Source organism: Lynx canadensis, chromosome A1 (assembly GCF_007474595.2).
Source record: "Lynx canadensis isolate LIC74 chromosome A1, mLynCan4.pri.v2, whole genome shotgun sequence".
Classification (NCBI taxonomy): domain Eukaryota; kingdom Metazoa; phylum Chordata; class Mammalia; order Carnivora; family Felidae; genus Lynx; species Lynx canadensis.
The window spans coordinates 77322586-78476018 of NC_044303.2; the positions used below are offsets into that span (position 1 = coordinate 77322586).

Here is a 1153433-nt window from a genome sequence, read left to right on the forward strand (position 1 = left end):
CTTGCTTTCAAGCTCATTTTATTAAAAAATAGAAGTAACAATGGAAAATACGTTGTCAAATAGGGCTTACAATGCTTCATTGTAATTTTTATATTACCTCTTTAACTTAAGCTATACTGTTTAAAACCGTGTGTAAATTTAATAATCTTTTGTAAGAAGATTGTTTTATATAAAACATACCTCTGTAAAATGTTTCCATGTTAACATTTCAAATTAGGAAAGCAAACGGAAAATTGCCATTAAGAGAAAAACCTTTCTCTTAGAACAGTGAGAGGTTCCTTGGAAACACTGGGTTGGATTTAGGACAAACCTGATTTGACCACCCCTAGCCCGTATGCACCCACCCGTTCTCCAAAAGTCTGTGACGTTATTTTTATATTTGATTCTCGTTACTTTGTTTTCAGATTTTCCCATTCATTCAAATAGGGAGCGTGGTGTCATTGTGGATGGTTTATGTGAAGCAGTTTCAGCTCTAATCCCTGGGGATTTTCATGTAAGTGTTTAATGATATGCTGAAGATATGCTATTGAATTCAAAGAACATGGTTAGTTCTCGGAAATATTAATTTGATTTGAATAACCCCCCAACCCCAGGTTATGGTTGGTTTCTTACCTTGGGAAAATCCTAAATGAATTTAATTCACTCAGATTTTGAAAGTTCAGCTTTGCCAGGCAGAATTTTTGCAAATATATGCAAACCAGAGCCATACTCTTAAATTTAACCCTTTCGGACATAATCTTATTTAATGACTTCATATGGCAAATATAATAATGTAGACTATGCAATTTCGACAAACTCAAAGCACTTTAAGAGGTCGCTAATCAATTGATCATTTTATCTTGTAAACTTTGGAACCTTAAGTAAAATGCCATTTCTTCTTCATCTTACAAAATACTAGTATCGCAGCACGTGGCTCTCACAGACTTTTGGGTCTTGGGTCAGATTCCTCCTCTTCTTAAGTATCGGCATCGTTATGCTCCTTTTGTCTTGTCGTTGGAGAAGAAAATGAAGATCTCTGACATCATTTATTCTGGAAACAAGTACCCAAGTGTGTTTCACAAGACAAATCAAGGATGTTAACTTCTGCCCCGCTGGTTTGAAAATCCAAAATCTTCTTTGCAAATAGAGTCATTCTTTGCGCACAACCGGATCAAAAAGTAGCAAGTTTTGTCCAAGTCTTTAGCCTCACACCTCCCCTGGCGTCTCCCAGATTAGCTCTGTTGTGCCGGGATTAAACCCTTAGAACCTGGGTATTGTTTCTCTTCATTACATTCATCCCCATGTCTCCTGTTGTTCTGGCTTTTCATTAGGGGGGATGAACAGTAGAGGGTTTAGCCCCGATAAGCTTCTCCAGCTTGGAGTGTCTATTTGAGCTGCAGATTTGACACTTGTTCCCCCTTTCAGTGTAAACATTTCACTTTGAATCCAATAACCTTGTCAATAGAAACCGTTAATGTGGAGTGCTGAGCAGACCGCGTGAGCAAATACCAGTGAAGTCCCCGCATTAGTTGTACAAAACCTAAAGCCAGAGATGACAGTTTCGCAACTGAATCAATGGTCCGTTGACCCATTCTGTTGTAAACAAATTGGAAAGGGTATTAGCATATGAGAACCATATCCGTTTTAATATGATGACTTTAAGACGAGGGAAGTATGTCCCTGGAGCCTGTCGACAGACAGTTATTCATATGACACTCTATTCTTTCATTTTCTACCAAATCTTTTAAACAGGTTGGAATATTACATGCATTTAATATAAAATTGCTGGCAGCACACAGGATTAAAAGAGACAAAGTAAACCTAACTTGATGCTCTCCGTGGATAGAAATAATTTCATCCTGATCTCCACGTATTGTTCCAGTTAAGACAGCTGTTCCTGACCCTGCCCCAAAGGAACTTTGACATTGATTAGAAAGGCCAGGAGCAGAGGCCTCTCAACTAAGTCCTGGGGAAGGACGAGAGTGAGGTTTTCTTAGAAATGACGTGACAAAGAATCGATACCGGGAACATTCTATGATGTCATGATTTGATTTACTAGCTGACCTGCCCGCCAACCAATGACTGATAAAGATCCAAGGGAGCCTCGCTGGGCTCATCAGACAAGTCTTGCTCTTCTATTTACATGTGAATTTATTTAATCCTGACATAAGTTTGGAACCCTCCAAAGATCAGACCCCCGTCATGATTAAGTGACAATACTTACAAAGCTGGAATCTTGAGGTCATGGATTATCTATGGTTTTCCATTGCTTAGTAACCTTGTCCATTCCATTCTTCCACTAACAGGCAGAGAGCCCAGGTGTTTTACTTCACCTCTGAAAATAATTCTCAAATGCAAATCTATAGTTAGGTGCAAAAAGTAAGGGCTCGGAAGGCTTCCTGGGAAGGAGACAGTTCTTCTTCTTATGTGTATGAACGGGCAATCCAAGAGGAAAGAGATACTCCTATGTTCTTTTTCCCAATGTACAAAATGAATGTGTCTGTATGTGAATTTTGACTTTGCCACATATTAAATCAGAAAGGACATTCAGTGTTTGAGGTTGGGATGTTAGAACCGGCTACGCAATTTGTGGGGCCGAGTGCCTCTTGTTCAAAAATCCCTAAAGAATTCAAGATGGCGACAGCAGAGCCTTAAACCAAGCTCAGGGCCATTCTAAGAGTGGCGCCTTCGTGACAACCAGATCAAGGGCCCGTGACGCCAGGCCTGGCTGGGACAAAACCGTAAAGTTATTCAGTGGTGTTTGCTTAGGGAACTGAGGAATGCCTGATTCCTACTTCAAGTCCTCATGACACCTACTTAGGAGACGCCCAGGGAGTTACAGGCATAAGTAACAATGGGGGAAAAATAAGACCGGACACACCACCTTGCACTGGAGGGGCTTGTGCACGAAACCTGCATGGCGCTTTGGCAAACAGGATGGGAGTGGGCGGCCTAACTTAAAGCCACAGTCTCCTCTTCCCAAGTTTGGACTCTCCCCTTTCTCCCCAAGGCTGACTTAATCTAGAGGAAGAGCTGCTGGTGGATGGCAAACCCAAACAACTAAACATGAGGATAGAGAGAGGAAGCAAGCTGGCCTTTGGCTGGCGGGGGGAGCCTGAGTTCAGCGAGCCATTTGGACCCAAACCAAGCAAGATGTAGCCAAAAAAGATACCGCATTTATGAGTGTGATGTTCGGAGGGACAGCAGCCTCGCTCATGATGCAGTTGGTTATGGAGTGTGACCAAGGGGATTCGCTAACAGCTCTGGAAGGGGTGTGGTGGGGGAGGGGGAAGGTGAGGGTGGAAGGAAACCATCTGGACTCTCCTGAACACAGTAAGGGAAAAAAATGGAAGGAAAATGTCATTTCTATTAAGCATTTTTCCAATCAAAGGCTACTAAACTCTCTTAATGCTATGGAAATAACAGATTGTTTTCTGAAGAAAAGATAAAAATAAAGCCAGAAGGTAATGATAATAAAAAAAAAAAAAAGGGAAACCAAATTCAATCTCCCCTTGCCTCACACGTCAAATGTAAGTGATGCTAACATTTCAGGACAGAGCTACTCTTACTTGTGCACCATGCGTTTATCATACTGTATCTAAGTTAATAAAAATTGGCACTGTGCTCCCATTGTTAGCAGTATATAGCATGAGTGCCTTTGATGCCACCAAATATTTCTTTATACATTTTTTTCAAATAGCTGCCCAGGGTTTTCTCATGGGTACTTCTTTAAATCCTTTGTCTAAATATTTATGCTGTATATTAACTTGATCTCCTATAAATGACGGGGCAGGAAGGTCCTTGTACCTATGCCTTCCCAACGTTTCTGGTTACTTGCATAGATTCCTAAAAGACAATTGCTGCATCAGAGTGTAGGTGTTTTTTATTTTATTTCTTTATTTTTTAAGTTTATTTTGAGAGAGAGAGTGCACCGGGGAGGAGCAGAGAGAGAGAGAGAGAGAGAGAGAGAGGAGAGAGAATAAGCAGGCTCCTTACTGTCAGCGTAGAGCCGGGCATGGGGTTTGATCTCGTGAACTGTGAGATCATGACCTGAGCTGAAATCAAGAGTTGGGTGCTTAACCAGCTGAGCCACCCAGGTGCCCCAGAGGTACACATATCGTACCTTTTCCTACATGAGTGAGCAGCATGGTAATTTGGAATTCTACCAGCAGGGTTAGAGATTGCTGCCCTGGCCAGTGCAAGGCACGGTCCTTCTTTTTCAATTTTTGCCAGTCTGTCAGGTGAAACTTACTTTTTTATTTTAATTGCATTAAAAAAAAAATCTTGGTGAAGTTGTTTCCTTCTGCAATTCTTAGACAATTAGCACAAAATATACATTCTTTTTCAATTTTTAAAATTAACTTTATTATACGGGTCCCTGGGTGGCTCAGTTGGTTAAGTGACTTTGGCTCAGGTCATGATCTCGCAGTTTGTGGGTTCGAGCCCCATGTCGGGCTTGGTGCTGACAGCTCGGAGCCTGGAGCCTACTTCAGATTCTGGGTCTCCCTCTCTCTCAGCCCCTCCCCCATTCACGTGCATGTGCACATGCACACACTCTCTCTCTCTCAAAAATAAATAAACATTAAAAAATAAAATTAACTTTATTATAAGGGTGCATATATTTCAAAGAAAAAATGTAACCCACTGAGTTTCTGAAACAACTTAACGAAATGTTTTCATTTCAAGAAGTTCAGTCACATATATCAAATTACAGGTTTTTTAAAGACTACATTGGGGCTTTGATTGCAGAACATATTTCAGAAATCATAAGCTATAGAATAAAAGTATGGTAGTAGGCTGAATTGAAATTGGAGTTCATTGTCATGAAAAGCTGGAAGTTAAGCCCAGCATGATCGACGTCAAAAGTATACACTGAATACATATTCAAGTAAATTAGGTTAGGAGATAATGTAAAAAAGTTGATCACATTAGTAATCTTGAATATTTACAAACATTCAATTAACCCTAAATTAAAGATAATGAACTAGTACGAATATGTATCCTACAAATACATGTTTCATGCAAATGCACTCTCACCTCATTATTTAAATTGAAGAAAAGAGAGTTAATGGACACCCAGTGGAAATCCTCCCTGACTCCTGGCATTAATTTTATCCTAATCATGACCTTGAAAAATGAATTAGTTTTCTTTTTCCTCTTGAAATGGTCTAAATATGATTTTTTTCAATCAGTCTTTCCATTTTTAGCATCTTTTAAAAAATTTTTTTTAAAGTTTATTTATTTTTGAGAGAGAGAGAGAGAGAGAAACCGAGCATGAGCAGGGGAGGGGCACAGAGAGAGGGAGATACAGTATCTGAAGCAACTCCAGGCTCTGAGCTGTCGGCCCAGAGCCCAACACGGGGCTCAAATCCACGAACCGCGAGATCATGACCTGAGCCACAGTGGGACGCTTAGCTTACTGAGACAGCTAGGTGCCCCAATTTTTAACCTTTTTTGGAAACACTGATGCCTTGGAAAATCGATGCATATTCCAACTTAAGCACCTTCCTTTTTAGCACATGGATGCCGTGTGGAGGTGAAATCAGATGGCAGGGGTGTTGACGACCTCCTCTCTGTGTCTCACTCTGAGTGTTGCCAAGATCCCACGTGCAGCACGTGCAACCTTTTGAACAATGTCCATTAATACTTCCTCTTTTCTCTGAGTGCAAGCTTCTAGAGTCTGGGAGATGTGAGGGCTTCACGATTTTCTGCTCTCATTGTTATGATCTAACATTTCTATCCCCAAAGGCACTGACTAGGGACCCATGAATCTGAAACAGACAAGGTAAGGGAGGATGTTCCTAAGTAAGCCATGAGGACAAATATTCATGCATTGTAAGGGTCAACCCCTGGAACACAGGTCAGCTACCATCACTGTTTATATTTATTGTTGAACTTGTGAACTATTCAACAGCATAGGTCTTATAAAGGGAACTGGCATCCAAACAGGAGGGAATTTTTTTTTTTGATACTCAAATAGGATAAGCAAAATATTTTAAGCAAGATGTCTTGGCAATGCACTTTGTAACAGGCTTCTGTGTGTGTGAGTGCGGCCATAAGAATATTTCATGTATTGTGTTGCACTGGTAGAAATAAGATAAGTTGAATGGCTGCAATTAGGACGGAGTGCTTCTCTCCACAGGACACTTGGAGGGGCAGGAAGGATGCAGGTGTAAAGGCTCTGCGCAGTTTTGGCTTCCTTGTGATTGCAGAACAATCTGGAATGGAATTGGGGAGGTTTGTGCATAGTACAAAGACAGAAGCCATGCCGCTAAGAATTTAGGCTGTGAAGAGGAAACACGTTGAAACGCTGTTCCTAAAAACACCTTGGCCAGAAACTAGCCTGTCATTCTTTCCTCGGTATGATATTCAGACTGGGGGTGCCTGGCTGGTTCAGTCCATTGAGTGTCTGACTCTTGATTTTGGCTCATGTCATGATCTCATGGGACAGATGCCCACATCAGGCTCTGCACTGACAGTGTGGAGCCTGCTTGGGCTTCTCTCTCTTTCTCTCTCTCTCTCTCTGCCCCTACCCAGGTCATGCTCTCTCTCTGTTTCTAAAATAAATAAACATTAAAAAAAAGTATGATATTCAGACTAACTCGGAAATGTGTGTGACTATATATTGCTTTCCTTTTCTCCAGCTGACCATTGTCTAATGGAAGAAAATCTTAAAGGAATCATGGGGAAGACAACATGGTCAATGTCTAATTTTAGGTTGATGACCCCTCATCCTTCTTCAAGCCCTGCACCATTTTCCATTTCTATTTGGAAATGTTAATGTCTCTGCCTAGCATGTCAAAAAGTTGTGGAAAGAACAGTTCGACCTAATCAGTCTTATTTTGCACAACAAAGAAATCTCAAAGGAGAATGTTTAATTTATTACCTTTGTGAAAAACGAAGCTCTGAATTATAGATTATAATTATTTTTCTGAGTTCTTTCTGAAGATTTTAAAGATCTTTTTGCTTTATGCCTCTTTATCCACAAAAATATTTAAAGATAAAATTAAGGTATTTTTATTAAATTACTAAACATAGAACTTCATGGCTTGGTTGTAAAGAGAATGTTATAGAGTTTTTAAAATGATATGCTATGATTTTTGTGTATAGATACACGCATTGCTTTTGAGTTGGAATTAATTATGAGGGATTACAGCCCAGCTTTCCTAATGCAAGGACGCTACTTTCATAATGAATGACCCTTGCGTGGTGTGTCTAAAGGTCATTAAGAGTTGAAGTCTGCCTTATGTCACTCAGTTGGAGAAGCCTCCTCTTGCAATAAACAGAACAAGGTGTCCTCGCAGAGGAGACCCCACAGCTTGGTGACCATCAGAGATATACATGTATTCAGTCTCCCAAGTTTGAAACTACCTAAGCCAAACAATGAATACATTTCTGCACTACTAAAGGCTAAGGTAAAAGTCAGTTAATTTGAAAAAAAAAAAAAGGTTCATTATAGGAAGTGAGCATTAAACTTCTATGACCCACCTTCAAAAATATCCATACCTCTGTTATCTGCATATTATCTATCTATCATCTCTATCATATATCTATCTATATCTATCATCTATTACCTATCATCTGTCTACCTATCTATTATCTATCTATGTATCTATCTATCTACCTATCATCTATCTATCATTTGTCATCTATCTGTCATCTACTTATCAATCTATCTACACACACACATGTGTACTGATAGGTACGTAGACATATATATCTATATGTCATTTCTGTATGTGTAGTATACGTAATATGTCTAAATAAATAGGCATATATCCATATATTACGTACATCAGTGTATAGGAAGAGATCTCTAGGAGGTTGTAATTGTTGCTCTCAAGGATAAAACGACCACTGCATATATCATTCCGTCTCAAAAATCTGTCTCATTTGAATGTCTGCCACTCAGGCCAACTTCTCCACAATGCATCCTCCACACAGGAAAAGAGAAAAGATACGAATGGGCACATACAGATACGTAGATATGTGGATACAGATATAGATACAGACACAAATGTATAGACATATACTTGTTTTTTTTTTTATGTTTATTTCTTTTGAAGGAAAGAGTGAGAGCTTGAGCAGGGGAGGGGCAGAGAGAGAGGGAGAGAGAATCCCAGGCAGGCTCTCCACTGTCAGCATGGAGCCCGATGCAGGGCTCAAACTCACGAACTGTGAGATCATGACCTGAGCCGAAATCAAGAGTCAGATGCTTAACTGACTGAGCCACCCCGGCGCCCTACTTAGTTTACATTTTAAAAAAATTCTCTAAAATACTTTTGTTCTCCTCGGTTTTTCTTATGCATCAGGAGGGCTAAAATTCTTTGATTCTAGTCTAACGGACTTATTATTAGAGACATTTTAGAGCACATAACAATATCTGGAAAAACATTACGTAAATTCTTAACCCAATCCCGACCTTAAGTCCTGCTTCCTCACCAGGTGTGACAGAGTGTAACAGAAAGGCTGGCTCCAGGGGGGACTCAGCCCCGGGACCACTGAATGACACATCCACCAATTCCAATCTCTCTCTCTTATTAGCCACATGGATTTGGGCACATAACCTAATCCCAACACCACAACGTTCCTAGCAGTGCAATGTGGGGAAAACATCAGCTACCTCATAAAATTATTGTAAGAATTTTTCTAACACTAGTGGAAAAGTAACAGAGTGCCTTAAAAAAAGTGTTCCATAAATGTTAGTCGTTATCGAGCGGAAGATGAGAAAATATTTATTCATTCTCCTTTCTCTAAATTCAATATAAAGCTATTATACTGAAATTATTGATCTTCAAAGTATTCATTAACGACCTAAAATTATATTGTAATTTACTACTGACATCCTAAGGGATAGGTACTTTAGACTATCTTTGGCTGTGTATTTTCTTACGACACCATAGTCTATTTATTTTTTCACTATAACTTTGCATTGTCCCTCAGCAAGGCAGAAAGTTCTTAAGCGTAGGGCCTTCCTCTTAATCTGTTCAGTTGCATCTTTAACTGTCACTGGTAGATGACAAGGTTAAGGGCTCTGTATCTATGCCTCTATAACTTCCCAGAGAGCCTATCGGGTGCCCTATGGGATGTAGACGATATTTACTGACTGAGCTAGATAACAAGGCTATATATTTGAATGGCCCACACCAAGTGGTTTACTATCCCAGCTGTGCAGAGGTAATGTTAAATTCAAGAGAAACATATATTTTCGGTGTTTAGAGAACTAGAGTCACGGCAATGTAAAATGACCCTCACCAGGAAATCTTTGATTACTTGGACAACTCTTGGGAGATATATAACATTTTACAGATTGATTATTCCTATCTTCTATATTTCTGTTGCTTTTACATACAGATCATTAGGCAGAAATAGCTCTTGTTTCAGACCTATGTAAATCTTTCAATGAACGCAGAACTAAGGCAGCCTGGTTTAAAATGTTACACTACTATATTTAATGGGATTACCTTCTAGTGTATGAAGGGAGAAGTAAATTATTTGGGGAAATCTAATCAATGATGCTATAAGAATTAATTGCAAAAGACAGGACTCATTTAACTCTTATTCTATAAAAATCGTCAATAAAAAATATGGTTAGTGCTAGCGTAGGGTAAATCTGTCAATAATTGTCAGGCAATATGTAATACTGACTTTCAGTGAACTGAAGGGAACTTGCTTGGGTTTACTTTTGCAGAAAACATACAAGTGCGAAATCATTTTACCTAAAGATAATCTAAATTAATATTTTTGCCAGATGGCTTCTGTGGTTTTTTTCCTCAACATTTATTGTAAAAGTGTTCAGATACAGCAAAGTTGAAGTCGCTTGTAGGTGAACATCCAATTACTCACTGCCTGGATTCTAGCATTAGCATTTAACTAAAGTTTCTTTATCATCTGCCCATCTATTTTTCCATTCCTGTATCCAGCAATTAATCATCCTATGTTCTTTTTTTTAAGTTTATCAATTTACTTTGAGAAAGACAGGGAGTGGGACAGGGGCAGAGAGAGAGGGAGACAGAGAATCCCAAGCAGGCTCCAGTGTCCTGATGTGGGACTCGTACCCGTGAAGCGTGAGATCACGACCTGAGCCGAAACCAAGAGTCAGATGCTTAACCGACTGGGCCACCCAGGCACCCCATCATCATATGTTCTTGATGCATTTCCAAGTACATCCAAGTACATCCAAGTACCTGCAGATGGTTCCATTGGTCCGAAATACCTAAGCAGCACGTCATGATTTTGAATTTAATACTTGTTTCTATTCTTTGGGTGTCAGGTTTACACAAAATGAAATGCACAATGTTCAAGTGTATGCTCTCTGAATTTTGGCAAATGCTTACAACCCAAAGCCCTGTCAAGATATAGAGCATCACCATCACCCAGAAGATTCCTTCATACTTCTTTCTGGTCAATCCCTACCCATTTTCCCAGAAGCCAGCACCCGTCTTTCCCTCGGCCACAGATGATTCTTTTCTTCCTCTTGAATTTTACATCCGCGCACACGTTTTCTTCTGTGTAGCACATCTTTGACTCAGCGTCGTGCCTTTGGAACTCATCCACACCCGTACCAACAGTCTACACTCTGTTGTTGCTGTGTGTGTGGGCACATGGCAGCGTGTTTGGGGGCCCTACTATGGATGGAGAGCCAGGCTCTTTCCAGTTAGTGGCCTGTCACACATCAAGCTCTTATGGACATGTGGTACCAATCTTTTTGTGAACTTGATGGTTTCATTTCTGTTTGGTAAATCCCTAGGGATGGGCTTGCGGGCTCACACTGTAGGTTAGCATCTAGTTATCGCTTTTCTCTTTTCCCCCTAATTTTCTCAAAACACAACCTATGGGGCGGGTACTATTGCTACCATCATTTTGCAAAGGAAACAATCACGAAAATGTTGTGGACGCACAGAGAGGGAGAAAGCCAAAGTGGGACCCCAGGAATTTGGTTCCAAAATTCGTGCTTCTAGCACACGGTAGAGTATTGCAAAACAAGTCGGGAGCGATGGCCAGGAGGCAGGTCATGAGTGCCTGGTAAACCATTTGAAGGATTTAGGGTCTATCTCGCGTGATGAGCCGCCTGAGTTATTCATTTCTCTGTTTGCTATTGAAGGTCTGAAAACCAGAAATGACATGTTTGTATCTGTGCCCTGGAAAGATGAACACATTTCCAGGTGTGCGGAGAGGGGTAGGCAACTCGGAGCTTAGTGGCGCTGTCATTATGATTTCTCCATTCAATTATTCGGCCAATGAGTACCTACTGTGTGCGAGAAGGTATTCCAGGATCTGGGAATCCAGCTCTGGACAAAAAGACATCTTTCGGGGAGCTTACGTTTCAGTGGATAGAGAAACATAATAAATAAATGAACAAAAATGTAGTCTGCCAGGTAGAAACAAACATCTGGAGAGTCATAAAGCAGGGTAAGAGAGAAATGGAGATTTTCGCAGTATGAGGAGCCGCTAAGCTTCTACCGAGCGATCCAGGAAAGCCTCGAATCTGAGAGTTGTAAGAGGGGCCTGGGGGAGGCTGAGGGAGTGAGTTACACAGACGTCTGGAGCAAGAGTCTTCCATTTAGAGGTATAGCAGGTGCAAAGGTCCTGAGCGGGGAGTGTGCGTGTCACATCGAAGGCACAGACAAGGAAAAGGGGGTAGGAGAGGTTGCTCGTGGCCGTGAAAAGACCATGGCAGTTCTAGACGTGTGTTTTCATGAAAGAACTTCCTGGGAGAAATGACAGCGCCCGGATTTAATAGCTGAATCATGGCTGCTCTCAGGTGAACGTGACCCCGGTATCCAGAGGCTGTAAAAGGGAAGCAGTTCGGAGAGAAAAGCATGTTGTTTGTTCTCCTTTCGGACTGAAGGTGTTGCAGGGCATCTTCTAAATACTGTCTCTTCTGCTGAGCTGATCTGCAGAAAGTTTCCAGTGGGAACCTGTTTCCCTTCGTGTTTCATCCGGAGCACAGGCGGCCCGTGTCCCACGCTGCCACCCCCTACCCCCCAGGCTTTCTTCCTCCTTTGCTGGCACGTCTCCCTTTCCACTGGAAGCACCGGCTTGAAACCCCGCCATCTGTTTTGTCAGCGCGACAACTCACGGGTCGGGTGCCGAGGCAAGGCGGCCACGCTCGGATGTGCACGGGCTCCCAGGGCCCCGCACGCTGCCCAGACCTGTTCCCAAATGGGGACAACGGGTGCGACACACCGAGCTGGCGCTCCGGCCAGCTTGTGGGCCCGGCAGGGACAGAGCTCAGTGGCTGTTAAGTGCTTTCCCTCTGGAAAGTTGGGGATTAACCCCAGAGAACCCCTGGCCTCCCGGGGGTGATACAGACTGTTGTGCTTCTGAGGGCTGGACGCCGTGAGCACAGCACCTCGGTGTCCCCGTGCTCCTCCGGAGCCTCACTGAGAACTGTCTGGAGGGTGACCAGGTCCCCACACTGACAGCTCTGTCAGGGACAAGGAGAGAGAGGCCCAGGAGGGATGCGGAGCACTGCCGGGAGCACTCATCAATCAGGGTCTTTGTCTCCCCATGAAATCCTTCAGGAGACGGAGAGAGGGGCCTGTGTGTGTGTGCGTGTGTGTGTGTTTTAATTTATTTATTTCTTTATTTTGAGAGGGAGAGAGAGCAGAAAATGGGGGGAGAGGCAGAAAAGAGGGAGAGAGAGAGAATCCCAAGCAGGCTCTGCACTGTCAGCACAGAGCCCGACGTGGGGCTTGAACTCAGAACCTCAAGATCAGGACCTGAGCCGAAGCCAAGAGTTTGAGGTTTAACCCAATGAGCCACCCAGACTTCTCAGGATCCTGTATTTTTAAGGGTTCCTCTGTGGGGCGCCTGGGTGGCTCAGTGGGCTTAAGTATCCGACTTCGGCTCAGGTCACCATCTCGCGGTTTGTGAGTTCAAGCCCCATGTCCGGCTCTGTGCTGACAGCTCAGACCCTGGAGCCTGATTCAGATTCTTGTGTCCCTCTCTCTCTGCCCCCGCCCTGTTTGTACTCTCTCAAAAATAAATAAACGTTAAAAAAAAATTTTTAAATAAAGGTTCCTGTGTTCCAGCCATCAACAGAGGCCCCGGGGCAAACGTGTGCTTTCATACTTCGTACTTCTCTTGGCCTATTTTCTCCTCATTTTTCAGCTCATCTCTCCACAGACATCCCTCACCTGGCATCAGGAGAACAAGGTGAACTCTGCATAGCCTCTCACGCGTGGCTCTTTCCCACAGCACCTTGCCCCTCACTTAGGCGTAGGAGCGCAAAAAGGCAGATGAACCAAGCTGCAGAGGAACCAATTTGAAAACCTAGATTTCCGTCATTCTAGACATTTGAAGGTTTAAATTGAATCCACTCTTTAATTGATTCCAATTGCACATTTATTCTAGAAAATCTCATTTTGTGATACTAACACAATTGACTAAAACTTGGTGTCAGGAATGCAGAGAGGACAGTTTTTTCCTTCCCACTTGAAACACCACATGAATGATTTGGATATAACTTCAATTAAAAAACAGATGGCAATGTTTGGAAATAAGGATAATGGATTATTATGCTTTTCCTTCTTTTATTTCTGGATTCGACGCTTTAAAAATTTTTTTAATGTTTGTGGTTGAGAGAGAGAGAGAGAGAGAGACAGACAGACTGTGAGTGGGGGAGGGGCAGAGGGAGAAGGAGACAGAATCTGAAACAGGCTCCAGGCTCTGAGCTGTCAGCACAGAGCCTGACACGGGCTCAAACCCATGGACCACGAGATCATGACCTGAGCTGAAGTCAGACGCTTAACTGACCGAGTCACCCGGTTGCCCCTGGATTCTGTATTTTACTTCCCAATCTATCTTTTTTTTTTTTTTTTAACGTTTATTTATTTTTGAGACAGAGAGAGACAGAGCATGAACAGGCGAGGGTCAGAGAGAGAGGGAGACACAGAATCCAAAGCAGGCTCCAGGCTCTGAGCTGTCAGCACAGAGCCCGAGGCGGGGCTCGAACTCACGGACCGCGAGATCATGACCTGAGCCGAAGTTGGACGCTCAACCGACTGAGCCACACAGGTGCCCCCCAATCTATTTTTTTTAAAGATGTTTATTTATTTATTGAGAAAGAGAGAGAGAGAGAGAATGAGTAGGGGAGCGGCAGAGAGAGAGAGAGAGAGAATCCCAAGTAGACTCCGCTCTGCCAGTGCAGAGCCCTACTCAGGGTTCAGACTCTAAACCGTGAGATCGTGACCTGAGCCAAAATTCAGAGTTGGACGCATAACCGACTGAGCCACCCAGGCGCCCCTCCCAATCTGTGTTTTGACCAGAGTGTGTTCAAACGGTAATTAAAAAAAATAAATCGTAACTTTCCCATTTCACATCTTGCTCGTACTCCGTATAAGCTATGTCATATCCTGTGTTTGACAGCGTTCCTTACGCTGTGTTTCTCTCTTTGATTTTTTTTTTTCTTTTTCTAGAATGTCGCCCGCTTTCCAGACCAATCTGGTCCTTCCCTCTTCCTCCATCTGCTTATTTTAGCCACATTGCCGTCCACCTCGGTGCACTTCTGCACAGCCTCCCCACACCCCGGCCATTAATCACGCAACAACAAATACCTTGGGAGCACCGCTTGAAAAATGAGTCAGCTTCTGGAGCTCTCCGCTTCATGTTTTAATGGAGCTTCAGTAAAACTATTTAGAGACCACTTTTGGATAATTCTGCTTTTTTGAAAAAAAAAAAAAAATGGAAGCCCCCTCACAAAAATAAAGGAAAAAGAGTAGCATTCAAAGAAAGAAATTTGCCTGCCATCCTTTTACGAACCTCAGAAAGTACCACCTGCCATCAGGTGGGCCCGTGTGCTCACTCCGTCCCACACTGGGTGTGAGCTTGTGTTGGAAGCTTCAAGAAAGGGCTCCGTGTGGGTCCTGGTCCAGGAGAGAAACCAAGATCAAGGGAGAAAATGAGGGAAGTGTATTTTCGTTTTTCTGACCTGTTTTTGTTTAAGAAGGTATGTTAACACTTCTGAAGGAGAGCAGCCAACTGAAGACAGAGTCTGGAAAATTCCTCCCCCCAAATCTGGTCTGCTGTTGTCTTGGAATGTAAAGACAAGGTTATGTTCTCCTGTACATACTCTGAGTGGATTACAGAAGGAGCCTTTGTTGTTGTTGTTATTGTTATTATAACTAAGTGGAAGGATTTCAGGAATCCTTACTCTTTGAAAGCATTTCCAAATACTTCTCTTCCTTATGTTTGGGCCGAAGCTGTTGTAGCCCTTTGCTTCTTCATTAATTCTCACATAGTAAGATACTAAATTCTCACAGCAAGTCCAGGAAATGTTCGTTTGCTGCTGAGATCGATAAAGTACACACAGAGTGTGAACGTGGACAAACAGAGATGAATCGTGGTTTATGAATCGAAGACATGATTGTCTCGTACGCCTTCTCGGAACCCTTCCCTCGGTCCCCTTTGCCCTCAACGGAGCCCAGGTTGGTGCCTCTGGGGGTCAGAACTCCACCTACGATCCCCACCCCAATGAGATCCAACCTGACTCAGAGCTCATCCTGCCTCGTTGTTCACGTCTTGTCCCCTGGATCCTCAGACTTTCTAAAACACACCCTGAACTCACGGCTACCTCCACATCTTCCCTGCAACTCGGTTCCTTCACAGAGATTGTCTTTCTCTCTCTTGGCCTCTTGCGAGAAAATTTGATTCCTCATCCCAGATTCAGGTTTCTGAGGACTATCCCGATATCGTCGAAATGAGCGTCTCCCCACGTCAGGCTTTCGGAGCCACTTATTGGCTCCTCTGCTATGAATGTGAGGACGATTCGCTGTGGATTACAGACACTGCTTGCACTGCCGCCTTCTTCAGAGATTCCGGATTCCTTGAAGACCGCCCTCGGTGTATGAAATTGAAATAGCAATGGTTTATCAAATACGTATGCATATTGCTCTATTCGTAGATGTTTCCCAATGTTCATATTTATTGTGACTATGTCATAAAATAGTAATGAGTTCTAACTTCTTTTCTTTGGACCCACACAAGTAAACACCTACCCAAATATTGAGTTAGCCAGCAATCCACCATGATGGCATCCAAAGAAATATTGCATCTTAACCTAAAAGTACGCGTTAAACTGCTTTGGAAATTATAAGGCACAATAGTTAAACTAACTGGGATTACACAGAGAATTTTAAGTATCGAACCCCCCCCCCAAACCACATCTATTTCTCTCTCTTTTCCAACTATAGAAATTATCTTACCTTACAAATTTTACAAATCGTTTTCTTTTCACTCATGGGTTAGCCTTCTTTCTGAGGGCCTGAGAGACCACGGCACTGGCCGTCCAGACAAGCGGTGTTGGCTCTTCCTGAACGAGACACCTGCTGTGGTCAGTCTGCTGTGAGCCTGCCGGAAAAACCAGCTCGGGTGTCCCAGTCTGCAGGCTGGTTCAACAAGGGCCTGGCTCCCCTGACTTGCCCTTGAGATTAACTTGGGACTGAAGTACGCCTAATGCCTACTGGATGCTGGTCTTGTTCATCTTGAGGATGTGGAAGATTTCTGGAGAGTTCTGGAGTTATCCCAGAACCCTGATTTGCTTGCAGTTTCAAAGGAATACAGTGTGTGGTATGTGAAAAAAAAAATATGTTATCTTACTTATTTTGAGAGACAGACAGACAGACAGAGAGACAGCATGAGTAGGGGTGGAGCAGAGAGAGAGAATCCCAAGCAGGCTCCGCGCTGACAGCACAGAGCCCCAGGCAGGGCTCGAACTCAAAAACCGTGGGATCGAGACCTGAGCCAAAAGCAGAGTCGGATGCTTAACTGACTGAGCCACCCAGCCACCCCCACGTGTGGTACTTTAAAATATGTCCACAAAATCGGCCCTTTTCCTGCCAAAGGAGGAGACCAATTCTTCTCCCCTTGACTACAGGCTTGACTTAGTATCTTGATTCTAACAAACAGAATGTGGCAAAAGTGGTAGTGAGTAACTTCTGAAACGAGGTCATAAAAGACAGCAACACTTCTGTCTTATCTCTGTCTCGGATCAATAGCCAGGTCTCAAGGGTAACCTCTCAGCTCTTGGAGAGGTTATGACAGCACGGAACTGAGATTTCTTGCCGACAACCGGTACCAACGGACCAGCCACGTGAGAATGCCATCTTGGGAGTGGATCCTTTAGCCCCAGTCAAGCTGGCTGACAAGTTGCTATGACCATGGGAGAGACTCTGGCTGAGCTGAGCCAGAACCTACCCACCTGTGGGGCTCTCAGGCTCCAGAGCTACAGAAAAGATAAAACAGTGGAGGATCCTTTTTGTCCCAAGTCCACTAAGTTTTTGGGTAGTTTGTCATCCGTCTGGCCTTAACTGATACAGGATGTGGTATCTGGAAGCGGGGTACCGCCATAACAAGAAACCTTCAACGTGGGCTTGGATTTGGAATTGCCCAGGCAGTGGGTGCTTGGAGGACCTCAAGAGGAGTTGAGTGAAAGCTTAACTGTTTTGAAGAGGTTGTTAATAGAAGCCTCACGGCTTTTGACAAGATGGCAAGTGATGGCTAAAAGGAGAGTGAGAAAAATGTTCTTGGAAACTGGAAGGAACAAACTCTTATATTGTAGTGGTGTCAGTTTCGGCAGCCACGGTGAAGGTAGAGTGGAAGGCAAAAAAGGGAGCTAGTGAATTGGGGGATATAGCTGATAGGATTTCTAGGCAGACCGTTAGAGGGATTGCCTGGCTTCTGCTTGGCTGCTTGCAAGAGAAGATACTAGAGAGAAGGTTCTAGAAGGTTCTCTAGTACCCGAGAAGGTACCAGAGGAGGTTCTGGAATCCTAAAGGAGAAAAAATTGCTGTTTTGAAAAATCCAGACTCTCCATCAAATGATGCCAAAGTTAAAAATGGCTCTGGGGCAAAGATCAAGTCCAGAGCAGGATCAGGCGAGCTCGATGTGAAGAGGTAGCCAGCCAGGGGTATGGCTGTAAATTCCTTTGTTAAGATTGCAGAAATACCTAATATGTACCTCGGAGACCATTCGGAAAATAAGGTTCCTGAAAATCTTCAGAGTGTTGTCTCTTCCTGGGGTCAGAGGAAGTCCAGGGTAGAGAAAGGTTTATCTCAAAGATATTTGGAGTTGTGATGTGTGTCTAAAGGAGTGAATGCTTGCAGGGATCATAGGAGAAACACAACAGTTCTTTAAGCATTTGATTGGCAAAAACATTGCTTGCTTGAACTACAAAGGATAGAAACAGCAGAATTGAAAAGAGACTTTTAGAACCCCGAAATTTCTACAAGCAAGAAGCAGGCTGAGAAAACTATTCAGCTGAAAACACAAGCTGCCTTTCATGGAAAAGAAAGAATAATTACAGGAAAACCGAACGCTTGGAAGGGGAGTCACAAGCTATGGATGGAGATGATTCCCCGCCATGACTATGCATCAAGGAACCGTCACACGTGCCTTACTAGACTTCAAAATTGCCACGGACCGGTGCCTCCTGTGTGTCTTGTGTTGTACCATTTTTAAAAGGGGGTGTTGGCACCGGGTACCTGAGTTTGTCTCACCATTATATATGGGTGTGGGGCACAGTTGACTTGTCTCTTTAGCTGCAGGTCCTCAGACGGGGAAGACCAGGACTCAAGTGAGCACATCCTAAGAGCTTCATCCGCAACTCAGCTTGACTTAGAAGCCGAGATCCTCTAACACGAGTCCCGGTTGGTGCTGTGATAAATAAGATTGGGGGTAAGTGTGGGAGGGAGTGTGTGTGTTTTGCATGTGGGAAGAAGGTTAATAATTCATTGTGAGAGAGCAGACTCTGGTGGCTTTATAATACAGCAAAACTTTGGTCTGGAAGCATAATTCCTTCTGGAAACACGCTTGTAATCCAAAGCATTTGTATATCAAAGGTGATTTCAAGAACCATTGGCTCACTTGTGATCATGTGATGTGCGGTGTCACGTGCTACTCGTATTGCAAGACGTCGCTCATTTATCAAGTTAAAATTTATTAGAAATGTTTGCTGGTCTTGTAGAACCCTCGCAAAACTTGCGGTCCAAGGTTTTACCATACATGCCCAGAGATGGGAATCCCTGTGGACCATCTTGGAAGCTGGCTAGTACAGTGTGATCACAAGTGATTCTTCTTTATTCTACTATGTTTGGGGACAGCTTATTATGCAACAGCAGGTAACTACTAGACAAACAGACCATAATGGAATATTTTGTTTATTTCTGATGATTCTAAATGAGAGGCGCCATTGTCTCCTGCCTCCTTCTTTCCGTGGAGGACCAGGAGCTGGCAGGGACCAGAAGGTTCCACACGGGCTCCCATCTTAGTCAAGCTCTCTAGTTGGAGAGGTGTACCAGGCACTCCAGAATCTCTGGAATGGGCTTGACGTCCTAGTCACCGGTGCTGGGGCATAAATCTTGACGATTGGTTTTGTTCAGTTTTATGAATATCCAGTTTTATTCATCTGTTTTCTAATTTTGTACACTTCAGATTTTTCAGTTTTATCCTAAGTTCCACTCTTGGGTTCTAAAGCTTTTGTATTCCCTTTGGTAAACAAATGTCATTTGCCTTTAGAATAAGCTTTTTACACCACGTCTTTTTAAATATAAAAGGTATGGAGTTTGCTTCCTACCCAGGCCTTTTCCAGAACCCAGAATGTAAATCAGCCTCCCCAGATAGAAGCACAGAAAAAGAGGAGATCAGAGAAGTCCAGCATGTTGTTGCCAACAAGGTGGAAAATTCATCCGAAATGACAGAAATCCTGTGTAATGATGAATCTCTGAGGATTCCTGTGTCACAGCAAACTAGCTGATCGGCGTGTGCAATTGAGCTATCGCTTAATATCAATACTTACACTCCCCTTTGAATTGAAAATGAGGCAATTAAAAGTTCCTAAATTCCTTGTTTTCAATTGCTTCTGGTCCCCTTGGGTTTGCCATAGCCCAGTTTTGTGCCTCTTATTTTGAGAAGCCCTGTCTTGCAAATTTGAAAGTTCATAGACTCTATTTTGAAATAGACTGCCTTCCAGAAATAGATGTTACTTTATTATTTTCCACTCCCTCTGGGATGTCTTGACAAAAATGGCAAAACCCAAAGACTTCCTGAAGGCTAATCTTTTTTCTGGGTCATGTGATTCTTTTCAGTTTTCATCTGGAGAGGTTTTTCTGATAACAACAGGTTTGGCTGTCGGTGAACTGGAGAAAATCCTGTTGCTTTCGTATTAACAATGAGTAGAATGCCGGCGCAGTACGGCTATTTGCTTAACACAATAGAAGTTGGTACAGAGTAGACTTACAGGAGTCAAATAGACCGTGTGGGAAAATCTGTATTCGTGCAACTGAGTCAAAAAACACTTCTGAATGCAGAACCGCTGACCAGACTGTAGCAAACAATTTGGTCAACTTTAATTCATATCCAAAGATTAAATTGGATTAAGAAGATGCCTATGAAGAAGTGGTTAAATACTGCAATCAGCAGGGATCTGCAACCCAAAAGGGGGGAAGAAAAGAGAAGAGTCAGTGAAATGAAACATTAGAAACACAAAACAATACGCAATTAATAACGGCTGTCTCAGAGGCAGGTGTGTTACAGGTAGAAACCACAGAAGCACGAGCGATCAAAGATGCTGAAGTCCTCAAACTCATTACTCACATGCATCATGAAGTGGAAAGCAAACAGTGATTAGATTACAGAGATGCTCTCTCTACTGATATTTTTAAGCTTCTGCCTCTGTTGGCTAAACAGTTTCCAAGTGGATATGAATGTAGTTCAACTTGGTGTGTCTGAGTTTATTGGCTAGACATAGCCTTCCAGATATGGCTTGAATAAATCACTGTTTTACCTCAGGCACGTTGCCAGCCCAGGAAGGCCTATGAGGTTGTGGGGTCAAGAGCGAGACCCGGGCCAGGAGTCAGGAGGTTCACCAGCTGGGCATGAATGGATTTAATAACGCCGTGGCTCCCAATTTCCTATTGACAAAATGCAAGTCTGAGCTCCTCTTCACAAGGTGGTTGAGAAAGAGTCAAATATAATTGCACACATACGTGCACACACTCACGTGCATGCACACACTCTCGCACTCACATGCAAATACACACACACACAAATACACACACACACACGCAAAAGCACTGTAGAATTCATTTTTTTTTTAACAAGTCAAGTCAATGAAAGGGAACTTTATGAGGGTCCCACAGCCACAGGGCTCAGGCAGAAAGCCACTCTGCAGGAGGAGTGCTGGGTTTAGAGGATGTCACATTGTAGTCGTCCCATATAAAAACTAGCATAATAAATTCTAATTCTTAAGGTAAATAGATTATTGCTTTTATTATTCAAATGACACCATGATGTCATTTCGTCCAATGGGGTCCTTGCCTCCAGGCAAGCAGGTAAGGAGGGTGATCCTGAAACTAATGTAGGTTTTAAGACTCCAAAACCACAGGCTGGGGGAGGAGGAAGGGAGTGGAGGTAGGTTCCGTGATGCGAGGTGCACTGACCTCCACAGCCTCTGTGTGGAATATAATTCCTGGGGGACGCTCGGTAATGAATAACCCAAAGACTGGCCTAGCACACACACGTGTTCCAGTCCTTTAGAGTCATGGTCAGTACACATCCCGTGTGCGTGAGGTCTTGCTGGGAGTTAAAACCAGCTGAAGTCATGGAGGAAATAAAGGTTGAGTTTTAGGTGCAGCCATTTGGGGACAATTCATACTTTGTTTTATAGACAGAGATCTCAGCGACAGATGTCCCTGGTCATGACCGAAGCAAAGAGGAGGCTGGGGCAGCACAAATCAGCCAGTGTGGTATTAAAACAGGGTTTATCAACCTCTGATTTACTGACACTGGGCCAGAAAGTTCCTTGGGGGTGGGGGGGCACCACTGTAAGGTGGTTCGCAGCTTCCCTGGCCTCCACCTGCTGGAAGCCTGTAGCAAACAGCCTTCTCTCCCAAGTTGTGACAACCAAGAGATGTCCACGGACATAGCTGAATGTCCCCTGGGGTACCAGATTATTCTTATTTGAGAACCATTGCTCTAAAAACATCTCACAAAGCTGACCCATGGATTACTAGTCGTATTTGTATAGCAGTTGGAAGAGCCCAAGTCTTAAATGCAGATTCTACATTAGTAAAAGGTCAATAGCATACTTAAACTATTTTTACAGCAATTTTAAATGTGCATATGCTTCAGATACTAATGTGTTTTTGAAACTGAAAAGACTATGGCCTTCTTATTGATAGACCTTTTTATATTTTAATCAATAAGCAGGGCCGTCCACTTACTGGATTACTCTCTTTTTAATTCTGTTTGCCTTATTCCAAAATAAGATTCGGGAAATAGTGCATCAAGAAATAAAGTAATACTATATAAAATCAAACACGTTAAAATGTAATAGCTGAAGTTTTCCTTCAAAACTTCATGTATCTGAGAGTTTTGTTTTTCTTTTATCACCATGCTAGCAAGATGTCTTTAAAAAGAAACGAATTTAGGGGCGTCTGGGTGGCTCAGTCGGTTAAGCTTCCGGCTCTTGACTTCGGCTCAGGTCATGATCTCACAGTTCGTGGGTTCAAGCCCCACATCAGGCTCTGAACTGACAGCGCGGAGCCTGCTTGGGATTCTCTCTCTCTCCCTCTCTGCCCCTCCCCCACTTGTCTGCTCTGTCTCTCTCTCTCTCTCTAAATAAAAATAAACTTAAAAAAATAATAAAAGAAAAGAGAAACAAATTTAAAACATAGATTTCCAGTCTCCATACACTTTGAACAACAGGAACATAGCTAATACATGCAGACGTGATGGTTGGTTTTATGTGTCAACATGGCTAGGCCAGGGGAGGCCCAGAAAGCTGCTTGGCTATTATTTCTGGGTGTGTCTGTGAGGGTGTTTCCAGAAGAGATTAGCATTTGGGTTGGTGGGCTGAGGAAAGCTGTCCTTACCAAGTGGGTGGGCATCATCCAATCCACTGAGAGACCAAACAGAACAAAAAGATGGAGGGAGGTGGGACTCACTCTGACTGCTTCACTGAGATGTCATCTTCCCCTGCCCTCAGCATGCCTGGTTCTCAGACTAGAATGTATGCCAGCTCAAGGCTCCTGGGCCCCGGAACTAAACACTGGCTTTCTCATGTCACCAGCTTGTAGATACCAGAAGGTGGGACTTCTCAGCCTCCATAATATAATAAACTCCTTTATATACAAATATAAATATGCGCATATCCATATATATATATATGGATATGAATATGTGCAAGCTCCTTATCTATCTGTGTTTATGTCTCTATATCTCACTGGCTCTGTTTCTGGGAGAGCCCTCCCTTTTAACTTCAGAATGTTGCATTACTTGAGAAGACGGTCTTTGCAGATGTAATTGAGTTAAGGATTGAAAGTTGAGATCATCCTGGATTTAAGTGGGTCCTAAATCCAATGACTCCTTGGAAGAAGCAGAGAGGACACAGGTCAGGGAGAAGCGATGTGAGGATAGAGGCAAAGACTGGAAGGATGCATCTATAGGCCGGGGACTGCCAAGGATTGTCTGCCATCACTAGAAGCTGGAGAGAAACATGGAATAAATCCTCCTTCAGAGCCTCCGGAAAGAAGCATCCCTTTGGCACCCCCAAATTTCAGACTTCTGGCTTCATGAACTGTGAGGGAAGAAGTTTCTGTCCTTTTAAGCTATCCAGCGTGTGGCGATATGTTACAGCGTCTCTAGGAGACTAATACCGTGCGTGTGTTGGCATGGGTCACAGTCTTAGTCAGGGCTGTTGTCACTGAACACCATAGCCGGGGGGACTTAGAAACAGCACACATTTGTTTCTCGCAGTTGTGGAGGCTGGGTGGTCATAGACCCAGGTGTCAGCAGACAGGGTGTCTGGTGAGACTCCTTTGTTTGCAGATGGCTTTCTTCTCATTAAGTCGTCATGTGGTAGCGAGAGAGAAAAATCATCCCTCCGTGTCTTTTCTTACAGAGGCACTACTCCCATTTATGAGGGTCCCACTGTCAAGATTTAATCAATCCCCAAAGGCCTCACCTCCTAATACCATCACATTGGGGACTTTGGGTTCAACATACCAATTTTAAGGGGACATAAACATTCGGTCTATTGCGGTCTTCTTGCCATGAATTCCCGAGAATTTCATTGCTTACCTACGTCCTTGCTCAGGTCTGTGTGGATTTTTATTGCGGCTAATCCATCGGTTACCAGGGTGTAATGAAATATTCTGCACAAGGAAGGGATAGAGTATTTCTTTAAGCATTAGGAGACATGGACATGTCTTCTAACCACATAGGATGTCTGGTTATTTTTGAAGATGCTATGGGAAAACCATGTTGGGAAAGTCACTCTCTCTCACTTTAAGGGGTTCAGCACATTCAGTTAACACGGATGACAAGTAAGTCTTGTGTGATGTATTCTGCTCCAGAAATACAATAATCGTTGAGGGAAATTCAGTTCACTGGGTTACAATACCTCCTGAAGTTTTGTCCCAAAGGGAAGACGGATATGCATTTGAAATCCTGTAATTATGGGATAGATGGTGAAATCCTGTAATTGTGGGATAGATGGAAGACTGACCAACAAAAGTAGCTCTGGGATGCTGATGTGAAATCATTAAACGACGGGCTTCACATCCATAGGGAAGCAAGGTCTGTGGGCTTCCCTTTAGGCTTGGCACACAACGGGCACTCACATTGGAAGAGCCAAGGAAGTTTGGGATAGTTCCTGCCGAATGACCCCCTCCACCTCTTTTGCAACTGAAGAAAACAAATCAGGAAGAACAATTGTCATGAAATTCGGTGACAATCTGCTCACCCGCCATCTTTAAATTTATTGCTTAAAAGGTGCAGATGTGTGAAGTGTGATTAGCTTTCCTCCAGTAACGCCAAGCTGCCTTTGCATCAGAGAGAACATTTATGAAAATCCCAGCTAGCTGTCTACCTTTTGAGGGGCTCATTTTCGGTTAAGACAATTTGGAGGAAATGTCACAAATTTTCAATTTGTAAAGTAACACTCTCCCTTTTGAAGTATTTGTGATCTTCGGAAAATGGAATTTAACGTTTATGTGTTTATGTTTTGACCACTAGCTATTTCATCACTAGTGAAATACTGAAATCTGAAATTATAACTTATTGCCATATTATACACACACATATATGTTCAGGAATTGAAAGAACTTTCAACAATAGCCAAATTATGGAAGGAGCCTAAATGTCCATCAACTGATGAACGGATAAAGAAATTGTGGTTTATATACACAATGGAACACTACTTGGCAATGAGAAAGAATGAAATCTGGCCTTTTGTAGCAACGTGGATGGAACTGGAGAGTGTTATGCTAAGTGAAATAAGTCATACAGAGAAAGACAGATACCATATGTTTTCACTCTTATGTGGATCCTGAGAAACTTAACAGAAGACCATGGGGAAGGGGAAGGAAAAAAAAAAAAAGTTGGAGAGGGAAGGAGCCAAACCATAAGAGACTCTTAAAAACTGAGAATAAACTGAGGGTTGATGGGGGGTGGGAGGGAGGGGGGGTGGGTGATGGGTATTGAGGAGGGCACCTGTTGGGATGAGCACTGGCTGTTGTATGGAAACCAATTTGACAACAAATTTCATATTAAAAAAAAAAATTCTAAAACGGTAAATAAAATGTAAAATAAATAAAAAGTAAATTAAATAAAAGGTCGTTTACTGTCCTGTTCCCTATTGCTATTGAAGAGAACCCAGCTTTAAAGCAGAATCACCTACACTTTTTTGAGCTAAGTATATTTATTTTTAAAGCTTAGACTTCAGTGGATCTACAGGTAATCTGACCCACATTGTAAAATGTGACAGTCATAGCACAACCATCAAAACACATTTGGGTCAAATTAGATTAAATTGCATTATCTGACTCTGTTGTCAATAAAAATACACTCCAAAATCTGTGCTCTCTGGTACAATACAAGATCAAGCAATTTCAATGTTAGAGAGATGGAAAAGTTTTCAAATAAGAGGCTCTGGGTATCCTTGAAAAGATTTTTTAAAAAACCAAATTGCTTATTTTTAGTGCAAAGTTTATTTTTGATGAGTAAACTCGCCTCGAATGCTAAAGGAAGGGGCCATCAAGGAAGCCGACAGGCTCCTGAAATTCACAAGGGGAAAACCTGAGCTCATTTCTCTTCTCTTTCCTCCTATTAACAAAAGTAGCATTTTCTTAACTACCTTATTTTTGGCACACAAAGAATACTCAGTTTCTTTTCTTTTCATTCCGTTAGTTGACAGGACCGCCAGGTAAAAGAAATGTTTTTAATAAAATATATTCCCTCACTCAGTGTGGACTGGAGGTAGCTGAGCAGGGATAAAGATGTTAGTGCTGGCTCCTCTGAGACATAGAAGATGTTCTCTTTAATCTATTTGATTGTCCCTGAATTGCTGATTGCTGCTCTTTTCTCTCCAAGGCACAAAAGGGGAGCTTAATATATTTATATATGTACACACGCAGAATATACAGCCTGTATTAGGCATGCTCATTTTCTTTCTTTTTCACCTCTCTCGGTTTCTGCCTTTCTTCTCACTGTGAGCTGAAAAATGGAAGCAATTTGCTGGAGCCATTCCTAAAGTTCTTCTAGCCAGCATCCTGAGCTGTATAATTGCCGTGATATTTCACCCACACCAGCTGAGATGAGTGAAAACTGTGAGTGGCCTGTGTGGGGGTGCCGATGTGCTGATGTGTCATGGGCAGCAACCCATAAACATTTGTGTCCCATTTCTCCTTGTTACACAGAGGAGCCGCCCCTGCGGCCGTGCAGGGGTCCGTGGGTTTGGGCACGCGATCCCCCGTTTGCTCGGAGACCTGAGACGTTAGTGGTCATCGCTGGAATCGCTCTTCAGACAAAGCGAGCACCTTGGGTAGTGATCTACACATCCGTGTAGAAACCCGCACTCTGTGCAAAGATACCTGGTTCCTGTTATAAAAATTAGGCGTCCAAACAAACCATCAGCTTTAGGATAACAAGTTTATCGGTGGGTTTGTTGTTTTGGTTTTTTTTTTTTAATGTTATAGTTAAAGCCCTGTCTTTGAGCAGTTTCTGATCTGATGGTTACATGGAAATTCGAGGCTTTCTCACGCTTGCCCAGACCCGGGGCCACTCAGTATCTCTCATTACATGCCCTTCCCCGAGACAGACTTCTTTCCTTCCACCTTCCAGGCAGACAGTTCCCTTTGCTGGTTAATTACTATGCTGACGACATCCCCCCAAATGTATTGCGCTTCATGGATCAACACTGTCCCATTGTCCCTCTATTGTACGTAAATGTTTTCATCAAAAGAGATCGGATCAACTCTCCATCATTTATAGTGTTCATTTTACGCGAGAGCTAGACTCAAAGGCAGCAGCATTTCTCAGTAGCCCCCCACTTCAATCATTCCCAAAAACTCCCTTTCTGGCTCCCGGCATCTTGTCATACGTCGCGTTTCTCGGGCTCAAGACAGCTCTGGATGCATTCGCCCATGACTGTATGTTGCATATGCTTTGGCCGCACAGCGATGGCCTGACGGTTATCGTAAAAACGCGAAGCCCCAGGCTCACCTGCGCTTTCAAGCCATTTTCACTAGTTCAATGTCACATAGTTTCACTCATTCATCTGCTCCATGACAGGCACCTTGGGGGGGATAAAGAGAACACGACAGAGACGAGTGCGATATGGCTCCTGCTTCAAGGAGCTCCGAGTCTGAAAGTGGACAAAGAAATACAACCGTCCCCTGGCGGCTTGTCGGATAGGAAGCTTCTCGACCTGCGAGGAGCTCATCCGGCAGCCCTAGGCTTGAGGGAGTACTCCAGTGCTCCCAGCCTGCACGTGCCCTCACAACATGTGTCCTTCCTGTGCTCGTCTGCAGACCCGACACTCAGGGCTCAGGTGTTAGTGGAAACCCTGATGTAACAGACTCAGCACAACCAGGACATTTCTTTCTGCTTCCAAATGTGGGGGCCTCCCCCCCCCCACCCCGGGGGGACTCAGGCGTGATCGTCTGCAACAAGCCGAAGATGAAAAGGACAGCTCACCTGCAGGAGACATCTATGTGTTCGTGCGCTTCCAGCCACGCTCCGATGGGGAATACAGCGATCAAAATACCCGTAAGAGATGGAAGAGAGTATAGAAGCATATATAAACGCACATTTTTATGATGTGCGTGGGATAAAAAAGATGTGATGTGACAGGAATTATTTTACGTGTCTCTTTTATAATGCAGATAACACTACAGAGGGCGCAAGCTCCCATGCATAAAGGTATTTATCCTGTGAATAGCACCTATCATTTAATTTACTAAGGTTAGCTCTTTGTTTCAAGGCGGGTTTCATTCACATCAGGTTTCGACAATTGTATTTTCTATTTGTCTTTCATTTCATTTTATCAGGGAAGTTTAGCTCTAGGGTGAACTTGTAAACCGACCACTGCATTTCTCAATCTCTAGTCAAAAAAGCAGAGACTGTTGCCAAAACAAAGCCAAAAGGTTCCCTGCCTCCTGCGAAGTAGTGGGGGGAGCGTGTGGATGTAGATTAGATACAATAGAACGCAACAGAATGTGCACGGGCTTGAGGAAAAACGAATTATGACCCCAAGCTTGCTTCGTCCATTTCCTGGCTGTGTGGTCTAAGGTGGTTCACTAACCACTCTGGTTTTCAGTTTCTTCATCCCTACAGGAGTATAGTCATGCCTACTCCATGGATTCACTGTGAGGATGAAATTAGATATTACATACAAAACGCACGCAGCAGATCGTTATACTATACACACTTATCTGACTCATTCTTAAAAATACAACTGATGGGGCGCCTGGGCGGCTCAGTCGGTTGAGCCTCCGACTTCGGCTCAGGTCATGATCTCGAGGTCTGTGAGTTCAAGCCCCGCGTCGGGCTCTGTGCTGACAACTCAGAGCCTGGAGCCTGCTTCAGATTCTGTGTCTCCCTCTCTCTCTGGCCCTCCCCCGTTCATGCTCTCTCTCTCTCTGTCAAAAATAAATAAACATTAAAAAAATTTTTTTTAAATGCAATCGATAACTAGAAATGTTACAACATTTTCAAGGCTTGGAGTGCTTCCTAAAGCAGATTTTTCTCCTGAAAGGTTGTATTCCCAAAGAGCAATGTGCCCGGTTTTTCCACCTGCCCAGCAACACTGGGTACTGTCACATTCGCTAAGCAAGTAGGTTGAAAACATATACATTTTCAAGTGCTGTATTTTGAGTTCTATTGATTATCAGTAGGTTGAACATTTTAATAAAACAAAACAGATTTATGGTTGTTTGAATTCTTTCACAACTTACCATTTTGGTTTCTCCCCATTACTCTATTATGGTATTCATCATTTTTGTTAAATATGAATTAAAAAAAAAAAAAGGGAGAGCAGGGGAGAAGGGCAGAAGGAGAGACAGAACGGATCCCAAGCCGACTCCACACTCAGCACGGAGCTCAGCACAAGGCTTGATCCCACAACCCCGGGATCGGTAGCTGAATCAAGTCAAGAATCAGACACTCAAGAGACTGAGCCATCCAGGTGCCCTGAAAGATAAATTTTTATTATTAAAAAAATTTTTTTTAAGTTCACTTATTAATTTTGAAAGAAAGAAAGAGAGTGTGCAGGGGAGGGGCAGAAAGAGAGAGAGGGAGAGAGAGAATCCCAAGCAAGTTCCACACTGTCAGCACAGAGCCCGACAAGGGGTTCGAACTCACCAACCGTGAGATTGTGACCTGAGCTGAAATCAAGAATCAGAGCTTAACTGACTGAGCCACCCAGCTGTCCCTTAAAGATGAATTTTTTTAAATATTTTTTATGCATTAGAAGCATTAAGCCTTTGACTGTCTTCTATATTGTGAAAACATTTCCAATGTTGTTATTGTTGTTTGTATTCATAGTTTTTAATAACTCTGTTTTTCCCTCACCAGAAGTTTTTAGGTTTTATGAAGACAAGTATGTTTGGCCTTTCTTCATGGCTCCCTTTCCCTAAAATTATAAGAGCTCTCTCACCACAAGATTTTATAAGAGATTTTCCGGTGTTTTGTTGGCAAAACATCTGGTTACTTTCAGGCTCTGCTTTCCCTGCCTTGTTTTGACTTCTGGAATGTTCCACACTGACCAAGCCTTCTTCTTTTTAATCTCAGATGCCAAGTATCTCTTAGACATTCTTCAAACTCTCCGCCCCATCGGTGGACCTCTTCTCTGAGAGGGCTGCAGATTTGTTTTCTTTCTTATTTTTCTACGTCTTCTATCATTACCATGGGATTTAAAGAAAGATTTGGGCCTAACCAAAGGCTCAGCCTGCCATCTGATAAACAGAGGCCAGCGCTCCTTAAATAATAGGTATTTAAAAATGCTTGTTGAGTACGAATATGGACACATGTGGGAGTTGTGGATTTTCTGTGCGCTCCAAAGGAATTAAATAAATTCATTTCTTTCCGTCTGGAGCTTTGGAATGGCTTAATGGAGCCTTACAAATCTGGACTCTTCTTTAAAAATAAAATGTAATAAACACTGGGAAGATGAGGACAATATTACCAGTTTTCAGCTGGAAAATATAAACTTCCATTTAGTACTTAAAATAGTGGTTGTATCTTGTTTTGTTTTGTTTTGTTTTGTTTTATTTTGTTTACGAAGTGCGCCAGTTCCGTCCTAGGGTCCGTACTAAAAGCAGTTACCGCCTACCCGCCTGCTACTGTCACAGGCTTTCACTATTAGCTGGCGTAGCCACTCTGCAGCTCAAAGTCAGAGCCTATAGACCAAGCTGAGTAACTTCTGCTTTTCCTCTCGTCGCCGATGAGGGCAGGCACCCTGGTCCACCCTTCAAGGGTCTCCTTCTGCTCTTAGCCTGATGTAGAATCCCTAGACTTGGCTTGAGGGAGCCCCTGGGAGGCGGTTCCCGCCTGCTGCTTCTGGTTTTCAAAGCTCCCCACGCACTGACCTTCTTTCAGTTCTTCTGATTCCTCCTGCCTCCAAACCTTCAAGCCCGGGGTTCCCTGCACCTGCGGCATTTTCTCCCCCGTGTTGAGCTTCACGTAGACAACACCACCCACGTCTCAGGGAGCTCCCCGGGTAGCCCGGCCACATGCTCCCTGGCCCTGCCAGACAACTTCTCCCTCCCTGTCCTGCAGTTTCCTTCCTGCCCCCGTAGCAGTTCTCAAGAACGCGCCCCCTGGTGGCAGAAACCATCCAATGCCATCTTTTTGGTCCCTCCAAACACCGCGCCTACCGGGTCAAGGAAAGACACGAAACGTTGTTTGAATGAGTGTGAGTAACTTAGCGGTCAGGAGGCTGTCTGTGAGTCCTCGTGTGTGCATTGCACTTGAGAGTGTGGAACGCAAGCACGGTAGTGACCAGATGCCTGCTTACCCACCAACCCACCCTGACCAGCCAGGCCTCGTGTGTGGCTCAGTAGCCGTCAGGAAATGCTGTGGTCCCCGTGCGCGTTTCTGTCCAGGAGGACTGGCGTTGTAATGGTCCTTACGTCCCACCTCATGAAAATGAAAGCAATGTGAAGTTGACATTTACCCCTTGAATCTGTGCCCTTGTTTTCCCCATCTTTACATCTTCCCTATCTTTACATCTTCCCTTTAGGGTGAGTAATGTATTTAAAACCCTTAAAGGGGGCCTGGGGGGCTCAGCCGGTTCAGCGTCTGACTCTTGGTTTCAGCTCATGTCAGGGATCCCAGGGTTTGTGAGTTCAAGCCCTGCGTCGGGCTCCATGCTGACAGTGGGGAACCAGCTGGGGACTCTCTCTCTCCCTCTCTCTCTCTGCCCCTCCCTTGCTTGTGTTGTTTCTCTCTCTCTCAAAATAAATAAATAAACTTAAAAAAAAAAACAACCTGAAAACACTCGTTCCTTTAGTGACTAACTTCTGTATAAAGCCTTCAAACCTACAGATGGCAGGTCTGGCGACGCTCCTGTCTGTGCCCAGTGACACCGGGACGCGACCTCACTTCCTTCTATGTAAATGCGAACATTTCTCGAGGTAAGTGCGAGGAAAATGGATTTCCAAACTGTTACGAGGGACTTGGTCTTCTGTAGAGAGCTGACTCTCTAATGTGGGCCAACCCCCCAGAGAGGGGCTGTCGTCACGCGCTTTCTTCCTCACGTCTGCACAAGTATTGGAGGCGTCGAAGTTTCCCACCTCGTTCTCATTCTCTCTCTTTTTAAAATAGGGTGTTTCAGTTCAGCAAACCTGCTTGTCAAGTAAGCCCTTTGACTCCCTGGGCACAATGCACAGAAGTCAAGTCGCCAGCGAAACCATGCTCAACTAACCTCGCGCCCCCCTTTGGACAGCCAGTTGCTGGGCCTTTACCAGCATACCATGAAGGATGCGTGAAAGGCCTGCCCTCTGCCGAGGGATATACGCCCTTCTATGCCGTGTTTCCAGAAAGCCACACCAGCATGTGCGTACTTCCTTTGCCCAAACGTACGCTGTTCCAGGTAAATATTTGCGTCTCAATGGTGTCTTTCCCTGGTGACCTGGGAACCTAACTTATTTCTTTAACATGTATCTCTGATACCCTGAAGAATCATAATTAACCTATTCTTATTAAAAATGAGTAAAGAGGGGTTCCTGGATGTCTCAGTCAGGTAAGCATCTGACTTCGGCTCAGGTCACGATCTCGTGGTTTGTGGGTTCGAGCCCCATGTCAGGCTCTGTGCTGACAGCTCGGAGCCTGGAGCCCGCTTCGGATTCTGTGTCTCCCTCTCTCTCTGCCCCTCCCCTGCTCACACTCTGTCTCTCTGAAAAATAAATAAACATTAAAGAATTGTTTTTTAAAAAACGAGTAAAGAAACCTGGGGGAAGCTTCGGAAGGTCCTTGGAGCTGCCTGGCTTCAGTCCTGATTCTGGTTCTGGCATCTCCCAGGTGTGTGTATGGCCTGGACCAAGTGACCTAACCTCCTTGTGCCATACTTACCTCATCTGCAAAATGAGCATAGCATTGCTTATCTTTCTGGACTTTGCAAAGATAAAATGAACTTATATACGCACATGTATACGTATACCTTATATATCCGTGGATACGATTGCACGTATTCAATTAGAACAGCGTGTTCCACATAGTGATCAATAAAAAATTAATTAGTATTATTCCTTCTCTCTTGAGATAACCCCAGACTCACGGAAAAGTCACAAAGACAGTGTAGAGAATGCCTATGTTGTGTTTCCGTCAGCCCTTCTCAAGTGAACACGCCTAGGAACTATGGCAACCTTACTGGAACTGGGAAACAAACGTTGCTATGAACTGACCTGTGGACCTTCTGGCCTTTTCCCTACTCAGGTCCTTCTGTGCTTCAGAATCGCGCCCGTTGCACTTCTGTTTCGTGTGCTCTGGTGTGTTACACACCAGGGCTCGGAGGGGCAGGGAGTAACTGACTGGCTTCGCTAAGACGCAACGTGAGGCTTGGGTTAAAACACAAGCGAGAGAGGGCAGAGGACACCTCCCGTGTGCGTGGAAAATGGGTTTCCTGGGGCCTGCAAACGTGTATCCACAAAGGTGTAGATAGTAGCATAGCGAGCACCGATCAGAGATGGGGCGGAAGGTGTGGGTGCCTGGACAGCTTGGTGAGCGGCACCGTCCTTCCCAAATAGCCATGGCAGAGTGCCTTGCGGGCTGGGGTTGTCAGCATCTAGGAGCCAAGGGGAAGGCTTGTATCCTTTCTTCCTCTGGGAGGCAATTGGGTATATTCTCCAGCCTTCCGTGACTGAGCAAACCTGCTTGTCAAGTAAGCCCTTTGACTCCCTGGGCACAATGCACGGAAGTCAAGTCGCCAGCGGAACCTTTAGTGAGTGTTTTCTAAAATCCGCGTGTGACTACATAGGACAGTGGTGTGCCCATTGGGGGCAATAGAATGTGTAACATGTATTATTAAGGAGGAAAAAAAATACTTACCTTTGTATCGATTTTTTGCTTATAATTTCTTTTCAACGTAACCGAAATCCATCTGGCTCTGCTCCGACTTTCTAGTTCCTTGGAAATAAACCAAGATGGCAGGGGCTCAGTCAGTGGCCCTGTAATTCACTATTCCAATGGTTTGGCGATTTCCGTGGTCTCTCCCCTCCTGCAATTAGGTAAGTAAAAAACACTCCCATTTAAATGCTGGTGGACAGAGTCATACATACTAGCTTCTGGACACCACAATAATTAAGATACTATCTGATTTGCACACAGAAAAGCCTGGAATTATCTACTCTTCTATTTAACAGAAAGAACGGGTTGGACAAATTGCTGCTAAAAGTAAACACCAATGTTTCAAATGAACAAAATATTTTGGTAAAATAGGAGCCATCCTATGTCCGGTTCAACATGAACTCATACCCTCTGCACGCTTTCGAGGTGGAGGGCAGGGGTCTATTTCGGTTAGGTTGTCTGCAGAACATTCCAAGAAACACGGGAACTTGAGATCTTTGATTTCTTTTCTACCTCCAAATTCCCCCATCCTTTCCAGGACCCCCTCCATCACTAATCAGAACAAGGATCCTGTTTTTGTCCCGCCTGCAACCTTCCCCTTACAAGCTCACCAATTAAAAGTGAAAAATCGTGCCTCGGCTGTGAGAAGGTTCCAGCTTCTAAAGAAGATAAACTGGACCAAGGGGCCCCCTTTGTTTCGTTTTCTTTTCTCTGGCAAAGCTACCTTTAAGGTTGCAAGAACATAGCGTGCAATTATTCTAAAACGATATGCTTTGGGATGTTTAATTCATTTTAATCTTCCGTGCATTATGAGAGCTATACTTCTTTTTAAGGCTTTCAGACTACCGGCTTAATTTTCATATTGATTCATTCGGGGACAAAACAAAACTTTGTATAAACCGAATGGAAAATGACTCTTTTGTGGTGAAAAAAATCTGTGCTTGCATTTAATTATAATGCATGGAAGTGTTCCTTCCTAATTAAACATTTAAATGAAGAGGGAGTATAAATAGAAATTTTAAAAAGCGAGTGAGCACGACATAGTTCATCCATCCCAAGTTGAAGGTCCTCATCATATCTTGTTATTTATTTATTTATTTATTTAACCATACTCAGAGCTGATGTGATTGTCCGGGGTTTTAAAAGCGTGTCTGCCCATTTTCCGGGGGTGGGATTTTTCAGCGCATATGATAATTACGACATTAACAATATTCCTCACTGACACAGGCTTATCAGGGTGGAGCCTCAAAGTGCTTTATTATCTAATTAAACCTCACAACATGCTGCAATTTCATTAATACATGAAGTGAAACACAGTCGAGTGCCTGCCTTTATTGTGTGAGGTGGAAAAAGGGATGAGAATATAAATTTGAGTTTGGAAATAAGAACACAGTTCAGCCACCAGAGCAACCTCTCATCTTAGGAAACGTGTAGTTCCATTTATTAGAAAACGGGGGCAAAACGTAAAAGTCTGTTCGCGTAGAAACGCTCATTTTTCACATTTGTGAAATGAAAGGTAACAGCCTTATCTTATTGAGTCGTCTTGTAGTTCCTGTGCTATGAGATCTTATTTTTCTCTGTCATTTTATTCTACTTCTATTCCCAAGCACACCTTCTTGAGCCAGAGAGTGATTCTCTGCCTCTGGGTATCAGAGCGATATTTGCTCTGCTGCAGGAGAGGACATCCACATCGTTTCATTTCTAGCAAAGTCCTTGAATATGGGAAACTCGGAGGGTTTGAGTGATCTCAGCATGCTGTTTCATTTTCATCCCTCGATCTGCTTGGTACTGAGCATGTGGCGGGTATTGAACAGATATTTACTTAAGGAAGCAAAAAGCCCTCCCCGGAAGCATTTGGGGGATGTAGGAGAATGTGTGACATACCAAACAGAGGCTCCTTGTCCGTTACGCCTCTCACCGTCCATGGCTAAGAATTTGATAGAAAATCTGCAGTAGAACAGTAATACGGAAATATAAGCTGCAGAAACATGTCCAGAGCTGACGGAGCCCAGTAAGGTCCAGAAAACTTGCATGTACGTATGAGAAGTGAGTGGACGCATCAGTCAGCCTCCGTTGTTTAGTAACATCTCAGAGGCTTAGGATCATAAGCATTTTTTATTGCTCGTGAATCTGCGAGCCGACCTTGTCGAAGGTTGGCTGCCCATAAGCCCTTACAAAACAGCCCAGGCTGAGGAACGTGGGCTCTTCTCCACATGGTCTCTCAGGTCCTGACAGGCTAACCCAGGTGTGTTGAAAGAAAGAGAGCAGAAGCTGGCACACCATCACTTCGGCTTCCTTCCTCTGGCCAGAGCCACAAGGCCAGCCCAGAAGAACAGTGGAGAAAGTGCAGTTGCTGATGGGGGATACAGGATATGGATGCAGGGAAACCATTAATTAGGGGCTTCACGGTGATCAGCCCACCCCTGCCAATGGCCGTCCCGTTGACATTTCAAGTTAGTGCACAGAGAAGTGTGTGTCCAGTGGGAGAAACAAGGAAACATCTCGACCTAAAGAAATAAAACTCTCTAGGTAACAGAAAGGAGAGATCTTCTCTTTATAAACTTGAGATGGTGAAGGCCCTTCTAAGAAAGACACAAATCTTAGGATTTACGCTGGAGAAGACAACCGGAGCCATTATAGAGTAAGATAAAGCTTCTAGAAAAAATAGATGATGGCATAAAATTAATACCTTTAATATTTAAAAATAGGTAACAACATAAAAAAGAGCTAAAAGACAAACTTCAAAACTGGCAAACATTTGTGGAAATTGGGTCATAAATTAATACCTTTCAATCCTACAAATCAATAAGGGATCTGAAGAGAAAATATGTTGAAAAAGGAGCATCAGTTGGCCATTAACACATGAAAACAGAAGTCGGACTAATAACAAATTTTAACCATTGCATTGCTAAGGAAGTCAATATTGTCAAAGGACACAGGTTAAATCCTCACTATCAGGCCCTCTCAGTGGAAGTGTAAATTTAAACAGGCTTTTCCTGCATAAATCATACAGAAACAGGAATATTACTTTATTAATTACTGGAACCTTATCATGAATTACATTTTATTTTTGCGTTAAACTGCCGTTTGCCTGACCAATACATACATCATCCCTTTGTGCCACTTCACAAGTGGCAAAGCAAAAGCAAATCCAGCTTTTCTGAAATGGTGCTTGTAAGTTCTATCTGTAAGTTATGTGCCTGCTCTTAGACATTTTCAGTGCCTTGTAAAACGCACTTCAATTTTTTAGCCTCACTGCTTCATCTGTAAAATTAAAAAAAAAAAAAATCTTGCCATCTTTCTCCTCTTTAAGTGGAAGGTGAGTTAATTTGCCCAAATTAGTGAAATCTGATCATCTTCTGGTGGCTTCTAGGTGGCTGTTTATGAGTAGCGGTTGGCCATGTATTGATCCAAACACAGATGGAGAAAAATTCATACATCTTTGTAATAATGGCTCCCTCCCCCCTTTTTGTTTTTGAGAGCTATGTTTCAGACACAGTATGTTGTACTTAGCAATTACTCAATAACTTTTGATAGACTGGTTGTTTTACTGATTGATCTCCTCATTTAATTTGGACTTGTTAAGTTTTATAAGCCCGCCTTTTATAGGCAGAACGGATGTGAAATTCACAAGCCAAACACCTGCTGGAGGTCTCGCGCGAGAACAGGAGAAAACGCAGAGGCCACTCGTCCCTGGTTTCTGTTGGCAGCCACGCGCAAACCGAATTCTGACGCCCCGGGTTGGGCCTGGCTTCCCACGTGCTTGGACTTACCTTTTCAAACCAACTTATAACACATTCTTAATACAATTAAATGTAATAAAATGTTTGCACTCCCTTGTAAAAATTCAGTGATGGACTTGGGAGTTTTTACAAAGCCATCATGAATTTTGATACCTAGAAGTCACGCTCAAATTGTTACATGAATGCAATTTTCCTACGAGAGTCAAGCGCACCTTTCCCTAGGCTTACCTGGAACAGCCTAGGAAAATGAACAGGCAGAAATAGAATGATCTTCCCAGCATTCAGGTATATTTACATGGTTATCTGAACCTGACCCTCACGGGATTGTACATCTGCTTCTGACACTATCAAGCTGGAAAGCGTAGGTAGGTTGTTGACTGCTTGAGAGGAAGCTGGATGTCATTGTAATGTTGATGGCTTCTGTGCTGATTTTCTACCTCATCTGAGGATGGTTCTCGTCAGTCTGCTCCCCCCTTGGGTGGTTCCATCGCTGGCCCCACCAAACTCCGTGTCAGGAACGCTTGACAGTGCGAGGGCTCTCAAGGTGCGGCAACCTTTTCTCCAGTACAAATCATTCCAGGGCTTTCTCTGTGAACGTTCCAAGTAAACGAATGACGGACAACAGTATGAGCCCCTTCCTTTCCTTTTCTTCGCATTGAGATGTCCCTGTTTACTCTGGAGAGATATTTGGAAGAAACACTGGGGGACGTTTCGCTGTTAAATCCACCGAGTTCGGTTCATACAATTTTTAAAATACCGATTTCACTTCGCTTCTTTGTTTAAGTGGAAATGTGATTACTCGAAGGCTAGGTGCGGCTGCAGTCACAAATAATATAGTTATTTATTTTCCAGAGCGCAGCGTACTAGGATATTGAAGTAGTTTATAATCATCCAAACAAATATCCTTTTGGGGACTTCCCGGCTAGGAGGGCTGAAACGTTTTCATTAGGAGGAAGGGATTTATTCATCCGTAAATCTGTTTCTAGGTAGTGAAACATCTGAGCATTTGCATAAATAACCACTACAGAAATGTAAATGACAAAGGAGGATTTCATTATCATAAACCTCTCGGGCTACCTGAAGGGCTTGGAATGCGGGCGGATCTGGTTTCAAGCACCCTCTCACCTTTACAAGACAATTATCTCGGGCATTTCTGGGGAGAGAAAGAGCCCTACCGTGCTTCTTGGCTACAGTCCTCACATACTAACTAGCTGGATCTTCGAAATGCAGTTGAACGGCTCCTCTTGGCTATTTGTGTATTAAATATCTATGTGCAAAATCCTCCTGTGTTTCATCGTGCGTGCGGGCATTCGGTTGCTCTGAGACCATTTCCTGAATTACCCCTGGAAACCCAATGATTATAACAGGACCAGACTAATCAGAAAGCTCTCTCTGCAGCCTGGTCCATTTTGCAAATCACTAGCACACAGATTTCAATTTGCTCACATCATGAAAGAGGAAACTCGTGTGGATTTAAAAGGGAGAACGTCGGACCCATGATGGCAGCGCTGACTGACGCAGAACATCAGCCCCAGAAGGCCGAAAACGAGAAGGCATTCCCTTTGGGTGCTGTGTATACAGGCACGAGGTGTGTAGCAAACAGAATTTTCGAAGGGTAGGATCCTGCGGCTGATCAGCGTGCTAGGGTTTCACCCTTGGGCTCTGCCACTAGGTCTGCTCGGGTTTCAAGGGTTGGGGGTCTGTGCTTCAGCCGACCTGCTCCAGGAGATTAGTTCGTTTTAGGAAGGACCCTGGAACTTCTCAGCCCATCTGGATCTGCGTGTGTGTGTGTGTGTGTGTGTGTGTGTGTGATGCGTGAGAACTGTACATACACTAAGCCTTCCAAGCCAAGCCTCTCTCTCCTATCAAATTTCCAAGAATCCCCCTTCCCACCCCCCTCAATGCCCTATCCACCCCCCTCCCCAACTTGCTTCCACTGCTTTGCTCCAAGCCTGCAATGCTTTCTAGAAGCCAGGTCACTGGTTTGATGGCCTTCTTATGCCATCTACTTCCCTTCTCCCTTCACTTCAGGCTAAGCAACGGCACTGTGCCGTCGAAGAAAAAATTAAAAAAGAAAGCATTTTTCATTCTGGCTAAAGCAGAGAAAGCATCCATCCATCCACATTGTCCCCCACTAGAGAGAAGTTAAAAAATAAATGGAAATGCTCAAAAAGTCGGGTGTTTGTGAGCCAGAAAATTAGCTCCGGTTTTCGGTGAAATTCTCATTTAATCACATGGCTTCTGGTAGTTCATAAGTATTAGTCTTGGTTTGTTTCACTGTGTGTGGTTGGTGAAGTTTTGGGGTGATGGTGGGGTGGTCCAGAGCCGGCGGCCAAGAAAGAATTCTTAAAGACGTCTTTGGTGCAAAAAGGCGATTCTATTAAAGCACGGGGACAGGACCCATGGGCAGGACGAGCTGCACTGGGGTCCTGATGGGTAACTCATTATTATATACGCTCAGGTTGGGAGGGGGTCAGGGATAGAGTTAAGTCTCTAAGGTATTTTGGAAACAAGGTTTCCAGGACCTTGAGGGGCTAGCTGTTGCCAGGGAAATGCCACTTATATTACCGTTTAATAAAGCCTCAGTCATGAGACCCTTCAGATGCATATCGGGGACCATAAGCTTGGAATAGGATTGCCTGCATATATCTTGGGGCAGTTGAGATAAAGGAAGTAGACTGACAGGATCCTCGAGGTTGGGATAAGGTGAAGCCAAGATTCTCTTTTGCCCCCAGCAAAGTGTCATCATGGAGGCAGCTGAGCTCCTGGAGGGAGGTCACTCTGCCGGTTTCAAGGACTTGTCAATGGGCTGTAGGCGGTAAGGGAATTGAATTTTTCATTTGCCCTAGTTTCCCACATCACTGCGGCAAACACTTTAACCCTTTTCCTTTGTTCGTGGGTAGGTGGGAGCGTCTGAGGAATATCACACAGATCCCACGTGTTGGGGGAGGGGAGGGTGTGCCAGCCTGTGTTTTGCCCTCAACTCGCCCCAAGCTCCCTCATCATAGTGACCGGTGTGGGACAGTTTCATAGGGGACATCTGTCTGGTACATTCATATGAAAAATATATTATGGTAGATGGTCACAATCCTTTATTTCACTTTCTATTATTCCCTACCTCTCCTGAAAGTAAGAGGTGATATTTAACACAAATATTGGGAATGAGGGCGTGTTAACAATACTCATTATTTATTTGACTCAGAGTAATAGCACGAATAGTTACGCTTCTTGGGTCTAACTGTGAGTCACTGTACTAGGTTTTTTACATATATTATGTCCTTAAATTCTACCATCAACTCTACAATGTAGGTTTGGTTATTGTCCATCTTTTACCAAAAAACATGAAGCCTAAAGGGTTGTGTTTTTTTTTTTTTTTAAGTCTTACCTGTTGGGTTTTAGAGCAGAAATTGGGTTTTAGATCAGAAATTGCAAACAGTTTTCCCTTTACTAGGGCTATAGCAGTTCACACTCTTACAAGTCATGTCAAAAGATGTCCATTTCCCACACTCTGTGGGTTTTGTTTTGTTTTGTTTTGTTTTGTTTTTGAGAGAGAGAGAGAGAGAGAGAGCAGGGAAGGGGCAGAGAGAGAGAGGGAGACAGAGAGGCTCCCGCCCTCAGTGCAGAGCCTGACCTGGGGCCCGAACCCACAAACCGTGAGATCATGACCTGAACCAAAATCAAGAGCTGGATGCTTAACCGACTGAGCCACCCGGGCCCCCCACCTTCCCCCACTCTGTGCCTTTTATTTTATATTTTATTGTTTTTTAATTTTAATTCCAGTTAGCTAACACACAGTGTTATGTTAGTGCGGGTGTACAATTTAGTGATTCGACACTTACATACAACTCCCAGTGCTCCTCACAAGTGCCCTCCTTAACACCTGTCACCTGTTTCTCCCATCTCCCCCCCTCCACCCCCGCCCCATCTTGCCTCTGGTAACCATCAGTGTGTTCTCTATAGTTAAGAGTCTGTTTCTTTGTTTCTCTCTCTCTCTCTTTTTTTTCCATTGCTCATTCCACATATGAGTGAAATCATATGCCATTTGGCTTTCTCTGACTGATTTATTTCACTTAGCCTTTGCTCTATCCATGTCACGGCCAATGGCAAGATTTCATTCCTTTTTATGGCTGAGTAATATTCCATTGTATGTATAGATCACATCTTCTTTATCTTTTCATCTATGGATGGACACTTGGGCTGCTTCCAAATCTTGGCTGTTGTAAACAATGCTGCTATAAACACAGAGGTGCGTGTATCCCTTTGAAATAGCGTTTTTGTATTTTAGGGGTAAATACCCAGTAGCGCAATTGTTAGGTCATTCCATTTTTAACTTCCGGAGGACCCTCCATACTGTCTTCCGCACTGGCTGCACAGTCTGCATTCCCACCAACAGTGCACGAGGGTTCCTTTTCCTCCACATCCTCGCCAACCGTGGCTGTTGCCTGCATTTTTGATTTTGGCTATTCTGACGGGTGTGAGGCGATACCTCATTGTAGAGGCCTAAGAGTCTGAACAACTTCCCTGGTCTCACAGCCAGCAGCGGTGGAGCTGGGCAGCCGCTGGGGGGCATCAGTCCATCCCGCGATGGTACGATGCTGCCCAGTGGTCACAAAAGTCAACAGTAGGAGAAGCAAGGACGTGTGCCTCACAAGTGGTCCAGCCACCTAAAAACTGGTGTGGGGTGCCTTGTGACGCGGTGGCTTGATGCTATGGAGCAAGGGTATGGAGATGGCTAGAAATCGTGTCGATAGCAAACCTCACTGAAGAGTTACGCACCAGGCAGGATGACGCCAGTCAGCCTCTTTCTTCTCTGATTCTCCCCTGGAGCGATCTCAGGTCTAACTGGGGAGAGGGACACCTGATGGTGACTATTCCGTGGTGTTAGTTGGTGCTATGTGAGAATACAGTGTGGCCTGGCACTGATTCAGCGACATCCTTGGACACAAGGGAAGGCTGGAAGAAACGCTTCTCATTGTTTTCTTCAGTGGGCAGGCTGCCATGTTTTTCTCTATCGAGATGAAGTGGCCTAAGTCAACGTGGGTGTCTCTTTTCAGCCGTTGTTTCTCCATCTACCACCCTTACGTCTCTTTCAAGATGCACAGACTGGGCATGTGGTCTCGTGAAACAAGCAAGACTAAAGAGTTACACATACGTGAGAGCAAATTCTGGCTCAACCCTTTAACAGTCCTATGCTCTCGAGCAAATTATTCTGATCTGCTTGGGTCTCTAGGTCATCAACTAGTAAGTGAGGTTGAGTTATGATGAGGCCTCACCAGATAATGTATGTAAATTTTGAGGACTCGAATTATTTAAACTCTGTAAGGTTCTGTTTCTTCAAATAATAAGTGGGGGTAAACTATCATAAGAATTGGATTGGGTCATATATATAAATTGTGAAAACATGCTTAGATAATATATGTAAATGGTTTTATACAATTCCTGACATATAGTTGGTACTCAATAAATACGAGCGATTTCTCCCTCACATTACCCTGCACCAAATCACTATTGCTGTTGTTTATTTTGTCAGGAAAAAAAATTTTTTTTCAAAGATTTGGAAATGAGCGAAATGGGTTACTGGGTAGCCTTTCAGTTTTGCAGTGGTTATGGGGTAATGCAGTGCTGCTCAGTAGAACTTTCTCTGGGAACGTGCTGCACCTGCCCTGTCCACATGTGGCTAGGGGCCATGGTATTGAGTAGTGTGGGTCTAGCCAGTTTTCTGGGGACCAATTTTTTTTAAAGTTTATTTATTTTGAGAGAGAGAGTTCGAGCAGGAGCAGGGCAGAGAGAATCCCAAGCAAGCTCCACGTTGTCAGGGTGGAGCCTGATGGGGGGCCGGAACTCATGAACCACGAGCTCCCGACCTGAGCTGAAATCAAGAGTCAGAGGCCTAATGGACTGAGCCACCCAACCACCCCCTGGGGACTGATTTTATAGGAGTTTAGAACTTTAATTACCTATCTGTTGACGAGGCTGTTTTATAATTCTTTAGGGTGGAAGTTAAATTGTAGAAATCTGATAATGCAAATGATTCTTGCCCATGTCAAAGCAAATGAATTTTATCCAGTACATATAACTGATTTCTACCTTACAGAAAAGATGACCCAGAACACTGCATTTTATTTCCCTATCGGATACTAGTTAGTGTTTACGTCTATTTGTAAATTCATTTCAGCATTCCTGAGTGGCTACGTCAATGTTTAGTTCTTTAAATTTGCTTTTGAACTGGTTTTAACATCTAGTTAGTTCCCTCTGTTATAAATGAATTACATAAAATCGTTACATGTATTCATTTTATTTTTACATGACAATGATGATTTTTACCGTGAAAAATCAGGTGTCCTCACCCACTTATAACGTTATAATGTTTCTATTCCAGCTCAGTTAACTGGGAAAATGGAACATCTTTTTCAATGTAAACTGTGTTTGTGCTTGCTTCTATTACCATATCTATCTGTCACTTGGGGGAAGGCGTGGCAGGAAATTACTTGACGTGGTCATCGCAGGGTTGAAGAACAGTACCAGGAAACCACACGAAACAAAGAAATAAATTCTAAGCTTGGTCCATGAGTTAGCCATTTCTCCTCGCTCTAGAAAGCTGCCTTCACGGATTAGAGACCACAGGGGCTTTAACTACCATGTCGCTGCTCATTTTGTTGCTTTATGTTTCATTGCCGTAAGAATGGAACCACGTGTGTTCTGAGATTGTTCATGATATCCAGCTGGAACCTGGCCTCACTACTGGATGATGCTGTGTGGTACATGGGGGCACAGGGGATGTCGGGTCCACGGTGAGAAGAGAAAATGCTGATCACAGAGCTCCTGTTTCTAGGCAAGTTGGACAAATAAAGACAAATACAGTTAGTGGTGCCTTAAGAAAATTGCTTGAGAATTAGAAACAGAAGCATTGTGCAGATCAAGAAAAAATTAGAGTTGAATTGTGCCTTACGAGTTCCAAACGTGGACTAAAAGTGTGAGAAACGGCAAAGGCTTTAAAATAAGTGACACGACACGTGTACAACCCACATTCCATACAGCTGACCCGTATCAGCCTCTGCCTGGAATGGTTTGGGGACCGGAAATAGTAACCTGCTGTGAGTTTCCAAGGGTGTTTAAGGTGGAGATGGTGCCACATACGCCTTAAAATGCCCCCAAAGCCTGAGAATAGAAACAGGTAAATTCCAGGCTAGTTGAAATCAGCTCCGTGAAAGTCACACTAGAATTTTCCACCACCTGTTGCTCTGACCAACATAAGGCCCGTCTGATGCAGAGATCATTAAAAGAGAGATTCCTGAGTGTGTGAAAAGGAAGGAGGCGAGAAAAAGAAGAGGCATCTTGACAAAGTCGATTATCACCTAATTATTAAAGCAGTCACTATAATGACATCATGGGGAAGGGAAAAGTGTTCACCAAAGAAGGTTGAGTGAGAAAATAGAACATAATTTTACAGAAACCGTGACCACTGAAGACATAAAAGTAATATATTTCTATGGATTAAAAGTCAGAAGGAGTCGTGCAAGGCTTATTTCTTTCAGCTTAAAATTGTTTTCTCTTCCCATCCTTTACACATGATTGAACAATACATTATTTATCTTTGAAAACAAAGTGGAAAAAGAAAGAAAGCAGGAGAGAAAGGATGAAAAGGAGACACTAAAAGAATCCAGGGAGACAAAGGGAAAAGCAGAAAGCTTAAACTGGAAAGGAAAGTCAGAGTCGGGAGAGTTGCAGTTCCTTTGATGGCCGAGCAGGGAAGGCACAGGGCATGGGGGACTGTGACCTGGGACGGCCCGTCCCATGTCCTTCCCCACTGGCTTAAAACACCTGCCTGCCCAACCGTGACGCATCATGCTCCGGGGTTTCCTTTCCCCTGCTACCAGAGGTGACACAACCACCCTGTGCAGGGAAAGGGGGGTTTGTGCGGGGACAGGGGGTTCCTGCTCCTTAGGTAACCTCTGTCTTAGGAAGTGAAATTGTCAGAGCAGATGCTTGAAGAGAGATGCTCTGCTGTCCTGGCTTTCAACAGGCCAAGTCCTCCTGGGCGCTGGAGAACAGGGAGGGGCTGAAGGGCTGGAGCCAAAAGTCCTTTATATTGAAGAAGTTTCAGTCAACTTCACTCTCCCGGAAGTTGGATGGCAGAGGTCTCCCTTGTGACACTTCTAAACACAATCAGAAAAAAAAAAAAATGTTAGACAGACACAAGCCAACAAGGAGACCCTTATTGCATTTTTGAGGCAGGAGATCGCAGCCAGAGATGAACACACCCCAAAGAGTCTAGATAATGGTGGATGCTGGTAACTCCAAGCAGACAGATACATACACATGCAGCTCCCGCCAGATCACTTGGAAAGAACTACAGGTTATTTATGTGACGGTTTATAATGCAATATGTATGGTTCTCCGATTTGGATTCTAGCTTGGCGGAGCTAGTTATTTTTTACGCTTCCATAGGGCAGTGGCCAAACTCGAATCTACCTAACCTTCGCAGTTTGTATGACCGTGTTTTCCAAGCTGTAGGCGTTCCATTGGGGAACCACGTGGGCGGAAGACGGCTTTGTGGTCAGAAAAAGTCCAGGTCTAAGCTTAGCCTCCCGTCCATCGGTTTATGACCTTGAGTGAGCTCCTTGCTCTCTCGAACACTCACCTGTACGCAGGAGATTCAGTGTGGATCCAGCGAGACGATGTTGATGCAGCAGGTAGGGTGTATAACACACAGCAGGACCACGGCAGGACTCACCCTGTAAGGGCATTCTGACGGTGGTGTGTCTGAGTGAGATTCCTGCTTGACATTTTGTAGTCCAACTTGAAGGGTCATGTATCAGACATGTATCTATCACCTGGGATCGATGAATACAGTGGAGCAGAATGTGACTAGACACTATTCGAACAAACATGAACTCCTTTTTTTACCTATGTAGAAAAACAGAAAATAATATTCAGCAAGGATATCGGAGTTCACACTTAGGGAATCGAGGCTAAGAAAATAACATGAATTAGCTCGTGTAATCCCCACGCCAACTTTGGGAGAAAAAGGTCTGCTGTCATCTCATTTCGCCAATGAGGAAACTGAGTTAGTGAGATAAATTGCCCAAAGAGCCACACCAGTGAGAAAAAAGAAGGATTTTGGAATTAGGACTTCAACTTTCTGAGTATAGATGGCAAGATTTAACAAAAAACACTCTGGAATTGTACAGGGAAGGGTTATTACATGGGAACGTCAGTCGCGCACAACCTTAAACGTGAAAATGGAGAAGTGATGTTGTTCTAGAAGAATGCCTTTATGTGGCACACTGCTAGTGGGCTAGAGCACATACAGAGAGCGCTCTTCAGTATGCAGAAGGGGGTTTGTGAGAGGCAGGGAAAGAGGATGGGTCAGCATTGGAAACAAAAGGGAGTGGCCAGGAGGCCAACTTGGCAGTGAGTTTCCAGCAATGCAATAGGGAATCTGGTTCCACAGTTTAATCAAGGCGCTGTGTGCAGAGCGCCACCAAGAGTCTCGGGAACCACAAAGGAAGTGAGGACCCCCGAGGAGGGCAGTGCTACCGCCCTGAGGCACGCAAAGCCTCCAGATTCCAGAGACAGAGAGTGCCCTGTGGACGAGCACCATGACAAGAGCACTGGTCTTCTACTGAGGAAGGGGAGGTGAGAATGTAGGGAGGGAGCCAGAGTGATGCCACCCACTTCCTTTCCTCCAGCCTGCCTGTACTCCCAGAGTACAGGGCCCAACTGGAAACGAGGAGTCCACTGAAATAATGCACACAGACCAAAGGAAGATACCCACAGACAGACCATGGAAAGTTTCATTAGGATGTCAAAGAGTTGGGTTCTTATCCGACAGGTGGTTGAAAGACATTAAAAGTTCTAGGAGACATGGCTCATCAGCCCCGTATCCCAATGGGCACATCCAGCTAGCATGCTTTGTGGCCGCCCAACTTGCTTCCCTCGCTCAGATTCAATGGACTGTGATTTTGAGAACGATGGAATTAAGATCACAAAACTGGGGGCGGTGTGCAGGAAGGATGCCGATGCAGTGATGAACAAGATGAGAGCCCGAGCAGGAGTAGTGTCGACGGGGACGTGAGGGAGAGACTGAGCCTGACAAGTATTTTGGAGATAGGATATGGATGTCGAGGGGGCGAGGAGTCAAGCATGAGTCTAGATCTACTGCTTGAAAGTATGAGTAGATAGCGGTACCACCCAATGAGGTAGAGAACACAGGCTTAGGAGGCAGTTTAGTGATGAATATAGCCAATCTAATAAGTTTAAATTTGTAAAGTAGGATTGTAAGAGTCATATAAATTTAAAGCCATCTTGATCTTAATCGGCCTCAAGACTCATGATTCCGCTTCAAGGCCATTCACGATCTGGCCTTTATCTTTGCCATTCCTCTGGTGTCCAAAATCATAGACTTTGAAGACTGTAGGTATCATAAATTTTTTTTGTCTCAATTCCCCCCCCCCCCGCGTTCGACCTGCATTTTATGTTTTTGTGATTGAAGAGTAGTTCAAATTTGATTGCAAAGGCTTGGCTACAGATAATCTTAACCAAATCGCAAAATAGTATATACTTAAATTTATTTTACCCAAATAAACTTAAACCCTTAATAGTCTGACACTGCTGAATTTCTCTCCTTCTTGGAAGTGTTATTATGAGTGGCCTCGGGCCAGCTACTTCTTACCCAGTTTCAATAATACATAGCCACTTGAAGTGTTATAAACGAGTTTTCACAAAACCCACCCCTATAGGCAAAATAGAAATAATAATACTTTGCAAAATTGAGGTCATAGGTATTAATTATTTCAGGTTCTAAGCAGGGATGCAGCAGACATTTTGTTTCTAGGACAGGATGTTTCTGCAATGCTTTGTTCTTCCATGTAATTATAGATCACTTAAAAAGTATACTTAAAATACGACTTGATGTTTAACTCTTCTAAATAACATGTTCAAAGGATAACAATTTAATTATGGAAACATGATTTTTCTTTATTATCACATTCTCTCATATAAATACTGGATTATGAGTACCTTCAATTCATACACGGGTATAACTCTTCAACATTCATTTTTGCTTTGCTCTGCTGATTACTTGTGATTCTGCCAGTTAATATAATAAGATTTTATTTGCAAGGCAAACCTTGTAGAAATGGTTTCTTTCTTTCTTGGCACTATGTTGGTCATTTCAGCGGCTTCCACAGGAGTTGTGTCTGTTAGATAACCCAGTACTTACAGTTAAGATGATTTTCCAGTCATGGGTAGTTTAGGGCATTTATTAGCGGATGCATCTAATGTTACTTAAAAAAATATATTTAAAATGCTTGCTAATTAGTACCATTTGTGCAGAATCAATTTCTTAGCAGAATGGTTTTCTTCTTTCTTTCTTTCTTTCTTTCTTTCTTTCTTTCTTTCTTTCTTTCTTTTTTTCTATACAAAAGTAAATGCTTAAGCAAACACACCAAACCCAGATAAATGTAAGGACCTTCTTGCTTTAAATCCAGCCATTATTGCCAAGACTTTGGGACCTGGTGTTTGTTTAGCGTAGGTGGGCTCACAGTCCCTTTCTCCTGGGATTGCCTTTAAAAAAAATTTTTTTTAACGTTTATTTATTTTTGAGACAGAGAGAGACAGAGCATGAACAGGGGAGGGGCAGAGAGAGAGGGAGACACAGAATCTGAAACAGGCTCCAGGCTCTGAGCTGTCAGCACAGAGCCCGACACGGGGCTCGAACTCACGGACCGTGAGATCATGACCTGAGCCGAAGTCGGACACTTAACCGACCGAGCCACCCAGGCGCCCCTGGGATTGCCTTTTTGCTACCAGTCCTGCTTTGCTGGTGCGCTGGGGCTTAGAAAAAAATAAAAGCTCTGAAATGTGTTGACTCCCTAAGTTCTGGTGAGAAATCCTTTAATTGGATGTTTACCCCAATTACCCCAAATAGAACTTAACATATTCTAGCTAGTTTTAGGGGTTTTAAGCCCTTCTTAGGGCCTGGCAAAATCCTTCCAAAAGCTCTTGCTTCCTGTCCTGACTTATCTTGTCACTCAGTAACACAGCATGGGGAAACAACACGGATCACAGCATACCGTGGTCCTCCGAAATGGACTTTTCCCCTAATCAGTGAGCTTTGACATGGCCCCTTAGCTCATATCCCACCTTCTGGTTCTTTCTGCAGGTAGTTGAGGAGTAGGACTTGTGCCCGATTGCTTTAGAGTATGGCCATAAGAAAAGAAAAGAAAAGAAAAGAAAAGAAAAGAAAAGAAGGCTATAGCACCTTAAATTATTCACATGCAATCCAGATATTTTCCTGGAAAATACTGTAGTACATATGTAAATATAGAAGACACCAATTTCCTTATCGCCATGATTCAGAGACTACAGCCGAGTCATTGAAGGCATATTCCTGGCCAGTTTGTTTGTCTAGAAAAATATAGCTATTTTCCTCTCTGCGGTTTGTGATTACAAATGAGGTAGAACATAAGCAGTTCCAGCTTCTAGACAATCCTATCTCTTGTACAGGGGAATGATCTACAAAGGTACAATCAAGCCTGCTTTTAAAGAACTCTATTAGAAAACAAAACAAAACGAAATGAAATGAAACACACCTCCTTTCGAAAAAGTCATAAGCTTTAAGTATATTGTCTTTAGGGTTTAGCAGGAGACGGGGTTGGGCGACTCATTTACAAAAATAGCCCTCACAGCAAGAGGACTGTCATCTGCAAACCAAGAAGCTGGCCCTCACAGAGAACCAAATCTGCTGGCCCCTTGATCTTGGACTTCCCAGCCTCCAGAATTGTGAGAAATAACTACCTGTTCTTTAAGCCCCCCAGTCTAGGGTATTTTGTTAGAGCAGCCTGAGCTGACTAAAACAATCTACTCGAAAAGTTTTAGCTACTTGAAAAGAGACTTAAGAAATCCAAAATTTCATGGTTTTTAAACTAGACCTGCGGGATTAAGGTAGGTGGGACTGTCCTGCATTTACTTCTGTTGCGATATAGTTTATTCTTACCCTGGATTAGCATCAAGAATGACCTAAGTGAAAATCAAGCGGGCATCTTTTTATGAGAAGTTTAGACGGTTTAAGGAGTGAGATATTGTTGCTACCGCAGCTCAGCAGATGGGCTTTGGCAATGACCTCGCTATCATCTGGGCTTGGAGGAAGTGAAGTAGGTGACATCTGAGGGCCAGGTGAAATCTGATACCCACATCTTCGGAACTACTCACACAGGTCGATTGATTTTTGCAGAAATACTCTGTATTTTTTTTGCAATTTGATATTTTTATTTTTTATTTTTTTGGGTCAACCATTTATGAAGGGAATGGAAAATGGAAGGTCAAAAGAAGCAAAGTGAGGAGTCTTTGAGTTAAGGGAACCATGATGGACCATCTAGATTCTCTCCTTGTCCAAAGGAAAGAATCCTCGGATCACCACCTCTGGAATTTCTTCCTGCCCAGACCTCAAACTGTGAGTGAGTCCCAGAAAGACAGAGCTAATTGGCTGAAGTTTCTACAGCCACTCAACACTCAGTTCTACCTCCTTCTGTCCTCCCTGTCCTTACTTCCCCACCACCTACTCCCCACCAGCTCCAGATAAGAATAAGCCAGTCCGTAGACTTTCATTCAAGAGATGCCAAAATTCCTGATCCAGCTTAGTCTGCATGGTTTTTTTTTTGTGTTTTTTTTTTAAAGCACTGCAATTTTAAGCCTGACTTCAGGTTCATGGCATTCTTGGGACCAAGTTGCTGCTCGTGGTGGGGGAATGGGGAAGGAAGGGCTATAGCTTTGCTCTATTTACAGATTCAGCTCTTTACTGACTTCAAAAGCCAATTAAAAAAAAAAAAGAAAAAGGAAAAAAAAACAAAACAAAACAAAAACAGAGCAGACTTCCAGTCATGGTGCTTTAATTTTAGGCTGTTTTTAATCCTGGGGGAATGAAAATTCTCTATTTGGTGATTTCCTTTCTTGCTCAGGGTTTGTACTTTTACAAGGTTTTCCCTTCTTATCAGCCTGGCCACTGTCACAGCTATTGTAACTCAAATGTTAACAAAGGGTAAAAAATAAAAATTAAAAAAAAATCCAAAAGACAAACCCCAAAACCTCTCCAAAACAAAACCAAGAAAACAAAAACCAAAAAATAAGAAACAAACAAACAAAAACGATTTCTCTTTGGCATGTTGCTTTGGAAAGGGTGCAGTTCTGGGGACAAACATTGAAACAAGTCCACGGGGGACTGGAATCGAAGGAGCCCACTGTCGTTTTTCTGGAAAACAAATACTGTGCAGATAATCCAAAATGTTTTCAAAGGAGCGACTGTACCAGTGAGTCTTTATATTCTGGAGGACTGAGTTATTCACTCACAATCGTTTAAAGCTTTTACTTCAAACATTTTTAAGGTGTTCCTCAGCCATCAGCCAATATGTCACAAAGTGACATTGGCAAGCACGGGCTCACATCACCCACAGCATCTAGGACCATCTCTTAATTGTTTCTGTTCCAGCTCAGGGTGTATCTTATAGAACCAGAAATAGATTCAAGAAAATCCTTCGTCAGATGCCCAGCTCACTTTTCCTGTGACACGTGATTTATTCTGGGGACTCATGACCTTTGTTTGCTGTTAAAGGAGTATTTTAGCGTGTGGGGGGATCAGTGTTGGGCTCTGACGATGCGAACCAAGAGGACGCCGCCTGCTTTCAGAGTCTATAGAGGAGAGCCAGGTAATGGGGTGCCCAGGGGGACCCACACGGAAGAAAGGCGGGGGCACAGCGTGAGCGCAGGGAGCGGGGCCGTCCTGTCTGTCACGTTGCTCAGAGAAGACGATGTGATGGGGGCAGGTTTTCTCCTGAAATAACCTTAATGGCAGCGAGGAGGCAGCAAAATGCCAAAGCTTTCCAATCACCGCACACGGCAACCATTCACACACCCCAAAGAATATGGGAATTCTCGTATTTTCACTTGAAAGTAAAGGGAAGTTGGCATCCGCTCCCACGTGTTAGACGGGACCCCGCGGGTGTGGTGGGTCAGGCACACGGAAGGAGTGGTGATTTCACAGAGCGCAGACATCTGGCTCGAATGCTTTGCATGCTTTGCCCTCTGTGTCTTGTCCTGCTTCACCCGTGCCTGTGGCACTGCCATGCCGGGGAACGCGTGTGGGTGGTGGCACCCAGGGGCCCGCAGGCCGCATGGGGTGCTGCCACTGGGTTTCCATGCAGGGAGCTGAGCTGGGCCGCAGCGGGGACAGAGTGGGGGTGTGACATCTTTCCCAGCCGGCCCCTCTAATGGTGATGGAGATGAGAGCAAGCATAGGGGGTGGGCAGGGGTGGGGGGCAGAGAGCAGGGGTATGACCTCAGGATGCCTGGGAATCTGGTTCCAGTGGGGCTGCAGATGAAACTCAGAGCCAGAGGTGGGGTATGAGCCTCAGTCAGGAGCTCAATGATGAAAGAGGCAGTGTAAGGAAGAGGAGAGATATTTGAGACGTTTTTAAAGGTTGGAAGCACCAAAACTTACTAAATAATTAGAAAGGGGAGCTAAGGGGGGCTCCTAGGTGGCTCGGTCGAGAATTGATTCAGTTGAGCATTTGACTCTTGATTTCAGCTCAGGCCTTGATCCCAGGATCATGGGATTGAGCCTTGAGGAGGGCTCTGTGCTCAGCATGGAGCCTACTTGAGATTCTCCCTCTCTCTCTCTCTCTCTCTCTCTCTCTCTGACCCTCTCCCCCACTGGAGTCTTCTCTCTCTTAAAAAAAAAAAAAAAGAAGGAACAAAGGAGAGGATGAGTCCAAGATAAGAGCAGCAATCGCTTATCTTTACTTTGCACTATGCGAATGCCACGTCTTGCCCTAAGCATTCCCTTCGGGTTGTGTCACTGCGTGCATATTAGAAATCTCTGTGAAGCCCATTTCCCCCAATGGATCCATGCTTAAAACTGCTGGGCAGCTCCTGGAGCCATTCATTGAAACAGAGAAGAAGAAGAATCACAAGAGAACTTGACAGTTATTGAGTGCTTACTATGGGTCGGGCAGAATTCTCAGCCCTTTTCAGAAATTGAGGGACTTAATTCCAAATGACTATGACAGTGTCTTATTATTTCCCCCATTTTACAGATGAAGAAACTAAGGCATGGAGAGGCTAGGTGATTTGGCCAAAGTCACACAGCCTGTAAAGCAAAAGAGTCAGGATTTGAACCCAGGCCAATCTGTCTCTCGAGCCCATTTTTTTTTTAAAGACTTCATTACACTAGAAGTTTACAAACGTGGGAGGGACCTTCTCTACCCCTCTATCTCTTTGGATAGAGAGATACCTGCTCTATCCAAAGAGCACGGTCCTCCAGAGAGTTGGGTTTATTGGTTGGAACTCGGAATAGTGTTCCGAGCATGTACCCTGGGGATGTACAGTTGGGAGTTGCTACCTTACAGCTGAATTCAAAACCTGGGAAGTTATGTGGGGTCGCCCAGAGACCACCCTAAGCTGCACGTATGACAGTGACCAAATGATCATACCCATGACTACCGTGCTCCTTAAAGCCCCTCCAGCTGGCAGAGCACCATCTAAATACCTGATCCGCCGACCCCTGCCCTCTCGCGGAGAAGTTCGCTGTCACCACTCATGTATTAACCTCATAAACATGAACATGTGTTTTCATGCAAAAACACAGGACACTGGATTCTTGGAACTGTATGTATTTTGTCACGGATTTTTATTTTGTCTACCTCCCAGTTTTTTTCTCAAAGATGGAAAATCATACTATCTCGTTCTCGGGGGCTGTGGTGGTTCATGGGATTTCCATCGGAGTGAAATGAAGCACTCAGGCAATTACTTACATAATTAAGGGGAAAATACCATTTGAGATAGCGCAATAGTGGTGGGAAGAGTAATTATTTTTGATATTAAATTATCTCTCAAGTTGTCTCAATTCTCCAGTCTGTGACAATGCCTGCAGCAGCGATATTATCTCTGTGAACAAAATGGAACCTCTTTACAGTGGGCTTGTGGGGTTGCAGTGGGATCGGCAGAAATTCTTGCCGAAAGCCGGCCTTTTTCTCAGAAGGGGGGATGCGAGAACAATGATACTGAACAAAATGAACAAAAATGAACAAAATGAACAAAAATACTATCAGAGGATGCTCCTGACGTTTCAAGGTCAACCTTTGCCTTGACTCTTGATTTCAAGAGTCAAATCTTGACTTGGGTCGTCCGTGAATGGGTCCACACGACGCCGGAATAATCGCTTAGGAGTCTGTACATCCAATGAAATAGTTGTGTGGTTTGTGGCAGGTTGAATCCGGTAAATCAGCTGAATCCCATTTTGTTTTCTTTCTCTCGTGGAGTCATTTACATGGTTTTTAGTGTGCAGAAACATTCTAAATGGAAGTGAGAATCTCAAAATTAGATGTACATTCTTGGAATATTTAAGAGCAGCGCCCACAAGCCTTTATTTTACTTGTTGTTGCTCACTTAATGTTCAGGGTGGATGTTATTCTGCTCACTAGGAAGAAGAGATACTGATTTTGTGAAGGTCGAGGGGACTTCCTCAAGGTCATTCAGCCTTCAGGGATGCAGACAAGATTTTAAGTAAAGTCTTCGATGAGCAATCCAACTTCCTTTTCTGTATCAGAGTATCCGATGCTGCTAGGTAAAGACTTTGTAAATCACAACCCACAGCTTGATAACATGTTTTCTACTTTTAGTTCTTGGTGATTTAGCAGCGCAAGAGGGAAATTGGTGACATAATGGCGATTTGTTTACTGCTAAGACGAGTGCCTTGTGTTTACCTGAGGAGCATACAGTATTTCTAAAAATAAGCACCGCCTTACCTCCGAGGATTCACCCGGTGCTCAGGCCATGACGGGAGCCAATAAACAGTAGCGATAACAGAAGAGGAAAGACCACATTTATTTCAGCCTGTCATGTCAATCAGAGAACTCACTAACCTTTTCTGAAGGAGGCTACTGCTATCAAGGAAAATAGGTTTCGGGGCTGGTAACACACCTCAAGTGACACAGCACATCTGTGACCCGGCGACTTCTGGACTTCCGACAAGCTCTTTGGCAGATAAGCCCTTACACCAGGAGGACCTCATCGTTGGAGTTCGTTTAGCTGTCATCTGTAATAGGTGTCCAATCTTGGCTCTTCTTTTCTTCTTCCCTGTGAAAGAGTAGTAGAAGCAAAACAAAACAAAAGATGCATCCCCACTAAGGAGACTCAGCCTTAAGCCGATCGATATCCGTTGACGTTTAGCATCCGTATCGCAAGGCACTCCAGCAAGAATGGCGCTTCGGACAACATGCACAGAAAATTTTCCATCAGTATGTACAAATCAACTCACGACGTAGTAGGGTGGTCACCGCGTCACTTCCACTGCACGATGACGCCGAGAAGTCATGGAGGGAAAAATACAAGTGCCCCTGGCAACGATGTCCATGTTCTAGTTGAAGACGTTGTTCTGACTGAGAAAAACAGGTTGTCTTCCAAGTTTAATGAGTTCGTTGAAAGTTCTTGTATTTTTTCCCCTGCTTTGCAGAGTCCTCGTTGCCTGAGCTGTGACCCTTTTCTGTTCTTATTTTTAAATTCCTTTCACCATGGATTCTTTCTCGCAGAGGGCTCAGCCGGCTCTTCTGTGACGGATTTGTGCATGCAGTCACAGTTGTGACAGACATTTGCTAATGTCTCTTCTTTGGTGGGAAAATGTAGAATGGATCAACATTCAGGGAATTTTTTTCAGAAAGCCCTATTTCCCTGATGCTGTGATAATGATGTTCCTGAATAGCTGATTTTATTGCAGACGGGGTGAGGGAAATTGAGGAACAGAAGCTGAGTCTCTCCCAAGACTCTCATGCACTGACTTGCATGAAGTGATGGTAACAGACCCAAAGGTTCATTTCCGGTTCTCTAAAAATTTGGGGTAGGCATTTTTTTCATCGTTTATTTATTTATTTATTTATTTATTTATTTATGAGAGAGGGAGGGCAGGGGAGGGGCAGGGCGAGGGAGAGAGACAGAAACCCACGCAGGACTTGAACCCACAAACTGTGAGATCACGACTTGAGCCGAAGTCAAGAGTCGAAATCAAGAGTCGGACGCTTCACCGACTGAGCCACCCAGACACCCCTGGGTAGGTATTCTGTGCACACACATACACACACGTAACTGAATCCACATCTCAAATGTGAGCAGACAGGTCATTTCATACATTCACTGTTGGTTTTCCTATTTAAATTGTATTATAACATCTGCCAGAAACAATGATTGTTATGTTGGTGCTCGAATCAAAACTGTTTTGGCTTTGCCCTATCTGAAGACCGTTAAGAGTATTTTAAGATCATGTAAACAATCCCAAGGTCTCTAGGAACGAGCCCTGGGAAATACTCCGCAAATTCAGCTATTTTAGTTCTTGTCTATCTACACTTTGTCTATTTCTATTTCCAAACCACGCTCTTTGTTTCTGTCTTATTAAAGATGGCTAGGATTGCCTTTTAGGAGGTTCACATAGAGAAAACGCTGTGCCTTTTATTTGCAAAATTTATCACTTTGTAAATGAAGGAAACAGTGTGATTGTTGCTGGCCCGTACTAATTTGGGCTGTATTGGAGTGTAAGCTAAAACCTTGGCTCAAACCCTCAAGCCCATTAGCAAACACAAACAAGCAGTGGCTTATGTGTATTTGTATTCAATCCAGTGTTAGTTGTCTGTTTACAAAATATACTTGGTTCCTTGAAACGACTTCCTGGAGCCTTCACACTGGTGTTGGGTTTCTTAGCCAAGCGTACACAATACCCTGGAATTTCAAAAGTCCTGGATTACCCAGCCAGCCAAGAAAGGGTGTGAGTGAAAACAAAGTAGAAAGAAAAAGGACTTCAACAAGAATCCTTTTGACTTGTCGGTGCCTAGAACTTCCCTGAAGGACTCTTAGATGGACTTCATTATTCAGAGAGGCCAAAGGTCACATTCTTAGTTTTTTAAGGCAATACAAATAACCGTTGGTTACTGAAGTCCTGGGCCTTCCCTCTAGTTTCAAAACTGACTTTTATTTCCACCGGTTTGCAGTAGATGTGGGCTAAGTCCCTGGGACAGGGCTCGGCAGGGATCTGACTGGGAGTTTTCAGAGGCTTCCCTTTGTTGTCCTTGATGTCTGCAGGTGGAAATCAACTCATAATGCTTAGATCTGATTATTCAAGGCAGCGATATGGCCACATTGCTTAGCGATACAAAGATAACTAGCGGAAAAATTAAAGACAAAGGTGCAAAAGTGGTCGTCTCTGGGAAACAGAGTTACTGGAGGAGGCGGATCAGGGAAATATTGTTTTTCTTTCTAAGCCCTGAAGTACCTGCTTGCTGTTTGTCTTTATTATTAAAGACATTATATGTGTTATTTCTATTAAAAATTTAAAAAGAAAAATTCTTTTCTTTTATGGGACATCTGGGTGGCTCGGTCGGTTAAGCATCCAACTCTTGATTTGGGCTCAGGTCATGATCTAGAAGTTTGTGAGTTCGAGCCCCGTGTTGGGCTCTGTGCAGATGGCTTGGACCGTGCTTGGGATTCTCTCTCTCCCTCTCTCTGCCCCTCCACTGCTCACGCTCTCCCTCTTTCTTTCCTCTCTCTCTCTAAATAAATAAATATTTTTTAAAAACTTATTAAAAATTTCTTTCTTTTAAAAATTTTTTGCCACATGTCTCATTCCATTTATTAAATATAATTTTTAGGGTGTCTTGATGGCTCAGTCAGTTAAGGATCTGACTTCAGCTCAGGTCATGATCTCACGGTCTGTGAGTTCAAGCCCCGCATCGGGCTCTGTGCTGACAGTTCACAGCCTGGAGCCTGCTTTGGATTCTGTGTCTCCCTCTCTCTCTGCCCCTCCCCCACTCGCTCACTCACTCTTTCTCTCTCAAAAGTAAATCAACATTAAAAAATGTCTAAAAAAAATTAAATATAATTTATACCTGTAATTTAAATGCCCAGATTAAGTTATTTATAAATTAAATGATAAATTAATTAATATGTATTAATAATTTATTAAATATTTGTATCTGGGCCCCAGGGGATAGAAAAAGGTCAAGCGCACTGTTATAATACATTGTGTAGCAACGCAGTAGTCGAATGAAGGAGAAAAGGGAATCTGTGATAAGAAATAATGGAAAATGCTGAGCTTTTTTACGCCTTTTTTTTTTTTTACTACTATGGGAAGAATTCAGAATACAGCTTAATAGAATTATTGGAATATATTTTTCTCCCACTTTTATTGTCTCTTTAAAGCACTGTATCATTCTTTGGCTGTATCTATGACATATCATAAACCTAGTTAAGAGTATGTGCTTTGAAAGCAAATAAACTTGAACTTATACAGACCTTCCCCTTGGCCCTATAAGTTCACTCCTCCACCTTGCACAAAGGGCATCTCACACTAGCACCTGCCTTAACAGGGCTGTCGTAAGTATTAAATGGATGATTTATTTCAAGGGCTTCGCACAGAATTAACAGGCGATACATTTTTAATTATTGATAAGAAAAGCAAGTAGTTCAGTAATGATGTTGTGCAGGTGACCAAAACATCTACAAAACACATGTGGAAAGGCTGTAATGTGGATCAGATAGATTTCCCTAGATTTCCCGAAGTCACGGAGGCTGGGACAGCACTCCCATCCCTGGGTGAGACGTAACCAAACATGCAGGGTCACTGTGGATCCAAGTGCCTTTGTAAAACACTTGTCGCCAGCGTTCTAGTCCTACAGCCACATTTGCATTTTCTTGCGAAACTGGGCATTTGTAGCACTTGCCCGAATCAGTGCCCACTAAGTCATTTAAACATTTTGTCCCTAAGGACAAGACTTTCCAGGAATTAAGACCCAACAGAAGATCAGTTTCTTTTCTCCTTCTGGCTTTGCAGGAACAGCTGCATGTTCCCTGTGGCCAAGAAGACGGCAGGGAAGGAAAACCACTTGCCTCGGACCCACTGAGGCTTGTGTCTGCACCAGTTCACAACTCGGCTGTCCTCTTTCCCACCTCGGGCGAAACCACACGATGCTCTCCCACATTTCCACGTGCTCTCCCACAACTTCAGAGGATTGGGCTCTGGGTGAGATGTGCAGCGGTGACTGTCTCTGTGTCATTTGCACACACACACACACACACACACACACACATGCACGCACAGGCACGTGCCCGCACAAAAACACGTGGGCTCATTGCAATAAAGCACACACGTGTCAGGACTCAACCTTGAAATTCAAAGTCAAATTTTGGCATTTTCTGACTTTGCCTTAAGACTCTCCAGCGTAGAAACCCTGTACATTTTTTATTTTTTGGAGGGAACGAAATGCATGTGGAAAAGTCAAAGGACAGGACCATGGGCTTTTGTTCAAGGAAGTGTTGGTCACACGCGCATTTCTTGGCGCTTCTTGAAGTACAGAAACATTTGTTCCCAAGACGTGTGTGGTGAAAAATTGCATCTTTACAAACCTCTCGATGGTGCTTTAAGAATCGGAGTACCTAATCAATGACTAGCTCTCACTTCGGCAAGCAGAAAGTATTCCTGGTACTTCACAAGAACTGATTTGCCTTCAGGCTATGTCCAAGAGGGTGGCCTGCTACTTGTCACCCCTGCCCTCTGTCCCAGCCTCTGCTGTCATTGTCCCTTTCCCTGGTCTCCTCCCCAGATTTTCAGGCTCTCCTAAGCTGTCCCCACCTCAGTCCCCAAGCCTGGAGCACTCATTACCCACCTCGTATTATTCTGGAAGGAGAGAGTAAAGACAATAAGCTTTAAGATCACTCTGAACAGGGCAGGCGCCCAAAGCAAAGTGGAAGTCTGGGGTCCCAGGGTAGGTGAAGAAATTAGATATAATTTATACCTGTAATTAGTCACTGTCCCCTTCCCTCAGGACCTCCCAGGGTCCCCGCTAGAAGGACTTAGCAATACCCATACGTGTCCAGCGTCCCTGAGCCGGGAGCACAGACCCCACTGCTCTTCCCTCCAAAGCCAACAGAGGCCACCAGGTGTCACAGACTCAAGCGAATCGTTGAGACAGTAGCAGAGAATTAAAATATAAAACGACTACCTCTTCCTAAGCCCAGTATCACTGTGCTTGACATCTGAGGGTCATATGCACACACAGGGACTCACATACGGGTCCAAGATCTTCCTGGCCTTCTCAGTCTCTTTCTGGAGATACATTTTCTTCTGAGGACAGAGCCTTATTGCCAGATTTCTTTAGATCCTATTTAACTGACCAGGCTTTTGACTTGAACACTTGAGTCATACGGTGCCCCGTGGTGTCTAGAAGATTCCTCTTCAATCCAGGACAGACAATCTCGTATGACAGTAGGCTACTGGTAGGAGGAGATCGCATGTGTTGTTCAGGGCCTGCCATGACAAAGTGGCACAGACCGCGTGGCTTAAAACAACACATGCAGGGGCGCCTGGGTGGCTCAGTCGGTTAAGCGTCCGACTTCAGCTCAGGTCATGATCTCGCGGTCCGTGAGTTCGAGCCCCGTGTCAGGCTCGGAGCCTGGAGCCTGTTTCAGATTCTGTGTCTCCCTCTCTCTGCCCCTCCCCCATTCATGCTCTGTCTCTCTCTGTCTCAAAAATAAATAAAAACGTTAAAAAAAAAAAAAAAACAACACATGCCATCTCACAGCCTAGAATTTGGAAATAGAAGTATGTGTAGGAACATGCTGTCTTGGGAACCTGCGGGGCCTAATTTTTCCTGGTCTCTTCTGGCTTCTAGTGTTTGCTGACAATGCTCGGAGTTCCTCGGCTGGTAAAATGTGTGTCCCACAGTGTTGTCTCCAGGGCTCTGTCTTTTCGTAAGGACACCAGTCACATGTGAGTAAGGCCCACCCTCCTCCAGTATGACTTCATCTTAGCTTCATGAATTCTGTCTGCGACAACCTTATTTACAAACAAGGTCCCATTCTAACGTGCTGGGGGTTAGGACTTAAACATATTGTCTTTGGGAAGGATACAATTCCCAGAAATTGAGATTTGCTGTCAGTTTTGGTTTCTGCGTGGCAGAGACGGGGTAAAGGAAGTCCTGAGATTCCTTCACGTCAGACTCAGAAGATAGCTGAACCCTGCCCAAAGCCATCTGTGTTAAGAGATGAAGTCACCCTTCAGAAAGACTCCCGGAGGGTTTCTTGACGAGATACGGTCTATGCAAGACATCTGCGACACCAGTGAGGACCACGGTGAGATTCAGTTATGTAGAGAAGGTACCGGCTCTGGCACCGAGAGAGACCAGACTTCATGCTAAAGTACTGTAGTCTTGAATGCCAGATAGATGGGGACATCCCTCTGGAGGCCAGAGGAGGCAAAGAACACCAATCGCAAGGATCCTGACTCTTAAGTGGTCCTAAGTGCCCCAGCCTTATCTTTCCTGTCTACCCAAATGCTCTTGAGAAAACAAAAGGGCTTAGAAGTATGTAAGGGACTGCTGCAGTTACTGGATTAGATTGGATTCAAGGCTACTTCATAGCCTTCTGGTGTACAAGTGCAAAAATGTCTCCCTAGGTACCAGGCATATGGTCAACCTACACAAACCTATATGAGATGGTGAAAGGCACTTGCATGCAGATTGGGGCATGTCTTACCCTCCTGGGGATACGTATTCACTCTTCTCTTGCTTTTATAGGTGCATGGGTTGAGCGACTAAGAAGCACAGTTTCAGTGCCTCCTCGGGGGTCCTTACCTTGGAACCAGGACCGATGGGCAGGCATCTGGAGCCTTGGTACGGCCAAGACTAATGTCCTCATAAGAAGTTTCTTCTCAGTATAGACTTGGGGCGGAGGGCAGAGATAGAATACAGCCAAGAGGGAAAGGAAAGAATGGGGGTCAGACAAGTTTGACCTGGTGGAGTTGAAGTAAGGCTGAACTGAAATGCTGATCAGTAAAGTTGAGAGAGGGCTCAGCAAATGTGTTGTAATGGGGTTAGACGCTCCTACTATCTAGACCCTCTGCCTAGGGAAGGTCGGTTCCTAACAGCAACTGAACTGGACCACGTTCCATAATGATCCACACTCTCCGCACCAAGAATCAAGAAATCAAAGTATCTCAGGGGAGTTAGGATAGAAACACTAATAAGTTTGACTGGCCGTCAATGGGAAAACTGAACCCAATTGATGGAGTCACAATTTAGTGATATTCTTTAAATCCATCATATTTTATTTCATTAGAATTTTTAAAATATCATAAATGTGCCAAGACTTAATTACAGGCTAAATTTAAAAGTTTTAAATCTGACCTGTCAACTCCTTTTTCTTTTTAGTTTGCCAATATACACCCTATGTACAGCATCCACTATCTGTTAAGAGGTGGATAAAGAACCATTTCCCAGTGATGTATTTCTCCAACATTCTTAGGCATAATCTCGGGAATTTTGTACTTGAAGAAAAATTGCGAAAACCTACAAGTGTCTTAAAATTGCAACTTGAAACAGAAAGCGTTTTGTATCCTTAAATACAGCATTTTCTGCCATGCATGCCTCCTGGGTAGGGTTAGTCTCTGCACACATTGTTATGGAAATATTTCCTTCCCTTCACATCTTATTCTTAGTTATGTTCTTTTTGTTCAAACGTTTAAATTTGAGCTAGATTGGGGAAGAAGAGAATTATTATTTCTGACAAATGTTATTTGGAATGAATGATTTCTTTTTTCCCAAGTGTATGTAGGAAGCAAATTTATTTTTTTAAAGGGCACAAAGGCACCCCGAGGCTTAGCAAATAATATTTAAATATTTGAAACATCTATTTATAGTTTATTATTTAAGTGTACCTATTCCCCTTAGTATCCTAGAGAGAGAAGGAATGTTTATTTGCCCAAGAAGAAATATCCACAGGTGATGTATCTATATATCTATATCATCTATATCTATATCTATATCTATATCTATATCTTCACATCTGGATTTAAACATGCTTCTTTCAGAGTGATCTTTTGCTACAGTATCACCTGGGATGCCTATTAAACATGCAGATTCCTGGTCTTCTATACAGAGCTACACAATCAGAACCTTGGGGATAGGACCAGGAAACATGCCCAAACCTCCCTTCTCCCTGCCTCCATGCTCCAATAAATTCTAATGCAAGAGTTAGCAATCATTTTCTGGGAAGGACTAGAGAGTGCATATTTTAGGGTTTGTGGACTACACTTTCTTTGCTGCAAGTCCTAAGTCCATCATTGTAGCACACAAAAAGTTATAGACACTCTATAAATCACTGGGCATGGCTGCATTCCTATAAAACTTTATTCATGTACATCGACAATTGAATTCACAAATGTCCAATGCCATGAAATCTTATTCTGCTTCTGACTTAAAAAGAAAATTTGGAAATGTAACAATCATTCTTAGCTCTGGCTTGGGCCAAATGCCCCTCCGCTCCAAGTTGACCTTGACAGTTTGAGGGACGTTTAGGCAGAATGATGGTGCATGATGTAACTGATAGGCATTTATAAATATTTGTCCAGAGGGCAAGATAGTTATGGTATCTTATTACTTCAAAGAGAAGAGTACACCGGTTCTTTCTTACTTAGCCATGCTACATTTTTAGCAAAAGGTTAATAACTTCGACTAGTAATTTGTGTATGTTCAATTCTTACAGCTCTTATGAATGAATAGCAACATTTTCTCAACCAATACATCAAACAGATTAAAATAAGTGGCTACGGTCTCACATCTTATGCCTTTTCTGGCCACGGGTGAAGGACAGTGGTGCAGCTTGTGATAACACCATGATCGCGAGGTGATATTCTGGACCAATCCATTCCCGCGGAGTCACGAGAGCAGTAACGTGGGGCACCATTTCACGATAACAACACTTTTTCCCTCGTGTTTCCAAATCTTCTCTGCTACTGTCACTTCAAAAGACCGTCCTTGTCTTGTGGATTCATGGGTAACAGGATGACTCAATGAGATATGAATTTGCCGTGTTTCCCTGTGTTTTTCCCATCTCCACTGAGAAAGCCACACTGAGGTTTCTATTATGAAGCCTGAAGCAGAAGTTACCCGCAGACACCCAATCCTGGTCTTATATTCTAAAACCTTTGCTTGTTGAGAGGATGTTGTTGGTTTGTTCTAGACGTGAGGGGAAAGGAGATCATGTCTTGCCTGGAGAAGAAACTAAAGCAAAGGGGGCCGAAGAATTTGCAGAACTAGAGGGGTGAGACCATGTCTTATCTCTTATAGGATGCAGGGAAAAGGGAAGACTTGGAAGAGAATGGATATATTGGGCATCTTATGAGAATGATGTCACCACCAATCCTTGACCCAAATCCCAGAACCCAAGCTTGACCCCAAAGAGATAGCCCACAAATCCTGCTGTTTTGGGCCATGAGCCTATCAGTCGTGACCAGAATGGACAGATGACCAGAGGAACTCTTGGGTTATTCAAACCTCCATATTCACACAAATCTGGAAGCAGAGAGCTAACGATAGGGCATCTTGGCGAATGGGATTAGGAGTTAGATTCAATAAGATTGGAAGAAAATTCATCCCTACTCAAGTTATTTGTTTAGCAGTTGAGTATAATTTAGATTTTGTTTATCTGCTTTCTGGTAACAATTATTTTGACCTACGTTTTATCCACATCATTAATTCCATGTCAGCAATCTCAGAAATTTTGGGCATAACAATCAATTTGAGTAGAGTGACTTATTTCAATTGCTGAAGAAAAATATGATATTTATGCAACAAAGCTTAATAATATGAACAACTCAGAATAGGAAACTCTGATCTGATTCTTATATTTCTATGATATTGAGTGCTACTATGAGGTACGACTGAAGAAAGGAAGAGTGGGTAGTTTAGTAGGGATGATGAGGTCTTGGCAATGAAGATAGTAGACAAGATTCTTGCACAGGTGAAGTTGAATGAATGGTTATTTATTTATTTATTTATTTATTATTTTACTGCTTATTTATTTTTGAGAGACAGAGAGAAATAGAGTGTGAGCAGGGGAGGAACAGAGAGAGAGAGAGGGAAGGAGACACAGAATCTGAAGCAGGCTCCAGGATCTGAGCTGTCATCCCAGAGCCAGACACCGGGCTCAAACTCCTGGTCTGTGAGATCATGACCTGAGCCAAAGTCTGTCACTTAACCGACTCAGTGACCCCGGTGCCCCGAATGAATGGTAAATTATTTAAAAGATTATTGAGCCACGAGACTTTTTTTTTTCCATTCTGCTTTATCAAATTAGCAATAGCCCTACAACATTTGCTAATGTTTGACTTGGAGGAAGTTAAATTTACTCACAGAGATGGGTTAAGGCAAGGTTGAGTTTGTTGGTATAAAAGGTAAGTGGTGTTGTTGAATTATTCCCCACTCTTCTCTATGGAGCACACCTTTGAAACCTCCTTTGCCACTTTGTAAATCATAATGTCACAAAGAATTCATCAAGGCGTCTTGCACAAATTCATGTCGTTTCAATTGTAACAACGTGTGAACACGTTTACAGACACATGGGAAAGGCAGGAATTGTTCAATCAGCTGACAATGCGGGAGAGGTGTGCGTGTCAGTGGCCTGTGGTTCAGACCCTTTATGGCTCAGTCAAACTCCCAAGTTCTAGACTTCTCTACCCTCTTACTGTCTGTGTGATCATCACCCCATAAACAAACCACTGGATTTCTCGGGTCTTCAGATTTTTTATTTGTAAATGCAAGATTAACTACATCACTGGTTTCCAAATCTGGCTTATCATGACCACCCATGTTTCAAAACACATGGTTTCTCTGTCTGACTTCCCACAATTCGTATTTGGTATGCAGTGAAGAATTAATCTTACCTAAAGAATGGTCTGGCTTTTACTCTCTGCTTCTGAGAAGTGACCTCTAGTACCTGGAGTGTCCTGTCAGATAGGCATGTCTGTCTGCCCAGGACTTTGGCCACTGGACAGTCTAACAATGTGCTCATGATGGGGACTTTGAAGGATATGCCATACTAATTTTAACCTTTGGAAGAGCTGGAAGAAAAAAGGTATTAGCCCAAACCTCCAGGAGGAGCGAGAGGATAAAGTTCAGCCAGCTGCCTGCAAGACTGAACGTTTTTCTCCAGCCTTGGACACCAAGTCTAGGTGAACTTCCCCAGCTGACTCATAATGAAAGGACAGTAATGCACCCCGATTCCATCATATGAGTCTCTTCCTCTGGCTGGTTTTAATTTGCATCCTTTGCCTGTGATAAACACGACCATAAGTAAGAGCCTTCACGCGAGTTCTGTGAGTCTTCTAATGAATTACTGAACCTGAGGGCGGATGTGGAGACCTTCCAGTCTGTAGTCAGCTGGTGGCAATGAAGGAGGTTCCTGAACTTGCCGCTGATGTCTGAAATGAAAGCAGTCTTCTGGGGATTGTTCCCTCAGACTTTTCAGTTCACCCAGCTCATTGCAGTTAGTACATTCGAAAGGAACTAGGAATAGTTAAAAAGAATTTGAAGGTGAACTATCGTATATCAAAAGTCCTTTGCAAGGTCTAGACTTTACTTCTTTATGTATTTTGTCTATTTGGCTTATGCACTGGGTTAGCCTTTGGATCTCAAGGGCAGAAAGTTGAGTGATTTGTGTCCCTCACTTCATGGTGCACTATTATTCTTGGGTTTGTTGTAATTCTCTAGTTCACTGACTTACCCTCATCTGTATATTGTTTCCATCACATTCCTTTGAGCTGTTCTTTTTTCAACTTCTTAAGTTGCTTAGCTCATTTATTTTCAACTTTCTTATTCAGCAAATAATTCATCATAAGCTACATGCTGTTTGGGATGTGTTGCACACATTTTGACATGGAGAATTCTACCGTTCAGCTTCAATATTCCATAATTTCCCATGTAATTTACTCCTTAACCCAAAACTCATCTAGTAGTACTCTCTTGAGTTTCAGGACATCTGGAATTTTGTTTCGTCTTTTTTTGTTACCGATTTCTAATTTTGCTAAACTCAAAGTCAGAGATCTTGGGTCATGGTTGCCTAAATTTATTATTTCATTAGAAATAGCAAAATGGTGATTTTGTAATTCCCCTTCTTTCTGCATTTATTAGCTGGAATTCTTCCATTCAGAAGACATATCCCTCAGCAACCATTTTCTTACCCTGAAATAGAGTTGGCGAAAGTAATTCAGGATGCATGTTTGATTTTCTTGCCTTTATCAATTTTCAGAATCATGGGCTGGTGTCCTAGCAACCTCCAATGGTGACCAATGTGTGTATTTTAATACCAAGAATTCGTGCACATAAATGTGCTCGAAACAGCTCCATTTATTGTCATGATTCTTTTTCATGCTCAGATTTCTCGCTCTTAAGCCAACAGAAGCACGTTTAGGTGAGTTCCTGTGTCCTTTTAATAGATTTCTGTTAGTCTTTGATAACTTCCTTACTTTCTGGCATAACAAAAAGTTTATGCCAGAAAGATATCAACGTATGAACTTTCCACCCCAGACCTGGCATCAGCTGTATGACTATGTGGCCGGGCTCCTGTCATGGGAATTATTTTGGGAGAGCACAGTTTAGGTGCTAGCAAAGTTCCTAAGCTCATTACTCCTAGTCTGGAACATACATGCGGTTTTTAAAGCAAAGCACATCATAAAACTGTGCTGCTATTTCCAATTTAAATTCAATATTACCAGATTTTTATCATATCTAGGTTATGTTATTTGCTCAGGAAATTTACTCCACTCCTTCTCCCAGAGATAACCAACCCATTTATTATTTATCCTTACACTGTTTCTTCTGAAAAAAAAATTGCCTTCCCCCTTACTTACTGGAGAGTTTGAATGAAGTAACCAGTGTCTCCACTTTGCGTCTTTTATTAACAATATAGCCTGGAGATCTTATATCACTCTACAGAGTTCCATGGTTTTCATCTTGGGGATGTACTAAGGTTTTTCAACTGTTCTCCTGTTCCTGGTTATCTGAGTTGTCTCTACTGTTTCGGCATTAGAATCAAATGCTGAAGAGGTACTCTGTGTCAATTTCATTTTTTGTCAGTGTGTCTTTGAGATGTATCTTAAGGAGTAGGACTACTGGGTAAGAGTTCATTCATACAGAACTTTTCTATATATAGACAAACTCTTTTCCATGTGTTGGATGATTTTGCTATTCCCACCAGCAGCGTATGAGCACACATGTTTCCCCGTGGTCTCACTAACAAAATATGTTGTCAAATATTTGGATCTTTTACTGGGCTTATAAATAATGCCCAGTATCTCAGTGAAGTTTAATATACTTTCTTTTCCCTACGAGCACAACTAATTAATTTCTTTTGACTTATCTCTTTCTTCTTATAATTTTGTTAGTTGTTTCTTTATCTTTTGTGAGGCAATATTGTCAGGTCAATAAATGTTTATAATAATAATATCCTAAGATCTATTGTTATTTTATTATTCGATGTCAGCTATGAAATTTTTACCTTGAGTTTTTACTTTCTGTGATATGAAAATCACTATCTTGGCTTTCTTTTGGCTTACATTTGCTGGTTATATCTTTCTCCATTTCTTGATTTACAAACCTGGATCCTTTGGTTTTAACTGGGTCTCTTGTAGATGGTATCTTGTTTTTTTCTTTTATTGGAGGATTCCAAGTCTGAGAATGTCTTGATCACTGAGTGTAACCATTCACATATGTCCATTAGTCTTAGAGTCAGATTTACAGTGGCATTATTTTTTGTGTCTTTTGAACCATATATTTAAAATTTTCTCCTTTTCTCTCTTTTTTTTTTTGTAATAGATCAGTATTTTCTTCTTTTGGTTTAAAAAATTATGTTAAATTTTTATGTCAAGTTGCTTTAGTGTTTTAGAGGCCCATATTTTTTTTTACATTTTCTTCTTTAATTTTTAGGCTTACCAATATCTGTATCTTCATCCCTAAACAAAACAGAACCAGACACAACTAAAACCTAACTCTTGCCTGGTCTTTTACCCCCAAACAAACTCATCCTTTCCCCTGATCAGCTTTTTTGCCTTTTCACCAAACAGCACACGATACTAAATTATTTATTCATCTGTAATCATGTGAAATATATTTCATAGAACCTAAATTTATTTTCCTTATTTCCGAGCTGTTTCTTTCATGAGAGTTTTGTCTACTGAAACTTCAGTGGATGCATATGATAGATAATCTAATTAAGTGGGAAGATTCTGGTTTCAACGTTATCGAAACTGAAATTACGTTCTCCATTGTCTTCTAGCATCTTGTGTCACTGATGAGAAGTCTGATGCCTGCCTGCTTCTCATTTCATGGTAGGTGATCTGCTTGCTCCTTCTGGAAGCTTTTGACTTGATGGGAGGCAATGACCTATACTGGGTTCTGACTGAGAAGGAAAATGTCACCAGGAAAATGTTCTCCCTCAAGGTTTGGGAGACATGCATGCTCCTGGCCCACTTCAGTTCTGGGTCAGGATTTCTTGTATGCCCCGGGAGACAACCACCTTCTCTCCTCCCAGGGCTGGCAAATGGCTTTAATGTCAGTGTTTCACACCCCGGATTTCACCTCATGGCTATGGATCTCCAGAGCCGAGCACGGGGGAGAGGTCTGGTGGCTCCCCGTTGGTTTGACATCATGACAGGGACTGGAGCAGCCCCAATTTCTGAGTGAAATTTCTCATCAGGAACCTTAAGCAAAGTCATCTGCCGTGTGCATGGGGTTCTAAACCCACGTTACATAATTTCCAAGCTATTTGCCATTGTTGTTTTTAACACCGTTATTGGATTCTTTCAATATTCCAAACAACCTGCATCTATTTCCTTGCTACATCAGGACCACACATTTATAACACAGATAATCAAGCTTTTCTTATTATTAAAACTATTTTTCAACAGTTGGTGTTTTCTTTATCGTTGTGCCAGATAACAAGCTACATTTAATACATTGAATCTGACTTTGGAAAACATTACAACTTTGGCCATCAGACCCGGGTATATATTCTTGATTTGTTATCAACAAGCCATGGAAAACCTCTCAGCGGTTTTGGTGAAAAGAGAATTTATTTCCTCTCCATCCAGAGCACACGGATTCTCCACAGACCTGTGTATACACCACCAAATATTTCCTCCAGGCAAGCCTATGGGCTGGAACATTATGCTCTAAGACTTTTTTTTTTTGTTTTTTAAGTGATGACAGAGTTAGATGTTTCACAAACTAAAAGCCAAAAGAGTATGCTGTGACATCCAGCATGGAGTAAAAAATGTATGAAGTCACTAGCCTTCTAGACTCCTTTCCAGATGCAGGGAACACAGATGTGAGAGAAAAGCTGGGAGATTATTACCCATAAATTATCAGGAGGAGTTGCTAGTGTTTGAAAGTTTGATTTCAATATCCTGTGTCTTGAACTCCTTTTCTTATACTTTCTGTCCATCTGGCTGCCTCAAATTTGAAAGATAACTTTGACAAAAGAGAACTTTAGATAAGAGAGAGAAGTTCCCTAACAGAGGCAGCCATGATACCCGAGGGAGAAGAGTAGTAAATGCAGTAAGAAGACAGAAAGCAAAGCATCTGTCTGAGAATACACAGAAAATCCAGCCATAAGAACAGGGGTATATGGGAAGCAGCCAGGCTAGAGCGATGAATTTCAACTAGGTCTCTGCAAAAATGAAATACAATTCATTGATGTACTGAAACGTCATAACTTTTTATTCGTGTGCACGTGCATGCATGCCTGCGTTACCAAGACCGTAATATACTCTCGACTTCTACCAAGTCAGGTCGCGTTGATCACCCAAAGTCTAAAAGCACAGGAAGCCAGTCCAGAAGCATCTGGCGTGGCCAGAACACGGTCTCGCGTCAACCACCGGCCAGGACTGACCCACAGCAGGAACCATTTGTTCATGGAGCACAAGGAGCTTGTTGCCGAATGCGTGCAGTTCCTACCTTAAATGCAATGGATGCCCCCCCGAGGAAGGCTTCACTACGTTGATATCAAAATACGGCCGTTATTGGGCAATACATAATTAAAACGATTGGTTTCATTTTTTGTATATGTGCTGCCGAAGCAAGCACTTGATTTCCTTCTTGTGGGAATGGTTTTAGGTGTACACATAATATATAATAGCCATAGAAATTTAGAAAGAAAACCCCCCATAACTCCACGACCCAGAGATAAATATTGTTTGAAGATTTGTGGACATTTTCCCCAATGTTTTTTATATGTGTTATAAATCAGATTATAAGTAAAGAATTCTCCGTCTTGCTTTTTGTTGATTATACATCACCTTTCCCTACTATATTAATTACTTCATAATGTGATTTTCAACGGCTGTATAATATTTCATTTATGAACGTTTTATAATTTACTTTCCCTGATGGCTTTTCATTGTCAGGCATTATTGTTTGAGTAGTTTTAACTAAAAATGGAGTTAGAAGGAATAGTTAATTTAACTGCTTTCTGATATATGATGTCAATTATTGTGGCTTGCGTGACATCTACTAAGATACCAAAAGCTGCTCAGGAGAAATGGAGAAGCAGATAATTACTACAACCAGAGGAAATCATTTCAATCATTTTATTCAACTTTTAACTAAACTATAGTTTAGTTTATTTTAAAAATTGTCAGTATTCCTAAGGCTTATCAAGAGATGACCCCACTCTGGGGTGCCTGGGTGGATCAGTCGGTTATACGTCTGACCCTTGATTTTGGCTCAGGTCAGGATCTCAAGGTTTGTGAGTTCGAGCCCCATGTGGGGCTCCGCACTGACAGTGCAGAGTCTGTCTGGAATTCTCTCTCTTTCCCTCTCTCTCTGTCCCTCCCCTACTCATGCTCTCTCTCTCTCTCTCTCTGAATGAATAAATAAAATTAAAAAAAAATAAATGGCCCCACTCTTACATTTTGCTTTGCTCTGCTAGAGTATATGTTTATGTGCATATGCTCATGTATGATCTCCATGTTTCAAAACTTTCCCTTAAGCTGAAGTATCGAAGCTTTTATTTTAAGGACTCAATGACTTATCATGCTTAGAATCTCATTTGAAATCCAATTTAAAAATATTTGAAAAGCTCGTCCATCTTGAGTTGTGGTATCCTTCAAAATCAGTGGCAGATTATATCACCTACAGTGGTAGCAAAATTAAACAACTGTTTTCCCTAATGTGTTACAGATACAAAAGAAGACTGTATTTTTTTTTAGAACACATTCTTTTACCCATGAAAATCCAATAATCCACATACATGTTTCCTGAAAAATATAGTGTGTCAGTCAGGGTCCAACCAGAGAAGCAGAACCAATAGGGAAGAGGAGTAGGAGGTGATAAAAAGTAAATAGATACAGATATAGATGGATGGATAGATAGATAGAAAATCGGTATTTTCATTTATTGCAAAGAATTGGCTTACACCACTGTGGGAACTAAGTCTGAAGGCCCAGGGAAGTCCTAAACCTTCTTTTTTTTTAGGGGCTCACCTGGTAAGGTCAGACCCATTTAGGGTAGTCTCTCTTTGGATTCACATAAAGTCAAATAATTGGGGATTCTAATCACATCCACAGAATCCCTCGATTCATGTTTGATTGAACAACTGAAGACTATTTTAGTCTAGCCAACTTGCCATCTCAGAAAGTCATAACACGTGAGGATAAAATAAAATAAAGTCCCATTTTCAATGCTTATTGAAAAAAGTTTGACAGTCTTGGTTTTTGTCATTTTTTTTTTTGAGCTGAAAGAGTTAACAAAGATGGACACCATGACGTCTAAATTCATTATTTGTCTCCAGGGTGCCGGGCTTGCATGATATGCGTAGTTAGACCTACACGAATTTTGTATACTTTTGTGCCATATGTTATTGACTACTGCAGTTTCTCTTTAAGCTTTTAGCCACCATTTGCATTAATATTAATATTTAATACAATTATGGCTAATATTACCCTCTGAATGCTTTTATATAATAATAGCTTTGCATTTACACAATACCGCTCTGGCAAAGAGCTGTGAGTGCTTCGTCGACAGTGAGCCAGATTTCTTCCCCTGAGCAAGCTATTCTCCATGTACCCCTGGAGAAATGTTAACACTTTAGAACAGGACCTTGATTTGTGCTTACAGCAGAAATAAAGTAATCAGTGTTCTTATAGCAGAAGATACTTCTCCAATAGGTCCTGGGAGGATTATTCAGTGTTTTAAGCACTTCACAAAATCTCATATGGAATAGTTATTCGTTACACTCGTGTAATTGAACACAGAACATGGGACATTGTAAAAGTCAGTATTTTTGAGTGATGGATAAGCCGTGGCCTATTGCTCAGGTCAGTGGGATTTTCCAGGGGTTTTAGGAAAGAGGCGGGTGTAGTTTGCTTAGGGTAGCAGCCTTCCTATTATGCATGCAAAAGAGAATTTTTATAACCAGGAGGAGGAAAGTTCTTGGTTGTAAAGATTGGGGTAACCTAAGTGCTTTCTTTTTGGCTGGAAAGATAAGTACCCTCTATTGTGTTCAGACGAAGATATTATCAATGATATGTCCCAGGGGACAATATCATTCTATTAAACAATAAGCCAACCTGCTGATACTTTAGAGTAAGTACTCAACGAGGGGCTCATGAAATCTCCTGCTGGTATTGTCCTAAATTGCTCTGTAGTTTGAGCAATTCGCTTAACTTTCCTGTCTCTGTTTTTTCATTTATATGGTTAGGGATTGATCTAGTGACATTTCTCAACCCATTTGTGTCTAAAACTCTAGAAAAGAAGAGGTCAGATGTGTGGAATGCTGCAAAAATTACCTAGAAAAAGGGTATGGGCATTCTCATTTGATATTAGAAATACTTCAATTTTTTTTTTTTTTTTGTCCTTAAATGCTGAAAAATTTCTATACCTTACCGGGGCAAAGACATAGCCTGCAATACAACACAAATGGACAGATTTAATATTTATTCTAGATACCTTGGTGACTTAGCTGATTTTATATATTCTGGCATAATTTGAAGACTCGGCCAAATCATCGTTTAACCTTCAACTTAAAATTCTTAGTCTAAATCAATTATTTCCTAACTTTTAAAAAATTGCAATTTCAAAGCTAATCTTTTGGATTCCCTTGGATGTGAATTCTCTCAAGCATTGGAAGTGTTCTAAACATCAAAGGCACAAGTTGTTGTTCCCAAACTTAACACAAAAGTCTTCATACTATGAATTTAGTTTATGTCATCAGTGTGCTTAATTCCAAACCTTCCTGGTTTATTTATAATAGTGTCTATTTACCTTTTATGGAAACGATTTCCTGTCCCAAGTACATTGGGCAGCATCATCAGTGGGCTGAGTCTGCGTATTCAGAGATTCCGGCTAGAGTAAGAGATCTGGAGTGGTAGACACCCAGAGCAATTTTTCTCACAACTGCGAGAGACGGTGCTTTCTTGTCACGGTTTCTGGGTGGAACCACCCGGCCGGGGGCCTGGACCACATTTTGATTTGGATCTGTGACATCTCTAATTCCCAGCTGATGTGAGTCTGCAAAGTGTCTAGGCTCCTTCATCCCTCGTGTGGAAGCAACTAACAATACGAAATAGCATTTACTCTTTGGTGTTCATCTGAATCTGCCTCATACTCATTGCTATTCAGAAGTTACCGAACTTGATTCTGCCCGACTCATGTCTTTATCTGGCTATGGCACAGATGCGGCTCCTTATTCATTTTGATGACAGTTGAGATTTTCCTTTCAGATATACAATGTCATTTGAGCCTTACCCTTTTGGGGAGGGAGAACAAATGTATTAATATTATCACTATTTCTTTTTCTCCTTCTTCTCTTTCTTTTCTCTTTCTGCTTCTCCTTTTTTCTTCTCCTTCTTCTTTTCTCTCCCTCCTTTTCCTCCCCCTCCTCCTCCCCTTCTCTTCCTCCCCTCCACCTCCTCCCCTCCTCCTCCTCCCCCTCCTCTCCTCTTCCTTCTCCCCTCCTCCACTGCTCCTCCTCCTCCCTCTCCTCCTCCCCTCTTTCTCCTCCCCCTTCCCCTTCCCCTCCTCCTTCTTTTTCTTCTTCTTTTTCTTCTTCTTCCCCTCTTCTCCTCCTCCTCCTACCCCTTCTTCCTCTTTTACTATTTCTATCATCATTATCCCGAACCTAATTTGTTGAGTTCAAAGGAAATTTCTAGAAACTAATACAGCTGTGAGCTCCATGGCAGGTCTCGTTAAACTTTTGTTAAAGGAAAAACTATTTCTTCTAACTTTTCTTATACAGTATCAGAGCTGTACAATAATACATAGTTAAATTTCTTTATTTCTATGACTTAAAAAGTCTGCTCCAGGATCCCTCCGAGCTGACAGAGATGGGCATCTAGTGACAATGAAGTGGGGCGTGAGCTGTGAAGTGGTCAGTTGTGTGAAGTGATCAGTTGTGTGAAGTGCGAAGTGGTCAGTTGTGTGCAGTGATCAGTTGTGTGAAGTGCGAAGTGGTCAGTTGTGTGAAGTGATCAGTTGTGTGAAGTGTGAAGTGGTCAGTTGTGTGAAGTGATCAGTTGTGTGAAGTGTGAAGTGGTCAGTTGTGTGAAGTGGTCAGTTGTGTGAAGTGTGAAGTGGTCAGTTGTGTGAAGTGTGAAGTGGTCAGTTGTGTGAAGTATGAAGTGGTCATTTGTGTGAAGTGGTCAGTTGTGTGAAGTGTGAAGTGTGAACTGGTCAGTTGTGTGAAGTGATCAGTTGCGTGAAGTGGTCAGTTGTGTGAAGTGTGAAGTGGTCAGCTGTGCTGCTCCAGCGACCGGCTGGGCAAGTACTCAAGGCTACAGCCTTTGGGGCTCAGCCTTTGCTCAGCCTCCATCCTACAGGTCAGGCCTCTTGCGCACAAGAATCAGGCTTGGGGCCTTGAATGCTGCCCTTGGACAATCAGGGCCTGACTCAGAGGAACTGCTTCACTATATTACTCTTCCTCCAAACTCCCTCCCTTCCGACTCCCTTCTTCCTGCGTGTGGACACCTCAAGATCTCCCTCCTCCCGGGTTGAGGAGGATTTGTGGGAGCGTCCTAGCTCCTGACCTCCAGCTCTCCCAGGGGTCTAGGCTTTTCCAAATAGGCTGGGTTGGAGAGGCTTCTGAGTTCTCACCAGCTTCTGTTTTGTCCTAAAAAATCACACCCACATGCATGTAGAACCACGAGGCAAGGAGACACAAAGTCCTTACTAACTTTTTGGGACGGGGAGAAAAATAACAATAGGATAAAGAATTAACAGGAGTTAATAGGTCAGCAAATTTTCTTGCAACGTGTATTTTGAGTTATTATTATCCGAGACGTAATTTACATTCACATAGTGATGGCTATTTTGTGTACTCTCCTCTACCCACGATCTTTAATCTTTGTAATACTTTGTCAAGTCACGTGCAAAGTTACAACCCCATTCTGCACATGAGGAACCAGACACGCAAGGAGATTAAGTGCTTGTCTGAGTCTCACGACTCGAAGCGTGTGTGCGCGTGTGCATGCGTGCGTGTCCTCAATGGTGGTTACACATTAGAATAACTGGGGAAGCCAACACATGACGCCCATTCAGTTCAACAAATTGAATCTGAGTCTCTGGACGTGGCCTGGCATTGTTATTTCCCTTTGGGTTTCCAGATGATTCTGATATGCGAGCAGAGATGAATACCAGAACTGAGCTTAAAATATAGGTTTTTCTCATTTCAAATGCCTTGTTTTTAACGTGATAGCAACAGCAATCATTTGAATCTGAGGATGCTTATTCTTTCTGGCTCCATGAGGTAGAGGGGGACGTTTTCTCATGAGGCGCTTCTCAGAGCACTCAGCCATCCAGGGGAGGACCCGCAAAGAACAGCCTGGTAGTGAGAAGTAGGCAGGGGCAGGACAGATGCCAGATGCTCCTGGAGGTCCTGCAGATCCACTGTCTTCTGGCTGGTTGTACAAAGGAAGTGTCCCTAAATAGCGTGGTGTCATGAAGTTTAGGGCATTTCGAGTCTACAGGCACCAACCCTGAATTCCGGTGTCGCACTGCATCCTGGGTAAGAGGGAGAAGACCTAAGAGGAGGACAACAGGAATCCACGGATGCTCCGTGGATGGAATGGATTATCTAAGGGGATGGTGAACATCTATTCACAGGGGGTTATGTAGAAGCTGGATGGCAACAGGGGTATGAGTTGACCGATGAATTAATTAAACAAGTATTTACTAAGTGCCTCCCACATGCCAGCCACTGTATTCCACACCGGGGATTCAGCCGTACACCAAACAAAATTCGAGTTGAAAAAACACAAATTCTAGCTGGGAGAGACTAATAAATAAACGATAATAATATATGTCATCATATCTCCCCTAATATAATTTTAGCACCCACTTCTGCAGAGGGAATTGGCCAAAGCGCTCAACTAGGGTGATGAATAATGTTCGTCTCACGACGGCGAGGTTTTTGGGTTCCTCTCTGCTGTTAGATTTCTTGGTCATCATCATCACTATTTACGTCACCTTTGTTCCCCCAGTGTCTGTTTAGTAGATGCAGAGGGATCAAGAAGGGGAGAAAAGAAGGGCTACGATTTCTTGCTCTGCTCTTGCTGCATTATTTACGATGCAGGTTCTTAGGGAGGACAGAGATCCATCGTTAACTGCGATAAGCAAGCAGCATTCTGTGCTCTGTACGACAGCCTCCCTGATTCGGGGCTCTGGGCTTCCCTTTGGGTGGCACTGATTTCCCTCATCCGCCGGCTGGGAAAATATATTTAGCAATGCAGTTGAACTCCTTCAAAATGTACCTGCTTTATTGAGTGAAAGATGAGAATCTTATTTACTCAAGAGAAAGGTCAGATGATTAGGGGGAAAACTATGTAAAATATGAGCTTGAAGTCCACTTTAGGTTAGGTTTTTAAAACTCGTGATCTGTGCAAAATGGTAGTCTCTTTCACAGGTATGTAGAAACTTGAAGGTTGTAAGGGAGTTAGTGACAAAAGTCTTTGTTTATAAAATAAAGATCTGATCAGGAAAAAAGGTAAAACTTGAAGGGAATTGTCTCAAAAAGAAAAAGAAAGAAAAAAAAAAGGCAGCAAGTAAAGAAAATCCCTTGAGGCAGTCAGGTGTGAAGGGGTCTTCTAGACTGAGAGATAAAAAGCAGCCTGGTTTCTTATTACCTTAATTGCTTCCTGCCTGCTTGGGTCCCTAGTAGAGGGTAGAGCCAGGGGATGGGAAGGAAGAGAAAGCACTTTCTGGAATGATAAGAACAGGCACACTGAGACACCTACCATTTAATTAGCATGAGTGGCCTCAATTGCTGAGTGGATCTAGGGCGGGCAATGGGGAGAAGGCCCTTGGCGTATGTGGAAAGCCGGAGCGCCTGAGAAGACAGGATGGTCCAGTGTCCCACGGCTGAGGTTTCTGAGATGGATGTCAGCCCCAGAAGCGCTATGACCCTAAAATCCAACTTCACACCTGGTTAGGAAGACGCCGTCTAAAGAGAGCCAGAGAGAACGGCTACATTAAGCTGTATGTGAGAGTAAGCAAAGACTGAAAAATGGGCATTTGACTTGAGCACTTCAAAAGACCTTCTCTTTAAATGCACGCAATATGGTATTCTTTGATTTCCAGCCTATTTAACGATTGCACCATGCATAAGAGTTCAATGAATAAAGATCTGTATTCGTTTGTGTCTTTATCACTCACTGGTTAAAAGCTTGGTCACCAGGCCAGTCGGAGGAAGGAAGCAGGATCCACTGTAATCGTCTGGGGGGAAGCCTGTCCTTTGATGAGGGACATTAACTCTTCAGAGTTAAAACCACTACCTTAGCCGTAATGTGGCCATTACCAGTGTTGTCTTCCAGGGCTAAAAAGCAATTCGGAGGAAGTTCTTTTATTCGTCCAGCCAATAATGGAGTCTACTGTGTGCCAAGCACTTACAGGGAACTGAGAGGTGCTGGAACGCTCTGTCCTTCGGAAGCTCCAGGCTGGAGAAGCCTTTGCAGCAGGCTCAACTCAAGAGGACTATTTCAGAAAGAAATGGTTCGGGGTCCAGCCCGAGGCGCGAGGTGGAAGTCCTCGGAAGAGGCGTGGGCTGCTTTTCTCACCAAAGTACATGGAGTTACAGATTTTCAGATTGACTTAGTTTCCCAGATTTTTAGGAAAACACATTTTCTCAGGCACATGTGGCATAAAGAGGGTGAGTTTTACAGGCGCTCCGGGACTAAGTTGTGCATTTGACAGGCCGTTTACCTCTTCTGAGCTTGAGGGAGGACTCCACAGCTGTCACCCAGAGATAGCTAGCTGTTCCAAGGAGTGACTGAGATAACGCAGCTAATGGGGTGCACAGGAAGTGGTTCGTAGTCAGAAGCTATTATCATAATGCCGGGGGAGGGGCTCCGGAATCACTTCTCATTCAGGACTTGACCGTGCATATCTGGCGATGTGGCTCACTACCTTCAAACCTTGCCACCACAACGGTCCACAGAAAGCCCAGAGCTCCCCATGATGCTTCCCGATTTAGACCCTTTGCTGACTCCATCGCCTAAAGATAAAGTCTCTCTTTCTTGCTGGATACACAAGGTGGCCGGTGATTCACCGAGCCCTGCTTTCCCCATCTCATCTCCTACTTCCCTTCTGCCTCTTTGAACCTTCTCCCCCACCAAGACCAGATGAAGCGCAAGCCCCGATCACAGGATACTAGCCCACCACCCCCTTCCTCGGACCTGCCTTTTCTTCTGTTCCGATGCCCCTTCACCAAGTCTTGCTGTAAACGGGGTGGTTTGTTTTTTCATGCTTGGCGCATTACGGACAACCTCCCCGGGCCATGGTAACATGACTATACTCTGTCTCTAACGCACCCGGTTGTTCTCCTATTCTGGAACACTGAGATGTGTCCATGGTCCCGCTCCCTGTCTACACTGCAGACTCCTCAGGGTCTCGTGTTTGCCTTTGTGCCTCCTGTTCCCAGCCCATTGCCTGACATGCAGTTCGCATTGAGTAATGTCTCCTGAAGGGGACCTCACTGCAGGTACCTCTTCCCACCAGCCTCCCCGCACACATACAACTTGCAGGGGTGGGGGGGGTGTTGATTTGGTGTAATGTGTTTTACAAATTCTTGTTTCCCCTTAAGATAAAGTCCTGACCATCGCTATGGTGCGTTGTTAGCATGGTCGATAATTATAAATCTTGTTCCAGGCAGTTTATCTCCATTATTGTGTAACCCAGAATCGATCTGCTATGCGTCATCTCGGGCATCTCGCTGTCCTCCGTGTCCTTCTACAGTGACCCGTGTGCATATCTAAAGCCTCATGGCCATCACCACCTCCCTGGTCCTGTTGAACTCCTCTGTGCCCTCAGACACCTCTGACCATTTGCTTTAATTACACCCCGTCTTTCTTATGATTTGCTCTGTATTGCTTTGAGGTCCCCTGTCTCCAATGTCATTGGTGTCCCTTGATGATATATTCTGGAACCAGTTCAGCGTGTCTGGAATATGCGTCTATTCGTCAGAATAACCTGCGCTCATCACCTACACTGTCACACTAATGGCACTTGGGGATATTTATGGGTCTTTGCAAAGACCACAATGGCTTCTGCTGTATCTGCTGATTGCTCTTCTGATACTAATGTTTGGCTGTTGGCTAATTTTCTTAAGCATAATTCTGATAACACAGAGCTCTTACAGAAAAGTCCTCTCCACAGAGATAACTATTAGCTTCTCCATTCTGCATGATTTCTTGAGTCTTTTTTCAGACTTTCTCATCTTTGAATCACCTTTGACTTTGAGTCTCCTTGTGGGACGTATTTGAAGCAAACTGTTGTTTGCGTGATTATCTTCGTGTCGCTGTCCTAAATGTAAATCCCTGACGTGTGTGACAAGGATTGAAATGGAACACAACAGCACGGGCCTGCGTCACCTCCCCTCACGTCTGCATCCGAACGTGAACTGATGTATCGATCGTCACCCCCAGCCCTCCTGGGTGTCTTTTGTCACCATTCGGCACGATGACCCACTTTCTGCTCCCAGTTTAACACACCGTTCCTTCTTCTCTTGAATACTAGCATTTTCATGTCATTCCTCTCCCTGGGCTAGGAAATCTACATCACTGATTTCTTCGAGTGACTTTCTGTTTTTCCCTTTGAGCCTTTTCCTTTCTTTTTCGTTTTGTTTTTTAGTTTTGTTTGTTTTGAGAAACAGAGAGAGAGAGAGCGCATGAGCAGCGGAGGGGCAGAGGGAGAGAGAGAATCTTCTGTTGTTGTTGTTGTTATTAAAGTTTTATTTATTTATTTTTGGGAGACAGTGCGTGTGAGTTGGGGAGAGACAGAGAGAGGCGGGGGGTGGGGGTGGAGAGAGAATTCCAAGCAGGCCCCATGCTATCAGCACAGAGCCAGACACAGGGCTCAAACCCTCGACCGTGAGAGATCATGACCTGAGCCGAAATCAAGAGTCAGACGCTCAACAACCGAGCCACCCAGGTGCCCCCTCCATCTGAGGCTTTTCTTATGTCCCTTTTCCCCACAATTATTTTACTTTATCTTGGATTATTATTATGGCATCTTCTAAATGAACACGCCACAAATTCAGAAATTGTGCTACTTCAGGGCACTGAGGGTGGAAATGTGCCTTTTTTTCTGTGACTTAAAGACAAGCCAAACCCAGAATCCATCCAAATCAGTCTGTTGAGACCCAAACCCAGTGCACCTCCCTTTGCCGTCTCCATCAGTCAGCGCTCAGGGGAAGCCTGGCCATCTTCCGATGCTGCGTGGTGATCACCGCTCCCTGTGTCCCGCTTATGCCCTCCATCCACCTCCTGAAGCCCTCTGCGAGGCAGACACCCTGTGTCCTCTAATCCTTCTTCTGGCATTCCCCCCGGCCTCTTGCATTCTTACCCGGCTCCGGTCTGGGGCCGGAATCCACCCTGCAGCTCCCCATGGCTGCTGTGCGTTCTCTCGTACTTGACGTCCTTCAGGACAGGACACGCATCGGCCCTCCCCGCTCCCCATTGCTGCCTTCAGATCAACAGCTCCTCCGCTTCTCCTGCAAACAGAATATGAAGCTACAGCAACAACGAATCCAAGTTTTCTGAGGCCTAAGGTGTTTCACACAAGTCTCCATGTCTCTTGCTATTCTAACCTCAAAAGTGTCATGGCTTCTGCACATCACTTGGAGTTCTCTTCTTTCTCAAGGTCTGTCAGCAGCGTGGGTGACTCCTGTACCTGTGGGCGCCTGTCCATCCCCGGACCAATGACCTCATCATTGGTTTGCTTCCTAATTGGACCACAATCCCCTTCCAGTTTTTGGCCTGTCCTGAAGTTTATAGCTATGCGCCTTCTCCTTAGTGGTCCAAGCTGGGCCGTTTGCTTCTAGACTCGCTCTCATCCTGGGATTGACCTTGCCTCCTCTTGGTTTGGATGCACCGTTGCCTGACTCCCAGGGTTGGATCCATTGCTGCCCAAATCCCACGGCTCATCCTTTTGTATTTTTTCCCACCTGCTTTTGGTGGCTTATATTTGCACGAATTTTCAGAGAAGGGTCTACGAGAGGCAAAATTTAGGGATCCTGAATGTTAGGCAAGGTGCCTAGCATCTCAATTTGATTTATCATGTGAGTCCCAAATCATATTCCGACAGGTTTTAAAGGAATTTCTCCTCCCACCATCGTTGCTGACAAGGGATCTGACAGCCATGCCTCTGTGTTCTTTGATGGGACACCCCTCCCGTCCCTTACAGAAGTATGTGAGACTTTTATCGCTGCTGTTGTGGGAATGCCTCACTCTGTACCTCAGCATGGGCCTTTTGCATCCATTTTTCTTTATACTCATTGGATTCTTTTGATCTGAAGATAGGTGACTTTTTCAGGTTTGGGGAATTCTTTCTCTGTTATGTCTTGATAATCTCCTTTTTTTTTTTTCTTTTCTCAGTTTGTGACATGCATTATTTGCATATTAGGCCTCCTGGATTTGTCCTCTATGCTTTCTATGTTCTTCTGGATTTTCTACTTTTATAAAGTTGTTACACATTCTGGCAGATTGCCTGGATTTTATTTTCTGTCTCTTTCACTGATATACGTGTTTTTAATTTCATCAACCACATACAGTTTCTTGCCGGTCTTCATTGTGCTTTTTTCTTAGAATTCTGTTTGAAACAGATTTTTCCCCAAACCTTTCTAATTTTATAAAGAAGAGGTCTCCTTCTTCTTCCTCTCCTTCTTTCTCTCTTTCTTTTCTTCCTCTCCTTCTTTCTCTCTTTCTTTTCTTTCTTTCTTTCTTTCTTTCTTTCTTTCTTTCTTTCTTTCTCTTCTTTCTTTCTTTCTTTCTTTCTTTCTTTCTTTCTTTCCTCCTAAAATTCTCTTTTGTCTCTGAATCGGGTTTCCTGTTCATTTTCTCCATCTTGCCTTTTCATACTGATGAGGTTCCTCCTTGACACTGGCTCCTTTTTAAGACTGAAAGATAGGGAAGCTGGTTGGGGTTTTCTCTACTGCAACACAGGAAAGCCCACCTCTACATACACACTTTCAGGCTTCTCCCTTCTGTGGGCAGACTGGCTGGGAGCCCCTGAAATGTGGGGACAGCCTGTCTCCTAGCCAGCTTCCCTCCAGCCAATGGGCAGAGCCTTCTGTTGGCTGCAGGGACCTCCTCTTACCAAAAGAAAATGTCAGAACTGGGGACTGTCACAGCCACATTGTTTCTCCTGTTGTCGTTGTTGTTGTTTTAGTGATAATAAATCCCTGGTTACCTATGCATGGAAGACCTTCCGTGAAAATAAATAAATATTCACATGGTTGCCCTGTTTTTAGCCATATTACTTGATCCCATCCTGTCCCATACCTGCCAGTTTTCTATTATATCACCACCTGTGGGTTCAGAGACACAGAATGGCTTCACCTTCCCTGGGGCCCCTTCACAGAGGAGTTCCATTCTGGGTTCCATTACCTTCGTTCAGCTCCATATGCCTTTAGCCTTGGCTTGGCTTTCTGTCTTCCTGTAACTCATTGATAACATACATCTGATAATGACTTCCTCTCCTTTTCTCTTCTTTTTCTTTATAGCTGTGGATTTATTTCTTTTTATACTTCTGATGGACTCTAAGAGAAATGGGAAGTGTTCCATGCACTTTACTTCTGCCGACTTGAACCTGAAGCTCTCATACCAAGTTAAAAAATTCATGAATGAAGAATTATTTCTGAGGAATTATTAATTATTAAGCACAAAGCTTGAGACTCTCCTCTGCATCGGCTCGCTAACTTCCTATAATGACCCTAAGCGTTCCCATTTTACAAGTGAGGAAATTAAGGTCCAGAGAAGTCTACTAATTGCCTGGGGTGGCATAGCTTTTAAATGGTATTTCAACTCAGGCCTTCTGATTCTAACCTGTGTGTGCTATTTATTTATGCCATAGCTGAAAAGAAGCTAGCCGTCGTAGACTTTGGGGAAGGTTGGCAATAATAAATAAAAATGAGAATTTTGTACAAAATCACTTCCGTGAGATACAGGGTCTGGATCTCTTTTGACCACTGGTGAGCAAACATTATTCTCAGCCTGTCTCTGGAAGTTTATAGAAGTAGGGAATCATAACTTGCCGTTGAGAAACAGGATCAGTATTTTTGAGAATGAAAAACATTTGAGGACAGAATTAAGATCTAGAATGGCCACAACAGGCATGACTAGAAAAATCATATTTAAGCAGAATATGTGACATATGGATAGGATTATCTGATTTAGCAAATAAAAATATAGGACCTCCAGTTACATTTGAATTTCAGGTAGACAGTAAATAATTTTTCCAGTATAAATATGTCCCACTAAGAAATGAGTTATTGTTTATCTGAAATTCAAATTTTCCTGGACTTCCTGTGTTTTATCTGGCAACAGTACATAGAAATAAATGCATTTTCATGAATTTCAGCCTTAAAGCGTAGTTATACAATTGTAGGATGAGGAACTCTGATAGAGGTTCCTGTAAGAAGACTTATTGTTTAGGTACATTGTGATATCACTATGAGTCTATAGTGCGCTTAAAAAAAATAATGAGATCTGAGGCTAGATTTAAAAAAACAGACGACCTAAAGAAATGCTTCTGAAATATGGGGTAAGGGATACCTGTCCATGAAACCCAGACTATTTTGTTTAAAAGGCAGCTTTCTGGGCCCCTAGTAACCTGAATGTCTAGGAACAAAGCTTAGAAATAATCCATTTTTAACAAGTTCCCGGATAATTCTTGGACACGCAAAAGTTTGAGAACTGCTTCATAAAGAAAACTGAGATGTCTCACCAGGAGCTGGCCAGGCCACCCTCAGCAAACTGTGTTCAGTCCCTGGTGCCTCATGTTGGGAACACACACCCTGAGACAGGAGGCTGGGTCTGTCCTGATTCTCCACACACGACAGAAGAGCCAGCGCTGTTCAGCCCAGAGAATTCTGGAGAAGATGCGAGAGCTTTATTCAGTTCAATTGTAGAAGAAGGCTTGGATTTTTGTCCAATGTGTGCCCAGGAGTTAGAATTAGGATCCAGTAATAGAAATCTTGAGCAAAGCTGGGTTTACTTTAAGGATGAATTATCTCACCATTATACTATCTAAACATGGAGGGAACCTCCTTTTGAGAACTTGCCAACATCACTGGATGTTCTGAAAATGAAGGATGAAGTCTTGCCAGAGAGTCTCTCGATGGGTTGCCCTCAGAGGCTGGCCTGAGGGTGAATTCTCCAAGTGAGCGCTCAAAACACCCCTGCCCGTAAATCTCAGACTCCATATTGAGAACCAGCATGCTGTTCACTGAGATGGATTAAAATAATTAAAACGTGAAAATTTTGTACAAAATTAGAATAACCAGGCTTCTGAGTTTTGTTTTTGTTTTTTGTTTTTTTTTCAACGTTTTTATTTTTATTTTTGGGACAGACAGAGACAGAGCATGAACGGGGGAGGGGCAGAGAGAGAGGGAGACACAGAATCGGAAACAGGCTCCAGGCTCTGAGCAGTCAGCACAGAGCCCGACGCGGGGCTCGAACTAACAGACCGCGAGATCGTGACCTGGCTGAAGTCGGACGCTTAACCGACTGCGCCACCCAGGCGCCCCAGGCTTCTGAGTTTTGAACAGAGTAGAAAATATTGGCGGTGCTATAATGATTTTCAAAATCATGCTGGACAAGGGACCTCAGGCTCTTCAAGAAATGTCGATGTTGACAGAAGGGTTTCTTTCAAGGGTAGGGTTTGTTAGGGGCAAACGGTGGAATCCTTTTTTGCAGAGTGAAATCTTTCCGACAAGATTGAGTCAAAGTCAGCTAAAGTGTGAAGTGGGCAGTGAGATGCAAGGGAATGTTAAAATTTTGTGTCACCCTTGGAAATCACCTGATCCTTAGGTAGCTTTTAAAAACACCCTTTCCTGGGCTCCTGGGTGGCTCAGTTGGTTGAGCATCCGACTCTTGATTTTGGCTCAGGTCATGATCCCAGGGTGGTGGGATCGAGCCCGGCGAAGGTCTCTGTGCTGAGTGTAGAGCCTGCTTGAGATTCTCTCTCTCTCTGCCCCTCCCCTGCTCCTGCTCTCTCTCTTTCTTTCTCCAAATATAAAATAAATCTTAAAAAAAATAAAAATAAATACCTTTTCCTTTAAAACGAAACACGCATAATCTGGATGGCCACATATATTTCTTTTAAAAGTATGAATAAGAATTCATTCATTCTTTTTGAACTTGAATGTTTGAAAGTGCTGGGTATATTTCACCTTTCTGTACAAACCAGCTGCCACCCAGCACACTTGGGTCCATATCTGAAGTGAAATGTGCTAAACTGTCGGTAGGGGGGAAGGAAAGGCGTTTTCACCTGCAGTGCATGTCGATTTCACTGGCTGATGCAGCTGCTTAGGAACTAAGTTGTGTGTGTGTGTGTGTGTGTGTGTGTGTTTCCTTTTCGTAACACAATGAATTTTAAAACGCGAGCCCACTCATTACTCAAATTACCAAGGTCTTACTCACCAAGGGATGTGATTTCACTGGAGTCCTGGGAGTTATGCAATGCCCTTAGACCCTGGGGAGTGTGTCCCTTCTTCTTATTGTGATTATTTTAATCGTCCGCTTTGGCCTTTGGCCTTTACTTTGCTTTCCTGAGGAAAAGATTGAAACAACAACAACAACAAAACACACACACACAAAACCAAAGCTGAGCAAGAAGTAATGAGGGCTAGGAGCCTGGTGAGTAAGCAGCTGGGGGCAGCGTGGGGGATGGGCCACAGAGGAACGGTTGGGGGTGGGGGGTCAGGGTCCACCAGGGATCCAGTCCCACGGTGGAAGCCAGCAAAGGGGAAGAGGGAGTGAGTACCTCTGGTGGTGGGGTTCCTGCTGTGGGTGGAGAGAAGCTGAAGGAAGGGTGGGCTGCCTTGGGGAGGGAACCCATGAAAACCTGGCCTTGGACTGGTCCAGGGAGGAGACAGCAGGGCCAACGCCTAAGCTCTAAATGAAAGCATTCTATTTTTAATTTCAATGACTCTATGAAAAGACATACAAGACCCAGAGGGCCGACCCGGAGGTACAGGCTCTTTGGACGATTGGGGCTTTTTGGGCCATCTTTTGTGCCTTTTTTTTTTTTTTTTTTTGCTGTCGCTCTGAACGTTCTGGTGACTCCCGGCACAGCAAAGAAGGTGAGAAGCCTGTGCCGTGGGGCAGGGGCGAGGTGGAGGAGGACAGGGGCAAGAGCCGGGCCCAAGGGGTGACGCAGGTGCACAGCCGGCCTGAGCCTGGCGGGCGCGGGCCTGGCCACGTGTGCTGCTCAGTGGCGTCGAATCTCGACGAAAAAACAAAAAGCTGGGACGAAGAAGTCAATTGCTAGTTTTTGCGTGCTGAGAGACAAAATGGAGTCAGGAGTGTGCAGGTGGCTTCCTGGGGGCACGTCACCAAACGCAGCGGCTTTTCCAGGAAGCCCCGAAGCCCCCCTACTGCATTTTAATTCATATTTTGATGCCCGCATTTTTGTTTCTTTGGTCAGAAATTGCTTCACATAAAACTATATATATTTATATCCTTTTTCTTTTCTTTTCTTTTCTTTTTTTCTGGTCTGGTAGAACTAATAGGATTTACCTTTCAGATAAACAGACGGTTTCTGCTGTTATATCCTGCCCTCTGCTGGCCGCTTCCGTTGTGTTTTTACCGGCTGCTGGACCAAGGGTTTAAGAATGAGGTTGGACTAATTGAAATAAATAAATCTGACTTTATTTTTAACTCCTTATGAAGCAAACCCCAAAAATACCTAAGCTCTTGCCACATTTAAAATAACACATAGATCGGAAGAATGTTCATTCTTAACTTCTCTGTACCTTCCTAAAAGTATAGTGGACCTTTTATTTTAAAATAAAACCAGAATTTGGCTCCCTGGTATTACCTGTCTGCTTTCATGTCCGGAAGACTATTCTTATGAGGTTAGAAATTCTTGGGCTAATTTTTGGGCCTGAAGATGAAGTCCTATAACTTTCCAAAATATCAGACCCCATCAATAATCCACGATGTGTAAAGAGATCATCCTAGTCCAAAATAAAAGAGTAAAGTGACCAAAGCAGGGAAAGATCCCTGAAGTCCACGCAAAACTTTGCCAGAGACAAACTTGAGAGACAGTTCCTAAATACTAGGGTATATAGATCTGTTCACTAGCAACAGTCACCAGACCCTTTCGTGCTTTGGAATAACTTAAAACAAATGTTCATAAACCACGCAGTAGATTCATGCTTACTTGTCAAAGCAAGTTGGTGAGTTAGTAGCAAAATGTGGATTAGAATTAATTGTCTCAAAATCCTTAGCCCATTGCTTTGTCTGCTGAACAACGTTCTGCCTTTAATAGAAATTAGGAGAAAGAATTTGGTGGGTCACACACACTTTATTGCAAAACCAAGGTTCAGTGGTGAATTCTAATTAAAGTCATTTTGTTATTTAAAAAAAAACAACTTTAAAACCTCTTGAAAAAGGCAAACCACGATGGCGGGGAAATGGATTGATCATTGTTTATTTAGCTGAAGTCTGCTTTAGAATTACTTATGTTCTGTTGTTCATAATTATTTGGGGTTTTGGAGGGGTCTCATGTGGCTTTTCCTCGGGTTCTTTAAAAAGAGCCGAGTCGCACACATCTCCATTTGGTTCTGGTTGAGTAAACTTCTTCAGCGTATTGGGATGTCACATCACTTCCTGGATGAACAGTTGGCTGCTGAGAGCAGGTTTATTTAAAGCAAGAAACTCGTTTAAATAAGTCTTTGGTCACGCTGTCAAGGGGGTTGTTAATGCGCCATGAGCAACGACTATACATGCATGGGGACGTTTATGAAAGAATCTCTGGTTTTCGGACGATGTAGGTCTTCACGAAGTCTTTTTTGTACATCTAAGACTTTATGTTCATTTTATTATACACAGTCTTAATTTGAGTCTGAAAAGGGGAGCTCCAGGGCAGACATAAAATTAACTTCTCTTTCAGTGTCCTAACCTTTTGGTTTTAATTTATTCACTTGTCAATCTCATGAATGCCTCATGAACTCCAGCCATTGATTTCCGTGGCCAATGCTATTTTTCCTGTTTATGATAATATATTGTCCCATTGTTGCTGGCCGTTTGCACTCAGTTAAATTTCCCACACAGCGGACAGGAAACTGTTCCATGGCATCAGACTTCCTTGGATTGATTTTCACAGAGGCAGGGAGGGACCTGGCCACTTCTGGGCTCTTTGTGTGGAGCCTGCCCCAGGCCCCAGTAAACTGCCTGTGTGGACACTTCCTTCCAGGCACCCAGAGCAGACGGTCCCACGCAGCTCCTGGGAAAAGCCTCTTATCAGTGCCGAATATTATGTCATTTCTTTTTACATATGATGTTTATTGTCTTTAGAGCCCGCTCTGTGGGAATGTTCTTTTCAAGGGCGACAATGGGGAACCACAGAACAAACCTGGTGAAATCACTCAGGCCTGGCACTGCGGGCCTAGCAGCCGCTTTATAATTAGAAAACAAGCCGCTCAGCCACAAAACAAACGATGTTTTTACACTCTCTGGCTACTGAATTATTTATTAATAAAAAGCTTTATCACCAAGTGCATCATCCGCCACCCTAAATGTAGTTATAAAAAACACTGAGAACCCATTTGGGCCGTGCCAGAAGACCTAAGGAGCTCTGTTTTTTTTTGTTTTGTTTTGTTTTGTTTTTCTTTAAGTCAATGTTTGTGTTGCTATTTTGAGTTTCACTAAACACTCTAAAGCTTTTCTAGGCAAATGTCCGCCTGTATCCCAGTGAGTTGGGATTTAAGAGACACCTGCCTAACGAACACTCAGCTCTCAGTCTGAAATACTTTTACACTCAACAGTTTGTCTTAGGTAGCACATGTGGGTGTTTTGCGTCTTAAAAAAGCAGATCGCCACAATGGCTGACCCGTTTATGTGTGTACCAGCGAAGTCAAAACTTTAAAAAATCTTTTTGTAACTTTGCCTTTTTAGCAACGCATCTGCCTTTTCGGGACTTGTTGATTGCAAAAGCTAACACACAGTGCAGTAGACGACTTGCTAAAAATCAGGTGCCATCCTTTGAAAATGATGATTAATTCACACTCTGAAATCATCCCCCACCAGGAGCTCATTCCCAGTTAGACCCCGCCCCCCCCATAGTAAACAGTTCCCCAGTGAAGCCAGTTCTACAGCCACAGCTGGACCCCCATGGGAGGCACCTATATTAAAACACTTTGCGTTTGTTTGGTTCCTCCTCCCCCCCACCCCCCCACCCCCGCTCCCCGTGTAGAAGATTTCAGAGGGAAAGGGATAAAATGACTCAGACTTTACCAAGGAGACTCAGAGTTGTCAACACAGATGAATCTATTGTGGGGAGGGTGGGGGCCGGGCCCGGGCTGCTCAATTTCCACTTCAGAGTTGTAATTGTTTGGGACAAATCATTTCCCTCTGTGAAAATCAATGGCCAGTTTATAGGTCTGTTGGGTGAATTAATGGTTTCGATCAATTGAAAATGGAATCTTATTCATTCGCATCAGCAATGGGCAATACTTACAGGGTTTGAACGAGCTTCATTAAATCATTTCCCAAGTTTAGACGTAGTTGAATGGGCCAGATGGCAACTAGGTTCTCAGACGAAACAAGTTGTGGACATACACATTTCTATCTTGCTGATTTGGAAACTGAAAGTTGCAGGCATCCCATATGCAGTTGAATCCCATTTATATCTCTGGAACAAGTCACTTGGATGGGAAATGAGCCCTTCTTTTTACCATTCTGTTTGTTCAGTTGGACTGTTTTCCTTTCGGGGGGAAGGAGTTCTTTTGCAGTGGATACATGCGGGGAATCAAAATGAGATGACCAGATCGTTTAATTTGACTCGAATAGATAGATACAGGGAAATGGCCCGCGTAGATAGGTTCTGTGTTAGGGTGACATATTGGTAAGTGGAATGCATGTTGGGAGAATTTTTTCTCCCCTCTTGTGAAGTGATTGATATTGTAGTTTCTGGATTTGATCAAATTCACAGTACAGACAAGCAAGCCACGCAGAAGGTGGGCTACCAGTTTAATTATGGATTTATGTTCCTTCTCTAATGGATATGCCTGGTGTCGTATTTCTTGTGTGCTCTCTTCTTAAGCCGTAGTTTCAGTATCTTGGTCAAGAGAAACAGATTATGTGTATTGGATCCAAATATTTTTGCTCACAAATTTCCCTATGTGGGGACTGAAAAAATAATCCCAGATAAAAGGGTACAAAAATATGTCAAACTCCCTTTAAGAAAAATGCTCCCTATTTACCCGGGGCATGCAGAAGATAGCGATTCTCCCTGAATTCTGACTTTAGAGTCAGGGGTTATTCCAGGAAGAGCAGGAAACAAATTTGTGGGGAAGGAGATCTACTGGAGAGCCGGGGGAAGGGATAGGAGCATGCTTAACAAAGAGTTTGTTTTGGGGGAGTAACCTAAGGATACTCTAAAATTTCTGGCTTGAGGTTTTGGCTTGCCGATAGCACTAATATTTATGATTGGGAAAATATTAAGAGGCACCCCTTTTGGTTGGGAAGCTGAGGAGATCACAGGCCCGCTTTAGGGTGTGTGGGATGACACAGGTGGCCAGCCTGTGGCACATCCAGACTTCTGCATCCAGAAGGTGATGGCTCTGAGCACAGGTAGAAAGAAGGGGACGGGCAGGGTTGTGAATGTCCGGTCTATACACATTGTCAAAACCTTGAGAATACCAAGATCGCCCAGGGTGATGAGAGAGGGGAGACCAGTGGACCAAAGAAAAAACCCAGGGAACACCAGTTTTAATGGCATGGAGAGGAGGACCTCAAGTTGAGTTCTAAAAACACTATGTAGAAGAAGAATCCTAAAGGACTAGTGTCATAGTCATGAGTGTATCAGCTGATCCTTCTACAATCTTTACAGGGAGCATTTGTCATGGAACAATGCGTGTTTATCTGGAAACTGCATCAGGAGTTGATAAACTCTGGCAAGAAGAGCGTAGGGTTGTAAGGCTTGATCCATATATACTCTACAAGTAATTTATGTAAATTGTACGGTGAGGAGGGGCTATCAACATAGGAATGTTTTCACTCTGTATCTCTTAGTCTGGCCTTGGAAAAAAAAATTTTTAATCTAATTGGTTTTGTTAAATGATTCATGAATAGAGCAGCACCCCACAGAGCAAGTAGAGGGGAACTCCCTTTAGGAATGGTTTTTATGCTTTTTATTTTATGCTATTTTTGTTAAAGTCCACAGGAAACACCCCTCTCAGGGTCCCAGAGGACACAAAAAAGATTGCAACAGCATCACATCATTGTGAATCCTCTCAAAAATGAAAGAGGGAGGCAGTTCATCCCCACAAGGGAAGAGTATTCATTAGGTTATGTCCATGGAGACCATGGATGAATTTCTTTTCTCGGGTAGCTTTTTCTCTACCTAAATTGTGAAATAGCTTAAGGAAATGGACGTTCCCAGCAAAGGGCAGAGAAAACTGTATTTCTAGCAAATAGAATCTGTTAAAAGTCAAACAAACAAATCTTCCGATTGGTATCTCTCTCTGAAGCTTTAAAGATCCACCTATTAAATTAAACACTGAGTTAAAAAAAAAATACCACTTGACAGGTTTGTACATTGGAAAGGAGATTGAAATTTGGCCGAGGGAAGTTCTAAAATACTGAGTGATTACGGAGACCCCAGCAGATCAGGGCTGGAGAGTGTCTAGGAGTTCTGACGAGAAGGACCTCTTTGCCACCCTTTGTCAGAGTCACTTCTGTGGAGTCCTGGAGGCAGAGCACAGATGGGGGTTGGTGGAAACATCCACGGAAGGTGACAAAGGGAGGGAAGGGGAGGAAGATGTCACTTCTATCGCTTTCGAGCAGCTTGGCTGAGAAGCCAACGAAAGCTAAAGGCAGGAGCAAGGAAGCTACAAGGAGTCGGAGGGACGTTGTTGATTTCATTTCCTTTTGTGAAATAAGCGGCGTTGCTTAGAAGTTAGGGAGACAAGTGAGGGAGGGAGGACCAGGAAGAAATAACAGGAGGGCATAAGGATGTGGGAGCCGGGGAAGGGGACAGGAGGAGCCTTTTCTCTTCTGACTTGTGAGAAGAGACCGTAATAAGACGTAATAAGACGTGATCGTAATAAGCAGGAGCCCCACCATCTGCCGCTGTCTTACACGCGCACCTGTCTCTCGAGCACAGCTGTCTTCCGAGGTCCACATGACACCCCCGCCAGGATGTCTTCTCCTGAAGCTACGACTCCTTGGTTCTCACTAACTCGACAGAGGAGATACCTGGGTGGATTTTAGGGGACTTTCTTGGTCCTGTGTCCCCTGACTGTTCCCTTGCAATTTGCCCTGTAATTCATTTCTCCCCCTTCCTTTGGTCCAATCCATGCGGGCGGCCAAAATAACTTTCCTAGAACACATTTAATTCTCTTGGTTTGCGGGGCGCCTGGGTGGCGCAGTCGGTTAAGCGTCCGACTTCAGCCAGGTCACGATCTCGCGGTCTGTGAGTTCGAGCCCCGCGTCGGGCTCTGGGCTGATGGCTCAGAGCCTGGAGCCTGTTTCCGATTCTGTGTCTCCCTCTCTCTCTGCCCCTCCCCCGTTCATGCTCTGTCTCTCTCTGTCCCCAAAATAAATAAACGTTGAAAAAAAAATTAAAAAAAAATTCTCTTGGTTTGAAATTCTGTAATGATTGTCCCTCAACTCCTTTTGGATAGGCTCCAACCTCTTTAGCTTGGAAGATGAGACGATGCACCCCACGCGGGTGTCCTTGCGCATCTGGTCACCCCCTTTCCTCATATGTACCTAATGTCCAGTCAAGCCAACCCGTAGCTCATCAAACACATTGTGCGCGCCCTGGAGAGTGTCAGCCTGGGTCCACCTTCTCATTCACCGTTTAGGGATTTTGTAAACCAGGGCACATTACTTTCCATGTCTCCGGGCTTTCTGATCTGTCAGGTGGGGGCCAGTAGCCTTCTTACCTTCTTGGGTGGTTGGCAGGATTAAATAAGGCAGTAGTTTAAGCTCTCGGACCAGGTTCTGGCTCAGAAAACATGTTCCAGGGTTAGCTGTCATTATGGTTCCACGTCTTCGCTCCTTTCTTTTTTAGTAGCTGGTTTCTGTCTGCCTGCTGTGCCCTCCCACGGTCCTTCCAACGCAAAATTCCCATCTTTTCAAGATTCAGTCTAAATGCTAACTCTTCTGTCAAGCGTCCCCAAACATCCTCAAGCATCAGCCTGATCCACCCTTGCTTTCCAGGTTCTACTTTTCTACCCTGCGTTCTACTGTTTTTCTGTGAGCCTATAGGGAGCCCCATGATAGCCCTCTGCCCAGTGGAATTAATCACATGTCTGTGTCTGCCGGGGAATTATAAAGCTTTTGCAAGAGCAAAGGTCAGGTGTATCCACTGTTGTACTTCCAGCACTTTATAAAAATGTTATCTTCTCATTAATCTTAATTAAATACCAATATTATCCTTCGAGGGTTAATGTATCTGTGTTCCGGAAAAGTACTATACAGACAAATTGGAGATCAGGCTAAACTAGAGAGTCTTAATTTTGTGGGGCCTCTGTCACAATGTTGAAAGCAGAATTTTATTTATTTATTTATTTATGTAAAGTTTAAACACATTTTTTAAATGTTTATTTATTTTTGAGAGACAGAGAATGACCAGGAGAGGGGCAGAGAGAGAGAGGGAGACACAGAATCTGAAGCAGGCTCCAGGCTCCGAGCTGTCAACACAGAGCCCAACGCGGGGCTTTGAACTCACAAACTAAGAGATCATGACCTGAGCCAAAGTCAACTGCTTAACCCACTGAGCCACCCAGGCGCCCTGAAAGCAGAATTTTAGACCCTTTGATGGAACCGAAGCAGGACAAACACCACAGTGAATCCTAGAGACCCATGGCATCGTTGTTAAGAGAAAACATTTTGGGATCAGAGAGGTCCACATTTGAGCCTTAATTTGGCTTTGATAAGGTGGGCTTCGATAACCTGCACTGTGTCTGGTATGTGTAGGAAATTTAAAAATCGAGCTTATAACTAGGAGTTCCTGAATCTAAATGTTTACCTTCGAGAGGTTGAGGTAGCCCCTTGCACTGGCTTGCAATAACTCCTACTATAGTTATTTCATAAACCTGTCACCTTTGTAACAAGCTGATCCGACTCCGTCATTCCCATCCAAATATTCGGACACCGTGGCCTCGTTTGCCTCTTCCCCAAATGTTAAGATCTCACATTCACTAGTCAGGGTTCGAAAGAGATATTATGAGCATGATTGGTAACGCACAGCCAACCAGGTGAGCCTTTAGGGGAGTGTGTTAGGCACCCTCGGGATATTTGCAGCTTTAGGGGTGTTTTTCATCCTCGACTTTGTAAGGGGGCAAATAATTAGCACAGTGCCTCACACCAATACGTACAAATCCGCTCCCACCTGGGAACCCTTAGATGCTACAAGTAGAGCAAATTAAAACTTCAGGACATTAAAACTCTCCATAAATTTAACCCAAACTTGCAATGCTTCTAATCTGTTCCGTGTTAGGGGGTGACGGCAGAATCATCTCGGGCTTTGCTGAGACCTCCTTGCAGGAGTGACGTGAACTTCTTCCAATGGGTTGCCAGGTTTCCCTTCAATTCTTCAGGATCAGGGTCCCCCTGTCGCTTTTCGTACCAGGAGACGTGGCTAGCCTCTCCTGTGCTCACCAGGGCCAACTGTCACCTCCTGGCTAGACATCTCGTGGGGATCGGCCCCATACAGATTTCTAGACAGTATTCTGTCTGTGTCCAACTCTGGTCCCATGAAAATTGGGCGACCTTTTACATCGGTCCTTTTACATCCTTACAAGCCTTCCTTGGTTATTATCATTAGTGGTGCTATTGGTGAGCGTGACTGGTATTTCTACCATTATAGTTTATCTAAGGAATATGTTTTGAAAGAAGACAGGGGGCTCTAATGGGGAACCCAAATCCTGAGCCTACCAACCTAGTTGTTCTTGTGGTTAACGGGACTACCGTTCACACTGTTGCCATCAGCCCATTAGTACTGTTTCCTTACTTGACTCTGGTATTTCTTCTCTCAAAAAGAATTCTTTTCAGTAGAAGTAGCAGGTAAAAACTTGGATTCTGTCACAAACGCTACACTGGCTTGGGAAATGCTTCGGCAGCATGTGACTCTGGGGCCAGGTTCCACCTACGGGCTTAGGGGGAATAGTCAGAGTGTCATTAAGTAGTTGCAGCATGAAAATGAGGAGGTTGGGCTTCTGCATTGACTTCGTCATACACGGGATGCCCCACATGGGCATATCACCCGATCTGTGTGATCCCTGGAAACTCTACTGGAAGCAATATTCTTCATCTGTGTAGGTAACTGCAAAGAGAATAACACGTTTGATCCCCTTCCTCCCTTTCTCTGCCTTTCCCGTTATCAAATCCGGTTTGTCTCTGTTCCAGACTCTTCCTCCACTGTGTCTTCTGATTGTTGTACGTGACGGCAACAAGTTTCCTTTTTGAGACGCTATGTAAATCCATTCTTAGTCTCCAGTTACCATCAACTAGTTTCTTCATTCACAACGTGCATCTCATAAATTTCAATTAGAAATAGGCCTAGTCATAAATGTAACTGCTTCTTTATGACTGTTTACGTACAGGCAAATAAATGCAAATACATTTGTTTCTGTAAGTGTGTATTTTACCTAGTGGATTGCATTTCCGGGGAGAATGATGTCACCAAGGTGGCGACATGGGTGGTTCCTGACTTTGCCTTCCTTCACAAGAACAGCAAACATTTATTCAAGAAGAAGACACCGAAAGAACCCTAGAGCACAGGGGTTAGGCTGAAGCACCCTGCATCTCAGGGACCAAGACAGATTGCCCTGGAAGAGTAAGAGAAGAGGCTGCTTGTGGACCACATCTCCCCTCCCCCAGGGCAGCCCCGTACCACACGGAGATGTCACTGCTGACCTCCGGTGGTTCCTCCAGTGGGAAAAGAGAATGGGAAGGTGGGCGAGGGGGAAGACGAGCAACTCCTCCCCAGCATTGGGGGGTCCCTTCCTGGATGCCCGTACTCTGATCTGGCATCATGGAGACTACAGGGGGATCTCAGGGCCCAGCCACCCGGAATCTGATGGTGATGGGAAAGGGGGGAGGGGCTTGCAGCAATCTGCACACGAATCTGGGGAGACTGAGTCCACAGCTGCAGGGCCCAAGCAGTAATCCCAACCAGTGATTTTGCTCGTCTGCAGAACCACGTCAGGGACATATTCAGACCAGAGAACGTGGCCGGGTGCAGAGCTGCCTTATTTGGGTCACGAAACAAAGAATCTTGCCGCCCTCAGACCCTTGTTTGTCTACCTCCACACAAGGTGCTGAGTCGCAGCCCCACCTGCTATGGAGAGTGTCTTCCAACCCCATCTGACCAGAAAGGCTAGTGACAACTCCTGGGTGCTGTGTGGCCCAGAGGTGCTCAAGCTGAGAGGTGGGCAGGCAGAGCCAATGGTTTGCAGGACATGGCCAGTGGCCCTGTTTGGTCAGAAAGCTCGGGCTGCAGGTCAGCTTGAGTTAAGACCATAAACCGAGAGCCTTACCTTTCTTTTTTTTTAACGTTTATTTATTTTTTAGACAGAGAGAGACAGAGCATGAACAGGGGAGGGGCAGAGAGAGAGAGGGAGACACAGAATCGGAAGCAGGCTCCAGGCTCTGAGCCATCAGCCCAGAGCCCGATGCGGGGCTCGAACCCACGGACCTTGAGATCGTGACCTGAGCTGAAGTCGTACGCTTAACCGACTGAGCCACCCAGGCGCCCCGAGCCTTACCTGTTTTAAAGCTGTTTCTCCCTCGGCACCCAGGCAGGGAATCTAATACGCAGCCCCACTCATCTCTGAATATGGCCGGGGGAGCTCACCAGAGCCTGTAGGATGCTGCATATCTCAATCGACAGTTCTCTGCACATGGCGTTTGAACAGAGAGCTTGTGGCTTCCCCTCTCTGCAGAGCAAAACCAGTGCCCTCACCCATCCTGGGAATTCTGTACATACTCAAGCCTGATTCAGGTCCCCAGAGCATGAGCTGTACAGGCCCCGAGTCCTGGCCTCCCTCCCTGTCTGGGCAAGGGAGCTAATTCAGAGGTCCACCTACTACTGAAGATAGTGCCCAGACCTGACCATCTTGAACGCCTGATCAGAGAATTCATACAACCATGGAGCCCATCTGACGGCCTCACTTGGGTAGAGAACCAAGCCAGTGGTCCTACCCAACTGCCCTTAGCAGTACACCCCTTATCCCCATCCTGAGAGTTCAAACAGTTGCCTTGGCTCAAATAGACCATAGGAGCAGGCCTGGCCTGCCCAAAGACATTACCAGCAGAAACACCCAGAAACCCAAAGTGAGCTGAATAGTGAAGAATTGCCTCTGTCAAAGCAAACCTTTAAAGTGTGAAAGAGGGGGGTCATTACTCAAGTGCACAGATACCAATGTAGGAATCAAAGATCACAAAAAAATCAGGTAAATATAACACCGGCAAAGGAAACCAATAGAGTTCTAATAACTGCCCCTCCCCCCAAAAAAAATCTATGAACTTCCAGACAAAGAATTGAGAATAATCCTTTTAAGAAACTTAGTGGACTACAAGAAAACACAGACAGGCAACTAAATGAAATAGGAAAACAGTACATGAACAAAACAAGAAGTTCGACAGGGAAAGACCAGCCATTAAACACCACTGTCGTGAACAACCAAAAAGCAGGAAACACTCCAAAGCTAGTTTTACGAGGCCAGCACTAGCTTGATAGCAAAACCGGAAAAGGGCACTACTCCTACAGGCCAATATCTTTGATGAATATAGATGAAAAAGTCCTCATTAAAATACTTGTATACCAGCGGTGCCTGGGTGGCTCAGTTGGTTGAGCATCTGACTCTTGGTTTTGGTTCAGGTCATGGTCTCACGGTTCGTGAGATGAAGCCCCGTGTTGGGCTCTGTGCCGACAGCAGGGAGCCTGCTTGGGATCCTTTCTCTCCCTCTCGCTCTGCCCTTCTTCTGCCCTCTCTCTCAAAAGAAATAAACAGACTTAAAAAAAATAACATAAAATTCCAGCATACCAAATTTTCAGCACATTTAAAGAATCATTCACCATGATCAAGTGGGATTTATCCCTGGGGCAAAAGGATACTTCAACACAAATCAATCTGCATATCAATCGGTGTGATACATCCCATTAATAGAACGAAAGAAAAGAATCTTATCATCATCTCAATAGGTGCAGAAAAAACATTTCACAAAATTCATCAATGATTTATGATAAAAACTCTTAGCAATTTAGGTGTAGAAGGAACATTTCTCAACATGATAAAGGCCATATAGGACAAGCCTATAGCTAATATCATACTCAATAGTGAAAGACTGAAAGCTTCTCCTCTAAGATCAGGACCAAAACAAGGGTGCCTGCACTCACCACAACCATTCAATGTAGAACAGGAAGTCCCAGCCAGAGCAATGAGGCAAGAAAAAGAAATAAAAGGAGTCAGAATTAGAAAGGATGAATTAAAATTGTCTTTATTTGCAGATGACATGATTTCCATAGAGAAAATCCTAAAGACAATTAGACCAAGCCAAAAAAACTATTAGATCTAACCCATGAACTCTGTAAAGTTGCAAAACAAATAAACAAAAATTAGTAATGTTTCTATGTACTAGCAATAAAATTTCTGACAAAGAAATAAAAAAATTGATTCTTTTTACCGTAGCACCAAAAACAAAAAAATACTTAGAATTAAATTTAACTAAAGAGGTGAAAGATCTTTACGCTCAAAACCACAAGACACTGGTGAAAGAAATGGAAGAAGATACAAATAAATGGAAAGGCCTTCTGTGTTCATGGACTTGAAGAATTAATGTTGTTGAAATATCAATACTACCAAAGCCATCTATAGGTTCAATGCACTCCTTATCAACATTCTAGTGGCATATTTTACAAAGTAGAAAAACACTCCTAAATTCTCCATGGAACCACAAACGGCCCCAAATATCCAAAGAAACTGTGAAAAAGAAGAATAATGCAGGAAGTAAAACTCTTCCTAATTTCAAGCTATACTATAAAGCTGTAGTTATCAAAACAGTGTGGGGCTGGCATGAAAACAGACCAACAGACCAATGGAACAGAATCAAGAGCCCAGGAATGCACCCAAGCATACATGGTCTGCTGATATTTGACGAGGGAGCCGAAAATATTGAATGGAGAAAAGGTAGTCTCTTCAATAAATGGTGCTGGGGTTTTTGGATGTTCACATGTAAAAGAGTGAAACTGGCTCCATAATTAAAAGCAAAAATGAACTATTGGGACCTCATCAAGGTAAAAAGCTTCTGCACTGCAAAGGAAACAATCAGTAAAACTAAAAGGCAACCGACGGAATGGGAGAAGATATTTGGAAATGACATATAGCATAAAGGGTTAGTATCCAAAATCTATAAAGAACTCACCAAACTCCACACCTGAAAAACAAATAATCCAGTGAAGGAATGGGCAGAAGACATGAATAGACACTTTCCCAAAGAAGGCATCCAGATGGCCAATAGACACATGAAAAGATGCTCAGTGCCGCTCCTCATCAGGGAAATTCAATTCAAAACCACACTGAGATACCACTTCACACCAGTCAGAGTGGCTAAAATGAACAACTCAGGAAACAATAGATTCTGGCAAGGATGTGGAGAAATGAGAATCCTCTTGCCCTGATGGTGGGAATGCAAACTTGTGCACCCGCTCTGGAAAACAGTGTGGAGGTTCCTCAAAAAATTAAAAATAAACTACTCTCTGACCCAGCAATAGCACTACTAGGGATTTATCCAAAGGATACAGGAGTGCTGATGCATAGGGGCACATGTACCCCAATGTTTATAGCAGTGCTTTCAACAATAGCCAAATTATGGAAAAAGGCTAAATGTCCATCAACTGATGAATGGATATAGAAGATGTGGTTTATATATACGATGGAATACAACTTGGCAATGAGAAAGAATGAAATCCTGCCATTTGCAGCAACATGGATGGAACTGGAGGGTATTATGCTGAGTGAAATAAGTCAGTCAGAGAAGGACAGATATCATATGTTTTCACTCATATGTGGATCTTGAGAAACTTAACAGAAGACCATGAAGGAAAGGAAAGGGGAAAAAATAGTTACAGAGAGGGAGGGAGGCAAACCACAAAAAACTCTTAAATACAGAGAACAAACTGAGGCTTAATGGCGTGGTGGGGGAGAGGGGTAAGTGGGTGATGGGCATTGAAGAGGGCACTTGTTGGGATGAGCACTGGGTGTTGTATATAAGCAATGAACCACAGGAATCTACCCCAAAAACCAAGAGCACACATTACACACTGTGGGTTAGCCAATGTGACAATAAATTATATTAAAAATAAAAAATAATAATAATAAAAAATTTTTTTAATAAAAAAAAGATTTAAATGTAAGATATGAGACCATGAAATTCCTAGAAGAAAACATAGGAACAGAGCTCCTTGTTATGGGTCTTACTAATGAGTTTTTGGACATAATACTTAAAGCATAAGCAACAAAATGAAAAACAAGTAGGGCTAAATTAAACTAAAAAGCTACATGGAAAAAAAAAAAACATCAACAAAGTGAAAAGACAAACTATGGAATGGAAAAAAATATTTTCAAACCATATATCTGATAAAGGGTTAACAATGAAAACATATAAAGAACTTATACAACTCAATAGCAATCACCATCATCATCTAATTAACAATGGGTGAAAGGCCTGAATAGACATTTCTCCAAAGAAAATATATGACAGGCCAACAGGTACCTCAAAAGATGCTCAACATCACTAGTAATTAGGGAAATTCAAATTAAAACTTTAATGAGATATCACCTCTTTCCTGTCAGGATGGCAATTATCAAAGAGACAAGAGAGAAATTTTGGCACAGGATATGGAAAAAAGAGAACCCTTGTGCCCTATTGGTGGGAATGTAAATTGGTGGAATGTAAATTGGTGGAAAACAGTATGGAGCTTCCTTAAAAAATTAAAAATAGAACTATTGTATGATCCAGTAATTTCATTTCTGCACATATATCCAAAGGAAAAGAGAACACCAATTCAAAAAGATATATGGACCGCCATGTTTATAGCAGCATTATTTACAATAGCCAGGACATGGAAACAACCTAGGTGCCCAACAACGGACGAGTGTGTAAGGAAGTCGTGGTATATATATATAATGGGATATTATTCAGCCATGAAAAATGAGGCTATCCTACTATTTACAACAACATGGATGAACTTTGAAGGCATTATGCTAGGTGAAATAAATCAGACCAAGAAATACAAATACTGTATCATCTCACTTACATGTAGAATCTAAAAAAAAAAAAAAGGTCAGACATTTGGTTATCAGAAGGGGCAGGGGACGTGTATCCATGTGGGGAGAGGGAGACATTGGAGGAAGGTGGTCCAAAGGTATGAACTTTCAATTATAAGGGATGTAACATACAGCATGACGACTATAGCTTCATGGTGTCTGCTTTTCTACGGGAAGCCAAGTGGGTCAGCATGCAGATAGGTCTCTGGCACCTTTTTCATGGGAGATTCATACCAGGGGCTTTTGCACCCCAACTCCTTTGCCCACAAGTAACTGTATGTCTATATGTCATTGTAGGATATACTTATATAATTACGTCTTCCCAGATCCCGTTCAGGATTGTAGTTCTTTGAAATATAGATAGGATCAGTTTCTCCCTTTATAGTTACTTTGAAACTTTCTGGGTCATTTGAAAATCTGAGGCAACGTTTTTGTAGAAAGTATTCATGATTAGCAGATATTTTACCTTCCACTTCAGGGATTTTGGGGATCCTGAAGTCATCCGTGGGTCCAGGTATCTTCTGCTCTAGACATGGTAGTCACATAACACTTTGTCTCCCATTAATGGAAAATGGAATTTTTTTTCTTCTGTCCCCTAGATTCACTCAGAATTCTTCACAATGGACTTTATCTTTGTGTCCAAGGAAAATAGTTAAGTTCTTATAGCTAATTCCATCTGTGATAAGAAGTATGTTAACGTGTGATGAACAAATGGAGGTTTCTTTCTTTTCTGCCCTTTTTAGGAACGTTGGGACGATACAATAATGGAAATAAGTGACTGCATCCACACACACACACACACACACACACACACAAAACAACACGGACAGAAAGCATTAGTAAGACAAAATTGTAATGAGGTAGAGAGTTCCAAATTACACACAATAGTTGGATGCTACCTCATATGAAGGGATACGGTAATGGCATTATACAAAAGTGCGACTTCCTCTTTGAGGGGGGTGTCAAGTTTGAGAAAATGGAGAGTCTGGGGTCAAGTGTCTTTTGTCACAGCATTTCAGTGTTGGTGGCTTCTCCAGATGTCTCACGGATGTTCCAGTAGCTGTCTGTTCGAATTGGCCACTGTGTTGGGGAAGGAAGGCGGGAGGGACGTCATATTAGAACACTAAGAGGCATAAGCTGTGAGAAAGCATGGTCTGTATGGCTACAACTATATTTACAACCACGAGAACATCCAGGGAAAAACATGGAATGAAAAAGACCGTGAACAGTAGCAGCCAATTTCTAGCAAAATAAGTTTAGTCCATTTTGCTCTTAGGATGAGCCTAATTCATCTCATAAGATCATACTTTGTTCAGCTTAAATTCAAAAGAACACTGCCTAGCTTCAGTCCAGAAGCTTCATTCCCCCCCCCCCCCAAAAGATTGGGTTTCCCATTCGGAAAAATAAATTTCTTAGGCACAGTCTTTGAAAGCGTCCGACTGAAAAGCCTCTCCCATTTGCCGCGAGGCCACAGAATCCTAGCGAGCACCCCAAGCTGACCCTGGTTCAGACCGCACGCTCGGGAAAGCTTCTTGGAAAGGGAGGTTCCATCAAGATGCTACATTTCGATCTCACCCCGAGATCGTTTATTTCCCCTCGCACACAGCGAGGCACAGCCCTGCGCTTAACTATTTAACCAGCCAAGGCTAAAGCAATTAGGCTCATCTTTTTTCTGATGTCCTAGAAGAGATGTTGGATGGATCTCAGCTGCCCTGTGGTGAAGGAAATGTAGTTGCAGCTGAATACAGATGTTTTTACAGTTGTCCCTTCTGAGTGAAACTCTCCAAACAAACAAAGCTTGGCTTGGCAGCCTTTTTTTTTTTTTTTTCACGTTTATCCTCAGACTAGAAATCATGTCCGTTGATTCTGTTTAATGCACCCTACTGATGAACCCATTTCTTTTAGTCAACGGAGATGCTTTAAAATATTACGGATGCGATCCCTATTTCTAAAGATTTCTTCTTTTTTTTGTTGTTATTACTTTCTAACTCTTCAGATTTGCTTTTAAATCTCTTCACTATCTACCTGATGACTTTCCTTAAAGAATAGTCTCCTTTTTACAATAATTTCCTTTTCCTTCTGGAAGTGACGGAGGGAGTGAAAAGTCCTTGAAATGAGGTTAGGATATTAGCTAAAAGTTTCATAAAATTAGAAAACAGGAGCTGAGCTATGCCTTTAGAAAAGAATTTGCAATATGAGGATTTATGTCAACAGGAGACCATCACATGTCACAGTTGACTCCATCAACAGGAGTTGACATCTCCTGATGGTCAACAGGAGACCATCACAACCCCCCCATGGGTTGGGGGGAGGAGAATAGATTGCTTTGATCTAATCATTAGCAGGGAAGGAAGAAAAAAATGATGTCTTCGTCACTTTACGTCACTTTTTGCCTGTGGGACTGGGTGCTACTTCTGATGCGGTGGAGAGAAGCTGTTTTTCCTTCAGTGAAATGGTTCAGAAATGAGGGAAGATACAGATGATATAGCTCTTAATCTCAGTCTCTCCATGAAGAAAACTACAGAATGAACGTACAGGGAGCTATGATTCATCTTGGCTGGACAAAAAGGTGATGGAGGAACACCCCTGGCCTCTTCCAGACGTGGCCCTGTGTCTACACTGCTCGACTTTGCAGCACTGGGACCAAATGTAGCAGAAGGCACGTTATCATTCATTTTTAAATGTTTCTTTTTGAGAGAGAGAGAGAAAGAGTAGGGGTGGGGCAGAGAGAGAGAGAGGGAGACAGAGGATCCCAAGCAGGCTTTGTGCTAACAGCAAAGAGCCCCATGCGGGGCTCGAACCCACAAACTGGGGGTTCATGACCTGAGCTGAAGTCGGATGCTTAACCGGCTGAGCCACCCAGGCGCCCCTCATTTTTATTTTTTTCAAAAAAATTTTTAATGTTTTTTTATTTTTGAGAGAGAGACAGAGAGACAGGGCACGAGCTGGGGAGGGGCAGAGAGAGAGGGAGACACGGAATCCTAAGCGGGCTCCAGGCTCCGAGCCATCAGCACAGAGCCCGACGCAGGGCTCGAACTCACGAACAGTGACCTGAGCTGAAATCGGGTGCTTAACCGACTGAGCCACCCAGGCGCCCCAGTTTTAGTTGATTTTTAAATTAATCACATAGTGACATTTAAAATGTCTGTTTCTTTTTTTTTTTTTAATTTTTAAATGTTTTATTTATTTTTGATGGAGAGAGAGAGATAGAGCTTGAGCGGGGAGGGGCAGAGAGAGAGGGAGACACAGAATCTGAAGCGGGGTCCAGGCTCCGAGCTGTCAGCACAGAGCCCGACGTGGGGCCGGAACCCACGAACTGTGAGATCATGACCTGAGCCGAAGTTGGACGCTTAACTGACTGAACCACCCAGACACCCCTCATTTTTAAAATGTCCTTACCTGAGGACCATTTGATACTGGTTCCACAATTATCATGGGGTCAGATGTCATGAGTTTTGATGATTTTGTTTGATTTTTGTGAATTTAGCAAAAAGGTTCTGGGTCTCAGTAGTTTTTATATAATTCCATTTAAAGGGGCCAAGTGAAAATACGAGAAGATATCAAAGGTAGAAACACCAGACAAGTTATAGTTCCTTAATTCTTTTTAAAATTAAAACTCCAGGAATTTGATGGCAATTTCTTGGCACTTTTTCCCGGCAGATAGATACATTTATTCACATTCTGTGTTGGCACTGCTTTCCAGAAAAATGAAGGAGGAGGGGCGAAGAACAATTCAGCCATCAATTCCCCTTTTATATATTTTTTAAAGGTCTCTATTTTTAAAAATCTTTTAGAAACATTTCCTCACAGTCAAGGAATCTCGAAAATGGTTATATTGAATAAGAAAAATCATTTTTCCCTAAAGCCTCGAGTAGAAGCTGGCAGAATGCCTTTTCTCATCAGTCAGGAAAGATGTTACTTCAGTAACGGGATTCGTCTTATCCTCCGCCGTGTGAGGGTCATCTATATCCTCACAGGTCTTTTTTTCTCAGGCCATTGTGCAAAGTCCCTTTATACCGCTATAATTTTACTTTTCATCTTTCCTGCTAATTGACTATCACATAGTCTCGAGTCTAGAAAAGATGACATCTGCCCCCTGAGTTTAAAAACGTAAAGCAAGGTGAGAACTCTGTACCGTTGATCCTTTTGAAGGTTGGATATATGTTGTCTTCATCAAGATGATAAGCACGTCACTTCACATCTTATCTTAAATAACTTCCTACTTCCAGAACACTCTTCTACCACCTGTGCCGCTCTGAGACATCCCCTCCTCCGACGTGTCCGTCTGGGTGGAGGAAACTTTCTCCCAGGTTCCTCTTGACAACCGTCCAAATGGCTTCGTTGGCTCTGTGACGAGGTGGGCATTCGGTGCTCTTGGTCATGTCCTTGCTTCCAGGGAGTCCCCAGAGTGTGGAAACCATGGCACCAAGGTCTGAACTTCTCTCCTCCTTGTGAGAGCTTGAGTTCGGATGGGTCGGACAGCCTGATGTGAAGGAAGGAGGGTGGTCTTCGATGGGAGAAAGCTCCCTGCCCCAGAGAGCCAGGGAGGAGAGCTTCAGACACAACATACTCTGACAGGAGGTATTACTTGAAGTGGAAAGTAAGTGACACGGGAAGAAGTGGGAAATTGAGCATGAAAATAAAGGAACGTATGATCAGATTTTTATATCCTGAGACGCTCTAAATATAGCTTGAAAAGCATTTCAAAGCCACATGGGCCACGCCAGTCCATGACAGGGTCCCGGAGTGGGGCCTGGTGGGATGTCATCACTGAATCCTTTCCCTGGCAATTTTTGGGATCTGTGAAGGTAGCAAAAATAGTTTGCTTTGTGTGGACATAAGGAGCAGAGCGTTGGTCTTCTGAACAGCTACCCCAAAAGTATTTCTCTAGGTGCTGAGGCACGTTAGTGCAGCAAGAGTACATTTCTACAGAACCTACAGAGAATCAGGTGGACAAAGTTTGCTTGTATCTCAGTCTTGAACTTAAAACCTAAAACAATATCGCGTTTTTTGATGCGTTTGCTTATTTTAGGGGATCGGTCATGCTTCATGTATGTCCCCAGCACGCCAGGCCCGGCCCACACTCGGCAACGGGACGCGGTTTCTACTGCACAGAGATGCATTCCGCATTCCGTCTGTCCTTCATTTTACCGTCCCTTCTTGGGATGGCTGATTCCATGTGTCATCTGGGCTGGCCACAGTGCCCAGCTATTTGGCCAAGCGTTCTTTTGGACGTTTCTGTGAGGGTGTTTTGGGGGTAAGATTATCATTCAAACCAATGAACTTTGAGTAAAACAGATTGCCCTTCTTAATGGGGATGGGACTTTATAATGTTGGTGGGCCTCGTCCAATCAGTTGAAGGCCCGAATACAGCAAAAGAATGACCTCCCTCCAGCAAGAGGAAAGTCTCCATTCTGATGGCCTTTGGATTTGAACTGCAACAGCAGCTCTTCCTTAGGGCTCCAGCTTGCTGCAGGCTTTGGACGTGCCAGGCTCCATAATTGTGTGAGCTACATCCTTAAAATGAATCTCTCTCTGTATGTGTGTGTATATATATACACATATACACCTCCCATTAGTTCTGTTTCTCTGAAGAAACCTGACTCATAGACTTCTCTTTCTCCTTCCCTCTTTTCCCCGAGTCTCATACCCGTAAACTGCTTTCCATTGACCACACGTTACAGTGAAATGAGATTCTGTCAGACCAACACCGTCTAACCCTACAAGAAAGAATAAAAACCGGGGCGCCTGGGTGGCACAGTCGGTTGAGCGTCCGACTTCAGCCAGGTCACGATCTCGCGGTCCGTGAGTTCGAGCCCCGCGTCGGGCTCTGGGCTGATGGCTCAGAGCCTGGAGCCTGTTTCCGATTCTGTGTCTCCCTCTCTCTCTGCCCCTCCCCCGTTCATGCTCTGTCTCTCTCTGTCCCAAAAATAAATAAACGTTGAAAAAAAAAAATTTTAAAAGAATAAAAACCTACACCAAACACAAGACGCATCCTTGATTGACACGAAAATCAGTTAAATCTCGTCAAGACATGTATACGACACTTACGTGTCAATTATTGTCAATTAATTTCCAAAGGATATTTAAATAGAATAGAAGGTGTGCTCCATTTTATTTTGTCTGGTTTTAATAAAAGGAAGGTCTCTGAAAAGTATATCACTGAAAGGGCAATCAAATAAAAAAAAAAAAAGAACCAAGGTCAACCTTGAGAATTATACGGCCTGGGGAAAGGGTGGCAAAGCCTTGTGGACCTGTGGTATGTTAGACACAGCGTCGCCCCGCGCTGACGTCAGCCCATCCAGAGTGTCCCTCATCACACTTCCTGATTTAAATATTCTTGGGGCGCCTGGGTGGCTCAGTCGGTTGAGCGTCCGACTTCAGCTCAGGTCATGATCTCTCAGTTTGTGAGTTCGAGCCCCGCATTGGGCTCTGTGCTAACAAACAGCTCAGAGCCTGGAGCCTACTTCGGATTCTGTGTCTCCCTCTCTCTCTCTACCCCTCCCCTGCTCATGCTCGGTCTCTCAAAAATAAATAAATAAATGTTAAAAAATTTTTTAAATATTCTTAAGCTTCCTTTGACAGGTAGATAAACTCTGGGGTGCTTGGCTGGGCCCACACATCTTTTCACCCTCCGAATGCGAGACTGGTTTCTGTCTGTCACTTCCTTCCCGACCTCACCCTATTCCAGTTACCTCCAGGTCACTGAACTTGGCCGAAGGGACACGAGGGAAACCCCTCTGCCTTTGCATCTTGCTCTCCCATCTGCCTGATTGCCTATCCTCCCCCCTCCCCCCGGGGACTCTTACCTACCCGAGCAATCTTGGCACAGACATTTCATCTGACTGTCGACTTTCCCTGAAAGCTGTTTTGACATTTCTCTAATCCATATTACATATTTTATACAAGTATTGTTCACAAGGATGCATTTATTTACATACATGTGTATCTCCCCTCAAGAACCCCCTCAGGAAAGTGACCATTCCTTATAAATCCTTGCACACAACAATACCTGAGAATTAGTAAGTGCTCTCTTAAATGGTGAACAAAGAACACGTTGTACGTGACAGTGTTAGCTTCATGACGGTATTAAGAAGGAGTCCCTTTAGTCCCTTTGAATATCTCCCACTCACATGAAGATAATGGAAATTCTTTCGGCAGGAAAAAAAAAAGTTATACACAAATAACAGAGTTCTTTATTGTGTAGAAAATTTGAAAGCCTTTTTTCCCCCTCATTATCCTTTTAGAAGGAATTAGAAGTAGCATTAGAAGAGAGATTTACAGGGACGCCTGGGTGGCTCAGTCGGTTAAGTGGCCGACTTCAGCTCAGGTCATGATCTCGTGGTCCGTGAGTTCGAGCCCCGAGTCAGGCTCTGTGCTGACAGCTCAGAGCCTGGAGCCTGTTTCAGATTCTGTGTCTCCCTTTCTCTGACCCTCCCCCGTTCATGCTCTGTCTCTCCCTGTCTCAAAAATAAATAAACGTTAAGAAAAAAAATTAAAAAAAAAAAAAAGAAGAGAGATTTACGAAAACCAAACTGAAAATATCACTATGAAAGGAAAAACATGGAGACCTGATCGTATATCTTATCTTAAGAAGGAAAGAAGGCCCCAGAGCAGGAAGGACCCAGCTTGTCATGACCAACAGCAAGAAGAGAATTTCAGGGAAGCAGGTAGTCTGAAGTCCAAAGCTCTCGTAAAATCTCTTATAGACAAGGTTCAGAATAATAGGCATCAAGGCCATTTCACTGCAGGACTTCCAGGGTAGTTCTCTTGTATCCAAAAATGCTTGTTCTCAATTACTATTAATTTTAAGTGACTTTAGGTTGTGTTTTGAAAAATGTTTTGTGGTTCATATAAAGGGTCCTTGATGTAGCATAAGACTTAAATTTGGTTCAGGTAGAAAATTCTTAAGCTAGAGTAACAGTAAACACTTTCTCCATTCTGAGGTGTGAGCTACAGTTTGTTTTGGGGTGCTCGTCATTGTTCTGGGCGGAGGCACCTTTGAGCTTCAGAATCCCACAGATGTGAAACGTGGACCTACCCAGACTCGCTGGGGAAGCTTGCTCTAGACCGATACTCTCGGGGTGGGCGGGGGGGGGGGCTCTTTGGAAAAATCTAAGTTGACGGGTAGAGCAGTTGTCATTTGTTTTAGTTAGGGCAATGTGGTTTTTCTTACAAACGGAGCTGGACTCTGCTGTCTTTCAAAAATTATTCTTAGTCCGAGGGAAGGGTGTGTGCGTGTGTGTGCGCATGCAAAAACTTAAATTTTTCTCTTTCACTTACTGTCTGCATTCATTTGATTTATCCTCAAAATATGCTGGTCTATGGCTAATATCAAAGTCTAATTTACCATCATCTTTTCCATGCACTGTTTCAACACCTCCCCCTGCTTCTGTGCTTGACCCCACAGTATGTTCATAACACAGTGGCCCAAGCATATCATTCTGGTCAAATCCTCCAGTGTCCTCATGTTTCACTCTGAATAAAAGGCAAAGTCTTTACTGTGGTCTTAATGACTCTGTAGGTCTACACCCACCCGCTAACAGCGTCTTGATCAAGATTCTCCCTCTAGTTCACTCTATTTCCAGTTATTTCAGTTTCATTGTTTGACACGGCAAGAAGTCCTACCTCAGGGCTTTTGCATGTGCTGTGTTTTTTGGCTTAGAGACTCATCTCCTAATTAGCTGCACATAAAATCCCTTCTTAGACATCTTTGCTCAATTATATGTTCTAATTACATGTTATATGAGTCCTTCCCTGGCAAATTCCATTTAAAACTATAAATCTTCCTGGGGTGCCTGCGTGGGTCAGCCAGTTAAGTGACTGACACGGACTCATAGTCCATGAGTTTGAGCCCCTCATCGGGCTCTGTGCTGACAGCTCAAAGCCTGGAGCCTGCTTCAGATTCTGTGTCTCCCTCTCTCTTTGCCCCTCCCCTGCTCATATCTGTCTCTTTCTTTCTCAAAAACAAATACACATTAAAAATTTTTAAAAATAAATAAAACTATAAACCCTTCTGAATACCTATTCTCTTTTTTTGCTTTAGTTTACTGATTTACTTGATATTTTCCTTACATATTTTTAATGCACTATACTCCAAAAAAATATAAACTCTATAAGGACACAAATTTTTATCTTTTAAAATGTATTACTATATCTTAGTGTCCAGATTTTTGCCTGGAACTTATTGAGTAAATAATTTGGGGCCAAACTAATGTTTCCATATTTTTTTTCTTTATGAGTCATACATTAAAGTGGGGGGGAATTTAAGCTACAACGATAGGAGAAATGATAAATATCTTTTTGTGTTAGTGTGCGTGACATGAAAGCAATTGACGTTCTGGACACTTCTGGCAAAGAACAAGCATGTCACGAGACAATTGAAATTCTTCAGATTGGAATGCTCTATCCTAGACTCATTCCAGAAAATTGGTGAATGTGGGTGTTTGGGGAGGCCAAAGCAGGTAGGGCTGTGTGGACCAGTGGTTCGACACTTGGCATCCTTAGACTCGGGGGAGGCATACCTTGTTGGTAGTGATGATCTGGAAACATTTTGGGAAGTTTCTGTTCACTTTCTTTTTTTTAAATGGTTATTTCTTTTTGAGAGCGTGCAAGCAAGGAAAGGGCAGAGAGAGAGAGGGACAGAGGATCCAAAGCGGACTCTGCGCTGACAGCAATGAGCCCGAGGCAGGGCTTGGACTCACGAACTGTGAGACCATGACCTGAGCTGAAGCTGGGCGCCCAACTGACTGATCCGTCTAGGCACCCCTCTGTTCATTCTTATAGGGCAATAACCTCCAGAAAAAAGCTCTCTCTATATAAAAATATGTATGATATATTTTGTAATACAGGAGAGAAAGGGACCTGGAGAAAGAGGAAAGCAAATATATGGAAAGGGGTGGAGACCAAGTGAAAGAGCTTTGAGGGGAACCTCCCACCTTTCACTGTGGACCTCCCCTGTGTTTGTGAACTGGCATCTCCCGGCTTCCTATGGGAGATCGCATATTCACGACCCTAAGTTCCAGGTCATTCTGGTGACGTGTGGTCGCATTAGAAAACCATCTTGTGCTTTCAAGTAGGTCTCAAGAAATCCAACATGTCCAAAACAGGACCCCCTGTCTTCTCCATTTCCCGACCTTAATGTATCAGCCTCCTTTGAGACATAAAATCTCAGGGTGCTATCTTACGCTTCACTTTACATTGATTTCATTGCCAGCTCTTGTTGAATTTGCCAGGAAAATAGATTTTTAAAAATTTCTAACTTTACTTTCCCCCTGCTAGAACTTCATAACTTTGCTGGATCTATGGTAGCTGACCTCTGCTTCTGGCCTCTTTCTTTCCGTCCAGGATCCCTCTATCCGCTTACCTTCCTATGCCAAAAAGCTCTCAATCTTCTAGAAGCTCTGACTGTCGCATAAGCAGCACACTCATATGGATACAGATGGCTCTTCCTTCTCCCTCCCCACACACTGTATGCAAAAATAAAGCAAATACGGCCACGTTTTTTTTTTTTTTGGTGTGACCATCATTAAAATATTTTAAAAGCATGCAAGTAACGAAGTCAGCCATGTGAAGATATAAAAAAATGTCATTTCACTGGAAAAATAAATAAATTGACAATTTTGATTTCAAGCATTTTTGTTTTTGTATGGAATAATTCAAACATGCCAAAAAGCAATGAAAATAATAGAACAGTTAACCACGTGTCGACCACCCAGAGTTAACAGATGTTAACATTTTGCTCCATTGGCTTCAGAGTTCTCTTCTTTGTTTTGAAGCAAAAAAAAAAAAAAAAAAAAAAAAAAAAAAAGTTAGAGATACAGTTAAACTGGCCTCCTGTCCATTTTCCTTCTCTTCCTCCCTAGAGGCTGAGGTTTTGTATATCATTGCTGCACAGATGTTTGTTTTACTGGGCGTGTTTATACTGGTAAGCAACTTATATTGTTGTTCTGCTTATATTTTTACTTAAATCGTATCACACTATATTTGCCCTTTCGAACCCTACTTTTTGTCATCAACATATGGGGATATGTGTTGATATAGTTTATTCAATCAATTGTCTGAATCAACTCGTTTGTTTATAAATTCCCTTACTGAGGGATGGCAATTTTGCTCTCGCTCTCTCTCCTTCTTTCACGGTTAGAAATTCTGTTGCAAAAATCCTCCTGACTATCCTTGAGCACATATGGCAGATATTCTAGTCCTAGAGTAGAAAGTTTGCTCTCTAGAAGCAGATCCCCCAAATTTAAAGAGTGCCCATCTTCAGCGTTACTAAGTATTACTGGCTTGCTCACTCAGGAGTCTCGTCTGAAGGTTCTGTCCTTCCTCAGTGTCACCCACAGAGCCATTAATGGTTTTTCCAGTCTGATGAATTCAAATGGAATTTCATCATGGGTTTAATTTGCACTTCCCAGATTCCTCTTTTTTTATGTTTACTTATTTATTTTGAGAAAGAGAGAAAGTAAGGGAGGGGCAGAGAGAGAGCGAGAAGGAGAGAGAGAATCTCAAGTAGGCTCCGTGCTTTCCGTGCAGAGCCTGATGGGGACTCAATCCCATGAACTGTGACATCATGACCTGAGCCGAGATCAAGAGTCAGATGCTCAAGTGACTGAGCCGCCCAGAAGCCCCTGCATTTCCCTGATTCTTAATGATGTTGCAGGAATATGTTCATATGTTTATTGGCTAATCTCATTTTCTTTTCTGTGAATGCCAGAATATTCACAATATTTGCCCACTCTTTTATTGGGTCGTTTGTCTTTTTTTTTTTTAATTAACTTGTAACCTATTCTATAATCTAGTTTAATTAAGCCAACTTTAATCATCTTTACTATTTCATTTTTTTTAGTGTTGTGAGCTTAACGTAAGAAAAACTGCTTGACAACAACATAATCTTATATTTTCTTCTAAATTTTTTTACTTTATTTTATCTAAAAAATGTTAATCCAAATGTGTGTGTATGCATGGTTAAGTACCTAATTTCATTAGTTCATATATAGTCTATGATCTTAGTATCTCTTTATGAGTAGCCCATCATATTTCCACTGATCTGTAATGTGCTGACAGCACAGAGCCTGCTTGGGATTCTGTCTTTCCCTCTCTCTGCCCCTCCTCTGCTTCTCTCAAAAAAAATAATAATAATAAACTTCAGTAAAAAAACAAACAAAAATATAATTTTGAGCTTTTTCCAGATCTCAATCATAGGCATTATATATAAATTTTTTAAAAATAAGCAAATACCAGGGCACCTGCATGGCTCAGTCGGTTAAGCGTCTGACTCTTGGTTTTGGCTCAGATCATGATCTCACGGTTCGTGGGTTCGAGCTCGGCGTTAGGCTCTGTGCTGACAGCTCAGAGCCTGGAGCCTGCTTCGGATTCTGTGTCTCCCTTTCTTTCTGCCTTTCCCCTGCTCATGCTCTGTCCCTGTCTCTCAAAAATAAATAAACATTAAAAAGAATTTTTTTAAGTAAGCATATACTATTAAACAGTAAATTCTCATTTTATTTAAAAACATAAGTAATAAAATTTACATAATTTTAACATGGTATTCGTAATATAAATATAATATTGCCAATGTCACACAGATAGTGACTTTGTCTATCTCTGATTCTGTTAGAGTAAATGATATATTTATAGAGTTAATCTAACCCAGGTACAATGCAGAAGTGAACGTCCTTTGAATGGACATTTAAAACCCCTTTTTGTCTTCCTAAAGTATCTATAGTTTACTGGGCGATAACCTAACTACGGTGAGTTTTTATCAGTGTTACGGCTCAGAGCACATTAGTGCACGCGTTTTACTACAGGCCAAGTCGTACACGAGCTGACTGAGCAGGACCAGTTCTGTGCTGTCTCTGTACTTTCTACTCCTCCTTTACATCAAATACTTTGGAGGAAGTGACCGAGAGAGACATTATTATAGGTGAATGCTTTGCCAGAGATACTGACTGCTCCCCAAATATCCACGAGCTCTCCCAAATTTCCCGCCCTCTTATAGTGATGCGGGCAGGTGACCAGTTCTAGGAGCTCAGTGACCAGCAGAAGTGCAATGTATTCACTTTTTTTTTTAATGCTTTATTTATTGTAGAGAGAGAGAGAGTGGGGAGGAGCAGAGAGAGAGGGAGACAGAGAATCCCAAGCAGGTTCCGCGCTGTCAGGGCAGAGTCCGATGTGGGGCTTGAACTCACAAACCATGAGACCGTGACCTGAGCTGAAATCAAGAGCTGGATGCTCAACTGACTGAGCCACCCGGGTGCCCTGCAATGTGTTGTTCACTTCCGAGCCAGCGCTGGTGCCCGGTTCTCTGTGGCCCTCTCTGTGGCCGCACAGGTCAGGCTACACGTGGCAGGTGAGATTTTACACATGTGGATCCCTGAGCTTGGGGAACACTGGGCCAGTATTAAGGTATGAGCAACACCACCCTCTTTCCAGAAACTCCAGGGGAGAATCTGTTCCCTGTCTCTTCTAGATTTGACGGTGACCGGTGTTCCTCGGCTTGTGGTTGTGTCTTCAAACCTTCCTGTGTTCTGCCTTCACGTCACCTTCTCCTCTGTGTGGGTGAAATCGCCCCGTGCCTCCTTCCTAATGGGGATACTCATGATTGCATTTAGGGCCCACCAGGATAACCCAGGAGAACATCCCTATTTCCAATTCTCAATTTAATCACATCTCCAAGCTACCTTCCCCTTTTCTTTGTTATAGAAGGTAGTATTTCCAGAAAATAGGATTGGATTATTGACAGAGGGGGTGTATTTTCAGCCTGTCATAATAACTGTAGTGAGAATGATTGGTCACCATTAAAAGTTTGTTTGCTCTTTGTGTGTGTGTGTGTGTGTGTGTGCGCGCGCGTGCGCGTGCGCATATATGACTCAAGTTTGAGGAACTCTATTATTATGGAAATAATATTGATTGCATTTTAATCTATATAGCAAATAAGTCATCTACAAAGTTTGGCACTTGTGACTCTTTGACGTAAGCAGAGCGGCTCACAACGTATCCCAGATTAAAACAATTACAAAAAGAAAAGAAAATGGCAGCCTACATATCAGCAGAATCCAGGATGTGAGCAATTGTTCTAGAAGAAAGATCTGACCTTATGGTTCCTTCGCCAGCATCCAATGCCTTTCCTGATTTGTCTCAACTACTTTTTCTACTTTCACTTTCTCATTGCACTTCTCGGTTTTCTTCTCCTTCCCCCTTACCTCCCCACCATGTGCAAAGAGCAGGGAGCACCTTGCAGGTGAAAATAGCAGTGTAATTGTCTGAGCCCTAGATTAAACCAAGGCTCACCACATGCATGCACAGAGGCCCCAGAGGAGGGCTGGGGCAGAGGAGGTGACCACACCTGGGGTGGTCTGGGACAAGGGCATGCTGTTCATCAACACAGGCATGCCTGGAACGCTCATCCAACCCAGGCAGAGTTGAAAGTCCAACAGTTATTAAGAAGGACTGATGTTCAACTGATACCCCACCCCTTAATGGTTCCAGAGGAAGAGTACGCTTCTGGTACAAACACCCAAAGAGAGCTCAGGGATGAATCCACGGCTGGGGCAGGACCCAACTTTTATTTATCTCTGGATTTACTGATATGTTTATCTCTTCCATTTGTGTAATTGATGAATTATTAATGGGGAAACTTTAATCAAAGAAGGCATCATATTCATTTTTTGCTTTTGTATCTTGAACCACGAAGACTAAACTATTTGGTGTATAGAAGGAGCACGTTAAATACATCGTGAATACCTTTGTTTGGGTCAAAGGCCATTTCATATCAAATACTTTTCATCAGGAGGTGGTGAGTTTTCTAGAAAGAGAAGCTTCAAACAAAATAGAAAAAAATTAAATCTGAAAACTGGCTAATTATAGGTTCCAGAGGCCAAGCTGAGATTTTTTTTTTTTTTTTTTGGACAGGAAATTATGAGGGATTTTTCTGGCTAAGTTCAAAGACAGCTATTGTAACAATTATAGGATGTTTCTAGGTCAGCCGTGTGGGTGTCTCTATTGCACGTGAGGTTCTCCTCGCCATCTCCTCTCCCACCTGAAGTGTGTGATTTTATTCTCAGTGACAAATTGGCATAGAATATAGCCCAATCCTAGAAATTTATGATAGTGGGAAAATAATGCTGCCCAAGAATTATGTGGGCAACATTTTCAAATTAAAATTAACCTAGCACACTTTGTCCATGAGGATTAACCTCAGATCCCTGTTATGTGTGTAATTTTGAAGGCTCTTTCCAGATTGATGGTTTCTCGATGTGAAATATTCATGGTTCAATTCCATGTCTTTACTGACAGTTGAGGGAAATATAATCAATAGTGTAGTATGGATTCAGTTGGATCTCAAATAAAGCAATGTGATGACTCTCATTCCATTTGCAGGAGTATTATTATATTCCAGTTGTTACATTATCACACATCACATGGTTCCAAGCCAGACACACAATGATTAGATCCTTGAGTTGAACTCTTCCTGCATTTGGATCTGGGGGCCACTGAGTACAAAATATCACTCACTGCATCTTCTTCATAGGGTCTGACAACTGTTCAACATATGGGCAGGACGGGCAGCCACGTGGGAAACAGTAAAGATGGAAAGATCTGCCTTACTGAGAGGGTAGGCTTGTGTATTCTCTCTCTAGGGTTGTGGTGACAGGGTACCACAGGCTGGTGGGTTAAAACAACAGGGATTGGTTTTCTTACAGTTCTGGAGGCTGGAGGTCTGAATCGGGTGTTGGTGGAGTGGGTTCCTTCTTCTTTTTTTTTTTAAATTTCTTTTTAATGTTTATTTATTTTTGAGAGAGAGAGAGAGCAGGCGAGGGGCAGAGAGAGGGAGACAGAGAATCCCAAGCAAGCTCTGCAATGGCAGCACGGAGCCCGATGTAGGGCTTGAACCCACAAACTGTGAGATCATGACCTGAGCTGAAATCGAGAATCAGAAGCTTAACCTACTGAACCACCCAGGTGCCCCTTTGTTGAGGCTTCCTTAATAAGATTTCATTTGAAAATAAGTTTTATTGCAAAAAGAAGAGGTAGAGAAAGCTAGAGAGAATCAGTTAAGCAGGATTAATCCATTTTCAACCCTTGTTTTACTGCTGAGACACTAGGCGCCCAGCAAAGGCACTGGTGGGCTAATGGGAAGCTGTCACGTGCTCTGCTGTGTCCACATTCTGTCCAGCAGGCAGCTCGCACACCTTGGTGGACATCAGGTCCCATTCCTGGGACCCTCTTACTTCTCCCTTTTGTTTCTCAAAACATGGGTCCCTTGGCTGTAGGTTCTTTGCTTCGAGATTCCAGAGATGAGCGAGGGCTGGGATTTTGTTGGAGTTGTGCACGGACAGACGTGAGCGTGAAAGAATTAAGGGTTCTGGTGAGAACATAGTTCAGAGGGTCACACAGACAGACCCAAACCGTGAGGAGAAAATGGAGGAATGAGGAGACCGAGTGGGCACGAGGGAGGGAAGACTGAAAGACCAGGTGGGTGGTTGGTCAGATGGCAGGTATGATGGAGAAGGGCAGTTCTGGCTGAGGAGACACTGCAGACTCTGGTTGTGGGTGGTGGTGAGTGAACCAGGAAGAAATGGAGGAAGAGGAAGCGGGCAATATTACGGGAAAGATGTACGTCCTTTCCTGATTCCTTGGCGCTGAGGCTGTGGCACACGCTTTGAAGAGGGCCAGGAGGAACGTAGTTTCCAGGTAGGGCCAGCGCGAGGAAGAAGACGCAGGGAAAGAAAGTTCCAGGGCAGCCTCTGGGACAGGACGCCACCCAAGCCAAAGCGCAGAGAATTGCAGAGTGACAGCGTCAGTGACGGTCCTCAGCAGAGAACTAATGAGCAGTGACACCCACATTCTGGGGAGTAGGAAGGGATGATAAGGACACGGGACGTGGAATGCTTATTTGGTTCCCACCTGACCGTTGCATTTGATGCATGCAGGCCCGGGATGTAAGGAGGCCATGCTCAGGAAGGATGAAGGCACGTGCCCTCATCGGTGTGCGGCAGGCACCGTGAAGACCAAGACAAGGGACTATGATCTAGGCTGTGGAGGAGTTGCCTGTGTGGGTCCATGGGGGGAAAGAACCGTGTAAGCAGGATGTTATAGGGGCACATAGAGGGGGGGTTGGCTTTATAGAAGACACAAGGCTGGTGATTCTGGACAGGTGGGTAAGATGCAGTTGGCAGAAGGTGTAAGAGCAGGGGGCACTCCAGATGGTTTCAAGGCATAGCACCTGACTGGAGGCAGGTGGGTGGACCGGAGGGGGAGGTCTGAATGCCACAGCTCTCCTGTAGCGACATCCTTGAATACTGGACCGTAGGGTTTGGGTAAATCTTCTGGTCTTGAGCCTTTGAGGAGGAACTGAATGGGTTCCTCTGAAGTAGATGAGCAGGAGACAAATACTAATGAAGCCCTGCCTTCTTGGTGAGGTCGGTGTTCTGTTCTTCAGATGGTCTCCATGATTCCTCCTTGGGCGGTCTCGAGGAAACTCAAGACTGGTCCTAACAGAGGAGAAGGCACCCACATTGACAGAGTCGCTACAGGGGAGTTACAAATGGGGTCTTACTGGCGAATGCCTGGCCATCCACATGGTTCATTTAGGTTGGTATGTGTATATTTCAGTTAGTGACAGCAGTCTAATTTTTATGGGAACTCACTATTGTCATTCCCTGGGAACCTCGAGGGATGGAGTGTGATGAAAATGGTAGACGGAAAAGATGAGGTAAAGTTTTGCCCATCAGGCTATTAAGTTGTGGGTTTGTTTTTTTCATACAGTTCTCGTTATCTTTATGTTTGAAAGACCTTCTGTTATATATCACTGTAAAGTGACATTACAAGATGTGAGTTTTGATGGAAAGTGCCTCCTCGATAGATAAAAGAAGATGCCAATTGGGTCTGAACCTAGAGAAATCAGGTGTGAAGGATGGCTCCACTGTGCTCCTTGGGGAGTGATAGAAATAGAGATAAGGGGAAACAGATAGACAATCGGTGTGGACTTCAGGCTTTTGATCATGGATAGCACCTAGCAACTGATTCTGCACTGACTCGAGACATAAACAGTGACAGGGCCAGAACCACTTGATAGTGTCATAAATAATCTCTTCCCATGAGGAATTTGGAAAACATTATTAGCATGGCCATTGACACTACGCTGAACATGCTTGCTTTAAGTGTTCTGGAAGAGAGAAAGACACTTAAAAATGACCCTGAAATGCTAGAAAGATGATGTCACAAAACAGAGATATCTACAGAGATCATTTTATGCCCATAGATTGAGAATACATGGATCTTATTTCTTACTTTGGAACCATGTTTGTAACTCTGAAACTTTTTGATATTGTTTCCCACATATTGCAGTCTGTTTTCTGGAAATGGTCTTGAATCAACCAAACTAATGTTCATATAATGAGAGAATGTGATTTTTTTTTATTTTTCCAAGTGTTCTCCATCAATTTTTCTCAAACTATCTATGGTAGAAGACAGGTTTTAAAACTCCCAACTCTTTTAAAACCATACCTTTGTAAACTACAAAAAAAGTGAAATACTAGGAAAAACAAAAAGAAAAGGAATGCACAATGTAAGCCGCAATTTTTGTATTCCGGGATTCAACAGGGGTAACTGTCAAAATGTTCTAGATGTTTCTAAATGGTTGCTCTCAATTCCAACATCTGTCTAGTTAAGGACAGGTAGTAGTTTTGGACTAGGATTGAAGCACTGAGGCTTATATTTGTAGGCTGTAAGTAGGGGGGTCTGAGGCTGACCCTGAACACTCTTCAGGGGCCTGCTGAGGAGATCAGCCCATGGTCGGTGGCGAAGTTTTCCAGATGAGTCAGAGACAAATCCCACCCGTAAAGGGCTCACAGTTTGATGCTACCTTTCAGGAAGATCAGATGCTAGTCAACTCAACTCAACCCTGCATGGTTTTGTTGGAAGCCCCGTTTTAAAAAAAAAAAATTTTTTTAATGTTTATTTATTTTTGAGAGAGACAGAGACAGAGTGGGAGTGGGAGAGGAGCAGAGAGAAAGGGAGACAGAATCCAAAGCAGGCTCCAGGCTCAGCACAGAGCCTGACGCAGGGCTCAAACTCATAAACTGCGAGATCGAGATCTGAGCTGAAGTCAGACGCTTAACCCACTGAGCCACCCCGGTGCTCCAGGATCCCCTTTTTAAAACAGTTATATTCAAGGGCCAGCTGGGTGGCTCAGTGGGTTAAGCATCCAACTCCTGACTTCAGCTCAGGTCATGATCCCACAGTTCGTGAGTTCAAGTCCTGAGTCGGACTCTGCACGACAACGCAGAGACTCTCTCTCTCTCCCTCTCTCTCTGCCCTCCCCCACTGATGCTTTCTCTCTCTCTCTCAAAATAAATACATAAACTTTGAAAAGGAAATTTAAAAGCCAGTTACATTTAAATGTAAAATCATGAATTTGATCACTGAAAAAATGCTTTTTTATTTCCAAATTTCTGTTTCTGTGATGATTTTTTTGTTGAGCTTAAACAATTAGTCAGTTGAAACCCTAAGTCTTTCTGGTTTCAGCTCACACTTGAACAATTCCTTGATGATCCTTTCTTCATAGATTTCTTGTTGTTCAACAAGAAAAATATCCCGTATCTTTCCCTTTGCTGCTAAATCACACTCTATTTATTATTTCAGTGTTATTTTGAATTCTAACTCTGTGGCTAAAGGTGATAATTGTACCTCTTAGGCTATCGCTGGTTCGCTTAACAAGTGTGCAGTCTATTTTATATGTGGTAAAATGGAAAATATTAAATAGGACTGGATCGCAGCTAGACCTCTTACAAAATCCCACTTTATTAAGCTGTAACATTGAAATGGAATTCTTCATTGATTAATATCTCAGTGAAACACCACAATTATGTCTGTGCCCATGTAACTTTATTATGACCTCCAGCCCTAGTTCATATGTACTCAGATTATATGGGAACGTTATAAGAGACAATAAACTTTATTAGGGAAGAAATATGATGCCATTTCTGCCCTCTAATTTACCAGGCTATCACTACTGTAGGAAGAAATTATAAAACTTTGACAACCTTTTGCCTCACGATGGCCTGTGAATTATTATCTGGCACTAGGTGCTGTTCTCGGTGCTGGCAAATTGATTTTTGGATGATTTGTTCTGGTTTTCCCAGGTAAGGAAAATAAGCTGACGCCTGTAGTTCTAGGGTCATTGTTCATCCCATTTTTAAATATAGACACTACATCTGCCCTTTCCGGGTCCTCTAGTGTCCTCCACGAGTTCTGACAATAATAGCTGGTCATCAGATGGACATGTCAGCTGAGTCCTTGGACATACTAAGCGGTTAGCCCCGGGCATTTGAAAAAAATCTAAGCTTTACATTTTTTTTTTTTTTTTTTTTTTAAGTAGAAGGAAGCCAAAGATGGTACAACTAACAAGACAAAGGCAGACAACCATTTATGGACGGGAGCCTGTTCGTTCTGGTGGGAGGACACCATCAAGCTTTGATGGGAAAGGACCATTCAGGGCGATTTCTGGTCTTCCTTATACAAACCCAACATTGGGTCCAAAGAGTGTCCTGCTAATTTTATGCCCCTCCTGCCACAGGTGCAAAAAAGAATAGCAGGTGTTATTCTTTTTTTTTTATCTTTAAAAATTTTTTAATTTTAATTTAATTCATTAATTAATTTATTTATTTTCAAGTTAATTAACATACAGTGTAGTCTTGGCTTCAGGAGTGGAGCCCAGTGATTCATCACTTCCATACGACACCCAGGGCTCATCCCAAGCGCCCTCCTCAATGCCCATCACCTCTTTAGCCCACCCCCACCCCCATCAACCCTCAGTTTGCTCTCTGTATTGAAGAATCTCTTCCGGTTTGCCTCCCTCTCTGTTTTTATCTTATCTTTCCATCCCTTCCCCTCAGCCTATCTGTTAAGTTTCTCAGATTCCACATTAACACTTGTCTCTCTTATCAATGTCTTCATCAGAATCGCAAAGCCAAGTGGCCCATAGCGAAGTCCAGGCCCTTGGCGAGAACTGGATGAGCCCATCAGACCTGGCACTGGTATTTAGGTGGCAGGGAAGGGCCCATAACTCTGTGTGGGCAGAGACCATGCTTCTGCAAGAGGCCCCGGGGCATTTAGGGAATGCTGGGTGAATGGCTGGGTGCACTGTACCGGATAGGAGCTCTGCTGGGGTTGGGCCCCTGGCCCCTGGGGTCTGATCTTACCCCCTGCAAGGTGCAGGCTCTTCCTAACTTGTACTAGGGTGCTCTCAGATGCTCGTCCCCAAGAACAACTCTGTGTCCCCATTCACTGTACAGAGTTCCTCTTGGATTTCCATGAACGTCTCCGCATCAACCTGATGAAGGACTTGGACCCTGAGGGAGGGAAGCCTGTTGTATTTACCCGTCATTTCAAGGCAGTTTACCACCTCGGCACTGACAGGAACCCGAAGTACGGGGGCCTCAGATTTAGATTCGGGCATCTCTGTCTTCTGGTACCTATTCCGGACAAATAGATGTCAAATTAGTCATCTGGCAAAGCTCGGTTTGCGGGTTAATTTGCTTATAAAATATTTAAGAAAAGAATATCTGTTTCCCGAAGCATACAGACATTTACATACATAAATCTGGCTACTTGGAGCAGATGATTTTTGCAAGATTCCGCCTAACTCTGCACTTCTGGGAGGAATAGAATGCATGTTTTCTAGGCTTTGCAAACCATCTGGAGTTGTGGGGGCTGGGAAGCAGCATATATTGAATGAAGCTCTAAATCTCTCTGCCCACGCCAGCCTTCTCTCCCCCTTCTCAAAGCAAAAAAAAGTGATAGGTGGAGTAGAGGTGCAACACACATCTTTAATTTAAATAAATACCAAACGCCACGCGCACAAGGTTTCTGCTGCTCACGCCAGCACATCATTGATAATCTATTTCTATTCAAATCTCAAAGGGGGACACTTAACACATGGGGATGCATCACTTATACCCAAGTTCCTAACGAGCAACGGACAGGCAATCATATACCTAGCATACTTAGACCACAGTCCTATCTATCTATCATCTATCTTAGTAGTGTGAGAAAGTTAAGATTCGCTGTGGTTAACATGTTTTTTATCTTCCTGTTTTCAGAGGCATAAACTTTCATCCATCAGAGGTAAGTAGGAAGCACATTTGGTCACCCTGAGTATTTTAAGTTTCATTTGTGCCCCCCGCCCCCCCACCCCAAAGCACCTGTATTCATTTTGTCACGATCGGTGGCCATGCCTGTGCTTAACATTTGGTATTGCTGGTTAAAATACTATCTACACAGTTTTGGTAGAACCTGTATGTATGGAAAGCGCGCGCCTGCCGGTGGGTAGCATGTTTATAAAGAGTTTCGTTGCAGCTGCTGCGGAATCTACAGATACTTGGTTTGTGCCAGCAAGGAAATTTAATCTTCAACTAAAGAAAAAAGAAGTGGAAAGGTAGAGATAAAGGTAAAACCAGAGAGAAGGGAAAGGGAGAGAGAGAGAGAGAGGGAGGGAGGGGGGAGGCAAGAGACTTTTTTCATCTTTTACCTAATTGCAAGAAAAGAAAGGAACATTTGGCATGCCTTGAACTGAAGGTGACCTGGCAGGACAATTGTTATATAATTTAGTGACCCTCGCATACTTCTATCAAGGTGTCTGAGGTAGTTTTCCTCTTCCATACAAATCTCATGGTAACCTTTGCTCCCCAGTGGTTTAAATCACATTCTTAAGGGATTAAACTGTTATGACAAAAGAGGAATGTTTGGAAACTGTGCTTTTGCAGCTCAAAATTTGTCAGATTAGAAACTGTGTATTTTATAATCTTTAGATCAAAGAAGCTCTCCATCAAAGCTTTATGTCGACTACAATATTTTCCCAACCTTTGTTGAACCTGAATTGTTTTGGATTATCTCACATCGGGTTCACTGAGTATGCCTAGACTAATGTGGGGGGAAAAGCTTTCTCGCAGATATTTTAAACATTTCACATGCACAGGGCTCAGGAGCTGGGCTCCTGTACCCGCTTACGGAGTGGGGCAGCTCGCCTTGAAGGTCTTTTCAACTCCAGTTTTATGTGAGATGCTTTTTGAGATTAGTCTGACAGATAAAACCCTACGGGGCAACCGTTTATTTTCCATTAAGAACACTGCTCACTTTCTTTAACCAGCTGACCGAGTGCTCCGTAAAGAGGCCTTTTTATAGAGTTTTTACATCTCGATGGATTAGGTATCATTACCCCGTTGGAAAAAGAACAGTTCAATTTTCTCAGAAGAATGGTTTGTCAGAGCAGAGCGGTTTGTCTTTATCCGTCTCTAAATCCAGCAATCGTGTTTCCCAAACAGGCACAAAGCAATGATCATTCAAAGTTCAAATTGCCAATTAATTTGGAATCGGCTCCTTGAATTCCTGTATTATTGTACCGTGGTGAATCCAGTAAGGCAAGCATGAGGTCAATTGGATAGTATCTGTTATAAAATTTCTTTGTATGTTAAAGGAGAAAAAAATCAATGCAATCGTTTGCAACGGGAGATGTTTTCAAAATCGAATCTATTGATGGATAAAATGTTTTTAAGGAAAACCTAAATTAAGATGGAGTGCTTTCAAAATTACTTTTTTGATGTATGAATGAGAGACATTTTGCTTGCAGAAAATACATGCAATTGAATTACCTGTTCCACATGCTTTGCATCCTGTTTTTCATTGTATCAGAAAAGGGGAAGGCAAGAATGTAGCATGTGGAAAATACAATTCAGTTGCATTTATTTCTGCAAGGAAGACGTCTCTCATTCATATATCGTAGAGTGTGATGTACATTGTCAAAGAGGTGCGTGATCGACCATTGTATTCCAGGAAAGTGGGAGACGATAAACGTGGATGTTGTTTTTCTTTAGACCGTCACCTTTATGGTGACATGGTAAGCGCGTTGCTCAAATGAGTTAATGAAGACCAGTCTCAGAAGGATGTCAAGGATGTTGTCCCTAAAATCATTGTTACTGATAGAATTATGTTCATCGCATGGAACCCACCGGAGAAATTTCTTCTGCTTTTAATAATAGGAAGTGTTGTGGTCCTTTTGAGCACCTGCTTTGTTTGTAACTTCAGAGCATGTAAATTCCTGCATCTGTTTGGTTACTCCCATCCACGTGACTACAAGAATACCTGAGTCCTTGTTCGTGGGGCGGCCCTAGACAGGTGCAGGAGGTTCGGGGAGGGGGGGCATTCTGCAATCTGACTTCACTCCAGATTGCATTTTACTTTTCAACCTTTTCAACTTTTCTTAGATTTTCATTACCTACATTAGTTAATTTTATTTTGTTCTGTGGCTCGCATCTTTGTTACTTAACTTGCTCTTGGAAATAAGAAAAGGGTAAATTATTAAAAATAGAGGTGTGTGTGTGTGTGTGTGTGTGTGAATAATGCTGCGAGGTAAAAAAGCAAAAGTTGAAAATTCCAGATACAGCGATATAAGCAAAGCACGGAGCTGTGTTGGTCTAGGGTGGAATGCAGGCGTCTCTCATTTCAGCAGAAGCTGTGCATCAATTCACACTTGGCCAGAGTCCTCTACCGGCTTTGGGGACCTTGCCTTGTCCTCCAAACCAGCTGGTCAGCCAGCAATAAGCCTTTCCGCACAAAGGTCTGTACCGTGACTACCAGAAGTTTCATGGTGTCAGAAAATGACCTCTCTGTTCTTGCGGATCCAGTGTTTCACGGAGAGAGGCAGACTAAGTATGCAAGGATAGATTTCCTATCAACACGATTAACATTTATGTCAATAGATACATAACTAATTGCAGTTTTATGGAGGTATCTCTGCCTGTACAAGAAGGAGGTGCTGGGATGGCTGAGGATAAAGACACTGGCAACTGTTAGGCGAAGCTACTAGAATCTTAATTTAGGGGTCAAGGAGAATACGAGCAACACTGCACAGGACACTTGTCAGGCCTGGTGACAAAGCTAGATATAGTGTATCTAATTTTCCTCCAAGTTAGGATCATTAGAAGGTTAAGTTGATTCCATCTGGGAACATGTTTGTCTCTAATAAAAAATGAAAGAGATGTTTAACATTGCAAAATATAGGAAGTAACAAATTACTAAATTGAAAAGTAATGTCCATAACAGCTAGTGTTTATTGGAGAGTATTTTGTCCTTGCTTTCCATTTTACAGAGACTATTACTTTTTTTTCAATATATGAAGTTTATTGTCAAATTGGTTTCCATACAACACCCAGTGCTCATCCCGACAGGTGCCCTCCTCAATGCCCATCACCCACCCTCCCCTCCCTCCCACCCCCCATCAACCCTCAGTTTGTTCTCAGTTTTTAAGAGTACAGAGACTATTACTGAGAAGGAAGTGGGGCCCCAGGGTGAGTGGTATCCCACAGGAAGAGGGCGGCCCCAGGTTAGATTTCATGGCGCAGGAAGAGGGCATTGGGGGCCATCAGGCAGATGGAAGGCAGGCCCCAGTTTGGGTGCCCTGGCGCAGAAAGAGCATGCAGACTCAGAGACACAAGGAGGACAGAAAGCTAAGGAAACCCAACATTTAATGGGCAAACACAGGGAGCAGGGCTCATGGAGGAAACTGGCAGACACAGGCCAAGCTGAGAGGCAGTTTCAGGGGACTCTTGTGCCGGTGGTCAGTGCCCAATTCCCAGAAGGAAGAACAAAGCAGCAGGGTTGAACATGGCTGGTGGAATCCAATGAAGGAAGTGGTCCTGAGTGATTTTAATGGAGTTTTAAGCATAGGGGAGGGTCAGGTTACCAGAGAACTGAGAAGCTAAGTGTGCGAATGGCACAGGACAGCGTCCCCAGGGATTCGCCGTGTAGAAGGGATGACAGAGAGGGGGAGAGGAGGAAGAGAAACTCTGTGAGGGTAAAACTGAGCCGTGGTGGCAGCTGAGATGCACTCTTCCCCCCTCCAATCTGGTCCCTCAGCCCCAGCCTCCCTGGCTCCTGAGTGGCGCTCAGCCTGGGGACTGTCCTGCCAGCTCCTGTCCCTGCAACGTCAGGTCCGAAATCGGAGCCCTCTTCTCTCAAATGGTGGTTACATGGCATGGTACTCAGAGAGTTCTAACCCCGTGGAATTCTAGGGTTCCAGCATGAGTAAAAATATTCTATGGAAAAATGTGCTTTGGTTTCCAAATAACTTTTTTGGAACAGAATTATTTATGTCCTGCGTAATATCTGCTCCCTTGTGTAATCCCTATTGAAGATTTTCATTCATCTGTTCTATTTTTTTTAATTTATTTATTGACACCCAATGTAGGGCTTGAACTCATGACCCCGAGATCAAGAGTCACATAATCTTCCAACTGAGCCATCCAGGTGCCCCTTCATTCATCCGTTCTTGATAAATTACTACCTCGGTTAATTCTTAACCTTTTTCTTGGGGGCGAGGGATATGTCTTAACTTTAATAGTTTTTTTAAGTTTATTCATTTATTTTGAGAGAGAGAGAGAGAGAGAGAAAGAAAGAATCCCAAAAAGGCTCCACATTTTCAGCCCAGAGCCCAACATGGGACTCGATCCCATAAACTGTGAGATCATGACCTGAGTAGAAATCAGGAGTTGGTCGCTTAACTGACTGAGCCAGGCACCCCTAACGTCTGATGACACTATGCTTACACAGACAAGAAGTGGGGCATCTGAAGCTCAGAACCGAGAAATATTACAGCATATAACACATGGGCTAATATGTCTATAAAACATTCAAAATCCTTACAAAAGGGGCTGTATTGGTCCTTCTGACTGTTCTTTATTCACCTTAGCCTGTGTGACCATTCACTGGATAGTGGAGGTGGGCCATTCCTGCTTTCTGGTTCCCTTTCTTTTTCCCAGTTTCCAAGCATCAGGAGGGAGATGGGAGAGCTGGTCTGCTTTCTCTTTATAAAAAGAGCTGACTGTGTGTCACAGGGCCCGAGGGGCATGTTCTCCAGCAGAAATGAGAAAATGATGCTCTCCCAGAAGTCACCTGTAGATTTGGGGAAGAGGCAAAGCGGAAACCCATGGGATCTCGGTTGTGAGTTCTTCCCATCTTCCCTAGCATGTTGTCACAGCCACATTTTTAACGTCTTAGTGATTTTCAAGGTCCCCTGTCTGCATAAAAAAAAAGTTACATGATATTTAAACTGGGTGTTTTGCTATTCTTTGGGACTCTAGGAATGTCGGAAGCCATGGAACTATGTCCCCAGACAAGCACGTGGCATCAACAGCCTCTTCAAGCATAAGCCAGGCAGGTACCAGTATCTACCTGCCTTGGACACATTTGGCACAGATCCAAGCAGTTCCAGACAAAAGTTTTCTCTTTCGTGTATTGACACAAACGCACAAATGATACCCCACTATCATCTAAATTTTGACCAAGAGTTTTTTTGTTTTGCTTTAATAAAATGCATTTCAACTTTGGAACATGCCCACATAGACAGAAAGTTGGCCCAACAGTATTTGGGGCAGACACCCAAGAACCAAAGGGCTTAGAAAATCAGGAGAAACTGAAAGGGTCCTTCAGCCAATTTATGAACCTGGTAAGGGGGGGACCGCTAGGCTGACATGTTTACAACGGAGAGATAGATCCATCTCACTGGTACCGGTGCCTTCCGTCTTTGCCGAGCCGGCTTCTTGCCCCCTTTTTATATTTTCCATCGAGTCTTTAGTGGAATTAGAATTGGCCCAATCAGGGAAGGAAGAGTTCAAAATGTTCATTTGTGGAGTTTTAAGTAACCAAAGTGAGGATCAATGCTCTGGAATCCCATTTACTATGATCCGAGAAGAAAGGAAGCAGACGAAGGTTGGACTAGTTGAGAACCCTTATCACCACCCCTGGCTGGATGGGCCCTCCAGTACCAGAGACGTGTTCTAACCTGGCAAAGCCACTGAATGGTTGACCCTCCATTTTTCCCACCCCCAAGCTCCCCGAATTTCATGGACTAAGTGGAAGTGGCTAAAGATAGGGATTTATTACGCTTACTTTGGCAAAAGGGGCTTGAAATGGTGGCCCTTCTTCATGCTTCCTTATTCCTTAGGTAGACTTGACTTTTAAGCAAAAAATGCCATGTATGTTGAATTTTCCTGTTGGTCAGTCAGACTGTTAACTACGTATTTCTTGATTCATCTTACAGGAGATAAATCTGGTATACAATCATAAAGAAAACTCCCAATTCTCTTCTTCAATACTTTGTGTTCTGGACATGACTCTTAGAAAACTCTGTATGGAAATAACCGACGTAAATGCTCCGAGGGGGAAAAATTCTTTGTTTTTTAATGTTTTTTAATTTATTTTTGAGACAGAGAGAGACAGGGCATGAGCAGAGGAGGGGCAGAGAGAGAGGGAGACACAGAATCGGAAGCAGGCTCCAGGCCCTGAGCTGTCAGCACAGAGCCTGACGCAGGGCTCGAACTCTCGGACTGTGAGATCATGACCTGAGCCGAAGTCGGACGCTCAACCGACTGAGCCACCCAGGCGCCACTAGGGGGAAAAATTCTTAAACAGCGATTTCTATGATTGCACTCTACTTTTCCCCACCGAGACACGTGCCTATGGAAAAATCTATACACTTTGGCGGATCGACGTAAGCAAACGGCTTTGAATTCACATCTGTTTTTGTTGTTGTTGGAGTTCTGATTTTAAGGTAACATGGCAATTGGCAATGCAATTCTTACTTTCTGTTGAATCCAAGAGAATCTAAAATGTTTCAATATAGGTAGTCATCACTAGAGGTCATCCTGAATAAACATTTTTAAGCAAAGTAGATATATACACATGATGTCAGTTTTACACACACACATACACACACACACACACACACACACACGTTAGAGGATACTGGTTGAATATGTTGGTAATTTGGAGAGTGGCAAGTGAGATAATGTTCTAAAAGAACGTTGCACACTATAACACGCTAAATCAATGTGAGCCAGTTTTCTTATCCCTACTATTTTTAATGAAAGCCCTACTTTTATGCATAGTGGATCTGCTTCTGTCCAACTTGCAACCACTTCCCCTGTGATACATGATGCAAAAATAAAGTGTTCTGATGCTTCATTCAGCACTCAAGGTGTGGTCTGTAGACCATCAGCATTGTCAATACCTGGGAACTTGTTGAGATCCAGAATCTCAGTCCAGGCCCCCGGCTGAGCACATTTTAACAAGACCTCCAGGTGATTCTTACACTTGAGAAGCCTGGGTTTGATCATACGGGCCGCTAATAATACCTCAAGTGGCAGCACAGGGGTGTGGGAAATGTATTAAGACTGGAATCAGATTTAATCACCCGATCTTCAGCTTTCCCATGGGAAAAATGGGTTCCAGTTAAAATTCTATGTATAACTAGTAAAGACATCTCCCTGTGTACATAAATGGCAGTTGGCTATTTACCAGGTACCCACATTGTCATTGTGTAAGCTCCTTACGGCAAGGAGAGAAAATGGGAGAAGTTTGGAGCGTGTTACTTACAGGTCAATCAGACATCGCCGATCTTTCCCCTAAAGCACTCCACTGTCTCCCACATCCTTGTTCATCCTCCAGCTTCTCCCCCTGGCTGAAAAACTCTCTCCCCTACACCGAAATAACTTCTGGTCCCCCTCAGTGACCATCAAATGAAGTCCATTCAAATTCCTTACAATGGCTTTTACCATCACCTATACCAAGACCCCAAGTGACTTTCTCTGGTTTCTCTCCCCCCTTTTGCTACACACACACGATCCTTAAGAGGCTGCGAAATCCAAGAGCGTTTACCTCTTCTTCTCGGTCCTTATCATGCCTGGGACTTTTTCCTGCTTGGAGTGAAAGCACGTTCCGTGCACTGAATGGAACCCGAGCTCTCAGGAATGTGAATTTGGTTTGGTCCAGAGAGCTGGGAGTCTGGGAGTCCACCATCTTCCACGCCCAGATTTCCTCCTCATCCCAAACATCACTGTCTCTCCTGGACACACATCTCTAGCGAGTGATCCCCTGGCACATAAACATTAAGAAGAGAGGAGCTCGGTCTAGTGGAACATTTTTCCTTCTTATTTCTCTGAAAGCCTGTTTTGGCAAGATTTTACATCTTAATTTCATAGCATTTCATGCCACATTTTACAACTCAAGATTACATTTTCGGCTCAGCCTCCATATTCAAACTATTTTCTCTTGAACAAAAATAAAATGACTCATGGGGCGCCTGGGTGGCTCAGTCAGTTAAGCATCCGACTTCAGCTCAGGTCATGACCTCGCCGTCTGTGAGTTCGAGCCCCGTGTCGGGCTCTGTGCGGACAGCTCGGAGCCTGGAACCTGCTTCGGATCCTGTGTCTCCCTCTCTCTCTCTGCCCCTCCTCTGCTCACACTCTGTCTCTCTCTCTTCCTCAAAAATGAATAAACATTAAAAAAATTAAAAAAACAAAACAAAACAAAATGACTCACTATCCAGAATGTACTCAGCCACGTAAAATAGAAGAATTTAGTCATGTGAGCATTTTTAGACAAACTATCTCAGTAGTCTGTGAACACTAGTTATAAACACTGGGCTATGAGAAAATCTACAGAAACTCTGTATCATGAAACAAGTGCATCGTATGCTTTTCAGTTCCCTTTAGCAAGGAAGCGATTTACATCATCAGAACATTTCAGCTGAAATAGTTTTTAAACACAAATCAAACATAAGGACTCTTACTGGAATCGTTCCTTTCTTATGATTTTTTTGTCTCTAGTTTTACTGTAATTGCACTCGTTCAATGGAAGCCTTTTTAGGTCTAAAGATTTTTCACAAACATCGGAGCATTTGATAAAATAAAGCAAGTTCCTTTGCTTTGATGTTACCTACAAAAGCATGTCTCGACTTGTTGGGCCATAAAAAAATACTAACGAATTTGGGATTTGTCAAACAGATGAAATCTTTTTCATCTCAAAGAAATGAGTCGTAGGAAACAAATGTGACTTGAACCTTCTACAATACTTCCTCCTCTGCTTCACAGGAGAGGGTAACATCCTCATCATCGAGGGAATTGAGAGGACTGTCCTTGAAGACAGTTGGAATGAGGTTTCAAAATGGCGTCAGGCTCTTCATGCTTGAGTGGCACCAAGATAATTATTTGTCACAGCTGTTTCTGCCTCGGGGAATGATAGAATTAGGGAACTGCATTTTCAAACAGATGCAATTTATTCCAGTTCACATTACTTTAAGCTAAAGTCAGTGTATGACAACAGAGGGATATTTTGTTTTCTTTTTCTTTTCTTTTCTCTTCTTTTTTCTTTCTTCTTTCCTTCCTTCCTTCCTTCCTCCCTCCCTTTCTCTCTCTTTTCTTTCTTTCTTTCTTTCTTTCTTTCTTCCTCTTTCTTTCTTTTTTTCTTCTTTTTCTTTCTTCCTCTTTCTTTCTTTCTTCTTTCTTTCCCTTTCTTTCTTTCCTCTTCTTTCTTTCGAGTGAAGTTAACAGGTTTATGCACAGTAGCAACTGTTCTATTGTCTAAAGATTTGTCAAGCTTCACAATAAGATTGACCCGAACACCTCTTCCTACAGATGCATGGGCACCTGGTTAGCTTATTCGAGGCCTCCATGAGCGATTGTCATTTTCTTGGTCATCTGTGCTACTAACCAAGTTTCATTGTGTGTGACACTCTTAAGGACACCAGGCCAGATAGGATTTGCAGCATTTGGGTTAGGACTGCATTTGTCCTGGAGAGATTAACAGATTCTGGGAGAACTGAGTATTTTCTAATACATGCACTTACCTACTTGTCAAGGATCAACATCACACCCTTTGAGTTTTAGTTCAAGAGTTTGTGTAGGAAATTGGTTATTATGTCTAATTGTGACGGGTAATGTTTTGTCATCCTTTGTTTTAGGAAAAGTCTTTGTGTGTGTGAATTGCTCATCCTTCAGTTATAATTTCTGTCAATAGGATCAGGTAAGGCAGCTTCTCTGACATCATAGTTCTTTAAAACAATTCTTTTTTCATCTTTATTCATTTTTGAGTGAGAGACAGAGTGCGACTGGGGGAGGGCAGCGAGAGAGGGAGACACAGGATCCGAAGCGGGCTCCAGGCTCTGAGCTGTCAGCAAAGAGCCTGATGCAGGGCTTGAACCCATGAACTGTGAGATCATGACCTGAGCTGAAGTAGGACGCTTAACCAACTGAGCCACCCAGCTTCTCCCTGACATCATAGTTTGTACCCCATTTTCTTGAGACTCTCTGAGTTGGCAGCCAGTATATTTACTGAGCAGTTCTATATGGCCATGGTATATACTGAGCATAGAAAAACCACGACATCGTCGACATGATTGTAATCTTGTGTAAACGTTGACAGACGTAATATCTATACAATATATATATTTACATATCTGTGTTATAAATACAGTTATACACATCTGTACTTATTTATGTTTATATGTATTAGGACTTTAACAGTATAAATATTTAATGAAACATTTCATCAGACTTCTTTGAATGAGGATATGTTATATTGGAAAGGGTGAAAATTACATCAGACATAAACAGTAGTTATTTCCTACATTCAGAAGCAAGGACAGAAAACTCAAAAGGGAATAGTGGCAAAGATGTTAATAACTTCAACGCCAATTTATGTTTATTCCTTTATCTAAAAAAACAAACAAAACATAGACTTATTTGATCAAAAACTTTGGACCATGACAAAATTTCAAGTAAACGAACAAACAAAAAAAGATCTAAAAGATGACGGATGCCAGCTAGGTGACAGCTGTTTTTCATCATGTGATATAATTCTAATTTCATATCATTAAGATACATGAAATATGTATATTGAGCCCATGGATATTTAATTCCTTGTTTACACAATTAAGATAAGAGATTATCCAACTAAACTCTCCCAAAGTGAAAACGTTCTTAAGCGCAGGACTGTAGTTCCCAGAACATCCAACCCTTTAGAAGTTCTTTGTTACAACACCTCTTTATTTACATCTTGGATCCAGACATCTATGCGAAAAGGAAAAGCATCGTAGCTAGCATTTTACCCAGCAGCTTCAAAATGTTCATTACCTGCTATTACTTAAGAGCCATTGTAAAGCTTTGTTTAGATAAGGTGGCCTTGCTATCTGCAAAACTGACCTTACAATGGAGCTGATTTGATTAAATGGCTGTAAGTTGTAGTCAATAAATAATCTCGCTGCTTAGGAAACCATCTCAGGCCAGCCTTCGGATGAAGGGCTGCACAAAATAAGATGTCAAAACTTATTCTCTGCCCCTTCCCTCTCTCCAGACCCATCTGTTCATTGTTTAATCGAGAGAGGATTCAATTTCTCTGCATCTATAAGAAGACACAAAAACCAGAAAACAAAAACACGACCAACAGCAATGAAGACTTAGGTTCTTAAGTGTTTAAGTGTTTTCCAGTTGGTTTGAGCTGTCAGTGCAAGCAAACAGTTTGCCAGTCAGCGGGTCTCCAACTGGAGCATGTCAGAATCTCTGATTCGGTAGGTGTGTGTGTGGGGGGGACCTGAGAGTTTTCATGGCTAGCAGTTTGCAGGCGACAGTAATGTGTGGACCCTAGGACCACATTTGGGAATCGCTCTTCTTAACTGTTAGTTCTGCGTTCAGCTTAGAAACAGTTTTGTATCATGCTTTAAAAACAGTAGTGCTATCGGGGCGCCTGGGTGGCTCAGTCGGCTGGGCGTCCGACTTGGGCTCAGGTCATGATCTCGCGGTCTGTGAGTTCGAGCTCCGCGTCGGGCTCTGTGCTGACAGCTCAGAGCCTGGAGCCTGCTTTGGATCCTGTGTGTGTGTGTGTGTGTGTCTCTCTCTCTGTGCCTCCCCTGCTCATGCTCTGTCTCTGTCTCAAAAATAAAAGCATTAAAAAAAAATAAAAACAGTAGTGTTCTGTTAAAGGAAGATTTTTCCTTTTGTCATTCGAGAAAGGAATCACATAAATGCTGTCCACGTATTTTGTTTTTTTTGTGATGCTGTTCTAGGTTGACAGATAAAATACAGAACACCTAGTTAAATTTGACTGTAAGATAAACAGCTAACGGCTTTTCGGTGTAAGTATATCCCATGGATAAATTTGTTAAATTTAGAAACCCTACATTGAGTCATGAAAAGGAAGTTCATAGCCTATTTGTTTTGTCCTTCCTTAATGAAACAAATTACTATTTTAATGGGAACATATATATAGTCTGTGACTATATCAAAATTTCCATAATTTCTGAAAGTGTAAATAAAATTTCAGGTCATGTTGTATTTTAAATAATAATGCTGCAAATTTGGGGTGATCACTTTTAGTTAATAACGGGGTCTAATTATATTCCTTAAGTACCTTTAAAATTGGTTACCCCCCTGGGGTGGCTGGGTGGCTCAGTCCGTTAGGCGTCTGACCTCGGCTCAGGTCATGATCTCACAGTTTGTGGGTTTGAGCCCTGCGTTGGGCTCTATGCTGACAGCTCAGAGCCAGGAGCCTGCTTCGGATTCTGTGTCTCCCTCTCTTTCTGCCCTTCCCCCACTCACACTCTGTCTCTCTCTGTCTCTCAAAAAATGAATAAACATTAAAAAAATTTTTTTAAAAATTGTTTACCCGCCAGTAAATATTAAAAAGTTTTTAAAAAATGGTTATCCCTAAATTAAGGCACGTGCCACTGTGTTAGACAAGCAAACTGATTTAACTTTGCCCAAAGAAGTCTCAAACAGGATCCAGCTTTGTGGATCAACTTAGTTGAAATCACAAGTCACTGCGGGACTTTGAGGAAGCCAGTGGTCTCCATTTTCTAACTTGTAAAGGGGATTGCGTGGGATCGAGACTGCACATTTGGTAAATATTAGACTTCAGAAACTCCATGCTGAATCGGGGCTCCTTGATCACAGGCGAGCCGACGGATGACAATCCAAGTTACAAAGGTGTTGCCCATGTGGATTTCAAATGGTGATTGAATAGAGGACCCCGTTTCACCTTAATGCAGAACTTCTAATAATGTTGGCTGGCATTTTGGGAGTTAACCAGCATCAGATCTCTGATTTCTTAAATGTATCGAAATTCTACTGCAAAGCTCAGGTTTTTATCTTTCCTCCCATGCAAAAGAACCTTGCCAGTAGTCAGAAATTGATTTCAGGGCACGCTGGCATGCACCCATGTGCTTCTTATTCATTGTAAAGGGAGTGAGTTATTATTAGAAAGCCAAGTGGTAGCTATCATTAGTGAGATTTCGGTAATACTTTCTACTGCAACATAATTCCTTTAATTATCTAACGTGGCCAAGATGAGAGTCGCCTTGTACCTGTACCTTTCCAGGTAGAAACACACACACACACACACACACACACACACACACACACACACACAGTTATGCTTTCATTGGCACAGAAGCTAATAATTGAGCCCCTCTATCTACTACTTTAAGATTTGTCTTCTGGCGTTTTCCTCTCTAGTACTTGAGGTTGATGTAGCTTTTATTTTTCCAGAGTGCAAATTTGAGTAGCTCCCAGGTTGAGAAATATTTTCCACGAAGGGCTATGGAAACTAAAAGAAAAATGATGTTGACTCTGGTATTTTGGTCCTTGCACATGAGAAAAAGCTTTTAAGAGATTATTCCTAAAAAAAGAAAATGCCAGCTTTCCAGGGTTTTTTAGTAATCATACTCTAGCCTACAATTTTCAAGGAAAAAAAATGCCTCAAGCTTTTTGGATTGAAAGCTAACTTGAGTGTTGTTTTGGAACATCCTTATTGAAGGAGTTTTGCCACTGGTATTGGAAACCAGACTGGGTTTGCTAAGCTGCTCAAGTAACACCTTCGCTAAACAAGTGTCCCTGTGTCTTTCAAATATTTTTTTTTTTCCAAGAAAACAACCCATCTATTTCTTTGGCTGAAAAAAAAAGCTCTTATTGCCAATCCGCGCAATAAAGAAAGGTTTGGGGGGAAAGCGCCTGATGCTTAAGAAGCCAATTTCTCTCTTCCTTTTCCGCCTGAGTCTATCACAGTTTAGCTTCTTAATGCCACCATCCACCTCAGTCATCCAGTGTTGGCTTCCATGTTGCAAATCCAGGGGCCATTTCTGAGTCCCTCGGGAGCATATGATAGAGATGATGCTCTGCCTCCAGGTGTTTTCTTTTCTTGGCTTTCCGGAAATCACACGGTCTGGGTTTCCTCCTGGCTTTCAATTTCTCCATCTCCCTGACTTCTTTAGGGCTGAGACCTTCTGCTCTTACACCTGTTTTTGCCCTGGGGCCTCTTGTCCAGACACGTGATGTTAACCCGCATCTGGAGGTTGTTTCCCAAATTGATATCTTGAATCCAGACCTCTTTGCCCTGTACCTCCAAGTGTCCAACATTCCCATTTGACTCTCATACTGAAAATGGTTAATGGGTATGAAATCTGTTATTTCCTGACATTTGAACCCACTCTGAACCCAACTCCTTCCAGGTACTGGACTTTATTCTTACAGGTGCTCAGACTCAATGCTATGGGGTCATCCTTGACATCTCTGTCTTTCTCTCTTTGCTCATTCCTTGGGCCATCCTATCTAAAATGTCATCTCAACCTTCCTCCTCATATTTTTATCTATTCATTTTTACTCCTTAGCACTTAAGAGTATCTAACATATTGTGTGTTACACATACACACACAATATAAGCTATAGGATGAAAAGTATATATATATACAGCCTTTCCCCTCAAGTCAAATAAAATTTTATCAGAGCAAGATGGTTGTCCATTTTGTTTACCACTATATCCCTAGGCTAGGGGCTGTGCCTGATACACAGTAGTTGTCAGATGAGTTTATTTAAAAAGTGAATGAATGGGGTGCCTGGCTGGTTCAGTGGGCTGAGCATCCTACTCTTGGTTTCGGCTCCAGTCATGATCTCGAGGTTCGTGGAGTTCGAGCCCTGCGTGGGGCTCTGTGCGGAAACTATGAAACCTACTTGGGATTCTCTCTCTCTCCACCCCTCCCCTGATCACACACACACTCTCTCTCTCTCTCAAAATAAATACGTAAACTTTAAAAACATTTTAAAAAGTGAATGAATGGACAATAGTTATATACAAGATAGCCTTTACTAAATTTAAGTGAGATGAACACAAATAGATCCCAACGAAGTAGCAGAGTTATCTCTTTTAGTCCCAGATCTCGCAGTGGGAAAAGGGGATTACTAAAGCTGGCAGAGATGCAGAAAACAGTAGTAACAACCAGAGAATGAAAGAGTTTACTTTGGGTGTTCTAATTCCTACTCCACTCAGGAATTACTCTGTCTCTGCCCAAACCAGAGAATTCTATAACATTTCCCTCACCTATTTTGTCACATCTTTTTCAACAGGTGTGGGGTTCCGCCCCCCCCCCCCCAGAGGACATTAATATTAGGAGGGATTCGTTTTTCTGGCACTTCAAGGATACGTGGAACAGCAATTAGAAGGAGAGTGCTGAGATGACAAAAATTCAGTGGGTGAAATTAATATAATTTGAAGACAGTTTTGAGAAGGAAGGCAGACCGAGTACCATCTGCAATGAACACATCCCCCCTTATTAAGGAATTTGGCCAAGTCACAAGACTACTGAGAATTAATAGTCGAACCAAAGCAAGAGGAAGACGTTCTAAAGACTGAGGAGTTCATTAGTGGCTGATCATTTTTTTCTGGCTCTTTTCACATGTATTTATTCTTTACGATACTGCTAACAATGCTTCGCCGTAGTGTTCTAGTATTTTAACTTTCTTGTCATATATGATACTCAGCTCAGGATGGTATTTGACGTATAGACAGAGGCTCCTAAACTCGGTATGTAATAAAAAAGGCTAACGATTCGTTGGAAGAATAGCCCCCTTTTCCTATGAATAGATCACAACAGCTTCAAATGTTCAGAAAAGATACATAGAAAAGTTGGGTTTGGACCACAAAAAGATTGGACCACAAAAGATTTATTGTTAAATGATAATCTTCATTGACAGCTAGTTAAGTACCAGGACTTGGGGCAAGAACCATACTTGTATAATCTCATTTAATGTTCCCCACGACATCATAAGCAATTGGCATGAGTGAGAATATGAACGTAGAGACGTTCACAATGAGTTTGGCGAATACTTATTAGCTTTAGCTAGCACTAAGACTTTGTTTTTCAAAGTAAGGAAGATTGACTTCAGAAAGGAAGGTGGATTTACCATAGTAATAAGCGTTGTCTGAAGCTCATATTTCCCTGCTGCTCCAAACATTATTTGGGTCTCTCTTCTACTTACATTCCCAGTGTCTCCTACATTATAAGGTTTATTTCCAGGGCCACTGTTCTTGGGTAAGAGTGTGGCAAATAGTCCCTGGGTTTCAGCAGTAGAGAAAGAGAAACTACCCAACAAACCTCAAGGGAGGGAGCCTTATACTGGTGAAGGCAGGAAATTAACAGCTGACCTATGGTTCTTCATCATAAACCTCAAGTCCACCAATGTGATCAAAATAATATAATCTGGTCCAATGACCTGTGTATATGTATGAGAAGCAATATCTTAAGACCAAGTCACTCAATTTTGGAAGGGTTCTTTGGAAGATCCATGACTTTTTTCTCTTCACTAAAATAATAACTCCTATTTCTTCCAATATTTTCAGAAATTTATTAATTATGAGGCATAACAGACATGGCTTGCTGCTACCCATCTTTACACCTTCTTGACTCCTCTTCGTCTAAGCCTATCTGCTCTGAAAAATTTTACGGAGGTTGTTCCCCTCTCTTGTTGCCCCCAGAAACTCTACTTCAATCAATAGTTTCTTCAGCATTGAAAGGATTTGGCTCACTAGGATCATAAGTAGTAGAAAGTCTCCTTAAAGCAGACTTTTCCTTTCCTGTCTTCTTCCTTCCCTTCCCACCCCCTACCCCGCCATATTGTCTTATACAGCATTCTACACACAGAAGGTGATTAACATATTCATCTTGTTGAGTATTAGTAGTATTGGAGAGCTATGTTGATATGATTGCTGCCCGTAGAGGGGGACAAAAATGAGAAGGTGTTTTACAGTAATGTGGTGGCATCACAGAGTTCACAGATAAATTTTCCTGTTGAAATATTTTTAAATTAATGTGTGACCCTTCACTGGGGATCATTTTGAACACAGCTATAACTTTTGAAGAAAATAAATCACTGAATCAGACAGTGTTTATTAGTCAATGTTCTGTTATTTCCTAAAGCATTGCTTCTACTTGTGATAAAATTGGCGGCCAGGGAGATAAAAAGAGTATTTGAAAGTGTTTTATCCACAGGTCCTAGATGAATCGCAGAAATACAGTGTATATTACAAGAGAAATTCTGTTCTTTAATTTCAACCCCGATGTCTAAAAATACTAGATTTTATTTTGAGAGAGAGAGGCAGGAGGAGAGGAAATCTTAAGCAAGCTCTGTGCTGAGCATCGAGCTCGATCCCATGACCCTGGGATCATGACCTGAGCTGAAATCAAGTTGGACACTCAACCAACTGAGCCACCCAGGTTCCTCTTAAATAGTATTTTTTATTTAAGCCACCGGGAGGCTCAGTCAGTTAAGTGTCTGATTTTGGCTCAGGTCATGATCTCACCATTCGTGAGTTCGAGCCCCGCGTCGGCCTCTGCCCTGACAGCACGGAGCCTGTTTGGAATTTTCTCTTTCCCTCTCTTTCTGCTCTTCCCCAACTCATGTTCTCTCTCTCTCTCTCTCTCTCTCTCTCAAAGTAAATAAATAAACTTCAAAAATATTATTAAATTTTTTTTTTCAACGTTTATTTATTTTTTGGGGGACAGAGAGAGACAGAGCATGAACGGGGAAGGGGCAGAGAGAGAGGGAGACACAGAATCGGAAACAGGCTCCAGGCTCTGAGCCATCAGCCCAGAGCCTGACGCGAGGCTCGAACTCACGGACCGCTAGATCATGACCTGGCTGAAGTCGGACGCTTAACCGACTGCGCCACCCAGGCGCCCCTAAAATATTATTTTAAAATATTTCTTATCTTTTCCCCAACTCTGTTTAATTAAAATATTTCATCATTATGTATTGAGGGAAAATCAGCATTCATTCATTTATTCTCTGACCTTTCAACAACCGGCCTCTGATGTTTGTAAATTATAAATTTGGGTTTTTTAAATCTGTTTTGTGTTCCATGTTCTACAATAGCTACATCACTACAACAAATTTCTCGTCTTCTCCCCCGTCATGGGCAGCACAACTAAGTTCTCTGATAGCTTTTCGTTGCACTTGGGGAAAGATAAAAGGGCCCATCAAATCTCAAGAGATGGGACAGCCAATGAATCACAATACAGTTATGAGGCAGGTCGGAAGGATGGTGTCTTGTTAGAACCCTCCCGGGGTTCTCTGGGATGGTAGGCCCTGGCACATTGCCGTCCACTGGGTCAGATGAACTGCTTGTGACCAGTGATTGTAGGTTTCCGCCATGCATGTTGGGCTTGGGAGGTTCCCAGTGCAATTATAGGAAAAGCAATTATTCAAGCAAGCCATTACAGGAGGCAAACATGAGCGTTGCTTGGTGGTCTGTGCCTTCCTGGCAAAGGCAGGGCCTCTGTGTATTGTCCCCATTCTCGCCTTCATGTCTGCCCAGGGGTCAAGATGTCAGCTCATCTGTAGGCCTTGGCAGTATCTCTGATGGTGCGAATCCCTTCAGAGAATCTTGCAACCCTCTCGTTTTCCGTGAATCAGTCTTTGCTCTTTCCTCCCCACCTCACAGAGCTTCCAGGATCAAGGAGGCACAAAGATCAAGGGGCCTGTGAGGACATACATGGGGCTGTGGTGGGAGACGGTATTGGGCGGGCTTTGGAGAGACCAGTGGGGGGACTGGAGTTTCCTCTTCTAGAGCCCCAGAGTAGATAACAAATCACCCTTAAAAAGTGTCCATTCAAAACATGGTAAAACATGATGGACAAAATGCACTCCTGGTCTTCAGGAAAATATAAATGCTAAGGCTTCTTTCTACCCCACATTACTAAAAGGCATGCGGCCCGGCACCCCCGTCTAAGAGAAATGGTCTGGTGACTTCCCCGGACCCCTGGTCACATGACCTTTCCCCTGCACCCCAGCCTTCCAGACATGGATTTGCTCTTCAGGCTTTGAAAGGTGCAGCCTCCTTCCGAATTTTCATTTCAAATTCAGAGCTCTCGTTTGATGCATCGTCTGCCAGAAACAAGCCACTGAGCCAGGTGACGTCCTCGCGTTGGGTCCTCTGGCTGCGCAGACCAGACGCGTCTCCTGGCCGCCTGTGTAGGCGGGCAGCCCTGGGGGACCCCCGACACACCCCCTGCGCCGGACTGAGATCCCTCCTTTCCTGCTCTGTTCACGGCGCAGGTTTCCAAACCTTCCCAACGGCACCTGCGTTCACGGCCACGCGGCAAGTGGACGGAGTGCACGCGCTTAGCCGGGAGTAGCCGTCGGGGTACTTGGTTGGGCTGGAGCTTCGGCTAAAGTGGCTTAGGGGGGAGAAGCTGGTAAGCAGCAACAGTTCTCTACTTTCTTGTGCAAACAGCTGGCAGGAATCGGCTCCTTCTCCGAGCTCAGGCTGCTGCCGGCCAGCTGGACTGGAGCACGGAGCAAGCGAGCCAGCTACTTAACAGCTGTATTACTGCGTATCTGTCTGTAGCACATACCATATGCCAAAGCCGGAGAGGTGGGGAGGGGATCCCTTGAAAAGGAGATTTTCAAAGCCACAGAGAAAAAGCATTTCCTCCTATCGGGTCCATGCTTTGATCTCATAGCCCCATGCTCCTTTTTTTTTTTTCCCCCTTCCTCACCCAGTTTGGACACCCCAATCCTTTAGAACTGATGCAAAATCGTCATGGAGCATTACTTGGGTCAGCTTCAGGAAATCACTTTTCAGGTAACTGTAAAGAAACTGAACACCTGTATCCATTTTTTTAAAGAGATTCATGTATCATTTAATTTGGGAAATAAAAGCTCTTAGGATGTTTAAAATCATTTATTTATGTCTTCCATTTCATCGTAATGCCACATTTTGAACTGACTTGACAAAAGCACGGAATAAGGACCTTCAGGAAATATTCCAAGATTTTCTTCATCTTCGTAATTTAGAAGTTCATAATTGACAGTTAAGGAACACCATATCCCAACAAGCTCCTCCAAGGCTGTTCTTTCCTTTCCAAGGTCACGGGGAGACCGTGAGAATCGGACTGTGGGCCAGTCTGAACAGATACTCCATTTTATAAAAGGAGATGCTCGGCTGAGGAAATGTGGATGCTAGAACGAAGACCATTTAGAGTAGTCAATCACTCCCAGAAATCATTTCCTGCTGGAAATGAGAGGAAAGTATTTTCCCACTCTTTGGTGAGCATCCCGAAATACAGATGGCCAGGGGCAATGGACGAGGGAATGCAGAAGGGCTGCCGGTGTCACTCAGAGAGGGTACAGCCACCCTCTGACCCGGAGCCCAGCTGCACTGGGCAGGCGGTGGGCCCTCGGCACACGTTTGTCCTGCTGTATCTCCTCGGTGCAGACTTTGCTGCAGTCCTGGCAGAGGTGATGGCACGAGCCAGATCTTCATGGTGCTTTCCCCCCATATCCACGTTTTACTTTGATAGTTCTGTTTTCCTTCCATTCCCTCTACTGTTTCATATGTATATGCCACTTTACTGTTTTAAAAAAATGCCTATTCGTGGGGGGCCTGGGTGACTTGGTTAAGCGTCCAACTTCAGCTCAGGTCACCATCTCACGGTTCGTGGGTTCGAGCCCCGCGTCAGGCTCTGTGCTGACAGCTCAGAGCCAGGAGCCTGCTTCGGATTCTGTGTCTCCCTCTCTCTCTGCCCTTCCCCTGCTTGTGTTCTATCTCTCTCTCTCAAAAATAAATCAAATAAATAAACATTAAAAAATTTGAAAAAGCAAAAAGTGGCTATTTCATAAAATATTTCATTCAAAGACACGTTCAGTGTAGAAAATGATGGTGTCCTTTGGAAAGAGACACAAGCTGGAGCAGAACTGACCTTGTTAGCACTGTTCAGTGACGGGTTTTATATTATCCTAAATCCAAGCAGGGAGCCACGTGACATGGTCTTTGCATGGAGTGGTGTTGGAAAAGGAGTCCCACTATTGAGCAGTAAATAAAAAGGAATTCTAATTTTTACTTTCATTTCTCAAAGAACATTAAAAGGAATTCATTTGCAATTTTCAGCAAACACTTCTCACAAACTCCTTTTCTCCATCTTCCAATTGTTTACTCATTCTCCAGACTGTGAATCACAAAGAATCTAGGTTGGCAGAATCTTTTGCTGACGTCATAGGTGCAACGTGTGTGTGTGTGTGTGGGGGGGCAAGTATGTGTGTATACGTACATATAAATTCCATTTCAACTTACTCTCCAAAAAGTCTATAACGAATACATTAAAAACATGCTCCAAATAACATTATTGCTTATGGAGAGGCAAAGTCTTTGTCTAGATATGAGTCTCCAGAATTTAGGGAATCCAAAGGAATATATGAATATGGTCCAATCGATGTCAGTAGAGCCCCAAATGTGGGAAGTGTCCCCTAACACATCTCTAGAGGACATTATGGGATATACAGAGGCAACAGGGACAGTCTCTGTAACAGAGAGTTTTTGTCTGCTGGGGCTCCATAATTAACCATTTAAGCCACTGGGTGGCTTAAACAACTGTGATTGAACATTGTGGCTTTAGTCAAGCAACTGTGATTTTCCCGCCAGTTCTGGAGACTGGAAGCGGAGATCAAGGTGGGAACAGGGTCAGGTTCTGGTGTGAGATCCTCCTCCTGGCTTACAGACAGCCGCTTTCTTGCTGTGTTGTTCACAATGGCAGAGACTGAGATCCCAAGAGAGTTCTCTAGTGTCTCTTCTTGGAAAGGCACTAATCTTGTCATGAGCACTCCACCCTCTGACCTCTGACCTCATGTAACCTTAATTGCTTCCCTAAGACCCCATCTCCAAATACCATCACGTTGGGGGTTAAGGCTTGATCATGAGAGTTTTGGGAGGACACAACCTTTCAGTCCGTAACAGAGGCCATCCATCATTCTTTCTCAGTAAGGATTCCTGGCTTATGAAATATTGGTGGGGAGTTTCCAGGGACACACAGCTTTGTTTCAGTCCCCCGAACACCGAGGTGGCTACGTTGCACTGGCCACGTGATCCACGTACAGGTAGCACAAGTGCCCTTTTGGCGTCCCCTGAGGTAAAAGGTCATATTATTCTAGAAACGGCAAGAAACCCTTCAACCCCATATGTTATTTTCAGTTCGGGGCAGATGATAGGAAAAAGAGAGGCCTACACAGAAATTAAAGAAAAACCAAATTCAAACAGATGTCAGGAAATACTTTGCTCCCCGGAGGAGGAAAAAAATAGATGAGAGGAATATTTAAAACAAGGCAGTTTTACTGAGCTGAGAAACTGGGCTCATCATTTAAAAACCAGGACGGGGTGCAGGGCTGGCGGGTGGGGGGGCACCCTGACTTTAGAACGAGAAGCATGGACCTTCCAATGGCTGAAGACAAACCCAGGGTGCATCAGTCCCATTGCTCACCATACCTGCCCCCGGGTTTCCATCTTCCTTGGGTGTGTGAAAACGTGTGCTAAGTTGTGTTTAGGAGACAGGAACTCAGGTGTTAGCAGCAAACAAATCTGTCCTACAGACCTCGGTGGCGGGGCATTTCATAGGTTGGGAGTCCCCCTTCACCTGCATTTTCCACTTTTGATCCCACCACACGAGGAGCTTTCCAGATGAAGGTCTCAAGAGCTGGTTTCCTGAATGACTCCGGGTTTTACGGATCAGAATTTCCTGAGTGAATATCGCCGGGGGAGGTCCTCACTCGGCTGCGGGTTTCACAAGCTGCAGGCTTCCAGGCTGAGAGTAGCGTGGGTTGAGAAGCTAAGGGAAGCGTTGAACCAAGAAAATGGTTTCATTTTAGAAATTCGAGTGCAAGAAAGCCAAACATTTTTAAGCTCCTCAGACACATCCTCGTGGGTGCCTTCACCTCTGCATCAAACCACTCTTCAAAATGGCTCAAGACGTTAGGCTGCCTAAAAATGATGGATAAGTGGCATTAGACTTTAGAGAGGGGAGGGTTTGATAAATTCTGCACGAAATTAAAAAAGAACAAACAAACAAGACAACATAGTCCCTGATGGGACGATGTTCACAGTGTAGCGGAAAGTCAGTGGAGTTCTCGGGGGCCCAGAACAGTGGGTCCTGACAGAATTTCACACAAAATGCTATCTTCTTCAGTGACATGGTCCCAGGGCTTAGTGGGAAACTTGGCGCGTCGTAAGTGCTCTGTAACTAACATGGAAGGAATAAATATTCCACGATTTTAGTCTTTGTTCAGATTACTTCTGCTTTTCTTTTTCTTTTTTTTTCCATGCAGCACACTATTATTTGATACATCTAGCATCAGTTATAACACCTTATCTGGAAGCCTTCCCGAACAGATTCCCTGCTTCTACTGCCACCACCACGCAAGGATTTGTTGTTGTCTCTTTTGAGCTGCCATAAACCTTTGGCCATGCTGTACTTACAGCAATTATAGTATTGCGTTGTGATGATGTGTCTATTGGTGTCACTCCGTCAAAGAAAACACCTGCTGTCGGGGATCAGAATGTGCTATTGCATTGCTCATCTTCAAACCTGAGCACATTTCCTAGAATAGGGTTAATAGCCAAATAAAGTTTATTGAACTTAAGTGGTCTGGGAAATGTCTTAGTTTGGGTTCACTCAAAAAGGGAGCCGGAGATAAGATCTTGGGTGTTGGGGAGTCTATTTGGAAGATGATTCCAAGAGTGAAGGCATGGGGAAGGAAAAAGCCAGTAAAGTGTGTGTCATTGAAAAGGCCGAGAAAAAGTGGTTATCACTATGAGCAATGGGGCTCAGATCCTCTGGAGACCCACCAAGAAACAGCATCTCGTGGAGCCCAGAACTCTCCTCTGAAGGAAGGCAGGTTGGGGCATTTGTCTACCCATCCCTCCAACCACCAGTAATGGTTGTCCCAGGGAACCATATCCCCAATTTCTTGGATGCCCAGACTGGGTGTGCTCTCAAGGCTTTGGGGGAAGCGTAGAGACAAAAACAAAACAAAACAAAACAAAACAAAAAAAACAAAAAACAAAACAAAACAAAACAAAAAAAAAAAACTGAGAGCCACCCAGAGCTGAATGTGGAAGGAAGCTGTCAGAAAGCGGAGAGCTGTCCATCCATCTGCAGCTGAAGCCAGAGGTGGGCAGAGGAGGCATGGTGTGGAGCATGCTAGCATCTGCTCAACTCCCAGCAAGAGCTTGTTGAATGGACAAACCAAGGAGTGAGTGAGAGAAAAGCCTGGAGAGTGTTGTGAGTGGATGGGCAGGTTGTGTCCAGATACTATCCTGTGATGAACACAGAGGGATACATTTCCTGGATGTGTCCAGTGGTCTCTCTTCTCTCCTCCGGGCTGACATGACAGCAACCTGTAGAGGGTCACAGGGGAAGAAAACACAGAGCCCCGAGCAGATTGACAACTGCATATGCGTGTTTTACAGAAGCAGGAGGAAACAATAGAACATCTTTCCTCAAAGACCTTACAAGGGCATGCTCCCATGTGTTACATTTTCCCGGGCTTTCTAAGTTCCCATGTGCATAACTATCAGAACCCTAGGATCGCCTATGAAGTCATAGAACTAGTCTAAAATTCTGTGGCATAATCCATCTAGGATCTTTGCAAACCTTTAGGTGTTTATTTACTAATCCTAATCACACTGATCGGCCTGGACCAGAGTTCACCTTACAGGTAGGAAATATCGAATGCAGAAATGAAAAGATTCAGGATTCATGATTACGAGAAAAGCAAATTTCCTGATGCTTAATTTTACCACCGTCAACTAAATTCAACAACAATCCTGAGTCAAGCGAGCACATTGGTGCATGTAAGTCCACGTGAAGGACCTTGCTGAAAAGGGCCAATGAAAATTGGCCAGTCTGGTTTCAGATTGAAACCATCTGAAAGATGGATGGCCCCTTTGTGGCAGGCTTTCGTCGGATGATTTTATTTGTAGAATACTTTTGCCCTTATATTATGTTTGACTTTGCGGTGAGAGGCAACTTGATATTTTACTTGGTAGAGGATTAACTGATTTAGAATTTAAAGATTGGGATTACACAAAAGGGTGTGAGTGATATTTAAACAAGAGAGGATCTCAATGATTTGGAATGTTTTCTAGCTGGAGATATAATGCTGCATTTTAAAAATAAAATATTATGTTTTCTACAAGAAAAAATAAGATTCGTGCACACTGGCCATCTCCAGGTTGAATGGGAAACAAATGAAATTTTATATTCTTAAGCAAGATCACATCATATTCTGCAAGTATACACTGTACAACAGGGACCCACTCATGTGATGGCATTGGGTCACTTTGGGCTCACTAGTGACTCAAACTTAATACTTGGGACATTAGTGAACGAGAAGACCCTGTATATTTCCCAGGAAATAGGGAACACAATGTATGGGGAATAGCAAGTGATTCTGGAAGTTTGTCTTTGAGGACGTCTTCACAAGCCCGCTGTATCAGAACAGCTTTATTGGTGGGAAACTTCAGTTGAATCTGATCGTACCCTCAGTGGTGACCTTCTCGTGGCTAAACCCAAGCTGTATAAATAATGATGCACTAGGTAATAAAGACTAACGCTGTTTAGAAAAGATAAATTCTGTTGTGTTAGAACAGAAGAGTCAATAATTTATTTGGTCTGGAATACATTCTACGTATCTGCAGAGGCCAAGTAGGGTTGACCAGGGACTTGATATTTATCCTGCTCTTAAGAGAACAAGACCATGAGAAGACACTGGTGAAGGAGTATTGAGTTATTTAAATTCATGTGAAATCGAGACACAAAGTGCTGGAGGGTTCATTCTCCCCTGAAGGCTTGGGAAGACCCATCCCAGGCACCCTTCTGGTCCTGGTCTTAAATGGGCCAGAGAGAAAAAAAAAACAAATGATGATTTTAAGGAACCTAGGCTGTCAGGATTAGAAGGGGCCTCAGTATTCAAGTTTAATTGCTCATGTGGAATTTAAGCCCTTCCTACAATATCCTTTTCAATGGTCTTTGGGGGTGTGCTTGAGTTTAAGCAGTATTGAAGCATCTCATACCTCCTAAGACTGTTTCTTCTGTATTGAGAGGAATGATTTCTCTGACAGTTTGCAATTCCTTGAGTATTTCCCCCTATATGCCTAGATATTCTTCAAATGTAGTCTGAGGGCATTCCAGAAATTATCTTAAATTATACATTCCCAAAATGTATCTTAAAAGTACAGAGTATTAAATTCTCCATTAAATAAATTATGCAACTCTTAATGCAGCTGAAGACCAAATCGATCAAATTGGAGTGGGTTTGGCAGTCAGTCACATTGCACTGTTGATTTATAAAAAGCTTAATCTACCTATGCCCCCCCCCCCAATGGCTTTTTTATGCCTATTACCACTGGGACATCAATTCTCAATTGCCTCCTCATAGAAAAAGTTTTAAAAACAGAATGCTGTCTACTAGTTTGGATTCCAGTGGGCAATTTTATCACATTCTAGGGAGACCCTATGGCTTGCATATACCTCTTTCTGCCCTCCCTGGCCCGGCACACCGAGATGATATGGCTGGAATGTGGCAGGGGCCCGCGTCCTTCCTCTGCCCTGTGCTGTGTTACCTTGGTGAGCAGTCATCGTCCCCGCACGTCTTCAGAGCTGTAGTCCTCAACATCTGGCAAATGTCCGAAGACATTTTTCGGTGCCACAACAGGGGTGGGCATGGAACTGGCATCCAGAGGGTGGAGGCCAAGGATGCTGCTAATATCTTTCAGTGCACAGGCCGGGCCCCAGCACGGTGCATTCTACAGCCCACAGCCTCAGCAGAGCGGAGTTCACAACCCCTGATGCTGATCATTTTTACCATCAACAATATCAATGACGTGCCCTCCTGTGTGCCTCGCGATACGTAAGAGTTGGATTTAGTCCTTGACCTCGGGGCATTTACGCTCTAAACAGCTAATCCCTATCAGGGAGGTGTAGAATGTGTTGGGGGAGAGCACAAGAATGAACACGAATGTGTTTGCCCCTGTGTTTCACGCCGACACATTCAAAAGGAAGAGCTGTGACAATCTCCGCGGAGAGACGGGGTGTCAGAAAGTTCTTTTAGTTTGATTCACAGTGAAACCCAGACAAGTAACAATTGTGAATCCAAATGCAAGTCTCAGGTGCTGGTCTCTATAATGTGGATTCTATTATAATTTACAGGACTCAAGTGCCTACAGTTCAGCGCCCCCCCCCCTTTTTTTAATTCACGTAACATTAATTGCAACTTCAGAGAGAGAAAGCTTCCTGTAAGGCTCCCCCCATATTTATTTTATTCCTTAATATGAATTTACCAATGCGGTTTCAAATTTCAGGTGGTTTGACTTCTCTCTCGCAGACCCAGCGTGATTTACATCTCAGGTAGCTCCTATAAAAATGAGTGCTTTCCGTGGAAGCGTTGATTATTCACTGTGGTAGATGATCCTGATGGGTTTGTGAAGGAACTTGATGTTCTCTACCTTTCCCAGCGCTACCTGTTTTTATTGCCGGGTTTTCCCTTCAAATTTAAAATTTTGAGGGAAGTGCTCAGATGCATTCATTGATATCTGGCCTGCCTCTTCCGAAAACTTTCCGTCCTGCCAGTCTCCGTTCCAGCCCCTCTCACCATTTTCATGCTTAGACCGAAGAAGTAGTGAATGTGGAGTTTATTTCAGGAAGTGTTAGGATTGAAGAGGTCAGGAGAACCAGGAAGAGGTAAATGTTTTGCTTTGTTTTTTCATTTTTTGTTAAGTTTATTTTTTTTACGAGAGAAAAAGAGAGTGTGTGAGTGGGGCAGGGACAGAGAGAGAGGGGGACACAGAATCCGAAACAGGCTCTAGGCTCTGAGCCGTCAGCACAGAGCCAACATGGGGCTCGAACTCATGAACTGTGAGATCATGACCTGAGCCAAAGGCAGACGTTTAACCCACTGAGCTACCCAGGCGCCCCAGGGGTGAATGATTTTAATGGTGGGAACGATAATTATGGTGAATCATTGTCAGGAAGTGTTGGTAGAATTGGAGATGTTGAACAAGCAGTAAGAAGAAAGAATGGGGTGGAATCCTTCCCAGGTGAAGGGGTGGGTGGGGGGAGTCTGAGTTTTCAAGAGGGCTTCCCTTCTATCATAACAGGAATGAAAAATAAACACGGATTCAGATGCCTATAGATCAATATACTTGGTCTTTGGATGTTGAAGGAGTTCAGCTCTTTTTTAATATTTTTGTTTTCTGTCTAGGAGATGATGAAGTTGTCTGCTGAGAGCCCAGAGCTAATTAGGGGGGAAGCATATCAAGTAACAGGGAAGAATATAAGAGACAGCCTTTGGCCTTGAAAAGCTTTCATGTCTATTGAAATTTAGCAAACAATGAAGGGACACTTGATAAAGTCAAACAAGGCTGCATTTTAAAGACTCCATCAACGTGACAATCACAGCTCAGACTACTGGGTATGCTGACGACACACCAGAGATTTCGGTGAACCCAAGAGTCACGTAGGGAGGTGAGACCACAGAGCACTTCATCACTGATTGGAAACGTGTGTGTGTGTGTGTGTGGGGGGGGGTGCTGTGAAGTTAGGGAATTTTGAAGTTCCTCTGGATCTGATCTGAGTGACTGCTCCGGCTTGGGTAAGCTGTGTGACTTATAAGTGAGGACTTCCCATTTCATAGTTGGGTCTGCAGGTCAGGGAGTTTGCATGAGAAGTCGTGGTATTAAACCAAAGCATCCCTTTAAAAGACACCAATTGGGGAAATGAGGCCAGCACAGGAGACAGAGGTAGGTGGAAATTCGGGAGGGTGTAGAGATATGGAAACAAAGAGAACCAGCTGCCTCACAGTGAGCCATCGGCTGTGCTTAGCAATGTATTACTTGTTTGTTTTCTTTCTGTTAAAGAAAACACAAAAATTTGTTAAGCTGAAGGCTCCACAGAACTGAGATCAGCCCCTGATCTTTATCATTACTCATGAAAAGAGATTGATGGACATAACATTTGTATTTAAGAAAATCATTAAGCGGGGCGCCTGGGTGGCTCAGTCAGTTAAGTGTCTGACTTCAGCTCAGGTCATGATCTCTCGGTTCCTGAGTTCGTGACCCGCGTGGGGCTCTGTGCTGACAGCCTGGAGCCTGTAGCCTGCCTCGGATTCTGTGTCTCCCTCTCTCTGCCCTTTCCTCTCTCTCTCTCTCTCTCTCTCTCTCTCAAAAATAAATAAACATTAAAAAAAATTGTTTAAAGAAAATCATGAAGCATGACTTTGCTATGTGTAAATTTAGTTCTATTCAATGACTTGTTTTTTCTCATCTTTAGAAAGCATTCAGTTAAAGAAAGAAGCATATGTCTTAAATATTAAGAAGTACCTTATACATCCCGTGGTCGCCTACTGTCCCTCTCATGGTGTCAAGATTGCACAGCGAGGTAGTAACGCTCGCTCACATTTATCATGAGAGGAATGTGTCCCTCAGACAGCTGACACAAGCAATACGTTTGGGTTGTGACTAGTTTAAAATGCAAACCTCTAAAAGCAAAGCTGCGCAGGTGGACAGCAAAATATTGGAGGGGAAAGACATGAGCTACTTTTCTTAAGAATGCACTTGGGGGGCATCTGGGTGGCTCAGTCGGTTAAGCGTCCAACTTCGGCTCAGGTCACGATTTCACGGTTTGTGGGTTCAAGCCCCGCGTTGGGCACTGTGCTGACAGCTCAGAGCCTGGAGCCTGCTTCAAATTCTGTGTCTCCCTCTCTCTGCCCCTCCCCTGCTCACACTCTTCTCTCTGTCTCAAAAATAAATAAAAAACATTAAAAAAAAAAAAAAAAGAATGCACTTGGAAGTCAATCCTTAGAGTCACAGGTTAGACCGCATCGAGACTGAATGGTACGTTTCGTTTGTTAGACACAAATGAATGCGTATTCCAAGCAGCAATGCGCAATGTGAAGGAAGTTCCTTTTATGGTTCATTTCAGGAGACCACTCTAAAGACTGGGAAACTAAATAGCCCATTGTTTGACGTTTGCAAGGAAGGACTTAGGATGAAGTAGCTCTTTTGACACTTTTGACCTCGTACATACCTGTCGTACATACTCAGACATACCTGTCTGCATGCGAGCAAATGCACCAGCAAAAAAGTCAGTAAACTCACTCCCCACAGTGTCTGAGTCTGGGTCCTCTGAGGTCAGGGCGCAGCCCTATAGCCCCCCCCCCCCACCCGCATAGCACAGTGAGCAGGAGGACGGCGCACTGGGGCTTCAGGTGACCCTGGAGGAACAGCCAAGAGACTGCAGCCTGGATCGAGACGGGCGGGGGAGGGGTGGGGGGTGGCGGGCAAGGGAAAGTGCAGTCGGCTTGGGCTGCCATCCCAGAGTATCATAGGACAGATATTTCTTTCTCATGGTTCTCGAAGCTGGGAGCCTGAGATCAGGATGTCACCATCTGGGGGGTTCTGGTAGGTCCTCTTCCAGGCTGGTAGATGGCAGTCTTCTCACCTTGGGCTCTGGTGGAGGGAGAGCTCTGGTCTCTCTTCCTCTTCTGAGAAGGGCACGTCTTCCGTCACCTCCCAAAGGCCCCACCTCCTAGTATCATCCCAAGTGGGGGAGGCTTTCACATGTGGATCTGGGGGAGACACGAACACATGGTCCATCACAAGAAGCCAGACCAGAAGCGAGAAACAGAGCACTACTGAAGTTGGCACAGTCTATTCATATACAGTATTTTCCATTCTATTTGTTTATGTATGTATGTACGTTGTATGTATGTATGTATGTATGTATCTACTTGTTATTTTTGTAAATTTATTTTGGAAAGAAAGTGGCGGAAGGGCAGAGACAGATGGGAATAGAATTTTGTTCTGACAGCAGCAAGCCCAAGGAGGGGCTCCGACTCACCAACTGTGAGATCGTGATCTGAGCTGAAGTTGGATGCTTAACCGACTGAGCCACCCAGGTGCCCCAGCATTATTTCATTTTCATTTAAAAATTCTATTGTTTTGCTTTCCAGTTTTTCCTCTCTAGTTTTCTTTTCCTCCCTCCCTCCCTCTCTCTTTCTCTCTCTTCCTTCCTTCCTTCTTTCCTTCCTTCCTTCCTTCCTTCCTTCCTTCCTTCCTTCCTTCCTTCCTCTTGCATGAAACAACATTATACTGTTCAGTTTAGCTGCTGCTGGCATTAACAATGTGCAACGAATGGACTAAAATTTGCTTTGCTTTTGTTTTTCCTGAGGTTAAACTCATTAATGGCAAACGGGCTTCAGGCAGCCCTTTAGCCAACCGAAAATAGAAAATAGCCAATAGAAAATAGATAATAGAAATAGACAATAGAAAATAGAAAATAGCCAATAGAAAATAAGTTTCTATTTTTAATTTAGGGGGAAAAACCCTATATACATAAAATTAATATGAATTAGACAATTATTTCCTATTAAAAAGATGAAAGTTTAAGGAATAAAAGAATACCAGCGTGTCAAATTAGAAATGAGGGTATATAATGCTTTTTAAAAAGTGTTGTTTCAGAGGTTCCATAGAACAAACCTGAGGATGTATGAGACACGGGTAATAATAGTTACTACAGTGCTCATAATTAAATTCTCCAAAATGAAAGCTTTAGTTGCATCCTTAAAAGATGTGACCATCCAATATTGTAAATAGTTCTCGAAAACACACACATGCATGTTTCTCTATGGAAGGCCAGGGTTGGCCAAATCATAGGCCAAAAAATAGATGCTTGCCCATTTATAAAACTGAAAAACAGGCATTTAAAATCATTTAGTGTACATTTGCACAGGAAGCATAATAAGACGCCTTGCTCTTTAGATTCCTATATGTTTGGCAGATTTCTTCGTGTGTCCTCTGTGATTGATATTGATAGGACAACTCTTCATTGTAATATGGCAGGTTATTAAACCTTGGGGCCACCAGGCATAATTTATGTTTCCATAGTTTTCAATACTGGAATCGGAGTCGGTACTTAAGATATTCTTGGATGTGGGGAGGAGAGGAATGGGTAGCCCCCGTTCTCGTGGAAAGGCTCTATCATTTTCTTCAGTCTGGGTTAGCTTTGGATATATGGAGCTTGATGGTACCTTTTGTCTATTTCAGTATCTGACTAGATAGACCCCTTGGAAACTTCTCTCATTCCCTTGGCTTTATGGAATTTCTGGAGACTGCTTCACAGAAATAGTTCATCTTTATGCTTTCCCCCCTCTCTTCTCCTCACCTATTTTATTCACTTCTGTGTCATGCTGAAAAGAAACAACCTAAATAAAAATGATATTTGACCTTGGCAATATTGGATTCTTTAAAGAGGTAAAGCTCTTAACTATCAGTTGATGAAGAAGCCTTATTCTGTAGGTTTGTGTGAGGCTATCTCAGCATAACAAGCATAATTAATAAGCATAATTAACAAACAATGGGTAAATAATGAATGACTAAACTGAACCCCCTGGGTACCAAAAGAGCCACATTCCTAACCGCTCCCCACCCCGGAGTCACTCTTCCCAAAGTCTTCCCATTCCAGTTAATGACAACTCCTTCTTTTCAATGGCTTAGGACTAAAACTCTGGAGTTATCTTTGATCTGCCATTTCCTGCCCACCTCCACAGCAAATCCTGTCAACTTCACCCTCACAGTATCCAGGCCCTGCTCTCTTCTCACCACTCCGTTCATACCGCACTGGTCCTGGCCGCCATTACCCCCTGTGGACATTCTACAGCCTTGCAGCTCTTGCCTTGGCTTCCACCCCTGCCCTCTAGAATACATGCTCAGTAGATGGTCCTTTAGTTACCTAAGGAGATGGACTCACTCTCTGAGACTTCTCATACCATTTCACGTAAGAGCCAGAGCCTTTGAAGTAGCCCACCTCTTTGAGGTCTGCTTCTAGCGCCTCCATATTGCTGCCCTCACCCCCTTCTCCCCTAGGTCTTGATCACTCCTCTCCAATGTCATGGGTCCCTCCCTGTTCTTCTGACACAGAGGGCATGGTCTCAGCTCAGACCCTTGGCACTGGCTATTTTTTTTTTTTTTAACCTGGAATGTTCTTCCCTTCTGTATCATTAGGGCTTACCACATCACCCCTTCCTGCTTGGTTGCCACTCAAATGTCACTTCAGTGACACCATCCCTGACACCCTACTTCAAACGTTCAGCCCTCATATAATATGCTATATGAAACAGGGTGCTGTCGAAAAAACCACCAGAGGCCGAATAGAAGCGAGGCAAGATTGTATTCACGGCCAGGCCAAACCTGATCTCCTGATCTTAAGGAGAAAAGTGCAGAGAATGTCCCCGAACAAAGGTAGCAGTGAGCTTACATGGATTTTAGCAAGTCAGAATACGTCATTATTTAGTTAACCAATTACAACTTACAGCATTTCATGGTAGCCAATTATATTGTGACATACAGACGTTAGTTTTGGCAGGAACCTATCAATTTAAAGTTCTTTGTTCTAAGAGGGTTTAAAATGATCAATCATAGTTAGACACCTAAGATACCATGGGGCAGCGAGTTCCTGACTTTTTACATGTTGGTCTTTGCCTAGGCCAGATCTTGGTAGAAGGGATGGGGGAGCGTTTTGCAACCTAAATTATCCATTTAGCAAGCAGGCGAAGTTACAGAAGCGAGCTAGGGCGGTTAGTAATTTCCGATAACCCTAATAGGGAACTACATAAGCTTTTATCTCAATTATTCATGAAAGGTGAGTTTAAGCCGAACTTATACACAAGAAGCTTTCTGATATAAGTCGACCTATTACATATATACATATATGACATATACTGCATGTTTCTCCTGTTGTCTCTCTCCTCCACCCCCCATGCCGAATCACCGTAGAATGTAGATTCTATGAAGGCAGGGATCGGCACATGTTTCATTCACTGTGCCAATTAAGACCAAAAGGGCCTGACTCGTGTATTCCCCAAATGCTGATGGAATGAATGACCGATAGCAAATATTTCTAAAATCTGCTCTCAAAAACCTTTGTAATCCTATTTTTGAGTCCCTACCGTACTGCTCCCTTTTATATTACTTCTATTCTCCTGCGCCCAGAAAGCCCTGCCACCCATTTCTGTCCTATCTGCTCGGTCCAGCCACTCCCTCTCCATCAAGCTTTCTAGATCACGGCTGCTAGAAGTGTCTTACTCTCTTTCTGATGCTTCTTGACTCCAGGTCATATCTTGGTTTTGGATATTTTTGTGTCTTGACTCACATGTATGTTACATTCCTCCAAAGCAAGGACGTAGCTTCTCCAACCCCTGGAGCATATTGGTACTCCTAGTTGCGAAATCAACCTTTATCGGCTGGCTAGAGGAAGACATGAATAAAGGATAAAAATGAATGAAAAAACTTTGCTCTTGAGCGAATGGGAAGAGCATACAAAATCTGGAAAGGATTTCTTTATGGGTTTATTAGCAATATCCCGAATACACTTGATGGATTAGGCTGCTGATACTTTTTAATCATACACATCTTGGGTGCTTTTTCATTTGATTGAACTTCTTTTGGAAGACATTTTATTGAAAACTTATATTATCAAAGCTAAGAGCCACGTTTTAAAGATGAAACTCCCCCTTTGTTCTTGCCCTGATAATGATTCTTTTTTTTTTTTTCCTATTGGAAGTTGAATTTTCCATGACTTTTTGTTTTGTTATCTTTAATTATCTTCAGAGTAAGTAAGTCAGACTTAAAGAAGTGTTCTAAACAAAGCTAAAACCAGCGTCACATCATCCTGAAAGGAGACACATTCTTTTTCATACTAGTTCAGGTGCTTATTACAAATTTTATTTTTGATAATCATTTAATGACAGGAATTTATATATCCCATAATTAGGCTATTCCAAAAAATGGACTAATATTTTCGCTACTGCCACAGCAAAGTTATTGATATTCAGTAAACATTACTATGCAAATTCCAGCTGGACAAATTCTCACAGATTGGACAAAGTGAGGTGTATGTGAGTCTGTGGAAGTTTATAATGTGTTGAGCATGTGTATGTGTGTGTATCTTTATGGTGGGTTTACATATAAAATATCTATTAAAACGATATAGGTATCTGGAATCCATCCATGTTAAAGAAATATAAGAGGCTTTATGTACTGAAATGAGCTCTCACCTAAAACTCAGAAGACATTAGTTCTTAAATAATATTTATGTATGCAACTATTTATTAAATGTGTATGTAGTACTAAGTGCTTTCCATGCGTACTTCCTTAATCCTGTCAACACATGTGGAAAACAAGCACTCTTATCCCATTTGGCAGCTTGGGAAACAGGCACAAAGAATAAATGACATTGATGATGATACGTGTCGGAAGCGAGGCCACCGAGCTGGGAAATGCCCACGGGACTCTAATGGCCACATTCTCAGTATCTTCGCCTGTGAACCAGGGACCGGAATAGCTGTTCTGTTATCTCACAGTTGATTTGTGGCAGAATTTTCACGCGGTTCAATAAAGGACACCACTTTGAACGCTATGGTTGCATTTTAAAGACACGAGTAGGATTACTCGCGTACATTGATGCTTCCCTTCCTGGACTGTTTGCTTCTTCTTCCAGGGAAAGAACTACATATTTTTCACCATTCTGAGTCTTCCCGGGATGCTCAGCTCCCACATGCATCTGTGGTAACTGCTTGCATCTATTTGACCTCAAATTTTCCTTGGTTTATGCCTTCAGAATTGACTTAATTCCTTTAATGTCCCAGTTGACCAACCATAGAGAAACATCACCCAGTGGCCTGGTTTCCACTCTGCCCTATAGCTGTGGTACTTCCGGTTCTTTCAGATTGCGTGGCCGAGTGCATTCAGGTTAATAAATGAATGTTTTCCTCCTGTGTTCTCAGTGTTGCTGCTTTTATAAAACGTGATTAAAATGGTTGTTGAAACTACAGGATTCGACTCTTTGCATTTCAAGTGACGAGGACTGTGAGCAAGATTTCACTTTGATGAGCCAATAATTTTTAACTATTTTAAGTACATTCCCCAAATATGGCTTTTCTTTCTTTCTCTTCTTCTTCTTTTTTTTTTTTTTTTACTATTTGAAAGTAACGGCACATACCACCGCTTTGAAGAATTCCTATTGACAAACGGATCCTTTAGATCTGTATAGAAGCTCGCCGTGTGACAGGGGGTGACTTGTTAAGGTCTATACGAAACCAAGAATGAAAAGCAGAAACTGTGTCTAACATCTGTTTGTCTATTTCTCCATTTTCCACTTAGAATTGATATCAGACTCTTTGACCTTTCAGCTCATGAGTTGTTGATGGCATGTAGCCATTTTCTACGGTTCGATTTGTTTCATTTAGAAACCATGACATCTTCGTTTTGGGTGCATCCCACCTACCACGTGCCTGACATTAAAGTGACAATTCGGGATCTTGTGCAGGATAAGGGGCTCTAACACCTGGTTTCCAGCCTCTGAGGTCTGTGTTAGCTTAATTGGTAGCTAAGTGGTTAAGACATTCTCAGGAAGAATTAACCCATGTGCAGCATTAATAGTCTTTTATCATATTCTCACAAACTATAAAGCAATAAAGCACACTAAAGTCAATCTAATCTTTTAAAAGCAATTTTAGAAACAATAGAACTCACTGACCAGCTAGGTCTGAAAATTTTAAAAGAACAAAGTGTGATACCCTTCTCTTGACCTCTTTGATCCATTTTCTCGAGGCTTCTATCTTTTATAAACGTGTATTGAAATGTAACTTGCTGAAGGAGTTCCAACGTCGTTAGAACACGGACTTCAGTGAGTGTCCATATAACTAAGCTGCAGTGAAGACATACTTTGCATTCTGAATCATGGAATGTTACATACAGAAATAACTCTATTTGGAACACTAATTCCTGTGGCCCATATAAATGTATGTCTTTTCTACAAAGGACCAAAAAGTGAATATTAACATATCAGACAAACATAGCCAGCAAAGTTAGCTCATTTAAATACAAAATTTAGGGGTGCCTGGGTGACTCAGTCGATTAAACGTCCGACTTCGGCTCAGGTCACGATCTCACAGTTCGTGGGTTCAAGCCTTGCGTTGGGCTCTGTGTTGACAGCTCGGAGCCTGGAGCCTGCTTTGGGTTCTATGTCTCCCTCTCTCTCTGCCCCCTCCCCGGCTCGCACTCTGTCTCTGTCTCCCTCTCTCTCTCTCAAAAATAAATTAAAACATCAAAACAATTAAATACAAAAGTTAAAGTCTGTTCCATGTGCTTGATGCATTTGCTTTGGAAAAATGTGTACTTTACTGTATCCAAGAGCTAGGGAAACATTTCTCAATACAAATACTAAGCAGAATTCTGTAATAAGCAATGCATGAAATCAAATATAGTTTGATCAGACATAAAAATTAAAAAGAAGAGTTTTTGCTTTAGATTGGAGAGGAGACACCAACCTGAATTATACCTAATTTCGAATACACATGCTTTAGCAAACATGGAACACACACGCACAACCGACGTGTATATTCACACATGCACACACATACACGTGCATGCGGGCACACACACACACAAATACACATATGCACACGGTGTACATTGACACATTAACGTGTTAGTACTAAGTTAACTCTTGATCAGTAATAAATTGCAAACTGATTTTTCTTTCCCCTGAATTGCTGGTCTTTTCTTCTTCTTCTTCTTTTTTAATGTTTATTTATTTTTGAGAGAGAGAAAGAAAGAGCACGAGCAGGGGAGGGGCAGAGAGAGAGAAAAAGAGACAGAGAGCAAGGCACAGAATCTGAAGCAGGCTCCAGGCTCTGAGCTGTCAGCACAGAGCCCCATGTGGGGCTCGAACTCATGAACCTTGAGATCGTGACCTGAGCTGAAGCCAGATGCTTCCCCTACTGAGCTACCCAGGTGCCCCGCTGGTATCTTCCCTGACATAAGGCCAAGCATATGTTCAGCACATATTAGGGACGCTCAATAAATATTTGTTAACTTTGAATTACCTGAATTGAATGAGTTCAAGATTATGTATAGACTCCCCGATTTATGGAAAGACGCTTAAATTTGCAGTAGGGGACAGGACTGAGTAAACAGTGTTTTTATTGTCAAATTCTCTTGCCATCTCCCATAGCATCCTCAACACCGACATAGACGCAGGAACAGAGGACAGAATATTGTCAGGGTGTGAAAGCGTGCCGGTTGGTGGCTGCTAAAGGTATACCTTTAAAAAACCGAAAGCAGGTGACTATTCTGAATTCCTTTTTCTGTTCCTATTCGCAGCTTGTCTGGCACAGTATCAGTTTTTCTAGGAAGTCTCCAATGCAGAAAGGAAACAATGCCTACCCTTCTGAGGCCGGAGAAACTGTTACCTTAAAGGAGAACGCATCATTTGGCCCAGTTGGGGAAAAATTACCATGAAAAGAGGACAAACGGAAACAATTCTCAGGATTTTGTTGAGCAAATTCCCAAATTTGGCCTACATTCCCACGTAAGGACCTTTGTAGAGCCACGTTTCTCTTTCAAAGCTTTCTTTTGTATTTTTTTTTCCCATTGAGGAATAAACTACAAAGTAGACTTCTGTGTTTCACTTTTGGGTTAAACTAGCACAAGCAAAAAGCGACCAGTTTTCCTGAGGTATAACACCGTCTGCAGGGAAACAAGTCACGTGCAGCCTGTGGTATTTAAAGTGATCTTTTCCGGGCAGGATGTGGACGCATGAGGCGTGTCCTTAAGCAAGGCCTTCCAAAGCGCCAAATCTAAAGTAAATAACGTTTCGATATCTTCAGGGAGAGCACCCAGATTTCTGAGAGCTTTCTTGGGCAAGGAACAGGTCAGCAGAAATCACCAAAATCAAATGGCAAACCAGATAAGATTATCACTTAACAGAACTGCTCAGTGGTGACGGCCAATCTCTGTGGGAATGTTTGGTCAACAAGCAAGCCATAAAAGGTTCGGGGGCGCACGTAGTTTATTGGTCTCATGGGAACACAATATTGATCAGACAGGTAATTTCACCTAATAATCTTCAAACACTAGTCAAATAGCTGGTGACTGATTTGAGGATAATTTTTAATAATTGCTTTGGTGTGAAAAGAATTCTTCATTTCATTCAGTATATAGTCCCTTGAAGAATGTGAGGAATTACGAGGTTTAATGCTCTCTTAAAATAGAAAAGGGAGATGTTCAGGTAGGTCTTTCTTTGCCTTATGAAACTAACAACAGATGGAAAAGAAAGACAGATGCATAGCACGTTACCCCCACACACATGCCCACGTACAGATATATGAATGCAGAGTCATAGAGCCTTCCCACAACTTTGCATTTACCTTAAAAGGATGGGGAATCTTAAGCTTTTATCAGAATGTAGATTTGGCTCTACCTGCATTCCAGGTAGGACCATGCATTTTCTTGCAGATGTAGCGCTTTCCGAAAGGGGAGTCTTTTCGGAGGAAGTCTGGGACACAGGAAGTGACCAGGGCTGGTACCTTTCTCTGGGGACTGCTCTCCCCATCTGGCTCATTGGTTAGTATGGACCGGGAAAAGCATTTTCACAAAAGCTGGGATCACTGTGATGTTCAGCTTGCTCTTTAGAATAAAGCAAATCAACGGTGTTATTTTTCGATATACGGCGACGCTCACTTTTCCTACCATTATATTGTTTGCCTGACTTTGGAATCTATCCTGCATTTCCCAGACACCAAAATACCTTCAGCAAGCCTCCTCTACACTCCGTGTCTCTAACCTACTTGCAGTTTATTTTGTGTTCAGGCATTCGGGCAGAGCTTCCGGTTCCGTGATAAAAAAAGAAAAAGTGGAAAGAGTTTGTTTTTGCTCCTTTGGTTTAAATTAACATCGGCCATCTTCCTGACCTGAATTCTGACAACACAATTGCTATGAAATATTGGTTTGAACTTAAAACCAGAAATCCTGAACGTAGCTTTCTGCCAAGTAGGTGCTAGTTAGAACCAGCTGTCCAAAGCGGAACTGCTGAGTGCTTCAAGGTCCCTGTGATCTGAGCGGGTCTCAGGCAGCGCCTTTTTCAAAGGAGAAACTGCCAGTTCAGATACTTCTCCGGGACGGATTAAGATTTATCTGTAGCCCAATCAACGTGCCATTTCTCCTCTCCTTTAATTTATCATTGTGTGGATCCCAAACTGAAGCAGAAATAATAAACTGGAGCTATGTTGAGGGACTTCAAGCCATTGTTTTAGGAGGTAAGTGGCGGTGGAAGGCCACTTGGGAAGGGTCTCAAGGGGAAAGGGTGGAAAACCAATAAATCTGCGGAGGATCGTCACGGAACACACGTCTCAGAAAGAGGCCTTTAATTGTGGGTGTGTAGTGGAAAGTAGGAGTCAAAACAGGCTCAGTTTCACACCTGCACTTATCCTTTTGTGCAACAGGTGACCCTAGATCACCCAAAGCAGTCAGAAGTTTAACCAATAGAAAAAAAAATTCTCTGTGGGTAGAATTGGCCATGGTCATCTCATTAAGCACACAGTTCTGTTTTCAACGTAATTAGTCATCTAATTACTCCTCCAAAATTAGTGCATTCAGATGCCTAATTAATTATAATTTCATTCAAAGTACTCTGTTGGTAATGCTTTTGTTCTCTGTTCCGACAAATCAAATTACTGAGGGACAGATTTGATTTGGAAATTGGTTTGGGTTGAGCCTCATCATAAACATATTAAAATATTAATGAATAAAACAGTGAGAGTATTAATTTCCATAATAAAGAGAACCCCCCCGAATGTTAACTATTTCCAAGGAACACTGCAAACATTAGAGTCACAAATCTCCTAGAGTCTCAGATTGGGTGCTGAGGCGGAAAGAACAAGATCTGAGTTCAAACACCCCCCTGCCTGGTGATGAAGTTCTGTGCATGTCGGACTGGACGTGAGTGTGGAACACGGCAAAACTGGCTGTCTGGTTTCTTATGATCAATACGTACTGTTCACTATTGTTTGTCCATGGTCCACAGCTAACCAGGTACAATTATTCTAAAAGGTAATCTAATCTAGAAGCCATGTGATAGCTCATCTATAACGTTAGTATTTTTCGAGGGAAAAATTGTGAACAGCTGTTATTTGGGTCTGACCAGGGATCAGTCCTTACTCTGAGGGATTTGAACTTTAGCTCATTCGATCCTTCCAACCGGCCTTTGAGGTATGTTCTATTAGCCTCACTTTCCAGAAGAGGAAAGGAAGGCACAGAGAGGTGGGATCACCGGCCTGAAGCCACCAGAGGGAAGGAATAAAGAGCTGCTTTCTTAGAAGATCAACCTTAACGCAGTGTATCCTGAGTTTTGTTTGAGGAATGTCTGCAAACGAAACATCTCTGAAAATGAAGATTGATGATGAAGAGTATTCAGGAGGATTTCCTCTTTTTTCCTTTGGGGGCCAGGCTGTGGTGGGTATCCATGTTCGGTAATGTCAGTGTGAGAGGAGCTGGCAGGTGCCCACTGCCTACCTCAAAGTCACGTGTAGTGGGACGCCTGGGGGGCTCAGTCGGTTAAGCGTCCGACTTCAGCTCAGGTCATGATCTCACCATCCGTGAGTTCAAGCCCCGCATCAGACTCTCTGCTGACAGCTCAGAGCCTGGAGCCTGCCTTGGATTCTGTGTCTCCCTCTGTCTCTGACCCTCCCCTGTTCATGCTCTGTCTCTCTCTGTCTCAAAAATAAATAAACATTAAAAATATTAAAAAACAAAACAAAACAAAACCAAAAAACAAAGTCACGTGTATTAACAGGACCATGGATGGCAATGTGGTCTTGTTTTTTCCGAACATCGAAAGCCTAGTGATGGAGGCTTTGAAGGAAAGCTGACTTGAAACGGAATGGGAGACGCAATGAAGGCAGGTCCAGCTGTATTCAGCAATCTCTCAAGAAGGGCAGGAGGGAGGGGGCCGACTCCAAGGTTTCCTACCTGGTATCTGTTACTCATTGCTGTCCTGGCAAAGGTTTCAATTCCTGGAATATTTGGGGTGCTTTAGCACAGCCTAGGGCTGGCCTTGAATTACCTTCTCTGTCTTATAATCTGACGTTTCTGGAGCTGGCCAACGCATCCAAACCAGTTTGTACGCGAGAGTTCTCTGCTTCGAGCTCTAGTTGAAAGGGATGCAAACACGTGTAAAATATGCAGTGGATCCTTGTGAGGCTAAATAAAAGGTAGCCCGATCTAGTGGCCAGGGCACTCCAGGAGGCCGGAGTTGTAGTTCCAAACCTGTCCCTGTTAGCAGCGTAACTTGGGGGAGGCCCGGAATTTCTCTGCAATCTCTATGCCTCTTTGCAAGATGAAGGGATGGGCCTTTTCCGTCTAAAGATGCATCATGTGAATGACTCTGCCGAACTTCTTTAACCTCAACTGCCTTATTTACATAATAGAAGCAAAATTGGAAATCATAACGAACATACCATAAAAATAACAGTGAATAGCAGTGATGAGCACCAGGGGCCCAGGCAGGGGCAGTGAGTGCCGCGATGGCTTTGGTGATATAAAATGACTTGACGAACATTGGTTTGGTGTGTCATCTAATGTCACAACATCTAGTTACCTTTTTCTCCTCGTTCAGAGCCATCTTGATGGACGCTTTGCGCACAAGAAGGGACCCTCGGTGAATTGGGGCCATTTCTTTTCTAACTATACTGTAAACTATGGTAAAAAAAAATCTACTTTTTAAAAAACTGGGCCACTGACTCATCTTTCTATTATGGTTCTAAAGGAAAAATTTAAACTCCTCAAGGGAAAGAGACAAAGCAAGAGAACCCAATTACCCAGCTGAAACTGTACAAATATCAGCTCGCACACCCAGCCGCAGAACAATAGGTATCGTAATGAATCACCTTCTCATGAAAAGCCCTCGGTTTCTATCCCCCGGTTTGCTTTTCTCCGAAGGTTGCCATCCCGTCTGAGCTATAAAGAGGTGATGGATTGCTTCCCTTTCCTCATTGCCACCTCTTGAATTCAGTACAAAAATTAAACCGTTCATTTTCATCTTTCTCAAGAGTTTTCTCGCCTTCATGAATGTTTTTATGAGATGAAAGGAAAGAAAGGAGTGACGATGTAATATAGGAAGAGACTAGAGAAATTCTTAAAGGGACCAAGTGTCAGAGGAAGGAGGTGAGGGGAGAGTCCAAGGACGGGGAGCTGGGAGCTGAGAGCTACGGTGGTTTGCGCTCAATTTTCTTCATTTGTGACTTTTCCAAATCCCTCGCTCCTCCCTTTCCTTTCTGGGTCCTCCTCTGTTTCTGGTTGTGCCCTTCAGAACTACCCCAACTGGAAAGGCTTCACGTGTCCCTTCCCGGATCCTCTTTGAATGATGAAATAATATAAGGTCTATGCATAATTGCTCTGTGCTGTTCACAAAGCATTTTCTTGAAGGGAACTTTACACTTTGTCCGTTTCAGCTACTAATGTGTGGATAACATGCCTTCATTCCTAATTATTTTGTCAGCATTTTGTTAAGTGTCCAGAATCTACATTTGAACTAAGACACTTTAATTATCAAATTAACACAATTTCATGGTTGGTATGTTCAATCTCTCACCACTGGACTTTTAAATTTTTTGTTAACTGGCTCCTTCCTGGGCCTTTTCCCCAAATGTACAAAGACACAAATAATGCCCCTGTTTCACATTCATGAACGCTTTCCATAAATATCCAGAAATTAAGGGTTGCCTAAGAGCACCCAATCTTGCAACAAAGGCTTCCTTGTAGTTTTCTTTTATTGATTCTAGCCCATCAATGACATTTATTTATTCACAGGTTAGGAACTTTGGTTCACTTGGAAATATACAATTTTCATAGCTTTTTCTACAACTAATTACTTGAACTCAGTCGTCTCATGTACAAAGAAAAAGAACTTAGCATTAGTGAAAAGAAAAGGGGCATCTAAAACTCTAGCTGACATTAAGCTATGAAAAGAAGAAAGATAAGGGGTTTTTTTTAAAGTTGTCAAACAGAAATGATAGAAGTGAAGGAGTAATGGCTGAATAAGAAAGAAAGTAATTACGAGATGCGGAATAATTAATTTCTGAAGTTCTCTGTAGAGCTGAGTCATTGTACTTTGTAGTTTCTAGCATGTATTAAGCAGCCTGAACACATTTGTTCCTACACACTAGGATTGCAATTTGCCCCTTTGTGAGATTCAGAGCAGAATCAGAGGCAAAGTAATGATAATAATTCTGAAGTCTAGAAATTCATCTCGATGAGGTCAAGCTGGCTGAGTTATCTGCTGGCACCCCCATCTTGTCAAGCATCGTTTTTAAATTACTAAGATGTAACGTATTGAGGTATAATTCCTATACTACAAAATTTACCCTTTTAAGTGTATAATTCAATGAACGTTAGTAAATTTGCATAATTATGAAACATTACCATAATCCAGATTGGGAACATTTCCATCACCCAAAGAGATCCTCTGTACTAATTTTCAGTCAGTTTCTATTTCTACCCCCTGACCTTGGGCATCACTGGTCTTTATACATATTTATTTTATTTTATTTTATTATTTAAAAACTTTTTTTAACTTGGGGCGCCTGGGTGGCTCAGTCGGTTGAGAGTCTGACTTCGGCTCAGGTCATGATCTCACAGCTCTTGAGTTCTAGACCCACGTCAGGCTCTGTGCTGATGGGTTGGAGCCTGGAGCCTGCTTGGGATTCTGTGCCTCCCTCTCTCTCTGCCCCTAACCCATTCACATTCTGTCTCTGTCTCTCTCAAAAATAAATAAACATTAAAAAAATGTTTTTAATGTTTATTTATTTATTTTGAGAGAGAGAGAGAAAAAAAAACAGAGCATGTAACTGGGGGAGGGGCAGAGAGAGAGAGAGAGAAAGAGAGAGAAAATCCTAAGCAGGCTCTGTGCTGTCAGTGCAGAGTCCGATGTGGGGCTCAAACTATGAGATCATGACCTGAGCCAAAGTCAAGAGCTGGATGCTTAACCAAATGAGCCACCCAGGCACCCCTATTTATACATATTTTATACGTTTGCCTTTGTGAATATTTTGTGTAAATGGAGTCATACAATACATGGTCTTTTGTGTCTGACTTCCTCTACTTAGCATAGTGCTTCTGACGTTTATCCATGTTCTGGAAGCATCCTGTCATTAACTTCAATCTACTGTTGGAACAATTTCTTCTGACAGGTTTTGGTCCAAATTATGGTTCTTCCTACAATTACTTTTGCTGGAGTTGGCTATATTGTGTGTTACCTTTCACTGGTTATAAAGATGAACAAATACCAAGTTATGTTGATGCGGAAAGATCATTTTTTACATGATCCCAAGAACATTACTCAGAGTGAGATGTGAGAACAAGTTCAACCACAAGAATATAAACATCTAATATCGAGTGACGAAATGTTTGTTAAAGAAGGCGACTCTGAATGGAGGCATAAAGCAATGTGAGAAAATACTTTGCATGAATATTTGCATCCTTCAGTGTGGAAAAAAAATTAGAAATGGGAATATCTTCATTTGGAGAGTGAAGAGTTAAGATGCATCACACAAGGGCCACCTGGGTGGCTCAGTCAGTGAGCGTCTGACTTTGGTTCAGGTCATGATCTCACGGTCCATGAGTTCAGGCCCCACATTGGGCTCTCTGCTGTCATGGCTAAGCCTGCTTGGGATCCTGTCTGTCTCTCTCTCTGCCCCTCCCCCGCTTATGCCCTCTCTCAAAAACAAATAAGCATTTAAAAAACAATGCATCAGACAAGACAGATTAATAGAAACAAAATGAATGAACACTATTTATTGAGTATGCATCGTATTAGATGCTAATATGCTACACATATTAGAAAGTGTACAAAGGGATTTTTTTCCTAAAGTATTCACAAAATATAAAGATTTCTATACGATGAATATATAGAAAGCAAGTGCCCTCTCACTGATTAGGAGATTTTAAAATCAAGAGTACATTCAGTGGAAGTAATTAGTAGGAGAGGAAAAACTACAGATATTTACCATTGATATAGGGCACTGATATTTTCTGAAGACATGTTTTCAACAGTGTATTATTATTTTTAATTTTTAAAATAAAATTACCAGCAAGTTTTTTCAAAGCAACATTTCATGATTCCTGAATTTGAAATTGGCTCTTTTAGCCAATTGGATGATTTTTTTTTTTAACTATCCATTTGCTGAGGGTTTTGACTGCCCCAAATCATAGCTTGCTATAGTATTTTTAGATTCAGGATTTTTTCTTGAAATAAAGCTTGACTCAAATTCAGTGGAAATACAATGGCAATCTCTTTTTTTTTTAAATTTATTTATTTATTTTAAGAGAGAGAGCACAAGTAGGGGAGGGACAGAGAGAAAGAGAGAATCCCAAGCAGGCTCCATACGATTAGCACAGAACCTCATATGGGGCGTGAACTCACAAACCGTGAGTGAGCTATGACCTGAGCTGAGATCAAAAGCTGGACGCTTAACCGACTGAGCCACCCAGGCACCCCACACATCAACAATCTTAAAATGAATATTCCAGATATTGGGACCTTCCCAATATTGAATGAGTTGGGGATATGGCCATTGTTGAGTGAGCTGTATTGGAGCTCAAGGTGAGAGGGAAAATGCGTCCTTGTATGCATCCTTTTATTATTTTTTTAAATAGATCTCATTTTTGCCATTTGTAGAATTACAGACTGATTAAAATGTCCAGCGAGTCCTGATATACCTCCTTACCCAGTTTCCTGTTACATCACATTAGTATGATACATTTGTTATTAGTAGTGAACCCATATTGGCGCATCATTATTAACAAAAGTCCGTGGCTTATTCAGATAGTTTTGCTTTAACTTGATGTTCTTCGGTTCCAGGATTCTATTCAGGATGCCACATAACACCCCACCATCATGTCTCCTGAAGCTCCTCTTGGCCGTGACAGTTTCTTAAACTTGTTTTTGATGCCCTTGACAGTTTTGAAGAGGACTGGTCAGATATTTTGTAGGATGTTCTTCCTATTGGAATTTGTCTAGCTTTATTATTTTTGTTTTTCGAGATCGGATTGGGGTAGTGTGTTTCGGGGAGGAAAGCCACAGAAAGAAAGTCCCATTCTTGTGTCATATCAAGGTTACCTGCTCGGATCTCGTGACCGAGGTGGTGTTTGTCAGGTTCTTCACCGGAAAGTGACTGCCCCCAGCTTTCCACACTGTCCCTTTTGGGAAGAAAGTCCATTCACAGTCCATACTTAAGCAGAAGGAAGGGCTGCTCTACCTCCTTGAGGGCAGAATGTCTCCATAAATTACTTGAAATTACTCTGCCTGGGAGATTTGTGTGTTGTCTCCTATTTATTTATTTATTCAGTCATTTATTTGGAATAGCATAATCTCATGGATGTTGAGACGCTTATTTCATAATCTGGGTTAGATTCCCATACTGCTTCATATTGTTGCTTGACTTGTTCCAGTTTTGGCCATGAGGGCTCCTTTAGTTGGCTCCTGGGTCCCCTTGCCCCCTCCCCCCCCCCCCCCCGCATCAATGTAGATCTTTATTTTTGTTACACTCCCTGGTTGACCATCACTACCAGAGGCTGCAGTCTCATCAAATATATCTGCTGCACAGCCCTCAATTCAGCCAACGGTCCCCAGAGCCCCACTTTCTTTTCTCAGAGCATGGTATTAGATACCAAGATCTGGCCATGAGGTGTCATTGCCACTGACGTGTCATTGTTTCCAGGCACTGAGCTGACGCAGCAAGGAAATACATCTATGACCCCAATAGTTTTAAATGAGAAAATACGCTTGTTATAGGAGCTGAGATTGATTCTAATCGAAAACAAACTATTCCGCATGGATACTATTCTCATTTTTTATTTGCTTTCATATTAAAATATATCAATATTTCAGGGGTGCCTGGGTGCTCAGTCGGTTAGACGTCTGACTCTTGATTTCAGCTCAGGTCATGATCTCACCGTTCATGAGATTGAGCCCTGGGTTTGGCTCTGCGCTAACAGTGTGGAGCCTGCTTGGGATTCTCTCTATACTTTTATTCAGCAGATTATTTCACAAGACTTTCTTTTTCTTGAATGCTTTTTAGGAGAACTAAATTTAGATGTTGCACATTTATAGCCCTTCTCAGTTCACTTCGATTTGCTACAAATTACTGTTTTACCCAATTAAAACTAGGAGCCCTGTCAAGTGATATTTACGCTGAATCAATTTATTTCAAAATGCAATTATAAAATATCACATTTAAATTTCGAATACTTTCTGAATTCTCACCACTGAATTTGTTTGGTGTACCCCTTGCTCTTTAGGAGAAATTTATAATATCTTCCAATTCAGATGCTTTGTTTTGAATTATTGCAATTTGCTAAAAGCTTCCTAAAGGTGACTTTCTTTGGATACTCAATATATGAAAGAATGTGAGTAAAAATTTTCAGGTGATTTTGAACAAAACTGCGACTAACGTTCAGTATTATTTTAAGTATGAAACTGTAATTCTTCAGGGGCTCAAAATGTTCCCAAACCTGACTGATGTCTGGGTAGCAGAGTGAATGGCCCTGCTGAAGGATTTTTTTGTATTCTTTATCAGCGTCCTTCAAAAATTTGCAGCTGAGTTTTTTTTAAGTATACACATATCACAATATTCATAATCATTCTATATTTGACAGAGTATTGAAACTTACTTGGATACAAGTATGAATTCTCTGTATACCACAAGCAAGCCCCTAGGTTTCTTAATTTAGTGAAAGGATTGTTTTATCACAGTGCTGTTCTTGACCAAAATGTATATCATTCAAATCGAATAAATGAAACAGTTAGAGCATGTTGTCTTATCTTCCATGTTGAACGTTTCTCTTGATTTTATAAAAGCATTGGCAATCACATTTCACCTTTGACGGAGACTTCCAAGAGATTTACTTTGATTCTGTGAACTGGATGAAAACTTAGAAGCCTTATTAGGACTAACTTCTTTCCCCTTTACGGCACCTGATGGCACTCGTATACAACTGGCATTATTTATTTAACTCTTTGACACATTCTTCCTCCCGTGAAGCCAACACATGAGAAGGTTTCACTTTTTTGTAGGTGCGTACAAAAAGCTGGAATCAAAAAGAAATGAGTGTGGGTCTCCTGGCTGGCTCAGTCAGTAGAGCATGAGACTCTTGATCTCGGGGTTGCGAGTTCGAGACCCATGCTGGGCGTAGAGATTACTGAAAAAAGAAAAAAGAAATGAGTGAAATTAATTAAGAGAGTCATTGATCGAAATGAAACATCGTGCCTTACAGACTGATATGGAAATGACCTTTTCTAAAGGTATTAAATAATATTTGGGTCAAATCTCAAAAATAAAAAATAACTTTGAAGGTGTATGCCATGGAGCTTTCAGAAGTGTTGATGCATCATTAGGGCCCTATTCCTCTCCCCCTGTGAAGGTAAACTTTGAAAACCAACCCAATCCATGCAACGGCATCATCAACTTTCTTAGAAAATGGAAACTCAGTGACGTATTTTCAGTGAAAATAATTTTTCCCAGCATTTAGTTATCCAAAGTATTTACTGGAAAATAAGGAAAAGCATCATAAAACCATAATAAAGAGATGCATTTGTTTTTCACTGTACATTACAGGGGACAGACTCGTCTCCATCTGCCCTGTTTCGTGACAACTCAACCCCTATTTCCTACTCGTATCTTCATGTCTATATAGCCTAGAGTTTCTCCCATGTCCTGTGGAGACAACTGATTTGCAACTCAGTGGCTTCGTGACCCTCATAGCACAAGGCAGAGGCCGCCCACACCTGGCTGTGGTTTGGAGTTGGCGAGCGGAAACAGTGGTGTAAGGCACACCTCTGCTACGCTGGAGACAGGAGGAATTAGCTGACCCAGTCACTTGAGTTTGAATCCACTTTGCTTGTCCTGGGTATCTTGCATGCTCTCCTTGAAAGGAAAACCAAGGGGTATGGTCAGCCTGGTTGTGACCAAATGTCTCCTGCCTTGTGTACAGTCTTCAGCCATGAAGAATAAGAACTGGGAAGAGTTCCCACTCTTGGGGTCATGGACCACTTGAGTGGGAAGCTATCCATGGAAGCTATGGATGGGCTTCGGGGAGATCCCGAACCTCCTCAATTAGTGTGCATGTTGCTGTGGAGTGAGTGACCCATAGCTTCCGTCAATTCTCAAAGAGGCTAACTGCTTTCAAGAACAATCATTTGAAACTTGGAATTAAGGCAAAAAAGTGAATTGTGGGCCCTTTCCATATCATATTGGGTTATTGTTCATCACACTCACCCTAGTGTTGTTCAACATGTTTGACTTGGTTGTTTGCTCTTTGACTACAGCATAGGTGCCATGAAGTTACATGTTAATTGTAGATTTCTGTTCAGCAGGAAAAAAATAATCCCACTAGACTTTGCTCTTTTTTGTCCTATAGGATATTAACGAGTTTTATATTTGACTGACCCATATCTCATTACAGTATTTCGCTTTTTTAATGCATTTCTGGAAGGTGTATCCAGACCCCTCTTCCTCAGATGTTCTTGGATCCAGATTTATCACCTTCCTGGTTCCCTCACTAATTAAGGAGTTGAATGAAACCTTTGAACACCTTCATTCTACGTGGGTACACAGAATATATTTTTAACTTTTTGGAAATGACACATTGACAGTCCAAAATATTAAGAACCTCTGTGCAGAGGGCTATTGGAAAGACACAAGGGCATAAGCTTCTCCTCCAGCTCCCTACTCCCACCGTGGAGACTATCAAGCAAGGACAAAGATGTGTCTTAAATGTAACTTGTTGAAGAAGAAAGCAAAGGAAACTGGCTTTTATTCAAGAATCAACAAAAACAAGGGCCTTCCTATGTGGTTGGGAAGGCTCTATAGAATATAACTCCTGAAATCCTCTGACCTCTTAGTCTATATGCTCCTCTGTTGTTATACCAAATTCACAGCTGCACAAGTCTGCACTCAAGAAGGAAGTTTTTCAGAATGGGGATCAGCAAACAACCCTTCTTTCCATATTCAAAGCATGTCTAGACACGGAAGAACCACCTCAGGGGAAGGAATATCACTCATGGTGAAGAGAACGGTGTAGTATAATCCATGGTGGGCTCAGAGAGACATTCATTGATAACTTTATCCATCCCCACATGCATTAATTTATTATTTCATTCAAAAAGTTCTTTTGAGGGGCACCTGGGTGTCAGTTGGTTGAGCGTCCAACTTCAGCTCAGGTCATGATCTCGTGTCTGTGGGTTTGAGCCCTGCATTGGGCTCAGTGCTGTCAGCTCGGAGCCTGGAGCCTGCTTTGGATTCTCTCTCTCTCTCTCTCTCTCTCTCTCTCTCTCTGCCTCTCCTTCTCCTACTCGTGCTGTCTCTCAAAAAATAAAAAAAGTTAAAAAAATTTTTTAAGTTATTTTGAGTGCTTGCTTGATGTCAGGTGCCAGTCTAGGTGCTGAGGTTTCAAGGCAGATGTGGGTGGGGATTAATCCATCAAATAGTTCAAATACAATAGGGTTTCAGGGAATACAATGGGGGCTGGGTGGGGACGATCCTTGCTCACATTATGGATGAGGTGACAACCTGGCGTCTGCTAAGGCTGAGTAACAAAACATGGAAATAGGCGGAGAGAGCACAGAGAGCACAGAACATGGAGCCTCATGCCCCTGGAGGAATTTGGGTGTGGATGAACTACAATATTTCAGACACATGGCGGTGAGAAAGGAAGTGTAGGAAAAGCTAGCAGAGGCCAGCTCATAAAGGGTCTTGAAGACCATCTTAAAAAGCTGGGTTTTGATATTTTCTAAAACAGCACATCTGACTACACTTCAAGTATTGTCACACGGTCAGGCTGTAGGCAAGAACTTTGGGATGGTTTGATCCAAAAGAGAAACCTTCCTTGACCTTTATATCCCGTTTTTTTCTTTCATGAACTTTGAACTTTGATTGGAAACACAGGCTAGATTCAACTTGAAGAGTTGATCCACACACCTAAAATCACTACGCACTGATAGAAACAGATGTTAACCAAATCCCAAGCTCTTCTGTGTGGGAAATAAGCCACAGCTTATTTAGATCATAATTTATTTATCAAGATCATAATTTATTTATTAAGATCATAATGGATTGGGATAGGGAGGGATTTGGGCTGGACAGAGGAACGGTCTGTCCATGCAGTGGTTGAAGGGAAGAGGAAGTTACATTCAGGGAAGGATTTTTGGAACTCATATTTCAAAAGCTTAAAAAGCAATTTTAAACATTTTGAAAAGTAAAAAGCTGTTTTCATTTGTTTCTAAGCAGCAAGAAACAAGTGACTACAGACCTATATCCTACGTATATTAATTAAAGTGCACTACACAAATGGCAAAAAATCACTTTACTTTAGAATATCTCTCTCCCCCAAAACAACCTTGTAGTAGGTGCCTTTAAAAAAATATATTTAATGGTAGTAGTGCATTTAAAGATATAATTCAATGTATAAATATTTGCAGTGCAAACTTTTTTGGTAATAAATCCACTTCAAAGAAATGCATGAAACGACCGGAGGGTAATTTATCTCATGTGAAATTATAAATTTGTAACTCCAAATGTGTTCACTTTATGAAATCACTTTTTCAGACTATAATTAGTTTGGTTCCCTGTTTTTTTTTAATTTTAGGTTTTTTTTTTAATTTAGTACATATTGGTTCACCTATTAGAAACATAAACTGTGATTGATTTCTTTGAATAGTCTTTAGTTGTTAGGTCGCAACTGAGCTTTCTCTTTCAAAAAAATTTTTTTTTAAGTTTATTTAATTAAAATTTTTTTTTATTAAAAATTTTTTTAATGTTCATCTATTTTTGAGGGGGGAGGAGGGGCAGAGAGACAGGAAGACACAGAATCCCAAGGAGGCTCTGGGCTCTGAGCTGTCAGCACAGAGCCCAACACGGGGCTTGAACTCAGAGCTTTCGAGCCGTGAGATCATGACCTGAGCCAAAGTCGGCCACCCAACTTACTGAGCCACCTGGGCGCTCCAATTTATTTAACTTTTGAGAGATAAGGAGAGCAAGGAAGGGGCAGAGAAAGAGATAGAGAGAGAAAGAGAGAGAGAATCCCAAGCAGGCTCTGCACTGTTAGCACAGAGCCCTACGCGGGACTCAAACTCATGAACCGTGAGATCATGACCTGAGCCAAAATCAAGAGTTGGATGCTTAAACGACTGAGCCACCCAGGTGCCCCAGCCTTTTCTCAATATAAACCCCTTTGGTGTGTTAATCAGAACATTGCTATTTTCTGCACCCCCTAAGGAACAATAACCTGCTTACCAGCGCTGAGTGCACCTGCCCGACAGGCACTGGGAATGGAGACACACGAAGGAGAAACATTTAGGTTTCCCTCAATCAATTCTCTGATCTGCTGGCATTTGTTTCAGAACAATCAATCACAACTGAGTTACAGAAAAGAAACTAAAGTGAACTTCAAAACTGAGGTCCCTACTGCAAGGACTTAAGGCCATTTTTATCCAAGATTTCGTTACAGTCCTACCTGTTGGATGCACAGCTCAGCCATTTTGGTGGTATATTGTTGAAGGCCATGGAGGCAAATCACTTCCACTTAGATTTCACAAGAAATCCTTTACATGCAGACATGATACATGATTCGAAATTTCCAAATTATATTGTGCTTTTCATATAAGTAGAACGATGCTCTGGATTCTCTCTCTTAATAAAAATAAGTATAGATATACAAATATATTTTATATATAAATGAAGGCACATATATATATCTTTATACATATATATATATATATGTAGAGAGAGAGAGAGACAGAGGGAGATGAACAGTAGGGACAGTGCACAGTCTCTTCAAAAATTTGCAGAGAGACTAAGGAAAATAAATGTATAGTAAAACCTTGGTTGTGAGCATAATTCCCTCCAGAAACATGCTGGTCATCCAAAGTACTTGTACATCAAAGTGGATTCCAAGAACCATTGGCTCAGTTGTGATCATGTGACACTTGGTGTCACGTGCACTCACATTGCAAGATACCAAGTTAAAACGGATTAGAAATGTTTGCTCGCCTTGTGGAACGCTCACAGAATAAGCTGCTCGCAACCCGAGATTCTCCTGGACTTTCAACGTTAATTAAGTGAGAAGTTCTGAGCTATTCTTCCCATAAAATAAAGCATCGGCCAGAATGAATGGCTGTATCAGAACCTGGCTAAGCATCTTCTATCGCGTCTTTAGGGAAAAAAGATAATAGAGCTTATCTTGAAGACGAGCAAAGTTTTCAGGAGTGGAGGAAAAAATGTCCCCCCATGTTTTAGGAGTCCAGAGAAGAGATTTTAAGTCAGAACAGAGGAGTACAAATGCTCTCATTGTGTCCTAGGACAGGAGAGTAACAAGGAGCTGTGCTGGGGAATATGGGAAGGGTCCTTTTGTCTCATTCCAGCGCACTAAGGAGTGTGTGCACCGGCTAGAGGTGAGAGGAACTGAGGAAGCCCTGTATGCGGGTGTGGTGCCCACGCAGCAGCCTGGCAGGAGTTTGGGGACCTTGCAAAAGGGTGGGAAGGCAGCTTTAACTGCTGCGCTTAAGGGCTTGAGCTAAGGTGATGGCAGGGGAAGGTCACAGAAAAATTGAGCCGACCGGGCCATGGTGGAGGAAAATAACAAAGAAGACGGGGTCCGAACCAGTCTGAAAGTCTGGGGTGCTCTCACTGTGTGTCTTCTCAGTGCCAAGGCAGTGCCTGACAGAGTGTAGATGGCAAGTAGGTGTGGAATTGATGAACGGAAGAACGGAGTTGAAGATAACACCAATATTTTGACCGATCATACTATCAGTTAGAGGAAACGAAGCTGGGGCACGAAGCTGGTTGGAAAGTAAATGCAATAATTTAAACACACAGACTTGGAAGGGAGGGTGACCTACCCAGGAGAAAATACTCAGCATGTCATGCGACTCATGGGGATTTAGGGCTGCAGGGAAAGGATTTGGTAACCTGTTGTGTAAAGACGATAGGGGGAGTCTCGGGACTGGATGGTATATCCAAGGACAAGAGACTAGAGAGAACAAATTCGGATTCAGATTGAACACAACCGCCATTCTGGTTCACACTGCACCCCAGGACTTCCATGACCTCGTGTGATCGTCGCCACAATGGGGTGAGGTAGAAGCGAACACCTCACACGTGGTAGAAGAGGAGCCTGGGCATGAGAAACGGAGCACGGCTTGTCGAGAGGCCTGGGGTTTGGGGACAGCATGACTGAGGGCAGCTGTCTGTGCCCCAGGGCCACAGAAGCTTCAGAGCGGGGCCTAAGGGGTAGATATTGGACACAGAGCACAGAGCTGACCGTTGCTACTGAGAAGCTCACATGTGCCTGGGGTTCGCTGGCTCTGACTTTCAAAGCAAATACAAACCAGACCATGCTTTATAACCTACTCTCGCTGCTTCCTCCTCTCCCTACGACATTTTCCTCTTCTGGGGTGGAACTTTCTGTGTATTTTTAGTCCCTAGTTTAGATATCACATTTCGGTTCAAACATAAGCCATTAAAATGACTTATAAGGTAAAATGTAAATCTTTTCCCAGCAAGCGGTCTATTTATACATTTTTTTCCTTGAAAATAATTAAGGGCTTATTCATGCTTTTGGATTTCTTTCTTCTGACATGCATTTTTATATCACTATTAGCAAATGTATCAGACGCAAGATAATCTCCTCCAGCTAGCCGCAGGAGGAAAGCAAATATGTACTGAATGCCACTTAAAAGTTCTCTACACCTTGGCTTTCTTAAGTCTTTTACACATTAGGCTTATTTAACCATATGACGCGGCTACCGGCCCCAGAGCAGAGCAGTCGAGGCACAAAGATCAGCAGAATGGATTTATTAAGGTATCGAGTCCCCCCACCCCCCCCACCCCCTATGCACTGAGTATCACTGAGAAGAATCTCAAATCTCCAAAAAGATGAGGGTCTGAAGCAAGACGGAAAAAGTGGTGCAAGTACCAGACCCAGAAATGAATTTTTCTATCGACTGGAATCTAAGCATCACTGCAACGTGTCCTTACCACGCTTTCTTGAACTGAGGATGTTTCACCCAGATGGCGAAACTGACACTTAAACAACAGGTTGACTTTTCAAAATAAGGGCGCCCTAATTTCCCCCTCTCTTCCTCCCCAGATTATGAGCCTATTGATGGCAGAAAGCTGGGTGTCATCTTTGAATCGTTCTGGCCTGGCCACAGAACTTGACAGATACTGAGAGCCACAAAATCTCCGTTGAATGGCTATGCGAATGAGTCGGAAATCAAGGTGAAAGTCCACACACGTGAAGGAGGACCACGCTAACGTCCCAGTTATCTTTCATGACTCCCAGAGTTTACTTTTTACCCCAAGACAAAGCTCATGTGGTCCTTCATTCCTCTCTTCTCTCTGTCTCTCCACTCACTCCCACCACAAACAAAACAAAACGACAAGACAAAAGGGGTGGGGGTGGGGGGGAAGAGTTAGCTGACAGATAAAATTAATCCCGGAAGACACGAGCCTGAAATGTGACCGAATCGATTGATCGGCTGGGTTGGACGAAGTTAGGGAAAAGAGTTAAAGCAGAGTATAAAGGTGGGATAGCAGAATGTGTGAAGACCACGATTTCCCCACTTGCCTCGGATGGCAGCACGGGGTCGTTATCAAAGCAGTGCCTGTCACACTGTGACCAGACCCGTGAGGGCTGGGAATCAGTGTGTGGGTTCCAGGGGGATCTCCAAAGACTAGCCGAGGAGCAGTGGAGTGAGGCAAGAGAGAAAAGAGGAAAATTCATGAATCTTCTGATGTGTGTATGCCTGTAGAGATGACTAGGTCATAATCACATGGGAACACGTTAAAAAGGTTTGAAATCAGTGTAGAGAGGGATGCTACAATAAATTATGCTCTCAGAGTTAGGAGATTTAATTTCTTCTAGGCCTCCATAAAAGGCACGAGAGCTTTCCCCCCTAAATCACTCTGGCAGATCATATCCAAGTGTGACAAGTCACTAGCACGCCAATTCCGTAAAGTCACTGACTCGGCGTGACCATAGGCGAAGCCTCGCCATAGAAAAGGCACTGCCTTCCGCGTGACATTTCTCAAATACTGTAGAGACATCACTCGTCGCAGGGAAGGTCAGACTGATTCGGCCCTGTAACAGAAAAGCCTGTTCAAGAACTCTTGGAAAAGAAAGCCACTTTGGAATTTTCTCACCTCCTTGGCTCTCAGCTGATGGGGCGAAGGCTTAGCGCTTCTGTTAAGTGCTTTGCAGAATAACTTGGAAGCAATCGCGAGGGGCACGCTTGTTGTATGAATGCAAATCTTGGCTACAGTGGCTTACCAAGAATGTATTGACCTTTGCTGCAAAAAAGGGTTCATTAATTATCCTTCATTTCTCGAGCACCCATTTTCACATAGCTTGCTACAAATGTGCCCTGTCCATGTTTCGTTTCTGATTTTGTTATTTATATCGATAGTACCTAGTTAGCTTCTGTATATACGTATTTGTACGTTCATTTATTCACCTTCCTTCCCCTTCCCTGAATTTTAACAACATTCCAGGTTATGTGCTCGATGCCGGGGAATAAGGACACATAGGTTGGTTCTGCCTTTAGGAAGTTTGCAGCTTAGTGTGGGGTAGGGGGAGACAGGCAGATGAGCCAGTGTGATGAGTTTCTTGACAGGGTGCTCCGGAAATATTGAGGAGGGATGTTAAGATCGGACCCGATGGCAAGGAGAGCAACCCTGGAAAAGTGATACTTGAAGTTCTTTACCACGTATCCTGCTCTCTACGAGCAATTTGAGATTCTAAAGTGTTTGTGTCCATCTTATCGTTTCCCTCAGTGGGAAGATAAATGTTATTCTCACAGCTAAGATCTTCCCGACTGGCCCCAGGTCTCCTAGCCTTGCCTTTAAGTCTCAGGTATGAATTCTACACATCCCTGAAGCTGGTCCAATGACTGTTCCTACCTCTGTCCTTCCCTTATTTCTAGTTAATTATCTCAAAACCCACATCGGCAAGAGTAGAGATCACTAATATGTCAATTATTTACCCCCTTCCCAGCTAAAATCTTTGGCTATGTCTGTACCCAGTCTGAGCTGCGTCCCTTTTGTTTCAGGGAAAATACACACCCTCTCCTCTCTCTTCCTGACCTTCACTACATGTGTTCCCTGTGAATTTGTCCTTACCCCTCTCACCTCCTTTTCCCTCCACCCTCTGTATTTTACTGGGTTGTTTCCTCCAAGTGTGTGGCTTCAATTACTGCACAACGACCGGTGACTCTGGAAAAGCAAGGTCTAGCTAAGACTTTTCACCCAAGATCCCAGCCTGCATTTCCAGCAGGGTGTATGCAGTGATATATCCCTTTCTTATTATGAGAAACATGGTTGAGGACTGGAACCAGCCCTGCTTTTCAGCCTGAAGGAAATAGTTTTAATTAGATGGAAATAGATTAATCAACTCTTATTCACATAATAGTAAATGGTCACCAATGCCAGCTGAGCCCTGAGATCCAGGATATATGCTAACTGCCCTTTCCTGCCTCATCGAATCCTCACGACAACTCCATGTGGTAGCTATGAAAATTATGCTAATTTCATAGAACAATAGTTTTAGAGTGACTAAATTACAATTTCCTCCAGGCCACGTACTTCATATTTAGTAGAATCCAGCCAAAAACACAGGTCTAATCTAACCATTGACTGGAATCCTTGTTTTTAAACACCTCAGTATATTGGTCTTGAATGTAAAGACTTTTCAACTTTTTATTTTTTTACGCATTCCGCAGGGACCTGTGTTCATCTCATTAAACTCCTACAGGTAAATATGTGGTTTATCCTCATACTTTGCCAACTAGAAATGAGAATACAAGGAGAGAACATGAGGAGGGGCTTTCAAAATAAGCATGTTCCCACCGTGAATGGCAGGGCAGGAATTAAATGCAAATTTAGCAATGGATATTATAGAGCATAACGAAACAGCACAGGCTGCAGAAGCGAACTTTAAACATGTGACTTTAACTTCTTACACATTTTGATTTTAAAAAATTATGAAGACTTGCTAAGTATTGATATAAAAATATTTATTTGATAGACTATACCTTCCTAAACTCATAGAAGCAAGAGCTGGTAATTCTCAAAATCGCTAAAGAGAATGTCTTTCTCTTTTTAGTGTCATTTTGAAACGAGCTTCCTTAAGAACTATTCTTTTTCAGGACATCATGAGCTACGACTCTTTTGCGATTTGTTATCTGTGATGACAAAATGAAATATTACTGCACAAATTCTTTTTTGCCCTAAGACGAGAGCTAACTGCTGAGACAGCTCCCACGAATAGATAGATAAGACTGGCTTCAAATGACAGACAAAGCAAAACCAACATATCAAATGCCTTACAAAGTCAAGCAAAGAGCGATAATTTTGTTCCTGAATAATCATAAGGTCAGGGAAAGAAACAATATGAAATTGATTGCTTAAGGACAGTCTAGAGGACTGAGTTTTTATTCCTGTGGATGTATATCTAAATCCTGATCCTGTGAACTCTCTCACAGGGTCATAAAGAGTCTTATCCCATATTGTTGACAAATCAAAAAAAAAAAATCCTTTAAGAAGTAACACTAAATGATAAAATAAACAGGAAGCAGATAAACGACAAATGTTAAAGTTGAATAAACTCTTGGGTGATGGATGTTAAGGTCATTTATGAAAAAGTTTCTGGTTATTTTCAAAGACCCGATTCAAAGTAACATAATTTCTCCCAATTCTCCCCCAGAAGGGATGGGCTTAAACATAGGTAGTAGCTAAATATAAATGTTATCAGTATTCATATTATTTTTATTACCAAAGAAAACACTATTAAACGTCCTTGATTTATACCTTCTCCCACCCATTGTTTCCAGAACACTCCAGACAAGTCCTGGTTGATCCTCCTAGCTTACCCTTTGGATTCTGTCTCTGGTTGCTGCAATCACCATTCTAGGCTTGGGCTGAGAGTTCCTGAGTGACTCCTATTCCTGTGTGATTATTCAGATGGCGGCAAGCTATGGGCAAGACTGCCTCTGCTTAAGGAAGGGCCCCTGGCATAGAGCTAGACATCCTAATAAGTTCTTACTAGCGGTTTTTCAATACAGCTTAGTAGGTAACTCTCTGGCAATGTCTACAGTGCACAACCAAATTATCCTTAGGGAAGAGCTTTTGTGTTTCCAGATTCTCTCTCTCTCCCACTTTAAAGTCATGTCTGCCTTCTTATTCTTAAACACACGGTCTCACTTGTGCTGTATGTAATCCCGGGTTATCAGTTTGAAATGTATTTTAAGAAGAGGTGACAAAATCTTCCTTGAAAGTTGTTCTGATATTTTTCTGGAGATAAGGAATTTAGACACGACTAATAACAAAGATTATGTCCCAAAGTCCTGTCTGAAGTAGTTTGGGACTTAGAACAGAAACGTTATAAAAAGTTGTTACAGCGTGCATGTAGCGAGATAACATCAAATTGAAATATATCTTTCTAAAACCATCGTAACATCAAATTAAATATGAGATATAAGGATTCAATTTCACATAAGCTTATGTTTTCCCTTTAAAAAATTATCTTTAGGGGCTCATTCTGTTAAGCGTCTGACTTTGGCTCAGGTCATGATCTCACGGTTTGTGGGTTCGAGCCCCACGTCGGGCTCTGTGCTGACAGCTCAAAGCCTGGAGCCTGCTTCCGATTCTGTGTCTCCTTCTCTCTCTGCCCCTCCACCACTATGCTCTCTCTCTCTCAAAAATAAATGAACATTAAAAAATTTTTAAATTATCTGTAATAATTTATTATGACCTCATATCCAAAATGTCAGTTGTGATGCTGAAATGCCCTTAGAATCCCTAATACTTACATTTGGAAAATAACCGCCTACTCAGTAGTTACGGTCTTTAGAAAAAATGTGAGTCCTCGTGTATAAAAAATTATCCCATGCCTCCCGTGCACATTAGGCTATTGATTATCACTTTTTAAAAAATCTGATTCACTTGGGAATTTGATTAATGGCAATGAAACCATCCTTAGAAAAATTCTCATTTGAATTCCTATACTATGTGTTTTTAAGGCAAGTTCCATGGGCCAATCAACTCTTCAAACCATTGTCTCTCAATTCCTTGGTTATCAGTTGTGGTTCCCCCAGTGAACCGTTGCTCTTATCAGCCAAGGAGAGCCATTTTGACCAGTTTCTCTTCCCTGCCTCATAGAAACTAAGTGCCTCTATTCTAGAAGTATCTCTCTGTAGCCTGTACAGCAACATTGCAACTAAAGACAATCCTAAAATATGCAGTACCCAGATCATTTCTAGTCAAGAAAGATGAATTCATTTGAGAAGCTCAAAGTAGCTATGCTATTAGCTGCTGGTACTATAGATTTTTTAATGCTTACGTATTTATTTTGTGTGTGTGTGTGTGTGTGTGTGTGAGAGAGAGAGAGAGAGAGAGAGAGATCTCAAGCAGGTTCCTGCATTGTCAGTGCAGAGCCCCATGCAGGGCTAGATCTCACAAACTGTGAGATAATGACCTGAGCCCAAATCGGGATTTGTTTGCTTAACCAACTAAGCTACCCTGGTGCCCCTCTGCTGGTATGGTTAATAGCAGGATTTATTCACATTCAGTTCATCAAACCAAAATGGTGACTACCGGTAATGAAGAAATATTTATGTTATGGACGCTTCATACATATCATCTGGAATGTCCTAAGACATTCTATCAGGGTAGTTGTATTATACCTGTTTCATAGATGGGGAGATAGGTTCAGAAAGGTCTAAGTAATTTGTTCAAAATCGTAGTTAGTACCTCGCTGAGGTGGGGTTCAGATTCTATTGTTACAGGGTCAATCTCGGCAAAAACACTCCTGGTCACTTGACAATATTTAGAAGGGGCTAGATGCTTATATTAGGCACGGTTTTCCATAGAAATAGAGCCTATGTGAGATTATGGGGGCTGGCGTGTCCCAAATCTACAGAGTAGGCTAGTAGGCTGGAGCCCCGGGGAAGAGTTGATGTTGTAATGCTACAGTCTTGGATCCAAAGGCCATCTGGAGGCTGAATTCCTCCTTCCTGGGGAAATTTTAAGGCCTTCAACTGATGGGATGAACCCCTCCCAACATTATGGAGAGTAATCCACTTTACTCAGCATATACTGATTTAAATGCTAATCTCCTCTAAAAAATATCTTCACAGGAACATGTAGATTAGCTTTTGACCAAAAACGGGCGCCATAGTCTAGCCAAGTTAACAGGGAATATCAACCAACTCAATGCACACTAGGCAGAAATGTAGTAAAATGTCAGGAACCTGGCTGGTGATTCACAGTTTGGGAACCTTTCTGAGATTCTGTGATTTCATCATTCTACATGTGAAGCAAACTGCAGATGGTCTGGGTGCTTAGAACTGAGCCAGGAGATGTGTCTTCAAAGAGTTCACCATCCAATAAGAGAATCGGCATGAACACAAAGAAGGCCCAATAAAGATGAAGTTTACCAAGTGACTTTCTTGACTGTTTATAAAGAGATGGTGGACATTTGCCAGTGCTCTTTGGTCTTGACCTCGTTCCTGAACCATCCGTGGCTGGCCAGATTTCAGAATGAGGAAGCAGAGATCAGAAAGGTCGATGTCGTAAGTCAGCAGGGCTGAGGCTGACCTGAGATGTATCATGTAGCCGTCAGTCCCTTTCCTGCTGTCTTGTTTTCTGCCTCTGCCTCACCAGTCCAGGGCAGTTGGGGTAGCAGAATGCTCCCGGGCGGGAAGTCAAAATTTGCACAGAAGTCTGCCTGGACTTCCAGTGGAGTTGCAGAACTACTTCAATATTCTTGACCAAATAGTACCCCTCTCGTTGAGTGCCTTGACTCAGATTCCGTTTCAGGCAGAGACAGTGGGCAGCAGCTAGTGAGGAAGGAAGGCCTTGCTAAGTGGAGGTCAATTGTACAGCCTCGGGTGTGATGGGTACTGCAGCCTGATGACCTTGACGTCCACGATCTAACCTTGACCTGTGAGGCTTTCTCATTGCCTGAGGCCCCCTGATGAAACCTACACATGAGGGTAGCACTCAACGGAGTTCAAGTGCAAAGTCAACTCACAGCAAATATGATAAACACGCTTCCCTACCCCTGCCTACTCCAAAATTACTCTTCCAGGAAATCTCAGTAATGGCCAGAAAATAAACGATCCTCTTTTATTCCTACCCAAATTTATTGTGCCACCTGGTTTACAGTCTCTTCGTCTTGCTAAGGTCCCAAATCATGATGTGAAGAACAACAACAAAATTTTATTAGGAAGGCCTTTTATAAACATTCTGAATTTAACTGTAAAAATGAATAAGCCATTAAAAATCAAGGCTGCCTTCTGAAAACTAAATCAGCCTCCAGCACCTTAGAGTTTCTAATGTAAGGATAAGATTTTAAAAACCAAGTTACTTAAGAATTTGAACAGAAACTTCACACCTGCAAATCATCTTAGAAATGTGCAAAATGCAGACACATTTTTAACAAATATAGAAATAACATCCACACATTGGAAATAGAAACTGAGAAACATGAAATCTTACAAACTTGCAATAAACTTTTGAGATGAAAAAATTAAATGGCCCCCAAAAGAACAGATCGGTGACTTTTAATCATTCTAATGCTAAGCCGGGGAGACATTTACTATCTTTTCTAACACATTAATTTTTATATGAAGACATTTTCAGAAATCACTGGACCGAAAATATAAATTTAAAACAAAGATTTTTTGTAAGAGGGAGGCTTTGGCTGTGCAAAACTTGAATAATGTAATTAATTACATTAATTTCATGACTTTACCCCACCAATCCTTATGCCACCTTTAACCTACAAAGAGGAGTTTGCTCTCATGGTGGTTTATAAGAGGAGTATTGGAAATGCTATAGTAGCAAGCAAGAAATAATTAGAAATCGGGGCGCCTGGGTGGCGCAGTCGGTTAAGCGTCCGACTTCAGCCAGGTCATGATCTCGCGGTCCGTGAGTTCGAGCCCCGCGTCAGGCTCTGGGCTGATGGCTCAGAGCCTGGAGCCTGTTTCCAATTCTGTGTCTCCCTCTCTCTCTGCCCCTTCCCCATTCATGCTCTGTCTCTCTCTGTCCCAAAAATAAATAAACATTGAAAAAAAAAATTAAAAAAAAAAAAAGAAATAATTAGAAACCAATATATGACCAAGCATTAAGTAATGTGTTAAGGCATTTGAATGCAGCAGACATCTAGACAAAGAGGAGACAGTGGGTGCAGCCAGGAGGATATCATGGTAAATCCAAAACCTTCCTGAAGGAAACTACCTGTGCATTGAATTCAACACATATAGATACAGCGACAGATTTTCATGTTTGTTAGGCTTTCAGGGAATAACAGGTGAAAAAAATGCTTTTTAAAAAATTTTTCAGACTCGTTACCTGTATTCTATGATTTGATAACTTGGGTTTTTTTTTACATTTATGTATGTTTTGAGAGACAGACAGAGCACAAGTTGGGGAGGGGCAGAGAGAGAAGGAGACACAGAATCCGAAGCAGGCTCCAGGCTCCGAGCTGTCAGCACAGAGCCCGACGCGGGGCTCGAACTCACAAACCGTGAGATCGTGACCTGAGCCGAAGTCCGACGCCTAACTGACTGAACCACCCAGGCGCCCCTGATTTGATCATTTTTTAAGTTTATTTATTTATTTAGAGACAGACAGAGACAGGATAGGTGGGGGAAGGGCAGAGAGAGAGAGAGAGAGAGAGAAAGAAGAGAGAGAATCTCAAGCAGACTCTGGCCTGACGAGGGCTTCCAACTCAAGAAACCATGAGATCATGACCTGAGCTGAAACCCAGAGTCAGCTGCTTAACTGACTGAGCCACCCAGGCGCCCCCTACGATTTGAGAATGCTAACCTAAGAATGGACACTATGGTCACTCAAAATTTAAAGAAGGCTAGATGTAGTTTTCAGTACCCCTGTCATCAGCCATAGACTAAATTTATATTTAAAAACGCAACCAGTCATCAAGTCCACCGTTTTCATTCCCCAAGTATTTTTTATTTTGCTCCCACATTTCATTCCTATTGTCCTTGCCACCGGCCACCCAAAAGCTGGCCCACCACACAGCTCCAGGGCAGGGGGCACGCCTGCTCGGTGAGCGTTCCCTTGGTGTCCCTCCGGTCCCTTGGGCTTGAGGCCACCGCAAGGCTCTGATTCTCGTCCTGGAGCTCCCGCTACTTTATCCTGCTCACAGATTTTTTATCCGTTCTGGTTGTTTTTGTTTTTTTGTTTTTCCCCATTCAAATCTACTTTCTAAACTGGCACAATAATTACCTTCCGAAAATGCAAATCCGACTCTGTTCTAATTCCTTATGTCACCATTTCCTTCCTCCATTTATTTATTCATGAGTCAAAACACTACCCATAAACTCATAGTTTTTATAAGAACTACTGTGCTCCTCAAAAGCAAATTTAAGCTGCATGGCGTCACTTTTTTTGCTTCATTTCCACAAATATTGTCATCGTAAGTCGGAACTTGGGTGGACCCTGCAACGGCCAGAGCCCCCTTGACAGACCGGCCCATCTCTCCAGACTCCTGGCTGCTGTTCATCTCATTGAGGACCCCGCAGCTGCTTTCTGGAAAACACCGGGCTGTTCTCTGGCTCTTTGCTTTCATGTGTGCTGGGGTTTTTTTCTCTGAAGTTTCTTTTCTCTGCCTTTTCGTCCTTCAAGATCCACTAGAATGCCTACAACGTCAGCAGGAGGCTGCAGGAGGGAAGGGGGTTTGTTTTCTTTTCCCTGAGGTATTCCAGGCACCCAGAATGGTGCCTGGCTCATTTGGTGGACAATAAACATCAGCTGAATGAATGAATGAATGAATGTATCAATGAATCAGTGAATGAAGGCTCAGCTCCTATTGTTTCTTCTGGGAAGCATGGGAGTTGGGGGGTTACTTTTTTTTAATATTTTATTTAAAAAAAACTTTTTTAAGTTATTCATTTTTGAGAGACATAGAGAGATGGAGCATGAGCAGGGAAAGGGCAGAGAGAGGGAGACACAGACTCCGAAGCGGACTCCAGGTTCCGAGCCGTCAGCCCAGAGCCCGACGCGGGGCTCGAACCCACGAACTGAGTGGTTATGACCTGAGCTGCAGTCGGACCCTTACCCGACCTTGCCCCCCAGGCGCCCCACATGGGGAGTTTCTTACACAAGCAGCTGGAAGGAGTGAAGATGGGGAGGTGGCTCAGGGACCCTAGGGGCTTCCCGTCCCAGAGTGAGTGAAGTCACTGCCAGGAACTTTCCCAGGGAGACTCTCCCGAGGGATGGCCTCTGAAGGAGGAGGCGGCGGTAAGCGTTAGGCGGTAAGCGTTCTGGAAAGTGTGTGTGCTGGTCTTCAGATGTGCCAGCCAGATACGAATCCTCGCGTTGCGCGTGTTCTCTTGATGGTCTTCATCTCTGACTAACCTTCCGGTGAATCACACAAAAACGGGTTTCTCCTCTGTAAGTGGGACGTACCCAGGCAAAATTAAATGGAAATACGAGGAAAGCATAAAACAAACACGTAAGAACAATGTCAGGAAAGGCTCAAGCCCGTGAAAAATAACAGTCATGAGAAACCCTGGGGGAAAAATACAGATTTTTTGTTTGAAGCAACAAGAATGAAGAAGGCATAGGCCTTGGGGACAAAGGACGCAATGTTGGCCACAGGTAGAAGTGCAATTTCCATTTGGTTTTAGTGCCTTCGACTCTGAAATCAGTCCCAGACTGTCAAGGTCCCAAACAGGGCGAATCTGATGGGCTGCGAAGAACGGATATGATTAAACTTATCAATTTAAATAATTTCAAATTTCTACGTACATGAGAAGTACATCTGAATGTGTTAAATACATTTGTATAATCTCAGAAACACTTCATAATTAAAAAATGCATGGATTGTACAAAGAGTTGTTTTTTTTTTTTACTGGAGAATGGCAAATATTACAGATCTTCTGGAATTTCCAGAAACCTAGAGACTCTTGTGAATTTTGTCTGAAATATGCAATTAACTCTTTGTAGTGAATACTCTGGTAGAAAATAATGTTTGGTGAGGCGCCTGGGTGGCTCAGTGGTTAAGTGTCAGACTCTTCTTTTTAATGTTTAGTTATTTTTTCAGAGAGAGAGACAGAGCACAAGCAGGGGAAAGGCAGAGAGAGAGGGAAACACGGAACCGAAGCAGCCTCCAGGCTCTGAGCTGTCTGCACAGAGCCTGACACGGGGCTCGAACCCACGAACTGTGAGATCATGACCTGAGCCGAAGTCGGACGCTTAACTGACTGAGCCACCCAGGTGCCCCATTTTTAAATTTATTTATTTATTTACTTACTTACTTGTACATGTCTGACTCTTTTTTTTTTTAGTTTTTTTTTTTTTTTTTTAACGTTTATTTATTTTTGAGACAGAGAGAGACAGAGCATGAACGGGGGAGGGGCAGAGAGAGAGAGGGAGACACAGAATCTGAAACAGGCTCCAGGCTCTGAGCTGTCAGCACAGAGCCCGACGCGGGGCTCGAACTCACGGACCGCGAGATCATGACCTGAGCCGAAGTCGGCCGCTTAACCCACTGAGCCACCCAGGCGCCCCTGTACGTGTCTGACTCTTGATTTCAGCTCAGTGTCGTGAGTCTGAGTTCTGCGTGGGGCATGGCCTGCTGACCGCTGACTGCACAGAGCTTGCTTGGGATTCTCTCTCTGCCCCTTCCCCGCTCATGTTCTCCCTCTGTCTCTAAATAAATAAATAAATAAATAAATAAGAACATTTAGAAAAGAATCTCGTGAGTTTACTAAAAACACCTCATGTCAGACCAGAGCAACTTACAAATTTTTGTTAGAATTACTAGGCGCATGTTTCCTACATGCCCTGTGCAGTTGACAGTTACTCTCACGTATATTGAAATGTCAAAGGAACAGAATGTACTGGGACCAGCACAGAGTGATAACGTCAGGATTCCATCTGCTGTTTTATTATTTGAGGCCACTACGGATTGCAGGAGTTCGACACGCTCCTGTCCTTAGATCCACCTGTCTCAAGGTGTTTATTAATATCTAAAATCAAGGCATAAAGAGAGGCAACTCTATTTTATGTTGACAAATATATTTGAGGGATATTTACCATACTGTGCTGCATGTATTATGATGCTTGTAATGTATTTTGGAATACCTGGGGCACACAGAATAAAAGCATGTCTTAGGGATTACATACAATTAGCCATGCTGTGTGACATATGATACTTAAAATTTCTGACAATTTGAAATACTTCCATTATTATACAGCTAGGTAGATATGGGTAAGATTTTTCCTTCTCTTATAACATTTCACGAACTAGATTAAGATCTACAGGTGAGAGACTATCTTTATGGCCATTACGACCAGAAGTGGCATCGTCGAACCTTTGAATACCCCTTTCTTTTCTAGGTGGAGATTTGTTCGATCCTATGCAAAGTAGGTTTTCCCAGTCCTGTTCTCTGGGTCCGCATCACGTGCCGCTGTAAAGCTTTGGTGGGTATGTCAGAGAGAGGGAGCTGAGGACTGTAGCAACAACATGCAGACGGAAGAATTGGCACTGGAACCGAGACCCAATTCTGGAATCGCCTCCTGGGCGAGCGTTCACAACTCAACCTGCAACCCCAGCCCCAGCCTTCTCATCAGGTACACGGAGGGCATTGTGTGATATGGTACAAACACTCACATGATTGGTGTTGTCTTTATGTAGGTTTAGAACGGGCCTCCACATGCGTTGCTGATCTGATACAACGACCACATGAGGGGTTATCATAAATCCCTTTCACAGGCGAGGCGATGGGTACTCTGGGAATTTGAGGGCCTTGCTCTGAACCCTAACCGAGCTGCTCCCGTGGGGTGGCACCAGGGGTGAGGCAGCCCAGGCCACACTCTCCAATCCCTGCTCCACCATCAGCAAATTGGGTCCCCGATGCAGCACGTGCCCTCGCAAACAGGTTCGAGGTGCCTAATGCTCCTAGTGCCAAGTGGTGCGATAATTTTGTATCAAAAACTATGTGGGGCGCCTGGGTGGCGCCAACGGTTGAGCGTCCGACTTGGGCTCAGGTCATGATCTCGTGGTCTGCGAGTTCGAGCCCCGCGTCCGGCTCTGTGCTGACAGCTCAGAGCCCGGAGCCTGCTTCAGATTCTGTGTCCTCCCTCGGTCTCTGCCCCTCCCCCACCCATGCTCTGTCTCTCTCTCTCTCCCCCCGTCAAAAATAAATAAACATTAAAAAAAAAAAAAACTATCTTTAGGGGCAGCTGAGTGGCTCAGTCAGTCAAGCATCCAATTTCGGCTCAGGTCATGATCTCGTGGTTTGTGAGTTCGAGCCCCGCATCGGACTCTGTGCTAATAGCTTGGAGCCTGGAGCCTGCTTCGGACTCTGTGTCTCCCTCTCTCTCTTTCCCTCCCCTGCTCACGCTCTGCCTCTCTTTCTCTCTCTCTCTTTCCATCAAAAATAAATAAACATTAAAAAAATGTTTAAAACTCTGTTTACTTAAATAGTGCCTTTATTAATCCCGGTACTAAATGTTAGTAACTCTGAAATATAATAGTATCATAGAAAATATGAAATGTTAGTACGGACTCATGTGTCTTCATTTTTCCTACCTGATCGCAATTTAAGGGCAGTTTCCTGAGAATGTTTTGAAAAAGAATCCCTGACAGCTGGTTGACTTTACTGCCCATTTTTATATGACCTCACTCTTCGAAGTTCTGACCCACATCTTAATTTCCAACTTAAAAAATGTGATGACTTCAATAGATGATGGATCCTTCATATCCTTTCTTCTTTTCAAAAATCGAGTATAATTCTACAATAAAAAAAAAAAAAAAAAAGAACCAACCAACGAAACAAACAAAGAAACAGTTCAGGCTTTTCAGTATGACCTAAAGCAGCAAAACCATCCCTAGGAAGTTCAAATAAAGGCTAGCATCTGTAGATACAACTTTAAAATAAACTTGGAAACAGAACTATTTAGACTTTTCATTCTTGGTGTGTAATACTTTCATTGTAGCAAAGAGAAGGACTATGAAAACTTTCAAAGAGGTCAGAAGTTATGTTCTATCCTTCAGCTTGCCTTGACCGAACAGGAGGGCATTCACAATGCATTGGGAGCAGTTCTCAGCAAACACATCCTTAAGATCTTTTCAACTCTCTGCTTTCAGTGTATGGTGAGTGGAACATAGGTTTGGTTTGTTTTTTTTTCTGAAAAGTTTTTAATCTTTACTTTTGAGAGAGAGAGACAGAGCATGAGCGGGGGAGGGGAAGAGAGAGAGGGAGAGAATCCAAAGCATGCTCCAGGCTCCGAGATGGCAGCACAGAGCCTGAAGCGGGCTCGAACTCACGGACCGCGAGATCATGACCCGAGCCGAAGTCAGACGCTTAACCGACCGGGCCAGGTGCCCCTGAATGGACACATATGTTTATGAAGCATGTTTACCACCAAAGCTGATGCTAAAATAAAACTGCTGGCTGGCCTTCTGTATTCATTCTACCGATGGTGCTGGCACAGCCAGTTGACTTTCCTTTCAGTTCTCACATTTCTTTTCCCTGCACCTTGTCTCCTTCTACCCCAAGGAGACAATTCACACAGACCTTGCACTGCTTGCTCGGCCCTCTTGCTTTTTTTTATTTATTTATTTATTTATTTTTTTAAATTTTTTTTTTCAAACATTTATTTATTTTTGGGACAAGCGAGAGACAGAGCATGAATGGGGGAGGGGCAGAGAGAGAGGGAGACACAGAATCGGAAACAGGCTCCGGGCTCTGAGCCATCAGCCCAGAGCCCGACGCGGGGCTCGAACTCACGGACCGCGAGATCGTGACCTGGCTGAAGTCGGACGCTTAACCGACTGCGCCACCCAGGCGCCCTGCTCGGCCCTCTTCTACAACCTGAGTGCACCCCGGGCTCCAATTGCATGAAACGCTGTAGAGAAGCTTCCTTTCTCTGACCCGTTCCTTCAGTTGGTGATCTCCAAATTTCACATTTAGTTAGCTGATATTCCAAGACCAGCTGCATATAAAAATTCATCTGGGGCTCTGAAAGAAGCAGCTGGAACACTCACAGGGTTTCACTGAGGGAGTTTAATAAAGGGACTCTTTGCAGAAGGGGAGAGAAGAATTAAGGGAGGGTTGAGAGGAGGAGAGTCCAGGAGCTGGCTATCATGGAAGTTGTCACCACCGTGGCCCTGAAGAAGTAAGGGTACGGAACCATAGTTTGGAACCCTGGAGAAAGGGTTTCTCAGTAGAAGCACTAACAATGAGCCTCTGTGAATACTAAAATCATGAAGAAGCCGAGCTTCTAGTTGAACCCATAAGAAGCCAGAGGATCAGGGCACCCCCGGGGTGATGGTGATTTAGAGGTCAGTCTTCTGAGATGTGGAGCAGGACAGAAGGGGTGAAGAATAATCTTGTATCGTGGGACAATGGAGAATAACAGCCCATAGCAAAAGAAGGAACACGGAGACTGAGTGCTTCGACCCAAAGAAAGTTTTGCCCCTGAAAAAGGAGTTTCAGGCATGAAAGGGACTGCTCACTTTATGACAACACTCACAGAAGCAGGTTGAGCTGACCCCAATGTGTGCACAAAACACTGCGAGATGTGTTCAAATCTACATATAGTGGGCAATTTCCTCAATTGTTCAATTCATATAGCAACCTGAATTCCCACTGGAAATACTGGAAGGATAAAGCAATTCACAGATACTGATACTGAGATTTGACCATCAGAAATCGTGAGAAATAACAACTTGTCCCCGACAATAGGTGAGGACGATTTTCCAAACTTTCTTTTCAGGAGCAATAGCACCTTACCCGAAGAGCCACGCAAAGTCAAGCTCTGAAGTGGTTGGGTGTCCTCTCCCTCAAACCAAATTCCCTTGATTGTCAGGCTTCAGGCTGAGATGGAAGAGACAACCCCCTATGAGGCAGTTTCACTTCTATGACTTGTTCTGTAATTTTTATTTTTTAATTTCGATACACTCTTTTCATACAAAAAAGTTGCCAGTACAGCGTATAGAAACATTTCTCCCCTGAGCTGTTGGAGAATAGGTTGCCAATGAGATGCCCCATTACTCCTCCACCTTCGGCTTGTATTTCCTGTAAACAAAGACTCTCTTCCATGAAACCACAATGCAGACCTCAGGTGAGGAAAACGCCATTCATGCTGTGCCACCATCCAGTCTTCAGACCCTATTCAAGTTCTGTCCAGTTGTCCCCAAAATGTCTTTGTACGGCAAGATGTTTTGTCTCAGGATGGCACGCACATTTCATTGTTATGACCCTGCAGCTCGTTGAACCTGGAAGAGTTTCGCATCATCCTTGACTTTCACGATCTTGAATGTTTTGAGGAATCCAGACGATTTGTTTTGTAGCATGTCCCTCGGCAGGAGGTTGCCTGAGGTTTTCTCATGATTCAATTCAGGTTCCATGTATTTATCTCGGAATATCTCGGAAGCCATGCTGTGGCCTTCACATCACATCCTCCCTGGTGGAACCGATTTCAACTTGGTGCATTGTTGATTAAGTTAATTTTGATCATTGGATTAAGATGGTATCTCCCGAGCTTCCCCACTCTAAAATGTCATTTTTTCCTTTGGTAATTGATAGTTATTTGGTTTACTTGGAGAGGGGAGCATGGAGTTCTTGAGAGTAGATGAAAAGCTCATTTCTCATCAAACTGTCAGTTTATTCATGTATGCATAATCTCAGTAGGCACTCATAGATACGTTGGGTTACAATCTGTCATTCATCGGGTTACAATCTATTATTGTCATGGTTTATTTAAATGTCCAAACTCTCTCAGATTTGACCAGTGGGATCCTCTTTAAGAAGACTTCTGTGTAAAAAAAAAAAAAATTAAATTGAATTAAAAAAAATTTTTTAATTAAAAAAAAGGTCAGGTGCCTGGGTGGTTCAGACAGTTAAGCCTCCAACTTTGGTTCAGGTCATGATCTCATAGTCGTGGGTTTGAGCCCCATGTCAGGCTCTGCGCTGACAACTCAGAGCCTGGAGCCTGCTTCAGATTCTGTGTCTCCCTCTCTCGCTGCCCCTCCTTGCTCATGCTCTGTTTGTCTCTCTCTCTCTCTCTCAAAAATGAATAAACATTAAAAAAATTAAATTAAAGAAAAGATGTCTGTGTGCTTCTAACATGTTCCCACATGTTGTTTTGTTTTGTTTAGAGCATTTCTTTATCTGGTATAAGCAATTCGAGGGTCGTTGTGTACTCTCCTTGCCCTGGTGTTGGAATCAACTGTTTCTTCCAGGAGCCCTGGTTCCTTGCAGAGGAAAATGCATTAGAAGCTAAAATATGGATATAAGCTTTGTTCTGTGTTGTCATTAATCCTGGGACCACTTACTTGACAGAGGTAAGGACTATAGCAGATACAGACATAAGGTATATATGAGGTGATTTTCTTACTGTTGGGAGAAAGGGAATTATAAACATACATACATTTACATCTCGGTTATTTCTCTATCTATTTATTTACTCTGAAAGTGATGAGTTCACTCTGATAACTCATTTCTAATGCAAACACAGGATTCTTACCAGTTTCCCTTCTTTTCATACTTGTGATTTTTCTTTTCCATCAGTGAGAAACCTGCCTTGTATAACCTTTAAATTATTAACTTAAGAGATCAATTCCCCTTTTAGTAGCCAATCTTGTCTCACCACTACTGCTCCTTCCTTTTTTTTTTTAAGTATATATGTATTTCAATTTTTTTAATGTTTAATTTTGAGAGAGAGACAGAGTGTGACCAAGGGACGGGCAGAGAGAGAGGGAGACACAGAATCCGAAGCAGGCTCCAGGCTCTGAGCTGTCAGCACAGAGCCTGACATGGGGCTCGACCCCACAAACTGTGTGATCATGAGCTGAAGTTGGATGCTCAACCGACTGAGCCACCCAGACACCCCTAATATATATATTTTTTAATGTTTATTTATTTATTAATGTTTATTTATTTATTTTGAGAGACAGTATGAGTGGGAGAGGGGCAGAGAGAGAGGGAGAGAGAGACTCCCAAGCAGTCTCCGTACTGTCAGCACAGAGCCTGACCACAGGGCTCGAACTCACGAACCTTGAGATCATGACCTGAGCCGAAATCAAGGGTCAGACACTGAGTCACCCAGGTGCCCCTGCTGCTTCCTCACTCAGGCTGTGGCACCTGCTTGGCCAGTCACACCAGGGCCACCCCCTCACATTGCTTGAGCTGCAACACTTTCCCTGGGCTGGACCATTTCCTCATACAAATGCCGTCCCAACTCTGCATGGGCTCAGACTCCTTGCACGGGGGCTGCCTTCTTTAACCAGCTACCCTCCTTGTCTCTTTTTGGGTCCCAACTTCCTGTGCTGGGCTGGGCAAGATATCTCATAAACAGCGAAGGTTACAACCTTGGTATATTGCAACCAAATTTCAGGCAGGTAAAAAAGTAAAGGAATCTGGGATGCAAATTGTTCTATTTTTTTTTTTTTTTAATTTCCTTAGGAAATCTCTACTCCCAGCATGAGGCTCGAACTCCACACCCCTAAGATAAGAGTTTGCATCCCCATGGACTGAGCCAGGCACTCCTGGAATCTTGCTTCATGCCAGATGATAATCCAATTAAAAATAATTCATGTCACTGTGAACCAAGAGCTTCATCACAAAAATCTTCAGTGTAGTGACGGTGGGAGAAACTGTGTCTTCTACATCTTTAAGCATTTTGTTGAAAAGTGCATTCTCAACTTCCAGTGTTTAGATTTGCCTTATAGGAACACTGTCACAAAGCAGTAGAGATGCCTGAGACCGGCACAGGGCCATTTCTACTCTCTTATCAACAAAACTCAACCTTTGTGAAATGCAAATACCTAAAAAATTTACATTCAAAGGAGACTCTTTGAAGCACAGTTTTATTTCAACAAAATTATTTTTCTCCTTTTGAAGAATTTCTACCCATAATTAAATGGTGTGGATTCATTTTTCACCCACTTTGTAGCTGGAGTTAAATGCTACATCTATAATTCCTCCTCAAACCCCTGGACTTTAGAAGCACCTCCACCCAGGAGTCTCCCCCTGCCACCGCATTCTCTGCCTCTGGTCCCAGTCTGATGGCACTTAATAATATTGCCAGCAAAGAAAAAAAAAAAGTGTCTTGTATTTTCTTTCTCTACTCATTTTCTAAAATGTCCTGCTTCTAAGGGTAAAACCTTCAGGGAAAACCCTTTTGCCCCAATCAAAGGACACATTTTTTTCTAGTTTTATCTATTTTGGAGGAAGAGGAGAGACACTCACCCCACCCACCATTTTGATCTCCAGCCATAATTCTGAGCTCCGTTCAGCAGGAGGACTTGAGCAGCATCTCATGGCAGTGCTCCATTGTGAACATAATCCTCGGGGAAAAGTGGACTGGTGTGTTTTGTTTTGTTTTAACAGAAAATTAAACTAGATTGATTGCAAGTGTGGTGATACTGTTCTTAAAATGTGGAACAGATTTCGTTGCCCTTCTTACATTTTGTGGCCAACACACCTGACCAAATATCCACCCGCAGCCAGTATATTTCTACTGGGTGGTGGTAGAGGAGGAGCCATAGCAGGAGACCTCGTGAAAGCCGCGTGTTCTCCTTCAGTGTGTTAGAAGCACACCTGAACTTTCAGCTTCATTGTTCAGGCAGGAAATCACCCAATTTCCCTGCATTTTATATTTTCTTTCTTTCAGCGTGTATATTTAAAGTTATTATTTTACAAACGGCTATCACACAATCTCCCATTCACAGATGACAAAGGCCTTGGGGGAAGTTAATGTTTTCCTATTATTAACTTATCAAGCAACCACAGTCCCAAGGCATTCTTTCAGGCAATAAACCATATTCCTTTCCTCGTTGGCTCACCCTTATTTTTATGGCTCATTAACCAGTGCTGAATTAAAATCAAATTTGTATAAATGATATAATGCTGATATAAATAGTTTTGCAACCTAGTTAGTCATCTGAATATCCAGCACATTGCAATGCCAGAACGAGGTTATGAATCATATACAAGCATAGATTGTAAGGGATTGATGGTCGAAAATATTCCTTTTTTTTTTTTTTTTTTTGCTTTTAAACCGATGACCCAAAATGGGAGAGACAATGTGAAAAAGTGCCAAACCAGACAAATTCGGCATAAACTTTAGAACACGTTTCACTTACACAGCAGAGCAGGAACTCAGGCTGGACGAAACCCATGCTCCGTGTTGGCAAAAGTACAGATTCTTCGTGACACTTCATGTTGGCATTTGGAGGAACCGAAGGTTTCTGCGTGAATTTTTCCACTTCTCAATATGAATGCCATCAAAATATACCGAAGCTTTTCTTCTTAAATTCATTCACCATCCTGCAAGGAAAAGAAGACTAATCAGAACTTTTAAATAGGAAAATTCTGTGATTCTAATGAGAGGCTTGGAGCTCACTGAACCACGAATTATAATGATTCGATTCTAATTCTCTTCCTCAAATAATAAGCAGTTCTTATTTTTGAGAGAATTTAACTAATTGATTTCCTCCTAAATAAGGAGGGTGAGTGTCTCAGTTTCTTTTTAAATTTTTGTTTAATGTTTATTTATTATTGAGAGACAGAGCGTGAGCAGGGGACGGGCAGAGAGACGGGGAGTCACAGAATCCGAAGCGGGCTCCAGGCTCCGAGCTGTCGGCACAGAGCCCGACGCAGGGCACGAACTCACGAACTGCAAGATCGTAACCTGAGCCAAAGTCAGACGCTTAACCGACTGAGCCTCCCAGGCACTCCATGAATGTCTCAGCTTCTATGTGACTGTTCACAGAGGTCCCCTCTGGTCTGGCCCAACTGTGGCCACTTGACCCTTGGGAGAGGTGGAGAGTGTCACTTGAGACTCATGTAGTTGGGCACCAATGTCATCACCAAGCAGAGGACTTTCTCAGGGGCGATTGCTGTAGAAATGTGATGATTTGTGCCCCCAGATAGTTCTCTCAGAGTGCATAAAAGATACAATTTCACTGTGTGCTTCTGTGAGAAATTTCAGCAAGCAGCCATCCAGTTGGACTGAGATGCTACACCTTGCATAGCGGGGAAGTTGTGTGACAGAAAGACAGGGTCTTTGAGTCTGTGGAACATGGCCCCAATCCTGACATCACCCTTTAATGTACCAGCCCACTGAACTTTTCTGTAAAATGCAGGGGATGCTAGGTACCACTGGATTAAATGAAATAATATAGGAAAGGCTGTCTGATGCCTGGATATTACAGAAGGTCAAGACAGAGGTTACTATTAATCAAATAAAACAGATATGAACAGCCTCACGTATTGGAATCAGTTGATAGAAAAACCAAATAGTTTATCCAGATTATGTGTTCTGTTTGCACAAAATCTAAAACATTGGTTGTTTATTAATAACGTACCTCTTAAGCCGTCTTCACTCACCAGAAGTACAGTTACTAGAAGGTCTTCCCTGACCAACCTATGCTCTCTTACCCACACTTTATCATTTTATGGCCGTTTGTCTGCATTCCTGTGTGTCTTAACAGGGACTCTGGAGGACGTACATCAGGTTACCAGACAGGCCATGCATTTTGTCCTGTTCACAGGCCATATAAATGCAGGTGTTCATCCCTGGAGCATCTAGAATAGTTCCAGACATAGATTAAGCACCTATAAATAGTTGTTCAATAAACAAATGACAGGAGTCAATTTTCTAAATGAATATTTTTTGCTCAGCCTTCCAGGCCTATCCGTTTGTATTTTTTTCATGTGACAGCATTGATGAAATTCAAATCACACACCACACAATTCATCCTTTTAATGGGTACAATCCAGGGATTTGTGGCATAGTCAGAGTTATACAACCATTACAATAATCATTTGAGAACATTTTCATCACCCCAGAAGAAACTCTGTACCCATTAGTGGTCCTTTCCTGTTTCCCCACAGACCCTCCTCAGTCTACACAGCCATTGACATACATTCTGTGTTCTATAAACGTGCCTCTTCTAGAAAGTTCATAAAAATAGAATCATGTGGGATTTTGTGTCTGGTTTCTTTCACTTAGTATGATATTTTCAAGGTTTACCTGTGTTGTAGTATATCAGTACTTACTCCTGGTGACTGAATAATATTCCATTGTGTTGAATATTCTACATTTTCTATACTCATTGACCATTTCATGAAAACTTTGGTTGTCTTTACTTTCTGAATATTTTGAACGCTGCTATGAGCATTCATATACATATTTTTATAAGGGCATATTTTTTTAATGCCCTCGATATATACACAGAAGGAGGATTCTTGGGTTATATAATAACCCTCTGTTTAATTGCCAAAATGTTTCCAAGTGGATGTACCATTTCAATCTTATCCAGGCAATGTGTGTGGGATTCAATTTCTCCAATCTTCACTCGTAATTGGTATTGTCCACCTTTAGATTATAACCATCCTCGTGGGTTGATGTGATATCTCATCGTGGTTTGGGTTTGCATTTCCCTAAAGACTAATAATTTTGAGTCTTTTTGTGTGCTTATTGGCCATCTGTATCCCTTTTTGAAGAAATATTTATTCGAATACTTTCATCTTTTGTAATTGTATTGTCTTTATATTGTTGAGTTGTAAGAATTATGTTGTTTTGGATGTTGGACCCTTATCAGATACATGCAAGTACTTCTCCTCTTCTGTAGGTTTCTGCAGCACCATTTGTGGAAAAGACTTTTCTTTCCCCATTAAATTTTCTGAACACATTTGTCAAAAATCAATTAATCATAATGTTTAGCTGATTTTTGGCCTCTCAATTATATTTCATTTATCTGCAAGCCTATCTGTATGTCAACACCATGCTGTCTTGTTTGCTGTAGCTTGGTTGAAAGTTTTGAAATTGGGAAAATCTCTCTGAAAATAGAGATGGTTTTATTGTCTCCTTTGGCAATCTAGACATCTTTTATCTCTTTTTCTTGCCTAATTTCCCTGGCTAGAACCTCCAGTTGATGTTGAACAGAAGTAGTGAGTGGTTATCTTTGTATTGTTCCTTATTTCATATGGAATATGAAATATTTAAGGCTTGCACTGGTAACTATGATACGAGCTGTTGGGGTTTCTTAGATATGATTTATCAGGTTACAGAAGTTTTCTATTCCTACTTGGGAATGTTTCTATCATTAAAGAATGTTGGATTTTGTCAAATACTTTTTTCTTCATCTACTGAGATGATCATGTGATTATTGTTCTTTATTCTGTTAATGTGATGTATTATAGTGAATGGTTTTTGCAATGTTTTTAAATGCTTATTTATTTATTTTGAGAGAGAGCAAGGGAGCACAAGCCGGGGAGGGACAGAGGGAGAGGGAGAGAGAGGATCTCAAGCAGGCTCGACGTTGTCAGTGCAGATCCCAACTTGGGGCTCAATCCCATGACCCTGGGATCATGACCCTAGCCCAAATCAAGAGTCGGACACTTAATCCACTGAGCCACCCAGGCATCCCTAATGACTTTTGTATATTAAACTAACCTTGCATTCCTGGAACAGATTCCACTTATTCCTGGTGTGTGCTGGTTTTCACATGTTACTAGATTCCATTTTCTAGTAGTTTGTTAAGGATTTTACTCTCTAGATCAATAAAGGATATTAATCTGCAGTTTTCATTTTTAGGATGTCTTTGGTTTTTTTTATAAGAGTAATACTGGCTTCATAGAATAGTTAAGAATTGTTCAGGTCCTCTCCTATCTTTTGGAAAAGTTTGCTGAGACCTGGGTTTAAATTGTCTTTAAATATTTGGTACAGTGCAACAGTGAAGCCATCTGAACCTGAGGTTTTCTTTGTGGGATGTTTTTTTGATTACTCATTAATCTTTTGTTATTGTTCTATTCAGATTTTTATTTATTTTTTGAGTTAATTTTGTTAGTTCATGTCTCTCTAGGAATTTATCTCATTCATCTATGTTGTCAAATTTTTGATCTATAATTGTTTATACTGTCCCCTTATGATTCTCATTATTTCTTTATGGTCAGTCTCAATTCCCTCTCATTACTGATTTTAGTCATTTGAGTCTTTCTCTCTTTTCTTGGGCAGTTAGGCTAATGATTGTACATTTTACAGACCTGTAAAAGGAAAACAACTTTTATGGGGTGCCTAGATAGCTCAGTTCGTTGGGCATCCAGCTCTTGGTTTCAACTCAGGTCATGATCTCATGGTCATGAGATCAAACCCTGCTTCAGGTTCTGTGCTCGGCTTGGAGCTTGCTTAAGGTTCTCTCCCTCTCCCCTCTGCTCCCCACCCCTTGCTCACATTCTCCCCTCTCTTCTCTCTCTCTCTCGTCATCTCAAAAACCCAAAAAACAAAAACCCAACTTTTGGTTTTGTTGATTTTCCTTATTGATTTTTTTTTATTTTGTGTTTCATTTATATCCACCCTAATATTTTGTAATTCTTTCCCTATGCTCACTGTGTGTATATTTTGCTTCCCTTTTCTAGTTTCTTACAGTGAATTGATTTTTGATCTTTCTTACTTTTTTATAGAAACACATCTATAATTTCCCTCTAAGCTCTCCTTATAGCTACATTCCATAAGTTTTGGTATGTTATATTTTGTTTTAATTTGCCTCAAAACAATTTCTAATTTCTTTCACCCTGCTGGTTATTTAAGAGGATGTCATTTATTTTTACATATGTGCAAGTTTTTCTGATTTCCTCCTATTGCTAATTTCTAATTTCATTCCATTGCATTTGGAGAACATAAGTTGTATGACTTCAATCTTTTTAATTCATTGGGGCTTGTTTGATGGCTTAACATATGGTCTATTCTGCCACATGCACTCACACTATTAATACTAGCCTAGGATTTATAAATCCCCACTAAAAATTCAGTTTTAATCAACAACTGTACGATATGTGTCTTTGTTCCAAGCAAGGAAGGTGATCACTAAGGAGAACACAGTGAAGGATGGAACTTATCTTCAGCGAGTCCAGAATTATGAGATTTTTATTATTAATTATATCCAGGTCCAGAATGATGAGATAAACACAGCCTATGTAGTATCATAAATAACTGAAGTTTCAGCATATTAAACCAAGGGACCAAGGACACCTAAGAGTTTGTCTTAAACACATAAGGACCATCATTTGTGGTGGGGGATTGTTCCTACCATGGGTACCATTAGAGCCATGAGAGTAATTCAAGTAACTGAGGAAGACATTACCGCTTGTTCAATATTTACAAATGTGGAAGGGGGTGGTAAGTTTCTTGTCACTTGGCGTGTTCAGTAAGCCCTGGGTATACCCTTGACTGGGGTTTGTGGAGGAGGCTCATGCATCGCACCAGATTGGTACTTGAACAACTTCGTCTTCAGTATTCCTCCAACACCTGGGAACTTTTGCTTCTGTGCGACAGAGTATCGAGAATGATTAAGCTATACAACTAATCCTGGTACGTGGCTCAAAGAAGTAAGTTTCTGGGAACGTGAGAGGATCTAAGGCGACTCGGGGCTAAGTAAGTAGGGAAATATATGTGAGGGACATGGGAGGATAGTCAGGGTTGGGGGAAGGTTCTGAGGAAATCTGCAGAGGAGGAAAGAACTATCAAACACACTCAGAGATCAATTTAACTAAGACTAAGTGGCCTATGGAGCATGGTGTAGAGTCAATGGAGTCAATGGAGTCAATGAAGTACAGGGTGATACAACCTATGGGAAGAGAGAAGATTTTATCAACTCAGAAATGCACTGCAAGTGTTAGTTTATTCTGTTTTCACCAAGAGACTTCGACAGGTAGAACATCAGAAGCTGGGCGGCAGGTAATGCTTAGGGTCTAAGGGTGACCAAAAGCGTGTGTCCCAGCAGAAGCTCAGAGCTACAAACCCTATTTGCTTCCAGGAAATGGGTAATGCAAGCAGTTGGCATCGGGGAAAGGACTCTGGCTTTCTAGAGCGACTGTTAAGAATTAGGAGGCACCAAAGTCTTGAAGTAGTGATGTATCCTCAGCAAGTCACTAAGATACAAACTCAGATCTGAGACTGCAGACAACAGACCTCAAGGAATAAGTCGAAGCTCAGTGGAATAGAACTAAGGTATACATCATATCCTATGCACCAATAGAGGCTAACTTGTTTCTGAGCCTCTGCATTTCTGACTTAAGGTTCATTAAACTTTGTTCCTTCCTGGAAAGGCGGGCTTCAGAGCCTGGGTTAGACCTGAGCTCGAGACCGGAAGGTCAGGGGTCTTAGCCACAAGGACGGAAATAAGGGGAAGACGGAGACACCAAGAGCAGCAGATCTACATGAGCTGGCGTCTCTGACCATTTGCTAGCCGCTGCTCGGAACACAATGCTGGGAAGGCTTGAGAACCTGTGTTTCTACTCAGTGTGGAGAAACACCAGACTCCAGTGACGACGACTTCTGTGGACGCGGGACAGAGGCCAGCACACACGCGTCCCATGTTCTTCATTCCTGCGCCGGACCGTTCCAGAGTAGGCTCAGGAACGAATTTGAGACGGTGTGGCAGATCTTGATTACCAGATGAGAGGATCATCATTTCTGTGAACGCTAAGGGCCATTACTGGAAGATCATGGCCAGCAGGGAGGTGCTCTTCCGGTGTCGAATTGGGTCGACCGCAAAGCTTTGCAGAGAAGACAGGTTGGTGGACGTGGTGTGGTTCCTCCACATCTGTGTGTGTGGCTCTCCGTTTTCACTCTAGTGTGAGAAATGGGATTCTGTGCCCTCATGTTAAATTTCCGTGCAGTGAATTGTAAAGCAATTGCCAATAAGAATTATTTCATGTACGCATAATCCCCTGTGCAGCATGTTGCAAATTTATTCATGATCTCTCCAGCTAATATGAGGAAACTCAGCTGCAATGCCAAAGTGACAGGATGATTTATATATAAAACTGAAATCCACATTAAAATTCTTCTACTTGATCTCCTGCTCTGGAATTGAAGAGAAGTACAAGGGACGCTTAAAAAATAACCTTCGTAAGGTAAGGTGTGCAGGTAGGAGGTTAGCACCCTTACCCATAGAAGTAGAATGTATGTGTTTCTCATGATATATGGGATAGAGGTACTGAAGAAATAATGCTATAATACTGCGCAAACTTAGTAAAAATTATATAATTTTAATCTGAAGATTAAAGATACATATAAATATATATATATATATCCTCTGCAATACATTTTCGAGATGAAGAAAATGAAGCCCAGAGAGCTATAGAGACTCATCAAAGGCTCCATAACAGCAGAAACAGGACTTGACTTAGATCTACCACGGACAGAGCCTTTGTGTTTCTTCCTCATCATGATGTATTTTTGGTGTTCTATTTTTTAGAATACCATAATTATCCCCAGTTACTAAGACTAAAAATCTTCCATTTCTGATGACCGCACTCGTCTGTGTTCCTTCCCCCAAACCCTCCTATCTTCTCTTGAGTGTCGATGTCTGCCTATCTTCTGCTGACCTAACTTTTTCATTTGCTTCTTCTTCTTCTTTTTCATTTGCTCTTGAGTTGTTCAAAATGGACTTCTGTAAGAGCATTCTCATCAGCTTGGGGGATTTTTATATTTTTTCTTCCTTGTTACATCTCATAAACCATCATCAGATTAAGGTTTCTAAGACACATTTTGTGTCATCTTCCCAGGATCAAAAGGTTTCAAGAGCATCCAGTTTCCTGTTGATTCAGATCCAATGGCTTTGTCCTCACAATGAGAATATTACTCCGCCACCTAGCCCCAGCTCATGACCCGCTTCCAGAAAGAAATCACTCTTTTTGTCCCATGCCATATTTTACATATAGTGTTAATTTTATATACAGTGAATACATTGTACTTATCTATCTATCTATCCATCTACGCAAATGTGTGTCACCTTGTAAATGTGGACATATTCATTACATTCATTTGCTCCATGAATTCTCCAGAGGCTTTGTGCTAAGACAGCACGTCTAACCTGATGTCCTCTCTGTGGGGATTGTTGATAGCTTCATCATAGGCATTCAGGCATTTCATAAGTAAGGGAAAAATTTCCTCCAGCTTGTATGTCCCACGAATTTCTTACAACAAGTGTTTCCATTCTACTCCAAGAATATGTTCTGCACTGTTTCCTATTCTATCACTCAGTGGGTTAAGTGTCCGCCTCTTGGTTTCAGCTCAGTTCATGGTCTCACAGTTTGTGGGCTCGAGTCCCACATCGGGCTCTGTGTTGACAGTTCAGGCCTGCTTGGGATTCTCTCTCACCCTCTCTCTTTCTGCACCCACGCTGCTCACTCTCTCTGTCTCTTTCTCAAAAATAAATAGATAAACTTAAAAAATAATTAAAAAAAAAAGAATTGCAATACAAGACACTTGATGATAAGTGCCCCCGACACACTTTGTATTGGAATTATTTTTTTGCAATGTTTTATTTCCTGGTGGATGACAAGAGTTGTCCTGTCCATATTTGTGTTTCTTAGATCAGTTAGTGCCAAAATGAAAGCACAAATACGAATGTTAATTCAAGATGGGACACTGACCACACTATTTTAATAATAACAAAAATGGAACTGACAGAGAAAAGGAAGGGATTATTAGCAAACCAAAACTCTGAGGAATTTCTTAAAGTGGGAAAACAGCTCACATATAGACATAGCTCAGTAGGCATTTCAGAAGTCCACAGATAGAGAAAAATTCTAAACCTTATGTTTAAAAATAGCAGCATCAAACACTGAATTTCTCAATAGCAAAATCTATGTTTGACAATAGAACAACAACACAATGAAGGAAACCACGTTAGCATTTAAGCTTGAGGGCAAATTAGGTGCTTTCCAACATAAAGAGACTCAGAAAGTTTATTTGGTCATGCACATTTTTTTTTTTAATTTTTTTTTTCAACGTTTATTTATTTTTGGGACAGAGAGAGACAGAGCATGAACGGGCGAGGGGCAGAGAGAGAGGGAGACACAGAATGGGAAACAGGCTCCAGGCTCTGAGCCATCAGCCCAGAGCCTGACGCGGGGCTCGAACTCACGGACCACGAGATCGTGACCTGGCTGAAGTCGGATGCTTAACCGACTGTGCCACCCAGGCGCCCCACATTTTTTTTTTACTATAAAACAATATAAAATAAAACCAAGAAACAAATTCAAAAGAAACATGAAAAAAAGAGGATATGAGTTTCAAGAAGGTGGAACTAACTTATGACTGGGAATAACAGATAAATCTGAGAATGACTTCTTTACTGCTGGTAAAGAAATATCATTCCAAATTAGAACATGAAGTCTGAGGATTGCATGAAAATGGCTTCAAGAAGAAAATAGATAGTGTCATCCAAAATGAATGATTATGTTTTCTGTCAAGAAAAAAAAGGTAGTTACAAAGTGAGGTTTAAAAAAAAAACTAAATGAAAATAAATCACGGTTCCCCCAAATGAAACTCTGATCTAATTTTTTAACAGTTGATGGAGTTTAAAGAGCAGTGCCTTCTGAAACAACAAAGTCAAACATATTCAGGTAATTCCTAGGAAGAAGAGAACACTGACTGATATTATCAATTCAGGTATAATCACTGTAGATTTATGATAGCCACAAGCCATAATTACTGTACCGTCATTTTCTTTTCTAGGGAGTCATTGTCACTTTTTGGATAATGGCCAACTTTGTAAAGTTTTTGAAAAATGGCATACTTTATTGGAACCTTTACAAATTTAGACATATTTACATTTTTAGTTATTTATTTTGAGAGAGTACATGTGGGGTGTGTGTGTGTGTGTGTGTGTGTGTGTGTGTGCGCGTGCACACGTGCGTAAGTGGGAGAGTGGTGGGGAGAGAGGGAGAGAGAGACTCCCAAGCAGGCTCTGCACTGAGAGTGCATATGGGGCTCAAACTCAAGAACCGAGAGATCATGACCTGAGCTTAACTCAGGTTAGATGCTTAACTGACTGAGCCACCGGGGCACCTCACGAATTTATACATATTGTTGAGAGGAATTTTTTATTTATGTCTAGCAACTTCTTCAGTTTTATTTCTTTTTTCCAATAAATCTGAGTAAAATGAAGTACAACATTTTGATTAAAATATTAACACTTGTTTTCCCATGATAACTCGTTTCTCTACTTTTCCAAATTTATAGCACAAGTACATATTATTTTTAAAACAAAAACATACTATATCATTTTAACCAGAGCACCTGGGTGGCTCAGGTGGTTAAGTGTCCAACTCTTGATTTCAGCTCTAGTCATGATCTCAGGGTTGTGAGATCGAGCCCTGTGTTGGCTCCATACTGAGTATGGAACCTGCTTAAGGTTCTCTCTAGGGGTACCTGGGTGGCTCAGTCGGTCGAGCAACCGACTTCAGCTCAGGTCATGATCTCACAGTTTGTGAGTTTGAGCCCGGGACTCTGTGCTGACAGCTCAGAGCCTGGATCCTGCTTCGGATTCTGTGTCTCCCTCTCTCTCTGCCCCTCCCCCACTCATGCTCTGTGTCTGTCTCAGAAATAATAAATATTAAAAAAATTTTTTTAAGATTCTCTCTCTCTCTGTCTCTCTTTCTTTCTCTTCCTCTGTCCCTTCCCCACTCACTTTCTCTCTCAAGAAAATAAAAAACAAAAAAAATAAAGTACAAAACAAGTATCTTTAACAGCTTTATTTATAACATTGCAAGCCAATTCCAGAAAAAAGCTTAGAACTAATAAGAGATGAAGTAGATTTTCATTCTGTTATGCTGTTATTTCTTTTACTTTTTTTTTAATTTTTTTAAATGTTTATTTATTTTTGAGACAGAGAGAGACAGAGCATGAACAGGGGTGGGTCAGAGAGAGAGGGAGACACAGAATCTGAAACAGGCTCCGGGATCCGAGCTGTCAGCACAGAGCCCGATGCGGGCTCGAACCCACGGACCGCGCGATCATGACCTGGGCCGAAGTCGGACGCTCAACCGACTGAGACCCCCAGGCGCCCCAATCTTTTACTTTTTTAAAAATTCAGTAAAACAAATCTTACTTTGAATGAAGAGTTTCATTACTTCTGAGTAAATTTAATTAATTAATATTACTATTAATGTTTAAGCCAAAATTATTTTCCTTTCATCTTAAGAAACACAAATCTCCAAAGTTTAATTGAAATCCATCAAGATGACATACAAAAAAAAAAAAATCTTGCTCCACAGGTAAAGGAAAAGACAGTCCATTTATTAGGCTCTTTTTATTTTACTGATCAAACATAAAGCATTTAAGCATAGAAGGACCTACACAGACAGAGTGTGACAGTCATGAAAAGGAAAATCCAAGATGTGGAAGTTGGTCAGTGGTAAATGGAAAAGAGAAGATGGTGTAGATGTGGCTCTTCTGTAATTCAGTTGGGGATCAGACCCGACCTAGAAACGTCATCCTCCGGTGGGAAGGAGGAAGTTAATGGAACTGGCTGGAGCTGAATGGGCCCGCACTCCAGAACTGGCTCCTCCCTAGACACCTTAGATCCGGATTTGAGGGAGGGGGGCTGTCAATCGATGTTCGTGCCTAAAACAGGCACCTGTCAGCTTTGGAGTCAATCAGGCCTGGGACAAGATCTAGCACCGTAATTACACAACCAAATTATTTGACCTCTTCAAGGTGGATTTTTTCCTGTCTTCAAAATAGTGATAATAATACCTCATATTTGCTCTGAGGCTGGTCCAGTCCGGACAGGTGACATTTTTGTGATCCTAGACAATCCACTTTGTACAGCAGAGGAATTGAAAGACAGGTGGGGATTCAGAGACCAGCTGTGGCACACACAGAACTGGAGTGCGGGCAGGATATTCACACAGAACACAATTTACATGAAATGGACACACACAGGAATGCTGGAAAATGACTGGACCTTGTTAAACCCTGAGGTCCCTGGTTCACTGCAGCCACGCTGGCTACTGGATAAAGCCAATTTGTTTCAGCTTTCATTTTGCTTGAGGTGAGTCGGGGTCTCGTCCGCCCTCCGGGCTTCATCAGGTTTAGTTCAAAATCCAGTTGAACCGAATTTACAAATAATGCCTCTTAACTGTACATTGGAATGACAAATAAACATTTTAAAATTACGTTCCTATGTGGGTCCCACTCCTTACGATTTTTATTCAGTTGGTCTAATTGAATTCCTGGTGTAGCCGGGAATGAGAACCTCTGAGCCAAATTCATTAGTGTCCACAGCTAAATGGAGTTGAAAAATTTGGGATTGCAAATTGCTTCCTCAGTTATAAAAAGATGTTGCCACCCCCTTACTCTTGACTCTAGCTCTAGAAATGACTATTGTCTTGAGTTAGATATCAAATTTTAATTTAATGTAGGTAATATGAATGCATTCCACAGTTTAAAGGCTATAAGATAACTCTTTAAGTGAAGTAACTCACCATAATATATCCTCATGAATAGATGTTAGAACAACAGAGAATACCTGTGTTGTACAAGGCTGCTGGGAAAGCCTAATGTGTGAACATGACATTATGATCGCAGCCTTATTTGCCAAGTATTCAAGTGCACTTTATATATATTTAGACCGAAACGTCCTCCCTCAGTGATTTGCTTGTCTACATGAGGCTCCCGAAAGCAGAGTGAGACAGTATTAAAGCCTTGGTTCCTGGCTGTTTTGGCCTTCGTTTTCCAACTAATCAATAAAGGTAGACTTTTTTTCCTACTGACAGCACTCCTGAGGCTACTACTGTCTGTGACATTAGCAGATTGCTGTATATAGATTTATTTTAGTTCCACCCTACCAAATATATATTGATTGATTAGTTGATCGATCGATTGATTTACGGGCTTATTTACGCATTCATTCTATTCCATTTTCCAGTAAAAAGTGAAAACACGATGGCCTCTAACATACAGCATGACCCCTCTTCCTTCACCTTCCCTCGCAGGGGTCCAACGTAGGTGGAAGTGGCCAGGGGTGGCATGGTGGTTTGCCTGTTTAAACACTCGGAGTCTGTGTGATGACGAACAATCGGTTCGTTACTCATCCTTCCATGGGCCCATTGACAGCTGGTAGCACTTGCTCATCATATAGTTGGGGGTTGACAGATGACAGATGTCAGTTGGAGATGGCTCTCTCACACATGGCGGACCAATCACCAGGCACTCCCCAAAGGTGGGGACAAGATCCCAGCCACAGATGGCTTGGCCTGTCTTGATTAGGCGGTAATTAAACATTTGGCTAGAAACCTCCTTTTTTAGGTTTTCCTTAAGAAGTTGTCACTCAATCCCATATGCGCTGATTTTTCCCATCCCTAAACATTCTTTCACACGGTCTTCAGGACACTTGACAGAAGTTCACACAAGTACAATTTTCGGTGATTCTGATCAAACAAACTCCAGAAAATCTAAAGACAAAACCGCTAATGTTTAAGACAATCACAAAGAACAATTGAATTCTAAATAGCAACTTTATGCACATCAGAGGTGGTTTTAGGTCCAAGACTCGTTGCTTCCTTTTAGAAAATGATGTTCTAAAAGGCATTTATTTTCCTTACAGCTTTCTTCGTGTTCTCGCTAATGTTTACGTTTTAAGAAGATTGTTCTTTTTCCCAACTGGGTTTCTCCATCTGATTATTTGTGTAAAAAAGTCCCACGTATTTGGGCCAAGGCATGCTATCTCAGATTGGGTCCTACAAGCCCCCTGCAGAACTCCCACCCGTGAGCGGAAGGAACAACTTCATTCATGATGAAAGGAAGCAGCTTTATCTGAGATAGTCTCACCTGAACCCTTCATCCAGACCCACTTCTGGAGATTCTCTGCTTTGTAGTGCTTTTTCCGTTTTATAAAATTTCTTCTTGTGTGTGACTGAGTCCTCTGTTGCACAAATATAGAAAGTGTTTTTAAAATACCACATATGTAGCTAATGGAGGGAATACAACACCTAATTTTAAAAAGGCTGTACAATATTTTGACATCAAAATGCGAAAAGGGCTATAAAATGTAAAGTTCTGTTTATTTTGTTTTTCTCTGCTAGGAAGAGAACTGACTTTCCCCGGGACAAATGGTGATTTTTTCAAAAATCATGTTGAGTATAACTTTTCCTAAGGGAAAGAAAATATCTCTTCAAAAAATCGGAATATCTTTGACTCAGTGAGCATGCTACAGAAAAAATACATATTTAAAATAAATTCATACCCATGATTATTGAAGGAAAATCCTGCAACATATTAAATTATGATGACCAACATGCTTGCTTTCATCAAACCTTGTGCCTTACAGAACTCTAATTCAACTTAATTTTGTTGTTGTTGTTGTTATTGTTGTTGTTTCCTTAAAGAAACAATAAGCACACAGGATCATGAAATGCGCCTCCGGAATTGTGTTTGTGTATGTGCTGCCTCTTCACATGTTCACCCCCAGCGGCCACACCCCTCACACTGTGGTCACCCACAGTTCGTTCATCCTGGACACCATGGGAGTGCACGGCGTCCACAGTCATCACCGTGTGCAGCGAGGTATGCGGTATGGGGGTCTCCATCCGTGGATCAGGGACAGGACAAGGAGAGATAGACCTTCCAAAATCTGCATCGGACTGGAGCCTATTAATTGTGCGTTCCTGGTACCATTTCTTCTTCCTTTTTTTAAATTATTTATGTTTAGAATTTTATTGAAATCCAAGTTTGTTAACATACAGTGTAATAATTGTTTCAGGGGGTAGAATGTAGTGATTCATCGCTTACATAGAACACCCAATGCACATCTCAACAAGAGCCCTCCTTAATGCCCATCCCCCATCTAGCCCATCCCCCACCACATCCCCTCCAGCAATCCTCAGTTTGTTCTCTATATTGAAGAGTCTCTTATGGTTTGCCTCCCTGTTTTTTATCTTATTTTTCTTTCCCTTCCCTTATGTTCATCTGCTCTATGAGTGAAAATCATATGATGTTTATCTCTCTCTGACTAACTTATTTCACTTAACATAATGCATTCTAGTTCCATCCACGTGGTTGCAATGGCAAGATTTCATTCTTTCTGATCTCAGAGTAATATTCCATTGTGTAATATTCCAATATTTTCCATTCACCAGTCGACGGGCATTGGACTCTTTCCATAATTTGTCTATTGCTGATAGTGCTGCTATAAACATTGGGGCACGTGTGCCTCTTGAATCAGCATTTTTGTATCCTTTGGATAAATACCTAGTAGTGCAATTGTTGGGTCATAGAGTACTTCTATTTTAATTTTTTTGAGGAACCTCCATACTGTTCTCCAGAGTGGCTGGACCAGTTTGCATTCCCACCAGCAGCGCAAAAGGGTTCCCCTTCTTCCGCATCCTCACCAGCATCTGTTGTTTTCTGAGATGTTAATTTTAGCCATTCTGGCAGGTATGAGGTGGTATCTCATTGTGGTTTTGGTTTGTGCTTCCCTGATGATGAGTGACGTTGAGCATCTTTTCGTGTCTGTTAGCCATCTGGATGTCTTCTTTGGAAGTGTCCATTCTTGCCTTTTACCCATTTCTTCACTGGATTATTTGTTTTTGGGGGGTTGAGTTTGATAAGTTCTTTACAGGTTTGGATACTAACCCTTGTACAATTTCTTTTCATATTTCTTTTAGATTTGCCCTCATTCATAATACAGAGGTTACTCAAGAGTTCTCGCCTCTAGGCTTGTATCAGAAGCCTTTGGGAGTCCACACAATGTGTTTTAGTATGATCTGTGTAATCTACATATTTATAATCCCCACCTTTGAAAATCAAGACATTGGAAGTTATATATATTTTTTAAAAATGTTGACTTTTGACTTTTTTTTTATTTTAGAGAAAGAGACAGTGTGAGCCGGGGAAAGGAGCAGAGGGAGAGAAAGACAGAATCCCAAGCAGACTGCGTGTTCAGCCTGGAGTCTGATGTGGGACTGGGTCCCGCAACTGTGAGATTATGCCCTGAGCTGAAATCAAGAGTCAGATGCTATCTGACTTAGCCACCCAGGCACCCTTCCGGATGCTGATTCTTGATGATTCTGTAACTGCTGGCTTTCGTGCTGTAATGAAATCAGTAAAAGCAGATCAAATACAGGCTTGTTATCCTTTTAGTCTTACTGTTGGTATGAGCATCTAAGCTCCGGTTCTTCTAGAAACAGTGCCTGAGCAAAGGATCTGAGTGCCAGCAATTTATTAGGAAGTGCTCCAGGGAAAGCAGAACAGAGGAGGGGACGTAGCTAGGCAAGGATGGGATTTCTGCTGAAATCCAAAGGTGGCCAATGTGAACCATTAGCAGCCAGTTCACAGAAGCTGGGAGAAGGACGCTCGGAGCTGGTGAAAGACAGACTTTACTAGCTGGGGAGGGAGGACACGAACACAAACTCTTCCTGCTACACCGACCTTGGGAAAATGACACTTTCAGAGGACGGGGTTCCTTCCCTGTATGAGAAGGGGTGTGTGGCTGTGGAGGTGGGAGAGGGGTTGCCTGCAAAGACAGCACGGTGGAGGATAAAGGGACACACGACCGTGTGAAAGTGCCCGACACAGCACCTTGCGTGCCTCAGTTGCCCGCGGGAACTTTCTCTCCAAGCTTCGCAAACTAAGCGGCTCCTTCGTGTCGTTCCCTGTTGAGGAACATCCAGTGTTCCTCGTTTCCCACAGAAGGCAACTCGTGCGGCATTTTTACCAACCAGCCCACAGATCGAAACTGCTGGATCCTGAAGTCCTGGAGACCCAGGACATCCACGAACCCTCTGAAATTGTGGGAAATGCAGAATGCAGCTCCCTCCCCACCCCTCCCTCCCTTAGAAAAAGGGACTGTCTTAGAGAGGCAGAGCGGTGCTGAGCTCAAATTCCAGGTCACCCACTTCCTGCTGAGGGACCTTTACACCATTTTGTCTCGTTGCCTGGTATGAAGGGAAATGATGGAGTCGTGAGGATTAAATTAGTCAAAAGTGCCTGTCTGTGACACAGCGCGCAGCACATTGACATTGTGGGGTGTGCGTGTGACTATTTATGTCGCTAGAGGTATCGTTACTGCTACTATTATCCTCGTCACATCAGTAGGTGCTTGAAGGGGTCCTGTGGCCAAAAAATGTCCGGGAACTATGGCCCCACGCCAGCTGTTGAGGGCGGAGCCTTGGTTTACTGTGCTGTTCTGCATCTGGGCCTCTGCCTTCTTCCCTGAAGTTTGCTCTCCGAGTGACACTCTTGCACCCATCCGCGGCCAGCTCCCCCCTCAGCCCCTCTTGCTCCCCTGCTGGAAGTCCTCATCTCCCCCCAAAGTTCACTTAGCCGGTCCAGGGTGATGCAACGCTTCCGAGACCACCATCCATCCTACAAGACTAAGTTGCAAGAGCGGCCTTGCTCCTGTGACCCAATGTTCTACTCATCAGGGTCTCATCCAACCAGTCAATCCTAGGATGCAGAGTAGACCCTCATATACAGTGTGTTCAATGCATCATTTTTTTAAAGTTTATTTTTAGAGAGACACAGAGAGAGAGGGAAAGAGAGAATCCCTAAAAGCCTCCATGCTGTCAGCATAGAGCCCGACACGGGGCTTGGGCTCACAAACCATGAGATCATGACCTGAGCCGACATCAAGAGTCAGATGCTCAACAGGCAGAGCCACCCAGGCGCCCATCAATGCATCATTTCAAAGTAGCTCATCCCCGTTGCCAAAATAAATATCAAACAAGGAGTGAGTTAGTTCTTCACTACCAGTGTTCAGGGACGTCGACGTTATGGGCGCCTCACTAAATGCCTGGCACACAATAGGTGCTCAATACATACTATTGAGTGGAAAACAATAATCAGTAGAAAGGTTTTCCTTAAATTACTGTGTTTGGCGTGGGTACCAACATCGATGAATTTACGGTATGTTTACATTTACAATTTATTAAGAGAGGGAAACTGTTATTTCCATCACAGCCGTGGAGATGTTCAAGTATCAAAACAGAGCTGGAAGGGAGAGAATGGACTTTTCCAGACACTACCGTTGTTGAAGTGTCACCAGCTACAGTAAGCTATTGCACGAGTCTAAAATAACTATTTCTTTGGGGCTGGTTAATGATACCTCATTACTGATAGAAGATAATGGGATGATAAGGGCAAGATTCATTGACCTTTCAAAGGCTTTGATTAGTAAATGACACTGTTGGATAAGCTAATTAATTTTGGCTTTCCTCCTGTAGTGATGGAGGAGTTCTGATCTCATTTGATTAGTAGGAAAAATCAGGGGCTGTTCTAAGGCTATCAGCCTGATTTATTACTCTTCCTATCTGATGGTGCCTGAGGGCTCAATAAGTGATTGAATTTATTTTATTTATTTTAAAATTATCTTTCTGATGCTAGAGATAAGCCAAGGATTCACTTACAGAGCAATGATAATACCACTTCAAATAATGTTTCCCTTAGTGTCCCCGTACTTCATATGTTTTTGCTTCTGAGTCCCTACATTTGCCAACAAGGAAGATTCTGGAAGATAATGGGGAAAACATTGCTTGGTGACAACCCCCTCCCCCCCCCATGCAGGTGAGGGCAAACAGATCTGAATCTAAGAAAGGCAGGAAGGCAAGTGTAGTTGGTCAAAAGGTTTACCTAATTCTCAGTTTCTAGGTAACTTTAAGCATGGTTCTGCAGCTCCAAAAGCTTGGCATTTTTTTCCAATAAATACATCTCTGGCCTCCAACCCGGGTCCTCCTTTGCCCTACAGAGTACTTGGCAATGGGAAAAAAATGACTACATATATTTATTAGACTGAAGCATATATTTAAAATGTTTGACACCTACAAAAAGCTTGTAATTCTATTCTTCATTGAGTTTGATTCTATTCTTTGCTGACTGAAGTTAAATGGAAGGAACATTAAAGCAATCCTCTTTGAACTGAAATGGGTTTATTTTTCAGAACTTGCGAGTGTAGATTTATTTCCCTTAGACTTTCAAAGACATACCTATAAATAGTCATTCAAAAAGTTAAGCTGAACTCTAATGAAGAAATAAATCATAGTTCACAGCTAGAATTTATAGAAGATGATACACCGGGCTTCTGACCTCTCGGTTACATATAATAGAGCACAGCACCGAGTTAAAAAGCCTATTAGCCACATACACTGACCACATGACCCCAAGCCATTCTCCTAGGCATTTATTCAAGAGAGCTGAAAGAAAATTTCTGTACACAAATGTTGGCAGAAAATTATGGTAAGAGCCCCAAACTGGAAACTACTGCCATGGCCAGTAACAGATGAATGGATAAAAAAAAATAATAATAATGATTGTGGCTCCAGGGCACCTGAGTGGCTCAGTTGGTGAAGCGTCTGACTTCAGCTCAGGTCGTGGTCTTGCGGTTTGTGAGTTCAAGCCCCACGCGGGCTCCTTGCTGTCAGCCTGTCGGCGCGGAGCCCGCTTCACATCCTCTATCCCTGTCTCTATGTGCCCCCCCCAACTTGTACTCTCCCCATAATAGATATATATTTTAAAAAGTTGTGGCCTGTACATACTATGCTATACGACTCAGCAATAAAAATACAAATTATCAGTATATACGGCATTGATGGAATGAATGAACCAGACAATCAAAGAGCACACACTGTATTATTTCATTTGTATCAAGTTCTTAAAAATCCAAATTAATCTCTAGTGACAGAGAACAGATCAGTGTTGCCTGGGGCCTGGGGCCTGGGGAGGGGAGTAGGCCGGGGCTAGTGGGGGGATCTATTAGTCATGGTTCTCCAGAGAATCAGGACCAACAGGATGTAGAGAGAGGGAGATTTATTTTCAGGAACAGACTCACAGGATTGTGTAGGTACAAGTCCAAAATCTGGAGGGAAGAGTTGTTGCTATAGCTCAAGCCCAAAGGCCATCTGGAGGCAGGATGTCTCCTCACTTGGGGACCCCATCTTTTCTCGTAAGGCCTTCAACTGATTGGGTGAGGCCCACCCACATAATAGGGGACAATCTGTTTTAGTTGGCATCTACCAACTTAAATATTACTCATAAAAACACGGTCACAGAAATATCCAGAATAATGTTTCACCAAATATCTGGGCACTGTGGCCCAGACAAGTTAACCATAAAATGAACCATTACAGGGAGGGACAAGAGTGAGGATTATAAAGGCCATGAGGAAATTTGGGGGTTTTTGCACATGCTGATTATCTTAATTGTGGTGACAGTTTTTATGTGTACGTAAGTTAAGGTTTATAAACCTGTACATTTGACATATGTACAGTTTGTTATTTGTCAATCATATTTCAGTAAAGTTCTTTTTTTTTTTTTAATTTTTTTTCAACGTTTATTTATTTTTGGGACAGAGAGAGACAGAGCATGAACGGGCGAGGGGCAGAGAGAGAGGGAGACACAGAATCGGAAACAGGCTCCAGGCTCTGAGCCATCAACCCAGAGCCCGATGCGGGGCTCGAACTCACGGACCGAGAGATCGTGACCTGGCTGAAGTCGGACGCTGAACCGACTGCGCCACCCAGGCGCCCCAGTAAAGTTCTTAAAAACAGAGTCAGTCTTACTCAAAAGGCAGTCACTGGGGCGCCTGGGTGTCTCGGTCAGTTGAGGATCCAACTTCGGCTCAGCTCACGATCTCATGGTTTGTGAGTTCGAGCCCCGCATCAGGCTCTGTGCTGACAGCTCGGAGCCTGGAGCCCCCCTCGGATTCTGTGTCTCCTCTCTTCTGCCCCTCCCCCCCGCTTCGCATTCTGTCTCTCTCTCTCTCTCTTCCCTCAAAATAAATAAACATTAAAAAAATATATTTTTCAAAAGGCAGTCACCGAGCAGGGCTGGCTGGAACTATAAAAAGGGAACCTCCGAGGCCCCATCTCTGTGCCTTCTGACTTCTGTAAGCAAATGCTCATCGACAGATCAATGAAACGTTTACATGTGAAACAATCCATGCACAAAATGTCCCATAAGTTCTACTATTAAAAAATGACGTGCTAAAAAAAATTCAGCAGGTATGGGATACTGCACTTTTGACAGTGCTCTGGGAATAACGGCAGACTTCACACTTCCGGTATTAACTACTCTCTTTAAATACAGTAGTTTTAAAAAAGAGCCCATTCTTTGGTATGTGGTTATCTGGTTCTGTGAAACAGATAAGGGCATGTCACACCCCGGCATACAAATCCATGTTGACAGGGAGGACGACTTTCTGGCAGGATATTAACTCCTAAATGGAATGAACCACTTGTCTTTTCCTCTCTCTACCCCCCCTCCCAGTCCCACCCCCCCCCCACACTAGTAATTGGTAGATAATTATTTTAGAAGCAAACAACCTTCAAGGTTATATACTCTCTCTTGTGGGAAAAAGAAATGAATGAAATTCATTTCATGGTTGTAAATGCTAACGAGAATCTGAGAGACGTGTTAAATGGAAGTCCAAGGGCTAAGTTAATACCATTTAGGCCCAGTAGGTTCAAGGCCTTCAAAAAGAATGATGAGTTATTCTTGAAAGTCAAGAGACGTTTGAACATGAGAATGAAGTTGACATTTTTAAAAGCTTTTCTAGCCTTTCTTCCGCGTTTTGAGTTGGTGTGACCCCTATGTTGGGGATCACTCATTGATCTTCCTCTCCTATAATCAATTCAGTGAGTTGACTCAGGCCAACACCCCCCCCACACACACACACAAACTTGCCTCCCATCGCAGAATAAAGATAGGGGAGTCTTTGAGAGGCCATACAGGCTCAGAATCTTCCTCAACACAATGCTCCGGGAGGCGCTGACTATTGCATGGGTACGAGGTGATGGAAACAAATTTATTCTCACTGGTGCACATGGCACGGAAGGTGTCGAAAGATCAACTCTGAGGACAGACAGCGGAACCACAGGTCGAAAATATAAGCATACCAAATGCCTCTTCCCCCTTCCAGCGACACCCCTTTCTTAGCCAAAAGGCCATACTCTCTCACCTCTAGAAAGCTGAGGTTGGAGAAAGAAGGACTGATTAAGGCAGAATATTCTCCTTTCCTGCGGGGAAAACGAGATTCTTTAGCCCCTGCTTCCGTTCAAGACGTCTGCCCAATTCCGGGAGATGCGGCGCTAGACTGTGATCCCTCATTAGTATTCTCCAGGGGGTAGTGGAGTCACTGTCATTAATAACCCAAAGGGAATAGTCCCTCGTGAATCTTACAAACCTCTGTAGTTGTTGAATAATTGATATTTTTTCATAACACTGCTGTAAAGGAGTAAGGGGTGGTCAACCTGCTTGCTTCCACCTTACGTGTCAGGGAGCAGAGCCACAGGAGGGCGCAGGGCTGGGTGTTTGGGGACAGGTCCCGACACAGGGAGAGCAAGGCATTGCCTTTTCTTGTGGCAAGTGGGTTTCTTTCTCCTGGGGAGACTAATTCCCTTACACTCCCCCACCCACCCCCTCCTAGTTTATTACATAGAGGAGCCAGTGTTTCTCCCAGAAACATCTGTCTTCCCTCCCATAACACTGACTGGGAGTTACCGAAATGGAAATCAGGCGCTCTCTTTGTTTTCGTGGGACAACCCACTATCGACCGCTGTGTCTCCGGCGGCACTAATAACCTCAGTAGGGTTGGCCTCTCTGGTTTATATAAGAAGCATAAGTTTTCTGTGGATTCTGGGGGAAGCGACAGACAACAGGGGGCCCGGCCGGCCCTGGCTTCAAGTTCGTTTACTTTGCATCTCTACAGGGCAAAGGGATACTTTCTAAAATGCTCGTCTGATTTCCCCAAATTAAAACCCGTGTTTCTGAGCAAGCTTTTCCACTTTCACCCTGGATGCGTCTCCTGTGATCACTTCACATCCAGACAGGAGAAAACAACTTCGGTAATTGCCGACTTAATTGGCAAGCATGGGTCTCCAGGCAGCACTTACGTGTCTTGTCATGCCCGGATGCTGCGCGCTTCTTGGCTGTTCCAGAATCATGTTATTCCCAAGATGGGCACCGTGCATGCCTTTCATTTTCCAGCCACCGTGCTAAATCCCACCCTTGGCTCCTGCTGGTTTCAACGACCTAGACTGTGAGGAGGAGGGAGGGGACACACCTACAGCTGCTGCCATGTCACAAGGAGGCTTCTTTGTGTGCGTGGGGGTTTGTTTGCAAACCCTGTTCCTGAAACTCGCCCACTGGTGGCCTTCAGCCAGCGGGGATCGAAGGGTCCCTCGGGGGTCCTCACAGTACAGGCCCCGTGGGGCTGTGGCAGGGGGACGTGGGCGAAGAATTTCTCAGCAGGCTGACGATGAAATTGCTTATTGAAACTAGAAATAAAAATAATGAAACCACAAGATCACAGAAATCCAAGGATTGTAGACTTGAAAGGGACTGTGGAGAACATCTAGCTTAATTCCCTCTTCTAGGATAAAACGTGGTCTGAGACCCAGTGAGGTTAAAAGATTTTGAAAAGGATGATTTCGTGTTTCTCTTTGCTTTCTTCCTCGAGGGCTTTCAATACTTTTTGTTTGTTTTTGTCTATATGATGTCTTCTTTGAGAATCAACTCTTAATTACACCGGACGTGGGGTGGGAAAGGCAGATAAAAGGGGGGGGGGTCACTCACATCTTTCTTTTTGGACTTCACGCGTGAGTGCACGATAGCCAAGAAATTCAGTGTTAAAGAATGAAACTGTATTCCTCAGACCATCCTCATGTCAGAACGTAAACTTATTGGAAGGGGTCCAAATTTCTCATTTTGACTGCTGTCTATGTTTAAATCCAATCTCCTTTCTTCCTATTCCTCTGAACCCTAATTTAGAGGATGTCAAATCAAGCCATGAGGGATGAGAGCCAATGGTCTCCCTAAACCCTCTGAAATAACTATATATTTCTGCTCATGTGAAAAATTAGGTATTTATACATTTATCACCAATGCAGGCCACAGTAATGAATACAGGGCGTGAAAAGATCAGTAAAAATTCCAAAAAATCTCAGAGTTCTTCTTGCTTCTGCTTCAGATTCAGCACTTATTTCTAGCATATTCACTATTCTTTTGGAGTCATAGACCTTTTGGGGGAATCTGACAAGATATGGTTCCTCACCAGGAAAAAAATATATCCACACACACCAAATTCTGTTATAATTTTTAGGAAATAGAAAGATAGTGGGTCAAGAACCCCTATTATAAATTATCTGTAAGAAACTTAGTCCATTTTTCTTGTGATTTAATAGGTGAACTTGTGTTTAGGGTCAGGCTGAACTGGAGGTAGGTCAGCCAATGTTAAGAATTGGGATTTTTAGCTAGAACTGATGACTGAGTCTAGTGAAAAAGCCACGAGCCAGACCAAAGATATTGGAAATAATCAAGACTTCTTGCGAATTGGCATAATGGAGCTTCATCAACGAAGAATTTTGGAAAACTCAATGATAATTACCTTACTGGTGAATGCGCATAAAAATACAAATGGGATGAAAAGATGTTAATGAAATGTTTTTGTAAATTTTATTATTTCTATCGAACCAAAAGCATGGGGTGCCGATGTGGTTAAAGTAAAAGGTTTTTTTTAAACCACCCTCCCACCAAAGGTGAGCCAAAGGTCAAAATAATATAATCCATGTAGCGTGTATATATTCCAAGAAAAGCAGATTACGTGATGTAGTTGCAATGCACACAGAGTGAAAGAAAATAGATGTTGTGCACTGGACCTTGAGAACTCCTAAGTTTGTTCTTTGATGAAATTCCAGAAACAGTTAAGAGGGGGATCTGGAAGAGGAGAATCCACCCGTTGGATGGATTTTAGGAATTGTAGAAATACCATTTAGGAATGGTAAAAAACAGAGGGAAGACACATTTCTTTGAAAGCACACACACTTTGGTAATTATACAATACAAGGACACACTGCAAGTTATGAATTTAAAAAGCCATAATTTAATGCAATTATTTATGGAAATATATATATTATATGTATATAATATATATAATATATACCTTGTGGGGGGCATGGGACCAGACAAGATAAATAAGGAGGGCAGTAAACCCAGTTAAATATAGATAATTTCTACCATCAACTAGATATACAGAAAACCGTTAAATAATAACACAAGGCGGCATTTGAGTATTGGCACACGGAGTGATTTTAAAAATAGAACAAGAAATGTGAGGGAAGAAAGGGATCAGCGGAGACATATGTGAGGGAAATTGCTTGGTAGGAGCTGGGAGTTATGATGGATAGATCTGAGGTATGGAGAGGGTCTGGAAGAGAGTCGGGAAGCAAGGCCTGCTGTCTTCAGCTTTAGCAGAAGGCTGCACTTTCAGGGGTAGGCTGAAGGAGGTACTGTAGTCTGTTGCCAGTCACTGAGGGGCACTAAGGAGCTGAGGACTTCACAGCTCAACTCCCAAAGCAGTAACTTCAAAGGCAGACCAGCATGTCCGCTCTTCCCCCCCTCCCCGCCCCTGCCCCAGGGCTGCATGGGGGGCAGGTACATTGCAAAATCAGGGCACGCCTGATGCTTGTCCAATTAATTTGGCGGAAATATTGGCCACCAGGATTGTTTGGTGCCATGTAGACAAAAAGAGAGAATGCAGTGGCCAAATCTGTCACGATTATCAAGCTATTCTTTTAAGATGTGCAATTACAGATCTCACCTCTTACTGTAGGGCTTTGAGGATGTTTACCTTAATGAGAGTGTGGGAGTAAGGTGTTCTGGGGGTGGGAGGGGAAGGTTATATTTTTCCTCAAGGGAAAAGGATGGTCTTCTCCAATGGAGATTCTTACCTGGCGATTTCCAAGGAAGAATGAGGAAAGGAAAGACTATTATTTATTTCTGGGAGGTGGGGCTTGCAAGGGAGTGGTTTATAGGAGGTTTCCCAGAGTACACCGTGGGACTTGCCCCAACAGTGTCAAACAAATAAATGTCATTGGCTACTGAGATGATTTATCTGAAATGAATTCTTTCAGGTGTCAAAATGCTTTCTAGTTTTTTTGAAAAACACAATTTGGACTTGAATACCTGCGGAACATGGTTTGGATTCTTCAGTGGCAGAAGGTCCCTGCCACCACGGACTCCAGGGAAGAGTCTCAGGTTTGCTTGCTTTCATTTGTACTTTTGAACTACCTATTCTACCTTCTGATAAACAAACAAACAAACAAAAAATCCTTCTTTAATGTCACTAGACATGTACACAGTTATAAATGCAGCCAAAGACACCAATTAATGGTATTGAGTAGGCCTTTCCAACTACTCAATCCCTGGAGATTTGGAAGTGCCCTATTGGCCAACTGGACTCTTGATGGCCTTATTTGCCACTCCCTGAAGATAGCTGAAAAGATTTCAATGGCTACAACTTTGTGAATTTATTTTTAGTTCTATTTTTCATGCTCCTTCTTTTAACAGCACGTTTTCAGATAGGCGTTCATAAGTTCAAACATGCCACTTTGAAACAGGGATTAAACAAATAAGAAGAAAATGACACAAATAGCACTTAGATATGCAAAAAAGAATAAATAGGTCCAATCATTTCCATTTTCGCTTTTCCTCCTCAAGAATTGGTTACAGGGGTTTTTGCATGGGAGGCTAAGCTCTGTCTGTAATGTGGATTCAGAAACATCCGTTTCAGTATGAAGGGCTAGAATCTGTCCATACATTTGTGTTGTGTGAAGCCACTCACCAAAGTTGAGTGATGGGCCCGCTAGACCCAAGGGCTGTGTGTTAGGGTTAGAAAGAAGGGTAGAAAGAGAGGTGGTTGTGAGGAACCATATCAGCTGATCGACTTGCAACTGGGGACCTGTGAACCCACGCCAACGTCCTGGAGTGAGAACGCTTTTCAGAGAATGAGTCAAGAGAATAGATGTGGGCATGTAAGATCTCTGAAAGGTCCTGCAGCAGAGAAGCGTGGCCTTGTGTCCCGTGGAAAGAATGAAGCAGAGAAAGAAGGCAGCACCTGCACTCCCATGACCCTCACCACTCGTGAGGGGTCAGCTGCACACATGAATGTGGAACAGAGCATGGGGCTCAGTTCAGAAGATGGAGCCCCCTGCCTCTTTCGGCAGTGAAGGAACAGGAAAGGAGGCAGACATCAGAGATCTTGGTGCTTTTCATGTTGAGGAAAACCCCACGAAAGTGGCCAGGAGGCACCTCATGTGACACTACAGTCAATCTCAAATCTCTGCCCCCTTTGGAAAGTTCTTGAGGGATTAGAGACAGTCTCTCAATCCTCCAACTGGGGATGGAGCCAGAAATACTGTTATTCTTACCCCAGGAGAACACGGGCCACTCGTATTCTCAGTTCAGGCCAAGAGTCTTAAGGAGAAAAATGTTTCTCATATCTCTGATTTCCACTGAATAATAAACCATTTCAGTGTCATTGAGTTCTGCCAGGACTAGACTCCCAGGGTTTGAATTCTCCAGCCATCTGGCTTGGGTCAGGTGATTTCGGCTTTCTGCACCTCAGTTTTGGTTTTCTTTTATCTGTAGAGCAGGGATAAAGTCGCTACCTTATCGGATTGTGGATCAAATGATATGAATGTAAAACGCTCCCATGATGCAGTTGGTGGTGCTGGCGACCCCTTTTGCTCACCTTGCGCTGCTGGCTGTTACACTGGACCCTTCCACCTGACCAGCACCTCTGTGCTGATGGCTCACTTGCTTACACCTCCTGGCCCAACCTCAAGCCTGAATCCGAGGTTTGTTTATCCACGGTCTACATGGCTGTCCGAGGGATGCTTAAGAGGAGGGTGAGCATTGCCTAGATGCTTCCTTCTCCAATGCTACGTGCTACTGCAAAGTTACCCTCTGTGCCTCAACTGCCTCGTTTGTTAATTGGGTACTAGTAATACCTATTTCTGGTGTGTTACAAAGACTAAATGAGTCAAATACTGATAAAATGCTTAAACCATGCTCGGTCCATAGTAAGTGCTCAGTGCATTCTGGATCATATTATCTCTAGTGAATTTCTTATAGGTATCTTGTTTCCTGCCATGTCCAACCCCATTCACTCATACAGTGATTCAGCCAGCAGTTACAGAGCACCTGTTCAAATGCCACTGGAGACATGGTGGTTAATAAGACAGGCTTTCTTTCCTCACAGAGCTGACCCTCCAGGGCAGAGGAGCAAAATAAATAAGTGAATACACACTGAAATCCGTTTCCTTCTCTCTGCCAGCAGTCAGGCTCTGTCACATGGCTCTATCTCTTGCCTCATCTCGCTCATGGCCTCTTCCCCTCACACTGCTGCAGCCACACCATTTGTCTCTGTTTCTCCAGTGTCCCAGGCTTATTCCAGACCCTGAACACACTGCTTTCTCTGCTGGGGGCATCCTTTCCCCTAATTTTCCCATGGTTGGTTCCACTGGGAGCTCACTCCCGATACACTTCCGGGAGGAGGCGTCCATGGCCTGACGTTGCCTAGTGCTCACCCTCAGCAACGTGCTGGGTCTTCATCCTACTGACTCTCTTTCTGGCACTTGCCTGCTCTGAAGTCATTAATGTTTTGCCTCTTTATTGTCTACTTGCCACCAGAAAAAAATGGCATGAGGACAAGGATCTTCATCTGGTGTGCTGCTTCGTCACTTGCCTTCTCAGCACTTGGCCTTGGGAAACGCTTACCAATATTTACGCATATGCGAATAAATGGATCCTCATGTGCCACCGTTCCCCACTGGTGAGGTCTAATCAACACGTCTACTTGGTCCGGGTCCCATCTGAAAAGAGGGTCTCACATGGTCATGACTCAGGAGTGGCAGCAAAGCTGGCACCTGTCCAAGCTCCTGGGAGACCTTACCAGCGGCGCTAACCAGGAAACAGACCTGCTGAGGGACAAGAAGCGACTTGTCTAAAGCCACTGGGCAAGTCAGAAGCAGAACCAGGACGGGCCCAGCATGTCTGTCAACCCCCAGTCCAGGGTATACCGCCATATTGCACATGGCCTTGTCACACCCAGTCCTGAGCAGAGACTTTCACTCTGTGCCACACACAGTCCGCTCGGCCCCACCCACGGGGACACTGCAGGCACCAGCTAATGGTGGGGCCCTGTGTGGCTCGTGCTTGCTGGGCAGTGATCATGGTGGGTGGGAGCTAACCTCAGCTTCCAGGGCACTGTCACTGTGGACACCGAAATGGCATAACTGAGTTAAGATGAGTAAGTGACAAATAAAGCCAACTTTTTACAAACAAACAAACAAAGGAAGGCCTCACATTCAGACTCTAAATGAGATAATGTGTTCATTAATGGTGTGTGTGAAAATATTATTAATGAGTATAAAAGGAAGCTTCGAAATGTTACAACTTGTATGATCTTGCTTGAGCATTTCCTCATTAAAAAAATTTTTTTTTAATGTTTTATTTAGCTTTGAGGGAGAGTGGGAGCAGGGAAGGGAAGAGACAGAGGGGGACAGATGATCCAAAGGGGGCTCTGAGCTGTCAGCACAGAGTCTGATGCAGGGCTCAAACTCACAAGCTGTGAGATCATGACCTGAGCTGAAGTTGGATGCTCAACCGACTGAGCCACACAGGCACCCCTGGCATCTCCTCATTTTTAAATGTAAGTGGCCCTTGCTTTGCTGACTGTCTAAGAGGCTGGCATCAGCCATTTCTCAAGTGCTTTTGAACTCTCTTCTTTCTCCAACTGCTGCAAACCCTCACTACACTGTCTATTTTTAAGGAGACAGAGATACACCCCTTGTCAGTGGTTCCTCTGGAACCATATGTCCATAGAACAGTACAATCAGATATCACACATTCAAGTACAAGTAGTGAGGTTTGGTTCAACACGCACACTTTAATATTTTTAAATAATTACATATGAATATATTATATGTAACAGATTTATATGTGTTGTGTACAATGTCTATAATCATTGTTATTATCTTACCTATCTAGTCATTTATCAAATACTACTGAGCTTTTGCTCTGTGATAAGTATCATGTTAATTTTTAGAGATGGAAAAGAAAATGACAAATGAAATTCAGGAGTGTGAAATTCAATGAAAAAGGTACGTATGAGAAACATATGATCGTATAGTATGGGCATCACAAGTAGATGAATATACACAATGATATACAGATACAGAGGGGAGCCAAGTTTCTGCCTCCAGTCAGGGAGGCTCCACGGGGAGAGTGATTTGAACTGAGCCCACAGCAGGAGTTTTCCCAGCAAAGAATGTTGTGAATGGCAATCGTGAGGCACTCATGGCTTGTATGGTGGCCGAAGAAATCAACAAGTTTGAGGAATGTGGTGGAGACACAGTACGTGGTGACAAGCAGGAGCAAATGTCAGAAAAAGGGTAGACTGTTGCTGAGTTGAAGGTCCTTGTTGCACTGAGTTTACATTTTATATTCTGGAAAGCCGACAGAATATTATAAGCTTTGGAGTTGCTTGATCACCCCTTTTGGGAAAGATCATGTTGACAGTGATATGATAAAGGGATTGAACTATGCATGTTTGGAAGTCGGGACTAAACTATGGTCAGTAAATCCTGATGGAAACTGTTTTAATACTTTGAAGAAAACATACCAGCATCACATAGTGTTAACGTAAAGGGAGAACCGTGCCAAAGCCTTACAATGGATACCATTTGGTTATTATTGAGAAGTCAGAGGTTGCAAGTTTCCGAATTTAGAAAGCTAGATGACAACGAGGTTATTAATTGAGGCCCAGAATATAGAAGGAAGAGCATGATTTAGGAGGAAGAGAATACCTTCCATTCTGTACCAGTGGTTCCACATATTGTAGTTAGATACTGAGATCTAAATGGCAGAAGGGAGTAGGGCAAGTAATTTGGTATTCAGATAGATGGTACTTCCCAACACAAACAGAGTGAGGCTATGCTGGGCAGTGGAAGAGGATCCAGGTTCAAAATGTGTCATGTTAGGGGCGCCTGGGTGGCGCAGTCGGTTAAGCGTCCGACTTCAGCCAGGTCACGATCTTGCGGTCCGGGAGTTCGAGCCCCGCGTCAGGCTCTGGGCTGATGGCTCAGAGCCTGGAGCCTGTTTCCGATTCTGTGTCTCCCTCTCTCTCTGCCCCTCCCCCGTTCATGCTCTGTCTCTCTCTGTCCCAAAAATAAATAAAACGTTGGAAAAAAAAAAATTAAAAAAAAAAAAAAAAAGAAACAAAATGTGTCATGATAGACCCATGTTTTGAAGAAGGAAACACTACAAGGGCCTGGGAGATGGAGAAATATACAGATGCAATGAAAGCACTAAGCAGCCAGCAGCAGAGAAAGTATTAAGTGGGAACTTCTGGAAAGGAGAATGCAGAAAATAATAGAATCATAATCACAGTGGAGAGGTATGATGAAAATTAAGGAGCATGTACAAACCTGTGAGTTTAATTTTTAGGGTCACTGAGAATATGGTCTCTTTATGGTCCTTGTCTTATTTGTTCTCTGATAATTTGGCTTTCTCCAGGCTCCCTTTCCTGTGTGTCTTCATATTACTCCCACCCCCTTCCTAGTACTTAAGAAACTTGAATGAGTCATTGTTCTTTTCAATTAAAAGAGGCTAGCCTTTATACTGCATGTGGGAGAATAAGCTGATTTAAGAAAAAAAAAAAAAAGCTTTGCATGAATATGTAACTATGTAAGTTATTGTAACTGTATGTACATATGGATCCAGGAATTCCAGAGGAAATAATCAGAGATGTGCAAAAGATTTGCCTATAAGGATGGATATTGATGAGAGCGTTGCTTTCATTAACACAAATCTGGGAAATATCTAACTATATACAATAAGGCTAAATACTTTAACATGCATGTACCATGTGGGAAGGAAGGTTACATTATGACATAATATGGTATTAGGCAAAATTAAAAAGGTTTCAAAACTGTGTGTATTGTAAGATTCAATTAAAAATACTTATCTATTCCTAGAGGCAGGCTGAGCCACACCAAATGTAAAACACATGGGTTATCCTATGAGGTTGGGACCTTTTCTTACTTATATACTCTAAAATAATGATTGTGCATCAAGGTTTTAGTGAGAGAATCATGAAGCAAAATCTAAAATGAAATGCAGAAAGGCAAAGACGGAGCTCATTGATGCCATAGCTGAGAGGGCTCAGGAGGGGAGGGGATCTATGTTGCCTGATTAAAAATCATAGCTTAGGGGTAGGGACAGAATGGTTCCATCGTATCCTGCCTTTAAACCCATCACTCTGCACTATATATTTCTTTCTGTTTATTTGTCTTTTCCAAGCAGCTTTCAAGTCTGTGGGAGCAGAGGTATTTTTCATGGAGAGTTCCTGGAACAGTGTCTGACGTAAACCGGCAAATCACCAGATACTTGATGGAAAGATGAATAAAGAGGGTTACTCTAGGAGAAGAGCAGTGATACTTCTCCTTGACCAGAGAGAAAGAGATAGGAATCGGTCTAAAATTGATTTATTCAAGTAGAAGGGGGTGGAAACTGAGGGCATTTCTCCAGGGGGAACCTTACATTCTTGTGGGTAGACATAAAGGTCATGTGCTGGGATGAGGGTGCTGGGGGATGGAGACAAAAGTGAAGGATAATCACCTTGAGTCAGGGTCCAGGATGCCAGTGGCTTTAAGGGACAGCGAGATGTCCTCCTGACCTGTGTGACTACTTGGGAAGGTGGGTCTGTGGGAGGGGTCAGGGGGTGATTTTGGCTTTGCTCTGATGAGAATACATCTACAGAGTTTGCGTATCCTGCGGAAGTTTGTGCTATGACCACCCTGTGTGTCCTGAGATGGAAAAATCCTTGAGCAGAGGGTGTTTCCTGGGAAGTGTCTAAGAGGGATATAGTCTGTCACTCATTTACATGTCTCCTTACTCACTTGGCAAGCGGCCCCTCTTGCATGTTACTTACATTCTTCCCTCTCCTGACATTGGCATTCACCTTTGTGTGTGTGCTCAGTTACTTGGAATTTGGAGCCCCTGGGTGTGTACACCTTTCTTTTTCAAAATAGGATCACATTAATTGTGACAGCTGGTTTGTTTGTGAATGTGGCTGTATTTGTTTTCCTGGGGCTACTATGATAAAACGCTACAAACTGAGTGGCTTAAAATGTCAGAAATGTTTGCCTCACAGTTCTGGAGAGTAAAAAATATGAAATCAAGCTGTCAGCAGGGCCATGGTCCCTTGAGACTCTGGGCAGAATTCTTCCTGCCTCTTCCTAGCTGCTGGAAGTTTGCCAGCAATCTTTGGCATTCCTTGGCTTGTAGAAGCCTCACCCTGATCCCTGTCTTCATCTTTACATGGCGTTCTCCTTGTGTGCTTGTCTGTCTCTATTTCTGAACTGTTTTGATAAGGTCAATGGTCATTTGGGGTTAAGGGGCACCCTAATAACCTCACTTTACACTTCCGTAAAAAACCCTCTCTCCAAATAAGGTCATATTCTGAAGTATTAGGGGTTAGGACTCCAACATACATTTTTGGGGGGTACACAATTCAAGGGCATTCAAGGCCCTTGGGTTGGTTCAAGTATTTTTGAGTTTCTCCCAGTCTTGCATGAAAGGATTCTAAGAATCTAGTAGAACCTTCACTTTCTAACCGTGGGAATGCATCCTAGGCAGTAAACCCTGCGTGGCTTTCTGTTCTGTCACTGGTCAGAAGGTTCATGGTCACCTGATTCTAGGTGATCTTGTGAGGCCTCCTCCAACCTGACTCTGGTTGGTCATGTGAAACCTGCCACGGTAACACTGCCATGTTTGCCCCAGATGTATCCTTAATGGAACATTTTTCAGATCACCAAAAGGAAAGAGCCAGAACCCCACAGCTCCCATTACAGGTGGTTGTCCATTTTGTTTGCCATCAACTGTCTACAAGTATGGCTGCATTTTGCTGAAATCAATGATCCTCATAACGAAGGTGACCATAAGACCCAATTCGCCAGCACAGTCTCGGTTTATGCCTGTTGTCCACGTATAATTACTAAAGCTTTCCACTTCTGGTCCCAGGGGGGATCTGATTTGGTAGCAAGGTTGGGGAGACATCTCTAACACCCACCTACCTTTACGGCCTTGGCAGAACATGATGCTTGTGAATTAATTCTCCAGCTGTCTTAAGTGAAGGTATAACAGGGTACCCCGTATGATTCTGGTGGAGGGAACCCCAAACGAGCATATTGGAGCAGCAGCGGAACAACCCTGCATCCTCGTTAGCTATGGAGAGAGAGAAATAGCCCGCTTTGAAGGGAAACTGGTGCTTGAATGAGTAGCTGTATGTACAATGCTGTCTTGATGCCTAAAGGACCTTTCTCCACATTACAGGGCTTAATAGCTACTCTAATCTCTACCAGCGGGCTCCTTGTAATGACAGATACCTGACAGATATCATGTCTCAAGGCTTCAAGCCAAGTTCAGTGTAATATGGTAAATTTTTGATGACTCTGATTCCCATATTTGTTGGTGTCATTTGTGTCCGTTACGGCAGTCTTAAGAGAAAGTAATTTGAATTATCCTAAATAAATGATGTACAATGATATTGAATCAAAATGGAAAGACCTCATTATCTTTGGCCAACTTTCAGATTGATCAACCCAGACATCAGCTTAACCCGCTGTAGGTTCACTCGCTGATGATGAGATGCCTTCAACTCACCCTGCCCCTCAAGGGAGGTGTTCACAGCATTTGTGCCAATTTAGTTATAATTAATATTTACGTGGCCTTTAATACTTCATAGGGTAAAGAACTACCCCATTTCTTTTATCGCTATTGAAAGCTTAACGTCCTTTAGTTTCTTGATTGACATGTGCTAGGCATCCAATGTTTGCCAGACTGACTTTAGGCCTGAGCTTCCGTTCATCCACATTTAGGATAAATGCTGGTATTCCATTAGCCTCCTAAGTAGTCAACACCTCGTGCGAATTGAACGTCGGGCTCTTAGAGGCTACCCACTCTTAGGCGGGTCACACATTAGATTACCTCATGTGTTTCCTGTGAACTGTCAACTGTGTCTGAATTCTGTGTGCGTAACCTCGGAGCTGGCCAGTGGCCTAGGATAAAAGCTACCACCAACTTAGCACTTAAAACGTTGCTATCTTCTCCCAGTTTTCATGGGTGTGAAGTACAAACAAGATGCTGTGGGTCCTCATCCTGGGTTCTCATCAAGGTGCGGATCCAGGTGCCGGCTGGGTCTGTGGTCTCATCCGAGGCTGGTATCTCTGCCCCAGCTCGCAGGTGTTGTTGGCAGAATTCTGTTCTCTGTGGTCATGGGCCTGCGGGCCTCAGCTCCTGGAGGCTGGCTGCCGCTCTCTGCCACATGGCCCGCTCCACATCATGGCTGTTTCTTTCTTCAAGGCCAGAAGGTGGGCGTTTGCTGCTGATGCTCTGATGTTTGTGGTCCATGGATTTGGGCCCTGTGTCAGGCTCTGTGTTAACAGTGTGGAGCCTGCCTGGGATTCTCTCTCTCCCTTTGTCACTGCCCCTCCCTTGCTCGCTCTCTCTCTCTCTCTCAATCTCTCTCATAAACATTAAAAAATTTGGAGGGGCACCTGGGTGGCTCAGCTGGTTGAGCTCTGTCTCTCTCTGTCTCTCAAAAATAAATAAATGTTGAAAAAAAATTTTTTTTTAAATTTTTTTCAAGTGCTTCCCTGATTGGTCAGATGCATTCAGATTAATCTCTCCTTTGATTAACTTGAAGTCAACTGATTGGAGACCTTAATGACACCTGCAAATCTCTTTCCCTTTGGCACATGTTCAGAGGTCTTACCCATGCCCAAAGGGATCTGTTGTAGAGAATGTGTACACGACGGGGCAGGGATCGCAGGGGCCATCATAAAACATGACATCCCCTGTGCCACCGAAGAGAGACAAAACTTTTGTACGCGTCTGCACATTGTGCACTGTGTTACCTCCACCCGTGCCCGGATCATGAGGATTAAGTGACACAGAACATTCATTCATCAAAGCACCTAGCAACATGGTCCGGCTCCGAGTGACTTGTTGAAAAGAGCCACACCGAACCTACCAGAGGCTTAGTATTGCTTCACATTCCTGCTGCAGCAGAATGTAACATATTTTAAGTGCCTTCCACTCTTCCTCCCAGGGTGCCCAGGGAGACGGATGCCTATACCGGGGAGGAAAAAGTGCCTGCATTCCTGTAGACTCCAACAGCATTCCAGTCTCTATTGGTGTGGGTAAAATATAACAACGTAATATTCGGGGGTTGAGGGGGACATTCAGACATCGTATCCCAAACATATAACAACTAGTAAGGTACCAGAAACTTCCAGTAAGGACAGCCCAGATTGCTATGTGGAGCTGGACCTAAAGACTCTTTGTGGGGCCAGACATTAACTCTTCCGTTACTGGATAATGATGATGTTCCATCATCTAAGGTGGGGCCCAGGGCTTATGAGTAGTTTATTTACCTAAAGTTGTAGAGATGTTTGGCTATTTTATCGGTCGGTATGCAAGACATGCATACGGGCTAGAGATTGGCCCCGTTTGTAGTTTAAGAATATTTACCTCCAGGCACCTGGGTAGCTCAGTCGGTTAAGCATCTGACTCTTGACTTCAGCTCAGGTCCTGATCACGTAGTTCGTGGGTTCGAGCCACGCGTCGGGCTCTGTGTTGACAGCCCAGAGCCTGCTTCAGATTCTGTCTGTCTCTCTCTCTCTGTCCCTCCCCTGCTTGTGTTCTGTCTCTCTCTCTCAAACATAACAAAAATAAACATTAAAAAATAAGCAAAAAAAAAAAAAAAGAATATTTACCTCCCAAGAGAATTCTCAGGAGAGGCAACCTGTTAAAACCATTTTCAGGGCTAGTGATTAAACCATGAGGTTCTGGGGGAAAGGTTGTCTTATGCAAATGCCTTGATGTGGTCCAGGTCTTTACGGTGGGGAAGAGAGAAAGACTTTCAGAGAATAAAAGGGGGCCGTTCCGGAGTCCAGCCAGCTCGTCTCCCGTGGGCCTTGTTCTGCCTCCAGGAAAACCTCTAACATCTGTTACACGCATCACTTACATTGCCACAGAGCCCCAGTACCGCTCTCGCATACACGCGACCACGGGAAACTGGCTTTATTAATTAGAGTGCTTGCCCATTGGAACTATTTGCTCCCATTCATAATTCATCGACATCCTTGCTAAATAAATATTGGGGCATTCACTCATCCCAAGCAATTATCTAAAAGAAGCTACATCCATCACAAGGGTTCATAAACTGGGAGACTAGAGTATGAAACATTCTGATTAAAGGAAGCCTACTTTGAATGGCAGGTGTGCCCATTCTCATCCATATGCGTTAAGTACTTACCAATACTGGAAATGAGGTGCCAGCTGGGACAACACATTGGGACACAGCAGCAGGCCCTCCCTGGCGGAACGCAGCTGGCACGGTGGTACATTCAGACGCTCCTGTCACCTGTGATCAGTGAACAGCAAAGGTTCTGGGTGTCCGCACTGAGGCGCTTTCATTCTTCCCCTTGCGCCTTGGGGGAGAACAAGCCTGGGGTGCTGGCAGCGTGCCTGGGCGACTCAGCCCTCTTGTCTTTGTCATAGATGGATACCAGGGTTCCACGAACCGCTCCCACGACTTGGGCACCCAGCAGCCACGCTGGCCGGCTCTCAACACTCACTGAAAGTCAGGCAAGGTTGAAAATCAGGCTCAGCACGTATTCCAGAATATCAGAGATCAGAGGGTCTGCACGGGAGATTTCTGCCTCCTTCCAGGTCTCAGAGCCTTGAAGGAAACCTTTGCACCAGCCTGGCCCTCTTCCTTCTTTCTGCTCTGAATGGCATGTCGTTAGGGCTTCTTCTAGGGCTTGAGTTGGCCCCTGAGCTACATCAATTATGCATGGAAACAGGCAGTTTCTTGCCCTTCTTTTGCTCTTGCAGGGTTACAGCAGCCTTCCACGTGAGGTCCGTGCCTTCTTGGGTATTGTAACAAGATCCTCCTGTTGACTTGATGTAGAGGCTCGGGCAGCTGTCCAAATGGCTTCTCTGTACAATCTCCTTCCTGCTTTTATCCCTATGAAAATGGCCTCCTTATCATTATCCTCGAAAATATTATTGATTCTGGTACAGGTCTATGCACAAATATCCATGCCACAGTCGGTCCTGGAAACTGTTTTAGAAACCTCAGCTTCCCGCCGAACTGTTGCCTTCTCTGGTTCCACCATTTACTAACGGATTGATACAACCTCCATAATTAAGTCCTGATGTTCCGGAACACGTTGCTCCTCCCCACTGCCTGATATTGTACCGTACATTGAGGGGGCTGGGGGAAGATGAGGAATGAAACATTCCATATACTTAAACATCAAATAAAAAACTCAAGTTTGTTTCTAACATTTCACAGGACCCTCTCACTAAAAGCAAGTTACTTTCCGTTTCCTGGTTTGAGCAAAGTGGTTTTGAGCCTCTGGGGCCAGCTCTTGGGGAGGCGTGGGACGATCGCTGCTTGAGAAGTTCGTGACAATGAATGTTGATAATGAGGGTTTGAAAAGTCAGCACCATTCTAATGAACTTGTGTGAAGGGTTTTTCAGAATAGAGGCTGACACACAGGCACCAGGTGCCGGCCATTACTAGTCTGTTACTGGCTCCATATTGGAAGGCCCGCGTCGTTTGGCTTCCCACCTTGAACAGCAAAATAATACGGTCTGCCTGCCGCCTGCTTGTCACGATGGATGGTGGAACACTTGCTTGGCCCTTGGAAATTTTGTGTAAGATTCATTCTGAGGATTGAGCGGCTTTATGTGTTTTATTTGTTTAAAAGGACACAGAATTGGAACATCGCTTCTGGGAGCGTGCTTACCAGTCGAGCACAGCAGCAAATTGTCAGTCACAATTAACATCAGTGAAGGAACGATTACTGAATCTTTTCTGATGCGCTGTGTCGCAGCCTCGCACAGCTAAATGACAAAACAGCAGGTCGCTGTCGTAAAGTGAAGGGTGCGCTGTTACTCTCCATTCTGAGAGTCGCTATCGCCTCCTCAGGAGGCTTTTTTCTGGAGAAAATAACAAGTCAAGCCCGTGTGAGGGTCTCTGTCCGTCTTCAGAATTTCCAACAGCCGCTTCCAAAGAAAGAAATATAACATTCATATTAGCAATGGTTTCTTTTTTTGCGAAATGTGTATTTTGAGAAAGGGTGTCTTTCAGATTCCAGAAGATGGCCTACTGCTTTGTGATGAGTCATCGCGAGGTGTCAATTGCCTGCATAGCACGATTCAAAGTAATGTCAGCAAAATAAAATTATTATAATGATAACACCTTGAACTCATATAACATTTATTATGAAGAGTATAGAGACGGTCATATAATCACATTTACTTGTAAAGCCTCTGAAAGTCAGCGGGATGCTATATTCCAAAAGACGGTAATACAAAGAAACGCTCTGTAATTCTAAAGTTGGCAATAAGTTGAGGGTAGACTCATACTTCCTATCTCCTACGAAATGACTCTCCGTCAATAATTGTTTACAAAATACTGGTGTGGAAAAAAATTATGAGTTTTTCTCATTGTTCCTTCCTCCTCTTTCTTTCCTTCATTCTTTCTCTGCCTTCCGTGAACATCTGCTGCAGTTATTTATTCATTCAACAAGTATTTATTGAACACCTACTGCATGCCCTACATTGTACCAGGTCCTGGGGAAAATTTCCTCTTTCTCTTCTGGTCCCAGACACGTTGGGAGCCACCAGCTTCGGTGCCAACACAATCAAGTCCAAGAACCACACCGCGTGCAACTACTCATGAAAATGGCACAAAAATGGCACCAAGAAACCTCATCACAAAGATAATAAATCTCCAGAGAGGGTGAACTCCACGTTCCTGAGGAACATGTGCTTTACCAAGAATGCAAGAAGGGCCCAAACAAGATGTAGGCAGGCACAGCCCAGGCCATCAGGACCATCTTCAAGCCCAATGAGATCAAGCCCAAGATCCCAAAGGGTGGCAGCCGAGAGCTTAATCGACTTGCCTACATGACTCATCCCAAGCTCAGGAAACGTGCCCATGCCCGTCTTGCCAAGGGTCTCGGGCTCTGTTGGCCAGAGGCCAAGGCCAAGTCTCAAACCAAGTCCCGGGCTGTAGCTCCAGCTCCAGCTCAGGCTGCCAGAGATGCCCAGGGCCCTACGAAGGCTCCGGTGTCGAAACTTAAGTCGGCTGATATGAGGACAGAAGTACTGGTGTGACCCTGAGATCTGTCAAAGAAGAAAAAATAGAGGAAAAAATTTCTACATCAATGAGGTGGTATCACAGGGGAGATCTATCTATCTATCTATCTATCCATCTATCTCTACGTAGAGAGAATATTAGATGTTAACAATTGCCATTGAAAAAAGAAGAAGCAGGAAAAGGGGTAAGGAGGCCAAGGTGGGAATAATTAATAATGTGATAACTTTAAAATAGGCTATTGGCAGAGGGACCCCTCAGACCATGAAGCCAGGCACGGGGATGGCCACAGGATGAAGAAGGCATGTTGGGCAGGTCTTTGCTGTGGAGCAGGCATGGTCCAGGGTGGGAGAGGCATAAGGGAGAATGGCTGGCATGTTAATGGATGAGCATGGCAGACACACACCATGGATTTGCTCTCTGAAAGCCTATACAACCCCTTCCCCTTCAGCCTTCTTCTGCCGTAATGGCTGGGGAAGTCAAATCCTTACTATTTCTGCCTTCTTGCAATTGGGATAGTCACATGGCCCAGTTCTGGCCAGCAGGGGGCAAGCAGCAGTCCCTGAAGAAGGCTTCCCTTTCCAAAGAAGAAGACAAATGTAGTTGGAGAACGTCCACCACCCTTCCCCACCTGCCCCCCAGAACATCGGTGTGGTGCCTGGAGGCTCCACAGGGAACTTGCCATCTTGAAGATGAGAAACAGAGGTCCTAGGAGAAGGGAGGGGAGAGATGTCACGTCCCGATGACACTGCGTGCAGCTTCCCACCCTGGACCACAGATTCCATATTTCTATGGGAGAAAAATAACTCCCTATTAGGAAAAAAATAAGGTGTTAATTTCACGGCTATTCATTAGCAATGGCCTGAACAAACCAGGATCTTTTCTACTGCAGTGAAAGCCTTAGCCAGGATCTGAGCAAGAGGGGGTCAGGAGAAGCTAGTCTTCCCAGAGAGGATGACGTGGGAGCTGGGTCCCTGAAATAGAAAAGACTCTTCTACGTGCAGAACCAGGGACCCTGGTGGGTCATGTCTCCATCTGGTGACCAACACCATCCTTGTATCACTCTGACAGGGGAGCACTTCTCAAAGGAAGGTGAGATTTACTAGGGATCCCCAAGAACTTTTGTTTGTGTGGGTTATAACTATGGACATTTGTGATATTAGACTTTAAACTCATTAACATATTTAGTTATTAATTTTTTAAAGGGGCACCTTAGGTGCTCAGTCAGTTGAGCTGAGCATCTGACTCTTGATTTCGACTCAGGTCATGATCTCATGGTTCATCGGTTCAAGCCCCACATCTGGCTCTGTGCTGGCTCTCCTTTCTCTCTCTCTCCCTCCCCTGCTCACTTGCTCTCTCAAAATAAATAAACTTTAAAATTTGTTTACAGATAATAATAACAAAACCATTATATGCTCAGGAAAACAACATCTCTGTATGAAAATAACCATATTTTCCAACAAGTGAAAAAGTGAGAAGCATGACATTGGTTTGCGTTTTGCAAATCTCTCTAATGTCTGCCTTAACAGAAGATATCTGCTTTTGCATTCAATCTGTTGTAAGCTATTGTTTTGGCTTAGGTATAGGAGAAAAAAATCTGGCCTCGCACAAATATGAGGTTTGAGAAGAAAGGAGTATGATCTCAACGTTTTCAGGTAACTCTGATGTTCTGCTTTGTTACTTCAGCAAAATTCACTAAGTGGTTGTTTCAGGAAGGTCAGGTGAAACACGGGACCTAAAATCACATCACGAACTTCCCATGCGCTTTTGCTTTAGAAGCACTTCAGTCTAGCTTGTGCTTTGGTTGGCTATTTTACCGGTGCACAATTTGATAAAGTATGCAGCTAACATATTCCTACATGATATTTTACAAATCACATTCGTTATTATCATAACTAATCTAATTAGAAAGCCTCTCAAACATTGGAAAACTGTTAAGCTTCACAATGACAAACACCAGTTGTCCAAAAATTCTAATTTTTGCTCCAAACTCAACGTTTGGCAACAAATACCGTCGATTGTTTTTCTTGTGGTGATGAATTCACTTTATTCATTTTGGAGAAAATGCCTGCCAGACACTCATATCTGAATAACCAGTTTCTCTGTCAGTTTTTCTTTCAAGTAAAAATATTGTTCCATGAATCAAAGCTGCCAGCTGCTAGTTCAGCTCGCAACTCAAGGAATATCATTACTTTTCCTGCAGACAACCATCCTTCTCTGCTTTTGAAGCAAAGGGCTTTGCGCATACTTCCCATTTCATCACAGAGAATAACAAAAAGTAGTCACCCGAAGGTCAAGTATTAGTAAAAGTAATTTTTTTTACTGTGTAATTAAGAATGTATTTAAGTGAGGGGCGCCTGGGTGGCGCAGTCGGTTAAGCGTCCGACTTCAGCCAGGTCACGATCTCGCGGTCCGGGAGTTCGAGCCCCGCGTCGGGCTCTGGGCTGATGGCTCGGAGCCTGGAGCCTGTTTCCGATTCTGTGTCTCCCTCTCTCTCTGCCCCTCCCCCGTTCATGCTCTGTGTCTCTCTGTCCCAAAAATAAATAAACGTTGAAAAAAAAATTTCAAAAAGAATGTATTTAAGTGAAATTAGCATTTCTTTTTAAAAATTGCATGCTCATGCTGGTAAAAAAATATATTGACTATTAATAGAGTTTGGTGTCACCACTGCCTTGACTGGTATTGAAGAATCGGCAGTGTCATTCATCCTTGCTTTTACAGGAGGAGGGCAAATGCTAGCACAGTATAAAAGGCAAACAGCATCTTAGTGTAATGACAAAGGTACATTTCCTTGCAGCTCAAAAAGGTCTCTGGGATCTGCAGAGACCTGCAGCCATGCTCTGAGAACCACGGCTACAGAGAACTGTGGTTCTCAGATCCGTGTGCATCAGATTGGCCTGCAGTGCTCAGTGAAATGCAGATTTCTGGGCCCTACCACCAGAGATCCTGACCAGGTAGGTCTGCGTGAGCTCAAGAGTCTGTATTTCTGACAACTTGCCAGGTGGCGCTGCTGATTCTGGAGAACTCAGTTTGAGAACCAGTGCTGCAGATGAAGGGAAATCCAGTCCTTTAACGTACAACTTCTACAATATCCATCTCTTACTTGGATGTTAAGATCCCTATCCATGCAGTTATAAGCACGTCCTATATCCCTGCACCATCTAGCATTGCATTTTGTACCAAATTAACATGTCCATAATTTGGGAAGCAAAATCACTTGAGTGATGTTATTGTTATCTCCTTTTCAGACTGCCAACTTGGAAGAGAATAGGATATTAGAAATATGCCATGGACATGTTATCATAAGCCAAGATCATGTTCAAGAACAACATAGCTTTTGCTCCCTGGGTGCTGCAATGTTTTCTGGAGCCAGAGAGAGGTGACAGCTTGGTTATGTCTATCTGACTCATAAAAACATTGTCTTTGAGGATCGGCTCTTTGAGTGTAGATCCCAGATTGCACTCGTGGCCTCAGTTTCCAGTGAAACTGAATGCGCTCTTGGTCTTATACAAGGAAATCTTACTGAAATAAGGAAGGGCTGCTTACCAAAGTTTCAGAACCGGTCTTCAAGGTTACCATGTCTAAATAACTCTAAGGTCACTTGAAGCTAAAAAAAAAAAAAAAAAGGTTGATGGATGAGGAATGGTAAGGTAGACAAGTTCTCATTTCAAATATCAAAATAACTCAAAATGTCCACGCTTTAATTACTTTTGTCAAACCACATATTTTAGATTCATTGAGTTCAGGAAAGGATGGTTAAACGTCATGAAAAATTGAAAATGTAGTTTTATTTCTGCAATGATGAAGTGACATTGCATTTCTCAGTACTCCGCTGTTAGCTGGTTCTTCAAAATTTATTGGCATGATATCCCAGTCAGCCTCAACGTCAATCAAACTTATTAAATATTTGTTTTCTGCGAAGGAAAAACAACACGGACGTGAGACATCCTCATAATCAAGTGCATGAATGAATATTGAAAGAAGCAATTTTTAGGTGGCTGGTACCAAATGTGTCACTTTTCATTGCACTTATAAACAATATTCCTTGATCTTTAACACATTTTCTTTTCTCATAGATACCATTTTATATTAGGATAGTGCAAATACATTTTTATGTATTGTGGTTAGGTTTTAAGACATTCATTACACACTTCTGAATTACAGAAGGATTTAAGTATAAAACTTAATAGCATACCATCAAAGAAGGAGAATGAAATGCTGGAAAGAGAAGATGCTAAATCACACATTTTGGCTGTAGTGGCTGAATAATTCTCGCGAAAGAATAATGTCCAAGTTCTTAGGACCAATGAAGGTTTTATTTATCTAAAGTTATCACCACCAACATTGACTTTCAGAAAGTCACAGAACTAGAATAGGTCATTCTGGCTACTCTTGCCTATTTCAAACCAACGAGCTAAAGTACTTTAAATAATCGTGACCCATTACATGGTCACGTCCGATGTCAAGCTCGCCAGTTGGTGGCTAACACAACTCATCCACCTTCAATAGATTTTGGTGTGCTTTGCCTTTCAAGTAAAGTTTTGTGCTAAGACATCAAGGCTCCCTCAGTAGCATAACTGAGGTTTTGCAAGCTGGTAAAATCCTGGTTTTCCCTGAAAGGGGTCTTTTAACATGGAGAAGTAATCAGAATATTGGATCCCTCGGTACCATTCTGATGCAGCATCACCACGTGGGGCTAGCCTGCTACCTCTGGGATGCCCACGCAGTCTCCGTTCATCTGAAAGGTGGCTCATTTAAGGACACGTGGGAGGCTTCTGCTGCCGTTGAAAACCCATATTGAAATAGCCCCAAATAAGTGCTTAATGGCAGCAGCCGTGAACCAGAACGAATGGACCTATCACACCCCGTTATCAACCGCCCCTTCTTCACCAGCTGCCGTTCCATCTGAGGCTTCAGGACTTTGGGCAGGAGGCAGCCTGAGGAGGGCACAGAATAATTGCTTGGTGCTATTGGCTTCTCTGGATTAGCTTTGTATTTTTCTATCTTTGGAAGATTGCTTGTAAAGCATATGGCAAAGGGGAGGGAAAAAATAACGAATGCCTTCAAGAGGCAAATGTTCCAGAACTGTTGAGTGCGGTGAGTGCTGTGTGAACGGATGCTCCAGGAATGTCCGTGGCCGAACCCCAACTTCCCAGATGTTTATGCTCCATGCTTCTGGTTGCATTTCGGGGGAAAGATTGCTCAATAATTTTAAAAAATCAACTTCATAAAACAACTTTTACATATTTATCTTATGCATAAGCAACAGTAAACATTTTTTGAGAAATATTGTATGTGTATGTGATTCAGAAAATGTAGTCGGGAGCACCTGGGTGTCTCAGTCGGTTAAGTATCTGACTTCGGCTCAGGTCATGATCTTGTGGTTGTGAGTTCGAGCCCTACATGGGGCTCTCTGCTGTCAGCAAGGAGCCTGCTTTGGATTTTCTTTCTACCTCTCTCTTCCCGTCCCCTGCTCTCACTTCCTCTCTGTTTCTCCCAAAAATAAATGAACGTTAAAAAAAAAAAAAGGAGGGGCGCCTGGGTGGCGCAGTCGGTTAAGCGTCCGACTTCAGCCAGGTCACGATCTCGCGGTCCGAGAGTTCGAGCCCCGCGTCGGGCTCTGGGCTGATGGCTCAGAGCCTGGAGCCTGTTTCTGATTCTGTGTCTCCCTCTCTCTCTGCCCCTCCCCCGTTCATGCTCTGTCTCTCTCTGTCCCAAAAATAAAATAAACGTTGAAAAAAAAATTAAAAAAAAAAAAAGGAAAAGAAAATGTTGTCAAAGTAGTTAATTCCATGAGGAAAAAGGTAGTCAGAGTTGACGCTTAGTATTGGGTAAACCAAAAATAGGTTATTGTCTGTGGTTTTCACTCTTTATTTGAATGTGTTATGATCTCACGGGTTGTGAGTTCGAGCCCCACGTGGGACTCTGTGCTGACAGCTCAGAGCCTGGAACCTGCTTTGGATTCTGTGTCTCCCTCTCTCTCTGCCCCACCCCCCACTTGTGCTCTCTCTCTCTCTCTCTTTCTCTCAAAAATAAATACAAACATTTAAAAAATTTAAAAAAAAGAAAATCAGAGGATGACAGTCTAAGGTTGGAATGATTAATTGTGAATTTTCTGTGATAGAATTAGCCTATTGACTATATGAAAAAAGGTCAATATCAACCAAAGAGGGAAAAAACTGTACAGAGCTCAGAAAAATGGAAGTCAGAAAGTACAAAATTATAGTATTCATTCAACTTTCTCTCATATTTGAATTACTGAATCACTAGAGTAGCGTGCTCAATTTCAAGACCTGCAGAGTCCACTAGGTTTATATATTATCTGGGACAATTATTTACTAACACTGTTGAACATTTGCTCTGATGCCCCCCTGTGCTGAAAACTGCAGAGTGAACCTGTAAATTCTGCATAGTAAGTTCAAGTATTTTGATCTCTGTAAAACACACGTTCTTCTTCAATATTATAACTTGGGTTACTGGCCTATACATTGATCTCTTGTAAGTTGGTCCTCCAAATCTCCCCCCTTCTAATATACTGGTAAATATCAAGCTTCTGCACATGGAGTCTGAGAGCCCAAACCTTTCACATGGGGACCCCATTGAATCCTTTACGACCAGGGAAGTCCTAACTGAACAGACAGCCAGTCATTATCCTCTTTGTTCTAACCACATCAATAAATTAAATGTTGCTCTGAAGTCACTATTGCCAACCCCTAATTATGCACCTGCATCCTATAATTTCTGGAACCTTGGACCGAGCATAAAGGTGAGCGCACATGTGTAACTGCGATGTCCTTTGTGTGTCCACACTTCTTGGGATAGGATTTGGGGTTTTGCCACACTTCCTAGAAACCTGTGTCATTGCAAGCCTCCTCTGTATTCTTGCTTCAAGGAGAGTTGAGGAAGGTACGCACTGAAGATGATGCCCTGAGTCAGGCTCTGGACAAGGCTCATGCCGGAGCTTTTTGGCCACACAGCCACCATGTGGCAATCTGTTGTCATCTGTCCTCGCAGGTTGTGGTGAGAAGCAACCCCTGGCAGCTTGGGTCCTACAGATCTACAAAAGTCACAGTTGAATATGTTGCTTCCAGTACAATGGCGGGAGTAACGGTTTTGTTCCGTTGTTGGAAGTGAGTATTTACAACCCACCAATTGTGTGCTCCTGATGCTCTTTAGAGTTACCACTGTGTGAGGGAGGTGGTGTGCCAGGTGAAGGTGAAGTCCCCGCTCAGAGAGCAAGGAGGTGTGGTTTTGAAGAAGGAACATGGCCTTAGAGAGTATCTTAGGGACTGGAAAATGGGTCTCAGCTCCCAAGTCATTTCCAGATGATTGGTTGTAGCCTCCAACCCAGTGGCTCAAGTTCTGTGTTAGGGCAAGACTGAAGTTCTATCCAGACTCAATGCTAAAAGGGCCCTGCTGATTGGTCATGTTGGCCATGTATGTCAAAGCACCTCTTGAAATATCTTCCAAGTGTAAGCCATTCCTAGGCTTGTTCGAGCCTCTCACTTTTCAGCTGGGGAAAGAGATTTATAAAGTGCCTGCATTCTCCTTTACCAACCCAAAATAGATCAGAGGAAGAGGAAAGAATCATTGACTTCCTAACCTTGGAGATAGCTGCTCTTTCATTAGCCTCTTTGCTATGAACAATAAAAATAATCACTCCTCACAGGGAATTCTGTTGGATCTGGAAGTTCAGCATCTCTGGTTTAGATATGCCATTGTGATAAAGACGTTGAGCTACAGTCTGCCCCCAAGTCTTAGTGAATATTTAGGAGTCGAGAGTTTTATGTCTAATAAACTGCTGTAATGTTTAATTGAGGTCCTACAGATTATTAAAAATTACATTGGCGAGACATACTATATGAGGAGGAAATCAGGGACTTTTTTGAAGAGCCGGTGGTGGGCAGATAAGTATTTGATGAAGGGGTTGAATGCCATGCAGGATGCTGGAATCACTCAGGGTTTCTCATGCCTCAGATCAGGGTTTCTCTATCTCGACACTGTTGAAATTCGGGGCTGGGTCCTTCTTTGTAGTGGGGTTCATCTTGGGTGCTGTAGGATAGTAAGCAGCATCCCTGGCCCCTACTCATTAGATGTAAGGAGTACCCCTCTATCCAAGTTGTCAAGACTGAAAATGTTTCCACATATTGCCACACGTCACTTGGGGGGCAAAATCATCCCAGTGAAGAGCCGTGCTGATCTAACTACATCAGTAGCTAGAAGCCTCTGGGAATTAGTAAGGAAGGAAGTACATGATGAAGACTTTAAGGGAGATTAATTTGTCATCTCTAGCAGATGGATTCTTTGTTTAAACTTTATAAACTATCTATTTGTACGGTATTTGAGAGTGTTTTCAATGGATGCTTGTAAAGGAATCTAGTAGAAGAAGAAATGACTTTTAAGAAGCCATTTCATTCATTATTTTGGTTGTTCATTCAAAAATATTTATTGGGTACCCAACATGTATCATACACGGGGAATAACAGGGTGGTCCCTCCATACATGGGGCTGATGGTCTACACGGCACGCAAGTGACCAACGGCGACACAACAGTGGTTCTTGTGAGTTAGCAGAATCAGAATCACCCGGAAGGCTTGTTCAACCATAGATTGCTGGGTTCCCCTCCCAGTACTACCGATTCAGTAGGTCTGAGATGGGGCCAGAGAATCTGCATTCTAATCTGATGCTGCTGCCCAAGGAGGTAAACTCTAAGGACCATGACGGTAGAGTGTGCAGGTCGACTGACGAGGGCATGGTCAGTTGCAGTGGAAGCTGGCCTAAAGTATGGGGTGCGATTTAGCGAGGTGAATGGAGGAGGGTTCCAGGCATAAGTCTAGAACAGAGGCCCAACATGGCACATAAAAAATACATTTTCTGCATTTTTTTTTAATGTTTATTTTTGAGAGAGAGAGAGAGAGAGAGACAGAGCATGAATGGGGAGGGGCAGAGAGAGAGGGTGACACAGAATCCGAAGCAGGCTCCAGGCTCCGAGCTGTGAGCACAGAGCCCGACGCGGGGCTCGAACTCACAAACCACAAGATCATGACCTGAGCTAAAGTCACACGCATAACCGACGGAGCCACCCAGGCGCCCCATGTTTTTCACATTTCTTAACAGAAAGCTTTTACCAAAATTTGTGACATTATGTCAGTGTTATTCATAGATAGACTTTCAGCGCAGCAAATATAAAGCTGTGTTGTGATTCATAGATAGACTTTCAGCGCAGCAAATATAAAGCTGTGTCTTGTAGACGTGAAAATACACACAGAAATATTAGGAAAAAGCATTTGTCATAATATTGATCACACTGTAATTTAATTGTCTATTTATTTGCAACGGCTTTCCACCTGGACTGGGAGTGGAGGTTTGGATGGGTTTATTGTAACCCGGCCCCAAGCCCAGTGCTCAGCACAGGGAGGTGTCCTCTCATCTGGATAGCACTAAACACATATTAATCACTTGTTTTCCTTACATTTTTGTTTCCTAGACACCATACCCGGTGTTTTTATTTTCAGGCTGCAACTTGAAAATGCTAACACCACCATGATTTCCCCCAAATGTATCAATATGCACCTCTCTTCATTTCCCCTTCCCATTGTCATGGGTATCTTGTCCCCAGACAATGTTTTAAACTGAAGAACTTAAGCCAGAAGAGCTCAGATGTATTGAGCTAGATGTTAGGTATATTGACTTTTAAACATGGAGTGTCAGAGGTCACTTCAGCAATTGTCTTGTCCAGAACCTTCCCTGTGACAGCTGATGAGCAGGCTCATTAGATTCGGCCATTTGACTCAGAGCACTTAACTAGGTACAGGAATCCCTGGGACACAAATCCAAGTCTCCAGAAGCCCATTCAAATGTTCTTATTTCTCCGTCAACGTGGTCATCTCCGATGGTACCATTAACTGTGTATGATTTGATAAGATAGGTTAAGTACTACCGACAAGGGACTCCCCAAAAAGCTCTGCAATGTCTAAGGAGGGTTGGATCTGCTCTAAAAGGAGTCATCCTCATTCCCTTCTCTGTGAAGGCCCCTTGCATGTTCACTGAGGCACGTGCATACAGGTGAGACGAGAAGAGACCCATTTATCCCCGGAGAAGACGAATCACAGTCTCCATTGTCTGACATGTCTGCTTCTTGCGGAGTGCGTTCAGGATGGTGGGATCCAGGATTCTGTTCCTGCTCTGGACACAATCTTCAACAACCCCAGTCTTAGGAGAGCGTGGAGTTTCTGATGGCTCCCTTAAATCGTTCTCTATTCCAAATGCTTTATAACTGCCTGGCAATTCCCCAAAAGGTTAATTTGGTAATGTTTTGGTGGCAAGAGCAACCGGTCTTTTAAATGATTGCAGCTGAGGACGTCTCAAACTGTCATAACGCTTTGTGCTTACCAAGAGTTTTTCCTCGCCGGGGGTCACGGCGCTCCGCAGGACCCTCAGAACCACCCACTGCACTAGAATTTCAGCTTCTGTGTCTGAAAGTCTTTACTCAGAACCTGACCACAGTTTGCTTCCTAACTTTCTTCATTTGAAAGTGAAGCAGTTCTGTTCAATTCGTCATGGCCTTTTCTACATGCGAATACTAAAATCTGGTACTTTTGAAAATTGGGATGGTTGTTGGTAACATCCCATCGTACGCTCTGCTCTTAAAATGCAATACACATCACATTTCCCTCTTCCACCTTGGATTATCTTGTTCCTCCACGCATTATGTGAATTTCTTAAAATGCACTCAGTTCGGACAAATCTTATAAACATGTGCTATCAGTGCATTGTAAAACAATATGGCCCAAACGGTGAAAGGGGCCTTGAGAGAACAAAGTCCTTTTCTAGCTCTTCGCTTCATTAAACAGTCTGAAGGGCCCATCTAAAGGGCAGAGCCTTGAATGGTCAGGTTATCACAACGAAAACCACAGCCCCGCGGAACCTACTTCAGCCAAGAGACCCCTCGGTGCCTGCACGTAGATGATAAAAAAGAACAAAGCCCCAGCCCATTCAAAAGGGAAGAATTCACTCAGCCGGGCTTCACTGTGAACGCAGAGTTTAGAACGTTCTTAAAGCGCAACAGAATGGAGGAAATGATTTACTCCCGTGTTATTTTAAACTTCGAAAAAAATCGCGTCCAACTGGGGGACTCTGGTTTTGAGGGTAACTGCATCAAGGTAATTGATAGGCACATAGGTCACAATCATGAAGGTGACCTATCCGATCTTGATTATAGGCACAGATACGGATAACAGGATGGGCTTTCAAATAGCAGCCGGCTTTTTACTCTTGCCTGTGCCCCTGTTATGAATAAAATAAATTGTAAGGTGACCAATGGACGGCATCATATACATTACTGATAAATCCTGCTCAGAAAAGACGTTTTGATAAGTAGTATGAGCTTATGGAATTCTACTGACCCAAGCATGCAGTAAAAGAGATAAGGAGCCTTTATTGCTTACTTTTGCAGGTGGACATTTGACTAGTTCTTTACCAAGTTAACATATATGATAAAACCTTTTGATCTTCTCTTGGTGAGATAGGAAGAAAATAAATTACAAATATTTATGTAGTGTCTAATGTCCCGGGCAGGGTGGTTGTAAAATATGGAGACCTACTTAATAAGTAGCAAAATAGTAGGAATTTTTTGAATAGAAGGGTTGCTGTCTGTCTCAGCATTGTTCAGTTCCTGCAGCAAACAAAACGGATGCTAGACCAGTAATTTAAATATATAAATAATGAATTTCTTACTAATGGGGAAGTTACCCTATTCGTGATATTTATTGTCAACTTAATAGTTACAAAGCTTTAACGATGCTTAAGAACTTCTGCTTTTGTTTATATAATAATCAGGGTAAGACTGTATGAGTTTCGTTAACGGATCCTGATGATTATTCTGTGTTATGTATTATATGCCTTGGAAGTATGGACAGGAGTCAGTCCGTCGCTAGGCACAAAGGCTTTCCTCAGCGATACTTGCTGTTAGGATACAGGATATGGCCTTTGAGAGGAAAAAAGAGAGTTGTTTCTGAGTCTCGCTCCCACATACAAATCTTCAAAAAATAAAACTTTATTTTTTGTGGTGGGAAAAAGTGTTACAAAAGGAGGTGATACATAAATTGAAAGACAAGAAAATAAGCAAGTGTTATTTGTTTGTTTGCTTGGTGTTAAACACACACACACACACACACACACACGCATGCAATTACCCTGCAAAAGCATTCTGCTTAATGCTAAAACGTCAATGCACCTGGCCCGCATACTCCATTCTCCTCTTCTATTCTTAAAGCTCCCCTAATCCCTTTGTATTGTTCCCACTTCAGATGCTCTATATAGCTGAGAGTGATTTGAACTGAAATGGAATTCTTAGTAGGCATAATTTTCTCCACCTTTATAAAGAAGAATTCTGGGCCAGAATCTGATGAGCGGATCCTTTGCTTCTGCAACAGTTAGATAAGCTTAGGGCTGATTCACTCCTTGCTAGAAGAGACCGAGCCTGAGAAAAGCAAGCCTTAGCCTACATCAAATGCCCTTAGTCCCTGTTTGCATATATTTCTGTTTTCTTTAAGTCGAAACCCAATTTATAGAAATGATTGTTTTCTGGGTCATGTATCGCAGTAATCATTAGGAAACTCGATCTGTGATGTTTGTTTAAAGTCCTCTCATGGGCCCAAATGTCTGTCTCGGGTTTTGTGCTCACATTTCCTGCACCTTTACATGATCTTTATTGAGTCAGAGGATCTGTGTGTTGCCCGTGGGAGCAGGGACATGGCCTCTGGAGTCATCTCATCTGGTGGTTTAGCCCTGACATCCTGACATTCTGCTGTAAATATATCTAATCTTGTGGAAGCTCAGAAATCTGGCTGGGCTGGGGCGCCTCCAGCTTATGTCTGTGTCTTTCAGCATCTTCCACATGGGTCACTTTCCTAATATCATCCATTCTGTGTAGAATGGGTTGGGGAAATATAGAAATGATGTTGAAAACCTGAGCACAGACATAAGGAGGATATGATGAAGCAATTTGCGAGCACGGGGCCTGGCACAGAGCTGGAGACAAATTAATGTCGAATGGAAATGACCGGCCATTTGTGAGTTTCATTTTTTCTTGCAACTTCATGGGTTTTCTAGAGCAGGGCTCTATTATTTGACCCCTTTTTTTCTTCATCAGAGTGCTATCATGAAATTAATTAAACAAAGTGTTAGCTTTGGTTTACCATACCCAGTAATGTAAAAAAGTCAATCAATCAATCAATCAATCAATCAATCAATCCTGTCTCATAGAGAATGATCTATAACTTATCTCAACATAGGTTCCCAAGAAAACTAAATTTTCGTGATGGAGAACACCCATCAGATTACTTTCATAGACTTTTGCTCTTTTTTTTCCCGTCAGGGCTCAGTACCCGATTATCATGAATTCCACTCTATTTTCCTTAAAGCCAAAGGCATGTAGAATACGACTTACTTCCAAGTTTCACTGCAATACATTTAATTTTTGTATTTCATTAACAAAATGGCAATACAATTGACACTAAATTTATGTAGCCAGGCAGAGACTGTGTCTGAGATGTTTGATAGTGTTATGTCAGCAGGATGAAATATATTGTTTGACAAAATCCTCCTTATGATATATGACACTTAGATTTGCTGCCGTACATTTTATCATTGCTAAAACATGATTTATATAGTGTTCTCCATCACTGAAATAAAACCCTGAGCAAATCCCCCTCACTGTATATCTAGGTCTTTCACCTTATTAATGATCCTTTGTGGCTGAGAAGAGTGAGTGCTAATAAGAGCTCTATGCAGATTATAATATAGTCATAAATAATTGCCTTCTAAGGTTGTGTACATGGTGCTTTCCTCCCCACTTGAAATTATAGGAGGCTAAACATAAGAGAACACAAAGACGGCGTTCTCAGTGCTTCATGTAGACAATTGGATGAATCGAATCAAATGAAAATCAGCAAAACCTTTTCCTCCCCGCTCCAGATGATCTTTGAGCGTCATAGAACACATCTTCATTTCCCTTCTCCGGGGAGCCATCTTGGTGCTGTTTCCAAAATTCCTTTGCTCAGCCACCTGACTCGCCATTTCCAAAATACTTTCGCCTTTATCCTAGCTGCCCCTGTGCCTGGGAGGGTTTTCGTGAGTTCTTCATCACATAATGAAATTCTGCTCAACTCCAGTGAAACATCCATCTTCTTGGAAGCCCTCCTTACGTCCTGCACACAGAACTGAGCACTCCATCTTGTGAATTCCTATAGCGATATCTGTATCATATCTTATCTATCTATCTATCTATCAGCACATTCAGTAATGCTGTTTACATGCATTATTCTTCAAAGCACATGCTTATCAAGCTTGTAGTCCTATCGGATCACAAAATGTCTGGCATTAGGCACTTAACAGGTAGTCTGATGAAGGAAGGAAGGAACGAAATGGAATAATTGTAAAAATATTTTAAGGAAAGAACTAGTAGTATTAGCATTTATTTCTAAGACTATTTCTGGATTTTAACACCCTTATATATGCTAGCTGTTTGCTCCTGGCCGCCTACTATGGCTATAGCTGTCAACCAGGGACTGTGCTCTTTTTGATTTCTTGCTTACTTTCTGTGTTCCTCATAAGAGCGGGAGTTCACTGGGGTTAGAGCCTTTGACTTAGGCTACCCTGTATCCACAGCCTACGCTGTATGCGGCATGGAACAGGTATTCTATAAAAATTTGTTGAATGAATGAACACTCAGTCTTGATTCCATGGCGGTTCTATGGGTCCTTCTAGAGGGACAGCCCTCTCTGTCCATCTAAGTATTCCAAACATTTCAGTTATGGTAGCAGAATAGATATGTTCTTGCCCTCAGAGACCCTCCAGATCAGCTTTTCAGGATATCACCCATAGTCATCCTGGTGGTCCTTTGCCAGCAGGGCACAAAACTCACTTCCTCAACTTACGATGGGGTTACATCCCGAAAAACCTATTGTAGGTTGCAAATGTCGTAACAGCAAAAATGCATCTAAAACACCTAGCCTACCCAACACCACATCTGACCCCTGCCTGCCTTGAATGTGCTCAGAACATTTATAGTAGCCTGCAGTTGGGCAGGCGTCTCACACAAAGCCTATTTGATAATAAGATGTGGGATATCTCATGTCATGTATTGAATACCGTACTGAAAGTAACAACCAGGGGATGCCTGGGTGACTCAGCTGGACAAGCTGGCCCGGGACAAGATTTGGACAAGATCCAAATTCCAAATTTGAGGTTCAGTTTCTCCTGAATGTGTGTTACTTTTGCATCACTGTAAAGTCTTGTCAAACCATCCTAAGTGGGGGACCATCTGTATACCCAACATTACCTGTTGATATTGAGTCAGCTCACATTTACATGAAATACGAATCAAATAATTTTTTAGCAATTGCTAACATTCCCAGTAGACTTTCGGGTACTTGGGGTGCAAGAGAACTAAAGCCATAATCTTTGCCAGCAAACCCTGTAGGAAATGCTTTATGTAAAAATGTGGATTGCTTTAGTAGTTTATAGTATTTTAAAAAATCACGAAAATTTGAAAAATCTGGAAGTACTTGGAAATTGGCATTATTCTGATGCTCAACCCAAACATTTCAATTGATGAACTATTTAACCACATATCAGGAAATAGTTTGAAAGAGTTTGCGTTAAATCTCCAGGATACTTGATCTACTTGACTGTATATTTGCATGTCGTATAGACAAGGCTAAATTCTAATTTCAGGTTCACCAACTTCAGACAGATTTCAATCCTTCTTTCACATCTGAGGGGATAATACCATGGATGTTTGTTGAGTGACATGAATACACCAAAAATAACAAAAAAACATTGTCTTACTTTTTTAGAAGGTACAATCAAATTGGATTTCTTTTATAACATTCATGGTAATCTAAATTTTGGACTGAGGGAAAATGTGAGAGTTTCAGAAATAAAAGTTAACTTTAAAAACACACACCAGGGACACCTGGGTGGCTCAGTCGGTTGAGCGTCTGACTTCGGCTCAGGTCATGATCTCGCAGTCGGTGAGTTCAAGCCCCGCGTCGGGCTCTGTGCTCACAGCTCGGAGCCTGGAGCCTGCTTCGGATTCTGTGTCTCCCTCTCTCTCTGCCCCTCCCCTGCTCATGCTCTGTGTCTCTCTGTCTCAAAAATAAATAAAAACTTAAAAAAAAATTAAAACACACACACACCAAAATTGACCATTTAAGAGATGCCATGTAATGATTGTCCTTTAAAAGCTAAGTCTTGTTTTATCTTGGCTTAAGCCCCCCCCCCCAACTACATATGTTCTTTAGTCGGTGGGTCCTTTCCTGCACATTGAGTGGGGTGTACAGTCAGTCTCAGCTCATGGCTGTCCTTCCTAGAGCCCGTGCAGAGTGCCTGCGCACTCCCCGTGCATCACGTTATAATCTTGCCCTACAACTCCCCTGTGTTTGTTTAGTCTGGGGCTGAGTGTCTGTCTTGGTTTCCTGTCTAGTACCATTAGTTCCTTCTAAGAATGGAATTCTGCCCTGGATTCCAGCTGACTTGGTTTGGCTGGCCAAGCCCTTCTCCTCAGGGGCTGGATTGGTGCCCACCTCCCCAGTCACTCACTGCTTCAAAACCCAAGGCTGTGTCAGGTGGAAAGATCCTGCAGAGGACTCATTGTGTTTGTTCATCATTGTCTTCCCCATGCCTCGCATTCATCTACTACGGAGGAGATGACAATTATCTGGCCAATGGATGAAAGAATGCATTAAGTCCGTTTTCCCTTTGAAATAATGACCCCAAGTCCATTGTCTATCCCTTGCCTTTACAGTCAAATTTTGCAAAGACTCATCCTTACTAACTCTCTCCTCTTCCCTTTACAAAATATAAGTCTCCTAGAAGTATTAGGCTTAAGATTTCTCTTAGGTGTCCATCTGGCAGATAAGGCTTCTGGTACTAGGGAGAACTGCAGATTGAAATCTGTTTTGTGCCGTAACTTATGGAGTTTTGATTTGGACGGCTGGTCACCCACCTTGGGTCTCAGTTCTATAGCCATGCTCCCTAACACTACTTGGCTTCCTCATATTTTCCAATCACCTCAGCCTCTCACTCTTAGAATGGCAGACAATTATCCCAGGCTCTGGATCTGCCTCAAATGAGGATGAAGATACAAACCCAGTTTTCTCAGTGGTTTTCAGGCTTTAGAGGGATCTCTGGAGAAGTGGGTACTTCTCCTGTGCAAGGAGAAACATCAGAGATGAGACAGGTAGAAAAAAGTTGAGACCTTTGATAATAATTCATTAACCTTTGTAGGATCAATTTCCTCATCTTAAATACAGGTATTATAAAGTTCATCTTAAGCATTTGGGAACTGATATTTAATAAAGTACTAAGCAAAAATCACTGTAAAGTATTATTTAAATTATGCAAATAATATCAAAAGTATGCCAGGGCTTCATATGAAGCTTACAAAATTCATTAATTTTATTACAGATTATAGTTGACCCTTAAATAATGTAGGCGTTAGGGGTGTTCAATCCCCAGGCAGTCAAAAATACATGTAGAATTTTGACCCTCCCAACACTTCCCTACTAGTAGCCTACTGTTAACCGGAAGCCTTTCCGATAATATAAACAGTTGATTAACGTGTGTTATGTTTTACATTATATTTATTTTGTACTATCTTACAATAAAGTAATCTAGAGAAAAGAAAATGTTCTCAAGAAAATCATTAAAAAGAGAAAATACATTCATAGTGTGAACTGTAAAAAGTCCACGTGTAAGTGGACCCATGCAGTTCAAACCTGTATTGTTCAAGTCAACTGTATATTAAATATGGGCTACAAAATATTCTTATTAAAAACTCTCTCAAAGTTTGTTCTGTAGGATGAAATGATCTTAGAGCAATTGAAGTAGTGTTAACTATTAATTCCCTGAGACCTTGAAACTTTAATTTATGTACTTAACAATTAGGGGAAAAGAGTTCACAATTGTCTTATGTTCATATTGACTTAATCATAGGGTAGAATCCTTTTTCCTTATCTATTATTAATTTTGAAGTGAAAGTCCTTTTTCTTCAAACGATAGTAAAGAGAGTTATTTACCATTAAGAAAAAAAAAAAAAAATCTTGCTGTCTTCTCCTTTGGCATAAAAGCACCTAGAGTGAAAAAAACCAACATTGCATTGGATGACAACTGGTTGAGCAGACATACAAGCAAGGTCTGGTTCTTGATGGTACATTCCCTCACACGAAGCAACGGGCTATCTCATGGCTTCAACTTGACCCTATAGTTTGTCACATGGACAAGAACTTGCGGTCGATTTAGGCCAGGATAGAGCTGAGTGTTGACCACCATAGCTTTCAAAACACAGATCTACATTCCAAGAGGATTGGGAGGTAAGGCGACAGGGCAGCAAATGTTGAGAGGCTGAGACGTGCCGGGCACCCACACCACCGTGTGCACGCCTCTGTTTCATTTCCGCTGTATCTCAATCCTGAAGGGGGATGTTAATTTCGTCATTTTAAAAACAACAGAACTGACTCTCAAAGAGAGTAAATTAACTATAACAGGATTACCTAAGTAGCTAAGAAGGATTGAATAGAGGGTTGAACCCAGGCTTGTCTGTCCCTACATCGAATGTTCGGTCTACAGATGTGTTCCTGTCCATGTCTTATCCTTACAATGTAACCTAAAATCCTAAAATTTCTGCTCACACTTCATCACCGAGACAGCCTCTCCAAGGACACCAATGCCCTGCACACTCCAAACCAAGTGGCCTCCTGTCAGCTTGCGCTCTCTGTGATTGCCGAGCATCATGGCATCCTGTTGACCTGACTTCTCCTTCCTCTTCAGACTCCTCTGTCTTCAGCTCCTCAGGAAAATATTTTCCCCTCGAGTATCCTCTTGTGTCTTGCTTGGGTCACACCTTTGGTGACTTCCACATGCTTCTGTTTTCGAAAGTGGGCATGTTCCGGAACTTGACACTGAAATTCATAATTTTTTTTTCTTCTAATTTCTTCCTAGACAAGTCAACCTCATAGAATTAGTCATCCAATTGGTATAGATAACTCCATAATATCAACCTGTGATATATCTACTTCACGTTGTCTCTGCCTGGATGCCCTCTTCACTTCTCTGCCACTTGTTTTGATTGGCTGACACAACATTTACTTTCAGGGTTTTGAATTTAAATTTCATCACGTGTAACATATGCTTTTCATTTTGCTGCAGACCCACCATTCTTTAGTACTTATTTTGAACTGATTCACACAGTTGGGGGAGCTGGTAGGTACTATAGGCATTTAAGTTTGTGATTTCTCAAAACTCAACCTTTCCAATGTCAACTCATCTAGCTTAGGGGTCAGCAAATTACCATCCATCCAAGGCCCAAATCTGGCCTACTGCCTGTTTTTATAAATAAAGTTTTATTAGAACTCATCCATGGCCATTTGCTTACATGTTGTCTACCATTGTGCTTTAACAGCAGAATTAAGCAGTGCTGACAGAGACAATAGGGCCACAAAAATTTTTTACCATCTGGCTTTTTATAGAAAACATTTGCCAACCCCGCATCTCGTTTCTATTTCAAATTTCTTAATTTTGAGTGATGGCAATATCATTCTTGCTATAACTCAGTTAAAAACTATGTCATTATGACTTTTTTCACCTCTTCCATTTCTAATTACAAAGACATTCTGTAAATTTCCTTCTTTTTAAAGACTCTCATATTCTATTCTGTTTTCTTAGACTCACTACACTAGTCCACACCATAATTATAGAGGACCTTTGGCTAATTCCCTACTGTTACATTTCTGTCCCATTGATCATCATGTGATGGACTCCTTATTAATTTTCCTAACTTCACAACATCGTCTTTCCTTCAGAACTCTTATGGAGTCCCTCATTAGAATATCTCACAGAGTCACCTTATTATATAGTGCTTTATCACAAAAAGCAATATGGGTCACATGTACACACACCTTAACACCTAAAACCTGAATTAAATGAGGTCACTGGGGGATAAATAACTTGTCTAAAATTATACATCCTGGCCAAGGCAGAGCTGGGATTATAATCTAACTCTCTTGGCTGTCAATGGAAACTTCTTTTTACTACTTAGCTTGGTAGACACCCGTGTCCGATCTCAGTGACGTCTCTGAAGATTTGTTATGATCATCCTGAATGAAACCTACAGTTCTGCAAGATGTTCCCATTTCCCACCTTTGCATTTTAATCTTAGCCCTTGTTCCTACATTCTACGCCCCCCTCTCTACTTTGTATTTGTTGTTAGCCCCCCCTCAGAACACTTACCTCTACGAGTCTACCACGAATTTCCTCCCTTCCCAAGCGCCCTGCTTCCCTTGTTGTGAGATTCCTTGTTTGTGGCAATACTATAACCATTACTGACTCATATTACGTTCCGCCAAATGTAAGTCTTTCTAACCGTATCGTGAGCCTGCTCCTTCACGGAGTTATGAGTGGGGTGGTAGGGCTTGTGGGACACGCTGAAGCCTGGAATCCAAAGCCGGGGATTCCAGTGGGGGGAAGAAGCTGGGTCTGGAAGGGCTGCGTGCTGCGAAGAGCAAAGCTGAGCACCCTTGGGGAGGGTGACCGGAAGTCCACTCTGGTTTCCTTCTGGTGAATGTGTCTGTGTACACGGCTTCCATCTTGGTTGAGAAGCACACTGACAGACCCCATGTGTGCAGAATGCCAGGGTCAGGTGGTACACAAGAGGGCCCCTGGCCCCTGGCTTCAGGATGCAGTTGGAGGTCTATGGAGCATAGAAGGTGGAGCTGATGAGACTTGGCTTTGATGGTGGGACAGGTTTGATGGTGGGACACTAGCTCCCAGGGCTTGGAGGCATGTTAAGACCTTAATCCCAACAAGGAAAAAGAAAGCTGAGAGGAAAACCGTGGATTCTGAACTGAAGACAGTTGCGAAGGCTGGTCCAGTGTGCCGGGGACGGTGAGAGGCCACGACTGTATGAGCACAGGGGGTTCTCAACCTCAACGGGCAGTGAGACCCGTGGGCACGTGGTCCAAGAAGACTGACCCACCAGCTCCTTAGTCAGTTTGGGCTGGTGGATCAGTGGGGCTAAACCTTTGTTGAAGCTGAGAGTGTTCTCTGATGAAAGGTTCTGGGGACACAGGAACCCGTGTCTTTCTACGATGCCTCTTTCGATCCCGAGCACTTAGTTCTGTGCTTTGACTCCCATCGGCCTCTCAACACATTTGCTGCTGCTCCTGATGAGAATGGCCAAGTCATCTTGGGTTTACTTAACACCTTACAGGAGGAGAGGGATGCGTGGAGGACGGGGGGACAGAGATGAAACAACAGAGGGGAAAGTGAGGGGACAGAGACAGAGAGACAGAGAGGGGACAGATGGAGACACAGGGTAACAGAAGGGGGACGGGATGGGGACAGAGATGGAGAAACAGACCGGGGGACAGGAAGACAGAGACGCAGTGACAACTAATAGCCTGGAGACAAAATGTCCGTGCTCTGAAACTCCCCGTGTTGGGATGAGCAGTGAGTGGCAGAAATCAGCTCTTTATTTTTTGCACTAAAATGCAAACACTGTTAACACTGAAAATGAGGGCCACCTGGGTGGCTCAGTCAGTGGAGCGTCCGACTTCAGCTCAGGTCATGATCTTGCTGTTCGTGGGTTCGAGCCCCGTGTTGGGCTCTGTGCTGACAGCTCAGAGCCTGGAGCCCGCTTCAGATTCTGTGTCTCCCTCTCTCTGTGCCTCCTACCCTGCTCATGCTCTGTCTCTGTCTCAAAAATAAGTAAACATTAAAAAATATTTTAAAAAGACTACTGAAAATGAAAGACCGAGAAGAAAGGACACAGAAGAAGACGGTGAAGGACCCCTGAGGCCAGAGCGATCACTTAGCCCTGTCCAGCACAGGCCTGGCCCGTGCGTGCCGGATGCCTGGGAATATGATCGTTAACCGATGGAAAGAGAAAAGCAACATTTTTGAGATGGAAAAAGGATATGCAGAAGCAAGTGGCGGTGTGGAAGTTGACCGCTGGAGGAAACATGTTGAAGAAATGTCTGCCCCGAGTGTCCAACCCATCCACTCCCCAGCCACTTAAAGACAGAGCAAGGATGCTGTGGGCAGAAAGTGTGACAACCTCATCCGTCTGATGACATCTATTCAAACAGGCCAAAGGCATCACCGAGAGGCTACGTGTCCTGATTACAGCCACCCACCAAGCCCTAGGTGGATCCAAGACCACATTTCATCTGATCTTGGCTCCTACTCACCTGTTAGCACTCCTCCCTGTGACAGGAGCGTAAGGACTGTAGGGTCAGACAGGAAAGCGACAGCCCTTACCTAAAGAAATGGCGCTTAACCAAATAATGGATTGACATTTAAGGTGCGGGCAGAAAAGTCCTGCTTGGTTGAAAAATCCTACTCTTAAGGCAATTTTAAGGTCTGTTAATATTTAAATTCCTCTGACATTTTCTGAGCAAAACGGAGCCCAAATTCAGCCCCCATGGAGTCCCCTGCCAGGCCTCCCACCCCGAAACCCTACCCCACAGAAAGCTCACAAGAGTGTTTATTTAAACTATATTCTTTTATAACAAACTGGAATTTATTCCTAGACCAGCTGATTGAATGCTTTAATTTACAAACGGGTTTCACCAAGCTCGGCAAAGCCACCAGATGCAAAGAGAGTGGCCGCACGGCCGTGCTCAGCCTGTTTAATGCAGGCAATATTGTAAACAGTTCTCCGGGGGCAGGTTTTAGAAGTGCATTTAATTGCATTTTCCACTTCTCGTAACAGCAAGGGATTAAGCCGAGATGGGGCGTAATGGAACCTGCTCCATCCTGTCACCTTCGAGAGGGAAAAGGAGAGGAATACACAATGGTGAGCTTGTCGGGAAAGAAATGCCATCATCTGTACTCGAATAAGTTCATGAACCAGCAAGAGCAAACGCATCAGTTTAGATTTTACGGTTTCTGGTGGTCCGTTTGCAGGGACAAAGGCCCCAAGGGAACTCAGCTTTATTAGAAACGCCGTCGGACTCTCACAACGGAACCGTGATTTCAGGAACAAATTCTCATATGCATTTCATATGCAGCATCATTTGAGTTATTGACGTCATACTGATCCATACAATATATAACAGGAATACGTGGCCTGGAGAAGCCGCTGGGTCCTATTGGCTAAGCCCTCCATATACCCGGGCCGTTGGAACGCTGGGAGGCAGAAGTCCCTCCAGGTGGATCAAGGTGAGTCAGGCATTTGTTCCCACCGGCACCACACCCCCCTTAGTGCAACACTCGTGTCACGTGCAGAGATCCGGCCTGTGCCGCCCTTGATATTGACTGGTGCTATTTTTATTCTCCTGGTTAGTCTCAGAAAGCCTGGACCTCGACGACCGGGGATTAGACCTGAGGCAGCTTTTTCCAACATGGAGTTCACCCTTAACCATCCACGTCAGAATCACTCGGATGATTATTAGAAGGAAAAACCATCAGGCCTCAAACCTTGTGAGTTAGAATCTGAATTTTTCCCCAGGTGCTGTTTGTACACAGTCAATTTGAGAGCTGGTGTTCTACAAGAATGCTAAAGGTCCTCTTTGGTCGATTTATAGGTTTTTGTGGGGCCAGTTAGAAATCGTTTTGACAAGAATTGGCAAGCCGTCCCAAAGTGGAGTGTTTTTCCCCCATAGTTTGTCACAAGCATCAGTTCTTGCCAAGCAGCAGACGCTTCAGATTCATCTTCAAAACACATACTGTCTCCGTGTCTAAAACCAAACTCACATCCAAGTTACTCAGGGCAAGCTCGTGGCTGTAACGAGCTGTGACCCCCCAGCCGCTGAGCGCCCCGGAGGATGATTTGTCTCTCCCGCCATTGTTCAGAGACCTTCTTCCATATGGCGGCTCTACTGTGCCCTGTGGCGCAGGGTCGGCATGGGGTGCTCTGTTTCCAGCTGGCAGAGGAGGGAAGGGAGAAGGGGCAGGTGGCACTTGCAGAGGCCAAGCCCGGAAGCGGGCAGTCTCACTCAAGCTCACATTCCACTGGCCAGAAATCCGTCCCAGGAGCCCACTCGGTTCAAGGAAGGCTGGGAAATGGGTCTGGCTGTGTGCCCACCTGGAATGAGTCCTGGTGCTTGATGAACCCATAGCGGGCTTCACCACGTTGAAGACACGCTTAGTGTCCATTCCACGAAGACAGAAGCCTCTCCAGTCTGCTCCCTGGCCATCCCCAGCCACCACTCCTGACACTCATTGGTCCTCTGCATTTCGTAGCTTCTTTAGAAATTTAACTCGATCATGAAATGACATAACATATTCAAGGCGCCCGGAGTGGTGGAATGCACGTCGTAGGGACTTAATGTAAGAGAATCCCCCTCCCGTGACGTTTAGTAACAGTATTTTGAAACTAATCATAGTATAATTCTTTTGTTTACATATCATCTTCTAACTTTTTTCCACATGGCACGAGCTGGCTTTGATTTTTACATTGCTAGGGTCCGAGCGAAACGCTCAGCGAAAGTTCAGACGTGAAGGCTCTGGGCTAAAATCTAACACCTGCCATTTACCAGCTGTTCCATATCTCTTGGTCTCAATCTTCCGACTTTTAGCCTGGACATAACAGTAGTCCTCCCATCATGGGGTTGTATAAAGAGCACAAACACACGACTGCTTAGCACAGCGTCTGGCATAAATAATCGACAATAAATTTTAGTGAGCATAAATCTTAACTCCACGGCATGTGACTCAAAGTTTGTGAGGGAACGTGTGAGAGTGAAAAGGCTGGTGAAAACTTGCACAACTCAGCACAGCCATTCCGTTCCGAGAAAGCCCCGTGAAATAACCTGTAGGTGATAGCACGTGAAACAATTTACCGCAAAATTTAGAAGGGCGCAGAGGCATGCACACACACGAGTTTTTTATTTTGCTGGCAAGACTGGAAGTGCTCCCAGTAAGACCATACGTGCTCCCAATTTAATAGAGAGATTCCTTTTCCTACAGAACAAAATTTACCTTCCAGTTAGGAATGAATGAATCTGAACGCTTCCATGTTGAAGTGGGAGTTGGTGGGGAAGCTTCTAAAGTATACATGAGTCAGTCAGCCATGGACAGAAAGAATCCAGTTCTCTGGGAAACCATAGTTCCGATTCATCATCCGGATCTAAAGTCTAAACAGCGGTTAACACTGAATTTAAAAGATCAGAAAACATAAAGTAGTGTAACTATCAACAAATGAATGCACTTTAGTATCAGTAATTATTAATACTTCAAAGTATATTTGAATTTGCTTCTGCCTGGTTAATAAGAAAGCCGTCTTTCTTTTTGCTCTTTACAAAATTAAGCATTAACCAGGCGTTTCTCGTAACAAAATGCTGGGTGAGCCATACTGTGGACTTTCATCCCAACACAGACAATTTTCTCAGTCCTGTGCATGTATGACCCCAGCCACGAGACAATAATGAATTAAGTACATGATTCAGTGAGATGTGTGGAGGGTTAGCTCAGGTAACATCCACCTGCTTTCTCTGCCACCTTCCCCAGTCCACCCCTGGGATGATTTGTAATCCCGAGGGGGAAAAGAATTCATGTTAATAGTTTAGATAGATGGTCTTTTAAAATGTCATATGGACCAGGGCACCTGCGTGGCTCAGTCAGTTAAGCGTCCAGCTTTGGCTCAGGTCATGATCTGGTGGTCTGTGAGTTTGAGCCCTGCATCGGGCTCTGGGCTGACAGCTCGGAGCCTGGAGCCTGCTTCGGATTCTGTGTCTCCCTCTCTCTCTGCCCCTCCCCTGCTCATGCTCTGTCTCTGTCTCTCTTTCTCAAAAATAAGTAAACATTAAAAAAAAGTTTTATGGACCATCCTTCATTTAGAAGAATCAACACTTGGGGCCCAGGATTCTCTCAGACCCTTGCTCTGAAAGAGACAGAAGTCCCCAAGGGTTAACAATTGCTGCAAAAGATAAAAGATGTGCCTAAGAAGAGAAAAAGAGGTCAGATCTTAAATTGCCAGTCAGGTTGGAGGACCGGGCTTCTGGTCTACCGGCTACCTGAATTGCACGGTGTGGATTGGCAAGTAACGCTAACGGGGCTTCCTCTGGGCCCCGGGGGAATATGACAGGGTAAGTCCTGTAATAAGACAAGTTTGGGTCTAAAGCACAGGACTAGATGAACAGTCACGGACTTAGAAGAACAAACCTCCCACGTCGTCTGAGCCTGGCTGGAACAACCTCTCTTGAAGCTCTAGAATCTCCATACTGCTTCAGCTGGGGTCCCACATCTCCCTCAAAGCTCCTCCTCTCTTGCTGACTCATTCTGAACTTCAACTTGCCCTTTCTTAACTACTCTTCATGTTCAATCCTTTTCTTAACTATGTTTTTTCTTTTTATTTGAGAGAGAGAGAGAGAGAGAGCACACAAGTGGGGAAGACGGGAAGAGGGAGAGGGAAAGAGAATCTCAAGAGCAGGCTCCATGCCAACCACAGAGCCCAATGTGGGGCTCGATCCCACAACTCTGGGATCACGACCTGAGCTGAAATCAAGAGTCAGACACTTACCTGACGGAGCCACCCGGGTGCCCCTCTCACATTCAACCCTTACACCATGGGGCCCTAGCTTGGTTTTGTCTGCTTCCTACGTTGCCTACCCACATGCATTTCCAACTACATCTTGCTCACTGCTCAGATACATTGCTGGTCCAAGAGCACCTCAGACGAGCAGCCCGGGTTCTGGGTCAGAATGTTGCTGAGGTGCTAGAAGGCTGCTTTCATGCCAAAAGAATTATTCACGTAAATATGCACACATCACTGGGGCAACTGGGTGGCTCAGTCGGTTAAACGTCTGACTTCGGCTCAGGTCATTATCTCGCCGTTCGTGGGTTTGAGCCCCACGTCGGGCTCTGTGCTGATGGCTCGGAGCCTGGAGCCTGCTTCGGGTTCTGTCTCCCTCTCTTTGCCCCTGCCCTGCTCGTGCTCTCTCTCTCCCTCTCCCTCTCTCTCAAAAATAAATAAATGTTACAAAAGTTTGTTTTTTTTTTTTAATTAAGACCTGAAGTAAAAAAAGATAGAATATGTACCTCACGTGGTACAACCGGGTGGAAATACTGCTCTCTGAACATTTTGGTGTCATGGCCCCGGACTCTGTCATTATGCCAGACACCAACGAACAGTCATGTCTTGGGCGTGTATAATTTCCAGGCACTGTTGCAGGCTCCAAAGACACAGGAAGGAACAAAAAGGGACACAGGAGCTTGTCTCTAGGAAGGACATTCTGATGATATTGCAAATCATGAAAATAGCTGACACGTCCCGAGCATTTCCCGTGGGCTGGTTCTATGGTCATCTCATGAATTCTAGAAGCTGTTCTTCTGGCATAGGTAACATTTTCATTCCACTTTATAAATAAGGAATGTTATTTCTCAGTTGCAAGTGTTTGGTATAAACAAATGGAACAGTGGTAGTAAGAGTAGGGAAAAAAAGGCATCACGTCTCTGCTTTTTTAAAGACTGAATCGGAGCACTAGAATCAAGTGAGACGTTGGCTTGGATCACTTTGGGTTTTGATGGCTCTATGTCTCCTCCCACAGTTTTAGTAAATTAAGCATATTTAACCTGGGCTACTCACTACTGGGTGTTCATTCTGGATGTGAAACACAATGTGTTTTCCATTTGTGGTTCAACCAAATTGGTGCAGGATGTGGCAGGGTTATTTCCCAGGTCACTTTTTGTTGGTTGGGCTTCCTGATCTCCATCGCTAATTAATTCCCTTAATTAACTTCGTAGTATTGTTTTGAATATGAAACGAAGCAGTTCACATAAAGCCGGGCTCACCTAGCTGCCTGGTAGGTATCACGTGGCCCCTATGTAGTGGTTACTAAATGTCCCCTCGGAGATGGCCTAAAAGGCCATTTGGAGGGTGCTTTAGGGGGCCTGGTTTGTATCCTCAAGGGATGGGCACAGGGATCAAAAGAGAATTACTGAAGACCTTCCAAGGCCGTGGGATTTCATGATCCCCCTGGGCACTGATGGACAAAGAGAAGTAGCTTGGATAAGAGACCCTGTGCAGGGGATCAAGGGCAGAAGAGATGAGGTGAACAGAAGCTCGGCCCCTGTGTCTAAACAAGAGGCAGGTGCAATAGACCAAGCCTGGCTTTTCTTGCTCACAGTGAAGAGCTCGTATATCCTGAGAACATCGATGTGCACGTTTTGGGAAAAGGACATTTGGGAAGGGGAGGGGCATTTTGACGGGTGCGGTACAGGGAGGCTTTAATAGCAGCTCAGCATCTGAACGCAACTGCTGCTGCCCCTGACTCACCGGCAGTCACCTAGCAAAGTGGAACAAGGATCAATCTATTCTACACTTTGCTTTCCTGTAGACTATACCGGTTTGTGAGACTCAGAAACCAGCAGAGTATTCAGATCCATGGACCAATTGCAACTTGAAAGGAAAGGGAACGTTGGCTCTAGAATGGCACCCAAGTAGGATTTGGGGCACGATAAAGACACCAGGGTCATGGAGCCCGCAATTTGCACATAGTAGATGTCCGACAAATATGTATCGACTCTGCAGCATTCTAGATTTGCAAACTGACTTAAAGACATGCCGCTTCCACTTCATTGGCTCCTTCAGTCTTTAATCGCTAAGTCATTTCTCACGGAAACCATTATCTCATTCACTGGCCCTGATTGTTATAAAGTTCAGTGCAAGTTGACCCAAAATCTGCTTCATGGTAGTTTCCATCCAGTGCTCTTGGCTCGGCTAAATTTGGCTTGAACTAGGGGGTACTGGTGCCCAAATGGATGAGAGTGCCCCACTCAAGTGAGATAGTTGCTTACTTGAGAATTTTGCCTGGAGCTCCACTGTTCTTCACGGTCGCTAAGAATGTTACTCCTTCCGCATCAAAGTGCTATTCCGCTGATACATCTTATGTTCCGATTCACTGCACTCCGTCTCCAAGACTCTGAGAAAGTCATGATTCACATGTACACATGGTCACATTCACCCGACCAGCGAGGTCAGGACCTATGCCAAATCCACGATGTTTAGTTTTCCTGAATACGTGAAACCATAAGGAAGGTATCTGGTTGACAAAAACAAAATTCACTGCTTCGTTCTGTTTCATTTCTCTAAGTAAATGTAAGTGTCCTTGCTGAGAAATGCAGAAGGTACGAAAACATAGTAATCTCATTGAAAGTGATCTAAGTTTTAGGAATAATAAATCAAATATTTGAATTAAACTATAATGCATGGAATTTAATCCATGAAGGATAGTGGTAGCTACTCTTTGTCCCTCCAATGATATTCCATTTAAAGATGAAGAGTGAAACCAAGAAGAAGCAAGCAGTTCCAGAGCATACAATGCTAATTTTACATGTAATTAGAACTAACAATTTCTTTTCATTTATAGAACATACTCTGATGCCCTTTGAGGCTGGTGGCAGAATAGGACATTAGCTTATAATTATGCTTTGATTTGCAATGAAAAATTGAAATGACTATTCCTGTCCAAGCTAAGAAAGAGCAGGCTGTGAAAGTATGAAGCATGACTGCCCTCTCCTGGTAATATTTGGTCTAACATTTCTAAAAAGGATTTCAAAAAGAAACCAAATTTTAGAAATCATTTTGCACACTAGAAACAGTCTCCTGTGTGAATTTACATACAATCTCTTTCAAAATTGTTATTTCATTTGGCTTTTTAGAATTAAAAGTGGTGCATAAATCTTTTGAAATCTGGATATAAATTAATGAGCCAGAAAACGTAGGAAAAATAATGATGGTTGTTAATATCATGCGCTGATACGACATTTTCAAAGAGCCCTTAATACATGTTTTCTCATTTAGTCTCACATTATCCCCAGGAGGAAACAAATTATTATATTTTATTTGTTCAACTTCTTAGGTCTGTCGTGGCAGCTCGTGATTGATTTTTCAAATGCAAGTTGTAGACATTTAATTGCTTTTGTGATTCAGTTATGCCTTTTTTTTTCTTACCATAGCAGCAAAAGACTGTGCAAATACATGGACAAAAATGATGACGTCTCTTGGAATAACTCTGATCCTTATGCAGAACCAAAGGGACAAATCCACATTTCCAAGGAAACATAACTTGTTTAGGGATTTCTGCCATTTCATTTTGTCTTTAAAAAGAAGAACTAAGATCAAGAGATGAGATAAGGCACCATTTAGGTATAATTATGATTTATGGTCCACTTAAGCATTGACACCCACTCCAAATCAGAGTTTACTTCATATTTTTGTCCCCAGAAGAGAAAATTGCATTTATCCTTCGCTTAAGGACTTGAGAGATTATGGAATGATTGCCGTACTCTGGTTTATATCCACGGTTGCACAAAGGGAAACCCAGATGGGGAATATTTGCTTTGGATTTGTGCAAGAAATTTCCAGGGTTTTGTTTATGTTTGTCTTCTCTTCTGTCTTCTGGAAATGTCGCGTTTTGGGGGTCTGCAACCATGCTTACAGGATATTCCTGGCTGTACATTTGGGTCATCTCATTAATAAGGTTCACCTGGGTAATGCGGCAACCAAATCTGAAAGCTTTATCCTAATTGTTCTGCTAAATAAAAACCAATGGCCTTTTCCATGTCTTATTTTATAAAGCCCTGGAGTGTTCTCATGTTAAAGTGTTTTACAGCAAGTTTGTTTTAGTACTTAAGAACCGAAAGACTAATGGCGAAAAGCAAAGTTGGCCGTCTTTTACTTCCTCGTAGCCTATAGCAACCAACGTTCTGTTACTACCATGCAGTGAGCTCCCCAAAGGAGGTTTTCATCCACTGATTCAGCAAACCCACAAATATGTAGTGAAAGCCCATCAGGAACCAGTCATTCTGTTGGCAGAATGTATCCTGGGTGAACCAAACCGATGGGGTTTTGTCTTCAAAGACCCCAGTTGAGGAAATAGTTACACAGCAGATAAAGAGACAGACAAATTTAGGATCGGGATAAGCACCTGGAAAAGAAAAGAATTCTGGTTGGGGAGAAGAGCATGCGTTCCTGGGTGACCAATGAAGGTGTCTGTGTGTCTGTGGCACAGCATTTCATCACAACTCAGATGCACCGATTATAAGACACTTTGATATTCTATGTTCCACTGAGGAAAAAAAAATGTGGCCAATTAAACTGTAACCCTAAGCTGTCCTTTAATTAGAATCTCTATTTGTACTTATCAGCAGATATTGTTCTAAACATATTCAGACATAGACTTTTTTCAAATCACATGTCACCTTCGAGTGAACAGAAAAAAAGAAATGTGACCAAAATAAATGGAAGCAATTTAAAAACTTACACCTGCTCAGAGTTCAGTTGGAAGAAGGGGAAATAAAGAGGAAGACCTGGGATGGGAAGTGTTGAGAAATCTAGCTGTCAGCAGAGCAGAGAAGTGGAGCCATAGCTGTAGACGGACAGGAAGACAAGAATGTGCCTGGGAGGGGAGGGGCGGAATATCCAGAATGCTCACAAGAGTGATCAGCGGAGGGCGAGGTGGACAGAGGCAGGACGGACAGAGAGCTAACGGAGCCACATCCCTGGGAAGGGGCAAGGTGTGGGAGCCTGGACTGGTTGTGTATTGTTCTTGGATGAGATAAGTGTCGCCCCACTCTTCGGAAGGGCAGGCAGAAGTAGGCGCTGACTCAGGTAGGGTTTTAGATTTGAGAGGAGACGGTCACAGGGTTTCAGTCTGACGTTTTCTGGTCTCTCAACTGAACATGAGGCAAAGTCATCAGCTGAAGATGAGGATTTGTGGGGAGGAGGTGATAGGAGGCTTGAGAATTGGAAAAGGTATCCACAAATCTTTTCGTTATGACAAGGAAACCCGGTGTTTTGTTGGACAGTGTTGCAAGGAGCCTAGGGTTTATGTAATCGGGCTACCTGTGTGCTGGAGGGATCTGGCCACTACTTTCTGTAGGGGACAGGCCAGAGGTGTATACGTTTGTATTTTTCCTGTGTTAGAGTTTGCCCAGCAAAGAGCTTAGGAGACTAGCCTCAAGGGAGTCTGAGTAGTTGCAAGGAAATGACTGTAATAAAATAGTGGGCCACACCTTCAGGGCACTGACTATGTGCCGAGCTCTTTTTAAACTACTTTGCAGGAATCACCGATGCAACCCTAAAAATAGTACCTTGAGGTAGTTATGGTAGAATTATTACTAGCATCCCCATTATAGGTGAGGAAACTGAGACACAGGTAGGTTTAAAAAAAAAAAAAAACTTGCCCAAGGTCACATCTAGTAATTAGAAAAGCCCAGAACGAAAACATGGCTGTGTTTGGAAACCCCTACGTGATGGTTTTTCCAATTGTAATGCTTGCTTAATCCCGTGATTTCAATGCAAAGCAGTCATAAACAAGAAAAAGAAGACATTGGTGGGTGAAAAGAAAATTATAGGGTTGACGAATTAGAGGATTTGATAAAATCCTTAGTAGCCATGGTAAGGGTGATTTTTGCCAGTGTGTGACCAAAAAACTTAATGAGAATGTTATACAAAAGGAAAAGATAATCAGATTTGTGTTTTTTTAAAAAAAGTCATGCTGCCACTGTGGATAAGGACTGAAGATAATCAAGACTGGAATACAAAGTCCCTTAGAAAGCTCTTCCCACAATTCACTAGAAAAGGTAGTATCATCCTAGGGGATTGACTGTTGGAATGAAAAACAATGAACACATAAGAGAGACATTTAAGAGATAGAATCAATAAGACTGTAGGTTTGTTTGAAGGAGGAAGGGTAATGAAGAGTCTCAACTTTCTGGGTAATTTAACCAGATGTTGGAACCACCTATCAAGGTAGAAACAGAAGTTTGAGAACCGTACGGATGAAGGTTCTCAATTTTGGATATTTTGAGTTTGAGATGCCTTTTGTTGGATGGAGAGTTTTGTTGGGATTTTGTTGGGACTATGGAACACAACAGAAACCCAGCCTGGATTTCTGTTGTGCTGAAAGTTGGCAGCTTGTTGGTTGTAACTGAAGTCACGGAGAGGACGAGCTCACCAAGGGGCATTGTGACAAGGAGGCAGAATTAAGAGAAGCTGAAAATGGGTCAGGAGGATGGAGGGAGTAGGAGGGAAGGCAAAGAGGACTGGCTAAAAGAGGCAGGAGAGCAATCAGAAGAGTTTGTGGTCATGGAGCCATGAGAGGAAACATTTCAAGAAGCAGGGAGTGACCGAGAACTGCAGGAAGGTCAAGAATGATAAAGCTAGAAGTGTCCACTGGATTTATTGACAAGGAAGTCATGGTGATCTCAACGAGAGGCATTGCATTGAAGCAAAAGGGTGGATGGTGGATTTCGGGGGTGAGAGGAGGGCAGGAAGGGGAAGAACTAGAGATAGCAAGTATAAACAAGTTTTTGAAAAAGTTAGTTGAAGTGGAGGAAAGAGCTACAGCTGTAGCTAGTGGGGTCAAGTGTTTGTTTTAGGATGAATGATGAGGAATGTTTAAGTAGTGCTTGGAAGAATCCAATAGAGAGAAAAAAAGCTAAAGATGTAAGGGAAAAATCATCAAGAGAAAGAAGTCCTTGAAGATGTCAGGAGGGAACAGTGTCCTAAGGCAGATGGAGGGATTATTCTAGGCGGGGACAAACATATCTCCTGTTGCAAGCAGAGGAAGAGTCAATGTGCATGGCACGTGTGTGTGCATGTGTGTGTGTGTGTGTGTGTGTGTGTGTGTGTGTGTTTAGATAGTCATCACTAGAGACAGAAAATGAAAACATCTCCTGTGATGGCTTGTCTTTTCTTTGAGAAGGGGAAGGTGAGGTTATCTGCTTAAATTAAGTGGGTAATAAGAAAGTCAGTGATCTGAAACAGGACAAGATGGTTGGAAATAACCAGTGCAGAGCACAGGATAGAGAGAGCAAATTTAGCACGGGACCAGTGTTTGTTGTCATTGTTAGACATCCTGTATTTGTAATGGCGGCATCTGACGGTATCACTGTACCTTTTTTTCTTCTGGAGTTCTTAACATCCTGGGTGAAAACGTGGAGAAACATTGATCAAGGGTGGGATTTTGACAGGGAAGAGTAATAGACAATACCTGAGTTAAAGGTGTGGGATTACCCCAAACCAGTGAGAGACAGAGATCGTACATGGCTGCTTTAAGAGTATTTCTGGAGTACCTGGGTGGCTCAGTCGGTTAAGCATCTCACTCCTGATTTCAGCTCAGGTCACGATCTCACAGTTTGTGAGTTCGAACCCCACATTGGGCTCTGCACTGACAGCACAGAGCCTGCTTGGGATTCTCTCTCTCCCCGTCTCCTTCTGCCCCTCCCCTGTTCATGTTCTCTCTTTCTCTCTCTCAAAATAAATATAAATAAAACCTGAAAAAAAGTTTCAGAAGAGTATTTCTACCACACTTCCTTTTCTGAATGGTCTTTGGTTTCTATCTGGTTGCAGCCTATTAATTAACTTATTTATGGGGATTTGGTTCGGCTTATTTGTATTTCATAAGCCAGATTGTTGAGTTTCCATTTTCTGTTAACTGGTCCCTTCAGAGAAGAATACAGTTAGGTGTTACTCCATCATAGCCAACTCAACAGACTAGGTTTTCTTATCTTTCCTTTTTTGCCGTGTCTCATTACTTTCTCTCCACTGTCAAGAAATTTCTGCATCAGCTCTAGACACATAAAGGTCCTAGGAAGGCGCAAGAATCAGGTTGAGTCAAGAATTAGGACATGGAGTTGTAATGGGGAGATTTAGGTCACATGAAATTTTGTAGCACTTGGCAAAAGGAATTCTCCAAAGGAATCTGGAATACTCCTTCGTCACCAAGCTGGTGCCCTCTCCATGTGGCAAATATTGACAGCTGTCATTGTTCTGCTGTTTAAACGACACTTCCAGGAATTATCCGCACTGATACAAGAGCACGTGTTGAGATTCAAGGACAGCTTTTTTCAAGCTGTTTCTGAATGACTTCTCCCTACCATCATCTGTTAGTGCCTAGGAAATATCATTTTTTAAATTAATTGAATGTAATTGTTAAGGTGAGCAGGATGCCAAGAACACATAGAGTGCATACCAAAGCCAGACAAAAATGACTTGGGGGTATTCATGCTTTTGCAACGTCTCTACTTATCTTCCCCATTAGCAAGGAAAACTAATCGTTGATTGAAATTTCAAAGCATCATTTGTATAAAAAACTGCCCAACTCCTACTATTCAATAGTGATTGCTGCGTTCCCCACTTTGAAAATATCCTCTTAACTAATTTGCTTTGTAATCTCTCCAAGATGTGTCCCTTCTGATTTGAGTAACCTGGAATAAAGTGGCCCATTTGGCTCAATCTAATATTTCTTTTGGCTCATAATCTCGTAACATAGCACTACAATTGACTTTACTTTCAGAGCAGAAAAATTGTTCTGCCAACATTTGCTAATAACACTATCTCTCTTTACCGTTGGGCAGCTAATTGTGCTCTAGGTACAACCAGGAACATAAAGAAAGGTTCCTCATTTTTTATAAACTTGTTTATGAACTAAGAGCTTGTATAGAAAACAGAACAATTTTTTAAATAAAGGAATTCTTGAGCTTTCCGAAAAAGAACTGGTTATGATCCAACAGTTGATATTAAAGTTGTTTGGCTGGGATATTGAAATGCATTTTCCTGTAGATGCAGTGATATGGGCTGTGGTTAGATTTCTAGCTCAGTAATAATAACAATCATTTATCAACAGCCTACTCTTTGTTAAATACCGCCTATGATTTGTGTCCTGCTTACCTCATCAGTGCCTCATTTTTCCACTCTTCCCTGAATTTGTGTTTTATCTCTTTCAGAGGTTGGCAAACATTTTCTGCAATGATGCGGATGGTACAGACTTCAGGCTTTGTAGGTCCCTGATCTCTGGTGCTAGCACTCAAACCCGCCACCCATAATGTAGACGCAGTCACAGCCGATAAGTAAATGGATGAGATTGCGTTCTAATAAAACCTTATGGAACCTGCAATTTGAATCTCACATCTTTCTCATGTGTCTGTGTCACAAAATATTCTCTTTTTTTTTTTTTTTAATTTTTTTTTTTTTCCAACGTTTATTTATTTTTGGGACAGAGAGAGACAGAGCATGAATGGGGGAGGGGCAGAGAGAGAGGGAGACACAGAATCGGAAACAGGCTCCAGGCTCTGAGCCATCAGCCCAGAGCCTGACGCGGGGCTCAAACTCACCGACCGCGAGATCGTGACCTGGCTGAAGTCGGATGCTTAACCGACTGCGCCACCCAGGCGCCCCCAAAATATTCTCTTTTTTAACTATTTCATTTTATGTTATTTTCTTGTGGTAAGAGGACAACATGAGATCTAACATTTTTTAACCATTTAACAACGCACGAATTGGTCTTAGCTCACTGGCTGTATAGAAACAGGGGGGCAGCGGGATTAGGTTCACGGCCATCATTTGCTGACCTCCATGAGTTTTCTCCCAGTTTTTGGAAACTACCAAACTCCTCCACACCACCTCCCCATGTCCATGCCTTTCCCTCTACCTGGTAGGCTCCATAGTTTTCCACTTTTCCCTTTGTTTGTTTTCTCCTCATTGTATCAACACACCCCTCAGAGCCCACCTTGATTGCTGTGTAGGAAGTCTACATGAACCCCAACACCAGTTCTGAGTTCATCCCCACCCACGATCTGCTGTCACAGCACATCCCGCCCTTCTCCCTGGAAGAGTTACCGCAGCTATAAGAAATGGCAAATGATAAGGTTAGCCATGTAATATCTGTCTATACTGCCATAGTCTATGTCCTAAGCTTCTTGAAAGGTGATTATATTTGTGTCGATCACAGCTGTATGCCCTGGGCGTAGCACGATGATGCCCACAGAGTAGGGGCTCAATACACGTCTGTGAAATTAACCAATCATTGCACTTAACACAACTCTGCAACATAAATATCCCCACTTTACATGCGAATACACTGGGGCTTCCATAAGATAGATTCTTTTCTGGAGGTCATAGGTTAAAAAGGTCATGTCTGCCTAACTCCAAAGGTCTTGCGATTTCCACCATGCTGCTACTGTAATAAAATATTACATTAATTTGTATTGAAACACTGCATTTTCTCTAAATGATGAAATCCACTGATTGTATTTAAAATAGTAGCAAGCATTGTGCAAAGCCTAAAAATAACAGTATAAGAGCTTGTTTTCCTATGTCTGTATAGGTTCGTAAGGAGTTTTGTTTTATCCTTGAAATATGGAGATTTTGACCAAGTCTACACTTAGATATTTGTCTTTTCAATCCCGTCTGGAACTCAATTCCAGACATACTTCAATAATTTCGATTTCCAGACATAATTCCTCCTCGGAGGGAAATTTTCTTTTATTATCTGTTTAATTGGCTATCTTCTACTCATTACATTTTTCCGGTAAGTCTTATGAATCGCTCCCGAAAGTTCCCTAGCTTTGCCTTCACAATTTCTATCTTCGCCTATAGTTTTCGACGACTTGAAATAATTTTCCTGTTTGACCTTCTAGACCTCCACAACATTCAATTTAGCACCTGACTCTTTACTTCAAAAATCAGATTAAAAAACAACAACAACAACAACAACAACAACATCCCTCCAAACATGTGTTTTCCAACGTGCCTTAACATCCTGGAGTGCTCTCATTTAATTTTTTTTTTTTTTTAATTTTTTTTCAACGTTTATTTATTTTTGGGACAGAGAGAGACAGAGCATGAACGGGGGAGGGGCAGAGAGAGAGAGAGACACAGAATCGGAAACAGGCTCCAGGCTCCGAGCCATCAGCCCAGAGCCTGACGCGGGGCTCGAACTCAGGGACCGCGAGATCGTGACCTGAGCTGAAGTCGGACGCCTAACCGACTGCGCCACCCAGGCGCCCCTCATTTAATTTTTAAAGAGTTGTCACTGAACTCTTCCATCTGCTTGAATTCACCAGGGAGCTGTTCTGTTTCCTCACTCCTCCCTGGATGCTGAGGCCTCTCAGACCGACAGTTCTTGGGTACGTTAAGTGCCAGATGTGAGGTGCCTCAGCCTCTTATGGGCTGGCATTTCAGGGTGATGGAAAGGACAGCATTTTCTGCTCTTGGGGCCTGTAGTGTGTCACAATAGAACTGGGCAGAAGTTTCTCATTGAGACTCCAGAAAAATACTATTTCTGTTCCCATATTTCCTTGTCTTTCTCCACCCAGATGTTGAGCTCCCTATTTCCACGGTGGGGGGTGGGTGGCGAGTGACAGGCACACTCACACAGCCTGTGGACCCTTTTTCCTGGAGGGAATAAAGGGTCACTGAAGTCCAGGGTCCTGCCTGCATCTCTGCCCTTCCTCACCCAGCACTGGGTGCAGGTGCCCGTAAAAACACCTCCGCCCTTCAAGGGGGAAAACACCTTCCTCGTATGAATGTCTTCCTGAAATTTAGAGGAAGCTCCTTGAGTCAGGTACTTCCTCTTAGGTAGCCCAGTGTTGGAATCTAGGTCACTGATGGTCTTTTATATTATTTTGGATGGCATAGTTCTGTATCCGATGCTGTGAATTTCTCTTCTCAGTGAACTGAGTAGTAGATGAAAAATTCAAAACTATATTTTGATGAACTCTGAAAGCACCAGTCTCCTTCTTCCTAGATTGTATCAAGCAATAATGTGACCCCAGGCCCGCTTCACAGCCCTGGTTGTGAGAGGGTCCCCAGCATTGGAGTGGTGGGATAGAAACTAAGGAGTTGCCCCTGTTAAGATGATTCCAGGCACACTTTCTACCATAGAGCACAAGAAAGTCATCCTATGTCTCTTCTAGGGGGAGTCATTCAATTATAAGCACTTATTCAAAAGATCCCCACAATCTTATTATTTAAAATTAATCTGCAGAAAAATGTTAATTTTCACTAAGAACCAAAAACTTAGTTTCCAGCATTGGGAATCTTTTAGATTAGGTGAGATGTTTTGTTTTGTTTTGTTTTGTTTATATCACGGAGATGAGGCACACAATGGTTGGAGTACGTTATTTGCTTTTCACCTTATCATTTTGTTGATGTTTTGGCTTCGGATTCACAAATAAGTCTTTATGATTTCATAATAGCCTTACGGTTTTTTCTTTTTATACTCCACTTCCTTGAAATTGTTTTTTTATTGAAGTACAAGTGACATACAACATTATAGTAGTTTCAGGTGAACAACATAGTGATTATTTATTTTATTATTTTTTAACATTTATTCATTTTTGAGAGAGAGAGAGAGAGAATGTAAGCAGGGGAAGGGCAGAGAGAGAGAGGGAGACACAGAATCCGAAGCAGGCTCCAGGCTCCGAGCTGTCAGCACAGAGCCTGAGGCGGGGCTTGAACCCACAAACCATGAGATCATGATCTGAGCTGAAGTCGGACGCTTAACCGACTGAGCCACCCAGGCACCCCAATGATTTGATATTTATATACATAATGAAATGATCTCTATGATAAGTCTATGTACAATATTATCTACTATATTCCCTATGCTGTACATTATCCCTGGGTATTATTTATTTTCTAACTGGAAGATTGTACCTCTTAACCCCCTTCACTTATTCACCCCTGAAATTCTTTTCTTTTTTTTTTTTTTATTGTGAATTGTTCTGGTAGTGTTTTGGTTTTCGTACTGTTTTCAGCTTGTTGTGTGAGACTGTTACAATACCTACCTGTCTTTCTTAGGGTTACAACTTCCTTCTTTAAAATAATGCTTTATTACCTACCTTAATTATTTGTGTTTACTCAGAATTCAGCTGTAGTTAAATATTTATGATCACAAGTATTTGCGAACATAAATACGAATTTCAGGGGATAGGCCTTGTAAATGGCCCATAATATTAGGTAAGATTCTCTTAGGTTTGGGTGGCTAAGATTGATTCTTTATATAGGAAACAGTGGCCCCATGACTCAGAATGGTATTGATTTCTTTTGTTAATGAATATGGACATCATTTCCACTGCACCACATAGTAATCTGAATAGTTCAGAGTTTGTAACGGATTTTTCATCAATGTATGGAGAAGTAAAATTGTATACCTGTTGTATAAAAACAAAACAATAAATAATGAGCTGTCACAACGAGGTCAGTTATTTTATTCCTTCCAAATGGGTTTCCTTACCGGGAAGAAAATAAAAGAAAGCAGAAACAATGTTTAAAACATTTGGAAGCCTCTGCCCCTTCTAAAGTTCATTTCCTTCAGCCCTCTGCTTGTTCATTTCACCTGTAGCTGTTGAGCAAATGATTTTAATCAGGGCACAACTATGGCCACTTAAATTGAATTCCAAACTGATGTGAGAGAATAAAGAGTTCAGATTTTAACCACAAAACACCTCCAAACAAAACTCCTTCAAAGTGACTCCACATAAAATGTCTATCAATAAATAATGCCAACACTCACTGCATGTATTTTTAAAGATTCGTTCTTAGAAAAAGAAAGACCTTAAGAGCTATAAGATTGTGTCCAACATTTTAGCATTTCTGTATAAGTGAGAGCCCATTCAGTTTCCTTCAAGGAGGTCATAATCCAATATAGGGCGGGAGTTGATTTTGCCCCTCTTAGGTTATTTGGCAATGTCTGAGATGTATTGCTTGTCATAACACAACAGGAGTGGGGACGCTTCTGGCATCTAGGGGTAGAGACCAGGGATGCAGAGGAATATTCTGCAATGCACAGGACAGCCCCGCTCCGTGACAAAGAGTTATTGACCCCAGAGTGTCAACAGTGCAAAGGTTGGAAATACCTAGAGACATTACCCCTGAAGAGCGGCCACAGGATGTTTTCCTTCAATACACAGAGTTCTGTTAAGCCCAGTGATATAAAATGCCTCAGGATCGGTCTGCAATATAAACCTATAAAAAAAAAAATCAGGAATCTGGATATCCAGGAAGAAAAATCTTACTTTAAGAGTCAACTTGAGCATGGAGGAAAGAATGAGGACCCAAATAATGTTTCTCAGAAAGTCGATTCATATTTAAATGAGGGTCAGAACTAGGGGAGCTGAGATTCCAGAATGCTCCCTCCTCATGTGTAACACAGTCAGGCAGTTCGTGCAGTCAGTCCAGTTTGATGAAACAAGTATGTCTGAGGGAATTATGGTTCCTCCTTGGACACAAATCTCATTGATATTAAATATTTGAATAATTAACAGGCCAAGTCAGTATTAAATGGCATTGCCAATGAGAGCTACTTTGTAGATATTGTTCCTATTGATGAACAAGTGCTCTTTGTTGAATTCAACAAAATTATACTTAAATCTATTGATTAGGTCTTAGATACCAAGCAGCCAATGCACAAATATGCACAGGAGAAAGAGAGGGAAAATGCTACCAATTCAAATTATTTTGAATTATAGAAAATTAATGCAACGTGTTTGATCCACTTATTAATAATGATCAGCACTGATCCTGCAGGCAAATATTATTTGTTATGGGTTGAATCATGTCCCCCCGCCCCAACCCATAAAAGATATGTTAAAATCCTAACCCCCAGTACTTGTGAATATGACCTTATTTAGCAATTGGATCTTGCAGATGTAATCAAGGTAAGATGAAGTGATTAGGATGGACCCTAACCCAATATAACTGGTGTCCTTCCAAGCAGAGGAGAAAGAGAAGGGAACACCTTGTGTTCAAAGACACAAGCAAAGAAGATGGCCATGTAAAGACAGAGGCAGAGGCTGAAAAGATGCTGTCACAAACCAAGGAACACCTGGGGCTACCAGAGCTGAAAGAGGCAAGAAGGATTCTCCCCTAGAGGTTTCAGTGGCAGCATGGCCCTGCCAACATCTTGATACATATATTGTGTCCGTAAGTAGTACACTATTTGCCAAAGAATCAAAATAGATCAACGTTTACAGCCAGAAAGTCGTTTTATAATCTTATGAAAGTGTACAGGAGATGAAAAACAACATGTGTAAATATTTAAATGCTTTTTATAATGTTAGATTTAATCAGGATGCTTTACTCATTAAATATAAAAAGTACACATATATCCACATCTATATACACACATATATTAAAAACTATTCCACATAATTCTTTTTGGTTTATTTGGTATTTTGGGGGGATGTCAAATATATATATTTGGGGATGATTGCCCTTTATTTCTGATGTATTTGTAACTTTTTTTTTAAACATTTTGCTCTTTTTTTTAAATTTTTTTTTTAACGTGTATTTATTTTTGAGACAGAGACAGAACGTGAACGGGGGAGGGTCAGAGAGAGAGAGGGAGACACAGAATCTGAAACAGGCTCCAGGCTCTGAGCTGTCAGCACAAGCCCGACGCGGGGCTTGAACTCACGAACCGCAAGATCATGACCTGAGCCGAAGTCGGACGCTTAATGGATTGAGCCACCCAGGCGCCCCTATTTGTAACTTTTTAAGTCATTAGGATACTTATTAACATGGTGAAAAACCATTAAAATTTTTATTTCATTTTCTGCTATCTCAACACCCACAAAATCCTATAGGCACATAACTAAATTTATAAATTGTGCACCTGAATCGATCTTGTCAATAAAACTTCAATTTTTGATGGAAAATCAATCCAAACAAGTAGAAAAAGATTAAACTCTCTTTAATTTGTTGGCATCTACATGTTAGACGTTACAAAGGAAAGGAGCTGGAAATTGTCTATGAGACTACCACAAAGTGTTCAACCATTCTGACTGATAAGACCCCTAGATTTTTCAGCCATATTCATGAAAGATATAATGTTCATAACTTCATTTTTTCTTATAAAATCAGAAGGTTTTGATAGGGTAATGCTGTTCCCATAAAATAAGTTAGTTAATGGTCCCTCTTATTATATTTTATGAAAGACTTTGTATGGAATTAGTATTATTATTTTCTTAAATGTTTGAAACATTGACTAATGAAGCTACTTTGTACTGGAGTTTCTTTTTGAAAGGTTTGGACTGTGAATTCAATTTTCTTTACTAGATACAGGGCTATTTAAGTTATCGATTTCTTCTTGGGTGAGATTTTGTTGTTTGTGAGATCTTTCAGGGATTTTTAAATTTTTTTTTTTTTCAACGTTTATTTATTTTGGGGACAGAGAGAGACAGAGCATGAACGGGGGAGGGGCAGAGAGAGAGGGAGACACAGAATCGGAAACAGGCTCCAGGCTCCGAGCCATCAGCCCAGAGCCTGACGCGGGGCTCGAACTCACGGACCGCGAGATCGTGACCTGGCTGAAGTCGACGCTTAACCGACTGCGCCACCCAGGCGCCCCTTTCAGGGATTTTTAAAATTTCATCTAACTTTCTGAAATTATTGGCAAAAGGTTGTTTGTAATATCATCATAGGATCTTTTTCATTCTGTAGGATCTGTAGTAATAACCCTTTAGTTATTTGTTATATTGGTGATTTGTGTTCTTTCCTTTTTAGAGGAGTCTAATTAGAGTGTTGTCTATGTCAATCACTTCTAAAAGCAAATTTTTGGATTGGCTACTTTTCTCTGTGTTGTTTCACAATCTTACTGATTCCTGTCTTAATCAGTTTGGGTTGCTATAACAAATTATCATACAATGAGTGACTTAAATAAGAGACATTTATTATTCAAAGTTATGGAGGCTGGGAAGTCCATGATTAAGGTGTCAGCAGATTCAATGTCTAGTGAGTCTTCTATCTAGTTTGTACTGGCAATTTTCTTGCTGTGTTCTCACATGGCAAGAAGTCATCATTTCCCTCATGTGTCTTTTATAAGGACAATACTTCCATCAGGAAAGCTCTACTTTTATGACCTAATTAGCTTTTAAAGTTTCCATCTCCAAATACCATAACATTGGGGATTAGGGTTTTAACATATGAATTTTGAGAGGACACAAACATTAAGTCCATAGCAACAATTCCTCTCGTTTTTAATTTCTTCTTTCTACATGCTTTGAGCATATTTTGCCCTTCTTTTTCTACTATCTTGCAGTAGAATCTTAGAATATTGATGTTAAACCTTCCTTATTACCTGAAATAAGCATCTGAATGTATATATATTTGTCTGAATACTACTTTAGCTGTACCTTACAAATTTTTATACATTGTATTTTTGGTATCATGAATTCAAACATTTTCTAATTTCTTTTGTGATTTCTTTGAATGTATTTAATTTTAAAATATTAAAAAAATAATTTCCAAATATGAGTTTTCCCAGATATATTATTATCTTTGGCTGTTTATTTAATACACTTGTGATCATGTAACACATTCTGTATTACTTTGATCCTTGAAAAATTTTAAAGACATGTTTTATGGCTGTGTATAAATCCTATTTTTTATACTATTGTTTTTTGTTTACATTATACTATCAGCACTTGGAAAGAACTTGCACTCTACCGTTAAATTCTACCATTGTTCTATAAGTATCAAATATGATTAAGTCATTGTTAGTGCTCTGATCTTTTATATCTTTGCTGATTTTTTTGTTCTGTCAATTGCTGAAAGAGAAGTATTAAAGCCTCCTACTATCACCTGGAATTTCTCACTTTAAGTCTGTCAATTTTTGCTTTATCAATTTTGAATGCGAATATGGTACATTCACATTTATGATTGCTATAAATTATCATTATGCCTATCATTATGTTATAGCCATTTCATTATGAAAACTTCCTTTTTAACTGATAATACTAGATTCTTAAAGTCTGTTTTAATGGATATTGAAATTTCAGGTTTCTTATGCTGACTGTTTGCATAGTATATATTTTTTACATCTATTTGCTTTCAATCTGGTTGTACTTTTTATTTAAAGTGCCCTTTCTTGTAGACAGCAGATAGTTGGGTCTTGTGATTGTACCACTCAGTCTGACCATCTCTGTGTTTTAATTGGAATATTAATTGCATTAACATTTAACGTAATTATTGATATAGTTGGATTTAGATCTAATATTTTAATATTTATTTTCTGTTTGTCTCTCTGTGTTTTGTTCCTTTGTTCTCCCCTCTCTGTCCTCTTTTGGATTCTTTGAATACTTTCAGAATTTCACTTTATATTGTCTCCTTATCTGTTTTTCTCTGTACTTGGTGTGTAATTTTTTGTAATTATTCTTGGGATTATAATATGCATCTTTATATTTTCATAATACTTAGAGTTAATATTGTACCAATTTATGTAAAATGTAGAAATCTTGAACCTGTGTGGATCCATTTCCCCACCACCATTATGGTTGTCTTGTTATTGTTGTTTGGCGCATTACACCCAAGAGCATTATAAATCACGTGATGCAATATTATACTTTCTGTTTTCAACAGTAATTTTTAAAAGAAATTAAGAAAAATTATTTTTTATATTTACACATATGTATTTACCTTTCCCAATGCTCCTCATTCATTCCTGACAATCCCAGTTTCCCCCTACCATTTTGCTACTAAAAAGGCTGCCCTTTTTCTCAGTCTCAAAAACTTCTCTTAACATTTTTTACAGTACATGTCTGGTTTGTAGAAGTTCTCTCAGTTTGATTTGAGCTGAAAATTCTTTTGCTTCACCTTGACTCTTGAAGGATATCTTCACTAGTTATGGAGTTTTTGAGAGACAGCCAATTAGTTTCTCTCAGCATTTAAAAAATGTTGTTCTGGTCCCCTCATTTCTGATGAAGTGTTGACAGCACTTTGCTTGATTGTTCCCTGTATATAAAGTGTTGTTTGGGGGCACCTGGGTGGCTCAGTCAGTTGAGCATCCGACTTTAGCTCAGGTCATGATCGCGTGGTTCATGAGTTTGAGCCCCGCATTGACAGCTCAGAGCCTGGAGCCTGCTTCAGATATTGTGCCTCCCTCTCTCTCTCTCTCTCTGCCCCTTCCCCGCTTGTGTTCTGTCTCTCTCTCTCTCTCAAAAATAAATAAACATTAAAAAAAAAGTAAAGCGTTGTTTTGTTCTGGCTACTTTTACAACTTTCCCCTTTATTTGAATTTATTTTGGTTTTTCTCTTTATCTTGGTTTTTTGCTATGATGTCTTCAGGCATGGGAGTGGTGACGTTTTCATCATGGAGTCAAAGTGAAGATCATCATTAATGGGACAGGTTGAAATCATGTTTTGCGTGATAGGATAAACCTTTCTGATATTCCCTCAATATAATACTGTGAAAAGATCAGAAAAACCCAAATGGAGGGACTTGTAAAAAAATAACTGGCTTATGGGCCACCTGGGTGGCTCAGCTGGTTAAGCATTTGACTTCATCTCAGCTCATGATCTCCTGTTTCATGAGTTCGAGCCCGGCATCAGGCTCTATGCTGACAGCTCAGAGCCTGGAGCCTGCTTTGGATTCGGTGTCTCCTTCTCCCTCTGCCTCTCCCCTGATTGTGTTCTCTCTCTCTCTCTCTCTCTCTCAAAAATAAATAATAAACACTAAAAATTTTTTTTAAAACACTGGCTTATGACTTTCAAAACATCAAGGTCATAAAAGTAAGGGACATACTAAAGAACTCTCTCAGGTCACGTTTGGGACAGTGGGTGAAATTTTAAATAGGATCCAAGGATGGGATGGTATTAAATTTCAATATTAGCTTTCTGATTTTGAAGATTGAATTTAGTTATAAAGGAGATTTTTATTCATAGGAAATACCTCCTTAAAATATTCAGAGAAGATGAGGTTCAGGTTGGCAATTTATTCTCAAATGGTTTGGAAAAGAGGGGAAAAGTTGATTGGACTATTCTTGCACCTGTTCTGTAGGTGTGTGATTGTTTCCATGTAACAAAAAAGACTACAAACTTTTCCGTAATCAGAAATACGTTTTTAAAATAACAGAAACTCTAAATTAAAAGGACAAAGTTGGCTAAGAACACCACCAAATCACTATGTTTAGAAGTCTCACACCACAAATTTTGGTAAAACTGGAATATTTAGATTAGTGAAGAAGTGACCCGGCTTTCTCTTTTGTATTTGATGATGAAATAAGAATTTTAGTTCATATATTCAGTACGTAACGCAAATTTACAGTTTTGACTTTATAACCTAAGATATCAGGCAGCGTTTCATTTTCATTGCAATCCTGATATGTCTATATTGTTTTATCATACTTTTATTACATAGTTAAATTTGACAGTGGCCCAGTGAGATTTTGGGATCTTTTTTGGGTATGTGAGTGATAAGTATGTACATGTGCATTAATGGTATTAAGTAACTGATATGTTAGATATCTGTTAGTTACTAATGTGACAGGTACGTAAGGTTACTCTAATGATTAATTTTATAATGCTAAGTAATATTGAAATATATTGCCGTTAATTGTTTTTAAAATTTCACTATATATAATTAAATCACTGGTCCTTAAATGTACACTCAAAGAGAGAGATTCCATTAAGAAGAAATGCATTAATATTTATCTGGGAATTGAGTTCTGACCTTCATGCAGGTAACCCCAGATAATCTAAATACAGGTTTATTAATTTAACCCTTCCAAATGTATTTTCCCTCAACCAGATTTATGTTGAACAACTTCTTATAAGAACAACTATATATAGATTCTTTAATTTCTAGTGAGTTCTTGTTCAGTGTGTTAGCTCACAAATAAGCTTGGGATTTACATAATAGTCCCATTACCATATTGAATAATGCAAGTAACTTGTAATTTCTGCACATGAAACCTAGCAGATGTTATGAAGATACTTAATTTTGGCTTATTATCAGAAAGTAGGCTAAACACCAGCATAGTCTATTATATCCAGAATCTCCTATTTGTTCACATATGCAATTGCACTCATTAATATCATCTAACTGAAAGTGAGTACAATGCATACTTCTTCTCTTACCAATTAGTAAAATCAACTACCCAGTGCTTTCCAAACCTACTTATTAGATGCTATTTTTATGTATGTATATATTTATTATTTTTAAAAATTTATTATTTATTTTTTGAGAGGCAGAGAGAGACAGAGCACCAGCAGGAGAAGGGCAGAGAGAGAGAGGGAGACTCCGAATCTGAAGCAGGCTCCAGGCTCTGAGCTGTCAGCACAGAGCCTGACGCGGGGCTTGAACTTACGAACCAGGAGATCATGCCCTGAGCCAAAGTCCGACGCTTAACTGACTGAGCCACCCTGGTGCCCCTGTTTTTTTGTTTTTTATTTTAGAGAGAGAAAGAAAGAGAGAGAGCAGGGGAGAGGCAGAAAGGGAGAGAGAGACAATCTTAAACAGGTTCTACACTCAGCATGGAGCCTGATGTGAGGCTTGATCCCACGACCCTGGGATCATGACCTGAGCTGAAATCATTAGTCAGATGTTAAGCTCCAGTATATGGGTTTTTTTGGGTTTTTTTGAATATAGAGGTTTTAAAGATTTCACAAGTTAGAAGGACCAAGTTTAAAACAATAACATCCAGAACATATATATATTTTTTAATGTTTATTTATTTTTGAAGGACAGAGAGCATGAGTAGGATAGGGACAGAGAGAGAGGGAAAAAGAGGGAGAGAGAGGATCCAAAGTGGGCTCTATGCTGATGGGGCTCACACTCCCAAACCGTGAGATCATGACCTGAGCCAAAGTCAGAAGCTTAACCAGCTGAGCCACCCAGGGCCCCAAGAATATACCTTTTTAAAAAATTTATATATCATGCTATTTTTGATTCTGAAAGTCAAATAAACACCAGATTAAAGAGTCACTTAAAAATTAAATATTTTCTTGAAAAATAGGTTTTTATGAAATTATAGGAGTTTTCCTGGGCACCCTAACATGTGTAGACTTCGTGAAGAATGTCCAACCTTGCCCACAATGGTCATTGTTGTCACTGATTTGGATGCAGTGTTGGGTTTCTAATGAGCCACTCTTTAATTTTATATGTCCTTGGTAATACCACTTATTTTCTCCCTTTTGATATATTTCCTTCTGAAAAACAGTAATTTTCACTACCAATTTTGAAAGAGCGAATCCCAGCCACTAAATCATTGGGTACAAAGATAATTTGCTCACTTGCCAACAACAGACCTAGAATGTAAATGTAGCTGCCCGTTCTCTTTAAGGCGTGTGCCTGGAGCCTTCACTAAGTCATAAAGTTGTCAACATTGAAGATAGTGTCTATTATTCATCTTGACCGTCGACCTGAACGCTATGGTACTCTATTTCAATTAGTGTCAACTAATTTTCTTTGGAGTTCCACAGGCATGTGATACGATCATACTTTTAGTCAATACTGAAGCCAAACCCTCATTCTAAGACCAGAGATTTGACAAGGAGAAATCTGTGCATCGAACATTCTGCAAATTCACTAACCTTGAGGACCAAAAGGCAACAGTGGAAAAATGGGGTCGCTTTCCCCAGACAAGGTCACTGAATTTTTCCCATGTATTTTACAATTAAAAATGCAATTTGTGGGCTGCCTGGGTGGCTCAGTTGGTGTCTGACTTCGACTCAGGTCATGATCTTGCAGTTCACGGGTTCGAGCTCCCCATCAGGCTCTGTGCCGACAGCTCGGAGCCTGCAGCCTGCTTCGGATTCTGTGTCTCCCTCTCTCTCTGCCCCTCCCCCATTCTCTCTCTCTCAAAAATAAACATTTTTCCACAAATTTTAAAAATGCTATTTGTTTTTATTATTTAAGGCTAAAATTGAATTTTAACTAGTTTTATTTATTCTAGTCACTTCCCAGATGAAAGAGAGCAGGGTTATATGCAGAGTTCTGTGACAGAAGCAGAAGGGCCTGGCATTAGAAAAATCATACTTGAGTGCAAACACAGGTGTTCACTACTTGTGTGACCTTGACCTGCTTCCATGCTCTCTCTGAGACTTGTACCTCCTCCAAATATTTAGGATGAAAAACACCATTTGTGCAGGTTTGTTGTGAACGCCAGAAATGAAGTGCGAAGAGTGCCTGACCTTGACAGACGCCTTTCAGCCTTCCGTGTGCTTTTAGCCAATACACCTGGCGTCACTCATTTCCCCCCAGAGCTCTGATCTCCGAAGCTTTAGTCGCTGTCATGTTTAGAAAGTGGATGCACCTTTCCCACACTGTCCCTTCACCTGGATTGATAGAGGGTCAGACAAGGCTTCGGACACAACGCAAGAAGTCTGGGCCTTGGAAGTCGCCACAGCAGAGGTGGCCACGGGGGGTTAAAGGAAGCAGAAAGTAAAGTCCGCTGTGCTGAGCTATTTGCAGTTTTGTTCTCTTCTTTGGAGAGGAGGTAGCTTTATCCTAACAGTCTATGCTATGCTGCCATGACACAGTCCCCCCGGACGACCACAACGTCTCTAAATGTGCACGGGTTGTCCACGGCCACGAATCCATTCTTCTTCCTGGATTTATTTAATGAATGGCCACACTGGAAAACTGAGATTCCTTTTCATGTCTTTGTTTTCAGTTTTTGTTTTTTGTTTTTTGTTTTTTGTCTTGCATTTGTCTTTAACACTCATATTCAGATTATCAGGCCCCACTAATTCTACGCCATAGTATTGTCCGGATTCAGCCCTCTTCTCTGTCTCATTCACTGCCGCACTTCCTCCAACTCTCTTTATTTTTCACTAATGTGACAGTCCCCTTCCTTCGTTCGTTCGTTTCTTCCTTCCTTCCTTTCCTCAATCGATGCCCTACACTCCTGCCCAGGAAAAAATTTTAAATGCATGAAGTTCCTTATGTGGCATAATTTTTAAAATATTCTCTGATGGCTTTGTCTTATGTTGAGGGTCAAATCCAAACTTCTTTTTTTTGTTTGTTTGTTTAAATGTTTATTTATTTTTGAGAGAGAGAGGGAGAGAGAGAGAGAGAGAGAGAGAGAGAGAGAGAAAATCCCAAACAGGCTCCCTGCTTTCAATGCAGAGCCCAAAGCAGGGCTTGAACCCGTGAACTGAGATCATGACCTGAGCCACCCAGGCGCCCCTCCAATCCCAACTTCTAAGCTGGGTTATCAGAGCAGCCTCTTGTCTCTCCAACCATGAGGCTCTCTTGGCACATTTCTGTGCCCTGTACACAGAGGTCCCTTTGGCTTTGGTCTTCTGCACATGACCACATACTCCATCTGTCCTTTGCTTGTTAACCTCCTACTTGATGATGAGGATGTCACTTTACCTGTGAACCTTTAACCCCTGCCAATCAGAGTTAAGTGCTCCCAGAGTCCTCTAAGTTTGCCGCGCTCCTGACTTTCTCTTTCCATCATTGTTATATGCCCTTTTCCCACACTGGTCCAGAAACTTCGGAGAGATCAAAATTACTTCTTTTGTATCTGTTTCTCCAAAGCCTAGCTTAGTCCCAGTAATGTAGAAGCCTTCTCAATAATTTTTTTTCAATAAAGGATTGAAAGTCATGAATGTGGGCAGTTTATGTGTATGTTTAAAAGAAACTAATATATGGAGATGTAAGATATCCATACTTTTCTCAAAATGAGAGGCATTAAGTATTGATTTTAAACCCCAATCCCCCCCAACCCTTTCTGGAAACATTAATAAAATAAAAACAGAGGAAAAGAAATTTATATAATGCTTTCTTTGAATCCTGTAAGACACGTCTTTATTGCCCAGAGATTTTATTGGTGTTCATGATAGGATTTTTAAAAAATTTTTTTAATGTTTATTTATTTTTGAGAGAGAGCGAGATAGGACGCAAGTGTGGGAAAGGCAGAGAGGGGAAGACAGACTCTGAAACAGGTTCCCAGCTCTAAGCTGTCAGCACAGAGCCTGAAGGGTGGGCTTGAACCCATGAACCAGGAGATCATGACCTGATGATCAGACGCCCAACTGAATGAGCCACCCAGGCGCCCCCATCATATGATTTAAAAAAGAAATGTAGGGGCGCCTGGGTGGCGCAGTCGGTTAAGCGTCCGACCTCAGCCAGGTCACGATCTCGCGGTCCGTGAGTTCGAGCCCCGCGTCAGGCTCTGGGCTGATGGCTCAGAGCCTGGAGCCTGTTTCCGATTCTGTGTCTCCCTCTCTCTCTGCCCCTCCCCCGTTCATGCTCTGTCTCTCTCTGTCTCAAAAATAAATAAACGTTGAAAAAAAAATTAAAAAAAAAAAAAAAAAGAAATGTACCCCCTTCCTCCACATCTTGTTCTGATTCGAACTTGCTTGCCACTTCAGGACGGGTTCCCAGTCCTCTCCGGAGAGTTTAGTCAACAGGGGTGTGTGCTTCCTGGACGATACAGTGCTGTCTCCTCAGATGATGAGCACTGAGCATACTGGGGACTTTGTGACAGGAGTACAAAGAATATTGTGCCTGAACTTCATCCTGCTCCCTCTAATGGCACAAGAAATAAATTTTCACTCTACACTCACCTTTGAGAAAAGCTTGAGGGAGAAATAGATTGATTGGCCAAGTTCACAAGGAAAAGAAGGAAGAATCTGGTGTTGATCTGTTTCTGTGAATGAGATCGCATGTGGATTTGATACATTAAATAAAAATTCTGCAGGATTTGCCTGTGGTTTGTCATTGCACGGGCTTATAAAGTTCAAGATGGATTACTCTTAAAATAAAGAATTGCTGAAGGTATTTTCTCTAGTCTTCGATCTTTCAAAATATATCTGCCCTTTTGAAGGAGTAATGTTAGTATAGTTATAGTTCTAGTTAGTGTATAGTTCACAAATTATTCAGAAACATACAAAATCAGTGGTGTCGTGAGGTGTTGTGGGCATTGTCAGAGGGCGAGGCTCTTGTTCAGATGCTACTTCTCCTTAAAAGTATAAAAATGAAAATTTCTCAATAGCTTAAAAAATGTATGCAATAAAATTGGATGGCTAGGGAGGCTAAATTTCCATTTCAGTTGAAGCGTATTTTTTCCAAAATCAAATGTTGAAAGTAAATTTTCTGTATTTTATTATAACATATGTAAATCCAAATGTCTAACCTTGAAAAAGTCAAAGTCGTCGTTTGCAAATGCCTTCTTATAAGGGTATTATATTAGTGCTTTTCACATGCTTTGACAGTTCACCTAACTCATTTTGAAAACAATACTTCTTTGTGAGGCATTGTAATAAATTACAGCACCAAAGTTCTCACTAGAAAATTAAAGGGTCTTGGTTGCACAACCAAAGTTATTCTAATTATAAAGTATTTAATGTATTTCACATCTTTTAATTTCATGTTTTTCTGATAAGATCATTTAATTCTCTTTTCAATTCTAAGAATCATAGGACAGTCCATGTGGTTCAACAATGCCATTGACAGAGATTGAGATAGCTCATTTCAAAATCCTGAAGTTGAGCAACAGAGACAGAGAGGCAAAGAGACAAAGACAGAGAGGAGAGAGAGCAGTAGAAATTAGGAAGGAGCAAGAAAAGGGGAAAGAGGTCAGAATCAAAGCAAGTAATTAAATCTACTTGTAACAAACTTGTAACAATATAAAGACTTTGATATATATTGGGCCTAACAGATGCGTAAAGAGTTTAATTTCAAATGTCTTACTGAACACAAGTATGAAATTTGAAGAGATTCAGAAAGCTATGGAAAGACGTTTTCTGAAAAACCACATAAATTTAAAAAAAAACTTACATTGTTTTAAGGGGAAAGAAAAACTACACTAAAAAGAAAACTACAAAATTTTAGACTCTATGGTAAAAATACCTGAGAACACTTAAAATATATTTTATTATTTATTCATCATACTGTATGTTTTGTGAATCCAAATCTTTATTTCATTGTATTGCGTTTTAGAAGGAGAATCTCGTTAAATCAAAATGCTTTGGCTCAACCAATGCAGCAAATGTTTTCCAAGATTTTCATCAAAATTGAATCATTACTTAAAGGCTTAGAAGCAAATTTTGTTGCTGTTATATTTCATTTACTGATAACTTTTGTGTGCCCTTTGAATTGAGGGGAAGGAAAAAATACATAGACATGTTATTTCTGGTGTTATAATGACATTCTAGGCAATTGTCTCAGCAGGAGCCAAGGTTATATGGCCACATCATCACACGGTGTATCTGGAGACATTATGACAGAGGATGTTGACCTTGGAAGCAAGATTGCAGCTAGACAGACCAAGTCATTTAGGTCACCTTCAATCCATGGCGGTGGTTCCCTGGTCTTTTCCACAGTTCGAGATTGCAGCTGAACGGACCAAGTCATTTAGGTCACTTTCAATCCACGGCTGTGGTCCCCCGGTCTTATCCAAAGATCAACAAAGTCAGCAGAAATTACTATCTTAACTGTGCCGCTCTATTTTTTCATACCATATAAAGAGATAGCCAAGAATAAAAAGATAAAATGAAGACACAAAAGAAAGAAGCTAAATAAAACGCTGAAACCTTTATATTTAACTAGATAATTTTTTTAAGTCTCCATTGCCAAACGGTCAAGCTTAATAACCTATTTGCATAGAGAAATTTGGCCAATTCTATTCTGAGAGGAGTCACTTGGGGTCAGCAACATAATGATAGTGAGAGAAAAAAGCAAATTGACCTGAAATGAGCAAGCTAGCTGACCAAAGAAACAAGGTATAAACAAACCTTACCAGTGGCTTTAAAAAAAAAAAAAAATCTTCAGTATGTTTAATTTTTAATATTTTAATGATTTAAGAATTTGCAATTTAAGAAAGAAAGCATCCTGGGGCACCTGGGTGGTTCAATCAGTTAAGTGTCTGACTTCCGTGCAGGTCACAATCTAACGGTTTGTGAGTTTCGGCCCCCGGGGCAAGCTCTGTGCTGACAGCTCAGAGCCTGGAGCCTGCTTTGGATTCTGTGTCTCCCTCTCTCTGTCCCTTCCCCGCTCACACTCTGTTTCTGTCTCTCTCTCTCTCTCTCTCTCAAAAATGAATAAACATTTAAATTTTTTTTAAAAAAGAAAGAAAGCATCCATTTAGATGCCAGCATACTACATATAGTTTAGTGAGATTGGCTTGTTTTTACTTCATTCTTAGTCTTTCAGAATTGATTGGCCTGAGTACTTCTTTCTATGTTTCTACTTACTTAAGAGTACGTTAGTGAATTTAGAAAAAAATTAAATAATCTAGGCATTTGTAGAGTTGTTCCTATTTTTTGATCTATCATACATCAATAAATCTATGAAAAAATGGAAATATGGCCCATTAAGTTGCAGTGCAAACATTCAGATGCTTATCATGATATGAAAATAAAAGTCACAGGGAGGAAAAGGAAGAAAAGTACAAAGAACAAGTAACAGAGATAATAGTCTTCCTTTCAGCCTTTTCCCAATGGCCACAGAGAACTTTAACTTTTGCTTGAACGTTCACTTTCCTTCCGGCACAGTCCATGAGAAATGGACACACATTGAAACTTGCTTTTCGAAACAAATGCCCTTGTAGGTATCCAGCATTCAGACAGTTGGTAGCTCTGGGCAGTCGGTGTTACAGGAGCTGAAAGTTTTTGGAGAAATAGTTACTGTTTCTGTAGCAGCCTCTATCTATAGATCAATATCCACAGTCTGGCTTTCAATTACAGTTGTCAATATGAAAGCATTTGAAGATGTCAGTTATAGTCAGAAGTAGGGAGTGGGTCAAGCATGCAAATACATTAAAATATCTGGGGGTGGGGGGGGGGGAAGAGGCGATAGGCTCCCCCGAGACTAGAATTAGTGAAATAAGAAATGTTACTCAAGAGTCCTGCTTAATCCATTTACTTAGACTTTATCAAAAACTTTGCAGGCTTCCTAGTTTTTTTCACTGCAATTTCATTCCATGGAAATTATAGTATTATTTTAAGACAAACGGATATCAATTCAGTTTAGATACATGTTCATGCTGGGTAAGTTTAAATTTACTGTAGTGTTTTTGCTTATGGAATCCAGAGGTGTCAAAGATTTGTACTTAAAACAAAAAAATCCACGAGCACTTTCAAAACCACTTGGAGGCTGCATCAGTATTTCTATGACCACCTTAAATCAATTCATACTTGTACTTGGAGCCCCCTCTCAATTCTTATGGGTTTCTTCTACTTTTTGTTGTTTTGTTGGTGGGGGTGGGGGTTGGGTGGTGGGGAGGGGAAGACATATAAAGAAACGATAGCTGATTACATTAAAAGTCATTAGAGCTCACTTTTTTTTTTAACGTTTTTATTTATTTATTTTGGGGGGGGGAGAGAGAGAGAGAGAGAGAGAGAGAGAGAGAATCCCAAGCAAGCTCCATGCTGTCAGTGAAAAATGTAATATGGGGCTTGATCTCACAAACGGTGAGATCATGACCTGAGCCAAAATCAAGAGTCAAACATTCAACACACTGAGCCATCTAGGCACCCCTAGAGCTCACTTTAATTCTATAATATATATAAATTTTTTTTAAATGTTGAAAACTCATCTGTGGTCAGTTTGCTAGACTAAAGGTGTGAAATGTTTCTAAAAACATGTTAAGACAAACACCAATGCAATCTGGCAACTCTGAATGACTTCCAGGAGCAATCCCCATAAGTAAGCAGTGAGTTTCCCTTCACCAACGAGTAATCATAACTGTTACTGAGGACGCCATTTTGTCCAGGCACATTTATTCCCTTTATCTCACTTACGCCTCAGGTAGTCCCATGTGTGTGATCTCGTGTTCAAAATCATTGGCTTCCTTGTGCCACATGTTAAGAGGTGCCAAGTAGGTACCCAAACGATGGCTTTGCCCTGAGATCCTGGGCTTCTTTACAGTAAAAGATGAATTCGAAAAGCACATAATACTACTACTTCTTGGCTAGGTGTTTCATCAGGACGTTCCCCTTGACCATCTTTTCCTTTACTTCAAATCAGTGAGCAGAGTAGCAGCCCAGGGGGCAAAAAAATGAAATGTGAGCAGATGTGGCTTACGACATCAGATAGCTCTTTTTTTTTTTTTTTTTTTACAGTTTTTAACTTTTTAAGTTTAAAACTTAGGAATTTTATAAGTATCTTAGAATTTGGAGAAAATAACTTATACTCCCAAAGCATGTGTGAGACCTAAGAATCTCACTAGGCTCCAGGGACAGTGTTTGGAATTTGCTCTCAGAGGTGGTTCGAGCTCTAGGCTGGTGCTATTCCATTCACTTTTTTTTCCTTCCTCCCATTTAAAGACTTATTATTCACTGTTGCTCAATACTTGCATGTCATATTCCATTTTTTTTCTAAACATCATTCATGCTTAAAAGATAGAGAAGATTCTGGTTACCTAAAAATTGGTATTCTTTCATTAATGGAGACATTCTGAGAGTCTGTTTTCTACCCCAAAGTAGGTATAGTTTTTAAATGAGCACACTGTTCAACCTTTAGCAAATAGATAGGAATCACTTATCACAATGTGATGTGTGTGTTGTCATGGACTGAATAATTTTGTGGTTCAAGTTTTACTTGAAAGCTCTGTCTATACATATATTATACACTTATAAAGGTATGCTATAGCTGTATAGCCTGTCTCCTTATGTATACGTTTGCATGTGTGTATAATTAAATATCCGTCTGCAGTTCTGGTAAAAATGAGATGCACCTTTTGTAACTGACTGAATGCTTCCACTAACAAGTTTAGCTGTTACCTGGAAAGAACACAAGCCTCAGATCTACCAGGGTTTTAATCTTGTCCAGGTATCAGATGCCACCTCCTTGGCACACAGAGCTGATTCCCAACTACACCATTCACTTAGTTTTTTCCTGGCAAAAATAATGTTATTATTCATTCATATAAATATCCATTTTTATTTTCTTTCCTTCCTTCCTTGTTTTCTTTCTTTCTTCTTTCTTTCTTTCTTTCTCTTTCTCTTTCTTTCTCTCTTCTTCTTTCTTTCTTGTCTTCCTTTTTTCCCTTGCTGCCTGCCTCCTTTTATTTTAATGACTACGGGTTCTAGTACTTAAATGGCACCAATTCATTGGTGAGGAGATACATTCCTTTGTTTCTAATGATGCCATTTAAATGAACAATTTTCACTTACCATATGGTGGGAGAGGAGAACGATACAGCTACTATCTTTTTAATGAAAGAACAGTCAATGTAAAGCTTCGCCGAATGCAAACGTAATAAGGAGTAACACTGTGTTACTTGACGTTTGGCTTTGCAGAATCAAAATCTTCCACAAGCTGGCTTTCCCTATTGCAGAAATAAAGACAGTAATAAACCTGGGGAAATCTGTTCTACCCATTTGCGGATCAAGTAGTATTTTCTTGATTTGCAATTTGCTTTCAGAAATAATTGTTTTAATACGTAATTCATTATCCACTATGCAGTGGATATCTACTACAAGAAAAATAGAATGGGATGATGATTGCCAAGGTGCCAGGTCTGAACTTTTTGTGTCAGAATTAACACGCGCAAGTTGATCAAGTAGAAAAACCACTTCGAATGGCCCATGAGTGTGATGAGACTTGCATCTTCAATGGCTGTTTCTTGACTTTGTGAAGGAGCCATTGCCCGTTTGGACCCTTTGGCTGACCCCTGAAAAGCCACTTTAGTTCCCTGTGTCCATGGAAACACAGGGATGTGCGTTTACGGTAATAAGTAGGAGGCACTGAGATGATTCTCACAGGATAAGGATAAACGTATATGGCAAGAAAAGAATTCTACCGGAATGAGAGACAATTCCCACACTGGTTGACGGGTGGTAAATAACTGGTTCTCCTTCTTTCCCCGCCACCCTGTCCTCACTATAGTTTCATAGTACGATTAGATACTGTGCTGTTTCTCCCAACTCTTGAGATTGTCTTCTGGAGGGCTTACCTGTCGGGTAAGGTACTGCTGGGTTTTGGTCTCCCTCTCTCCGCTGCCATTCTCCCCAAACTAAAGCTCAAACATGGCGCAGTGGAATCTTCCAATCCCTCTATATTTGAAAAGAATTTTAACCAGTTGCAAAAGATACAAAGAGACAATGAAACCCTGTTTGTTATGGGCTATTTTTTTTTTTTTAAATCATTTTGCCCAGCGTCTTGAAATAGTAACTTTTTATCAGGAGAGTGGGTGGAGCTTGCATCTGTGTTGATCTGTCATTTCCCCACAGAATGGAAATTCCCAGGGCACAAACAAGAGCATGAGGAACAAGGAAGAAATGGACCGTGGCGTGGCCTTTGCACAGAAGAGGTAGATGAAGGTGAGAACACAGTTTTTCCTGGCCATATATCTTAAAAAAAAAAAAAAAAAAAAAAAAAAACTTTTTTAATGTTTATTTATTCTTGAGAGAGAGACAGAGCGTGAGCAGGGGAGGGGCAGAGAGAGAGGGAGACACATAATCTGAAGCAGGCTCCAGGCTCCGAGCTGTCAGCATGGAGCCAGACACAGGGCTTGAACCCACAAACCGTGAGATCATGACCTGAGCGGAAGTCGGACACTCAACTGACTGAGTCACCCAAGTGCCCCTTCTGGCCATATATCTTAAAGCCTTTAAGGAGTCAGTTGAAAAAGAACTCACCTCCTAAATCCTTTCTCATGAGTCAGCCCCCCTGTATTCTTCCCCCACTGCTCCCCTACTTTAGTCATCCCTCAACTCCCCTGAAATCTGTGGTCCACCACTAGATGGTCTTTAAACATGCACAGTTCTCCCAGTGTTTAACACTTGCAGCAACTCAGTGTCCCCCAAGCACCTCTTCCCACCCTCTTGTGGCCCCAGAAATAGCATGGTATTTCTATAATTATAATACTGTACCGTGTGTGTGTGTGTGTGTGTGTGTGTGCACGCATGCGTGAATGTGTGTTGGCATTTGCATAAAAAACAATTTTTAAAAAAGGAACAAAAACTGGAGAGTTTTACATTTTGGCGGGTTTTTTTTTTTTTTGTATTTGCGCAGACCATTTTAGGATTTTCAGTCTCAACAAAACACTATTAAAACGAAGAATCTAGTAAAATATTTGTGCATGTACTGCTAAACAATTCTAGCAATTTTATTAAGCAATACCTTTATTATTTTTTGAATATTCTTAACAGACTGGAACAAAACATTTTTTTTATTCAAAACAAAATATGCATACTGTACGCATGTCGCAGGGTTAAGTATGATGCAGAGATTAAAGTTTGTTTGAACAAAAACAAATGCCTGGGGGAATTTCATAGCTATAAAGTTAATAACTAAATTTTGTTCGCTACGAGGACCTTTTCTATGGTTTTCCTTCATCTCCCAGCTACACAGCAAACATATCTGAAGTGCACTTCCCAAGTGTAGTTAGAGTATAGGAAGGAATGTAAAGTGTTTTTTTTAATTATTTGTTTTGTTTGTTTGTTTTTTTAAAAACAGCCCTTATGAACTCTTCCTTCCACTGATTCTACTGTAAACTCATAAAAGCCTTTTTTAGAAAGCAAATTCATGTACACTCAGCAGGTGAAATGTTCCCACGAAAAGAAAAAATACAAACAGAGCGATCTGATTTCTTCTCTTTTTGTCAACTACCTAGAGCGTGTTCCAGTGACAGAGTTTTTGCACTTGAATGAAAATGGCTAACCTATTTGTTTTTTAAACAAGTTCTTCTTTTGTGATAATGCAGAATTGCATACACTTTATACCTGGAACAATTTAAAAATCATAGGTGGGGGAATACGGGGGTAAAATTGTATATATTCTGTATTCTGCCGGTGTTGGAGCATCTCTGCGGTCTCCTCCACGACCACAAAGGAGGAGAAAGAAACCCAGATTTGTGTCCTCAGTCCCTTTGCTGCCCTTGCAAGGGCCCGAGCGAGCCGAGACCCGCACGAGAGCCCGCCCGCAGTCCCGCAGGAGGGGCATCCAGCCGCGCCCGTCCTGACTCTGGGCGGGCTCGCGGCCACCTGACCACCCGCGACGGCGACGAGGGACGGGGCCTCGGGGGATGGGAGCTGGAGCAACGTAGTTCATGGTGGTTTTCTTTGCTTTTGTTTTGTTTTCAACATAAAAATGTGTTAACTGTCTGATTCCGCCTACCATGGAGAGCACTTGTTTATTCAGCTAAAAAGGAACCCCTTGCTCTGCTCCCGGCGGGGTCGGCGACAGCGGCCCGAGGACCGCGGAGCGTGCGCGCCCGCACTGCGGCTGCACAGACAGAAGCAAGCGATGTTGTCTGCTGGGGGCGGGGCTGGGGCTGAGAGGGGGCGGGGAGAGGGCGGGGCTGGCGGGGGCCGGGCGGGGCGGGGCCTGGGAAGAGGTTGGCGGGGGCGGGGCCTGGGAAGGGGCTGGAGGGGGGTGGGGCGGGGATGGGAAGGTTGGGGGAAGGGGATTGGGGAGTGGGGGGTGGGAATGGGATGATTGGGGGCAGGCATGGGATAGGGAGGGTTTTGGGGAGGGGACTTGGAGGGGCTGGGGATGGGAGGGGGCGGGGAAGGCAGTCGCTTTCGGAAGCGGGAGGGAAGAGTTAGGGGGTTTTTTATTTTTATTTTTTGTTGTTTTCTTTTTTTTGTCTTTTTTTATTTTTTTATGATTTTTTTTTGTTGTTGTTGTATTTTGCTATATACCGCGAGGTCATAGCAATCATTCCGCTAATAGAAACTGACAGGACATAGAGACAGAACTATCTGATGAACACACACAATGACTAGAAATATATATATATAGAGAGAGAGAGAGAAAGAGAGAAAGAGACAGTGAAGACTTAGTTTACCTCTGAGAAACCATCCCCAAAAAATAAATCCTGTATTAACAAGTGCAAAAAAATAAAAGAACAAATAAACCCAAAATCAAAGGAAAGCAAATAAAACCTCCAAACATTAAAACACAGTGTATAAAATGGTGTGAGAAATTTAAGTCACTTTACAGCCTTTTAGTCAATAAAAAGCTGTGTTTGTGTCCTCGTTTGGATCCAGGCCCATCTTCTGAGATTTTACCCTAAAGGCCCTGCGAGAAGCGGTTGGAGGGTAAAAGCACCCAGTGTGTCCGAGCGGCAGCGGGCGGGTGCTGGGTGCGCCCTGGCGGGGCCCTGGTGGCCCTGGTGGCCCTGGGGTGGCCCTCCCGGCTACTCCTCGCGCGCCGAGCTGTCTTCCAGCGCGTTGATGCCCCCTACGCTCAGCGCCGTGCTGTTCTGCGCCGCGGAGGCCGTGAGCACTGTGTGCAGGAGAATCAGTACGAGCACACACAGTTTGAGTCTGCTGTTGCACAGTCTGGTTGCTGATGACACTGTGAGTGACGTCCTGTGACAGGGGCCGCTGGTCCCCACCGTCCCTCTGGAGGGCTTGCTGGGGCGCTCTTCTCTCCTGACATCACAGCATTCGGGTTCATCATTGGTTAGGAAGGTTTCGTAGAGCCCTGGAGGGTGAAGACAGGACAGGGCCCGGTTAAAAGGCGCCAAGAGCCACGGGCAGGAGCTCACACAGTACAGTGAAGCTGTTACTCTAATGTTCTGATCCACAAAATCTTACAGGCAGTTAAGCATTTTGTAAAGGAAAGGCAAGTCAATGCAATGTGGACACATAGTCAACCGGTACTTCTAAGTTCCTCACTGCGCTCTTTTTACATTCCCGGAGGCCACACCAGGGAAGCTCTGGGTTGTGATGAATACAGAGTGAAAGGTTCCATTAGGTCCAAAATCAGAACCTGAGGTTCTGGATCAGCTTGGTGACCAAGGCTGTACAACCATCCTTTTTCTTTAGAAGGAATGCGATTAACTGATGTAACAGGTAAAGTAACAGTGACTACTTGTGCTAAGAGAAACAACCGAACAATTGTAACATCATAGCTCTAGGAACCAGCTTTAGTAATCGTTCCTCTCGACCTCACCCTGTCCTTAGCTCGCCTTCTTGGTGAATGGGCAGAGCGTTCTAAGCATCCAATGGGGACATTTCCGTTGGATTTATTTTGTAAATATTGTTCTTTTTCTTCCATTCGCTGTTCTACTGCAGAAGACCTATCTTATGCCTGGACCATTGCAGGAAGAGGCTCTCTGTTGTTCTATTTCCAACCTCCCCTGCCTTTCCAGGAATGCCTGCCCCCTCTCTTTTATCTTCCCTCCTCCCGGAATCTCTTCTCTTCCTCCCTTCTCCTTTCCCTGCTTCCTCTATAATAATGCATTGTTCTTATTTTTAAATTGATACATGGATATTTTAGAAACTTACAAATTGGTGAAAAGAATAAAATACTTGGCTACCTCTAATCTTTCCAATCTTGTTTCTTGCTCTGTTATATATAATTTTGTTAAGTAGCTACAGAACCCATTTTGTATCTTTTTTTTTTTTTACCTGACAGCAACATTTTCGCAAGAGTGTTAGCAAAAACTTTCTACACAGATTTTATTATACTATCCTCAAGCTTGAAACTTTAAAGGCGAGGACAGAGTAGTTACAAGGATTAAATCAAGATTTTGTATGTAAAGAGCTTGGCTTAGTGCCTAGTATACAGAAGCATGAAAAATTTGGCTCCTCTTAATAATAATAGCTAGTAGTAGTGTCTCATTGTCTCCACCTAACTAATACAATCTAAAATACCTTTTCCCATCTCTGCAGACTCATTGGCCAATGTTCCAGACAGCCTGAACTGCTGGTTCTTCCAGAGCACACGATACCTTCACCACTTCTCAAGCTGCTTTTTCTTCCTGGACTTTTTTCCATCAACTCATAGACCTTACTCTCATTTATCTTCAAGTTCAGCTTTCCTGACATTGCCTGTGTGAAGTCTATACTCTCTCCTGGGCTGCTAGTGTATTCTGTGGAACTCTTCAATTGTTATCTGTCCTTTTCTCCGCAATTGCTAGTTTTATGTCAATTTCCTTATTCATCTGTCACCTTAAAAGCAGGAACTATGTATTTCAGCTTTGTGTTCCCACTATGTAAGAATGCCTGAACAAAACAGATACTTAACAAGCACTTATTACATGAATAAACTCAATACATATTTGTTTAATTAAAAATCTATTAAATAAGATATTATACACTGCAACCTTCAGTTTCTTTTAAAGAAATGACCAAGATATCCTTATAATGATGCTTACAATATTCATTTCTTCTTAGGCATTCAAAGGTAAACTTCACCTTCTCCTAGATAGAATACGGAAAAAAAACTGAATTAATGAGGTCTGCATCTCCGACATTTTTATTGTATGATATTTTCTTTTTTCAAATAAGATACCTCACTAGTAGACTAATCATTTATTGAAGTATACATTTTCCAAATTATATTCTACAAAAAAAGAGAGTTTATAGTTAAGATTGTAAGAATAGAAATCTAAAGTTCATTTAGATCAACATTTTAGAAAGTTAATAGTGAGAATATATATATTTGACAATTTCATCCAAATAAGAAGCTCTTCCAAATGTGTTCAGAAGCTAGTTTACTGATGTATAACTAAAGTCAATTCAGAAAGAATAAGGCAGTTCATTTAGGCCAATAAATGTACTATTCTGCTTGACTGATAAAATTCACACTTTCTTTGTCCATCCTTTTATAGGATTTTTTCAGAGTTATACATGCATATATATATATTAATAATCAAATAATTCCACAAGATGTTTAAACAAAAAAATTCTTCCACCTCCCCCAGCCCCAATTTTTCCTTCTCAGAGACAAATACTTGAGCCTCTTTCTGCTGTTTCTGTATTTAGCTACATTTCTGGAAATAACCTGTTTTATGCTTTTCTTGATTTTTATCTTTTTATCTTTATAGACCTCCCCCTAGGGCACTTGAGGATAAAATACTCATTTTTCAGTCCATAGGCACCTCCCACTCTAAGTTCAGCATGCTTCCCTGTATTACGACGTTGTCAAAACAAGTCTTAACTCAGACATGCAGTCACCTGGAGATCTCCGTCCCTCGCCATTCTGGTTTTCCAAGAGCTAATCATTATCTAACAGTTTCCTACGTACTCACGACTTCAACCCCAAATCCCTCCCAGTTGTTTCGGCAGAATGGGGATGTTCTATCAGCTTTATCTCCCGGAGTCTTTCACGATCTGGACCTGTTGCTTTTATGCCTGGCGCACAGCCACCAGCCTGACAGCCTCAATGAACGACCCCCTGGGGACACCTGCAGCTTCTGTCCTGTGGCTCTCCTTTTGAGGAATAGCTCCTATGTCCTTTCTGGGTTTGGTGGACCAAGGTAGTATCTTCGTAAGGAAAAGCTCCTGGGAGCAAATTTCTGAGTTGCCGCATGCCTAAAAATGTGTTTATTCTACCTCATATTTAATTTCTTGTTTGGCTGAGCACGTAATTCTAGTTCAGAAATTCTTATCCTCCAGATTTCTTTCTGTGCATGACACCCATCTTCAGTTGTTGGGCTTCTGGACCCCGCCTTTTAGTTTTATTTTATTTTTTAATGTTTATTTATTTTTGAGAGAGAGAGAGAGGGAGGGGCAGAGAGAGAGAGAGAGAGAGAGGGACAGAGGATCCCAAGCAGGCTGTTCACACTCAGTGCGGAGCCTGCTGTGGGGCTCGAACTCACGAACTGTGAGATCATGACCTGAGCCAAAGTCAGATGCTTAAGTCAGACCGCTTAACCGACTGAGCTACCCAGGCGCCCCTGGGCCCTGCCTTTGAATTCTCTTATCTCATTTCTCTTTATGCCACTGCATCTCTTTGCTCTACTTTCTGGAGGATTTGGGGACTTTTCTTGTGTAATGATATTATTGAGTTTTTTTTTTTTTCTATCACATTTTAATTTCCAAGAGTTCTTTCACGTACTCCGAATGTTGTTGTTGTTTTGTTTTGAACTGACTGGTCTCATTTCACAGTTGCAATATATTCTTTCATCGTGGAGAGATTTGCAGAGCTTTTATTTGCCACGTTTTATTTCCTCCCTGCAGGGGCCCTGTTTTCTTCAAGTCATTTTTTTCTTCTTGGTTTGTTCATCTCTTATTTTTTACGCGAGAAGCCTGTGCGTTCTGGATCCAATGTCTGCAGGAGAAAGTATTGCAATGGAGCACCTAAGCAAGGTTGTGAGTGGCCTGGGAAGGGGACCTGCCTGAACTGTTTACATGGAGAAGTTTGTACATTTCTTTGGATCAGATTTCCCAGAAAACATGCGGCCTATTTGTCCAGGAGAGCAAAAGCTCTTTGAACCTTATCCATCCTTCCATCCTTTCGGATTTATGCCTAAAAACAATTTCTTTTCTGTTGGGTCTGCCTAGAGAACATCACTGTACTTTTCTGTATCTCGTTCTGCTCTGTTCCATCTCTGATTCATTCCCCCAGCTAGAATAATACCGGCAGGTGGATCCAGAAACCGTCTCTCGGCCCCTGGGCAGCTGCCTTCGATCATCAGGGCATCTGTGAAGGGCCATTCCAGCTCCAGATACTGTCCCTCTGAGAATCCTGCTTCCCTGACCCCCTGGCAGGTGCACTTCCGGGATCAACCACCTGCTTCCTGGGAAACCTACCCCCCAGCGGCTGAGTCTAACACATCATTCAAGGGACTACCAGAACTTATTTCCAGATGAAAAGAATTCATTTCTCACACAATAATTTCATTGCACAAATGAAATTCATTGCACGTTATATATATTAGATGAATGAACTGAATTTCATTGCACACTATATACATTAGAAAGGGAAAAGGTTACGAAAGGGAAAAGGGAAAGGGTTACGAAAGGGAAAAGGGAAATTTTCAGTGAATGAAATGTTCTGATACATTTTGCTTACAAAATACTCTATTTGAAATCTCTAACGAATCCTTAGCTGCCATTTGGCATTAAGTAATAATAATAATAATAGGAATTACTATTCTATCTTATAGTTCCAGCCTCATGGAGTTTTTTTGGAGAATTAAATAATATACACAAATTGCTTAGAATGGTGCCTGCAGATAGTAAAATCTCACATAATAATTATTGCTATTGTAAGTTGGGACAAAGAATAGAATCAGATTTATTATGGTCGAGGGGAGACGCCTGGGTAGCTCAGTCGGTTAAGCGTCTGACTTTGGCTCAGGTCATGATCTCATAGTTCATGGGCTTAAGTCCCACATTAGGTTCTGTGCTGACAGCTCAGAGTCTGGAGCCTGCCTCCCATTCTGTGTCTCCCTCTCTCTCTGCCCCTCCCCCGCTCTCGTTCTGTCTCCCTCTCTCTCTCTCTCTCTCTGTCTCTCAAAAATAAACATTAACAAATTTTAAAAAGGTTAAGGGCACCTGGGTGGCTCAGTCGGTTGAGCGTCTGACTTTGGCTCAGGTCATGAGCTCACAGCTCCTGAGTTTGAGCCCCGCGTCGGGCTCCGTGCTGACAGCTCAGAGCCTGGAGCCTGCTTTGGATTCTGTGTTCCCCTCTCTCTCTGCCCCTAACCCACTCGCATTCTGTCTCTGTCTCTCTCAAAAATAAATAAACATTAAAACAAAATTTTTAAAAAAGATTAAAAAAAGAATTTATTATGAGAAAAGACTTTAAAAAACATCCAATTCAAATTCTTTTTCTGTTTTCAGTTGGTCTGAACCACTCATGGAAGACCCTTATTTTTAATAGCTCAAAACAATTATTCTAGTGTAGTCATTACAAATATTATCTAAGTACAGGAATGTCAGATGTTCTAAGGAAATGGTGAAAATAAACACATGATAATATTTAAATGTAATCCTTCATTGTCTCAGTAATTTACCTTTCACCACCTTTAAGTCCAGAAATATATGTCTATTAAAATATCTGAACAAGTAATATGCTTAATATTTTTCTGAATGCAAAAGTTTAAGAAAGAGTAAAGTAAAAAGAAGGGGAGGAAATCACCCCAAATCCGACTTCATTAGGATGAATGAAGAAACAAGAAGAAACTGCTGCATTTGTTTTCCCAAATGTTTATTCATACAGACACATATATTCACACATAAGTGTGCATGTAATTTATAGATCTCACATGTGAGTAAGATTCTACTCAGCATGTGTGACTGCACATTGTTAATCTTTATTTGGTTTGGTAGGAGTGATTTTAAACGTTGTGTATATTACTAAGTGAGATCATATATGTAATATACACACAATATATATGTGTATTCTATATACATAATTACGGAGTTTTAGAAACTCTAGTTTGGAATCTAAAAAACTTTCTGGATACCAGCTTTTCTTCAAGGTAATTTGCATAATTTTACAGTTTCTTTTATGGCTATCAATCTGTGAAGGTTTTTTGTCAAGTCTGATCATTCATATTTCTCTAAAAATAGCTTGTCTTATTGATAGTTTTACATGTATTAATGCAGAGTTATGCATATTTTAAGACTAGGCTTCTATATCTTCTTTATTGTTAATACTCTATTTCATCTTTTTTTTTTGTCCCTGATAAGACTTGAAAGATTTTTTTTTGTCCACTTTCCTTTGCATGATCAGAGATACAGGTCTTGAAATAATGGATATGTTCTGATATTTATTCTGTTTGCTAATGCATCAGTTTCTTATGTTATTTCCTTCTTCATCCTTTGTTCAATCTTCTTTTATTATCCCCCTTCTAACCATATTGAATTGAATGCTACTTTACTCGTTCGAAATCATGTTTTTCCTTAATAAGTTAGTTATTGCTTTAAATTTTCCTCTGAGAATAGCTTTAGCCAATTCTTTCATGTTTTAATTTGCCGCGATTTTACATTTTCTGTAACCGTAATGTACATTTCCTTTTATTTTTTAAAAAAAAATTTTTTTTTAACGTTTATTTATTTTTGAGACAGAGAGAGACAGAGCATGAACGGGGGAGGGGCAGAGAGAGAGGGAGACACAGAATCGGAAGCAGGCTCCAGGCTCTGAGCCATCAGCCCAGAGCCCGACGCGGGGCTCGAACTCACGGACCCCGAGATCGTGACCTGAGCCGAAGTCAGACGCTTAACAGGCTGAGTCCCCCAGGCGCCCCAACATTTCCTTTTATATCTAAGTGACTTAAAAGAGTGTTTGATGGCTTTTTAAAAATGTCAGCTGATACCTTTTCAAAACTAATTTTGTCACTAACGTCAAGTTTTATTTACCTTAGTTTCAAGAACGTGGCCTTTAAAAAAGTTCTTTTTCTCAGAGAGCTGGGTGGCTCAGACGGTTAAGCATAAGACTCTTGATTTCCACTCAGGTTATGACCCATGAGTGCCCGACATCCAGCCCAGCCTCAGGCCATGTGCTGACAGTGCAGAGCCTGCTTGGGATTCTCTCTCTCCCTCTGTGTCTGTCCCTCCCCCTCACTTTTGTGCACCCTTTCTGCCTCTCACAAAATAAATACATATACTTAAGAAATTTTATTTTCTCTAATTATTTTCTTTGTGGTTTTTCTTTGCATTATGTAAAACTATTATCTTGCTATTTTTTGCAAATATTAACATTGCTAACAATGCTTAGTCTCTCTGTTTATATATTTTTTGCCTATTAGAACGTCACCCACCGAGAAATGTGTCTTCTACAACTGTTTCTAATGATTTTGCTTTTTATACATTTGGCTATTATGTCAGCCACAGACATATGTATGTCAGGTACAGAAAATTCATAAATCTTCACATTTTTCACTAGACATTTACTATAAATCAAGAAAACATGACACTTTGTTAGTTTATTTTTGGTGAAGTTTTATTGTTGTTTATATTCCTCTTGTCGTATAGAGCATATTTTGTCTGGTATTAATGTAAACTCCATGCGTATTAGCATCCATGCAGATACATCATCTGATATACCTTTGTCCATTATTTTAATTTTTCTTGGTCTCTTTATATTTTCTCTCTACTGTGTTCTACATGTAAGTTTCACAATGATTGAAAAGGGGAGTTTAACCCATTTACATTTATTGTCGGATCTACACTGCTTGGTCTTGCTTTTATCATCATATAATAATATTTCCAAACATTTAAAATTGTTTTTTACCACTCCCTTTGCTTTCTATCATTTTCTGTGTGAGCATATTTAAATGCTATTTTTTTCATAATTTGTTAAATGCTGGCTGTTATTAATTCTACTTGAACTTTAGCTTTTAAAAAACCATACACACTTGAACTTAGATTTGTCTAATTACCAGTATCACTGATAAGGAGGTTAACAAAATTCTGTTTCTTCCATCTCCTCATTCTGTATCATTTTTTGGCTACCATCAGATGTCTTAAACTCAGTTATTATCAAATTACTCATATTTTATATTTTCTCACCTAGTAACTATTATTTAAAAAGTTTTTTTAATGTTTATTTATTTTTGAGAGAGAGAGAGAGAGAGAGAGAGACAGAGTGTGAGTGGGGGAAAGGCAGAGAGAGAGGGAGACACAGAATCCGAAGCCGGCCCCAGGCTCTGAGCTGTCAGCACAGAGCCCGACGTGGGGCTCAAACTTACGAGCCATGACCTGAACTGAAGTCGGTCGCTCAACCCACTGGGCCACCCAGGTGTCCCTCACGTAGTAATTATTAATAATGTTTGCATATTGCTTTATATCTATCTTATTCAGGGATTATGTGGTTGCAATTAGGATAATCCCAGAGGAGCTAATTTGGGTGAAAAAACGAAAAGAACAAGAACAGGTGGCGGGAGTAATACTGGAAAAATTCAAGCCTATTTCATGAACTGCAAGGCTGAACCAGGCAGCGTGAACGACAAATCACGGGATTACTGTGGCCATCAGAGAGAGACGTGCCCTCCCCCTGGTGGAGGTGAGCACTGTAACCCATATGCCTGGATTTCCCCCTGCACACCTCCCCCGGCAGGCGGGCTGGGCTGCCTTTTCATGCATGTGGTCACACAGGACCCCAGCATTTTGTTCTCTCAGTGCAGTGCCATTGGGGAGTGACAGGGATTGTGGGCTTTTCGTGACACACTCCTGGGGAGGCAAATCCACGGGACTTGTTTCTCTCATCCGCGCGGGACCAACCAGCCACACGCTAGAGAGAGATTCCCGCAGAACAGATGCAGCCTTGGATGGTGGTCCAGTCTTTTTGAAAGAGAAATGTGACGTCCAGTGGTCAAAGACATATTTTCCCCTGGAGCCTTCCCCTGGAGCCCCTTCATTCTCAGAACTCGGGACTGTTTGGAATTTAATCTAATTTCTAAAATTTTGCCAGAATGGAGAGAATCGCTTTCACCTGCCCATAGGATTGTCCTCAAGCTCAGGCAAGATATTTCCTGTCATTTTGTTTCTTTTCTCAGTTTTATGTTTTGTATGTTTTCAACTTATCACATCCCCTGTCTCCATTTCTATACCGCAGGTTTCCACCTTGGACCTGGCCCCTACATTCTTCATGCTTGTCCCTCCCTTTTGTTTATTCCGATTTCTAGATGGTTGATGCAATACATCTAGCATGTGTTTGCAAGTTTTCTTTGTTGCCCTACAATATTTCCTTTTTAAAATCTAAGCCCAGTGTTATGGTTGCCTGCTTCCCAGCCCAATTCCCTTTCCACTCTTCTCCTCTTGTCTTAAAGTTTCTGTATGTTCTTGAAGGTTATTGAGTAGATGCTGTGTAAAATTACCCTGGGGTAACTTCTCTCCAATACGTGCTGTAGCATTCTGCTTCTCAACTTCCTGCTTTCATGTAAAGCATATTTTATGAGATTCCATATTTTGTTTTCTGTGTGACAAAGGTTGAACCCAGTCCCCCGCAGAGATATTAAAGACCTAGAACCTAGTACCACAGAATGTGACCTGATTCGGAGAGAGGATCTTCAGAGACTTAATCAAGAGGAGGTCACTATGGGATACCTAATCCAATATGATCTGTGTCCATATATTAAAAATTAAAAGAAAAAGGAAATTGGACACAGAGACAGACATAGACAGAGTGAACATTGTGAACAGACACAGGGAGTAGGTTGGGTGGACAAGTGATGTATCTATGAGCCAAGGAATACCAAAGTCGCCGGCAAACCCCCAGAAGCTAGGTAACAAGTGTGGAACAGACTGTCCCTCACATCCCTCAGAAGGAACCAACCCTCCCAACACCTTGATCTCAGATGTCCAGCCTCCAAAATTGTGACACATTTTTCTTACAACAGCCCTGGGAAATAATATTCTGTATATTTCTCTTTTAACAGTGATGTGTCAAAACAGCTCGAGTGACTTTATTACTCACTTGGTTTGACATCTCAACCCCCACCTCCACCCCCACCAAGGATGGTTAGAAGTGCAGTTAGGGATCCAGTGCTCTGGGTAGCCCTTCCCAAGTTAGTTTCATTCACCTGAATCTTCTCTGTGCTGTATTACGATACTCATGTGACCCACACCTCTTCTACCGACGCTCTCGTGCTGCACTGGAGAGGAAGCCCATGCTTTGCCTTGGGGACCTTGCACGGCTGTCGAGAATGTCTCTGGTCAGCCGGCCCTGACCGCAGGAAGTCTGGGAGAATGCTTGCCAGCTCTCTCTCAACTCGCCCTTATCCGTAAACCATTTTCCTCCAAGCGAGTACTTGTGGGATCACAGGTCTCAATTCTTGCAGGGGAGCCCCCGGCATGCTCTAATGTGATCTGATTTCCATTCTTCTTGAAGAAATGGCTCAGTCTCTTGCACGTGGATGGGCCCTTTCTGATGACCTGGAGTTTTCACGTTCCCTTGGTTATTTTACTGGAGTCAGAAGTGGGACAGTCGGATGCTTCTGTTTACTTGGCCATTTACTGTCTGCCCCCCCAATAGGAATTGTTAAAGGTAGTAAGAGAGTTTATCTGGAATGCATTTTCATAATAAAAAAATAAATATTTTGGAAATAAACTGGCAATAATGGCAATGAGAAAATTATTACATGTGCATGGAAATAAAAATGCTCGAATAACATCAGAAAGCAAACATTACCTTTTTTTAACATTTTTTAAAATGTTTTTATTTATTTTTGAGACAGAGAGAGACAGAGCATGAGCAGGGGAGGGGCAGAGAAAGAGGGAGACACAGAATCCAAAGCAGGTTCCAGGCTCTGAGCTGTCAGCACAGAGCTCGATGTGGGCCTCGAACTCATGGACTGAGATCATGACCTGAGCCGAAGTTGGACGCTTAACCGACTGAGCCACCCGGGGTCCCCAAAACATCATTACCGTTCTTTCTCTTTGATCCTAATACTCTTCTCCAGGGAAAACACTTTGGATGGATTCTGTTTCCACATTTTTGTTTGCTTTTATGTTGGGAGTGATTATCTTCAGAAGTCTACACAACAAATCCCTTCACCTATATCTTAATCCAGTGATTTAGACCCACTAAGAAAGCTGTATCACTATAGTTCTCTCCTCCCCCAGTGATCCCTACATGTGGCCAATCACTGCTTTTCTCTAAAAATACAATGACATTTCCCTATGTGTTTGTGCTCTGTATGCTAAGAGCACACAGCGCTCTTCAATATTCAATATTTTGAATATTGAAAGTAAAATAAAGTACATCCTTAGCGTTCCTTTAATCCCACTTCATTACAATATTACTGAAGATAGTTTAAACATCAGGCAAAACAGATTCTCACTTTTATGCTTCATCAATTCATAAAAATCATGAAAATTTTAGATAGCTTTGTATGTGACTCGTGATTCTCTTGCACATTTTCCCCGAGTTCCAATTGTCTTTCATGTTTCATATAATCAGGAAAATATTCTACATTCTTCCCTGTATCGCTAACTCATCCAGCCTCATAATCATACCCGTCTCGATGTTCTAATACAAACTTTTTTTAAAAATTTTTTTGTGGCACAGATATCATCTTACCATTTATTTTTCACTATACCACCCGCATTAAGATCCTACATTATCTTCTTTGCTGTGCCCTTGTTTCACTAGAGTAAAACTTCAATTTATGTTTCGGCTAGCACATGCGGAAGGTGAACTTTCATGAGTACCCATATTTTTAAAAAATGTTTTTAAGTTTATTTATTTTGAGAGAGAGACCGAGCGACCCTCCGAGGGGGAGGGACGGAGAGAGAGAGGGAAAGAGAGAGAGAGAGAATTCTCAAGCAGGCTCCACACTGTCAGCACAGAACCCAACAAGGGACTCAAACCCATGAACTGTGAGATCATGACCTGAGCTGAAACCAAGAGCCAGACGCTTAACTGACGGAGGCACCCAGGTGCCCCCATGCGTACACATATTTAATTTAAACAAATAAACTTCATTGTCGCATTTTGAAAGGTAGTTTCTCGGGTACAGATCCTAGATTCATAATCTTTGTCTTCTAATAACAGGAGGCATTACTTCACTGTATCTTAGCGCCCAGCGCTGTGGTGGAAATTCTAACTGTGTGTGTTTCCTACTGACGTTGTTAACAGATCGCTACTTACCAGCTAAACCAGCACACATTTCTTTATGCACAGTTCTGTGGGTCAGAGGTCTAGCGGGGCTGACTGGTTTCTCTACCCCTGTTCACAAACCAAAATCAAGACACTGGCAGGGCTGAGTTCCTCTGCAGAGACTCTTGGGAAGAATTCACTTCTATGGCTATTCAGTCTGGTGGTTCCCTTTGCTTGTAGGGACCGGGGTCCTGATGTCCCTGTATACTGTTGACAGGGTAATTCTCAGTGTCCAGAGGGCGTGTGTCCCCGCTTCTTGGCTCATGGCCCTTTTCTCCATCTTCAAAGCCAGTGATGACCCACAAAGTTCTGCTCATTCTTCCAATCTCTCTGGCTTCTCCTTTTTCGTCATCTCTTCTGCCTTTCGCACTGTCTCTGTCTGCCTTCTTCTGTGGTTTTCTGGGCTCAGGTGATCAGAATGGGTCCACCTAGATAATCCGGAATAATCCTCTATCTCCAGGTCCCTAATCTTATTCCTACCTGCAAAGTCTCTTCTGCCATGCAGTGTGTTCACGGGTTCTGAAGATTAGGTTAGGGGCATTTTTTGGGGGGGGTGATGGTGGAGTGGGCCATTATTCAGTCTACCGCCCTGCCCTCTGGTTTCCAAAGATTCACATCCATGCCGCATGCAAACCACACCCTGAGGTTCCAAATGCCTCCCTCCAATACAACATCAACTCAAAGTGCAGAAATCTCTAAATCTTAGTTCAAAATCCCCGAATCCCATAGTCCAACCACCTAAATTAGGTATTGATGTGACTCTGGGTGTAATCCATCCTGGGACAAAATTCCTCTCTATCTGTGAAGCTAGAAAGCAAGTTATCTGCTCCCAACATACACTGGTGAGATAGGCAGAGGCCGGGAGTTATAGACACTCTGCCTCAGATAGGAAGAAAACAGAAGGAAAAGGGGGTCATCAGTCCAAAGCAGGTTCGAAGTCTAGCTGCACAAACGCCATTTGGTTTCCAGGCCTGGGAATAGTCGTGTGTGGTTCTCAGCTCCCCTCTGGGCTCAGAACTCTGCCCTCTGACTCATCCTTCCTCTTTTATGATGAACACCACGTGTTTGCTGCTGAGAAGTTTCATTAGCACGTTTGGGGGGGGGGGTCTGACACCCTTTCTTCCTTCCATCCTGTCTCTGTCCTTTCCAGTCAAAGCTGGCAGTGTTCTTGTTGATCTAAATTCTCAACGATGTGTGAGCTCCTGGTCTGTGCCGCAAGGATCCGCCCCATCACACGAGAAGCTCATCCACAGATCTTTCCCAGGTAATCCCTCCTCTGCTTTTGGCTACTGCCCAGGTGGCCGAGGGGATCCATGAGTCACACCTTTCACTTCTTCGAAGAGCCTTTAACTTCCTCCTCTGACCATTCAAGCTTTCTGAGGTATTAGCCCAGAACCCTCTGTTCTCTTCTGTTTTTTTCCTAGAGTGTGTTTTCCTGAAAGGAAAGTCTTTTAATCTCTTGCCTTCTTGGAAGACAGAGATTCCCCACATCATCAAATCCTGGATTTGTGTTGTCGAACAGTTCTCTCACTTCTCGCTCCCCTTTTGCGTTTTATCGTAAGCAGCAAAAATTGCCAGGCTACACCTTGAATGCTTTGCTGGGACATCTTTTCGGCTGGAGAGCCAATGCGCATCACACGCAATCTCTGCCTTCCATGCTCCTTCAGGGCACGATTCTGCTGAGCGTGCCGAAACCACGTAACACGTTTCCGTTAACACCTTCCTTATTCCTCTATGAGCCCTGGCCGGTGGTCTTTAACGCCACACTTCGACATCTTGTTCAAGGCAATCTGGGAATCTCATTAGCCTGGTCCTTTATCTTCTCCCAACTCCCCCCGCTGCCTTGTTCCAAAGCCCCTTCCATATTTCCTGGTATTTGTTACACGGCCCCACACGTCCGGTACCGAAACACCCATTTGCTTTTCAGCGCTGCTGTAAAAGCTGTCACAGGCACAGTGGCTTAAATGGCATTCATTTAATACTTCCCTGTTCTGCAGGTCAGATGCCTCGGCTAGACTGGCTTCCTCACTCAGGGTTTCGTGAGGCTGAAATCGAGGTGTTGGCCTTGACTACCCAGGCCGATTCCGGAGGTTAGCAGAATTCACTCTCACGTGGTTGTAGAACTGAGATCCTGTTTTCTTGCTGGCTGTTGACTGGAGACTCTGTTTCTGGAGGCCACCTGCATCCCCGGTGGTGGCCCCTGTCCCCGTGGTAAAACTGTGTGGCAACAGAGGGGTTGAGTCCTTCCCGCCTTCAGTTTCTCTGATTTTCCTGCCTCATCTTTCTGGCCCATGCTTCTCTGTTCTGTGATGACATTGGCCCACCTGGACAATCCAAGACAGGCTTTCTATTTTAAATGTGAGCTTGGTGATCTTGGTGATCCTGGTGAGACCGGTGATCTTAATTCTATGTGCAAAGTGCTTTCTGCCATGTCATGGGTCTGTAATGTCATGTGATCACAAGCATATGACGGGGGGAGAAGACCAAGGAAGCCAAAACCCACCTTGATGTCAGCATCCCTCTCTTTCCCTGGAGGGCTTGCTATCCTCTGTGAAAGCTCTTTGGATGGTCCACGTGTCTGTTGCATTCTAAAATCTCAAGAAGACATGTTTACGTGTGGTTTCTTTATAGCTTCTTCTGAAGTCATCTTTTGAAAATTGGATAGTTTTCTAGGGTTATTTTATTTTATTTTTATTTTTTTGAAGTTTATTTATTTTGAGAGATGGGTGGGGGGAGGGAGAAAGAGAGAGGGAGAGAGAGAATCCCAAGCAGGCTCCATACTGTCAGCGCAGAGCCCTACAAGGAGCTCGGACTCACGAATCCTGAGATCATGACCCGAGCTGAAACCAAGAGTTGGACGCTTAACTGGCTGAGCCACCCAAGAGCCCCTGGGTTATTTTTTAATTGTGCTGATAAAACAATATAAAATGAAAGGTCAACCTAAGAAATGAATTTTTTTTCCCCAAACCATAATGATCATCTGCAGAAAGAATTAGAATCGGACTTCTGAGTATCTATATATTTATAAATTTTATAGTTATCTTTTCTAAGCAAGGGCAAATTTTTCCATTTGAGTAATTTTTCGAGGGGAGTAGTGGCCAGGTGTATCAGACTAGTAAGATGAACAAATGTTAGCATCGGTCTTGAATCTAACCATTTATAGCATTATATTCCTTTTCTTCTAGCTGATATCGTTGAGAATAATGATCACTTCTTCACCCCATCCTGGTACTCTAAATACCTGGCAGGCTGTTTATTCCCCAAAGAACAATACATATTTATTTGATGAGGGGAAGGAAGCAAGGAATAATGCCCCTCAGCTGTAAGAGAATGTTTCAGTAAGTTGAGTCGTTTGGATGACAAAGCAAAAATACCTCGATATAGAAAGGCCACTCAGATCTGAAAGCTAACTGTGCATTAACTCGAAAATAAATCGCTCTAAAAACTGAAAATGATGCTAAGTGAAAGGAAAATCAAAAGTCCACATTAAAATGGCAGAGATGTTCTGCAGAGAATTCACTCATTCATTAAAGCCACAAGCGGAGTCGAGAAATAAATTGGGCATTTGAAATGTCTTGAAGCTAAGCAGAGAATTTTCTCCATAACGGGTCCTAAAGTTTTCCAAGACTGTACTAGAAAAACAGACTGTCTGCAGCCTGAGAGAGTATAATCTAAACCGAAATCTAGCACATGCTGTTAAATATCACATTTCACATTGTTATTTTCCTGAAAAGGGTTATAGTGATTTTTTAATTTTAAAAATGTAGTCTAAGAAAACAGAAAAGAAGAAGAAAAAAGGAATGGACAAAGAAGATACAGTCTCACTAGATATATCATTCTAATTTTCCACCCCTCCCCTAATGAATCCTTTGATGGTGGCCTTGATGAAGACTTTATTGGCTGGTGTGGAGGAAAGCCATATGGGTTTCTGGAGAAGTCAGTGTGCCATAGTTCAGCTGTTTGGGTTTGCACAAAGCATCAGAAGAGTGCAGGGTCCCAGGCCATGGGGACTGTTGGGACAGAAAGGCTCACGTTCCTCTTCCTTATTCGGATCAGTTACCAAGTACAGCGACTCGAGCGGAGCTTACAAGAGTCACCAGGGAAAGGAATAAAAATCTCAACTCCTCCTCTTTCTTCACCAGGAACCATCGTGGCTGTGAGACGCTCTCCCTTCTCCGACCAGACTGCTCTCGCAGATGGGAAGTGTGTCGAAGGAACTTCATGAAGTGCGTTTCAGAAATTGAGAGAAATATCTGTAAGTGTGTCCTAGGAATCCACATCACAGGAGGGTGTGAAAATGCTGGAACTCTCTGGGACATGTTTCTGGGACTTCGTGCTTAGCACCCAGCTAGTTTCAGCAGCGAAGAAGCCATATGAGAAAAAGTGTAGTGTATGGTCCTTGTTAAGCACATTACCTGTGATGTTCTGCTTCTATTTACTTGTGTTATTTTTCTCCGTGAAACGGCACAGTGGGCTCACCGATTATAAATCAGTATCATTGTTTAGTATGTATCCCACAGTCTTTTTTTTTTTAATTTGGAAATCCTTGGTAACTATGAGTCTGCAGAGGAAATCTCCTTGAAAACAGGAAACTAAATAATTCTGTGGCTGCGGTATCTCAAACCATGAGTTGTAATTGAAGAGACAGTTTTGCTAATGCTTTGATCCATCGATGTTTTTAGAGTACGAACAACATTTCCTGCTTTTCTTTCTAAAAAGAAAACCAGACTTTCTGTGTAATCCCAGAACACGTACACAAGTATCTCAACGTCGATGTGCACTCAACAGAGGCAAACACAAGGTAATGGCTTCAAGGCGTGGAAATAGCTCATAAAGAGACCCTGACTTCAAAAATAAGCTTTCTTTTCAATGAGTTAGGGGAAAATCATTTTCCTAATTTGATGTACCAGGTTTTGAAACATTAAATATGAACAAAACCAGTTGTGATTTTAGTCAAAATGTTTGTACTTAAAATAAATGCCCAAACTTAAATTGGTAATACTCTGGCTCTAAAGAACAGCAAATGTACATGAGCAGTTTACAGACCAGATAAGAAAATTGGTCTCAGTATCTTAGAGTTAATGTTAAATTAAAAAATGTATGTATTAACTGGAATTCTTGGCCACTTTTGTTTTTCAGATTTAAACGGAACTGAATTCTAGTAGTCACAACATTTAAAGTAGGGCATTCAAATGAAAATAAAATAAAATAATCATTTTCCGAAAGGAATTACAAAAACATTGGAAGCAGTGACAGGGGGCAGGCAGGTGCGGTTTGGTGGATGGAGTAGCTATCTTGAAGAGGGTATCACTCATCGTTAGAGAGTACACTTCCATTAAAAACAATGCCATATCTTATATTTAACACATATTTTCCACTGAGTGAGATCCTGGCATGTCAGTTGCCAAAGGGAATGTCTCTAGCAGCAGCGTTTTAATTGCTTATTTCCTTAGTTACAATGCCAGGTATAGCAGCATAATTATGATTCATTTCATCCAATGATGTCTTGAATGATTTGTTCTGCTTTCTGATTGTTGCCCTCTGGGGTCATTGGTTTAACCTGCCATTGAAGAAACAAGACTCAAGTTTTAACAAAATACAAAGGAGCCTGACAATGGTTGCTAATTAGCCGAAGGATGAGTTTACAGTGATAGAGATAAAACACCAAGAAATGATTCTCTCTCTCTCTCTCTCTTTTTGGGGTGGGGAGGGGGATAACAGGATTTAACACTCACTTATAACTCTTATTTGAGAGCTCGAGAGTTATCTGTTTGGTAGAAGATCCATTAAACTGGGAAGATATAAAGAATGGTAAGAATGAGTTTTTAAGTGTGGCTCAGAGGTGATACAATGTAAACTAACACATCGAGAAGTTAGCTCAGTGCGTCCCCTCCACTTGACCCCTGCTGTGTTTGATTAGTCTGCCACTCTGTTCCATGTGAGGGAAGCGGCATTCTTAAAAATTCTGTATTTCCCACAAGAAACAGATTCAGGAAAAGGAGAGCGTGCCTGGGTCATGACAGAAAGAAAGGAAGGAAAAAAGAAAAGATCACGTATGAAATTAAAATGAGATGTTATGAGGCACTACAAAAGAGAAATAAAAAGAACCAGTATAAAAGAAAAAAAAGTCCAAACACTAGTATTTAAAAAACTGAAAAGTAATGACGCATCATGCTTTGCTTAAAACATACAGAAATATTCACAATATTCTATGTCCATAAAGGAGTGAGAAGCCAGAAGTATAACACATCGCTGGGGAGAATCTATGCGTGGTCATAAATGATCTGAGTTTTTGGCAACAAGTATCAAAAGCTGAACTTTTGGGGCGCCTGGGTGGCTCAGTCGGTTAAGCGTCCGACTTCAGCCCGGGTCACGATCTCGCAGTCCGTGAGTTCGAGCCCCGCATCGGGGACAGAGCCTGGAGCCTGTTTCCAATTCTGTGTCTCCCTCTCTCTCTGCCCCTCCCCCGTTCATGCTCTGTCTCTCTCCGTTCCAAAAATAAATAAACGTTAAAAAAAAAAAAAAAAAGCTGAACTTTTGTGTGTCCTTTTACCCACCAACTCTACCTAGATGAATTTATGGAAAGAAACCCGAAGTGAATGGAAGTAAGTGTGCATATATGTACATAGAAGCGTTTTTTAATATAGTCCTATAATTAGTAAAACGCTTAAGTAATTTACGTTATACTCATATCCTGTATTATTATTCAAATGATATTTTATGCTGCAGAAGCATATTTTAGAATGCAAAGCCCTATTCATTGTATAGAATGTTATTTTCCCCTTGGTGGTAGATGATGGTTTTTCTTCCTTTTGCTTATGTGCATTCACTGAACGTTTTAAAATGATTAAGCATACATTTTCTAGCTTAAATATAGCAATGAATATCCCTTGACAGAAAAGAGGCTGTGGGTGTTCAAAGCTCTTTGACCAACAAGGTTAGATTTTTTTCAAAGAGATGCATCTTTTCTTTAGTGCAGGGACACTGAGCATTGTGCACCGGATGGGGCTGCTTTGGGCTCTGACTCGGTGCTTGCCAGCACATCTCCCCTGGGAAAGTCGCGCTCGCTTCCTTGTTCTCCTTGAGGCGTGTGGTGGGCAGCTGCCGTTTAGCGCAAGGAACATCACCCTAAATGATGAACGGCCCGCAGATTTTACTTTGGGGATCGGCCATCCTCCGCTGGACGGATGCGGTGCACGTGAGGCTGATCCGGCCCCTGCCCCCTGGCCCAGGCCACAGTGATGGCTCAAGTGTGGACACGGGACCGAGGTTAGGACAATCGGACTCCAAAGCGGGACTGCTGCAAACACACCAGGAACGGGGTGATCTCTTCCTGCCGAAGTTCCTAAACTGAGTGGTTATAGATCTGTAGCTGTTGGTCAAATCAATTAACGAAGAGAAAAGCAGAGCCTAGAGCTGGGGAGAAAGAGTCAAGTGGGCGATGGGGACAGAACTAGCGGTTGGTCCACATCGATGTCTCATTTCTCCACGTGTAGATCAATAGACATCTACATGATCTACATGATCAATATAGATCAATATACCTACATTCTCATCATATCTGCGTTCCTCCGTCTATCATCTATCCATCTATCATCTATGTATATATCTATCCATCCATCATCTATCTATCTATCTATCCATCATCTATCAATCATCTATCTATCTATCTATCTAATGAATAACATATAAGACTCTGATACTTATCCCTGGACTTTAAGATTATATAAACCAATGAATCCTCATTTTGCTTACATCCGTTTTAGTTAGGTTTCTGCCATTTGCAAGGGTCACCAACGTGCACACTCTCCTCGGAGACATTGTGGGGATTTAACAAGATGAACCTTAAGTACTTGGCTGAATGTATTACACATCCTCTGCACTCACAATTAGTGGCCAGTAACAATCCTAACAGTGGTGGTAATGGTAACGGTAGTGAGACAGGACGGTTGCAAGGAAGCAATGGATTCAATCTTCTTCATGGATTTTCTCTTTGCTTGGGAAATAACCTGTGGAAACCTGAGGAAAACTGTGGGGCACCTGGGTGGCTCAGTGGGTCAAGCGTCCCACTCTTGATCTTGGCTCAGGTCATGATCTCACAGTTCGTGGGTTTGTGTCCCGAATCGGGCTCTGCACTGACAGTGTGGAGCCTGCTTGGGATTCTCTCTCTTTCTCTCTCTCACTCTCTGCCCCTCCTATTCTCTCTCTCTCTCTCAAAATAAATAAATAAACTTAAAAAAAAACCCGAGGAAAACTAGTTTCTCTGTATCCCCTTTTCATGTCTGTGCATTTGTGATAATAATACTCTCCATACTTACTTCCAAGAAAAGTAATGGAGATATAGTGAATTGTTCCCTTCCTGCTCTGTACTCTGTTAAGACTTTACATGTAATAACACCAGTCTAGTTTTTATTTAATTTGTTAATTCTACAAATGAACATGTGTGTCTTAGGTTATGAACCACATCTATTAATCAATCTATCTCCAGCATCTGGCACAAGGCCTGATAATAGATGTATGCAAAATGCTGGCTTCCCCCAGAGATGTCTAAATCCAAATCCCCAGTACCTGTGAATATCTGGTTATGTGGCAAAAAGGAATTAAGGATACAGATGGAATTACGGTTGCTCGTTAGCTGACCTCAAAATAGGAAAATTAATCCAAGTGAGACGAATCTAATAACATGAGCTCTTAAAATGGAAAGAAGGAGGCCAAATCATGGGTCAGAGAGATATGATGGGTGAAGAATCTTCTCCACCACTGTTGACTTGACTTTGAACATGGAGATGGGGAAGAGCAAGCCAAGGAATGTGGGTGGCTTCTGGAAGCTGGGAGTTGTCCGAGCAGACAGGCAGCAAGAAAAGAGGGACTGTGGTCCAACAACGACAAGGAAATGAATTCTGCCAACAATCAGAATGATCACGAATGGGTTCTTCTCTTCAAGCCTTTAGAAGGAACACAGCCTTCTGACATCTTGATGTTACTCTGGTGAGATCTGTGTCCACATTGTGACCTATAAAACTGTGAGGTGATACATTTATATTGGTTTAAGCCACTAACCACTGCATTCGTGACAATTTGTTACAGCAGTGGTAAGAAATTAATGAGTGGGTCCTCAGGAAATTCTTAATGAATGTGTGACAATGCAAAAGAAAACACCTAGGAGGAAAGGACATAGAGTATAATATGGCGGAGAAAGAGTATAATTTTACATTCTTTCACCACACTTCCCTTGGACATTTTTCTCCGGCATAGCAGGTGTTTTGTAACAGAAGCTGGAAGAGGTCATGACCCTCTGGAGTCATCCTTTTGGTAAGAAAGTCACAATGGAGAGAAGGCCAGCTACTGCAGGTACAAAGTAAAGTTCTGGTGAAAAGGCCCAGTGAGCGAGAGCAGGTGCTGTGCTAGGCAGGAAGTCAGATGCTCCGGCTTCTCCCGCCGGCCTCCCTGAGGACTTGGGAAGGTTCCCTAACTTCTCTACTCTTCAATGTTCTTATCTGCTAGGTTTAATCGTTGAGCTACTGTGTTGGACAGATACAAACAACTGTTTCTCCACCCTGCAGACATTTCTAAGTGATCACCACACCTGTTCTAGTGACACCTCAATTCCCCCTCAGTCCAGGCAACAGTCCTCGCAGCCAGCGTGGGACCCGCCATGGCACTAAATGACCGCCAAGGTCCTTTCAGCCCCGAGACTCCACAAGCTCACACAAGGAGTCCCCTGGCTATATGCTCGCGTTTGCTTCTGTTTGTGCTAATGGACGGAGCTTGTGATCTTTCCATAAATTTGATGCTTTTCCTTGAGGGTGGTTTCTCCATGCTTTCAAAAGTTCTCTCTTTGTGGAAAGAATAAAAGCAGTGAACATACATGTAACCCTTCTTTTTTTGTAAGGATTAAGGTTTGGAATTCAAAAGCTGTCCACAAATTTCATGAAACTATTGTATGTTATATTTCATTCCAGAACAAGAGTAGGTTAGAAGTGATTAGAACAATCCCATTTCCAAAAGGAAGACAATTTATCTAGAGATGAAAAGTTTATTTAGCTAGAGATTTTCCCTCTCCCACCCACCACCCCCCCCCCCATCCTACACTTAACAATAGAATTTATTTTTTGGAGCAGTTTTAGTTTCACAGCAATTCTGAACAGAAAACGCAGAGAGTGGCTAGATTTTCCAAAATAAAAACTTCCCTCACAACTGTTTCCTGAGATGAAGGGTTTTCAGATTCAGGCTTAAACATCTCCTAACTGTTGGACCATGAAAACTTGGACACAGCAAACACAACAGCGTTGCAAATTGATTGTGGTTCTAAAGTTCTTCGAAAGGAGGTTCGTGAGATTTACGAAAATAATTTGATTTTACAATTAAAAATGATCTGTGATGGTGAATACTCTCTTTTCATTATGACTCTCTCTACATAACTATTATCTTCTAAATCCTCTTGGCTGAGCCAGCTCATTGCCTTTATAATTCCTTTTTATTGCTTCCTCCCTTCTAATCCTCTAGAACTTTTGAAGTACCCCAAATTCGTCTTCATATAAGACTTTGACGTTATTCTATTCTTGAACAAACAATATTGAATGTTATCTGTTTTATTCCAAAATTGCTAGGCATTGCTCCGACCTGCCGTAACCCAGCACCACAGACGGGGGCTTGGACAACAAGAATGTCTGGTCTCATGGTTCTGGGGGCTGGAAATCCGAGGTCAGAGCCTTGGCCAGTTGCTTTGCAGACGAGCATCCTCTCCCTGTGCCTCTTCATAGCATCTTCTCTCTGTGCGTCCAACTGTCCCTATTTTCTGAGCCTGCTCTTGTGGGACCAGCTGATTCCCCTAAAATTGATATGTTGAAGCCCTAATTTCTAGTACCTCAAAATGCGGCCATATTTAGGGACAGGCCCTTTAAAGAGGCGATTAATTTAAAAATGAGGTCTTTAAGGAGGGTCCTCATGTGATCTGACTGATGTCCTTATAGAAAGGGGAAATTTGGACACACGGGAAGGCACCAGGGGCCACATATAAAGGGAAGACAGTGTGCCGGCATGGCAAGAAGGCCTTTGGAGAAACCAAAGCTGACAGCATCTGATGTTGGACTTCTGGCCTCTAGAACCGTGAGAAAATTAATTTCTGTTGTTTAAACCACCCAGTCAGTGGTATTTTGTTATGGCGACCCTGGCAAATTTATACATACAGTAATAACTGGATGAGGGCCCACCCTAATGACCTTATTTTAATGTGATTGCCTCCATAAAGACCCTACTTTCAAATAAGGTCACGTTCTGAGACACCGGGGGTTGGGACCACAGCCTGTGGATTTGGGGGGCTGGGGACAGAATTGTCACGCTCAGTTTGGGGTGAGGGGCATTTAAAATGTAAACCCCATAAGGTGAGATGGCACATCGTTGGTTAGACTTTTGTTAAAGTCCCAGTATCCAGACCGTGCTGAAGAAGAGAGGTGCAGGATGATGGAGCCAGGCAATGAGCTAGCTCAGGTGGAAGGAACTCTCTTCCACACGCATCTGTATAATGCATATGGCGGGGGGTGGAATTTGAGGGAACAAACAGCTTTAGAGTGAACCGCTGACTCTTTTGTCTCCAAAGGACTAACATTTTGTTAAAGCGCATCTAACCGTCAGCCCCCTTTTGTGTGAGTCCTCAAGAGGTCGCCAGCAGAGGGAGACAGACAGAAAGCCCCTGCCCTCTCTCAGGGCCTGGACTACCATGCCTTCCCCAGGCGCTTCCCCCACCTCACCTACAAGGGGGATACCCGCAGATCCCTGGGGGCTGTTACCCATTAATTCACCCATTAGTCAACTGCCTACTGAGCCCTTTTGTGGGCCCTGGGGACACCGTCAGAAGCAGTGTAAATTGTGGCCCCAGTTGGGTTCACCATGAGGTGGGGAGGACGGGCCAGGCCCACGTGATGTCTTGCCCTGCAACACAGCAGGGTGACAAGACGTAATCACAGGGTGCTGTGGGCACAAGTATAACCCACCCAAACTTGGGGTGTCAGGGACCTCTTAAGGGGGTGACAGGTGCCAAAGGGTTAGCCAGATGAGGGCACGGAGAGGGCTGTGCCGGGCAGGGGACGCTCTCATTGCATGGCATCCAGAGAGCTGTGCTCCAAAGAAGAGGTGGCAAAGAGCTGGGGACGATGGGTCACAGGGGTCAAGTCCAGCCCTCTACTGGAGCTTAAGGACCACCCCAGGGCAGTAGGACTTTGAGAGAGGGATTGCTCTGATTGGGCACATGGCAAGTTTCTTCCAAACCCTAACTGCACAGACCCTGTGACCCAGCAAACCCACCTCTGTCTCCTGGTACAGCATTTATCCTTCAGATGACATCACAAGTGGAGGAAAGGAGACGCTTCTTGCCAACGTGGACTTAATAACGATTAGAAATCACCTAAACTCCATCACTTCAGAACTGACTGGATAACGACACTTCTTTAGGAGACTGCTCTCTTGCCAGTTGGAGGTGGGGGGGGGCAGGGAGGGATTGGCTTAATTTTCACCCTTCAGTAACTTTCAAATAGTGTGCCATATGCATGTATTATCAATTCAAAAATAAGTAAATACAATTTATTTATTTCAAGCGTATGTAATAGCGGCTTTAGTCGCAGTGACATCAGTGTGGCCATATAGACTTTGCTCCAATTCCAATGGAGGCAGTCAGCGGAAACTCCACGTTCAAACTAAGAGAAGAAAGAGCAGTGAGGCGAGCGGGGGTGGGATGCAGTGAAAATGTCACCCGACCATCCGGGCAGATAGAGACACTGGAAGAGAAAAGACGGCTAAAGACGACTGTCGTGGCTTTGTCTCCAGCTCCTGAAAACTGGCCTTTAAAACACACTATGTTTGGCAAAGATGTCGCTTTTATCTACTTACGTGCACACAATAATAGACCTTGGAAGAGATCAGACTCCACTGTCTTTGGTTCTGTTCAGTTCAAAATAGGACTCCACAATTTAAATGATCTCTGTAAGAATTCGTAATGCAGTAAGAAATAGATCCTATCTCGGGACAATTATTTCTCTTGTGGTTGGAATCATTTTAATTTCTCTCACAATGTTTGTTCCCAAAGCTAGAGGAGGAAGCTGGACTTTCTGGGCTTTCCGAGCCCACAGACACCGAGAAAGGCTGAATCATGGCAAATGTCCCAAGTCAACCCAGCTAAGCTTTTCTTCCCCCTCTGGTGATGAAATGTACAGTAAGGAGAGAATTCTAATAAAGGTTACCATGAACCTTACACATACTAGAGGGAATGAGTCTCATGGTGAAGCCAGTGTTTTGGGCCTCTCTGCCTGACTTAGGATGCTTCAAATTCAAATTAATAAAGAGACAAGATGTCACGTTTGGGACTGGAAGACAGTGCAAGCAATAAGGTAACAAAGGCAATACAACTGTTGTCTTAAATGGCATCCTCGAAGATTTATTCTCAACGGGGCGTTGGATTCTCAACCCTTCCTTTGGGGAGGTTGAACATTAATTCCATCCATGCTGTCTTTCCTCAATTGGACTCACTCCTGTTTTTGGTACTGACTTTAAAGCTAATTTTAAAGCCATGATTAAAAACTGAGTTTCAATTTTTTTTTTTAATTTTTTTTTTCAACGTTTATTTATTTTTGGGACAGAGAGACAGAGCATGAACGGGGGAGGGGCAGAGAGAGAGGGAGACACAGAATCGGAAACAGGCTCCAGGCTCTGAGCCATCAGCCCAGAGCCCGACGCAGGGCTCGAACTCACGGACCGCGAGATCGTGACCTGGCTGAAGTCGGACGCTTAACCGACTGCGCCACCCAGGCGCCCCCTGAGTTTCAATTTTTAAACGCATTTCCTCTTGTAATTATCTCCATTACTCGTGAAATTTGGCTTTTTAAATTATATGCATATTTAAATTACACATGTGACTTGTATATATAAATTAATGACATATGATATATTATGTATAGGGCTATATGTTACACATTTGGATAAATTTCCTAAAGCATGCTGTAGACCATGAAAATTATTTTCAAAGAAAATTTTAAAAATTATTTCGAACCATGACTGCATCATCGGTATAAAACCGAGCTTCTAAATTATACTAATTTGAAGAAACTGCACATTGAAGATGTGTGCTGCTATTCCTTTTTTTTTTTTTAAGATTAGTTATGATTACCTGATAAATTAGAAATTATGATGAACAATACCCATCTCATCTGGTAATTTCAAGCCAAATCATAAAAAAAAAAGCCCACAAGAATCAAGATTGAGAAAATTGGTTCACTTTCCTTTCTAAAATTATCTAATGCATTATTTCTTCAGGGGACACAAACATGCACTTATGGCCAAACCCCCAGAAGAAGGTCGTTTAGATTGCAATTTTATTTATGCAAACATTTCAGACGGTGGGTCTTTGTCATGACCCTTCGCCCTAATACGTGTGCATGTTTGTATGTACACAATCTAAAAATCTTGCTTAATCTGAAAAAGCTAGCCATCAGGGCACCTGGGTGGCTCAGTTAAGCATCCGACTTCGGCTCAGGTCATGATCTTGCGGTTCGTGGGTTGGAGCCCCGCATCAGGTTCTGTGCTGACAGCTCGGAGCCTGGAGCCTGCTTCGGATTCTGTGTCTCCTCTCTCTCTCAGCCCCTCCCCTGCTCACACTCTGTCCTTTTCTCTCTCCCAAACATTTTAAACATTAAAAAATTTAAAAGAAAAAAAAAAAGCTAGCCATCTAAACACATTTTCCAGAGAACAGAGCATGACAGTTCTCTTTTCCTCAACCAGAAAAAAATGGTCTGGGTAGAGAATCCTCGTAATGCTCATTTTTAATGCGGTATGTGATGTAGTGAAGCCAGGACGAGAAGACAGTGTTGCACAGACTGGGAGTTGTAATCCGTCTTCTCTGTCCCCATGGACTGGCTTTTTCCAGCTGTTTTGCGGTAAGGAAACAAGAGCTTACCGGCTGATCCCAGGATAGACTGACTGGCCATTTCCTGTTGTACCAGTAACACAAACACTGGACTAATAGCCAGGGAATATGGATCTCTTCTTGTTCTGGAATAACAGCGTTCTTTTCGGGGGAAGCCTCTGTATAACCCTATGCACAAGCCACACGAGACTGTGTGACGTCTGTCATTCAGGCTGGTTCTGCAATTGACTGGCTCCATAACCCTGTGAGGTCATCGCAATGCCTAAAGCAGCTCAATATCCAGAATAGCTACAAGGAGGGTATAAATAATTCAGAGACGTTTAACTGAAGACGAAGCAGACCCGCACCTTCATTAAACAGGAATTCACCTGTTCTGGGAAGTCCCAACGCTTCTGAAACTGAAGTTCCAGAATCAGAATTCTTCCCTTGCTCTCACACCATCTGGAAGCACTTCTGAGTGTTGTCAGTCACAAAGAGGGCCGGGGAATCTGGATAAGGATGTATATGTCATCCCCCTTCTGACTCGAGAGAAAAATCTCTGACGTTTTGATTCAACTTCTGCCTAAGCCCAGAGTAACCAGCTCGCCGTCCGGGGGCCCGGCGCTGCCCCTCCATTAAGGGGGCGCTGAACAGTTCTGGCTTGAGCAAAGGGAGGCCGTCCAGCCTGGGGGTTCGGAGAGGACAGACACAGCTGTCCGCTACAGGAAGCGTCACTTGCGCTGCAGGTGAACAGGCAACTGTGGGCCGATGTTGCTAGCATCCTCCCTGCCATCAAAGAGGCCAGCTTTCTGCTCGGCCCATCTGCAATGCTCGCTTACCTGATGACCCGCCAGGAAATGCCCGCAGGCTTGGCCCTTGATGGTTCTCTGAGGCAGTAAGGTCCAAGCTCACTGCGATCCAGGCTGTGCACTTCTTAGGGCTGGTTCCTCAACTTTTTCCGACCTAATCCTTTTTAGTCCTCTGAGATCAGGCCAGGCAACACAGATGGAGGAACCCGAAAGGACACCTTGAACCCTGTTAGAATTCCCCCAAAGTTTGTCTCGGTACACAGGTTTGCCAAGGGTATGATCACCCTTAACAGCAGAGCTGGAGCTAGATGGGTTCACCCACCAGTTCCTCCTGGGATCACCCAGGAGCCCGGTGTCTTTCTGCCCCAACACGACCGAGCGTGGACTCTTCATTCTGCTCTGGACTCTTGGCACTGGGCTCTCCCGCATGTGCCGTAATGGACCAGAGTTGGTCCCCATTACACTCCGGATTCTGTTAGCCACTTGCAGAGACCAGGAATTGGAAGCCTTCGGGAGGGCATGGCTTTCCAAAATCACAGTTATGGTCAGAATCCAGGCATCTTAACTGTTACTCAGCACTTGTTCCCTGCACTATCCCCTTGGTCAAGGCAAACCTGAGCTGTTGGGAATCCGTTGGAGTGGGATCGGGAAAAACAGCCTTGAGGAAGAAGACCTGAACTTGGATCTGGATACATGAGTTGAATAAGCCTCAAAAAGTGCAGTATTTTAATGGAAGAAGACGTCCCAAACACACAAAGTCACTACATTCTACTTAGGTAATTTTTTGAATAACCCAATTTCATATTTCCTTATTTTATTCTAGTCATGACATGTCCCTTCACATTCCTCTTTTGGCCCGAGTCTTTATACATTTATTAGGAGTTGTCGTGTGACATTAAATGGCACTATAACCTAAGTGCCAATAAGTCATTCTTTTCTCAGAATTTGTCCTCCACCACGTTCCAAAAAATAGTGAAACACACCCACACGCTGAGGAAAATACAGAAATTTAAAATAGCATAGGTGTGCAAATGAAAACCTATAGGTAGCAGATTTTTCTATGAAAATGCTCCTCCTTTAATGAGAAGATCTTGTATGTTGCTGAAAAACATTTTTTTATCAGCTCCTAGTCATGTCAGAACTGGATTTTGGAAATAATCTTTCCCAGTTGTGAATGCTCTCATGTGGGTTATAAGACAGGAGACATTAAAAAATTCCTCTCTAATTTGAATAATATGCATATCAAAGTATTTCCTTCCACTGCCCCTTCCCCTGCACCCCCCCAGCAGTCTCTCCTGGCCACCACCTCCTTCTGCAGTAGCGCAGTCTCGCCACCAGGGGGCGCCCGTCCTCCATCACTTCTAATCAGCCCTGTCACCAGCACCAACAACAGCAGCCCACCGCCTTCCCCCCAGAGACAGAAACATAACCTTACTCTTGTCACAGCCAAGAGAATGAAATGCAGAATTTACACAGATTTCTCAAAATATGTTTTATCTCCATTGTCAGTAACCCCCAGCAGACCAACTTTACTTTTTCTTCCCCGTTCACTAATTTATGAAAAATACCGCAGCAAATCTTGTCGACTCTATTTTATCTATCAATCAAGTGGTAATTTTCATGTTTGTTACCATAGCACCCACAGCCTGTGAGCTTCTGCTACTTCTGTTTTCCTAATGTTGGTTCACTGTTACAGGTAAGCAATCAAGGATCTCTCTTGGGGATTCTAGAACAAGGCGAGGGAGGGTGCAGAGGGGAAACCCGCATAATTATCACAGTGATGGGTTGACATCCAGAATCTGCGAATGACTCCACCCTTGCACTCTGAAGAGGAAGAAGCCGGGTTTCTAAAATAGCAGCGCATTATGCGAGCTGAGCTTGGGAACTGGGCCCACCTTGAGAAGTTTTAGCTCAATAAATGCCTCCCAGTAAAAGACAGGTTTCACCCTTGACAGCACCTCAGAATTTCTCCCCAATTAATTTTTCAAATACCCCTTCAGTGATGTGCCACTTTTATTCTTTAACAGAAAAAAAAAAACAAACAAACCCAAGAGCAATCTCAGGCAAAGTGTCCTGCCTTCATTTCCTAAAACAGAATCAGAATGAAACATACAAGGAGGAACCCTTCTTGTCGTCTACGTTTGTGGTTTGACCTTTGGTCATGACCTTCTGTAGCATCCTCAATCAAAGACACTGAACAGTAGCAGGCACGCATTGTCTGAGAGTCTGCTTTCTTTCATAAGTGATGGGCTTACTAAGGATCACAGACACACGGAGTAGCAGGTGATCGAGACATAAACATTGAATACATTCAAATTTACGAGATGGGTAAGTCACAAAAGCCACATAAAGCAGGAGGTGCTAAATCCTGAACCTAATAACTGTTACCAAAACTTGCACCCAAACTGAACCGAAGGGCTGAGAGGCCCTTTTGGGGCAGATGACAGGAATCTTGGGTGTCCAGCAGATAGGTAATAATAGCACATAGGAGAGGAGGAACTGGGTGTCCTGTAAGCCACATCCCTAAATGGCTGGGTGCGGGGGACTCTCAGGAAAAGACATCACAACACCACTGCTTTGTTACCATGGAGAGGAACCTTGAACAAAATTGATTCACTCGGACAGCATCTGGCAACAAGCCATACAGGGGGATGTGCTTCCTGAACACTTTTTTGAGGTCGACTCTAGAGGGGATCGCTATTCTTCTGGAATTTGTGAATTGGATTTATTTCCAATAGGAGGGAAACCTCTATAATTAAATATATTGAATTTGAAGGAACTCCATCTATTCATTCAACTATTGATGATAAATGATTATATTTTTCACTATATAGAATGGAAAAAAAAAACCCTTAAGTTAAAGCAACAATGAGGAATGACTGAAGGCAAGATTAAGACCAACCTATTGGCTAATTCCTTCTAACAGAACTGTGTTCAGTGATTGTCATTCTACCTATTTCAATAAGGAAGGGGCCTCAGCAAGCCTACTGCTACTTGTGAGCATGTAAAGCGTCTGTGAGCCCGCCATCCCAGTTGGCCTCAGGTTATCTGCAGCCAACCGGGAAGCTGGAAAAAAAAATATTCCTATTTGTCTACTCTATTTAGTCTAATTCTGCCTGAGTACAGAAGACATTGCATTCAAAATGCATAAAGACACTTGAGATGACTCTCATTCATGCCATCTAAAAGGTGAGTTATTTGGATCTCCATGCCCCATCTGCAAGAGATGAGCCACCAAAAATTGTATGACAATGTTCGAGAATAAATGCTATACATATAAAGGTCTTACTAGTTTCTCTAGAAGTGTGTCAAGCACTTGGCTCCATAGGTTTGACCAGTGGCCCCTGGGAGCTGTTCTCTGAGTTAACTTCTTCGCAGAACATGCTATTTTTGGGGGATCGTGTTTGGAACGATTCTCAGTAGTGACAAGTCAGCAAGTGACAGCATCAGTATCTCTCTTGTTCAGGTCCAGTAGCAAATTTCCACGGACATCTGAGGGGGAATGGTGACTGCTAGTTACCAGAGAGAGAAGAATTCTTCAAGAAGGCCTGGGTCACACCGTAGAAAAGCAGCTCAATCTGAGGATTAGTATCTTTTTTTTGTCGAAACAGTTTGTAGAACTTCAAGGTAAAATGCCTTCAGAATTTATCCTGCACATTTTTGAGAAGTTGAATGATGAAAGGAACAAACAAAGCCCAACTGAGTGGTGAATGAAGAGTTAGGTTCTGGGTATTCAGTGATGGCACTCTGCCAGAAATCTATGGTCCGTGGCATTTTCTTGGACCCCAATGACATACTTCCCTTTTCCTGTCTCTTTCCTGCAGTGGTGATGTAGCTATGACTATGAAAAAGCTGAATTTACAAAACTCAAAGGCAATTAAGAATACAAGGTAGAAGACAAATACCATAGGATTTCACTTAGATGTGGAATCTAAAACCCCAACCAACCAAACAAACGAACAAAAGCAGAAACAGACCCATAAATACAAGGAATAAACCAATGGTTGCCAGAGGGCAAGGGTGTGTGTTGGGGGGGAGGGCACGAACAAAATGGGGGAGGGAGAGTGGGAGGTACGGACTCGAGTTACGTGAATGAATAAGTCGCAGAGATTAAAAGGCACAGCGTAGGAATATGGTCAAGGACACTGTAATAGTGTTGCCTGGTGACGGATGGTTAGCTGCTCTTGTGGTGAGCAGAGCATAATCTATCAACTTATTGAATCACTATGCTGTATACCTGAAACTAACATAATATTGTGTATCAACTATACTTCAATTAAAAAATGTATATATAGGGGACTTCCTGCTTGTGTTCTGCAGAAGAGATTATATATCCCATCTTTAGCTTTCGGATGGCCTTGAAAGTGTAAAAGGAAAGGGATGAATACTCAAACCGGTATCAGATCCACACACACGGATTAAAGGCTAAGAACAGAAGAGAAAGACAACTACCTGGTCCTTCATTTGAGATTGTTGTCTATTTTGAGAATCTGGTGAAACTACCGACCTTCTCTGGGAAGGTCCCTTTTCACATGTCTGGACACATACCGTAGAGTTTTATTCTCAAAACTTGAAAACTAAACCCTGCCTCCATGGAAGCCATCTAGTGACAAGGACATGTGTAGCACTTTTTGTGCCAAGATAACGCTCTATCACATCACCGTGGCAAGTGTCTGGTTCTCACGTGTCTACTCGCCATTTATTTAAAATAAAAGCAAAAAACAATTTACTCTTATCCTTAACCGTCTTATTCTGTTCTAAATTATGTAATGCTTATAAATACCAGAAATTGAATGCTGATATTGTTGTTTGGCCCAGCCTGAATGATTTGCTGAAAGAAGTAAACACTATTAATGGGGAAGAGGAGTTAAAATTGTATCTAGCCTCTATTGTGCGTCTCTCTCTCTCTCTCTCATCACACACACACACACACACACACACGAATAACTTAGGTAGCCATTTTTTTATGGTCTTGACACTCATTGAAGATAAAGTAACATAAACCTTCTCAGAAAATACACGTGGAGACGTGAACACGTTACCGATCTGAAGAAGGCAGCGAAATTTTACTGGCCTGGTCACATCATCTGTTCTCAGGTAACACAAAGCTCCAGGCAGAATCCAACCACTCTAAGTCAAGTTGAAGCCTGTCTCATGATTGCTAACATGTTCCCCTCAGGAGTATCCTTTTGCAAGGTAAATGACCGTGGGTCACAGGTCCCCTATCGATAACGTGATCTTTCCCAACCAGTTCGTTCAGGGCTTCGATGAAGGAAAGCGTGGAAAACTACCAGCATGTCTTCAAGGTGACATCAGTAGGAGGCAAAAGCAAAGCAGACAAACATCACCTATGAGAGCAGAGACCAGGAGTGGCTGAGTGACAACCCCGCCCTGCACTGTACCTGTACAGATGAAACTGGACAGTCCCCCATAGATGACTTCATCGTTGTCGGGCAATATGAACGGACACCTCGTCTGAACCTCCAACAGTATTGCTTGCAAGGAATTGTCTTTCTGCAGTTAAACTGTGCGACTTCAAAGTACTGGGACACAGCCAGGCTTTGTAGACAATCTGAAAAAAGAGAAGAATCAAAAATCGGGAGGGATGACAAGAGTTCTGTCTCTCGTACAGGACATGCTGTACCGTGAGAAGCATGCCGTGGTGCCAAGCGGATCCTAAGGAAAACTCTCATTTCCAGAACGCTCTTTTACACAACGCTAGCTGCAAGTGATGGCAAGGTAGCCACAGAAGTCTGCAACAGAGCCAAACGTGATTGGATCGAGCCTTTCCGAGGGTATGCACAAAGGTCACACGGCGTTTGGTTTTGACGAAGCTCGTCTGAAAATAGTGGCGTTCATCAGAACCTGAAGTTTTCAAAGTCCAGGGATACAGAAAGTAAACAAACAACAAACAAACAAAAAAAACAAACACCAAAACCCCGTAATAGACTGCAACGTTCGACTGAGCAGGAGGCCCCTCCAGCTATGCTCCCAATGGGCACTAGATGGCGCTGTGTCCTCTGCAACCAGGGCCACCAGCGAGCGCTCCACTCCAGACGCACAAAGTAGCCGTGGGCAATTACACTCATGACTCACATCAAGTGCATTAAAAAACCTCATCGTCCCAAAGCCCGGAAAACACCCCACCTAGGTCAGCCCTGGCATGTGTTGGCGTTGCAGTGCATGCGAACCACAGCTTGGACCATCCATGCGGATATATGTTAGGTGTTCAGTTCACGTAATGAGATGTGAAATGATTATGACTTCATTTACCTCTTTGTTTTCGATAGCTAGTCAGGAAAATAAATATTGAAAAAAATGCCCCTTCCTTGCTTAAGGAAACGGGCGCAACCTCAATCCAAATAAACGATGACGAAAGCACCCATCTGCAGTAGAGGTTGCTGGGAAGCAGGTGTTTCCCAGATCCTTGGCATGGGGGGCTGCTGTCTGTCTGTCTCTAGGGTTAAGAATAGTCGGGTAAGATTTTGTCAACTATGCCTTCCCTAGAAACGTGAATGGTTGACAGACGCACACTAAGAGATAAGAGATCATAAACATTTGACAATAGTAGCAAGAACTGTACGTAGTATTTATCAACTTTGGTTGATATACTCTGTTCTAGCGTGTCACATACTTTTTCTCCATGTATGCTCAGCGCACGCTTCGAAGGTAACGACCAGTCATGCTTTGCGTACAAATCGTAATTAGTAATGGAAGTAAATTTAAAAGTCCAGAATTCAACCACCACTCTTGTAGGGCTCCAAATCCTGCACTCTTCAAAATGATGCTCTGCTTAATCTGAAAATGTTTGTTTCAAGAAGAACTTGTAAAACCAACAAGCGAGTTTGTGAATCCACCTGACATCAGCACCAAATTGCGGTGCCTGCCCAGTGTCTGTTTGGTATTGGAATGTTATTCATCACTTTATGTTGCTTTGATCAAAATGAAACTTCAGTCTTTGATCGAAGGGGCCTCAGTGGGGGTAAAATGGAATGAATGTGAAATTCAGATTTAAGGTTAGACTGCTAAGAGTAATTTATTCGCCGTCATCAGTGATTCATTTATAAGGGTTTATAAAACTTGATAGGAAAATACATAAATAATTGGCACTCTCATAGGTCTTTGAACAGGTCTAACATAAAAGTGTACATTAGAAAACAGTACTACAAATAGCTAAGGGAACCCCTACGATTTCTTAAATCTCAATGCAGAAACAACGGGAAGGGGGGTGGGAATGAGAGGCAAGGGGGCAGAGGGTGACAGTGCCCTCATGCTGTCAGAAAGAGGTCAAAAATACGAGGTTTCAGTAAGAAAGAAAAGTAAAGTGGCTTCCCCAACCATGCTTCAGGGGCAATGCAGACTGTTTTTCAAATACATTGGTATTTGTGCAATATAACATAATATGTAATATGATATAAGACATTTAGACATAAACCAAGCTGTACTCTAGGAATGGCAGTGTCTGTCTTATGATTCCTGGTTTTAATTTCCTTTTCTCAGTACCAGGGTAAGTTGAGTACATCTACAGTTCCAACAACAATACAATTCCATGATAAGCAATGTTCACATTCTGCATATTTCTGGGGTGTAAAAAAGCAGAGTGACCTCTTCGCTCTTAGGAATACCGCTACACCAATTTCAGAAAGTTGCACACATTCTTATGGGCCAGAGTCTCCTCTCCATTCCACCTCCTACTTTGCTATTGCAACAGCTCCCTCAATTAAAGTGGTTTCTGATAGCAAGTCATATCCTGTACCTGGTCAACCCCATCTTAGGCAAGACCCTGTCCCCTCTCACAGACAATGGGGTATCACAGATCGAAGCCTCTCGGGAAATATACACATCTCCTTGCAATCAAACTCCTTAGCATCACCCAACTGGAATGGATCCATTTTTCTTCTGGTTCCTTCTAGCTATTTCAGCTTATTTCCTTGGCAGATTTTTTTTTTTTTACTTAAAGACCTAGTAAGTAATCAAAGCACTTTTTATAAATACCATGTTGTAAGCTATGGACAAAAGTGCAGAGGGCTCTGGACCTTCTATGGAGCAAGAACAACCTCTCCAGCCGGGTTCCATGCATCATTAGTTCTTATTAACTAACTCTGAGACTTTCCAATTGCAATGGAAGATTCGTCAACTGAGCCTTCCACATCTTCCAAAATTTTTGGTTCAGGGGATACGATATGTCAGAAAGCAATCAGGGAACAGAAGCATCGTGGGCAGAAAAAGAAAGGGGAGGCCTTTGCTGTTGACTTTGAGGGCACTGCTACTGTGTGCTCATGGCCAATGGGTTTCTAAGTGTGAAATCAGAAGACACAGACCAAGGGAAGGCAGACAAGTACCTGCTGGCGTGGCTGAAGACTTTCTTGCCAGAAGAGAAGAAATACAACGGGCTGTCTTGTGAGGTATGAGTTGTCTGTAACCAGGAACATGTGAGCCGGAGTTGAGTTAGCTCCCGCCAGTGTGCTGTGATTCTCGGGGGACAGTGAGAGAAGTAAGAGGACTCTGAGATACCTGTCAGTGCCTTTTTAGAAGTCTTTGAGGAAGAGAGGCTGAGAAAGTGAGATGGTTTTCAGTGGCACAAAGCTAAAGAAACAAGATGGTTAATTTGTTAAAATACGGAAGGATTCTCACACAGAAGCACATGATAAAGAGTAAATGAAGTTGTCTCTTTTTATACAAACTCTGCAGTATAAAGAAGGCCAGCAATCTTTTCTTATGATGGCCTCGCCTTCTCCTCTGGAGAGAAGCATTAGGTAATCGCTTTTCTAGATGTCACTAAATAGAAGAAATGATTATAATGCTGAACAATAATTTGGGAAAGAAACAAAACCAGTGGTTGAGTACATCCACCCACACCCCTCCTTGAGGGCATGGCTCTTTTGTTTCTGGAGAGCACTGTTTGCCAGGTACCTATGCTCACGAAGGACACCGCAAATGACCTCCTCACCCACACGCTCATTTCCGCCCTGTGCCCCGTGGAAATGACCACTGACTGTACAGAAACCTTGCTTGGCAGCTGCCCACTGTTCAGTAAATAGGCGACATGCTCAAGTTGCAGTCTGCAAAAGCAACAGACTACGTGATTACAATGGCCTAAAGGACAATGTCATTTTTACTTACTATCTCGGTTACGATATTCTCCTTCTCTCCCAAACCATTTTCGCACTTGTTATGTGTTGCCCATGAAGACTCTGGGACGTGTTCGGGAAATATTTTACAGATAAAGAAACAAGGACAGAGAGATTATAGCACCAAATGAATGGAGTTCAGGTCTCGACAGCTAGACCGGCACTGGGAATGTTGGAAACTGGAGACCCCCCACCCCTCGAGGGGATGCGGGGAGTGACCGCTACATGAACAGGTCCACACCTCTGGAGTCACCGAAGGGGGCGTTCCAGAGTAGAGAGATTCTAGTGGTGGTCTTTCTGAGCCTCTTCATTTAAAGTGGAAAGGGGCCTAGAAAGATCACAGGTGATGATGACCTCAAACCCCTGACTTCCAGACCATTGTTTTAATAATGCACCGCCATATTGGAAGCCATCAACTGGGCATTGTTCATTCCTAACATCCTCTTTTCCCCCCCCTGCAGGTCACTTCATTTCAGGACCGCACTCTGGAAGCTTTGCCTTGTAATTCCACACAGCGGGCTGTCACGAGCCACCCCACCTGCCCCCCAGGCTGTCTTCTGCATTCACATCCCTTAGTGACACGGACCTATTTGAAGATGTGAGCCAGGACAGCAAAGAGAGAGGAGAGGGGCAATCCAAGGGAGCCTGGTCTACAGAAGTCATCTCTAGACTCACAAGGAAGAACGATGTGTTTTCCAGATAATTTTCCGTGCCCAGCAAAGTTTTGGTTGTAATGGCACTAGTGTGGTTGAGCTGAAAAATCTCAAGAGGAAGACTGGGCTGTGGGGGGTTCTTTGTCTGCTTCCCAATTATGGGGAGCGATGTTAAGCTATGGGGTCCTGGAAGGGAATGCTTTCTGTGGATATAAGGATGAGCCTAAAATAGTCACCATTTTGTTACCAAATAATCATGGTTAACAGGGTCGCCATTATAAATGACCAGTGGAATATATGATGTCAGATTCCCATGACTTCTCTTGGTTCTGGACATTCCATTTGGCTGTGGCCAATCCTGTGGAGACCCTTTCAAACATACATAAGATTCAAATGTTTCCAATAGAAGCTGGGATTCTCATTTCCTTTAAATATGTTTGCCTCCCTCCCCCAAATCTATGCCTGTGTTTTAGAGCTAGATAGCAGATTGATATTGCAAATATACACTGGCCTGCTGAAACAAATATCATGTTGGTTACAATTTTTTATTGTGAAGAAAAATGTCAGGTATTGAAAATGGTTGTCATCTTTGTGTTGGAAGGTTGCTTTCCTATTTCCCCAAGCATTAGCAAGGACAGATTCTTTCTACGGTTACGACATGTGTTGATACCTTTTATTAGATCTTTTTCTGTCAGCTCTAATGCATTAGTGGCCTCAGTTTTGAGTGTGTGAGGGTGGAATAATTGGTTATGTAAGCAAAAGTCTGCTGTAGCAAATGCCTCAGGCTACTGCACTTTGATGCGTGTAACGCACGCCGTTGCAATGTAAGTAGAGGTAGAGGTCAAAATACATGTTCACCGTCCTGTGCCTGAATGTCTGCTTTCTTCTTTATTTGTGTCCGTGTCTTGTTAAAGCGCGTGGCACCCAGAAATTGGAAATACTGATGTATTCTAAGAGAAAAACAAGGAAACAAACCCCTGCCTAACGATGAGCTAAGGCAAGCGAAGAATGCGTTAGGAGATGGACGGCACACTGAGCACCGGGCTCCTTGAGCCTCCGATGTCCGTACGCCTTGTCCTCCAGGGCTACGTCTTGGCCCCATTTCCTAAATAAGATGCAAATACCTTCCAGTCTCTGCTGGTGACCCACTTTGGGATCCTGTCATAACACTTGGTCTATTCCCCTCCAGAACTTCAGAACTCCCCTTGCTCCCTGGGGCTGCCCTACATTTTGAAGTCCGCCAAAACTGCGCTCACCACCACCCCGGGGCCCCAGGCTCGTTCCGCATAGGAGAGGGAGCTGGTCAGAAAAGGGGGTGCGACCTCGCCAGTCTGCCAGCCAGGGAGCTATTTGTGGGAGTCTGTGGACACTTATGAGATGCTACAGATGACAAAAAAAAGCAAAGCAAATCGACGGCGCTTTCTTATAAAGAGAGAATGTTCCATCCAAAGATGAATGGAACTCAGAATGGGGCTCAGAAAACCCCAGCAAGCACTTGTGTCTCCAGCGCTATCCAAGGGATACAAAGCCAACTCCATTTCTCCCTTTCTCCTCCTCGTTCACACCTGCCTGGCTTTGCCCCTGCAGGCTTGTCTCATCTTTTCCCTCCTCTCTCCCTTTCATTTGGCGTCAGCCCCAACCGCTCCACAGAAGCTGTTCTTTCTAAGCAACTTGGCTGCTCCGATGATAAACCCAGCTGCTGAAATGGGTTATTTTCTTATTTGACCTCTTGGCAGCTTTGAACGCTACTGATGAAGCTCCTTCTTTCAATGCCCGCACTGGCTCCATGCTCCTGATGATGGGACTTTGGCTGGCCCCTCCCCCAGCCACGCCTCCTCCATCTGTACCTGTCCTTCCTCGTCACCGTCACCGTTGTTTGCTTCCTCTGCCACTCCCCAAAATGTTGGTACCCCTGCGGCTTGTGTTCTAAACTTTCCTCCACAGGTTCTTCCAGGGCAATCATCCACTCTTAGGAGGATTCAATCGTCATCTTTAAAACAGAGAAGCTAAAATCTTTGTTTCCAAAGCACCTCTCTCTCTCTCTCTCTCTCTCTCTCTCATTCTCTGGCATCTGGTCTACCTTGAAATGGTGAAATGGTCTCCTACCAGTCTCTGTCTCAGTACTCTATCCTCTCAGTCGCTGCGGGTCCACAGTGGAATTTGGCAACTTCCTCTCGGGGAGAGGCAAGAGTGAGAAATCTGGGAGTCACGCTGGACACCCCCTTCTGCTCTGTCCCACGACTGTTTAATCTCCAAGTCCTGTGAGCCCACCTCCTAAATAGCTCTAACACCTGCTCATACCTCTTGAGTTTTTAAAATGCTTATTATTTTATTTTGAGAGAGAGAGAGAGAGAGAGAGAGAGAGAGAGCAGGGAGGGGCAGAAAGAAAGGGTGAGAGAATCCCAAGCAGGCTCTGCACTGTGAGCACAGTACCCTCTGTGGGGCTTGAACTCACGAACTTTGAGATCATGACCTGAACCTAAATCCAAAGTTAGATGCTTAACTGAGCCCCCAACAGTCCCATACCTCTTGATTTCTATTGCCACCATTATCATGCCAGCTGCCACCATCACTCGCTCTCCTACACTGCCACATGGATACATCCATGGACCTCATTTGGTGATTTCAGGCGTGGACTCCATGCTGTTCTCCACCCTAAACTTAGAATAATTTATCCACCGTTAGTTTGATTACTTCATTGCACCACTTGAAATCATTCCAGACCTCTGCACAGCGCTCAGGAAGAAGCTGGAACTCTGTGATGGACCCAGAGATTTGTGACTCTGCTCATCTGGCACGGTAGCTCATTTCTGTCTGTGCCTCTCTTCACTCTGTGCTCTCTGGCTGTGGAGGGTGACCTGTGGGGCCACTAAACGTGCCATGCCCTCCACGGCCCTGCACCCATGCTCTTCCTGCCACCTGCCTCGCAGATCTCTTAGCCCGGTTGGTTCCTACCACCCTTTGTGGCCGTGTCTGTAAGTCTACATGCACCTCTCACGATCTGAGATGGATGTTTCTATGGCTTGTGCTAAAGGCAAAGCTCCTTCCTTGTCCATCTTCCCTGCTGGGAGCACTTGTGCGCTTTTGCATCTCAATGGCCTGGGTGTACCTTCCTTGGAATTCTCATTAAAGATTTGTCCCAAGGCCCTCAGGTCTGCAGAGCTCTGTCCAGTGATTTGGTTAGCGTGAGCCAGTCCTCCTGGCTCTGAGATCTCGTGCAGAACAGCCCAAACCAGAACCTCGATGGGGTTCCAAGACAGTGAAGTGTATGGATCCCTTTGAAGTGATCAACTAACTCTTTTATTAGAGGCCCAATAAATCCTTAAGAAATAAGGTTTTGACAGCCTACTTCGTGGATTGAACCTCTGTTTCCAAATGCCGTGGTTTAGGTCCTGAGGCACAATGTGGGGTTGGGACACAAGAAGACACGGGTTCCCACCCAAAGAGGAGGCAGGGTGTGGTTTAACGCACAGGGCTGCGGAGAGCGGAGTTTATTCTGCACTTACTTTTAAAAATGGATGTGATGTTGGGGCGCCTGGGTGGCTCAGTTGGTTGTGCCCAACTTTGGCTCAGGTCATGATCTCATGGTTTGTGAGTTCAAGCCCCGCATCGGGCTCTGTGCTGAGAGCTTGGAGCCTGGAGCCTGCTTTAGATTCTGTGTCCCCCTCTCTCTGTGCCCCTCCCCTGCTCAAGCTCTATCTCTCTCTCTCTCTGTCAAAAATAAATAAAACATTAAAAAAATTAAAAAAAAAGAAACAGACATTTTAAATGTCATTATGTGATTAATTTAAAAATCAGCTAAAACTGGGGCACCTGGGTGGCTCAGTCAGTTAAGTGTCAGCTCAGGTCATGATTTCAGCTCAGGTCATGGTTCGTGAGTTTGAGCCCTGCCTCGGGCTCTGTGGTGATGGCTCAGAGCCTGGAGCCTGCTTCAGATTCTGTGTCTCTCTCTCTCTGCCCCTTCCCCACTCATGCTCTGTCTCTCTCTATCTCTGAAAAATGGACAAACATTAAAAAAATTAAAAAAAAATGGATGTAATGCTTTGGCTGAGACTTTGGCTAAAAAGTTTTGGCAGACAGATTACAGTAATTCATACCTTTCCCAAACTACACCTATTGTACACTCAGAAATGAATATGAAGATGATAATTAGTAGTTGAATTAAGTGCTCAGTAAGCAGCCATTTCTTAGGGTGTCAAGAAAGACCTCTTTTAATGAGCCACAGTCACCAGATTATCACGTTAGTGACAAAGATGTCGGAAGCTCGAACTACAGACATTGGAAAGGAAGGGATTTCTTTCACGGAGACTACTTCCAAGTCTGAGCCACGGGTTGATACACTGCCGTCCTCAATAGGAACAGGAGTCAACGATAGATCCTTTTGTAGACCAATCACCAGCCAAGACCTGGGAACACAGTAGTACTGCATGCCACTTGGCCCCCTAAATCCACCTCTAAACCCACCGTATGAACCATCGTAAAAGTATCCTTTGAGCAAAGCGATCCTACTAGAATTCACAGCTTTAAAAAGACAGTGAGCAAACACCTCAATATAAATTCAGTTTTGGGGAGTGCCTGGGTGGCTCCTTTGGTTGGGTGTCCACCTCTTGATTTCAGCTCAGGTCCTTTTTGATTTCAGGGTCATAATTTTGGGCCCCACGCTGGGCTCCCCATTGGGTGTGGAGCCCACATAAATGAATGAATGAATGAATGAATGAATGAATTCAATTTTGGACTCCCATGCCTTAAGCGAGCTTGGAATGTTGAAAAGGCTTCAAACAGCGGGAAATCAGCCTTTTGAAGAAAGAAGTACAGTGAGTCTGTAGATAAGACGTCTTGAAACCAGTCTTAGGCATATTAAGGGATAATACACTCACCAAGGAAAGAAGGAGAGTAAATGTGTCAAACTTTCCTTATTTTGTAGGACTCATAGAATACATAGAGCACGTGATGATTAGTAAATGAATCAGTGCTCTATCCTGGAATGGAGAATAAATCTAGAAAATACCCATACACTCAGTTAAGCTGTCATAAGTAATCAGTACATTCGCTAAAAAATTCCGATGTATCGCTTCTTCATAAGACTAAATAGAAGGGGACGTCCTACAACTGCTTCACTTAAGAGAAACACACACAAAAAGGTCTGAAGAAAGTTAATGCATAGCGTTGTCACAGAACCCAAAGTAAAATATGGAAAATTTGAAATAGCAAAGTAAATTCGTCATGTAATTTCTAGTTATTTCTGATAATACTCCTAATCTATCTATCCCAAAATGTTCACATACGTGTATACCTCCCAGAGCTACAATATCAAGTGCTTTGTGTATCTATTTGAGTTTCCTACATCTTTGCTATATCGTCAGGGCGTTTCTGTATCCACAGTGCCCGACTGCAGTCCTACTTCACCAATCACAGATTCTCACGGGTTCTCAGTTAAAACTATAATGATCTACCTTTGCCCAAAGAAGGTGCCTTGTCCCTTGGTCGCGTGGGACCTTCGCAGTGTCTATGTTTCCCATGGAAGTGAGCACTTCTGATTTCGTCATCAGAGTCGATGTGCAACAGCTATGCCAAGACCGTGCCACTGATATGGTTTCCGGCCTTATCCTGATGTGTCCTGGCAGCAATGAGGAGCAGGGCGGCTATTAATAGACGGCAGCCCCTGTGTGGATGTGAGCGAACCAGCGCCTTGGGAATACAGCAGTCTTACACGTCACCCGACCCTTGAAACATGCTATTGATTGAAACCTGGTCTGTATTGACCGCTAGAAACGTGCCAGTGATCCTGGTAGAATTTATGGCTTTAAGAAGTCACAGAGTGAACGCTCCGAAATTCCAATCGGGATTGAGTTGTACGCTGTGATCACCAAACGGGAGAAGCTGACCGAGGCTTCAAAGGTGCCATTCAATTGATCTGTTAGCCCAAAATTACATATTGAGAGCTGGCTATGGACCTGACATTAGGTAAGTAGCCTTGGGAGCAGGGCTGGGGGCAGGTTAAAAATTCCACTACAAGACCCTTTTCCTGGCATCACGAATAATATCATCGGTTTAAAGGCGACGAGACAAGATGGACTAAGTGGTGTGATGTGACCAGGGCTCTTGTGTTTGGAGAAAGCAGACATCACTGATGAACGAAGGGAGGTGGTTTACTAGACAAGAGGAGGGGACAGTCCGTGAGAGGGAGTGACAGGGGTCGTCAAAGAGAGGAAAGGGGATAGTTGCTGATGTGCCTGGGATACAAAGGAAAGGAGGAGAGCAAAGGGTGGGAGGAAGACGGCTGGACGGAAGCAGATAATTAAATATTTCCTAGGATCAGTTATCTTGCCAGTGTCCTCCGAGCATCAGCGATGTGACAGGAGGTGATGATTCCAAATTCACAAGTGTGAAAACTCAGGCTCAGAGAATCTCAGCAACTTGGCCAAAATCCCACAGCAGAACAGAGCAGAGCCAGGCTGAGAATTTGGGTCATTTTACCTACTCCCACCCATCCCAAATGTGTGTGTGTGTGTGTGTGTGTGTGTATTAAGATTATTTTGTTATTTTGAGAGAGACAGAGAGACTGCGAGCAGGGGAGGGGCAGAGAGAGACAGGGAGAATCTGAAACAGGCTCTGAGCTGTCAGCGCACAGCACTATGCGGGGCTTGAACTCCCGAAACCCTGAGATCATGACCTGAGCAGAAATCAAGAGTCGGAGGCTTAACCAACTGAGCCACCTGGGTGCCCCCAAATGTGTTTCACTGTGCATCACCGACCTCAGGTATAAACAGATACCCACAACCCCCTTACTGGGAGTAAGCTTTGGAGATTCAAACCTTCTCCACACTTCATAATCCAATGCATATTTAAATAAGATATTTCAGCCAATGCTATGCGGTTTACTCGATAGTGAAAGATTTTAAATACTGCAAAGGATCACAAGGTTTGTGATCTTTTTTATTTTTAAAAAATTTTTTTTCAACGTTTTTTTATTTTTGGGACAGAGAGAGACAGAGCATGAACGGGGGAGGGGCAGAGAGAGAGGGAGACACAGAATCGGAAACAGGCTCCAGGCTCTGAGCCATCAGCCCAGAGCCTGACGCGGGGCTCGAACTCACGGACCGCGAGATCGTGACCTGGCTGAAGTCGGACGCTTAACCTGCGCCACCCAGGCGCCCCACAAGGTTTGTGATCTTAACACATGGTTGAAACTCTAGCGTTAGTGACACAAGTCATACTATTGTTAATGAGAAAGGAGCCAGAATTTTGTCTGAAAAAAAAAAAAAATGCCTCTCATTAGAACTAACAGCTCCCACTAATTAGGAAGCCTACCTTTCTCGTCTTGGTCCTAAATCTGCACCCCCCCTTCCTCTGCCCTGGTTATTTCTCACGTCACATGGATTCAACTATTACCTTATACGGAAGTGATACTAAATTATACACACCTTAAACAATACTGGCTGAAAATGTTTATTACTTACTCATTTAAAAATTTTTAGTATATTTCCCTTACATATGTTTATTACTCACTCGTTTATAAATTTTTAGTATATTTCCCTTACATAAACATTGATTTATAAAGTATACACACGCACCATTGCATAATATGTGCACTATAAAACAGACGCAAAACATAAGCGATGCAAAACATGGGATAGATACCAACTCTGAACAGAATTTTACGATTTTCCTGTCACCTTCCAATGGACCATCTTGTGAATGCCCCGTGTGTATACACCCCACTCAGGAGAAGCCTGAATAGTTAAAAAGCAATTGCAAACTCCTGAAGTCCTGGAGAAAATCATGACAGTTGTGAAATGCGTTGGCCAGACATCTAAACTGAGCACCTGCTTGAACTGTGCAAACAAATCTTAATGAATTTTATCTAACCACTAGACAAACAGTAAAATCCTACTGAGGGTAGAACCTCATCTGTCCTTACTTATCAATGAATGATCCACCAGCGGGGGGCCTGGCCTGGGGCAGGACTTGGTTAACGTTTCCTCAATGATGAATGATTTGGCGTATACACAAGTCGAAGGAGAGTCCCAAATGGGCAGTGACCAATGAGCGGTTCCCTCCTATTCCTATTTAGTAGAATTCATTTCCTGATCAGTCCTTAATGATTATTATTATTATTATTATTAATCTAGAAACTGCATGACACCCATTTCTTTTGAGGCTAAGCAGTAGAAGCTGGGAGAATAAATACAATTTTGGGATAAGCCAAAAAGGCTCTGATTTGACTTAGCAACGATAGCAGTAAAAACTCCTATTTCTTTGTTTTGATTGGTAGGAGCAAGATGTACTGTTTCAAAACGTTTTAGATCGTGTCATTGCCAAAGAATCAGAAACACATGTCTTTGAATGGCAAAGTTAAGATGTTTTAGGGAACGTAGAAATAAATTCACTCATGTGCAATGGCTTCCTAATTCAAATTAGGCAAAACCATGAAGGTTTGAAAAGGCAGGGCTTTTGAATTCCTCCCTCACACGTTTCCTAAGACAAATTTTAATTGGATGTTCTCGTGTTCCATACTTTTCGCCGTCTTAACCTGTAGGTTAGTAAAATACAGTGTGTTTCCTGTTTTCCAAGTATGCTGTGTATGTCTTGGAAAAAAAAGCTATACTACTCATAGAGTTAAGAATAATATAAGCTAATGGACTCTTTCCACTTACCCTGCAAATATTGTGCGTAAAAGAATAAAACTCAAGGTCAACAAGAAGACATTTTGTTCCCTCTTCTGCAGAGACAGACACAACACAGTGGCTTGTAGGTAGGCAAGCCACTCTCAGTTGCACATGTCTTCTTTTACCCAGGGCTTAGCATGACATCAGAAATGTGTTTTTTAACATAAAATCATGCCTTGTTTAAAACAATACAATATCCACTAATACTGAAAATTATAACCAGCAGAATTCCTAGTAATAATTTAATTGCTAGTAACTGTGGAAGGTATAGTCTCGGAGCAGAGAGCTGATGATTATAAATTGTGCAGAATGAATAGGGCGGAACCTGGTCTCATACTCAGAGTAAAACCTGACAGAAAAGTCCATAACTGTGCTGGAATACGTCTAAATTAAATTAAGAGAGTACTTTTTAAACCATTATGTAGACTGCTATGAGAACATCCGGGTATTTAATGTGAGGAATTTTCTGGGCTGAGAATGCATGTTTCTATGCATCAGTAAAAAATAAATCATTGGATATACAAATGTCATTTCCATTTTTGTTTGGAGAGAGAGAGAGAGAGACAGAGAGAGAGACAGAGAGAGAGAGAGAGAGAGAGCACATGCAAGTAGGGAAGAAACTTTCCACCTCCAGGAACATTCCTTACATTTTTCCCCTGGGTGGAGCTATGACTCCAATATTCTTGATGGAATTAGGATTCTTCATAAAGGCTGTTTCCCTGAGGGTCTGTGAGCTGGAAGAAACAAGATTTACCACAGGGAATGCCTGGGGTTAAACCCACCCCCTTCCTGAAGTCACAGAGCATCCAGAGAACAGACTGGAGGGAAGACTCTGGGTAAGATGTGTCTTCTCAAGTGAAGCGATCAGAAAATTCTGGCAAAAACAGTTTGCTTTCAGCCACAGGCATAAAGGTCCAGCACAATGGCATTGTAATAGCGTTGTGGGTGACAGATTTAGCTGCGCTGTGACCACGGCATAAGGTACAGACTTGTTGAATCACTATGTCGTACCCCTGAAACTAATGTAAACTGTCAACTACACCTCAGAAATAAATAAATAAATAAATAAATAAATAATAGAGTTCAGTATGAGGGAAGCATTGTGCCAGGCAGGTAAACATATTTTCTCATTTAAAAAAATATATATGTATCTATATATTATATATATTATATCCATATATGTATTATATGCGTATATTATATATAGGCAAATATTTGTTAAGAGTTTACGGTACTTTTCACTATTTCAAACCCAGATCCATCTAGAAAATGTCTTTTACATTTTCCTTCATAAGAGCAAAATCATGTTAATTGCATATTTATTGGAATGTATAAACATTTAGACGGAAATTGCTTCTTTTATGGTGAAGATTGCCCATAGCCGTTTTCTTTCACATAGTGCTCCTGTAAAAGCCATCCAAAAAGGTCTCTCCTTCACTGTGGAATAACTGAGTAACAAAACATGAGATCCTGATGCTCGTATTTCATAGACCTACAGTCTAAAAATGGTTAAGGTCGGTTTCGTGACTTCTTATAATCACTGTCGATCTGAAACAACAGAACGACATGCATACGTTGAGGAAGCAAAGATGATAAGCGTAACACACAACACTCACTACGTGCCAGAAATTGTTGATCAAAGTATTTCGTATAGCAGCTCCTTTGATTCTCCCAGCAAACCTCTGAGGCAAATATAGCAATATTCCTCCTTTTCCTTGTGGACGTGAAAAATGAGGACCTGAAAGTTTAAATCCCTGACTGCAGTGACCAAGTTTAAGCCAGAATTTAAAACCCAGACTAGATTCAGACCCCACACATCCAGCCACTGGACCGCATGGCATCTCTTGTCCACTGGATACTTATATTCACAAAGTATGGGGTTCATTTGTCCCTATGTATATTGTATGCAGACGTTCTCGGGTTCTATCATCTCAGGAGACTGACTTCTTTCTGGTGAAATAAATGATAAGTATAGATTAAGCACCTCAACACATCGCCAGAGCAGGAGGGAAAATTCCTTGGGGCCGGACACAATCCACCTGCAACAGTGTTCGTCCTGGTTAGTCAAAGCCCCAATCCTCTTCTACGTGTCTTCCGTCTTGCAAAACAGGTGTTGTGTACTTCTACATAGACCTTCCTTGTGTGATCATGGACACTTCTAAATCCTGTAGTTCTGACTGGTTGTGAATCATGTGGATACTTCTTTGTGCTTGCCTTAGTATCCCCCTCTGCCCGTGACAGTGTCCTAGACTTGTCATTAGGACAAACATGTTTTTCTGACACATGTGAAGAGCCCTCCGTGTCTAGCACTGTGCCTTGATCGCCTAGGAAGAGTTAGTGAACGGGTTTGATTTATGCAAGCTATTAAAGATGTTCAAGTCAGAAGGTGTGTAAAACGTCTAAGGCAAGAGGTAAACACCATGTCTGTAGATGGCTCTGAAGCATCAAGCAGTGATCATGAATGAACTGAGACCTTCTGATCAACTATTCTTGGTAATTACTCGAGTTACGATTCTAGCAAACCTACGTTCCGAAACATCTTCTCCGTTACCTAAGTCAAGACTGCATCGTCCTGGTGATTTCACATCTTGATAAACAAGGAAGTAACAATGTTTAAAACAACCACACATTCCCCCACAAGACAAGATGACGATGTAATGGAAAGGAATACGTAACAGACAACTAGCTTCCTTCATGTGAGGAAAGAGCCATGGGAAGCTGCGAGCAGTGGCATTTATTACTGGTGATACATTGGAGATGTGCATTTATTTGCACTAGCTATTCAGTTGAGCTTCCGCGAGTAATACCAACCTCATAGGATTTAGGAAGGATAAAATAATCACATATATATGTAAGGAAAATCGAATTTAATAAGACCTTGCCAACGGTATATACTGGCAAAGACCCATATTTCAAAATGTGGAGCTCTGGAATGTGTAACACATGCTGGTAAAACCGACGAGTTGCCTTTTCTGTTGACTTCTCACCCCACCAACATTACTAAGTATCTACTATGTGAAAGCATATGCTGAGACATTGGTAAAGGGAATGGTAGCCATTATTTGATTATTTGATCCATGTGTATTTTTGGTTACTTTAGATCAACAGTGAGATATCCATGGAGGTGAAGCTCAAAAGAAGGTCCGTGGCATGTTCCAACCGATATAGGCTGTTTGAAAAATGCATATACAGGTAAGGAGGCAGCGTGCAATTATGATCATAGCTCCCTACGTTCTACTGAAATGGCCAGATTGAGAGGTCTAATTCAATGAAATCAGATTATCAACATCTCTCGTAGGGTCTTCGAAGATCCTGCATCTCCAAGGGGTAGACTGAGGAAAGAACTCAGTGTCAGGAGAGTAGGGGAGACACAGGAAAGCAGACAGAAGACCACTGTATCACTACAGGGGAAAGAGGGCTAGAAGTTAAATGTATGCCTCTGCTGGAGAGGCAAAGCAATGGCGTGAGCCATTCGATGTGCTCTGTTGTCGAGTTTATCTCAAACATATGCCAAAAAGAGTTTTGTCCTTTTGAGTCATTTGCATTGTTACCCGGAACACCATAAACACAGAGGGTAATATAGGGTAATACACAAGTTGAAGGGTTTTTGGAGACTCTTGGTTGATGATGCTTCTGCTTGTCTCCCTGGAAAACCCTCTATTTTATTATTTTTTAAGTTTATTTATTTTGAAAGAGAGAGAAAGAGAGAGCGAGGAGAGCAAGAGGGGGAGGGGCAGAGACAGAATCCCAAGAAGTCTCTGCGCTGTCAGTGCAGAGCCCAAGGTGGGGGCTTGAACCCGCCAAACTGCGAGATCACGACTTGAGGCGAGATCAAGAGTCAGACACCTAACCGACTGAGCCACCCAGGTGCCCCCAAACCCTCCATTTTAATTATTAAGATACTCTTCTGAAAACGGATTCTCTTCTATGGTTCAAGCCAACCAGTTTCCTAGAAGCGACGTCTTGGGAATGTTTATAGTATTTTCTAATATTGTTTTGCCTTTAGCTTCCAGCATAAAACTTTTTGAGCCGGAGACGTGTCAGATAAAATATAGGCCATGTCTTGGACACAGGTACTCAAATTTTTGAAGCAATAGTAAGCCTAGGTGAGCATATTCATTTTAGATTTCATTAAAAAATATTTTAATGAGGAAATACATCATGGGAAATACCTGCTAATCTAACATCAATACCAATTATGATGATGGGGATGACGGGCTGCTGGAGAAAGGCATTCTGTCTCCGAGGGAGAGGGAATTTTCATTATGTCAGCCCTGTGATAAAGAGAGTGTGGAGATCATTTCGCATGCTTAGGTACTCAAAATCTGTTTGTATTTTAAAAGTGCTTTATATAACTGTTATTATGCATCAAAGGATGCCTTTGGCTCAGCTGCTAACCTTTGCATGGCATAACTCAAGAGAGCGGGGTGAGGGGTCGACAGGAGATTCAGGGTGCGTGAGAAACCCGGAGGCGAGCTTGTTTGCCAAGAGAAAGAAAGCAAAGCTTCCGCAGAAAAAAGCCACAACACCGGACCCATGAACATTTATATTTTTATTCCTGGTGTTAAATCAATTCCCCTCTCTACACCCTGACTCAGGGAGCAGAGATCATTAAGAACACATTTAAGTGCTTAATTGGGTTTTGAAGGAGGTTTCTCCATTAACATTAATTAAAGTCTCCCTGGGCTCAAGAAAGCTCATTTTCCAGGTAGGGGTTTTCCAGGTTCACTTATGTTCTCGTTGCTGTCTCAGCAAACCATTATTCTTGCCTCGGATCCCAAACTGAACTTCAGCGTATGCAAGAAAAAAGGAAAAGCAAAGGAGCCCTGTTCCATTGTGTGACAGAAGATTTGGCACATCATAGAGAAGTCCTGTCTCCTACGATTTTGCCCTTGAGAAGCAAGCTAATGAGAATTACAGCGAAATAATGCGTGAATTGCTGCATTGCCGACTTCCGTCTTCACGGACAGCAACGCTTCTGAATTAAAATTATTGTATCATGTGTGGGCTAATCTTACCAGGTTGAGCCATAAGAAATTCCTGATATTCAACCACTATAATCTATAAAAACAGCAAGTTCACGTGGTTCAATCTAATAAACTAGAAACTCTAGGTTTATATATGAAGAAAAACTATACTCCCCCACGTTTCTCGCCTTCATCTCTATATGTCCTTTAATTTCAAAAGCATTTCCATATCTACACATGTAAACTAGAAGCCCAGGGTAAGGTCCACAACTTTATCTCTGGTTCCCTGTTGGGGTGGAAACATCTTTAAGACTTTCTGTGCAAATATATGGACAGTATTGTATTTACCGTGTTATCTTCTCTTTGGGTGTTTATCCCCCCTTCAGTATGCATGGAACAGTAGAACTAAGTAGGAAAATTACAAACATCAAGATAATAAATATTTATTGCCTGCCTAGTAGATATTGCGAGGAATACAAAGCAGATACAAAGGAAAAATGAAAGGAAACCCAAGAAAGAAACAGCCAGATGAGAGGAGGTGAAAGAGAATGCCAGCCAGCTGGGCTAGGCAGAGGAGAGCAAGAATCATCGATGGTGCCTTAGACGTTGGAAACCAGTGATGGCCATGGGCTGTTCTAAATTCAAGGCTTTTGCAATTTACCGAATGAAAGCTCAGTAGCCTGTATTTTAAAATGGAAAATTGGCAAATACAGTGTTTATAAAAATGTTTGCACGGGACAGGGTGAAGAAGGGATAAGAATGAAAAATGAGATCCAAGGCTGTCCACTTACGAATGACATACAAATCTTACACAAAAAGCCTCACACGTCCTCAGTTATTGTCGATTTTTGCCTGTGTTATCTCAAAAGTCTTCTACTATACTGATGATATTTATTTATTTATTTTTATTTATTTTAATGTTTAGTTATTTTTGAAGAGAGAGCGAGAGAGTGCAAGCAGAGGAGGGGCAGAGGAGGGAGGGAGACACAGAATCCGAAGCAGGCTCCAGGCTCCCAGCTGTCAGCACAGAGCCCGACGAGGGGCTCGAACCCACAAACTGTGAGATCATGATGTGAGCCGAAGTCGGACACTTAATCTACTGAGCCATCCAGGCGCCCCTTAACTTTTTAGTGTTTATTATTTGTAAGAGAGAGAGAGAGAGAGAAGAGAGCATAAGCAGAGGAGGGGGGAGGGGAGGGGGAGGGAGGAGACACAGGATCTGAAGCAGGCTCCAGGCTCTGAGCGGTCAGCACAGAGCCCAATGCGGGATCGAACTCATGGACGGCAAGATCATGACCTGAGCCAAAGTCAGAAGTGTAACTGACTGAGCCACCCAGGCACCCCTATATTAATGATTTTTAAATGTTACATAGGTATAACATGTAGACTGCAGCTCTCTTAACGGCTCATATAATCCGAGTTTGCCCCCTTATTTGTGAAGACTGGTGCATATTTGAACTTGCCTTACTTTCAGACTCGAATTCCTTTACATGGAAAAGCTCCACATTAAAAAAAAATCCATGCCCCCATATTTTTCACCTTTCTGCTTCTCGGCATTGCTATCAACCAACTACATTTTGGTCTTACTGGTAGCTCTTCTTTAAGCCTTTGGACTATAATATCCAAAAAAAGAAGGATTTTTGAGCTGTGCAAAAATTTCTTTGCCCTCAAGAGAGAGCTGTTAATTTCTGTGTGACTTTGAATGCCAATCCGATTTGTGCACTTAAAGAGCAACCCCAAACCATGTTATATGGCGTCAAGGTCAAAGGGAAGGAGGACTGAAAATATTAGCTGCCCTTCAAAACCCTTCCCAATCTTCTGCTTCACTGGTGACTGCAGACAGCATCCCTTGCAGCAGAGAAGTTTTGATGTTTCAGCTCAGGTGAAAGTGGTCTAACATTTTTAAGCATTTTTAATCTATTTCGTTTTATTTTCCAATAATAGAGTTCAAAACGGCTGGGGGGAAACAAGTGTGTCAGGACAACCACAAAAAGTCAGGGTGCTTGTAATAAGCAGGCTTGATCAAGCACTTTGATCTAAATTTAAACATTTACAAATAAGGTCTGGGAAGAATGGAGACGCGAGTACATCAGTCCTACAAATCACGGCCATTTCCTCCTTCCCAGTCACCATTTATGTAAGTCCTTGGAGATAATGCCAAGGTAATTAGGTGGGGAAGGGCATGCCTTATTATTCCTACCATGGTGCCTGACATCCACATCAGAGGAACAAATGGACAGTTCCAAATAAGGGGAACGATGGAGGTGATCAGGGAGGCTATCTGATCACGGAGAGACGATGCCAGAATGTAGTCATCTTGGGATCTATATCATCTTTGACATTATACAGAGTACAAGAGATCTCAACTATGGGGAACAGGGAAACAAAGATGACATTTCATAGACTCCCTCCATCTCTCTCTCTCTCTTAAAGATTATTTTGAGAGAGAGAGCAAGCAGGGGAGGGGCAGAGAGAGAGGAGAGAGAATCCCAAGCAGGCTCTGCACTGTCAGTGCAGAGCCCAATGCGGGACTCGAACTCAAGAACCCGAGAGCATGACCTGAGCTAAAACCGAGAGTGGGACACTTAACTGACTGAGCCACCCAGGCACCTCGGCGCCTTCCATCTCTAAGATTCTATGCTCTTTCACGTAGCACAAACAACAGACCTAGGAATCAACTGAATGTGTCATCCTAATCGCAATCCTTGGAAAAGAGACACAGAGGGTCTGCTCTCCACAGTACCTACCAATTTGATAAGCTCACGTTGCTAGATGTGTGCGTAAAATTTATGAAATTTCATGATCTTAATAATGTTTCTCACCTCGTTAGTGATCTAGGCCGAAGTGAGGAGGGCACTTGCTTGGGCTCGAGGCAGAACACTCAGAGGGGCAGAGGGCTAAAGCCCCGTGCAAAAAGATTTTCTACAGGGGCGCCTGGGTGGCGCAGTCGGTTAAACATCCGACTTCAGCCAGGTCACGATCTCGCGGTCCGTGAGTTCGAGCCCCGCGTCGGGCTCTGGGCCGATGGCTCAGAGCCTGGAGCCTGTTTCCGATTCTGTGTCTCCCTCTCTCTCTGCCCCTCCCCCATTCATGCTCTGGCTCTCTCTGTCCCAAAAATAAATAAACGTTGAAAAAAAAAAAAAAAGATTTTGTACATAGCTCCTGGGAAACTAACACCACAGACAATAAACAAGGCCTACATTTTCTGGGCACTTACTCCTTTTGAGTTATTGTTCTAGATACTTTATATGATGCCCCTCACGTTGTCCTGCAAATGATCCCACACCAGAGGTACAATCATATCCCCATCTTGATATTTTGGACAGTGTTTTAAGTTCCAAGGGAAGCTTTTGGGTTCTATGCCCTTGAGAGTCGACATAAAACGACTGAAAATAGTTAAGGGGAAAAGGGGTGCTCTAATTCTGAAATTTGGACACTGCCGGGTCTAAAGACAGAGAGTCCGCTCCACGTCGTATTTTGCAACCTCGTATCAGGAAGGTGGCCTGAAGCAGGAAGAGACATGGGGGAAGGTTGAGACACTGACAAAGGCAAGACGCAAGCAAAAGGCCACAGCAAGAGGGATTCACCGTCATCTCCAAGTAGCGGCATCATCTTTTTCTAATGAGCAAGGATCATGGTTAAGAGAAGTGTCTGTCGCTCACCCTGTCTGAAAAGGAGTGAGCAAGTAGGAGAACGCATACAGGTGTGGCATTCACAGCCTAGGGTGCGGGCCTGCTAATTCTCATCTCCTATGCATCTTTGGAAGATCTCGAGGTAAAGGACCTTTTTGGGTATTGAAGTAGGTATCTGAGTGGAAAACATCCCCAACAGACCATCGCAGCCAAAATCTGGGAGCATCAGAAAAGGACAAAAATACCCACAAGTGGTTTGCTTTCAGAGTTACGGAGGCGTATTTCTGTCTGGCTCTGCTGCATGTTACGTAAGCAGATCTTAGGCAGGAAGAGAGGAACAACAATCAATACCAGCTAAATTGAATTCAGTGCCTGAACAACTACATTTACCACATAAGGCCAGAGAGAGAGAGAGAGAGGGAGAGAGAGATCGAGAGGGAGGGAGAAAGATTTTAAATAACACACAAAAGTGCTATTTCTTCCCGATATAAATGGTCGGATAATGAAGTGAACAATAACTTTAGCCCCTTAAATTTAAAAATATTTTATTATTGAAATGTAACTATAGAAGCATAGCCTTCATTTTAGAACCAATTTTGCATCCCACCATGTTCCCGAGGAAAGAGTATTTTCGTCTGCATCTTATTGTTTTTTTTTTAATGTTTATTTATTTTTGAGAGAGAGAGAGAGAGAGAGAGAGAGAGACAGAGCACGAGTGGGGAGGAGCAGAGAGAGAGAGGGGGACACAGAATCTGAAACAGGCTCCAGGCTCTGAGCTGTCAGCACAGAGCCTGACGCGAGGCTCGAACCCACTAACCGTGAAATCGACCTGAGCCGAAGCCGGACGCTCAACCGACTGAGCCACCCAGCTGCCCTCTTTTTGCTTTTTTAATCTAAAAACGATTTGTCATTTAAAAATGCTAGCTTAGTTTTAAAGTCAAGGGGAAATTGACCGTAAAGGTATTTCGAATGCAAAAAAAAAAAAAAAATGAGTCAAATAATCATAACTGGAAAGAGTACAATTCATAAGATATGCCTAAGACAGGTAGCAGGTCACTTAAAAATTGTTATTCATTCCCAAACTAAGTGAAAAAGATACCCTAGGTAAGCACATGGACCGTCTACTTGTAAAATGATAAGGAATAAAAGTTATAGGCGGTCAATATGATTATTGTATCACAGGAGTGTATTCTATTACGGCCTTCCTTTCATTTGCTGTTTGAATCACTACGTGACTCTCAAAACTATCTGAGGAACAGAACTGCCATAGAAATAAAGATGTAGACTGCCGGAAAATCTCTACCTTTCCAGGAGTAACGGACCAACTATGGCTTCTCGTATTCAGAGTCTCAAGTGAGAAGTTAGGTATTCAGGCCAATGTTACATTTTAAATGGAGCCAGCACAACTCGGTGGAGATTTTTGTATGCTCCATTTTGTAAAGAGCGATAAATCAACATCCTCTTCCAAACACTATCTTTCCTCCTTAGATCTTTAAATACAGAAAACGTGGGTCTGGTGGAAATCAAACGGCAGAGAGGACTTTCCCTGGAGCTCTGGTGGGGTCCTTCTTGCTAGTCACCTGGTGACGGTGGCCTGCGTCTTCAGACACAGGACCTCAGCACCTGGGCCAGGCAGTCTGCGCCAACCGTGACCTGCTTATCCTTTCACAAGGGGTAAGGTGTCCTTGAGATGGCAGGATCTTGTGTTCTCTGCTTTAATGAGGATGCCATTTTTATAAACATCAAAGACAGGCTGGACAGCCAGCCCGGCAGGGCTGAGAGGTTCTGTCAGCTCAGCCGACCCTGCGCCCAGCAGCATATTGGGTCATGTGGAAAGGGAGCAGAACAGATCATCTGTTCTCCTTCGCCGAGGGCTGGCTGGCCTTGCCAAGAGCAATCTCAAGTGACTTCCCCTGAGTCCCTACTCTGGGTCCAGGTATAAGCTCAGCACAAAAACCAAAACAAACAAACAAACAAACAAAACCCACAGAAGCTATTAAAGCCCTGCTGCTCCTTTATTTCACAATTTTTAAATGCCTTCCAACAGGGTTATTCCTAAGAACTGGCTTATGACATCTCTATTTTGGGGAATGACTGATTGACACCTTCCTTAGACATCAGACAGACTTGATGACATGATGGCCCCAGTGCTCTGCTTTCTGGAATGCTAACAAGCCATAGTGCGGCTCTCACACCTCCTTCCTCTCTAACTGCCTTCATCCTGATGATCCCCGTATCACATTAATCCCCGTGCAGCCTTCCTCTGAGATGGCAGCATGCACCTCTCCACTAACACCCACCCTTTCTTTTTCACGTTCTTTTTCTGTAGAACTCTGTCTTTAACTCGTGGACTAATGTACCACGATACCATTGATAATTTTACAACTTATTAGAAATCTTGCTAGAAATCAATAAAACAAGTAAGATTTACTAATGGAGCATGCCCCCTTCCTATTATTCAAAGGATCCCTGAGAGTAGTGTGTTAATTGTTATATATTTACTAGTTAATTCCATCTCTTAAACATGTTTGCTGTCTAGACAGTGACGTAAAAATAGTCCGAGTTTGTGAACGCACACCTTTTAAGAAAGCCATTGCATCGAGTGCAAAGGGATTTGTTTTTATGATCTGAAGAAACATCATTTTCAAGAAAGCTGTTTTAAAAGTTTATTTATTTTTGAAAGAGAGAGAGAGAGCAGGGAAGGGACACAGAGAGAGGGAGAGACAGAATCCCCAGCAGGCTCTGCACTGTCAGTACAGAGCCTGATATGAGACTCAAACTCGCGAACCGTTGAGATTATGACTTGAGCCGACACCGAGAGTTGGACACTTAACCAACTGAGCCCCCAGGCGCCCCTCAAGAACACTTTTAAGCAAATGTTTTTCAAAGACTTATGACAGAATTATCTGAAAGCATGAATTACAGAGACTGAAGTTATGCTGTTCAGTTCAATTAGTACTTGATGGGGGTCTGCTACTGAAAGGCATTGGCTTTTTTTTTTTTTTTAATTTTTTTTTTCAACGTTTATTTATTTTTGGGACAGAGAGAGCCAGAGCATGAACGGGGGAGGGGCAGAGAGAGAGGGAGACACAGAATCGGAAACAGGCTCCAGGCTCCGAGCCATCAGCCCAGAGCCCGACGCGGGGCTCGAACTCACGGACCGCGAGATCGTGACCTGGCTGAAGTCGGACGCTTAACCGACTGCGTCACCCAGGCGCCCCAAAAGGCATTGGCTTTTATCACCATCCTCCACGTTTTGAAGACCTGGGAAGGAGTTTTCTGCGCTTGTAAATATTATCATAGGGAATGATGTCATTTTACAAAGAGAAAATATTCCGAAGGGAAAGCACATGACTCACATATGAATTCCATCACTCACTATCTTCTCACAGTGGTCTGGAGCAGACTGCTGCAGGATCTCCCGCGCTGAGCTCCGCCCCCATCCCATCTGCCTGAGATCCTGGGGAAGGGCTGGCGGTGACAAGGACATAGAAAAGGGGGACAGGATGGGGATAAAGGTCCAATGAAGTATCAGAATCTCTCAGGCTTGCAAAGCAGAAAGCGTCCACTTTTTCTGCAGAGGGGTGAATTTCAGAGGTTCCCTGGGGATCTGCGTTTGACCCGAGGTCAGTGTCTTCCAATAATGTGCCAGGCTCTTGTCGGGATAAAGAAGACGAGAAGGTCAGCTCCTCTCCCTGGCAAAGCCCAGAGAGAGATGGACTGTAAACTCCCAGGCTAGGACAATACTACGTTCATTTTGAAGCCCGGACCACAGACAGGAAGGGGTGTGTTTCTCAATGTTACACATCAAATTAGTGGAACATAAACTGTAAATCTCCTCTACAATGGTTTAATTATATTTGACCAATATAGTCGGCCAATGACATTCCTGGGGCATATTATATAATATTTCTCCCTCTCTTATTTTTCTGTCCTTGATTATTTTATGAGAAATTGTCATAAACACACACAACATGAAGAATCTGAACATGACAAGTTAGTTCAACTAGCAACTTAATTAATTTGGAATTGCAGGACTAGAAACATTTAATAAAAAAGAGTGGAGATAGGTACAGAGAAAGGGAAACTCTGAGGATAGTGAGTTCTAGGACACACATTTAGACTGTAAGCGTGTAGTATGTTACAGTTCTAAGCATGAAGAAAAGTATAAAAATATTTAGAGATACTGTCTTAACTTTGCCGCACTTGTCAGAATTATAGTCCTCAAAGATCTATGTATGATTAATAAATAATAAGACATACAATTAATATATAATAAGTATGTATCTCTATACACATATATACGTGTCATACTGAAAACAAAAATAGGTATTGGACAGTTGGACACACTGGTCCAAAGCTTGGGAGGAAAATTGGACTTTAAGATATAAATCGAGGAGCGACCAATGCACGTGCATGCACACACACACACACACACACACACACACACGAGGGAATAAAATCTCCCACAGGAGACACATATATACAATTTATTATCTCTAATCCAGAGGCTTATAAAAAGTATAGGCTAATAGTGTAAAATAAGTTTTCTTTTCCAGGATGGAGCTAAATTTGGTACAAGAGGGGTATTGTCTGTTAAGTAGATGCAATTTGTTGCAAGTGTCAAAATGGTAACACATAGAACTAGCATGGTGCTGTGGGACGTGTCCAGGGTTTGAAATCACCACTTATCTGGGGCGCCTGGGTGACTCAGTCCCTTAAGCATCTGACTCTTGATTTCGGCTCCGGTCATGATCTCACAGTTTGTAAGTTCGAGCCCCACATTGGGCTCTGTGCTGACAGCTCTGAGCCCACTTTGGATCCTATGTTTCCCTCCCTCTCTGCTCTGCTCTCACTTGTGCACATGTGCTTCCTCTCTCTCTCGCTCTCTCTCTCAAAAGTAAAGACTAGAATGCTCATTATTTAAAAAAATGAAGCCACTACTTATCAACTATATAGCTTTAGACAAGTCATTTGGCTCCTAAAACCTCATCTTCCTATCAGAATTAGGTGATGAGCATTTTCAGTGTGTCCACTCAGTAAATGCTGTTCGATGGATGAGAAGGACATAGGTGCCATGACTTGTTTCTAAAATGGACAGCAGGCATATGTGCAGGGAAGGAGGCAGATCAGGTACACACAGTTGCATTGAGCATTACCGACACTGTGCTGGTTGAGAATGGCTCTGCCACTGAAGAGCTTTCAGTCCAGTGGGGGGATGAGACCGGGACAACAGCTATCTCAATAGAAGGAGGTATAGGAACACACACGGCCAGATGTGGGCAAGTTCAAGGTGCTCATGGAGGGGATTGATCCTGAGCTGAATCTGGGATGACGAGTAGGGTTTAGCTCAGGGAATCAAGAAGGAAAGTGCTTTCCAGACAGATGGTACCAGGGCAACAATAAAGAGTCAGGGAACGATGCGCTTTTGTGTGGGCAGAATATCAAGCAATTTGCTGTTCTTGTAAATTGCAGGGCAGGCCGTGGCGATGAAACCCAACAATCAGACGCAGAAACCGGGCCTTGTAAGTCATTGCAAGAAACTTGGACTTTAGCATGTATTGGAAGATAAGCCACGGAATAACACAGGATTTTAAGAAAGGGGGGAGCTTCACGCAGAGATGTTTTAGTTAGATTATTAGAACAGCGGTATGAAGGATAGATTTAAATGGGGCAAGATTATAGAGAGAGGAACAAGTGACATGCGATATTCAAAGGAAATGATGGAGACCTGGGCGAGGGCAGTGGCATTGGAATGGGAAGGAGGAGATGAGAATTTGCAGGATACGTACAGGACAATGTGACTGATTGAACTTGGAAGACAACAGGAAAAAAAACTATTTTAGATTGAGCACTGTATCAGTTCCCTGGGGCTACTGTGACAAAGGACCAGAAGCTGGGTGGCTTAAAATAACAGAAATTCATTCTCTCACACTTCTGGAGACCTAAGCCCAAGATCCAGGTGTGGCAGTCACAGGCCCTGGAAGGTTCTAGGGCGACTGCTCCATGCCTCTCTCTCTCTCTCTCTCTCTCTTTCTCTGGCTGACAGCTGTACCTTCCTCTCTCTGCCTGCCATCACATGGCTTCCCATGAATGTCTGTGTCCTCACACAGCACTTTCCTCTTCTTCCAAAGACACTGGTCATATTGGATTAGGGCCCACCCTACTGACCTCTTCTTAGCTTGATTATATCTACGAAGACCCTGTTTCCAAATAAGATCGCATTCACAGGTACTTAAGACTTCCACATAAATTTTGAGGGGAGGGCACAATCCAACCTATAATAAGCATCAAATTTCTAGTTTGGATAAGTTTGTCTCATTTATTGTAAGAGAGTATTAAAGGCTGGTTTGGGGAGGGTGCTTATGAGTTTAGTAGGACAGGTGAACAGAACTAATGAACATTTGGACACACTGTTCTAGAGCTCAGCAGGTAGAGTAGGGGTTTAGATACAAATCCAGGTGCTGTGAACACACCTAAGCATAAGCATTTCCCCAGGAAGTATGGAAGGAAACAAGACCAGTAGCACAGGCCTCTGGGAATAAATTCCTTATGAAGCAGGAGGAACGTGACCTGGGGAGAATGGTCGTGAGCAGACAGCCAGCAGAGAGGCACCGTGCAGGCCAAAGGAGTCAGGAGATTGGCAAATTTCTGAACCTGAGAGCTCTGTTAAGGCGAATCCGGGGAGGAAATTAATTTCTGTTAGTAGGAAATGTAACTTACGAGTCACTCTAAATCCAAATGAAGCGTTGATGTCACCACAGTTTTATGGGCTGAACTGTATCTCCCCAAAATGCATATGCTGAAGCCATAAAACCTAGTACCTCGGAATGTGACTGTGTTTGGAGAGAGGACTTTGAAGTGGTATTTAAGTTACAACTGGTGTCCTTGTAAGACGAGGAAATCTGGACACAGACACACACAGAAGGAAGACCATGCGAAGACCCGGGTTGAAGATGGCCAACCGTGAGTCAAGAGGACAGGCCTCCCTCCCCTTGAGACCTCCCTAACCCTGCTAGCACCTTGACCTTGGATTCCCAGTTCCCAGAATTGTGAGAAAAGAAACTTCTGTTGTTTAAGCTACCAGGTCTGTGGTTCTTGTTATGGTTTCTACAAAAATATTTAATAGAAATAGTGCCTATTATTTTATTTTATTTTACTGCCTATTTTATTTTATTATTAAATAACAATATTTAATAGAAATATATGACAATAACAATTTCAAGATAAGGAGACTTCCATTCTGTGAGAAGTAAGGGAGATGATTCATTTTCAGAAATACCAAATAAAAGCTGTGCTGTCTGGTTGACAGTAGGTTTACAACATAGTGGAAATATGCATGAACCCCTCCACCCCCACCAGGATGGGTCCCACACCCTTAGACACTTCACTTCCAGTTTCTTCTCCCCCCTCTCCATTTCATGGGCTTAATTTTTGCGGACTTTGCAATGAGGATGCACCAAAGAACTGAAGTCTCTGTGTCACCTCGGGGAACGTACACTCGTTCAATCGGACTACTTTTTGCCTTCCATGGGCATAGGCGACATCCGGCCCAGGCTGTAACCTCTGCAGTGCTCAGCCAATGAGGAACCAGGGGAGGAACTTGCACACTAGGAGATAAATTGTCTGCTGTAACTGCCCCCAGTGTGCCTGCCCATCAGACACCTGCTCTTGCAAGAATGTTGACTGAAGCCTCGCTCCACTGTGTTCTGAGTCGCTGTGTCTCTCCTTTGACGAGCACTTATTGAGCCTGTCTGTGCCTCAGTTTCCCCCCATGCAATGTGCTATTTTTTTTGAGAGATAGAGAGAGGTGGGGGAGAGGGGCAGAGGGAGAGAGAGAGGGAGGGAGAGAGAGAACTGTAAGTTGAGCATGGAGCCTGACACGGGGCTCGATCCCCTGACCCTTCAGTCATGACCTGATCTGAAATCAAGACGCGGTGGCTCAACCAACTGAACCACTCAGGCGCCACCTGCCCCCCTCCTTTTTAAAATTTTTTTATTTTAGAGAAAGCCTATATGATGTGCTATTAATGATACTCTGTTCATTGGCTGTAGTGAGGATTTAATGATTAACATAAGAGAAGCCTTTCAAAGTGTCTGGGATACAGTAGGCATCTATTTTATTGTTGGGTGGAAAGCAGACACAAATCCGCGCTGTTACTGAATGTCAGGTCTTATAAAAAAGTCATGTAATTACTCTAACACTCGGTTTCTTTGCCTGCAAAATGGGAACAGCTACATGACAGGTGTTACCAAAACTGGCGATGTGGAATCCCTAAATGCGACCTGCTGTCCAGCCGCGGTTGGCGGAGAGTGGGTCCCTTCCTTTTCGCGAGGGACTCCCCATGTGTGACTCTCCCCGAGGCCCTGCAGAAGCAGTGGAGCAAATTGAGAAAACTTCCTTGGCCAGCACCCGTGGGAGAGCCTGCTGACTCCGGAGGGTCTTTGGAAATCTTATCTTCCCATTACCTCCTCTCTTGAAAAAAACCTATGAACTCTTAAACCCTTGGACATACAGAACACTTAGTCACCCAACCCTACTTTTTAAATTAGTTCAAATTGGCCTTGAAAGTCCATTTCCTAGTTTACACTCCCAGCTCAGAAACATGTATAAACAGATCCTCAAAGACGGTCTTGTACGACCAGTGAATGATCCTTGATCAAAGACCTTGTGGCGCAAAGCAAGGACCTGGCCTTTCTCCTCCTCTTCCTTGTCGGCGCATTCCTGCAAGCAGCCTGCTGTCCTCGCTGGGGTGCCCACCAAGGCTGCTCAGGGCCAGAAGGACCCTTGCTGGGAAGGTCCTTCCGTCTTCCTCTTCCGTGTCCTGCTCCAGGTGAGTGCCCGGTAGGAGCTGTCAGGCTTGACAGCAAGAAAGAATGAAAGAGAAATAGGGAGCGACAGCGAGATGCGTTTGGTACAAGGAGCTTTCTTTTTACTCAGTTTAGGGAATAAAGTTGGCATCATGTTTTTTTTGCCAGGGGTAAATTGCTTTTCTTTCATAATATTTGAGCAAGCTAGGATTGATATGTTTTGAATTAATTTACATTTATTTTAATTAATTGATCAACATTAATTAACGCACAATTCATAAATAATTCAAAGATAGAGCCATGCGTGCATTTTTTGCGTCTCTGTGTTTATCTGAAGATCCCGTGTGCAGTAACGTGTTGTGGGAAAAGACCACAGTAAGGAGACCTGGCTTAGAGATTCTATCATTCTTTAGATGTGAGAAGTATGTTACATAAACCACCCCCCCCCCGAATTGTCTCCTAAAGAAATTGTATTTGGTGGACAGATGATCTCTCAACCGTATTCCAACTTTAGTGCTGTTAGCAAATAGACTAATATTCTTACCTGTCATCAATCATACCTGCAAGGAACATCTGGAATATCTCCAAGTTGTCCCTTCTCTCCAACACCACCACCAGCCTCAGGCAAGCCCCCTCCCCTCGGCTACCACTTAGATTCTGGCCCAAAGCAATCCATCACGCAGGGAGCGTGACCCAAATTTCATCACTCTTTGCTTTCTTTTTTTTTTTTAAATTTTTTTAGTGTTTATTTTTTGAGAGATAGAGAGAGAGAGAGAATGCTAGTGGGGGAGGGGCAGAGAGAGACACACACACACACAAAATCTGAAGCAGGCTCCAGGCTCCCAGCTGTCAGCACAGCGCCCAATGCGGGGCTCAAACTCACGAACCACGAGATCCTGATCCGAGCCAAAGTTGGATGGTCAACCGACTGAGCCCCCCGGGGACCCCTCATCACTCCCTGCTTTCAAGCCTTTGCTACCTTCTTCCTTCTCAATGCATGGGCCGGTCACACCTGATGTCTCACCTCCAACACCTGGTGGTGATCTGACCACAGCTTAGTTCTGTGCCACTTTCTTGTGTCCCTCCCATGAGGTTGCCCTTTTGCTCTGTTTCTTCAAGCAGTCTAAGTTCTTTCTGCATCTTATGTGTTTTACGTACTGGAGTGCCATCTGGCCCTCCCCCCACCTCTTCCTTCTTCCCCTTCAGATCACTGTTCAAACTCCATTTCCCCAGAGAGCACACCCTCAGACCCCTCGACTGACTTTAGCCCAGCACCCCATCCTCACCCCCGTCATGCCTCATCACAGCCCCGGCTGGTTTCCTCCACGGCTCTTCTTACAATGCGAGCTGTTTATCTTCGTGTACTTGATGACTGCGTATCCACACCTCAACCCTGAGCCTACACGACTGAGGAATAAGTCTAAGACCGTAACTGTCTTCATTTATTGCCCAGCACCAAACATAATGCTTGGAACGTGCTAGACATTCGCTGAATATTTTTTCAAGAAATGGACAAATCAATGAACCGTGCATCTGTATGGATAGAAAGAGCTAGAGAAAGCCCTTCAGATATTTAACGCTACCTCCTTCTCTAGTCCCCTTATTTCTTTTAAAGCTTAACTGTTATTTCTTTTTCATACAGGGTTAGATGAATAGCCAGGGCTCTCCCTGCAAGCAGGGCTGATGGTCAGGGATCAGTAAACTGAAGGATATTCTCTGTTGTGGTTCCAGGAGGCAGCTGGAAGTGAGATAAAGAGATGCGATACCTCCATTTGATTCCCACAGTGTGGGTTCTATGAGCCATGCAATGTTGCCCAAGAAAAGCTGGGTGGTTGAAGGTAGTTCTCATTTATCCTCTCTCCTCCTTTCCCTCACGAATCCAATCACTGAGGAAAAATACTGGGCAAGGCAGTGCCGAAAGCTTTGGAAGTCACAGAAATCAGGCTAGCCTTGTGGACTATAGGAAAGTTGCCCTGTGTGTTGAACTCATCAATTAAAAGGCGTATCAAGGACTTTGCAACAATCTGTGCTATCATTCTGTGTCAAGATTGGCTGTAGAATTTTCCCCCAACAGGACATCATTTCAAATCCTGCAATAAATTACTCCGTTGTTCATATTGACTCTGTATAATGACACTGCAAAAACCTGGGCCAGCGCAATGCTATGATGTTGATAAAATAAATATTCATCGCTATAGTGATTTTGCTGGGGAAAACATGCTTCTTGCAATATTCTGATGGTCCTGTATTCAAAGAAGCGCACCATCAACACAGTATGTGCTGACACTTTCAAGAGTTGTGTATTCATGCCAAATCCACTATTTATTTATTTAAATGCTGGACGAGCTTTATCATTGTGACCTAGCATCTCATCAGCATAGAGCCATTTTTCCTCTGAAAGACAAAAAAAGGTGAATATGAATTTTAGTCTTACTCTGACTAACTTGCTTTTCTTCGCGGGTAGGCGTGTTCATTCCTCTGACACGGATCCTTCTCGTCAATGGTTAGACACTGCCAGTGTGTGGGGGAAGCTTTCGTGATCCAGTTTTTATACATGTCATTTCCCCCCTTCCGTGAGTCTGAACAGTCCGGTTTGGCACAATTGATCCAAAGACCTCACGTCGTCCCGCTTCGCGGAGGAAATTAACGTCTCCCTGCGCCTCATACTATTGTGATGAAAATACCAAAGACAGTACATGGATAGTCTATGGGAAGGCAATTACTAAATTATAAAACTATCTCCAAATGTAAGCTATTGTTATAAAGTCAAGGAAAGACATATTCAATCTTTGCTCACCAAAGAAATAACTGACTTCCAAGTCAGGACAGTTTAGTAGTAATTTGTCCCGGAGTATATTCTTACTGTAAAATCAATCCTAAGAGGACCATTTTAGTCATCTTACACACTGATGTGTTCATTTTGCTGATGTTCCCCTTTGCATCCTTTTTTTCTAGAAATGTTTTCCAAAAGAGACTGACATCATATCAAACAGAAGACACATAGTGTTTGCCTATCAACCATGTGGGAAGAAGTTATTTTTCAATAGTTTTTCCAAAATAATCCCTTCTCCAAAATTGTAACATAAGGGAATTTTTTTCGGAGACCTTCAGCCATGATTAAGTCCCTCCCCCAACCCAGAAATACGTCACTTCGGGGGGGGGGTGCGATTCCCAAAGTCACAGGTCTGTGCCCTCTGTGCGGATGCTACCTTTCTTGTGAAGCCACTCCTCATCCTGAATGGAGCACAGGCATTCCCTTCTGGAGGAGCAAATGCCGCCTCACCCTTGAACTCAGCTTATGTAGGGCAGAAGCTGGTGGCTTCTCCCCCCTCAGCTCTTCTGCGTTTGCTGCCCTTGAGTGTCCCTCCCTCCATGGCTTCTGTCTCATTGAGCACAAACAACAGCATCCCACTGTTCTGGAAGCCTGAGCATTTGCACACTGCATTTTTTTTTTTTTTTCAGCGTTTATTTATTTTTCGGACAGAGAGAGACGGAGCATGAACGGGGGAGGGGCAGACACAGAATCGGAAACAGGCTCCAGGCTCCGAGCCATCAGCCCAGAGCCTGACGCGGGGCTCGAACTCCCGGACCGCGAGATCGTGACCTGGCTGAAGTCGGACGCTTAACCGACTGCGCCACCCAGGCGCCCCTGCACACTGCATTTTTAAAATTCATATCTCTTCACATGGTATGGGATATTCTTTTTTTTTTTTTCTTTAGAAAATTGAGTCTTTTTTTTTTTTTTTAATGTTTACTTATTTTTGAGAGAGAGACACAGAGCGCAAGCAGGGGAGGGGCAGAGAGAGAGGAAGACACAGCATCCGAAGCAGGCTCCAGGCTCTGAGCTGTCAGCACAGGGCCCAATGCGGGGCTTGAACTCATGAAACGCGAGATCATGACCTGAGCCGAAGTCGGATGCTTAACTGACTGAGCGCCGCCCCCCCGCAGGTGCCCCGGTATGGGATATTTTTTTGCTGATTTTCTGGTGTAAGAATTCCTCACACGGCAACAAGGACGAAAATCACTGTCTTCACTCTTGAAGGCCCAGCTTCCCTGGCTTATCTTCAGTCCGTATCATAGGACTATTGTTTTTACATTATACATTAAGTTCTGATTTATTATATTTAACAACCCCTTTTAAAAGAAACAAAGCAGGCAGAGTTAGAATCCTGCTTGCATGTCAAATACTGATGCTTGAAATCTTGTTAGAGAATGTAGAATATTTTCATTCTTTCATCTTCTTTGTCTTTCAGAGATCAAATTTTTTTTTTTTTTAAAACACTTGTTTTGTTTCTCAGAGCGGGGGTGAGAAGTCGCACAGAATTCCCCTGGGGTAAAAGGTATAACTTCCAAAAAGACTGTTCCACCATATTCATATATCTTGATGCCTCATGAGTACCTGGTGAAGACTGTAATATCTGATCAAAAAACATTTCCTTATTCAGATGGTTGTGCCAGCGTCTTTCGACACTAAAAATACAAAACCCAACAACTATTAAACATAAGAAAATTATGGTTTACATTTGCTCTGAGAGAAAATGCTACTTTGGAGATTACTCTTTGTGATAAGTTACCAAACATCATGCTTACGCTTGGGTGTAGGAAAGAAAAGAGAGTTTCATCTTTCGATAGCACTTCCCCAAATTATTATACACAACTAAGTAAATGATAACTTTCTGGATTGAAAAGCACATTTCTCTGACAGTTATCATGCACATTTATGACAGTTTCCATTGGAGTACTTTTATTTTAGAATTCTAATGTTTCCATTATGAGACCTGTCCATAAGGATTTACTTCTCCCTTGTAAAAATTTACTCAGCGCTGCAACTGAACATTTCGTAGCCAGGAAACACGTTCTTCTCACCAATTTGATTTTTAATTAGTCTGGCCTTTTAATCTCCTTGGATTAACATGAAGGAGGAAAAGGAAACAGTTGGAAATGCTACAGTGAATCCAGATTAATGCTACCCAAAATCTACGGGTGGAGACACATAATGGTGAAATATTACAGAAGTCACTCCTAAGCGTGTGTCTCCTTTTTCTTCTTTGATACTGACAGGGGAAATTTTTAAGAATTAAGAATGAGTAGCCCATTTATCTTTCAATTTTATCTAGTGTCATCCATTGAAATAAAACTCTTGGAAAGGCAGTGACAGACAAAATCTGTTTACTTGCATTATCTTGACAGACATGGGTAGCCAATGTTCTTCAGGATACGTATACCCCAGAATGAATTTGATTTGCATAAGCAATCAAAAGCAATTGAGAAAAAGACAATACAATCTGATTATTTTAAAATAAATTCTAATATAAAAGCAACTTGTAAAAATCCTTGGTGAAGAGATGTTTTAATATTAAGGCAGAAACAAAGAGAAGAATATCATACACTCAGACCATAAGGTCCATGTTCCGTTGAATCACACGTACTTGAAGGACTTTCTACTTCTCAAGGGAGACGTGGGGATATTGTTATTTTGACTCAATTCAATGTAGCAAACAAAAGGTAATGATGATGGAATGAGATCAAAATAGAAGAAGGGAAAACACAGATCTTAAATGAGTGAGGGATTTTGAACTCACAGGGGCGGAAACAAATAACAGAATTCCTCCATGGGCTCAATCTGGCTGACTTCTGTAACAGAAACGTGCTGAATATAAATCAGTGCATCATTATGCAGTGTCTGAAGAGGTCACACCTGGACATTTTGCTCAAGTCTAGCACAAGGTTGCTTAGTGAGGAGGTGGAAAGGAATGTAAAAATGACTAACAATTATCAGACATTATGGAGGATACTCACATTGATGGGAGAACTTTAAGCATGAAAAGGTACCCTGCTAAGTATCTTAACATTATATTAATATTCCCACCACTTTGCCAAGGCAACAATGAATGGGTGAGGAAACTTATTTAGAAAGGTAAGGTAAAAAGAGGGCAGGAAGGCAGAAGAATATGGCTCTTCACAAGGGAAGGGAAAGGAGACTGTCACAGAACAAAGAGACATGCATTAAGAGGAAGAAAGACCCAAGTATTCGGCAGAATCTGGAAAGCAATTCTACGCAAAACTTTTACCGTACAATACCCAGGTGCTCTCTGTTACAAGAATACCACACTTAACATTCAGGCTACAACCTATCATTTCCTGCTGAGGTCTTGCTAGTTTAGTTATCCAACTGATTATGGCTTACTGTTAGGTATTAGAGACAACCACTGAAAGGAATCTGTTCACAAGCTTAACTTCTTGCAAACTTTAGCAAGTCAAAACGTTCAAAATCCTCTGCAGCCTAAAGAAAGGCTAGCAGTAAAACGTAATAAAGTCTAACTTTTCTCTCTCTCTTTTTTTTTTTTTCTGGAGGTTCATCGTCCACTATGGTAGCCACTGGCCACATACAGCGTCTTAAATTAACTTAATTAAATTAAATAAAACTTAAAAGAAAGTTGTTTTTTTTTTTTTAAGTTGCACTAGCCATATTTCAAGTCCCTGATAGCCACGTGTGTTCCCATTGGATAGCAGAGATATGAACGTTTTCATCTTTGCGGAAAGTTCTAATGGACAAGTACTGTTCTGGAGTTCAATGGGACATTTGATAAAACTTAGAGTGTACAAAATCACTTACAGTCTTTTATGGGTAGAGTGCAGAAATAGTTTCTAAGTGAATGTTCTTTACATTGATGAATGTGGATGAAGACGTTGCAACAAATACAAAAATTAAAAAAAAAATCTGGGGGCACCTGGGTGGCTCAGTTGGTTAAGTGTCTGACTCTGGATTTCAATTCAGGTCATGATTCCACGGTTCATGAGTTCAAGCCGTGGATTGGGCTCCATGCTGGCAGTGCAGAAGCTGCTTGGGATTCTCTCTGTCTCTCTTTCTCTGTCTATCCCCTCTCTCCAGCCCACTCACTCTTTCTCACTCTCTCAGAGTAAAGAAACTTAAAAAAATAAAAAAAATAATAAAAATAAAAGTAAAATATTTCTTTAAATATTGATTTAAGATGAGAAATGCAAAACACAGAACGTGCCTTGTTTATGGTGAACATGTAAATGTATTTTTAAAGAAAAACACATATTTTTTAAACATCAAAAACAGATTCTAAGTTGAAACACGTCAGAAAACATTTCAGAAATTTCCCAATTCCAGAACTTGTATCATTTTTAGTCTTCAGTCTATTCAAAGTAAGATCATTACTGTTAATATCACCTGCACAAAATGACAGAAAATTACTCAGATTACTACCAGGGCAAAATTTATCTTTTGGGATTTCAACAAACAAAGATATGATAGGAAGATAATTGTATTCTCAGTCACAGGTTTATAGTTGGGTATTGTGATGATTTATGACAAAGAAATCTAGATTCAATAGAGTTCATTGAGAATCTTTTCTTCTTGGGGAATAATATAGAGGGATAAAACAAAAAGGATTATCTGAAAAAAAAGTCACATCGCAAATGATCTTTACAATTCAGACAAATAAAGCTGCCCAGGAGAGTGCTGGGGCTTGAGCCCATTCCGATTAAGGCTCTTATTCTAATGGAACTACCAACTTTAGGGAGCTAACAGCTGTTTAGTGAGTGACTGGAGCTGGAAAGCTTTGTGTCAATGAGCTCAGATATTCCAGACTCATCCTGAGCAGTAGTGACTCGTTCCGGCCAGCTTTTCATGGACCAATGGCTCTGCCCTCACACTCAGATTCAGAAGAGGTGAATAGCCACGTGAGGGTGTGGCCAAAACAGTCATTTTTATTCAGCTGTAGACACACGATACTTTCAATGGACCCTGGACATCTCCTTACTTCCCTTTTCTTTCCAGTTCGTCTTCTCCTTCCCTCCCTTTTAGAATCTATCCTTTAAAGAACATATTGTTAATAAACCATGCTCTCCTTGACCTTTTGTCTAAACGTTTTGTTTCATACAAGTTTTGTTGACTTAATCACAACCTCTGATTTTTCACCGGACCAATGAAACGTGTATCAGTCAATCACTTACCAACATGCACTTGGTGTAAGGGGTGTTCTGACAGTTACAGATCACTGGTTCTCAACTCCTGATGCTAATTGGCATCACTTAGGGGAGTTTTAAAATAGAAATAATGATTTGTCTCCTAATCAGGACAATTATAACCATTTCTCCGGGGGTAGCTGGGATGCTGGTATTTTCTTGCAAGCTCCCTAGTTAATACCACTGTGCAGTCAGGGTGCAGAAGTATGGATGAAATTAATTCTTCACTATCATTTAGGGATCCTAAATGTGAGTCACATGCAATGCTGGTTATATATCAGGAACAAAATCATCTATTTATTGAGGAGATACATTACCAAGAGAAAATACCACAGGAAAAGTATAATTACATAATTGAGATCAGCTAAAAACGATTTTCTATCGTTAACCAAACAACAAAAAAAAAAAGGTATTGAGTGGGCTCATACCAGAAAAAAAAAATCAAAATATGACCCTCAGCAATAGTAACAAGAATTTCAAATACATTTTTTATTAAAAAAAACAAAACAAAACAGGGAGCTGGGCACATCACACGGCCGAATTTGTTTTCCAATGATTGCGTCCATTTCAACCTCATGAGACAGAGCACGTTCAGAAGAAGTCCAAGAAAATCTTAATTCTGGCCTATCGGAGGAAGAAGTCATAGAATTAGAGGGTAATATAAGACACAGTGGTCTTAGTTTAAAAAGACTCAGTTTAAAAAGACACAAAAATGGTAGAAGTGAAACAGAAAACTGTGCTCTGCAGACAGCGAGGCTTGGACCTACAGCCCTTCTTCCATGCAGACCAAGTGTCCTCAGAAGCCAGACAAGCACCTGTCTGATATACGGCCAATGGGGGTGGCCCAGGACCCCTGCACAGGAGGAGGCTACACACTTCAAAGAGAGCTGTAACTTGCAGGTAGGAGAGCCCTGGACTTAATTATGGAAATGCCAAAGAAAGCAGGTGTTGCCACAATGTCAGTTAAAGTTGTTGGAAGGCTAAGTTGATTTATTTGTGGCCTGCTACCAAGAGAGACTTCTTCTTGCCACGTTTATTTGGGAGTTACATGCTTGGGTGTTGGGAGAAAAGTGACATCGTGTACGTCTATTAAAGAATGGTGTTTACGGGCGCCTGGGTGGCTCAGTCGGTTATGCATCTGACTTTGGCTCAGGTCATGATCTCGTGGTTCGTGAGTTTGAGTCCTGCGTCAGGCTCTGTGCTGACAGCTCAGAGCCTGCTTGATATTCTCTCTCTCCCTCTCCTCTCTTGCCCTCCCCTGCTCGTGTTCTCTCTGTCTCTGTCTCTCTCAAAATAAATAACTTCAAAAATTTTTTAAAAAAGAATGTTTGAAATGTGTAGGTTTTCATTTCCTGGAAATCCTACTTCTGGAAATCCTATTCCTCGTATGGCTTTTCAAAACCAGTACACAAAATTCTGAAAGGCAGATTTGAGCCAACTCATATTTGCTAAGACTTTGAAATGAGGTTTTTTGCTCTCTTTTGTACCAATCTCTTCCCCCCTTCTTTCATTCTTCTTTCTCTTATGCTTCCGAGTTATGATCTCCATTTATCAAGCGATAACCTTGTTTTGCAACAATGAAGCACATCTACTTAGCAACAAGTTAGACGCCCAGCCGGTTGTTCCTAATTTCATTTGCCATAAATCAAAAGAGACACCGAATGACTGATAGCTAGCGCTTCTCCAGATGGTGGACGCACTTGGGACCCGCTTGGCAGATGTTCCTATCCGCCCCGCAGGAGACGATCCACAGCAGCAGAAAGCCACTTTAGTCCCCACCCCACCCCCCGCCCCCAGGAAGTTCTTCAACTCCACACTGGGGGGGAGGGAGGCCCCCACATCCTACCCCTTCTCAACTCAGAGTCCTTGTTGCCAGCACCTCTGAGGCTTGTTTACGTGCCGTCATCAGATCCTGTCATCCTAAAATACGAATTCCACAGCACAGCGTATACACCGACTGAAGGAACACTACTAACTCCTTCGCATGACTCCTGCCAGTTTCTAGAACCCAACGGGTCCACCCCCTGGATTACTTCTCTCCAGCCACACAGGCCTTTGCACATCTTCCTAAGCCTATCAGTGTATTCCTGACTCCATACTTTGAGCATACAATTCCTCCCACCTCATCATTTCCTCTCCAGGACCTTAGACGTCATCTCATATTCTGCTCAAATGATGGCTCTCCAGAGAAGCCTTCCCTCTCGGTGTCCCACACTGTCTATGTATTCTTCACAGCAATGTCATGTGCCACCTTATTACACAGTCAGGTCTTTCTTTGTTAATTGTGTGTCTCTCCCACTAGAATATAAGCTTGATGACGGCAAGGACTTTGTCTTGAACAAACTGCCGTCTGTATGCCCAGGGCCTCCAACAGTATGTGCGTATGATAGATGTTTAGTCAATACGCATGAAATGTGTTTATCTAAACCGTAAGCGCACAAGAGCTTGGGAAGAGTAAGATGAGTTAATAATCATTAAAGGCCAACTTCAAGCAGGCAGAGCGTGGAGCACTTGACAAATGTTGCGAGCATTTAAGGATCGCAACAGTCCTGTGAGGGAGATGTTGTTGTCCTCTTTATAGAACAGAGGTCGAAAAGCATGAGCCTGTCAAGGGGCCACAGAGAGTAACAGCGTCAGGAACTGGAACTCCAAGTTGTTTCATCAGAAGTCACACCATTAGTCTCCCACAACACTGAAAAGCCTCCTGTGAGAGATAAAGACCTACACTGGGTGTTGAACGTTCATTTTCTGGATGTGCTGGAGGAGAGCCGTCCACATTACAAGATCAAGATGGGGATCAATAGAAGGAAGCAAAGTCGGAGAAAAGGCTTAGCAAAAGTTTCTAATGCGTAGCCAAAACTTTGTTATTGTAGCAAGGAATTGTGATCTCTGTAGTCGCTACTCCCTTTTGTTAAAGACCTGTCCTAAAGTAAGCATGCACGTGCTGTAAGCGATGACGACATAGCCTGCTTACTGAGATTTGTCCTTTTACATCCTAGTCATCACTGACCAAACTTTAAAAAATTCTTATTGCTGATTTCACCTCCCCAATGTGCCTAGAAATTGTGGAAAATTATATTTCAATCTCGTATAATTCAACCGAGCAAATACTTGCTAGTCGTTATTAGCCTGTTGGCTGATAGCCCCAAAATATCCCGTTTAATTATACTAACTCTAGAAAAACACACAGTAGTAGTTAATACATATCATTGGACCTATGGCAATATATTTACTTAATCTTTTCTAAGTTCTTTACTAGTTTATCTGTAGCACTGCGTGTCTTTAAAAGTCTAGGACTGTGGGGCCCCTGGGTGGCTTAGTCGGTTAAGCGTCTGACTTCAGCTCAGGTCATGATCTCACAGTTTGTGAATTCGAGCCCCGTGTAGGTCTCTGTGCTGACAGCTCAGAGCCTGGAGCCTGCTTCGGATCCTGTGTCTCCCTCTCTCTGCCCCTCCCCTGCTCACACTCTGTTTCTCTCTCTCTCAAAAGTAAATAAACATAAAAAATTAGAGTATGGGTCAGCATTCAACTTCTCTGCAGCTGGGGCGAGTGCTGTTGCAAATAAGATTCTACCTCGCTCTCTGAGCGACAAAGTAATACTCACAGCCTCACTGAGTCATTGGCTGACATCTTTCCAAGGTCTGAGAAAGGCACAAATGATCAATTCTATTTTATCGATACAGAGATTCAACTGCTATATAAACATTTGGGAGGACAAACCCCAAATTGACAATAACTAACAGTTTCCAATTTTAATATGTGTTAAGCTCATACATGATAGAGCATCTGCTTTAATGCTTACAAAAACCTGCAGTGTTGTTACTGCTGTTTTCCCCCATTTTATAATGGGAAGTAATCTGGTCATTTCTTGGGTGATGCGTGTCTAGCAAGCGGCTGACCCAAGATTTAACCTCCGTGTATCTGCCTCTTAATCACTTTTCTTTATTGCCTTCAAATAAAAGGTAGAATCTTACCAACTGATCAACACATTTACAGGCCTCTTAATGTACGAAGATCTTTCGATATGTTAAGAAATCTGAGAAACCAGATATTGGCCCTGGCCATAATAACAACATTATTTGATGCTCTATGTTCAGTGTCAAAATAATAGTTTGTGGAACCAGTTCATACTGGCCCAGGAAATCCCATTGTTGAGTTTCCAGGGCTTTTGAAAACTAGTTCTCAAGAACAGACATTTTAAAAATTTTTAGGGGCGCCTGGGTGGCTCAGTGGGCTGAGCATCCAACTTAGGCTCAGGTCATGATCTCATGGTTCATGGGTTCAAGCCCCGCATTGGGCTCTGTGCTGACAGCTCAGAGCCTGGAGCCTGCTTCGGATTCTGTGTCTCCCTCTCTCTCTGCCCCTCTCCTTCTCATGCTCTGTCTTTCTCTGTCTCTCAAATAATAAAATAAAACATTTAAAAAATTTTAAAAAATTTGTATATGTTTTTTGAGAGACAGAGAGGGAGAGAGTGTGTGTGAGAAGGAGAGGGGCAGAGAGAGAGGGAGACACAGAATCCGAAGCAGGCTCCAGGCTCTGAGCTGTAAGTACAGAGCCGGATGCGGGGCTCCAACTCATGAACTGCGAGATCATGAGCTGAGCCCAAGTTGGATGCTTAACCGACTGAGCCACCCAGGCGCCCCAAGAACAGACATTATTAAAAATTAAATTACGTATACTTATAGTTAAATAAATCAGGTTAGAAGTAAAGGTAACATATCTTCAAAATGTATACTTCTTAGTTGTTGTAATATCTTTTGCTATTATCTGTGCTTGAGGTTGTTTACGTCAAGTCTGTTTGGGTGGGGGACACACTGCCTAGTGGGTTGCTATGTACGTCCTTTTCAACTCTGCATTGAGCGATGTCACATTGTAGCTTGAGATCAGCCATGATGGGAGGGTTTACAGCACAGAAGTAGGTAAACAATATAAATCCAACTTGGTTTATTGTTGTACCACTTGTCCAGTCTTAAGAAGGTGATGAAGAATATGTTTCAGTCAAAGTAAACCTAAACGTGCTTTGTGTATGTAACTGTCCACGTGGCAAGCAGCACCAAAATTGAGGAAATATTCTTCCGGTGTTCAGAAGAATCCGGATCCAGGGAGGAAGTTGCTCTCATCTTGACAGTGACAAATGAGTGGAGTTTTAATACACGTCTTACGATATCACCTTCTACTTACTGTTAATGTAACTGAAAACATCGGCCAACATTCAATTTGGGATTGCATACCTTTGTCTGTTGCAACCATAGTTGGGCTACGTATACAAGAATTTGCAAAAATAAGCAAAAACATTCTGTGAGAATCAACTGACTAAGTGGAATTTATAACAAAGAACATTGCATATTTCTGTTTTTGTAAACTGTGGGCTACACATCCTTTAAATCAGCAAAACGCGTAATAAACTTAGACGCGTACACTCATGCATATCCCTTGACTCCGTTGTTGACCATTTTCGGGTCCACCCCAGGCTACGGCAGTAAGTAAAGCAGCCAGATCTTGCCTCTCATGGAGCAAAGGATCATTTCACTCATGACAGTAAATTTAGAATACTTGCTGTATGCTTAATGTTTGGAGAAAATATCAGGGTGTGAAAGAGCTATCATGAACCCTCCGGAGACTTCAAAATCATCCTTCCCACATTTTTTTCTTGATTTAGATTTAATCACATATGCTCTAGTAAAAACCACTGCCATAGTTATAAAGAGCCTCAGAGCATTACTGAGATGGGTTTTCCTCTTTGATCTTGAGAAATTGCACCAGGGAACTCTCTCCTCTGTGAAGAGGCCAGTGACCTATTTCCCACCACTTGGTGCCCTAGAGGTAGGCAACGGGTAGCCATCTCTACTGATGACCCTTTGCTGAGTCCCATGACTGTGCAGAAAGGCTGCTGTTGGGCTGCTGCAGAGAGGGCAAGGGTGGGTGAGGAGTAATGAAACTTTGGAAGAGCTACAGACCCCTCTCTATCGACTCTGAAAATCTTTCTTCTGTCAGGACTGGGGTAAGGGAAAAATTCAGTTCTAAGTAACTCAGGCTTTGCTGGATGCATTTAGCAAGCCACAGAGTTCCTTTTCCAAAGGGAAATAAGATTTAGTAGCAACCAATAGTAAAGGGCACAGCTTATATATATTATATATACATACACATACACAGCAATACTGAATGAGTCTAATCTAGTGCATATTGAATGGGAATAGTTTTTGAGTAAGATGATTTGCGTCCTGTAGGAATATACTTTTGTGAAACAACCTGCCATGTCATTCTTGGCAATAGCAAATGATGACAAAGATTCCTGGTTCTGAACTTAGGCAAAATTTCTAGAAATTAAATGATAATTAATAGTTTCTAATTAGTTGAAATAGAGTGTCACTTTTATTTTAGATTTTTTTTTGTTTAAATTTCAGATTACTAAATCAGTATTTCAGGCAAGATGGACATTGTTTCTGGGGGCTCAGTTGGTTAAGCATCTGACTCTTGACTTCAGCTCAGGTCATGATCTCATCGTTTGTGGGACGGAGTCCTGCATCAGGCTCTGTGCTGACAGTGCGGAGCCTGCTTGGGATTCTCTCTCTCCCTCTCTCTCTGCTCCTTCCCTGTTCACACTCTCTTTCTCTCTCTCTCTCTCTCTCTCTCTCTCTCAAAATAAATAAACTTCAAAAAATATGGGCACAGTTTCTGTTTGTTTTAGTTTTACAATGCAGAATCCCACAACCATTGCATCTCCAAACATCTGAAATTCAAGGTCAAGAAAATGTTTCGTGTTGCCTTGGGTCATTCCCCCAGCGAAAGAGAGAGCTAATAGCTTCTGAGTCAAAGATCGTAATTAGCTGGAAAGATTGGTCAAATCTACCATAGTGAAATTTCATTAGGATCCATACAAAGTCCTTTGGTAAGTCCAAAACGCACTGTGTAAGTACCTGAGGTGCAATTTATCCACAGCTAATCATGTAAACTTGATGTGATCCATTAGGATCCATTAGGATGATACGGATACCAGCATGCCAGTCTGATCCTGGGAGTTCTTGGGGAAGGGGACATTACCAGGATGAGACAATGGTATAGATCTATCTGCACTGGTGATACCACACAGAGCATTGCATTAAGTTCTTACCCGATATTGATGAAGCGAAAAGCTTCCAAAAGCAAGGGGACGAGAATGATGGATGATCCACAAAAGGAAATATATTTGTGAAGAGCTTATAGAATCAAGGATGTTAGACGGCTCAGACAGCGAAGAACACTAAGCTGCTTTTCAATATTGAAGGATGTTCATGGCGAAACAGGATGTGTAGCCCCATAATACTAAATTAAAATTCCCAGATGCTACTTTTATAGAGTTAACTTTCAGTTTAAAGGTGACAGAAGAGCTCACAGGAAAGCTCTCCGAGGCAGAAAGGCTCTGAGCTCAGTATCTGTGAAGAGATTTAGGCAGAAACTAGGTGATCATATTATAGAGGAACTTAGAGCCCCAGGACTTGGGATAGAAATCATTTAGTCCCTTTCCAAATACCACGGCGGTAATTCTGTAAAGCCCCACTCACATTTCAAGACCTAGCGATCATCACAGGAGGAGAATTGGGTTCTAACCCATATTATGCAAAAATTTTCCATCAGGAGACCACCAAAGGAAATTTGCAAAACAAACACACGCATACAGAGACTGGGGGAGGAAGACAAAGCCGCAATGAAACCTATGTGGTCAGGTATTAAAAGCCAGTGTTGAGAACCAGGGCTAGAAGGTCAAGGGAATAAGAAGGAATGTAGAATTAAGGGAAAGCAACAAGATGTCCCCGAGTCTACATGCGCAGAAGTCGCAGCTGAGAAAATGACAAAATAAAGAGCACAGGGCAGGGGCCCTGGATTAAGTTGACCTCAGACACCCAACTACTTTTAGATCTCCGGTTACTTAAGTAATAAATCTCCTATTATTTAACAAAAAGTAATAAATACATCACAGGACAAATACCTTGACTATTTCAGTTCAAATAGGAAATGTCAAGGCACAGTGTTACAGGCATAGGGCTTTCCTTTTTTTTCCTCTTCATTTCAACAAAGTATCCAGGCATGAAAATCTATCTGGGTCACAAGTTATCTCTGCAAAGCGTTTCTGAGATCATTTGTGGACAGCTAGATCATTAACTTCTGAAACCCAGATTAGTGCTCCCCAGTGTTCAACATTACATTGTACTTGACTCATTTTGCACTTGCTGTGTCAGATCTAACTTTGCATCTTATAAATGAATTTTAAAATAAAACAAGAAGTACTATTTATGTCAATGCACGGATAATGGGACCTCACACCAAATCACATTTATTAATTTATTTCCTTATTTACTTCCACACTCAGCAGTCACATTAAGGAATAAATAAAACTGACAAGCTTCTGCTTATTATTATAACAAATAAAACAGTATCACAAGACACAGTCTAAACCCTGTGTCTTTTTTCTTCAGACAGTGTTTATACCACACATCAGATCAAACATCAGTCCCTTCCCTGGATCTGTTTCCCCCCGAAGAATGCACTGACTTCTAAAAGTTATTTGATACAGGCACAGAGACCAGGAGTTTGCTCTAGCAAACCAGAGATTTTGCATTACGGTAAAATTTTATTTTATGATAGGAATAGTACGGTTTATTAAAACTACATCACTGAGGCTACCTGCCTGGGCAGACACTTCCAACTCCCAAACTTCCAATATTATCAAGGCATAAACTATACGAGTTGCATAGCCCTTGGCTCACTCTCTCGATCTTGGGCAAGATCGTGTCATTGTATGTAGGTGACTTCACATGTCATGAAAATCAAAGTGACAAGTCACTTTACATTATCTGCCAGAAGGTACTGTCTGCACGTGGTCCCCAGCGTTAAGAGTATTCGGGCAAAATAAAGAACATCACAGAGTCAATGCTCACATGGGGATGATTGCCCAACGCTCTTCCGCCAAATGTTTAAGGGCAAGAGCAATGACCTTATGTGGGTGGCAAAGGTTTAAAAAAAAGGCTCAGGAAGACTAGGGTGACCAACCCTCCTGTTTTGTTGGGGACTTTAGGAAAGTCCCACATCCTAGAAGTCATTCTTGGCAGACCAGGATGGCTGGTCACCCTGGAGGGTTCTTCTGAATCTAGCAGCTAAACTATATTCTATGCATAAATGTATAGGCTCCCAACGTCCTACAAAATGACAATAACAGCATACATGCACGCATACATACATATATTATATATATATGCATGTATGTGTATATATGCTTATACACACATTAAACATATATGCATTGGGAAAACATATGGTTCTTTGACTAAATTGAAATAATTATCCCAATTCTGTTTACGAACTAGTTAGCTAATTTAGGTATGACTAAGGGTTGATCTTGCACACACACACACACACACATAAATATGTAATATATATTACACATACACATGTGTATACATGTATATATACATAAATATACATGTATATGCATGTTTATATATCACTTCTATACACACACATACACACACACACACACACACACACACACACACCTATGTCAGTGGACTTCTAGCAAACATTCTGTGAATCTTTGCTTGGTTATTACGCAAACCATATTGGGCTACTTAAGTTCCTGAACATGCAGACCACCACATATTTTTATGGCTGCTATACTTCATTTATTTGTTAATAGTCCATAGATGCCATCCTATTATATCACTCTACTATAAAAATTATTCTAGGTCTTTCCATAGATTGGAACCATGTGGGCAGGGCTCAAAGTCTCCCTTCATGCCTCACTGGTGCTCATGGCCACCGACAGCAGTAGCTGATGTAAATCCTTTGGCTGACCTAGAAACGTGGTTGACCATTCCTCATGCAATTCTGGCCAGATTTAATTTGACAGTGAAAAGTGCACTTGGAAGATTCAGATACAAAATAAGTTTAAGAGAAAATAGTGTTTGTTTTTATTTTTATTTTTTGAGAGAGACAGAGAGACCGAGAGAGAGAGGGAGAGAGAGAATCCCAAGCAGGCTCCATGCTGTCAGCACAGAGCCAAGTGTGGGGCTGGATCCCACAGCCTTGAGATCATGACCTAAAGTGAAATCAAGAGTTGGACGCCCAATCAACTGAGCCACCCAGGCGCCCTGAGAAAATGTGTGTTTGATTTTATTTTTTTTCCCATTCATAATACTGAAATGTGAGAAACATGCCATTGTTTTTAATGTTATAATCCTTATTTTCTGTAATGACTTCATAGACTTTTCAGTTGTGGTGAATTAATATTGATTTTTTCATCAACTCTGTTGCCAATTCCTTAATAATTCTTGAGGTCATTTAAGTAATTTAAAAGTTGGTCTGTAATCATTAATTTATACAATTTGTTTCTCATCACATTTTAAAGATTGAATTCCTTTAACTGGTTTCTAGTAGAAACGCACTGAGGAAGCATATGGTTCTTTGACTAAATTGAAATAATTATCCCAATTCTGTTTAAACTAGTTAAGTCAGCCAATTTAGACACGACTAAGGGTCAATGTCACACAGTGGTGGCAACTTACCGGGTCAAGCGATGGGGAAAATATTTGTTGTTCTGTTTTGCTTTAGATCACCACTACTGCTCTTGCAAACTTTACACACTCTGTTGTCCACCGGACTAAGGTCGCTTTCTTTTGTTTGCTAATTTTACAAATAGTCCACGATGCCACCCGCATTTAAAAGTATTTTTTTATAAATATGGCTTTAGTGTGATTTTAATAAAGGGAAACATGTCCTATGCAACCCCTCCACCCTGACCCAACGTCAAGTCCCATCTCCTGCCCTAAAAGGAACAGCGGTGACTAGTTTGATGTTTATTATTCCGGTTTTTCCATGCATTTACATTTACATGCATCTTTCTTTTTTAAATATAAGAAATTTATTGTCAAATTGGTTTCCATACGACACCCAGTGCTCATCCCAAAAGATACCCTCTTCAATACCCATCACCCACCCTCCCCTCCCTCCCACCCCCCATCAGCCCTCAGTACATTTACATGCATCTGTGTGGCTACTCTCGTGCTTTTGCAATAGTCATTTTTAATCCATAACTAGAATCACGTTGTGTGTTACTTATTTTACTATTCAACTTGATCTTTTCATTAACGCTGACTTAGAGATTGATGCAGTCACACAATGCTCATCTTAAGGGCTATGGATGTATGCTTTGCAATCTAATCTATGCCATTGCCTGATCACTGGGCATTTGGGTACTTTCTAATCTCTGCCTCCTTCAAACACCATTGGCAGTGCACAGGCTTGCATGGAAGTCTATGTGCTTTGAGAAGTTTCTCTGTAGGAGAAATTCCTGAAAGATTACCTATCAGGTCATAAGGCACTTTATCTTTGGGAAATACTGCAAACACAACTTTACAAAAGTTGGAGATCACCCACCCTTTTTATTATTATTTTTTTAATTTTGCCAACTGCTTGATTTAAAAAGTAATTTAATTTTGGTTATAGCACCTATTTCTTTGATTATGATGAGATTAAATATCTCCTATTTTTGACTGATTTTCCTTTCATGAACTACCCATACTTTTTCCAATTTCTATTGAGTTGCTTGTCTTCCCCTCATTGATTTGTTCAATTTCTGTATTATTCTCCATCTAGCCACATGACTGAGTTTGGTTATTACTAATATTAACATACCCCTTGATACTCTTTAGTTCACTAAAATTTTTTAGAACATTAATTCAACTGTTAAATGCCAAAATTCACTTTATTTTTAAGTTTATTTATTTATTTTGAGAGAGAGAAAGAGAGAGTGGGAAGGGCAGAGAGACAGGAAGAGAGAGAGAGAATCTTAAGTGGGCTCCATACTGTCAGTGTGGAGCCCGATATGAGGCTTGAACTCACAAACTGTGAGATCATGAGTTGAGCCGAAATCAAGAGTGGGATGTTTAATTGATCGAGTCACCTGAGGGAGCCTCAAAATTCACTTTAAACGTTAATTTTAAGGCATGCCATAGACCTGACATATTTGGAAACGTATTTAGAAAAATTATAACAATTCCTTTGGTCTATGAATATGAAGTTATTTTTCCCATGTAGTTTTTGTTGGAAATCTCATATTTTTTTCCAGAAGGAAATGGTATAAATATAAACTAAATATTTTAAGCATTTCCAAAGTATTGCTGAAGAAAAAATCAGCAATGTTGCTTCACTGTAGGGAATCACAAAAATATAAGATGGATAATATTTGAGTTTTCTTTAAAGTGTTGAGAGATCACGATTCCAGATTCTCTCTGATTTATCCTCTCCCTCTTCCTGGAAGTACTATCAAGTGTGATCATCCCTATTCCTAAAAGTAGCAAGTGGGACAAAGAAAGGTTAGATGTTCTTACAAAGCAATCCAGCAAAAGGGAAAGAAAGTTTCAGTGTAAGCAAAGTAGCAGACACATTGTATAAGCAAGTTGGAGATATGCTATAAATCCCCTCTCTTCCCCTGTGAAGTACTCTTTTCTAGCACCTCAACAGATTTTAACAACCCGGTTACTCCTGTGTGACTTTGGCATGGATACAAAATACTCACGCGTCTTTTATTTAAAATATAAAAACTTGCCCTATTACTTTGTCCTTCTGAAATTAAAGAAGTCACACTTTTATCATATGAAAGGATGCCAGGTTGCTCAGTGGAAGTTAACATGGTGCTTTGCCCACACCGGTCCTGGCAAATAGACGCCTACCTATATGGCTGATGAACAAGATTTCACACTGCCGTACAAACACCTGCTTTCTCTGTTGGCAATGATGCCTTCTTACTCAGCCTTCTCCTATTGCTCTAAGTTTTCCGCCTCTTGTGCTTGGCCATCACCTGTGGAAGAGTTTCACACCTACGACTTTGTAGAGCATCTATTTTTAAACTATGAGCCCAGAAGTATAGTGTCCTTGGAAAAGCACATCACCAAGGCTGACCAAAGTCACAGCACACTACAATGCAATTTCTAACTGTCCAAAGGGAAAACGAAAAGATAGACCATGAGCCATGATTATGCACAAAATTGGATCTATGAATTCTTCACACCATTCCCTTCTGTTGCTCAACGGTAGAGGACAGTGTTTTTCTCCAGGCTAGATTCTAGCACCACAGTGAAAGCCTGAAGATGGCGTCCCAGAGAGAGGCATGGCCGTGGCATCGAGCTACCCTGCTTCCGACATGGCGTGTGCCATACAGCCCAGCTGGTACTGGCCTGAGAGCCCAGCCTGTTCAACTTCCCATGCAAAGCATCTACCAAACGAGCACTGGTTCAAGCCCATTCTGCCTTAGTTTACACAAGGGCTAAGTCAGCTCAAAAATCAAGCATTTCACGGGGGGGGGGGCGGCTACTCCCAGAATCCAGGCTTTCCCCAAATCATTCATCTCCTACCAAGGCTCTCTCCGCCATACTTGGTTTATTTCATTTTCCCTTAGAATCCACCCATCAATCAACAAATGCTATGGATCACCTGCTTAGTGCCATGCCACGTGGAAGAAGCTGGAAATACAGGGTCAACACAGAGCTTACAGTCTAGCTGGGACAGCAGATAAATAAAAATTGACAGTGAAGATACAGCCACGCAAAGTGATGACAGGGTACAAATGGACAAAGGAAGGAATAGAAAGGGACCTGCGGGATCCCTAAATTCTACCCCTGAAATCATTATTACAGTGTATGTTAACTAACTTGGATTTAAATACAACAACAACAAAATAAAAGACGAATGTGGTTAAAAAATAAGGTGTTTGAACTATTTTACACCTGCTTAGAAAAAAGAAATACAGTGCTAAGAAAATAAAAATAGTACCACTAAGAATAATAAAAAGAAACGGGCCTGCATGAGTGGTTTGCCATGAGTCAAAGTTGGGGGAGCTGGCTATAAAAAGGCCTCATGAGTGGTTCTTATGGGGATGGGACTGTGTTTTGTCTGTGGTGGTATATATACAACTCACACATGCGATTTAACTGTCTACAAATAAACACACGTGCACACGCACAAATAAGTACAAACAAGCCTGGAGAATCATCACAGGATTGACGGCTACCATTATGATCAGTATTCTCGTTGTGATATTTTAACTTTATTTTAACGTAGATGATACTATGGGGGAAAACCGAATAAGGGGTCCAAGGGATCTCTTTGTATATTTTAACACATAAACAATTACATATTACTTTCCCATGGGAACAAACCGGCATGCGATGTTTAGCAATGGGACACTGTTCCTGAGAAGGACGTGGAACATACCGAGAGACAAAAGATAGTAGCAACCGTCTCTGCCAGGAAGTCTTCTATCCAGGAACCAGAAAATAGTAATAGATTTTTTACGACAACACACAACACAGAGTGATTCTGAAACGTGATCATGCCTTCAGGTGGCAGTATGCCTGGGAGGGCTTGCTCTGCAAAAACACAACAGTGGATTTACAACCACCCACACGTATCGCAACCCTGGGGAACAAGCGAGCCACTATGAGAGTCGTGCTTCAGTCTGGATGCGACTTTTCACAAAGGTTCTTCACTTCTTCTTTCACTAATTGGTAGGGAACAGAATGGAACTTTCCACCTTATCAGGCTTTAAAAGTTATAGTCCTTTTTAATTCTTCTACACAAAGTACATGCAAAGTTTTCAGGAGTTTCAACGTATTACACCAAGTATCAGACCAAAGATTAGAAAGTGCTGGCTTATCTGGCTGGAGCTTAGTTTTCTCAAAAACAGGAAATATATCCTGCTTTACATTAATTTAGAAAAATTTAGGGGTGGGGTGGCTAAGTCAGTGGAACATCCGAAGTCATGATCTTGCGGTTTGTGAGTTCGAGCCCCGCGTGGCTCGGGTTGACAGCTCAGAGCCTGGAGCCTGCTTCGGATTCCGTGTCTCCCTCTCTTTCTGTCCCTCCCTCGCTCACGCTCTGTCTCTCTCTCCTTCAAAAATAAACAAACATTAAAAAAATCAAAAAAAGAAAAAGACGTTAAAAGAAACAATCATTACTCTCATATACAGATGTGCACGATATCATCAAATTTTCACAGGGTACATTCTAAACCTAAGAGGTCACATTCCCAGCTCTTCCCCTGCAGCTAGCCCTACCCCCGGATCTAAGATTTTCCCAGGGACAAACAGGCAGGAAATTGACACGTCCTTCCAGGAAAGCACGCCTTCTTTGCCTTCACCTCCTTTCAGCTGCTTTGTGGGTGGACGTGACTGTGGAACCACTAGAGAACCCTTGAACATGAACATCCTGGAAACCACACTGGTGCAACCACAGGGTCAGCTGAGGTCTCTGCCACCTTAAAGCTGCCCTCCAGTCCTAACTGCCCATGCCCACTGTATCCCAGAGAGTAACAAATTCCTAGTTTGCTTAAGACACAAAGATATAGGTCTTTGAAACTTGCAGCCATACTGCATTCTAATTAATAGCACATCAGGACCAGCTAACATTGATGACTGGAAAGAAAACATTAATTAATGAGTGGAAATAACTTTGTAAATAAATATAATATTTTTACTTGCAATAGGTTTCAAGTGTCTTTTTATCTATGCAGCTCTGGTTATTAGATTTACTGTAAAATTTCCATCATTGGCCAATAAATCAGTCCTACCGTACCACTCGAAAATAAAAATCAGATTGAACAGCGTTATCTTTTGTCTCTATGGTTTTATTCAAAAGATAAGGAAAAAGAAGCCACTGCCACATTTATCTGCACATGTAGGAAGGGGGTATTTCCTCATTATACAAATACAAAGTTTTTGTTTCCCACCTGAAGAATTAACACAGACTATCATTAAGATGGACATTCAACTTGGCTGCACAGGAGAATCACAAATACAAAGGACACCCGACATGTTACTGTCTTTTGGGTGCAAAGTGACAGGGCCCAGAAGAAAGAAAAATGATATAAGGAAGAAGAATTATGAGAAAGAAGAATGGCAAGCAGATTTCTTAAGGAAATCATCTCCTTTTAGCTGCGGTCCATGTTCTAGAACAGGGTCAGCTTGTGAGAGAGAACCAGGCACTTCCCGAACAGAGGTGCTGAGCCTCCTCGAGGGTCACAGAGGTGGGGTGAAGTGTCCTACAACACCCTCAACTGTTTACAGATTTCTTTGGGAGCACTCCCTTGCATTTTGCTGGGGAGAGGAATCATCATGCTTCCCAATGGGGTCTGAACTACCAGGAAAGTTAACAACTACCACCCTAGTGAGCTCTCAGAAGGGAAAGCCCTGAATCTCTACAAGTCTAGCACCTGTTTTGATTTTTTCCCCCTAATTTGAACCAATATTTCACTTTCATACAAAATTCTGTACTGGTGAATTTGTTTTTTCTTTCTTTTTTTTTTTTTTTTTTGAGTAAACACCCACAGAGTTCGTATCCACCCTTGCTGCCGAACGTCATGAATATCCACGTGGGGAATGACAGGCTGTATTTCACATACTCGGGTAACAATGGAGCCATTTTCTTTAGTGGAACACCTACAACAATGAGTGTATGGCGAAAGATTTGGTAATGCCAATACAAGGAAACACGACAATATGGCAAGCCAAAACAAACAAAAGGTTAGAGCCACATTATCAGGAGACGTAACGTCTAGTCCAAATAATTTGCTGTCCAATCTTGGGGCTGTGGAAGTCAAGTGAAGCTTTCAGACCACGGAGGGATATGACCATTGTGCATTTTAGGAAGCGGACTCTGGCGTTGGAGAGAGGCTCTGGGCATGTGAAAGGATCTTGGCAGGGAGATGGGTTAGAAGGCTATGGGAGGGCATCAGGCAGAATTGATAGGGGTTTACTTTATCTGGTTGGCAGGGAAAAAGTGAGAAAAGAAAAGAAAGGAAGGATTTTGGAAATGTGGAGAACAGCATGACGGTACTTAGTAACTGGTTAGATATGGAGAGAGGGAAGAGAGAAGATTCAAACAGGCTGCTTCCCTGGCAAATCTGTGTCACTGATAGATCGGTGTAAAGTACCCTACACACAATGTGAATGATTTCAGCAAGGGATTATATGTATAAAATGTGCACATAGTTTCAAAAGTTGTAACTTATTAAATTCAAAACACTTTTATTTGCTTTGAGATAGTGAGTACCAACAAACCCTCCCAACGCATTTTTCTATTCACTTGTGTTGACCACGGTTTCTTTCTTGTTTTTTAATGTTTATTTATTTTTGAGACAGAGAGAGACAGAGCATGAACGGGGGAGGGGCAGAGAGAGAGGGAGACACAGAATCGGAAACAGGCTCCAGGCTCCGAGCCATCAGCCCAGAGCCTGACGCGGGGCTCGAACTCACGGACCGCGAGATCATGACCTGAGTCGAAGTCGGACGCTTAACCGACTGAGCCACTGAGGCGCCCCGACCATGGTTTCTTAAAGAGGTAAATTATGGCTTAGTTGGTTAAGCGTCCTACTCTTGATTTCAGCTCCAGTCATGATCTCATGGTTCATGATATCAAGCCCTGCAACAGGCTCTGAGATGACAGCACAGAGCCTGCTTGGGATTCTCTCTCTCCCTCCCTCTCTGCCCCTCCCCTATTTGCACACGTGCAATCTCTCTCTCTCTCTCTCAAATAAAAAAACATTTTTTTTTAATTAAAAATTTAAGGGGCACCTGGCCTGGGTGCTCAGTCAGTTAAGTATCTGACTTCAACTCAGGTCATGACCTCACAGTTCGTGGGTTTGAGCCCTGTGTCTGGCTCTGTGTTGACAGCTCAGAGCCTGGGGTCTGCTTCAGATTCTGTGTCTCCTTCTCTCTCTGCCCCTCCTCCACTCACACTCTGTCTCACTTTCTCTCTCTGAAAAATGAATAAACATTAAAAAAAATTTTAATTCAAAATTTTAAAGTATCTACATATATTTTTCTAAACATGTCTCTAATGGGAGTATCTTAGAAGTTGTGTTTCAGTCAATAGTATTTCAATGCAAATTACTCCATCTCCAAAGCAATAACCATGTTCTATCCTAGCAAGATAGGCAACGTAAAGGCATAATCATTGGTTCTGTATTTGTGAGACCAGTTGAAACACATGTAAATCAATTTAGTTAAACTTATAGGCCTGAAGGGACTTTTATATAATTATTAGATAATGCATTAGTTATCTATTGCTGTATAACAAATAATCCCAAATTTCATTGCTTAAAAGAACAAACGTTTTTATTTCACACTGTCTGTGGGTCAGAAATCAGAATGTGGCTTAGCTATGCCTCTAGGTCTAGTGCTGCCAGAGGAAATACAGATTAAATTTGAATGTCAGATAAACAATGAATAATTTCTTAGTATAAGCATGTGTCAAACTTTGCGTGGGACATTCTTATACTAAAAAAAAATTATCTTTGTTTATGTGCATTTCCAATTTATCAGGCTGTCCTGTATTTTTATTTGCTACACCTGAACACGTTACTCATGGGGTTGCAGTTAAGTTGTAGGCTGGGCTTGCAGTGTCTAAACTACACTGAGGTTAAAAGACCCACATCCAAGCTCACTCACGTGGTTGTTAGCAGGCTACAATTTCTAAAGGGCCATTAAACCAAGGTACTCAGTTCCTTGAATGCTGTTGGACAAGACCTCCATTCTTTGCCACACCACATGGACCCCTCCACTGGGCTGCTCCCAATATGGCATCTGGCTTCCCGTAGCACCACAAGAGAGCCCCCAAAGGAAGCTACAGCCTGTTTCTATCCCAATCTCATAATTGACATCATCTTTTCTTCAATGTTCTACTTATTAGGAAGAAGACAGTGAGTCCAGCTCATACTCAAGAGGAGATTATACAAGGGTAGGAATATCAGGACGCAGAGATCATGGGGGACACACCGTGACATATTCCTAATAAAAAATCTTCTAAGAAAGATGCTTAGAACAGCATTTAAACATGTATCTCATTGTTTCCTTGGGCTATTACCCTGTGCCTTTAGAAGATGTACAAGGCCAGAAATAATAGGCTTATATGGCCATAATGGATTTAGCATATAATCAGATAAATGTAAAATCAATGATGGAAAATAGAAAAAAAAAATCAACATTAAAACTCATACACATGAATTCTGGGTCTAATGAAAGTTATTTTAAGGTTACCTTTCTGTAGACTTACTTCAATATAAAAATATTGATATGCCTCCTCTTTTGACAATTATAAAGAAAATCTATATATTCCAGTCCATCTTTGCTTTGTATAGATTATGATTGAAAATTAAACTTTTTTTCCAAACCACATCAAGAGATAAACCATCTATAGATTTAAGAAGGCTAAAATTATGCATTGATGTTAAAATTTAAAATATTCTACAATCTGAAAGCCATCTTTTAACTTCTCCATATATATAAGAATCCTAAATCCTGGGGCACCTGTGTGGCTCAGTCAGTTAAGTGTCAGACTCTGTCTCAGGTCATGATTTCATGGTTTGTGAGTTCAAGCCCTGTGTCGGGCTCTGTGCTGACAGCTTAGGGCCTGTTGCCTGCTTCAGATTCTGTGTCTCCCTCTCTCTTTCTGTCCCTCCCCTGCTTGTGCTCTCTCTCTCAAAATAAGTAAACATTAAAATAAAAAATAATACTAATTCCTAATTATTTTTTATGAAAAATATTGATGTCTGTTTTGTTGACCCTAAGTATATTTTAATCAAAAATAAATAAGTAAGTAAAGGAAGAGAAAAATATAAAAGAAATTCTTCAAGAAACATTTCAAAATTAAATTATTCTCCTAAATAAGTTACACAAGATGCAGAACACTGTGTTCACATTCTAGTTTTTATTCAGTTCTAGGAAATTATTTGAGCTTTCTGGTAATTTAAAATAACTGTTTTCTTAAACTGTGATTTAGAAATAAGGCATAGTGGGTACCCACTAGAAAATTTCCAGTGTATTGATTTAAAGTTACAAAGTCATTTGTAATGACCGAGAAGCATTTTGATTTTTGTAGTTAAAACATGTCTTAATTATTTGTGCAAGTCTCTTTCTATGTTTCTAAAGAATTATCCTAGTTATTAATAAAGCTGCAATTTCAGGTAGCATCCATCATATAATGTTAGGAGTTAGATAAGAGGTATTATTCTTAGTTTTGCCTCAAATTGTCTTCTCTCAGAAAAGGAAGAATGACATACTCATTTCTACTTCAGGCAATTTTCTTTGAACACTCAACTACCCGGAAGGGAAGCTTTCTATTTCTCCCCTTGGTCAAGATTCAGCTGTCTTAAGTTATCTGCGGGCCAAGAAGAGGTATTATCAGTATCTAAATTTGGTATTTGGCTGTCATGTTCTCATTAACGTTGCACTGGAAAATGGCTACTTGAAGTCAGTCATTCTACTACTGAAACTCTTTTGAAGCCAGTGCCTAAAGATGTAACTGTGTGTCCTATTTCCAGCTCTCTCCTTCTCTGTGACCCTACCTTCTAATTTGGTCCCGATCCACATCCTATCAACCAATTCCTGGCGTTTCTTCTACTCACCTGTTATTTCAAACTTCAGTAAGAGAGTTTATGGAAATGATTCTAAACTATAAGCATCAAACCAAAATGACTGTAAGAGAGCAAGCAAGCTGGTAAGAGTTTCACAAATAAAATGGCTGTGATGGTAAGTGTTTTGTACCCTCATCATGTAATTCTCCCGTGAATCCTTTTCAGTAAATCTTGTTTTTCCCATTTACAGCGTGTAAAATTTTTTACTATATATATTACTATCTCTATGCCTTTAAATTTGCTGATTTAATAATTGAAGAGAACATCTGGCCCAAAGCAGCCAATGTATTTCCTTTCATACTGTGATTTAGGGATAAGTTTTTATAAAATGTTTAAAAATGTCACAAAATATCAGTTACCCATTTAATCATAGGTCATAATAATGATCAGCTTGTCATTCAGGCATTTGTGGTTTTGAGTGCATTTAGGAGAGCAAAGAGTCAGTCCCTCGGTAGGTAGTTTTATGTTGTATTTTTTAAGCCCAATTCATAATCCAAAAATCATAGATCTGTTCTCAATGTTGATCCTTGCCTTTCCTAAACTCCTGGTCTAATGTTAGTTTCACTATCTGCCAAAGCACAGTTGTTTGTTTTTCAAAATTAGAAGCACTCCTAATAAGTCCATGTTATTTGATGTTTGTTCATGCAACATAGACATGAGCAAGATGATATAAGACATCAAACAGTAAATTCCCTGTAATCAGGGATTGTGTGGTTCCCCCCTTCTCTCTGACACTCCCTTCATATTTCCTGACACTCAGTAGCTCCAACAACGTGATGAATAAGTGAATAAATGAGTGAAAGAGTGGGTGAGTCCATCATGTTCCTCATAACATAAAAACCTAGAGTAAAAAAGAATGCCAGATATTCTGAACATATTAGCTAATTTCGGATGCCAAATAGAATTGTTTATATGAAACGAAACCCCTTGCCAGCTAATTACAAAACGCGAGTTGTTGTTGTTCTTTTAAATCCCACAATGATAGTACTTTTACCAGAGCCTATTAAGCTACAAATGACTGGGTAAGAAGCAAAAGAGTTAACAGAAAACCATTAGCTTTTGAACATTTTGAATAATGTTTTCCAGAGCACATCAGAATGTTTATCTGCTTTACATTTTCAGCTAAACTTTCGATGTTATAAAAATTCTTCTTCCACACTGCAGCAAGGTTAGCAGAAAAGTCCAGAAAAAACACTGATTGGATTCAAGGTAAATGAATGTCATCTGTTCTCAACTGCTCATCGGCCTTTTTGTTTTATTGGACTTTCTTCCTTTCTTTCCCTGGCTTTCCCTTCCTTCCTTCCTTCCTTCGTTCCTCCCTTCCTCCCTTCCTCCCTTCCTCCCTCCTTCCCTCCCCCTTTCTTTCTTTCTTTCTTTCTTTCTCTTCTTTCTTTCTTTCTTTCTTCCTTTTCCTTTCTACAAATCATCTGTACTTTCTTAACCTCTTGATTTCTACATCAGCCTCTAACAGGACTGAGATCAAGACCATTTTGATTTAAGCTCTCAATTTTCTTCTTTTACTCAAAACACTCATCTGCTTTCTACTTCCTCCAGACACAGGGAAAAAATGGCTGTCCTATCCCTGAACCCTTTCTAATGTAAATTTTCACAGAGATGCTCTTGAAATCTCCTCTTCCCAGACCTTGCACCATCAATTATCCTGTTATCTCTCTGTCTTTAATCTGTCCATCTGTACCCACTCAGCTCTGCCTACAAAATGCTTCCTGGTTCTAAAAAGTCCCACCCAATCGTGCTTGTTTGCAATATGTGGTCTTATCTTTCTTCTGTTTTATCATCAATCCCCACAGTCTCCACTTTTTACTTATCTTTTATATCACTTGTCTCTGGAAACTATGAGACTATGAACTTGAACGTTCTCAAGCCAGAAAGTCTCACAACAAGAAATCATGCCCCTAGTTTTCCTAATTGGCTTTAAAAAGGCTTGTGATCAGAAACAGAATATTGTAGCATTTTGCACTGACACTTTGCTACAACAGAACCTTATATCTGCTTAAAGAATTGAATATTCTCTATGAAATGTTCTATGGCGCATATCCGTCTTTTTCTATCCCTATACACATGCAACATAAAGATATATATCTATGTCAGTGCTTTACCCTGACATATATTCACTGGCAAATATTTTAATTCATTCCAAAAATATCTATTGAGTGCTTGCTGCATGCAAGTACTGCTAGGTGCTTTGGGGACATAAAGAAGATTTAGACAAAAATCCTGCTCTTAAGGGACTCCCAAAATAATAAGGAACATAAGAAATATACACAAATAACTCTGGTACGAGGGTGACAGTGATATATCCCATAAGAGCTTTACAGATGAAATGTCATGGGAGTTCTTGAAATAATGAGGTTCTTTCTGCAGCAAGACGGGGCATCACAGAAAATGTAGAACTTGGGCTGATCCTTTATCAACTAGTATCATTTGAACATGAGGGGGAAAGATTTTAATTAGAGGAAATAAAATGAGAAGACGCAGGGGGATATTTCAGGGATCTATGGTCCTGTTACAGGCCTGATGATGCAGAAAGAAAGAGAACACAGAGGTGCCGCAAGAAATGATGAAAATGTCAGTAGTTAGACCCTTGAGTGGTGATGACGTAACCCTCTCGGCCTACACATGAGAAGGCAATGAGTCCACAGCCCTGACTCCCTTGAACCTGACAGAGAAGGCTTTCACTCTGTACTGACCGAAGTGTCAGCCGAGCTGGTGTGCCTCGGCTGAAGAAGAGGAAGGATCCAGAGAAGCGCAGACTCTTGGTTGTAACCTTATCTGGTAAAAGGTTGTATTATCTACAATACATATGTGACATGGCGGGTTTGACCAATCCTACCCAAACTCCAAGTTTTCATCATCAACACCAATATTCTATCCCAGATAAGCCTTTTGAGGTCATGCTTAAATTCTATGGCAAACAACAGAGTAAATAATCATAGCAGTTACAGAGTGCTCGTTATCAATGCCATTCGGTTCAGTGCTTTAAGTAAAATATATAATGCTTTCACTTAAAGCCTAGATTAGGGTCATAGCTGAGAGAATGGACTGGAGAAGATAAACAGTAGAGGTAAAACTGACAAACCGGTTGGCTAACCAGAGACTTCGCATGGTAGCCTGTTTTCAAGCTAGTGACCCTGGCCTCTTGGTGAGCTTAGCGCCCTTATAGGAAGAGACACCAGAGAGCGCTGTCTCTTTCTTTCTGTCCATGCACAAAAAAGAGGTGTTGTATATATTCAGAAAGAGAGAATGCCACCTACAAGCCAAGAGAAGAGGCTGCAGACTGAAACATACCTTGTTTGCAACTTGATCTTACACTTATTAGTCTCCAGAACTGAGAACAAAATTTCTGTTGTTTAAGCCACTCAGTCTATGGTGTTTTGTCATGGCGGCCTGTTAACTAATACAGTAACCAAATGGAAAATTGGGGGGTCAAAACACAGTAACTGAAATGCAAAATTCATTAGCGAGGTTTAACAACAGATTACAGATTTGAGCAAATAGAAACAATAATCAGCCAACTTGAAGATGAGACAATTGAAAGTATGCAGCCCAAGGAGCCAGAAACAACACAAATGAAGAAGCGTGATCGAAGCCTAAAGTGTTTACGAGAAATTTTAAAGTTAATCAGTATATGTGTTATTGGAGTTCCTGAAGGCTAGAAGAGGAAAGGAAAAAAAAAGACACAAAGAATATTTGAAGAAATAATGGCCAAAAAATTCTCCAAATTTGTTGACACAAATCAATCTACACATCCTGAAGTCCTAGAACTCCAAGTAGAATGCACTCAAAGAGATCACACTGAGACACTTTATAATCAAACTGTTGAAAATCAAAGACAAATAGAGAATCTCATTCATTGCTGGTGGGAATGTAAGACAGTTCAGCTGCTGTGGAAAACGGTTTGGCAGTTCCTGGAAATGTTAATCATAGAATCATCATATGACCTCCTAATAAAAGAATTGGAAACAGGTACCCAAAGACATATACACACACATTCATAGAAGTATACTGACATTAGCCAAAAGGTCAAGAGCTCAAATGCCCATAAACTGATGATGGATAAACAAATTGTGATACACACACATACACTCACACACACACACGACATATACACACAATGGAATACTATTTGGCCATAAAAAAGAATTAAACTACTGATACATGTTAAGACATGGACGAACCTTGAAGACACTACGTTAAGAAAAAGGAAGCCAGGCACAAACGATCACATATTGTATGATTCATTTTATATAAATGTCCGGAACAGATAAATCCATAGAGATAGAACATAGATTGGTGGTTGCCAGGGACAAGGAATGGGGAGAAACTGCTTAATGTGTGAGAGGAGTTACTTTGGAGCGATGATAACATTTTAGAAGTAGATAGAGGTGGTGATTGTACAACCTTGTAAATGCACTAAAGTGCCACTGAAATGCTCATTTTAAAATGGGTGATTTTATGTTACGTAAATTTCATTTCAATGAATTATTTTAAAAATAGACATACACACGAATCATATTCTTAGGAAGGTGTGAAATGATTACCTTGCTGTAGAATTGATAAGAGCTGTTAGTGACTGCAAACATATGGTAACCATAGCCTTCACTCCATCTCTGTTACAATCCATCAACATATGCTGTTTGGAAAACCATTCTGGTACAAACAGATCCAGACTTTGTCAGTGGAATAGTACAGCAAATACAACACCATCGAGTAATCAATCTGGCCCCCTCTATTTATGAGTGTGCGTTAAAAACACTTTTAGTTCAGACTTTTCCCATTCTGCAGGAACGTACACAAATCATACACAACGCAAGCTAGAAAGTCATTATGCCTCTCAATGCTCTCTTAGAAGTATGGGTTGTTTTTATTTTGTTAGGGCCTCTCTGATACTCTGAACAGGTCAAACAAAGAGGAAGCAATTCAGATTTCTTCCAGAATCCATCAAGCTTTTTTTGAAGATCGGTTTGTTACATTACATGGTATTCTGATTACCTACCATGAGATTTGTATCCTAACCTAAATGACCTTCTGATATTTGTCTAAATCAGACAAGGTCATGATTCATAAATTTAAGTTCTTGTGTGTTTCTGGTTCTGTAATTTCACTGTAATATACAGATTCTTTGAAAGATTTGATTCTTGCCTTCTAGCTCTTTCTCTATTAATATTGGATTGTAAAATATCGAATGTAAAATTTTAATAACTAACTCTATGCTTTTACCATAAAATAATCCTGTCTAATCAAAATTCATGGCTGTTATTTAAAATATTTGAAGTCATACCTCAATTGACCAGCATAAATCATATTTAATAGGAGACTAGCATTATGTCTTGGTGGGAAAATATATGATATGAAAATATTTTATGTATGGATAAAAGAAAACAGTGGCACAGTGATGCTATCCCTTATTCCTGGTACAAGGCTTCTGTAAGCTAACGACAAGTCCAACAGACAAGATGAGCAGTTAGCTCAAAAGAACTCAAAGTATTAAAAAGACCCTGTGAAATACAGATGTGCCTTCATGCTCCTTAACAGTGTTTCATTAACTATTAATACGTAAATTCTTTATCTCCACCCCATGCCACATCATCTCAAGCCTTCGTATCTTGAATTCCCTCTCGTTCAAATATGGTTGTTCTTCACTCCCTCTGCTTATTAAGGTCTTTGCTCAAGTGTTCCTGACCACCCTACCTGAAATAATACCCTTCGAGTTCTCATCACACTCTGAAAAACGTACCATGTGTTTTCTTCCAAATACTAACCGCTGGCACTATATATATATTTATGTATTTATCTACCCACTAAAATACACACTTCCATGAACTATCAAATTTTGTCCTGTTCACTGCTGAATCCTTATCACTTAGAATAGTACTTGGCACAAAACAGGTGCTCAGTAAATACTGAAAGAGTTGATAAATTCTCTTAAATATTGTATTTTCTGTTCTTTTTATATTATAATGTAAGAATACATTATAGAGGAATACCACGGTACACCTTTATAACATACGTACGCTATGATAAGACATACTACATACGTACACATACACACACACACACACACACCCTTTTGGAGGGATGTGTTCAAAACTGTTTACTGATGGTTTAAAGACCAGTGAACTAGAAGATAATCAGATCCAAATTTACTAATCCTTTCAGGGAGTGTAGACATCTGAGTATACACAGGCAAACCCATCAGTTTCCATCTGCAGTCATCCAGCTGAGAGCCATTTGGGGATAAAACAAGCTATTTCCTGGATGAATTCGTCACCAGCACTCTACCAGAATAGCTTGGAATAGAGATGCTTCAATGACTAAAAGAACATTAAAGAAATATGGTCATTCCATGAGTCACAAAGTGCAAACGAATAGGTAGGAAGAATAAATACATTTAAAAGTCAAGCCATCTCCTAGGACCAGCAGTCATAGTAATGAGCCTGTTCGAATGTGGGAGAGTTTTGACCGTGATTTTGCCTAGGAATGTTCAGGAGAGCAAGGGTACCAGGTATCGGGATACTGGCATTTCTGTGTTCCAATAGGTAATGGCAGAATTATCATACAGTGAGAGGATGCTTGGACTTCAGTAGACTTCACTGATAGAATTCCTTTGTTAAGCTCTTGAATCTGCCAAGTATCCCCTATCCCAGGAACTTCCTCACCCCACTCCTTCATAGCAGCAGGAAACTGAAATGCATTTTGTCACAAATTATGGTGGATAATTTCCTATGGTGAAACTTGTTTTAGTGATTTAGGGAAGCACCTCATGTCCCTCTTCTCTTAAAATATACAGGTAAGTTAAAAAGCACAATATTTCTGTACCAATATTTTATTTTAAAATGAACTTAGTGTGGTTTAAGAAATTGATATCAAGGCGTGTGCCTCTATGCGCTGATATTTATTTAGGTGCATATTGTCTATAGTTTTTATCGACTGGCACATATTTCTGAGCTTACCTTCAAATTTGCACGTAATAAAAGGAAAAGGAACAAAAGTCACTCTTAGCTGACATAGCTGGAAATCGAAGGTGTGAGTGCCCGGGAGTCCTTACTTGAGACCGTGAGGCAGATTTCAGGAACGAAGACTTTTGCTTGCTTCTGTCTGGCTGAGGCTTTACCCTTCCTTAACCAACTACACTGTATTTCGATCGTTGTCCCTCCCTTTACGCACCTTGTCTAGAGTGCTATTTTTTGTAGCTTGATGAATGACTCGTTCAAGTATATAATCAAATATGTAAAATCCTCCTCCCAAATGTATTCCTTTATTCTGGAAGCCAATTTTTTACCCAGTAGCTATACCAATGTGAATAATAAATGACAAACTATACTCTGATTTAGCATTTTTAAAAAATTTTTTTTTAATGTTTATTTATTTTGAGACAGAGAGAGACAGAGCACGAACAGGGGAGGGTCAGAGAGAGAGGGAGACACAGAATCTGAAACAGGCTCCGGGCTCCGAGCTGTCAGCACAGAGCCCGATGCGGGGCTTGAACCCACGGACCGCGAGATCATGACCTGGGCTGAAGTCGGACGCTCAACCGACTGAGCCACCCAGGTGCCCTGATTTAGCATTTTCTAAAGCACTAAGTGGTAGTAAGAAATAAAACTCTTCCTTTATGTGATTTATGTTGAAAAAGGATAACCTGAAGTTACCTTTAAAACGAAAGACTTAAAATTACTCATCTCTTGAGAGGTCTAGAAATTACGTATCTAGAAAAGTAAAGAAAATCTTTTTCAAAGAAATGTTTTGTTTACTTCAACTAAATATTTCAGATAGTTCCCTCTAACAATTGGTACATATTCTAAGTTGATTTCATTTCCAAATAGAACATACTCATGAAGCATTTTAACTTCTTACACAATTCAATATGGAAGGATACGGAAAATTATTTATTTATTTATTTATCTTTATTTTATTTATTTTTAGATGTTTATTATCTTGAGAAAGAGAGAAAGAGAGAGAGAGAAGGAGAGAGAGAGACCATGAGCAAGGGAGGGGTAGAGAGGGAGGGAGAACAACCCAAGCAGGCTCCTTGCTATCAGTGCAGAGCCTGGTGTGGGGCTCGATCTCACGAGCCTGAGATCATGACCTGAGCCAAAATCAAGACTTGGATGCTCAACCGATTGAGCCTCCCAGGTGCCCCAAGGAGGGATACTGAAATTTATAAATGAAATGTACTATCTCGCTCTAACTATGCTGTTACAATTAGAGTATAATTGTTTGAAAATATACAATTAGAGTATAATTGTTTGAAAAGCATGCATTGATTTTGTTATTTTATACAATTCTCCCCACAAAACCAAACGTGGTAGAAAACTTTCCTGGCAGCTTCCAGGCCTCATTTCCCTGCTTCCCAATAACTAGGATTTGATGGAGCTCTATCACAGCAACAGCAAAAGCTTCCAGAAGAAAAACCTCAACTTAATGCATCCAGTGGTAATTAATAGAGTCATCCCCATTTAGGGCCAATTTAGTATTCCCTTAGATCCTTGTAAAAAATATATGAAATCCTGGCCCTGGTGCACAGAATTTTTGGAGTGGATCCTGGGAATATGCATTTGTAAGACGCACCCAAGGGCTGTTTACAGAAACCAGGCTTCAGGGGAAACAAATACAAATAAACCTAGACAATATCAAGCATTTTGCTGGAAGGGCGATTTGTTTAAATACTTGGAGGAAGAGATCTTATTTTGTATAAAAATAGTCACAAGTATTTTATAGCACAGGTGCAAATTTGGCACCCATTTTAAAAGAAAATGAGAGGGTTTAAGCTCATCTTAGATGACCTTGGCTACACGGGACAGACAGAACAAGTTCTATCTTCTTTTACTGTGAGGTAAGCTTAGCAGATAAGTTTGCCAAGAGACTTTAACAACTAGTCTCAGCCATCTGGTGACCGGCCAGTCATGGAACATGGGAAAGGGAGAAGCAAAGGAGGAAAGTTATCTTGCGGACCCTATAGACTAGAACTAGCTGGATCCCAGGCACCGTTTCTTCCTTTTGACTTTAATTATTTTATTTAATCTTTATATTCATTGAGGGTAATGTTTTCCCCATTCATTACAGCCAAACTGAACCTCGTGCTGCAGAACTCGTCCATGGTCACATGGTTATAAGACATCAGTTCCCAAATTCAGACTCAGACCTGTGTCTCACATACTGGCTGTGCAGCTTTGTAGAGGCTACTTAGTATAAAGACAGTGGCAACAACAAACAAAATAATCGCTAAAATTTGTTGAAAAATTCATTCATTTCACAGATACTTATTTAGTGCGTAACGCGTGCTGGGTAGTCTTCTGAGCACTTTCTAGAATCCCTACCAGTGCTATCCAGACGGTACTGCTGGCCTCCCCACCTTCATGATGTGGAAACAGAGGCAACAAGAGTTGATGAAACGTGTGTGAGATCAGAAAGCGGGGCAGTGTTACGGCTGAGAATTCAAACGTCTACCTCAGTGTCTATCTCCATGACCACGAGGTCCTGAGGGTCTCTTTACACTGAGAGAAGAAGAGCATTGAGAACAAGCCTTTCTTCTGCTTCTGGGGTGACAGAACCTTCACTGTTGCCTTCCCTGTCCTGCATCTCTTTGGGGGACATTTCAGGTTCTTGTGCAAGTGACTGTCTCGGGCATCTATGGAAGTGTCCTCACTCAGAGTTCAATGTACCAGCTTCTTCACCCTGAAGAAGAGACATCGGAGTTCCTTCTCCTTGCTATCTTGGCTCTGGTGCTCTTCTGCTTAAAGCCTCCCCCAGATCATTCAAACAGAGGTGAGGGAGGAGGGGGAAGGAGGGAGGGGAGGAGAGGGAGGGGGGAGCAGGGAAGAAGAGGGGAGGGGGAGGGATGGATACTTGGCTTCAAAACAGAAGTATGTATTGAGTTACTTTGATTTTGAACTAAACTATTGGTTGTTTTTTTTTTTAATCAAACTTTATCATTTTAGTTTAGAACCAAACCCTATGGGCATGAAACTCACCCTCATCTGTCAAAATCTGATTATTTAAAGAAACGCTGTTTTAAATGCTTCTGAAAAGTTCTTACAGAAGCTACTGGTTATTTCCGTTTCTTCACCAGCCAGTCGGTATTTTGAACTGTCAGTGTAACTTTTGAAAGAAACTTTGAATTCCTTTAAAATGCAAGAGCTTAAAGAACTGAAGAAAAACGCTTGCCAAAATGTATTCTGAAAATTGTTGAGCAAAATACCGGGAACATTCAAAACATTTTTTTTTAAACATTGCCAATTTGGCTCTGTTTCCATTTATGTTTATGTACATTTTCTTATCTAATTTAATAAGACACGAATTAATGGGAAAAAAACAAAAAAACAAAAAAAAAACCCGCACAATATCATCAAATTAATAACAGTCTCCCAAACTGTATTTTCTCTGCCAAGAAACACTGGCAAGCAAGTCCTTGTAATGCATTACACTGCATTTTCAGTTGTAATCCATTATAGTGTTTATTTTTTCATTTTCTTTCAATGTGTCAGAAGAATAACTAAAAGATACCCTGACCTAGTGCCATTAAAAAATAGTTAGAGTTAAATCTGTTCATAGCTTATTTTTTGTGAGGCTGGTGACCTTCTAGAAGGGTATCTGGTGAAAATTCATCGGTGAGACCAAAGGTCTTCCAAAGCATTATGTGCTCCTCCAGGGCGATTAGGAGGGAGAGGAGAGCAAAAGACCAAGGCGCTTCAGTTACTAAAAAGGATGTTTCTCAATTTACTAGTAAAGTAGAATCATTGAGATCTTGTACAATTCATCTACCCCAGTCTCGCCGCTCGATCTCTAAAATGACGCATATCACTAAAATTACTTCTGTGTCTAAAACTTTCAGAGGATATCTGACCCCAGGATATTAAAAAGGGGGGCAACTTTATCTCTATAATTTTCCCCAAGAACATAGCCAGAAATACCCCAAAAGGCGAGATTTTGGAAAATGTGACTCATGAGAAGAAAGGGAAGAAAAAAATCAAGCATATCTCAGAACTTCTGTACAAAGGCATAACCGTCAGCACAACCGAGAAAAATCTGAGAGCAGTCCAGCCTGGGAAAGAAAATGCAAACTTGAGTTAAGCTCATTTACTGCATAATTTCCTACTTTAATAATCAAACTTATTTTTATATTTTAGTGATGAGTTTTGAAGCTATTTAACAGATGGCAACATGGAACAGACTTAATGAATTATTGCTGAACAGATTATAGCCACATGGATGTGAACTGTGCATACATTAGCAGAAAAATGAGAAACAGGACACATTTATAAATACCTCTATGGATCCACACAGGTCAGACAATGTTATCCAATTCGCTGAGGAATTACTGAACAATTCCAGGGAGCCCTTATTACAGTAAAATCCATCTGTTATCCACCCTAACGTAACACGCCCCAAATTAGTCAAAACCTCTTCTATATTGATGCACGAAAGCTTGGGCAAATTTCACAGATCGGGTTGTGGTTGTGAATCAAGAAACATGTATTTATAAACACACACACACATACATATACACACATACACATACAGACATATATTTACTTTTTCCATTGAAAGAACCTTGGGCTTACAGAAAAATTACAAAAACAGTACAGAGGTTTCACATATACTGTTCACCCAGCTTTCCCTAATGGTAATAACATACTTAACTTGAGCAAAATTCTCAAAACCAATAGTTAACTTTGGAATAATACTCTTAAATAAATGTAATAGCTTATTCACACCTACCAGGCTTTTCACTCCCCCACCCCGCCCCACCATCATCTTTTTTTCTGTCCCAGGATCCAAGCCAGCATCCCACACTGCCTTTTGTTATTGTCTGCTCATACTCCCTTCTATGTGGAAGAATTCATTCTTCCCTCATCTTTCATGATCTTGGCACTCTGGAGGACTACTGGTTAGTAGTCCTCCCACTCTGGAGGACTACTGGGTCAGTTTTTTGTAGAATATCTCTCATATTGGGTTTGCCTGCTAGTTCCTCAAGCTGAGAGCGGTGGTTGGAAAGACGACCACAGAAGTGATCTTTCACTCCAAGTTTCAGGCTCCCCTGGTATTTTCCCTGTCCTGCCCCCAAATCAGCCATTTCTAAAAAAAAAAAAAAAAAAAAAAAAAAAAGCCCTATTCCTGTTCTTAGAGAATGGCATCTAGAAAAAGACTACAGAAAAAAAAAAAAAAAAAGGAAATGAGGAATTGACAGTGACATTTAAAAGCCAAATATTTACCAAAACCTTGTGAAGCAATTTTTTTTCTCAAATCAGATACTCACTGTGCTTTCAGTTAATATGAGATGAATTAAACAGCAATGAGATATTATTAGCTTGTCTGTGTGATTTTCACATCTAGGTAATTCTATAATGGAAGTCTCAGCCTGAGCCTGAGAGGTTTACGTATACATGTTATACTTACACACCACAGGAGTGAGACAAACGAGGCACGTGTGAGTGTGTGTGCCCCCGTGCCTCTGTGTGGGGGGAGGGGTGGGGAGCAGAGCCCAGGTGTCTCCAATGACAGGTAGGAGTCAGGCAAAATGCTCTCAGCCTATTTTTTTTTTAATTTCTTTTTTTTAAGTTTACTTATTCTGAGAGAGATGAAGACAGAGTGAGTGGGGGAGGAGCAGAGAGAGAGAGAGAGAGAGAGAATCCCAAACAGTCTCAGCACTGCCAGCACAGAGCCCAGTGCGGGGCTCGAACTCAGAAACTGTGAGGTCATGACCTGAAACCCACAGCCAGACCCTTTAACTGACTGAGCCACTCGGGAACCCCTACTTTCAGCCTAATTTTAAAATGCTTCAGTTATTGGAGGGAAATGATCATTCTCATTCCAGAATTGAAGCCGTAACATGAATGCATTCCTGTCAAGTTTCTTGTGAGGGAAAGGAGAGCTACAAAATGTTTTAGATAGATGTTTCTCTACATTCTTGCATTTTTTTCACTCTGAAAGTGCCAGGCAGGCCCCGTTGGACCCTTGCATGGGCAGCATTGATGTTGGAGAAGAATCGCCTATAGCAGGAAAAAGGTGGTGTTTCTTAATTCACACGTTACCACCCCCCTCGGGACTCCCTCCCAAAGGTTTGCAGGAACCAGAGGTCCTGCTTGGACAGTATGGGGTTGTGAGTTCCCGAAATTTGGACATAGATACCAACTGAGTCCACTCTTACCCACTGTCTGGCAAGGTTTGGGGACCTGAGGGTTACATTATTAAAAGCAATCGCTCTAAATAATTAGAAATACCAATTACCCAAAGTTCCTGCTCTGATCATTATTCATGCTGTAGCCCTGCCTTGTGTCTCCATCTAGTTAGAGAGCTAGCATTAAAATTGATCTAGAAAACTCCAATCGGGGATAACAACATGATATGAATACATTCCTGACATTTACGCCTTGGGCCCAAATTTTAATCAGATGTGCTTGTAGTTTCATTAAACAAAGTGAGTTATTCACACTGTTGCTTTAATTAAGCTCATTTGGACAATTAGAACGACTCCTGGTAATATTTGCATTATCTCTAAGTGACAGGAAATGAACATACATGTATACTTCCTGTATTTTTCACCATTTTCAAAGTATCCATAACGGGGGTAGGATGAGCTAGAAAAAATATTGTTTTTGTCTTAAATTTTAAATGTATGCTAAAATTTCACGCCATTTGAATATTTTAACAGTCACCACTTCTTTATTGACAGATCATGGAATAAAATATGAAAGTATTTCATCTAAATGACAATGAAAAACAACGCAATTGGCTGAGTAAATAGCTTATGAGTCGAGTATTCATGATGGCTTACCTTCCACTGGCAGTTTTAAAATGTACTAGCTAAAATACGGTCCTAACAAGAACAGATTAACTGTTCAAGTGTTTATTTATTTCAACAAATCCCCCAAAACTAGAAGGATAAATATGCAGAGCAGTGAAAATTCAGGCGCATGTGAAAGAACTTAATTCACATTATGTAATAAATATTTCTCATATATTCTTAAATCTGTAAGGTTAAAATATTGCAAAATGGGATGACAGCATTCGGGGTTTGGGATTTCCCTGAATTCTTCTCCTTTTTTTTTAACCCAGTTTGTGATATAAACTATTTTCCCCTCGTTTACAGAGTATCTGTAATATTTAACCAAGGCTGCTGGGTTTAGTTCCCTATCCTGATTCCTAAACTCACTTCGGTGGTTCTTGGACTGGCCCCTCCCACCCGCCTCTAGCCCCTCCCACGTTCCTCTATGAATTCGGTCATTTGCATACTCACTAATCCAAAACCAAGGACCACTGAGTGCTGGGATGTGAAAAATTAAAAGGTGAAAAGGTAAAAAAACATATAAGGTGATGCTTCCAATATAGTAGGAAATATAAAACAAAGGTAAATTATTGAAATAGGGGCGCCTGGGTGGCTCAGTCAGTTTAGCGTCCGACTCTTGATCTAGGCTCAGGTCATGATCTCACCGTTTATGGGATCGAGCCCTGGCGTTGGGCTCTGTGCTGACAGTGCAAAGACTGCTCAGGATTCTCTCTCTCTCTCTCTCTGTCTGCCTCATCCTCACTCATGCTCTCTCTCTCTGTCTCAAAATAAATCAACTTTAAGAAAAATTATTGAAATATGACACAACCAGCAACATGAGGTAGCACCCTCTCAGCCCTGTCCCCCCCTCCCAAAGTACTATAAAGGCAGAAAAACACACTTGTGCTCTGGATTTACCTCTAAAAAATTACTACTGGCTGTGTGAATGTGGAAGGATCCCTCATCTACTTGCTGGCATTGTCCCCATCAAAAGTGAGAGCATTATATGGCATTACATTTTTATAAACTTATCATTATATACTTATCCTATAAATTACTTCTTAGAGTGAAATTACTTCCTACAAGTTATGGTATGGCATTATTGTTCTTTAGTTCATTTTCAAACTTCTTCTGACCACGATTCTTATAGTTTATGTTTAACATTAGGTATTCTTACCTATTCCGCTCAGTTCCAATAAACAAATATATAGACAGAGCAACAAGAAGCAAATTCTATCGGCAGCGGCAGACCAGCTTTTAAGAGATCAGCACCATGGCCAAGAACAACCAGACAAGTTAAGGGGAAAGTCTACTTTATTGACACCATCAGAAAGTTGCCAGGAATGTGAAGATTTGAGGGCCCCAAATCTTAGAAGCATGAGCGGCACAGAGGTGGGCCCTTTACTTAAAACACATTCTTTCTTACCCATTTTTGCGTGGAAGCATTGCTGGATTACAAGCTGTGGCATAGTGAGCAGAACTGAGCAGTAATTCACGACAGTGGTGCTGTGCGCCAGGTCTGGGCTGCAGTTTGCCTACTTCTGATCTAGAGCCTCAAATGATCTTCTTTCAGGGCGCTGGGGGGGCTCGGTTGGCTAAGCATCTGACTTGGGCTCAGGTCATGATCTCACGGTTCGTGAGTTCAAGGCCCACGTTGGGCTCTGTGCTGGCAGCTCAGAGCCTGGAGCCTGCTTAGGAGTCTGTGTCTCCCTTTCTCTCTCTGCCTCTCCCCCACCCTGCCTCTCTCTCTCTCTCTCTCAAAAATCAGTAACATTAAAAACATTTTTTTAAAATGATCTTTTTCTTAATGGACTAAACTTCCATGACATATTCTACATCCTTGACAACACTCACAACCTTCCTTTTTTTTTTTTAATCGTTGTTCTTTGTTTTATTATAAGCATGCTAGCAGGTACAAAATGGGACAAGATGACGGCTTTTGTTCTCATTCTCTTGATGGCCGATGGTGTGAATAATTTTTCTTAACGTTTGTAGACCATTGGTACATCTTCGTTGGAGAATGTCTATTCAAGTCCTTTGATCATTTTTGTTGGTCTTTTTGTTGTTGAGTTGTGCAAACTCTTTGCATTCTGGACGTTGAATGGTTATCATAAAATTCAAACAGAAATAGCCTGATGAGTTCAAATGAGCAAAACGGAGAGAAATTTCTTGAACTGCACATGTATGTTTTATGCACTTTTCTGTAGGTATGTTATATTTCAAAGAAAAGTGTAGAAGTGATAAATAAAGACACTTGGGGATTTATACCACCAGTAAAATTATCTTGATTTCCTCTTTTCTTCCTACTTGACATGCTTGTCATTAGAGATATGGAATCAACATAGTCTGAACTGTTTAAATCTTATTTCTAAAGTTCCTAAAAGCCATGATACTGCTGGGCTCAATATCATTCCCTATCTCAGTTATTACAAACTCCCAAGTAATGTAGTTTCCTTTTCCAATGTGGCCTTTCTGCAGCACAATTACATAACACATTATCAGGCTAATCCTTTCTTGATGTTCCAGAGCCATGAAGCATTAGCTGTTCTCTTCAATAAACATTTTTTCTTGTGAACAACTGAATTTCAAAAAAGGCAACTCAAAATTAACTCAAAATTACGGCAGATACTATCTTTTAAAAGACTGAGATTTTTTTTCTAGGAGATCTTCGGGTAGTTAAATAGCCTAAACAGGACTGTATTTTAAGTAACTGTCTCTCAATTGACTTCTTTATTTTATTTTTCACTGTCAGGATCCTTTTGAAAAATAAAACACAGCCTGTTCCTTTGGGTTCAATTTCCCATTTAAGATTTACAAACAATTTAGAGATATACCCACAGTTTCTTATGGCCATATCATTTTTTTTTTTTACCATATCATTGTATCCTATGTGATTTAAGAGAGATAGCAATAGTACTTATAATTTTAAAAATCAAATTTGGTTACATTGATATCTTAATAATGCAGATATATACACATCCTTCTCAAGTTAGACATAGTATGTTCACATCTGGCTCCCTTCACATGCTTTGACTATTACAACTGGTTCCTTGACATCGAATTTGAGGCGCTAATGGACATTAAGGTATGAATTTTGGAAATAAATTGAAATTTAGGCCAAAAATTGAAAAATATATTTTTACATTTGGGAGCCATAAATGCAGATGGAACTGTGACAGAGATGAATTTGCTGAGACCATGCAGAGAGCATAGTAATTGCAGTGTCATGAATTTGCACTGTACTTTAAGGAATTGTGAGCGTTCACAGTGTTGGACACACATTATCTCAACTGCTAGTGACAACAAATCACAGAATTAATGAAAAAAAATGAAAGTGCCCATTTTATAGCTGAAGAAACTGCAGCTTGAGGGGTTTAATGGCATCCACTATCAATGTTTAAAATGTGGATCCAAGATGAGAATTCTTATTTTCTCCTCTTGGTCTACTGCTGCTTAAGAACCTTGAATAATAATTACACTTAGGAGCAGGAGGAAAATCCAATTAAAGAAAACAGAGTGAAGTGAGAGAGGAGATCCACACGTGCCAGTAAGCCAGGGGAACCCAGTGTCAACGAGATGGCAGTGATAAGAATGTCACTTTCCAGAGACAGAGGAGGGCCTTGTCAATTTCATAGCTCTATGCAAATGTCATCCTGTATTTATCACTGTTGTTATTATTCCATGAACACACTAACACCTTTAGGTAACTACGAGCACAGGCTAACTCCTGGCAAGTAAATGGGGAAGTTTTCCAAGGTCCTACTGCATTTCCTGAATGCAAAATGATAAGAACTCAGATGAAATCCTTCAGCATGCATGGTGATAATTAGCTATTAAACGGAATGCAACTCGGAATTTTCATACTAATGGTTGAAAAAAAAATCAACCCTCCAATTCAACCCTGTGCCCACTCCTCCAATCATAGCCTTACTGAGGCTGGTCATAAGTCTGGTCGTAAGTCAGCAAATCATACTATGTTGGATAGCCCAGTTAGAAATATGTATTGTATTTCTAACGTGTATCTAGTAATTTGCTTAGGGACCAAAAAACTAAAACTAAAAAGAAACAAAACAAAACAAAAAGCATTTTTTCCTCTTTACTGTGTTTAGGTTAATTATATTAAGAAAAGCAATATAACAGGTCACAAAATCTCATATTTATTTGTTCCTTATCTAGGCAAAATTTTAGAGCATCAATTGTTTGGGTATAAAAGTGAAATTAAAAAGCTGTTTGTCTATATGTTAGTGAGATTTTTAAAACAAATAGTATCATTATAGCCATATCCTTCATTTATTTATCCAAATGTTAATTTTATTTATTACAGATTGGGCGGCTCAGTCAGTTAAGCGTCAGGCTTCAGCTCAGGTCATGAAATCATGGTTTGTGGGTTCGAGCCCCACGTCGGGCTCTGTGCTGACAGCTCGGAGCCTGGAGCCTGCTTCAGATTCTGTCTCCCTCTCTCTGCCCCTCCCCCACTCACACTCTGTCTGTGTCTTTCTCTAAAAATAAATAAACATTAAACAACAATTCAAAGTCTTGGAATGCCTGGGTGGTTCAGTCAGTTCAACGTCTGACTCTTTATCTCAGCTCAAGTCTTGATTTCGGGGTCGTGAGTTCGAGCCCCGCATTGGGCTCCATGCTGGCTGTGGAGCTTACTTAAAAAAAAAAAAAAAAATCAAAGTCTTTTAAACTTATCCCCTGCTCATGCTTTTGATGTTGTCATGAAAGGACAAAACTTGTACCCATGAAAAATTGCAATTCTGACACAGAGAAGTTGGTAGAAAGGAGCCTGAATCCTTGATGGCATCGTTGAGTTGCCGACCAACCCATATGTTCTCCCTAAACAACAATGAAAAAGAATGAAATACTGATACAAGGAGCAATATTGATGAATCTTACATACTTTACATTGAGCACAAGAAGCCAGACACAAAATAAACATATACTGCATATTTCCTTACATCCAAAAATCTAGAAAAAGCCAAAAATGATAAAATGTGAAAAATGTAAAAACTGGGGAGTAATAAGAGAGAAACATCTTGGAAGAGAAAATGTTCTATGCTGTGAAAAAGTGTAGATTACATGCGTATATCCATTGTCAAAATTGCATCGCTAAGATGCATGCATTTTGCTGTTTATAATTTTTACCTAAAAAATAGTAAAACAGTAACAAATTAAGCAGGGGTATGGGAAGCGGATAGAGGTATGGATGAAATAAGAGTGCCAAGATATTAATAACTGCTGAAGTTAGGTGATGCGCATGTGGGGATTCATTGTTCTTACCCTTTGTATATGTTTGAGATTTTCCAAAATTATACATTAAAAAATTAAAAATCATTAAATACTAAATAATGAAAAGTGAAGTAAAATTAAAAAGTTAAAAACTATGAATTAAACTATCATCTCAAAGTAATTACTCATTATATCCAAAAAAGTTTTTTTTTTTTCCTCATTAACTTCCTTGAAAATAAAGAGAAACCACTAGACAGGCCTGCCAATAAGAAACAACAAAAACATCCACGGTGTGACCTCTCACACTGACATCAGATCGCTATTGGAACACGGTTGTAGAAATGAATCACAAAGGTTCTCCATCACCCATCTGTCCCAGACACACCATATAGCAATGGCCGTATCGAATAGCCACGGTAGATGGCTGTAGCACAGTGAAATCCTCTAGCAACAGGGGACCCAAAGTCAAAGCTCACTACCATGTGTGAATAATGGCGATGATTTTGTTACACTTTAGTGTCAGTGACGACCCGGTAACCAGGACGAAATCTGGTATTTCAAAGATTTGCAAACACTTAGAAATGCTTAGAAATGCAAGTTCCCAGGCTGCACACCACTAAATCAGACCTTCTAGGGAGGAGCCCTTGGAGTTGTCAAAGCACCCCAGATGATATCAATATGCAGCCAAGTTGGAGAACCAGTAGCTTGGAACTTCTGTCCTGCTTTATGTCCTTTCCCCTCTTACTAATCGGAAAGAAAGTTCTGCTTTCTATTGTTTGCCATGACAACAAAAAATGATTACCTACGTTAAGAAAATGCATATTTCTGGGGCCAGAGATGGGAGGACAGAGAGAGGAAGTGAGAAGTGGTGGTTTAGTTGATTCAGTTTGGGCACTAACTTCAGGCTAGCAGACCTGAACTGGGTAGAATACACTCACTTCGAGGGAGGATCAATTTTCTTGATTAGTTTGATTCCTTTGGATTATGTTTACATGATTCTCTCTCTCTTTTTCAAAAAAAAAAATGTTTATTTATCTTTGAGAGAGAGAGTGAGCACAAGTGAGGGAGGGGCGGAGAGAGAGGGAGAGAGAGACAATCCCAAGTAGGCTCTGTGCTGTCAGCGCACAGCCCAATGTAGGGCTCGATCCCACCACCCTGTGATCATGGCCTGAGCAGAAATCAAGAGTCGGATGCTTAACCAACTGAGTCACCCAGGTGCCCCTACATGATTTTCTTTTTATTTAAAGAAAAAGCTGTTGGAGCTATAATGGCAGACATTCAATCTGATCACAGAAAATTAAGCAAGCTTCAGTCTTGGACCCCCATTGTTCTTCCTCAATCTCTGCTGCACGAGAGATAGTCCATTCACCCTTGAGCCGCTGAGAGAATTAGGATTCTTTAACCCAAACAGAATGGTTTTATGTCCAACGGCCAAGAAGAAATCTTCATTCACTTTATACTAATATTTTCAGGGGACACATAAACTTGCTATGATTAATGATTGTAGGCAGTTAATTACTTAGAAGTGATATATTACACTGTAACCTACGATGAAATTTATAACTATCATTAATGATATTGTGATTGTCTTCTAAGACACAGTTGGTATTATGAAATATGTCATCTTGCATTCTTGGTATAACAGTAATGTGGGGGGTAATAAATACAGTAATTGTGCTGCTAATGCCATTGCTTTTCTACATTATGTGTTGCCTGGGGAAGCACTGGGAATACCACTAGATTTCTGCATCCCATTTCCTCGATTTTTCCTCTCCCTTTTAGCTATGCTCTCCTTTACCGTATTCCTTTAGGGTCCATAACAATCATAACTAAAACTTTAAAAAGGAACTGAGAAATATTTGTAGCAATATGAAAGGTTACCACTAATTTCCCATGAATCATAAACAAGGAGACACTCTAAGTTTCCAAAAATTAATGTGCGTAGGACATGAAATGATTATTTGAGGCAAGGGAAATATAGGCACCCAGTCATTCGATGATGGAGAAAATATTCAACCTTCATTGCTTTTAAACTGAATCTAAGTGTTCTCTTTCTCCCCAACAGAAAGTTACAAAAATAAACAAATCCCACCACAGTATTGGTGAAACCAGCACTCTGAGACATGGCGGGTGAACGTCACCGGGTATACTCTTTGGGAAAGTGATTTGCAATACATGTTAGGGAATTTTTAATGCGCAAACCTTTGATCTGCTAGCTCTACTTTTGGAAATCTCTCCTAAAAAAAATCAATCCCAAATCTGAAAACTACTTCTTAACTAACAGATTTATTGCAAAATTACTTACATGAGCAAAAAAAGTGGGCTGCCAGAGCAGGGATGACCCGTAAACTTTTTCCCAAGCCAATCCCCACTCCTTCCTTCCTCTCTCTTCCTGAGTCACCTGCCTCTTCAGACTTGAATTCTGCCATATCTGGCCATTTTTTAATTCTCATAAATAGTTTGAGGTGCTGACTTTACTTGACATCGAATTCAATTTAAGGCAGTTAGGCTACAGACCAAATACGTCCTGTCTTTTTGTGTATCTCTTACAACAGCATGGCTCTGATCGAAATGTGTCTGTTACTTAACTCTCCTCTGCACTACCCAGGGAGTTCACTGTGGTTGAGTTACCGTCTTACTCACTGCCGCATCTGCGTAATCCATCAGTTTCACCAACAGGCTGATGAGTGAACGAACAGCACGAGCATGAGCAAGAGAAGCTCTTCGTTCAGTAAAATGCTTTCTCTGTATACAGAGATGGTTAGGAACCACAGACCGGAGCAAAGTGGTCTCCAGGATGATGGTTCTCCTCGTATCCGGAGTTTCGGACCACTTGAGTTACGACCAGAGATGCTCCTGCTTCGAAATGCCGAAGACCACGATCGCTCTCACTGCACATTACTCAGAGCTCTGCAAAGAAGACTCGGACGTTGCCAAGAGAAGGCAGGGTTGATGTGATTCGGGAAAGTGTGAGCTGACACTGAATGAACTGGCGTCCCCCTGCTAAGAGGCCAGCGCACGCAGGCCTGTGGTAAGAGCAGCCGCAGGGATGGTGCCTCTGGAGAACGTACTCACTTAGGGGACGGCGGTGCTTGACCTTAGCATGGAGGCTGGTGCTCAGCGTGAAGAATCAGCACATGTTTGTGTGACTACTTCGAATTCTGAGTCTCTCTTAACATTTCCTTCGCCAGGGCACTGGCTGTCATACAGCCGGGACGTACGGTATATTTCTTCAAAAAAAATTTTTGTTTAATGTTTATTTTTGAGACAGAGAGAGACAGAGCATGAGCAGGGGAGGGGCAGAGAGAGGGGGAGGCACAGAATCCGAAGCGGGCTCCAGGCTCCGAGCTGCCAGCACAGAGCCCGACGTGGGGCTTGAACTCACAGACTGTGAGATCATGACCTGAGTCGAAATCAAGAGCACCTGCTCAACCGACTGAGCCACCCAGGTGCCCCCAGTGCTTGCCTCTCAAAAACACACCATTTATGTAATGGATTAGGTTAGCATGTGGCTCAAGTTCAGCCTCACGTTCATTGTGGTGAAGTGGTTCTCTTTTACCATTTTATTCATTCCCTGAGTTTTACGGGAGAGAGGATTCCTCTCACAGAAGCATGAAGAGCCATTTTATTTCTTTACTTTAAAAGCAGCATACCCTGCGAGATTAGCTCCGACATCCCAGATGTCAATCCGCATGGCGCTTAGAGTCAGGGGCTACAAGCAAGGTGGGATGCATTTGCAGGGCGAGGCGTTTTAGTGGTGTTTTGAGCGTGTTTTGTGTCTGTGTCTGCTTTGCTTTCAATGTCTTAGTATTTCAGGTATTGAGGTGTGATTTCTCCTATCACACTGAGACAAAAAAAACAAAACATTTTCTTTTCTTCTCACCAGTGATGTTTCTTTATATCAAAGAATCACCATGAGTTTCATTTCATCAAGTATAAAGGAAACAGGTAGCTCTCCTGACAGAGAATAACACAGAAATAATGACACCCAAATAGCCCTGATTCTCCTTTAAAAAAAAATTTTTTTAATGTTTATTTGTTTTTGAGAGAGAGAAAGGCAGATCACAAGCAGGGGAGGGGCAGAGAGAGAGAGGTAGACACAGAATCCAAAGCAGGCTCCAGGCTCTGTGCTGACAGCTCAGAGCCTAATGCGGGGCTCGAACTCACGAACAAGGAGATCATGACCTGAGCGGAAGTCAGATGCTCAAAAGACTGAGCCACCCAGGCACCCCCAAATGCCCTGATCCTCTTCTTAGGTGAAATATGTAAATATATCCGTCCCCTCCATCAATGGAGAAAACAACACAAATGGAGAAAATAACACAAAGGATAAAAAAAAAAAAAAGGTTTCAATCTGATAAGAAACAATTCAGAGCCAGCCAAATAGCCTGACACTTTTTTTTCCTACTAAATGAGATGATTCTTTTCAGCTGTTCCCATCTCCACTATCAGTACTGTTTGTATTCTGTTTGCTTGGAGGTACTTCATCTACAATCTAAGTGAAAAAAGAAGCTATAAACGAGGCCCAGCACTGACAGAGAATTCCTGTTACCTCCCAGCATGCTGCGTTAAAAGATAAACCTGTTTACCATCCAAGTTTAAACTGTAATAGGAAATGTATGTCAATTTCAAAGAGTCCTCCAAAAAGGGAAATGCTTGATGCGGCTTCTTTAATCTGAAAACTGTCAGATCTTAAAACATGTATCTCAGAACGTATAAACTTCCTAATTAATAAAACATCTATTTATTTGGTATTCATCGGGTTTACTGGCTTAGAAAGGAACACTGCAGCACAGTAGTCAAAAAGGAGTTTTCTTTAGCTTGAACTATATTTTATTGTGTATTAAATACGTGGTAATCTTTGAGCAAATTCATCGCAACTCAGTTTCCCAAAAAGTGATCCAGAGGGAAAAAAAAATTCAAATGGCGGACTTCTGATTTTAAGGTGGCAAAAATTCTATTTTTTTATTACTTGTTTTTCATTGTCAAAGCATCTTTTTCTTAACTTTATTGTTTAATTTACATCCAAATTAGTTAGCATATTGTGCAATAGCGAAGGAAACAATCCGCAAAACTAAAAGGCAACCGACGGAATGGGAGAAGATATTTCCAACATTTGTCACAGTGCTCTCTGTACTTAGAAATCATTAAAAATAAATCAAGGAGGGGCGCCTGGTGGCTGAGTCGGTTAAGTGTCTGACTCTTGGTTTCGGCTCAGGTCATGATTTAGGCAGTTTGCGGGGTTGAGTCCCTCGAGGCCTCTGCTCTGACAGCACGGAGCCTACTTGGGGTTCTTTCTCTCTCTCCCTCCCTCTCTCTGCCTCTCCCCAACGCATGCTGCCTCTGTCTCTCTCAAAATAAATAAATAAACTTAAAAAAATTAAAAATATGTAAGATCAAGGAGAATCAGAGCAGAAATACAAACTTCAGCTTCTGTGAAACTCAGAGACACCTAACACCCACAATCATAATCCATAAAAACCAAAATGCAGAAGAGTGATAACTGACCTGTTGGGAAAAGCCCTCAGGGTGCCCCGCTGGGCTGGAGATTCAGCTCAGAGAACTCTGGAATGACTCCAAAAATCCCCACCCACCAGTCAGAGATTATCCCGTCAGCATTTTAAGTGCCTCACCCTAATCATGGAAAAGAAAAAAAAAAAAAAAAAAAGCTAAAAAAGAAAGTATCATAAGATAGTTCAGAAAAGGTCCTTACCTAAAAAGACTGGAACCAAAACAAATCAGAAGGGAAAACTTAGGGAAATTATCATAATACTGAGAGCAGAAGAAAGTGCCACCACTGCAAAAATTATATTCTCATAGAAAATAAAAGAAAAAAAACTGCATTCATGATAAATGGACTGAGTGCTATAAAGAGAAACAGAGAACAAAGACCTCTTAGAAATGTAACATATAATAGCTGAACTAACAACAAAAACAAAATAATACAACGCTTAGAGGATAAGTTTAGGAAATCTCCAGAAGTAACAAAGAAAACAATGGAAGAAGGGAGATAGAGAATGGCCACGAGCAGGATCTAGAACAGGCATTATAGGAGCGATGAATGAAGACCCCCCCCAAAAAAAAATAGAACACAAATAAGGGATAAGATTGTCTTAAAAAAGTAATGTAAACGTATTTTCCAGCACTTAAGTCTTGAGTTTCCAGATGGAAAAGACTAATCATAAGCACAACCTCAATTAGCCCTAAAAGAAAATTAGAGCAACGAAAGGAAAAAAGTAGAACACCTGTGAGTCACCTGAGATTATTCGTAATTTACTGAGTTGGAACGTCTTCTAAACAACTCTCAGAGCTGCTCCCCTTCTCTCGAGTCCCACTGCCATTCCCCAGTAAGGGTCCTCCTTCTTGCTGACCTAGAACATTCTGGCTGCTTTCTAATGAAGTGGCCTCCTGGAATCCACTTCCTCAGGATGGTCTGAATAACCTAGAAGTGCAAATCCTTCCATCTCCGCACTGCCCCAGGATCCTGGATTAGTTCCTGAAGGAGAGTCTGGATTGATGTGCCCAGACTTGGTGCTTTTAGCTTTCTTCACACCCTTCCTAGAATTCCCTTTCTCTCTGCCTAGTTATACCCTCAGCTTCACTCCACAGCAAGACTGATTCCCAGTAGGTCCCACGTGAAATCGTTTTTTCTTTCCTACCCAAATCACCTTGGCACAGGATCTCCCGCTCTCCCCCCTGCACCAGGTCTTTTCCTAATTATCCCAGCTTCAATAAATTGTCTTCTGAGCACCTCCTCCCTGCCCAGCTAGGTGAGGACACTGAACTTACCCCAGGTGGGTTCTTACTATCTGTTTCCTGTGTTTATATTTTCCAATAACCTGCCTACCCCTGAAGGAATCTCTTCATTTTCTATTAACATCTCCAGTACATAGCACCATGCAAAATACTTAGTAGTCACTCAAAAATATCCGTGGATTTAAGAAACAAACAAATGAGAGAAAGCTTATGTCATTCATATAATGGAATCAAAGCAATACAATTACCAAGTGGTGGAGAAGGGTAACTGTGCAGTCTGAACATACTTCTGTCGTGTTCCTTCATTTCTCCGCCACAGTGTCACCACAAATACTCTTGATGTGGCTATTCCTCGGAGGGCCACACATTCCCCCACAATTAATGGGGCCCTTCCAGGAGAATTCCCTGCCCTCACCTTAAACTCAACTTGACCCACCCTAAAAATAAGACCTTTGCCTTCAGATCAGCTCTTTTCTCAATACCCTTTCTGCATATCAAAATAGAAAATGTGAAAGAATTGAGGAATTTCCCCGCTTCTCATTGGTACAGTTCTTCAGTAATAAGTTCTTCATGATTTCTTAAAAGTATGTCTCAGGAAAAAATATCTATCTATCTATACATCTGTTTCTATCTCTATTATCTCTATCATCTCCACCTCTACCCTTACCCCTACCCCTACCTCTATCTCTATCTCTAGAGCTATTTCAGGTTTACCCCGCTTCATGAGTCTCCCTCTAGAGCTCGTTTTCTGCAGCATCTGTTGCAAACTCCTTCACCTGTCCTGACTCTGATACTGACCTTGGAACTGACTCCGATACCAACAAACTTGCTTCACTAAAACACTGGTTTCCACTGAGCAGTTCTGATACTTAGAAGCTTGTGATGTTTTGGGCTGCATGCATCGTTTCCTCTGTGTGACTTGAAAAGCTTTCCACAACCTTACCTCGACTGCCTTCTCTTGGTAACTTACTTTTGTCACATAATGTGAAACAGAACACTGCAAGCAACTTCACGTTGGCATTGAGCAAATGGAATTCTAATGTACTTTGTTTTCAGATTTACTTTTGAATAAGTGTTTTCTATTTAGATACTGAATTTCGGTTCTTCCGGGTCCTCCAAACTTAATAAAGTTAACTGAAAAATGTTCCAGCTCTTTCCTACATTCGGCTTGAGTCTCTAGTTTTGTTCCAAGTTATTTTTTTTTAAGTCTACAGCATCTCTCTTTCTTAAAATTATTTTGGCTTTCGGCTTTTCTTCCCAAAGTAGTAGAAATGAGCATATTCTACTGATGAAATGGAAGTTAAAACGCCTTAAAATCTTACAACTCAAGTTGTAGTTCTCTTCCTTTTAGAAACTTACTTGATTCGCCTTTCGCTGATTTATTTGCGACTGATGACCTCATTTTACATCCTCCGTTGCCAGAGAATAATACCTAAATCTTTAATTAAGGAATCATTGCAACTATAACAATAAGAGAGAAGTGGGGAAGACTGAAACATCTACAAAAGTAAAACCCGTAAGTTTTCATTTTATTTTTAGAAATGTAAATGAAAGCTATTTTCTACAAAGACAGAAAAGATTATGTGATAGAAATGGAACTTATCTAACATTATAGCTGGAACATTAGTACTCAAGACTCTAATTCTGATTTTGCAAAGAGACGAATACTTAGTCTTACATTTATTTTTTTATCATCTTTGTCAAAACTTGTTCAGCAAAATTAAAGATTCGAAAGGAGAGTGTGGTTGGAGATAAGCTAATAGTCAAAGTAACAATATAACTACTTTCTAGAGTTAGCTAAGCCATGCATAAAATCCTTCATCGAGACAGGAATACTAGCCTACTTAAGTATATGTTCATGCATTTCCAATAAATATTAAAGACAGACGTACTGGATGACAATCATTGATTTTTAACAAAACCATTCTAGAATCCCAGTAAGAAAAAGACTTGAGTTTTGTCCATTTTTTCTCTGACATTGATAACAATCTTTTACATATGTAGATGTAAGCAAACTAGAGATTTGAAAACAACGTGAATTCCTAGGAATAATCTTCAGGTTCGAAATGAAGACAGCTACTAAACTCTGTACTCAAAAACATGAAGTGTAATCTTAATTTGGACAAGGTAAGTAGTAATATGTCCAGAACAGACTGGATTTCTAGTTTGGTTGAAATCTTATTAATATTAAGAGTACATTCTAGAGTATTAATTATATGAAATAGTATGTTGTATAGCATATTGATAACATGCACAGAATAGCATAGAAAACAGGAAATATGAAGCTGTTTGGGGGCCCTTAACCAGCCATTACATTAAACCACAATCTGCACACCATAAAGAGGATCTGGGATAACTGAGACAAAACAAAGGCATAAAATTTAGGTAAAATAAAGCATCAAAATATTAACGTTAGAATTTTTTTTTAATCAAAACTCATAGAAATTCTTCAAGGTAGTAACAACTAACAAAAGAGTTGAATAAAGCATGAAAGACCTGAATTTCTGGAACGAAATGTGTTTCAAAAGTATGCAAAATCCAATACCACAAGTTAATAGAACTGACATAAGGAACAAGCACTGAAGATTCTAGTACTTTCTTGTTATTGTTCTTTGTAAGAGGCATGAGATATGATGAGGGGATAAGACTGTGCATAAGAATTGTGCCAGGAAAAAAGTAAAAAGGAAGCAAATAGCTTTTTTCCTATTAACTTTCATTTCATTTCATGAGGCAAATGTTTACATACTAAGGATTTATTATGAACGCCAGTTTTCTGACAACATATGTGAATGACATCACTGTTGATTAACACATAATAAGCAAGCCTGTTTTTAGTTTTTCTCCCTCCTATTGTCAACTGAAAAATTCATGCTTTAAAGAAGCAAAAGTTAGAATTCATATTTGTATTTTTTTTTGCACAGAACCTGTCACTGCTTTACAAAGTTTCTGTAAGTTACTGAGTAGCTGAAAACCGTGCAAATTGCAAAAACCTGAATTTATTCTACATCGAACCACAGTCTATCACTTTTTCAAACCTAAAAAAACTCTCTGAGGAGAAAGGCATGTTTATAAAGTACAGCTGTCGAATGGAAATTCAGATTCATACAGAAAAAAATGTCTACATGCTTGGGGCAGGGGATGGTAACAGGGTCTCAGGTGTACTGAGGTGGGACTAAAAAGTGGGGTGTCTCTTGAAGCACAAATTGGAAATGATTATGAACATTTAAATGCTCACCCCCTTGGACTTAACATTACACTACTGGTAATTTTCCCAGTTGATGTTCTTACACATGGAAGCAAAGACTGGGCACAAAGGTGCTCGTGGCTACACTGTTTACACAGGAAAAAATATGGGATCAAACCAAAGTTCACTACGCAGATTCATAAAATGATGATGGGAAGGATTTGATCTATACATATTACAAACAGAACAGTGCCTGCTTGGTGCTGTTAAATTACACAAGCAAGCGCCTGTGTGTATAGCCGCTCCCATTTGTAGGTACATTTCTAAATGAATGTACACTTATTCTAAGACACATTCATCTACACATGCTCCTACACAGACTCACATTTGGTCTGGGAGAAAGAGATTAAGCAGCAGAGTTCAGGAGCTTAGTTTGCTAAACCACCCAAAATGGAACAGCTTAACAAGGTGCTTGATGACAGAGACAGGGTATTGATCAGTATCGACTGAGAGATGTGAAAGGCAAAGTGGCGAGGTATAAGGCAGGCAGGATCTACACAAATGGCCTCCTCAAAAAGACCAACAGGTTCAGTGTTAAAATGATGAGTCCAAGAGAATATTGAACTGACTGATGAACATTGAACAGGACGCTATGATGGTTGGAGTTACATATTGGAAGGTCACTCTGCCAGGAGCATAAAGATGGGGTTCAAGGCAAGACCAACATGGGAAGATTAATCACATGGCAACTGCAGTATCTCATGGAGAGGTGATGAGGGCCAGGCACCTGCAGCTAGGCTGGGAAGGAGGAACGGATAAGGAAAAATTAAAGGGGTATACTTGATGAAAAATTGGTCATTGGTTACATGGGCGGAGAAAGTGTGATATGTCATGCCTTGTTCTTAAAGGTGTATAAATAAAATAATATAGAATAGTAAATAATAAATATTGATTCGTTAAACCCTCGAAACATCTATATAAGGTAGGTTCTAGTACAATCGTCCTCCTCGTACAGATGACAAATAGAATTGCTAGACTGAAGTAACTGGCCCAGGGGCCTGCGGTCAATAAATGGTGGTCCCAGAATTAGCAACTAAGGTGAGTTCAGGCCACTGTGTGGGCATTTCCTCCCCCCCGCCCTCCACCCTGCACTCTGCCCTCACGCTCACCTGAGGACTCTGAACTGCCCAGATGATGCCAGGATTCCAACGTGGTTGAATGGTGAAAAGAACCACCACCAGTCTGATGCTAGAGAGGGAGAAGCTGGATTGAATGGACAGACCAGGAGGCCAATTTAAAAAGTTTACATTTAAATTGTCTGTGATGCATCCAAGTTGGGACATTTAGCAGGAACTTAGAGAAGAGAACAGGGCTCTAGATATAAACTTCAAACCTCCTTGGCGAACATAAGGGACACGAAGACATGGGCACAGAAGTGGTTTGCCAGGAAAGAAAATCCCAGGACTTTTGGCTTGTTGTGTGTAATGCTACGCATATATTTGTCCAGGACGAGTCTTTTAAATATGTGCATTTGAGATAAACACTGACTGGCAGTAGGAAGCCATGGCTGTTTTAGTCCTTTATTTATTTTGAGAGAGACAGAGAGCGTGTGCACGCACGCGGGGGTGGGGCAGAGAGGGAGAGAGAGAATCCCAGGCAGGATCTGTGCTGTCAGCACAGAGCCCATCGTGGGACTTGAACTCACGCACCGTGAGATCACAACCTGAGCCGAAGTCGAGAGCCAGACGCCCACAGACTGAGCCACGTGGGTGCCCCCATTTCAGTCCTTTAAAGTAAATCTGAAAACTTTACAGTCGAGAAGAAAAACATCCCATCAACGACCTTCCCTTTGGAAGTTTTCCCGAGAATTCTTACTATCCACCAAAGATACCCACTCCCCCCCCCAAAAAAAAACCCAAACAATCAAACAAAATTATTTATTTACCTTTTCCTGACCCACCCTCCTGCTGTCAAAGAAACCACAATATCAAATGGGCACCTTCCAGATCCTTGAGGCGTTTTCCTGCTTCCCCACACTGACTTCATTTTTACTGAGAATGAAGTCAAGGGACCGAAACAGAATTCAACTATTAATCATGCAGGGTCTGAGATGGATAATAAATAATCAGCACTACCATCCAAATCTTGCAATAATCAAGACTTATTTCTACAAGCCTTTCATTACTAATAAATACATGTTTAATGTTGCAAGAATCATAATTCCTTTGAGCAAGGAACCGTGGCTTTGTGAACATTTACTAAATTCTGTGTCCTGAGCTGTGACAGGACAAGCTTACCCATGTGGTCGCCTTCATTGGTTTCAAGTTTTCACCTTACAAGAAGTTTCATTGTGTATTCACTCAAGTGCCTTCTGGCTATGAACCTCTGTGAGCTTTTATTGATGACACGGTCTCTACAGGAAATGCTACATCTTTCAGAATATTACTTTCTGCCAATAATCATAAAAATATTTCTATGACTTCATAGGATACAGATGTTTAAAATTTGGAGGAATTTATAATATTATTGCATGCTGGATTTTAAGATAAATAGCAAAAGATAAAATGGATGAAGCAAGTCTACCGGCCATTTATTCCAAAGGTTGGCACATGTTTTTATTTTTGTTGAAAATGTATTCATTTTAACTTTTTCCATCAATACCAAACATTCTTTCTAATTATGGGCCTTTAAATTTGAAAAGTGGAGTTTCCGAGATAAATTAATGAGTTGAAGGGAACAGGCTGGCTAAAAGAACAGAACAAGCAATTTTATTTTTCTGAATATTGAGACAAAAATATGAGAACATTGCAAGTGATTGATAATGAGTATTAATCATTTTCCCTGTAGTTTGGGCAATTTTCACTGCTAGAAGAACATCTCGAACTGCACTGGAAACATTAAATTTGCTTTGTGAGTTGAAGAAAAAGCTACACTTAGCAAGTTTATTCCAAGTGTTTAAATGCTGATTTCAGGAATAATTAGAGAGATGACTTTCTGAGGATCAGGACATTCGCCACCTTTTTCTCTCTGGAAAAGCAGTCCGTTCCATTTCAGACCACTCTAAATGGTGCAAAGGTTTGTCCTTGTCTGGAACTGAACTCTGGTTTCCAGTAATTTCTTTCTTTTTTCTTGTTCTTTTCTTTTTTTCTTTTTCTTTTCTTTTCTTTTTCTTTTCTTTTTTTCTTTTTTTTCTTTTCTTTTCTTTTTATTTTTTAGAGAGAGAGAGAGAGAGAGAGAGGGAGGGAGGGAGGGAGGGAGCACACATGGGGAGGGGCAGAGAGAGAGGGAGACACAGAATTGGAAGCAGGCTCCAGGCTCCGGGCTATCAGCACAGAGCCTGACTGCGGGGCTCGAACCCGTGAACCTCAAGAACACGAGCTTGAGCTGAAGTCAGACGTGTTAACCGAGGCGCCCCTCCAGTAATTTCTGTGAGCTCTTCCTGGTCCTACATCTGTAACAACACAGACTTTGTCCACAATTTAACATACACCATTTTGGGTGTTTCTAACAGCCTTTCTGCCTGTGAATACTTTTTAAATTATGCTTCCCGCCAATTTCCCTGTTTACAGTGTGAATTCCAAAACTTAAAAACTATCTTTCTGACATATTCAATCAATTCAGGTGGAGTGAGAGTTTTGCCTTCTTTTCTCCAGCAATAGAGTCTAATACATTATTGTTATTATTATTATTTTTTATGTTTAGTAGCCATACCATCCACCCTATTGGCTCGTACTGAACACAGGGTTTTTGTTAAACCAGGTTCCCCATCTTGTATTTGTTTATTGGTTGGCACACTTTCCACATTTGCCTCGTTATGTCAGTTGGTTGGCCATGCCGATCCAACCAATCCTTGTAAGCCCTTGGTACATTGTTCCCTTTGGACTGGTGTTTTCCTTTAAACAACATTCTCTAGAAAAAAAACTTAAAAAAACCCTCAAAAAACACTTCGAGCACCTATAAGCTCACTTATGTGTAATATGATTGAACCTACATACCTGTGTCTTAACCGAAAAGGCCTCAATTTATTTAATGCCTCTTTGACAACAATAAAGATGCCCTAGAAGGGAAATAATTTGTGGCACCAGACTGAATAAGCGAAGAGTGGATTTCTGCGATGACTTCTCGTTTCTAAAGTACCACAATCACCACAAACCAATCACCCAAATGTAAGACACCAATCCTGGATCCTTATTACACTACCTGTTCCCTAAATCCATTTTTCTTCCTTTTGAGTTTCAGAAAAACATTCCATCTGTAATTTCCTGCCAACGTTACCTAATCGCTGGTTCTGGGATAAATACCGGGGTGGATTTTACCACCACTGACTTCTCCTTTTCTTTATTACGTTTTTTAACATTTATTTATTTTTGAAAGACAGAGAGACACAGAGCATGAGCAGGGGAGGGGCTAGAGAGAGAACGGGAGACACAGAATCTGACGCAGGCTCCCGGCTCTGAGCTGCCAACACAGAGCCTGATGCGGGGCTTGAACCCACACACCATGAGATCATGGCCTGAGCTGAAGTCGGATGCTCAACCGACTGAGCCACTCAGGCGCCCCTGACTTCTCTTGCTCTTTTCAACTAACATTACAATTAGAGCTGGTTCTCTGGTTTCAGGGTACTCCCCTTTTCATGGAGAAATCTGTACCATGTCCTCACTACACCAAGACGAGAAGTGGGCAACGAAGACCCGTTTAGGCGACTGCTGGCCGTGGACCCTCAGGCTCCAAACCTGTAGCGCCAGGGTTCAGCTCTGTCTCCCCCCAAGACAGCAGATGCCCCCCTCTCCCCCTCCACCGTGCCACATGGCTTCTGATTAGCTGGAGAGAGTCCAATCAAAGAATACTATATCCATAACCCCCAGGGTCTACTGCACAGCTTTAAAAGCTCCACTCTGATTTTAGGACACTTAAACCATCTTGCTTCACTTGGGCTTGAATCTTCAGGTCCTTATTTTAGGATTTTTCAGAAAATCCATCCTGCTTCCATATTTCCAGTCATACACAGCTCTGTTCCTCTTTTGGGGAGTTCGAGGAAAGGCACTCTGAGTTGAGTGCCTGCTTTTGCCTTTCCGATTATTTGTCTACTTCATCCTTGGAGAGATTTTTTTTTTTTTTAAATGCAAGTTTAACTATTGCTTCCTCTGCTTAAGAATTTACCAATGGCTCCTAATTACTCATTTCTCCCCACATCAGATTATAGGAGATGACTATTGGCTCTTCCCTGCCCTGAGCCTGCTGGTGTCCATGATAGGAAGGCAGCAAATGTTTTCAGAATAAAATAAACCCAAAATAACTGAATTATGAACACATACCCATTATATTTTGCTTTGGTCCTTTTTTGATCCTTACTTCCCCCCTAAATTTTTGTTTTAAATTTGAATTTATCAGAGAGATTGTTAGGATGTATCTGTGCTTTATTTCCTGTCATTTTTTTCCCACCCGTAGGAAAGATACAAGTGACTTTAGAAAGGCTACATTTTTATGATTGCCACAACACTTTGGCAAATATTTTCCAGCACATCCTATCATTTTTATAATTCATAGTATCTTATGTTTTTCATCAAACAATTTATTTCAAAATGTCTATCATTTTAAAACATTTTGCTTTTTATCCTTGAAAAACTTTAAACCCATTCTAAACTTTTCCTCCCTCTGGGTTTAGTGTGCTTACCAAAACCTACCAGGGGCAATTTCAAATTTGCATAACTGAGGTCTCTCTTAAAGTGCTTGACCTTGTAGTTTAATTTTCTGGCTAGCAGATTAAAGTGCTACATTTCTATAACAAACCAACAAAAACTCTGTTTTAAACAGTATCAAGGCATCTCTGCAGATTCAGAGACAAATTTCTGGAAAATCCCTAAATTCCAAGAAAGTATAAGCCAGATAACAACCTGGCATAAAGACTTAACTGTTAATCAGTCTTCCATTTTCTCACCACACATATACATTAACTCATGGTATGTTGTGTATGAGTTTGGTGTGTGTGTGTGTGTGTGTGTGTGTGTGTGTGTAAAAGATGTACACGTGGTCTCATGAAGCAGTGGCCAGATTTTCCTGAGATCATTCTCACTTTTCAACAGTTTACATTACCTCTAAAGAAATCATTATTCATTGCAGTGCATTAAAACAAAATATATTGATACAGGACAGTTATGCCAAAATATCTCCTGTCAATAACTCAAGGTACAGTCTTCAATCCCTCATAGACCGTTTCTACACTATGATATTAACAAAACCTGGAGGAATCAAGTTGCTTACTTTAATCATCTTAAGGGATTTATGTCTATTGACACAAAATGGGTTTGCTGAAAGGATTAAATCAATTGTAAAGAGGACTATCGCAATCCACTCTATCCTTCCCAAGATAGTCTGTTCAATCAAATGCTGAAATTGTCAGTGGCTTCTTTAAAAATGTGGAAGTGCTCTATTAACATACGATTTTTATTTTTCACGTTCTGAAATTATTCATGACACTTAGCAAGTACCATATAATTTGAAAAGCATAGTGTGCATATTATACTATAAAACGGGATAATGTAATACAATATAAAGAAATAAAAATCAAATATACAAATAACATAATGTAACCTAATGACTTGATTATAGAATCCATCTCTTTAAAAAAAATTTTTTTTAATGTTTATGTTTGAGAGACAGACACAGAGTGTGAGCAGGGGAGGGGCAGAAAGAGAGGGAGACACAGACTCCGAAGCAGGCTCCAGGCTCTGAGCTATCAGCACGACACGGGCTTGAACCCACAAGCTGTGAGATCATGACCTGAGCCGAAGTTGGCCGCCCAACCAACTGCCACCCAGGTGCCCCTTTCACATCTATTTCTTAACTAATCTTCCAGACAATTCTGTGAGGCATATTTTATAGTCCTGGTTTAACCAAGAAAAAGAATAATGAACCAAAATCTCCTGGTTAGTTTCAGAGCTGAGAGGTGAAAACAAGTCAATTTCTCTCCTTTGACTTCTAACATTTTATTCTACAGTAACTGCTAGTTTTTAAGAAAATATTCGTATTTCTCATCAAATCACTTAACCAGCATGAAGTCATCACAAAAGGAGAATATGCAAATTTTAAACAATTTTTTAAAATTTGTGGTCGTAGAAAAAAATGCTGAAGGTTGAAAAACTAGGAAGCAGGAAGCAAGAGGTTGAGATTTGAGCCTTATCTAAGTAATGCATCATCTGGCAAAATTAGCGTAAATCATTTCTTAGAGGCACGCCTACAGGGAGGTTTAATATAGGTTAGCCCCTTACCCCACAAAAACACTTTCTTCCATTGTTCTTTGGATAACCCAGATTGTCCAAGCAGGGCTGACCCAAGCAGGCATTCCTGGACTGCGAGAATATTGCCAACCATTAGGCAGCAGAACTTTTATTATTAACGTTGTCTGGTGCAAGGCACCATGTTCGGTGATTTATATGCATTATTTCAATTAATTCTTAGAACAACTCTCTATGCTGCCTATTTTACAAAAATAAAAACTGAGACTTGGTTAAGTAACTTAGCCCGTTCCTGGCTAGTAAAGCAGTCTGGATTTGAACTCGGATTCTTTGTCTCAGACCATACACTAAGGATTGAGTCGTGGGCATTGCAATGATTTCCGGATTACAAGGCGTGTTGACGATTTGTGGATCAGCTATAGAATACTGCAACAGCGTCAGACCCTGCAGGAACAGGAGAGAGGGAGCTAGCAAGCTCTTCAGCATGGAGCCCCCTCCCAGCTAGAGCCCCCATCAGGTGTGGCCTTGGAGGATTCATGGTGTGGCCTTGGAGGATTCCCGCACAGCATCCAACCAAGGTGTTGCAAGCTCCAGAAATAGTCTGCATTGACCCACCAAAGAGGGTCAGGCCAGAGAGCTGTGGTTTGACTGAGCTTGAAGCATGGAAGGTATAAATAAATAGCTGTTTTTCGAGAGAAATTTGATTCCCCTTGGTAGTCTACCTGATAACAAAGGTGCAGGAAAGGAGATTTACAGCCCATGCCTGTCTCTAAATACCAGAAGCTGCAAAAACTATCAAATCGGGTACCCAACGACTGTCTCAGGTTCACTGGCCATGTCTCTGCTGGCCACTCACCACCCCCCGCATACCTTACGATGCTGACTTCTAGGAGGTGAGGTCTGAGATGCCGCCTCTGTTCAACCTGAAGCTCTGTCCAGCTATCCCCATCTTGAGAAATATCATTTTGTGAAGCAAATGCAGTATGAATGAGACTGCCATGTCCAAACTCTTCTGGAACGGGTAATATTCTAAGAGGTTGTCACTCACATATTTTAAGACATTCTTTCCTATTATCAGGCTTTCTGTGTAATTACCACTTAATCAAATGTCACTGGGTGTCCTAGATATGGTAATATATCAAGCTTGTGAATAATTTCAGGTTGATGAAACAGGATGATGGCAATATTTCTAAAACTTTCACTGACCTGAACCATCAGACCTCCAACACACCTCACTGGGGGTGACCATTTCACTTTCTCTTCTTTTTACGTATTTGGGGTTGCAGTACCAGTATTCAAATGGCTAAGGCTTCCTTCTTAAGTACTTGGCAATTGGCCCCAAGAGCCATCAGATATGGAGGGTGTGGTTATTAATTTTATGTGACAGGTGACTGTACAGGTTACTGGGCACACACTTATGTCCCTGTTGATCCCTCTTGATAGTGTGGCTCCCTCCGTCCAGTGCCAGGTCACCCATTAGAGCTTAGCCCAATGTGACCTCCTCTCCTAAAACCCATCTCCCTCCACCCCCCCTTCCCCTCTAACATGCACACACACACACACACGCACACACATATACACATACACACACTGCACATATGCACACACATACAGGCATGCACACACATATACACATACAAACAATGCACATATGCACACACATGCACATGTGTACAGACATGCACAGATGCACACACATACACACGCACACAAGCACACACATGCACACACAATGCACATATGCACCCACACAGGCACACACAGACACAGTGCACAGAAGCACACACAAACACACACATACACATGCACACACAATGAACATATGCACACACACATACACACATGCACACACATTTCGGCTCAGCTCTCACTGCTCTATTTTCTTGTAATTTTCCTCCCTAGACTCGTTACACTCTCCCTCCAGTGCTTGGATGCTTTTGGTGCTTAAAACAAACTTTTCTTGAAGTTTGTTCAAATTGTTTTTTTATAATTATCTAATTTAGATTGAGCTAACCTCAAGAGTCCCACCTGATATCAGAAGCCCTCACATAATGCATTTCCCTCTGTCAATTAGTTATAACAGTTAATAGAATGGCTTGGACACAACCTTTGGTTTCTCTGCTCTCTTCTTGTCTTCTCTGTATCTATCTCATAGATACACTAGTGTTTGGAGGAACAAAATACATCTCTAAATGAACAGCATAATGCCTCATAAATATTTTGCGCATGTTCTAGGGACACAATTTTCTCATCTCATTTCCTTTAAAGGAAGAAATAGAGGGATAAACTTGCAATCCAAAGGCTAAGCCCCTATAGTCACAGGAGGAAATCAATGAACCAACACGTGTGGGTTCTGGGCTCATGCACACTGGTTGTCTAAACCACCAGAAAGGTGCCTCTTTTGCAGCATCTCAAACAAACACAATTCCAGTGAAGATCAAAAAGACTTCTAGGGCAAACACTCTAAGCTAATATGTCTACAAAGATATCATTAACTAGGTTTTAAATTAGAGATGTGATTTGGAGAGGTTTCACCAGCATGACATGGTAACATTTATAAATGAGGCACAGCTTTTCAGCAGAGCTACATTATCAGGACCAGGAGACACTTATACTCAAGAGCATGTTGCCTTCAAATATTGTTTTAAACATAAAGGATGTTGGGCACTGAAAATAAGCCTAGTGGAATTTTTAGAAAAGTACAATATAAGAATAAAATCTCAGGAGACATTAAAGTTTGCTTCGATACAAGAGACTGAATTGCCAATGCAAGTGAGGCTGAAACATTTTCTGGAAAGCCATGTAGCGATCTGATAATCAAGTGGCATGAAGAGGAACATTTGTCCTTAGGAAATGCAATGTGATATTGAGTATCCAGGAAGCACAATGTGCTGTCTTAGGTAACTGTATTTCAACAAACCTCGTTCGCATCTATTTAGTGGCTACTCTCCTAAGAAAATCTGGCTTGACTCTTCAATTTACTTTTTGAGAGAAAGAATTGTCCCCACAGGGTTTATTGCCTAGCCTCCCCTTTTGAAATTTTAGATCAGTCCTTTCCTTCCCTCTTTCATTTCGGGTCTAGTCACGGACTGAATGTGTCTCCTCAAAATCCATTATGTGGAGGCCCTCACCCCTGTGCGATGGCATTAGGAAACGGGGCCGTGGGGAGGTGATTAGGGTTGGATGGGGTCATGAGGGTGGGGGCTTCATGAATGCAATTAATCCTTTTATAAGAAGAGACAAGGGGGCACCTGGGTGGCCCAGTTGGTTAAGTGTCCAACTTTGGCTCAGGTCATGATCTCACAGTTTGTGAGTTTGAGCCCCACGTTGGGCTCTCTGGGGTAAGCATGGAGCGTGTTTCTGTTCTTCTGTTGCCCTCTTTCTGCCCCCCCCCCCTTTCTCTAAAAGATAAACCCTGAAAGAAATTAAAGAATAAAAAAGACACCAGGTTTCTCGTTTCCTCTTTCTCTCTCCCTGCCATGTGAGGGCACAGGGAAAAGGCAGCCATCTGTAAAGCTGCCTGGGATTTAACCATGTGGCACCAGATCTGGGCCTCCAGCCTCCAGAGCTGTGAGAAATGTGCATTGGTTAAGCCCCCCAAGCTGTGGTATTTTATTCCAGCAGCCTGAGACGAGTAAGGCAAGGTTCTTAGACTCGGAGAAGTGAAGTTTGGGAATGAGACATTTGCTTTTTGTTTATTAGGCATCTTTGGTTCTGGAGAACTCAGGAGAAGAAGCTCCATGGGGAGCATCTGGGTGTTGCTGCCCAACACGGCCTCCAGACTCTGGCTCCCCGTGGGAAGGGTGAAGGGAGCTTGAAGGCAGCTGCATTGATTAGCTAGACTGACCCAAATCACAGGCAGTCATTTCCAGGCAGTGCCCTTGTCAAAACTCCAGTACATCTGACTGGAATATGCATTAGGGTAGCAACCCAGGGGATTTTTAACCCTCAGGAGTTAAGAGGAGCTCATCTGGTGATTCCGGCTCTGACAATGAGGAAATTGAGACTTTGTTTACTTGAGGTCAAAAGGGAAAAGACGTTGACAAATATATGGATACATATATTTGTATCCATATACGCATATCCCTGATATGCATATATGTCATGATGATGGCTGATAATTAGTATGTATAATATCAACATAACAATATTCCAATTTTTATCTACATCCTTGACATTATGATAAAATAGATGAAACTGTAGAGAATAAAGCCTTCATCTCATTAATTCCCCTTTGATTCTTGATAAATCCCCTTTGATTATTTGGGGTGAAACATACATCGAGGTAGTGATGAGAGGAAATGTTTATATGTATATAACTCCAAATGGGAAAGCATAAAATAAAAGGCATGGAATATTCTGGCGTTTAAGTATATTGTGTTTCTACCCTCTTCTCTCCACTGATCCAGAATTATTGCATGAGGCTTTTTCATAGACGCGAACCCTGTGCAATTTTTCAAGCCGTGGGGCTGTGTCTCCATGGTTACACAAGGATACTGGAATAAATGTGCTTCCAGCAATAATTGTTTCATATTTGTGTACAAACAGCTGAACTGGGTCTTTCAATTTCAAATGTGACAAGTCTAAATTCAAATTCTGTCATGAGGAATATCACAGAATGCCCCAAACAAGAATAAAAATAAAGTTTCCTGCTAACGAAATTCTTCCAAATTCATGAAAATGTTTTTATCAACTTATCGTTTTGCACCGCATCCTTTCTGTCTCTACAACTATCTTTTCTCTGATTACATAGTGAATCTTTTTCACGGCTATGGCCGGTGTCATGAGATACAGAAATGTGAGGTGGTCCCAAACTTACATAAAATATGTAATAATTGCAATGACAGACAATACGACGGCAAGGGAACTAGATAAGAAAAGAAAATACGGGTAGTCTCAAATATTCACTTTTCCTAAAGTGTTTAAGCGATCAAGTTTACCTAACCGTGGTAACGCCCATCTAGAAACTTCAGTCTTATAATACCGAACACTCAAGAATGTCTACGTATTGATTTTATTTTTGCTATCATTTGGAGGAATTTCAAACCTAACTTCTTTTTCTGATACCTTACTGAGAGTAATATGATATTTTGAAGACTGCAGAACAATTGTTCAGTTGTTTGTGAAACTCACAAGCAATTTGTTCATAAATAATAAAATGATATAAATATAAATATATAAATACGGTGTGACGAATATTTGCCATGGGCGCATTATCATATTTTCCCCCAGATGACATGACTCAGAGAGGAAACTCTATCTCAACACCTCAATTCACAACTAGAGTTACTGAGCCCCAGAAAAACCAAGTATCTTGCAGAGGTTTATATAGTGAACTAGTCAGTACAAAATCCTGTTCTCCTGATGGTTATCCCGGGCTCTTTCTCTAAACTTAAATAGTTATTCATTAGAACATGAAGCATTGTTTTTGATAACAGATACAATATTCTTTCAACTAATTATTAGAGGAAATTATTATGCACATTTTAAAGATTTGTAAAGGGACAGACATTTGGAAAAGAAAACCCAAATGCTCATGAATGTTTTCTTAAAGTGTTTCCATATCAGATATCCTTAAATATTAACTCTTAGGGAGGCAGAACATGTATTTCAAAGGACATCAAAATAGTCCATGAAAAAACAAAGGCAAAACTTGCTAAGTATCCTATTTCTACTTGTAAAATATTTTCTTTCGAAAGAAAATTGCCAGTAAGTTTAAGTTAAATATCAAAAAAGAGCAATTTTTAGATACCGATATTAATGGTTAGTTCCTGGAACCGTCCCTTTGCAACTAACCATACTGTGTACCTAAAACAATCCACTTCTGAATACATAGATTTTGTTAAAAGAGCAATAAACAGCCTATTTTCAAAACCATTCATCTATTGGTTCAGTAACAAGTCTGGAAAGAGCTCTCCCACCCCATACAGATTGCCCAGTTTGCAGAAGAGACAAAAACACTTACATTTAACCACAGTGCCTCCTGGCATACAGATAGAGAATTTAAACATGGAAGGGGGTTAAATCAAAACTGTTTAAACAGCGAAAAAAATTCTGCAGAGAAGCAGTAGGAGTGGAGAAACATAACCAGAGGGTATCTTTTTCACCTACTGTGACAGATGGCCTACCTCAGGGCTACACGGAGCAGCAAAGCTTTTTCATCACCAGAAGTGCGGCTCCAGATTGCCAGCATATAGATAGAAACTCTTCCACTCGTGGTCGCACTGAAGAACCGCTAAGATGTCAGCACATTTCGGCAGAAACCCCCGCTGAAACTGAAATCCTATCAGTATTCAAAAATGATCTTAAAACCATAAGAGGTTAAAGCAATTCTATACCTAATAACGGTTTTAAATAAATTGAGAAAAAATTACAGCAGTTTCGTTACTCGTGGTAAGTATGCCAAGGTGCTATGAACACTAAGTTAGCAAATGCTGGAGCACTGTTCCCATGGGACACCTAGGTTTGGGTTCCTGAGAGCTTCCGGTACAACATTTTCTCAGTCAGTCAGTACCTCGCCTTGTTTCTGTGTGTCTCTGTTTAAGGAGAGCCTATTTCATATATGATGTTGATTCAGTTAATACTGATCTCACAACCAACAGCTCTATAAGTTGTGTCAGAATGCAGCTCATCTAACAGATGTATTTTCTTTAAATATTTTTAATGTTTATTTATTTTTGAGAGAGAGAGAAGGAGACACAGAATCCGAAACAGACTCCGGGCTCCGAGCTGTCAGCACAGAGCTAGATGTGGGGCTGGAACTCACAGACCGAGAGATCATGACCTGAGCCGGAGTCGGATGCTTAACCCACTGAGCTACCCAGGTGCCTTCTGATGTATTTTCTCTGTAAAACATAACAGCACTTCAGCACTACTCTCAGGGGCCATTTTAAATGATAAAATCACCAACAAAAAAACATTAAAAAGAACGCAGAAAACATGGCACTAAACAGACCACGAAAACAGAACTTGTTTACAGTATTAGAGCTAAAGCGAAAGGCAGAGTGTTGCCTTGTGTGACCTTAGCTGGGGATGAGCCCATCGGACAAGACAAACTTTTCCCTGCTCTGAGCATGTCCCCAAATAACCATGAAGGCACCTGAGTCTTGATTTGGGAATTACAGATAAATTTTAGTGAGTGGGTGAATTCCCAGATACATAATCAATGAACAATTAAGATCGATGAAACCTGAAAAGAGCACATCAAATATTCCAATACTTGAGATATTCTAAAAGGTCTGCTCCATAAAATGCTTCCTCCTATATAGGGTGCTAAAAAGCAGTGCTAGGGAAAGTCACAATGGGGGTGGGGGTGATCGGCTGTCCTCCCTTCCTTTCCTGAGAGGACAGTAAATGCTTCCAATCTGTAGGAGGGATTGCTTCTGTTGGGTGTTTTGGGCTATATTTCCCCTGCTATTCATGAACCTATTTTGATTTGCAAGTTTCAGAATTCCTCACTGATGAATAATTCAGGGAAAAGGATGTATCTTTATTTTTGTATATTTATTTTCTTTTGAGTTTCCCTTAAATAAAGGGAATGTATTCCATTCATTCATGTCACTGTTTCATTCATGAAGTTATGTTTAGGAGTTAAGATATGCCTCAGCAAATTTTAAAAATCCTCATTGTGAAGGAAACGGAACATTAATTAAATATTCTTGTTATATTTTAATTAATGTGACGACAGATCGAATTCAAGGAAATCAATTTTCAACAAACCTTTAGGTAACATAGCATGAATATTCTAAGATTTGCATACAGAGATGTCATTATTATCTGGGAGATATTCTCAAGACAGAAACCCCAGAATACGTGTATTTTGAAAAATGCTTCATCGGTAAATGTGATCATATGATTTGATCATGTAGTTAAGAACATGTGGCCCACAGCACCAGCAACCAAGGCTCAACTTCCCAACTGGACCCTCACTTTTCTATTCAGAACCTTCTCCAATGCCTCCTTCATAAGCATCCTGCCAAATGAGCTCTGATTCTCTAGAATGTTCCTTTACATCACCCTTGATTTACACATTTTTCCAGAAGGCTCTGTCACTCCCTTGGTGAAAGACTTTGAGAGGTTACCAGAGGCAAGATTGTGCTTCTAACCTTGAAAAATGAAAGCAGGAGAAAATGATTCAATTCTTTCAATTCTTACCAGAAACAGAGCCTAAATTTACCTTCAGGGCTATGTGTGTTTTTTGTTTTTGTTTTTGTTTAACTTCTTGAATGGCTCTTTACACAGATTGAAAGCCATCACCTCCTTCTATTTGGTGGTGGTGGTGGGGTAATGAATGATGAACACAGGGCTGGGGAACAAAATGCTGGACATGTTTACTAAATTGCTGAGTCTGTCAATTTCGTGGTGTTTTGCTGGCTGGAATGAAGAGCAATCTTCCTAGCCTCAGGCAGAATTTGTGATGGAAGGCTCACATTCCTGCTTATTATTGGTGGTGGTGTTTTTGTGGTTTGGGTTTTGAGACGTTGAGTGTTGTTGTCAGAGGTGAGGAACTGGGGATATCCGAAGGGCTCACTTTCCGGAGTCCTGGTAAACCTCCCCAGAGGCAGAGACAGCACGATGTCTGGGGACACTGATTTGGAGAGAATGCTACTCTGCCCAAGTCTGCTCCAAAGCCATTATCATTGCGCGCACACACACACACACAGAGGGAACTAGAAAGACTGTCTTCTGCTAAGAAGAGAGAATTAAGATGGGACTAAGTAACTCATATCCATAATCCCATTTTAAATCTCCCGGAAGTTAAAACTAGGGGCGTGGCTATATGAGAACGTTAAAGACTGTATTAAATGACACTTGATGACTTCCGTTGGGCATTGTCACTAAAACAGTAGCCCCTGGATCGCCTGTATTATATGTGCTACAAATAAAACTCATAAAGCAACTTGAAGCTATAACCAATCTTCATCAGTCTTCAGAAAGTCTAGAGGAAGCACATAGGGGACCTCCTATCAAACCCCACAGAGCAATGACCTTTTCCTTACTTTCAACTACAATTGAACGTCTCCTTTTAATTTTCCACCACTTTAAAAATTTAAAATCCCAACCGTGAGGCATGTTTGTGACTTGTTCCTGGCTATCTCAAAGTCTGTAGCCCTTTACAAATACATTTGATAGCATTTCTTTTCATCTTAAGCAAGCTCTACTCAGTTTCTTACCCTTCCAACCAACTGTAATGTACTTGTGTTTAACTTCGTTAATAAAGACATAACTTCCAAATTTTCACTAGTTCCTTTTATTTTATTTTATTTTTGAGAGAGACAGAGTGTGAGTGGGGGAGGGGCAGAGAGGGAAGGAGACAGAATCCGAAGCAGGCTCCAGGCTCTGAGATGTCAGCGCAGAGCCCGACACAGGGCTCGAACTCACGAAACGTGAGATCAAGACCTGAGCTGAAGTCGGACACCCAACCTACTGAGCCACCCAGGTGCCCCTCCTTTTTTTTTTTTTTTTTTTTTTGTTTCATAAATTGGCTCCTTCCAAATATTGACTAATACATTTTCACAGTTGTAAAAATGCATCTTTCAAAATTAAACTGGTGAGTGAGTATGGCAGGGCACTGTAATGGTGAAGAAAAGGATGAGGATGGGAAACAGATTTTTTTTTGATAGTCTTCCTTTGTCTTGCAAATTCGTATCTTTTTGGTATTTAAAATCTGCTAATAAATTCATGAGGTGTAAAATCGTATTCCAGAACTTCCACAGAGGGAATATTAAAATAATTGAATACAGAGAACAAGCTGAGGGGTGCTGGAGGGGAGGTGGGTTGAGAGGATGGGCTAAATGGGGGATGGGCATTGAGGAGGGCACTTGCTGGGACGAGCACAGGGTGTCACGAGTGAGTGATGAATCACTCACTGGGTTGTACTTCTGAAGCCAAGACTACACTGTAGGTTAACTTGCTTGACTTTAAATGAATTCTGTGTGCATTTAATGTAATGGTTGCTACCAGTGTATTGGCCACTGAGGTTGTGAAGTCATTGGTTGAAAGCACACAGCGGGGTGTAACGCCATCGCTGTTTTAAACTTGTCAGAAGAAGGGTTAGGGGAGTCACACACTATCAACCTACTAGGCTTATCTCCCTCCTGTGTATTAAGGTCCTCGAACCTTAATTTCATGTAGCACAAAACTTGGAGTAAAGCCCGTTATCAGTAGAAGTAGTTTTTTTTTATTACTATGAAATTACTCTGAAAATTATTTGTTATAAAACAGATGTACATTTTGTTTTCCAATTGCCTGATTTGAGCAAGACTTCTGAATGTAAAAACAAATTAATTTATGATTGAGCTTGGCTTGAATTGTCTCCAAGTCATTTTGTTTCTCCTTACTTTATTTTACAGTGACAAGGAGATCAAGACAGAAAAGTAAGAACACTTTTGGAGTGACCGTTTCTAATCGATATTAATTAATATTGCGAAATGATCTATCAAGAAGAAAAAAGAAACCGGTATTGTTGTTCTTTTTTCCCAAATATTAGTCTGTCCTGAAAATACAATATTTCCTGCTGTGAACTATGAAAACATATTAGAAGAACAGGGCTTAATCGGGGCATAACACCTATCACGATGTGGCCCAGACTTTGGAAAATTCATTTGTTCTGTTCCATCAGAAAGCTTACGATGAGTCTTTTAAAATGTCAGGTGTCAAAGTACCTACCTCAGACCACAATGCAGTATCACAATTAATAATTCTATTATTTCTTTTAACTTAATATAGGGCAATTACTTTGCAGCAGAACAAAATCTGTGTAAATAGTTTGAAGACTAAAACCCAGTGGCCATATCTGCATCGCTTTCAAATGTCACCTCTTTCCTTTTCATTTATTGTATATCTCTGAATTCTTGAGGGAGTTGAGGTGTCATTTGGGCCTTCTCACTTAATTGCTGAAGTTTGTTGATGTGCATGTAATATATTTCCCCGAGTGCAATTAATACTGATGAAGAGTGGAGAGGGAGTCCTCGCCTTTGCCTATTGCCGGATATGCCTTCCCTCAATGGTCTTGTCTGTTCTCTCCCTTGATCTCATGAAGCCCTTTGAGGCCATTGTTATGGCCGTTTCCTCGGTGAAAAAGTCAGGAGCTCAGAGCTAAAAGACTTGCACAGAGAAAAGAGTTAAGAAAGGCATCCAGGGATTGAGATCATTGATGCGTCACAGCGCGGCACAAAGGCTGGGATCAGAGGGACTGAATATCCATCCTGACTCTAGTGCTTAATGGTTTGATTTTGAACGAGTTGCTTAATTTCTCTAAATCTCAACTGTCTTATCTGTGCAGTGAAATAATAAAAGTGTCTTAGCAGATTGCTGAGAAAATTAAAAACAGATATATGTATCTGCCACCCTGTCACACACATAACTACTTTAAAAATTTGCTGCAGATATGGTTATGCTGGGACAATCCAACTTTCAACACTGCTTGGAAACCTATAATATGTATAGAATGACGTATTTCACCCATTATAAGATGCGTGTATTTTCTCATTTTAATATCTCTGAGATGGGGATGTTTCTTAGATAAAACGACCTCTTAAACTCTATGAAATCCATATAATCTATGTCTACTTAATATAATAATGAGGGTTGCCTGGATGGCTCAGTGGGTTAAGCATCAGACTCTTGATTTCGGCTCAGATCATGATCTCATAAACCATGAGATTGAGGCCCACATCGGGCTGTGTGCTGACAGTGCAGAGCCTGCTTGGGATTCTCTCTCTCCCTTTTTCTCTGCCCCACCTCCATTTGTGCCCTCTCTCAAATAAACATTAAAATATATATATATATATATATATATATATATATATAATATTACATTATTATAATTATATAACAAATAATCTTTGCTAAAGTTGAGTTTTTACTATGTGCCAAGCACTAAATTCTTTGCATGGGTTATTTGGACTAATTCTTATAACAGTCCCAATGGGGCAGAATCCCTTATATAAAAAACACTAAGGACATTTTATGTGGTTAGTATTTAGGGAGGGAGCTGGAGTAGGAGAGGGTCACGTTTGGACAGGAAGTAGAACTAGGTTGCCAAGCGGCAGCTGTGTGACCTTAAGAAGGTGTTGAGCCTTCAATCTTTCTCACTCGTGAAAGAACACAAAGAAGGTCATATTCTTGGCAGTTATGATGTGACATCTGGAGCTAGGCTGCGTGCCTTTGATCACTTTGTTACTTACTATATATATGACTTTAGCTATTGACCTAACCTCTCAAGACTTGATTTTCCCATTTGTAAAATGCAGCTAATAACTGAATAGCACATCGTGGATATGTTGTAAGGATTCAGTCAGTTCATATTGGCAAAGCTTCAAGGAAAGGGACTGTCATCACGAAGCACTAGTTAAGAGTAGCTACTACTATTATTATTTAATACAGATCTGAGATTTAAAGGAGAGCTTGTTTAGAAATAGCTACTGCTATGCAATGTTCAGCCTCTTAGCCCCTGTTATTCTTGAAGCTGTATGTATAAAACAGACTAACAAATGGAGTCATATCCTAAACTCGCAAGGCATCCACAAGTATCCATAATTTAAAATTTTATAGGGGTGCCTGGGTGGCCCAGTCGGTTAAGCGTCCAACTTCAGCTCAAGTCATGATCTCTTGGTTTGGGAGTTCCAGTCCCACATCGGGCTCTCTGCTATCAGCGCAAAGCCACTTTATCCTCTGTGCCCCTCTCTCTCCACCCCTCCCCTGTTCTCATGTGCGCTCACTCTCTCTCAAAAATAAGTGAACATTAAAAAAAATAAAATTTTATAATTAGTTTCACATTTAAAAAATCTTATTATTTTTTGTTGTTGTTGGCTTGAAGATGTATGTATTAGGTTTATTTAAAATGCAGTAAATTTCTACTTGGGGTATAGCAGGAAGGCAAAAATGTTAGGTTATCAGATAATCATGTCCTTTGACAGTACTTTTCAAGTTTAAATGAGGATACAAGTCACCTGGAGAGTTTGTTGAAATAGAGATTCTTGCTCTCACCCCATTCTGATTTAGTAGGTCTGACATACTGGGTCCTTGAAATCTGCATTTTTAACAAGTCCTTGGTGATATTGATGCTGTTGGTACATGGATCCCTCTTTGTGAAGCAATGGGCGGGGACTCCCCAAAAATGTGTATAAAAATCACACATCCCAAACAAAGGCATATGTTATTTCTCTAGTGATATCATAGAGTTGCACACATAAACTTGGGGGAACTAGGGATTGAGTGGCATGGGACGAGCCAAGTCACTTATTTTCTCAGAACGAGAAATTCCATACTTCACTTGCAATGGCAAGCAATGGCAGAACATTCCCCAGTTAAGGTAAACGTTAATTTTACAGAATAATTCATTACTTTCTCCACCTCTAACCAGATTTGCACACTAGTCACAACATAGTATGCTTTTGTCCTTTATGAGTAACAGAATCAGTAGAAGTGCTGTTGTGTGGGTCTGGTTTGCTAAGCACGCACACACAAGTATACAGGTGTATGAATATGTGCACATTTCCTAATTGTGGCCCACTGAGTTTTCTCTTAAGAAAAACACTTTTCTTTTCAATTCTTCCATTGTATTTCCTATTCTTGGGCACTCCTACCCACCTTTTGAGTCTAGACAACAATGAAACACAGTTCTCAATTTACCATGTGAAATTGCTGAGAGGAAAGTCACTCCTGCCTCACATATTTCAAGGACCTCGCTCTGTGAGCGAGTCCATACCTGTCTTCAGGTATGGCCACTACCACGCCCACCCTGGCACTCCCTCTTTCATTTGTGTCTTGTCATATGCATTCTTTGAATGCTTCCTGCATATTCTTTCTTTCCTCTTTATTTCATGAAGATAGGAACTAAAGTGACAAAGGGAGAATGCATTTGAGGGAAGAGAGGAATTACCACCTCTTTCACCACCAGCAGAATGCATTATGTTTGACAGGTGCCCAGGGGCCAAGAGGATGCACCCAGCTCACGTGTCTCCTTTCCATTTCCACTCTGGCCATTGGAAGTCTACGTTTCGTCCATCTTCAGTTTCAGTGTTGTGACATTTTCTTTACCTTCCTGGTTTATTTCTTCATAAATTCAATTTTAATAAAGTGATTTATTTGACACAAATAGTCTCTGCCTCGTGGCGGACGGCACGGGGCTTGGGCAAGTCAATGACAGCTCTGCAGCCCAGGGAAAGAACTTTGGTGACAGGTGTTGGCTCTGCAGAACACTGGTTGATTTACGGAACGAAAGTGAGTTGGAAACATTTAGGAAAAGTTCTGTTACTGCCCAATTTTTCTTTCTCCTAATATCTTTTTTCCCGGAACACCCACACAGATCCTCTTTTTCTGCCAACGTGCTGGAGAATGGCAGTGATGTCCAACAGACAGTTGGTGCTAAGGACAGGGAGGCCTAGACTATCTCGATGACAAAAACAAGGAATGTCTTTGGCCCTGACAAAGAAACTTCCCAGGAGACTACCTTTGTATAAACTCTGAAATATTTAGAGTAGGGCTCCCATGTGGAGAATTGCCTTTCACTTTTGGTGCACTTTAAACATATGATATAATGAAGTATCGTGATAAACACGGTTAGCTTATGGAAGCCCATCTAAACCCACTGAGTGTGTGTGTGTGTGTGTGCGTATGTGTGTGTATGCACACACATGGAGATAGAGAGAGACACAGGGGAAAGAGCCAACCACTTAAATGTATATAGTATATATTAGCTCTATAATATTCACCATAATCCACAGTTGTTATCATCACTATTACTTCCTTCATACTGTGTATAAATAGATGTGTGTACATATGTGTATATCTGTGTATGTATGTATACATGTATACATATTGTGTACACGTGTATATAGTTATATGTATATATGTATATGTTTGTTGTGTATATATATATGCATGTTTACATATGTGGATACCTGTATATGTATGTATACATGTGCACATATGTATACGTGTGTGTGTGTGTATATATATATATATATATATATATATATATAGTTTGAGCATCAGACTCTTGATTTTGGCTCAGGTCATGCTGAGCGTGGAGCCTGCCTAAGTGGCTAAGATGCTTATGATTCTCTCTCTTTCCCTTTTTCCCCTGCTCTCCACCTCCATGCTTGTGCAAGCTCTTTCTCTGTCTCTGTCTCTCTCTTTCAAAAAAATGTATATACATATACATATACATAGACATAGACATAGACATAGACATAGACACACAGAGGGAAGACCCCTGTGGCTATGGAGGAAGAGATTGCAGTAATGTGATTACAAGCCACTAAGTGCCCAGGATTATGGACAAGCCCCCAAATTTAGGACAGAGTCCTGGAATAGGTTGTCCCCCTTAACCCCCAACAAGAACAACCCTGATTTCAGACTGTTGGCCCCGCACATCGTGAGGGAATAAACTTCTGTTGTTTTAAGCCCCAGTTGTAGTACTTTGTCATGGCAGCTTTACAAAATCATACACCACCCATGAGGGAGGGGTTGTTAGTACCTCCCCTGACAGAGAGGAAAGTGAGGCATTGAGAGGGAGAGAGAGCCTGCCCAAAGTGCATACCTGGCGAGCAGCTGAACTGGAGTTCCATTGCTTCTGAGTCCATGGCTTTGACCCCTCTGCCTAGCTGCCCACATGAATGATATATGGGAAAGTATTTTTCACTACGATTGAGAACTTAGCTGTGTTTCAAGTAAAGTTTTGTTTTCTTGTTACGTTCTGGCTGAAGGCCATCTTCAAACACTGCTATGGATCGATACTTGTAAGACTCGGCCTTCACAGTTCAATATTTTTTTTTTTTTTTTTTGCTGAGAATGCACCATCCAAAAAAATAGTTCCCCTTACAGCAGGCTGGCTTGACAAGGCATGAATCTGCACAAGAAGAGCATGTTCGGAGAGGTTAATTGCTAACTTGGGAACGGAGGCCCATCCCCTAGACCTGCTCTTGATGTTTCAATTTCATGGCAGATATTGTGGCCCAAATTTTATGAAGTCTTTCACTGGGATGTAATATGCTGTATTTTTCAAGTTCTCTTGTCTATTGTTTAACTATAAAGTAATAATTTAAATTGTTTTAATGGCTGTGGGTAAGAAATTCATCTCTTAAATTGTAAGTGACAACATATATAAGGGTTTTACACACACACACACACACACACACACATATGTGTTTTTTAAAAATAAAGTTTATTGGGGCGCCTGGGTGGCGCAGTCGGTTAAGTGTCCGACTTCAGCCAGGTCATGATCTCGCGGTCCATGAGTTCGAGCCCCGCGTCGGGCTCTGGGCTGATGGCTCGGAGCCTGGAGCCTGTTTCGGATTCTGTGTTTCCCTCTCTCTCTGCCCCTCCCCCGTTCATGCTCTGTCTCTCTCTGTCCCAAAATAAATAAAAAAAAAACGTTGAAAAAAAAATTAAAAAAAAAAAAATAAAGTTTATTTATTTATTTTGAGAGAGAGAGCTGGGAAAGGGGCAGAGAGAGAGGAGAGAAAGAATCCCAAGCAGGCTCTGCTGTGTCAACACAGAGTCCCGGGGCTCCATCCCATGAAACATGAGATCATGCCCTGAGCCGAAATCAAGAGTCAATTGTTAACATAAGGGTTATATTTTATTGTGGCAAAAAGACACCTGACATATTCTCTTATAATAAGGATTCCAGCTGCACTGGACTTAGGGCCCATACTCCTTCAGTATGACTTCATATTAACTTGATTACATCCTCCAAGAGCTCCTTTCCAGGGGCACCTGGGTGGCTCACTGGGTTTGAGCATCAGACTCTTGATTTTGGCTCAGGTCATGCTGAGCGTGGGGCCTGCCTAAGATGCTTTAGATTCTCCCGCTCCCTGCCTCCCCCCGCCCCCACTTGTGCGTGCTCTCTCTCTCTCTCTCTCTCTCTCTCAAGAAAAGAGCTCCTTTCCAAATAAGGTCACATGCACAGATTCTGGGGTTGGGACTTCAACATAGCTTTTTGGGTGATGCAATTCAACCCCATAATGAATTAAATGAGGACTGATATTTTTTAAAGTCTTAGAGATGTCATCATGTAAACAAAGTATGTATTTGCTAAATAAAATAAAATATAAATGGGTATGCAGTAGATATGTACTTAGGCTTTGCAACTGAAATGGAAAGAGACATGCTATTCCTATTTTCGCAGTGACCTTTAAATGCTTGGGAACAAATAAGCCATACAGAAAGGAAGTTGACAAAAAATTGATATATTAGGGCATAATTAAAATGTCTGATGTTGATAGTGTTTCTCCAAAATTGTCAGTCTGAATGAACAATTTCTGATTTTTGCACTGTCACAGATTTAGGATTCTGAAAAAAATTTGAGACCCAATGCAGCCCACTTTGTATCTTTGCTTCCGTAATTTAGGACAATCTCCTATTTTTCTCTCTTGAAGGAACTGGGGAGGAGGCTCACACTTTTACTAATGAGGTCTTTCAAACTACACTTAGGCTCAGGAATCTAAGATTAGGTTAATTTTCTTACATCCTTTCCAATTAGGGGTCCACAAGTGGTTTTTAATCAGAAAAAAAAAAAAAAACGTGAGTGCAATCCACTCTGGATCCCACTCATCTTTACACTAATGAAGCCATCAAGGACAAAAATTTTCATATATACATATTTTTTTATGGAGGAAGGGGCCATAAGAGCTATAATGAGTTCCTGAAGGCGGGGGGCACATTTCTTTGGTCTTGCCAGATTCCTCTCCAAGGAGCTTCCACTGATAGCTAGTGAGTGGCATCTGCTCCCAGATGTGGGGGTTGCTCACTGTCTTGACTTCTGGGGTTCAGCCTATTTTAATCGCCTGTGGAGTCACCTCGTCATTCTATTCCTGGCATCAGGGATGCCTGCTTACCCAGGGCACCAACTGTCTGATACCCTTTCCTCAGTACACTTCTTCCTACCTGTCAAATAGAGCATTCTTCGGCACCTGAAATTTCAAGTGGACATGTCTAAACTCTGTGCCTTCCAAGGAAAGCAAACATGCCGAGTTATGAAACAAGATGCCCCAAATAGTCTGTAATTATTACAAGCTTGTGACACGCTCTGCAACAGGATCTACTTTAAAATTCCATCATCTTCTCTCTCATGGGCAGACTATCCAGCCAAGTCAACTAATGATGAGCATGAAACGCCCGACCTCGAGTCCATGGGTCTGTCCTCGTTTCTGGGTTCATGTTTACTAGTACAGAGTGCAAATTGAAGTCTGTGTTTGAGTCAAACGGAAAAAAAAAAAGACTTTCTAATTGCTAACCATACCTCTAGGAGTGGCTGCAAATATTGTACTTATGCTAATAACAACATACCAACTTCAACAGTGTCCGCTGAGCACGTTACCATGATGAGAGTTAATTGTTGGTTGTCCATGCGATGTTCCAAGCTTTTAAGATGTGCGGTCGTTATGACGCAAATGCTGTGGCGAGGACATTCCCCACACCATCAGTGACTGCACCAGGCCGGACATGATCTTGTCTGCCCCACCTCCCCAGCAGAGGGAAACGCCTGGCCCATATCTTTTTATTCTAAGTAGGAAGTTTCAAACACCACTGACATTCTTCCCCAAACACCTGGTTCAGAATATTCTGGCTATTCTATCAGTTGCATTTAACTATCTAGAAACATTTCTCAATTGTTTTAACACAGTCTGAAACTAGCTTTGAGTGTTGTTTATTTTAATTCACTTCCATAGAAAACAAGAGAGTTTTTTGATATTTGATGGGTTGGTAGACTTGCCAGGGGCATTTTCAAACAAAAATTAATAATCACAGTAATATCACTGTGCATTGTATTGAATCAAGCAATTTAGTTTAATTCACATAAGTTATGAATTATCAGACTTAAAAAAACATTTCATTGACATTAAAAAGATTAGGTTACTCAGAAGTTACTTTAACACTTCAATAGATATCAGTAAATGTCTCAAATCAATTAGGGACATTCAAAATGCATATAGTAAACATCTTTTTTTTAGGATTATTTATTTATATTGAGAGAGAGAGAGAGAGAGAGCATGTGCAAGCAGAGGAGGGGCAGAGAGAGAGGAAGAGAGAGAGAATCCCAAGCAGGCTTCATGCTGTCAGCACGGAGTCTGATGCGGGGCTCAATCTCACAAACCTTGAGATCATGACCTGAGCCAAAATCAAGAGTCTAATGCTTAACCAACTGAGCCACCAGGCTCCCCTAAACATCCTTTTCTTGATCATTAATGAAGAATGTTCACTTACATCATTTGATGACAAGCCATTCATTTTTTGAAGAAGCAAGCATTTAATATTTTAATGATAGCTGTTTGGAATATGTGTAAGATGATATTTTCAGATTATTAAAAATATAAGGATAACAATAATCTGTTTGCTCATTTTCATTTTCTTCTTATTAAATCTTTGTTCTTTTTCAGATGCTACCCCCTCCTTTGGAAGCAGTAGAGAGCAAAAATGTCCAGATAGCCTCTGCCTTTGCAGATTAAGTATGGTGACACTTAGAACAGGAAGACTGTTTTAGATGATCTAATTGGTTCTAGTCTGATCACATGCATCCTTAAAAGTAGAGAAATTTCAAAAGAAAGTAGAGAACTTTCTTCCACTGGAAGCAGAAAAATGGAGCTGAAGGGAAAGTCAGAAAGATCCCATGTGTGAGCAGAATTGGAGGCGTTGTCTCTGGCTCTGAGACGGAGGGCCCACATGTAAGGATTGGAGAGAATTTCTAGGAACTAAGGGCAGACCCCCAGATGACCGCCAATGAGGAAATGGGGACCTCAGTCCTTTAACACTGAGGCCCTGGATTCTGCCACAGCCTGAGTGTGCCTGGTGGAGAATCCCTCCTGTAGCCTCCTGATAAGAGCCAGTCCAAACCTGAATTTCAGCCTGTGATATCCCCAGCAGGCAGCACAGCTGAGCTAACGGGTAATTCTAACCCGTTATGACAGAGCCATGTCATAAGATATTTGTGTTCTTTTTTTCTTCTCTTTTCTTTTCTTTTCTTTTCTTTTCTTTTCTTTTCTTTTCTTTTCTCTTCTCTTCTCTTCTCTTCTCTTCTCTTCTCTTCTCTTCTCTTTTTCTCCTCTTCTTTTTTCTTCTTTTCCTCTTTTTTCCTCTTCTCTTTTTTCTTCTCTTTTCTTTTTTCTTCTCTTCTCTTTTTCTCCTCTTCTCTTCTTTTTTCTTCTCTTCTCTTCTAACATATTTGTGTTCTTTTAAGTTGCAAACTGTATGGTCATTTGTTACGGCTGCAATAAGCGAATCCCAATGCCAGCATGCTCACATGTGCGAGGCATACTGGTGGGGGCTGGTTATAATTAGGGATGGTCTGTTAATTTATCCTCAAACTTGATGGGTATTTATAGTTATACTTTCCTTTACACAAGGAAGACAAGAAACAGTATCTACTGAACATTGAGTATGTGTCCAGAATCGTCTTAAATGCTTAACATGTGTTGATGCTTTTACTTCTCACAACAACCTCATATTATGGCCCCATTTCTGGCTGCCGGAACCAAAGTTCTGAAAATATGAATAGCTCGTTTGAATTCACACAGAAATTACAGCCAGGATCCCCTTGATCCCGAAGCCATAATTCTTTAACTATACCTTAAAGGAAATGTTTGGGACTGTGAGAAACGTGAATGGTATTTTTATTTTATTTACTTGCTGAACTAGCTACTTGCACTGTATTTTTTCCAGATGCAGGACCGAACAGCCCATGTTGTTGGCTGGCAAGGGCTTGGGCAGGGGCCATGGGGAGAGCTGGAGACCACTCTGCCTGACGTGAGGGAGATGTTATTGGCGTCCGAGGACTCCAAGGGAGGAAGGAGTGAGGAACAGAAAAGGCGCTGTGATGGCAGGCTGGGGGAGATGAAACTAAGAAATCTGAGAGCTTCATTGGAGTGAGAGTCTATTCTTGGAGGTGAGGTACCTCAGAAGGATTTTGGAGACTTAGGATTTGGCCTTTCTTCCCTACAGCCCCTTCCTGATACCCTTGGCTCCTCTTGGGTAAAGTCTCCTGTATTCGTAAGTGTCTGTGAGAGTGGCTTTCTTTCTGTGTAAAAGTCATCAAAGAGTTTTGGTTTCATATCTACAATCACATGGGGCACAACAGCAACTCTGCTGGGGAAAGAAGATTCCAGAAAGAGAAGATAGGAGAACATAATCACCCACCCCAGCTAAGAGCTCCCACCCCAGGATTTCACAGAGGGTTTCAGAAGGGCCACAGAATTGAGAACTTCAAACCAATCTTCCTGGCCTTGGAGGCCCCAGCAGGCACCTGGGCAATGCCAGCCTTTGTCCTCAGTTTTCCACACCTGTGGTTAGGTGAGGTGCCATTGCCCTTCTGGGGACAGTAGTTTACAGTGAGGTGACAGGTCTCACAGAAAATAGTGCTCTCACAGCTAGGTTTGTAAACTCGAATGTACTGGTATGTCATCTTGGGGACAACATGTAATTGGGCACAGAATGGCAGTTTCTGAGGCAGAAGGGGGAAAAAACGGAACAGGGAGAGGGGAATAAACTACGTTACAAGGTGTTCCAAGCAAGGCTGTGTATGGGAATCAGTCTCTAATTTCAGTTTGGGAAATACTGGTCGTGGCAACCATTAATTTTGGCAAAACGACGACAGGTTCTAGAATATACTTATTTTACAGTTTGTCTAAAGAGGGTGCCTGTGCAGAAAATACAGACTAGAGATGGAGAAAATAAAAGATGAAAGATTTTAATATTGTAGGGCATCTGTTTCTCAAGCAAGGTATGTTGGTGCATTTAATCGTTAAGGTTCGTGGCAGCTAACAATTTCAATGAAAATCTAGGATTGGTGGTTACATACTGTCCACTGAAGTAAATGGCCTCTCTACTGTGACAAATTATTGTCCCTCTGAACGCCTGTGACATGGGGTCCTGGGCGCCCACTGCTTCAACAAACACCCAAACAGATGCAATGTTCCCATGCAGGTGCAATCAGCAGAGATTATAACCTCAGAAACGTCACAGATATTCTATGCGGCTCTACAGATGCGACCACTGCTCTTGAAAGGAACTATCTTCTACTCGTGGATTACATCTGCAATTTAGTTCTCAAAGATAATCTATGTTAGATATTGCAGGCCGGGGGAGTTTCATGAAAAACAGAGACTCCACTCTGCCACAGGGATGCTCAGGTAATTAAGTTTTCAAAATGTCAAGGGTCTACAACAAAACAGGAATTTAGGTCTCTAGTGAGCTCAGTGCCAAGGTGGTTTCCTAACACTTAGATTCTTTCAGATTGCTATATATCTACCAAAGAGCCTTAAATTGCTTGGAAAGAAAAATTACAGTTTGGGTAGTCTTTATCAATTCCAAATTAACCCGACCTTTTTGCCTTATCTTTCTAGAATGTGTCTGTTCTGTCGCTGACTTCTCCACTCGTCCCCGATCTTCTCTCGCTGCCTAGCGCTCGTGGTCAGGTTGCACAGACTGTGCAACTCAGCCCCCCAGGGTAAAGCTTTAGATTAAATGACTTCCACTAATAACTGGCATTCGTGCTTTTAAAAGTTCATGATCAAACAAAAAAGCAAAAGTAAACAAAACTCCCACTAAAATAAAATTTATCTTGTGAGAGAGGCTCCAACTCTTGCTACAACTAATTGGCTGCTGTTCAAGTTCTCTTGTTAGCCCCGCTGGACGGGGACACACTCTGCGGTCAAATTCAGCAAGGGCCAACACATTTCAATCAGATGGTCAGACGCATTAGGAGACATTTTAGTTTGCCTTCTGAACAACGACTTGAAAAACAGAGGCAAAACACACAAAATTCACAGATTCTGCTTTACTCAAGCCTTTTCTTCTTTCAACCCCGCTGTTTAGACAAATATTTTGGTGACTACCATCGTGCCCTACTCATGTACCCACAGTGAGACACAGGAAAATGAATCAAACATACAGTGGCCTGTAATCTAATAAAGGAGAAAGGAGGTGTACAAGAATACATACAATCCGGTAGAGAAAGCACACAGATGTTCTGAATCCCTGTTACAGGAGCTCTTTGGAGAGAGATGGCTTCTGGCCCAGACACCAGGGGAGACATCACAAAGGAAGTAGCTTTGATGTGTTTGGACAAGGAATGGAGAGGAAGAACATTTCGGGTGACCATCCTTTTACCTTCTCGACAGTATCTCATTTGCTCCTCCAAAAAAGTAAATGTTACCACCAAAGTGCTGAGATGTAAACTAGAGATAATAATGGCAAATAATTTCATATTTTGTTGCAGATAGTAATGCAGTAACATATGAGCATAAAATAGAGAACTGGCTTAACGGGTCATTTCTTGAGGAGTTACAAATCACAGCTGGGCACAGCTCCCTGCTACTTAAGGGGTCCCGTGCAGCTCTCCGTGGCCTGTTACTTGCACGGACAGCATTAAGTTAGGTCAGAAGATGGTTTCAGCAGGCCATTTGGGTTATGCATTTGTTGTGTTTGCAACAAGTAAAAAAAACCGAATTATATATATAGTGAATAAATGTACACACATGAATATACATTTGTATATCTATGCATGTACGTACATATGTGTGTATATACATATGGACATGTAAGTGTCTCTGTTTATGTATGGATCCATATACACATGTGTTTTTCTACCTCTATTTTATATACCTCATACGTACTGTACCATATAACTCAATCAAACCTGTTACTGACTTAATAAAATTATTACTAACTCATTACTATTAATATAATTTATTTCCTTGCTTCTTCATTTGCTTGCTGTGTTACCTTCAGAAAATTACCTAACTCTTCTGAGCCTTAATTTCTTCAATGGCCATAGGGTGTGAGTGATGGTAACTGTCACACAAAGTAGGTGAACTTCAGCGAGGTCAAGCTGAGAATTGCTTCGCGGCGCACGTACTTGGCGGTTGCTGGGGAGCAGACTCCCCAAGTGTTTTGAGCCCCATTGTTGTCTGTGCGGTCGTGCCGACCACACTCCAAGAGACATGGAAAGCTAATTAAACGGTTGGACCGTGAGGCCTCCTTGTTTAAGGATGCCTAGAGAAGAAACTCCCAGAAGCACGTCTTTCTAAAATAACCAAATGGGGCGCCTGGGTGGCGCAGTCGGTTAAGCGTCCGACTTCAGCCAGGTCACGATCTCGCGGTCCGTGAGTTCGAGCCCCGCGTCGGGCTCTGGGCTGATGGCTCAGAGCCTGGAGCCTGTTTCCGATTCTGTGTCTCCCTCTCTCTCTGCCCCTCCCCCGTTCATGCTCTGTCTCTCTCTGTCCCAAAAATAAATAAACATTGAAAAAAAATTAAAAAAAAAATAACCAAAGAAACACAGTGTTGGAAATTAAAAATACGACGTCTTCTGCCATCAACAAGAGAATAAACCACATGTGTGGCCCCTGCATCATGGAACACACTATATTATGCAGGCAAAGTTAGTCAACATCCGTGAAGTGAGATCTATGCTAATGTACTCACTGGAAAACCATGACAATACGCATGACTGAAATGTCGATTTTGATGGGTAACATGTATTTTTTTTTCCTGTTCACATACAGGTTCCTCTGGGACCAGGTGAAAGTCAAAGTGGCATAGAGAGAATGCTCCCCTTTGCAGCTACTTTTTACCAGCATTTCAAGCTGAAGAGCACGCTCTTAAAGTGTCACTTTGAGTTAACTCTCGGTTTTAAAAGCTGCTTACAGTCCTGGATATTATTGGAGATCCTGAACAATTTCACTGACTCTCCCTTTAATCTTACCTCCTGCACTGTTGCCAGGCCGGTCTAGTGAGTCCCCTGAACAGGTTCTGAACATTCCCTTCCCTGGAATTGTGTTCACTATTCTTTCATTCTTGTAATTCATTCTTTTCCCTTCTCCCAGATCAAAGGATTCCCATTTTTCTCTTTCAGTCTTTTTCCTCTCATGGGGATTGCTCCCTAGACACTGAAACCCACAGTGAACCTCTCCCATTTTAACATTATTGTATTTCCTGCTGGTTTGCTGTGTATCATTCATTGATGTATTCTGTGATTGTCCTGACTCTTCGACCCGACTTCAAGGGTGTATGAGTTAGAGTGGGTTTTGCCTTCCCACCCCTCAGTGTTTACAATGGACTAATGGGTGGTCTAGTTAGATTTATAGCTAAAGAGTTGTTGAATGACTGCTGTAATGTCACTTTATAAGATACACAACAGAATATGCCTTTACAAGCGGTCGATTTAATCAAAGCCATATTGATAAAAATTATGAAGTTCTACTCCCTATCAGGTTTGTCCCCTCTCCTTCCTCCCTTCCTCCCTTCCTTCTTGTTTCGTCAATGGCAATATCTCTCTATGTTAGGAACCAAATAAAAAGTGTTGCTCCACATTAGGAACCAAGTAAAAAATGTCGCGGCCTCTGGAGTGTAACGTTTAATCACTTTCTAAGTGGTGCTGAAATCAAAGTGTTCAAAGATTCTGTCTTTGTCTGTATCCCATCCGAATGGAGGGTGTTTCCCGATGACAGTGCAACTGTGGCAAAAAGAAATTCTGTACCCAGCTTCCAGTATAACTTGTCTGTGTGCACTTTAATGACTAAATTAGTATGCCACATCAGTTCTGCTCCACGGTCATGATAAAACTTGCATTTATATAACCTGTAATCATTTTCACTATGGGCACAAGGGAGAAATTGATTTCTAAAGCTGACGACCACAAATGTGGTTAGGCCATTGCAGAGACGCGAGAATTTGCAAATGACTTGTAGCAACATGCAACAGACAAGTTCAAATTAAATGGCATGGCAATAGAAATAATGACTTCCATGATGGCTGCTATGGCACAAATAAAGAGAAAATAAAAGTAGACATTTGTATGCGTTCGCAAGTCAACAAATTGCGTTGGAAATGAACTGAATCAGAGCAACAGGAAGTTTGTGTAGAGTTGCTAGTTATTTCTGACTCAACCAGTATATTAGAGCCTGAACTTGATTCAAACTATGCAATCTCCACTCAACTATGGTGCTCAGATCCCAAAAGGATTCAGGCCCCAAATCATCTTTCCTCCTTACTTCCATATGAAAAACGCATCAGAATCATCAAATCCATGTGGAACTGAACTGCAAATGTGGAAGCTTAGTTGTTGTTTACCAAGTTCAGCCAGTCTTTGTTTTTTAATTATGAAAACTTTTGAACATGCAGAAAGAAAAGAGAATAATAAATTAACCCTCACACATCATCGCCCAGCTTCAACTGGTACCACATCAGACTGGATCCCCACCCGCTTTTGTACACCCTGGATTACTTTGAAGACCAGACATTATATTAATATATTTTATTTAAAAAAACATATTTAAGTAGATGTTTTAGAACATAACCTCAATAACATTATCCTACCTGAAAATTAAAATAATACCTTAATACACTCAAATCTCTCTTACTTCCTAATGTTTAATAGTTTGTTCAAATCGAGATGCAACAGGGGCGCCTGGGTGGCTCAGTCGGTAAGTGTCCGACATCGGCTCAGGTCATGACCTCGAGGTTTGTGAGTTCAAGCCCCGCGTCGGGCTCTGTGCTGCCAGCTCAGAGCCTGGAACCTGCTTCGGATTCTGTGTCTCCCTCTCTCTCTCTGCCCCTCCCCCATTTATGCTCTGTCTCTCAAAAATCTATCAAATTTTGATGTCTATCAAAAATAAATAAAAGGTAAAAAAAAAATTAAAAAAAATCAAGATGCAACAAATACAACAGGTTGATTTTTTTAACGTTAGTTATTTATTTTTGAGAGGGAGAGAAAGCATGAGTAGGGGAGGGTCAGGGGGAGGGAGAGAGAGAATACCAAGCAGGCTTCACACCATCAGTACATAGTCCAATGCGAGGCTCGATCCCATGAACCTCAAGATCATGATCGCAGCCGAAGTCAGAAGCTTAACCGACTGAGCCACCCAGGGGCCCCTAGACCCACTCTAATTTTTATCTTCACTTAATGACATGTGCAAAGAACTTTCTAAATAAGGTCACCTTCACAGGTGCTGGGAGTTAGAACTTCAAAATATCTTGTTTGGGGGGACAGAATTAAAGCCACAGCAGCCGTCTTGGGAGGGCCGTGGAGCTCTGATGCCCCCGCAAAGCCCCACGTGTTTGTCCTGCTACAAATTCTGCAGGAGTGTCCTGACCCGGGATGATGTAATATCGACACTGAGGGCATATGTCATCACTCCACTCTATGTCTGAATTGTGTAACAGTGGTTTTTTTCCCCTCCCCACCTTAGCCTCAAAAAAACACCAGTAGCGTGTTCACTTGAAAATGCTCCCCAAAGTATATAAAGATGGATGTGGTTTTATTGTGAAAGTGGTCAGACCAAGTCTGGAAAGGAGCAGAAGAATCATTGCTACCAAAAAATCCAAAACCACTTGCTTGCAAGAGAGGAGTATACCTTCCAGGTGCGAAGGCAAACGCGAGTTGTTGGTTTTCTGTTTTCCTCTTGCCAAAGAAGCCTCCCCAAAGTTCAAAATTATTCTCTCAAAGCATCTTCACTCTCAACTTTTCCTCTGGCCCCTGTGCAAAGGAACCTCGCACCATAAATGTGCATCTCTCAGTTCAATTTTCCTCTCCTTTAGGGCTTTCTCTCCAGAGCTTTTGACCTGAGGACAGACGGCAGAAGTGGAGAAGCAGAAAAGAACGATGGGTGCATGGATACCATAGTTACGGTTTTTTTCTTGTTCTGATGGTGCTTACTGATGTGCTCTGCGGCAGTCGGGTTGCTGAAAAAGGTAGACCTTCTCCTGCAGCGACATTCTGAGTGCCAAAGAGGATGAACTCTTGTGGCTCCGCTGGAGGACTGAGTCCCACAGTGAATCGGCCATTTAAATCCAAGCAGAGAGATCCTCCTCTAGAACCATCGCGAATTTTAATAGATCCGTCAAGCTACAACCTCACTGGCTTGTCAAATAACCTCCAGAGCCGGGCACGTACACGTACTTTCTCCCACTCTCGTTCATTTTTCAGCATCGCTGTCCCCACACACCGAGCACCTTGTCATCTGGCTATGATATGACAGGGTTGGAAGTTCAGTGAGCAACAGTGAGATTGCGAAGCCAGCCGAGGCTCTGTTTTATATTTCCCTGTGTGCTGAATACGACAAAACAAGTCACATGACAGACACAGAGACCATCCCGAAGCACACAGAGACACAGAGGGATCATCGCCAATTATTCTGATGGCAGCAACGAAGTCATTCTTAGCATGTGCGGAGGCTCAATACCAGAAAGAGAGTTGGTGGAAGGTCTCATTCATGAAGAACTTGTCTCGTATGAATGGTTTCTATGAAATCTGGATTCGTAGCTACAGACGTATGAAGCAGAAAGTGTTCACCGCGCTAAGATTTTAATACCAAGAACATCAGGTTAGACACAGAGATGCGTTGCTCCTTATGATGACATGTGGTTTCAAATGCCTAGACATCTAAACTTAAAGGGAGAACCAGAGTCATTTTGGCCTTTTTAACATTCTCCTTCCCTTCCCTTTGGGTGTGTTATCTGACACTGCGTTGTCTAATGCAAGGCCTGCTGTAAGCCCACAATCAAAAAGAGGGCTACATGTGTGGAATGAGTAAGTTCATCATGAGTATATCCATAAAAGCTCTCGGGCCAACTTATTTTTGAGGAACGAGAGTCTCATGGAAGCTATTATTTCCCCGTTATTTTATTCCTTCAATGACATATGGTCAGTGTGGCTAATCTGGACCACCCCTTCAACTCCGCCCTCTGACTTTTCCTACTAAAGACAGACTAAGCTGTGGTATAGAAAATCCAGAGTAACAGTGGCTTAAATGATGTGCAAGCTTATACCTCTGTTGACGAATTAGAAGCAATCAGGGCTGGTCTGTGGTCCCAGATTATCAGGGACCCCACCTCTTTCTCCCTTGTTGACACATATCCCTCAATATAGTTCCCATATCGAGGTATCGCATAAATGTTGGAGCCTGTAGATACGGGAGAAATGGCAGAAACAGAGACATCTCTTTAAGTCGCCTCGTGAATATTCTACGTCACTCCCATTTATATCCCACGGGCACGAACTTTGTTACGTGGGAAATGGGAGTCTTTATTCTGAATGTCCCTGGGCATGGCCAACCTCTGGGGACGAGAAGAAGGAATACTGAGGATAACTAGTCTCGTACTCACCCAGGAAAATGGAACGCAAGAGAAGGTAGCAAAAGTTAGGGCAAGGAAAAAAATACCACCATTAAGTCGTAGGTGCTCAGATGTGGGAATTAATTGAAAGAAATCACAGAGGGATCAGAACTGGGGGCTAACTCTTCAGTCCACCTTCAGGAATGAATCACAGTGGTGCCAGACTGAGTTGTCAAGCGAAGCTCTTCGAGCGGGCCTGGATCACCCTGTGCCATAACACAGGCCCGGGCCTTATCAGTTGGTGCTTATTAAGGGTACGCAGGATGCTAAGTGCTGAATGAGACTGACCTGAGTGCTGTTCCAGAACTCATACTCTCCTGAACTCTTATTTCAGGCCAAGAGGATAGAGGACAAAGTCTCACTGTCATTTCCTGTTTGGAGGTATTGATCATGTTTTCCATTTGATTTACATCTGTCCTGGCCGACAGAAGAAAACCAAACTTGGCGAGAATTCGTTGTGAAGGTGGCCCTGGAGTTTGGTTTACCTGGAGAAGGACACACACACACACACACACACACAAACACACACAGCCTGTGGCTTCATTAGGAGCCTCGTGGACCCAGAGGGCAAGCTATCTAGCATATTTCCATAACACCATATCATTACCGGGTGCAGAAGCGTACCCATAGCGACATGTATTCTCACATCCAGTTTCACACCCCCTGGTGCAAAATAATACAGGATTTCATTTTGATATATTCATAACTATCCTGAGAGGCAAAGAGGCAAAATATCATTATCCTTTGACAAACGACCAGGCGTAGGTTCAGGCAGGCTAAGAACATTGCTCAAATCAGGAGGGGGCTTAAGGGACTCAGGTACACTGCTTCGCTGTGCAAAAAAAAAAAATGCATTTATATCAAAAACTATTTTAAAAGGGATGTCGTTTTGACATCTTTGATTTCAGTGCAGGCGTTATGTACTGAGCACCCTGGTTTCCTATGGAAAGTGCTAATGATTGAGCATTTTAACACAAAGTGAATAAAATATGTGGTTCTGTGTAATTACTGTGAGATAAACAGACCTACGTTGGCTCTTTATGACTCATCACAATTCTTAGAAAAACCCATGAGTTCCTGCATCTAAGCTACAAAGGATTATTTTCCTCCACGCGGAGTTATAACAAATACTATGAATTCTCTCCCAACTAAGGTCCGTGTAAAGATCGTCATTATATGACACATAATGTCCTTTGGATTCGTTTCCTATGGCTGCCACAACGAATCACCACGAGCTGGTGGCTTAAAACAACAGAAATGTATTCTCTCACGGCCCCGGAGGCCAGGGATTCAAAGTCAAGGCGTCAGCAGGGCTGGGCTCCCTCCAGAGGCTCTCAGAGAGATTCTGTTCGTGCCTTTTCTAGCTTCTGGTGACTGGAGGCCACTCTTGGCACTCCTTGTAGCCGCTGTACCCCGATATCTGCCTCTGTCTTTACGTGGGCATATCATACCTCTTGGGCTTCTCTTCTAAGTCACTTGGGATTGGATTTAGGGCTCATTCAGATAATCTAGAATGACCTCTTCATCTCAAGATCCTTAGCTTAATTATATTTATAAAGGTCCTTCTCCCAAAGGTAACTTCAACAGGTCCTGAGGGATGAGGCTGTAGACATATCTTTAGGGGGGCCACCGTTCAGCCCACTGCTCCCTTTGTGGTGTGACAAACTGTGCACATTTTATTATTTTTCAATTTTTAAAGTTTATTTATTTTGAAAGAGAAATAGAATGAGTGGAGGGAAGGAGAGAGAGAGAGAGACAGAGAAAAAGCATGAGTGGGGGAGGGGCAGAGAGAGGGAGACACAGAATCCAAAGCAGGCTTCAGACTCTGAGCCATCAGCACAGAGCCCAACGTGGGGCTCGAACTCATGGACCGCAAGATCATGACCTGAGCCGAGGTCAGACACTCAACGGACCGAGCCACCCAGGCGCCCCAAAGATATATTTTCAAGATCCCATCAAATGGGGTTTAATTACTATCCAAGTTGTACATAGTTTTTAAGAATAGAAAGAGATGAAATTCTTCTTGATAGTGGAGACTATAAAAGTAGTTAATTCTTAAGATTGTCTCTTCTTTATGATATTTTAAAATGCAATAGAAGTCAGCTGGTATGTTTTCTCCACGAGCTTTAGTGCCTTTTCAAAGATGGTCTTAGGGCAAATGTGAGAAGACAGTAATTAAGGCCTTATTATAAATGCCTGGTCCATTCGTTTACAAAACCAAAGGAGGAATGGAAAATAAACGAGCTATCATGAATTTTTATTTTTTACGAACTCACATTAACGCAAATTGCCCTGCAGGAGGAAGAGTGATCATGGAAAGCTTATAAATATAACGCCAATCTTCTGAAGCCTATAAATTTTATTTTCAAAAAGTTAAATGTCTATTAGCCGGAGGCACCGAAATTGCTAGTCTATGAACTTGACGAAGAAGAATAAAAACCCCAGTTTCACCTTCCTCCTTCCAAATTATGGTTTGGGGGAAGGTTAGCTTTCCTGCAAATACTTGTCCAGAAGCGATCACTTGAGTAATCCCTACCCAGTGTATACCAACCCAATGCAGTGAGATGAATTGGCAATGGCCGGGAGGCATGATTCCTCCTCCCCAAATGGTCTATGTCTGACCCACTCTGAAAGAAATTTGAGTTTCCTGAGTTCTAGAGAGAATTCAAACACACTCTTGCAAAGGTCTATGTATTATCCTGTGTTCTCAACAAGAGGACTCTGGAAGACTTACAAAGGCCGAATCAGTAGGTGGTGAAGAGCCAATGACTCTGCTTGGAAAGCATACCGAACTCAGATTGACATAGACTTTCAGTCAGTCAAATGAAGGCTGTTTGGCATGTAGATCTGAAAGTGACTTTATACAAAGAAAAAAATGAGAGCTTTACAATTTTTCATTTCTCATCTAGTAAATGATTTACCTCGTCCTCACCCACCACTCCATGCTAGGATTTGGATTTAAAGAAAAACATGGCAGAGAATATTGGAAAATAAACCAACAAACTTGGAGTTAAAAGATCCAGATTTTAGCCCTTTTGCTCTGAGCCCACGTTTCTTCCACTGCAAACCTTGGAGGAACTTTTGAAATAAGAGTTTTAAGACACCATCACAGGAAAAACCCAAAATATAGGCCAGCAAAGGTGGTACCTCATTAGAATAAACAAATTTCATGAGATTGCCCTTCAACCTTTATTATGAGAAAGTCCATCAGCTGGAAGTAAAAGATGGTTCTGAGAGAGATATCATTTTGAAGTTAGTACTGGTGACGCAGGCTTGTGTTTTTATCAAGGTTTTAACATCCAATTTATGTTCTTGTGATTGTACTGACCCTGGGGAATCATAACAAAAACATTAGTAATTAACCCTCCAATCCAGGGCATTCTTTGATCGGTAGAAAAGGCAGAAATTAAAAACTTGCAGCACCAGTCAAAGGAAAAGAGGTACCTGATGGGTAAACTTTTATTTTTTTTTAATGTTTTAATATTTACTTATTTTTGAGAGAGAGAAGGAGAATGAGAGAGAGAGCACACAAGCCAGCAGGGGAGGGGCCGAGAGAGAGGGAGAGACAGAATCGGAAGCAGGCTCCAGGCTCCAAGTTGTCAGTACAGAACCAGATGCAAGGTCCGAACTCATGAGCCAAGAGAACATTACCTGAGCCGAAGTTGGATGCTTAACCTACTGAGCCACAAAGGTGACCCCTGAAATTTCTTTTAGAAATTACCTTCCAGTAAGACATACAATGCCTCTGTTGAAACAGTAACAACTTGTTGGGGACACATGACACGCCAGCCACGAACATCCCACGCAAACTTAAATATGAATTGTAATTTGCCTCAGCACACCTTTTTATTCTCACATTCCACGACTATTTACCAATTGCCCATTCCTTGAAAGGCAACAATACGTATCTCTAAACAAATGTCGGCCCTCTAGGAATTGAAAATTTAAGCAGAGAAGAAATATTTCCTAAAATTACAACACTAAAGTACATCATCTGATAAATATCATTAAGGATGGCCATAGAAAGAAACACGAAATAGGACAAAAGCTTTCAGAGGTAGGGGAAATCACTGAGGAAGATCTTGGATCGGGTGAGACAGTGGAAAACAACGTGTGGACGTCTGTCAATGCTTTTAAAGCGAACGCTGAAGAGCCCTAATCTGTGGTCAGAGATGTTTGGGAAGGAGCACCCACGCATGGCTGTGGGCACTTAGATACCAAAAGGCCAAGAGAAACGCTGGAGAAAATCTACCTGACTTTGTTCAGCTCAGCATTTCTCAAACATAGGCACCAGCTAATGTAACTCATTCGCTGTCAGTGACACCCATTACTATAGTATTAAATACGTCTGGATTGGATCCTAATTCCTCCACTGCTAGCTTTGCTAACTCAGTGAATTCATCTAACCCTTCTGAGCCTTGATTTCCTTATCTGTAAACTAGGAACAATAACACATACTCTTATTCCTTTAGGATCAGTTCCTATAAGGACCCGAGTGACCTAATCATCTTATGAATACCGATACGTTGGTATCAGGCACAGAGAACACCCAGAGAGAACAAGGTTCTTGCTGGGAGCTCAGTAAATGTGGGTTCCCCTTCTCCCTTTCTTTTATTTTTATTAAAGAGGAGTAAGGCCTAGCAGGAAAGCAACTTTGTAAGGACTACAAATGGGAAGCAAATCTGAGATTAGCACCTCGTATTCATGACAGCCGGCAGGGGTCCTTGGGAAGGAGAACATAGAATAATCCGTGATACAGATTTCCAGCAGGGAAGCGGACCCCAGGCCAGGTTGAAGGTCCCAAAATGGAATGGATATGAGAAAAAGAATTCAAATCCCAATTCCATTAGAGTCTCAACTTGCAAGACTGGGGTTCTGACCAAACCCTAACTCATTGCCCTCCACCGCTGGAAGATCAGACCTCAACGCGGTCAGAGCTCACTGGTCCAGTGGCATTCCTGAACCGGACCAAATCCAGGAGGTTGTCCACGTTTCCAGGGGTAACTCATCTGACTGTAAAAGATCCTCCTACCAGACCTTTCTACACATCAACCTTGTCTTTGAAACTGCCACAAGAGGGCAACACGACCATTTTTTTTTTTTTTTAACATGATGATTTAGTCGGATTCACCACACAGAAGCACTTAGTTTCAATTCATAAAAGCCAAGGAAATCTGATGGAGCATGGTAGAAGGTTAAGATTATCAGTCAAAAACAATACTCTATTTAAGACAATTTCTATTTGTTTAAAATATTTATGAAAAATAGATTGTACATGATGATCAAAATTTTAACCGTCATAGTTATTACTGAAAATGAAACAATGTTTTTCCTCTTACCACGTACAAAATCCATTTGGGATGTTTTCTTCTCTATGAAAATATGAAAATAATCACTTTCCTGACTTTCCAATATTTCTTTAATTAGCATGTTTACCATGTTATTATCTTTTTAAAATTTATTTATTTAAATTCCAGTTGGTTAACATACAATGTAGTATTGGTTTCAGGACTAGAACCCAGTGATTCATCACTTACCTATAAAACCCAGTGCTCATCCCAACAAGTGTCCTCCTCTTAATCCCCATCACCCATTTAGCCCATCCTCCCACCCACCTCCCCTCCAGCAACCCTCAGTTTGTTCTCTGTATTTAAGAGTCTCTTATGGTTTGTCTCCCTTTCTGTTTATCTTATTTTTCTTTATCTTATTTCTAAGATACGTTCATCTGTTTTGTCTCTTAAATTCCACATGAGTGAAATCATATGATGTTTGTCTTTCTCTGGCTGATTAATTTCGCTTAGTATAATACACTCGAGCTCCCTCCACGTTGTTGCAAATGGCAAGATTTCATTCTTTTTGATTGCCAAGTAGTATTCCATCGTATATATATACACCACATCTTCTTAATCCATTCACCAGTCGATGGGCATTTAGGCTCTTTCCATAATTTGGCTATTGTTGATAGCACTGCTATAAACATTGGGGTTCACGTGTCCCTTCAAATCAGCATTTCTGTATCCTTTGGGTAAATACCTGCAGTGCAATTTCTGGGTTGTAGGGCAGTCCTATTTTTAATTTTTTGAGAAACCTCCACACTGTTCTCCAGAGCGGCTGCACCAGTTTGCGTTCCCACCAACAGTGCAAGAGGGTTTCCCTTTCTCTGCACCCTTGCCAATATCTGTTCTTTCTTGCCTTGTTAATTTTAGCCACTCGGACAAGTGTGAGGTCCGAGTATCATATCCTGGTTTTGATTTGCATTTCCCTGATGATGAGTGATATTGAGCACTTTCCATTTAACAATTCCATGTTTTTGATAGTGAATTGTTCCGGACAGAATGTACCATGGAGGGATGATTCAAGCAAAGGTATTCAAGCGAAGGCAAGCATGGTGTGTTCTTGGGAAGGTAACTGGTCCAGGTTGACTACAGCACAAGGACTTGCATAGGAAAACAGGAAGCAAAGGGGACACTGGTGGATTTCATGATATACATTCTTTACAATGATAAAACAACATTAATGAAGCAGCTTATGCTTGGGAAAAGCATTTTGCAATCATCATGGGATTGCTCGCAGAAATACTGACTGAGACGCTAGAAGTTACCCCAATCTTTTGGAAACAGAAACTGGGGCTTTGCCCTAATTCCAAAAGGTCAATAAAAGAGAATTTGCAGCCTAAATTTTTTGCTGATTTATTCTCTGAGATAATACGACTGACTATTTTGATGAGATGAGAAATTATTTTTATGTATCATCTTACTTTCATAACTGAAGTGGTATTCTCCGCCGAGGGGCAGAATTTTTGAAAGATTGCTTCTGACAGCCTCTAATGATATATACGGTTCAACTATGTTTTCTTTAGTTTTACAGGAAAAAAAGTGTGCATGCATATATCCAATTGCATTAAGTTTGATAGAATAAATGTGGCACATTTAAAATTTTAGCAATTATGATTCTAGGAATAAGAATGAGCACACTGTGTAACTAAGACGGGCTGTGACATCACATGTGTGTGCTTAACTTTCAAGTATGTGGTTTCAAAAATATAATCTTCTTACCTAACCATATCCAAGTATGCAAGCCGCACTTGACATTTTCTATTGACCAAGCCAATGAAGATAAATTGGAAATTCTTTCGGTATTTTTCATGTTCTCAGAGAGTAAATCTGGGAACCATTGGGTCACGTTCCACAAAACTATCATTGTTTATGAAAATGTATATTAAGGAAGAAAACATTCCAAAAAGTATCTATCATGTAGGTGATCAGTAAATATCTTCTCTTTCTGGCTTGTCCAGTTTCCGTGATTAACTGCTTCATATTTTCCATCATTAATTGAAAAAATATACAGAACAATAATAGGACTATATGCAAATTGAGTTAAGCTTCAATTTTAAATTTTTAATAGTTTGGTATTCCAATAATTTTTTAATATAAGAACTCTATAAAGAAAAGAATGAACAAAAAAAGTAGCTCCATGTTTGAGGAAAGGGTCAACACAGAATATTATTCCCTTTTCCTGATAAATATTCACAGCAAACAGAGAAGAAAAGAATGTTCTAGAGACTGCTCGGAAAAGATATATCAAGCTGAGGTAGGGAGAGGAACTGGGAACGTGGAAAACTAGTGGATAGCCAGGCTCCAAGATGACCTCAAGGATCCTTCCTGATATTCATACCCTCGTGGGCACACCTTACCCCTGCCCACATATAGAAGGACTTTCACTTTCTCTTAGTAGTTTTTCTTTTCTTTTTTCTTTTCTTTCTTTTCTTTTCTTTTCTTTTCTTTTCTTTTCTTTTCTTTTCTTTTCTTACTTTTTCTTTCTTTGTTTCTTTCTTCATTTCTTTCTTCCCTTCCTTCTTTCCTTTCCTTTTCTTTCTTTTTCTCTTTCTTTCTTTCTTTCTTTCCTTCTTTCCTTCTTTCCTTCTTTCTCTCTTCCTAAAGACAATTAGCATGTATTCATGTAAGCATCTCAAAAGCAGCAACTTTGCCTACCTTGTTTATCTCTGTATTCCCATGCTTGGAAAAGTACCTGGCACAGACCAGGTTCTCAATAAACATTTGTTGAATAAACCAAATGAGTAATTGTTTCAATTACAAGAGTGCCACTGGTCCCACATAAAAACCAGAAGAACTTGCAAATATAATCAGCCACCTTCTGTCTTCAAGGAGTTTGTGAAAACTGTAATGTAACAGAGTCCACAAATTATGTCCAATATTTCAAAACTACCTTAGCTCCTGCCTACAATAAGGTAGCCTATAAATACATCAAATGTTCCAAAACCCTAAACAAGAGAGTTTATTTACCAATGATAGAACTGTAACCCACAGCTGCCACACGGGAAAGGCGGATAACAATTTCCCTACTTTATCACATATGCTCTAGATAAAAAATGAAGAGAATCACACAGTCGAGAAGATTGATTACACTGTAAAGCCATGGTCACTGACCTCAGCCATCTCTAGACACCGAGCAATCGTTCTGTGTTTCCCTTGTCAGCTTCCTCCTGTTCAGCACAGTGATGGCTGCAAAACCTCCTTTACTCTCCCAGCCACTTAATACCAGCCAATGTCTCTGTTCTGTCTCCCAGCCAATTAAGTCACTCTGCCTCCCAGTCAGCAAAGAACACAAAAATCATAGAAAGCAATTCACTCTTCCCGCAGTGAGCCCACTCATTGTCCTTCCCATTGAGAAGGGAAAGGGGCCTCCTGGCCTGGGGTCTGTCCCCTCCCACCTCCTTAGGACCTGGCGCTTATCAGAAACCAGGGCTGGGACTGCTACCGGCTGATCCTCACCTATGTCCCTCTTCCTTCCTAAGAAGGCTTAGATGAGCCCAGGAACCTTGGCAGATGTGCAAGGCAAGAAGGAGACCCCTCCACGTCTGCACTTGGGAGTGGCTCAGTAACCAGGTCCCCTCCTGAGTCACAATGTCCCCTGTGCCTGCATCCCCGAAGGGGGTGGGGGAGAAACTGAATGCATGCACTTCGTTCCTTCACTTGACAGGGGTCTTCTCAGTGGGTCATAGAAATAAAAGGGATTCCAGAGGCTTATACGGACAAGAAAGAGCCTGGAAGAGAGAGGGAGAATGGCAGGACCTTTTCCCTCACCCAGGGCCCTGGCATAGAATGCCCCAAGCGATAGACAGGCATCTGCGTATTTTCAAAATAGTCTAGCTGATCAGACTACTTTTTCAATAGCTACACATACATCACTTGAGAAACGAGGCCAGCAACGGACACGGTTTTTGCGTGCTCGTATTCCCTTCCCCAAACAGCCTTTTCTCCTTTCTCACTGTTCTACCTTTTACCAGATATGATTTCTTCCCTTAAAATGTATCTCCTCACTCTTCCTGCTTTTCTTCTGTGGCCACCTCAGAGTTTGAATGGACTTGAACTGCAATTTAAATGCAATGCAATTTAAATTTAAAATGCAATAGACTGTAAGTTCCGGGCTGCCGTGCAAGTTCAAAGGTACAACGGTTTTTGTTTTCTGCTCTCTACGGCGCTAGAGAGAATGCTGAAAATAACTTTTCCCCCAAGAGTAAACCAAGGGGTTCTTACAAATTTGAATAATGCCAGGAAGTATTGGATTTATATACTTGAGAGATACACAGCAGTGAATGGTAGTTTTATCATGTATCTGCTCCTTAACAGGTTATAGCTCCAATTTTTATATATATCTTCAATTTTTCAACCTGTTGATACACACACACACACACACGTATATATATATATATATATATATATATATATATACATATATACACACACACACACATATGTATATATAGTGTATATAACCAATTTTTATCTGTAAATATATATATGTATGTTTATAAAACTACATGTTCAGATTAAACACATGTGGACATACCCCACCAAGTGCTTCTGAACACTCTGAAATAAAATCCATTTGTAAACTTTATTCTGAGAATAAAACTCTGAGGATTGTGACATTTTTCTAGCCACAAACACTCTGAGAAACTAGCACAAATTCTGGTTCAAAGTGACACAACATTTAGCTGAGCATTTAGAAACTTGGAAATTCATTTGCATTACTGTCAGTGCTAATGTTGAAAAATATACGTAAGGACAGAATAAAGAATACCTAATTAACCTTATAAGAAACTTCAGGTAACAAATACATTTTTTCCCAAATTAAAAAAAAATTTGTTAATGTTTATTCATTTTTAAGAGAGAGAGACAGAGCGTGAGCAAGGGAGGAACAGAGAAAGAGGGAGACACAGAATTGGAAGCAGGCTCCAGGCTCTGAGCCGTCAGCACGGAGCCCGACGTGGGGCTCGAACCCACGAACCCTCAGATCATGACCTGAGCCGAACTAGGACGCTTAACTGACTGAGCCACCCAGGCACCTTCCAAATTTTTTTTTTTAACATTTATTTATTTTTGAGAGAGAGAGACAGCATGAGTGCTGACAGCAGAGCCCAGCTCGGGGCTCGAACTCATGAACTACGAGATCATGATCTGAGCCAAAGTCGGGGACTTCAGCCAACTGAGCCACCCAAGTGACCCCCAAATCTTTAATATTGTTGTAAAGTAGGATAAGAGAGATTGACTCTTTTTTAAATGCAGGTTCTTTGAAGAAAAACAAAGAGTGTATTGATAATCTTGAAACACGAGAAAATCAAGGCTTAATATTTTAAATGGAAATTAAAATTAAGATCACATTAATTTAGGATGCTTTGATTCTGGGTAGCATTTTGGCCCAAGTAATGATCACCACTGTGGGTTGATAAGTCACTGCTAATACAACTTTGTATTGTATGCTGAAAGAATAATTGTTTTGCTAGGTAACTTACAGGGCCTCTTGAAGAGAAATTATTTTATCTTTATAGACCACCTTGTGTGTTAAAAATTATTTTAAATAGAGTTGGAAGGTACACAGCTCAAAAAATCACTTTATGTTCTGTTCAGCGATAACCCAGAAATAACCATAGTAGTAGGCTGTTAATTAATTATAGCTTCTCTTATCACCAAGGAAACGGACAAAAACAAATCACAGTGACTTTAAATGTCCTAGTCCCAACCCAGGCCTGATTTGGTTATTGCTATAGTAACTCTCCATTAGTTGCTCTAGGATTTCTGTGTTTCCACAAAGCCGAAAGGAAAATTTGCTGATATGCTGTTTTCCCTCTCTGAATATGTTTCAACGTTCATGGAACGTTCTAAGAATGTCAGGTCTGAGAAGCGGGTTGGGGTGAAGGGAAGGGAAGAAACGTGGGGGGTGTCTGCCCTCAAAGCCTGGCCGTCCGGTGGGCACTGTCACTCTGGGCTCACTGGAAACTGCCTAGAGAATTCTCTCTCCTCTTCCCCACACCTCACCCAAGAAACCTCCTTTTCTGATAACTGTTCCATTTCATTCAACACCTGCTCAGAGCTAATTAAACCTTCCAATAAATGACATGCCTTAAGACAACCTATCACAGAACACACTTCTATTTAGAGAGAACTGATGGACCACGAGGATCACATGTGCTTTGTACTCAAGGCTGAAATGAAAAGTCTCTCTCTTTAATCAGTGGGACATACAGATGCCCCAAATGCCAAGACAGAGGTGAATAAATGCTCTATCCTAAAGACCCACACTTACCTCTGCGTTTATTATAAACTCCTTTTAAGTTTCAAGAAAACAAAGTTACACACATACCAAGACTTAAAAAAAATTTTTTTAAATGTTTATTTATTTTTGAGAGAGAGGAAAGGGAGAGTGCGAACGGAGGAGGGGCAGGCAGAGAGGGAGACACAGAATCCCAAGCAGGTTCCAGGCTCTGAGCTGTCAGCACAGAACCTGACACAAGGCTCGAACCCATGAATTGTGAGATCATGACCTGAGCCGAAGTCGGACGCTTAACCAACTGAGCTACCCAGGCGCCCCAAGAATTTTTTTTAATGACAGAGATGGCCTTTCCCCACCCCACCCCCATGATGCTGAGAAAGGAATAGATTCTTCAGTAGTTTGTAAATCAGTACATTCAGTACTAATTTGTTATGTCAGTACGTGTGGTATTTCTGAGTTGTTACCTACTAAAATAAGCATTTTTAGGAAGCGTTTGTATTTTTAATGTTCCTGGTTCTACAGTTAAAATTACCATAGCCTGAAAAATTCTAACTTTCTCAGCCTTTATCAGATTTTTGCATGCTGGAAAACTTATGTTTCCTTTAAAGTTGTATGTTTTCAAACCCTGGTTATTTATTTATGTGACAGTGATTACCAAAAAAAGAAAAACACAAAGCTACATAAACAGGTGGCCTTAAGAAAAAAAATCTTACATGAGGAGGAAGGAAGGAAGTTTGACTTGACGGTCTTCACCAATGAAACATAAAACTTGAGTGCATGTTTACACGGTAGGGAGACATACAAGTATTAATTTAAGGTAGCTCTGAAGCATCAAAGGGGATGCACCATCCTGAATTTCTCTTCCCCCGAAATTCCCCCCACGCTCCTTTCAGTACAAGAGACACGGGTTGTTATTTTGTTGAGGGAGTGCTCTCCAGAAACAAAGAAAACAGAATATCCTATCTCTGGAAAAAAAAAAAAAAAAAAGAAACGGGATTTTGTCAAAAAATGGGGATTGAAAAGTGGATGCATGGCAGTGGTACCTGTTGAGTCCCCTGCCATTATGTCTATATTTTAAAAAGGTTTTATTCTAGAGGGAAATGAGGCTTGAAGAAGAAAAGGAAGAAAGGAGAGCGGGAGCCTTAGTCCTTTCTGCCTCTCCACGACCGAGTTCTGAGTGGAAGGGCTGGAGGGAGAGATGCTGGGGGATCTGTGAAGAGTTTATGGGAGGTCTGTCAGTGGGGAACTTTCATGAGCTGTTTCCCAGCCAAGTTCCTGTGGATGACACCAGATCCAGCAGGCACAGGAGAATGGGAGTGCTCATTCTTCTCATCCTAGTGCTTTGTTCCTTTGGGTACCTACGCTCCACACTGCTGGAATATTCCTCAGCCATCTCTGGTGTTGTAGTACCACTTAAATCCCCATCCTTGGACTCTTCCCTAAATCCATCGCTGCTATTTGAACTGTATCTATTACAGTGGTACCAGCCAAGCTCAAGCCACCATCATCTCTTGCTAGCTTCTGCAACTGCATTCTCACTCACTTCCCTGTGGCCCCCCCATCCCCTCTAGAGTATTTTCTGCCCAAAGCAGCTCCAGTGATGGGTCCCAAACCTTCCTTAATCAGATCATGTTACTCTTCATCCCAACCCGTTCTGGTGGTGGCTTACCTTGCAATGCATTCAGAATTAGGCGCAACCTCTTTGTTGAAGGTTGTGAGCCCCCAATAATCCAGACCCTGATTCTTCAACATCCAACCTATCTCTGCCTTGCCAATTCCCTAGTAGCCACACTGGTCTTCTCCTTGGTTCTCAAATATTCCAAACGATTCCTTCCTTTCTCAAGGCCATTGCCCATTCCTTTCTCACCACCTAAAATTCTTTTTACATTTAGATCTTTATGCAGATGTCATTTCCTCAAAGAGCTCATCTTTGACCACTGTACTTACAGTGGCCTGCCCCTCTTCACATCCAAATTCTTACCCTACTTTCTATCACAGTGTTATCGCTCCTTGAAATCACATTGGATATTCATTCATTTGCTTTCTACCTCCCCCTTTGAGACACACACTCTATAAAGGCAGAAGCTTTCCTTTTTTTCCAAATGTATACTTAGCACTTAGAACAGTGCCCAGCGCAAAACAGGAGTGTCACAGATAGCTTCTGGGGAAATGAATAAAAACAAAACAATGATATGGTACCTCTAGGAATGGGCAGGGCCTCTAATCATCCTCCCCCTAACAAAAGAAACATTTTTCAATCCAGCCAATCACTGTTTATGATGAAAAACTAAACTGGAGGACTACATAAACAGTTAATCCAATTCAGAGTCTATCTGAATTATTAGAAATTTAAAAACTGTAACTCTGTCAAATGCATGACACAAGTGGAGTTTTATAACAATTTGAAAAAATAATTTAATAAATAAAACCATAATTTATCGATTGTACGGTAAAACCTTGGATTGCGAGTAACTTGTTCTGTACTTTTTCTGCAAGCTAGGCAAACATTTCTAATAAATTTTAACTTGATAAGCAAGTGATGTCTTGCAATAGGAGTAGTACGTGTTGCTGAACATCTCATGATCACAACTGAGCCAATGGTTCTTGAAATTCACTTTGATATACAAGTGCTTTGGATCACAAGTACGTTTCCGGAATGAATTACGCCCGCAAACCAAGGTTTTACTGTAGTTATAATGTCATTTTTGGCTAAAAGATTAGTACATTCATGATAGTTATGAAATAATAATGTCCAATTCTTCATTATTTTACTTTATGACAGTTATGAAAGTATAATGCCCAATACTTCATCATTTTACTTCATGCCACTAAAAGAAATTCATTTAATACCATTAACATTGTCACTTTCTATAATTTGCAATGAATGGTTTATAATCTTGGGTTCTTGGAAACATTAGCTTATCACATAGGAAATGAGATATCCATTAGGTATTTTAGATAAACTCAGAACCGTTGTTCTACTTGGTTTACTGTTGCTCTAAAAGTTTTCTGGGCGACATGTTCCCAGAAAAAGGAAGGGGACCCTGGATTCGAAATATGAGACTTACTAAAAAGAATATTCAAATTTGTGACACTTTATGTGCGAAAGTGTGAAGCCATTTTACAATGATGACCTAGTTGGTAACACACATGGTGATATACACATGATATGAACACAGCTTACGCATGGGACACACACGCTGGCACGTAGTGACATAAATGGTGACTTAAAAGGAACAATCAGGCTTGAATAGTTGTATTAACAGCCAGCACAAGAAGAGGAGCTTGGCCAAATATTCTTACTGTCTTGGTCTGTTCAGGCTGCTCTAACAGAATACAACAGAAATTTATTTCTCAGTGTTCTGAAGGCTGCGGGGTCCAAGACAAAGGCACAGGCAGATTTGGGGTCTGTTCCTCTTCCTGGTTCATAGTCCTTCCTTGTCCTCACAAGGTGGAAGGATCTAGGGAGCTCTGTGGGGTCTCTTTTATAAGACCACCAATCCCATTCATGAGGCCCCCACCCTCATGACCTAAGTAAGTACTTCCCAAAGGCCCCATCTCCTGTTACCATCACCTTCGGGTTTAGATTTCAGCATATGAAGTTTGAAGAGACATAATATGATTTGGAATCATATAACCCTATCTTCTTCAATGTGTTTTACTTCTTAACTTTTTATCATTTTAATTTTGAAATAATTTTAGCCTTAGAGAAGAGTTGCAAAGATAGTTCAAAGAATTGCCATGTAGCCTTCATCCAGCTTCTCCTAATATTAACATCTTGTGTAGTCATGGTTTAATTATCAGAATTAAGAATTAGCATCAGTGCAACCCTATTAACTAAACAGCAGGCCTTCCTTTTCCCCCAGTGTCTTTGTTATGTCAGGAAGGAATTCAAGACCTCACCCTGTTTTAATTGTGCCCCTGCTGAGTGTCCTCCAACCTGTGACCATTCCTTTGTCTTTTCCTTTTCTTCCTGACTCTGACACTTTTGGAGAATACCAGTCAGCTGGCCAGTGTCATCTGATGTTGAGTTCAATCTTCTTTTCCCCCTGACCTGTTCTTCCCTTACATGATTCGTCATCAGCTTGGGGCGAAATGACTCATGTTAGCTCTGCTTTAGGGAATAAACACGGATGTGAGACACACAGCAGAAAGCTGGGACACGAAGAAGCGATTGCAAGATCCTCAGAGATAGCAGCCCTAGAGGTCCACGCTGCAGCCGCCAATGAGAGAGGAGAGGGGAGAGGCAACACCAGGACTGATATTTGGGGCATCCAAGCTCTTCGTAGACTTCCTCCATCTTGAAACATTTTGAGACCTCATTAAATCATAAGGATCCTTTTCAGCACATGTCCACAAGACGTCTACAGTTTAAAAAAATGTATACCTCAATAATCAGCAACAGTGGCTGAGGGTATTATGTGATCCCTGCTATTGAACACACAACTTTAGGAATAAAATGGAAAAATCATTTGGTGACCCTTTTCTCCATCTGGTGTTCTACCAACCTGGTTAGAGTTTGACATGCTGAGTCAATTTATTCACTCTGGGTATTTAACATTTAAGATTAATTTCCTTTTGATCTCCCTTTCTTTTAATTCTGAAACTATCAGATTTTGAAGTTCAACATGCTCCAAGGCTCTACACTTTAAAAAAAAAAAACGGAAGTCCTCAACTTCTATGTAGATAATAATCAATGTTTATCTCCTTGTTATGCTTAAGAATATTTTATGGGAGATAGCAATCAGATCTTGGGAATAAAAGTCCAATTCCCTTGCACTAGGAGAATAATTTACCTGACAACATTTGCTCTTATTCCCAGAGGCAACAACAAACCAAGGCACTTAAGCATAGTCAAATTTAAGAAATGGGGAAAAAAAGCTTTTGAAAACTGAGTAACTTGTAAAATTAGGAATTAATTCTAAAAATTACAAATATGGGCACTTGGCTGGCTTAGTCAGTTGAGCATACGACTCTTGATCTCAGGGTTTTGAGTTCGAGTCCCATGTTCGGTGTAGAGATCACTTAAAAAATAAAATCTTAAAAAAATAAAAATTACAAATAAGTTATTTACCTAAGTGAAAGATAAATTGGTTGGCTCATTTCTAATGCATTCCCTAGGGCAGGTAGGTGTTATTTGCCTTATAAATTCAAGTTAAATGCAATTTAAAAATTAAAAGCACTGTTTTAAACCAAATGCCTCTACACCTCAGATGTCTATGTGCCTCTTGAGAAGACTAGATTTGGTCTCTCATATTACTTTTTAGGAAATTTGGGAATTTAGTGCCAGAGCCATTATATAATTATTACATTTTTGAAGAAGTAAGTTATTCTTCTGAAATTTTATTCGGAGTGAGAACAACTTGTTATTTCCCTTTTTTGCCCTCTAACTCATATCCCTTTATAGTGACTGAAATGAAATAATAACTCTTCCCAAATTAGAAGTGACCCCATTATAATTTAAATAAGTGAAATCAAGCAAGGCATATTTTTTAATCAGATATATGAACTTTTATTTGTGAGTATCCAACATTGATTTTTTTCAATCAACTTTTCTCTTCCTGAGTGTAATTTTATGAACAACAAAACTAGCTGGATCAGAGCCATGAAAGAAAAGGTTAAGAAACATGTCTTCATCTACATGATTCGAAGATGAAAATAAGCCAAATCAATGAAGAATTTCATATGGAAAATACGTTCCCCTTTCTTTCTAAGGTGTGATGTGACAAGTATCTTACTTCCCAATGATTCCACCTTTAGGATTGGGAGTCAGGCTCCCTGGGTCTGAATCTCAGTCCTACACTCCACTGTGGGACTTTGGGCAAGCCAAGTATTCCCTGTAAATCTGTTTCTCCATCTGTAGAAAGCAGATGATAATATCCATACCTACCTTATATGGTTATAAAAATTAAATTACATAATCAGAGTAAAGTGGTGAACGTAGTTCTGGCACATATTAAGAAGTAATGAAATGTTAGCTATTACCCCCATCACTGTTATTTCAAAAATCTCTGAAGTTAACACAAAGAATAGCTTATTTCCTCATGTTCAGTTGAAAAATAAGATAAGCCTCTCCCCCTCCCTTGTTTTCTGTTTCTATTCTAAATAAGGAATTCCTTTATTTAACCCCAAAACACGTCAATGACGAGGAGAAGTAAAACCAATGTTTTCAAGTTCTTGGAAATTAATTGCACTGACAGTATCTTAAAATAACAGGTTTCCATGCTGCTTGGAGGACAAGATTCTGTTTTGTTCAATAGTTTGCAATCTGTGTATGCCAATTCTTAGAAAACAGTGTTAAAGGAGCAAATTCCGTATTTCCACATTCTGGTTCCATTTATAGAAAGTCTTATTTCACATAATGTATTTTAAAATTTTGTTCCCACTCATTAATGATCCTTAGGTTGAACAAAAATGACCTTTCTCAGTTCAATCCAGACACAGCATTAAAAAGGAATAATACCTCTTGGAATAGGAACAGTCCATTAGCTCAGAACTACAGATTAAAACATGGGACCCGTACATGAATGAGATGCCTTCAATTCTGTTCAAACCAGATCCTTTCATTTTGAAACAGGGAAAACTTTTCACCTTTAAAGGACATTAAACAAAAAACACACTTTTTACAAATGCTATTGAACAAGAGATTAGTTCTTTGCGTGTTCTGTCTTCTCAATGAGAACTTGTTTAGTCAGCTTGGCATCGAGGCTCAAAGACCGATATCTTCGCTCAAAGTATATTTTCTTCAAAATCGCATCAATGTAATTTCTAGAATTTTTACAAAACAAAGGGTCTAGAGGCAATATTCATAGACAAAGCCTCCCTGATGGGCTCTCTGTAGTCAAACCGAGTAACGTGGAGCCACTTCTTTTCTGAGATATGATCGTGTGAGTGAGATTTCTTCAATTTGTGAGCAATTCGCTCTCTGCCTACTGGGCTTTTACACAACTCTTTGCGCTACTTGCAAAGTTCTTCTGTATTTCCTCTGTTCTAGTCCATCCAAGCTTCTGTGACAAAGTACTGCAGACTGGGTGGCCTAGGAGCAACAGAAATTATTTTTTGTCATCCTGGGGGCTTCAAGGCTGAGGCCAGGCTGCCAGCATGGTGGGGTCTTGTGAAAACCCTCTTCTTGGTTGAGGAAGGCAGCCTTGTGTGGTGGTCTTCCCATGGCAGAGGGGTGAGGGAGCTCTCTGAGGTCCCCTTCATGAGGGCGCTAATCCCTTTCACGAGGGCCCCACCCTAAGAACTGAGTCACCTCCTTGCCTCCTAATGCCATCACACTGGGGGCTAGGATTTGAACATCTGGATTTGGGGACACACACACACTTGGTCCACAGCACTCACCTAAATATTCAGTCTCTGTAAAGCAACTGTCTTGTCACCTGTTCTGGGAAGATTTTCCTGAATCTCTAATTTTCTCCTGATTTTGAGATCCTTAGTCTTTGACCTGGTTTCGTAGCAGCTAACCAGCAGACCCTTGATAATCACGTGAATTCTGAAAAATGAGGGAAGTGGCTTAATGACCTCAAAGCTTAAGTAGTCTCATGAAGTTCTCATGACTCTATTGCAGACATGCCCACACATTTGTCACAGGACACTCCCTAGAGTTGTCTGAGACATTCCACTCCAGGCCTGTCACCTGCACCTCAGAAAGCATTTAGTTTCTACACAGAGCACGCGGAGGTCAAAGGCAAGTGATATAAGGTGACGGGTATCCCAGAGAAGGGATAAAAACAAAGTTGTCTTGTAAGCAAAAGTGACACGTTAAACAGAGAGCTGCAAATGGTAACTTCATGTAGTAGCTGGCACCACTGGCCAGAGAATGACACATTTTCTCAGTCTAGAGAGACTGCGGTCCACGTACTGATGGGCCCCCCCACTCCCACAAAAAACACTTAACCACAGCATCGGTAGCTGCTGCAAGCAAGGGAACAGTGATAGATGGACACATCCCAGGGTAGAGAGTAGAAGACGCTGGAGAAAAGGCATTTTGGTCATGTAAAATGTCTTAGAGATTTGGACAAATGTGACAGAAATTAAGTTATTTTCTGGCAGTGATCCGAATGTGAGCTTTTAAAACGCAGACATTTCAGAAATCTGTATTACTCCTTATATGAATTGATTCGTCTCGTTCTGTGACCACAGGCGGCACGGTATTTGAAAGACAGTTTCCCTCCCAGGCTCAGCCCCCATCAGGCATCAGCAAACAGCAGGTTCTTGCCTACGTCACCAAGTTCAAGTCTCCCGAACAAGACAAGACTTATCTTCACACCTTTAATGGGCGACTGTCAACCCCGACTGATTGGGGTTCGCCGCTTGCCTGTCTGCTGCTGTCTTGTTCAATCGAAAGCACACTGCTAGATTAAAAGCGAGTGTTTGGGGACTGTTCACAGGATCCGCTCGGCGTCGGGAAAATGAGCCCCCGAATGCGGTACAATTTCAAAGATCAATTCTGACCTGAGATGAGATTTATGGGAACGGTGGTGTCATAAGATGCCAAACCCTTCCCCAACACTGACAGAAGCAGAGACCCAGAATGTGTGTGTAGGAGCAAAGGGGCCAAGTTTGCAAGTCTGTGACGGTACCAATTGGTTAGGCAGCCAGCCCCAAGTCTGTGTAATATTGGCTGAAATTCCCATGTATTTGCATTGTTTTGAGCTAAGTCATTCCGAGGTACGATTACAACAGAAGTCTTGGTGCCCCCAACACGTGGTGGCGGTACCATCCCTGACCTTCTCCCCACTGCCAGTCTCTCTTTCCTTTCCTGCTTACTTCATCGGAACCCATTTGGGAAGCATTTGGTGCACAAGTATTGAACACCTCCCATCACACACTTCCTCTCTCTGTCCTCTCCCTTCTGTTAATGCCTGTGGTGTGTCAGCAGGCCCCAGGCTCCGTTCCCATCCACCTACTCCTAGAAATAAATGGGCTGCTAATCTTTAGTCTAGTTATTAAAGGATCACAGGTAGCATGTAACACTTCCAGAATTGCCCTTACAGTGTTTCATCACTCATAACGTAGATCATCTGAAATCTACTCAAAATAGATGTTTTTCAACTATGATCTGATGCAAGAGAAAAACTGCCACATATGCTTTATTATCCCAGATGTGTCCACTGGCCAGGATACCGAACCAAGAGACAGAAGCTTAGACGCCTCTATTTCTCAAAAGTTCTATGCCAAAGGCTCTATTCCCAAATACTTTGAAAACTGTAAAGCTACAGACGACCATGTAGCTAGGCTGGTGCATAAACCCGTTACGTTCTTACCCACATGTTTGTCCTAACACTATGTCTTCTTGAATACTTACAAAACTGGGGAAAAAAAGACCTATAATCTGAGAAAGTAAACATCTCATAATAAACAAGGCCTCAGGGTCACGGAAAACAAACCAAGTGTAATTTGACACAAGATTTTACAACCTAAGGGAGAAACTCTTGCCTTAGAGAGAGACACTGTGGGTTTTACACAGAACTTTTAGATAAAATGCACTCCATCGAGTCAAATATATTAAGAGGAACAGTGCCTGCTTCTCCGCACCTTTGTCATAGTGCACGCAGGACGTGGGGAAAAGAAAGAGGCACACCATCAGAGCCTGTAAGATGTCATAATCTGGAAGCCACTGCACAAGGGCAGCAAGGTCATTCCAATCTATAGGAAAAGACATCGCCAGGGGTGCCTGGGTGGCTCAGTGGGTTAAGCATCTGACTCTTGATTTTGGCTCCGGTCATAATCTCGCGGTTCATGGATCGAGCCCCGTCTGGGCTCTGCACTGATGGTGCGGAGCCTGCTTGGGGTTCTCTCTCCCTCTCTCTCTGCCACTCCCCTGCTCGCTCTCTCTCTCACTCTCTCTCTCTCTCCCTCTCAAAATAAATAAGTAAACATTAAAAAAAGAAAAGACGTCTCCAGAACGGTCATGCAGCAATAAAGGCAAGAATACACCATGTATTACTTTAAACATTCTTGTTAACTCTTTCTAAACCCATTACAGCTATAAATATCTTTAAAACGTCGCAGCTCCTATGATACAGGGATGGGTCAGCATAATGCCATTCTCCAGCTTCAGAGACTGATGTGTTCCTCTGGCTGAGTCTTTAACACACCAAGAGGGCCACCCCCACCCTCCTGTGGCAGCTCAGGCTTTCCCCGATACTTGGCATTCAGGCTCAAGATGTGCTGCTGGGAGGTGTGACAGTGCTTTGTGACTTCCCATGTCCCAGGCTGCTTCCTCTGCAGACAGCCACCTGGCTCATTCCACACTCTACGTACCTGTCCAAAGCACTAATCACCTTCTCACATCCTTTTGTGGGTTGAATTGTGCACCACCATCAAGAAACATACTGTGGCATCCCAAGCCCGAGACCTCAGAATGTGACCTTATTTTGAGATAGAGCCTTTACAAAGGTAATCAAGTGAAAATGAGGGTGCTGGGGTGGGGGCTTTACATAATACGGTTGGTGTCTTTATTTTTCAAAAAGGTGAAATTTGGACAAACGCATAGAAGGAAGAATGTAAAGATGTAAAGAGGCAGGGAGGAGATCGCCATCTACAAGCTTAGGAGAGAGGCCTGGAATAGAATCTCTGTCCCGGCCACAGGCAGAACCAATCTCGCCGATGCCTCGATTTCAGACTGCAGCCTTCAGGACTGAGAATACATTTCTGCTGTTCAAGCCACCAGATTGTGGTATCTTCCTACGGTAGCCCTAGAAACTAATACATGCACACTATCTAATTTATTCAGCTGTGTATTACTTCATGATTTATAGTATGCCCACCCCACATACAGGCCACCGTGTTAAGTTCATGAAGGCAAGATGTTCTCTGTTTTGTTCACTGATCATCAAACATTTGTAGCTGCTGAGAACGGAGCTTGGAGTTCGTCACTGTTCAGTTAACACTTATTGAATGGGTAAATTATTTCGAGGGACAGAATTTATAATATTCATATGTAATTTGCTGCACGAGTTGGAGCTAAAAACTAAAGAAGTTGGGTGTAACGGCCTACTTATTAGTTAATATCGCCCCTCAATATGCCTTGTCAGATGTTGAAACATGAGAATAAGATTCTTAGGTTTGAATTGTTTTTTCTAATTATATCTCCACTTATGTCACAATTTCTGTGTGAAGTTCGTGGTTGGCTAACTATTTGATTTTGATCGGAAACATAATTTGACATTCTTTAAATCCTGAATCAATTAAGCATCTTGAAGCATAACTAAGATGCAAAACAAACCAACAAACCAACAAACAAAAGAACAACACCAGAGCAGAAACAAATAAGCAATACTAATTAAAATGGGCTGTTGTAAGAATTTACTTGGGAAAAAGCTGACTCATCGACATTACTAACTATCCGAGACCAACCCTGGACAATGCTGTCATTTATAGATGAGAGAGGGAAGGCACAAAGAAATTAACTTTATTCTCAGGTTTCACAAGAAAATGGTAGCGGGACCTCTGGTGGGTTATATGAAGCTAAGATAACAATAGGACACGTATAAAACCATCCTTTTTGTATATCCAGAAGACAAGAGGCTAAGATAATATCTGCAGCCAAGTAGAGTGGGGCAGGCAAACCAAATAACGATAATAATAATAAAAATAGTAGTCAATAGAGGCTCTTTTTTAAAGAATGGAAGGAAAAGTAGAGATTGCTCACTCCAACATGTATTTTTTTTAAGAAAATATTAACTGTCTAATATGTGCCAGGGACAATAATTAGTACTGGGGACGAGGAAGGAACATCAAAGCTGATATAACCACCACCTGGAACAGGTAAGATATCGGGGGCTGTCATCATAAAGCAACTCTTTCCTTCTCTTCTCCACCCATTTAAATCTCCTCCATGTGATAGCTTCTTCCCACCTCTGTGGATGAAATCCAGGATGGGTTCCAAGTGCCTCCTTATTCCCAGCTGAGAAAACAGTGTTCTAGATGCTGGAAGTCAAGTCATGGTCTTAGATCAGTAATTAAAGTACCCAGTCCAGGGGCGCTTGGGTGGCTCGGTCAGTTAGGCGACCAATTTCAGCTCAGGTCATGATCTCGCGGTCTGTGGGTTCAAGCCCCACATCAGGCTCTGTGCTGGCAGCTCAGAGCCTGGAGCCTGCTTCATATTCTGCTGTCTGTCTGTCTCTCTGCCCCTCCCCTGTTCATGCTCTGTCTCTCTCAAAAATAAATAAACAATGAAGTACCCAGTCCAGCGGAACCATAAGAAATTTCCAAACGTTATTTGAAACTGATTGCTCCTCTGCCCCGATGGCTTCTCCCTTTCCTGCGTCCTGTCCTCCCTTCTTGCTTAATGGCTGGCATGGGCAGTCTTCAATTGCAGGCTGATGGAAGGTGACTCTGTTTCACGGAGTACTTTTTAAAAATTAATTAATTTATTTTGGGGGAGGAGTGGCAGAGAAAGAGGGAGAGAGGAATTCCCAAGCAAGGCTCTGTGCTGTCAGTGCAGAGCCTGACATGGAACTCAGTTTCACCAACCGTGAGATCATGACCTGAGCTGAAATCAGGAGTCAGAGGCTTAGCTCACGGAGCCACTCAGGTGCTCCTTTGGAGTAGCTTTGAGGAATCTTCAAGACCCCCTCCTCTTCCGGTCCCTGGGGGTCCACCCCAGGAGGGCCCCACTCCCAGGCCAGTGCATCACTAGTCCAGCTGATCGGCTGTGGTTTTCCTCTGTCCGCAGGCATCTGGCCACACCTCCAGCTTCTTTGTGTTCTGCCTTTGTCCCTTCAAGCTGCTCTATCTGACAGGATCTAAGGCAATCCCTTGCTTGCTGTCTCCGTCTCCCGTGGAAGCCCATGCTAAACGCTCATGCATCCTTTTTCCCGTCAAATTCTGATAGTTGACAGGACAAATATCAGACAGAGACAGTCCCCTCATGCGGCAAATTTTCAAGCCTCTGTTTCCAGGAGTGGCTGGACAGGGGCAAAGGACATACCAGGGTTTCTCTATCTCACTAAGTATGTGTCCGCTGTCCCGGTTTGGAAGGTGACCTCTATTGTCTTGGGCCTCGGCAGAATCTAGACAAAACAGTTTCATTTAATATCCTGTTTTATCAAGACTGCAAGAAGGATCTAGCCAGAGCAGACAGATGAGCGTTGCATGGGGGAGTCACATCCCAGGAGCACTGGGGTGGAGGGCAGGACTGAGGGGGCAAAGAATGTTAGGAACACAAAGGATGTCAGTATGTGGCACAGTGTTAGCAAAGTCCAGAGGAGGAAAAGAAAGAGGAAATGGAGAGGAGGGGGAAGGAAGCACATTGGGAAATCTTGTTATCCATGTTGACGTAGCAGTTCATTGAGGGCATGTAAGGCTTGCTCTGATATTTTAGTTCCCGTGAAGAGTTGTTATATGGGAAAGAAGAAGAACTCCCTAGCTTTGATTTACATCTTATTCAACTTGCAAAAATTCTAGAATTGTTTTTCAATGTGAGTAGTGTTGTTGAGAAAGAGGAGGAAGGAGAGGAGGAGGAAGGGGGGAAAGAGGTAGAGAGGAGGCCCGTTCCTTACTATTCCAAGTCACAGGGTAGTCATTCAACTTCATGGCAATTTACCCAGCTTTTATGCATTTTTCAAAGTAATCAGTACTTGATGTAAGCAATGAGGCTGGGACAACTAACTTGTGAGGTGACCAGAAGCCAGTGTCTACACTCACTAGAAGTCCCTTTCTTCCCGGGGGTGAGACCTTTAATTTTTAATAACTCCACGGATCGATAGGCCCATGACTTCTGCCCCCCATGGGAGAGAAAGAACAGAGACGATTAAGATAAAATAGCTCAGCAGACCATAGGGATTACATTTATGTCAGCCAGCAAAATGATCGACGATTAAATAAACCACAACATAAGAAAGAAAATAATCTTCTGACAGTCATCTCAAAGAAGCCAACAATGGATTCAGCCAAAGTGACGTGGGGGGTTTTGATTTTCTTTTCTCCCTCAGTGTAAAATCTTACCTGTACATAACCTTGTGTGTTTTAAAGCAAAACTGATAGAAAGGAAAAAAAAATGATCTGCAAAATATATCTCCACCTAGAATTTTGGGTATCATAGCTGATGACGAAATGAAAAGGAGACGCTTTCCAAGGTCTTTGACTACAACAATAAAAAGCATAATGCTGCGTAATAAATATCTGGATGGATAGCTGAGAAGATACTTTGCTAAGAAGTGTGCAACTGAAGCCTGGACCGGAGGAGACCATGTGATAATGGAACAAACAAATAACATCGCATCAAAGATACTTCTCAGATTTGTACTAAGTCCTTCCGGAACTTGTATTACTATTGTCCCTGTAAGAAGGTCTCTTAATAAATTACTATTTTAGTGGATGTTCACACGAAGGTATCAATTAAAAACGATAATCTTCAATTTATTAGATGTCACTAGTTAGTAACTTTTTGAAACTAAACTGGGAAATATTTCCACAGCTTTCAGACTGACTCTGGTAGTGAATAACGAATGTACTGGAGAAGATCTCGGCAACTTAAAATAAAGGAGACCACCAAATAATGGTTTTTAGGAGTCAAAACTGCCCTTGTAAATGTGTGGACTACATGGTGTGACCACATAATACATCATTCAGAATGGGACACTTGAGAGTGACGAAGGAGCTATTAAGAGTTAAGCTAAGGCCAAGTATAAACCGGCATCATCTGGGGACCATGTATACACAACCTTTCTGATGACCAGGTGGCAGGGCTGGTGATACTGCAGAGACTAATTTCATCATGAAAGTGTTTCCTTAAGCATGTGTTTCCGAAATAAAAATGTACCTGCAGAGATATAATGTATTCTTCACATCATGGAAACTTCAGGGCAAATTCTGTCATTAGAGACTTTTTGCTGTGAAAATGCCTAAGATAAATGGGATTTTCATAGGAGAGGAAAAACAAAAAAAAGCAGTAGGTTAATTGTGGACCAGAGGTCATCTTCCAGAAATGTGTGGGCCGTGCTCGGTGGATGCCAGCAGCCAAAAAGAGGCCAGGAAGCCACAGTGGGGGCAGAAACAAAAGCAAGAATCAGGGAACGAGGAAGGAGGGCAAAACCCACTCTACCAACATCTCCACACATTTGTGTATGGCCAGCAAAGTAGCAGAGATGGGACAAGGGGGTCATGCTAATGAAGAGAGCCAATGATGTCCTGCTTCATTAAATGAAACAACATATTCTTGAGTTCCCGTTTTGTGCTAGGTCCTTAGAGAGATGCAAAAAAATATAAGGCATACGTTCCCCACTCCCCACCCCAAAGAAATTAACAGGGAGTTGAGGAGCTACATGAGAAATGAGAGTGTTAACGTCTTCCAAAAAAGACCAGCTTTTATAAGACAAGAGAAACTAATGGAACTAGTCTGGCTGGTTGCCTTTGTGTTCGTGGTGGCAGGTAATTGAAACGTCATTTTCAAAAACTGAGAAAAATCTTATTCGACGGCACTAAACAAGTTGATTCCACTGGTAACACTTTTTTTTAAGTTTTTTTTCTCTTTCTTTCTTTCTTTCTTTCGAGAGTAGGGGAGGGGCAGAGAGAGACAGGGAGAGAGAGAGAAAATCCCAAGCAGACTCTGCATGGTCAGCTTGGTGCCCAATGCAGGGCTTGAACTCATGAACCATGAGATCATGGCCTGAGCTGAAACCAAGAGTCGGATGCTTAACTGACTGAGCCACGCAGGGGCCCCCACTGGTCACACTTTTAACTTCCATGGTGGTCGTTGAGTTGACTGATGACCATGTGCACTCAGTCAGCTGTGCGGTGACACTAAGAAAAGTCAAGATCTTCCCAAACACAGGTCCGTAACAGACTCACTGAAGGTTCTGGACTGAAGGCCGTGGTAAGCCTCCCACTAACTGCTCAGGGCCTCCCAGGAGCTGCAGGCAAATCAGAATATCCTCCTACTTCCTTCTGATGTAGCCACCAAGGACTACATTGCTAAGCCTTTGAGGTTTGTCACCGTGAACTCATGGGCATGTCTTTCTGAGGTTTACCTCTTTATGTTATTGCTGCTTCTGCTGGAGAGAAACTTTGTCATTTTCCCTGAAACTATAATAGTTTGCTAGGGTGTCCTAACAAAATCCTACAGACAGGTGGCTTAAACAACAGAAATTTACTGTCACTGTTCTGGAACCTAGAAATCAGACATCAGGGTGTCAGCAGGTTTGCTTTCTTCTTTTTTTTTTTAATTTTTTTTTAATGTTTACTTATTTTTGAGAGAGAGAGACAGAGCACAAGTGGGGGAGGGCAGAGAGAGAGGGAGACACAGAAGCAGGCTCCAGGCTCCGAGCTGTCAGCACAGAGCCCAACGAGGGGCTTGAACTCACAAGCTGTGAGATCATGACCCGAGCCGAAGTCACACGCTTAACCGACTGAGCCACCCAGGCGCCCAGGTTTGATTTCTTCTGAAGCCTGTCTCCAAGGTGTATAGATGGTCAGCTTCTCCCTGTTTTTTCACATGGTCCCTCCTCTGCATCTGTTTCGAAATCTCCTCTTCTTGTAAGGATACTAATCATACTGGATTAGGGCCTACTCTAATGACCTCTTCTTATCTTAATTATCTCTTTACAGACCCTGTCTCCAGAGACAGTCACATTCTGAAGTGTGGGGTTAAGGACTGCCTTAGTGACCTCAGATGCCATAACAAAATACCAGAGACTGGTGGCTTAAGCGACTGCAATTTATTTTCTCACACTTCTGAGGACTGGAAGTCCAAGATCAACGTGCCAGGTTTGGTGTCTGATGACCCATCTCACCTTGGGTTGCAGAAGGCTGTCTTCCTGTTACGTCCTCACATGGTGCAGAGAGAGAGAACTGGTATCTCTTTCTCTTCCTCTAAGGACACCAGCCTTATCAGATTAGCGGCCCATCTTCATGACCTCACATAACCTTTGTCACCTTGTCAAAGTCTCTAGCTCCAAATACAGTCACATTGAGAGTTAGGCCTTCAACAAATGAATCTGGTGGGGGCGGGGGGGAGGACACAATTCAGTCTGCAGAAGACTTCCACACACAAATGGAGAGGGTGGCACAATTCAGCCCATAATGGAATATTCCATTATTAAGAACAATCTCCTGTGGCCGAGCCGAAGGAGTGCAAGTTCTGGAGGCGTGCAAGACAGAACATACAGGGAAGCTTCCCAATCCTAGGGCTCCAGGAGGGACAGCTGCACTACCAAGAAGAACATGTACAAGGCTCTTTTCAATCAGGAGAGTATCTCAATATCCCATTCCAATGCTGAATGAGACCTATTCCAATATCCCATTCCGATGCTGAATGAGCTCAGGAGACCAAGCTGCTATGACTGACTGTCAGGAGACCAATGGCAGTGATAATCATGGCAAGGACGAGACTGTAAGGTATCATGGAGACATGCCTCTCTGGTGGGGCCAAGTAATGATGACATAGGGCACTCACAGAAAGTACTGTGAAAAGTCCCATCACTAGCACTGAATAAAAGAACTGGAATAAAATGCTGAAGTGTCATCCTTGTCAACTTAAGCTGCGTTGTATCAGACGAGGTAATGCAGTCCCTTCACAGTGTCCTGGAGATGGGATTGTCACACTCTACCTGCTCACACCCTCCTGTCAGGACTTCCACTGTGTGTGTGTGTGTGTGTGTGTGTGTGCATGTGCGCGTCTGGAAAATTACTTCCAGGTGAAAATTATAAAACAGGAATTATAAATATTAATTGGTTGATATTAATCAGACTGCCTGTGTGTGTGTGTTCATATAAATATATATAAAATCAGTTAAGATAATGGCAGAGCCTGAAGGAAGCAAGGTGGTCCTGGGGAAATATTTGAAGGAGAGAACTCTACCCTTTGTGGAAGGGAACAGCTGTAACCCTAAGTCAACGTTCTGGTTTGCATTGCCCTCAATCCCACAAACATCTGCTGAGAGACTCTAAGCAGTGAGCTAAACCTCCCAGTAAGGAAACCACCATTAGAACCATTCCTGAAGTCTGCCGTTCCAGACTCCATCCCCATGTATCTACTTCTCTTTCGAACTCCATGCAGTGTCTCCATAGCTGATTGCCTTCTGCCTGTCCCTTTTATTTCCTTTCTCTTCTCTAGGCCTCAGAGAGGCCAAGAAGAGGAAGAATCACTTAGAGACGCTCCAAGATTCAACCTGTAACCTGTGTGTTCCCTGACACGAAGGTAAAACGTCTGCGGAATGTCAAGGAACTTTGATGAAAACTTGGAAATGTTTTGCAAACTCACTGCACCCATCTGGTGCTTCTCGACTGGCATGTCTATTAATTGCATGTACATGTCAGCCAACAGAAATGATTCCCAGGCATTCCTGTGTCAGTGGAGGCAATCCCCCAGGATTCTGCTCTTGTTGTGTGTGAGCTGTTCCCGACTCTGCCAAAGTCTCTGTTTGTATTTAAACACTACTTGATATTAACATTTGGCTTCCAACACTTTGATTTTTAGAGCTCCCCACAGACACGACCTTGGATTCATCCCTTTGCTCTGTATTTGTCAAGTAGAATAACCTATTACAGTTTCCAGTTTTAGGCCCTAAGGACCTAATCCCTGGCTCTTGTCTGTTTAATTAGTGGTCACAGAAAGGAGGGGAATCAAAAACTTACTTTGATGTTTAATATTAATATGTCTTCCTATATATAGAAAATTCCAAATCCTAAAAATAACCCAGGGATTGGCATATAAGGCTTATGATAAAATGACGGCCATTCTGAAAAATGGTTAACATTGGGGTGGCTAATATGCTGTTACATAATTGATCCTGATATAGATGAACTTGACTGATATTTATTCATTCTCCCTCCACCAGCTTGACAATGTTCCAGAAGTAGAAAAATAATGGGCAATTCATTTTTCACCCTGGTTGTCCTTTTCAAAAAAAGAATTTGGTATTTTTTTTTCTCTAAAATCCATGGTAAAGGTTATAATTTCCACCTTTAAAAATCATTTTGAAGGAAGAAGTGTGGAATGATTCTCCCTGCAAAACGATTACCTTTTTTTACACATTCTCTTATCATTTTGGCTATCCAAAGCTTAACATTGTTAAAATTCAGATTTTGCTCAGTTATCCAATGGATTCAAAAGGGTGAGATTTTGCCCTCACCCCAAAAAAGAGACACAGAGTCTTAAATGTTGATGGTTTTAAGTAATTCATTCATAAACAAATATCCAAAAAAATCCCAAGCAATACAGAATAAATGGACAAGAACACATATGCCCTCTCACGGATACTTCTCAAAACTGAGTGGAAGCATTTTAAAATGGTGGCTCTTGGGTCGCCTGGGTGATTCAGTCGGTTGAGTGACTCTTGGTTATGGACTGAAGTCATGATCTCACAGTTTATGAGATCAAGGCCCGTGATGGGCTCTTTGCTCACAGCACAGAGACTGGTTGGGATTCTCTCACTTCTTCTCTCCCTGCTCCCCTCCTCCACCACTCATGCGCTCTCTCTCTCTCTCTCTCTCTCTCAAAACTCCCCACCTCATAAATAAATGAACATTAAAAAAATGGTGGCTCTTGGGTACTTCTTTTGTGGAGTAAGTAAATACTATAGCAGGTTTTGCTGGTTTGGGAATTCATTAATTTTTCTTTACTTATTGCTGTTCCCAGTACAGATTATGTCTACATATTACTTATGATAAACGTGACCTACTAATATTGAGTAAATAATGTGACACCTGTAAGTGTCTTGATGACTGACATATCCCTCAACACCAAACACAATGGCCAACATGCAGTTAATACTTAATATATATTTGTTATATGATTAAGAAAATGAATTGTTGGTTAGGAAAACATAAGCATTACATTCTTCCAACTTGAAAATGTGCGAGAAACAAAAGCATTCTCTTTGAATTTTTAACAATCAGAAAATCGACTTCCTCACTCTTGGCCAGGAGCGAAATCTGTAAGTGAAGAAGGCTGAATCCAGGGGTGATATAAGAGCTCCCATTTTAGAGCAAAATGCCTTGGTGGAACTGAAAATATCAATCTTAGTGAGTAGCATATTCATAGGTTATAGTAAGTATAGCTTTTGCAACCAAAATCCCCATAAAACCAATACACCTATAGGTTGTATGCATGGCATTTACTGTAGAAGCCTCAGACTCAGGGATGTGGCTAGATATAGGCACCTGCAATAAAAACTTCATATCAGCTCTCTTACTATTTGTTTAATGGGAAAAACAATGCAGGTGGGGAGTTACAGAGAAAATATATACACCTAAGACAGAGACGCGTTTTGTCATACTCTCAGAAGGAAAGAAATGCTGTTCAACCTTTCATATAAACCTACTTGTATATACAAGTATATATACCTATATATGATATAAGTTAGTGCTCTTTTGTATGGAGATACACACATCTAAAATAGAAAAATGGAAGTGTGTGTATATGCATGAATGTGTGTTTGAGCATGCCTGAGCATGTGCACGTGTGTTTGTGTGCATTCGCGTGTGTGTGCACACAGGTGTGTGCATGTGTGTGTGTCTCTGTAAATAAGCACTTACGTTGGCACACACAGCCAAACACCCACAACGTAGTGAGATGTCCAACATTCACAGTTCATCTGAAATATACTGTACTTCCCGAAAAGTAACCCCTCAAAACTAAAACAAAACAAAAGACACACACAATGCCTGAGAGAAGAAATCAGTTTAGCTGATGAAAAAGTAAGGTCCCCCTTGCCCACCTGCTCTGTGCCACCGTTTCTCAAAACTGCATGGCAGGCCGTGTTGCCACCAGGATACCTCAGCCCTGAGTCTACGGCCTGCAGATCCTTGATTAATTCAAATTCTCTGGCTTTCCATTCTCTGGAAGAGTTCAGACTTTCTTCACATCCTACCAACACTCTCAGGGTTTCAAGTGATGGGGAACTCCTGAGACATACTACCAAGAGGAAAGAAAGGAGCAGAATGCCCCAAATCTCAGCTTTGATTTCTATTAAAATGCTTTGATTGAAAGACTTTTACTAAACATGTCATTAAAAAGACCAAATAAAAACAACCACTGAAAGCAGTAAAACACAATAAGTTACGTGATAATTATATCATTCTGTGTACCCTGTTGTTGCAAAATTAAGTTATTTATAGAAAATAATGTTAACTAAAGTCAATGCATCATGATGCTCCTTTTAAAAGACAATAATGTTTCACTTTAAACAATTTTACAAGACCATAATGTATAATAAAAATGAGACTAGACTTAAACTTTTGCCAATACTCTGCATGACATTTGCTTAAAACCCTATTTATACCTCTACCTGAGAATTGTGTACTATGTCTCATGCATGTAATTGTTTAATAAATGATTTGCAAATCATCTAATTTTCTAGCTTTTCCAACATAATTAGGCATATTAACATGTATGAATTTAGCCTATTATCAATTATCTATGCAAATTGAGGCATGGGTTATTGAATTGATTAGCTAAACTCTTAAAATAGTAAACAATTTACTTGGTGGTTAGTTTTTTTTCTATATAATTTTAGGTAAACTTTAAGAAAAATTTGCATTCATAGAATAGACTTCAACAGGGAGAAGAGGGCCTTCAACTATGCTGTTTGGCAGTGGTTCTCAAGCTTCAAGCATCAAAGGCATCTGGAGACTTGTAATAACATGGATTGGTCGCCTCATAGGAGGTCTGGGTTGGAGCCCGAGAAACTGTTTTTCTAACAGATTTCTGGTTGACATTGATGCTGCTTGTTTGACACGCACACCTGAAAACTGCTTTAGGACAAAGTTAACCTCAAGGTAGTTGCTAGCGCTGAGATTTCAAAGTGTAGATTACCAGCAGTTAACATTCATGAATGGAGATAACAATGAGAGGTTTATCAGATGTCCCAAATGAAAAATTGTTTCCAGGGAGTTTGATTTTTTTTTTTTTTCCAACCAATTCAGGAAGGTAAAGCTTTTGGAAATTAGTTCCGTTGATAGTGAATCATTTGCTCTTCTGGTTCTTTTAAATTAAGACCACCCAATTTCAGTGAATAATTTTTAGGTACCATGGAAAGTTAAATATATAGATCAGATTTTAGAAATGTTTTAACAATTGAAGAACTACTTTGCAAATTATTCCAAGCACACTACTGTCATTGAGCTGTTTTGAAAATAAAGCCTGTGAAGTTTTGCTGTATTTGTTCAAAATAAGTGGAAACTTTTCACCAAAATATTTGATAAAGCATCAAAACACTTCAGCTTTTGATTCTTAGAGTGCTTTTTAGTACTAATAGCAATTGAAAACAAAGTGTGTAAAATGGAAAAACAAAACAGTATTTTTTATAAAAGCAAGAAAGTAACAGAACAAATTAATCTGAATAAAATAATGTGATAAGAGTTTCGTGTTCAAGATTTACTTTTGATATTCTAGTATAGAGCCTTGGAATATCTCAACTCATGGGAAGAATCTTTTGAAGGAACTCCTATTTTTAACTGGAAAAATTTATTCTCTGTTACCAAGATTGCCTAGTATTTGGAAAGCCTAAAGATTTGAAGCATGTAAAATTCACAAAATATTTAAAATAATAATGATAAATACACATTGTTCTGGTTTGTCACAAAAATGTTTCAAAGGTAGTATCACTTGAACCAAAAAATGTGATAATATTTCCATTCAAATATTTATCTATTTAAATATAAACAAAGTTATATTGAGAATACTCTCCAACTAGTAAAATTTTCTCTAATTTTTTCCAGCATCTGTAAAGGTAATTTTTCCTAAATTAAAAATAGGATAGCATGACCAGAATGAACTGGGAATAGCGATAGTTTCAAATTTTGTGAAAATAAGTGAGACAATGTAAAACACATCTTTAAAAAAAAAAAAGTTTACTTATTTTGAGGCAGGGAGGGGAAGAGAGAAAGGGAGAGAGAGAATCCCAAGCAGGCTCCACACTGCCTGACATTGGGCTCGAACTCATGAACCATGAGATCATGACCTGAGCTGAAATCAAGTGCTGGACACTTAACTGACTGAGCCATCGAGGTGCCCCTAAAATGCATCTTTGATGAAGACTGCAGAAAATTATATTTTTTAAAAATTAAGACCATATTTTAAAAAGCAATCTACCAGAAAATACCAGGGATATAATATTTGGGAAAGATGCAGCCAATACACCAATTAAAAGTATGTGCAAATTTATCAAGAATAACTACTGTGTTAGTGTTACTACTTAATGTTCAAAAAATTCAGATGAGGTTACTAAGGGCTGTTTTGTTTTAATATGCATGGATTTTGTTATTTTTTATTTTTGAAATGAATTTCACTGAAAATGATTTGCACATAACTCTTTTCCAAGAGTTTCCAAAACAGTTTGTTGGTCAATACATACATTTTTAAAGTAAAGTATTTCAAACATCCTTTTTCAATACTCAAAATTGTCTCCAGTTGGCAACAGATGATATGGTTGATCAAATTTCACTATACTGCTCTTGTATTTTTCTAAAATGTGTTTAATCTCTTTTCTGAACTATCTTTGAAACCTAGCAAAAAGTAAGACAAATTTAAGTTTGCTTTTATTAACTGGTCTTGACATGATCAATTTTGCTTTTTATCTTTAAAAGTGTCTTAAACAATCTTCTGTTGTGACATAGTTTATAAACCAAAGCTTGATGTATCTATCATTCTGCTCAGAAGTAACTGATGGGGCCGGTTTAGATAAGAATCCACAGAGGCACTCCTTCCCCACTGAAATTATTTAGATACCTGATTAGTGCAACCCCACGAGAGGGGCTCCAAGAATGCTATAGAGTAAATGAGGTCTTAATTACATGTATATTCTGATGTGGCCAACATATACATCCGTGTTAAACACCGGGAACCTAACATCAACTCCAAGATGTTACAAGGATTTCATTTTCTTGTCCAGCAATCCACTGGGGACTATGCTGTCTCTTTAAAATAAAATCCAAAATATCTTTATCACAACAAATACTGGAGATAAATTAAAGCAAATTATTATTTTGTCAACTGGTTTTTGCCTGACAGGCTTTTCTCTAGAGCTGCTCATTTCCATGTCAAAGGAAAAAATATTATGCATCTCTAAAATAAACAGACCACTTTTAAATTATCCTCACCCAACTGAAAGAATTGTCACTTTAACAAACAATGTTGAGCCTCTTTTCCTGCTGTACTAATTACCAATCAGCCTTAATGGCAGGTGACTGGAGATACGTGATTGCATAATGCATGTAGAATAGGATAAAGGCAAAATCAAACCCACATTGGACAGCTTGGAGTCAACAAAGACTTTTTACACAAGCAGTTTGACTTTTTAATTGTTCTTGGATTAATTAAGTTATTTATTTTAGCATTAAGCTGAATTATGAGATCACACCCTCATCATTTCTTATAAAAGGCATTTTAATCTCCATACCTATTGAGGGCAGATGTTCAGATGGCCTCCAATGATCCCTACCTCCATGCCCATGAGTAATCCCCTCCTCCTGAATGTGGGCTGACCTTGTAACACTGATGGGATGTTCCTTCCACACGAAGGCTTCATAAGGCAGTGATTTCACCCTTACTAACTGACTCTCTCCTTTGCTGGCTTTGACAAGGCAAGCAGCCACACTGGAAAAGCCCATGCAGTTAGGAACTGAGCAAGGCCTCCAGCCAGCAGTCTTTCATCTGACAACTCTCAGAATCTGAATTGTGCCAACGACCACATCAACTTGGAAATGGATCCTTCCACATTCAAGGCTTCAGATGAGGCTTCGTCCCTGCCCGAGACCTTGAAAGCAGTCCTGGGGAAACCCAGAGCACAGGAGCCAGTTAAGCCGTGCCTGGAGTCCTGACCCACAGCCTCTATGAGGTGATACACGAGGGTCATTTTAAGCCACTATTTATGTGGCAATTCATTATGCAACAATGGAGAACTAACACAACACTTGATGCTATATGTAGGTTTCATTTCTATTTTGTAAATCATTAATGGGTTTTGCTCATAAATAGGTCAACTAGAGGAATCTTGTTGCAACCACACTTTCATTAAGAGACACTGAAAAGGGGCGCCTGGGTGGCTCAGTCGGTTAAGCGTCCGACTTCGACTCAGGTCACGATCTCACGGTCCAGTCCGTGAGTTCGAGCCCCGCGTCGGGCTCTCTGGGCTGATGGCTCAGAGCCTGGAGCCTGCTTCCGATTCTGTGTCTCCCTCTCTCTCTGACCCTCCCCCATTCATGCTCTGTCTCTCTCTGTCTCAAAAATAAATAAAACGTTAAAAAAAATTAAAAAAAAAAAGAGACTGAAAAATACAGGCTTTGAAGTCAGAGCTGAATGTGAAATGTTTGTTTATACAAAGTATTTGAATTCTCTTGGTCGCAGTTTTTTGCGCCTAGAAGTGGTCATATCATTCTTTTCTTTTTAAGTTTATTTATTTATTTTAAGAGCATGAGAGAGAAGAGTGTACAAGCAGGGGAGGGGCAGAGAGAGAGGGAGAGAGAGAATCCCAAGCAGGCTCCGTGTGGTCAGTGCAAGCCATGAGATCATGTCCGGAGCTGAAACCAAGAGGTAGATGCTTAACTGACTGAGCTACCCAGGCGCCCCAGGGGTTATATCATTCTTACTTGAGTGCTGCCTTGTCGCAGTTTAAGAAGTGACTGTGGGGGCGCCTGGGTGGCGCAGTCGGTTAAGCGTCCGACTTCAGCCAGGTCACGATCTCGCGGTCCGTGAGTTCGAGCCCCGCGTCGGGCTCTGTGCTGACAGCTCAGAGCCTGGAGCCTGTTTCCGATTCTGTGTCTCCCTCTCTCTCTGCCCCTCCCCCGTTCATGCTCTGTCTCTCTCTGTCCCAAAAATAAATAAACGTTGAAAAAAAAAATTAAAAAAAAAATGCTTTAAAAAAAAAAGAAGTGACTGTGTACTCACTTAACGGGCTATCTGGAATGAGCACTGTTAGTAGTTCTGAGGATAACATTATAATCCATGACTTTTAGGATTTTTCCTCGTTTCTGGCCATGCTATCACCCCAACTCATCATGTTTTCAGCACAATCTATTTCCCCAAATGTCAGGCCTCTGCAAAAACCGTAAGAAGGGTCCTGCTAGAGGCCAAGAGTTTTCTCACTATCAAGGTGTCTAGGTTTGGGTGCCCAGCTAATTGCAGTTTCTTGCCACACCGAGGGCTGGCATGCCCTATCTGATCCCAAATTCTGCTTCCCACCTTTTCTTTTCCTATTGCTCTGCCTTTTCACTCTGTTTCCAGAATCCCTTCCGGTTTGGATACATAGAAGGGCAATCATGGACACAACTCAAAGTTTCGAATTCTTGTACTTAAAAGCTACCTTAAGCTATTTTTTTTTTTAATTCCCGACATCTCCTTTTCCTGTGTAATGAACACAGTGGCTCTAACAGAGCACATATGCAACTGGTCGAAACCCCGCTGAGTAAAGAGCCGCTCGGCAGGCAAATCTGGTCTGGGAAAACAGCAGCATGTCTGAAGTGATTAGATGTCCAGGCTACTCCAGAACCCTGTTTATTTGGTCTTTACAATGCATAATTCAACGTTTTAAATGTTCTCTGAAGATGAAAAAGAATGCATTTTTCATAGCTTATATGACATGCCCGATGTAATACTTAAGCAAGCTGCTAAATCAGTCCTACAAAGCAGGGGAAAAAAGTGGTCAGTGGCTCTAATAAATGCTAAGCACGGAAGGCAAGTTCTTCCATGAGGAAATCCAGGACCTTCTCTCCCCCCCAAAGATGAAAGAAAAGCAATGACTCACCTCATTTAGGAACATTATTATTTATGATTGAAATTATATGCCTTTTCAGTTTTTTTCCCCTTTTTATATCTGAACTGGGAGAATTTTATTTTTCCTTCACATAACCATAATCTCGTATTAAAAAAGTGGGGGCGCCTGGGTGGCTCAGTCAGGTGAGCATCCGGCTTCATCTCAGGCCGTGATCTCACAGATTGTGAGTTCGAGCTCCACGTCGGGCTCTGTGCTGGCAGTGAGGAGCCTGCATGGGATTCTCTCTCTCTCTCTCTCTCTCTCTGCCCGTTCCCCACTTGCAGTCTCTTTCTCAAAATAAATGAACTCAAAAAAAAAAGTGGTCGTGAGATTGTTTTAGTTTGTGGGAAGGAATAAAAGGGTAGAGTACTATTATCTGTTAACCTTCTTAATTGGACAACAGAAAAGTAAGACTGAGGATTTGCCTCAGTGTTAATTGATGCTCTTACCATGCATCAGGGAACAACTAATAACAGTTTTGAAAAGATAAATGTTTAGTTAGAGATCTTTCTGTAAGGCACACACATGAGAGGATGTCATCGTCATAATAAAGGTGACCTTAACTTCCACCCTAAGGTACGCTTTTCGAAGGAGACAGGGAATCAAAACCATCCCACTTGTACCTCAGGGTGGACTCCTTTTCTCCTAACTAAAACTTAATTCTGAAAGGTCACTTGACGGAGATTCTGTCAGCGTGCAGCTTGCAACCTGGAGGTTAAAACAGCTCCTGAAACCTGCATTCACCATTCCGGAATGAAAGCAATTTGAAATCCAATGGCCATTCAAGGACACTCAGGGGCCCCATAATAGATCCCCTGAATGAAGATGGCTTCCATGAATTTTCCCACTGAGACAATATAGCTTATATTTGAAAAAAGTAGGGATGCCTGGGTGGCTCAGCCGGTTGAGTTTTTTACTTGATTTCAGCTTAGGTCATGATATCACAGTTCATGGGTTCAAGTCCTATATCAGGCTACGGGCTGACAGCACAGAGCTTGCTTGGGATTCTCTCTCTCCTCTCTCTGCCCCTCCCTCGCTCATCCGCCCCCCCCCCCCGCAAATAAACAAATAAATAAATGAACATTAAAAAAATAAATACTTTTCTAATTACTGTAATGGTCATGTAGAGCTTTGAAATATTTTGATGTTAAACTGAGCCATGGAAAGCAAATCTTGAAGACTAAACAGTTTGATTCCTAAGTAGGCAGTTACCAAATAAACATGCAATACGTGCTCATGAAAATTTAGAGAATGAATTTCAGTACTAAATAATAAACAGGGGTGTCAGCGACGAAGCTAGAAAGTCCACAAATAATCCAATGCTGTCCACCACGTATACTTCAGTAGGAATATAAATTTACTACAGAATGAATCTTGTGGATTCTATACAGCGTAGCAAAAGAGTAACAATAGCCAAGTAATAACAAGGAGTTTAAAATGAGGAATCGCTGAACAAAACCCAACATGAATGGACTGTCAGCTTCCTATTGAAAGTTCTCAGGGATAGGAGGGTTGGCTGCTGGCTGGGCCCCGAATGGTGGGTGTCCGATCTCAACTCAATTTAATAGGTTCTTTTTAAAAAAAGACCTACGCCCCGCCCCAATGACCACTGCAGTGAAATAATGATACTATTCATGTAACACTCATTCACCCAATATGGATGGAATATCAGGCGCGGAGACAGACGATGGAGACACAATAATGCACAAAACAGAAATGACCCCTCACTGGGCTTATGGTCTCAGGAATAAATCCAATCACCACATGACCACATGAAGAGCGCAAAAAGGCAACCTGTGAGAAGGCAAGGCCAGGCAGAGGGAAATACGGGAAGCGGAGGCTATGACCTGTCTGGACAATCAGGGAAGATTTTCCTGGAGAACTACTGCCTGGGCTCCAACATGAGAGAGAAACAGAAATCAGCAAGGAACACCGAGGCTAGAAGAGCAGTGTGTGCCCGGCCTCAGCGTGAAAGACGACTCAGGCACATTCAAGGAACTCAAAGAACATCAATGGTGGTAAACTAGATTAGAGAAGTGGACATACTCTAAGAGCGCCGCATGATGTCTCATATATCGATCACAACAACCAGTGAAGTCACTTTTAATACGGTTCTCATTACATACATGTGGAGACCAAGGCTTACCGAAAGTTTGAGCAACTTATCTGTAGCCATCCAGAAAGTAAATTACAGATCTCGATCTGATAACATCAGTCAGTGTGAATTACAGAAGACAGCACATAGGCAGACTGGAGATTTCCACCCACACTTTTCATCTTTCTGATACTATTGCTTCTTTTGCTGTCCCACCCCCACACATGCTTTCTTCAGAGCAAACCCACCACTGCCAACAGGCCACTTTTTCCTGTCTATTGATTACCCAGAAGGTGACAGCTTTTTAATTTCGATCACCAGATGTTGAGAATGGGACACACCATAATAGCAGCGAAGGGATTTAATAGAAGTGTATGTGATAATGAAAAGTATACATGCATTAACTCCTATAAATTGGAAATATTGGAAGGTATATCATCAGCTTTTAAGGGTGCAGTCTTACAACAAATTTATGCAAATGCTCTATTGCTATGCATATACAGAAGTCCAGTAATGATGCTTGGAGTGTCCCAAGGAGTGGTAAATATTTAAAATATAAGTGGGCTCAGAAGAGATTTTTTTAAGTTGGGGTCGGAGCCATAAAGGTCAATTGTCTTCGGTTCAACTGGTTAAATTATCTGTGGCGGGTGGTTCATATTGACGTGACACCTTTTTCATCTGACTTTCAGGATGTCACATGCTTCTGGTTTTCCCTTATCTCCTTGGAATTTCTGTGGGTCTCCTCGTCTTCCTGATGATGTGTCAGGCTCTGACCATCTTGGGCCTTTGGTCTTTCCTATCGTCACTTACCCACATTATGGTCTCACCCAATGGCTTTTGGCTGATGAGCCCTCAAAATGTTATCTCTGGTCTCCTCCTCCTCCTCCTCCTCCTCCTGGACTTGTGCCTTTTGATGTCTATTTGAAAATGCTTCTTGGAAGTGCATGTGCCCCAAACTGAAAACTACTGATTCTCTTCTGCAAGTATTTTCCTCCTTTAGTGCTCCTGTGTCTTCCTGAACAAGCCCAGGCTTTGTTCACTCAGGGGAAAAATAGAAGTAAAAATTCACACACCCTCATTTCTCTCACACCAAACATCCAATCCACCAGCAAACCCCAACATCTCCCTGCACCCAACTTAATTAGGGTCATTGCTGCCTCTGACCTAAAGTTCTATTTCTACTTCCTCATAGGCATCCTTGCTCTTTATTCTTTTTTTTATTTTTTTATTTTTTTAAATGTTTATTTATCTTTGAGAAAGAGAAAGAGAGAGAGAGAGAGAGAGAGAGAGAGAGAGCATGAGCAGGGGAGGGGCCGAGAGAGGGGGAGACACAGAATCCAAAGTCTGAGCTGTCAGCACAGAGCCCAACATGGGGCTCGAACTCACGAACCGTGAGACCATGACCTGAGCCTAAGTCAGTGTTTAACCAATGGAGCCACCCAGGCTCCCCTCCCTCTTTATTCTTGATTTCCTACAGTTGTGCTTTCAGAACTGGGTGGGAAAATGTACCTAGCATATTGCAGTCACTTGGCAAAACAAGAGAAAAGGAAAAACTAGACTGGCATTAGTAACATGATGTGTGTTACGCTTTGTGAAGGATTATTTCATGACACTATTATTCAGGATATAAACATGCATAATACACACATATTTACACTGGGCCCGCTGTAAAGTGGACTTCCTCCAGTGGTCAATGGTTAAAATGTTTGACATTTTTTTTAATGTTTATTTATTTTTGAGACAGAGAGAGACAGAGCATGTGCAGGGCAGGGGCAGAGAGAGAGGGAGACACAGAATCTGAAGCAGGTTCCAGGCTCTGAGCTGTCAGCACAGAACCCGACGCGGGGCTCCAACTCACCAACTACGAGATCATGACCTGAGCTGAAGTCAGATGCTCAACTGACTGAGCCACCCAGGCGCCCCACAATGGTCAAAATATTTGAAAGATGCTGCCCTGCAGTCTGTTACGTATAGAGCGGCCGGAGAAATCCTTGTATAATGCAACCATGAATACTCCACCATCCCGTTCAACTCTCCACGGCTTCCACCTCTGTAATCTAGAACCCGTGTCCTGGTGCACAAGGCCAGCACGATCGGGGCCCCCAGCCCTCTCTCCCACCTCACCACTGACACCATGGTCATCCTGCTCCAGGCACACTAACTGCCTGATGTTCTTGGAACGTGTCGAGCACTCCCCTGCCTTTTCACACTTGTTCTTTCTCTTCCTGCAATGATGTTCTCTCCACATGCCTTCATCATTAGTCCTATAATATCAGAGCGGTCTCTCCTGTCCTGTTACCTAAGTAACAGCTTGCTCCCAACCTTGTTACTCTTTATCCTTTCGGACTTTTTTTCCTTCACATTCATATCAATACCAGATAGTATGCTATTTATTTGTTTATCTTATGTCACCACCCACTAGGATGTCAACCATTTGAGAACAGGAATTTTGTGTGTTTTATTCACCGTTGTGCACCAGTGTCTAGAACAGAACATGTTCTTGGCACGTAATGAGAGGTCAGTCGATATTTATGGAATGGATGGCTACATTTCAGTTCAGCCCTATGCAACTGCGAAACCTGAACTCTGAACTTATGTCAGCTTTTCCATGCATTAGGAAGATTGGACACAAATTGAAATTGGTTAAAAAAAATGACAAGAAGCAATTTATGATTAAATGTGAAAAGCTGAATCGGAAGTTCAAGGAACGCTACAGGAAGCGGACATATTCGGTGTTGTTTTCATAAAGAGAAAGGAATTGAAGTAAACCCTAAGTGATGCGAAGGCCAAGACAGGCAGAGATCACAGCCTTCGGGGAGAAGGTAATGATACAAATGTAATGATTACCATTTCTAATTTGGCAGCCAAGACAATATTCAAAGAGTCTCATTTTTGAGGACATACTTTCAGCATTAGAATTGCTACATATGCAGATTTCCTGTTGTTATTTTCTGATTTGCACTATGGGAACTCTACTTCCCCAAAGTATAGGAGTGAAAATGGAAAAGCAAATATGAATACCATCTACTAAAAGAACCAACTGACAAAAATGATCCATATGGAGAATGAAACATGGGTCTGGGAAGATACTGGCTCCGCCTACCAGCTCTGGGCGCTCGTTTCTGAGGGCCTGGCCCTTATGAACTGGAAAAGTTGCATTTAGAAAGGCTCAAGGAATCAAAGACACACACACTAATAACAATGAAAGCTCTTAAAACACTTGAAAGTTTTTCTAGGTACCGACTGGGAGACAGATTCTAAATGTCTCCGAGAAAAAAGCAAACAGACAAAACAACAACAACAAGAAAACAAAACAAAAAACAAAAAAACAAACAAAAAAAACCCTGACACACAAAACAAACGGTAAACCAGACTCTATATGGCACTTAGATGTAGCCAACCTAGATTTTGTGCCAATCGGTTTCAGAACATTTACCTCAGCTCTGCCCCATATTTTTATTCAAAATTATAAAAGGGGCTGGCTGGTGGTGTAAAAGACACAGGGCAAATCATGGCAATTCTGCACCTATTCCGAAAAACGTCTACACACAGCTCCAACTTCCAATTCTATTGAAGACATTTGTTCTGGAAGAGACTTGAAGGCTCAGCCCAAAGATGCTCCCCAGTCATCAGATTGCCAATAATAGGAAGACTTGTAGGTGGGAGGTGGGAGGTGGGATGGCAAATTGAGAGTCAAAACTATCAACAGAAATGCTTGAAATGAGGTATCCAATTTGTTTAGGCTGCGTTTTAGCATGTGAAATATATTTCCTTTCACAGCACAGTTACGTTGTTGGGAAGTTACCTGAACAATGGTAAGGAAGGCGAAACTCAAGGAAATGTAGGGAGATAGTGGGTTTCCCCACATCAGGCACATTTCTCCTGGGAATGGTGTATTACGATCTTGCCCGCAGGCTGAAGGTGAAGTATAACATCTGAAGTAGACTTGAAATCATGGATTTTCTCCCCACTCCGACCTTCAGGTGTTCAAGTCCTCCTGCAGACCATACTCTGAGAATAGGGAGGGGAAACAGGCCATGGTGTGCCCTCCCTCACTGTGAAGAAGGCACATATTGGACAAGTGATCACAGGATGATGCCAGTCACCAAGAAGAGCAGAATATTAGGGACTCAAAGGACAGGAAGACTAGCTATACTTACTGAGCACGTAGAGTGAGCTATGAGCGCCCCCCCCCCCCCTGCACCCATGACTGCCTTAAGCACTCACTGCTGCATTGACATGGGGTGGGCATGAGGGTAACTTCCCAGAAGTCACTTTTAAAGAGTGAGAATACCCAGCCAGGTGAATGGGACTAAGAAAAAGGGACCACTGCAGGCCGAAGGACGGGCTGGGAAAATTCCAGAAAGAAAACAAGAGTGCCAGCAGGAAGTTCCTTGGGAACATCTCTGCAGATTCAGGGCTGGGGGAGTAGTGGCGTGGAGAAGGGAGAAGCTGGAGTTGGGGCCAGCAAGGCTGGCAGAGGGCTACCTCTCTCTACTGTCTCAGCCTAAGAACAACAGGAAGCCACGGACACAATCTGATTCGCGCTTTTAAAAAACCCAACAAGCCACGAACTATTAGAATCTGCCCAACTCACGGTGTCACAGCTAAATGAACTGGGACTCCAAGTGACAGAGACAGAAACACCGGAAGGTCCAGATTTCCACACACGGAAATGAGTTTCCCAGATGAACCTCGGTCTTCTCTGTCACAACAGCAACAAGAATGGCTCACACTGATTGAAGATTTATTTATTTCAAGCTCCGTGTTAAGCACGTCCCCCAAACCGCCCCATGTAACCTTTAGCATAATGCTATGGCTAGGTTGTTGTTGTTTTCCTGGAGGGCACAAAAACTTGAGTATTGGTGATATTTTTCAAAAGCTTGCCCCCGTTGAAAAAATATTAAAAATGATCATCCTGATCCGGTATGCATTACATCTGCTGCCTGGGAGGCGGCCATGACTTTGATCCTTCCGTATTAGTGGAATACTGACTTATTGCTGACATCACAGTGTTATTACTGGGCTCACAGACTGCTAGCTATACTATTGTCTCCGGCACTGTGTATTTCCAGAAAGGACAGTCGTAGGGTACTGTTTACTCTGTTTATGTCCCCTGCAGCAAGGCACGATGGCTGAGTTCATACTGCATTTATTGTGTTTTGGATGTCACTGTCACATAATGTGATGCCTGCAACATAGCGTAAGATAATCGCTCAGTCAGATGTTGCTTCGAGAATATTTACTAAACTGTAATATCGAGAAAATGCAGATTTACCCATTAACACATTAACTAAGGCAGCACAGCACCCTGTTAGGGCTCCTGTTGTACCACAAGAGAGCATCTGGCCTGATAAAGTCGTCTCAAAGAGGAAGAAATGGATTTTACTCTATTTGAACTTGTGGAATCTTCACGTGTAAGAGTAAAAGAAAGACGCTTGCTTTTGCAAGCGTGCATGGCGTCTAACAAAGTGGAGGGCATCGCTTTGTTTTCCAGCAAAAGCACCCATGTTTCTCATTTGGGAAATATTATGAGAAGAATTTCCCATTGTGTGTGATCTATAAAGGCCATGTGAGATTTTTAAAAACTTAACCTGGATTTGTTGAATACATTACTGGTAGTCTTGACAAAGGGAGAAATATCTTTTCTAGAACAAGCCAGAAGAAAACATAAAGAAGAGAATAACCCCATTTCTATCTGTCAAAGTGAAAAGAAGTCTTTGGCTTTTATGGGAAATATTTAACACTTATTATTGTAATTCAATTCACGCTTATGTATTAGTATCATATTTTAGCGAATGGCTCTCAATAAATAAAGCGGAAAAGAATAACTAGTTACCACATAATTCTGCATGCATGTTATTTGCAATGATAAAAAGGTTAAATGATAATAGTCTTAAGTGGTGTTTTGAGTACAAGAAACACAACTTCTATGTGTAAGTCTCGTCCATTAAGAAGGCCTATTTGCATATTACAGGCAGATGATAAGAGGAAAATGGCAAAAGCAAACTCATCAGCTTCCTGAAATCATCCCTGTACAATTTTTTAGAGTACATTTGTTTAAAAAATAGGAATGATTTAATTGATTTAATGAATCAATGATTTAATTGAATTGCGGATGCTAGTTAATTGATGGAAAATCAGAGGATAGGTCAACAACTAAGGTAGTGAATATCTCATGTTAACTGATCATTTATTTTTCTCCCTTTGTGACTCAACTCTGTGTACTGCACTATGTTTTCTACTTTGAGATTTTTTTCTTCACATTGATCAATATTAGGAATATATGTTAAGAACAGAAGGACTGTCATATATATTACAGAAATTTTTTTCTCAGGTTCTCATTCAACTTTCATTCATTTAAATGGTAATTTTGTTAGACAGGTGTATTTGTACTATTTCGTTTTAGAATTTTTATGTAATCAAAATTACATGTTAAAATAATTTTCTGTAATAATCATTTGCTTTAAAAAGTCCTCCCTTACTGAAAGTTACTTTTAAGCACCCTATATGCATATTTATTGTACTTGTATGATATCACTTGTCAATATTTAAATATGAATATTAACTTGGTAGAAAGTATGAAGGTTTTCTTCCTTCTATCCTTCCTTCATTCCTTTTTCTCTCCCTCTTTCTTAAAGAAAGAAAATTCAAAGAGAATTTTTATTTCAAATGGCTACCAGACCATCCCGGCTGCATATATTAAATATTTCTTTCTTTCAAATGTCATTCTTCTTTCAAATTTCATTTATGTGTGCATATATATATGTGTGTGTGTGTGTGTGTGTGTGCGTGCATGCGTGTGTGTGTGTGTATATATATATATATATACACCATATACATATACCATATATACCGTATATATATATATGTATGTGGTTGTTTTTATGGGGTCTCTATTCTGTCTCCCAACCTGCTGCTCATTCTGTGCTAACCCCACTGTCACTCTAGACTACTTGCCAAAGACATCATGGCCAAAGCCAACACACTCAAGGGTAAATCTGTTTAAGGACTGATTCATTCAGTTGACCAATGCACCAAACTTCGCTTCTTGGAGGGGGTCTGAGTAGGGCTCTGTGGAACCAGACTCAGGGGTCTGTGTCTGCAGAAGGGTCTCCTCATCCTTCCTTCTTAGACTGATCCCCTCTCCACTCCGCAGTCTCCCCACTTTCTACTTTAATGCCCATTCAATAATAGAAGTGCTTTCTTTCTCTCCTACTTTGGTGGAGAGGTTTTCTGGGCTGGGAGATGCTTTTGTTTTTAATTCCATTTCCCCAACAAATGCCAGTGAACAAGTTCCTTCCTCAAATCTTACTTGTGTGCCCATTTGCTCAGGTTTATTCCTCCATACACAACTCAGAATTTGTTTCCGGAGTTGAAAACAAAAGGGGTTTGTAGGATTTAGACTGAGCTTAAGTTTAGTGTATATATTAGATTTAAGATTAATCAATGCTTTGTAACACTGAGATTCCCATCAGGAAATAATGTTTCTGCATATATTATTTTCTTTTGTTTGGTCCAATAGTTATACCGCATTCCTTTTATAGATTCTGGATGTTCCTTGTTAAATGTCTATTTATGTGTTTTATGAGTAACTGTTGTCATTTTAGAATTAAATTTGGAGGCCATTTTTCTTCCATTATATTCAGTAATATATATATATATATGTGTATATAATGTAGTCTGTCTTCTCACTGACCTCTCTATTGTTTTCAGTCAGATTTTCATTAAATTACTTTGCATTTTCAGGGATAAAAATCACATCATCCCTAAACAATAATATTTTTTCTTCTTTCCAATTAAAAAGAATGGTCACAAATCTGATCAAATGCATTGCTCCCAGTACACTGTTTTTATTTATTTTTTAACATACAGATTATTCACTTAAATCTTACTTCTCAATCTTGACTACAAATGTTTCTGGAAAATCATGTTTATAAATACGTGGTTTTTTTTTTTTTTTTTTTTTTTTTTTTTTTTTTTTTTTTTTTTTTTTTTTTTTTAGAGGGGGACACTTCCCAAAGGTGGAAATCATAAATAATCAGGCTATTAAATTTTTTTAATGTTTATTTGTTTTTTTGGGGGGGAGGGGCAGAGAGCAAGGGAGACAGATTCCAAAGCAGGCTCTAGGCTCTGAGTTGTCTGCACAGAGCCTGACACGGAGCTCAAACCCACCAGCCATGAGATCATGACCTGAGCCAAAGTCGGACGCTTAACCGACTGAGCCACCCAGGTGTCCCAATAATCAGGCTATTAAAATAATATTTTAAAAATAGACTTACTCTAAAACTTCCTTTTGACTAACAGCTCGAGATGATTTTACCCTTGCTCAACATCCTAGAAGCAAGTGTTTCATAACTTTAACATACACAAAGATAAAATTGTCATTGCGAGATAAAAATTCAAGTAATGAGTTACAATGTTTAACTGTAAATAAAACCTATATGAGAAGAATAACAGTCTAGCAATATTTGATTCTCAATACAAAGAATGTAACAACTTAGTTCTTTAAACTTAATTTTGCAAACTTATTTTTAAAACCTGTCACAGATTGATGAACTGAGACACACAAAGTTAACTGATTTAATTACAATTTGTACACAGGAAATGTATCTATGAAATTCTCTCTGCCATGTACAGATCCTGTCTTCATAAACAGCAGGTGTTAACTTTTTGTTTTTCTTTTATTATAAGGGTGAGTGACCAGTGAGTTAAAACAGTAAAAAGATTAATGAAAGAATATATGAACTCCAAGATGGTAAGTTTTTAAAAAGTTTTTATTTATTTTGAAAGAGAGAGAGAGAATGCAAGCAAGGGAGGGGCAGAAAGAGGAAGAGAGAGAGAGAGAGAGAGAGAGAGAGAGAGAGAGAGAATCCCAAGCGGGCCCCATGCTGCCAACACAGAGCCCAACGCGGGGCTTGAACCCATGAACCATGAGATCATGACCTGAGTTGAAATCAAGAGTCAGACACTTAACCGACTGAGCCACCCAGGTGCCCTGGAGATGCTAAAATTGCATTGCATTTTATGTCCTTTTCCAAGTGCCCAACATCCTAAGGCAAAAAAAAAAAAAAAAAGAGGTCCAAAATGAGAGATTCTTTTTCTGTGCAAAACAAAGTCTCCTCTGCTTGGAAACAACAGTACGTACTGTACTACCTAGATTGAGACAGATTTAGGATTAGCAGTGGGCGAAAACTGGCAAGTTTTCCTTCACATGAATCTTACTGACAACAGAGCAGATTTCATCATTCTGGAAAAAAAAAGCCCCAAACTTCCCAGATCAATAGAAAAATAATATATTTATGACATTTCACCCAAATTAATTACAGTTGCCACAAAAGGACTTCACTACGAATACGTGGAAAATTAAACTGTATGATCGCATCATGCAGCTTCACAGCTTACCTTCTCTCTTGCTGCAATTGCAGCCACGTTAGGGCATTCCATTCTGCATTTTATTTTCCATCTAAAACCATCTATAATGTATTTTGAGAGACATACCCATAGTATATGTTCCAATACTCACTGACACCTCCGTAGGCTTTCCAGTCCCTAACTACAACATTGAGAGATCCTACCTCGACAATTAGCTCCAGCATGGGACACATGGATAATCTGACATCTAAGACCTGAAGTTAAAGCTGCCTTCCCAGCCTTGGCAAATACTTTCCACTGACCTCTTCCTGGACTCTCCCCTTCTTCATGCCAGTCTTTACATATTTATTTGTACTTCTCATGCTTCCATTGTCCCGTCTCCATCTGACTTTGTCAACATAGCCTTGAAGGAAGAAATCAGCTCTCACTTCCTGCCTAGGAAAACCTGTTGTTGAGCTGTCTTGCCTCCCTAGGACTGGGGTTCCCATCATACTGGTGTTCATGGCCACAGTTTGCTTCCAACATTCACTCGGCCAGTGTGGGGTGGGGATCCTTCCTCTCATCCCTGATGCCTTCCATGACAGCTACCTTATTTACTCAACTTTGCACAACAGGTCTGCGACACAATGCTTCGTTTGATTTGACTCTTTTTAAACCAGCGTTCCTTCTCTCAATCATCCTTCTTACTAATGTAGAATTTATTTCCTGGGACCGGCTGGAAGACCTTCGGAACAACCCTCCCATGATCTACTCAAAGTCATCCTGTGTTGGACCCCTAGTCATTGCCTGTGTTCCTAAACCCAGGCAAATTCTAATTTCCCAGAATGAGTTCTTTTCCTGTTTATCAGGTATTCATTCCATTTGCATGGAATATCTTTCCCCATCCCTTCCCTTTCAGTCTGTATGTGTCTTTTTTTTGTCGGAGTGTAATTAACAGGCAGTGTTCTATTAGCTTTAGGTGTACAACAAATTGATTTGACAACTCTACACATTACTCAATGCTAACCACGATAAGTGTAGTCACCATCTGTCACCGTACAACTTTATTACAATATTATTGACTATATTCCCCATGCTGTACATTTCATTTCTGTGACTTATTTATTTTATAGCTTACAAAAAGACTGAAGCTGGTGGCTTGGGTTCTCTCTCTCTTAGATCACTTACTACTGGGGAAAATTAGGAGGGAGCTCTATGTTAAGGTCCTTGTAGGCTGGAAAGCACATCTTTTCCTGGCGGAACTTTGCAATGACTACCGTCCAGGAAGCATCACGAACCCACAATGGCTGCCTCTAGGGAGACCCTGAGCTGGAACCACTCAGCAAAGCTGTTCCTGGATTCCTGACCCATACAAACTGCGAGCTGATACCTGCTTGTTTGTCTCAGTTGTTAAGTTTCGGGGTAATTCGTATGCAGCAAGAGATAACACACAATCTAGTTCTCATACACATACACGCAATACCATGAAACAAAGCTCATTTATACACACGCTAAAAATGAAACATAAGTAATCTAGTATCAGAATTTGTAACTTTTCCTCAGAGAACTTTCAGACAGACACCAAATTTTACCTCCTATTGTCCTACATGGAGAAGAAAAGTGGATAGTAAGAGTGGTACTTTGGACCAAGTAGAGCATATGACATCAGAAGTCTACTCAAACCTAATAAATAAATAATATGATAGCATCAATAGAATTTCTTGCCTTTTGGAGCTAAGGTTAATTGGCCCCACAGACTGAAGATTCATTGAACTGCATATCTGAGCAGATTTTTTTTTTCTTCATAGGAGTTTTATGGGTCTTTCTAATTTTGGTTTTGTAGAATTGTATAGGATTGGTTTAGAAGTGTATCTCCAATTCTAAATAATCAAATGGAAACCATTACCACTATTTCTAAAAATGTCTAGAATTTTAAAGCTACATTTGAGAATGACAATTCTCTAACATTATATCAGCTATTGGATATATCATCTGTGCCTATTTCCAAAACCAGGCAGTTTTTCTGCATATAGGAAATGACTCATGTAATATTGCTATAAAATTAATCCTGGAATGTACGAAAAAAGAGATATAAGTTTTGTATGAGAAAGAACAGCACTAAATACAAATGGAACTGGCTCTTGTAGGAGGCAGCATATTTTACATTCTAGAGGAGTTTCAAGCATAGATTGGGTAACCACTGGGCAAGGATACTGAGTCACAGGTGTAAGCCCCAACTGAGTCGTTCGACTCTGATATCCTTTCCAAGTTTAAAATGTACAGTTCTAATGAAACAATTAAATGGTGAAAAAAATAATTTCTTTGTTTAGCCCTTCTAAAGCCATTTCTTTCAAAGCACTTAATCAACATGATATATGAAATATTTCCTTAGTAAAAAAAATAGGCAAAATTATAAAATATTGTGAAGACGTCAATCACACTGGCAAGTGAAATAAGCAAATTAATCACTAAAATATTTCCTTGATTTTAGTGTTTGTAAAAATATACTGTTTTTATTTTTATCTGAAAATCTGATGGGTCTTTAGTGACTTGTAAAGATATTTGAAAAAAAAGCCAGTTTGCTATGGACTGTCGGGATCACAATTTACTTACATGTTACTTGTCTGGTATTCATGGGGACCAGCCTCAATTATACTTGCAAAGTTGCAAAAATTGAAAAGAAAAGTAAAGAAATGAAGTGAGTCTGAATTTATACCCTAGAAAGACATTTGACCTCTTTCTATATCCAATTGCTACCCGGACACTATAGCTATAAAATCCAATTTAGGTGTACGGCAAAGAGAATTAAAAGATGAATACTGCTTCAGACTGATACTGCTTTGCATTGCCTGTATGTTTTTATAATCAGCAAAGGTAACACAATTTTTTTTCCATTTTAGAAAAAAATGAAAAAAAAACAATGAATACAATCATTGGGCTGTTTTAAAGCCATGCTTGCTTTATTTAGATGGATTCCCTAATATAAATTTTTCAAAAACCGTTAACTTGACGCTGTCAATGACGTATTCCTTCTATCCTTGAGAAAAACTAATTAATAAAGTAGTAATCATGTAGAAGGCAAAACAAAAAAATATAGATGTTTTATGGTTACTTTTATGATGATGCCAGATACTGTCCATGTCTAGCTGATAAAAATTAATTACATTGAAGCTCATGCAACTGACATGAGTCCTAGAGAAGTTACAGCTGACAAATAAGGGCATAGTGACAATCACCTAAAAGAGATGATAGCTACATGGATGGCTTTCATTTCAGAAATAATGATGTCTCTTTTGGGTTTCTAATGGAACCATTTGCCACATTAATCTGGGAAGAGCCAGCCACACGTACAAGCATACATCTTCATTTCTCCATACCTTATTTATCAGAGGCTAGGGCACATTTTATAACTTCCTACTTTTTGTGTTTTTGTGCATTTCTCCAGGCATGCCATTCAATACCCTCCTGATGTTGTGCCATTATTTTTATTTTAGGACTAGCCTTAACTACTTTTACTGAACAACGTGAAGAAAAGGTCATAAAGGGAAGTTGTGATTGGTTTTCATCGCCCCAATGTATAATGCTAAAATGGCTTTAAACAAGGGAGGAAATATCCCTCTTTCCCCAAAGTATGCACCTTTCAGCAAAAGGAAACAATTTCACCTAACCTCAAGATTGGTGTTTAGATCTTACACGGTAGTCTTCTCTGAGCTCTGATGATTTACAATGTTCTGAAGCACAGATTTGTTCTGCACTTTCTTTGGTGCTTCCTCTACACTTTCATCCCAATTCTCATTGAAAAGAAGAATTTTAACTGCTCCAGTGTGAGTTACTTGTCAGTCAATCATGGTTTTATATTTGTTTACTGGGGGTATGTTGTGCTGTTGAGGCACGTAAAATAACTCCTTAGTAAAATGGCATTATGGCTCTGATTCAGCAAACAGTAAATTATAAACGAGAGATAAAACAAATTGTTCCAAGCAAATTTTATTTCATTCCATAAATTTAAAAGGCCGGAAAGATAGACATGAGGGTTGTTATGCCTGTTTTGGTAGCGATGCTTCTTTAAGCTAAACTGCCCCAATAGATCTCACATATGCAGTGGGGTACGCTCCACGATGCTGCCTCAGGAGACCGGGACAGAGGGCTGGGGCGCGGCGTCCGTCAACTTCACCGCACGCTTGCCCTGTGGATTGAGCAGATAGATGCTCCCCTTTTCTGCAGGCACTGGAAGAATGGGCCTGGGTGGTGTACAAGGTCGGAGCGCAGCTGGTTTTCAGCCCAATCTTCACCAAAGCCCTGACTCACACACGTATTTGGGAAAGGCTAACTGACAATACTGGGGATTTAGAAACAGAACACCTTGAGTTATGTTTCGGAAGGTGACCATCAATGAGGCATGGGAATCTGCTGTGGTATCCTTTTCCCTAGGAAGTAGTGGTTCTCTCCATGCCATGGTTAGATTCTTACTCGTGACACATCCCATGTACTTTCTGGATCCCTTTTTAAGGGAAGGGCCACTATTCCCATTCATCATCATGGTTGCGATCATTGTTATGAAAAACATTTATCAAATTCCTCTCTACATGTGACTATGCCAGGCATCGTACTGAAAAATTGGACTCATTTTCCTCCCCATTAGCAGTTCACTATAAAACACTGAAAAGATTGATGTGAAACATATCCTACATTGTCTCTAAGCCTTAGGGCCTCAACTGTTGTCATGTGTTTTGCCTTAGTACATGCAGGTAAGGAGGAAGAGCTTCAATCGGCAAACTACTCACCAGCCATACTTTATTTTCAACTATCAGAGAGATGGTCTATGCACCTTAGTGTCTCATGAAATAAAATGTAAAAACCACTGCATGAATATTAATAATCACATTCAGCACGTCAGGTATATTGTTCTCCACATCTTCAAAATCCTGCCTTTTGAACATATCCTTACTGGGTTTTGATGACAGGTTGAGTATTATAGGCAGAGTAATGACCCCCCAAAAGGCCCACTCCCTAATCCCCAGAACCTGCAAATACGTTATCTTACATGGCAAAAAGGACTTGGTAAATACATGTAGATTTAGGCTTTGGGGACAGAGAGATTATTCTGGACTATCTTGATGAACCCAGTGTAACCAAAAAAGGTTCTCCACAAAAGAAATATGTAGTTGGGGGAACTGAGGTCAGAGGGATGTGATAACTGCTTGGGGACCAAGAGTCAAGGAATTCGGGCAGCCTCTAGGGATGGGAAACAGAAGGCATACAATCTTCCAAAGAGGCTCCGGAAGCAATGCGATCCTGTCAACATCTTGACATTGGCCTAGTGAACCTATTTTGGTCTTCTGACCTCTGGAACTGTGAGATGACAAATTTGTGTTGTTTTAGAGCCACTAAATTAGTGCTGATTCGTTACAGCAGCGATAAGAAACTAATACAGAGATGATGTACTGACTCTGCACTACATCAGTTCTGTTCACATCCAAGATGTGGATACAGGAATGCCTGCTTGGGAAGGCAGCAACATACTGATGCATTTGTTTTCACTATGGACTTAATAGGGAAAACCCAATCTGAAACTCGTGACGTAGTTATTTGAGAGTGGATTCCACAACCAGGAGAGTTCAGAACAGGAAGCAAAGATAAAAAGGAACGGATAATTTGAAGCAAAAGTTCCTACATCTAGGAAGTCCAAAACATCGTCAGTGATGCAATGAGCCAGAATCAGGAAAGGGAGCTGTGTGTCCAGTATGTTCTGCAAGCCTAGCTGTCGCCCCCCCGTAGTTATGGAATATTCCACCTCCAGTGATGGGGGCAACCCATGCTCCAAACGAGAAGCCTCTTTGTCAAACAGCAAATATTATTTCAAAAAGAGGAGAACAACTTGAAGAAAATGCATTTTTCTTTATTTTCCTCTCAAATGACGGACGGGGAAAACACAAGAGAGAGAAAATGTGCAAATAGATCCTGCATCAGGCTTTCCTGGTATACTCACCAGTTGCTTTTGCCTGCAAATTCTATAATATTTTCATATTAAGTATTTTCAGCTCATGTAAAAAGTAAAATAAATTTTGGAGCCCTAGTAACACTTCTAGCATTGAAATTGCTCTAGAAAGGCAGTAATTTATTATTGTGAATTTAGTTAAGACACAAGATAATTCTGTAGATTTGCCAAAAGCCTTAGAATAATTCCACATGCTGAACACAAATCTTCCAATTATTTATTTGCAAGATGTTTTTACTACAAAGCAAGACTGTATGATAGGCTCAGGATGATTTAAGTAATCCCCAGAAAATAATTCTTTTTACTTTTAGAATGTCCCTCACTTTGGGTTTGTCTAATGTTTCGTCCAGATTCAACCCAGAGTTTGCCTTTTTGGGCCACAACAGTGGTGGTGTTGTGCCCTGCTCTTTACGTCCTATCAGGGAATTGTGGCGTTGACACATCTCATTACCGGTGATGTTCGCTGCATTTCCTTGGTTCACATGATGTCTGCCAGCCTTCTCCACTGTAAAGTTGTTATTTTCCTCCTTTGTCATTAATAAATATCGTATGGGAAGGTATTTTGAGAAAAGCAGAGGGTCTTCTTCTTCATCATACTGTAGGCTACTAGATTTGGCAACCCTTGATGGCAATTGTCTGAAATAACTATTCCTGGGATATTTGCTCAATGGTGCTGTTTCAATCATACCTTTTGTACGTACTAGGTACAGCTCTACTATAGTGAAGACATAGCTTTTAATACCCTTAATGATCCCTCACGGGGCGGGGCTGGGGATACTGGCATGTCGATTCCCAAAAGCAGTAGCCAAGCGTAAAACTTCTGCCCCTATTACAAAGCATGAGAGCGGTGCACATAACAAAAGAGGTTGGTGAGACGGGTGGAGGAGGACAAGAAAGGGAAGAAGAAGAGAAAGAGGAGTCAGAAAGAAAGCAACAGAACCACTTGGAAAATGGACACATTCCAATTTCCTAGCCAAGCGTCCTGGCCAATTTCAAACGACCACTGGAGACACCCAGGGAGTTATCGTTTACTCCTTGGCCATAGCTGACAACCCTGGTTTATGACCGCTCCTCTGAGACAACCTATCCATCGCCTTTCTTTCAACAGCTTGTGGTCCCATCTTAATACTAAATACTAGCACAGATTATATCCTCTCCATCTTGCACTCCAAACAAAAGAAAACTCTTCCTTTAAAGGGAAACGAAGATTTGAAATCACCTGTGCCTTTCCACTGCATTGAGACACCCCCACAGGCGTATGCTGCTGGGTTGGGTCTTGACCCATCCCCCCACCCCCACTCAATAAGCAACAGACAGATCTCTCTTGTCTGACAGATGCTTGTCCTTGCAGATGAAAATGGCTAACACGCCCAGTACAAACCACAGGTAACCTGTACTCACGGTATTTCATTTAAATCTCCCAACCACAGGATGAGGTAGGCACATAAAGACAAAGACGACGAGGCAAAGCTGTTTCAGTGAACCACATCAGGTGTCCTAGGTGGTAAGAGTCAAAGCAGCCAGCTTCCAGAACTCACCACCTGCCAAGGAGAATGCCCACTGGGGGGTGAGGGGGGAAGCACTCCCTGCAGCCTTTCAAGTACCGTCATCAATTATTTAAGGTCTCTCTTCCACCTAACCAGAAGAGTAAAAATATCCTAAAAGCACTAAAAAGAGCCTTCTCCCATCTTTCACTCATAAGAATGGTACCTAACAGTTTATCGAGCATTTTTCGATAATGGGCTCTGTGCCTGCACCGAATACTCATCCCCACCAATTAAGGGACATACTGAGATGATCTCCACTTTGCAAATAGGCTGTGGCTTAAAGCGCTAAGATAATTTTCCCAAAGTAATTGAAATATTTCGTGGTCAAGCCAGTACTTGAGGCCGGGTTACCTTCTTCCAAAATCTGTTTATAATCATTTTGTTAGACTGACGAAGAAGCATTTTCGCTAAAGATTTATCAGGTATGAAGGATTAAGAAGCTGGAGAGGGACACATTCAATCTTCACTGACTCTAGGACCAGAGTCAGATTGCCTCTGTAACCATGATGTAAACACAAACACACAAACACACCGCTGCCCCCAGAAGCTCACCGTAAACTTCTGTTTGTTTTCCTGGGGCTCTACCAACCTTCCGCAAATGAGTATATGCCACATAATTTCTCGAGTTATTTCTTTTTTTTTTTTTTAATTTTTTTTTCAACGTTTATTTATTTCTGGGACAGAGAGAGACAGAGCATGAATGGGGGAGGGGCAGAGAGAGAGGGAGACACAGAATCGGAAACAGGCTCCAGGCTCCGAGCCATCAGCCCAGAGCCTGACTCGGGGCTCGAACTCACGGACCGCGAGATCGTGACCTGGCTGAAGTCGGACGCTTAACCGACTGCGCCACCCAGGCGCCCCTCTCGAGTTATTTCTAAAGAACACCAAATCATCAGTTGAACAGAATCATTTATATCTGCCAGTATTCATTTAGATTTCAAGAAATAGTGCTTCTAAAAGAATTATCTCACTGCTTCAGATTTCAATTTTTTCTAATGCAATCTTGGGTGATCAGATACCATTCAGTAGGAGACACATCCCAAGCAAACTGGCAGAGTTGGCTCCTGGAGAACTTTCCAAAGGGACTGCAGGTTGTTTAGTCTGTCTGGACAAGCTGCCTCGTCCACACGCAGGCAGTTCTGACATACCGCGTGCTTGCAGATTGCTTTTGCACACGATTAATGGAACAGTATTTTAATTTAAGTGATTATTGATGACCATATCAAGGCCAATTTATCACCTCATCCCAGTTAAAAAAAATAATTAGATTATGTAAAGTAACTGATGTCATTGTTGGAGAGAAGCATTTAGCATTTCGGATTTTCCTTAGACATGTGCCATTGATAACAGGGACATCTTTCTGTTCAAGCCCTAGCGATCTCAACTTCTGTGATTTCTGTGAAAGGTCACTTGATTTTTCAGAACTTCTTCAGGGATTTTTAAGATTTCCCATGCAGTGAGTTGCTGGCATGTCACTAAAAGGTTCATTTGTAAGTGTTTTGGTATTCCACAGGAAGAAATGAGACTTTGCTGGGTCAACAGCTTTCTATTCCTTAGTATCTCCCCTATTAACGGGACACACAAAATATACATCTTTTCACTTGTCAGTTACGAAGTTCCTCTATCTTCCTATTGGGTGAGAAAGGAGTATCTGTGTTAGAACCTTGCTCTGTTAGGCAAATCAAACCTTCTCCAGCAAATAAAAGTTGTAGTTTGCTCCTAATTTGTCCCTACTGGAATCATTACGAAAGTTGGTGGGAACAAAGTCCCAACTAGCAGTCAAGAGTATACTTTGAAACACGAATGCTTTCTACCAAAGGCAGAAAACTTGGAGCTACACTGGTTGAAGCAATATGCATGTCTACAAATCAAGGGTGGGCACACCCATAGATACATTCTTCCTGTTGGTTAGTAATTCACCACAGATGCGGTGCATTTTTAAAGAGAAAAATGTCTTCAGTGAATCTGACTTAAAATATTATAAAACCAGTTGTAAAAGAACATAAAGAACATATATTTATATACAAAGTAAAGAGAATGACTAAGTTAGGTATATATTATTAGGAAAAGTTTGACCTCCTTACTCACTCTGATTTTATTTATTTATTATTAAAAAAAATTTTTAATACTTATTCATTTTGGAGAGACAGAGAGATACAAAGCGTGAGTTGGGGAGGGGCAGAGAGAGAGGGAGACACAATCCAAAGCAGGCTCCAGGCTCCGAGCTGTCAGCACAGAGCCTGACACGGGGCTCAGACCCATGAACCATGAGATCATGACCTGAGCTGAAGTAGGGCACTTAACTGACCGAGCCACCCAGGCTCCCCTTTAATTATTATTTTTTAAAAGAACATCTCAAATTATCTCTGTACCAGAGACCATTAGACATTTTCCCACTCAATCTCTTGCTCAATCCTGTCAACCACACAGCCTTCTCTTCTTCCCGGAAGAGGCGTGTTATCCCCACACTCCAGGAAATGGGTGCTCACTGCATCTTCTGTATGCGATGCTCTCCAATGGTTCTTTCCATCCCACGCCCCAATTTTCCTCCCATAACCCTTCACATTTCAAGATCACTCGCTCAGAAAAGCCTGCCTTTGCACATCCCACCAGGTTAAAGGCTTCTGTTACATGCTGTTAAAGAATGGGGTTTCTTTTCTCACACACTCCAAGAGGTCAGGGCTTGGATCGTCTGTGTTCAATGGCCAGCTCCAAGAGAACAGGAGTTGATAAATAAAGGAATAAATATGGCATGATGGTCTGGAGAGTTGAAGAAACCTACGGACAGAACAAGCGCTTGAAACATCACTGGGGAGTCACGCGAGATTCCCAGGCGATTTTACTACATCTGAAGGTTCATGCTCCTCCATCATTTTTGAAATGCAGAAGAGTGCCCGGGGTGATTCTTCCCTTTCCTATTTTCACAAGTAATCTGTATGTACAGAAAAAAATGAGGACCCTTGTAAAAGGTCAAATCAGACGTGCCTCCCTTTGAGGGAGGCCAGAGTGTGGCCTCCATAACTGCTTGTGTGTAACCAGGCTCTATCCTGAGAGTGGCAGTGCAGCTTTCGAATTTCTAGATTTTTCCAATCAAATAAGCACTATCTTCAGTTCATCAAATTGGTCCCCAAACTGATTTCTCTTCCTTCACCCCATAGCAGCTTGCTTCTTGGAGACACTGGCTCAATAATATCATGCTACCTTGAGTCATAAAATAATTCAGATTTCAGACTCCTGATAAAACAGAACAAAGTGCAATACAGTTATTAAAATGGATCAGGGTAAAGGTTATCAAACTCAGATAACGTATTTCATCTTATATTGTATGAAATAACTACCTAGCCCATTATATAAGCTAAACAAGTTAGCCAATTACCTCAATTGCTATTATGCATTCTAAATTTATATGTAGAGAAAGTTAATATGAAAAACTAAAATCGTGTGATGATGGGTGTTAACGGGTAGTTTCATTATTTTTAAAATACGTATGTTGGCATTTCAAATAGATTAAGTATATGCAGATGAGGTTGTTGAAATCATGTTTCTCATTACAAGTAATTATTTTATTCCATTTAATGTCCATGACTCTACTATCTGTCCATTGTTTTTAGAACAACCTAGATACTTATGTTTTTTGTTTACCTTTTAATACTTTTCCTACATTTCTTCCAAAATATTTTTTAGCAGAACGTTTAAGCAGAACATTTTAGTTTAAATTTTAAAAAGCACTCTGGTATAATCTGGTAAGACGTGATCATAGTCATTTTCACAGGGGGATTTTATTTTATTTTTCCAAGAGACACACTACCTGAAGCATAAACATAGACATTTCTTTGAATTTCACTTCTTGAAAGATGAACTTCTTAAGAAACAGAAGGAATATTCAGGGACCCAGAGCAGAGTTGTCAGCTTTAGGTAATAACTTCTTAAATAGTACTTCACATCAATCAACTTTGAAGGGGAAGAAATAAGGAAAGAAAGAAAAAAAAAGAGAGAGAGATGAAATTAGCCAAAAAAAAAAAAATAGGAAAAGAGAGATTTGAGAAAAGTTCTCTGATATCTTTGTGTTCTTTAATTAAAAAATAATATACATATATAAAGCAAAACCCCCTGCCTTGTGATTTCTCCTGGGCTTCCTCAGGGCTGGAGCGATTAGGCTCAGGAAATGGGGCTTCCTTCTCAGATCCAATTATGAACTTCTTTCAAGAGGCCTAACAGGAATTGTTCATAAGCTGGCTGAGAGCTCTGTTCCAGGAATAAAAGTTCTCCCTTAAAAACTATTAAGAACATGAAAAAAAGAGATAAAGCTATCTCTACAATTCAGTATCCTAAAGGAAAATGTACTTCAATTCAACAAGCATGTATTTGATTTGAAATATTCCATTGGGTCTATAGGGCAGACAACCTTACCCAGGGAAAAAGACATTGAGTTATCTAAGGCAGAATGAACTAATTGGCAAAACAGAATTACTGGAGAAGAAACAGGTGAAATGGGCTGGAAAGATTTCTTAGAAGGGGGGTGCGTGAGCTGATTCCACAAGGAGGTGGGAGGGTAATATTGACAAGAGTGGAATCAAACTCATCCGTGGCACCCCTTCTTCTAAGACTTTCACATCTATTAGCTCAAGCTGCTCCTTGTAACAGCCCAGTGAAGTCAGGGATGTGATGATCCCATTTTAGAGATGAGGGAACTGAGGTTTGGAAATTATGAGTAATTCAGCTGAGATCACACGGCTTCTGGAAGGGACCTACCAGGATGGGAACTCTAGCAATCTGGACCCAGAACCTGGGATCTTCCCCATGATCCATGCTGCGCTCTGTACAGGAAGTCAGCAAGCGGGACCTACTGTGTGATGCACGTCAAAAGCCATTTCCTGGATCTCATTCTTAGCACCTATCATTTGAGAGGTGTATAAGACTTACTGTTTTTTGGTCTGCTCCAGCTCTAAAATTCTGAGGACAGAACATCTCAGAATCAGGAAATAGCCCACGAAAAGGCACTGAGCAGCAAAATAATGGGGAGTGTTACAACAGAGAGTGGCCTAGTGGTATATTGTTAAATTCCGGATTCTCAAATGTGCAAGCAAAATTTCTGAAAACAACTCAGTGCTTTTGAGGAAGTTTTAAGCTAAATATTTCATTGTCAGTGAACTGTTCATAGAGTGGATTCTTGGTCTCTCTCTCTCTCTCTTTCTTTTTTTTTTTTAATGTTTATTTATTATTGAGAGACAGAGATAGACAGAGCATGAGCAGTGGAGAGGCAGAGAGAGGAGGAGACCCAGAATCCGAAGCAGGCTCCAGGCTCCGAGCTGTCAGCACAGAGCCCGACGCGGGGCTCGAACTCACAAACCGTGAGATCATGACCTGAGTCGAAGTCAGACGCTCAACCGACTGATCCACCCAGGAGCCCCAACTCTCTCTTTTGAACAAACTATGAATAATCTGCTGCCATGTAACATCCTTTGGCTAATAACAAGCCTGCATCCTTCTCACTATTTAAAGTGAAATCCTCTTTGTAATAAGCCCTGAAGTAAATCATCAGACATTTAAAGACACATTCTGCAGCAGGATTCTTGAGTGCTTACTAGAAACCAGGTATGACACTGGGTCCTAATCATATACCCATGTCTTAGAAATGCTTGCAGTATGGATTGTTCAGATCTCTTCAAGAAAATATTATTAAGTGGCCAAAACGTCTTCCACATATTTATTATGCTTACCTACCAAATATAAATTAACAGGACTGGTAGAGCGCCAATTGCTAAAGTAATTGAGGAAGAGTGCAAGGGCACCTGAAACGCTTCCCTTAAGATTCTGTTTAGAAAATACGATAAAATCATTGTGGGCTGATCGCACTGTGGGGTTGATTTGCCATCGACGGGAGAACCCTACTCACTAATGTTCATAAACTAAATAATGTCAATTGAGAAAAGAGCCCACAGTGGAGGGCACTGTGTTCTTCCCTTCACTCTGTCTTATTCAATATTGTTATCAATCACCTAAGACTGTTTACTAGTTTGCAGTATCTCCAAGCTGGTAAGAAACAAGATGATAAAGACAGAATAAAATTTAAAGCGGCCAAAGGTAGGGGGAACCCAGAACCAAAACACCTGGGATAAATTTAATGGGGATAAATGTAACAATCCTGAACTCAAGCTATCAAATACGTGTGGACACTTTGGAGACAATTAAAACAATCTGATGTACTAAGACCTGGACATTTTAATATACCCCAGTATTTGATAAAGCTATTAAATAAACATAGAAAATATTAGATGGCTTAACTTCCCTACATAAGGGCTGAGATATTGTATTTGAATTTAGGCGTTCAGTTGTGAGTCCTAACATTAAGAGAGCCATCAGTTTCTACAGAATAACGTTCACAGCAGGGCAAATCAAATGGAGAGATCCTGGAATATATTTATTCATTCATTTGCCCACACATTCAGGCGTATTTATTGAAAAGCTCTTCCATAGCAGTCAGGCTATTGGAATGTCACATTGACTAAGACAGCTAATTCAGATACCTAGCACTGGACATGACAAGGCCAATAGAGATAATGGATGCCGAGGTTCCCGATTAAGCCCAGTTCTGTCTGACTCCAGGGCACACGCTACTTTTTTCTTCATAATGTGCCCTCTTCCTGCTGCCAAGTGAATGCCCCCCCTCCCAATAGCATTTCTTACCATCTAGCCCTGGAGTATGTGTGCCTCTCGGTGTGTGAGGCAGCGCAAGTTGATCCCTGACGTATCAGCTTTATCATCACGGGGCTTCACGAACACACACATGCGCACACTGTCCCCGGTTCGGACGATGCGTAATTTGGTCACATTGTCAAGCACCACGATGCCACTGGGTTACCATGCCCAGCACAACTTAAAATTGACTTGTGTGTTGGCCGTAATAGGAGCAAATGCTAAGGATGTACGTGTGATGGAGGCTTGTCCTAACTTTGAAAAGTACCATGATTACTTAGCTATGTCTTTAATGGACACGGGAGTGACTGTCTTAAGACCATGTTATGCCCCCCCAAATATTTATGCCACTCTGTGTGCAATTCTCACTCCTTGTAATGTCCCCCTCTTCTGTCTACCAGATAGCCTTTACTGAGGTTCTGTGAGAAGATTAAGCCCTAATGCCCCAAGACAGCCATTGTGTGCAATGAATTCACTTCATTCCTATTCATCTAGATGGCAGTAGTTACTTGAATCCTTGGAGGAACTAAAAAAAGGAGTTACTAAAATAACTGTGCTGTGATTCAATGAGGAGCCTCACTTGAGAAAGTGGACCATCCCAAATTCCTTGTTTGCATGACATTTTCAGCATTTAGATTCTCTGTTGTCACAAAGTTCAGTGCTCCTCAATCTTGGCTGCAGGGTAGAATTCTCTGGAAGCCTTAAAACAATAATGATAATCAGGTTCCCTCCCCCCTCCAATCAATCAAAAAAAAAAAAAAAAGTCAGACTCTCTGGGCTGGGACCCAGGCATTTAAGTAGGTGTGAAAAGCTACCCAAGCATATTCCAGAATGCAATCACGGTTGAGAATTACTTCTGTGAATAAAGGCAAGCGTGAGGAAGCCAGCTGTCCACTCCACCTTCACCCGTGACCTCTCGATAGGTTGGGCACGGATCCAAAATTCCTTGCCTACGTAAATTCACAACCCTCAACAAGATACTTCAACTTCCTTGGGGCCTGTATGTTCATGGTCACCTCTGACCCTAAGCTGTCACGGCCTGTGCTATCTATTTTCACTTTTTCTTTGGGATTTCAAAAATTTGCCCCGTCAAATCATCTGGGATTACGATTGGTTTCATTTACTCTTTTGGACAATGGAAAAGGAATTTATGTTCGCGAAGGCAGAAGTGTTATGACTCCAAATGTGTTGTTCCTCTCTTACCATATTCTGAGGTTGCCTCTCACAAGGATGCTGTGTTTCCTCCCACTCAGCCCTGAAGCCTATTCCCAATCACTGACCCTTCTCCTCCCCCCACCCCCGTCCCCACTCATGCAGTGATCTTTTCTTCCATCCATCTCAAGGTAATATTTAATCTCTGACCTTACAGAGAAATCAGACTAGCCTCTTGGCGTTTTGGCCATGACAGGACAACCATTTCCCGCTGTTCTAATTTCACTTTCCGCGGGTATTTTCTCAAACTTATTTGCTTAAGTTCCGCGGGTATTTTCTCAAAAACAGCCTGACCCTGGGCTGCCTGGGTGGCTCAGTCGGTTAAGTGTCGGACTCTTGGTTTTGACTCAGGTCATAATCTCATGGGGTATGGGTTGGTCTGTGGATTCAAGCCCCATGTTAGGATCTGAGCTGACAGTGCTGAGCCTGCTTGGGATTCTCTCTCTCTCTCTCTCTCTTCCTTTCCCCTGTTTGCACACTCTCTCTCTCTCTCTCTCTCAAAAAATAAATAAACTTTCAATGAAACAAAATAAAAAGCCAACCTGACCCTAAGGATTCTGGCAGCAGTATTTACCATGATAAAATGCTCATTTTGTTACACCTGCTATGTAAATGAAAACACCTGAATAAATCAATTTTATCATTGTACACTATTAGACACAATTTCTTATTTTAGAATGCATTATATGTATTATAATAACTTTAGGCTAAAAAAGAGACCAGTTGTTATATAATAAGGACTGATCACTTTCTAAGGTTAGAGTAAGATTAGATTAAGGTTAGATTAAGATTTCTTCTACAAACAGGATTATCTTAAATTGTCTGAGCCTACATCTTCTTAACTGGTCACAGATCTGGTTTTTATGGTAATTAATCCATCCTATCTCAATCTAATCTGCTGTTAGAGTTACAGATTATGGAAGGAAGATTAAGGAGATAATTAGCTGTCTTCTTTCTTGGAAGAACACTTTCCATTTCTTCCTTAAAAGATGATTCATTTTGGAGGCGCCTGGGTGGCTCAGTCAGTTAAGCATCCGACTTCGGCTCAGGTCATGATCTCAAGGTTTGTGAGTTCGAGCCCTCCGTCAGGCTCTGTGCTGACAGCTTGGAGCCTGGAGCTGCCTTCGGATTCTTACAGTTTCAACAGGATGGTGAATGTAGACGGCTTAACAGGGGGCCCAAAATGTAGAGGGCATTCAGTACACATGGTTACCATCGTCAGTCTTTTACAAGAGAGCCGGAGGCACGGACACACAGAGGTGTGACCGCACTGCCCCGTGTACCCTTCCTTCTTCGAGTTCTCATGTCCAAGTCGGCTTCAAAATGGTGACAGTCACCCAGTAAGAGATTTGGGGAAGGACTGGGTGTGTTGACCAGAGTTTTCCTTCAGAGGGCACCTGCTTTGGTTCCATGATGGGCTCAGTGAGATTTGTGGGGGTAGCTTTGGCAACATATCACCATTTATCACTTGGTCTCTGTAAGAAATACATAGACTAAATGCCCATGGTGTCGAGAATTCCAGCCCCTCGAGAATAACAAAATTGGCATGTCCCTCTGGGTCTGGCCCTGAAGCAGACCACAGAGCTGCTTTGTGGGTTTCTGAAAGTCTTCCCCAGCTGTGCAGCTGAGCTGATATTAAAAATAATCTCACCTTAGAGGCTGATTAGGAAAAAAAAAATCAAGAGTCAGGTTAGTCCCAAATGATGTTAGCAGATCCATTTCAGGAGTTTCCTTCATTACATTAATAAATGCACACAGCGGTTTACCTGCTTTCCTGAGTAACACATCCATCCGGTTCTTAAACGTCTCCTGCATGATTATATAGGGATACAGAGGCTTATCTTCCCTTCACGAAATGATCGCATTTTGCGTGAACTTGGTGACAAATCGAGCAGTTCCCACGTAGCTTTTAACCCAGCCATTTGCTACCTGAAGAAAATTGCAATGATACTTGAGCTTCTCCTCCGTTCACACTGGCTGATGGGACAGTGTTCTTAAAGATGAAAAGGAAGGACGTGGAAGGGGTCGCAATCTGATGCCTGAGATGCTGTGGCCTTTGCTGAACAGCCGCATCTTCACTTTGAGAACGAATGGGGGTGAGGGGAGGGGGAGGGACATCACATAATCAGAATGACTGACAGTGTGAGGAGCCAACGGCTGCTTCCTTTCTGAGAGCTTTGCTCATGGGGTGCAGGGCTCCATGGTTCCCGAAGACCCTCCTGCGGCCTCCCCCTCCCCAACCCCTGCAAGGCCAAGTTCCTCATGACTATCCTCACCGCAGTGTGCTGGTGCAATAGAACTCAGCCGACACCCTGGAGCCGAGGGATTTTTGTCATATACAAACAAAAGCGGGTCAGCGGTTCACCTTGTTAAGAGGGCCATCTTTCGTTTTTATTTTATTTTATTTTTTAAAATTTTTTTAAACATTTATTTATTTTTGGGAGGCAGAGAGAGACAGAGAACGAGAAGGGGAGGAACAGAGAGAGAGAGGGAGACACTGAATCCGAAGCAGGCTCCAGGCTGTGAGCTGTCAGCACAGAGCCTGACGCGGGGCTCGAACTCCCAGACCGTGAGATCATGACCTGAGCCGAAGTCAGTCGCTCAACCGACTGAGCCACCCAGATACCCCGAGGGCCATCTTTCTAAAAACACAAGCTGAAAACTTCCTCTTAGAGGGCGAGAAACACCAACGAGAACAGTAAACAAAGCCAATTTGACCAAGGAACTCGGTGCATGTATTTTATAGTGTCTTCCTAATACGTTTTTAAGCAACTGCTTAAACATGTTCTCAGCAATAATACTGCAGTTACAATTAACAGCTCAGAAAAGGGGTACCTGGAGGGCTCAGTCGGTTAAGCGACTGATTTCTGCCCAGGTCATGATCTCGCTGTTCATGAGTTCAAGCCCCGCGTCGGGCTCTGTGCTGACAGCTGGGAGCCTGGAGCCTGCTTCACATTCTGTGTCTCCCTCTCTCTCTGCCCCTCCCCTGTTCATGCTCTTTCCCTGTGTCTGTCTGTCTCTCTCTCAAAAATAAATAAACATTAAAAAAATAGCTCAGAACATTATTCACATAGAAAATTTGCTTTGTTGAAAAACATGTAAGAAGACAATTGCTATATGCAAATGATGAATCACTGAATTCTACCCCTGAAACTAATACTACACTGTATGTTAACTAACTTGAATTTAAACGAAATCTTAAAGAAAAAAAAAAAAAAACAACCTCAAACCTAGAGAATTTTTAAAAAAGAGGTAGACTTCACCAAGACATAAAAAAGATATGTCATGACCAAGTGTGAATTATCTCAGCGTGACTGGTTTAATATTGGAAAATGAAATCCTCGGGGTGCCTGGGTGGCGCAGTCAGTTAAGCGTCCGACTTCAGCCAGGTCACGATCTCGCGGTCCGTGAGTTCGAGCCCCGCGTCAGGCTCTGGGCTGATGGCTCAGAACCTGGAGCCTGTTTCCGATTCTGTGTCTCCCTCTCTCTCTGCCCCTCCCCCGTTCATGCTCTGTCTCTCTCTGTCCCAAAAATAAATAAACGTTGAAAAAAAAACTAAAAAGAAAAAAAAAAGACAATGAAATCCTGCAATTTATGGTAGCAGCGAAATAACTACAACAAAAACAAACCTGGGATCCTTTGACTCAATGCAGAAAAGGCATCTGACAAAATTCAACACCCATTCGTGACCAAAACTGTCAGCAAACAAAGAGTAAAAGGGAATTTGCCCGGGCTCACAGTGGGCATCTGTGGAAAACTACCATCAGAGTTAATGGTGAGATAGTCTCTGCTTTCCCCTTAATATCGGGAATAAGGCAAGGGTACGCCTTCTCATCACCAATCCTATGTTTGCTTTTTAAGACTCTTAATCATGTACACCAACAACATAACCCTACACATGCTGTGGTCATTCGATTTAAAGTATAGTGCTATGTTTTGGGTATTTGTCTGTAAATTCAGAGATGCCATCTACTATCAGTGGTTGAGGAAAAGAGAGTTCCCATAACCCGAAAGCTAAAATGTAAATGTCCGTTTTTAAAAGTTTACAAATATCTAAACTCTTGTATTAAGTATATTTAATGCTCAGCAACCGCAGCTCCAGCCAATTGGCGTCTTTATTCCCACACAGTCTCTTATGTGTAATTTAGTATCAAGGGCATGAAGACAGAGACTATGTTTTTGCCATATTCTGTGATTCTCATCCTGAGCACGTAGCATAATAGTATGCCCATGTGGCTGCCACAGGACTTAAAGCATCTAAAGGAAAATATGTACCAAGTTCTCAGAAGGAAGGCAGTGAGAACAGTCCATGTTAACAGGACTAGCACTAACAAACCCTCATTAGTCTTCCCCTTCATGGCTGGTTTTCACCAGGCCCCAGTTCTTGGCTGCCTTCTCGTTCCATTGCTGGTGTTAATAGGCTGGCCTGAGTCTTCCCAGTAGAGAATGACAATATTTCCCAGACATCTAAGGGAAACTTCACTTGCCCTTGGGTTGTGATTTTAGAAGAAAAGACAACCGGCATGATTTCTGTCCCCAGTGCCACGCCCCTCCACACCCTTTCCAGTTTCTTTCCCTCTTGTATTGTCTTCCCCGATTATCCCATTCTCTATATGCATTAATCTCCACATTAACTCCAACTAGCTCAGAAACTCTGCTTTCAGCTGGATGGGGTTAAAGCAATGTCTCCACTACTGGAGTATACTTCCTGGTCTAGGTATTTGTCTTTTGAATCTGTGCTCCATAAGCCACCTTCATAGTGAGCAGATTTTGCTGCCAAAGTAAATGAGTTTCCCTGGAAATAGTCTCAGATGATTCTGGGCAGAGGTGAAGAAGCAGGAGGGAGAGAGAAAGAAAAACAATTTACCCTTGACTACGATTGAAATTGTAAAGTACAGATTACTGACAATTTAAAAGGAAAATACACGCTTTAATTATATGTATGCTTTAATATCTGAACTTTTAAAAACGAACGCTTCCATTTAATATTTCAGAATATCTACCTCACCCGCTATCACTGCAGTTTATGCAGGATCAGAGAATCGTGGAAAGAAGAGATTCAAGAAGCTTTCTGGTTCCACATCTTTGGGTTACAGAGGAGGCTCTAGGAATACATTTTGAAGCTCTAAGAGATGTTGATTAATTTCCATCTCTTTACATTTTTGTCATCACACTCTACCGTTTGTCAACAACAGTGAATTATCCTAGCTACCTGGGCTGAGGACAAGGTTTTGTGGAATATGTACCTAGGGGAGACTGGTGGAGGATGAGTGGAACGTAAAATGGCTGATACATCAAAGCATCAACTCAATACACTTGTTTTAACCGGAGTAGGTTAAACTTTAGTATAGGTAGCACAACTAAGTGAGCTGGGAGAAGTCACAGAATGTGTCACGACACTTCACTAAGTCAACAAATGTTTATTTAGCACCCACTACGTACACCATTCCAAGTGCTGGAGAAGCAGAGGAAAACATTTTAGCAAAAGTCATTGATAGTGTTTGGACTGAGCGCTGAGGGGAAGGTAAGAGCCTGGAGTGTTGGGGGAACTACCGGTGGGGCTGGTGCTGAAGGATAGAGTCTGACACTCACAAATCAGGCATTTGTTGCCTGTGCACATACATCCCAGTTTATTCTTATTTGTGAGGAAGTTAACACTGCATCTTGCTTGAAATTGGATTTTAGTGAACTAATGAAACTCTGTAAATGTAAAACCTAAGTGTTGAAGCCAATTTCTGTCACCAGACTGAACTTGGTTCATAATTCTTGTGCTGTGTTGTTGTTCAGGAAACTCCTTTAGACACAGCCTCATCTAGATCTCAGACAACCTTTGCGATCACAATTTTCATTTGCCTACTATTGTATAAAAAAAAAAGACTGTCCCTGTCTTCGACCAATGTGACCAGTTACTGATTGTGACTCGTCATCTGACCTTGCATAGGTGTTACCTAAAGGGTCCCTTCCCAACACCCCCAATCGATGCTTGGAAACATTGTGTTGGGGGGTCTGTTAGGACTCCCTTCAAGTATCTGGTTGTGTACAATTAGCCATCTTGACCAAATCCCAGGAAATTTTGTATAATCAGAGAATCCTGGAAGGAGGTCATCCAAGTTGTTTTCTACATGAACACCCTCTGGTACAGAGAAGCTTCAGAAATATATTTGAAACTCTAAGAAATGTTGACTAATTTCTATCTTTATGTATTTTTGCATTAAAATTCTACTACTCTTAGTCGACACCAGTGGAGTGCCCTAGTTATTTCAGATTTAGCTTGAAGTAAACTCAGTGAATCTATGTTGTAAGTTTCATTCTAAAATATTTATAGAATAAGCAAGACAGTCAAAGCTTTTCCTGGCCATGCCTTTGATCCTATCTACAAGTTACTCATTTTCCTTCAACATGTGCTTATCTTTTCTTCTTAAGAGGATTCTTCCTGGATAGTTCGGAAAGATTTCTTTATTCTGCTTAGAGTAACAAAAATATATCTAATATTTATAAATCACAAATGACTTGCAACTCCCAAATATAAATGTTTAAGATATTTCCTTTAGGATGCATGACTAAGACAAATCATCACTTTGAAAAAGGTACAGCATAATAGAGGGCACCTGGGTGGCTCTGTCAGTGCCTGACACTTGACTTAGGCTCAGGTCACAATCTCACAGTTCAGAGGATCAAGCCCCACTTGGGATTCTCTCTCTCCCTCTCTCTCTGTCCCACCCCCACCTGCACATGCGCTCACCTGCTCTCTCTGAAAATAAATATTTTTTTAAAAAATGTATAGCATAATTGACATTAGTTTTTTCTCTCTCAATGCATGGGTTATTATTATTTTTTTAACGTTACAGGAAGGAAGTCTAACACTGGAATGAGCAAAACCACTCTCAATTTCTTAGAGTCCCTAAACTAATTCTGAAAGTTAAACAAAAATAACTATGGAAGAGTTCTACCATCGCCAAAGGCTGAAAAATCTCTTCCTCTTCTCACTACTCTACTGAATTTCTTACATAAAAAGACAGCCCTACTGTCCTCAAGCGAAGTTCAAGGCTTCCTGTGAGCCTAGGGGCCTGGTGTCTACAACGTGGAGGACAGCTGCAGGTGTATGGTGTTAGAGAGTGACAGGCCAGCCTGAAGGCTCACAACCATCTAAGTCAACTACTCAGGACCCTGCTAACTTCAGCCGTGTCAGAATTCAAGCCAGGTACCGACAGTTTCCACTTTGCCCACAAAAGCTAGGAATCTGGAGTCTTAGATAAAAATTTTTGGATTTCTTAAAAAATTGCCCACTGATTCAACTTTTAAAGCACTATGCCAGCCTGTGTGACGGGGGTAACTGAACCTCACGGTGCTCCTGATTGGTCATCTATAAAGTGGATTTTTTAATGACACCTGCTATTTAGAGGTGTTAGAAATGAATTTTAACTGCTTAAGGTATTGCGTAACATCTAGCAAGAGTCATAGTTCACTACTGAATCAGTAGAGAATCAGTTCTCTTGTTTTATTACTATTATTATTACATACGAGACACAGAGCATGGTTGGAACTGGGCAGTGACTGGGCGTATTTGTCCTGGCCTCCGGGCTTACTCAGAAGAGTAAGTAGTATCATGGGAAGCAACAGACCTTTATAAAAATGATTATATTTTGGACACATTCTGTAATTTCATGATTCAGTCCTCACAACATTACTAGATGAGGTAGATGTTACTTTCATTTTACCAATGGGGAAACTGACACCCCAAGCTTTTAAGTAATTTGTGCAAGTTTACTTAGTACATACATAGTACTTCTAATTATCAGGCTTGTGTGAATACCGATTCCCTTCTCTACAAAGGGCACATTATTGCCTTTCTCAAAAAGTGGGAATTTAAGCAAAAAGAAGGACCTGGTGAACTGGCCATGAGCGAGAGATCATGTCTGGAAGATTGGCAATTACAGACGGGTTAGAAGAATAGAAAGCTGAGGTCCTGGAGACTGAAGCCAGGCTGGGTGCCTCCAAACCCAGGTGTTAGATCTGGATGAGGTGCCAAGGGCTAGGGACAACAAAAGCCCGAAGGCCACCAGTTTGGCAACATCAGAGTTATTTGACTAGATGCAAGGAGGTAGGACACTCCAGAAGCACGGCATGCCGTTCCACGACAGCAAAACAGAAGGCATCTTATCTTTTTGGTGATGAGGAAGGAGAAGGACTCAGAGGAGGGGTCTAAGGGAAGAGCGACCAATTTCAGATTGGTTGCCGCTTCTGAGTCAGAAATGGGGGAAGCAGGAAAGACTAGGGACTCAGTGCCAACACGGAACTAAGGCGGTTCAACATCTGCATGTACCAGTGATAGAGGAGAACAGCAACGTGGGCACAGGGCAGTACAGTTAAGAAAGAGAGAATCATTAGGGCAGTCTTTAGCTGCTCCAGGCCCTTGGGAGACATGGCGTTTCCTGTTCATTTTGCAGGTGGATCTAAGTCTATCATCTGGATGCTCTACAGGGCTGCTTGCTTTCCTTCTCAGGCTGTGGGCTTATTTCCACGAATCTCAGACAGGTGTTACCGCTTCAGGGCGTGTAGGACTCCCACTGGGATTGATCACTGAGCTGAAGGCAGGTACAGCCAGAAAGGCTTTACATTCTGAAACCAGTTTCGTAACAGGAACAAACAGAAGCAAGAAGACAGGTAGCACAGTGATGGGAGGGAACGCATCAACGATGGCGGGCTGGACCAAGGCTCAGGCTTGGCCTTCAGCTTTGGAGGTCCACAGATGTCACCTTTCAGCAAATCAAGAGGGATTTCATTAAAGAAGACAGGTGATTAAAACCAAAATCATCATTAGAAGGTTGCATCGCAGACATCAAAGAAGAAGGGTCACCCCCAAGGACTGGACTGTTTATGGTATCAGGAGAGATTGCCTGGTGAGTTCCAGGTAGGAGCCCAGACTAGGGACCTGACCTTGAATGACTTGCTTAAGTTATACTGTGTCTGTTTTCTCATGCAAAGTGGGGATAATAATCTACTTCATAGGTTCGTCAGGAGGTTTAACAGACTTAATATACATAAAATTCCTAGTACAAACTCTGGCAGGTGATAATAAAAGCAAGTTAGTCGTTCTTACTGTCCTAATTACCTGTGTTACGATTACAGAGTCACAATTCTGGTCAGCTTCTGTCCCTGCCATGTTCTCATGGAGACTGCCAATGTTTTTTTTCTGTGATTCTCATTTTACTAAGTTTCCTGGCTGACCAAACTTTCTTCTAATTAACACTTTCATTTTAAAAATATGCTGATATTTCAATTTGGTAAAAATAAAGTCTTACTGGCCTGGATGGCATTTTTTAGAGGCAATTTTGAAACTCTGTGCTCTAATTATGTGCTAATGTTATCTGTCATTTAGCTCTGAATGGGGAGCTATGTCTCCAGGTTTCCAGGCAGAAGTGACGATGGGCTGGCCTGAGTAATTGGGGGGTGGTTCTGGGTCCGGGCCTGGTTTAAGAAAACCCATTTTCCCATCTGCCTATATATATATTTTTTTTCCTACTGGAAATTATTATTTTTTATATAGTTCCATTTACATGTAAATAATCAGCTCAGATTTTCATGTTTTTCAATTATTGGGCTTCCATTTTGAAGTCAAGAACGTTCTACTGAAAGACATTTGAAAACCACTGATCAAAAATACGTCCCTGTATTACATGTATGTGTTATGGAAGTGTCCTAGTATGTGTGATCCTACCGAGATAACGCTGGGTAAGCGCTCTCTGTTTTCTAGGTTATTCTGGGTTTCTGTGGTTAGCAGAAACTACAGATGCACTGGGCAATCCTGGAAGATACAGGACACGAAACACTGGTCACCGAATAATAGTTTTCATGTACCCCTGTTTTTCATGCAAATTGCTTGACACTCAAGAATGTCACACAAGAATGTAAAGGTGCACCATGATGTGTGAATGGGGGGGGACCAGCGTGGGGTGGGGCTCAGATCCCCATGTCTAAGCCACCCTTTGCCACCCTACGAGCAGGCTGCAGCCTGTCCAAGAACCGTGAGGCGGCCGCTCTTGCCCACAGCACATTTGGTTTGAAAAGCCCAAGAAGCAGAAAGGAAGACAGCAGAGACTAGATGTGAAGTGATTTTCCCACCTCTCAGCACGAAAGAGCCCTCATCCACGATATCCAATTCTATTTCCTATTTTTTTGAAGGACTAGAAGGAATCAGTCCGCAAATCCTATTGATACTACAGCTGCAGAAACCTTCACATCTACTCCTCATGCCCTTCCTTCTCCAGTCCCCCAGTCATTGAACTAATCCTCATCGTCTCTTCACCCAAAGGTCCCTCAGCCCTCTTAATAAGTGTCTCTCCACTTTTTTGTTTCAAAATTAAGGCATCAAGACACGTTCACCTAAGTAGCAATCTTTCCCAAATCCACCTTAGCTCATGATGCTTAGCTGTGGCTCAGTGTGAAATCATCTGAGACTCATTCAGGCTTGGGTCTCTATCAGGGTAGCTTCCCAGCTGTGGGACTCCTAAAGCTGTTTCTCACCTTTAAAGGAGGGGATGCACCCAACTCGCAGGTTGTTTTGAGGGCTAGACGGCACAGTAAATGTGTTTACCATATACGTTCCTTAATAAATATTAAATAAGCTTCAATTATTATTGCTATATTCATTTTAGGAAACTGGCAAGAAAAAAAAAAACATTTTGGTCAACAGAATGCCAAACAGCATATTTGGTTTGACACCCATGAGGAAATATCTTAATGGCTGTCACCTGAGAGGTTGTTTTAAGGCAAAAGGCAATTTCAGGTTCTGCCATCATTCTGACTGGTGATTAAGTGGAGGGCCAACAACATCAGCTAACAGGGTAGTGAAAATGTACAGTAATGTAAGCAAGCTCTCCAAAGAATGTGGATATTTGAAACCAGGACAGCCTTGGGACCAATATCCCATACGCCAACAAAAAAGTTCAGAAACTACAAAATGGGCATGAATGAGTCATGATCCAGGGAGGGGGGTTGGTCTCTGGTGTAAAGCAAGAGGAAGCGGGTTAGTCCGTGACTAACCAACCCAAATGATTCCAACCAAGGAAAGCGCCCTCAGTCATGAAAGTAAATAATCCAGGCTTCCAGTTATGGAATGAATAAGGCATGGGAAGAAAAGGCGCAGCCTAGGGAATACAGTCAATGGTATTGTGACAGTATTGCATGGTGGCGGATGGTAGCTACATTCCTGGTGGGCACGGCATAAGGTAGGGAGATCCAAATTGCTATGTTGCACACCCGAAACTAACGTCACGTGGTGTCAACCACACTTTCAATTGAAAAAAAAAAAAAAAAGTTTACATCCTGAATGGAAGCATCCATGATTTTTATCTGGTCGTATTTTATTATGCGTGCACAAAGAACTGATGAGATTAATTTTCATGAATGGATATTGCGTTCAAGTGAGCAACATTCTTTAGCTTTTATTCCTTTCATCAGGAGAGATGCTGCTTCAATAGTTCTTTGAGATCTTTCACATTTTCCAGAGCTTTATTTATAATTAGTAACAAGCTGTTAAAATCTTCAATTGTTCCATGCATCGAATGGATGCTGGTGAAGTGTGTTTTATCTTCCTAAAAGTTCCACAGGGTTCTCATTCCCTTAGTTCTCTGTTCATCTGGGTAGCCTCGGCGCTGGATAAACATCCAAGGATGTAAACAACAATGGCATTACAGAAAGGCTTCCTTTGTAATGATGGTAAAGTAAAATTATAGAAGAAGCTGAGAATTTTTGTGATAAGCTTATTTTCTAGTGGAGATGATTCTTAGTTTCCCCTCCGTACTTAAAATGCTCATGAAAAAGACAGAACTCCAAGCCACACGGTTTGCACAGTAGGTAGGAATAAAAGTGAGATTCATGGGTTATTCATAATAACCTAGGGCCTAGGGCTTAAGATGAAAATTCATTACTGCAATAAAATGAAGACAAAGGTCTAAGCTTCCCAGATGACTTCCCTCGCAAGTGTTGGCTGGGACAGGTAAAAAGAAGCAAAGAAATCCACGGGCAGACCACTTTGGTGGTGTAGGCAATGGCTCATTGCAGGCTTTTGGTTCAGGGGATGGAGAGGAAGAGTCAGATGTTAGTGACCTGGGAGAAACACGATTCATGGGTCATGAGGGGAAAATGGGGCGAGGGAAAGAAGTCAAAGACTCAGTCCTTGTGCGGGTGGCTGGGAACACAGCACTGCCAAATTAAAAAATGAAACAGAACACAAAAGACTAGGCATTTGGCGGACACGAAAGAGAAGGAACAGTTGTGAATTCACTTCAGTGTTTACTGAATGTGAGTTTGTACCAGGGAACTCAGGGAAGGGACAGCCAACAGGCAATTAGACATCAAAAAGGTGGAAATGTCGAGGGAGCAGGGAGGAGCTTATTCGATCCAGTGCCCTGAGAGGTAGGTGCAGGCACATGGGGAACAGACACGACTTGGCAAACTATTCACCGCTCCCATGGTGCCAATCTGAGTTGGATCCTTCTGGATGAACATCAGATCAGTAGGTTTAATAATATAAATGAATGTATGAAAGGAAACACTGGCGGGGGGGGGGACAGGAAACATGTGAAAGAAGTCTGGGGAAATGAACAAGATAAAAGAAAAATGAGAAAAAATAGCGATTGAAGTCAATAGGAGCTCAGAATTAAATGATTAAAGACCAAGAGATCACTTCGGAAAGCCGGAATAGGATGAATTCCCCCAAAAGTACTGTTTGGGGAATATTTGTGGAAGGTGAGATTTGAAATGGAGATTTTAAGTGGGTGGCGATCATTGCAGACGGAAACTAAGGCAGGAATAGAGCGGTGCCTGAAAAACCACTTGAGACCCAGTTAAGAGAGAGAGAGAGAGTGAGAGAGAGAGAGAGCAAGCAAGCCCTGTCCCCTTGGGACCCTGAGGACCTAGCAAGATTTGGGTCTGGGAAGAAACTGTTTAGAATGAACACAGGATCTCTGTCCATTTGGTTCCCTGCTGTATAGCTAGCACCTAAATACGTGGCTGTCTTATAAATGTGTTTGCATAAATAAGCCAGAAAAAAATAAAGCACAAGAAAGACCAGCTTACTAGGTTCTTTAATTGTATATGTACGTCTAGTTTGACTAGTCTGTTTGTAAATATCTGTAAATTTTCCCATGATCAAATAGGCTTTTCCTTCCTGTACAAGCCACTGCATTTGATGAAGCACATGACTCAAATGTCATGGAAGGGTATTAAAGGACAAAGATACCGGGCACTGGATATGACCAGGGTCCAGATCATGTCTCCTGGTATTCATTCACCATCGTCCTGTTCTCACACAATACCTTTGAATAATATCAAACACTTCAGTTTTACTTTTTAGGAGAGAAGTTAAGCAAACTAATATTTTAACTATTTAAACTGAATTTTTGAGTCACATTAAAAGGCTTTAGTGTCACAAATTTTTTAAGTGCTGATTAAGAAGGGGCGCGTGGGTGGCTCGGTCAGTTAAGTATCTGACTTCAGCTCAGGTCATCATCTCGCAGTTCGGGGGTTCAAGCCCCACATCAGGCTCTGTGCTGACAGCTCGGAGCCTGGAGCCTGCTTTGGATTCTGTGTCTCCCTCTCTCTCCGCCCCGCCCTACTCGCACTCTGTCTCTCTCTTAAAATCAACACTTAAAAAAGTTTTAAATGCCGATTAAAAAAATAAACATGAAAAACCAAAAGAAAATGGCAAACCTTGGTTGAAATAATGGCTAAAGTTTGAACTGAGACAGCAAGCCCACAGTGCGCACTCCTGATGCCACAGAGGATATTTCTAAATCCTGTGTTTAAAACTGACGCATAAAAACATAATTTATCAGACTCGTACCTACACAACGCAAGCAAGACAGTCAAATAATGAAGTTTAAAAATAAATTTTACTGACGTGTATAATAATTTCCACAAAAAGTCAGCCTTTCCCATGACGGAGAGTGTGAGAGAAGATAAATAAATGTGTTGCAGGAAAGAAAGATTCATTACAACACAGGACACAACACATGTATGCCCTTAAATATTAATGCTTATTTGTAGAAAACCTCTCACTTGTAGATAGGTCCAAATATAGAGAACATCTTCTCTTGAAACTAATTTTATTTATTTGCCATTATGTTTAACTAGGGGTAAAGGTTAAGAGTCCACGAGTTGCAAACGGGCACCTCTATAAAATGCAATCTCGGCATAGTCTGGTGACTCAATGGCAGCACATAGTAGGTGCTCAGAGACTGTGTTTTAAATAAATACTTGGTAGGAGTTTGTTGTTAAGCACTTCACTAAAAAAGGACCTAGAGAAATAGTTAGTGACATTTAATTTGTTTTCGAATGTGCTTATTTAAATGTGCCTCGCATAATCCAAGCAGTCCTTCTGGTAATATATTCACATCTGCATCTTCCAATTTTATTAGCACCATGAGGCACTTCCTTTTTAGTATTCATATTAACCGTCCTAAGTAATTTTCTTTTTAGTTGCGGTTTTCTCAGAATTATCTTTTCGTTTTTTCTTGCATATACTTGAGTACTTTGATATGTCTGAGATAAAAATTGATTATAAAATGAGGACTCACTTTGCTCATAAAATATCCCCCCAAAATCTTTTGCTAAGAATATTGAGGACAAATGTTCTGATTATACTAAGGTAAAGAAGAGATGTTCCCTAGGTGCTTTGCTTTAACTGAGCATTTTGACCTAGTCATTTTATTGTTTGTATGCAATGCTAACATGGATTTTCACAAAGATTTGGCTTATTTAAAGAGAAAAAAAATCTAGGTAGAGCAGTCTATGATTTGGTGTCCTTACCCCTTAGCAGATTTAAACTGATTGATGGATATAAGCTTGTAATTTGATGTGGTCAATTCTACTGCCCACAAGTTGCCGGAGATTCTATTAGCTTTGCGAAGGGGCGGAGAAGTGACGATCATGAACCCAGCAAACCAGAAGCCATCTGAACATCCTTACTTCTTAGTGTACTTACATTCTCCAAAGTGAAAGAAGAATGTTGGAATAGTCCAGAAAAAAAAATATGCTCATGAAAAATAAAAGGGAAAAAATAGAGCCTAGAATAAACCTTGAATAAATTCACATGATCCTTAAACCTCTTACTTGTTTCAATGGGCTATACTAGACCTGTGTCTTGACTTAGATTTATATGGGTTGTTCCATTTTCCACAACAAATTGTTCTTTTTCTTAATTGTTTTCTAAGACAAGAGTAACATTTTTATACAGGTCCTTTTCAAAATAAAAAAAAAAAATTAAAACTCTTTTTCTTACTGCTTTGTTAAGGAACCTGCAGCTTACCCATTAGCTTCAACAATTATCAATATTTTGCCGATCTTATTTCATCTACTATACGCATACTTTTTTCTTTTTTACCTTGAAATAATTATAGATTCACAGGAAGATGGCACGCAAGACAGAAACACCACAATATACAAGTTCCCTGCACTGTTCACCAAGCTTCCTGCACTGGTACATCTTCTGTAATTACAGCCTCCGACCAAAACAGAAACCTGACCAACTGACATGGGGATAGTCCACAGAGTTTTGTCAGGTTTCATCAGTTTTACAAGCACATGTGTGTGCACCTACGTATGTGTGTGCATGCACGCACATGCATGGTCTGTGCAATTTTATCACTTGGGTAGCTTCATGTAAGCACCACTACATTCGAGATACAACTGTTTCATACTCCCTTCTACTAGTTCATGATAGGCACACCCACACCCTCTCTCTACAGCCCCTACTTCCTAAAAACCACAGATCTGTTCTTCGTCTCGATGACTTTATTATTTCACAAATGCCACACAAATGGGGTCATATAGTATGCAGCCCTTTGAGACTGGCTTTCCCATTCAGTAGAAGTCCTTTGAGATTCTTCCCAGTAGTTGCTTATGTTTGTAATTTTTTATGATAGCGTATGTGATTTTTTTTTTATTATATCATCTGGATATACCACTGCTTGCTTAACCATTTACTCATCGAAGGGCATGTGGGTTGTCTCCAGTTTGGGCTACCACGAATAGGGCTTTTATTACCCATTCACGTACTGTGTTCGTGCGAACACAAATTTTCATCTCTCTGGGGTAACTGCTGGGTCACATGGCTGGTGCGCGCTTAGTTTTAATAGAAACCGGCAAGCTGCTTTCCAGAATGGCTGTGACATTCTACATTCCCCCTGGCAGTGTATGAGTGCTTCCATTTCTCTGCATCTTCACCAGCATTTGGAGTTATCACTATGTTTTCATTTTTGCCATTCTGATAGAAGTCTTGTGGTACATCACGGTGCTTTAATTTGCATTTCTGCCACGGCTCAGGGTGCCAAGCAGGAAAACTCATTTTTAATTTGAGTGACCCCATCCACTTTCACCCGTGATTTATTTTTTAACTGGACTCTTGACCACCATGTTTTTAAAACTACATGTCACATTTATAGTTGGGATGGACTGCTTTTCATAGTCGAGAGGAATGCTAGTATGTTCTTTACCTAAATCCATTTACTAATATTTTATGTTCTCATGTCCACCACATTTTGGTGTGTTTACACATTTCTGATTATAAAGCGATTTACGTTCAATAAGAAATACAAAAAAAAATACCTGAAGGAGGTGAAAAAAGAATAAGAAAAACACATGTCTAAAGACTCATCTCTTAGTAATTATCCCATACCCCAACACACACACACACACACACACACAGTTACAAAATTGGAATTGTACTCTTTATATTTTGCTTCCTGCTTCTTTAAAATGTAATATACCATGATGTCGTTTCCATCATTATTATTCTATATTATTATTTTTCTTGGCAGCATAGCATTTCTTTTCATGGATGTAATATAATTTTTTGAGAGAATTCGCATTTTCTCAGTATTATAACCACTGCATTGGTGGCGCCTTATTCACCTGCCTTCGCAATATTGTACACTTATTTTCTGAGGTTCATTTCTCAGAAGAGATATTGTTTCCTCAAGGACTGTCTATAATTTATAACGGTTATTCCCCTCCGGCATTTTTCATGTCCCGGTTTGCTTATTCTTCTACTGAAATAAAGAAATGGTAAGAGACTAAGTTGACTCTATGGCGAAATCTTCATCTTCCACATTGTCCTGTAAGCTCATTATTTACGTCCTCCCGATGACACACATCTAGAACACCACTAAATAACTGCAGACTATGTCAGCTGTGCTGAGGCATTTGCACACGAAGAGGTCTGGCAATGTCTGAAGGGATCACGTGGTTCATTTTGAGCCAGTACCACGCGTGTTTGCCGTGTAAGAGCAGGAACCGAGACCTTTTTCTCACCATCGCACACTTGGTGCCTAGCATCGCTCGACAAATAGTAGATGCGAAATAAATACTTGTCTGAGCGAATGAGGTACTGCATGGGTGTCTGCAGTTCAAAAATGTGTGTTCAGCCCTGTTGTGGGCCCTTTCACGAGCAGGAATGTGTATGTGGCCAAGGGTCCACTCACCCGACAAGGAGCAGACTTGCGTTCTGTGTGTGTGCGGAGCTCAGGGGCAGCACCCACAATCATATCTGCCCCTGTTTGAAGCCAGCCATCGGGTGTCAGGGCTCACAGCCATTATGTTCTCCAGCAGCCACGGGGCCCAGAACCTACCTGCCGGTCACAGCCCCTGCTCAAGGGCAGTGCGCTGTCTCCCCTCGACAGTTCTGGACTACACTTGGGAGGCGTCGCTAGGATCTTGCTGCATGCGGTCAGGAGCATTTAAAAGGCTTCTTATTCAACTCTTGGTCCTGGGGCACGGATGGCTGCTCCTTCAAATGCAGGGTGATTTTGACCCTCTGCTTTCTGTTTACCTCCTGCCCACCCTTCTGGCTCGAATTTGTTCCCTTTCTTTCTCATGTAGCATTTTCATTAGCCCAGCCTCTGACCTCCAGTCAGCCTCCCTGCTCTTTCCTGGTTCTACAGTCACCCTGCGTCTTGGACCCACACGGCACATAACTGCCTCCAGCTCGGCATCAAGCCATGTGTTTCAACAAGTGCCCGCTCACCGTGTGACGATGACTGGGGCTAATTTGACCGACAACAGGAACAAAATCATGCAGATATATCAAAGAGACTTGAATGTTTAACAGCGTTCTTCTCTCTCCAATACTTTAACCTAAGGAGAAATTCTAGCATTAGGGGTGTTAGTCACATGGCATGGAAGGAGAGGAGATAATTTTTGATAGTCTGGTACCTTGAGTCACTTGGCTCCGCCTTAGTGTAGAGTTGGCCTTGTCCATGCAAGTGGAGACACAGAATATTTATTTAATATTTACATGGAAGAATGGGAAGGATGGTGTCCAAGATGGGTCATGGCCCGGACTGGTGGTCACATGCACATACACACGTTTGTGTTGTATTCCTACATTCTTGTATGCATTACTGATTCTTTCAATCATTCGAGAAGCATATAATGAGCATCTCCTACCTAACAGCCAGGAGCTGTTTTAGGTGACAAGGCATTTAGGACCCCATGATGGACCCACACTTGTGATTACAAGTAGCCCTGGGATTGCTTTTGAAAGTTAAATGTCTGCAAGTGACATAAGAGACTTACAGGGTAGAGATTCAAGGGGCTGACGCTGTTAGCATGCCCCAAATAGGGTTCAGGTAGGCACTGGCCTTTTTCAAGGTGCTGTGATGGGAGCAGAAGAGCTCTTCCTGGCTATCCTCTGGATGCCTGCAGAGCCCAGCTGTGCTGTCTGAGCACTGCGCGAGTGCTGCAGCGGGCGGGAACACAGGACGGGTTGGGTGGAGTGTGAAACTGGAAGAAGCAATGGGGAGACGTCCTCATTGTCCAAACTAGAGAAGAAAGCCTGACCTAGATCATTGACAATGGAAGTATAAGAATGAAATGGATAAAAGGGAAGAGGTAACATTGCAGAGGGTATATTTGGAGGGTGGAAGAGAGAAAGAAATTATAGTGACTGAGGAGATTCAAGCAAGAATGCTGGTAGGATAGAATGATGCCTTTTCTTTGAAAAGTCCAGGAAGATAATGCACAAGCAGGCTGGTAGAGTAGGTAAAGAGAAATTTGCTTTTGATCCTGTTGTCAGGAGCATGGGGAGCATGGAGGTCAAGACTCCAATCTGCCCCTAGAGCTTAGGAAAGGGATCAGCACTAGAAATGTAGGTTAGCGAACAAAACTGTGTTTAATAATAATAGCGAACGTCCACAGAGCTCTTAATATGTGTCAGATGCTATTCTCGGTCTTTTAAATATAGTAACTCATTTTATCATCAAAACAACCTATGCCGTAGGTCTCATTAACGTTCCACATGTCACAGATAAGGAAATCAAGGCACACAGAGGCAGGATGCCTTGCTAGGATTCCACAACCAGTAAGTGGGCAGAGCGGACTGTCTCCCATGACCTCTCTCATCCACCATGATGCAGGGGCCAATGTGGGCGGCAGCAGGTTTCTTCCAGGTGTTTGTCCAGGTGGAGGTGGGGGTTGACAGATGGCGATGGAACAGTGACAGGAATAAGGCACTAACTGAGCATATGACAGAAATGATAACGTGCCTTCCACCGCTGGTCCCCCTGGAAGCCCAGCCCGGTGTTGCATTCTACTCCTGAATGGAAGACAGATCCCAAGACTTCTGTCCAAGGGTCAGAGCCAAGATCCAATGTGCTCGGTGGCGCCATTAAGGGGAGAGTGCAGCCAGAAATTAAACCTGAAAGAGCAGGTACAACCGAAAGACTGGGGGAAGCAAAAGAGTGAATGAGAAAGACAGAGGAGGAATCATCCATCAGGAGGGGTGTGGGGAAACAAGAAGGTGCCAGTCCCAGAACCCTGGGGGACTGACAGGTTCCAGGACGAGAAGGTGGCTTCTGGCCAGCACGGGAGGGAGAAGGAAGACCGGGGAGGTGAGGACTGAGAATGGAATACAGGCGTTGGAAAGACCTGATGAGCTTGAAGACTGGGATTTTAATAGAGCCGTTGCTGCAGTGACACAGGAAAGCCAACTACAGGAGTGAGATCACAAAACGGACGCATGAAGTTTAGGGCGCTTCCCAGTGTAATTTGGGGTGTGGAAATGATGAGGAGCCAGACGTGTGCCTGATGCAGGGCCAGAGAGATAGAGGGCAGAAAGCCGCCCTGTGGAAGGTGTCTTATGGATGCCATGGGCAAATTCCCCCGCCTCCATGGCCTGAATCAGTCTAAAATTGAGAAACGAAGTAAGGCTGTGCCAATCTCATTAGGCATCCCTAATAGTTATAAAGAGATAATTTGCAAGAAGATGAAAGAATCCAAATTCATGTTGCCAATACTAAATATTTAGCCAATGGAAAATATAGGCTTTGAATGGGCTGTGAAAAACCTCAAAACGATGAGCTACATTTGAAATACTTTGTGCCCTGGAGATGATGTTTCAATCCCTGGCTGTGCCAGATGGGGTGTGAGTCACAGCACAGGAAATAACACTGGATTTCATATTATTTTGCTTGCACAAAGGATGTGGACCTTCTGAGGCCAGTTCTCCTGTAGATGAAATGAAAACCCGAAGGGAGGCAATTAGGACGGCCGGGCTCTGCTGAACAGCCCTTGAGTGCGGACCGCAGGCTGGGTCAGAGCTCCGTGGCAGGGCACCAGGGACGGCAGGAGCCTGCTAGCACATCATCAGGCGGAAACGTCTGCTTCTCTTGTGCCAGAATGCAGATGCAGACATAAGGACCCCTCCGTGAGATTTATATCGCTGTGTAGACTCGTCGGTCGGGATAGGAAGGTCTGGGATGAGTTAATTAGGTTCTCCCCATCTCCCCTCCTGGTTAATAGATTGCGGGTGTCTAAAGCCATCTTCTCTTAAAGCACATAGGCTAGATTAGATGCATTTAACGCTTTATAATAACATACCGTGCCCTGATCACTCAGGGGTTATAATCCCCAGAACAAACAACACTTAATAAGCCACGAGGGTGTGAAATAATACGAGCTTCCAGAATGACAGGGCATAGTGTCATTTTAAAAATAGGTACAGCAAGAAGCATATTTAAATAAATGCTTGAGATAGTGCAGCCCGTTTCTTCTTTTCCTCCAGCACTTTTATTCTCTGTCCTTGCTGGTTTTCTCCTTCCTGCTTTACACTTGAGTAGATCTCCCTTAATCAGGAAAATTATTTCTCTCTTGACTTCACCTTATTTCTATGGTCTCTGGTCAGTTTCTTTCCTTTAACTAGCAGTCTTCTTAAATGAATACATTGTACATCATGCTTTCCAATTTTCCACCGTCTTTGTCTTTTTTTCCCCATCCCTAAATGACATTCGTGGCCCTAATGAGCAACAAAGGTCAAATGTGACCTTACTGGCCCAACATAGGGGATTGTCTTGGGCTTTATTTTTCGGGATGCGAATTCCAGGGACTGGGTACAGATCCCAACTCATCCTGCCTGCTTGCCCTCCGCTTGCCCTCTGCTTGCCTTTATAGTTCCCCTGATTTTGCGCTATTTTTTTTCTTCCTTGTTCCCTCACTCTCTCTCTCTCTCTCTCTCTCTCTCTCTCCTAACCCCATCTCTTTCCTTCTGTCATGCACTCATGCACTTTATTCCATTGACTTCCTTGCTTCTTGCTTCCCCCACCCTCTCCCCCCAGCTCAACTCCACTCTTAGCACTCCTCAACAGTGTCTTTCCCAAACCATCTCTCTTGCTCTCACAGGTGGAACACTGGTGGCCCACAAGCCACACTGGTCCTGAAGAGATGCTTGTTTTTGCCTGCCAAGATTCAGTTAACATCGAGGCATGATGTTTAAACTGAGAGGTTTTTATACTCTGGCTTCCCCTGAAAACTCGAACAATCTAGATATATTTCTATGTCATAACCAGCTGAATGGCATAGTTCTGGAGAGGAACACGATCTCTATGCTCACCCCAAAGGCACCTCCAGCGATTGTCCACCATTCAGAGGATCTTCCTGGGCCCACAGCCCCTCCTCGTGACTACTGTTGTTATGGTTGTTGTTTGCGAGGAGTTAAATCTTTTTGTCATGAGGCAGATGAGAGACACTTCTGCATTATCACCAGTGTACGAGGTCTGGCTCGTGAGCATTTTTATTAAATTCAACTGGAGTGGAATGGGAATGCCTTTAATAAACCACTTTTTTTATCTTACTGAGCAACATAACATACATTACATATACATATACATATACATATACATATACATATACATATACATAACATATAACTGGAGACACCCCAGCTAAATTAAGTACTTAAATGTTAATATTTATTAAAAATCACGAGTTCTGTCGGACACCTCAAAAATTCTATAATTAATTGCCTTATTTTTTATAAATAATTTTTAAATTTATTTATTTATTTTGAGTCGGAGAGAGCGTGCACAAGCAGGGGTAGGGGCAGACACAGAAGGAGAGAGAGAATCCCAAGCAGGCCCCATGCCGTCTACACAGAGCCTGACGCGGGGCTTGATCCAACACACCGTTAGTTCATGAACGGAGCCAAAATCCAGAGTTGGATGCTCAACTCACTGAACCAACCAGGCACCTCCCGCAAAAAAATACACTAAGTTTTAAAGCACTTTGAGGCTCACAGCAAAATTGACTAGAAGATGAAGAGAGTTCCCACATTGTCCTCACACGTGCACACCCTCCCCCATGTTCAACATCCGCCAGTAAAATGGTGTTTTGACAAATGTGCAATGACATGTATCCACCATGATAGCATCACACTCTGTAGTTTCACTGCCCTGAAAATCCTCCTGTGGTCCACCTATTCACCCCTTCTTCCTTCCTAACCGTTGGCAACCACTGATCCTTTCCCTGTCTCTGTAGTTCTACCTTCTGCTGAATGCCACAGAGAATGCCACAATCTCACAGAATGCAGCTGTGGACTGACTTTTTTCACTTAGCAATATTGATTGAAGGTTCCTCCATGTCTGTGGCTTTCTTGTTTATTTCTTTTTAGCTCTGAATGATATTCCATCATCTGATACCTGTTTAAGTACTCACCAATTGGACATCCTGATCACTTCCAAGTTTTGGCAATTATGACGAAGCTTCTATAAAAATCCGTGTGCAAGTTTTTGCATGGACATGAGTTTTCGGCTCACTGGGTCAATGCCCTGGGTTGCCTTACCTCATTTTGCGGTCCTCCCTTTTCTAATGCAGGATTATCAAGAAGCTAGGTAGTGGGGGAGGGGATCTGGGAGGACCTTCTGCGTTACTACAGACAGTGAACTGTCCATGTCAGAGGGTGGAAAAATAGCCTAGAATTAGAATTTGTCAAGAGTTAGGGCTTCTGCTCTCTGGACACCCCTGTCCCCGTTTAACTCAGAGTTTGAGCACGAGATATTTTTCACTGACGCTCAATGAACGCATAAAAGTGAAAGCAATGGTAAACACCCAGACCACACTACCACCCAGATTTATGTTCCCTGTGACATTTATTATTAATTTTTTCAGAATCTGCTTCTTATCTGAGTAATCTAACAACTTAAGAATTCTTTGCTTGGGACCAGTAAGAATCACCCAAATAAATCAGACTGCATCTAAAGGAAACTCTCTGCTTAGCCTAGTTTAATAATATATTCAGAGGTTCTCAACAGTATTTCCAGGCCTTTTCTCCCGGGTGCACAAATGGGGAAACTCTTCCCACCACATGGGTTTCCAGTGGGAATCTTCTTTTCAGTGATGGTACAGGTCTTAAGAACCCTCTGACCTACTTGTGTAGTGGCACATTTCTTATTGGCCTTATTTCAGAAAAATGAAACAGAAGTCCTCTATGATCAGGAGTGGTTTAACTCTAGGAAAAGTCTATACGCATGGCATGTGAGAAGCGTCCTATCATGTTCATATTTAAAAAAAAAAAATGGTATTTAAAATCAAAGGGTGTCATCTCATTAGAGAGATGGGACTTGATCGATGTGAACTTTCTGCCACAGCTGCCATATTATGCCTCCCATCGCCACTGAGCAGCTCCATAAGTTACTGTCTTTATTTAGTTCATAGTGTAAAATGGTAACATGTATATGGTATCTGTTGATCTGAGAACATACAGCCACAATCAGGAGGAAGGTAACACACAGAAAGATTCAGTGATTAAATCATTGGAAAGAGTGTTTCCTCACTTAATTTTCCCATTAAAGTTGAATAAATCCTGCTTTAATGGTAAAGAAATTTACATCCGGACAGTAACGGTCTGATTTAAAGTAAAACCCCTACATGAGGCGACGACACAATAGTGTATCTATGGAAGATGAGCACTGGAGGAGACATGCAAGGATTTGCTCTAAATCTCTCATTTTTGAGGAATCTAAAATCTGCAATGGTGAGGTGGCTCACCCATGGTCACCCCATTAACTGGGCAGAGGCCAGGCAGAACTGGTGTTCCCACTGGACCTATGAGAAGCACTGCATGTGAAATCAAGAAAACTGTGGAAGAACATTGAGATGTTTAGACATGCAGAACTAATATTGGTATCGATCTAATTGATGACATAATTTGTTAAGCAAATTTGCATCTACAAACAACGTGCTGAAGGCCGAGGATTTGTGGTAGGCAGGAGAGAAGCAGGAATGGATTCTATTCCCTAACTTGAATCCTTACAAGCATACAACCTTATTAGGATAAGGGATAATATCCCATTTGCTGAACTGGTAGCTCTATCTTTCCAGGCTGAGATAAAACAAAAGCATATATGTGTTTCTGAACATGTTACGAACTATTTATCACTCAAACTAAATGGCCAGTTGAAGATAATAAGAACAGATGCAAACAGAAATCTAAGATAGTCTTTGAAACAAATGTTCTAACATTTGTTTCGGTTAAAAAAGCCCAACAAATAAACACTTTCCAAGCATGCTTCCATTGATTGATTTATTTATCTTTGGCAACCTTGTTCAAATTTATCTCTCCACTTGTGCAAGTGCAGGCTCTGGGAGTCTTCAGAGATATTTCCAAATGAAAACAGAGACATCGTCTCCACCTTGCCCACTCATTACGTTGTTCAGGACACGTGGTGTAACTGACCCACCTTCTGCCACACTATCCTCGAGTAATCTCTCCTGCTCTATACTTATCCTTTCACTGCTCTCAAAAAACAAAGGAACAGGAAGAAAATAGTACAGAGGTAAACATTCTGCATTTATGCATTTATGCATTTGTTCATTTGTTTTGGGGTTCCAAAAAAAACCCATCTACTTAATGCTGATTTCGTCCTAGACACAATATGTGAAGACAAAGGCAAGGCATATCCTATGTCAGAAGAACAATTGAGTTTGTGCGGGGCAAATAAATAAGTGACCGGCCCTCACACATGGCATCATGAGCAATCTAGAGCCCCTACAGCAGGAGAGATAAGACAATTTATTCAGTAGAAGGGACCAGAGAAGTTCTCTGGCAGAAAGACTACTTCAGCTGGTCTTCAACTAGCAAGAGTGAGCAACAAGAAGTAATAGCTCATCGTGGTTTTGATTTGCATTTCCCTGATAATTTGTGATATTGGACACCTTTTTATATATCGGTTGGCCATTTGTAACTTGTTCAGATGGCTTTACCAAAAAAAAAAAAAAAAGACAACAAATGTCAGTAAGGATGTGGATAAAAGGAATCCTTGTGCGCTATTGGTGGGAATGTAAATTGGTGTAGCCACTGTGGCAAATGGCATGAAGCTCCTCAAAAAAATTAAATAGAACTACCATATGATCCAGAAATTCTACTTTGAGTATATATTAAAAGGAAGTGAAATCAGGATCTCAAAGAGATACCTGCACTCCCATAGTCACTGCAGCATAATTCACAATAGCCAAGACATAGAAGCAACCTAAATTTCCACTGACAGATGGAATGGATAAAGAAAATATGGCATCTGTGTGTAATGGAACATTATTCAGCCTTGAGAAAAAGAAAGAAATCCTGTCATTTATGAGAACATGGATGAACCTGGAGGTCATTATGCTAAGTGAACTAAGCCAGTCACAGAAGGACAAATACTGAATGATTTCATTTACACGATAAACCAAAAATGACCAAAGTCTTATAAGTAGAGAGTAGAATGGTTGGTGCCAGGGGCTGAGTGTGTGTGTGTGTGTGTGGGGGGGGGGTGGAATGGGGAGGTGATGGTCAAAGTTTCGGCTATACAGGATGAATGAATCCTAGAAATTTACTATACTGCATAGTGCTTGTTGTAACAATACTGTATTGCAATCTTAAAATTTTGCTAAGAGGGTAGATCTTATGATAGATATTCTTGATAGATTTATTGATAGATAGGTAGATATATAGACAGATAGATAAAAGGGTAGCAGGAAACTTCCGAATGGATCCGTTTATGGCATAGATTATTCTGATTGTTTCAGAGATGTACACTTAGCTCCAAACTCATCAAATTGTATATATTAATTATGTGCAGTTCTTGTATGTCATATATATGTGAACGTACATGTATTTGTGTGGAGATAGGTAGATGAGCAACACAAGAAATGAAAAAGAAAAAAGAAGCAGTTGGGAAAGGTGCTCCAGGCAGAAGAAACGGGCTGTGCAAACGCCAAGAGCCTTGGGCTGCCTCACACTCAGGAGTGGCCTGGGGTACAGGGAGCACATACCAGAACACAGAACGACAGAATGAGGGATGAAATTATCCAAGGAGGAGCTGCTCCTCCGGGCAGGAAATGCCTGCTGGGTACAGTCAAGTGCCATTGGTTCCCCTGGTTGTGATAGAAAAAGGAGCATGTGATAGATCAGGCACAAAGTGAAGTTCAATGGGAAGGCATTTAGTGTTTAAAACAAAAAAAAACCAAAAAACAAAAAAAACTTCCTTGACCTTCAACATGAGTTGAAGGAAAACTGTTTTGATTTATGCACTCTTAAAAGGTTTAAATTTTGGGGCACTTGGGTGGCTCAGTCCATTGAGCATCTGACTTCAGCTCAGGTCATGATCTCACAGTTCGTGAGTTTGAGCCTCTTGTTGGGCTCTGTGCAGACAGCTCGGAGCCTGGAGCCCGCTTCGGGTTCGGTGTCTCCCCCTCTCTCTGCCCCTAGCCCACTCGCATTCTCTGTCTCTCTCAAAAATAAATAAATATTTAAAAAAATTTTTAAAGGTTTAAACTCAAATTTTTGAAAGAGTATACCGATGGGGCAACATGGACATATTGGAGACAGACAATAGAAGGCCTGGGACTAAGTTATGACATTTTCCACCTATGACAAAAAGTGTTATTTCAATATAAACAAAGGAGTTACTTGTTATTTGTCACTGGCCTAATAATTTTTTTTTAATTACTCAACTATCTTTAAGAATGGTTTAGATGCAGCACCAAAAGCATAATCCAGGAAAGAAAATTTTGATAAATTAGACTTCACCAAATTATAAACTTGTGCTCTGTAAAGACAAGGTCAGGAAGACAAGCCCAGACTGGGGGAAAGGTATTCCCAAAACACATATCTGAGAAAGGACTGGTGTACAAAATATACGAAGAAAACTTAACAGTGAGAAAAGAAAGAACCCAATTTAAAAATGGGCAAAAGATCTGAACAGACACTTCACCAAGGAAGAGATGCAGATGGAAAATAAGCATTGGTTATTTTTGAAATAGATCTTTTTGCTTTACACCATACAGCTAATAAATTACAAACTGATCAAAGTCTTTAACATACAACATCAATGTAAATAAACTGATCCATTTTGTAAATACGCAACAAAAGAAGGCTTTCTCAACTGACAGTGAAAGACACAGTAAAGCAAGAAAGATTGACTTATTTCCATAAATAATATATATAAGATAGAAAACATTTTTTTATCACAGACCACAATAACATTGCAGTGCTGTATTTTTATGATGCATTGCACTTAGTTGTACAGAGTTCAAGAAACAGCCTCATTCCAAGGCTGCAATATATGAAAGCCACTTGGGTCTGCAAGCAGTTTTTTTTTTTTCTCCTAAAGCAAAAGTAAGTAAAAGTCCATTGTGTGTAAGAAAATCCTTTGTAGGCTTAACTTTTTTTTCCCCCGTTTTTATGACATCTTTTCTGTGCATGTGAACTGAAGTCTTGTATTTTGGAACCAAACCAAATGTTTAATTAAAAAGTGAAATGAATATTCCTTTATACCTCATTTCTTTCATCTCACCCCCAAAGAGGCAAGAGTGGGAGGTGACAAGATGATAAATTAAAAAGCCAGAAGCCCGGACATCTCCAGGGATTCACAACCTCCACATTTATCCCCAAGCGGCACAGCTGTGCAGCTCTCAAAGCAGGCTCTGCCCCCAGAGGGACCGTAGATGGGGGTTCAGTCGCAGGGGTGAGCGACTCTTTACATAACAACCAATTATTTTTCTAATTTACCACATCTCTCAAAAATTCTCAGGCTTAGCACCTACCTCTAATATTATGAACTAACAACTGACATCGAGGGTATTATTCTGTGCTAAGAGTGGGTGTGCTCTGTCCCAATATGCTTACTTGTTTCAAGGCCTCTGTTCTATAAAAGATGTTTCCGGGCATCAAATTCAATTTCTGCAAAAGGTACACAGAATTCTGTGGCTCAGTAAAGCATTGATCTGTTTTGTACCTGGCAAATCGCATGACAGATTTCGACATGGTGCCACCTTTTGCGAGGTAGCATATATTGTAAGGTTAACACGTCGTAGATATTATAGTTGTATTTTGTATCATGTATACCAATCTGTGGATAATGATAATAAATGTTTTTTTTTAAATGTGATTTTTGCTTTTCTCTCAACTCATAGTTCTCAAGTTATTCTACAATTATTTTTCTTCAAAAGATTCTTTACAGAGGCATCAAATTTAGCCTTTAAATACAAGAACACCTTTGACTCATGGCAATAGAATCTAATCACAGCTATTAGAAGGAAATACATGACATTAAGGTTATTTTGAACATAATCCTATTCTTTAAAAAGGATTCCGTTGGCACATGTGGACACATCTTTTAGTATTTAATGTGGGACTTAACAACCACCTTATAGAATAATGCGTCTAAAATCAGAGTATACTGCCTTGATTTTAACTGGTCACCTAAAAGAGCAGAATCCAGAGGATATTTTTGTTAAAAGGGACCATAACAAAGCCTGAGGTCTAAATAAAGACCAAAGCTATGGATTAGGAAGATTTCAGATTTATCATTAACATCGCTTCAAGTAGAAATAATTTCTATTCTTTTTTAACATGTTAGATGTAGTAAAATTAACTTTGAGAAATTATAGTTTCATTGAATGGAAAAAAGATATTAATGATAACTGTCCTTGTATTAATGAAAACTATCATTAAGAGGAAGTAAGTCAAACCGGGTGAAATCATGCTACGATGTGCACAAATGTTCACACGCAATGTCATTTATGAACTAAATTCCTGTAAAGAATGCTAGACGAATACAGCTGAGCAACACGAGATTTTAAACAATGCTTCAGAAGCATTCCTTTATCTCTGTATTGAATTTCCTCAACCGTGTGTTCTACATAAAAACACTGTGAATGCCACCTGCCCGTGAGGTTGAAAGAATAAAAAAATGTGTCCTTTTCTTGCATGCATATTTAGTCTCCAACTAGGTCAGAGACATTTTTAAGAAATTGTATCTGCTTTTATCTTTCTTTTTATTTATCTATTTCAGCAAGTACACCCCGCAAGTTTTCAAAACATGTTTTTTGATGATGGTTTTAAGACCCAATGAAGCACTACATTGATCTGAGAAGCATAGACGTGTCCTTCTTCCCACTTTTGCCCTGGCCTCGGATCCCAGGCCCTGCCAATCATCTTGAAGATGGAGTTTAAAAAGGCATTGGGTTAGTCTGTTCATATCTTTAGGCAGTCACTTATTTAACATTTAGCTGTTTTCCTTGGCCTTGTAGACATGGCCTTTGACCCTTATCATTTTAGTGTTTCTATTGAGGAAAAGGGAGATGTTTCTCTGTTCACTTATAAATCGTGCATTTTGCCATTGTGTGCGCTCTGAATTAAAGATCAGTGTTGTGTGTCTCTGCTCTCTACCATAACTGCAAATCCCTGAGAATCTCTGAAAGGCTCTCAGAGAATCCAAAGAACTACAAATACAAAGTTTGAAGTCTGAACAAATACAGAGTTCATATTGTCGTCAGTTCCCTAGAACCAAAAGACAAACAAAAGAAACTCGTCTCCAAATGATTAGAGTCAATTATGAACCAAGATATGCAGAATGGATACGGATAAAGAGATGTTAGGAGTTTCAGACGTGCAATTGGGTATTTCTTCACGTACTCAGCAAAGATCTGTTAAGTATAAAATGCTACATGGTGGGAAGAGAGAAGAAACAGGCATACGATATCATTGCCATCAAACACAGTGTGCAGTGAAGAACCATTTCACCAGGGCTCATGTGGTCCAAGCCTTGCACATTCCAGAAAAAGGCCTGTTTCAGGAGGGCTGGCCTTTGACTGGCTTCTCAGCCCTTGGAAGGTCCTACCCAATAACAGCGACTGGGTGTGCCTGCAGCCTGGGGCCACGCTGTCTCTGTTTGACCAGATAGTTTATGGTGACAATGTAGCTTACAGTAAATGCCTTTTTTTGATATCCCAGAGGCCTTTGGCTCCCCTGTCTCAGTGGTTTGATCTATACAGAGCTGGGGACTGAGCAGCTAGGGTCAGTTACTTGAGTGCCACATGCCTGTGTGACTGGCCCTCAATAAGACCCTGAACCCCAAGGCTCAGTGAGCTTCCCTGGCTGGCACACATCACAGGTGCTGTCGCATCATTGCTAAGGGAATTGGGCTACTGACAGGACTTCGCTCGGAGACGACACCTGGAAGCTGGCACCTGGTGTCTCCCGGGCTTCACCCTAGGAACCTTTTCCCTTTGCTGATTGTAATCCGTATCCTTTCACTATAAGAAACCGTGAGCATGAGCGTAACAGCTTTCCTGAGTCCTGTGAGGCCTGCCAGTTAAAGCCTCAAACTCAAGGGTGGTCTGGGGACCCCTGACTTGGATGTGCACACCATGACGGAAGTACAGAAGGAGAGATGTTTTCCACAGAGATTCAGGGGCTATCTGGGCCAGAAGGAGAGGGGTGGCTCGGATCTTGAAGAATAAAGGAAAGGGACTCTCATTTCTGAGTACCACTCAAGCTAGAAATAGAGCTTCATGACTTTACATAAATTATTTCATTCAGTCTTCACAGCATCCCTTGATGCAGGAATTGCCATCTTTGTTTTATTAATGAGGCGACCGCATAGATAGACGGAAAGGATGGTAGTTTAGGTGACAAAGTCCCTGTGCCTCACCATCCCTGGGGCACAGAGGCATCATCTCATGTGATCTGTGAAGGAAACTGTACATATGCAGGAGACAGTACAGAACAGAGTGAGGGAAAAGGACTGTGCTGGACCAAATAAATAAATAAAAGCGTGCATGTCAAACTTGAACTTTCCCCTGTAGGTGCTACAGATATGTCGAATAAGGTGAAAGAGAAAAAGGTGCTGGTTTTTGTCTTCCACAAGTCTGTGAACTGTGGAGCGTAAACATCAATGGAAAGTACAAGATAAAACAGAGACCAAGGTCTCCTAATACAATGTGGCTGAAAATCAGGTTCACTTATCATACGTGACGGACATAGTGTTACAGAGGCTCAGAATGGAGGTGGGCTGGCTGTGGAGACCAGAGAGCTTCCTCAGGGGAAGAAACATGTAGGACGGAAGGGAAGAAGCATGGATCATACTTACACAGACAAGGGAAAAAGAGAAAGAAATTCCACAGAAGCAGGAAGAGCAGGTAGCCCCCACCCGGAACCAGACACAGCTTGTTGCTGGCATCATGAGACGGGAGGTTTGCTTTCTTGTCCTTCGGAGGCTCGTAAGCGTGGGGCACTTCTGGTAAACAAATCCTTCAGCCGTAGGTGGGTATAATCAAGGGGCTGTGCACAGAGGGCATACACTTGAGAAACAGGGACTACCAACAGACGTAGATGTAGAAAGGGAGACCATTTTCCTAGGTTCCAACCCACCTGTGGGACACCGAAACCTGTGTTCCCATTCAAGCAGGTGGTCGATCTCCCTCCTCACCTTCCCAAACCATGCTACCTTGGGTAAGTTACCAAGTCCCAACGTGGCCATTTTGCCTGTCTGTAAAATAGACATAATTTATTTACCAACTCACGTCAAAGCTGGCACACCATGGTGACCGATCCAAGACAATCACCAAGTGACCGTCGGCCATTACTGATATTACGAGGAAAAGTGAATGAAATTTAAAAGTGAACTATTTGACAACGGCATAGACAGTGTGTGCTGTCGGGGGCAGGGCGGACGAGTCGAAATGACACTGCAGTGACAGAACAAGGGGACTGGGAGAAAGTACCCCACTGTGAGCTTCGACTGCTTTCGGGGCTCACGTTGAACCTTTGTGTTATGAGAGATCGTGCCATGGTTTAAATACATGCAATATGAAATTTTAAGTGATCATACGGGTCAAACTCTGTCCTTGTTTAAAAGTTTACATTTTGGTGTATAACCTTCCCTTTAACTTTTGTATTTATAGCACAAAGATCAGCAAGTCTGATTTATATTCACTTGTTTATTGCTTCTATCAACAAAATTATCTGGGGGTGCCTGGGCGACTCAGTCAGTTGAGCGTCCAGTCCTTGATTTTGTCTCAGGTCATGATCCCAGGGTCATGGGATCAAGCTCCGTGTTGGGCTCTGCACTGAATATGGAACCTGCTTAAGATTCTCGCACTTTCTCCTTCCGCCCCTCTCCTCTGCTCACACATGCTCTCTCTCTCTCTCTCTCTCTCTCTCTCTCAAAAAATACAAAAAAATAAAAAATAAAATAAAATAACCTGGAATTTGGCAATATCATAGAGATTTTAAACTTAGACATGTTTTAATACAAAAGGAAATTACATATGGCATCCTGGTCTATTAAATATTTCTTTTTTTGGTTTACTAAATATTTCTATATTGTTAATGCATGCCATCAATAATGTGGTATAGTTATTTAGATATCTTTCTGTTCCCTTTTTTTCCAGCAGAAACTTTCAGGTGTTTTCACTTTTCCTTTGAATCCTTTGCACCACCACCCCGCCCCCTCCCCCAACAAACCATCCCATTTAAACTCTTTTTTTTTTAATTTTTAAATGTTTATTTATTTTTGACAGAGAGAGAGCAGGGTAGGGGCAGAGAGAGAGAGGGAGACAGAGAATTTAAAGCAGGCTGTAGGCTCTGAGCTGTCAGCACAGAGCCCGACACAGGGCTCGAACTCATGAACCATGAGATGACCTGAGCCAAAGTCGGATGCCCAATCGACAGAGCCACCCAGGCACCCCCGATTCAAACTCTGTTTACTCATATCTGAACACCTGCCCCATCCTTCATGCTCTGTAGGAACCTCTATCACAGAAGATCCTGTGAACAAAAGCTTGCACCTGATACATATCCGTGCTAATGCCTTCCTACGTAGGGAGCGTCTGCCCATTTTCGCCAACCAGAGCCAGGAAAGGAATCCTATTCCACACCTAAAATAGCGCTGTAGCTATTGATTAGATGGAACGCTAGGGGCAAGCTCAGGAATGTGATTCTTACAGTAATAAGGGCAAGATTCATTGAGGGGAGAGCACTGGGGAGGAGAAGATAATTGGGGGAAGATGGTCGCCAAAGAATCTCAGCATAGGGTCTACAGCGAATGCGGCGAGGACTTCTTGCCTGGGGCCCCAACCATTGCCTGTCCTTTTGGCCTAGAGCACACGGACAGCTTATAAAACTTCACACTTTGAATGGTCTGGTCTCTTCGACTTCAGGCAGAATCAGGGATAGAGAGAGTTTATTAATGGTTTATTTAAAGGTGTATTTCTCAAGATGAGAGAGAAAAGTAAAACCACTGAATTAAGCTGGAAATGGGCTCTGAACTGGGGAATATCTCTTTGTGTCATATGGTTTTTCGAAACTTCTTGTAAAGTTGTGTGTGTGTGTGTGTGTGTGTGTGTGTGTGTGTGTGTTTCTTTTCAGGGTGTTTTCTCAGTTTTTCCTCTATTTGGGGGTTGTTTAGGCAATGTGCAGATGGGGTGATGGTGTTGCAATCTGCTCTTGTCTCCTTCAAATCGCTCTATCAACTTCATTCATTCCAAGTCTCCCATTCACTTATGTCCATGTGGCATTGCATTCAACGGATGGCGATCCCTGTGGCAATCACGTTCAGATTTGACTCCCTCTCCCACCAAAACTTCACCTGACATTTTGGACCTTTATCTTTCTTGGGAAATTTATTAGCCTTTCATCTTTTACTTCAATACGTTCTTTGAACACATGTGTAAATTTCTTTACATATAGTTTACCATAGGTTCTTGGCCACTCAGATTTACAAAGCAAGCCACATCGTTCCACCCTGACATGGAACTAGGTGAATCCTAATCCTGGTGACACTTCTATTATGAATAGAAATGACAAACATCAAGTTAAAATCTATATAATTTTGGCACCCAACATAGAAAAATAAGTGAACATTTTTAAAAAATTCATAATCCACCTATAAAGGGATAGCAGTGTATTCAAGTCCTGCTTATTCTTTAATGTGGCTGTGAAATCAAGTTACTGAAATCCACAATAGAAATTCGATTACCTTCTTCTAATTCTTATGGTATAATTTTTTGTGATTAATGAAAATAAAGAATCAATTAAAAAGCTTGTTGTTACTATTGCACTTAGCATGGGAGTACCTTTATGAGAAGCAAATAGCATCATAAGGAAGTCAAATCCTTCAAACTATCAGCAAAATTTTTGCACTTGATTAGCCAATCAATATTTGGAACTATTTTTTTTTTCAACGTTTATTTATTTGTGGGCCAGAGAGAGACAGAGCATGAACAGGGGAGGGTCAGAGAGAGAGGGAGACACAGAATCTGAAACAGGCCCCAGGTTCTGAGCCATCAGCCCAGAGCCCGACGCGGGGCTCGAACTCACGGACCGCGAGATCGTGACCTGGCTGAAGTCGGACGCTCAACCGACTGCGCCACCCAGGCGCCCCTATTTGGAACTATTAAAATCAGTAACTGTCAGACTAAGGAAGGGCACATGGCTGTTCCTTGCCTCTGCCTTGTGCCATGGCAATGAACGGAATTAATGCAAATCAGAAACCAACTGCTGATGTGTTTTAGAATTCAAAGAAGGAAAGTGCTAAACACTCTGGTGAGCTATAGTGATTTTTGTTTCGATTTAATTCAATCCTAACTTATTAAAATTTCCTGTGGGGCACCTGGGTGGCTCAGTTGGTTGAGTGTCTGACTCTTGGTTTCGGCTCAGGTCATGATCTCATGGTTCATGAGTTCGAGCCCTGGGTGGGGTTCTGTGTTGACGGTGTGAAGCCTGCTTGGGATTCTCTCTCTCTCTCCCTCTCTCACTGCCTCTCCCCTGCTTGCTCTCTCTCTCTCTCTCTCTCAAACTAAATAAATAAACATTGAAAATAAATAAATAAATAAATAAATAAATAAATAAATAAATAAATAAAATTTACTTGTAATCATGGGGCAATGGAAGCCACCATCTGAAAATCTAGGCTCCATTCAATAAATATTTTCAGGTACCAAGAAGAATAACCATTCATGTGCCTACCCTCCTAACCCTTAGTACCTGGACAAGGAGGAGTCAGAAACCCTTGACTCTTGTCCACGGCCAGATGAAGTCAGTGCTGAGAAAGCGCTGCTCTAAGTCTTTATAACCACGACGGTTACGTCAGGCCCTAATGCCCCCTTCATCAAAATTCTGTGCCTAAGTTTGCTCACTTTAGTACTGGTAATTATAAAAAAAATACAAAAATAGAATGAAATAAGATGTGAACAGATGTCTATTTGTATCAGCGGGCTGATCAGATGTATTATTTAAACTGCAGATACAAACCATCTAGACCTTTTCGACAAAATAAACATGTAACAGACACCTTTTAACGAGCGAGTGAGCTTAGGGAATAGTAAGGGAGGAATCAAATGTATAGACACATCACTATAATTATGGCTAATACCAAAAAGGTAAGAGATAACAAGGGTTGGCTGAGGATGTGGAGAAAAGGGAACCCTTGTGCATTATTGGTAGGAATTGGTGCAGCCTCTATGGGAGACAGCATGGAGGTTATTCAAAAATTTTAAAATAGCAATGCTATACGATCTAGCAATTCCACTACTGGGTATTTATCCACAGAAAACAAAACTCTAATCTGAAAGGTATCTACAGCCTTACTTACTTTCATTTATAGCATTATTTACAATAGCCAAGATATGAAGCAACATAAGTGCCCATCAGAAGATGAATAGATAAGGAAAATGTCACACACACACACACACACATACACACACACACGTGTGCACATGCACACAGGAATATTAGTCAGCCATAAAAAATAACGAGTACACCTGGGTGACTCAGTTGGTTGAGCGTCTGACTTCAGCTCAGGTGATGATCTTGCAGTTCATAAGTTCAAGCCCCACATCAGGCTGCCTGCTGTCAGCCTATCAGTTCAGAACCCACTTCACATCCTGTGTCTGCCCCCTCTGTCTGCCCTTCCCCTGCTTGCACTCTCCCCCCAAAAAAATAAATATTAAAAAAAATAATGAGATCTTGCCATTTTGTGACAACATGGATGGGCCTAGAGGGTATTATGCTAAGTGAAACAAGTCAGAGAATGACAAATACCATATGATTTCACTTCTATGTGATATATAAAAAGCAAAACAAATGAATGAACCAAGAAACAAATAGAAACAGAATCATAAATATAGAAAACAAATTGGTGGTTGCCAGAGCGAGAGGGTTGGGGGTGTGAGTGAAACAGATGAAAAGGATCAAGAGGGACAAACTTCTAGTTATCAAATAAATAAGTCAAGGGGATGAAAAGTACAGCATGGAGAATATAGTCCATATTGTAATAACATTGTGTGGTAATAGAAGGAAGGAAGGAAGGAAGGAAGGAAGGAAGGAAGGAAGGAAGATAGAGCAAAGCACTTTGGAAACAAAGAAGAGGAAAAATACTCATGGTGAGAGAAAATAATTATCTGATAGGTATTTTTGTATGATATCAGATCAAAATGCACACACTAACGTACACAGATTAGTTATTGCCATTAATCTACTTGATGAGTCTTTAATAAATATACAGAAGAGTGATTGTAGTTAATATGATATAAAAGATGGAATATTTTGCTGAGTTTTGAGCAGTTTCTCAATACAATTTTTACCATAAAATATGAACCTTGATTTCTCTTAAAGTTCTGAGGTCTTACTTTCAGATATACTGATTCTTTTAATGTGATTTAAAAATCTACTCAATATCTGTGGGGTTTCTGAGTAGCTCAGTGGGTTAAATGTCTGACTTCGGCTTAGGTCATGACCTTGCATTTCGTGAGTTCGAGCCCAGCGTCGGGCTCTGTGCTGCCAGCTCAGTGCCTGGAGCCTGCTTCCGATTCTGTGTCTCCCTCTCTCTGCCCCTCCCCCACTCACGCTTGGTTTCTCTCTCTCCCTCTTTCGCAAAAATAATCATTAAAAAAATTAAAAATCTACTCAATATTTGAAAAAACACAGTGATGGTAAGTGTTAATAAGTTCCTTCTTTTAATAAGATATTCTAGGGGCGCCTGGGTGGCTCAGTTGGTAAGCGGCCGACTTCGGCTCAGGTCATGATCTCGCGGTCTGTGGGTTCGAGCCCCGCATCGGGCTCTGTGCTGACAGCTCAGAGCCTGCAGCCTGTTTCAGATTTTGTGTCTCCCTCTTTCTCTGACCCTCCCCTGTTCATGCTCTCTCTCTCTCTCTCTCTCTCTGTCTCAAAAATATATAAATAAATGTTAAAAAAATTTTTTTAAATAAGATATTCTACTTTGGAATATATTTATTATCTTACAACCCAGCTACACAGAAAGTTTTTGAACATATCCTTTGAGAGATGAGAGCTTTTATTGTTTATAATGATCATGTTCATAGATGTGTTTCAAGGCAAATTTTTTAAGATTATAAAAAGCACATGATGTCTGTAAGTCTAACTACAGTAACAAAAAATTTGAAGTGTCTACTATGGATAAAAATTGTATCTGTTTTTAAAATGTTTATTTATTTGTGAGAGAGAGACAGAGAGACAGAGACAGAGAGACAGAGCACAAGTGGGGGAGGAGCAGAGAGAGAAGAAGACACAGAATCCGAAGCAGGATCCAGGCTCTGAGCTGTAAGCACAGAGCCTGACGCGGGGCTCGAACTCACAAACCACGAGATCATGACCTGAGCCAAAATCAGACACTTAACCAACTGAACCACCCAGGTGCCCTGTAAATTATTTCTTTTTAATCAAGATAAATTTATGGTTTATCTCTTAGAGGGTAAAAATCAATATCTAGGGCTATTTTGGGCCCCACAGAAACTATCAAAAAATAAAACAAATTATTTTAAAACATGCTAGAATGATTAAGTCTTAGCTGTAAGGGTCTAATAATCCCTGTCTCAACTTTTTAATATTTTTTTTGCATATACTTATTATTAAACTATTTTTTATTGAGGTAGAATTGACATATAACATAATATTAGTGTTAGGCATATAGTGTCATGATTCAATATTAGTATATATTACAAAATGATCACTATAGTATGTGCAGTTAACATGCGTCACCACACCTAGTCGCAAAAATCTTTTTTCTTGTGATAAGAACTTTTAAGATCTACTTTCTCGGCAACTTTCACATACGCAATACAGTATTATTAACTATAGGTCATTAACTATTTCTTAATTTACTTCTTTACTGATTTGACAATTCAGTTAGGTAGCAGAGGAAAGTTTCAAGTTTTCAGTGCTTTAGGTCAACTATTCAGACATATTCAGGTGTAAGAGGAAAATGAAACCATCCCTCAGGCAGTATATAAGTCTCACACGTGCACTTCAGATAGGGCAAAAAGCGATTCTGAGATGGGGAAGGTTATACATGTTTGTTAGCAGTCGTATGCCATCAACCTCAGGGAAATCAAGACGTTTTCCTACACTGCGCAATCATAATCTCTAATGAATAACAACAGAAGTTAATTTGACTAAAAATTCCCTTTCTAGAAGCTATCTTTCAGAAATATCCACACACATGCACAGGTATATATGTATGCTATATATAGAACGGTGTCCCCCTCAAAATCCTATATGTTGAAGCCCTCACCCCTAATGTGATGTACAGACATAGATAGAACTTCCAGAAGGCAGTTAAGCTTAGATGAGGCCATGAGGGGTGGGGTCCTCATATAACATTAGTGTTCTTATCAAATAAGACAGGAACAATACCCACCCCCCCCATCTCTCTTTCTGGCTCTGCCTCGCTCTCTCCCCCATCACGTGAAGACACAGCAAGAAAGCAGCAGGTTGGAAGCCAACCTGGAAGGTGATCTTCACTAATTTACCTCCTAGCCTCCAGAACTTGTGACACCTAAATGTTTCTTGTGTAAGCCACGAGTCTATGGGATTTTGTTATCACAGCCCAAGCTGATGAAGACAATGTACAAAAATGTTTACTGAAGAATTAATTCTAAAACGAAGGAAGCTGGAAAAACCTAAATGCCCCTTCATGGTCAATAGTCAAGTGAATTATTGTACATACGTACCAGAGAATGCAATGTGGACATGAAGAATTGTAAGCTGATCCTGTAGGAATTAATATAAAGGATGCCCATGAAATTCTTTTATTCAAAATATTTTATGGAGAGCATATGACTTTCGACCTGAGGGTCGTGAGTTCAAGCCTCACATTGGACACAGAGTCTACTTAAAATTTAAAAATACGTATACAGTTATATTAGTTATCAGGCATATGTATATGTACACACATAGGTATACGCACAAAAGTATGGTATTAAATGATTAATAACAGTTATTCTGAATAATTTGAAGGGCGGCATTGACTTTACATTGTCTAGGTTTTTATATCAATCGAGTGTTTGTAGAGTACACACATCGCTTTTCCAATTTGAAATGTCGATGAAAACAGTTCATGACTGAGTAGGAGCAATGAGTCACACAGCTAGGCAATGAAGCATGGCGGATGGGTACATGATGACATTTTGACATTAAGCCACTCTCACCCAAACACTGCTGGTGAAGCTACCCATCCTACATGGAGATACTGAGACAAACCCATGGATCTCTGGGCACAATATTTGGAACTGGTTCCATCCAGAAAAGAGGAAGGAAAGATTCTCATCAGAGAGCCAGGAGGCTCTAGACTGTTGGAGAGGAGAACAGGAGCATGAAGTGTGGGAGGCGGTCATGGTGATGGGCTGCAGCTCTGAACTCTACATTCAAGTGCAGCTCTTTCACTGAATACACTGGAAAGATACCAGTCCCTCTGGTCTGCATACAGCATGTTGTTCCCATGCACATGTGTGAATTACCATAAAGTGATCCAACGCCTGATCTTCTTGACAATGGGTTTCCTGGAGATTCTCTGGATAGCAAAAAGTTACTCTTCAAATTAGTGTTTTAAAGATGCCCTTGAAGAGAGGCAAGTAATAAACTAATGGAAATAAGTATAATTATAAGTTAATTTTATTTTAGAAACTGCTTAAAGAAATTCTCAGGAAACTTATTGTCTCTTTCAGTTCAATTAAATGGACACGATTAAATCAGAAAGTGAAGGACCTCGAGGGAGAAATTATTTCCTCACAGGAACTCTTGATTGAGGGTTGTTCAAACAATGCTGTGTAGGCGCTCACAGAGAAACACACACCCACAGTCTTCACCCAGTGCAGAAATACAGTTCTCCCTTGTCTTCTTTTTAACAAAGGAGAAGTAGAAACACTCAGGCCAACGACAGACAAGGCAGCCCAAGAGCCTACGAATTGCTGGCCCAGGACGCCAAGGGGGGCAGACTCATTGGCAAGAGGAGATTCTAGGTCTGCAGACAACCCGATTCTTTGGGGGGATAAATCAGTCCTCAGTCTACATGCTGAGTTTGTGAAAGAGATACATATTTCAAAAATGAAAGCTTTGAGGATTAATACAGTTACTTTGGGGAGTGGCACCCTCGAGTGACAAAGGAAGTTCTGTCCTTGCAGGCACAGGTCTCTTTTATCACTGAGTTGACATTTTATGGACACAGATTATCTGTCTTAAGCTCTGAGCTTTGGGATATGAACCAGCCCTCAAAGAGAGCGATTGTAAAATGGGCTATTCTGACCTAGCCAGTATGTGATATAGAATAGAGAGCTGTAACATACAAGTTGAAAATGTCATATTTCCCCCACCAAACTACCAGAGCACATCTTTCACTGTGTGAATGTGTTTTTCTCATGCATAAAATGTGAGAGAAAAATAAGATAAATTCACTTAAATTTTGGCTGCAATAGTATATTTCTCTGACTTTGAACATATTGACAATATTAAATTAATTGTGAGTTCATTGTAGGCAAATTGATGATCATTCTAAGGGTAAGGACTTTAAAGTATGTCTTTGATACCTGGATAGAACCAAACCATCCCAAACATTTCATCTTTCCTATACCAATGACTAAAGTATAGATAACTTTTGGGCATTTGATAAACTCTGTTTTTTTTTTTTTATTTTTTTTTTTTAATTTTTTTTTCAACGTTTTTATTTATTTTTGGGACAGACAGAGACAGAGCATGAACGGGGGAGGGGCAGAGAGAGAGAGGGAGACACAGAGTCGGAAACAGGCTCCAGGCTCCGAGCCATCAGCCCAGAGCCTGACTCGGGGCTCGAACTCACAGACCGTGAGATCGTGACCTGGCTGAAGTCGGACGCTTAACCGACTGCGCCACCCAGGCGCCCCTGATAAACTCTGTTTATAACCGCATTTCACTTTAGGCAGGTGGAGTTGGGATTTTGGCATTCAGTCTTATCAGGATGTGATCCTAGATTTATACTGGACTCCCTAAATGGACTCACCTGGTAAAAATTATCTGGCAGCAGAGACAACCACAGAGACCCTCTGCTGAGTCAATTAATACGAGTGTTCCTGTAATGAGCCAAGAGGTATTTAGAAACTCAGGGATCAATTAATTTGTAAGTCAAGAAACAATTTAGGAGAGTAACCAGACTGTTTAAATGGACATTAATTCCTTTAAAAAGACAAATCATATTGATGTGACCTTAAAAAAGTATTTTCATGTGATACCTGAAGCTCTTGGTAATGTATTTGTAGTTAGGGAAACTGAGTCAATAAACACGTCCGAGTGACATGAAAACCATCTTTGTCTTCTATTTCAATTTGTAACATGCACATGCATGCACACGCGCACACACACAGTTGAATGTTCAATTAGCTACTGGGGGTTGAGACCTCAAATGATCCCATAGTTTAATGACCAGGACCAAGATGAAGGCCCTCTCCATCAACCTGACTTTATTATTTGTTCCAGCAAATTCTTTCTCAGGAAGATAAGGCTATTAGCCAGTATAACACTTCATTGTTGGCTTCAGAAACTTTCCCCAAACCAACAAAGTGCCCAAACAGCCCCCCTTTCTAATCAAACAACTGTTCATTTGTAAATACTTGCTTCAAGACATTCCACCTCTCTGGGTCTACCTGTCCTAAATTACAGTATCAGGACCTTGATTCAATCTCAATCAGATCCTTGCATTGAAAGACTCATCTTAAGTCCTTTGGGTCCAGACCTCAAAAGCCCATAAATATCTATCCATGGGTCCCTCTTCTGAAGCCACCGAAAGACGTGGCCATGTGTCCACCTACAGTGAAGACAATGAGCTGAACTTTGCTTGATTAACAGGTTAGTCAGGTGGTTGACCAAGATGGCCCTAATGTTCTCCTCAATGTGCTGAAACCACAGACACAGGCTTCTTCCTGGTTCCAGGTCCCTAATCTCCCTTTGCTTGGAACACTTTTTTTTTATAGAAAACTTGTAAATATTGCAAATTTTGTCCTTTTGAGACGTAAATCTTTGTAGAGTCTCTTGCCACTTTTGCAACCCAGGAACATCTTCCCAAGGAGCTGGGAGCCATCCCTTTGAATTGTGTCATCAGAGGAAACAGTGTCCCACTTCTCAGTCTCTGGGGCCAGCCTTCTGCAGGTGCAAGAGCTACAAATGCAGAGCTAACAGTACTTCCTGTCATGAAAAACTGGCTTTTCTGGGGTGGGGGGTAAAAATAATCAGCAAACTCAGATAGTCTACAATCCCATCCCATGCTCTGTTTTGGCAGAGTTGAGCTCAGGCAGGGTTCTGGCTTCTTCCCTCTATTGCAGCGGCCTTGAATAAAGTCAGGCTGGCTCTTTAAACTTCAGCAGGTGCAATTCTTTCTTCGGCGTAGTCTTTCAAGTATTTGGTACTCAACATTAATTTTCTCACACGGAAATAGACATTTTTTAGGGACACGTGGGTGGCACAGTCGGTTAAGCATCCGACTTGGGCTCAGGTCATGATCTCATGACTCATGGGTTCCAGCCCCATGTCAGGCTCTGTGCTGATAGCTCAGAGCCTGGATCCTGCTTCAGATTTTGTCTCCTTCTGTCTCTGCCCCTCCCCCACTCATGCTCGCGCTCTCTCTCTCTCTCTCTCTCTCTCAAAAATAAATAAAAACAATAAAAAAATTTTTAAAAAGGAAATATACATTAAAAATGTTAATGTTTTTTGAGAGAGAGAGAGAGAGAGAGCGAGCATAAGCATGGGAGGGAAGAGGGCAGAGAGAGAGGGAGACACAGAATTTGAAGCAGGCTTCAGGCTCTGAGCTCTCAGCACAGAGTCCAATGTGGGCTTGAACTCACGAACCATGAGATCATGACCTGAGCTGAAGTCAGACACTTAACCAACTGAGCCACCCAGGCGCCCCCAGAAATATACATTTTTTAAGCACAACTCAAGAATGCTTGAGTTTAATGCAAATATTTTTTTATTTCTAACTGGGTCTCATTTTTTTTCTTCAGGGATTCAACAAAATCTAATTAATAGTGCAATTTTATAAATAACTATTTGGAAAATATACAAAACACATACACTTCCAAAGAAATTATTTTACAAATGTAATATAATGCATCAAGGTAAATCACACATATGTGAGTTTATAGGTAATAATATATGTTATTATTTATTGAATATTTAATAAGTAGCAGGCGTCATGAAAAACTCACTGTCATACAAGTATCTTCTACCGTTGCATTAAGTATTACAAATATGCATTTGATTAATATACAGAATCTTTAGAAACACATGTGCTTGTTCCAGATCCTAAAATGAAATGATTTCTGACTTTTCATAAAAGTTACAGGTTCAAATTTTTCTCTAGACTTTTCATCATGCAAGATACTTGGCAAACCAGGACAATTAAAACTTCTTCATATCAAAGTTACTTTTTTATTCAAAAGGGCTCTGAGCGCCAAAGGAATTGCTTACACTGTCAGTTCCAGCCTTTTTTCCACAGAAGAGACTATTCATGTTGGTCCCTTAAACCAAGTGAGGACCAGCCACCCCACTTGCGGTCCTTGTCCTCCCTCTCTGCCCGTGCATCTTAAACACTTGACTGTCAAAAGCGGCCATGCAAAATCCTCAAGATATCTAATATATAATTGAGATCTGCCTTCTGGGAATGTCAACATTCCTGACATCATAGCAATCAGCTTCTTATGAATAATTTTCCTTCAAAATATCTCTGTCTTGTTTTACATTTATAGTTACCTTAAAGAAATACCAAAGGGGGTGTCTGGGTGGCTCAGTCGGTTAAGTGTCCGACTTGGGCTCAGATCATGATCTTGCAGTTTGTGAGTTCGAGACCCACAACGACGGGCTCTGTGCTGACAGCTCAGAGCCTGGAGCCTGCTTCGGATTCTGTGTCTCCCTCTCTCTCTGCCCCTCCCCCATTCTTGGTCCCCCCTCCCCCACCTCTCTCTCGTTCTCTCTCTCAAAACTAAATATTAAAAAAATACTTCTATAAAAACTGAAATACCAATGGGGGGGGCACCTGGTGGCTCAGTGGGGTTGGATATCCAACTCTTGATTTTGGTTCAGGTCATGACCCCAAGGTCGTGGGATCGAGCCCCACATCAGGCTCTGCACTGACAGTGTGAAGCCTGCTTGGGATACTCTCTCTCCCTCTCTCTGCCCCTCCAGTGCTCACATGCACTCTCTCTCTCAAAATAGATAAATGAGCAAATAAATATTTAAAAAATCTTTAAACAAATAACAGTAGTGTATACATCTCCTGTGCTACAAAACAGTTTCATTACTGTAACACATCTATCAATGGGGACTCGTCCTAATTCTGCCCTCCTCCACACTAACCTTTTGATAGTTACATCTGTCCTGGCATCTACTCTATAGGTATTCACTTTGCCAACTGGGGTTTTTTGCTCTTCGGTGATCAGAATTTTTAAATAATTAATTTCTAAACTGAATTCAAGTGTTAGATAAGGTTTTAAGTGAGATCTGCTCTAGGAAGAAAAATGGAAAGAGGAGTAGCTAATGCTCACTAATTAAATAATATCAAGGAGGATATTATGTTCCCCCGGTGTCTGCCAGTTGTAAAATGATTATTTTAGACACATCAAATGTGACAGTTGTGTATTTGAAACTTGCCCATAATTTTGTTGAAGTCAGAGTAGATTTTTTTTTTAATTTTAATGTTTAATTATTTTTGAGAGAGAGAGAGAGAGAGAGAGAGGGACAGAGCATGAGCGGGGAGGGGCTGAGAGAGAGGGAGACACAGAATCCGAAGCAGGCTCCAGGCTCCGAGCTGTCAGCACAGAGCCTGATACGAGGCTTGAACTCACAAGACATGAGATCATGACCTGAGCCGAAGTCAGACGCTTAACCAACTGAGCCACCCAGGTGCCCCAGAGTAGATTTTTTTTAAGTAAACCAATATTGTGGAAGAATTACGTCATTTTTGGAAAGTGACGCACCATTATTTCCACTCTGTTTCTGCCCCCCAACCCTGCCCTGCCTTTTGTCTCTCTAAGAGTTACTTTCCCGAGAGACTGTCGTAACACCAAATGTGAGAATGAAGTTCAGAAACATGCGCCAATTCCAGCATTTCTGGCTTGGAAGACGGCAGAAAAAATATATTTCTGTATTTCAAAGGATCCTATTTTCATAAAGAACCGAATACATTAACGAGTGGAATTACTTTACTCATGACGTGGAGACGAAACTTCAAAGCCAAAGTGAGTGAGCGAAAGCTAACTTCTTTTAGGAGTCTTGCCGAAAGACTGTTAAAAGTGGTATTGTCCCACTTCACCGAGCTCAAGTTGAAGCTTGGCAGCTGACTTTGGAGTCTCTCTTTTAATAGCACTACATTTGCCTCTCTAGAGGTTAAGCTTCCTCATTGGCCAAGCCATTCACGTACTAAGTCATTTATTAGCTCGATCACTCCCGCACATCAGCTTTGCAGATATTCTGACTCAAACCTGTTCTTCAGTAAAATTTCAGGTTGCTACACGTCATCATCTTTAGAGTTTCTATAAAACCTGTTTATACTAAAGGCCAACTGTACTTTTTATTCTGGCCCAAAATGAAGTATTTTAGAAGCTGAATGGCAGTTATATGAGGTAAGGTGGAGTCTGAAGCCCTAAATATTCACTAAATATATGATTGCTATTAACTCCCTAATTTTAAACAAAATGTACTGATGAAGGCATTCTCATATCCTTTGGCTAATTACACGACTACTCATTACACCATGTTCTTTAAAAATATTCCAAAGTAAAACAAAAGGGGCAAAGGCTTTGATCATTTGGTGCTGAAGTAACCTTTTTGGTGTTCTTGAACGTGGCCGAGACCTGAACACGTCGGCTCTTTTGACCACCCGAGGAGGTTCTGAGGGAGCGTCTGCATCTTCAAGGCTGAAGATCTTCTCCTCTATGAATTATATTTAAGCTGATCTGACAGACATTTAACCACTGGATTGACTGCTAAGAGTCTGATGAGCACAATTAGATAGCAATTGCATTATAGTGCCTGGAGATTAAGAGAAAACCACCAAAGGACAGTGTTCATTTCACCCGTAGTTGAATGGATTTCCTATCGTGACACTTCTCTCCAACAGTGGAAATTGCCCATATAAAATTCCTAATAAATGAAATACTATCTTTGTCACAATGGCACATCTGAAATGATTTAATAGCATGAAAGCTTCTCTTGCTTTTCTTTCAAACACTCGCGGAAAAAGAAAACCTAGCGATATTTTCTATTCTATTAAAAATAGGTTATCATATGAAAGCAATCATACCGAACTAACAATTGTTGTTGTTACTTCTCTCAAAAGCATGCATGTAAACAGATGCACCGAATTTGACTTCTTAGTTGATTTTGTCATTCACGTAAAAACTGTCTATTAAGGGCCTATTAATAAAGGCCCTGCTTAGGAGTATTGTCTTCAGTGGAAGAGTTGTGGCTGAAGCAATATGTGTGAAAACCCAAGGGGAAAAATGTGTGAAGTCCTACAGGGACTCAACGGAAGGACCACGTGGGTCTCATTAACAGCATAAACACTTCTTGTCAAAGGTGACATTGGATAGTGCCATGGAGATTCAGGAGTGCCCACAGGAGTCGTCTGTTCCATGACACTGTAATTTTTAAGCGATCCTACCTGACCAATAATAGGAATACCAGGATCTTTTGTGGAAAGAAAGACTGTGACTTAGGCTATATAGAAAGTGTCTTATTACCCATATTTCTGCCATCTTCCATGAAACTGATGAATTTTATGCATCAGCTTGGCTAAGCTATAGTGCCCAGAGAGTGGGCTCGACACCAGTCTAGATGTTGCTGTGAAGGTATGTTTAACACGACACTAACACTGGAACCCACAGACATTAGATAAAAGCATATGAGCCAACATAAGATGGGTGGGCCTCATTCAATGAACTGAAGGTCTTAAGACATAAAGACTGGGGTACCCCAAAGAAGAGGGAATTCTACCAGTAGACTGTCTGTGGACTCAAGATGGCAACTCTTCCCTGGGTTCCAGCCTGCCAGTCTGTCCTGCAAATTTTGGACTTGCCAGGTCAGATAATTCTATGAGCCAATTCCGCGTGTGTGTGCGCACACACACACACACACACACACACCCTATATGTTCTTTCTCTAGAGAACCTGGCTAATACCATCAGGGACCCCAATGAGGATGTTATTTTTCAACAGAAGAAGTTTTGTAATACTCTTCTATGTCTACAGCAGAGCAGAGAACTCAAATATAGGACACACGGCATTCAAGTAAGGAGAAAGGGACGGATATTTTAAGAGAGAGAGAGAGACTGCAGCAAGTTTCATTTTAAGTAAAGTGGGTAGTCACATTTTTGCAGCACATATGAAAAATAAACAAGCCTTTTTAATTAGAATAATTTTAAAAACCTATACATTAAGTGAACTTGCAGCAAGAGTGTAGGAAGCAGCCTGGAATAGTTGTCTTGGGAAAGCAGAGAAGCATTTGAACCTATTCAACGTGGCAGATGGCTAGTGGTCTACATGGGGGAGAAACTGGGGAGGAAGGAAAGACCAATACGAGGGAGACCAACCCCATAGCAGTTTCCTGGCCACGGTGCCAAAGTTCAGTTCGGAGACCAATTTAAAAATAGAAATCAGCATCTCCTGCCCCGCCCCCCGCCCCCCGCCCCAGTGCACATTCTGTCATCCTCCTGACCGCATCTTCATGCACCTCCCCGCCCCCCCAGGACCATGTGGCCCAGCAGTACTTGGCAGTTTTGGGGTTTACATGTTATCGGGGGGATTATCAGATTAGTGTCCCAAATGGCACGTGGGCTCCCTATAGAAATATGCCCCAAGGATTGAGTGTATTTGCACTCACCAAGCATCATGGCTGCATTCAGGAAGCAACCTCAGTACCTGCCAGTGAATGAATGCGTGAAAGAACATGTGTGCATGTATATGTGTATATATGTATATGTATATATATATATATATGTATATATACACATGTATATATGTATATGTATATATTCATTATATGTATATTCATACATATATATACATACATATACATATATACATATACATATATACATATATACATATATATATATACACACACAGCTTCTGGAAAACTATGTGCATATATATATAAAATGTATGCATATACATATAATGAATATATTCATTATATATATACACACACACATATAATATGTATATATGTCCATAATCAGCAAAATTAATGCTTTGGCTAACAGATAACATACTTATAAATCTCATTCCAGGGGCACCTGGGTGGCTCAGTCGGTTGGGCATCCGACTTCGGTCATGACCCAGGTCATGATCTCACGGTCCGTGGGTTCGAGCCCCGGGTCAGGCTCTGTGCTGACAGCTCAGAGTCTGGAGCCTGCTTCAGATTCTGTGTCTCCCTCTCTCTCTGCCCCTGCCCCCCTCTGTCTTTCTCTCTGTCAAAAATAAAATAAACACTAAAAAAATTGAAAAAAATCTCATTCCACGTCCCAGATTTCTTTGATTCTAAGACAACTTTACCCATTGCAGCTTCTCAATTCTAAAATCTAGTTGTGTAATAAAGTCAATAGATTGTCATGTTTTGTCTATTTTTTTTTTCTTGGTCTCTCTCTTTTTTTTTTTTTTTTTTTTTTTTAAAGTAGGCTCAACACAGGGCTTCAACTGAGACACCCAGGCACCCCGGGGTTTTTTTTTTCTTAGTCTCTCTCTCTCTTTTTTTTTTTTTTTTAAGTAGGCTCAACACAAGGCTTCAACTGAGACACCCAGGCACCCCGGGGTTTTTTTTTCTTGGTCTTCCAATTGAGAGCATGTTTGATTTGATGCCATGTAGAGAACGTTTCATTTTCATCTAACTGGATGTCCACCTATGACATAGAGAAATCCGATTTATTACAGCAACTAAAGCAACAATAAATAAAGGGTATTTCTTATATATTTTTTTTAATTTCTAGACACAAATATGGGCTTCCCAAGGAGGAAACCACAACACAAAATAGATTTCAAATTAAGGTGGGAATGAATTTTTAAACCATGCAATTTTTACCCAAAGAGCTTTGAACCAATCACTGTCATTATATTAGATGAGAATGAGATTATATAAAAAGAGATTAGAGCTTCAACTTGGAACCTGATGTTTAAACCCTTACACCAGTGACATCACAACACTGTAGCACTAATAAGGAAAGAAATTATATACATATAAATAAGTATGTTACATAAATGTTACAGCTAAAAAGTCTTTGGAGTTTAGAAAAAGATTTTTTAAAAAAATACATGTGTATATAATATATATTTAAAAATATGTATATACAAAATCTTATAAGAGTCTTAAAAATTTTAAGGAATAGGCACCACTATTTATTATTATTGTTAATTATTATTATTCCCTCTGTTCACAACTTTGAAGGTTGAATGTTTTACCCATAGACCCCTAGTGAGTAAATGGAAAAGCCAATAATCAATGCAAATTTCTTAACTCCAAAATCTCATTTTTCCCCTCAAATCAGTACAACGCAATGTAGAAGGCCAAAAAGAATGAGAAATTCATCATTCATTACAGCTCACTGACAGTAAAAAAAAGGTAATTGGAATAAAGAAATATGTGTCCAATATGCCTATATATTACGGTCTCCTAGAAAAAAAAACGATTTATTCATTTTTCCTGCATATTCTATATTCAATATCGAATTGAACTAGTTTTGTATCCATTTGTGACTCTCTTGCTTTATAAACACTTTCAGGAAAATTACTTTGGGGAATGGTCATATTTTCAATCACAAGAACACATTAGACATCTGAACTTTAAATTATTCTTCAGTATTTTGAAATCCCCGTAAGACCTCGGCAAGGAGAACTGGGTTAACAGGGGCAGAGTGTCCAGTCTGGACTGAGAGGAATCTTCTTCTTTCTCCTTCTTTTTAACTTCTCCCTCATCGAGGTTAAATGAAGAACGAGCAAGGCTCTGACAGGTCTCTTTACTTCCCACCTTTGGATTCCCTGTGCCGGCCAGTAAATACTTGTGAAATGAACGCCCATGCGAATAAATGTTTCTAATCTACTGGCAGGGGTGGTTAACATCCTGCACGTAATACAGCCCGCTTAGGAGGAGTCAGGAAGAGGTGATAGGAGCAGAAGGGCATGAGGCATCCTGACCTTTGCACAGACTTCTAAACAGAAGGGTACCACGGGATCCTGAGAACAGCCTCTCCTAAGAGCAGCAGAAGGCGGTCATTGCTTTTGGAATCAGAACTCCACGGACAGGTGAGCAGAGCAAGTCTGCAAAGGACCTGGACTTCACAGCCATCGTGATCCACTTCTAGTCTGAAGCTTCTCAGATGGATCACTGTCGCAGAGTATTTGTCGTCAGGGTATTTGCAATGATCGCAGGACTTGGCCAGTGGAATGTGATGGGATGTCCATTTCCGCTTCTGTGTGCACTCCTTCCCAGGACCCGCCAGCCTCCTAAATGCTAGTTAATGCGCACAACACTTGAAAAAGATCTTCATTTTCAGCCCACCTTCCAAACGTGTAGCTATGATATCATGTCAGGAAGTCGGGTTTCATGCAATCGTGAAGTATCACGGAGGCTTCACCAGTCGTGTCTGTGTTCCTGTCGGAGAGGATGGCAGTGCCTTTCTCTACCGCCTCGCTCAGTGATTGCTAATTAGTAAAAATTAATTAGATACTTTACTGGCACTTGTGCTAGAGTGCAGCCGGCTCGGCACTCGGACCCCATCAGTCCCTCCAGTCCCCCAGCATTCTACGGCTCCAGACATCTGCAGTGACAGCCGCCTCTTGTTCTGTGAGCTCCGTCCACCAGGGCTGAGCATGAGTGGCCATCGTCACCTCTGAGACAAGGACCCTCCCTTCCTCCGCAGTGAGTGCGGTTCATTTCCCACATCTCATTTCGCTCACATGTTTGACGATGACGTTGTGAACACTTCAGGGACTGAACGGCCCGGGATTCAGTCGCTTCTGCACGCCTTGTACCCAGCAGAGAGACGACGAGTTCGGGAGACTTTTCGGGAACCGTTCGCCGAAGGTTCCAATAGAAATATAGACGCACTTTGACACAGCTTCTGGAAACAATTCTCTGGGATGTTGGCCTAAATTTAACTGAAGTCAAAAACCTTTTATGTGCTCTCAGGTCTTTTCTCGACCCCCGAACACCAGGCTCCGCCTCCCGGGTGGGCTGGCAGGAGCTTTGCCTATGCTGATGACCTCACCCTGCCTCCCCATCACCTCTTACTGTTCTTACATACTTACATCCTTGAGGAGACATGCCCGGATCCCTGGACCATGACAGATTTCCCTGCCTTATGCTCTCATAGGACGTAAACCAGTTACAATTTTCTGTAAATCTGTGAAATCGCTTGTCTACCTCACGTGTATCTCCTCCTCTACACCCCTCACTGCCGAATGCTGTGGGTCCCATGTTTTTACTCCCCACTTTATCTCTAGAAGGGAGCTCGGTGTCAATTTACATTCATTGTTTATAAGGCTCAGATCCCTCTTGGCCCAAATTGCGCACCTGCGGGCTGACCCTCTACTCCGCCGATCGTACGGGAGCCGAGGTCCATGGACAAATGGGCCTTTCCTCCAGGTCTTGATCTGAATGTGCCAGTTAGCTAGAGGCCTTTTGTAACTGGAAACACGAGTTTGTCAGTACGAGACCAGTTGCCCTCCATCGATCCCCATGCCTCTGAGAGCAGAGGGCAGGCTCCAGGGAGAGAAAGCCCCCTGTAACCTGGGGCAGGGGTGGGGGGCAGGGGAACTGCACAAAGGTGGAAATGTGGGCAGGGGCACCTAGCTCAGAAAGTGCCCACAGGGAACCTTCCTTGTCCTTGTTGACCTTCTCATGTCCTCTTTCCAATTCGAATTTTCCTTGGGAGGAATCAGGAAAATGAGTGTAGTATTTCCTTCCTCCCTCTCATTGCCTCTGGCTCATGAAATATTTCAACTCAGTGTCTTAGGATACTCAAGGGGTCAGTCTTTTTGTTTTTGTTTTTGTTTTGTTTTTATCATGTGTTCTTAGAGGTAGTTAATTTTTTGGGGAAATATTACAACTCTGTGAAAAGTAAACTTGACACTAAGGGCCTAAATATAAAGATATATTTAAATGTATAAATAACATATTTATATAATATTTTATATATAATACAATAAATAATATCTTTATATTTATAGTATCTTTGTGGATATATATACTATATATATGGATACATATCCATAAAGATAGTAAATCTAAATTTAAAAAAGACTCATAGTAATGTACAAGGAGACAGGCCTGACTACATATACGTATATAAAGTAGAAAGTGATATGAATGAAGAACATAAAGTCGCCCAGGGTAGTTAAGTCTGTCTGGTTCCTGGGGTTCCCCAAGTCTGCCCAGGGTGACTATTCTCAGCATTACTTGATTCGTTTGAGATCATCTGTGGGTAAAGAGTATTATCTACTTCCTCCTCTCATACAAGCACCCCAATGGGCTTATGGAAGGTAAAAAAAATGGCTATTTTCAAATGCAGAGGGTTGCCTTTCTGGGTGGACAATACTAATAATGGAAAACTGATGAGGTAACCAGGAGCAGACGAACCACTAGTAATTTTCACACACGGTGCCATCCAGTCAAAACTTCGGAAATGAGTTTCTGAGTATTTGGATATGTCTTATTCTTTTGGACAGTGAATTTATTGTTGATAAGCTGCTTCAAAATGAATGGGCGGTCTTTGTGAAAGAAAAAAAAAACCCAGGGATTTATGACTGACAGTATGAAACTTTTCAATCCTCGCTGATTGAACACACATTTATGCCATGTGGCGGATCCATGGTGTTGGAAATGTATATCCATCTGCTGGTAAATTCTGTGCAACATTTTATTATTTTGCACAAGCTGTCACATTTTAAAGAAAAGGGCACAATTATTTATATGAGCATCACTCTCTTGGGGTTTACTCCTCAGGTTTCTTATGCGGGAACTCATTGCAGCCTTTCAAAATGGTAAATGGTAATATAATGTACTTGAGAGACTAATAAAAGTGTTGGTCAATTCAACTCATCTCCTACATACTCTTCAAAGAAACCTTGCAGGGCTGCCTAGACCCCTCAGTTTCCAGGAATAAGGACACCCATGTGACTACCCCGATTTACTGTTTCACCTCAAGAAAATTAAGCCATGCATCTTGACCAGTGGAATATGGTCATACTCAATGCCGAAGGCAGCACAGAGACATAACAGTGAAGCCTTAGGAGTCTAACAAGACAGAGGACTACGCTGATGTCTGTTTTAAAAGGAAAGGAAAAAAGAAATCGTGGCAGAGACAACGTTCTGATTCGCTCTGCAGCAAAGTGTAACGCCTGATCGCACTGGAACCAGCTGATGGGACATTTTGTGCAGTGCAGGTGGCAAGCTAGGACATGGGACTTAGAGTCCTGACAAAGCCTTGAACGACTCCTGTAGGGTCACACATGAATGGTTTTGTCAGTTCTAAGGGGTAACAGACATGGCACTAGGTGACTGAAAGCAGGTCTGAGACAAAAAGGAAAAAGTGAATGATACTGCAAAAACACAAGGCTTCCAGAAGAGTCTAGAATCCACACTTGTAGTTGAATGGATAGCTTTGGAAGGTCCAGGGTGCTTTGCAGAAAGAGCAAAGAGGAGTGGAGGGCCAGCCACCTGGGCTGTGCCCACCGGAAGGGCATCCTCAATCCACGTCCCAAAGCTGCTATGTGAGTTAGGGGGGCCCTATCCTTCTATTCTTGCAAAGACTAAATTAAAGATGCATTAGGAGAAGGCAGAAATGATAACTGGAATATGAAAGCCATCAAGATAACCACATCAGAAATGCTGCTAATACATCTAGCCTGGCTCTCGTTTATCCTGCATGTAATTTCAGGTTAATGGATACACGCTCTCCCTCACCCCTGCCCCCCCGCTGGACATACATGATCTCTTTAATTTTTTAAAAATATTTGTTATTATTTCTGAGAGAGAGAGAGAGAGAGAGAGAGAGAGAACAAGTAGGGGAGGGGCAGAGAGAGAGGGAGACAGAATCCTCAGGCTCAGAGAGTTGGGGAGCACATTTAACTCCTTCTTAGAAATTGTAGAAAGGGGGGCGCTTGGGTGGCTCGGTCGGTTAAGTGGCTGACTTCAGCTCAGGTCCATGGGTTCGAGTTCCACATGGAGCTCTGTGCTGACAGCTCAGAGCCTGGAGCCCTTTTTGGATTCTGTGTCTCCCTCTCTCTCCCCCTGCCCCACTCACACTCTGTCTCTCTCTCAAAAATAAATAAACATTAAAAAAATTAAAAAAAAAAAAAAGAAATCGTAGAAAGGAAAAACAGAGTAAAAAACCTGAAGATAACAGATAAAACAAGCCAGAGTGAAGAAACGATAAGATCAATAGTTTTAAATGATAAAATAATTGGAATTACAGTATGTAATACATAATCATTTTATAAGTATATGATTACCATTGTTATCATACTGATAAATGATGTCCGGGCCTGGGGACCCTTCAAGGCACTCTTCCTGGCTCCCAATATATTTTGGCCTCATTTCTCCAGGCCCGTTTTAATGTACCCTGACTCAGAGGATTGATGGCACCAGAAATAGTACTAGATTGATGGTCTAAAAACTGAAATATCTACTGTTGCCTCCATAGGTCTTCTTGTGCTCTCCTCTGCGCCACTGCCTCCTTAAATTTCTCCTTCTGTAAAACCTCACTCTGCAGCTCACCTCCTCACAGAAACATCCACCGCCTTCCCCAGTGGCTGCCTCCAACACCCCGCCCAGAATTCCAGCCCACAGTCCCACAGTGCGTTCATACCTGGCTGTCTATTTGTCTCTCTCCTACCTTTCTATCAGTTCCTGCCGTCCTCTAGGAGGATGTTTCCCTAGGTACCAAAAAAATGAAGCACGATGACAACGATGAACTCAGAAGGTTCTGCTACCGGATGCACTTTGGGCATCGGCAACAATGGATATTTTGTGGTTATTTAGATTCAAGACTGGTTCAGTCAAAACGCCAGAGAAAATCAAGTACACAATTTCATTTTCTTTGAGGCTAAAACATCTGCCACCGAGAGAGACAGCTGTTGAAATGACTTCCCCGTGATATTAATGTGGGGAATAATTACGAAAAATGGGGCAGTCTGTTATTAAGAACAAGTATGGCTGAATTAGAATTTATTGCTGGAATTTTGATAGAGGATCATCCCCCATCTTGTAATCTTTAGAACTGTTCGAAGTGCTTTCATGAGCAAGCAGTATTTTGTTTATGGTTTTATCCTCTCTTGATAGCCCTGATAGGCAGGAAATTATATTATCACTTCCATTTTTATGTATGAGGAAAATAGCATTCACAGTGGTGAAAAGATTTCCCTGTGCCTAGGCTCAGTACTGTCACACAAACTAAAACTGGTGATGAATGGGACAGCCAAGTCATTACCTGGGGACATTTGCATCCAGAAAATGACCCCAGAAAGAAATGATACGAAGGAATATTTATATGGAGGCTTTTATTTACTTTGTGTAGAATCGTAGAAGTAGGCAGGTCAGGCTCCCTAGTCGGCCACCATGTTGTAGTATTTGATTTGGAGTCTCAAAGGGAGAGCGCAGAAGGAACTGGTACATTTATTCCACCTGAACAAATACTGGCTGCAGTGAAGTGCAGAGCGAAGAATGGTGACAAGTAAAGAAATATATTCCGCAGGGTTTGGGGCGGGGGCAGGGGAAGCAGACAAAAACAATACCCAATTTCAGAGGAAGCTATGGACTAGGCAGAAGATGTACTGGTCAGTCTCATCTGCTATTAACTATTTTGCTTGTTTATAAATAGGCCTAATGATTCGTTCTGAAAATGGATGTGATTTAAGATCAGTATTTGTAAATACTGATAAAAAGAGGTGGATGTGTCCCAGAGGGCAACTCTGTGGGTAGGGCAGCTGTCCATCCACAGGCAGGTGGACAGAAGGGTTGGGGGGGGGCGGTTACTAGTCACTCAACTCAAATAGAAATGGCTGGATGTAGAAAGACACCCGTTGACTTTCTTGGAAAAGGGAAGCAAGGAGCAGGATGAAAGAACACACCTAGAATTTCAACTCAGCACAGAGGTTTAACTGCTGTCTAGACACCAGCCTCTGTTTGCACTGTGCCTACTTCCTCCATTGCTATTGCCACCCTGGTCCTTCTTTCAGTTCCTCAAAATCAATATACTGCTTTCCACCTCAGGGCCTTTGCATGTGCTGTTCTGACCTAAACTGCAGCCTCTGGCCTAAAGGACTCATCTTTCTTCAGATATCAGCTCAGTGGCCTTCTTCCCAGATAAGACCAAGTCAATTACCCTTTATCACCCATGCACAGAACCATGTGCTTTCCTCCGTAACACTTAATACAGCTGAAATTCTAAATGCTCTGCATGTAGCTCTTTGAATTATATTTGCTTCCCCATAGTGGACTGTAAGCTTTATGAGGACAAAATCCAAATCCCTGACTGGTGTAGTGGCTGGAATTTGCTCTAACCTTCTAGTTGAGATGACTTGAAACAGCATCATCCCTATTCCTAAAGCTAACTGCTCTTTTCCTGGAGAGTCTATATTCCCTTCTTTACGCTAAAATTTCCTTCTAAAGAAGAAGGAGGAGGAGGAGGAGGAGGAGGAGGAGAAGAAAAAGAAGAAGAAGAAGAAGAAGAAGAAGAAGAAGAGCCTTGAATGCACTAAGGTAGCTCCCTTAGAAGGGAAGGAACCACAGGCAACATTTGGAGGTGGGGAGATGTGTCTACCATACTCCCAGATTCCCCTTCTGGAGTTATAAATGATTGGCTCAATCTATCCCATAAACCAGTCCCCTTAAGGAGCTCTTGTTAGCTCATGCTTCTCTGAAAAACTCATTCATAATAAGAGTAAACAATTAGTTTATCTTTATCTTTCCCATCCCTCTGTCATATTTGCAGCCTAGCATCGAGCAAAGACTTAAGCTAAAAGAATGTTTATTTGTGGGCTTATAAACCAGGAGTATCCCTTCCCACCCCAAGCAATCAAGATGCACACGTTAACAGGCTGACCAAGCATTCTGCTCTGCCTGGGGAGTCCCGTATCCCAGGAAATACCTCCCGAGAAGAACAGACCTCCAAGGTCAGTCCGGAACATAGGGACTGAGAACATCACTGCTTTCAGTTTCACGTGGCTGTGGTGTAGATGACCGGCCTTCCGCAGTCACCCACGCTGGGTTAGGGAAAACCACGAGCTGGCTCCTGGTGGGGAGTGGGGATCATCCATTGCTGTACCACTCTGAGTGGTCTACTATCATTTCTTAGCACTAGTTTAATTCTTTAAGGGAAGGGGTATTGTGGCTGTGTTTCCTAAGAGTTCATGTGGGGACACAATGACTTCACCAACCCAGCATGACCAGACATCACTGAAAAACAAGGCAAAATGAAGGTGCGCTTTTCAGGAAAGATGGAAGGACACACATGCCCAGATCAGGCAGGTAAACAACCGGAAGAGAGCGTGTGAAAAACCATGTGAAGAAGAATTTGGGTTTGGGCGTGGTGGAGAAGGGGATGTGAAAGTGCATATGGAGACTGACTCTCCCCATCGGCGTAAGTTTCCAAATCAATTAAAATATCTCATCTCCCCCAAAGACACGGATATGCAATTAAACACAGCAGCCACTGCACAAACGAACACACATTACCATAGCATTCAAACACACTTTGGGGCACCTGGATGGTTCAGTTGGTTGAGCATCTGGCTCCTGATTTCAGCTCAGGTCGTGATCTCACAGTTCGTAGGTTCAAGCCCCGAGTTGGGCTCTGCACTCATAGCGCGTGGAGCTTGCTTCGGATTCTCTCTCATTCCCTCTCCCTTCTCCCTGTCCCTCCCCTCTTTCTCTTTCTCAGGATAAATACATGAACTTAAAAAAAAACCCACACATATACTTCATCATCTCATTCTTTTGATGGGCTCAATGAAGCCAACTGAAGTCACGTTTCCTGATTCACGTTTCCTGATTCAGAGGCTGCACGCAAAGTGTTCCATGAATTAACAAAGGAACGAATTTTGGTGAAGGATACAATGACCCTTACAGTGTAGAGATGATTTTGCCTACTAACAACCATGCTTTCTGTAACGTGTCAAATGATGAGTCCACTGCCAGCAATATAAATGTCAAACATGGCCTTTCTAGCTCTTGGGAACTTTGGATCTGAAAAATGGAGTTTTAAGATGTCATCTCGATTTCTATGAAGATTGTAATGAAAGTAAAGAAAATATGAAACAAAAATTGTCTACCATTGATGTCTTGTCCAAACGCAAACTAAGCTTTGCTCACCTACCTGCATACGTGACAGAAAGCACAAATATAAATTTTGGCAAGTTCCATTCAGACTATAAACTGTCTACTCACTCCCATCCCAAACTTACCTTCCAAATGTCCTGGTGACCTTGTATACAACATTGCTAAGTGGGGTGTGACTGGCTACCCTGGGACATGGAGGCTTTCACTTTGGAAGTTCTGGTCACGGTTTGCCTGTCTCAAAATATGCACAAGCATTTAATGTGATGTTTTATTTATTTATTTATTTATTTATTTATTTATTTATTTATTCATTTATTTATTTTGAATTCACAGTTAGAGAAGGAGAGCACAGCCATAGACCAGATGGCTATTACTGTTGTCATCCATAGAAGATGTTACAGTGCTAACCTATGTAAGATTATACTTTCAAAGTTTGGAAAAGAAGGATGTCCTTCGGTAATCTGGAAGTTCACTGAGGATAAGAACAGAGAACAGGATGGCAGTTAGACAGAAATGTATCCAGTATTCCTCCAAAACTGGCTGATGACTTTTGAAGAGGCCAGAAGGAGACTGGGAAGGAACAGACTGACCACACCGGAGTTGTGCAGAGTTCTGTATAGGCCATGACAAAGCTCAACAAGACTCCTTAAGAACTAAAATAAAAATAAAAATTAAAAAGTTACTGAGAAAGGGACAACAAATTAAATAGTCCTTTCTCAATTTCTCTGCTAAAGTTGTTACTCATTTGGAAACCAGTGTTGAGTTCACACGTTCAAATTATGTTTATGCTTTGAAAGCATGTTTCCTGAGAAAGGTCTGTTTAATGTATCATGGCAACCAGTGTGCTTTAGAGCATTTGAAAATGTCAGATGTTGCAGGCACATAGAGCTGGTATGATAAATTAAAACAAAATTAATATTTATTTATTTTTGAGAGAGAGAGAGAGAGAGAGAGAGAGAGAGAGAGAGAGAGAGAGAAACAGAGCATGAGTGGAGGAGGGACAGAGAAAGAAAGAGATATGGAATCCTAAGTAGGCTCCAGGCTCTGAGCTGTCAGCACAGAGCCTGACGTGGGGCTCGAACTCACGAACTGTGAGATCATGACCTGAGCCGATGTCAGACACTTAACCGGCTGAGCCACCCAGGCGCCCCTGGTATGACGAATTTTTAGATGCAGAGGACCTAACTGACAAACAGCGGGACTCCCAAAGGACAAGCCCGTAGGTACAAAGAGGAGGGACGATTTGGGGAAGCTGGAGATTCATTCCTGTAAGTCCAAAGTCTGCTGTTGCTGGTAAGTAAACTCTTGTTCCTCATGCTCTGAAGCCTTTGTTGAGGGGAAGTGAAGTTAGCCTGATGTCATCACACCGGAGTGACATCAGGAATCAAGTCTCATGTGGCTCTGATAAGAGCTACAACTCAAAGTGAAGTTCACGTTTGACTGTACTCAATTTTACTGCCATACACAAGAAGACAGGGCTCCAGACATTCCAGAGAAATATTAATGCTCACGACACGGAGGGGAAAAATGCCCTACTGTACCACAGAGCAGAAAGCAACAGTCAGTATTGTTTTTTATTAGATGTAAGTAATATCTGGTTAATTAGTCCTATTTTTACATGGTTCCTTTCTAAAATTATCACATTGATGCATGTTAGGAATACACAGTAATAAAGTCTATAAATTTTCAGCATCCAGTAGAGAGTTTAACGAAAGTTAAAATAAACTGCCATACCCAAGAACAAATATTAATGTTATAAAGATATTGTTATATTTTTATTATACATATGTGACTAATCGGTCCCAATTAATCACTATTAATTGACACTGGTAACTCACCCTATTACTTAAATAGCATTTATATAATAGAAACGTAAATAACATAGAATGTCACTTCCAATAAACACCAACGTTTCATAATTTTGTTAAAGCAAGAACACACAGGCACACCATTATTGATTATATATAATGCTGCCGTGTTTCTGTTTTATCTCGTGTAGATGTATCCAGAGTTTTCTCCCTAGAAAGGTGGTCATTCTGATCACCAAGGTTATGTCAGGAAAGTCACTCCCTCCTCGTGATGTCCCCTTTCCTTCAGTTGTATCTTTCCAGATGATTTCAGATCCACATCCAATGCTACTCCATCAGTAAAGGCTTTTATAATCAAAGCAATAAAAATTAATAACCCTCAGCATCTCCACAGCACTTTGGATATAATTTTCCTATAATTTGATTGGTAGGATAGGTATTTGTGGGCACACAAATTGTCCTCATCAAATACAGAAGATGGTCCAGAGGAGGAGTTAGGCCTCAAGTATCGTCACATGTCCCAGCCCCTCTAGCAGGTGGAGGTCTTTAATCGAGGAGGACTGAGTTTGTCTTGGTTGCATCTGACGATTAAATGAAACAAAACAACTGAACCCCGAATCAGCAGATATACTTACCTGCAATGCAGGTAAAGCTAGAGGTTGTAAACCTTACCTGTTCCCTGTCGATCAGAGTCTTTGCCCTTGAAAGATTAGAGTACTATTTTATAAAACAGAACCATGTGGTTGGACTGCCCCCTCTACGTTCTGATGCTATCCCAAAGAAAGAAGACGAAGCCAATCAGATTTGGTCTTCTATGTTATTAATTTAACATCATGATAGATGGGATACTGATGATCCGAATAAAGAGATATCACACGAAACAAACCCTGTACACAGAATCTATGTGTAAAGAAGCAAAGAAGAAGCAAAGAAGAATGAAAACATATTTGGTGATGGACTTATTCCTGCATCAAAACGCTGGGAAAGTATTCACCACATGGCAAAGAAGTCATGCAGATAAAATGTGTCAGATGGTGGAAAGCCCAAGAAAAGACCCCTGTTGTTGGATGCACGACAGAATAAGTACAGGGGATGCATTCAAGGGCTTGGGAAAGAATCCTGGGAGAATAGGAACATAGGCTTCTGAAAGTCAGTTGAATTCGGGCAGTGATTTCAGAAGATGAGCAAGTTTTGCGCACAAAGAGATATGGGAAGATGATGACGGATGATGAAATGGTAAGATTTATCACTACCATCTCAAGGAGAGGAAAACGTGGAGAAGGAGACACTAGAACAGTGTGGAACTGAAAAGTAATTGCTGACGAGGGGACGCCTTGGAGATGAGACCACCTCGGTTACGAGGGGAAAGACAGGACAGGGGACGTACAGATTCTGAGAGAAGTCAACAGGAGTTTGATTTGGGCTCATGTTACTGTCATTATTTTAGCAACGAGTCCAAGTTTCTTCAACAGGAGAAATAAAAATGGCAATCCTGACAATTGGTTTACAGTAAGAGGCTGGAAAGGATTCTTTCAGGTGAAAAAAAAAAAATCTTTGGTAGAACAGTTAGAAGCAGTTTTCACGCAGAACAATTTAACAAGAATGGACATATATAGGAAGAGTTGTAGTAAATGAATGTTTTAATGTTTATTTTACTTCCAAGAGAGAGGGAGAAGCAACATGAGCAGGGGAGGGGCAGAGAGAGAGGAAGACACAGAATCGGAAGCAGACTCCAGCTCCAAGCTGTCAGCACAGAGCCGGACGAACCGTGAGATCATGACTTGAGCTGAAGTCAGATGCTTAACCAACTGAGCCACCCAGGCGCCCCATAAATGAATGTTTTAAATGTTATTATAGAACCCTAGTATTCACAAACTTAGAATTAAATCACTGTCTTATATCCAAAGGGCATATACAATGAAGTCTTTTTTAAGTCACTGTGTTTCAGAAGCAGTGGAAATTCTACTTTTTGGTTGGAATTCTAAGTTACGTGCCTCCTGATAACTTTGATTAAGTCACTATTTCACACTATTTTAATAATGTGTGATTTTTATGGTATCATTCTGACAACTGAGAACACTGTAAAAAAGACTGATATTTAGAGACAAAAGGAAAAACATAATCATGTATATTTCCTTATGCCTTGGTTTGTCTTTCCTGCTATTTTTTTTTTAAGTTTTAGAGAGACACACAGAGAGAGTGCCAGCAGGGGAGAGGGGCAAAGGGAGAGAGAGAATCTTAAGCAGGATCCACACTCAGCACAGAGTCTGACACGGGGCTTGATCCCACCATCCTGTTATCATGACCTGAGTCGAAATCAAGAGTCGGACACTCAACCAACTGAGCCACCCAGGTGCCCCTCCTGCTATCCTTGATTTGACATTTTCTCATCTAAGTATTCTCAATTTCTCTTATGTGTGTATATTGTCTCTTTTCCTTGAGATACAAGTGACTTTGGGAGTTTTCTTTATCTTCTATCTACATCTAGAACAATTTTTATTCTTTGCTTTCAAGTAACGTGCTGATAGACAACTCTATTGTTTCTCCAAGGCAACTCATTATCTTTAAAACTCATCCTAACATTCCGCTTAAAAGGTCAGATATAAAAGTAGCATCAAAATTATCTATACCATCAAAACAGATCACACACAGTTTATAGGTCAACTGTATCAATTATTATGTATGAGCTTGTCAGCAAGAATATGAGCAGGCTTGGCAGTCTAACATATATTAATTCTAACGTGGGCAGGGATCCAAAAAAGCCCTACTATTTTGTTACTTGTGGTTGTAAAACGTTATGTCTTAAAATGTAATTGTGTGCGTCCAACGTCACTTTGCTGAAAGCGTCACTTTCCCATTGTGTTCATTTATTTATTTATATGTATATTTCTGTCATTTATTTCCATTGCATCCTCCATTTTGGTGTGAAGATGTCCGCTGGAGAGTAAGCTGCTGAAACAGCAAATATTTTGCACAGCGACTCAATAAGCAGAAGTATTTCAAGAGAAGCCCCATTTTCAGAATGTCAAACATATCAGGTGGACGTGATTTCTTGCATTAACCAAGTCAATTTCCTCAGACAACGTTAAGCATCAGCGTGGGAAGGGAGTTCTACTGTTTGTTGAATGTAAAGGTTTAAGGAGGATAAATGAAATAGTGATTTACCAGAAAATAAGAGAGAAGTGATTTTTTTTCTTTGCATTCTTCCATTCTATGAAATATATCCTTTCAGGCATTCCCTTTAATGTGCATAAGTCTTTTTGATGTATAATAGGAGCCAGTAACAATTTATCTCCAACTGAAAAAAAAAAAAAAAAAGGAACTTCTGAAGGGCATTTCGCGGCTTTTTCACAAGAACGAATGCAAAAGAATTATGATTTAGGGGCTCTCTTTTGAGGAGTAAGAGCGCCCTCAAATTTAAAAGGACTGGGTAAGTCTTTTGTCATTTGCAGACTGCCTGACCTAGAACAAGACAGATTATTTCTAGGCCCAAACTCTGGGCAAAACGATCCATTTCTATGACTGAGGGCATATCTGCTCCGTAAGGTCAAGACTCAAAGGATGGGCAGTCTCCGGCAACATGTATGTTAGGGCTTCCTTCTTTTTTAACATCTTGGAGAGTCTGACGGCAACATAAATATCAGAAAAACACTTTGAGAATGTTTTATGCTGATCATGTGAAAGTGAGAAAAACACAATTAATACCAACTTTTGTTTTTCAGAGAGGACCTTTTAAGAGATGTTTGAGCTTTCCAGGCTCCCCTTCATCCTTCCAATACCCCACCCCTTGGGACACAGTCTGGATCATCCCTATACTTCTCTGAGGTAATAGCCCTTGGGGGATTTTTATTTAAAGGTATACATTATGGCACAGCTCAGTTGTTATTGATCTAGGAGAGTAAGGTGCATAAATGGTATCATCTAAGGTCATAAAATCAATAAGAAATGTGATGACCTTGAAGAGAACCTTCTTTGTGGACCCCCCCCCCCCCCCCCCAACCCCGCTCCCACCTGATTGCCATTACTGCTCCTTACTACGGCCCATGGGACTTTGGATGCACCTCTATTTAAGAAAAAAAAAATCTCTTTAGGGTACTATGCTTCTTATAACCAAACCATAAATTCTAGAACGCCAGAAGTGTTTTTCAATGTTGAGATGAAAGTGAAAGCAGACCCAGGATTAAATCTAGATTCCCCTCCTACTTCTGTGTTTCTTTGTGAAATTTGACTTCCTGAAAGCTTTTGGAAGATACAGCTTGACTAATATTGATATTGTTATTTAAGGAGTCTCTTTTCTTTTTTAAAAAAAGATCTATAAAAATGGAGATGCAGCTTGCTCATTCCTGTATTTGTGAGAATAACCATGTCAGGGTGGGCGGGTAATGTTGCCCTGAACGTAGCTCTTTCTGAGGTGTGTCTGGGCCTGAGGGTGGTCTGCACCTTGGTTGACTGGGGACTGGAGAAAACTGTTGTAGGCCCAGAGCCCTGGGGCTGAATCCTGTCACACACTGGTGTTGTCTGACTCCAAGTTCAGCCAAGGGAAGTTAAATATGAATGCCTTTGGGTGGGCACCCCCTCTCTGGACCTCTTCCCCAGGAAGACCAAGCATACCAGCTCCTCCATTTAGTTTTCCTTTCCTAACCATCCTTAGAGACACTCAAAACTGTGGCCCAAACCGTGGCCTTTAGCAGAAGACAGATGTGATCAAACAAAATAGACCTACTTTTTAACACACCCTCAGTGGCTATTATTGCTTTTTGTAAATTTTTGTTTGTTTGTTTTCTTTGAGAGAAAGGGGGAAAAAAGAGTGCACACAAGCCAGGGAGGGAGGGAAGGAGGGAGAGGGAGGGAGGGAGGGAGAGAGAGAGAGAGAGAAAGAGAGAGAGAGAGAATCCCAAGCAGGCTCCACGCTTAGCCCAACACGGGACTTGATCCCACAACCCTGGGATCATGACCTGAGCCGAAACTAAGAGTCCCAATGTTCAACTGACTGAGCCACCCAGGTGCACCTCTCTTTGCAAGTTTTAAAGACAACTGATTTCTTATCAATAGGGCTTAATTACAAATAATAGTAATAATACCTGATTACATCATTGTTCAGTTTCACATTGTCTAATAAATTTATAGATTGCTTATAACCTACAGGCCAAAGTTCTGGAGATCGATATTGAAGGCTGGTCCAAACATTGCCTTTAACCTAAGTTTTCAATTTTATGCTATGTGCTAAACTCACCCCAATTGTAATGCTTTCATTGTGTACAAATATCTTTTTCACTCAGGCCTTTCTCTCTATTTTGCCTTCAGCTCCCATCACAGCATTTGGTGTTGTTCTAAATGCTGCTCTCCTGTCACTTCTCATGTCTAGGGCAAAATGTCATCACGGGCAAAGCTGCTTTGAGTCCCTGGGTCTAGATCCCCCCCGCTCCGTGCATGTTCGTTTGACAAACACTCAGCGAATGCCTACCTCTGCCAGGCCCCGCGTTCAGCCCGGAGATGCATGTAGAGCAAACAGACAAAAGCCCCTGCCTGCAGACAGGTTATGCTCTAGCAGGGAAAATAGGCAGACACGGATAAGCCAATGTGAATCTGGCATAAGTGCCAGAAGCTGTGAGGGCGATGAAGAATTACACGGACAAGGGGAGAGAGTGACGAGGGCTTGGGGGAGCTCTGAGCAGGTGTCAGCGAGGGAGTAGAGGAATTCAGGGGAGGGAAGAATGTTCCAGACAGACAGCACAGCAAGTTGGAAGGCGGTGCGGGGAGAGAAGACCATGTGTAGGGGGTGTCGAGGGCACTGGGGGAGCTGGAGAGTGACTCAGGGAAGAGGCCTTCAGGGCAGGGCACGGAGGAGTGGATCCCCTTCCGTGTGTGGACAGAACTGAGGAGGGCTGAATGACGTGATCTGACGCATTGTTAGAAAGGCAGGAGGCTCGCAGCGGAGGCAGGGAGCTGGGAGATGGCCCAGGCACTGGTCCAAGTGAGACACGCATATGCTGGCACTGGTTGGGGTCGGATTTACTGGGAAGTAGGACAGCAGGTTTGCTGATGCTGGACCGGACGTGGGAGTGGAACAGAAAGCCGTGCATGACTCCCATGTGTGAGACATGACAACTGGGGGTGGGCAAGAGTCAGAGAACAGTGACAGAAGAGTGAGTGTGGTGGGCAGCAGAGGCTAAGAGTTCTGTTGGGTCCATATGGAGTTTGAGGTGTCTCTTATGTGTCCAGATGGTGATTGCCAAGACAGATTTTTAGTATGCCGCTGGATGAGTGAGTCTTGAATCTCCAGAGCTGGGGGTATAAATTTGGGAGGTATCCATTTCAACACATCCATATATTATTGGGAGTTTTTTTCAAGTCGTAACATCTCAGTTGTATATGGACAATATATCGCTCACAGCAAAGGGCCTACAGTTAAGATACTGTGTTGTATACTTAAAATTTGCTAAGAGGTTAGCACACACTCATCATCATCATCATCATCATCATCATCACAACAATAGTAGGGCAAGAGGGAACCTGGGGAGGTGATGAGTATGCCTATGACCTTGATGGTGGAGATGGTTTCACGGGCGTATATTTACCCCTAACTAACTGGGTTGTACATATTAAACATGTACAGCTTTTTATATATCAACATACCTCAATAAAGTGTTTGATAAATATAATAAATTTAAAAATAAATTAGTATGTTTTCAAAACTGCATAAGCTTTATTGAGATATAATTCACATATAATAGAGTTCACCCATCGAAAGTTCAATGATTTTTAGTACAGTACAGAGCTGTGCACCCATCACCACCATCTAATTTTAGAACCTTCTTGTCCCCCAAAAAGAAAATCTCTACGTATTAGCAGCCAACCACACCAACTCAAGCCAACTACTATTTTACTTTCTGCCTCTCTCTATTTCCTATTTTGGAAATCCCAGATAAATAGAGTAATGGAGTATGTGATCTCTTGGGATGATTTGTCTCTTCCAATAAGGTTGGAAGATTTCCAAATTTCCAAATTTCCAAATTTCCAAATTTCCAAGGTTCCATGTTATAACCAGTATCAGAACTTCATTCCTTGTTTGCTGAATAAAATTTTATTTTATGATGTAGAACCACTTTTTATTTATCCATTCATCACCTGCTGGACAATTGGGTTGTTTGCACTTTTGGCTATTACAAATAAAGATGCCATGAACATTCACATACAACTTTGTTAGTAGACATATATTTTCCTTTCTCTTGAGTATTTAACTAGGAGTTAGTATTTAGCATTTAACTAAATGTTGGCTGATAGTATTTTTACATCTATTTTTAAACTATTACACAAGAAATTATCTTCCATTTACCAGGGAAATCATCTTTATTAGCAAATATATGGAAGAAAAAGGATAGTAAGTTTCTGGGATATTGCTAATTTCCAACTGAATTGGAAATTCTTCCCCAGATTCTCCATGTACAAAATACATGGAACATGAAGTGGATGCATATGAAAATTCTAAGCTATTTCCCAGGGAGGAAATCATCATTTATATTGTAAATAGAACTTCACAAACAGAATTTTATGTTAAGCCGACCTAGTTTATTTCCGAGTCAGTGGGTTTGAGATATTCGCAGATTTTTAAACTATGAAAAGGGCAGCAAAATGTAGGAGGGAGATAGGTTTTCTTCAAATTTACTTGCCTTTATTAACTTAGAACACAAGACATTTATTCATAACTGGCCACAGAAATGATTCATGGATTTTGGGTGCTAGAATTTTTTTTTTTTTTTTTTTTTTTTTTTTTTTTTTTTATGGCTGAGGAAAGAAAGGTACGTGATAAACAAGCAATTGAGGGAAGCGAAGGAGAACAAATCCGCTCATGCATGTTTGAAAGTCTAAGTCACCTCTTTTCGGGGAAAAAGAAAAAAAAAAGTTGCCTCAGTATGTTTCAGTTTTCTATCCTCTACACAGAAAGCAGAGGCAGAAGTACTCAAGACAGTGAAGTTCATCGTCAGGTAGCTACAGTTTTCTACTGTGGTGAACTTGCTTTGAAATCAGGACTAGGTACCTTAAATTATCTTAGCGTCTGATATTGAGATTCCTTCAAACCATACCCTGCCATGTTTATGAAAATAGTGGGAGATAATTTGCACCCATTGAACAGATCATTGGAAAGCCCAATGAAAAGCCTAAGTTAAAGAAAAAAAGAAAAAAGGCTGTGTCAACTAGGAGACCAAAACTTTCTCAGTGAACTGGATGCTGTCAGAGTGCAATCGTTGGCCACTAAGATTTCAATAACTCCCAACAATAATCGTTGCAACCATGTCTGAGCCTTCCCCCACACCACACATTCTCGCTGGTCCTTCCTCCTCTGAAAGTCCTTCGCATAAAAATAGATCAGCTTCATTAATTAGAAAAAATGGTGATAAACTATACTCCTTCACCCTATCTAAAAAAATTTAACTGTCATGACCTCTGACGATTGAAAATGGTCACAGGAATATCCGGATTTTAATATAAGCATGAAAAAAATGATTCATTATTGCTGTTTTACAATATAATGCTGGAGATGGTAAGGAAACATTAGTGGGAATTCTGCTTGCTTTATAAAATTTTGAAACCAGTGATTCACCTCTTTATCTTGACTTGTATAATACAAGTATTTGGATATCTCAGGTCAGTGGAAAATGCTTTAGTCAAATAAGTAACCTAAGAAACTTACTAATATATATTACACTAATATATAATATGTAATGTATATATTATTATTAATTAAATCAATAATTTGAAAGTTATATATATATGTATGTGTGTGTGTGTGTATATATATATACATATGTATATGTATATATACATACATATGTATATATATATATATATATATATATACATATATAAAACTATCTGATTTTTCCTTGAGCAGTTTGCTGAAAAGCAACACCAAAATTAAATATCTGAAGGAAAAGTCCAGGTATGTGTTATCACAAGCTTCAACTACACGTAGATAACCCCCAAGTCATTCTTGGTGCAAAATCAGAAAGAAGTCAATGAATCAGCCTGGTAAGTAAGGAGCAGAGCTAAACAAGCCTTTTACTTACTAAAAAGTGAACAAACAAGCAAGAAAAATAAGGCATTTTTCGTGATTCATAAATTGAAAACCTGGATTTGAGAAACATTTATTTGTCTCTTGTTGGAGCACACTATGATTATGTGTCATGAAAATAAGCCTAACACCAAAATAAATTATTAGTTGCAAATTGTATCTTAACAAAGCTCCAGTAGTGAGCAAAATGCAATGAAATATTTGAGATATATATGTAAGTTTTATTTTTTTAATCGGTTCCTCTGTTTCAAAGAGAAATCGGCTGAGAATATGCAAAGTAAAGAAATTCAGCCAGTCGTTCATGCAGAACTGACTTTCCCTATCTACCGTTAGTGTTTGTATGTAGTTGCCGTATATCTACATATTACATGCTGCTCTGTAACACTGTGCACATATACATACACATGCACACACAAACGGACTCCTATTACATATATCTACCCAACTGAATTGACCACTTTTCACTATTTTAGTGGTTCAACTCCATGAAATTTAAGAATTGAAAGGCAAATTAATAATTAGAGTACTATTGATTAACTTTCCTGTAGCCAAACACTCACAACCAAGATTTCAGGAAAGGACGTGGTGAGAGATGATTAAAAATTGATATATGGGGATTAGAACAGGGGCTATTCCTTCACTTTTGGAGTATTTGTGCTTCCAAGAAAGACATGATGCTTGTGGGGCATCCGTGAGCTGTGGGCATTTCCCACAATGTCGCTCTTACAATGTTACTTCCGTTTGTCCCCTAAGATTTCAATATCTCTTATTAGACCCAGATTCATCTCATCATTTTAGCCACTAGAAAGAAGCATTAGGAAACTAATACATTAAGAAGTCATTTGGCAATAAGTAACCATTACTCAGTTCAAAAGCCTTCCTTAAAGCATCAGGAGAAGACAACTTTAAAATGATTTTCCTTTGAAATTCTTTTTTTCTTAAATATGACTTATTGTCAAATTGGTTTCCATACAACATCCAGTGCTCATCCCAACAGGTGCCCTCCTCCGTGCCTATCACCCACTTTCCCCTCCCCTCCCACCTCCCATCAACCCTCAGGTTGTTCTCACTATTAGAGAGTCTCTTATGGCTTAAAATAACAATTGATTGAAATGAAATTTAAGCTTTTATTGTTTTCCCTTCATAAAATGGGCATTCTTGCATAACACCTACTCAAAACTCAAATGTATTTGATAGATAGGATAGGGCTATTTAAGTGAGACATTCAGTTTCACTGATGTTTTCATACCTAATTCCTTGATCTCTGTCTCACTAACTCTCGGGGAGGATCCACAATTCTACCTGGTTCTACCGTGATTCCCAAGGGCAGCCACCCTGTGGAGGTTATGAGCAGGACAGAAGATGATCTCCCATTTGAGCTCACAACAGAGAGTTCTATTTCATTGCTTTAGAGGCAAAATCAAGGTCGGAATCACAACACAGGCAGATCTTCCTTGGGGTCCTGGTGTTTTCTAAGCTAACAATGAAAGAACACTAAATTTTATCAAGTGCTTAACATTTTTCATGGGGTGCTTGGGTGGCTCAGCTGGTTAAGCGTCTAACTTTGGCTCAGGTCATGACCTTGAGGTTCTTGAGTTCGAGCCCCGTGTTGGGCTGTGTGCTGACAGCTCAGAGGCTGGAGTCTGCTTCGGATTCTGTGTCCTCTGTCTCTCTGCCTGTCTTTCTCTCCCTCTTTCTCTCTCTCATTCCCTCTCAAAATGAAAAAACATTAAAAAAATTTTTTTAAATAAAAAATATTTTTCAGACATCATGTTAAATACTTGAACACCTATTCAATTTAGTTCTTACTATCATCCTGCAACACCAGTCTCATTACACCCAATTTATAGATGGCAAAATAGCTGAGAAAGAGAAGAGCCCTTCTGGCATCTAGAGTCTGTGGGCACTCACAGCCAGGCCTTGGCATTCTGCTATTGAACGCAAACAATTTCACAGAACATCAACATCAGCCAAGAGGCCACTCTGTGACTGTGACAAGTCAAGAGCCCTGTGTAATCATGTCTAGACACAGACACAACATGAACATTGTTCAAATCACAGATGGTCTAACACCTCTCCATCCCCGCTAATGAGGAACTGCTACTTTCTTAACACGTTACAGTCGACTCCCACTCTTGTCTTCCCTCCTTCTAGATAAGATTAAGATCTCCTGGCATAGAATCAGCCTCTGTCCTACGTCTTGGCAGACCCCAGAACAAAGCCCCATGTCAGCCCTTCCCAAATCACCTAACACACACCCCAATGCTGTATGACGGGTCCCTTCTAACACCCTATTGCCGAGACATAAGAAACTCAAATACCGACTAACAGACAATCAACAGGGAAAGAAAATCACATGGAGCTGGTAGAAAAAGTTGGCAAACAAACACTGGAGGGGAGGTGAAAGCCTCTTCAAATGTGGAAAGGTGGGAAAGGATAAAAGAGGTTATAATAATCCCATAAGTAGCCAAATACAGACCAGCTCCAATAAAATGATAAGAGTTAATAATTCTGTAACAGCGAGCACAGTGTGAAGTGCCTTACGTGGATGAACACATCCTTCTCATAATACCACCATGTGTCAAGGACTATTTTATTCAGATTCTACAAATGGAGAAATTAAGGCACCAAGAAGTTAAACATCTTGGCAAACATCTTACGCAGCTGGCCAATGACCATGCCCAGACCCAAAGTTTAAAACACGAGACCAAATAACGGTGGACCTACTTACATGATTTAATTTGTTGATTTTATTCCATATATTGAACGTTGGACCCATCGATCCACTTGTTTTACAAGCAGTGCAGTTACTGTCTGTATTTCACGGAAATGGTTCATCTCTTCACCTGCATCTAGTGCCTTCGTGGTGAATGGTTTTCTGAGTACGTAAAAGTAGTTATCCAGAGCAGGTAACCTTCACATTCCCAACGTCTGAGAGGTGGTGATTCTGACTCTCCTTGATGACTTTCCCGAAAATCAAATTCCCACAAAAAGCATCTGTACAAAGCCAGCGTTTGTAGTTGTTTTCATTTCCTTGTGGAGTTACAGATCTGAACCCCATACTATATGGCGCTGCTTTTAGAAAAAGCTTGTTTACTTTAATATCTAAAGCTCATTAATCACTATAGGATCATAACCCCGAGGAGTAAATATTAGACCTATGTTACATTTCTTTGATTTTTAAATACCACTAAGTGAGCTATTGTAACAGGCATCAAAACAGTATTTCTTGACTAGACTTCAAACCAATTTGTCTTCCCAGAACAATACTTGAAAAATAAGCATTTAAAAGAATGCATCATAGTCTGAAAGACTTTGTGAGGATCCAAATATAAGACAATACCATCTTTTCGGAATGATAATTTTAAGGAAAAATATAAAGATCTCCTTGATATTTGGGCATTTAAGGTGGTTACTGATTACTGCACGCTTAACATATATCACTCTTATGTGGCAAAATAATTTATTGAGCTATTAATTTGGTTAAGAAAAAAATTGCTATTTTTTTCAGCTTTTTTTTTTTTTAAATTGAAAACCACAGAAAAGTTGCCTGAACAAGGGGCGCCTGGGTGGTTCTGTCGATTAAGCGTCCAACTTCAGCTCAAGTCATGATCTTATGGTTCATGAGTTCGAGCCCCACAACAGGCTCTGTGCTGACAGCTTGGAGCTTGGAGCCTGCTTCGGATTCTGTGTCTCCCTCTCTCTCTAACCCTCCCCTGCTCATGCTCTGTCTCTCTCTGTCTCTCAAAAATGAATAAATGTTTAAAAAAAAACTAAAGAAATAAAATAAAAGTTGCGTGAACAATATTTTTTGTGTTGTTCTTATGCCATGAATCTCTCTTGCTCTCCCTTTCCAGGCTATTTGTGGGACTTCTGTATTTCCTTGTCTCAGAGGAAGTTTGTATCATGGGAAAAGAAGAAGCAGTTGCTTAGGACCAGAGCAGCCTGGCTTTCTTCCTCCAGTGGAATCAGAACGAATTAAGGGTATATTGTTACTGTAATAGAGAAGAGAGGTGCCTTTGAAGTATGATGGTAGAAGTAAGACTAGAAAGCAAAACTATTGCTTTGAGCCTAGGGAAATTGTGAAGATCCATAAGCAAAGGAGATCCCAGGTTCTCTTCCTCACACTGGACCTCTGTTCCCGGGAGGTGGCAGATCATCTGAGGGAATGGTTGAAGGTCCATCAAGGCATGCTAAATCAGGAGGATAATTAGGACCAACACATTTGGAAGACCCAGGCCATCAGACTTTATGGATGCATTTCAATGGACAGTGGGTGTCCTGGTGGCTCATGGCCTATGATTTGAGGGAACTCTTTCCGTGTTTCATTCGGCATCAGAATCCTGAGACCTTTGAGTGACCCCTGGGCCAGCAGAAAGGTAAAAACCAAACTTATATTTCTGATTGGATTTAGATAAGTGTAAGGTACATTTTCTTGCACATGTGAATGGCTGGAGAAAGACTTACACCTTTCATACGGCAGTGTGAAATAAGGTCATCCACATTGTTCTTATTTGCTGAACCCTGCCTTCTTCGCCCAGAGAGTTTAAGGAATTTGCTCAAGTTCGGGAGTAAATGGTTGAACCCATATTCAAACTCTGGTTGGTCTGATCTCAAGCCCAGAATCCTCCCACCTAGTTGTTCACTCCAGTGTGGTTGAATCACTGGACGGACAACAATATAAAGATTAAACAAAAAAAAAATTAGCTGGGCTAAGGAATTACATAGTTCATTGGTAGGCAATGGACAATGTGGTCATATCTGACCTTTGTTTGCATAAGAGTTGTTAATCCTGTGCTTCCTATGGTAAATAAGAATAGACCCTGTCCTCAAACAGCTCCACAAAGATTAAGCAGGCTATGTGACTTACCAGCTGGGTGGCCTTAATAGTTTTGCTATTAACTCTTCTGAGCGACAGGTCGCTCCGTCACAGAATATGAGAAATAGAAGCTTCATGAATCAAACACACTGCTTCTGTAAAAGTGCACCCTCATAACAAAACTATGCCAAAACGAGAAAGTACAACCTGGACCAATAGTTGAGTGTGCCCAGTGCCAAAACCTATGTGCTGACAGCAAAGATGGAAACGTTAGGGGTACAGCATGATTTGAGAGAGAGAGAGAGAGAAAGAGAGAGAGAGAGAAAGTTAAATTTTCTTGGAAAAAGAAACGGCTTCAGGGATACTGAGTATCAAATATCAGAGTACTGAGTGCTTTCTACGTGTCAGATACCATGCGAAGCCCTTTAGGTCAGTAAACCTGCTTCATCCTTATAAACAACCTCCTACGTTAGGTACTGTCATGATCCCCACGGAACAGGAAAGGAAGCAGACTTCCTAGGAAATCAGAGACACTTGCCCCAAATCAGACAGCTTCCTAACAACAAGTGCTGGGTCTGAAACCAAACTCTGTGCAGCCCAGTCATAAAACCGTTAAGCTCATCTGTTACTATCATTGCTAACAATAATCAGGTACTGGTACACAGGATGCTGTAACAGAGCACGGAAACAGTGAGTTAGAGATATTTACTCCGCCTTCTTCGCAGCCCATCGGCTGCATGCCTCCCATGTCCCAGGCACTGGGATAGCTCCCCTGTCAGGCTCACTTCTGGAGCTGGATTGGAGTGGAAATGGTCCCGTTTTACCCATGGTATGAAAACAGATTTCAGGAACAAGAAATCGTTCCAGGTCTCGGAAGATGGGGCAGTGGGTAACACCAGTGATGCAGAAGGAGACTGTATTTCAGGCATTGAGGAGGGTGCGGAAGGGACCAAGGAGCCCTCACAAAGAGGGTGAATTGAGTCTGCCCGGCTAAGTCTAGAGTGGGAGAAACACGTTTCCAGCCTGGCCTCCCTCGGCAGTTCTGGGAACACAATGAACACATTCATTCTGCGGTCGAAGGGACTGGCGTGACCCTCAGGACTTTCAGGAGAAAAAGGCTGATGTTTGATCCACAAGCAATAAAGGGTTCCCATCCAGCTTGGTAAAATGACAGAAGACACAGAGGACCGTGAGCTGAGTCTGGGGCTGAGGACTGAGAAATGGAGAAAGAAGGAGCAGACCCCAGAACAAGGACAAGGGACTGGCCCACTCAACGTGGGAGGCGGCAGTGGGTGAAAGACGGTGTATTCTGTCTGTTGGCTGTCCCACCCACATTAAACACACCACGGTAAAAAGTAGCTACCATTATGTTAGGTAGAGCGGAACCATCTTTGAACACATGCACTGGCCATGAAAGGAGCAAAGGACTTTATTTAATTTGACAGCCAGGTTTAATTTTCCTCAGTCTCATTTTTAGATACTGCTCTCACTACTTCCTGTCACCTTCCAGACCCCGTGTGGAAGAATGAGCAAAGTAATTCAGGCAATGTTGTAGTGGTCAGCAATCCCTTTCAGAAAAAAAAAAAAAAAAAAAAGACCTTTCCACGGTGGTGGCTACTCTTGTGTGGCCTCCTTTATAAAAAGACACATTGAATTTAGCTTGTGGGAATGATGAACTTGCAGGAATGTGCCCTTCCCACGCCACAGGGAACTTTCCTGAAGCACCGTCCACCATGGTTCCCGGCCAGCTAATCACGGTTTTACTAAATTATTAGGACGTTCACTGATTTCCAAAATAAACATTTTTTTTTGTCAATTTGCAAAAGTGGGCATGGGTTCCTTGATTAAAAAAAAGGCTACCTAATCTCAAGATTTTGGATAATCTGAGATGATCGTGCTAACATCTGTGGATGAGGATAAAGGACGGGGCTTAGTGGTAGTTTGAAAACATCCCTTCCATTGTGGGAAATAGGAAGACATCGCTCATCATTTCTCTCTTCTCTATTCTGTCCTTCCTCCATATCATCTCCATTTTAAGTATCGTGTGTCAACGCGCTTCTGTGTGTATGTATGGATTTATGCTCGTGTGCGTGTGTGTGTATCTTGGTTCCTATCTCCACTGGTCTTCAACGATACTGTAAAAAGATTCTGTCCGATTTAGCACGTGCTTTCAGGGCACTGGAAGTCAAACTGGAAAGATCCAATTTTTTTTTATAAAATAGAGAAAACAACAATTGAAACACCAAAGGAGGAGAAAAATTAAGAATCAAAATACTGGCGATATTGGCAAAAACCACACTGAGTTAACGTCTTCCTCCATAATGGTGGGAGGTTTTTTTTGTTTTTGTTTTTGTTTTTTTTTTTAGGTAGAAAAGAAAGGAAATTACAACTTAACGTAAGCTCAGAGAAGTAGTTCGGAGTGAGGCAAGATCATAATGCAGGAAGGCACAACCTATGAACCCTGCCCAGAACGCAGCGCAAGGGGAACAAACCGAGAACACATACAAGTCTGAATAGTTAGGAAAAACTGAGGTATAGAATGATTTTGTCATCTACGAGAAAAATAGGTGTTTTATTTTCTCTCTCCTGCAAAGCTCTGTTATTTATTGTTTAATTTCAATTTGAAGAAGTAAATGTTGGCTCAGAAAGGACAGAAAGAGGGGGTGGCCTGGATGGCTCAGTCAGTTAAGTACCCAACTCTTGATTTCAGCTCCGGTCACGATCTCACAGTTTGCAGGTTTGAGCTCTGCATCGGGCTCTGTGTCAGGCATGGAGCCTGCTTGGGATTCTCTCTCTCCCCTTCTCTCTCTCTCTCAAAATAAATAAATAAACTTTAAAAAAAGAAAAGAGAAGAAAAGAAAAGAAAGAAAAGAAAAGAAAAGAAAAGGACAGAAGAGGAGGAGAATAGATGAGATCAAATGTTGCCTCCAAATGATTAAATATAAAGTAGATAATTTTTATGGGGGCCACGCACAGCTTGTGTTTCAGTAAGCTGTTTACACACTCCTATGAAGCAGACTCAATGCGGGGACTTGGGGGGCCGAGGAGAAAGAGGAGTTTTTGTGGAACTGGTGAAATGCAATTTGAGGTGCTCGTGTATACATTTGGAACGAAAGATGCTCCCTAAATCCCTGGGAAATGGCATTAAGGTCTGTGACTCTACAGCAGCCGAAGGCCTAAGGGAAGTGAATGATGAATTTAAAATACATATCCTATGGGGCGCCTGGGTGGCTCATTCGGTAAAGCATCCAACTTCGGCTCAGGTCATGATCTCATGGTCTGTGAGTTTGAGCCCCGCATTGGGCTCTGTGCTGACAGCTCGGAGCCTGGAGCCTGCTTCGGATTCTGTGTCTCCCTCTATCTCTCTGCCCCTCCTCTGATCATGCTCTCTCTCTCTCTCTCTCTTTCTCTCTCTCTCTCTCTCTCAAAAATAAACATTAAAAAAATTTAAATACATATTCTATATTTCAGCATCAAATAGGAACAATTGGATGGGGCACGTCTACAGAAACAGAATAGTAATTCTGCTTCCCAATTAGAGAAAATTCTAGGCTATTTTCTCAATTTTATGTTTCTTTCTTCTACACACACACACACACACACGCACGCACGCACGCACCCACTCCTTTATTCATGTCACAAATACGTACTGGTTGCCTTAGTGTCACTTTTCTAGGGACTTGGGATACTTCAAGTTACAAAACAAGGCTGTTTGGAGCTTCCAGCCTAGTGGGAATGACAGAAGATCAATGCCAACATGAAAAACTAGGAAATGTATGGCATCTCAGAAGCGTTAAGTGCTTTAGGAGGAAAAATAAGAAGCAGAACCCGGTGGGGAGCTGGTGAGGGCTGGGGCAGGGGTGGCCAAGAGCAGTTTTCCACAAGTGAGCCACAGACGCTACTGGCTTCGGCTCTGCCTCTATCCTACAGGACAGTGAAAGACGATGTCCGAGTCAGTCTGAAATTCCACACCGGCTTCCCGGTTCTTTGACAGGAGTGACGATGTTCAGAAGGTGGTGCATTCTTAACAAACGACACCATTTCAACGTCATGGTGATTGGTTCAGGAAAGTGAATTTGAAGTGGGATCACACCAGACCACAAGGCCAGAGTGAGTCACGGAGGAAATGTAAATGAGATTGGACTACCACGAGAAAAATGAGGCCACAGTGACCCTCGTCATCCCAATTGGGATGAGGCTGAAAGTCAGATGACAAAGCAAACACACAAATGGCCAGCGTGCGCTCAAAGCATGGCTTCCAGTAGAAATTATAATGCCAGAATTTACAGCACACCTTCTGGGGCGCCGTGGTCAATATCTGGTAAGAATCGTCAGGCAATGGCTTATGATCTGTGGTTATAACCAGTCACAGTTACAGATAAAACATCATTATTGTTCACCTTGATCTCCAGTCAGAATGACAGTAGTTCAGATTCGCGAAAAGAGATGAAAACTTCTTTGGGCACTGACTTTCAGTTGCTGCCGGTTATTTAAATTTTATGAAATTGTACTATGTGGATGATGAAGATAAAGAGGACTTTTTTTATGTAAGATCATATCAGAAGATGTAGGGAAAGAAAAGAGAACTTCCCAAAGCACACTCATTAAAGTGCATGACACCTGAAACCGGGATAGCTGGGAGTTACAACTTACAAAGCACCTTGCGCTATTAAGAACCATGTGAAGCGATGTCTCCCAGGGACCATTTTAGGAGGACACAACAGTGTGTGGCTTACCAAGGGGGTGGCAGTTTGCCCATTATTAGAAAGGCGATCGAAGTTGTTAAAGAGTGGCTGCTTTTTGCTGGGACAGGGAAAGTGGCTGAAGGACCCGATGTGAACTCTTTCCTAGCCACAGAGACTGAAGCGTCAAAATACAAATATCTAACATTAAAATATTAAATGAAACTAAAGCTACATGAGTTAATAAAATGAACTACAGGGCGCCTGGGTGGCTCAGTCGGTTAAGCATCTGACTTTGGCTCAAGTCATGATCTCATAGTTTGTGGGGTCGAGCCCCACGTCGGGCTCTATGTTGATAGCTCGCAGCCTGGAGCCTGATTCAGATTCTGTGTCTCCCTCTCTCTCTGCCCCACCCCCACTCACACTCTGTCTCTCTCTAAAAAAAATGAACATTAAAGAAAATAAAATGAGCTATAATTTCCAGCCAAAGTAATGCTTTTCTTCCACTGCAATTGTTTCCTGATAATACCAAGAGACAGACATATAGAGAAAAGGAGTAGCTTAGGGAACAATGTCCAGGCATTATCCAGTTAAAATTGACTACCAGTTAATTTTGGAGGTAACAATCAGCTCTAACTATAGTTAGAGAATGGACATTTTAATCAACGAAGTACTCTGATTAGATTAAAATTGCCAATGATATCATGCATTAATTCATGTGGAAAGCAGCTTAAAAATCAGAATTCAATGGCCAACGTACACATGAAAATATATCAATATCACTCATCGTCAAGGAAACACAAATTAAACCCACAATAAGCTGTCACCTCACACCCACCAGAATGTCTAGAATCAACAACATAAGTAACAAGTGTTGGCAAGGATGTGGGCTGTTGGTGGGAATGTCAATTAGTGCAGCCACTGTGGAAAAGTGTATGGAAGTGGCTCAGAAAATTAAACACAGAACTGTCATATGATTCAGCAATTTCACTTCTGGGTATTTATCCCCCCCCCCCCAAATGAAAACATCAATTTACAAAGATACATGCACCTCTCTGTTCATTACAGCATTATTTACAATAGTCAAGATATGGAAGCCAATGAAGTGTCCGTCCATAGATGAATGGATAAGGAAGGTAGGATACATATACACAGTGGAATACTACTCAGCCATAAAAAAGAACGGGATTTTGCCAGTTGTGACAACACGGACAGAGCAGAAGCTGTGATGCTAAGCGAAATGAGTCAGACAGAGGAAGACAAATACCATAGGATTTCGCTCCTGTGTGGAATCTACAAAACAAACCACCAGACAAACAAAACAAAAACTAGAGAACAAACTGGTGGTTGCCACAGGGGTGTAGGGTAGGAGGACAGGTAAATAAGTGAAGGGAAGGAAAAGGTCCAAACTTCCTGTTGTATAATAAGTAAGTCACAAGGATGTAAAGCACAGCATAGGGAACAGAGTCATGAGTATAGTAATAGCTTGGAAGGGTGACAGGTGGTAATTAGATCTATTATGATGATTCCACCATGTATATAATATCAAGCCACTGCGTTGCACATCTGAAACTAATATAATACTGTTTGCCAAAAGTACTTCAATAAAAAAAAATAAAATTCAAGAAGTAAAGTGAATACTATAATGATTAGACTTTATTTTTTGATGACTCAGGAAGCAGGATAAACATCACTTCTAGGCTGGACAGGAGAAAATGATAGGAAATTGAAGTGTATTTGCACTGGCCGAAGTCATACCTTTGAAATTGCTTTTGAGGATCAAACGAATATGACTGTTGTCATGCATGAAAATAAAAACAAAACAATCTGCCTCACTGATTTTCACTTAGTTGAGGATGCTGTACTCATGATTAAAAGAATGCAAATGAATTTCAGGACTCCTATGCAATTTGCATTTCTTCATTCAACGCATTTGCACATTGAACGTCCAGAAATAAAACGTTAAAGAAGAAAGATCGTTACACTAGGAAAGAGGCAGAGACCTGAGACATACCTGGAGAAATGAGCTCCAAGACTGTGAAATGTCGTTTGACCTCAATCTGGAAACAGGGAAACATTTCTTAATGCAGTGTTCTGAGGAATCAGTGCAATCGTACCACTTGCTAGACCATCACCTGGTGCCCGGCACCTCAATCAGTTTACATTTAATTCCTCATGAATGAACCTCAGTTACTCAATTGTTAATTAATTCCTCAAACCTTTACTGAATGCAAGCCTCCGTATGAAGCGATTCTCACCAGGGCTACTTCTGTCATTTGGTGAAACAGTTCTTGACCGTGTGGGTCTGTGCCCGGTGCACTGTGGAGCGATCGGCATCCCTACCCACGGGTATTGGGAGGGTTCCCCAGTCCCGCGTGGCAACCAAGTATGCCTTGCTATGCATTTAGAAACACATAGAGGGAGGCGGGACCAACCCCGGCTGTGAACCCCTACCTGCTGGAGCTGGAAGGACAGAGCTCTGCCCTGCAGGAGCCGGGCTTGCTAATGCCTCGCCTGAGTTATTTAGAAATGTATGGAGAGGTCTATTAACTGTAGCAGGCAATTATGCCACGGTCATCCTCTCGGCTAATGCGGCCATGTCTTCCGAGGCACTAATAGAAGTACCTTAGATACACTACCCTCTCACAAACCTGCTACAATCCCCATTTAGAGGTGGGGACACCGAGGCCCAAGGAGATGGCGTGACTGCTGTGACAACCAGAAAGTGGTAGAGCTCAGGTCCCAACAGGCAAGCAGGGTACAGAGTCTGTGCTGAGCCCCCAGAGAGCAGATGTTCTAAAAACCCCTCTTAGGACAGCATTTCCAAACATGCTAGATATTTTTTTTTTAATTAATAACAATTTCAATGCAGGTGTAACATCGTGATTTGTAAGAAGAAATAGATACTTGGCCTCTGTCCCTGTTTTGGGACAGAGCTCCTAAAACCCTTGGGATTTCCATAGTGATGAAAGGCGTCTTTTTTAATGAAATGAGGTGACTCTGGCCCACACCGAAGGATGATTACTCATAAAATTATACAGAGAGAGGACCTGAGTAGGAACAGACTTCAGAGCTGTGGTCCTCAACGTTGCTACTGTCCCGGGTCGCTCACAGATGGGATAACACCGTTGTCAGTAACAGCCTTCCATGCACAGAATGATTCTCAAGGTGACACAGGTAAGCGGTCCACAGATACTTCAGAATCTCGGCTGCAAACATGCACCTGCACACCGTTCCACGACGGAAATCTTTATACATACAGCTCCATCCCAGCCTCGCTCAAAAAACCCTGCTGCAGATTTCCAAGTGCCAAGGCTTGTCAATGGTGTGAAAGCTGCAGAAGGGAGAGATTGCCCTCCTGGGATCGCTGCTCTTAGGTTTCAAGTGGGCATGGAAGGGGGACTGGTGGTTCTTATCAATGGAAACAAGGCAAATCAGTATGATGAGTACATATAAGATGAAAGTAAGGGGGGGCGCCTGGGTGGCTCAGTCGGTGAAGCATCCGACTTCAGCTCAGGTCATGATCTCGTGGGTTCATAAGTTCGAGCCCCGCATTGGGCTCTGTGCTGATAGCTCGGAACCCGGAGCTTGCTTCAGATTCTGTGTCTCCCTCTCTCTCTGACCCTCTGCCGCTCAAATATACTCTCTCTCTCTCTCAAAAATAAAGTTAAAACATTAACAAAAATAAGACAAAAACATTTTTTGTTTACATTGTATCCCCAATTTGTTTAAAATTGTAGCCATTTTTTTCTGCTTATAAAAATAATATCTGGGGGCACCTGGGTGGCTCGGTCGGTTAAGCGTCTGACTTCGGCTCAGGTCATGATCTCACGGTCTGTGAGTTCAAGCCCCGCGTCGGGCTCTGTGCTGACAGCTCAGAGCCTGGAGCCTGTTTCAGATTCTGTGTCTCCCTCTCTCTCTGCCCCTCCCCTGTTCATGCTCTGTCTCTCTCTGTCTCAAAAATAAATAAACGTTAAAAAAAATTAAAAAAATAATATCTGATGAAGCCAAGGAAAATCAAAATTGAAAAGAAGCAGTTATATACTATGCTTTATTTAATAATACAACGTGGGTGTATTTTATATTAATAAACATAAACCTGCAGTGTGTATACAGAGGTGTATTACATGGAATTGCCCTTATTTAGACAATTGCCACCTTACAGATATTGAAGATTTTTCCATTTTTTTGGGTACACAGTGGGGATAAGCCTTGATTATACATCCCTGTATACATGTTCTCTATTCCAAAAAGTTGTACTGCTGGCTCAGAGGGCAATGGAAACGCTGGGTAACATCAGGCAACTTGAATTCCTACGTTGCTTCTAGCTTTAATTTCTACAAATAATGCAAGAGAATTTCTATTCCCACCCTCAGCAGCAATGGGAATTTTCAAATTCAAAGTCAAGTCCAGAAGACCCAACTGATTGGGAAATGGATGTCCTGAGTTCAGTGAAGAAGCCAGAGCAGATCTGTTATAAATCACAACAGTTAATGCCATTTTTTTCAAAAAAAAAAAAAAAAGTGTGGAAGGGAAGGGAATTGATAGATCCAAGTTTCTATCTCAACAAAATGTCAATATTTGTAGGGTGAGAGAAAGGAGACCTACGGGAAAAAGTTGGAATAGAGATCAGTAAAGTAGTTGGAAAATAAGACGATAGTTGTGTAACAGAAGGCAAGGTAGATGGGACTTTTTTAGAATACCACATAATAATAGTTAACACTTGAATCATTCTGGATCCTGAAGCCTCAAAGCACTCTGCAGTCTAATCATCGGAATTTTATAATACCCATGGTACGGAGAGAGTAAGCCAACAGGAAAACTTGGATAAAAAGACGTTCGTTAGATAGATGGATGGCTCAAGGGTTTACTCAACCTTGGCAATGTCAGAGACTCAAAGCCTTGGGTTATGGAAGGAAATGTGGACTCTCTTCAAAATTACTGCACCTTTAATATTTACACATTCCCAGTTTCAGCCGATTTTCAGAGCCAGAGTTCAGCAGCTGCAGATTAAAAGCTGTGAATTTAAACATTTCAGGACAACACGAGAGGAAATTTTTCACAAAAAACAAAAGTCTCGGGAGACACAGCGCACTCCCCAGCTTTGCAAGCTCACCCCACATCTCTGACTTTGTTTTCCACATGGGGCTTTGCAGAGATTAACCCACAGATGAGTCACCGAGTTTTCAATATTTGAAGAGACTACGTGAAGCCTCTTTTTAAAAGAGTTTGCACTTAAATTAGCATACAGTTAAACTGATCTGTGTGTACAGTTCTATGAATTTTGACATGTGTAGGTTCTTGTAACAACAGCCACAGTTGAGATAGGAAACAGTCCTGCCCCTCCCCCAAACCTCTGTCATCCTGTTCCTTTCAAGTTACACAACCCCTCACCCTAGCCCCTGGCAAGCCTACTGTGTTTTCCTTCTCCACAGAGCTTTGTGTTTTCCAAAATGTAATATGACAGAATTGGAATCCTATCATACGTCAATTTTCAAGACTAACTTCTGTCTTTCCACTAATGTGCCAGAGATGCTTCTGCTCTGTTGTAGGTGTCAATAATTCGTTGGTTTTAATTTTTAATTTTTTAACTTTTTAAAAATCTTTATTCTTGAGAGAGAGACAGGGTGACAGAGTGCGAGCAAGGAAGGGGCAGAGAGAGAGGGAGACACAGAATCCGAAGCAGGTTCCAGGCTCTGAGGCATCAGCACTGAGCCTGATGTGGGGCTCGAACCCACAAACTGTGAGATCATGACCTGAGCCGAAGTCAGACACTTAACCTACTGAGCCACCCAGGCGCCCTGATAAGTCATCGTTTTTAATTGCTGATTACAATTCCACGGTATGGAAGTACCACAGTTTGTTCATCTGTTCATGCCCTGAAAGATATTTGAGATGACTTCAGTTTGGGGCCATTCTGAATGGTCATTATAAACATTTATTGTACAAACTTGTATAAACATATGTTTATATTTTTGCCTGGATAAAATATATTTTGCCTGAGTAAAACATAAAAGAATTCTTTGAAAAAGAAAGGAGTGGGGTTTCCAGGTCATATGGTAAGTATGTATTCCATTTTACAAGAACTGACAAATTTTTCCAGGATGCCTCTGACATTTTGTACGGTTTTGCACTCCTTTACTTCTTCAATGATGTGCAAGACATCCAGTTGCTTGGGATATGAACCAGCACTTGAAATTTTCTCTCTCTCCCTTTCTCTCTCTCTCAATATATACATATATATATATATATATATATACACACACACACACACACACACACACACACACAGGTATATATGTATATATATGTATATACATGTACAAATATATGTGTACACATAGATACACATATATACGTATATATGCACACATATATATGTATATATATACTTACATATACTTACATATATACACTTAATATATATATAATTTATATATACTTAATATACATAAATACTTTATACACACACACACACACACATATATATATATACACTTAATGTTAGTTACTCTAATAGGTTGCAGTGGCTTTAATTTGTATTTCTGTAATGGCTAACAATGTCGAACATCTTGTCAAGTGCTATCTATGCATCCTCTTTGCTTAAGTGTCCATACACATTTCCTTCCCATTCTTCCATTGAGTTGTTGTTTTTATTACAATTGTTTTCGACGGTTCTTTGTCTACTCTCCCTGCAAGTTTTGCTTTGCAAATCTCGCGCCCCCTACCGACTCTTCAGTTTCATTTTACTCTTTAACTGTCATTCATACAGCAAAAAGTTTCCATTTTCTTTTCTTTTTATCATGTCACTTTCAATTAGTTTTCTTTCCAGAGACACTTACTCTCTCTGCCTACATTTTTTTCTTGAGCATCTGTATGTTCAGATAAACTAGAGTATGTTATTAAGGTTATTTGACCTTTTGGCTATACCTAAAATAGTGCCTTAGAGCTCATCTCTTCTGTGAGTGTCATTGTCCGAGACCTTTTCCTGGCAGCAACTGGTCTACCACTTTCTGATGGCTTTCTCCCTTAACTTTGTTTCAATCGATTGTTTGATGTCATCTGTGTATCAGCTGGCAGAGAAAATGGGAGTCCTTGTACAGGGTGGTTATTTGTGCAAATAATTTAATATTTATTATTCATCTCATGCATGGTTTTCCAAAGCAATATGGTAAGCCTGGCAATTTCTGAGGACTCAGTTGCGCTATAACTACACACAAGATTACCATGGTAGGATAAACAGTGAGAAACTGTTTAGCAAGGGAATCCTAAAAGAGTGACAGGAATTGCTGCATTGTCAATATAACGGATATGATTTAAAGGTCAAAACAAACGAAGATAATCTGAAAGTACAGGCCTGAGATTAGCCCTATGAAGGGTGCAGGTCCTGCTTCAGTGTTTAGAGATCATCCAACTCATGACATCCAAAATCAATGGCAATCTATCTGACTTTAGATAGTAAGAATAACTGATTTTTATCCTGCTCAGATAAAGATTAGTCAAGAAAACACCTTCAAACATGAGGCAGCTTGGAAAGTGTTTGTCTATTAAATGACCAGAGGAAATTAAACTGAGAACAGGTAGAGCGTAACCTAGTTATGACCCAATTGATCTGCTGAAGATTCACCAAGATCTTAAACAAAACTATAAAATTAGGACAGCCGTCATTCCTCTAAGCCAAGATATTCACAATGTATCTTGTGGAGTTTCCTAATTAACCCCAGTGAAATTTCAAACATGATTTTCTATTGCTGTGAGTGGTAAGGAAAAAAAAAAAAACACGTCAGATGTTTACTTGGAAAATCACAGCTGGAAGATCAGTTTGATGTGGAGAAGAATGAACAGATTTGTGCCTGATACACTTCTATGCTTAACTTGGCTCCTCTGTGATAAACTGTTAACATTTGCAAGAGTTTCAGGGGATGTCTGTGGGAACATGAATGGAGGAGTTCTTGATGGTCTAGGGAAAAAAAAAAAACATCCTGAGAGCTTCCGCAGATATGTTCCATTTTGGAAGCATAAATCTTTAATTTTCAAACAGAGAGTATTATTTTTAATGACATATCATATATGCATGAGCATGAAGGTACACCTGTACGCACTCATGCCCCGCCCCCCCTCACGTTTTTCATGGCTGAATATTAACTACCTAATTTTTTGCCTCAATTTTAAAAATTCTGTGCAGCTTGAGCCTGTCTGGATTTTTCCTCTTGAAAAAATAAGACTTCTTACATTTCAAAAGTATTTCATTTATTACAAAGGAATAGTAACCTAACAATCTTTAAAATGAATGAGGTCATTACTGATGTAATTGAAAGAACATGAACTAATTAAAAAAATGTAAGCGTATATAAACATAAATATCCTTAAATTACCAGCAAATTATGTGATAAAGATAGCTCAGAATTATTCTCTGCAATTAATCTAGACAATAATGCAATAATTTGCATGTTGGTAATAGCAATTAAAAAAACATCAACATGTTTTACTGATTAGAAAAGAGTAGTGTTCACAATGGGCCTAATTTGCTCATCTACATAATAAAGTAAATAGAAACTACATTTATGTAATCATAAAATAAGTTAAAACCACATATTCCGGTTAAGAAAAAGTATATAAATATAATCTAACAGTGTGGCATATCAGTTACTTACAATGTGCACGGGAGCATATGTTTTTTTTTTAATTAAAAACTGTCCAATTAATCAGGGATTCACTACCTGAATCCCTGGAACATTTGTTTCTTTTTTACCCTGTGAAATTACTGGAATCATCTGAGGCTTCAAAATCTGTTTCCCACAAATCTAGGATAAGCGTTCACGTTCAAAGATGTCACCCTCCTGGAGGAATTGGAGGTCACTGTCCTGCTCTCAGTCAGGCATGTGAGCTCGAAGTGAGGAAGAGTTGGGGTCAAAATGGAGAACCCATTAGGCCCTGAGGTATGACCCCACCTGATGAGGACAACAGATGACATTCCCTTCTGATGAAAGATGCTGTCAGCAATGACTGATGCTTATAAAACACATGTGACTCCGCAGGATGCACAGAGCAGGACCAAGCGTTGGTCACTTGCAATTCAACTTCCACTTCCGTCTTGTCCAAAATTTGAGGACACAACTTAACCACTGAAGAAACCAAAGCACAGCTTAATATTTTAATGATTAAAAAATGGCATAATGCCTTGTATCATGAACTCCTGTAGACAGGTCGTGTGTGGCCCTTGCTCACAAACCCGTTCCTCTTCCTGGCTAACCACTAATTATTTTTCAGGTAAAGAATGAATTCTTCGCCTTCCTCCGGGGCTGCCCAGCCCCACCTCTGTCTCCCTGCAGCACCCCATCCACTCACTTCTGTCCCATTTCACTTATTCAGCCAGGTCTCCCCAAGGGACAGGGAGCAGCCTAATGGACTACGTCGTAATCGTGTTTCTTTTCTCAATGCTTAGCACAAGGCAAGCAGACCAGCCCCTGCAACATTTGAAGACAGGAGTGAATTATTACGAAATAGCAGAAGCATTAATAAGCTGTGTGGCTTTAAGAATTCACTTAACTCCTTCTGGCCTTAAAAAGGATGAAAAGGAATTGAGTAAGCAGTCAGGAAGAGAGAACATTCCAGACAGGGGAAAGAGAATCAGGAAACAGAGATATAAGGGAGCGAGGTATCTCCATGGAATAGTTAATGATGGCCCTCAAACTTCATGCTTTTGACTCTTCATACAACCCCACATTTTCACACTATATACACTGAAACTCGTAAAATATCATTCCTTTCCTTTCATTTGGACTTTCAGATAAAAGGTGCGGAATGCTGGCTTCCAGCTCTTCCAGGATGGCCCTGGGCGGCACGAACCAAACATTCACCAGCTCTGCCCGCACTGCACTGATTGTAAGATTCATTTTATTCAGATCTGGAATCCAGCGCTGACAGCCAAGTGAGCGATGAGTGGGCATCACCCAACGGAGAGGAGGATGTCTTGGGAGATTCTGACGGCGACAGAATTTGAGAAAATTATCCACGGTAGGGGTGCAACTGGCTGGCAGTGGTGCTCTGGCTTGATATCCTTTTATCTGATGGCCCCGGGTGTCAAGGTAGCTTTTGTAAAGAAGAAAGCAAGCCAACCTCACGGCTGGGCTAAGCCATCAGTCTCATCTACCAAGAGAAGGGAATGGTCTACCATGGGTAGAAAGCAAGGGCTCTATGGCCTCCCTGTGGACACTTGCCTGCCGCTCACTCTCCTTCCGCTGCACCGGGCCCCCTGAGAGCCAGCCCTCTGACCTCTCCAACTCCCCGGCTCGGGTCTTCTCGCTGCTCTGTCTCCACCAGGGTTAGCTACGTCCCATCCTCACATCCCAGGCACCTGCTCCAAGTGCCCGCCAACTCTATCCAACAAACCCTCCGTCACAGCAGAACGCTCTCCCTTTGTCAATGCACGCGTATTTCCCAGTCACTGATCGCTTCTGCAGTTGTTGACTTATTCCCTGCCTGTATCTCCCACTAGTGTTACACCGTGAAGAACCTGGAACATGGTAAGCATTCGGTAAGGAATTTTTATGTGAATCAAATACATGCACACAGGAAGAAGCAGAATCCAACAGGTTTCTCTGATTTAACATTTTTAAAGTCGGCTAGGTTTAAATGTAGCCGGCGTGATGACTGGAATATGTCCATAGCATGCACACGCGCGCATCAAACACTCATTCCACTCAAAAATGCCAGGGCAGAAATGCACCTGAACAGCTATGCCAGGAAAAGTAGGAAGCAAAACAATATTGCAAATCACCAAAGCTATTGGGAAAACATAATACCAATTGCATTATAATTACATGAACTGGAACCCCTCCAGAACACTGAGGCTAATCATCTGTGAAAAGCAGCTGACACTATACGAAGAAAAACAAGCATTTCTAACTAATGCATGAACTATGAACTGTGTCCCCCATCTTGCCAGTAAAATTTCAGAGATCATGTAGAAAGATCATAAATGCCAGAAATGTATCTGGCCCTGTGTAAAGAATACTCCCTATTTTTATTGCAGCTTTTAGTGAAGGGATTTTAATTGGGTGTAAACCCTTAAGGAGAAAGAACTCTGTCCTCTGCACTCTTATATAAACATCCCCGCTGCTGCACGTTTACAAATATTTATCTTGCACCTGAGATGTTATCTTAAGGTACATTCCTACGAGAGAAGGATGGACTTAATTAAAACATTTTTAATACACATTTTTAATTTTTTTAAGTGTTTATTTTTGAAAGAGAGAGAGACAGAGCACGAGCAGGGGAGGGGCAGAGAGAGGGGGACGCAGAATCCCAAGCAGGCTCCAGGCTCTGAGCTGTCAGCACAGAGCCGACACAGGGCTCTAACTCATCAACTGTGAGATCATGACCTGAGCTGAAGTTGGATGCTTAACCGACTGAGCCACCTAGGCACCCCCATAAATACATATTTTAATATGCTATTTAGAAAGAGAAAGTTCTCAATCACTGTCCCTTATCATCAAATTTCCCCACTTATTCTAATCCAAAATTTAAAGTGCTACTTTTTGGTTACATTTACATTGAACATTTGGTTTTTTATATTTTTTTATGGATTTTCTGTTCATATGTAATTTTTTTTCTCATTTTTTCGTCAGTATGTTCATCTTGGTTTGAATTTGATGGATATGTTGCAAATATCTTTTCCAGCTTCTCACTTACATTCTAATTTAATAGTGCTCATTTAAAAATAACATTTTGGAAAATGGATTGGAAAATTTGTCTATACCCAATTGTGGCCTGTCCTTTGAATTAAAGGGACATGCCCGGGGTGCCTGGGTGGCTCAGTCGGTTAAGCGTCCGACTTCAGCTCAGGTCACAATCTCACGGTCCGTGAGTTCGAGCCCCGCGTCGGGCTCTGGGCTGATGATGGCCCAGAGCCTGGAGCCTGCTTCCGATTCTGTGTCTCCCTCTCTCTCTGACCCTCCCCCGTTCATGCTCTGCCTCTCTCTGTCTCAAAAATAAATAAACGTTAAAAAAAAAAATTTAAAGGGACATGCCCAAGTTTTTAATTTTGTAGAGAAAAAAATATATATATATATATTTTATTATTTATTTATTATTTATTATTATTATTTATGTATATAATCAATATAAATATCAATATTTACTGATATTTTCCTTTGAACTTTTTATTACTTTTATACTTAGGAAGTGATTCATCATCCTGCAATTGAATATTCATGTATTTGTTTTTATGTGATTAAGGGATCATATTTTATAATTAAGTCTTTAATACAGCTGATTTAGTGTACTGATCCAAATTACAGTTTTTCTCTCTCTCTCTCAGCTAGCTAGCAACCCAAGAAGCATTAGCTGAAAAATGCTTTATTTCTTAACTGATTTACAAGTCACTTTATCATAACGCTAAATCCTTTTTAAGTGCCCGGGTCTGAATAAAATTTCTTGTAGTCAACCAAGAACAAAATGGAAGAGAAATAAGAGAAATTGAAAGGAAGTAGAATCTCAAAAACCACGGGGTTGCAAGGAGAAATGTTTAAAGTAAAACTGCATCCGATCCTTTGAAATATTGGGACTCCGTCCCCCTCAGTGTGAACCATGTTCCTATTCTAAAAGAAGTCTTGAAGAAGTCATTAAGAATTTTCAGTGATTTTTATTTCCTTTGAATGAACTGTCATCATGGACTGTTTTGCTGCTTCCTTTTTTGATGAGTTAAAAAAAACTTTGATAGTACTTTTTTCCTTGTTACAGTGCTTCTCTAAGAAGTACTCTTTCTAGTGGCCTGGCTGTGTACGTTCTCATCAAGAAATAAGGAATTTCTCTGACTATATATTGAGAGTTCAGGTTATGTGAAACATTGGGCTTTTCTTGTGATCTAGTCCAGACTCACACTTCATAAACTATTGGAAAATTCACCGAAATGCATTTCCTGAAGTTACCATACATCCATATCTTTTGATATTCTAAAATGTTTGATTATTTCTCACAGGTATCATTCCACCTCTGATTTTTCTGTTTCATGTCTAGTCTTTTTATATGACTAGCCTTGGATGTTAATGAAATTCTCAAGAACTTCAATTTAAAGAAGATATAAATTTGTGGGGTGCCTGGGTGGCTCACTTGGTTAAGTGTCCAACTCTTAATTTCAGCTCAGGTCATCTCATGGTTTATGAGTTTGAGCCCTGCACTGGCTTCTGTGCTGACATTGCAAACCTTGCTTTGGAATCCCTCTCTCTCCTTTTTTTTGCCCATCACCTGTTCGTTCTCCCTCTCTCTCTCTCTCTCTTTCAAAAATAAATAAATAAACTTAAAAAAATAAAGAAAAATAAATAAAAAAAGAAAGAAAAGAAATAAAATATAAATAAAGAAAAATAAAATATAGAATCCCTGAAAAGATAGCAATTAATTTAGAAATTAATAATTAGGAACATAATCATATTTCATGCTGGTTTTTAAGACCAGATTGCAAATACATTGACAAAAGACAAGATGTTGCCCCGAGATAGGCTTCAAAAATAACAGTAATGTTAGAAACACAATGATTTAGAAAAACTACATAAAAATGAGAGCTGCACAATATTTTGAATGATATGAAAACAAATTAGGTATAAATACTAAACTGAAATTTAAAATAACATTTTTAAAATTTTTTAATATTTATTTATTTGAGACAGAGAGAGAGAGAGAGAGAGAGAGAGAACATGAGCATGGGAAGGGCAGAGAGAGAGGGAGACACAGAATCCGAAGCAGGCTTCAGGCCCTGAGCTGTCAGCACAGAACCTGACGCGGGACTCAAACTCACAAACTGTGAGATCATGACCTGAGCCGAAGTCAAAGGCTTAACCAGCTGAGCCACCCAGCTTCCCCTAAAATAGCATTGTAAAAACTGGATTGTTTGTCTGGGTCCAAGTGCTATCTGTTCTTTCAATGAAAACTTTTAATAATTTTATACATTTGAATTGCATAATGGTAAATTTATGGTTTATGATTTTGGATAGTTTCTTTAATGTGTGTTCAGGAATCTTTTGAATTAGAATTTAAGGTCTTAGGTCTTCCCTTGGACAAAACAAAACAAAACAAACTCACCAATTACAACGACATACCACTCCCTCCTGTTTTGTAGGCAGTTCCATGGTGCCCGAAAGGGCACCACTGAATTCATGGCTTCGGTTAAGGACTTGTTAAAAGTTTAGTGCCTCTACGGGCACCTGGTTGGCTCAGTTGGTTAAGCGTCCGACTTTGGCTCAAGTCATGATCTCATGGTTCATTGTTTGAGCCCTGTGTTGGGCTCTGTGCTGACACCTCAGAGCCTGGAGCCTACTTCGGATTCTGTGTCTCCCTCTCTCTCTGCCCCTCCCCTGCTTGTGCTCTGTCTCTGTCTCAAAATTAAATAAACATTAAAAATTTTTTTAAGGTTTAGTATCCCTAAAGGAGTGTCTTCATTCATCACTGGATGACACAAGGTGAAATCAGTTCTTCAGACTGTTTGATGACAGATGACATTGATTTATTGGGCCATGGGAGGGAGAAAAAAAGGATCTATTGTTGCCTGGGGAGAAACAGGGACCTAAATATCCCACCAGGCAAAGAGCTGCAGGAAGGAACTTCTTTGCACAGTGGAGAGGGAGAATGAAGGTGGGGAAGATGGAATGTGAGACGGAAGCTAGAATCATGGTTTCCAAAGTGTGGTCCTCGGAAACTTGTGAGAAACAGAAGTGCCTGCCTCCCTCCCGGTCTCACGGAATATATGTATTCAAATGTATGATTCAAATGTATCAGAAACTCTGCAGCAGGGCCCAGATATCTGTGCTTGAACAAGCCTCCCAGGTGATTCCCATGCACGTTCAAGTTGGAGAACCACCAACATGTTTACTTCAGAATTTTGTCTCATCTCCTGATTAGTTACCTCAGGGCCTTTGCACATCCATATGAGCCTTTTTATAAGAGTGCTTTGGAGGTAATTAGTTAACCTGATTTGGAAACTAACTTGAGCATGTATTCCCTTTACGCATGAGATTTGTTTTATAACTGAAATATAACATTTGATTTTTCCTTGAATTCATTATTATACCTTGTTTACTTAGTGATTGGGGCACTTTTCATCATTCCACTTGAGAATTTCAGTGGAACTAGCATTCACTTGACATCTGATTTCTATACTCCAAGAGATTGTTTCATACTTTGCCATCTCGACAATACTTTACAGACTCCTCCTGTTAAAAGTGATATTATTAGCATCCAAAATGGGGACAGCCAGCTCAAAAGCCCCCAGGGACCAGCCAGGCAATGTGAACAAGTGAAGGAAGCCAGGGTCACACAAATTCTTGTGAGGGCCACAACTGAGGCACAATCTATGTCTTCTACATCTGACTGACTTATGTTCCAACTAAGTCATTTAATAAATGCATCTTTTACTTTTTTCTTTCACGGTGGATGTCCTTTATTTGGTCCTTGGAATGGTCGAACTCACATGACATATGTGTTTATAACACAGCTGTTACGATTTTATGTCTACATCACAATTGGCGAGGCTGAGATTCAAACCCAGTTCTTTCGGACTCCAAAGCAGGCATTCCCAGCATGATGCATTGGTCTTGCTCTATATCACGAAGACGTATACACTCAAAAAACCTTTTTTTTTAAGTTCCTAATGATAGCATACTTTTAAGAATTGTTCTTAGTTAATAAGTAGTTTCTTAAAATATCATTAAAAACCAAGAAAACACAAAGAAACAGATAGCCACTAGCTATTGTTAGCTCAATGAGAATTTTAAGTGTTCATGAGTTACATAATAATTATTATTGGGTAATTTCTGAAAGAATTATGATTGTGTAGAATATTCCCAGCAGAATAACACTAAGTTGTTCTTTGTCATGGTTGACAAAACCCCTTAAGTAGTTAGATACGTGTGAATGGCATTCTCTTTGCGTACAGCAAAGATTGGATCTTTCACGGACTCCTGTTCCTCACAGTAAGTCTCCAGCACACTGAAAAGGAATTAACCCCAAATTCTTCGGCCTCTGCTAAAGCCGGAAACACCTAACATATCAAAAGTGTTGTCAAGTTTGAAAAGACGGTGCCTGAGTTTTGATGTAACCACTTTTCATTATACTTCCCCATAAGTAATATTTGAAATTCTAATTTCTCTGTCATGATCAAAAGATAGTACCAAGTATCTTAAAGCTGCATTCCTGATTTCCTAAAATGGATATTTTATACGTATAAATATACGCTGACTGAGAGGTGGAAAACACAGACCCTCTAGAGCAGTGAATGATTTCATGATGCATGGTTGATTGAATGGTCTGGGGTCAATTTCCACAGTGACTGCTGGTCACTGAATTTTAAGATTCTGAATTCATTAGGGATAAAAATCATTTAATCTTCCATACTCAAACTCAGAACATTTTATATAATCTAGTCACCCAGTTTTGAAATTCCTGACAGCACAGCAACCATTAATGTCTGGGAGATACATCTACTCAGTGCCATAAACAACATATACCAAAAAATGTTGTGAGATATGCTCAAACTAAAAATCTAAAAATATACAAGCTTGAGCACGTGAACTAATTTAGATGACAGGGAATTCTGATTAAGAATCCATGAAAGCCTGTGGCATTCTTTTTATAAAGACAATTCCAATAATACTCCATTAGGATTTCCCCCTGTTAAATTAACTTTACAGACTTCTAATGGATTTCTTAATTAGACTTGTTATTACAAAGAATATTACATGAATTAAAAACAGTCCTGACAGCCACTTGTAATAAACAAAAAATGAAAAGGAAGATTTATGCTCCTTGCTTTTCCCCACCCAATCCAAAGCTTTTAATAATCTTATAAATTTATTGCAATTAATTATTCAACTGTCAAAGAATAAAAAGCTAGGTTCATTATATGCATGTTTGAAGACAGCCTTCCTGTGATTTCAAAATGGAAGCCGGTTACTGGAGTTGCTGTCCTAGCCTTGTTATTAAAGAGGCTGGTATAGCTCGAATAGTCCATTGTCCTGTTATGGCTTCAATATATTAATTTAGTATGTCTGCATCTTCAGAAGTATCCTTTCTCCTCCTTCCTTTTCTACATCAAAAGGAGCTTTTACGCAGAAGAAAGGCATAGCTTTAATTCCAAACTCAGGGAATCTGAATGACCAATCGCTTGACATTTAGAGAGAGAGAGAGGGAGAAATAAGATTTATGCCCATGACTGACCACAATCAAGCCCTGATCTTTCATTATATGTAGCCTTAAACCTGCACAATACACTTCATTTTTACTTCAGGGATATGTATATGTAATTGGAGGCAACAGATTTAAGTGTTACAGACAAAACTAGGTGGAACAAAGACGATCTTATTAAAATGAATGACCAGAACGTGAAGAGTCCTTTAGATGGAAAGTGTCTTCAAATTCCAGCCAACAGCCTACAACAGTGGTAACATGACAGCCTTCCAATAAAACACGGAGCAACAGATAAAGAAAGGGGAAAAGGTTAAGTGTTTTCCCAGGATGAAGAAAATCAGTAGACTCTGCTTATACTTACTCGTCGAACCTCTATCCGTGGATGACTGCTTTGCCTCAATGAGATTTTAAGTCAATGTAGCTCACAGAACTAAGTGTGTGTCCACCACTGCTGTGTTCCTTTTGCCTTAGTGAGAAATGAGAAGGATCTCTTGCTAACTATGAATATGGACACTCCAAAAAAAGTGTCTTTGAAATAAAGTTCTATAGATGAATTGCTTTTTATACTTAGCATATATATATATATATATATATATATATATATATATATTTGCATGAAGAAAGAACAACAACAAAACCTCCAAATTAATATGAAGACAGAGTTCAAGGATGGCCTATGTCACCAAGCCTATGTCATTTACCAACCTTGTGGAGCCAGGCAGCATAAATCGGTATGAACTCAGTTTCTCCTTCCAAGAGAATGAGAAGTAAGTCTTACCTGTCACCTTTATGGCTGCAGGATATGGAATTTTGCCACCGTGGAGATAAATTATAAACCCTACTTCATCAGCAGCTAGTATATTATTCAGAATTCAAAGAGCTGAATTTGTTGGTTAATACTTCACGTCGGCTTATGAATTCTATACTGCTGAATGCAATTATAGATATTAGTGGACACACAGCTATGCCATGACTAAGCTATATAAAGTCCAGACAGGTCTAATCATTCATTCAACAAATATACTGTAGGATGTACTACAGGCACAATGAGTTTATTCCTCTCTCTGCTCCCAATGACCTCAGTTTACTATGAGAGTCAGACAAAGCAAGAGTTAACATACAGCACAATAAATGCTAAGCTTTAGGAACGCACAAGGGCCTTCTTCAATACTAGCAAGGCATGTGGTCTGGGCTTGGAGGGTCCACTTCTAGAAGAGACTAGGTCTAATCCATGTTTTGAAAGATGTTGAACACAGGTGAGCTCAGCTAAGTGAAGGCTGCAGGCAATTATGCAGGTGGGAGAGAAAACATAACCAGCACCCCCCGGTATGGAGAATTAGGAATACCCTGGGGAGTAGACATCAGTGTCGCCTTTGTAAATCTCCAGTGTCAGGGGTTACAGGAAGCCAATTACTTACAATAACTAAGTATGGTAAAAATGAGCAAAATGAACCAGTGTAAATTAAGAAGTTGAGCCCCGGAATCAGATATCCGGGCTTGAATCCTGGGTCATCTACAAGGAAGATGTGAGTTCTTGGATGAGTTACTTAGTCCCGCAGTCACGTAAAGGTTGGTAAGGAAGTGCATGTAGAGACATTGGAGACATGACTGCCAGACTGTGCTGAATAAATGTCATCAACTACAGTGCTACAGAGACAAGCACACCCTTCCACGGGGGCACTGACTGAGGGGACTGCCACCACAGTCTGGAGGAATCAGGGGAAGTTTCTCTGTGCAGGTGACCTATGAATGGAGACGTGAGGGATGTGAATAAGAGGTGTGCACGTGGACGCTGTGCAGGACAGGAGAGAGCAAGAAGAAATGCAAGGCAAAGGAGGGTTTTCTTCGCTTTCTTTGCTGGAAAAAGTCTGCTATTGAGATATGAAGTTATGGGAAAGAGTTCAGGTCACCAAGATTAAAAAGTAAGTTGGATTAATCCAATCCATAAATGTGCAAAGGATCTGAATAGATATTTCTCCAAGAAATATATACAAATGGCCAATAAGCACAGAAAAAGATGCTTGCCATTATCGGTCACCAGGGAAATGCAAATCAAGCCCACAGTGAGACACCACCTCAGAGTCCCCAAGATGGTTAGAGTTGGAAAGTCCTATGATAACACCCACGGGTGAGGACGCAGGGAAAGCAGAGCCTTATGGGCTGCCGGTGGGCATAGAATGTGGCACAGGCACTTGGAAAACCAGTTTTGCGGTTTCTCAACTGTTTAAACAGAGTTACCATTTAAGCCAGCAATCCTTCCTCTAGCTACATATGCCAAGGAATTTAAAACAGGTGGGCTAACCAAAACCTGCTTACAAATGTTCCTAGCAGCACTACTCACAATAGCCGGAAGGTGAGAACCCAAATGTGCATCGAAAGACGAATGGAAAAGCAAGCTATCTTTTATCCATATGATGGGATATTAACCAAGAGGGAAAAGAAAGTGCTGACACCTTCTACAATATGGGTGAGCCTCGAAACATTAGGCTAAGTAAAGAAGCCAGTCACAGAAGACCACATGTTTTAGGATTCCTTTCACATAAAATGTCTACAGTAGACCAATCTATAGACCCAGAAAGTAACTCGGTACCCAGTTACTTAGGGCTGGGGAAGGGTGTGGAAACGGAAGGATAAAGGGGTAAAAACCAAAGGTATAGGTTTCTCTTTGTGGTGATAAAAATTCTCTAAAATTAACCATGGTGATATTTGCACAAAGGTAGGTACATAACAACCCATTCACACTTTGAACAGCTGAATGGTATTATATTGAATTACATCTCTATTAAAGCTGAGGGTTTTTTTTTCTTTTTCTTTTTTAAAGTAGTTGAGGGGCACCTGGGTGGCTCAAATGGTTGAGCGTCTGACTCTTGATTCTGGCTCAGATCTCGATCCCACAACAGTTGTGGGATGGAGTCCCTAGTTGAGCTCTGCACTGACAGTGCGGAGCCTGCTTGGGATTCTCTCTCTCCCTTTCTCTCTGCCCCTCCCCTACTCTCTCTCTCTCTCTCTCTCTCTCTCTCTCTCTCTATATATATATATATATATATATATATAAACTTACAAAGAAAAAAGTAGTCGAATTACATTTGGTCCAAATGTGTTTTCATCACTTAAAGGAACGTCAGTATCAATTTTTACTCAAGCAAAATCTATTTGTTTGTCTGTTTAACCTGCAGTTTGGTATGAAGTCCACGGCCATAGATTTCATTAATATTTACATTCACATTTATAATTAATATTCACATTAATTGAGAATAAAATGAAAGCAAAACATAAGTGACTCTAAACATACTGTTGCTAGAGTATGTACTGATGATTCTACATGACTTCAAAAAATTAAGAACACAAGTTGAATTTGGAACTTTAAGGTCTTCTTAGAATATATGCTAAAAGTTATAAACTAGACTAATTTACTAGACTCATATTAAAAATTTAGACTTTAAAATTTTTTTTTTCCAACATTTATTTATTTTTGGGACAGAGAGAGACAGAGCATGAACGGGGGAGGGGCAGAGAGAGAGGGAGACACAGAATCGGAAACAGGCTCCAGGCTCTGAGCCATCAGCCCAGAGCCTGACGCGGGGCTCGAACTCACGGACCGCGAGATCGTGACCTGGCTGAAGTCGGACGCTTAACTGACTGCGCCACCCAGGCGCCCCTAAAAATTTAGACTTTTAAAATGAGGCTGTAATTTATAATTCTAATTCATGTTTTGTAAACATTAGAAGCCATGGCATTCAGACAGCCTGTATTCGCTGGTGATTTATATGAACTCTCTTAGCACCTTCATCTGTCATGATGGGCTCCTCTCAGAGGAGGTGCTGGTCTACCCAGCACCTTGGCAACATCATTGTTATTAAGTTATTAAGTTATTAAGTTTCTCCTGTGTTTTCTGAAAATCCATGATAACTTACTCAGTTACAGATATCAGTTAAATCATCCACATGCATTCTGATCAAAATCTGTTTAACAGACTTCCTGAATATTATAAGTCAAATCACTGTCTTTTGAAAAAGGGAACTGCACACTAGAAGTATATTTAGTTATTGCAAATCTATAGGACTTCACACTGAACAGGGCTATCACTAAGCCTGTATACTCTGAAACATATAATGAGCATTACTATTTCTCAGGGCAAATTCTGGTCTTAGATTCAGAATAAATACTGCCTATGTCAGATACCAAACCTGAATAAATATAGCTCAAGGTATGTTCAGCATTCAAACCTGATATTAATGCCACATCATACGTTATGATTCAGTTACAGCTCACTCTATTTAAAATAGTAACAACTGAAAAACAACAACGTCATATTATGAATTCAAGCATAGTACTCTGAGATGTTATGCAGGCCTCCTCATGGGGAAAACGACCTCAGTATGCATTGAAACTGTCATAGGAAAAGGTAGGTATTATCCATTCACCCATCAGAGAATTTGGCTTACTAGATATCTTCCTAAAGAAAGATCTGTGGCGTGCCTGGCTGGCTCGGTTGGTAGAGCATGTGACTCTTGATGTTGGGGTCATGAGTTTAAGCCTCATGTCGGATGTAGAGACTACTTAAGAATAAAAAAATCTTACAAAAAGAAAAAAATTGTAATCTACATGGCAAGTTTTAGAGTTCTGGACCCCAACAGCTTTTCACAATTGCAGAGAAACCTAGAAATGAAATGGTAGAAATATAGAGGCAGTTTACAGTGCTAACATACCTATGGATGATAAAATATTTTTGTTATCTATCTATCTATCTATCTATCTATATGTATATGTATATATAGCTGAAAAGTTTTTTTAACCAAAGAGTGGGTAATGTTGCCGGTCAAAGGATAACAATCAAAAACAATCAAGAAGTCAAAATAAAGGGAAAATATCTTGATACTCAAATATATCATATGCACCCTTCTGCCGTAGTAGATAATCAAAGTGTACAAACCTAACAACGACTACATGTACAACAAGTGAAGCTATGGAAAATCATTCTTCTCTTTTTAATGGGAAATCATTCTAAACAAACTATCTAATAGCAATTTGCAAACATAAAGGCCATGGGCTGACACGTGCTTTAGGATAAACGTCCTTGAATCTTCAGATACACCCTCTGGGGCAGACGAAGAAAATAACATTTTGATTTTTTCCAAATCCTTAGTCAGAAAGGCTCGGCATTTGTGATGGTATTTTAACATGCTTTATATTCCCAGTTCAGAGACTTCTTTACTTCAAATGAGTCTAGCTATAAATAAGAATAGACGTCTTAACTATCCAAAATGAAGAAAAACAGCAATTTTCCTCAAAATTTTCCACTACAATAAACAAAAATGTCTCAAAGGCAAAATAGAAGCATGAACAATTTCCAAAGTCAGGATTCCAGTTTCTTGTAAGGCATCTTGCTGCTACACTCAGATGAGTCTCGAGTCTACCAATGTGTATTTTCAGTGGAAATGGCCAGAATGCCAACATGGGCATTCACCAGCACCGACTGCTACGTGAACCCTGCTTCTGGAACTGACTCTGTAGAGGCTTTTCCTCTCTCAGAGGCACGGAGGATACCATCACTGCCCTTGGGGGAGAAAGAGATGGGAAATATTTTGCACATGAGGTAAGGAACAGCCGGGACATTCATTCATAAAAATTTGGGGGCAACTGTGTGCTAAGCCCTGGGTCAGGATCTGGCAGGGCCAGAGGTGGACAGATGAAGTTCACAGTCCACCACAAGAGACAGGCTGACACAGTTCACCACCACACGATAAACATGCAGTAAACACCCAATGGCAGACTGTCCTGGGGGCTCTGAAGGACCTAAACAGGCTGCTGAATGTTAGGGGTTGAATTGTGTCTCCTCTAAAGATGGGCTGAAGTCCCTTCCAGTATCCGTAAGTGTAGCCTTATTTGGAAATAGGGTCCTTGAGGACATAGTCAAGTGCAGATGACGTCATTAGGGTAGACCCTAATCCAATACGGCTGGTCTCTTTGTAAGAAGACAAAACACACGGAGATGAGAGGATGCGAAGAAACACAGGGAGAATGTCCTGTAAGGACACACAGACAAGGGTGACACATCTATAAGCCAACGACCCCCAAGGGCCACTCGGCAGTCCCGGGAAACCAACAGCTATGGGAGAGCTTGGTAAGACAGCCTGAGCTTTGATTGCAGAAGGAAGGGAGCAGGGCAGGGCAGACTTTCCCTGAGAAGTCAAGTTGCAGCTTGAAGTAGGGTCAGAGCAGCTAATGGGGTGGGGGTAAGGAGTGTTTCCAGACAGGGCCAGTGTGGCCAGAGGCTGAGGGCTCAGGATGATGGCTGATGCATTCCAGCGGGGAGGGGGTGGGTGTGAGGACGCCCCAGACCACGAAGCAGTGACCACGGTAATGAGGCAAGCGCGCAGGACAAGGTCACGAAGGCCCTTTGAACAGAGAAAGCAATCGCTGCTCCTTTAAGTGCTAGCACCCAGGCCTAGATCTAGCATGGGGGACGCACAGGTACCAGGTTAACCCCGCTGTGCAAAAGTAGAGCATTCCTACAAAACCTTCCTAAGCTGAAAAAGTGTAAAACAAAGAAGCAATTACCATTAATTTATATGGAAAAAATGTTTTGAGAATTCCTAGCTCCCAAAAATCACCTCTCTTAGGCTTTTCTGGTCCCTTCGGATACATTTCACTAACGAAAACACAAAATCCATGGCCAATAAAGCCCAGATGTTCACTGTCCAGAGCCCTGGCCATGCGGAGGTGTGCGTGCAGTTCCCAGGGGTGGCGCTGGGTGGCGCTGCTCTCGGTGCGGGGTTGTGATGGCGGGGGGTGGGGGGGGCGGGGGGGGAGTGGAGGGAAGGGGATTAGCGCTGTCTCCTCAGGGGCTCCCAGCAAAACTAACACTAAACCTTGTTTTCTGGAAAGTGAAAATCCTCTTCGGATTTCTTCCCACTAGGGAAAGCAGGTCTTAAAGGCAAAGTGAAGGAAGGGGAACTTTCGGAAAGCGGGAGACAACCTATATCCCAAGTAACTAGTTTGCTCTATAGAGTGTAGCTTCCCAACAGCAAATGCCTTTCCAGGAAGAATGATGTTGCATTTTTGCAGGCTTCTGCTCCAGCAAATAAAAACAAGAGCTTCCTTGACATTGAATCCTTGACATCACAGTCTCTAGGTCAAGCATCTGAAGACATCTAGATCTCTGTACCTGCCCACAAATAGCCTGAAGCCAAAGGGGCTTCCTTCTTGGGGGGTGGGGGAGAGGGTTACAGCCAATAACCCAGTAATGCTCCCACCTGGCCTCTGGCTTCCTGCCACCCCCGTGCTGGTGAAGAGCCATTGGGATTTCTCCTGTCCTGCTGCTCTGTGCTGGCCTTACATAAGAGGGAAAGTTGCCACTTGAACTTCTGCTCTTAACAAATACCTACTGTGTTTGCCTTCAAGGCAAGAGGAATCAATAGGAGGTACAAACACACCGTGCCAGGGTTTTCAGCCTTCCCGGTAGCCGGTTTGCTCGCAAAGTCTCCTACATGTTTCTCCTTAATTGACCTCGTGGGTGTTAAGTGTCCAGAATATAATGGTCTGAGTTATTTCATTTTAAACTAGGATCAGTACTCCTAAATGCAGCATTCAGTTGTAGATTCATGTTCTATATTGACCTTTTTATTTGCACTTCCAGGGGGCAAGCACTGCAAATACAAATCAATAATACTTCACCACTTCATTATTTTGTTTCTCTTTCTTTCTCTTGGCTGGCTTTCTTCAACCTAGCCATCTAGCCTTGTTATGCCTCCATAAAATTCTGAAGATCATTCCCGAATTAAAAAAAAATAGATTAACAAAATCCTACTGCTATAGCCTATACATGAAATTACCTTTTAGTAAAGAAGAGAAATGCTGTCGAATATATTCACACCACTGTAAAAAAAAAAAAAAAAAAAAAGAATACCAATGTTGTGATAGATGATACCCAAGGTATATAGGTATATATTATGTTTACAAAAATACAAAAGACCTAAGTATAAAAAGGACAGATACACACACACACACACACACACACATATCTTAAATCTTGCTCACTTGCTTTCATATATGTGTGTGTGTTGTTTCATGCATCCAAGTAGCACTTCCTACAGCACTCAGTACAATCGGGTCCCTAACATAGTGGACATTTGTATGGTATAGGGAGGAGCCATGGTGGAGGATTGGGGGAAAGACATTGATTGACAGCACTGATTTACTAAATCCAAGTCAAATGTGAGTTGTGTGATAGTCACTGAGTCACTTCATCTTTCTTACCATCTTAAAGTCCTCATATGCAGGTGACGGCAATAAATACCTGCCTCAGAGTTTTGTTAAGAAAAGTAAGTGAAGGCACGGGGCCTGGGCGGCTCAGTCTGTTAACCATCTGACTTCAGCTCAGGTCACAATCTCCCAGTTCCTGAGTTCAAGCCCTGCATCAGGCTCTGCGCTGATAGCGTGGAAGCCTGCTTGGGATTCTTCTCTCTCTCTCTGACCCTCCCACACTCCTGCTTTCTCTCAAAAACAAATAAACTTAAAAAAAAGAAAAGAAGAAACATACATGAAAACGTTTATGGAGCTCTTTGTTCAGTGCCTGGCACTTGGAGAACATCTGATAAAGGGTCATGAAGAATCATTAGACTTCATAAATAGAATATACATTGCATATGGTACTCTTTATGGCATTGGGAGAGTAATGCCTACATAGAATCACATGGTTTCCCATGCCCACGTGACGGGGTGGGGAGCGGTGGTGAAGTGGGTGTTCCAAAGTGTCCCCCAAAGAAAACTCCATAGAAACTGAAATCCAGAAAAGCTGAATTCTGTTACGGAATGTCAGACCCTTCCGTTTTACAATATTTACAAGAATAACATAAATGTCAAGTATTTTGGAATTTAGGAGAGTCTACGGCAAGTACCATCCATGGGTCACCAAATTAATTTCTTAACGGTTGTTGAAAAACAATATAGCTAGTGATTGTTGTGTGGGTAGTATTGGATAGGCACTATGCCAAGTACTTTATGTGCATTCTCTTAAATAATCCTCACTACAGCTCTGTGAGGTAGCAGCTATCATTATCCCCAGTTGACAGATGAGGTCCTCAAGGTGTGATTTGCCAATGTGCACAGATAGCAAATGGCGGGGCCAGCTTTAAATGCAGGCCGGCAGCTCCAGAGTCCCTGCTCTGACCTACACATATTGCCCCTCCCCATGGATCATTCTCCACATTCATCACTGGGGGCCACATTAGAGCAATTTCATCTAGCACTAACACAGATTTTAACAAAGTGGTGAATACGTGTGTGTATTAAATTGAAATGTATTGATCTAGCCTGAAATCCCTGAGACCGCTAGCGAAACAAAACAATACTTTTATTTATTTTACTTTTTATTTTTTTTTTTTAATTTTTTTTTCAATGTTTATTTATTTTTGGGACAGAGAGAGACAGAGCATGAACGGGGGAGGGGCAGAGAGAGAGGGAGACACAGAATCGGAAACAGGCTCCAGGCTCCGAGCCATCAGCCCGGAGCCTGACGCGGGGCTCGAACTCACGGACCGCGAGATCGTGACCTGGCTGAAGTCGGACGCTTAACCGACTGCGCCACCCAGGCGCCCCTATTTTACTTTTTAAAGTTTTATTTATTTATTTTGAGAGGGAGACAGCATGAGCAAGGGAAGGGCAGAGGGGGTGAGAGACAGAATCCCAAGCAGGCTCCACGCTGTCAGTGCAGAGCCTGACACGGGGCTCGAACTCACGAACCATGAGATCACGACCTGAGCCAAAACCAAGAGTTCCGGCTGCTTAACCAACGGACCCCAAAACAACATTTTAAAAAATCTAGCTAGAAGAGCCATGTCTGCAAGACCACCTTCAGTAGAACAAGTGATTATGGACTAGAAAAGCTCCATTAGGAACAAAGAAATAGTAAGTACCTGTCCTTGCCATTGTGAACACTCTGTAGAAATCCCTGCCCTACCTGGGAGTCCACCTGGTGCTTCCTCCTCCTCCACCATCCATCAGGTACCGCATTCCCTTTGAGATGTCTCCTAACACCCCTCCGGAGGCTCTGCAACCCTCCCCCATCCCTCTTTTAACTCCATGACAGACTACGTGTAGCATCAAGCAAATCACTGAAGGTCTTGACCATCTGCTCGCAACCTGTGAGCTAGGTTATCTCCTTATTTTACATATATACTTATACTCTAGATAACATATATATAGTGCACAATACATAACATAAAATATGCATACTACGCATTCATGTGCGTGTTATCCATATGAATCATGATATGCAATATGTGAGTTATAAACATATCCCATGCTTGTCATGACTCAAAATATGCCTATCTAGTTATTTAATTAAATTAATGCATCGGGCAAATTATGCATTAGCAAATTAAATTATATCAGGAAAACAGATCGTTTAGTCGAGATACAGATCATTTAATAGAATCTCTTCCTTTATAGAGGAGAATTTAGTGATTTCAAACGCTTCTCCAAAAGATAAGGGAGCCATGAGGCTCCAGGCATATGACTGGGCTCCTCTGTGTGTACTGCCCTCTCAGAAATAGAGGACGTGCGAGGGCCCCTTGCAGGTGCCATAGAAAACACTCCCAACATTAGTCTTCTTAAGTTTCAGCTCTGCTGAACATGTAGCATATTCTGGGAACTAGAACACATTTATTCATAAGGATTCCAACTTCCCTACGAGAGGAAAGAACATGCAACTGATGAAAAATTATCTTACAGTTTTGCATTAAGCATTTCTAGTTTTCATATTGTACTTTAATCTTAGGGTTTTTAGAATATGCTTACAGAGTTACAGCACATTTTTAGGAGTTAAAAAATGTATGCTTTGCCAGTGATTTACCTCTATTCATAGATCAAACTATGGCACATACCAATATTAAATAAAGCTTAAGCAGATATCTAACCCATGACATCAGTTTCCATTTGAAAACTGAATTTTTCTCTAGCAAATCAGTGAAGTAAAACTAAATATTCAGTGACCCTCTTTTAATGTTGTAAGGTTTAGAAGCTCTATTTCATAAATACAAGTAGATAAGTCTTCAAAAACATCTGTTTTTAGTTAGCGAAAAGGAACACAGACAAAGCGAAAGGACGGAAATCGTTCTGAAAGAAAATTCTACCTACTGGTTAAAGATAAGGTGTGTTTGCTGGCCTGGAAAAGCTAGGAACTCATTACTCACTTTTTTTTCCATTAAACTGTGTTAGAGCGCATAAGAAACCCCATTGTAACAAATGCACTTCATTCCTCCAAAAAACTTAACATTTTGTTATCGTGCTTTGGGTGATCATCAATAATCACACCCCATGCCATCCCAAAGCTCCAGACTCCCTACTGGGTACCGGCCAGTCTTGACAGCACATGTGTGGGGATCTGCATTATATTAAAAATATAACTACATTTGGAGCACCTGAGTGGCTCAGTTGACTGAGCGTCCAACTCTTGATACTGGCTCAGGTCAACATCGCACAGTTCATGGCATTGAGCCCCATGTCTGGCTCCGTGCTGGGCGTGAAGCCTATTTAGGATTCCCTCTCTCGCTCTCTCTGCCCTCCCTCACTTGTGCGCTCTCTCGCTCTCTACAAAATAACTAACCATATTTAAAATATACACAACTACGTTTTTAATCTAATATGTACAGAGTTTTTATTATGTTCTAGGAATCATAAGAAACCTTTTACATGCATTATCTAATCTTCGAATAAACCCAGCATTTGCTTCTGAAGTTAACATTACGGTTTACTGTAGATTACTTTTATTTCAGTTCAATTTTATTTTTAAAATGTGTGTATAAATTATGACAATTTTCTGTTCTTGAGGTCCTTGCTGAACTGTCTGATCAATTAAACCTCACCAATCAAAATGGCCATCGATTCATTTGGCATTTAATTAATGTAAATAAAAGTTAATTAAGCTTCATTAATTCATGCAAACTTACTGATGTATCTAGAGCAATAGTAAGTCACCAAAGTTATACCAAAAAGAGGGTCTTTCAACTCTGATTTAATTGCAAGATGGCCAGACCCGAGGATCTCACAGCCTGGAAGAGTCAACATGCTTCCCTCATCCCTGCTCTGCTCCTCAAGGAGTCATCAGTCCTAGTCCTGGACTTGATTCTGCCTCAGTTAAGCAGGTGCACAGAGGAATCCATGCCCACTCAAAGTGCAAATTCATGAAGCGACAGAGGCAGGAAGTCACCTGTTCTGGTCTCAGCGTCCCCACTCACTTCGGACTGCTAAGTGCCATGCTGCTGATCAGCCCCTGTGGGCCTCAGTTTCCCCTCTGCAGTTGCAGATACTCCTGTGGCCCATTCAGTTGTGCTCATGGGCAGGCGACATCGTGTTACAAGGTGTAGCTGGATGAGCCACCCGCCTCTCTTTGCACAGGGCTTTGTGTTTACCTTTCTGTCGATTAACAGTGTCCGCTCTTCTGTCCAGTTCCATGATGTAGGCCAGAAACCCCAGAGAAAAGACTACAAGGAGAAGGTAAAAATACCCTTTCAGGTATGGGTACTGTGGGTCCTGGAGGGTTGGCTGCTTTGGAGAGTGGGGGAGGAAGGTCACAGCAGCGCTGATGCGTCCTGCACCGAACACAGCGTGCGCCCAGCCAAGGGAGGGCTGCGGGAAGGAAGTGCAGGTGGTTCCCGTGAGACTCTGCAGCGCGGGGACATTGGAGGAGCCCCCCCATGGCATGCGCCCCCACCCAGGTCGCCTGGGTGGAAGCAGCAGGGCCTAACGATGCTGAGAGAATAAGCCGAGACATGGGAACTGGAGAGGAGCTGTCACGGGACGCCACGGTCCCCGCCAAATTGGATACATTATTTTCACACGTTGGACTTCTGAGTTTGAAATTCACTCATCCCTTGTCATAGGTTCCGAGCGTGGCTCTCCATCCACATTCGCTGCCCACTGTTGCACACTGCCATCTCTCTTCCTCTGCAGCCACCACGAAGGCGTGATGATAAATACTGCCGTTTCTTCAGTGGAGGGGAGGCCTTCCCCTCTGCAGAATGCACAACCAGGCTGGCTTGCAGGGGTGGAGCCCAGCGTGCTGGCCGACAGCTTAGGGAACGCTTAAGTGGGGAGAGGCCAGCGCCAGCAGGCAGGAAGGCCAAGGGGCCCTCTACTCTGCAGAAGGGACCACAAGGACCCACGTCCCGGGGCTCAGACAACAGTGCAGAAAACCCTGTGCGCCCAGGCTGCCCGGGGACACTGCCCCGGGAGGCTGTTTTTTGCTTCCTAAATGCAGCAGGTAAAGAAGACCAGGAGGGGAGTGAAACAATCAGTTTAATTTGAGCGATTATCGCAAACTAATTATTCCAGTCGGCAGCCCCCAAAATCACGCAATCAATCAATTAACCAGCTGTTTAATTTTGTTGTGATTCACAGCCCCCAACCATGAGAATAGGGCTGTGGAACAGGATAATACAAATTTCTTCATGCAAATTTTCACTCCAAGTTTATTTTGTGAGAGGAGAAAGCGTATGATTGTAGTAAAACAAATTTGGGAAGCTCTCTAGAAACCCAAATTCACTTTGGATAACAATCATTAGCTTTCCTCTGCTCCTTCAAATTGCCTTATTTTTAATTAGTGCGCATCATTCATCAGGTGTCCTCCTTTAGAATAATGAAAAATAATTGTGAATAATTGGGGGAGGTCTATTTAAATTAGAAAACAGTTGTTTTTATACAATAGTTTTAGAAGAAATTTAGTTTTACCACCTGCAAGCTTATATGATTAGGTAAAAAATTAGTAGCTAGCAAAATATAACACCAATACAATCTATGTGGATCTTTTTGATTGTGGCAGAAAACATCCAGTCTGAGATCCAACCTCTTGACAGAGTCTTGTTTGTTTGTTGTTTTTAAGTGTTTATTTGTGAGGTGCCTCAGTGACTCAGTCGGTTGAGTATCCACTTTGGCTCAGGTCATGATGTCACGGCTCACGAGTTCAAGTCCTGAGTCAGGCTCTGTGCAGACAGCTTGGAGCCTGGAGCCTGCTTCAAATTCTGTGTCTCCCTCTCCCTCTGCCCCTACCCCACTCATTCTCTGTCTCTCTGTCTCAAAGATAAACATTAAAAGAAATGTTGATTTATTCTGAGAGGGAGAGAGAGAGAGTGGGGTAGGGGCAGAGAGAGAGGGAGAGAGAGAATCCCAAGCAATTTCCGTGCTGTCAGTGCAGGGCCCCACGTGGTGCTTGATCCCACTAACCATAAGATCATGACGAGGGCCAAAATCAATAGTCGGACGCTCAACCCACTGAGCCACGCAGGCGCCCCTGACCTCTTAATGAAGTTTTGTGTGTATTGTTACCCCAGGCACAATGCAGCACCACAGATGTCTAGAACATTTTCATCACAGCAGGTTGAAACTTTATACCTGTTTAACAGCAACTCTCCATCCTGGTTCTCCCTGCCACCATTCTGCATTCTGCTTCAACGAATTCAACTACAGTAGATGGCTCAGGTTAAGTGTCAGAATCATGCAGCGTTTGTCCCGTAGTGACGCGCCCATTTCCCTGTGCCGAATGTCCTGAGACTCCATCTGTGTTGTCACAGATGGCAGGATCGCCTTCTTTTTTAAGGCTGACTAATCTTTCACTGTATGTATACACCGATTTTCTGGATCCAGTCATTTCTCAATGGACATTTGGGCCATTTCCTAATCATAGCTACTGTGAATACAGCTGCAAAGGCGTGAGAGTTCAGATAGGTCTTCAAGATCCTGATTCTAATCCCTTTGCATATATACCCACAAGTGGGATTGCTGGACCATATGACAGTTCTGGCATTAATTTTTTAAGGAGTTTAGATGTTGCTTTCCATAGTACCTTTAACAGTTTATATTCCCACCAACAGTTATGGAAGCGTCTGTTAATGACTAGGTAAGACCAATGTGTGTTTAGAATATTGCTTAAGTCAAAACAAGCGCCCTGATGTCACTTAAAATATTTGGTTTATGGGTATTTTTAAAGGACTTCTTTACTCAGATTATTACTGAATATTCTCAAACTCTAAATCAATAAAGTTCTATCTACGTTTAGTCTAAGAGTATGTTCTATCTTCAAAAGAAGTAAGATACATTCTTCTCTTGTAGGTTATTCTGGTTTTATATTAAAACTAACCTTGTTTTAGCCAAAGAGAATTCAACCAAATTATTCTTTTTTTTAATGTTTTTATTTTATTTTTGAGAGAAAGAGACACAGAATCCAAAGCAGGCTCCAGGCTCTGAGCCATCAGCACAGAGCCCAATGCAGGGCTCGAGCTCACGAACCGTGAGATCATGACCTGGGTTGAAGTCAGAGGCCCAATTGACTGAGCCACCCAGGCACCCCCAATTCAACCAAATTCTTACACATTCGAGGTCACAAGAGACATACCTAATAGTTAATAAAAGAGAGGAGAAAGAGAGAGAGACAGGGGGAGGGGAGGGAAAGATTGTATCGGCCACAGATGTAGACTGGTAATAGTTCTTTTTGCTTATCTTAGAAAATGTGCCAAAAATTTTTTTTTTTTATGTAAGTGGAAAGCAAATGTTGGGTTAGAAGTTTTTGGAAATATTTGGGTTAGAACTTTTTTCATTTTGTTTCTTTAACATTAAAACTCAGAGGCCTGATAGATACCTACTGACTTCTTATCAGTTTTCTTGTTCAACCGTTCTTCATATTAAGCTCTGCTTATCTGCCCGCATTCAGGAGAAGGAAGGAGAAAGGGAGGAGGTGTGGGAAGGGGAGGGGAAGGAAAACTCCAATAACACGCAGAACAGAAGCAAGTACATTCAATACTACACTATTTGCATAATGCAAATTTCAGCCTCAGACATGCACGTATGCATTGCGTTATGGTTTAGTGCATAGCAGTTCACCTTCCCAAAACAATGATATGGTTTCATTGGATATTTACATATCTCCAAAAAAGGTAGTATCTAAAAAGTTTTTAAATCAATTCTTATGGCCCGGGACTTGCTTCTTTGTAAGAATATTGTTTTGTTAATATTTTTAAAAGATCATTCATTCATCCATTTTGTTCATCCACCTAAACGGAATGCTGAACTCTTCTAAGCTTAGGGGCTCCAGAGCCACAAAAGCAACAAACACGTGAACAAGCACAGTCTGTACAGAGTTCTTATCTAGCTCTTCTAGAAGCATATGGAGGGTGTAGTGATAATCTCCCATAGCCAAATCAAATTTGAGAAAACATGGAAACTTTGGGACGGTATATGGGGGGGGAGGATGTTAAACGTATCCATGCAGCTGGCAGAAGAGGGACAGCCTGGTCTTTACTAGTCATATCTTGTCCCAACCATGCCCCTAGGCTGTGCAATAAACTATCCCCCCCCCCCATCGAGCTCACACCTTCCCACTTCAATCTCAACTTGGAGTATTTTATTTTCCTTTGACCCTGAGACCTTTTAATATTCTTGAATTTAGAAAAAGAACCTTGATAGGTTGTTAGTATTTATTTTGCTAAAATTTTTATTTGACGTATTTCTTTGATTACCTTCAAACTTTTTTAAAGCTCATTTTACCAATCTATTAAAAGTAAGCTATTTTTGTTCTTTCGATATCAAAGAGAACTTATTGAAACTGGGCTAGTCAGCCAGCCACTTCTTGTCCCAGAGTGACCACAGATGCCTTTCCTCCCCGGGGGGTAAACCCACAAAGAAGATGCTGGTGTGTGAAGGCTGAGCTACCGTACCTGTTCAAAACAATTCCTTTGGCCACAACATCAATCCACTGGTAGGGATTAACAGCTTCACAGCTAAATTAATCAGGAATGGAAAATGGAAGGATTTGCCAAGGGACATGCTTACCACTAAGCTGAGGCTAATTCCAGGAGATGTAGAGGTGGTCACTATAAGCAATAGTTATTTAAGTCCTATCTTTCCTTTTGAGCATGAAGGAGATGTACCGGAGTTGGGTTATCGCTAATAGCGCATAGGACTTGAGATACTTCACGCAAACTCAGTTATACATGGGTTTTGACCCTAACCGTGACTCTCCTGATTCCCGATGTTGTCATCATCATAACTGTCATCCTGGTCATTGCTGTCATTGTCATATTTGTCACCATTATCACCATCATCACCATTATCGTCATCGTAATTGCCATCGTTGTCGCCATCATCATCACCCTCTACTAGACTGTAGGCCATATCTTTTCATCTGGCTCATTTTCATTTGATTTGAGTTCCTAAATCCTCCATGAACATAGGAAATAACGCATAAAGGTCTTAAATACAGCTCGTGACACGTAGCAATTTCTCAATAAAAGTATTTTATTAGCAATAGTAATATTAACATTACTATTTATAAACTCCAAGATTTGCTGCAGCTTCAAACATGAAATGTTCAACCACTCTTGGCTTACTTTTACTCTCAATTTTCGCTATAGATTGCTGACCATATAAAGTGGCTGTAACAGTTCTAACTCCCAAAGCAATGGAAATGGGTTTGGGCTGATTATAGCAAAAAATAAATGTAAAAGTGCCTAACAACTTGGAGAACGAGAAGCAATATGGCTCAAATCACTGCCAAACACTGTGCAAATCACCCTTCAGAACCAACTGAGGACACTGCTGCCAACATAAGGGACTCTAGACGCTTCGTTGTGCTGCTGATACCAAAAGATAGGGCTGCTTCTGCTCCCGCCGCTGCTGTCCCAGGAAATGGATGATGGTTATTCTTCCTTTAATTACTCTGGTTTCTCAGAAGGATGGGCTTTTCAAGATGGAAGAAAACACATTCTGTAGAACAGACCACTCAGGCACAGAAAATTTAAGGCTTTTCCTAAGGCACAAAATCTGTGGTTCCCAAATCCCATTTCGATATGCTTTCTACCACACCACACTGTGTAAGAAAATACAAACAAACCGCCAAAACGCGTGTCTCATGAATAGAAAAGAGGCTCTACAGTGCCTCCGATTTTCTTTATTATTATGCAAAAACATTTAAATTTTCATCAAAAGTGCCTGTTCCTAACGTTACACCTATGCACTGTAGTTGTGCATTCGTGCTTTTGTGGGATGGACCACAGTCACAGTGGTCACTCACACTGGAACGGTGCTGGCACTCAGAAAGAGGAAACAGAGCTCAAACCCAAGCCACATCCCTGCGGATACACTCAGGTCACTGGCCCAGTAATACTGGAAGCCTCCCCTGAGAATCTTTTAAGAAAACAAAAAAAGTTACTTAAATGGTGATGATGGGTTCAGAGGGAGAAATCAATTGCCCCCAAGTACTGCAGAAAGCAAGTGGTAAATCTGTGCATAAACCCAAGTCCCTTCTTTCCCTTATAGCATTCCAATAAGCTACATTTATGTCCCCATAGAGCATTCTAGATTTCTTTTTTTTTTTTTTTAATTTTTTTTTTCAACGTTTATTTATTTTTGGGACAGAGAGAGACAGAGCATGAACGGGGGAGGGGCAGAGAGAGAGGGAGACACAGAATCGGAAACAGGCTCCAGGCTCTGAGCCATCAGCCCAGAGCCTGACGCGGGGCTCGAACTCCCGGACCGCGAGATCGTGACCTGGCTGAAGTCGGACGCTTAACCGACTGCGCCACCCAGGCGCCCCGAGCATTCTAGATTTCTTAAAAGAAATCGAATGTGATCACATTAATAAAATAACAAAACCACTGTGGTTGCTTATGATTATCTTCATGATAAGAGCATAACCAAATCCCTCCCTACTCTTGCTGCTGGTTTCAAGGGTGGCCTGTACTGAAATTTGGCTTGGGGAAGGTAGGGCTGCTACAGCTGTGCACGTGGGCACACCTCATCGGGAGGAAACCACAGAAGCCGATGCAAGCAAGCAGAGAGGGTAGACTGTGTCCAAGGGACAACCTGTGTGGTCAAAACCAGGTGGTAGGAGAAGGCTTTGGTCAGCGGCCCCCAAAATCTTGCATTGTGTGAATGGGACTGGACAGAGACTACAGTCTAGGTAAGGAACAATCTTTTAACTGCTTAAGGATTTTGCTTCATAAAAACAAAACAAGCTAAAGTAGCTGACAAGGACACAAAGAGTACAATAACATGGAAGAATAAATGAAGAAATGCTGGGAATGAGAAAATATGTGCAAGAGAAATAAGATGAAATCAAAAGAAAAGGAAATATCTGATCCTATATTAGGGTTGTTATTTGAGCTTCCTAGATCCAAAGCAAGGAAGACACTATGATCAGACATGGCAGTCCTCGCGTCTGTAGAGGTGAGACACATTGTCCATGCGCACTGTTAAGTCGCTCAGGGGAGGAAAGCTACTCACCAAGATGGAGATCGTCCTCCAATCTTGGGGGTGTAAAGGTCACGCAACGAACTATACACTCAGCACTAGATCTGTGCAAAAAAAAAAGTAACTGAATCTATAGGGCTGCTGTGTATACCGTTTTTCAATATTCACTCCTGATAACATTTTAAATTAAAAACTAAAATATTTTATAAAAGGGAAAGGATAATAATGATTTAAAATAAAACAGCAGTGGTGTGAGCAAAGCAGGGAAAAAGGAACGACGCTGCGGAGACGGGATCAGCGGTGACAGGGACAGAATTGGCTGAGAAGAGCAGGGAGCCAGACTGTTCCAAGGGTTCCCTCTAGAACAATGGACAGTGAGATCCCATTAAGCAAGGTAAGGAATGCCAGGGAAACGACCACATTACTTGGGATCGGGGCAGGTTGAGAATGCAGAAAACAAGTAGGTTTGGACATGCTGAGTTCGAAAGCCAGTAAAAGTTCTGAGCAGAGCTGATCGAATCTGCAGGCTTCCTGAACACGCATCTGGAAAAGGCAAGGGAACATGTTGGATACGATAAGGTCAAAAGTGGACTCCGTTATTCAGCCATAAAAAGGAATGAAATCATGCCATTTCCCCCAACGTGGGCGGACCTCAAGGGCGTTATGCTAAGTGAAACAAGTCAGACAGAGAAAGATAAATGCCATATGATCTCTCTCATAGGTGGCATCTAAAACAAAAAAACAAACAGAAGAAAGAGCTCACAGATGCAGAGAATAAACTAGTGGCAGGGTATGGGAGAAATGCGTGAAGGGGGTTTCAAGGCAAAAAGAAAGGAACACTGGACTCCAGACAAGAAAGGAGAGAAGAAGGGGTCTTTGAGGAGAGACAGGGTGGGCTGGGAAGGGAAGCTGAAGGGATCTGAAGAGAAGGCAGAGAAACCTCTGAAGAGAACAAATATTTGAGAATGTATCTAATGATTTTCTTTCAAGGACACTGCGAATAATAAAGCAAAATAGCTACTGACATTACATTCTGTATTACTTAGAAGGCCTTCCTTGCTCCAAGATTTAAAATATTTTGTTTTCCTTTAGTACTTTTTACTCTTTATAGTTAGTCTTTTAAAGGGTCTGAAATATATTTTTAATATGGTATGAAGTAGGGTTAGACTTTATATTATTTTAAATGGAGAGCACTTTCCCAGGACTATATGTTGATGAGTGCATTCTTTCTGCTCAGGTCTTTATAATAATAAACCCACACACGCACGCACGCACACACGCACACACAGAGGTATACACACTCTGTATACGCTCCCCATTGATCCACTGGTGTTCTCCCAAGAACGGTATATTTTTAAACAATCATGTCTATATTTGCTAAGGCACAGAAACAACTTTCTTAAAAATATACCCAAAAGTCTTCACTGGGAACATTATAAACACAGGATAAACTCCCCATAATGGGTGACAAAAAAGTTAATTACTTGTTCTCAACATATCTTTCCCTAGCCTGAATTCCTGCCACCCACTACTAATCCCATGTTTTTGTGAAGAACATTTTTATTTTTTAAAATACTTCACGTCACGGGCGCCAGGGTGGCTCCGTTGGTTAAGTGACCGACTTCAGCTCAGGTCACGATCTCACAGTTTGTGAGTGAGCCCTGCATCAGGCTCTGTGCTGACAGCTCAGAGCCTGGAGCCTACTTCAGATTCTACGTCTCCCCCTCTCTCTACCCCTCCCCTACTCACACTCTGTGTCTCTCAATAATAAATAAATGTTAAAAAAATTAAAAAAAAATACTTCATGTCAGTTCTTTATTCTGCATCATGATGTGTGTGTTCTAAACATCGAATCACCTTGCCAGTGTTTTTATTTCCTGAACCATTTGGGAGAAGGTTATGTATAGAGATCATGTCCCTCTACCCTTTAATATACATTTAAGTTCTTCTCTCCTAAGAATAAGGATATCGTCTTCCGTAACAGCGCAGCTGTCAAAGTTAGCATGTATAACACTGATATAGTTTCATCGAATATACATCCCATCTTGCAATGGTGATTAAACTAGTGGTAATCCAGCGGTGTCCTCCAGGATGTTTCCTCTGCTCTGATAGGAATGCAACTCAAGATCACATATTGTACTTAGTTGTCACATCTCTTCGGTCTCCCTTTAACCCGGGACAGCTCCTCAACTTTACTCAGTCCTTCACGACACCAACTCTTTGAAGACCGAAAGTACGTAATTTTGTGGGGCTTCTCGCTTTGGGCTTGTCGGAGGCACCCCCCCCCCCCAGAAGCACACATGGCCGATTCTCAGGGCACTGAGTTTGAAGACAGCCAGTGTCTCTCCGCTCCCTCCAGTGATGCTAATTTTGAATTCCTGGTCGACGGGGAGTCTGGTATTCCTGCTATAGTGGCCATTTTCCCCTCAACTAGCAAGCACTGTGTAGGGAGAAACTTTTGAGAACATGCAAATTCTCTGCTCCTTGTCCGATTTTTAATTTGTGAATTCCTACCCATTATTTTTGAAGATTGCCCTCTCTTTGGTATGAAATCTTCACAGGTCCCAAAGCACCGCTGATGATAGTCCCTTCTTTACTTCTAGCACAGCCTGTGTGTGTCCATGCCCTGGGACGCACCCCTGCCCTAGGACGCACTGCAAGTCCACACTTACGTAACGCTCTCCTCCTTTTACTGACTTTCCAAAGACAAGGACAACATATTGCCAGCGCTGTTTCTTAACCTCGCCAATTAAGTACATTATTATCAAGGGACTTATATTTTCTTGAAGGAAATGCTCTAAGGTTTGCACTTGAGACTAACAAGACGCAAAAGGGAGCCCGTTTTGTAATCCCTTGGATTGAAGCATTTTTTAACAAAATCATATTCATAGACTCTAACAACAACTGCCTGATGGACCAAGAGAAAATTAAAAAGAAAAAAAGTTCTGTTATTTGACTTTGCTTTGAGATCCTGGCAGTAAACATGCTGTCTGGGCCCGCTGCACTGCGCGGCTTGAAGACGCGGGCCCCCTTTCCCAGAACGGTAGAAAACCGAGGAAAGTCGGGCATTTGGGCCTAGACTTAACCTTCATTGTCATTCTGTAACACATGCTATTTTGAACGAGTCCTTAAGCCAGCATCTGCGCAGTTTCATTTCTCACAGAAATGACGGTCAGAGGCGTGTTCGTAATGGGTGGAGTCTCTCCTTCTCTGCCACTCAATTTCTGGCCGCGTGACTGTTCTAGAAGACGGGAGACGGTAAACTTCGCGGTCCCTGTATTTGCACGCACGACTCCCACCCCTGCCGAGCCTCTCCCGTTTTGTATGCATCTCAGAGCAACAGCAGCGCCTGGCCCCGGGCTGCTGTCCGACACAACTACACAAGTTTCCATTTCCTTCTGCTCTGAAAAATCAGTCGATAAGGACTACGGAGCTAGTGGGTCTTTCAAACCATAATCTCCTTTGTCCAGTCTCCAGGTATCAGCCTCCGGATGTCAACCTCAGAATCAGAACGCCCTTTGTCTCCAAGCCCATCTGAACACACCCTTCTAATGGCCGATGTCCTCCAGGCTGAAGGAGGCCACGAGGGTAAGTTAGACTGGTCCTTGCCCTAAAGGACTGTGCAACAGTCTGATGGAACAGGAGTGGGTGCTATGAGTTCTCTTTTCTTTTTAAAGAAAATGTTGCCTCCCAGCCAGCTAGAGCCTTCACAGTTTCAATATCCAATTTCCTCTCTCCTCCGCCTCAGAACTGCCAATGCCGACTTCTGGGATTTTGGAGCCGGCCCTGCTGAGATCTCTGATGGGCAGGCTTTCCCAACGCAAAGTTTGGAAGGCTTCTTCAAACCAATAGGTTCATGTGAGTGAAAAATCGGTCTAATGAGTTTTAACAACTCTTTATTCAAATTTGATTTTTTTGTTTATTTACTATTTAGAGAGAGAGAGAGAGAGAGAGAACGAGCACAGGAGGGACAGAGGGAGGAGGGAGAGAATCCCAAGCAGGCTCCATGCTCAGAGAGAAGAGCCCGACTCGGGACTCGATCCCACGAACCGCGAGATCATGACCTGAGCTGAAATCAAGAGTTAGACGTGTGACCCACTGAGCCACCCAGGCATCCCTAAATTTGATTATTTCACTGAGCACGAAGTTAGCTTCAGGCACATTACTTGGAGGACTGAAAATACTGAAGGTGACACAGTCCTGGCTCAAGGTGACTCTCGTGTGCTAAGGAGATGACAACTTTATGTGAACTTCAGCTGCCGCGTAAAATCACAAGCTCGCCTTCCCCCCACCCCCGCCAAGGCAGTGAGCCCTCGCAGATCTATAGACCTCAAGTCCGGCCAGGCCACAGCGATCAGGTTTGACAAACACGATCCGTAACGCAGACTCCTGCCCCCCGAAAATAAGAGATCAAGAACCACAGGTATTCAAGAACTCCCGAGAAAACCAGAATCATGGGCCCAGCCCAGAACTTGGGAGTCAAATTCTGCATGATAACATGCTTCTTAGGTGCCCGGGACACTCACTAATAGCCGAGAAGCATCTGGCGGCGTTATTCTTTTATTTACATTTTAAACAGTGGCATTAAGTTTGCAAAGTTGACTGCGCATTGGAAGAGACTGTAGTTTATATCGCAACAGATAATTTATTTATTCCTGTAAAGCCCTCGTGTCCCTGAGCTCTGCCCCTCTTTCCCGAAAGCCTTTGAAGCCAGTGCAGCTAAAGAGCCCTGCGCAGTGGCAAGGGAATCAGAAGCAAACATTACCATTCTGGTCACTGGCGGCAGCACCAGCTGTTACGTAATTTTGTTATGAAGCTATTTCCTGCTACTGGAGGGTTTGAAATAACATTTACTTGTATAATTCTAATTCTATTTAGCTTATCCATCCAGGGCCAAATAAAAAGCATAAATTAATCCACTGTGAATATGTCAGGCAGATAACCATTTTAGAATACGAGAGAATTAAATGTTACTTACAAATCCTTTGTAACCTTATCAAAATACCTTTCCAAAGATCTCTCAACATCTGTCGGATGTCTCACATTTGACCTACTGTTGTTGGGTGGAGCGGGATTTTGAAACCCTCAGCCTCCTGGGCAGGCAGGCTCTGGAACATGCGGGGGACACAGGGAAAGGGGGCCCAGCTGGCAAGGAGCTGCCAAAGGAAGGAGAGGATGTCCTTTCCCACGGACTTCCTCTATCTCAAGATCCAAAGCTCATCTCTCAAATTGAGACATGTGACTAAACAATGGTAAGATCCTGTCGCCTGTACAATGCAATGATTTTCCTTTATTTCTTTTTTTGTTGGGTTGCAAAGGCTTTAGAAATGTATAGTGTCGCATAAAGTGGCTGTGAAGGGGGGGGTGAGGAGGAGGAGGGGGCGGGGCCGAGAAAGACTGATTCTTCAAAACAGTCTCACTTCCTCAAATTGGGAATCTTCCTGAAAGAGAAGCAGGTGCTAGTCACCCTTCGAGTGTGTCCCAGAGGAAACACAAGGTATGTCCTTTCTCCTGGGAGGTAGTTCTATGTGGCTGGGCCTTCCTGAGCTCACCCTGGCGTTCCCTCTCCTTCCCAGGGGAATACGGTCTAATCCTAGGGTCCAAGCACCGGTTCTTGGAGCTTTCCTCGTAGAGGCTGAACCCTGCTTCTCTTTAGACTAGCCCAAACACCCCACATCGGAAGCCATCGGAACACTGCTAATTGCTCCTAACAGAGTCTCTGCACCTCTCTCCTCCCTCTACCCTAGGGGGACCGCTGGCTCTGAATCAGCCTATAGCTTATTCGGCTCTAGGACTGGAGGGATGTTGGGGGTAAGGGGACAGGGATTCTCTTCGGTCAGTTTTCCTAACCCAGGGTCCAGCAGGCTTGTCTCTATCCTTTGCATCTAAGGTAGCCATTAGAATTCTGAGCCCAAACAGGTTAAGACTGTTCTAGGATGTATGAGGCAAGGAGTTGATGTTGCTTTTATTGGGACCATGCATGACTGCTCATCACAAAAATTTCCACGTGTTCCCAAATCTAAGAGAATTTGATGTATTTTGGGAGCAGGATTATATATAAAAACATAAATATGATTTTAACTTTTACGTTGGCCAGTGCAATTAAACACGAATGGCACTGCTTACCAAAAAAGGCATTTTCCTCGGTTTTCACCTTACATACAATCATGTTTAAATCAGAGAAGAACAGGAAGGTGAACTGGTTATACTGAGGGGAAAAAATATTACCAGGAAATGTGTCATTTCATGACATAAGAGAGCACATGGAAGAGGAAGGGGCAGAAATAGAAAGAAATAGAATAAAGGCAAAGATACATATAAATGGTGGGAACCATTTACAAACCCCATGCAAAGGGAGGAACCAAGGACGAGGACGGTACACAAATACAGAAACAGGAAAACCAGGGGAAAAATTAGCGTATGTGAGAAAGGAAGAGAAAAGAACAAAATCAAAGACAAGCAGCCAATATAAAATGAAAATAAACAGTGTCACAAGAACTAGAAACCTAGAGATTGCCAGAGGGAATGGAACAAAGGCCCAAACTAAGGAATTATCGTAATGAGGAGGAATAGGACAGTAGGAACTCTAGGAATGTATTAAAATATGCCACGAAGGAAGCGATGTGCCAGTTAAAAAAATTAAAAAAAATAAAAACACAACAGAATCCCTAGTTACAATGGAGTAGAGAAGAGACACAAAGATATTTTGGAAAGAAGGCATTCCTGAGGGGCAGCAAACCTCCACTCCAGGCTTACATCTGCCACAAACTCATTCTCAGTAGGCTCTGATGTCCTCATCTGTGACACGAGACAGTTATCATGATGCCACGTGGTCTGCATGCGCGTGCGTGTGCGTGTGTGTGTACCAATATCAGGATGTGGCCTGTTTTCCGCTCGCTCTCCTTTGTTTGTTTTTTTCTGTAACTCACAACCTCTCTGGGTTTCTATTTGCTCCAACATGAGAACAGTTACACTTTTCTCCTTAATCTGATTATTCTCAAAACTAATGAGTCTATAACACTTTTTCCAGGTACCATTTTGAATTTCCCTATGAAACTTTGCAATGATTTCACTCGCGACCGCCAGCGATCTCTCACAGGAACACATTTGGGACTTTTAAATTCCTCTTTAAAACAGAAACAAATTTTTCTCAACCTTGAAAGTAACCTATCTTGTGATTAGGTAGGGCCCGACTTTTCAGGTCAAAGATACTCTATTTTTCCAGACAGGGCCAAAGGATATACTCATATGATGGCATACACAGGCTCTAACTTCCTTTGATGTAGGACTAAATATTCTTTCCTACTGAGAAGCGGTGGTCGAGAATTTCCAAGGGATAGGGAAGGTTTTCTCAGTAACATTACGCTGAGAAGATATTCTTTTCCCACCTGAAGTCAAGCATTTCTATAAAAACATTCATCCTATTCATGTGGATAGGGAGGGTTTCATGAGAGGCATTTCACAAAAGAGATTCACAATTTTACAGGCCAGGAGGGATTTTCTGGAAGGCTTGAGCAGACTGCATTCTGTTGGAAATGAGGTGGACGGACAGTGTTGTCCACACTGCAGATCTGTGCAATAATAAATATGTAAACTAAATAGCCTTCCTCCCAAATATAGGGGTGAGGAAGTCTCTGTAGTAACAGCCACGTCCCTCTGTGCTCCATGAGACCACATAAGGCACAACTGTCAAGATATAATGGTCTCTGGTGTTGAGCTGGGACGGCCAGAGGCCCCCCACGCTGCTGGGTCCAGGGGTAGGGTGCTGCCCCATGTGGTGGGCGAGGGGAGCACAAGAAAAGGTGCCACGCAGCCCACCCTCAACAGTCTCCAGCCTTCCCCAGAGCGGGGTGTCCCCGATGCCAGCCCATGGGGTGGGAATGTCTGCGAGCCTCAAGACTTTGCTTTCTGCAGAAGCTGCTCCTTTCATTTGTATACGCTTGTGTCCCACACAATCTCATTTGTGTTTTCTTCCTAGTCATCCCAGGATTGTTCTTGGTGCTTTCTGCAACAAATTATTTTGTCATATATATATATTTTTAATGATTTCCAATTTTATAGGTCACCATTAGGGAATCCAAAAGAGAGCTGTGTGAACAGAGGGGATCTGACATTTGTCAGCAAGATCCATTTTCCAAGCCTGGGGGCCTCGGAGGCGGTGCCCCTGAGCCGCCGCTGGCTGGGCGGCTGACCTCCACGTCCTTAGATGAGTACATTCTGAATCTTTTTATTTAATCAAATGCAGCAATGTTGTCGTGTATTGCTAGCTGCCAGGCTTCATTTTCTTTTCTCCCGGTTTTTGTTTTTGTTTTTTCTGATTAAAAGAAAATTACTAAGGTATACAAAGGTTGAATATTAATGACAACGTAATGTAGAAGGTAAAAAAGAAACAGCAGCCCACGTTGTATACCCCAAATTAACTATCTTGCACAGTATAATGTACATTCTCCCAATTGTGTCCATACATATGGTTAGAATTATTTTATGAAACTAGATTACTCATATGTTTATGTACATGTATAAATGTTTGCTTTAAAACTCAAAATGGGCTATATGTATTATATATGTAGGCACCTACTACATATACATATACATCTTTTCCAATACTTATTAGACATTTGACAAAAAACTTCAAATTCCGTTAAATTTATCATGACAATCCCAGCTAACACTAATATTAAATTTAGTCTTTAAAAAATAATACTTATCAGAACCCCAAATCAGAAAATAATTACAATTAAATCTAACACGCCTGACTGGCTTGACAGTATACTTGAAATGGTACCCAGTCTTTTTTTTAAATTTTTCCATTTTGAAACAATTATAGATATGCAGAAGATTATACAGATCCATACAGAGAAACAACCATACCCTTCTCCCAGCTAATCCCAAGGTTAACACATTATACAAGTAGAGTAGAAACATCAAAACCAAGAAAGTGACATTTCTATGATCCATAGAACTTAAGATTTCACCATTACACATGTACTTATCTGTGTGCGTGTTTGTGCATGTGTGTGCATGTGTGTGCAGTTCTATGCAAGTTATTACATGTGTAGCGTTGTGTAACCACCACTGCAATCAACATACTCAACCAAAGCATCACCATACATCTCCCGTAAGTTACCACTTTGTATCTACATCCACCCATCCCCCAGGCCTCACTCCTGGTGACCATTAACTTACTCTCCATCCCCAAAATTATGTGAATTCAGCAATGCTACTACATACGGGGAATCAGGCAGCATGATGATCCGAGACTGGCTTCTATCACTCACATAATGTCCCTGAGGTTCATCCAGACTGTGTGTTACCAATACTTTATTCCTTTTATTGCCGAGCTGTCTCATACCATGGGTATACAGCAGGGTGTTTAACCGTAACGGACCTCTGGGTAGTTTCCAGTTTCAGGCTGTTATAAATACAGCGACGAACATTCATGTACAAGTTCTTGCATGAAAATAAATCTGCATTATCTGGGATAAGGGCCCCAGAGTGCAATTATTGGGTCCTTTGTAAGTCCATTTTTAGTTTTGAAAGAAGTATCAACATACTTTTAGAGTGGCTGTGCCATTTTATGCACCTGTCGGCAAGGTAGGAGCGATCCGGTTTTCCACATCCTGACGGGCGTTTGATGTTGTCACCGCTGACTATCTGGGTCATTCTGAGAAGTGTGTTGGGATCTCTCACTGGAGTCCTGATGGGCGCTCCTCTAGTGGATAATGGTTTTGAACATCTTCTCATGGGCTTGCTTACCACCTGCGTGTCCTCTTTAGTGAAATGACTGTGAATGTACTTTGCACCTTTTTCATTGTTTTTTAATGTTGAGTTTTGAGAGTTCTTTATATATTCTTGACACAAAGCTAGCATATTAAGCTCTTTTACCATAAAAGGATATGGTATTTTGTCAAATGCCCTTTCTGTGTAAATTAGTTGATGATTTGATTTTTCTCGTTAGCCCACTGACACAGAGGATTACGCAGTTGGGTTTCGACTGCTGATGAGTCTAGCATACCTGCAAAAAGTCCCGCTTGGTCCATGTTTACTTCTAATGGCAAAGAAAGTCTATCACCAGGTGCACAGGACAACAGGACATTGAAAAAAATAGGTATTAACTGATGTATATCACAGAAATAGAGTAACTTCGATACTACATAATGGAGGCTTGCAGGAAAAATATCAGAATTTACTTTCTATTTTAATGTATTTTATTTAAAATGAATACAAACAACTATTCTCCTTTGGACTAAGTTTTTGTTGGAATTTCTGAAAATAATCAGAAGTACCTCAACTGTATGTTGAAAAGAAAAAAAAAAGATGGAAAATTTTAGAATTCTGAAGTGAGATTTGTATACTTTAGTTCCTATAAATTGCTATGGCAAAAAAAAAAATCCTAAAATTACAGCTGTACTGGATGGGAAAACATTTGACATGAAATACGTTTACAAACATCAATGTGTAAGACAAGAAATGAACATTGCCTTTTTTTTAAATCCGAAGGGTTCCAAATCATTGACTTATAAGAATACTATTGTGAGAGAAAAGAGAGAGAGAGAGAGAGAAGTGAGGGACAAGTGCTTAGCTACAGAGAACACACTGATGGTTCCCAGAGGGGAGGTGGGCAGGGGGATGGGGGAACTGGGAACGGGGATTAAGGAGGGCACTTGTCCCGATGAGCACCAGGTGATGTACAGAAGTGTTGAATCACCATATTGCATACCTGGCATTAATATTACACTGTCTGTTAACTAACAGGAATTTAAATAAAAACTTTAAAAACTAATGAAACAGGGGCGCCTGGGTGGCTTAGTTGGTTAAGCGGTGACTTCAGCTCAGGTCATGATCTCAAAGTCTGTGAGTTCGAGCCCCACGTTGGGCTCTGGGCTGGCAGCTCAGAGCCTGGAGCCTGCTTCCGATTCTGTGTCTCCCTCTCTCTCTGCCCCTCTCCTGCTTACTCTCTGCTTCTCTGTCTCAAAAATAATAAAAATTTTAAAAAATTAAAAAAAATAATGAAATAAAATAGGCAAAAAGATGAAAATAAATACAAAAAAAGGTTTAAGAATCAGTAATAAAATAAATAAGTCATGAGGATGAAAAGTACAGCATGGGGAATACAGTCAATAATACTGTAATATTATATTGTGACAGGTGGTAACTAGGCTTATTGTGGTAAACATTGTTGCAGAATGTATGGAATTGTTCAATCACTATGTTCTATGCCTGAAATTAATAGATATTGCATTAACTACACTTCAATAATAAAAAACATTAAATCAGAAAATAATTAAATTATTCTTATGCATACAAAAAAAGAATACTGTATTGAAACCTGTCTGGCATGTAACAAAGAATTCTCAGTGCTCCTCAGGTATCTTAACATTCCAGCTGTCAATATAAATAGCATTCCAGATTTACTCTAAGATGACGTACAAAAATTTATAATTCACGAAAATGATCATTCAGAAATAATAGAATTGTTATGCCTTGCACAAAGACTTTCCAATGATACTACTAAAATTATATTTTGGGGAAATAATTCTTCAAGATTCTCCCGCATTCTTGCATATCTTGTCAAAAGGTACTGACTGCCTTTGGTCTGTTCTACTTTTCCAAGGACCTTTGTACAGAGAACGGCCTTGGGAGACAGAGATCTCTATCACGTAACACATATCTCTGTCTCTCGGTCTCAGTTATAATGCCTACAACCCATTATAAAAGATGTAGTTCCTCTAAGCTCAGGGCTCCCCTCCTTTAACGAAATCCACTAGGTGGGTCTGGGGCACTCTGTGTTGCCCTCTGGGGACCGGGGATCAGCAACAGGTACAAAAAGATGGTAGTCTGAATATTGAGATCTGGTAATAAACTTCCCTTTGTTCTGACTCAGGATTAGTACAACTTCCACCATGACCACGAGACTATCAGTCTAACTTGGAAGCTAGTTGGGAGGGTAAAGTCTTAGGCCTTTCCTAGTTCTTGGGTGACATAATTTCATTGGCTCCATTAGCTCTACATTGAGTAAACTCATTAGCAAATAAACTTTTCAGTCGTGAGAGACCAAAGTCATTTTTGAAGTCCCTAGCCAAAGGTAACTTACAAAACGGCACGTTTATGTCCAGGAACAGAACTTGTCATTCATTTTGATTTCCATGGATCTCTTTTAAAAAGTAATTTATACCAGTGTATAAAGTGTCAGTCTCCCCAGAGCATGTCAGTGATTTCTCCATCAAACTGAGAGAAAAATCCAAATTGCTACCCACAGCCTACAGGACCCTTCAGAATCCAATGTCCTGTTACTTCTTCAAAATCATCATGAATCCTGCTCCCCTTTGCAGCCACACAATACGCACTTTCCCTGGAAAGCCCTCCTCATTTTTCTGCCCGTGCCTCTAGTGTTGTTCTTGACCCAGCAACCACAGCAAGGAACAGCTCACCTGGTGAACCAGAATTGCTTCATGTGATAATCAAACCAAACAGGTTTGCCTTCTTCCCAATATGGTTCTGCTCCGAGTTATTTAATTTTTCTTATTTCAGACCTTTCTGCATAGACACCTCTTACGCTCTGACCCAAATGTGACTTTCCTTATAACTCTTATCTCGCCAGGGTACAGGGAAGGAGAGATAGTTGACTTGCGTGATCAGAACACCCACAGTACTTAGCACATAATTGATGTCTGAGGAAGGAACTTTCCGCCCCAAATATACCTCTCCTCTTTTTGTCAATGTCTTTGGCTAAAAAACTGCGGTTCCCAGTCACTCTTGCATCCAAGCGTGGAAACTAAGTTCTGGTCTGTGGGGGTGGAAATAGAACTTATAGGTGATGTCCAAGAATGCTGCTCAGACAGCATATGGCCAGTCATTCTTCCTTCCTGTTGCCTGGAATGTGGGCACAATGGCTTGAGCTTCTGCGTCAATAAGATGACTTCTGCATCGATACTTGTCAGGATGGTAGACCACAAAGATAGAAGACACGTAAATATGTGTCCCTCAGGTCTCTGATATCACAGCTCTAGACCACCTGCCTCTGAACTCCTACCACACGAGAAACATTTTTCAGTCCTGTGTTATTTTGGAGGTTCCATTTTATGCATCAAGACATGATCCTAAATGATATAGTGCTCAGAGATTTGACCAAATAGACTAATGCAGTTGGCAAACGGATTCCCTTCCACAGCCCCATCACTCCATCTCCTTATCCTGCGCCATATTTCTTTCACCACTTATCACCACCTGACAGGATGTCTTTGACATTTATTGTTCCTCTGCTTGTTGTGGTCTGTTTCTTCCCTCCTCACCCCAACAAGAATGAGAAACTCTATGAGAATGGACGCTCTTTCTTGAGGACGGGTCTATTCCTGGCAGCAACAAAACCAAGCACTCAACAAATACTTGCGGCATGTGTGAGTAAATGAATCAGTCATTGAAATTTTACAATTGATCTAGTCCTATGGACAAATTAAGAAAAGACTTATTTGATGCTAAAACCATACCTCTGCTTTAGAATCACTTACTGGAGATCATGCTTTGTTTTTTCATGTTAACTGAGGCTCAGATAAAACCAGAAGAAGCCGTGGTAGCAGATGGAAGTCTCACAAGGGAAAAGGCTCTGTGGCCCTATTATTCTACAGGTCTATGGTTGATTCCACAGCCTGAAACTCCCGAAGGACACACAGATGCTTCAATATGCATAAGAATGAATATCCCTTCTTTAGCAAAGACCTTATCTTTGAATAACAAATGGAAGCCTGCACTCCAAGTAGAACAGAGAGCTGGCAAAGAAAGTCAGTACCATCTAGGGTAGGCACAGAAGTTCTTGATAACTTGGAAACAGTACAGTGACCAATAAATGTACTTACACTGAAGTATCTTGCACTTATGATTTATATCACTTTATGTAATATACTTTTTTATATAATATACTTTTAATATACTTTATATTATGTCCTCAACTAATCAAATCCTTGGATGCACGCCATCAAGTTTGTCTTGAGAATTAGAAAGGAAGGGTTAACCCCTTCTGCTGCTGTAAAAGTAAAGGAAAATTTGAGACCTACATGGACAAGGCCCACTTTGAAATTCCATTTTCTACTGGCAATAGAAAATTCTGTGGATATGGGATATAAAATTATGTGTGGTAGGAAGGAGTCTTAGGATCTTAACAAATCTTGGAGATTAACAAAATTAGTAAGGAGAGTCCAGTGGACAAAAAGAACAGCATCTCAGACTCAGAGGGGCTCCAAGGCCATCCAGTGGAATGCATTTATTTTGCATTTGAGAAGACTGAGGAGCAAAGAAATGGAGGGAGTAGCTCCAGGGCAACCAGGTCAGGGCAGAGCCAGGACCAGCAAGCCAGCCAGGGCTCCCACCTGCCCAGGGCACCATCCTACAAGCTCACTCTACAATGTGAATTAGTTCAGCGAACACTCTCAGATGCTCTGCCCCGTGCAGGAGAGCATGAGGACCCTCAGAACGCCAAGGCCGACAGCACACTGAGAGTCCGGGAGTTCAGCTGATGGCGCTGGGAAATGGCAAGCGAGGTTTGTTTCTCCACAGAAATGACTTGCATCTGTCATCCACAGTAAGCCATTTCCTCTCATGAACTTGGTCTATTTCCTCCACCCCCTCTGCACGCCTCCTGGTCCTTTTCCAAGGCCCTTTCTTTTGGTTAAAGACGGAAGCCTGTTGGGGCACCTGGGTGGCTCAGTCAGGTAAGCATCTGACTCTGGCTCAGGTCACGCAGTTTGCGAGTTCGAGCCCCGCGTCGGGCTCTGTGCCAACAGCTCAGAGCCTGGAGCCTGTTTCGGATTCTGTGTCTCCCTCTCTCTCTGCCCCTCCCTTGCTTGTGCTTTCTCTCTCAAAGATAAATAAACATTAAAAAAAAAAAGATGGACGCCTGTCTGCTGCTTTCTGCCACCTGCCTATGTTTGGGGAGGGTGTGTAAAAATATCAGATTTTGTGTTGCAACCAAAGTCACAGCATATTAAGGTGATAATTTGTTTTTCTATCAGTAGCACAATACTTGGACTCCGAGTTCCAGTTGGAGAGTACGCAGGTACATTTAGGAAGGCGGGTGTATGTGTGCATGTTTGTGCATGTGTGTACACGTGCATGTGTCGGCGTGGGTATATGTGCGCACGTGTGATTGCATGCGTATGTGTGTATATGTCTGCAGGTTTAATACTTTTAATGTCTGACTCCTGACCAAGGGCACAAAACAGAGACAAGCTCAGATGTGATGAAGTTCTCTGTCCTACTAGAATCAGGAAACTAAAATCCAGTCTACCATCCTCTTCGACTTTCTACGTAATGATGAAAGGGTTATCTCTCTGACAGGTCTTATCATTGTAGATAATGATTCAGCTCTTGTTGGATCAGAATGAAATGCGCTATGAAGTGCCGTTTCAGAGAATAACCATCGAATTAGTCATCTGTACATACTCACTAACAACTTTCCTTCCTGAGTCTAAAATTCGTAATAGTGAAACAATAATTATCCCAAAGGACAGAAAATTTTTCTTTCTGTATTCTCCCAAGAATTCTTTGTTTGGACTAAGTTTAAAGCCTCTATGTCTCAGAAACTCTAAAGGGGGAGGGTGGGAACACAAAGATGAAAAAAAAATCATGCTCCTACTCAACCACGAGGTCACAGTCTAGCAGAGGAGGCTAATGTAAAAAAATAATTACCACACAATGCGATATGCTATAGTAAGACCATCTGCAAAGTCCTACATATGGGTCACCTATACATAGGTTAGAGAAAGGAATGACCCACTGGTTAATTCAGGGAAGATCGTACAGTCCTGGGTGGTGTAAGCCAGGCAAAGAATGGGAAAGACCATTCTAGGAAGAGAAGACAATCTACACGATGTCAAAGAGGTGTGAAATGGCAAATGATCAGGAGTTCAGAAGGACAGAAGTATAGAAAATAAAAACTTTCTAGTGTCATTTGGAGATTGACTTAACAATTGCTCCTAATCTGTCAGAATCCTCTGTCAGTGAGTGTTCTCGTGAGACGGGTAAGTAGTAACCAGCCTTACAGACACTAGAGTTATGTGAACTCTGGACTGTGTCCCTTCTTTTGTAAGTTTTTCATTTTAATCCCAGTTAGTTAACACACAGTGGCACAGTAGTTTCAGGTGTACAACATAGTGATTCAACATGTCCATACACCACCTAGTGTTTATCACAAGGGCGCTCCTTAATCCTCATCACCTTTTTCACCCATCCCCCACCCACTTTCCCTTCCGGTAACTATCACTGTGTTCTCTATACTTAAGAGTCTGTTTCTTGGCTTGTCTTTTTCTTTCTCTCCTTTTTTCTCCCCTTTGCTCATTTGCTTGATTCTTAAATCCCACGTGTTAGTGAAATCATACAGTGTTTGTCTTTTTCTGACTGGCTTATTTCGCTTAGCATTATACTCCCTAGCTCCATCCAAGTCGTTGCAAATGGCAAGATTTAATTCTTTTTTTTATGGCTGGATAATATTCCAGGACTGTATCCCCTTTTATAATTCAGAGGTTAGGCAAAGCTTTCAGAACCAAAAAAAAAAAAAAAAAATGCTTAGTATTCTATGGCCTAAATAATACAAAAGTTTGTTTCTCTCTCGTGCAGGAGGCTGGGAGTAAGTGAATCTGGCTGGCATGATGGCTTTGCTTTATGAAAATATTCTAGATTCCAGTTTATTTCCATCTTCTAACTCTGCCCTCATCTTGGACGTTCTCTTCATTCTCATTTGCATTATAGAAGTTGGTCCACCAGCAAGTCCAAGTTCCATTTGGGAATTGGAAAGAGTGAAGATCAAAGAGCAATTTCAAGAAGATACGCAAATCTCTTTTTCACTTCCCAATGGCTGGAACTTGGTCACGTGGCCATACCCAGCCACAAGGAATGTTATGTGTGAGCTAGTTGGCCAGCTAATGATCCAGAACAGGAGGGGAAATGAATTTGCAGGAGCGGGGAGGGGAAGCTAGCAGTACCCCGAGCTAATAAAGTCACAACACTTCCAAACCAAGTACTCTGTTGTCCAAGTAATCTATGTTCATAACTGCTTTGCCAAGTCAAGGGATGTACCACATTGCTTGTCAAACAACTTCCTACTTCTGTGATTTAAAGGATTTACTTAAAATCTTCTTGCCTCTATTGTGAAGATTTCCTTATTAGGTCATTGGGCGGGTTTGGTTTTTTGGCATATTTTGTCTCCCTCAAATTTTTTGTGGTCTCCCATGTTGTATAAAGCACCATGTTCTTAGAACTCTCCCAATCCAACCGCATTAGCTTCTTGAATGTTGTATTATTCCAAATCTCTTCAAGTTCCCCTCCCACCTCTCTGCCTTTTGGGTTCTTCCACTTCCTTCCAGCCTCGAGCTCAGCTTTTGTCTTTGCCTATTTTGTTAGAAGACGTTCACTTTTTCATCAGTATTTCTCTTTTCATTCGCAAGTATCACCTCTAATACTCTGCCTTTAGATGCATAACCAGAGCCTAAAACCCTTTGAATCTCCATTCATTAAAAAAATATCTCCCACAGATTTCACTGAGACCTAACATTCATTCCATGGGTCCAAAGTTAAGTTGATGCTATCCTCTCCCTCAGTTCTTGTCTCCCCTTTTTATTCACTGCGTGCCCATTGTGAGTCACTGTAACTTAAAATCTGAGTCTTTGACTCCCTCCATTTATTTTTATCAACCAACTTGTTCCACAATCTTTAATTTTTTAAGTAATTCCTAAGTTAGTCAATTTGCGTATTTTCTGGTTGTTTCTACTCTAGCACAGTACCCTGTTCCCCATCAAGTGCCAGTCTTCTAACTGGTTCTGAAACTGTTTAAATGCTTTGTTTAAACTTACTAATTTCAGATGAGTCTCTTCGATTTACTCTTCATTCAACATTCTAATTGAGTAATTTTCCATCCTTTCTTGGGATGCTTTTGTTACCAAATATGTTTTCCTCTTTTAAGCTTATTCGAATTGAACAATTATGCTTCTTGAATTGAAATCTATCTCAAAATTTCTTCTGTGGCCTCTTCCCCAAGAATCACAGCCTAGGTAAACATTCTGACATTTAATTCATACTCATTATATACTGCCTTGATTCTTTTAGAAGGCAATCATATGTATCCTATCAATGAGATTATTATCTCATTGTTAAATACATCATACTTATTTTTGTCTTTCTGTATTTGATAGAACACAGTGAAATGAGTTATCCTTAGTACATAATAATAAATATTTGTTAATTATCTAAGCTTCATCTGAATTCCGGGGGATGAAACCATATATGCAAATATTCAGCTCTAGACTGTCTGGTAATAGCCACTGATTCTTAGCTGAGTTTCATTTTATTTCTTAAACAGGCTCTGATGTTCGTACACGTTAGAGCCTCAAGCCAAAAACTGGTCTCATCTGGGAGTTTTCCTTTCCTGATCTTCGACATTAATCCTTCAGTAAGTCCTGTTCTTTCCACTGTACTCTTCTCTCAACTCTAATCTCTTGGATACAGCCATCTTGATATCTTGTCTGAACGACTACAATAACTCAATCAAGGTTCCGTGCGGAGACCCCTCAAATGCATATCCTGTTCCCTTTCTATTTCAATATTCATTTCAAAGTCCAAATTCATTCAGTATTTACTCCTCTTTTCAAATACTGTGTGCCTGTCAGTCCTCCCTTTGCTCCCTAACACTTGCCTGGTCCTTACCCAAGAGCTTTTGCAGCTGGTTTTCTCCTCACCTGGGATGCTCTGCCTCCATTCTGGGTACATAGGGTCCTTTTTTTTTTTTTATCACTCATGTCCCCAGCTTCAACGGCACCCCCGGAGAGGTCTACCTTGGCTGATGGCTCAAAAGTAGCACTTTCCCACCCCAGGTGTTCTGCATAACATGACACTCTTTTCATTTCCTTCGCAGTCCTTTTCACTCTCTGAAATTATACGACTGTATGTTTGCTCCATTTTTTATGTGTCTTCTCTTAAAAATATGTTTCATGAAGGAAAGGGGTTTTTTTCTTGCTTGTTGCTCTATATCTTAGGCCTGGAAGGGTGCCTCGCACACAGGAGACAATCAATATTTGCCTAATAAAACTATGTCTTAAAAAAAATTATTCTTTCTGTGTTTGGAGGAAGAAGCTGAAAAGTTTGTGGGCTCTATTTAACACACAGATTTTCTCCTCTTTCTGAATCATAACTCAAAGGTTTAACAACAAGGGGAAAGGATGCCAGGTTTTGACCAGCAAGGACTAGCGGCTTGGTGGCGACTCAGGAGTCAAAGAAAAAGCAGCTGAAGCACAAAAGGAAAGACAGAGCCGCTGTGACAATAGAAGAAAAACGGCCCTTCACTGTGCCAGACTGAACAGGAGCCAAGAGAGGCATTAAATGAACCAGAGACCAGAGAAAAATGGTCAAAACACGGTAAACCCAGATAAGAGCTAAGTAAAAGGCTCTGGCAGGGAAAAACCAAGACCTGGAAATGATTTTGTGAAGAAAAAATAGAGTTATTTCTCCTGTTTTGTTTGCACTGCTTGTTCCTGGAGGCATTTCGATTAGGCTATGGGAAGCCAACCACTGATTCAGGACAGCATTTGTCAAAGGCTGGGTAATTGCTGTGTTATTGTTTCTTTTTGGTATTACTTGAATGTGAACATGTGGTACTTTTTCACATAGGAGAAAAGTAACCCCATTAAAGGCCAAAGAAGGGGAGCAGAATCAACAGAGCAAAGCTCTATAACTTGGACTCTGTAACTCGTTTCTGATTCAGACCTTTTGAGTTCCCTCCTTCACCCTTGCGTTAGTTATTGTATTCGCCTCAAAAATTCAACGTAGCATCTGCTTATTGTCTACAGCGAAGCAATCACAAGATATCAATGGTCTTGATGATTTACTAAAAACTAACACAAAAAGCCTGCGTGGGACCAAAAAAAACTGTGCAATGGGAAAGGAAACTGAACCATGAACAGCAAAGCAAGCAGATCACTGTAGTTCTAGTTAATAAGGTGAAATGCAGTTTTATTCCACTAAGGGTCCGGTGAATAGATACAACCTCGCAAGCAAGTGCTTGAGTCTGGCTGCCTCTTTCCTATAAGTGATGAGTCTTCCTAGGCCCACACCCTTTCAGACCCTCGGGGTTCTCTCCAAACACACTCCAATTTCTGTGACTCTATTCTCACCTGTCATCTTATGTCCATAATGGCAACTACTCTTGTTCCTAATGATTCCAGCCCATGGTGATCATTCCCTCATCAGGTAAGTAATGTCCACTTACTTCTATGACTCATTTGCCGGAGACTTACAGGCTTTCTTCTAGCAATCTGTGTATTTTGGTCTGCACTGTCCACAAAGTCTCCTAGGCCACGGATTGCTCAGCACATAGCCCTGCGCACGGTATAAATCATCGGCGTTATATACAGTTTTTCCAAAGTAATGGGAAAGGTGGTTTTGTTGAATGGATGGTGTCCAAAAGTTAACGCAATGACATGAACGCCAAAGACACAGATTTGTTTTTCAAACAGTCGTGAAGAGCATACCCCGAATAAGCACTAAGGAAGAAACTGAGAAAACAGCCTGGAGAACACAGGGATTCTGCTCTGCTGGTGGAAACATACAAATTCTGGAGGGAATGACAGACATGGTCAGAGTGGAGATAGGAGATTACAGAAGCACCGCTTCAAAAGTTCCCCTGTATCTTCAGAGAAGCAGGAAAGATTTCACTAACAGCTAACAACTGAATCTGTTCTCAAAGACTGAAAACATTCCACACCAAAAACAGAAGCCTTGCTGAGCCATTCAGGACCAAGGGAAAATAAAGGAATGTCAAATGTCCAGCACGGTGAAGGGTAAGTTGAATGTGAAGCAGGAAGCGTAACCACTTATTGGGTCAAAACTTATAGATTGTCTTAACTATAAACTATAAATTGTTTCTTGTATTTTCAGTTAGGGAGAGACTGAAGGAAAATTTGAAGTTCGATATGTAAACTATTTTTTTTCAGATAAGCAAATGTAGATATACCCCCCAAAATGGAAAAGCTCATATTTAAGAACAAAGAATTCTAAGAATACTACTTTAATTATGATTTTGCTCCTTTATTTTTTTTTAACCTTTATTTATTTTTGAGACAGGGAGAGACAAAGCATGAACGGGGGAGGGTCAGAGAGAGGGAGACACAGAATCTGAAACAGGCTCCTGGCTCTGAGCTGTCAGCACAGAGTCCGACACGGGGCTCGAACTCACGGACCGCGAGATCATGACCCGAGCCGAAGTCGGCCGCTTAGCCAACTGAGCCACCCAGGCGCCCCTGATTTTGCTCCTTTAAATGGAAAAGAAAATTTTACGTATAATCCAGACAGTTCTAAATTTTTCATCTGCAATCAATGTACAGCCTGAAATGTGTCTGCCCTTCAGACACTGTTTTCTCACTTTGGTTTTGCTCTTTTTTTTTTTTTTTTTTAAGATTTATTTATTTTTGAGAAAGCACAAACAGCGAAGGGGCAAAAAGAGAGGGGGACAGAGGATCTGAAGCAGGCTCTGTGCTGATAGCAGTGAGCCTGAAGTGGGGCTCGAACTCACAAACTGTGAGATCATGACCTGACCCGAAGTCAGACCCCAACCAACCAAGCCACCCAGGCGCCCCTGGTTTTGCTCTTGAGAAATCCAAACCTGTTCTGATTCCTGATACTTTGTATGTCCCTTCTTGCCCTTCTCTGGAAGATTTCAGAATTTTCCTTTCTTCATTAGTGATTTGAAATTTTCCAAAAATACATGTAAAGGTGGGACTATTTTCATCTTTTTCCAGGAACATTTCTTAAACTGTTTCCTTATGATTGCCTTCTTCTTCTCTTTGTCTCTTTTGCTGACCCACCCACGATTTTGCTATAGAAAGAAATAAAGATTCTGAATTTTGACAGGTAAATATATATATATATATATATATATATATAATATTTACAAAATATATAGTTGTTTATAAAAACACAATTTATAAAATGTAATATTTATATATGTATTTTTGCAAGAATCACTTTAGTGATATACTTCTTAAACTTTAGAATCTATGCATATATTTGATGAATAAGTTTCTAGATAATTTTATTAGTATGTTTTATTTCACAAAATATTTTCTTTCAGATCAATGATAATTATGAAGTGTGATTTTATAAAACATACATGATCTCGGTTTCTGAATAATAAATACTTGTTGTGTATGGTGATGTGGCTGATTACGATAAAATGCAGTAAAAGTAGCCAATGCAATGATCAGTTTGAGGTGGCTGCTATGATTTTAAGTCTAGCTTCATATAACAAGCACCTCTGGGAATAAACAAGCTGGTTCTGCCCTTGGCTTAATTGATATTGAACATACACTAGGTTAGCATGTACCACTGTCGCTATTCTTACCTAAAGAGATTCAGGCTTCTTAATGTAACATCAGTGACGTGTGTATATATATTCTATAGGGGTTTGCATCCCTGGCTTTCCTGGTACATTACATGGTATTTCAGTCCCTACCCACTGAAATATACTGCGACCTTCCTTCCACCTGCTCACTCATGTGGTCTTTTCTCTGCCTGTGTTTGTTTCCTTTCCTCATTAACTTTTCCTTTGACCTCCAGTGAAGGAGAGAGGTGTTCTCCACTCTGTTCCTATAACAAAAACAGGTTCCTTTAATTTTCTATTATCTGCCATAAGGGAATGTGCAGCGATCAGGCCCAAGGACCACATAGGATGTAGGATACATTCTGAACGTATAGAACATACGGTTTTAACTCCCGGGAAATTATTTCAAGATGTGCAACACCCTATGTGTCCTCCAATAAACAATTATCCTTTCTCTTCTCTAAACAGAATATTGTGTTTGTTTGAATGACTAACACATAAGGACACGGGAGTCAGTCAAATGACCGCAAGATTAATATGGTCACATACACAAGAAAATTAGACATAAACCAGAGTTATTTAAGAGATTTAACAGAAACTGCACTTTGGAGTGTCAGTCCATAAAGCTACCACTTACAAGCCGGATACTTACAAAGTAGACTCATTGAAAGGTGTTTTAATGCATGGCTGTTGAAGAAAATGAGCTATTTCCTTCTAAATCTTGGATTTGAAGAACTAATTTTTCTGCATTCATTTATCAGTTCATACCTGTCGTTTAGCATCATAAATGAAACCTCAAAGAATCAGTGATCAGTGTATCCAATACAGGCAACAGTTGGAGGAGCTTTTTAAATTACTGCTCCCTGTGAGAATGTCAACTACCAAAACCGTTCTCATTCTTTATCACCGCAGCAAATAGTATTAAACCAAATATCGATTGGACTGCCACGTGTTTTTAGCTTGCTTGTACTTTTCACTTGTGACACATGGCAGGTAGGTCTCATACCTATTTCCAGAGCCGCTCAAATGGAGGGTCTCTGCCTCGTGCATTGTTCCGTCCGAAGCTCCCAGGTGCCTCTTCCTTCCACTGCATTGTATTTTTATCATTATCATTATCATCATCATCATTATTATTGTTACGACTCCTACCACAGCTACCACAGCGGTCACTACCACATCAAATCGGGCTGCCTATGAGCTACTATATGGTATAGTAGCTGGCACCCTTAATTAAAAAGAATTTGTCCCCAAAATAGCCTTCAGAGGGATATTTTTTTTCAGTTTTCAATGGCTAACAGAGGCCCGGAAAGATAACGCTATTGACTACAGACGTACGGAATGTGATGAGATTGCAACTCAGACTTATTCTGATTTCAGAGATTTAACTTCTCTGTTAGGCACCAATCGCCTTTCAAAGCGGGTTCTTTATAATCAGTTGTTGAAACAAAACAAATCGAATAAAGCGTCTCTTCTGTTCTTTCACACCTGGAAATGGATGCAAATAAATTTGGGAAATTACAAGATCAAAGCCTTCACCAAAGGGCAAAAGCCATCACAGCCTGGGTGGCAAAGGTGAGCAAACAGGAAGTCTTGGGTAAACCCAGGTGCTCACGGGGAGAAAGAAATATCCAAGCGTTCTTACAAGAAATATGAGGGTTTACCTTTCAGATAAGGCTGATAATTTTACGTCAGGGGCAAACAAACGGTCAGTTTTCTGAAGAAGACTTTACAAAGGCAAAGGACGAGACCTCTGCGTTTTCTTTTCTTGGAGAAATAAATGAAGTATTGGACACGATCCTGTAGATGACGTTTCATCCCGGCACGGATTTATTTCGGCAAAGCCTTCTGCATAGTTGCTCCACTATGGGAAATTACCCGTCATTTATCATCACCTACTTCCTGTTTGCTGGGGCCTCACCACCCAGCTGACAGCCTCCGCCATCTGTTCTTGGATCACAGTCAGGGACACTAAATACCACGGAACAACAAAGCAACCGTCTCCGTGTTTATTATCTGCCACGGCCATATACCAACCTCATAAACACACTGTATGGTATTCCATTACTTTGCTCCCTCCTTGCACAGAATCCCTTCTGCTGGGGACAAATATCAGTACTCTGAAATCTCAAAGTATCTATTTAATTACATTTGATCATTTGTTCAGCACTGGAATGCTTGCATGTGATAGGATTTAAAGGTAATGCTTTAAAACATCCAGTGTGAAAACTCAGGCTCTGGACAGATGCCTGTCACCTCAGAGGGGGACAAGAGGTACTCAAGCTGTAACATTCATCTTACACTTACAGAGGGTAGAAGGTTGTGTGTGAAGGAAGGGGAGGAGGGACAAGGCCCCTGGTGATACCATGGTGGTCTTGAAAAGCGCTAAAGAGGGAAGGGCAGGTCTGCAGTTGCAACTCCGTGGAACCTTAACCTCACTCTCCCCATTTAGAAAGTAAGGTGGAAGGGCACCTCGGTGGCTCAGTCGGTTAAGCACCTGACTTTGGCCTAGGTCATGATCTCGCGGTTCATGGGTTCGAGCCCCGCGTCGGGCTCTGTGCTGACAGCTCAAGCCTGGAGCCTGTTTTGGATTCTGTGTCTCCCTCTCTCTCTGCCCCTTCCCGCTCATGATCTGTCTCTCTCTGTCTCTCAAAAATGAATAAACGTTAAAAAAATTAGAAAGTAAGGTGGATATCCATCCTATCGACTTCACAGACTGGTTATTAAGAGAGTAAACACGTAGTCCTTTTCTCCTTCATTAATGAGAATCCCAGCGGTCCATGTGGCTTAAAAACATAGGCATCCAAAGTGTGAATGTCATAGGGATTTTGGATTCCACGTGGCTCCAGTGCTGAATGCAATGGCTCCAACATGGTGCCGGAACACCAGAACGTTGGGGTCCATGTCCAATTATTGTGTTGGCTATTTAAATAAATAATTGTATTTAGCTATTTATGGGGGTAGGTTATTTAACTGACATTTTAGGAATATACTTTGAGAAAGCCATCACTCGGAGATGACACAGTAACCCAGAGCTCTCCTAAGTAGATGTTTGCTATGAATGAGTTTATAAAATGCATTAGAGCGAGTGGCACAGACACATGTAAGGATACTGCCCATGGAACTACTACCAAATCACCAAAAATCACCAAGAGCACTTTCACATTTGCCCATTATCCACATCCTGCCGAGCCTTCCCCCGTGGCTCTGAGGTTCAAGACGGATGGAGACATGCGAAGGAGACCCAGGCATGTCACAAGACTGAGAAATCTTTCTATCTGAATTCCAGGGACTGGGGTGCTTTCCTCAGCCATGCGTGGATCCTGCAGAAGCAGAAGACTTAAAAACTATGTTGTGCAAAAGTCAGTGCTCAGTGTATTCGAAAAGTCAGTTACCAACTTAGAAAACATACATTCTCCTGAGCTATATTTTTCGGGATAATCCTTCCCCATTTCAATCACACTTTGTTTTTAAATCCCAGTTTCTCCGTAAAGGAGTAAGGTTTCAAATATGAATGTTGGTTTTGAGGTGGCAACTGTTGCCGAAAGGTCAATTCAGTCCGCTGCTCCTGGGCAGAGGGGGTGAGGAGAAAGGACAGAGGGAGAATGGATAAAAGGCAAGCCCATTTACAAGGTCTGAGAACATGACGCACTTGTACCTGATATTAGGGGAGAAGGCCAGCCACCAGGATGGAATGGGACTGAGATGTACCTTGTTTGGGATAATTGAGGCATGTGCATGGCTCCGAGCAGTAACTTTTGTCATTATTACTGCTTTCACATGACTGCTGCCTCTATTTTTGCTTCTCCTTGGACGTAGGGGGAGGTCAAATAGACATGGGTGCGTCCCTGCTGGACTGGGAAGCACACGGGGACATGGTCTCTGTCCCTATGTCCCGCATCTTCAGAGCAGAGCACAAGCAATGTGTTGAAGCAGTGAGTGAATGGATGCATGAATGACCGAATGACCATAAAGATGTTCCTGCTGGCTCGCACAAGGCTTCAATCCCAGTGACTTGCTGAATTGAGCTACCATAGTCCACCCAGCAAGGGCTGTCCCCACATCCAGGAGGCATGTCATCGACACCCTCCTTCACTCTCTCACAATGATCTCATCCAAGAGCTTCCCAAAGTAGAGTGTGAGTGCTGGGCCACTATTGACATACATGTTCCAGCTGAGATTTAAGGTACGAAGAGCCTTCAGAGCAATCAGCTTATCAACTAAGTTAACGGTCCACATCACGTGAGACACTTTTAGCCTCTGACTTGATACAATAGGACAATGTACCTGGCTATCTTGTAAGTTCTAGAAAGAGTGAGTCGACAAACATCACCATCACAGCCAAAGGCATCTAAGATGTCTGAAGGCCCTGAGGAAAGTCCTAGATCACTGGACCAGTTAAGCACACCTGGACAAGCACACCTGGAAAAACAAAAAAACAAAAAAAGAGAGACAGCCCCCAAATAATTAGGAGTGAAAAAGGGACCTGAGATACGATGGTTTCGCACAAATGGAACAGAGAACGGAGTCATCAAAGAGCCATCGGCCCATTATGCTTTTTTGACGAAGGCTGCCTTGGTACTGATAAATCTTGTCAGTCGTGAGTGGAAAAGGAAAGACAACATGACTAAATTTCCCTTGAACGATTTCTGTTGTGTACTCTAAGGATTTTTAATTTCTACATCTGCATAATTTTGGCTGCTGCAGAAAAAGTAATGTCTTTTTAATTTTTGTTTTTTTCTGAATGGGGTATATACTTGGCACCACGCTGATGACATTCTGCATGTGTATAAAACTGAATCAATCATATTTTCCAGGAGGAATGAAAAAAGAGAAAGTGAGCCAAAGCTTTAAACGCACCGCGAGCGAGCAAACTTCCATAAATGGCAGTATCACAACTTGGTGTCATTTTAACAGATTAAGCATTTAAAAATGCCAAAATGATCCAACTGAATCAAAGGCTAGGGCACATTTCTGCCCCAAAATAATTTAATTACAATCCATTTTAATTGAAAATTTGCCTAAAATATTCAGGACAGAAAATAGCAAACAGGTTACTGCCAAGATATTTTGGACCACGGATTTTAGTTCATGGTGTCTCTCCCTCTCTGTCTCTGTCTCTCCCCCTCCCCCCTCTCCCTCTGTCCCTCTCACAAGAAATTTTTGGTTACGTTTCTAGGTTACAAGAGAAGCCAAAAGCAAATTCCAACTGTCTAAATTCCGGTAGCATTTTACTAAACATCAGCTAAAATGATTTCTGCTGTAATTAATTGCTTTAGGAAAATAATTCCTGAATTTTTTTATGAGTTTACAAGTACACTGAATCATGCCATATTTAATTAAGTTTGGGGAAATTTTAAAATTTTGTTTTATGAATTTGCTTTCATATATAAACATTACCAGTGGCTTCAGGGTAGATGATCTCTCCAAGATTTTTTTTTCCTCCTGCATAGTAGAGAATTACTGGTATTTGCCCCTAAACATTAAATTAGGGTTATTAGAGTACATCTGCCAGTGCTTAGTTTTTGTAACATTTAATAAAATACCTCTAAATTCTGTGTAATTAAGCTGCAATTGTGAAAGGAAACATTAAAGTAAAATATTTCCAAAACACAACCCCTGTGTAATTAGACACTGATTAAGGAGGTAGATTATCTAGTAAACTAGTTTCTTCATTGATTGCCTGATTTGGGGAAATTCCCCCGAGGGAATTACACTGGGCATGCAATATTTGCTTAAACTTATAACATCAGGCAGGATGACCAAACAGATCACATATTTAGACCAGCTGGATTATTGACATCTTGGCTGAAAGAAGGTAGTGGTATAGCCTCTTCCGCACTTCTGTTTCTATGAGTTAACGGGCTAATAGTCAGTCTCTCTTTAACTTGAATAGAATTAAATCTTCTTCCTACTCCTGTACTCTGCCGGAAAAAAAAAAAAAAAAAAAGGCAGTAGAGATACATCAAGATTATCATTATAATAGTCACAAGTACTGTTTTGACAAATATTCTTATTATGAGAAATACCACCCTCATATAGTTCGAAAATGTTTAACCTTTATTTGTCATGTAACAATAAAGAAAATGACTTAATATCTTTCATGAATAACAATTCCATGAAAATTACAACATTCGACATCTGATTTGTAAAATGAGAGTTTTATTTGCATGATTTCTTCTTATAGGAAACAGAAATGAGTTCATTAACCTCTTGATTTTCAAAATATGTTAGAGTTGTTTAGGCAAAAAAAACTGTAACATACTATATTCAGGATTATTATTGTGCTATGTGGCATTTTATTGCCTTAAATATCATGTGCCGGATAAGTCTGTTCATTGGTTCAAAGAAAATTAAGTTGCTTGAATTATAGATTATTAATTAATTATCTTCATAGCTATTAATCATAAATACAAAAAATCTTTCTAGGGTACAATAGCATACAGTAAAATGGAACCATTTTGTGTATTTGGCGACATCAAAAAATATTTGGAACATAGAAAAAATTGTTATTTAAAATAGGAGTCCTTCTCAGAGGTTAGGAACAAGCTTCAACCATTCATAAATCCTTTCTTTACCTATTTATACATCTATCACTTGTGAATTTCTCTAAGCTGTGTTTTGGTAGCAAGAAACGAGGATCATTTTAATTGTTTTCTCAGTAAGAAGTTCAGGCTATGTTTGTCTGGTCACAGCAAGAACTTCAATGGACCCAAGTACTTTCTTCGTGTGTGCTTTTGGTATCTCTCCCACTCATCAGTTATGCACTTTTCACTGCCTCCTGTAATATGGCCTTATTTTACAGACACCTGGAAACCCCTGAACATCACCTATACTTGACTGATAAACTGTGAAGTCATGGGGTTCGCATGACAAGTTTCTAAGCCTACAATTATAAAACTGTGTAAAAGCGTCTATAAAGACTGTTCTAAAACTTGTTGAATGTGAGTGAAATTGAGATGCAGAGAGGAAAGAGACCCACCAGTGGGCTGAATACCTCGTGAGATTAATAAGAAAGAGAAAAAAACAACAGAATTCACATCAAGATAATTCCATATTTCAATGTTCCCAAGTATTTATTTTATTTAATTTTTTTAACGTTTATTCATTTTTCAGAGACAGAGACAGAGTGTGAACGGGGAAGGGTCAGAGAGAGAGGGAGACACAGAATCCAAAGCAGGCTCCAGGCTCTGAGCTGTCAGCACAGAGCCCAATGCGGGGCTCAAACTCACGGACCGTGAGATCATGAGCTGAGCCAAAGTCATATGCTGAACCAACTGAGCTGCCCAGGCGCTCCCCAAGTATTTTTTATATAACCAAAATATATTTACATAGACATCCTGGTAAATTTATGCTTACTTAGAACTGAAAACCAAAAAGAAACCGTCCAGTGAATGTAAGGTGGGCAGGAGTAAGAGACGGAATGTGGATGGAATATTCCAGAAACCTCTTCCCTACCATGACCTGAGTAAATGCAGTGACAAAAGAACAGCAATTATCACTTGAGGGTCCGAGTTTAGTATCTACCTCTGCGACATAATTGGCTGAAGGCGGTCAGCACCGTTGCAGGCTTCCTCACAAACCCATGGAAATACTCGAGGGCACTGAGGAACTAACTTTTCGATGAATGACGACGTGCAAATATAAAATGCGAGTAGGGCATTTTTACTTACTTCATCACACTTGCCAATTAAATGCCAGATGCAACATAAGAAGTAATTCATATTCATTTTCTTTTAGTTTTTATTTCAAGGGTGACTTTATTTCCAAATGACTGCAGTGTAATTAGATTTAGGTGTGACTGATTTTATATCTCTCCCCACTGGGGAAGGAAGAAAGCCACTTTCTTTTCTTCAACTCCTTGGAGTTGGAGAATCGTAGATAAACACTGACTTTGTTCTGAGGGGAACAAACTATGAAAAAAATAAAAGCTTGTTGATTGACTCTCAGTATCATTTTTTCAACTATGTAAATTTCAACAAATTAGAACCCTTGATAGTTTCTAAAAATTAAACTTGGTCTGCACATTTTCCCTAACAATTAACCCATGTGAAAGAAGGACTATTTCTGACGTATTATAGGTGGATGGAGATCCTATAGCCCGTGGCACAGGTAGCAGTAGGTAACTGACAACCTTTGCCCTATAATTTCAAATTCAAATATTTATCTAACCAAATGCAAAGATTTCACTTCCTTGTCCTTGTATTCAATGTTTCTTGCAAAATGCAATACTGTGACCCCATTTCTTTTTGGTCAAAAAAGAAACAGAAGAATATTTGTATTTGCATGCATGTGTGTATCTGAACAACAAAAACATTTTTTATTTCTTAGAAAAGGCCAAATGAAAGCATTTTAACTATTTTGAAGCCTTCTAATCGGTCTATATACCTAAAAATATACTAATAAATTGTGCTGGAATCTCACTGAAAGAAGGAATTAAAATTATTTGTAATCTACTTCACAATGTTACATTTGCTATCATGTGCGTGAAAGAAAAGAATCAGGAATGGCAAAACTAGCTAAGCTATGGACAGATCAAAAATCCTACTGATAAGTTTGTGATTACCATCATGAAGTATATATTTTTTCCAGCAAAAAGAATCCATTTTAAAGAATACTTTAATATATTATCCCAATTATTTTTTTAACTTTTTTAATGTTTATTTATTTTTGAAGGAGAGAGAGACAGAGTGTGAGTGGGGGAGGGGCAGAGAGAGAAGGAGACACAGAATTCGAAGCAGGCTCCAGGCTGGGAGCTGTCAGCACAGAGCCTGACATAGGGCTCGAACTCACAAACCACGAGATCGTGACCTGAGCCGAAGTCGGACACTCAACCGACTGAGCCACCCAGGCGTCTCCCAACTATTTTTAATATGTTGTGCCAGTTTCATAAAAAGTATGACTTGTCCTTTGACATTATTTATATCACTAATATTTAAAAATAATAATTTATTTGGGGCGCCTGGGTGGCTCAGTCAGTTAGGCATCCGACTTCGGCTCAGGTCGTGATCTCACAGTGAGTTCGAGCTCCGCACTGGGCTTTGTACTGACAGCTTAGAGCCTGGAGCCTGTTTCAGATCCTGTGTCTCCCTCTCTCTCTGCCTCTCCCCCACTCGTGCTCTGTCTCCCTCTCTCTCTCTCTCTCAAAAATAAACATTAAAAAAATATTAGATCATAAGTTATTTAACTCCAAGAAGAAAGGATGAAAGGGGATAAAATTACCATGACATATAAAACCAGTAAGTTCTATTAGCAGAGAGAAAACTGTAGAGGCAACTGCATTTCATGGCAGAAATAATAAGATGCTTTGATTTGGTTTGACCTAGGTTCATCTTGATGTATTTGGAATTAAAATTCTATTTAAAAAATATGTACACGTTTTTAAGTTAGCATCATTAAGCTCTGAAAATCAGTAGCTATGCAGGTCTACCCAAATAGTTCACACATTTCTAAAGAATCTGCATGACTTTTAACAGTATTTGTAGTTACTAGTAAATTCTAAAAAATATACATAGAAATGAAAATCTCCAGGATTCAAGCCATCTGTCTTTACATGACATTCATACATATTTTTGTGTCCTTTTGCCCAATTCAAAATTTTTAATATTGTTGGCATTTTGGTAATAACTAAAAATATTACCAAGTATATGTCTTCTATAGATATGTAAAAATAGTCTGTAACACTATTGAGGTCTTCAGCAAATGTGATCTTTTAACAGACACAATTCTAAATGTATAAGACAATAATGTTAAGAATTAAGAATACGTCCTTAATAGAATATATATTTGGCTAGTTTTTTCATTAATTATCTATGCAACAGGTTCCAAATAAAGAGATACTCTTAACACATTTACGATCACCAATTTAATCTGGGATGTTAAATTTTAAGAACATTTTAAGTTATATATCATATTGTACAAAATCGTATTTCATGGTGTCTATTATTTTAATGTAACTTTTTAGTCCCCAAATTTGTTATAATGCTTGAGACATAGTACATATTGAAAAATGTTTCCTGAATTAAATTTTACATAGAATCTGGTCACTAGCCTACAGTTACCACAACTTCCCACGGACGTAAAATGGCTTTTAACCAATTCAGCTAGTCCATGATAAAACCTAAATGAAAGGATACAAACACATGAAACGTTAGAGCCGTAAGAGCCCTAAGACCACCCTCCCACACTCTGTCCCTTGCACCACTCAACAAATGCCAACAATGAGATCCAATGAGGCTAAGTGATGGGTTTAAGCTACATACATTGTTTGCTTGAGATCACACATGACATGACAGCATGAATAACAGTAAAATGGCTGTTTAATGGCATCACTTATAGATCAAGGGAAAAAAATCAGTTTTGACCAAAGACCGATTTGGATTGTCCCTGGTATGCTTCCCCCAGGGAAACAGCAGAAGAGAAACGGAAAATCACATTTGTTTAAAGACTATCATAACTCAGGTACCCTATAAGATCTTTTAAAATATATGTAATCTTTACAACAATATATATGAAGAGTTTGGGGCCAGCAATAGAAGCTCAAGAATACTGAGCTTCGGGTCCTCAGGTAGAAAGACAAATGTGCATCTAATAAAACTTTCTTATTCTGAAAAAGGAATGCATTGGTCTGAATGTTTGTGTGCCCCCGAAATCCATATGTTGGAATCCTAAACCCCAAAAGTGATGGTATGAGGCAGGGGCTTTGGGAGGTGTTTAAGTCATGAAGGGGGAGCCTTCGTAAATGGGATTAGCGCCTTCTTCCAGGTAAGGGTGCAACAAGAAGTCTGTGACCTGGAAGACGCCTCTCAACCAACCACGCTGGCACCTTAATCTTAGACTTGTAGCTTCCAAAACTGTGAGAAATGAATTTGTCTATAAGCCACCCAGTCTGTGGCATATTGTTATAGCAGCCCAAATAGACCAAGACGCTGACTTTATCTCAACCTTCTAGATGAAGATCATTCATCCATCTGTCTTCATAACCAAATTTCTCAAAACTGTCCACTTAAATGAGTTCTTTTCTTCACTTTCTAGTTCACTGAAATTGGGCTGAAAGTGGGCTCTTGGACCCACTAACCTACTGAAACAGACTCACTGAATGGATACTACTGTTTTTATTTTAAGTAATATCCCTTCTACAATGATATTGGGGTTTTTTCTTTTTCTTTTTCTTAATTCAAATTTTAGTTAACATACAGTACAATACTGGTTTCAGAGCACAATTCTGTGATTCATCACTTACATACAACACTCAGTGTTCATCACAAGTACCCTCCTTAATACCCTTAATAGCCCATCTCTCACCCACCTTCCTCCATCAACCCTCAGTTTATTCTCTGCCGGTCATTAAGAGTTTCTTGTGGTTTGTTTTCCTCTCTTCGCTTTTTTTTTTGCCCTGTTCCCATGCTTTCATAAATTTTGTTTCTTAAATTCCACATATGAGTAAAATTAGCATTTGTCTTTCTCTGATTGACTTACTTCACTTAGCATAATATGTTCCAGCTCCATCCACGTTGTTGCAAATGGCAAGATTTCACTCTTTTTGATGGCTGAGTAATATTACTATACACACACACACGCACACACACATACACATACACATACACACCACATCTTTATCCATTCATCTGCCACTGGACATTTGGGCTCTCTCAAAGTTTGGGTATTGTTGACAGTGCTACTATAAACACTGGAGTGCATGTGCTCCTTTGAATCTGTATTTTTGTATCCTTTGGGTAAATACCTAAGAGTTCAATTGTTGGATTGTAGGTAGTTCTATTTTTAACTTTTTGAGGAACCTCCATACTGTTCTCCCAAATGGCTACACCAGTTTGCATTCCCACCAACAGTGCAAGAGGGTTCTCCTTTCCTTCCGTCTCCTCGCCAACACCTGCTGATATCGTTGACCTTCTTGAAACTCACTACCTGCTTGGCTTCCTGGACAACACATTATCCTTCAACTCATTACATTCTGCTTTTATTTCCCTTCATAGTTGACTCTTCTACTATATGCCTTCACAAACCCAAGTTCCCTTTTCCTATTCTTCCCTGATGGAAACACACCAGAGGCAATACCAATCTTGCCTTTGTTCATAACTGATTTTTCTCCCTGGAGTTACAGTGCTGACTCTTCCTCTACATGCCTCATAAGTGCTGGTTTTCGGTGGGGTTCCATTCCTCCACTACCCTGCTTTCTCCATACTTTCCCCTGAGATCCCATGTCCTCTCTTTATTTCAACTCTGCCCTGCACGTTGCTACCCCTCCCATCACTATCTTCAGACCAGCCCTCTGAGGTTCCGAGGTTTGGATGTCATATCTAACTGTGATGCACACACCTCATGCATAATATGTCAAGCAGAGATTTGGCAACTGTTTTCTTTAACTTTCCTTGGAAGCATTACAAAATCAGCTATTCTAGAAATAGGAGTCAACTTTGACTCCTTCCCAATCCTCCCTTATGACCCAACTAATTGTTCCTAAGTGTTTCTACAAAGTGTTTATTTGACTCCTTTCCAACCCTCCTTTCATACCCAACTAACTGTCTGTTCCTAAGTGTTTCTACAAGCCAACTCTCCCTCAGCATCCCAACGCCTGAATCTGTTCTGGGCCGTCTTCCACACAGTGGTCAGTATGACAATGCCAGAACTCCAAGTCTTCCTGTGTCAGTTCTTCTCTGAACACGTTACCCGCTAACTTTATTGCTCGGGAAGTTAGAAGTCAATAAATATTTGATGAGCTAATTTATGAATGATGAATAAATGAATTACTTGCATGAATTTGAGCAGTGAAATATATAGTCAAACACTCTGTGGCATTAAGACTACCAATCACCGTCCCTTTCCTTCCCCTCTTCTTCTCCCTCTTCTTTCTCTGTATAGAAATTGATTGGTTTGGAATGTTATCTAAATATCCTACATTCACTGCCCTTAAGATGATCCTAAAAATAATTTCTACCCATTAGAGTTTAATTTATGAGAGCCAGAAGTGATGAGAATCACAACAACCAAAGCAATATCACATAGCCCTATAAGCTTATGTTTAAAGCATAATTTTCTATACAAAAACACAATAGTATTTGAGTCTCCCAAAATTTAACTATGGCAATTACCCTTAAAGTTGGAAAATTAAAGTAAATTGATGTTATTGTTTTTCCTTCAAAAATATATGTTGAAATGATGCTTCCCCAGTGACAACTCTATTAAAAGAAAATCTGGGCACAAAAATAAGCATGCACTGAACCTTCTGTATACTCTCAGATCAGGAGTTCACTGTCTCTTACAATGGTGTGATTTCCAGTGTTAGATGTTCCAGAAGTTTATGAGCCTATTATCATTTTCACACATGTGCACATACACATACAGGCACACACATAAACACCCAGGCAAACACATATGCAGCACACATACACATATGTGCATGCACACAAGCACACACATATACACACACATACTCAGGCACACACACAGGCACACATGCACACACACACACACACAGGCATGTACATATACACATGCACTCACACATGCGCACGCACAAGTACACACGTACTCACACATGTGCACACACATACACCCACAGGCACGCACATATACACACACATACTCACACAGGCACACAGGCGCACACTCACAGGCACACACATATACACACATACACACACAGGCACACATGCTCACACACATGCTCACACACTCTGTTATAAAACATTCTAGAACGGTGAGCCGTCAAGATAGCCACCTGTGTACCTGAAGAACTCTAGCGTCAAAGTAAAGGGAAACAGAAATCCTTCAGCCTTTTTAAATTAAAACCACAACTTTGTTGTTTTACAATTATCATGTCGCTCGTAACCAGGGAAAAATTTTCCTTTTACTTGGAGTACATCAAAACTAGGACACAATGAGAACATAATATGTCCTAAGAAAGATTACTCTTGTACAGAACATTCTAAACAATAAGAAATTCAGGGCATCTCCTGGCTTGTCCAGAAACTTTAGTAGATTAAACTTGTTAGAAGGAGTTTCTCATATTTTCTATTGCTTGCACTAAAAATAACCACAGTATAGATCACTGAGGGAAGGTTTTCTATTACTGCCTAGGTATCTGTGCTTTCCCAAGCCCACCATTTTCACGAACTCCATTTCTGTGATCATCCAAAGTAGCTGGTACTAAGTGCAGAATCATGGCTGATTATACGTTTATATATGAAAGAATGGACTTGTTTCTAGTGCATGTTTTCTAACTGCCATAAATACAAAGCTCTGATGAACATGTCCAGTCTGAGATGGCTATCACATGCCTCGTCTGTGACCAGAAGTGCCATGGGGGAGAAAATGGAGAACAATTCCAAATAACTGGGAAATTAAGACTCAAGGAACTAGATACATGTTAACACAGGAGTAGAAAAGTCCTACCCTACAGATGATTGTATGATCTGTCTGCCACCATTTTCTAAACCTCTGCCCTTAAGGGTACAGTTCACCATCTGGCTTTTTTTTTTTTTTTTTTTTGCTTAGATTTTGGATATTTCTGGGGCTTCAATATGGATAGTCAGCCACTAGCCACTGAGATGGTAAACAAAATGAATAGCATTAAAGAATGTCAGGTGGGAGTGCTAAAACTCAGCCCGAGCGTGAGAGCGTGGGTGTTGGGGTGGGGGGAGTGTGTGCATGAGTGTGCATGTGTGGGTGTGAGCATGCATGTGTGTAAGGGGTCAGGTTTAGAGGGCAACAGGAGGAAGAATCCTCATCAAGGAGCTGTACTCTAAGAGGAGAGAGCATCTCAGCAAACACAGGGTCTCACAGATGTCATGATCATGACGGTCTCCCTGAATGTCATTGGGAAGATAACCATGCTATGTCAGATGCTCTACAGAAGTTTAAGTGCCTACTCATAGGAGAAAAGCAATTTTCTTCCCTGTTTCTTGTTTTGTGTTGTTTCCTTTTCCAAATTGGCAATGCACTCAATGTTATACTTATCTTAGGAAAGACATGATGCCTCCTCTTTTAAAAAACTGAACTGTTTTGGGGCACTTGGGTGGCTCAGTCAGTTGAGTGTCCCAATCTTGATTTCGACTCAGGTCATGATCTCACACTTGTGAGATCGAGGCCCCTGTCAGCCATTGTGCTGAGTGTGGAGCCTCCTTGAGATTCTCTCTCTCCCTCTGCCCCTCTCCCCTGCTGGCATGTCTGTGCTCTTTCTAACATAAAATAATAATAATAATAATAACAACAATAATATAATATAAAAACTGAATTTTTTTGAAATTGTGTCACATCATTAGTTCAGGAAGGCCTGAACTAGTCTCAGTCTCATCCAGAGATGAGTGGTGATTTACTCTTCTAGGCATGTGACTCTATTTCTCCTGTTTTAATTTGGCATTTGCTTGAGATATTTTGATTGATATTAAAATTGAGATAAACCTTATACAATATTTTGCATGTTTTGAGAGGACTACTTTTCATATTTGCCCTCTGACAATATGTGAAGTTTCCTGCTGAGAAATGAACAAATATGTTCGTCAACTTTTGAAAAAGTCTGCTTACTACTGAAGATATTAGCAGAAAGCATCATGTTTATGCCTTAATGCCTTGTGATCTGCGTAACTAACACACATCCCCCCACACACACTCACGCATTCATACATACATATGGCACTCCTGCGTGCATAATACCAGGTGAATTAAGGCAAAAGTGGTTTAAGTTATGCTTTTGGTGCAAGATTTAGGTAACGGCTACAGTACAGTCTCCTGATCTCCCTCATCATTCATTCCAAAGCTTTCTTTCATATAATAAAGACAATGAAGATGCATGGATTTTAGTATGTACGTTAAGGTCCGGCTGAGGCTATCAATCTCACACTCATGAACATTCTCTTTCCAGGACTTTTGTTCTTGTAAATAATAGAGGTAACATAAAGGGTATTGAACTGTGCGAACGGCCAGCTTCTAGAGAAAAAATACAAAAGCTACAAAGAAAAACAGTCAATATTAGGCTGTTCAATACAATGGTAAACAAGAGGTGAAGCTTGTCATGAGACTAAGACTATGAAAAGTCTGCCTGATTTTTTTTTAATGCAAAAAGCTTTTGCTGCTAATTGTAAAAATAAGACATAATTGTTTTTAAAAAGGCAATCAGTACAGTAATGAATAAAAGATAATACATATCCTAACTGCTATTGCTGACACTTAGATCGTTATAGCTACTGTTAACATTTTACTATCTGTCCACATACTGTTTTATGGACTCAACCACACACTTGCACACACACACATACACACACACACATCTAATTTTTCATACATGTGTGCTCTCCATTTTATTTCATTTTATATTATGGCACCAAGCACTCTTGGCTCTCTCACTTCATCTTTGTAACAATTTCATATTCTCTTTTTACTGAATCCTCTTATCTTCCATTCTCTAAATATTTAAATAACCCAAGGCTCAGTCCTTAATGTCTGTACTCAGCTTTTAGATTCACAGCCAATGTCAGAGATTTAAATCAATTTATAGACCCAAGTTCCCAAGTATATACCTCCAGTCCTGAACTTTCCCCTTGAATACCAGCTTCATTTATTCAGTTGTCAAGACAACAACATTTAATGGATGCCTGATGTGCATAATAAATTTAATGTTTCCAAAACCAACTGTTTCATTCTTCCCCTCCCCAGAATGCTCTGTGCCTTAGTCTTGTCCATATGAGCAGAATAGAAAGTCCATTATTCCACTTTCTCTAGCCAGGGACTTCAATCTGTGATTCCTCAGACGTCCATGCTTAGGTATTCACCTGCCTTTCCGCAGAAGATCTTCTTCTGCAACGTAATTACAGGGTTTGCTCCCTGACTTAATTCAGGCCTCTGATCAAATATCACCTCATAGAGCAGCCTTACCTGACCACCCTATCTGAGATGATGGCCTTCTACCTCCCATATCATTATTTACTTGCCTGCCATACTTTTTCTTATTATTTATAATGATCTGACATAATCTGTCTTCCCTGATTGCAAAGCCAAATGGTATTTGGGACTTTCTGCTGTTGCTACTGTTGATTTGTTGGCTGATCTTTCCTCAAAGACTAGAAGAGTACATGATGTACAATAAATTTTTTTTGAATTAAGGAATCAAATCATTTGATTTGTTTTATGGTATCCCATAGTATGAGTCTGTTGCAGTTTATTTTATTGATGACCATGTGTGTTTTCATAGATTTTCACAATGAAAATTTCACAATGTAACAATGCAAGAACATTGTTCGACGTTATTCTGAGCACGGGTGAGAATATCTCCAGGGATATTCATAGAAATAACATTATTAGGTCATAGTGTATCTAGCATCATCTTTTAAAAATATTGCCAAATTGCTCTCCAAAGTAGATATATAATTTTCACTTCTGGAAGTCTGACTTCCCATTTTTTCCATATCCCAGCCAATAGCTGTCAATGCCATATATTTAAATTTTTGTTAATCCAATGAATATAAAATACCATAGTATTATTTACTGTTACTTTAAATGCATTTCAAAATTATTAGTGAGGTTGAACATCATTGTATGTACTCTTGTTTGGCTTTTTGCCTATCCAGTCTTACTTTACATGTCAACTTTAACTAGTACAGTGGGAGTGGGAGCTAATAAATGCTAATTATTAAAAAGAAATCCAATGAAGAAATATACTTGGTTTCTTTATTTAAATAAGTTGTATGGGGCAGGTTAGACTAATTATACCTGAACACCTACAGGCAGTTGGTAAGTCCCTAGCTAATTAAAAAGATCATAACATACATATATATGTGTGTGTGTGTGTGTGTGTGTGTGTGTGTGTGTGTATATATATATATATATATATATATATATATACTTCTAGGCAAATAGAAAAATTTAAAGAACTTTAAACATTTTCCCATTATACAGCCTAACTCCAATATCATATGTTATTATTACTAAAGAGAAACCACCATAGCTTATAAAATATGATCACAAAAGTTGGAGACCAATGTCTCAGTTGCTTATCACCTGGTGGTTAATTATAGCCATCAAATTCTCACCTCCGGTGAAGAAGCTATATGAAACTCATCTCTCTAGGATTATTATAGATAAGAGAATCATCATGACATTCAAAGTTAAAATTTGAAGATTATATGTTACAATGGCAATTAAGACGGGCATCCAGGAACCAATTTAATCAAGTTTTTCGAGCCAATGTGATGGTCTTTCGTGTAATAGACACAGATATGGAACCAGGACACAACAATGTTCACTTGTCAATGCCACTGCCATGTTACCAATATTTTAGAGGTAGACTGACTTTTGAGATTTTCATCCCACAAGGAAAGCTAACAATTGTACAGAAGTTCATAGAAATAGATCTCCCAAAATTACACTATAGATTTAATGCCTTCTAAAATAATGGCCATGTATTCTCATAACAAACATATTATTTTAATATAATACTCAGAAAAACACTTCTGTTAATAGCCCAGTTACCCCATAGACTGAGATGCTAGCTTGGCCACCAATTTATTACACAACAGCTACTGTCACCCTTTGGTGCCTACGGTATTCCATGTAGGCACCAAGACTGCTACTAGGAATAGTGGTAAATAATATTGACATTGGCCTTGACCTCAGTAACATACAGGTGAAGAAAAGATAAAAACAAATAAAATATATGAGATGCACTATGACAATGGTTGATATTGTAGGGGAGCAAAAAATTTCCTTCTTTTCTACAAGATTCTTCCAGCTGGACTAAGAATTAAATTTATATGAGACAGATGAACAAGAGAAAAAAAAATCAGTTTTATTTCATGTGCACAGAGGCCCAATAATAAAACGGAGACCAAAAGAAATGACCAAGCCAGACAGTTTTTATATTTTTTGCACAAAGAGACAACACTCTGTGAAGGAATGGAAGGACAAAGAAAACTTAAGTTTGGGAGGTTAATTAGTAAGGAATTCTAAACAGAATTTGGGCTCTAGAAGTAAATTTGCAAAGTAAAAAGTAACAAGCATTGTTTATATAGCCTTTTTGGCTCTAAGTTTCCCATCCCTGGTAAGGACGACTCTTTACCTCCTGGTCCAAAGAGAGAACCTTTCACATGGAGACTCATTTTCTGCTTTCTGGGGGACAGAGGAGGGTCTGAGTGTCCTAGTTGCACAGGCTGTCTTTTAGGCAACTTTTATTTAAGACAAAAACATACAAAAGTAGCATATTTTGGGCAGTCTTCCCTTGGTGTCTAAAACAGATCACCAATGGGGTGCATGGGTGGTTCAGTCAGTTAAGGGTCTGACTCTTGATCTCAGCTCATGTCATGATCTCATGGTGCCTGAGTTTGAGCCCTGTGTCGGGCTCTGTGCTGACAGTGTGGAGCCTGCTTGGGATTCTCTCTCTCCCTTTCTCTCTCCCCCACTCACACATCAGCTCTTTCTCTCTCAAAATAAATTTTAAAAACTTTAATGAATAAATAGATAAAATAGATCACCAATACTTTGAAATATTCCTGACATAATCTGAACTCAGTATTTGCCAAACAAACAGGCAACATTTTATGTATGCAGGGACTTGAGACATGATTAGAAGAGAGCCGAGTGCAGAGAGAGAAGAGTTTGTGCCACCGGGGAAATAAATGCTCAAAGACCCTGGAAGACAGACTGTAGATGAATAAAAACAGAAGTATTAAGGAAAGGGTATCGATCAGAGGTTTTCCTGATCATGTGAAAGATTTTGGCCTTTATCCTAGGAAAAACAGAGCCATTGAAAAAGCTTCAGATGCGAACTGACAAGGTCCGACTAACATGTAGAAAGATTGTTCTAGATCCCACCCAGGAAATGGAGCTGGTTCCACAAGGCTCCCCTCCCACGCTTATTCCCTTCCACTTGCCCAAGGCCCATGGGGAGGCAGACACACTGTTCCAGACTAGAGATAACTTGAAATAATATTATAGATTATTTTATCCAGGTTTTTTTTTTTTTCATTTTCAGTTAAGGGAGTGAGGTCTGGAAAAATGGAATGATTTTCCTAAAGTTATGCATCCAACATCCCTTCCAACAGTGTGTCCTTGTGCCCTTCTGGAAAGAATTCTTTTAGCTTGTCTATTGGGCTCTTCTCCTTGATTAACTTCAATGCAGTCGGCATTCACATTTTTTTACTAAGAGGCTTTGTTTGTGTGTTGTTAAGTAAACTATTAGATTACCTCCTAAGGACAATCTCACAAGGGGTATGAATACCCTAAAAAAAAGGTAATGCCTTCATCACAGTTTTAAAAGGACGAATGCAGTGCCTCATTCACAACAAGTTTCTGTCATTTTCTTTCCTCAGGCACTGTTTTGAAGCTTCCAAGGAGAAAACAAAACAAAAAACACATGCACACACACGCATTCCCACACATACAAAACAGCAAACACAAAGGATCATCTTTGCCTGGAAAGGCAGACCCAGAGTTGTTTCTTCATATGGACAAATCCTTAGCAATGAATCAATCGTGCTGTGACCTAAAACCAATATCCATTTTGCCCAGTTAGAGTGAAAATATTAAACCTTCCATCCCTCTCTCCTTCTTTCCTTCTCTCTCCCTTCTTTTTTTTAGTAGCACAAGTTTCCCGTTATTTGCATAAACATTGTTTTTCTTATAGATCAACAATATGATTTGGACAATTGCATAAAAGTAAGGTTCAAATGGTCTGATTGTATAGAAAGGCTTCTCAACTGCACGAGATACACCTGGGTGTGATACTCAGCTCCGTTACTCAGAAGTTCTGTTTTTGAGCAAATCATTTAAACTTCTATGGGCTTAATGGGGGCACATATTAAATCACAATGTGAGACAAAAAAGATCTATAGATCATTCAGTACTAATAATCTATAAAACCATGAATCTGAAATCTGAATGCTCAAGTCATATGAGGGAAGGCTTTGTAAACATTATCATTGGAAAGAGGTTGACATGAGATTAAGTTTTTGGAAAGAAGGTACAGCCTGTTACATCAGACAAGAGTCACATCAGAGATCTATCTAGATATGCTTCTGTCACTACCAGCTTAGGGACTTTGGTCCAGTTACTCAACCTCCCTGAAGTGAAGTGGTATTTTCTCACCTCTTAAAAGAATAATGGTAGAGGCGCTTGAGTGGCATAGTCCGTTAAGTGTCTGACTCTTGGTTTTGGCTCACGTCATGATCTCACGGTTTGTGGGTTCAAGCCCCGCATCGGGCTCTGCACTGACAGCACGGAGCCTGCTTGGGATATTCTCTCTCTCTCTCTCTCTCTCTCTCTCTCTCTCTGCTCCTCCCCCACGCGTGCTATCTCAAAATAAATAAACATTTTTTAAGTTAAAAAATAAAAACAAAAAAGAATAAGGGGAAACAGGGAAACCTGTTTTATCTCAAATGTTTTTTTAGGCAGATCATATGAGAAACTATAATGATCTATAATAAAGCAGGCCTTTATATCATCGTGACATGGTTTATTAACACTTCTATTTCCTTAAATGTTATACAAAAGATTTCCAATTTATGTTTAAACATTTGAGAAATATGTAAAGGCTTTGTACTTAGTTTGATTCTATAAAAGACTGAATTTGTTCAACTATTCCTTGGTATCTAGCCTTGCATTGCATATGCTCATATCTGCAAGTTTTCACATTGATCTAGCCGTCTTACAATGCCACTCAGAGCCTGGCAAGACCAAAAAGAATACGCGTGCTGGCGCGCCTGGGTGGCCCAGTCAGTTGAGTGTCCAACTTTGGCTCAGGTCACGATCTCGTGGTTCATGAGTTCGAGCCCCCCATGGGGCTTGCTGCTGTCAGTGTCGAAGCTATCAGGGCAGAGCCCGCTTCAGATCCTCTGTTCCCCCTCTCTTTCTGTCCTCCTCTGCTCTCTCTCTCTCTCAAAAATAAACATTAAAAAAACAGGATACACACCCAAAAGCACATGATTCCCAAGCTTGTATTTCATTATAGATTTAACATGTACTTATTTCATAAGTTATCTTCTCTCATAACTGGGTAGCGAATCTTTTCATTCTGCAGAAGTGACTTCGAAAAAAAAAACACGTTTATTCAGAGGAATAATGGCTAGGATAGCATTAGCAGCTGTCCTAATACAGGTTCTCTGATCACAGCACTGCCTATGAAAAGAAATTTTCTTAAATTAAAAATTCGTCCTTCTTAAGATTTCTTGTAAAAAATCCTCCTTAATTGTTTTTATAAAGCAATATTAAAAGTAATCCAAATGATCATTTCCCTTTTATCTTGAACATGTTTGCAACTTAATAATTAGTTGTGAAATGTAAATGCTACTGGAATGGTATTGGCAAAGCTTTTCGAATTAAAATGCACTTTCTATTGACATTTTCCAGATGACTTATGAACTCAGGACTCCATTTCCTGTTTGTCAAAAATCTGTAGAGGTACAAGTTCATTTCTCAAGAAGAAAGATTCTACCATGTTCTACCCCAAACTGCTCAAATGTAAGAACTTCCTCTCGGGTTAATCAGAAATGTTAGTCAAATATGAGGGGCTCTTTTTATCCTTTTGAAGCAGTATTGAATCACTATTGCTGTTTTTCAAAGACTAACGTCATCGACCATGCAAATTTCAGACCCAGCCTGAAATCAATGATAGGGGGTTATTTTTTAAGCATGCCAATGCATATAAAACATGAAAGAGAAAAATGAATTAAACAATATCATATAAAAACTACACTCCTCTCCTTTTCATAACATGGCGGTAATAACACATTAACAAAGAGTCAACTTAAAACCTGGCCGTAAGAACCAAACTTCAGCAAAAAGCAATGATTAAAATGAAAATCCTTGGACTATCACAGGTCTACCCAGTGAACCATGGTATCTGTGTATACCTGCTCCGTTTTCTATGTTTCTATCTGTTACCCCAAATGCCAACAGGATTTTGGTGAATATAGTTATCTATTTTGAAAATGCCAGGCTTTTTGTACCTTTCAACATTCTGATGACTTACATTTCATTCACGGAGCACGGGCGGGGCGAGGAGGGGGGGTCGCTCCGTTGCCCCAGAGCTGAAGGACAGTAGCAAAGGGACACAGAGGAGCCACATGCAGGGGGCTGGGTTTTAACTCAAAGATTTTATTTTTAATTGAGGGATAAGCCATTTTCCATCTCCAGTCTTCCAGAAGCAATCTGTCCTCTAATCATACTTGAAGACAAAAATGGGGCGTCTGAGTGGCTCAGTCGGTTAAGCGACCAACTTCGGCTCAGGTCATGATCCCACGGTTCATGGATTCGAGCCCCACGTTGGGCTCTGTGCTGACAGCTCGGAGCCTGGAGCCTGTTTCGGATTCTGTGTCCCCTGCTCTCTCTGCCCCTCCCCTGCTCACGTTCTGTCTCTCAATACTGAATAAGAGTTAAAAAATTAAAAAAAAAAAAAAAAGAACCACGTAGCTAAACGTCTAAGTCATGGCAAAAGCCTCCAAGCAGAAGTTAAAATATGCATGTCACTCCTCTTTCAAACATTTTCTAAACCCGTGACCTTGTGATCAGAAATGATCATACTCCCGACATTTGCATTCTTGCCAATCATCATCGTCTTCATCACCATCACCATCATCATCATCCCCAAAATGCAAGCCTGCTAACATTGCTTTTTTGCTGGTTAGAGAAATTGAGAGGCTGCATTCAAAATTGCTAGACTTTTATCTAAATAATTATTTGTTCATTTTTTCCCATCTACATTTACATATCGGTAGTTTTTTCCTATTTCTAAGGAACCGGGAAACAATTTGTCTTATTTGTATAATTAGGCATTTCAGAAGAGTTAGAATCAAAATGAAAATACTCAGAGCAATGTAATTCCAACCTGAATTAGAGGATTTTTTCATTTCTTGGGAAATATGTCTGAAAAAAACATTGCTTAGAAAAGTCTAGCATGCATGCTAATTTACGTGTTTGATATTTTTTGGGAAGATTTTGGTGAAAACATAAATAGAAAAATTCTTCTCTCTAATTAAGCTGAGGGGTGTAAAACACAGGTTAAGAGGCGGAATGTGGTAGATTGCCTCATGAATATTCAATAATTTTTCAATTTTTAAAAACTTCAGTCCTCGGGATGAAATGTATCTAAGAGAAATTTCCGTGCTACTTCTGAGTTACCTAGTGACACTGAACGAACACCAGTATGGCGATCTTAAAGTTCTGCTATGTGCTTAACACATAGCTGAATTCTGTCATGAAGCAGACCTTGGTAATTTCCTCTTGAATCATCCTGTTAGCCATAAACCAGTAACAACGCTACACAGAATAATGGCAGCTTTCACTTTCTGAGTGTTCATACTAAGCACTTTATATGCATATTCTCATTTTTTTAAAGGATAGCTATTCTGGAATAGATCTAGTATGGCTTCTTTTCACAGAGGAGAAAAAAACAACTAAGAATGAGAAGTTTCATAGTTCCCCCAAGGTCACAGGACAAGTGGGTTGCAGCGTCTGACCACAGACTGGCTCCAGAGATGGGCTCTGAATGGTTTGGCCCTGCCACCTCAAAAAGAGGATTTATAGAAAGTGTTGGTCAAAGCCTGACTTCCAATTGTGGCAAGGACACCATTTCATATAATCACGGCTAATAACATCCTGTGTTTTTCTTAAATCAAAATTCTAAGAACTTGATGTGCTTCTCTTCTGTGAAATAGTTTAAGCTATTACTCTTCGTGGCATTAAATCTGTAACACATCCTTCTGCCCTCTTCCTAGCTTAAACAGGCATCATAGCCAACTGTTCCTAAAAGCAGGAAAGACATTTTCCGACCTCCCGGGTAACTCATTCAGCAGTTGGCCATGCACATTTATAACAGACCCATCAATAATTATTGTTCGTTATTAGGCTGATTTACGTAATTTTATATTATCCTAGTTTTGTTGTTAAGATTTCTACCTATTTGCTTTTTCTATCGGTTATTACTTATGAGTTTCATTAAAAAAATAAGACTTGTTAAAGAAAATAAGAACTCTTCCTAGGAAGAGAAGAATCCTAACTTGAGCTTCCTTGGAAATTTCCATCCATGTGCATATGACACCACAACATTCTACAGGCTGAAAATATGGCGTATTTTCCCATATGGTGTGTTTCTAGAGAGCTAGACAAGGGTGTCTCCCATTAAGCAGAGCAGAATGGAGTCATTGCTGCGGGGAAACATCCCCTCCACACAGTGAAACACATTAGCTGAAAAAAACATTTGTTGAAACATTTTCCAGCAGACAACCTGTTCCCATGCTGAGAAGCTAATGCCTTACCTCTCATGTACCAGTTAATTCCTTCCAAAAACACATGTAGACCCAGCCAGGCTGTATCATTCAAATCATAATCTATCATGGGACACAAACCTAAGAATGTTTTAATTTCAGTATTCCATAGTTAAATCTCCAACAGTGTTCCTGACATACCCTAAAAAACATAATTCTCCACTCATACCTACACTTGCAGGCAAAATGCACAATTTGAGACAAATGTGTTTTTTACTGCTTAAACTCACAAGTGCATCCAAAGCCCCAAATGAACACTTTTTAGTCCTTGCCACAATTACAACATTCACAATGGCACTAGTGTTTACAATGACCAGATTAAGCAATAGATGTGGACTTACTATATTCCCTGAGGAAACATTCTCAATCTATCGGTTTTCTATTTCTTAACATCTTTTGAGAAGAAACATTTGAAGGATATTCAGTGGTAAATAAAAACAAAATCCAAGTTAAACTTAATTTCTTAACACAAATGTCATTTCCAAGCCGAATATTTAATCAGCTGGTTAGCTGGTTCCATACTTTCTCTGCTATGATGTTTCTTTGAGGCACTCGGGATTTAGATTCTCTAATTTGATCTGTCCTGAAAAGTGAAATAATTTATTAGGCTTAATTTGTTTTTATTTCACAGCAATCTAATTTTGCTCAATTAACAAGGACACTGCTTGAACTTTGCCCCAGTCCTTTTGTAACTGAAGATAAATCACTCTGTGATACTATGAAGGCTAATTGTTACTGTAGGTAGTCTACAGCTCCTGCGGAGTTTCTAGAAAATTCTTGGAGGGCCTATAATGTGTAAGTCGCCATCCCAGTGTGGCTGGAGATTTTTAAGGTGTGTCAACAAAAGAAGGAGAACCAAGACGAAGCCATAATGAACTTGTTAAGTATTTAGACATGACCAGCATTAAGAACGCTGAATACTGAAACATCAGGAAGTCATCTACACTGGTCTTGAACATTTAACACTTGAATGAATTTGTGGTATAAATATAAGAAAGGTTATAAATAAATAAATAACCTAAGCATTCCATTCTAAAGGCTGGAAAATAAGCTTATGGAAAACCCAACGAAAGAAGAAAGAAATGAATAATGGACAGTAGGTAGAATTAAATAATTAGCAAAAGTAGAAGAAATTTTCAACAACTCAGAGGCTAGTTCTTTGACGCTAGTAGGAAAATGGAAAGACTTCAGGCCAGCATAATTTATATTTTTTAAAGAGAAATAAGTCTGAAATAAAAAATAAAGGTAGTTCATTTCATTCCATTGCCTCCCTTAAGGGCAACCACCTAGTCCCCTAACCACTCCCTGCCCCAGCCTGTCCCTACTGCAGAGACAAAAATAAGGATGCATCTAAAGCCCAACTTCTGGAAACAACCATATGGGTCTGAGTCCTGGTTCTCTCCTACTACCTATGCAACTCTGGACAACTTACTTAACCGCTTTGCCTCACTTTCCGCATCTTAAAAATGGGAAGAAGCAGAGAACATAACTCATAAGGTTTTATGAGGTCTTGGTGAACAAAAATTTGTAAAGCACACAGAACCTTACCCAGACACAGAAAACATATTTACCTAATATGGATACAAAATCCCTTGATTTTTGTTTTATAGAAAGATGCCAGTTTTTCCTTGGACCTCATCATCTACACCGAAACACTAGATGCTGCTGTTTGAGGAACTCTGTCCTTTCCTTAATGCCCATTTCACATTGTTTTAAAACATGTCTTCAACTTCTTTAATACTTCTACCAACCAAAGTGGTGTCACTTCTCTCCCTTTACGTATGGACCAACCTTAGTGTCTTGTCTGAGGAACAGAGTATGTTGGGAGTGAGGCTTCTGAGATCAGGTCAGAAAATTTGGCACAGCCTCCGTGGATTTTTTTCTTGGGATTCTTGCCCCTTGGGCCCCAGCCACCATATTGTGAGGACACACAACAGTGTTCTGGCCAGCAGCTCCAGCTAAGCATTGTGTTTTCAGTCCCTACCAACAGCCAGCATGAATCACCAGATATCCCAATGAGACAATATCCAGATAATTCCAGACTTCCTTTGAGCCACTTCAGTTGATGCCAAGTGGAGCCCACCCAATTTGCAGATTTAAGATAAAATAATTATTGTTGTAAATTAAGCTCTGTGTGGCTTGGTGCACAGCAATACATTAACACAACAGATCGTGTTGCTAAAAGTGGGGTGTTGCCATATCAGAAAATCTGACACATGCATGAGTAGCCTTGTGATGGGTGGTGGATGGAAGCTGTACTTGGTGACATACAACTGATTCTAGAAATGCAAGCATGGGTTATACGGTGTTTAATATATATCAAATGTAATTAACCACATTTAAAAATTGTAGCAGAAAAATCACATGATCATGTCAACCGATTCATAAAAAAGGCATTCAATAAAATTACCACTCTTTTAAGAAATCTTTAAAAAATTGTTGTCGAAGAATATCATAGATTTAAAAAACAAGCAATACATCTGGAGAAAATATTTGCATATGCGTAACAAAATTATCCCAAATATATCTGTACTGACCTAATATGTGTGTGTGTATGTGTCTCAATTTAGATAAATATATCTATTAATGTGTGTGTGTGTATTCTTAAAAATCCATTTTTGAGGGGTGTCCAGGGGGCTCAGTCAGTTGACTGTCTGACTCCTGATTTCAGCTCAGGTGATGATCTCAAGGTTCATGAGTTTAAGCCCCACATTGGGCTCTGCTGTGACAGTGTGCAGCCTGATTGCTATTCTCTCTCTCTCTCTCTCTCTCTCTCTCTCAATCTCTCTCTCTCTGCCCTCCACCACCCACACTGTCTCTTGACCAGCAACTTGGCAGAATGTAGCATAACTGGAGACGTATGTGCTCATTTATGGCCTATCAGTTCTCCTTGCAAATATATATACTAGAGAAACACCCATCTCCTACAATGAGATCAGAAACTTATGTAAGAGTGTCCACTGCACCACTATTTGTAAAATCAAAGAATTCAAAAACAGCCTAACTATCCATTTATCTAAGTGGATGAACGAGATAACACTTAAAAGGGATATTATCTATATCAATGAAAAGATGTCTTCCTCATAATTTTAAGTGAAAACAATACAGTATGATGCATACAGTATTGTGTCATTCATAAACTTTACATAGGAATGAAACCATGACATGTTATTTCTGAATATAATATGTATGCAAGTTTTTGAAAACTGTACTGGATAATAATATATCAAATCATGATAGCAGTTGTCTCTGGGCTGTTGATGGTGACATGAGAGGAGGTGAAGTTTATTTGCACTGTAAAAGTTGCGATAGTAAGATGCTTGGAAACAAACAGTTTTCTAAGTGGCAATGGAAAGTAGGAAAGGGGTCCCTGAACCTGTGTGCGGGTGACGTCAATCGTTATGCCCGGCCATCAGTGTCCCCTAATTCTGCAAACAGTACTTGAGGAAGGAAGGAGTCACCATGGAGAATGGCTTTCCATTAGTCCAGGCACACGCCCAGAGCCAGGAGCCTTGAGCACTAAGTTGGCTCTGTCTGCAAAGGAGTGAAGTGTCAAGGAAAGTTCTCCCTTACGTCTGCAACACGGGGCTCCCTGCCATGTGCAGACGCCGCAGGAAGGTGGAGTGAGAGAAACAGAACACAGTGCAAGAAAAACAGGGTTCCCTCTAGGCCTGGAATATGGATATCTTAAGGGTAGAAGCTGCCCTTTCAGATTTCACTATTTTTATGTTGCACGTTGTGCAATTATTTTGAATTTTTCTTCCTCCGTGATATTTAATCGGTTTTTTTTAAATGTCAATCTGTCTCAGCTGTGCTAAGAGAAAACAAGAAAAGGTGTTTTAGCCGGAGTTTTATAAAGACTGCAGCTTCTGTTGGGGACTGTACATGGTGCAGCCACCACGGAAAACACGGAGGTTCCGCAAAAAGATTTAAAAATACAACTGCCACACAGGATCTAGCAATACCACTTCCGGCTGTGTATCGAAAGGGACTGAAAACACAATGTCAAAGACCCATGTTCATTACAGGATTATTTACAACAGTAAGATGTGGAAACAACCTACGTGTCTGTGAACGGATACATTTTTAAAATGTGGTGCACACATACAATGGAACATTATTCGGCCTTAAGGAAGGAAGGAAATCCTGTCACATGTGACAACATCGGTGAACTGTGAAGACGTGCCAAATGAAATAAGCCGATCACAAAATGACAAATACTGCCTGCTTCCACTTAGATGAGATATGTACAGTCAAACTCCCAGAAACAGAAAACGATGGTGGATGGCATAGGCCGGGTAGCAGCCTAGGGAGGGAGTTACTCTTCAATGCATATAGACTCAGTGAGCAAGATGAAAAAGTTGTAGAGGTCTACTGTACAGAGCTGAGCACATGATTCACAATACAGTTATGTGCCCTTAGTACCTGTGAAGAGGCTGGGAGAGTCAATTTTATGTGTCCATTTGACTGGGCCACAGGATGCCTAAGGACCTGGTCAAGCCGGGTTGGGGGTGTGTCTGTGAGGGTGTACGGAGGAGATGAACATTGGAGTCAGTCGGGCGAGTAACACACTTTGCCATCCCTGGTGGGCTTCATCCAATCTGCTGGAGACCCGAGTGGATCAAAAGGCCTGAGTAAGACAGAACTCCTGCCTCACTGAGCTGGGGAACTGGTCTTTTCTGGCCTTTGGCTGAAACATTGGCTCTTCCTCAGTCTCCAGCCAGCTTTTGTACTGGCCCTTCTCCCAGTGGCTCCCCCGGTTCTAAGGTCTTCGATTCAGACTGGAACTACACCATCCATCCATTCATCCTCCTGGGTCTCTACCTTATCAACTGCAGCTCTTGGGACTTGCCAGCCTCCATATTTGTGTGAGCCAATTCCTTATAATGAAGCTCTCTATACACAGATGAGAGAGAGAGAGAGAGAGAGAGAGAGAGAGAGAGAGAGATACCAAATCACCTATTGGTTCTCCTTCTCTAGAGAACCCAACTAATACAAAGAGTAAATTTATGTCTTTTATACCACAATAAATAAACGGAAAGAAGGGCAGTGTCTTCTGAAGGAAATTACGAGGATTTCGTGAATCAATAGTGATGAAGCCCTTAAAACCATACCAGGAAGACAGAAAACTATTTTTAAATATTCATTAAATAAGCACATTTGCTCTCTCTTCTCCGAAGAAAGGTGGCAGTTTGTCCAGTGGCCACACACATTCTTTTTGGACTCCAACAAACAACAGCTTCCTCCTTTTGAGACTTGCCTTAATTTTAATCCCATATGTCTCGTTTTCAACCACCAATGCCTGAATGAGAAGCCATGATTTCAAAATTCAGTCTGCGTGAGTCTGACCTCCTCTCCTCCTCCCTCAATGCAACCAACACTCTGTATGCTTCGGTTTTTCCCATCAAGGCATAAAAATCAGGTCTGCGAATGTAGCTATTCTCCCTATAGTAGCACAGTGCTCTGTCTGCCGTAAGTATTCAGTAAAGCCTGCCCTCTCTTTCCTGGTCTTGGCACCCAGGGTACACTGTTTGCAGGTTTACCTACCAATCCTCGCTCTTAATATCCCCGCCTAATTCATTTCCCATGACTGTCCTCTTGTCCAAATCCAAGCATTGCTTAACCCCCATCTGCATCACAAAAACACCTGCTCCTTGCAGACCTCCCTCCCGCAATTCCTAAGGCACCGATGGTGGTCTATAATTTGCAGTTGTCAGCCATTAGTCCGGAAATAGCTCGAAAGGGTGCTAATTTACCAATCCCTTCCACCTCCAGGGCAACGGGACACAGCCAGGAGGGACTAGAGCCCATGGACCAGCCACTTCCTTCTGAACCAGACTCATCAATGCTCTGTGCACCCCATATGAAAAGGTTGGGTAGCACGGGTCCATGGTAGCTGTCTATACTTAGAAATTAGTATCTTGAATTGTTTTGTTTTAATGCAGATGCGAATTCTGCTCAGTTGAAGTATAAACTCTTCCAAGACTGACCACCATCACTTGCATCTTCCCTCTCTATGACAAAGCCAAACATACAGTAGCTGCTCAGAGGAATGTACTCAAAACAAGTCTCCCACGCCTGGGTTTATAATCCAGCCTTGCCATTTTGAAACTTCGGGGTCCCTTGGAATTTTATAATGCCCCGTCTGTGAAGTCCGAATCTGTAAAGTGGGTGTGCTGATACACTCCACCCAGGGCTGTGGTGAAGACTAAATGATCAAATGCATCGGACATGCCTGTCACACAGTTGGCGTTCGGGAAGTGACAGCTGCTTTCTTACATGAGTTCTATGCTGCTGATGGAGGTAAAAGAGGAGACGTGAAAAGTCAGGCCGGCATCAAGAAGATACAAACTTCCTGGAAAATACAAATCTGTTTTTATTTTTATTTTTTTAAGTTTATTTATGTAACTTGAGAGAGACAGACACAGTGTGAGCTGGGGAGGGGCAGAGAGAGAGAGAGAGAGTAAGAGAGAACCCCAAGCAGGCTCCAGGCTGCCAACGCAGAGCCCGATGCGGGGCTCAAACTCACAAACTATGAGATCACGACCCGAGCCGAATCCAAGAGTCAGATGCTTAACCACCTGAGCCACCCAGGCACCCCTACAAATCTACTTCTAAAATAAAAGTTTAGAAGAAGAGAAAATGGAAATCTGAATGTTAAGATTGAGATTCCAGAATATATGCACACACATGCATACACACACACACACACTCAGGTATAAAGTGAGCACCCAATCTCTAGTAACAGATTCTGTCAATCTGCCTGATGATCTCCCCTTTCTTTGTGGGATGCCTCCCAGTCATGCCAATGCCATCACACTTAGCAATAATCTAAGAGCAGATTTTTGCCAGATTTAGTCCAACACATGCTAAGCATCTTGTTGCCATATACGTTGGGACCAGATTTTTTTTAAAGGTTTCTTTCCAAGCCACTGATCTCCACTTTTTTGATGGAAAGATGTCAACACTAGAAACAAAATACAAATTTGGTTCTGAAACAGAATTCAGAGAAGAAAGCCCACCTGGTACAAGACGGAACTCAGAGAACAAGGTATTTACTCTCCCTTCCTTTAGTCCAAAGCAGATGTCAGCAGATGCTATCTCATCATCTTTTGTAGGACAAATGTCAGACAAGCTGACAGATGAGGGGACACATGGTGCTCTGGGGTCACCAGGATAGTGAGAGAAGAAAAAGACAAGCCAGTGTGGCCAGGCTGCCAGGGACTGTCCCACTACACTGAGTGAGCACGACCAGCAGAAACTGTTCTGAAAGTGGTTTTCACCTCTTCCTGGACTGCAGGTAAACTGGACTGAGAGCCGTATGCTGCCTGAGCATAGAAATACACAAATAAGGGTGCCTGGGGGGCTCAGTGGGTTGAGCATCTGACTCTTGGTTTGGCTCAGGTCACAACCTCATGCTTTGTACATTCGAGCCCCGCTTTGGGCTCTGTGCTGACAGCACAAAACCTACATCAGATTCTGTGTTTCCCTCCCTCTGCCCTTCCCCTGCTCGTTCTCTCTCTCTCTCTCTCAAAATAAATAAATAAACTTAAAAAAAAGAAAAAAGAAATAAATACACAAATGAAACATCCAGGCATGGAAAAGTAAAATTATTATAGGACAATTATTGGTTTTTTCAAGTACAGCGTGAAACGTAATCATTCTTTTTTTAATGTAATCATTCTGAAGAATTATTTTTGACATAAAAATACCAGGGAATATACAAAATGGGATTTCCCCAGTATATATAAACAAGCTAAACTCATGGCAGATACATTCAATTTGCCATGGGATTTAATAGTCCAAATAAAAGAAATTAGGCATTGAACATTTTAAATCTGACATCCTTGAATCTGAACACATTTGTGTCCCTCTAAATTTAACCCTGAAGATTTTTTGCAAAACTGACTTTCATTTGAGGAGGCAACCAGGTGCATTGTAGGAGGTGGAGCTCTTTGCTTAAATAAAAAGAATCACTTAATTGATAACCCTTTGATTACATCCAAGTGTCCTGCCAGAGAATCTTCAGTTACCGTCATTCTGTGAAAGGACTGTAGAGGTTTTCCACTTCACATGGCTAAGGAAGAACATAAAACGTCTTTAAAAAGTTGTTCGAGCAGCAACTTATCAGAAGAGGAATGAGTACTTTGGCTTTATTACCTGTATGTGAGGTAAGACAAAACGATCTCAAGAAGTGATGCTAGTCTCTCACCACAGTGGACAGTCAGTGGCCAGTCCAACAAGAGCTCCAGTAAAGAAAGATGAGGCGAAAAGAAGGGGTTTGGGGATACCACCAGGTTAGAGAAGGCAAAAAATAAGGAAAAGGCCCCCAAATGAATGACAAAAGAAGTTGAGGCATGGAAGTCTGGCAGAGGAAGCAGCACAGGAAGGACGAAGGGACAGATGCTAAGAAACAAGCCTATGGAGGCATGTCTTGGTGTCCCGATGTTTCCATCTCCCCCTTCGTCTTTGTCTTCCCGATGCTTCCATCTCCCCCTTCATCTTTGTCTTTGACATCACCCCAACACTCTGGCTGTCTGATCGCCCGCGATTTGCCCCTCGGAATAAGTGACATGCCCCGGAATTTTTGTGATCACCTTCTCTTCCTGAAATGTTGCTGGATCTCATCCTTAGAAGTGACTGATGCAGGTCTCGAGACAGATAAATGGATCTTTTGTTCACGTATTGATTCAGTGACTCAACACGGATTTATTAGAATATTCCGCAATGAGTACGACAAGCATGATCCTTGCTTTCCTCAAGCAAATCATAACAACAACAAAAGAACACAAATGCCTTAAAAGCTACCTACAGGTTGCAGGAGGTGCTCCCGAGCAAATAAACATGGTGCTGAGGTAGAAAATTTGGGAGGGCCTAAAGTAAGATGGTCAGGAAAAGTCTCTTCAGAGAAAGATTTCAGTTGAGACTGGAAAAAGCCAGAAGAAACCAGTGATTCACAGTGCGGACAAAACTGTCGTAGGGAAGGCCAAGGAAGGTAGGACTTGGAGCGCTGTGGGCCATCAGGTCACAGGGCCATCGGGTCATGCTTTGTCATAAGCGCAAAGGAAAAACCCTTGAGTTTTAAATCAAAGCAGGACAGATTCTAACTGACACTTTTTTTTTAAATTTTTTTTTTTAACGTTTATTTATTTTTGAGACAGAGAGAGACAGAGCATGAACGGGGGAGGGGCAGAGAGAGAGGGAGACGCAGAATCCGAAACAGGCTCCAGGCTCTGAGCCATCAGCCCAGAGCCCGACGTGGGGCTCGAACTCACGGACCCGAGATCGTGACCCAGGCTGAAGTCGGACGCTTAACCGACTGAGACACCCAGGCGCCCCTAACTGACACTTTTTAAAGATGACCTGGCCATTGTGTGGAAAAGGAAGTGGAGTCAGGACAAGAGTAGAAAACAAGACTGAATCTCTGCAGCTATCTGCAGGCAGGAGAGCCGGTGGCGGCTGTGGAGATGAGGCGGGCTGATTCGAGATGTGTTCTGGAGAACTGGCTGGCGGACGTCATGTGTGTATCAGGGTCGTGGGGGAGAAGTTTGAGGATCAGAGCATGATGGGTGGGAAGGAAACAGGACCGATAGTCTGAGGATGGGCTAAGATGTGGCGACAATGGTTAGGGCTTGCTGGTTTACTTCTAAGTCCAGTAAAACCTTGAACTGTGAGTAACTTGTTCTGTGAATGTTCCACAAGACGAGCAAACATTTCTAATGAATTTTAACTTGATAAACGAGCGATGTCTTGCAATACGAGTAGTATGTGACACGGAACGTCACATGACCACAACTCAGTTAATATATATCTTTGTTCTTGAAATCCACTTTGATATACAAGTGCTTTGGATTACAAAGCATGTTTCCAGGATGAATTATGGTCACAAACCAAGGTTTTACTGTATTTCTGATATCTGTCTCCTGGTCCTTACTCCTAATCTTGCTACTCTGAAACATCCTCCTCATCCAATACCTGGAAAAATTCTAGGAACAGTGTTCTGTTACAAGGTACATCATTACCTCACAGCAAAACCATGTTTTCTCTGAGCCCACATGGTCAGTGGAGATTTGGGAAGGAATGCAGCTCAATGACAGAAAATTCAGAGGAAGTTTCCTCAAAATGTAAAAACAAATCTTTGCACACTGTCCTTTTTATTAGATCATGGCCAAATATACAATCTTTTACTAAAGTCGAATTTGCAAAGATGAGAAAAAAAATTGGTCATGTAATGAATTCCAATATTAGGGGAAATCACAGTCGCTGAGCTTGAAGGCACTCAGAGATCACGGCATCTTGCCACCTGACTTACATGGTCAATGACTTGCTGAGGGCTGCACATCAGGGTCCACAACCAGCTACTGGCTGGGCTGGGACAAGAAAGCAGGTCTCCTCATTCATAGCATGTATCATTTAGACTTCTAATGTAACCATGTCATATGATAAGACTGAACCAAAACAACAGCAGCCAAAGCTCTTCCCACCCCCACCCCCCGCCAGAGGAGGCCAATACAGAAATTTCGGGGTCCCTAGTGTCTGGACATTCTGTTTTCTTGTCAAATTTCCCATATCATTAATAGATTAGGGGGTTGGAAAGAAACAGGTGTCTTTTTGTGTGTTCATTATTAAGTAAACTGGCATACACAAATTGAACATTTTTCTCTTGGCATTTTCCAATTGGCTTTTATGGGGCCTTTATAACTGAATAATCCCTAATTGTGATGTTTGAAACCTGTTCCCAAAAAACCTCCTTTAGGACAAAGGAGGGGGGAAAAAAGCTGCCAATCCTTAGCCAGGAAGCTTATCACTGAAGTCCAAAGTACACATTGGAACCACGATTTGATAATGAGCCAGAGAAGGGATTTCAAAAGAATGGTGGTGATTTGGTCAAGTGGTAAATACCCTTGGTATTTAAGGCTATCAATACCTGAGCCACAAAGAGCCATCACACGCTAATAGAGATAATCGATGTGGGGAATAACGTGCTATTGTTTGAAGGAGGCAGGATAATCTCTAATTGCAATTTTATAACTGAGTGTTTGCAAATCTTTAACTGGATTCTTCACCCGCTACGCCCTTTATCTACCACACTGCTCACCTTTATCAACCACAAGATGTCTTTCCCAGGCATGGGTTCCCTGGTGGATGAGGAGTGGTTTGTTTGTTTTGCTCTACAAAATGTCTTTGTCATAGCAGCAAGAACCCTGGTGCATATGCATTCTGTCTCACCATATGCTCTCTTTTCTCTTGTCCACTCTTTGCACATTTAGGGTACGAAATGGCGGCCAATGTATGTATTTAGCACACAATGACACCCAGCCAAGACATCATGCCAGGGGTAAGGTCCTAAATATTCAGCGTATTTCCCACTCAACCATTTTTCCTTTGATATTCCATTCCCATAGGATCACGTGGTAGAGAAATCTAGAACTGTCTTTGCAGGGAAGGAATGATGGAAATTTGCCCATCGTAAGAATGTAAAGTTTCCCCTCCTCTCATCATTCCTATGCGTTTCTAAGTTTTCCAAAATGTCTTTTATTTTTCTGAAATGAAACTTTAGTCCCCAATGCTGGAAGCAATCCTTTCTCACATTCTCACTCCTGCTCACCCTCCTTCCCTCTCTCCCTCCCCCCTCCCCTCTCTTAAGTTCATTAGGAAGGACTCATGCCATCCCCTCTCAGGAGCTTTCATGACATCCAGCTGACTAGAGGCATCACTCTGTCAAGCCGAACACGCGGTTAAGATCAGACCAACTCATGATCTTGAAAATTTTGCTGCTGACCCATCCCAATCCCGGAAGGTATGCGGTGTTCTGATTGATCAAGTTAGTAATTACATCTGACTGCCCTAACTCCCCCTGCAATCTCACCAGATTCTTCCTGTCCTAAATTAAAGGGTGAACACATCAGTCCACTATTAGGTGGTTTGCACACTTCGTGGTTAGCAAGAACATATTCTTACTATATTTCTCATCTGAGAAATATTTTCTGACATTATTAAGGTTTCTTGAGGTTGAAAGAATTGTCGAAACATGAGGGCACATATCCCTTTGCTAATGACAACATTACACTTCCTGATCTCTATTGAGAAACCGTGACCAGTGAGAAACAGGACAGAAAGCGTCACGTTTGGTGAACTTTTAAGCTAAATTAGACGGATGTACAATTACAGGGAGGGGGATCTTTGAGTCACTGAAAGCCCTTTGTTCTAGCAAAAGGTAATGGTGCTTTGAATGTCCGCTGTCCCCATTCCAAGAATGTGCTATTTATTGCTAACAGGCTCTCACTTTCAGATGGCTGTATTGGTTTTTTTTTCCCCACTATTATGTTTGTTAGGATGTTACCCTCTGCCTCTAGGTATTCTCATTTCTCAGGGAAAATACACATTTAACCCAGGAGAGCCTGGATGTCATGCCTGGCTATCTGACCTGTCATCCCTGTTCCAACATTGAATGCTCCAAACCCATGACAACAATTGAGGCACATGCCACACCACTGAGGCTATAATGAAGTCCCAGACAAGGCTCTGACCAACTGAGCAGGAAACACGTTGGAATCAAATTCCCTGGGTTCTGATCCAAGGGTCATCATGGACCACCGGGGAACTGAGCTTTTCTCTCCCTCTTCACTCCAAGACTCCATTCTGCCACGTGTAACTAGAAATGAAATTGCCCTCTCCACAGGGGACGCTGCTGTGTGGTTCACGGAATGATGTCTGAAAAATGCCCATGAGCGAGCCCTTCCAAGGATGAACATTCCACCAATCCTCTTGCTCTGGTGAATTTCTCCTGCTCACCTCAGAGGTAAGCTACTAAAAAGTGAAAAATAAAGCATACAGAGTCTTGGACCTGCCTTCACCCTGGGGACTTACAAATCACTGGGTGGCGGAATGCCAACGATCAGTCAGGGGACAAATCGCTAGTTCCCGGCTAAACTCATTCCATTTCAGATCTAGTTGGGGTTAAGGATTTACTTATTTATTTATTTATTTATTTATTTAGCGGCCTTTAAACAGTGTACCCCATAGGGAATGAACTCCAGAAACTATTACAGAAACGTGTCAGACCAGTGGGATTGGCAGTGATTGATATCATCTTCATTGGCTTTCTGTCCAAGTGAGAAAAATACATTAATATGAGACCATGTACACCTGGGAACCAGATTCACTTCACCTTGCAAATTCGGTGAGATCACTGAGTAAACCGGATTTGACTGGCAACATCTACAATATGTCAGTGTATCAAAGACAAATAGTGTATGATATCACTTATAACGTGGAATCTAAAAAAAAAAAAAAAAAAAAAAACCAAACTCATAGAAACAGAGTAAAGCGGTGGTGAATGGGAGAGATGTTGGTCAGAAAGTTCAAACTTCCAGTAATAAGATGACTACATCCTGGGGATCTAATGTACAGCATGGTGATTATAATTATTAATAACCTGTTACATACTTGAAAGTTGCTAGGGGAGTAGACCTTAAAGGTTCTTATTGCCAAAAAAGGAAATGGGTGTTATATGACATGATGAAGGCATTAGCTAGCAGTAGGGGGTAATCATTTTGCAATATGTAAGCATATCAGATCAACATGTTATACATGTTATGTACCTTAAACTTACACAATATGTCAATTACATCTCAAGCTGGGAATAAATTAAAAATAAGTTACTCTTTTTAAATGAAAGATAAAAAATTTCTGTAATAGGTGGCCACTGTTGTCAAAGACATGCTCTTAAGAATGCAGGGGGTTCTGTTCCAAGCTTCATCACAAGGGCTGGAGTCACCTGGGCCTATGGTTCCCTCATAAGAATGCACGGAGAGCATCATTATAAAACACAGATAGGCAACTCTGTATTATTTATGATTAGACTTTCTTTCAAGCTCCTACTAATATAATTTAGAAGACTTATAAATCTTCCATTTTTAATATCTCCTATCATGACTCCTTATTTATTTGATCTGTATTCAAAGAGCAAACATATAGCAATTTTTCTTTATAGGCATTTTTTCAAGAAAATATTGTTTTTCATGCAAGATCACATTGTTTAGGTTGAAGGTCTACATCATTCAGAAAGGAAATATTTCCAAGCTTCAGAACAGGATAAATACATTAGAAAATAATTTAACTCTCCTTGAGCCATATCTCTGAAGTTATTCTTGGAAATGTTTTGAATGCTTAAGAATTTTAAATCTAGGGGTGCCTGGGTGGCTCAGGTGGTTAAGTGTACAACTCTTGATTTTGGCTCAGGTCATGCTCTCAGGGTTTGTGGGTTCAAGCTCCACGTAGGGCTCTGCACTGTGCAGAGCCTGCTTGGGATTCTCTCTCTCTCATTCTCTCTCTGTGTCCCTCCCCCGACCCCTCTCTCTCTTAAAATAAAGTTTAAATTTTTTTTAATTACAAAATAGTCTTATGTCTGAAGTGAAATATAGGCACATGTACTATCTGTACCATTGTCTCTTGCTGTTGTACGTGTAGGGAAGCAAAACTTGCCACTCCAAAACGCATGTCTTTGGCATGTGGACTATTTTAGGCTGATTATTTTTAAGAAACAGAAGGCTCGGGAAGAACCTTTGACAATCCCCCAACTGCCTAAAAGAAAATGGATGGAGGACCTCCTCCAGGAAGGAGGCTGTCATGACAGATAGCTACAGTATAATATGAGCTAGGCATGGTACACAGCAAGGAACCTAGCAAAGTCTGTTTCTGAAAATTCCTCTCCAGGCCCCACTGTTTCCCTATGGGCCACCCAACCCTTGTTCACCAAACACTTACTCTTCCTCATCTTCCTGTGAATTGCTTTCCTCCTTTTGTGAAGCCATTGACCACCACCCCCTTCTCTTCAGCTCCAGATGGCATATAAGCCTCAACTGCCTGACTGCCCATGGGCCTCCTATTCTTATGGAGTTGCCGTATGCACGTAATTAAATTTGATTTTTTGTTACTCTGTCTCGTGTCAATTTAATTCTTAGAATATCCAAAATCATCTTGAAAGGTAGAGGAAAATTTTCCCCTCCCCAACATAAGCTCGGTCTGAGTCAACTGCACAAAATCTCTGCAGAAATGCAGATATAAGGCGTGCTTGCTGTGAAGGAAGGTGGGAGAGGTGGGCTTAGATTTCTTGTGCTCTCTACTATTTTTTGAGAATTCAAAACATAGCAAATGGTCATTAAATATCTATTCATTAATTAAGCAAATGAAATGGCCCCATATAGAAGACAATATTAATTAGAAAAGACTTTGGGGACTAGATAATATTTAATCAGGGGATAGAAGGACAGAAATTGGCTTGGCCCAAAGGACGAGAAAGTAATTTCCAGAAGTAGAAAAAATGCCCTACAGAAGCATTTCCAAGCAAGACGATGGATGACAGCCTATACGGGGAATGTGCATAGTATGTCAACATATAGACTTGATTTACTGAAGCATAAGTACCATCCGATAGTACTACAAAATAACCATAATATCATCAATTTCCATTCACACATTACTTTAACATTTGTAAAAAGGTTTTTGAATATTATTGCATTAAGTCCTTGATGGAGAATAACTCAGTGATGGAGGAACAATCGTTCTCATTTTGCAAACAAAGTAATGAAGGCTGAGAAATGTTAGTCAATTATCTAAAGGTACTTACAAAAAAGTGGAAGAGGTTATATGCAAATTACTTCTGATGTAGGATCTAATGCTCTTCTACTAAGTTATTGTGTGGTTTCTACAAATGCAAGTGCAAATTATATGTGGCCGGCGGGGAGGAAGGATAGGAAAAAACATAGTAGACAATTACTGATGCTATTAGAATTCAAATTATTTATTATAACTCTTGCCCTCCATAGTTTATCAGAGTTTCTTGTAAAAATTCTTAAGAAATCGGAGACTCTTCCATCTGTAGTTCTGGGAAAAACCACAGGATGTCATCTTCTGTATTACCTTTTTTTCAAGCAAGTTATTTGTTTTGAGGAGGATAAGAGAATTTTTTACAGAGTCTAAAGCTTCTCTTTCTCAAAGTGAATTTTATTATTTTGAATAGTAATTCATCCCTATGGCTTAGATATCAAAATTATTTAATAAATTATAGACTCAAAGTCTTGCTTTTACTCTGATTTCTGTTGTCCTTAATCTTCGCACCCACCAGCCCATTCTAACCTCACAGTGTGTATCCCTCCAGACTGTTTATACACATAGACACATAAACGCACACGCACGCATGCTTACAGATGCACACACACATACGCACACAAACATTTCTGTCTTTATTACCTCAGTCAGTGGTAGAATAACAGACACATTGCTCTGTACTGTTTTCAAATTTAACCTATTCTGAGGTGCCCAGGTGGCTCAGTTGGTTGAGTCTCCAGGTGTTGATTTTGGCTCGGGTCATGATCTCCCGATTGGTGGGATCGAGCCCTTATCGGGCTCTGCGCTGACAGCACAGAGGCTGCTTGGGATTCTCTCTCTCCCTCTCTATAAATACATACATACATGCATGCATGCATGCATATATACTTAGGAAAATTGTACAATTTAACCTATCCTAAGATAATTTATATCAACACAATATATATTGTATTCCTTTTTCTCTAACAGCTACAGTGTATTTTGATATGTGGATGTTTATGGGTGAGTGCTTGGGTCCTTTCTAATTTTTGGTATAAAATGTCTGAATAGTAAATTACAGAACAGACACAGTTAAATTATAAATTTGGATTTCCCTGTATCTGTGGACTTTGACCTTGAGCTTCCAACCCTCCCTCAATCCCTCTTCTGATGTTCTTGCTCTTTGACTGCCTCACTGTCATCACCAATATCACCCTCACACGTCTTCTCAGTAAAGGAGGAGGGGAGACCAGGGCAAGATGAGAGTAAGACACTCAAGCTCCAAATGTTCGAGGTAAATGCCAGGTTTCTTTTCAGGCCAAAGTTAAAAGTAACACATTCAAATGTGCTAAACCATGGACATTTAAAAATCTACTTTTAACACACGAATTTCTTCTGCAGAAACCCCTGCTTTTACATGCATGGGATTCCTTTTTCCTATCAGGGCCTGGAGTCATTGATGCTAAGGACCTATCAAAGATCACGGCATAGACACAGAATTCCCATGTAGAGTTCACGCTTTGTCTTGTCTTTAGAGATTAATTTCCACAAGCACCTGGTCATTTGATCCTAACCGATCTCTACTTGCAGCTTTATGTAGATACAGTGTTAGATTCATCCTCACCCAGAGGCAATGTAACTTGAAAAATAAAAAACATGGTTCAATGTTTTTTATAAAAAGAACCAACTGGAGAGCTTCCAAATGATTCAGAAAAGATGCTGACTTTCTTGCTGTTAGCAGAAAGCAGCACACATATATGAACCATCCGCTCCAAATAATTAGCTAATAAAATGATAAAACAGGAGGCACCCGGGTGGCTCAGTTGGTTAAGCGTCAGACTTTGGCTCAGGTCATGATCTTGTGGCTCTGTGAGTTTGAGCCCCACATCGGGCTCTCTGCTGTCAGTGAAGAGCCCACTTCAGATCCTCTGTTTTCCTCTCTCTCTGCCCCTCCCCGACTAGCACGCATAACCTCTTTCTCTCTCTCTCAAAAATAAATAAACATTGAAAAAAACAGTGTCAGGACGTGTTTAAAAGTACCCTGGGTATATTGCAAACAAACATAATTTCCCATCTTTTATTCCTAGCTATGTCAGTGCTGCATTTTATGTGAGGCACTGGCTGTCTTACAAAATGTTTCTGGAAAATGAAAGTTTATAAATGACACGCTGAAACCAAATAACCAGGTCTCTTTTGCTCCATTTAATCCCAGCGCTCAATTCTCTTCATCATTCCCTAATATGGCCTTTCAATCTGTCTTCCAGGCCAAGGGAATGTTACAGTTTCCTAGGAAGGACAATGTTTCTGGAATAAATGTGCTTTCTAAGTCTCAGCTACACGACACCAGCAAAACCTGTTGAAAAGAGAAAATTCATTCCTACCTGACACCAAATAACTGTTTTGACTGATTATTTCCTCTGAACTGACAGGTTGTTTTGGCAAAGTAGACACCAGCTTAGTCAATTGAGCACATGAATGATACATGAGGGGTTCCGTTTTCAAAGCAGAAAAAAATTGTACAGTTGTTCACTCAACACTCAAAAGTGTTTATTTGGTTCCATAACACCTATTTTAAAAGCATTGACTCTGCAGAATACAAAAGAGTTTTTGAGGGGGGGGCAGAGGGAAAGAGATAGAGAACCCTAAGCAGGCTCCGCGTTCACCCTAGAACCTGACGTGGGGCTTGATCCCACAACTCTGGGATCGTGACCTGAACTAAAATCAAGAGTCGGATGCTTAACCGACTGAGCCACCCAGGCTTTCTCTCCAGTGCCTCTCGCATTATTATTTATAACTAGAAAGTGGAAACAATCAGGAAGATCTATAAGAAAAAAGCAGTTAAATCAACAAAGTCACCTTCCGTTTCTCTGGGAGGATGAATTCCAAAAGTTGAGTCCAGTTCCACAGTGGCACGGCCATCTAGACCTGGAACCAAAATGTAGGGGAGGTGATTTCTGTTCCCACCTAAGATATTTCTAATCTCACTGACGTAGCCATTGCCCTACGTACCAGTGACCTCGGGAAAGTTTTAATTACCTAGAAAAAATATCCGTATCATTTCCCCTGAGGTCTGGGAATTAGAGAGTGATTTCAAAAAAAAAAAAAAATTAAGAAAGGAAATGACGACCTTGTGAGATGAAGCGCTGAACCAGCTTGACTTCATCCTACTAATTTATCAGAGCCTGTATTATTAAAACGCACAGATTTCATGAGGTTTTTTCCTCCTCATGATTATGATCACAAAAGCCTAAAATGGAGTTCAAGTTTCAAGAGAAAGTCTTATCGCTTTCAGTGTTATTTACCATGCGGTGGGGGGGGGGGGGGAGCGGGGGGGGGGTCATCTTTTGACATGTGCCAGGATAACCTTAATGAAGGAGTCCCTTTGTACCTACATTTTCTCTACATGAAAGCGGCCACAATGTCAGCCATTGGGACACGTTATTCCTTATAAGCCCAGGCATGCAATTTCCTATGAAATTTCTATTTTAAAGCCTACACACACACACACCACTCAGAAAGCAATTCGGAACAAAGAATCAAATGACATACCATTGTGCAGAAAGAACTATAACTGTGGGCTCTGTTTTCTTCCCCCCCTTCTATTACTATTGATTCTCAGCTCAGTTCCGAAAACATCTTGCTTCCCGTAGAGAAAGTACAAATTTGCCGCCTTCAGTATGAATACCTTCCACGGGTTTGCTTAATTTGCCTTAAACGGGAGGGTACTTACCACCTTGGAGCTGTTCTAAAACCCAGCTTGTCTGAACAACAGGAATGCAATTTTAAAGGCTTTTTTTTCTGCCTTGAATCTCGCAACGTAAAAATACACAGACAACAATGAAAGTAATTCTACTTTCGTTTTCCAGTAACGTCTACGTGGAACTGTACGTGTTGTGCAGGTGAAATTGTATCTGTCTATAATTTCATCTTCATAACACGTACAGATTCCATATGAAAATCTGAAAATGTACAAGCTGTCACACAAAGCCTACTTCGATTTCTTCAGTGGCATCATCATCCATGGGATGGGTCTCTGATGTCTGTCTGTTTGCTTTTTGATAAACCATCATGAAGGCCTGCTGCCCTTGTAACAGACACTCAACGTCTTCCCAAAGCAAGGCATTTCATTTAAAAAGACAGGCCAGACTCATGCTCTGGTCATCGGGTGTTATAAATCAACAGACAGTTGTGACTGCTTACCTCTGCATTTTTTTCCCAGTGTATTGGAGCTGCGTGGAGGCAAAATCCGGAGCCCTTTCCATGTAGGGAACATTATACATCCCCAACCCCCACTTTCCTTTTACCAGGCTAGCCCTTTATGTCATTATTTTTTGTTCAAGAAGAATGTCAAGTGAGGATCCTAATTGATCTCTTGCTGTTTTGCGAGTCTCAATTAGACACTGAGGCCACTGGCCAAATTGTTCGCCTTAACGTGCTTTCGCTCAAGGCAGCCTACACGTTACTTAATCTCCTTTTGTGCCACGGAAATGTCTGAGAAGCACCTCACCTCTTTTAGTTTTCATGAGCTACATTTCACATTACGAAGAGGTGTATTGACTCAGTATGCTCACAACTATACAGCAAATGGGGAAAATCATTAGCGAAAATAAGTTTGCTAAAAAGTCTTTTGCATATCAAAAGGTAACACAGTTTTTCCTTTGCTTGAGGTAATTCTCAGTGCTCTTTTCAAATGAGATGATCAGAATTGTAAGGAACAGCTTGAATATTCTTCCCGTCACGGTTTTTTCTTTTCCTTATTCAGGGAAGAAGCCACTGCCTAAGTGATACTGCCCATCTGCAAATGGTACCTAAGAACATCTAAACAAACAAAAACCTAATGAGTTCATACATGGAATGCCAAACATGATATATATATATATATATATATATATATATATATATATATACTTTTAATAATTATTGATGTTTTTACTTCAAAATAATTTATTAAAAAGTTGGGCAATTTTCTTTTTTTTCTTTTTTAACATTTATTTGATTTTGAGAGACAGAGCATGAGCTGGGAAGAGGCAGACAGAGAGGGAGACACAGAATCGGAAGCAGGCTCCAGGCTCTGAGCTGTCAGCACAGAGCCCGACGCGGGGCTCGAACTCACAAACTGCAAGATCGTGACCCGAGCCTAAGTCGGCCGCTTACCCGACTGAGCCACCCAGGTGCTCCTTGCAATTTTTAATAGTCAGGGCACTGGGACATCAGAGTGCTTCTCAGAGAAACATATTTAACCTCAGATTAAGAAGTGATGTTACTGTGTTCTTTCTCTGTGAACTTTTTCTTTCTTTACATGCTTCCCAATTACATGTTCTATCTCTTAGGACATTCTTTTTACTTTTGCCCATTATTACAAGTAAGAGTGTTTATAGTCTGTCCTCTATTTCATAAAAATTTACTTGCGACAGATTGTATTTTCTCATTCCTCTCTCATACACCAAGCATGGAGATGAATTAGATCCCTTAAGACTAAGGTACATAAAAGAAGAAAATATTCTAGACATATCATCAAAGGCCACGTCAACTTTATCAACTACTCATGTTTATATCAATGGTCATAACCAACTTTATTTATTTGGCCAGTGGCTCTAGGTCTGGTTTTTAAAACAATACTAATAGGGGTGACTAGGTGGCTCAGTCGGTTCAGCGTCGGACTTCGGCTCAGATCATGATCTCACAGTTCATGAGTTTGAGCCCCGCGTCGGGTTCTGTGCTGACAGCTCAGAGCCTGGAGCCTGCTTCAGATTCTGTGTCTCCCTCTCTCTCTGCCCCTCCCCTTCTGCCACTCACACTGTCTCTCTCTCAAATAAATAAACATTAAAAAAAAGAAAACAAAACTAATACAGTTATAATCCTAATATATCATTCTACTGTCGCCCAGTATATGTATATTTATTCAGGTCAACATAAACAAACAAAATTTTTAAAATCCATTTTACAGTTATCTGTAAGGAATACACAATGTTATTCTCTGAGGCATAAATATCCTATCATTTGAAGCCTGTGATTGAGATTTTTGGCAATTATGTAATTTCAACCAACACACTCATCTTGTGACTCAGCTACAAACTTTGGAGTAATTCTCAAAAACTCTTTTCCTTTATTGCATTCATTTCCAACAGATGTAGACAGATGACAGATGACAGACAGATCTACTTCAGAGTGTATGTGTGTTCATTCCCATCTTATTTTTAAAAATATTTTTAATGTAGATTACATCATTACTTTCTGGATTAGCGTAACAGCTTCTTAACTACTATCTTAGCCCAAGATCCCACTCCAACCAAACATTCAAGATACGTTTTCTAAAATATCTATCGATCAAACGATCGATCTCTGTCCCTTTGACGAATTCCCTCTGTCCAATGAGATTAAGTCCATTCTGTCACACAAGCAGCACTTTACAGTTTGCTAAACTGCCTGTTTTCTCTCACCTCTCTCTGCCCCTCTGAGGTCACTCCCCTACTGGCAGGGATTCTGTCTCACTCATCACCTTCCTGTCTATCATGGCTCCTCTGACTTTGGGGCCCTTTGTTGAGTTCATTAATGTTCCCGAAACACTTCAACATCCACATATGACTGGCAAGAATCTCAGGTGTCATCCTCTGCCCAAACACACAATTAAATAACCAGGATTTCTCAGAGTACTCAAAAGCCATCATTGTACACAGCTAGTGAATCATTCTCATCCACTAGAGCCCCCCAAAGTAGGAATACTGTTTTTATCATCTTTCTACCTGCTCTCCCCATCATAGAGAAGCTCTCAATACATATTTGTTGAATGAATAATTGGGACAAATTTATATTTTTAGTTATAATGATTAGTAGCTGGTTTAGATGTTATTTTCCGTATGCAGGTGTGACCTAAGTCCAGTATAAAAAGGCAAATGTTTCGAGACAAAAAGAAGTTCTGAAATACAGTTTACAAAACATGTATGGTTTGTCATGTTGTGACATACTTTTAATATTCTCATCCCTGGGGTGATGGATAGATGAGGACTCATGCTCATCCCACAGGCACTGAGGCCATTACCTTGGTAACTCAACTCAAACCACCCAGTGTTGTGAATCTATGGACCTAAATGTCTAAATATAATGCTATCCTGGGAATATCATCTTATGTTGGCAAAACAGCTTGTTTTTTCCTATTGCCGTATTCCGTGTCTTCTTTAATGAGCACGTAATGATAAAACCCGGCAAAATACGGTGCCAGCCCTGCTACCCTGTGCTGGGGGTTCAGCTGCACCCCCTGTACACACTGCTCATTACTCTACAGATGAGAACTAGCCTCTGAGCATATAATATTTTAATAATGTGAAAAGAAACTTTAAGGGGGAAATACCGTCTTTTGAGATAGCAGCTAAAAAACATCATTGCAATTTTGAGTTTTACTTAAGATAGGAGACAATGGCTTTGAAAATTGGGCAAATGTAGCAGAAGCAGTGCCCACTGAGGTTACCCAACACCCAGAATTCAGACTGGAGGCAGTCTCCAGAGTTTTCTATTCCAGAAGGCAGGCTATACGTGAGCCTGGCGCACAGCAGGACCCACGCCTGAAAGTCGTTTGGCTGGTGGATTACACTGACTTGAGTCACTCACAGACCTGCCAGGACCTCGGGTAGCAGATGATTTGTTTTCTTTATGATAAGCTCCCACAAATCCTTGCTGATATCAAACTGAGGGACAACTCAGCTTGTCTGGTACAGATTAAATACAGCCAGAAATGTTAGAAATATTTCCCACGAGTTCCTTCTTATTTTTCAGAGGCAAATCAGCCACATTATAATATTCTTGCCTTTCTTTCTCACTCTCTTCCCTTCTTTCTCTCTCTCTGTCTCTCTTTCTTTTCTCCTCTTTCCCTTTCCTCATCAAAGTTGTGACCTACAGGCCTTAGAAAATGACAAAAACACAATGTCTTGGTCCTCCACGCTTCATATTCTGGATTTAAAATTTTAAATTCACATGTTAATATATTGATAACAACATATGAGAGCTATCATTTACATAATATGTGTAACTGACAGAACATCTTTGCATATGCCCTGAGTCTGATGTACCACATCGTAGCGTAAGTATCTGTGATAGGATATACATATTTTCAATGGCTAGACCTCTGTATCTATCTTTGTATCTATGTATCTATATATGTATCTGTCTCCATCTAGCCACACACACACACACACACACACACACACACACACACTCGTTTGATTGCTTTACCTGTCTTTTCCTCCAATTCACATCTCTGTGTGGCCCTTCTGGATTCCGGTCCCTGGGGTAGGAAGCTCACACGAGGGGGGCTGGGAAGACCTGACCTTGACTGACAGCTGCATAAGACCCCTTTCTATATCTTCTTCAGTCTCCTCTGACCTCTCTTCTTTCCCCTTCCTTAGGAACCCACCTTCCTGATAACATTTCCAACTTTTGTGGTTTCCACACATGGGTACATTCCACTGATTCTCTACTACTTTATCTTTCACCTTTTTTTTTAAAGTAAGCTCTACGCCAAACATGAGGCTCGAACTCATGACTCCAAGATCAAGGGTCTCATGCTCCATTGTCTGAGCGGCCATATGTCCCTCTCCTCCACCATCTTGTAATAACTTCTTCACAGTGTTTTCAATTGCCTCTCCAGGCTGAGGTCACTTGCCCCTAACTCCTTCACCAAACCCAATAACAGAGGGTCAAAAACAATTCCACTTTCAGCTGGTTCCATCCAGAAGTCTTGAAAGTGAAAGTTGATAGCAGTTTGTATTTAAGTAGTTTATAATGCAAATATATATAGGTCAATGACTTCAAGATAAAATGAGCATCAATGTTATATTCAAAATGAATGAGGAAATACATGTATACGATTATTGTATTATGTGTTCTCTAGAGAAAGCAAGCCCAGAAAAATAAAAATGGAAACTTTTCTGACAGGTCTCATGAAAAAACATGGCAGTGCAGGTGTGTAAATTCACTGACGATTTCAATTAATGCAGCTCTTTTTTTAAAAATTAGCACCTGTCTTCAGTGAGACTTGGCACGCTAAATAAGGCATGCATGTATTTTTAGAAAAGGGGAATAATTGATCTGGTGAGTTTACAATCCTACCCCATTTTTTTAATTTTGGGGAGGAGGAAACAAGCTTTGCTTACAAGCAGCAGAATGGTTGAGCAGTATATTCAGGTACACAGACGTGTATCGTTTGACACAAAAGCAGACAATTGCTGCAGTTAGTGACATTTCAAAAATAAATATTTAAAGTTCTCCATGTATAGAAAACACACATATAAAATACAGGTATAAGAAATTCTCAAAACAGTCATGTAAAATACAAAGAAAATCAGGTGAGGGCATGTAGGAACTCGTTTGAACTATGCAGACACTGAACAAATCATATATCTCTTTGCTTTTCAGTCATCACACCTAGAGCGTAAGTAACTGGGATAGATCATTTCTAGGCTCATCTCAAGCTCCCTCTTTCTACCAACTCCACACGTTACAGATGAAATTTCACGTTCCCTGTGAAATGATCATTCTATGCTGTTAATGCTGAAACATTAGCTTATCACTAATTTTACTCCTACTCAATTTATTCTCTCCCTCCCCAGATCTCTGTGATGCTTTATGACCTAGACCTCATAACGGTCACATTACCACCTTTCTAAACCTCTTTTCTCTTTTCTTCCCTCCTTGTTAAGACATTCAGTAATAATAACAAAGCAAATCCAGACAATATTCTTTTAAGTTTGCATTCATTTGTCCAACATTTTGTTTTTCACATATATGTATATTTGTATAAAGATATGACAGTGTGTGTATATATATATGTGTGTATAATAGTATGCATACATATAAGAGTATATACATATATGTATATATATCACAAAATTGGTCAATTTTTCTCACATTGTTGTTCTAGATACTATATTACTCAGAAAATTATTGGGTTTTAAGAATAGTTTTTAATTCTTTAATTTTTTTAATTATTGATTTTTTAATTTAAATCCAAATTAATATACAGTGTAATCATGGTTTCAGGAGTAGAATTTAGTGATTCATCATTTACATACGACAACCAGTACTCATCCCAACAAGTGCCCTCCTTAATGCCCATTATCAACATATTTTTAAAAAACCAGGATATGTGGGGCACCTGGGTGGCGCAGTTGGTTGAGGGACTCATTCTTGACTTTGCCTCAGGTCATGATCCTAGTTCATGAGATTGAGTCCTGTGTCAGGCTCTGTGCTGAGCATGGATGTTGTTAGGGATTTTCTATCTCTTTCTCTCTCCCTTTCTCTCTGCATGCCTCCCCTGCTCACACACATGCGTGCAGTTTCTCCCTCCCTCCCTCTCTGTCTCTCCCTCTCTCTCTCTCTCTTTCTCTCTCTCAAAATAAACAAATAAACTTTAAAATAAATACATAAATGAAAATCAAGACATGCTAAGTACCTGCTCTTTAGTCCCTTATGAAATTGTGTAGAATTATAGGATTGCCTCCAAGCAGGGGACCTTAGGGGGTTAATTAACAAGCATTCACTACCCAATAAGGTGTATTTAGTGAGTAGCCTCTGGGAAGGGAGGTAAGGATGACTGGGGTGGGGGGAGGCAGTAAGGAAGGAACATGCTAATTTATTTTCCCTTCTTGTATACATATTTATGTTCCATCTGGGAAAGTGTAATTAATATATGTGAGCAAATCAGAGAACAAATTTGAGTATAAAACACGTGGTGTTGCTGCAGAAGTTGAGAGAAAGGAGAAAACTGTAGAGCTTGGAGCAGTGTAAAAGACGGATTTTTGGAGGTGGGATTTCAGCGAAATTGTGAAAGATGTAGGTGAGCAGAGAGAAAGAGCACAGAGCTGGGGAAACGATATGTAAACAGACCCGTAGGCAGTTATTTCCTCCCTCCCTCCTCCCTTATTGCCTTCTTTCCTCCCTCCCTTCTTTCCTTCCATTAATCCTTCCTTCCTCCCTTCCTTCCTTCTTTCCTTCCTTCATTCCTTCTTCCCTCCCTCCCTCCCTCCCTACCTTCCTCCCTTCTCATTCTCTCTCTCTCAATCTCTCCCCCCCACTCTTTTTCTTGGTCTTTGTTTTTTTCCCAGGAGGGAAGAACAGTAGAGTCAGGAGCAGAATCAAAGTGAAGAATGTTGAGAGAATCCAAAAAGTCAGTGATTCTCTGGGAGGCAGAAGAGAAGCAGAGGAAAGGCAGGACCCCCAGTGTCTACATGGGGCACTGCAGCACTTTGCTGAGGGGAAGGATGGACTTGAGGTAGAGCAAGAGTTCCAGTTAACTCTGAAGAGAGCTGTTTCTGGAAAGTGCTGGGAACGAGACCAGTAAGGAACGTGAGATTACGGCTAGACCAACAAAGAAAGGAGTAGCTGGCCTATGCGTACATTATCTTTTGTTTCCTACTTTATATTTATCCAAATCACAAGTATTGATACATATAAGCAACAGTTAAATGTCTTAAGTAAATATGAGTATCTGAATGTCTTAACAACTAGAATTCCTTCTATAAATGGTGGCGCTGTTGACTGTCACAACTTGCAAAGTCACATTCCTTCATGCACATTTCGAAGTAGTCTCTGTCTGCAGAGCATTACTTACCAGCTGCCTTACTCTTGGAAAATTCACTTAGTCTTTTAAAATTTCAACCCCCACCCGTATAATGGTAGTGGTAATAATAGTAATGAACCTGTAGGTTTGTCTGAGGACTGTAACAGTGCACGAAGAACACCCAACCCCGTGAATAGCACATAGCTGTTATTTAATGTTTGTCGTGATTATTAGTAGCAGCCCGCCAAAAGCAAAGCTACGAGTCACACAGTTAAATGATTGACTTGAATAGGAAGCAAAAGCCTTTTTCAAATTTACACTTCTAATGTGGTGTCTCTACTTTAGTTTACTTGGTTATCAAACGTGTAGCCCCAAAACAGACTGAGAGACGTCGGAAGAAAAAACATCAACAGCTGTAAACACAAGCATTTCTTTTTGGAGGTATGGAAGGAAAGAGAAGTAGGAAACTATCAATTCAAAGAATGAGGGCTCTAATTAGTGTGGTTTGAATTTGTACCAAAGGAAGCATAAAGCAGGTCAATTGAGTTCCCCCTACATAGCTGAGAAGCACAAATTGTCACTACACCAAACCGTTGAATTATTGGATCCATTAACCAGCATGATTGGATCCAAAAATCAAAGTTGCCAAACAAGAAATAAACTAGAATGAAATATGGATAAGTTTGCTCACGCATCCATCCATTGAAAGCTTTTAAACAAACACATAATTGTTTGGAATTGTCCGGTGCCAATTCCATAGAACTTGCAAGATGAACCAAAACATTTCATTGCATAATATTTAAAAGACTGATTTGTGGTTGCTCAAGACAGAGATTGATCAAGAAGACTATACAATTATCTATTTATTTTCAGGGGAAAAATGCTAAAGGATGAACCTTTTGCTTTATTTCTCACTCTAACAGAATCAGACGCCTTTCTAGCGCAGAGATACGTTTATTTTATTTATTTTTACCATGCATCATTTTGCTTTGCTTCTTGATTGCTCTTTGAAGCAATGGTGGCCCTTGTTTAATTCTTCTTACACAGTTTTCTATGGAAAGCATGAAATTATAGTCGTCTTTCCAAAGCATGAAATTATAGTCGTCTTTAAATCAGTCTTAACTTTATAACTTACTTAACTAGTGGCCTTCCTGTGTTTTTGTTCAGTACACCAAAGTTATTTTCTACTCTTCTTAATACTTCCTAGTCTCCACACATCTCACTTTCTCCCACACTTGCAGATACATAATACATGAAGTGAGCCTGATCCATGAACCTGGTTTTATTGTATCTCAAGAGAGTTCTCTCCTCGTCATCCATTCAACAAATATTTATTGAATGCTTGCTGCGTGCCAGACTCTGCTCAAAGTGCAAGGGGCGAGCAGGTAGCAGCGAATGAGGCAGGAGTGGTCCTGCTTTCATAAGTCTTATAACTGGGACGAGGCATAGGAAGAAGAGGGTGCCAGGAAACAACGAAATTAAGTCATTGCCAAATAAGGCAATTTCAGAGAGCGAGGTGCCCTTTAAAGGAGAGAAAACACAAGAGGGTAATGGAATAAGGGGGCAGCTGAGGGCGTTTCTATGGCGTGATCAGGAAAGACCTGCAAAGAGCTGGAACCCCAGTGAATCAGAAAGCAACCACTGGAAGATTCTGGAGAAAAGCTCTCTGGGCAGAGGGAAGGGGCGGTGGCCCTGAGGTGGATGGAGAGGGTGCACTGGGAGCCCTGAGAGGGATGGTGAGTCCAAAGACAAAGCTGCAGGGAAGGGGGTAAGTGATGAACTCACAGGAAAGGGGGGGGGGGGGGGGGGGAGGGAGGGGCAGGCCTCCACCCACAGGGACAGCAGAACCAAGGATGCTCATGTGGCTTTCATGTACGCACACACCATGCACCATGTCAAATGCTTTTCATTAACAGGCGCTCAATAAATAGTAGCTGATTGATTATTGTTGGAACAGCTGATTGATTACAGTACATTCCCAGTAAAAGCAAATTGTTCTACTAAGAGAAATCATGAAAAAGATGGCTGTCCCATGGAAGAGAGAATTTACCTAATACAGTCATTTATTTTGTGGGAGGCCAAATGGATTACGTCTCATCTACCCTCTATGGATGCCAGGCTAATTTGCACGGCAAAGTCTAATGCCATCCCCTCTGCTCTTTGACAGAAGACAGCCTTAACCTGGAACACAAGACCTTGTGTGGTCTGACCCTTCCATACTTTTTCTCACATATCAGTCAACAAAGTCACCACTTCTCTCCCAGTGGTCCAGCCAAATAAATGGTCTAGTGCTGCAGACATGCCGTGCCATCTCTGCGTTTGCTCACACTATTTACTCTACCTGGAGTGTCCTTATCCTATGCCTCCAACTAGGTGACATTTCATCTAAGAAGCCTCTTTTACTTTACTGCCCTGCCTATACTGACTGTCCTCTTCCCTTCCCCTCCCCACCTTGTCCTCGCTGTCACCTGTGCGTATTTTTTACACCATTGTTTAGGAATGAACTTCATCATCACTGGATCACAGGCTTCTGCTGGACACAGGATTGGAGCATACAAACCTTTGTATCCTTAATATGTAGGAGTAAATCTTGAGATGAGATAGATATTCAATAAACAGTTAAAAGTAAATGGACTTATCTACGCTTTGGTGCCATGTTTCCGACCCCAAATGGAAATGAGTGTGCCTGGCTTTGTGTCCTCATAGTACCTGTGCATTGTTTTATTTTTATAGCTGTAGCAACCTCTAAAAATTTATCATGAGTGGGAATGCGTTCTACTTATGCTGGTATTCTCAGTACCTGAGAAAGGAAGTTGGCACATAACAAATATTTGGTGAATGTACAAATACTTGAGAAGTATCATTCAGTTTACTTTATATTATGTCTGTTTTAAACCAATATTTAAAATCAAACGTCATCCAAGAAAATGCATGGTAAGATCATGCAAAAATCTTATATTCAGAAGGACGCGAATCATTTAATTCTTTAAATATTCATAGTTTACCTTGCCTTCTTATTAGGGTGTTGCTTTGGTGAGTGCAAGGGAAATCATTTAAAATTATAATTAGAAGAGTCTTCTGGCAAAAGAAGAGGAAAACAAGTTTACACGGTGTTGAAAGTTATAAACAAATTCCAGGTTTCAACTGTTGAGTACCACAGCATTAGTCAGAGGAACAAAATAAAAATTATAACCTGCCTTAGAGAACATAGCCCACAGCCCAACTGATGAGACTGTGGCTTGTTTACACAGCAGTGCAAATATTTTTAGGACTTAAAAAGTCAAGGCAATTTTTGAATGTAAGTTACAATGAAATATTCCTGGGTGTATCAGCTGATTTGGCTTTGTTTCATTGGAACATGATACTTTTATGATAAAGTCGGAATGCGTTCAAACTATTTGAGCAACATTCTCATAATCCTTCATTAATGTCACATCAGTCTGAATTCCTAAAATTTGGGGTTAATAAATATAAGGCTGAAACAATGACCCACTGAGCAAGTGTTACTCAGAGTGGACTTTGGTCCATCACTTAATGGAAATATCTATAAGCAAGGAAAACGGTATTTGTGAAAATAATCCTATAAGAACTTTTTTCCTGAAGATTTCATTTGCGTGAGTGTTTTTTTTTTAACATCAATGATTTATTGAAACAAATACACTTGAAGTGTGTGTTACATCATTCTGAGACCCGAGAGCATTAATACTAAAAGAACCCGCAAACGCAAAGGAGTTAACATTCACTGCACTACCCTGGGACCTTGGGACCAGTATGAGGCCCTGGGATGAGATGTGAAGGATTAAAAGGCATACAAAGTCAGCCTTTGTAGTTGGAGAAGACAAATACAAATTTGAGGATAAAAATAATAGTGAGAGGAATAAAAGTACTAATGGCTAAAAACAACCGACTGCTTACCACCAAAAGCATGGTCCTATCCCAAGCCCTTGGTTTGAAATCATTTAATCCTGAGGTGCATACCTTTATCACTCCATTTCACAGATACAGAAATGGAAGTCCAAGATCACACAACGGAAAGTGGCAGAGCCATCATTTGAACGTTCGTGACAAGGCTCTAAATCCTGAATGCCCTTTGTATCAGCACCTATAAAATGTCGTAAAAGTAAAAGACTGTACTGGAGGCTCTTTACAAGTAGGGACCATGACTATAAAGCATTTTTGCCTCTGTGAATTATGTACCACAGTGCTATGAAAATAAGTGCGTAATTATTTAAAGTTTAGTTCATAGCACCCAATCTCATGCATCAGTTTAAATATCCAGGTATCTCCAGCTACTTTGGCATGAACAGACTTCCTTAGGGAAATCTGTTCGTGCAATTCCACCCCTCTCATGTGAATAAAGAGAACAAACCTGTTAAGATACAGGTTTACAGGGGTGCCTGGGTGGCTCAGTCGGTTAAGTCTCCGACTTCGGCTCAGGTCATGATCTCACGGTTTGTGGGTTCGAGCCCCGCGTCGGGCTCTGTGCTGACAGCTCAGAGCCTGGAGCCTGCTCCAGATGCTGTGTCTCCCTCTCTCTCTCTGACCCTTCCCCGCTCACACTCTGTCTCTGTCTCTCAAAAATAAATAAACATTGGGGCGCCTGGGTGGCGCAGTCGGTTAAACGTCCGACTTCAGCCAGGTCACGATCTCGCGGTCCGTGAGTTCGAGCCCCGCGTCGGGCTCTGGGCTGATGGCTCAGAGGCTGGAGCCTGTTTCCGGTTCTGTGTCTCCCTCTCTCTCTGCCCCTCCCCCGTTCATGCTCTGTCTCTCTCTGTCCCAAAATAAATAAACGTTGAAAGAAAAAAAAAATTTAAAAAAAATAAATAAATAAATAAACATTAAAAAAATCAACTAAAATAAAGATACAGGTTTATAAACTCCTACATGGAGAAGAGTTACGTGCTCCTTATATAACTTTTACCTACACATTCCATCTCTCTTTGGTAAAGTGCCAACAAAAGATGAGAACCATCCGGTGTAGTTGTAGGATAACAATGGTCCTGTGTGGTCAAGAAAGATGTGGCTGCCCCTTTTCTTAGCATCCTTCCTCCCTTACACTTCTGTCTTCCTATCTTTTCATCAAAGATACCATTTTGACAGTCTATTTCCACGAAGAGTGTGTAAGCATATGTATTCATTTATAATTTAATAATCAGTGGGATTTCAAACCTTGTTGCTTAAACTGATCAGTTATATTATCTTAGCCAAGAATCATTTGATAGCAGCTAGCTAACCCCCAAAGGGGAATTTCTTCCAAAGACGTAGAAATATTTCATAGAGGCTAATGGCAATAAGTGTAGCTGGACCTCAAAAAAGAGGAACCAAAACCCAAGATCTCAATTTGTATTTGTTTGGCGCTTTCTTCAGCCTCTGCTCAGACCAGTGTTTCTACTTCTCAAGTGTCAGATGGCAGCCGGCCACCCAGAAGCCTCACCCTCCAGTCTGCATCAGGCAATACCAGGTTCACACAGGTTCAACTTACGGGCTGGTGGGCTACATCAACCTCACATCCTGGACTTGGAGGGCGACTCTGCAGGGTTCAGGAGAACAACTAGGAGAGGTTTGCAAGCTGGCTCTCCCCACACTGTGCTCTCACATGTCTGTATATTAGAACCACCCAGGGAACCTCCGCAGCTCAACCCTGATGCCATATATTCAATCCAAAGATCTCAGGAGTGAGATTCAGCGTCAGTTTTTCTAGCTCCCCAAGTGATACCAACACACAGCCAAAGTGTGACAAACAGTGCTGAGACCAAGTGAGGGCCTCGGACCAATACCACCAAACTCTCCAGGAGCCTGTTAGACAGACAGAATCCCCCAGGACTACTGGATCACAGTCTGCATCTTAACAAAGCCCCCTGGAGATTTCTGTGCACGGTAGAAGCTGAGAAGCATTGCTTCAGATGCATTACAGAAATAGTAGGAAGTGATTGCCATAACGGACGGAGTTGTATTTTCACTCAAAGGCTGAGTGTCACTACTTATTTGTCTATGATTCAGTTAACCAAACTAAAAATGTTGACATATGTTTGCACATAAGAAAATATCCGAGGGGCACCTGGGTGGCTCAGTCAGTTCAGCATCCGACTTCAGCTCAGGTCATGATCTCGCAAAATTAAATAAAAACATTAAAAAGAAAAGAAAATATCTGAATTAAGGAAGCATTTATGCTCTCTCAAAATTAAATAAAAACATTTAAAAAAAGAAAAGATCTGAATTAAGTAAGCGTGTATGCATTTATCCAACACATATTTGTAAAATCAAAACCATGTGATGGCTACTGTACCAGAAATTGTAGACTTTCAGTCTCCAACAAATGAAAAAATAGACTTTCTATGCCCAGGATGTAAGACGGTAATCCTTATGCACACTGTATGTTGTTGACGGAAATTCAGGTCTTTTGTTCTTTCTTAAGAATCAATTTCTAATATTTATCTACCAATATCAACATACATCTCCTGAAAATATGAATGAGATGTGTCCTAGATGAACGCTCTATTTACTTACTTATTTCTGAAACGTGTACAGGTTCTGTGAAAGGACATACCGGAAAATCAAGGAGGGGGCGTGGGCGGTTGGTGACAAAGACAAACGTGGGCACAAGTTGCTGCAAAGGGGAAATGAGAGAGTGGACACACACGAGTCAGTGCTCAGCACCTAACACAGCCCCGCCACGCTGTTGATCATTAAGGGAAGGCTCTTCTTTTCATGCCCGTGGTTTTTCCTTGTTTAAGTCAGAAGCCCTTTTAGCTTTACTTAAATACAGCTGTTGTGCCTTCTCTTGAATTATGGGTATTTGAGGAAAAGACGCTTACATGGAGACCTCATGTTGGAGCTTCTGGCTTCAGATCTGCTTCAGATTCTGTCTCCGTGTCTCTCTGCCCCTCACCCACTCATGCTCTCTCTCTCTCAAAAATAAACATTAAAAAAATTATTTAATAAAATAAACAAAAGAAAAACTCACAATACAGAAATCCCCATATGTAGTGTGTGGGGGTTGGGGAAGAAAGGAAGGAAGTGAAGACGATTTAAAATGCAGTGACTATAGTTATAATATGTTATAATACTTGAAATTTGCTAGGAGAATAAATCTTAAGTGTTCTCACCACACACAGAGAAAGGTAACTACATCAGGTGATGGATGTGTCCGTCAGCTTGACTGTGGTACTCATTTCACAATTTGTACCTATATCAAAATACCACATACCAGGCATTTAGTTAAGGTTGCTGGTCAGCTGATTTTAAATAATTAAATAATTTTCTAGAAATTTTCTACTGTACTTTTTTTTTTTCAAATTTCTTGCCATGGCTATTTTTGATAACTTCCTGGGAACTTTTAAATAACTGTAGAATTTGTCATAATGCTCCATTTTTTTCTTCCTCATATTGACAATCCTAGACCTGGCTGGATTTGCCAAGCATCTGTCAATTTTATTAATCTATTCAAAGAAGCTATTTGGATAAAGTTTGTCTATATGGAGTCAATCACTCAATATTTATATTCAATTTAATTAATCTCAATTCATATTTATCATTGTCTACCTACGTTCTTTGAATGCGATGTGCTCATGTTTCTCTGACTTCTGAGATGGTTACGGTTCACTGGCTTTTCACTTTTCTTTTTTAGTAATGTACCTGTGGATAAAAATGTCCTTCCAAGTACAGGTTTGACAACATTGGGCAACTTTTGATATATCTTTTCTTTTTTAAGATTTTTTAACATTTTATTTTAATTTTTGAGAGACAGAGAGAGACAGAGCGTGAGCAGGGGAGGGGTGGAGAGAGAGGGAGATACAGAATCCAAAGCAGGCTCCAGGCTCCCCACTGTCAACACAGAGCCCGATGCGGGGCTCGAATTCATGAACCACGACGAGATCACGACCTGAGCCGAAGTTCGACATTTAACCGACTGAGCCACCCAGGCACTCCTGATATATCAAAGATATGAATCCTTTGCATGTGGTTAAGACTGACTTTATTTTTGTACTTAGACAGCCTATGGTTAATTTTTGTATGTACTTCAGATGAACTTAGGAAATGAGGTCAAGTTTGCTAATCATGCTGTTCAAATCCCCAACTCCTAATTTTTTTTCTGCTTGTTCTAACATTTTCTGAGGGAGGTAAGTTAAAGTTTTCTTCTAAGGTTGTGAAGTTGGCTGTTTTCCATTTTACTTGTATTATTATTTATTTTGAAGCTAGAATATTAGTTACCTCCATATTGTTACATCTTTCCATGAAATAATTTTTCGGTAGGAAATGCTATTATTTATTATTTATACAGTCTATTTTGATTTCTGTTAGTATAACTAAGCCAGTTTTCTGTTTAGTCTTATAATATTTCTTTTCCCACTTCTTTATTTTCAATTGTTACCTTTAAGATGTATCTGTCTGGATGTCATACAGTCATATATTGTATCTAATTCAATATTGTCAAGTGGAATATTTTGACTATATACGTTTTGCTGATTTTAATTGGTTTACTGATATGTTTGGGTTGATGTCTATCATATTACTATTTATAACCTATTTGACCTATCCATTTAGTACTATTCCTGTTTTTGTTTTCTTGCCTTCATTTGACAAGGGACAGCTTTTTCCTCTTTTGCAGGCTCTGAACTCTAGCTTCTCTGTCCTTAGCATCATGAAAACGCTAGAGGAAAAAAAAAATCTTTACTTTTCAGCTATTTTAAGCGTGGCTTCTTAGACTCTTGCCCTGGGTGGCTAAATCAGCAAATAACTCAAAAAAAGTGAGTGTTGGGCTCATTTCTTTGTGCCTCTCTTTTCCCTAGGTTCCTTGTTCCTGGGTCTCAAGACAAGGTTCAACTCCAAGTTTTCTCTTTCAAGCTCCAAGGCGCTGCAGAGAGCCCAGGTGCTTTCTCTGCCTCTCGTCAGCTGCTCTCGCTTGGCCTGAGTGCCTGATCTGCTGTCCCCACGTCAGCAGTCGCCAGGCGCCACTATGGGAACAGGGACACAGCACAGTGAGTCTGGCTCATGCCGGTGTCCCTTCTTGCTTGGGCCATGGTCCTTCCAGTTCTGACTGCTTCAGGAGCAAATACCCTCAAACATTTTTTTTTCTTTTTTTACCAATTTTGTATGACTATTCTAGTTCTCAGAAGGAACACTGTCACTACAGACTATCCCACCACAACTGGGGGATGGTTTTATGTCATAAATTGGAAACGGTAACATTCCCTACCTTGTTCTTCACACACACTCCCTGGATAACTGGCAGCTATTTAGAGGCGGGGGGAAAAGTAACAAAAAAGGTCTAGACAGGTAAGAACCCTTCCCAATTCCAAAACGCTTGGAGGGTTTTTTAATGATGTGGTGAAATAAAATGCCACGAGATGGTATTCTAGTCTTCCCAACCACTGCCAAGCTGTTCCCTTAAAAAAAAAAAAATTATTAGATCTTTATCCTTTCCTTTTTATTGCTTATCATCATCTTGTGCTATATTCTGCACAATTAGTGTCCAATGATTTGATCATATGACTTACATTATTACCCTATACTTTATTACTGAGTGCAATATTTGTTTTATGTGAATTATTACACTCTATGTAAAGTGTACAATAATGTATTTGATTTCTGAAAAACTGAGTAGATCATACAGAGTCTAGTATACCTCTACCCCCAGCAAAGTGTCCTGTATTCACATATCACACTAGTATATCTGTTAAAATTATTGAAACAATACTGCACTAGGATTAACTAAAGTCTGTCGTTTGCATTAGGGTTTACTCTCAGTGTGGTATGTTCTATGGTTTTAGTAATGAATAATGTCATGAATCTGTCATTACAAAATCATCTCACTGCCCTAAACATACCTTGTGTTTCACCTATGTATCCTTCTCCTTCCTCCAAAAGGCAACCACTGACTTTATTACTGTCTCCACAGTTTTGTCCTTTCTAGAATGCCACACACTTGGAATCATACAGTACATAGTCTTTTCAGACTGGCTTTTTTCACTTAGCAATATCCACTTAATGTTCATCCCTGTCTTTTCGTGGCTTGATGGGTCTTTTCTTTTGAGTACTAAATAATATGCCATTGTATGGATGTACCAAAGTTTGTTTATCCATTGACATATTGTAGGACATTCTGGCCGCTTCCACCTTTTGGCAATATGAACAAGCCTGCTATAAACGTTCATGTGCAGGATTGTGTGTGCATATAAGTTTTCAACACATTTGGGTACCTACCAAGGAGAATGACTGCTGGATCATACGGTATGAGTATGCTTAATTTAGTAAGAAACTACCAAGCCATATTCCACAGTAGCTGTACCATTTTGCATTACCACCAGCAATGAATGAGAGAGTTCCTGCTTTTCCACAGCCTTACCAGCATTTGGTGGTGTCAATGTTTTGGTTTCTAACAACGCCAATAGGTACATAGAGGTGTTTCATTGTTGTTTAAATTAGCAATGCCCAAAGGACCCATGTTGTTGAGCATCTTTTCACATTCCATCTGAATATCTTCTTTGCTGACGAGTCTGTTCAGACTCTTTGCCCATTTTTCAGTTGGGTGGTTTGTTTTCTTAGGATTGAGTTTTTGCATATTTTGGGTGCAAGTCTTTTATCAGGTATGAGTTTTATAAATATTTCTCCCAGGCTATGCTTTGTTTTCTTCCTTCTCTTTAACATCACTGTTTTAAAACGTTAAGATGATATTACCAGCTACACTATCCACACACTTTGTTCCTCTACTTTTCATCTCATTCTGTGGGAACTTACAATTTTCACTGTTTACAGAGATCTTCAGATTCTCAAATGGAGACTCTGATTTCTTGAATCTGGAGATTAAAATGTCAAGATACATACAAATATATAGAGCTATGTTCTATTTACACCAAAAACATTCTTAAAGATTACCCTTTGGCTTTATATCTTGCACAATACCATTTACATACATAGGTTTTTTTAGATGTACTTACTGTGTAGTTATTATTTTTTCCCAAGTTATATTTTTGTATAAGATTATTAAATCAGATGTTTCCTTTGTCAAGCATTTACATTTGAATTCTGGGTTATAGAATTAATTTCTTTCATTTAATTACTTGTCCATGAGGCATATTACCAGATACTGCATATATTTACATGTATCCAATCTTTTTAAAGTGCAAATAATACTCTTCACAAAAGTAAGAAATTGATCAGTCACAGGAGAAAAACAAGAACAGTGAACATATCCTGAAGAATTATTTTTTTAAAAAGTCATGCTATATTATAGAGTAGTTAAAAGGTAGGCTATAGCTGAGATAGTCCAGGTGATTTAGCTTTTTATAAAACAGATGTTATTTTAGGAAACCTGGCATTTTGTAACGTGCTGGGTCCTAGCGTCCATACCACAAAGATGATCCTAAGCACAATTTGACAGGCACAGAACAGGCCCTGGGTCCTAACAGCCAGCTTGTCTTTTAGAAATATAATTCTGCACAGCCTGTGGCTACTCCAGCCTATAAAATATGGGGGCAGGGGGCACCTGGGTGCCTCAGTCAGTTGAGCTTCTGACTCTTGATTTTAGCCCAGGTCATGATCCCAGGGTTGTGGGATTGAGCCCATGTTGGGCTTTGCAGTGAGTGTGGAGCCTGCCTGGAATCTCTCTCCTCCCTCTGAGCCTCTCACCTGCTCTCTCTCTCTCTCTCTCTCTCTCTCTGTCTCTCTAAAATAAAAATAACTAAATAAAAATTTAAAAATAAACTATGGAACTTAAAAGGAGGATTATAGGTTGAAAAGAACACTTGATAATATGCTCTCAATGTTAAAGAGATTAAACTTACTCTGCCCATCTCTTCATTCTTAAAATGAGTATTTTAAAGCTGGTGGTTAAGTCCAGAATTTGAGGAATTAGTGCCAATTAAGGCATATCCTACATGGTTATTAATAATATGCTGCTGATCTGCCTGAAAAAATGCAGCAGACACAGATGCTTCCCAAGTTAGTATCAGCGTTTGCAAAGGAAGGCCATGTCCGTTTCCGTGGCGCTGGCGGTCTCAGGGTTGGAAGGGACCATGGGTTTGGCATCCAGACCGGGCCCAGTGGAGGGTGCAAGCGGGGTAGTGATTTAGTCTCCTCTAACAAAACCAGCTAACTCATTCTTGGGGGATATTTGAATAGTAGTTTCTGCTCATGGAAGCATTACAAATCCATTACCGAATTCAATCTTAACAACTTAGAAGAGAAAAATAAGTTACTGTCCCTATTTTATATATGGGAAGAGAGAGAGAGAGATGGAGAGAAAGAGAGAGAAAAGGGACTTGCCTAGGGTTGTACAGTGTGCTACCACTGAGTTAAGACATTTGGTCCAGGTTCCTTCCATCCTTATTCTTCATTTGTGCAGAGCAATAATCAGGAAGCCCTGGACACTGGTCACATCAGGTCTTCTTAAAACCCGTTTGCTATTCTAACAGGATAATGCCGAAGCGTTGAGTTACCCAGCTCAGTTTTGTATTATCTCATTTAAAGGACCATCTAGGTTTTCATCAGTATGTTGAGTCTCAGAGACTTGATTTGTTTCTGGGAGGGGGTGGGGTGGGGGAAATTCCTGAAACAACAGAAACCTGCATATGAAAGTGTTAGGACTGCCTCTGCAGTTACAAGAGTGAGAAACCTGATGGATGCAAGCATTGAACAGAGAACTGAAAACTAGCCTGCTCAGTGGAATAGCATATTATTTACCTTTGAAATGGAATGAATGGTTTCAGCTTGCTTATCGCTTTTCAGTAAAGGAAACAAAAGCCCCACCCACAACCACACCTTCCAGCAAGTCCAACGGTCTCTGAACACAGCCGGATCCTCAGAGCATGATGTTCCTAAAGAACTGTTCCACGGCGCTGGGTTTCCAGTTAATGTGCACTTGAAGATTATTAAATCTCAAGTAGTAACATCTAGTCCCATCGAAATAAGATTCAGGATTGAGCAAAGGAGAGCGGATGAATCTTCCCATCCTGATGTTCAGATGTTTAACTGGGGCTGTGGAGAGTGCCCCCTGGGAGTACAACAAAGCCGATTTTAAACTTGGAAGGTTTCCTTTTTCATGAATGCGAGATCATACACAAGAAGAAGTAATATGTGACTTCAAAAAATCTTTAGGGATGTAGGTCTGATCATCTCTATAAATACGGTTTTATGCTTTAATGAAAAAAATAAACTGAGTTATGATGAGTTCTATTGTATTACTTTTTTATTTGCTTCATCTTCAGATTGAGGAATCTACTGGTCAAAACACGCTGTTACTTGGATTTAAAGTATTTTGCAACCTAATGCGACAGAGCAGGTGAGAGGGGAAAATATAAAAATAATTAAGACACAAGGTAGCAAATAGGAAAATAATAGCCACATGTGTTCATATTATCAAATTACTGAATGCACTTGGAATTGCACTGTCAATACAGAACTTTACCTTTGGAAATACTTTATTGGTTATTCCCTTGTTACAATATGGAAACACCCACGATTACAAGCACTGTATCATTTGAGGTCTCATATCGTAGCATCCTGATTTTATCTGCAACTTGCTCTATGCCCACCGGGTTCACTTGCTTTTTCTCCTTTCCTGCCATCTGCCAACTATGTTTCCACAGAGGCAAATGAGGGTCAGAGTAACAAATTTCATTCTCCAAGGTTTCCAGATTGGGAATAAGTATCACATCCCCCCCCACTTGTCAGGAAATAAAATTGCAACACAAAAGCATTTTTTGGTAATGTGAACCTTTGGTGATGTGATGATGAAACACCAGCAAAATAGTCTTGATTTGTTTCTAATAGCATTTCTTGCTTTGAGAATTAAGTGCACCATTATCGGGCCTGCACAAGATTATTTAATAGAACCGTGGTTCTCCATCTCTTTTTCTACTATAGAAACTCAAAACATAGCAATTGAACGAGGCAAAAAACACACAAAAAAATTCTTAAGGCATGCTTATGGTTCTATGCTTTCATCCAAGTCTTAGATATCGTGCTGTGGCTGAAATAATTAAATTAAAAAGAAGGAAAAATTTTTTTCAGTTAAGAGTCTCTCACAGTGGGAAAAGGAACATTAAAATATAGCAGTCAAGGGGCGCCTGGGTGGCTCAGTCGGTTGAGCATCTGACTTCAGCTCAGGTCATGAACTCGCGATTTGTGAGTACGAGCCCCGCGTCAGGCTCTGTGCTGACAGCTCAGAGCCTGGAGCTGCTTCTAATTCTGTGTCTCCCTCGCTCTCTGCCCCTCCCCTGCTCATGCTCTGTCTCTGTCTGTCTCTCAAAAATAAATAAAATGTTAAAAAAAATTTAAAATACAGCAGTCAAACTTGGAAATCCTCTACTTTATTCTAGAAAACCCAATAAAAAGTACACATTGATTAAAACAAAACACCTTAAGTTCTGACCTCCATGATATTTTTTCTTCACACTTAAAGATTCCGGTACTGTGATTCTGCAGTTTTGTTAATGATTAATTTGTGTAATTTCTAGAAGCAGATATGCTGGATGAAATCCAATCTCTTCATAAAACAAAGGCCATTCCTTAAAAAAGAATGGCATCAGAAAATTTCATTTATCTTTAATAACAATAAAAGGTACTGTGTTACTGGGGAGAAAATAGATTGACATAAAACAATTTGGAGCTACTTGCATGGAACGTAGGCGTCACTGACCTTGATTTCATTATTACCATTGAATCATCTGATACTCTCGGCCAATCTGATAATTTTCAACAGCCTACCAATCGCATGAATCACGAATCGTAAGAAATCAGAAAAAAAAAAAAAAAAACAGAATATCTTACACGTTCTTAAAGGTTTTTACCAATTTCATTGTGTAGTTTTTTGCTAAAGCTAATATAATAAGTATTAAATGTATCTATGCTCCTGACTTTTCTGGATAAGAAAAATAAAGAAAAAAATCAGTACTTTCCTGAGTTCCAGACGAATACCATATTGTTTTGCTAACCTTTGTCTCCCTAAGTTTTGGTTGCCATCTCTCTGAAAACCAGACCGCTGAATGAAATTGGTACTCTTTCGAATGTGCAGAAAATTCTTCATGTATTTCAAAGCCTTCTTGGCAGAGGCGAGGTGTTTGTGTATGCTGCTGTTATTGTGTATAACTGTGTGGGAGCCTGATATCTGGTAGGGATCAGAGTACCAAGAGAAGGGTACGCGTTATTAAAATAAATGCAATATTCATCTCTGCAAATACGCGAACACAAAAAAGTAACGGTCAAACTACCAAGCAGCACTCTCTAACCTCAGACCCTATCAGAAGGTACGCTGCTACAGGAAATAAGGCAGATGCAATAAAATGAAAACGAAGAGAATGAAGAACATGGGCAAAAAATCAAATAGGCAACTATCTATGTGACTAAATGTCATTGTTTGGTCAATACTAATTTTGGTAATATTAAAATGAAAAATAAGATGTTGACTTTGATTCAAACACGATTTACAGAAATTAAATATATAAGCATACTTAATAACGTCCAAGGGAAGGATCCTTAAAACATTAGGTCCAATATGTTCTTAGTCCACTTATTTTGTTAAATTCCTCCCTCAGGATGTCTTAAGGCCAGTAACTAATTATTTTGAAATAAAACAACTTGAAAAATCCCAGTAATTCTGCACGGGTCTCTTTTTTTTTTTTTTTTTTTTTTTTTATTTTTTTTTTTTTTAACGTTTATTTATTTTTGGGACAGAGAGAGACAGAGAATGAACGGGGGAGGGGCAGAGAGAGAGGGAGACACAGAATCGGAAACAGGCTCCAGGCTCTGAGCCATCAGCCCAGAGCCCGACGCGGGGCTCGAACTCACGGACCGCGAGATCGTGACCTGGCTGAAGTCGGACGCTTAACCGACTGCGCCACCCAGGCGCCCCCGCACGGGTCTCTTAAATAGATGGAGTTTACTTACATACACTATGCAATTTGAATATCTACTCAGAAGACCCATGTTGTTACAAAATTGTATTTCATTTGCATGGTATCTCTTAGATTACACAAGTTAAATCTATTTAAATTGCAAAATTGTTACATATATATAGCAACGCTTAAAGCTTTCTATTTTCACTTCCGCTTTTACTGCAAACATGAGAAGGATGCCATCAGCAAGGTACTATCTGAAGACTCATAGATGTTGGAGCTAATAAATACATTTTAAAAGCAATACATATTGCTTTTAAAAGCAATAAATATTGATTAGCTTATAATGGTTGTCTATAATATATATGTACTCTGCTTTAAAGAAAATTTTAAAATTTAAACAGGTGGTAGCAAATGGGCATTAGCTAACAGAAATTTAGCACCCAAAACTATTCCTTTCTGGATTTTCTAATGTGCCTAGCTTTTGAGTTTTACTGGTAGCCCAATAACTGACTAATACACTCTCTTGTTTCATATATTTTTGTAGGAGGAGAAGGTAATTGGGAATTACCCAATTGTGAAGCCAGTTCTCTGAAAGCTTCCTGACTACTGAAAGAGAAAATTAAATGAATTTGGTGATGGGAAGAATTACCTACTAATTATCTGGCTATTTTTACACTGGGCCATAATTTATCTTAGTTCCTAGCAATCAAATGCTGATAAATATAATCAAGGCATTGTTATTCTTTGCATGAAGCAGATTTTCTCTCTTAAAAAATGTTAATTCCAGTAGAGAAAAGACACACTGTTATATTAGTTTCAGGTGTACAATACAGTGTTTCAACAGCTGTATACATCACTCAGTGTCCACTGTGATTGTATAATCTGACTCCTCATTACATCAATCTGACTCCGCATTTCACACATCCACTCCCACCGGTAACCATCAGTTTGTTCTCTATAGTTAAGAGTCTTTTTTTAGTTTGTCTTTTTTTTGTGTATTCATCTGTTTTGTTTCTTAAATTCTGCATATGAGTGAAATCATATAGTATTTGTCTTTCTCTGACTTATTTCACTTAGCATTGTACTCTCTAGCTCCATCCACGCCTTGCAAATGGCAAGGTTTCATTCCTTTTGATGGCTGAGTAATATTCTATTGAAAATATTCTGAGTAATATTTTATATATATACATACATATATACATATACATATATATGTATATATATCTATATATATACATATATGTGTGTGTGTGTGTGTGTGTGTGTATATATATATATATATATATATATATATATAACATCTTCTTTATCCATTCATGGGCAGCTTTCATAATTTGGCTTTTGTAGATAATGCTGCTATAAGCACAGGGGTGCATGTATCCCTTTGAATTAGTGTTGTTGTATTCTCTGGGCAAATACCCAGTGTGCGATTACTGGATCCTAGGGTAGTTCTATTTTTCACTTTTTGAGGTATCTCCAGACTGTTTTCCACAGTGGCTGCACCAGATTGCATTCCCACCAAAAGTGCACAAGGGTTCCTTTCTTTCTGAATCCTTACCAACGCCCGTTGTTTCTTGTGTTTTTTACTTCAGCCATTCTGGCAAGTGTCAGGTAATATCTCATTGTGGTTTTGTTATGCATTTCCCTGATGATGAATGATATTGAGCATCTTTTCACATGTCTGTTAGCCATCCGGATGTCTTCTTCAAAGAAATGTGTATTCATGTCTTCTGCCCATTTCTCAATTGGGTTATTTGTGTGTTTTTTTCTGTTTGTTTGTTTTGAGTTGTACAAGTTCTTTATATGTTTTAGACACTAATCCTTTATCTCTATGTCATTTGCAAACATCTTCTCCCATTCTTCATGTTGTCTTTTACTTTTGTTGATTGTTTCCTTTGCTGTGCAGGTTTCTTTCATTTTGATGTAGTCCCAATAGTTAATTTTTTCTTTGTTTCTCTTGTCTCAGAAGATATATTTAAAAAATATATATTTGTATAGTTGATGTCAGAGAAATACTCCCTGTGCTCTCTTCTAGGATTTTTGTGGTTTCAGGTCTCACATTTAGATCCTTAATCCATTTTTACTTTATTTTTGTGTATGGCGTAAAGAATGGTCTAGTTTCACTCTTTTGCATGTAGCTGTCCAGTTGTCCTCTAACATCACGGTCTTATCCCATTGAATCTTTTTTCCTCTTTTGTGGAAGATCAATTAACCATACAGTTATGGATTTATTTCTGGGCTTGGTATTCTGTTTCATTGATCTATTTTTGTGCTAGTATCATACTGTTTTGATTACTAAACCTTTGTAGTATACCTTGAAATCTAAGATTGTGATACCTCCAGTTTTGTTCTTTTTCAAGACAGTTTTGGCTATTTGGGATCTTTTATGGTCATGTACAAATTTTAGGACAGTTTGTTCTAGTTCTGGGAAAAATGCTTTCGGTATTTTGATAGGGGCCACAATAAATATAGATTGTTTTGGGTAGTATACACATTTTGACAATATTTGTCCTTCCAATCCATGAATATGGAATCTCTTTCCATTTGTTTGTGTCGTCTTCAGTTTCTTTCATCCATATTTTATAGTTTTCAGAGTATAGGTCTTTTACCTCCTAGTTAAGTTTATTTCTAGTCATTTTCTTATTTTTGGTGCAACTGTAAATGGGATTGTTTTCTCAATTTCTCTTTCTGCTACTCCATTATTAATGTATAGAAATCCAATGGATTTATGTATATTTATTTTGTATCCTGCGACCTTAATGAATTCATTTATTACTTCTGGTAGTTTGTTGGTGGGGTCTTTAGGGTTTTCTATATACAGTATTATCTCATGTGCAAATAGTGAACATCATACTTCTCTACCAATTTGGATGCCTTTAATTCTTTTTTCTTATCTGATTGCTGTGGCTAGGACTTCCAGTATTATGTTAAATAAAAGTGGTGAGAGTATACATCCTTGTCTTGCTCCTGATGTAAGGTGAAAAGCTTCATTTTTTTTCACCATTGCCCATGATATTAGCTGTGGGTTTTTTTATATAGGGCCCTTATTACACTGAGGTATGCTCCCTCTAAACTTACTTTGTTGAGGATTTTATCACGAAGGGGTGACATACTTTCTCAAATGCTTTTTCTGCATCTATTGAAATGACATGTGGTTTTTATCCTTTCTCTTGTTGATGTGTTGTATCACATTGACCAATTTGTGAATATTGAACCATACTTGTACTTCAGGAATAAATCCCACTTGATTGTGGTGAGTGAATTTTTAAATATATTGTTGCACTTAATTTGCTAATGTTTTGTTAAGTATTTCACATTTATGTTCATCAGAGTTGTTGGCCTATAGATCTCTTTTTTTGGAGTGTCTTTATCTGGTTTTTGTATCAGGGCAATGCTGACCTCATAGAATGAATCCAGAAGTCTTCCTGTTCTGTTTTTTGGAATAGTCAGAAAAGAATAGGTGTTAACTCTTCTTTAAATGTTTGATAAAAATCACCTGTGAAGCCATCTGATACTGGACTTTTGCTTGTTGGGAGTTGAATTTTGTTTTGTTTTGTTTTTACCGTCAATTCCATTGCTGGTAATTGATCTGTCCAAATTTTCTTTCTTCTTCATTCAGTTTTGGGAGTTTCTATGTTTCTAGAAATTTATTCATTTCTTCTACGTTGTCCAATTTGTTGGCATATAATTTTCCATAATGTTCTGTTACACCCTTTGTATTTCTGTGGTGTCAGTTGCTATTTCTCCTCTTTCACTTCTGATTCTGAGTCCTTGATTTTTTAATGAGTTTGGCTAGACGGTTAGCAATTTTGTTGATCTTTTTAAAGAAACAGCTCCTGGATTCACTGATCGGTTCTACTGTTTTTTTGTTTTGTTTTGTTTTGTTTATAGTTTCTATTTCACTTATTTCTTTCTGCTCTAATCTTTATTATTTCCTTCCTTCTACTGGTTTGGGGTTTTGTCTCTTCTTTTTCTAGTTCTGGTAGGTGTAAAATTAGATTGTTTATTTGAGATATTTCTTGCTTCTTGAGGTAGGCTTGTACTGCTATAAACTTCCCTCTTGGAACAGCTTTTGCTGCATTCCAAAGATTTGGGACTCTTGTTAATTCATTTTCAGTTACCTCCATATATTTTTTTTTATTTCCTCTTTTATTTTTTGGTTACCTATTCACTGTTTAGTAGCATGTTATTTAACTGCCATGTAAGTGTGCTATTTCCAGATTTGTTTCTTGTGGTCGATTTCAAGTTTCATAGTATTGTGGTTGCAAAAGATGCATCACATGCCTTCAATCTTTCTGAATTTGTTGAGATCTGTTTTGTGGCCTAATATGTGATCTATTCTGAAGAATGTTGAATGTGCACTTGAAAAGAATGTGTATTCTGCTGTGTTAAGATACAATGTTCTCTATATATCTGTTAGATCCAGCTGGTCCAAAGTGTCATTCAAAGACACTGTTTCCTTGTTGATTTTCTGTTCGGATGATCTATCCATTGACGCAAGTGGGGTGTTAAAGTTCCCTACTGTTATTGTCTTACTATCAATTACATTTTTTGTTTGTTATTAGCTGCTTTATGTATTTGGGTACTTCCATGTTGGGTGCATAGTTATTTATAATTATTATACCTTTTGTTGGATTGTTCCCTTTATGATTACATAGTGTCCTTCTTTGTCTCTTGTTACAGTCTTTGTTTTAAACTGTATTTTGCCAATAGAAGTATTGTTACCCCAGCTTTCTTTTCACTTCCATCTGCATGATAAATGCTTATCCATTCCTTCACTTTCAAACTCCACGTGTCTTTAGGTCTGAAATGTGTGTCTTGTAGGCAGCATATACATGGGTCTTGCATTTTTATTTATTCTGTCACCCTCTGTGTTTTAATTGGAGCATTCTGTCCGTTTATATTTGAAGTAATTATTGGTAGACATGTATTTACAGACAGATTTGTTGCCAGACTTGTGGTTGTTTTTGTAGTTCTTCTCTATTCCCTTCTTCTCTTGTTCTCTTCTTTCATGGTTTGGTGGCCTTCTTTAGTAATATACCTGGATTCCTTTGTCTTTATTTTTTGCATATCTATTACTGGGTTTTGATTTATGGTTACCATTAGGTTTGTATATGACATCTTCAGCATATAGCAGTCTATATTAAGTTAATTGTTTCTTAAGTTTGAACTCATTCTTTACTCTTCTCCCTCTACCCCACATTTTCGGTATATGGAGTCATAGCTTACATTTTTTTTTATTTTGTCTATCCCTTGACTGATTTTTATAGATACAGTTAATTTTACTGCTTTTGTGTTTCCTAATTTTCTGACTCCTAATTATGGTCTTTCCTTTCAACTCAAAGAGTTCCCTTTAACATTTATGGTAGAGCTGGTATCCTGGTCATGAATTTCTTAACTTTGGTTCATCTGGGAAACCCTTTAGCTCTCCTTCTTATTCTGAATGATAGCCTTGCTGGATAGTTTTTTGGCTTCATGTTTTTGGGTTTTTTTTTTCTTTCAGCACTTTGAATATATTAGGCCACTCTCTTCTGGCCTGCAAAGTTTCTACTAAAAAATTATCTGATGCCTTTATGGGGTTTCCATTGTATGTAACTGTTTTCTTTTCTCTTGTTTCTTTTAAAATTCTCTCTTTATAACCACTCTTTGCCATTTTAATCATTATTTGTCTTGTGGGATTTCTTGGGTTGACTTTGTTGGGGGCTCTCTGTGCTTCATGGATCTGGATTTCTGTTTCCTTCCCCAGATTTGGGAAGTTTTCAGCTCCTATTTCTTCAAATAAACTTTCTTCCCCCTTTTCTTTCTCTTATCCTTCTGAAATCCATAAAATGCAAATGTTACTATGCTTGAGGCTGTCACTGAGCTCCCTAAATCTATTTTAATTCTTATTTATTTTTCTCTCTCTTGTTCAGCCTGATTGCTTCACATTACTCTGTCCTCCAGGTCACTGATTTGTTCTGCTTCCTATTTACTATTTATTCCATCTAATGTATTTTTAATTTCAATTATTGAGCCCATCATCTCTGATAAGTTCTTTTTTATATTTTCGATCTCTTTGTTAGGGGATCTTACTGAGGTCCTCCACTCTTCTCTCAAGTCCAGTGAGTATCTTTATGACTACTACTTAAAATTCTCTATCAGGTGTATTACTTATCTCTGTTTCATTTAGGTCTCTTTCTGTAACTTTGCCCTGTTCTTTCATTTGGGACATATTCCTCTGTCTCCTCATTTCATCTAACTCATTGTGTCTGTTTCTATGTGTTAGGAAAGTCAGCTACTTCTTCTGCTCTTGAAACAGTGGCCTTATGAAGATGAGGTCCTGTGGTGCCCTGTGGTGCAATGTCCCCTGTTCACCAGAACCTGGCACTTCAGGCATGTCTTGTATGTGTGTAGTGTGTGCCCCACTGTTGTGGCTGAACCACTTTTGCCTCCAGTCCAGTTGTCTGCAAGGGCTCTCTTTGCCTGTTGTGGGCATTGTTTGGTCCCCATGTTGTTAATGGGCTGGTATAGGGATGCCTTGGGTTAACCTGAGTCAGCCCAGGCATTTTCCAGAGATATAGTAGCACTGAACTGCAGGAAAATGTGGGGGTGGGGCACAGGGTGCCAGCAAGGTCTGCACTGGTGTGCGGGGACCTGCAGCTGCCAGATCAAGGCAGGCCAGGCTAGAAAGGTGGATTTATAGAAGGAATATGGAGGTGGGACACAGGTATTAACAAGATTTGCCCATGTCTGCTCTGGGAGGGAACCTGGATGAAGGCCTGGCTGGAGGGAGTGTTTCCTCAGGAGAACACTTGGGCAGGGTGGGCTGTTAGCAACCTAAGTAGCAAGTGTTGGCACAGTGCTGCTTCCTGCAGGTGTCCCTGTGTTTGTGCTGGGAGGTAGGAGAAAGAAATGGTGCCCAGAAGCTCCTTTGTTCCTGGAGAAGTCTCCCAAGGATCTCTGCCCCTCCAGCACATGCCCTTGGATTAGTAAACAAATCTGCCTCCTGAAAAATCCCAGGCATTTTTTAAACTGCTGCTTCTGTGCTCTATCTCCCCGGAGCTATTTGTCATGCTATCTTTTTAGCAGGGACTCAGTTTTCTCTCACCCTCCTGACTCTCCCAGGAGCCTGCTGATTTTTAAAGTTCTAGGTTTGAAACCCCACTGGTTCTAAGAACTTGTGAAATTTGCCCCTTCTGTTTTGCAAAGCCAAATGTTATGGGGATTCATCTTTTCTGTTTGGGCTCCCTGGTGTGAGAGTCTGTTTCTCTCTTAGCTCTGCCACAACATCCCTCCCTCCCACTGAGGGTTCTGCAGTCCCTAGAGCTCCTGACTGCATCACCTCCCTTCCCCCCCTCCTCAATGTGGCCTCTTTACATTTAGCCCTGGAGAGTCGTCAGGTCATTTTCTGGGTTATTCACACTGATGTGGCTGCTATCTAGCTGTATCCGTGGGACAAGATGAGCTTAGGGTCTTCCTAATCTTACCAGAAGTCTCTTTCTCCTCTCCTCCTCCTCTTTTTTTTTTTTTTTATTACAAATTGAAGTGTAGAAATGCTGGAATCTATCAACTAAGTCATTAGCTCCATTTTTACTTTCAGTGCATCTTGAGCTTTTTGTATAGATAGGTTACCCTTAAGTAGAGTATGTTCCTTCTACTCCGACCCTCAAGGCAAACAAAAAAACAAAAAAACAAAAAAACAAAAAAAAAACAGGAATCTGAAGGATGACCTCCACAGCCAAGGTTTCCAGAAGACACCACAACTGCTCCACTGGAAGCAAATATCCTGGGGATATTTTCAAGGTCAAGCTTACTTCCCTTTGACTACTTACTCCTCACACATAGGCACACATGTGCACACACATACATACACAAAAGATTTTAAATACAAAATTAAAAATTAAGTAAGTGAAAATATGCCCATTTTAAACACGGTGAGCCCACTTCCTCCCTGCTGTTGCATCTGAAAGTGAGAAGGACCTGAAAGTGAGAGCATCTTTCCCCCTCAGGGGACCGGGTGCTGTGACTGGCTGCCTAGTTAGTCACCTGTATGTGGCGGGCAGGAAGGGCAGTCTCAGAGCAGGAAGCAGGGAAAATAGGGTAATTCCAGCTACCAGGGGTTCCACAGGGAGCACTTACGGGCATCAAGTGCCTTGATTCAGCCCCCGTGCATACTGGATTTCAAAGCGTGCAAAGGGAATGCAAATCATGAGCTGACAGCTATCAGGTTCTGTGCAGTGAGCAGTTGGCAGGTTCTTCAGACGAGGAGGATGTACTTTGGGATCTCAAATGAAGAAGACAAGTTTCTATGTAACAAAGGTGAGAAAAGAAGAATACATGAACAAGGTCCTCAAAAATCTCTTCCTTTACTTGCAACTCAGAAAACAGCATCCTTATTCCTCTGGAGTTCAAAGTAAAAAATAAAACTAAACGTAAAACATGAGTCTGAAGAGCAACCCCTCTTCTCTCTCTCTCTAGATGTTTTGTAGAACTTACACAGAATAGCATGGCCCTGGAAGGTGATAGAGCACATTTCTTAGAATGGTCTCAAACTCCAGGCACAGGGATCATTCATTCCTGTGTTTGACAAACCCCTATGAGCTGCAAGATGTTATCCTGTCAAGTGATATTAAATGGCTGTGTCTACATACTACTTATATACACAAGTAAAAAGTTGAATAGCCTCTCAGATTTTGAGAGAATAACACTAACATTCTGGTTTAGTGGAATATTTTTGTGTTCTACATATTATAAACACAACGAATATCAACAGATTTGTCAAATCCTTTCATGAAATTTCTATAGCCAAAGATTTCTCTTCCCCCAAAGAGTAACTCTTCAGGTGGTTCTTCTTGTTGATAGTTCATGTTGTGCATTATGTTGACAAAGTAGAGAGCAACCAGACCATTTCACTCATCTGTTAGAATATATTTTTCCCACCAAATTCCCCAATTTACAGAAATCGCATGGTTTATTTATAAAAGCAGTGTAACTGAACACAATAATTTTTTTTTTCTATTTATGTTAGCTCTTCAAAAGAAGCATCTCTTGCTCAGCACTCTGTCCATCACAGCCTTCGGTACTGTGCCTGGCACATGACCATAATCACACGACTTAGCTATTAAAATACAGTCCTACTAGGAGAAATAGACTTGGAAAAGGAGAGAGACACACAGCTCCAGCAAGTGCCTATTGAAGAAATCCTAGAAGAACAAAGGGCAGAACAGCAGACAAAACTGGAAGCTGAGAAGCTGAGAGTTCAAGCTCTTAAGGATCGGGGTCTCTCCATTCCTCGAGCGGATACTCTTGATGAGCATTAAGTCATTTGCTCCGAGGTCATTGCTCTTGGGGAGCAGGGGCTCTCACTGAATGAAAGTGACAAAGTGGTCACCTCACACATTTGACTAGAGACTGTAGAGTTTCGAAAGTCATTTTTATTTTGAATTCTTTCGCATGTGCAACATGAAGAAATCATGTGGCTTTGTTGTCGTTTTTTTTCTTTTAATGACAAAATCATTGTTTAAAAAAAACCCAAAACATGGGGGCAATGACTCCTTTCACACATCATTGTGGAGCCAGCAACTACCTCTTTATGTTGTTCTTCTTGTCCCAAATTAGCATTCACAGGAGACATTCTTCATGTACTTGTAAATAAAATACGAATCTCAAAACTCAAAAAAATAAAAATAAAAAAATAAATAAAGTAAAAATAAATAAAAATAAATAAAATAAAATAAAAATAAAATAAAATAAAATAAAATAAAATAAAATAAAATAAAATAAAATAAAATACAGTTTGTAAATTAGAGGTGGGAAACTTCACTTTGGAAAGGGGCACAAATGAAATTTCACACATTGAGGGAGCAAAAATAATTATTAATGTATAGAAGATAACTGAAAATTAACTCCCATTTTGCTTTGAATTCTATGCTATATTTCCAGACTAAAGAGAGGAAGAAAAGAAAAATAAGGAAGAAGAGCTGAACTCAATTATCACCAATACTTTGTGCCTTTGTAAATGTCAAAACACATGATTATTTTTATCTTTAAATTTCAACCTATCCTTTTGTTGGTTACTATTGCAAGTGACCTTAGAAAATACCAAATAGTTGTCATTAAACTCAGTCCATTACTTTCTCTCAAAAAATAAATAAATAAATAAATAAATAAATAAATAAATAAAAGTAGTGTTGATTATTAGCTCGTTAATTATATATGTGAATCTGTTGATGCACCATATTAATTTTTCTTGTATTTCTGTTATAAATTAAGAATGTCTTCATAAATTTACATCTTCGGTTTCAAACGTTACCCTGAGCTCCAGACAAATGTGTCCAATTCTTTTATATGAATAAACATTGTAAAATTCTACAAGTACTACAAATATTACCACCACCCCCCCAAAAAAAACAACTCCTTCCTCTCTCTGATATAACCATCAACACCATATACATCAGCTTTTAAGAAGCTACTTGGGTTGACTTTTTGGGGGGCTGGGTATTTTGTGTAAGTGTATGAGTTCCATGGATCTGTCTTGTGTGTGCATGCATATACGTGTGTGTGTGTGCGTGTGTGTGTGTGTGTTTGGGAGGCAAAGGGACTGATCAATGACCTCAGTGCAAAGAGAAAGTTTGCCGAAGGAGTTGTGGAGAGAAGGTCCCATTTTATGGGCTGTGATTTTAATGCTGTGGCTACATGTTCCTTTCGAAGTTTCGCTGTATTTCCCCTTCATTGCTGTCCTGTGACTACAACTGTATACTCTGAGGTGTCTGCTTTTAAACAAGAACCTATACCTGACTGTCACGCCATCTAAGGATGGCTCTCCGTTTTGTCTTTCTAATGTATGTGCTTCAACCTCATCCTATGCCAATACCTGAAATATCAACACCACACATACCTTTGTGTAGACTCCCCACCTACTGATCAATTTCCCGGCCCACAATGTCATCTGGCACTTCAGAGCTGCAGGAAATGTCGTGGTCTGGAATTTTGTTCCTCTAGTAAGGGCTGTGGTGGCAAACACTGTTTGTTTGCTTTTCCTTTTGGACTAAAAAATATCTTTATTGTGCCCTCCCTCTTGAAACAGAATTTGAGTCGGTATAGACTTTTAAGATGTCAGTGATTTTTCCTGAGCACTTTTGTCTCCTGGTTTCCATGGGTGCTTTAAGATGCAAATTGTTCATCTGACAGTGGTCCCTACAGGTTGCTCTTACCACCCTTCTCTTTGTTTTGCAGTTTTGTTATGTTGTCACCAGGTGTAAATCTTTTTATTTATTTTTGTTAAAATTTGGTGAGCCTCCTGAATGTGGGGATGGGTGAGTTTTTCTGATTCTGCCAAAGGCTCATCTATCTTTGAACTTTGCCTCCTGCCAGTTCTTTCTTCTATCTCTAACAACTTTCATTAGCTTAGGCAAGGGCGCTGTCTGTCCACCATCCAAGCTTCTTGGTCTCTTTTCCTACTCTTGACTTCTTTGCCTGCTTTGTAATCTGTATGGCTCTCTATCACCTCCTTACTAGTGTCTACAACTTGCAGGACGTTTCATCTCATGTATCAAAGCTTTGCTCCTTAGACTATACTTTATGTTGAATATTGAATTTATATCTTATGCACTGATCCCTTTATTTCAATCAATATGACTTCTGAAAAACACTGCATCATTTTAAAACCTCATTTCCTGTCATTTCTATTGTTCTATTTCTGAAATTGTTCTATTTCTGAAAAATCAAACTCCGAATTCTTACTCTGCCCGCAGCCTTATAATTGTTCTAAACTCAGATCCTTTACTCTGACTGTACTAGTCCTTCAGCCTCATGGCTGCCCTTGTCTACATTTATTATTTTTTACCAGTATAATGAAAACAATCCCCTGCTGTGATTTACTCCTCAATTCTGATCCTTCTCCCTTACTCTCAGTAGAATACTTCTATAACAAAAATGTGATTATTATCCCCTCCTCAATTTGTCTATTTAACAGATCCCCATTACTTCTTCACGAAATGCAAGGAGCTCACAACAATCTAAAACTGGACTATATTTCCAGCTAATCTCACCCAAGCACTCTACAATGCTCCAAGTCTATACAAACTGAACGATTTTAGTTACCCATATGACCAGTACTTATTCCATTTTGCTGTGTCCTTTCATGTCAAATATTCTATTGAAATACCCTCCTCAACTAGCCACAGTTCACCCTACACATGCGTGCACACGTACACACATGGTTTCCCTCCTAATTAATTCCTGGTTATCATTTTAGTAATCCACTGAAGTGTCTCTTCCCACTGGGAACCAACCCGTGTCCCACAGTGAATCGAGTTGTTTCTTTGTGCTACATACCATCCCGTTTATACTCCTAGTCTATAATTTGCACATAATCCACTGTATTCATCTCCCCCCCTCCATTATATTACTGGTGCCTTATCAGTACAGAGCGTCTCTTATCTTTGTATCTTTGGTAGCCACTGGAGTATCTTCCATGTTGTTGGCAATAAGGGAAGAAAGTCAAATGGATGAATATCGAAAAAGGCTGTCCTTCTTACCCCTCAACCTGCCAATGCTGCACTTACTCCCGAGACCCTCTTCTCTCCCTCCTCACCTCTATAGCATGTGGTTGGCATCTTTATTGAAGACTTAACAGAACTAACTCTATTTTGTCAGAAGGAAAAATGGAGCAAGTATCTCAAACAAAACTTATTCGGTACTCTGAACTTCTTGGGTCTAGGAACTTTACCAAAAAAAATGTGCATTCATCATCAGAAGATAGTCACTGAGCAGTTCTGTATAAATTTGATTCCAGGATTCCTTCCACTTCCAGTCCCGCCCACACTCACCCCACCCCCACACATTTTATCAGCAGGTAGCAGAGTCCTTTCCATTATCAGCAGTGGGTGCTAGCAAGGATGTTCAATCAAGCTCCATCAGATACTTTTAATTTAATCTGCAAAGTATATGCAGTTCTTGGGTTAGAAAAGCAGTCTGATTAGCTTGCTTTTACTTTTGCATCTGCTGTTCACGACACATTCTAGGAAATAAAGAATACTGACCCATTGATGCCCAACAACCAAACTGGAGCCATGCCTTTTGCAAGTGGCCATTTGAACCAGGACTATGGATAGCCAAATGTGAAATGCAAGAAGGAAAAGCTTCCTAACAAATAAAAGCATTAGGCGTATAATACCTTAAACAAGAAATGCCACACAGCCCAAGGATTAATTCAATTAGCATTACATAAATGTTCTGTGAAAACTGAATTACCTCCCATCTCACAGTTTGAGATAACATCCTGTCATCCATCATCGCTGGGAAAATCATGGGTTCCCCAGCCCAATTCACATTGAGATAATTATGCCAGCTAATAAGAAATGTCAAGGAGTAAATATATTCCACAACACTAATTTTATACATATTTTAAGCCTGATACTTAAACCTGTTACAGCCTTATCCAGAAGGAAAGAAGAAAAGATGATGAAGAAAAGACAAGCAAGAAATCTATGTAGATTCTTTTCAATTTTCTCAATTCTTCAACCCAATCTATAATTTTATGATTCTGTGGATTCTCCCTATGGCTACAGTCTTTGGAAAAATTACAGGAAGGAACTATTAACATTCACTTCTTCTCTAGGAAGGATTAAATTCAAGAATCCTCATTAGGTATAAAAGGGATGGTGATGGAGTCCTAAAAGCGTCTCTCATTCCATTAAAATTAAATTCCTTCTTCTGATATTTTAGGCATGGAAGTCTTCTGACTTATGTTTCTCTCCCCTCCCATAGTGGTTACCTTTCTTCTCATTCGCTCTATGTCCCATAGCCTGGTCATCACAGCCTGGCCACAAAGAGCCTGTTAGAGGTACCCACAGGTATACCAGAAAACATCCAAATGGCATCCTGGATACTAGACTCAACCAGTTACCAATAAAACTTATTATTTCCAGGATATGTCTCTATGATAGGACAGAATAGCAAATAATGTGTATTATCTACTAACCCTCTACATTTTATTTAGAAGACTTTAAAAATTATCAAGAGCATTAATAGTATTTCCTTAGGGAAAACTAACTTTGATGGCAATCATGAAAAAAAAATACTCATGGAAAAATCAGGAATAATCTTTCTTTTAATTTGGATTTTAATTTTATCCATCATAATATCATTTTGTACAAGTGTGTTTCATGCAGTTCTCAAGCACCGTGTCCATTAAAAATAATTTGAAAACAGAATTAATGTCACATAATTCACCTTTTCATAATGTTCTATAATTACAGATTCTAAAAACTGAAATTAGCAAATTAACAAGAAATTTTCATGTAAGATGTTATTATGTAAGTTTTTATTTTTAAGAAATGAAAGAGAAGAGAATCTGCATCCATGAACATATTCTAATTAAATGATAATGACTACTATTATTAGTTGCAAAAATATACTCTCAGTTTTCAGGGGCTCAATGAACAGGTATAAAACTGAAAGCAGATTTGGCCTAACTAAGACTATGCTTTTCCAGGATAAATATCTTTTAAAGATTTTGGAAATTAAAATGAACTTGAATTAGTTATTCTAAATTGATTTAAATTCTAATTTAATTTTTCAAGTGTTTGATATTTGTACATTATTCACTTTGATAGGTCTACTATGCAAGTTTAACTAAATTTATCTAAATTAACAAGCTATATATTCTCCTGCCACTTACTATGACACTAAATACTCAGCTTGAATGATTCTGTTTAACGGAAGGACAGATCATGCTGGTGTTACATAGGCATGTAGAGTTGCATAGTAAATAAGCCCTTATATTAAAACGTGCTGTGATATTTCATACTCAAAGCAGAATGTTCTACTGTGTTTTCAGGTGATAAATTCTAGTGATACTTCTCATAACGTAGTACACAAAATTCATTCACCAGTTCCTTGGGGAACACATTTTCTCCTCGGTGTCCAAAGGTAATCGCCCTGAATAGAAAACCGATTAAATGAAATTGTCTTATCTTACAGCCAAAGAAGACCTTCAGAAGGTGTGTAGTGAGTCCTGCCACTGCAGGAAAGACACACAATTAAACTCTCTTCAGTAATTGGGAACAGAGTTCATTTTTAATGATCTTCAAAGCACAAAACTGTCAAGATGTTAGTCCTTTTCTAAATGTAGAACTTAATACTTCATGCCACGGTTTAACTACAGCCACACAGGTTAAATTCCCAGTATCACTAGCTCAGGAAACACAATAAAATGTATTTCAGGCATTTAGAAGCCAATACAATATTTTATGATAGAAAATCTAAAAGGTTTTACATCATCATCATCATCATCATCATCATCATTTCACCTCACGTGAGACATTCCATCAGCTTTTTGCCCTCATCCTTCTACAAAGACTCCTCTCAACAATGTCACCAACAGCCTCCTTGCCACCACTGTAACAGCAGGCACTCACCCTCCTGGTGCATTCAGCAGCATGAACACAGTGGATGCCTCCTTCCTGTAAGCACATAACCAACCTTCCTCACTTGGCCCCCAGACACCACACTGTCCAGTTCTCCTGCTCATTCTCCATTTAAGGTTGCTTTTCAACTATTGTTTTTCTCATGTTATTACTTCCAGGTATACAACATAGTGACTCGATACTTGTATATACTGTGAAATGATCACCACAAGTCTATCTAATACCCACCACCATACAGTCACAGAATTTTTTCTTAGAAGTAAATCTTCTAAATCTTAGATTTCTCTAAGATTTACTCTCTTAACAACTTTCAATATATAATATGATCTTATTATTAACTATAGGTGTTATGTTGTACATCACATCCCCACGGCTTATTTAGAACTAGAAGTTTGTACCCCTCTCACCCATTTTGCACACCTCTACACCCTGCCTCTGTCAACCATCAATCTGTTCTCTGTATCTTTAAGCTTTTCTTGTACTGTTGTGGTTATTTTTTTAAGATCCACATAGAATTGAGATCCTATGGTATTTATCTTTCCCTGTCTGAATTATTTCACTTAGCCTAACGCCCTCAAGATTCATCCATGTCATCACAAATGGCAAGATTTCACTCTTCTTTATGGCTGAATAACATTTCATTATATGTACACCACATTGTCTTTATGTACTCATCTGTCATCGGACACTTAGGTTGTTTCCAGTCTTGGCTACTGTGACTAATGCTACAATGAACAAGAGGGTGCATGTATTTTTTCAACTTAGTGAAAACTTGGATAAATACCCAGGAGCAGAATTGTGAGATCATACCAGTAGTTCTATTTTTAATTTTTTAAAGGGTATTTACTTATTTTGAGAAAGAGAGAGACTGCACGTGTGCGTGCGTGCAAGCAGAGGGGAAAAGAGAGAGGGAGAGAGAATCCCAAGCAGATTCCACACTGAGAGCACAGAGCCTGACATGGGGCTCAATCTCACAAACCATGAGATCATGCCTGAGCCAAAATGAAGAGTCAGATGCTCAACCGACTGAGCCACCCAGGTGCCCCCTTTTTTCAATTTTTGAGGAACTGCCATACTGTTTTCCATAGTGGCTGCACAAATTTACATGCCCACCAACAGTGCACAAAAGTTTCTTTTCCTCCATGTCCTAGCCAACACTTGTCTTTTACATAATAGCCATTCTAACAGGTGTGAGGTAACATCTCACTGTGGTTTCTGATTTGCATTTCCTTGATGATTAATGACGCTGAGCATCTTTTCATGTGCCTGTTGGCCATGTGTATGTATTCTTTGGAAAAATGTCCATTGGATCTGTGGCCCAATGTTTTAATTGGGTTGTTTATTTTTTGCTATTGAGTTGTATGAGTTCTTTATAAGTTTTGGATATTAACTTTTTATCAGCTATAAGATTTGCAAATATTTCCTCTCATTCAGAGGTTATTTTTTTCATTTTGTTGATGATTGTCTTTGCTGGGCAGATGGGTTTTTTGTTTGTTTGTTTGTTTTTTCTGTTGTTGTTTTCTTTAGTTTGATATAGTCCCAGTTGTTTATTTTTTCTATTGTTGCCTTTATTTTTTTGTGTCAAATCTAAAAAAACCCATTGTCAAGACCAATGTCAAGGAACTTACCAACTATGTTTTCTTCCAGGACTTTTATGGTTTCAGGTCCTATGTTCAAGTCTTTAATTCATTTTGAGTTAATTTTTATGTATGGTGTAAGAGAGTGGCACACTTTCATTCTTTTGCATGAGGTTTTCCAGTTTTCCCAACACCATTTGCTGAAGAGATCTCATCAACTCTTAACCTTCTTAGTGTTGTAGCGGCTCATAGCTCTCTACTTGGACCTCTTTTTTTCTCTACATTCACTCTTTTGTGATCCCACCCAATCCAATGGCTTTAAATGTTCTCTATATACCGAGAACTCATAAATGTACCTCTCTCACTCAAAAATCTTTACTGAACACTAAGCCCATATGCACACTGCCTCATTTATGGGTAGCAGACATCTCAGAAAAGCATGTCCTGACCGAGTCCTGAACCACAAAGTCTTCTTCACTGAAGTTACTGGGTATTCCATCCTTCCAGTTTTCAGGAGAGACCTGTATTCTTCTCCTTCTCACTTGCACATCCCATCTGTCCACACATTTACTCTGTGGGTTCTATCTTCCAATTATATTCACAACCCCACCACTTCTCCCCCCTTGCTCTGTCCTGTCCCAGCCACTGCCATGGCTCACTCAGGTCACCACATTAGCTTCCAAGCTGATGTCCACTTGCACTCTTGCCACCCTCCCTTAGGTCTGCTTTCAACACCACAGTCAACATAAGTTGGGTCACATCCCCCTTCTAAATAAAACCTATTTTTTTCTCACTTCATTCACAGGAAAAGCAACATCATTATGACAACCTACAAGGCTGTATCTGATATGCATTGCCCACCAAACCCCAGCCCACGTTATGGATTTCTTCCCTATTACTCTTCCCTGAAGAGACTTCTCTCCTACTCCACTAATCTGTAATCCATGACTGATTTTATACACTTTTGTTGCAAAAACAAATTCAAGAAAATGGTTTCCCTGGATGCATTAGAAGGGAGTACTGGTACTGGAGAACAGTACCCCCACTGTTCTTTATTCTTTGCAGTGTTCTTTTAATCTGGAGTGATATTCTGTATTCATCCTTATTTAACTTTACCCTGGCACGTTTTTCTGTAAGCACTGATGCAATTTCCCAAGGACACCTTGAATTTGAGGTCTATCTGTCCAGGTGATTTTGTCCCCCTTTAGGGACATCAGTACTTTGGTTTCACCAGCTGACCACACAGACAACTCAGGACAAAGTGGAACAATGGCAGGTGAAAGAAACAGAAAGTGAAAAGAGACAACAAATCTCCCAGTGGACAACTGGGTGCTTAGAACCTGACATACTATGACTCTTGTGTGAGATAAATTCAGCTCCAATTCCTTGATATTTGTAACTTTGACTAGATACACAATTCTCATTATTTGACTGTAGAAGACACATCTGTACTTCAGCCCCCCAATACTTAGCACCAATGTTTTACACACAATATAAGATGACAATTATCATAACAAGCAACCAATGAGATTTATCATTGCGTTTACTCCAAGGCTGTACAAGATATTGCTAAACACACACAACTGAAGACACATATTGTTAGTATCATGGCAGTTCTTTTTCTTGACCAAGAATTTTGTTTTTTACACTATGGGCTCTGTAAATATGGTAACTGACAGATTTTCATATCAGCTTTGGTTGTAGTGAAGCTTAAAGATAAATTTGTGGGTCATTTCTAATAGGTATAATGTCATTCGTGGCGTGCTGACTCTTCAAAAAGTATATTTCCCCCTCCCTGCCCCAGTTCAAAGTTCTGAGCACAGTGTATAGTTGAATGCCTCACATATTGGTGGAAATATTTGCTCTCCTACATTATTGTTCACATTTGCTTGTATTTATCTCATCTTGTCATATGGCTTGCATTTTGTGAATTGCTTTAAATGGTTTTTATATTGGGAATAAAGAAAATATGTAAAGAGCCATAGAAGATGAGAAATGATTAAACCATTTTAAATAGATAAGCCATTGTACTTAGGAATTTTTCAGGTTTCTATAGTATCATCTTGATATCAATTCTTTCTTTATCAATATTAATCACTCAATAAATGTGGTTTCAGCTGATAAAAGGATATCCAACTATTTAATTGTACTTAATGTCACATTTAGTTACCATAAAGGCTATTTTGGAGAGTCAAAATATATTTTATGAGAACCTGTCCCCCACACACTAAAAGCTAAATATTGATAAGTCATATCAGTCTTCTTTAATTCACAAAATCATGCCACAGAAGTAGATCCTATCATCACCCCTTCCCAAAAAGTTTTACTCATATTATTGAAAGATTTTTTCTCTCCAACTTTAAGTGTGAGTCAAAGGTAAAATGGTTCCAATGTCACTGCTGGTTATTGGTTTATTGTTTTGTTTTGGTTTGTTTTTTTCTTTGAGAGAGAGAGCGAGCCCAGGGGAGAAAGACAAAGGGGGAGGGAGAGAGAGAGAGAGAGAGAGAGAGAGAGAGAGAGATTCTTAGTAGCCTGCACATCCAGCACAGAGCCCAACATGTGGCTCAATCCCACGACCCTGAGATCCTGACCTGAACCAAATCAAGAGTTGGACACTCAACCAAATGATGACCCAGGTGCCCCTGGTTATTGGTTATTTAAAATGAGAAAAAGAGAGATCTGTTTTCCATTTCTTTATTTATGTCACTTAACAATTTGGGCCTCAGTTCCCTTAATAATTATGCAAAGCTTTAAGCTAGGAATTTTCTAAGATTCTTAAAGCCTATCTGAAGGTAGAAAAGCTGTACAAAGGAAAGTGAAACATTACTATTCTTGGTTCAACATATACATTTTCAGGCAAATTTTAGTTGTCAAAGCCAATTTTTTAAACTTAATTCTTATAATTTTCCTTGTAGAAAAAAGCCAAGTGTCTATCCATCAGAAATTGAATTAATTTGTGTAATTTCTACAAAGGTCAGAAATAAGTTCTTTACAGAAAAGATGGGGTACTATAATTATTTGATGTCAAAAGAGTCACCTCACGTCTCACCAAACCACTACAAAATCATAGAAGGAATTTTGAACTTTTGAAAAATCTCCTCCCTACATAATGGAAAACATTTTCTTACTTTTTGTGTGTGTGTGTGTGGTGCCGGGATGAACAATTTTTATTATATATTTATTTTTATATCATATGTCCAATTTTATCAACATGTTTAAACCATAAAAATATACAGCCATGTGGAAATGTGTATCAAGGATCATTTGTTACATCGAAATGGTGACTCGCATATTTAACTGAAAACTTACACTGGTAGTTCAGGGAGTTTCCAATCTGTTCTGAAATCGCCCTTTCTCCAATTCCTGGAGGGCAGAACAGCCTGTATCGCTGAGCCATTCACCAAATAAAACCAGATATTTCATTTTATGTCCCCAAACAATAAGCAGGCTATGCGGGATTTAAAGAAAGGAAAAAAGCAACTAGTCCTCTGTTTAATTGGGCTTTCCATCTCCACTACGACATCATCTCCTCTCTGAGACCCGGGAAGCCCCCGAACTGTTTGTTCCTCTTGTACTTCAGTGAGGCCCAGCCCTCAGGCAGCTTCAGGGCTGCCGTGGGGCTGGGGAAGGGGGTGCTGCTGGCAGCTGGGGCTGATGGGGTGAGGCCCCAGCCTCCCTAGAGCAGCTCCCACTGGCAGCTAGATGGTTCTGTGTACCCGATTCTTAGATAACTCCATGTACCTTTGTTGGCCCGTTTGCATTTGCAGAGCAGAGTCGCAAGACTCATGAGGTAGGAGTCCTGAGTAAATACTGGCAATTACTGGGTCCTCTCGTCCAACGACTTAGCACAACTGAGGGTGCCAGAATCAGGAACAAGTCTGCCCTGCGATTTCTAAGTTGTGCTCATGGAGAGTCCAGGCCTCTCTGCCCTTTGAGACTCCATGCATGAAATACTCTGTTATAAATCTAACAGCTCTTCATTTATAATTTAGCCATGGCCCATCATCTACCTCAGAGGAATGGTATGCAAGTTAATGAGATAGGGTCTAGAGGATACCGCAATCTTCCTGGAAGACAGACAGCCCATAAATAGTGCACTAAATATTGGAATGATCTCCTGAGCCTTCACTTTCAGATAACATATTTTCCAAAAAAGCTCTAATAGCTTCAAAATCAGAAGTCACTAAACCATGCTCTAAACCCCTTACTTTTAGACTTTCCTTTCCATGTTTATGCACTATAGATACTTCTTGGAAAACGTAATTATGTGGCATTGATGTTGACTTTGTATTTTTCTTATGTTTGTAATTACATGTTCATTTATACAATCTATAATCACTTTGTGAGACCTTAATGTGTGCTAGCTAGCACTGTCCTGGGCCAGAGACCCCGGAGAAAGGGGGCAAGCTAACTCGTTTTCAGGAGATACTCATTGTAAACGGGAAATGTTAGCGATACCTTCTCTTATGCATGATTTTGGCATTTTTATTTGCCTTTACGTATTAGTTTTTTCAGTCATAACCAGTAATAACAGTCACTGTTTAAAAAGCTGTGCAGACAGCAAAGGAAACAATCAACAAAACTAAAAGGCAACCAACGGAATGGGAAAAGATATTTGCAAATGACATATCGGACAAAGGGCTAGTATCCAAAATCTATAAAGAGCTCACCAAACTCCACATCCGAAAAACAAATAATCCAGTGAAGAAATGGGCAGAAAACATGAATAGACACTTCTCTAAAGAAGACATCCGGATGGCCAACAGGCACATGAAAAGATGCTCAACGTCGCTCCTCATCAGGGAAATACAAATCAAACCACACTCAGGTATCACCTCACGCCAGTCAGAGTGGCCAAAATGAACAAATCAGGAGACTATAGATGCTGGAGAGGATGTGGAGAAACGGGAACCCTCTTGCACTGTTGGTGGGAATGCAAACTGGTGCAGCCACTCTGGAAAACAGTGTGGAGGTTCCTCAAAAAATTAAAAATAGACCTACCCTATGACCCAGCAGTAGCACTGCTAGGAATTTACCCAAGGGATACAGAAGTGCTGATGCATAGGGGCACTTGTACCCCAATGTTTATAGCAGCACTTTCAACAACAGTCAAATTGTGGAAAAAGCCTAAATGTCCATCAACTGACAAATGGATAAAGAAATTGTGGTTTATATACACAATGGAGTACTACGTGGCAATGAGAAAGAATGAAATATGGCCCTTGGTAGCAACGTGGATGGAACTGGAGAGTGTGATGCTAAGTGAAATAAGTCATACAGAGAAAGACAGATACCATATGTTTTCACTCTTATGTGGATCCTGAGAAACTTAACAGAAACCCATGGGGGAGGGGAAGGAAAAAAAAGAAAAAAAAGAGGTTAGAGTGGGAGAGAGAGCCAAAGCATAAGAGAGTCTTAAAAACTGAGAACAAACTGAGGGTTGATGGTGGGTGGGAGGGAAGGGAGGGTAGGTGATGGTCATTGAAGAGGGCATCTTTTGGGATGAGCACTGGGTGTTGTATGGAAACTAATTTGACAATAAATTTCATATAATAAATAAATAAATAAATAAATAAATAAATAAATAGCTGTGCAGAAAAGGTTATATCACAGAAAGTGCTTGAAAATTACAAAAGATCACATTCTGAATGTCACTTTAAAACCGCTCTGCACATGTCTACCCAAGTCCCAACTCTGATCCAAATAAATACAAACAGCAACACGTGATGCAGACACAGGGCATTAAGGGAGCAAACCAATTCAGTCCCACATAAATGAGAGGCTGGGGCCTGCCGGAAGTATCGGATTCCCTGAAGGAACACAGAGCCGCTGCATGAACAATCAAACATCTGTTATTTACAACAGGTTTACAAGCAGCGCTTATGGGAGCTCCTCACAGAGGTTTACCAACACAACCACGTTTTTCAGAGATGAACCACATCAGAGTATCTGTCTCCCTCATCTCAACAGTGTTTTCTGTTCATGTTTGTGAGCTCGGCGGAGGAACCAAACAACCAAACACTAAGAAAGCAATTGTTGGTTCCTTTTTTTTTGGAGAAAGGCTGGCGAGGAAGGGGGGAAGTGCTTGGGGAGATAATGCAAGTCAGAACAAACACGAGCACAATTCAGAAGTCGTATCTCTGCATCCACCCTCCTACTTGCTGGCTCTGCCAGTTTTATTATCCTCTCTAGGTCGGGAAATTGTGCAGATAATGATGCAGCAAATTCTCAGTGATGAAAGCTTCACTCGACTTAAATGATGTTTGGAATTATTTGGTCTCACCCGATGATTTTTAATGATTCACAGAAAATGCAAAATAGCTGCTGTGAAATCCTCTTTTAGGAAATTAATCCTGTGAACTTCACCAGATGTTGGTGCACAGAGATAAGTTTATGCCTCCAGTCGACACTCACACATTAAAATTGCTCATGAAGTTTGGTAAATCTAAGACCATCTGAAGATAATTAGCCGATATGCACGGAGGTGAATCCATTATATAGAAGGATGGATTGAGACAGGCATCAGCAAGGTGAATTGAAATAAAATCCTGAGATGCTAGGGAAAAAAAAAAAAACACACAGACAACAATCTCTGACACCGACTGTACAAACATTTTTCTAGATATATCATTAGGCAAGGGAAACAAAAGCAAAAACAAACTACTGGGACTACCCCAAAATACAAAGCTTTTGCACAGCGAAGCAAACCATCGGTGAAATGAAATGGCAATCTTCTGAAAGGAAGAAGATATCTGCAAATGACACACCTAACAAAGGGTTAACATCTAAAATGTATAAAGAACTTTTACAACTCAATACCAATATAAATAAATAAATAAATAAATAAACCAATTAAAATGGGTAGAGGACCTGAGTAGACATTTGTAAAAGAAGACATCCAGGTGGCCAACAGGTATGTGAGACGATGGTCAACATCCCTGATCATCGGGGTGCCAATCAAATGACATCAAAGATCACCTCACCCCAGTCACAATGGCCTAGGGTCAAGAAGATGACAAGTGTTGGCGAGGACGTGGAGAAAAAGGAACCCTCATGCGCTGTTGGTGGGAATGCAAACTGGTGCAGCCATGGTGGAAAACAGTATGCAGGTGCCTCCAAAAATTTACTCAATAAAATGAAAACACCGATTCAAAAAGATACATGCACCTCCATATTGATTGCAGCAGGATTGACAACAGTGAAGATATGGAAGCAACCTCAGTGGCCATCAGCAGGTGAACGGATGAAGAAGACATGGTATATAAACACAATGGAGTATTACTCAACCGTAAAAAAGAACGAGATCTTCCCATCTGTGACTGTATGGATGGACCTAGAGGGTATGATGCTAAGTGAAAGAAGTCAGAGAAAGCCAAATATCAAATGATTTCACTTATTACTGGGATCTAAAAAAATAAATAAATAAAACAAACAAAGCAGAAACAGAGGCCTAAATACAGAGAACAAAATGGTAGTTGTCAGACAGGGGTGGGGAGATGGGCAACATGGGTGAGGGGGAGTGGGAGATCCAGGTTCCCAGTTATGGAAGAAGTCAAGGGGACGAAAGGCACAGCCTAGGGAATACAGTCAAGGGTACCGTAACAGCACCAAATGACGACACACGTTAGCTACACTTGTGGTGAGCACAGCATAATGGATGGACTCGTCGAAACACAGTGTTATACACCTGAAACTAATGTAACCTTGTGCGTCACCTGAACTTCAATTTAAAAAAAGAATCTGAAATGCGCATAAAGGGTCACAGTGTCTGGAAAAATAGCCATATCCTCAAAAACATTCTCTGACACATACACACACACACACACACACACACACACACACACATGCGCGCGCACATGCTCACGAGAACACAGGGAGGGTCAGAGTCTCATTTATTCTGGCATTCTTCAGATTCTGGGAGTGAGCACGAGGGGAGGGCCTTCAGTGAGGCCTCTAACAAAGACATCTCTTTGAACCTGTTTCCTCATGTAAAATAGGGGTGAGGGTGTCTTTCTTGTGAGGCTGTTACAAATGTGAAGTGAGCTACTGTATACGAAGTGCTCCTGCTCCATAGCAGGTGATTCCAATGGTGACTCTAACCTTGACGTTCTGTTGCTGTTTGCCAGTAATTGCCAAGACTATGTTCCCTCTGGGTGTGTTTCAGGATCTTATCTACATTCGCCTCGTGATGCCTGTCCCCATCCATCCTTCTACAGAATAATTCACCTGCATGCAAACCAGCTAATCATCTCCAGATGATCTTAGATTTACAAAGAAAACCCACAGAAATTAAACAACCAATGAGCAATAGTTATGTGAAAACTGTGCATACACTCTTCAGCAAAGAACAGAAGTTAGTATAATAGTTCCTGCCCAGGAGAAGGTCGTATGCCTAGAAGGAACGCGCCAAAATGTTGATGGTGTTTATTAATGTGTGATGGGAAATATTTTGGTTCTTTTCCTATAATTTTCTGAGCTTTAATTTTTTAAAAGAGGGAGAGAAGGGTGAATCTGATGCAGGCTCCACGCCCAACACGGGGCTCGATCCCATGACCCTGGAATCACGATCTGAGCCAAAATCAAAATCAGATGCTCAACTGACTGAGCCACGCAGGTGCCCCTAGAAATGATTTTTATAATAAAAAGAAAAAAATGCCCTATTTGTGTTCTTAGGGTAAAACTGCATTGAAAATGCTGACCTCCTAAGTTTGTAAAAGAATTAAAATCAAGACCATCCAGTCACAAACATGGCACCCAGCAGAGAAGATATTCGGACCGTGTAAGCTCTCCTCCTCCTCAGTTTTCTAGGCTCTAGTCTCCCTGGCCATGCGGTCATCAATGAACACACTTGCGTCTACTAGCCAGCTATGAGCCATGATTAAATACGTCATGAGTCCTTTCTCCAATACATCCAGTGTCACGAGACCTTCCCAAATAACTTGTGAAACGTAAGATTTATTAATACGGCTACTATACTTTCAATCTAATAATACCTTTCACCTTTTAGAAAATAACACAATGTGCATTATCCTAGGAGGGGAGCTCTGGTTCAGGTCTCACCTACAGCGTCCAGCATATGACCCAGCAAGGAGAAGTTGGCAGCACAGACACAGAGCATGAAAATGGGGTTCTCGTTCAACCGCATTGGGCCAACATTTTTCTTACCATTTTGAAGAAAAGGAAACAGACGGCCAGGGTGGAGACCTGCTGGGACACTTATATTTAATGTAATCCTTAAGCGAAATGGAAATTGTTGCCTTTTTTACATCTGTGGTTCTCTTACGTCATTCTTGGTCTCATTACTTCAGAAATCACTACTTTTTTATGTCCACTGCCAGTGACACCAGAAATAGCTCCGTCAGTATGTTCCCTCCTTCCCCACAAGCTCACTCGCTGAAGTATGGCAGGCGAATGCTGTTGTAACGTTCTTCACAGAAAACCTTTCTCCAAGGTCCCCACTCACCTGCTCACCGTAGACCGATGCTCACCGACCGACATCTGTCACCTTTGGCCCCTCATCAGCCCCCCCTTCCTGTCTCTGCTCATCACACTTCCCTGCTTCTCCACTGGTTCTTCTTCTGCACCTTCCCATGGAGAGGCTGGTATCCCACGAGAGCTAAACAGTCACTTCCAGCCCAGCAATGTTCACGGCACCCACGCATCCATGTCTGACCGCAGAGACAACTACATCTGCATTATAGCGAATTCTCTTCTCAGCGGCACGAGCTAGAGACCATCCTCACCGACGCAAACGTCCCAGCCTCGTTTTCCATCTCATCCCTGGGCACATCTCATTATTCATGTTGCACTAGCCCACGCTGTTTCCTCTGAACTGTAGGGCCTTCTTTGCATTTTATTTCTACTGAATTGCCAACATTTATTCGTGTGTTTTTTTTTTTTTTTTCAAATAGCCTTTATGCGATCCATTCGACACATCATGCAATGTGATGGGCCCCGTGCCTGCCCTCAAGGGGCTCAGACCCAGACAGGGAGAGACTGACAGAGAGCAATCAGTCTTCCAGTGCTGCGATGCACCCATGCGCGGACCAGGCAGAGGCCAGAAGGATAACCAAAACGTGCCTTAAATAAACATACAACTATAAGACAAGGTGTTCAGAACTCTAGAGAGGGAAGGGCTTTCCTGGTTCAGAGACCATGGAAAAGTTCAGCGTGGCCAGAGTCCAAGGGCAAGCAGTGGGAGAAAATGCTGTCGAAGTAGTTTTCTCTTGTTGCCCCCCCCCCAATTCCTCCCCAGCTACTCAGAAGTAAGATTCTGGTGGAAGCTTGCAGTTCAGAAGTGAGGACTACTTTTTACCAGCTGAGAAGGAGGCGGGCAACAGGGAGCCAGGAGGTGTAGTGGGGTTTGTTACAAAGAGCAGAGGCCGGCCAGCCCGAAGAGGGACAGTGGGGGGTCCTCTGCTGCGTGTGGGCAAGGGAGCGGCCAGGGGCTGGGGCAGTGGGACGGAGACACATCTCTATGCTGCTTTTAAAGGTCCAACCCAAATATCACCTGTCATCTTAAACTTTCCCTTCCAGAAGAAAAATGGCATGCCACCGGTAGACCAGTGTGAGCTCTCCCCATCGGGGTATGGGTTCCCGCAGCCCGCACGGCACCTGCTCACAGACAGCACCATCACCCAGAAGATGCCTGCTGTTTACATGCAATTACAGTTGTTCTTTTTTTTAAGTTTTGTTTTAATGTTGATTATTTATTTTTGAGAGATAGAGAGAGACAGAGCACGAGCCAGGGAGAGGCAGAGAGAGAGGGAGACACAGAGTCCGAAGCAGGCTCCAGGCTCCAAGCTGTCAGTACAGAGCCCGATGTGGAGCTTGAACTCATGGACTGCGAGATCATGACCTGAGCCGAAGTCGGAAGCTTAAACGACTGAGCCCCCCAGGCACCCCAGATTAGAGTTATCCTAATGGCTTGTCCATGGTGGGAAGGAAGACATCTTTATGTATCTGCTAAAAAATGCTAAAAGTGTCTTCATCATATTGCTATGTTTCTTCCTCAGGAACCTCCAGAAAAAGGTAGAAACGCATCATTAATCACACTGAAGTCCTAAAGTAAGTGTTGACCACAGCATTCTGCCTAAGCCAGGAAGGCTTTTCAAAGTTAAAATAATACTCAGGGGAAATTTCTCAACTGCAAGAGTGTTCCAACAATTTTAGCAATCCCATTATATGTATACACACAGAATCCTTACTTTCCTTTTCCCTCAAATCTAACCTACTGTGGCCTATGATCTAACCCGAATAATCTGTCCAGAGTGTAATACATTTATGGATAAGGGTTTCTTTCTTTCTTTTTTTAATGTTTACTTATTTTTGAGAGAAAGAGAGCACAAACAGGGGAGGAGCAGAGAGAGAGGGAGACATGGAATCCGAACAGGCTCCAGGCTCTGAGCTGTCAGCAGAGAGCCTGATGCGGGGCTTGAACTCACAAACCACGAGATCATGACCTGAGCCGAACTTGGACGCTTAACCGACTGAGCCCCCCGGGCGCCCCAGGATAAGGTTTTCCGTCCTAAACAAATGGCCACGTACAGGCTGGAGAAGCCACGTGGCCGAGAGATCAGGCACAGGTGCAACAGAGGCCGGCGAGCAAGTTCCGTGTCCTTACCAGTTACATAACCCGGAGACCACTGGAAAAGCAAATCCCTGACAGCAAGCGAGGCCCGTGACCTGGAAAATGACACTGACAGCTGTCAAGAGGAAGGCCAGACACCCTGCGTGCTCCCTCTCTGGAAGCAAACACAGGGCGGGGGAGGGGAGGTGCACGGGGGCGGAGCACAGCTCCCTGAGGCAGGCCTCTTGTCTGTGTGTGTATTTATACGTCCACAAATCTACCTTTCAGGAAGATTCCAGTGGGCTCTGTCATCAGTATCAGAACGCTCGTTAGTGAAAATACCATCACTCACGACACGGCATACGTCTTCTTGGTCAACCTGGGTCTTTGGCGTAAGCGCTTCCAGGCCCAAACCCCTGCCGTTCGGAAGGAAAAGTGGTGTGAGACGTGTTCACAGATGATGGCACGTGTACCAAGCAAACGCCCTTGGTGAGTCCAGAGCAATCAGTTGATTTGAAAAAAATAAATAAATAAAAAAATAAGCACACGGACTGTTATTATTTGGACATTAACGGTTTAACCGAACTCTTGTTTGGCATTGTCTGCATAACACAAACATTTCTTAATTACCATTTTTGCCTCATTAAATAGTTGATTTGATATCATGTGGGCATTAGATATGCTGAGTGTACTGTGTCAGAAAAGAAATGTTTTTACTGCCCTTTGTCTGGTGGTTAGACCTCGCTGGCGGCTGCCACTTAGTTTCCAGCAATAGACTCTTTGGTTAAATTTATTTCTTTATTTTGAGAGAGAGAGAGAGAGCCAGCAAGGAAGGAGCAGAGAGAGAGGGAGAAAGAGAACCCCAAGCAGGCTCCATGCTCAACAGGGAGGCTGCCGCTGGGCTCAAGAGCACCAACCGTGAGATCATGACCTGTGCCGAAATCAAGAGTCGATGCTTAACCGACTGGGCCACACAGACGCCTCTCCGTCACTAGCCTTTTAAACGTGTGTTATTTTCACAGGATCCCAGTTTCTGTTTCCACTTTATGTGGCTCTTTCACTCCTGTCCCCCTCCGGCCCCCGGGATCATCACATCTACTTACAGGGCATCGTATGACCTGTGTACGTGGTCATCTCTGAATCACTTACCCCCGGGCCCTGCCTGCCCTGCCCCGTCTCACATCTCCCCTGACCTCCATCCCACCTGGCCTGGCCTCACCTGGCTGCTCTTGGCTATAGCCCCAGGAGGTGGAGATGCCCGCAGATTCTGCCTTCTCCACCCCGATGTGCGGGCGCGTCTTCCTGCCCTCCCCACCCCGCCCCGCCCGAATAGCTCCTACAACAGAACAATACAGCACACAGCCCCTGATCCCTTGTTGCTGTGGCAAATGCAGTCATGCTGTCATTTCATCCTCACTGACACAAAGAAGCAGGTTCTGTTCTCTTCGTATGAAGAAAATGAGGTTTGCAGTGGTTTCCCAAGGTCACACAATAGAGACTAGGGAGCAAGGACAGCATCCATGCCTGGGCTGGGCTTGTGCACGATCTGCCTTTGGGACCACCTCACTGAATCCAACCCAGGTGCCCCCCCAACCCCCGAAAGCTCTTTCTGGCCCCACTGAGAATGTCAGGGCACCTTCTGTGGATGTACATTTGAAATCAGGTGGCAAACTTCTGTCTACCACCCCCTCACGCACCCAATCACAAATAATTAGAATACGCAGCCCTCGTCTTTGACTGTCAAGAGTTGGCTAATTGTGCTGAATATATCCTGGAAGTTTTTGCTACACATTTATCGTCAAAATGCTTGAATCTGGTGAATACATCAGGCCATGTGATCAGGAGAAAGGACCAACTTAATTTGAGCTGTTGCCCACTCTGCCCTAAGATGTGTGCAATAGCTCAGACCAGCCCTCGTCCTTGCACAGATCTTCGTTATTATTACAAGGAAACAATACCGAAGGTCACTGTCATGGTGCAAATCCAGCTGAGGTCAAGAACGTCAGTCATATACAGGGATTTAAAAATGGATTCACTTCCTCCACCCTCTTCTTGCCACTAATTGCAGGGGCTCTGGTACAGGAGAATGTCAGGACTTTCCTCCCAGGAAGGAAGATCCACCCACTATCAGATTTCTGGAAACTCTAATTAGAAACTGTCAGCCTCGGGTAGAATGTCAGAGCCTGTGACGGGACGAGTGCACGGCCCCCATCCTGCGACCCTCCCTTCCCCAAAGCCACTTCACGGACTGTCACTTACTTCCTGGAAGAACACCCAGGCCTGATCAGAGGGGACTGCTATTTGTTCCTTCCCTCCCTTGAAAGTGTGCAATCACATGAAGTCATGTGAAGATCAAATGACCATTCCAGACCTCACGGCCTTGACAGCGCATGTGCATTAAAAACATTAGTTTTTTCCACCAAAAGAGTCACAAAGATGGGGTAGGATCCCGTGTCTCAAGATGAGATGGGCAGTTGGCATTCTGGGCATTATTGCTTGAAGATTCTCCCTTTAAAGAGCCTCAGATACTCAAGTGCAGAAGAGTGGAATGAAAAATCCAGGGCACCCTTAGCTTGGGCATAGTGGACAATACAAAAATATGTGAGTTATCTGGAAAATGTGAAACGATTCAAGGCTGGCCAGATGGGCTGAGGCTCCTTCATAGGGCTACCCTGCCCTCTGTCATGTCGATAAGACATTGTTATGACAGCATCGTTAAATGAGATTTATATGATCTTTATCTTTTAGAAATATTACTCTAGCTACAGTTTAGAGGAGGGATTAAAGGGAAGAAGATTTATATTTGGAATATCTACATATCTCAAACATAAGTGATATAAATATATATACCATTGTAATATATGTGTCAAATATGTACATGTATATACACCTATATGTGTATATCTCACATTCAAGTGCACACATACATGCACATTTTAAAAAACAAAATCATGCTTGTGTTTATTTGGGTTATAAGACTATAATATAACTTAACTTTTTAAAAAATGTTTATTTATTTTGAGAGAGAAAGCACAAGTGGGGGAGGGGCAGAGAGAGACAGAGAGAGACACAGAGAGAGAGAGAAAATTCCAAGCTAGCTCTATGCTGTCAGCACAGAGTCCGACTCAGGGCTCCATCTCATGAACCACAGGATCATGACCTGAGCCGAAATCAAGAGTCAGATGCTCAACCAACTGAGCCACCCAGGCACCCCAAAATGATTTGACTTTTAAAGTCATGTAAATTGGGGCACCTGAGTGGCTCAGTTGGTTAAGTTTCCGACTTTGGCTCCGGTCATGATCTCGAGTTGCATGGGTCTGAGACCCGCATTGGGCTCTGTGCAGACAGCTCAGAGCCTGGAGTCTGCTTCGAATTCTGTGTCTCTGCCCCTTTCCCCTGCTCTTTCTCTCTGCCCCTCCCCTGCTCACATTCTGTCTCTCTTTCTCTCAAAAATAAATAAACATTTAAAAAACATTTAAATCATGTCAATTACTTTATTAGAGCAAAAAGGGGGGATAATAAAATATAAAAATGACAAAAAAATCCCTGTAGAATATGAAATATCTACCTGTTTAAACACCCTACAGATGATGAGACACTGCTCTAAGTGGACATATGTCTAGACAGAGTAAATTGGACTTCTGATGTCAGGGATGTATATGAACTGGTATAAACCTAACAGAGGAAAATACAGCAATATTTATCAAGATTCTTTAAAAGGCTAAGCATTCTATTTTATTGTTCCCTTCCTAAAATTGTGTTGTAGGAAAAATCAGACTTGGGTCAAAATTGCATAATCAATTATGTTAACAACAGTGTTACTTACAGTATTTGAAAAACCAGAACTAAACTGGATGTTCAACGAAAGGGGAACACTAAAATACTTCATGGCTAATTCACATAATAGAATATTATAGAGACATTAAAACGATTTCTTCCAAGAATATGTGAAGATGTCACAATAAACTGTCAAAGAAAAAAATACAAAACAATATAAAATATGATCAAAATATTGCTTAAAAGGTTTTTTAATCATTTATTCCCTACTGTGTTTAATCATGTTATTCAGTCAACACAAGTCTGTGATTGTATGATCAAGGATTAAATGTGAAAGCTAAGATAATGAGAACAAAGAAAACAAAATAGTAGAGACCTTTGGTTCAGATGCCTTAATGAAGTTTGAACTGAATTTTCTAGAACACTTTGCATGTGTGGGCTTAGAGTGACCTCTTCTTATTTTGTAACCTTTTATGTGTGTTTCTGCCACAGTAAATGGTGAAAAATGCCCCCGCACAGCAATGGCCTGACTATTTTCTAAGTGGAATCATGAATTATCGAATTTCTTACTAACCAGGCCATGAACAATTACAGAACCCACAAAGTCCATTGTGTGTGTGTGTGTGTGTATGTGTGTGTCAAAATGAAAAATAATCCTGGCTGGACTACTTTTGAAGCCGGTGACCTTCTTTGAAACACTCACAGAAGCGTAGGGTTTACACATTCAGCTTGCACTTGAAACAGCTCTCTTCCCCCGAAGAACCTGAAACACTAGAGGACATTCTTCAAGCGGGGGGATCAATTGCGCCCCAGCATGTGCCTGCCGGGAAGGTGCAGAGTGCAGGGGACAAAAGGGGCACATGGACAGCAAATCTCCAGGTGTGCAGTGCACAAAACATTCTAGAATGACCCATGCACTTCATCTAAATGTTTCCACAGCTCCGGAGACAACAGTGCCCTGTTCTACCTGGCCGTGCACCATGCCACATCCCGCTCGCTGACTTCTAGCAGGTGACCAACCTCTCTGAACGTCCATTTCATCCGGCAGACCTCACCAGGCAGGTCAAAAAGGATTTAGCAGAGAACTGGAGTTTCATGCAGATTTTGTTCTCCTTTCTGGGAGGAACTTAAGGCAGCTTAGATGATGATTTACCTGACTTTCATCTCTGGCCTGCACACTTTATATACTCTGGGATCGCTCAGCTTCCTAGAGTTCTTTTAATGTTTTTTAATTCAAAGTGATATTTTTAGATCAACAATTTAATATTTCATTTTTCACAAGCTTGTCCATCTTTTCACATAAATAAATTGATAGTAACCAAAGACGCCTGTTTCAGACTGTTTTATTTAAGAACTTTAGCCCTCGTTAGCTACAAATGGTGCTAGGCTAGGATTCTAGCTGTTTTCTTCTCTATCAATCACCCCTTAGGTATACCGAGTGCTTAGCATACAGTAATTGCTCAATAAATATTCGTGGAAGCAAAGACTGTCTACAGCAGAACCTGGGGCTGGGGGGTGGGTGGGGCTGAAGGTCGGTTGGATTCGTGGTCCATCATAGACTGCAGCCGCTCAGAGCCAAGCATCTCCCTAGAGGGGCAGACTGTCCTGCAGGGCTTCGTGCCCTGACAGGTGCGAGCCCCACCCTCGGGGCCTCCACGGGGTCTCTGGCAGGTCCCTCCCTGACTGTGCCAGAGCCCCGTCACCATGCGCTTCTCTCCTCAGCTGTCCTGCTTTTACCCGGCTTCTGTCCTCTGGCCCTGTGAGTTTTTATAGCGCTGAACCACCAACCTCTGCGTGGAGAAGACAGCCCTTCACAGGGAAGCTGCACCCAGCTCCCTGTTCGTGAAATTTGCAGCGCACCTGACTTTAACTGAGAATCCGATCTGTCTTCAGGGCTCTGCACCGGGATATATTTGAGTCTAGCGACTATACACAGTTCCTTTTCTGAGAAGCAGGGACACATTGTTCGCTACTCCCCCACGGGATGGGCAGAGCACATCTGAAAGCAGTCCCCCAGCCGGGACACAGGGGATGGTGGCTGCGGGAGGTCCTTCCAAGGAGACAGGTGCTCCCAGGAGCTCTAAGGGCTCAGCAGCAGGTCAAGAGGGGCCACTGCTGCCCGGCCAACCTCCTGCCATAACTTGCTGTCGGACTTTCACAGAGAGTAAAACTCTCCCTGAAAAAGCCTATAGTGACTGTGGTGACAAGCTTCTTTGGCACTGGAGTGCCCAGGACAACAATTTCCCAGTTTCTGGAGGGCTGTCCGGGCTCCTGCTCTGACACCAGCCCCACGCGTGTGCATGCGTGTGAGCACACGCGTGCAGGTATATGGCGTTGGCCAGTTTTTCGGGTTATCATGCTTTTTTTTTTTTTTTGGAAGTACGTATTTGAAATAGTTTAGTTATAGATGAATAAGTATGTAAAGAATTGAGTTTTTAGGGGTGACTGGGTGGTTCAGTCGTTTAAGCGTCCAGCTTCGGCTCAGGTCATGATCTCACGGCTTGTGGGTTCGAGCCCCAGGTCGGGCTCTGTGCTGACAGCTCAGAGCCTGGAGCCTGCTTTGATTCTGTGTCTCCCTCTCTCTCTGGCCTTCCCCCCACTCATGTTCTGTCTGTCTCTCCCTCTCTCAAAAATAAAAAAAAATCTAAAAATAATAATAAAGAATTGAGTTTTTAAACAGTCACTAGAAATAAAATTATCACCCTTGAATTATCTTTTCCTTAGTATCGGCTCTTGGCCCTACATTACTTCACAGAAGAACAGGATACACACACTGTATTCAAGGGATCAGCATCTCTACTGCAGGAAATGTGTTTTTCTACCAGCGAAATAAAGAAGTCGGCTAGGTCAAGGATCCAAAACCCTATTTATTTATTTACCTGTTTATTCATTCATTCATTTGTTCATTCATTCACTCATTCATTCTACTTACTCATGTATTCTACTTATATGTGTATATGTATGTGTGTGTAAGACTGGCCCGTCCCTACTTCAAATGAGATTATATGGACCATCTCTAATCCCTGGGGCTGAAATAAAACAGATACTGATTGGGTTGAGCTTGCGTTTGGGGGACAGGCTGCTGGGTCTAGCCCCTCACTCCCTCAAAGGTCCTGGGGTGCATTCAGGAACCCACGGATCCATGGAGAAAGGTTTGGAGAAGACACCACTCTTTTCCACAGTCTCAGTGTCCTGTTAATCTCTACACCTGATTATCACGTAGGCTCCTGTAGACATGAGGGAGAGCCAGGATGGCCCCCGGGGTGAGCGGGGTAGGCTGAACCAGAGCAAATGCAGGAACAAAACGTCCATACCCCAGGGAGGCTCCACCTTGTGACCCTGCACTGTCCTGGCTGCTACTGTGCCGACAGGAGGCCATCCTCTCCAGGGAGCCAGAAGTGCTCCAGAGCCCCTCTGTGTCTCCTGTCATCAGTCTCGACGCTGCTTGTCCCAGAAGCATCGCCTATTTATAGATGCGAAGCCCGGGAAGCAGCAAAGGAGAGCAGTGGAAATGATGCAGTGGCCTCATTGACTCACTCCTCTCCAGAACCACCCAAAGAGTCGTGAGTCTGCTTCTATGACAGTGTGTCCTCGTCTCCTGCTGGAAGCTGAAACCATACAGCACCCAAATGACCCCTGGCCATTTCACTGACAGACGGGGCTACCCAATGCACCTGACACCCCGAAAGGGACAATTTCAGGATGTGTTATGAGTCTGTAAATGTCTGTCCCAAACTTTCGAAAACTCCACATAGACTCAGATTCAATTAACATCAAACGAGCTGTCGTGTCCTAGCCTCGCGTAAACCCCCCTACGTGGCATTTATTCTTCTAAACCCCTAACAATTCCGTGATAGAGACAATGAATTATTGTCTCTGTGCTGAAGATAAAGGGGGGAAAAATGCAAAATGTGTTGTAAGAAGCCAAACATCAGCGTGGGGTTCCTGGCTGGCTCAGTCGGTGGAGCGTGTGACCCTTGATATCAGGATCCTGAGTTCAAGCCCCACATTGGGCGTAGAGATTGCTTAAATGAATAAACTTAAAAAGAAGGAGGAGGAGGAGGAGGAGAAGGAGGAGGGCAAGGAAGAGGAGAAGGAGCCACCAAACAACAGCAAATGTGAATGTGATGTCATCATCAGGATGGGATCGCCCACGAACCTCCTGCCCATGTGGGGTACCAGGGCCCCGCCCTCACCCCTCCTCAGCCAGGCCACCGTCTTCCCTCTCAGCCTCAGCACCGCAGGTACATGCTGTCCCTTCACACAGTTTTGAGCCCCGCTGAGCCTTCTCCAACACACTGCCGATCCGCCTCTGCCCCCCTGGGTGCTCAGCTCAAACGCTGCCGTCCCAGGAAGTCCCACAGTCTCCCAGCCCAAACCAGGCTTCATGCTCACGCTTCCTAGGGGCTCCCGTGACCTGCTTCTCCCAACAGTTCCTTCAAACGTGCAATCATTTCAGTAAAGACGTGTTCATTTATTCAATATCCGCCACTCACACTGGACTATAGACTCTGCAAGGGCCAGACCCTGCCTGTCTTGTCCATTCTGCACATCTATTTAGTACAGGTCCCACTGAAGGTGCCATACAAGCGCTTTTGGATAAAATAGTCTGAGACTTCTAACAAGGAGCACTTTTACTGGAGCCCAGCATGCCTTGCAATACACCGCTGGTGCAGAGATGGCTTCAAACAATTTCAAAAGTCTAATTTACTTTTTTTATAAGTCTAAAATGAAATTATAGGGGCGCCTGGGTGGCTCAGTCAGTAGAACGTCCGACTCTTGATCTCAGCTCAGGTCATGATTTCATGGTTTGTGAGATCGAGTCCCACGTCGGGCTCTGAACTGACAATCCAGAGCCTGCTTGAGGTATTCTCTCTCTCCCTCTCTCTGCCCCTCCCCGCTTGTGTGCTCTCTCTCACGTGCGCATGCTCTCTCTCTCTCTCCCTCTCTCTCTCATTCTCTGTCTTTCAAAATAAAAAAACTTAAAAAAATTAAATTATATTTAGGGCTAATTTTAATAACAGATACTCCTTTTTTCGTATTCGACTTTCCGTAGTTGATGCGATGTGTAAAAGGTAAGGTAAACATAAGCCGTGATGTAAGAATGCATGATTTCATTTTGACGTTCCCCCAACCTTTTAAAACCTACTTGGTGAAGAAACTTTCTTTGCCGCTGATAAAGACCTCTAGCACAGGCCCTGTGTCGTTTATGCTTCTGCATCGTCCAGAGACAGGGCCAAGGTCATTTCACGTTGCAAAATAATCTCAATTCTGTAGTTACAATCTGTACGTTACATGTGCGATTCCAAACTCCAAAATTAACTCAGCACTGAGTCCTCCCATTTCCCACGCTCTGCCTGCAGAGGGGAAGGAGAACTGGGGTGTGCCTGCTGGGTTCCCAGAGAGGCTGCAGCGGGACCACAGCTGCCGCTCTTTACTGGGGACACTGGTAAAGCCTCTTCAAAGATTTCCTGCTGGCTCCTCTCTCTGTGCCTGTATCTATTATCTTGCGCAGGCGACTTGTATTCTGGGTGCTCACTTGTGATCTCCCTCAGCCTCTGGGATCCCAGACAAAGGCATCCTATGGGGATCTCCTGGACTCCTGAGTCAGGGGACCCACATCAACCCAACACAAGCCCTTGTCTCTACAGCCCACATCACTTGCATGAAAGGCACTTATGGATCCTTGCTCCAAAGACTTTGGCCAAAGGCTATTCCTGCAGCCACTCCCAGGACATCCCCTCAGCCATTTCTTCTCCATCTGGGCTGCCCAGGGCACATGAGCCCCAGGCAACAACCCCAACTTTCTTGGGCTCAGGCACAAGAGAACCACCAGATCTCTGAGCCTCTCAAGTGCCTCACAGCTCTCTGTGTGTGTTACAGACCCCCACGCCAATCCCAATGTGTTTACGGTCAGAAGTAGTAATTCCCCACCTACAGCCTTACTTCATATGGTGGGGGGGGGGGCTGTACCTTTTTGAACCTTTATTCTCCTCCTTGAACTTGCTAATAGTCTGAGTCTCAGAACCATGTCTGAGGCTACCTCCTGTGTGAGTGCGCAGAGCAGGGGGCAGGCATGTCTGTGTCACCCTCAGTTGGCTGATTCCTGCCCATAGAGGAGCAACTCAGGAACCAGAAGGTGGAAGAACCCTATTCCAACATTTTGATCCACCCTTGAAGGCAGGATGTGACACTAACACTCTAGTCCTCAACAATTCTAGACTCATGGCATTTTTCAGAGCAGGGAGCAGTCCCAGGTGGTAGCAGAGAGGACTCAGGGAAGAGAACGAAGGCAGTGGGACTCCAGGGAAGTTGACATCTCTCTGCCCCGCATTCTTTCCATCCCGACCATAGCTTTGAGACACAGGTTCCGAACACAGAACACTGTCAACAGCATCTCGGATCTTTCAGCATCTCAAACGCTCGCAGTTGGCAAATCGTGAAAACATGTGCAACTTTGGCTCGGTCGTCTCTTCTGGATTCTCTAGCTACCGAGGATGAAGGGATACTCGACACTTATCGACAAGCACGGATGTGGGCTGACATCTTCAATCTGGTGCCAAGTTTCTGAATAAAATAACACCTCTGCCTCTTTTCGACTAGCTCGTATTCGCGGACCTCAATCCTGAAGGTGTCTGAAGGCCCATCGTCTCCTATGCTGCCCCACTGAGACTTTCCTTCCTACTGCCGAGCAGGCCTTTACTCCCCAGGCTCATGAGTCTGGGGTAACTTGTGCCCTCTCCCCTAGGTTTTTCTGTGCATCTTCCTTCCTGATAAAAACAAAAACAAAACAAAAAAACCCTCCTCAGAGACAAATACTCTCTTTTTGTCATTTTTACTTCCTCAATATTATTAAAGGTAGGGAAGGAACATGATGAGGACATTGAATATTAAAGTATTTTTTAAATGTATCAAAATTGACTACATAAGAAAAACAAGTGCTAGAATTCAAGCACAGAATGACAGCAGCTTGAAATAAAGAACAGTCTAATTTAAAAAAAAATGAACAACTGTATATTAGCTTGGATTCTTGATGGATGTGTGCAAATGAAGAATTTAGAAAGAAGGAAAAGATGTCACACTATATTGCTTTCCAAAGGCACATTCATATTGTAAGTGGGGATTAATGATAGATTGTATACATTACTCTAACCATGTCTCTATTCTGTTAGGACATGGAATATATATGATTTTTTTAAAGGGGAAAACTTAATCTTAACTGAAGCTAAATTTTATTTCAGCAACATCCCTCTAAATCTTTAATGGGTTGGTGGATTTCTCTACACATGCCATATTCAAACCAAATAAAAGATAACAGCCCAGAGGGAAAAGGGATGATGATACATGAAGGCAAAGCACAGAGATGTAAGTGATGACATCATCCTGTTGATTCATGGAACCAGTCCAATGGAGCACCTGGGCTCTGCCACCTCTGTTCTGAGCTACTGGTTTTCAATGGTGTCTGTGAGAAAGGGTTCCTCCCTCACCGACTTGCATTCTGGCTGGGGAGGAGCAGATAACGAACACGTGACCCACAAATATCACTGCCAGTGGTGCCAGGAAGAACAGACAATAGGCTGATGTATAGGAATGCAACAGGACAAGGGTGTCAAGGCTGGGCATGGTGTGGTGGGTGGTGAAGGATGGCTTCTTTGAAGGAGTGGTGTTTGATCTAAGAATTTTATGTGAGGACCTGGGGAGGTCTACGGTCTGTCCTGAGGTTTCAGGGTAAGAGTAAGCCTAGTATGTAGGAGACACAGCAAGAGGGACAGTGGGAAGGGGTATGGAGTGGGGAGAGTGGTAAAGAGTAGCAGACAGGGTGGGAGGGCTGCAAGGGCCCTCCCTGCAGGTGAGGTTTTTGTTTTAACCATGATGGGGCCACAGGAGTGGATCTAGGTAGGGATGTATTCACAAAGTTTGCTGGGATTGTTGTGTGTAAGATCATAATAATGAAAGCACGACCAACATGGCGGCCTTGAAGAGTTCCAGATGGGTTGCATCAAAGGCTGGGACAGGAGTGCAGGCATAAAGAAGATGAGAAGTTTTGAGCCTATGGCTGCTTGACTCAGAGCAAGTGACAAACAAATGAGAGGTATGAATTTTCCCCAAGGATCGCAAGCACTTATACTACGTATCATAAATACATCCTACAACCATGTGAGGTTTGAACGTCTATAAAATACACTCACCCCGTTTGTCCCCCATGACCACCCCATGAAGGAAGTCATGTTGTCCCCATTTCTCTGCCCCCCCCTGCAGTCTGTCCCATGATTACTCCAACTCCCCTTATCTTAACAATAGTTTTAATAATTTAATAAGGAAAAGCATCTAACCAATTTTGTAGTCTCAGAATATCAAATATATGAGACTTCAAGTAATTATGAATTCAGTAATGATAACTTTAAGCATTTAATAATTTTTTTCTTTAAAGTTTGAGAAATTACAAAAGTCAGCCTACGGAGACGGGTGATCAAAACACCTTCTCTTCCCTGTACTTCCATATTTCATTCACTACTGCTATCTCTGTTGAGGGCAAATGATCATAGGTATTTCAGATTCCTTATTCTTGGGATTTACATGTGTGAATAACTAAGGACTAATATTACTTTATTTAAATCTGTAACCCTTGCTCACTTGGTCTCTACCCCATGGCCCAGCTCTCGTGTTTTACATTACCTGTACACCATTTAACACTCAAACATCATTCCACTTGACTCAAAGAAAACAAGTAATTTTCTGAGGTTAACCAGAACATTTTCATTTATTTGGCTTCTCTTTTACAACCAGTTACCAATTAGGTTCAGTTCAACATTATTTAAAGACTGTGACTCTTCCCAGAGTATCACCAAGAAACCATGCATTTCCTAGGGGCACTTGTACCCCAATGTTTATAGCAGCACTCTCAACAATAGCCAAATTATGGAAAGAGCCTAAATGTCCATCAACTGATGAATGGATAAAGAAATTGTGGTTTATATACACAATGGAGTACTACAGGGCAATGAGAAAGAACGAAATATGGCCCTTTGTAGCAACGTGGATGGAACTGGAGAGTGTGATGCTAAGTGAAATAAGCCATACAGAGAAAGACAGATGCTATATGGTTTCATTCTTATGTGGATCCTGAGAAACTTAACAGAAACCCATGGGGGAGGGGAAGGAAAAAAAAAGAAAAAAAAGAGGTTAGAGTGGGAGAGAGCCAAAGCATAAGAGACTGTTAAAAACTGAGAACAAACTGAGGGTTTGTTCTCTTCCCCTCTCAACTGAGGGGAAGGGAAAAAAAAAGAGGTTAGGGTGGGAGAGAGCCAAAGCATAAGAGACTCTTAAAAACTGAGAACAAACTGAGGGTTGATGGGGGGTGGGAGGGAGGGGTGGGTGGGTGATGGGTATTGAGGAGGGCACCTTTTGGGATGAGCACTGGGTGTTGTATGGAAACCAATTTGACAATAAATTTCATATATTGAAAAAAAAAAGAAACCATGCATTTCGATTCTAAATATTGGTCACAAAATGAGGTGGGGGTGAATTATAATATGTCTTATATGTTCTCAATATAACTGAGTATAGTAATTTCATCTCCTTAAAAGTGTAAGTCGTCTAGAGCCACGCTGTCCAATACTGTAACGCTAGCGACGTGTAGCTATTTTATATTTGCAGATAAAATACTTGGTAAAAGTATGTCTCCATGCCATTATATTGAAAATGTATTTGTTGTTTGTCTAAAACTAAAATTGAACTGGATATCCTCTATTTTTATTTGCTAAATCTGGCCACCGTAGGCTATTAAAATAAAACTACTTAAAATTAAATATAATTAGAAATTCCAGGTAGCCAATTGCACTAGCCATATGTCAAGTGCCGAACAGCCACATGGAGCGTGTGGTCCTGCAGACCCGGGCCAGCTCCGTCTCTGCAGAGAGGACTATTGGATGGCACTGGGAAGAATGCCTGAAATCTCCAAACCAAACATTAAGAAATATAATGCTAAAAATAATGATCTGCATCTAAAGACCTCTCATGCAGCGTTTTAACATTTCTAAATAAAATATACTAACACGATAATTCTCAACACTATAACAATGGCTCACAATTCTGGATTGCTTTGTATGTGCAGATTCTGTGCTAAGCATCGTCACCACATTCTCACGTCACTGTCATTACAATGTGATGCTATGGGCTTTCTGATGGTAACGGTGATCTTATGGCCATGAAAACCAAGGCCCGGGGCCACTCATTCACTCCCCCGGGGCTGCTGCGACGTCATGGGCCAAGCACCTGCGCCATAACCACTCTTGCCCCTTGACGTTACCGAGAAGTTGCAAACCTTTTGCACGAGGGTAAGGTGGGACTTTGTCCCAAATACTGGAAAGCTCAACAGTAGTAAATTTCAATTATGTGCCATCTCAGTTCACTTCAGTGAGCGGCAAATAATCACAGAAAGACCAGCATTGGGAAAAGATGGAATTCTGTTTGGAACAGTATAAAATGCCTCAGACATGCACGGCAGAGCTCCGGACAATTGTTTTTTAGAACTTAAAGGGGGGAAAATGATAACAGATGACAGTTCTAAGGGGCCTATTCAAATCAAATGCAACCGGACTTCTATTTTTTTTTCTGCATCAGAAAGATTTTTGGGGGGAAAACCCAGGGGTGGTGTCAAAGGCAGCATTTCTCAGTGTCATTGTACAGCTCTTCTCCAGGCTACCTTGGCCCCGAGGGCCAAGGACCTGCTGGCTGACAACTCGAGGAATCTGCTCGGAGAATTCAGAGGTCACCGACAGAGGCTGGCGGAAAGTCTGGTGGCATAACTGCATTATCTAATGAAAATGTCACCAAAGCAAGGCAGACGAGGATCTCCAGGTGGAGGTCGTTGGTGAGGATGACGGTAAGGAGGAGAAGCAGGGAGGCACTCCAACATGGAGCAGAAGGACACAGTGACACAGAACACAAAGACCCGGCCCGAAAAGCCGAGCATTTTGTTCCGTCATTGGACTGGGCAGGAAAGGTTGATCAGACAGCTAACTGCCCTGGGGATGCTGTCTCTGTAGTCCCCTTGAAAGATCCAGAGAGAAGTTGCCTTGCCAACAACCACAGAGATGCTGGATGTCTGCAAGTGCTCTCCAGGGGTCAGACTTTCAGTTCCCCCTCCCCGGCCCCAGCTGTGCTGTCTCACCTTTCCTTGGGCCTCTCAGCCTTGACCTGACCAGTCCCCTCCTGCTGTCTGGTCTTGTCTTTCTCCTTTCTCTTCCCTCCCCTTACTGCGTCCTACTACTAAATTTTTTTATGATGACAATATTTTATAACTGATATAATTCGTAACCTCTGACTATCCTTTGTTGTAGGATCCCAGTAAATAAACGGGAGTTGAATTTTTATAGCAGCTTTCTGATACATGAGATTAAAACTATCCTAATGAGGGGTGCCTCGGTGACTCCATCGGTTCAGCGTTCAACTTTGGCTCAGGTCATGATCTTGGGGTTCGTGGGTTCAAGCCCCACGTCAGGCTCTGTGCTGACAGCTCAGAGCCTGAGGCCTGCTTTGGATTCTGTGTCTCTCTCTCTGCCCCTTCCAGGCTCCCTCTCTCTCTCAAAAATAAATAAACATTAAAAAATTTAAAAAGAAAAACCATCTTCATGATAAGTTAGCAATTAAAAGGAACATCCCTCAGTCCTATGGCCCTCTGCAGAAAGGAATTTCAAGGGATGGTCATTTCAGCCTAAACTGGAACTCTAAGGATAATAATACTGAAAGATTTAGTTTAAAAAATATCAGGCACCAAAGAGTCAAGCCACATATTTTCAAAAAATGGCTTTACTTAGGGGGATTTTTACATTCCCCACACAAATCTGGGAATGCAATAGCAATGGAAAGAAACATACCTTTTCTTTCCAAAAAGTGTTCAGATTCTCGATATGTGTAAGTGGATAAGTCATGGTAAGTGTGAAAACATTCCACTCCTGTCTCTTAACTAGATTTGATTTATTTGCCTCCATTTCCCTTATCAAATTGAAGACACCATCATAGGTCACATCTTGAATGGTATTATATGTTATCATTTAAGTGATTAAACAATATAGCTCCCTGTAGATATAACTAAATCTCAACTTGCAATCTTTCTGAAGCAATTATTACTTAATATAGCATTTGAGTATGTAAAAGGAAGTGAAAAAAAAACATGCAAAGACAAGTTTAGGAAAGGAATGACACATTTTGCAGTTAAGTGTTAGAAAACTTAGTACTCGTAGCAAAGCTTAGAAGTTAATCTTCCTGTCCAGATTTTACAGATGAAGCATGGGAGCGTAGCGGGGTTGAAGGAATTGCTTCAGAGAACAAAGAAGAAATTGAACTGAGATTCAAATTCGGTTCTGCTGTGTTCCCAAGTCCTTGCTTGGCGGGTTCTACTATGCTTTGAAGCTTAATGCCATCAAAGTGTCCGAGAACAGATATGGTGAGCCACCAAAAGGGAAAAAAAAATGTAAATTGGGGAACATCATATTCTTAATATGCAGTTCACAGGTTCAACAGCATCTAAAAGTTTCCAGGGCTTGACTTCTCCTGGGAGAACTCAATATAGGACATTCGGAATGGCAGCTTTTAGGTTTATTTCTTCTGACAAGCTGAAGTGGTTATTGCATTGTCCCCTGGGGAATTAGTGATTTGAACTGAAGAAACCATTCAAAATTAAGATATTTTGATTAAGTGGAACAGATCAACTGTTTACATTGAGAGTGCTCATCTTAATATCTCAGAAAAAAAAAAGACTAAACGGTGGGTAATGGGACTACTGCAGATAAAAGTAGTAGTGGGGAGTGGGTTGAACATCCACCTCTTGATTTTGGCTCAGGTCATGATCTCACGGTGAGTTCAAACTTGGGATCTTTCTCCCCCTCTCTCTCCAACCCTTCCCTGCTCACACACTCACACACACTCACTCTCTCAAAATAAATTAATAAACTTAAAAAAAAATAAAGTAGTAGTGGGGAAAACCCCTTCCAGTCTAGTTCAATACATCTGGTCGGAACAAAGACTTTGAAGGCACAGTGGAGGACAGATGACTGATGACACTGAGAGTGGCATCTTAACCAAAGGGTCCAATGCTGCGGTGGAGAGGATGGAGAAACAATGACAGGGAGAAGCTTAATTATTCGTACAATAAACGCTTGTGGATAACTTCTAACAGTCACAAAGGAGGTATACAACAAAACAAGAGTGCAATAAGAATGTAGGTTACTCATGCATTCTTGCAGAGATTTGGAAAATCCATTTAGTTTTATGTAAATCTGAGCTAACAATTCATGACCAGTTATGGATTGAATAGTATTCCCCCAGAATTCATGTACTGAATTTCTAACCCCAAATACCTCAGAATGTACCTCTAGGTAGAAAGAGATCACTGCAAATGCAATTAATCCAGTTCAGATGAGATCATTAGGGGGGTGGCCCTGATCCAATGTGACTGGCATCTTTATTATAAAAAGGAGAAATGTGGACACAGACACACCCAGGGAGAATGCCATGGGCAGATGAAAGCAGAGATCAGGGTGATCTGGGGAGGCCAAAGAACGCCAAAGATCGCCAACAAGCACTAGAAGCCGAGGGAGAGGCTTGGAAGGGATTCTCCCTCACCACCCTCTGAAGGAATTGACATCTTGGTGTTGGACTTCCAGGCTCCAGACTGTGAGGCAGTTTCTGTTATGTGAGCCACCTGGTAGTACTTAGCTCTGGCCACCCTAGCAGGCCAATAAAGTGTCCAAGGATGTATTCTTCATCTGGTTTTCTATACGGACTGCATCAGATCATGAAAGTGTGACCCACGCACACTTTGCATTTGATGTTAGAATCCAAGTAAAACGAAAAGGTCATCTTCTGTCTCACATGAATCAGAGTTTTGTTTTTCTTAATAATACAACCTTTTCAAACTAAAATATATTCAGAAGCAAATTAATAATTGAATATTGAAAAAGGCAAGCATCTGAAATTCATTTATACCGCACAATGTATTCTCAAGTATTACATATGAATGTTGTGCTTCGTTGGATGGTTTGTGATGGATTCCACCAATGTGAAAACAAAAAAGATATATGAATAAAACAAACATAGGCAGAATCTGAACAAGACTGGGTAAAAAAATGTATGTTTCTTGGGGCGCCTGGGTGGCGCAGTCGGTTAAGCGTCCGACTTCAGCCAGGTCACGATCTCGCGGTCCGTGAGTTCGAGCCCCGCGTCAGGCTCTGGGCTGATGGCTCAGAGCCTGGAGCCTGTTTCCGATTCTGTGTCTCCCTCTCTCTCTGCCCCTTCCCCGTTCACGCTCTGTCTCTCTCTGTCCCAAAAATAAATAAATGTTGAAAAAAAAAATTTTTTTTTAAAAATAAAAAAAAAATGTATGTTTCTTAAAAACAAAAATTAAACTGCAATACTCTAAACCCTCCATTATAGTGTGGATGAAATGAGAATAAGCTGATGGCATATCTTTTTCACATTCACCTATAAGCATATTATTTTAGCACACTATACATGCTTAATAAGTATTTCTCCTGTCTGCAAATGAGCGTACCATGACTTCAACCATAATTATTCATACAAAAAAAGAGACAAATAGAGATGTATTGAGACTCATAGATAATTCACATTACTTAAAATCATTCACCTGATGATCCTGACATATAAGAGAGTCACAGATAAAAACTTTAATGCATGCCTCCTCGAATGAGACCCTAGTGAGAAAGAGTGGTCATCAACGCCAATTTTCTGCTACCTTCCTGTGATCCACACCCAAGGGGGTTCCTGAACTTATTACACATAATATGTAATGATAATTTTTCCAAGTATTATTATCTTATAAAAAAAACAAATTTGGTAATGTGTTGGGTACCACATTTTGATACAAATATGAAATGGAGGCAAACACAAACTTTTTTCATTTAATCTCAATTTTCTTGAGAAATCAAATCTAAATTAGTTTTATATTATGCAAATCAGGCCCAGTTTGAAGTAATCTAGAAATTACTTTAATTCTGGCTATTGATGGCTTTAAAGAGTTACACTTGCTACTAAAGAAACCCAGACTACATGATTCTTAGTAGCTTCTTTTGGGACTGCCATCAAAATCAATTAAAAAATGTGATAAATCAAAAGTCAAACTACCCGTTATGAGTAAAAATTTTCTCACAAACCTCAACAAAAACCATACAGGTGACATATCTGAACAAAGATTCTTTATTTGATATATATTTACGGCTATGCCAAACCAATGAGTCCACTTAAGAGATGCATGGCTAGGGGCGCCTGGGTGGCGCAGTCGGTTAAGCGTCCGACTTCAGCCAGGTCACGATCTCACGGTCCGTGAGTTTGAGCCCCGCGTCAGGCTCTGGGCTGATGGCTCAGAGCCTGGAGCCTGTTTCCAATTCTGTGTCTCCCTCTCTCTCTGCCCCTCCCCCGTTCATGCTCTGTCTCTCTCTGTCCCAAAAATAAATAAACGTTGAAAAAAAAAATTTAAAAAAAAAAGAGACGCATGGCTAGAAATCTACCAATTTACTATGCACCCAAATAACTAAAAGACAATAGCAGTCCTTATATGGAATATTAATAAAAAATATATTTCTAGAGTAAATAAAAGAAACGTTTTTCAGAGACAGGTGCATGGGAATCACCATTATTTTATATGTGAGTCAAATCTCTTTTAGAAACTCATTTTTCTTCTTTTTCTTTATAACTGGGGCAAAAGGGTAAAAGGCTGTACCCAGTTCCTCAGCTAAATAATTATTCATTTCTGAATACTTTCTGCCATGTTCTACGTGCCACTGACTCTGATCATCTGACGGGAACAGAATGTTTCTCAGGGAAAAAGATGTCATAACTGGACACACTGCATATAAAGATTTTGGTTTTGGAAATGCTAAAATGTGAGTCTCAGACACAAGAGCCACAGTCTCTTCTAAGTACTGCACTAGTTGTTTCCTACAGTTATTTCATGGACCCCTCCAAGACCTCCTATGGTGAAAATCACACTTATTTACAGATGAGGAAACTAAGGAGGAGAATGATCAGATTATGTACGTAAGATCACAGAAGGAGAGATACCGTGGCCAAGCACTTTATCACACCGTAGGATTTCTCTGCTATCACACCGTCTGATTTCTCTGTGCATCGCCATTAAAAGACAGAACTAGATAGAGAAAGGCTTGTGCTGCAGGCAGAGTTACTCTACGTAATAACCCGCAGCCGGGAGCAGTGCTCGTTAAAAACACGGACAGGGTGTTTTCAAACAGATGTTGAAGCAAGAAGGCACTGGGAGATGCTGGAGTTAACTTCTCAAATCCTAGGAACTCAGGAATTGAACTTCTCAGCCTCATTCCTCATTTTAAAATCAGCTGGCAAGTTACTCTTCACTTCTGCCTGCTCCAACACTCCTTACGTTTCTACCTACTTTATGAATTCACTCTTTTCTGGCTCTCCATTTCATTTTTAATTTGATGATTTGAGAAGTTAAGGGAAGTCTGACTTCCAGTCTCTACCTATCTATCTATCTTCTATCTACCTATCATCGATTTATCATTCATCTGTCAATCTATGTATCATCTATCTATCTATCTATCTATCTATCATCTATCTCACTGAAAAGTCGAAATCAATTGTGAAGCAATGACTAGTTTGCATGGGAATGAATTCCTGAGAATTCTGATTACATTTAATTTTCTTTCATGGGCGAGGAGAGGGGAGATCACTGGAGATTGGGACCTGCCAACAAGCCGCTTAGGTACCACCAAATTACTAATTATTTAATTGTATTTGTGGCACATTTTCTTAATTTTTGCAATTTTCTTACTCAGATTCTAATTATATCTGAATATTCCCTATTTCTTCAGCAAAAACAATAAAAGCTATACAATTAAACTTTATTTTATTTTATTTTTTATTTTTTATTTTTTTTATTTTTGGGACAGAGAGAGACAGAGCATGAACGGGGGAGGGGCAGAGAGAGAGGGAGACACAGAATCGGAAACAGGCTCCAGGCTCCGAGCCATCAGCCCAGAGCCTGATGCGGGGCTCGAACTCACGGACCGCGAGATCGTGACCTGGCTGAAGTCGGACGCTTAACCGACTGCGCCACCCAGGCGCCCCAAAACTTTATTTTAAAATAGAGTTATTTTTCCTCCTCTGCAAATTCTCCGCTTCCATGACATTATTCTAGAATTGGTTCTGGTTATAGATCACAGCTCCCCAGCTAACTTGAACTTCAGGAAACTCCTTACCTTCCAAGCCTGTGTTCTCATGTCTGACACAGGACCAATAGAATCTACCTTTAGGATGAAGAGAAATGAAAATACAAAAGCACCCCCCCATAGGTCTAAAAGTCAGAGAAACATAAGTGTGTTCTAGGAGAGTTGGCAAGAAAGAGCCACCGTGAATCTGGATGTGTAAGTAAGGTTACAACACTTTTTATACCATAACTTCAGCTTTGTAGGACGATAGGCATCTATCTGGAACAAATAGGTAAGAAAAGCACAACTGGCCATAAACTATGGTAAAGGCACACATTGACCAATTCAACTAGCCAAAAGTCTCTTTGAAAGCAAATCGTACTGTACTATTTACTGCAGCAGAGAGACAGTAAGTGTATCCATACATACTTGGAATCACTGATTAACACTGTGTTAATGTGGACAGTATGGAATTTGGGGGTCAGATAGATTTGATTTAAATTATACTTCTTTCAGGGCACCTGGGTGGCTCAGTCGGTTAAGCGCTTGACTTCGACTCAGGTCATGATCTCACGGTTGGTGGGTTCGAGCCCCGCGTCGGGCTCCGTGCTGGCAGCACAGAGACTGCTTCTGCTTTGGATCCTCTGCGTCCCTCTCACTCTGCTCCTCCTCTGCTCACTTTCTCTCTCTCTCTCTCTCTCTCTCTCAAAAATAAATAAACATTAAATTTTTTTTCAATTATACTTCTTTCATTTACTCTCTCAATGACATTAGCAAACTTACTAAATTTTCATGACTTTCCGTCCCATTCCATAAAAGTAAGGATATGAGTAGCAGCTACTGTAATTTATACAGGCAACAGAAAATTTAAAATATCAATTTCCATTACAAAGCTTATTATGACAAGTGTCTCCTATCCACCCTTCTGACTCACTAGTCTTGCTTCTCAGAAGCAATCATTACCATTTGAGTTGTTTCTTTTAGCATTTAAAGTTATATTTCTTTTAAAAAGAACTCTTAAAAAATTAACTCTTGAATTATATGTTTTAGAAATTCTCTACTTATTTTCCATTATAGTGGGTGGCTATTCTGTCCTTTCAAGCAATATCTTAGTTAAATTAATCATTAGCTTACATGTTTTGTGACTATTTAAATATTGTTCCCTGTTTGGGGTGCCTGGGTGGCTCAGTATGGTAGGCATCCGACTCTTGATTTCGTCTCAGGTTATGAATCTCATGTTTCATGAGTTCGAGTCCCACGATGGGCTCCAAGCTGGCAACATGGAACCTGCTTTGGATTCTCTCTCTCTCTCTGCCCCTCCCCCACTAGCACTCGTTCTCTTCTTTCTCTGTCCCAAAATAAATAAACTTAATAAGTGAATGAATGAATGAATGGATGAATGAATAATGTTGGGCCCAAACATTGTAATATGTGTTTATTCTTTGCATAAATTGTTTCTTAAGGTTAACAAATGGATGGTATCTCTTCATTTGCCTAATTGTTTTTTAACATATCCATTGTGAACATTTCCCAAAGATCTCTATAAAAAAATCCTACCAATCTAACCCACTTATGTTCAAATGCACCTGGGAATCCGTACCTTTTCCTCTCTTTTTATTTTCTCTGGAGTCCTTCACCCTGGAACTTCTCCAGATCTGTCCCATAGGTATGCCCTCTCTCCTTTCTTCTCCATTAAAAACCCTGTTTCCTCGAGTTCCTGCTTTTTCTTTTCCTATTCGTATCCTATTCTTACCCATAGGCAGCAGTGTTTACCTTGAGTCAGCTGAACTTTGAAGGGTTCCCAAATTTTCACATTACTAGTGCTTTGGTTTTGGGTTACTGGTTTATCAGAGGAAACAGTTTGAAATCTCCAGCTTTGGGGATATATGCATGGCCACAGACACTTTCAGGTAAAAGTACATGAAGACAGAGGATCCCACCTTTAAGTGTGTAGAACGCCATACACCCATTGTGTTTTTATTTCTACACTTTAATCTAGAATTGATGTGTCCTGAGTCTCAGTTTCTCTGGCTCACTTACTCCAGAGAACAAGTGGGGGTGGCCGGGGGAGGAGGGTTTGGTGGGGGGGAGGGAAGGGGAGGAAGAATGTCTCCTAGATGTCTACGTCCCTACCTAGTTAATGTGCAAATAGACTTTCAACCAGTCTTCCTATGATCAGTCCCATGCCTGGCCTATAGAACTCAATGGAAGTTTGTTCTTCCATGTTCTGACCTTCTTGTGTACCTGATGGACCTGTCTTTAAAGACATTCTCTCATTTAAACTTTATATCACCCATATGAAAGAGATACACATATTAATCTCTTCTATAGACCAGGCAAGAGGTATTCCTGAGGTCAAGACACCATAAAATGCTAGTGATGAGACCCAGGCCCAGTTTCATCCAACTAGAAAGCTTATGCTACACAATATATATTATATTATATGGGTAAATGTGTATATATATTTACAGTTGTAATCCAAATTGGGCCATGTTTGTACAGTGACATATAAAGTATAAAACAACACAGAATTTGGCAATGATCACAATAAGAGTGTTATCAAACATAAGCAAAACATCAGCTTGGAAAGAGAGCGAGAAAGTAATATAATTGCCCTTAAAATGGATTCCAAAGCCAAGGCTTGGAATTACAAAACAAAATAAAACAAAACAAAGCAAAACAAAACAAAACACAAAAAAACCCAACTTGAATAAGCTAGCACCCTCTGCTGAGGACAAATGAAAACAATGATACCACCTTTCAGCATAAGAAAACAGAAACAGATGCTTTAATGATAAAGCTTAAATAAACTTGGGAGTTTGCTTTTATTATTATTTTTTTCCACTGAGAACTTATATTTGGGAATAGATTTGCAGCGGTGAGAAGGGGTTGGCAAGTGATTTTTCCAACCGACAGATACTGCGGATACGGAGGGGGGATTGTTTAGTGATACAGGGGCTGTAACTCTAAAGGAGCCACCAAAAGCTGAACTTAACAGGGAGCCTGAGTTTTAACTCCAGCGACACCAATGACTGTAACATAGACATCTGGGATAATGACAAGTTATTCAGTGTAAGGACACATTCCCAACATCCTGCTAAACTGTAGAGAAAGAGAAAGCTTTATGTCTGCAGTATTCTGAAACATTAAGATTTAATCTTCACTGGCAATAAAATGCCTGAAAAATGCTTCCTCTGGATTCTCTGTGCAGGAGGGAAAGTCAAATTATTAATCAAAAATGTAGCCAGAACTCTGTTCCCTTCCAGACAGAATGAATTTCTTTTTTCATCCTGCATTTCCTTTGCTATGAATACGTGATGTGCAGAAGGTAAGGGCAACAGCTCTGCAACACGGACCAGGATCATGTAGGCAGTTACTTCATTAAGCCTGATAAGGATTCGTGTTATACTGAGATTTCACAGATGTGTCCCTTCGAATAGATGAGTTTCATCCTGAAGATTTCATTCTCCTATTTATTTCATTATGGCTATTTGCCCCACTCCCCACAAGATCTGTTCTCAGTGCAGATTTAAATTTAGCATTGAATGCAATCCATTTCATCTGGTAACCTGAAAGCAAGATTGCTCCTGAGCAAAACAGTGTCATCCCCAAAAAACCAAAAGGATAGATTTTTTAAACAGAGAGAATATAATCCCTGCCCCCACTCACATGGGGGCAGGCTACAGTCAACCGAGTAGAATGAGTGTTTGTCCTCAGGCTGGTTCAATGACTGGATATACTGACAGTCTCCAATTCTTTGACCTTAAAACGTCCTGTCTTCCAACCCAAAATATCAACAAGAAATGTTTCTCTCTTAGCAGTTTTCACGTCATTAGTAGTTTAATGCAATTGCTTAGTTCTTTAAAGAACATGGGGAGAGAATTTTGTCCTCAAGCTTTTAGAATAAGTGCATTCATATGAATATTGTTTCACTTGGCCATTCAGGTAGGCTGAAGTAAATCTAATAATCTGGCAAAATTTAATTTCCTTGCTTTCTTGAGTCATAAAAATGATGCATCCGATGTCAGTGATAAAGAGCTTTAACCAGGTTTGATGTCAAATAAGGCTTTTTCATTATTTGTAGTTGCTTCATTTCAGAATCTCCTTTCGACATTTCAAAAAAAAAAAAAAAACCACCTCATTTGTCAGAACCCAGTTTTCAGATCCAAATTGAAAGTTTCAGACGCCCCCTTTCCCCTCCAGCACCAAGGCCCGGACAGGACATAGGGCTCCAGCTCCGCCAACGGCCAGCACTCACCACCACCCCCCTCCCTTGGAAAGCTGATGATGCAGGAAGGAACTGCACAGAACAGGTTGTGGTGAGGGTTTCCAGGGGAAGCAGTGTCCACTGTCCCGCAGATGGTCATGGTGATGTCCTCATCCGACAAGATAGTTAGAGGACAGACTGCATTGTCGCCAGCTGCATAGCTTTCAAGCCGGGTTAGCTGGCTTTCTTAGAGTTTCCATGAGTCACCTAATAGCCTTAAATGCAATTTATTTTTACGCTTAAATTAGTCATACAATTGGCCAATGTCCTTTGCTTGCAAATAAGAACTCTGACTGATATTGTGTTTTCTATTTGCTCTAATTCTTCGGCCTTGGGATTTCTATCTAGACCAGGATGATACACAATATCCCCTGATTTGGAAATGCATGTTATTCTAATACAAGAATTTTAATCTCCCTCAAACGCTTTGAATGGGTAGGTGTGCTTTCTGGATGGTGGCAACGAAAGGATGAATGAAGTCAATTTGCTGCCATCTAGAAAATGCTCATATCAATGTTTTATATCAAGATAATGATGGGTACCTTTGAAAGCCATGATAAAATTTGCTTCCGGGGAGTAGTCTACCCTTGGGTAAAAATATATTGCTTTCATTTTTTTTCCATTACATCAGGAATCAGTGTAATCTTGTTGTGGAAAAAGAGCAATTTTTATTTGAGCCTATAACTACCCCTTAACATTGTCTTCCTTTTCGGCTGAAAGTCTATTTTATGGATACTCTCCAGTTACTTTTACCTGATCTCCCAAAACAGCCTCCCCCTTAACACACGTGCAGTCGAGGAAGGGTGCTGGCGATAGGAGACACCATCCATATGAGCTGTGGAAGCCAGGGAATGACAGCTAAGTCACAGTCCTCATCCTCAAGAATCTTACAGTACAATCTTAAGGGTAAGATTAGTATTAAACAATAGAAATTAAAAAAAAAGAACGAAAGAAAAAAAGCTTTCGCTGGCACCTGGGTGGCTCAGTCGGTTAAGTGCCCGACTTTTGATTTCAGCTCAGGTCATGATCTCACGGTTCGTGGGACCGAGCCCCACATTGGGCTCTGCACTGCCCCAACAGAGCCTGCTTGGGATTCTCTCTCTTCCTTTCTCTTTGCCCCTCCCCCTCTAGCTCTGTCTCTCTCTCTCAAAATAAATAAACGTTAAAATAAAAAAAAGTTTTCATTATCTTAAGAGACATATGTCAAGGATCACTGTGGTTTAACGACAGAATTCGTTTCTTTTGGAGGCTCAGAGAAAGAATCATGAAGAATATGACTCTAGACAAAGAGTCTGATTAGAATTTGATATTGTTGGCACAATTTCAACCCACAAACATAACCCAACAACTCCACCACCAGCCAATTATTTGATAACCCTTTTCTTCCTCGTTGTACAAGTTTCCATTTTAAAAATACAATGTATTTATGAATAACTAACACATTTATATACATCAGAGGTAGATAACAAGCAGAGCTTTGGGGGCAACATGAAAATAAACCGTGTACAAAAAAAACACAAAGAACAACAACAAGAATACCATCCATGATACTTTAAAAAGAAAAATGGCTAAACCAAAGCTCAAAAAGCCCTGTTAACACTTGAGATGATCTGTTTCAGCTTTACTGAAAGAAAGGTCTCTCATTTGTTTTATAGAATATTAAAAATAAAGTAATGTAGAGTCTACAAATACCACTTCCAGGAACTCAGTTTCACTTATATTTGGACTAGGATGTGAACAAAATTCCATCAAGACATACACTTGTGTATATTGCAATATAAAACAAGTTGGCATGAGTGATGTTTATATGGCAGGAGAAATGAGGCATGGGAATCCATTCGTGTGTGTCCAGCACTGTCCCAGGAGCTGGGCAGAATTTCTGCTGAATTCCAGTGAAGCATGCTCTGCCGTGTGAATGGGGATAATTCATCACGTTCTCTCAGGCGTCTAGATCAAATGACTCTGAAAGGCTTCAACTCTGTGTGTTAACCAAACAACCGTCTGACCAAAGTGTGCCTCACAAGGTAACTTATTCTGGAAAGGAGATAACCTAGACGGCAAAGGTATCACTGAGAAAACTTCTCCTCTCATGTAGAACCTTTTGGAAAACTCTGGTTTATCCATTAGTCCCTTGTGAGGTTGGTTTCTGTTGGTCAGCAAATGCAGTTTGGTCAAAAGCCTTAGCCTGGGTGTGGGTTATAGAAACTCTTCTACACCATTTCGCATTTTAAGAAGCTCAGGCTAAACATTCAACAACACCTTCTCTACACCACTGGAAATAATTACAGCATATGACAATCCCAACTGGGCATTGGCAGCATACCAGAGCACACTGCAACACGTTCAAGGTCCATCCCATGATGCCCAGCCCCAAATATACAGCATTGCTAGTAAGTTCTCACCACACCTCAGATATGATGAAAACAACTCAGTAAATAAAAGGGCCTGCACCCACATCACGGATGTAACACAAACGTCCATACTGGACGTCCATACTGGTTAATTACTTATGGAAGAGTTGGCAACCATTGCTGATGAGATAACAAATAAAAATTCAAACCCCCCAGACTGACTCTCTCTTGGAAAGAGATTCTCATCTTATTATCGTCGCCAAAATCTGATCATCCTTATCTTTCTACCGCAGTCACCATTGCTACCATCACCACCCACAGTCATCATCCCTTAGTGTGTAGACTGAACCCAAGACAGGAATTTTCAAACCCCAGAAAGAATCCCCAGGGGATCAAAAGCTGTAAATTAAGGCTACCTTTCAATGAGTTATTTAAAAAGATATTTGCTGGGGCGCCTGGGTGGCTCAGTCGGTTAAGCGTCCGACTTCAGCTCAGGTTACGATCTCGCGGTCTGTGAGTTCGAGCCCCGCGTCAGGCTCTGGGCTAATGGCTCAGAGCCTGGAGCCTGCTTCCGATTCTGTGTCTCCCTCTCTCTGCCCCTCCCCCATTCATGCTCTCTCTCTGTCCCCAAAATAAATAAACGTTAAAAAAATTTTAAAAATAAAAAGATATTTGCTGAATCTGTTAAGTGGTGAAAAATTACGGTTTACCCTCAAAGGAACTTCAAGGCACTCCTGTCCAACACAACTTTCTAAAAAAATGAAAATGTTCTATATTTGCACTGTCCAGTATGGAAGCCACTACCCACATGTGGCATCTGAGCACTTGAAATGTGGCTAGTGCAAGCGAGAAAATGAATTTTTAATTTAATTTAACTTAATTCTAATCCATTTAAATAGATGAACATGGCTAATGGCTGCTGCAGGGGACGATGCTGGTTTAGTGGACAATGGTCACAAAATATTTCTCGTTTTATTATATTCTACTCTTTCAACATTTGCTCTGTAGGAAATAAACAATATGGTTATTTTATAAATTTCTTTTTCAGGATGAAACAATCAAAATGTTACTACCAGAAAATGAACAAGTAGTGAGTATTACCATTAATTATATATACATACATATACATATGGAGAGAGAGAAAGAGGGAGGAAGAGGGACATTTACAAATGTCTATGAAATCTTCACTATTAATTTGATGTCTGTTCCTGTGATGATAACTTCCTTGGGGCTCGATAATTTGGTCAAATATGAACGCACAGGCATCCAATGGAAAGGAGGTAGGTAAGATATCACTTATCCCAAGACACTCTGTAGATAAAGCCTATGCTTGATGCTTCTGATATAAAGTGAAACTTCATGGCATTAAGATGGTTCTATACAGGGGCGCTTTGGTGGCTCAATCAGGTCACAATCGGCTCAGGTCACGATCTCACGGTCCGTGAGTTTCAGCCCTGCATCAGGCTCTGTGCTGACAGTTCGGAGCGTGGAGCCTTGCTTCAGATTCTGTGTCTCTCTCTCTCTGCCCCGCCCCTGCTCATGCTCTGTCTCTCTCTGTCTCAAAAATAAACTTTAAAAAATTTTTTTAAAAAGATGGTTCTATACAAATCAGCATGGATACTTCCCTCTGGCATCTACCTTACATGGGATAGCAGTATACAAAAAAGCTTTTCCTAGTTTTTATATCTCTGTGGGTCTTATTTGCTTGGGAATGGTTGAATCTATTATTTTATTAAAATTATTATATGAGATTATTTTATGCAAAACCACTGGAAATGGTAATTACTTATTCAATGTTTCCTTAATCTTCTAAAGAATGTGATTCCTCCTTCTTCTGAAATGCTCAGTAATTTGCCACTCACAGACGATGTTACAGTAGTTTTATACATTTATCTTATTACCCAACTACATTGTAAGCAACTTGAGAGAAGAGGCTGTATCTTGCACATCGTCGTGTTACCTGCATGGACTACATGAGTGCCCTTTCTTTGTAGATATGCCAGAAAGGTCTATGGCATTGAAGAATGTTTTATACTATACCACACTCATAATTCTTCTTCTATAGTGTTCCTTATCCTTCAACCTAGTGGGAATATACACATTGACAAAGGAAAAAGCAGTCAGTTGTATAAGTACCAGGGAAAATATCCATCAATATGCTGTCACGTGCTTCTTTACCATCTTGGGGGTATCTATGTTCCATGAGGGTTTGTATGGTGGCTTTTGTAACGAGAAGAAATGCCTTATTACTCCACGACAAAACCTCAGGGTGTTCAGCAGGAATTTCAAATAGCATTCTCAGGAGCACATCTAAATCCAACTTCCTTAAGAAACAAACAAGGAGGTGCCTGGGTGGTTCAGTAGGTTCAGCGTCGGACACTTGATTTTGGCTCAGGTCATGATCTCCCTGTTTGTGGTATCAAGCCCCACAATGGGCTCTGTGCTGACAACACGGAGCCTTATTGGGATTCGCTCTCTCTCCCTCTCTCTCTCTCTCTGCCCCTCCCCCAGCTCACTTTCTTTCTCTGTCTCAAAATAAATAAACAACATTAAAAAAGAAAGAAAGAGGGGCGCCTGTGTGGCTCAGTAGGTTCATAGTCCGACTTCGGCTCAGGTCACGATCTCGCGGTCCGTGAGTTCGAGCCCCGCGTCGGGCTCTGGGCTGATGGCTCAGAGCCTGGAGCCTGCTTCCGATTCTGTGTCTCCCTCTCTCTCTGCCCCTCCCCCGTTCATGCTCTGTCTCTCTGTCTCAAAAATAAACTTAAAAAAAAAAAAAGAAAGAAAGAAACAGGGAGACAGGCCAAGAAAGCATGTTTTTACTATAACTTTAGATCTTTTTTTTTTTTTTTCTCCAGTTAATAGGGAATATGTGCTTGGCAATAATTGAATATAGCTAATGAAAACAATACTTCAGGTCTGCTGCCTGAAATAACAATGTATTGATATGAAAAATGCTAGTTTATTTTCAGAGAAGAGAAACGGGTTTTTATATGGACTACCTAAAATCACACGCACAAAATGCCTGGTCACAAGAGATAAGTAAGGCCTTAATTACATCAATCCCTTCCATACCGAAAAAGACACCCTTTGAATTTTTACCTTAATTAAGTTACCTTAATGCATACATACCTCAATTAAGTTATCTTTTAATCCTATAATACGCACACACGCTATAAATTGTGCCTTGATTTGATAATAAGGATCTGAATAAAAATGGTCCAAATGGAGCATGACTCCCTTAAACTCAGACGTTAACATTTGGATTTGGAGGCTTTTCGCTGCCTCTATTTTATCTTTTTCTGTTCTCCCCTGGAAGAGGTATTAACACACAGTGACATTCCCAAACAGGATTCAAGAGCCAGAAGGAACTCCAAACAAACACACAGATGGTACTAACACAATAAAAAAGAGGTGAGGGCAATGCATAGCCTAAAACACGTGAGATGTGAGCCATGAACGCAAATGAAAGTTCTGACATCCTGAATCAAGCTGAGATCCAGGATGATGCACGGAGGCCTTGAGAGCCATAGAAATGAATTCTGAAGGTTCTTTTTCAAGATTTGATTAACAAGTAGGGGAGACAGCACGGAGAGTGCAGATGTAGGAGAGCAGGAACGTAAAATACAGAGCACCCCCTCCCCGCCCCAGCTTCGTTTCGGGGAGAATGAGTCTTGCCAGATGGTGGGCTGCTATACTTATAATTTTACTGTGGCATGTGCTAGGAGGAAAAAAAAATGAAAGCACTGAAAATGTCACGCAGTGTGAAAGGCTTGTATGAAAAGGTACAGAGCTGTCTTTCAGCAGACAGTCTACAAAAGCTTTTCAAACTGTTGCCTCCTAACAGCTGCAGTGGTTTGATTCCTTCAATTCGAAAGGCTCTCTCTTGGATGCTATCAAAGACGGAAGCTGGCTGACTTGCTAACCCGCCCACCAAACAGGCCCAGAGTCTTGAGGTCTACCCAGGCTCTGTGTCCACGTGGACGTGGACCGCGTCCAGCCCGGTAACCAGGCGCGGAGCTGGAAACCCCGGTCCTCTGCTTCCGAGCAGCCATTGAGAGCTGTGTCCCCGTGGCCGCAGGGACACCATCCTGACCCAAACCTGCCGGTCACGCCGCGGCCACGTAAGGGACAGCCACTGCAAGGCAGCATCCAATGTTCCCTAGAAATGGCACCCTTAAAGGTATTTTCTAATTTAATTATGTTCTCCTGATTGGGCCTGTTCCTTCGGAAAGCGGGACATTTCAAATATTGATTATGCTTTGGGGGAAATTAAAGCAAACGAATGGTTTTACCCTCCCCGGGTAAAATATAACTGGTCACTGCTCCTTTCTTAATTCATCACGTACTAGTTCCCTTCACTATTCTCTTTTAAGGACTCTGCTTTTTTTTTTTTTTTCTATTGAATACAATGATATAATCTTACAATGACAAGGGTGCTGTTTATTGCTTGTGCACTGCAGGGTGGGCGCTGGGCCACGTGCCTCAGTGAATGACCCCGTATAATCCCTACAATGGGACTGTATGGTGGACGCTTATCATCTACATTGTACAGATGAGACCAGCGAAGACTCCAGAAAAGAAATATGTCATCTGAGGTCACACCTCCGATTACAGAGGGGGTTGTGTAAACTGGGGTGCGCTGTCACAGCCTTAGCTCCATATGTCACTTAGCGCCATATGTCACTCACCTTAAGGAGAAGGTGAGTGACAGCCTTTCCTGCATGGTCAGAAAAAGGATCACTGACACTGAATAAAGAAAAATGATTGCATCGTGGGCCGTATTCTGCAGAGACTAAAGGACAGGAGTGTTTTTAAACAATTAAGAGAAAAGAATAAAAATCAAGCTGCAGAGAGAGACAGAAAAAGACGCAGGAAAGATCTCATCTGTGGAGTCAGAAGCTTCCCTAACTTACTTCAGCGTTTACAGCCAGTGGGGCCTTCACGCTACAGACTTCAGTTGACTTCACAATATAACAAAATAGATAATCACCAAAGCCTCTTGCAGCTTTTTCTTAAGTTCTTTTTTAATGTTTATTTACTTTTGAGACAGAGAGAGACAGAGCATGAGCGGGGGAGGGGCAGAGAGAGAGGGAGACAGAACCCGAAGCAGGCTCCAGGCTCTGAGCTGTCAGCAAAGAGCCCGACACAGGGCTCGAACTCACAGACCGCAAGATCATGACCTGAGCCGAAGTCAGACACTCAACAGACTAAGCCACCCAGGCACCCCAAGCCTCTTGCAGCTTTTAACTCTATGATTACAGATTTTAACGTAAGGATTCCATTCTGTAGCCAACTTTCCATCCATCACTGATCATGACATAGGATGATGACTACATTTGTGAAAAGCTTCAAATCCACAAGAAGACCCAAAGTTGTCCCTCAGGACCTTCGGGCTGGCCCCTTCCCCAGCTTCCAAGCACCTGCAGGCAGACACCCTGAAAGTGGCCTAAGTTATTCCTTCCACACCCAGGTGGGCACCTCCCTAACCAGATCAGAACATGTATCTCTTTTGTATATCCGTATCCTGCTTTGATATTCCAAGTTTACCTCCTCTGAGTTTGCTGCAGATGTGTCTGTATCAATATAGTCCCTATTTTAAATTCCAAGAATCCAGGGATGAGGTCCATGGCAACATTCTTCACTTAAAGTTTTGTGCCTGAAATAGTTTCACGTTATGAAATGTCTCAAAAATTAACCGACTTCTTCAATAAAGGGTACTTTTATTCCAAAGGTGTCTACTGATAATATGTTACCATCCACAGCAATATAAAAGACAGAAAGTGAGAGTGTTTGGGAACCGGTTTATAACAAGTTGATAATGCATGCCAATCTCTGTGTATGATCAGAGGAGTCACCTTATTGAACAGGGTATCATGCACTTGGAGGGTTTTGGGGACTCAGTGATGAGCTGCCTGCGGCATGGGCTCTGTACAGTCACATGCAGGAGACCATCACTTGGTTATGATGCCAAGGAAAAAGTGAGCCCTTGATCGCACAGATTTTGTAAAGCACCACCCCATAGCACACATGTCTGCCACAGAAGCCTCGACAGTGTCACTTTGCTTACTCTGTGGTTGGCCACAGCCGGCTGGATTAGCAGGGGGTGTCTTTGAAGGTTTGTTTGGTTTTCTTTTTTTAAGTTCATTTATTTTGAGAGAGAGAGAGAAAGAGAGAGCAGGGGAGGGGCAGAGAGAAAGAGAGGCAGAGAGAGAATCCCAAGCAGGCTCTGCACGGTCAGCACAGAGCCAGATGCAGGGTTCAGTCCCACGAATGAGAGATCATGACCTGAGCTGAAACCAAGCGTCGGACGCTGAAACATCTGAGCCCCCCAGGCACCCCGACCTTTGAAGTTTTTCAATGAAGACAAAGGTCCAAAATATTGGGATGCCAGACTTCCTGCAAAAGGACAGAAGTACTTCCTGTAATTAGGAAAAGCTCACCAATGAAAAGGAAATAAATGCACATAAAGGATACAGCATCTATGCAATTTGGTATATGCCAGTCATTCTTTCTGACTCTGCTCCATCAAAGTTTGCCAAGTTCAACGCAATGGAACATGGCTAACTTGGGGAAGCTGAAAGATGGATGTTAGCTGTAGAAATCAGGGTGTCCATCTCAGACAGTAATTCAAACGCATTTATGTCACCCTTCACGACAACATTCACATCCCAGTTCACCCTTATCAATGCTTCCATCAAGCTCATTCAAGACTTCTGAAAGGCTTCAGACTCATTTGCACTTCTTAGCGGGAGTTATTACCAAGGAAGAGAGAGTGCTGAAAGGTTCAAGATTCATCAGAGTCTGTGCACTTGGAAAAGAGAACTTTCAATCGCACCAGAACAGTTCTCCGTGATTTCAGCCAGGTGTGAGACCCAGCAGGGAAAGAGTCAGCGTGTTACACGTCACTGCACACCTTCCTCCTCCGTCCTCGCAGCCGAGGGGGCATCGCCAGCATTCCAGGTAAAGGGCAGGAGAGGACAGCTTCGGTACCTCTCCCTCCCGATCTACTCTCGGTCCATCCGGGGTCACGGCGTGATGAGGGAGAGAAACTCTGCACTGAAGTTACAGACGAGCGGTTTGGGTAATTCGTCTTCGCTCCCGTGCGGGCTGCTGGCACATTCTGAAATCTTCACAGGACATTATGCTGAAAATACCTCCTTCCCCAAAGTGGATACCACAGTGGCAGCCTGGCTGGAGACAGGAGATGCGAGCATATTTCAACACAGACTTGCTTTCAGATGAAATTTCTGGAAGGGCCTGGTTCCACGGGCCACACACGGGGCCTGGCCGGAGGGTCTGGTGAGGACTGCGTTTGGAAGGAAGGGTTCACACTCCATACCACGACTGGCAGCAGTGAGCAGAAGGCTGGTGTTGTGAAGAGGAACTCATTTTTACACCTTTTTGATTGTTTTAATGGCAGAGAGCCTTTCCGGGAAGGTAAGGGGGGCAGGGCCACTTGAAGAAAATGTTGAACTGGAGAGAGAATCAAAATCACCGCATATCAGGGTCTGGAGGGAGTTTAAAGAGTCCCTCCTCCACCGGTGTATCCGTGCTGGAGGGTACGGCCGTGCCCACAGTGTCCTCCTGCCTCCCCGACGTCACCCACAACTCTCCACGTCCCCACACCCTCTCTTCGAGCTCGGTTCTTTCTTTCCTGTACCTTCTGCACATGAGTTCTTGTCCATCCACTGGGACCAAACATCAACCATGGGCAAATTCCTTCTTCTGACAACCACGGAGATATTGAGGCAGTCACCATCCTCCCCAAAGTGCAACCAATATTCTTAATCCGCAAAACTCCCCCACGAGTGACACCCTGACCAGCAGTATAAGCATCACCTTGGAAGTTACTAGAAATGGGGAAGCTCAGGTCTTACCATAAGTAACTGGGCTAGAAAATTCTTGAAGGGAAGGAGAGGAGCAACAGGGGAATAGCAAGTGTCAGATCGGGAGGGAGCAGACAGTATGGGGGGGTAGCTGGGGGGTGCTGAGTAAGAAGCTTGCTCCAGGACCCAGGGCACGGCCAGCAGTTATGAGCAGGAAGGGGCAGAAAGGGTGGCTGCATCCAGACAGCAAAGGGCTCATTCTCAGAAATGAGACCAGGGTCTATCTTCTGCCCTTACCATCTTGCAGACTGCGAAGTCGGGAAGGGATGGCATGATTTCCTCCATCCGTCCGCCCAAGTCCCTAGTCACAACTGTGCGTTCAAATTAAATGAGGTAAGTTACACAGAGGGCCCGGCCCCCGGCGGACACCAGGAAAGGATATTATCCTAATCACCTTTCAGGTTACCAAGTCTGCTGCCTACACCTATTTCCTCATATCTAAGCTCCGCAACTACTGAGATCTGGCAAATGTCTGCAGACGTTACCGAGAACCTCTTGGTTTACAAATTCACAGAGTTCCTTGAAGTGTCTCTCATTTAATTGCACTTGTATCTCTGAGAGCATTTGTATCTCTGTGAGACGTCCAACAGGGCTGGTCCTATCTGCCCAGGGCTCCCACGACTGCCCCTGGACACGACGTCTAGATCTCTTTCTTCCTTCTCCCTGAGGGGAGGCATGCATCGTTCTTCCCTCTACAAGCACCCTCTTTTTTGGTAACATGGTCATGCTTTCCACGTAGGTTATGCCTTTTTTAAAAAAAAATTTTAAATGTTTTTATTTATTTTTGAGATAGAGACGGGGAGGGGCAGAGAGAGAGGGAGACACAGAATCCGAAGCAGGCTCCAGGCTCTGAGCTGTCAGCACAGCCCGACGCGGGGCTAGAACTCACGGACTGTGAGATCATGCCCTGAGCTGAAGTCGGAAGCCCAACTGACTGAACCAGCCAGGTGCCCCTGGGCTATGCCTTTTTAAAGAAATTTCCAGGGGCGCCTGGGTGGCTCAGTGGGTTGAGCGTCCGACTTCAGCTCAGGGCATGATCTCACAGTCCAGGGGTCCGAGCCCCACGTCTGGCTCTGTGCTGACAGCTCAGAGCCTGGACCCTGCTTCCGATTCTGTGTCTCCCTCTCTCTCTGCCCCTCCCCCGCTCATGCTCGCTCTCTCTCTCTGTCTCTCACATGCATGCTGTCTCTCTCTCTCAAAATAAAAGAGATAAACCTTAAAAAAAAAGACATTTCCAAAGTGTATTTATCCTATTCTGATCTTTCTTTCAGCCCCAGATCCACACTTCTACCTGCCCACTCGCCATCAGTTTTAGATGCTTCAGCAACACAAACTAACATAACCCCAGTCCAGCGCCTGAACCCCTCTCACCTCCAACGACACTCCCCTCTTTCCACAGTCGGCTGCTGGTGATGGTCATTTGCAGGGATCCAGCCTGGAAAGCCCGCTGTCATACCTATACTCTTTTTCCTCCTTTCCCAACGCATAGTCTGGTGCTCCTGCCCGTCTCGGCCCTTCATGGCCTCTAACCCAAACTCCAATAAAAGGGCTCTCCATGGGCACGATCCTGGGCTCCCCCACCCAAATTCATCGCAAATACGGCTACACGACTGATTTCTCTGAAGACAGCAGCACATAGGGCAGCATTATGCTGCTCTCTTGCTCCCCGCCCAGCGATCGCTATGTCCTCCCTCCCTCTGCTCCTGTCTCTCTCCTTCTTTGGAACGCCCACTCCTTCCCCACCCCCAAATCACTCCACCTTGGTCATCTGTCACCACCTCCGTGGAGTATCTCTTGCTCCCCTCCAAACAGACACGATTTTTATCCCGTGGCACTCTGGTCTGCCACTCTTGAAACCTGTACATGGCTTCCGTGCATTATCACATCCCCTTGAAGACAATCATAGGCTCTGCCCGATTTCGTCACAGCCGTACCTCCAAGTATCACACCTGAGCACGAAGTTCAGTAATGCCTGTTGAACTGAATTTTTAAGTTCTGCATTTGACCACCAGAGAGACCACAGGAGCAAATTAGCCAAATCAAATGACAGAACTTGGCTGGGGACACAGACAGAGTTTGTTACTTCCCCAGCATTACCCATCTGTCTGCACCGCAGTTCTAATCCGTGTCTTTTAATGACTGATCACTTTGGAGCAAAATCCTGCTGGGCTGGGGGTAGTGGTTCCTCCCACCTTCCGGGTAAACACAGGTTGAAACACATCTGTCTACACCAAAGGTTGCACGCATGCTTTTGCTTTCCATACTGAGAGGAATAACCCAGCACAATTCCACTTGTGCTGTCTGATCTGAACTGAGCCCTGAGATGACAGGAGACATTATTTTCTAAATCCATTTGTATCCACGTGAACGTTAGTGCTGCTTGTGGGCATTTCATCCTGTACGTAATGTGAATGCCCCCCTGGGATTTGAGAATTGCATTATTTACTCTGAAGCAGGTTAGCTGAAGACCAGTTTGATGCTGGATCTCGACGCATACAAAAGAATGTATAATAAAGCGACCACAACTTTCACTTCTGGAAGAGATAACCAAGGGCAGGACTGTGAATGCTCTGGGTAACGCCCACCAAATTGTATGAAACAAAGTTAATACGTGAAAACGATGTCGATTCTCAGGGGATCCCACGGAAGGTGGCTTTTTGGCGGCCGCTTGTTTCTGCTTGCCCTCTCCACAGTGAGCTGGTCCCTCGTCCTCCTCCCCCAGCACCCGGGACTCAGGACCAGGAAAATCCCATCCTCCCCAGTCCGGCACAGAGCCCTGCCGGGCCTGCGGGAGCCCTGTGAAAACACAAATCATGCACATCGAGAGAAGTAAGGGGTGCAGGCAGCCCGAGTCCACACAGACATCCTCGTTTTCAGTGCGAGGCTGCATTTCAAATACATCCGGCTTAATATTTCAAGTTTCATGTGCTCCTGAAAAAAAAATATGCAGAATGCAGCTTTCTAGTGTGGTACCAATGTGACTTTCTCTCTCTCTCTCTTTCTCTGTCTCTGTCTGTCTCTCTCTCTCTCTCTCTCTCTCTCCATTCGGATGGGAGAAACCCCTGGTGGGGGCGAACAATATATAAAACCCTCCCTGCTCTGTCCTGTGAGTCAGAGGAACTGCAGGGGGCTCAGGCATTCTGGCCCCTGCAAATCTCCCAGATACATTCCTACCCTCGTCTCAGGATTATTTTTAAACTTTCTTCAACTACCTATGCATTCATGAGGCTTTTGGCAAGCTCTGTTTACCCACGCTTCCTGGCTAATGATAAATTGGAGAAGTCATCATAGAGGGTTTTATTCAACCTTTGAGATTGAAGGCCATCACACATTCCAAACGCAGGGTTTAGCAGGTGAAGAAAGAGACTTTCCAGTGGCCTCATGTGTAGACCATCACCTAAACTGTGACAGACAGACAGGAAGGGAGAGGCAGAGGGAGAGAACATTATGTGATCCAATCATGGAGAGAAGTGGGATGGCCAGAGCCTTTTTCTATTCAGACAACCCCCAAACGAAGGGAGCGGGGAGGAACAGTCTAGGAAACTGAATGACTGGATGGTTCATGTAACAGGAACTGGGGAGGAACTCAGCCACATCCTTTCTGGCTCTGGCTGTCTTCACTTCATTATTCCAGAACCAAGGGGGCAGAAGTAGCACTGTCTGACTCAGGCGTGAAGCTGTGAGTCTGTTCCTCAATGGAATGTTTTCTGTGGAGCCTTTCTGCGGTCCCCTCAGAGCGCCAATATTTCCCTCCTTAAAATGTCTGCCTGGATATCTAGCAGCAGAGTATGGGAGAAAGGCTTTGTATCCAGACAGACTTGTGATCAAACCTGGTACATCCAGCATGTGCACCAGGCAAGTCACTAAACCTCCTGCACCCTTATTTCCATCTGTTATATGGAGGACAGAAAATGCCACTTCCGGAATTGCTGTAACAATCTCAGATACGGCATGTAGAGCGTTTGGTCTCAGTGGGGTCAGATGGTTACAATGTGGGACGGATGTCAGTCCCAACGCTCCCCACTGGGAACCTGTACTACAATACACGTTGGCACTGAGAAGACCCCAAAGGGTGGTTATTATAATGAACGCACAAGTTAGGATTTTCTATGCATGCATTTGTTATAGATTTTCAATATTTAAGAAAGCCTTGCAAGCCATCTGGTTAAAATTTACACCCAAACCTGGAACTCTGATTATTGTATTCACTTATAATATTGGGTCAGTACGCTGGCCACCTGAGAAGATGATAAATGTGAATTGGGGCGTGTGATTCCTGGGGTATGCCTTCTTGGATGCCGATGTGCCAGAACGCCTCATCGCTTTGGCGACCCCTGGTGGCTCTCTCTTTTGTCCGGCAACTCTCACTGCAACATGTATCGGTATCCTCCAGACCCTGGAAACTCACAGCTCAAAGAGTCCATTTTGGTAAGCCCTTAAAATATGCTAAAAATTAAATTCTTTAGAGACAAAGACGGAAAGAAAGGTGGCCGAGAAATTCTCAAAGATGGAAACAGGAAACTTAAGAGACCCTGTGTATCTCCCCTACACAAGGTGCTGTGCTGGAAGCTGTGGGGAGTCCAGTCAACAAGAACATCCTCAATTCCCAATGACCTGGTGCGAAACCCTTCTACACGTGGAACATACACAAATCAAAACAAGTAAGATATGACCTGGCAGCAAGACCAATGATAAGGTAAACTTTTTAAGATTAACTTAAGATAAACTATTCCAGGGTCGTATCCTTTATGATCCTTAGCCACCTCCAACCACTCGTTCATCAGATACCATGTCTTAATGAGTTTCCTTCTCGCTTTCTGTTCCCTCCTCCTTAGTCCCCCGAGCTCAGTCTGTCAATTTCTTACACTTGGTTTTAAACACTCTTTAAATATCACCTGTGTTTACTCATTCAGCCCACTACCGAATGCCTAATATGTAACAGGTAGAAGAGACACCATCTCTGTCCTCATTGAATCATGTATACATACACACACACATACGGGTACACACACATGAACACACACGTAAGCTCTGTGATAACAATAAGGGGTTACACAAGGACATTATAAGAGCACAAGTAAGACTTGCGACACCTGGGTAGTTCAAGGCTCAGTTGGTTGAAAGTCCAACTCTTGCTTTTGGCTCAGGTCATGATCCCGGCGTCATGGGATCAAGCCCCATGTTGGGCTCCACACTGAACATAGAGTCGGTTTAGATTCTCTCTCCCTCTCTCTCTGCCCCTCCCCCTCTCACAATCTCTCTCTCAAAAGCAACAACAACAACAACAAAATGGGCCAAACGTGTAAACCTCTATGGCAGAAAATGCATTTCCTTGAGTTAGTGAATGAACAACGGAAACAAAATGCACACTTTTGATGTTTTCCAAATGGAAAAGTCTAGAATTTTCTCTAGTGATTATATATGACAGGCAGCTATACAGATTGTCCATTAAATACAAAAAAAAGATCAGTGATGATGCTAAAGTTACACTGCATCTCTCTTCCAACCGTACCTCTCCACACATCCCAGAAAGTCATTTTAAATTGTATAATACCAATATATTTCTGATATAATGTATTTCTCGGTCATTAGGGAAAGGAACCGTTAATTAAAGATTTGTAACATATACATGTATTACATTTTGACGTTAGGCTTTCAAAAGGAGCAAAATCTCTCTTACAATGCTGTCAGACCTGTATGTACATAGTCAAGATGTAGTTAACTTACACTTAATACGATGATTCAATTTCCAGAGCTATGTGCTGCCAGCATCCTGTGTGAGTAGATTTTTTGTTTGGTTGGGTCTTACTTTACTTTTACTAAACAAGCCCTGATTTGGTGTGGTTAAACTATAGAAAACAGAATGGCACACATGAGGGTATATATATTTTTTAAATAAAATCATGGACAAAAATTATATCTAATTTGTGCTTGTATCAAATTAAACTCTCCACCATAAAATTTATTTATATCAAAAAGTTTCTTTGCTATTTAGGTCTTATGACGTTAACCGAGTTCAGTTAATTAGAGTCTTACTTTTTCTACAGATAAGACTAAAATACATTGCCTTGATGTCCTCCATCTCCCACTGTGAGGACATCCAAGGTGGAGTCAACAGCTACATCTATAGGTGACATGTTGGAGAACTGGACAGGTCCGTCTGTCCAGAACTGCCACAGTCTCACTACCATCTGTTTAATTTGTATGGATGTCAAGTGTTTTCCAACAGAGTAGAAATACTCTAGTGTTAACCCTTTTCAGCCAGATCTTAGAAAATAACACCTAGTTAACAGTCAAAAAAAATTATTTGGTTGACAGTGGACAAACAAGAAAAGAACGGCACCAAAGATACACAATGCCTACGGTAATAGGATTCTCTTTGGCAAATCTAAGGAAGTTTTGCAAATTGAGTTTTGAATTCTTCAACTTTGAAGACTGCAGAGACACATTGGACCACTAGAGTTAAGAGTATATTTTTAAAATTTAAATTAAATAATCAGTACCTAACAAGTTATTTTTAATTCAAATTACTATAGTTAAATATGCATTGCATATAGTATATGCATTACATATAGTATATGCATATGTATATGTATAAAACAATGTATAAATCTATGATATATACTACATGAAACATGGCTGTAGTTTATATATGTTAGATGATATACTATATGAGTGAATGAATACATATTATACTATATGTAAATATATACTAAATACAGCATTAATATTTATCATAAAAATACATATAATGTAATAAAAGTTTCTTGCTAATTTCTTACAGCTTGTCCAAAAGTTGAGTTTCACTACCTATAAGAAATGGATGTTTTTATTCCACATTGCCCACAAAAGCAGAGAGGGTAAATTTGAAATCAATAGGGTCCAGTACATCTTTTAATTTTTTAAAACCGATCCAATATAAGTACAAGGCTGGTTAAACAATGTGAGTAAAAACGACAAAAAATGCCAATCATGCAATTTAGAGATAAAAATTCCCCCTACAGCAATCAGGCAGGCATTCAGTGGAATTAGTGGCCTGATTTATTGAATTGCCCATAAAACAATTCTAAATAACCAACGGGGGCTTCATAGAAGGTTCATTCAAATAAAGCGGACCCACACCTGGGTTGTGATTTTTCTGTCATTTCCCTCACATATTCCCATCTTTATTGGGCTTTGGAAAGGCCTTTTTCATGTTCCATCTTTAATACATGTTTCCCAGACACCTCTTTTACTGTTTATGTAACTTTAATATAAAAACTATCTAAAGAGTCAAAATGCTTTTACGTATTGTTGTATTTAGCAAAATTCCTTACCTATCCGTTTGGATTTTATATTGGTAAAGGCAGATTCGCAGTTAAGTTTTAAGCTGAATAATTCAGGTTGAAAAATAAGGGATTCTTTTTTCATAGGAGAGCAGATGGTTGCAAATTAATTTGCAAAGACACACTATTGCTTACAAAGAAAACACAGAAAATTAAAGATGAAAATGTGAGGTTTGTTTCCTGTATATTTTTCAGGAGAACCTCAAGGCTAGTTTGCACCCCCAATTTCCAAATAGTTCTGTCTCGGTTGGTTTTATTTTCTAAGAGCCATTATTTTCAAGGTTTGGCAATTTATGTTTTTAACAACTCTTCATTTTTATTTTTCAAAGTTTGGGATTCATGCCTGCTTTATGGTGTAAACTATACAACCCTAAGAATTCAACACGGCAGAGCAGAAAATTGACCAAAAAAAAAAGTTTAAATGACATGAGACTGCCTGGATACAAAGGAAATGGAACGCTTTGAGGCACAGACTTGAGATTAGCGTGTCTTTTGTTAAAAGGAAGGACAGAAGCACAGCTTGCCAAGGGGCGGGGGCGGGAGGGGGGGATGTGAAAATATACATAAAGAAACAAACTTAAAAAAATCTTCTAAAATTTTCATCTGAAAAGATTTGAATGGGTAGATGCATTACTTCCTTATCTGCATTTGACTTTCTATGGGTCCTTCCAAAAACTCTCCATGAGGAATATTCTGGATCTTGCGGCTCTTCCCATGATAGTTACACAGGCTGACAATTGTCAGAACTTAGGAACTGCTATCCTTCCCTTGAAGACCTGCACGCCATCACACCCCCGTACCCCACAGTCTCAGGAGCATCCCTGGGGATAACAGGGAAAGATAAAAAGCTTCCCTGAGTCCAGCAAGAGGCATCTATTAGAGTCCTTGCTTTGGGCACCAGTGCCTGTAATTTCTTCAGCATCTGAATCTGAATTGGAGAAGAATCCAGCTACGAGGAAACGGGGGAAGCGTTGTTAGACTTTGAACCGCACAACCTGGGCAGAGAGAGTGAAACCAGTCTCCTTCAGAGGTAGGCAGAGCAGCAATGTTGGGTCCAAGGGCAAGGGAAAGGCTTTTATAGCCAACAGGCCAAAAGACATTCACTGAATAGGCTACAAGAAGGGAAAAAGAAGGACACACAATAGTTAGAAGATATTCTGATTAATTTCTTGAGATTAACAAATGATCTACATATGATATGTTTTGTCATCGTGGGAGAGACGGCCAATTGAAATGATGTCCCTCATGGGATGTGCCAAGTAGCCCTTGGAAAGAAGGCGTTTACTCTTTGGGCCACTGACAATACACTGAATTTTCTTGAGCTGGCAGACTACAGTCCCATATCCAAATGCATCTGTTTTGTATTGCAATGATGTAAGAGAATTTTTACATTTTTAAATGGTTGTTTCAAAAATAACACAAAGAGAGGCACCTGGGTGGCTCAGTCGGTTAAGTATCTGACTTCAGCTCAGGTCATGATCTTGCAACTCGTGAGTTTGAGCCCCACGTCGGGCTCTGTGTTGACAGCTCAGAGCCTGGAGCCTGCTTTGGATTCTGTGTCTCCCTTTCTCTCCGCCCCTCCCCTGCTCACACTCTCTCCATCTCTCTCTCAAAAAGCAATACACATTAATTTTTTCTTTAAATAACACAAAGAAAAATATGTGACAGAGACTATCTATTGACTGCAAAGCTTAAAGCCTGAAACATTCACTATCTTGCCCTTTGCAGAAAAGTTTGCCAGTCCCTGAGCTAAGCCCTTATTTGGCCGATCTTGAGTTCTTTTTCTGCCTCATCCTAATGGGATGCTATGTGTGATACACTGCATTGCTCCGAGAAAACACAAACATGGAATCTAATAAATAATAATACCCCGACAACAGGTATTAATGCATTTTTTTTAGGATTTTTTTTTTCAACGTTTATTTATTTTTGGGACAGAGAGAGACAGAGCATGAACGGGGGAGGGGCAGAGAGAGAGGGAGACACAGAATCGGAAACAGGCTCCAGGCTCTGAGCCATCAGCCCAGAGCCCGACGCGGGGCTCGAACTCACGGACCGCAAGATCGTGACCTGGCTGAAGTCGGACAATATTAATGCATTTTTAATTTTGCAAGCTGGCTTAAAATAAGTCAACTAACTGGAACTGTGTAGCTCGCTTTGGTCAAGGGTGATTATACACCGGATGGAAAAACTGATTGAATCTATCTCAAGCATTTACCGAGTGCCGACTTGAGACAATGCAGTCAAGATATATTAAACATCCTAAATCTATAAAACTCTTGGTTAGTATAACCAAAGCCATCCCTGTGGATTATCAATAACATAATCTCCTATAGTATCTGTTTTCTGAGTCTGCTATTCAAGTTGCCACAGGAAAGAGCAAAGACCTGTCTATTCCAGAAAAAGAGAGAGCACATTCACAAAGTAGACTTGTACATAATAGACCTAGTCAAGAATCTCCCTCTTCCTCCTTCCTCCTCTCCTTCTCTTCCTCCTCCTCCTCCTCCTCCTTCTTCCCCTTCTTCCCCTCTCCTTCTTCTCCTTCCTCCTCCTCGGCTTCTTCTTCTTCTCCTTCCTCCTCCTCCTCCTCCTCTTCTTGTTCTTCTTCTTGTTCTTCTTCTTGTTCTTCTCCTCTTCTTCTCCTTCTTCTTCTCCTCCTCCTTCTCCTTCCCCTTTTTTCCTTCTTCTTCTTCTTCTTCTTCTTCTTCTTCTTCTTCTTCTTCTCCTTCCTCCTCCTCCTCTCCTCCTCCTTCCCCTTCTTTCCTCCTCCTCTTTCTTCTTCTTCTTCTCCTTCTCCTCCTCCTCCTCCTTCTTTTTTTTGATGATGATGATTATTATTATTATTATTTTGCTTCAAGTAAAGTGATTTCACAGAAGTCAGCACAAATAAGTTATTGCAAATATTGCTGATACATGAAAGCTTTTTTGTGGTTTGCTTATCACAGTGGGATTCTGGCTCAATCAACACTCTCCTATCTAATGACTGAGACATTCTTTATCACATGAAAATTAAACAGACCATGGTTTCTGAATTTGTTTTCATTTTTTTCATGACTGACATTAGCTTCTGACTTTTTTGTTTGTGTGTTTGGTTGGTTGGTTGGTTTTTGGTTTGGGGGTTGTTTTTTGTTTGGTTGGTTGATTGTTTTTCAACCTTTAGCCATAACATAAATTCAACTTACACCTTCAGTTTGATTTCGTGTTTCCCAGTTGGGTGTGTTCACTGATTTGGTTCGTTGACTAGACTGGAAAATGAGTCCCTAATAATTCCTAGTGTTCCAATCCAACACGTAACAACTTTCCTTAACAGACATTCAGTATTACCTTGTATTCATCTATGATATCTCAGAAGCAATTTTTAAATGTCATACAGAAATCGTGTTCAATGTGGTTTTCAATAAAAATGTCATATTTCTTTAATGCTTTGGAGTATGTTATTATTGTATAAAATCAAGTAAACATCTGGGAATGACTTGTCAGCACGTATTTACCTTTGACTGTAAGTCAGGAAGTGAGTAATATCCAGAAGGGGCTGGTGATTTTGCTGGAACCTAGCAGCATTCCTCTCTGTGGGCTATTTTAGTAAAAAGATGATTTTGTGATCACGGCTTCTAAAAGGGTCTGTTTGAGGCAGTGCAGGCAGTTCATTTGCTCTTTCCTCTTTTGCCACTTACCCTTCTCCCAGCTTCATCTAAGAGTAAAGAAAAATTAAACATATGTGCATTCAGATGGGGACTTTGGAGAGGTGAGTTTCTCTGATTTCATAGTATCTTCCAGAATAAAGTGGGCTAGTCAGCATTTTAAAGCCAGGAGAAGAAGGCAAGCTGCCAGGACTCAGATATTGGCTGAAAACAGTTGGCCACTCTGTGTAAATTAATTATTTCATTCATCCAACCACGTTATATTCCTGATCACTTGGAATCTTGAGACGCCCGTTATTTAGTCTGCCACAAAGGCGTATTGGCTTCGGTTTGCCTTTACTACATACAGTAGATCTAGTTGTCATATGTAGAGCTAAAACTTGATCAAAACCACACTGCATTATGAAAATCCTCTTTCTCTGGAGCTCTGATGAGAATAAGTGGCCTACGTTGCTGTTGCCACTTCATCAAGATGAAGTCTTGATCGGTGTTTCTGAGCTCTTCAAGTGTTTCTTAACCAAGTTCCCTGGCGGAAAATTGTTTTTGCCACGGACAGGCAGGCTCTTCTGTTTGCATCTATAGTTTCTATTCCCAGGACCGATGGTCTTTGATCTCTGGACACCCAGGTGGCACTTGGCTTACCAGTCAGCTACTGTCTAACTTCCCCACCTGGAGGGGGATTTACAGCACTGTCTGTACTTTGGCCGGTAATGGTGCCTGGAGTGTCCTGGGGGAACGGAAGCGGAAGGAAACCATCATTTGGAGGCTATAATGTAATATTATACAAATTGTCAGCATACAGTGAGAGACAGGCCTGCCAGTGGTAGTTCTCAACATCATTATTAGCAATGTGAGTACATTCCATACCTTTTAAATTTCATCCTAATAGCATACCTCTGACATAAGTGCTGTTATCTATATTATATAAAAGAGAAAACTAGGCTCAACGAGATCAGCCTCTCATCCAAGTCACCCATCTACTGGCAGCAAGAGCCAAAAATTCATCTTTCTGGATCCAAAACTTACGAGGATTTTTTTTAAGACCACTGGTATTGCAGTGGGAAAGTGACTATGTTTTCACTGTTCTGCAGCTAGCTCTTGGCTCTTTCCTTAAGTTCACTGTGATGCTGTTTAAGGAATGAAAAGGATCCTTGGGTTTTCTCTTGCCTTGCAGTGCAACACCATAGATGCTCCCAGTGATGACCTTCCCCCAGTTCAGATGCAGGAATCATCAGTGGGCTGATGCTACTACATTAAGTGATGTGGTAGCAAGGCCAAGTTCTTCATATGCCTTCTGTCTTTTGGCCTCCCTATTCTGGGGAGTAGATATGAATTATATCCTAGGAACGACTCTGATGTCACATGATATGTTGAGGTAACTTTATAAATTAAGCTTTCTAATGACCCTGGTGGCTTTTATTGTCATAATTTTTCTATTAGGTTTTTTTTTAATTTTTTTTAACATTTATTTATTTTTGAGACAGAGAGAGACAGAGCATGAACGGGGGAGGGGGCAGAGAGAGAGGGAGACACAGAATCGGAAGCAGGCTCCAGGCTCTGAGCCATCAGCCCAGAGCCTGACGCGGGGCTCGAACTCACGGACTGCGAAATCGTGACCTGAGCCGAAGTCGGACGCTCAACCGACTGAGCCACCCAGGCGCCCCTATTAGGTTTTTTTTTTTAATGTCATTGATTCATCTTCATTATGAAGATTAGTAACAAGTAAAACTTCTTTCCTTAGTTTTAAGGTGATACAACTATATTGCTATTTTAGACTAATACTAATATATGCCTTGCTTTTTAAAAAAAGAAATAGACTTAGGAGGTATTACTATCTCTTTATGTAATTTTGCTTTGTTCAAGGCACATCAGGACAAACCAAAATGCATATAATTGCAAGGGACATTGAAATCTCTCACACAACCCCAATTCTGTCACTGCCTGTAGAAATTCAGCAAGAGGACAAAAAGAACTAAGATATAAGCCAGTCTGAATAAACAGAAGCCTTCAAAAATGGCTAGAGTAGGAGTTTACTCTCTTGAGTAGAGCAATCCAGGAGGATCTGCAGTAAACCATGGGGACGTTCCAGGAGGTGGTGACAGGAAAGTGGTTCTCAACATGCTGCTATGCCTTCTGTAGAACAACACCCCGGGTCACTTAGGCTGATAAAGACTAGACATGTGTCTCATTTAAGAAACTGCCATAAGGAATGAACAACTAATGTATTAGTGCTCTAGGCACTTTTTTATCCTAACAGAAGAATTTATTAACCCAAAGAACTGTCCACTCTATCTACAGGATGTGAATGAAGGTGCTCTTGATCCAGGAGTTCCTTCTCTTCTCCAGGGGTCTACCTTTATTTAATTCATGAATTTTCATACTAATCCATTAAATTAACACAGTTTTCTTTCTCAAGCAGTGGTGCCCTCACTGAAATATCTTATCACGTTAGTAAAAACAACAGATATTGTACAAAGGGCTGTAGCCTTGTAGATTTGAATCCACATCATTAACAGATTATTGCCAAAAGAATACAGGCTTCGTTTTCAACATGCCCTCGCCCACAAGATGTACTGGTATGAGCCTAAAGCAGATGTGCACTGGGCCCTGGAATCTGGAAGTTGCACCTACTCGGCTACTGGATTCGTCGTTGAACACATTCTTAGCCAAGAACCATAGCTGTGTACTCTTGAACTCTTGACTCTTGGTCAGCAATTTTTCTCTGTTCTGACTTGCATGCCTCTCTCATGGCATTTATCCCATTTTACCATGTTATTGCAGTTATTTTTATGTTAACATTATGCTCCCTAGGAGACTATGAAGACTCTGAGGGCAAGGACAGTCCCAGCATATTGACAATATGTGCTGACTGGTTGTACAATGCGATTTACAGCCCAATGGAAAGTAAGAGAATAAAGGTGGTGTTTTATGGCTTCTTTGACAATTGCACCGAGGCGGTGCGTGCACGCACGCATGCACACACACACACACAAACACCCCTTGTAAGCTGTACCCAACAGCTGCAGTCCGCTCCATGAGAAATTTGCACACCCGCATGTGCACACAGTGGTACTGGGAGAAGTGGCTTTTCTGAGGTTGCATAACGTTCCCCTGCTGGAGTTCGTTCACAGGATTGTTCCCACAGGTTGATTACGCCCTCACTACTGCTGCCTTCAGTAGGTTTCCCTGAAAATAAGATGCTGAGATTCATAGGCAGGAATAAATCCACACAAATAAGCAGCAAACAGACCCATTCCTTTGTGCTTAGTTATGAATCTTTTTAAAATGCACCTACTGTTAGTTCTCTAAAGAAATCCCAAGCACAGAGCACGGCCCCAAGTTACATTTTACACGCCCACAGTTTAATGTGGGTGTTAGATCCACCATTCAAATGGTAGGGGGTTTAAATGGTCCCTTTTCTCAGCTCAATCCTGTTACCTCTAAATTCTAGTCATTCAAGTTACTGCCTTTAGTTAACAAATTATGAAAACAGCCAGAGTGAATCAAAGACTCATAGATAATTTGGAGTCTGAAGAGGCACTGATAGATGAGAAGAATAAAGGCTACGAAAGAAGGGCGAACATACAGGCGGTCGATACCCTTCTCTAAAATTTAAAAAAGGAAACACAAAATGAAAACCACCCCACAATATTAGCCTCATGTTTTCTAGACTAGCTTGCCAAGGGATTCCCAGAAAGTGAGGAAATCCCAATGGCCTGCCAACCATTGGAGCAGGTTTACATTTCTAATTATACATATTTCCATGAATTGTAGGGTCATGGTTTGTCTGTTCAACCAGTTTGGAAACCAGCTGAAGACCACATCAACCTTTCCATGATGTTCCTTTATTCTGAACACTAAAATATTACTATTAGGTCTTTGTAAACATGACTGTTAATAGCTGCATGACAGTATTTCATACAGAAGCACCAGTAACCTCTTTATTAGCCATTATGTAATTTCCAGTTTTCATGACTATTATCAATGATTTCATGAGACCTTTCTCAACACTCTGTTGTTGCTTCTACTACACGGATAACAATAAATGAAATTCCTGGGTCAAAAGTGATGAATATTTATAAGCTTACTGAGCCAAATGATTTTCGAAATAGGTTTTATCAACATTCCAGTGCAATGCAGAATTCCCATTCACTGAATCCTAAATAGCATCGGATATGCTCATTTTATTTTTTTTAATTTTTTTAATTACGTTTATTTATTTTTGAGAGAGAGGGAGAGACAGAGGGTGAGCAGGGGAGGGGCAGAGAGAGGGAGACACAGAATCTGAAGCAGGCTCCAGGCTCTGAGCCGTCAGCACAGAGCCCGACACAGGGCTCGAACTCACGAGCCGTGAGATCATGACCTGAGCTGAAGTTGGACGCTCAACCGACTGAGCCCCCCACCCCCGGCGCCCCAAGGATATGCTCATTTTAAAACTAACTGATTTTTAAACTACTGATCGGAAAAACTGGAAGATCACTATTATACAATCTGTATAATTCTGATAATGATATGTGATTTCCATATTTATTAACCACTTACATTCCTATATTATAATCATTTTTTTCTTAACCCTAAAAGATTAAGGTTTCTTAACCCTAAAAGGAATAAAATAAAACATTAGATTTTATTTAGTTTCACTGTATACTCCTGCACAAATAACTTCCAGAGGATCTAAAGGAACCAGAGTAGAAACACATTTCCTAACCACTTATAGATTTCTTTTCACATTTTTGGAGGAAGTATCAGTGATCTATAAAAGTATTGCAAATGACCCATTGTATTGTCTGTGTGCCTAATAGAAACAATTCCCTTCTTCTTTTAACATACAGGTCAGAATATTCTTTCTGAAGAATACAAAGTGCATCCATGTATGATTTGGGAGGAGAGATAGTAAAACACATAAAGTCACTTGGAAAGTACAGAATTTCTGCACAGTCATAAATATAAGCACACAAGTAGCAGTAAAAATGCTACTCATTCAGTCTGATATTAAGGCACAACACTGAAACATCTAAAAAATATACTCAGGACTATTTTACTGTGGAAAGGCAACAAAATGAAACCTAAGTCGATATCACCTACTAACCACAGGTCTCATTCAAGTATTGTTTCTAGGAGAAACCTGGTGATATTTTTGAAAATTCTTTTTAAAATTGTTAATAGCATTTATATTTATGTCCAGCCACAAAAGAAAAGGGTACCATAATGCTTCTTAAAATGTTTCCAATTAATATTTATGCGTACATATGAGAAGCGTGCTTTGGATAACAGGTCGTCATTTTCGGTTCTGATGGTCTTTTATACATTCTGTAGACTCATGACCTTGACAGACAGTCTCCATCCAACAGGACCAAAGGCACGGCAACTATATGAGTTTCACGTGGCCCTGCATTTTGCCCAATCTCCCTGCTGTTCCTCACTCCCTGTCCCCAAACTCTTTCTCATCCTCCTGACACTCCACTTGGGTCAAATAATCAGTACCTTAGGAAACACACTGAAAACAATGGCAATACCACTTTGCTCAATACAAAGATCGTTAAGAGCTTTCCCCTACAACTTTAAATGGGTAAATAAAAAGGCAGTTGGAAATGGAGTCAATACATTTTCGAAAGGGCTGTGTACAACTTGCAAAAGAAACTGAAGTGAGATTTATCATCAAAGGGCACGTCGCTCAAGTTCTGACTGCAGGGTCTTCTGGACATACATCGGACAAACTCTCACCTGCTGGTAATGACCTCACTGAATCATCAAGAACTATGGTGACCAACACATATCTAATGCGTCACCGGACTATTGCCAGACCAACTGTGCAAGGTAAACTGTTATTTATTAGGATCTAGAGGAATTGAGCTCTACAATGTATTCAAATCAGTATGACTTTATATATGCTCTCCATAAATTATATTCCAAAAATAATGTTTTTATAAAGTTCAAGTAAAAAACCACCTCTATGAATGCAGAAAAGTATACATTCTCCCACTGGCAATGACAGACACATAATGAAAATATCTCATTAAGAATAGAAACAAAACCGTAGAATAGAATCAGGATAGACACAATCCGTGAGGTCCTGTTGCTAACATTATATCTGCTCTCTTTATCTATGGAGACTGAAGAATGGAGATTTCAAATTACTATTTTTGGTTTTGGGAGGCATTAGTGAAGAAATACTTAAATATCAATGAAATGTAATTTCTATTGAATTTCTTGAAATTACACAGCATCTGTCCTTGAATTATTAATCACTATTAATCTTTCAGATTCAACTGTGAAGTATAATAAAATTAATACCTGCAATTATAAAGCTAAGAATGTTTGCATATTAGTTTCACCTACTTTAGCATAAATCAAACGATGAGTAACTCAGATGACTCTCAGGTATTAGTGAATGTACTCAGTCCACATGATCATTTTATGAATAGGCAACATTTTGCATGCATCACTTGTCTAAGAATGGTTTGCCAAATGGTTAGAATACTCTGCAGGTTCCTGCCAGTTTTCTTGGGGGTCAGAAAAATAAAATCACACTGGACCTTTCACAGGGAGGGATAAGGTATATGCTCTGAAATGTAAATAAAAGCAGGTAAACTATTTCTGTGTGTTAAAGGGGGTGAGTGGGGGTGGGGGTGGGTGAACATGAAGGTAGTACAGAACACCTTCAGATATCATCAAATTTAGGAGCTAGAGTAGCAGCGACCACGATATTCATTCATTCATTCATTCATTCATTCAATACACATTTATTTGTTCCCACTATATGCTGGGCATAACATTGATTCTCTTGAGTAGCACTTTGTTAGTTATAATACAACAAAATCAAATCAGTATTAAGATAATTCATTCATGACAATATGTATGGATTCATCAATGGCATATCTGATATACAAGTCCCATATATATTATTTACATTAGATTATGGTGCTAATTGGATGTTGAAATTCCACCAACTATTATGACTTTCTCTGAGTGTTGGTTTCCCAAATGGCAAACGTGGTTAGAATATTTCCTACCATTTCACAAAGAAACCTCGCTAAATAGTAATTCTACACCGGGAAATAACTTAACCTCTCCTAGGAGAAACATTTGCAAAAGGATAAATTGATCAAGGACATAATCAATTTACTTTTAATTTAATTAATTTAATTTACTTTTAATTTAATTTAATTATTTTGTAGATAAAGTGAAGTTATGAAAAAAGGATAAATGCTTGCTTTCATTATTAATAAGAAACAGCTATTGAGAACCTATTTAACTGTTTTTATATAGTCTTTCTGAAAGGCACTCTTATTGAATTCATATGCCTAAAGCCACTATATAATAATTGGAAAAAAAAGCTTTAAATAGATAGGCTAAGATTTTTTCTTAAGTGTGAAAAGACAGCCATATAGAATCATGCTCACTGGCACACATCTCAGTCTTGAAGCCATACCCACTCGATTTTTAAAAATTCTCTTGATGTAGTTTTTGCTTTTTTAACTTAGCTGTGGGCAAACACAATTTGCTTACAGGTGTCCTTACTCAGCACATACAGAAGTACCCTCTGTTTATTTCCTTCCTTGTTTACTGGCTCTTCTCATAGTTGGTGAACTTTATAATAACAGCACTGATAACAGTCTTGTTCGTGGATATAGTCACAATCCCTAAAGCACAGGGCCTGGCATCTAATAGATACCAGAAATACAGTTTGAAATGAAGGAACAAATGAATGAATGGCACCATGCTAAGAATTATGGACACCATTGAGAATACAGAGACAAATCCACAAAATTTTTCCCTGGAGGCATGCGACAGACACCTGCAATCCTACCCCCACACACATTTCCCAGGCACATTGTGTGGTTCCATCTTTCTCTGGTTTGACTGGCTCAGCCTTCACAGGCCAGGTTGGATGGGCTAGGGAGTTAAGTTTACCTGGGCGTGGCCTTCAACCACTGCCATAGGGAATTTAGCACACAGATAACCCAGCTTCTTCCCCCGGGGCAGGAACACACTACAAAGCCTCACAGAGTTCCAGGGGACTGAAACTTCAGCTTCTCAGACCATCAACCTACTCCAACCATACATCCTTCCCTTCCCTCCCCCATTAGGGGATCAACTCCAAAATAAATTGTTTGCACTCAAATCCTTGTTTCAGCCTTAACTTCTGGAACAAGGCACTTATATTCTGGTAGGAAATGGCACACTTCAATCACTCTGGTATAATATGAGAAATAATAGAGGCTCTAACAGAGGAGGTGCAGATCAAGTGCTATGGAAGCTCACAGAAGGGGCTGTACTTGAAGCATCAGTGGAGATGAGATGGTATTTAAAGAAGAAAGGAACCATGGATTATACATCAAGTCCGTCACTACAGGTCCCACTTCAGTGGGTTAAGTCATGAGTGATGGTTAGGATATAGGATATAAGAAGAAAGGGAGGATATTCCTAACAAAGTAAAAGGGATGAGAAATATACAGAGGCTGTACAGATTTGTATGAAGAACAGTGAGTATTTCTGTTTGGCTGGGCCATACGCTGTGTGAAGTGAGCAGGAAGAGGGTTGCAAGGGAATGCTGTAACTAGACACAGAACATACCGTAAATCTGCCCAAGAATTGTGATTATTGTCTGTAGGTGATGGGAACCCTTAATATTTTTTTTAAAGGATAAGTGACATGATCCACATGTGCCTTAGGAAAATTGATCTTTCCATTGTGTAAAATACATTAGCACTGGGAAAGAGAGCTGTGAAATCCTTGTAGAAGGCTAGTCCAATAGTCTAGGCAGCCAATAATGATGCCCAGAAGAAGGTTACAACAGACAGAGTGGGAGAGAAAAGGCAGAAGTGTATATATTAGAAGCAGCCGGGTTGGCTGTGGGGCAAGGACGTGACTATGAAAAGGAAGCACAGAAAGCAAGCAGACAGAGAGGGCTTTGAGTCAGACAGTCTTGGCTTTAACCCAGTGTGAGCTTTTGCAGGCTCCTTAAATCCTCTGACATGCGAACATTTCCATTTGCCAGAAAGGGAAGAAGACATCCCCACAGGCTTGTGAGGATTCAAACAGATAATGCATTCGAAGTCAAGCACAGTGCCTGGCGAATATTAAGCATGTGATTAATTGATGGTAGTTACTGTCAGTGTTGTTAAAACACAAACAAGTACCCAAAGACTTATAAAAAATGACATCCCCAAGGCCAAAACTTAGCCAAAGACATTAACATATCCAAATAAAGAATTTACCAATGAGAAAAACGGTGAGGTGTATCATCCTAGAATTAATTATTCAAGAAAGTAGGGGTAAAGACAGGCACATGCCTATAGCACATTGGTCTATGTGAATCATGCAATTCATGCTTCTTCCTCTACTTCCATGATCTCAAAACAAACCTGAGATTATACTTCAGTTTCACTCGTTGGTCTGACTACAAGAACACAAAATGGCGGCCATGCCGACTTGAGATATCTGCTTTCTGTGAACGTGGTACTCTCATTGGAGTTCGATAAATTCCCATTTGAAATGTATGCATATTCTCCTATGACATGGTTTAGCATGATAATATTCTCAAAATTAAGACAAACTCAAGTTTCGAAAAGTACAGACCTTAAGATTCATGTCTAGGCCAATAAGAATTTAGCAAAAAAGATCTGCTTGTACATTTCCTTTCACTTCCATGTGTGGCACACCAAGGTCCTCGACGCTCCTTGTGGGAGGGTCCCTTCCCTAAGGAAAGAAAAAAGCCTCAAGGCAACCTGGCTATGCATCCCTCATGACCTTGTAACATGAGAACATTTAATCCAACTGCATGTTTGTGTGTTACCATATATGGGAGACAAAAGAAGTAAAAAATATATAAATACGCCATGTGGCATTCGGGGGCTCAGTTCTTCGGGTATGAACCCAACTGAGGGATGCCAGTAGGAACAAAGTTGCTTCCTGGAGAGAAAAGCCTCAGTGTCAGGACTCTATGTGGGAATCTGGCTACATCCTGAATGAATGATTCAACCGTACAGCCTTTCCATCCTCCTTCGTTTATATTCATGATCATCTCATCGGCAACAAGCAAGTTGGAACCATTACGAACTTCAATATAGATCTCTTAACAAATATGACCCTATCGATACTCCAATCTACCCTGGGAAGTTCTGCAGCACAAAGTATAGAACACAGAGTGGACACTGGCTTTCCACTGCGCCTAGAAGGCAAGTAAAACAGAAACAAGATGACACATGGTTATATTGACTTATTTTTTGATAACTTATGAAGCAAGGTTTGCTGTCCACTGATAGAGAGTTGGGCAGAACAAGACTAAAGGCAGAGAATATCTGGACACAGTGGGAAGAGGGAACAAGGAGAGACGACATCGGCTAGCGCTTCTGTCTTACAAGAGCTGGGAGTTACCAAACTGCTGTGGCTCCCCAACACTCAGTTTCCATAAACACTCCTGGGACTATTGCATGAGATTATGGAAGCTTCTTAAAGTTCTAACATCCTCTCTGAAGCTGCTAATGCTCCTTAGCCAACACAGGTCTGATCTTACTTCTTTTTATTTCATAATGGGATTCCCATAGATAAATAATAAAAAAAAATTATAAAATATTTATCACGACCTATGTTATTTTTTTCTGATTAAAAAAACACTCTCAAATCAGGGTATTCCTGTTCTCAAACATAGCGCCAATATTTATTATTTATTACAGCCAGTGAGGCAGAGCGGTAACTCAGATCCGGGCTCACCTCAAGGTGCTTAATAAATATTGATGACTCAATCTTGTGTCTAAAGGAAATAGATGTTCTGTTGGTGGGGGGGAGCTCAGGTTTCCTCTCAAGACATGACACAAAAACATTCCATTACAGAACTCAATTTTTCACTGTTTAGCACTTTGCTTTAGCAGAGACTTTTGAGATCGATTGTTCTTTAATTCACCCACAACTGCACTTAGCAGTTACTCTCTATTTACCTCGAGATGTTGCCATCAAAAAGTCTGTGTTCTTACATAGCTCTTTTCTACATCTTCCCCACAGATGCACTAAAATTTTGAAGCTTCTTGTCAAGATATAATTGGAAAGAGACATGGTGTAATAACTCTTTAAACAGGGCCTTCAAGCAAGCCTTCATATGTTTCCCAAAAATCAGACCGAATGAAGCATAAATGTTCCGTCCTTCATGCAGGCATCTGACTATCACTCTGAGATAGAACCAGTTCCTGTTAATAAATGTAGCCAGAGGCTACCATGGCTCCTACCTTCTATCAGAACATCAGTGAACATGTATACCAAGCCCCAAACCCAAAGGCACAATTTTTGACCTTCACAGAAAATTGGCAGTCAAATTAAACTTGCCTAAAAACATACAACACCAGGTTGTGTTCAATAACATAGGAAGCATAGAAGCACCATCTCTGTTCCAGGTGCATAAGAATATCTAAAACCACATAGTCGAGCAGGGGCTCACAGCCTATGACATGCGGACGATGATGAGGGAGAGCGACTACTGACACAAGACGCCATTAACCCCCAAGACGCCACTACCTAGGTTTTGTAAGGACATCTCCAGCGCTGCCAGGAACAGAACCAACAATATGGTGTAGTCAGCGTCCAATACCATCGCTGTCACCCAACCCACTCAACACAAAACAGGGGATTTTGCCTGTTTTTGTTTTGTTTTGTTTTGTTTTGTTTTGTTTTTTTATCTCCACATTCCTGACTCCTCCCTTCATCTCCCAGTTACTGGGCTCCTTTCTGCCCTTTATCTTACATGTTTGCTTCCACCCCTACTCCCATTCTACACCTCTGTCCAAAGTCTTGCCTTGTTCAGAAAGACATCTTTCTTCTCTATTGTCCCCACACTCTATGAAACTATTGTTCAATAGATTCTTAGATCATTTTACTATGTTCCATGCACTTTACCAAGTATTTCCCACATCTTAATTTATTGAATGCTCCTAATAACTCTACAAAATCAGTACGATTATTATCTCTATTTGTAGTTGGGGAAAGAGGTAGAAAAAGGATATTCATCTTCCCAAAGTCTTCAGTAAGTAAGGAACACAGGATGTGAGACTGGGCAGTGGGGCTGAAGGAAGAGCTCCTGCTCCTCTCCTCCCCTAAACCCTACTGCCAGACTGCATGATTGTGTAATATGAATTCTTCAACACTGATTAAAATTTGTTAGGATGTGCTTTATGTATCGCTTAGTAGATGATTTTAAAAAATAAATGCACAATATGTAACTAAAAAGGGCTTATATATACACACTGTAGTTTTAAGCAGTTTTTAATAAATAACGTTTGTTGTTCAAATCTCTATTTTTGCTTATTTTTCATATTCTTGACCTATCAGTAATTGAGAGAGATGTATTCAAACTTCCCCTTATGACAGCGGAGTTCCACAGTTCTATCAATTTTGCTCTGTCAATTCTTTAAGCTTTTTTGGTTAATTGAACCCAATTCTAAAAGACTGTATCTGTGTGGGGAACTACAGTGAACTCGGAGTGGAAGAAGAAAAGCGACCACAATGATTCATATTCCAGTGTGAAGGAATCCCCACTCAAACTTTCCAAGGCCATTTACATTTTGAATCAAATGATTAAATAATCTTTTTACTTTAAAAGTTGAAATAAACCTTTTACTTGTGAATGTTTTCTTGAAGTTATTGATGGACATATTTCTATGCAAAAGTAGTTTCCTGAACTGCTTGAATCTCACCAGGACTTTCATCTCAAAGAAAGCTGGCTTCGGGCTCACAAACCTTGTTTCTATCCAAACCAATACTCCTGCAAATTCTCTCCACTCTGATCCATTTTACTGACAGACATTCCTACAGTTCATTCACTAATTGTATTTTTTCATTGTCCATTGCATAAAATGGGCGTCATGACAGTCAAAATCTTTACAACCTGACTTCAATTTCCATGTTGAGCCCCGAATGCTTACACACTTACCTTATGCTATAAACAAAGCAGTATTTGCTGGACCTTGATCATGACTTACATTTTCTTATGTCCACATGGTTCTTTCTGTTTGTAAGGCATTTTGTTCCATCTCTACCTGTAAAGATCAGCCATCCTGTGCAGCTAATTGCAAATGTTTATTTTGTGACGATCAAGCCTTTCACCAAATGGGATCTTTCTCCTACTCTACTGAAACAAAGGTTCTCTTCCAACAGTCAGGAAGTGAACTAAAAAAAAAAAAAAAAAAAAAACCTTCAGTTTTGTTAATTGTACATTTGTTTTACCTTCCTCTGCCTGTCATTCTCCATGCATTCTGAGGGCAAAGACTGTTTTACTTATTTCTTCATTTCCCCAAACACCTAGCTCAATAAATATTTGTTCAACAGGCTCATACTTTTGCAAGATGGTGAAACTCAGGTATAAATCTAATACGAAAGGCAGTGAAGAGTCTCATATGTCCATATTCTGTAATCCACATTCATCATGGCTTTCACTTTTGTTTGACACCAATAACCAAAAGTATGTCATGTAATGATCTTCTGGAAGATTAATGGAAAGAGTAGTGTTTCTTCAAGAAGAGTTCTGGGCATTTTTTTCAAATTTCAACAAACGTGTTCAATTCTGGATGTTTCAAATCGAACATTTTACATCTACTAAAATGTATCAATGACTCTCTACTGAGATAGTAGCAAGTTAAAATTGAAAAAAAGGGAGGGGCGCCTGGGTGGCTCAGTCTGACTTCCAAGTAGAGGCGTCCAACTTCGGCTCAGGTCATGATCTCATAGTTCGTGAGTTCGAGCCCCGCGTCAGGCTCTGTGCTCACAGCTCAGAGACTGGAGCCTGCTTAGGATTATGTGTCTTCCTCTCTTTCTACCCCTCCCCTGCTCCTGCTCTGTCTCTCTCTCTCAAAAATAAACATCAAAAAAAAAATTTTTTTAAGAAAAAAGGGAAAACATTTACTTCTAAATTTAATTATTTCTGATTCGTTTCCTGTGTATGATCGGCAGCGTATTTCATAGAACGATTTTATTTGTCACCAAATACCATCCCTGTTCTGATTGCTAATGAGGAGCATCTTAAGTGAACCAGTTGTCAATTGAAAGAGCTCCTGTTATCTCTGTAAGTGATGTTTTCGATTCTAACAAAATGACAAAGGTGAATCTCAACTACAGTAATCTAAGAGCTCTTCCAAGGCACGGTGAAAACATTCCCAGATTCCCTACTTCTTACCAAGGAGCAAATGGGATGTTATATGTTAAGTCATTCCAAAAAGAGTAAAAGGCACAAGAAAATGAAAAGCTGTAAATTCTATCAAGTACTGGTCTGTCTACCTTCTCGGTAGGTAACTTTATATTCTTTACTAATTTGAGGTATGTAAAAATATTTCAATGTAGTTTGCAGTTAACAAGACACAAAACTCACCTTTCTTTTACATTTGTTATGTACAAACGATTGCTTTGAGGCTGCACATAAGATCTCCTCCACATAAGGAGCAGAATGGAAATCTCAAAATAATAAGTGAACAAGTCTGTATGCTACGGCAGCATTGGCTATTTTTGCTAAATATACTGCATTCCTTTACCGATACGATTATTCTCCGTGAGTTCAGATTATTAAATTCCATGTGTCTATTTCTCCTGAATCTCCAGTGTTGACAACACAGTTCTTTGAACAATGTAAACTCAATAAATATTTGTTAACTGACCTGAGAATTAATTAATACTCATTAGTCAGGAATTATTTTTGAATCAGAAGCATTGAATGCCCTCTGGTAATTAGCTTAATATCTTGAATATGTAATTGAAGCTAGTAATAAGAATTAGAAATGTTTAGCATATGAAAATCTATGTGCTAAACAGTGGGGTAGGGAATCTCATGCACATTACTTGATTTACTTATATTATTTGTTCTTTCGCCTGCCAAGGATGAGTCTGAGGATGTGGGAATGAATGAGAGCAGAAAAGTGGAGAATCTAAAGTCAACCAGCTTGGGGCGCCTGGTAGCTCAGTCAGTTAAGCATCCGACTTCGGCTCAGGTCATGATCTCCAAGTCCATGAGTTCAAGCCCCGTGTGGGGCTCTCTGCTGACAGCTCAGAGCCTGGAGGCTGCCCCAGATTCTGTATCTCCCACTCTCTCTGGCACTTCCTCTGCTCGTACTCTGTCTCTCTCTCAAAAATAAATAAATAAATAAATAAATAAATAAATAAATAAATAAATAAATAAAATTAAAGTCAGCCAGCTGAAAAAAGGCCACTGAGCCACAGGAGAAAGTGTCAATATACAATACACATGTAACATATGGGGGAGTCACTAGGCAAGGCCACGTCATTTGTGCCCTGAGACTAGAAGATGAGCAGCAAAATGAGTAGCATAACCATTAATACAGTTCCCAACATCTTATCATCTGATCCACAGAATACTATTCTGGGGTGACGCTCTTTGGAAATCAATTTGGGAACTGCCTTGGGATATAAGGGGGCCCCAGGGGTTCAGTTGGTTAAGTGTCTGACTCTTGATTTCAGCTCAGGTCATAATCTCACAGTGAGTTCGAGTCCCATGTCAGACTCTACGTCGACAGTGTGGAGACCGCTTGGGATTCTCTTTCCCTCTCTCTCTGCCCCTCCCCTGTTTGCACTCTCTGTAAGTAAGTAAATAAACATTTAAAAAGAAAGAAAGAAAGAAAACCCTAAGAAACCTTTTTTAACATTGTCAAAAACATATTTTAGAAACTGTTCTAAGATGATTTTCTCTTAAATGATTAAAAAGGAAAGAATCTGTAGTGACAGAGAAAATTTTAAGTTGCGTGGGAACTCACTGCCAAGTTCACTTTTACATAGAGAACTGTCAGTGTCTCTGCCATCTGAATAGCCAGAGCTGTATATATAATAGAAATACAATGCGTGGGGCGCCTGGGGAACTCAGTCAGTTAAGTGTCCAACTCTTGATATTGGCTCAGGTCATTGATCTCACAATTTGTGGGTTCAAGCCCTGCATCGGACTGTGTGCTAACAGTGCAGAGCCTGCTTGGGATTCTCTCTCTTTGCCCCTTACCTGCTCACACTCTCTCTCTCAAAATAAATAAACAAACGTACAAGAAAGAAAGAAAGAAAGAAAGAAAGAAAGAAAGAAAGAAAAGAAAGAAGGAAGGAAGGAAGGAAGGAAGGAAGGAAGGAAGGAAGGAAGGAAAGAAAAAGAAAGAAGAAAGAGAAGAAGAAGAAGAAGAAGAAGAAGAAGAAGAAGAAGAAGAAGAAAGAAAGAAAGAAAGAAAGAAAGAAAAGAAAAGAAAGAAATACAATGCAAACCATACAGGTAATTTTAACTACTCTGGTAACCATTAAAAAGTGAAAAGGAAACAGGTGAAATTAAATTTAATAATACATTTTATTTAATATCATATATCCAAAATCTTATCATTCAGCATGGAATCAAAATAAAAATTATTCCTGAGATGGTCTTTCTCTTTTCATACCATATCTTTGAAATCTTGTATTTTTTTCCATTAGCAACATATCTTAATCATATGCTAAAATGTCAAAGGTCAAATATAGTCCTAGCAAAACAATAAAGGTATGCTTAATGTGAATTTATTTTATACTGCATACTTAATTTAAATCGGTAATTTAATTTAAACTGACTGAACTTAAATAAAATTGTACAAATGCATTCCATCAATCTCACTTGACAGCATTTCAGGTGCTCAATAGCCACATGTAGCCAGGGGCTGCCATATGAGACAGCACGGGTTTAGAAGCTTAGCGTATCATCTGCACGAAAACAGAGCCAGCTTACAGCAAGGATGTCATCCACCGAGACGAGAAAAGGTGCATGAGCTTCCAGCTGTCCAACACGAGGGTCTATCCAGGTCTTACACAAGGTCACCAAGGGAACTGAATTTCTCAAGGAAGGGAGATAAAATGATTTGACTCGTGTTTAACTCATACTACACTGACCTAGATCATATTTTTTAAAGTCTCGTCATAAACTACAATCCATTTAAACTTTTTATATATGGATGTGTTTGGGAATGAAATGGATAATACACGAATTCCTTTTTTTTTTTTTTGGAAAAGAAAAGGGAAGAAAAAAAGAAAATAAAAGTTACTCTTTGGAACAAATCCCTAGCCACGACAATATTATTTTTGGTAAATAAATAAATAAATAAATAAATAAATAAAATAAAGAAACAAAAACTCACAAATAGTGATGTTAAAGTGATAAGTAACAACTTTTAAGTAGACACTAACTTTCCATTAAAATAATAATTATACCATATTCACTTCATTGGGCAATTCTAATAGAGAATCGTAGACCCTAAATGACATTTTCTTAAATGTTACCATGGAAGTAGTTTACACTAAAATGTCATAAAATAAAATATTTAAAATTAGATAATATTTAAAATTAGAAAATAAACTTCCTTAAGGAGTATTTATTTTATTAAAAAGCTAAACAGTACTAAATTTGAAATAACTGATTTTTAAAATCGGTTCTATAATGTAGGGTAACCAAAAAAAAAAAAGCGACAGAGAAAGCCTCCTTTAAAGGGTGCATCCTAGAGTTCAGAGGTGCAGGTCTGATGGGTGGTAAGTTTAATTGGGAAGCCTCTTGACTGAGTGATAAAACAGAGCAGAAATTGATTAATCTCTGTGAGTTACAATGCTGTGGGAATGTGCTATTAAGCATTCCAAAGCGGCAACTTCATTTCCTCCGGGGCAAAGCATACTTAGAAAGGAAAGCTGCTCTCCCATAAAATAATCTATTTTGTAGGCTTAGGAGGTTTTAGCTGGATGACATACCTTAACCTTCCTGGAGTGGGTAAATTATTGTTCAGACTCATAGCAAAATACCAGAGTGTGTTCCAATAATATTTCACATGGCTTTGCCCAAGGTAGAGGTAAAAGAGAAGTCGCATTTGTATTCTTACGGAAGCCTTCTTTCAGGTTAAAGATAATAAGAAACTGACCTTGAAGAATATCTCTGTTTTGTAAAGAGTTGGAGGACATTATTTAGATTTAAAAAAAATAAATAAATGACAGCTATCTGGTGCCAAACAACTGGTCTTTGAATTAACCACAAATAACTAACTGAGTTGAGTATTTTACTTTAAAACCACCTATTTATTTATCAATTACAAGATTGGATCAAGTTATCTCATACAAGTACAGGTTACTGAACTATAATAAATAATTATTCCTTAAAACAGACCTAATTAATTTTAACAGAACCTTTTACTGTATGTATCGCCTGCTCAATGGTATTGAATATGTATGAATGCAAATCCTATTAAGGCACTACCTTGTAAAATAATTATGTCTCAGATGTTAAATCATCATGAGAAATATACTGCAGAAATTCATAGATATTATCCTCTGTGAATGGTTGCCCGCCTCAAAATAACTTAAAGGAAACTCAAACTTACTCAATGCTCTGTTATTGACTACAAACACATTATACATATTTATATACACTTTATTTATGATTTAAATTAATCTCAAATGAAATTGATGTAATCAAGGCACACAGAATTTTTGAACATATATCAAAAACATAAATTTTAAATTTTGCAAAATATATTTACTTCTATTATCCTATCAGTGTTGATCTTAGAAAAACAGTAATATATGAAATAAAGGCTTAATCATTGCTACATGGTACACAATGAAACAAAACTATTAAATGACTTGAATTTAGTAATTTATAGCATGTCAGATATTTTACCTGTGTATCCAACATAGCTTCATTACACAAATTACACAACACTTTTTCTTTTCTTCTACATTAGAATGCCAACCTACAAATTTTCTAATTATCTTTCACAGTTGTATTAGCCAACATTTAGACTGGCTATACCGTAGTACTATGGTTTAATAAGATGAGGGGCGCCTGGGTGGCGCAGTCGGTTAAGCGTCCGACTTCAGCCAGGTCACGATCTCGCGGTCCGGGAGTTCGAGCCCCGCGTCGGGCTCTGGGCTGATGGCTCAGAGCCTGGAGCCTGCTTCCGATTCTGTGTCTCCCTCTCTCTCTGCCCCTCCCCCGTTCATGCTCTGTCTCTCTCTGTCCCAAAAAATAAATAAATGTTGAAAAAAAATTAAAAAAAAAAATAATAAGATGAAAGCAGATTTTTATGAGATTCATAGTTGCTTTTTAAAGCCAACTAGTTTATGTTCTAAATCCTTCCAAAGAGATTCCAGATTCCTAACAATTTGTTCATAGTCAACTTGCCACCTTTTAGATAAACTGTCCACACAAGAACAAAGCTTCTTCCTTAGGAAATAGTCCTTCTGGCCCCAGCTCTCTCTTTGGCCATCTGCCCTTTGGATGTTTGTCCTCTTATCGAAGGCCTTTCCTAGAATATTGACACATTCCTAACTTCTGCAAGTCTTATTACTTTTCTAAGGTTTATAGTCATTTTTTTCCAATTTTTAACTGGCTTCTGCTTACAGGTTACCAACGAACTTCAGTCCTTGATTCTTCCAGACCCCAAATCTATTGTTCAAATTCTTGGCAGCAAAATAAAAAATCTTTCTTGTTACTGTTTTAACTTAAACAAATCTGATCATGACAAAAACAGTGGAGACTTCTTGAAAATTCTGAACAGACGATGAATAAATACAATGCTATTATTTGCCAAAACTTGAAAAATTGAAGCATTTGTGGTCAGCTGAGCTTCAATAAAAGTTCCAAGAACACACAATAGGGAAAGGACAGTCCCTTCACTAAATGGGGCTGAGACTGGTTTAGCACACGCGGAGGAATGAAATTGGACCCTTAGCTCACTAAAATCAAGTCACCATGGATTCAAGTCTTAAATGTAAGACCTGAAACCATAAAACTTTTCGAAGAGAACATAGGGGAAAAGCTTCTTGCCATTGGTCTGGATGATGACTCTTTGGACGTGATCCCAAAAGCTCAGTGAACAAAACAAAAACAGACAAATGTTATTGCATCAAACTAAAAACCTTCTGCACAGCAAAGGAAGCGACAGAGTGAAGAGGCATCTACAGAATGGATAAAAAATGTGCAAACCATGTATCTGATAAGGGGGTTAATACCCAAAATATATAAGGAGCTCAAGCAACTCAACAGTAAGAAAACAACCCCGATTAAAACATGGGCAACGGATCCAAACAGACATTTCTCAAAGGAAGACATGCCACCAGACACATAAAAAGGGGCTCAACATCAACGAGTAGCAGGGAAGCGCAAATCAAAACCACGAGACATCACCTCAGACAAGTTAAGACAGCTATTATGAAAGACACAAAAAGATAACAAATGTTGAAGAGGATGTGAAGAAAAGGGATCCCTGGTGCACTACTGGTAGGATGTAGTAATGTAAACTGGTACGGCCATCATGGAAAGAATATGGTGATTCCTCAAAAAGTTAAAAAGACAGAACTACCATAGGATCCAGAATTTCCATGCCAACGTACATATACGAAGTAAACAAAATCAGTATCTCAAAGAAATATGTGTATTCCTGTGTTCTGTTCACTGCAGCATTATTCATAATAACTAAGATATGGAAACAACCTAAATGTCTATCAGTAGATGAATGGTTCAGAAGAAACACATATACAGTGGAATATTATCCATCCCTGAGGAGGCAGGAAATCCTGCCATTTGTGACAAGATGGATGAAACTGGAAGACATTGTGCTAAGTGAAATAAATCAGACAGAGAAAGACAAATATCATATGATCTCACTTATATGTGGAACTTTTTTTAAAAAGTCAAGCTCATAGAAGCAGAGAGTAGAATAGTGGTTACAAGGGGCTAAGGTTTGGGAAGAAATAGGACGATGTTGGTCAAAGGGTATAAATTTGCAGTTGTGTAGGATAAATAAACCTAAATATCTAAAGTACAGACATGGGGCACCTGGGTGGCTCAGTCAGTTGAGCGTCCAACTTCAGCTCAGGTCATGATCTCACAGTTTGTGACTTCGAGGCCCCCCATAGGATTCTGTGCTGACAGCTCAGAGCCTGGAGCCCACTTTGAATTCTGTGTCTCCCTTTCTCTCTGCCCCTCCCCTGCTCATACTCTGTCTCTCTCTCTGTCTCCTTCAAAAATAAATAAACATTCAAATTAAAAAATTTTAAGTATGGACATGATGACTATACTTAATAACACTGGGGCGCCTGGGTGGCTCAGTTGATTAAGCGTCTGACTCTTGATTTCAGCTCAGATCATGATCTCACAGTTCGTGGGATCAAGCGTCACATCAGGCTCTGTGCTGACAGCACGGAGCCTTCTTGGGATTCTCTCTCTCTCTCTCTCTCTCTCTCTCTCTGCCCCACTCCTGCTTGTGCTCTCGCTCTCTCTCTCAAAATAAATAAATAAACTTAAAATAATTTCATCCCAAAATATTTACAAAATAATAATACTATATACACTCATCACACAGCAAAATATGCGAACTGCGAGAAGATGTTACTTTGCCGGTAGTAATCATTTCACTCTGTATATTTATATCAAATCATCACATTGTACACCTTAAATATATAGAATTTTTATTTTTAAAAACCTCCTCGTGAAAAAATGTTAAACAGATGATGAAGAAATACAATGCTGCGTTTGCCAAACCTTCAAACTAGCAGAATTTTTTTAAAGTACACAAAACTGATTCAATTTTCATTTATGTCAAGGCAAATGAAAAAATGACACACTACTGATACACAGAATACGTTCTATGAGGAGTTTTATATAATTTTTCTGCTCAAATTCTTTTGACAGCCTGAAGACATTGTAAATAAACTTTACAAAGATACAGCACCCTTATTTTTAAAGTTCTCAACAAATGCCAACACTGGGGCCAAATTAACAGGATATAGATGAATACAAATAAATACAAAGTGTTGCCTTTAGGTTTAAAAAGTTAGTTGCACCAATAAAGATGTGGAGTAGTAGCTCTGGGAATCTGAATGTAAGGTGAACAAAGAGATTGGAGAAGCCAACAGAAAGAGCTAACACAGCTCGTGGCTGCACGGACACAAGGGCACATCCAAACAGGAGAAGACTACATTGAGGAGTACCTTGTTCAGTTCTGATTGGACGTTTTAATAAGAGATATTTACAAAATAGAGGCCACACCGAAGAGCGCTTTCAAAATGTTGGTCTCTGCTGACCACGAAGACATTTTCTCAAATCTAAGGAACCCTTTGATAAAAATAAGAACTATATCGTTCATAGTTTTCCTACATATGACAAAATTAAGTTGTCAAATAGGGGTTGTTTCATTGTGAGATTATTTTCTTCCTACTTTTTAAGTGAAATTTATATCTTTATTTATGCAATAAAAATGAAATTAGGTACGTGATAGTGATTTTTGTTTAAGTTTGTTCATTTATTTGAGAGAGAGAAAGTGCAGGAGGGGCAAAGAGAGAGGAGAGACACAGAATCCCAAGCAGGCTATGTGCTGTCAGTGCAGAGCCCGATGCGGGGCTTGAATTCACAAAACATGAGATCATGACCTGTGCCAAAACCAAGAATCAGATACTTAATCGAATGAGCCACCCAGGCACTTTGATAGTGATTTTTAATGCAATCATCTGTGAAACTTTTGATCTGATTTGAATTTATTGGTCCATTAGATTGAAAAGTCTGGGAACTAGTCCAAAAACTGATACCAGAATATTTGGAAATTACACACACACACACACACACACACACACACACACACATCTGAGGTCTAAGTAGAAGGAAAGGATGTGTTCTCAATTTCTTAATCTGGGAGTCGGGGTTACAAACAAGCAGATCACTGGGTGATTTTCTTCAGATGTCCAATCAACTCAAGACATAAAGAGCTTTCCAAAAGCTGTCTTGAAAATTTTGGTGAAAAAAACCTGTCATTAAATGAATTTAAGTGAAACCAGCAGGGAAATCATGAAGGAATCAGAAAGGGTTTCTATCCTTTGTATGAAAGTAGAGATGTCTCTCAATGACGTTTTCATTCTGAGACCACGTGAGTTTGCAGTTCACTACAGTCAGAAAAGTCTGCACATCTGTCTTCTAAATTCACTGGACTGTTTCCATCTACCAGTATTCACAAGAATAATGTCTTCCTACACCTAGGCTATTAGAAAGGGTAGAAGATGTGCATATTGTGGTGTCGAGTCAACCAGAATACTTGGTCTTCCATTTTTGGTATTTGTTTAAACATCATTTTATTTTTCTGGGATTTTGCCATTTCACTCCACGGCTCATCATTTTTGGTTTTCTTGTCTTTGTTCACACTGTTGCTTCCAGTTGAAATGCTCTTGCTTTTTTCTACCTGGTGGAGTGCCTCGTATCTTTCAAGGTTCAATTAAATACCAGTTTATCCAAGAATGTCTTTTTGATTACCCTGTCCAAAAGTAATCAGGAGCTCTTTTGTTGCATTTCATTCCAAAGTGATTTCTTTTCAACTTATTTTGCATACTAGATTATAAATGCCCAGAAAGCAGGAACTGTTCTCTACTTATCTCTGTAACTGCCACAGCTCCTATAATGAACTTCGGTTGATAGACAAAACTATTAGCTGCTCAAAATTAATCCCAAATATGCTTGAGTGCATGTGTATTTGTACACATATGTATATGTATATACACACAGGGGGGAAGTTACAGTCTACCCTATACTTAGGACTAACCCGAAGTTACAACTGGTCGCATTTGTCAGCATATAAAATATTGTTCAGGACAACCCGGAGCCCTGTTACTTAAGTAATAAAAAGTAGATCCAGGGGCACCTGGGTGGCTCGGTCGGTTAAGCGTCTGACTTCGGCTCAGGTCATGATCTCACCGTCCGTGAGTTCGAGCCCCGCGTCGGGCTCTGTGCTGACAGCTCAGAGCCTGGAGCCTGTTTCAGATTCTGTGTCTCCCTCTCTCTCTGCCCCTCCCCTGTTCATGCTCTGTCTCTCTCTGTCTCAAAAATAAATAAACGTTAAAAAAAATTAAAAAAAATAGATCCAGCTAATTCATTTGGCCAAAGTTTTTATTTATATATAATTCTATGACACTTTTATAGAATTCTACATAATATAGAGATGTGAAAAGTAAGGAAAAATGGGTCACAACCGAGGAAAACAAAAACCTACTTTCAATGATATTTAGGCTTGTTATACACAGAGTATGTAATGAAATCTTGCTTTCCAGGTACCTAAAGACATTGTGTCTAATTTTCACAATATCACATCTGTGTGACCTCAGAGTAAAATCTGCATCTTCCAGATGGAAGCTAGAAGACTTTTTTGTGTGTGAAAAATATTAAATTATTTCTCTAGGGGCTCTAAATTTCCCAAGAACAATGGCAATGTTTCAAAACCAAATAGTAATTCACATTAACGAAGAGTACATTTCATCGAGATGTAGAACACTGCTCAAACTTTAATGTGCACAGAAAACATCAAGATAGAGTTTCTTATGAATTCCAACTTTGACGTAGTAGTTCAGGGCAGCACCTGAATTCTGCTTTGTAAAACTTTTGTTTTTAATTCCTCATGTGACAATTTGCTAGAGATAAAAAACGTTTTTTTTTTTTTCCAATGGGAAAACCAAGAATTCTTACATGTTACCTGGAAAAAAACAGAATTTCCCCAATGATATCTGGTACTTTAAGACCATTAGAAATACCTTCAAAAGAAGTGTATCATGACGATATCATGTTTAGTAGTGTCTGCTTCAGGCCAAGTTTGAGAGGGAGAAAAAGTGAGTTTAAAACAGAAAAGATAAAGATAAACCATTGATGAGAAAACATCATTCAGTGAAAAAGAACACTTAGAAAATATGACACTAGTGTTTAAGATAAACTACCTCTTTACCCATAATGAAGGTCCCGTAATTCACAAGACAGGTGGCAGGAAAGCATCACGTGAAAAACCCAAAGCAGATGATCCTCTTGACTAACACCAATGGTGTGGTGACTAATGTAGTCTTCTCTTTGATAAATTCTGCGGTAGTCATTTCAGTATGCATATTCTGGAAGGCTCAGATGCAATCTGTACTTCTCAGAGAGCTAGATCAATAAGTCCTCCTCAGAAACACTAAGGTCACAGAGATACTGAATTACCACTAGGTAATTCAACTTCTATTTCAATTTGCAGAGGTTTCTCATTCTGATAAACCACAATTTTTAATCCATAGGCTGGTGGTCTCTTCACCTCCACCTGGATCTCTGTACTGGAAATCTCTTCTATCAGATAACTTGTTTTGCTTGAAACTTGGTCTTCTGGTAGTAAGAGCTGAGGACAGTGATCTCAGTGGCTCACAGGACTGCTTCTTATACGTTCAAGGATCAGCTCCTTTCCCTTTTTCTCTCCTAAACCCATAGGGTCAGTTTGGATTCTGATTTTGTTTCACGCTTTGGATGCTTCCTTTGATTCTAAATTTAGGAACACTGTAAGAGTGTGAGAGAATACATTGGAATTCCTCAATGCATTTCATGGTCATCTGTATTAACTGATCTTTTTTCACGTGGTGCTTTTCTGCTGCCTGGAGGACACCAGGATTGTAGGCAACATCAACAACTGTATAAACACGCAACGTATCAGACACAGCGGCTGGCCGGCCGGCACTTAGAGGTGCTGGATGAGTGGTTGACTGGGGAGCTAGGGCCCTTTCCAACTGACAAAGTTTGATAGAAAGGATTTTCTTTTTTCGTTTTGGGGACCCTGGTTTGTAGACAGAGAGCTGCGGTTCTGGGGCAGAATAGAGCCATCTCCCCTCTTCCAGCGGCTGTTGAGTGAACTGCTCACGGCTCTGGTGTTGCCTCCGGCCGGCATGTCTGGGAGGCTCCGGAGCTCACTGACCTGAGCAAGCAGACCCTTTCAGGATGAGCCCGGGATTCAGATACATGGGCCGTTTAAGTCTCGTCTCTTGGTCTGTTGCCCTGAATTCTGCATTTTTAACAAGCTTCCCCCATGAAGCAACGTTGCTGGTCCACAGACTGCACTTTGGGGAGCAAAGGTGCAGACTGGACTAACACTTGAATCTGTCATAACCAAATACTAAATCTGTCTAATATCAATGCATATAAAGCATAAACACAAAAATGCGTATAAAACAGAAGTAGGTAGGGGGCGCCTGGTGGCTCAGCTGGCTGAGCTTCTGATTCCTAGTTTGGGCTCAGGTCCTGATCTCCTGGGCTCGACCCTCACATCAGGCTCCGCACTGACAGCATGGGGCCTGCTTGGGATTCTCTCTCCTTCTCTCTCTCTCTCTTCAAAATAAACTTTTTAAAAATGTATACAAATCATGATGGACATTATTTTAACATAAAATAAATGTTAGCCCAGGAAAGCCTGACACGGCTTTTGTAACCTCACAACTGTCACCTTAAAACATACATGCCTAACTATACTGAACACCTCCAGGGATCCGTCACCATTTAAATTATTCCTTGTGGCCCATAAACCATGGATATCAATTTTCACAAGAACGTCACAGGTCTGAAACAATCCCCCAAGGCACAAGGGAAGAGGGTGAGTGAGCCGTGAAAGCAACAATTAACCTCAGTAAGCAGATCCACACTTTGCCTTTTTGCACGGTAAACAAGGGTGGATGCCCCAGCGCATTGCAAAATTAATTGTTTGGTCGCAATCAAAGGTTTAAGGATCAGATTTTGTTATAATGACATTAGGCATAGTGGTCAGACAAATCTTCACAATTAGTCTCATGACTTCTTTGTTGCGTTATTTAGTAAGTTTCACTTACTAAGTTCACATTCAAGGCTACAAACTGGCATGTGTGTCTTAACTTCTAGTTGTCCATCATTATAAATGTGCACTCAAGGTTTTGTAAAGGAAAACATTACATGCAGATGTAACACGGGACTAAAGACTTATGTGAGGGGGCGCCTGGGTGGCTCGGTAAGTTAAGCTTCCGACTTCCTCTCAAGTCATGATCTCATGGTTCACAAGTCTGAGCCCTGCGTCGGGCTCTGTGCTGATGGCTCAGAGCCTGGAGCCTGCTTCGGATTCTGTGTGTGTGTCTCTCTCTGCTCCTCCCCCACTCATTCTCCCTCTCTCTCTCTCTCTCTCTCTCTCTCTGTCTCAAAAATAAATAAACTATTTAAAAAAAAATTTAACTGAAAACAAGACAAGTTAACACAAAAGCCATGCACTACACAAGCTCTGAAATTATTCCAGATGTGGTCTGTGCCTTTAAACCAGGAACAAGGCCATGGTGAGGCAGTATGTGTCATGTGAAGCCATCACAGATAAAAGCAGCACAATCCAGGTGAAGATGTAAGAATACATCTGAATTAGCAGTAGGGAAAGAAGACATTCCGCAGATGTTGTCGTGGCGGGAGAAAGACTGGACATCACTGTAATGGAGGCTTCATTTGGGAGAAATACCAATTTGGAGGAGAGGGAGAGCAACATTACGCACAGCTTCACATTCTGCTTAACAATGTGCGTTTTCTTCCTTCAACAGATAACTACTGAAAGTCTATTTGAACAGCAAGGCACTAGATCTATAAAGAGGCAGGCCCTGATACTAAAAAAACTTGCGATTTTGTCTAACGATAGGAAGGAGTTCTTGTAGATATACACAGCTGTACATATCACTATTCCCAAAGTATCTCTTTCAACAATTCTGGAACACTTAGGTCAGTGTATGTTTCTGTGTAGGAACACAGTCTCTAGTCTGAGAAAGACTGAGCATGACTGATAGGAACAATGTCAGTTGCCTGGTGGGGAACCACGGAGTTCTCAGAGCAGTGGTATGAAGGATGCTTGTCGGGGGGGGGGGGGGGGCCCTGGATGGCTCAGTCAGTTGAGCACCTGACTTCTGCTCAGGTCATGATCTCACGGTTCGTGGGTTCAAACCCCGTGTCAGGCTCCGTACTGACAGCTCAGAGTCTGGAGCCTGCTTGAGACTCTGTGTCTCCCCCTCTCTCTCTGCCTCTCCCCTGCTTGTGCTCTGTCTCTCTCAAAAACAAATAAACATGAAAACAATTTTTTCTTTAAAAAAAGAAAGATGCTTGTGGGTTTTGCAACAGACTCTGTCTTATGCTGAGGAGTCAATGGATGAAGAAGGAAGAGCAAAGTGCAAGTCAGGGGGGGACAATTACTGGCAACAGTGTCTTGAGGAGACTCCTTTACTTTGGTAGAAGTGGGTAGAGGTAATGGGCACATATGTGTCTCTCATGTCCTGCACACGGGTCTGGCTCTCCTGATTCTGGACCCATATTCCAATTAGTGCAGGAGACCACGTGCCAAACAGAAGCCATCAGCCAACACTCCGTGTTTTCTCTGTCCTACCAGCTCAGCACCTCCGCCCGTCCATGCTCTCTGTTTGGAGCCTAAATTAGCTACCTTCAATGGCATTTATTTTTGCCCCTCTCTTTCAGACTTCATTGCTGGGAACTGCTGATCTCTCCCTAGGGGGCCCGTCACTCTTACCAGAGTGTCTTCCGCTGAACCCTATTGCCTCTTTCTTCCTGCTGTGTCCTGAGGGGAACGGAGAAGCTATCCAGAAACCGCTATGCTCTTTAGTTTATGTAAAGCCAGAGCAGACTTCCAGCAAGAACTTCTGTGTCATTTTCAACATTCTAGAGGGTGAACTATCTCTCTCATAATAACCTATAATTCTACTAAAATACCAAACTATTCCTCATTCCAATCAGCAACTATTTATGACTAAGATAGAAATATGAAATAAATATATTTGACATAAACTTGTCAATAAGACACCAACATAATTCTGTTGACTTAAAAAGGAAAACGATTTTCATATCTTTTAAACACAGCAGGAGAAGACAATAATTTAAGCAAAGCATTAATTTTGTAGTAACTCTGTTTATAATTCCTGTCTATAAAATTGAATCCCATCACCATCGTCCAGTTAATGAAAACGGAGGGCCACTATGAGGTTATATCTTCGGCACACACAATTAGTTCTTATATTTTCTTGCTTTCCTAAAGCAAAGATTACCACAAAAAGGAGATCGATGTAGACTGTACAACATTGGCAAATCCTTCCATATACGACCGGGTTTGGTTGTTGTTACTATTTGTTAAGGGTTGAATTGTTTCCCCTGCCAAAAAGAAAATGTGTTGTATTTCTAACCCCTAGTACTTCAGAATGTGTTGAGATTTGGAAATAGGGTCATTGCAAACATAACGTCAAGATGAGGTCATATCAGAGTCGGGTGGGTCCCTTATCCAATGTGACTGTAGATGACCATTGTAAAGACACAGACACACAGGAGATGCCAGGTGAAGACAGAGGACTGGAATGAAGTAGCTTATCTACACGGCAAGGTAAACGTGGGCACGACCAGAAGCTAGGACAGAGACTGGCCAGATTCTCCCTCAAAAGCCTGTGAAAGTATCAACCCCGCAAACAACTTGACATTGGGCTTCCAGCTTTCAGAATGGTAAGACTATACATTTCTGTTCTTTTACCCCATCTAATTTATAACACTTTGTTACAGCAGTATAAGGAAACTAACATATGATTAAATATTGCTGATAAAAGGAGGTTCAGTAGAGCAAAATGGAAGTTCGGCTGTAGAAGCAAACCATGTCAAGTATGCTAGCCTTTCAGTCTTTATCTCAAATACACACCCACAGACACACACATGTGTATCTATATATAGTCACTGCATGCAGGTAAATTTCTCATTCTTTTCAAAGAGATACATCTGATTTCTGTAATGTGGAATGTTGTGCGTGTAGTGAATGGAACTTGGGGAGCCCTGAGAAGGAGGACTCACTCTCTGGAGTTCAAGGAGGAATATTTTAAGTCAATGTGATGCATGTTGGGCAAGAGAAAAGGTGAACAAGATAAGGAATAACAAGAGCAGCAGAAAGGCGCACGGTGCCTACTCACGGGCCCTGGCCAGTCCCATTTATGTGTGTCGCACTCACTTAATCGTGAAGTTTCCTCTTCCATTCACAAAAACTTCCTGGCTTGATGATGAATTACATTTTCACATAACAACAACCTAGAAGTACAACTTCTCGTTCTTCTTTGTACCCTAACCACTCTTATCTTCAGCAAGTCACTGAGGATCCTTTGTAAAATGGCAATTGTGATAGTCTATCTCCCCTCCCAAGGTCAGCCATGAAATATAAAATAACATGCGAGATGTGAACATGCTTTCAAAGTTAGAAATGTTATTCAAATGCCAGATTCTTTTGTCACAATCCCCACAAAGTATTAGCACTCAGTTACAGGAGCTGTTTTCTGTAATCTATTCTCTTCTTCTACAGCTTATACCAGTTAGATTAGTCTTCTTGGTGGCCATTTCAATATGCTCCCAACCTAATTCCTTCGCGCTAGTAGTTGCCTCTGACTTTCTCTACTTAAGGGGAAAGAAACAAGAAAGGAACCAACATTTATTGCAAGCCTACAGCCTTATAAGCACTGAGCAAGGCACCTGACATATAGTATGGCAATAAATGCTCTTACTTATTAAACTTTCATTACAAATCAGGCATTGGGCTAAGCAGCTTGCACAGATCAGAACACGCAATGCTGACCACCCGTATTTGAAATTGTTACAACGACCCTTATTATAAATAAAGAAATGGAGGCCCAACATATAAAGCAACAGTAGTTCAGATTTGAAGTGTCTGATTCCAAGGACAGTTCTCTGCTTTTGAGCTAAATGACCTTGAGCCAATCATTTAGCATTTCTGTTCTCCCTACTCATCTGACAAAGGGGCCTAATCATAGTACCTAATGAACTGGTTTATTATGAAGATTAAATGAATTAATACATGGAAAAGTTTAAAAAGGACCTAGTGCATCATAAGTGCTCCGTATGTGACAGTGATGGCTGCCTGATACTACTGTCATGACTGTTGTCATTAAAATTATAATTATCGTATCCAAGGGCACACAACCTGTAGGTGGCAAAGAAGATTCAAACTGGGTATTTTGAGCACTGACCTGTTTATTCAGTCAACAATTTATTTAGTGCGTGCTACGATGCCAAGAATAAAATGATGGGCTGGACTGGACGTTCTTCTTTATATAGCTACTGGTTTTACTCTCAACGGGCTCACATTCTGTCAGAAAAATAAATGTAAGCTCATTGTTGTGATACTTGTGAGAGTACACACAGAGAGCACACAGTAGGTATACATCTCCCATTCTAGGGGCGTCCTGTTAAGTCTACATCTGAAAGTTGAGTCCAAAGTTAACCATACAATGTGGGGGGGGGGGGAGAGAATAAAGGTCCTGAAATTGGAGGCTGAATGGGGAATGGAAAGACTATGTGCCTGTACAGCAGGTTTTGACATCAGTTAGACAAAAAAATCAAACAGCACAGACAGGAGCCTGAATTTCCAACCTCCAGATATCAGCCTTGGAGGACGCTGCAAAAAATAACAGTAAGCACATCTGTTTCCGTACTTTTTTTTTTTTTTTTAATTAAAAGCTGTCAAATCTTAACCTAAACAAATTAATGAATTAATCATTTTCTGGCAACCAACATACCATTGGAAACCATTTTACATCTTTTATAAAAATCTCCTAAACATAGTACAACAGAATGATACAAGTAAGAAAATCAATATCAACACAAATAAGAAATATCAGTTAAAGTGCTCTTAAACCTCTTCCTCCTCCTCCAAGAATTAGTCACCGGTCAACTTCGATGGATAGAAATAGCGACTCCAGTAAATTAAGTATCACTAGAAACTATCCTCCATATAATGTCCACTTATCGCCTTAAAATAGTTACTTAGTTGTCCTGTTATTATTTTCTTCAAACTAAATCACTGGTTCTCAAATTATGTACTTTCAGAACATCTGGGATCTATACTATAGTTTTCCATACCAAAATAAAAAACAAAAATGGCAGGCCTTTCCAGTTCACTGGGGAGAAAAATAGTAGACAAGATTGTTTCCATTTTACGTTTCCTTCAAGAATATTTCTTCAAGTTCTGGGGCCTACTTCTGCACGTCTGAAACACACATCATTAACACAAAGGCAGCAAACAGGTATTACTAGAAAACTTACAAATACAGAATGACTTCTCTCATTGACTTGTGTGCTTGTAGTTATGTATTCTACTGGTATAATTTCTACTATTTTGTATCATTGAATTAATACACTAATATTATAAAATTATATAAATATAGAACTACCAGGTATCTAGCTGCCTGGATGAGTTTCCCACCAAAGGCCAAGAGGTCTGCCTTGCTTGATCACAAGTTGCCCCACCCCTCTGGCACCCCATCCCATGCGTGTTACCTACAATTTTCTTCCCCCTGATCTGCACCACATGTTTACATGGATGTGATCGCCTCAGCAATTCGATCTCCTTGGTTTGGTCTTTGAAACTTTGTGTTCACTGACCTCTGGGAGAGCCTGCCAGACAGCATACAGTGAGGTACCATGACGTCAAGGAAATTTCTCCACTGTGGTGACCTCTTTGTTTTCTGTTCCCACCTCTTGCAGCCAGGGTGGAAATACTAAGACAGTGTTAGGAAAGGAAACAGACGGCTAGATACTGCAACACCATTAGGTCAAGCCTTATTGTATGTGTATACATACCCACACAATATCTGTAAATATCTATATCTGTCTGTATCTATATCTATATACCTATGTCTATATTTGTATCTGTGCATATACAGAGAGCTACAAAGAGACACAGGTAGAGACCTTGACATCAACATGTGATAAAGTACTCTAATGAAGGGACTGTCTCATCTAAGTGATAGTAATGTAAGAAAAATCAAGAAAAGGAAAACCGAGCACATTTGACTTCTTCAAGCCAGCACCTAAAAATTACTGTGACTGTGTCAAAATGGCCATCTTGTGTTGTCAAACAGGCAAAGCATAACAGCTAATACTGAGAAGTCTCTTCTTTCACAAATACTTTCATCAGATGACCAAGATCAGTAAAATCAGTGGAAACGGTGCAAAATCACCAGGAATGGACGGAGACATATTTTAGGGGAATCTACAATGTTTCCAGCAAAATATTCTCTGAGCTAAGGTCAACTATATGATATCAAGTCAAACCCTTTGAAGAGCTCTGTTTGATCTGTAATTTCCCAGCCATTGGGCTGAAAGAACCAATACAGATTATAAAGGGATTTATCTCACAACTTGGAAGGCATCCAGTCCCTGCTTTTCAAGTCAGTGCAAACTACTGTGTCCTTAATAAGTGCTGTCTAAAGCAAGAGTTCCTCCTGTAGCAGACACATATCTGCTGCTTCACTGAATGAGACTTACCACCGAATGGAAAGGAAATATGCCTGCTGGGATTGGCGCACCAGACACCCCCCCACCACCACCACACGGGCAAGCAGCTCAGCAGAAGGATAGTGAAATCTCACAACTTCCTTCATTTCCCAGCTTTGCTGTGTTAATCGCAATTTATGGACTTCTGCTGCACGGCAAATGTTCAACAGGCCCCAAACACCCATTTCCAAAGCGCTGGGTATCATCAGAGTGTGTTCTGAATAAACAGTCCAACGGTGTTCCTAAATCTCTCCCTAAAATATTTATCTAACCACAAAATTCCAAGGGGAATATCTGGTTGATGTGGATGGCACCCTACAGCTTGCTTATGTAAGTGATGGCATACTGAAGTGCCATCTTGTCTTGATTAGTTATTACAGCTTAGCCCACAGGCTTGCAAGCCCACTTACGTAATATTTACCTATTTAGTTCCAATTATATGCGTATGCGTCTAAATGTGTATGTTTCTGCCTATAATGGCAGAATGGTTACAAATGGTTACGCTCTTTAAACACAGATTTAAAAAATGAGAATAGGTTTGCAAATGAGGACAGATTTAAAAATGAAATTGAATGGCCTCTCATGAGACCATGTAGTAAATAGAATTCCTGACTATTCACATTCATAATAAATGAAAATAGATACCTTGCTCCCATCGTTTATAAAACCTGGTCTCACTGAATAGTCCTGAAATACCATCTCCATTTATTTAAGCCTACTAAATTAATAAATATTTCAACTAATAAATATTACCTAGATTTGGGGGGGGGTGAAGGAATGAAATATTTAGAGAGTACCTATTATTAAACCTTTATAAATATTTGAGGAACATATTATGTCGGTGACAAATCACATCCTTTAGGGTCTAATCAACTAGCTGTTTTAAATTCCTCTCTATCTAGGTCACATTAGCCTCCTTTTAAAAATAGCTATATTTTAGCTATTTTTTTCTTTGTTCACTGTAAAAATACAAAACTTAAGGAAGAGAAAGACCAACCATAATAGCGCCATCAGAGGCTACCAGTGGTTACGTTCGAGGATGATCCTTCACGTTGAGTTACAAAGTGGATGTCATTGTACATACAGGTGCAGCTACGATGAGCTTTTCTGCAGTTGCACCCCTTTCTTCCAGGAGGGGACTGTGGCTGATGGCCCCCTGAGAACCTTAGTCAACCTCACCGAGGGCAGTGTTAATAAGATGAACCCGTATCCTCCCTAGCAATCAAGCAAATAAAATAGACACCTTTCACATTAGACACCACAGTAACACAAACAATAGCTTAGTAATTCCAAATGTTGCTGGACAAAAGGATATGTTGTGAAGAACAATGTGCTCACCCAAACATGATCTTTTCAAATCAAATGAAACCAGACATAAAGAAAATGTATGATTAGGTCACTAAAAATTCATTTTCTTTCAAGGGGAATTTTACTACAAACCAGATGGAAATGCAGACCTATTAGCACTAACAAGGACAGGAGAAATACATACTGAAATCTGCAATCAATCAATCGTCTCACGGATTGGCTGGGTTAATGATATGTATAATCAATACAGACGTAAACAGATGGATTAAGTGTCAAGCAGAATATTTCAGAACTGTGATCAGCCTATGAGAAGCTTTATATCCGCATATGTAAAACATAAGAAAAACCTCTTATTACAAACATATTGATGCTTCATGTTAGAGCAACATTCAAACAGCACCGATTTCATTTAAAGTGTAAAAAAATTCCATTAAAATAAACTGATGTAGCCCAACTTCTAAACTGCTGATTGTCATATATTGATTTCACGTATTCAGTTCAAAACAGTCAGAGAGAGGCACAAAATGTGGACTTCTGTTCCACTCTTTGTTTTAATGAGCATCTGATCCCTAAAAGGAATCAACTAAAAGCTATAGAAATAAAAGCAAATTAATTTTTACTGACTGTCATATCACAGAAAGAGCCCAAACTGACTCAGAGTTATTTTTTTTATAATTTTATTTTGTACTATGGCTAAGGGAAGCAGGCAACTGATAACAGAAAGAATTAGAAATTGAGGTTTGGGGGGACACGAGAGCCTGGGGGGGCTCAGTCGATTAAGCGTCCAACTTTGCTCAGGTCATGATCTCATGGTTCATGACTTCGGGCCCCGCGTCGGGCTCTGTGCTGACAACAGCTCAAAGCCTGGAGCCTGCTTCGGATTCTGTGTTTCCCTCTCTCTCTGGCCCACCCTCGCTCGTGCTCTGTCTCTCTCTCTCAAAAATAAACAAACATTAAAAGAAAATTCAAAAAACAGAAGAAATTGGGGCTGTGCGGAAAAAAGCATCAGAGAGCCAGAGGGAAAATGCAACAAGAAACGGGGAGCTATAAAGACAGATTAGGGTGCAGAAAATGATACAGAGGTACCTTACCCCCCTCACCATGTGCTTCCCTGACATACAAAAAAAATAAATGTCCCATGGGCACAGAAACAGAGAAAAACGTAACAACATGGAGATCCACACCACATGACCTTCCTTCTACAGTAGTTCCTCCTAAGTTAAAGTCACACTGTGCTTTGTGACTAGATGCATACATGGTTTGTCACTGCCTGTTACCTGCCTCCTAGGCAAGATGAACGATTTCAAGGACAAGGATTCCCTCTCCCTGTGCAACGTTCCAACAGGACTACGTTAGTGTTCTGGGCAGCAAGAGGTGGTTACCAAATCCTATTCTAGTGTCCTAAAATGCTCTACAGTGGTTTGTAAGATTTAGTTTCATGGTCCATATCAGAATACTCTATGGGCACATATCCAGGTATCAATTAGGGGACAAGAGCAGCTTCTGAGAAGTCAGCATGAATCACATGAGTACCTTCAAGTTAGGGAGAATGTTATCCACTGTTTCACATGATCTCTTGTAACAATGCAAGACTTACACAGATGCTGCTCTATACATGTATGTGTAGTTGGCCACTGAACAACACGGGGTCCACTTACGTGCAGATTTTTTACAGTACAGGCCTGTAAATGTACTTTCTCTTCCTTATGATTTCTCAATGACCCTTTGTTTTCTCTATCATATTCATTGTAAGAATACAGTATATAATACATATAGCATACAAAATATGTGTTAATCAACTGTTTATGTTATCAGTAAGACCAGCAGTCAACAGAAGGCTGTTAATGGTTAAGTTTATAGGGAAGCATATGTTATATGCAGATTTTCAACTATGTGGAGGGTTGGTATCCCTTATCCCCAGTTGTTTGAGGGCTGTGTGTGTGTGTGTGTGTGTGTGTGTGTATATGCACATGCTCACAATGCCATTTATAATAGACATTTTCTCTGTGTATTCATGTCAGCATACCCTGCTCTAAAATATACCTTCAGGCATTCCTAATCATTACAAAGTGTTTTTCTCTTTTCATGTTTCTATGTAAGAAGAGATCCTCTTAAAGAGTAGGGAGGCACTTATAAAGGAAAGAGACAGAGAGAAAGCAAGAGTTCCCAGGAATCATGACTAGGCACTTCTCAGGACCCACAGAGAGAGCAGGAGACACTGGGAGGGAGACTGGCCTCAATGCAAGTCTCAGCTCTGTCACTTGAGTCCTGTGTCCTTGACCAAGTCATCGCACCTATTTCAGGCTCAGTTTCCATAACTGAAAATGACGTCCATGAAAACTGCCTTCTGGGATTCGTTTCAAAACAAAATCAGATGTTGCATCTACAGTGCTTTTAACAGTAGCATCTGGCCTATAGTAAGCACTCAATAAATGGATAATAGTTTATTTCTAAAATTATGGCTCTGACAGGATGTATATTGTACACCTGTGGCAAGTTATTTTACCACTCCGATTCTAGGCTTTTCTTCTGCATAGTGAAAATAAACACCTATCTATAAACGGAAGTCCTTCACAGGATGAGGGATCTTCTATGAAACTTCCCCAACACGAAGAGGCACGATAAATAATATTAACATAGTAATTTCAAGAACACTTAGGATATGAACAAAATCATTGGGACTTACCTTTTTCTACTAATTGAGACCTCCAGAAAACATTTATTAAGAATAGGATTGGACAGGGATGCCTGGGTGGCTCAGTCGGTTAAGCATCTGACTCTTGGTTTCTACTCAGGTCATGATCCCACAGTTCGTGGGTTTGAGCCCCACATCAGGCCCCACACTGACAGTGCAGAGCCTGCTTGGGATTCTCTGTCTCCCTCTCTCTGCCCTCCCCTCCTCGCACTCTCTTTCTCTCTCTCAAAATAAGTTTTAAAAATACATGAAGAACTGTTCCATTAGCCTTAACTGAACCAGCTAGTCCCCCTGCGATCAAAGGCTGCACACGGACCCAGCCATGTCCTGTTCCTGCAGTCGGCTATGGTCGCTACTTTGAAAATCCATCAGCGTAGATCCTCCAAATATCTAAACTTCAAAATCTACTTTAGTTTGTCCTAGAATTATGATAGTCTCCGACAGCAGCCAGAGTTATCTAAGACATTCTCTTGATTATCTCTGTTGTTGAGAGCCATCTAAAATTCAGAGGCCATTGTGTGAGGTCTCAGGACCCGTGGAGTCTTGCATTGTAAGTATCAATGAGGGCCAAGGTCAACTGTATATGTGGTACAGCTGTGTATGCCTAAAGTTGTAAAGGTCAAATAGTTACCTGACATTATGCCTAGCAAATTATTCACAGATATACAGGATAGTGACTCTAGTTCACTAATCGAGAAGAGCTTGAAAGATACTTTTCATAGTTATCCATAACTGGGCTTTAACTTCTAAAACAGACCTCAAAGCACCATGGTTTCATAGGTAAATAATACAGACTCTTTTATCCAATGATCTTTCTAATTGCTTTCAAGCCATTAACCAAATATTTTTCTCAAAAGTGCAGGGTTTACCAGTAGCCTGTCTGAGAGTTGTCTAGTCTAATTAGGAAGATATGTTAATGGCCGGGGTGAAATCTCAATAGGACCATTGCAAAAGGTCGTCAGAAGGTTCTGTTCTCTCTGACTTTGAGTAGTCAATTAAATCTTGAACGACCTAAACCGTCATTTTTTTTCTTCCCTTTTTAAAGAATTTCCTTTTCACTGTGTCTACTTTGCTTCTGGCGATTCTTTTGTTGCACTCTTGGTTTTGGCCTAAATTTTCCTTGACCTTTTAGCGTCCTTGTAGTCATTTATCTTCTTCCTTCTGAGGAAGAAGGGAGTTTGCATTTAACACCTTAAATAAAATCACTGGACACGCATTTCTTTTTCCCCAAAGGGGCATAAAACCATTTCATTTGAAAATGTACTTATAATACATAGAATATTTTACCTTGCAGTTTAGATTTGTATTATGTTAGTGATTAAAGCTCAAAAAAATCTAACCAAAGTATAAAACTAATACAACCTTTAACTTTACTTTTTGGATGTTTCCAAATCCCAAATTCCTAGATTGGTTTGAGATTATATTTTAATATAAACTTTTTATTAGTGTAAGTATTTGAATTTTGATTTTTAAAGTACTTTGCAACTGAACATATAAATAGACTTTAGGCCTACATATTATGATCATAATTAATACAGTGTAACATTTAATGGCTATCAAATAGATTGGAAGCCATCATTATCTATCTATCTATCTATCTATCTATCTATCTATATTATGCCTCAGTGAGGTATTTGAGGTGTTATATGAAATATTATGTGAAAAAAATCTCTTATTAACAAAGTAGGAAATATATCAGCAAAGGATAAATTAATCTGAAATGTGCAGTATCATTTACAACGGCCTTTCCTAAAACATACTGAATGAAGAGAGAAATTCTGTGGTGAAATGACTGTGGAAAACACAGTAATTAGATCTCTTCTCGGGTCATGGTTTTGCATATTAGCCTATTATAATAAAAGCTCGGGTCCTAGGTAAGAGAAACATTTGTTAACAACCTCTGAAAGCAGGGTTCTAAGGAACACACTTTTTAAAATGTGGTATGCAAAAATTATATGCAAAATCTCTACCATTTGTGATGGTTCCCAGTTAAAAATTAATGTTTAGGTTTTATGGAACGGAAAATTTCAGGATAGACCTTTATTACCTATTACATTAAAAAGAGGTTTCTTACATCTTATATTTGCTTTATTTAATGAACATTAAATGAGTATCTAGAATGTACTTTGCTAAGCACAAGTAATTTAGGATGAATAATTCACAGTTCTTACTGAGCTCAATTTCATCAAAGGATAAAGTGAAAGTGCTAGTTCTTAATTAAGGTCAACAACATATTGGCTAGGCGTCTACCGAAGCTATTGACTTGTGATACGTGTTGTATTCAGATCTTTGACATATTCCAGCCTGCTCATATTCTACCTTGATGGATTATTTTCAATTTTCTTATCAGAAACATGAAGTGAAAACAAAAACAGCCCTAGAATATGCGAACCTATCTTGATATATACGATAAATCACTGGTCAGGACTATAAATCATACTCACGGAATAAGCGAGGTTAAAAATAATGCTGAATACAGACTGCTATTTTCGTTTGCAGCTACTATATGTCAATTCTTGGAAGCTAGTAATAGAATAATCTTGTGATTACTGTGCCACGGGGTGAACAAGAAAAGAATTTTATAAAATAATCTCAGGGGATTGATATTTTGCTCTTGTTCTAATCATCTATCTCCATTTCCCCCATAAATTCTCTAAAACAAAACAAAACAAAAATTGTCCTACAAAAATTTTCTCTTATACTTAATAAAAACATGTCTGTGTTTTAAGTTTTGATTTCCTTATCACTGAAAAATAACAAGACATATCACTATTTGGTATGAGTTTAAGATCAACTAGGTTGTAAAAGTCACTTTATATTTTTAATCCTGCTAAAGACCATTTTTTCCCCTTAAATGATAAACTTCGAGTATTTTTAAGAGTTCATCGTTCAATTAATTACTTAAGTCAGCCTGTTATGTTTCTATTCATCAACCATTAATTGAGTGTCTACTATGCTACAGATACTGAGCTAGAATATTTACCCCCTAATGAATTCGAAAAGAGCAACACTTATTTCAGTCATTTCTCTTGACATTTCCAATGCACTGAAGAAGGCTCGTTGCGGTAGCAGTAATTCTGGGTCAATCTCAATGTGCGTATTTGTCTCCATGTGCACACGTGTTGCTGCAGATCCCCAAATTTGTATGTCATGCCCTACATTTTGCGAACGGTTTGCAAATCCTACTGGTAGGTCCTACAGGGAGCTGTCAACAGATTCGATTCAATTCAATTCAATTCAATTCAATTCAATTCAAAACTCTCATCTGACTTTTAAATCAGCTAGGAAAATGAACACTGTAAGAAATCACTACTGTATTCCAAAGCAATTTGAACACGATTCTATTCTGGCATTTCTTTCCAAATTCGGAGGGCAAAACCCTTTAAAAAAATGCAGTCACAGATTTTCCAGAAATGTTATATTCAGTTCACTTTTCCTGATGAGGTGAACTGTTTTGGACGAACTACAACCTCTCCCAGTCTAAATTTTTCATCAGTAAGTTGGAGTTAAAAATACCTCTGACCTAACACAGTATATCACTTTGGGTGTTACATTTTCTATTGTTTACTAATTCACCCAACAGATATTTATTGAATTCCTAGTGTGTGCAAGGGTCTATGCTGGGCAACTGGGGAAGGGATTCTTGGGAAAACAATCGTGCCTCTGCACCTGTGCCATCTAGGCGAACATATCACGGTCTGAAGGAGCCGAGCAAAATTTTCTTCAAGGACCGGGCAGAAATCCCAATTTTTATGGACCTTCCTCTCTCTTTTCAGAATGAGAAGGGATCTTTCCTCCCTAATAGCTCCATATTCTGCATATGTCTAGTACAATATATCTCAGAGACCACATCATACTGTAGTTATTGATGTGAGTTCTTCGGTCTCCCACTGGGTTATCGGTGTCATTTGGGTGAGAAAAACAAGCTTTACCCTAAACTAGCCAACATTTCATGGGCTCTCACGTGTGATTTCACTTACGCTTCCTAATGGTATGAGAAAGTGGGTCCACCATTTCAAAGACAAGGGAACCACGGTTTAGGGAGGCTCAGAGTATCTCAGCTTAGTTAGGAAACGACCGAGCAGGCTGGCTGTGATGCACGTGGCCTGGAACAGCTCGGTGGCGATATCTTAGTAACACTGACACAGTAAAACTGTCCTAAAGTGCCAGCTGACCTTGTTTTCCCACATGCACAACTTGCTGGGCTCGGCAGCCAGAGGGAAGAGGGAAGTGCCGTGGCCCATCAGCTGCAGCTTCCAAAAGCAGTCAGGAGAGAACAAAACAAATGTACAAATTGACCTAAATCTGGGGTCAAGTCTTTTTTTAAATCGTTATTATCAGTGGAAACACTGAGCTTGGGCAACTCAGTGGGGTGAGAGGCAACAGAGGGCACTGATGAGTTATCTCGGCTCTGGAGCCAGACAGGCTGGGTTCTAGTTCTGTCTCCCTCCCGCCCCAGGTGGGCGTGAGCCTCCGTAAGAGCCTCATCCCTTCTTTCCTCAGCTTCCTCCTTTGTAAGAGGGGGCTGGTGATCAAATCTGTGTCACAGGGCCGTGGCGAGGATTAAATGAGAAAGTGCATGCAAACGGTTCTGGCACACGCTACGCTTCTAGGCATAACAGTAACACAGCCGTCAACACCCACGGAACAGGTCGCAGGCTTACACCAGTGTTATATCCTGATAGGCGCTATCACCAAGCCAGAGTCAAGTGTGACTCATGAGCTCTTAGACTCTATCACATCTTCATTTATTAAGCCATTTATCACCTGAATTTCAGGAGCGTTTTCTGCAGACCTTCTGTGCACCACAGGAGCCATGGCAGATCCCAGGGATACAAAGCTGAGTAGGAAACAGTCTCCCTAGGACATCATAGATTTCAGAACAATCAAAAATGTGAATGCAGGGGCGCCTGGGTGGCTCTGTCGGCTGAGCGTCTCACTTCAGCTCAGGTCATGATCTCATGGTTCGTGGGTTCGAGCCGCACATTGGGCTCTGTGCTGACAGCTCGGAGCCTGCTTCAGATTCTGTGTCTCTCTCTCTCTGTCCCTCCCCCACTCGCACTCTCTCTCTCTCTCAGAAATAAATGAATAAGCATTTAAAAGAAGTTTTTAATGTGAATGCATACTTGAAAAATGCTTGAAATGGGCTTTGATAGAAGTGCCAAAATATTTTTTAAAAATTCCAGATTCAGGGGTAGTCCAATAAAATAGCCATTATTTTATTATTTGATGCCTTTCTGTTTGTGGCAATTTGTCTAACACTTCATGTAAGGTATCTTGTGTGATTATCGCAGCATCCTCACAAGTGTGCCCATTTTAAAGGTAAAGAAACGAAGGTAAGAAGACAATTTCAAATTCACCCTACTCGTGCAGCTGGTAACGGGTACAGCCACAAGTCTGCCTCTTGAGCTCTGTCACTGTTTGGGAAAGAGCAGCAAAGAAAAGGAGACGCACCCGTGGGTCCCTTTCAAGGACAGAACGTTAATTTCATGCATGTTATAGGAAAGGAAGCAAAAGAGACATTAAAGAAACTAGAGTAAATAAGCCAAAGAAATTATCACATGTTATATAAATTTTATATAACATACATCATAAAACTGGTAAACATATTTTTGCCTCGTATTCCCAGAAATGTTCCTGGTGTCTGTGGCCTGACACTGTGCTCGCTTTCTGCCTCGTTCAAATTCTCTGCTGATTCGTTTGCTGGTGAATTAAAAATGTAATTTAATAAAGTAGACTTCAATTGCACACCTTAAGTTTCAAAGAATTGACTCCAGATCCCAAAATGAAGGAGACCTAGATAAATAACAGAACTTGTTACAAACACCCAGGGCTTTTAGGGTGGCTGCATATTTAACATTAACGGGAGTAAACTGGGACACTTGGCTGCCAATCCCTTGCAAACCTAGGCTGCGGGAACAGGATTCAGAACAAAGGAAACATCTGTCTCCCTCGATTCCTTGGTGTGTGAAATGGATTTGGAGCATCATGTTTAAATCTGGGCACCACATTTTAGGAAGGAACTTAATTAGAGTGTGCCCAGAGGAGGAGAATCAGGAAAGTAGAAAGTGAAAGTGATGCCCGGTGAGGAGCAGTGAGAGGAAACAGGAACGAGGGACCTGGGGGGGTGTGGGGGGGGGACACTGAGAAGGGGCATGACCACCCAGTTCACACCTGAAAGACTAGGGTGAAAAGGACCACCAAACTGGGATGGCTCCTGAATGCAGGCCAGGGTCAGTGGTTGGACATTCGATAAAGGCAGACGTCAAGCCAGTGGAGATGGGAATGGGGCATCTTAGTGGGGGGATAAACTCCCTATTTCTAGAAGAGTCTAAGCACAAGTTTTCTGTTTGAACAAGAGATGGAAGCCATGACCTCAAACGTCCCTTCCAGCCTTTGCTGGACCTTCCACTTCCTCCCACCCCTCACTCTCCAATTTGTGCAAGTCTACAAGCATCCTGTGCACAGGGATTCTTTTCCAACAGCCAAAGGCTCTCGACAGCTTCAGCTCTCATTCTCCACTGATCACCTTCTAAATCTGTATTTTTTAGCCACGAATTGTGATTTTCCAATCACAATCATTTTTTACTAAAAAGAAAAAAGTATTACTATTTAACTGTCCGTAATCTTACATTGTCTACAGCCAATAGGTCATCAAGTTCTTCTTTCATTTTTAAGTGAGTAAGATTTGTATGAACATCTTTATTTCATACTTGGAATATCTGGGCTGAATTACCATAGAGAGATGTGGTAGGTAAGTTCACAGCGTGATGGTTTCCCATACATAAGTCTCACGGACCTTCTTTCATTTCTCTGCAGTATATTCCAAAATCTTGTCGCATTGATCTAAATGAGGACAAACATCTTCACACCTGCACTGTTATAGAATTAATTCAAATATTTGAGTTTGTGATTTCCTCTTAGGCTATTTCAACCTTGCCAGTTGTTGCCCTGAACTGGAAAAATCTATCTCTAATACCATCTTCATAACTACATGTGGAACAGCATCGTACCTTCAAGTAATTTCCATGTCCTTATCTCATTGAGGGAATGAAATACAGTTACAGACCAGATACTTCATAATCTCTGATTCACACATATAATAATATCGTTTCCAAATCAGATTTAGTGGCTCTCCAACACTGGTATGTTTCCATGTGCCTTTCTGATCATAATAAGTAGAGGAAGGAGCCATGCCCTAATTCTTTCCCTGGACATGCTTTTCCTTCTCACATTCTCTCTTAGCCAAACCATTCACAGCTGGTGAAAGGGCACTGACTCTACACATGCCAAAAGCTAGCTCTTTGCTACTCTGCCTTTCAGACCAGGTTCTGCATTGGGATTTTCATACGTTAAGCCAAGACCTCCAGTGACTTAATTCGTCCTGTTAAGCTGTCTTTTGAATTTCTTCTCTTACTCCCGTTCCCCCTTCTCCTAAAACCTCAAGGAACTTCCTTTTACTTAGGAACCAAATACTCACAATTCAATTTCATTTCCATTTCATGCTGAGACCTTGAAGTAGGACACCCTCTGCTATAAAATTTAAAGCTGATTCATGGTGTTAAGCCCTTCGGAAAACAAAGTCGTATTTATTAAAGTGAATACAAAAAAATAAAAAAAAAGTGAATACAGATTTCTTTTTAATTTTCATACAAAATGTGCTAGTATTATTTTGTTCTCCATATCCAAAACGTATATATTTTCCCTAAGCTCACAATTGTCATTCTCGATATTAGAACAGTATCTTGCCCCTGGTGCTCCTTTACACAATGCGCTGCCCTCAAAGATGAACACTTCTGGCACTTAGCCAATCTCAGGCTTTGCTTACTACTGGCAATCTTTTAACTGTTTGTATTTTGCTTTCTTTCTTCATTTTTTCCTCTTCATTTCCATATCTTCTACTCCCCACCCATCTAAATACTTTAACTTTTATTCCAGTTTTTTCTATTATTCAAAGTTTTTTTTCATACCCCAACGATACCATCTAACACTTTTTCCCTGCCTTCAAGGAAAGTCCTGGCTCCAATTTGAAATTCGTTATTTCTTATGTGAGAGTGATAAAAATGATAGTTATTTCTCAGAAGTGTTTAAAGTATCAAATGAGTTATTGTGGTTGAAAAGAGAATTAATTTCTGAAGAGTACTATGCAATGATGGCTATTCCAATGTAGTCATTTTACATGGGCCCCAAACTGACATCAAAACCCTTATGTAGAAAGACATCCTTGTTCATGGATTGGAAGGATTAATATTGTGAAAATATCCACATCATCCCCAACCATCAGCGGACTCAAAGCAATCCCTATTAAAATTCCAATGGTTTTCTACAGTGAAATAGAGCAAAGACTCCCAAATTCGTAGAGCACTTCAGAAGACCTCAAAAAGCCTCAAAAACACAAGCATGTTTGACAAAGAACAAACTGGCAACATCACACGTCTTGATTCCAAACTATATTTATAACGCTATGATAATCAAAAGAGTATGACACGGGCATAAAAACAGACACATAGATTAACAGAATGATGAGGGCTCAGAAATACACCCACACAGGGGCGCCTGGGTCGCTCAGTCAGTTAAGCATCTGACTTCGGCTCAGGTCATGATCTCACGGTTCGTGAGTTTGAGCCACAAGTACGGCTCCGTGCTGACAGCTCAGAGCCTGGAGCCTGCTTCAGATTCTGTGTCTCCCTCACTCTCTGCCCCTCCCCCGCTCATGCTCTGTCTCTCTCAAAAATAAACTTTAAAAAATTTGAAAGAAAAAAGAAAGAAAGAAACCCATGTATCTACAATCAACTAATATTTGGCCAGAGAGCCAAGAACAGTCATTGAAGAAAGGAAAGTCTCTTCTATAAATGGTGTTGGGAAAACCAGATAGTCATATGCAAAAGAATGAAAATGGACCCTATCTTACACTAATCACAAAACTAGCTGAAATTGGTATCATAACTTAATCAGGACCTACAACCATTAACACTCCTGGAAGAAAACATAGGGAAAAATCTCCTTGACGCTGGCCTTGGCAATGACTGAACACCAAGAGCACAAGTAACAAAAGCAAAAATCAGTAAGTGGGGCTACCTCAAACTAAAAAGCTTCCATGCAGGGAAAAAAAAATTAACAGAATGAAAAGGTAACCTACGGAATGGGAGAAATCATCTGCCAATCGGATGTCTGATAAGGGCTAGTATCCAAAATATATAAAGAACTCATACAACATAACAGTGGAAAACAAATAATCCAACTGAAAAAACAGGTAAAGGACATGAGCAGACATTTTTCCAAAGAAGACACAGAAAGAGTCAACAAGTACAGGAAAAGGTGCTCAACAGGACTAATCATTACAGAAATGCAAATCAAAATCATGAGGATCTACTGCTTCACACCTGTTAGGATGGCTATGATCAAACAGGAAAGGGAAGAATGCTGGTAAAGATCTGGAAAAAAGGGAACATTGTGCACTATTGGCAGGAATATAAGTTTACACAGTCACTGTGGAAAACGGTATGGAGGTTCCCCCCAAAATTAAAATAGATGTACCACGTGACCTGGCAATTGCATCTCTGTATATTTATCCAAAGGAAATAAAACTACTATCTCACTGAGATATCTGCCCTGTTCAACTGAAGCATTATTCACCATAGCCAAGACATGGAAACAACGTAAGTGTTCAGCAACAGACAAATGGTTACCCCAAAAAATGTGGCATGTATATGCAATGGATATTATTCAGCCATTCAAGAAAGAAGGAAATCCTACCATTTGCAACATTGGTGAACCTTGAGAGCACTGTGTGAGACAAAATAGATCAGACAAAGAAAGACAAACACTATATGACCTTGCCCCTTATGTGGAATCGAACAAAGCCAAACTCGTCAACGGAGAGTAGCTGGTGGTTGCAGGGGCTGCGGAGTGAAGTAACTGAGGAGACGTTGGGTCAAAGGACACACACTTCTAGTTATAAGATGACTACATTCTGGAGATCTAATGTACAGCATGGTGACTATAGTTAGTACTTAACTGCATTATTGAAAATTGCTAGAAGGACAGATCTCAAATGTTCTCACCATGACAACACCACCACCACCAACAACAACAACAACAACAAAAATGGTAATTATATGAAATGAAAGATGTTAACTAACCTCATTGCGGTAATCAGTTTACAATATATAAGTGTATCAAATCATCGCAGTGTATACCTTAAACTTATACAATGTTATATGTCGATTATATCTCAATAAATCTGGGGGAAAAGAACCTCTTCTGCAATGCTTTCAATGGTAGGATATGAGCTCTTGGATAATGGGGAACAGGTTTTTACTCATCTTTATGTTCGTAGCATTTAGTATATTGCCCATCACAATTTAGATGTTCACTTAGTGAATTAGTTAATCACTACCTGCTATTTATCAGCTGCATAAACTAGAACTTGCAAAAATGCTAAATATTTATCCAATTTATGGTGAATTTGCAGCTCACTTTTTGCTTGCGGTTATATTACAAATTATGTTGTATGCAAGGGGAAAAATAACCAATATTGTCTAGGCTAGTATAATATATATGCTAGTACTGTCTATGCTATATGTATATGCAATATTGTCTATGCTGGTATAATATATATGCTAGTATTGTCTATATAGTACCCTAGCATATTTGTGTATTTTTGGAAGCAGACACGTCTCTACAAAAAAGAAAACTCATTTTTTGGTCAATGAATCTTTCCCCACATTAATCATTCTAAGGCAAAACAAGGTGTTATTATGAGAGTATATCTACCTGAAACAGAGACTGTATTGCCTGAGCCTTAAGAGATTTCAAAATCAACATCCTGATGACGACACAGCCTAGGTAATTGTTTTCCATCTGATCTACATTTTGGATCTGTACGAAACTTGAATTCAGCTTGCCCTCAACCTCCACATGTAAACTCTGTCCCTTTGCTAACGCAGGTGCTACCCTAGTCTATCCACATCTGTTCCCATCACTAATAATATTATATGTTTGAATGGTGTGTTAAGTGTGTGATGTTTGGTTTGATCACTTAAAATTTATCAACAACTCCTGTTAATTGACAGAAGCAGAAATTTTCCAGTTGACTAGACCGTGTCAGAAGCCTACCCTACTCTTCTGCTCTTCCTTAGGGCACTTCATCTGGGAATCTAATTTTCAGTTAGACACCTCTAAAAGCTCTGGTCCTCTGATTTTAATTATTTATTGAATTAAATGTTGCCTGCATTAACCATAACCATTTACGTGGATAATAAGTATATATGTTTTATTCATTATAATATCCTCACTGGCTGGCTCAGTAAAATCTGTTGAATGATAAATGAACCAGACGACTGACTAATCTATGGTCACGTTTGTGACGATTTTTCTGCACAATGCTGACTCCTGCGAACCAAACACTGGGATTTTTATTTGTTTGTTTACTCCTTAGCAGATGATGAAAATTACAGAGAAGGCCAAGTTACATTTTTGGGCGCCAATCTCATGAAATCTTATGAAAACCCCTTAGTTGGTAGAAGGGACCGGACTCCTTCCTCTGTAGGGACAGAGCTGAGCTCCGCGGAGGCCGGCAGGTCACAGAGCTCCGATTCCATGCTACTGCTCCCCCCATTTAGGGGGAGCGACTGAGCGAACTCTTTCCCCAACAGCCTTAAACAGGTGTCCCCTGCGGATGGCGTATGAGACGCCAAGCCACATCAGACACCAGGAAACGTGTGAATACAGCAGGCGCTACACATATTCCTCATTCATGACAACACAGCGCCCACAACCACTGCCCTGCTTTACTTAAGTGACATATGGCAAACAAAAATTGGGACTCTGAGCAACCAAAACAGGAGGAAATTGCGCGTTGCCGGTGACCACGGAAGCAGCAATCGTCTTACGCTGTTATACAAAAGCGGCACCAGTACCCGGAAGAGCCGATCCCTGTGTCTGTTGACAAAGATTTTCCCTAGTAAATCACTGACCCTTGTTTTTCGTTATATAGAACAAACAACTCGGATTGTATAAAAGCGTCGCGGGTGAATCAGTTGAAGGCTTACTCTGATCAACATTCAGAAAGAAATCGATAAGAAGTGTTGGTCCACGGCAATGCAAAGGAGTGTGTATGGCAACTGTTCTCCCGAACAAACTTGCTAACGGTTTTATTCCGCTAACAGTGGTTCTCAAAACCTACAGAGGCAAACGATAATTCTCCTGGATAGTATTCCAGACTCCAGGATCTTGACAGGATATATAGATGGTACTCAAATTGGCATGACATGAGGTTTTTTTTTTGCTTTGTGGAGGTTGTTGTTGTTTTTACAACAGACAGGATGCGGGGATACCCTGAGGGGTAGTGTAAAACCCAGAGGCCAGCCTGATGTTAGCTTTTCCCACCATCAATACCCAAAATGACAGGGGGAAGGAGAGGAAGTTTCGGAAGGGTCTCCTTTGGAAGGTCAAAGGCCTGTTGAGGACCCGGCCAGGACAAGGCAACATCCAGGAGAAGAATTAAGAGAAGACTGCAGCCATCGCTTCCTCCACTGCTCTCCTCATCTTCCGAAGCAACCACTATCCCGTCCCAAATGGTGAAGGACCTCACTGACACAGAGCTTGGAGTAGATGGGATGGCTCCAACTCCCACCGCAGAGCAGACGATGGCAGAGATTGGATCTGGTGGGACAAACAGGTGTCGGTGTATCTGGCATCTTCATTTCAGAGATGAGAACACTGGGCTCCAGAGAGGCTACCACAGCTGCTGAATAGCGCTTTCATATAATCACTTCAACACAATTATTCCGTCTCCCGCTTTATGCTTACTACTGACCTACAATGAAAATCTCCTGGGCCTTATGCTATTGTATACATCTACTATTCTGTAGTACTTCTTTATTAATATTTTAAGCTCTCATCACTATTTATTACTGAGAGTAAAATTTCTTTTAAGCAATTCTGCTGTAGAGCCATAACCGAAAATGCTCATATGCTGATGAGAAATCCATACATATGCATACACACCAACTATTTTGACCAATCTGAAACCCAAGCCTTAAAATTTTCCAGTAATAGCTGCATATGGCAGGAAATATTATCATCACATTGTATCAATGAGAATGTCTAAGTAAGTGGGTTTATTCAGAGATACAAACTTCATTAGCCCGCTCAAAGGCTCTACAAATTCACATGAGTTGAGTCCTGATTACGTTCTTTCTTCTTTTTCTGATTCACAGTTCACACGTCTTTAATTTTACAAAATATGATACCAGACCTAATGTTAGATGCCTCATGGTAAAGGAGTTCAAAGCTACTGCCAATATTTGTATATCTTCTTACGAGCCTTTGAAAACGATATTCACAGCTACCTGATCTGGCTACCTTCCTATAACTAGTGTATCATTTATTCTAGTGAGTTTATAAGTACAGTTAAGTATTTACAAAGTTTTTTCATTAGAAAAATATTACTGCCAGTGTGGGCACTCTTGCAAACTAATACATATAACTCATAGACTAAGGACTCTTCTCTGAACGTTCTATTGTGTGTGCTTCAATCAACTGTTCTTATGTGCTATCATTCATTCTTTTAGACCTGGTGGTTTCATCCATTACTGTGATTCATGAAACTTTAATTCATATTTATATTCCTATCTCCTAATTAGGTGTGGATCTGCCACACCTGTGGTCACTAATTATGCCATGGCCATCCCAAAGCCAGTATGCCCATCAGTCTACATTTTATGTAGTTTGCTCAGTGGAACCACCATTGAAACATTTGGGTCCATCTGAACTTTAGGTGCCATCCACAGCATCTAAATCTTTTCTGCCTTCCACACCAGAATCCTGCCAGTGCTGCCTCCATATTCTTCTCTTTTCTTCCATTCCAGCATCACTGTCCTAACTGGTCCTCCTTATTTCTCAACTGCAGCAGTCTTCTAATTATTACCTCAGTTTCTGAATTGGCCTTTATCAGTCTTTTGTCCACACTAGGGCCTGAAGGTTAGTTCTTAAATGCCAACCTGACTGTGATTTTTTTCCTATTTTTAATCCTTCTATTTGGGCCATTCATGCTCTGGCCTCACCCTTCCCTGCTCTCCCTCCACTGGTGATTATAGGTTAAATCTTGTGAAAAGAAAGCACCTCTCTGCATGTGTTATCATCACTACCTTCCTGCCTAAAGTAGCTTCCTCCTCTTTCTTCGTATGGTAGCCCCTATTTGAACTTCCACATTCATGCCAGCCCTCTCTATTGTTCCTCCTAGGGGATTCCACAGCTCCATGGGGTAACAGTTACTACTGGGCTCTTGTCCATTTGCAACATCACCCAGTAAAAGGCGAGTTGCAGACACCAGGGACTTGTCTTGGGGACCTCAGCATCTAGTGTGGTGACTGGATATATCCACCAATGAATGATCATATGGTTTGGCTCGGTTTTTGTCCCCTAACGGAAGTATTTTGTCAAGATGTTGAAGGCAAGGGGTAGTTGGAAAGTTGGTGAAGAAAAATTTAAAAATTTATGATAATTATTACAAATGCCGGCCCGGAGGTTGATTATCAAGAAAACAAATATGTTTAGCCTCTTGGGGGCGCCTGGGTGGCTCAGTCTGTTAAGAAAACAAATAACGTTTAGCCTAGTTAACTTAATGGAACCTTAACAAGATTGAAGAGAAACCCAAGTGTGCATCACAACAATGGAACTGGGATTGGAGTGAGGAGGCAGGGATGACAGAGGGGCTCTGGTCCAACTTGACTGATCCCTCGGGTTCCAAGGGAATGAAACAAAGCCTCATCTGAACTGGACTAAGAGTAGAAGTTGGGAAATATTGCGAAACAAAAGGAAGAAATTGTGTGTGTGTGTGTGTGTGTGTGTGTGTGTGTGAGAGAGAGAGAGAGAGAGAGAGAGAGAGAGAAAACGCTCTATGATATCAATGGAAATCTTCACTGTCACCCCTAGAACTGGTTATGCTATAAGAATTGTTCAAACACATGAGTTAGAGTGTGAATTTAGCGTCAGTCAAAACCATCTCATTATATATCCTACAAGATGCTCTACCCGATATCATGCAAAATGCTGCCTGATATGTTGTACTTAACCTATTTATATAATTTCCCCAAACCACATTAGTTGACGCCAAGCACAGAACAAGTAATACCTGATTCTGCTTCTATTAACAAGTAGGTTTATGTCAAGGTTTCAGTATTAGCATTTTTAAAACCTCATCTTCAAAGTTGCTGTCCATTAACGAGTCTCAAGTTTGAATCAGACTTAGTTATTCTGAATCAATTTCTACTGTAATTTTAGGTTATAAAGTCTCTCCCACCTACATAGCCTATTATAAATTCTGGTATCCAGACATAAATAAACCCACCTCAGCTTAACTACTTTCTTTAGTCTCTAAATTGACAATGAATCATTACAGTTTTTTTTTTAATCTTAGTCTTTAAAAGTTGCTTGAAATATTCTGGAAAAAAAAGTATATGAGCTGGAATATGAATTCAAGAGTTACTCATGCAAGTCACTCTTATTTTCAAGCATGGTAACTAATACCGGAACCATTCCAAACAGGTGACAGAATCTTCAGAAAACAAGAGTCAAATATCTTCTGTAAATTTCCCCACAGTTTGAATTTAACTTTAAGCCAACTTATCTAAAGGAGATGCATCGTACAGGAGGAGCAGCACATCCCTTCTTTTTCACTGTGCATTCATGGAAATGACGAACAGCTGCCTGTCACCCTTTCGTTCAGTCTGAAAGCTCTTGGATTTTGTCACTCTTTTGGGTTGTTGTTTTTTTGTTTTCTGTTTAAATATTTTTAAATGTTTATTCATTTTTGAGAGACAGAGCACAAGCAAGGGAGGGGCAGAGAGAGGTGGAGACACAGAATCTGAAGCAGATTCCAGGCTCTGAGCCATCAGCACAGAGCCCGATGCGGGACTCGAACCCACAAACTGTGAGATCATGACCTGAGCTGAAGTCAGATGCTTAACCGTCTGAGCCCCCCGGGCGCCCCTGGGTTGTTGTTTTTTTTAACCCAATTTGGCTTCTCCCCTCTTGAATAATTGCTGTGTTCTGTTAGACTCCCGAAGTGGACAGAGACTCATAGAATCTGATATTAGTGATTATAATAGGAAAAGTCCTTTCTTCTCTATTCAGAGTATCCTATAGTTCTTTTAACCATCAATATCAAATACTTACCACAAAATATGCCAATATGTTATAAGACCGTTTTTTTCAAAACGTCCCTCATCCACAAAAACAAAACAACACGAAACAAAAAAAAAACCCTAGTAAAATCTGCCAGGTATTGCCAGTTTCTTTTTTTTTTTTTTTTAATTTTTTTTTTCAACGTTTATTTATTTTTGGGACAGAGAGAGGCAGAGCATGAATGGGGGAGGGGCAGAGAGAGAGGGAGACACAGAATTGGAAACAGGCTCCAGGCTCCGAGCCATCAGCCCAGAGCCTGACGCGGGGCTCGAACTCACGGACCGTGAGATCGTGACCTGGCTGAAGTCGGACGCTTAACCGACTGCGCCACCCAGGCGCCCCTTTTTTTTTTTTTTAATTTTTTTTTTCAACGTTTATTTATTTTTGGGGCAGAGAGAGGCAGAGCATGAATGGGGGAGGGGCAGAGAGAGAGGGAGACACAGAATTGGAAACAGGGTATTGCCAGTTTCAACAAGTATTCCTGGAACCTACATAATTGGGTTTCAAAAAATCTTACTGTCCCTATTTTCTACCTATGGGACATTAGGAATAATGTTAACTCCATCACAAGAACTTAATATCCTGTAAAGCAAACTTCAATCACAAAGGAAGCACTGAATAATTACTGTACTTACACCCTTTGAGTGCTTATAGGATATATTCATGCCTAAAGCTATGTTTAAATTGAACCAAATAATTGGTGTAAGTTCTTGAACAAGAGGGAAAAAAATGTGTCCAAACAGGTTCTTCTCACAATGAAGACAAAAGAATATCTCTGGGTCCATCTATTCCCAGTCACCTATCTCTGGAGGGTAGAACAATGAGAACAAAAAGGGAAAGAAAAAATGGAAGAGGCAAAGTGAATAGGCACGTTCATTTCAGAGGCACGTTCATTTATCTGCACCTACAAATAACTGCAAACACAGAGTGCATGCCAGGCAAACAGGCGAAGATTAGCTAAGGTAACATTAGAGCCACACATCTGCAATTTTTACTCGGAACACGGGAGTAATTACAAACCATGCCTGCGTTTCCGGATAACATAAACTACAGTCAAACAATAGGTCAATGGAATTTGCTCACTCTTGGGCCATACATACATAAATACACATTCTCATGAAAGAAGGGGAAGAAAAGTCACTGATCAAAAGAAGGGAAAAGCTGTAATTAACAAGGTTCATCATTCGAATGCAGTAAGGCATCCTTCTATACAAGCCACAGGTCAGCAAAGAGATGGAAAGTCTCACTGAACTTGGCCAGTGCACCCCTCTCTGGGTTAGCTCTGCCTCTCTCTACAGGCTACACACCCCTAGCCTTCTAACAAGGTGAGGCATACAATGATGGAAGAAAGGGCCTTTACGTTTTTCTGTATAAAGTATCCACTCTCCTCAAATAAACTCCATACTCAGATGGTAGAAGGCTCTGTTCTTTTACGATTTCAACATATCTCTTTATCTTAGCATAATGCTGAACACACAGCGATTATGATGCTTATTATCTCTAATAACACCACAGTGCATAGAGCACTTTACATTGTGCCATTCGTAAAGCCAAATTACCACAAGCTAATAATGAGTGAAGGCTTAACATACATTTTCAAGATTCCATTGACTATAACATTCTGGAAGAAAACATTTTCTTCTCCAACTTTATTCTCCAGTGTCTTGTGCTGAGTCAGTACAAGTGAGGAAAATTCTCCTACACTGTAGAACATTTTTTTGTTCTTTCTTTCCTCCTTCTCCTCCTCCTCCTCCTCCTCCTCCTCCTCCTCCTCCTTCTCCTCCTCGTGGAGTTTTAAAACCTATCTTGCTTCTTACCAGACTGATGCCTGCCAGACTCAAAAGTATATCAATATAGTCTATTTGTGTCTTATTATTTTTCTATGCTACTATTTTTTCAAACATCAAGTATTGATAGTTAAATCATTTACATCAAAACATGCTTTGATGCTAATGTAAGATAATCTTTGTGTGTGTTAATTATCCAGACTAATAATTCTCCTTAAAGAAATTTCCCTCTTCAGATTTAAAGTCATGATTATTGGATTTCCTTTTATTTGTCTTATGTACTTTGCTTCTTTCAACTTTCTGAGTCCTATAATAAATTGAGCACAGTTTTTAGTCACATCAAATAGCATCAAATTTGCTAACATTCATTTTTCCCCATTATGGAACTACTCTGCTATATTTTTTAAACTGAATTTTTTTCTAGCATAATATAATACTTTGCTTACCGTTTCCCTTGTATTTAATTTAAAGGACTCTCTTTGACATTGCAATTATCCCAATTTTCTCCTTCTATTTGATAGGGCCAGTTGACTGAGATGTGTTTAATCTTAATTTCCACCGGCCATGATACGTTGCTATCCCAATGCCATCTAAATTTTCCATGAATCTGTATTTCTCCCAATAATTACCAATCATCTCTGAATGTATTTATCTCTATTTTTATTGATCTTTATTATTCTTCCACCTCTAAACATTGATGTTATTTTATGCTTTTAACGTGTCCTTCCCCTCTATCACTCATGAAATAGCCTCCTTGTTTCTTCCTGGTGGTCTTAAATCCAATTCATTCTCCAAGACGCCATCAGTTATCTCTCTGAAATACCCAACTTAACCCTTACGTGAACGAAATTTTTCAATGGCATCCCTCATTATGGAATGAGGAAAAGTTCCTGAGAAGGAAAACTCTAACAGTCTGACCCATGCATGTTCTACCACATTAAAAATCGCACCATACTCAGGGCACCTGGGTGCCTGGGTGGCTCAGTCAGGTAAGCACCTGACTTGTGATTTTGACTCAGGTCCTGATCTCACGGGTCAGAGGGATTGAGCCCCTTATCAGGCTCGGAGCTGTTAACGCTAACAGCTCAGAGCCTGCTTGGGATTCTCTCTCTGCCCCTCCTCTCCTTGCATGCATATGCTCTCTCTCGCTCAAAATAAATAAACTTAAAAAAAAGTACAACATACTTCTTATGTTATTTTCCTAGTCTGCACAAGAAAGAATTTTCAACAGACTTAATAAAATGCATTTTAATAGAAATGGCTGAAGATGATCACTTTATTTTTCTCTATCTTTAAAAAGTTTGGAAGCAATTTCCACCAATTTAAATAGCATACCTGTTTCCCTCAGTTTGGGTTACATGGTTCTATGGAAGTCTTTCAAAAGCAAGGCATATTGCTATGATTTGGAAAACAATATTCTTGGCCACAGAGATGTGTTGACATGGAAGGAAGGATACACAATTTTCCCCATAATTCATGGTTCCTGCTTTTATTCTCATGGAGACAGGACGCCTTGGCAGCTATCCACTCACTAACAATCAGTGGCAGGCAATTTTCTTTTTGTGTATTTTCTTCTCCTTTGCATGCAACATTATTTTTCAGAGGGCACAATGAAATCAAATTCACATTAAATATAATAATGCCCGTTGAGCATGCTGGCTTCTTATCTCTAGAGGTTAAGATCTTTTTCATTCAGAACTGAAACACTACTGTTATTAATTGTACTGCTGTATTATTAGTAACAACAATTTTCCTACTAGCTGCACAAAAACTACTGAAACATAGCTGCAAAGTTCCATGTTATGACAGCCTTGCAATGACACCATTATCATCGATCCCTTCCTTCTCTTTTATTCCTTCATTTGTGTTCTTCCTGTCTCTCCTTTGAATTCTGAAATATATTCAAGAAGAAGATGAGCCAAGACGTAGTGCAATATAAATTATTAGGAATTGTATACAGAGTGGAAAATCTTTCCATTTGGAAGAGTTTTACAGTTTCATGTTAAGCATTTCTAAGTAGAGTGTGCCAGTGGGAGATAAAACAACACTTTGCTCCCAAACGAAGTCCTCCTGGCTAGTCCGACACTGAATGCATCCCACAGCACAAAAGTGCTGGCAATAAGAAAAAACAATCTACCCAAAATATATTGTGGAATGACATGCGATGTTTGCCAAATTAGTGAAAAGAGTAAAAACATAAATTATGGCCTTTCGAGCACGTATAAATGCCAGGAACTTTACGTTTTCTCTTTGAAGCTCGCAACAGTTCTCTCATAATTAGCCTCAGGTTACAGAAAAACCCAGCCTCAAGAGAGCCCAATAAATTTAAAATCCCACAACCAGGAAATGGCAGACGTCAGTGCCCCTAGGCTCATTGATCCCCAAAGCCCGAGTTCCCAACCATGGTATATCCAGACCTTCCACTCAGCTCCTAATCCTCCCACCCACCACACTAGGGGAAAACCTCGCGAAAATGACTATGGCCTTAGACATCACTGCAGTGATTGAAACACCTTCTGTAAGGATATGAAAACATCACTGCAAAATCAGAAGCAAATTATTCTGGTGCAGCCACCAGCCTCCTCTCATTACGCCCCATTTACAGCCTCTTCCACGGGGCTGGCTCGGCCAGGACCCTCTGGGTGCTGACATGGAGGGGGCATGCCTTGCTCAGCACAATGCCTGGGTATTCACTCCGTGAGTACTGGTTTTCCAGAACCTCCTTTGGGTCTCCCTTCCCCTTGGATATGTAAACACACAGATGGTGGGAGCAGCAGAGAAACTTCTATTTCAACAGTTTTTCTACAGACCCCCAGGTCCCCCCTACTTGCCCCCAGCCCCCACCACAGTTAAAGGCTAGAAAGTGGACTCATTGTTTACTTTTACAAGTAACTCTTACAATTACCAGGGTTTGTTTTGCTTATAATAAATTTCAGGGCAGAAGGTCTGGGACTAATTCTTAAGTGCTTCTAAAAATAGAATGAACACATAAAAATGTTTTATGCAAAAGATCACCAAAAGAATGCTGGGAATTTGGAAAGTGTAAGATGATGAGGTCAGTGGATGAGAGCAAAAGGGCAAGAGTGAGCATCCAAATGTTGGTCAGGATCCCTTGACCCAACAGAGGAAGAAGGAGCATGAATGGGTAAAGACTCTGGGATTGTAGTTACATTGTTTTTGACTAATTGTAAGAGGGGAGAAAATCCACATCAGCTGAAGAAGAAACACACACAGGGAGCGAGGGAGAGTAAAAAAGGAAAAAGAGGGAAGGAGAAAGAAAAGGGAGGAGGAGGGAAGGAGGAAGAGGCAGAGAGGGGAGAGGGAGTTGGAAGAAAATAGAGGGAGAGGAAGGAAGGGGGAGGGGACGGAGGGGGAGGCGGGGGGAGGCAGGCAGAGGGAAGATGGGGCTTAATAAATATTTTGAAGAACCAAGCTGTATCTAACAACTTCTTTTACAATCGTCACCCTTAAAGGCCTATCATTAATATTTGTTGCTTGACTGGAGTTTAGGACCGAGAAAGCAAGGAAAAGAGAAAGAAAAGAAAAAGACAGTAGAGTACAGCTGAAGTTTGGAGTTAGACATTGCCTAACTTTTGGGGGCAAGATAACTAATGCTGAAATGAAGTAGGAAGCTGAAGATACTTCACTCTCAAATTTGACATTTTGTAAGAAATCTTCTTTAATTAGTTTAGCGTCCTATTATTGTTATTCATATTGTTTTTCTAGAAGCTCTGTCATGGCTTGCATTTGTTCAATTACATAAAATGAGTTTAAAAACAGTCAAAGTGGGGCGCCTGGGTGGCGCAGTCGGTTAAGCGTCCGACTTCAGCCAGGTCACGATCTCGCGGTCCGTGAGTTCGAGCCCCGCGTCAGGCTCTGGGCTGATGGCTCAGAGCCTGGAGCCTGTTTCCGATTCTGTGTCTCCCTCTCTCTCTGCCCCTCCCCCGTTCATGCTCTGTCTCTCTCTGTCCCAAAAATAAATAAAAAAACGTTGAAAAAAAAAACAGTCAAAGTAATTTCTAAATTACAAATGACAGAACACTCAAGCCTTTCTCTCAGTATCACTTGGACTGAGTTGGAATACTTAGCTCTTTCTCTAAAATAATAAACTCTAGATCTTTGGGGTTGTTCTAGAAATAGCTTTTATGCCACAAATCAATTCTATATTACTCCAGCTCCCCAATCACATTTCAAGGGAATTGGTTTGCATCATTTCTTTTGCTACAGGCTCTATACAATCTGTCACTTAAACTATTTTTTTTTTTTTTTTTAAATTTTTTTTTCAACGTTTATTTATTTTTGGGACAGAGAGAGAGAGAGCATGAACGGGGGAGGGGCAGAGAGAGAGGGAGACACAGAATCGGAAACAGCCTCCAGGCTCCGAGCCATCAGCCCAGAGCCCGACGCGGGGCTCGAACTCACGGACCGCGAGATCGTGACCTGGCTGAAGTCGGACGCTCAACCGACTGCGCCACCCAGGCGCCCCTGTCACTTAAACTATTTAAATGCCCTTAAATGCCGCTTGTCCTCATATGTTTTGACTGTCCTCCAGTCTTGTCTACACATTGATAAAAAAATTAAAGGTACAGTATGGAGCATAATAGTAATATATTTGTTAGAGAAGCATTTACACTACAATGTAATTTGCTGTCACAGAAATCTGGAGATTCTAGATGACTGAACGTAATTATTTCATTACAATTATTCTCCACTGCCTCCGTAGCTAATTTTCTTTCCCAGGTACCCATGCGTACAAAGCACAGCAGTGACACAGCTCCGAGATATTTCCGAAGAGCAGATCAACTGTACCAAGATGATGTCAATTTGTTGTAAAATATTTGCAAGCAAGGTCCTGAATAGATGAACAATTACTAAGGAGGTGCGATTACAATGCCTTCCTAGGTGATGCTCAGGTACCATTCTTCCCTCGTGTACAAGGAACTCCAAGAAAAATCCAATAAAAGGTAATAATAACAAGACAGATGGTTTGGGCAGGACCTTGGCAGCTGTCGATAGAAATTATAGATCAGTGCATTCCATTCCTTACAAGTTTTTCTGGAAACTGACTGCAGAAATTAAAATCCTGTCAGGGCCAACTAAATGTGTGCCCTATATTGCTAACATAATATTCAGTTGGATGTGAACAGATTTTAATTTCATATCCTAATTAACACTGATAGAGAACAATTTCAAAAATGTTTCACAAGGGTGAACCAAGTCCACTCAGCTCTCTAAAATTGGTCGTGAATATATGCATACACAGACTCCCTCGTTGTGCGCCTCCTTCCTCTTTCCCAGCACACACCCTGCACTGTGCTGGCTGAATGAAATGATTGTGAATTACTCTCTGTCTTTTGCACATTTCATTGCCTGAATTCTATCACTATTTGTGTATCAGCGGTTTGAGGACCCATCTCGTTTGCTTAAGTTTTTAGGTGGGAATGTGTTTTAGAAATTAAAAAAAAAATTGCAAAAGGAAATTTGCATGAAATGCATCTCATGCAAACGCCTGAATAGGAAAAGCTCTTCACTGGCAAGGTATTTAAATCTATTATCAAGGAATTATTTGCTGGATGGCTCCTCTCACAGATAAAGAAAAGATACTTGTATCAAAAATCAATATAGGTTTCAAAACTTTTGTGTCACAATTTTTATAATTGTTTTGTTTCAATTTGTAAGACTGTCCCTTTTTCTTTCACTGGAGAAAATGTATTTTTCACTTAGCAGGTTACAAATTAGTATGCTGTACAGATATCCCAGAAAAATTTCATATTACCACAGGTAGAAATGACAACATTAGCAGGCTTCCCAATGCATGCCTCTGGGATATTTTCAATTTTTCTTTCATAGGCTGCATCTATTTTATCTGTATATACAGATGACTAAAAGAAACACAAGCTTTGCAAATAATACCAAAACCATACTCTTTATAAAATATATCCTTATATAAATATATCTAGGATATATATAAAATATATCCTATGCCATGTAATAAGGATCTGAACTAAGGCTGAGAACTTTGGGATAAAGAGGAAATAGCCAGGGAGGGGTGAAAGCTTGAAGTTTCCAGCCTTGCTGATGTGAGAACAATGGTGAACGATGGCGTTAGTTCTGCTCCTGCTGGATGTAAGCATTCACCAGAGAGAAGCATTTCAAATACAACACAGCCATACCTCTATCTCAGATTGTGACTCAGGGCGTTATGCCTTTGGTCCTAGCAGAGAGGGAGAGAGAATGAGCCAGGGGCACAGACAGGCACCTGGGATGTGGTGGTCTGTGCAAATAATTGAGATAAAGGAGGGCTTGTAGGTACGTCGAGTGTTGGCTCAGTTCTTCTCCCCACCGACCCTAAATGTTTCTTCACCTCTGTCACACCTTCTGTGAGTCCTGTAGGAGAACATCTTTTCTTTGCTTGTGTCCTCTGTGAGCCACAGCATGCTGCACTGTCACAATATCAGCTAGACACGTCCAGTGGCTCTGTTTCTGTTTTCTGAGTGGGAGTGGACACCCACAGACGGTAAGTAGATGGAACAATTTAGGCAGGAAATGATCTGTTTTCCTTTAAGGAGGGGCTCACCTCCCCATTCATCTCATTATTGGACCAGAGTGTATAATTACTGAGTAACATTCTTGGCTTTCAGGGCTCACATCAGCACAAGTTTCGCTTTTCGAGACCCAGAATGGCACTAAGCTTTCCAAACTGGTTGGGGTTTCCCAGGCCATAGTCTTTCGATCTCCTTTGCCCTTAATTATAAAAAAGCTACTCTAAGTGCATGGCTAGGGCTACAGACCCCAAGGAAAACCTCAAACTAACACTCCAGGAGCCACCAATCTGAGCAAAGACAGAAGGGCAAGATACTTGTCCTGAGTAATGGAGTCTTCTCTAGTTTTCCACACCAGCTTTTCTGCAAAACAAACACAGCATGCCCCCCATGATGGTCACTTCTTCCTCCTGGATCACGGATTTGGACAGAGGGTAACATCTAATATTTCCTTCTTCTTCCTTTATTCTCAAAGTGAGCCGGTTCATCACCCCACTTCCAATCTCGGGGGATTGCCCACATCATAAAACTGGTAGTGTCACGGAGTGTTCCCCCGTCATGATGCATCACCAAGTGCTGTCCACTCTCCACTCAACCTGTCACAGTTTATGTTCTCTCCTGTAGTTTCCCGGGATTATCTTTCCAAAGCAGAAATGCAATCATGCGAATCCCCCATGGTAAGACCTCCCACTGATGCCAAACACAGCACAGACTAAAATACAACCCTGCTTCCTGTCCCCCCTCACCCCCGCACCCCCACCCACCCCGCATCTCATGGTTCTTCTCCGTGTCTTCAAGACCTCGCGTGCGCCCACCTCCTGTCCGGCATGCTCCTCGGTCATTCATTGGAAAAACGTCTTCTGCATCCGTTAAGCCCAAGGCACTGCTCCAGTGCGGGAAAGTAGGAGCAAAAACACTCCGGTTCTATCCTCACTCTTTGCATGTCCTCCTTCTTCAGTGGGACTTAAAGGCCATTTCCTTTCTCGAAGAAGCTTTCTCAATCTTTGCCCAGTATAAACTCATCTCATATGGTCCCACCGTGCAGCCTTGGGGATCTACAGTGGAATGACCCCCCGCTGGCAGGTGAGCTCCCCGAAGAAAGCGATGGTCCGTCTTAGCCCGTCACAAACCCACCATGCAGGGGGTACCAATACACACGTGCTGAACTCAACCAATTTCTTTGTCACCATGGAAGAATATTGCTGCACTCTTATGTTGCCTCTACTGATCTTATATATTACACACAATCTTCTTAAATGTGCAACATGTCGCCATCGATTTCCCCCAAACCTATCAGTGTCACTGGCACTGACAGTTCCAAACAAGTTTCACTTGCAGGCTCTCTGGCACAGGTATAGGTAATATTTCAGATGTCCAAGGTACTTTTTCATTCCTTGATAATTACAAAATAAACATGCTTATTCTCCATCCTCCCAGAGGCTCTTTTATTCTTACTGAGGAGGAGTTGGGCGAACCTATAACAGACTGCAACGTCTATCCACCTTCTCCTGACCCTTTATTTCCATGCAGGGGAAAAAAAATGCACGGTTTCCATATTTGTAAATTACATTCCATGAGTAAATGCACACTGACCTCAGAAATAGTATACTTTATTTAATCCTATGTGCAATCAACTCCCAAGATTTGGATCACAGCAGCAAATTATATGCAAATTCAGCATAGTTTTATAGTTTCAGAAGTCTTGGATAAATATTTTGCAAGCATCTTCTTCGTGAATTGCTAACAGTTCTAACTCCTGTCGACGCTGGATTTTCAGTTTAACTGCCTGTGGCTTCTTCTGGCCCAGATCCCTGACGTGGACAGGGCTGCTGATCATAAAATCATGGGAGATGTTTCATGTACCAAATTAAAAGGGCTAGACCCAACACCTGTCGTTTAAAAATGAGGTTTAAAGTGAAAACAGATTGACTGCCTTCAAATATATTTTTACTGTTATTCAATGTTCTAAATAGATTTTGTAGAATTATATAGAAAGAAACATTCAGAAAGCTCACCCTTTTATAACAGTTTCAGACTGCAAGTATTCTGAACTGAGCATATAAACCTCAAAGTGACCTAGAGAGAAAAGGAATGTACACGGATTTGTGCAGGAATGACCTAGTTTCTAATACTAAATATTCCACTGTGCTCCAGGTTCTGTCACTGACAGCTTTAAAATTCTCTATGCCTTTAGGTGTTTCCTTAATGCAGTCACTGATGATGTGGCTTCAGGCTGACCTTTTAATTTGGGAGAAGATGAAATAAATATAACGTGTTTTACTACTTGTAAAAACATTAAAACACTAAAATGTTAAAACATTCTAGATGAAATTAAGGAAATTCTTTTAGAAAAGAACGAAAAAAGAGTAATAAATCTCGGGGCACATCATCTTTTTACAAAGTCGGTTATGGATTGTGTCCATCTCGTGTTATGATTTCATAAAACTTTTAAATGATAACAATATATAACTTCATGAGTTTTATAAAGCAACGGATTATTCACTTATCATTAAGCATGGTATCAATATGTGACATCTCGTAGGAAAAGTAGAATGCCTTTGTGTGAGGTTGATTCAGTACACCAAGTAGATGAGAAAAATCTGAAATTCACTGGAAGAATATTTCTTACAAAAGTCATTTCTTAATCTCTGACCTACCATTAGGATCATTTCCAAAGAAACTGAAATGTCTGCCTTTTCTTTTCTGTACGTGTCTCCAACCAACTACAGGTAATTGAAAATAAAAAAGGCTTTTTAGTAGTCTTTTAACCCCAAGAATTTAAATGCAAGGAATCAATAACACATGCTTAAAACCTCCTGACTCACACGCATGATGCTACTTTACTTCTTTTCTTTCAAAATCATTCTTATGAATCATATTGCTTTGCTAACAGACACACTGTAATTCTTTTTCAAAGTTAATACAATTTTTGGCAGGTTCCTCTTATTTCTATTTTTGTGATTTCTCATATGTATTTAAAACTTTAAATATCCAACCAGTAGACACTTATTAAAATACCTAATAGTAACACATGCTCGCAAAAAACATAAAACATGAAGATATTTCGTTTCTTCTAGTATTAATCTCTTCGTGAGTTCTTTGTAAGTTGTTATAAAATATTCAGTATGAAAGTATGATGATTTCATTGATCTGAGAGTCGGCTTATTCAGCTTCATAAAGCACTTTGTTTTATGGCAAAGTGTAATTCTCAAAATCGAATGTGCACCCAGAATACAAACTATCACCATGCATAAATATACAATGTGGTGGGTTATTGACTGATATTTCTGCACCTGGCTGACTCGGCAAAAAATCAAATATCAAGGAGGTAAAAACAAAAGGTTTAACACTTCAAATAAAGGATCCGCAGGCATCAACAAAAATACGAACATTTTCAAAAGACATGAATGTTAATTTTCAGCAAAAAGAAAAATCAAGCAGCCCTTGTAGATTTTATATTATTATTTCCACACCACATTGCCTACCTACATATCGGGATAAAATAGTAAATGTTATCGATGATAAATAAACAGTGATTTCAACGCGGCTCCTTCTACAAACAGTTACTATACACAGGAAGCAAATATTATCTACTGAGCTCTAGGCCTTCCTCAGCCAGGCTATTTAGGAAAATTACGTTGTTTTTTTTTTTTCTTTTCAGGTCTCGTGTAGTGTATGTATCCGAGGGGACCACAATGATAGCTAATCTGTAAAGGTACTATGGGACCCAAGTGCTTTTGTGGCCCAGATATATATTCCACAGGGAATACTTTATAAGACTACCATGTAAATGATTGCAGCAAATATTTATAATGAAATGCTTATGCTATTTATTTAGATTTTTTGATACTGAAGGAATCTCTCCCGACGCTTTTCCCCCCAGAAAATATAAATTTCGCTTATGTTGTTTAAAATTTTTTCCAAGACTGTTACTACCTTTGACTTGTTTCAGTCTTTCTCTTTCTCCTGACTTCCTATGCAAGTGCAGTGTCTTAGCTTCAACAGATCCTCTTGCTGTGAACATCAACAGTGAGCAGAGGTTCTTAGAAAGACACCTGACTCATCAGAAAAGAAAGCTTAGCTGATAGAGGGAGAGGTCTCGCCGATCTTCATTTTCACTTCTAGTTGTGACAGAATCCTCAATACACAGATAAAAAGTACTCCTTGGGGGGCACCTGCGTGGCTCAGTCCATTAAGCATCCGACTTTGGCTCAGGTCACGATCTTGTGGTTTGAGAGCTCAAGCCCCTCGTCAGGCTCTTTGCTGACAGCTGGAGCCTGGAGCCTGCTTCAGATTTTGTGTCTTCCTCTCCTTCTGCCCCTTCCCCCTTGTGCGCGCTCTCTCTCTCCCTCTCTCTCTCTCAAAAATAAATAAACATTTAAGAAGTACTCCTTAGACAGATTAGGAGAACAATGTAGAAAACAATGCAGTAAGAGAAAAGGCATTTGGAAGATAACTTCCTAAATCTCTTAAAATTTATCTCTCTGCTTCTCATAATATGAGACATAGCTGGGAATAAGGTCAAGCCGTCTAAAAAGGCAGGTCCAAATCTAAGTGCTCTGTGACCAGATTGTCCCTTTAGGACCCACTCCCCCGGCTGGAAACAGGTGACTAATCAGTCTGCTTTTCTTGAATAACATCAAGACCAGGGCTAAGAAATCTTGTTTCCTGACATCAAAGACCATGTACATGTTTGCAGTGAAAATCACACCAGTGAGAAGGAAACAATCCACTCTGAGAATCTGAGCCCAGACCATGCGAAGCCACTTCCATGTCAACACGGAGCTTCAGACCAGAAGCTTTTGGATTCGGTATTCCACATTTCTCTTAAATGTGTAGTTTGCAAAGAAAATAAAACCCCAATCCCACATCCACTCCTTCACACCACTGTGAATCAGACCACGAATTTCTTAACAAAACCTAGGAGTGTGGTTTTTGTTAAATATGAAATTTATGGTCAAATTGGTTTCCATACAACACCCAGTGCTCATCCGAACAGGTGCCCTCCTCAATGCCCATCACCCACCCTCCCCTCTCTCACTCCCCATCAACCCTCAGTTTGTTCTCAGTTTTTAAGAGTCTCTTATGCCTTGGCTCTCTCCCTCTCTAACCTCTTTTTTTTTCTTCCCCTCCCCCATGGACTTCTGTTAAGTTTCTCACGATCCACATAAGAGTGAAAACATATGGTATCTGTCTTTCTCTGTATGACTTATTTCACTTAGCATAACACTCTCAAGTTCCATCCACATTGCTACAAAAGGCCATATTTCATTCTTTCTCATTGCCACGTAGTATTCCATTGTGCTTATAAACCACAATTTCTTTATCCATTCAGCATGATATTGGCACAAAGACAGACACATAGACCGATGGAATAGAATAGAAACCCCAGAACTAGACCCACAAAAGTATGGCCAACTAATCTTTGACAACGCAGGAAAGAATATCCAATGGAAAAAAGACAGTCTCTTTAACAAATGGTGCTAGGAGAACTGGACAGCAACATGCAGAAGGATGAAATTAGACCACTTTCTTACACCATTCACAAAACCAAATTCAAAATGGATAAAGGACCTGAATGTGAGACAGGAAACCATCAAAACCCTAGAGGAGAAAGCAGGAAAAAACCTCTCTGACCTCAGCCACAGCAATTTCTTACTTGACACATCCCCAAAGGCAAGGGAATTAAAAGCAGAAATGAACTATTGGGACCTCATGAAGATAAAAAGCTTCTGCACTGCAAAGGAAACAATCAACAAAACTAAAAGGCAACCAACGGAATGGGAAAAGATATCTGCAAATGACATATCGGACAAAGGGCTAGTATCCAAAATCTATAAAGAGCTCACCAAACTCCACATCCGAAAAACAAATAATCCAGTGAAGAAATGGGCAGAAAACATGAATAGACACTTCTCTAAAGAAGACATCCGGATGGCCAACAGGCACATGAAAAGATGCTCAATGTCGCTCCTCATCACGGAAATACAAATCAAAACCACACTCAGATACCACCTCACGCCAGTCAGAGTGGCTAAAATGAACAAATCAGGAGACTATAGATGCTGGCGAGGATGTGGAGAAACGGGAACCCTGTTGCACTGTTGGTGGGAATGCAAACTGATGCAGCTGCTCTGGAAAAGTGTGGAGGTTCCTCAAAAAATTAAAAATAGATCTACCCTATGACCCAGCAATAGCACTGCTAGGAATTTACCCAAGGGATACAGGAGTGCTGATGCACAGGGGCACTTGTACCCCAATGTCTATAGCAGCACTTTCAACAATAGGAGCGTGTTTTCAACTAGACACAGGCCACGTACACAAGTTTTCTTCCCAAGCCAAACAGCCCTCCTGTGTAATCATCCTTTCCTTTCCAAAGACACCCCTCTCGGGGGCCCCACTGCCCCCTGCAGCTGCTGAGATTAGCAACTGACTGCTGTCTCGCCTCGTGACTATGTGCCAATCCAAGTCATTCTCCAATTCACTTGCAACGTTCTTCTAGTTACACAGCAAAATTTCAAACCCTAGATAGCCCCTCTCCATCACCTCTGCGAATACACACTGCAGGCATGCTCTCTTTTGTGCAGCAGGTGACAAAGAGCTAACAGTCCCACTGGAAAATTAATTGCTGATGAATATTGGGATACAATTTCATAGCTGCTTTACTCTTGCGATTTCCTCAGGATGAATGCTATTTCCCCTTTGTTCACTTAAGATATTCTACCAACCCATCAAACCCCAACTTACATGCCACAGTTCTGTGACTATCCCTGAGTCCCAAATCAGAAATCATCGTTCCTTTCATTCTGATTATATGCCTTTTAGTTTCTATGTTATACTTTTTTTTAAATGTTTGTTTATTTTTAAGAGAGAGAAAGAGACAGAGCGTGAGTGGAGGAGGGGAAGAGAGAGGAGACAGAATCTGAAACAGGCTCCAGGCTCTGAGCTGTCAGCACAGAGCCCAATGTGGGGCTCGAACCCACGAACCGTGAGATCATGACCTGAGCCGAAGTGGGTCGCTTAACCAACTGAACCACCCAGGTGCGCCCCGTCTATGTTACACTTTTTATATTTTATGTTGATTGACGTCACAGGCACCAGCCATATATATCCACTCTAATTATGAGTTCACAGAAGACAAAAAATGCATCCTATTAATGTTTACAGCTCCCCTAAGGTCTAAAACTTGTTTTTTGGTAGACAAAACTTAAACCTCTGCGTTTTTGCATAATTTCGTTGTTTCCACTGGCATCTAGAAAAGTTAATCGCAGCAGTTAAAAAAATCTCCCTCCTCAATATTTTTATAAATAAGTGTGAGAGATGAAATCGAAGAAATAGAAACTATTTTAATGTTGTATACCACACAGGGTTGACTACTGAAATATGATTATTAATAACTGATGAAATCTTAAGTCCCATGAAAAGATAAAGCTTCACTCATTACAGCGAGATATACGCTACATTAATGAAAAGTCTGAATGTGGAATAAATGCTCTAATATCGAGTATACATGCAGGTATTTTTATTTCCATCAAGTAAACATAACTACCAACCACATTTTGCTCGTGTGAGCACTTTGGACCTGCTTTAACAAATTAAATGTTTCTATGGTAATAGTATCCCTTGACTGTTCCAGTGAACGCCTCTAAGATATCGGAAGACATTTTTTTCACTTGGATTAGAGAAAAAGACCACTTGCAATGGGTTCATTTAATGAAGGTGCTGAAAATATGCAATGCTGACATATCTCAGCCCAGCTCCACTAAGGAATGGGCTGCTTTTGTCACGTGGATGAAAACGTACTTCTCATCATGGCTACGAAGACTGTGCTCAGATATTAATCCTCGAACTTCTCCTTACTAATATATGTATATATTACACATGGATCCTTCCAGAACTTTGTACAACTTATTTAATATTTGGCATGTAAAACTTCTCATGATTCTAGTATTTATTTTTATTTTTCTCAAGCCAAATCTTCTGTTTTCAAGATGTGTAATATTATGGAAATTTCTAAATAATGCCACAATAATTAATTTCTATCCACAATATTATGACATTTTAGAAAGCTTATTCTGCCTTGGCCTTATATAGGGATAAGATTAGCCACTTTCTTAATATATAATGATTGTGGCACAAGCTTGGTCAAATTTTCATATATTGTGAATTGTGAGCTTTGAATAAATATGCTTATTTGTATGTGTCATTTGACCACAGCAAATTAATCGCAATGAACAAAAAGAAACCAAAGCTATAATTAAGTTGATAAAAATGACTATTACATTCTGCAGCAGCATTATAGGTCTTGAAGGTGGCTGATTTAGAAACACAGATTACTACCTAAATAAACATCACGTGAACCAGAGAAACCTACCTGGAGAAGACCAAAATATTTATTTCCTCCCATAACATTTCCGTTGAGGAGAGCTCATAAAATAAATTTTGGAAAACTCAAACTTGTTTTAATATTTGCTTCTTTGTGTGCTTTTATATTTTCCTCTAACTTTGGCTATATATCAGGCATTGTTTATTATGTATTATTACATATAATACATGTCATATATTTTTTACATTTGTAAAATGTAATTCCATTCCATGGAATATTATTTGGCAATAAAAATGAATGTAGCACTCACATAAACATGTTAGTGCTCTACCTGCCAAAACTCTGTTTTAAAAACTGTGGCCAGACCAACCTCCCGAAAGTACAAATCTGTTTATGTCCCTTTGCTACTTACACATACTAATCGCTTCTCACCGACCACTCAGTAAGATGGGGACTTAAATTATTGGTTCTCTGACACTATGGCCCCTGAAATGAAGCAAAAGTCTCTATCTGGACATTCTCTTTCTCTCCCTGTCTGTCTCTTCTCTCTCTTTCCCTTATCCGTCTGTCTTCTATCCTTCTCTTACTCCCCCTACACAGATTTCATAATCTATACCTTCTAGATTTCATAATCTATATCTGCCACTTGTTTTGCATGGTTTCTGATTCGCAGTCATGTATCTATAGAGTTGTCTAAGCTGGTTCTATCTTAAACCAGTTTCTTCTCCAACAAACAGAGTCATTCACAGGGAATCCAGAAGCTGAATCCTTGAAATGCACATTACCGATTTCCCGCCCCGATCTCAAAGTCAAAGCGTTTTCTTCTCTTAACCCAGCCCTGTCTCATGTGACCCAGTTGGCAGAACCCTATTCCCACTTCTTGGTTCAAGAAGACCATTCGGATATCTACGCTCTTACACAGACACTCCTTCAGAGGGGACTCTTTCTCTCACACACCGTTTGCGCCCTCTGCAGTGACACACAGTGTTTCGAACAAGGCAAGGTCTCAATAAGTACCTGTTTCGTGATGATGTACTGTGTGGTGTTTTGTGAACGCAAGATTTTCCTATTTCTCCAAAGGAATTTTTATGGTCACTAGACTCGTCGATAACCGTGTATTTTCATGAGTGTAACTGACTCCGACGTCCTGACTCACATTCACATTCTCAAAGGTGGATGTGCAATCTGACATTTACTTTGCATATGTTATTCCAGACTTTTCACAGTGCATCACGCAAGCTGGCTAACACTGCCCTCGGCCTTGCTACCTGAAGTTCCCTATCTATCAACCTAGTAAAGGTGCTGCCACACAAACTTAGTTTTTCAAAACCTGCCAGGCAGAAGCTTATGGTATTTAGGGAGTCCAAAAGCCCTAAATGACAATTTCCAAGTGAATATTGGGAGAGTTCATCTCTTTCCCCTTTTCCACTATATAACTCTTTCTCTTCGTGCTCAAGGGCTTCACATTTTAATAGAAAATACATGTTTCCCGGTACCCACTACATTGATATTTCTGTCACAGTGCCTGCCGCTTACAGAGATTTTCCAATTCTAGTCTCTAGCTTAATAACCACAGGAGACACTGATTTGGCAAAATAGGATATTATTTCATGATGTAGTTCATAATGAATGTTAGAAACCTGGCAGCAAATTGCCCTTGCCATATATTTACTCCAGGTATTGGTAAAAAGCACCCTGTGGAATGTGCACTCTTGGGAACACAGATAAAATGCATAGCGACTTATTTTGCGTACTCCCTCCCCTAGCGTTTTATCAGAAACAGGCACACACAAACTATAGTCACTATACGTACCTGTGCATCACAGCCTATGTTCCTTACTACAAAATGTGTCTCTAGTGCTGAAAACAAATTTTTTTTTTTTAAGAACTAAAAATATTTCTGTGCTCGGGGAGCCTGGGTGGCTCAGTCGGTTAAGTGTCTGACTTCAGCTCAGGTCACGATCTCACGGTTTGTGAGTTTGAGCCCCGCGTCGGCCTCTGTGCCGACAGCTCAGAACCTGGAGCCTGCTTCAGATTCTGTGTCTCCTTGTCTCTCTCTCTCTGCCCCTCCCCTGCTCGTGCTCTGTCTCTCTCTCTGTCTCTCTCTCAAAAATAAATAAATATTAAAAATAAATTTTAAATAAAAATATTTCTGTGCTTAAGTATGCTTTTTTTTACTTGTTTATTCATGGTTTTATGAACATGTTTATCACATTTTGGTCCATGATAGCAATATTTATAAGAAGAAAATGTTCTACCTGATTTCCTGAGGACTTACACCCCAACATCCTTCAACCACTAAAACAGGAGTTGGCTCAATCATTTACTATTATGCACGTATTACCAGTTACCATCAGCAATTGTAGCAATCTGTAGTTATATAAGCACAGGAATAAATCTAAGAGCAGATGATGCTGTGATGTCCTGTTGCTATCATGCCTCCTCTTATGAGGTGTCATGAGGTCATTTCTTCTCTGTGGTATTCTTTTCAAAACCTCATAACCCCAGTCAAATCTTGAGAAAAATATAGACAAATCTGGCGTGGAGACATTCTACAGCATGCCCAGCCAGAATTCTTCAAACCGTCACGGTCATGAGAAGTAAAGAAATAATGAGAACCGTCACAGACCAGAGGAGACTAGAGAGGCGAGACAACTAAATGCAATGTGGTCACTTGGATTGGATTTGATCCTGGAACAGAAAGAGAACATTCATGGGGTAACTGGTGAGATCCAAATAAAGTCAAATCGTTAACCATGCTAACAAGAAAGGAAATAAGAGTTTAAACCAATTATTGAATTTAACTCATTTGCGAAATACTGTGTCATTCTCCTCCTCCTTCCTAAACCTTTAAACACCTTCTCTCAGGGGCACCTCAGTGGCTCGGCTGGTTAAGCATCAGACTCTTGATTGCGGCTCAAGTCATAATCTCACAGTTCATGAGATCAAGCCCCACATCGGGGTCTGCATTGTGGAGCCTGCTTGGGATTCTCTCCCTCTCTCTGCCCCTCCCCTGCTCATGCATGCATTTGCGCGCTCTCTCTCTCTCTCTCTCTCTCTGTCTCAAAACAAATAAATAAAACTTTAAAAAAGAAAGAAAGAAAGAAACAACTTCTCTTAATTATATGATAATCCATCTTTACATTCAAGTATGTTTTTTAAGGACTATACTGGCCTTGGCACAGTACAATTTCCAAAATAACTCTGACAGCGCAAGAGATGTGGACCACGGTGATGCATGAACACACTTTCTTTTGTCGTACTATTTAGACTGTGTACATAAAAAAAATCAATTGCAAACGTGTCTCTTTTAGAACGTGTGTAAGTGTATCATTGTGAGAGGCATGCTCGCTCCAAGAACGTGGGCCAGGGGCGCCTGAGGGCTCAGTTGGTTAAGCTTCCGACTTCAGCTCAGGTCGTGATCTCACGGTTCGTGGGTTCAGGCCCCGTGTCGGGCTCTGTGCTGATAGCTCAGAGCCTGGAGCCAGCTTCGGATGCCGTTGTCTCCCTCTCTCTCTGCCCCTCCCCCACTCACACTCTGTCTCTGTCTCTCTCCCAAAAATAAATTGAAAAAAAAAATTGAAAAAAAAAAAAAAGAACGTGGGCCAACTTCTACTAGCAAAGCCTCTTGCCGTAAAAGGGTAAAGGCGCCCCTTTGTGCAGCAATGACGAAACCCATCTTGCCTGACATTCCTTTCCACAGAAGTGATTTGTGTGGCCCAGCTCAGCTCTCCCTCCAACCCTCCCTGTTGTTCAGCGTCATGTGTTTAAGACCACCGTCCCTTCCCACTAGCCGTTCTGAAAGTGTGGTTTCTATGCTAGCAGCATCAGCATTAGCCAGAGCTCCTTGCAGATGCAAACTTAAGACCAAGAGAGCCAGAAACGCTAGGACAGGCACCGCAATCTGTGTTCTCACCAGCCCTACAGGTGTTCCCACAACGCACCCAAATGTGAGAGCCATCACCTCACCATTAAAGCAATTTAATGAGGAAGTGCTTTTACACCATTAACGTGGACGGCTATACAGGCTTACCATTGCAGCCGACAAATCACGAATGCTGTTAGAGTCCTGGGCTCCTTCTATTTACAACCTTTTTCACTGTTTTGGTTATACTTTAGCACTGAGGTGATCAAAAACATCCCAAATTTTGACCCTACAGTTAAAGGGATTAGATAGCGTTAGCTTTCTGGAAAGACAAGAAGACCTAAAGAAATTGTTAAATGTAAAAAAGAACAATGAAAAATTCAGGTGTGAAAGGATTGTCCCAAAGATCGAAATGGTCAGTTAAACTGCTATAGTTACACCAGAAATTTATGGTGTGTGAATATTAGTTCACCCTTCTGAGGAGGTCTGCTCTTTCTTCAAATTGGGTTTTAATAAAGTGTTTGCCGGTGGCCATAACAAATAATCGAGTACCACTGTGGTATACGGAGAACGAGAATCTTTGTAAATATGCTGGACGCAGCTGACCAAGGGAAATGCTGCTGTTAAGAGCATTTGTTTGGTTTTACTGTGACAGTTCAATTACCCAAATTTCCTCTGTCAATGTCTATCTCTTTCGTCTTCAGAGAACAGCCAGTCACCCTCCTTGTCTGCCTGGCAAACCCCTGCCTCTCGTGCCCAGTATGGCTGTTACTTCTCTGTTGGGTCTTCCCTTAACAGAGACTCAAGTACAACGAAAACTCCTTCGTAGGTGGTTAGCCAACTGTTGACTTCACCGTTATCACTCTTGCACATACCACCATCATCTCTCACTGGGTAGATGCAACAGCCACACGGCCCACCCTCCACGAGCCCCTCTGCCCTGCGTCCAACTGGTCTTCGTACATAATCATGCCAACCCATTGGCTTTCCACTGTTCCGAGATTGAAAACAAATCTCGTCACCGTAGCCAAGAAGCCCGTCCCTCCTGCCTCACCTTCCACAGTGTTCTAGTCCCACTGGCCACCACTGGTATTTCCCACTGCCTGTGCACCCTCCCTGGGGGTGCACCTGCCTGTGATAATCTCTCCCTTTCCACCAAGTGATGTTGTACACCAGGTTATGTTCTACAAGGTCTTTCAAAGGTCAATCTTCAGAGAAGCCTTCCACGACTTTCCGGAGACCTTCTGCCCTCTTCTTTGGATGCAACTTTACAAGCATAAGATGTCAGAGCCAGAAAACTTGAGTTCTAAATATTGTTTATGCTACCTGTTAGCTGTGTGACATTGGGCAAGTTATTTGACCTACCTGTTCTCAGTTCTCTCATCTAGAAAACAGGACCGGTAATAGCGCTTAGTGCATAAAGCTGTTGGGAGGAATCGATCAGCTAGTACACGTTAAGTGCTTCTTGTACTGCTGGCATCCAGAAAATGCTCAATGTCATTATTGTGATTATTGCTCTTATGATTATCTGCCATCAGACTTCATACTCTTTAAAGACAAGGATGCTTTCTCTTTTTTAGTCTTGTATCACCTGCTAATGGGACATGGCTGGCTTTCAATAAATGTTCACTGAATTAACAAATGGCTCTTTCCTTAGCACGTTTTAAAATAATTATCATAGGGGCGCCTGGGTGGCTCAGTCAGTTAAACATCTGACCTTGGTTTCGGCTTAGGTCATGATCTCACGGTTCGTGACTTTGAGCCCCATGTTGGGCTCTATGCTGACAGTGCAGAGCCCGCTTGGGATTCTCTCTCCTTCTCTCTCTGCCTCTCTCTCTCCCCCACCCCCTTCTCAGAAAAAAATAAACGTAAAAAATAAAATAAAATCATTAGTATCAGTAGACAATTCTGTTTTTTTCACAAGATGGTCTGCTGTTAATAGCAGGAACTGCATCAAAGTCATCTGCTTTGATTCCAGTACCTAATAGCGCCAGACATATAGTAAATCTTTATTGAATGAGTAACCAAATTGGAAAAGAAATGAAAATAAAGTGTGAATAGATTAATTGTCTTAAAGCCATTTTCTTCGATAATTTCCTTAACTACTTGCCTTTTGGCTGATGCTTCACTGAAATGAAAAGTCTATAATGGAATTCATTTTCCATTAGCGTTTCTGGGGAAGCACTCCTCAGACTTGAGAACACAAGCAAGACGGAAGGACAGAAGCCACCGATCTGAGAGTCCAGGCAGGAAATTCTGGCCCAAACAAATCCAGGTTAAAGGACTAAAATAACGGATTCCAACAGAAACTGCTCATCTTACAACTCCAGTGGGTGTGTGCGGGTTCCTCCATTCCTCATGAATAAAAATGGGAAATTGCAGAGTTCTAGGACAGGAAGCCTCTGCCATTGCTGAAGTCCACTTGTGTGAGCGCACACGCTTTCCAGAATGTGTGTACTGGGCCTTCCCTCGTTCTACAGTCCTGGGCCGTGCCTGCTTTGGGCCACTGACCTTATGAATTTTGGTTTCTCGCTTCAGTGGCCAATGCCAGAAATGTGAGAGTAGAAGATAAAGTAAGAAATTGCTTTCCACCTCTCCTGAATTCAAGGACATAATCCCAAACCATGAATCTAGTAGTTACGCTGCTGTTCTTATTTATTTACTTGTTCATTTAGATTCCAACAGTATTTCGGATGTTTAGAGAGGAAAAGCAACACTGTGAATAGTAAACTCATCATTCCCAAAAGTCAAAAGCAACTGTCAGTTGTTAAGGTTGAACTGGTATATTCCTAGGCTGGGGAAGAGTTAGAATTTCGGGCCTATGTTACCAACTGTCCTTGTTGTTTTGTGATAAGCAACCTAAAATCTAGTTTCTGGACACACCCTTACCAGTAAAATGAGGATATAGGTCCACTTTGGATGATCTCCATGATTACAAGGCTTTGTAACAGTAATTTGTCTCTCTCTTTATATTTAATGTATCATGTCCAACCAAACCTAAAAGAAGCATGCTATTTAATCGGTGAAGTGCTATATTTTAATATCAAAAGTCTTAAGACATAAAGAAAATGTTGATGCTCCTTAATTATTTTTTTTAAAGTTAGATTTATAATCTTTCATGAGAACCTACTTTCCTTCCCCTGAACTCTTACCCCAATCCATTTTTAGACCACAGTCATTACACGCCACGCTGAAAATACAAGTCACAGGGAGGATTAACTGAGTAAATCCTGAAAATAATATTTAATAGTCAAAGCTGGGAAATAATTAAAAATAAATAAATCTACGTACTTGTAGAAAATAACTGATTTCCCTTATCACGCATATAAGCAGTGCTTCACCCACACAAAACCATGAAAAACAGAGACTTCATAAACCTATTAAATAAGCAGTCACCGTTCCAAACAAAGTTCAAGAATATATCTATGTTTTGGCTACGACTGATAAAACTCACTAAAGACTAAAGGCAGCCAGCGGGTAGTCTTTGAAATGTAGCCACTTTGCTGGAGACTGCAACAGAGTATTTCAAGCTGAGAAAATGAGAAAGACAGGAGAGGAAGGAAGAAAGAAGGAAAGAAGGAAGGAAGGAAGGAAGGAAGGAAGGAAGGAAGGAAGGAAGGGAGGGGGAGGGAGAGAGGGAGGAAGGAGAGATAAAGAAAGAAAGAAAAGAATCAAAAAGAGAAAAGAAAAGAAAAGAAACAAAGAAAAAGAAAAAGAAAGAAAGGGAGGGAGGGAGGATGGAAGAAGGAGAAAGAGAAATGAGGGAGGAAAGAGAAAGAAAGAAAGAAAGAAAGAAAGAAAGAAAGAGGAAAAGAAAGAGAAAAAGACAGGGAGGGAAAGGGGGAGGGGGAGGGAGGAGGGAAGGGAGAAAGAGTGAGAAAGGAGAGATGGAAGGAGGGAGGAAGGGAGGGATAGAGGGAAGTTGGGGAGGGAGGGAGGGAGGGAAGAAAGGAAAGAAGGAAGGAAGGAAGGGAGGGAGGGAGGGAGGGAGGGAGGGAGGGAGGGGTGGGGACTGAGACAGCACGCACACTCATCTGAGATCCTTGAAAAGTGGTCTTTCTGAACTAGTCCATTTCTGTCTAGATGCCAGATTTCTCCTGCGTGTGTGTGTGTGTGTGTGTGTGTGTGTGTGTAGCCCCTACCATAGTGTAAAGTCACTCAGCCAACAACGCAACCTGAGAGAATATGCCTCTGGGAACGCCGGCAGGTGAAAAGCTGTCAAGCCCAGCGTGAGGACAGAACACGATGAAGGCAGGAGCACTACATGCATTCTCAAAGCAGAAGAGCACAGCCTAGAAATGGCGGGAAGGAGGGGTCCCTCTGGAATGGTCCACGTGAACGGAGAGATGCCAAGGGGCTCCAGGACCAAAGTGTGAAGCAGAAGAAAATACCCTTCATAAAAAGAGAAGGCAGCTAATAAACTCTTCTCAGCGAGGGCAGCCTGGGTCCCTCTGTCAGAATCTACCTACTGTCACTTAGCTCGCAGGAGCACTACCGGGTCATGTTGGAGCACCCGCCTGCATAAAACACGTACAAACCGGCGAAGACCGTGCTCGGCTCAGAGAAGACGATGGCTCCCTCTGGACACCTGTTTTAAGCAATTAAATCGAATACTGCTGGAGTCATCTTTTAAAGGAAACAATTTTTTATATTTCATAAATTCTGAAAATAAATAGCAGTGGAGTATGTATTCAAGAAATAAGATCTTTCCTAATAAAAGGCCACTCTAGACTTAACTACATTTGCACACACCCTCTGCATTTTTTTCCTTCTGTTCTCTTCGCTTTTCAGTGAGCTGAGAGTTTGCCTTAGCTAAAGGAACATAATGATTCCTTCTTAATGAGTTATAGCTTTCCTTTAGAAAGATTCCACCCGAGCACCCAAGAATAACATTTGTCAGAGTCAGAGTCTGCTGAAGAATCACCGAGAACAGACCTATTCCTAGGAGCTAAACCCAGGGTCTTTCCAGAAGGAGCCCTGGGCATTAAAAGAGCATTACAATTCAACAGCCGAAACCCACCCTCCCAGGCCAGCAAACGTTAGACCATCTCTAGGCCGATTCATTCCAGGAGGAGGGAGGGCCTCAGGGATCTCTTTTCACATTCATGGGGGCTTCACCCCTATAACCTCATCACCTCCCAAAGGTCCCACCTCCAAATACCATCATCTTGGACGTTAGGTTTCAACATACAAATTTGGGGAAACATATTTGATCTATGGCACCGTGAAAATCGATAGCTTAATTTTATTCAACAAACATGTTTTTAAAAAACACTCTGGGGGTGCCAGGGTGGCTCAGTTGGTGAGTGTCCAACTTTGGCTCAGGTCATGATATAACCATCCATGGGTTCGAGCCTTACATCGGGCTCTGTGCTGACAGCTTGGAGCCTGGAGCCTGCCTCACACACTCACTCACTCACTCACTCACTCACTCTCTCTCTTTCTGTCTCTCTAGCCCTCCCCCACTCATGCTCTGTCTCTGTCTCAAAAATAAATTTAAAAATTAAAAAAAAAAACAACACTCTTCTGGGGTGCCCGGGTGGCTCAGTCACTTAAGTGTCCCACTTTGGCTCAGGTCATGATCTCATGGTTCGTGGGTTTGAACCCTGCTTCGGGTCCTCTATCCCCCTCTCTCTGTGCCCCTCCCCTACTCACGCTTACTCTCTCTCTCTCTCTCTCTCAAAAACAAAAACAAAACTCTGCTTTATTTGCCACAGACATATAAAAATGGGATAAATACATCTTTCTTTGTCACTATAGTAGTGAGTTGGAAAAGAACAACAATATTATAATTACCGGGTACAGTTTTAAGAAAACTGAGCTTGTGTTTGGAAAGGGCAGTTAAAAATATGTCAGCACGGGGAAGATCGGTTCCTCTGGGAATATCCACACTCATCTATTTCTCTGAACAAACCCAGCAGGGGCCACGAATGAACAGGCAAGTGCCTGCCCCTCTGCCAGGCTCTCCCAGCTGTCACTCAGCTGGCTGGGCCAGCATGTGCCCATGGTGCTGGGCACATGGCAGATGACAGTGGTCTTACCGTGTCCGAGCAAACTGAAGGGATCCGTGAATTAGACTTCACATTATTTCTTGTTCAGGCAATTTTCAGGTTAGTCTTAAAATGGCACTTACATTCAACGACACGATGTTATCCTTCTTTCTGAAAAGGTTCTTATGAGTACTTAGCATCAAGCTTCCCCTTAGTACCACCTGCATTGCCAACTTTGTTATGATTACACAGCCCATGTTCATGGCACAGTGTGTGGTTCTAATCTACAGTCACAGCAGCGAGCGCAGAGAGCAAACAGGCCTCAGGTCTGGCTCCGTGAAGAATGGCCCCAGCACACATCAGTGTGGGCTCAGCGTTGTTCTGTAACGCGGCTTATTAATTTGATTAAATCACATCACTCAAAAAGTAAAATGTTTTTTTGAGAGTTGAACCACAGCGATCTTGTTTTTCCCCAAAGACAAACTATGAGGGAATTCAGAGTCTGTAATGATGCAAAATAAATTCAATCACAACACGCGCACGTGCAAACACACATATGCACACACACACACAGGAAATCTCCGCTAACAACAAACGTGGTTTCCATTTCTAGTGCATCCAGTATCTCTTTTCAGGGAAGATTTATTTCTGCTTAGAGAAGCCGATAAAAGAATAATAGCTTATCAATTGCTCATCTATTCCAAAGCGATGCAAAACAGAGGTGAGTTCAAATTTTCACTTGAAAACTAGCAACTCAGTCTATATGGATAGGGCTGTCGTGTCGGATCAGCGTGGAGGAACAATACCAGTTTCACAATCTGGGTTATAGGTGTATCATCACCAGGACAAAGACTTTCTCTAAGCAGTTAGATTGTGTCCACTGCTTTTTTGTTTTGTTCTGTTCTGTTTTTTTCTTTCCTGGCCCAGGACTCAATACAACTTGTATTCGTTGTCTCAAGGTAGAACTGAGTTTTCAAAGTTAGCTCAAGCTTGTTCTGCAGCTAAGACTGCAGCTGGCCAAATGAGCAAAAGTGAAGACACAAGCCTGAGATCAGAAGCATATTACCACGGAGACTTCCCATTACTATCTACTCAAAGCAAAGAGAAAAAGAGATCTTCGGCAGGTGTCAGAAGGACATGGAGGTGAAATAAAAATCCCCACCTCTCCACCCTGCTTCCTTATTTGCTCCACACTCTCACCAGGAAACACAGCCTTAGGCAGTGACTGATGTGTTTCTAACAGTGTTGGTTGGTCAAAGCCCGTGACTCTGACGGAGTCACGTCTCACATTTGCCGTGAAAACCACAAGCATACTTCAGAAATTTACTAGACGAAAAACACAACAGTGAACTTGACAACTCAAGGTTGACATAAGATGTGTCCACAACAGAAAGGAAAGAACTCTTAGAAACTGAGCTATTTGCTTTCTTGGCAGCGGCCACAGAACACCAGGCCTCCAAATACTTTCAGACAAAAGCACTGACACTGAAGGGGTCGTATTAACAACGGAATTTCCTTTTTGCATTTTGATATCAGACTAATTATAATATAACTTAAGACAACTGTACTAATTAGGAAACAAAGTATTATCAATGCACCAAAATAAATTATGAAAAAAGATCATGATGGGCTAACTCGTGTCTGAACGCTTTCTAATAAGATACGTATTCGTAAATGTATGTGTTTTTCTCCAGTGAAGTTTACATGTATATATTTTTCAAAATCACTAATTCACTATATTCTGTAAGGTTTGTGTTGTAACAGAAGGCTCTATTGGGTTAAATAGATATTTAACATAAATCATTTCTCTTTAGGCAATGGTCCTCTACAAGGGAGGTGGTATATAGTGTTCAATTTATTCACAGTGTCATTGTGTTGAGAAGGACACGGAAATCACAGTGAGGCTTCACAGGAAGGAGTAACATGATAATTTCACAACCTAGGTCAGCCCTAATCCACACAGCCTCTGTCTACATGATCCCCCCCAAAATGCTATCCATACCCTTGGGAACTCTCATCAAATAAGCAGAAGTACTTTGACACCGCTTTGATCCACCTGCCTACGGCCCATTTTACCCATTCCACCTCCTACTGTAGCATGTTCGAAGCAGTCTGACTCACTGTATGGTCAGCAAATAGATAAGATGGATAGTTTACACTTGGCAGACAAAAATATCTGTCTTCCCAAACTGAACCTACGTATCCGATAAACAGAAAAGTCCCCATTTCTCCCTCACTCCAGCCCCTGGCAACCCACCATTCTACCTTCTGTCTCTACGAATTTGAAATGTTTAACCCTAGGAAGAGGGATATGTTTTTTTCAGTGCAAATATGGATGTTATTGGCATAATTTTATATCAGGTTCAAAATAAACTCTCTCTGTACTGGGTGCTGGTTGGATTAATGGTCACCACCTCCTTTTTTTCCCCTGCTTAGAGAATTCTTTTTTGAAAAACTATTCTTGCTACTTCTCTTATTACATTGGCTACTTCTATCTGTTAAAAACAGTCCTGTACATTCCAATCTCCCGATCATGATTTGAACTATGTCGAATTTACTTAGTTTTCCTGCGTGCCATGTTTAATTTTATTTTTCACTCGTGTTCAATGGTCACCACTCACCATTACAATCATCTCTGATAGAAAGATTTTAAAAATAAGATGCTTTATGGAACAAAGCAATGGATTAACTAATAAGTCAAAAATCTCTCGAACAATTAGCGAAAGTGTCAAAATGAAAGCCAAGATTTATGTAACTTAAATGTCCACTGATGGATGCATGGGGTAAAGACAATGTGTAGATATACACAAGGGAATATATCCAGTCTTTAAACAAGAAGGAAATTTACCATATGCCACAATATGGATGAGCCTGGAGAACACTATGCTAAGTAAAATAAGAGAACAAATACTCCAAGACTGCACTTAATGAGGCATCTAAAATAGTCAAACTCATACAGTGTAGAAGGGTAGTTACCACAGGCTGAGGCAAGAGCAGAGGGGAGGAGAAAACGGGGAGCTGTTATTCAAGGGGTTGAAAAGAATCAGTTATACAAGATTAGTGTTGAATACAGGGCTTATATTTAATAATACTTTTCCGTTCTCTTAAAATTTTATTGAGAGGGTAGATCTCAAGCTAAGTGTTCTTACTACAATAAAAAAAAATGAAGAAAAGAAAACCATGGTTTCTGACCACATCATTATCTCTGGCATCATAAACGCCTTCCGTGAAAAGGTACTGTTCCGTAACCCTGTTTTACTTTCTTCTCATAGCAATATTTCAGTTTTCGGTATTTTGCACAGTTAGGATAAGGTGTCTTTCATTCTTAATAATGCCACTCACTAACATAGGTATCAACTCTGGCAACTTTGAGGAGGAAGTTTCAAACATAATATTAAATGAGACCGTTTCTGTTTTTTACTTGAGTCAGAGAACACGAGACTGAATTTTTACGTATCTTTTAACAACAGTAAGTCTCTTAGCACTGGAGGCAAGAGAGTGGAGAAATATACAGTGAATCACCCCTACTTCTCAGCCAAGCTGCGAGATGGCAGTCATCTGGGTCCTGGCCCAATGAGGGTGGCAATTAATGATGCAATAACTGGGTAAACAATTAACGGGCATAATTAAAAAGATTCTGAATTTCATGTCTAAACGTTACCCCAGACAGCTGGATCATTTGCCTGGAGAAGAGCTCTCCTCTCCAGTTTTTGATAAGAGAAACAGAATTATTTTTCATTCTCAGACACCCTATTCGGATGATAACGAAAACTCTCTCAGGAGCATATACATTAAGATATTTCAACTCTGGTGAGGTATGGCATGCAATTTAATTTTGAAAGTTCTGTCAAAACATCATTCACCTGTGACGTTACTTTCCTAACTGTGGGATGATAATTTCCTGTATAACCAATCACTCAGGAAGTTTCCTAAGGAAACGAGATGAGAGCACCGGGTAATGCCAGGTTTAATACGGCAGCAAATGGCACTGAGGAATAAGGGAAGGTAATACACAGGAGAGCTGCTGTGAGCGATAACCTTTAAGGACTGACTTTGGAACAACACAGCAGACACAGATACGTTACCACCTTCCTTTTCCTTATGCTCCCTCCGTTCATGGAAATATATGATCATATATCATCCATGACATCTGATATAAGGTTAACTAGTAGTTAATTACTGATTTTTTTCTTTGATGCAGCATGGTGGTCATTTACAAGATCAATGTCAAGACAGAGGGCCACAGGACACACGGAAGCACGTAAGAGCATGTGTAAAATGGCTCATAGCAATATTTTCCTATTTTTAGATACACAGAAAAATAAAACCCTTAAACATTTCGTTACTTGTCATTAATGTCTTCCCCCCGGAAGGGTGAAAAGACAGATGACTTTCACCCTTCCCCTCCTAACTTTAGGCACTGTAAAAGCTCTTACAAATTAGCATGATTTACCTTCATGGGTGAAAAGAGCCATTTTACCCAGCCACTCACCTCCACACCAAACAGGAGGCATAAACCCTGACTTTGGGACTGTCCCTCCCCTCAGCTGATTGTGCTCTGAGAATGAGGGAACCAGGAACATTTGTCGCCAGATGCCTTGTGACACCGATCTTGAGGCGATGAGAAACATGAAACTCGGTCATTCAGTCCACTCAAGCAAACTTCAGAGGAAGCATTGAGATCACCAGGCAAGCCAGTGACTCAGGACTTAGCTTGTTATTCACATTTTTGAAGTGTATAAATTGTATGTGACATTAAACATGTGAAATGACAATGTTAATTAACAGAGCTAGCATTCAGTCATGCTTACTCTCTAAGAAGCTATGTGTTTTACATTATGATTTTATTTTATTTATTATTTGCTTTATTTTTGAGAGAGAAAGAGAGAGAGAGAAAGAGAGAGAGAGAGAGAGAGAGAGAGAGAGAATCTTAAGCAGGCTCCACGCTTCAGCATGGACCATGACACAGGGCTCAATCCCACAACCCTGGGATCACAACCTGAGCCAAAATCAAGTTCAGGCACTCAACAGATGGAGTCACCTAGATGCCCTTACACTATAATTTTAATCATCACAACAGCGTGAGCCCAGGCAGTGTCACAGAGTACCAGCCAGACACTGAACACAATACAGTAACAATTTTATGTAAATTTTAGGAAACATTTTGTTTGCTTGCAACACTGTCTTACATTATCCATATGTGATATAAGAAGCTCTCAGGAGGGTATCATATACCTTGAAGCAAAAGTAGTTGCACAGTATCATTTCTATGGTGCTATTTTCTTGTTAAATATGCCAGCAAGGACATTATCAAGAATGAGGGATTTCTCTCTGAAAAACAGATTAGCCCATTTGCTCATAGCATTTCTAAAAATTTTATACAATTATGGTTTTAATTAGGAAAGCAGTCAAAATATACCACAACATAAAAAAAGAAGATAAAGCAGGATTCCATAATACTCTGAAATACATACCAGTCTATGCTGGAAGACTATGTATGTAACAGCATTTTCCAGCAGTGAAAGCCCTGACCCAGCTTCAGAACTCCTTTAACATCCTCACTAGCCAAGTGACCTCAGGTGAGTTGCCCAGCATTCGTTGTTGAGACAATTTATGTAAAAAGCTTTGTAAATGGTAAAGCATCCAACGAATGTTGCTAACACTAGAGGTCATTCACAACGCTTTTCATAAGGCCACCAATCTCGAGCAGTGTCCACCATGCAGAAGAAACACACGGGCTGGTGCCCAGAGAGGGTGAGACAGCAGCAGACACTCTCACACGGCTTCAAGTTCAAGTCTACAAGGTGCAGAGCTTTGTGGGCTCACGAGAACTCTTTCTAGCAATAAAGGGCCCTTCCCTCCCACTGTCAACACCTCCACATGGTTCCTCAGGCATCCACCTTTCGGGGGGAGGGGGGGTCTGGGGTGAGTCTGTAAGTACAGAAGATGCTGCATAGAATGAGTCCTGAAAATAGTAGGGGAAAGGGGGTGCTGAGAACACAGAGACATATCACAGCGTGAGCCATGCAAAGACCTGGCACAGTGTGGGGAAGCTCTCGGGACCCTGGGTGCCCTGCCAGCTGCACAGCCTCTCCCTCTGGGGAGAGTCCGCTTACCCAACATAGCGCTTCACAGCACCACCCGGGTTTCAGAAAAGACATCTGATGAGGACGATGAATGGAAATGAGACTTTACCAGCTCTTTCTGCTGAAGGAAGAAGTGAGCCTGAAAACCTCCAAGATCATTTCAGGGAGGCTTCTCTGGGAGAAAGCAGTCATAACTGACTTATGAGAGAGCGCCCATCACTAGGTTATCCAGATGCTTTAAACCCATAGGTCCAAAGACTCCTGTTTGACCGATGTCCTGCACACACGGGCTCTGGTTTGATATTTATATCCAGTGCTCAGCATGTGAGTAGCAGCACCTGAGACTTCTGGTTTGGGTTGAACTTCTAGATGCTGGAAACCCAGAAAACCAAGCTCGAGAACCACTCACGACAGTAGGGCTCCCCCCTCACATCCACTAACAAGCGATTCCCTTATGCCACGAATGCAGCTTGAACACCAGCATCATCAGCATCACCTGGGCGCCTAGGAGAAATGCGCTCTCAGACCCTCCCCATTTATGGAATCAGAATCTGCATCTTAACACCCCAGGTGATTCATGCACACAGTATCAGAGGCACTGCCATGGATTACTTTTTCCTTAAGCAGTAAGATAAAATGACATTGAAGGTTCTTTTTTTTTTTTTTTTCAGCTCCAGTATTTTTTTTTTTTTCTGTAATTGCACACCCTGCACAGAGCATCCCACTTGGAAACTGGGGAATTATTTTGTTCTTCCTAATCAGAGGGGGCTCAGGGACACAGTTCTTAAAGGCATCTCAGACTGCATTCCCACGCAGTTGGTGGGAAGCATGCTTCATGAATATGCATCCAGGCTATACCATTGATTAAAGAGGCCTTAGCAGAAACAATGAAGACAGCAAGTGTGTAAAAAAGTGCTTTGGAGATAGATCTGTTTTAGTCAAGCTATCATTTCAGTGAATGCCAAACAAACCACCTCCACTGTAGACTCCCCCCCACCCGCCCCCGTGATCTCACTTGGCTTTATCAAATGCTGTTAGAGGTTCTGGTTATTCCCGAGCAGGTGGGAGGGTGAGGGAGCTCTTCAATCACTCATCTGCAAGGAGTCTGGGGATGTTTTGAGTACAAAAGTCATTATACAAAAACAAATGCTCTTCTATCACATTTTATTGGTGAATAATTATTATGTTCTAGCAAGTGAAGAGTGAACAGTACTGCCTCGCAGGAAGATAGCACACCAGGCGTTTCTCCCACACAAATCTCAGGTGCCTTATCTTGGGCTGAAAATTCCGATTCAGAGTCTCTGACTTGGGGTCTTGCCCTCTCAGAGACCAAGGATTTTTGATGATGACCTCTGCCACCCTGAAGTAAGTTAAAGAGTGCCATCCCTGTGGGAGAAACATACCTGACTTGTAAAAAGACTGTGGGTAAAAGGTTGATATTTAGTTGGCCTAACTAGGTTAGGGCTTAAACCAAACCTTACGGCGGAGACGGACACAGGCTTCCAGCTCTGATTCTGGTCACCTCTCAGTGGAAGCACTTAGTTCTTATTTATACGGTGTTCTAACACCTGTACGTTACCCTTGTTCCAGTCCATCTTTCAAAGTCCAATCTCTTTAACCAACCTAAAATTCCAGGTTCCTCACTCAATATGCTTCCACTTCCAATTTAAATGGTTTGCTATGTTACAGGTAGATCAACTCTAAACTCCGCAGCTTATCATGGAAGGATTTCCGCTACAATAATTGTTCATCATGTGACAGAGTTTGTTAGTGCCAAGCACGGTACAAGCACCTGCCATATAGTAACTCAATTCGATCTCTAGGGTAAATTCTATTCTTCCCCATTTTCCTCGTGATGAAATTAAGGGAGAGAAAGTTTAAGAAACTCGCCCAGGGTTACCCAGTTAGAAAGCAGGAGAGTTGGATTCCCAACTCTGGGTCCGTAGTGTAGAAATGTATGCAAGTTTAAGACAAAAGTATCTTTTAAATATTACTTGCATATTAGATGAGGGATCTTCACAACCCATAACAAATTTGGAAGCCAAGGAATAAATGGAGAAAATAATAAAAATGGTGAAAGGCTATCACTTTTAGTATCTTACGTATAACTTCAAGACAATTCTGTGCATAATTTGAAGTGGTAAAATGGTATGGTATATTATATTCAGTTTGCATTTAAACTCACATCCTCCTCCCTTTAACACACAAAGACACAAACATAAATCCTCTACAAATACATATATACTATGGACTTCCTATATTCTTGTGTAGATAAAATGAGATCTACCAAGTGGTCCTGCGAATATCCCACGATCTAAGTATAAACTAAAAGAAGTGAGCACAGCTGATAAACCTCTTTAGCAATGTCATTGTCATATGTATATTTTTCGGTCACTTATTCATGCATGCTACGTATAACAGAAAAATCCCAAAATAATAGTGGCTTCAAGCAGGTGATTTATTTCTCTGGTTAAAAAGGACTACTCAAAGTAGTCCCCGTTGGTTTAGTGACTCCAAATATTCATCAAGTCCCCTGGTTGTCCAAGGGGTTGTCCAAGTCCCCAGCTGTAGGATAACAACCTTCCTGGTCAGGGGTCAAGAAGCCCTCTGGGGCTGGAGAACATCACACTAGAATTCAAGTAGCAAAGCAGAGACAAAAAAGACAAACAAATGCCCTTCCCCTTTAAGATGGCCCCTCAGAAGGAAAATCCTGCATTTCTATATGCGTTTTCTTGGCCAGTATTTACACTTGATCATATGGCCCCTTAAAACCACAACTGACCTCAGGATATTGGGTTCTATTAGAAAATGGGAAAGAGAGTGACTATTTCTCTATAATGTATGATCCTACTCATTCTTATGGTTCAATTGAAAAACCACTTCCTCGGGGTGCCAGGGTGGCTCACTGGCTTGAACATCTGACTCTTAATTTCGGTTCAGGTCATGATGCCAGGGTTGTAGGATTGAGCCCCGCATCAGGTTCCATGCTGATTGTGGAACCTACTTAGGATTGTCTCTCTGCTCCTCCCAGGCTTGTGTGCGCTCTGTCTGTCTGTCTCTCTCTTTCTCTCTCTCCCTCTCTCTCTCTCTCTCTCTCTCTCACACACACACACACACACACACAAAACAAATAACAACAACAGAACCACTTCTTCAATAAAAGCTTTCCTAATCCTTTCTTGTTAAACTTGACCTTTTTCTAGTGGTTCACAGCATTCTGTCCTGGAATACAAATGGTTTTAAGCAAAACTTACATGCCATTGGAGGACAGGGCTCGTCAGCACATTGATTCATGCACCCATTCAACAAACACGAATGGGGTCACTATTATAGGCAGCTCCCCCATGATCTGCATGTGAAACATGTTCTAAACGTTTTTGCTAATTTATGCAATTATACCTCAGCAGATCTCAAATACTAAAATTTTAACAGTACTGTAGGTCTCCCGATCCGTTGACGGTCAAAGCAATTTGGGAATGTCTGTGCCTCATCTGCCACTGCCAACATTACTGCCGATGGATCTTGCCATGGAGGTGCCAGGCCTGGTTATGGATGCTCCCAGGGTACCATCCCAAAGGGGAAAGGGCTGGTCAAAGGCAAAGACCACCATTTAGCACCGTGGATGACACTAGGGTGTGCTACTCAGGAGTCTTTTCACTTAAATAGAAAAAAAAAAAATAATAATGCTACAAGGCTTGGGAGGAAGACGTGAGAAATCCCCAGTGCTGAAAGGGTCTATGTTAAGTAGTACCAGTCAAAACTGTTCTCTCTTTTACCAGCTCTTGGTTCTTCTTTGTGAAAATGACACGGGGCTTTTATTACCCGTCCAAAACAGAAATGCAAAAGAAAAGCTGAAACCTCTGCTAAAAGTTTTTAAAAGCCCAAACTGGAAAAAACAAAAATGTTTTCAATTCTTTGTTTAACTTTGTTTTGTTTTTACACACCACATTGCACAAAGACTGTTTTCACACAGCCACGGGAGAAACATATTGTTTGAGTAAGTTTTGTGAAAGACATTGATCGTATGCCTGTTTTACCTTTTGTAATAGTTCCTGAATACTTGACCTATCACTGAAATCTCAAATATATTTGCAAAAGAATGCTTTTCACAAACCATATGTAGAAATGTGTGTCTATATTTAAATTTCTCTCCTTTTACACAAAATATTTATGAATAGTTACATATGAAAAATCAAAATACGCTTCTTTCCACTTCTATTTTTTTATTTATAACTTGATGAAATATATTCTTTTTATATACACATGGTAATTTTTTTAAATAATTATCTTATTTTAGAGCATTTTAGCCAATTTGACTTCTACGTATAGTAAGGTAAGACAAGTGATTGTTTTTCTTTAAAATACCAAATATATCATTAAAGTAAATGTGATTCAAAATTCCTATTATCAAAGATATCAGAATTGAAACATACAACATATATGTATTTCAAAAAAAAGATCTATTTCATCATTTACTTGTACACAAAGTATGCTTAATTTATAGATAAGAAAATCAAAACTGAGAGATCGAATTACTTGTGCAAGGTCACAAAGAAATATATAAAGATTAAAGGTAGAAATTTATATATTTACCAACAAATAATGGCATCTGTTCCAATTCTCTTTAGTGTTGTTTATTTTACAGTGTTTCCAGTTGTACTGGGCTTACATCCCTCACAATGCCTCTAAAAGAAGAGTTTCATGCTTAAACAAGTTTGGAGATTCACAAAGCACAGTGATGCATGAAAGGCTCTGAGTAGACCTGCCATAAAGAAATATAATTAACTTTTTTTTTAAAGCTACTAATTCTCAAGACATTTTTGAGCACAACATCTTTTGTCTTTCAACATCTTGTAACCTCCTGTGTAATTAGTCATTCCCCAGCACAGTCTTTGGGAAGACTTGACAGTGATTTACTCCAACCTTGACAAGTATCTGGGAAGAAGACACCTGCCAATGTGATATTTATGTCCAGCTTTTTATTTAGGTATCACTAGGACACTCTCCTTCCCGGTACCTCAATCACCTTTTGTATGTTCCCTTCAATTAAAACATCACCCAGATATTCTTGGACAAGGCAAGGAAGTGCTCAGTTTCCACAGGCCAAGTACACGTTATCCAGGCTATTGATATTTGCCTGGGTAGCAGAAATACATAGGACATTTAAGTAATGATGTTAATGACGTTTCAACAGTGACTGATGGCCAACTGCTATGTTTTATATGCCAAGTATATTTTGTTTATTTAACAAGTGCCTCTATAGCATTAACAATGGGCCAAACATGGCGCCTGGGTGGCTCAGTCGGTTAAGCGTCCGGCTTTGGCTCAGGTCATGATCTCACGGTTTGTGGGTTTGAGTCCCGCATTGGGCTCTGTGCTGACGGCTCAGAGCCTGGAGCCTGCTTCCGATTCTGTGTCTCCCTCTCTCTCTCTGCCTCTCCCTCACTCATGCTCTCTCTCTCTCTGTCTCGCAAAAATAAATAAACGTTAAGAAAAATTAAAACAAACAAACAAAAAAACAAAACAACGTGCCAGACGCTATTCTAAGGCTTTAGTAACCTGGATTTATTTAATCTTTCTAACACAGCCCGAGGAGCTGAGTGCTATATTCCTCCTTTTATTAGAGATGAAGAAACTGAGTTAGAAAAGTTAAGTAAATGTCTTGAGGTCACACTGATTTTAAGCTGCAGAGACAGAGTTTGAATGTAGAGACATCCTGGTTAGGAAGCTCGGGCACCACTTACCGAATCATCCCTATGACCTGTTGCTTGACCAAAGGAGATATTGTCATAGGACAGGAGCTTCTCAAAGTTCACCACACGGATGGCCAAGTCTGCCTATTCATGGCACACGGCACAACCACATAATCACGGATCTTGTAACATTGATCTAAGGACTGGAGCAAACTCATTTGACTCTATCAAAGAACCGGCAATCACCTGAGAGCTTCTTACTGGGGGGTCTTATATTTTTTCATGCGGATAAAAACGACTTTTTGGTAAAGGCCGGGGCACAGTGAATTTTAATTACACCTCACCTTATTCATTGCTAAGAGTGCAGGGTATACGCAAGCTGCCCTTATACCCTCTTGGTGCTATAAAAATCCATTTAGTGGACAGATATGTATGAAATCACTGCTATTCTCTAGAAGTGTGCGGCTCAATACGGTAGCCACTAGCCACATGTGGATATTTAAATGAGATATTAGACCAATGAAATTTAGATGGAACTTAGGATTTATTTCACCCCTATTTTACTGGTCACATTTCAAGTGCCCCGCTGCCGTAAGTGGCTAGGGGCTACTGTCCTGAATGGCGAAGACATCAGACATTCCGATTACTGTGAAAGTTCTACACAGCAGCATCACTCCTGGATACTGTCAGGTAAAATATGGTTAAGACTGTAACTTGCTCTGCAAAATAAGGGACGACGCAACCTCACTGTAACTAAAGAATTCTTGGGCTCTTTTACATAACTTTTGAAGGACTATTTTACATTTAAGATAAGAAAATATAATAGTGCTGTGTGATTATAAAATAGCACTCTGAAATTTGATCTAAAAATGAAAGCTTTGATTTTTTTTCAACTTCTGCTTGGTGTTTTTTTTAAATGCCTGAATAATTGCCCATATGCGTGATTTTCTAATTCTGTAACTGTTTTTCTGAGCCTCATTTGACTGATTCACCCTCCTTTTCTCCCTTAGGAGCTCTGAATTATATTAGGAATCTCCTGGATATATGAAATTAATACTATACTAGCAGTAGGCTATGGCCAGGACTGTTCATGGAAATTCCCAAGTGGATAGAAATAGAAATCTAGAACTAAGCCTGAGGTAGACAAGGAGAGGGGACTCAGACGCTTGGATGAGGTACACCTAAAAGTGCAGAATATCCTACTTATATGGGACTTTAGACAAGAAGAAATTATTTCTGTGCTGATATAGGTGGAGGTTTGAAAAGGTAGCAAGCACAGAGGTGAGTGGATGTGTCTCCACAAGAAATCAACTGTCTAGAAACACCCCGGGCCCCCATGCCTCTACCTTATTTCTATCTTCAAATTGCCTCTTTCCCCATGGGTAAAAGCTAACTTGATCCCAGTCTAAGTCAGAAGTTCCCAGAAGGCATCATGGTCTGGCCCAATACCATCTCAGACACATGACTCAGCATCTGATTCAGATTTTGACACTGAAAGTCAAGCACATTATATTCAATGAGCTGAAAATACTCCAAGCCATCACAGAAAACCCTAAGATAAAATGGAAAAATGTCATGCATGCTATGGTCTTTCACATTATTGCCATAACAAATGAGCAATCTCTCGGTCTAAATATGACTGTTTTTAGGAGATTACCCATTTAAAATGGACATTTATGCAAATAACTCAACAGAGTTTGACAACTTTTATAAATTATGGACAATTTTTTAAACAAATTAGACTTCTGACATTGAGAATTCCAAAGTTACAGTAATAAATAACATTTCAGGTCATAGAGAAGAAAAGTCCTACATCTAAGTGGAATAAGATTTCTTAAACAGCATCAGAAGAAAGAAAGAAAGAAAGAAAGAAAGAAAGAAAGAAAGAAAGAAAGAAAAAGAAAACAAAAGAAAGAGAGGGAGGAAGGAAGGAGGGACAGAAGGAAGGAAGGAAGGGAGGTGAGGTGGGGAGAAAGAAAGAGAGAGATGAAGGGAGGGAAGGAAGGTTGGTTTAGTATCACATAGGCTGAATGTATAGAACATTTTTAAGGCAAATTAATTGAAAACAAAATGGCCAGGATGTTAAACTTGACAAGTAAAAGCTAAGTAACTTTTTTTAATGTTAATTTTTATTTTTTTTTTGGGGGGGGGTGGGGAGCAGAGAGAGAGAGGGAAAGAGAGAATTCCAAGCAGGCTCCATGCTAAGCGTGGAGCCTGCCTTGAGGCTTGATCTCACAACCGTGAGATTAGGACCTGAGCTGAAATCAAGAATCAGATGCTTAACCGACTGAGCCACCCAGGCACTCCAAAACTCAGTAACCTTTTTGTAATATTCATTTATTTTTGAGAGAGAGACAGAGTGTGAGCAGCAGAGAGGCAGAGAGAGAGGGAGTCACAGAATCTGAAGCAGGCTCCAGGCTCTGAGCTGTCAGCACAGAACCTGATGTGGGGCTTGAACTCACAACCTGTGAGATCACGAACTGAGCTGAAGTCAGATACTTAACTGACTGAGCCACCCAGGTGCCCCAAAATTTCTTAACTATGGACCTTACAGCATATGAGATTTACTTTCTTCATTATTATGTGCAAGTTTCTATCCTCTTCATTTTATTCACTTTTTATAGGCGATGCATTAATTAGACAAACTGTCTAATGTGTCTAATGAAAAAATAGTATCCTTGAGTATCTCAATTATGATGCAAACATACCGGATGGATATATGGCATATACAGTAGATTTGTGAAACAGACAGTACGTATATCTTAAAGCAAGTAACTCTCTTTGCTGTAGGCAACCAAGAAGTATGGCTGAACTTAGACTATGTCTGTTTTGTGCTTTTCCATGACGACTCTTCCGTTTCTGAGATCCCCGCCTATTTTGTTTGAAAGCTGAAATTAAAGAGGAAGTATCTGTTTGGAAGAGTCAAAGCATCACCTCCATCACTGGGAATGAATGCCCACATGAAGTGTGAGTGAGGGTCTTTAAGAGAAATGCCTTTCTTGGAGTAGGTTGGCATAAGTAATATTCTCTGTGGCTGGCATAATAATGAAAAGTTTTTCAAGCAGAGACTATTCCCTGAAGGACTGAGTACAGAGACTGTAGTAAAGCACTTGAAACCAGAGAAGACCAAACTCGATAACTATAGGACCTATGTCATTGTCCCAGCAAACAATGGACTTTGTACCTAGCATTTCCAGACATTTTTATCAGTTAATTAAAAATAATACAAAGAATGTACACTCTGTGATAAACTGACAAAGAAACTCAAGAATAATCTCTTTCACCAACTGGCCTGCAAGGTACCAGCTTCAAGGTACTGCTCAGCATTCTCCTCCGGTGAAATACATTTCTTGGAGTCTACTGAATGTCCCTGCTCTCTCCCCACAGCCAGGGTTCCCTTGACTGAGTTAAGGGAGGATCTTGTCAAAATGCAGATTCAGATTCGGAATGCACGAGGTCTGGGGTGGGGCCCATGACTCTGTTTCTAACAAGCTCCCCAGTCAGGTCTGTGTTGTTGATCTGTGGAACCCACTCTGGGCAGCAGGGAATCTTCTGGGATGCTTCTCTCTGCCCTGTCCCACATACCCCCTTGCTGGCGTCAGGCTTCACCTACACATCACCTACACCCCCTTCCTCTGAGCAGGCTTTCCAAAGCCTTACGTAGAACCCAGACATTCCTAAAGTAGCAGTTATCACACCACACTACAATTACCTATTTGCTCATCTGAGTCTTATTTGCCTTGTTATCCAGCACCTAAGAGGCGCCTAGCACATAGCAGGGTATCGGTACATATTTCTTCAATTAAGGAATGACTTACTTTCCTAGTGTGCAATTCAAAACTGAACCTCAGTGGTAGTCTAAATGAAACCTACAGGTAATGGACAATCATAAGTGTCAAGGGTCTGCTAAAACAAAGGAGGGGAGGAGGTAAGCCTTCTCATTGGTAGTATCGTCTCAAATCCCACACACCTGCAGCACAGAATATGGTCCGTGCCATGTACTCGTATCATGGCAATGACCTTGGAAACTTGGAAGTGCAGAAGCTCAGGACCCAGGCTCCACATGTGAAGGACCAAAACATGCATGGTCTTTACTTTCTGCATAATTAAACCTGATGTGAACTAGTAAATAATGGACCTTCATACTCACTCTCTTAGGAAATTTCTAAAGGAACTTCCTTTTTGTAGGGTTCTAAAAACTGTTCATTAGAATAACCATGGGGCATCTGGGTGGCTCAGTCAGCCCAACGTCTGACTTCAGCTCAGGTCATGATCTCACAGTTCGAGTTCGAGCCCCACGTCGGGCTCTGTGCTGACAGCTCAGAGCCTGCCTGGGATGCTCTCTCTCCCTCTCTCTCTCTGTCCCTGTCCCACTCCTTCTTTCTCTCTTTTTCAAAATAAATAAACTTTAAAAAAAAAAAGAAGAATTTAACATTCCCTCCTCTAATATTTATCACTGGAGAAAAGTGCAGTCTGTTGAGTAGCAAGTTATAAACAGCTATAAATAAAATACAGATTTTTTTTCTTTTACATCTAGGATATCAGTAACTTTGCAACATATTCTTATGAAATGACTGGAATAAAACATGATAACAAGCATGAATTTAAGCTGGAAAGCCAAGTCATTAATGCCAGAGGAGTTCTTTCTTTTTTTTTTTTTTTCAGGATGTTAATAAGAATTTGAAAATTCATTATTATGTAGGTCATTCTTAAAATATACTTCAGTGGGGTTTTAAGGAACAGAATGTCTTGCCTCTGGATTCAATCTTATTAAAGGAGCATTCAACAATAACTACAACTAAATTCAATATTCAACAGTTCTCACTCAGACAAGTTCTTCATACTTCATCATTTCTTCGTTCGTCATAAGCCATTAAAATACCTTCAGCCCTTCAATAAAGCAAATCATAACACAGTCATTATATGAATCATGCTTTGATTTGAGGAAATCCAACCACTACTGATAGTTTGACAATGGAATGAATGTACTTCGAAATAAAGAGATGGGTTTGTTTAACTTCTTTTTCTCTAATTCCAACAAGATTTTGACATGGTGATCCAGCACGACTTCACCTAAAAACCACACAGAAAAAGACCGGAAGTGAGTTGTGCCTAATTTCCTCAAGTGTGTAGCACAAGCATAAGAATTCCTGGGAGTCACAGATTTCGTTACCCAACTTTTTTTTTTTTTACATTTATGAAATTAAAACTAGATTTTCTTCAAATGAATAATATCTCTTCAACGAATGTTTAGTGAACAGCACCAAGCGTAGTTTAAGGATGAATAATGCAGTCCTGGAAGTAATTCTACAGAGCACATTAACTCTGAGTCAGTAATTATACACGAGAAAAAGAGAATATATACAGAGCTTAATAGTCACGTTCAGAATGTTCAGAGGACAGTTCCATTTATGGCCAGGGAAAACCCAGAAATATGTATTTTTTGATCCTTAACTTCACACCCTTTTATCACTTTGGCCTGACCCAAGTCCAGACAAATTCTGCTAATTCTGTTTTCTCCTTAAATACTGAGATGATGCTATTGGGTGGCATATGCTTGAAATCATTTTTAATATGGTAATGAAGTACTGCAGTAATCCATTCCAACTTCCTTAAACCACCAGAAGATCCAGTGCAAGCTGTGGAACAGAGCTCTCTGATGTCAAAGAACAGATGGCACTTGAGGTACGCAGGGCAGTAGTAAACTTGACTCTTATCCTGTCTGCCCAACAAACCACTTTCGTTGACTCCTCCACGCAAACACATACCAGGTCCTCAATAAAATCAGAACCAGAAATTAGAACATTATCTCCAAACTGTGTTTTCCATTTTCACTGAGCTAAGTAACCACCTTAATGAAGATCAAGGACTAAAGACAAAAATGCAGCCCCCAGAAAAATATCTGGCACTCCAGAATTGGTAAAAAGAAATAATTCTTCTAATACAGTCGGAGAGTTGAAGGGAGAGAGTTTCCAGGCCTCTGTTCATAAAAGCAGTTGCCCTAAAGTGCCTTCATGTTTATTTCAAATCCCACTGCTGAAACCTTTAATCTGAACTTAGTATTATGGGCAGCATTCCAGACAAATGGGATTTATAAGGATGAATAAATAGGCATATGTGATTGCTGGATTGGACTGAATGAGTCAATCTTTTTGTGAGAATTGTAAGTCACCACTTAAGAAACCACGGGTTCAGGGCGCCTGGGTGGCGCAGTCGGTTAAGCGTCGACTTTAGCCAGGCCACGATCTCGCGGTCCGTGGGTTCGAGCCCCGCGTCGGGCTCTGGGCTGATGGCTCAGAGCCTGGAGCCTGTTTCCGATTCTGTGTCTCCCTCTCTCTCTGCCCCTCCCCCGTTCATGCTCTGTCTCTCTCTGTCCCAAAAATAAATAAATGTTGAAAAAAAAAAAAAAAGAAACCACGGGTTCTAAAGATCCACTAATTTACACTAAAATATATTTTAGGAAACAGACTGTATTCTTCTAAAGCAATTATGTGATTTGTTATTCCATAATTATAGCAAATACCTTAAATTTCAAGGAAATATTTCAAGGCAAATTTAGAATCTAGCTTCACACAGAAACAATTTTAGAAAAAATAAGAAGGCTGAAAAATGCCTATTTTCAATTTCTTTAGTCAAAATACCATTTTCCCTATGCAGGATCATGCCTAATAAATCTACTTACCTATGTTCCTAGAGTAAGACGTACTTATATTTCACAATGCTGATGGTTTCCCCCATTTACAGTTAAACATTTATCAAATATTTCTTGATTTAGTAGCAACATAAAATAAAAACATACATTTATCTTGTCCGAGATGATGAAATAATATGTGACACTGTCTTTGACTATCTAAAGAATAATGTGTTTGAGGGACCTTTAAAAGTAATGGACGTGCAAATGGTCTCTAAGGTGGCCCCATGATTTCCTGTTATGGTCTTTATGTTCTTGCGGAGCCCCCACTGCATGTACTTCCAACAAACAGAATCCAGCAAAGAAGGATGTCATTTTGTGATGACATTACATCCAATAGTAACACCTGTCTTGCTGAGACTCCTTTCCCCTTGTGGCTTTGAAAAAAGCAAGTTGACAAGTTGTGAGCTGTCTACAGAGGGTCACATGCCAGAGAACCACGGGCAGCATCCAGCCAATGGGCAGCAGGTACCTGAGGTCCTCCGGTGCACAGTCTGCAAGGCACATAGTCTACGAACAACCACGTGGGCTTTATCTGATCCTTTTCTAGTAGAGTCTCAGATGAGACCCCAGCCTGGCCCACACCTTGATGTGTCCTTGCTGAGGACATATCTAAGTCATGTCCAGACTTCTGACCCACAGATATTGTGAGATAATAAACATGCAGAGTTTTAAACCTCTAAGTTTGCGGTAACTTGTTACATGGCAATAGGTAACTAATACAAGCTATTAGTTATCTACTTTTTTTTTCTTTTTGCGAAGAAAGAAAAATAAACTCAGTCTTCTTTACTTCTTTTTTTTATATGAAAATTATTGTCAAATTGGTTTCCATACAACACCCGGTGCTCATCCCAACAGGTGCCCTCCTCAATGCCCATCACCTACTTTCCCCACCCCCTACCCCCCATCAACCCTCAGTTTGTTCTCAGCATTTAAAAGTCTCTTATGGTTTGCCTCCTTCCCTCTCTGTAACTCTTTTTTTCCCCCTTTCCCTCCCCCCTGGTCTTCTGTTGAGTTTCTCAGGATCCACATAAGAGTGAAAACATATGGTATCTGTCTTTCTCTGCCTGACTTATTTCACTTAGCATAACACTCTCCACTTGCACCTACGTTGCTACAAATGGCCAGATTTCATTCTTTCTCAGCGCCAAGTAGTATTCCATTGTGTACATAAACCACAATTTCTTTATCCATTCGTCAGCTGATGGACATTTAGGCTCTTTCCATAAATTGGCTATTGTTGAAAGTGCTGCTATAAACATTGGGGTACAAGTGCCCCTATGCATCAGCACTCCTGTATCCCTTGGGTAAATTCCCAGAACACCTAGACAAAGAATAAATAAAGAAACAAGGGCCCTGAATGATATATTGGATCAGATGGACTTGACAGATATATTTAGAACTCTGCATCCCAAAGCGACAAAATATACTTTCTTCTCGAGTGCACATGGAACATTCTCCAAGATTGTTCACATACTGGGTCACAAAACAGCCCTTCATGAGTATAAAAGAATTGAGATCATACCATGCACACTTCCAGATCACAATGCTATGAAACTTGAAATCAACCACAGGAAAAAGTCTGGAAAACCTCCAAAAGCATGGAGTTTAAAGAACATCCTACTAAAGACTGAGTGGGTCAACCAGGCAATTAGAGAAGAAATTTTAATATATACAGAAACAAATGAAAATGAAAATACAACAGTCTAAATAAACACTTTGGGATGCAGCAAAGGCAGTCCTGAGAGGAAAATACATTGCAATCCAGGCCTATCTCAAGAAATAAGAAAAATCCCAAACACAAAATCTAACAGCACACCTAAAGGAACTAGAAACAGAACAGCAAAGACACCACAAAGCCAGCAGAAGAAGAGAAATAAAGATCAGAGCAGAAATAAACAATATAGAATCTAAAAAAACAGTAGAGAAGATCAATGAAACGAAGAGTTGTTTTTCTGAAAAAATAAACAAAATTGATAAACCTCTAGCAAGGTTTCTCAAAAAGAAAAGGGAGAGGGCCCAAATATATAAAATCATGAATGAAAATGGAATTCTTACAACCAATCCCTCAGAAATACAAGCAATTATCAGGGAACACTATGAAAAATTATATGCCAACAAACTGGACAACCTGGAAGAAATGGACAAATTCCTAAGCACCCACACACTTCCAAAACTCAAACGGGAAGAAATAGAAAATTTGAACAGACCCATAACCAGTGAATAAATTGAATAAGTTATCAAAAATCTCCCAACAAATAAGAGTCCAGGACCAGATGGCTTCCCAGGGGAATTCTACCAGACATTTAAAGTGGAGATAATACCTATCCCTCTCAAGCTGTTCCAAAAAATAGAAAGGGAAGGAAATCTGCTTTACTTCTATCTACACTTTAAAAAGAAATCTAATCCAGGGGCACCTGGGTGGTTCAGACGGCTAAGCGTTCGACCTCGGCACAGGTCATGATCTCACAGCTCATGAGTTCGAGCCCCACGTCGGGCTCTGTGCTGACAGCTCAGAGCCTGGAAGCTGCTTCAGATTCTGTGTGTCCCTCTCCCTCTGCCCTTCCCCCACTCATGCTCTGTCTCTTGCGCGCTCTCAAAAATAAATAAACGTTAAATTTTTTTTAAAAAAGAAATCTAATACATTATCTCATTTTTGGAATAACCCATGAAAACTGGAAACTACTCTTGAATAAAAAGTCTAGTAAGTCATTCAGGAAACTAGTTGGTGCTTTTGTGACAATGGTTCACCTCTTCATATTCTACCTAATGGTTGGATGATGCCACTTGCTACTGATTATACCAGACCCAGTTTTCTTTTGTGATTCCTATGAATATTAGCCTTCAATGCTTCCCAAAACATTTCAGGTAAATTGAACATACAAATGCTGTTTACAATATTCCAAAGTTATGGCTCAAGTGCAGGAGCAAAGATACTGTAATAGTGTAACAGGTACATGAAAATGCAACTACTTTCTCCTAAAGAATAGTAGAAACTCAGTTGTTGTTGTTGTTTTTAATGTTTATTTATATTTGAGAGAGAGAGAGAGAGAGAGCATGAGTGGGAGAGAGACAGAGAGAGATAGAGACAGAATCTGAAGCAGGCTCAGGCTCAGCAGAATCTGAGCAGAATCTGAGCTGTCGGCACAGAGCCTGATGTGGGGCTCAAACTCATCAACTATAAGATCATGACCTCGGCTGAAACTGGATGCTTAACCAACTGAGACACCGAGGTGCCCTGAAACTCGGTTGTTAACAGAATCTCATGAAATCACCCACTTGTTATAAATGACAATAAATGATTTAATTTCAAGAGGATGCATTCATTATGGTTTCATAATTTTAAAATATTAAAATACGAGGATTGCAACAGAATATTCCAAATAAGGCAGCCTTTAAAATTGCCTGTTTCAAAAACTGAACACCTACATTAATTTCCACTTTATTTGCCACATTATGGATACACAGTGGAACACTAGTAAAACCCAGTGATAGAAGTAAGAAACTGGTCTAGCTGGACGTCCCAGAGGATCTTGCTATATCTCTCCATGGCGCTGTTCCTATGTGCAGCCTCAAACGGTATCTTTTTGGTTATATTGTACACAACCCGCTCATGGGCATCGCTCCCTATCATACATCTCCTAATTCCTCAGATGATGAATTGGGCACAAGAGTCAATGTATGAATATCTGCTGCTAAATTAATTAAATGAACTGGCAGGGAAAAATGTCACAGTAAGAGCTTCAAGAAACAACTCAGCAGCATTACCAACCAGAGAGGGAAAGAATTCAATAAAATACATGAGGCCATATAGGTGGTTTGGGGTTTCTTTCTTCAATTTTCATTGGTTTTACTCAGTGGAACCTCTCACACAATGAAGGATCATTCAACAACTACTGAACACCGCTTAGTTTATTGCTAACAAACCACCGAAAATGTAGTTTAAAACAACCACTGTATTACGGTCTAAGATTCTGTGGATTCGAAAAGTTAAACTACATCAAAGGGGTAGGGTAACTTTTCTTTCCTCTAAAGAATCTGGTGCTTTGAGAAGATCTGAAGGGCTCAGGGTGACTTAAAGGGCTTGCATTGACTCATTTGGAGGCTTTACCCATGTGCCTGGACCTGGTCTAGGACAAGTCAAAATCTGGGTTCAACTGAGACTAAGAAAGCTTACCCTGGCCTCTCTATGTGCCCTGGGCATCCTTACAGTAGGGTGGCCTTGGGTTATGTGAACGTCTTCAATGCCAGCTCACACTTTCAAGAACACGTGTCTCAGCAGACAGGGCTCAAAATGCATGGCCATTTATCAGCTACCACGAAAGTCACAGAACATCACACATGCCCCAGTCTTTTGTACAAAACAGTCACAAGCATGCCTGGACCCAAAGAGTGGGCATGCACAAACCCTTAGATGGAGGGGTACTGAAGAGCTGTTTCGTAACCATCACAACCTCCTTTTTCTTCTTTTCTCTCTTCTTTACAAGTGATTAGACCAAAAAAAAAAAAAGGAGTAAGACATAACTCCTAGCTTTAGGAGCACTCTCAAAACCTAACGGGAGAAACAAATGGGCGAGTATATACGTACAGAATTCATTTTATAGATTTATCATGTAAACCATCCACATGTTGCTGGAAACTGTCCTCAAGCAACAAGTGATACCTGCTTTTCTTCCTTTTCAATAATCTGTAATATCTGAAAATCAGGACTGCTTCTGTACCATAGCAGTGTGACAGAAAACAAGCAGAAAACCATTGTTAGAATAAACTTTAGTTACGGGTCTTCTGCCCTAGGCCTTTGCTTCCTCATCTACAAAATGAAAATAATTATCAGACCTACCACAAAGAATTACATAAATTGGTCTGGCACCAACCCCAGGTGCATAATAATTGTCAATTATTATGATCTTAACAAAGAATAGAACTGCCCTCCGGCTTTGGGCATAACTCTGCTGCCTATCCATGAAATAAATTAAAATTAAAAAGCAACATTTAGTTAAATCATTTATACTTACAAAGTAAGTATTTATATCAATTGCTTTATATCAATTATTTGCCCTTTACTTGGGTTACCGATTGATGTCAAACTTTCTTCAAATCAGACGACAAAAGCAGTCACAGTACTGATTTGTGTTTGTTTCTATGTGAGTAATAGATTGCCACCGAAAGTCCACGAATGGCCACTAGGGGTTCAACTTCTTCCGTGTTTTATTTCTAACACTCGAGCTCATTTCATAATGTGAAATAATCAGAGCAATGTTTGGAAAGTGCTATTTTAAAACATCTGCCTACGAGTAATTTGAATTTCGGGAACTATTTGAACTGTCTGGGTGATTTCTCAGGTAATATAATAATTTTGCTGCTCTGAACATCCTGGTTAGGTATCTGAATAGGATCTCGCAAAAAAGAAAAACAACATCTATAGCTTTTATTTTCTGGTTGGATTAATGAAAAAGTTTCTATTAGGCTGTTAAACAGTCTCTCTTGCTTTTTTCTACGAAGTGGAATATTTTCTCTTTCAATCTCTTCCTGATTTTGGTGCACAGTATGATCAAGATACAGTGTCTTTCCAGTTCCTTAAAATTCATAAACTAATCAGCAGCACCAAACAGTGACATACTTTTCTTAAGTCTCCTAAATTTGGGAAACAATACTGGATTTAAAAATTGCTTCTCTGGAAAGGTTCAGAGATGAATAGTTATTTCTCTCTTTAAGTGGCCAGATTAAGGAAACACGCATCCCCAGTGCAAGCTATGGAGTAATTACACTGCTGTTTATGATTTTTCAAACCCATAATTACCCATAAAGAAGCATGTACAAATAAAATACTCTGTTTATAGTTCCCGTATAAAAAGCTCTGTTGTTCAGTAACAAAGATATCAAACACCATATTTTATAAAATTGGTATTTTATAATTATCTGACTTATAGCCTGCTGTATTTCAAGAAAAAAACCATGACATTTTCATAAGGCGGCTGTAGCGTGGTCCTAATGTCAAGGCTCTGGGTAAAATCTAATTTCCACTTACAGGTTGAAAATGGGACCATATGAAAAAGAAAACTTGTTACCAAGATTGTTTTTCTCAGTAACACATTATGAGCACTGCAGCTTCTGGATTAAGATATTTACATGCCTTTAATCTTGTTCTTAATTATGTGCATCTCGAAAAAGAAAAGCCAGTATTCTCCTGGGTGTTCTCTCACATTCCCTCCTTTCCTTATTTTAATAATCATCCTGTTTGTATATAAATTTACTTTTTTTGCATGTCCATTTATGAGTCACACAGGATGACATTTCTGATTATTTATTCTTTTTTTAACTAGGTGCACTGTGGGGTATCTTTTATCTCAGTGTCTAAATTACTGCTGCCATATAATAATAGTGCTCAGACCATCCAACAACAGTTTGCGCTAAAGATCCCCTTTTAGAAAGCGATATTCATTTGTCCCTACACAAATTTTTCCTATTTAGTACACAAAGATTTCATGACAAAATGCATTCCCAGAGGCAATGATTACAAATTAAATTATTAAAATGTTCCTTATGCAGCATCCTTTAACGCATCTGGTGACAATTACCATATCCTCTGCAAATAATCTCTGTGATCATTCTGAGAAAATGCATGCATTCTCTGCTGTGCGGACCTTTATTTGGCCCCTCTGATGTACCTACTCATTCTGCAACAAGAACGGGCACTTCTAGAGCCCTGAGCCATTAATTGGAGAAGTCACAGGAACTTGGTTAGACTACCCCTTGAGAGACTCTCCTTAACAAGTGACATGAAATGCATCAGATATTATCATGTTGTTTTTAAAAATTTAGGCTAAGTTCAGAATTGCTCAGAATGGACACGGCACTACACAGGCAAATGCATACTGTGGTAATTGGTCAGGGGTAGAAAATGGGAACTCTCAGATACCATGACATGTTTTCCTTGATCTAGTGGCACCATGAACTCAGCTACTTCATCTGGTCCTGTGTATTTCAAATGTCGGGCCATTAAGATAAATTAGTATAGCATCCAATTCTTGATCTAGGCTCAGGTCACGATCTCACAGTTCGCAAGATCGAGCCCCAAGTTGGGCTCTGCACTGTCAGCGCTGAGCCTGTTTAGGATTCTCTTCTCTTCTCTTCTCTTCTCTTCTCTTCTCTTTCTCTTCTCTTTCTCTTCTCTTTCTCTCTCTCTCTCTCTCTCTCTCTCTCCCCCCCACGCCCCCCAATCTTGTGTTCTCTCTCTCAAAACAAACATTTTTTAAATATAAATTAATATATTTGGATGAAGATATGTTTTTTCCCCTAAATCGTATCTATCACGAGTCACCTTTTCTACAATTCATCTACCTTAGTCTTGACTCGGGGGAAAAAAAGGAAATCGTTGAGTGCTGCATAGTGCCTTTAGCTATATTGTTTTAGTATTATTGATATAATCACGTCATTAAAGAAATGCAAATTTGCACTGCTTAGCTTTCACACTTCTCTGTTTAAAGTGGATATTGTGGGAAAAGTAAACATCCATCCAATTAACAGGTAATATTGGAGAAGTGAACATCATTTCCTCAGCGGTGATGCACCATGTTTCTGACAAAGACCGTGAACCAAAAACGTTGATTACCAAAACACCATTTCACGTCTTTGGGAATATGTTATTTGTCCTAACTGTGGTTATGTATTGGTCTTATTTTTCTTTTCATATGTGGATACAGCAAAATAGAAGCAAGGAAAAGCTTACAGCATCGACACTGGAGCATGGGAAGTAAAGGACAGTTTACTCTCCAGCTAGCACTTCTGTGGGGCTGCGCATCTGGACCACGTGACAGGCAAAGATGAGCCCCTTCATCAAAGTTAACAATTACTCCTGCAATTTGGACCTTTTAAAAATCTCTACCTTTTATGAAATTATTGAGGAACATCAAAAATTAATCACCATAGCTTTAAGGAAACATTTTAGACTTTTATTATGAAAAGGTTTGAGTTTTTAATATCTCATATGAGATGTTAAGATTAAAGATTTGGGACTTATAAATATCAATGGATTTTGTAAACCTTCCTCATATTTTGAAGTATCTGGATTTGAGAAAATTATTGGTCAAAGGCTAAATAAATCAACAAACAAAATGTTTGGGTACTCTTACAGTATGCTTATTTTTGCCAAAAAACAATAGATAGATAGATAGATAGATAGATAGATAGATAGATAGATGATAGATAGATGATAGATAGATAGATGGATAGATAGCCTTTTGGACTCCCGGAAGGTAAAACAGTCTATTATACATGATTGGCCCATTTTATCCATTAAGTCCTAAGAACAAAAAATATACATATCTAAATACCTAAAGATTTAATTAATTATTTTAATTAATTAATAATCTTTAAAAAAAAGCAAAAAATTAAAAGGGGAATTCAAGTCCACGGTTGAGCAGGTAACAAGTATAAGAGTTGAAAAAAACAAATAATCCATATTCATCATTGAAATCCAACTATGCCCACAAGGATTTTGCTTACTGAGACTCGAACGCCCTCTTCTTTACTGGAATCTGCAGACACACTGAATAAAACTGAAGTTTAAAAATTCCAAACTGAAATGATACACAAGGATTCATTTCTCCTAAGTGACTCAAAATTTCAATATACTTTTGAGACACTTCATGAGACACACAGAACATATCTGAAACTTGTCATAATCTGCCAGCCCTCCATAGAGCAGATCCACGGGGAGACTCACAGCTCCAATGACAGCAAGGTCATTTGCATTTGCGTGTCCTCCTTTTTCCCCAGGACTTCCCTTGGACTTGGGCTGAGGCCACGGCCTCAGAAAGCACAGGTGCCCCAGACAGAGCTTCTTGCCTAATGGCTCCTAGCAGCCAGCCCAGTTGTCACTACGGGGAAGGAGATATCCTGTTTTTAAGGGTTTAAGATTCAGAGGACCTTTCTAAAAACAGTTGTTTCTCTTCAGACAAATGATCCCAGCTTATCTAGGGTCACTGTGATTCCCAAGGTTAAATATATCACAGGGCTTTATGGAAACTAAGCTCAAGATCTCTATCAGGCAGTTGATCTGAACTAGAAGGACAGCTTTGATTAGAAGCTAATTACTGGATTAGAAGGACAAACCTGTCAATGTTTCCTACCAGCTCAGTGTCTACACAGTAGGAAGAGGGGTGTTATTCAGCCTGGCAGTACAGAGCCATTATCTCCTTCCAGGGTGGCTTGAGCTGAGAGGAAAACTCGCCAGCTACATTTTATTATCCACCTGCCTTGCTCCTCCTCTCAGTGACGCTTCAAACTGCATAGCAGCACCCCTAGCTCATAGGACCCGGTGGAACAGCAATCTGAACCTTGACTCATCTTTTAGGCCCTGTTTGTTCCCCACACCAAGCTGCTGCAGCAACAAGAAATCTAGATGAAGTGTCTTGTGTTTCTTTTTATGTGCAAAAGAACTTTATTTTCCATCTAGTCTAGCTGCTTTCCACCCACATTCTCCGCCCTAAAAGCGAAAACAAAAACAAAACAAAACAACTAGACATGAGCAACAATTTGTGACAGTGTGATATAGTAACTAAGTTAAGTCTCTGATATTAAGCACCACATACTACTGGGTTTGAATTCTGGCTACGCCACACTCACCTGTGAGAACTTGAGCGCATTCCTTAACTGCTCTAAACCTCAGTCACTGTCACCCCATTTGCTGATAAAGCTAGTTTTGCCCATGATATTGGACTGCTGTCGGGAATAAACAAGATATGAATGTTAGAGTTATCAGCATTGGGCTTGTTTGTGGTAAAAACATAATAAATGGGTACAATTCGATAGCAGTGTGCAATTTTACATAGTAGTTTTGTTCCTGGTGATAATATCCCCAAAGAACTGGATATGGGGGGTGAGTTAATGCCTGAAAAGAAGTGCCACAAAACAAATAGAGAAAGGTCATTATTCACCTTTTCCTTCCCAGTCTGACCATGTTTTTGAGTCCTGCTTGAGAGTTAGTAACAGTGATTGATGTGTTTGTGATCAGAAGATAACAGAAGATAAATGTTTTTGCAACTCCGCAATAACCAAAAAAAAAAAAAAAAAATTCCTTATAGATTAGTCTAACTCCATTCCTATATATCCTCAGGATAAGCATATGTAGTTGATTTGTTCTTTTTAAAAGTTATTCAGACTGATAACAATATGAATAGGAACCAAAAAATAAATAATTTAAAGTTGATATTGTCAAGACTTTTATTTTGCAAAGTATTATTATTATGAGCAAGGTGCTAGGCTAAGAAAATAGTTATACTTTCTGTGTAAGATCATTTTTCTCTGACAGGGATTGACACTAAGTACAATCTCACTGAGCAAAGTTATCTCTTCTGGGTCCTTCATTTTATGCCAAAGGCTGTTGTTTGGAATATTTAAAATCGTCTGGTCAACCAGCAACACGAGGGCAAGATGCCCCCCGTAGGGTCACAGCAGATCGCAGATCGCTCCCATCCCATTTGCACATCTTCTGTAGCAATGTGCTCTCATTTCCTTAGGCAACTGTTTCCACTGTACCCTTTAATAGAACACTCCTTCTTATAGAGAGTAAAGATATTCCTGCACAAAACACCCATATACAGAGCCTAGAGCCATGCAAAGTACTGGATAACAAGTCTCCCCCTCCATATGATGATTTTTATCTAGTTAAAGAACCTTGCTGGGCCTCTCTGTGTCTTCTCTTTCTCAGGGCAATCATGTTCCCACTCATGATGCACAGTCCGTCTTTTATTCTCCCCATTCAGTTTCTATATCTTGGCACTTGCCATGTTTGCATTTTATGCTAGCTCTAGTTCAGTATCGAGGCAATCTTTTACCCAACTCCGTCTCCCAATTAATAAAAATACTAAGTATGGCTAAATGGGTAAATGTGGGTCAGAGCAAAAAATTACAGGGACGCAAAAAACAAACACAAACCCAAGAATCTAGAAAGAAGGGCAAAGAGCCCCATCTTTTAAAATGGATTTTGAAGGCAACACTTTACGATGCCTCACAAACTACTTAATACAGAAGTTTCCCCCAGAATTTTGTTTTAACCAATAGGGTCCCAGGAGATGTTAGATCATCACAGTGGTTTCCCACTTGTCCTCTCAAAACAATTCGTGCACAAAAGGGCTCAAATCCCCCTGGACTAATCTAAGAGAATCCACTCAGTCTAAAACCCAACACATGTTCATTTTTCACCTAAAATAGAGCAAAACTCGAGCTTTAAGAATGGAATATTTTCGCTCCAGATGAACTTTTGTTTTCTGTTTTATTGTAGGATTGTTCAATAATTTATTCACCTTTCTAGAGAAGCAGAAGGAATGTAGATGTAATAAAGCTGAGAATGTTATCATGCAAGATGAAAAGTCTGCTTATAAAACTCTGGTAAATGAGTGTTGTTTACCAGAAAAATGTCTGTGAGATCTCAAGAGAAGACTATGTTAATTTTACTGATTTTCTCATAGCTTTTTCCCCATGGCTTTTAATAACTTGTCACCATTTGTTGGGCATCATCAAGTCCTAGGTTGGGTATATTTATATGCATGGGAGTCTTTTGATTTCTTCCCTGTTACCATCTTATAGAGAGAGATACTAAAATCCCTATTTTAAGTAACTTGGGTGATAACATGTAACTAATAAATGGTGAATCTAAAGAGCTGAACCCAGACTATCCTCATTTGTTCTTTTAACCATTATACTGTATTCTCTCTTCAGTTTAAAATTAATTTCTATTTCTAATTCAATAATTTTTTAAAGAAATCCTATAAAGAAATGGCCTCATTCAATTCAGCGGATTCCCTAAATACACAATTAAACCCCAGGGCAACACATTCCTAAAGAAAATGTGTACAGTAACACATAGTATGTAATTGTTGATATTTACAATCAGTAGTTATTTTATATTATTTGAAAAGGAATTTCCTACTACATTTAAGCATATTCAAGATGACAAATGTGTTTGTTTTCTGACATTCTGAAATTAAAGTTTTGTTCTTGTTCAAAACATAAACAAAACAAGGGATCTGAGATGTACAGCAGAATGCACACAGATACAACCTCTCCTCCTCCCAAGGCTAAGAATAGATGGGAGCCTATCACCTCTTCTTTGGGATCTGGTGCCATCGCTCATTTTTTTGTGAGTCTGGTACTCTCTGTCTCGTATACCTATCTGGGTCCTAGATCAAAAGTTATGAATATTCTAAAGTTTATTGCATCATAAAATATTTATTTCTTTAAATTCCACATCTTTCCACCTACCCCGTTCTCCTCCTCTTTTCTCTCTTAAGGAAGAGTAGTTCAGATGAGCCTTTATCTCAGCTCCAATTTATTCCTTAGTCCATCACAATTTGATATCTCTCCCTACCAATCTATCAAAACTACTCTCATAATCAATAAGGAAAATAATTGCCAAATCCAGTGACCTAGTCCTGGGCTCATCCTATGTGTCCTATCTGCAAGGTAAGACACTCCTGACTGATTCTGCACCTTTCTTAAAATCCTTCCCTATACCTTTCAGATTAGCACATTCTCATGATTCTTTCTCCGTCCCCTCTTCCTCTGCTTCTCCCTCTCCCTCCTCTCTCTTGCACATTCATCCTTCTCCCTCACATCTTCACTCTTATTCCTCATTCTTCTCTGTCTCCTTCCTTGTCTGGTCCCTTTTCAGCTCAAACCCTCAGATGTTGTTCTTCCTCAGGATTCATCTTTGGCTTTCTGTCCATATAATTTTTCGCTAAGTCATCTAATCTCTGTCCATAGCTTCCCAAATCAAACGCATTTGTAGAGTGTGAACTTCACCACCAAACTTCCTATCGCATGGTGTGCGATCTACTGGGTATCTCCTGCTATCATTATCTATAAAAATGAAGTCCTTGTTTCTTTCAACAATCTCAATTCCAACTCATTCTTCCCTCTGTATCTCTTATCTCTTCAAATGGTATCAACACCAGGGTTCCTGGGTGGCTCAGTGAGTTAGGCATCTGACTCTTGATTATGGCTCAGGTCATGATCTCAAGGTTTGTGGGGTCAAGACCCACGTCAAGCTCTGCCCTGACAGCACAGAGCCTGCCTGGGATTCTCTCTCTCTCCCTCCTTCCCTCTGCGCCTCCCCTGCTCACATTCTCTAAATAAATAAATAAATAAATAAATAAATATCAGTTAATTGATTAATTAATTAACAGAAGGTATCAACATCCATAATCTCACTTTTTATAAATTTTGAATCACATCTTTCCTCTACAGTCGGTAAGTTTGAAACGAGAAAAGGCTCCTGAATCTTGCCTTTCTTCTCCACTTTCATAGTCACTGTAGTCATTCTGCCCAACATGGTAGCCACTAGACACTGAGGCTATTTAAATGTAGACTAATTTAAGTTTAAATAAAATTTAAAATCCAGAACTTCATTCACCCTAGCCACATTTCAACTGCTTAGTAACCACACACAGCTAGGGGCTACCATATTGGACAGGGTGGAGTATAAAACATTTATTTTGCCATAGAAAGTTCTGATGAAAGGGCCTCCTGGGTGGCTCAGTCGGTTAAGCGTCTGACTTCAGCTCAGGTCATGATTTCACGGTCCGTAAGTTCGAGCCCCACGTCTGGCTCTGTGCTGTCAGTTCAGAAGCTGCCTGCTTCAGATTCTGTGTCTCCTCCTCTTTCGGCCCCTCCCCAACTCACGCTCTGTCTCTATCAAAAAATGAATAAACGTTAAAAAAATATTTTTAAGAAAGTTCTGATGAAGAATACTGACTTATAGCCATCATATTACCCCTAAGGAATACTGCAGATTCTGAACAGATCTCTCTGGCATTACTTCACCCTGTTCCTGCCTATTATCACATTGTTGCCAAAGCTAATTTTTGAGAAAAACAAAGCATCCCAAAAGAATCCTTCTTGATTAAAATTCCTGCCTGATATTTTATCATACAGACAATAAAACTCAAAGACCTTAGCATGGGATATATGGTCCTTCACAACTGAGCATGAACATCTCCCTAGAGCTATTTCCTACAGCAAGATTTTTAACAGTTGTTAAATCGACGTGGAGGTATATGTGGACTTATTATGCTGATCTTTTCACTCCTTGGTTATGTTTGTAATGCTCATAATAAAAGAAAATACATTAAAGTGACAAAGTGAACTTGATCTTTATTTTTTTTAATGTTTATTTAGCTTTGAGACAGAGAGAGACAGGGCATGAGCACAGGAGGGGGAATGAGAGAGAGGGAGACACAGAGTCCGAAGCAGGTTCCAGGCTCCGAGCTGTCAGCACAGAGCCCAACACGGGGCTCGAACTCATGAGCTGTGAGATCATGACCTGAGCCGAAGTCAGACGCTTAACCGACTGAGCCACCCAGGCGCCCCAAACTTGATCTTTAAAACTGCCCGGCTGTTTGACCTTGGAATAGTCAACTCTATGTCCTCACTTTACTCATCTGTAAAATCTGTGATAAAATTACCTCATATAGAGATGGTGCAAAGATTAAATGGATTAGACAAGTTTCTGACTCCTGATGAGCTCTAAAGCTTATTAAACAGCTCCTGTTGAAGTTTGCTCCAGCACTTAAACTTACGAGTGATTCAAGTCGTTTTCTGCAATAGCTAATCCGTTGTCATGATCGTCCATTTACACCTGAGTTCAATTTTTTTTTCAAATAAACTAAGCCAGTGATAGTTCAGTGAGAAAGAGACTGATCACTTTTGATGGCGGTAGGGATACAAAGAAAGACCCCTTAACTTTGCATTTCCCATGGGACGCAAGGCCGGGACATTCGGCGTCCAGGGGCCATGAGAGGAAGGTAAGAAAACTGGAGGGTGGAGACACAGTTTTGACTAAAGCCCGTTTTCCCTCTTGTACGGAGTGAAGCAGCTGACACACTTAATCCCCAGGCATTTCCATAGAACCGACTTGCATTTACCCATCATGTTTTATGTGTGGACATGCTACTGCCACTGCTAAAATCAGTAACAGTGTTGAGACAGACAGTAAACTTCCATGTTTGTAAAACTTTTTTTTTTTTTTTTTTACCGTCTCTGGTAGCTGAGACGACATGTTGTCTATAGATGATTGAATGTAGAAACAGACTACCGAGGGGTGGTGGGGATTAATCATTACCTTTTCACACTTTAAACAACCAAGGATTAAATATTTTCATGTAGCCCAACACAATATGTACTGCAAATTGGGAATTATTTATTACTAAAGAAAGACAAATGTTAACTATCTCTTGTTTCCAGTTGTAAAGAATCAGAGTAAATTTACATTTCATTAAAGAAATTCCATTATTTGGATTGTAATTACATTTAATTCCTATGAGATAAAACTGAAATTTAATGTTTCACAGCATCTTATAATCTAAAATGTTAAAAATGAAATGATTCATATTACAATCATTTCCAAACAGAACAATAAGATCCTCTTAAAACTAATTCCTAAATTAAGCTGTTGTAATCCGTGACTGCTTATGAATGTCAAGTAGTTACTACAGTAATATAGAAATAAGTTAAAAAAACAAAAACAAACAAAAAAACCATGGCTTATCATTACAATAGAAGTGAAAAAGAATTATAATTTCCTAGGATTGATAAAATTAATTAATTATTTAATGCTATGAAAAGCCAAAATGTTTTCTCTCACAACCAACCATGTACTTTTTAAAAAGTCTGAACTTTAGCCATTTACATAGGCTAAAATTACAGACAAAAGTAATGAGACTGGGGCTCCTCTAATCAAATAGCTGATCAGTCTCAGGAAGATAATCATTGAGTTCTGCGCTCATGTGATCAGCCCATTATTGAACACTAGTATGGTGACCCAGTTCTCCCTAAAAGAAAGAATTGCCATAGCCAATGGGCCCATCCTCAAACATTCAAATCTCTGGTCTTCTCTGCATCCAACTCCTTCTCTCCACATTCTCTCCGGGCATATCTCTTTCCCTTTTCACCCAGCTGGATCGTTTTTCATCTATTCCCTCAATCTAGTTGCTACATATTTGCTCCCCTGCACTCTGGCTATGTCCTGTTACCTCTCCCACTTTTCAAAAATATCTGAGCTCCATTCTCATCACATGAGAGTCACCAGGAAAACTAGAAATGCCAAGCCCATGACACAAGCCAGACCAATGAAATCAGAATCTCTTTGGCACTAAGATCTTCTTCACAGATCCCCGGGACATTCCAGCGTGACCCCAAGGACCATGATCCAGCCTAAATGTTCACTGACATTGAAGAACCATCTCCGCAGTATATATCAATATAAATAAAACAAATGACAAAATGTTTGGTGCTGAGTTCATGTGAGGTTGATACAGAAGATAAAGATTTAAACAGGAAATTAGGAATGGAAATTAAAGCAACAGGTCAGATAATTCAAACCAAATGTTCTCTTGTTTGAAATAGTTATGTGTATATTTGTTCTTGCATAATCAACTTAGCAAGAAAAGATATCTTAATGTATTATGATATGTATGTGGGGGAGCACTGGGCTGAAAGAATTCTTTGATCTCCTTTCCTTCACACTTAATTCACCTTGCATATGCAGACACCAACTTCCTCTAATTACAGTGATTAACCAATGTATAACGGCAATTATTGAAACTTTGTGGATATGCCCTATATAGCTACTAATCTGACCCAGTTACAAGCTCAAAGTAAAAATATTTGTTCTTTAGTCTATAAAACAAGCATCTAATATTAAGATAGTCTATAAAACAGGCATCTAATATTAAGATAAATTTTGGGGTGTTTCCCTATAAAAATAAAACACAGATCATAAATCAGTAGTTGCATACAGAACAAAAACATAATAAATAAAAAATCTGGATCATAAAAATGATTATGATCATGGTGTTCATCTTATAAATTACCTTATTAATGGTTAAAGTGATCATCTGCATGGTTAGACTATTTGATTTTTCAGATGAAAATAATTAAGTGGTAGAATATAAAAAGTCGTATTTGCAGATTCATTCCACACTTCTGAACAGTGTCATAATACCCACAATTGCACTTAATCAACAGCAAAATAATATTTTAGTAGAAAGAATTGTAAGATATTTGATTTTCTTTAAAAATATTATTTCTTAAGAATTTATAGTGCATGACACCAAAATAAATAAGAACTTAAGAAATGCCTTTTTTTTCAAACTGCAAATTATGTAACCCAAATTCTACGTTATCAAATTGGTTACTGTTTGTAAGTGGTTCCTGCAAATATTACAGAAAGCTTCAGTTATCAGAATTGTTACATATGCCTAACACTGGCAGAGCATCTCTTTGGTCAATGTCTGTTAAATAAAAATAGGCAATAGAATCTGCTTTAATATGAGACTATAAAACTAAAAATATGAGAATGCATATATTCTTGCGAGTATAAAGATTAGACTTGTGCCGACAGAACTAAAATACAGATGATGTAATGATTTATGTTAGAATCTAACCTCAAACCTGCTTTTGCTGACCATCTGTCTTAAGGTATAGTAAGTAAATAAAGCTAGCAGTAACAAAAACTCACCTGTTCACACAGAATTTTGTATTCCCTAAGTATATTTATATACATATATAATATATGTATACAATTTTTACACATTTTATAACATTAATTTTTATAATATATACATTTTTATAATTTTTATAATAAAGATTTTCAAGAGTGCTTACAAGCTAAAGAATGGCATATTTAAGGGAAAATCTTCATTTAAGTAAAAAAAAATCAAGTATGTTAATCATGTACATATGTAATTTTATATCTTAGAACATTATATTTTTAATAATACCACCTAGCTTAAAATTTTTTAAATATCTGTTAGATTCTTATTAAACATATCAAAAAACACTATTTTGAAAAACACTGTGAATCACTGTCATATAATTTTTGCTGCTTTATGTAATATAGCAGCTTGAATGTTATAATGTAAATGACACATGCAATAATTTTTATTCTTTATTTTTTCATAAATTACTTCCTAGATAAATGTGTATACTTTCTTTAAAAAAATTAAACCAGCTATTTCTCAGAATAGTAAGAAATTTTCTCGGATACAAATGATTTCTATTATATGTTGAAATACAAAGGTTTGCTAAAGTAAATCCAAGCTGTATTTGATCTCCAATTACTTTGGACTCAAGACCTTATTATCGTATTAGATTAATAGTAAGGTTTTTTTTTTTTTTCAACATAATGGATCAAAAAGCCTTTTTAAAAAGTTAAATAGAAATTAAATTTAATCTGGTTTAATTTTACACATACATGCTATTGGCAGCTTTCTAAATGGGGGGGGACTAGAATATAAAACTAGAAGGTAATAAATATATGTCCTAACTTTTAAAAGCTAGAAATAACTGCATTGATCATTTGATTATATATCAGTACAATAAAGTTAGTATATTTATCCTAAAATATGAATTACAATAGTTTGTATACCTAATATCATTAAGTATTTTATGTCTATAACTCTGTAAATATATTTATAAACTATCAAAACTGGATTTTTTCATGAATACATTACCAATCCCAGAAATATAATGCATTTACTTTTAATGTAGCCTAGGACTTTGTGGCTACCTTAAAATATGGAAAATTTCACATAGAATGTATATTCTGAACAAGGCCCTTGATGATAGTCCTCATTTCATAATTATAAGTTTGAAATAAGTATGTTTAGAAATAACTCACACACATCTTTCAAATGTGTGCAAGTAGCATTTGAAGCCATATAACATAATTTGTATTTGGATATGTTTGTGGCCTTTGCAGAATCATAAACAAATCATACATTAAACTAAAAAACTAAGCAATTGATTTGTGAGTTATCAACCAAAAACACTGACACCTTAAATTTGAAACTGTAATTTTTGAAAACAGTTACTGTGGAAAGACATCCTGGGTAACAAATTCTGTGTGGTGGAGATAAGAAATTCAATTGTCTGTATTTACTTTTCCATGTGAAGAAAAGGAACTGATATTTGTATAATATGCTTTTGTGTATGCAGTTAATGATGACTATTTTATACAGATACACAATACAGAAGTAGTTTACAACATCACAAGTTAGTTTAACCTACACTATGCTTTATAGCGATGAATGATAACATAGTTATAAAGTTGAGATTTATGTCAGGTCAAGGAGAAGATAAACATTTACATATATTTAAAATCTGGGTATTTGAACAAAAATCTATTTGACATGTTTATCTGAAAATATGTTGCCGTCTATTGACAATACAGACTATGTTTTAAATACTGTCCTATGCAAATTGGGATTACTAGAAATTTCTATAACAGTTTGCATTCAGGGAAGCAAACAAAATTATATTATTACAAGCTACCACTTTTGAACATAACTACAGTGAAATCTTTGCAACCTTTTTATTAGCAGTGTAATTAGCAGACACATGAGCGTCCTTATCTTTACAATTCTGAGGCAACATATCTTGTCAAAATAAATAACTATGCAATAAATATACTAGTCATTCATTAACTTCTGCCATTAAGAGTAAGTTTGATCCCCAGGCATGAGTTACAGTGGTATGTTTAAGAAAAACAGAAAGTTTAAGATCCATTTATCTAGTGAAGGAGCATTCCAGATTAATGTTGTAAACTCAGTATTACTATCTGAAAAGAAGCCCTATTTCTAGTCTTTTAAAGAATGTTGACAAAGCAAGTTTAGTTTGAGTTTAGCTTAATTGTCAAAAGCACAATTAATCAATCCAAAGTAAAATACAGCCCTTGAACTATGTTCATTTTAAACAGGTATCCCTTTGCCCAGTTCTCTAGTCAAAGTATCACAAAAGCCTTTGATCCATACTGCCCTTGATTACACTTCCCCAATACAAAGCAAGTGAGGCAGAAGAGGGACAGTTCTGTTCCTGAGTGGACTTGGGGGAGTAGTCAAGAGAAAGGAAGAGACTGTGGTGTATTTTTTTCTTCTGAAAAGCAATAGTATTTTCTTGTGCTGTTTAAGAGATTACCCCTGGGATGAAACATAAAGGCTTATTGAGATTCTGTCATCATTTCTTCCCTACTAAAAGGTCACTGCAGTATATTCATCTTCAACAGAGCTCTGGGGCAAATCTCATTTCAGCACCACGGACAGAGACACTTCTGCTGGCACTGGCGCCCTTGATTAATTACATTGACCATTTCTTAAGAAACTTGCATTGGCTTCTCCTTTGTCAATCAGCAAGTATTATATCCATTATTATATTCAACAGGAAGAGGCTGAATATAATACACTCTATTAAGGAGCTCATAGCATCTAGCATTTGCCATTTAGCACTTCTGTAGAGGATCCTGATAATTAAAGCTAATTACGTAAGGTGTGTTAAATTAGCTAACACTGTTCATCGATCACCAGATATTTAAATAAAACTTTCTACTCATAATGAGTCTCAGATCAGTTATTATACAAATGTCTAAGAGAAAACAGGAAACTTATGGTGAATAAATACACTTAGGTAGGCCTCCATACTTCCCAAACAACCAGAATTACCCCTGTGAAACAAGTAAAATGCTTTTTCATTCTTCCTGCATAAACAACTACAAACACTTTCTTTTGTCCCTCTGGCCAACCAACTTAATGATGTCACTATATCAGAGAGAACATGTGTGCAGGTCCATAAGCCAAACCACACATGCCTGTCACTGACTGATTTTATCTGGGGTCATCAGTATCCAGTTCCATCTGTCTTCCTAACAAGCTGCATTCAAATTCCATTAAAAAAAATGGTAACAGAGTTTGAACCAACTGCATAGATGTAACAGATAGCAAAGCATCAGCTTTATCATCTCAGAACGCCAGGGTCTTTCCTGAGCTTCCAAGGATTCCCAGAAGGCACCAGTCCACCGGCAATCCTCAAGGTGTTCCCAACTTAAGCAAGTCAGGCCCTCCTAACCACAAAAACAACAAGTGAAGTAACAAAACCAGAGTCAAGAAAAAAAAAAAAAAAAAAACTATTTTAAAACTCTAGAGGACGTCTCCGGCCAAACACACACAGACAGTAAAGCTCAAGAGGGGGCGAAAAAAAAAATCCACTGTTCCTACCTTACAGTCTTCAGGACAGGATTTCACCGAGTACTCCTCCGACTGTAAATATTTATGGAGCACACTCTCGAACTCTTCGTATTTCTCCTGAGCGTGGTGGTCGTAGTCTTGGTAAGCCTCGACGCACTGCCGGCAAGTGGCCATCTCGCCGCCCTCCTTGAGCACCACATCCAGACTACAGTTCAAAGTGTTGGGACTGGATAACCCCGAGAACAATTCCCAAAGTGTGTAGGAATTACAAAACGAAAGGTAAAAATCTGACAAGTTCCAGAGCGGAGTTGGATGCGTCCCCCTCACCTGCTGCTCCTCCCCCGCGGCCGCCACCCCCCGACTCCAGTTCCTGGCGCACACGGCGTCCGCGCTCTCCACCGTGAAGCACTGGCCCGAAGAGGCGCCCTGGGGGTAACAAGTCTCCAGGCGCCACAGCGGTTTGGCAGAGTTTCCTAGAAAAAGAGCCTTGCTCCGGTTGTTTTTGCCTCGGTCGCCCTTGCCGCCGCCGCCGTCTCCCGGGGAGGGGGGCAGGGTGGGGGACGAGGAGGCGGAGAGGAGTCTGTGCGCCTGGGCGGCGGGCGAGGACTCCCCCATGCTCGCCAGGAGCGCGGGCCAGGAGGGCTCCTGCTGCCGCTGCCGCTGCTGCTGCTGCTGCTGCTGCTGCCGCTGCCGCTGCTGCTGCTGTCGCTGCTGCTGCTGATGCTGCTGATGTTGCTGCTGCTGCTGCTGCTCCTTGTCCCGGGCCCGGGTCAGCTTGGCCTCGGCGCAGAACCACAAGTGATCAGAGAGCAGGACTGTGAAAAACAAGAGAGATGCCAGAGACAGTCGCCATTTCTGAGCCCTCTCTGAATCGATGAACGGTTTCTCGTTCTCCCGGGGTGCGGCCAACCAGATTTTTAAGCCGTCGTCATACTGCCGACACATCCAAGCACCCCTGGTCATATTTTGGGAACGCACAGCCCTGGCCGACTCCACCGTGAGGGCTCCTGTGCCGGTGTCACCACAATATGCATTGACTTAAAGGGTTTAATTTCCTTATCCCCTCCTCCCGGTTCTCTCTCTCTCTCTCTCTCTCTCTCTCTCCCTCTCTCTCTCTCTCCCCCTCTCTCTCTTTCTCCTTTCTCTTTTTGCCTACATAAATATTACCAATCTTTGGAGGAAGATCTGACTTGCTCCCGACCTAATCATAAGCCGACCCCATCGTCTGTAGAGTGGAAAACAATAATGGAGAGAGAGAGAGAGAGAGAGAGAGAGAGAAAGAGGGAGAGAGAGAGAGAGAGGCAGTCGGAGGAGGCAGGGGCTGGTGGCCGGTGGTGAGCTGAGTGCAGGAGGTGATGGTGGAGGTGGCGGGGTGGCTGGCGCTGATCCTCTCTCACCCAGGCATTGTCACAGCGCGGGTCCCCATGGCCCCGCTGAGGACAGCCCGCTCTCCCCTGCCAGGGGCATGCCGCGTCTCCGCTGCCCACTGACGGCGACCAGAGCGCCTCCCCAGCTCCGCTCCTCTCCTCCTCCTCCTCCTCCTCCTCCTCCTCCTCCTCCTCCTCTTCCTCCTCCTTCCTCTCCTTCTCCTTTCTCTCCTCCTCCGCCTGCTCCTACTTCTCGCTCGCTCTCCCCGAGTCCGGAGCCTGGGCAGCCGCCGCCGGCAGGGCTCTCCCTCCCCCCCACCCCCCACCCCGCGCTCGAACTGCCGCCGCCGCCGCCGCCGCCGCCGCCGCCGGTCTGCCCGCGGGCGCCGCCGCGGCCGGGCTCCGACTGCTGACGCCGCCTCCCCCGGACCTCGGGGCCGAATCGCCTGGGCTGGGCCTCCCGAGAGCCACAGTCATCTTCAGTCCCCGGCTAAGTTGCCGCCATCTTCGTCCTGGAGAAACACTTTTTTTGGGGGGAGCACTGGCTTTTGCGTCATCTCCTCCCGCGCGGAGATCTCTCCATCCTGGCGCATTGGCACCGGACTGGGCCCCGGGCGCAGCGGGAGGGCGAGGACGCTCGGGGGCCGGCGGGGTGGGGGCCGGCGGGGTGGGGGCCGGCTGCGCCCGCGAGCCCCACCGGAGCTCCGAGGCCGCTTTAGGGTTTTCTCTTCTGTTCCCACTGACCGAGGTCAGAATGCCGAGCGCACGGCCGAGGATGCCGGCTAATGTCTACAGCATTTCCCGCTCCCGCTGTGCCTCCGGAGAAAGTCCGAGCGGCAGGCGGGCGGGCTGCCGGCACTTGGGAGGTTTCCGGCGGGGCGAGGGTCTGGGTACTGCCTTCTCCACTAAGGAATGATGGAGGTCAGATGAAAGGATGGGGGCAAGAGAGTAAATACGAATGGCCTGGACAAGACAGGAGAGGACATTTGCTCTCTGCAGGTGCCTAGGAAGCCCCAGACAACTGGAGATCAACAGCCTCCAGTGTATTGAATTGTCAGATGATTTTAGTGTTTGGAAGGGATGCTGTGTGTGTGTGCGCACCTGTTATCTACAGTCGTAGCTGCGTATGTTACAGCGACATATTCCAAAATAAAATTAGGAGGTTACAGGCAACCTCACAGGGTCTCAGGAAAAAACAGTTTAAGAAGACCTGGGCTACCGGGGGTGGCCGCCTAGCGCTCTGCTCCCGGTTCGACGTCCTGACCACGGAGGATTCCTCCTCGTATCTGGAGCATCCCAGACCCCCGGGACCTCCCCCCCTCGGAAGGGGTGCGCCCCAGCCCCCACTGAGTCCGGCTTCGCTACCGCCAGGACTTCCGCAGCAGCGGGCTGCCGGGCTGCCCCGGAGGCGGCCGCTGCAGCCCGAGCCTCTGGTGCCCCTTAGCGTTGGCTCCGGGAGTTCCGAGAATGCAAAGCAACAGACGCGCTGGGAAAACCTGGGGTCCCCCTCGCTCCCGGCTCCTGCCGTGCCGGACGAAACTGTGGGCAAACGTATCATTTTACCCGAAGGCCCTGCCCACTCCGCCCCCCCCCCCGCTCCCACCGGGGGCGGGAACAGGAGGCCGCGTGGGGCCAGCTCCCCGGTGCGCACACCCGGAGGGCAGCGCCGTCTCCAGCTCTCTCTAGCTGTCACCTAGGGCAGGGGTTTGCTCCACCCGTCCACTTACGGGTCAACCTTCCTTCCTCTGCTTCCTAATGACCTACATACTCTGTCCGGTGCACATTCACATGGGCAATACTATGTGCCATCGTTCTAATTAAATATCTCGGGAGAACCAAAAGGATGGATCCCCATTCCTATTCATTTTCCTCTCAGGGGGGACTGTGAGTGTTGGCACATGGAGAACGGGGTCTTTTCTTTTCTTTTTTAATGGCAAGTTGAAAACCGTAATGGGCAGGATTCAACCAGGCAGCCCTTTCCGCGCATAAGATACATACTAAATTTTACTAAACATGAATCCTTAGTTCATATAAAACGTACGTGGTAACCATCAAAGCTTGGTGCAGTCTGAGGGCTGGTTGATTTTTCCGTGTCATGTAATGTGTTAAAAAGACCATTCGTGTAGGTATATCATTCTGGCACTTTGGATTTCAACATGTTAAATTTTTTTAACTACATAGGAGATATAGAAACTAACCGATATATATATCCTATGGCAAGTTTATCCTTACCTCAAAGCATCTTTTAAATAAGCAAAAATTGAGGTTCTGTTGAAGATTAAACATGGAATAAAACTTTTTTTTTCTGAGCTTTGTATGTGAACCCAGCTTCAGCTGAAGAGATAGTCTTTGAATTCTTCTCTCTTCTGATAGCTTAGATATTTTGGCATTGAATAAAATATTCTTTTCTCAACGAGTGACGTAGACCACGATATCCTTTGGAAAAAATCCCTTAAAATTTTAGAATGCATTCTCCCCCCCCCCATCGGGATTACTCTTCTCTTAAATTTAAATTTTCAACCCTCTTAAACCAAACCAGATTTAAATACAACATAAAGTCGGCTTGTGGACGTGAGTATAGGTCTGGCATTTTCTATTGTATAAATAAATATATGCGGAAGATATTATCTGAAGGCTGCATTGCTATTATGCAATAGGAGATTCTGCAGAACCTGAAAGTGAACATATCACATTCTAAATCCTGAGATGATTCTCTCTCCCTGTCGTTTTGAACCGGTTGTGCCCTCGTGATGAAATCTAGATGGAATGCAATAATTCAAGGCCTTTCTTCTTATAAACTCAACGTGAGGATTTTGTAAAATTTTTAGGTTAATGTTAAGACGACTTTTTCTTGATTATCTCTGTTGCCTATCTACCCTTATCTCTATCTCTAGATTTAGTTGTTTAAAACCTGGGTGGCATGATTTAATTTCACTGCTTTCTTCTATCTACCCCTTCATTTTTTGTCAGTTTGTTTCTTCCTAATTTGACAGGTTTATATTTCTCTTGAGCTCTCCTGTGCGAGATAGAAAGTTCAGAAAATGCTTGGCTCGGGAAGCCCACAGGGTCCCTGAGCTAAGAAAGCTCACACAGAAAGCTCACAGGCAGACCAGACACAGTTCCAAAACACAAATATGATCTGAAGGCAGCTAGCATTTTAACATGAATATGGGAAATCCATTGGAGCCCTCCTGCTACCCTAAAAGGGAAAAGGTGAGCACAGTGACTGCTGTTAAGGGTTCTCAGGCTGAAATTCCCACACAGACAACCACTGCCCAGCTGTGCAGCAACCCACTGCCACCCAACCCAGTGCCCTTTGTACCCCATGTGCCTCCAAGCCTGGCAGCTTGGACTTTCAGCTCAGGTCAAACTCTTGTTCACAGTAATTGAAAGCTCCTTGGTTGAATATGAAAAAGACCTTAAGTTTCTGTTGCAAGAAAAATATGGCAAAAGTTCTGCTGAAAGGAACCCTCGTATTTGTTCTTAAGATAGATACTCTTTCTTCTCCCAAGTCCAGTATACTGTCATCTTCTACTAACTCCCTTCCCCAACACAACCACTTCATGTTTACTTTCAGCTTCAAGTTTCATGTGCAAGCCTGAAGCTGTGCTTCAGTGAATGCTCCTGTTATTGACAGACTCATAGAAATTCCTAAGGGATGTATTTTAAAGCTAAGGACCAACACTACTATTGGGATCAAGCTATTCACAATTACTCCAACAGTGTTTCTCAGCCATCACCTCTATGGAGGTTCAGGGTCAGATAATTCTTCTTTGTGGGGAGGAGGGAACTGTCCTACATTTTGCACAAGGTTCAGCAAGCTTCATATTCTCTACTCACAAACATCAGTAGCACACCCAACTCTCCCCAGTTCTGGCCACCCAAAATGTCCGCGAGCATTGGCAAATGCCTGGGAGCAAGGTCACCGCAGCTGAGAACCACTGCTCTAGGAACACACCAAAGTAATAGTTACTTAATTCACATCTGTATGAGAGAGGTTCTGGCATCCAAGATGAAACTGTAACTTTTTCTTTATATTCAAGGCATTTATAATCTCAGAACTCCTCACCTGAGAATCACCACCTCATCACAGAATATTTTTAAGGGACTAGAAAATGCTGAAACTCTCTTAACTTCTCTGCCTAATACAAAGTTAAGCGGGTAATTGACAATTATCGTTTAAATCTGGTCAATGTCAGAATTTGTGTGTTCATATATATTGTTATTATACAACTACTGTATGTACATTATAGACAATTACAACAAATAATCAATTTTAAAAGTTATAAGTAATCCCAACACCAATATATAGTCATTGTTTCCACTCTGTAGCATCTAGCATTTATTTTATATTATAAATCCCATTTGGTGACACTTACTAAACCAGACTTTTAAGGACTGAAGTCAGAAGTATCATAGCATACATATCCACATTTATTAGATAATAATGCAAATTTCTCTTCAGTATTGCATTGTTAATTTTAATCAGAGACACACAAATTCTAATAGTGTCTCAGAACATTAGCATCTCTCTCTCTCTCTCTCTCTCTCTCTCTCTCTGTGTGTGTGTGTGTGTGTGTGTGTGTGTGTGTGTGTGTGATTAAATCACAAAGAGTACTAGGAATGGGGAAATTTTAAAAAAACGAACAATATATAAAATTAAAGGTCCATTACTCTCAAACAAGGGGAAGAACCAAAACCAGGCACTGTTATTTTTATCTTGTTGTTATTCATATCTAGTCAAATTATGTCTCACAAAATATTTCAATGATGCTTAGTAAAAGTCTGATATACTGCATTAAAATAACTGTTTTATCTGATTTTTTTTTTTATAATTGGGACAGAAATACTTTCTTTCTACGATAGACTATAGTCTGTTCTTTGTTTTTAAGGAATCTGAACCTTGCCTTCCTCTAACAGTTCCCATGAATTAAGATGTTTTAAAGTAAGACACTTCAAGGGTACACGCCCTCTGAAAGTAAAATGCCAACAACCCGTCCTATTCTGCTCATTGTACATCAGTTCTCTGGGGAGACCAAGATGTCTGACCTTGGGAAGTTTAGTCAAGGAGCAGAGAAAAAGACTAGTCTGGCAACCACCATACAATAAGGAACGCTCAAGGATTACCAATTTAGGAGACTTCGGAGGAGGGCTTGACTCCAATCTGATTTTGAGAGGGACCCCAGGATAGAAAGCTATCAGGGGCATGGAGTGACATTAGAAAGGATTCTTGAAGACCTCCAATGTCCAAAGGCTCTGGTGCTTGAAGGAACCCAGCAGGGAGAATTTTATGGGCAAGTGGGCTGCGCTAGAGTCTAGGGGCATGTGGGGGTATCAAGGACGAGACTAGAGAGAAGGGATGGAGTGCCATCATGAGTGACACTGTATAATAAGCAAACTGGCTCTTCTGAATGTGGTCGGGATTCGTTGAGGAAATGTAGGTAATGCTTGAAAGTCTGTCTTCAGGAACATCACTGTTCATTAAAATCAACATGATATAAAATATATTCAGAGAAGGTGTTAACCAGGTTAGTAAATGTTGATCCTTGTTGGCTTATCAGCTCAAATGTAACACAGTAAAAAAGAAGGGCAAATAGCTTGGCTGGAATGTAGGTTTCATTTATCAGAAAAAGCAGGCTGTGGAGTCTGGAAACTCCTACGTGGGTTTCACCTGAGAGTGTGACTAATGGCACAGAGTAGTTTAATAGCACAGGCACATTTCAGGAGGCTGCTGACTAGTACACAGTTGCAAATACATTATCTTGAGGGATCTGGCAACAGGATGAGCTTTTTGCAAGAGAACACTGCAGAAATTATCTACACACAGAACAGAACTCCATGTGTACTGTGTTCAGGATGGCATCTATGCTTCTATCTTTAAAAGAATTCCAAGTTCTTATATGATTAGACTTATTTTCATGGGAATCTGTACTTTTATTCCTATTTAAATGGCAACGTTTGTTATGCATCAGAAGGGAGACAGTTTTCTTACTCTGTTTTTACATTATAAAATATATAAAACAATACACTGGTTGTCTTCTCAAACATTTGCCCCAATTCCTTAGAGTTAACATCTGCCAAACCATTTTACCAGAGAAAGTGAAATCTAACATCTTTTTTTCTGGTGAGAATCGCTGCTTGAATATTTCCACCCCATAAATCAAATATATAACCACCCTGAGACATTTTCTTTTTTCATTTTGAATGTCTTCTGGGTGCACAAAAATAGGCACATCCTCTTTGACTTTATTATACACTATTTATGCACCACATATAAGTGAAAATAAATTGCATTCTTATATACCTATTGATCTGGAAAAGAATGTTATGCTTTCACAATTCATAGATAATGTGCAAATTCTTGACCAGCATAACTGTATTTTTAAAAGCAGATTAAACATAAAGAGCTAATAAAGAGTAGCCTGTTTATTTATAAAGAAGATAAGATTAAACCTTTAGCTTTTAGGCCAACTAGAGTTTACTAATATAACCTCTCTGTAAAGAAAAAGGCAGGTTCTGGCACCATCAGGTGTCTGAGGACTCTGGTTAATTAGCAACAATGTGCCAGAGTCTCTTGATGACCTCAGTTGACATGGACTCAATTAGGTTCACTGAGCAAAACTAGAACTTGCTCCCTCTCTGTATACTTCCAAGGTGATGTAGCTCATTGGTTTCCAAAGGCTGGTGGGCAGAGAGTCAAGTAGGGATTGGTAACCTTGGGCCTCTCCCCACAGACCTGCTTCAGTAGGACTAAAATGAGGTCCAGGGAAACTGCATTTCTCAAAAGTCCCTCTTGATAACTTCGCACAACCAATGAATCCTTCTATTCAAGGTGAAGGCCCCACTGGATAGAGTGGCCAGTGTTAGTCAAATTAGAATAGACACTCTAAAACAATATCAAGATTCAGAATGCTGGAGAATGAAATGCTAAATAATATTATTTGTGATTAAGAGTTAGCACATATAGGCTTAAGTGCTTCCATGAATGCTTTCCACCGAATGCATGTAGTGCACCACACATAATGAAATCATCATCATCATAGAAATTGCTTATTTTTGGCCAAATACTGTGCTGAGTATGTATGTCAACACACACATAGAGTTTTGCAAGTAAAAAAGTGACAAGGATAAAACATGTCTTCCAAGATTCACAGAGCAAGGTCCATATGGAGAAATGAACAGAAGTTAGTGAAGAATATAAAAGATTTGAACAGTAGGAAAAATATGCCTGTGTCTATATAGGAAGATGATTGTTATAAAGATGGAAAGTCTCTCCAAGTTAATTTACATATACCTGAAAACAAGGTGAGATTATTTTTCCTGAAAGAAATTATCCCTTTTAACAGAGGGAGCTACCTTATACTTGAATCCTTACAAAATCTGTCATGTTATAGGGACTATTTTCTGTCAAACTTACCAATAAAGGAAGATACATTCCCCTAAAATAATATCCACTAAGGGCGCCTGGGTGGCTCTGTTAGGTAAGCATCCGACTTCAGCTCAGGTCATGATCTCAGTTTGGGGTGTTTTAATTTTTTAATATTTTTTTAATGTTTATTTATTTTTGAGAGAGAGAAAGACAGAATGTGAGTGGGAGAGGGCAGAGAGAGAGAGGGAGACGCAAAATCCGAAGCAGGCCCCGGGCTCTGAGCTGCAGCACAGAGCCCAATGCAGGGCTCCAACTCATGAACTGTCAGATCATGAGGATCATGACTTGAGCTGGTCAGACATTTAACCGACTGAGCCACCCAGGCGCCCTTCATGGTTCCCCCACTTGCGCTCTGTCTCTCTCTCTCTCTCTCTCTCCAAAATAAACGTTAAAAAAAGATTAAAAAAAATAATATCCACTAATGTTGGTTTTAGATGTTTATAAGGTTACCAGATGAAGCTGTTAATGTAACAAAGGAAATTTTTTTTAAAGAAGGTAAATTTAGTGATTATTTCCGGGAAAATGATTCAACGATAGCAAGTATTAGATGTCATTCTAAATAAAGATTTTTAAGATCACAGTAGAAAACAATATAATAAATGGTCATGTGGCAGTGGTTAAGAATACATTTTCAAGGATTTTTGTTTGTTTCTTTTAAAAGAAAAGAAGAGTCTCACCATTATACAAATGGATTCTCCGGTTTGGTACAGTATTTCCCAGTGACATTCTCATAGAACCACCCAAGTGCTGCTTTACCATTCCAGATAGAGCTCCTTGTTTGTTGATCCATTTAACCAATATATATTGAGTTATATACTCTTTACTTTTTGAGGAATATAAATACGAACATGTCTTCAATGTGTTCTAAATAGAGTTGCCATTTTACTACTGACTACTTCCCTTTTTGGTGTTTCCACAATAATCTACACAGCAGTGCTTCTTAATCAGTTTGGGGGTGAGGTATCTCTTTGACTATCTGACAAAAGCTCTTCAGAGTCTCCCCAAAAAAAGATTACTTATATGCTCATATACTCAATATTTTGCCCATAATTTTGCAGGGTTCACAGACTTCCTAAAACCCCATCATGAGTCATTCATATCAGATGAACACTATCTGTTGTAGACCTTTCTATCCTGATATATGCCTATAAATACTGCCTGTGTTTGCTTATACATCTGCTCTTCTAAGAACAACAACAACAACAACAACAAAACACTTTGTTGTAAGCTCCTCAGGGGCAGAATGTCTTTCTCCATTTACTCTGCGGCTAACAGAGTAACAGCACATATCAACATTTATTGAGTGAAAGTGTGTATGTGTAAAGAATAATTGAACACGACCACACAGATCCTTTCTTCTAAATTTTTTTTAATGTTTATTTATTTTTGAAAGAGAGAGTACATTGAAGGGGCAGGGAGAGAGAGGAAGACAGAGGATCTGAAGAGGGCTGTGAGCTGACAGCAGAGAGCCCAATGCAGGGCATGAACCCACAAACTGCGAGATCATGACCTGAGCCGTAATTGGATGCTTAACAAACTGAGCTATCCAGGTGCCCCATCACTTATCTTTTCTTCTAATACATGCTCCATGAAAGATGCTTATGCCTGTATAATGCAACTATACCAGAGACAGCTAGCCACATGCAGCATCAGTTAAGATTCCTTCTATAGAAAGTGATGGGGGGTCGGGGGGGGGGGAGTCCTAAACAGGTCCAAACAGAGATCATTTTATTGGCTCGGGTAACTGAACGGTCCAAGGGTAAACTCCTTTCCAGGCATAGCTGTATTCTTGGGGTGAGCACTGATTTCCCGGCCAATTTTACTGTCCAAATCTGTGCTCTGACTTCTAATTTGTGGGCTCTGCTCACATGCAGGTGCTTCACTCAATTATTACAATCTCTGAATTTAGAATCTGGCCCATGAATGTGCATTTCTTTACTCACAAGCATCCAGGCTCAGACCTTTGAGTTACAAGTCTCTAATTTAGTCTGTGCCTCCAGACAATTTGGATCAATGCTGGACCAACGGCTTGGGGTCAGAAGGCACAGATCTTCCTCTGCCCCTGAGCTACATCCCAGCACCGTCCTAACTATAATGAGCTCCTCCTCTGGCACAAATGGGCAGGGGGTGCTGAGCTTGGACTCTGGGAATCAGGGTTCTCTCAGGTGCCAGGACACATCTCAAGGTCTCCCCTCCTTGCCAGCGTTTTCTCTAAGTTAGCTTAGGACCGGAGGTTTGGCTTTTCCAACCAGGCAAGATCCCAACTATTAGACAGCTAAGGCTTTGCAATCACAGGCTGAAAGCAGAGTTGTCCCTGTTGTCAGACAGACCAGTGTCAACCTGCTGACACTCCTTCCTTCCCGTTGCCTTTAACATCCTGAATTTTTCCAACTAACTTTCCAATGCTTGCTCTCCAGGTGCATGCCCTAAGTCTCGATACTTACAAGGTGTGCTTAACTATCTATTTTACCTGTTTCATCTGTTTTTTTCAGGCCCATTCAAATTCTTAGGGTTTCGCCCCCATTGCGTGTTTTTCCATGGACTAGAATTAGCGACTACGGGTCATAAACAGAACTGTGATAGATATTAACTTTAGAACAAACAGCACTATATTTGTCACAGTATTACCATTCTAGTTCAAATAATACCTTCAGGCTTCATCTAAATACAAAATCATCTGGCATTATTCATCTCGGATTAATTGAATTCAACACTAGAGGTAGTGTGTGAAGCGGAGTCATTCTTAGCAAATTCATTGTTAGGGAGAATGTCAACTGATACAACTGTTTTGCAAAGTAATTTAACAGCCGTTAGTAATCTCTAAACGTCTGTATTTAAAAATCGATTGTTATGTAAAAAACGGCATGTATGAGATTGCATAAAGTAAAAACGCAAATATACCGATTTTTTTGTCAGCTTGGGCTGCCATAACAAAATGCCATGGACTGGGTGACTTGAAAAACATAAATTTATTTCTCATAGTTCTAGAGGCTGGAAAGTCCAAGATCAAGGTGTTGATTTAGTTCTCAGGTGAGGGCTCTCTTCCTGGGTTGCTAACAGTGGCTTTCTCACTTTCTCACTCTGTCCTCACTGGTGGAGACAGATAGGAAGAAGTCTCTCTACTGTCTCTTGTTATAAGGGCACTAATCACATCACAAGGACACTACCTTCTGACCTCATTTAATCTTAGTTACTTTCCCAAGGCCCCAACTCCCAATATCATCACATGTGGTGGTTGGGGCTTCAACAAACAAATTTGGGGATGGAACATTTCAGTGCATAGGAACCAGAATATATTTGTTTTTAAGTTTATATAAAATATTTTAAAAGTCCAAAAAAAAAAAAAAAAGCTTAACAGTGGCTGTCTCTGAGGGGTGGGTTTGAAAGGCAGAATGGGAACTTCTACTTCGTATCATTTAATGAAAATTAATGGGTAATTAGCCAGCGATGTGATCATTTTGGCAGCATAATCTTTGAATATCCAAAATATTCTTTCTGAAAAAGAATCAATTAGGACAGTGAAAGGAAAAACGATGACGGTATATTCCACACAGCTAGATGAGTAAGAATCTCAAAAGACCCCAGGAAACATATGCGTGAGGTCAAACCACCATAAAGCAGTATCTGGGGGGTGGGAATAAACTAAACAGGACAAGAAACGAACTGATCCACAACCTGTAAGTGCTGCAGAAACTACTGTAAGGTCAACCTTTTCTTGCCCCCCAGAGAGGGGGTTGAGCCTGGAGTCTGGAAGGCTGAGAGCTACAGGAACATCAGGAAGCCCTCCAGGCTTGCCGGCCAGTTGCTGCCGAGCACAAATACCCAGGGGGGCAGGGCTTCAAACAGTGCCACCTGCAGAAAGGGGTCCAGAGCCTTTGAAATTCCCACAAATGCTTTCCTCCAGAAGACGAGATGGTCACTCGTGCCAAGGGACAACGAGAGAGCCAAAGTCCAAACTGAGCAGAGAAGGAGGACGAGGGAGAGAAGATGCCGACGGCCCAAAGGGGAGACTCCCAGGAGGAGCGGGTCCCAGAAGTCCCGAGAAGCAAGATGAGAGGCAGCTCCCAGGCAGCAAAGCCCATGAGCTCTGGGGGTGCAGCATGGGGCAGAAGGGGAAAAAAGACCTGGAAAAGACCTCATTTTGAGACACCAAGGAACAGGTACCTGAGAGAAGGGAGGCCAGACTGTAAATCTGCAGGAGGACAACAGAGCAGGGAGCCCAGGAGCCAGCCAGGAAATGGGCAAAGCCTCCCTACCCCAGGGCCGTCCCTTCACCTCCTGCAACAGAGGGATAAAAGAGAATAGATTCTAATCCATGTAAAAGTCACAAGGACAATTACAAGGAGAAAGGTAAAAATAATCCTATTAACATTTTGACAGATAGTGAAAATACACCAGAAATATGTGGCCACAAAGTGTTGGAACTGTAGCCTAATAATTAATAGTGGTCTAGAAGAATTAAGAAAGCAAAGCCTTCACCCAGGGGTGCCTGGGTAGCTCAGTTGGTTGAGCTTCCGCCTTCCGCTCAGGTCATGATCTCACAGACTGTGAGTTCGAGCCCTATGTCGGGCTCTGTGCTGACAGCTGGGACCCTGGAGCCTGCTTCCAATTCTGTGTCTCCCTCTCTCTGCCCCTCCCCTGCTCAGGCTCTGTCTCTCTCTGTCTTAGAAATAAATAAACATTAAAAAAAGAAAGCAAAGCCTTCAGATAACCAATCAAAAGTGGCAAAGTTCAGAAACGGAGTGGATGGATCAAGCCTATATTACTGAATTATTTTGTAAACAGGTTCTTGAAACATCGGCCCCCTTTTGTTTAGAATTGGTTAGAAATCTTTAATCCAAATATTCAGTGAATAGAGTGCTAAGAAGCTTCAGCTTTTGAATAACCGGTCAACTTGCAATTACTGAAAACAGACCTGGCCAGCGAGAAGACATTGAAAATTACTCTGACAAAAGGAAGGGAAAAAGGGAACATATCAAAGAGTGAGAGCTCAGATGGCACACAGAATTTAATTCTGAACTTCTGTAAGTGCGATTTGGAATATCTTGGATTGTGAGAAGAATTTTTGATGAAGTTCCTATTTTAATTGAGTAAATTTGTGTTCTGACTGGGACAGAATGAAACAGAGGCGGCCTATGATTTCCAAACATATAAATTTGGTAAAACATTCAAAAGGATCCTAAATAAGAATCCACTGATTTATAGTGATTTTTTACATAAAATTTTTTTCAAAGAAAGATGATTATTGCATAGAAACTAAAAAACAGTACCTGGAAAACATTTTGGTAAAATAATTACACATTTAATGTTTTCTAAAGAGACAAGAAAATTATCCAGTTAACAGAATTTGCTATAATCCTACCAGTCAATTCAAAACCTGAAAGGAGCATTTTCCAAAAAAACTTGGGTTTACAGAGAAAAGCCAAAGATCTCAACAAACAAAATTATTGACCATACATTAAAGATTTGAAGATTTCAGTAGATTTTACAATAAATTATACGTAACAGTGGGTTGAGAAACAAAAACTTCATTTCTGAAAAAGAACCGTGACAGGCTATTACAAACAGATATAGGTAAGAAATGATTTTGTAACTATTACCAAGACTAATTATTCTGTTCTTATTACCTTTTAATGCTGACAATCAAAAAAGATTTTAAAGACTTGCTTTAATATGTGTAATACTGCTATAGACTGAAAGTTTGTGTCTCCCCCCCGGAAGATTCGTATGTTGAAAGCTAATCCCCAAGGTGATGGTATTTGCAAGTGGGTCCTCTAAAGGTGATTAGATCAGGAGACGCCCAGCTCACAGGAAGAGGGTTAGTGTCCTTCCCAAGAGGCTGGAGAGAGCTCCTGTGCCCTTTCCAACACGAGAGGAACCAGGGAACACAGTGAATCAGGAAGACTCTGAATCTGCTGGCACCCTAGTCCTGGACTTCCCATACCTCAGAACTGACAAATGAATTTCTTCAGTCTCGGGTATTTTGCTACAGCAGCTGGAACAGACTAAGACCATGGATATATTGTATAAAGGCTACTTTACTTTTCAGAAATAATTTTACTTTTTAGGTTCCTTTTTTCATTTTATTTTTATTTTTTTTCACCATGATTAAGTATACTCTTTAATCTCCATGTCCTATTGGATCCATCCCCCAAGCCACAGATACTTTTATTTTCAAAAATAATTTTGAATAGAACTTTCTATAGGTTCCCCAATATAAAATAGTTGAGTTGCACATAAATAAATATTTCCAAAAATTCACATAATTTTCTTTTTTGTGCCTTCTTTTATTCTCATAGCTGTCTAGTTTGGAAAACAAATTACACAGCCATCTTCATTATTAAGTTGTAATAAGTAATACAGTGTAGTATTGGATGACAAATACTCATTCAAACCCAAAGGAAAGAATGGAAGGTACAGAAGCAGAAACAGATCCTTCTTAGGTAGAAGCTTCATGTATGAGAGACACTGCCATGCAAGACAGTGGAAAATGTTTCAATGAACATTTTCATAACTGAAGTCAATACATGGTTACAGAATAACTGTATTAACATATGGTAAAAGCAAAGGTTGACATTAACCTTACAAAAACAAAAATCAACTCCAAGTTGATTAAAACCCTCTGTAAAGGGGAAAGTGATAAAACTCAGAACACAGGAAAATACCTTCCGTACTTAAAGATAGGAAGTAATTGTTTAAGCAAGACACAAGCAACACTACCCATAATTTCTATTATTTAGGCATCAGTGAATTAGTATCCTCATACAAAAACAATTACTTAAATCTGTAGAAAGAGAGAAATTGGCAGAACATATATGAGAAAGACATAAAATCCAACACAAATGTGCAAAAGAATAAAGAGGTACTTCAGAAAAAAGGACATTCACATGGTTAATAAACATATGTCAAGGTTGCTGAACTTCACTAATCAGAGAACTACCACACAAAACAACAATTTGATACAATTATATACAAACAGATGGACAAAGAATTTTTAAAAATCTGGCAATACTGAGTGGTGAAGATGTAAAGCAAAAGGAATTCTCACACATTTCTGGTAGCAGGTGTACATGGATGCAAATACTTTAGATCATAGTTTGACCCTATTTCTAAATGTAAAAACATGCATATCCTGTGACCCAGAAATTCAGTTCTAGGTACATGTTCTTGAGAAATGTGTGTCCTTCATATAGGCTATATGCGTGTGATCTCCACGTTACTTTTATAGTTTCCTCAGGCTGGAAACAACCCCAAAAATGTCCCATGCACACTAGAGGACAAGTAAATAAAGTGTTGTCTGTCCGTAAACTGGAATATGATACATCAATGACAAGGACTAAATCACAACAGTGTGCACAGATAAAACCATAGCACCGGCGTATGTTGTTCAGGGAGACACACAGGTGGTAAAACTAAAAAGAAATATGCCTAAGTAAGAGTTATCTCCAGTGGGAAAGGAGAAAGGGGTCATACGCTCCTCTTTCTGAGTCCTGTATAAACTCCCTCGCATCCACCAGAGGGGAGCCTGGAACCCAGACCTCTCCATCGACAGCACATCTGATGAAAGGGAGAGACTGTTTAACAGAAGGGCCTGAACTCCAAAGAGCCAATGAGGTTCAATCTGAGGATTTTTAGAACTCCTGGGAAGAGAGAACAGTACGCGCACAGAATATGCCAGTGGCTGGATTGCCATAGCAACTACGGGAGACAAGGACAGTGAAGCAGAGCTAGAAGTAGACAATGTGGGGCCGTGTGTTCAGACCATCATCACAACTTGTGAATCTAAACTAGACAAAACTTACATCTACAACAGACTGGTTGCTATCTGGGCCAACAAGCTGACTCTTTGCTTAGGACAATGTGATTTTTCTGTCCCTCGCAGCTAAGAGACCCGACGTCCCATAAGTTATTAAATTGTGACACCCCACAATTTCATCTTGTGGTGATTACCTCTGAGTGCCTCTGACATTTGCATGTGGTACACAATTAAACAAAATCCAAATACTCTATACTTGAAATGCAGGAAGCAAAGTGGGTCTTGAACCCCCCCCCCGGAGTTTTTTTTTTCTTTTTAAATTTTTAACATCTATTTATTTTTGAGAGACAGAGAGCATGACAGCGAGCATGAGGGAGGGGCAAAGAGAGGGAGACAGGATCTGAAGCGCAGGCTCAGCGCTATGAACACAGAACCCAGCTTGGGACTCAAACTCATAAACCGCAAGATCATGACCTGAGCTAAAATCAAGAGTCCGCTGCTTAACCAACCGAGCCACCCAGGTGCCCAAAGCCCCAAAGTTTTTCCTTGTGTGTTACCTATCCTTCTGGCACTGGTTTCCACTTACTGTTACCATCCGTGCTAGTCTCAGGGCGTATGACCCACCACTGCCATCCCTTACATCCTGAAGCACAATGAACACAGCCCCACATGCTTAGCAGAAGCTTTTGACGTCACGGTTAGGTTTAAATCTGTCTTCACAGATTACTACGTTTGTGACTTGTTACAGGTTAATTAGCCCAGGTTAACTGAAACGTAACACCCTCATCTGTAAAGGCGGTATGAATGAGAGTATTCGCTCCCAAAACTGTTGTGAGGGCTACTTGCGGTGACAAGCTTCCAAGTGCCTATTCTGGGCGAGTCGCTGTGCACTCAGATGCTGGCTGCATCTCTACCAGCCTTGAGACCCTGAGCGGCTGCAGTGTCCTTGTGTGTAAAACCAGGGCAATAGTGGCAACTTGGTCACACTATTGTCGCAAGGTTTAGGCAACAAGAGTGTCTACAACAGTGCTTAGCACTCAGTGACTGTCCAACAATTATTTACTTTTGTTACCTTGAAAATGCATGGCACACAACAAATGTTAACTACTTATATTAAACATCACTAATATAAAGATGAAAGATCAGATATTACTACTAATTCTATAATCACTAGAGAATAACATGACACGTTATGAACAATTCTATGACAGTAAACCTGACAACTTAGGCAAAATTGGCAAATTTCTTGGAACACAAAACTTAACCCAAACTAACACAATACAGTCTGAATAGCTTCACGTTAAAGACATTTAATTCACAATCAGAAAATTTTCCACAAAGAAAATTCTGGTCCCAGATGGTTTCACTGTTGAATTCTACCAAACGCTTAAGAAAAGAATAATACTGATATACAAAATATTTTTCAGAGAATACAGAAGGAACCCTGTGCCCTCGTTTTATAAAGCTACCGTAACTGTTACCAAAACCGAACAATGATATTACAAGCAAAACAAAACAGAACTGCAGACGATGAGCCCTCATGAACATTAACAAACATTAGAAAATCAAATCAAGCAAAAATCCACAGTTCAATCCATGATAACCATGTGGTTTTATCCCTGCAATGCAAGGTTCACTTGACAACTGAAAATCAATAAATAATTCAACATATAAACAAAATGAAGGATAAAAATAGAAATATTCCAATAAATTCAGAAAAAGCATTTGACAAAATTCAACATCAATTCATGATAAAAAAAATTCTCAGCAAACTAAGAGATAAGGGAACCTCCTCATTCTGAATCAGGGTATGCATGTGATGAAAGATATAAAATTCAAGATGTAAGATTCGGACAATAAAATTCAGACAGTAAAATTCAAAAGCTCCAATTACAGTAGCATAAACATATAAACTATTCAGGAATAAATTTAATACAAAGCAAGAAACCTTTGTACACTGAAAAAATATTAAACATTGTTGGGAGAGATTAAAGAAGACTGAAATAAATGGAGGTATGTACCATGTTTCTGGTATAAAAGACTCAAAATTGTTAAGATGTCAAATGCCTTCAAATGTATCTGTGGATTTGATGCAACCTCAATGAAAATTCCTCATAGGCTTTTTTTTTTAAGCTTATTTATTTTGAGAGAGAGAGAGAGTGTGTGTGCCTGCCAGTGGGGGAAGGGCAGAGAGAGAAATAGAGGGAGAGAGAGAATCTCAAGCAGGCTGTGCTGTCAGCATAGAGCCCAAGACAGGGTTCAATCCCACAAAAGGCGAGAAATCAAGAGTCGGATGATTAACCCACTGAATCACCCAGGCACCCCTATGCCATAGGGTTTTAAAAAGATATTTAATTCTAAAATAAAAAATGAAATGGAAAGGATCTAGAATAGCCAAAACTACATTGTAAATCTGTCTGAGAGATTTATATACCTGATCTTAGACCTTACTATAAATCTATAGTAGTCAAAGAGAGTGTGGTATCAGGAAAAGGACAGAACAGAGATTTCACAGTGGAAAAGAGACTATTTTCAACAAATGGCACTGAAACAACAGAATGGAGAATGAGTAAATGGGAAAATGAATGAACAAATTGTGTCATATTCACACAACAAATGGATTCCTGCCAATAAGATGAAAGTACTGACGTGTGCATCAACATGGATGAATCTGAAAAACCACTGTACCGACCCATATGCAAGACAGTACGTACTAAATGATTCCATTTATATGAAATTCAAGAAGAAGAATGAAATCAATGAATCTATAGTGCTAGAAATAAGAACAGTGGTTATCTATAGAGGGTGAAGTTTCACTAAATGGGAGAAAAATGGGAATTCCTACCAAGACAGAAATGATTCATATCACGGAGATAGGAAGGTATTATTATATGTCAAAACTTATCAAATTTTATATTTAAAAAATCCACATGGAAATAGTGAAATGGGAAACATGAAACAAACCTTAAATACTCCAGTAGAGCAGAAGGAAAATGAGCCCAAATAACATGACCCGGAAGCTGGGCTTCCTGCGAATAATGTGGTAGATTGGTTTAGAAAAATCCTCTCCTTGGATCTATCCCAAAATATTTTTGTTTTTAAAAAGGAACATCCAGAAAAGTGAGCTTGATATTTGGTGTCATTTTTCCCATCAGAAAACTGCTCATTTAATTCTGAAACTGAGACACCTAAGCCACAATGACAGCTGAGAGGCTAAAAAGTTGATCAGGTCTTTGCACAGGATTGAAAAGATAAAAATTAGACACAATATAGGACAAGGATCGTCATGAGACCCCCTAGGGAGATATGGTTTTTGTTTTTTGTTTTTTTTTATTTCTAGGATGAATCCCACTGAAGTCTTTTAGGAGTCAGGCAGTAAATTCAAATGAGCTCAAGCCTGCCCATTTGTGACCAGCTCCTACATCAGAAAGAAATCCTTGGTCACCAGCCAGAGTCCTGAGCGGGGCGAACAGCAGTGGGTGTCCACTGGGGCCATGTCACCCCTGTACCAACCCCAGCTTCTGGATCCCAGGATGGTGCTGCAGAGGCCAACATCATTGTTTTTCTGCCTTGCAATGCCGTCTTCTTCTCTTGTTTCTCCTGCATTCGCTTCAATCATTGCAAGGGTGTAGAATATTCTTTGGTCTCTCACAGAAGCCTCTTTTGTTTTGTTTTCAATACTTTTTTTTTTTTAAATATATAAAGAGGTTGCTTCCACAGCAGTTTTACCGATAGGGCTGATTTTCTAAACTGCATTATAGCTGAAGTATTTGCTGCAGTTTTTGCTACGCGAGAAAATGAACATCAAAATTCTGGGAACTCTCCACATCACTTCATACTAGTTCACATGCTCTGCACATCACTTGAGAAACGGAGGAATTTGAGGGTATGCGACCAGATATAATTCTTAATGCCAGGCCCTGCAAACTTTCCATTTATATCTGTCACTTCCTGTATAAGGCCTGTCATTTCTCTAAAATTTTAGTGACATATTGTAACGCCAACTCACAACTCTGCATTCCTGTTTCTGGCACCGTGTTTCCTGCAAATGTTTCTAGGTTCTGATAACACCAGGAGTTCAGAACTATGCTTGAGAGCCAACCCCTCAGCAGCTAGCCAGCCTTGAGGGTCTCCCGAGTCCTCAGGGAAAAGGGCTTATGTGACACGATGCGCGTGCAGGGCCCACAAACATCCTGCCCGATGGCGAGACAACTCCAATCTCTTGATAAAAGTTTTCATTCTCAAAGCCTGTTTACACTTCAGTTTCCACCTTTTCCTATCACCACGTGGTTTCTTAGCCTTTCTCTAGTAAACTCACACACAGGGCTCCAGGGTCTGTCTCCTCGCCTGAAACACCAAGTCTTAGAATGTACAATTCATCAAAGTTCCAGCTAAGACCTCAGACTGTTCACAGTGTCCTGACTTGGAGGTGGTGTGTTAAGGATCATCACAGGCCCAGCCTCACGTGTCTCATCTTCTGGTCACCTCACACGCAAGTATTTAACAGGTATGGTGAGTGTCCATTTGCTTTTGTTTTTGAGAGAGAGAGAGAGAACACATGAGCAGGGTAGAGGGGCAGATGGAGAGAGACAGACAGAGAGAGAGAATCCTAAGAAGGATCCGAGCTCAGCACAGAGCCTGCTATAGGGCTTGATCCCATGACCCCGGGGTCATGACCTGAGCCAAGATCAAGAGTCGGATGCTCCACCAACTGGGCCACGCAGGTCCCCCCAATTTAATTCTAAGGGATGGTTTAATCTAACACATATTTGCTATTTCATCTTAGCACAAAAACCCTACGTGAAAAGGTATGTCACTGAAGACTCCTAGATACTTCAAGAATGGAAAACTTTAGCTCTGAGCACCTCTTCCATAGCTTTGAAAATGTAAGTTGTCTCTAGGATTTCTCTGAAAACCTTCATCTTTTCCATCGAATTCTGGTAAGAAACTGTTTTCCTGCTCTGCTTCTATGTCCGTGCCTTGGCTGCATTTCTGTTCAGCCTATCCAGGTCCCAATCAACATGGCCTTTCCACAACCATACTCTGGATATTGTACATTTCTGAATGAGTAAAAGTTTACAGGGAGGGTTCTATGAAGCAGTGGACAGCCCCCACCATCTCCCCGGCTCTTCCCTTCTGCTGTGTCTCCATACTGAAATCTTCCACCTACCCTCTGTTCTAGGTTAAAAACCCTGAGCAGTGAGTGTGTCTCTTTCAGGTGCCTGCCCCACCTTGTTGGTGATCCTTCTAGCTGTCTTTGAAGAAAATACTATTCACAGATACTTACTAAGCACTAAATACGCAAGTCTGGCTTGGTGGGCACTATGAAGCATTCCCTTAGGAATTCTGAATCTAGTTAGGAACATGCTCAATTCTTAACCTTTCCCCAGTGTCCCCAGCCCAGTGCTTATGTTATTGGCTATGCTGGTGACTGTCTTAGATGCTCTAATTATTTCAATGGTACCTTCTCCAGTATCCCAGATGCCTAAATTCCCCCTACCCAGCCCTGTCCATGAGCTCAGAATACAGTAACCCACTGGAGACCTCACACTACTTTATCAGCAGCAATTCATTTGTTCTTTGGTGTTTGTAGTTCACAAGGAAAAAGCAGAATTGTGGTGGCTTCTTCTACTGCAGATTCATGCTTCTGAAATTTAAGTTTGCCTTTCTACCATTTTGTAATCTTTCATTCATCCTGATTCACTTCCAACTCTCAAAGCAGTTGTTCTGTATTGTAATTTTTCTAATTAATCTCTTATTCTTCCAACTCCAAATTTTAGTAGAGGGACCACACTCTATACAGAACCACAAAATAAGCAGTAATAGTCCCAGCCACAAGACTACTCTCCCTTCTTGAATTTTCACTGCTCTCATACCATCTTCGAATATCACCCTCTCCTGCCAGAGTGCTCTTAACAGGGAGTACAAATGGTCTCCCCCAAGCACTGTGGATGGTTGTATAAACTTAAAGAACCTTTCCGGAGACCAGCTTATCAATATATATCAAAATGTAAAATGAGCACATGTGATTCAAAAATGGTCTTTTCCACGGAACAGTCTGAAAAAAAATATTGCTACAAAACAAAAATGCTATGTTCAAGGATGCCCGTTAGAATTTTTAACATAACAGCAAACATTAAAGGGGTGGGGAAGCATGATCTAATAAGCCGTATAAAAAAAGGCTGGCCAAATAAATCATGATTTGTACATATGTGGCAGAATCAATTTTTCAGAAAAAGAATCAATCTGGATCAATTTACTGATGTGATTTCAAGTGTTACAGTTTTTGTGATCCTATGTAATAGACCTTTTTCATATTTTGGATAAGCAGTATCTGGTCTCTTTCCTGTTAACGTCTTCACTACTTTTGGGAAATAATGGCTGCCTCCATCTACAGACAGAGACGTGATCCTCATCTTCATGATGGTATAATCAAGAGGCACACATGAGGCAGTCTTGGCCAGTTGACTGGCACCTCACGAGATTTTGGAATTTAAGCTAATAACAATGGATGGCCGGTGAGCACATTCATTATGGTTTAATGCAGAACATGACACGGTCCTGCACTTACCCATAGTTACTGCTGCCTGACGTTCACAGGACCTTGTTTCCCATGCCTGGATATCTAGTTCCCATTAAATGCATGTTTTTAAGTAAATACAAAGGAGACAATGAAATGTACATATTCAATTGAAAGACAAACAATCCATCTGTTTTACTTCTGTCCATTTATTTCCTGAAAACTTTTTCTTGATGAGTCTAGTTAAATGTATGCTTCCTAACTCATTTGTTTGTTACAACTGGGATCTGTCATCTGTCACACCCCATTACATTTCGCTCTATAAAATAGTAGTTTCCACACATTTTTTTCCTGCTGTAGGCATAAACGAAGATATTCCCATGTGTGACACGCGTCCGTGATACATCCAGATTTTCTATATCCAACCTTGCTAATTTTGTTGGAAAAAAAAAAATCAATCTACTTTTTTTTTTTTTTTTTTTGCTACAAATCGTGAAGGAACAGCAGTATTCACCCAAAGTAACTGACTACATATTTCAATTATTTTTGGTATGCACATATTTCTGCATCTTGCGTAAACTGCTTCTATCTCTCCAATTCGAAAAGGCAATTCTGGAATGCAAGTTAGTGAGCCCTATTATTTGAGGAAAAACTTACATCTGTTTTATTGTGCCTATATTTATTGAAAAGCAAGTAATTCACAGTATTCAGCAGTGAATTTCTTATCACCTTGTTGATTTTATCTTCCCTCTCCCTCTTAATATTATCTTTTGTGTTCATTCTCATAATGAGTGGTTCTCCACTCATTAACTAAGGACCCAGGTACGGCAGGACAGGAAAGTGGGATTAGCCTTTAGGGTAAAAGTATTCAGCGACATACGTGGACCAATGAATAAGAAACATAAGAAACATATTCTACCCAATCTCCACACTCTCCCTGGCCCCAGTTATTTGCAATGTGTGTAACTGTATGGCTGTATCCCAATATGAAAGGTGTAAATTTTAACGGTACTCTGTTTTAACAAAACAGAAGCTTTGAATGAAATATTAAGTTGAATAATGGGAAAGAATTATGTCTTTTGCACACCTGGAATTGTATGCTGAGATTTGCATCTTCTCCACACATTCAATAACCCATCAAGACACGGGTGTATCCCGACTCTGCCAGCAAAAGCTGTTTGCATAGGAAACTACAGCATGAACACCTGATGCTCTTTCAGGAAAACGTCTGCTTCAATTGCGATGTTCCGCCATTCTCAGTGGAGTTTTTCAACCGACGTGTCTCATGGGTAGCTTTCAACGATAGAAACATAAACGTATTAGGGTCATGTCTCTACGTATACATACTAGCAAGATAGTTCTGTTTAACTGGATTCAATAAGGCTGAAATATGGTTTATCATCAGACTCTAAGTAGGTGCCTTGATCAAACTCAGGTCTGTAGGGTTCTAATGTCATGTCTGTATTTGTAAGTATGAGCGATGATCATGTGAGAAAGAACAAGTGATACACCAGAAAAAGGCAGATCATTAGTAACTGATAGGCAATGCTTTTACGGCCATTGAGGGTAGTCCAGAGGACGAGGCAGCTGGGGCTTAAGAGTTACTTGGGCGCCTGGGTTAAGCGTCTGACATGATCTTGCGGTTCATGAGTTTGAGCCCCACATGAAGCTCACTGCTGTCAGCACAGAGCCTGCTTAGGGCTCTCTGTCTGCCTCTTTCTCTGCCCCGCCCCCACTTGTGCTCTCTCTCTCAAAATAAATATTTAAAAATTTACAAATTTTTTATAAAAATTAATATAAAAAATTAATAAATTTTAAAAAATACTTAAAAAAACAGACTCATAATGGTGTGGTTCACTGAAAAGCACACTGATAACCACAATTACCAAAACAGAAGGTAGAAAAGACTTGGAGCCTAATGCAACAAGCCAATTGTGTATGTAATAGGACACCTAGGGTACACATTATTTATTAAAGGAATAATTGTGGAATATATCATTCTGTCCATTTCATTCAGCCAATATTCGAATGTCTACTTTAGGTGACTATAATTTTCTTGGATATAAAAAAGTTAATATAGGGGCTCCTGGGTGGCTCAGTCAGTTGAGCGTCCGACTTCGGCTCAGGTCATGATCTCACGCTCCGTGAGTTCAAGCCCCGCATCAGGCTCTGTGCTGACAGCTCGGAGCCTGGAGCCTGTGTCTCCCTCTCTCTCTGGCCCTCCCCCCTTTCATGCTGTGTCTCTCTCTGTCTCAAAAATAAATAAACCTTAAAAAAATAAAAAAATAAAATAAATTTTAAAAGTTAATATAAATTTTTACATAATGTCAGTAAGCTCCCAACCTAGCAAGGATACAGGCATAGAAATAACTAACAGTAAGTATGTTAACATATCCACAGTCTTCAGGGGAAAAAATCATCAGGGAATACAAGGAGCATCGGGCAAAGGTAAACGGTCCACAGATGAAGCTCCACTACTGGCTACTAGTAAAGGCAATATTCACTAACAAAACAAGAAAACATTAAAGGAAAAAAGTGAGCGAAGAAATTTGTCCCCATCAATTTAGCGAAATTTAAAAGAATGAGATACAACAGTGGTGAGAAGGATAGGAGTTTGGAGCAAGCAGCATGCATAAAATTTTTGAATAACTTATTAATATTTTTAGTATTTATAAGCAGAATATATATTTACAACCAGTTAAAATTAATGTTCTTTCTGAGTCAACAATCCCAATCCTAGTTATTTACCAAAGGAAATAATCACACCAAGATATGAGACAAATGTATCTCTCATATGTGTATGGTTGTTCATCCCATCCTTTTGGCCACCATATATTTTGGTGTTGCCAGAACGTGAGATATCATTCAGCCACCGGAGACAATGCAGCAGAGTTACATGCACTAATTTAGAGACCTGTCCACTTCAGGAAGATAAGGGGAGACATACACTGTTAAAGATAAAGAAGAAAGCAAAGTGCAAAATAAAAATAGTGACTGAGTTCATGTGAAAGTCTCTTGCTCCCATTGAAACAAGAAAACACCGGGTAAAATAAAAGCATGCTTCTCTTTAACACCACCAAGAGCTATGTATGCAAACAAATCTAAATTAAATAAATTATGGAGAGAATAAGGCCTTCTTTGGGGAGCAAAGAGAGACAGCTGCCTAAACTAGGCCACTTTTGCCTAAACTATGAAGCATATGTGACTGCTGAAACTAGAGAGACCTTCCTAGGACCAGGAGAAAATGGCCAAACTTTTAGTAACATTGTTGCCTGGAAAATCTTGCTGGTAACTGGAAGAGCCTCACACACACACACAAAGGTTATCCTGACTTGACAGTTCTTCCCCCCTGGAATTTTCTAAGTTAACTGAGGCAGAGCAGAGCTGAAAAACAGGGCATCACTGGAGTTGAAATTAGAGCTAAGCTGAATACAACTCAAGCTACAAACAGACGCAGTCCCTCTGTCAACTCAATACGTTCAGTGTTGAGGGGTGCCTGGGTGGCTCAGTTGGTTAAGTATCTGACTCCTGATTTCAGCTCAGGTCATGATCTCACAGTTGGTGAGATCGAGTCCAGCATCGGGCTCTGCACTGACAGCGTGGAGCCTGCTTGGGATTCTCTCTCTCCCTCTCTCTCTATCCCTCCCTCACTCATGTGCGTGTGTGCTCGCTCTCTCTCAAAATAAATAAACTTCAAAAAGAAAATAAACCAAAATTAAAGGCTAAGATAAAATCATTAACAATTAACTAAATGATATCATTAACAATTAACTAACTAAATGATAGAACTACCGAACACAAGGATTATTAATTTATAGGAAAAGACGGTTAGAAGGTGTGGACAGAGATTTCAGCAAAGAAACAATGGCTTTAAACTAAAACTAAATAGGCACAGAACTAAAAGATTAAAAGTATCAATAAAATATATAATAACATTAACAACACACTTGACATGGCAGAAAAAATCATCACCAAACTTGAAAAAAGGTAAATAAGTATTCAAATCATAAAACATTAAAATAAAGCAAAGAAGAAGAAATCAAACATAGTATTAGAGACGTGTAGGAAATCAAATAAACCCACCATACTTGACACTAGATTTCCAGAAAGAAAGGAGAATGAAGTAGAAAAGGATCAGAAGAGATACTGAGCTAAGTTTATCAAAACTGATAAAAGATACCAATCCAGAAATCTAAGAAGTTTTGCAATGCCCAAGGAAGATAACCACTGAAAACCACATTCATGTATATTGTAGCCAAGGCTAAACACTAAAAATGAGGAGAATTTTAAAAGCATCAGAGAAAAGTGACTTTTCACATTCATAGACCGTACAGTAAGAATAACTGACATTTCATCAGAAATAATGGAAACACAAAGTTAATGGATGACATCTTTAAAGTAATGAAACTGAAAATTACCAACATGAAACCCTAGTTTTGACAAAATAGCTTTAAAAGACAAAGACTAAGAGAGCCTAGGTGGCTCGGTTGGTTAAGCTTCCAACTCTTGATTTCTCTTCACGTCATGATCTCATGAACCGTGAGATCAGTTTGTGAGTTTGAGCCCCATCTAGGGCTCTGTGCTGACAGTGTGGAGCCTGTCTCTCTCTCCTCTCTCTCTGCCCCTCTGCTCACTTGTTCTCTCTCTCTCTCAAAATAAATAAATTTAAAAAATAGTTTTAAATCCTTTTTTTAAGTTTATTTGAGAGAGAGAGAGAGAAAGAAAAGTGGAGGAGGGGCAGAGAGAGAAAGAATCCCAACGCAGTGCTCAAACCCAAGAACCATGAGATCATGACCTGAGCTGAAACCAAGAGTTGAATGCCTAACCACCTGAGCCACCCAGGTGCCCCCCAAAAATAGTTTTAAAAGACAAAGACTAAATATAAAAGTTTTTAGGGAGATCTGAGTTTTCGTTTGGCAGTTTTTCTTTTCAGTCTGAAGAATTTCCTTTAGCATTTCTTATGGTGGGCCCACCTGTCCACAAATTTTCTCAGCATTTATCTGAAAAGCTCTTTAGTTTACCTTTATAAAGTATACTTTTTAAAGTATACAAAGGCACACACCCACGTAGCTACCATATCATTCAAAGTATGTAACATTTCTGTCATTCCATAGAGTGTTTTTGCCTACTTTGAATGCAATCCCAGCCCACCTGTCACCTAACCAATTTATGTGATTTGTATCCCGATATATTATTTTCTCTGTTTTAGCACTTCACATAAATAGAATCGCAAAGTATGTATTCTTTTGTTTCTAACTTGTTTCATATAGCATGGTGTTTTTGAGTTTCAATGATGTGTAAATCAGCATTTAATTTTTTTTTGATGAGTAGTATTATATTTTATAAATATAAATTATGTATTCATTCACTTATGGAATGATATTTAGATCATTTCCATTTGAAGCTATTATGAATAAGTGGTAGTTGTGGGTGATAGTCTTTGTGTACACACTTTTATTTCCTTTGGGAAAACACCTAGGCAAGGGATTTCTGGGTTCTATGTTAAGCGTATGTTTAAAGAGAATGCAGTAAAATTTGCCAAAGTACCATTTTACTCTACCATTGGCAAAATAGGAGAGTTGTAGTTGTTTCATATTCTGGCCAATACTCTGTTTAATTGTATCCACTCTACTGGTTGTGAAATAGGATGTCATTATGATTTTAATTTGCATTTCCCTATACACCAATGCATTTGAGCACCTGTTCTTGTGTTTATTGGCCAATCCTATGTCTTTTTTGTATAATTTCCAAACAGTAAAGAATACATAACCAATTCTTACAATTAAGTAACAAGAAGATAAAACCTCCCTCTAAATGGGCAAAAGACCTCTTTGGTCTCCTGAATATAGTTATAGCTACAAAAGTCCATAAAGAACCACACTATCTCACAAACTCTGTCAAGAAAGGCACAGAATAAGTTATCTGAAAGAGTGAGGAAAATTTCACTGAGCAGCTATAACTCTGTATTTATTGCCTCAGGTTGTGGTCAATAATACACCTTTTGTGTGCTGTATTGTCACATGATAACAGCAAGATTAAATATCTGTCTGGTTCCTAACAGTTTATAAATCTTTTGGAATACATTATATTATTGACTTTCAAAATATTTCTGTGAGGACAGTATTATAAGTTTTCCTATTTTTTTCTATATTTTCTTTTTTCTCTTTATAGATGAAGAAACTGAGCTCCTGAAAATTTATGAATTTCCCTGGGCCAAACAGAAGGTGATATAATTTCTGCAGGACTGACTGGAATCTAGTTTCTCTGTTCCCATAAAAATTATCTTCTCACTACAACCAAATTTTAAGCCCATTCTTGAAATACAGTAAAACTTATAGCTTAGGATGTATTCAAAACAGAATTTGCAAAGAGGAGACAATGGACAACCCCTACCCCCAATCTTCATGCACCATTACATGCTTCCCTGAGTGTCTGAGAAGAGGTGCTGACTCTCACACTTAACTTTCCTGCATTAAAGGATGGTGGCTGTTAGTTTATTGCATATCAGCATTCATTTTCTAGATTCTCCTCTCTGACTAGAAATATCGCTTCCACTCCACTCACCATGGTAACAAAACAGCTGAAGATTCTTACAGCTTGCCTACTGAAGAAAAATACTTGAAAATATCTTTTGATGCTAAAATTGGTTTTGTTTTCACAGTATCGCATGAAGCAACCAAGGATGAGGGATATCACCATACATTTCAGATGGATTTACCCAGCAGGAGCATTGAGAAAATACAGGAAAGGAGAAGAGAGGAGAGCAGAGGAGAGGAGAGGAGAGCAGAGGAGAGGAGAGGAGAGGGGAGGAAGGCGATATCAAGTGTACATACTTGAAGATACAGTTATCTACACATGTGCTCCCACAAACCATCCTTCACTTATATCACTGCATTCACTTGGTGTTGGGTATTTCCCATTTATCTGGATTCCACTGCCAATTTGACCATGATATCTTTGAGGGCAGAAACCACTCCTTATTCATCCCTGAACCTCCATCATAATTTTTAAGTGTGTGTTGGATAAAAGAATACATTAAGACTTGAGACGCCTGGGTGGCTCAGTCAGTTAGGTGTTCAACTTCAGTTCAGGTCATGATCTCTTGGTTCGTGCGTTCGAGCCCCACGTCGGGATCTGTGCTGACAGCTCAGAGCCTGGAGGCTGCTTCGGATTCTGTGTGTGTGTGTCTCTCTCTCTGCCCCTTCCCTGCTCATACTCTGTCTCTCTTTCAAAAGTAAGTAAATATTTAAAAAAATTAAAGAATAGATTAAGGCTTTTATATAAGAATCAAAAAATATAGAAACCAAAGAATAGTTAATTCCAAACAACTTTAGAAATCTTGGCATGAAAGGAACTGCAAGGATACTATTTTTCTTGAATGTATTATTTGTGGTAAAACATGTGAATCAGTCTCTTTTCCTTTCTCCCAAGATAGGTTGCAGAGCCCTTCTGTCAAAGGTATTTGCTCAGATGCTTAACATCCGATTGAGTTCAACCAAACACATTTGGAAAGGTAAATAATTTGCCAAATGAGGTAGATGATGAATTACAAAGCCACGCTTAAATGATTAGTTTTCTTCTCATAGTTCTTATTAGTATATGTAAGTGAGCTTTTGTTCTATATCTTGCAGAGTGGCTATGTTGCAGCTCAGTATTGAAACAGTCTTCTGTGTTTCCTATGTAAGAGAAAGGGTTTCATTGGAGCCAAGGTTTGAGTCTGACAGTCATGTTGAGAGCTTCCTGTTCTTGGCTCCTAGTCATCAACAAACACTAATCTCCATTCTGGGAGAGGTAGACCAGTGGTGTGCTGTCCAACGTTTAACCAGCTCTCCAGGAGAAAAAAATAAAGCCCATGTTTGCAGTGTTTGCCATTTTCCACAGGGTAAATACGCCTACCGTGACCAATTTCAAGGTGATAACACAATGTCACTGAGTGCAGACCTGGGAAGAAATGCACAGTAGTACACCGTGATATAGTAGCTCCATCATAGAGATATGATAAATGTCAGTAATCTTAAGAGCACAGATAATAAAACAGTTAATAAGTGATGTGTCTTGAGTATGTTATTAGTTTGGTTTTAATAAAATTCATTTAATTTTATGTAATTTAATTTGCAATAAAGGCTATTTTAAAACTTTAACAATCATCTGTCATGAGGGGGCAGGAGCCCGCTCCAGCATACCACTGGATATTGGCTCTGTATTTTGTCCTAGATTACAGTGAGCCAAGGGTATCTTGCCTGATTCCCTTAAATGGCCCCTCCTGGTCTGAGTAAAGAGGTGGGCAGTCTTCCTCTCATTGTACAACTATGGCACAGACACACAGCAAGAGACATGGGGTGTCCTTCACTCGTAAAACCAGGGATTTTCAGAAAATTAAAGGCAGAGAAGTAGTATAGTGCCAGGTTCCCATTCTCTCACCACTCTCGCCTTTGTGTAGGGCAGGGCTGACCACAGCAAGGAAGTACACAATAAAAGGATCCAACCCTCCATATCAGCCTGTGTATTATAGAGGAAGAAGGACAAAGAATATGAAGTCCACTATGCAACAATGACATCTTCCTGCTGAGGAAATAACCTTATTTGAAAGTAAGAATTTCCAAAGCTGCCATTGAATCAACTTGTATATGCTGAGTCAGATTTTGGTGGACTTCTATTAGATAGAAGGAACTGAGCCTCTAGAACACTTTGGATGTGCTTTTATTTATCCCACACCAACTTAGGAGAGTCCCAAAATAGAGAAATGCCGGCTATAAGATGTCCTTGTTTTTGGTTTTTTTTTTTTTCTCTCAGGCTGGACATTTGCTTTCCCAATTTTCCTGAGTGGTGTAGACTAATCCAAGAAGTTGCTGGGTCTCTTTATGAGGTAGGTAGTCTGGTTCAGGTCTTCTGGTGGAGTCCGAACTGTTGAAGGGAGTGATGACCTTACCATCAATCTGTGCCATGGACAGCCTAGTCAGAAGACAGAAAGTGGCAGTGGAGGTAACTGAGAGAGGGTCTGCAGAACCAGCAAGAACCCAAGTGCATAATGTCAGCAAGATGATGACCAGGCTTCGGTCAAGTTGAAAGGAAATGGGCTACATGCTCTACCAAACACCGTTTTTAGCAGAAATTCCAGCCAAAATGACCAGGGAGTGACCTTAACCAACTACTCTATAGAGGTCACTGGAGAATGGAAGAACCCTACTCTTCTGCTGTCATGTGTTACAGGAAGCTCCGTCATACACATGGGCATCGCCCTGGATGGAGGAACGGGGGGCGGGGGGCGGTAATATTAGAGACAGAATATGTTTATCTAAAAACACCAAGCGATTCCTCAAAGGACTATTTGAATTATCCCATGGGACTGAGTTTAATATACTGGGATTAAATTCTATTTTCCCACTTACCATTGGAAATGAGCCATAAGAGAAAGGAATGCTTCAAAAAAAAAAAAAAGGTGAAGGAAGAAAGCTACATTTATCTTGCACATTTGAGTATGGTATTGATAAACCCATGACTTTTCCATAAAATATTCTTAGCAATCCAAGGCAAGGTTCCCACAGAGAGTACCAATCTTAAGTGGGACCACTTAGGTAAGACATTAAATGTTCTCTGTTATTTTAATATTTCCACGTATTACTATTTCAGCATCCTTCAAACACTGGTGGGAAACCAATTACTATACAGTATTTTAAAAATCCAAATACCTTCCATCTGCACAGAGAACATGAAATTCACACACAAAAAAGTTAAATGACTTGCTCAAGGTCAGTCATTGGGTAATGGAACTAGTGTACAGCCTAACCCTCCTGATGCCTACTGGGATGCTATGTCCACTTAAATGTGTCACCCCGTTTACTAAAAACATCTCCTGCGCTGCTACTCGTTTGTTCCAGGCCCAGGAATCCTGTTCTTTTAGAGAATTCCCAGGAGATTTCCTGTCTCTCACCAGCACCTCATTTATTTAACTGGTACTTTTGATAAGGCTTTGAGTGCAAGGTTTAGAATGACCAGAATCAGATGTCAGAAAAAAAAGGCCTTTTCATCAAAGTCTGTTTCATTTCCATACGATAAAATGTTAAATAATCCAAACGTTTCACCCACACTGACTTCACCACTCTCCGCCGAGAAAAAGCATCTGCACTAAAACATCCTTCAAGTTTTTGCTGTTGGACAATTTCCCTTAATTTTTTATAATAATAAATTTAAAACACAGTTATTAAAATAAAATAGGTCTGTTTAGGATTTCTAGATCTTCACTGATTAGTTCTGGTCATTTCTAGTTTTCTAGAAAATACTGCCTCTCACCCATGTTTTCAAAATTATTTGCTTAGCACTGAACAAAAAAAAAGTCTCATGAGTTTAAATTCCCTGTCTGTAGTTAGTTCTTATCATGTCTGGATTTCAACAGTTGTGCTTTGCATCTCCCCCTGTTTATCTTTTCCTTGGAAAGAGTGAGCTAACAATCTGTAGACCTTATGATGCCCTTTACTCCTTCAAAGATCAAACTATAATATACATATATTTTTTGTAATTGTTTTAGAGATATTCTGCAGTAACCCTTTTTCCTCCGCCCACCACCCCTGTGCCTCCAGTCTTAGCCAAAGGTCTTTAAAGAAAGTGTTCAAATGCTGGATGGTAATTGAGTTTATTTTCTTGTTTTTCTTCATTCATTGTTGTTGCATTTGGATACTATCTTTATTCGTCCTTTTGGGGATGGTTTGAGGTTTTCTTTGTCGAGTTTTGTGACTATTGAAGGATGAACGGCCACTTTGTTGACAAGAGTCAATAGTAGGTAAAGTGCAGGTAAATCAACCAGTGTTTGTCGGCACACTTACGGGCAGGTAGCAAAGAGATCAGCAATGTTTCTACAGACAAGATGAACACTTGGCCCTAAAATTCCTCCCTGGAGAAAACGGGGCTGGAGAATGCTCACAGTATGTGAGTGAATGAAGGTCGCTCTAGAACTCCTTGGAGCTTGAGTTCCTTCTAGATCCAATTTGGTATATTAGGCTTTAGAAATCCTACCAGTAGTCAAATCTGAATCCATGCCAGAGAACATCTCACCTGGGCCAGGTGTGCTTCATCAATCTCTGAGACACCCTGTGCAATTCATCACTGCGGGGTAATAGTGCCCTTAGACCTGAAGAAGTCCTCATCCATCATTCACAGACTCAGGTTGTACAATCTGGCCCAAGCCAATTCATAACTTTAGTGTCTGAGAACCAGGACGGGACAATTTTCCAAACAGCTATGAGGGTCACGTTTAAAATGCCTAAAACGACCTACGGTTTCCTTGGACTTGTGGATGAGCATATGGTCACTTGAAAAACAAAAGGCATATTCTCTGTTTTCAAGGTACAGAATTCATTATATCAAGTAGGTCCTTTTATTCATAAAATTATCTGGGCCACCTTTGTCATTATTTTGTACACATATTGTGTCATAAGAAAGGTATGCATCAAGGTATTTATTGCATTGCTTTTATTTCTCCTTGAATTGTCTGTTATTTTGTTTCATGAATGTTTATGATTTTTCATTACATGCATAATTGCTATTAGATTTTTGTTGTGGACTTCACACTTAGTTGGTACTAATTGCCCTTCTTTGTGTCCTATAGGGCTTAATAACTCAATAAATTTAACACCGCCTGGTACCAGGGCTACTGCCTTCAACTTGTGCCCCATGCTTCAAACATCCGATTATTATCAGTGTTTTCGAGGCACTTTGTTTTGGTGGTTTACATGAAACACACAATTGCATTTTATTCTTCGATGCTATGTGGGAGTATTTTTATTTTAATAGATTAGATGAAACCATCAAAGTTTCCTGATATGAAAAACATGGCTGTTGTTGGTTTTGCATTAATATTTCATATAATTCTTATTGTTTCTTATTTTTTAACATATTGCCTATGTTTTTGTGTTTGTGTGCGTGCTCTTCTTCTGATTGGAATTTTTGTAATTTTGTTCTGTTAGTCAACTTTGCAACTAAAACATTATTATACATACATGCTGTAGTTTACTTTTCTCTGACTTATATCAATTAATTATCTAAATCCAAAATGAATATCAGAAATGTCTTCTAAATAAATGTAGAGTTAATAAATGATGATGATTAATGATAATTATGTAGAAACATTAAATTATTTTAGTTATAAATAATTCTTCATGAATTGTCTGCATATTACAAATTTTGCTGGTGTCCCCACACAACTGTGTGTTTCTCTGGATGTGTCTTTAATCTGTTCTCAAGTTGGATACACTGGATCAGAGCAAAAGGCCTGGAAGTCATGAGTGAGGCTTCACTGAATTTTGATACCACGAAACGTGGTGCATCGGCATGGAAATAAATTACACGACGAGCATAGCTCGGTTCTGCTTGTTTTACTGACTGCAGTCTTCTCTCTACTGTTTTTTCCTTCTATTCCCCCTTCCTCACTTTCTTCTCCCTCATTTTCCTTATGTGAGATAAATATAGGGTTCAGATAGGCTGTCTTCTCCCCACCCTCACACTCTGCATTAATTCATTGAGTCACGATATCCATCACCCTTAACAACTCCGTTTTATAAATATAATGTAATGAAAACTGTAGCAACTGAAGGGGAACTAGAGCATCATAAATAGTCTATGATCAGCTTCAACTTTGGTTCTCAAACAACCAATTAACGCTGCCAAGGCCTTCAATGCTAATGAACTACTGGAGGACCACCAGATTCTTTTAAAATGTCATGCATGTAGAGGCGCCGTGGTGGCTCAGTCAGTTGAGTGTCCAGCTTTGGCTCAGGTCATGATCTTGTGGTTCGTGGGTCAAGCCCCACGTTGGGCTCTGTGCTGACAGCTCGGAGCCTGAAGCCTACTTTGGATTCTGTGTCTCCCTTTCTCTGCTCCTCCCTCGCTCACTCTCTCTCAAAAATAAACATTAAAAAAAAAATAAAATGCCATGCATATACATGCAAGGAGAAAAAAAGCTGAGTGCAAGCACAATCAGTATTTTTAAAAATATCTAAGCACCAAACAGAAGATGACTACTCAGAATTTTAAATTATTATTTTTGAATACTTAGTATGATGTTGCTTAATTAGAAAACAAAATAATATATTTATCTCTGAGAATAATTTTTCAGAATAAAATTTTTATTCATTAATTCATGTATCCACCAACAGATTCATTGAATATAAATTGAATTCCAGCAATAGTCCAGGGAATATGAGTGTCATAAATGCAAATATGACATAGCCTTTTGAATACCTGTGTATTTTTTAATTACAAAATTCATGTACTTACAGAAAAGGCAGAAAAATAATGACAGAAGTAAACAAACAAACAAAAATAGACAGGTAGCTACACAGATAAAATTAACACTATATTCATTGCAGTATATAACTTTCCATTTTTCAAGTCATACAAAAACATAAAAATATACATTAAACATTCATATTGTAAGTGCTTTCTTAAGCTTTTTTTCACTTGCTAGGAAATACAATTATTTTCCACGTAATTAGATGGTTAATGATACATAGTAATCTATTAAATCAATTAACCTAACTTCTTTAAATGGCCCACTATGATTGGACCTTTAGACTGAATTCTACCCTTCAATATTATGAACAATTGGTCTATATCATCTTTAGATTGTACAATTCTTCCAGTAAAATTCTGAGCAAGAACCCAAAATAGAAATATTTATTAACTATGTACCACTTCATGTATCTGTTTTTAATTTATGAAGGAAATTTCAATTATTTTTTCCAAAATTATGTAAAAAAGAAAACTGGATGGATTTCTAAAAAGCTTTTCACTGTGAAACTCTGTACGAAAAAACAAATTCTGTGTTCCCTCTGCAGTCTACTTTCATGCTTTGCTAGTACGGGAACAGGGTAGCCTTTACTCCACAAAAAGTTCTTATCTTCCACAAGGCATGACCATACAGGTTTCTGCTAACTGCCTCAATGAACCACTGAGAATTCTCCACTTGGTCCCGCCAACTGGAGACCAATTCTGTACCTTGTGTGAGCTCTGGGGAGCTTTCAGCTTACTGTCCCTTGGTAATTCTTCATTTAGCATTTTGAAGGTCCACCCGCCGCATGCATGGCCTTGTATTGAGTGAGCAAAGCCTCCACAGGTATCCTGTGCGGACTGCGAACACTCCGTTGCCCTGAGACTTCCTTCCTTCTAGAGTTCTGTCCCACAGCTTCGAGGCCCCTCAGTCTTTTGAACTTCCTATCTCCTTCTCTACCATCCTATGACAAGTCTGGGCTCTGTCTGCATGCCCTCTTATGCTCCTGGTCCAAAAACTGCCTCCAGGCAACAAGTTGGATAACAATCAGAGGACTCCTCTCGTTTGTTTGCTATCTCTGAAAGCTCACAGAGGCTACTTGTTATCCAGTGTCTGAAAACAGTTGTTTCATGTGTTCTTGCTATTTTTCTAATTAGTTATGACAGTAGGTTAAGTGGAGTCCTTGTCACTCCAACACAGCTAAGGGCAAATTTCTACCCATTTAAATTGAGCTAACAAAAATAAAATTCACTAGACACGCTTTCTTTCTTGCACAAGTTTTCTGTTTTTATCTTTCAATCTTGCTTTGATGCTATTTCCTTTTGGTTAGAGAAATTACCTGGTCAAATTCTCCAGCACAATACCATGGATGGTACACCTACTAAGCACGTGCACATCAGACTATATCCTTTTGTTGTCACAGATGATTGCTATACTGCATATGCAATAATCTTGGACGGCAGTTCTGTCACTGAATAATCTTTAAATATTGTTTCTCTGCCTTCTAGTTTCCAGGATTGTAAATAAGAATTCTGATGATGCGGTTCATGATAAATTTGTTGAAGCAGAGTCAGTATTAAATACCTTGATGCTGCTGCAAGATAGGTATGTGGCATGAGAGCTCTTGGACCAAGTGATCCAGATCCTGACACTTCTGCTTAGTGGTGAGTGACCTTGGGTGAGTGACATAATATTTTTGTGCCTTATTTTCCTCACCTATAAAATGAGGATACATGGAAATACCAACCAGAGAGTAATAGTGAAGATTAAGTAAGTTTTTACGTATAAAGGGTTTAGAATACTGTGTGTAACTACTCACTTGATGGTGAGTAATAATATGTGAAACGTCATTGCAAAGTCTCTTTGCGATAATCTAGACTAATTCACTATCTTTCATGAACGATTTCTTTTACCCACTAACCACACTGAAAATAAACATCAACCACACACACTGCTTCCCTCTGCAAAGGGAGGCCTGCATAAGAGAGCTTAATCTTATTGTCTGTTATTAAAAAAGCCACTTTTGGTAACACAGCATATCCGCTTAAAAATCTGACTGCTCTTGGAACAAACCTGATTATACGAAGCACTGTTTATAATAGATAAAATCTTAATGTCTAAATATTGGGAAAGAGTTGATATGGTCTCTCAGAATAGCATGAAGCCTCTATAAAACATTTTTTGCATAAAAGGCAATAATATATGGCTAAGCTGTTAATAGAATTTTAAATAATAAAGGTAGAAATATACATATATATATATATATATATATTACTTATGTGCTATTACCTTATGAACCCATACAAGTATTCAAAAGAAAATCAACACAGGGGCGCCTGGGTGGCTCAGTTGGTTGAGCATCCAGCTTCTTGGTTTTGGCTCAGGTCACGATCTCACAATTTGTGGGATTAAGCCCCACATCAGGCTCTGTGCTGACAGTGTGGAGCGTGCTTGGGATTCTCTCTCTTCCCTCTCTCTCTGCCCCTCCCCTGCTCTCACACATGTGCACACACATGCGCCTGCTCTTTCTCTCAAAATAAATACATATTTTTTTAAAGATTTAAAAAATTATAAAAAGAAAAAAAAAGAAAATTGGGGCGCCTGGGTGGCTCCAGGTTAAGCATCTGACTTCAGCTCAGGTCACAATCTCACGGTTTGTGAGTTCAAGCCCAGTGTTGGGCTCTGTGCTGACAGCTCAGAGCCTGGAACCTGCTTTGGATTCTGTGTCTCCCTCTCTCTCTCTGCCCCTCCCTCACTTGTGCTCTGTCTCTCTCTGTCTCTCAAAAATAAATAAATGTAAAAAAAATTAAAAAAAAAAAGAAAATCAACACACATCCCATTATTGCACAGTGACTATCTTAGGGTAATGTTTGTTAGGTTGGGCTTTTTTTTTTTTTTTTGATTCATCTTTTTCTAATTCATCTTTTTCTAATTTAAAAAAAAAAACACATATTACATTTAAATTCGGAGAGAAAACTTTGGTCCAAGCTATTGTAGGGAGTTGTTACGTATTATCCTTCTCTGCCTTTGGCACTACTGGTCCTATGAGTGCTCTAGTCCTCTTGATGTATTTTCTGTCCTAAGCATGGATTCAACAACGTTTTTGTGATATGTACACAACCATGTACATAAACACACAGAGATAAAAATTAAGATAACAGCAGAGTATCTTCAATATACAGATATGCATTTACATTATTTTTCATTCTCTTGCATAATTCTATCATGTTGTTTCAGTGTTACGTTGCTCTTTCTGTGGCTTTCTTCTCTCTCCTCTTGTAAGCCTTTGGGAACATCTCAAGAGAGAAGTGGTGGAGATAATTTGTTTTTTTATGGTGTGAAAACACTGACAAATGAAACAAGATGGCCTAAAAACAATCTTCTCCCTTGCAATAGTTTAAATTGGTACATTTCATAACCAAGACCAATCTTGTTTGCAAAGAAAGGACAAAATTCCCCGGGTAATGACTCCTTAAATTCTGATCGTCCATTTGATACACGGCCAAAAATGTCTTCACAATGTTCCTTCTTGTCAGAATCACCAAATTAACTCATGATTCTCAAAATTCATTTTGAGCCCTAGGTTTGGGCATCAATTCAGACTATCAAACCCCATATCCAGAATTTTTCTGGCCACAAATTTTCCAAGATGAAGAAAAAATAAGGTACAATGAATGGGTTATCACAGGTTTTTAATTGGTCCTTTAGGAAATAACCATGGTTTCTTTATCCTACTAATAATTTTCAGTGAAAAAGAAGTTCCAGTTTGATTTGCCACAATTTCATAATTGTCATTCATGTTAATGAACCATTTTCTGTTGGGGTGCAATTATAGACTCTGGGTCTGAAGTTCTCTCTTGTCCAGCAAGAGAGCAGACACAGGATTAAAATGCAAGAGAGGCTAATGTCTGGAAGGAGACAAGAGCCCTGAGTAAGGGTCCTTGCTCTGTTTTTACTAGGATCAGAAGGCTTACAAACGTTGACGGGTGTGCACAAAGAGACAATAAATCCGTGAGCATTAACTCATGGGTGTGAGGGAAAGGGGGTTTTGAAGATACGCAATGTCAGGAGTTTGGGTCAATACAAAACAAAGTCCTGGTGTGGAGTTACTTACTGCAGGCTTGAGGCACCATGTCTTCAGTTTATCTTAGCTAGCTTAGGGGACAAGAGAGAGCATGCTACCTCAGGGTCAACAAGGCAGCTTTCTTCTGCTAATTAGCTCCACTCAGGGCAACTTCACCCTGCTGCCTCTAAAGTCCTGTTTACCTATTTACCTATTTTGGTCCTTCCTTCCTGTGAAAGCAGCTTTCTGCTATTGTACTAAATTGAGGGGCTTTTCTGCCCTGAATACCTAATCTTGTTTACCTAATTTTGGATGCTTTCATCCTGAGGCTTCCTATTCCTATACCTTTGTCCTATACTGGGGGCCTCTGCCCTGTTTACCTAATCTTATTTACCTAGTCTTGGGTGCATTCATCCTGTGGCTTTCTATTTCTTTATGCCTTGTTAACCCATCAGTGCAAGCTCAGCAAATTCCTAAAGCTTATTCCCCACAATCCTCATCACTAACACTCAATGGCACATATTTTTTACTCCCAAAATGCTATAACAGACAGGAGTCTGGACAGTTGATAGATCTGGACAGACAGAACTAGCAATTATTGGGAATACACACTTTATGACTCTTGTCGTTTTTTGCTTACATGAACTGTGAAATAGTTATTCTGCTTCCCTTTATAGATATTTGAAAATTAAGACTGAGACCAACTAAGAAACTCAGCTGGGTCACATAATTTACAAGTTGGGGGACTCCTGTGTTCTTCCACGTTTATTCTAATGTTTCTTCTACTTTGCTTCACAGTTCACTTACCCTCTTACCTCCAACCACTCAAATTCACCCCAAATCTTGATCCTTGATTATGCTTCCAAAATGCAGTTCTGAGAACAGTAGCCCCTGGCTCAAAGTCATCATGCTTCCCATGTCATCCTCAAAGCTTACTAAAATACAGTCCCCAAACTAGCCTTGCAGACTTACCTGCCACATTTTAAAACATTTACTGTATTTTCCAATCAAACCAAACTAGCTTATTCATGAACATATTCTATTTCATATCTTATAACGCATTGTCTCTAGAAGGTAAAGCTGTCCTACTCGTCACAATTCTCAAGATTACTTTACTCCTAAACCTCATCACAAATGTCCTATCAGTGGAGCTTATCTGATTACCTCTCACGTTGAAATGAACTCTTAGGCCACTTTTAATTCCAAATTATATGATGAATGTTTGCACATTCTTTGGGTTTCCAAATGTAAACCCTACCTTGTAACAAAAAAAAAATGTCAAAGTTTCTTTCAAAGATACCCATAAGTGACACTGTTAAATAAGAATGGACTCTAAATTCATCCAGGTCTGAACCCATGAGAGTAGGTATTCTCTCTCCCTGACATCTTCAACGCCTCATATTCTTAAAGTTTCTTATTAGAAGTATGAATTCAGTGGCGCCTGGGTGGCTCAGTTGGTTACATGTCTGACTCTTGATTTAGGCTCAGGTCATGATCTCAGACTTGTGAGATTGAGCCCCACATCTGGCTCTGTGCTGAGCATGGAGCCTGCTTGGGATTCTCTCTCTCTCTCTCTCTCTCTCTGTCTCTCTCTCTCTCTCTGTCTCTCTCTCTCTCTCTCTGTCTCTCTCTCTCTCTCTGTCTCTCTCTCCCCCTCTGCCCCTCCCCCACATGCACGGGCAAGCACTCTATCTCTAAAAAATAAGAAATTTTTAAAATTTTAAAAAAAAGAAGTATGAATTCAGGAAATGCCAGTTAACTTCATTTCACCTTTAAAAAAAATTACCTTAAAAATTAAAATAGGCCAATAACACAATTAACCATGCTTTTAATATTCATGTTTCTCTCTTTCACTCCATTTTTTTTCTTCTGCTGATATTCCATCCTCAGAATTCCTATTTCAAAATAGTGAAGAATCTGATGCTTACGTTGGCATGATTTAACTTATGTTTACTTGATTCTTTTTAATATTTATTTATTTTTGAAGGAGCAAGTATGAGCAGGGGAGGGGCAGAGAGAGAGAGAGAGAGAGAGAGAGAGAGACAGAGGATCTGAAGCAGGCTCTGTGCGGACAGCAGAGAGCCACCCAGACACCCCTAACTCATTTTTCCTTGTATGCAAAATTTCCACATTAACGATTTTAATCTTTAATTGTGTAATTAAAGAAAGAAAATGTTCATTGCATGGAGATAGACATGATCATTTGGGGAGGAATAAAAGTCCCTTAATCACTGAAGTCTTATTAGTAAGCATGTTTGTAAATCATTTTCCAATGGGGTCAGGATAGGCATTATGAGGCTTGGCTACACTCTTCCTTTACTGCTTTCCTTTCCTCCATGCACATAACCCAGAGGATTTCATGGTTCCAGAGACATCCATGGAGTGTTCTCTCACCATACCTTTGTGCCCATCTTGTTGTGGATCCAACGCTCCCTCCTGCAGCAACCTCACTGACTAGAGTTTCAACCCTACGCCCGCTAATCTCCCTGGAAGGAGGAAGACCACAGAGGCATCAGCCTCTGGTTCAGGATGCCGGAGTTAGTTATGACCCAGGAGGGAACAGCCCATTGGCTATGGCTGCCATATACCTGGCCCGAGACCACAGCTCTTCCACCGCGGCCCTTAGCCAAAGACAGGTTGGTGAGAAATTACAAAGGTCTGGCTATACTGGTCCAACTCAAGACAATTACGAAAGGCTGCTCTGTTTCCAGAACCTAATTTTCTATGCATTGTAGTTTGGGTTTCCTGAGAAGCAAAATCTGTGAGAGAGTTTAGCATGAAGGATGTTTATTAAGACATGCCTTTGGGGCCAAACCTTGTGGAAGGAAGGGAAAGGGCAGAATCAAGGAATCTAAGTACTCTGAGTGTCTGTCCCTGTATACATATGTGCTCATGTGCCTGGTGATTAGTTTCTGCTCCAGTAACAACAGAAAAAAAAAAAAATGGACGGGCAAAAAACAAAACAAGTCTGGATTATGTCAAAGCAATATTTCCATTTCTACATAAAATTCTGAAGTTGCTGAATGTGGGGCTTATCTCATTGGTCATCATGGTGGGTTCAGAGAACAGAGGTCAGATTCTAGGGCATCACTCAGATAATTGTAATTGAGGGTGCTTACTTGTACACTTGCTTTCTATTTGCCTCTGCCCCTTGGATGTGAGCTCTGTGAAGTCAGGGACATTTTCTGATGACCTAGACACTAAAAGTTTATGTTGCATAAAATTTATTAACAATTAATTGTTAATAATTGTTGAATGAATTACCAAATTGTTTTTTATATGATGGTCTGAATAAGAGCCATACACTCACACACACACACACAAACACACACACACACACACACACACAATCTTTATTGTCTGGTGTTCATTTTTCATGGCTGTCTGTTCACAATTTATACAAATTAGGCAGCACATTGCCCTGAGACATTTTTGTTACATGATTATTGCCAGAATGGCAAATACTTAAAATTTAGGGTCATGTCTGCAGGAAAAACTGCTAAACTGACTGTGAAAATCCAGTCTTTTGGCACTGGAGCACTGGTAAAAGAAAAGATCAGAGATGCGGACCATGTATCAGAAATGGCCTGGTGCCACGTTCTACGTACCACACGGCCTTTTCCCTGTGGTATACCACCCCTCTGTCCTTCCTTCCTTTATTATAAATCAACATCCACATTATCAATATAGTTCATTTTCAAAATCAGCCTTAATAAGAGAAAGATGATTAAATTCAGAAAAAAAAACCATGGCAGGCTTTTCCCAACAGCTCTATGAAGGCAGAAAGTATGATTATAGGCCAGTTATAGTCTTCCTGTTAAAAATATTCTGCCAATAACAAATGTATTCCATGCTCACTGTAAAAAATGCATAAAAGTATAAAGAAAATAATTGCTTCCCTTTATTCCCACTAGTAAGAGAGAGAAGCATTTTTTTTTTAATGTTCCATGTTTGGATTATTTTTCCCTTATGGTCTTTATGGGTATGTGCGTGTATGCACGTATGTGCACATGTGTCAGGTCTGGATTTCTCTACAGCATTTAAAGAATAAGGGGCACCTGGGTGGCTCAGGTGGTCAAGTGTCAGACTTCAGCTCAGGTCATGATCTCACAGTTCATGAGTTTGAGCCCCACATCGAGCTCACTGCTGTCAGTGTGGAAAATGCTTTGGATCCTCTCTCTCTTTCTGCCCCTCCCCTGCTAATGCTCTTCCTCTCTCTCTCAAAAATAAGCATTAAAAATTTTTTTAAAGAAGTACCACTTTTTAATTTATATCATCAAGCCAACTCTTCCTGAAGAGCCCTCTCCTCGAGACTGGGGAGAAGTGTTGTTTTCAGGGTTCCCTATCAAGTCCTTTTATCAGAGAAACCTCAGCATTTCTATCTGTCCAGACAGCCGGGAAGACCCTGGCCTCTGGTCAACGCGCTGGTCTCCTTATCATTAGGCATCCGACCCAACAGTATGAAATCTGTTTGAGGGTTGACAGCTTCTCTACAAATGCAACATTCTTTCAGCCAAGTTTGGTCACCCGGGAATTTCACATCAGCTCTACAGTCTAATTGGCTCCTATACTTAGTTTTAATTACATTTTATATTTGTACCAAATTTTCAAGCAAAGTTACAAATCCTAAAGGAACAAATTTTGGTCCATTTATCTGAACTTTCAGGACAACGTTATCTCTCACTTCTTCAAAAACATGCCTTTATAAATCTCCTCTTGGAGTTATCCATTGATTATCCTTAGACTTAAAATTTTCCCTTTACCAAATGCAAGCCTGTGGCTGTCTATTGACCTGATTTCTGGCCAAATCCTCTTAGGTCTCCCACTGGATAGCACAATGTTGTGCAGTGTTCCTAAATGATTTCCTTGTGTCTAGAGGGTTTTATCTAGTGCCACTTTGCTACTGGAAATGGGATCATCCCCTGCGTCAATTGTCTGGGTGTCTAACATGCTGAACGAATGCCATACAGACATCTTATTACTCCAGTCATTAAGATAAAAATAGTTACTTTAGAAGAGAGCATCTGAGCATTACCAGCCCAATTTCCCCTCTACATCCATCAGTCACGGAGAAAGGAATGTCAAAGACACAAAGTCACTCATCTCAAGTTTATCAAGCAGTAGGCTTGATGTTTCTGAGCACGATGAAGCAGCAGGGACTCCCACACCCATGCCAAGAACTGGAGGGAGACTGATGGATTTGCCAACTAACAAAAGGCCTGTTGACAGCGTATAAGGCCACGGAAACTGTCTGGCTGATGGTGTGAAGCAGGAAGTCAGACCAGAATGAAGGAAGGCTGGACGAAGGCTGGCCCAGGGAGGGAGGGGTCGCAGGGGAAGAGAAGGCTGGACCAGCGACGGGGACAGGGGAAGGGGGACAGATTCGGGTGTGCCCTTTTCTCGCCGCAGCACTGCTGGGGGAAGGCCACAGGCTCCATCACCACAGTGTGGAACTCAGAAAGGACGGAGGTGATCAGTGGGTACAAATCAACCGGCGGACATTTCAGCTTCAACTAGATCCTAAACCTCTGCCACCTCAAACGCAAGAGGACCTCGACGCAGTAAGATGACCTTTGAAAAACAGCAGTGCAGGGTCGGAGGCGCGACGATAGAATGCCGGAGAACTTGTCTCAAGACTTGCCGGAAGCGCCCTAAATTCATCACAAGCAGCCAAGGCCACGCACAATGTTTACAAAAGCCGGCGCAGCACACCCACCGGCGGAGGGACCCGAGCGAGGGCCTGGGCGCCACGTGCTCCGCGAGCCGCAGGGTGGGACTGCAGCCCCGCCCCCAGGTCTCACCTGTTGCACCCCGTGCCCCGCATAGCGTCCTCGTCCTCGGGCCTGCACGGCGACTCCCCTGAACGTCCGCTGAGGGAGGGTGGAGGCCTCCGGACCCCAGCCCGGGTCTCCCAGCGACCGCGAGCTCCGCTGGGGGGGGCCCTGGAAAGCACCAGAAGCAGCGGCAGGGCGAGCACAACCCACCTCCCTTCGGCTTCATCCCTCTGGGAGCAGTGGGCGGGGCCTCTGACAAAGGAGGGGCCACATCCGCGCCTGCGCACTTCAGCGAAGGAGACTGGGGCGTTTCCGGCCACCTCCTTTGCTGTGGTGCCGCGCTGCATTCCGGGAGCCACATGGCCTGAGGGGCGTCGGGCTGCCAAGGGTTGGCCAAGACCAGGGTCTCCCGCAGGCAGCGAACTGGAGCTCTGCAGCCTGAGGCCTGTTTTTGTAAAGGGTAGGCATGGGCCACAGTGGGTGGGCTCCAAACCGAGCAGTGAGAGAGCTGGAAGTGATGGGCACATGCGCTGCTGAAACCTCAGGGCGGGAAGAGAGTTAAGGACAGAGGCCGCAGGAGGGACTCCCCCAGCTAGGACGAGACAAGGCATCTCTTTTTGACATTGTTTTATGGTTTTGAGACTGTCGGGGAATTGTGCTGATTGGTGCAGAGCCCATGTTTATGTGACACCGGGGATTATTGTGTCCCAGGGGCCTGTGCCTCGGGACCTGGGTTTCCACCGTGGGACAGACGTTGCTTTTGTTTCCCAGCAAGCGGGCCCAGAGTAGGCTCGAGTTGGGAAAGGAAGCTGGAAAGAGCCTCCAGACCTGCTCTGGGAATACAGGATGTTGTTGATGCCCACATGTTAGGATAAGTCCTGGCAGATCCCTCGGGGAGGTCTTTTACCTGCACCTGTATCTTTCAGACCACAGCAGGCCCAGGACACGTTGTCAACTCAAAGGCAGATTCTAGCTTTGTGAATGATGTGAAGTCAGGTGTAGCACTAGAGGGGGTTTTCTTTCTTTCTTTTTTATTTTTTTATTTTTTAACATTTATTCATTTTGGAGAGACAGAGTGTGAGGGAGGGAGGGGCACAGAGAGAGGGAAACACAGAATCCGAAGCAGGCTCCAGGCTCCGAGCTGTCAGCACAGAGCCCCGATGCAGGGCTCAAACTCACAAGACTGAGATCATGACCTGAGCTGAAGTCGGACGTTTAACGGAGTGAGCCACCCAGGTGCCCCCCTAGAGGGTGTTTTCCAACTTCAAAAGCAATTTTAATAGAAGAAGAAAATTGGTAGTATTTTCAAGTGTGTAAGTAAACAGTGTTAAAACTGTAGTTTTGTATTCAGCTCAATCATCACTGGATTATTTCATTTCTCTAAAATGTTTATTTATTTAAGAGAGAGAGAAGAGGCAGAGACAAAGGAGAGAGAGAGAATCCCAAGCAGGCTCCGCACTCAGCACAGAGCCCGATGCAGGGCTTGAACCCACTAACCCTGAGATCATGACCTCAGCCAAAATCAAGGGTCAGACGCTTAACTGAGCTACCCAGATGCCCCTGGATTATTTTATTTCTTAAATGACAAATCTTAGGTGGAATTTAAGATGAACATGGGGCTGGGGGTGGCAGGGAGAAAGTGGCAAACCATAAAATAGACTCTAAACTCTAGAGAACAAACTGAAGGTTGCTAGAGGGAAAGGTAATGGGCTAAATGGAAAATAGATATTAAGGGAGGCACTTGTGATGAGCAACTGGGTGTTGTATGTAAATGATGAATCATTCATTTCTACTCTTGAAACTAACTAGAATTAAGTAAATTAAATAAATAATTGAAGAAGGAAAAAAAAAAAGACAAATACTTAGACTGGTCCAAAAAAAAAAAAAAAGAAAAAAACCATCAAGTCTAAACATATGCCATTTATTAGAGACAATGAGAGTTAAAATAAAGAAATGTTCGGGGGCACCTGTGTGGCTCAGTCGGTTAAGCGTCCAACTTCAGCTCAGGTCACGATCTCGCAATTTGTGAGTTCCAGCCCCACATCGGGCTCTGTGTTGACAGCTCGGAGCCTGGAGCCTGCTTCAGATTCTGTGTCTCCCTCTCTCTCTGCCCCTCCCCTGCTCACGCTTTGTCTCTCAATAATAAATAAACATTAAAAAAAAATGTTCAGCTTTTCTTTTTTTAAATTTTTTTTTCAACGTTTATTTATTTTTGGGACAGACAGAGACAGAGCATGAACAGGGGAGGGGCAGAGAGAGAGGGAGACACAGAATCGGAAACAGGCTCCAGGCTCTGAGCCGTCAGCCCAGAGCCTGACGTGGGGCTCAAACTCCCGGACCGCGAGATCGTGACCTGGCTGAAGTCGGACGCTTAACTGACTGTGCCACCCAGGCGCCCCAATGTTCAGCTTTTCAAGGCATCAGATGGTTTACCATACCAAGATCTACTTACAATCAGTCTTAGGAAAGTACTCGAGTAAGAAGAAAGCAGTATCACGAAGGGATGGTAAGGGCAGATGGAAGTAATGGTTTCACATAACTTAGTAAAATTTAATGTTTTCACATAAAACAAGGAGAAAAATAAAATAAAAAAGCAAGCAACCGATGTAGATCCTTATCAATTCAGATGTAGAGTCCTAGATGTTTCATGCATTGGCTGAGGAGGGGTGGAGCATGCAAAAACGGAGACAGAAATGTGAATACGAGAACCAGCAAGGATGCTCATTTTGTTGGGCTGATGATGTGGACAATGGCCAACTGTAACCAGCAGGGAAAATAATTTTACCCATCTGTTAAGAGAAGAAAAAGGACTCCTGAGACCAAAAGTTTCAAGAAGCACTGTTTTTGAGCTACATGAAAATGTTGAAATAGGATAAACAACTCGTCTTGGATGAGGGGTGCCTGGGGGGCTCAGTCGGTTAAGCGTCTGACTTCGGCTCAGATCATGATCTCACAGTCTGTGAGTTCGAGCCCCGCGTTGGACTCTATGCTGACAGCCCGGAGCCTGGAGCCTGCCTCGGATTCTGTGTCTCCCAATCTCTCTCTGCCCCTCCCCCGCTCGTGCTTTGTCTCTCTCTCTCTCTCTCTCTCTATCTCTCAAAAATAAATAAACCTTAATTTTTTTTTTTAACGTCATCTTGGGTGAATCTAAAAACAATGCTGAGATATAAAAAGCATGGTTGGAGAAGAATAAATGCAGAACCAGTCCATTTTTACATAGCTGACAAAAAAGCAAAATTAAAACATGTATGTATTTTTTAGGGACAAATCTACAAAGATATAAGAGGAAATAATTATCACTAAATTAAGAAGAGCTCATACTGGTATGATGGAACCCTGGGAACAAGACTGGGGAGTATGCCACAGATACTTCAAAGTGCTAACATACTCACTTTAGTGAAGTATTGGTCCGTTGTATCCTTATTCTTGAACTTCACATATTTGTCATACACGTGATTTTATGCACAATATATTTCCCAACATATTTTTACATGTTTATAAAATATGTATATAAATATTTATTATAATCGCTGGATTTTCTCTGCTTAATGGGTGTCACATAACGAATTTTCATAAGTAACACACTACATGCTCGAGAAAAATTTTCATTATTGCCAATAACATGGAAATTACATGAGTGGAGGCACATTCTTATTTTCTTCTGAAAATACTTCTGAAAAGAATACACACAATTCTTCCATCTGTGAGGGGTTTGAAAAGTTTGCACCATGCATTTTGATGTTTCAAATACCACTAATAACAATTATATGAAGTTGTCCATGCAGTGATAGTATGATAGTGCTTATAAAATGAGGCTCAAAATTATTTTGAAAACCAAAGTATATGTGATGAAATATTGTGAGTGGCACAGAAACTATAAACATTTCCTTGTTTGGTTTCTCTTTGAACTTTTAAATAGGCTGATGCAATCTAATGTGTTCTTAGCTAAAAAGATTGTTTCATATACTAAGAAAGGTGTTTTTTTTTAATTCCAGAATAATTTTCATGTCTGGTTAATGCTATTCCATCCATCCATCCACTCAGCAAATATGGGTCAAGTCCCCCAGAATGTCTCATACATTGTGCTAAGTATGTAACACAGATATGTAACACATACGTGTTCAGTCTTTAACACAGGATTAAAAACCAAGGGACAGGATAGGCGTGATAACATGAGATTCTGGTAGGTAAGATCCTGGCTCACCATAGGCTGTTTTTGTTTTTTGTTTTTTGTTTTAAGTTTATTTATTTGTTTTGAGAGAGAGAGAGGATACAAGCAGGGAAGGGGCAGAGAGAGAAGAGAAAGAGAATCCCAAGCAGGCTCTGGGCTGTCAGCACAGAGCCTGACACAGGGCTCACACTCACAAATTCTAAGATCATGACCTGAGCCAAAACCAAGAGTTGGATGCTTAACCACCTGAGTCACCCCAGGACCCCTCACCATAGGTTGTTTTAAATATTTATTGAATAACCGATTTCTGCTTGAAAAATGAATAAATAAATTGGGAGTTTACTAGAATTCATCCAGTTAGTCTCAAAACTGGGATTTGAGCCCACTATTTGTATCTGTAGCCTTTATATCTGTGCTGTTCATTTAGTACATATATGAATTATACCTTAATTTCCAGTTTGGGCTGCTATTTTCACCACACACCACAGCTATCCAATTGTTTGTTTTTCCTGTTTGCATTCAAACTGCCCTATGCCTTAGAAGATCAGTTTAAATGAATCAGTATATTATTGAGCTACTGTGAGATTCCAAGTGGTACCATTCCTTGTAGTTACACACATAAATTTGAGTCAGGAAAAATTTTGTATCAACAAACACATGGAATGTTTGGGGGTGATGAATGGGTTTCTCAGGAAGGAGGGCATGACTAAATCTCATCATTGCATTTTAAAAATTACATTTGAGATGTAAATTAAACTAAGAGCCTAAATTTTTAAGTGAGATATGAAGATTGTCTCACTAATATTCTGGCTTCTACATACCACATTAGGGAATCACTGGGGAGATATTTCATGACAAGAAATGTATTGAGGGAATATGAAGGCCTACCTTCATTTGTGCCAAAGATACCAAATGTTAAAAATGCAAATAGACACACTCCTTTCTCTGCATGTCTAACGCTATGCAAATAAAAACTTAAGGAAAGGCCCAATATCATATGCAACACAAAAGTAAATAAGCAAGCACACTCTCTTGACATATTTTGTGGTTCAGTAATGTGAGTCTTCTGTTTACAAAGGAATTTGAAAATGCTAGTCTTCCTGTTTGTACTCTGCTGCAAGATGTCTGAGTTGGAACCTTTTTTTTTTCTTATGTGTTTTAACATAAAATTCACATGAGATTATTGATCTAAAATACATGTAAATATTTTTGCAAGAACCTGCATGATACGGGTAATCCTTCATTACAAACAGAGCAGCAACCAGCACTGCAGGCTAATGTTTAATACACACAAGGAAGAAAAAATAATAAATTAAATTTAATAAGTGATGTATGATATTAGCACATACTGAGTTGTAATGAATATCCACTACAATTCTGACTGATTCTACTCCATGTTATGTCAGAAGGCTATTGCTTTTACTGTTCAAAATACTTCTTTAGAATATATAATGCTTACATAAAAAGTGTGTATACCAGAATAGTACAGTTTTCATTATGTATGCATAAACACATGGGCGTGTACAGGAAATAAAAATGTTCTGGAGATGTATTCAATTCAGAAGGAAGGCATTAGCATTTTTCTAAAATGAAGTATCTCAAAAGAACAAAACCAGTATTATGTAATATTAAAAACATATATATCTTACATATCATTTATATTTCACAATAAAATCATATTGGAATAGCTGACCCAAACATGGGCCAGTATTTTTGTGACATGTACCAAGGCCTTTGAAGAATATGAAAAATATTGGGAAAATGCATCCAGATAAGAAAGAAGCTATCTTTAAGGCACATTATTTGGCAGGGGCCAGAATGCCTCAGTCACACCCTCTTCAATGTATCTTACACACAGTTCTCAGAGTTCTTTTTCTAACATGAAAATGTAATTATGTCACTGTCCTTTCCAATTTTTTCAAAGCCTCTTTCTTTTCTACAGGATAAAACAATTTCTTTGTTATAATATCATGGTCAGTTGAATGTGGAAGTATAGAAAAAGATAGTCCATGCAAATAGTAACCAAAAGAGAACTGAGGTGGCTACACTAATATATAAAAAGACTCCAAGTCAAAAATTGTCATTGAGTCAAAGAAGGACATTATATATTGATAAAAGTGTCAATGCATCAAGAAAATATAGCAGTTATAAACATACATGCACCAAACAACAGAGACCCAAAATATATGGAGCAAGCATTGACAGAGTTGAAGGCACAAATAGACAGTTCAGCAACAGTAATTGGATACTTCAATACCCCATTTTCAATGTAGAGAACAACTAGGCAGAAGATTAACAAGGAATCTAAGGGACTTGGCCACACTGTAAATCAACTCCTCATAACAGATTTACATAGAACACTCCCACCTGACAACAGCAGGGTACACATTTTCCTCAAGTGCACATTGTACATTTTCCAGGATTTGTCATGTTTCTTAGGCTATAAAACAAGTCTCAATAAATGTAAAGATATTGAAATCACACAAAACATCTTTTCCAACCACAAGTAAATGATATTAGAAATTGATAACATAAGGAAATCTGGAAATTTCACAAATAAGTGGAAATTATACAACTTACTCTCAGGGCACCTGGGTGGCCCAGTCGGTTGAGCCTCAGACTCTTGATTTTGGCTCAGGTCATCTCTCAGCTCATGGGCTCAAGCCCGTGTCCAGCCTCACATCAGGCTCAGCACTGACAACTGACAGTGGAGAGCCTGCATGGGATTCTTTCTCTCTCTCTCTCTCTGCCCCTCCTCACTTACGTGTGCGCACACTCTCTCTCTCAAAATAAATAAACTTAAAAACAAAACAAAACAAGAACACTCTCAAGCAACCACTGGGCCAAAAAATAAATAACAAGTAAAATTAGAAAATACTGTGAAATGAATGAAAATGAAAATACCACATTACATAACTTAAGAGATATGGCAAAATCAGTATTCCAAGAGAAATTCAGAACTGTAAATACCTACATTAAAGATGAGAAAGTTTGCAAATTAACCTCCTACCTTAAGGAACAGGGAAAAGAAGAGCAAACTAAACCCAAACCAGTTAATAAGAAAAAATGTTTAGAATGGAAATAAACCAAATAAAGAATAAAAAACAATAGAGATAATCAAGTTGCTAGAACTTTCACCTTTGAAAATACCAACAAAATGACAAATCTTTAGCTAGACTGACTCTCCAAAGAAAGAAGACTCAAATAACTAAAATCAGGACTAAAAGTAGACATTGCTACAGAGTATACAGAAATTTAAAAATTAAAAAGCAATTAAAATGGGGAATGAATAGTCTTTTCAACAAATGAAGCTAGGACAACACATAGACAAATGGAAAAGAATGAATTTGGATCCCTCATTCACATTATTTTAAAAAATTCAAAATGGATCAGAGATTTAAACACAAGAGTTAAAAACTATCAAACCTTTAGAAGAAAATATAGGTGTAAATCTTTGTGACCTTTTAGTAGACAACACTTTATTAAATATGGCACCAAAAGCACAAGAAAAAAAAGAAAAATGGATACATCAGACATCATCAAAATTAAAAATGTTTGTGCTTCAGAGATTACTATCAGGGAAGTCAAAAGACAAGCCACAGAATGGGAGAAAATATTTGTAAAACATATATCTGATAAGACTCAAGTTTCCAGAATACATACAGAATTTTGCAACTCAACACCAGAAGACAAACAACCCCATTAAAAAATGAGAAAAAAGCTTCCATAGATATTTCTCCAAAGAATGTATGCACATGTCCAACAAACACATGAAAATATTCTCAGTAGGATGGAAATCGTCAGAAAATGTGAAAAATAACAAGTATTGGCAAAGATGTGAAGAGATTGGAAGCCGCATACATTGCTGATAGGAATGTAAAGCAGTAAACCTACTATGGAAATGTTTGGTGGTTCCTCAGAATGTTAAACAGAGTAATCATATAACCCAGCAATCTTACTCTTAGGTATATACCCAAGAGAATTCAAAACAAGCATAAAAACTTATACACGAATGTTCATAACAGCATGATTCATAATATCTAAAAAGTGAGAACAACTCATACGTTCATAATGTGATGAGTAGATACACAAAAAGTGTAACCATACAACAAAATATTTGAACATAAAAATGAAATACTGATACATGCTTCAACATGGATGAATCTTAAAAACAATATCCTCAGGGAAAGAAGCCAGGCACATATCGTGTGTCTCCATTATTATGAAATTTCTGTAATAGGGAAGTCCACACAGACAGAAAACAGATATCGTGGTTGCCAAGGGCTAAGGGCAGGGCAGGAAATGGGGTGTGGCTGCTTAATGAGTAAATGGTCTTTTTGCATAGTGATGGAAATATCATGAAATTAGATAGTGTTGATAGTTGCACAACATTTTTGGTGTCCTGAAGGCCATTCAGTTGTACACTTCAAAATGGCTTGAGTGGCAAATTCTATGTTATATGAATTTTATCTCCAATTTGAAAGAAAAAGTTCACAGTGCAATGGAAATACTCAATATAGGTCCTGACAGATTATATTAATGATTTCTCAATCAATTAAATACTGATTTGAGGTTATTTCTTATATCATCTAAAGCTTTATTTCTTTCCACTTACCACAATTATTTTTGGAACATTAATGTAAACATAATATACATTAGTATTAATATGTGTAATTACCTTGTCTTCTTTTGCCTACTTGAATAATCACTCAAATGTTAGCAGATAACTTCAGTGATGAATAAATTTTTTGTAACCTCAGTTGGTCATGTTTTTTACTGAAATCTCTTTGGCAGACATATTTTTTAAAAGAATAAATAATGTGGCAAGAAGTCTACATCCTGAAATCTGTACCTTGTTTTCTGTGCTGTTGACAAGGGCAAAATATTTAAGTGAATGAGTACATCTTAACTATTTAGGTGACACTGTGGAGAGACCCTGGAAAATCACTCAGCAATAAATGTGTGGAGGAAAAATAATATGAGAAGAAGACTTATTGATTTTTCAAGGAGATTACCAATGATGTAACCAGGATGTGCTAGAAGAAGCAAAATAAGAAGTAGCAGGCATCCTGGGTTCTGGGTTCCCTAAGGATGTGGAGGTTAGAGGAAACCAGTCATTCAAGAGTTATTTTATTTCTTTGTTTCATTTTTAATCATATCTAGAAAGAAATGTTTGATTTTGCAGTGGGAAAGTGTATTGAAGGATATTTTTGGGGGGAAGCGAATTCAAGAAAAAAAAATGGTGGCTAGTTGAGTTGCTTCCTCGTTTCCTGTTCATCCCTCAGATCTGGTAACAGCTACCACAGAAGAAAGAAAAGCAGACTGAAACCCAAAATGAAAGATTTTTACATTCTGTTCTTCATGTAAAGTGTATTTGTAAAACCTTAGAAATAATTTGTTTTTATGTATTTTTTTTTTCATAATCAGGGCAACATCACTAAAACACAATCATGATGTCTCTTACAGTTGACAGTCACAGGCTGGCTGTATTTCACCCTCCGTGCTGTCTCACTGATCAGTCGTATGCCGACATGAACACTGCCATGAATATTGTTCTGCCTGTACTTAGTCTCCTTAAAATAATATTCACCACCTAATCAAAGCCCTAGGTGAAAGAATATATCCTCTGGGAAAGAGTAGTTTGAAAATTTAGAGAGAAAAGAATCTATTTGATACAAGGCAACATACCAATAAGATGAAATACAAACAAAAAACATTACCCTATTTCTCTTTCCATTGCTTAGGTAAATTTTAGAGTGCTGGCAGATCTCTTTTCATAGTATATTAGCAGATTAAGCATATCAGAGTAAAGATAACCAGGTATGTTCTTCTCTTTAACGCACAATTATCTGTGAAAAAAAAATACGCACTTAGGCACCTTGAGTTGAAGGACTTCTTCCCCTATATCCAGACTTTTATCTGTGTTTGAAAATGAGACAAATAAGACAGATTTTCTAAAACAATGTCTTACTATGAATGAACACTCTTCTCTTTTTAGCTCCTTGAAATCTATTATTTCTGTTATGTAACATTTATCTAAAAATGGAAGAGATGATGTCGAGAAAAACCAGCTAATAGTGCAGCTTTGTAACATTTAGAGGGTTAATACCAACCCAGATCCTAAGCCTGTTTTAGAATATGTGAAACTAGGTTTTGCACCTGGTCATCAGTTCCACAGTACCACACTGGAACAAAAAAGAGGTACCACCGCTTAACATTGTCAAATGTGATTCAGAAATACTAATTATTAGAAACACCCTTCATTGATTCTGACCGTAAATATAATATACATTACAAACAGGTCCTAACTGCACCTAATGCTGCTCATGTAAGAAAAGCAAAAACATTCATTTTGTAGCTAATATTAAAGCAGCTGACATCAAAATAAATCTAAAGGATAATTTAAACAAGACAGATTGGGTTTGATTAGTGAATTGAAGCAAATCAATCCTTACGTACACATGTGGATGGCTAGGTTATATCTTCTAAGATATTCCCCTGGTAAGGAATATTTCTCTCTTTCTCCAATGGTTGGCTATTTACTGGCAAGTGAACTCAGAGGGCCAGATGGCCAAAGCCATACGAGATCATTAGACAGTTCCTGTTAAGATTTTGGACGACAATTAACAGGAGCCCAGCAGGAGTCCCCCACTGTTGACCCCTAAAGGGTGGCTAACCAGCAGCATATGTGTTTATTTATACCAGCAGGCCCTTTTAATTAACAGCTCTGAGGTGTGTACTTTGTGGAATTTAGTACAGTGTATTAGGAAACAGTCCTGACAAGATCCAGTTATAAAGCACAAGTCATATTAAAATTGAAGGCAGAAGATGACAGAACGTCAAGAGGTCTAGTCACAGTACAGATGGATCAAATATTTATAGGATCCCCCCAAAAAAGTCCTCTAGCTAGTTCCAAGGGTTGCCAAGAGTTGGTCCTGTCTTCACTCCCCTACCCCAATCTGGACAGGTTTACATCACCTATGATCATAGTACTTCACTGATACTCACAATGTTGTTTGCAAATACTGAGTCCATAATATTCTCTTCCCTGCATCTTGCAAGTAAACCTGTTATCAACATCGATGCAGATATCATTGCAGGCATTAGATGGGCCTCATGATCTATGCAAAACATACTCTAGGCTGTAGGGCACTGCAGATTTGACAGGAATATTGCTTCTTTAGCCAAAACGCAGACTTATAATTAATGCCTTTTAAAAATGCCATATTCAAAACCAAGAGACTACAATTTTTTCTTTCTTTGTTTTAACCTAGTTATTCTTTAAGCACATGAGATGTTATGGTTGAAGACTGATAAAGAAATAGAAACACCATCTTCAACATCAAATTTACTCCTGTGTGAGTCACTGGATTATGATTGTCATAAACAGTGTGGCCCTCTGGCAAGAACTCCATCAATCTTGATCAAATGAATTTGTGAGAAGTGTTGGACTTAACTTCAAGGTCTCCAAAAGTAAAAGTAACCAGAAATATTAATGATGCAAACACACTAACATAAGCCAATGTTGGGATTATTCATTTTATTTTGGAATGTTTGCTTAATTCCATCCTCAGTAAAGCAATTTTTATTCTAAAAGTACCTCTGAAAATCATATTGATATCTTCGTATAACTATCTTTGCTCTTTGAATATGCATTTCATTCCCACATTTTTCTTTTTTTATTTTTTTATTTTTTAACGTTTATTCATTTTTGAGAGACAGAGCAGGGGTGGGGAAGGGCAGAGAGAGGGAGACACAGAATCTGAAGCAGGCTCCAGGCTCCGAGCTGTCAGCACAGAGCCCGACACAGGGCTCGAACCCACGAACCCCGAGATCATGACCTGAGCTGAAGTCAGCTGCCTAACCGACTGAGCCACCCAGGTGCCCCACAAAAGTACCTTTTAAGCAAACTGTATCCACTAGATTGAAGTACTGTTTGTGAAATGGGTGGTAATTCCTCTTGATTCCTGCTTAAATTTGGGGCTCAGTTTACACTTTTCCCTTTTGTTCCCTTACTAACGAATGTGCTAACACAAAGGACGCACCCAGGTCTAAGAAAGAGGACAGCAGTCACATCTGCCTCCATTGTTAGAGTAGGCTTTTCTAGTCTTCCATTACAACTCACCCATTTTTCCTATGTGAAGCTAGCAGAATTTTGTGGGTGCTATAATGTATGGGACAGGTTGTCTATGACAACCTTCATTTTTGTCTTGGTTACAGAATGAATGGTACATTATCATCAGCCCTTGCATTGATTTTTATCTGAGTACCTAGGCTTCAGTGATTGCCAATATGGCTATTAATCACAGGCTCACTCAAGCTAATATGATACTGCTGTTTTGCTGATGACTGCTCTTTGAGTTTTAGCATTTCTTATACTTAAAAGCCTTGCAAAAAATGAAGAAAGTAATGCTAAAACACATCATTTTCTACTAGAATTTTGTTGAACAAAAATGTACTATATATTGTACATATATAGTATGTATACTATACATACTATACATACTATGTATACTATATATACAAAATTTAAAGTAGAAAACTGAACCAATTATTTAGATAACAAAGGCAAAGCAATGCTGTAGCCACATAATTGAAATACTATGACAGTTGACCTGCGAACAACTCTAGGGTTGGGGCTGCCAAATTGAATAGGCAATTCTATGAACTGAGGCTTGCCTGTGCCACTTATGAAGGTGGTTTCCTGTCCTCGACTTATTCTTTATGTAGCACCCCAAAGTCACTTCACTGGTTTTTAAAATTGATACCTGATAGTACAATTCCAAGAAGAGACACCATCTCACTATCGTCACTAACATTGGTACAGCGAATTTCTTTCAAAGATGGAGGAAGTGAGTTCCAAGAACCCAGGATGAAAGTGTTTTCCTAATATCTGTCTTTGCACAGTTGGAAATCAGAGTGTAACTTTTGACTCCCCCAAAACTTATCTACTGTTAACCTACCATCTACCAGAAGCTTTGCCAATAACATGCATAAATAGTTGATAAACATATATTATGTGTGTCATATGTATTATATGTTGTATTTTTACAATAAAGTAAGCTGGAAGAAAGAAAATGTTATTAAGAAAAGCATAAGGAAGAGAACATACAAAAACAGTACTAAACTGCATTTATCGAAAAAAATCCACGTATCAGTGGACTCACACAGATCAAACCCAAGTTGTCCAAGGGTCAGCTCTATTTTAAACTATTCAAAACTAGTAAAACATTAATTTGCATTTTATTAACATTCTATAGAATATTTCATGGTTTTCTTCATAACATGATGTTTGAATCTTGCCCACACTAAATTTCCTAGAGACATCAGCAAACCTGGATTTATTTTATAAGGGACTTTGCTCAGAAGGAATCAAAAACAATATGTTATTATTGAAAATACACACCAAATTATTCTAGTTTGTAAACATGCATGTTACTTTTGTTAAATCTTAGTGAGGTCCAGCTATGTTTCAAAATCAGGAAAAAAAATGGGGCTCCTGGGTGGCTCAGTCAGTTAAGCATCCAACTTCTGCTCAGGTCATGATCTCACAGTCTGTGGGTTCAAGCTCCACGTCAGGCTCTGTGCTGATAGCTCAGAGCCTGGAGCCTGCTTCGGATTCTGTCTCCCTCTCTCTCTGCCCCTATCCTGCTCATGCTCTGTCTCTTTCTGTCTCTCAGAAATAAATGTTAAAAAATTTTGTTAAATCAGGAAAAAATAAAAAGATAATTTTCTATAATTAACTAGTGATCAAGTTAGAAGCTTTAATTAATATTTGAAAATATTCAATTTGGAATTTAAGACGTCACTGCTGTAGTAGAAAGCATTTTAGAAATGTTATGTATGACTGTAAATTCAGTTACGGGTTAAATTGTGTCCCCCACCCCCAAAAATCTTTGGAGTCCAAAATTCCACTACCTCAGAATGTGACCTTGTTTGGAAATAGGGTCTTATAAATATAATTAATTACATTATAAGTGTACTGGAGTAGAGTGGGTCTCCCTAATCTAATATGACTGTGTCCTTATAAGAAGCCAGCCGTGTGAAGAAATGAATCTATAGGCGAAGGAGTGTCGAAGATGGCCTGCAGACCACCAGAAGGGATAAGAAAGCATTCTCCCCTACAGGTTTCAAAGGCAGCATGGACCTGTGGACCTTGATTTTAGACCTCCCACTGCTGGAGATGTTAAACAATGCATTTCTGTTGTGCCAGGCCACTCAGTTTATGATACTTTGTCATACCAGTCCTAGGAAACTAATACAAGGTCTTTCACAAATGATTGGTAAACACCAAATTGAAGACCCTCTCTGATACGGTAAAGGAGGTAAATTGAGAGAAATAACAATGTGTCTAAGTATTTCACCCAACCTCAGCAACTGATCACTGATGATTTAACACTTCTTGTTCATGCCTTTTTTTTTTTTTTAATTTTTTTAAATGTTTATTTTTGAGAGAGAGAGAGAGACAGAGCACGAGTAGGGGAGGGGCAGAGAGGGAGGGAGACACAGAATCCGAAGCAGGCTCCAGGCTCTGAGCTGTCAGCACAGAGCCTGATGCAGGGCTCAAACCCACGAACCACAAGATCATGACCTGAGCCGAAGCTGGACACAACTGACTGAGCCTCCCAGGTCCCTTCATGCCTTCTTATGTAAAGTCAAGTCACATGGATACATCCATATAAATGCCTTTGTGGTTCATATTGAAAGGCCAAACTACAGCCTTTCTCCAGTAGGTCTTTTGAAAATTAAGTGTTCTTAATTAAAGTCTGTTAGGTGCTCAGCGAGTCTCTCCGTTTTAGAACAGAAGCACCTAACTATTGACAGTGAAAAGAGCAAAAGTGAAAACAAAGGGAGGAATGCAGTGACCTGAGCCGCCAAAGGCAGGAGGACTCCTGGGCTAGGTTGCAGAATGAATGCAATTATTCCATGAACAAGGGCATTCCGGAGGGAGAAAATGTGGGCCAGGTCGAGAGGCCTCAATGCTCACTTGGCGCTTCAGTCACGTTCCCTGCACTAGTCGAGGTTAGAGTCCGGCTCCAGGCTGACTTCGGGCTTTCATCCCTCGTAGCATCAAACAGCGGCTTTGTCAGGGAATGTAAAATAGCAACGCATTGATTAACTCGGTGTTTCTGCAAAAAATAGTGGAAAGGAATTGCAAACTGCAGGGCACTTGGCTAGTCGGTAGGAGTAGAGCAGATCCCTCTTGGAGATCAGCGAAAGGTTCGCTTGCCTTTAACCTCCCTCCCCTGGGTCTCCACCATGAGCATCCCGCCCCAGGGTGCCACATGGTTAATCAGTCGACTCACTTTCCTGCTGACAAGAGCGCAGACAAGAGTTTTCTCTCTCTCAGCCCTGAGGCGGCCACGGTTACTCGGGTGATGTGCGTGCGTGTGTGTGTGTGTGTGTGTGTGTTAGTGAAAGGGTTGTGGAGGACTTAGAACTGCAGGTTCCTCCAGAAGGAGTGAAAGATGGAGTGGGTCAGGAGATGAAAAAAAGATAGAAAAAGAAAGCATCGTCTCATATGAGGCTGGGAGAAAATACATTTTTACTTCCTCGGAAATACATGCTCCCTGGTACAGGTTTCATTCATTTGTAAGAAGCTTTCGCTAGCCTTCGTGCAATTCTACAGCCACTAAACCGTCATTAGCAGATGACAGCAGCCTGCTCTCACAAGTGCGTTTAATATAGCATAATTTATGGATTTCAGTTTCAAAATAAGCACCATTTAGCCTGTCTGGCACCTCTTCCTCCTTCGTCTTCTCCATCACCAAGTGTCAACTGTGAGCAGAGTGGCCTCCAGCAACGAGACGTCTGCACAGCCTTTCTTCCCTTCTGGCTCAGGGTACCCGCTGGGGGTACATCGCTCCCGGAGCTGCCTGGGAAGCAAATCCAGTGCGGGCTGAGTCCCACAGGACGGCTTTGCCACGTCCTCGAAGAAGGACTGCTTACCACCTTGCACTACTACCTGCTGAGAATTAAGCAAATGGAACAAAATGACGATTCTGAGTTAGAAGTTTGCACGAATGATCTCGGCTGTTTGCACCCACAATAAGGCGCGCGTTTTCATCCCTCGATGCACAGTGAGAGGAAACGCTTCAGCAGAGAAGGTCACTTAGAGCAGAAATGATACGCTGCAGGACCAACTTTCCTCAGATACTGTTGTCTTTCTGCGGCGCTGGCTGCCTAGTTTGCTGGGCCCAGTGCGAAAGAAAAAGGTGGGGCCCCTTGAATATCAAGATGACAGCAGCAGGCCATTATACCAAGTGTGGGCCCTTACTAACCGCGTTTATATTTATTTAATCACTACTGCACCTAGTATTTCCACTCCCCAGTGAGCCCTTCTCTTTTTTACCTTTGGATGGACAGACTCTTCTCCCCATCATTCACAGTCTTTCTTGAAAGTGAGAAAATAAACGTTAAGTACAGTTTTAATTGATTCGCCATTGACAAATTATCAGATTGTTCCAAGGCAGTCAGGATATCTAAAAGGAATTCACAATTCTGTGCTTCAAAAGAGGACATAAACGACTTGAAAACTGATCATTATTTTTAGGCATCATTTGACATATACTAATAATAATGTAAACTGTAATCCAGGTGCCCTTATGTGGCATAATTCTTAACGTTATTTTTCACCGACTTAACCATTCTGATGTCAGCACTGCTGAGTAGAGAAATGATCTCCCCAATTATTAGAAATCTCAAAAACAAGGGACGTGAAATTTTACAGACCAGATGTGTTCCAATAGGTCGGTCTCCCTTGTGCTAATTGATGTGCAGATATGGGCTGCTTTACTATTTCCTGCTAGAAGCCCAATCACATAATTTGTTCCATTCAGAACTTATTGACTTTGATTTCTTCATTGAGACAGAACAATTAATATCCAAATTGATTAATCTGACATGCATATATTACTTTTCTTAGCAGCTTCATTGATAACAAATCCATCAAAAATCAGTTATAAAATGCTTCCATCCCACAAATAACATTCCTCATACCCATTCATAGTAAACTCCATTCCAGCCCTCAGCCCCAAGCCACCACTAATCTATTTTCTGTCTCTATAAATTTCTTCTGAACATTTCACATAAATAGAATCATACAATATGCATTATCTTGTATATGGCTTCTTTTACTTAGCATAATGTTTTGAGAGTCATCCATGATACAGAGTGTCAGTAGTTTGTTTTCTGAAGAAGAATAATCCATTGTATAAATGTACCACATTTGTCTATTCATTCCCAGTTGATGAACATTTAGGTTATTTCCAGTTTGGGGTATTAGAAATAAAGCTGCTGTGAACGTTCATATGTAAGTCTTAATGTGGACTTAGTTTTATTTTCTCTTGGCTAAATAGCTAGCAGTGGAGATACTGGCTCATACAGTAGTTTTATGTTTATCTTCTTGAGAAATTGCTGAAGAGATTTTCCAAAGTGTCCCATTTGACATTCCCACAAGAAGTGCATGAGGGTGTTCATTTCTCCGCATCCCTGCCAACACTTGTTTTGGGCTGTCATTTAATACAGCCATTTTTGTAAGTGTGCAACTGTATCTCATTGTGGTTTTAATTTGCCTCTCCCTAATAATAAATGATTTTGAACATCTTTTTCATGTGCTTACTAGCCATTCATATACCTTATTCTGTATGTCTGTTCGTATCTCTTCATCTATTTCTTTTATCAGTTTGTTTGTCTTATTGAGTTGTAATTGTGCCTGGTAAATTGTGGCTCTAAGTCCTTTCTCAGATAATTGTTCTATTCACTCTGAATCTATTGCTTATCTTCTCATTTTCTTAACGGTGATTTTATTTAATGACTTTATTTCTTTCAGAGAAGTTTTATGTTTACAGCAAAATTAAGAAGAAGGTGGAAAGATATCCCACATATACCCTGCCCCTACACATGCACAACCTCCACATTATCAATATCCCACACCAGGTAGTACATTTGTTACAATGGATAAACCTGCCTGAACACATCATAATCACCCAGCCCGGAATTTACAGCAGGGTTCACTTTTGGTGGTGTGCATTGTATGGCTTGTATAATGGCATGTGTCTACCATTATAATATCATACGGAGTGTTTTTACTGTCCTAAGAATCTTTTGTGTTCTCCGTACTCGTCCCTCCCTTTCCCCTCACCAGGCTGGCAACCACTGGTGTTTTTACTGGTCCCATAGTTTTGCCTTTTCCAGAATGGTCTATGGTTGGAATCTCATGGTATGTGGCCTTTTCAGCCTCACTTCTTTCACTTAGGAATATACGTTTGAGATTCCTCCACATCTTTTCATGGCTTGATAGCTCATTTGTTTTTAGGGCTAAGTAGTATTCCCTTGTGTGGATATACCACTGTTGATCAGTTCACCTACTGAAGGACATCTTGGTTGTTTCCAAATTTGAATCCAATTTGAATCCAATTGGTTGAATCCAATTCTGAATAAAGCTGCTATGATCATTCATGTGCAAGTTTTTGTCTGGACATAAGTTTCCAAATCCTTTGGGTAAATACCAAGGAGTGTGAGTCCAAGATCATATGTTTAGTTTTGTAAGAAACCACCAAATGTCGCCCAAAGTAGCTGCACCATTTCTCATTCCCACCAGCAGGGAGTGAGGATTTCCGTTGCTGGGCATCCTTTCCAGCATTTGATATTGTCACTGTTAGGAATTGTGGCCATTCTAGTGGATGTGTATTAATGGTGATTTTTGGTGAAGTTCTTTAATGGACTGTATTTTTTTGTTCTTTAATGGACTGTATTTTTAGTGCCACATCTGAGAAATATTTGCCTAACCCAAGGTCTCAGGGATTTTCTCCTACGATTTCTCCTGCAAGTTTCATTGTTTTAGTTATTTCCTTTAGGTCTATGATCCATTTTGAGTTAATTTTGTGGGTGCCATGAAGTATAGGTCTAAGTTCATCTTTTTGCTTATGGATATCCAATTGTCCCAGCATTATTTGTTGAATAGAGTGTCCTTTTCTCAATTAATATTCTTGCCACCTTTGTCACAAATAGAATGATAAATACAATTATTTTTTCTGCACTCTGAATTCTGTCTCATTTGCCCACTTGTCTATCTTTACTTTCTTGGTAAATGGAGCTTTCTACCAAGTTCTGGAATTGGTAAGTGAAAAGACCCCCAAGTTTACCTTTTCCCAGAGTGTTTTGTCTATTATATGTGTTTTGCATCTCCATATAATTTTTTTTATTTGCTTGTCTATTTCCATTTTTAAAATGCTGCAGCTTTGATAGTAAATTGAAAGTACAGATCAAATTCGGGGAGAATTGCCGTCTTAACAATATGGAGGCTCTCAACCCATGAGTGTGCAGTGTATCTCCGTTTATTTATACTTTCTTTAATTTCTCTTAGCAAAGTTTTGTAATTTTTCGGTTTATAAGTCTTCACTTCTTTTCCTTAAACTTACTATAAGTATTGTTAATGCTGTTTTGAATGGATCTTTATTCTCAATTTCATTTTTAGATTGGTCTTCACTTGTAAGCACATATTTACTTTCATAATACCTGAGACAAGCTGAGCAAAAAGTCCTGACTGCATTTACAGAGGAGAGGAGAGAAAAAAACTCAAAAAAAATCCCAGGTTCATCTCCACATGAATGCATGTGCCATACATGTATGTTTTTTCAAATAAAAATCGTGTATTTCTTTTTTCTTACCTTTTTGAACAATGAATACTCATTGTGGAAAATATGGCTATAAGACAAGAGTCACTGTAGGCTGCAGTCACGGGGAGCTGAGTCACATCTGCCTCAACCTGAGCTCTCTGGTCCCATGTCTCCGTACACCTACACAGCCGAGATTGTGGCACCCACTGATTCCCAGGCTCCTTTCTTGCCATCCTTTGTGCAGAGTATTTTCTTAACTAGCTGAAGAGTTCGGTGGTGAAGCACCAGGCACAGAAGTGAGACACAGTTGCTTATACTCTAAGTACCCCCATGTCCTCCCTTGTAAATGGGGGTGACAGAACCCTTGCTCATTTCCTCCTTAGATTTCCCCCACTTCCCTCTCTTTCTTCCTTCCTTCCTTCCCCTTGGGTTCCACCTCCTTCCTACGTCCGTGTCAGGCTCTCTGAAGTAACTGCCCATGGACAGGACATCATCTCAGAACCTCATGCAGCGTCCTCATCCCACCTCTGATTTGGGGACAGCATTCCAGGGACCAGTGCTCCCTCCACAGAGTCCCTCTCTAAACCCCCCAAAGTGCCTCCCAGTTTCCCCTCTCTTGACCCCAGATTAGGCCCCGGGTGCAGTTTGGGGCCGCCTACCCTTAGAGTGCTGGGTAAGTGCAGAGTTCCCCAACCTCAGTGACTCCAGCATCCCGCCTCCCCCTGTGTTTTCCTCTCAGCCTCCACTTTTCCAGCGTGTGCAATGTTGTGTTGCAGCTGTGGTCTCTTTCGCTCACTGATAGGCTCCTCTACTGTTGCACCGGGCTGAAGGGCCAGGCACAGTCATGCTTCCATGGATTGTAAAACTTCCACGAAGACACAAAGCCATGCAGGGAAAGCTGGCCTCACGGATCACGGGTTGTCTACAGTTTCGCTGCTTCCCCCCCCCCCCCCCACCGTCATTCACCTAGGACAGCCCCTGTTCCCACAGGCCACCAAGGCAGAGAAGGACCCCTGCTTCCTTCCCCACCCCAAAACTCTCTCATGCCACGAAGCCCTGCTAAGGGCATTGGACTTCTCCAGCCCCTATGAAGTTCTGAAAAGTGACAGCAGGGTACTTCCAAAAGCACCTGCATTTGTGATACCTGGAATTCAGCACTATTATTGGGATCATCGTAAGCACTTCCCTTTTCCTGTGGCTCTTGAGTTTTCAGACATAACCGAACCTGTACAATGATGGAGACTCTACTGTGGTTAAAATAATCAGATGATTAAAGCATAGTAGTGTGACCCTTAATACACACACAAAAATAAGTCAGTTTGACTTATTTTTCTTTGCGTTTTATCAAGGCGGCGCTGTGTGTCAGCACTAAATTAAAGTCAGAAATCCTAACACTTTGCCAGGTACTAATTACATGCCCTCGAGGAAGGTGCTTTATTTCGGGGTGGGGGAGGGGAGGGCTCCAATTTCCCTAACTGTACAAAGAAGGAAGAGGTTGTTTTACTCGACCTCTATGGTCCCACCAGGGCAGTAATCTACAGCTACAAGAAATGTGTGTGCTTGTACAAGCTTCGTACAAACCTAAGTTGAAATTGTCTCCCTTCTGAAAAAAAAAAAAAATTATTTTGCTTCTTCAGTCCACGTGGAGTTCTGTAACCATGGATAAAGATAATATTATCACAGTATTTTGTGATCGTTACACATTCAAAAGAGTTTATACAATGCAATGTTAAAAGTTAACTCAAAAACTAAACTGATACAAAATCTTAAAATAGATCATTTGTATTGGAGAAACCCGGGGTACTTGTGGTAATGCTGGGGCTTGACCAGTGTGGAATATGGGTCCTTGATTTTGTGTTTGGAGAGAGGATTTAAGGATTTGTGCCATAATTTCTCCATCTAGAATAATTGCTAGTTATTTCTCAAAGCTCTATATGTTTCGTGATTTAAACGATGTTCGAACTCAAATGACAATAACTCATCAAGGACAAAATGTCGTAACACCACTTAAAGTAAAAATAAGGGCTTAGTTCACTCAGAAGGCTAAAAATTGTTCAATGAAAGGGTTGAAAATAAATGGTCTTTGGTGACATAAAGCTTGACTCTCAGTCCCCTGAGACTGAACAGTGGACATTTATGCCATAGTTCTGCATAATAAATAGAAAACAGAACTTAGTGAGAAAAAAAAATCCTTGCTCACTGGGAATAAACCACCATATTCCTGATGCTTGTCACGGCCAGCCATTTTTGACGACCTAATTTGGCCATTTTGGAGTGGCTCTCATTCTGCAGCTCATGAATTAAGAGCTGTTATTAAGCTTTTCCCTTAAAACCCTCACACCCACCTTTTACATTTACTGGCTTTAACTGTTGATTTGCCTGGCAGTAATTCAAAGAGGGCAGCATCGGTGTTGTGACACTACTTAGTTCTCAAGAACAGCTCTGTGGTCATTTTTAAAGAGATCACGAGTACCGGAACCTAAATTCCATAAGGTCTGAAGACAACTTCGTGATGGGTGGTAAGCACAACACCAGTGGGGAGAGTAGAAACATCTTCTAAGTCCATGTAGCATTAACAGCAGGCTGTTGAATGTTCTTTCCCACATACAAGTGGTTCCATCAACGGTATGTTGCCAACCGAGGAGGAGGATATACCCAGCAAAACCAGAGGTAGGTATGGCAGGGTAATGCCTGGAACTTGAGTCTAGAATGTTTAGGACTGCTGTCAACCCTCCCCCACTCCTACCTTCTACCCCCACATAATGCAACAAGGCAAGACTTTTTGAAAGCATGACTTAAGAGAACTGCCTTATTTCAAGTTTCTATGAACTTAAGATATCGTTTCCAGGTCCCTTCTGGCTCCACATCCCTGGTTTTATGAAAGAGTTGTGTTGGGTTGCCATTGCTAGCCAATGGATGTCTGATGCTTGCAGTCACAGGGCCCTGCAGTCAGGAGAGCCCCGTGCTTCGTGCAATACTCTGTTGTATCATCTTAACGTTTCTGGTGGTTTTTGAGCAAAGGGCCCACAGTTTTACTCCACACTGGGTCTTACAAATGTTGTAGCCAATCCTGGCATATTTGAATCAGAAGTTTTATTTGTTTTTTACTTTTTTTTGTATCAGAAGTTTTAGATCAAATTCTATGTGTGATCTGGAAAAGTAACACTAAGCTTCCTTATGAATATAATAGATGAGTATGAGTCTATTCAACCAAAGGATTTCAATGAAGCATGGCTTTAAAGAGGTGGGCAGCACTACTAAGATTATATAAGAGAACAAAAGAGGCTAACTTCTTTGAAGAAAAATAACTATAAATAATAAAAATGAAAAGGGGCACCTGGGGGGCTCAGTCGGTTAAGCATTCGACTTCAGCTCAGGTCATGATCTCATGGTTTGTGGGTTCGAGCCCCACATCGGGCTTTGTGCTGACGGCTCAGAGCCTGGAGCCTGCTTCGAATTCTGTGCCTCCCTCCCTCTCTGTCCCTCCCCCGCTCCCACTTGATCTCTCTCTGTCTCTCAAAAATAAATAAACATTAAAAAAAAATAAAAAACAAATGAAAAGATGAGTCCAAAAAGCTACTTTCAGACCAATCCTTTTATAAATAGGAAACAAAAATCCTAACTGTTAGCACGTAGAATCCAGCAAAAGCTTTAAAAGAATAACAGAACGTGACGAAATTTGGGTGAATCCAAAACATACAAGTTTTCTTTTTTTCTTTTTTCTTTTTTTTAGAATTAAGAAAGGTATTAATTCATGCATCATGTTTGCAGATCTAAAGTGAAAAATAAAAGATCTCCATTAGTTCTGGAAGAACATTTTAAGATCCAAAATCTGTTCTTGATAAAAATGCATATTGATAGGGGCGCCTGGGTGGCGCAGTCGGTTAAGCGTCCGACTTCAGCCAGGTCACGATCTCGCGGTCCGTGAGTTCGAGCCCCGCGTCGGGCTCTGGGCTGATGGCTCAGAGCCTGGAGCCTGTTTCCGATTCTGTGTCTCCCTCTCTTTCTGCCCCTCGCCCGTTCAAGCTCTGTCTCTCTCTGTCCCAAAAATAAATAAACGTTGAAAAAAAAAATTAAAAAAAAAATGCATATTGATAAAGCTGAAAATGTGTATTGATAATATCGAGGTAGACTGACATGTTTTTAGTACAATGTAAACAAAAGCAACAGCACTGGCTTTAGTTGTGAGCACTACAGGCCTCAGAAGAAGGCTCACTGTATACTATTTAACGCTGTGCATACCCGGGGAACCCAATGCTTTATATTTAAGTAAAATAGTGACATTTTCTCCTATTTATTTCATTAAAATTGGGCTCTTTATATTTCCTATCATTCCTAGAATCGTCTTAGAAAATCATATATTTCCAGTAAAGTATTTCACCCAGATTAAAACATAGATCAGTAACAGTTTTAAGAATGTCATTCTAGGGAAACCTGGCTGCCTCGGTCAGTAGAGCAGGTGACTCTTGATTGCGGGGTTGTGAGTTCGAGCCCCATGTCAGGTGCAGAGATGACTTAAACATAAAACCTTTTTTTTTTTTTTAAAGTTATTCTATTATGATTCTTTTTTTTTTTTTTTGCACATAGTAAACTTAATCTGCAGCAAATAAGGAAATCATAGGAAATAATGTCCAAAGCTGTGACTTTTATGATTCTTTTAAATTATTTCCTCTTGCTATCTTTTTTTTTTTAATGTTTATTTATTTTTTTGAGATAGAGAGAGACAGAGCATGAACGGGGCAGGGTCAGAGAGAGAGGGAGACACAGAATCTGAAGCAGGCTCCAGGCTCCGAGCTGTCAGCACAGAGCCCGACGCGGGGCTCGAACTCACGGACCGTGAGATCAAGACCTGAGCCGAAGTTGGATGCTCAACCGACTGAGCCACCCAGGCGCCCCTTGCTATCTTTTTTTTACTTCATTCTTTTCCAAAATTTTCAAAATTAAAAATTTTGACTCTCTTCTTTTACATTAGACAGAAATTTATATATTTTGCATATTAACTTTTTTTAAGTCAACTTTTGGGTTTATTTACTACTCTCTTCAATCTCTACTTTCTATCTCATTAGATTTTTGCCTTCATGCATTCATGTATTAAGATCTCCTTTGTTTTCCTGTGTTGCTCATTCTCTAATCAACATAGCAAATCAACATTGGTCCTTTAACTCTGCCTTTGATGTGAAAAATACCATTTTCTTTCTACTACTTGGCAAGGACCCACTGAAGTCACCCTAATGTAGTCTGCAAATATTTTCACTACAGAACATCTCACTACTCTGTTGTATTGATGAAGTCACGCTAATTGAACCTGATGAGCAGGTGGTGGCAAAACACTAAAATGCCTTTACCAGCAGACACGTGTGGCACAGGGTGTGGGATACACCCCCTGAAAATTCAGAAGCCCATCGCTCTGAATGTCCAAGGATCTGGAATGTGTGCCTACCCTTCTGAAGTGGGAGATAAAATGCTATACATTGCACTCAAATGTGGCACAGTATATGTGTCGGTCCTTTTTACCTCTGTAGTCAGCATGTAGTATATTTTGGGGGCTGGCTTGATCTATGTGCTACGTGTCCCATTGAATAGCTATTTTGAGTGAGGCCCAGGACAAGAGAAGATAGAGACTTTCCGTCAGGTCCAGGCTGCTGGAGCTTCTCTAGCATGTGGGCCTTAAAAGCCAGAATACCCGATGGTAATTGAGGCGTTTAGGGGAGATGGACTTGCTTCTGGAAGTCTCCAATAATACCAACACAGACTTCTCAACGTCTAGAGAAAAGTTCCTGCCATTGCACATATAACGATGCTCCATTAAGGAAACTGCTCCTGGCTTCTCCTGAGACCCAGCAGAGACTGAATGCATGTCTCTTCAGACTTTACATAACCACTGCCCATCATGAAAGGATGGCATCTGACCCCAACACCTGAAGACTGGGCGTGCTCAACAGCCATCCCTAATCATGCGGGAAATGGTTTGTAAGAGATCGGGTGTGATCCGGTCCGCAAGGTCCAAATAAGTCCACGTGAGCCGGTGGCTTGGATGCAGACTGGTGTCCTCAGGAGGAATGAAAACAGGGGCCTGTGCAGAAGCCACACTCAATGGACAGCGGACTGCCACTTGGTTAGCTTTGTCAGGAAAGTAGCAGAAAGGCAGTGATGAGGCCGACCTTCCCCGTGGACAGAAAGTCTAGCTGCCTATGTGGTTGCTCACTTTGTGTGGGTTGAGAGAGGTTAGAGTAAGCTGCCTCATGAAATATCTGATGTGAGGAAGAGAAAAACATGAAAAGTCACAGAAACTACGAACAGAACCGATTTTATTGTAATTAGCCATTTAATATCCAGTGAATCACGCAAAACTTGTGTGTGTCCCACTTACATCCGAATCCATGAAGAAATATTACATCTAAGTTCTATAAATGAACAGAATCTACGTGTTTAAAGTTCCACTTTGGCAAAGGCTGCTCTTTGACTGAATTCTATTTCAAAAATTTGAAGAACGGATTGCCGGAAATGTTAGAGAGTGCAGTCTCGATTCAACTTCTTCTAAGGTCTTAATTTAGGGACCAGTGAACGACTACATTTTCCATCTAAGTGAAATCCCTTTCACAATAACAATATCAGCAAAGCTTAAATTATGCAGAGATGACAATAGAGAGACCGTGCTCACAAGCTGGGGAGGGGCAGAAAGAGAGAGGGAGACACAAAATCCAAAGCAGGCTCCCGGCTCTGAGCTGTCAGCACAGAGCCCAATGCGGGGCTCGAACTCATGGACGGTAAGATCATGACCTGAGCCAGAGTCAGACACTTAAGTCAGACACTTAACCAACTGAGCCACCCAGGCACCCCAGGACTCTTTATCAGTACATTACCAAGCCTGACTTTTTTCATGTTAAAAAAATTTTTTAAGGAAATGAGAGAGTGTTAGAAATAAAAAATGTTTTAATTGACTATTTCCCTTTAAATTAAGTATTCTTCCCATTTTAGAAAGTGGAAAGAGTGGGCTGGCACTGGTTCGCAAGTACTCAGGATCATACCTGGAATATGGCTCAGTTGGAATGCAAACTCAAATTTCTAATCATGCAAAGTCCATGATCTTAATTTTTTAATTTATTTTTAAATGTCATATATAAAATTCATATATATTTATAAAATGTCATAAATATATATGCGACTGTATTTGACTTGTATATAACACATATACACACACACAGTTAAAAATAATATTAAGTAGTATACTGCTGTCTCCCGTGCAGTTTAGGAAATTGAAAATGAGCAGTGTTTTTGGTGCCTCCTGAATTCTTCTCTCTTCCATTACTCATCACCCAGATGTAACCCCTGATCTCAGTTTCATGTTAGCCATTTCTGTGTTTTCTTTTGTAATTTACTGTCTATTCAATCTCTAAGGTATATATCATTCACTTTGATCTGCTTTATAAAATTGTTTTCATGCTTATTTATTTATTTGGAGAGGCAGGGGGAGGGGCACAGAGACAGGGAGAGAGGGAATCCCAAGGAGGCTCCCTGCTGCCAGCGCAGAGCCCAATGCAGGGCTCGAACTCACGAACCATGAGATCATGACCTGAGCCCAAATCCAGAGTCTGATGCTTAACCAGCTGAGCCACCCAGGCGCCCCTTTTGATCTGCTCTTAAGTGACAGAAATACTGTGTCTATTTTCATTGCTATATTGTACTCCACGGTCTGAGGACATAATTTGTCCATTTTCCATTTGTGAACAATTGAGTTGTTTACTTTTTTTTCTCTCTCTAAACCATGTTGCTGAGCACATTGCAGTTCACGCTGTCCTGCACACGTTTGACGGAGGGAGAAGTTGGGGGGCGGGGGGAGGCGCAAAAGCGGGCGGCCGCTGGCCTGTGTTGCAAGCCTCAGCTTCCTTTGGACTCTGTCCCCCAGGTTGGTAAGTGCCGGCCGACAGGAAGCTGCTATCCACAATCCTAAAAGCGGGATCTCAATGTTGTCTCAGTTGTTGAATGCGCACCCCCCCAACTCTGGGCATCAGGATATTGGCTACCTGCACCTCCCCCCGCCCTCCCCCCCCCCCGGATTTCTTTCCAGGGCCCTGGGACTCCTCTTGTATTCTATCCTGCCATATCCCCTACTTCCATACTGTCACAAATAGAACTTCTGCTTTCTAGGAGAATTCTAAGGGCACACAGCAGTGGACGTGGTTGTGGATACAAAACACTGAGAAATGGGAAAAATGGGTGTGTTTAGCCACATGACAAATGGGCTTGCACGATGAATTGTTTTGCTCCAAAATCCTGTTTTTCGCAGCAGAGACTTTTTATTTGCATTCCTCTTGTAACATTACTCATCTTCTCTGCAGGCAAATGAACCGCCTGGGGCCACGAGGCTTCAAGTTGTGCATTTGTAAGGATGTTTCACAAAGACACATGAATACCTCTCAGGATTTTCTCTGTTGAAAAACTCAGACTGAAAATGTGCTGCGGGTCAGCATTAGGTGAGCCGAGTTCATTTTCAAGGTGAGAGGAAAATAACGGTGGGATTTTAAAACAATGGATCCAGTTTGGAATGAACACTGAACACTAAGACACAGGAGCCAACTGTTTACAGCTTAGGCGCTGAGATGCCCGCAGGCCACAGATGGACGCGAGAGGCTCTAAAACAGGGTTCATCAAAACCGAGTCGAGATTATCACTTCAGAGTCTTGACATGAGCTTTTTTTTTTTTTTTAAGTGAAACCGTGGGCACCTACCTACCCATTGGGAATATCCTAAATCCAGGAGTTTGGAGTGGCTCAAGATTCTGCATTTTAAGAAATGGAAGTTCTCCAGATGATTGGAATGAATGGCTTAGTTAAAAGAGAAAGTTCACAGCCTACGGTAGGAAGCACAGAGGCACTGCACGCACACTCTTCTCCATTGTACCCCTCTTCCTAAAATTACCACTTGCACAGAGGAGGGTCGCTTTGCAGGCACTAAGAAAAAACGTCCTCGCGGATCCTCATGAAAGAATTTTAGCTTTGCCAACATGGTGACGACAGTTGCCATTGTTGTGTGGTGCGTTTGACAGTTGAGAGAATTGGACTGCAAGAGTTCCAAGAGGGGAAAATAACACTGTTTCTTGACATATGAAATGACAGATGTCAGCTAAACTCACGGCGGTCATTGCACGATATGTGTTCGGTCCCATCATCCGGCCGTGTGCCTTCATCGTACCAAGCGCATCACACGAGAACTGGGGAGAAAAGGAAACCACTTGTGAAACACTGGCCAGGTTTTTTTTATTCTGGGGACACTCTTTGTCACTTCCATGCAGTGTGCCAATGAACAGAAAAACATCTGAGGGTTAAATGACTCTGTTTCGTGAGCAAGTGTTTGATGACCTCTCCTTTTTGCCAGCTGACTAGTACAGCTCTGTCCTGTGCCCCAGCTACCGATGGGGACGTGGCTGAGCAAACGGCCAAGTGCTCAAAGTGTAAAATCAACCCGGGGTTTCAAAGGCTTAGTATAAAATAACAATGTACAGTATTTCAATAACTTGCATACTAACTACTTACTGACATATTGACCTTTTGGATATTTGGGGTTAAACAAAACATATTGCTGAAGTTATTAATTACTCCAATTACTCAAATTCACCTGTTTCCATTCACATTTTATTTTTATTTATTTTTTCAAGTTTTTTTAAAACTATATTTACTTATTTATTTTTGAGAGAGAGAGAGAGGCAGAGAGAGAGTGAGAGAAAATCCCAAGCTGACTCTGCCCCGTCAGCATAGAGCCAGACACAGGGCTTGATCCCACGAACCGCGAGATCATGACCTGAGCTGAAACCAAGAGTTGAATGCTTAACAGACTGAGCTGCTTAGGCGCCCTACATTCACTTTAAAAAAAAAATTCTTTTGAATGCTTATTTACTCTTTAGAGGGACAGGGAGAAAGAGACAGAACGAGAGCACGGGAGGGGCAGGGAGAGAGGGGGACACAGAATCCAAAGCAGGCTCCAGGCTCTGAGCTGTCAGCACAGAGCCCGACACGGGGCTCGAACTGACAGACTGCAAGATCATGACCTGGGCCTAAGTCGGACCCTCAACCGACTAGCCACCCAGGCGCTCCAACCCTACATTCACTTTTTGAATATGGCAATCGGAAAGTTTTAAATTACCCATGTGACTCTCACAAACTGCCTTGTATTTATTTCTATTGGAAGTACTTCTCTAGTGTGTTAATTCTCCTAATCACGATTACTTAAATAAAATTATGCTTTTACTCAGATGTGTGAAATAAATCTTTATGTAAACAACAGAAAGCCTGACTGGCACTTAAATAAAGCAATTAAGCAATAAGCTGCAAGAAAAAATCATATCTTGGTGTTTTGAAAGAGAAATGTGCATTAAAATTCGATCTGGATAATTTAAATATTCCCTGGCTTTCAAAAGCATGAATTTTGTTTTAAATTGTCTTAATGTCTTCACACATATCTAGGCATATATAATTGCATGTGGCTGCGTGAAATATCACCCCTATTTCTTTTTAAGTGCCTTTATGCTCAACTGTCCCTTTTCCTATATCACAATCTCCAAGCTGACCTCCACATGTTAGCCAGGGGAGTGGCCTGGCACAGAATCTTCCTCCTTTTCTGTGCTCACATACTCACGCATGCATATGCATAAACTGACGTGTATATTGTGTGTATGTGCATACATGTATCGCTTCTCATTTTGCTTTGCTAAAAACGGGTTCATCCCGTGTACATTTTTTCTCAATTGTTCTTTTTACACTCAGAGCTCCTTGTGGGCACCACTCCAAGTCAACTTGTGATGTTTTAACTTATTTTCAATGGCTGGAGAATATTTCAAGATGTGAGCACAATGGGATGTATTCAGCCGCTTCTCTTCTGATGGGCACTCTTTGATTTTAGGTTTTGCTTTTGTGTCTTTTCCTTTCTTGTTTGGGGGGAGGGGACATCACATGCAAGGCCTTCATAAACACCTGCACACTTTTGTCACTTGTTCTTGGACTTTTATTTCTGCGGGAGAGTTTGCCAGAGTTGATAGCACTGTCAAGAGATTTATACGTGGCACATACATGTTATGTATGTAGTAAGTGAATATTATTTTGCATTTAAAAATGATGCATTGAGAGGCACCTAGCTTAAGTCGGTTAAGCGTCCCACTTCGGCTCAGGTCATGATCTCGCGGTGTGTGAGTTCGAGCCCCGCGTCGAGCTCTGTGCTGACGGCTCGGAGCCTGGAGCCTGCTTCGGATTCTGTGCCTCCCCCTCTCGCTGCCCCTCCCCTGCTCATGCTCTGTCTCTGTCTCTGTGTCTCAAAAATAAATAAACGTTAAAATGTTTTAAATAAAAATGAAAATAAATAAATAAAAATGATACATTGATGCATAGTTCTCTGGGAACGGTGAGAACAAATTGATCCCAGGCAGAGGGAATATTCTTGTTCTTCTCAAGTTTCGCCAGCGTGGTGCCCACCTCCCAGATCACTGCTGCTTGCACTCCTTGCGAACGGGGACATTGTTTTGTGTCGGCCAGTTAGACATTTGCATTTGCTCTTGTATAAACTGACAGTTTGAAACGGCACTCTTCAATAAAATTTTCAGATGCCAGAAATATCTTTTGAAATGCAGCAACGTGCCTGAGAAACAGAATTTTTAATTTTTTTAATTTTAATCATTTTATTTATTTATGTTTAATTGTTTTTTTAATGTTTATTTATTTTTGAGACAGAGAGAGACAGAGCATGAACGGGGGACGGTCAGAGAGAGAGAGGGAGACACAGAATCCGAAGCAGGCTCCAGGCTCCTAGCTGTCAGCACAGAGCCTGACTCGGGACTCGAACCCACGAACACTGCGAGAGATCATGACCTGAGCCTCAGTCTGGCTCTCAACCGACTGAGCCACCTAGGTGCCCAAATTTTAATCAATTTAAATGTAAATGGCCACCAATGGCCACAGGCTCTCATAGTGAGCCTTGCAGACTTGGATTCTTATCTAACTTTTTATCCACTTTTTTTCTTTAATTTGTTCGTTTGTTACTATCAAAGAGGACTTTCCATATTATAAAAATTAACACCTTATCATCTGTGTTACATTTCTTTACATTTAGCTTTTGATTACTTATTCTATTTTATGTTTTGAAAGGGGTTGGAGGAATAGGCATAAGGCATGTATGCAAATGACATACATTAATATGTCTTCTTTTTAAATGTTTCCCAATAAAACTTGATATGCATTTATGCTTTACGAAAGTTTCACAAATAGAGAGAAGAGAGAGTATCTTGCACAGTGCTTTACTGTTTCTCCTTAAACATATAAAGTATATTTTAAACTGTTGCACTTTTTATATTTGAATATTTAGTGCTTAATCCATGCCATAGCTTTGTTATTCATTCATTAGAATATGTTGTAAACCAAAAGCAACCTGTGGTTTTATTGTTCTACAGATTAAGCCACTGTATACGCTAGAAGCTCATGTGAACCAGATTGCTAAGTACTAAATCGAGGTTAAATGGTATTAAAAAAAAAAAAAAGATAACCTCAAACTTACATAATTGACTAGAAACCTTTACTGTGGGAGTGTAACAAATGGCTGGGAGTATATAAGAGAAAAGCAGAGTAGATTCTGGTTTAATCTCTCTTTTTTAACATACAGCAAATTTATGTGTGTCAGTCAGTTAAGGAGAAGTTGTATTTTTATTGCATACAGGCAATAAAAATAGGACAGTTGTAGTTTTTTTCACACCAAGAAAATTGTGAATGCTTTCACATATGTTACCAAGATTTTACTTGTGCAGAGACACAATATTGCAAATTTTCTTTGAGGTTATAATGCACTGTTGATTCAACAGACATTCTACTTATACCATTTCATAAGAATAATTTGTCTTCATTTATTTCGAGTTAAAGGATTGACAGTTAGCTCACTTTTCACCATTGTCTCAACGTTAAAAATTTTGTATTTACAAAATAAATAACAATATTCTATTAATTAATAATGTATTGTAAAATAAATAATGACACCTGCTTATTGAAGAAAGTATAGAAAACCTGAACAAATCATAAGGTAAGAACTAACAACTAAAAAGTATAGGAAAAACATGAAGAATGAAATAAAACCCAACTCTCATCAAATTAGAGATATGTTTTATTTATTGAAGTGACACTGTGTAAACCATTCAAAAAGGATTAATGAAGAATTATGTAACATATCAGCAACATAGTTTTAGTTTGCTACATGGTATTTCATCCTATGCCATCATCCGCAGGTGGCAAATTAGAGGTTCTACTCACGGAAACAGGGCAGGATTACTCCAGTATGTTCAACTTGAGGGCTAGGTATCCTAGAGCAAAATGGATTTCAAACCAATGAGGACAAAGTGCCATTCACTTAGAGAATCTGGTTTCTTCTAGGGCCTTTACTACTAAATTCTCTACTTTAAAATGTTTTAAAGTTTCCTTTTAGAATAAAACTTTAATCTCAAAAATGTTTCTGTGTATCTGTCAGAGACTCTAAGTTTCAAGGACCCACATTTACACAAGTTCTTTCCAAGTCCCCATACCTGTGTTTTTATTTCTAACTCTGGGTGTGCTCTCTCCCCCTTATCGTTGGCTATCCAAATTATATAAATTTCAGGTCCCATGAAACTTGGATGCAACCCTAGTGTCAGTTAAGTGTGTTGTCATCACCAACTTTTTATCTTAGAGCACAATGTTATGGATCCAAAGTATATTGCAAAGTATAAAGATATCAATCTTCTCTGATATAAGCTGTATAAAGCATGTCAAGTTGCTACCTTCTAGAATTCTCTGTAAACGTAATTAGATTCTCTTCTTTGGCCCCCACCCGCCATTTCCCCCCTCAACACTCTATTGGTAAATAACAAAGCAACTGTCCCAGGCATCTGACTCCATGGCCTCTTTGCCTGTTTTTCACGTTAGCAGACTTAGTGCTCCCGTAGTGGTCCACGGTTTTTAGATTGATACATGACAGATGCAGGTATCAAGCAAAGATGTTAGCAAACAGAATGGAAGTTCCCATGCAAAGAAAATCCACGATGGAGGGAAGTTTCCTAAGGAGTAAGTGGACTGGAAGTCCATATTTGGCTTTGTTCTTCCCTAAATGCAATCTCGAGAATCTTGTAGCTGGCTTTCGTAGATTTACCGATACGATCTCAAATTCTTTTGAAAATCAGAACACATACTGACATTTCATTTGCTACTTTATGGAAGATCAACATTTTCTAACCACATTTGTCTAATTACTGATTTTATCATCAAGGCCATCTACAGTTCTGTGCAACGTTGATGGTTTCAGCAATCCTGATTCTTTGCAATTTTGCACTCACATCTGTTTTGTCAGATGTAATATAAATTATAAATTCTTACATAGTTACTTTCAGGAAAGAGAGGCAATAGCATGTCTATTAGTGAGATTGATTCATTGTTGCCAAAGCCTTGGGGACTTAAAATAACTTACTAGAAAAATAGTATGTATAGAATTGACTCTTGGAGGTAGTTTGGTATGATAGAGAAAATCTACATGGTAAATAGATTTGTAAATTCTTGCTCTACTATTTACTTCTCCCTCAGAGAGTTACTTCATTTCCATGATTTCAATTTCTCATCTATAAAATGGGAATGATGGTTTCAGCCTCCATTGGCCACTCTGTCTTTACTCCTTCCTTGACAACCAAGTAAGGAAGTTACTCTATTATCTTCAGCATCATTTCCTTGGATCTGTTCTATTTTTATGGTGCTATGCCTTTGAATTATAGTGGACCACTCCCCAAATCTCTATAGTCTATGGATATTCCTCCTTCCCATGAAACTGCCACGCTCTCTAACTCACACGGATTCTCTTTCCTGTTTGTCCATGAGTATTCAGGAAGACATACTCATGGTAACCTTGCTAAGTGCCTAGCATTTATTAAATTCAATAATAATAACAATAATAATATTATGTGATCAATATTTGCTAGTATTTCAGTAGATATTTCCTCAAAGGAGTTGGGTTAAAACCCACATATTATGTCCCGATTTGAAGAGCAAATGTTTTAGGATTGTATTGAAATCACAGATTCTCTTTCCTTTCCAGAAATTATCATAGTTCTGGTAAGACATGAAAATGGTGGTTTCATCTGAACTACACTCTACCTTCCTTCCACACTATGTTTTACCAAATATAGAAACCAATCAAGGGCATCTGGGGGGCTCAGTTGGTTAAGCATCTGACTCCTGATTTGGGCTCAGGTCATGATCCCACAGTTCCTGAGTTTGAGCCCAACATCGGGCTCCGCACTGACAGTGGTGAGCCTTCTTGGGATTCTATGTCTCCCTCTCTCTCTGCCCTTCTCTCTCTCTCTTTCAAAAATATATAAATAAACATTAAAAAAAAAAGAAACCAATAATACTGCAAAAAAAGGCAAAAGTAGTCCCAACCTATCACTAACTGCCAGATGTTAAGACAACTCTTCACTCTAAATGTCCTTTATTCTAAGAGAGAGAAAAGTATTGTTGTCTAGAAAGTGCATAATAAATGTAAATACCTTAAATATTTGATTTTAAATATCCTTTCCTCAAGGGAAATTTTAAGCAAAAAGGAGAAAAGTAGATGACAAAGCCAAATATTACATTTAAATGCATTGTTGGGTTTATATGGAAAAAGACCTACAACAAAAATCTATTTACCCATGCCATTCTTGACGCTCATGTATGCCAAGATGTTATAAGCAAGTCCCACTCTTGTATTCGTTTTTCATTCATTTATTACTTACAGGCATCTATGCTGTGTGATGCACAATGCTTCTCAGTTTATTTAATAAATCACATAATCCACTTGAGAGATCAGGAAATATGTTTTTTTTTTAATCTGTAATTCATCTGTATTGGTTTTCCCAATGTACTTGATTCTTCCCTCTATTTAATGATCCCATGTGGCCTCACTTTTGCCCCTAGACCAGAGCTCATTCTCATGAATGAATAAGTGATATCAACCTAGTTTGTAAGTTACAGCCACTTTTCTACATTATTGTGAGACAAGTTTTAAAAAAGGAACGTGGAGCGGGGTGGCACCTGGGTGGCTCAGTTGGTTAAACATCCAACTTCAGTTCAGGTCATGATCTCATGGTTCACGGGTTTGAGCCCCTCGTCAGGCTCTGTGGTGACAGCTCAGAGCCTGGAACCTGCTTCAGATTCTGTGTCTCCCCCTCTCTCTGCCACTCCACCACTCACACTGTGTCTCCCTCTCTCTGTCAAAAATAAATAACGTTAAAAAAAATGTGAAGAGATTTCCAGGGAACAGACTCTCCATGGCTAACCATAGAGAGGAGGCAACATTCAAAAGGGCAGCAGGCGGGGGGCAGGGGGCGGGGTGGTGGTGGTGAGGGAGAAGAGCCCATGAAGTAAAAGATACTTGTGGCAATTAGGAATGGCCATTTTATGGGTTTGTTCATCTATCCAAACAACAGATAAGCAAGATACTGTAATACGGAAGAGTTTGTGCTTTAAATTTAGATGCGGTCAAAATCTTGGCTTTCTCTGTAACTTAAATTTGACCCAGAGCAAGTTCACTCCTCTAATTTGCCTCATTTGAAAAATAACTCAGGGTGTGGGTGGTGTTGTGAGAAAAGATGTGGATGCTTTCCCAGAAGATCTTACTGGAACTTGGACCTGAACAGAAAGCAAGCTTCAGAAGTGGATTTGCCACTGTCTAGTCTTTGAGAACTCGAGACCTACCTAGATAGACACGTCAACATTCCAGGGTGGGGTGGCCCAGGACCACGGCGACATCATTATGTCCTTGAACACTGGAGAAACCAGGCTTGTCACTTTCTGGGGAGGTTTATTTCCACCCCAAAGGGTTAGAGGAAGATGGTTCAAAGCAGACTCTACGAAGGGAGAGGGAGCAGTGGTCTGTCCCCTTCCCAGTCTACTCAGGTAACGGTTTTCCTCTGTTCCTTGCCTAAACCAGACTCCTGGGGGGGGGGGGGGGGGTAGGACATTTGCCCTGGCTCTCCTCATGATGGTCCAAGGATAAGAACTAGGAGAAGGAACCACCTTGCTGTGTGCTCTGGAGTGAGGAATAAACCTCTCTCTGATCCAAAACCCCTGTGGGCGCACTTACAACAAATTAATACAGAAGAATGGTAAAAACGTAACAGTTCATAGTGAATTTTCAATATTCTGATACGTGAAAATGCTTATCACAATACTTGGTGCATCCTAAGTACTCAGTTTTTGTTAGCTACGATCACAACCTGCTTCTAGAGTGAAAAGTAATTTTCTAGGCACTGACTCATGGCGCATCCACAGGATAGATAGGAAATGACAGGGTTCTTTAAAGTTGTCCGCACACTTTATATAATTTCGGAACAAAGCACTCATGAGAACTCCCAGAAGAAAGTCTATATTTCATCCATCTCTGTATGCTTGCATTTATAAGTCTGACCGCTTCTCGGTGAAACTGTATGTGGCGTGGGCCATTTAATTACCAGTGTTAATATTTACACATATGGGAAACTTGATACCAAATTAACTTAATTTCAAACTTCCATGCTCCAGTTGTTTTTATCGATATCGTAACACAGCAATAATCGTACTGCCAGTTTCTTAGGATGTAGCTCGAACCATTAAAATACAAAAGAAAAACACGGGATGTCAGTGCACAGCTGTTGTTTAAACAGAGCAAGAAACCACATTGGCAATCAGAACATTTTAACATCTAAAAATGGTTCTAAGATAAATTTAAACACTCCTTTAAATACTCTATGCCTTTGAAAGTGATGAAAGATAAACAAAAGAAGAATTAAAAGAACATGAGGTCTGAATATAGACAATCACAGGGACATACACACACGCAAAAGCCTCCATTTTCATTCGTAAATAAAATATTCAGTGAAGTTTTAAGCATATAAAGTGAAATAAAACTCAATCTGCTGTTCTACAACTAAATTTCTTTTAAGTTTATTTATTATTTTTGAGAGAGGGAGAGTGCACATGAGCTGGGGAAGGGCAGAGACATAGGGAGAGAGAGAATCCCAAGCAGGCTCTGAGTTGTCAGTGCAGAGCCCAACGCAGGGCTCGAACTCACGAACCGCAAGGTCATGACCTGAGCAGAAACCAAGAGTTGGACGCTCAACCGACTGAGCCACCCAGGCTCCCCTATGATTTCAATTTTAAGTAATCTCTACACCCAACGTGGGGCTCAAACCCACAACCCTGAGATCAAGAGTTTCAAACTCTACCGACTGAGCCACCCAGGCGCCCCTACTCAGGTCTACTTTGGAACCATGGAAGTTATTGTGTTTCTCTTGAGCACTGATAGTGTGAGGGGAATGTTGTAGGATTGCTTCCGGCCTGTCCTTCCTGACACACCCCTCAGCCTCTCCTCCATTGTCTCACCGCCTTCCCAGGCCTCCACCTGGAGCAATGAACACACACTCTCGGATCCCACACACCTTTCTGTTCATTCTTGCCTCCCCATCTCAAGGCTTCTTCCTATCTCCCCCAGGTCTGCACACCTCCCGCTGGCCTCTGATTCTCCTTCTTCCATCAACCCCAAGGACCATTAAGCAGGCCGTGGGAGGTATGCTGAGGAAAATTTGCAATGTTCTCTAAAAGCTATAGATAGGCACCTTTTTCTTGCTTTCCCCTGTTTCGAACTTTCCTCCAGGAAAAGAACATGATACTTTATTTGACTGAATACTGAGAGGACCAAGAAGTAGAAATAAATGCCAGGAAGGATCATGACACCAGAGAAATCTGACATGATCTAATAAACCTCAGCATGCTGCCTGATGCGAGGAGGCAGCTTTCAGAATATGACATGAGAAAGGTTGCTAGCATTCCCAGGGGGCAGTTTGTGAAACAGAAGAAGTTGATCCCCATGGTTTAAAGAGGAGTTAAGTCAATATTTAATGTGTGCTGTTTCAAAACTATCTCAATGCCTGATTAATAGTATTAATAATTAGTAACTGATCATTACAATAATGTATTAATATTGATTCGTTAACTGTGACAGATGTATAATACTAATGAAAGATGTCAGTAGTAAATGAAACTAAGTATATGACACATGGGAACTCAGCATTTCTTTGTAACTGTTAAACAATTTTTTTATTAATTTCTTTTTTTTTTTTAAAGAGAGAGAGATTGAGAGAGAGAGAGATGGAGAGTGAGCAGGAAACAGTAGAGAGAGAAGGAGACACAGAATCCGAAGCAGGTTCCAGACTCTGAGCTGTCAGCACAGAGCCCAATGCAGAGCTCGAACTCAGGAACTCAAACTCGAACTCGAGATTGTGACCTGAGCTGAAATCTGACCCTTAATCAGCTGAACCACCCAGGTGCCCCATAACTTTTTTTTTAACTCAAAACAATTCTTGGGAACCTGAGTGGCTCAGTTGGTTAAGTGTCTCACTCTTGATTTCGGCTCAGGTCAGGATCTCACGAACAGAGGGTTTGAGCGTGGGACCTGCTTGGGATTCTCTCTCCTTCTGCCCCTTTCTCCCACCTCACACTCTTGCGCTATCTCTCAAAATAAATACACTTCAAATCTAAATAAACTCAGAATAATTCTAAAATGAAAGGATTTTTAAATAGATTTTGAACTTTTATTTCCAAGGAAAAGGTGATGCATTTACCTAAGAATTGTTTATTTCATTTTCAAAGCTGGTTAATTATGTACTAGACAGTATCCAAACTAACACTCTTCCAAAATTGAATCAGTAACTAGGAACAAGTCCACTAACTTTTAAGAGTTATGCTTTCATGCACATTTAAGTTGCCATTTTGAATTACAATTATAGATTGCTGACATGGCTGGTGGGGGGGGGGGGTCCCTTTTAAAACTCAGTAGAAAGCTATTTTATTTTTCATGTATTAAAGAGAAAAGAAGGAGAAATCAGTCAGTTTAGTGTCTGACTCTTGATTTCAGCTCAGATCATGATCTCACTGTCGTAAGTTTGAGCCCCATGTTGGGTTTCAGGCTGAGCCTGGTGCCTGCTTGAGATTCTCTCTCTCTCTCTCTCTCTCTCTCTCTCTCTCCCTCTCCCCCTATCCCCTGCTTGCACTTGGTCTCTCTCTAAAAAAAGTAATAAAATATGTAAAGGCAAGAAAAATCCCATTGCTTATTGTGTTTATATTGGTCTACACATACGCTTTTTTCCTTTTTTCACATGAATTAAATTAGGGGCTTTGCAGTATGAACAGCAGTTAAAAGAAGTATCCTCATAGAAAACTGAGCCTCTCAAATTATATATCACACATCAGATTCCTGCTACAACCCTGGACCCCTCGTGCTCTCCCCTTGAAGCGTTTCTACTTTTCTTGTGATACCTTCCCAGAAGCATTCATTTATTTTCCTGGTCTCCTAAAATCACTAGAGTTTTAGATTTGTGAATTAAACATAACTGATCTTTCTTTACAGAAGACATAAAACCACGTGAAAGCATTCTGCCGTGATTTATACACCAGACTCTACTAGGATCAAATCCTGGGGAGCAAATGAATTATGCCATTTATTTCAGAGTCTCTAAGTGACTCCATCAGTGGGTGTTTTCCCTTAATTTAATAAACTAAAAGAAAACTGGGTATTTTTTATTTTTTATTTATTTTTAATTTTTTTTTTTACATTTATTTATTTTTGAGAAACAGAGTGAGACAAAGCATGAGCAGGGGAGGGGCAAAGAGAGAAGGAGACACAGAATCCTAAGCAGGCTCTAGGCTCCGAGCTGTCAGCACAGAGCCCGATGCGGGGCTCGAACCCACAAACTGTGAGATCATGACCTGAGCCGAAGTCGGACGCTCAACTGACTGAGCCACTCAGGTGCCCCTGAAAACTGGGTATTTTTTAATGTATTTTCAGAGCTGTGTGCTTTAGGGAAACTTGAAAATAAAATCGTTGCACACATTTTGATTTTACTGAGGAAAATAAATCCCATTAGCTTCATTCGTCTTCAGTTCTGAAAATTGTTGTTTGATTATCCACCAGTTTCTCTTATTAATAAAATAAGCAATAAATTCAACCTCATTATTATTCTAAAGGATTTCCAAGATTAACCACAAATGTTAGAAATCTGTATTACTTTAAAAGGTCTATTGATACAACAAACAGAAAACTTGACGTTGCAAATTCCTACTGCTGTCAGCTTCACAGCATTTGTTTTCCAGAGGGTTATTTTCAGGGAGCATTTCATGATGCAGAATCTTTAGTTGTTTAGAAATATTTGGCATGTCCAACGTTGACTGATGCTAACTAAAGAAAGAAAAGGAAGAAGAGGGAGAATGAATAAATCAATGAACTATCAGAAACAGTGGCTGGAGATCTGGTGGTTCTTCAACCACACATTCAAGAGTTTAAAAAAGAACTTATCAAGATTTCCACTTCAGGTCAAGATGGAGTAACCATTTTCTACACTCTGAACAGCAGGCGGAAAAGGACATTAACCCCAAGAGACCGGTAACAAGTAAAGGAGTCCTCTGATTCCCTGAGATGACTGTTTTGAGAGCATGTCCAGGCTAGGTCTGGGGTTCAGAGAATACCAAATAAGAAAAGGCAGTGAGAGAGAATTCCAGAGATCAGCAGAGGGACCCCTCCAGCAGCCAGCTGATCAACAAATGCAGGTGACATAAGACATGTGGTCAGTGGGAAAACCACAGAAAAGTCTAGCAGAAATAGGGCCCTGTTCTTGCCCAGGGCTCTGAGCAGTATCTACTCACACCGGCCAGACTGGTGATCTCATGATTTGTGGGGCTGCGGGCACAGCGTGCAGAGGGTCTTGCCTCAGGACTGGCAGCAGGTGGTCCTAGACTCGCCACTTCTCCGGTCCTGCCTAGCACGTCTCAAAAACAACATCTGGAAGGATGAAACTGTTTCCAGCTAACTCTGTCCTAGAACGCAGAGCAGTAATGCTTTTAGGGATATAATATTATTCACCACCGAGTAAGGTAAAATTCACAGTGTCTGGGATCCAATAAGAAATTACCAGGGATGATGGGGCCCCTGGGGGGCTCAGTGGGTTGAGCGTCTGACTTCAGCTCAGGTCATGATCTCACAGTTCGTGAGTTCAAGCCCCTGCATTGGGCTCTGTGCTGACAGCTCAGAGCCTGGAGCCTGCTTCCCATTCTGTGTCTCCCTCTCTCTCTGCCCCTCCCCCGCTCAGAACTCTGCACTCCCCAATCTCCCAGCGCCTGGCAACCACCATTCTACTTTTTCTCTACGAATTTGACAGTTACGTAAGTCCTTTGTGTACATGTAATCATACAACATTTGTCCTGTTAGTGTCTGGCTTATTTCACTTGGTGTAGAGTCTTCAAGGTATCAATACTACAGCAGTCACAATCTCACGCTTCTCTGATTTCAAGAGTAGAATTCAGTGATTCATCGCTTACATGTAACACCCAGTGCTCATCCCAACAAGTGCCCTCCTTAATGCCCACCACCTATTTAGCCCATCTCCTACCCACCTCCCCTCTGGTAACCCTCAGTTTGTTCTCTGCATTTAAGAGTGTCTTATGGTTCGCCTCCATTCATTTCTAAGGCTGAATAATGTTCCATTATTTGTCCATACATTTTGTTTATCGGTCCATCTGTTGACGGACATTGGGATTGTTTCTCCCCTCCTGGGGCCATAAATATCTGTTCTAGTCCCAGCTTGCAATTCTTTTAGACATATTCCGAAAGTGGAAATGCATACGGTAATTCTGTTTTCAATTTTTTGAGAACTATCTTGTTGTTTTTCACAGTGTCTGCCCCATTTTACGTTCCCACTAGCAAGGCCAAGGTTTAGGGGTTCTCCGCATCCTAACCAACCCTTCTCCTTACCCACCTATTTGATATCTTTTCAATAAATGATATTAGAGCAATTTAATATCCATATGCAAACACACTTAGTTATATCTAGCCTCGCTCTTTCCTTAAGGTGATGTTTTTTTTCCAGGACTCTAGAAAATCTGAGATAGATTCCTATGTGAAATATAGATGGAAATTTTTTTTCTTTTTGCCAAAGGTATGATATGATATATGAAAGGCAGCTCACTTGGTTAAGGTAGGATTATGCATGCCTGAGAAAGAATAGTTGGATACCTATTTCCTCAATGTGACAATGGGATTGTGAGGTATCTTAGCTCATTCAAAAATGAGGGAGTGGGATGATAATTTTTTAACTTATTTTTATTTATTTTATTTACTTTTTCATACGACAATTTTTGAAAATCAATGATACAGTAAAAGTCAGCACTAGCAGGTAAATTATTCTAGTGAGATATGGATTCTCTGCTACTTGAGAAGATTACCTAGAAGGCAATTAAGAACCTCTGTTAATCCATTGTCAAGAACTGTAAGCCCAGCTGATAGTTTTAACACAGAAAGCTGAAATCTGGTTTTGCATTACTAAATATTTATACAGTTTCACAAGCTTTTTATTCCTTATGAGTAAGAGCCAATTTGGGCAAAATTTTAAGACATTTTATTTCTTTTCAGATTCATTATTTACAGTTATTGTAAATGAAAAAAAAATTAATTTCCTTCCTGCCCACCTTCTATAACATTTCCTATCCATACGTTTGTGTCTGTCTCTCTTCTCTTTTATTCTGGGGAAATCATACTTCATGACAAATATTTTTTTCTCTTTGGAGAAACAAAAGCTCACTTCAACAGCTTGCATACACAGCTGAATGTCTGTCACTGTAACTCCCGGTATAGTCTCAACAATCTATATTCATTAAACTTTTAGCCAAAGTAACTCACTTATATTTCACAAAATAAAACTGGAAGTTTTATCTTGAGAACTGTGTGTATAATATGCTATCATTTGACAGATTATCAAAATGTTGGACAGCTGTTGCACAACTTTCTACACCCTCGGATGCTACATTTGCCCCATGTTTAGCGACATGACTCTTGATTTTGGCTCAGGTCATGATCGCACAGTTGGGAGATCGAGCTCCGCATCGGACTCTCTGCCTCCGACAGCATTGAGCCTGCTTGGGATTCTCTCTCTCCCTTCTCTCTCCTCTCCCCTGTGCACATGCTCTTTCTCTCTCAATAAGTAAATAAATAAATACCAAATAATCTTTAATAGTCAAAATTTTATTTATTTTTTAAAGTTTATTATCTATTATTTTGAAAGAGAGAGAGGGCAGAAGGGGCAGGGAGAGAGGGAGAGAGAGAGAATCCCAAGCAGGCTCCACACTGTCAGCACAGAGCCCGAAGTAGGGCTCAAACTCACAAACCACAAGTCATGACCTGAGCCGAAACCGAGTTGGCCACTTAACCAACTGAGCCACCCAGGTGCCCCAATAGTCAAAGTTTTAGTACTCACCCGTACTTAGAATTTATTTAGATATACAAAGATTATTCATCAATCTATCTCCACGTATTGTAAAACCAAGTTTGTAAGTTATCTTTAAAATTATGTTTAAGCTGGCATACTACAAAACATAATTACTGTGGATATTAAAGAGTTGCCAACATAATGATTCAATGTAGTTAAATAAAATAAATGAATTTTTTAATTGTATATATTACATAGGTATATTGTTAGCTTATTTGACCAGTTAACACATAAGAGAAGTTTAGGAAGTTCAGATTAGTAGAGGTTTTTTTTCTTCATGAGAAAACAAACCCAGAGCTTAGTTTTAAAATCAATATACAGCTGCATTATACTTCACATGAATAAATCAAAGATGTTTCTCTTTCTTAAGCAAAAATTATTAAGCCGGTCTTATTTAGTAAAAAGATTTACCCTAATTATTTGTCTTAGGTTCCATTATTTAATGTTTTTATTTGCTTTTGAGAGACAGAGAGAGACAGAGTGGGAGCAGGGGAGGGGAAGAGAGAGAGGGAGACACAGAATCCCAAGCAGGCTCTAGGCTCTGAGCTGTCGGCACAGAGCCCAACATGGGGCTCAAACTCCTGAACCGTGAGATCATGACCTGAGCTGAAGTCAGACACTCAACTGACTGAGCACCCAGGTGCCCCAGTTTGTCTTAGATTCTTAATATATATCTGAACCAGCAGGTTTTTTTTTCTTCAAAGTCTAGCACATGTACAGAATCATAAGTTTCTCATTTTTGGTGAAATTTGAAATTACTAGATTTTTGAAAACTCTTAAAAATTTGTATAAGCCAGTCAAAGAGAGCATCTTTGATTCAAAAGATGTTACATCATATTTATTCATGTCCTCTGGAGTTAGGAAAATAGTTCACACTCCTATGGGACTATTTCTTAAACACGGACAGGCAGGGCCACAGATCCATGAAGAGTGTATAACCTTACTGTCCAACCTGAACTAGCAGTGAAAAGAAATAGACAGAAAGACAATGACACCAGATCAAAAGAGCTATTCATTCCCCTTCTGACTGGACACAAACATCTTAATGGACCTAATCAAAGTCACAATTAGACAAAACCCAAAAGACTGACAAACTGAATTCTCTACCTTCTCTCACCCAGCAGAAAGTAGCTGTCCAAATTCTGCCCGGTAGGGATCACCAAATACCCAGACCTTTGAATCAAATTCCCACGAATGCTACCACTGAAGGGAAATGACTTACTGTCCATGCACAAGACAGAAACAAAACATCCAAGGAGAGGGAAGCAGGGAGTTCAGTTTAACTGCTGCCTGGAACGTACTCCAAGATGGGAGAAAAGGGGCACTTGGACTTCAACTGCCCATGAGGTGTTTTCCCAAACAGCACGGTTCACTTTGCTCCAGTTGGGTTTCCTGGTTAAACTTCCAAAACTTTCAATGTCTCATTTTCAAATATGCTTTTTAAATGAAATTTATAAAAGTAAGATGAATATATACCAAACATTTGTTTAATCCATCACTTAAAGGGACTGGTTAAGATATTATACCCAGTTCAAAAAGCCCTTAAGAAGGGCCGCCCAGATGGCTCAGTTGGTTAAGCGTCCGACTCCAGCTCAGGTCATGATCTCGAAATTCATGAGTTCGAGCCCTGCGTCAGGCTCTGTGCCGACAGCTTGGAGCCTGGAGCCTGCTTGGGATTCTGCATCTCCCTCCCTCTCTGCCCTTCCCCTGCTCGTGCTCTGTCTCTCTGTCTCTCTCTCAAAAATAAACAAACATTAAAAAAAAACAAAGCCCTGAAGAAGGCAGACGAAATTGGCAATCATAGGGTAAGAGTGTTGGGTTAATATATAAAACTGACTAATGTCAAAAGAGCCATATATTCACAAACTTCTAGCTTATCTCTGGAGAAAAGTCACTTGCATCTCTACCAGACAAAAATCTACAAGTTAAAATGTCACCTTACTTAAATCTTTGAATTACCCCAGCCCCTTCCAGACTTTCCTCCATTCCACACCCACACACAGCAAAGTCTACCCCATGCCTCGGCGATACGTTTCTGCTCTTCCTGGACATCCTGTTCTACTACAGTGATGCCTACACACGGAATGGGGAAGTAAGAGACCTGAGTTCAAGTCTTAGATTCGCCACCAACTAATCTTACGACCCTTGGCAAACTATTTTCCCTTTAAACTCCAATATCCTTCTTTACAACATGAAGATGACAATACGATATATTGATATGATATTGATATACGATGTGATAAACAAAAGGGTAAAACGCACAATGGCTGTCTTTCCGACATGGCGCTGTCTCCCAGATTCTGCGTGGCCCGCTTCCCATCGCTGTCTTTCTCGGGGAGGTTGGCTATGGGTTCCCCAATAAAAATTTCTGAGATGATGGCAATGTGGTAGCCTCACACTCGAGTGGCCGTTGAGCATTTGAAATGTGGGTAGGACAAAAGAGAAACGGAGTCTTTAAAAGTAATTTCACTTTAACTTGTGTAAATGTAAACAGTCTCCTGTGGCTAGTGGGTTGTGTGGAGTAGAGTGTGGCGCAACAACAGCAGTTCAGAGCAAGAAGTTGTAACCTCTTGGCTGTTGGGCTACATAGTTAATTCTTGATGATCAGAGTTGAAGACCGGACATAGGAATTAGGCTACCCAAACTACCTAATTGACTATATATTAAGTGCAAGCTCAGTACGATCCCTTTCACTTCCTGAATAATATTCTTTAAAATGCAAAGCCTCAAGCCTAGCTCTAAATTTAGAGAGGGGGTGCCCCTGGCTCCTGGAATTTCATGCATTCAAAAAAACATGTCCATAGTTTTGATATTATCTGCGTTTTTTTGTTTTGTTTTGGGGGTTTGTTTTTGTTTTTGTTTGTTTTGGTTTTGTTTTTGTTTTTTTGGGGGGTTTGTGTTTTTGTGCTTGTTGTTGTTGTTGTTTGTTTGTTTTGTTTAGCTCCTTCACCTGAATGCCTTTTAAAAGCTGTTTAGTTCCAGGGCGCCTGGGTGGCTTAGTCAGTTAAGCATCCAACTGCTGATTTCTGCTCAGGTCATGATCTCAAGGTCTCAACTCTGCTCTGACAGCACGGAGCCTGCTTGGGATCCTCTCTCTCTGACTCTCTCTTTCTCTTTCTCAAAATAAATAAATAAACTTAAAAAAAAAAAAAAGAAATAGAACTGTTTAGGTGCACAATAACTTAAATTCTTTGGACGTTCTGTGTTTGGACATTGCTCCTGGGCAGCTGTCTGGTACTGAATTGCCTGAGCCGCTGAGGGTGTCTAATCTGCATGATATACACAACATTATTTAATAGACTTTGCCGACCGCCCCGCTAAAACCTCACCAGTGCACGCGGTAATAGTACGAATGCAAAAGAGAAGCCACTGACAAGTATGGCAGAAAACATCTTGGTTTTCAGAAGGAGCCTTTATTTCAAATACTCTGATTTCCCACAAAGAACATGGGAACGTCAGATCAGATATTTTAAATCTTGATTCTTGGTTGGAGAAAATAGAAACCCCGTCTCCATAGGTGTTAAATGCGCGTAGGTTAATTTACCACGTGCGTGTGTTAATTTACCCTATTAATTAGTAGGTTATAATATTTAAAAATTCACTTACCCCAGTCATTTACGTATAAAAATGGAATGTGGAAGCTCAAATTACCAAATTTAAATTCCAGGGCAACAGGTGGCCTTTTCGCAAACCTAAGAGTCTTAATAACAACAGAAAAAGTCAGTTTCCTGCCCATGTGAGAAACTGTTACATCACGTAGATACTAGTCTATACTATGTTCCCTTAAAGTGGGGCCATGTTCATTTCTTTATTTCACCATCTATCGGCTGGGAGCCCACCAGGCGGTCCAGACCCCAGGCGCTCAGGATACTACAAAGGACACAACAATATTGATTCTTACTCCTAAGAAACTCACTTTTTTTTCAACGTTTTAAAAAGTAAATGCCTGGAGTAGGGTAGATGATCATGCTACGTTAGAAACTACCTACAGAGCCTGCTTGCAAACTGTAGCTGAGGAAACGTTAACCAGTCTGCATCAGCGTGAGAACCTAAAGATACTCACGTAGCTGCATACTCCACCTTCGCTAACAGCACAGACAAGAACTCGAATAATCCACAAATACTTATTAAAATGTTCCTTGGGGTTATCTTTGAAACTCTGATAGTCCTTCAAACTCACAAAAGTCGTGATTGTTTCGTTTTCTCAGATAATTCAAACACAAAACATTTTCAGATTTTCAGGACTTCAGTTACTGCCATTTATTATTACCCATTAAAACGTGTGTCTCTCTTTTACTCTTCTTATCTTGTGCTTAAAAGTAATAGGCGTGTCTGCCAATCCAGCATTTCAGCCTTGGAGGGAGCAGTGGCTGCTTTCTTCTAAAATGAAATGAGAAAAGAGACAAAAGAACTAATAAAGCTGAAACGATAAAGGTTCAAAACATAGCGATCAAATATGACCTTTCCGGAGACTAATGCTACAAACAATTTTGCAAATATACCACGTAGGAGAAAAACAAATAGCGATGAAAATGTGCACTGCCCTCTCTTATTTTATAAACATCAGCACGCAAAATGTGTACATTCATCATGCTGGCTGAATACCAGGTAACAGTAGTGATTTATTTTTCTTGGGGGATTAAAAATTATTACCTGGAACTTCATACTGAAAGTGTTAAAATATACACATATTTTAGCCTTCAGCTAATTCTATGATAAACCAAAAGTCTTCACATTCTCCCCCAATATTGTTAGATGTACTCTCATCCAAATCAAAACTATAAAATTGCTGGCAAAGAAGAAAGCTGGAATTTTTTGTCATTACATAAGGAAGCTGATATCCCTAAGTCACTGGTAGGCACCAAGGAAGCAGAAAACTGCTTCTCTATCTATTCTAAATTCCTGGCAACTGTATAAAAATAGAATTCTATGTTTTGCCTCTGCATTAAGAGTACATATCAATTGCTTGTGGAGGGAAAACCAGACAACTTTCTCATGGTAAACTTGGGAAAATAACAAAAAGAATAAAGGAGAAATTAACATGACTCTTATTTCACTATCCAGAAGGAACAACTCATTATATTTTTGGAGTCTGTCTAGGTTATGTGTGAGGGGTAGGGTGTGGGTGGAGCGATGTTTGTCTTTGTAACTTGCTTTTACCAAACTGGAAACAGAGGTTATGTGCAGTTGAAAATATTAATTTTAGTAACACATTCTGAATTATTTTCCAAGTCCTTAAATATCCTTCAAAAACATGATTATTTAATGTCTTCATAATAACCTATTATATAACTGTACCATTGTTTAATTAATTAATCTCAATGTTTCACATATAGGATGTGAAACCTCACGAGGTTTTATTATTATGAACAATACAATCTTAAATATCTATTATCAAACGTTCCTACAAATGAGCTTACTCGTGAAATAATGTGAACTTAAAAAATACTATTTTCCTTCATTAAAATTAATACTCAATATACCTCCTTGTACAATATAAGTCAAGGGCACAGAAAGCAGAATTAAAATAATCGGAATGATTCATAATCCTATCCTGTCCTCAGTTTTTCAGTTCATATGTCCTGTGCGTTTTTTAAAAAGTGGGATCCAACTTTACCTACAATGCAAATGGTTTTATTTTTGTTCCAGAGTCTTCCTGCCAAACTGCTTTTTCAAAAGATTGCACCTATGTACGTTTTTCACAACCATTGTTACATTCTTAGCTAAAATAAATCTGTTTGTATTATAATCTCAGACTTTGCTCATTTTAGAAACATTTAAAAATGCATATAAGCCAGTTATGGAGCATTTTAAAATAAGCGTCATCCCACTCCAAGGACATGGTCATTGTTAATATCCTGGTCTCCCCCCTTCCGGGCAGCGGAGAAAGTTGGTGCGGGGGAGGACCCCGGTCAGCCCGTGGAGGTACACATCCTGGCAGCTGTGGCACCTGCCTGTTTGTGCCTTCCTTTCCTTGCCGGGGACACGGGGAGCACGACAGTGTCTAAGTCGCTAAGCTGTTTCGAGGCTAGAGTGAGTAGTAGATGTGGCACGCTTAAAACCTCTGAAGGCCCAGAACAATGCTGCAACCCCACGGCGCGTTCAGGAGAAGCAGGGAGCCTTCCTCCTGAGCTTACCAGCCCGCATCAACAGCAGCCTTACTTAGGAAGGCTGAGCACCCCAGGGGGCAGGAGCTCCTTCTCTGGGGCTCCTCGGGGCTCTGGGAATTGTCCAGTCACAGCTACACAACAGTAACAACTCCTCTCTCAGCCTCATGGAGTTTCAGCAACACAGACGCAGCTGAGTCCTCAGGCAAGGACTTAAACCCTAATAAACTTCTAGCCCCCAGTCTCTGTGTACCTGCACCCCCCATGCCTTCCTGCCTCCAGCTGCGGGTGCTCCCAAATCATCCCTGCTCCTCCGCCCAGTGAGCCCACCGTCGGCTGCTTGGTGGCCAGTCCTGCACCGGGTCGGGAATGTGCCTTCGGCCACAAAGTCAGGCAGGGCACCAAGGAGCTTCCCTCATCTGTCTCCTGTCTGCCTCTCTTCTCATGTCTGGAAAATGTTTGTTTAACATCTTGTCCAGTTTTTCAGTTGTTTACAGTGAGAGAGCAAATCTGCTACCACTGTGGAATGAAATGGAAATCTCACACAGCTCTGGGCACTTTAAAAAAAAATCATCCAGGGCTCCTGGGTGGCTCAGCCGGTTGAGCGTCTGACTTCAGCTCAGGTCATGATCTCAAGGCCTGTGAGTTCCAGCCCTGAATCCAGCTCTGCGCTGACAGCTCAGAGCCTGGAGCCTTCTTCAGATTCAGTGTCTCCCTCTCTCCCTGCCCCTCCCCACTCATGCTTTGTCTCTCTTTCAAAAATAAATAAATGTTAAAAAAATATCATCCAAGAACACACTACAAATAACTTTTAACACCAGCCAACATTCATCATATTATCATTTTTATGCCTGACTAATAGCCCCGTTCATGGGGGTTTAGGGTTTCATCTCTCTTAAAACACACATATCATATTATAACAACATTCAGTATATTTATCACCAGTGCAAAGTTAATTTTCCTCAAATTCAATCATGGCCCCAACTCTATCACTTAAAGCCTAAATTATAGTTAGTTACTACCTGCAACTCTTATGCAAATTAATAAGGGGAAAGGAAACAGGAAAATATCAATACATAGATGACAGATAGGTAGATAATGAAGATAGATGATAGATGGATAGATTGATAGATAGATAGATAGATGATAGATAATAGATGATGGATAGATAAATAATAGATAGATAGATAGATAGATAGATGATAGATAGATGATAGATGACAGATAAATGGTAGGCACACACACACACACACACACACACACACACACACGGGAGGAGATAATAAGCAAGAACACGGTCCACACACGAACATGCATATATCAAACAAATGAGAGACAAATGACCCACCAAACCACAGCTCTCACTTCTATAACTGAGCATCTCCAACCTCTTTCTTCCATTAGCCATGCCAGCTGGCCTTTGCCCCTTCCTGGAACCTTAGCTAGCAGGTGTCTTTAACTAACGTAAGACTGGAACTTTCAGTGTTTCCTAAACGCTCCAAGGCCCTAGCTCGATTTGATTGCTGTAGTTTTCCATTCCCTGTCAGTGCATGACGTGATAGGTTAAGAGATGTTCCGGAGAATCCCTGAATCCAGGACAGGCTCCCCTGCCCACATCGTACAATAGCGACCAAGACCTTCTGAGTTCTTCTACCCACCTGAGGAATACAGATTTCATAGACTCCTGTTTTGTTCTTTGTCCACCACTCCTTTTGGAGAGAGGACGAGAGCTCTTCATTTGTATAAAGGACACTTTCATCCCATTAGGTGAAAAAACGCAAGTGTTATGGCTGCTTTGGAGTCGCACGTGCGTGTGGACGTTGGTGCGTGGCGGCTGAGCACCCAGCACAGGGGGCTCCTGCGTCTGCTGCAAGGTTCTTCCTCCCTCCCTCTGAGCCACCCCTGCGCTCTGCTCGGACGCTAGAGCTAAGTGCCAGCTAGCTCTCCCTTAGCTCACGCCTACAGGGGAGAAGATGAGGCAGGAGGAGGTGGGTTTGATGGTTGGGTTTGCCCTTCCAGCCTCTCCACCAGTAATGTCCCTTCCCTTTGGCAGCAGTTGTGGGTTCCAATGACAGCTGGCTCTATTTCCATTTTCCTCACCCAGAACCACTTCATCACACCTTCCAGAAGCAGTAGCACCAGCCCAGGGGCAGGCACCTTCAACCCCTCAGACTTTCGGGCCCTTGTGTGAGATCCTGTGGTCCCAACAGCTGTCCACCAGCGCCTCTTCCTTCAATGTCGGGGTCCCAGCTCAGCAAAGGCTTTTCCAGGTTCAGGATGTGGTGGCGAGCCACCTCCCTGCTGGGAGTCCAGGTCTGTGTCCACAGCCCGCCTCAGGTGAGGGTGCACTTTCTGCTACCTTCCAACTGCTGCTCCTTTCATCAGTAGCTCGTAGGCATAATTCATGGTGGCTCTGCCCCACTTCCTCTTTGTTTTCCTGTCTTCCAATACATGTTTAACCAATATCCTGTATTAAATTCTCTCAGGTTAAAAAAAAAAACAAAACAAAAACTGTTCGGGTTTCTGTTTTCCCGACTTGATCCTGTCTGATACAGGTGTCAAACTTCCTAATTTGAAAGCCTATTAGTAAAAACAGTCTGTGAACATAAATGTATCGCAGTTATACTAAATTCTCCTTGTTTTCACTAAACAGGCTTCCTAGGTTGTCCCCCCCCTCCCCATAGTCTCTTAGGAAACAAAACTAGGTCCTAGACACTCTCTATTCATTGGGCAATTATGTTAGTAGTGATTATAAAGATCAGCAGGCAAACTTTTCCTCGGCTTATGGACAGCAGATAAATAATTAACTTTTTTTCTCACACCAAATAATTTTTTTAATGTTTATTTATTTTGAAAGAGAGAGACAGAACATGAGCAGGGGAGGGGCACAGAGGGAGGGAGACACAGAATCGGAAGCAGGATCCAGGCTCTGAGCTGTCAGCCCAGAGCCTGACGTGGCTTGAACCCACCAACCACGAGATCATGATCTGAGCCAAAGTCGGACGCTTAAGCGATGGAGCCACCCAAGTGCCCCAAGTGTTTGTTATTTAATGTTATTTAATTTTGAGGCACTTAGAGAAAATTTATAAAGGAAGTATATACAACAAGGAAAAGTCCAGTGGTCGTTTCTGATACTGAAATGAATAAAAAAAATATGTTAAGACATGTCACTTAACAATGCACAAATTTTCAACCAAACAATCCCCGTTCCTTACCTTATGGGTTTTTTTTTAAAACAGTTTTATAGTGAGTTTTACAGTCTTATGATCATGTAGTGTTGGAGTTCTTGAAAACCCACCAACTGACTTCCCTCTTGCACCTTTAGAGGTTTGGTTTTGAAATCATGGCCCATGTAACAGGTTATAGTTACAAAAACAAGGATGGGGAAACCCACAAGGGATCCACAAGATTCTAAAAAACTCCATCACCCAGGGCATGAAGAAAAGACCATCTCTAGCTTCTCCGGGACTTACACCTGTCTATGAGGCTGTGGGTGAGCAGAAGGAAGAACCAGTATGTCCGTGAACCCCTTCTCTATGTTGAGAACACTCCCTGCCTCAGTTTTTGTGGGGGTGGTGGGGGGAAGTCGTATATCCCCTGGACCCACTGTCACCGTGGCCTTCTGTCAGCACCCCAGCGAGGACCTGGGAGGGAAACCCTCCTGCCCAGGTGTAGCAAACAGGTGCCAAAGTGGCAAAGACTGGCTCCTGGGAACTGGGATAATCGGTAAAAACATGTGCCAGAGGGCTTCTTGGATCACCTGCTCTGATATGATCAACTGATCAATTTTCTATCTTACCTTGTATTCACATTTTAATTATTTTCCCCAAATACTGTGCTTTAGCTTTTTCCTCTGCTCACTTTTCATCGGTAACAACAAATTCTCGTTTCCTCACCTATCAGATAGAAGGAGTTGGAATAAGTATTATGAATTTTATGGCTTGGGCAATAACAGAAAACATTCTAAAGGAATTTGGGTTTCTTTAAGTTTATTTATTTATTTGGAGAGAGAGAAAGAGAGTGGGGAGGGGGGCACAGAGAGAGAGAGGGAAAGAGAGAATCCCAAACAGGCTGCGAGCTGTCAGAGCAGAGCCAAATTCCGGGCTCGAACTTGTGAACCGTGAGATCATGACCTGAGCTGAAGCTAGGCACTTGACTGACTGAGTCACCAGGTGCCCTGATAGGAATTTCTTTTAAAGAAGATGTGGTAGGGGCGCCTGGGTAGCTCAGTTGGTTGAGTGTCTGATTTTGTCTCAGGTCATGCTCTCATGGTCCATGGGTTTGAACCCCGTGTCTGTCTCTGTCCTGACAGCTAGGAGCCTGCTTGGGATTCTGTGTTTCCCTCTCTCTCTGCCCCTCCCCCACACTCATGTGCGCGCTCTCTCTCTCTCTCTCTCTCAAAAAAGTAAAATAAAATAAAACCATAATTTTTTTTAAAAAGATGTGAGATATATATATATATAATGGAATAATAGTGGGCAGTGAAAAAGAATGAAATCTTGCCATTTGCAACAATGTGGATGGAATTAGAGGGTATTATGCTAAGTGAAATAAGTCCATCAGAGAAAGACAGATATCATATGACTTCACTCATTTGTGGTATTTGAGAAACTCAACAGATGAATGTAGGCAAAGGGAAGGAAAAATAAGATAAAAACAGAGAAGGACATAAACCTTAAGAGACTCTTAAATACAGACTCTTAAAACAAACTGAGAGTTGCTGGAGGGACAGTGAGTGGGGGATGGGCTAAGTGGGGGATGGACATTGAGGGCCCCTCTTGGGGTGAGCACTGGGTGTTATATGTAAGCAGTGAATCACTGGGTTCTACTCCTGAAGTCAAGACTACACTGTATGTTAACTAACTTGAGTTTAATTTAAAAGGAAAAAGAAAAAAGTGAAATTAGCTGTAAGGGGCTCCTGGGTGGCTCAGTTGGTTGAGCATTAGACTCTTGATTTCGGCTCAGGTCATGATACCCGGGTTGTGGGATAGAGCCCCGTGCTGAGCATGGAGACTTCTTGAGATTCTCTCGTTCCCCCACTGCCCCTCTCCTCTGCTCATGCTCTCAATACATAAATAAGTAAATAAATAGGGGCTGGCTCAGTCAGTTGAGAGTCTGACTTGGGCTCAGCTGATGATCTCACAGTTCGTGAGTTTGAGCCCTGCATCAAGCTCACTGCTTTCAGCACAGAGCCCGCTCCAGATCCTCTGCCCTCCCCCGCCCCCACCCCATCCCTGCTCATGCTCTCTCTCTCTCAAAAATAAACAAACATTAAATGAATGAATGAATGAATGAATGAATGAATAATAAAATATAAAATTACCTATAAGATACTGGATTTAAACTTTATGAAAATAAACCCTAGGGAAAGGTTTTTACATGTTTCACTACCCAGAAAGTCCTAGAGCCCGAGTCATTGTAACCACGTCCTCTTGCCTAAATTCAGTATGCAACTTGGGCCCCCGAAAACACAGCATTCATTTTACTTTTCAAAATACAGCCACGTATCATCTCCCTAGGGTCTCAGGATATGACACGTACCTTTCAGGATGGGTCACATGAGTGAGGCAGAAACCTAGGAGCCATTCTTTCAGTCAGGACAACAGCTCGGCAAGTTGAAGGGAAAACGTATTTACCAGACGGGGAGCTGCTCTCAGATTTGCAGACTCCCTAATTTATCTTTCTTCTTCCAGGGCCAATCTGTTAGCCTTTCACTCTCACCGCGACAGTAATAAGAGTATCCCTGGGAAAGCACAGGGCTGGCTTCAGCTAGTTTCCTGCCCGAAGAAGTGACTGGAAGTGACAGCGTGGACAGCTCGTTTTCTCATGTCTCCCCTGTGCTCGGGGTAGGACCCGGCTGCCAGTGTGTTTCCTGACACACGTGTCCCTTTGCGAGCAGGGTGTCTGTCCCACGTTGCCCACGAATGAGCAGATGGCGGGCAGGTGGATGGCCCCCAAAGTCCTCTCTCTGTTTTCTTGGATTGATACTGTTTACAGTTTCCTTTTGTCCTCTTAAGCCCTTCCTCCCAGCTGTAGGCAAATAGCTCGCTCCGTCCTACACCAGCCCTGCCAGAATCTGTCATGAAAATTTAGAGAAATACAGAATTTCTGTGTTATGAAACCACAGTGCGCTGTGGCCACTCTCTGTCCCCCCCCCCCACCCCAGCGTGCTATTGCCCGACAGTTTCACCAGGCCTCTTCTGACACGTGTGAACCTGCAAGGGGAAACTTCTGTCCTCTGAAAAGCTGTTGACTTTCTCCTAGACAGAGCTCAGAAGTGTTCTACAAATTAAAAACCAAACATCTTCTTCCTTAGAACCCAATACATTTATTACTATACTAACCATTTGTTTTTCTTATGTTTATTTATTATTTTTGAGGGAGAGAGAGAGAGAGAACATGAATGGGGAGGAGACAGAGAGAGGGGGACAGAGGATCCGAAGCAGTCTTTGCATTGACAGCAGAGAGCCCAATTCGGGGCTCTACCCCACAAACCACAAGATCATGACCTCGCCGAAGTTGGATGCTTAACCGATTGAGCCACCCAGGCGCCCCCTGTACTAGCCAAATATAATCACACAAAAATCACTTTGCTACTTAATATAACATCTAAGCCCCGGTGTATGAGAAGTGGTACATGTGTTACTAAACGACACCCATCAGTGTCCTGGGGCCGAGGGGGGTGAAGCTCAATCTAAGGGTGTCAACGTTTTGAACTTATTTCAATAATGTGACCAAAATACAGATAGGGCTTCTTGATATCAACTCGATTAGAAACCAAGAGGCTAATGTTCAGTATCATCTGGCTAAAACATCCCCGTTCTAAATGCCGCATGAGGCGACACATTCCCATCATCACTCTGTACCTACTTTGTATTGTGCTAAGGTGATTATTTGTGCTATTTCTATGCATATTGCTAAATCAATCGTAACAATATGAACGGTGAGAGACAAGAGCCAGTACCTTGATATTCAAAAGAGAATGCAATGAGTATTATCCATTTTCATAAAAATACTAGGGCACGTGCCAAGCAGTATTTCTGAATATTTTATGTTAACACAATGCCTGCTTATATCTTCCTAAATACCAATTCATAATTTTAAATATTTTTAAGTTATGTCAGATTAATGAAATATTTCTTCATGGCATATTATATAGAAATAAGACATACAAGAAAAGTATTCGCATCAGCTTTCATTTCAGGAACTCCAAAATAATCATTTTTCTGAAACAAACCAACTGCAAAGTCATTTTCAGGGGTTTCAGTAATAATAATAATTATTATTATCCTGCCGAATGGATACATTACATTGTCTGTATAGAAAATGCTCAAATGAAATTTTTTCCTATTATATCTTTACTTAAATGAAGGTCCAATAAAGAAAATGCCATGGCCTTAATAGGAGATTTTCTCAATTTCAAAAACATATCTTCAAACATACAAAAATGCTGGTGAAAATAGGATTAGTGTTCTTAATAACAGTCGCGTGCTTAATGAATATCTGTGTGGCCGAGTCTTGGTACGACTTTCCTCCCGTCTCCTCCCGAGACGTACATCAAATTGCACACATCAATCAAAGGAAACCAGAAGCATCTCTATCTTTATTCAAAGAGAGAGGAGAGTGGAATGCATACTTGCTGCTGAGAAGTATCCAAATCTTCTCTTACCTTGGGAGCCCAGCCCGCCATCTTCCCGGGGTTGGCATCTGCCCCAAACACTCTGCTTCTACACTCATCCCTCAAACCTACAAACTCTTCCACTTTCCCTAGTCACTACTCAAACCTCCTGTTAGCCATTCTACCTTCTTTTGTAAATTCTCTCTGTAGACTCCCACCTTGCTCCTCCACATCTGCACAGAGCCACCCCTTGTGAGCCGGACGCAAGAGGGATAGGAGAATACACCTTATTTGTATGTTTCCTATAATATGAATGTATTGACAGTTTTGACTACACATAACACAAACATGAGTTGTTTTTTTCATACTACTTCCTTCTCCCCCAAATAAGTCACCCACTCCGCAGATGACGAGGTCCACATGCACACACATAATCAGAGAACAACACTGAGCTGATTTTTGATAGCATCAACCACAGGAATTCTCAACTGCGATGGTATTGAACCCAAAGGGCATTTGGAAATCTCTGTGTCTCTCTTTTTTGGTGGCATCATTGGCTCAAGATTGCAGCTGGCGTCTGGTGGCTCCACAGGTACAAAGAATCATTGTACCCAAATGCCAGTCATGCCCCACTAAGCAACACTGAGTCAGAACGATCAGCGTGGCATCCTTTGGAACTTTCTGCCATAGCACTAGAAGGGATAAGACAGGGCACTTGGTTGTTTGCATTTGAACAAGAATAAACATAATCTTCCAAAATCGGGGAGGCTGGAAGAGAAATCAATGAGAGGATTGGAAGTCCAGAAACCTCTTTAAGAATGTGGAGCAGATGCAGGGTCAGAGAGGACCCAGCAGGGGGCCATCTGCTGCTGTGCAAGGGGGTGGGATCCCCAGGAAGAGAAGGGAAGGCACTGACACCCCGCCCCCAAGCTGATCCAACTAATATTGCTTATCTGGGGGTGGGGGCTCATGCAGCTCATGGGCTCATGTAGCCCATGCAGCTACATCCCTCTCGTACAAGCTGCTAAAAAGACTGAAAATCGTAATTTCAGCAAATATCTGCACCCCCATGTTCACTGCAGCATTATTCACAATAGACAAGATTTGGAAGCAACCTAATTGTTTGCAGACAGATGAATGAATGGATAAAGGTGTGGGGGATATAGATATGCACAACGGAATATTATTCAGCCACAAGAAAGGAGGAAATTGCCACTTGCCACAACAGGAATAAAAATAGAGGACATTTTGTAAGTGAAATCAGCCAGAGAAAGTCAAACATTGTACGATGTCACTTATATGTGGAATCTAAAAAAAAAAAAAAAAAAAAAAAAAAAAAAGGAGTCAAACTCGTGAACACAGAGAGTGGGATGCTGATTACCAGAGCATTTGCCACACAAATGCTGATTGCCTGATTGATCACAAATCAGGAAATTTGTGATAAAGGGTTTTTTTTTAAGTTTATTTATTTATTTTGAGAGGGAGAAAACAGGGGAGGAGCAGAGAGAGAAAGGGAAACAGGGAATCCCAAGCAGGCTCCACGCTGTCAGTGCATAGCCTGACACGGGGCTCAAACTCACAAACCATGAGATCATGATCTGAGCCCAAGTTAGATGCTTAACCGACTGAGCCACCCAGGTGTCCCTGTGATAAAGATATTTTAGGTTCACGGTGTGCTAGGGTCAGATGAACCCAGGACTCATGAAGTAAGCAATCTAATAGGAGATTCTTCTCCCATAAATTGGGACCCCAAACAGCTACTTCCTCAGGGTAGACATAAATAGAAATTACTATTCCTCATTACAACCCCCGTCACACCCAGGAGTACAAGAGAAATCAACACCTGAGGCTGTGCAGAGGGAGGACAATTACATCTCAGAACACAAGACGACAAGGTGCTCTTCTGCGGGTTTAAGTTCTAGAGCTCTCCTGAGCAAAGCCGAGAATCCTATGTGATTCGCCCTGGCCCTCCTGTCCCCCAGGTGCCAGGCAGACACACATGAAAACCCTCTCTGAAAACTACATTCTCATTCCTGGCCCCTGTTTGGGGGCCACAAAGAAATGTCAAAGAAAACACGCAACCTAGCCACGGAATAAGCATAAAGAAAGGAGACTCCACAGGCGAAGCCTCATGATTTAACAGAGAAAGTTAAGGAAACAACAAGACATTTGATCTATCAGAGGGAAACTATGAAATAGCTGTGTTCTCTATGCTTCGTGGACTTTACAAAAGGTTTGAAAATATATGGACAAAGAAAGTATGAAGAATTAAGAAGCAGATTTGAAAAACCTGGGAACTGGGATGAGCTAGAAGAAGAAAAGAGGAGACGTGACCTCATAACAAAGCACCAAAAACTGGGTGGCTAAACCGACCAAAGTTTATTGTCTCACAGTTCTGGAGACCAGATGTCTGAAACCAAGGTGCTGGCAGGGCTGTGCTCTTGCTGACGGCTCTGGGACAGGATTCTTCTGGCTTCTTCTGCTTTCCGGTGTTAGATGGCGATCCTTGTCACTCCTTGGCTTCTAGATGTGTGACTCCAGTAAGAAGGCTGTCCTCCCTTCGTGTTGTCGTTCCTCTCTGTATGTCGGATTCGTCCAAATGTTCCCCCTTCTGTAAGGACACCAGTCATGCTGGATTAGGGCTCATTTTAACCTATAACTTAGGGCTCTCATTTTAACTTTCTCATCTCTGTAAAGACCCTATTTCCAAATAAGGTCGCATTCTGACATTCTGGGAGTTATAACTTTACCACATCTTTTGGAGAGGACATAACTCATAACACCAAGTCTCTGCTTTTTTTTTTATCTTTAACAGTAATTTTAAAATAAAAACCCTATGTATTTTAAAATTACATTTTAAATTATTTTAGCTATTATTGGAAGGTCAATCATTTTTTTTACGAAAATTTTTTAACGTTTATTCAATTTTGAGAAAGAGAGACAGAGCATGGGCGGGGGAGGGGCAGAGAGAGAGGGAGACCCTGAATCCGAAGAAGGCTCCAGGCTCTGAGCTGTCAGCACAGAGCCCGACGTGGGGCTCCAACTCATGAACCGTGAGATCATGACCTAAGCTGAAGTCAGCCGCTTAACCCACTAAGCCACCCAGGCGCCCCCTGCTTTTGTCTTTTAAAAGTTTATTTATTTTGAGAGAAAAAGAGAAAGCATGAGCAGTGGAGGGGCAGAGAGAGAGGGAGAGAGAGAGAATCTTAAGCAGGCTCTGTGTTGTCAGTGCAGAGACTGACGTGGGGCTCAATCCCATGAACCATGAGATCATGACCTGAGCCGAAATCAATAGTTGAACGCTTAACTGACCGAGCCACCCAGGCACCCCATTTTTAAGTGAATCAGAAGCCAAAAGTTTTGAAATATTCTTTTATCCTGGTAAAATGAAACCCAAAAGTTACAAAAGCAAAATTATGGTCCAAGTATTCCAATATCATAGCAGAGGAGAACTTGGCAGGGAGGAGCTATATCCGGCAGTATAAGAAACAATTCATCTTAACAATGGATGATTACATTGACAAAAATAAAAGATTATTTTAACAAGGCCCTGGGTTTTATATGCACGCATGAAATAATGCTGTTCAACAATAAACAGGAATTAAAACAAAACAGATTTAAAAAAAGAGAGTTCATGCACTGGAGAGTGGATCTGAATAAATTATCCAGAATACAGAACAGATGGACAAAGAGATAGAAAATATAAAGGAGAGGTTAGGCCAAACACTCACCTAAAACCTAAAATCGAAGGCTGAGGAAATTCCGTGATCTTAAATAAAAAAGTGAGGGGGGTAGGAGACATGGGAGAAGGAGAGAGAACACCAAAAACATATCAAACCAGAATTCTGGAAGAGGTTAAAAAAAATGGGTCACTGGAAATATTTGAAGAGATAAAAAACTAAGAATTTTCCAGGTCTCTGAAAAAGAATAAACCCACAGTTTCTGGAAACCAGTGAATTCTTAAACACATTTTATATGCTGTCAAGTTGAATATTTCTCCTTCACCAAAAATGAATGGTTTATTTTATTCTACTTCCATTTTCTAAGCTGAAATGGCATTTCTTGGTTTTATCTAAGACTGTAAATGTTATCATTTTGACAACAACACAAATGAATTTTTAAAAGATTATTAATCTTTAGCATTCAATTTTTCCATCGTATTAGACAATTTTATTTCCTTTAAAAATTTTTTTTAATGTTTATTTTTGAGAGAGAAACAGAGTGTGAGCGGGGGGAAGGGCAGAGAGAGGAAGACAGAGAATCTGAAGCAGGCTCCAGGCTCTGAGCTGTCTGCACAAAGCCCGACGTGGAGCTCGAACTCATGAACCGTGAGATCATGACCTGAGCCGAAGTCAGACTCTCAACTGACTAAGCCACCTGGATGCCCCTAGATAGCTTTGATTTTTATATGATTTCAGGTAATGGCTGGCCTGCTACTGGTATGCACGTTCATATGTGCATTTTCTACTATTTTAATATATACTTACATAATATGCCTCATTTCTCAGTGGCTCAGACTTCAGATAATATTTTCGGGAACTGCACATAGGAGCTCACGGTAATGAGCTAAATATCTGTGAGGGGTATGGATGTCCTGGCCCAAACGTTTGTACTGGTTCAGCATTTGTAGACACCACAGCGTTATTTTTCTGGTTTGTTAAATAACTTGAAGAAGCACACTGTCACTTTATTTGCACTATTTTATAAATAACTTTAAGTTTTCTTTTTAAAACCATGAATGCCAGTAAAGTAGTCACCTGATTACGACCAGGTGCGCCTCTTCACATTATGTAACCTTCAACCTTGGCAACCCTTCCTCTTACAGAATCAGATACTCTTCTATTCATCCACAGACCCTTTTTTCTCTATTTGATTACATCTTTTCCTTCAGTTGTTCCATTCTTCCTTATGTATTACAAGGGATATGTCATTTATTCAGTATTTTATACCCTATCCTAGCCCACTTACCTCTCTCCTCTCTGTGATTGGTTCACAGATGTGTTAAGCCACTAATTCAATTTCTGTTATATAAAACCTGTTTTTTAAAACATCGTGTCTGTCTTCTTTTTCAAAAAACCTTTGCTAACATTTTCCACTCCAACTATTTTCAATTTTGCTTTTACTGTCTCTAGAGTGACCTGTACTTTTATCCTAGATAATTTTTTTTTTTTTTTTTACTGAGAACACAAAGACACTCTACTATAATTCTGGTTTCGCAAAAAAATCTGTTTCAGAAATGTGTATTTTTCCTGTGTTCTTGGCATATGCTTTCATCTCCTTTTGTGGCAATAATTTTCTGTATATCCCAACTGAATTTGTCTCTGCTAACAATGCAAAAAGAAATCTATTTTGACAGTTGACTCTCCTGCCCTGCTCCCTAGAGCGTCCTTCCGGGCAACAGTAGCAATAGAGAGACAGGCCGAGCCCAGAGTGTATTTGTGCTCATCTCTCTGTGAAGCAAGACGAACGACCAGCCTGAGCAGTGCCCAAGGTGGTCTCAAGAAATCTTCAAGTTCAGTATATTCCTGTTTACCTGCCCTGCCGACCACTTCCCCATTACTTCAGGGATTTTCCTTGGTATGAATTTCCCCAAATTGGACCTTAATTCCTTCCTCTTGTGGTTGCAGAAACATAAAAACTGGATAATGCATTCCTTTTTATGATCACTGTATCATTCTGTTATCTAGAAGTGTCTTGCTGGGGCACCTGGGTGGCTCAGTCAGTTGAGTGTCCAACTCTTGGTTTTGGCTCAGGTCATGATCTCACAGTTTGTGAGTTTGAGTCCCGTGTCAGGCTCTGCAGAGCCTACTTGGATTCTCTCTCTCTCTCTCTCTCTCTCTCTCTGTCTCTCTCTGCCTCTCCCTGCTAACTCTCCCTTATCTCTCTCTCAAAAAATAAATAAACATTAAAAATAGATAAATGAATAAAAGTATCTTGCTGAATGAGCCTTGTTATACACTTCTTTTTAAAAAAAATTTCTTTAACGTTTATTTATTATTGACAGACAGAGAGACACAGAGCATGAGCAGGGGAGGGGCTGAGAGATAGGGAGACACAGAATCTGAAGCACGCTCCAGCACAGAGCCTGACGCGGGGCTTGAACTCATGACCTGAGCCGAAGTCAGACGCTTCACCGACTGAGTCGCGCGGGTGCCCCATGAAAACATCAAAATGAATACAGGAGGGAATCACAATCTGTGAAGTGCTGAAATCTGCATTTATGTCCTGGGAAGGAGCAAACCAGAAGTCTGGGGAGAGGAGCAGAGAGAGAGGGAAAGAGAATCCCAATCCGGCTCTGTGCTGCCAGTGCAGAGCCTGATGCAGGGCTCAATCTCACAAAACGGAATGATCGGGACCTGAGCCGAAACCAAGAGTCAGACACTTAACCGACTGAGCCACCCAGGCGCCCCCTGAATTTCTTTCCATCCATCTTTCTTTTGAAGTTGTGACATCATCTTTGCGTTCTAAAATATTGAATGGCATGCAAACAATGTTAGTTAACAGCCATATATGTTGGTCGTATCATAGCAGCTGCCATCTAAATCATTGCTCCCCTATTTACATACAAATGGCTGGTTTTGCAAATACACGTGTGTTGGTAGAAAGCAAAACACGTGTATCCATACACACATAGTGAAAGACTTGGGCTTGCTTATGTCATTTCCTTGAGAGCCAACAAGAGGGCAGGTGGCCTGAACATACTCCCGATGGCCTACAGCACAGGGAATAGTGTCAGACTGTCTTCCAATCTGCTGTGTGATTCTATTTTCTTATCTCAAACCAGACTGTTCTTACATGTGTTTGCTTCCTAGCGCTGTGAAGACACACAAACACAAAAATATAAAGGCAATGAGGTAAAACATGATGGTGAGTATAATGTATTTTTATGTATCTGTGTATGGAGTTCTATGAGTATTTATAACCAGGTTAAACTAGACCCTTATAATAAACTTTCTCTTTCAATAAACGTTGACAGTCTTGTCGTATCTCCAATGCACATTTCTGTGCATAAGAAGTATTTGTTTGATGAATGCCGCGAGAAGTAGGCCGAAGATAAACTAAATCACAGAGACCAGCTCATCTGACACAGTATTATGTTTTTGTTTTTTCCCCCCAGGAAAACTTTACAAAAATAGTTAAGTCTTGGGACACCTGGGTGGCTAGTCGGTTGAGCATCTGACTTGGTTGGGCTCAGGTGATGATCTCCTAATTCACGGCTTCGAGCCCCACATCGGGCTCTGTGCTGACAGCTCAGAGCCTGGAGCCTGCTTCCCATTCTGTGTCTCCTTCTCTTTCTGCCCCTCCCCCTCTCACGTTCTGTTTCTCTCTCTCTCAAAAATAAATAAACGTTAAAAAAGTACTAAGTCTTTTTGCAAGATGTTTTTCAGTTGAAACCAAAGATTGCAAGGCTTTACATTTGCACCCAATTTTAGAGCATGTCAGGTCAAGCAGATTTGCTTTTACATGAGACTCGAGAAACTTGTGCTGGCCTTTCATATCTGTCTCTCTCTCTTTAACACAATTAAAAAGCCTCTTTCTTTCTTCACAGCAATCAGAACATGACATATTACCTGGTGTTCCAAAGGTAGCCCGTGGGGATCCTTAGCATGTCTCTACAAGGCTCTTGGGAATTCTGCACAAATGTTGGAAAAACGCGTGCTGGCAAACTCATTAAAAAGGAGGAAAACAGATGGTTCCTTGGCTTGAATGTATGCAGGCAATTTCACATGTTCAGGACAAGTTCAATTAAATAAATATTTCTGTAGTGTTTTTAACGAACAAAGAACTGTCTGGCCATTTTCTGTTTTAGCAAAAGTAATTGGGTTCATTCCACTTCCCCCCCCCCCTCTTGTCCCATCACCCCTGGTGAGAATATTTGGCTTTTTCCATGAGAAGATATCAACCTTGAAATAGGTTTACTCTACTCTGTCATCATGTCTTTTTTTTTTTATGCTTATTTATTCACTTTGACAGAGAGAAGGAGCCTACGCATGTGCGAGTGGGGGAGGGGCAGAGAGAGAGGGAGAGAGAATCCCAAGCAGGCTCCACCCTCAGCGTGAAGCCCAATGCAGGGCTTGACCCTACAATGTGGGGATTATGACCCGAGCCGAAATCAATAGCTGGGCGCTTAACCCACTGAGCTACCCAGGCGCCCCAATTCATAATGTCTTGAATTTTTGTCTTTGACATGGGGAGGCCACAGAGCATGGTGGTTAAGAGTTTCTGCTCTGGGGTAGACAGGGAAAGCTCAGGTCCTAGGACGATTAACCATTTGTGTCTTGGTTTTCTTTATTGTTCAGCATGAGGTACAATGACAGCATTGACTTTGTGAACCTTTTGTGAGAAGATGGTATTTGGTAACCAGCGCCTGGTACTTCAGACGCACCCAATCCAACCACCGTGTCTTTATAACTCTTATGTGTTTGGGCCTATAGGCACAGAGCAAAGCCAGCCCCCACCCCACACCCCGGGGTGTGTTGCTCTGTAATAATGTGGCTTCAAATAAAGGGAACACGAGGGAACCTCATCTATTTGAGTCGTTCCCTTGAACAGTTCTTCACTCTGAGACCCAGTGTCTTGTCCCTAACAGCAAGCAAAGGTGTCCAGCAAAACAGTGGGGTGCTAATAGGTTGAACTTTGCCACTGGGAAGGAGCTGCTTAAGATTACTTATCACACTGGGGCCTGAATACATCTTCTGCCTCATTCCATAGTAATATTATTTGGAGGGAGAAAAATAATAGAGCCAATAACTCATCCATTGTGAATAGAGCGATGTTTCATATAGTTGTGTTTGTCTTATGCTCACACATTATTATCAGTGACAAGTTTGTGAGTGTATGTTAGAAAGTACAGATGTAGTGACTGTATCCACAGTCGATAAGCCACTCTTCCCAATTTTTCATACATCAAAATAACAGAGAATCATCCCCCAAAACTAGATCCTTCTGACCAAGTGACTGAAACCACCCTGTCTATCACAGGCTAATTGGAAGGATAAGGAGGCTGTTCCCTATTATGATCAAAGGGGTAGCTCTTTGTAGTCCTTTCCCTACATCAGGGTTAGAGACAAGTTTTTTTTAGCGGCCCAGTCGAAAGAAAGAAAGAAAGAAAGAAAGAAAGAAAGAAAGAAAGAGAAAGAAAAGAAAAACCAGGTCAAAAGAGACTTTTCTATTATCTGGAGTAATTACAGTGGAAGTTTTGTAGTTCATGTTTCCATTTCCTAAAGAATGAGGAGGATTTAGAGCAGCTGATAAGTGAAAAGCACATTGATTTTATATAGTACATCAAGGCCATTAAACATGAAGCCCCTTTCCAGGCCTTGATTTCATCTTTGGTACTTAGTTTTTTGAAATGGAAACATATAACCATGAATTCTAGCTTCACTATAGCGAAAGAAGAGTTACACTGGAAAATTTCTGCTGAAATGTTTAAGCCCCAAATACCTTTTAACCATTATCGTGCCTACCAGAATTCTAGGTACTGTAGCCAAAAACTCTGATGGGTATGACCCATAGTCCCCTCACACTGTTCCCTGCACACAAGGACCAGAATGATACAAAGAATTTGTGTTGCACAGAAACAAGAAAGGAAAAAGGAGTCTGTCTACGCCTTATGAGGTAGTCCAAAGTTGAACTGTTTTCATTGCTAGTAATGTGTCTAAAATTCACATCTGCTCCAAAATTCAGTTTTAAAACTCTGCTGATAAAATAAGCCATGACATACCAACTTTCACATGCATGCACAACCTTACAGAAAGGAGATAATGATCTTCACATCATACACCCCCATATTTGCAGTGCTTTCTAGTTTTTAAAATACTCTCGATCATAATGTGATAGAAAAGGGCATTTCTTGGAACAGCTTATAATTTATAACTAAGCCATTAAACTATTTTATTAAAATTATGTAAAACTAACCTCTCCACAGACATAGCTAGAAATACAGGAACAAAAATCAATATAATGGTGCAGTCACTGAAATCAATACTTAGATTGGTCTGTAATTTTAAAATCCAGGTTGGTGAATCATTTTTTTTTTCTTTTGGACTATTAAAATATACCCTCTGGTGAAGCTGAAGTGTGGATCCTATCCTAGTCGGCTTATCTTGAGCTCCACCAAATAAACTGGGACACAGCAACAGCATAGCCCTTCCCAAAAGTTCCCATTATTTCAGATACACTTTCCCGTCTTCAAGAAGTTTTCAAAAACATCTTCTTTGAATGTTGTTCCTATTTTAAAACTTCCTTTCTTATTATTTGAAAACTATTCTCGTGATTTTTCTTCAAATTTTGCATACTTCTAAATTGTTTACAAAGGCAAAGCTATGCTTGGGTTTTCTGCCACAGGAGAAAAATAATGAATGTTAAGGCAGATTTACATTCTCATGAAAGTAAAATTGACACATTCTACACTGACCGGTACTATTGATTCTGAAATCAAGAGTTTCTGACACATATTGCCATTCTTTAGAAGGTCCCTCAATTGAAACAAAAGCTTCAATGGCATCAGGAAGTTTTAAATTTCCTTCGGTGTCTTAGAAATTTGCAATGATTTTAAACTAATATTGCGAATTTCTTATTTTTTATAACTAATACATGTTCTTAGTTAAAATAATTTTAAATTATTAAATTTCAGAGATTGAAGTGAAACTATTTATAAAATTACACCCACCCCCCCACCCCCCAAAATAAAGCCCTTGGATTTTCTTGTTGTTGCTGCCCATTGAAGGAGTCAAGTTGAGTTGATTCGTGGAAAACAGAATTAAAGTAAAAGGAAAAGTCATGTGAAGAGATCACTTTTCTTAAAAAAAGAAAATAGGTAAACTGCTTTTGTAGATTTCAAAATACTTGCTGAGATAGCAAGTTTCACATATTTTGATGATCTTTTATTAGGTATGCACACAGGAAGTGTTGTTACATCTTCTTGAAGAATAGACTGCTTTATCATCATGTAATGTCCTTCTGTTGATCTTTGACAATTTTCTTTGTTCTGAAGTATTCTAATCTGAAATTAATACAGCGACTCCAGTCTTCTTTGATTTGTGTTAGCATGGTATCTTTCTCCAACCGTTTACTTGCAACTGATTTTTGCCTTTAAATTTTAAATGGGTTTCTTGTAGACAACATATTATTAGGTCATAGTTGTTTGTTTATAATCCACTCTGACAATCTCTGCCTTTTCACTGGTGTCTTTGGGCTATTGACATTTAATTTTTTTTAATGTTTATTTATTTTTCAGAAAGAGAGAGAGAGAGAGAGAGAGAGAGAGAGAGAGACCAGAAGCGGGGGAGGGGCAGAGAGAGAAGGAGACACAGAATCCCAAGCAGGCTCCAAGCTCTGAGCTGTCAACACAGAGCCTGATGTGGGACTCGAACTCACGGACCATGAGATCATGACCTCAGCTGAAGAAGAGGCTTAACTGAGCCACCCAGGCACCCCTGGGCTATTGACATTTAAATTGACTATTGATATGTTTAGATTGATATCTACCCTGTATATGACATACTACATCTGTCCAGTGGGTTTTCCAGATCTAGGGCATCTGCAAATGCAGGGTCCCCCAGAGTGTAGCCCCCAGGTCTCTCATTTGTGCTAGCTCTCCCTCACCTACAGCATTTGGTCAAAGTTACCATGTAAGTGAATTCTTACCAGCTTGTGGATCCAACCAGCTCTGTGCAGGTAAACTGATCTCACCTCTGATTCTCTACATTTACTGTTTCTCCAGAGTGGAGGTGGTCATTCTCACTGTGACCTGAGTTCTTGGCCTGGCCCAAGAAAGGTTGGGTTTTTTTTTTTGTTGTTTTTAATTTTTTTCTTTTCGTTAGTTTTTTCTTGTTGTAAGGACAGGACTTCCCAAGATCTTTACACATAGGGCTGAAACAACAAATCCTGCAATAATGTTTAACATTCAAATAATCAGTGTAACTCACCACATTAAGAAAATGATGGAAATAATTACCTAAGGATGTAGAAAAAGTATTGGGAAAAATTGAACAAACTTCCTTATAATTTTTTTTTAATTTTAAGGAGAGATTCTACTTAAGTAGAGATTCTATTCCTTTTAAGCTTTTTCATATTTAATCTTTCCCAGGTCAAGATATTTTTGATAATGATCACCCCACCATATCTCCTATCAGCAGGATATGCCATGACATTTCCTCATTTTTTAACACATACATTGACACTTGGCCAGCTGAGCTCTTGATATGAAGTTTTTCTTTTAATTTTTTTTTCAACGTTTATTTATTTTTGGGACAGAGAGAGACAGAGCATGAACGGGGGAGGGGCAGAGAGAGAGGGAGACACAGAATCGGAAACAGGCTCCAGGCTCCGAGCCATCAGCCCAGAGCCTGACGCGGGGCTCGAACTCACGGACCGCGAGATCGTGACCTGGCTGAAGTCGGACGCTTAACCGACTGCGCCACCCAGGCGCCCCAGATATGAAGTTTTTCTAAGCTGCTCTCTTTCTCTGTTCACTTTCACTTTAATATTCCATAATCAACAACAACAGAATCCTTCCATCCTTAAGCGAAAATCTCTAAGTAAATCTCTCATAAAATCTATATTGCAATGACAAAGACAGAATGGATTATATTAATCTTAGACATATTAAAGAATATGTAATTTTGAATTGAATTATCCACATATTTAAAAAATGTGTTGTTTTCCTTGGGACTCTATGTTTCAATTTTCAGTTACTAATATCAAGGACTGAAAACATTTCCTAACAGATTGCACTGAAATGTTCATAGATTTGTAATCAAAGACTGCTGATGTTCCTTTAAATAAAGATAATATAATGATGATGTGGACAAAATAACTAAACATTCTTTTTTAATGTTTATTTATTTATTTTTGAGACAGAGAGAAAGGGGGGGAGAGAGAATCCCAAGCAGGCTCAGCACTCTTTTTTTTTTTTTTTTAATTTTTTTTTCAACGTTTATTTATTTTTGGGACAGAGAGAGACAGAGCATGAATGGGGGAGGGGCAGAGAGAGAGGGAGACACAGAACCGGAAACAGGCTCCAGGCTCTGAGCCATCAGCCCAGAGCCCGACGCGGGGCTCGAACTCACGGACCGCGAGATCGTGACCTGGCTGAAGTCGGACGCTTAACCGACTGCGCCACCCAGGCGCCCCAATCAGCACTCTTAAGTGCAGAGCCCAACGTGGGGTTCAAACTCACCAACCGTGAGATCATGACCTGAGCCGAAACCAAGAGTAGGATATTTAACTGACTGAGCCACCCAGGTGCCCCAACCGCCAAACATTCTTAAATTAATTTAAAATATTTCCATTTTCCTGAATTCAATGTTAAAACCCATTGTTTTCTGAGTCAATATGATAGTGTCACCCTTTAAAAATTAGAAAAATAAGGGGTGCCTGGCTGGCTCAGTCAGGACAGCCATCTGACCCTCAATCTCAGGGTTTTGAGTTCAAGTCCCACAATGGGTGTAGAGATTACTCAAATAAATAAAACTTTTTAAAAAATTAGAAAGATAAAACTGAAAATGTATTCAATGGAGAGTTGGTAAAAGGAATACATATTATATTCCTACCAGGTTGCTAGAAAAGACTATAAAATTTAGATTCTATAGAAGAAACCACAATGGGAAAAAGGAAAAAAAGTTTGATACATAGATTTTTAAAATAATTACACAGGAAACAGCTATATATACATATATCCTTAGTAAAAAGAAAAGCGCTATGAAGAAAACTGGAGGCTTAAGTACATAGGAAGATTTTCTGAATTCATAAGAAATGCTAATATAACTTCAGAAGATTAATTCGTAAAATTCATAATATATGATTTACATAATGTAAAAACAATAAGTAAATGAATATATACATAAATATTCAACTTCATGTAAATTATAATTGAATTGAAATAAAACTTTTGACATATTGACAAGGCATTTATAAAGGTTTAAATGCCTAATGCCTGTAAATGTTAGTGACTCTGGTTGTCTCGGATGTTGCTAAAACATGTTATAAACTCATATTGTTGACTTGAAATGCAAAGTCTGTACACAGTAAGAAACATTACAATTTTCATGCTGTTAATAATCCTATATTCTGTGATCAATTCAAAAGAAACATTATTAAATATAAAAGATGCCTATATGCAGAAAGATTTTTATAGTATTTTGAATATAATTAAAATCAGAAACAAAATGTTTGCTCAGTAATATGAAATAGTAAAGGAAATTAGTCAGTAGGATGTTATATAAAATAATTAAAAATAAGAAGTTAAGATGGTTAAGAAGATACAATCATGGTACAACAATATGCAAAATGTTTACATAAGATCAAATCAATAAAAAACATATTTGTCCTATAATTAAAAACATATTAACAATTTTGTGCAAGGGTAATCAAATTATGAGTGTCTTTGTTTTCTATTTTGCCTCATTTCAAAATTGTGTTAAAATCATAATAAAATTTTTATATAAAAGCAAACCAAAATTAGCTCTTATTATACATTTATGAGTTAAAGCAGAGGTAATATATGTAAGAGTCATTATTGTTGCCAAAAATTTCACTATTTAAGATTTCTCTAAATAAGACTATTCAGCAATGGAACTAGATAAAATGAGAAATCTAATTACCAGAACCTTTAGAAGGGGGGGGAAAAAAAAGAATCTTCCTTCTCTTCCTGTAAACTTGTGAATTTTGTTCCTAATGTTTCCATGTGAACTTATTTTTATAAATGTGCTAAATAAATGCAGAGTTAAAATAAACCATCTAAGGCTTTGCTTTAGAAAAATAGAATTTCACATCACTGATCTCTCTCAAAGTGCATGCATGGTTACTAATGTCTACTCAATGAACCTATACAACAGAGAGAGAGAGAGAGAGAGAGAGAGAGGAGGGACGAGAGGAAGAGAAGGACAGAGTAGTGATTTACCAGTTTATTACATTTTTAAATGTCTTCAGTGAAGCGTCTCTATAGTTCTCTAAAAATGATGCAGAACCGTAAAATCTGTTGATATGTTTTATTCTATATTCATTCATAAGTATTTATACTATTCAAGACTATAATTTTTTCACTATTTCCAAGCTACATGAAAGATTTTATTATGTAAATATTGTTAAATAATATAGAACCTTCAAGATGCAAAAGTATTGTAATGTTTTATTACAATTATAAATGTTAAACAATATCAAAATAATGCTCTTTCCACTCAATTGGTTCATAAACCTAATAAGAGTGTAGATGATAAAGATATCTATAGAAATATTCCTTCTTTCTTTCTGTTAAGTTTTTTAACGTTTTTATTCATTTTTTTGAGAGACAGAGACTGTGAGCTGGGGAGGCGCAGAGAGAGAGAGAGGAAGACACAGAATCCGAAGCAGGCTCCAGGCTCTGAGCTGTCAGCACAGAGCCCAACGTGGGGCTCAAACCCACCAACCGTGAGATCATGACCTGAGTTGAAGTGGGACGCTTAACTGACCCAGGTCCCCCAAAATATTCCTTCTTTCTCATGTGAATGAGTATCTAAGACAGTATCACAAATACTTGCTTCTGGGATAATTCTTAAATCTATTCATGATGGGTGATGATGGGTGAAAAGAAGTTTCTTCCAAGAGAGAAGGATAATACCTGAGTTATGGAAAGACAGAAAGACGAGGTACGCAGATCTGAGTAGGGAACTAAGTATTCTGGTAAAGGGAAAATAGGGTTGGTGACACAAGGAAAGTCCATTAGAGGCGAAGGTGATGAGTTCCAGGATTCACTGAGTGTTTTCCGATAAACAAATATCAAGTGTTTGAGTGTCAAGGTCACATACAGCAGGTAACAATGTTCTTTAATAATCACACTGCACTTCAGCAGTAGATAACAAGAAATGTGGAAATTAGAAGATGTTATTTATGAAGACATGCTATTGTGCTCCTAAAGTTCCTTTTTCAAGGGACAATGCTGAAATATACAAGAATGTCCCCAAACTCTCAACAGACGTTGCGCTCAGTTCTTTCTGAGCAAATGTCTGTGGAGGGTGATGGCGCATATACTTTATGGGGTGTGTGTGGGTGGGTATGTGTTTCTTTAGGATATAAACTCCGACGGGAGAGGCATTTTACTTTCTTTTTACAAACCTGTTACAGTGGCTTCTTAAAATAACTTGTGTGTAAAATTTGTCTGCAGAAGAATACGTGATTCCAAAAGAACAACAGTCAGAAACACCCGGTAGCACTTGGGTTGCGCGCCGGATCCTAGAGAAGACCCGGAAGAGGCTCACTTGCACGGTTAAGCGCAAGCGGCCTCACTGTGATCCCAGAGAAGGTCTGCGAGAGGAGGGCCCCGGGGCTCATCCGGGCAAGCCAGCTGGCCCCCGCAACCCCTCTGCCAGCCTTTCAGTTGTTGGCCTCCTGGCTGCCTGAGAGAGAGAGAGAGAGAGAGAGAAAGGGCCACGCCCCGCGGGCAAGGCGACTCCCCTTCTAATGCAGAGTGTTGGGCCTGGCCATCAGTAAGTTCTGAATAAGTATTTGTTGGATGTAATTAACTACCTGCCTAGGTGTTGCACCGTGGACTCGCGCTCCAGAGTCTGAATTGAATTCACCTTTTCTTCCCGAAGCCTGTTTCTACACCCACTTATCCTGTCTTCATCTTATTATCCTCCCAGACACAGGAGCAAGGGATTTCTAAGTCAAATTTATTTCTTGCTTGCCTTGATTCACTCATAAATAATTCATTAATTCTACAAATATTGCTGCTAGGAACTAAAATAAGTGCTGGTGACACACAGTCAAATAAACCACAGCCTCTGCTTTCAAAGATAATTGTGTCTGGTGAGAAAGAGAGACAAGTAAATCAAGATCCGGAGGCCAGTGCTCAAGGCACAATGGCGGGATGAAGAAGGAGGGTTCACTTGGCGGAGGCCGAGGGGCCAGGGGCGTGTTCTGGGGGAGGGAGGCATAATGTGGAAGGAAGGATGGTGGCAGCTGGGAGCGATGGGGAGAGGGCTGGGGTGGGGGGTGGGGGGGGTGTGCAAATGCAGTGGGGGGGGGCACAGAGTGCCAGAGTGGACAGTGCGGAGGCCAAGGTTCAGGGAGTAGGACTAGGGCTGGAGAGGCAGGGAGGCCAGCCTTGCCATCCAAATGCCCTTTGGGTGGGTGTCAAGGTGTGTGTTTGGCAGGAAGGTCATTTTGCCTTAATCCTTGAAAGCTCTGGGGAGTGGCTGAGGGATTTCACACAGGGCTCAACACTCTGTGTGTGTATTGCATGTGTGTGTGTCTGTGTGTGTCTCGTGTGTGTACATGTGTGTGTTAGGATAAAGAGTATATTTCCCATTATGCCACAGGCATCTGGTGAAAGATCTTGTCAGTGGTTTGGTAGGTTTCTACATGTTTTCAGCAGTTCTCTAGAAGTTGTGAACTAGCTCAAAATGGAAATAACAAGGTTACGTGTGCACTTGGTTATAGACGCTGAGGAGCCAGAAGCAAACAGGAACCGTACCCTGGGGAACTCACAATCCTTGGGTAATAAAAACACCCAGGAGACACTGGGGGAAATGCAGGCATACAGATGCGGTACAGGGATGGGCGAGATAAAGCTCGCTGCCTGAGGCCTCCTGTCACTGGGCCCGGGGCTCCTGGCGACCAAGCTTCCTTCTCTATACACACAAACTCCCCTTTGATAACTTACTTGAGAACCGCCTGTATGATCGACTATAGGCTCCTTTGTGGGTGGTGAATTCTCCTCTCCCAAAATCGTCCATTTAGATGAAAACTCAGGGTTTTATTTTTTCTTAAGGTTTATTTATTTATTTATTTATTTATTTAGAGTGAGAAGGGAGGGGCAGGGAGAGGGAGAACCCCAAGCTGGCTCCACACTGTCAGTGCAGAGCCTGACGTGGGGCTGGAACTTATGAACCCGTGAGATCATGACCTGAGCCAAAGTCAGATGCTTTAACTGACTGAGCCAACCAGGAGCCCCGAAAACTTGTTTTTTATGAAAACATTCCAAACTTGACAAAAATGTCTAGAAACATCAATGACACAAGTGTATTTTGATGCTTCTTAGAGATGAAAAGACATAATTCAATACTGTTTTAAAAAGAAGCTTTTATTACTACGGTTATAACAGCATCTGTACCTGTTAGGAAGATGTGGTCTGTGTGTGTGTGTGTGTGTGTGTGTGTGTGTGCCTGTTGTGGATGTAGATGAAAGAGATGTTTGCAAGAATTGTTTAAAACCAGTGTTCAGGAGGTTGTCTGTGTGGTTGGGGCGGCAAAGAGTTGACTAGGGCTTCTAAACATGAAAGAGGAGACCAATCAGAGGACAAAGTAAAAAAAAAAAAGGCAATTAAGGGGATTAGCACATTGAAATCTCCCCCCACCGTCCTGGGCGATGTGTGTGCTTACTGATACTGTGCAGTGGGGCTGGGCGCTGGGCCAAGGGCGTCCTCCTCCATTACCTCATTTCATAGGGTGAAGCAGTTAGAAAAGCAATACAAGAAAACTAAGTGCTGCTTTCAAATACGTATAAGGCCTGTTGCGCGTTACAAGGAGTAAACAAGTATTGGGGATGCCGGGGAATTAGATTCCAGTGTCAAAAAAGGAAGAGCTACCTAACGTCATGACAGACAAAGATAATAAAGTCTCATAGGGGCGCCTGGGTGGCTCAGTCAGTTGAGCGTCCGGCTTCGGCTCAGGTCATGATCTCACGGTTTGTGGGTTCGAGCCCTGTGTCGGGCTCTGTGATTCCAGCTCAGAGCCTGGAGCCTGTTTCAGATTCTGTGTCTCCCTCTCTCTCTGCCCCTCCCCCTGGTCATGCGCGCACGCGCAAGTGCGTGCGAGCCCTCGCTTTCTCTGAAAATAAATAAACATTAAAAAATTCTTAAATAATAAATTCGTACCAAAACAAAAACCCTCAACAAAATGTCTACAATTTTTGCAATTTTTAAAAAAGGTTGTGAGTCTGACATCTGATTTTGAAACATAAATATACGTTTTATTTTAGAAAAATCTTGATATGTAAGATGCAATTATTTGGAGACTTAATATATATAATATACTGTCTGGGACCAGGTAAAGCTGCCCCAAAATGTGCCACAGTTGTGGGAATCAATAATATTGCTTATTTTGAGTTGAAGCTACTTAAGGAACAGCCCGTGCAAGGCCACACAGGCCCTCCTCTGCACCTTGAAAGCAAGGAACAAATCTCCCACAGGAAAAATAACCTACCTCTGCTAAGAAATAAGACATTGTTATCGCTACAGACAGGGCCTTTGAAGTCAAGAAAGCTGTAGAAATAAACCTTGTTAGTTTTTTTACTAATCTACTACCTCAGCCCAAATACTGCCTAGAATTCTTATTAATTAAAGCTCTCAAACACCTGTTTTTCTTATCCTGTAAATTCGTCACAAATTTATCATCTCTTGGTCTAAAATGTGTAAACAGTGCTGCCTCGGTCATTTCTTTGGGTCTCAGTTTCATTATGAGTATTTAGTGCATATGAAATAAAATGTTTTTTCTTTCTCCTGTTTTAAAAAAACTTTTTTTTTACATTTATTTATTTTTGAGAAAACAGAGTGAAACAAAGCATGACAGGGGAGGGGCAGAGAGAGACAGAGACACAGAATCCGAAGCAGGCTCCAGGCTCTGAGCAAGCGGTCAGCACAGAGCCTGATGCGGGGCTCGAACCCCACGGACTGTGAGATCATGACCTGAGCCGAAGTTGGCCGCTCAACGACTGAGCCACCCAGGTGCCCCTCTTTCTCCTGTTAATGTGTCTCATGTAACTTGAATTCTCAGTCCAACTGGAAGACCTCGATGGCAGAAGAGTTCTCCCTCCCCGGCCATTCAAAATATAATCTGATTATCATGTGGAGAGACTCAGTAAGTCTGGAGGAGGCCCCATCATTGGTTTTTTAATAAAACTCCATGGGTAGGTCTGATGTGCATCAGTGATTGAGAGTATCTGGCCTACAAGATGCTACATTTGTAAGCAGAGTTAGGAGGCTCCCCCAAAAGAAAGACAAGACACGGCTTTCCTGACATAAGTCATTCTAGGTCTCCGACTTTCTTGTGAAAGAATATCAGAGCAAAGAGCCACCATGGCCCAGGAGATGGCCTGTCACATCAAGGACAAGTCGGTGGTGAAACCTCCAGTGCTGGTTCAAAAGTGAGGATTGACCTGACTCACATTCTTGGATTGCCTCCGCAGGTTCTGAATCTCTGAGTACTCAGGTTCCGGACCAATGGGGCCAGAGAATGGTGCTGACCTTGGCAGCCTTCAAGACTTTGACCTGAACTCTGCCACCTAAAGGTGACTTTTGCCCAATTCCTTGCTGAATCTCTCACTGTGTGAGCCCTTTCGTGAATATGCATGCACCCTTAGCTTAAACTTCCCAGTTTTGTTGTTGTCCGGGGAGATACTATTTTGGGAAAGATCCCCTGTGTTCTTCCTACTTGTTGCAAGTAAAACCCTACCTTGTCCTATTCTTTGGGTTGGTTGTGTTTTGGGGTTCAATGCCCAACCAAAAGGCGAATCCAGTTTAGGTAACAGACTCAAATTAAGTACTCAAGGTTATGGCTAAGTAAGAATTTTAAATAATAACTAAACATACGACCGATAACTGATATCACTTAATATCATCAGGAAAAAAAAAAACCACAACACAACTCTAATAAGTAAAAACCTCTTGCAGACAGTGCAGGTACTGATAAGTATCTAGAAACTTCCTACAAAGTATGCAATTTCTGGAATATTTACAGTAATGACATTTTTTTCTCTGTGAGGCTCCGTCAGCATCTCTTTCGATCTGACGAGTGTTCCCATGCAACTATAATAGTAACATATTAAATAAACCTAATGATTTCCAGCTCATCTCTTTTTATAGATGAGTGAACAAATCTTTGTGATTATCCAGGGCCCCTCTGGGAAACCTCGAGCTACTTTTAGGTTTAAAAGATATCCTGAAAATTGTAATTTTTCTATATTTAAGATCCAATGTGGGGATGCAGAAATCAAAACAGTTGTCACAGAAAATGTGGACATTTGATTAAGACAGGAATATGGGTGCCTTGAGAGGCACCACCTGCTTAACTATTTAATCAAGATGGCAATAAAGCATTTAAAATAAACCCTGCCATTTCATCCGTAACAAAAGATGCCTCAGAGTGACACAGAGCTGAAAAAGGATATCAGTCACATTTTAGAAGAAGAAAAAAGCAAGACAAACTTGAGGAATTGATGACTTTTCTTGAGCCCATCAGAGAACAGAGCCACAAGGCAGACAATGCTTCTGAATTCTGGAGAGACCAGAAGGCTGCAGAAAGAAATAGAACCTACGCATTAGCTTGGGGGCAGACATGTCTGGGTGCAATATGGATCTGCTAGGAAGTTTAAGTAGAATTATTTAAGAAGGTGCTAAAAGCTGAATGTAGGCTCTCCTGTGAGTGTGAAACCCCTGGAGGACCCTGGCATAGAGGGGCTGTCACATCCCTAAGAGCTTTGCTCCAGAACACATCCACCAGGATCTGAAGCAAAATCAGAAAGAATCCACTTCTCCTCTGGCTATCCACCTTGAAAATCCACTTTCCTCACTAAAGAAAACACTGCCTGGATCTGCACAGATTGTACAGTTGGAAGAGGGGACAGAGGCCAGCACGGACTCGTTCCTCCCTTACTTCCTCAATAGACAAAGGCTAATCTGCAGAAGACCGGGACAAAATGGTTAGCCTTCAGGACACTGCAGCTGGGGGTGGAGAAGGGAAGGGAAAGAAGTAACAACCACAGGAGGACAAGAGGTCTTGTGAAGTCCACACAACCCAACGTCTGCCCAACGCTTCCCTAAACCTGAAATCGTCTGAATATGATTGAAAGCCCACCTCCTTTCTACCTCTCCACTCCACAGTCATGGCAAAGAAGCCTCCAGCACAAAGTAAGGGGAGATCCCAGCAGAAGAGAAACTCTCTCAAGAGAGAAAGACAAATTGAAGACCCAACACCAACGCGGAGATAAAACAAGATATCACCAGAGCAGTTGAAAGTATGTGGTGTCCAAAACAGCAACACATTTCAACTCCAGTAACCTAGAACAATAAACCTTGAAATCCAGACCCCATCCTGCCTAGATGAAAGCAAGCCCATACTGAAGTCATAGAAGAAACAGAGAAAGCGCTTGTCCTGGTATCTAGTGTCACCCACACAGCATGTCCAGCTTTCAACACAAAACTGTGAAGTGTATGGAAAGGAAAGAGACAACAACAACAACAACAACAACAACACAGTCTGAAGGGTCAAAGTAACCATTATAACCCAACCCCATTAGGAAACATGTGTTGAACTATCCTTACAGGGAATATAAAATAATTCTGATTAATATGTTAAAGGGCTATGGGGCGCCTGGGTGGCTCAGTTGGTTTAAGCGGCCCGACTTCGGCTCAGGTCTGATCTCACGGTCCGTGAGTTCGAGCCCCGTGTCTGGCTCTGTGCTGACAGCTCAGAGGCCGGAGCCTGTTTCAGATTCTGTGTCTCCCTCTCTCTGACCCTCCCCCGTTCATGCTCTGTCTCTCTCTGTCTCAAAAATAAATAAACGTTAAAAAAAAATATGTTAAAGGCTATACACAGAAAAAGTGGATACCATGCAAGATCAGAGGTAATTGAGGCTGAGAGATGGATTACTATAAGAAACAGTCAAAGGAAAATATTAGAAATAAAAAGCACAGTGACAGAAGCTGTACAGATTGATCAGTAGACTGAACACAGCTGAGGAGATAAATGGTGAACTTGAAATGGGTCAGAACTGACCCTAACTGAAATGCAAAGAAAAAAGAAAGATACTAATAAAAACAGAATGGAGACACCCGACTCTGTGGGGTGATGTCAAAGGCCCTAACACACGTGTAATTGGAGTACTAGAGGAGACGAAAGAGAGAACACGATGGAAGAAATATTCGAAGAAAGAGTGGCTGAGGAGCACCTGGGTGGCTCAGTTCATTGAGTGTCCAACTCGTGATTTCGGCTCAGGACATGATCTCTCAGTTTGTGGGATCGAGCCCCACATGGGACTCTGAGCTGACAGCCTGGAGCCTGCTTGGGATTCTCTCTCTTTGCCTCTCTCTGCCCTCTCCTCTCAAAATAAGTAAATCAACATGAAAAAAAATGTTTTTAAGAAAAAATGGCTGAGATTTTTCCAAAATTACTTACTAGACACCAAGCCACAGATCTGAGAATCTTGGAAACTACCCAACATGGTAAATAACACACACACACACACACACACACACACACACACCACTCAACAGTATTGCACAAAAGACCTTTCAAACTGTAGACTGCATTTCAAGAGCACGATCTTCTCAGTTGGCTGTGAAACCAGTCCATGTGCATTTATTTTAGCTACCAGCATTTTATTTACACATGATTTTTCTCAGAGTCACAATTATTGTCATGAGGAGGGGATTCCTGGTTCAGAACTGAGGTAGTTAGAGTTATAAATATAGCTACAGCCTGGGATCCATCCAACTGGACTACGTTTTTTCTCTCTCAAATCAACCTACATTCAAAGCCATTCACTCTGTCTTAATCTGTTCAGGCTGCTATAACAAACGTACCATAGATTCAGTGGCTTATACACAATATAAGTTGTTTCTCACTGTTCTGGAAATTGGAGAGTCCAAAGATCAAGGTGTTGGCAGATCCGGGTCTGGTGGGGGCTGCTTTCTGGTCATAGACGGCTACCTTCCGGGTGTGTCCTCACCTGGCATGAGGAACACAAGACTCTGTGACATCTCTTTTACAAGAATCCCATTCTGAGGGCTTCACTGGTATGAGCTAATAACCTCCCAAGCGCCCCCGCCCCCAAATACCATAACACTGGGGCGTAGGTTTTCAACATATGAATTTGGAGGGGACACAATTCATTCTATAGCACATTCCTTTGCCAAATGTAAGCCTTCTACAGTTTCTGCCTCCTGATCTGTTTCTTGACACCACTCTATTGGCCAGGATACCCTTCCTCAACTACAAGAATAATAGATTCTTAAATTACTAACAATGTGAATCAACATTTTTCCCCCTGAAATCCAGCATCTTCTTTCTGATCGATGTTACCTCTCAATATTTACTGCCCTCTATTGAATCCCCTCACCACAAGTGGCCAAGAGATGGTGGCTCTGAGATCTCCCTGTGGAGAGCATCGCTGACTGTCAGCTCCAGTCGTTGACGCCTTGAATCCGTACCAGCTTTATGCTGAGGCCATGCTTTCTCTGGGTTGCCACCAATCAATGAATGAACATGGCAGGGGTACTAGTGCTGGCCTGTCCCTACTTGGCATGAGACTGCTCAATGGGCAGACTTGCTTGAGAACCCCTCACTGATTGAGTAACTATGATCTGACAGTCTCTCTACCCGGGGTGTTCTCCCTCTCTTGCCATTGGCAGTCTGACATGCATCATTGATCTGGAGGCCTCCTTGCTCACTGTCCTGTTCCTGATCCTTCTTTCTCTATTCATCACAAATATCTCCCTCAACACATTTTTTTGCATATCTGGTTCCCATCATGGCATTCCGCTCCTCAAAGAACCAAAAGTCGCACACCATCTTGGCGTTTGTTACAGTCTTCACAAGCCAATATCCTGTCCCCATTTTCACAGTGACAAAATTACTTCCAGGTAATCTGAATTTGGTTCTGCTTGGTTCCAAGTTTCATACTCTTTCTACTACACAACACAATCTCTATTGATACACACATCTCTCTCGATGAGTCAGATGATGCTTGAAGACTGAATAATATTTTTAGGCAAATAAATGTTATATATGTTTGTAGATTTCCCAATGAAGTCCTATCTGATTTGGTAATTATATACATATGATCTGTCTCAATCTTGATTAATTGCACAATCACCTTTGATTAAAACCTTTACAAGCATAGGCTCATGAACAATTCCATAAAATGCAAATATGATCTACATACGCTTATAAAATAATTTAAATCCTTGTTCTACTACTTCTTAGAGATTTTTCAATTTTATCTAATAGGCCACCAATAAAAACAAAATACTAAGACATTTTGCTACCTAAGCAAAACTGTAGAGACTTATAATAATGACCTAAATACCTGAAATAAATCTTCATTCAAAAGGGCTTTTAATGCAAAAAGATGATATTTCAGAGTTAAGAAGCAAAAGAACTCTCTAAATGTAAGTTATGATAAGAAGTGACATTTTATACCTAGATTCACTGTCGAAGAGCAGAGCAAACTTTTCCATCCTGTAAAATCTGGCAAATTTCTTAAAATGTGAATGGCAGAACACTTGCCTGCAAACACAAGTGAGTTGGTGGCAGTGAAAAGTGCCAAACACTTCACCATTAATTGCTCTGAACAAATTAGCAGACTAAGCCTCCTCAAATGTCAGACATAGAATGTATGTTTAGCCTGTTCTTTTATAATGAGATACCACTCTCTATTTGTCATAAAACAATTTTAAAGCCGTGATTAATATGAACCCATAAAAGAATGCTAATACCTTCTAGAAAAAAAAAGGAGTCATGAGCTACTGTCCAGAGAGAAGCATAATAAAAATTCATATTTTAGTGTTATTCAAGAGAAGAAAATGTGCCACTGTGTCAGCAATAGTTACATAAGATTTTTGTTATGTCAAGCAAAAACTTTGCAACTCTGACTTAAATGGAAAGAGAAATCAAAGTGGGATTAAAATATGATGGTTCAGGAAGAATACTAATTGAAGAGTTGGACAACTCAAACCACTGAGACAATTTGGCATTTAATGTAACTTAGAACAAACATTGTCATTATTGTAATATAATCAAAAATAACAAAACTGTTCTATTCAAAAGATTATTGACTTACTAGTCAACTGGCAACTAGACTAACTAGCAACTAGTGGGGTTTTTTTAATTTTTTTAACATTTATTCATTTTTGACAGGAAAAGAAACAGAGTGTGAGCAGGGGAGGGGCAGAGGGAGAGGAAGACACATAATCCAAAGCAGGCTCCAGGCTCCGACCTGGCAGCCCAGAGCCCGACGCAGGGCTCGAACTCATGAACTACGAGATTATGACCTGAACCGAAGTTGGATGCTTAACAGACTGAGCCAGCCAGGTGCCCCTAGTGCTTTTTCCTTTTTACTAGTAGTTTGTATGGATCTCTCCACAGTCTCAGTGGACAAGTATATGTGAGGCCATTGGTCAAGACATTGTCAATATCTTGCAACACATTTTTCTCATCATAGCTACCATCGCCACCACCATCATGACCATGACCCTGTTGTCTTGATCCTGAAATGGGAATTACACATCATCTTTATTTACTTCATTTTACCCAGAGAGATAATGGAATTTGCCCAGGCAGATCACCACAGTAATTTTTAGTTGTTCAAGTAAGCAGTTTTTCTGCCTCTGAACTTAGTATCCTTTCTCCTACTGAAAGTAATCAAACAGGACAAAACATATGAGGCGATTCATTAGTAGGAAATACACAGTGAAATATTTGGGAGTAAAAGGAACATTATCTTTGCAACTTACTCTGAACTGGTTGAGAACAATAAATCGATGTAGTAATGTTAATATTGGGGGATTTGAGATAAGAGGTATCCAGGAATTCTCTGGTTATTATTGTAGATTTTCTCTAAGTTTTTAATTACACGTATTAAAACAATTTAAACCCAGTTTGTAAATATTTTACCACGTGACCACTTCATTGAGTTTGCAGCCAACAACGATAAGTTTTCTCAGATGATTAAGCAGTTACCTCTAATCCTATAGGACCTTGCCTCTGTGATAACATGAATATGAATATCACTGTACAAAAGTACAAAAACTATGCAAGAATGAAGAGCTATTTACTAAGGATTTATTAATTATAAGTATTTTTGGTTACTTCAAACTTTGTTTTAATTAATAATAGTATCTATAATAAGAAAGAACCTTTAGTAACCATTATCTAGAGGGTTTAGATAAACAGTTTTATTGGTGCAAACTATTGTTCAAAGATACATGAGGTTTCTATTGGTTAAAAAACAACCGTTAGAAGTTACAACTAATCAAGGAAGGGAAAGCTAGAATGAGCACTACAATGGATTAGAATCAGACATCAATATGATTGATGAGTATATATACATATGTGTAATATACATGTGTATATATACATATATAGAAAATGAAAAATAATTGTAGATGTGTGTATGTGTGGGTTATTATGCATACACAGTTTCCTAGCTCTGTCTGCTAAGAGAGTCTAGAAGCAGTGACACCCCAATATAGTGAAAGAGCACCCAATTCTTGGTTTCTAACTACTGTTATCCACTAAAAGGAACCAAGACCCCTTGGAGAAAATGCCTGATTCTGGGAGTGGAGCAGGGAAGATGTAAGATTATCCTACATATGTGGTTCCATAGTGTAAGAAAAGGCTCAAAACGAAAACAAACATATGAAATGATGGAGATGTGTTGAAGGACAGAGGAGCCAATCGGAAAGATCTCCCAGTGCGTAAATCTGGAATGGTTTAAGCAACAAAATGAATAGTGTAGAATTGGTTTATATCCCAAAGTACAGAAAAACTTTGTGAACAGGAGTTCACAAGTAAACAGGCAAAGAGGGACAAGATTTTCTTACAAAAGAATTCCAAATAATATAGTTAACCTTATTCCAGGAAGTGGAACTTAATTCCCCTTCCATAAAGAATTTATTTACAGAATGAAAACAAAAACAGAAAATGAAAACAAAACCCAAAACCAGGCCCATTACTTAATGTTTTCTATATATGTCACCAAGATATTTAAAAAATTTTAATGCCAACATACAGCAATCGCTCAACAATATTGCACAGAAAACTCTCAACTGTGAACTATATTGTCCGTTGGATCCCAGTTTATTTTCACCACTCAAATTGAATTCTTAAGCTGCCTAGAAATTTTTAGAGGAAAATGCAGATGCTGTGAGGAAAAGTTAAGACCAAGAGGAAAATGGTAGTTTCAGCTCTGAGAAACTTGTTTATTTTAAGAACAAAACACAATTGTTCTTCCCTGAGTGGATAAAATAAGCAAATGAATCACACCAGAGAAGAACTTCAATGATAAGTTGTTTGTGGTTAAAAGTATTCTTAATTTACAGTGGCAATTTGTGCTTGGCAAGGCTACTTTTGATTAATTGCCGCATGAATTTTATAAATTCTCGGGACAATGAGTTGCCAAACTGACATTGCAAATATTGTATTTTTCAAGACATGAGCATTTTTCATGAGGTTGGTTACTGGATGTAAAGACAAGATTCGGTGAAAGGTTATTTTAATTGGCCCATTGATTTCCTTAACAAAAATTAATTTCAAAATACTTAGTCATTTGCAAATGCTTACTGGAGTGTCCTGTTAGAGCTAAGCACCAGAGATACAGAAGAACATCTGATATCCAGATGTCACGAAACACTGGAGTTCTAAGTCAAAGATCATGGTTAGTAACCAAAGCTGGTTAAGTAACATGGTTTCCTGTGTGGATCGGGATAATAAGGGTGATTGTTGAGAACTGGGGAGGATATGACAGTTGGGATTTCTAGTTAGTGTATTTTATTGAAGCTGGAAATAAATAAGGTTGACCCTAGTCATGTTTCACCTCCTTAATCTGAACGTGTTGTTCTTTTGTGTTAGTTATCAGTGAGGACTCCAGTCTGCCATGTGTAATTATGTATGCCTGGTGTGATTGATTGTGTATTATTATATTATATTATATTATATTATTTATTATTATTTTTTGTATATATTGATTATAATTATATTGTATTACATTATATCGTATTATGTTATATTATATATTATGTTAATCATATATTAATATTGTATTTATTTAATTGGGGTCAAAAACACATAACATAAATATACCCTTTTAACAATTCCAAGGTGGTATTTTGAACTACTTTATTTTTACATTCATTCTTTATGTATCTAATGAAGATAAAATAAATTAAAGGAAAAAAATCAAAGCATCAATAAGAGGCTTGGAATATTTTGGTCCCATAATGTTTAATTGGGAAGACTCACTTAAATCTCTTAAATGACTATCATGGGTTTTTCATTCTTGTTGTAGAAATTCAATGAAGCCCAGAGGCACTCACTCTAGGGACTGTCTGACCCATGAGTGAGGGGCTATGCAACCAGAACACTCAGAAGTCCTGAGTTAATACTGAACATCCCTTATAATGGGAGTCAAGAGAACTTGTAAGCCCAGATTTATAGAAAAACTCTCACGATATTGAAATGTGGCCAGGGTTTTCTTTAAACAATGGGTGAGATATATGTGCAAAGCACAATAACCATCTGCTTTTGAGTGTGTGTCTGTCTCTCAGCTAACCCACAGACATCTCATGAACACGGGCTGTCTTCTGTCACATTTCTATGACGTAGCTAATGCCATGCTTGTACAAGGTGACCACTCGTGTTCATAGACTTGAGTTTGCCAAAGACAAAAAGAGACATCCCCAAAGTATCATCATGCAACTTTTTGTTTGCTCTAAAATCTCTAGTTATGGCGGTCTTAATGAAGACCTTAAGGTGTCACACAGATCATCATATATATTGCCCCAAATTAATAAGCTATAAAATCTACCCAGTGATGGTCCTGGGGAAGGGGCTCGGGATAATTACAGCAAAGGGCACCGTGATTGACAGATGATTGTTGCCAATCTATGGTAGAGTAACCTAGAGGAGATTGTTGCCGTGTAGCTCATCAGCCAGGTTGCGTCAATTGGCTTGGGTTAATTCAGTTTCCCGACATCCACTTCTTTCAAGAGGTTATTTTCACTTGGGGTGGCTTTGTTCTGCATGATATCATATCTCTAACAAGGTTGTGTTATCATAATCCTGCTACGAAATTGAGAAAACACTTAAATACTCCTAAAGTGAAAAATAAGCTTGTATTGTAATTGTTTTACATTTGTTCATTTGTTTTCATTGTCTAACATTTTGGTTATTGAAATCATCTGCTTGAAGATATCCCTGCCTTTTCTGCTACCTTTTAAATGTGTTGAAAACACAAAGTCCACTGTTTCTATGCCCTTATACTTACTATGTTCCTTTACTTTAAAACACGTTTCCATTAGAAGCACCTGGGTGGCTCAGTCAGTTAAGCACCAACTCTTGGTTTCAGCTCAGGTCATGATCTCACGGTCGGTGAGTTCAAATCCCCCAATGGGGGCCGTGGTGGCAGCACTAAGCCTGCTTGGGATTCTCTCTCTCCCTCTCTCTCTGCCCCTCCTGCTCTCTCTCTTTCTCTCTCTCTCTGTCTCTCTCTCAAAAATATAAACTTAAAAAATTAAAACACATTTCCATTAATTTGAAGCTGAGGAAAGGTGTCACCTTATGTTTATGCAGCATTCCTACAGTTCACTGTGCTTTTAAAAATGATATTAGGCAACTACCTAGATTTTCCTTCTTAGCAATGTTATTAATGATACACTTATACATTCGTGCATACAGGGAGCTAGTAAGCATAAATGCCATGTGTATACTATGTAGTCATGCTATGTGTGGACAGCCACTTCTAAGAGCAGAAGTGACCGTCTGGGTTTCTCCATTAAGGATGTTAACTAATATATTAACATTTAGCATGTTACTTAATCAGCATCATAAAGTATTAGTCCATTTCTTTTCATTAAGAAAATGCAAGAATGTGATATACAGATTTAGATAGAAAATATAGGACAGGCTCAATGTTCACGTCATAGACAGACAGTAGGACTAAAGTAGAAATCCATCATGAAAACCCATAACAAACTAGTATAAGAAAGAAAGTTGCACAAAATTTTCCCAGCTTAAGTGAATAGCAAGGTTATGGAACCATTGCGTTTAACTGTTCTTATTTTCTATGTTAAAACTCTGGTAGTTTCCGGTGACACAGACCCAAGACACATTAGTTTCCACAAAGTAAAAGGAATTGATTGGCATGCTGTGGGTCAGTCCTAGAGCTCCACTGTGCCAAAAGTTAAAATAATCTCATTCTCTGACTGCCTTCGTGTGCTGGCCAAGATGGAGACAGGAAGGGCCTGCTTCTGTCATCCTCCTGGCTAACAAGCCCAGAGAGATCAAAGTCACATCACTGTGATGTCATCCAGCAGATGACCTGGGGGGATTCTCTTCAGCCTTGCTTGGGTTAAATGTTGATCCATCTGATAATTACTGTCTACCAGGCGGATACAGGGCTTTTGTGAACAGTTCCCAGTGATGCCCAACTCCAAAGACTGGGAGAAGAGTCAGGGCTACGTGAGCCACGTCAAGTGAGTTCTACACAAGAAAGATGGGTCTGTTACCCCAAGCAGAATGGAGTTGGTGGAAGATAGAACCTGTGATCTGCCTCATCTGTAGCCCCCACTGGCTGCTACAGCCTTAGCTCTGAGGAGCCTGCTGGAGCACACAGCCTTCCACAGAGGCCCCAGAAAACAGTGGCCGTCAAATGGGCATATACGTTGAGTGTTCAGGCCTTTACTTTAGCTACTTGATCCTAATCTCTGTTCTTAGCCTCAGTTTCTATCAGCTCTGTTTCTTTTCGCCAGTCTCTGTGATTCTGATGCCAGCATCACAATCTGATCTTAAACATCCTTGTTACAGAGTCTTAGCAAGAATGGCCGGAGATCTTTGTACGCACATGGTTTGACAACTTCTTCCACTGTTTATTGTTTTTAATATTCTCATCTGTTAATATTGCCGTTGAAGGGTCTTAGAGACAGAGGTACTAACTTATATCAGCTTGAATCCCCTGGACCGTCTCTGCAGGATCCTGAACCATTGCACGGTTTAGTGTTCTCATCTGTAAACATGACATCTTTTAACTGAAGTAAAAAGTGCTTCCTGGTCAGTGTCCCTAACGGACAGAATCTACTCAGTACTCAAGGTCTGGATTCCTCCTCTGATTTCCAACACCCTAATGGATTATTCTACTTAGGACTCCCACTCTTCAGTGTCTGTATACAGAAGGCTCTCTGCTGAATGGTTTGAATCTGCCCTACAGCATTTAACATCCTCCTGGGTTTTAAAAATAATATCTTTATCTTCCTGGATGTTAACTCTGGGCACTGGCTGGCACTCTGGCCGAGGGGTTTCCGTCATGGGATCCCATAAGCTGGCTACGGATATCAGGTGACCTCAGAGGACAGTAAGAAATCTCTCAATGGTATTTCTGCTTTTCTTGGAAAGGATGAGATAACCTCACCTACAGTGGCTGGCTTTAAGTTTTATAGCTTTTCTGACTCCTAATGATATCCCAAAGCACTGCTCTTATTGCCCAGAGTAACACTCCAATGAGATCTTCTCGGTGAAATGGCATCTCAGAATTGTGCCTTTACTTCAGGCAGCGTCCAGACAGAGCCAGAGTAGTGCAACATGCAGTGTTTAAACCCGTTAGCATGTCCGAATGAGTCTCAGGGTGCTGGGCTGGAGCCAGATCCTCTTTAGCGTTTTGCCATAATGCCCTTGAATCAACTCTCTGACTTGACGAGTTCGGTCCATAATACAGACCATATTTTTCTACGGATGTGTCACATGAGTGAATAAGAGCCTTTTGAGTTCTGGGACATCTGGGTGGCTCAGTCGGTTAAGTGTCCGACTCTTGATTTCAGCTCAGGTCATGATCTCACAGTTCGTGAGTTTGAGCCCCTGGTTGGACTCTGCATTGGCAGTATAGAGCCTACGTGAGCTTCTCTGTCTCCCTCTCTCTGTGTCTGTTCCCCCTGCTTGCTCTCTATCTGTCTCTCTCAAATAAATAAGAAACATTTTTTTTTAAAAAGAACATTTTGAGTTTTGTATAAAAAGAATTATATAAATTATTTTTTTGGCACAAATATGGAATAATTTCTTGAAGCGAAGGAATTGGTCCCTTTATGGGTAAAGTGAATGTCAGAACAGAGACTCTCATGCTCTCTATACTGATCTGCAAATAAAAACATAGTTTTGGGGCACCTGGCTGGCTCAGTCAGTCAAGTGTCCGGCTCTTATCATGATCTCATGGTTTGTGAGTTCAAGCCCTGCATCAGAGCCTGCTTTGAATTCTGTCTCTTTCTCTCAAAATAAATAAATAAACTTTTAAAAAAAAACAACATAGTCCTTACTACATGAGTAACTTTCACAAGCATTAAATTCACTCATACTGGTATTAAATTGGAAATGTACAATGTCACACTGGCTACAACAATACCTTCTGAATTATATATTCTTCCCTAATGCTACAACTTTAGAAAGATGCATTATAGTTTAAGGATGACTTACTGTGCTGGGAAGTGGTAGGAGGGAGGGGGGGTCATTATGACGACCCACACATACCCCTAGGGCTGCATTCACTGAAATCCTGGCACTGGAAGGGTATCACAACAGCTAGAAAGGATTTGACTTCAGCATCTTTCTAAACTCCATATTCTCCCACACTGTTCTCTGCAGGAACCTGAATCTTTGAGGTCATATTTAACATAATGTGTCCTGCAAATGCAACAAAGCCTTAACCCTTTTAAGAAAGCCCTGTGAGGTTAATTATTCAACAGAATGAAAGGTAAACTCATCGACTAAGGCAAGAGTCAAATTGCAAGCTTTCAAAATATGTTGACCGGAAGTGAGGGTTTAGCAGCGAGAACCATTCTATATTCTGGAATATCTATTATCCGGAAGTGTGTACTTATAGGAGAGGATTTTATTTATGTATCTAACTTTTATTTCATTCTTGTGACACACAAATAAAAAATGGATCCACAATTTTCCAGTATTAACTGAAGTTGAGTCACACTGTGTATCAGGGATCAGCAAACTCTTTGGCTGATTATTATCAAAAGGCTGGGCCCATTCAGTGTTCTTACCCATCAAATTTTTTTTTTCAACGTTTATTTAGTTTTGGGACAGAGAGAGACAGCGCATGAACGGGGGAGGAGCAGAGAGAGAGGGAGGACACAGAATCGGAAACAGGCTCCAGGCTCTGAGCCATCAGCCCAGAGCCCGACGCGGGGCTCGAACTCACGGACCGCGAGATCGTGACCTGGCTGAAGTCGGACGCTTAACCGACTGCGCCACCCAGGCGCCCCCTTACCCATCAAATTTAACCCAGGTCCAATAATTTCTCTCAGACATTAAGTTATTTTACAAGTTTGAATTTTCATCAGCTTAAATATATCAGATTTTCACCAGTTCTAATTTTCTTTTCCTAAGTTAATATCTGATAATCCGATGCATCCCTATCATTGGTGCTTATCACAGTTCAGCTGGCAGTACATTGCCTTTCCTCCTGGTATATGACAACCTAGTGTAATTTTTAATGCATGGCATCTTAGTTTCCCTGAAACAAGGAAAGCCCTCCATTAATTCACACAATTTAGAAGGAAACAGAAACTGTGGTGAATAGGATATTACAGACAATCTGGGTCCAATTCCCGTCATCAGCGCTTGAGCGCTCTATAATTTTTGTAGATGAAACTTGCCGAAACCTTAGTTTCTCAGAAGGTAGATGGATTAGGATAGGAATAAAATAAGACAGATAGAAGTACGTTGACCTTAGTAGGTATTCCGAACACGGTAGCTCCTTTTTCCCATGGTTTCAGTAAAATACACTTCTTAGACAATCAAGAATAATGATAATTCCTGTGATGGCAGTTGATCATTTCTCTCTGCCTGGGTTTCCAAGTGGAAGGGTTTCCTCCAAGACTTCCCGGCCTCTCATCCAACCTCCTTATCTTCTCCATGGAGGTTAAGAGAGTCATTTGATGGTGGGAGACAGCCATGGTTCCTTATTCAAGTGGTGGTAACTCTCTGGCAGAGTAACTCGGCCCCACCTCACTCGTGGCCCTCCAGTAGGTCACTGGGGAAGGGACACCGGTGGGGAATAGGAGTCATGGCACTAGAACGCTCTGTCAAAATGGCTGCTTCCAGCAAATGTGCCTCATCTGTCCGCGTCCTCACGCGGTCCAGCTCTTCCACATCCCCCAACTCAGCTCAGCTTAGGAGAAACCTGACTCATTGTTCTCCTTTCAGATTCGATTCTCAGTATCATAAAGAAGAAGTATAGTATTTCTACCTCAGGTGAGTCCTTCCTCTTCAGGAAATGTGTGTTTGCTCAGGCTTGCCGAGATCAGACATCAGACACTACTCTACCCTTGTCTCTGTTCCTACTCTTTTATTCCCCTTGCTGGTGCCTTCTACCCGATCTTAGCTGCTTTTACTAAAACAGCTCCACAACATGTTTTGGAATCTGTGATCTTGACAGAAATAGAAGTCTGTTTGGGTGTTTTTGTTTTTGTTTTCTTTCCATTTTCTTGTTTGTTTTTGCATTGCTTTCAAGAGAACAGGCAAAATCTGACCTGACGTGGCCATATTTCTTCCAGATGTCACTTTTTTCCTCTGTCCATTTAAAGTTCCATGTTCGTAGCGAAGCCTCTCAACTTCTATGGACATTCTCTGAGAGATTTTATGATTATTAAAAAAACAAACCTGTTCTCGGTTTCTATTAGAGTTCAAAAGAAACAGAACCAGTAGGATATATATAGGAGATTATTATGAGAATTGGCTCAGTGATTATGGAGGCTGAGAAGTCCCACGATCTGCCATCTGCAAGCTGGAGGCCCAGGAAAGCTGGTGTGTAATTCAATCTGAGCCTGAAGCCCTGGAAACCAGGGAGCTGATGGTGAAAATTCCAGTCTGAGGGCCAGAGTAGAGAAAGAGACGTATCAACTCAGGCACGCGGGCAGGAGGCAGAAGGGGGAATTCACCCCCTTTTGCCTTTTGCTGTATTCAGGCCCTCAGTGGATTGGATGATGCTCACACACCTGGGAGAGGGCAATCTACTAACTGAGTCCACCAATCCAAAAGCTCCTCTCATCTGGAAACCACCCGCACCGACACATCCAGAAATAATGCTTCGTCTGGGCACCCTGTGGCCAGTAAAGTTGACACAGAAAATGAACCATCACACAGTCCTGAAAATCTTCTAGTCTAATGAGGATCTACAGGAAACAATGCCACCGGAGTTGTGTCCTAAGCTTTGTAATACTGGCCACAGTGAAAAGTAATTCATAAAGAAGAAGCTAGTTTGGGCTAGAGAAGTCAGGGTGTGCTTTATGGAGGATGCTGACATTGAAGTTTTCTTGAACAAAGAAAAACAAGATACAAAACAATGGGTTTTAGGAAGTTGACACTACTTTAAAAGTGCACACTGAGTGAAACGTGAAAAGCAAGTGACTTCTCTCTACTTTAATTATGGAAATACTAATTGACATGATACAGTGCCTTAGAGATCTCAAATTAACTTTCCCATACCGTATGTGAGCTGCTCTGTTAGATTCCCACTGGGACTACAGACACAAAATTTGGAGGTTTATTTTATGATCAGCATGTTGGTAAATATCCCCCCAAAGTCTTTTGTATTTAAAAGCAAAATCAGTGTGTCTAACAAAATGTTTGGATTACGTGGTGAGGAAATGGACTGAAGACAGTACATTTCCATGGAGTGGGAAAGGTTGGTTATTTAAGGTTTTGCTGAGATTCCTTCTCACAGCTGATACCTACTTCAGTGACTAAGACATAAAAGGCCTATAGGAGCTGTCAGGTCTATTGGGCAATCAATTGCACACATTAAGATGCTACAGATAAGCCCATCTAATGAAGGGAAGTTGGGCTGTGCACAGAAAGCAAGATCTTGTCACTACTCAGTCTGCCCCTTGTAACCCAGTATCTTTCTCTCCTGGCTCTTTGTTCCTAGCTGAGCCTTACCCCGAGTGTGGCTTGCTTGCTGTAAATCTTGTTGAATCCCATCCTGGCCACACTTGACATCTGGTCAACTCTGCCAATAGGCGACTTTCCAACTTTTCAATCCCTCTCCTGTTTCTCGATGGCTGGCTTCGCTCCTTCCTTCCACCTGGCCTCCCTCCGTAGATGGGTCACTTAGTGGCAATGCCCTGAGCACCCTAGAAGCACACAGGAATCTTCCTTGTTGGGAGAGTCTATGTACAATGAAGCCATCAGTGTTGTAAACAGGGATGATTGATAGCCTTCCAATCCAGAGTTTCAAGGGTCATAAGGGTTCAGATGTGTAGAAAGTAAATAGAAAATGTTTTGGGTTTTTTTTTTTTTTTGATATCCTTATTTTCTATTTTCTACTTTTCATGCCCATTTTGTATTTTCAGTAAGTCCTTCTGAGATGTTTCACAATGGTAACTCCTATTTGACACCGTGATCCTCGAGAGTGGTTCTGAACAGCTTCCGCACAGACCAGCGTATCTCCCTCTCCCCATTGCCTTCCCACACAACAAGTCACTTACAAAAGAGTATTTAAAGAAGTAACATGATCGCATTCTTAATGTCCAGCTTACTTTTTAAATTACAATATTCCCATTTATGACATGATGAATTTCCAAGTACCTTTGACTAATCTGGGAAGTTTAATAGATCACTATTTTCTGCAGAAAAACTGAGGGGTCACTGATGATAACAAATCAATCTGTTCTTTGTCCGCCAAAATTCATAGAAATTCATTATGACACAGAGGAAAATGACCCAAGTCAATTATTTTACTAAATTACAATTATTCAAAATGAATGTGTCATATAATCAAAGTTCAATATACTGTTTTATTTTAATTTGGGGGAAACCCCAAGAATAGGTCTTGTTTATACTGGTGTATGTCAGACTGTTTTAATCTCACAGGCCCCTGTAAGGGGCAGGCTCATTCTGATTTACTGCCTCATAATGAAGAGGCACACGTTGAACAATTAAGTCTGTAATCATTTTCCTCATTAACTATCATAGTGACCTTTATTCTCAGAGTTCTGTTGTACTTGGTGTCATTCACTAATTCAGCCATCAGAAGAAAATCTAAAAAAATTTTAAAGCATTATGGTAAAGGTTAAATGTAAATGAGTTCTATTATGTCCTTCTTTGTCATATCAGTTTCTAATCATTATTACATTTTCCAAATATCTGCCTGATTCTCATGCTGCCCATGTCAGACTTGTTCATCAGGGAAAAAGTTTTTTTTAAAAATTTAAAGGATGCGGGATGCTTGGGTGGCTCAGTCTGTTGAGCGTCCAACTTCGGCTCAGGTCACGATCTCATGGTTCGTGAGTTCGGAGCCCCGCATCGGGCTCTGTGCTGACAGCTCAGAGCCTGGAGCCTGCTTCGGATTCTGTGTATCCCTCTCTCTCTGCCCCTTCCCTTGCTCGTGCTCTGTCTCTCTCTCTCTCCTTCAAAAATAAACATTCAAAAATTTTTTTTTAATTTAAAGGATACTTTTATGTTTGTACAGACTGAACAATAGATGACTCCCACATAGCTCCTATCAATTGATTTAATGGATGTTGACTGAGGGCACGTAGGGCATGAATAGGAATCGTGAGTTAGGATAGAAACTTTAGAGTTGATTAGAATAAATGAGTCAGTCATTATGAGTTAGACTGTCCTCAAAAGACTGGTTTTCTGGTTTCTTTATGCCACACAGAGGGTGTCTGTTAGGTTGACTTTAATCAGGAATAATATTTAATGAAAGCAACACATTGAGTATTATTAGTATGAATGTCCAGAAGGGAGCAGAGAGATTTTCAGGATGGACAAAAAGTGAAAGCTGCATCACGTTTTGATACTAACCATACAAATCACTAGAGAAAAGTAAAATATCTTTCATCAGACTTGACATAGAATTTCCCTAGAATAAAGGGTAGATTTTGATAGAAATTCCAATTGGGAGGACAATTATTGGCTTAAAATAGACATCATCAGGTTAAGTTTATATGTGGGAAATCTTATCAGTTTTAATTTAAAAGCTTCTGTATGTGTTAATGCATATCGGGAAATATTTTATGTATCAGGATTTGTTGGGAGAAATTGTATGAATCAATAGAAGATACAAAATGACTGAATCTTTTAAGGAAATATGTCCTGGATTAAAACAACTTTGGGACATGTGGAAATAAGGACAAAAATGATAAAGAGGCCATGATTGTATAATTTTGACTCCCCCTCCCCCAAAGGAGAGGGAGAGCCGACTGTAAAGATGGGGAGGCCCAATGTGTCGGGGTCAGGGACTGAGGTCTGTGAGGACAGTAAAAGGGGGTACATTGGGTTGGTCCCTCTCTGCCAGGTGCCTGTCTGTTGTGAGGCTTCTAGAAAGCTTCCACGAGGAACCAAATCCAGGCTGTATCTTTCCATGGAGATTTCATGTCTTTCAGTTCATCATCCCTGCTGGGGAGAAAAATCTAGAAACGGCAGTGTGACAGATTCCAAGGATTTCACCTACTTTGCTCTAATGGCCACTTCCCAGGTATGTTTCTATTCATTTCCTAATTTTCATAGACTTGAACTCAAACAGCAGCAAGTACCACAAAACACACGCATACACACATGCACAAAAACATCACACTGCTGTTTCTTTCTCTGGAGGTTGTGAGTAATGTCTAGAGGACTGAGGTTTGGTGTGGCTTGCTGAGCATGACACCCGACGCAAAACCAATGCTTCCTTCTTGTCTTTGTTGTTCTTGATCTCCTTGTGAATGTTGACATTAGCAATAATGTGGCCAATGAGAGAAATTCGTGCATGGAAATTAAACATAATGACCCACAACAATGCATATGCCATGATGCCTTATGTTGTCAGAGACCAGCCTGTTTTATGGAGGCTATCTGTAGAATCCAATGCATTTAAGAGAAGCTGTCTATAGAATCCCGGGTTTCAAATTGTCAACAAAATATGGTTTTTTTAATGTTTTTCCAATTCTTATTTATTTTTTGAGAGACAGAGAGAGACAGAGCATGAGCAGGGGAGGGGCAGAGACAGAGGGAGACACGGAATCTGAAGTAGGCTCCAGGCCCCGAGCTGTCAGCACAGAGCCTGATGCGGGGCTCGAACCCACGAACCGTGGATCATGACCTGAGCCGAAGATGGACGCTTAACCGACTGAGCCACCCAGGCGCCCTTGTGTCTTTTAATTACAGTTTTGTTTTGCGTCTAGTTATATGTGTGATCTAGTCTTTTTATAACAGAAAAAATCTACTTCAAGTTCAATTTCTCCCCGTCAAGGTGAAGTAAGAATTGTGGGAATAACTATGGCATTATCGTGTACATCAGCTGTAACGTTATGTATGGCAATGGAGTGGTTTAGACTACGAGATTTTGTTTCAGACAGAACCGAATTCAAGCCCGTTTCCAGCAGTTGGTAAATGAGGACTCCAAGCACGTTGCTTCATATCCTTAAGACTCAAACGGAGATGGTAACAACAATTGCACGTACCTTGTGAGGCGCGTTGTGATGATGTATTTAAACTGCTTGGCATGGTGCAGGGCACGTTAGAAAGTTTTGGTAACTGATATTTATTGTGCTACTGTTGCTTCACTTTCTTTTCCCATTCTAGAAAGCCGGCGCCTGATTATTTTCTTCGACTCGGGAAAATGGCTCATAAATGAAAGATCAAAGAACCTGAGGTCTGAAGCTTGAGAGAGGAGAAAGGGGCATCAGTCTTTTTGAGAGCTTCCGGGTGATCCTAATATGAAGCCAGGGGTCAGAACCACTCTCTGGCATTGTCGTCAGAGTGAAAATCCTCCGCAGCCTTAACGCCTGGGTCTTCACACAAGACTCGGTTCCTGGGTGAGAGCATCTTTTCACAGTGGTGTGGGTGATGTCCCCCCACTGAGGTCAGGACCCACCTGACTGCATGGAGGGACTATTGTCCAGGGGCTGGACAGACCACAACCCAGAAGGGCATTGGGGTACCCTGCACAGCTTTGGGGATCCTCTCAGGGACTTCATAGGATGGGGGAAATGTGCTACATCTTGATGTAGGTGATGATTACTCAGGTCAAAAATCATCAGTCTGAATGCTTAAGGTCTGTGCTTTTGATTATATATAAATTCTAAACAAATAAATACATTGATAAATTAACAAATAAATCACTTAATAGAAATACCTCGTGATGCAATTAAACTGTCTGCCATGGTAAGATGTAATGTATAATCAGTCTTCTGATAGTGTTCTATATCACAGTCTACCATTCCATAAAACGAAAGAAGAAATTTGGAAGAAAGAGACACACACCGTAGATTCTTTTGATATTTGTTATTTCTAATTCAAGTTAATGGGTAAAAGATGAAGCATTCCACACACAGGTGCATTTATAAATCAAATAATGTACCTACAACGTGTAAGGAATCACTTCCATTTTCTTTATTCATTATAAGTGGGTACACGGCTGTCAGATGCTTTATAAAAGGGACTTTAATGTTAATATGATTAAAACATCGCATAGATTCTCCTTTAAAATTCTAGTCTCTTGTATATCATTTCAAAAATTGTTCCTTAGAATAGTATTATTATACTCATTCCCAGTTGAGAAAACCAAGTAACGTTTTAAATGGCTTAATAGGAAAAATACAACTCGGAAATTTTTGTTCTGTTATTACTTGAGGCATGAAACACATATATTTCTGTGAGTACAATTTTAAATAAGTTTATGCATACCATTGCTTCCTGTTTTGAATTACAAAAGAAAGAAATTAATGGAAGAGTACTGAAAAGTTTATATTTGTTTGTTCGTTATTCCTTGATTTCTTTTATGTAAGAGTTCTATTTAGTTTGTGTATTCTGTGTAACTCTTAGAAATCCAAATGTTTGCAAGTGCAGTATTATTTTATATTTTAATAGTCACCCACATGTACGCCCACATCACTATACCTCTATACCCACATCCATATATTCTGTAAACCGAAAACAGTTATGTTACTAATTGATATATTCTTTTATCCATACATATCTACTAAGCACCTGCCATGAGCTGCACAGTTTGAATATATAAAGAAATGATAGCATCCCAGAAATCCTCATTTAGAAACCCTGTTCCTTGTTTTGAGAAACAGGTGGTAAAGGTCTCTAAGTAAAAAAAAAAAAAAATAAGTAATAGTTGAGCTTGTGAAGAAAATGATGAGAGAGATTTGGAAGAAAGATACTGGGGAGAGAATGCATGAGTAAGGGGAATCCAGAAAGGAGGAAAAACACACCAAAAAATACAGAAAATTAGCCAAAGGTGGGAAAAAAAAACCACAGTTGAATCTGCAGTTTGAAAGGCATCCCCAAATCCTAGGATTATTTGGTGACCTGTTTGGTATACTTCCTGAATTCCAAGAGAAAAGAAATTACAATGCGCACTTTGTGATGGGAAGCATAAACTGAGAGAATGAAAATGAAATCGGATTTTTATGGAAAAGCTGGTAGCTGGGAGGCAGCAGAGCCATATTATCAGTTATGGAGAGACCAAGAGCAGGACCGCGAATACCGTGGCCAGGCTAGCGTCCATCTGCCCGTGCAAAATAGAGTCTTGGATTGTGAAGTTCAGGAAGTGTTGGCCTGAGCTGGTGCTGGCTGTAAGCCCGCCCCACGCCCTGCCCTTCCCCAGGGTCTGCCCCCCCAGTCCCCTTGCCAGCTGCCTCCATGATACTGCCTGGGAGAGGAGGAGGAGAAGAGACACCAGGATCTCTCTTCCCCTTCCTCTCCACCTCGGTTACAGCCTTGGTTGGCACTGACTCTCCTATGGTTCCAGCCCCACCACGGTTCTGGCAAGACCACCTCTTCCCCCGATCCCCTCCAGCCTTGGTGGAATGGCTGCTCCTTGTCACTGCTCCCCGCCCCCCACACCTCTGCCACTGGTGGTGGTCTGTGACCCGTTTTCTCAGCCACTGAACCACCTCCTGCTGACTGTATCCCACCAACGAGACCCTGATATACTTGCCATTGTTCTATATAGCGGGGACTCTGAGAAATGACCATGGGATCAGAGCAGATATCTGCAGACACACCAAAAGGAAGAAAGTGCGGGAATGATGGATCTCGCAATGGATGGTTACACATTCATGGACGACTACAATGAACGTGGGAATTTGAAAAAAAAATTGTTGTCATGCGAAGATTCCCTACAGAAAAAGAGATGTGCCATAAGGGTAAGCTTAACATTCTGGAAAGAAGCAATTTTAGACTCTCTTGGAGAAAAGAGGAGACGGGAAAGTCCAAAGTATTCTCAAGATTTCATCTCGGAGCAGGGAAGATGGCAAGTCAATGTGTGAGGGAGGGCATGCAAGAATTATTTAGCATTGATATGTTCTTATGAAATAGGAAGCAGGCTTAGAAAGCACACAGGAACCTCCAACATCACAGACAAAAGAAGGAAAAGAATTCAAGCCATGAAGACAAAGAAAGGGCAAAAGAGAAAATAGCATCAAATAATTACTAAGTATAAGTACTGCTTAAAGATTTAGAGTAAGTTTATCAAAACGTCAACGGGTTAAAATGTGTTCCACAGTGAGTGTCAGACTCTACTAGAAACAAGAAAAATCCTTTATTGTTTATTATTACTTACAAAAACACACAAAAGAGGTGACAAGGAGAGAAAAAATGGACAGCAAGGGCATCCCAAGCAAAGGGAAATGAAAAGTCCCAGATGTTACGTTCACATCAGATAATATGGAACTCAAGGCTGAAGGCATTAAATAGAGCAAAGTACCATATGTGATTTTTAAATTTAGCCTTCGAGGAATAAACCTTTATGCACAGAAAGAGGAAGCGGTAAAGCAGAGATGTTTGTAATATTTTCCCTGCACACCTCAGTTTGCCAAAGCTGCTGATGGAGGGGACAGAAGGGCATCGTCAGACTCATGGAACCGGGTGGCAGCTGTACCCGTAAAGGAAGAGCTTTCTGACTCAGAGACCAGAGCGATGAAGCAGTGGTCTCTCTGGCTCTTGTCTCTGCAAAGTTAATAAGTGGGCATTGAATGTGCGCCAACCTTACAAGGCTCCTGACAGGGGTTGCCTGGATGGGTACCAGCCACCCTCCGCGCTCATATCTGAGAGCATGATCGCCTACATCGGTGGTGCTAATTGGCACGAGTATAAGGAAAGAACTGCCCTCTGCCCCCGAAGAAGAGGTCACATGGTTTCTAGAGATCTCTTACCGGTAACAGCTAATTCACAGCAAGGTATCCCCAAGGCTCATTCACCTGCTTGGAATTTCAAAATATTTTCCCAAAGATCAAATGAAAGCCAGTCAAGTCTCCAGCCTAGGCCCCCAATCAGGACCAAAGCAAAACGTACACAATATTGTGGACAGGTGATCGCAACCCACATCCTTCCCAGTGGTAGGTGCCCATGTGTCTGTCAGCCTATCAGTGCCTTCTTAGGAGAACGCCATAAATTTACTTCCTTCTCAGGCAGAAGGATTGCAAAGAAAGACTTCTTATGGACATAAGAAGTCATAATGTCAGATGAGTTAAAATGCTTTCAAGTTCTTAAACCTGAAAGACCGGGAGAATGCCGGAGCTTTGGTAGAAACGAAGAAATCAGGGCAGTTAATGTCTCAGAAAAATCAATGTATGGTTGTGTGCATGTCAATAATTGCTAGTGAAAATGCTCACAAGCGTCTGGACTAGTGAGACTCATGCTTGGAAAATGGTCCATGGGTGAGGATTTGGAAGGGGGGATAATTTACAAAGGGCTGCTGGGGATGTGGTGTTCTGAGAAGAATGGGGCATAGGTTTGAGGACAGCTTGGAGAGAAGTTGCAAGAGGAGGTCAACTAAGTAATCGGGGTCCTGTGTGTGGGCTTCCCTGAACACCAAAGAATACATGATAATCAGAAAGCTGCATTTTACCCAAAACCCCTGTGCTTCATCATAAAGTGCGCATGTGCGCGCGTGCACACGCACACACACACACACACACACACACACACACCACAAGTATGAGCACAAACACTTCAACACCAAAGCCACATCACATTCTGAGTTGGGTCTGCTTTGTTTTCTTGTTTTGATAGAAATCATATCCCCTCAACTATGACTCCTTAAGGACGTGAATTGTATCTATTTTTCTTCATCATGATATTCCCTATGTCTAGACTAGTGCCTTGGACATAGAAGTTTACATGCACACATGGGTACATACAAGACATGCGTACATGTATACATAGCACATATACACACATACATATGCACACTGGACAAATGCATTCAGTGGCTCAGTAATACTACATTACTCATGACTGAAAGCATTGGAGCATGAGTACATCAAACAAGTAAGCTGTGAAAATAAAGTGACAGAGCACCTCAGTATTAGTTGGGCAGACATGAAGGTTCTGGGCCACTATGTATCATCCACCATGAATGCACCAGAAAGCCATCACTTCCTGGGGAAGACACTCATGGGGAGAACCATGAAATTGTCCTGACATCTGAGCGAAAGCTTGGATTGAGACCCTGGCTCTCCCTTCTAGCTATAGTGACTTCATTTCTCTGGATTTTAGCTCCTTCCTTCCTTCCTTTCTTCCTTCTTCCTTTCTCCCTCCCTCCCTCTCTCTCTTTCTCTCTCTCTCTCTTTCTCTGTCTTCCTTCCTTCCTTTCTTTCTTTTATGAAAGCAAACATGGAGATTAAAAAAAAAACAAAGATCACTTCTGGATCTAAACATGTTTCTATTGTTAGAACATATCCACAGTAATTACAATGGAGATTTGCACAAAGTCATGATCAATAAATTGTTGCCTGAGTAAGTATGGAGGAGGGCCCAGGGACCTGAGTTCCATCAGTGCTGGAGATTCAAGATCAATGTCAGGAAAGTTCAGAGCAAATGTTGCAGGGTTTGCCTAAAAGCCTCACACAAGTCATTCTTTAGGGTAGCTTTTCCTAATCATTTACAAACGTGATAAATATCTCATTCTAAGACATTATGTAGCACTAATGACAGACAGAAATCCAACTAGCTTAGAATTTCTTATGGAAAAATCCAAAATATATTTATGTTTTGTCTCCTGCACTTACCATAGTAAGAAAGCACTCAAGATTACTTGATTATTTCAAGTGAAATAAATTGAATCCTGAATGTATGGAGATTCATTGTCAATACACTAATTAATTTTATCATCCTGGAATCAAAGATCTTGTCCTAAATATATTTTGAGAATGGAGATGTCCAAACATCTGCTCTAATTAGTCTTGGGTGCTACAGAGCCCATGTGGGGTTTGGGACTATCCAGCATTCTTTCCACAGGAAACAGCCCCTCTCACAGCACATGCAGGTAGGAGGAGTCCGGGAACTTAGGGGGGCAGACCCTCCCACAGGGGTGTTGGCAACTTGTGTGAACACATTGATAAAGGGATAGAAACTGGCATCCGTGAAATACAGCCAGACCAACACTAAACCATCCTACACACCTAGAAAACCAACTGGAGGATTAACACAACAATCTGCACAACCTGAACCACAGAATTCAGCAGGTACGCGGTGCGGAGAGCTGAACTTGGGGAGGAAAAACCCGGTGGCACGCAGGGAGCCGCTTTTGCGGGCTGAGAGAAGACACAGACTGGGGTGGGGCGGAGCACACGGGAAAAGCGCCCCTCCCCAAAAGCAGCTGGAGAGAAAGTGGAAAATTGGAAACAGCCGCAGGGACTGAACTAAAAAGGGAGAAAGGAGAGGGTTTAAATTCCATTAAGACTGTAAACAAAAAGAATGTAAAGGCTCCAACTCCACAGCTCCATACCTGGCAGTGCTCTGCTGAGAAGGACGAATCCCCAGGAACAGAGTTGGGTCCGGGAGGTTCTTGGGCCACACGGGGAAAAGTGACTCCACTGCTAGAAGGACATTTGGTAGGGACTGTTGAAGCCACCTGGTCCAGCAGGGGATGAAGGCGGCCACATTCGCTGGTGCTCGAACAAGGTCGTGGAGGGTGAAGCCTGGTGCCGGATGTGTGTTGTGATTTTCCATAATCCCTGAGACACTGCTGCTACACTGTCTTGTGAACATTTTCTGGGACGGGCTGGCACCTGGCCACAGTCTCGGGGCACCGGCAGCAGCAGGGTCCGGCAAGCGTTCCTGCGTGAGGCCGACATTTGTCCATTGCTCACTTGGCCATTGCTCGGTGAGACCCTCCCACAGAGGGGTGGAGCGGGTCAAAGCCACAGTCCGTCGGAAGTAAGGGGCCGGGGTAAACAGCCACACTGAGACAAAACTCAGGAGAGAGGTACTGCCTGGGGCTTGGTCACAGACAGTGACAAAACGGGGAGTGGACGAGAGCTAAAGACAGAGGACAGGTGCGCAATTGATGATCTGGGAGAACAGACTGGGTGGCTGGGTGGCGCCATTTTTACCACTCCCGCGCATGCGCATAGGCACCTACGAGCAGGGCAACAATCCACCCCAGTAGGCTAGCAGCACCATCTAGTGGAGAACGAAGCCGTTACACTGAGCCCCGCCCAACTGGGCCAACCTTGCTCTTCAAGAGCACAAGTCTCACCGCCGGCTTAGTTTATGCACTATAAATCGCTATATAGTCTCACTTCTAGGGGAAAACAAAGTAATTTCAGTCCTATTTCAATCTGTTAGCAGGTCCATCTATTCAATTTTCTTTTTTTTTTTCTTTTTTCTCTTTTAAACTATTCTTTTTCTTGAATACAGAAAGAAAAAAATTCATTTCATTTTCAATTTGTATTAAAATATTTTCCTTTAATTATTTTTTACTGTATTTTTTACTTTTGCATAAAATTTTTTCAATTCTATCTTACTTCCATCACCAAGGTGTACTCACCTTTCCAAATTTTCAATTTCCTTTTTTTCTTTGTCTTTTTTTCTTTTTCATTTCTTTTCTTTTTCTTGAATGCAGAAAGAGAAAAACTTCATTTTTACCTTCAATTTCTTTTAAAAATATTTTATTTAATTTATATTACTATATTTTTTGCTTTTATGTAATTTTTTCAAATTCGATTTTACTCCCATCATTTTATTTTAGTCTACTACAGTGTATTCACTTTTTCAAATTTTCAGACAATTTCTTTTTTTTCTTTTCTTTTTTTAATCTTTTTTCCTTTTCATTTCTTTAATTTTTTCTTAAATACAGAAATGAAAAAATTCATATTTATTTTAATTTTTATTAAAAATATTTTCTTTAATTTTTTCTAGTATATTCTTTACTTTTGTGTATATTTTTTCAAATTCTATTTTACCCCCATCATTTCATTTTACCTACTTCAGTGTATTCATTTTCTCAAATTCTCAAATGATTTCCTTTTTTTCTCCCCCCCCCCCTTTTTTTTTCTCTAATCTGTCAAACCAATTTCAACACCCAGACCAAAACACACCTAGGATCTATCATCATCTATTCAATTTGTGTGTGTGTGTGTGTGTGTGTGTGTTTAATTTTTAATTTTAATATTTTTTTTTAATTTTCATTTTTTAATTTCAATTTTTCTACTTCATTAATTCCTTTTCTCCCTTCAATATTACAAAACGAAGGAATTCACCCCAAAAGAAAGAGCACAAAGAAACGACAGCCAGGGATTTAACCAACACAGATACAAGCAAGATGTCTGAACCAAAATTTAGAATCACGATAATAAGAATACTAGCTGGAGTCAAAAATAGATTAGAATCCCTTTCTGCAGCTAGGGGCACTTGTACCCCAATGTTCATAGCAGCACTCTCAACAATAGCCAAATTATGGAAAGAGCCTAAATGTCCATCAACTGATGAATGGATAAAGAAATTGTGGTTTATATACACAATGGAATACTATGTGGCAATGAGAAAAAATGAAATATGGCCTTTTGTAGCAACGTGGATGAACTGGAGAGTGTAATGCTAAGTGAAATAAGCCATACAGAGAAAGACAGATACCATATGGTTTCACTCTTATGTGGATCCTGAGAAACTTAACAGGAACCCATGGGGGAGGGGAAGGAAAAAAAAAAAAAGAGGTTAGAGTGGGAGAGAGCCAAAGCATAAGAGACTCTTAAAAACTGAGAACAAACTGAGGGTTGATGGGGGGTGGGAGGGAGGGGAGGGTGGGTGATGGGTATTGAGGAGGGCACCTTTTGGGATGAGCACTGGGTGTAGTATGGAAACCAATTTGTCAATAAATTTCATATATATATATATAAAAAAAAGAATCCCTTTCTGCAGAGATAAAAGAAGTAAAAAATAGCCAGAATGAAATGAAAAATGCTATAACTCAGCTGCAATCACGGATGGATGCAGTGGCGGCAAGGATGGATGAGGCAGAACAGAGAACCAGTGATATAGATGACAAGCTTATAGGGAATAACGAAGCAGAAAAAAAGAGGGAGATTAAGGCAAAAGAGCACGATTTAAGAATTAGAGAAATCAGTGATTCATTAAAAAGGAACAATATCAGAATCATAGGGGTCCCAGAGGAGGAAGACAGAGAAATAGGGGTAAAAGGGTTATGTGAGCAAATCATAGAGAAAACTTTCCTAACCTGGGGAAAGACACAGACATCAAATCCAGGAAGCACAGAGGACCCCCATTAGATTCAACAAAAACCAACCATCAACAAGACATATCATAGTCAAATTCACAAAATACTCAGGCAAGGAGAGAATCATGAAAGCAGCAAGGGAAAAAAATGTCCTTCACCTACAAGGGAAGACAGATCAGGTTTGTAGCAGACCTATCCACAGAAACTTGGAAGGCCAGAAAGGACTGGCAGGAAAAATGTGCAGCCAAGAATTCTTTATCCAGCAAGGTTGTCATTCAAAATAGAAAGAGAGATAAAAGTTTCCCAGACAAACAAAAATTAAAGGAGTCTGTGACCACTAAACCATCCCTGCAAGAAATTTTAAGGGGGACTCTCTGAGGGGAGAAAATATGAAAATATAAATAAATAAATACCCAAAGCAACAAAGATTAGAAAGGACCAGAGAACACCATCAGAAACTCCACTCTACAAACAACACAATGGCAATAAATTCACATCTTTCAGTACTCACTCTAAACGTCAATGGACTCAATGCTCCAATCAAAAGGCATAGGGTAACAGAATGGATAAGAAAACAAGATCCATCTGTATGCTGTTTACAAGAGACTCACTTTAAACCTAAATGCACCTTGAGATTGAAAACAAGGGGATGGAGAACCATCTATCATGCTAATGGTCAACAAAAGAAAGCCGGAGTAGCCATACCTACATCAGACAATTTAGACTTTAAAATAAAGACTGTATCAAGAGATGCAGAATGGCATTATATCATAATCAAGGGGTCTATAGACCAAGAAGACCTAACAGTTGTAAACCTTTATGTGCCAAATGTCAGAGTACCCATATATAAATCAATTATCCCAAACATAAAGAAACTCATTGATAGTAATACCATAATAGTAGGAGACTTCAACACCCCACTCACAGCAATGGACAGATCATCTAATCAAAAAATCAACAAAGAAACAATGGCTTTGAATGACACACTGGACCAGATGGACTTAACAGATATATTCAGAACATTTCATCCTAAAGCAGCAGAATATACATTCTTCTCCAGTGCACATGCAACGTTCTCCAGAATAGACCATATACTGGGACACAAATCAGCCTAAGTAAGTGAAAAAAGATTGAGATCATACCGTGCATATTTTCAGACCACAACGCTATGAAACTCAAAATCAACCACAAGAAAAAATTTGGAAAGGGAACAAATACTTGGAGACTGAAGAACATCCTATTAAAGAATGAATGGGCTAACCAAGCAGTTAAAGAGTAAATTAAAAAGTATATGGAAGTCAATGAAAATGATGACACCACAACCCAAAACCTCTGGGACACAGCAAAGGCAGTCATAAGAGGAAAGTATATATCAACCCAGGCCTTCCTAAAGAAGGAAGAAAGGTCTCAGATACACAACCTAACCTTATGCCTTAAGGAGCTGGAAAAAGAACAGCAAATAAAACCCAAAACCAGCAGAAGACAGGAAATAATAAAGATTAGAGTTGAAATTAATGCTATCGAAACAAACAAACAAACAAAAAAAACAGTAGAACAGATCAATGAAACCAGAAGCTGGTTCTTTGAAAGAATTAACAAAATTGATAAACCACTAGCCAGTTTGATCAAGAAGAAAAAGGAAATGACCCACATAAATAACATCAAGAATGAAAGAAGAGAGATCACAACCAACACAACAGAAATAAAAACAATAATAAGAGAATATTATGAGCAATTATATGCCAATAAAATGGGTAATCTGGAAGAAATGGACAAATTCCTAGAAACACATACACTACCAAAACTGAAACAGGAAGAAATAGAAATTTTGAACAGACCCATAACCAGTAAGGAAATCAAATTAGTAATCAAAAATCTGCCAAAAAACAAGAGTCCAGGGTCAGGTGGCTTTCCAGGGGAATTCTACCAAACATTTGAGGAAGAGTTAACACCTATTCTCTTGAAACTGTTCCAAAAAATAGAAATGGAAGGAAAACTTGCAAATTCTTTCTATGAAGCCAGCATTACCTTGATTCCAAAACCGGAGACCCCACTAAAAAAAGAGAACCATAGACTAATTTCCCTGATTAACATGGATGCAAAAATCCTCAACAAGATATTAACCAACTGGATCCGACAATACATTAGAAAAATTATTCACCAGGACCAAGTGGGATTTATACCTGGGATGCAGGGCTGGTTCAATATCTGCAAAACAATAAACATGATTCATCACATCAATAAAAGAAAGGACAAGAACCATATAATCCTCTCAATAGATGCACAGAAAGCATTTGACAAAATACAGCATCCTTTCTTGATAAAAACCCTCAAGAAAGTAGGGATAGAAGGATCATACCTCAAGATCATAAAAGCCATATATGAACGACCCAGTGCTAATACCATCCTCAATGGGGAAATACTGAGAGCTTTCCCCCTAAAATCAGGAGAAAGACAGGGATGTCCACTCTCACCACTGTTATTCAACATAGTACTGGAAGTCTTAGCCTCTACAATCAGACAACACAAAGAAAAAAAAGGCATCGAAATCAGCCAGGAGGAGGTCAAACTTTCACTCTTCGCAGACGACGTGATACTCTATGTGTAAAACCCAAAAGATTCCACCAAAAAACTGCTAGAACTGATTCATGAATTCGGCAAAGTTGCAGGATATAAAATCAATGCACAGAAATCGGTTGCATTCCTATACACCAACAATGAAGTGACAGAGAAATCAAGGAATCGATCCCATTTACAGTTGCACCAAAAACCATAAAATACCTAGGAATAAATCTAACCAAAGAGGTGAAAAATCTTTACACTGAAAACTATAGAAAGCTAATGAAAGAAATTGAAGAAGACACAAAAAAAATGGAAAAAGATTCCATGCTCCTGGATAGAAAGAACAAATATTGTTAAGATGTCGATACTACCCAAAGCAATCTACATATTCAATGCAATCGCTATCAAAGTAACACCAGCATTCTTCACAGAGCTAGAATAAATAATCCTAAAATTTGTATGGAACCAGAAAAAACCCCAAATAGCCAAAGCAATCTTGAAAAAGAAAACCAAAGCAGGAGGCATCACAATCCCAGACTTCAAGCTATACTACAAAGCTGTAATCATCAAGACAGTATGGTACTGGCACAAGAAAAGACATTCAGATCAATGGAACAGAATAGAGAACCCTGAAATGGACCCAGAAACATATGGCCAACTAATCTTTGACAAAGCAGGAAAGAATATCCAATGGAATAGACAGTCTCTTCAACAAGCAGTGCTGGGAAAACTGGACAGCGACATGCAGAAGAATGAACCTGGACCACTTTCTTACACCATACACAAAAATAAACTCAAAATGGATGAAAGACGTCAATGTAAGACAGGAAGCCATCAAAATCCTGGAGGAGAAAGCAGGCAAAAACCTCTTTGATCTTGTCCGCAGCAACTTCTTACTCAACACGTCTCCAGAGGCAAGGGAAACAAAAGCAAAAATGAGTTATTGGGACCTCAGCAAAATGAAAACTTCTGCACAACAAAGGAAACAATCAGCAAAACTAAAAGGCAACGGACAGAATGGGAGGAAATATTTGCAAATGACATATCAGATAAAGGGTTAGTATCCAAAATCTATAAAGAACTTATCAAACTCAACACCTAAAACACAAATCATCCAGTGAAGAAATGGGCAAAAGACATGAATAGACACTTCTCCAAGGAAGACATCCAGATGGCCAACCAAAAATGAAAAAATGCTCCACATCACTCATCATCAGGGAAATACAAATCAAAACCACAATGAGATACCACCTCACACCTGTCAGAATGGCTAACAACTCAGGCAACAACAGATGTTGGTGAGGATGTGGAGAAAGAGGATCTCTTTTCCATTGTTGGTGGGAATGCAAGCTGGTGCAGCCACTCTGGAAAACAGTATGGAGGTATCTCAAAAAACTAAAATAGAACTACCCTACGACCCAGCAATAGCACTACTAGGCATTTATCCACGGGACACAGATGTGCTGTTTGGAAGGGATACATGCACCCCCATGTTTATAGCAGCACTATCAACAATAGCCAAAGTATGGCAAGAGCCCAAATGTCTATCGATGGGTGAATGGATAAAGAAGATGTGGTATATTTATACGATGGAGTATTACTCAGCAATCAAAAAAAATGAAATCTTGCCATTTGCAACAATGTGGATGGAACTGGAGGGTATTATGATAAGTGAAATTAGTCAGAGAAAGACGAAAATCATATGACTTCACTTATATGAGGACTTTAAGAGACAAAACAGATGAACATAAGGGAAGGGAAACAAAAATAATATAAAAACAGGGAGGGGGACAAAACAGAAGAGACTCATAAATATGGAGAACAAACTGAGGGTTGCTGGAGGGGTTGTGTGAGGGGGGGATGGGCTAAATGGGTACAGGGCATTAAGGAAATCTACTCCTGAAATCATTGTTTCACTATATGCTAACTAATTTGGATGTAAATTTTAAAAAATAAAAAATAAAATTAAAAAAATATATATGTATATATAAAAAAAGAAAATAGAAACAAAAAAGGGGTAGAAACCATTGGAGACTTTATTTATTCTTTTGTCACCTTTCATATTTTGTTCAATAGTAGTTCTTACTGCACATTTTGTAATCACCTGGGTAGCTCTCTAAAAATATGTGTGTGGGGGGAGAGAGAGATGAGTGGGGGGGGGGGCAGACAGAGGGAGAGGAGTGGGGGGAGAGAGAGAGAGAGAGGGAGGGAGAGAGAGATTGAGAGAGAATTGTCCTACAGTGGAACACAGTCATTAGTCCTTATTTGAAATTTTTATAAATTTTCATAAAAATTTTTATATTACATTCTAATTATCTTCTCTTACCCTATAGGAAACTGTTCTGTTTAATGCATTCTTGAAAAAAATATGTATCTTTGTTTGGTGTGTATGCATTTTAAATCTTCGAATGGTATTGAGCTAGATATGTTTCACTGATTCTTCACTAAGCTTTTAAAAGCCATCTATCTATCTATCTATCTGTCTATCTATCTACATTCATCAACTCATACTCTCAATTATATATTTATATTTATATTTACATTTACATTTATATAAACCCTGTTGCCTTTCACTGCTGCACAATATACCCCTTGGTGTATATCTATTAATTTTAACTTTCCTTTCTCTCAGGGATGTCAGTTTGAAACCAACTCACCGTAACACAATTAACTCAGTGATGAATATCCTTCAACACGTTCCCTTGGGGACCCGTGTGAGAATTTCTTTGGGGGTAGACAGCTAAGAGGACTACTGTGTTGTGTGCAGAATGTGGCTAAATGATGGATGGCCCAATAACTTACAAATGGCGGCCCCAGTCCACACTCTCATTAGCAAGGCATGAAGTTTTTTATATGTTCGCATCCTCACTAACTCTTGGCAACAACCAGTATGTTAATTTTTTTTTCATTTCAAATTTCAAGGGGGATATTTTTGTTTTATGTTTCATTTCTATACTTGTCAATGATTCTGAGTATCTCTTCATAAGTTGGTGAGCTTTTGGGTTCTTTTTTTCTTACGGAGATCATCCCTTCAGGACCTTCATTCACCATGATATCAGAGTTTAAATTTTGACTTTTTACTTAATATTGATTAAATATTGCTTTTGATTTATTGTTAATCTCCAGGAATTCTTGGCATACACGAGGTATTAGTTGCCAGATGGAGACTTGAAAATACTCCCTTTGTATTGCTGTTAATCAATTTCAGCCATGGGGCCCTTAACTTGACGCCCCAAGTTATTTCCATATTTTTAACTTGAGTGCTTTTTTACAAGTTTTGCAGGTGAGTCTACCGTGTAGCCATGATTCATTCTGGGTTCAAAACCAATGAACAAGATAGATGCTCAAGAACGTTGCTGCTGGTTCCTGAGCTGTTTCATTCTTGTCCTCCCTGAGGCCTGCTTGTCCCATCCTGATTCAATTCTTTGAGTTACTCACTCTCATTCCAGTGAGTGCCTTTCTTCCTTAAGTTGATCAGAGGTGTTTCTCTAGATTTCAATCAAATAAAACAATTGTGGAATTTTGCATAAGAGAGTAGACGGCAGGTCCAGACCCTCCAGCGATCACAAAGAGCCATCCTGCCCCACGCTCGCAGGAAGGACAATTGGGGACTTTAGGTGACGGGTATTAGTGTCAACTACAAAATGGCTTTCTCTGTGTATCCAGCCAGAACTTGTAACTTCTCACCCAACTGTCACACTGACTCAGAGCTCCTTGGATGAAAGCAAGCATTTTTGACAAAAACCACATCATAACACTACACACTGGGACTTTGAACTTTCCATTTATTAGATTCACTACAAAATGTGGAAAGGGAAACACCCACCACTCTCCAGGCCTCTTGGACCTAAGTTCTAGAGATTCAAGGTTAAACAGTTCAAACATAAATGAGAACAGCTTAGAATACTGATGACAAATGAAGTTTGATACTTACATCAAACGCCCCATGACACAACATATCACCTTGCAACTTGTTCCCAAAGGCTGAGCATAGAAATAACATGGACACCTTCAATGATCTGCAAATTTTCCATTTTGATTTGTCATTTGTTGTCATAATTGGAGAGGCCAATGGAGGATAATGAAGCCTGGTTGTTGCATATCAAAATAATGCAACGTTGTCTTTGATTGAGAAAGAGCCACGGTTCATTTTGTATGGCTGGTCTGAGGTCGATTTTTTCCTTTCAAACTCATCCCCTTGCTTCTCTTTCTCTACAACTAAAATGAAAATCTCAGCTAACTTGAAAATTAATTGTGGTGTGAATGGAAGAAGTGCCCATGAATTGTGGGATTTCTGCATAAGACACTGGGCTTCATTTTGGCTGACAGGCTTAGAAAGACTTATGGACAAAGAGAAACAGGTGACTTTGTCCTAAAAGATGTAGGTTCCAAATAGGGCTCTGCCACTAGCCTCCTGTGTATATTTTATTCTCAGCACTGAGGAGTTAAGAGCTCAGAAACATTACTTGATTGCATGACTATGATCTGGACATGAGTTCTAACTACTTAAAAAATATCTGCTATTTGTGAAGCATATAACAGCATATTCTCAGTCTCATACAATCTCCTTTAAAATAAAAATTTCCGGGGCGCCTGGGGGACTCAGTCGGTTAAGTGTCTGACTTCGGCTCAGGTCCTGATCTCACGGTCCGTGAGTTCGAGCCCCGCGTCCGGCTCTGTGCTGAGAGCTCAGAGCCCGGAGTCTGCTTCAGATTCCCTCTCTGAAGTTCTCCCTCTCTCTGACCCTCCCCCCCGTTCATGCTCTGTCTCTCTCGGTCTCAAAAATAAATAAACATCAAAAAAATTTTTAAATAAAAATTTCCTCATGTTTTCATCATATAGCAACCTACGTCTGCGTAAACTGTATGAAACCCTTATTCCTAACAGTCCAGTGCACCTATAAAATCCAAAGAAATTAAAAATAAATAAATGAAAATAAAACTAGAAAAATAAATTTGTTTCAAGTCGGTAATATTTATTCACCTAGATTATTTTGCTGAAATTAAACTACAAATTATGGCTTTAACAATAAAGAACATGTACTTAATCATACGGAAAAGTCTGCCCCACCTATTTCTATTTGAACATTTAAGTCTCACGTTGACTTAAATATAAAATAGAGAAAATGCTTATTTGCATTGGTAACTTTTATAAAATATTAATAACTTTGACTTGGCCGCTTGAGCTAATCAAGCTTCTCACTTTAATGAAACTGTCACAAAAGCTTCCCTAGTAATGATTTTAATCAGAATTCATGTGTTATTTGGATATAAAGTTTGCATAGCTGCATTACTGAATTCTGCATTTCATGGCAATCTCCGCCACTACCGGGAGCAGAAGAATCTTCACTGAAAATAAAAGTGTCGCAAATTGACAAATGCGTCTGCTCACAATCTGAAGGTAGAAACGTTTGTGATGGCAGAGTTCTCTTTGAACTCACTCGTTTCCTGCCCGTGGGAGATGTATTATGGCCCAATTCATCCACCATTTTTCTCAGATTCCTGCAAAACCCTCATTTCTACACTGTCCCCCAGATGTTTACATTTGCCCCTTTAGCTGAGGCGACGTTAAACACAAAGGTATTATTGTAGCAGAAATAGGCTACCTATTGAATGTTTTTTGTTTTGTTTTTGTTTTTTAATATTTATCTATTTATTTTTGAGAGAGAGAGAGAAAGCACCAGCGGGGAGGGACAGAGAGAGACAGGAAGACACAGAATCCGAAGCAGGCTCCAGGCTCCCAGCTCCCAGCTGTCAGCACAGAGCCCAACGCGGGGCTTGAACCCATGAACTGTGAGATCATGATCTGAGCCAAAGTCGGATGCTTAACCGACTGAGCCACCCAGGTGCCCCTATTAAATGTTTACAAACACTTAATATAAAAATATGGACAAACTGAAGGCCTCTGAGAATGTTTCCCCAGCTAGGAGGGGGCTTGGGGTCACAGTTGGAGACATTACAGATTCTGAGCGTAATAGCTAATAAAAATATTAAGGTTCTTTTTCTTAAGTGAATTCCCAGAATGCATTTCTTTCGTTGAGAAATTCAAATGTAAGACACTGGTGGGAGAGGTGAAATATGTCATCAAGGCTCTAAATAATCCTGTGACCCTGCTGCTGATTTTCTTGCTACTCTCTGCTTCTCTTAGGAAGCTAAACATTCCTAGTGACTTCCAAAACTGATGTCGATGAGAAATGGTGTAAATATGGACAAACACGAGGTTCTCTCTCAGATCCTTGTTTCACTTCCCTTATTTATCTACTTTGCTGCTTTGAAGCAGGCAAGAGAAAAGCCCAGGCTCATTTCTGCCTTTCCCCCGTGTGCAGTGAGGATGTTAATGGGCACAACATTTTCAAAGGGAACAGAACAAGAAAGAGCCGGAGGAACACGGGCCACGGCAGAGGAATTAACGGGCTCACCCTCTCCCTGCAAAGAGAGCTAGCTCTCCCTCTGGAATAACAAGAAGGTGGAATCTTTTTTAAAGCTATGCGTTCCTGGTATTTTGGAAAAGATCAACGTTGGTCAGCATGATGCTTGTGCAGTTTAAAAGGAAAAGTGTAGATGGACCAACCATCCTTTCAGTTACAAACAGGTAAAAATGTTAATGGACGACGAACAGGGGTCAACTTGCAGGCCATATCCGTTTGTCCTGTGTTCTCGGTGTGACAACTAAAAACATCAAATTGACACGTAGAGGCTTTGAGATCAGGGCATTGCAGTTTGTGAAGGGAAAATTGCAAGTAAAACTTTTAAGGACACTGAAATTTCCAAGAGCTTTAATTTAGAGTTAACGATCACTTTTGAGCACATAAATTTCCATAATTGATACCTGGAACCAAATCATTGTTTTTGTCGTTCTTGTTGTTTTGTTTTGTTTTGTTTTGTTTTGTTTTGTTTTGTTTTGTTTTAAGTAGAAAGGAATCTTAGACATGGGCTTATCCTATCTCTTCATTTCAGAGCTAAGCCTGACTCAGGAGCATAGTCCCCTTGTTAGGGGCATGGTGATATTTGTTAGATGAAGTTTGGGTTAGGGTGTTCATTTCATTACTAACTAGAGCATGGCCAGAGGGGAGGGTACTGACTTCCTAAGCCTCACTGTTGTTACCTATAAAATAGGAAGGAGTATCTGTCATATGAGGCTGTCATGAAGAATAGGCCAGATAGGAGCATAAAGTACCTTGTATACAAAAAGCGTCTTATAAATGGCAGCTATAATTAGTAATGCTTGAAATCACATGATTAATGACTACTCTATGATGGTACATGCTGTGGAAAACATACACTCTGCAGGTTAGCACCCCATAGAACAGTAACCATCACAGACTATTACAGAAACAACATCGGATTAACAAGACATGTTTCTTGTCTTGACTTGGATATCAGTTAAGTGTGTGGTTTGGGGTACTTCACTGTAACTTCTCGCAGTCTTTATTTCTCCCAAGTAAAACATAGAGCGAGCCTACATTTCCCGGAAGTGCCTTTCCAGAGACAAAATTATATCATTATGTGCACCTGCCGGCATTCATGGTCTATGAATAATATGTAGAGGGCTCACACCTTTTATGCAAGGTAGGTGAAGACATTGCACTTGACCTGACACAAGGCTTCAGCCACCAATGGGGAAATGGCTGAATCTTTCCTGTGCTATTCCCTAAAGAGTTTCTATCTCTTGTGATGAAATCAATCAATATAAAAGTTACCGTGTGGCAGTTAAGATGACAAGGTGATGGGACCTATGGGAAACCCAAGTTTGAATAGGTAGACGTGCACATAAGAAGAAAAGTAACTTCATTCAACCCAAAGCATAGTCTGTGGTAATAGCAGGTGTTAAATTCAGGCTGAGCATATGAATAAAAGAGCAGAAGATTTAACATTAACTGGTTTTTTTCTTAATGTTTTGTTTATTTTTGAAAGAGAGAGACAGAGACAGAAACAGAGTGTGAGGGAGGGAGGGACGGAGAGAGAGGGAGACACAGAATCCGAAGCAGGTTCCAGGCTCCGAGCTGTCGGCACAGAGCCGGAAGTGAGACTGGAACTCACAGACCACGAAATCATGACCTGAGCTGAAGTTGGACGCTTAATAGACTGAGCCACCCAGATGCCCCTAACATTAACTGTTTTAAAGATAGATAAGCCTCAGAAAAGAAGGAGACAGCCAGTGACAAGGACATACTTCGTATCCTTCTGTCCTGCAGTCTTTCCCTTACAGGTACCTTATTCTTTTATTTTATACCTTCAGCCATTGTTCATATTTCTGCATTCCATAACTCAGGCATAAGCAAGAAGGGAAGAATGAAAAGGACAGACAGTGAAAAACCACCTTTTCCTAAAACCTTCTGGAATCTTTCAACTTGCATTTGAACCTTACATTACTTCCTGAATTTAGACAATTCCCCTACCTGAAATTCTGGTCCCCCTGGTCTCTTGACAGTAGCGGCAAGAAGAAGAATATTTCAAGGTCAGGTTTAGAGAAAGATTCAGGGCTCTGCCACATTCCCGCCTGACACAAACCTGTTAGAATCTTACATCACTTTTATAATCCCTTATTTGACTTCTTCTCACCAACGGCTCGCCAAGGATGCAGTGTGGCTCTATGAGACTTTGGCTTGTTTCTTTCATTCATGTGATAAATGTCATTGAATGCCTACTACCTTCTACGTCCTGTGACAACTCTTTTGTGCTACGATAGCGAAGAAGCTCAAACCGTACTTACGGACATGGCTTTTGTAGCATCTAAAGAATACAGGAAGATGGGCTGGGGTAATGTAGGGACCCCTTACAAAGTGAAGACAGTGTTTAACCCATTCTTTCCCATGGTCCCAAAATAATTTTTTTAAAGATTTTATCTTAATTCCAGGTAGTTAACATACAGTGTTATACTAGTTTCGGGTATACACTATAGTGACTCAACACTTGCCTCCATCCCGAAATACGCTTTTGTATGCAATTTCAGTTGCTGTCCATCAGACTGCTCCTCGTGGCTGACCTTGGGATGTGGATGCTGACACGGGGAGTACTCACGTAGAGATAGGGATGATAACTGCCTAGAACACACTAACCATATAAACTGGGATTCCCATCATATGTCAATATTGCCCAACAACCACGGCAGCAAGGTTAACTGCTTTCCAAGAAGAGTTGTTTCAACCCACCTGTCCTATAAAGGTAAAATATTAGAATTCCTCCAAACAAATTGTAAGATCTTAGAGAGTTTTTCCGCACAAGAACATAGAGTTTATCATTTCTTTGTTGAAGATTGGGGTTTTTTTTTTTGGTAATGTATTTGTTTTTTTAAAAAAAATTTTGTCTATTTATTTAAATTCAAGTCAGTTAACATACTATGTAATATTGGTTTCAGGAGTAGAACCCAGTGATTCATCACATACATGTAACACCTAGTGCTCATCTCAACAAGTGTCCTCCTTAATGCCCATCACCCATTTAGCCCATCCCCCCCACCTCCCCTCCAGCAACCCTCGGTTTGTTCTCCATATTTAAGAGTCTCTTAAATGGTTTGCCTCCCTGTTTTTGTCTTATTTTTCTTTCCCTTTCCCTATATGTTCATCTGTTGTTTCTTAAATTCCACATATTTTTACTGACTTATTTTGCCTAGTATAAAACACTCTAGTTCCATCCACGTTGTTGCAAATGGCAAGATTTCATTCTTTTTGATCATGGAGTAGTATTCCATTGTGTGTGTATACACACACACACACACACACACACACAATGTATATCTTCTTTATCTATTATATATACACACTTTATATATACTCACATCTATTCATCAGTGGATGGACATTTGGGTTCTTTCCATAATTTGGCTATTGTTGAGGATACCTGGGTGGCTCAAACTCTTGCTTTTGGCTCAGGTCATGATCTCGCGGTTCGTGAGTTTGAGCCCTTTGTCCATTTCTGCACTGATAGCGGGGAGTCTGTGTGGGATTCTCTCACTCTTCCTCTCTCTCTGCCCCTCCCAGCTTACTGTCTCTCTCTCTCTCTCAAAAAATAAAGAAACATAAAAGAATTGTTAAATCAGTTATTGTTGATAGTGCTGCTATAAACATTGGGGTGGTCCTTTGTATCAGCATTTTTGTATCCTTTGGATAAATACCTAGTAGTGCAATTGCTGGGTCATAGGGTAGTTCTAGTTTTAATTTTCTGAGGAACCTCCATACTGTCTTCTGGAGTGGCTTTACCAGTTTGCATTCCAACCAACAGTGCAAAAGGGCTCCCCTTTCTCCACATGCTCACCAACATCTGTTTATTTATTTATTTATGTTGAGAGAGAGAGAAAGAGAGAGGGAGCATGCTCGCACGCATGGGGGAGGGGCAAAGAGAAAGACAGAGAGAGAGAGAGAGAGAGAGAGAAGCCCCAGAAGGCTCAGTGCTGACAACCAATGTGGGGCTCAATCCCATGGACCCGTGAGATCACGACATGAGCTAAAATCAAGAGTCAGACACTTAACAGACTGAGCCACCCAAGCGCCTCTCTTTGCTGAAGATCCTTCTGTGGATCCTTATTTCCTGATGAGATTAAGACTCGAGCAGGAAAAGTGACATTCTTCGTAGTCTTGCTCCTTCCATACTTACTAATCACTCCCCCACCATACACCATCCTCCAGCCATAACAACGTCTTTCCTGCTGTCTGGACACAAACAGTCTTTCACGTAACAGCATTTTATCCTGCCCCGTTTGTCGGAAATGCTCCACCCTCTTTGTTGTATTTGGCAAACTCTTACTCACTTTTCAAAACTTCTGCTGGGTTCCTTGTTCTTTCCTCGGTACCCTCACATGCTTGCTGAGACCATCTAGCACAGCCCATATCAATTTACACTGTAAGGTGCTGTCTTACATTGCCCGTTTAACTTAACGGGCATGAGTCATCAAACGCACAGTGGATCATTGATTTTTGTATCACCAGAGATTTGGGCTGAATCAAATAAATTAAAAGATTCAGGGTCTCTCTAAACTCCGAAGAGCAAATGTAGGTATGTTTCAACAGCAGGGGACTTTTAAAGGGAAGATGGCTCGAGAACGATGGAAGGCTCTCATAATGAAATTGTGAAGATATACTAGCATATGACCTAACTAAGGAAAAAAATTAATATCTATTTGAAGAGGCTTTTGTAGTTTTACAGGCTGTTCTCTAGTGAGTTAAGATAGCAATGGGAATGTACATAAAAAGGAAAAGTAACTAGGTGCACCGAAAAGATAGGAACTCAGGAGGAAGGTGTTTTATTCTAAGCTATCCATAGAGCTTTATTCTGCCATCGGAAAGCAGGATTCTTTCATGGGGCAGTAGGATGGGAAAGAAAGATGGCAATGTCCGCCAGACCACAGGAGATGTGCGTGGGGACAGTTTTCTATCCTACGTGGCTGCTTGAGGTGTTGAATTATATCAGTCAGATGAGTAAAATTTCCTAGTTTCATGCTCTCCCAGCGGTATTAACGAGGATCCTGACAGTTCAGTATAGGTCATACCTCCGTCCCCATGGGGAAGAAGACTGGAAATGAATAGACAGGTTATTAGAGCCACAGCCAAATGAGTTAGTGGGAGTTCATCTCCAGTGAGATAAAAGAGTGTACACCCGAGTGGGACCCCTGGATGGCTCAGTCGGTTGAGGGAAGACTTCAGCTCAGGTAATGATGTCACAGTTCATGAGTTTGAGCCCTGCAGTGGGCTTTGCACTGATAGCACAGAGCCCTTGGACTCTCTGCCTCCCTCTCTTTCTGCCCCACTCATACACACACACACTCTCTCTCTCTCAAATAAATAAACATTTTTTAAAAAAGAGTATAAATCAGAGTCCGAGGAGGTCAGTTATTGGGCTGGGAAATTATAGTGTGAGATATTGAGATTAGGTGACTCTGTGGTGCTTCTACATATAGGAAAGTGTAGAAGGGAAAAAAATTCCCACTAAGGACAAGAGATACCAAGCTTGAACAGGGCGATTTATTCTCCTCTCACAGATGAAAGTGGTGATTTTAACGTTTATTGGCTATTTCAGCTAGGTCCTCTAGCAGAATGATGTTAGGGAAGATAAAAATGGAATATAAGGTCAACAATGCAACATGGCTACTGTAGGCTACCCAACTCTAATCTTCATTAATAAGAACAAATTAATAGAAATGTATTATCTAGAATAAAATATGTGATCAGTACTCTATTTTTGAACTATCAAGTACACACCAAAAATGTCATGTTATGTTCTTGGCATAAATGTTAAGATGGAAAAGGACGCTTGAACATATTAAATGGAGATCAATAGTCAGAATTCAAGATAATCTCCAACTATGCTATCTAAATGCAGGATTATGTTTAGCCAGAAAAAGAAAAACGCGACTGATTATAGCACTATTAAAATGTAGATGAGGGACTAAATCTGTGAATCTGAAGAATTTGTGGAGTTGGAATTGGTACCAATAATTTGAAGTCTGAGAGTTTATACTCTGTATTAAAAACAGACACCTACCCCTTTTCTCCTGTGGTAGAGATGCCCATTCAAAAATAGAATGTTCGGCCTTTGCAAAATGTACAGTCATAAACTGTACTCTTTGGTGAAATATTTTGTCCAATTGTTAACAGGTAAAAAAGAGATTAGAATTCTCAACTCAGTGACATCTATGAATTTTAAAATCAGGGGCGCCTGGGTGGCGCAGTCGGTTAAGCGTCCGACTTCAGCCAGGTCACGATCTCGCGGTCCGTGAGTTCGAGCCCCACGTCAGGCTCTGGGCTGATGGCTCAGAGCCTGGAGCCTGTTTCCGATTCTGTGTCTCCCTCTCTCTCTGCCCCTCCCTCGTTCATGCTCTGTCTCTCTCTGTCCCAAAAATAAATTAAAAACGTTGAAAAAAATTTTTTAAATCAACTCTGTGTGGGGCACGTAGGTGGCTCAGTCAGTTAAGCACCCAACTTGATTTGGGCTCAGGTCATGATCTCCCAGTTCATAAATTTGAGCCCCACGTCTGGCTCCATGCTGATAATGCAGAGGCTTCTTGGGATCCTCTCTCCCTCTTTCTCTGCCCCTCCCCCCACTCATTTGCTTTCTCTTGCTCTCAAAATAAATAAAAAATAAACTTTAAAAAGTTAAAAAATAAATAAAATCAACTCTGTGTTATTGCAAACAATAGTATTATGAACATTAGGATCCATGAGGGAGAATATCTCAGGGGATACACCTAGGAGAAGACGTTCTCATGGTCAAGAGCAGGTATTTCCTGCTAGTTATCTATCAACAGTATATGAGCTTTAGTTCATCTTCTCCAATTCTTACAAACGCTATTTCTTTTTCTTGTCTCACTCCACTCTTCATAATGAGTGGAAGCAGTAAGCATGGCCATTTTGTCTCCTTTCTTATTTTAAGGGGAATCCCTCTAACATTTGTCCATTAAAAATTGTGTCAGTTAAGTTCCATTACAGGAAACGAAACCACTTCGACTATTTTCAGCGTGAAATTCGTTACCATAGAGCATTGGGTACTGATAACATATTTGAAAATGCTGGTATAGTGGAGTCTTGACTGCTCACACAAGAAAGTATGACTTTCCGGACTTGGCTTTCTAAAACATTCAGGAGCATGGCTGCCACCTAATTTCCACTTTCCGGATCTCATATGTTTATCCAACTGGAAAGGCTTTATTCATTTTCAGAACCCTACCTGTGAGGGAAGCTTTCCACTTTCTACTTTCAAGTTTCTGCAAAGCCTCACTAGAAGGTGTGCCGAGAGCCTCCACACCTGTACATTCTCTTCCATGGACACTTGCACTTTCAAACATTCCTGTTACACTCCCACTCCCTTAAAAGGGAGACCATAGTCCATTGATCAGTGTGCACATCTCTGGATAACGCTTCCGGGTCAGTCATAAGTCATAATCCCACCTTACTCTCCTATAACCTAAGGACTTAATGGCCAACCTCCATCAGCACTCCTTTCATTCATGCTGTAAAAAGGGGAGAGGAAATTGCTTCACGTTTATAAATCCACACTTAAGAAAGCAAAATGAAAATAAGGGTAGTTACTAGAGTCTTAGTTTCTGCAATTAATCAAGAGATTACGATTGATATTTAAAAAGTGTTCTCCTTCCACCCATCATATATTTCCATTGCCTCAGTCAGCATCTTAGCTGGATGGGTTCTTTATTTGTGTTAAGGGTTGCGGTGGGGGACACAAATCTTTATTCCCACTGGGTCTGAGCCTCTCGTGGTCTTGTCCTTATGGACTTGCTGAAGTCTCTCATGAATTTTTGCCACTGGACATGACATTGAAATGAGGTACCCCAAATGTTTATCTAGGATTCTAACACATTCATCCTAACTCACGTTGCCAGCAGAGGTTCCACCTCCCCACACTTGACAAGATAAACAAGCCTAGCTAATAAAATATTTGGGGGCTATTGAATCAATGGCATGAGGGAAACCAAAATGGCAGGTCCACGGTCTCAGTGGAAACATTGTTATATCCTGTGATGAATCATCTCTCCCTTAAGCCCTAGACTTCTGACAGAGCAGAGTCTAAATTCATGGTGATGGATAACAAGTATTTTGCAAATGGCCCTTAGGTGTAAGAGTGAGAGGTGCCATTGCTTCTTTTACCATTGGTTTCTCAGTCCAATGTTCTGGCTCTGGAGGAGACGGCATTGTTTCTTCATTGATCTTTCAGTGCATATACATAGGACAATAGCCCACACTCACAAGGTATTTTCTCTCAGTTGATGCTGTAAACCGAATTGTCATGAGTCAGCTGCATCTAATAACTGGGTATACAACATGAGTGAATGCCATGGCAAAGTGTATTACCTTCTGTATTTTGCCATTAAAAAAAGAGATACTTAATCAGAAGTAATGTACTGGGGAAAAATAATGTTGTATGGAATACTACAAAAGAGAATAAGACATTTAACGAGGTTATAGTGGTGGTCCTGGAATAACAGATATGGAAGTCAAATCCATATTGAAGTAGGTATATGGGACCCACTATAATGAAAATGAGCCTGTGGAGTCAATCTGCCACTAAGTAGCCGGTGGCCCTCAGGGGAATCAGGCCTTATCAGGGACTTGGCGTCTGTCTCTGCTTTGGTAGAGTGGGTCCTGAGCAGCCTTGGCCTCGGTTCAGCTTTGTGGAATTTAAGTCTGTATTATTGAGGACTATGCTCAAATTTATAAAATTAGGAGGTCTTTCTACCCTTGGTTATCTTGTATTTATTTCTAATAAAATGCATTGGGTTCAGAGAATGTATAGTACCAGTTACTTTATTTGGTATTTGTTGTTAATACCTGCTTTATGAGTCAGACACAATTTTTATAAACGCTTTATAGTACACTTGAGAAAAGTTTATTTAAGTATATGTGTGTGTATATATAAACCAGGTTATATATACATGTTGTTTTTAACTTTAATTTTTAAATTTAAATTCAAGTTCGTTAACACACAGCGTAGTCTTGGCTTCAGGAGTAGAACCCGGGTGATTCATCTCTCACAGATGGCACCCAGTGCTCATCCCAGCAAGTGCCCTCCTTAATGCCCGCCACCCATTTATCCCATCCCTCCCACCCACCTCCCACTAGAAACCCTCAGTTTGTTCTCTGTATTTAAGAGTTTCTTCTGGTTTGCCTCCCTCTCTGTTTTCATCTTATTTTTCCTTCCTTTCCCCCATGTTCATCTGTTGCATGAGTGAAATCATATGATATTTGTCTTTCTCTGACTTACTTATTTCACTTAGCGTAATACATTCTAGTCACATCCACATTGTTGCAAATGGCAAGGTTTCATTCTTTTTGATCGCCAAGTAGTATTTCATTGTATATACATTTTTATATGAAATTTATTGTCAAATTGGTTTCCCTGCAACACCCAGTGCTCATCCCAATAGGTGCCCTCCTCAATGCCCATCACCCACTTTCCCCTCCTCCCCCCAGTCAACCCTCAGTTTGTTCTCAGTATTTAAGAGTCTCTTATGGTTTGTCTCCTTCCCTATCTGTAACTTTTTCCCCCCTTCCCCTCCCCACTGGTCTTCTGTTGAGTTTCTCAGGATCCACATATGAGTGAAAACATATGGTATCTGTCTTTCTCTGCCTGACTTCTTTCACTTAGCATAACACTCTCCACTTCCATCCACGTTGCTACAAAGGTCATATTTCCTTCTTTCTCATTGCCACGTAGTATCCATTGTGTATATAAACCACAATTTCTGTATCCATTGGTCAGTTGATGGACATTTAGGCTCTTTCCATAATTTGGCTATTGTTGAAAGTACTGCTATAAACATTGGGGTACAAGTGCCCCTATGCATCAGCACTCATGTATCCCTTGGGTAAATTCCCAGAAATCAGTACATTCTTATACGCTAATAATGAAGTAACAGAAAGACAAATAAAGAACTGATCCCGTTCACAATTACACCAAGAATCATAAACACCTAGGAATAAACCTAACCAAGAAGTATTCCATTGTATATTATACCACCTCTTATTTATCCATTCATCAGTCAGTGGACGTTTGGGCTCTTTCCATAATTTGGCTCTTGTCAATAGTGCTGCCATAAACATGGGGGTGCATGTGCCCCTTCGAATCGGCATTGTTGTATCCTTTGCATAAATACCTAGTGTTTGTAACTTTCAAAACAGTAAGTATAAGAAATCTAACCCATGTTACCAAAAATAACCTTTTTACACTTCAACCCGGGACTTGCCCACGGAAGTTGTATGAGTCCCAGAATGCTCTTTAAGACATGCTTCTCCGGGGCCATGGGTATCAGGCACTTTGGAGTGTCTAGACTCCGGAGTCTTTGTAGCTGCCCACATTGCTTCTGTTTCCTTCTTTCTCTACCTCATTCTCCCCAGATTCTGAAAGTAAAAACTTTCCCAAGGCAAGGGCTCCCCTGCTCCCTAAAAAGCATCAGGGAGATGGGGGGGGAGGGGTCCACACGACACCAGGCATGAGGAGCTTCGGCCACAACAAAGAACAGACATAAGGTGCTGGCTTTTGCGGGACGGCAACATAGCTGTGCTCCCCTGGGTCTGCTGGGAGGAAGAAAGGGAACGTGTGGGCATACCATTTACAGAACGAGAGGGCGGGGGGCTCATTCCTTTTGGGCTCTGCCTAGTCTCTGCTTGGAGGCGCTCTGACAGAGAGACTACGTTCCAGCTCTGCCAAGGAGTCTGCACAATTTAACAACTTGCCTCACACCCTGGCCAGGAACCAAGTCACTGAATTTTGTGACACTTCACCCAGACTGCACGCAAAATAAGCCCTCGGGCTTCTGCTGACCCGCCTTCTTCCGGAAAGAAGTCCCCTGTCTGATGGAGAGGACAGCGTGGCCCACCCCCGTCACCTCCCAGGGCCCTGGGTCTGACGGAGGCCGACCTTTCCAAGGTTTAACCGAACGTTTCACGGCGACTTTCTCGCCCTCACCCTAGCACCAGGCTTTCCTGACAGGGCTCTGGATCGGGTATTTGCTCAGAAGCCATTTGTTAATTTTAGCCTGGTTTGGCATCTGGAGAGCTGGGAGCCTTCCAAGCCAGCAAGTCACGATTTGGTTGCGTTGCAAGCCCTTCCTTTACGGAGTCCCGTCCTCTTGCATTTTATGAGGAGCAACCAGGTAATACGCTAGCAACACCTGGGGGGAGGTCTTCTCTGCTGGATCACGCGGTAAACCGGGTGCCTTTCCTGCCTTCCCCAATGCCCGCGGATGACAGTGTTGCCCCTTGTGTGTCTGCCATCACAAGCCCACACCTTGCCATTTCGGATCAGCGCCCCATTCGTGGTGGTAGGTGGGGGGCCTCACAGTAGATTTCCAGTACCACCTCTCAACCGGTACGTCCAGCCTTCATTAATACTGCCATTTTCGGCTAAAGGCAATACAGGAAGAGGAAATGGGGGGCGGGGGCGGCAGCCCAGGTAGATTGGTGGCAAATGGAGAAAAAGCAATAATTAAAAACCCCTCTGCTTGGCATAATGTTTACTAGGGCCAATGCAGGATCCAGAATAAATACGCGATTTTAAATTTAAAAAAAATTTTTTTTTAATGTTTATTATTTTTGAGACAGAGAGAGACAGAGCATGAATGGGGCAGGGTCAGAGAGAGAAGGAGACACAGAATCCGAAGCAGGCTCCAGGCTCTGAGCTGTCAGCACAGAGCCGGACGCGGGGCTCAAACCACAGACCGTGAGATCACAACCTGAGCCGAGGTCGGATGCTCACAGACTGAGCCACCCAGGCGCCCATAAATACACGATTTTAATCATTAAGATCCTATTTCACATTTCAGTTCCAGATCTGGCTTTACATAAACTGCAGGACTTTGAGACCATCAGTTAACCTCTTGGGGTCCCCAGTTTTCTTCTGAGACGTGAGGATCTATAAACCCCCTTTGGTTCTCCAAATCCTGAGCTTCTGTTGCTTTTGACATTCTTGTGCAAACAATGAGTCCTCACCCTCCGTGTCCGAGGATGGTCATCAGGCAGGAAGTGGCTGGACAAGGCGTTCCATCCTTGGGTACGCCCCCAGCCCCCTGTCTGCATATCACAACTGTGCCCTCTGTGCCCCTATTCGAGGAGACATGACCTGTTCCAGCTGTCACTGTTTTTTGCCCCCATGTGCTCAGCTCTTCCCTCAGTGCAGTTGTTCGAATCGAGACGTATCGACTTTGTCCTCTGTCACCCAGAGTCTCATCAGCCTCCTTACTGTCCTCTGCTAATTGATAACAGATTGCTTAGTATTAAGCATGGCTTCTAGCACTCAGAAGACAAAGGGAGTTCTGGTCACGCCTTGTGTCACGTAGCGTTGCCGGGGTCTCCTATCACTGCATGTTTCGTGAAGGAGTACGAAAGAAAAGTGGAGGTCTTTAAGGTCATATGAGCAGAACTATGTTTATCTGTGCAGAGTAAGAAACATTGAAAGTGCTGTAAACCCATGAACAGCATCCTGGAAAACCAAAACAAAAGGAAGTCCGTTCGGCAAATTGCGTGATCCCAGAGATGGAAAGAAGAACATAGCGATTTAAATAAGTTACCTTTTAAACAAAACTATTCAATAAGCATGTGAGGGAATGTCTCTGAACTCCTAAAAGCCCTTTGTAATTCTAATTCAGTTGGCATTTATGTCAAATTTATGTACGCCCTTAGCTTTCTCCTGAAGTATCTTCTTTATCCAAATACATTTTAAGTTCCTGAAGGGCAGAAAACCTAATTTAGGTACTCGGGTATATGTGTTCCTTCAATGATTATCAGTAATTACAGTTGTGAAGTACCTTGTGATAAGTAGTGCATAGAGCAAAATTAAATGTCCAGGTTTCCAATTTCAAGAAGCTTACAGCCAGTTGAGGGAGGGTGTTGTGGTAACAGACGGGGTTGGGAGTCACGTAAGATCCACGACTGAATGTGGCTCCTGGGCGAACTAATGGCTTCTTGCCCATGGTTTCATCATCTACAGGAGAGAGTTAATGGTGCCTGCCTCAAGCTGGGAGGAGGCCCCTGGAACACCGTTGACTGTCAGCAAATACAAGATCTCATCTTGTCTCTCCTGAAAACACAAGAATTGTCTGTTAAACGAGCATTACATAACATACTTTGTGCCCGTCAATATTATGAAAATTACGAATCTCAACTCACTGGATCCTCACAATCACCCTCTGAAGAGAGCGCTATGGCCACCCCATTTTACAGATGAGGACATTGAGGCCCAGAGATGTTCCTAACAAGATGCGGAGCTGGGACCTACAGCTGGTCAACCGGCTTCAGATTCCATGTTCTTAACCACTTGGTTGGCTTACCAAGCCAGACATTTGAGAGAGGATGGTTTCTAGCCATCTAGAGGATGGTTGTCTGACTTCCAATAGGTAAGTAAAATTGAAATTGATCCTTTCACTTTTAATTTCTGATGAGACCAAACATGGTTTACGTTTACTTTTCGTTGCACTTCTTTTGAAAATCTCAAATTCCCCTTACCTGTTAACTTGATTCATCCGTTGTTGATCTGCTGTACATACTATCCTCCCTTTATTAAAAGTAATAAATTTTGGTTGCCATAATTTGTAAATACGTATTTCCATTTGGTCATTCAACAAACACTTATCAAGAGTTTATTATGGGTGAAGCCTTGTGCTAAGCCCTTGAGACATAAGGAAGGAGAACCTCTTGCCCCTGAGGGATTTCCAAGTCTACCTAAAGGCACAGGCAATTTAAACAAATACACATGTTAAAGGGCTATCATTTTGATTCTTTGAATCCTTCTTTTCTTCATTTACCGGCTGTAAGACACTGGCCAAATATGTGACATCTATTTCCTTCGATTTCCTTGTTTATAAAATCAAAGAAACACTGCTATCTACGTCATTAGATTATACAGAGAACTCATTGAGTAATTCATGTAAAGTGCCTAGCAAAAAGTAAGTTGTAATAAATGTTACTTACAGATCAAAAGGCAATGTTACCCCCGGTAAACATGGAACACAAACAAACAATAAAGGCTATAAATAATATAGAGGTACAGAGTCAAGCAGATTGGTTTTTTTTAATATGAAATTTATTGTCAAATTGGTTTCCATACAACACCCAGTGCTCCTGCCAACAGGTGCCCTCCTCAAGGCCATCTCAAGGCCCATGAAGCAGAGTTGTTAATATGACTCACAGCAGAGGAAGTTTCAGGAAGGATGCTCCAGGAGTGTTGGGCTTATGGGTTGAGTATGCTTTTACCACCAGAAAGTCACGTGAGACAAGGAATTCTTTATTGAGCAAGACGGGCAAGAATGAAAAACCATAGTTCAGTAAGTTACCTGGAACATGGCCCACTTAAAAGGAAGGAGGGATGGAGCAGACCCACAAACTGTATTGTGATAATAGGTTGAGGAATAGATATATACGTTTCATATTATACTTATTCTATATTTGGATTTATTCTGCAAACAGAAACATAACTCTGAGAAATAGAGAGTTTCCGTTGTGGTGAGTCTGTTAACATGGTTTCAAAACTGGCACATTCTTTAATGGACCTTTTATAGTGCTAATTGTGTATTTTAAGAGGATGAGCACGGCAAAGGTAAACTTCTTAGAGATCAACACCTGAAGTCATGAAGCAGATTATTAAAATGTGTCACTAGCTGTGAGGACAAGAAGATGGACAAGAGGGTCAATGTCACCACATGGCAAAACTCACACCTGTTCCTAGGAGGCTGGAGAAAGAACACACAAACGCTTCAACAAATACCTTCATGTTAAGGACGTAAACTCTCCTAGGGTTTGGCTCACTTCATTATTCTTTTGATAGTGAAAGTAACACTATCATCTGAACCTCTCACGATATTGGGTGTTTGGATTTTGTTTCTCATTCCACTGTGCCCCTTTTCAGAAAAAGGCTCAGAAATAGAAGGCCACACAGCTACTGAGTGATGAAACTAGGAGGCTAGTTTTGATGTTTTTTCCACAACACAATGCTTGAGTGTGCACACATATGTGAATACACACACACACACACACACACACACGTACACACACAACATGACTGAATAAGAATGGATTCATAATACGAAAAGCAAAGCTTTGGGAGTTAGTAGCCTCACAGGGTAACACACTAGTAATGCCCTCAATTGTTATTCCAGAAAACGAGGCAGAGACTATACTAATTTCCATTCCCTACTTTTCCTCCTTTCCTCCCATCTTCAACTGTTTAATCTATAACCTGATTTTACTTTAGTCGACTTGTCACCCATAACATTGCCCGCAGTAGAGTGAGAAACACTTGGGTTTTCTAAATTTCTTCAGGACATAACTCGGAAACAAGGAAATTTTAATGATGAATTAGAAGAATCACAAGTTATAATGTACCTGCTTGGTCAATAGATTTTATTGGCTTTACTGAAGTAGAATTGGCCTACAATAAAAAGGACTCATTTTAATGTTTATTTATTTGGAGAGAGAGAGAGAGAGAGAGAGAGAGGAAATCCCAAGCAGGCTCCATGCTGTCAACACAGAGCGCGACATGGGGCTCAATCCCATGAACTGTGAGATCATGACCTGAGCTGAGATCAAGAGCCAGAGGCTTAACTGACTGAACCACCTGGGGGCCCCAAAATGATTAATCTTAAATGTACAATCTGATGAGATTTCCAAATGTGTAGAGTCATGTAACTACAACCACATGACACTGGACTTTTCCATCACCTCCAGAGTCCCTTCATACCCCTTTCCCAGTCCCGGGAACCACTGTTTCTGCTTTCTGTCAATACAACTTTGCTTTTTCTAGAATAACAGATAAAGGAATCGTAGAGTGAGTAGTCTTTTGTGTGTGATACGTGTGAATTCCTGAGGGCTTGCTTAACACAACGGATACCTTAGTTAATACCACACGGAAGCAATTCACCCAGAGATCGCGTCCCTTTTTTTTGGGTACATATTCAATGTTCTACGTGAGATGTAATCTGGATTCAGAAAGTAATTTGCCTACCGCCCTAGAAACTAGTGAAATGAAGGAAAGCTAATTGTGACCAGAGTTTACCGTTGGTTTTGGGAAATCTCACTTAAGCCTTAAAAAAATCATACAAACATTCATCGTACTTGTTAGTGCAAAGGGAGTGAAAGGTGGTTACGTGGGTAAATAAACGAAATGTTCTGCTTTTGATGGAGAAGTCATGGGGAAATTATATTACGGAAATACCTCTAAAGCTGTCCCAATTCTCTTACATACTGAAGTGTTATCAGTTATTGTTTAAAATTGTTTTCTTTGTTTTATGAAATGTTTAGTTTTATTCGCTGTTCTGTGTTTCACTTGTGATTCTTATTCTTTATTCACAAATGAACCAACATCTATTTTACAACATACTGCCTTGGGCTGCGATCGTGACCATTAAGACAAGCTTTCTGTCAGAGGATGGAGAAACCAGATGGGGTCATCTGAGGAGAGAAACGAGGGGGGAACAGTTCAAAATAAAGGGTGCACCCTCTCTGGATGCCTAAGCCCATTCCTTTTACAACTCCTGTCACACCACAAGTCTCTCTATCCACTAACCCCCACCACAAGACCTGAGTTTCTGAGCCCAAACTTGAGTTACCCTTCCCTCAGACCTGAGAAAAGGAGGCTGAGTTTCAATTTATGAATCCGAATTGTAGACGACAATCAAGAATCCGTGAAATAAACCCATTCCGCTGTGGCTCCGACTTCAAGGCCTCTTTCTGCTCAAGACCTTGACTCTCTCTCCTTATGTTTCTTAATCTCTTACTTTATTTATGCACCACGCTAACCCCTGGGAAGTCAAAACAACTAGAAAACATCATTCCCACCTAGCGGGCCTCACAGGAAAAGGAAAAGTAAGTTACTAATTCTAGGCTACGTTGTAAGGACTATTACAGCTACAGGCATGTACTACTGACATTCCCTGGGTGGATTAAAGAATGATCCAGATGAGAGGTCACCTCTGAACTCTTAGAGGACGGGTCAGGCCAAAGGCACACCTGTAGGAAAGCAGAAATAAGAAAGCTTACTGTGCGTTGAGGGAAACTCATGAGTAATTCTCTTCACCATCACGGTATTCCTAAAACATTAAGAAGTTAATGTTAATTATCTTCCCAAGCTAAAAAATACGAGATGGTTAAAAACAATTTAATGCATGAATATGGACCAAAAAAAATCTTATCCTATTTAGTATTATTACTAATCCCTTAATTATCCCCAGGTAATGTTCTTGACGTTTCTCTGACCTCCATTTCATGAAACCAGAAGTGTACTGAATCAATCAGTACCTTTGGGAGGCAGCGAAATCAAGGCACTTCCTTCAGGAGGTTAGCTCTTGTCCTGCTGAGAGGCCCTCCCTTTGGGCCCCTTTCCTCCTCAGTATGCCCTCCAGCTTCATTTCCAGAGCTTTCTCATCCTTGCGCCCTGCAGTGTGCCACTGACATCATTTCCTCTGCTTTTACTCCCTAATGAGGTGGAGGACTATGTGTGTTCTGTTCCAGCTACCCAATGTTAACCTCCTGCCGAAGGCAGGGCTCTGATTAAGGACATTCATGATTAGATTAAAATGTTCCTTCTCACCTCTTTTCCTAACTATCTTTTTTAACACATTATGCTATTAAAATACAGCTGCACTGTGCCCCCACTCCCTTTGTAGCTCAGACCAGAAGCTATGTTCACATGGGTCCCACATACTCTTGATGTTAAGGATAAATTCTTGTTTAAATAATCCCGGGCCACCTGGGTGGCTCAGTTGGTTAAGTGTCAAACTTCAACTCAGGTCATGATCTCAGGTTCGCGGGTTCCAGCCCGCATTGGGCTGTGTGCTGACAGCTCAGATCCTGAAGCCTGCTTCAGATTCTGTGTCTCCTGGCTCACGCTCTCTCTCTCTGTCTCGCAAAAATAAATAAAATGTTAAAATACATTTTTTTAAACAATCCCAAACTAGGTCTAAGACGAACAGGAAAACAATTATAGCACATCAGATGAGAAATAAGGCAAAACAAGACTCTTACCATCCCTAAAGATGTATGAAGCACTCTGAGCAAATCTGCCACTAAGAAATAGATATAAAACAAGGCTGTTGGATTTGAGGCATTATAGCCAGGATTGGAAATAAGACATTAAAATATGAATCCTAGTCGTGACGTATGGAAGCAGCTGATGTTAATAGTATGGATGTGATTAATTGCTTAATAAATGTTAAGAATAAAAATTGTTGCAGCTCTCTACTTCAGGTGACATGTAATGTGCTAAATTGCTATGTCCTTCCCTAAAACCTAGATCATCAAATGCACAGCTTGCTTGTGCCTCGAGGTTACATTTTGGTTTGCCAGCTAATAAATAAGTTTTCTTTCTTCCCCACCTGGTTGGGGCTAGAGATGAGGGGAAACTAACCTTGACTGAGAGGACCTTTCGAGTCCTGCGTTGTGTTAATCCTAACCCAAGACTTTGAAATTCAAATTAAAGCAATTTAAAAAACAGCCCCATTCCCTAAGGAATTCAACCTGCCATCATACTGGGAATGGAGAGCAGCGGAGGGGGGGGGGGCCATTAAGGTAGAAGAGGAGGGATTTGCAGCTTCATAAGCTTCTCACTGCGACCCCTTGTGATAGACTGGGGAACTGGCCTCTCTTTTGGTCCAGTTTATTTGTCTGTGTGTCCCGGACAGGTGCTCCCCACAAGGGGGAGACTTGGTTAGAAAATCGATTTCTCTCTCAAGATCCTATATTCTGATGTGTATTCCTGGCCCTGGAATGGCAGTGTGATGGTTTGCATGCTGTAATAGGGGTGGCGATTTGTCTCAGTACCTAGCAGACTACCAGATCAACCATCGACTCGTAGTTGGTCAAGTGACCAATATTTGTAAGTTGTTACCGCAACAAAGCCAAGTAAAATTCAGTGAGTGCAGGGAAGGACATCCTCAGCTTTCCAGCCTCATCTGAAACCATCTCCACCCTCCTCCTACATCAGACAGCTAAGGTTCTACGTCCACACACATGCGATATCTATCCTGCTCGTGTGGCCTTGAGCAAAGTCTTCCAAACTTCCACTGCTTACAGAAACTCTTTAAGACGCAGAGACAGGACTGCTTGGTCAGTGATGCTTCCTAAACCCTAAGTAAGTGCCATTCCTTATGACCTGAGCAGATCACTGACAGAGAAAAAAAAAAAAAAAGAAAAACAGTACAAGATTAGAATTATCTGTTTGTGAATCTGTCTCCACCATTAAGTTAAGAGCCCTCCATATTGGTTCGTATTTTTGCGATGCGTGATTATAACATTTCAAGGGGTAATCTTGGGACTATTGTATATCTAGATACCTCAAAAAGCCCAAATATTGTGACATTTTATCTGTTGCTTTTAATCTGTGTCCCCAAAGCACCTTGCACGGTGCCAGTGGAAAATGGGTGTTTAATATATATTAGTAGATCTGACTTGAATAATGAGCTATGTTATAAAAGGGCTGTATTATATCAATAATTAAAATTTTAGTCAAATTCTGTGATAAGGAACAAGGCTTAATTCACCCTAGAAAGGGCACAAAGCTCTTGATAATGACAAGATTAAAGGCCTATTAATATTTCAGAGAAAGTGTGATCATTAACATTTGTCTATTATGCCCTCCTATTTTTAGTGCTATGTCACCTCAGGACTTAATACATTAACTATAAGAAATTGAATTTTACATTTATTTGATGTTTCCTGTTTGGTGCCCATTGGATATAAATAACAGCAAGTATGAAGTTCTGAAAGCTCTAAAATAATATATTTCCAGGGAGAACAAACAAGGATAAACAGTAGAGCATCTCTAAGTCAAATAAAATGTGTCTGTACTTGAGGGAAGAAATCTAGAGTTTAGCAACGATACTTAAAATACATTTAACAGAAAGAGTCAAGTAATGGAGAAAAAAATGTCTCAAAAATAAAAGTCTAAAATAACGGTTATCGTGGTCAAAATGATAAGTGAAATCGTAAAAATAACGGATGTTAGAAGTGGGTTTTAACTAAGTCTTTAAAGCAGAGAATCCACTATCCGAATATACTTTCATCAAAAGTATAGTGATAATTAGGTTATTAACCATGCATAGGATTGTCTTCACTATTGGTATCTCCCTCTATAATTTCTGTTCACTTTATTTCCCCCAAAAGCTCCAATGCACACTTCAAAGGAAGACTCACATAAGCTTGTCGAGGAAAGTAGTTATTGCTCAAGGGAAAAATACATTAAGCATTTGATTTTATCAAAATCCTTCGTCAGTTTGATATTCCAACAACAAAAGTATTCATGAAATTGCAAGGCCAAAACTATGTGGTGCTTGGGATAGAGGTTTGTTCATACCTTGGTTCGCAGAAGGAATGTTATGTTTTACTCCGTGCTTTCCAGTGGAATCTCTATATAATACAGAGCATTCTTGGGCGGCAAGTTCATTATGCAATTAGAAACTGCATAGTTACAAAATGCATTATTTGTCATTTCTAGCTTGAGAGAGCAAATACTCTGAAATATCGATGATACATCAGCGAGGTGTGCCCAGTCTTGACCTTGCACATGTTATGGTGGGTTGCTGTGAAATATTAGCACAATCAAATGAGTAGTGCCCAGCACACTGGCTGAATTGCTAATGCAGTGGAAGACATTATCGTTATCTCTGTGTGTGGCCCAGCGCGAGGTGCTCTGTATCCGTCTTCCCTGACAAATTCCTTTATGTGGTTTCATTACTAGCTCCGCATTCAGGTGCCCATATGGCTGAAGAGAATCAGTGTGAAGATAGCCAAATTAGCCGGCCCAGGATAGAACATACAGGAATATATATACAGGAACAGGCATATGTGTGAAAAAACATTAAACTCATTGAAACATTAATATATAAATAGTTCATGTATGTATGGTGAGCTACAGAAAATTAAAATATAGGAGTAGTATTTAAACTATCTACTATTTTAGATGCATTCTTGCTAGTTTGATATCACTGTAACATTACAGCGAAGGAAGAACCCTAAAAATAACCCCCGTGATGCCTTGCTGACCAGTTTTCATATGACATGGCTCCATCCTTTTACGACCATCCATCAGTGAAGGGCTGTGCTAATCCAAACGGAACTTCCCTTGATCCCCTAGTAACTGACGGAGTCTCACTGTTCAAGTGCAATGGCTGCAATAGCGTGGGGTTATGAAAAGGACTCAATGTGGAATCAGAAGACCCGCATGGAATTCGTCCTCCACTGCTATGTGGATCTTGGAGTATATATATTCACATTGTCTGCGCCATTGGTCCCCATCTGTTAAATGCACGTAATAATAGGATGCATTCGGGTTGTAGAAAAGATTAGATGAGATTATACGTGTCAAACTCCTCAGGACAGAAATGGCTATTGTTGCCACAGACTTTTTTAAAAATCCAATTTTGATGCCTATACCACATATGTGTATACAAATCTGCCCCTAAAATGAGAGGTACATGAACTTTTTAAATAAGTGAACCATTTACAAATTTCCTTCACCTCAGTAATTTATCAAGCTGTTCAAAGATACCAGTACGCGATTAGACCAGAGGTTTGCGAGCTTCTACAAGATGAAGTCAGAGAGAACTAAATAGTATTTAAATTGTCATCCTGAAATTTTGGCAGAGCAAAATACATTATGGGGAAAGTATAATAGTTATTAAAAGGCAATTCTGGACAAATATTTTTCAGAAGAACTGCTTGATGCAGAATTATGGTTACTTTGTTTTTTATTAGAATAATCTTTCCTCATATATATATTTACCCAAGTGTCCTTTTATCCAGAAGACAGTAATGTAGTTTTGTCTGAGAAAGTTTCCTTCAGCAACTACATTTAGTTAAAAAAATTAAAAGTAACTATCACAGGGGTGTCTGGGTGGCTCAGTCGGGTAAGCATCCCGACTCTTGAACTCTTGATTTCGGTTCAGGTCATGATCTCACAGTTCACGAGTTCAAGCCCCACATGGGGTTCCACGTGTCACAGTGTGGAGCCTGCTTGGGATTCTCTCTCTCCTCTTTCTCTGCCCCTCCCTTGCTCTTGCCCACAGAAACTTTCTGTCTCTCTCTCTCTCTCTCTCTCTCTCTCAAAATAAGTAAACCATTTTTTAAAAAGTAATTATCACAGATGCGGGGTCTCGAATGCTGTAGGAGAAGTTGCTGTTCAGAATTTTATTCGAATTTTTCTGATGAAACGGAAATTTAAAAATGCAAGTAGAAAAATTCGGTTAGTAAAATAATGTCTGGCCTGTTTAGCCCAAACCGAAGCTAAATTCGATCGGGCTTAAATGAGTGAGTGCAATGAAAAGCATTGCGTAGAGGTGGAGAAGCGGTGGTGAGGAGGAGGAGGGAGGTCTTAGGGAGAAACAGCCCTGGGACCACGTGGTGCGGAGGGAGAGACCGAGGGGACTAATGAGGCATAGCCTTTGGGCGCATGGGGCCCCTCCAGGCCCCCACGGGGGCCTGGGCAATGTGTCTACGTGGTCCTCTGATTTTGAAAGTTTATAATCTTGAATTCTGTTTTTTTTTTTTTTTTCTTTTGAAGACAGGTGTCTTGATTCGTTTAAGCTACTGTAACAAAATAGCATGGCTGGATGGCTTGAAAAACAAACATTTATTGCTCATAGTTCTGGAGGCAAGGAAGTCCCAGATCAAGGGGCCCTCTTCCTAACTTCCTAACTGTGTCCTCACAGGGAGCAGAGAGAGAGAGAAAGAGAGAGCTCAGGTGTCTCTTCCTCTTTATGAGGACATTGATTCCATCACGAGGGTCTCACCTTCCAGGACTAATCTAATCCCGATTACCTCCCGAAGGCTCCGCCTTCAGATACCGTCATGCTGGGGATTATGGCCACGGCATGAATTTTGACCGATACAACATTGAGCCCATGGGAAGGTTCTCCAAACTGTGTGAGCTCCAGGCCCCGCTGGCCTGCGTCCTCGCCAACAATCACTGTGGTACACCTAGGTGAGGGCTTTGTTGGAAAAGTCAGGAGAAGCGTGTGGGAAGAGAGTTATCCGGGTATTTGAACAATACGTTAGCTCATTCTGACAGTCAGTTGTGCCTGGTTTGGCCCATGAAGCAAATCTCTGCTTTACCCTCTTCTAAGGGTATTTTTTGCAGGGAAAAGGACAGATGGTATGTAAGTGCTGAAGAAACAGTTCTCCCCATGCAGCCTCTGATCGTGCACTTGAGGTTATTTGTCCCCCAGTCCCGAGCCTCTCTAGGATCAGCTGTGTGAGTCTGGCTGCTCCTTGGCTTTGGCCGCTTTTTAGTTTAAGATTAATGTTTCGGGGCGCCTGGGTGGCGCAGTCGGTTAAGCGTCCGACTTCAGCCAGGTCACGATCTCGCGGTCCGTGAGTTCGAGCCCCGCGTCGGGCTCTGGGCTGATAGCTCAGAGCCTGGAGCCTGCTTCCAATTCTGTGTCTCCCTCTCTCTCTGCCCCTCCCCCGTTCATGCTCTGTCTCTCTCTGTCCCAAAAATAAATAAACGTTGAAAAAAAAAAATTTAAAATTAATGTTTCCTGTTCGTGCAACCTTAGTTACTAGCGTACATCTGCCTTCCAGCTTGCAAATTTTTACCCTCTCCGTCTTGTCTCTCTTTCTCTCTCTCTTCTGGAGATTTATGCTTTTGAAAACTCCCAACAAGAATACCAACTGCATCTGGGGGGTAGCTTAGCATCCGGATTCCAAAGTAGGCAGGGAAAAGAGAATCTAGAAAATAGCTACAAGAATTCTGAAAAACAAGCGGACACAGAGAGCAAGATCTTAAAACATTTAATGCAGCGATAATCAAGAGACTGACACAGTTAGAGAAGCTCGGGAAAACGGAAACAAATACCAGAAGGCATGAAGGAAAATAAGGGAAAACTTGGACATGTAAACATTTATAAACTATGAAAAGGCAACCCCGCCATAAGCCAAGTGGAAACAAATTGCTTATAAGGAAGAAACACGAAAATCAGGTGTTATTATAAAATAGAATTACATAGATACAAACTTTAAAAGGTAAGATATCATCGTTACCTTCAAACTTTCCTTGATAAAGATTAAAATGCTTGACTTTCCGTGTTGAAGAGAGTGTGAGGCATACCCTGCCTCACACATACCCTGTCCCCGGAACGAGGAAGACAGGAAAGTTAGCCCTCCAAAGCGTATACATTGTTTGTCCTTTGACCCAGCTACCCACCTGGAGGATTTATCTTCTTAATTTACTTGCACATGAATGAAAATATACTCAAAGCATGAACAGTAATAAACTAAAGGTCCTTTAAGAGAATGCCAGTTACTCAATCTATAGCACATCCATAAATTCACATAATCTGTGGCTATACTATAAAGAATAATGTTATGACACCTGGGTGGGTCAGTCACTTGAGCATCTGACTCTTGATTTCGGCTCAGGTTGTGATCCCAGGGTCATGGGACTGAACTCTTTGATGGGCTCAGTGCTGAGTGTGAATTCAGCCTGCCTGAAGATTCACTCTCTCCCTTTCCTCTGTCCCTCTCCCCCACTCGAGCTCTCTCTCTCTCTCTCAAATTAAAAACAAATAAAAAAAAGAATATAGTTGATTTTTACTTGCTAATAGGGAACTAGTTTCCAGACGTTGTTAACGCAAAGACCGCAGGTTAGAACAGTGCGCAGTGCAAAGTCTTCTTTGCAGATTTTTACATATATATGTATGAATAGATGGCATTGAGTGTTTCCAGAAGGAAATGTAATAAATTGTTATCTCTGTGGAACGACATGAGGGTATAGAAAAGGGTTTTTATTTTATAAACCCTTGATTGGAAGCAATCACCATGTGAACATCTTGCATTTATATTTAAAAGAAAAGCAAGCTAAAAAATCGGGTAACGCTTAAAATAAACAAAATTTGAGTTATGGCAAGAGAATGGTCAATATGTAAATAAAATGAAACAGATACCTACGAAGATATACATTAAGGGAAACAACACAACAAGCGGGGAAGAGCTTTTCAATAAAGGGTAATAAGAACATAGAATGGTTTGGACCAAAAATAACTAAATAAGTAAAATAGAAAGCAAGAAAGAAAAAGAAGAAAGGTCTTCTTGGATCTGCACTTGTCATTACGCCAAAACAAACTGCAGACAAATTCTAGAGTCAACTAAACAAAACACTAAGCTATTCATTAAAGCATAGAATAATTTGAAGGAACTAGAACTGAATCTTTAATAAATCTGTTGGGGGAGGATCTAATGATCTTCAAAGTAATTAAAAAGGAAATCTCAAAAAAAATTGTTCCATTTGATGAAATTGCCTGAATTTCAGTTCAAACACAAAGATCCGCAAGGAATGCCTTTGTCTGCCTCCTATCATAGTTACCTAGCTTTTGGCGACCACTGCGTTGGGGCAGGACTGCACCAACCTCAGCTGCAGGGGTGAGGGGGAGAGGGGCCAACTGCCTTATAGGAGTCAAGGAAGCCTATTTACTCCCTGGTCACAGGGTTTGTTCAGGGAAAGTCCAGTAGCCAAAGGGAAACTGAGATATGAAGGTGTGTTCACTCAGGTCTTCTGGGAAAGGGAAGCTTTCTCTTCTTCCCACGGAAGATACTAGGAGAGACGCTCTCTCTTCTTGAGACCTAGGTGATGTGAGAATTGAGGGCTGTAGGTGGTCAAGCCATTTTGCTGCGCCAGGTGGAGTGGCTGGGAGGGAGGCCATGTAGCGCCTGCAGGGAGAGCGTGAGACCCACGATGAGTGAGGCAGAGAACACAGTCAGGACAAAATGTGACTCTGGGCATGTAACTTGAGTTGTTACATAAAGGCTCTCCTAATTCCAGATTTTGGTTACAAGCCCCGTTAATTAACTGTGTTGTTTAGAACAACTTGATTTGAGGTTTCTACCACTTGCAATGCAGAACATTGTGATACATATTTATTTTTTTTAAGTTTATTCATTTATTTTGAGAGAGAGAGAGAACATGAGCAGAGGACAGGCAGAGAGAGTGGGAGAGAGAGAATCCCAAGGAGGCTCCGCACCACCAATGCGGAGCCCGACACGGGGCTCGAACCCACGAACCGTGAGATCATGACCTGAGCCGAAGTTAGACGTTTCACTCACTGAGCCACCCAGGCGCCCCCTGATACATATTTAAATAGGCATTTTCTCAAGGCAGTGTTTTGGATTTCAGAGAGGGTTTTCGACTCATCCACGGCAGCCCTCCCTAAATATGAAAATCCACAATAATATTACGGGAAGTAATTCCTCACTTTATAAATAATCCATAGTGGGACTCCTCTGAATACAATACACCCTAATGCACTTAAGATGGAAACTGATTACTAAACCATTTATATTCTTCTAACGTGAAAGTAATATCCTTCACTGCTTAGGATGTCACCCTTTGTGAAGCCGTGTTATGTGTATTATCTCATTCAATCTAGGAAACCAAAAGAAGGTTACAATGGCCAAGATCCTATGAGTATTTGCTTGGAAGAGGTGACATCCATCCCAATGCACCCGACGTTGGTATTGATTTACTTTGCAGTACTCATAATCATGCAAGTGCCATAAATCCAGAATGATCGCCACTCACAAGTGACCTCCTATCTCCCAGAGCAAACCCACATTTTCTGTTTGATGGTCACTTGTTCTGCAGCCCCATTAGCAAGTGGGGAGCTCACGGGCCGGTGGGGAGACAGATAGGTGTGAAACTACCCCATTTACTAAATACATGACATTTGGGCAAGTTCCTTGCATACTTTGAGTCTTGAATTTATCACGTGAAAGTGGGAACAATAAACACCCACGTCAGAGTTCCAAGCACTCTTCCACATTCTTATTCTTCCTGTGACCAGTCTTACCCTCTTGCATTCTTCTTTCCTGCACACATGCCAATTTTCATGCCTTCTTCATGTGTAAATTTCATCATTTCATTCCCATGCATAAAATGTGTCAGTGCTTGCAGAATGAAGCCTGAACTCCACCCCAGGACTTCCACGATCATCCATGATCTGGCCTTGGGCCGCCTTCTCACTTCGAGTCACTTGGCCACGCCTTCTTGTCATGTGCCCAGAACGGAGAGCGGCCCTAAACAGCCCGAATGTTCTCTCAGGAAGAGGAAACTTGAGTCAGGCTTCTTCTCACTCTGCTTACAGTACTTCAGAAGACTGGTGAATTCTCTGCCTGCTTCTTCGTGGTGTATGCTAATCTTTTTTAGAGCCTTGTGCGAGTTGGAAAACCCAAGACTGTCTTTCCCAAGGACCAGGAGTCATCCCTTTGAAGTGTAAACATCTCCCAGCTTTTACTGGAGGGTAGGAGCCTAACTTTGGTGGGCGCTTTGCTCCCAGTGGCAAAACCACCTCCTGTCACAAGGACACAGGTTTACTTTTTCTTTGGGTGACACCCAATAGCAAACACAGGTGGCTATGTTCTCCCCTCATCTGTGGCTTAACAACCCCATGCCCCTTGTTTTCGTGGAGTGAAGTTCAGGCAGAGCCCTGGCCTTTCTCTCCTATTGCGATGACCTTGAATAAAGCCTCTTTTTGCTTTGACAACCCCCAAAGGCACCCTGTGGCAGGTTCATGGCCGCCTGAGCTCTTGTCCTCTCAACCTAAAACAACTTCCTGACCTTACCCACAGCTCTTTATGTATCTTATGTCAAAGGTAAACTGGGCTTGCTTCAACCCACTGGCCACTTTAACTAGAAACCTCTTGAAGAAAGAAACTGTTTCATTCGAATGTTTGTTCTTACAGGTTAATCCAGTATTAGGTGCTCAGTGCACCCTCAAGAAATGGCTTGGTATCTATCAGGCAGAATAAACAACCTTTCCTCTCACCAAACAGACTCTTAGCCTCTTCTTTTATTGAAACTTTTTTTTTGAAGTTTATTTATTTATTCTGAGAGAGACAGAGAGATTGTGAGTGGGGGAGGGGCAGAGAGAGGGGAAGAGAGGGAGAGACTCCATGGCAGGCTCAGTGCTATCAGCACAGAGCCCGATTTGGGGCTCAGACTCACGAAACCACGAGACCGTGACCTGAGCCGAAATCAAGGGTCGGTCGCTCAATCGACTGCACCACCCAGGCGGCCCTTATTTTTTGAATCTTAACAAGTAGGTCCGATCCAGAAAGGACGTTGGCAGTCAGAAAGAAAACCGTGTAAGAAAATCAGAAACAAAATACTAGTATTACCGCTCGGCACAGATAATGAGGGAATTAAAACCATAGACTCTTTCCTTCCGGGAAATAAACAACCCTGTGCAAAACAAGTGATGATCACACCAAAGGCAGTTACTTCTAAACCTTCAAAAGTATAGTTTCCTCCAACTAAATTGGAAACATCTCATTGATATTTCCATATAGGCTAAGGCTGTGATGCTTTTCCCAAGTGTATTTCAAACATTAACAAAGCAGATGTTGAAACATAATAGTTGTAAAATCAGTATGAAGAGGAAGAAAGAAAAAGAAGAGAGAGAAAAAAAGAATACTAAACATTTGGGGCCCCTATAATTTTCAGGGAACTGTTCCAAGCAATGTACCGTGGCCACAGGGAAGGCACAAGGACACCGAGGGACATAGGCACCGAGGGCTGGGTAACATGTCCAGGTTCACTCAACTCTGGAGCAGCCCCGCCCGGGGTCAAGCCCAGACACCATGACCCCTGAGCCTGGGATAACGCTCAGTACATTATAATGAGGCAACATGTTCACGTATGGATAAATTCAGACGTTGTAATCCGAACGGTACTGTTAACGTTAATCACATATGCACTTACACTTATGTAACGAGCTTCATAGAAAATAATCACTAACTTTGCTGACAAACAACCCAAGACGTTGAGGAGAGGATTGTGTAAAACTCCTTTCCCTTTTAGTTTGCCTACCGTACGTCGCCTAAGGAGCATAGATGGCAAAGAAAAGCAAAAGCAGACCATAGATAAATTAAGCTAAAGTTATTAGCGCCTCGGTTTCATGCACCCTAAAACCTCTCGAAACTGAATAAATCTGGATGAACATTCTTTTTCTATGCAAACCACCTGCAGTTTTTCGCAAAAGTGCTTTCAGATCAGCCAAAACAGTTTTTCCCTCCAACTGAATATAAGTGCATAGAATATTAACAGCAAAAGAAGTCATGGTTTCCCAAGAAAAAGGGCAATTCTCCTTGTAGAGACTTCGTTCCAGTTCGAGAATGAAGAAATCCTCATAGGAAATAATTGTGCTCCTGTTGGGTGCCCTCGCATCTCAAATTGGTTTTCACCTTGATATTAAATTACTAAGAGGCCCCACTGGTCACTGTTGGTTAATGAGCCAGCCAGGGAATTGGCAATTGAAAAGTATTTTCTGACAATAAGCAAAGATATTCACTGGGAGTTTTAATAACAAGTGCCAGGGAAGCTCAATGAGAAAATAGTGACATTAACTGCAATTTTAGTATTTTTTAAGAGGTAGATAGCAAAATAGATTAGACGAAAATAAATTAATTTGATACTATTCTAGAAACTTCACATGGATATTAGTCATGACCTTTAGAAGGCATATTGGTTTTATCCATTTTGGAATAAGGGTAGCTAAGAACTTTTAGCTTAAGTAGCTAAAAGTTAAACTGAACTATATCCAACCACTTAAAACTCTTGACTTGAGGCACGTACTGGTGGGTCCAAGCTCACACGACCAGCCTCTTTCACGTCACCTGGAAATCACTCTTTCTGAGTAGAGAGCAGTCAATTTACTGTTCAGTAAATTGTCCCCTGGATAAATCCACTTCTAGATAAATACACTGAACTTTTTCCACAGCTATGTGTTAGACCGTGCTTTAAAGTTATGTTGACTTTGACAAGGGCCTTGTCGACCTCACAATGCTACACCTCATTTGCTAGATCGAATGGTTAGTGTTTTGTCCTTATGTGACCTAACTTTTCTCTGGCATTCGATACTATCTACTGTCCTCCTTTAAAGTTCTGTCTTCCAAGTCCATATCCACATATTTGTATATGTATATATGTATGTATGTGTGTATATATATGTATATGTGTGTATATGTATATTTGTGTCCAAATGTGTGTTCCTCTCTCAGCTTAACCACCTGTATGATGGAATTTTCTTCTCTTAACTCTTCTCTTTCCAGGTTGAGTTTGTGATGCTGCTGTCAACAGTCCATCCCTCATTTCTTTTCTCTCCGCTGTCTAGTCTTCCCCAAGTCCTGTGGATTTTGCTTCGCCCATGTCACCGCCGTTCTGTCCCCTGCATCCTCATTGTCAAACGCTGCTTTGGCTCAGTCTCTAATTACATGCTTCCCAAAGGCCTCCAACACTATTCCCTATCATCCATCCATGCCGATACTGCTACCTAAATAAACCGAAAATGTTGCTCCGATCACGCTACTCTCCTGTGGAAAGTCTTCCATAGCGTCCCATACCCTATATAATCAAATCTTAGTTCCTTCGTAAGACCTTTCAAGACATAATATTGCCCAGCTTTTAGTCTCCATCCACTTTCTTCTCCATCTGCAATTTATGCAGCAGTGATTCTGTGTTACTTACAATTTTGCAAATTCACCGTTATGGACTGAATATTTGTGTACCCTTAAAATCTACATGTTGAAGCCCTTATCCCCAGCTTAATGGAATTTGGATCTGGGGCCTTTGGAAGGTAATTAGATTTGGGTGAGACCATGAGGGTGAAGTCCTCGAGATGGGATTAGGGCCTTTATAAGAAGACAAAGAGGCCTCAGAACTTCCTCCTTCTCCTTGCACACAAAGTCTTAGGAATATATTTAACAAGAAAGGTATGAGACGTATAGTAAATATTGTAAACTATTTTTGAAAAACAAAGAATGTAATTTGTTTTAACTCTTCTGGATCTCTTACTTTTTATTAGAATTTTAGGATTAACGTGTCAATTTCTGCCAAAAAAAAAAAACCCAAAAAAAACAAAAGACAGCACGGATTTGGATAGGAATTAGATTGAATCTGTATATCAGTTTAGGGCATATTGCCCTATTCACAATATGAAGTCTTCAATTCACATTTTATTTGGGCTTAAATGTACCCTTTGTTTTATATGTATCTCACCTGTTCTATGTTCTTCTGCTTTAATGGGGGGCGCTGGGATTAATTAGATATTTTTATCACATTCCTCTTCCTTCATTTTGTCAGTTCTAGCTTCTATTGTCCTTTGTTAGTGATCGTTCTAGAAATTATAACCTACCTCCCTGGCTTATCAAAGTAAGGTAAAGATGAGTACTTTTTAACAATTCCTAGACCTTAGAATATCTTCATTGCACGTATTCCCTTTTTCTTAACATTTTGTAATTGTTGTCTGCATTTTAATTTTATGTACGTATTAAATTATATAGACATTTACTACCATTATTTTGTACAATCAATGTTCTTTAGATTTACTCAGATATTTACTCAATCTGTTGTTTTTCATGTTTTCCTTAACATACGGTCTTCTGTACAGAAAAGTTGTCGCATATGTGTGATCATTGCCCTTACAACTGAACCCACCTCAGCATTTCCTTTAGTATAGGTCCATAGGCAACAAATTACCTCGGTATTAGTTTTTCTGGAAATGCCTTCATTCTGCCTTTATTTTTGAAAGACGATTTCACTGACTATGGAATTCTTTTTTAAAAAAATTTTTATTATTTATTTGAGAGAGAGAGAGAGAGAGAATGATCAGGGGAGGGGCAGAGAGAGAGAGGGAGACACAGAATCTGAAGCAGGCTCCAGGCTCCGAGCTGTCAGCACAAAGCCTGACGTAGGGCTCGAACCCACAAACTGCAAGATCATGACCTGAGTGAAAGTCGGACGCTCGACAAACTGAGCCGCCCAGGCACCCCTCACCGACTATGGAATTTTTAATAGCCATTATTTTCTTTCTGCACTTCAAAGATACTACCCAATTATTTTCTAAATTCTATCATTTCTGCCCTATTCCCTGTTCTCCCCTTTCTAACTTCAATTTCACATGAGACCTCTTTCATTTCTTATGTCTCTTATGTACCCTTCTGTATTTTATATCATTTCTCTCTGGGTATTTCAATGGACAGATCTTCCTTGCACTTGAATATAATCTGCAACTAAGACCATGTACTTCAGTTACTGTCTTTTTGAAGAGCTTTGAATTCTTTTTACGACGCTCAAATTCTCAGGAGAAACCCTCCAGATTGTCATCCATTTTCTTGAACCTAACAATCACAGTTATTGTAAGGATTGTGTCTAAGAAGTCCGGCATCTGGATCACCTGCTTCTATGGTTTGTTTTTTTTTCTCTGCTTTCTGACATACCTGGTGATTATTGATTAAATGTTGGATATTAATATAAATAATTGTAGAGTGTCTTTGTGAACAGTTGGCTTTTGACAACAGTTGGAGCAGAGACAGAGCCCCCTCATCTGATGTGGAAGGTATGATTGATTTTGTTTTCTCTCCAGTCTGTGGCTACAAGAGTGAGTTTTGGATTTCAGACTTTGAAAGACATGGTCAATTTTGGGTTTACACTATTCTTACAATGTAGCCTTTCCAGCATCACACCTGAGGGTCTGGGCTATCTAAGAGGGTACCTCCTCCCGGGGAAGCCCAAACTCAAGTTCATTCCTCCAGGCTGGTGAAACTTACACAGCAGCCCTCTTACACAGCAGCCTGGGGAACTGGCCCCCCAGATCCTAACTGGTTTGGTACGCTGGATTTCAGTTTCAGTGTCCTTGTGCTGTAGGAGAGTCACTGCTGTCTGCTCAGATTTCTCCTTGCTGTCTCTGCCTCTTGTCCAGCTTATTTGAACTATAAGCAAATGCCTTCTGGGTCGCAGCATAGAATGTGAGGCTCCGTGCACTGATTTTTCTCTTCTCTCAGTGATCTTGGACCTCACATTTGGGCTGCTTTCTGAGGTCTCTGAACAGATTTTTTTTTGGAAGGGTGGAGGGGGGGTGACACAGGTTATTTTACATGTTGCTTTCTAATTTTGGAGGAGACGGAAGGTGTGCTTTGCTGGAATCTGGTCCATCATAGCTGAAAACACAAGCATCTGAGGGCATATTTAAGGGAAATCCAAGTTACTGCATCATTTTGTCTGTAAATACTTCAATATGTACTATCAGCATGTACGATGTTGTCTTCATTTAACACAAGTCTATCATCTATTATATCTATTATATTCTATTATAAAAATAATTACTGAACATAATCTAATATCAAGTCTATGGTCACATCACATCTTCTCAAATGTCTAAAAAAAAAATCGTTTAATGAATTTAGACGCAAGTGAGGCCCAAACGTTGTCTTTTCTTAATGTTCTTTTTAAGCGCTAACAATCTCCCCTCTATTTTGTCATTTTCATTTATAATTTGAGAAGTGTTTTTTTTTTTCATGTAGAAGTCCCCACATCCTCAATTTGGCTGATTGCATTCTTGTCATTTTACTTCTTCCTCTCGTCCCCGTCTAGAACAGAAATTGGAAGTTAGATATCGAGGTTTGATTGCATTCAGGTTTTTGAAAAATACTTCAGAGGACCCAGGTAAGTTTTTATTATCCTACTCTTCATGTTGTTTTACATATACCAGTAGGCTCGGGTGTTGTCCGAACCAAATATTTTTTAAGTGAAAACAAGACGTTGTCTAAGACGTATACTGTCTGGTCGTTCCTGTACTCACACATCATCACTGGGCTCTCTCAGGCGACATCCGTGGTGGTTCGTCCTTCATTTGCTTAGTGTATTCTACTTTTATGCACAATTGCATTTTTACTCAGTTTTAAAGGACATATAAATTCATCCCAGAATATTCGAGTGCGGCTAGAAAAACAGTATCTGCCCTCAAAGACCATCAGGAGTAGGAAAGAGAAAGAGAGAGAGAGAGATTATTTAAGAGGGTAGAGTAAGAAATATCCACAAATAGTCTAAACCTGACTTCTAAAGTCAGTAATGCTTATATATATATATATGTATGTATATACATTATATATGCATATATATACATATATATGCATATATATATACATATATATATATATAATATATAGCATTTATTCATTTTTGAAAGGCAGAGGGAGACAGAGCGTGAATGGGGGAGGGGCAGAGAGAGAGGGAGACACAGAATCCGAAGCAGGCTCCAGGCCCTGAGCTGTCAGCACAGAGCCTGTTGCGGAGCTCGAACTCATGAACCGTGAGATCATGACCTGAGCCGAAGTCGGCCGCTTCACCGACTGAGCCACCCAGGCGCCCCAAGTCAGTAATGCTTTTAAAGCAGGGGCTCCCACAGTCCTACGTACTGTGCCCCCCCCCCCGGGGTGACAGTCATGGACTGAACTTTGGGATGCCCGCAAACTGGCGTGTGGAGCTCCTGGCTCCCCTGTGTGCTGGTGTTGGGAGTCGGTCCTAGCTAACAGCTGAGCCATCCTGAGGCTGTTCAGAGCCTCCCAGCCTTCCTCCCAGAGGCTCAATGCCACCCCGACCCCCTGCTCCAGCCCCGGACAGAGGCCGTCCTGCATACGGCACCCCACCCTCCTGCAGGGGGGGCTGTAATTTTCCGTGCAGTCGATGAGCGAAAGATCGAGCGGAGCTCCTGGTTTGGACGGGGGCCTGCAGATCCTGCCTGAGCGCATTCTTCACCCTGTGAACTGTGGCTCCGACCACCTGGCTATGCTCTTCACGGCCACGTTTTGTAGCTGTTCGTTCTCACCTCCAAATGAGAGAAAGGCTCTCTGTGCCCGATATCAGCTTGGCCACCTCCCCGTTGGCCCACGGCTGCCATGAGACCCGAGTAAGTGGTGCCCGTGTCCAGCTGACGCGGCCGAGGTGCCACTTTGCACACCCCCTCCCTCGACCACCAGCCCCCGAGCTCCCGCCGGCCACCAGGCGGCGTGAGGTGTTGGCAGAGAAGGCTGGGAGGGACTCGAGGTTAAAGAAAGCGTGGCCTCACCTATCGAAAGGACTTACGGTGTGGCCGGGAAAGGACTCTTACACCAGAGAGCTAACAGTGCTGAGACAAGTCTTGCGTCGCATTGCTCTGAAGACACCGGCCGGTTCTACATGCCAGCCTCTCCGACAGCCTTCGGCCCCTGTCTCTCCTGCCCGTCATTCTGCCTCTCCTTGTCAGTCCTGACATTCGTCCAATAACCCTTATTGAAAGGGGCCCCGGGAGGGAGGGATCCTTCCTATGTTCTTCTAGGATCTTTCCTACGTTCTGGAAAGCAAGATCACAAAGACACAGAAGGACCGACGTGAGGGATGTATTAGAAATAAGTGTCCCGGGGTGAGGGTGAGGTTTTAGGCAGAGAAGACATTAGTAGGTATGTCCGTAAAGAGCTAAATCGAAGGTCATCTATGATATCTGCTTGATCTTCCCAATGTCCACACAAAGAAGGTGTGGATGTCCCCTAAGCTCTGTCCTGTTCCTCTACGTGGGGTTACGGAATCATTACAGCACAGAATCGCACTGGGATGTAGAAGTCGTCATGGAATTAGGGCGGGTGGAGCACACGGACACGGCAGCGATGGATTCCCTCAATCACGCTCCAGATCCAAGGCCTTTCTGTGCCCCCAATGGTCCTGAGAAGTTCTGTGTGCCCTCACCGTTTCCCCTGTTTGTCCTGCCCTTCCAAACCACTTTTCTCTGCCCTCCCTCAGGGTTCAGCCACCACAGAACTCCAGGGTTTATTGAAATCACCACGTTCTCCCCTGTTCAAATGACTTAAATCTTACTCATTAGTTCTTTATTTCTTACTGGATGACTCCCTAATGACAGCATAATTTCTCCATCATCAATGAGTATCTCTAATAATCGGGGTTTCTTTCCTGAAGACTCATTGTATTTTTCCTAACACGTTTAATTTTAATCAATCATTACATATCCCACCGTTAAGCAGCATAAGAGTGCAGTTAAAAGACTGGTCTTTGGAGCCAGACGACCTGGTCTAAAATCCTACCTCCTCCACCACTCAGTGGCTTGGGCGGAGCCCCCGGCCTCCGTTTTGTCGTCTGTAAAAATGAGGATGATAACCACACCAACAGAAAGGGTGTTGTGAGTATTAGGTAAGTGATACATGGTGAGCGCTCGCGACAGCGAGAACGACTTACCCCTCAATAAATTTTAGCTACTTTTATTATTATTGCCTTAATATGATAGCTATCTGCATCCTGAGAAGCTATTTCCTCATCCGCCTGTACACGCATGGTACTTGCACGTTTGAGGATGGTTGGGGGGGGGGGTGTGGGTGGGAGGACTCAGTCACAGCAAAGAGAAGAGCCTGTGGGGCCTGGATGTTTTAGACGCTCCCCTCCCTTTTGTGATATTATCTGCTGCCACCTGCTGGGCTCTCAGGCATTGTTCCCATCGTATGAACTGATGATCCAAGCCGTGATGTTTCATACAATTTCACGTTAACACCGAATAAAGCAAGTAAAATACATTACTCAAAGCGTGCATTCCACCAATATCCATGTGAACGATTGCTCTCACTGGGTGGCTCTATGGCTAACTAAATGCCATCTTTAAATGCTCTGTGACGCTGCGTAGGCTGTGAAAAGCCCACACCGATGTGATTCCGAGCACCCTCATATTTATGATAATGACTACAAAGGCTCTCTTAGTTATAAGATCCACGCTTCAGGGAATATTGTAATGAAAAGTAGAATTTGAGACAAATGTGACATTTAAAAGGTTGCAGTTTTTAAATTAAAAAGAATTTAAATTATTGATACCATAAAACCGTTTTCCTCTTGTTATTTAGAAATACTTCAGCATAAAATGAGGAAAATGGTTAAACAAATAGGAGACACTGAGATAAAACATTAAGAATCCCTTCAGATTTCTGAAGAAAATATAAAGTGTACTTTTAAAGGCTTTCCATTATTTTGCATTTGTTCTCAGATTTTTGTTTCACGGGGTTTAGGGTCCTGTAATGGGAACGACATTTTTGTTCTATACTGTGGCTAAGCTTGGAGTCAAAGTGAGAGACAAAACCACATGGAAGCGTAGAAAATAATATGGCAGAATGTCATAAGTAAAGCTTAGAAAATAAAGCTCCAGGGGCACCTGGGTGGCTCAGTCGGTTGAGCGTCCAACTTTGGCTCAGGTCATGATCTCACAGTTCGTGAGTTCGGGCCCCGCGTCGGGCTCTGTGCTGACAGCTCGGAGCCTGGAGCCTGCTTCGGATTCTGTGTCTCCCTCTCTGACTGCTCCTCCCCCTCTCACACTCTGTCTCTCTCTCCTTCAAAAATAAATAAACATAAAATTTTTTTTAAAGAGTTAAGAAAAAAGAAAAGAAGCTCCATGATTTAAAATTACTTAACCCCAAAGAGACTCAGAACAATGACATCTCTCGTCATTGAGTACTCAAAGACAGCAAAGTATCTGTCCCCCAAAGGACACAAATCCCAAGTAACATTTCTCAGAGTTAGTTATATTAGTGAATCAGCACACAAGCCTTAATAAGCATCAAAGTACTAAATATTGAATTCTCTGTCTAGAAGGATCACAGAAGGTTAGGGCTGTGAACACCAGGGTGGAAAATGTGACGCCTCCCTTCCGAGTTTTCCTGCTGAAGAGGTCTGTGCGTGTAGACACAACTCTGCCCCACGCAGGACTCCGATCCGTATCCTGTGGTATCGAACCACATTGTGGTTAACACGCTTTGTATCAAGACCTCAACTGAGAGTCATATGAAGGTTCTGGAGCTCTTCCCCCCGAAATTCTCATATCCACTACACGTACACACTCATGCATGCATGCACATCCATACACACACACACACACACACACACACACAATTGTCAAACCCCTGAATCTCTTTCTTGGATCCCTTAAGGGTAAAGAATCCATGAACGTATCATCATATGTAAGAAATTTTCCAATACTAAACTCCAGATTATAAATTTGGTCTAATGTGTCCCAGCAAGGAGTGGGGCATTGTGATGGTTATTGGTAGGTGTCAGCTTGTCTGGATGCCAGACACGTGTCATCTATGATTCCAGGTGCGTGGGGGTGTATGGATGAGATTACCTGTGAATCAGCAGACTGAGGAAAGCGCATCGCCCTTTCTAGTGTGGCTTGTCTTCATCCAATCCACTGGAGGTCTTAATAGAACAAAAAGGCTGGGGATGAGGAAATTTCACTCTGTCTGTCTTCGTGCTGGGACATTGGTCTTCAACTGTGGACTTGGGCTTTGACTGGACCTTCCTCCATCGGCTCTTCTGGGTTTCCAGTTTTGCTCACTTCAGAACTTAGAACTTCTCAGCCTCTGTATCATGAATACATCCTTTATAATAAAGCATCGATATATACATACTGGAATGTAATGACTAATCCAGGTACGTAAGAGGAAAATCCACACAGCTGGAAGAATAACATAACTTAAAACGGTTGTGCACATTTCCTGTTTCTTTGCTCTCCAGATGCTGGTGTGCAATGCGGGCACCCAAAGAGAAAGACCTTTCCTGATACCATCAGGAAGCCCCAGAACTTCCACGCAAGTTCTGGGGAGGGCACCTGTGCCCACGCATACTGGCAGTGATTCCAATGCGGAGGACACACGTGGTCAGAAACAGCTTGTCCCTCTCACCTTCCCATTCCGTCTATCTCATCAGTTAACGGTTGGTGCTTCTCATCCTTCACAGTCCTCACATTAAAAGAAGTGGCCCTGATATCATCCAAACTCCCTGCTCGTGGTCATGCTGTGAATCCACAATGATCCACATATTTATGGCTCTTTTGAGTCTATTTCTAGACCACAAAGTGAGAGCCTGACTCCCAAATCCTACCACACAAAGCACTTTGCTTTCTTTGTATTGGCCACGCCAGTGGGGCACAGAGTCACGTTCATTCTCGGGTGGCAGGCTCATCATGGAAAGCACGAACCTCGGTTCAAGAATAACAGGACGGACAGGGACTGTTCTCTAGGCACTTATTCTGAGCACTCAGGAGGGCATAGCTGACAAGTGGGTGCAAAATGTGGCCAAACTTACGATTTTAATAATCGGATCACCTCCCATACACCGGACACTTGTGTAAGCTATATATGTATTTGCACACATTTTCATTTTAAATCTGACAACAGGGGCACCTGGGTGGCTCAGTCGGTTAAGTGTCTGATTTCGGCCCAGGTCATGATCTCGCGATTCGTGGGTTTGAGCCCCCCGGCAGGCTCTGTGCTGACAGCTCAGAGCCTGGAGCCTGCTTCTGATTCTGTGTCTCCCTCTCTCTCTGCCCCTTCCCCACTTGTCCTCTGTCTCTCTGTTTCTCTTTCAAAAATAAATAAACACAAATAAATAAGTAAATAAGTCAATAAATAAATATATAAAATCTGACAACGACCTTTGAGGGCAGTGTTACGGCTGAGGAAGCCGGGGCTCACGGGGTCTCATGTCCTGTTTGAAGGCCAGCCAGACGTCTTAGTACATGCGGCAGTGACAGTCTCTCTACTATGTCCATTCTCACGGTTGCTTGGCTGAAACCGGTGCGGATAGGATCGGGCTCTTTCCCTGTCTTTGGTCCATTAATATTTTAACTTCACTGAGGAGGAGATCTGATATGATTAGCCAACTAATTTGCAATTGTCAGAAGAAAGGTGTTATGTGGACGCCAAATGTGACGCAGTGAATGTGATTGCTTTGTTCTTCTGTGAGACACCATACACTTGAGCTTCCTTCCACCTTTTGGTACATATTTTCAGAAAAACATCTGCTGGAGCACTAAATCGCTTCATTTCTTTTTCTAACTCATTCGTGCTAACTACAGTATCCACGACTAATTTCAGGGTTCATGATCCCTCAGTAGTTAATGCTTTCAATGATTTTATTGGAATGAACCTTTGATAATGAAGAAGATTGTCATTCCTTGTGGTCCTTCCTCTCTACAGCCATTAGCTTCCCATTCCTCAGACAAAAGGGCCCACGAAGGGTCATAGCGGCCCGTCTTCTGTCTTTGGCCCATCATGGCTACAAAGCCAAACAGAACCATACGTTCAAACCGTAAGTTTCTTGCTTCAAAAGATGCAATCCAAGAGATGATGTAACTTCTTTCAACGTTTATTTATTTTTGAGAGAGAGAGAGAGAGAGAGAGCGAGAGAGCACGTGGGCAAGCAGGAGAGGGGCAGAAGGGAGAGAGGGAGAGAGGATCCAAAGCAGACTCCATGCTGACAGCAGAGAGACAGATGTGGGGCTTGAACTCATGAACTGTGAGATCATGACCTGAGCCGAATGTCAGACGCTTAACTGACGGAGCCACCCAGGTGCCCCAAGATGACACAAAATGTGAATTAATAAAGAAATTGTGAGGTCCCAAGTGTCTCCTTGCTAGCACACCTGACATTGTGCTGTTCTGAGGCCCTCTTGCCCTCAAAGTTTTGATTATAAGTAGTGATTTTCTACTTGTGAACAAGACCTTACTTTGAATTGGTTCCACAAGTGCTAAGGGTGTCACTTTTCCAAGAGAGAAGACCAGACATAGAGCACTTGATGATTTTCTAGATCAGTCCTAAGTCTGGGGTGCCATGGAGATGTTACTATGATCTCTCGAGAGGTTCAGCAGGCTTCGTGCTCACCTTTCACTGAGCCACTCCACAACTTCATTGAGAAATCCCTCCTCCCCTGCTGGAGGACCACAGTCCCAGGCAACGATAGCTTCACGATATTACCATATTCCCACTTAGTGAGAAATCGGCCCCTTTGCCCGCAAAGCCTCCCTCTAGACAAAACTGCTTTTGGGACCCCTGGGGGCTCAATCGGTTAAGCATCTCACTTTGGCTCAGGTCATGATCTCATGGTCTGTGACTTCAAGCCTGGTGTCGGGCTCTGTGCCGACAGCTCAGAGCCTGGAGCCTGCTTCGGATTCTGTGTCTCCCTCTCTCTCTCTCTGACCCTCCCCAGCTCACCACTCTGTTTCTCTTTTTCAAAAATAAATAAAATATTAAAAAATTTGAATATGTCTTATATATACATGCTGCTGATTCCAAAATTTCACATCTCCCACCCCAAAGTCCCCAGACTCCACACTCATACGATCACCTCCTTACTTGGCATCTTGAAAAAGTTTCCCAATAAGCATCTAAAACTTAATATACAGAAAACTTTTGATTCTTGTTGACTCATCAAAGGTGCCTTTTCTGAATTGAACATGAATAAATACTTGATCATATTAGGAAATTAGTGCTCATTTCTTAGGAATGATAGTTGCATTGTGGTTGTTTAAAAAAAGATTCCTTGTTAGATGCATAATACATGTAATAATGAATTGATTGTGGGGCACCTGGGTGATGCAGTCGGTTAAGTGTCTGACTTCGGCTCAGGTCATGATCTCATGGTCTGTGGGTTCGAGCCCCACATCAGGTTCTGTGCTGACAGCTCAGAGCCTGGAGCCTGCTTCTGATTCGGTGTCTCCCTCTCTCTCTGCCTTTCCCCTGCTCGTTCTCTCTCTCTCTTTCAAAAATAAACAAACATTAAAAAAATTACAAATTGATTGGAATATATGATAACAAGAATATATGGTGTGAGGTCTGGGATGTGCTTCAGTAGGTAGTAGTGGTAGAAGGTGGCGGGAGAACCATCAAATTAAAGTGTGGACGGAACAAGGATCTCAGCGAGCCGGTGACTGCTTCAGCTGGGTGATGATGTGCTGGGAAGCCAGAGCTGGAGCACCAAACGAAGAATGTGCAGATCGAGACTGGCTGCATGAGGACGCTTAGGCCAAATGGGGGTGGGGGGTGGGTCAGGTAGCTCCCTCAGCCTCTGAGCTCCCTCTTTGGGGAAATGAAACCCTGGTCAGCTTGCATGAAAGCATGGTTTCAGTACACCCACACAAAGGAAGTACATTCACAAGATTTGTTACTTGCAGATACCCCAAATGGGGGTGGACAGTTGTGGTGCAGAGTGAGCCAGGTGAAGGCTGCCCTCTGTCCCAGGTCACAGATGACCAGGAGATAGAGAAGCAGGGTGGTGGTACTGCTACTTACAAGGTGTTGTGCCAGAGGTCACTGACTTCCAAGGACTCAACTCTAAGTTGGTTATTTTATTTTATCTTATTTTTTATTTTTTATTTTTTATTTTAGAGAGAGAGAGGAGAGAGAAAGCATATGAGCTGGGGAAGTGTGAAGAGGGGGAGAGAGAGGAGAGAGAGGGAGAGAGAATCTTAAGCTGGTTGTACACGTCAGCATGGAGCCCACTGTAGGGCTTGATCCCATGACCCTGAGATCATGACCTAATTAAAATCAAGAGTTGGACACTCAAGCAACTGAGCCACCCAGGTGCCCCTCTAAGTGGTTATTTTAAAAGGTGTTCCAGGAATATGGGGACTTGGGGAAGGAATCCTACCCTCAGAACCTTCTGTGAGTGTCCATCCAGACTCGGGGGCGAGCAGGGGCATCATACTGTGAAATGCCTAGGCACCAGCTCACAACAGTGTTCTCATCACAGCTGAGGACTGATGGATTTTATATTACTATCCTTCTAGTTTGGGTTATGTTTAAATTTTCTCCCTAATGTAAATTTTAAAAGAAACTACCTCCTCACCATCCAAATAAAAGGCATCATCATTAACTCAGTTGCTGTGAACAAAAATCTTTGAATCATCCCTGCCTTATCATTTTTATTTCTCTCCTGTATTTCTCATATTGCAAAGGACTGAGGTTTGGAGGTTCTTGACATGTCTGGCTAACAGTAAAAGGGCTGGAGCAGTGAGTGTAAGGGATGGAAGAGATGGAATCAGTGAGATGTCTCGATGCTTTTTAATACAGGACTTGGTAAGAAAGAATCTGTATTTTATTTTCTCTTTTACTCTGTGCATGATGCAAAATCTTTGGACAATTTTGTTCAGAGGAAGAAGGCGATCAGATTTACTTTTGACAACTGTCATCATGGACAGTGTGTGAAGAAGAGACATTAAGGTGCCAAGAGTGGAAGAGAGAAACCAATTAGATGCTATTTCAGTAAGTCAAGGAAATGATGGTGGCTCGAAATAGCGATCTCAGTGGAGGTGTGTAGGGGGTGGGATTCAGGATAGATTTCTAAAGTATTGCTGACATGATTTTCTAATGGATGAATAAATGTAAGGTGACATTATTGAATTTAAAACTTTCTAAGTTGTCCTTCAGGCTCGTAGCCCTACAAAATGTGGATCCCGCAGTATGTACCAATAATTCTGATTTCTGGGAGTCACCTCCTTGCAATGCTTGCAGACAGCAGAAACAACATGCCCGTAGGGTCAGAGAACATGGGTTTGAGTTGGAGTGGATGGTGCTGTCTATCTTGCAGGGCCACAGAAGAAATGAGACACTGTGTGAAATCTCACTGTCTCCCTGCACGCCACAGCATGGGGACTTCGAGAAAAATATTCCTTCCTCTGTAAGTTACTTGCCCTCCGCAGGGGCATTCTTCCCTCTGTCCGCCTTCCTTGCATATTCTTGGCTCCACGCTCAAGATTTCCACCAAATGTACTTTCTCCTTGCTCTTTGACTCCGTATATTTGGTTTTTATTGGAGCTGGGGTTGACAAATCACTTTGCAGAGAGGCGACCCATAATTAGGGGCTAAAATGAAAGCATCTTTAGTTGGAAATTTCAAGTCTTTATGGTCTGATTCATCATATCTAGATCAGACGTACTCATCATGTTTCAGCCTTGCATTGGCCCTTTTCATAAAACCTCTTCTAAATTTAGAATTAATAACATAAAAAGGTTTCACTGCACATATGGAACTACTATATCCCTTTTCATTTGCCCACCCTTCCCTTCCTTTCTTATAATCATCAATCAGTGGTTCACATTCTCATGTACATGTAGATAAACAAAGAGGGGAAAGAAGAAATTGGGATTAATAAATAATACATTTACACACTCTTGACTGTTTGAGGTGCCTGGGTGGCTCAGTTGGTTAACGTGTCCAACTTCAGCTCAGGTGATGATCTCGTGGTTCGTGGGTTCGAGCCCCACGTCCGGCTCTGTGTTGACCACTCAGAGCCTGGAGCCCACTTGGATTCTCTCTCTCGCGGCTCTCCTCTCTCTCTCCTCAAAAATAAATACACATTTAAAAAATTAAAAATAAAAAAAAAACAAAATCTTGGCTGTTTTACGTGTACCTTCATTTGATTCATATCAGACACACATAATTTGGTGGGGAGATGCCCAGTTTATGTGGTAGTAACACCACAAAATTTTCATTGGAAAAGTTCCATCTTTAAAAAAATAAGATCAGTGATGATTTCATTGAACAGGTATTTGGACAGAGTTTTCATTAAGTAGTAATTCCTTAAACAGAAATTGGAATGTCAGCAAACTTAGAAATTATGCAAATTAGGTAGCTGACTTCCACTCATGCTCGACACCTTGTTCCATCCTCAAAATCTAGTATGGAACGTGACACGTGACAAGCAGAGGCATAGACAGTAGAGTTGTGGAGGTAATAGAAGAAGGGTGCTGATAAAACCCGTGACAGCAAAGATAAAGAATTTCATTGCTGCCCACCGCTGTCATCCTTCTGTGCTATGTCTACTGGCTGGTAGGGGAGAGAAATGCCAAGACATCAGAGATCCCTCTTGAGTGTCCTGCTGAAGTCTCATCATTAACTCACACTCAGCGGATTGCTGTCCACTTCCGCTCTCTCCATTCTCTGGTTTCCATTTGTAAATATTTCCCAAGTATTTCAAGCTAAGTATTCTAATTTTATCCAACCTGTTGCAATTATTTTTCACTTTTGTTGCTTACTAAAAATATCCTCAATCTAAAGATAGCTGACTCATTCATCCTAAGCACAAGGTTGCAAGTTGGTGAGTCATTCCCAATGGCCTGAGTGTAGAACCACTGTCTTCCTGTGGCTTTCACAGCATTCTGGACCTCTTTCCATTAGAGCATTGATAATATTCTAAGGTGATTCTGTTCTACTCGACTCTACTGCCCTTCTTCAATTCCTTTGGCCTAAACCTTGGACAACAAGGCCTATGGGCTGGGAGCTGGTCTTCAGTTGCCATTTTTCCCATCCCCCAGCATATACTGGGCCGTTGTATAGTCAGTACTCAGGAAATATTTTATTACTGAAAATGTGGGCAAATAAGAACAATTATTTACTATTTACAGTTACTATTTACATTAGTCTGGATCAAAAAAATGGCATAACATCAAAACTAAACACTACAGCACTTACTGAAAGTGAGGACCAGCCCCTGACAAATGTGTGGATTGCAGGAGTCCATCTTTGCCATCCCCACGGTCTCCTTCCTTCCAGGTGGCGCCATTTGCCTACAGGGCTTCTCTTCCTCTGCAAGCCATTCTCTCCATTTTAATAGAGACACTAAACTGTGCTCAGATATAGTCCCCAGAGGATAATGGCTCAGGACGGTAGTGCCTTATTTCTCGATCAAAAAAAGAAAGCAGTGTCAAGTGGGTATTCCAAGTCACCAGGCAGCTTTCCTGCTAATGTTCACTCGGGATCTAGCTTCCTTCCGTCTGTGGTTCCTCTAGAGAATGGTAGGTAGGAGGAAGTGAAGGTGGAGTGTCCGCTTCTAGAAACCCCTGGTTCTGCCATGCTACACATCACTTGTACTCACCATCTATTAGAGAATGAGTGACATGGCCACACCTCATGCTGAGGGGCTGGGAAGTGTAGACCCTCCCAGCTAGGACACCCACCCATGGATGGACAACATGAACCGCGGTCCAGCTAATCATTCCTGTCCCCGCTGTGCACGCTTGCCAGCGAAGAATTAACTTGAGACATTCATTCCTAATAAGCTACAACAGCTCTTGAAGCTCCCTGCTCCCCCTACCTAGTGGTCCTCTCATTTTTACCTGAAATCAGAACATAGAGCCCAAAAGGGAATTAGATTTTACTACTAAAGAGAAGGGGAGGTGGTGGGAATGTTAGAAAACCTTCCGAAACCACGCAGGACAAACAGCTGACTTCCAGGTGGGCATCAAATCATCTTGGTTAAAATATTATAAGATTCTCAAAACTGTGTGTGAAGCATTCAAAACATATCCCCACTGCAAGTTTCAGCGTAAGACACCGCACGTGCTGGTAAAACCTAACATCATCCCCAGCTAAAAAACTCCCTGTGGTAGAATTGCTTTAATTTCCTACACGAACAACTGGTCTACCCACAAGATGATATAAAGCTTAGAATATTAACACAGACACTTCAGACACCAAAGAAAATGCCTCTTTCATTACGGTTGTGGCCCGATTCTAATAAGCATGTGATTCTCTGAGACTGGAGCATGGAAAGCCCCCGGCGGTCCCCAGGGAGCACTTGTCACCCAGCTCTGTGTACAAATGTCCCATTGCAGGCAATCAAGGCATCCTGTCCTATGTCACACAAAAGGTGACAGAACAATGGCGTCCTGGTGAAATATTCTGCTTTGAAGCCAATAACAGACAGGAGCACGTTTCATTTGCCTTTGTGCATTTTTCACTTATTTTCCCTTGTTGGCGTGAAAACCCTCAAAGGTGATGATTTAATAGAAATGGAAATTTTTAAAACACTGGGTTTCCACAATCCAAATTTAGTATCTGTGTGTTATGAAACTCTGTGATTAAATGCGTTACAAAGTCAGGCACGCTGTGAATTTGAATGGGAAACAGAGCTTCCCTGATTCTTGTATGAGTAGCTACAAGTTCTGAAGACACAGTCAATTGTCTACAGACAGATATTTATTACCCAATGGAACCTCTCTAATATATTCTCCTGGAGCCATTTTGAATGTTCTTAAATACTTGCAAAATATCCTTAACATCATAACTGAATGACTCTTTAAACAAATTCATAAATAAAGTGGGAGCTAATTATGTGGTGTTTTTGCTCCAAATATTCTGTGAGAAGAACAATTTTGTTTGTTCACACATACTATAGAAATGAATGCAGATATTGGAGGTTTTCCTTACCTTATACTAGGATTAAAATATGTCTATGCATCAGAATTACATGGGGAATTTCTAAAACTATATGCCTCGTTCCTATGTCCAGAGTTTCTCATTCAGTGTGGTTTTTGTGGAGCTTGAGAATTTGCATTTTTTTTTTAACTAGCACATCAGGCAATTGTGATGTAGCTGGGTCACAGGTTTGTGGATCACTGATAAGGGTTTTGAAAGATTTAGAACAACGCTTCTGAAACTTTCTTGTGGGTGCAAATCACCCGCTGCAAAGGAATGTTGAAAACGTCAAATAAAAACACACAGGACTTTGCACATTGTGAGCGTTAGTCAACATTAGATGTGATTGGTTTCATTAAAGGCTGATGAAGAGTTACAAGAAAGGAAAAATGCCCAACTACTGGAATAAAATTGAAGGAAAACTGAGTGTTAACGTATAGGGGAAAGAGACACTGATTAAAAGTCAAGTGATGTTGCAGACCAAGGCGGATACTTCACACTCCTGGGGCACACCCCTTGTAATGACCTCAAGATAAATAACAAACACCTTCAAACAGGTAATCCTATCCCCAGCCTTCCTCCTTTCCAAAGTATTCTCCACCTTAGGGTCAGATACAGTTTTCTAGCAAGCTGGACTGAATGTATCACTCCCCTTCTAAAAACCCCCATTGCTCTTAGGATGAAAGCAAAATCCTCACCAGTCTCTGTTGATGCTCTTCTCTTTGCCTGGGACCCTCTTTCTCTACCCACACATCCCATCCCCATTCATCACCATTCGCCAACTTAGACACCATACCCTGTAGGAAGCCTTTCTCCAGCCCCTGTTTCCCCAATCTAAACACTTTCATACTTTACCGTGACTTCTGGCTTATTTTTCTGTATTCTTTTTTTTTTTAATTTTTTTTTCAATGTTTATTTATTTTTGGGACAGAGAGAGACAGAGCATGAACGGGGGAGGGGCAGAGAGAGAGGGAGACACAGAATCGGAAACAGGCTCCAGGCTCTGAGCCGTCAGCCCAGAGCCTGACGCGAGGCTCGAACTCCCGGACCGCGAGATCGTGACCTGGCTGAAGTCGGACGCTTAACCGACTGCGCCACCCAGGCGCCCCTTTCTGTATTCTTTAAGTCTGCAGAAACAACAAAAGCAAACATTTTCATTATCTTGATCACTATGTAATTCCCAGAAGCCACATCGTGCCTGGTACACAGTTGATGTTTCATAAATATTCATTCCATCAAAGATGGATGCATACATAAGGCGAGGTATATGGGTGCAATGAAATACCAGTGAGACACGAAAAGACTTTAGTCTTGCCATTTGTGACAACACGGCTGCACTTCAAGGACATTATACTAAATGAAATAAGCTAGACAGAGAAAGACAAATTCTGTCTGGTTTAATTTGTATGTGCAATCTAAAACAAACAAACAAACAAACAAAAAGCCAAGCTCATATCTGCAGAGAACATAACAGTGGGGCCATGCATAAGAGGTGAGGGGGGTTGGGAGAGGGCTCAAAAAGGACAAACTTACAGTTACAAATAAAGAAGTCATGGGTGTGTGATGTACAGGAAGGTAACTATAATTAATGATAGTGAATTGCCTATATGAAAGTTGTGGAAAGAGTAAACCTTAAAAGTTCTCATCACAAGAAACAAATTTGGTACCTCTGTGTGGCGACAAATGCTGGGCAGATTTATTGTGGTCGTTTTGCAATATATGCGAATATCGAATCATTATGTTGTACACCTGAAATGCATACAATGTTAATGTCAATTATACTTTAGTTTGTAAATAAATAAATATTTGTTGAGGAATATAGATTGTTTACTCTTCATTCATTCTTGTGGGAGAGAAAAAGATCTTTAAATTCTTTCTGTGACTCATACTAAAACCATTTCCTTTGTGTATTTTCTACAAATAATATTTCTTGATCAATAGATTTATACCTCACTTCATACAATTTCTGTAAGCCATACGGATTTCAGTTCTTCTTCCTCCCTGAGTTCCTCTTTACATACAACTAAGAACTGATGATCTCATTCATCGATACGTGGAAATAGGACGAATAGCACATCTACTCCTTATCAGTACTATGTGCGTGTAGAGTAAAGGGCACTTCAGTTGGGCTTGGAGAAAGAGATAAAATATAAGAATACAAGTGTTACCAGGAACAATCATTTATCACATGACATGGTAGAAATAGAAGCTGAATGGTGGCTTGGCTTCCCTGGGCCATACCAGTCATGAGCCAATAACAAAATGGGCAAGGCGAATACTATTCCCCTGCACCCAAAGACCTCCCCTATCCACAGAAAACAAGCTGAGACAGGAGATTCTTGGTTTCAGGGAGGAAAATTCTCCATTTCTCCCTGTGGGTGCCAGTCTCTATTCAGCCACGGGCAGCCCTTCCTCTGCCAGCGTGCTACTGGCTGTTTTGGCCCCACCTTTCAGCCTGACTCGGCTACTGGCCTGTCCCCTTGCTCCAGGTTTCTGTGTCCTTATCATCCGGTGAGGCCATTCCTCTTGTTAGTTAGTCAATCACCAAATATTTATGGAGCTCTATGCCAGTCATGTGAGGGATGTAAGCCTGTGGGACAGTCATGTGAGGGAAGTAAGCCTGAATCCTGTTCCCACGGAACCTGGAATGTAGCAGAGAGAGCATGCTGTTCCCATCCAGGTGGGGACAGCTTTTTGGATGTGCTATTGAGGTGGCCTTAATTATTCCCTCTCTACTGTCCCTTCTCATAAAGAGTTTTGATTGTCCTGGGGCAGGGTGACCTCCCAGTGTGCCTTCCAAAAGCATCTCCCCAGGGCTGAACACCAACCTGTACCCCAGGGTTCATCCAACTCTCTCCTGCCTCCTTCATGGTGACTTTACTGCCCCCAGGAAACTGTCTGGGGCTCTTCTGTTTGAGAGATTTAACTCTGGGACTCACTATTATTTCTCATGGGTCTCGTGTTTTCTCATGAAGTACATCAAACACACACACACACATGCACACGCACACACCCAGAAGCTCTCCACTAAAACACACAGCAGTATCTAGGTATGAAGATGAAGCAATTCTTCTTCTGTGTCAGTTTTAAAATACCTGACCTCCACAGAAAAAACTAACTCAAGGCAGGGCTTCTAATAACTCTTCACCCGGGGATTCTGGCCTCACCCCCTGGTCTGAAATTGAATAAGCAGAGACACTCTAAGTTGCAATATGCTTGTGTCCCAGGGAAAAAAACAACCACAACCACAATACTGAGCAAACAGGAATATTCATTCATACGCCTTCTGGTATTTGAGAAAAAACCAACACAACAAAGAAAGGTTGTTCCTTCCATCCAGTGGTCCCCAAGGAACGTACAATAATCCAACCAAACACAACGTGGGGTCTAAGCTACAGGCAACGGCTATTTTAGACAGGCTGGTGAGTACTGGCTACGTGGTGTTGTGGGATCACACAGAGCAGTGGGTGAACCATAGTGAGAATCTGAAACACTAATGCGTTTAGGAGCAACTTAGAGAATGCGCAGTTAGGGGCTGGCATGAGGATGAGAGGCGTTTCTGAAATGGAAAGTGTGTAATAGGCAACGGGTAGACACACACACTTTTTAATGTCAGTGACTCCAGACAGTCTCCGCTCAATAAGGGATCCAGAATGCAGACAACGGGATGTGAAATCAGAGTAAGTTCGTAACTTCCACTTGGGGAAGAAAGGAAACAGAGATATTTAGTCCATGCACAAAGGTGAGGAAACTATGGTGAAAGACAAAACAAAACAAAAACTGATTCTCCAAAACAAACAAACAAACAAAAACAGAACCAAAACAAAAAAAAACCCACCCGATGTAGAAGAGGAATCGGCTGGCCTGACAAAGGTAAGGCAGGATGATGACTCGGTGAGCCACAACCTTCAACCTGGGTAGCATGTTTGTCCCGGGCAAACTGCACCTGTACACATTCTTTCATGCTGTGCAACCAGTAGGCGGGCTCTTAAACTGCCTACATGTTTTGCCCTAAGCCCAGGAAGAATACTGTTGAATCAGGCTACAATGAACATTTTCGGCCCCTTACTACTGACCCACATTTCTAAGCCCTTTGCTTGTATTTTCTTTCTTCTTCCCAGGCAGCTCTTTGAGGCTGATGTTCCGTTTTGTTTTGTTTTGTTTTGTTTTGTTTTGTTTATGTTTTGAGAGATCGCGAGCTGGGGAGGGACAGAGGATGCGAACCGGGCTCTGCACTGACATCAGTGAGCTCCAATGCAGGGCTCAAACTCACAAACCAGGAGATCATGACCTGAGCCGAAGGTGGGTGCTTAATAGACTGAGCCAGCCAGGCGTCCTGAGGACGATGCTCTAAATGTCCCTATTCTAGGATGAGAAAGTTGAGACAGGAGCTTGGCATTTTCCCCAAACTAACAAGTGGGACTTCCATCCTAGGTGCCCCTGGAGCCCCAGATTTGAACCATCTCTTTGTACTTCTTCTTTAAAGTCCTTAAGACTTGCTTCCATGTCTCTCCCATTTGCTCCTTCTCATCCTGGGTCACCCCTTCGAGGTCATTGCCTGGCCCCGATGTTTCCTTGAACCAAACTATGAACTCTGAGGCCAGCCCCGTGTCTCACTGCCTCATCTCCAGTGCCTATCCTACAAGAGGCCTTCAGTTATATTTGCTGAATTATTGAAAGACAAACACATAAACCAGTGAATATTAAAACAGTAAGGCCAACAGAGGAAAATTCATTCTTGACCAGTAGATGGCAGCAGTGGAACGATATCAAAAGAATGACCTCGGTGACCTGACCAGGTCCTCCCCTGCTGGGTGTGCCGCTGGGCAACCAGTCTGGCCAGAGGAGGTCACTTTATTGTCTGAATGAATTTAGTCTCTCTTCTCTGGACACCTGCCAGATTTGCTGCATCTTTTTCCGGCACCAGAAAATCAGAACGGGGTTAATGATTCCATTTGGAATAGTATTTCTGTTGGATTTATTTCTTCACTAGCCTAGCCTGTAAAATATTTATTTTCAAAGAACTGATAAAAGGGTTTATGTATTTTATTCATATAACTTAAGCTATAGCTTAAATACGTATAGGATACACGCCCCAATTTGAAAGTATAGTTTCCTATTCTTTTTCCCCCCCTCAATTTTTCTTTTTATTTGAGAGAGGGAGAAAGAGAAAGAGAGAGAGAGAGCAAGTGGGGGAGAGGGGCAGAGGGAGAGAGAACCTTAAGCAGGCTCCACATTCAGCGTGGAGCCCAATGCAGGGCTGGATCCCACAACCCTGGGATCGTGACCTGAGCAGAAATAAAGAGTCTGCAACTCTACCTACTGAGCCACCCAGGCGTCCCCACTCTCCTATCCTTGAATATTTGTGGTCTAAAGAAATTGTGTTGGGGCGCCTGGGTGGCGCAGCCGGTTAAGCGTCCGACTTCAGCCAGGTCACGATCTCGCGGTCCGTGAGTTCGAGCCCCGCTTCAGGCTCTGGGCTGATGGCTCGGAGCCTGGAGCCTATTTCCGATTCTGTGTCTCCCTCTCTCTCTGCCCCTCCCCCGTTCATGCACTGTCTCTCTCTGTCCCAAAAATAAATAAAAAACGTTGAAAAAAAATTTTAAAGAAATTGTGCATGTAACAAGGATGTGATATTAAAGGAAAATCAAGGTATCCCAAACTAGCAACCTTTGCAATTGAATGAGGAAGAGGAGAGTGAATGTGAACAATTTTCCCTTCAGATTTAACCACAGTCCAAACATTCTAGAGAAAGAGGTACTGCAGAATAAAATGAAGACGGTTCCTCCCACCTTCATTTGCATTAACTTCCATTTCTTCTAATAAAACTATTTAAACTAGTGCTTCTCCGTGTTCAGTGTTACAGATTTACAGGTAAGGCACCTGTTATAATGCAGCTTCTGAGGCTGGGGTCTGGGGCAGGTCCAGAAACCGACTTGCATTTCTAACAAGCTCCCCAGTGAGGCTGGTGGTGATGCACTCCGGAGTACTATTATTTTCAGGACTTTAAAGACAAGAGGGACCCGTGCCTGTGTGCATTAATGGGTTCACATAGCCTCTGATCGAATTTTAAAGACATAAGTATTTCTTTTTTTTTTCAATTTTTTTAATGTTTATTTATTTTTGAGAAAGAGAGGGAGAGAGAGAGAGAATGGGCTGGGGAGGGAAAGAGAAAGAGGGAGACACAGAATCCAAAGAAGGTTCTAGGCTTCAGGTTCTGAGCTGGAAGCACAGAGCCCCGGACACAGGGCTCGAACTCATGGACTGTGAGATCACGACCTGAGCCAAAGTCAGACACTTAACCGACTGAGCCACCCAGGCGCCCCAAGGCATGAGTATTTCTTAATTATATTTCCACTTATCTTAATATGCCTCGGTAAGTTATTATATTGATTATTTTTTGTAAATATAGTCATTTCCTGAAATTAATGTTATAGCTCTTCCTAAATTTAAATCAAAATGTAGTATTTTAGTTATCTATGATTGTGTAACAAGTTCTCACCAAACTTACTGCCTGTAGATGGCAGTAATTTCACTCTATCCCACAGTTGTGTGGGCCAGGAATTCAAGCAGACACTGCCTGGGGTCACCACGTGCCTTCACTCATGTGTCTATAAGGCTGAGCTCCGCTGGGTCCCTGTCTTATTCCTCGGTTTCAGGGTCCCTCTAGATGGTCACTTCAGCAGGGCAAATACATATCTCATATGCTGGTTCAGGATTCAGGATCAAGGTAGATGCACTGGCCCTCTTAAAAGAGAGGCATGGAACGAGCATGGCATCTCTTCCAGCATATTCTATTAGTGCAGATTACCACAGGCCAGCCCAGGATCCAAGGACGGAGGAATAGCTCCTTCCTCCCTCCAGGGAGGGTGTCAAGGAATACACAGCCATCCTGAGTCTCTCAGTTAGTGAGTATCAGCAAGCAAACCATGATGTCATGGAATAGGGGCATGTGTGTGTGTGTATATGTTCGTGTGGAGGGGTAGGAAGGACTGGACTCTTCATATCGACTTCTTTACCTTGTAAAATTGGTCATGTTTTCAACTTGACTTTCTTTGCATCGCTCTCCATTTCACTTTGAAATCACTATAGAAATGTGAAGATGGACGGAAGTTAAGATGGACACACTAATGCCCCAGCAATGCTCAACTCTGAACAAATTTTTCTCTTCCTCATTCTTGAAGCCTCCCCCTTCCCGTCACTTGTTTTTCTGTAGAATCCTTTGTTCCATGGACACCTGGCTGCCTCCGTCAGTTAACAGGTCAAGATCTTGCAGTTTGTAAGACCAAGCCCTACATCAGGCTCAACGTTGGCAGAGCCTGCTTGGGATTCTCTCTCTTCCTCTCTCTGCCCGTCCCCCGCTTGCTCTCTCTCTCTCTTTCAAAATAAAAATAAATAAACTTAAGAAAAAAGGAATCCTTTGTTCTAGGAACTTGGCATCTGTACTTGGTACCAAGACTCTGATGGCCATCGCCAGTGATAGACATGAGACCACCTTGAAGCCATGATGAACGCGGCTGGTAGCATGTACCAGATTCCTATAGAAACCACCCAGATCCTGTATTTTCCAGCCTTTACCATGATGGGTCTGCAGTTTTGAAGGCATTAGCCTTCTGTGCCCTCCTTTGCCTAAAAAAGTCATAAAACTGTTCCTCCTTAGCCCCAAATTCTGTCTTCATGTTACATTTTGGTTCTGGAGCATGGAGATCAGTTTTCGACAACAACTGGACTATTGCATTCATAAGATGGAACACATTTAGGTTTGTGAATATGGTTGTTGGAATTGAGGAATGTATACAGTCTCTCTAGGTCTCCATTTTCCCATTATTAAATTAAGAGTAAGAAGTTATAGGATGGTAAGCCTCCAGAGAACCCTGTGACACTAACATATTAATCTATTTTGTCACCCCTTGTGTAATATACTTGTAGTATTAAAATATTTAATATATTTAATGTTTCAGAAATATACCATCCCAAACCAAAAAAGTACATATATATAATTATACATATATATACTTACCTATGCACACCCTAACTCTTTGCCTCATCTTTATTTCCAGTAAGTGTTTCAAGAGCTTCTCCATAATTTAAGTACTGCTTATTTAAAGATTTACTAGTTTAATTATAGATATCCTCCCTCTTTCAAAATTCTTTAGATGTTTAGGGAAATCCTACAGCTCATTCAAACCCATATAATTTATTTATATAACATAATTTAAAGCTTAATCAAAACATTCCTCAGTTCAAATTATTATTGGCATTTTGCATCTTTTGACCTTTTTATATTTCCTATAAAACATTCTCATGCAGCTATAATTTCCAAAGATTTTAGAGCATTAAAAAAATCCACCTATCTATTACCTCCAGACAGCTCTGAAAATGAGAGATTATGAATCCTGGGATTGGTATTCAGACTTAGAAGAGGGAAGGAAAAGGTTTACATTATCATAAAAATATAGTGGAACTTTCTAGATATTTCTTTAAAAGTGCTGGTACACGTTGATTTTTTCAGGGAGTAAAAAATAAAAATTTGTAACTCAGGCCCCCAGAAAAAAAGGCCTCAGTCAGGAGGAAAGGATATCTTCAGGTACGGGTACATTAGGTTCAGGCAAGGAATGATACCAGATGAGGATAAAATGCAAAGCCAGAGAGGAAAGGCAGGTGAAGGGGAGAAAATACAGGGTCTGTAGATTTGGGGCAAACGCTCACAGAAAGCAGGGTCTGGCAGCTCCAACCCAGATTTTCACAGAGTGTGTCTGCCAAGAGTAAATGTCTTCAATGGAAAATGGAAACATACTTAAGATAGCTTTTAAATATACATGAGTTTATCCCCCCAAATGTTGGGCACCAGGGTGGCTCAGTTAGTTAAGCATTCGACTCTTGGTTTTGGCTCAGGTCATGATCTCGCAGTTCATGGGATCGAACCCCACGTCAGGCTCTGAGCTGACAGCACGGAGCCTGCTTGGGATTTTCTCCCTCTCTCTGCCCTTCCTCCTCTCTCTCTCTTTCTTTCTCAAAAATAAATAAACTAACCAAATAAATAAATAAATAGCCCCCCAAATGAAAAGTACCTGTATGGGCTGAATTGTATCTCCCCCCAAATTCCCATTTTAAAGCCCTAACCTCCAGTCCCTCTGAATGTGACTCTATTTGAGACAGGACCTTTAGAAAAGTGACTTGGTTAAAATGAGACTGTTTGGCTGGGCCCAACTCAGTCTGACTGATGTCCTTCCAGGAGAGAAAATTTGGACACAGAGGGTGCCAGGGATGTTTGTAGGGAGGAAAGTCCATGTGAGAGCACAGCATCTGCCAGCCAAGGAGAGAGGCCCCAGGGGAAACCAAACCTTTGATACTGGATTCCTAGCTTCTGGAACTGTGAGAGAGTAAATTTCTGGTGATTAAGCCACCGAGTTTGTGGTATTTTGTGATGGCAGCCTTAGAAAGACGGTATAGTCGCTGTGTATAACGCGAAGATCATGAATCTGAATCTCCCTTCTGCCATATACTAACAATGTTCTCTAAGGCATTTTTGTTTTTGCTTTGAGAGAGAGAGAGAGTGCCAGCAGGGGAGAGGGAAAGAGGGAAAGAGAGAGAGAGAGAGAGAGAGAGAGAGAATCTTAATCAAGGATTAATCATGTCACAACCGTGAGATCATGACCTGAGCCAAAATCAAGACTGGGACGCTCAACCAACTGAGCCACTCAGGCACCACTCTAAGGCATTTTTTTATAAATATGAAATTTATTGTCAAATTGGTTTCCATACAACACCCAGTGCTCATCCCAGCAGGTGCCCTCCTCAATGCCCATTACCCACCTTCCCCTCCCTCCCACCCCCCATCAACTCGCAGTTTATTCTCAGTTTTTAAGTCTCTTATGGTTTACCTTCCTCTCTAACTTGTTTTTTCTTTTCCTTCCCCTCCCCCATGGTCTTCTGTTAAGTCTCTCAGGATCCACATAAGAGTGAAAACATATGGTATCTGTCTCTCTCTGTATGACTTATTTCACTTAGCATAACAGTCTCCAGAATTTTTTTAAATAAACATTCTTATTTTAGGATACTTATAGATTTACAGAAAAGGTGAAAAGATAATGCAGAGGGTTCCTACAAACCCACACCCAGTTTCCCAAACTATTACCATCTTATATTAGTATGGCACATTTGTCACAATTAATGAATCAACCCTGATGCATTATTATTAAAGTTCGTACTTTATTTGAATTTCCTTAGTTTTTACCGAATACATTTTTTTCCTCCAGGGTCCCATCTGGGATACATGACACTCAGTTATCACGTCTTTTGGGCTTCTCTGACTATAACAGTTTCTCAGACTTTCCTTGTTTTTTTCTTTTTCTTTATTTTTTTATTTTTTTGAGAGAGAGAGAGAGAGCGAGCGTGCACACACACAAGCAGGGCAGGGACAAAGGGAGAGGAAGAGAGGGAATCTTAAGCAGTCTCTGAGTTTAGGACAGAGCCCTACTCAGGCCTTGATACCACGACCGTGAGATCATGGCTTGAGCTTTTTAAAGACTGGAAAACCGTGAGTAACAAATAATTTCCTATCACACCTGCTTTCTTATTTCACCTGTATAAAACGTAGCATCCCTGGAGCATAGTGGGGTACCTGATACATGTAGTTCTCTTGTTTTGTCTCAATAATGCCTTATTTCCGACGCATAAGGGAGAGCTGCTTTCTGTTGATACACCTAAGGGTTGAGACGCTTCCAAAGAAGCCGAGAGGGTCGGGGATGAAGTTGGAGCTGAGAGGGTTTTATTTCACGGAAGGTCTCTTAGGAGGTCGGGCTTTGTGTGTGGGTCGGAGGGTGCCTTGCACGCTCAGCCGGGCCTTGACGATGCTGCTGCTCTCGGCTTCACTTCCCACTGGTTCAGAGCCTCAAGGTCAGCCACAGGTGAGAACTTGGGGTCTTTCCAGGCGGTTTCTGAGGACATGCCCAGCCTTGGGTCTGGGAGTTTTTCAAAGGCTTCTGAGGACATCCACTTGCCTTGCTACTTACGGTTTTCCCTTCCTTTTAGGTGGTTAGTTAGCCTGCAGTCTGTCCCAAAGTCATCCCAGCTCAGGCAGCCACAGTGTTGAACAATTGCCCCAGATTGTTTCCCATCAGTGCCCTCCTGCCCGGCGCCCTGTCTGGATCTAGTGAAATTAAAATTAGCCTTACAGTTGGGTTTTCCTGGGAGCTGCCACATGGGCCAAATCAGGACAAGTCTCTGACAAAGGGTCTGTCCAGACCCTCCTCGGGCTACAGGATTGCTGCTTTTCACCGTCACTGTCGATTTTGGTTTTTATGACTGCCATGGAGTTAGGGTGAGGGCATTGGGGACAGGACAAGTGGAAACACCACAAAGCTCACCAGTCTTTTTTATTTTTCTTTTAATATTTTATGTTTATTTATTTTTGAGAGAGAAAGAGAGCGTGAGCAGGGGAGGGGCAGAGAGAGAGGGAGACACAGAATCCAAGCAGGCTCCAGGCTCTGAGCTGTCAGCACAGAGCCCGACACAGGGCTCGAACCCACAAACCGTGAGATCATGACCTGAGCTGAAGTTGAACGCTTAACCAACTGAGCCACCCAGGCGCCCCCAAAGCTCACCAGTCTTAACAAAATTGAACCATTTTTCTTAGATAAACATCCCCTCGATTTTTGCAAACCTTTAGTTAATTACCAGGTAGCTTAAAAAAAATTAAAAATTAAAAAAAAAAAAAGCTGAACCTGACAAGTTTTGCAAGTTTTCTTGTTGCTTTTATGGAGGAGAGGATTTTGGAAGCACATTACTCTGCCTTTCCCAACAATACCACTTGATGGCATATCTAATTTTGTGTTCATTTAAAAAATTTTTTTGTTATAGAAGAGCTGGAAAGTTTTATAAGCTTTAGGCCTCCACAAAAATTTATCTATCTGTCCCTGGTGCCTGGCAGTGGTTTTAAATCCTTTGCAGGTATTAACTCTAATCTTCTCTACTATCCCTTGAGAGAAGCCCTTCTACCTAGAAGTGTGCTTCAGCTCAAAGCTACTAAGTTAGCAGTCCAGAGCCATCAGCCAGCAATACGAACTCAGTCCAGCATGCACAGCACTTCACAGCATTCCAGCACTGCACAGCACAACTTAAAACTGGTAGCAGGTGTTTCCTGCCATTAACAATCCCCAGACCCCACTCCAAACACACGCAAAGCATTTGATGTCTGCAGTTAGTTTTTGACTATGTTCTAGAGTAAACTTCAGTGCCTCCCTCTGCCGATTCCTTAATAGCCCAGTTTTGTTTTTGTTTTTTGTTTTTCGTGGGGTTTTTTTGCCTTTGAAATTAGACATCATTGCCCCACCAGGGAGTTTGTTTTGATTTTTCCAAATCTTTAACAAAAAGTATCAATTCCATAAATTATCCGTCAGTAAGGCTATGAAATAACATTCATTTACCAACTTTTCAGTACTAGAACTATTTTTTTTTTAATTTTACCTTATTTATTTTTATTTCCTACTTGTTTTACACTCCTTGGATAAAAATAGAAATATAAAAGTACAATAATATCTAATCGGCTAACCAATAGGTGTTTGCTATGTACCTCTATAAATTATAACTGAAGTGGGGGGAAAAACCCTGAAAATGTAGGTGGAATTTTGGATCTCCCTGAAGGACCTATTAAGATTACTATCACTATAGTAAAACAGAGGGACTAAGTATCAACTTGTTTGGTTTAGGCTAATAACAGTAGGATTAGAGGAAATTAAAGAGATTAGAGGAAGACACATGGACAGGTAAGGGTGGGAACGAACCGCTAAAATAGGTGCACATTCAGAGGCAGAGAGGGAGGCCAAACAAACTCCAAAATCTCTGTGAACACAGAGGAGAGGCTGTAAGTAATAACAACGTGTGTATCTTTCCTGTCTGTTTCCAGAAATCATTTATTAAAGACTGATGGGCCAATGGGATGCCTGTTGATTAGAACAAAGTTTTCCTGTTGAGGAGGCAGCTTTGGCGAAAGCTGTTAGGGATACTGGTGAATGGAAGAGCCCCTCCCACAACCAGGAAATAATGTTCCTTCAATGGTTTCTCAGGACCAAGCCATTATTTTGTCTACCTGCCCTCTCTCTTCTGATTTTTATTTGTGGGCCTTAACAGGCACAACTTGTGAGCTGATGTTTTATTCACATAGGAATGCTAAACCGCACCCAGTCTTTAAACTCATCCTAAAAGTTCCCAAGACAGTCCTGAAGAAACTGAGAATCCTGTGGTTGAGTTACAATGCATTTGATGTACATTCCTGGCTTCCAAATTTATGGTTCCTGTCAGTTACACAAAGGACACCTGGTGAATTTCTATTTCTTATTCACTCGAATGTGTTGTACTACAAAATCAGTTCTTTTTTTAAAGAAAGCAGCAGGAGGGAAACGTGTCTACAAGGCTCCTTCTCACACTGTCGCATCTGGTAGTTCGGGCGCAGGTGCTAGGCGTCCGGGCAGGTGGGACTAGCGTGGAGGAGAGGGGTTGTGATCCAGCAGTCCCAGACTGGTGTCAACACCACCACCATGGAGTTTGGAGCAGGATTGTGCTATCAGTTTAGGACTCGATTCAAACATAACTCCTGTTTTCCCACTAAGTAAAAACTTGTGAAATAAATTCAGGAATCATTATAAAGGAGAAGAGGTCTGAAGAATTAAATCAGCCAAGAGGAAAAGAGTGAACATATCTTATGAATTCCAGTAGGAGAGAAAAATAAGATTTCTGATTTCGGTGTTCAATTTCAGAGCTCAGTGTGTCACTTTTACGTTCATACTAATTTCATTTTACTGGAGCTTTTCCCCTCAGTACAAAAGTACTGAAAAACTCAAAATCACAGAGGAAAAAAAGGCGGTCGTAACTACCGAACTTACAAATAATTGGTGTTCCTATTTTGATAGAAGATCAATAAGGTTGTATTTTTTCTATGCATTTAAAATATGCTTTTTAAAAATTGCATACTGTATATACATTACATACATTGTATGCCATTAACTCCTTCTTCAATAATTTAATGGCTGCCTATCATAGTATTATATGAAGTACTCTATTTACATAACCACTTAGATTTTTCCCCATTTTTTTCCATTGCAAGTGATACTATGATGAGCACCTGTGCACATCCATCCATCCATCCATATACGTGGGATTTCATTAAAGAGTGATGCTAACCAGGAACTGGAACATTCTCACTATCTTCAAATAAATGGATATGATTAAAATGATGCATATCGTCTCTATCTCTCCCATCAGGTATTTGATGGTAGCTGATAATTAGCAACTGCGCCTACAGTGATCTCATTTACACTCATTAACAAAATCAAATAAGGTCAAAATTTATTGTCCTGTTCAGTGAATCATGAGTCTGGCAGCTGCTACCACCGAGGCAAGCATTAATGCCTGGCTGTTAACAGACTGTCTGAAAAAGTATTTTCCTGATTATCTTCTAATGAACTTATTCCTAGGAGATAATATTGCAAGGAATACATGACCAAATTTCTCTAGCGAGAAGAGTTTAAACTGATGGTACATTGGGATTTCCTCAACAAAAGGGGAAGCTCCTTCAAATAATAAATTTATATTACAGACCAGGATGCGCTAGACAACAGCCATTTTGAGGGATACCATGGAGGAGGAAAGTGTATCTTCTCCAAGTGTGTCCTCTGGTTTCATGGGGCAGAGAAAGGCAGCCATTGTTGAATGGAGGCTAATTCACTTAGCAATTACTATACGCTATAATTTTCCATCTCATCCTTAATCCAAAGTATCCATTTTGGATGAGCCAGATCTTATATATATCTTCTTATCTATAGTCACCGTAAAAGAACCACTATCCACGTGTTGTCATTGTCAGTGCAAAAATAACAAGGAGAGAAAGCGGTGGATCTCTGTTGTGGTTAGACAGGTTGTTTTTGTTTTTTTTTTAAGTTTTTATTAAATTCCAGTTAGTTAACGTAATAACGTTGTGTCAGGTGAGTGATTCAACATCACCCACGGCTCGTCATGACTAGTGCCCTCTTTAATCCCCACCCCGCCACCCACCTCCGGTCTGGTTACCGTCAGTTTGTTCCCTGTATTTGACAGTCTGTTTCTTGGTTTGCTCTTTCTCTCTCGTTTTTTCTCCCTTTACTTATTTGTTTTGCTTCTTAAATTCCACATATGAGTAAAATGATACGGCATTTGTCCTTTCTCTGACTTTTTCACTTCGCATAATACTCTCTAGCTCCATCCATGTCATTGCAAATGGCAAGATTTTTTTAAATGTTTATTTATTTTTGAGGGAGAGAGAGAGCAGAGGAGGGAAAGAAAGGGAGGGAGACACAGAATCTGAAGCAGGCTCCAGGCTGTGCGCTGTCAGCACAGAGCCCGATGTCGGGCTCGAACTCATGAACCATGAGATCATAACCTGAGCCAAAATCGGACGCTTAACCAACCGAGCCATCCAGGCGCCCCGCAAATGGCAAGATTTCATTCTTTTTATGTCTGAGTAACATTCCACTGTGTGCAACATTGATATACATATCGATCACATCTTCTTTATCCATTCTTCAGTCAATGGACACTTGGGCTGCTTCTATAATTTGGCTTTTGTAGATAATGCTGCTATTTAAATACCAGGATGAATGTAACCCTTTAAATTCATATTTTTGTATTCTTTGGGTAAATACCCAGTAGTGCAATTGCTGGATAATAGGGTAGTTCTATTTGTAACTTTTTGAGAGAACTACAGGTCAACATCCCTGATGAACATGGATGCAAAAATTCTCAATAAAATACCAGCAACCTGAATCCAACTATACATTAAAAAAATCATTCGCTATGATCAAGTGGGATTTATTCTTAAGTTGCAAGGGTGGTTCGATTTTCGCAAATCAATCAATGTGATATACCGTGTTAATAAAGAAAGGGTAAGAACCGTATGATCATTTCCGTAGACGCAGACAAAGTAGAACAGACATTCATGGTAATAAAAACTTGCAGCAAAGTAAGTTTAGAGGGGACATACCTCAACATAATCGAGGCCATATATGAAAACCGACAGCTCATATCACCCTCAATGGGAAAAAGCTCTCAGCTAAGGTCAGGAACAAGACAAGGATGTCCACTCTCACCACTGCGATTGAACATAGTACTAGAAGTCCCAGCCACAGTAATCAGACAACAAAAAGAAATAAAAGGCATTCCGATAGGCAAGAAAGAAGTAAAACTTCCACTATTTGCAGATAACATGATACTCTACATACAAAGCCCAAAAGACTCCACCAAAAAACTGCTAGAACTGATAAATGAATTCAGTAAAGTCACAGGATAAAAAATCAGTGTAGAGAAATCTAGTGCATTTCTAAACACCAATAATGAAGCAACAGAAAGAGAAATTAAGTGATCAGAGTTTTTAGAATTAGCACTTAGTTTTGAAAAAACAAACACAGAGCACAGTTTGAATTTAGCTTGGCTCTCATGCCAAACATGAATGCCAGGTAAATTTAGTCAATATAAAAATGGATCAAGAAAATAGACAAGTCTTCTTAATCTAGGCCGTATCAATTAAATGGCATCTCTTGACTCAACGAAATTTCTGTTATGTGATTGAAGTGGCATCGTTTATTTGCATGGCTTTTTTCAATAAACAAAACATTTTTATTTTAAGATCTTTTATTTCTATGTACTGAATAACCAAATATGATCGTTTTTCAATACCAAAGTAAATATAAAAATAATTTTCATTTTCCTACCAGAAAGATGGTTATGCCACAGTAATGTAGATAAGGCAACAATATCTCCTACATCCCTGAGCAGTGATGTGGCATAAATATTGGCAAACGCTAAGGGCTTTGGTGATTATATTTATTGTTGTGAACAGGTAGTTCACCTGACCTGCCTTTCAATAGATAATACATCGCTTTTCATAGATAGTATGTACACAGTCAAAATTTAGAAGGTACAAATGAGTGGAAAGAAAAGGGGAACATTTTCTTTCTCGCTCTTGTCTACTTAGAGTCTCAGCTTCCTTCTCTAGAGGAGACAGTTCCTGTGTGACCTTGAAGAGACGGGAGAGCATGTACCAGTAGCTCCAACATTTTGCAAGTTTGTGTGATGCCACTTTGCTTTTTTGAGAAAGCTGTTTTTGCTAACCATAAGAAACCCGAAGACGATTTTCACTTTTACAAACAAAGAGAGAGAGAGAGAGAGAGAGGGAGAGAGCATTCAGTATTGGTTTTGCAGTGAGCCCCTATGGAGTCAGGGTGAGCCCTGAGCGTGAGCACAGCCTTGCCCAGCTCCCTCCCCAGGAACCCCCTCCTCAGCATTTTCCCATCAGGCCCACCACAGCTCTGAAATGTACCATCTGTGAGCATCTGGGCTTTCCCTCGATTTATTTTGTGCTCCTGTTACCAAGATGTGTCCTAAGGTCTCAGAAAAGCCAAAGAGAGATGACTTTCTGGGCATGGGAATGCTCAAAAATATTTCTGTATAAATTAATGGTATTCGCGTCTTCACTTTAGGCAAAGCTTAGGAAAGTTTTCATAGGAACGCTGTACTTTTTGGATTATTGGGGGAAACCTGTATGAGCATACCAGATTATATCTCCTTTAAAAACATACGAATGGTCAAAGAATCTCCCAGTGTCCTACAGCTTCCTGAGATATATTAAGTAGAAAAAAAGGAAACTCTTAGAAAAGGCATTTCTAGGGGCGCCTGGGTGGCTCAGTGGGTTAAGCGGCCGACTTCAGCTCAGGTCATGATCTCGCGGTCCATGGGTTCGAGCCCCGCGTCGGGCTCTGTGCTGACAGCTCAGAGCCTGGAGCCTGTTTCAGATTCTGTGTCTCCCTCTCTCTGACCCTCCCCCGTTCATGCTCTGTCTCTCTCTGTCTCAAAAATAAATAAACGTTTAAAAAAAAATTAAAAAAAAAAAAAGAAAAGGCATTTCTATGTATACCAGAGTTTCATGTTCTCATGGGCTGATACACCATCACTTATTTAATTAAACTTCTGTTAACATGTATGTTTTCTCTTTCATTCGTGGTGTGATTTTACAGTAACTATCCTCATAAATATGCCTTTTGTACATATGTAACTATATCTATAAGATAAAGCCCTGGAAATTGAATAAATTGGCCAAAATATAAATGCATTTTAAATTTTGATAATATTGTCACTTGCCCCCATAGAGGATCAATAATATACATGATATAAATATAAATAGTTGTATTTAAAAAGTATGAGAATATCTGTTCTATCACATTCTTATTGAAACAAAGTATCAAAGTTTTGCTTTGTAAATTTTATTTTATTATTCAATTTTTTTAATGCTTATTTATTTTTGAGAGAGACAGAGAGTGGAAACGGGGGAGGGGCAGAGAGAGAGACACACACACGCAGAATCTGAAGCAGGCTCCAGGATCTGA

General features: G+C 41.3%; 1 protein-coding gene and 2 pseudogenes across 1 annotated transcript; 1 reads left to right on the forward strand and 2 right to left on the reverse strand.

Annotated features, from left to right (window-relative positions):
* The first annotated feature begins 238018 nt into the window (after window positions 1–238018).
* Window positions 238019–240883, forward strand: LOC115509876 (annotated as a pseudogene).
* A 61576-nt stretch (window positions 240884–302459) lies between these two features.
* FAM155A (family with sequence similarity 155 member A) lies at window positions 302460–927504 on the reverse strand. Its single transcript, XM_030313895.1, is given in 5 exon segments — window positions 302460–302761; window positions 335722–335805; window positions 335808–335867; window positions 335870–335891; window positions 926023–927504. Coding segments are annotated over 5 exon segments (1389 nt in total). The 5' UTR covers window positions 926956–927504; the 3' UTR covers window positions 302460–302471.
* LOC115511997 lies at window positions 831458–832419 on the reverse strand (annotated as a pseudogene).
* Window positions 927505–1153433: the final 225929 nt, after the last annotated feature.